General features: G+C 47.3%; 2 protein-coding genes and 1 long non-coding RNA gene across 3 annotated transcripts; 1 reads left to right on the top strand and 2 right to left on the bottom strand.

The window, feature by feature from the left end:
* Positions 1-2,076: 2,076 nt before the first annotated feature.
* On the bottom strand, positions 2,077-74,955 carry LOC147725977 (uncharacterized). Its single transcript, XR_015309405.1, has 2 exons — positions 74,870-74,955; positions 2,077-3,589 (listed from the first exon to the last, which is right to left on the bottom strand). It is a non-coding gene; the product is annotated as an uncharacterized LOC147725977 (long non-coding RNA).
* A 20,369-nt stretch (positions 74,956-95,324) lies between these two features.
* On the bottom strand, positions 95,325-684,124 carry FBXO41 (F-box protein 41). Its single transcript, XM_086960098.1, has 13 exons — positions 683,752-684,124; positions 574,142-575,113; positions 320,284-320,491; positions 281,902-281,981; positions 254,619-254,983; positions 232,185-232,417; positions 230,721-230,836; positions 224,530-224,682; positions 155,787-155,882; positions 154,173-154,291; positions 152,386-152,544; positions 108,439-108,554; positions 95,325-102,400 (listed from the first exon to the last, which is right to left on the bottom strand). Exons 2-13 carry the CDS (start codon positions 574,870-574,872, stop codon positions 102,338-102,340), a joined length of 2,439 nt encoding a protein of 812 aa, XP_086816224.1. The 5' UTR covers positions 574,873-575,113; positions 683,752-684,124; the 3' UTR covers positions 95,325-102,337.
* On the top strand, positions 333,565-334,473 carry LOC147725976 (uncharacterized). Its single transcript, XM_086962716.1, has one exon. The coding sequence runs from the start codon at positions 333,565-333,567 to the stop codon at positions 334,471-334,473; it is 909 nt and encodes a 302-aa protein (XP_086818842.1).
* Positions 684,125-1,026,989: the final 342,865 nt, after the last annotated feature.

The following is a 1,026,989-nucleotide window of genomic DNA, read 5'->3' as shown; positions in this document are numbered from 1 at the left end:
GCAAGGAGAGGGATGGTATTCAGCAGACCGCCAACACAGCTACCTTCCTGGTCGCCAGCAGCACGCTGCTGCGGATTGGATGGAGGAGTTCTGCCATCATGGGACTGTCGCGGAGCGGTTGTGATCAGGCCAGCCGTGCAGAAGGTGCCGGAGGATGCCAACAGGCCACTTGCAGGAAGATGCGGGCTCTTTAGCACAGATGGGCTGTTGAGCCAAGAGGATCTCTGGAGGTCTTGGGAGCTGACTGACTAGGATGCTTTCTTCTTGCAGGGCAGAGTTGTCTGCACATGTGCTGTTCCTCTACCACTGTGGTCGTAGAGTTCTTTTGTGGCAGTTAGTCATGTCAACACAAGTGTTGGTCCTCACTGCTGTGGTTCTTATACTGGCGACTGCCGGAGACTAGAGCCTCTAGTCTGAAGGGAGTTTCTTGGCACTTTGGTGAAGGTTGAAAGGTCCCAGGGATTTCTTGGAGGCCTTGCAGGGTTTCTGGAAGAACAGCGGGCCAATGGTTGAACTGGTTGCAGATGGCGAGGGTGTTGCCAAATTTTGTCTGCAGCGGATCAATTCCTGGTCCTTCAGAGGTCATCTTTTGGTCCGTCAAATCTAGTTTCTTGGTCTGAGGGAGCCTCCTAAAATCAAAATTATGGGGCTGATTTAGGGAAGTAGTAGGTAGGGTCAATGGGCACCTTACCTGAGGTGACTACACCCATTATTTTGCCACTCTCCTGTAGGAGGGGGAATAGGCATAGTCCTAATTGGAGGGGTCCCTTCATCTTCAAGATGGGGGGGGACTGAAAGGTGTGCTTAACATTGCCTCCTCCACCAGAGGGGTGGAGTTGGCAAAAGGGGTGCACACCTTCTAGCCTTTTTAAGTTTTCCTGACCGTTTTCCTACCCAAAGTGGGGGTGTAAACAAGGGGGGGGCTGCCATCTGCTCCTAGCAGCAGAGGCTGGGAGGGTCGCATTACAAAGGCGGCAGGCCTTTTGAAGCTTCCCCTTCCTTCACTTGACAGCAACAGAACCCCATTTTCTCACACTACCCAGTTCAAAAGCTATCTTATCTGGGGTCAACCTTGGATAGCATAAAGGCAGAAGCCTATCTTTCGGAGAAGAGTTGCTGCTATCAGCTCCTCGCCCAACTCCTACCTTCCTTCTGGATCAGTGGTCTCCTGCATAAACATCGATCCCAATACAAGACTGCAAATGAGACCTCTATGATTATATTTAGAGGACCAATTGTCTCAAAGAGAAAACAATTGGGAAGACAAAGCAATCCTGACCGTCTCAGTGAAGCAATCCCTTGCTTGGTAGTGCAAAAAAAGAAAATTTACTAAATTTAAATAACTGCGGTCGCAAATAATATCGAACACTTCCCTGATCAAGTTACGGCGCTCACTTTCAAGGCTTAACAATTCAGGGACCGCAGTTAAGAAAAACCCCACAAAAAACGCATACACTTTTTGGAACTCACCTGTTCATCTAGCTCTCAAAGCCTTTCTTCGGTCCTTAAGTCAGACATCAACCATTCAGATAGACAATACCACCACCATGCATTATATAAATTGTCAAGGAGGCACCAGGTCGAGACCTCTGTCATTGCAAGCACAGTCAATCTGGAATTGTGCTCTACCCAACAATCTGAACCTGTGGGCAATTCCCATTCCATAAAAAATAATCCTATAATAAATTTTTTTTTTTAAAGCACATGGCTGCTCAGTCTCCTGTCACTGAGCAGATTAAATGACCCACAATAACCAAAGATACCTTTGCATGCTGAGAGAAATAGCCACATTTGCAAAATTTGCTTAAAGCAGAGTTCATTGCCTGTAAATGTAATTGAGGGTATTCCAAGTGGTGGCAGTGGGATATGAGCAGGAAGCTCCTCCCCATCTTTTCCTTTTAAATCGAGGCACCACCACTGATCCAGCGCTCCTACTAAAATTCTGCATAAATGATGTCACCATCTACCACCAAACCTACCAATCAATACCAGGCCCATAAAATAACAGAGCAGCTGAATCATGAGGCGAATGAATCTAAAATGTTGTTTGAACTATCTACAATAAACAAGACCAGCTTGCCATTTAATAAGTTTATTCAAACATATTCATGAAAACTTAGGCTTTGGAACTTTATTAAACAAGTATTAGAAAAATGTCATTAAAGAAAAGTTTATTCAGCATTTATAAAGAGAGCTTGATTCAAGAATTATTATTCATTAACAGAAATAAGTGAAAAAGAGCATTTCCAAACCCTAACTAATTCCCTGTCTCTACCCTCATCGCCTGAAAACAGTCTTTTAAAAGTCTCCTTTCCTTACGTGCATTCGTCGTTCAGCAGAACATGACCCTCTGGAATCAAGAAGCGTAGAAAAAGTCTGCTCCTTGAGCAAATTCTTATACCCTAAAACTAAGGCTAAACTAACTATTTTCAAATTCCAACAGCTGAATTCTGGCTCCCCATTGGCTGAACCACCTCATCCCACAGTAAATTGTGACATCTTCCACCTCAGGTCCGGGCTTTTACACAAAGCCATTGTTCATGCACAGAGTCCTGGCAGCACTACCTTAGGCTGTTCCATTTTGTAGCAAAGATGTTAATGAAATGCACAAAAGTACCGCGACTCACATCCTGGCCTTGAGCCTGTCCGTTCTGAGCTTCCCATAGCACAATAGCAAACCTCTTCACTGGGTCGCCTTTGGCAGTTCTTTTCAAAGCTTTCACAATAAAAGTTTATAGGCTTCTCATCTTTTTCAAATTAAGTTTTCTCGTGTGGCTTTACATCAGCAGGCCTCTTTTCAAAAAGCGTCAATTTTCTGCGCCACTTTTGTTTGCTTCACTTTTTCAGAATGCATTATTTTTCTGCAGCCAACTCTATGCTTCTTTTGAAAAACTATTATTTAAACAAACACAAAACCTCAATTAATTAAAGAATTGACATTTGTTCTGTTACCCACCCCCTTTGCTAAATGTTAACCCATTAATTATGTTACCTAGCAAAAGCACATTTAAGCAGCATATATTACCTTTGATATACCAATCCGATCTGGAACTGCATTTGTCACAGAAAAGACAAGACGGAAGCACATTTAAAAGCACATGCTATTATTTTTGACAGCAGCCGTTAGTATATGACAGACAATAGACAATAATTATTGTATTTCTTTTGCATTTTGCACAAATAAGCATAATGTTAGTCCCATGTGTTGATGTTGTACAGTTTATTCTAGGTTGATTTAATAACATGCAGCAAAACATATTAGTTTTATTAAACATTATGGAAGTCTGACTTCACAAGCCTGAACAAAATATTGTTCATTAACCCGCTCCATCACCACATAAATGGCATCAGAGGAATGAAGAGTTCTTGTTGGGTGATAAGGAGGCGGCCTGTTGGTAAGATACACCGGGCCAGACTGGTAGTAGACTCTATGGGCCAGAAGACCTTCAAACTGTATCGTCTCCTTAATCGGTAACCAATGCAGCTCCTCCGGGTGATTATGGATACGACCATCTGGGAACCTTCACTAGAAGCCATGCAGTGGTATTTTGGACCAACTGAAGTTCTTCAGCAGGTAAGCCGTAAGGCCCTAGTAAAGAGAGGCAATGAGAGTATTAAGGACTAGGTTCTGAGGCTCATATGGTAGTAGGTGCAAACATTTCTGTTTTGATTATAAAAGTCCAAAGCATGTGCACACTGTGCCTGTCACAGGGAGTGGGTGGGGTGAGGTATGGGGGAGAGGGGTGGGGAATGGAAACCAGCAAAGTTATCCGATTCCATTCCAAGATTCCGCACTATGGAGGCCGGGACATGACTGGACCAGTATTCACCATCCCTGACAAAGGGAGGGAGCCAAAAAGGAGAATCTCAATTATTACTGAACCACATTCACTGGAAAATAGCCGTCAAACAAATCTAATAGGCGCGTTCCTGCCCAAAGTAAGAAGAACCTGCATATCGTCTGTATAGTACTCCACCAATGTTGCAAGGGGGGTGGTGATAATATTACAAAGTGTAGGGCAAAGGGCAGAGCCGTGCTGTACACTCTATGTCAAAGCTTTGGGATCAGAGGTAAACTGAGCCATCCAGACCGTTTGGATACAGCCAAGCAAAAAGGAACGAAATCAGGCCTGTCTACATCCACCCACTCCAATGCCTTCCAGACCGCACAAGAGCATGGAATGAGACACCGTATCAAAAGCAGCCGATAGATCCAAGAGGATGAATGCAACTTGCTCGCCTGATCTCCCACTAACTTAATTGTATCTGTGACTTCAATAGTGGTGGCTCCTCCACTAACGTGGAGGAGCTTCTCCTCACTGCTTTATGCAGTGTAAAGAAAGGAAAAATAAAATGATAACTTGAGGTTATCATTTAATTTTTTCCTGTAGCTTCGTCTTTGTGGGATGGGGCTGTTCCCAGAGCAGGGGGTGGGGGGGGGGGGGGGGGTGAGTGGTTTGCACACCCTATGTGAGCATAAGTGATTGTCCGGCCCTCTCGGGCTGGCCAAACAGTCATACGCACACAGCATGTTCTTCGTGCAGGCTGCTTTATAGCCTGTGTGTAGAACATGCCCAACCCTCCAACCCCTAGCTGAGCGCTGTGTCACGTTTCTCAGACCAATCACCACACTGCATTGCAGCGTGGTGATTGGCTGTGGGGCGCGTGGGAGCCCTGGTGCTTCCTGTTTCCCCCAAGAAACCAGCAAGAGGACAAAGGAGAGGTGGCGGGAGATACATTTTTGTATTCTTTTACTCGATTTAAACAGTTCCAGACTGAACAGAGCAATTTAATAATGAGTTTAGACTGGGATTTATGGCCGAGACTCATCTGTAGGATGCAAGGTGGGCAAGGGTGATCACGTGAGCTTCATGTACATCCTGCAGGGCCTGTTCAGTCTCATCTAAGGTAAAAGGGTGAATTTCAACATAGAACAGGACATAGTCTTAGGAGGGCCGGTGCTATCAAAAGTGTCATAAGGGGGAGGAGCCAAGATGGCGTTCAGGTCGGACGCGTAGTCCCTCGGCTCCGAGGACCATCACCTCCTTCGTAACTATCCTGCCGGTGATCCTATACCGAGACTGCGCACCGCGGAAGCAGGCGGGCTCCGACGACCTGTGCCGGAATCCTGAGGCTCGCGCTACACCGCAAATGGGAGAACCGTCCGACTGCAGTTTGCGGCCTGTAGCAGCTCCGAGGCCGGGACCTTGAGTGGATGTCGAGACCGGCTGCCAGGCGCACAACATCGGACTTCAGCGATTGCTGTGACCCGGTCGGAACTTTTTGTCGTGAAACGGCTAAGCCTGCACCACTCGCCCCGCTGGACCACAGGTACAGAGATGAGTGTGCCTGTTGATTTGATCGTTTACATCGATCGTCTGTATGACCCCGGACTGTTGGCTGCCCAGTGACTGCTTGTGTACTCCCCCCCCCCGCTAATGGCGGGCGGCTCCCGATCTCCCCGCTCTCTTGCCATCGGATGGGGCGGCATCTCGAAGAGACAACGTTTGTGGTCACATCTCGGCTCTGCCTGCCGTTCCTTGCCACTCAGTGAACTTATGCCCCTTTGTGCTTAGCCTGGCCTGATTCGTAGCGTCTCTACTAAAGACTATGGAGGGCGTATTGGATTGCAGCATTGAGGTGCCTATGATGCAGTGTGATCGCGGAAGTATGGAGCAGCGGGCCTTGCTGGGAAGGGAAAATGGAGGTGTTCAGGGCTATGGTGCATTATTGGCAGCAGTTGTTTCCCTTCACCACGATATGGTGTATTCTACTCGAGCTCTGGCCAGCAAGGTGGACGACATAGTGTGCGCACTGGGATGCTTCAAAATGGCTGACTCTCAGCTTCACAGTGACACTCCTTCCTCCATGTCCGCCGGCTACAAAATGGCTGCCACATGCGATGGAGATGATTTTGATACCCCAAGCCCCGAGATGCCTCACGCTGTAGATGGTGTTTGCCCGGGATGGCGTACAATCAGCGATTCACGACCGCGACAGGAGTGCTCTCCCCATGTCCTGCCCCCCGTTCCCCGGGGTTCGCTCCAGAAAGGGCTGAACACTGAGACTTTCTTCCCTGGCCCGGCTACGCCTTATAACATGGGAACTTTGTGTTTTGAGTCCTTCCTGGGATCACTGGATCTGCTTGTACCTGGAGCAATTCAATGCTTGTACCACACTGGCTCTTTTGATTTACTGTTCACGTTTCCCTGGGTTGCCATGGTTCGCCGTGGTGGAAAAGAGAAAACGGGTCAAGGATGAACGCTTCTTCTCATGGAGGTTTCTTTGTTGCTGACCTGGGCGTGTGGGTGGTGTGCTGCTGCCTTTGATTGCGCGGTGTGCTGATTTTGTGCTTCCAAATTGCTTTGATCATAATGTTTAACATCACCGGACTTTATATCTTGGTGCTATTACCAGACTTACGGGAGGGTGCAGCCGAGGGACGGGTGATGGGCTCCTCCCCACCTTTCTTTATTTAATGGGAGTTATAGATTGGGACCCTTTTCTTACTCTCTATATTTCGGGACCCCTTTTGTGGGGCGACAGGCACACTGCTAGGGGGGGGGGTAGGCTGTAGCCAGCTGCAGGGGTGCATGGTGGGGGGCGGGTGGGGGGGGTTTGTTTATTTCTTTTTGGTTCTATGGGCCTTCTTTTCTTCTTTCTTTTCTGGGTTTAGACGTTTCTCTTATTTGTGGTAAGCAGCGATTCTGGCAATTTATTACATTGTGTATTTGTCTATCCTGATTCTACGAGGCCGGAACTAACTCGTTGTTCTGTGATATCCTGATCCTGTCTATCCTTCAGAGAAAACTTTGAAAATTATACCTCAGTGCCTCTGTAATAGATCCTTTACGCATTCTTGTGGTGAAATGTACTGTATTTGCGAGCCATCGGGCTCCTTGTTGGGATGTATATGTGAATTTCTATCAATAAAGGTCTTCCAAAATTTTTTTTTTTTAAAGTGTCATAAGGGGCAGGGCAGTTAAGAGTTTCAGAAACGCCCTGGATTTTATTCTCAAAAATATCCGATAATTACTTACATAAATTGCGGGAGGCCTCTAACAGCTGGGAGAAGGCAACAGGATGAGAACATTTTTACACTATTTTATGCAGCTCTTTTACATCATACCTGATGGGTTTGATTGGAGAAGGAGGTTTGAGCTTTTAAAGGCACTGTGATAGTCATTCAAAGCCTTTTCTTAGGTCACGCCTAGCATTGCAGTGCATGTGCAGCTTGCTTTGCGAGGCATGCTGTTTTAGGGTATTTTTTAGAAGTGGTGTGGAAGCCCTGCCCATATTTTTCATTGGCTATCGTCATCGTCCATGGTACATGCTGGCTTCCGATTGATAATGAGGCTTCTTAGTCCCTCCTTGTTACCGCCCTGTCTCCTTTTGGGACCATCCATCACGACTGGATTGTTTAGTTATGGCGTTATACTGCCTCCTTCAATTAGTCTGTAAGCACTTTTTTTTTGTCTTCGCGCAATGGGGACAGCTTGCTTAGGTCATGCCTGAGCCAGCGCTGCTCTGTTTAGTGTCCTGTTCTTGCTGCCCTCCTGTTGTCCGTGTCCTTTTGTTCCTGCTGTCCCGCAGCTCGTGGGCCATGGACATGCTTTTGGTGACCGCTGTTCACAGCCCTCTCTGCTCTGCACCATATTGCAGTGCCTCCTTCAGTGCCGCAATGGCAAGCTCCCGGGTCTCCAGGTGCACTCACCTAGCCGCTCCAGTGCACGCCCCACCAGCTCACCTGGCCCTGACGAGGTCGCCATGTCCTGCCCCGGTGGATTTCTGCTCCCTTTCCTGGCCTACTTAGGTATCCCGGCCCCCGCAGCTCACATTCGTGCAGATCTCACAGCGCAGGCGGCTGCATGGCTCTGGAGCGCTTTCCCTGGATGCCTCTGGTGGCTCCGGTGGGAGGGAGGAGAGGCCTCCACCGGACTGGTGTCCTCTTCTTGTGTTTATCCCGAGCGCCACGCTTTGCTTAAGCACGACACCCGCATTTGTAGGTATACCATACTTCAGCGCAAAAGCTCCGTCCTTCGGGTATCATCCCTCCCACCACTTACAACAGGCTGAAGTTAGCTAACGCACACCTCTTCCCGCACTGCCGGATTAAGGAGATAACATACTGGGAAAATTATAAAATAAGTAGCAGGATTGCAAATGGTGACTGCACCAGGAGATTGCTACGCTATAGATGCAAGCTGCTTGCTGATGGAGAGTACTGGTGGTCCCAAGGCACGTGCCTCCAACCTGAGCCAGCACCTCTCCTTTTGTTGTCACCCAGCAAGGGAAATTTCTGTGAGCATCACATTGACGCTGCTGATGCAGGCAAACAAGACATCTCTCCATAGTTACTGCACTCCCGCGTGGACACCGCATACTGCACACTTTGCACACCAGGGAGCATTGCAGATACGCTGCTACTTTTTGGGTTCAACATAGTGTGCAGGCTCTGCAGCTTATGCCACATACTGCACATCAGAGGCAGCACCCCAGGGATGTGTGTAGCATTCAAGGCCTGCGCCCGCACTCTTTGCCAAGTCTTGCTTGGTTCTGTGCAGTGTAGTCATGACAGATGCCTCCTAATTGATATTGGTCTTGTGCCGGCCAAGTGATAGCCAGGTCACGTGCAACACTTTCAGCAATTACTGGCTCTTGTAAAAGAACCCTCTACCTGCAGGTGTTTGCCGACCCGCACCCTTAACGGGAAGAGAGAAATTGCTGGTTGAAGAATTTAAACTTCTCTTGGCTAAAAAGACCAGGTGCATAAAACGGAAGTGCTCAGAAATGTATGTCTGCTTCTATTCCCTCTCTTGTCCAACAAGAGTTAAGAGTTTCCTTACAAAACCTGACCAGAGTAGGCGTTCTAAATGGCTTTTTTGCTGTAGTAAAGTGCATTAATATAACATTCTTCAACGATATTTGCGATGTCGCACTCAAAAGTGCTTTCCAGGACTGTGAATTATTTATTCACTAGCTGCAGCCTGTTGCTTCTCTGAAAGATCCAAACGCCAAGAAGCGTATGGGTAGCTGCATTGATTTGCTTTATTTTAACTACATAGCCGTTTAAATTGTATAGTAATGCAGGAAGGGGGGTTCATGGAGGAACGGTGGGAAAGGAGAGAATGACGGAAAAAGGCCTAAGAAGGAAGGCACAGAAGGGATTGCTTATAGAATAAACACAGCAAACAGCTTTTACAATCAAATATGGCATTGTAAATGACAATTCCTTTTATGTATGTGTTAAGAAAACCTGCAAAGTGACTGTTTACAGGCACCGCCTGCAGGTTCTCAAAACACATGAATAAAAGGCAGTGTCATTTATGTCAGTAGCTCAAACTCTCACAAATGCGAGACCTATTGCATTGCAAATGCTGGTTTCTTTTTATAATGGGCTTTGTCCGAGTGGAGATGCTCCTCTCGCCAGGCTCTTTCTAGTTTCTTCCAATATTTGAGTATAGCCCGGAGTTTGTCATCAAACCAAGGTGCAGAGGAGTCTGCTTGTATGAGAGGCGGATTTCTGAACTTGAATAGGCGCACCGAGTTTTCCGTTTGCAACCGTCAAGAATGAACGGCTTGAGAATCCACCTCAATGTCTCCACTCAGCCTCGGCATAGTTTCATAGAGGATGGACCCTACGTCAGAACTTGACTTTAGACCAATTCATGTAGGGAACGTGCGGAGTAGGCCTCCTGCTGGGCGGGGCAGAGACACAGATGAATGTAAATTCTGATTTTATCAGGAGATACTACCAAGATTCTCAAAAATTTACTCTAGATGACAAAGTACTGTCAATTTCAACCTGCCAGTCTGTCAATGTTGGGGGCAGTCTGAGTTTAAGGGGGTGGGAGCGTACTGCCAACTTACAAAATAACTTCACTGTGTGAGGAGAGGGTGGGGCCTTGGTGGGGCGGGGACTAGTGCTGAGAGGTATCTAAGAAGCACTCTGCCCCTTAACAAGCCCCCCCCCCCAAACAAAGGGTCATTGAGGCTGTTGCCAATGTCCGGGGGTGTTTGAACACCTGTAATTAACATCGGCTACTTACAGCCTCCAAAAATGAGCTGGTAACCACTGTTGACAGTGGTTTTCATCTCGTTTTTCCTGCCGCTGTGATTTCAGCTCCTCACTGGGTGACAGTCTGAAAGGAACCAAAATCGCGTGAAGACAGTGGCACCGTGTGAGTTGGCAGGTGAGTGAGTGGGTCATCCACAAGGGGGTGCACTCTGACTCCCTGCAGGAGGGTGTGAGAGTGGGGAATTTCCCACTGTCTCATCCGTCTTCCTGAGCAGCACCCATGTGGGGTTCACTTAATGCCACTACCTATTTGGTGCACGGCCCATGCACGTACTTATAGCCTGTTAGCCCCAGCATGGGTAATGCAGCACTGGGTTCGGTGCTTAATTTGAGCTGGTAGTTTCCGGAGCTCTGCACTGGCACTTAATTGTCAACACTGGCGCTTGTGACAGTCTGTTACCAAATCTCTATGCCTTACTTATTTATTTATATTTAAACGTATTATGCGCAACAGCTACCCACAGTGGGTACAAACCTCTCAAACAGCACCATGAATCAGCTGAAGCGGCATGAAGATCATTGGAAAAGTATGGTTTTCAATTTTTTCCTAAAGCAGAAAAGGTTAGTTTCTGATTTCAGAGTGATGGGTAGCGCGTTCCAGTATTTGGGGCCTAGATGGGAAAAAGACCGACCCCCCCCCCCCCCCATCCTTACAAGCTTGAATCTTGGGACAACAAAGTCGCAGTTGGCAGAGGATCTTAATGTGCGACTGGGCTTGTAGGGTTGGACCAGACTCTGCAAGTATTTTGGGGCCGAACCCTGCTTGATTTTAAAAAGATAACACTGGGTTTTGAATTTAATACGGCTGGGGATCCTAAGCCAGTATAGATCGTGCAGGGCCTGTGTGCCGATGATCTCCTCGGGATGTTACAGAGAAGTAGGGCCGACGAATTTTGGACAACCTGGAGTTTGTTAATGGTAGCCGTGTCGGCACCGAGATAGAGGACATTTCCATAGTCCAGGCGAGATGTTACTAACGCCTGGACAACGGTTCTCCTGGTGGCATGAGGCAGCATCCATAACATTTTCTGGAGCCATCGCAAGGTGGCAAATCAAATGGCGGCCACCTTTGTGGCCTGCTGTCTCATGGAGAGTTTGTCGTCTATAAGAAATCCGAGGTTGCGAACCACAGAGGTTGGCTGGGGAAGGGGTCCCATGTCACTGGGCCAATGTTGGGGGGCTCCATAGATCTTTATGCTTCCCTAAGATGAGAATCTGTTTTGTCACCGTTTAGTTTGAGGAGATGCCTCTGCATCCACTCGGCTATACGTGACCATCCAGTTTTCAGAATCGATACACTGCTGCGCTCGCTGCTGGAAAGGGAGAAAACAATTTGGGTGTCATCGGCGTATGAAAAAATAGTCAGCCCAGCGTCCTCCGCGATGGTGGCCAGGGGTCTCACATAGATGTTGAACAACAAAGGGCTGAGTATGGACCCCTGCGGAACGCCGTGCGCCTATGAACATGTGGCAGATGTGGCTTTAGTGGAAAAGACTTGGAAAGTGTGCTCACTAAGAAAGGAGGCAATCCAGGCCAGAGCTGGACCGTCCACTCCTAGGGACCGGAGAGAATTCAAAAGGATGGAATGGGACACGGTATCGAACGCCGCGCTCAGATCTAAAAGGATGAGTGCAGATGTTTCCCCGCGGTCGATACCGTGTCGTAGACTCTCCGTCGCCCCGAGTAGAGCGGTCTCTGTGGAGTAATGCGCACGAAAACCAGACTGGGAAGGGTGTAAGAATCCCGAGCTTTCCACAAGATGGTTTAATTGAGTGTTAACATGCCTTTCCAGCACTTTAGAGAGAACGGGCAACAGGGATATAGGTCTGAAATTGGCAAGATTAGACACATCCGCTCCTGCTTTTTTTAGGAGAAGAACAACCATTGCGTGCTTCCAATCCTGGAGTACATTAGACTCTATTAATTATGCATTTAAGAGTCTTGTGAGAACCCGCCGAGGTTCAAGATCCAATAGTTTGAGAATTTTCGCAGGTACAGGGTCACGAGGAGAGCCAGATCTTACACTGCTTTGGCAGGAGAAGAACGAGGTGTCATCGAACAATTACCAGTATGTAACCTTCGCCGTTGGAAGGGGCTGTTCGATCCCTGCAACCTGTCCCGATTGGTGTTCCTTTACAGTCAGGGGAGCGCTCATAGTCGTATATGCGCTCAACCTTGGCAATGAAAAATATCGCAATAGAGTTACACTGGGCTTCCTCCAAAGCTGGAGGTGTCGGGATAGTGTCCGCTCCTGTCAATTTTTTGACAACGGAAAAGAGTACGTGGGCAATTCTGAGCTTGCGTCACTGTACTCGCGGTATAGGCAGCTCTTGCGATTTTACATTGTGAGTGGTATTCTTTTAAAGCCTCTTTGTAGACAGTCTTCCATGAGACCGAATAGGAGTGCCTCCATTTCCTTTCTAAGGCCTTGCATTTGGTTCGTAAGGCCTTCAGGTCAGCAGAAAACCAAGGTGCCGGGAGACGGTGGGACCTAAAATGTTTCGAAGTGGGCGGAAGGAGGGTGGTTACAGCATTAGTAAGCCAGTGGGAGACAGCGGTATTCAATTTCATGACTGAAACCTCATAGCCCTCAGGGCAGGTATTCAAAAGGTGCTGGTTCAACTTAATAATATCAAGTTTACCCCACCGGTATATTGATTCACCCTTATCGCGGCCACTGTTTACCAAGTTTTTAGTGTAGGGTAAAGAGAAGTGGACTGCGAAATGGTCGGACCACTCCAGAGGGCGGGCACTCTGAGAACAATCAAAAGGAAGATTAGAAAGAATGGGGTCCAGTTGATGTCCAGCAGAGTGAGTGGGTCCAGAATTAAGCAGTGAAAGGTTGAGAGCCTCCAGATCAGATAAAAAGCGTTTGCTGGTAGTGCAAAGTTGATCTTCTAGATGCAAATTGAGATCACCAAGAATGGTAAAATTTGGTGCCCTAAGAAGTAGAAGAGCTATGGTCTCAGCGAGTGAAGATATCCAGGTGAGAGCATTGCCAGGAGGGCAATAGAACAAGAGAGGCCCGATAAAGTAAATTGGGGGTTAATTACTAGTTTAAAAAGAGCGGTTTCGCTTCCGGACAGGGGAAGAACTTCAAGCTTACAAATATAAGTAGACTTGAAAATTATGGCAATACCCCCTCCTTTTCCGGAGTCTCTGTCCAATCTCGCCATTACGTAGTTGTTAGGGACAGCAATGGCGATGGCAGGACCACAGCTATTCTGAAGCCAAGTTTCAGTAAGAAACAACACGTCGGGCTGCTCTTCGACAATAAGGTCGTAGATATGATGTTTGTGTTTCAGGAGGGATCTGCAATTAATACTCCAGAACTGGAGTGTAGAGCAGTTGAAATGTGCTTTAATTCTCCTCCGTCTACCACAAGTGCGAACCCGGCGCATAGCCTTACAGTTGGACATTCTGCCAGTACGAAAACTACAGCCGGCGCATTCAAAATTATGAGTCAGGAGGGAGCAGACAGTACAGTTAGTATGTGTAGTAGGGCGTAGGGATTCTAAGACCTCACCAGTGTAAGAGTGGCTACCACAGGAACTAGAAATAGGAGTCATGGTCCCTGGGCTCGTTCTGGCGCAGACGGGCTGAACTCTGGCGTAACTCCGGCGGAAGTTCGGCGATCCCGCTGCGCGTATCCGCTGTGCGTTTGAGTGACCTCCTTTTATAGAGGTCTAGCGTCCTTGTGACGTCTAGACCGTCAAGCAAAGTGGGGCCATCAGGCGTGCTACTCACCCAAGATGGCCGCCGATATTGACTACCAGGAGAAGGGCGCGCAAAATGCGGTGCTCTACAATTATTGTGCAAGTAAGTGGACGTCGATTAAAAGCTGGGGTAAATAACACAATATAAATTAAATAGCAAACAGATTTTTAAAAATGCGATTGCGCGTGAAAACGGCGTTTAAACAGCAATTGTAAGCGCAGCGCGCTCTGAGCGATCTTCTGTGGTGCTAATCAGTTGAGTGGTCAGTTAAGCGGTCAGTTAAGTGGCCTTCTCAAACCAGGTTTAAGATTAACGCAGGGCTTTTAGCATGGGACGCGCCTCTGTGTTCTGATGCATTGCTGGTGTTGCTTCAATCCTATGACCAACTCCAGAAATGTGCTACTTTAGCGACAAAAGATGCTTCAGAATATCTGACACATCCATGAACCCTTGCACCATGGAGCACTGTATGGTAAATACAGCGCACCCATGGCGTTGTTAGGGCATTTATGGCAGCCTCAAGTAAACTGATGTGCAGATGCATCAGTTCTCATAAATATGCCCCTTAGTTTAAATTGTGTGCACACTACTAATTCTTGTTCCTGAGTCTGGAGTGCTCTTTTATGGATGTATTGCTCCAAACTCTTGGTTAGGTACTTAAGGGCGGGCAATTGAAGATTATACCTATCATCTTACAGTGAATTCTGGTCTAAGTGAGTACCTAGCATAGCACGAATTGGGCTTCCAACACAGGATTATACTTCCGAACTTTAATATGAGACTGACCCCCATGTCCCTGGAAGACTCTCTCGCTGCTACTTGGGGCTTTAGATCTGCCTCGCCTGCAGACCCCTGTCCTAGAACATGTTGCCACTTGGGGCACATGCCATCAGTCCCCTAGTCCACAAACTCTTGAATGAGACTTTGACTTAAGTAACTGTGTCGCGGGCCTGGAAGCAAGCCAAAACCCTACCCTTGCTGAAAAAGCCCCAGGCCGTATCAGGAGAGCACTCTAACTACAGACCCATTTCTTTTCTTCCTGCCTTTTCTAAGGTATTAGAGAAACATGTCAATTTACAACTCTTTCATTATCTGGAAAGCAATGGCCTTGTATATTCTAGCCAGTCAGGCTTCCAGACCCGTTTCATCAAGGAGACGGTGCTAGTGGAAGTGGATGATTACATCAGGAGTACATTGGATGCCGGCGGGAAGGCATTGCTTATAATGTTAGATCCATCTGCCGCCTTCGCTACGGTACCCCATGCCAATCTGTCTCCAATCTATTGGAATTGGTGGCACAGCTCTTGGCTGGCTTTCCACATTTCTTGAAGATTGAGGTCATGGGGTCTGGATTCATCATTTCTCGTCTGGGTTGTGTGAACTGCTTGTGGGAGTACCTCAGGTGGTCTCCTCCTTATCTCTCTTGCCGAGCCCCTGGGAGCTAAAATAATCTCTTATGCTGATGACACCCAGCTTTTGTTTTCCTTCAGCAGGATGCAGATTTTCCTGGTGAAAAAATGTAAGCCTGTCTGTCAGCTGTCTTCCAGTGGCTATCCTTTCACCAGCTTAAATTCAATGAAGGGAAAGCGGAGCCTCTGTGTTTTTTTGGAGTAAAGGACCCACAAGCTTGGCAGTTTCTGGCCTGCACACACCCCTCCCCCTGAGCGCCATGTGAAGTCTGTGAAGAATTTAGGCATCAAGTGTGATGATCGTCTTTCTTTTGTACCTCCGGTAAATACTGTAGTAGGGACTTGCTTTGGACTCCTATGCATGCTAAGAAAGTTTTTGCACTTTCAATCTTTCACTGCCAGGAAACCGGTGATACAGGTGCTTATAACTTCAAGGCTGGAATATTGCAATGCCTTGTATCTGGTCTTCTGGATGATCTCATTAAAAACTGCAGGTGATCTAGAATACAGCTGCCCACACTCTCTTATGAGTGCTTTTGAGATCCTCAGTGTCTGCTCAACTGCAGGCTTTGCACTGACTTCCTCTAAGACCCTTGTTCTGGTCCATGGTGCCCTTAACCCGGCTGGCGTCTGTTATTTTAGGGCAAGGATTAGTTTCTATGTTCCTTCCAGATGTCTTTGCTCTGCCAATGCTTTTCTGGGCAAAATTCCTAGATTCTGAAGAGGCTAGATCTGGAGGCAGATCTTTTTCTTTGTAGGGCCATCTGCCTGGAATACACTTTCTCCTGAACTTCGGGCCACTTCAGCTACCGCTGTGTTCAGAAAGAAATTAAAGACATGACTTTTAAACTTGGCTTAAATCTGCTTTTTCCCCGGGGAGCATTTATAGAAGTCCAGATCACCAGGACTCTCTCCGGAGTAACAGTGCGCCTTCCAAATGCCCTTCATGTCCTTTCATATCCTGTATCTTTTTGAAGCTGACCAATGAGTTTTCTGGAAGCACTAGCTGTTGCTGTAATCCATCTACCAGTTCACTAAGGTCTCTCACCAGTTGAGTGCTTTGGTTTCATGGATGCAGTTGATAATTGTTCTACTTTGGATGAGGTGGAATAAAGAGTATATCTGTAGTGCTACTTCCTGCTTCTCCTTTCCAAGCCCTCTTCATCTAAGATAAGCCAGAAATTCCTTTCACATTGTTTTGATATAATCCAATAAAGCGTTTTTAACTCGTAAATTCCATTGTGTTGCCTTCAGATTTCCACCTTTAGTCTTGATTCCATTCAAGCTCGCCTTAGTATTTTGTCACTTTTGCCTAGTGTGTGTCAATCAACGGTGGAGCTGCAATGACCTATCAATACTAAAGAGTATAAATACGGTATCCGCATACGTCAAACGTTGCTGGATGACACCATCCAGGACCCTGACCCTGATTAAAGCAAACATCCAGAGACTGTAAAAGGGACCCTCACTTGTGATATATTAGTGGCATGCTTCATCATTGGGACCCTCTCACCCCAAATGATAACACATCTGTGCGGGTTCAACCTGGGTAGGGAGCTCTTCAATCTGTAAGGATCAAATCTATAAAATTATCTAGGGAATGCCCCAAGTGAATACATTTACATTAGGTTATCCTGATACGATTGAAAAACACGGCAGTGCTGATTGATACCTGGGTGGACACTGGGAGCTGTTCATGGCCCTTGTGGTACTAGTCTGGTCTACATGGTTTGGCCTTAGAAATAGCCTGTATGAGTCCGTAGGCCTTCTTCAGGACTGATGTTATCCCCACACAATAAGATCTAAATCCAGTTGTGATTCACAATTTGTAAACTTATAGAGAAATAATGCATAGACATATGCACACCTACGTATGTTGTTGGTCATCTGTAGAACAGGAAAAAACTTTAATTAGTGTGTTATTTCAAATAATAGTATTGCCAGATAGGTGATGAACTGCACTCCTACACGATTGGCAAAAAGAACATCTCAATTTACGTATCTCTTGTATTCCACAGTGAATATCCCTATTTATATAGACCAATACATACATACATGGAAAAGCTGATATTAGTACCTTCTCAAATGCATGTATTTTTGAATTCTTTATCATACCTTTAATACCTATAAAAAATATGTATCTTAGTTGTTTTCATCCTGCTGTTCTCCAGTTGTAGAAGTCAAAATACTCTTGTGTGTGATATGCAGTTTTCCAGTATTGTGTCTTTTATAGGGAATGATTGCTGCAGGGTCTCTGCTCTGATTGGCTGAAGTTTGGGTGTATTACATCAATCTGAATTGGCTACCAACTGCTATTGTTTTCTCAATGCAGTTTAATGCTAATGCTTTGGCATTGCTTTTATTACTGGGGCTCCCACCATGATGACGGGGAAGATTCAAGCATGTGAATCTATAAAAGATATCAATACTGGAGAGCCACAGTGTACAGGTATCTAACTTATTTTTTTGCGAATAAACAGTATAAAGCTAGGTAAATAGGCTGTGGTCAGCAATTAGGAAAAACAAAACATGCTCCCCAACAACAGGTATGTTTGAAGAAGACAGATCACAACTTGTTGGGACGGATATGTCCCCTACTTGGTTTACAGTCGAGCTCATCTATCCTGAGTGACTGTGTGTATCTGGTATCCAGTTTGCTTAGGTCGAGACTTCTTATATATACTTTAGTATATACTTATATGTGTATGTACTGTGTGGGCTCTGTAGATCACCCCTAGGACTTGTCTACTTCCTCTTATAAACTAGCTTTTCTGTTCCACTGCCTCTATTTAACTGTCTTGATAGAAAACGACCAATAGAGGTCAGTAAAATACCAGAATTGCTTTAGCATTCTCTAGATTCCAGTCCATAGAAATTGTCTGCCACGAGCACCCGTAGACAGTAATATGTTTTTCAAATCTTGTATTTTCAGTGATATGACCACCGGAAACCCTGATTTTATATTCAAAACAGAGCTTTGGACTATACCGTTTCCAACTGATATGCAATATTTCTCTCGATGTGTTCCCATACCTGGTGTGTCACACAGTTTGGTGCTTACTTTCCATCATGTTAAAGAACAGTAGATGCTTCAGCACCCAGGATAATGTACTGCACAGCTAAATACATATAAGGTCCCAAAGGCGAGACCAATTGCATTGCAAATCCTTGTTTATTTTGACCCTAGCCTCACACTCATCCAGTAAGTGTACATTGACCTAGGCCTGTTCCTTGATATGAGTGATGTTTGAGTGGAGGGGTGCACCAAGTGTGCCCTCATTGAACCAAACATGGACTACAGTCTCTGCCATAGTTCTAGCACCCAGAGCTGTGGTGGCACCATGCCATCGTTGTGACCAGCCCGTTTTAGGGCTAACCTTTTGCAAGACACATTGTTAACTTAATGTAGGCTTAGAGCCCAGCTATTACTTACCATGGGTCGACTTTGTCACTCATTTGCTGGTTTCTTATTCGTCCGATTCCATGGGCTTTCTTTCCTCTTCCGGTGTTTGTCCCTCCCCTGAAGCATGCACCTATTCCTGGTCCCACCCGCTGCTCCCTTATCAGGTGCAACTTTCTTTTTTTAGGTAAATACTCTAAAGGGTGCATGTTTTTTCCAGCTGTCTTGCTCATGTACTTTGTGTCTCTTTCTTGCCCATGTTGCTCTATCCCCCGCCCTCCCCCTGTTACCACTCTTGCTTCTTCTCCATCCGCTAACCTTCTGTTGACATTCTTGCTTCCCCAACTCACATGTCTTTGGGCTTCCCCCAACCCTACTCATCCCCCCCTCTATTTTTTTGTGTGCATCCCCATGCCCACCTGCCTTCCCTCTGCTGTTCGTATGCTTTCCCTCCCACTTGCCGTGTTCTGTGAACTTCCCACTCTATCCTTTCTGTTGGCTATGATCCTTCCCGTCTGCCCTCTCTCCGATGGCTGTGTGCTTCCCTGCCTGCCCACCTTGTGTTGTCTTTGTGTTTCTCTATTCCCTGCCTGCCCACCTTGTGTTGTCTGTGTGCTTCCCTGCCTGCCCACCTTGTGTTGTCTGTGTGTTTCTCTATTCCCTGTCTGCCCACCTTGTGTTGTCTGTGTGCTTCCCTGCCTGCCCACCTTGTGTTGTCTGTGTGCTTCCCCAACCCCCTCAGTTCTCCATGTCGTTCCCCATCCCTGTTCGCCCTCTTGTCTGTATGCTTCCGTAACCTTGCCCGCCCTCTCTTGTCTGTGTGCTTAACCATTATTGTCTCGCCTTTACTTCACCGTCCCCACCTGCATGCTCTCCTGCCCTCTCACTTCGTGTTGCCTCAACCACCACCCATGCCCCAGCCCAGCCCATTAAAAAGAAGTGCCTTAGTGCTATATCAAAACAGTGCAGTTTGTGTAATGCTTTGTTTACTAATCCATGTAAGATTGGTAAATAAATAGAAAAAAAATTCTCTTCTGATGTGCTAGGCTCATGCATACGTGTTGGTACATGCTTTTTTTTAACATTATTTTCAGAAATACTACACAGCACACTTTATTTTGAAGCTGTCTTTTGATTTGACTCATTTGCTGAGTGCAGACCCTCCTTTCCAGGTGTTTTTGTAGGTCTCGCGACCTACAATGCGCGCAAGCGCATTGAGGGAACGAGAATTCAAGTGGCCAAAATCCTCTTCAAACCACGAGCTTTCAGCCGCGGTTTTCTTTAAGTTCACGTTAATCACGTGATTAAACATGCACGCGCATCGGCAGCATTTCTCCTGCAGGCTCGCAAAAGGCTCTCCTCCCTCCCCGCATCAATCACCCTCCCACAGGCTTCCCCAGCGCTGCCCGGCCCCCTGCTTCACAGCCAGGCCATCTGTTCCCTGCCAGACCTCTCACACCTCCGTCACAGCATGCCTGTGTACTTCAAAGGCTTATCACTTCACACGGCCGGCCGCAGGCCGTGCAACCAGAGCACTTCAGTTGGTGCGCAGCCCCCCTCCCAGCACTGCCTTGTTACTCTCGGCAGCCGTGAGTCCCTAAACACTTTTTATATTTAATTACCAGCAGCAGCATTTCTCCTGCGCCAGGCCACATCAAAGGCTCTGTGCCACTTTCACCCACACAGCAACACTTACAGACATGTAACGCCACTCACACCCACGCAAGCCCACTATCATCCACGCAACACCACACTCACCCACGCAAAGCCACTCACCCAAGCAACACCACTCACACACGCAACGCAACTCATCCACGCAACGCCACTCATCCACGCAACGCCACTCATCCACGCAACGCCACTCATCCACGCAACGCCACTCATCCACGCAACGCCACTCATCCACGCAACGCCACTCATCCACGCAACACCACTCACCCACGCAACGCCACTCACTCACTCACGCAGTGCCACTCACACCCACGCAGTGCCACTTTCACCCACACAGCACCACTTTCAGACACGCAACGCCACTCACACCCACGCAAGCCCACTGTCACCCACGCAATGCCACACTCACCCAAGCAACGCCACTCACCCATGCCACTCACCCAAGCAACGCCACTCACCCACGCCACTCACCCACGCAACGCCACTCACCCACGCAACGCCACTCACCCACGCAACGCCACTCACCCACACAACGCCACTCACCCACGCAGCGCCACTCACCCACGCAGCGCCACTCACCCACGCAGCGCCACTCACCCACGCAGCGCCACTCACCCACGCAGCGCCACTCACCCACGCAGCGCCACTCACCCACGCAGCGCCACTCACCCACGCAGCGCCACTCACCCACGCCACGCCACTCACCCACGCCACGCCACTCACACACGCCACGCCACTCACACACGCCACGCCACTCACACACGCCACGCCACTCACACACGCCACGCCACTCACACACGCAGCGCCACTCACACATGCCACCCCACTCACACACGCCACCCCACTCACACACGCCACCCCACTCACACACGCAACGCCACTCACACACGCAACGCCACTCACACACGCCACCCCACTCAAACACGCCACCCCACTCACACACGCAACGCCACTCACACACGCCACGCCACTCACACACGCCACGCCACGCCACTCACACACTCCACGCCACTCACACACTCCACGCCACGCCACTCACACACGCCACCCCACTCACACACGCAGCGCCACTCACACACGCAGCGCCACTCACACACGCAGCGCCACTCACACACGCAGCGCCACTCACACACGCAGCGCCACTCACACACGCAGCGCCACTCACACACGCAGCGCCACTCACACACGCAGCGCCACTCACACACGCAGCGCCACTCACACACGCAGCGCCACACACGCAGCGCCACACACGCCACGCCACTCACACACGCCACGCCACGCCACTCACACACGCCACGCCACTCACACACGCCACGCCACTCACACACGCCACGCCACTCACACACGCCACGCCACTCACACACGCCACGCCACTCACACACGCCACGCCACTCACACACGCCACGCCACTCACACACGCCACGCCACGCACACACGCCGCGCCACTCACACACGCAGCGCCACTCACACACGCAGCGCCACTCACACACGCAGCGCCACTCACACACGCAGCGCCACTCACACACGCAGCGCCACTCACACACGCAGCGCCACTCACACACGCAGCGCCACTCACACACGCAGCGCCACTCACACACGCAGCGCCACTCACACACGCAGCGCCACACACGCCACGCCACGCCACGTCACACACGCCACGCCACGCCACTCACGCCACGCCACGCCACGCCACTCACGCCACGCCACGCCACTCACACACGCCACGCCACGCCACTCACACACGCCACGCCACGCCACTCACACACGCCACGCCACTCACACACGCCACGCCACTCACACACGCCACGCCACGCCACTCACACACGCCACGCCACTCACACACGCCACGCCACGCCACTCACACACGCCACGCCACTCACACACGCCACGCCACTCACACACGCCACGCCACTCACACACGCCACGCCACTCACACACGCCACGCCACTCACACACGCCACGCCACTCACACACGCCACGCCACTCACACACGCCACGCCACTCACACACGCCACGCCACTCACACACGCCACGCCACTCACACACGCCACGCCACTCACACACGCCACGCCACTCACACACGCCACGCCACTCACGCAATGCCACTCACACACGCAATGCCACTCACACACGCAACGCCACTCACACACGCAACGCCACTCACACACGCAACGCCACTCACACACGCAACGCCACTCACACACGCAACGCCACTCACACACGCAACGCCACTCACACACGCAACGCCACTCACACACGCAACGCCACTCACACACGCAACGCCACTCACTCATGCAACGCCACTCACTCATGCAACGCCACTCACTCATGCAACGCCACTCACTCATGGCCACTCACACACACGCAGTGCCACCTTTACCCACACTGTGCAGTGCACAATAGGTCTCGCAGTAGGAAAGTTGGAGCTATTGGTTTTGTAAATGACAAAGCCCTTTATGTTTTTAAAATGAAAACAAAAATAAAAGGCATTGTTATTTGCAATTGTAATAGCTCCAACTTTCCTACTGCGAGACCTATTGGCAACGCCAGTGCTTGTCTTGTTTTACCGAGTGCCTCTTCTAGTGAGTGCTGAATTTCTTTTATTTGGGAGTGTAAAGCAAGACATGTTCTCATAACGGCTATCTTTCAAGACCAGAGTTCTAATACAATACAAAGCACAACACTTGAGTGTTAGGCAGCTGACAGACTCTGCCAGCACAGAACAACATGCTGCTGGAGAGGAGAGCTTAAAAACCCTTCACTTTTCTGTGCAGGAGCATGAACATATAAATGGAAATGTTTTTCCAATCTGACTGGGCATTCATGCAGTCTCACCCGTCTGACAATGCTGATGCGCAGGCGCACAGCCTACCATCATAATGTCTAAATTGCTCATTCGAGAACAATGGTGGTAGTCTGTCCTTAATTGTAAAAAATAAGTGCCAGTGGCCTCATCAGGATGCCACTGCAACTTGTACCAGCGCAACCAATGACAGTACCAAAACAACTACTAACCATCACATTCTTACAACAGCGTCACAATTCAGACTTTTCCAGGCACCCAACATCATAAGAATGGCCTGTGCGGGAGGACTTAGTCCTTTGTAATGTATATTGAATTAATAAACAACTGTTGTTGTGCTCATTTCTAAATAAGCAGACAGCGCCACCATGTGGCAGACTGTCATGAGTACCTATGTTGACAGTTACCTGCCGGTGCCGACCACCGGAAAACACTGGCTCAAATTAAGCACTGGTGACGCTCCAGGAATCTTTTTTTTTTTTTTGTGTAACTGCCTGTGTTCCAACCCTTGTGAGGTCTCTGACGAGCAAAAGATAATTACACCAAGTGATACTTGCTTTTAAATAGAAGACAACCTGCTCATCATCACAGTTATATTTCCAATCCTTCAACATTTAAGTATGTTTCTAAATTTATGATTCAGTAAAGTTTTATTTTTTGTGATTGCATTTATTTTTTTATTTTTTTATTTTTTAATTTTTGAAAACCTTTATTGGAACCAGAACACACAGCTATTCAGCCTGACATCCCGGAGGCGAGGCAGCAAGAAGAAAGGAGAGAGTTGGTGTCAAACAATTGAAGCATAATCATCGAAGGTTAATTTTATATGATATAAATACAACAACAAGCGCCCGCGGGCGCGAAGTGGCAGTGTGTGTAATGTGACGCAGGGTGTCAGGGATGGGTAGGGAAGAGGCAGAGAAACACGTATCAAGGATGAATAGCAGAATGGGGAAAAAAAGGAGGGGGAAGGTAGCAGGAGAATATAATACAATAGAGCTCAGTTGGCGTCACAGGTTAGGGAGAAGCATTATCATGTTGACTAATTGGCTCAGGCGGTAAGCACACATCCCCCCTATATTCATTCCATGCTCCCCAAATTTTAGTCCAAGTTCGAGGTCTCCCTCTGGCCACATAGACCGTCTTCTCCCTGAACATGCACCAGTCCATGTTGGCCTTCCACTGTATCAACAGGGGGGCTTCGGCCGCACCCCATCTCTGGGCTATGTCCCTCTTAGCTACCATGTTCCCAAGGGTAACCCACCTAGTCTGTGCAACGTTGTGGTCGGAAGGTTCCCATATGTTCAGGAGGCACCGACGGGCCTCCGCCTGGGCAGCCACGCCAGTCACCTCTTCCATAACGCGGTGTACCCTTCTCCAGTAGGAGGCGATCACCGGGCATTCCCAGAGGATGTGTAGAAAAGTGGCAGGAGCCCCACAGCCCCTGCGACAGAGACCATCAGGCGAGAAACCCATGCGCATCAATCGGGGCCCTGTCATATATACCCGGTGCAGGACCTTAAACTGTACGAGGCGAAGACGGGAAGAAATGGCAACCTCCTTAGGAGAGGAAACCGCGCTCTGCCAATCCTCATCGTCCAATTCAAGGCCATCTGCTACCCACTGGTCTCTCAAACTAAGGAGGAGGTCCGTACGTACATTGATCAGCTTTTTATAGGGGAGTGAAATTGCGCTGTCCGGCATGTGTCCATCTAGGATCCTGTCTTCCAGTGGGGAACTTTCGGGAATGGCGCTGTCCGGCGGAGAGGCCGAAAGCAGCGCATGTCGCAGCTGGGCGTAGCGAAAAAACTCCGTCGCGCCCAGCTGGTATTCAGCTCGTAACTGGGGGAAGGTCTTAATCAAGCCCTTGGAGAGCATATCATCAACCCTGCTGATGCCGATAAGGTCCCACCTATCAAATCCCTTGGTGTGCCATAGTCTACCCAGGATGTCGGAATCAAAGAGGGGAGTGAACTTCGTGAGTCTGCCCTGCCACCCTTGAGCCTTGGTAACCGCTCGCCAGGTGCGGACAGCCGTGCGGGTGGGGCCCGTCAACCGTCGGTCAAAAGACTTCGAGTATAGGGCCCGATAATAATTACCATCTCCCATCAGCCACCTATCCATGGCATATCCGGGGCTCGCCACTGGGCCATAGAAGCCATGGTTTAGGGCAGCTAGCTGCGTGGACCAATAGTAACGGCGCACGTCCGGGAGGGCGATGCCCCCATCATACCAGGGGAGCATGAGTTTGTGAAAGGCAACGCGGGGCGACCCTCCCAGAGGAGGGTACGGAGAAGGCCCTCGAGATCTCGAAAGTAGCGGGCCGGAACAGGGTCTTGGGCGTTTTGGAGTGCGTACAGGAACCTAGGCAGGGCCATCATCTTGAAAAGGGCGGCACGGCCTAGAAGGGAGAGTGGCAGTTTACGCCAGCTGTCCACGTCACGCCGCAACCGCTGAAGAGGAGGAAGCAGGTTGTTGTCGTGCCTCAATTTGGGATTACCAGAGATGTAAACGCCCAGGTATTTGAAACCGCGCGTGGCAATCTGGATACCGCAGCCTCTAGGGAGACGTGGAGTATCTCCCTTGAGGACATATAGGGAGGACTTGGCCCAGTTGATAATCAGGCCAGAGTACCGCCCAAAAAGTCTGATGACGTCACAGGCTACGATGAGGGATCTGCAGGGGGAAGTCAGGTAAAGCAGTATATCGTCGGCATACAGGGAGACCCTGTCTTCAAAGCCAGGGGCCCATGTAATGCCTCGCAAGTCAGGATGCGCACGCAGTAGTGCCGCAAGTGGTTCGAGGGCCAAGGCAAACAAAAGGGGGGACAGGGGGCAGCCCTGTCTGGTACCTCGTCGTAGGGGGAATGGCGCCGAAAGGCGACCGTTAACCGTGACATTGGCCATCGGGTCCGCATACAAGAGCTTCACCCAGCTCACAAAGACAGGCCCAAACCCGAGTTTGGTCAACACTGCCCACAGGTACGGCCATTCGAGCGAGTCGAAGGCCATAGTGGCATCCAGTGACGCCAGAACGGCCGGCTCTTCGAGAGTGTGGGCCCTGGCCATGACACCATGGAGGCGGCGCAAGTTAAGGGCGGTGTTTCGGTGAGGGATGAATCCAGACTGGTCGGGGTGCACGAGGTCGCCGATGACTCCAATCAAGCGATTAGCCAGCAACTTGGCGAGAACCTTGGGTTCCACGTTAAGGAGAGAAATAGGACGGTACGAGCGACAGACGTCCCGTGGCTTACCCTCCTTGTGGATTACCACGATGGTAGCCAGTCGCTGATCCAGGGGGAGAGAGCCTCTCTCAAAGGACTCCAAGAACATTTTACGGAGGTGCGGGGAGACCGCGTCCGAACGGATTTTGTATAGTTCCACCGGTATACCGTTGGGCCCGGAGGCCTTCCCGGTCCGTAGGGAGCGAATCGCGAGGTCAATCTCTTCAGCGGTGATGTCTCTATCCATGTCCTCTCTCTCCTCCTCCTCGGAAAGACTGGGCAGGTCAATATCGGAAAGGAAGGCCGACGAGTCCGCCTCCGAAAAGTCAGAGGCAGACTCATAGACCCCCTGAAAGTAGCCAGCGAATGAGTCAACAATAGCGCTAGGGTCCGTAAGGACCACACCGTCGTCTCCGACGAGCTCGGGCACCATACGGCTGGCCATCTCCCTCCTGTCGAGCCACGCCAACAACTTCCCGGCCTTATCACCCACATCGTAAATACGGCCTCGCTGTTCCTTGGCCAGGATGAGAGCGGCATTAGTGGCCAGGGCGTGGTACTCCGCTTGTTTAAGCGAGAGAGTATGGAGGACAGAGGGGTCCGGCTCGGGTCCTAATTGGGCCTCGAGGCGCAGCACTTCCTGCTCGATAGCCAGCATATCAGAGTCTCTAGTTCGACGGGTCTCCGCGATGAGCGCTTGGGCCTCGCCACGGAGCACCGTCTTAAAGGCTTCCCAGAGCGTAACGGCCGACCTCACCGAGCCCACGTTCTCGGAGAAGTAAAGATCAATGGCTTTGGCCAGGAGGGAACGAGTCCTGAAATCCCGGAAATACCATGGGTTGATCACTGCCGGGCGTTCCGACAGAGTCACCCCAAAATCAAAGGAGACCCACAACGGGGAGTGATCGGAAATGCCCCGCGCCAGAAAGCGGGCTTCGGAAACGGCAAGCGCGTCCGAGGCCAATGTGAGAAGATAGTCGATACGCGAAAGGCTCCCGTGTGCACCCGATAAGAAGGAAAATTGGCGGAGCGTGGGATGCAAGAGTCGCCATCCGTCCACCAGCCCAATAGACTCAAGGAAGGACGGCAGCCACATCTGCGGGCCACGCAGGTCGCGGGGCGGTTGGCGATCAAGCAGACCGGAGCAGACGGAATTAAAGTCACCCCCCACTATCAAACGACCAGCCGGCATAGACAAGATGGCACCACCAAGGTCCTGAAAAGTGCTAGACTGGAGCCCCGGGGGGACATACACAGAAAACAACGTGAGGGAACGCCCTTCCCATCTACCAGCTACAGCGGCGTACCGCCCCCTATCATCAATCAAGGTGGTCTCTATCTCTAGGGGAAGGGACGCGCGCACAAGTATGCCCGCCCCCCCGGGAGCCGGAAGAGAACCCTGAATGTGCCACCATTTTATAACCCTTATGGTTCAGAGCTTTACAAGCGTTACCCACCAAGTGTGTCTCCTGAAGAAGGACAATATCTGGCATATGCTGTTTAATCAGTTGTATCACCACCCCTCTCTTAATTCGATCACCCAACCCGTTAACATTCCAACTGAGAATTCTTAACAGTCTACCCCTCATCCCTCCACTGCCCGCCCCACCCAGAGCCCACAGACACCCGCATCAGAAACAGTTCAGGAGCACCAATGTCCCATTGCCACAACAGAAAAAGAAAAAGAAAAACAACGCAAACCATAAATGTGCCCAACAAACCCCCCACCCTGCACCCCTGCATTAGACTAAAAAGCCCCCCCAACCAGCAGTGTGCCTGTCGCCCCATTAACTACTCTACAATAGACCCAGAGGAGTGAGGAATCCCCGTGAAATCGTCCCGCCACCCACCATGTAAATAAAGGAGAGAATAGTAAGCAACAAAAGCACCAGTCCGGCGGTCATTCGAGGCAGGGGTAGCATCAGCTCCCAGTTCATTCTTGCCGCTCCGCCCGAGGCGCCTCCAACATCATCTTCTTGCTCGTCACGTGCAGGCGAAACAGTGTCCAGCCATTTGCTAACGTTCTCAGGATAGTCAAAAAAGAAGGCACGTCCCTTGTGTTCAACACGGAGCTTCGCAGGGAACTGCATGGAGTACTTGAGACCCATGTCTCTGAGGCGTCTCTTCACCCCCGCGTAGCTCAGCCGCTGACGCTGTACCAGCCTGGTAAAGTCCGGGTAGAAGTGCACCTCCGCATTTTGGGTGATTGCATTTATTAATCAATAATTTATCAAATCATACGTAGAAAAATTAATTTACTGCCTTTTTTCTACCTAGTCTTTGTGTAAAAATATGTGTGGTCATAGAAATGTTTTTCAACTCAGCTGCTACAAGTTCTAGAAATAAATACGCTCCTGAACACATAAATCTTTTCAAAGGGTTGTTTTATATATTCTTAGTGTTAGTAGCCCTTTACGTAAGAACAATGAAGGTATGTTTTAGAACAGTTGTCACACTGTATTAAAACATGCCTTCATTGTTCTTACGTAAATTTGGGAAGAGTCATTGTGGTATAAAGTTTAAGTAACTGATTATATTATCTGTTTCATTAAGTAATCTTGTTGGTCTGAACATGCTACAAATTAGGAACATTCCACATAAGCAAAGGCATTAGGTTTAGCGGCAACTGCACAACCCAGGCTAGTCAAAAATAGTTTTCCAAACTAGTATTGCCCACCTCAAATAGCCAGCTGCCACATGACCACAGATAAATGCAAGAGAACAACAAGCTGATGAGAGGTAACACAAAAGAAGAACAATGGGTTAAGACACAGAAAGAAGAGTTGGTGTGCAGGTGGTGTTGGTTTCCAATGCAAGTCCTTTATTTGAAACAATGCTTTAAATACTTTTGGATACAGCCAACGCGTTTCACCCTTCAAGAGGGCTTCTTCAGGGCAAGGCTATAAAGAATTTTATGCCGATGCCTGCGTAAAGCATCAGAATGGAGCCCCAAAAGGGACCGCTGTGTGGGGGCCTCACCAGTGATGAACGATATCTCCAGAGTTCCCAGGCCTTATGTGAAAGCGGTATGTCTTAAGGCCTCAATGTGTTACCAACTCCCATCGTCTACAGATTCGTAGGTAATTAAACTAACAGAATTGGCGAGTAGGTCATCTAAACAATCCCGTGTACGGTATTCAGTAGGTGACTATGGGAACATGGCTGCATGAAAACTTATAAACTGCAATGTTTTATTTTAAACCAGAAATATCTTTACTATTGGACACCTATCGAAAGTACAACAGAAATAACAATATGGTGGCCTGTTGATTTGGCCTCTTCACCAGTAGAAACATTTATTTGTTATATCAGCTGGATTTTAACTCCAATGTTATGTTTTCGCCCCAGGTCTATTCTTGCAGCAACCTGTACTGTTGTATGATCAAACACATGTTTGACCAAAGAAGTTACTTATGTTTTCCCCTAAAGTTAAAATGAATTGTTCATGTAGCCTGGGGGTCTCAAACTTTTCAAAAGTGAGAGCTACTTTTGATCAAATAAACCCAGGAAAAGCTACTGCCTAGTTATAATATAAAGGTACATGGAGGGCAGGCATCTTAAAGGCTGCCCTTGAACTCCCAGTGCTGTTGCAGGAAGCGCAATTATTAAAGGCATGACACCTGTATCCTGTAGGGTCCCCGAGGAGATGTTCAGTCTTTTGACCTGTGATAGGCGAGTGTCACTGTTTGTCATGAGACAGAGGGATGATTCTGCTGATTATGTGTTAGGGACAAGAAGCACATACATTGTCTCGCTTATTGCACTAAAGTCCATTGGATGCAGTCCAGCGATCTAGATACTGGCCCCACGTTAAAGATTCAAGATTAAGAATAATGTTTTCTTGTTATTTTAATCGTAGAATAATTATTGGCAAGTTCCACCCTTGAAATGTCACTTCTGCAGAACAAAATGCTCTTGCACACACAGGCTAGATGAGAAAGTTATTTTTTAACACATACATTTCTTCCTTAACTATATTCATGAGTACATGTAGACTTCATAGGGCTCCACAAATAAACATATTTCTGCTGTCATGCCCATGTCCATGGGTATATATTTGAGACAAAAATGAAACCCCAATAAATCTCCATAGAGTTTTCTTTAGACGTTAAAGCACTTTTGAGGAAAGGAAGGATAGAAAGAAAAAATGGAGATGAAGAAAGAATAAAGAGAAAAGTGAGAGAGAAACAAATGAGAAGAAAATAAGAACACGAGAAAGGGAAAAGTAAAGGAAGGGAACAAGAAGAGAAGGAACAAAAGTGAGGAAGAAAGGAAGGGGGAGGCAGAACGGAGAGAAAAATGAAAGAGGGAAAGGAGGAGAGCAAGCAAAGGAAAGAAAGCAAAAATGAGAGGAAGAAAAGGCACACAGAAAGGAAGAAAAGAGGGAAAGAAGGAAGTAGAAAATGGAAAGAATAGAGAAAAGAAACAAAGATGAACAAAGAAGAAGGACTGAAGGTGAAAAGAAAAGAGAATAAGGAATGAAAAAGGGAAAGAGAGGGAAAGGAAATGGGAAAAGAAGCAAAGGAATAGGATAGGAAAGGAGGACTGAGGAAGAGGAACAAACTTGATGCATAGATAATGAAAGAGAAAGCGAGAAGGACAAACAAAAGGAAAGACTGAAAGCAGGAGAAAAGGAAAAAGAAAGTGCAACAGAAAGAAAGGAACAAAGGAGGGACACAAAGAAACAGATTGGAAATAGGACATCAAGAAGGAGACAAAGAGACGAGGGACCGCAAGAAAGGAGAGAAAGAAAGAAGAGGCAGCCAGAAGGCGAGAATGATAAAAGGAGAGAAAAAACATTCAAGAAAAAGAAGAGAACAAAATAAGGATGAGAAAGAAAATGAAGAGAAAGAAGGATGAGGAGGAAGAAAGAAAGATGAGGAAGAAGAAAGAAAAAAGGGGAGAGAAAGAGAAAATAGGGATAGAAGGAAGATGAGAGAAAAAGATAAAGAGACAGAAAAAATAAGCGTAGTGCAACTCTCAAAAATGTGTATTTTTGATGTAGTGTAATAGCCGTCCAAATATTTTACACTGAGTTAAATGAAATAAAAATTTATGAAGGCTATATTTTTCAGGATTAAAATTTTCACACCGTGTGTTTCTTTCTGAGGCAGCAGAATTGGTCCCCACATTTGAAGGTCGAAACGCGTTGGCTCTCACCATCAAAGGTTTAGAGCAACCGAGAAAAAACGTTACGCCTGACTATAGGTGTTGTTCGCATGTTATTCCCTGCTATATACAGCAGACTTTTTGTCTAGTTTAAAAAATGCCCAAGTATGTTGTGTGAATGGTACTTATTCTGTAATGTTTTTGCTTCGGTTATTACTAGACAACTTGAAATAAGTCCCTAATGGTTATTTACATTTATCTAATAATAACATACATATAACTGTGTTGTGGATAGTGCATATTTACAGTGGTGTGATTAATGGGGAATAGTTTGTGAGAATGCTAATTGTGCAAGTTTTACTCGCTCATTTCCTTCTCAAATACTGATTAGTCCCAGCAGTGAGGAGGCATTTGGAGGCACAACAAGGAGAAAGGTATTCATTTCTCTTAGTTTTTTTCCTCTTTCTGCAGCACACATCGAACGAGGAAATCACCTATTGTGATTGTTTATCCTCAGGAAGGTGTCCCTTGCTGCACATAAACAATCATTTAAAAAACATTAAGTTTTGCAACTTTTATATGAGCTAATGTTTCGAAGCGCCATGACAGATTGTTTATGTACAGGAAGGGACACCATGGTGCAAGGGTGCCTGTGTCGGCACATGGCAGCTAATTGTGCGCCAGCGCAGGGGAGAGGAAAGGGAATCATCATATTGTTGTTGATATGACACATCCCTGTGCTTTGGAATTAGCGAAGCTCAGCCAAATGACTTACGGCACGGCGCTGCATTATATCTTTGTGAATAAGGCAGTGGATATGTTGGTATGTTTGTGTATATATATATATATATATATATATATGTATAAATAAATATATATAAATATTTATATATATATATCTCCAAATCCTCTCTTACTTTTCTCAAGAAAGTTCCGACACCTTGAGTGGCATTCGATTCTTTTTTGTTTTTTCATTCTTAAAAGTTATGTCACTTGTGTATTAACATTCCTGTGTAAATTGATGCATGTGTGTAGGACCACTCTCCAAGCACATAAGAGAGTGGTACAACATGTGAGAGTCAATAGTAACAAAGACAAAACGTGTTTGTTTGCAAGGCGTTTTCAAGTGGTACAGTAGTAATGACAATACTGCCTTATGTGATTGATTCAGTCCCTAGGAACATCAGGGGATGAGATAGAGAACTGAAGCTGAGAATATTAGAGTCACGTTACATAATTGAACTCAGAGTGGATTAAATATAGTAGGCAACACACACACACCACACCACACCACAACTTTTTGTTTTTAAGAGTAGGAATAGCCTAAAGCCTTTGGAGTGGTTGCCGGATGAAATTATAGACATTCACTTTACACTCTGTAGAATTAAGCTCTGCGAGTAATGAACCACTAACAGTATAAGGTAATAAAGCCAGAGACTTTTCCAATACATATTTCACTAGAATGTAATTTACAAGTGCAAAGTAAGTCGTAGTTTCTGATTTACAGATGGAATTAAGGGCTGTCCATCTATTCACTTCTATATTTGAGAAGAGTGTAGGAAAGGTTGATGCCAGAATGCAATACGGCAGTTTATTTATTTAATTTCGACATCACGTGAACTGGTAAGAATTTTTTGTAGCACCAGTGTCATGGGCGTAATTTTAGCTCATATGGGCTCGTTAATGAGAAAATCAGCATTGTATAACAGATGCTGATTATTTAAAAAACATTTATATTATTTGTCACTAAGAATTTGTGACTAAGCCATTAACAATATATTTATTTTGCATATCAGTGAAGTGAATATTATTGGTGTTGTATGTTTATGTTTATGATTTGTCTGCACGTGAGCACTTTAAATATTGAAAGCAAGATGGCGCTCGTTTGTGCGAACAAGATTGTGGACACAACCAAAATGCATCACGGCAGAAAAAGTAAAACAAGCATTAGAAATGCAATAGGTCTCACGTTTTTTTTGAGTTAGAGCTATTGGCATAGCTCAACAGCTCCCGGACAGCAATTGCCACTGTGCAGGTGCCGAACAGAGCATTGCTCTGTGAATTGGCCTGAAAGCCTAAAACAATGTTGATAGGCTACAAAATAAAAAGGCAGATCAGGATGAACCGCAAACGTATTGGGATGGCCAACGCAAGCAAACAATGAGGGAAATCGCCTGTGCGTGACCCACGCACGCAAAGGAGGGAGAATCAGACCCAATGCACCAATAAAAAAAAAATATTTCAAAATGGCACAACAGCGAACAAATGGCAATTCATAGGCATGCCAAAAGGCGATAGACGAGATAATAACAGGTCTTGCAGACAGCACATGCGTGCTGCCTAGGATCGGCCTAAACAATAGAGTCTAACTCGAATGCACCTTGAGGTGTTGGAACTTTCTTGAGGAAAGTCAGGGAGGATTTAAATATGCAAACAGGAGCAGGCTGACTCTGACCCTGCGGAAACACCCATCTGATCAGGAGATCTGCAGGGGTTCAGTCGCTATCAGAAACAGGGGGTTGTTTGCCGCTGCACCCCCCTTGAGAAACATCTGGACAGTGGAGGTTTGGAGGTCGTCGGGTTGAAGATTCGCCACGTTCTAACGAGCTCCACCATGTCAGAAGCATTTATGTTTCCCGAGAATGGGAGGAGGGGTTTGGGCCATAAAACTACTCTACACAAGTTTTGGAGAGAGACAAAGGCAAGCAAGTCACAGAAAGGACAAAAGTAACAGATTTGAATGTTTGGCATAGTGCTTACGGAGAGGGAGGAAACTATTTTAAGAATATTTGATGATGAAACACCAGCAACCGTGATGCAATGAGAGATGGTGTTATACAAAAGGATGACGTGAAAATGAAGTAAAAAAGGTTAGAGAAACTCTCACGGAGTAAGGTGACAAAATGGTGGGAAAGTAAATCCTTGCAATGCTGTTTGAAAGTGGGAAGAGTGCCAAACGGCACGAGGATTTTGATAGCTCCTAGTTTTGAAAAACGGAACCCTGGGATGCTGAAAGAATGGACTTCAAGTAACAATGAGGCATCTAAACGACTTTTACACATTTTGGTAAGATCTGCAAAAATTGATAGTCAAGCAATTCAAAATGAAATTGAAGAGATTACAGAACATTTGGAAAAAGAAAAAGATCAAGAAGCTATAAAGAAATTTTTTGTTGACGAAAAATTAAGTAAAGAAGAAGTGATTAAGCAAAGAAACGCTAAAAAATTCAGAAATACAAGTTAGAATATGAAAGAGGACAAATCCATACATTTGCAAAACAGTTTGTTGTCCTGAGAAGGCAGAGGTTGACGGATAAAAATAGGCACCAGCAAGAAATACAACAGTTTGGTAAGAGAAACTATTAGAGCTCAGAATTGGACACAGATAGAGAAGAAGAAGCAACTGTCAACACCAAGAGAACAGCTCCAATGGTTGAGGATGGGCTGCATTTTTCAAGTTTAGACAAAAGGCAAAATCTAAGGCTGAAGGCTCAGTCACAGAGAAATATCAAAGAAGAGGGAATAGGAGGAGAAGGAGAAACAGAAAGAAAAAGCCATGTCAGTGGGAAACATAACAAATGGAGAAAGAAGAAATGACAATGAATTCGAAAACGATTGTGAATCTAACATTCATTGAACTACCAGAGGAAGAAGAAGGATCTTATCATTGGGTCTGTCATTTTGTTCCCCGGAACAGTCAAATGAGAATTTACATTTTCATTTTCAATAGAAAATTGAAGCGAGCAAGATATTTTAAGATAAAACAACAAAGAAAGCCAGTTGGTAAAAGCAATGTTGAGGGAGATGAACACCAAAGGAATTTGATAGCAGCTGATATGGAAATAATGAAAGAATCACAAGAGCTGGAAAAGGAGGTTTCGGGAATCACAGATGAAATCAGTGAATCAATTATAAAGGATTTAGGTTTGAATGTGTATGGAGATGCAAACACAAGGAGATGATGGACGGAGCGCTGAAACCTTACAGATCTGGGTTGAATCCATCATCGTTCTTTAGCTCACTTCGCCACCTCAGTTCAGACCCAGATATATACAAATCAGTCTGACCCTGTGCCTCATGGGAACAGTCCAGCCCGAACTGCCTAGCCAGGTCTTCCCTGAACTGGAAACAAGCATTATGGGAGCGGTTTTGGGGTAACACCCCTCATCAGCCAGGCTAGCTTGAATCCAGTGGCAAAGTGAGCAAGGGAGCCATGCCTGGGCATATCCTGCCAACTTAGGGCGAACAAAGCAAACACAAGGAGATGATGGACGAACCTCTGAAACTTTTCAGACACTCACCCTCGGCCACAGATCTGGGTTGAATCCGTCATCATTCTTTAACTCACTTTGCCACCTCAGTTCAGACCCAGCTATATGCAACTCAGTCTTGACTCTGTGCTCCATGGGAACAGTCCAGCCCGAACTGCCAAGCCAGGTATTCCCTGACCCGGAAACAAGCATCCTGGGACCAGTTTCGGGGTAACACCCTTCATCAGCCAGGCTAGCTTAAATCCAGTGGCAAAGTGAGCAAGGGACCCACGTCTGGGCATACCCTGCCAACTTAGGGCGAACAAAGCAAACACAAGGAGATGATGATGGAGCAAGGATTCGCATGTTACGCGACTTGCTTGAATTCAAACCCCTCGCATAACCTTTAACGTAATAACCAACTTGTTTCGTTCAGTAATTTTGCACTTTCACACTACACGCGGGTGTCCCAGAGACGCTTGCCTATGTGTTTATTAATCCTAACTACGCTTGCAACTAAGATGGTCGCTGCTATGCGGGATTCCAGTCTGCGCATGCGTCGGTCATACCCATGTGATGTGATGCACTCGTAGTTCTGGAGGGATTTTTCGCTCATGCGCAGTACTGCTAAAGATGGCCACTTTGTTCTAACACGCTCTCCGCTTGCCACCGCTGCTTTTGCTCAGATGTTTCGTTCTGCTTAACTCCTAATGCTATAGATATTATAAAGTAAGGGGTGTAGTATAGCCAATCATGGTATATAGTGTATTAATTTTTTCCTGTGTTTCTAAATTGAATTCGCTTACTTTTCATGTAACATTCTCCGGGGGCCTGGGAGGAGAGGTGCTACTCCATCTTGGAAGCCCAGGTGTCACCAATCACGTGATGGGGGACATGCGAGTCTTGCAGCAGTGGAACTCAGCCAGCTGGCTGCCGAAGCTGAGATGCTCCTGGGAATCGACCTACGACCCAGCGAGAAGAGCCGAACTGCACCTGAAATTGTTACAATTTTGATATTCTACTGTTTGCGCTATTGTTTCTGTATGCTTATGCCATGGGAACTGGAATGTAAGGGGTGGGTTCAAGAAATTGAATATTAATTGTGGGAACACCAAATTCTAGGTGGTGACAATGACCTAACCACCTCTCTTGACCAATCCGAAGTTGGGGATCCTTTCACTTGCAACATTTGTGGGTGGTCTACTGGCCCGAAAACAGTATAGCTGGCCTAGGTTTAGCTAGAGAAATTGTCCGACTTGTCCGAGTAGCTGACCTGTCACTGACCCTACGAACTCTAGAGGTGATTGATACAGAGAGCTGCGGAGCACTCTGTCCGTAATTTCCACAAACTTAGTCTGGGGTGGAGAAACCTTTGAGTGCTGGCGAAGCACTTTGATGGAGATTCGAGAACCCAATCGGGGTTATTGGCAGATTCCTGGCAGAGAGGGCGTAGCGCAGGCGTTGCATCCGAAGCTGCAGGTGTTGGTCGTACCCTTAGATGAGTCCAGTCCTGATCCATATCCCGGGGTGAACCTGTCCTGACTGTCCAAGAGCTGTACCTACTCGCCTACTGGCATTCCGAGTCCTTGGGGGTCCTTTCCCACTTTTCCTAACTGACCCGTGGCCAGGGTTAGTCCTCATTCTGTCCTAGGTGAATATAAATTATATGTTGGTGTTCGTCCATCTAAACCTTTCTCTCCTATTTTTCCAAATAAAGCAATCTTACCTGTGATTTATCTTTGACTTTTGAACTCTGATGAAAGTATTTTTCCAGTATGTTCCTTATCTTCCTCGTACCCTTACTCATACACTGAACTATTTGCATATTTAGTATATTCCACTGTTACCCTCCCTATAAAAATCGCATTCAGTCTAAAGTATTTGTTTACCAATTATATTCAAATTAGCATTTAGTAGTATGTTCCCTTGTTCTTACCCATCCTTTAGTGACGTATTACGAACCTGTTAGATCTAAGTAGCGTGTTCCCTTTACCTTTCTCCTATATATTTTTCTGAATATTAAATGATCCTCACACTGATTCATAGTTACATTATTTTTCTGATCTTGGTCATAGATGTTTTGATCTGTGTAAATTACATTCTCATGGCATTCAATAACCTTTAATGATTTAGATAAAGCTTTTGAAACTTCCTGTGTTTGTGGTTATTACATGGTATAAACAAAAATGAATATGGTATTGATGTTATCTGCTTGATTCTCAATATTAGCTCCTGGTCCATTGTGATCAGAGGTACCTGTTCTCGAGGATTGGTAAGTCAGATACATGGAAATATATAGAAAGCAAGAACTCCGAATTACTGATAGCGCTGTGAAGGTTACCTGATTTATGAAACTATAGTGATGGGCCCAGTAGCGTATATGTTAGAACTGGCTATTTCTGGTAGGCTAAGGCTGAAGCCAAAGCCAGGCAGAAACCACCATTCTAGTCAGGGCAAGGAAGTCACACGCCAAGATAACCTCTGCTCACCCCCTTGGTAGCTTGGCACAAGCAGTAAGGCTAAACTCGGAGGCAATGTGTAAAGCATTTGCGCCAGCGCACAACAGCAACAACATACTAGGCACACCACAGAAGAGACTCCACACAAGGTTATTATAAAAATAACTTTTGTATTGTAAAAACACATCAGATAAAATCACACATATACATGGTGCCAACTGGCACGGGCAATATTCACAGGGATTATGTACACAAGACAGGGCCACAAGGGCCACTGTCATAGTCAGATATAGCACTTCTAGAATAAGAAATAATAAAACATAAAATGGTAATCACAAAGATAACAACCAGTAACCACTGGTAACAGGAACCAGGACCTTACTAGGACCACCTGTACTAAGAAAGAAGAACCACCTAAGTATCACACAGCATTAGGGGTCTAAGAAAGAATACATTACTCATGATGCAATAAACCTACATTCAGAGGAGTAGAAAAGACAACCACCTAAGTATCACTCAGCATTTAGGGGTCTAGGAAAAGGACACATTACCCATGATGCAATAACCTACATTCAGAGGAGTAAGAATAGAGCACATGATGCAATAAACTACATTCAGGGGTGCAGCGCAAGAAGACACATGATGACTAACCATTCAGAGGTGCAGCGCATGGAAAGGAAGACACATGATGCAGTAACACATTCAGAGGTGTTAAGAATAGGGCACATGATGCAATAAAATACATTCAGGGGTGCAGCGCAAGAAGACACATGATGACTAAACATTCAGAGGTGCAGCGCATGAAAAGAAAGACACATAATGCATCAAACATTCAGAGGTGTCAAGAGTAAAGCAATAGCGCAAAAATCACATGAGGCCTAAGAACCTTCAGAGGTGCAGGAATAACACATGATGCCAAAGATCACATTCAGAGGTGCAATAACCATACCATTGCGCAGACTCCCATAAGCCACCACCTGTGGCAGTCCCTAGGCCAAGGGCCTTGTTGGGGCTCAGACGCCCTGAGTCTCAGTGTCTTAAAGTTCAAAAAGTCTAAACGTGGCAGGTGCCCACTAAGTGCTGGGCACCTGGAGAACAAAAGAACTGAGCCAGGGCCCTCACTGGCCCTTAGGAGCAAACTGCGCCTAGGCTGGAGCCACACAGGCTCTAGAACACATACACTGTGCACGTTGGAGCCACACAGGCTCTGGCCAACACTGGTCAAACGTTGGAGCCACACAGGCTCTTAAAAACACATATGGCCCCTCTGAGCCACACAGGCTCTCTCAAAGCGTTGGGGCGACCCACTGCCAAACGGGGCCGCCCTGACTCTCCATTCACTTCATAGAATGCCCCCAGCGCCTCTCAGGGCACGAAATACAAACACAAATGGGGCGGGGAGCCTCTCCGGGCTCCGTGCACGTTGGGGCGACCCACTGCCAACCGGGGCCGCCCATGAAGCCCTCATGGCTTCCTTCTGGCACTCTCGTTGGGGCGACCCACTGCCAACTGGGGCCGCCCATGAAGCCCTCATGGCTTCCCTCTCTCGAGCGCGAGCTCGCGCTACTGCGGGGGAGGGGCGGACACCGACAACGTGTCCCGGCGCCCCTCCCCTGCTCTGCCCCACTCCAGCCCAGACTCACCGGGGCTCTCGTTGCTGCCGGTCTCTCTCTCTCGCCGGGGAGCCTCGCGGTGGGGGCAGGCACCGACAAATGTGCCTCGCGCCCCCTCCGCTTCCGTCCTCAGGCCGCTCAGACGCTCTCGGCCGCTCCTCTCGCTGCAGGGCTCCCTCCGCTCACGGGAGCCCTGCAGACCAGCCGCCATTACTCGTCCTTCTTCTCTCCCCCGGGCAGCTTCTCTCCTCTCGGGCTGCGGGGGCGGGACTTCCGGCCGGCCGCGCTGGGATTGGCCGGCCGGCCATCCACTTCCGGGTCGCTGCGGGCAGCGCAGCGGCCCTTCTCCTTTAGGCAGGCAGGCGGGGAGGCATTTTAAAATATCGGCAATACCGGCGTGGGCAGCCGAAGTTGGCTAAAAAGTAAGAATAAGCGAGGTGGGCACTCGCCAGGCTGGCAAAGCGCTCCTCAGCGCTAGAATCAAAAATAAAGCGCTCGAAAGCGCTATGGGCAATAAAGCGCTCCCAAAGCGCTAGAACAAAAAGTACAAAGGGTCCTTCCAGAAATGCAGCTCCACCATGCTGCACGAAGGTCCAGAGAGTCCCAGGGGGCAAAGCAAAGTCCCCCCATCAGCCCAGCAAGGCAGAGGGGTCCCCCAGGAGTCCAGGAAAGTCCATCAGGTGCCCAGGGCTGGGCAGAGCCAGGGATTCCCCTGAGCTCAAGCAGCAGCAGCCCCTGGCAGATTCAAGTTGAAAACAAGAACAATTTGGAAGGGGATACAACCCCTTTTTATACAGTGCAAAACCTTTGAAGTCCTTTGAAGCAGGCAGTGTGAGAACCAGCTGGACTGGTTTAGAGGGAAGTCCCCTTCAGTATCAGGGACAGAGGTGTCAGTCGCCCAGCGGGAGGTGGAGCCAGCTTTGTAGTTACACAGGAACAGCCCTTCACTATCAGGTGCCATCTCCTCCCACTTCCCTGGCAGCAGATGCTGCCTTTCATCCATGGGCTGACTTCAGACAACCTCCTGGGCTCTCCAGCCCCTGTCATCCTCAAACCAGACAGTCAATCCACAAGCAGGCCCATGCACTCTGGGCCAGGCTCACCAGCCAATCACACGCTAGCACCAACTTGCACAAATATGCCAACTTCCAAAAGTAGGACTTCTAGACTAGACACAGCCATGTCGCATACATCATTTTGCGGCATTCATTCTCACGAGTTCTCTCATACCAAACTCGCCCCTGCACTCCCCACGCATCAGGAACTACCATGGGCATACATATCCCCCATTCATTCCTATGGGAGGGCAGGTCACTCACTACTCATTCACAGAGAGCTCAAGCACTTTACACTGTACCACAGTGAAAAAGTGCGCAGAGGCCTAAAATCACAAATACCAGGTTCCATAAATAGGCTAGGAAAACGCAAAAAGTCTAGGGGTGAACCTGCCTAATGGGCCGGGTCCAACACAACCCCCTTCCAGCCAAAACGCAGGGTAGACCAATCACACCACTGATGGGCTTCACTGCTTTGGGCGACAAAACCACGGACACGGCCTCGCACTGCAGGGACACCGTCCAGTTTTGCGCCACTCTGAACCTACCTGGTTTCCTCCAAATAATAACTCTCTGACTCAACTAGGGTACCCCACTGGTACACACTAGTCATCCACAGCCAAGACCAGGCCATAGGCCATCCAAATCACAGGTCCTAACTAATCCACAGAGTGGGGGGTAGTAACCCCTGGCACACAATAGCCATGCTCCACTCTCTCTCTCAGTGTAGCTACAACCACCACTGATCCAACAACCTAGGGACCATACCCTCAGGCTGACCAGAGGTCACGGGCAAGAATGCCCCACCCTACCTCTACTTCTGGGTTTCCGCACCCTCACAGAAAAGCACTTCACCAGAACACAATCTTACCAGATCAGGACCTCACTCCATCACTGGTCTACCACCTGGAAACTATTCCACTTCTGAGGTACAAAGCACATAGCACAGTTCCTCTTCAAGCAGGTGGGGGGACACTGCACACAGCAAAGCCCCCTTTCCTCTACCTTAGTGAAAACAACAAACTGCAGGTGAGCCCCAGAACACACAGCAAGGGCAGCCCCCTCAGTCTCTTCAGCTGATCCACTTTGGTAGAGATTCCTCTTGACCTAGAAGTTTCCTAATCTCCCAACCTAAGATCTAAACCCTCAGGTTACACCGGGGTCAGAAGTAAGGACACCGTCCCTCTGCACCCCCTTCCAGTTCCAGTATGTCTCAGGCTAGACAGAGCACACGCCAGCGGCGTATCAGCGACACACTCTCCTCCAGTACTCCTTATCAGGTCAGGCCACACCCTAACCCGGCTTTCCCCCCTCCTCGGGGAACGACCTCCAGAGGCCCCACAAATGGTCAAGCACTCTAGACGGTCAAATGCTCAGCGAGCCAGGACTTCTGCACCCTCCACTTAGGAGCGGTACTGCCCAACACTAGGACCGCCGGAGTTCTGGTTACAGACACTCCCCGTCCTCTAGACACAGGAAGATCCTCCTCAAATGACCTATGTACAGCTTAGACCCCTGACCTGGCGCTCCCTTAAGGAACCCTCCAGGCCCTGAGATAGGGTTTCAGGCCAACGTGGGACACACCGTCCCACACTCACTCCGCCTCCACTGAGACAGGGCGTGAGCCCCTACACCCCTACCATACTACTGGGACCAAGCTGGGTTACACATGAACCTCTTCCCCTTTACAGGATCATCAGATACACAAGCCACTCCTTTTGGAACCACTCCCTAATGCCTCTGCAAGACATCTAGCACACCACCAGACATCCACCTTCCTGTCCAGTGCCTCTGCAGGACCTCCTGCACACCACCAGAGGTACACCTCTCATGCAAGCTCTTTAACAAAAAGAAAATTCACACCAACTCCTCCAGTTCAGCACATCACTCATTCGCACACTCCCCCCCCTCGGACTGGTAAGGCAGTTTCCACCACCCCTGATCACTCAACCTGACCACACGTGACACAGGTACCAAACTCTGGGAGCGGGGAATGGGAATTAACACACTGGACACATTAAAGCTGCCACCACTGGATCCTACCACACTGGGGAATCCAGACACACACACTACACTCGGGGAACAACCACCCTCCTGAGCTAGTCATTTCTCCTCACACTCCCTCTCTTCCATCTACCCACACAGGGACAGGATTTGGGATTGGACACGGGACCCAGCAAGGGATTCCTAATCTATGGGAACCTCGCCCCTCTAATGGCGTCCCGCCCTGTCAATTTCTCTCATCTGCCACTAAACATAAAGTGCAGAAACACATTTGAAAATGACACTCTTGAGGAAAAAAAATCAAAAACAATAATCCCAAACATGTGACTATCTGAAAAAAACAATTGCAGAGTTTTGTAATGTAGCCAGTTGTTGCTATGGCACTGCGCAAACACAAGTCCAAAATCCGCACCGCTGACCAACAATGTTAGAACTGGCTATTTCTGGTAGGCTAAGGCTGAAGCCAAAGCCAGGCAGAAACCACCATTCTAGTCAGGGCAAGGAAGTCACACGCCAAGATAACCTCTGCTCACCCCCTTGGTAGCTTGGCACAAGCAGTAAGGCTAAACTCGGAGGCAATGTGTAAAGCATTTGCGCCAGCGCACAACAGCAACAACATACTAGGCACACCACAGAAGAGACTCCACACAAGGTTATTATAAAAATAACTTTTGTATTGTAAAAACACATCAGATAAAATCACACATATACATGGTGCCAACTGGCACGGGCAATATTCACAGGGATTATGTACACAAGACAGGGCCACAAGGGCCACTGTCATAGTCAGATATAGCACTTCTAGAATAAGAAATAATAAAACATAAAATGGTAATCACAAAGATAACAACCAGTAACCACTGGTAACAGGAACCAGGACCTTACTAGGACCACCTGTACTAAGAAAGAAGAACCACCTAAGTATCACACAGCATTAGGGGTCTAAGAAAGAATACATTACTCATGATGCAATAAACCTACATTCAGAGGAGTAGAAAAGACAACCACCTAAGTATCACTCAGCATTTAGGGGTCTAGGAAAAGGACACATTACCCATGATGCAATAACCTACATTCAGAGGAGTAAGAATAGAGCACATGATGCAATAAACTACATTCAGGGGTGCAGCGCAAGAAGACACATGATGACTAACCATTCAGAGGTGCAGCGCATGGAAAGGAAGACACATGATGCAGTAACACATTCAGAGGTGTTAAGAATAGGGCACATGATGCAATAAAATACATTCAGGGGTGCAGCGCAAGAAGACACATGATGACTAAACATTCAGAGGTGCAGCGCATGAAAAGAAAGACACATAATGCATCAAACATTCAGAGGTGTCAAGAGTAAAGCAATAGCGCAAAAATCACATGAGGCCTAAGAACCTTCAGAGGTGCAGGAATAACACATGATGCCAAAGATCACATTCAGAGGTGCAATAACCATACCATTGCGCAGACTCCCATAAGCCACCACCTGTGGCAGTCCCTAGGCCAAGGGCCTTGTTGGGGCTCAGACGCCCTGAGTATCAGTGTCTTAAAGTTCAAAAAGCCTAAACGTGGCAGGTGCCCACTAAGTGCTGGGCACCTGGAGAACAAAAGAACTGCGCCAGGGCCCTCACTGGCCCTTAGGAGCAAACTGCGCCTAGGCTGGAGCCACACATGCTCTAGAACACATACACTGTGCACGTTGGAGCCACACAGGCTCTGGCCAACACTGGTCAAACGTTGGAGCCACACAGGCTCTTAAAAACACATATGGCCCCTCTGAGCCACACAGGCTCTCTCAAAGCGTTGGGGCGACCCACTGCCAAACGGGGCCGCCCTGACTCTCCATTCACTTCATAGAATGCCCCCAGCGCCTCTCAGGGCACGAAATACAAACACAAATGGGGCGGGGAGCCTCTCCGGGCTCCGTGCACGTTGGGGCGACCCACTGCCAACCGGGGCCGCCCATGAAGCCCTCATGGCTTCCTTCTGGCACTCTCGTTGGGGCGACCCACTGCCAACTGGGGCCGCCCATGAAGCCCTCATGGCTTCCCTCTCTCGAGCGCGAGCTCGCGCTACTGCGGGGGAGGGGCGGACACCGACAACGTGTCCCGGCGCCCCTCCCCTGCTCTGCCCCACTCCAGCCCAGACTCACCGGGGCTCTCGTTGCTGCCGGTCTCTCTCTCTCGCCGGGGAGCCTCGCGGTGGGGGCAGGCACCGACAAATGTGCCTCGCGCCCCCTCCGCTTCCGTCCTCAGGCCGCTCAGACGCTCTCGGCCGCTCCTCTCGCTGCAGGGCTCCCTCCGCTCACGGGAGCCCTGCAGACCAGCCGCCATTACTCGTCCTTCTTCTCTCCCCCGGGCAGCTTCTCTCCTCTCGGGCTGCGGGGGCGGGACTTCCGGCTGGCCGCGCTGGGATTGGCCGGCCGGCCATCCACTTCCGGGTCGCTGCGGGCAGCGCAGCGGCCCTTCTCCTTTAGGCAGGCAGGCGGGGAGGCATTTTAAAATATCGGCAATACCGGCGTGGGCAGCCGAAGTTGGCTAAAAAGTAAGAATAAGCGAGGTGGGCACTCGCCAGGCTGGCAAAGCGCTCCTCAGCGCTAGAATCAAAAATAAAGCGCTCGAAAGCGCTATGGGCAATAAAGCGCTCCCAAAGCGCTAGAACAAAAAGTACAAAGGGTCCTTCCAGAAATGCAGCTCCACCATGCTGCACGAAGGTCCAGAGAGTCCCAGAGGGCAAAGCAAAGTCCCCCCATCAGCCCAGCAAGGCAGAGGGGTCCCCCAGGAGTCCAGGAAAGTCCATCAGGTGCCCAGGGCTGGGCAGAGCCAGGGATTCCCCTGAGCTCAAGCAGCAGCAGCCCCTGGCAGATTCAAGTTGAAAACAAGAACAATTTGGAAGGGGATACAACCCCTTTTTATACAGTGCAAAACCTTTGAAGTCCTTTGAAGCAGGCAGTGTGAGAACCAGCTGGACTGGTTTAGAGGGAAGTCCCCTTCAGTATCAGGGACAGAGGTGTCAGTCGCCCAGCGGGAGGTGGAGCCAGCTTTGTAGTTACACAGGAACAGCCCTTCACTATCAGGTGCCATCTCCTCCCACTTCCCTGGCAGCAGATGCTGCCTTTCATCCATGGGCTGACTTCAGACAACCTCCTGGGCTCTCCAGCCCCTGTCATCCTCAAACCAGACAGTCAATCCACAAGCAGGCCCATGCACTCTGGGCCAGGCTCACCAGCCAATCACACGCTAGCACCAACTTGCACAAATATGCCAACTTCCAAAAGTAGGACTTCTAGACTAGACACAGCCATGTCGCATACATCATTTTGCGGCATTCATTCTCACGAGTTCTCTCATACCAAACTCGCCCCTGCACTCCCCACGCATCAGGAACTACCATGGGCATACATATCCCCCATTCATTCCTATGGGAGGGCAGGTCACTCACCATTCATCCACAGAGAGCTCAAGCACTTTACACTGTACCACAGTGAAAAAGTGCGCAGAGGCCTAAAATCACAAATACCAGGTTCCATAAATAGGCTAGGAAAACGCAAAAAGTCTAGGGGTGAACCTGCCTAATGGGCCGGGTCCAACAGTATATATTTGATAAATAAGGATCGGGTTACCTGCGCGCTCTATCAGTAATTTTCTGGTAGCAGAGGATGGTTAGGACTAGTTGAGACAGGTAGATAGGTAAATTATTGATAAACCGTGAAAATTTAAATGTGCTGCTAAAAATATTTTTCTTTGCAAAATCGATCGATCGAATGTAAAAAAAATTCGCTTTGAAATGTTATGAAATGTTTAAATTGTTTTAATAAAATGCTGCTATATTAAATGTTTATTAACAAATTGTTAGTGACTGTTATATGTTGTCTGGAAATTCCCCGGGGGATAGAATAGCGGGTGGTGAGTAGAATCCACTCCGCAGTGAGGTCACTGGCTGTGAGGAAGATTAGTGCGTGGTTAGGCAGAACTGGAAGCACTAATTAGGGTTTTCTGAATGAACAGTTGAATAAATGGTAGCAACGAGTCCGCTAATGAAACTTTAGTTGTGATATTACCTAGGAAGGGTCACACGAGGAAGGAGTAGTAGGTTCATCGGAGCTTGAGTGATAGCAAAAGAGTACATTGGTGAAACTTTAGACTTAGTATATATCCTGGAAAGAGTGGATGAGTCAAAGAAGTAACAGGTTCTCTAATGCTTGTGTGAAAGGGTAGGCAGAAGGGTCTATCCGTAGTGTATGAAAAGTAGACAGAAGAGGTTTTCTTGCAGTGAAACAAAACTTTCTTCTTTTTAAGACACTCGAGCACAGTGGCGAATGTTATACGTTGTAAACTAAATAGAGCACTTGCACTTTAAGAAAAAATTCAAAGTTTCCGTTACCTTGTGAAGGAGGGAGTCGGTCGCGAAGCTGCGCAGACGTCACTCCGTGCCGCACTGGTATTGGTTGAAACAGCGGGTGGGTAACAAAGCTAGTATTGTAAAGGAGGGGTGAGTGCCGGAGCGTGAGACCGCGTCTCGCGAAAAGGCCGCGCACCCATTGGTCGAAATTATTTGCAATCACAGTGTTGATTGGTTGTTGTAACTGTTAAGAGACGCGCTGGTATTGGAAGAGGATTTGTAAACAAAAGACGTAGTTAATCACAGAACTTCTGGTTACGCAGTCTATGTGGTATCCCGAATTCTTACCTGATCCACAACTTTTAGGTTTTCGTAAAGATCAGATGATAAGAGGCAGACCTTACAATACGTACGGAAACAAGAGGAAGATGTCATTTGCTGACAAAATCAGAAATTATTTAAAAAAAGACAAGCCCATTAGAACTAGAGAAGGTGTAATCATTCCACCACTTAATACTCCCGCATCATTTATGATGTTTGACAAAGTTTATCACACCTGCGTATGGTTGGAAAATTGGGCAAAGTATACCCAAGAAGATGGAATCTTAGCATTTCCAATAGATGGTACTTTTAATAGTAGAATTCTATTTAACTTGAGGACCCGAATGAATGATTTACATCCCAGACCAAGGTTGACGCAATATGAGGCTTTAGAAGAATGGGAGATTGAGGCACTAGAGCGAGACAGACCCAGAATGGATAAGGGAGTGAGTAAATGGTACCCAAAGATGCAGAGAGAGACCAAAGAGAAAAAGATGAAACAGTGGAGACAGAATATGATGGTCGAGGGACTATTTCCAGTATTTGGTGTAGAGGAACCTGTAGGAGGTTAAAGCACAGAGAAAACCCGACACCTAATGACTATGGGTGATTCGGAAGATGAATACTTGGAGGATTTGTTTATGAAAAATCCACCGCCATATGATGAAGAATCCAGGTCTTTGAGCTCGAAGAACCCATTCTTCAGACACCCTAGAAGGAGGAGTGCTACTGAAACAGATACAGCAGGTATAGGCAATAGGCAAACTAGTAGAGACGGATTTTGTAGACCTGACCCTACTGTCCCAAATTATAGACCGTTCTGTGATGAGAGATCAGGGGTGACAGCCCCAACTGCCCCGAGTCTGTATCCTCCTTTAGTTCCACAAGTATTACACATCGCATCAATTGACAGGGCTTTACATGAACGAGAAAAGGAAGCCTTAATCAAACAGCGAAATGAACTCATTCAGACCATAGCTCAGATAAATCCCAGCCCTGAAGCTCTGACAAGTCCAGTAACTAATGGTCCCATTGTTCCTCTTTATGGAGATAGACAGGCTAGTCCAAAACCACCAGTTATTACACCACCTGTAGCCCAGCCCAGAAAGGAGCCTCTCATAGTTGATGATCAGGCAAGCGAATGCGAATCTGTAATCTCCCTAATGGATCTGCCCATAAGGGAGCCGGAAAGCAGTGTACCACGGAAAGGAACCCAGACAAGGGCAAAAGAGGTCCTGATAGAGACAGCTTCAGGTACCCGAGGAGCCACAGTAGTGACTCCGGAAGAATTAGACCGATGGACCCGAGAATTAGAAAAGGAAACTCCTCAGCCAAAACCTTTAGATATTTACAAACTGAGAATAGAGATGGAGGAACTAATAGCCGGAAATGTGGGATTAGACAGATTGAACACTTTTAGTGAGGAGGAGTTACTGTTTATAAGCAAAAGCCTTACCCGAAACATGAGAAACTAATGGACACTGCAGGTAATGTGGGAATAGATGTTAGTAAATCCAAAGTCTTACAAAAACCATACAGAACCGAATTTTCAGATAAGGACCTAGAAAACATGAATGTGTCAGGCAAAAAGGTACAGATAAGAGAATTGTTGAATTTGTTGCAGAAATGGGGAGACTTAGAAAAATGGAAAGCCAGATGGGCAAAGAAAAAGGAAGACAGTAAGGCTAGACCGAAGACTTCTGAATACGTCCTAAAGGAAGTCGATAAGCCAGAAACCTTGTACCCAATGAGAGAAGTGCCAGGTGGGAAATATGTACATGTTCCATGGTCCCGACAGGACATTGTGTCCTTTACCAATGATTTCCCGAAACTACGAGAGAAACCTGTAGAATGGTACAGACAGGTTGAGAGGTTTATAAAAGTGCAAAAATGCCTCCTGAAAGACCTAGATGGGTTCTTTGACATTGTAGTTCCTGTAGACCTATGAACAGATGTAAAATTGCCGTGGATTGGCCAAGTGAAGAGTACCCCCGAGACCCGAGGACAGGAGCCCCCTCCGCAGATGTAATGAGGAAATACGAACAGGTGATACTGCATCTGAAAGGAAAGGTGCCAGCCAAAGAAACTGATTGGACCCGCATAGATAGAACTACCCAAAATCGTGATGAGACTGTGCACTCCTATAATGAGCGAATGTAACAGGTATTCAAAACCTACAGTGGAATCGATAACATTGAAATGAAGGATATGACCCATTTCATTTATCGATTCGTGTTGGGATTGAGACCTGAAATCTCCCAGTGGATTAGAGATAACAAAATCTGTTGGCAGGGAAAACCCATAGATGAGGTCCTGAAGTATGCCAAGTACTGTGAAGACGAGATGGAGAACAAACAAAAGGCCTTAAAGGAAAAGGTTATGTTGGCTCAAGTGAAATTGGCGGAACAACAAGAAAAACAGTTAAGTAAAATGAATAATAATACCCCGAACACAAGCTCTGGGGGAGGAGGGAAACCCCGAGTTAAAATGAGTCGAGAGGAGGCTATGAAGAGGTTTCCCTGCCACGGGTGCGGTCAGATAGGGCACTGGAGAGACGAATGTCCAAATTTACAGGCTGGTAATGTCCCCATTAATGGTTTAAATCCACAGGTGCAGAAAGAGGGGCCACGAAAGACCCAGCAACAGGTAAAGCAGAATCAGTTGCCTCGCGCTCCTAGACCTAACCTATAAGAACCAAGCTCAGCAGAATGAGGGGGTCGAGGTATGGGAAGGAAGAGATGATAGAAATGCAGCAACCTCGCAATTCCTGTTGAATGATACATTTCTCTGTGATGAACCTTACTGACGGGGCCTGAGGGGGGAGGACGAGGAGTGCGTACTTGGCGCCTCCTTGCCGGTAGACCAGACAGGGCCATACATTGAAGGAAAGGTTGAAGGAAATGACGTCACCTTTCTGTTGGACACGGGTGCTACCCGTTCTACTGTGAGAACAGCAGACGTTCCTAACCTACCCCTCTCAGGAGAAGCAATCCAAGTAGTGGGTGTGTCAAACCAGATAATTAGTACCCCAGTAACAGAACCAATGGAGATCTCAATAGGGAATTTTAAAGAAATGCACAGATTCGTTGTCTGTGATTCTAGTCCTGTGAACTTATTGGGACGTGATTTGCTGTGCAAAATGAACTGCACCATCTTTTGCACACCAAAAGGCGTTGAAATTCAGACTCCAGATGAAGATGGAGTGTACAAATTAATGTTGCTAAGGCCTGACTCAGAAATTAAGAAATTAACAATGCAAGATTTACCTGAAGAGCTCCAACAGACAGTGATACTAGAAGTGTGGGATTTCACTGGAAGGGATGTTGGATTAATGGCAAATGTAGACCCGATTCAAATAGCCATAAAACTAAGTGCCATTTACCCAAATACCAAGCAGTATAAAATGAATGCAGAAGGGAAAGCCGGAGTTGCCATCGAAATAAAAAGATTGCTAGAAGCAAACATAATACAGGAAGTAATGAGCAGTCCTTGTAATTCTCCCATAATTGGAATCAAAAAGCCTAGTGGAAAGTACAGGGTAGTGCAGGACCTGCGAAAAGTTAACAAGATTGTTGTTCCTTGTTGTCCCATTGTGCCAAACCCTGCAGTGATTTTGTACCAAATTCCATGGAATGCTGGATGGTTTACTGTCATTGACTTATGTCACGCATTCTTTTCCATCCCATTGCATCCAGACAGCAAATTTATTTTCTCATTTGAATTCGACAGTCATGTCTACGTCTGGAATCGTGTCCCCCAGGGGTACACAGAAAGTCCTTCCATTTTCAACCAGATTTTGAAAAAATGCCTTGAATCATTAGTCCTACCTGGAGAATCAGTTTTGGTTCAGTACATAGACGACCTCCTGGTGGCGTCTAAAAGTCGGAACGACTGTGTTACTGATACCATTGCATTGTTGAATCACCTAGGTAAAGGAGGGCATAAGGTATCGCCAGACAAATTACAGTTCTGTAAAAATTCAGTGAAATATCTGGGGCACCAGATAGAAAAAAGTATCGGAAGGTTACTTCAGAAAGGATTAGGATAATTCGAGACATGGAATTACCCCGTACTCAGAAAGACATCAGAATGTTCCTGGGAGTGGTAGGATACTGTAGACAGTGGATTGTAGGATTTGCAGTCCTAGCTAAACCATTAATAAAAATGACCAAGAAAGGAGCAAAAGATCCGGTCGAGTGGGATGATGAAAGCATGACATTCTGGATAAAATTAAGAAACTGTCTGTGTTCAGCTCCTGCGTTAGGAATGCCTGATTATTCAAAGGACTTTACCTTGTTTTGTGACACGCGAGACAACTGCGCACTTTCAGTCTTGACTCAAATTCATGGTCTAACTAGACGTTCGGTGGCATATTTTTCTGCTACCTTAGATCCAGTGGCTGCTGGATTGCCTGGATGTCTAAAAACAGTAGCTGCAACTTGCATGAGTCTTGAACAGAGTGAATCCATTGTCATGGGACATCCAGTAACTGTGTATGTTCCACATGCAGTAGTAATCCTACTGACCCGGACCAAGACTCAGTACCTTACACCTAGTCGGCTGACTAAGTATGAAAGGATTTTAGTGGGTGCTGCCAATGTAACTATCACTAGATGTAATATCCTGAACCCAGCAACTCTATTACCAAATACACTGGCTGCAGAAGTCAGGGAAGAGGTTGAACATAATTGCATTGATCTTACTGAATATAGCACAAAACCACGTCCCGATATTAAGGAAATTGCTTTGCCCATAGAAGACAGTGAATTGTTTGTGGATGGCTCATGTTTGAGACATGAGGATGGAGGCCTAAGTGCTGCCTATGCTGTGGTCACTCTAAGTAAAACAATAGAAGCATCCTACCTATTTGGAGTAAAATCTACACAAGTAGCTGAATTGATTGCATTGACAAGAGCTTGTAAAAATGGGAAAAATAAAAGAGTAACCATATACACTGACAGTCAATATGGTTACAGGGTTGTGCATGACTTCGGCCAGTTGTGGCTGCAAAGAGAATTCATGACTTCCTCAGGTACCCCTATCAGAAATGGAAAAGTGGTACAGAACCTACTGGAAGCAATCCAGTTACCAAAAGAATTGGCAGTGGTCAAGTGTGCTGCTCACAAATCTGGCAATGACAATGTGACAGCTGGTAACCGATATGCTGACCAAATAGCCCAACATTGTGCCTGTTGGACCTGCGATGGGCAAGCCCAGCACAAAGGGGGTAGCTTGGCTCAAGTGTCAAGGCAAGTGAAGGCTATCGTGTTAAGCCGTCTTTGACCCAATAATATCTCCTTGTACAACCACCAAAAAGAAGGACACCACACCACTGTTGTAGACAAATACGATTCCTTTATATAAAAATTCTCTGTTGTGAATAGGGATCAATTAGGAAAGCACATATACATTTCTTTTGGCCACAATTTGCTGGGTTTCGATTTTGGAATAAATACAATAAATAAGCTCAGGAATACATATCATCAATAAATAGAATAAATATCAGGAATAAATATCATCAATAAATAGAATAAATATCACTTTCTGATTAGCAGAATAAATACTGGTTCATTTAAATAAACAACCACATGTTCATTCTGGTATCGCTGCCACCAATTAAATACTTTAGGAACATTACATTTGCAAATTCGTTTCAGGTTGGAAAGATAACTCTTACAGTTTTTGACGATTTCACCAATAATGTACACATGCTTCTCTGGGCACAAAAGGAGTGTTGGGACTCTTTAAGAATCACACGGGGGTTATGCGCGTGTATCTAAAAGGCAAGGATAGACAGTGAACACTTCATTTACACTCGGCTGCCACCGGGTTGAGATCTCTGTTTGCCGGTGGGGTCTAAGCCCGCCTAGGGGCTTTACCACTGCTAGCACTCAGGCGGCACCAGTTCAAAGTCTTTAGACTGACGAACGGGGCTGCCGAAGAGGTCACGCAATCTTCGCGCTCAGTCAAATAAATGCCGGTTCACAGTTCCTTAATATAACCGCTTCCCACCTGAAGAAACAGGCCCACCTCACATCGGCTGCAATCGAAAAGCGATTCAGTCGGGCTCGGCACTCCTCACGCCAGCGACGGGTTCTCAGGGGCTCCACGGACCTCCCTCCGACTTCCTCATACAGGGATGGTTCCCGCCCACAGCTACAGCCGCCGATTCACTGGGGAGGGGCAGAGACAGTAGTCCCGCCCAACGAAGGCCGGCCGTTCCCCGCCCCGGCGCACCACCTCACCTCAGTCTGTGCAGGAAGCACTCTACGCCGGTGGGGCTCGGAGACGTCCGAGCTCCTCGCTGGAGGCGCCTGTCACAAAGGGGCACAGAAGACGCTCGCGGCGAACTTGCTCTCGCCTCGCGACCCGAGTCTGTCGTGATTCACCACCGGGGGGGGCGGGGAGGCACACAAAAACGGCCACAGTCTCTTGGGGGTAACGAGGCACTCGCTGGGCAGGCGCTGTAGGCGCGAGGTCACCGCACACACAGCTGACTGGAACGCCAGTCAGGATCCACGCCAGTGACCCTTGCTGCTCTACTGCCCGCGCTACCAGCCGCCTCAGGGGTCAACAGGGCAGGTGTCAATCTGGTGTCAAGTCTGGAATCTCCTTCTTCACCTAGATCTGGAACATCATTATCCTATCTAGTCTTCTGGTCATCTAAAATGGCCGCCAGGGACTGGACCTTATATAGCCAGTGCCATGAGGTGCTGGCTCGTGCCAGTAAGCTCTAGAACCTTCTTTGGGCTAGGCCAATGACATGGCACTTCTGAGAGGTATTTGGGACCCTAACAGCCACCATACTGGGGTTCTAGAGCAGCCATTTTGTGTACCTGAGGAAAATAAAGAAATTCCTGTCAGGAATGCGCGCCAAGTAAAAGGCCGCCAAAACCTTGAAAGGTCAAGGTTCATGGAGGCTCCAAGGGGAGTCACTCACATGAGGAAAAAGGATGGCCACCATTTTAAGGCCATTCATACAGGTTGCCAATCCCAGTCTATAATGTCACAGGTTTCGCCAGGTGCCTTGTAAATAGGTGCCAAAAACCTTGTGAACAACTGGGCGTCAAGGAACATCTAGCCCCATGAAACAGCACACAAAAGTCCTGGTAGACAAAGAAAAGCGACAAATTTTGGGAGGTACAGGGGAACAAAAGAAATCATAGTGGTGAGGGGACTCTCAGAAGCAGACGGGTCTAACAGTGCCCGAAACAAAATGCCATTGAACATCAATTTGGGGGGAGTCGGAAACAGCTGCCAACTTATGGTGTTTGAGGATGTATCAACTTGGGAGGAACTGAAAGGATTGCAACAGGCAGCAGAACCAGAAGAAAAGGCAAGATGGGAGAAAGATGATTGTCAACCAAGGGAAAGAGATGGTGTCATTGTTTATAGGGATGGTATGCCTGTGTTACCCGACAGCATGGTTGCTTCTATGGCAAGACTGATACATGGAGACTCACACATAGGGAGAGATGCAATGGTTCGTGTTTTCAGACAAACATGGTACAATTCGAAGTTCAGGAACATTGCAGAGGCACTTTGTCAGAGGTGCTTAACTTGTCAGCAGTTTAATCCTGGAAAGAAAACAGTGGTATTGCCAAGTACAATTGGGAAAGCAGAAGGTCCTTTTATCAGATTACAAGTTGACTTTATACAGTTGCCCCATTGTAAAGGAATGAAGTATGTTCTTGTCATAGTCTGCCTATTTTCAAAATGGGTGGAAGCTTACCCAGCCAAGAAAAATTATGCCATTACTGTAGCCAAGTTGTTACTAAGGGAACTGATACCTAGGTTCGGTTTTCCAGTCACGGTTGAATCAGACAGAGGTGGGCATTTTGCCAATGACGTAATAACTCAGCTCTTCGAGGCATTTAAAATTACCCAAAGATTGCACTGTGCATATCATCCAGAGGCTTCTGGAGTAGTAGAACAGCTGAATGGCACTATAAAATCAAGATTGGCAAAAATGTGTAACTCTACTGGATTGAATTGGATAGACGCTTTGCCCCTTGTCCTGATGGGACTGAGAAGCATTCCAGACCGAAAAACAGGCCTGAGTCCCCATGAGATACTAATGGGAAGAGTGATGCGGCAGGCATGGGTACCAGGACACAAACTGCTAAGTATTTCTGATGATTTGGTACTAGAATACTGCAAGCAGCTGGGTGACCAAGTGCGTTCTATCTTTCACCAGATTGGGGAAGACGCCGTCGCCAGGTCAACAACTCCAGTCCATAATCTGAGCCCAGGAGACTGGGTTGTGCTTAAAAAAGACACCCGAAAGAGTTGCCTAGCACCGAAGTGGGAAAAACCGAGGCAAGTGATTCTTATCACTACAACTGCGGTGAAGTGTGCAGGTGTGCCAAAGTGGATCCATGCAAGTCATACCAAGAGAGTGACTGAAAGGGAAGCGGCTGAAGCTGAAGGTTGTGCAGCTGAAGGGTCTCCAGACGATGGTCCTGAAATAGCTGAGGACGAACAACCGAGCACCAGTCAAGACGAGTGGTACCCCGCAGATGATCTGGCTCTTGACTCAATAAGAACCAGAAGATACAATTACTTAGATAGAGAGTGGGATAGTGAGGACGAGACAGGACTAGGAGGAGAAAATCAGATAATCGAAATCCATGACAGATCTGATGAAGAAGGAGGTCAGATAGGGACAGGGCAGGTCATCGACACACCTCCTACAACCCCGGAAACAGAAAAGGGACAGTTAGAAATTAGGGCAGAAGTTCATGCGGAAGAAGCTCAAGGGTTCGAAGTGCAAGAACAGGATCAGATAGAAATAGACGAACGTGTTCAGGAAACAGAATTCGAAACAAACGAAAGTCAAAATCAGCATACACCTGAACCAGGCCAGTTTAGAAACCAGGCAGAAGAAACTGTAGTAAGACCTGGGATTAGTCAGACAGGAAGAGAAAACAGAAGCGTCGAAATAGCTGTGCCACAACTGAATAAAACAAAAGAGCTTGTGAAGAAATCCAAATTACAGTGTCAGTTAAAAGACTTAAAGGGAAGGAAAGTGAACCGAGATTCATAAAAAGACTGAAACTAAGATTGAAAACTGTAGAGGAAAAATTAAAAGACAGAAGAAAGGCTGCCAGTGAAAAAGAAAGGGCTGGAGCCAAGCCTAAAAGACGAAGTGACAGAATAAAAAGACAAAACAAGAAATATCGGAGTCCTGAGTGGACTTACCTGGTATTAGAGGAATTTGAAGACCTCGAAATAAGTGACAAGAGTGATGAAGAACTGATTACTGATCAGGGTTCCGAAGAAGAAGACCCAACCTGAAAGTTAACCTGCGTAAGCCTCCTGTGTAAAGTTACAAAGAAGGGTTGGAAAACTTCTTTTACGTCAAAATGTCTGATTCAAATGTGAATGGAAGACCTAGACAGAATTGATGTAAACATGCTGCAAAATATGTTTGTGCAGTGTAGCAATAGTACTGATAATATGGATAGGACTAACAATCTTAATACCTTTTATGATAAGGACTCTAACCTGTACCCTACTAAACTAGTGACCAAAGACTCAGATGTTCTGCCGACAGAAGAAACACCACAAAATGTAGAAAGACGTGCGAAAACATCTAGCCTTAGACAGACAAAAACGGACTTAGATGCATCAGATGAGGGAGGACTACATTACCACAGAATCAAAAACAGGACACATTTAAATGTATTCGCAAACCTTTTAGTTCACTATGTAGAAGCTATGGAAATAGAAGACTGTTATGTCTGCATGAAGCTACCCACTTCTGTAGCTGAAGGTGTGACCTTTCACCATTTACCCCTAACCTATGGAATTTCCTGTAGTATTTTAGCAAGCCTCTTCTCTAGAGGAACCTTACAGTATTACTATTCTAACTCTGACGTGATATTTTCTGAACTTCCTATTTGAGGAAATCTGAACATTGTTCACACCAAGAGCGATGTGACTCGTTATATGGGAGAATACTTTCTGACTATAGGTGACATAGATTTAGGTGAAGCACACAGAAATAACTTGACATGAACGAGAGAAAATATATTTTTTTTTGGGAAAACCTTTATTTACGACACAATAGTACACAGCTATTCAGCCATACATCCCGGAGGCTAGGCAGCAAGTCGTTACGTAGCATGAATGGTGCACACAGAATACGGTAAAAAAACATATGAGGTTTATTTTATTTTATGAAGAAAAAAAACTGTGTTTTAACGGAAAAGGCACCTACAAGGTGCAAAAAGGCAAGGCAAGGGAACATGAATGCGGCATCGCCCCACTTCAGGGGAAGGATGGGTCTCTATGCTGAATAGGATACGTGAACAGGTCACATGCATGGACATCGGAAGGGGGGGGAAGGGAATCAGGACATTGTACACCAGTAATTCAGCCGGAGTCAAGGGCCCAAGGGCGCTGTGTCTGGCGGGAGGCAGATATCACCCCTAAACTCATTCCAGGGCCCCCAAATCTTATTTCATTTTTTGGGCCTACCTCTGGCAACATAACATAACATAACATGAGTATTTGTAAAGCGCACGTTCACCACAACGGGCATCTTGGCGCTGAAATAACAGATGTTTGTTGTTTCCCAACTCAATGGTACTCATTTTATCGACCCCAAATGGATGAAAGGCGGAGTGGACCCGCCGGGATTTGAACCTGTGACCATGAGGTTGAACACAGGCCCCTGCAGTAGACGCATTAGTCCACTGAGCCACCAGACCCGGCTACATACACTGTCTTCTCCCGGAACATGCACCAATGTTAGCCTTCCACATCTCTACTGTGGGGGGCAAAGCCGCTCCCCATTTCTGTGCAATGTCCCTTTTCGCCACCATGTTGCCTAGAGTGACCCATTGAGTCTGCGGACTGGTATAATCCGTGGGGCCCCACACATTTAACAGACAGCGCAAGCTTCAGCCAGCAAATCAACTCCAGTCACTTCACCCATCACTACGTGTATACGCCTCCAATATGAGGCCACCGCCCTACATTCCCATTTAATGTGCATGAAGGTCGCTAGGGAACCACACCCTCGTCGACAGAGACCATCCTCCGAGTGGCCCATGTGAATCAGTCGGGGGCCAGTGACATAAACCCTATGTAGGATCTTCAATTGTACTAGCCTCAGTCTGGCCGGAATTGCCACCTCCTTCGGAGACGAGACCGCACACTGCCAATCCTCGTCGTCCAATTCAAGTCCATCACGGGTCCACTGATCTCGCACCCCCAGGAGAAGGTCCGTGCGAACGTTAATCAGTTTCTTGTAGGTCAGTGAGATAGCGCTGTCGGGCATGTAGCCGTCCAGCAACCTGTCCTCCAACGGGGAGGATTCAGGGATCTTGTCACCCTCCGGCATAACTGCCAGAAGGGCGTGTTTTAACTGGGCGTATCTGAAGAACTCCCTTTCCCCCAACTGAAACTCCCTCTGCAGCACCTCGAAGGGTTTGATCCGTCCCTTAGCAATCATGTCTTCCACCCTAGAGATGCCTATCAAGTCCCAGCGGTCAAACACCTTGGTATGCCACAAGTTGCCCAACAGATCGGAGTCATAGAGTGGAGTCACCATCGTGAGTATGCCTTTCCAGCCCTGTGCCTTCGTAACCGCTCTCCAGATGTGGACCGATGTCTTGGTGGGACCTGCCATTCTTCCATCCAGAGACCTCGAGTACAGAGCCCTGTAATATTTCCCATCATCCAGGAGCCACCGGTCCATGGCGAAGCCCGGATTGATGGCTGGGCCATAGAAACCGTGGTTAAGGGCCGCCAGCTGAGACGCCCAATAATACCTACGGATGTCAGGCAGCGCAATCCCTCCGTCATACCACGGGAGGGTCAGTTTGGTAATGGCGATGCGTGGCCTTCCATCCCAGAGCAGGGTCCGCTGTAGGCCCTCAACCTCTCTAAAATATCCAGACGGGACCAGATCCTGGGTGTTCTGTAGCGCGTATAGAAACCGTAGCAGGGACATCATCTTGAACAAGGGCGCCCGTCCAAGCAGGGAAAGCGGCAACTTCCGCCACCCCTCCACATCACGCCGAAGGCGCGCAAGAGGGGGAAGCAAGTTGTTTGCGTAACGTACTTTGGGATCGGCAGAAATGTATATACCCAAATATATAAACCCCTGCCTCGCGACCTGTATGTTACAGTCCCGCGGGAGCCTCACCCCTCAGGACATACAGGTGAGACTTCGACCAATTAATGACGAGGCCTGAATGTCTGCCGAAGGTACGTAGTACGTCACATACAACAATAAGGGACATACACGGCGAGGTGAGATACAGGAGGATGTCATCTGCGTACAGAGACACCCTATCCTCAAAGCCCGGGGACCACTTGATCCCCCTGATGTCCGGATGCCCTCTCAGCCACGCCGCCAGTGGTTCCAGTGCGAGTGCAAACAAAAGGGGCGACAGGGGGCATCCCTGCCTGGTACCCCTGCCAAGGGCAAATGAAGCCAGTGCGCGGCCGTTAACCGCCACGTTGGCAAGCGGGCTGGCGTATAGGAGCTTGACCCATCCTATGAACCCCGGACCAAACCCGAACTTCTCCAGCACCGCCAATAGGTATGGCCACTCAAGGGAGTCAAAGGCCATCGTGGCATCCAAGGACGCCAAGATGGCCGGCTCCTGGAGGGTGCGGACCCTCGCGAGGGCTCCGTGAAGTCTTCTCAAATTGAGGGCGGTGTTACGATGTGGGATGAAGCCAGACTGGTCCGGGTGTACCAAATCGCCAATCGCTCCAACCAGTTGGTTGGCGAGCAATTTAGCCAAGATCTTGGGCTCGGCGTTCAGTAACGAGATCGGACGATACGACCGACACAAATCTCTGGGCTTCCCTTCCTTGTGAATGACCACAATGGTGGCCAGCCTCTGGTCGGGGGGAAGTGTACCCACCTTCCGCGCCTCAAGAAACATAGCCCGCAGTGGCGAAGCAACGAGATCCGGTTTAATCTTGTACAGCTCCACTGGGATACTGTTGGGGCCGGGAGCCTTGCCAGATCGCAGGGAGCGTATCGCCTAAGCGATCTCATCTACCGCGATGTCCCTGTCCATGTCCTCCTTTTCAGTCTCCGACAAACACGGTATCTCTATGTCTCGCAGCAAGACGCCAGAGTCTTCCTCCGAAATCTCGGAGGCCGAGGTGTAAACGGATGCAAAATATTCAGCGAAGGCCAGAGAAATAGCGCTGGGGTCAGTGACAACCGCGCCATCCCCCCCCAGCACCTCCGGGACCACGCGGCTGGCTCTTTCCTTCTTATCTAGCCAGGCGATGAGCTTACCGGCTTTGTCCCCTACCTCATAGATTCGCCCCTGCTGTTCCCTACCCATGGCCTTCGCCGCCTCCGTAACAGTAGCTCGGTACTCCGACTGTTTGAGTGATAGAGCATGTAGGAGGTCCGGCGTCGGACTGACCTCCAACTGAGAGTCTATCTCCGCTATTTCGGACTCAATTGTCATCACGTCCACGTCTCTGCGCCTCCGTACCTCAGCTATTAAGGAGAACGCCTCCCCCCTCAGGACGGTCTTGAAGGCCTCCCACAAGGAGACAGCGGAAGCAACCGAGCCCGTGTTTTCGGAGAAGTAGAGCTCCATGGCTTTGGCCAGGAGTCCACGAGTCTTGGGGTCACGAAAGTACCATGGGTTAATCGGCGCCACCCTCTCAGCTATCCCAACATCAAAATCGAAGGACACCCAGACCGGAGAGTGGTCCGAGATGCCCCTCGCCATCAATCTGGCCTCAGAAATCGCTGATGCGTGGGCCGCCAGTGTCAGGACATAATCAATCCTAGAGAGGCTACCGTGAGCCCCTGAGTGAAACGAGTATTGGCGCTGGGTAGGATGCAGGAGCCTCCAGCAGTCAACAAGTCCCAGGGTGTCCAGAAAGTCGGGAAGCCAGGTCTGCGCACCTCGGAGGTCCCTGGATGGGTATCGATCTAACGTCCCTGAACCTACTGCGTTGAAGTCACCTCCCATAAGAAGCAACCCCTCAGGAAGACCTAAAATGGCGCCCCCAAGGTCCTTGAAGGTGTCCGTTTGTAGCCCAGGGGGGACATAGATCGAAACTAAGGCCAGGGTACGCCCCTCCCACCTCCCCGTGACGGCTATGTAACGTCCTCGCTCATCGACCACTCTTGAGTCAATATCTAAGGGGAGGGTCGAGCGCACCATAATCCCCACCCCCCGGGACCCGGAGGAGAACCCCGAGTGTGCCACCATTTTGGAGCCCTTTCTGTTAAGTGCGTGGCACGTGTTTCCTACCAAGTGTGTTTCCTGCAACAGTATCACATCAGGCACACACCTCTTGAACATTTGTAATACAATACCCCTCTTGATACGGTCCCCCAGCCCATTGACATTCCAGCTTAAAACATTCAATTTCCTACCCCCCATCGTCGAAATCCACCCCCATCCCACCCTCGGCAGACACAGCCGCTACACAATCAGGATCAGCCCACCAATTGCCTTGCCAAAAAGGGAACGAAGAAAAATAGGAATCAACCCAAGAACGAAAACAAAGAACCCATCCACCCCCCACCCTGAGTACAGAATCACCAAACCAGACTGCTGGGGGTAGACCCATTGTCCAAAAAGTCCTGCAGCCGTTCATCACTCCTGCCGGCCGTGGCCGCCTGTAGCTTCCTCCGTCCGCTCCTCGTTGTCTTCGCGCCGCTGGGGTAAGGTGCCAAGCCAGTCTGACAGCACCTCTGGCAAGTCAAAGAACAGAGCCCGGCCGCCATGTTCGATCCTCAGTTTTGCCGGAAACAACATAGCATATTTCATGCCCATGTCCCGCAAACGCTGTTTCACTCCCATGAAACTTTGTCTCTGTCTCTGCACGGACTGAGTGAAGTCCGGAAAGAAGTTAATGGCAGCGTTCTGGGACTTCAGAGGCCCACCGCTCCTTGAGGCCTGTAAAATGGAGTCACGGTCCCTAAAGTTGAACACTCGGGCGATGATGGGACTCGGAGGGGCACCCTCCTTCGGCCGGCCCCCAGGCATCCTGTGCGCCCGTTCCACGGAGAAGAACTTACTAAGTCTCTTAGGGGCTAGATGGTTCTGGACCAGGTCTTCAACGAAAAGGTCCACAGCCGAATCCTCGGCCCCCTCCGACACACCGATAATGCGGACGGTCTGCCGCCTGGCCCGACCCTCATAATCCTCAAGCCTCCTCGCAAAAAGGTCGTTGGCCGACTTCAAGTTCCGGACCTCGGTTTGCAGGTCCGAGACATCCGTGGTGAGGCTCGAGGTCTTGATGTCTAGCGACTTGACTCGCTCATTCGTTTTGCCCAAGTCCGCTCTAATCAGGTTAACTTCAATCGCCAGGGTATCCACCTTGTGCGCCATCACCTCGTGCTGCTGATGCATCTCGGTCTTCATGCCTTCAATGGCGCCCATTATGTCGCGGAGCGTGGGGTCTTGAGCCTCAGGCAACACTTCCCGATGTAGGTCTTTGGGTCTCGCAGAGACACCAGGCGATCCCTTCGGCTGAGCGTATCGCTCCATGTTGTTGGACTGCGAGTACGTAGTCTTTCTGCTGACCCGAGGCTTTGATCTATCGGGGTCTCCTTTGCCAGCCATGGTTAGTCACCGGGCCACCTCGTCTGTCCACACACCGGGCCTCACCGACTCACCAATGTCAGGGATTAGCTGCCCCGCACTCCGTCTGGTACGTGCTCACTCTGCCACTACGCCAGCTCCGCCATGGGCCGGAACAGCCAGTCATGCGTCTCGTCACCGCCGTCTGGCTATGTCGCATCCGCCAGCCACGGCCCGGAACCTGGTCCCACTGCAGTCCGCGAACTTCCACACGGTGCAACTACGCCAGGGAACGTCGGATTTGAGATCGGACAACGGGTCCCTTGTCAGCGTCGGTTCACCTTTAATATTCCACTAGCAGTGATAAGGATATGTGACAGGATTAATGCGGAGGATCGGAGGGTCTTCGGAGCTCCGAGCTCACGCGGCCATCTTGGTTGCCCGCGAAGCTCCTCCCCGAGAAAATGTTTTTAAATATGGCAGAGAAAAGAAGGGAGAGTTTCCAAAGAAAGGCTAATGATAAAAGACAGAAAACTCCTAAATGGGCAGAAAACATGGAAAGCACCTCAAATGGTGAAGAAAATGCTGCACTGTTGCTGGATTTCGAAAGAAAAGGGAAACTTTGTCTTCATAGAGAAAAGACTAGTTATTATAACAATGTATTCATCGGTTCCAGTGAATGCGAACACAATTATAAGGTAATTGGAGGTTGGGGTTTCAAAAATGGGTCAGAACCTGTGTTTCCCGGAATTTATTATATTTGTGGAAACAAGGCTTATTTCAAATTGCCGGATCACTGGTATGGAAGCTGCTATTTTGGCATTGTCTTCCCGAAAATATATCATGTGAATGACGCCGCTGGAAGCAATGAAAATACTAATGGTTTAGTACGAAGTAAAAGAGAAAGTGTAGGAGAAATAATAGGTGATATATTTAGTGCATTGATACCTGAAGTGGGAGTGGTTCTGATTACACACCGAATATGCAAATTGTCTACAGTAGTGGATCGGTTATCTACTGACACTGCTGCTGGTTTCCTACTGGTCAATACTGAAATGGTTGCGATTAGATCAATGGTTTTACAAAATAGACTTGCTCTTGACACCTTATTGGCAAAAGAGGGCGGAGTCTGTAGAATGTTGAAAGCGCAATATTGTTGCACTTACATTCCAGATAAAAGTGTTGAAATTAAGAAATATGTGAGAAACATAACTAATTTGGAAAAAGAACCAAACCACTGGAGGTTGACAGTGCCTGGAAGAGACTAACTGATGGTCTCTCCTCTGTATAAGTTGGTTTTCTAACATAGGTAAAAGTCTCGTGAGTAAAATACTGATGCCAATAGAAGGGATTAGTTTCATTGTGCTAATAATAATATTTTGTTGCAAATGCCAGAAATGCAAAAATAAGTATACTGTGAATAAGAGAGGAGTGAAACGGAATGTTGATGAGCTTGAATTGGAAGAGCTAAATAATCTGATATACAAAAAAATGAAGAATTACCATCCTAATAAGGATGGGGGGAAAAGCTCAATAAAAAGTTCATTGAAATCGAGATGGGTGAAATGTGAAAGTGAAAGTTGGCATCTGGTTCCATTAATAGTGATGATAGTAAATATCATCAAAGAGGGGATTGATGGAGCAAGGATTCGCATGTTACGTGACTTGCTTGAATTCAAATCCCTCGCATAACCTTTAACGTAACAACCAACTTGTTTCGTTCAGTAATTTTGCACTTTCACACTACACGCGGGTGTCCCAGAGACGCTTGCCTATGTGTTTATTAATCCTAACTACGCTTGCAACTAAGATGGTCGCTGCTATGCGGGATTCCAGTCTGAGCATGCGTCGGTCATACCCATGTGATGTGACGCACTCGTAGTTCTGGAGGGATTTTTCGCTCATGCGCAGTACTGCTAAAGATGGCTGCTTTGTTCTAACATGCTCTCCGCTTGCCACCGCTGCTTTTGCTCAAATGTTTAGTTCTGCTTAACTCCTAACGCTATAGATATTATAAAGTAAGGGGTGTAGTATAGCCAATCATGGTATACAGTGTATTCATTTTTTCCTGTGTTTCTAAATTGTTTTCGCTTACTTTTCATGTAACATTCTCTGGGGGCCTGGGAGGAGAGGTGCTACTCCATCTTGGAAGCCCAGGTGTCACCAATCACGTGATGGGGGACATGCGAGTCGTGCAGCAGTGGAACTCAGCCAGCTGGCTGCCGAAGCTGAGATGCTCCTGGGAATCGACCTACGACCCAGCGAGAAGAGCCGAACTGCACCTGAAATTGTTACAATTTTGATATTCTACTGTGTGCGCTATTGTTTCTGTATGCTTATGCCATGGGAACTGGAATGTAAGGGGTGGGTTCAAGAAATTGAATATTAATTGTGGGAACACCAAATTCTAGGTGGTGACGACGACCTAACCATCTCTCTTGACCAATCCGTAGTTGGGGATCCTTTCACTTGCAACATTTGTGGGTGGTCTATTGGCCCGAAAACAGTATAACTGGCCTAGGTTTAGCTAGAGAAATTGTCCGACTTGTCCGAGTAGCTGACCTGCCACTGACCCTACGAACTCTATAGGTGATTGATACAGAGAGCTGCGGAGCACTCTGTCCGTAATTTCCACAAACTTACTCTGGGGTGGAGAAACCTTTGAGTGCTGGCGAAGCACTTTGCTGGAGATTCGAGAAACCAATCGGGGTTATTGGCAGATTCCTGGCAGAGAGAGGGCGTAGCGCAGGCGTTGCATCCGAAGCTGCAGGTGTTGGTCGTACCCTTAGATGAGTCCAGTCCTGATCCATATCCCGGGGTGATCCTGTCCTGACTGTCCAAGAGCTGCACCTACTCGCCTACTGGCATTCCGAGTCCTTGGGGGTCCTTTCCTGCTTTTCCTAACTGACCCGTGGCCAGGGTTAGTCCTCATTCTGTCCTAGGTAAATATTTGCATATCTTTTGTTTTCACCTCTGAGGCGGAAGCCGGAGGTTCTTTGCACGCTCCGGTGCAACTCTCATTGAATGCTGAGTAATTGTCACGTTATTGAGGTAATAATAACGTTTTAAACAAAGTTTGTAAATATTTTAAATAGCTCATTTTTAAATTGCAGTTCCAACCTGGGTGCGAGACTTGCGTCGCCCGAGGTTGCTATTTGTACTTGCCTGGTACAGCGCCGCTGCTATCACTCGCTGATTAGTCCTTTCAGCCACTTCAGTCGCCATATTACTTAGGGGAAGGCTGGCGGTCTAGTTGATCGTCCCTCCCGCCCTCCCAGGTTACTTAAGGGCGTGCCTACAACTGCTACGTGATATTTGCATATCTGTTGTTTTCACCTCTGAGGCGGAAGCCGGAGGTTCTTTGCACGCTCTGGTGCAACTCTCATTGAATGCTGAATAATTGTCACGTTATTGAGGTAATAATAACGTTTTAAACAAAGTTTGTAAATATTTTAAATAGCTCATTTTTAAATTGCAGTTCCAACCTGGGTGCGAGACTTGCGTCGCCCGAGGTTGCTATTTGTACTTGCCTGGTACAGCGCCGCTGCTATCACGCGCTGATTAGTCCTTCCAGCCACTTCAGTCGCCATATTACTTAGGGGAAGGCTGGCGGTCTAGTTGATCGTCCCTCCCGCCCTCCCAGGTTACTTAAGGGCGTGCCTACAACTGCTCCGTGATATTTGCATATCTGTTGTTTTCACCTCTGAGGCGGAAGCCGGAGGTTCTTTGCACGCTCTAGTGCAACTCTCATTGAATGCTGAATAATTGTCACGTTATTGAGGTAATAATAACGTTTTAAACAAAGTTTGTAAATATTTTAAATAGCTCATTTTTAAATTGCAGTTCGAACCTGGGTGCGAGACTTGCGTCGCCTGAGGTTGCTATTTGTACTTGCCTGGTACAGCGCCGCTGCTATCACGCGCTGATTAGTCCTTCCAGCCACTTTAGTCGCCATTTTACTTAGGGGAAGGCTGGCGGTCTAGTTGATCGTCCCTCCTGCCCTCCCAGGTTACTTAAGGGCGTGCCTACAACTGCTCCGTGATATTTGCATATCTGTTGTTTTCACCTCTGAGGCGGAAGCCGGAGGTTCTTTGCACGCTCTGGTGCAACTCTCATTGAATGCTGAATAATTGTCACGTTATTGAGGTAATAATAACGTTTTAAACAAAGTTTGTAAATATTTTAAATAGCTCATTTTTAAATTGCAGTTCCAACCTGGGTGCGAGACTTGCGTCGCCCCAGGTTGCTATTTGTACTTGCCTGGTACAGCGCCGCTGCTATCACGCGCTGATTAGTCCTTCCAGCCACTTCAGTCGCCATATTACTTAGGGGAAGGCTGGCGGTCTAGTTGATCGTCCCTCCCACCCTCCTCCCACTGAGCTAATCATGGATAAAAACAATAGCTCCTCTCGCCCGCGCAGCGGGCGGGCGCAGCGCGCGCCGGCACCGGGCCTAGGGCCACGACCTATGGCCCAAAACATAATACTCGGCATACTGTTTATTCCAGCTCATTTCTGCTGGATCTACGACCACCCATGGCACCCGGCTGTACCCAACACGACCTGACATTAATTCCAAAGGACGCAGTGCTGCATTGCGCACATTGTAATGAAGTAATAACAAAAGACATGGTGAGACAGCAAGCTAAGATACATATTAAAGGTAGAGATATACCCGTAGCTATGGCCCTTATCAATGTTCGCTCCCTCTGCAAACACAGACAGGAAATAGCTGACCTTATAACTGATTATAATCTAGACCTTCTGTTTATAACTGAAACATGGACTGGCAATGCTTCTGAACCGGACTTAGTGGTCGCCTCACCTAACGGTTATAAAATCTACAGACAGGATAGAATTAGAAAAAAAAGGAGGAGGGTTAGCAATCATAGCAAGAGAAAGGTTTGCTATCACAATCTCACATATTCCAGACACATCATGTGAAGCATTACAGTTCAGTGTTAAACTCAGCGCCCTATATAATTTCAAAGGGATACTCCTCTATCGACCACCAGGAGGTAGGGCAGCTTTTCTATCTGGCCTAAGTACTATACTGGAATCGCTGGCCATCGAGGATTCCTTTACGGTCCTAGGTGATCTAAACTTCCATTTGGAAGACAAGAACCAGAGTGACACCCGTGCCTTGCTCTCGGATATGGACATATTGGGGCTTAGACAACTGGTGGCCTCATGTGGCAGGACACACACTAGACGGTATATTCTCCAATGTCAAGGGCCTCCAGATCTCAGATATTTTACCAATGCCATGGACTGATCACTACGCCGTCTTCAGTACCATGACAATCACAGCTCCCGAGTACAAGAAGGTCAATACCCAGGCCCCTATCCCTTTCAAAGTCTGAAAGAATATAGATCAGTCAAAACTGAAAAATCAGTTAGATAGTACGCGACCACTGATCTCATCCGAACCAAACATGGCAACATCACAGTTTTATGACTGGCTTGACCATGCCACTAATCTCCTAGCTCCCACAAAGTCTATATCTAAAAACAGATCTAGGCCAACAGCCCCATGGTATACAGATGAACTGAAAAAGCAAAAACAACACAGTAGGAACTGTGAAAGGCAGTGGAGGAAAACATATGATGCGGTAAGCAGAAAGCGATATGAAGACTCACTCACTGTTTATAAAGGAATGATAGTAACAGCCAAAAAGTCTTTTTATTCTGCCCAAATTGAGCAAGTTCAACACTCTAGTAAAAAACTATATGAAATAACTAAAACATTGTCAGGCAATGTTCCCGACCTCATTCCACCTCCATCTCAAGCAACGTGCGATGAGCTCGCTAGCTTCTTCTTCTCCAAAGTAGATGACATTTATCAAGCTTCGCATCAAATTCCATTACAACTAATCCTACTCTCCTCAATATACATCCCACTAGCTTTAACAGTTTCAATCCTTTAACCAATGACCACGTAAGAACCATTGTCAGCACAATTAAATCAGGATCGGCATTGGATCCCTGCCCTCTCCTGGCGCTTTGTCCAGTGATGGATGCCATAATACCTATCATCACTCATGTCTGTAACTCCATCCTGAGTTCAGGCACATATCCCACTGTTTTAAAAAAGACACTACTGAAACCTCTCTTAAAGAAGCCAGGTCTCGATAAAAGCGAACTAAAAAACTATAGGCCCATAGCCAGTCTCCCGTTTTATAGCAAAAGTGGTTGAGAAGGCTATGAACTTACAACTGTCGGAGCATATCGAGAACCACAGTTTGCTGGATGACACACAATTTGGATTCCGAAAATACCATGGGACCGAAACCGCCTTAATTAAAGCGGCAGACGATGTGCGAGCAATCCGAGACCAGGGTGGGACAGCAGTCTTGGTGTTGCTGGATCTGTCTGCGGCTTTCGACACGGTCGACCATAAGATCTTGGTCGACCGTGTCGGTAAAATGGGTGTTGGACAAACAGCAATAAAACTGTTGGCTTCGTTTCTCAAGGACAGAACCCAGGCTGTCGCCTTGGGGACATACCAATCTGCCCAGTTGTCTCTGCCATGTGGAGTACCTCAAGGCTCATCCCTAAGTCCGAAACTATTTAACATCTATGTGTCGGACCTTGCTAGTGTCATCAAAAGCCACGGGATGAGCCTAACTTCGTATGCAGATGACACGCAATTGGTACTGGCCATTAAAGGCGACGGTCTGAAGGTGGCCCAACGCTTTCAGAAGGGAATGATGGACATAGGAGAGTGGATGGCAATAAACTGCCTAAAACTCAACTCGGAAAAAACCGAGGAGGTCATTTTTGGACCACTTCTACCACCTTGGTCGTTAGTCTGGTGGCCTTCTACATTTGGTGTACCTCCTACACCAGTGGCCAAGGTCAGAAACCTAGGAGTCACCTTTGATGAGGGCCTCACTTTTATGGATCATGCGAATAAAGTGGCATCAACAGCTCACTACAAATTGCGCATGATCAGAAAAATAAGTCCGTTCCTACCAGCAGCTGCCACTAAAACGCTGGTTAGTTCCTTGGTACTCTCGGCACTTGATTACTGTAATGGCTTATTTCTAAACACCCAGGTCAGGGTTCTAAAAAAGTTGCAGTCGATTCAAAATGCGGCAGCACGTCTACTCTCAGGAATTCCAAAATTTGCAGCCATATCTGGAACAATAAAACATAAAACAACTACACTGGTTGACCATCCAGAATAGGATTAAGTTTAAATCGCTATGCATAGTGTACAAATCCTTAAACAACAAAGGCCCCCAATTTCTAAAGGACCAGATGGTGCGATATCTCCCACCTAGACAGCTGCGGTCATCTAACCTTAACCAGCTAGTGATCCCCCGGTCCAAAACCGTATCTTGGGGTGATCGTCGCTTCTTAACCGCAGCACCCAAACTATGGAACACTCTGCTGCAGGACATTAGGCTAAGCCCGTCTCTCCTGCAGTTTCGTAAGAAGCTAAAAACCTGGTTGTTTAACCAATAGTTTCCGTCCTGAATGTTTCTGAACGCTGCAAGCCGCAATGAGCAACACTTATGCAAATATACATTAGCGCCAAGACGCCCGCGGGTATTTGTCGCGCTTTACAAATGGCAATAAATAAATAAATAAATAAATTATATGTTGGTGTTCGTCCATCTAAACCTTTCTCTCCTATTTTTCCAAATAAAGCAATCTTGCCTGTGATTTATCTTTGACCTTTGAACTCTGATGAAAGTATTTTTCCAGTATGTTCCTTATCTTCCTCGTACCCTTACTCATACACTGAACTATTTGCATATTTAGTATATTCCACTGTTACCCTCCCTATAGAAATCGCATTCAGTCTAAAGTATTTGTTTACCAATTCTCTCAGTATATTCAAATTAGCATTTAGTAGTATGTTCCCTTGTTCTTACCCATCCTTTAGTGACGTATTACGAACCTGTTAGATCTAAGTAGCGTGTTCCCTTTACCTTTCTCCTATATATTTTTCTGAATATTAAATGATCCTCACACTGATTCATAGTTACATTATTTTTCTGATCTTGGTCATAGATGTTTTGATCTGTGTAAATTACTTTCTCATGGCATTCAATAACCTTTTATGATTTAGATAAAGCTTTTGAAACTTCCTGTGTTTGTGGTTATTACATGGTATAAACAAAAATGAATATGGTATTGATGTTATCTGCTTGATTCTCAATATTAGAGGTACCTGTTCTCGAGGATTGGTAAGTCAGATACATGGAAATATATAGAAAGCAAGAACCCCGAATTACTGATAGCGCTGTGAAGGTTACCTGATTTATGAAACTATAGTGATGGGCCCAGTAGCGTATATATTTGATAAATAAGGATCGGGTTGCCTGCGCGCTCTATCAATGATGGACAGAGCACTGAACCTTTTCAGACACACACCCCCAGTCACAGATCTGGGTTGAATCCATCATCGTTCTTTAGCTCACTTCGCCACCTCAGTTCAGACCCAGCTATATGCAAATCAGTCTTGACCCTGTGCCACATGGCAACAGTGCAGCCCGAAATGCCAAGCCAGGTCTTACCTTAACCAGAAAAAAACTGTGATAGCGCGCTCCGGAGGGCAAGAGATTTGCAGGTACTCGAATATGAAGGTATGGCTGTCTCCCTCTATCCTGATTTCACACAGAAGGTGCAGGAAGCTTGGCGGCTATTCGCACCAGTTAGAGAAAGCTCCGAGATATGCAATTAGACTTCAACATGATGTATCCTTCCAAGTTGAGAATCCATACCGATGGGAAGATTTATGTGTTCACAGACCCTATGCAAGCACTTCATCTCCTTAAGCGTAGAGGTGTCCCTCAGTCAAAGAAAGGTTCTGCTAGACCTCAGGCAGGTGGCAAGAAAGATACCTCACTAGAAAAAGAATGAAGTCCTATGGACACACCCTCTGGTAGAACCAAGACAAGATTCACTGTGGATGTTAAACAGATCCAACCATTAGTCTGGAGACTCTTGCTCAAAGTTAGGGTTATTAGAACTGGTGACAGTGTGCGACAACAAGCTATATTGCCATAATCAGCATTGCAGTTTGATTAAACTGATGTATGCCATATTACAGAGTACCATACAGCCAATTGAACGCCCCAAGACCGCCATGAACAGCGGACAAATACCAAGCCCGAAGTGGCTCATTGCACTGGCAGGAACTTCATTATTAGATTCTCTTTTTCTTAATCTTAGTTAGAGTGTACTATGCAGGGGGAATAGGAATTACGTTGGCTATGCACAGTTGGGGTTGGCATAGCGTGGGTGGGGTGAGCAGTTTGAGTTGCAAGAAGGGAGCATACATAAGTGGACTTGTAGATTTTGAGGCTGGATTCGACACATTTACTATACACATCATCTCAGATGTAGACCATAAATGACATGGCAGAGTCTGTGTCAGACCAAAGAAGGGACAGGAGGGTGCGATTTATGACATGGAATGTCGGGGGTTAAACGAACACAGAAAGGTATGTAGTTAAGGTGTGTACCTGAAGCGGCATAGTATAGAAGTCCCTCTTCTCCAGAAGATGCACCTGCGCTCAATAGTAGTATGCTTACGCATAAATATTTTCAAGGCAAGATTTGTGCAGCAGGATTCACTTCTCATGCTAGAGGTGTCCTAATAGAAGGGTTAACCCAAAGTCAGGGATTACACTATTTGAAATTGAAGCAGATCTAAATGGGAGATATATTATCGCGAGATGCCAAAAAGATAACCTAGTGCTAAAACTGGTTAATGTGTACTGTCCTAACTACGATGAGCCACAATTGTATCATCTGTTAGGCTCTCGGCTAATGCAAGACGTGAACACGATGCTGGTACTGGGAGGAGAGTCCAGTTGCATCTTAGACCCTGATGGAGGCCGTTCCAAGGGCGCTGGTACTGGGAGGAGAGTCCAGTTGTATCTTAGACCCTGGTGGAGGCCGTTCCAAGGGCGCCATGCGCTGCCGACCAGCAGCAGCTAGCGCCATTATTGAGCTTATGGAAGAATTAGGCCTACTGGAAATATGGAGGCAGCGTTCTCCCCGACGCTGGAGGGTTGCCCCACTATTCTGCGCCTCATGACACTCATACTGGTTGATCTGCAGAAGCTTGCTTCCCAATGTTACTGCTTGCACTCACCTTTCACATACACATTTTCAGATCACTGACCAGTACAACTAGATATAAGGGTACCAACCAGACAAGCTGCGCTATTTCTCTGGAGATTTCCCCCTTACTCACTGATGGATCCAGTGTTCGCTGCAGAAATAGCTTCACAATAGATATATTCTTTAAGCCTGTGTTTACCCCGAGACACAACACCTTACGCCCCTGCGCTTCCTGTGGAGAGTACCCCTGCGGGTCGAGCGACATTTACGTCTACCACACTGCAGCACTAGTACGATGGGGGTGTACAAACGCTGGGGGATCTCTATCTATCACTGGTGTCTGACCAGGGAGTCTCAGCAGGAGAAATTCCTACTTCACCGGTCACTGATAACTACACTTTCAACGAAATGGGGGGATATTGCAGTAGAAGCGCAAACACATCTCACAGTGCAATATTTCCATGCATGGGACGAGGTCGACACCTAGGGCCAGATGTATCAAGCAGTTTTACCCATTCTGTCTCTGTAGAAAAATGTGTTCATACATCTGGCCCCTAATGCGGTGGTTTGCGACTTTATTGCGGCAGCACGCAGCGGCAAATTTAGCCCCACTCCGACACGAATGGGAACATGACTTGGGCCGACAACTCACAGATAAAGACTGGGAGAGAGCGCTGGCTAGCCCGGCACAGATCCCTAGAAACGCTAAGTTTAGACAAATCCAATTCTAGATCATGTAGAGAGTGTACCTCACACCAGCCAACATCAATAGATATTTTCACCGCACCGACTCAGCCTGTCCCAGGTGCGCCACTGTAGATCCTGACCTGGTGCACATGCTTTGGGGCTGCTCCAGACTGACTGTGTACTGGGAGGGAGTGACGAGCATTCTCCGCACCTGCACCGAAAGAGAAATGAATTGCTACACATGTTCCATAGGAGGCGCAACACCAAAGTCACCTCCAGATTCCTGGACCTAGGCATGGTAGCAGCGAAAAGATTAAACACTAAAAAGTGGAACGCACCTGACCCCCCCCCCGCCACAGACATACAGGCCTGGAGGTGTTCCACTCTGGCGTGGGCTAGGGCAGAGGGTATGGCGATCCGGCATTAGAAAATCATGGGCCTCAAGAAAATACCCATATCCACTAATTGGGAGGCAATCCTGGCGTCACTGCAACAAGATGCGAATCTGCCAGACCAGCCCTGCCCCGACTGAGTGACTCCGCCACGCGACACACACCCTCACAGTCACTTACAGGCACTAGAAGCCTTGTCTCCCAGCAGCAAATAGACACTCTGGGGTGACCGTGTTTCGGTCACCAACCACCATGGCAACATATAAGCGCACAATAAACAACATGCACACATGCAGCAACTAACAGCTGTGGGACACTACACCAGCTCTATTCCAAGTTATGTAACCCGTCTCTGTTATGTCCACACGTGCCCCTTCTCTCGCGCGTATTCTCTTTATCACGTGCCTTGTGTTTGCTTTCAAATGTAGTTGTCTTATGCCACGGCACGATCTGCCATCGTGCCGTTCTACATGCATTTACAGTTATGTCAGTTGATGTATGCTGACCGGTGCCACGGGATGTGTTGCTGGTGGTGCTTCCTTATTATGTGAATAAACCCATCTTCTAACCAACTTATGAGTGATCATTGATCCTACAATTTGGCGACGGGGGACGGATTGTCTTCAAGGAAGCATTTACTGGCTTTAAAAAAAAAAACTCGTTCTGTATCGAGCAAGACTTAATTTGATTTACTCAAGATCCACGAAGTTAAGTGGGAATCATTAAGCTTACCGATTATTTTTTCTGATACGTCCTTTCCTGCTTCAAGTCTCTATCCTGTGTAAAGAGCGTGAAACTCATCAGCGTTTCCTTTTCCGCACGTATCTTTCTGTGTTTGCGTGTGAAGAGCTTTGATTGGATCGCTTTGCCCCGCTCTTTGAGACTGAAGAGGTGACTGGATCGTTTTGATTTTGAGACGCTATTCTCCCGCATTTGTTTGTGAAAACAAAGAGGTGACTTCATTGGAGCACGAATAACATTCGTCGGTGAAACCGGTAAAAGTGATTACACTTGTAACACGGACAAGGATTGAGCGTCTGCTATTTTCAACGCTGATTGGCCACATCGTTTGTTTTCAACTACTCCTATTCATCGTCCTTTGACTGGTATTCATCTCTTCATCGACTGAACTTGTTAAGGAGTTCGTAACTGTTTTCACACATCGTATATATTTACTTGAACTTAATTAACAGCATTTATTTATTATTCTGTCATAATTGAGCAGTTACATTTTCTTTATTTTAAAGAACATCATTACAAGGTGTGTATATTTTTTTTTAAGAACATAGGTTGCACATTTCACCATTATGTGTGCACAAGGCTATACTTTTTCTCCACCTCCAAGCTATTGGGCAGCAGGTAGTTCTCCATGCATGCCCTGGATTGAATGGAAAGCTTATTTCTTAAATTATATTGAGACTTTAGATGCAAATGGCAAAAGGAAACCTCCAGAAAAAAAGGTCTTTTTTTACATTGTTTAGGACCGGAGGGTTTAAAAGCTTTTAATCAATTGCCTGTATCACAAGCTATTGGGGATGTGAATGTATTTGAAAAAGCATTATATGATTTTGATAAATATTGTTCTTCTAAAGTGTGCATAGGAATTTCAAGGTATAAGTTTTTTCAAAGGAAGCAATTAAGTGAAGAATCTGTAGACAATTTTGTTTCTTCTCTTAAAACTCTGGCTTTAGACTGTAAATTTGGAAATTTACAAGAAGATTTGATTAGAGATCAGGTGGTTATGCATTTGAGTAATGAAACTATCCAGGAAAGATTGTGGATAAATGGTGATGAGAGTTTAGACTTTGTGATAGCTATTGTAAGAAAAACAGAACTTTCTTGTAGAAGTGCACAAGTCAAGGGTAAAGATGTGTCTGTCAGTAAAGATATTGTATCTAAAATTAATTCAAAATCTGACAATAAGAGTAAGGATTTCTCAAAAAAGAAACAAATGTATAACTCAAAAAGTAATTCTGAAGAGCTTAAAGGTAATTTGAAGTGTTACAGATGCAATAGCAAGTCACATTTAGCCAATAGCAAAAGCTGTCCTGGTTTAAAACAAAGGTGTTCTAATTGCGGCTTAATGGGTCATTTTACCTCTGCATGTAAAAGAGGTAAAACTAACCAAAAAGTGAAATGCATTGAGCAAAGTGATAACAGTGAAGATGACGCTTTCTCTAACGATTCAAATAATTGTTCATTTGTTTTAAATGTCAAATAATCTGTTGTTTTGAATATCAACAACACCGTGATTAAGAAAAAACCATAATGTGATATGGTTATTGGGGGTGTTAAAGTTAACATGTACGCTGATTCTGGTTCACCATATTCTATTATAAGTGAATCTGTATGGAAAAAATTGTTTGTGGATAGATTAGGTAGTTTTTTTAGAAAAGAGTGATATTAGTCCTGAAGGGTACTCAGGAGGAAGAATAGACATCTTAGGATTCAGAACTTTAGTTTTCAGGTTCAAGAATAGAAAATGCATTGCAAAGCTTTATATCTCAAAAAAGGCCCTTCAGTTCTTAGCTGGTTTGATCAGGGAAAACTTGATATCATTTTGAACCCTAATAGTCCTAATCCTGTAATGTTAGTGGATGAACAAAATGGTATTTCTTCTATGATGCTAAACAAGTTCCCGAATGTTTTTCAGAAATACACTGGGAAGTTAACTAGTTTTAAACATGAAATTCGTTTGAAAGAAAATGCGTTCCCTAAAGTACACAAAGCACGTAATATTCCTTTCGCTGTTCGAGAGGAAGTAAAAAGTGAATTGGATGCGTTAGTCAAGGAGGGCATAATAGAAAGAATTGAATCATCAGAATGGGTTTCTCCCATTGTGGTTGCTAGACGGGCTAATGGCATGGTCAGACCTCGCATTGACCTTCGCCATCTTAACAACAATATTGTTGTAGATCAATTTCCCCTTCCCCGTATTTCTGAATTGTTATCGTCTGTGGGTGGGTCAAAATTTTTCTCAACTATAGATTTATCTGCTGCCTACCACCAGATAGAGCTTAATGAAAAAAGCAAAGACCTCACGGCATTTATCACCCCATTTGGGTGTTTCAGATTTAACAGGATGCCTTTTGGTTTGGCGTCAGCAGCTGCCATTTTTCAGAGGGTAATGCAAGATACTTTGAACGATTGCAAAGATGCTGTCTGTTTTCAAGATGACATTTTAGTTTTCAGTGACAACAAAGAGAAACATGTTTCTGCGTTAGAGAGTGTTTTAGGTGCACTTAACCTTCATGGTCTTACCATGAAGCATGAAAAATGTAAGTTTGGTGTTCATTCTGTAAATTATTTAGGACATGAATTATGTGAAGAAGGAATCAAACCTAAATCTGATCTTTTGGAAGCTATTAAGTCTGCTCCACATCCACAGTCTAAAGATGATGTTAGGTAATTTTTAGGATTAGTTGAGTTCTCTGCTAAATATTTACCTAATTTTTCTTGTAGGACATTTAACATCAGACAGCTGATCAAGAATAGAGTTACTTTTGAGTGGTCAGGGGAGTGTGAGAAAGAATTTAGTGATGTGAAGGATGCTATTTGTTCTGCTACTGCACTTTCTTGTTTTGATCCGTCCTTGCAAACTATCATCACTACTGATGCTAGCTCAAAAGGATTCGGTGCCGTTTTCACACAAAGAACCAAAAATGGTAAAGAAGTCATTATTGCACATGCCTCCAGAGCTCTCACCCCTTCTGAAGAGAAGTATTCCACGATAGAGAGGGAAACTTTAGTGTGTGTTTGGAGCACTTCAGGGTGTTTTTTTGGGGTAAGGAGTGCCTATTGAGAAGTGACCACAAACCTTTGGTATGTTTGCTCACTACCGAAGGTATGCTAAGAGCTTCCGCTCGTATAGCACGTATGTCTATGCGGTTACAGGACTTTATTTATGATATACAGTATGTACCGGGGAAAGACAATGTTTCTGCAGATTTTTTGTCTAGGATGCCTTTACCCATTCAGGAGGATCTGTATAATGAGTGGGATGATTTTCAGATTGCCATGGTTCATGATGAAGGTCCTATTTCAATTGATCAAACTCTGTGGCGGAAAAAATTTGAGGAAGATGAGATTTTAAGTAGTGTTGCAAGTTGCATTACTGGTGTTTGGCCTGATAGGAAGCATATCAGCTCAGAGCTTAAGAGTTTCTGGGAAGTTAGATCTGAACTTTCATATGATGATAATATCATCAGAAGAGGTGAACGCATTGTTCCACCTGATGGTGTGAGAAAAACCATAGTTTTACAAGGTCATGAGGGCCATAGCGGTATTGTCAGGACTAAACAGCAGGTTAAGAATTTATTTTGGTGGCCAGGCATGGACTTATTTATTGAACGTTTAGTCAGAAATTGTGTTATTTGTGCAAATTCTGACAAGTCTTTGACTACGCTTAAACCCAATATGGGTGAACATGTTATCCCCGACAATCCATTGGAAACTATTGCTATGGACATTATGGGTCCCATTGGTTGTGATTCAAAGTACATCATTGCGGCGATTGATATTTTTTCGAAATGGCCTACTATCAGGATTGTTGAGAAAATAGATACTGAGTCTGTTTTATGTTTCTTAGATAGAGTTTTCACTGAAGAGGGTTTGCCTGTAAGACTCATAACTGACAATGGGGTTCAGTTCAATTCCAACAAGGCTAAAGATTATTTTGCTAGGCTGGGAATAGTGCATTCCACGACTTCTCTTTATAATCCCAGTGGAAATGGGGTTTTAGAGAGGTTCAATAGAGTTCTAAAAAGTGCAATACAATCAGTTGGTAATGAAGGCAAAAAATGGGAAGTAGAAGTTTTTAAGAAGGTATGGATGTATAGGACCACTGTGAATTCCATGACTGGTTATTCTCCTTTCGAAATCATGAGGGGAAGACTTCCCAGGACTAAAGTGAATCCGTCATGGTTAGTTAAATCAACCTCTTCAAGTGTAGATTTGGGAAAAGTTAAAGAAAATCTTGCTCATACTCACAGTGTTAATAAGAAGTACTTTTATGGGAAGTTTGGTTCTAAAGTTGATCCGAAAGTAGAGGTTGGTATGATGGTTAAAGTTAAAAAAACCTTGGAAGGTCAAAAAGGGAGAAAGTTTGTTTATGGGTCCTTTTGAGGTCATTGAACTTTTGAAGAATTCAGTAAGGTTATCAGATAACAGAGTTTGGAATCTCAGCATGATTGCTGTTCTTAAGGCTGATAAGACAATTTATAACAAGACTTTTACTCTGAACCATTCAGATTATTCTTATTTGGATGATGACTCGTGTGGAAGTGCAATTTGTGATGACAATGGTGCAACACTCAGTTGTTCTAGTGTGGAAGATAACTCTGGTCAAAATGTCAATATTCAACTTGATAATAACAATGATGTAAATATTAAGCCTGTTAATAACAATGATGTTGTTTTGCAGAAAAGAACAACAAGAAAGCCAAAGTGGATGTCCGATTTTATTGTTTTTGTCAAAGGGAAATTTGATACTTAATTTGAGATTGTATTTCAAGTTTTTTTATTTTTTTATTATCATCTGTTTTTTTTCTCTTTTCTCTTTTCTTTTCTTTCTCTGTTTTGCTTTGTAAGGGAGGAAGGTGTGTTATGTCCACACGTGCCCCTTCTCTCGCGCGTCTTCTCTTTATCACGTGCCTTGTGTTTGCTTTCAAATGTAGTTGTCTCATGCCACGGCACGATCTGCCATCGTGCCGTTCTACATGCATTTACAGTTATGTCAGTTGATGTATGCTGACCGGTGCCACGGGATGTGTTGCTGGTGGTGCTTCCTTTTTATGTGAATAAACCCATCTTCTAACCAACTTATGAGTGATCATTGATCCTACAGTCTCCCCATGTATTGTTCTCCCCCCTCCTTTATTGAACGCACAATATGCCAGATGTACCTACCTTGAGCAGGGAATGGGGTAGTTCTTACTGTGTAGCACATATTAATAGCGAATACTGTAATGTGATGTATGCGATGTTGCCAGATAATTGTAGCAGATACAAACCAACGCATTATCCTAGCTTCTGCGTTATCTTTTATTCATGGTGCATCATGTATGTAGGACACGTCGAAAGATGTGATCTGTTGCTACGTGTTGTTGCAGTATGTTTTACTCACTGAAAGCCCATTTGTGTAAAACCTGCAAAATCAATAAAGATATTTTTTTTAAAAACAATAGATGCATTCTTTGAAAAGAATATTAGCTCAGTAGATATTTTGGGAGACTTTTAAAGTCTACATCAGAGGTATAGCATCTCCAAGCACGCGGGGGGGGGGCTCAGGGCCTTGAAGGACAGATTATCGAAACATGAACAATACATTTCGTCCCTAGAACAAACTTTCCAGAAAACTGGGATAAAAACATTCTCAGTGATATAAAGGTAAATCTCGAAGACCTCCAGGATACAGCGGATAGTGAAGTGAAACATCTTGGTAAAGGGTGTAAGGGGAGGGGGAACGTTCCAGCCACATTAGCAGCGCTACTGCATCCCAAGATCGAAGCAGACAAGATAATAGAAATACAAGATGAGGTGGTCCTCCATCTACACAAACACACAGATATTGCAGGAAGGTTCAGCAGATACTATTCTGAACTGTACACATCGCAGGCACCCCCTGATGATGACGCTATTCAAGACTACCTTGAACATATTCAAACGACATGGCTTACTAATGCGCATAGAGAGCACTTTATGGGCCCTCTCACTCCTAGTGAAATCAAAGCAGCACTTAAAACTATGCGGGCTAGTAGTGCCCCGGGGATAGATGGGCTCAAAGTTACCTTTTACAAGACTTTCCAAGACCAACTTGTACCTCACCTGATATCCCTATATGAGGACATGGTTAAATCGGAAACTATGCCCCCTTCCATTCGAGAGGCCTTAATCATTATGCTGTTGAAAATTGGAAAGCCTCCAGTAGCCTGCTCATCATACAGACCCCTTTCACTATTAAATGTTGACACCAAAATATTTGCAAACATTTTGGCCAACCTCTTAGCTCCGTTGATACCTCTAGTAGTCCACCCAGAGCAGGCCGGCTTTGTTCGAGGCCCCAAACTGACTCTTAATCTAAGAACAATTTTTGGTAGCATCCAAAGACTTAACCCGGAAGTTGAAGCGGTGGCAGTATTTTGAGATGCCGAAAAGTTTTTTGACTCTTTTGAATGGGAACTCATGAAGGGGGTACTGAGGCGAATTGGTGTAGGTGAGATTTTTCTAAAATTGTTTACAGCACTGTATACTTTTCCTACTGCCAGGATACGTTTGGACAGAGTTGGACAGAGTTGTCACAGCCCCTATCGCTATCTCTACGGACGCCCGGCAGGGCTGTCCATTGTGCCCCCCTCCTATATGCCCTCGTCGCGGAACCCTTGGCGTGTGTGTTTCGGGAGTACTATAGCCTCAGAGGATTGCAGTTCCCGGGATACCACTAAATTATTTCAATTTATGCCATTGATACTCTACTTTATGTCCGAGAGCCGAATACACATCTCAATCATATGCTTTCGGAAGTGGTACAATTCTGGTAATTGTGTGGCCTCAAAATTAATTGGACAAAATCAGTGATTTTTCCACTGTTTCCTGCTACTACTCCAACAAGACTAGATTATCCTATGCAATGATGTACATATCCTGTACGTTACCTTGGGATACAAATTCACACAGATCCTGATATAGTACTGGCAGAAAATGACGGGACGACATCACCAGATGGATTAGATTACCCCTCTCCCTGATAGGACGCATTTCTATTATGAAAATGGTAGTCCTACCTAGATTCTTGTTTCTATTTTTAAATATCCATATGTTACTACCACCCCACTTATTTGCTACCTTGTGAACACTAATGACAAAATTAGCTCGGGCCGGTAAGCCGCCGAGAGTTAAATGGGAAACACTGACCCTGCCATAATTCGCTGGGACCTTGGAGCACCTGACCTGGAGCTATGGATGCAACTGACCCTGACAGTTTACCACAGACCCTATTCAAGCCCCCACTTAGACGGCACGGCGTGTTAGACTCCATAAACTCCACTGCGCATGCATGGCATAAGTTACTAGAGAACCCAGCAGGCGCCCTCCTGTACTCACAGTTGAGTCCATTAGAATGGTGCTCTTGGTTCCTGATGCGGATGGAAAAGGATGTTCTCTGATCATGAAAAGACTGGGTAGACTCAAGATAGGGGATTTCTTTCATGGCGGTGTCGTACCTAGTTGGGAGGACTTGACAAGAGAGAGGCCGGTGCGTTCATCACTAGACCAATTCCAGTATCTCCGAGCTGGGCACGCGGCGAGGGCTACCAGGAGATGACATGCAGGAGCCTCCGGAAATGCGTACACTTACACATATCATGCACACAGAATCCCCCAGGAAGTTAATAACTGTACTTTATTCTCTCTCAGAGCCAAGAAAACACAACTCCATAAGGCCCGTCAAGACAGGCAGAGAGATTTGGATTTAGCCATTGCTGATAAATGCTGGAAATACTGCTATGAAGTTGCAAAGCATATATCCTTAAACGGTAGACACCGCTCAATACATTTTAAATACATAAATAGAGTTTATTATACCCCTGAGAGACTGTTTGGTTATGGGTTGCGTGAATCTGCTTGTGTGATCGCCGCGTGGAACAGGAAGCAGGGATCTTACATATTACATGGCATTATCCCGATATATTACATTCTGGGATGAGGTCTTCTCTGTCTTGGGTGAGATAACGGGCGTGATCTGGTACCACATCTGCTCCTTGCACTGCTTGGGTATGACAGGGAGATAGACAGAAGCCTCAGGAGGCTGGTGGCGATGGGCCTGCTGCTGGGAAAATGCAGTTGCCATGCGCTGGGCTAAGGGGCCGATACCACTGATAGCTGACTGGAAAGAAGACATGCTTTACTGTAATACCCAATCTGACATATATAATGAGCTGCTACCGCCACAGAACCAAACTCATTAATGACTGAAATGGCGCTTTCATTTACAATACAGACCTATTGGCTCTGTTAAATGCTTATTTATTTTCTTTTTATCCCCCATGGAAATATACAACTTTATGGTATAATTTTGAGTACATCTACCAAGGATAAATCCAGCTAATTTCTGTCTACTTTGTAATTGTGTAAAGGAGAGAAAGCATGCACACGTTTGTGTGTGTGTGTGTGTGTGTGTGTGTGTGCACTGTTGCTCCTGTATTGTGCCTTATTTACCTGAATGCTGTCGTGCCGCTGCCTGTTGCGTGAGACTGCGTGAATGCTTACCCAGGATACATAGATTTTGGGTATTTTAGTTCTTAGGATTCCAATGTAAGAATAGGAACTTGATTTTATAATTTGTTAATAGTGTGAACATGACTGAATTTATCTTCAAAATGAATAAAAGGTGTTGCTTTGTTCCTCTATGGGCTTGTTTTAACTAACCTACAAAGGAAAATCAAACCTAGGACAGAAGGTGCAGCTGAATGCAAACACAACATTATCGCAGAGCCCGAAGAGGTTATGTATAATTGAGATCATCTTAAGGCCACTTTCAATCCCACAACTTGACTTCTTTCCTCAACTCGGGGATTCTTTTCTCAACAACGGGGATAGAGGGAACATTATGCCCCCGCTCATCGCTTTTAACGGCCCAGCTTTCCTTCAGCAGCATTGATTAATGAGCATTAGCAAAGCCAATTTGTTTAGTTTCTTGGACCCATTGGCTTTGCCAATGCTGTTTGTTGATACTGTGCAACATCAGCAAAAACAACTTTTTGTAAATGCTGTGCAGCATTGCCGCATCAGCAAAAAAGAAAAAGAAAAACAAATTTGCGATGTGTCCACTGTTGTGAGTTGTGTTATTTAGTAGAAGCGTGCATGCCTTCCCTCGCATGTGCACACATACAGAATGATGCGGGTGACGTTTTCTTATTTGTATTGATAGATGTAAGATGGCAGATACCACTTAGATTAGTAAAGAAAAAAAAGAGATGTTAAGTTTGCAGAAGTGCTTTTTTTTTGTAATGGAGAGCACAGCAGAAAGTGGCAGTTGCAGACCCCTCCAAACATTTAAAATAATTTCAATGCCTGCGAGGGGTGGCAAAGCAACTGTGTTGGCTGCTACTTAATGATGGTAGGGGGACGGGTCGCCGGGGAGAGGGGGTAGGGAACGAGTACCGTGGTTCGGAGTGGGACAGGGAGGCTGTGCATCTTCTCCACCAGGCTTTACAATACAGCCTGGTAGAGAACATGCAAAGTGTGCATGACTGTTTGCCGGCCCAAGACAGCCGGCCAAACCGTCATGCGTACTTGAGAGAGTGCTCACCACTCCTCCTCATGCTCCTCTGTGACAGCCCAGCCCGTCCCTAATGAGCTGAGCAACAACGGGAAAAAAAATTAAGATAACAACAAATTATTTTTATTGAATTCTTTCGTTTTTTGGGGTCTCGCCTGAGCCAGCGCATGTGTTGCACTGCAAGACAATTAGTTAGGGCTTCTAAAAGTGCTGCCACACAGCCTAGCGCTTGTGTTCATGTGCGCGTGCACCTGCTCAGCCGCCAGCTTTCAGCACCCAGGCCTCTCCTTCTTTCGCGCACACCACTCGCATGTTGTGTTTTTTGCATGTGCGTGCGCACACAAATCCCAGGCTTGTTGCTCGCGCTTTCATGTTACAATCGCCATCGATTTTACTTTTGCTCGCTTTCACTGTTGGCCATAAATTGCCTGGTGTCTGCTTTACAAAGCTCCCCTTGATAAAATTGGGAATTTTTGCATCTTAGATTCGCATCATAGATTTTCACCTAGGATTTGAGCACTTTATATTAATTTTCATGGATTCATAAAACATCCCTTTATTTTACTTGAAATCTGTGCACGTTGCAGAGTCCTACACGTAGTACTGTTCCACTTCTTGTTACAATCGCGATCACTTTCACTTTCGATCGCTTTCACTGTTAGCCATAAAATGCCTGGTGTCTGCTTTACAAAGCTTCCCTTGATAAAATTGTGAATTTTTGCATCATAGATTCTCACCTATGATTTCAGCAATTTATATTAATTTTCATGGATTCATGAAACATCCCTTTATTTTACTTGAAATCTGTGCACGTTGCAGCGTCCCACACGTAGTACTGTTCCTCCATGCGTATTGACGATTGTCCGACACAGTGAATAATAGACATGAATATATATGACCAAAATTTGCTTGTTTGCTATTTCGCCACATTAAACTGCTTTCCCCTGTATAGAATCTACTCCCCCTCCCGCATCCAAAGACGTGTTTTTCATTATCAGATATTTAACTCCCGGGCTTGTTGCTTGCGCTTCTTGTTACAATCGCGATCGCTTTTACTTTCGATCGCTTTCACTGTTGTCCATAAAATGCCTGGTGTCTGCTTTACAAAGCTCCCCTTGATAAAATTGTGAATTTTTGCATCTTAGATTCGCATCATAGATTTTCACCTAGGATTTGAGCAATTTATATTAATTTTCATGGATTCATAAAACATCCCTTTATTTTACTTGAAATCTGTGCACGTTGCAGAGTCCCACACGTAGTTCTGTTCCTCCATGCGTATTGACGATTGTCCGACACAGTAAATAATAGACATCAATGTATATGACCAAAATTTGCTTGTTTGCATTTTTGTTTTACTATTTTGCCACATTAAACTGCTTTCCCCTGTGTAGAATCTACTTCCCCTCCCGCATCCAAAGACATGTTTTTCATTATCGGATATTTAACTCCCGGGCTTGTTGCTCGCACTTCTTGTTACAATCGCAATCACTTTCACTTTCGATCGCTTTCACTGTTAGCCATAAAATGCCTGGTGTCTGCTTTACAAAGCTTCCCTTGATAAAATTGTGACTTTTTGCATCATAGATTCTCACCTATGATTTGAGCAATTTATAATAATTGCTTTCCCCTGTATAGAATCTACTCCCCCTCCCACATCCAAAGACGTGTTTTTCATTATCAGATATTTTTTTAAATTATAATGTGAGCCTTGTGACCTTATAAGTGTTTAGCCATGCAACAGTTAATGTTGTTGCAGTAAGGATATTGTGCTGCATATCTAAATACTTATAAGGTCCCAAAGGCGAGACCTATTGGCTATGTCAATGCTTGTTTACCTTAGCGGAGGAGCTGCCCCGGAAAGCAATGGAGTAACAGGTAGGGGATGCAACAAGGAAGGGGAAAAACATAAAGCCGGGTGAGTGGAGAAGTGGAAAAGTAGCACACAAGGGTGAGAGAAACATGGAGCAGGGTGAGAAGCACACAAGACAAAGAGCAGCACATGAAAGAGAGAAGGAACAATATGGAAAGAGTGGGGGGGTTGCTGTTTGGAAGGAGGGAAGAAGCATAAGGAGAGAGCTGGAAAACACATGCAATCTCATGGCATGCTTAAAGAAAAAGAAAAAAGTAGTTCTCTAAAAGTGAGCAGTGGAAGAGTGCAAGTGTTAGACGTGGCATCCTTGGTGTGGTTTTCCCTGACTTTTTGCCTCTACCTCCTGTGTTTTTGATGCTGTGCTGGATTTTGTTTTTGCGGGCTTAGATGCTTTGGGCACTTTGCCACTGCTGATCAGTGTCAAAGTGCAAGTACTCCCTGTGTACATTGCTATTGTGATTGGTTCTCCCTCGCATATTTGATTTACCAGTATGTCCCTCCTAGAGTGCACTAGGTGTGCCAAAGCTGATAAATCAAATGCTACTAATGGAGCTGCAGCACTAATTGTGCCACCCACATGAGTAGCCCTGAAAAATGTCTTGGGCCTGCCGCCGCTGTGCCTGTGCGCAGTTTGTTAACTGCCATGTCAACTTGGCAAGAGCACCCACTTGCCAGGCGCTAACCTTCCAGTTTCTTACATATAGGACACCCCTATGGAAGGCCCAATGAACCCCCCTGGGCAGGGTGCTGTGTATGTGAAAGGTAGGACATGTGCTGATGTGTGTAACATGTACTGATAGTGAATTACTGCCAATTTCCTTTTCCAGTATTGCAAGGCTACCTGTTTCCATGGGACAGAATGGGGAGTTTGTTTATAACATCTTATAAAAATAAAAATAACTGCCCCTGGGAACAAGGTAGGAAAATAAAGTTAAGTATGCCTGAACTCAGTATGTTAAAATGCATCTTTTAGTGAGGGTGATTTTTACATTCTGTGTTTGAAAATACCACTTTTAGAAAGTAGGTATGTTCTTGTATAGCCATCCAGTGTGCCTCTGCTAGGATGTGGATTGACTGTCTGGGTTTGGAGTGTCAGGGGCTGCGGAGGAGCAGTGGCTCCAGATAGCCTGATAAGCAGGGCTGAGCTGCATAGACCTTGGCTGCATTTAGAGTAGGGGGAGGAGATTTCCTTTCACCTGAATGGTCCTGGTCTGCTTTCCACAATGCTGTCTCCAACTCCTGCCAGGAATCTGCACCAGAGAGGACAGAACTAGTTTTGGTGGGGCACAGGGCTTCTCTGCACAAAGAGAACAAAGACATTTTGGGGTATAAGTATTAGACTGAAAGCCCATGAACTTTAGATAATTCCTGGAATTCAAGAGGACCCTTTGCCAAGGAGAAGAGCTAGAGAGACTGAGGAAAAGTACTGCCCTTGCTATTTGGGGTTGGCCTGCAGTTGCTGTTTCTGCCAAAGAAAGGAGAAGGACTTTGCTGTGTGCTGTGCCCCCTGCTAAAGGGAGATCTCCAAAGGCCTCTGTGTGCTGGCCTCTTGTTCTGAAGTCTCAGGGACAGAAAGACGTCACCCCGCAACTCCCCTAAACTCTGCTGCGGTCAGTTCTGACCTGCCAGGAGGTACCTGTACCAGTTGTGGACCTCTGTAGGTTGTTGCTGCTGTTTGGGAGCTGGAAGAAAGAAGAAACTAAACAAACTTCAGAAATCGACGCATCGCTCTTCTTGTGGCTGCTTTTCCGACGTATCTTAATGGCGCAAGAAGAATTTCCATGCAGTGTGCGACGCTGCAAAAACCGATGCATCGCCTGTCACTGTGGCAAGAATCGACGCATCAAGGGATCGCAGCTGAAGAGGACCAATGCAACGCCGCTCAACGCCGCCGCATCGACTACCCCTGCATCCTGGATTTCCACGCATTGTACTTGTGCGACAAGTTTTCCAGACGCATCACTTACGAACCAGAACCGTCACGAAGAATCGACGCATCACTCCCTGTACAGACTGGATTCGATGCAACTCATCCTCTGCGTGCCGCAGAACTGTTGCATCGCCTCCACAAGGACCCAGGAGTGTCGTATCTCTTTGTTTTCATACTCTGCAGCTGTTTGGCTTTTGGAACTTTGACGCATCTACTGGTACTTTGGTGAAAAGTCATGCATCCATAGTTTTCCATGGTACAAGTTCTTTAAACCCTTTGAAAGTCATATTTTTATCTGTGTATGTTGGATTTTATTCGTTTTGGTCTTGTTTAGTTTAGATAAAGATAGTTTATTTTTCTAAACTGGTGTAGTGTCCTTTTGTGGTGTTTTCACTGTGTTACTGTGAGTGTTGGTACAAATACTTTACACATTGCCTTAGGGATAAGCTTGTCTGCTTGTGTCAAGCTACCAAGGGGGTGAGTAGGGGTATTTAGAGTGTGTATCCCCCTTACCTTGACTAGAAGCAAGGGTCCCTATTTGGACAAAGGTATCTACCTCTGCCAACTAGAGATCCCTATTTCTAACATTGCATGTCAACAAGCAAAAGGATGGTAAAGGTCCGCCTATGCCCCAGGTAAGGGACAAACTCAGAATTGACAAGGCAATAAGAAGCAAGCAAATGAGGGACAAGCCCATTGCACGTTTTGTTAAGCCCACGATAGGTCTTTGGCAACCAGATAGCTTGCACTGCGGGTATCGAGACCAAAAAATAAGGAAGCTTGTGTGGCCAGACCTCTAGTTGGCGGCATGCACCATGTTTTCTTTTGTCATGAATTTCATTTTCTTTTACTACTTCAAACAGGTGCTACTTATGGCACATACGTTTAGGCCCCAGAACTCACGCCAACATCTGCCAGACCTGCTAGAAATTTTATTCGCATTAACCTCATCTTTTCCAACTTGCACTGGAAGCATTGACGAAAGAATACAATTTAAACTGTGTTGTCCAACATACAAGCCCAAGCACCTAAAAGAGGTTACCTCGCTTCGCCAACTTACCCAACATCTCATGCAAACAAAGAGGGAAGAAGGAACGCGTTATTCGGTGAAGAACCTACATCCAGGACAGACCAAGCCCAGACCCCCCTCTTCTGGAGCAGTAATCTCTTGTTGAAATCCAAGACCAAACCTCCCCTTATATTCGGTCAACATCTGTCTTGATTATTATATCTGACAGTCTGTCCCCAGGCACCCTGTTCCTTCCTCGCTCCTGCTTCCACTCTACTGTAAACATCTGTTGTTGCACCACATTAAACATAAATAATAATGAAATGCAAAATATGTCACATGCTTTTGGATTTTAAACAGCTGTTGAGTTTCTGGTTCGGAAAAGGGAGGTCTCTAAAAAGCCATTTTAGGTGTTTAGTAGGAAGACTCTTGAGTGGTCCTCCCCCCCCCAAAAAAAAGACGATGACATGTTTTAACAATCTTTATTCAACATTGAGTCATAAAATATCTCATACACGCTTTTTTGTAATACACTCGGCTTAAGTTCGGAGAAAATTCAAAAGCAACAACATCAAAGTGCATCTACAGTAGATCCAGACCAAAGTGCTAAAATGAAGAGGGGTTCTGGGGCAAACCAGTATGAAGTGCAAGCATTTCAAAATAAAATGAGGCATCTTATTTAAATACTTTTTATTTTCATAGCAGACAAAGCGTGAATGTAGGTCAAGATAGTAAAGAAAGAACAGTTCCACTTCACAGTTTAAAAAAAGGGAAGGCATCTGAAACAAACTCGAGTCTTTCTTCGGTTTCATCTACTTCATGCGGGACATGAGTTTCAAACGGCTGTAAAACAAACCTCTGCTCACCCATGCCTTCCAAAACATATGCTAAAGTGGCACCAGATTCCTAATTATGTTTCTTTTTATTGGCTCATTTGAGTCTTCAGAGGAACATTTTAGTTGTTCAGATATTGCCCAGTTGAGCAGTGAGACAAATGCATTAGTCACAATTTGGAGGCTGTATTGTAATGCATCAGTGATGACAAATGCACAATGTTCACCTGCGTGATGACAAGCAGAGGGCATCAGAAATCACAGGACCAGGCACTATGACGTATATATAATGCCCTCTTCAAAAAACAATAAATGTGTCAGATAGTCATAGGCTGGTGGGCTGTACACAGAGCACTGCACAGACCATGAGACCAAGACACCTTTTTCTATAGTCTTTCATGACATTTATACTGTAAATTATCTCACCACAGCCTGGACTTAAAAATAAACCACACTCACCAGATTCGCAAACAAGACTTTTAACTAGAAAAATGGTCCTTGTGCAAACACGCCACACCTCCTGTCTTCATTTTAAGATGTAGAGGACAGAACAAGCCCCTCTGATGACTTTGTATTACAATCGAGTTAACAGGCTGGACTGGACGCCCCTGTGCAGTTTACAAGTAAGAGTTCAGATTTACTCGGATTTGGAGTCATGTTGCATCACTTTTGTTATTTACAAAGTCATGCAAATGTCGATTTGTAAGAAAAAGCAACGCAAGGCAGGGCACTGGGCTGCCTTGCTTTACTTTGCTTACTCATTCTTGCGTAAAAACTATCCTGGCCATAACGCTGGCACCCTTGCAGTATGGCGCAAGAGTGCCTGCGTTGGCTCCAGACAGCCAGAAGCGCGCCAGCAGTACGCGAGAGCAGAAATGCACCATAGCCTAGTAGATGTAGCGCATTTCTGCTCTCTCGTTTTGACTCCTCGCAGCGACTTCTGTTGCTGCGTTGCACTGCGTTAAAGTTTAGTAAATCTGGGCCCATACATTTAGAAAATACCCTTTCTCAAAACTTTAAGCAAAGGTATTTCATTCAGTCTGTTTTTGCAAAAGATTCTGTGGAGGTGTTGCTTGTTGGCCATCATTTCCCACATAACCATTAAACTTCACAGATGGTGGCATAAACAACAGGTCTGATAACCCAGTTCACCGTATCTCATGAGAGGCTGTGTGAGGCCCCAAAACCATAATATACCTTCGTGTTGTACCCACAAATGATATCCCTTCTAACGAATCTTAGCGTTTTCAGGGCGTGTTTTTTCTGGCTTTCTGGTTAGACCCAACACTGGGAAAACTCTTGTTGCAAGTTCAACTTAAGTTTGCAGGGCATCTTCCTCCTGATTGGCTAATAGATGCCTTTACTTGACAGCCTCACTCAGGAGCATTCGCTAGGTGGACTGTAACAACTCCTTCCTAAGATGGGCCTGTAACAATTTTGAGGCGTCCGCGCCTTCTCCGAAGAAGACCTACATACACTAAGGTCTGAGGAACAGGGTTTTGTGTTGCTATTGAATAAGCTATACTACACTTTAATCATTTCCATCTTTTCCTCCCTCTACTCTCTTCTGTAGTCTTTAAAATATACTCTCTTATATGTCGCACGATTAAAGCTGGTATTACCTTCAGCACACGGAATGTACCAACACGCCATATGTCGGCTTCGCATAGTACGGTATCCCGTGTTTTGGTCGCGCTGTGCAAAGCTCATGGCACCAGAAGTGTTCTGGTCACCCTGTATCACTGGAAATGAGAATAGGTTCATACAGACACTTGCTGTGAGACAATACTCTCTTAAACCTATGGCCTTTTTTGACAACAGTATCAAAGAACTTAATCAGAATTAAGGAGGCTTTGAACCCGAGTCAGCCAATTTTATTGGCCAGTTCAGGTTCTTGGTCCCCTAACTTCAGCCTCAATAGTTTCACTAGGGATGTGATGAGTTTTTGGTTGTCATGGGAACGTTTCACCTTCAAAAGGGCATAAAGAGAATTTTTGAATAAATCTATCTCTCTACATATTTATCTGCACATAAATTTATTCTATATGTATATATCTAACCTATATCTATAATGGCACATATGTTTACAAAAATAATGAAAACATTTGAAATTTCTCTCATGTTTCGAAGCGCGAAAACATATCTAGCACTTTATTGTCTTAAAATAAATCTCATTACCTCCCCTGTTTAACACAACTCCTCACACCTAACAAATCAATTAAATATTCATAAGCAGTGAAGACAGTCAATACTTCATAAGTACATCTATTTCACTGACACCACAGGTGTAATTAGATGGTGAAAGTAATCCGCCTTTGATAGATACTCAAAAGCGACCTTCTCAATAGGATTAAATATAAATAATGCACAATTTCAATGGCTTAATTGCCATTTGCCCAAATGGATCATTCTATCTAATTTGATTGGACGACAGAGATCCAATGAGCAATGTGGATATTCAGAAAGTGAATGGATATGTTCTCAAAACTGTTCCTTCTTCAGAGACTCTCTTAAGGCAACAACCGGGTTCCAGATTGTTTATAAACTTAAATTCCGTTTATGATCAGGCATTTCCAAGGCTATTGCGGGGCGTGGAACAACAAACTGAAGCGGGGCACAAGTCGAATAAGGATGTGTGTAAAAGAAAACGTTCTGCAGAAAAAGAAAAACACAGATCCATCATCTGGCACCATGTGGAGTGTTAGACAGCATAACTGCTTTGTTATTGATAAATAGGAGAGGCTTGCTTTAAAATATCAATTTAAATGTTGCAAAACGAGTGCGGGCCCTGAATGAACAATAGGCTTGGGGATGTATCTTATACCCTCGTCAAAAAAGTTCACCCCTTGTGGCTGTGGTCCACGTCTCCCTGCTATTCCTGCCTGGATACTGATGGGTTGATATAACCAGCGGGCAGCAAGGTCAACCCATCCTGCAATTGTTGTGTTCAGGTGCACTAGGGACATAACCTTCCACTTTGGGTAGTAATTTGAATTACTAGTGCCACTGGTAAATCCACACAGATTCACCTACTTATTCCTGATCTTTCCAGAGTTTTACCCAGAGATTTTGCCTGCTTGGAGAAAGCACAATCACTGGTGAAGCACACCGGATCACTGGTGAAACACACCGGCTCACTGGTGACTCACCGGATCACTGGTGTTCTGATCTCGACGAGGCCATTAAATCTTGTTACCAGCCCCACTAATGCGACAGGGGCACTTGTAATGAGGCACGTGAAGTGCATTTTGAACACATGCTTGGTAATCAGGACACTGAGTGAGCCAAAACATTGATGTTGGACTTAATCTCCTTAGAGACCTATTGCATTAACAAACAAGCATTGGCAAAACCAGTAGGTCTAGCTTGACTAATGCTTTTTGCTGATGCCAGACATGTTTACTCATGCATTGCGACGCCATGACTGCCTCAGTGTGACTGAGTATATACGCTAAAGCATCACTATGTATACACTTGCATGAGCCATGTAGCAGCAGCCACTTTGCTTTTTTAAAATGTACTTTTCCAAGATGGCTGACACCTATCTTGAAGTGGTCAATGAAATGAAAAGTCCTGAAAGCGCATTTTAAAGGAGAAGCCCAGTAACAATCCTTGTTGTGATTCACTGGCCTTCAAACCTCCACCCACCGCTACCTACCATTGATCCAACACCAGTAATCCACTCTTTTTCTAATTATTGGGGTTCTTTCTCGATTTAGGCTTTTATTCAGCAGTGGCAGGCTGCTTCAACAATTTTGCATGTCTGAGATTATGTACTTTCAAAGTTAGAAAACCTCTAGAACATCTGCAGGGCAGTGGTCATAGGCGCCCATCTTGGCTGCTCGGAAGCACTGGGCCAGCCCGTCCAATCAAATTAATTGATGACCGGGAACGGCAGGCGGGGCACTCTGGGACCAGCAAATGACATGTTGATCACAAAGGAGGTCCTCAGAATTGAAAATTGTAAACTCTCGTCCAACACATGCTTCGATCATTGCATGATTGCAAAGGCTCGTCCAACACATGCTTCGATAGTTGCATGATTGCAAAGGCTCGTCCAACACATGTTTCAATCATTGTGTGATTGTAAAAGCTCGTCCTACACATGCTCCAAAAGTTGTATTAATGTAAAGGCTCATCCTCCATTCACTTCTCTTGTTGTATAATACTAGAGCCTCATTTCCACAATCTTCTCCCAATGTCTGATTGTAAAGGTTCATCCTGCACTTGCTTCACTCAACGCGTAAATGTTAGGGCTTGTCCGACACGCGCACCTAACTGTGTGATTGTAAAGAATCATCCTACATTCCCTTCTCTCAATGACTAATTGTAGAGGCTCGTCCTACATGTGCTTCGTTAACTGTATATTTGAGAGACTCAACCTCCATTCACTGTTGTAAGGCACATCCTCGTTCTCCACGCGCTTCTCCCAATGACTGATTGTAAAGGCTCATCCTACATGCGCTTCTCTCAATATCTGATTGTAGGGATTCATCTTACATGAGCTTCGTTCACTGTATGATTGTAGATTGTAGAGGCTTGTCCTACACGTGCTTCGATCGTTGTATGACTCGTAGAGGCTCATCCTATAGACTCTTCTTTAAATGCCCTATACGCTCTTCTCTCAATGGCTTATTGCAAATGCTCATACGACATGCATATGATTGTAGGCTTTGTCCTACATGCACTTCTCTCACAGTTGGATTAGGACGATCGTCCCTCGCTTGCACCTTTTGATGTCTGATTGGAAATGCTCGTCCTACATATACTTCTCTCAGTATTAGACTGCTGTGGAGTTATACTTCTTATGACCTGTTTTACACTTCACCGGAGAGTGCCGCTTTAAGCCTCATATTGTTGGTGGCTTAGCTCTTCGGCATCTTCTTGTCACATTAGAAATGACACCAGATGGGTGTGAATGGAGAGGACATCATTTGCAAAGTCTTGGTCAATGCAGATGACAGACTATTCTTGCTTCCAAAACTGGGTCAGCCTCTACTGAACTATTTTCAATTAGTCCATACAGGCACATGTTTATGGGATCAGTGGCACAGGGGAGCACAGCATGGTACCTTGCGGCGCTGCCCTGTGCCACAGGGAAAGGACAGGATTGCACCAAATGTATCTAATACGGCGCATTCCTGTCCTTTCCCCCAGCGCTGCAGTCGTTTCGACAGCCTAGTGCCAAAGCAGGCACCCTAGCACCATGGGGCAAGGGTGCCTGTGTTGTAGGCAGGATTGTTTTTGTGCAGGAAGGGACATCTTCCTGCACAAAAACAATCCATACAGGTATTTTCCTCTTTCTATGAGTGCTGCAGAATGCAGCACTCATAGAAAGAGGAAAAGAATGAGGAGAAATAAAGATATTTCTCCTTGTTACGTCTCATCTTGGGAGGCAGAAGATTTTGACGCATTCCCACGTTAACAAGTCCTTGTAAATCTGAAAGTGCATTAAAAACCCAAGGAGTTTCGTGGGGACACCCACAGCAACGCCCATGGAATGCTTCCCTTGCACAGAGTACGGCAAAGCAGCGATTTGCTCTACATTGCGTTACTCCAGAATAATGCCATGCAACGTGACTTTGCGTGGCTTCATAAATCTTACTTACAGGATTGTGTCACGCATTTACCCTGTTTGTGGTGAAAACGTGATGCAAGCCTCTCTTAAATATTCCCCACAGTGTGGTGTGTGGCTGCAAGTCTGGGTCTATGCCGCTCTCCAAGTCCTGTCATAGAAGACAGCTAGTGTGGCCAGGTATTAAATGCTCCTCTAAATGTAAATATTTGAAATATCCATCTTACCTGGTTGCAGTATTCTCTACCCTCAGGTTAGTAACATAACTTAAGATGCAAGTGAAAAAGAAGGCAAGGTGCGAAGGGCAGAAACTTTGCACGGGAACGCCGTATTTTAAGCATGCAACTACTCCCGCCAATTGTCAATTTAGGAGCGTTTGAGTGGAGATTGGAGAATGCCATTGGCACTCTTCTGAGGGGCAAGACAAACTTAGCAGTAGGCTCAGCCTTACGGTTAGGGCTGGGGTTTTGCCTCTGAGCCAGCTTTCTAACACATCACTACATGCCCATAGAGGATTTGTCTGTTGTGAACCTGTTGATGGATCTTACCATTTACAGACAACCCGGTTCTCGCAGAGATCGAACCCATTAGGTGGATTTAGCATGGGCAAGCCGGGCTCACGCCCAGGGCGCTACTTCTCAGAGAGGCACATAGAGCTTCCTGCTTACCTTTCATTCACCCTCTCCCTATGACCTGGCTCCATTATTAAGCCCATACAGCAATTAATCATACTGCTTTCTTACAAAGGCTGCAAGCGTCCTTGGTTTCAGGTCCTCTTCCACTCTCAAATCCTTCGCACCTCTGCCCTCGTGACTTTTACCTACAATTTGGCACCTGCATGAATAAGCTGAGACGTGGATGATTCAAATGAGGATGTGGGAGGAGTAGGGAAGTTTGTGCATGAAATGCAGATTTTTTAGACTAAACGCAAAATCTTTGTTACTGCTGCACAATGCATCACATGGTTTTGCACAGGACTCAAAACGAGCTTTATCATCAAATCAATGGTGCGTCGGTTCCAAGCTGGAGTTCCACTTATTTTGTCTCCCGATATATCCCCTGTATCCAGAGATATTGGGACAAGGCACCTCGCCCACTTTTATTTGTGGCATGCTTCATCATTGGTGTCTTATCCCCTCTCAGTAGGTGGATACCTCTCAGATGAACTCAACCATTTGTTGGAAGGTCATTATAAATTCTTCCACAGGATATAAGCAAGGATCCAGATTGTACAAATATCTCCAGGTATACCGAAAGTTATTGCTTTTTTTGTTGGAGTACCATGGACATGGTTATGAACAGAAGCTTGGATGTTTCATAGATCAAAAATTATTTGCATACATGTTTTGGCTCTGACTATTTGCTCAATGGGTCATCACCCTTCCTCAGGGCTCATATGATCCCTTCCTTACCTGTAAAAATTATCATGCAATGCAGTACACGCATAAGGCTGTCATACCTCTTTTTGTAGGAAAAATTGAATACTTCACTTGGGGTTGATCTCACTTTATCGGCTAAGAGAGGGGGTGGCACCTGCCTGCCTGTAGTGACACATTCTTCAAGGGACAAGTGCCTACAGTTACCCACTATTCTTCCTTTCTCCACCGCGGTGGGTGTTTCCCTCGCCCTCTGCCCATGTAGACGACAAAATGATCTGGTCTATGCTACTCTCTTTCATTGTTTTTTTAGAAAAGTCATCTTCTATTTTAATTGCAATTGTTTGCAAGCTTCATGCTTACTTAGACTATCTTCCAGTTATTGTTAATATCTTGAAATTCTACAAACAGGAAGTGATATCAGAGAAAAAAGGAAGCGCAGCCTTAAACTCCATTATTGCTGCAACAGTAACGAGCAGCATTATCATAAACATGAGTTACCGGTGCACATGATTTCCATTTACATTAAACGTATGTAGGCACTGACCTCTCATTAAAAAGTGTCCAGTTTCAATCCACTGAACATCGTAGAGGAATGTGACACACACGCACACCACATACAGAATGTCCAACTGCATTGATAACGAAAAATTAAAATGGTGTATCATTAGCTGTTCATTAAAAAGAATGTATCCTAGGTAATGCACATACTATGATAGTAGGATAGGGTTGCCAGATAAGTCCCTGGCACATTGCACATGCATCCCTCGAGGAAGTAGTAAAAAACATGATGCTGTTGAAACATTTGTGCAGGTGAAAGTAATTTAATCTTGCATCGAACCATGCATTTTACAGGTGCGCTGTTGTCATAAGTGTTACTCACCTTTGTTTTAGGGATGGTGTGGTTTTCTTTCTTAACTCATTTAACGGATGGACATTTGCGATTTAGTACACCTTTGCCTACTGCAGAAATGTGTGCTGCAGATGACACGCCTCTTAGATAAGCCGTTGTCTCTGCAATGCTTTGCACAGAGGTCGTTCTTCTCTGTGGCAGCTCCCCTTGCTCATATATCAGATTAAGGGAGTCTGATCACTTTTTGGGCATTTTGGCACCTATTAATTTGGTTAATCGCATCTGAGCTGGGTGGTTGCAATGTGCTCTGAGCAAAAGTCAATGGTACTGTAGACTGCAAACACAACACTGAACAGTGCACAAGGTACATTTCAAAGGTAGCTCTTAAATATTCTTTTTCTTACTTCCTTGAGGTAGCAAGAAAACCAGCTCAAGGCCAATACACCTTCTTACATAACATGGCAATATCAATTGTATGCTATGCAAACACTGGTATAAGTAAACACAGTAATTTAGAAACACCAAAGTGCTAGTTTCAGGGAGGATTTATGTCTTTCAGTGACTACCAATTTACCTACCCTTCGTCAAACCACAGGAAAATTTGTAAGGTGTATTTCCTATATTTCCCTTTTCATACAGTCCCACCATGGTAGAACCCATGACAGTTCCTAGATGGATTCAACCTGTGGCTACAGGAGCCTTTAACTATATAGCTGAGAATCCCTTAGTTCAGATGTGATTTTACAAGTAAGGCGGATTCAGGGAAAGGGCTCATCATAATTAGGGCAGATAAAAAATGGTACATTCTTTCTGGAGAGCAATATATGCTAGTAAGTAGTTCCACAGTGAAATCCTAATTTGTTTGTTTAAAAAAATGAAACGCTGACTCAAATGCACTCATTATAATGGAAAATAGCAACACTTCACTAGGGCAAGGAAAGACCAAACAGAGAAAACATAAAAAAATACCCTTAGTTCTGAGGTTGCGTTGGTGTGGCCACACTGATCTAGCAAGCCTTTAGTCCTCCCCATCCCAAAATCGAGGCACTATCTTTTGAATCCATCTCAGAACCCATTGCTTTCCCTTTAAACCCTTGACTCACCCTATTTTTACAGGTATTCCCAGGGTTTCCTCTGTGTTTAATATATTGTGCTTTTTTGCTTTACATTTTTTTGAAGAGCACACAACTGTTATCGCTGTGGGATCTTGGTGCTAATCGACACAGACTGATAAGTAAGCGCAAGGGGACTTGGTTGGAGGAAAACATGTAAAAAAAAAGAGTACATTTTCAAAGTTTTTGAATGCTTACTTCCTCCCTATGGCACGTAGAATACTAGTTTTATAAATAGGAAGTGTAGGCGCTTGAAATGTCAGTTTATCAGGCAGATCTTTCCCAGATCTTTGTTAATAGTTGGCATCTCAAATGAGAACACTGATCGTTTAACTTCTGAAACCCTGACCTTTTAGACAACCAAACATCTGGCTGTGCTAACACTGGCAGAGCAGTGACACCTTTCACACTCATACACACACACGCACACACACACACAAAGAATAGCACAGCATAGCACCCTGGGTGCTCATTTAGTCTGACAAATATAGGCAACTCTTGGCAGCTCAGTTGATAGGCTGATAGTCAAGTCTGAACCTGGGAGTGTAGTACTACAACCTCCTTACTTGTCATAGGGAATTCACAAGTCACCTTATAAAGCTCTCATCTTTAAAAGCCAAAAATTAAAGATGTAACATTTAGATTGCAACGACTGCAGAAAACTTCCCTGTGCTGTAGGAAATTACTCCAAAGAGAGCCCCAAAAAACCTGTGCTAGCCATAATCAAAACAGACGTAACCAGTAAACTTCACCAACACATCTAATGGCTCATAGGGTTCACAGCATTTTGAACATGCAATCTATAGAATGTTCCTTTTTGCCCTATATACATATATATGTACATTTATATAAATAAATACTTTGATACTTTAAATAATTTCATCGAAATCGAAAATCGATATCGAACGGTCATCCATTAGCCAATGTGTTCTCTTGATGCTTCTTGTTGCAGGTTCCACCAATAGGGCAGCTCCAGAGTGTCCGCACATTCTCCTTACACTACATAATGGCAAGGCCTACTTCTTGATGGCCTCCCACCCCTCTTCTTCTGGACTTGGAATTGTAATAAAAATGTCCTGTTTCAGGGGTTTTTTATATGCCACCACACGTCATATAACACTGTAGAGTTGCCGGTGAGTCCTTTGGCTTTCCCTTTACTTCAATGATAGTACACTGGAGTGGTGCAACACACTGCAGAAAGGCATTGCAGGATTGTGTGCTGGTAGTTGTCTTTGAGGTATCTACTTAGCCATCATCCAAACCCCACAAAAGAACTAGGCGTGGGATATGATTGTTCCATAGGTTAAGCTAACAATATGCACATTTACAGCCTACTGAGCCACTAAGGATACAACCTCAGAGTCTTAAAGAAACACCTCTGTCCTGATTTTTAGGACTCCATCTCTAAATCTGTAAATTTTCAGTGACATCCATCAGCCCAAATCATTTGTTTCTCAACTTCCACAAAGAAGCTGCTGACACCCTTGTTTCCCAAATACAGTTGCAGTTACAGATTGCACATCTGTGTTCCTTTTACAGGTCTAATTCCATTGACTGGTTGCACTGGATACCCCTAACACAACCAGTGTGCTCGAACTGTGCCAGTCTTTGCACTTCAAAGGCAAAAAGCGGGCACATGTCTTCGAGGGATCAGCCATTTTGAATTGTTCCTCCGGTCTGTTTGTCCATTACCGACTGCAGAGCCTTTGAAAAGGGAACTTTAGAAGGGAAATCCCAATATAATACTGCAAGTGATCCAGGCAGGATAGTGCTAGCTTTGTAGCAGAATTTCGATTTGTTGATGTTGTCCGGCAACAAAACCATCAACCACAGTTCATCTGACGATTTTAACACCACAGATATTTGTGACATTGTGAAAGTTACCAGTGGCTCTACTCTCTTGGAACACCGAGCTTCAAAAAAAAAAAATTAGAAACATGAAAAGGCTGTTGCATTTATGCTAGTATGTCTCAGGAGATAAGACAAGGCTTTTATGTTCGGAAGTGACACGGGGTGCAGACCTACATTATAAAACTTGCGCTATCAACAAAACCGTCTTCGAGCTGTGTAGGTAAAGTAGAGCATTAATATTTTAACATCTGAGAAGAATACATATAGCACCTTATATGATTACAGACTCCTTTGCAGGAGAGTTCTTGGCATCAGCGGGTGCCCATTCGTAAACACCTGGGTGCATCCAAGCATCAGTGCAGGTACATCACTGATGATGATACACCATTGCCTTCTTTCATAACTCATTTCTGCACCCTTTCCCATTAATGTAGTTTCTCCATCCAAGATGCTTAGAGTCCACAACATCACTTGGGTTGAAATGGTTTGTGATTTATTGCATTTGTGGGATTCATTTTGTGACAAGAGAACTTCACGCAGTGAATAAAGGCTGCTGTATCTTCCCTGGAGACAATAGTTGTTGTACCATGTGTTGATCATGGCTCTTGCTCCTTTAATTAGTAAGCAATCAACTTGCAATAATTTACCTCTGGTAATGTTGGTTTCTGGTGGCTCGGTTTCAGCATCATGTTGCGGTCAATCAAAATCACAGTCCCACCCAAAAATAAAGGGGTATATTCCTATCTAATTAGTTGTCACTTTCAAGAAAATCCTATTTTGGTAAAAAGTTGACATATTTTATACTTGTACCCAACCTGGAAAGTACAGGTTAATCTGTGGCTGCTCTGCACCTGAATGTTCCTTTGGTCAGCCTCAGCGTGAGTGTGTGAGAGGCTTAGAGGGATCTGTGAACCAATAACAAAATTCTGTCGTCAGCGTGGAAAATGTCACCTTGTGAACAAAGGGAAGGTCTTTTGAAATCAAATTCAGATCTTTTGGCTATGAATTGTCCGTTTCATCATTGGCATCTATACAGGTGTGGCTCTGGAACCAACTAGCCTGTATCCGAGAAGTAGCTGCAGCAATAAGCCACCATAACTGTAACCAAGCCATAAACCTTACCAGTGACAGGGTATGACTTGAAAAGTGTTGTACAACTATGGCAATGTATCTGAACTTCTGAGGGCTTGACCTTTCTTTCAACCCTATGCCCTATCTAGTCAACAATGGAAAATTGATGGTCTTTTTCCTTGTACTCTCTCAGACATCTGCTTGGAATCTTGTGATTATTTTGGCCTTTCCACATTCACAGATGAGTTGCTAAGAGGACTTGGTGCCTTGTTCATTCAGCATCTATTTTGCACTTGACTCACCAAAGGTCTGTTGCGTTACTGATGAGAGAGCAGGTACCCAGAGTGCTGGCTTCTTGAGTGAACCCCAGAGTATGAAGTGCGAGGACAGTTTGTGGGTCTTTCAGCAGGCCGCAGCGGCATTGGTTTGCTTCCCTGTGGGCTAACAGCCTCCCTCCACCTTAATGTGCAAGATCTTGGAGAAACCTGGTCTTTTTTTCAGGGCCTGCAACAATAAACATTTTGAAAGTCAAGCCACCATAATACACTGTTCATGCATCTACATCCATTCAATGTTTTAGCGGAGGCAGGGCAAGCTGACACATCTGTCTCTAGCACTGTTAAGGCCATTGTTGACTACAACTGGAATGACTTTTGGAAATTATCTTTTGTATTTTTATATTCTTTAAGAAAAACAGTGGTAACTCCTAAATTAAGAGATTTCTCATCAGTCATCTGGAACTGGACTGAATCGTTTTAATGAAGTTGTACCTGATTGGAAGGTGCTAACCTGATTGGGAGGATCTAACCAGATTGGTCGGGTCTACATGGCCAAACTGATGTTCAATCTGCACACAAGCCTGCCATCCATTGGAATAGACTCAACTGCATGGTCAGTTTGAACAGTGTCGGCTCCTCATGCATGGAAGACGCGTAGTTTAGTCTGGTAAATTGTATTAGCATTTGGAGGCCACTAAGTAGCATCAGGCAACATGTACCTTGCATGGGTACTCCACTAGCTTGCATAGGCGCACCTCTAGCTTACATGGGTGCACTGGTAGAATTATTGACTCACCAAGGTGCAAGCCCAGCTTCCAACCTCTACATTGAAATGGCTGATATTTTTTTTAACTCTAGCTTTCAAAAACTATTTATAAACTTATTTTGTTGAATTGTAAGACTGTGTATGACCGTAACTAAAATACCCTTGAATATTTCAATTCCTCAAAAATGTCACCCATTTAAATTGCTCTTATTATTATGCATGCTTACTGACTTCTGCTTTCACTGCCCCCACGGTGTTTAAACAGTAGGTTAATTTTCTTTCACTGAAAACATAATTTTTTCAAAATCTGTTTCCCAATGATTTCCTGCTGTTTCAGGTTATTTCTGAGCTAGAATTAGTGTCATTTCATATTTCTTTGATGGAGGTAAACGTAATCCTGACATCGTGGTATAAAAAATCTTTTGCAAATCCATAGTTAAAGAAAACGACCAATTAATGTCACATCTTAATTATCTCCTCGTCAATGTTACTTTTTAACTCATTAATATAAAGAGCTGTCAAACTAAACAGTCTCATTAACTATCATTACTCATACAATTACACTAAACATAATTGTAATTGTTGTCCATGAGAACAAATGCAAACATCAGACTCACACAAAGACACCAACAACATTGTTTTGTCTTGTCATCAGGCTTATCAGGATGTAACAATATAATTCATGTCAATTTTGTGATGCGTTTGTATGACTACTTATTGTATCACTGTTGCAAGAAAGCCAAGTCTAACCTACATCTTGGCAGTCCGGGATCTACTCTTTTTCATTTCAGTATGTTGTATTGAAAAACAAATTCTCATTTATAATGTGATTATTAAGTAAATTACTTCAACAATGATTATTAATTGCATATTGCACAATCATGCAAGCTTGGTAATTGACAGGTTAGACATTATGTCTCTCTTTGTAATAATTACATGTACGCCTTAAGGTTTCTTACTTTCCTTAAAAACTATTTTTGTTTGTTTTTTAGAAATATTAATTTCAATAAAAATGGTAAAACATTTTTGTCTATTTCTAGCCCTTTGTACTTATCAAAGTATTAAATAATTTGTTAAGTAACGAATTTTGTTTAACACAGACTCTGTATTACATTTGCATACATGAGACAATCACATTACTTTTTGTTCTAAAGAATCTTGTTTAACAAAAATTCTGCATTACATTTGCATACATGAGACAATCACTTATTAATACAAATTGTTCAAGTTGTTCATTGATTTCAATAATTAAATATGAGGTAATTGTGCAAATGTTGTTCATTGATTTCAATCATTAACTATGAGGTAATTGTGCTCATGTTGTTCATTGATTTCAATCAGTAACTATGAGGTAATGGTACTGAAAATGTTTCTTGTTTTCAGCCATTAACCATGAGGTAATTGCACTCAAGGTGTTCATTGATTTCAGTCATTTACTATGAGGTAATGGTGCTAAGGTTTGTCACTGATTTCAATCATTAACTATGAGGTAATGGTGCTAATGTTGTTCATAGATTTCATTCATTAACTATGAGGTAATTGTGCTAATGTTGTTCATTGATTTCAATCATTAACTATGAGGTAATGGTACTCATGATGCTCCTTGTTTTCAGCCATTAACTATGAGGTAATTGCGCTCAAGGTGTTTATTGATTTCAATCATTGACTATGAGGAAATTGTGCTCAAGGAGTTTATTGATTTCAGTCGTTAACTATGAGGTAATTGTGTTCACGTTGTTCATTGATTCATTAATGAACTATGAGATAATTGTGATCAAGTGGTTTATTGTTTTGTTTTCAATAATTAACCATGAAGTAATGATGCTCAAGTTATTCACTGATTTCAATCATTAACTATGAGGTAATTGTGCTAATGTTGTTCATAGATTTCATTCATTAACTATGAGGTAATTGTGCTAATGTTGTTCATTGATTTCAATCGTTTACTATCAGGTAATTATGCTGTTGGTCATTGATTTCAATCATTAACTATGAGGTAATTGTGCTCATGTTGTTCATTGATTTCAATCATTAACTATGAGGTAATGGTACTCAAGATGTTCCTTGTTTTCAGCCATTAACTAGGAGGTAATTGCGCTCAAGGTGTTTATTGATTTCAATAATTGACTATGAGGAAATTATGCTCAAGTTGGTTATTGATTTCAGTCGTTAACTATGAGGTAATTGTGTTCATGTTGTTCATTGATTCAATAATTAGCTATGAGATAATTGTGATCAAATGGTTTATTGTTTTGTTTTCAATCATTGACTATGAAGTAATGGTGGTCAAGTTATTCACTGATTTCAATAATTAACTACGAGGTAAATGTGCTAATGTTGTTCATTGATTTCAATCATTAACTATGAGGTAATGGTACTCAAGATGTTCCTTGTTTTCAGCCATTAACTATGAGGTAATTGTGCTCATGTTGTTCATTGATTTCAATCATTAACTATGAGGTAAGGGTACTCAAGATGTTCCTTGTTTTCAGCCAATAACTATGAGGTAATTGCGCTCAAGGTGTTTATTGATTTCAATCATTGACTATGAGGAAATTGTGCTCAAGTAGGTTATTGATTTCAGTCGTTAACTATGAGGTAATTGTGTTCACGTTGTTCATTGATACATTAATTAACTGTACGATAATTGTGATCAAGTGGTTTATTGTTTTGTTTTCAATAATTAACCATGAAGTAATGGTGCTCAAGTTATTCACTGAATTCAATCATTAACTATGAGGTAATTGTGCTAATGTTGTTCATTGATTTCAATCATTAACTATGAGGTAATTGTGCTCATGTTGTTCATTGATTTCAATCATTAACTATGAAGAAATTATGCTCAAGTTGGTTATTGATTTCAGTCGTTAACTATGAGGTAATTGTGCTCACATTGTTAATTGATTCAATCATTAACTATGAGGTAATTGTGCTGATGTTGTTGATTGATTTTAATCATTAACTATGAGTTAATTGTACTCAAGATGTTCCTTGTTTTCAGCCATTAACTATGAGGTAATTGTGCTCAAGGTGTTTATTGATTTCCGTCGTTAACTATGAAGTAATTGTGTTCACATTGTTCATTGATTCATTAATTAACTATACAATAATTGTGATCAAGTGGTTTACTGTTTTGGTTTCAATAATTAACCATGAAGTAATGGTGCTCAAGTTATTCACTGATTTCAATTATTAATTATGAGGTAATTGTGCTAATGTTGTTCATTGATTTCAATCATTAACTATGAGGTACTTGTGCTCATGTTGCTCATTGATTTCAATCATTAACCATGGGATAATTGTGATCAAGTGGTTTATTGTTTTGTTTTCAATCATTGACTATGAAGTAATGGTGTTCAAGTTATTTACTGTTTTCAATCATTAACTATGAGGTAATTGTGCTCATGGTGTTCATTGATTTCAATAATTAACTATGAAGTAATTATGTTTCAAGTTGTTCATTGATTTCAATCATTAACTATGAGGTAATTATGTTTCAAGTTGTTCATTGATTTCATTAATTAACTATGAGGTAATTGTGATCAAGTTGTTCATTAATTTCAATCCTTAACTATGAGGTAATTGTGATAATGTTGTTCATTGATTTGAATCATTAACTATCAGGTAATTGTGCTCATGTTGTTCATTGATTTCAATCATTAACTATGAGGTAATTGTACTCTAAATGTTCCTTGTTTTCAGCCATTAACTATGAGGTAATTGCGCTCAAGGTGTTTATTGATTTCAATCATTGACTATGAGGAAATTGTGTTCACGTTGATCACAGATAATTGTGATCAAGTGATTTATTGTTTTGTTTTCAATCATTGACTATGAAGTAATTGTGCTCATGTTGTTCATTGATTTCAATCATTAACTATGAGGTGATTGTGCGCTTGTTGTTCATTGATTTCAATCATTAACTATGAGGTAATTGTGATCAAGTTGTTCATTAATTTCAATCCTTAACTATGGGGTAATGATGCTCAAGTTCATAAATGATGTTATTTGATGTTTGAGGGCACATTTGCATTTTGAAGTTTGTTATTGTACCCTGGTTTCCCTCTTTGTATGGTTATGCTAATTAGAGTTACATCAGCTTTCTCTTACAGTATTCATGACGATATATATTGGGGCACATTTGGAGATATTCAGGGCATCTTTGAGATGCATTAGAATAAGTCCTTGTGTTGCCTTTATGCACTCAAAGATCATCAATGTACCCTCTGATTTGCTCCTCTAGACATTCTTCTGAGCTTACTTGTTGGCAAGTACAAGAGCTTATCAAGGTTGCATCCATAAGCCAATGCACTGGTCACCTTGTTGTAAGTTTGGGTAATGCCATTCAATTCTGACCCAGATCAAAGAAGTTTCTCATGCTACTGCCTTGCTAATTTTGTCAAAAGTTATAACTCTCCGCTTCTAAAGGAACTACATTGGCCACTGAGTAATGCCTATAATCAAAATCAGATCTGCTCTTGGAGGGAAGAGGTACACATTGGGGACCACATATTATCTAATTTCTATTCTGTTATGTTTGTAAAACGCAGCATTCACCTTGAGGAGGTATAATTGCTCTGAGAGAAAACAAACACAAAAGTAAAAACGAATACACTACGTCACTGAAACACAGCGTTGAGTTGGGAGAACAACAATGTCTTTGATTATTTCCAAAACTTAGAGAGAACAGACAACTGTCTCGAGTTCAGTAGCAGAGAATTCCACTGTATGGCAGCAGCTACAGAAAAGGCGTTGTCGCCATAACTTTTAAAGTGGACTTCAGAAACAGTCAACAGGAATATTTCATCTAACCTCAAAAAGGTGAGGGATCCTAAACCTGGTAAATCATCTGACCACCCTTGGAAGGCTGAAGGTTCTTAGGACCAAAGACGCTCTCTGGCTGAAAATCCTGCAATGTAAGCCCTCACAGGTAGTGCATGGAGCTCATTCTTGCCCATAATGAGGACATAACCAGACATCGTCTCTTTCACAAAAAGGCAAAACATTCACCTCATTCTGATGTCATCGGAGCTACATTTGACTCTGCGTCTTGTCTACCATCATCTAACCAGCTAGCCTCCAGAACTGTAGCTTCTGTTTCTGTCTGACCCATCAGTACTTTGCATTACTAGTGCGTTTTTATCAGAGGCGGGCTATAGAAATAAATGAAAATAAATATAAAAAAAACTGGGACAGGCAATTCGTGTGCCATTGCACATATAGCTGCAGGAGGCCTATCAGGAGATATTGGTATTTAGGAAAAGGCTTGTATTGAACTCCAAGTCTACTCGGTTGTCTAAGTTCCATTGTCCTAAAGGATTTACCAATACTTTATCCATCAGTCGTGGTCCTCAGCGTATGAGAGGAAGACCTCCTCCTTTCTCACCAAAATATTAAATGGTCTTTGGCAATAGGGAGCACCTGATATGGCAATGATGTGCTACACGAATAGGCGTGTCTTAAGAGTAATAACAGTCCCTAAATATATTTATTGTTACCTGCAGCTTGTTCACCATTTCATCAAATAGTTTCCTGGCTTCTGGGCTGTTCGCGTCTTTAAAGTAATCCCCAATCCCAATCTGGACCACGATGGATTTGATATTACGGCAAACACCTGAAACAAAAGAAAATTCAATATTGTGAGACGGAAGGAGTATTTTCAAAGGAGCGGGACAAGTGTAGAGTGGCTCCATCAAGAGGGAGATTTTTAGTTTGTCTCCAAAACGTTTAACATTTCCTAAGAAGGCAGCTCCAGAATGGATGTTTACAGTAATATCCATCTAGTAAATAAAGGCAGTCTCTAGCCTTACTTCATAATTTAAATACAAACACATTTGCTGCTCTTGTGTGGGGGATCAGATGGTTTCTTGGTGGCATTTAGAAACTGTTCACTATCCAAGTATGAATGACTCACCTGAAGGGCATGTATGGGCCAGGCAGAGAGTTTACAGTTTAATTCTGAGAAAAACTCTGTGACATTTCTTCCAGCCAGCTTGCTGCATCAGCTGGCAATGGGTTGCTAACTCCACCTCATTTAGTTTAATACATATCCGTGCCTTTTTACACAAGTGACCAGGAGCCAACACCTTAATTTACAATCCTATACCAACTATATGTAACTATGTGTGCAGCAATATTTGAGCAAATTTCCCAGAACCAGCCAAATGCTAATTTAATTCCAAATGCATCCCTGACTTCAAGGTTTAATATTTGTTTCTCATTGTTTCATAAACGCCCTTCTTTAATGTAGATACAAGCGTGAAACCTGCAACACCTCTTAAATGACCTTTTTCTGAGATATAAGCTGCACTTGACGAGAAGGATTAGAAAGCTCGGTGTGAATTCAGATGTCGATTTACCAGCTCAAACAAACTGCAACTGTCACACAGCTACCAGCTTGAACTTGCTCAAACCATCCCTTCTGATCTATCACAAGACATGATGACCCAGGCCCTGTCAAGGAAAGATTACTGCACCTCACAGTCTGCACATCTTCTCAAGATAAGCATGAGCCATCTTGATGAGATACAAGGAAAGCTCTTTGCCGGTGGCATGTGTAAGCTATTAATGGAGGCATGCAAGCCGTGTTGGGACAGGGGGCTCTGTGTACATCACAGAAGCAGCTGTGAAGTTAGGATCAGGCTTAGAATGTCTTCACATGCTACAAAAAGGAGGAAGACCATCTGAACTACAGAATTTTTCTCAACAGGACCTAGCACCATTGCAGTGGTAGCATCCCCACAAAGCTATATTGGTAGAGTATATCAGGAACATCCGCCATTTTTCTCCAGGAGCTGCTGCAGATCCAGTAGACACTGCCAGTCGTCTCTTGCACCTGCAATCATAGGACCAGAGCCTGGATACCCTCATGGGTGACAAGTAGCACTTTACAAATCTACTGATTGATTGATTGAATGATAGGAACATGTCTCACCAGCACTTCAAGAGCATCAATGTCTCCCTGAGGTTGGACTAGACACATCTTTTTAAGTCTCTCTGCTCACACACAAGGCTACCCATGATTCACACTAAATTTGGTTAAACATTTCAGCCTGGACAACAAGGTACAGCAAGCTACCATCTCCTCCATTCCAACTAAGAACCTGCAAACACCTGCTATCAACATCAGCCTTTCATCCAAGCCTGGAGGCACTGCACGGATCAGGTTTCATCCTCCCTTGAAGAACAGCTCATTCCAGTTACTGTGTTGTCACCATCAGGCCCTGACAGGCCCATGTGATTCATCTGTACCACTTAGATAAAGATAGTATTATTCTGCAAATAGCTTTATAAACAGTCATACGTCTGAGATCCTGCTCCTGGGTGGAGCTGACTCCTCTCACCTGGCTGGATTCCGATAGTCCACTTCCGGCACCAGTCTCTAAGGTGCATTACCCGGTTCACCTCTCTGACAAGCGCTTACTTCAACATTCTTTTTATGGTATTGGATTGATTATTGTAACAGTCTTTATCCTGGACTCTCCTGGTCCACACTTGGCATGGGTTATAAATTATAACGCTTGATGCATATTTGGACTCTGGCACAATGACCACCTCACACCTGCACTCAAGTGAATTCACTGGAACCTGACCATGCTGAGCTAACAAATCTTCATTCTGTGTATTATCCACATATTTTTCAATACTTAGTGGCTGAGCTACCTTACCCTTGGCTAGTCTTCCTGAAATACTTTCTAGTCGGGCACAACGGATTAGCGTCCCTGTAGACTCTGCCTTCTGCTCCCCCAGCCTCAAAGGTTTTGGGGTAAGTCCCCAACAAACACAGGCTCAGCTCTTTCCCACTTCTTCTGAGACTTAGGGATGACTATCTAAAGCTTTTCAAAAGTCCCAAGATGTGCTTCTTCAATTGTGCGTTGGTTTGGATGCTTCAGTCGTAGGCGTTCACACCTGATCTTTCCCCTCTTTTATGGTCATTCCCATCCATCAGCCAAATGCCCGAGACTGAGCTACACCCTGAGAACAATCTCTAAGTCTTTTCAACTGCCTTCACCAGACAGTTGATTGCAAGTATCCTGAAGACACTTTGTCAATCATCAACTATCACCAGACTCTACCTCAGCTCAGGCTGCACTTTGTTCTTTCCCTTCACTTTTCTCCTTCCCACACAGCCCTTGAAGACAGCAGCCATGTGGATTTTGTGGCATATGTGGAGCTACACAAAACCCCATACACATATTAAATACATAAACACAAAGTGGTGGTGCATCTGAACATTAAAGTACCATCGAATAACCACACAACAACATCTCTGTTCTTCACACCCAAGTGTTGCGAATCAGGAACACTGACCACAACATGATCAGCAGACTCCATCACGCTTCAAGCCTGGTGCGCTCAGTCCTGACAACTGTTTGGATTTCTGTTACCTGTGGGGTCTTCCACACATGAACTTCTTTGAAATGCCCACAATTCAGCTCCAGAATTGGCAAGATGCAGGACACTGTTAGGGGAACACTTAGAACCAGATTGTGTTTAGAAGTTCTTGAATATGTCTCCTCCCATTTAGGTTTTACAGAAAGTCCTAAAAAAAAGCCTTTCTGCGACTCTGTGTTTGCTGCTTGTGCAAAGTTGTATATTGGCGGTACTCTACTCTCCAAACTTGCCCTTCTCTTCCTTTGTTTTTTGTTGGGTGATGCCCTTGGGTTGCATATGCAGAGCCTCAGCCTTGTTTGTGGTGCATCGGCCATCACTCATTTTACCGGTTTGAGGTTTTGGCAGTCCTGGGTATGAAAAATGCACAATGGTCCCCACAACATTCACTGCACGTCAGGCCATTATTTTCTCATCCCAAATCCTTACTTTTGGAGTTTCTGTTCAGAAAACATAAGAACTCTCTTGAGCCGGTGCATCGACGTCAATGTCCACACAGCGAAAGGTCACTTCCTTCAGCCGCTGCTGACCTGGTGGGCCACTGGGCCATCCACCATATTCTAGATGACCTCTCAGTGTCCCAGGTGGTAGAAGAAAACCACGGCAGCATCGGTAGATCACATTTCTTTTTTCTAAAATTTGAGAATTAGGGAGCTGCACCAACTCAGTGGTGCCGCTGATGCCTCATGCAAACATGCAAACCCAGGACAAGAGATGGGATTGTATGTTTTGAGGATTATTCAGTTGAAGGATTTGGGAGTTAGTTACTAAAAAGTAATTCACAATTGATTTTCCACGGAGAAGCCCTTCTTTCCCACAGATCTGCCCCCACACTGTGGAGTGCAGCTTGTGGAGGGGTTTCTATCGTCTAAGGATAGAGGACACAGAAGTTAAGCTTTTGTGAAACATAATTTCTGTACTCACATGCCTGATCATGGATTGTCAGTCAGCCTTTACATTCGGCTTTGCATTTTGTCGCTGTAGCTCTCCTACTTCTCTCCTATTCTTACTTCAGCTCCTCCCACTGTTGAAGCGCCTGGCCTGATGGACCACGGCAGAGCAGTCCAGGGAAGACTGTCTCTAGTTTCCCTGTTACCTGTACAGACAGCCTTTCTTCCTTCCCTCATGTCACAGGGTGGAGTAGCACTTGAAATTTGGAGCCAAGCCCACATTGGTCAAAAGCTGCCAGTATGAGTAGAGCCATCTCCCTGATGTCTCGAGGTGGGATCTATGACAGACAGAATTTCGACCTACACAAATATCGGCGTAATTATATCGATAGCAAAAATATCGACGCCCTATGTACAACATGGTAAGTACCAAAATATCGAAAAATTAATATCGATGTAAAAAATATCGTTGTTAAATATATCGATTTTTTTTAAATTTAAAATAACATAAAAAACTGTAAATAATACATAATAATTACTTAAACATATTTAAATATATGTAATAATTGTTAAAAAAAATAATAATACATATTTAATAAATAATATATAATATATAATTACTTAACAATAATTACTATTCCCACTCCAGTGGGTGCAACAGTAGGGAAAACTGACCCTGAACACTAAAAATACCCCTTTACCCAAAAACCTAAAACTGACCCTGAACCCTAAAAATACCCCTTTACCCATAAACTGAAAACTGACCCTGAACCCTAAAAATACCCCTTTACCAAAGAACTGAAAACTGACCCTGAACCCAAAAAATACCCATTTACCCAAAAACTGAAAACTGACCCTGAACCCTAAAAATACCCCTTTACCCAAAAACTGAAAACTGACCCTGAACCCTAAAAATACCCCTTTACCAAAGAACTGAAAACTGACCCTGAACTCAAAAAATACCCCTTTACCCAAAAACTGAAAACTGACCCTGAACCCTAAAAATACCCCTTTACCCATAAACTGAAAACTGACCCTGAACCCTAAAAATACCCCTTTACCAAAGAACTGAAAACTGACCCTGAACCCTAAAAATACCCCTTTACCCAAAAACTGAAAACTGACCCTGAACCCTAAAAATACCCCTTTACCAAAGAACTGAAAACTGACCCTGAACTCAAAAAATACCCCTTTACCCAAAAACTGAAAACTGACCCTGAACCCTAAAAATACCCCTTTACCCAAAAACTGAAAACTGACCCTGAACCCTAAAAATACCCCTTTACCCATAAACTGAAAACTGACCCTGAACCCTAAAAATACCCCTTTAGCAAAGAACTGAAAACTGACCCTGAACCCTAAAAATACCCCTTTACCAAAGAACTGAAAACTGACCCTGAACCCTAAAAATACCCCTTTACCAAAGAACTGAAAACTGACCCTGAACCCAAAAAATACCCCTTTACCCAAAAACTGAAAACTGACCCTGAACCCTAAAAAAAACCCTTTACCCAAAAACTGAAAACTGACCCTGAACCCTAAAAATACCCCTTTACCCAAAATTAATTAATATTACAAATAAATTACTTCCCACCCTATTCCCCTATAAACCCACAACCCGCTCCAGTAGTAAAACATATAATTTAGTTAAAAATACACATAAATTATCAATTAATTAATCAATTAATCAATTAAAATAAATCATTGCCAATTAATATTTAATTGCAAAATAAATTAATCATTGAAAAATAATTATTTAATTACAAATAAATTACTTCCCACCCTATTCCCCTATAAACCCACAACCCGCTGTGGTAGTAAAACATAATTTAGTTAAAAATATACATAAATTATCAATTAATTAATCAATTAATCAATTAAAATAAATAATTGCCAATTAATATTTAATTGCAAAATAAATTAATCATTGAAAAATAATTATTTAATTACAAATAAATTACTTCCCACCCTATTCCCCTATAAACCCACAACCCGCTGTGGTAGTAAAACATATTATTTACTCTTATATATTTTTAAATTATAAAAACATATTAAACACATATTATAACAATTAATTTAAATACTTAACTTATATTTCTAACACATATTAGTAAATCGAAATTACTTACATCGATATATATGCTATCGATATTAGTAATTTCGATATATATGCTATCGATATTAGTAATTTCGATATTACTTACCTTAGGGTCGATATTCTGGCCATCGATATTCTGGACATCGATATTCTGTCCCATCGATATTAGCAACTCGATATTAGTGTAGGTCGAAATTAAAAACTCGATATTTTGACTGTTTACCCTCGAGGTGAGCTATGAGTTATTTAACAAAAGAAAAATATTTGACATTGTGTATCTTTGGTTGCAAAAAAGTTTGCAAGCCCTGCAAAACATTAACAGCCCACCATTGCAGACATTTGTGCTGGTCCTTTTGGTGATAAGTTACTTCCTTAACTTGTTGGGCATTTGCCAGCTAGGAATGAGGAGTCCACACCAGTCATTTGGTTCCCAGAAGCAGCAACTTTTGGAATTCAATTGCGTCCTTGCAAAAGAGGCAGGTGAGAAGCTGGGCGGCTCCATTGAGGGTGGTGTAGGCGTGGGCGGAAAATCCGTTCCGCTCGCGGATTTTGCGGATTTTCGGGAAATCCGCAATCCGCGAGATTTGCGAATTTCCCGCAAAATCCGCAAATCCGCGAGCAGCGGATTTTGCTCGCACTGCTCGCACTGTTCGCGTGAGTTCGCGCCCCGCGAATAAGTGCAAAATTGCAGAAATACGATCTTGGCAAAACTGAAAGTAACTACTTACCAGGTTCAAAAGTTCAGGCACATCATTAGTAGCCATTTCCTGTAGTGCTTCCTGAGGGGCCCCTCCAGAGTTCAGTTGCCAGTTGAAACTATTATGTGACCCTGCTCTGAACCTCAGAATAGTTACAATATGCCACAAAGGTCCTGAATTACAGCTAAGGGAGACAAGCAGGAGCCAGGCTGGAAGTTAAAATCCATTAATCAGCCCCTAATTCATTATTGTCAGTTGGGGCAGGGCAGGTGTTGTAACTAATTTTGCAACAATGAAAGCACTTAGCAAGTGCAAAAGATCACTAATCAGGGCGCACTAAGGAAGCAGGTGCCAGCTAAAAAAATATTCTGTGACACATTAATCAGCCCCAAATTAATTCAGGTCACTTGAGGCAGGGAAGGTGTGCTTTGCTTTGCCGAAAATAATGTACACTGGACAACCAGAGGGTGTAGTGATGAAACAGAGGGTGGCATGGGTGGGCCAGAGGGTGGCATGAGTAGTCAGAGAGTGGCAGTGGTGACAGAGAGTGGCAGTGATGAAGAAGAGTGTCCCAAACAGGCTGGACACGTAGAAACAACAAGTTCGCAAAACTTGCGACCCGACAGGTAAGTTCGCAAATTGCGAAATTGTAAAAACCCTCGCGAACTGGCAGAAACACGGGCGAACACAAAAAAAAAAAAAATCCGCAAATTCGCGGGAATTCGCGGATTTTGCGGATTGCGAATCCGCAAATCCGCAAAATTCGCGGATTGCCAATCCGCAAAATCCGCTCATGCTTAGGGTGGTGGATGTCCAGCGAGGCGGCATTGGTAGCTGGTAGTCCACTAAGAGCCTGCCGGTGACGATGAAGACGATGATGGTTTGGCTGGGAGTAGACCTTCTGTAGCCTCGAGCTTCAGTGAAAGCTTCAGTGACCTGAAGCAGACAGTCATGGGATGAACATAGGCGAGACTTCTGCAATGTCAGCAGCTTCCTGGGCTTGGGAAAAGGGAAGTCTGCTGACTGACAGCGAAGCCTTATGAAGACTCGTTGTGAGAACTCAACAACATCGAATAGCGGCTCCTGTCTGCCAAATGCAGATTAAGGCATATAGCACTCAGCATTGCCTCATTACGGGATAGCTAGAATCTCTAGCTTGGGCCAGCTTGCGTGGCTCTGTATTGTATTGTATTGTATGTTGGATTTATATAGCGCTTATAACCCAGGGGTCTCTAAGCGCTTGCCTTGGGAACCCGTCCTGGCTTTTCCCTGTGAGATAGCCCCTACAGGGGATCCCCAAGGTGAAAGCCAGGCATCCCGCCGCGGGGGGCCGTTGTGGAGATTAAGCAAGCTTAATGCCCAGAGTTGCAGAGTGTGAACCCATGATTAGGTCAGGCACCGAAGCGAGAATTATCGAGTCCGTGGACACTTGAGCTCAAGACCCTGCCGCGTCGGGAATTGAACCCTGGTCCCGGTCTGACCTCTGCTTCAGGGTCTGCCTGCTCTAACCAGTGAGCCACACTTCTCTCTGTGAGGGTGCAACATCTATATCCCAGCGACTAGACCTGGCAGTATCGGCCAATGTCCCCTTTCTTTTTTGATATATTTTGAGGGCACCTGAAAGCCAGCACCTGGATATCCTCACGGGTGATTAGCCACGCTTTACAAATTCACATAACATAACATAACAAAACAATGGTATACTTTTCGATTGACCTGCAAAGGCACGTGGCACAGAATGCAACAAGACTGCAGAACCAGAAGGACCAGTTCTGCTTATTGAGTAATTAACCACTTATGATCTAGGGAAACATTCTATTATCAGAATCTTTCACCCCAAACTGCGGTGTTTCTCTTACTAACATTTTGAGGTCAGCTTGACAACAAAAAAAGTTTCACAAATGCAGAACCTCGACCACCACCTCAAAGCCTCTTATGTTGTTATGTTAAAAGAATTTGTATAGCGCGCGTACACCAATTGGTTTCATGGTGCTTACAGAGGAAATGAACTACCACTCATGGGATCAATCATTCGTAGGCATGAGAGAACAGCCAGGTTTTCAATTGTCTCCTAAATTACGTGTAACATGGAGACGATCTAATATTGAGAGGGGGTGCGTTACAGAAAGAGGGTGCTAATACCGCAAAGCGGGATCCACTAGTTATTTTCTGCTTAAAAGAGGGGGTGGCTAATAGGGTCAGGTTAGAGGACGAAAGGAATCGGGCAGGAACATACCTCTGGATAAGACTGGAGATAAATTCTGGGCATGTGCCATGGAGTGATTTGAATATCAGGCATCCGACCTTGAATGCGCAGCTTTGGGTTACTGGAAGCCAGTGCAGTTTCCTCATGAGGGGGGTGACATGGTGCCATCTTGGCTGCTGATAGATAAGTCTTGCCGCCCAATTCTGTACTAGTTGCAGTCTTCTCATCTTGTACAGAGGAAGGCCAAAGTAAGTGGAGTTGGCATAATTGAGGTGTGAGATCACCAAGGACAGGATAACTTGGATAACTGCTTCTGTTGTAAGGAATCTACTGATTTTCCCAATTTTGTGACGTTGGAAAAAGCAGGTGGAGACCACTGTTCCGATCTGTGTTTTCATCAAGAGGTCCCTATTGATGGTGACGCCAAGGCTCTTGGCCAAGGGGGAAGAAAGAGTGGGAGCTCCCAACTCTGCAAGCCAGAAAGTCGAAGTCCAAGGTTTTCGAGAGCCGCCGGTCAGGATCAACTCTGTTTTGTCAGGATTGAGTTTTAGGTGGTTGTTATTCATCCAATTGCGGATGTATAACATAGTGGTCTGAACATTCAGAATAGATGTGGGGGTATTGTCAATGGTAAAGATCAGTTGCAGACCATCTGCATAGATGAAGTTGTGCACCTTGCCTTCCCCCAAAGACTGAATAAGGGGAAGGAGATACAAATTAAACATGTGTGGTGACAAGGAGGAGCCTTGCGGGACCCCGCATTTCAGTTTAACTCTTGGGGCCGTGTATTGGGAAAGGCGGACAGACTGTGAGCGATCCTCCAAAAAGGAGATCATCCATTGAAGGGCGGCACCCTGAACACCCGCTCCTTGACACGATCCACCAAAATTCTATGGTTGATCATGTCAAAGGCCGCTGAGAGATCGAGGAGCACTAATGCGTGGGTGGAACCTTTATCAGCCTCCTTCTTTATTTCATCCAGTACACTCAAAATCACTATCTCAGTAGAGCGAATGGGTCGAAAGCCTTCTTGACAGGAATGTAAGAAGTAAGATTGTTCTATGAAGGAGCAAAGGGTGTTGGCCACGTGGGCTTCTAGTACTTTGGCCAGATAAGGAAGTAATGAAATGGGATGTTAATTTGAGGGGACTGAGGGATCTGCCCCAGTTTTCTCAATTAAAGGGACTGTTGTAGCATCCATAAAAAATCTGGGGACCAAGCCCTGGTTAAGTGAACCATTTAGAAGGGATTTATGGCCTGCTCACGGCATATGTGGGGGCCAACTGTGAGCTGGAGAGCCTGATTTCACTTTGGTTAACAGGTCCGAGTAGGATTCCTTGCTAATAGCAGAAAACTGATGTAACAAGTAAGGATTCCTGGGTGTTACGTCCTATTTATCAGAGGATAGGTTATCCGGAATACTAGTTTTGATGGAGATGATATTATCGAGGAAATAGTATTCAGGGAATCACACAGTGTCTGAGTAGGGGCTAGTGATTCTACCAGGGTCTGGTAGCTCATTTACAAACACAAATATATCTTTATATTTATTTCTAGAATTCAGAATCTTATTCGAGAAATAAGTTGCTTTAGTTTGAAGAATAGATTTTTTATATTGTTTAAGTTAAGTTGGAAAAATATCTTTTTTATCAGGACTGTAATTCCATCTCCAAGTGCCTTCTGCCTGGCTTAAAACAAATATTTGAATTTTCAAGTCATCAGAGAACCACCTCTGTGCATCATGACTCCTAGCCATGTTAACTTTCCTCAGGGGGCAAAGGTGTTGCTGGCATCTGCCAGGATCTAATGTTTTCTTCACTTATATTATTAGAGGTCTGATGTATAGGTGAGGTGGATTGCAACGAGTTACAGAAGGCACTGATATTAATATGGTTCCAAGACCGTGTCGTCAGACTTCTTTTAACAGAGGTTTTAGTTCTGATAAAGTTGTTAAGGGAGAAGTTCAAGAAGAAATGATCGGAGCAAGTACAGGGGGATACCGTCAAATTGGACTCTATGAGATTGGTGGTCGAGAATATGACATTTTATATGAGTGGGCATAGTCACATGTTGTGTGAAATTTAGCCCATTAAGTAGGTCGGTCATTTCTGTTTAGTATGGGCCGCCTAATTTGTTATTGGCCCAATAGTTTGAGTTTTTTTTAATTCTTTTTATTAAACAGTAAACATATGCTTCAAATAAAAACAATATGATGTGCATGTTTGGTGGATTGACATGTACAATGTATACAATAAGTTCCACATATTAGATCTCCCAATAGCCTGCCTTTACAACCAATACGATCCAGGGTACAACTAGCTTGTGTAATCTCTCTTGATAACCTTGAGCCACTCCTCATAGCACTGTCCATTAGCTCCTATATTTCGGCCAAGCTCCCCAAATCTTTTCCCATTAGCGTGGGCAGCCCCTGCTCTGATATATTATAAACTCCGCCCGGTGGCACCAGCCCAAATCTTTCTTCCATTGCCCGGGCACTCCATGCCCGGGCAATGTTTCTTTTAGCCACTCCTCCTGCCAAGGCAAGCCAGGTCTTGGCCCATTTCGGCCAGGCAATCTCTCCCGTCACTCCCAGCATCTGTTGAAGCCCTCCAGGTGCTTCACCTCACCCAGATAATCTCCCTCCCACAGTGGGGTCTGCTTCGTGAGTTTAGCCTCCCAGCCGATCAATTTGGTTGCTTTCCACCAAGCCATGACCCCTGTCTGTGTATGATCGGGAGGGACATGTTACCCTTCTTCTTCTTGTAAAGCTCAGCAGGTAACTACCTCTGCCCATTGCTAGATGGTCGACCCGATATGCCGGCTCCTCGAGCGTCGAGAAGACCCGCCCATTGGTATTGATGAGCTGCGAGGCCCAGTAGTATTTCCTGATATCCCGGACAGCCAATACCCCTCCCCCCCATATACCCCTTGGTGTCTGGGACTACCACCCCCCACAACAACGTTTGCTGCTCTTCTCACGTGACTGCCAGAAAGAAAGCTTCCAGAATCTGAAACAGAGTGTTCTGTATTGCGTATAGTAGTCGCGGGAGGGCCATCATTTTGAATAGCACTGCTCTGCCAATAACGCAAACAAGCAGTCGCCACCAGTGGGCCACATTGCCCCTCAACCTCTCCAGCTGTGTGTATATGTTTAACTGCATAAACCCATCCTCTGACTTTGTAATCCTTATGCCCAGATATTTGAACAACTCCTTCTGTACTAGCTCCTTACACGCCAACATCAGGGCCGCAAGCTCACCCACCAGGGAGAACACCAAGGATTTGTCCCAGTTTATCCAGAGTACGTACCAAAATTCTGCAATATATGGATGAGTCTATGTAATGTTTGTCGAGGTTTATGGGCATACAGCAGAATATCGTCCGCATAAAGGGAGATACACTCTTCCCATCCCCCTCCTACGTCGACACCTCTCATCAGTGGGTCCCCCCGTGCCCAGGAGGCCAGAGGCTCAAGCGCCAATCCGAAAAGCATCGTTGAGAGTGGGTAGCCCTGTCGCTTACCCCTGTGTAGTTTGAAAGTTCTGGATATTGCCCCATTAACCCTAACCCTAACCTGCTCCAGCGGGGCAGCATATAAAAGCCCTATCCAAGCCCATAGGTTCAGACCAAATCCCGGCCTGGCCAGGATGGCAAACAGGTACGGCCATTCAATACTGTCGAATGCCATCTGAGCATCAAGTGACAGGAGTGCCGCTGGCTCGTTCACTTGCTTTTGGACCATATGCATTACACCGTAGAGACGTCGGAGATTGAGCCTAGGGCTCCTGTGTGGCATGAAACCGGACTGATCCAGATGTATCAGGGATTGTATCACTGGGTTCAAACGATTTGCTATTACCTTTGCTAACTTGGCCTCGAAATTCAGGAGGGAGATAGGTCTATAGGAACTACAGAGATCACAGGGTTTTCCCTTTTTTGGGATGACCACTATGGTTGCCATCCTCAGATCTTATGGAAGTTGGCCATCTGCCCTCGCCGCTTGAAACATATTGAGCATGTTCGGGGCAAGTTTTCCCGCCACGCACTTATATAACTCAGCGGGAAACCCGTTTGGGCCTGCTGCCTTCCCAGACTGCAGGTCCCTCATGACACCTTCTACTTCTTCTATGGCCAGGTCTGAGTCCAGCGCCTCCCTATCCTCTGCCCCCAGCGTCGGCAACGCCATGTCCTTTAACAATTTGTTGTAGTCCTTTTCTCCCCTTTCCGTCTGTGATTGATAAATGTCCTCATAATACTTAGCAAACATTTTGGCAATATCTGCACTTGTCCCCTCTGCACGCCCTATATGGTCCAGATCTCAGAAGCCCAATCAGGACTCATATCCCTTGCCGTGTTTATATCTAGTACCCTAATTCTATATTCCCGATTTATGCCCTCGTGAGGTTATAATCAATAATATCCTGATAAAGGCATGAGAATCAGATCCATATTCAGTAATAGCCCATGCAATCCAAAGCACAGCACGGCTACTCCCATCGACTCCTAGAAAGCACAACGCGTTCTTTAAACAAACCAAGCCTCCAGCAGCCCGGGAAATCCCCCCTGCTTTTGTTTTGATTTGAACAAGAACTCCTGAAGTCCAGAAACAACTGTTAGGGCCCGATTCACAGCACTAACTTAAGACAAAATCCTAAACTTACTACTTTTGATATTCCCAGAAGTTAGGATTTTGTCTTAAGTTTGTCTTAAGACAGACTTAAGACAGACTTAGGTTAGGATTTTGTCTTAAGTCCGTCTTAAGTCTGTCTTAAGACAAACTTAAGACAAAATCCTAACTTCTGTGAATACCAAAAGTAGTAAGTTTAGGATTTTGTCTTAAGTTAGTTCTGTGAATCGGGCCCTTAGTTCTTAGTGACGTCTTATGTCCAACCTTACGTCAAACCCGGCACCTTCCAGGTATAAAATACCAACAGTTGCCTTAAGCAAACACACGGTGGTTTGGAGCAGAGCGTCCATCTACTTGCCCGAGAGCCCAGCTGATGCGAGAGCCCATGGAAGCCGCCTCTCCTGTTTGACGCACTGAGAGAGACGCTGTCTTTTTCTCCAGCCGTGAAAAACCAGCTCCGGTGTTTCCAGCCTACCCTTGCGGGTTGCTGGAATATCGAGTCCTGAGGAAAGAGATACCAGACCTCCCACATTCTATTACCAAGGTATGGAGCTGACTAAACCCTTAAGAGAATTCTTGATGCAGATTCTTGGCAAAATAATCTTAACCAACTTAACTTAAACTGCTACTTACTCATCCCTTCCCACGTATTAGGCTTAGGTCAGGTACACCGGGGTAGGCTTAGTTAGAAGCACCAGTTGAGTACGTTAGTCAATGTATTTCTGTATGAATATATTTTATCCATTTTAAAGTATCATATGGCTAAGAAACCATATCCATGCCTTTACAGTATTATTTCATAATACTACTATTACTGTACGCACTTTACTTTACTTTAAGTATTGCAATTGTGGCAATTCATTTCTCTTGCATGAGAAAGAAGACTGCTCAATAAATAACACCTTTTTATTGAAAACGCCAGTCTCTCTATTTCTCTGCACTCTGGTGAAACTAAGTATGCACTGCTGACTGAGTGAAATAGCTGCCTATTGTTTTCACACGACTCTAGAGATATACTCTTATTCTGAGGGAGCAAAGTTGTCATGTTTATGATGTTGTCGGAAACTGAATCCCTTCTTATCTGAGCCAGGGGAGCTTGTCCCTCCCTATTCATTCAAGAAAGTTTCCAGTGACCTCTGAGCTAGCTGGCGCAAACCTAAATTAAGTTTAACATAGTCAGTAGAGACCTAGATGACCTCAGTCCTACATCTACACTGCTGTTTATGTTATTCCAATGCGCAGAGCCCATTGGGAAAATAGGAACTACATTGCATGGCGCCCAACGTTTGGTAAGGCGATAATCTAACGCAAGACACTAGAGTAACTCAGTCGTGCTTTTTCACACAGAACCCTTTCCCCGTAAAAACTCAAAAAGACGTCTGGAGTGGGTGAAAGGTAATATCCGCCGGAACTTAGTAGGATGATAATCCTATGTATTAGTTTTTGGTTTGATCAACGTTGAAGGATACAGTGTTCCAAAATATTGTGCACCTAATCTTTGTTTCCTTGAAACTCGATCTGCAACAGAAAACTTTCAGTCAGTTAAATGGCAGAAAGTGACGAAGAGAGGGAGCGAGCAAGAATAGCAGCTCGACTCTTAGAGGAAGACACAAATCTCCAAGAAACTGACCCGGATGCAATAATCATTCCGGTCAATATAAGAACTATAACTCTAAAACTTATAGAAAATGGACTGACAGCATAAGGTGGTACAGTCATATTCGTGATAGAGGCACATGAATATCGGCAGACAGAGGTATTCTATTCATGAATGCATTTTCCAGCAGCACACGCTGTGACAAAAGACTTCCACTATTACAAAATAGAGGAACCTCCGGATGAATACACTCCTTTCGAGGAGGTTGAAATCCCACTAAAATACCAAGAGCACCTGCTCTGGTTTAATGGCGCCCTAAAACATAATAATCACATCACCAGGCTCGGTCCACTAGGTAGACCAGGAGCAACGTGGCCGGTTCTAGCCAGCTGCACACCACATCCAGACATTGATAAAATGTCAGTTCCTGAACTTTTAGCTCAGCTAAAACTCTTAATTAAAATACATAGACAATTAGTCGAATATGTCATGTGGACCTCAAAAGTCCAACCGACAATTAATATTCCACAGCAGACCCCTCACCAGGGGAACATAAACAAAATCACACCACAGAACATACAATCATGTCTTGGTAAAGTACCCATAAAACGGGAACAAATTCCATTCTGGTTAGCACAAAAAATTACTCAAATAGAGGCAGTATTTCCAGATACTACTCCTACTGAGAAACACAGAATTCTGACTATCTACCTCCCGATGGGGATCGCACCACATGTGGAGGACTGTGTCACTTGGGGCACAGTCTTTGCTTCCATCTACACAAAAACACATAGTGTCCCGTCTATGGCGGTAATACCAGATGTACTAAGACAGATTCAAAATGAATACGGTCCAGAACCTGCTTTAACTCTGGGTATGAAATTACTAAAAGACTTCAAGCTGGTCTCGGCTATATTATTAGCCAACATAAAAGGTGAAGCAGCATCTGTGCCGATCCGCCAGAAATTGAAGGAAACAGATATAACAGAACAACCATTTGAACTTGCCAGAATCATAGAAAAATACTATGAAGAGCTAGGAAGAGATAGTTTGGGTGGGAAACCGGTAAAACCCCAACTAACTGAAAATCCTGAAAAAACATTTATTAAAAATAATTTAAAAACTCCAAAAAAGAGTTGGGAAGGTAATAAACAAACCATTCCCAGGGAAAAACGTTTCCAGTCCAGAGGAAGGTCTCCTCAGCGTAGAGAGAGATCTCCAGGCCGAGAAGACAAGTCTCCCCAAAGGGAGCCCTCTGAAAAAAGATATAACCTTAGAGATAGGGATAAAATAAGAAAACCAGACAGATATCAAGATGTTGATACACGTCCCTCTCGATCCTTCTCACTCAATCTTTCTCGATCTTCCTCACAGAAATCGGAAAGAAGAGGACGGTCAGAACACAGAGAAGAGCACGTCAAGTCCAAAGACAAGGAACCTGCTCATCAAAGTAAAAAATTACAATTTCCCAGAAAGAAGGTAGCAAGTATTAAGATTAAACATGCCGAGACACAGCTGAAAAATGGAGAGTGGGCACAGACAATGCTAGACAGCGCAGCAGAAGTGAGCATAGCTCGCAAGATCCTGATGAATCTTCTGGAGACAGTGGACACAAATAAGTACATTCAGGTAGAAACTGCAGACACACGAGTTAGTGTGCCCCATAAACTATATGAAATAACATTACGTATAGAGGGAGATAAAACTAAAAAAATAAAAGGTCTCTTTTGGGAAAAACTCTCAAAAGGCTATGACATTCTGTTAGCTGAGAAAGACTGGCCACCAGAGTTTGTCAGGGAATGCCCTCATGGCGAAGAAATGATTATGCCTGCCTTCTAGAATCACACCCTGATTCATAAAAAATACACATTGGCAAGAAAATGGGCAGTAGCCCAAGCTCCTGCTTTATACAAAAATCATGTAGGATGGGATGAGGACTCACCTCACCACAAGATCCAGTTAAAACATCAGCCCACTGCACAAAGGCAGTATTAAGTTAAGCAAGAAGCTAAAAAACAAGTCAGGGAGATCTTAAATCAACTTGAATACCAAGGGGTGATCGAAACATGCACCTCTCAAATGAACAATCCTTTGTTTCCTGTCTCCAAGCCAGACGATTCATATCGTCTAGTTTTGGACTACAGACACATTAACTCCTGTTGTAAAACATTTGCAGTACAAAACTCACATAGTGCAGCACTAATGAATAACATTGTGCGCAAAAAATATAAAACAACATTAGACATCTCTAATGGATTCTTCTATCAAAACATTGCACCTGAAAGCAGGTATTTGACCGCTTTCTCAATAATGGGATCGCAAAAGCTATTTTGCCGACTCCCACAGGGATTCAAGAATAGCCCAGGATTATTCTCAGCAAGGGCAACAGAGTTACTACAAATATATGATGATGAAGCATTATCATATGTCAACTCATTTATCTCACAGATGATGACCTGGAGACTCACTTAAAAAGGGTGAACACCATGATACTTGGATTCGCTTCAGAGGGTTACAAATTCACATTTAAAAAGTCACGAATTGCCCATCTCACTGTCCTATTTTTAGGATATGAATTATCAAGAGAAGGCAAAAGCCTGGCAGACAATTTCTTAGAGAAATGTGCTGTACTCCAAGCACCAAAAACGCTGAAGAATTTACAATCACTACTAGGTTTCCTGAATTTCGGAAGAACATACATTCTAAATTATGCTGAGAGGGTTAAACCTTTCTATGAATTAATAAAACCAGATTTCAAACAAATCAATTGGACTCAGAAACACACAGAGATTTTGAGATCATTGCAAAAAGACATGTTAGCTAAAACAAAATTACAAACTCGCGTAAATATACGCAATCTTGTAATCCGAGTCATCCCAGGAAGATGCGGATTCACATACCTGACCTCTATCTCACAAATCACATTTGTACACTCAAGCTGAAATGAAATTCAGCTCTACAGAAAAAATTCTGACAGTGCTTAAAACTTTTGTAGCAAAAGAAAGAGCCCTAGCCCAAGGCAGGAGAATATCTGTTTTTTCAGCAGAATCAGCCCTTGAGGCATTAACAAGTCCACGTATACTGATTAAAGTGGCCTTAGATCCAAAATGGATAGAATGGGAAAATTCCTTTGCTACAGAAGACGTGAAATACTATTTTGACCCAAAACTGAAAAAACTAGATGATCTAGTATATGAACGAGAATATCCTCTGCCAGCTGAAATTCTGCCTCTAGAACAATGTACCTGCGTAATCTATATGGACAGATTCGCACAACACTATGATGTAGAAAATAAATCCTATGATGCAGCGTGCGCGATTGTTAAAGGTCGCTGGCGCTCTGGTAAATACAAACCAATGAGTACCAAAACTGAATCACTCAGGAAATGTTCAGCTCAGCGAGCTGAAATAAGAACTTTAAAGATGGCGTTTGAAAATGCAGATCGCGAATTCCCCACACTAATAGTGTGCGATTCGTATTTCTGCGTCAAATCCTACAACAGTGACTTGCAGACATGGATCAAAAACGGTTACAAAGATGACACAGGTGCTACAATAAAGCATAAAAGGCTTTGGGAACAGGTAGTTCTTTTACAGAAAGAACTACGAAGGACTCACGTGATACACGCATTGAGTCATCGACGTGATGGCGTTCACTTAGCCAGGAATTCATTGGCTAACACAGCCACAGCGGAAGCGGTTCAACTGGCTTCCGTAGCCACTGAAAAGCGTTCAGAAAAAAACATAGATTGGGAAACCATGCTGGCGGTAAAAGCCTCATTAAAAGGAGATTATGCAGCATTACCTTTCAACTATCCACTCAGTAATACATACATAATTGATGTAAACTCTGTTCCGTTTGCTCGAATCCCTGGCGTGGGGGATAGGGTAATTCCAAACACGAACCGGAGAATCTTCTTACTACAAGAAGCACATATGGGGTTGGGTCTGAGGCACCAAGAGATCCTGAAATCTCTGATGGAACTACAATTGGAGTACTGGTGGACAGGAATGAGCATAGATATCTACTATTTTGCAAAAAATTGCAAGGACTGCAACAGAGATCGCAGTTGTGAACCGGACCAGCCTGTAGCCCAGATACCACTATTAGATAGCATTAGGCTATCTGTAGCGCAGAAATCGAGTCGGAGAAATGCGTCCCCATAACAATTAAGACTGAATTCACTTAACAATGTAGACCCCAGCACTCGGCTGACGCCAGAACTGTTATAAAAGATTTGCGAGTCTTTATCGGCACATACGCAATTGGCATGCTACATTCTGATCGAGGTCCTGCGTTTAGCTCTCGAGCTTACAAAGAGGCCATGAACAGCATGGGCATCGCATTGTGGTACTCTTCTCCCTTCCATCCTGAGGGAAATGCGGTTGTGGAAAGAAAAAACCGGGACATAAAGCAATCTATAACGGCAAGGGTATTAGGTTCGGGTGATGGGTGGGTCAAACATTTAACAAGTGTTCAACGTAGTCTTAACAATCTGCCAAGAAACTCTCTAAAAGGTCTCACTCCATACGAACTATTGTTTGGAACTAGAAGGCATATTTAGGATCTTGATAGTCACACTTCAGTGGTAGAAGAAAAATCCTTTGATATCAAAGATCGTTTGGCTGTTTTACAGGATTTAAATGAAACAAGAAAAAACCTGAGTAACATAAAGTTGAAACAACAGTCGACAGCCACTGAAGAAAAGCCACCTGTCCCAGCAAGACCTGTCTGGATTCCAAAGATTGGGGATCTGGTCAGAGAAAAGATCGCGGTAAAGAAGGAATTTGGGCCTTCTTACAGAAAAGCAGTGCCTGTCTTAGCTATCAACGGAACAAAATCAGTTGTACTACCGCCACTTGCTGGTAAAAAGGAGAACCGAGTTGTATCCATCGACCTGGTAAAACCACAATAATGTGGCCGATAATAAGTAGTAGACTCAGTGGACTCCCAAGAAATAGCAGAATACCAAAATTTGCAACGATCCAAGAGGTTCAAACTGAGAGACTAATCACATTTGATAAACCTGCAGTGCATAAAAAAGGACTATGCAATAAAGCCATGGAACTTGTGCCTCTTGAAACACAAATATCACCAGTTCATCAAGAAACAACTGTCTACAACGATGTAGCCTCGGACTATGCAAATGAAACAAATAAAAATGCAAAAGCAAATAAAAATCCGGAAGCAATTCCAACAATTGACAGAACTGCATCAGGCTACTTCATCAATTTCGACGATTTCTCTGAAGATCCAAGCGAGCATGAAGAAACGCCTTCAACAAAAACTTTTAAAAACAAAGTAATTGAACTTTTTCACCAACTAAAAGAAACATATCTAATTTCACCATGGATTGAATTTTGGATTGTGTTAGGTGTACTTTTCCTCCTGCTTTGTCTCATCATGGTTCTATGTTTGGGAAAATTCATTGAGGGGAAATATAGTGCAATGGACACAGCAAGTCAGAACATCAACTTGGTCCTAAAGCCTCACACATCCTCTCACATCGAGAAAAGAGAACTGACATCAGTGAACATCACAGCCAATCCAATACCCGGTGGGGTAGCATGGGACAGAACTGATTATGACATTTTTGGCCCGGTCGAGCTCTTGAAATATTCCCACCAGCTCAAGATTTCATTAAGTGACTTTGTGACACCTAGTACCTTCTCTGATGACTGGGACTTTGAAAACATTAATAATATGATGTCAGATTTATAATGTCAGCCAAATTTACAGAACATGATTACTTACAGGGTTCATCCAATTATGAAGAGCTATACTGCTACAACCATTATGGTGATCATTATTTGCATAAAACTGCTCAGCCTAGAAATGTTTTATCTTATAACCAGTGGGAACACTGTCCAACTCCACCAAAAGGCAGTTCGAAAACATTTTTTGAGAAATTCCAATACTTCTCAGGGTTTAATAACAGTGATCCAGGAACGTTTTATTTTAAAATGTTAAATAGAACAGGAATGAAAACAATGTTGACAAATACTAAATTGATTTATTCAGAAAAAATGTATAAAAAAAATGTCTACATTTGGTTTCGAATTTTGGAAAAACACCATTGAAACAAAAACAATCTGGGGTTCCAAAGATTGGCAAGTACAAGGCCTAGAAGCACTATTTAGGGCCTGCATGATCCCAGAACAAATGATATTCTTGAATGACACAATTCAACAAACTACTTGTCTTGGCCTAGCTAAGATAAAAGACTTAAATACACCGTCTATTCTGAAACCCATACCTGATAGTGACAGCACTACTGATGTGGAGATAGACGTATCTCATATTTTACACCAAAACAGAACACATACTGATTGGAAAAAGTGGTTGATCTGGCCAACAGACACGAATAACTGTCAAGATAGATTCCTGAACAAAACACAGGGGTTCAAAATGACCAGACCAGACCCTAGATACTCCCAGAGACAACATCCAGGGATAGTTACAACATACAGTGTAGGGAAACTATGCCTTGAGTGGCTACAGAAATCCACACTGGCTGAAATCAAGCAACACTTGACTTTACTTAAAGACGGTGCTGACTTGCGTGATTTCATAATGGGACCACACAAACAGCGTCAAAACCGTTTCAAAGCGGCCGGTATATACGCTGCGTACAACGAAGCATGGAAAGTAATGCAAATTGAGACAGCAGAAAAAATACGAGAAATTGATCGTATAAATTTGGAAAAATCACTTTCTGTTGTGGACAACGGGTTAACGACTCTGTCTTCCAGAATATATTCACTGGACAGCATTGTATCATCTGCTTTTGATATAATAGAGCAGGACTTACTAATGTTACAACATGGTCAGTCTCAATTACGTTCTATTGTACAGCTTGGCTGGACGTCGCAAAACCTACGTTCAGGCTACGTACCATGGCGTTTAATCAACACAACGTCATTATTTTCTATCTTTAACCTTACTGACAAACAAATCAGTTTGGCACAAAAAGGAGCAGACTATACGATTCTGAGCATTGAAAAACTCGATAGATTACCATTGACAATGTCAGAGAGACCTGTCATTGAATGGATAATACATGGAACGATTACAATTCCAATTACAACTTTCCAGTTTAAATACTGCCAAGAGTATATACCATCAGGCCAGTATGAAAGGTTGGGTAAAGAATACATCAAATCAACCTGGAATTTACCTTATACACACAGATGTTATAGTGAAGGAAACAAGGAGGTATTTTTTAGTGGTAAAAATTGTAAAAAATCACTAAGCGGTACACTTCTGTGTCAAGGAATTAATTTGCATGGAGCCTGCGAAGGGTCTTCAAACAACTTTTCATGTCACCTGCATGGCACGCCTGCAAAACAGATAGAGCCATTTTTTAGACCACTTTCTAACGGTAGTTGCATTTTAATAAGTGACCACAGCTGTTGTGGCATGCTGCTAGGAAAAGCCTATCTGACAACTGTAACTTCCAGGGCCGTTTGCTGTATGCAAGTATTGTATCCACACATCAATCCAGATATGGGGGCTGCGTTATGGCCTCGGTTGAATATCTCTTCTATTCGAATTGATACTTTAAGCAGAATGAAGTCCATTCTTTTAAAACAACTGTGCCTTTAACGTCATCAAAAGAAACATATGATCTGCAAGTTGCAAGGACAGCAGCAGAGATACATACCCTTTTATCAACAAATTGCCCCGTACATTTTGTAGAAGTGTTAAGCCAAATCTTAAACATGTCTGATACCAGTGGCATCGCACATGTATTTAAGACAATTTTTTCCGGACTGTTAGCACCCTTTGAAACAGTTCTGGGCATCTTCCTGAATTTTGTCCATTCTGTCTTCGGCGGGCTACCCTTAATCTTGGGACTCGTGGTAGGAGTTTTATTTTTGCTCCTTCTGCACTGATATGGCAAGCCAATCCACAGACAAGACTCTAGCAACGATGGAAGAAACGATCCTAGCAATACGATACCGAGACTGTATCACTAAGGTCCTCGGATTGGCCCGGCTAAGAGATCGGAGTACAACCTGGTTTCTTTCATTCAGACCAATCTGGCAAGATTGGGTTTTACCTGTGCTTCGATGTCTGCTATGCGGAGAACAATGCGTGTTGGACGTCTGTCTTAAACGCATTCAGCAGTACCAATGGATATCGATACTTGCTAGGTCCTGTAACGACTCATGCATCGTGTTGTCCCCAGCGGCTACGGATTCTGATGACGGCATTCATTGAGACTTCACCACTACGAGTAGGTGACGGTGAGGTACGCGAGGAAAGCAGCACCGAACAGGTACAGCCTTCTGTGAGCATTGCTGTTCCAACCATCGATGATAGTAATCACGCAGAGAACTGCACAGTTGCAGCATTTTCATACTTGGTCGAACTTTCACCTGATGTGGTAGATCAATTTTTTGCGGGTCTATCTGAAATAATGTTCTCTCCAGTCAACGAGAATAACTCTTAAAAAAAAACAATGAACAATTCGGCCTTCAGTTTTTGATAAACAAAGCTACAGAAAATATTTGGAACTATTCTTCCTCTGAAAGCAAAATTATTTTTGCCCATTTTTCAAAATATTAACTTTTTTTGGCACATGGTACTCTGCTTAAAGTAGAACTATTCTTAGAGAGCAGAGCTTCTATTTTAGGATACTAGAGACAATATTTTACCTCAGCCTCTAGCACATATACAGCAATTTGTATAAATATGTGATGAATTGGTCTCGACCTTCTTTTCTGTATTTAGAGCCATTTCATGTGTAATTTTCGCAATTCATTCAGCTGATATATATATGCATTTATCTGAATGATGACCCTGCTTGAAAAGCATACAGTACCAACACTCATTTTTGTGTATTTACCTTATACCATTTCAAATACGAATTATGTATTTTGGGGTGGGTCGGAAAACACACATGCATCGTTGAATGTTTACTATTGGTTAGTTTTTTAGTAATGATGGACATCAATCCGTGGAGTGGGTGTCGTGTTGATATCTAGGACCCTAATTCTATATTCCCGATTTATGCCCTTGTGAGGTTATAATCAATAATATCCTGATAAAGGCATAAGAATCAGATCCATATTCAGTAATAGCTCATGCAATCCAAAGCACAGCACGGCTACTCCCATTGACTCCTAGAAAGCACAACGCGTTCTTTAAACAACCCAAGCCTCCAGCAGCCCGGGAAATCCCCCCTGCTTTTGTTTTGATTTGAACAAGAACTCCTGAAGTCCAGAAAGAACTGTTAGTTCTTAAAGACATCTTATGTCCAACCTTACGTCAAACCCGGCACCTTCCAGGTATAAAATACCAACAGTTTCCTTAAGCAAACACACGGTGGTTTGGAGCAGAGCGGCCATCTACTTGCCCGAGAGCCCAGCTGAAGCGAGAGCCCACGGAAGCCGTCCCTCCTGTTTGACGCACTGAGCGAGACGCTGTCTTTTTCTCCATCCGAGAAAATCCAGCTCCAGTGTTTCCAGCCTACCCTTGCGGGTTGCTGGAATATCGAGTCCTGAGGAAAGAGATACCAGACCTCCCACATTCTATTACCAAGGTACGGAGCTGACTAAACCCTTAAGAGAATTCTTGATGCAGATTCTTGGCAAAATAATCTTAACCAACTTAACTTAAACTGCTACTTACTCATCCCTTCCCACGTATTAGGCTTAGGTCAGGTACACCGGGGTAGGCTTAGTTAGAAGCACCAGTTGTGTACGTTAGTCAATGTATTTATGTATGTATATATTTTATCCATTTTAAAGTATCATATGGCTAAGAAACCATATCCATGCTTTTACAGTATTATTTCATAGTACTACTTTTACGAGCGGCTCGCTTGATCCATGGAACCCCCAGATGGCAGTCTGCCAAGCCTCTGCTCATCAGCCTCCACTGGCTTCCAGTTGACCGAAGGGCCGCCTTCAAGGTGGCATGCCTCACCTTTAAAGCTCTTCACTGCTCTGGCCCCACGTTCCTTAAATCTCTCATTCGCCCTCACTGCCCAACACGCAACCTCCGATCAGCCCACCGTGATTTGCTAGTCACCCCTAAAAGCAAAACTAAGAAATTTGGCGGTCGCCGTTTTTCCAATCTAACTCCTATGCTTTGGAATTTCCTTCCCCTTTCAATCAAATCCTCCCCTTCCCTTCTGAACTTCAGAAAACTGTTAAAAACTCATCTCTTCCCCACTCTCAGTTAGAACCTCCCCACCTGTGCTCCCCCCTCACTTGTTCTGTCTATCAGCGCCAGGAAGCTTCGGTGTCAGTGCGCTTTACAAATTGCACCTAAGATAAGATAAGATAAGACTGTACGCACTTTACTTTACTTTAAGTATTGCAATTGTGGCAATTCATTTCTCTTGCATGAGAAAGAAGACTGCTCAATAAATAACACCTTTTTATTGAAAACGGCCGTCTCTCTATTTCTCTGCACTCTGGTGAAACTAAGTATGCACTGATGACTGAGTGAAATAGCTTTCTATTGTTTTCACACGACTCTAGAGATATACTCTTATTCTGAGGGAGCAAAGTTGTCATGTTTATTCGGTTGTCGGAAACTGAATCCCTTCTTGTCTGAGCCAGGGGAGCTTGTCCCTCCCTATTCATTCAAGAAAGTTTCCAGTGACCTCTGAGCTAGCTGGCGCAAACCTAAATTAAGTTTAACATAGTCAGTAGAGACCTAGATGACCTCAGTCCTACATCTACACTGCTGTTTATGTTATTCCAATGCGCAGAGCCTATTGGGAAAATAGGAACTACACTACACCCTTCTCTCCAGCCATGCCATTAATTTGTTGGCTTTATCGCCCAAGTCATATATCCGCCTTTTCGTAGCTATCGGGAGCATACGGGCGGTGTTCTCTTCCAAATCTCTAAGTTCTTTTTTGCTTGAGCTGAAGTGCGTGTTTACGTCCGGTATCACCCCCAGGATCCGACCCCATTTCCAACTCGAGATTCACTATCTCTAGTTCCAAATTATCACGCTGCCCATGTTTTCCTTTACGCTGAGCCCCGGTTGTCGCCTGTACAAAATCCCTGGCAACCACTTTGTATGCCTTCCAAAGTATACTATTTGACTGCACGAAGCCTGTGTTTTCTGCAAAGTACTGTTCCGTGCATTCCTCTATTGGCGCAATAGTGAAAGTCCCAATTAATAGTATCTTGATGTGATGGATTACCAGGTGGGGCATTTGTTCCGCCAAAGATTGGGGGAAAAGAGGCATATTATTAGGGGGTCTATACAGCAATACACAAATCAAGGGGGTGGAAGAGGAATCAAGTTTGAGGACTAAACAGTCCACCAAGGCAATGTCTATTGCTGTTAGGGCATTGAACTTCAACTCATGGCGAATTATAGCCGCTACTCCCCCCCCATTTTTCCCTAAAGGCCGATTGGCCTAGATAATATAATAGTTGCTGGGAAGAGCAGTGAGGATGTCCGAGATGGACTCCTGGGTGAGTAAACAGAAGTATATCTGGTTTGATGGAGTCTAAAAGGTGAAATATTTTCAATTGGTGTTTCACAATAGGCCCTAAGTTCATGAGTGTATTTCTTCTGTGTGGTGTTACTCATATGGAGAGGTAAGTTAAGTTCCGGCCGATTATTCCTGGGGTTCATAATACCCAGGTCAGTGAGCCTAGCTTGAGTCTCAGGGTTAAGGGACTAATCTTTAGAGTGTTGTTGTTTAAATTGAGAAGCAGAGTAAATTAAGAATTGGGCATAGTGGTTTACCCCTCGCCACGGACAGGCATAAACGGGCGCAGACAGGCTTGCCTTTGGAGCGCCGTCGGTGCGCCCGCTGGGCGCCTGCTGCGCGCCTGCTGCGCTCCCACGCTACAACTGACATTAAATGCCCAGGAACAGCTAGATGGCCCCACCCCCGCCCACCGTGATTGGCTGCCCCTGATAGAGCTTAAAGGAAGAATGCGATCAGCATTAGGGGCCGAGGGAAACAGATAGAATGCGGATATGCGAATCTCAAAAGGGTAAGCAAATCAAATTCAATGCACTTCAATACACTAATGTGCAATATAAAAACAATTTAAAGCATATTTAAAACACAGGCAACAATTAAATGACAATGCTACCATGTCCTGTTTTCTATCACCAGGGGACACAGAGTGATGATCCAAAGGTTTATTCTAGCTTGAACCCCATGCACCCGCAGTGCTAACGTCGACTAGTTGCAATGCCATCTCTCCCCAGCAATGCCTCCCTATATTCTCCCTGTGAGCTCATTGGTTCTGTCACTACATTCCACAAACCCCAGCTGTTGTAATGCATAACATAACACACCCTTGTAAAGCATATAATAATTTATAAAGCATTTCATAACATATCCTCCCCCTAAAATATAAAACACAAAAATATACCATAATCAACCCTCAAAATCTTAAACAATATAACACAGACTGTGTATTAGGGTGTGAAAGAAGGTGGAAGAACACTCTTATGTACTTGAGTAAAAGTTGAAGTGGTAGCTTACTAGTAAACTAAAACTACACTGAGTGTATCTGGAAATTGGTTAAATAACAAAATACATTCTTCAGAGATCCACTAAGACACAGTTTTCACAACGTTCACATAACAACAAAATCATTGAAACGTTTAGGCTTAACACATACCCTTCCTGGCTTGATTGTTTTAAAAACCCCACTTTCAATAGCAGTTTGTTTCCTAATGGCAGTGTGTTCAGCCAGGGTATGTTCAACCGGGGTACCAATCTACTCCCTCTCATTCATCTGACACTGCCACTATCACACCCTCCTGCAGGTAAATTGTCAATCCTATAAAATACTCCTTAATCCTTGGAGCATCTTTCACGTTACCAGAAGCAGGTTCTAAATTCCTCTCTCTAAACAATGCTAACCTTTAAGCATGCCATATCTTTTGATCCCTGAGCAGGGCAGAGTTACACAGAATTGTAGTCACCCTGAAGGGTGCTGAGTAACTGCTCTCACCCTTACACACGTCTCCTTTTCTTGACCCTCACAAGGTCCCCCGCTCTAAGGTTAACTTCTGTCACTCCATGCAAGCAGTCATATCTTTGTTTGTACTTCATTTGACTCAACCCCATATGACCCCCTCACTCTACTTGGGAACCAACTAACCTTCTTAGTGTTCCTCAGCCATCCCATGTTGTCCTTAGGACGTGGAGATCTCCCTGTGATTAATTCGATGGGACTATGCTCAGTTGGGTCACACCGGGTAATCCTGTATATTCCGACAGTTTTCCTTAATTCATTCTCCCAATCCATGCCTTTACTGTTAGATAGTTCAATTATACCCTTCACCACTCTGTTGAAGCACTCCACACTACCATTTGCTTCGGATGACAGAGTGAGGTGATCTTATGGACAATACCAGTTTTTTCCACAAAATGTTGAAAACATCAGATATGAATGCTGTAGGAAGGTGGATATCTGACTATGGCTACCCCCAAACTTTTTGCCTTGTGTTTAGCTGGTTTTTGACATAGTCTGGGATCCTGCTATTCAGGGCCCCAGGCTGATTGCTCTCTCCTTAAAATGGACTCCATGTACCTTAGGTGCATACACAATTGGAACTGGTTCACCTTATATGCCCCTGTACCAGTGTACCATAGGTACCCAGGGCATAGGTGCATCCAAGGCCTACCAGGGGCTGCAGCATGTATTGTGCCACCCCTGGCCTGGCCTCCATATTTTGACACAACTGGCTGATCACTCAGCTGGGGTAAGTTGGTGTAATCACCTCTTACTAAGATATAGTATCCCTATATCTAACCTTAACTGGAGACATATTAACATATAAGCCATTCCTATGGAAGGCCCCTGCAATCCTGGGGGCAGAGTGCGTGGTTTCATGTGAGATGGTGCTCTAGCATGAGCTGAGCCTGTCTGCAGCTGTCGGGAACAACTCCCTTAGCTGTTCTGGGATATTTCCATACCATATACTCTTAAGTGCATTATAATCCTCGCGGTTATATGCTAACTTTGGTTTGGCTTTATCAAAACATGTCGAGTAAGGTGTCATACGTTTTGGAATACTATCCCCTCGACAGTTCTGTCGACGGGGATAGCATTCCACCCTTCTAGAGGGACACAACATGTACCTAACCTGAACCCCGGTTAAAGTTAACCAGAGCCTCAGCATCACAAAATGGATGCTGCCACCACAGACACAAGTCTGACCTCCTGCTGCTGGGAGTCCTTCCAGGGAGGGAGGCTTGGAAAAAGGGTTTCCTGCCTTGGTAGGTGCGAGCACCACCCCAGACAGGATATTGTGTATTGGGTAGGACAGGGCTGAATAGATTGAGACATGCCCAGGGCACACAAGGTGTCCCCGTGCATAAGCCAGTCCAAACCGGTCCTGGGACTTTCCAGACCCAGGCCTGGCGAGGAGCTGGACAAAGGAAAGGGGGTGTTATCGCCCCCCTTCCTGGTCCCACCCAGAGGAGGGACCTAGCAGGTGATCCACCCCTCAGATTGGGAATAAGAGTGGGAGCAGTGCCATAGCACCTCAGATCATCCTGAATCAACTTGAAACTAAGAAGACGACTGTACTTCGACATTCTGCTGCACAGAAGACTGAAGAGCATCTCCCTTGTGGCCTAGGAGTGGCCACCCTGTGAACACAGGCACCATCCAGCAACTCGACGTCTGCTTTGCCGCCGCCTCCCGCCAGAGCCCGAGCCCAGAGCCTGACAAGACCCAGACTCCCAGACTTCTCACAGCCCGATCCACAGTCCCTGCAAAGAAGGGACCCGTGGAGGCACCGAGAGACGTGGGACCGGACCTCTTGAAAGACCCCCAAGAAGCTGACTGCGCAGGATCCGAGGCACCCTCGACGTTGTGCTCTGGGGACTGAGAAGCCCCACCACCGATCAGCCCTTGCACCGAAGATCAGCCCCCAGCATCTCCACGATCTGCGTGGGGCCCTTTTGCATTGTGCCACTCGACACGCCAACCCGGCCACTTGCCACGTGGTCAGCGGCCATCTTGGCGACGAAACCTTCAAACTACACTGCGGGTCTGGTTGCTCCAGACTTGCCCTCGTTCCTGTAAAAGGAAGCACCCGCTCTGACCTTGCTGGTCCAAGTAATAAGCCTTTTTTGATTCCTGCATGGCTTGCATTAGCCAAGGCCTGTTTGCTCCAATCAAGTTGCCGACACCGCCAACAGCGAGAAGCCTGCGTGGGACAGCTCGTGATCGACTCCTGGACATCCTCGACCTCTTCGTGTCCACGTGGCTGCAGAGAGAAGCTACACCTCATCACCTGTTTGCACCCGACATCGCCTGGCTCCAATCTGGTTCCACGGTAGTCACTGGCTAGTGACTTTGAACATTGTCCCCTCTGCTTTCAGGTCTTCACCACTTCAGATCCACCCTTGGATCCACCGGAACTCTTCACATCGAGCCGCCTGCAGCCTCTTCAGCTCCAAGCACCATCGACCAGCGTGACGAAACCCGACACTACTTCGACCCTATGCACCCGCGTCCTGTGGGTGAGGTAACTCAGCAACGCCAGTGTTCCCACACTGGTACACACCTCTAGTGTCTGTGTCTTAAGTTTCACTCCTCTAGGTCACTCGGAAGGTTTCTAACTAACTAACTTTATAACTTTTACGCACCATAGACATTGCATTGGTGAGTGCGTGCACTTTAAACACTGCACCCGAGTCCCGCGGGCCTTTCCCGACTTAGTCACTCCTAGTCCCGATCAGCTCCAGCGATTCCCAAGGCCCTAGGCCTGTTTCCTTTTCGATTGGTATCTCTTATACCACTTTCTTAGTATATGGTTTAGGTGGCCCCTAGGGCTCATCCATATTGTGCAACTTTTGTGTATTTCAACTGTGTTTTGTTTAACGCTTGTGCTTCTGTGCTCATAAAGAGTCCAGGGGATATTTGTAGTTAATAAATATATATATATTTTCAATATATATCTGTGTGGTGTCCTTTCATTTGGTATTCAAGGGCGTTGTATATGGTAAAACAGCTTGCTTCACATGCCTTTCAGAGTTTAGCCTAAGACTGCTTTGTCCACGCTACAACTAGGATAGCTGGTCTATAAGGTTGACTTACAACCAATCATCATAAGGGTTGCTTGGCATGGTACAAGGTGTTCACTAGAACTAGTGAGCATCACATACCAGGCCAACTTCTCACATTGGTGAGCAGCGGGTTGGGATCTGAGCTTGCTGTTTGTTTTACCATTACAATCTTTGAGAGTATAATTTGAAAGATCATACAGGTACCTGCTAGGTACATATAAAACAAGATTAGTATACTTAAGTTCTACTGAACTTAGTTGTTGTAGAGGATAGGGAGTAGCACACCCTGACTACAACTACTAGATAGGTTTAGTAGGTAAACACCAGTGTAGGTAGATTACAACATATCCACCCACACTAGAGTAATGTCTGGAGCAGAGGGTTCCACTGGGAATGTCTCTGTTGAGAGTGACCCTCCAAAGGCACCATCCAAATTTGCTATATTGTCCTTTAAGGAACTAAGGCAGCTTTGTGCCTTAAGAGGTCCGAAGACAGGGCCATCCCTTACTACAGACCACCTTAGAGAGCTCTTAGACCAGTCTGAGACTCTAAAGACCTCTAAAGCAGACCCCACAGGGAATGCTGAGGGAGGCTCTCCCACTGAAGATGACAATACTGATACCCCTGTCCCCATAGTCCAGGTAGATGAGGATGACCAAGTCACTGGAGCTCCTCAGGTAGATGAGGAGGAGGAAGAAGAAGAGGAGACAGACTGGGGGAGCAGTGATTCTGATGATGGCAGAAATAGTCAGGTGCTAGTCAGCAGGCTTAACCAGGCTAACTTAAGTGTATTTGGGACTGAAGCAAGGATGACCTTGCCCAGACACCCAGGTTGACTTAACTAGGAGCGTAGGAGGAGGAGGAATCACTCAGGTGAATCCAATACCTCCCAGGCTTCTAGAGGTTCTCATGGTCACTCCAGAAGGGAGATGACTAGCCCTCAGAGAAGGGAACATGAGGCCAAAATGAGAGAGGCTGAGCTTAGGATCCAGAGACAAGAATTAGAAGTTGCCCTGGCCCAAGAGAAACTTGCTAGAGCAAGACAGCCTAGAGAGCGTGAGGTAATAGAACCCACTGGTGGCAGCATTATCCACAAGGATAAAGACAGGTCTTTTGATAACAGAAACCTGAGTAAGATTGTGCCCCCTACAAAGCTGGGGATGATATCCACAAATGGATGACTGCACTTGAGAGAGCCTGCAAAGTACAGCAGATCCCTCAGGAGCAGTGGGCAGCAATCTTGTGGCTCTCCTTTGAAGGTAGAGGCCGAGACAGACTCCTCACAGTTAGTGATGGGGATTCTAGAAACTACCTGGTCCAGAAGAGTGCTCTGATTGATGGGTTAGGCTTAACCACTGAACAGTACAGGTTAATGTTCAGAGATACCCAGAAGACACAGACTCAGGACTGGTCTGAATTTGTTGAGTGTGCCACTAAGGCTCTGGAGGGATGGTTGCTGGGAAGTAAGGTTACTGACTATACAGGATTGTATAATTTAATTATGAGAGAGCAAATCTTAAGTAATTGTCAAAATCAGCTTCTACATCAGCACCTGATTGACTCTGATCTGACCTCTCCACAAGAATTGGGTAAGAGGGCAGACAAATGGGTCAGAACCAGGATCAGGCCTAAGAACCAGGGTAGTGACCAAAAGAAAGAGACTACCAAGCCTCAAGAGAAAGGTGGGGATAAATCCAAAGAGAAGACTTCCCCAGGGCCCCAAAACTCCAATGGAAAGGGTGGGCCCCCCAACACTTCCTCTACAGAAAAGAAACCTTACTGCCATGCCTGTAAACAGGTTGGGCATTGGAAAACAGACAGCTGGTGTCCCAAGAATGGCAATAAGGAGAATATACCTCCAGGTAAGGCTCCAACACCTCCTGTCACTGTTAGCAGTGGTCCCCCAGGTGGTGGGAGCACCCCCAAGAATTTGGGTGGGTTTACTTTTGGAGAACAGGTGGACTCTGCCCTATCTAGGTCCCCTAACTCAGATACTCCTGTCTATGAGACTGGCATGGGGTTTGCCACTTTCACTGCTTGCCCTAACACTTTGAGCAAGTATAGACAGGAGCCCCTCATCAATGGTTTGAAAGTTGAGGCCTTCAGAGACACAGCGGCTAGCATCACCATGGTGGCTGAATGTCTAGTCCCCTCAAGGCAACTTTTACCTGATGCCACATATCAGGTGACAAACATTGATGGCATAGAAACCAAACATCCTATGGCAGTAGTCAATCTTAGCTGGGGAGGTGTCACTGGCCCAAAGAGAGTGGCAGTGTCAGCAAACTTGCCTGTAGATTGCCTACTTGGTAATGATTTGGAAATCTCAGCCTGGGCTGAGGTTGAACAGCAAACCCATTCTAGAATGGTAAATCTCCATGGAAAGGTTAGTGGGGCTGTGATGGCTACAGCCCCAATCCAAGATGTCCTTCCTGAAAAGGTTGGTAGGGCTGAACAAACCTCAGCCCCATCTTTAGATAACTTCCCTTCTGAAAAGATTAGTAGGGCTGTGATGGTAACAGCCCATACCCAAGCTGAGTCTCCTCCTGAAAAGGTTGGTGGGGCTGTGATTGCCACAGGCCAAACTCAAACTGATACCTGGGTAGTGAAGCCTGAAATTATGGATCACTCCACCCAAACTGAGAGCATTGAGGAGGAAGAGGAATCTCTCTCCCACCAGACTTTAGGAAAGGATCAGCCTCCTCAGGGAACTGATCTTACCCCTGATGAAGGAACTGTCCCAGAGGTTGTGAGGCCTGGCCTGACAGAGCCTCTGATGGCAGTGGACCCTTCTCAGGTGGGACCCAGTCTGGAGCAGGTAACCTGCCCCTCTCTACCTTGCCTTGGTCAGCCCAGGGCTGCAGAGGACAAGAAGGACAGTGAGCCCCAAAGGGCCCTCTGTCAAATAAAGCACCCCCATCAACAGATTAGGGGCACCGAAACTAGTAGCCCTAGTGAGGTGAAAATTTTAAAAACTCCTGAGGGAGCCCCCTTAAAAGTAGTTGGGGACCTCCCACAGATGGATTCTGTTGGGCGCAGCCAAACCTGGGACCCCAAGGGCCCAAACCTGAACTGTCCCTCCAGTAAGCCAACAAGAGGGACCCAGCCTCCAGCTTTAGGTAGCCAGAGGTTGACCCTGAGAGCACAGTGCAACTCAGTCAAAGAAAGAAAGGCACACATGGTGGAGAGTGATTGGAGGAAGCTGAGTCCTACAGAGGAATCTCACTTCAGTACTCCATCCCAACACCAGCCTTTAACTTTGCAAAGACACACCACAGGTAGAGATTCCCTATGGTGGAGACCCTCAGATACCCTTAGGGTGAGGGATTGCTTAGTGGACCATGAGACAAGGGGTTACCAAGCCAGAGCTGGTACTTCCTTATATGTCCACTTAGGCAATATAGGCTTACCTGGTCAAGGATAGCCTTATCTCCTTTCGTTTGGGGGGGGGGGGGGGTTAGGTAGGAAGGTGGATATCTGACTATGGTTATCCCCAAACTTTTTGCCTGGTGTTTAGCTGGTTTTTGACATAGTTGGCCTGGGATCCTGCTATTCAGGGCCCCAGGCTGATTGCTCTCTCCTTAAAATGGACTCCATGTACCTTAGGTGCATACACAATTGGAACTGGTTCACCTTATAGGCCCCTGTACCAGTGTACCATAGGTACCCAGGGCATAGGTACATCCAAGGCCTACCAGGGGCAGCAGCATGTATTGTGCCACCCCTGGCCTGGCCTCCATATTTTGACACAACTGGCTGATCACTCAGCTGGGGTAAGTTGGTATAATCACCTCTTACTAAGATATAGTATCCCTATATCTAACCTTAACTGGACACATGTTAACCTATAAGCCATTCCTATGGAAGGCCCCTGCAATCCTGGGGGCAGAGTGCGTGGTTTCATGTGAGATGGTGCTCTAGCATGAGCTGAGCCTGTCTGCAGCTGTCGGGAACAACTCCCTTAGCTGTTCCGGGATATTGCCATACCATATACTCTTAAGTGCATTATAATCCTCGCAGTTATATGCTAACTTTGGTTTGGCTTTATCAAAACATGTCGAGTAAGGTGTCATACGATTTGGAATACAATCCCCTCGACAGTTCTGTCGACGGGGATAGCATTCCACCCTTCTAGAGGGACACGACATGTACCTAACCTGAACCCCGGTTAAAGTTAACCAGAGCCTCAGCATCACAAAATGGATGCTGCCACCACAGACACAAGTCTGACCTCCTGCTGCTGGGAGTCCTTCCAGCGAGGGAGGCTTGGACAAAGGGTTTCCTGCCTTGGGAGGTGCGAGCACCACCCCAGACAGGTTTTTGTGTATTGGGTAGGACAGGGCTGAATAGATTGAGACATGCCCGGGGCACACAAGGTGTCCCCGTGCATAAGCCAGTCCAAACCGGTCCTGGGACTTTCCAGACCCAGGCCTGGCGAGGAGCTGGACAAAGGATAGGGGGTGTAACCGCCCCCCTTCCTGGTCCCACCCAGAGGAGGGACCTAGCAGGTGATCCACCCCTCAGATTGGGAATAAGAGTGGGAGCAGTGCCATAGCACCTCAGATCATCCTGAATCAACTTGAAACTAAGAAGACGACTGGACTTCGACATTTTGCTGCACAGAAGACTGAAGAGCATCTCCCTTGTGGCCTAGGAGTGGCCACCCTGTGAACACAGGCACCATCCAGCAACTCGACGTCTGCTTTGCCGCCGCCTCCCGCCGGAGCCCGAGCCCAGAGCCTGACAAGACTCAGACTCCCAGACTTCTCACAGCCCGATCCACAGTCCCTGCAAAGAAGGGACTCGTGGAGGCACCGAGAGACATGGGACCGGACCATTTGAAAGACCCCCGAGAAGCTGACTGCGCAGCATCCGAGGCACCCTCGACGTTGTGCTCTGGGGACTGAGAAGCCCCACCACCGAGCAGCCCTTGCACCGAAGATCAGCCCCCAGCATCTCCACGATCTGCGTGGGGTCCTTTTGCATTGTGCCACTCGACGTGCCAACCCGGCCACTTGCCACGTGGTCAGCGGCCATCTTGGCAACGAAACCTTCAAACTACACTGCGGGTCTGGTTGCTCCAGACTTGCCCTCGCTCCTGTAAAAAGGAGCACCCGCTCTGACCTTGCTGGTCCGAGTGATAAGCCTTTTTAGATTCCTGCGTGGCTTGCATTAGCCAAGGCCTGTTTTCTTCAATCAAGTTGCCGACACCGCCAACAGCGAGAAGCCTGCGTGGGACAGCTCGTGATTGACTCCTGGACGTCCTCAACTTCTTCGTGTCCACGTGGCTGCAGAGAGAAGCTACACCTCATCACCTGTTTGCACCCGACATCGCCTGGTTCCAATCTGGTTCCACGGTAGTCACTGGCTAGTGACTTTGAACATTGTCCCCTCTGCTTTCAGGTCTTCACCAATTCAGATCCACCCTTGGATCCACCGGAACTCTTCACATCGAGCCGCCTGCAGCCTCTTCAGCTCCAAGCACCATCGACCAGCGTGACGAAACACGACACTACTTCGACCCTATGCACCCGCGTCCTGTGGGAGAGGTAACTCAGCAACGCTGGTGTTCCCACACTGGTACACACCTCTAGTGTCTGTGTCTTAAGTTTCACTCCTCTAGGTCACTCGGAAGGTTCCTAACTAACTAACTTTATAACTTTTACGCACCATAGACATTGCATTGGTGAGTGCGTGCACTTTAAACACTGCACCAGAGTCCAGCGGGCCTTTCCCGACTTAGTCACTGCTAGTCCCGATCAGCACCAGCGATTCCCAAGGCCCTAGGCCTGTTTCCTTTTCGATTGGTATCTCTTATACCACTTTCTTAGTATATGGTCTAGGTGGCCCCTAGGGCTCATCCATATTGTGCAACTTTTGTGTATTTCAACTGTGTTTTGTTTAACGCTTGTGCTTCTGTGCTCATAAAGAGTCCAGGGGATATTTGTAGTTAATAAATATATATATATTTTCAATTTATATCTGTGTGGTGTCCTTTCATTTGGTATTCAAGGGGGTTGTATATGGTAAAACAGCTTGCTTCACATGCCTTTCAGAGTTTAGCCTAAGACTGCTTTGTCCACGCTACAACTAGGATAGCTGGTCTATAAGATTGACTTACAACCAATCATCATAAGGGTTGCTTGGCATGGTACAAGGTGATCACTAGAACTAGTGAGCATCACATACCAGGCCAACTTCTCACAAATGCCCCCCATTAGCAGGCACCACCATCTTAGGTAGACCTTATTTGCAAACCACCTCTTCCAAGAAATCCACCAACACCCACTTGAACACTGGACATTTTGAAAAAAGGTCCACCAACACCAAAATGAGTTTAGACACACCATTCCCATCTTGCACTGGGCCAAAGACGTCAACCCCTCCTCTATCCCATGACATGTGTGGAACTTCTATGGGGTGTTAATTTGGCTTAAACGTGACCAAGGACTAGTCGGAATTGGTACACTTGACATAATCCCTCACTACCCTTTCAATATTCATATGCACTCCTGGCCACCAGTAAGATTGTTTGACCCTACTTCTAGTCTTCACAATACCCAGGTGCCCCTCATGGCACAAATTGATCACTTTCTAACTGAAAAAGTTGTTAGGAATCAGTCTGCCACCTCTCTGCAAAAACTCTTCCTCCACAGCAAGTCATTCCTTACTGCCAAATGGTATCAGTTCCTTTCCTAACCGGTTCTTCTCTGGCCAACCTTCTTTGATGTGCTCCATGACTGTGGACAAAATGCTATCCTGAGCAAGAGAACTGGACCATTTATCCTATCCTATGCTCTGTGATGCTCTGCGATTCATCAGCAAACACCATAGCCACCAAGCATTCATCCCAATCATTTTTTGTCTCTACCCCAATGGGTAAGGGCATCCTGCTTAAAAAATCTATCCTGTTACATGCACCTGAAACATATTGCACCTCATAAACCAAACCTAACAATGCATTGACAACTTGGTTATCGTAGGAGAAACACTACTCAGCCTTGCGAAGTGAAACCTTGGTAAGAGGTTTGTGATCACTCCTTACTACCACCTTGGTGCCCCATACGAACTGTCTAAAATGCTTTAGCCCCAACACATAACCCAGTGTCTCCCTTTCGATGATGGAGTATATTTCCTCCATTGGGGTCAATGCCCGAGATGCAAAAGCGACAATGCACTCTGTAACATCCTCCTGTAACTGAGAGAAAACTGCCCCAAAACCCTTTCCACTAGCATCAGTGGTGATAAAGTTCTTGCAAACAAGATCGAATCCCTGGAGTGTTGGTGCTGGTAGGGTGTTTAAATATCGATTACAAAAATATAGCTGACAAAAATATAGTTGTATAAATATCGTTTACAAAAATATCGACTCCCTATACCTAAACTGGTAAGTACATAAATATCTACTCAAAAATATCGATGTCATAAATACAGATGTTAAAAATATCGACTTTTTAAATTAATTAAAATTACATTAAATAATTACAAAATATAAGTATTATTAACAAAATACATTACATTACTTTTATATTTTAACTATTTATAACATATTAACTAAATGTTTTCATTATAAACTTAATAAATGTGTACATATACATATATTTAACACATAAAATTATATAACAACAATAATACATACATTTAATAAAAATATAACAAATATTATTAGTTAAAACATTTGATAGCGTAGGGGTAAAAATTACTATTCCCACTCCACTGAGTGCAACAGTAGGGAAAGCGCTGGATAGCATAGGAGTAAAAATTACTATTCCTACTCCAGAGGGTGCAACAGTAGGGAAAGCGTTGGATAGCGTAGGGGTAAAAATTACTATTCCCACTCCAAAGGGTGCAACAGTAGGGAAAGCGCTGGATAGCGTAGGGGTAAAAATTACTATTCCCACTCCAAAGGGTGCAACAGTAGGGAAAGCGCTGGATAGCGTAGGGGTAAAAATTACTATTCCCACTCCAGAGGGTGCAACAGTAGGGAAAGCGTTGGATAGCGTAGGTGTAAAAATTACTATTCCCACTCCAAAGGGTGCAACAGTAGGGAAAGCGTTGGATAGCGTAGGGGTAAAAAATACTATTCCCACTCCAGTGTATACAACAGTAGGGAAAGCGCTGGATAGCGTAGGGGTAAAAATTACTATTCCCACTCCAGAGGGTGCAACAGTAGGGAAAGCGTTGGATAGCGTAGGGGTAAAAATTACTATTCCCACTCCAAAGGGTGCAACAGTAGGGAAAGCGTTGGATAGCGTAGGGGTTAAAATTACTATTCCCACTCCAAAGGGTGCAACAGTGGGGAAAACGTTGGATAGCGTAGGGGTAAAAATTACTATTCTCACTCCAGAGGGTACAACAGTAGGGAAAGCGCTGGATAGCGTAGGGGTAAAAATTTACTATTCCCACTCCAGAGGGTGCAACAGTAGGGAAAGCGTTGGATAGCGTAGGGGTAAAAATTACTATTCCCACTCCAAAGGGTGCAACAGTAGGGAAAGCGCTGGATAGCGTAGGGGTAAAAATTACTATTCCCACTCCAAAGGGTGCAACAGTAGGGAAAGCGCTGGATAGCGTAGGGGTAAAAATTACTATTCCCACTCCAAAGGGTGCAACAGTAGGGAAAGCGTTGGGTAGCGTAGGGGTAAAAATTACTATTCCCACTCCAAAGGGTGCAACAGTAGGGAAAGCGCTGGATAGCTTAGGGGTAAAAATTACTATTCCCACTCCAAAGGGTGCAACAGTAGGGAAAGCGTTGGATAGCGTAGGGGTAAAAATTACTATTCCCACTCCAAAGAGTGCAACAGTAGGGAAAGCGTTGGATAGCGTAGAGGTAAAAATTACTATTCCCACTCCAAAGGGTGCAACAGTGGGGAAAACGTTGGATAGCGTAGTGGTAAAAATTACTATTCCCACTCCAGAGGGTGCAACAGTAGGGAAAGCGCTGGATAGCGTAGGCATTAAAATTACTATTCCCACTCCACAGGGTACAACAGTAGGGAAATCGCAGGAACTGAAAAATAATAATAAACCATCTGTAAAATTTAGTATAAAATTTAATGTAGATTATAAACATATTTAATATATACATTTAAATATATTATTATTAACAAACACCTACACACCTAAAATTAATTACTCAAATTACATTTAATATTAATAATTAAATATTGATTAGCATTGTATTTCCAAAATATTTACATAATTAATTAATTGACAGCTTTCACACCATATACACTTATTAACACCACAACACAAACTAAAATGTATTTACTCGTTTAAAAATTTAAATTATTTAATTATAATTAATTAATCATTAATTAATAATTATTCAATAAAAATGTAATTACTTCACTACATTTTCACTTAAAAATTCCAGTACACACACCTAAAATTAAATAAACAATTAACATAATTAATTAACATAATTAATTATCAATTAACTAATTGAAATTAATTAACTAATAATTATTAAACTATTTATATTAAATTAACACATTAATTAATCAATTATTTTAATATATTTAAATTACTTCTCACCCTATTCCCCTATAAACCCACAACCCGCTACGGAACTATTAACACTAAATTCAACATAAAATACATTATTAACTAATAAAATGCTACAAAACATACTAAATTGACAAACAATACTCATTAAAAACACTAAATTACTTATAATTATTAAAAAATCGATATTTTTGTAAACTATGTTTTTGTAAACGATATTTATTACAACTATATTATTGTTATCGATATTACTTACCTGTCTGTCGATATTCTGGTCAAACTATATTTTTGATATCGATATTTCTTCTTGTCAATATTTCTGCGGCGATATTAATGTAACTCGATATTTTCCCGTCGATTTTCCCGCTCTACACCGTTGGTGCTGAGCAAATGTCCTCCTTAATGTTTTCAAAACTACTCTGGCAATCATCTGTCCAAAAAAATGTACATCCCTTCCTCAGCAGTTGCCTGATATGGAGCATTTTCTCCTGAAAATGTATATACAAATTTGGAGTAGAACTCTGCTAACCCTAAAAATTAGCTTACCTCATCTTTGTTCTAAGGAATGGAGGCCTTTCTTATAGCATCAACCAATTCTGTCTAAGGTCTAATACAGAAAGCACAAATGTCATGCCCTAGATATGTAACTGTGTTTGTTGGAGATCTGCACTTGGTTTCCTCAGCGTTCAACCTGATCTGATCCAATGCTCTAAACACACTTTTTAACTCTAGGTCATGCTATTTTCTTTTTTATCTTTTCCCATTATCAAGATGTCATCGTAAAAAAAATTATGTTCTTTCTGCCCTGAAACAACCTATACATAAGACATTGGAACATGGCGGGAGCTGAGGCCAAACCAATTGGTGCTCTCCAAAATTGGAAACACCTTATGGTGGTTATAAACACAGTAAGGTGTTTACTACTATGGTGTAACGGTAACTGGTGATGCCAAGTCTATGGTGGAAAACCACTTCATCCCCTTAGTTACTAACTCATTGATCCTGGGCAGGGGAAACACATCCATGAAAAGCCCATGCAGAGGCGTATACGACCATTCATCTTTCTTGCCATGACTAAGGGAGCCACCCATTTGGAGGACTCTACCTGCTTAATCACCCTGCTGTCCACCAGCTTATTAAGTTCTTTAACCACCTTATCCTTCACTCTCAACAAAATATTCCTGACTTTATGTATACAACGGCGAGGATTCTTAAGAAACATTTTTGGACAAATCCTTCATTCCCCCCCCCCCCCCTCCCCCCCCCCTTACACCCGTAAATACTTTGGGAAACTTGTTAACCACTTTAATTCCATTCCCTTTATCATTGTCAAAAATCAAAACTGGATCCAGGCTGTTGGGTTCAAGTAAGATGCCCAAATTCCCTTGATCCCATCAACCAAGAACGCACGGACCATAGATGCACAGCACGGATGTATGATGAAACCTCATGGATTCACAGCAATGATGTATGATGAAGCCTCAGGGATGCAAAGGCTGGTTGTATGATGAAAGCTCATGGATGGACAGCATGGATGTATGATGAAACCTCATGGATCACAGCATGGATGTATGATGAAACCTCATGGATCGGAGCAGTGATGTATGTGGAAAACACTCTTCTGTCAAACTAGAACAATAGGCTCTCAAATCTTGTCCTAACTAGTAATGACTGCTTAATAAGCACCAATCTTGGATAAGTGAAACGTTCCTTCAACTAAATGGTAATAAAACTGAGATGCTACTTATGGGGAAAACTGACGGCGATGGTAGACCTCCATGCGGCCACCACTCACCGTACCTACAGTTAAAATACTGTGGTCTGGCTTACGCAACACTGAACAAAGTGTCGCATTTTCTCCCTTCGACCATCCCCTTAAAAGTCATTTTACCCATGTTGATTACTGCAATGGGCTCTATCTGGGTCTTCCTGATTCTGCAACCAATAAACTACAGCAAATTAAAAACTTTGCTTTAAAGTAAGATTATGGCAAGATTAGGTAAGATTAGGAGGTTCAATCGTGTATTTACTGCCAGAAGGAAGCTTCACTGGTTGCTCGTAAAGCAGGGGATTCATTTGAAAAGTCTTTGCCTTAAGCACAGCATCTACTATGGAGTTGAGAAATCCTGGTGCATATTTACTAGAATGGTGGCTCAGAGCAGCGCAGTGCAGCAAGTTACCTGCGTCAAGGGGAAACGGCAGGAATACACCTTCTGTATCCAATGCGGGGCATTCCTGCCCTTTCCTCCTGCTCTGGCACCGCTTCGGCAGCCTAACACGAACGCAGGAACCCTTGCACCATGTTACAAACGTGCCTCCGTTGCATGTAGGATTGTTTTTGTGCAGGAAAAACTGATGTTCCTGTACAAAAACAATCCGAAGAGGCTTTTTCCTCTTTCTATGTGGACTTCAGAATGCAGCACACAATAGAAAATGGAAAAAACGAGGACAAATAAAGATATTTCTCCTTGTTACGCCTCATCTGAGGAGGAGTAAGAGTTTAACACATTCCCAGGTTTACAAGTCCTTGTAAATCTGGGAATACGTCAGATTAAATGGATATTGCGTGGGCACACCCACGGCAATGCCTTTGGAACGCCTCCCTTGTGAGTTTCTTCACTCCAAATTTGTGAAGTCATTCAATGCCACGCTTTGCGTGGCTTCATAAATATGACTGAGAGGTTTGCGTCATGAATATATCGTGTTGCGTGGTACAAGCATGACGCAGAGCCCTCTTAATATGCCCCCGTATCAATTCTCTTTGTGCGCGACCGTTCGACCTTTGCACTCCAGTGCCAGGTTAATACTACAATTTCATTGCCTAGTGAGGTGGGCGCCCTTTGCCCAAAAACATGGAGCAGTCTTCTTTCAACCTTAGCAAACTGTCTAATCTCCGGATGTATGACGTTACAACGCATGCTTTTACCACGCATGCCTTTACAACGCTGTTTTTACAACGCATGCCTTTACAACGCATAGTGCTTTGGGGCGCTGGATAGTGAATAGTTTAATTTACTATTCCAACTCCAGTCCTCGTGGATAGTAGGGAAGGTGTTGGATAGTAAATTAAACCTATTCCCTATCCTAGAGCGCCCCCCAGCGCAATGCGTTGTAATGGTTTGCGTTGTAAAAGTTGCACTGTATGGTAAAAGTTGCGTTGTAAAGGTTGTTTACCCTAATCTCCCACGTTCAGGGAGGCATTTAAAACCTTGTTATTTTGCATTTTGGATGGTGGTCTTGTCATGACTGCATGGTCAGGATCCACTTAGCTTCGTGATGCTTTCAAGGGAACAAGGCCTTACAAATAAATAGAAATATAAAAATAAAACTGCTGAATGTACTCTCCAGCACAGCTACATCAGTCCCTTTTGAACTCCACAAAGAATCTGCAGCCTGAGGTGCCACTTACTGTTGAAATGAAGCAGCGCTTTAGGGGTGACCGGCGTGGAGGTGAGCACCAGCATCTCCAGGCCCTTCAGTCCCTCGCGGCACACCTCGGCCGCCACTTCCTGGTTGATCTCCGTCACGTGATCCAGTTCTAGGACCTGCAGCCGCATGCAGTTGCGCGCTGGAAGAGATGACAACAGTCAGAGTCGTCCTTGAAAAGGCGAAGGGAACACAGGGTGGGTGTACAGTTGCCCTACAATTATATGTACTGCAAGTGCCAAGCAGTCACCTACTGCCAGCAGCGCAGTCACCCGCACTGCACAACTGCTGATGTGGTGTTCTTTAAAGAAATGCGTCCTCGACTCTTTCTAATTTGGAGCAGGGTTGGGGTGACCTGATGGTTACAGGGTGTTGTTTCAGATCCTGGATGCATAGATGGAAAAGGCCTGCTGCCTTGTTGGCCTCTGATAGTGTCCTGGCAGCAGGTGTGCTGAAAGCCAGCTGAGATGGTTAGTTTGTCAGCCAGAAGGCGGGACAGGTCGTGAGGCTGTATCAAAAGAGCACAATCATACAGCTTTGCATCAACACTCTTACAAAAAGCGCAATCATAGTCAGAGAGAGGCATCTCTCATCTGAACACTAGCATTCACTGACTCTGAGAGCTGTGCAGCCAACATCTGATACCAGTGGAACCATAGTGCTGTCCAGCGGTCATCTGATAGCAGTGCATTCATAGTGCTGCGCAGCAGTCATCTGATAGCAGTGCATTCATAGTGCTGCGCAGCTGTCAGCAGATAGCGCTTCAAGCATAATGTGATACCAATGCAACCACAGTGCTGAGCAGCTGTCAGTTGATACCAGTACAATAATCGGGGCATATTTAACATTAAGTTAGGGAGCGCAGCACAGAACAGAGCAGTGCAGTGCTGCAAGCCACCTTACGGTGCCTGCGCTGTGCGACAGGGAAAGGGGAGGAATGCATAGTATTTAACATGGATGTATGACGTTACAACGCATGCTTTTACCACGCATGCTGTTACAACGCAAGTATTACAACGAAAACCTTTACAACGCATTACACTTTGGGGTTCTGGATAGTGAATAGTTTAATTTACTATTCCAACTCCAGTCCCCATGGACACTAGGGAAGGTGTTGGATAGTAAATTAAAACTATTCCTTATCCTAGAGCGCCCCCCGGTGTAATGCGTTATAATGGTTTTCGTTGTAATACGTGCGCTGTAACAGCACTGCGTGGGAAAAGTTGCGTTGTAAATGTTGCATACCATGTAACATAATACGAGGCATTCTTGTCTCTCCTAGCGCTGCTGCTCATTGTGCTGCCTGATTTGTAAGTAGAATACAGCACACTAAAAAGGAAAACATGAGAAGAAATAAAGATATTCTCCTTATTACGCTCCCCCCCTGGGGATGCGTAGCATTTGATCGCCATCCCAGGTCTACCAGTAATGTTAAATCTGGGATAGCGTCAGAATCCATGGGTGTTGCGTGGGAACACCCACACTCCACCATGAAATGCCTCCCTGGGGCAGAGTAGTGCAATGCAGAGATTTGAGCTGTGTCGTGTTACTCTGGATTTATCAAGCCACTGAGGACCACGTAAGGGGGCCTTGCTTGATAAGTCATACTTATGGGTTGTGTTACTTTCGCACCCCATTGCATAGTGCAAAAGTGACGCAACCCTTTGATAAATATGCCCCACAGTTCTGTGCAGGTGCACAGCTTTAGTCAGATGGAAATGCAGTCATGCTCTGAGGGGTACGCAACTGTACAGTTAAAAGATACTTTACCTAGTGACGCCAGTCCCTGTACCCCGCATCCTGCACCCCCGACACCCAGTGCTCGTAGGTGAGGCCAGCACCGTCCAATCATCTGGAGGCAGCGGTTACTGAAACGTGTTGGCTGCTGGCTATAGGGGAGAAGAAAAACAAGAACATATCATGTTAGGCGCAGCCTTTGTTTAGAATACGGGTATACTCTAGTATATGTAGGACAAGTCCCAAGCGGAGCTGTCTCGACAGGTTAGTAAGAGGGAAGCGTGAAGCGGCACCATCAGTGCAAATGATCACAAGTGGGGCAGTGAGCATCCGGGTGGTGAGGTGAGGTGGAGCAGGGCTTGCTAGAAGAGCGGCGTGCGTGGTGCAAATGGGGCGGTGATCGTGATGCGGGAGAGGAAGGCAAGGCCACAGATACAACTGAAGACCAGAGTCAGGGATTTGAAGATGGATCTATATGCTCTGGGTAGAGTATGTCATCCAGTGACTATAGATAAGACGGTTTCGCTTCTGAGCCGCGCATTCCCAGATCTTACTTTGGATGTAAATGTCTATGCGAATCACTTTCCGACTTGGTTTTTGAACACGCTGGACACTGTTTCGTCCTTTAGACAGATCATCCCTTTGAGATCTACCCAGACGGATGCTTGGTCTTCTCCCAATCTGCTGAAGCTCAAATAAAGTTTTCTATAGAGGCTGGGACCTATCCTATGAATCTACTCACAAATGTCTTCAGAAGGATCGCAAAGTGTTTAGAAAAAGCGAATCCATTAAACCAGAGCCGATCCCTTTAAAAATCACCATCTTCAATCCTCACACCTAACGGGAGAGGTTTTCCACAAAGTGGACCCTTTGTCTGATCCACAAGCATGTTGTCTTAATTTGTCTATAAAAATAATATGTTAATCCTTTTATTATGTCACCTGCTCCTATTTCCTCAAAATATGTAGCAGTCTCATCTCCTGCTACCCTCCCCCCTCTAGCCCCATCATTCTCCTGACATCCTTCCCACAAGAATCTTTACATTTCTATGTAGCTATATTTTTCTACACTACCAGAGAATTACTTCAGAGAAAATAGACAGAGCTCTCAGGGTCTCACTGGCCAATTGAGGAACCTGGCACTGCCCGACGGGCTGGTCTGATAGGTCAGTGTGTGGGCCAGATGTTTGGCTGTTTGTGGCTCTGTTTCAAGTCTGCTGGGGCTGTTTTTCTATTGATGACCCTGATAATAAAACAAACAATCCGACAGCAAGCTCAAATCCCTGCAGTCTCCTGTACCTTGCAAAACACCCATACAGCAATCTTGCACCACCAGTGCTCAAACAACAAGGATTACAGCCAGAATACATCTTTGCCAGATGATGTCTGCTGGAGTTTCAGATTCTAGACCCCCCAGTCTTTGGTGAAGCCTGTCTTTATTTTGGATGCAGGAACATCCTTTTGTTTGATGATGCCTGGTTGGGTCTTGAATTCTAGAAGAAGCCTCTGATTAGTCATGTCTGGCTGACTTTTTGGATTCCAGAATGTCCATCTGTTTGATGACGTATGAGTTGGTGTTGAGGGCTATGGTGTCATGCTGGTTGGCCCTTCTAAGTGTCAAGAGAGAAGAAACAATGCAATATCTTACCAAGGATGTAACGGCGCCACCTGGAGGGAAATGATGTCTCTGCACCCAGCTCCCAGGGCCCAGATGACCTCGTGACCTACAGGATCTGTGCAACTTCTGCAGTAAAACAGGAAACCAATATTAAAATACATAATCCTCGGAAAAGTGTAACACATTCTTTAAAAGGCATCAGTTATGGTGGGCAAAATTAAGAGGGGAGAAAGGTAAGGTGTGGTAGGATGAGAAATGGTGCTTGTTACTAAAATATTTAAATAAATATTGGTAAAGTGTAACAGTGGATGAAAAGTCAACGATAGCCATTGCTAATGTAGGTACACCCGTGGTGGTGCTCTTTCGATTGTTTAAAAAAAATACAACAGTTATTAAAAGATGTTTACTGCACATGTATGGGGAAGCATAGGAGGCCATCTTGGAATGATTATAAAACGTGTTATGATAGCCAGAACCTGATATTACAAAGGGGAGTTCTTAAAGTACAAGGGGGCTGATGGGGACAAGGAGAGGCTAGTGGGCCAGCGGGCATGAGAGGAGCGTTTTTAATAAAGAGCGAGGAGTGAGATGGAGGCAGGGGAAACAAATCGAGGAACAGGAAAAAGTCCCAATGCAAAGCCTGATGTCAGCAGTGGAGGGATATGAGTAATCCAAACAAATGCAGTGAAACGGAAATACTCCTGGGCAGGACAAACACAAAACAAGGAAGGAAAGCAATACAAACAGGAGCAGGGGAGTGGAATAGACAAGAAAGCCATCCAATCGCACATAAGGGGCTGAACCGCTACCCACTCCACGCATTGTATTTTCCACAATAGGTTTGTGACAACACACAGCTAAAGCTGTCTGTAGGTGAGACCTACAGAGGTTCGAAAGATAAAAAGGCACATTAGAGATGAGAAAATGGCCACCACAACAATGATGACAACAATCGTAATGCTCGCTAGGGGAACTAAAAGGATTCTCGCAGACTGCATCAGACTGTTCCCTTGAATCAGCCTGCTCTTGCCTCCACTGAGAACAGTCTTTTCCGCATATCCCTTCCTTATGTACATAGAGATAACTCTAATCACTAGTATATGCAGTAGACCTTTGTACTCTACCATTCCTATGTGACTCTTAGAGTATATCCACTCGTATCCCTTCCTTATGTACATAGAGATAACTCTAATCACTAGTATATGCAGTAGACCTTTGTACTCTACCATTCCTATGTGACTCTTAGAGTATATCCACTCGTATCCCTTCCTTATGTATATAGAGATAACTCTAATCACTAGTATATGCAGTAGACCTTTGTACTCTAGCATTCCTATGTGACTCTTAGAGTATATCCATTTGTATCTCTTCCTTGAGTGACTTTACATCTTGTACATTTGCAATTTTTTCTGTTTGTACCTTTTATGTAACGCAGGTAATCCTAAATCCTTATGTTTTGCAACTGGTTCTTATGTAAAGCGCTCTGACACCTTCGGGTAAAGTTCGCGCTATATAAAATCGCATTAAATAAATACAAATAAATAAATAAAGCATTAAACAAATACTGTATATAATACTTTAACTATATCTGTGCACCTCTCTAGTTGTTGTATCGTTATGTATACTTTTGCATTCAGTCCCTCCTTTCGAGAGTGGGGGGGGGGGGGCACCTCTGCACTGTGCTGCAGCAGCAGTAAAAGAGAAAACAGGTAAACTGGGAAGATTGAGGCAAGAGGCAGATCACCCAAAGAAAGAAACAAAGGTTGGAACAAAACACACACAAGTTCAGGTAAGCTCGTTAATTCTGTTTTGCAAGGTACAACAAATTACTACAATTGCGAAGGTAGTTAAAAGTCGTATTTATGGCTAAAACATGCGTAAAAGATACTGGGGCATATTATCAACGCTGTGCAAAAAATATCGCACAGCGTTGATAACGTGGAAAAATCTATCGCCGATTTCACATCGCCTGTTAGCAGCGTATTCTCAACGCTAAAGCCAACAGGCAATGTGAAATCGTCGATAGGTCGCATTAGCGCGTGAAAGCAAGCGCTGTTTTCACACCCTAATGTGTGCCTTGATAATATGGGGGGCGGATTCAGCTTTATGATCCACCCCCTCAAATTAGCAATGCCTAACACGTACTAAAAGCCAGCGTTGGGAGACCTGCGATAGACACGTTTATCGCAGGTCTCCTTCTCCCAAGGCCTGCCTTGTGAATAAGGCAATCCCACCTCCAACCACATTTTACATGTGGTTGAATGTGGGAACGCCCACCCTGCATCTCCTTAGCGTTATTCATCGCCCCCAGCGTGGGGGCGTTGAATAACGCATGAAATGCGTCGCAACCGGAGTTAGCAACGCTTTGATAATAGGGCGATAATTAATTCATGCGTCAGCAACCGGAAAAGGTCGCTAACACATGAATTTGGGCCCTTGATAATATGCCCCACAATTTTCCTTTCAAAACGTCACAAGGTTGCAAGAAATAGCGTGGCAGGTGGACCAATCAATGTTCTGCATCGCATTCCTTCCCCGTCTCTCTCTTTTCTGCTTTGGGAACAGTAAAGAATTTCCCTTCTTTGATTAATCGCCTTTTTGTGCCTTAACCCTTTCGATGCTGATGACGAGCTCAGCTCGTCATCACCCACGGGTGTCGTGTGCTGATGACGAGCTGAGCTCGTCATAACTGCAGCAAAAGAGCAATTTGCAGCACAGGGGAAAAATCCCCGCAGCAGCCATGTGGTTAAACAACTTGGGTTAAATGTATTTTGTTTAGATTGATGGTCAGTGCTGTTGCAACATCTTCATGCTGTACTGCAGTGAATGCTATTTTTATTATCTGTTTGCATAGTTTTTTAATGTTAGAAATGAGCTCTACTTTTCACTCAGGGAGCTCCCAGAACAGCAGTTTGCTCTCAGTTTAGCTTGTTACTGCACCCTTGCTGTCAATCTTTCTCTTGTTGATGGTTTGAGCGCTCTCTATGTGCAGAAATTAGGCAGTGCGGTTGCGTTCTCAGCCCACAGGGGCCCCTTCTTCCTGTCGCCCCGCGTTCTTTTATAGTCATGTAACCGCTTCCAGGTTGCCACCTGCTTAGTAATGGTTTAGTGCTACAGTCACAGGCCCATTGGCTATCTGCCCGATTTCCCTTTTTTATCTCTGTTTTACAAGAGGGCAATTAAACCATTGATGCACTACATTCATTTGTATTTTAACTATCTCCTCTTGAGACTCCAGGGAACGCTTCCCGCGAGGGATCCTGCCAACTGGAACCATATATTTTATGATATTCTTTATTGCCATTCACTTTAGATTTAGTTTAATCCGATTTAGCAATTTGTTATTTAGACACTAGTCTACTCATTTTCAACCCATTTACCTCAAACAATCTTTTATAATATTTCTTCTTTCGGTGGCTATAACGATTTCCCTGGGGATATGGAATAGAGGATCTTTTACGTTCTGGACAAAACCTTTCTATTCACCAATGAAAATGCAGAATAAAATAATGAAATAAATATATAAAAAAGCTGGCACGTGCTTTATGAGCCCAATAACCCCTTTATACACCTCTTGATCACCTGGTTGACTGATTTAGTGCCTTCCACAACTAAACATCTGGGTCATTTCTGGACAAGTTCTTGCTTATGACTTCGATAAGTTCCGCCCTGACTTCGTCAGACACGGTCGCTCCCACGCTCCCTGGCTCCTGGTGGTATCGTTACTCTTACCTCCGACCATCTGTGTGCCTGTAATTCAATTGTGCATCTGCATTAGCGCTTCTGGTTGTGCATTTGTTTTAGCGCTTGTGGTGTATTTTTCAATCTGCTCAGTTTGTGGCACTTTATAACGCTACAGCGTTTCAGGTATTCTGCAGCGCAGCATAGTTTATGCAATTTAATCAGCGCGACGGAAACGGAGCTGTGCTCTACCTGTTAACATTAATCTGCCTGTTTAAAAGCGCTTGTGAACTTTTATCTGTGCCCCAGCCTCACTCGACTTTTCTCTACCTCCATTTTGTTTGTTGTTGTCTCCCTGAGCCCTTCCTCCGCGCACCGCTCCCGCCTCCCTGCTGCCCCTCCCACCCACTGACCCTTACTGTAGACCCCGTAGAAAGCACAGCTGTGACCGCCCTGACTTCGTCAGACACGGTCGCTCCCACGCTCCCTGGCTCCTGGTGGTATCGTTACTCTTACCTCCGACCATTTGTGTGCCTGTAATTCAATTGTGCATCTGCATTAGCGCTTCTGGTTGTGCATTTGTTTTAGCGCTTCTGGTGTATTTTTCAATCTGCTCAGTTTGTGGCACTTTATAACGCTACAGCGTTTCAGGTATTCTGCAGCGCAGCATAGTTTATGCAATTTAATCAGCGCGACGGAAACGGAGCTGTGCTCTACCTGTTAACATTAATCTGCCTGTTTAAAAGCGCTTGTGAACTTTTATCTGTGCCCCAGCCTCACTCGACTTTTCTCTACCTCCATTTTGTTTGTTGTTGTCTCCCTGAGCCCTTCCTCCGCGCACCGCTCCCGCCTCCCTGCTGCCCCTCCCACCCACTGACCCTTACTGTAGACCCCGTAGAAAGCACAGCTGTGACCGCCCTGACTTCGTCAGACACGGTCGCTCCCACGCTCCCTGGCTCCTGGTGGTATCGTTACTCTTACCTCCGACCATCTGTGTGCCTGTAATTCAATTGTGCATCTGCATTAGCGCTTCTGGTTGTGCATTTGTTTTAGCGCTTGTGGTGTATTTTTCAATCTGCTCAGTTTGTGGCACTTTATAACGCTACAGCGTTTCAGGTATTCTGCAGCGCAGCATAGTTTATGCAATTTAATCAGCGCGACGGAAACGGAGCTGCGCTCTACCTGTTAACATTAATCTGCCTGTTTAAAAGCGCTTGTGAACTTTTATCTGTGCCCCAGCCTCACTCGACTTTTCTCTACCTCCATTTTGTTTGTTGCTGTCTCCCTGAGCCCTTCCTCCTCGCACTGCTCCCGCCTCCCTGCTGCCCCTCCTACGCCCCTCCCCCCCTCAAAGTGCTTTAATGACAGATGCGCCCACGCGCAGCGTCCACGCGCTACGGCCTCGCCGAAGGTGCGCCAAAGGTAAGCCCGTCTACGCCTGTCCGCGCCTGGACCGCGCCCAGCGCCAGACCCCCTGGCCCTCGCAATGCCCATCCCCCCCGCATTACTTACGACGCCTCCACCCTCCTAGCCCTTAACCCCGACCGCTCCCCCAACTGCGTCCAAGCCGCTCCTGGACTCACCCATGGACCCTTCTCTTGCAACTCCTGCAAGTTCGACAGCACCAAAACCAGCTCCTCATCCACCAACACCAAACAGAGATCCGACACCAACCACCTAAAATGCATCCTGCTCAACACCCGCTCGGTCCACAGACACGTCATCGACCTCTGGAATCTACTTGACACCATCTCACCGGACGTCGCCTTCCTAACAGAAACATGGATGAATGCCTCTTCAGCCCCAGACATCACCATTGCCATCCCGGAAGGATACAAGATCATCCGTAGGGACCGCATCGAGCAAACAGGAGGAGGCATCGCCATCGTCCATAAGAACTCCATCCGCATCTCAACCAGCTCAGACGTCAACCTTGCAAGCACCAAACACCTCCACACCGACCCCAAGACCACACTCAGAGGTACCCTCCTCTACCGGCCTCCAGGACCCCGCGCACAATTCAATGACGACATCACTGACTTTATCACTCCACACGCCCTCCCCTCCGAGGACTACATTCTATTGGGAGACCTCAACTTTCACCTGGAAAAGAACAATGACAACAGCACCACCACCCTTCTGGACAATCTTGCCAACCTCGGACTCAAACAACTGGTCACTACCCCCACCCACATTGCTGGTCACACACTCGACCCTATCTTCACTTCCAGCAAATATGTCTCCTTCAGTCACACCACAGCTCTTCACTGGACGGACCACAGCTGCGTTCACTTCACATACAATAAGACCACAATCCACAACCATCCTCGACCCACCATGCGAAGAAACTGGAACAAAATCACCATCGACCAGATCTCCTCATCGCTTCTTCAAAACCCTCCTATCCACTCCTCAAACCCCGACCAAGCAGCCATTAACCTCACCCAATGGATATCCAACAGCGCCGACATCCTAGCACCGCTGAAAAAACGTCAAAGCAAACCAGGCAACAAAAACGCCTCCTGGTTCAACGATGATCTTAAGAAATCGAAGAAACACTGTCACTCCCTCGAGAAGGCCTGGAAAAAAGACCCAAACACCAGCACCTGGGACGCCTTCAAAAACGCCACCCGCATACACCACCAACTAATCCGGTCTGCCAAGAAAGCCGCATTCAAAGACCGTCTAGATAACAACGCCCACAACAGCAAGGAATTATTCAACATCGTCAAAGAATTTACCAACCCTTCAGCCAACTCCAACGACATCACTCCCTGTCAAGCCCTCTGCGACTCCCTAGCTTCCTTCTTCCACAACAAAATTGCAGACATCCACAACAGCTTCGACTACCAACCCGGAGCCCAACCCACCCAACCTTCTGCCGCACCCTCACCCCCCTTGAACATCCTCAATGACTGGAACCCCATCTCCACTGAGGACACCATCCGCCTGATGAACTCCATCCACTCAGGATCCCCAACTGACCCATGCCCTCACCACATCTTCAACAAAGCAGACTCCATCATAGCTCCACACCTCCGAGACGTCATCAACTGCTCCCTCTACTCCGCCACCTTCCCGGAAAGCTGGAAACACGCAGAACTCAGCGCCCTTCTGAAAAAACCCACAGCTGACCCCACCGAACTCAAAAACTACCGCCCCATCTCGCTTCTTCCATTCCCGGCCAAAGTCATCAAGAAAGCTGTCAACAACCAACTCGCCTCCTTCCTCGAAACCAACAAATCCCTCGACCCCTCACAGTCCGGCTTCAGAGCCAAGCACAGCACTGAGACCGCACTTATCGCAGCTACAGACGACATTCGAACTCTACTGGACAATGGAGACACAGTCGCCCTCATCCTCCTTGACCTCTCCGCTGCCTTTGACACAGTCTGCCATAGCACCCTCCTACAGCGCCTCAGAAACGTAGGAATCCAAGGAAAAGCACTGGAATGGATCACCTCGTTCCTTACCGGAAGAACCCAGAGAGTCCGCCTCCCACCATTCAAGTCAGAGGCCTCTGAAGTCATCTGTGGCGTGCCACAAGGATTGTCACTCAGCCCCACCCTCTTCAACGTATACATGAGCCCCCTCGCGGCCATCGCTCGCCAACACAATCTCAACATCATCTCCTACGCGTATGACACTCAACTGATCCTATCACTCACCAAAGACCCTAACACCGCCAAAACCAACTTACACGAAGGAATGAAAGAAGTATCCGAGTGGATGAAGCACAGCCGTCTGAAACTGAAATCAGACAAAACAGAAGTCCTCATCCTAGGCACCTCCCCCTCCGCCTGGGATGACTCTTGGTGGCCAGAAGCCCTTGGAAAAGCACCCATCCCGACGGACCACGCACGGAACCTGGGCGTCATCTTGGACTCCTCACTCTCGATGACCAGACAAGTCAACGCCGTTTCATCATCTTGCTTCAACATTCTTCGCATGCTCAAAAAAACATTTCGCTGGATCCCCACCGAAACTAGAAAAACGGTCACCCACGCACTGGTTACGAGCCGACTGAACTACGGAAACACACTATACGCCGGTACCACCGCAAAACTCCAGAAAAAACTCCAACGCATCCAGAACGCTTCAGCCAGGCTCATACTAGACATCCCGCGTAAAGAACACATCTCTGGTCACCTGAAAAACCTCCCCTGGCTCCCCGTAAATAAGAGGATTACCTTCCGCCTCCTAACCCACGCACACAAAGCACTTTACGAACTCGGACCCGAATGCCTCAACACACGACTGTCCTTCTACACCCTCTCCCGTCAGCTACGATCCTCCAACCAAGCCCTTGCCACTGTACCTCGCATCAACAAAACCACCATGGGAGGTAGATCCTTCTCCTACCTGGCAGCTAAAACCTGGAACTCACTTCCCACTCACCTTCGCCTTACTCAGAACCACCTAGCATTCAGAAAACAACTTAAAACTTGGATATTCGACAAGTAATTCCCCACCCTTCCTCTAGCGCCTTGAGACCCTATGGGTATGTAGCGCGCTATATAAATCTCTTGACTTGACTTGACTTGACTTATAAATCTTCAAAATTCTGGAGAGCTCTCGGAATCGTCAGCTTGTGGCAATGCCATAGGACGCAGGTATTCTCCATCTACGCCCATGGGTATAACTGATTGCTCAAAAGGCACATTAATTCTATGTCAAATTCAGGGATTCTCCTGAAAAAGGAAGAGTATGCTCAGCTCTTAAAAAACAGTTCTGGCTTCTAACAGCTCTTGCCGGCTCCCTGAGAAGAAGGAGTGGTATAAAGTTAAACACAGATTTCAAATGGATCAAATGGGTTATTGGATATTCCCTTTCTATGCAGTTCTCCAATCACCCAAGTAGCAAAGTCTATACAATAGCGGATAAAATGTATGCAGACATACTAAGAAAAAAACTTACGCCGAGTGCTCTTGCGTGTAACTCTCCAGAAAGTATTTAAACCTACAGACATCACCCCTCGACAAGCATCGTTCTCAGGCCAGTTGGGAAATAACCTACAGATATCACCCCTCTGCTAGTGTGGTTCTCAGGTCACTTGGGGAATGACCTGCAGAAATCACCCCTCGACTAGCATCATTCTCCAGTTCGCTTGGGGAATGATCTACAGAGATCACTCCTCGACCAGCATCGTTCTCAGGTTCGCTTGGGGAATGACCTACAGAGATCACTCCTCGACTAGCATCGTTCTGAGGTCGCTTGGGGAATGACCTACAGAGATCACCCCTCGACTGGTATCTTTCTCAGGTCGCTTAGGAAAGACCTACAGAGATCACCCCTCGACTAGCATCGTCCTCAGGTCGCTTGGGGAATGACCTACAGAGATCGCCCCTCAACTAGTATCGTTCCCAGGTGGCTTGGGCAATGACCTGCAGAGTTCGCTCCTCGACTAGCATTGTTCTCAGGTTGCTTGGGGAATGACCTACAGAGATCGCCCCACGACTAGCATCATCGTGATATCTGCAGGTCATTCCCCAAGCGACCTGAGAACAATACTAGATCGCCCCTCGACTAGTATCGTTCTCAGGTCTCTTGGGGAATTACCTGCAGATATCACGCCTCCACTAGCATGGTTCTCAGGTTGCTTGGGGAATGACCTACAGAGATCACCCCTCGACTAGCATGGTTCTCAGGTCGCTTGGGAAATGACCTACAGAGATCACCCCTCGACTAGCATAGTTCTCAGGTTGCTTGGGGAATGACCTACAGAGATCACCCCTCGACTAGCATGGTTCTCAGGTCGCTTGGGGAATGACCTACAGAGATCACCCCTCGACTAGCATGGTTCTCAGGTCGCTTGGGGAATTACCAACAGAGATCACCCCTCGACTAGCATGGTTCTCAGGTCGCTTTGGGAATGACCTACAGAGATCACCCCTCGACTAGTATCGTTCTCATGTCGCTTGGGGAATGACCTACAGAGATCGCCTCTCGACTAGTATCGTTCTCAGGTTGCTTGGGCAATGACCTGCAGCATTCGCTCCTCGACTAGCATCGTTCTCAGGTTGCTTGGGGAATCACCTACAGAGATCGCCCCTCGACTAGCATCGTCGTGATATCTGCAGGTCATTCCCCAAGCGACTTGAGAACGATACTAGATTACCCCTTAACTAGTATCGTATCAGGTCGCTTAGGTAATGACCTGCAGAATGATATCACACCTCGACTAGCATGGTTCTCAGGTTGCTTGGGCAATGACCTACAGAGATAACCCCTCGACTAGCATGGTTCTCAGGTCGCTTTGGAAATGACCTATAGAGATTACCCCTCGACTAGCATGGTTCTCAGGTCGCTTGGCGAATGACCTACAGAGATCACCCCTCGACTAGCATGGTTCTCAGGTCGCTTGGCGAATGATCTGCAGAGATCACCCCTCGACTAGCATGGTTCTCAGGTCGCTTTAGAAATGACCTATAGAGATTACCCCTCGACTAGCATGGTTCTCAGGTTGCTTGGGGAATGACCTACAGAGATCACCCCTCGACTAGCATGGTTCTTAGGTCGCTTGGGGAATGACCTACAGAGATCACCCCTCGACTATTATCGTTCTCATGTCGCTGGGGAATGACCTGTAGAGATCACCCCTCGACTAGTATCGTTCTCAGGTCGCTTAGGGAATGACCTACAGACATCACCTGACTATGCACAGTAGACTCAGGAGACAAAGTGCATTAGAGCCTTGACGCCTTTGGGAATTTGTTCGCACTTTATACATTTCCAAATCAATCAATCACCTTCCTATCTCACATAAAAATTATTTCTATTTGGATGAGCGGCTGCCAATGACCCTAAACGGCCAGCAACCTAATTACGAAAACCCTGCACTGATAGAAAAAACACAGGGTGATCCATTTACACAAATTTTAGTGCAAGTGAAAAAGAACATGGTGCAAACTGTCTTTGAACAGCGATAAACATGACACAAGCTGATTTCACACCATTTGCATTGTTTTTATACAAAAAGTGCTCACAATACACTTATTGCACTGTACAGCAGGGGCAGATGGAACCATAGTTGAGACCAAAGGGTTTTCCTATTTTAATTAGAGTACTAGGAATAGAGTGCAACATATATTGTGCTTTTCTTAAAGGCACTTACAAAATGAACGAGGCTTAATTTGATCGAATTTCTATAACTCATATAGGATTATTTATAATCACTGCAGGGTTGCATATGATTTCACAATATGGCCTCACAGTTTGTTACCTCCATGTTTTGCCAGGGTGCAAACATATTTTGTAATAATGCGTCCAGCAGAAACGGTTTGCTCTATTCTGTATTACTCAAGGGTGAAAAATGGTGCAAAAAGATTTACCCCATTTTTTGCATCCGGGCAATATTTCTGTAATATGGCCGGTGGAGCAACTGTCCCATTCCAGCTCTGTTCTTGTGGGCTGCTCTGGAACCCCTCCATGGACAGAAAGTCTTTCCAAAGACATATAAACCTACATGCCTTCACCTGTACACTGCTCCCTGACAGTCCCCACAGAAGGGATGTCTATAACATATGGGGGTAACTAACCCCTTGTAGTCAAAGGCGACCGGTCACACTGTACGTAACATACACCTGTCCAGCTCCTCCCATAAGCAGGAGCATCAGAGGGGCAGTCATGTGATCTGTGTGAGCTACCTCACGTGCTCTCGCCCTTGGTCCGCTTCGCCTACTCTTTCTTTCTACCTCTCATGCTCTCTCTTTCTTCTACCTCTCATGCTCTCTCTTTCTTCTACCTCGCATGCTCTCTCTTTCTTCTACCTCACATGCTCTCTCTTTCTCTACCTCTCATACTCTCTCTTTCTACCTACTACCTCTCATGCTCTCTCTTTCTTCTACCTCTCATGCTCTCTCTTTGTTCTACCTCTCATGTTATCTCTTTTGTCTGCCTCTCCTACTCCGTCTTTCTTCTACCTTGCATGCTGTCTCTTTTTTCTACCTCTCATGCTCTCTCTTTCTTCTACCTCACAGTCTCTCCCTTTCTTCTACCTCTCATGCTCTCTCTTTCTTCTACCTCACATGCTCTCTCTTTCTTCTACCTCTTATGCTGTCTCTTTCTTCTACCTCTCATGCTCTCTCTTTTTTCTACCTCTCATGCTCTCTCTTTCTTCTACCTCTTATGCTCTCTCTTTCTTCTACCTCTCATGCTCTCTCTTTTTTCTACCTCTCATGCTCTCTCTTTCTTCTACCTCACATGCTCTCTCTTTCTTCTACCTCTTATGCTCTCTCTTTCTTCTACCTCTCATGCTCTCTCTTTTTTCTACCTCTCATGCTCTCTCTTTCTTCTACCTCACAGTCTCTCCCTTTCTTCTACCTCTCATGCTCTCTCTTTCTTCTACCTCACATGCTCTCTATTTCTTCTACCTCTTATGCTCTCTCTTTCTTCTACCTCTCATGCTCTCTCTTTCTTCTACCTCTCATGCTCTCTCTTTCATCTGCCTCTCCTACTCTGTCTTTCTTCTACCTCTCATGCTATCTCTTTCTTCTACCTCACAGTCTCTCCCTTTCTTCTACCTCTCATGCTATCTCTGTCGTCTTCCTCTCCTACTCTGTCTTTCTTCTACCTCGCACACTGTTTCTTTCTTCTACCTCTTCATGCTCTCCCTTTCTTCTACCTCCCATGCTCTATCTTTCTTCTACCTCTCATGCTATCTCTTTTGTCTGCCTCTCCTACTTTGTCTTTCTTCTACCTTGCAAGCTGTCTCTTCCTTCTACCTCTCATGCTCTCTCTTTCTTCTACCTCACAGTCTCTCTCTTCTACCTCTCAAGCTCTCTCTTTCTTCTACCTCTCATGCTCTCTTTTTCTTCTACCTCATATGCTCTCTCTTTCTTCTACCTCGAATGCTCTCTTTGTTGTACCTCTCATGCTATCTCTTTCGTCTGCCTCACCTACTCTGTCTTTCTTCTACCTCGCATGCTGTCTCTTTGTTCTACCTCTCATACTATCTCTGTCCTCTGCCTCTCCTACTCTGTCTTTCTTCTACCTCACATGCTGTCTCTTTCTTCTACCTCTCATGCTCTCTTTCTTTTACCTCACTGTCTCTCTCTTTCTTCTACTTCTCATGCCCTCTCTTTCTTCTACATGTCATGCTCTCTTGCTTCTACCCCCCATGCTCTCTTTTTCTTCTACCTCACAGTCTCTCTCTTTCTTTTACCTCTCAGGCTCTCTCTTTCTTCTACCTTTCATGCTCTTTTTCTTCTACCTCGCATGCTCTCTCTTTGTTCTACCTCTCATGCTATCTCTGTCATCTGCCTCTCCTACTCTGTCGTTCTTCTACCTCGCATGCTGTCTTTTTCTTCTACCTCTCATGCTATCTCTTTCGTCTGCCTCTCCTACTCTGTCTTTCTTCTACCTCACATACTGTCTCTCTCTTCTACCTCTAATGCTATCTCTTTCGTCTGCCTTTCCTACTCTGTCTTTCTTCTACCTCGCATGCCGACTTTTTCTTCTACCTCTCATGCTATCTCTTTCCTCTGCCTCTCCTACTCTGTCTTTCTTCTACCTCGCATGCTGTCTCTTTCTTCTACCTCTAATGCTATATCTGTGCAGCTGTTTGTACGTGCGTGTGTGTATGTGCGTGTGAGTATAATGTGTGCATGTGTCTGTGTACTCGTGCATGCCTGTGTGGGGTTGTTTGTGTGATTGTATGAGTGTGACAGTAAATGTGTGTATGTGTGTGTATATGGGTGAACGTGTGAGATTGTGTGTGTATAGTCGCGTGAGTCGTTAATGCCTGGGGCATAAAAGTGCATGCATGGCTGTCTCTGGGGATCGAGGGGCAAGGTAGGAAGCACATCTTTGGGTACAATGCTGGCCATGCCTTTAATAACAGGAGGCCTGGCATTGCTTGTGGGCATTCCTGCCTGGCTGGTGTACTTGAGCATTATGGCGACTCAGTTGGCACATTGGAAGCATCTGACATTTTGTGAGCCTCCATATAAATCCTGCCCGCCTCCTTGTCATTATAGGGTGTTATGGGCATTTCATAGGCATCCTTGGCATATTCCACTGATGGAGCAAGGACTCGTTAAAAAGAGATTTGCTTGAGTGCAATCCTCTCTGGTAACCGCTAACCCCGTATTAAAACTTGTGTTGTGGAAATAACATGCATTTACACAACATTTAAGTATAAGATTGAAGCTTGCCTATGTGTCTTACTAACCAGTAACTCGAGAGTGATGCTAAAATGGCTGCTAACCGGAATTCTTTACTGCATCTACATAGTATGACGTATATCTATGCTTGGAGGGAAACCTTCTGCACTTGCGCATAGGCTAATAAAATGGCCGGTTGAAACTCACATGCTTGCCACCTGCTTGCTGAAAAACGAAACCCAGTTATTAAACTAATGCTAATGCGTTACAATAAGTAAATGGGATTAGAGTAGAGATAGGTGGTATACAGTGAAACCATTTATCTTTGATTTTAACATTTGTCTTTTTGACTCTTTCAATAGTGCGTGTTATGGGCATAGTGTCTTGAACTACAGTCTATTCCCTCTTGTTCTGCCACACATGCGCAGTGTACCCAAGCTGGAAGACGCAATGTCAACTTGCACATCGGCCAAGGCTGCAAGTGAATACCTTATGGGAACCGGAACGACAGTCCACTGAAATGCATGGGAACCTGAATAATATTTTACAATACGTGACAATTGCAATGTGAATACAGGTGGGAATAAAGATTTATGCATGAAAATTAAGGGGTGGGATTTTAAACAAAGAGCTGACAGAAAGTAATGGGAAATAAGCATGGTGTGATGATCAACTCCCCTTGCCTGTCCAATCAGAGTTAGGAGTTTCTTAAATTTGAAACATTAATGAGTGGTACAAGCATACAGAAAGGTATAATTCAGGTAGCTTTAGTTAGTGTGCATTGCTTTGCAGAGCGCTAGAGACCGGAATGCTGTTCGAGAGTACGGAGAAGTCCCAGATGGAGATGCTGAGAAGAATCGAATTGCTGAACCAATTATCTTAAGCAAAGTAATTTAGAAGATCACGCAGAAGAATCTCGAGGAGGAAGAGAGTGTCAGAGAGGGGTGCTGTGCAAGCATCGGTGATAGAGAGGTCGCCTGCCCTGTCCTGATTCCTCTCCTGAAGCCTTTGTTCGCCAGATATTTCTTGGGGGACGCTTACTAATTCCTAGGCCTGGGAGTTGGTTTTCACACCATTCTTGGTAATTATAATATATCTGTGTAAGCGCTTATGTACTATTCTCTCCCTTTCATGCTGTATCATTGCAAAGTATAAATGAATGCATTTTGTTCGATTATTTAAATCTTCCTTCCTGTGAGAAACGGAGTTTGCTCTATACTGTGTAAGTGGTTCACATGAAATTATTCTGAGATAAATTCTAAAAATACATCCCGACTCTGTGATTATTTCTAAATGTGTAAGTATATTGAAATGTTATGTCATTTCACCATCAACTAGTTCAACTAATGGCCCATTGACCAGAGGAAAGAACTCTTTGATCAGTGAATGATTAGTTAGGGACTAGAGATAACTAATCTAGAGAATTGCAAAACACATGACCCCAGCGGTTATTGCCAGAGTGTTGTGAATACATTTATGGGCGCGGGTGAGTATGTGGCGTTAGATTACCTGTTGCTGGTAACCCGCTGGAACACCACCCTCATGGAATTACAGTATTATTCCCTCACGGGTAGGATACTGCCAGTCCTACAGTGCGCTTCAGTGCCGCACATTGGCTACGAAGCGCTATACAAACGCACTGCAATTACAATGGTGGCTTTCCTTAGCATAATGGTAGTCCTGTTGGCTATTCCTGCCATTATGATGGCCTTTGTGGTAGCCACCGCCTAGATAAGGGTAGCCATGGTCCTTATTGGCGTGAAGACTGCACCCCCTTGCAAAATGATCCCCAATCCTGGCACAGTTGAGATCACCACTGCGTATATCACATCTGAGGCATGTCAGTGATTCTCGCCGGTAATAACTCTGCCCGTTCACGTTCTGAGCAATCCTGCCATAAAATTGGGCACCGTAGGCATAATGAGGGGTCTGATTGGGTGGGTTAGGAGACTAATGAGTCAATTGTAGGGGACTGTGTTCGACCTCATGTTCACAGGTTTAAATGCAGATGGGCCCACTCAGCCTTTCATCCTTCTTAAGTCGATAAAATGAGTTCCATGGAGTTGGGCAACAATAAATATATGTTATTCAGCGCCAAGATACCCCTCTGGGTGAACGTGTGCTTTACAAATAGATGTTATGTTATGAAGCCACGCTTGAACAGCAGCGACCATGCCATAACATAGTCAATAGTGTAATCTTGAACACAGACTTTAAACTGAGAAGCAACCACTCTAGCCTTAAGACACAAAACCTGAAACAACTCCTACTCGACTAGCAAATTTGGTTGTATTCTAGAATATTCCACCTACAGCGGAGCCTCTTCCACAAATGTCTCTCCCCTCTGTCCTTTCTTTCCGTAAATTATGTCACATACCCTCTTTAGGTTGAGCCTAGCGCAACGCGCATGCGCTGCTCTAGGAAAACGACCTCTTGAAATCACAGTATTTTTCTATTGGGCTTTGGGTGCATCTTTCTAAAAAGACAGCACGCAATTGGGCAAAAGGCGGGTGCATGTCCCTCCTTTCCCAGGAAATGTATCGCCCACGGCCAACGGCTTGAGGTTCCAAGCATGGGCGCCATCTGTTTGGGGTCTGTCACCATCTGTTTTTAATTAGCGTGTTAACCGCGCTGCCGTGATCACTCTCCCCGCTTCTCTCTCGCGCCATTCTTTTTAACCAACCCTCTCTTCACATGCCACATGCACACGCACAGCCCTGCCAATGCTCTGTTTGCAATGAGAAACTTGTGCATTCGCTGTCAGGCTAGACCCATTGCCTGTTGACTTGTAGAAGGAGGAAGGCAGCAGAATCGTGTCTTGACAGTGGCGGCAGAGGTAGCGAGGCCTCTGCTTACACACACGGCTCCTGATTGTCTCTACGTTGCTCGCTTTCTGATTTGGTACTGGCATTTTAAAATGCAACCTTACCTTTAAGGCAAGCACCCTATTAATCTTATGTTTCACCTCACAACCGCAGGTGCGAACCCCAGTGCGTCTGCTCAGCCTTTCAACCTCCTAGAGGCACACGAACTAATTAACATTTATTTGGTAGGCAATAAACAACTATTACTTGGCACCAAGATGCAGCATATTCTAGCCCCGCCTTCACTTGCACACTGGGATAACTCACTTTCGCATCCTTTCAATTTCACTCCTGATTTTCTATACTGTGCTCGCTTTCTGATTTGGTACTGGCATTATATAATAGGAGCTAGCAGCAGCGGCGCGCAGGCTGCCATCTGTTTTGGGTCAGGTTTCATTTACAGACCATGCCGCTTTAATTAGAAGGCGCGTCCCCTCCACCCGACCTCCACAAGAGTGCGTTTTCATTTTCTCTAAACACAAAGGAACAGAAACAAAATCAATTACGGTGACATCTTACTATTCAGCGGAATTGTCGGCACCGTCTAATGAGGGGGCCTTGGCCAACAAGCCTACTTGGAAGGCAACAAGCAGCTGCTACAGTAGTTAAAGCTCCTTAAAGGCCACTCATGTCTTGGTGAGGATGGGAACGATCCTCGTGGGGTTCCAGTAAATAGCTACGTTGTGATACTTAACCATTTGTTGATCGGATGATCATGCTTCTGGTTAAACAAAACAGAAGGACGTTAGCAATCAGCATTTTACCCTAACTGTTATGGAGAAAAACCAAACATCTACAGCAGGTAGGCACAGCGTAACTCTACAGAGTGCATCTTTTCCCCCACCTCAGAAATCTGCAAGCACGTCTCCTTTCATTCCTTTATATTTTTTGCATTATGTAGCGCAAATGAAGGTATCAAAGCACTTTACATATGTACTTGTTTCATTACAGAAATCAGCCCAATGGTTGATAATGTGCTGCATGGCTAAGCACTTATAAGGTCCCAAAGGCAAGACCTATTGGCTATGCCAGTGCTTGTTTCTTCTTCTCATGATTCACCTCAAATGACCTTCCCAAGGTCGTGCTCATCAGCGTATCCCCACTCGCTGGCTTCCCTTACCTTTTGAACTTACCCCCCCCCCCCACCTCCACCCTACCCCCTTTACTGAATGTTTATGCAAACAACCGTCTGGGCTCGTGTACAGCGTGCTGCGCTTAGAAGTCAGACCGCTGGCACTTGTAGCGTATTATATAGAATAATCCACGAGGATAAGATCGAATCTAAGTAAAATAAAAGTAGCATTCGTGGCCTGAAAATTTTATTTCAAGAAAATGGGCGGCTTTAAGAAAAATATGTATTCCTCTATTTTATATAACAGGAAGTGATAATTTCAGGTTAACAGGAGCGTTGTTGTTGCCCCTAGAAATGCTGCGTAACACGGCCTGCTCTTGAAAGTGGGGGTTCCCGGTGGACCACCAACTGGGACTCCTGGCTACTTACACTCCTTACAGTGTCATCAGACTATGCACCTCTTAATGCTCCACGACTCCTGGAGGGAGACAGCTCACTAGAAGGGCATGCCTCGCACTCACGTCGGCAGGAGGCCCCTGATGGAAGGATGAATGGGGCCGGAGAGGCCAGCACAGATGCCTCCACCCTTTGAGTCACCTTGAGGTGGCCGGGAGCACCAGCAGGCTACTTCACCAGTGTTTCGCATTGGCCTCCTGTGGCTGCTTGTCTTAATGAGTTGATGATGACAAACTAAAAGAACTTTGGAAGATTTCGCGTCTAGGCGCTGTAAAAAGATGTTGAATGGGAGCGGACCGCCTTCCTCAGTGTAAGATCAGCATTCGTGTAAGGAAAACTGACCGGTAGAGGCGATGCGCTGGTGAGAGAGGATGAAGGGGGGGTAGAAAGGGGAGGGGGAAAAGTTTACTGTCCCATCACTCCTGCTTGTCAGGCACAGCAAGGATTTACTTAATCGAATTCGCATTTTCACCACCTTATATATTGAGCGATTTCTCAGTGTTCATTCACAGTAATGAAGCTCAGTGCTTAGACCAGTGGCATAACGAAACTTGAGGGGGCCCCCCTGCAAACTACATGGAGGCCCCATTCTCCGTGCCAGTCTAGAGCTCTCCGGCCAGCGACCCGCCATACTGCAGGGGATGCGGGCGATTGTTACACCACTGTAACTAATCCAGACATTATAAGTAACACTTGATGGTGGTGTTAAAGGTTGGGCTTATCCAAGAACAACAAGAGAGAAAGGGTATGAATATTCACTCTTACACCCCTTATCTTAGTATCATTAATCAACGAAAGAGTGAAAAATAAAGAATAACCTCGAAATAGTGTACGAGGTATAAAGAAGAAAAAAGGAAAAAACACAAAGAGATGGGACAATACAAAGTAATTTTAAGAAATTTTAAAGTAATTTGGGCTTAGTCTGCCAGCAGGCTATCAATGGTGGTGGTCCATTAATTACAGGGTCCCTGCCATCAGTAGGCCGGGGAAGTTTGCATAATTTTAGGTGGGTTTCCTGATGCAGACTCCTGTCATGATATACAACATCTGGATACTCATCGTTCCGTTTTGACAAAAGTGCATCCACTGCTCCTTCCCGTTTCCATTTTAAAACATTAGACAATGCAACAATGAGGTATTTCAAAAGCAGATGTAACTACAAAGAGCAAATTTTGATAATACTTTTTTATTAGTAGACAGTAGCAATCTTAAGAGGCATTGCATAGCTTCATGCACACTTTGACCCCAATTCCATCACAATCTCTCTCTCTCTCAGTCAATCAGTCTCTCTCTTTTAGTCAGCCAGTCTCTCTCTCTCTTTCTGTCACTCAGTTAGTCCATCTCTCTCTGTCATTCAGTCTCTCTCAGTCAGTCAGTCTCTCTCAGTCAGTCAGTCTCTCTCTCTCTCTGTCAGTCTCTCTATCTCTCTCTTTCTGTCAGTCTCTCTCGGCCAGTCTGTCAGTCTCTCTCGGCCAGTCAGTCAGTCTCTCTCGATCAGTCAGTCAGTCTCTCTCTCTCTTTCTGTCAGTCAGTCTCTCAGACAGTCTCTCTCTCTGTCAGTTTCTCTCATTCAGTCAGACTCTCTCTCTCAGTCAGCCAGTCTCTCTCTCTCTCAGTCAGCCAGTCTCTCTCAGTCAGTCTCTCTCTCTCTCTGTCAGTCAGTCAGTCTCTCTCTCTGTTAGTCAGTCTCTCTCTCTCTGTCAGTCAGTCTCTCTCTGTCAGTCTCTCTCTCTCACTCTTATTCTCTCTCTCAGTCAGTCTCTCTCTCTTAGTCAGTCTCTCTGTCAGTCAGTCTCTCTATCAGTCAGAGTCTCAGTCTCTCTCTGTCAGTCTCTCTCTCTCTTAGTCTCTCTCTCTCTCAGTCGGTATCTCTCTCTATCGGACAGTCTCTCTCTCTTTCTGTCAGTGTCTCAGTCTCTCTCTCTCTCAGTCAGTCTCTCTCTCAGTCAGTCTCTCTCAGTCAGTCAGTCTGTCTCAGTAAGTTAGTCTCTCTCAGTCAGTCAGTCTCTCTCTCTCTCAGTCAGTCTCTCTCTTAGTCAGTCATTCTCTCTCTCTGTCAGTCTCTCTCTTAGTCAATCTCTCTCGCTGTCAGTCTCTCTCTCAGTCTCTCTCTCCCTGTCAGTCTCTCTCCCTGTCAGTCCCTCTCTCTGTCAGTCTCTCTGTCAGTCTCTCTCTCACAGTCAGCCAGTCTCTCTCTCTCTCTAAGTCAGTGACTCTCTCTGTCAGTCTCTCTCTCTCTGTCAGTCAGTCTCTCTCTCTGAAAGTCAGTCTCTCTCTGTAAGTCTCTCTCTCTCAGTCAGTCTCTCTCTGTCAATCAGTCTCTCTCTCTGCTAGTCAGTCTCTCTTTCTCTGTCAGTCAGTCAGTCAGTCTCTCTCTCTCTCTGTCAGTCTCTCCCTATCTGTCAGTCAGCCAGTTAATCTCTCAGTCTCTCTCTCTCTTAGTCTCTCGCTCACCCTCTCTCAGTCAGTCAGTCTCTCTCTCTCTCCCAATCAGTCAGTCTCTCTCAGTCAGTCATTCTCTCTCTACCTCAGTCAGTCAGTCTCTCTCAGTCAGTCAGTCTCTCTCTCTCTTCAGTCTCTCAGTCTCTCTCTCAGTCAGTCTCTCTCGCAGTGAATCAGTCTCTCTCTCTCAGTCAGTCAGTCAGTCTCCGCCTCTCTCTCTCAGTCTCTCTCTCTCTCTCAGTCAGTCAGTCTCTCTCTCTCTCTCAGTCAGTCATTCTCTCTCTACCTCAGTCAGTCAGTCTCTCTCTGTCAGTCAGTCAGCCTCTCTCAGTCAGTCAGTCTCTCTCTCTCTGTCAGTCTCTCAGTCTCTCTCTCAGTCAGTCTCTCTCGCAGTCAATCAGTCTCTCTCTCTTAGTCAGTCAGTCAGTCTCCGCCTCTCTCTCTCAGTCTCTCTCTCTCTCTCTCTTTGTCAGCCAGTCTCTCTCTCTCTCAGAGTCAGTCTCTCAGCAAGTCACTCTCTCGGTCAGTCAGTATTCAGTCTCTGAGTCAGTCAGACAGTCTCTACTCTCTCTATACTCTCTCTCTCTCTCCATTCTCTCTCTCAACTCTGTCCTCTCTAGCTCCACTGTCTCACTCTCTCTCCACTCTCTCTCTCTCCACTGTCTCTCTCTCCACTGTCTCTCCACTGTCTCTCTCGCCACTCTCTCTCTCTCTCTCTACTCTCTCTCCAGTCTCTCCACTCTCTCTCCACCCTCTCTCTACTCCCTCTCTCTCTCCACTCTCTCGCCACTCTCTCTCTCCACTCTCTCTCTTCACTGTCTCCCTCCACTCTCTCTCTCTACTCTCTCTCCACTCTTTCTTCACTTTCTCTCCACTATCTCTCTCTCCACTCTCTCTCCACTCGCTCTCTACTCTCTCTCTCCACTCTCTCTCTCCACTCTCTCTCCACTCTCTCTCCACTCTCTCTCTACACTCTCTCTCTACTCTTTCTCGACTCTCTTTCCAATGTCTCTCTCTCCTCTCTCTCTCCACTCTCTCTCTACTCTCTCTCTCTATCCACTTTCTCTCTACTCTCTCTCCACTCTCTCTCCACTGTCTCTGTCCACTCTCTCTCCACTGTCTACCTCCACTAACTCCCTCCACTCTCTCTCTCTTTCTACTCTCTCTCCGCTGTCTCTCTCTCCACTGTCTCTCTCCACTGTCTCTCTCTCCACTGTCTCTCTCCATTCTCTCTCTCTTCACTCTCTCTCTCTCCACTGCCTATCTTCACTCTCTCTCCACTCTCTCTCCACTCCCCCTCTCTCTACTCTCTCTCCACTCTCTCTCTCTCCACTGTCTCTCTCCACTCTCTCTCTCGCCACTCTCTCTCCACTCTCTCTCCACTTTCTCCCTCCACTCTCTCTCTATACTCTCTCTCTACTCTCTCAACTCTACCTCCACTCTCTCCACTCTCTCAACTCTCTCTCTCTCCACTCTCTCTCTCCACTCTCTCTCTCCACTCTCTCTCCACTCTCTCTCCACTCTCTCTCTACTCTGTCTCTCTCTACACTCTCTCCACTCTCTCTCCACTCTTTCTCTCTCCACTCTCTCTCCCCTCTCTCTCTCTCTCTCCACTCTCTCTCTCCACTCTCTCTCCGCTCTCTCTCTCCCTTCCCTCTCTCCTCTCTCTCCACTCTCTCCTCTCTCTCCACTCTCCACTCTCTCTCCACTGTCTCCCTCCACTCTCTCTACTCTCTCTCCACTCTCTCTCTACTCTCACTCCACTCTCTCTCTCTATCCACTCTCTCTGCACTTTCTCTCTCCACTGTCTCCCTTCACTCTCTCTACTCTCTTTCCACTCTCTCTCCAGGCTCTCCACTCTCTCTCTCTCCACTGCCTCCCTCCACCCTCTCTCTCTATTCTCTCTCCACTCTCTCTCCGCTGTCTCTCTCTCCACTCTCACTTTCGCTCTCTCCACTCTCTCTCCAGGCTCTCCACTCTCTCTCTCTCCACTGTCTCCATCCACTCTCTCTCTCTATTCTCTCTCCACTCTCTCTCGGCTGTCTCTCTCCACTCTCTCTCCACTCTCTTTCTCCACTCTCTCTCTTTCTACTCTCTCTCTACTCTCTCTCCACTCTCTCTCTCTCCTCTCTCTCTCTCTCTCTCTCTCTCTCTCTCTCTCCACTGTCTCTCTCCACTCTCTCCTCTCTCTCTCCACTCTCTCCTCTCTCTCTCCACTCTCTCTCTACACTCTCTCTCTCCACTCTCTCTCTCTCCACTGTCTCCCTCCACTCTCTCTCTCTCTCTCTCTATTCTCTCTCCACTCTCTCCCCACTGTCTCTCTCCACTCTCTTTCTCCACTCTCTCTCTTTCCACTCTCTCTCTTTCACTCCACTCTCTCTCTCTCCTCTCTCTCTCTCCACTGTCTCTATCCTCTCTCTCTCCACTCTCTCCTCTCTCTCTCCACTCTCTCTCTACACTCTCTCTCTCCACTCTCGCTCACAAAGAAGTGTGCGTTCTAATAAGAGTGCTTACCTGAGGGCACCATTTTGCTGCCTCCTCCCTTCTCATATGAACATTACTCTGGAGAATGCTGTCTCTGGGGTCCCCACCCCCGTCCTTGTTCTTGCCCCTTCTCAGAGGAGCAGAGCCCTGTGAGGAATGCTCTCTCTGGGGCCCCCACCCCCATCCTTGTCCTCTCCTGTCTCAGAGGCTGTGCCCTGTGGGGAATTCTGTCTCTTGGGCCCCCACCCGGGCCTGGCACACTCTGACTGTAACAAGCTACATTGTTTCTCTTCAGTCCTGGGTCAGCGGGAGGAGCTCTGAGCAGGCTGCAGACAATGCAGCTGCTGCTTCAGAGCCTCTCACAGATCTCGACCTGAGCTGAGGGGGGCCCCTTCATTTACTTAAGACTGAGGGCTGCGGGGGTGTTTGTAACGCCCCTGGCTTAAACCAGGGCTTTAAGTGGGAAGAGAAAACTGCGGAGTCTCTCAAAGGGGCGTGGCCGATGTAATTAAGGGTGTGGCCTAAAACAGTCAAGCTAAAAATCTTTACTTAGAATAGTGTGCCACCCACTGGTATTTTGCTGTTTCTTTCTATTTATCACAACAAGTAACATTACACGTACAACAAGGCCGGACTATTGTCAATGTTTGTAAATTGCATAAGATGAATAAGCAACAGATATTACTTTGTTGTATCTAATATTGAAAATGCTTCCATTCTCTGCGGGCGAGGTTGTGGCTAAGGCTAGAGCTGCCAACTTTCGGGCTGAGAAAGCAGGCTGGAGCCTCACGTCGGCTCAACATCCTGTGATTCAAAACATGAATATGTAACTGGGGCTCATCTTCACCCAAAGTTTGCGCTATATCAAAACTGAAAATGAGTCTCTTTGAAGCTAAATCAGAAGCTGTGACGGATGGTGCTAAAGCATAGTTAAATTGGGATTAGGGTTTTGGGACCACATGTACATAGCGTTTTTCTGGTCTCACATGCGCCAACTCGCACAATCGGCTCATTTGCAAACTCAAAATAGCTTTTTTAAATGTACAAAGCCTACTTGCGATTAACTTATTACTGATTCACAATTTGGGTTTGCGTTTTGATATTAGGAAGGGACATGTTTAGAGAATTCCTTCCTTATACCAAATTGCAGTGGTGTGTATGAATGTTCTGCAGCCGAAATGCAGTCGCAAAGCATTTGCAGTTTACCGCCTACTCCAAGTAGGAAGTGACCCATTCTCTAATGGGAAGAGGACCCCAAGGGACCCTTTGAGAATGGTTGCAAAACTATTTTTCAAGAGCAGGGTGTAGTCCCACAGACCACTGCCTACTCTTAAAAAATGAAAAGAAAACTTTTCATTTTTCTTTTTGAAACACATCCTGTGCTGCATTAAAAAAAATGCTTAATTGAAAAGCAATTACAAACATGGTGGTCAGCTGACCCCAGCAGGCCATCATCCTTGTGATTTTTGAGATTCCCATTGGCTCGCAAACTGAGATCTACTTCATTAATATGCACGAGGTAGGTCTTTTTGGGACCCATTGCGTACTGCAAAATGTGTTAAACTCACATTTGTAAGTGGCTGTTTGTAATCACCAAATAGGGAATCTCAAAAATTAGCTATTTGGTAATCTCGAACAGAATTGTTTATACTTGTGGCCTCTCTCCTTGGCTGGGGGTGACTAAGAGCAGGGAATCTGGAAGAGAGTTTGATCTTGGAAGGAGATGACTTGCGGTGGGGTAGGGCAAGGTTTCGTCTAAGGATGAAGATGTGGCCTCCATTTTGCACAATCGAATCACTCTCGATTCCCCAGATGCTTCTGATAGGGTGGAGATCACCTGTGTTGTATCAGAAAGGAGCTTGAAATGACAGACATGCAGTGTCTATGGCAAGGATTGTCTCACTGAATAGCAACCCCCAGAATATCAAGGGACACGCTAGTGCATATAGGGAAGAATAGATTTATTAATCCTAATTCCACATCTATGTACCTTGAAGATATATGTACCATGTAGATAAATGTATGTGGAGTTAGGTATACAACATTAAGACTTACCTACCTGTCAATATTTATTTTCAATATTTTATCCTCCACATTGTTTCCCACGGGTATTCTAGGGTCGATATCCAGGGTGAACACCTACGGCAAGGTTATTAGAAAGGTTTCAAGCGTGGAGGTTGTCGCCATGCCAGATGCAGCATCAGAAGAGGAATGCTTTGGACAGTTGGTCGGACTGGGAAATCATGACCTGGCCAGTTATTGTGATGACTGTTAAACCCTTAATAAAGAGACACTGAAGTCAGAAGAATGACGAGTGGTCATCGCTGTTCACAGAGATGCTACAGCCGGTGAGCAATGTTAAATGTCGAGGGAGCGCCATGAGGTCTAAGGGATACAGCTCTTAGGCAAAGGCGAATAGGATACCAGAGGTGGGGAGAGGATTTTCAATTACCCTTTAAGTAAGCAGTAGTGGCTGGTGTCAGGGTAAAGCACAAGCGTGGGGGGGGAGGCGGGTGATACGACGACAATTACAACACACAAAAAAAAAAAACCCAGAGAACTTACCTGCTCTTCTGACCCTCTGCAGCACAGGCTGAGGCTCCCAGACTCCACTACGGCCAATCCAGATGTTGCTCTCATGCTGCTGCCAGCATGAGAGAAGCACTGGGATTGGTGTGAGCGGCGGTGTTCTGCGCTCCCAGAGAGACTGCAACCCAGCTACGCAGCTCAGGTTAGAGGCGTCGCAGTGCGCATGTGGGTATGGCCGTCCTAGGAAGGCCTATCAAACCCACATGTGCACCTGCAGCAAGTGCCCACCGCTCCTCCTCCCTGGCTGCCCTCACACGACCCATCACATGACCCCGCCTCCAAGATTCGGTCCCGTGGAGAAAAATAAAATGATAATAAACCTGTTTTCTTATCATTTTATTTTTAGAGCTTTGCAGCATCTGCTGGCAGGGGGGGCAACGCTCCTTTGCCATAACAGAGAAGCCGCTGCTGTCTTTAGGGTGTTTTGATGTGTACGGTTATCATGTAGGTCTAGGGTCAGGAGGCGAGATGGAGCACGTCACAAGGTCTGACCTGTATATTGCAAAAGCAGCCATTTTCCCAACCCTATCTCAACATATGGAATGTGGCGGCCTTGCTCTTGTCAAGGGAAGGGAGGCAGCCTCACAGCTCAACTTCAGAAGCAATCCAATTATCTCAGAATGACATGAAATCAGGCTCAGATTACCGACTGTCATAAATATGCAAATGAAAGCAGCTGGAACATTCATCGCTACGGCTTCTGAAATCAGCCGACCTAATTCTCACTTCAAAGGAACGCGAGAAACGTCCTCGCGACAGCTTGTGCTTTTTGGTCTTTATTGCTGCCGGTACCTCCCAGACCCGCTGAGTGGCGTCTTAATTACAGCGCAGAAGACATTGTAACAAACTGTCAGAGCGGGGGGGTGGGGGAGGAGAGGAGGCAGAGGGGGTGCAGACTTCATGAATTATCCTGAAGAGAATCAAGTCTGTAGTATGCGAAGAAAAGACATAATGCTATGTACATTTATAATGTATATTTTATGTGTGCAGATGTGCAGAGTACAATATATTTATTACCATAGTTGAGTGTGGGAGGGCCATAATTCACAAAAGGCGAAGCTTCCAGTGACTAATATATAGTATTAAACAGCCCGATTCATGAAACAAAATTGGGCTCGCAAAGGGCCAGATTCTGAGAATCTGTCCCTTTGCGAGTGCGATTTTTGCATTTGGGATTCATCATCCCAAATGCAAAAATCGCTATTTGCGAAATCGCATATTTGCGAGGAATTGGATTTAAGGAATCTCTAATAGAGATTCCTTAAATGCAATTCATCAACCAATTTGAAATTGCGAATTCGCAATATTTGGTCGCTCTTTACCACGAAGTCTGACTTCGTGGTAAATTGCGAAAAAATAGAAAAAAGCACTTTAGTGCATTTTTCTCTTTTGCATGTTAAACACACACATGTCCTTTGGACATGTGTGTGCGCAACACCTGTGTAAATTTGCATTTCAGGGGTGCTACAGGGTGTCCTTTGGACACCCCTGGCACCCTTGAAATCGCTATCTTATTTGCAATTAGCTAATTGCTAATCGAATAAATGGGGAGATATTCCTTATTTGCGATTAGCAATTTGCTAATCGCAAATAAGGAATGTGTAGGAATCGCATTTTATTTTGCGATTCCTACATGAATTCCGTTTTGCGAGTCTGTAATAGCGATTCCTTATGAATCGCTATTTTAGTCCCTACTGGTCTCCGTACATGATTTATGTCATGCTGTTGCTTCATGTATAGTAGTTAGTATCGAAGTTCCTTTGCCACTTTAAAATGCAACATGTGTAATATTCTGCTGTAGACACTAATGAAGTATTTTTGTTATGTGTTTTATTCTTGTTGTTAGATGCAGGGAATTAGTATGTTGTGCACTCTGTCACTTTAAACTGTAAAATGTGCAATATTATGTTGTTGTAGTTTATGATGTATGGTGATTTGATTTGTGTTTTTTTGGGGGGATATAATTATTATGATTTTATTGGCACATTTTTAAATAGTATACGTGGTACAGTTTTTGAATATTATGTGATGTGAAGATGCTTTGATTGCAGTAATTCTTATTAATCAAGCAATAAAGATTATGTACATTTTTTTAAAAAGTTTCTCCCATTGACCTGCCAAGTGGTCCGTTCACCTCCTGGGTGGATGGTGGTGCCGGGATGTCGGGGCCTGGCCAGGCCCAGGGTTAGGGTCGATCTGAGGCCACGCGGCCTCATGGTGCAGTGTCCAAGATGGCGGCCAGGCCGGGCGAGGGGGCCGGTAGTGATTCGGCCCCATGATGCAGAGATGTCCGGGGGCAGGAGTCCCGTATGAGACGGGGAGCGGGTGGCTTCTGTGGGTAACACCTGGAGGGCCGGGCTCGGGCCCTGTCATGCGGGGAGGGAGCAAGCCCTTCACGTGGCCTGTCCAACATGCGTCCCCCCCAGCTGAAGGCGGGGAGAGTCACCCATCCTCTTGGGGACTCTCCTTGTCGAGGCGGAAAAAGCGTGACAGGCCATCTGCGTTGGCGTGGTCTTGCCCAGGTCGATGTTCCACAGTGAAGTCCATCCCCTGCAGGGAGATGGACCAACGCAATAGTTTTGGGTTTTCCCCCCGCATCTGCATTAGCCACTGCAGGGGCCGATGATCTGTCTGCACCCGGAAGTGGGTACCGAAGAGATAAGGCCGGAGCTTTTTGAGGGCCCACACCACTGCGAAGGCCTCCCTCTCGATGGTGCTCCAGCGTTGCTCTCGGGCCAGGAGACGTCTGCTGATGAAAGCCACTGGTTGGTCAAGTCCTTCGGGGTTCAACTGGGAAAGGACTGCCCCAATGCCATGGTCGGAGGCATCCGTTTGGACGATGAATTCCCGACTGTAGTCGGGGGCCTGGAGCACAGGGGCGGAGCACATGGCGGCCTTCAGCTTCTCGAAGGCCGCTTGACAGTCTGGGGTCCAGTTGACCTTCTTTTGGTGGTTTTTGGATGTGAGTTCCGTGAGGGGCCCCACAATGCTGCCATAGTCCCTCACGAACCGCCGGTAGTAGCCTGTGAGCCCCAAGAAGGCGCGGACCTCGGTCTGGGTGATGGGGGGCTGCCAAGACTGGATGGCAGCGATCTTGAGTTGAAGAGGGGCCACCAGACCGCTTCCCACCTGGTGTCCGAGATAGGTCACGGACCCCTGGCCAATTTGGCATTTGCTGGCCTTGATCGTGCGGCCGGCTCGTTGGAGGGCCTGCAGGACCTCTCGGAGGTGGTGGAGGTGGTCGGAGCAGTGGCGGCTGTACACAGCGATATCGTCCAGGTAGGCGGCGCTGAATTCCTCGAGTCCCGCCAGGACCTGGTTCACTAGCCGCTGAAAAGTTGCTGGGGCATTCTTCATGCCGAATGGCATGACCTTGAAGTGGTAGTGGCCATCAGGGGTGGAGAAGGCGGATCGTTCTTGGGCCCGGGGTGTGAGACCGATCTGCCAGTAGCCCGCTGTCAGGTCGAAGATGCTGAGGTAGCTGGCAGCTCCCATGCGGTCGATTAGTTCATCCGCTCGGGGGATGGGATGTGCGTCGGTTCTGGTGACAGCGTTCAAGCCCCGGTAGTCGACGCAGAATCGGAGCTCGGGAATGGTGCCGGGGGCGACAGCTTTGGGGACCAGTACCACTGGGCTGGCCCAGGGGCTGTCTGAGGGCTCGATGACCCCGAGCGTGAGCATTTTGGACACCTCCTCTTGGATGCAGGCCCGTACCCGATCTGGTACGCGGTAGGCCCGATGTCGGATAGGGGGACTGTCTCCAGTGTCCACGTCGTGCAAGCACCAGGGGGTGACCCCTGGGGTGAGGGAAAACAGAGTTGCGAACAGCAGTAGGAGGTTTCGGCAGCCTTGGCGCTGTTCCAGGGTGAGGGCCTCTGAGAGTCGGACCCCGTCCACGGAACCATCCTTCTCCCGAGTCCGTAGGAGATCAGGGAGTGGTTCGGAGTCCTCTTCGGCTCCGCTGTCTGTAGCCATCAGGAGGCTGAGCTCCGAACGCACAAAGTGGGGTTTGAGTCTATTGGCGTGGAGGACCCGGAGGGGGTTCCGTGAAGATTCCATATCGATGAGATAGGTGACAGGGCTCTTGCACTCGACCACTTTGGAGGGCCCTGTCCACTTGTCCTGCAAGGCGCATGGTTCAGTGGGGGACATCACCCACACTTGTTGGCCGGGTTCGAATTCGATGGAGGAGGCATTTTGATCGTACCACCTTTTCATGTCTTCCTGACTGGCCTCAAGGTTCGCTTTTGCCATTTCCCTGAATCGCCTGGTCTGATTGCGTAGGGTCAGGAGGTACTTGAAGACATCTGGAGGGTTCTTTAGGGGGGGCATCTCCCAACCTTCTTTGACTAGGCTGAGTGGCCCTCGCACAGGGTGTCCGTATAAGAGTTCGAACGGGCTGAAGCCGAGGGACTTCTGGGGGACTTCTCGATATGCAAAGAGGAGGCACGGCAGTAGCACATCCCACTGGCGACGGAGGGGCTCTTCCAACCCCCCAATCATCCCTTTGAGCGTGCGGTTGAACCGCTCGACTAGTCCGTTTCCTTGAGGGTGATAGGGGGTCGTGAATCGGTAGGTGACCCCGTACTGTTGCCAGAGGGACTTCATGTATTTTGAAATAAAGTTTGTGCCTCGGTCGCTGACGACTTCTCGGGGAAAGCCCACCCGGGAGAAGATCCCCATCAAGGCCCGGCCGACTACCGGGGCTGTCACAGTTCGCAGGGGAACAGCCTCGGGGTAGCGGGTGGCGTGGTCCACCAGTACCAGGATGAACCGATGTCCTTGTGCTGTATGGGGGTCCAGGGGCCCCACAATGTCTATTCCCACCCTCTCGAACGGGGTGGTGACAACTGGGAAAGGTTGCAGAGGTGCTTTAAGTTTGCGGCCGCTCTTCCCGCTGGCCTGGCATGTGGGGCAAGACCGGCAGTGATTGAGTACGTCGTTTCTCATCTTGGGCCAGAAAAAGTGGGTCACCAGGCGACTGTAGGTTTTGTCCTGACCCAGGTGACCAGCCAGGGGGACATCGTGGGCCAGGTTTAGCAAGAAGTCTCTAAAGCGGAGGGGCACCACTAGCACTCGACTGGCCCCTAACTCCGCGATTCTCTGTTCACTGTACAACAGGTCGTTATCCCAATAGATCCAATGGGCCCCGGAGGTATCCCCTGCGCTCTGGGCGAGGGCTTGCTGGCGGAGTCCCTCGAGGGAGGGACAGGTCTTCTGCTCTTGACGGAACTGTTCCTGGGTGGGCCCCCCCTCCTGACGCCACTGAGCCAGGTCGGGAAGGTCCTGGGGCTGAGCGAGCCCTTCGGGGGTTTGCTCTGGAGGGTCGGCACGGTCGGTGTCTTCTACTGGAGCGACCGGGGGAGGAGGTGCCGGCCATTCAGGTTCTTCGGGTCGGGGGATGGTACGGGCAGCCATGGACCGGGTGGTTACGCACGCCCAGTCCGGGAGGCCCAACATCCCCAGGTGCTCTCTTCTCTCTACGGCGGCCCACGGGGAACTCTCAAGGTCATTCCCCAGGAGACAGTCCACGGGGGCATCAACTCGGACCGTTACCTTCAACATGCCGGAGACTCCTCCCCACTCGAAGGGGACGCAGGTCATCCGGCATAGACTCTCCGAATTGTCGGCTGAACGGACAGGGCAGAGAATGTTCGGCAGGATCTGTTCTGGGGTCACCAGGTGACAGCGGACGGCTGTCACACTGGCCCCTGTGTCACGTAGGGCTTCGGCCCTGCGCCCATTAATGTTCACCCACTGACTGTATTTCCTGGTGTTGGCGGGTAGGGGGGCCCGCGGGACCATGTCTCTTCCCCCTAAGCACGCTAGAACCATGGCGGCTGGTTCCCACTCCTGCTGTTCTTGCTCGCACTCTTCTTGTTCTTCGGAGATTTGTTCTTCCCCCAGGGCGGCGGCAGCCATCTGGCGGGGTCTCGGAGTCTGGTTCTGTGGACAATTTGGGTCATTTGCGTAGTGGCCGACTCGCTGGCATCGGTGACACGTGACATTGGCTCTGTACCCCGGGCGCGCCGGGGGGTTGCCCCGGTTGGCCGGGGGTGGTGTGCTGGCAGCGGGAGCGGCCGGGGCGGTGTCTCTTCCTCGTCCCTGGCCTCCTCCTCCTCGGGGACGGTGCTGACCTTGGTTGTTCCGGTTCTGTTCATGCGGCCCATTCCGGCCTACTCGGGTAATCTCCCACCGGTCAGCCTCGGCGGCGAGCTGCCGTGGATCAGTCAATTTACTGTCGAGGAGGTGCTGCCTAAGCTCGACGAAGCAGTTGTTAGAGAGGTGCTCCCACACCATGAGATTAAAGAGTTGTTCGTAGGTCGTTACATTGCTTCCCTTGATCTAACCCTCGAAGGCTCGGCTGAAATAGTTCACATACTCCACCCAAGTTGTACCCGCGATCCGGGTGCAGTCTCGGAACCTCTGGCGGTACATTTCGGGTGTGAGCTCATAGCGGGTGAGGAGGGTAGCCTTCATGTGGTCATAGGAGGTCATCAGGTGGTCTGGGAGCTGTAACAGGGCATCGCGGCCCTCATTGACGAACCTCCCCCATAGACCGGCTCCCCAGTCACTTCGATCGATCCGGTGGGAGGTCATGGCGATCTCATAGGCCTTGAACCACTGTTGTATGCGTCATCTCGGAAATACTCTCGAACGACATCCTTGGGGATGTGTACTTTCTTTTCTGTCGCTCCCAGGGTGCGCGGTTGCTCGGGCACCCCTAATTCTTTGTTCTGCTTACGTAAGTCTATTTCTGCTAGCTTGCGCTCGTGTTCATACGCTAGTCTCTTTTCTTCGAGTTCTCTTTGTCTCTGTTTTTCTTCCCGTTCTTCTCGGAGCCGCAGATGTTCTAGGTTCAGTTTTTGTTCGGCTAATTTGAGTTCACCGTCCATTTTGAGCCGGGCCATTTCTAATTCATGTAGTCTGCTTCTTTCTCGCTCCTGGATCTCTTCCTGCGAGAGACCCTTTCTTCGCTCCTCGGGAGCCGTGGTGTTCCTCTCTGATGCTGCAACATTTTGGTCCGGGGGTCTGACGGCCCCGGTTTCTGCCCATGACTCAATGGCGTGCTTGAAATCGTCTTTAGTACTCAGACCGGTGGTAGCGATACCTAGTTCAATGCAGAATTGTTTCAACTCACGATGGCTGTATTCTTCCAATTTCTCCATCTGGAATTTCTCGGTGGATCCGCTTTCTTTGGTTGTCATTGTGGTTTCGTCGTGGGGTGAGCTACTCTCTGTACGATTACGCGTTGATTCGGATCCCACCGCTGCCACCAATGTTAGACGGACCGGGAGGTTTCGGCCGAGGACAAGGGGAGAGGTCTCCGGGGAGAGCCGTCTCCAGCGATCGTACAGACGAGTAACTTCCCCCCCACAGATGTACACCACACAAAGATAAGGTTTAACGTTCTTTATAAGCAATCTTTAAGTACGGTGGAATGGTACAAGGAGGTCTGGACTCAGGGGTCCCCTCGGTTCTAGTCTCTTGAATGGGAAAAGGGGTAGCGGGACAGTCTTGTTACCAATCTGGTAGATGCGATGATAAGATGGATAGCTCACAATCCTCGAGCTCGGCGTTCTAGATGGTCGGGCCGCGGCGGAGCCAGCAGGTCCCGAGATGATCGATGATAGCGACGGTCCGCGGCGGAGCCAGCAGGTCCCGGTGAAGGTGGTAGTTACAAACGGTCCGCGGCCATGCCAGCAGGTCCCGACGAGGATGAAGGTTTCAGAAGGTTGCGGCAGCGCCAGCAGGCAAGACAATAGTTCGCAAGGCAGGGCTACGGCAGCGCCAGTAGTCCGTCAAGGATGGGTTCTTCACTGCGTCTCTCGACTCCAGGATACAACTGCCTTCCTGCTCTGGAGCTGCCCCAGTTATAGGTCTGGCGCCCTTTGATGTCCGGACCCTCGCACTTGGAGGTCGGGAGGTCCGGGATGAGGGAGTCCAGACACCCAGCAGGGGGGTGGAGCCAGCGCCTGGGGGAGCTGGGGGCGATCGGCACCTGGCGGGGGAGAGCCATCGACACTTCTTTCTCCCATTGACCTGCCAAGTGGTCCGTTCACCTCCTGGGTGGATGGTGGTGCCGGGATGTCGGGGCCTGGCCAGGCCCAGGGTTAGGGTCGATCTGAGGCCACGCGGCCTCGTGGTGCAGTGTCCAAGATGGCGGCCAGGCCGGGCGAGGGGGCCGGTAGTGATTCGGCCCCATGATGCAGAGATGTCCGGGGGCAGGAGTCCCGTATGAGACGGGGAGCGGGTGGCTTCTGTGGGTAACACCTGGAGGGCCGGGCTCGGGCCCTGTCATGCGGGGAGGGAGCAAGCCCTTCACGTGGCCTGTCCAACAGTTACTTTACCAGGACATAAGGGATTAAATCTGTGCATTGAGATTTAAAAAAAAAAACAGCTGTTTGCCTTTGTAAAGGCATTGTATTGCAAAATCTGTGATGCAGTGAGGGGGCTGGGTCACATGAGGTGGGCTGCACTTTGGGAATTACATGGAATGTAATCTCTCGATATGTGTTGGGAGATGTACATTTACTGATACATTTCTCTCAAATATCATGCTTTCTTGGGACACATTTATTTTCACAGACATGTATTAAACATAAATACTAGAGGCCATATTCATAAACTATTCTTGAGCATGCAGGGTGAACACAGGTTTGACTTGGGCCCTCAGGTCTCACTGAAATGAACTGTAGTGGGTACAAACATCAATGTGAGAGCACCAATGCCAGCCAGTCAGTGTTCGCCCCCTTGGGAAGATGATGTATTTCCAGAAAAGTGTGCTTTATTCACCCACTTTCTAAGGTGGCATAAGACATCATGTCCTCACTGGTTGCCCACTTACAACCGCCCTGTCTTATTCTGCATCTAAGCCCTGGATCTAACCAAGCAACCCATCACCTGCCTCCCACCTCCTCTCTCCATAATCACTCACACACTGCCCTCCCATCTGTCCGGCCCTCCACCTATCTCATTTGCTGCCACAGCTGATAGTCACCACTTCCTTCTCAGACAAGATCTGCAGTGATGCAACTTCCCTCCTGTTCCTTCGCGTCTCTTGCACCATCACTGACTGTGGTTCTCCTCTTCTCACTCCTCCTGACCACATCTGCTGAATTCACCCCCTCATCAACTGCTGGTCCATGGTCTATGTACCAGGATACCCACATACCCTCAAGGACCATTCTCACTCACTGGTCATCACCTGCTATCTGTTTCATCGCAGCTTCAAAATATATCTGGTCATCTCATCCCCAGACATCGCTGCTGGTTCCCCTGATATCATAACTCTCCCTTAGGGCCTCTCACATCTATAATCCGGGCACCACTGCCATTCAACCATCACCTATGGGAAACCATTGTCTTCTCTGCTGCTGGTTGACTCCCCTCCATGCTCTGTGACTGAGGACCACCAGCCCATGTTCAGCTCATCCAAGACTGAGGTGATGTACCCTCCTAATCCAAAGCATCACACCTTCTGCTTGATGACAAACTCACACGTGCTGCTCAAGGTTATACCTTCGCTTGTGACCTCTGCACGTTACCACCTCAGTCAACATCTACCGAATCTGCCTCCTCCTCGGCTTCCGTGCTGCTAAAGCGCAAAAGAGACCTGGGGTACTCACAAGCTGGACCACTGCAACAGCCAGCTCTTGGTGGGCCGTGTATTCTTACAAGAGGCCGTGTGCAAACACCTTCAGCATGTGTCCTCATGTAAACCTCTGCCTTGCCGATCCTGCTGTGGGCATCGGGTGGGTAGACTCGCTGCCTGCTTACAGTCCCTTAGGATAGGAATCCGTGCTAGAACCTGCCAGCAACTCCCTCCCTCCCACACCTCTGCTCTTCCTGGCACGTAGACCTCAGTGGCACCATCAGATCAACAAATCTATAGTGCCACGCCTTCCTTTAACCCGCTATGCTAGCTCCTGGCTCCAACCAGTCCCTCCCTGGGCTCATGCCACTGGGGCACCCTGGCATCAGCTCGGGCACCTCTCTCCTGCCTACAACTCAACACTGACAAAAACCGAAGTACTCATCATGGGCCCACACCCCGATGCTTGGAACAACACCTGGTGGCCCCCGCCCTCTGTAGCCCCCCAAGGACCACGCACCACACACACAACCTTGGAATCAACCTAGACTCCAAGCTTAAAATGGACCGCCAGATCAACTCTGTCACATCCTCCTGCTTCCACATCCTCCACCTCCTACATAGGACCTTGTAATGGATCCTCTTTGAGCACAGAAAAACCGTCACCCACACCCTCATCGCCAGCAGACTCGACTACGGCAACAAACTCTACGCTAGAATAAACAAAAACCTCACCCACAAGCTACAAAGCATACAGAACGCCGCCGCAAGACTGGTCCTCAACCTGACAAGACACTGCTATACCTCCCAACACCTGCGCACACTCCACTGGCTCCCAATCGATGCTAAAATCACCTTGAAAGACCCTCACCCACGCACACAAAGCCCTCCACAACTCCGGACCAGCACACCTCAACAGCCAACTCAACTTCTATGCACCCCAAAGAACCCTACGACCAGCCCAGCTCTCCTATGCCGTGGTTCCCCATGCCAAAAAGACCAGATCGGGAGGCCGCTCCTTCTCCTTCCTTGCGGCCAGAGCATGGAACGCCCTACCGCTCCTCCTCACAGACAACATCGCTCCCCATCTTCACGAGAAACCTCAAAACCTGGCTCTTCGACGGACCCCCTCCTTGTGGGCCTGGAACCTACACCCCCTCTCCCCCCCAGCTCCTTGAGACCCTTATGGGTGAGTAGTCGCGCTTAACAAACCCTGATTGATTGTCTCTGAAAGAGGCTGAACTGCATCTCCGACCACAGAGCTGCCTTGCACTACTGCTCCCAGGCACGGCCAGAACCTCATAACCGAAGGTCAAAGGGCAAGGGTCGCTGAACTCTGAGGATGGTGTTTGCTCTTACACGTTTTTATGGAATCGACACCATCTGCAGATGATGTCACTCCAGCTCCCTGCTCAAATCATTAACCCTGGCTTCTTTTTGCCTTCCAGCTCCTCTTTACTCTCAGACCCCACTGGCATCTGAAGCTTATAGAACCGCCTCAAGTCCATCACACTGGTAACAAAAAATAGAGCATACCACAGGTCAGGCCTGGTGGTATGTGAACAAGGAATTCATTATTATTTAAAGGCACCTCTCTAATGTGACTGCTTACATGAGCTGTCTGCCCTTGCAGGAGGGTGCGTTATTTAACAAGCATTTCAAAAGACACATCTGGCCTTCCTGCATTATACAAAATGGACACGAGGTGGCGCCATTATCCAAGGCATTGAAACTGTGAAGGAGAAAGTGAACAACGCCTATACCCTCTTACGTAGGCACAATGTAAACATCTACGACATGCCAGGGCTCGGCTAGCACTGCACTCATTACCTCTACGAGAACAGAGGCAGACTAGCCTGCGGCCAGGTGATAAAATGGACTGGAAAGAACTGTTCCTCTCTCTGCAGCTTCCATGCACTTGGTTCTTGTGAGACAGAGGGGGCAGCAGGACAGAGCAGTGGCGGCTCTAGGCTCATGGCGGCCCTGGGCAGGGAGCGTAGGTAGGGGGCCCAGGAAGAGGGGGTCTGGGCGGGGCAGAGCCCCCCCCCGGAGCTCTGGAAGGTGTTTGGAAGTGGAAAGAGCCGGAGGCCGCCAAATCCCTGCCAGGGGCCGCCACACAAATATGTATCCATCCTCAAAGGATTATTATATTAAGGATATATATTGGTGTGGTGGCCCCTGGGGTTTGGTGGCCCTGTGCAGGTGCACAGCTTGCACATGCCTAAGGCCGCCCCTGGACAGAGTCAATCAATCAGGGGTTTATAAAGCGCGCTACTCACCCGTGAGAGTCTCAAGGCGCTGTGACACATACATCCTGCTAATATTTGAAGTTTTATTTTATAGCTCTCTGGTACAGGTGAGCACAGTGAAAGCAGGGCCACTGCAATTATGCGGCAGGGGGAGGGCAACATTATGCGGCAGGGTTGAGTAATTTATACAGCAAGAAAAGGCAAATTATGCAGGGCAATGCGCCACATTTTGGTATAGTATTAATTCATTTTTTTGTCATTTTTATACTTTTTAACACTGTCTGTCTGAACATTGGTTGCACCTCAGTAGTATCAGTTTAGTACCCAAATAAACCAATAAAGGTGATCAGTCAACCTTCGCCATGGTCCTTCCACTTTGGGGCAACACGTGTCGCTGCGTTTTTAGTAACGTGAACCGTTTGGGCTACAAACAATTTTTGTTTGTTAAAATATGCGGATTAAGCAACACATGGTGGATTGTGTGGCACATGCGGCAAATATATAATTATACATAAAGCGCTGTGGCCTCACAATCGCATAATTCCAGTGGCCCTGAGTAAAAGTAATGTCTAACATTCGTTGAAACTGACACAGTTCATATTTATTTGGCATGAAAACATTTATGCACCTCATGTTATCTAAACGCCAATAGCCAGAGGCTGTGTTTGCTGAATGACATAAGCAGAGATCATTCGCCATGAAACCGGCTTGTGACGTACATTTAATCTCCTTCCTGCTCCACATGCAATTCCTCTGGGAGTAATCCTGTAGCCTACATCATTTCATTAGCCTATATCAGTGGAGCGATCTATGTGTAAATCTCAGGCCTAGCAATTACTTTGAAATTAATCTCATGAGCTTAATCTCGGTGAAATTAATTTTCGGTTCCTATGATTAATTATGTTTTGCATACAGTCAGTAAAATTCAATCATTTTCATTGGATGTTCATTTTCGGTTTACCCTGTAGATGGCAGTGTGGCACCACCTACAATTTTTTTAATATATCCTTTTTGTTGTTTTTACCTTTTTAGGTCTCTGTGATATCCTGTTGTGTTTCAACTGTTCCTATGTACCTGCCTCCTAGCTGCTGAGCCAGTGTGAGTGTTCTGTGTGGAATGTTGGTGTGATTGACATGTGTGGAAGGCTTGGGTGCCTGGTGTGAGTGTTGACATTTCAAGATAGGCTGAGCAGTGGGCAGGCTGCTCCTGCTGGGGCTGATTCACATGAATTTACCAGCTTGTAACCAAGACTTAATAAATCAGCTAAAACTACATCTTGGCTACCAGACCTCATTACCACACACGTTTGGCGACCAGGATGGGATGTTAACGAGTGCCTTTCAGATTCCAGTCAATCAGCCCGTGCGGTCTTGGGGGTCTGTGAAAACATGCGTCCTGAGCAGAAGCTAATTGAACACAAACTGGGGCATGGTGTTCTACAGCAGTCTGTATTGGTAACGCCTCTAGGAGCTCATAGGATCTTCTGGCGGCAGTCTCAGGCACTGGACTATTAAGTATGTTCATCGTGGTTTTATATCGAGTGAGATGTCGCTCACTGGTGCCTTTGAATAGCCGCTCCTAAACTAAGTGTAGCGAACAACGGGGCATATTATCAAGGGGGTTTATCTCTGCTTTTTTGGCTTTAAAAGCCAAGAAAGCGGAGATAAAATTATCTCCCTATTACCTAGCTGTCGCTAACGTCAGTTAGCGACAGCTAGTAGGAGATAGCGACCATATTGGGCCCCACTTTGCATTTCAGTGATATTTATCACTAATGACATGGAAAGTGGGCGTGCCAAGATGCTAGCGACTGAAAACAGTCGCTAACATCGCTATCTCCTATTACCAACTTTTGGAGATATTCTCGCTAAGCGCAAATATCTCCAAAAGCTAACACCTGCCCTGAGCAGTTCTTAGCCATGTTATCCAATGGGAGGTGGATAACATGGCTAAAAGCATTAGCTCGGTAATGCATGAATATCGCTGACTTTTCAGCGATATTCATGCATTGCGGCGATTTTTATCGCATTTGCGATAAACCTTGGTAATACCAAGGTTTATTTGCGGGAAAAATCGCCGCAGCTCAGCGGTAAAATTTTGTCTCTAACCAAGCAATAGCGATAATTATCGCTATTGCTTGGTAATATGCCCCCTTATGTGCAGCACAAGGTGACTTACACTCTGTAAACACGTAGAAATCGGATTAGCACCCACTATGACATCCCTCGTGTAAGGGTTTGTTAGGTGAACCCTGTAAATAGGACTGACACCCACTAAGACAGTGAACAACACATGCAGCACAGGGTGACTAACACGCTGTAAAAACGTAGATTGTAGAAATGGGACCAAAACCCTTTCCTGTCCCTTAAGTAAGGGATAGGCAAACTTCCATTTCACAATGTAGAGAAGATATACGGTAAAATGTCAGCAGAACTCAATAGGGTAAAATGCGAACTAGAATGTTGGCATCCTGTTGCTTCAGGTTACTCCACTCACTCTTTTTATGGGGGATGTTTGTTCGGGTGTCCTACACCCATTTCTTCTATGTTATTACATGTGTATGAGTCGTGCCTATGGCTTGTTCATGTCATGCTGTGTCGTCCCTCCTCTCAAGCCTGTCTGGTGAGTGGGTGTGGTTAGTGGAGTCATTGGTGTGATTGTGTCGTTCAGCTAACATGTTTTTTCTGCCACATTGTATGCTATGTTTTATTACATTTATATAGGGGAGGATGCAAGTTATTTTATCTTGTATATTTATCAACGCATCTTCTTCATTTTTTGTCAAGTTTTTCCTGTATATTTTTCTATGCATCTTCTTCATCTTATCTTGTACTTTTATCTATTGCATCTACTTCATTTTCTCTTGTATATTTTCCTGTGCATCTTCTTTATATCTTTCTTAAATGCTGAATGTGGTTTGTTATTGTATATGTATTTTGGCTCTTTCTGGTTTATGCTTAATTCCTTCTTGCATTGTTATACTTTAGTGTGATTTCTCTTTTTATGATTCTTCTTGTTAATACCGTATTCAGTTTGGCAGTTTCATATTTGTGTTATATAAAGGGGAGGATATGTAGTATCCTATATATGTATTTATCATATTACTTTCTCCCTAGCTTCTCAGCCAGTGTGACTGTGCTGTGTGGAATGTTGGTGTGGTGATGCTGAATGGATTGTTTGGGTGCCTGTGAAGTGAAGTATGACAGTTGTAGTATGGGCTGAGCAGCAGGCAGGCTGCTCCTGTTGAGGCTTCTCTACATGAACTTTATAACCTGTAACTAAGACTAAATAAACGTTCTTAAATTACATCTCGGCTACTGAACTTCATCCTTACAGTCTCGCCTAAAACAGCACGTGCGCTGTCTGTTGCATGATGTTTTGTTACAGTTCACAGAGGTACATTGTTTACCACTGGTAGACCTCATTGGCACTTTTGTTTGCTTACTTTTTTTTCAGGTCGAGCCTAGACAGTGCTTGCGCTGTGAAGTGATCTGTTGTATTGTACTCTGTGGGGTCTGACTCCTCCCACCGCTTTGGATTGGCTTTTGTCTGTGCCATTCAACAATCTTAGCCTGCAAACGGCTAATGGTTGGTGCATGTCCCAAATTTTCACAAGTTAACCCCCATGGAATTTTGCCATGGGAACGAGCAAGGATGCGCACGCTGCTTGTACACTTTTGTTTAATAATTTACATTATGCTTCTCACACTTAATCTCCCTGTGCCGTCTCTCCCTACCCCCTGACCCCTCCCACAACAATACTTGCCCGCCCCATCACCCCTTCTAGATTGCTGCTTTTTTTTTGTTTAATTTAAATTAGTAGAATTGTTTTTGTCTAATTTGAATTAGTGGAATATAGCGTGGGCACGAAGGAGATTAAATGATGTACCAAGATTTATTGGCTGTTGAGCCGATGCCTGAATACGGATCCCCAGCTCCCAAGTCGGCAGCTCTGACCACTGTGTGACATCCCCTCCCTACCCTCTACCCAGTAGCGAAAAAAAGTCTGCCTTCAAGTCAGTACACAAACTTTTAAGATTTGGCCGAAGGAGCCTCTGCTATCAACGCTTCATACTACTCTCGCCCACCATTTAAATTCCAAAGGTGAACGCCGCCGATCCGTTGCAAACTGGTTCTCCTGGGTCATAGTAACGCACCCTTGGACACTGGATTATATATGTTACAAAACCTTTGTTAAAAAATACCAAATAAAAACAATAAACACCAAGAACCAGTTCTTAAGATGCAAATGGAATGTTCTCTGTAGCAGTTATACCATCCCGCCTGCATTTAATGCACATTCTATGATTTATTAATACAATTTAGTATTTTTCACATCAGGTATCGCTGACATTTGATGTCATCCGCCATGCCGCATTAGGAATAAATGTGTAGTTAATGTGGCTGTTTGAAAACAAAAACAGCGCCTGTTTTAAAGTGAAATCACCCTGGTAAAATACTGGGTGGGTTAATGATGCAAAATAAGCGATGAGTGATTATGTGATATAACTACTGCACATTATTAAAAAAAAACATGTAAAGTGTTTTTATGCGGTACGAGCGATTCCGCCTAAAAAGAATAGGAGGCGTGGCTACACTAAGAGCAGCCCCTTGTTCACCCTACTTGTTATAGTTTCCATTACTTTATTTTCTTTGGTTGTTCTTTCATTTCCAAAGCCGATTTTGTAGCAGCGGTGTTTTTCATTTTCCAGCTGGTTCATTCTGCTCCTTCACTTTTTTCCACGGCATCAATCTACGCCTGGTGTCCTTAATATTGCAACCTGTGGTGTTCGCTGGAGGCGGCCGACCCGGGCGGGCTTCGTAAGCGTCCTGCAAGATGGAGGCCACCATGTTCTTTGGTTGCACTTTCATTGCCTTTGTTATGTTATGTTATGTTACTATAGTTTTGTATAGCGCAAATCACCATTGGTCTCTAAGTGCTTTCAAAGAAAAAGGAACACAGCCTTCTCCCTTTTCATGCTGATTGTTGCGAGGGATCCGTTCAGGGTCATTCTTCAGGTGGCAGGGTGAGTGCCGTGGAGGGGAGGCGTGTGTTATTTTTAATGTTGGTCCCTCAGAGAGCGTGGGTTTTGAGGTTGTAGTCTTATGAAGGTGGCGAAGGCATATCAGAGCGTAGATGTACCACTGCAGCTAGTAGCGATTTAGTGTTGCAGATACAAATGATTGTGTTAACAGTATGAGTTATGAGTGTGTTGTGATAATGTGTACGTTATGGTATCGTGTCCTTAGTGTCATAAGGTGGAAAGTGATAACCGAAGGAAAAGGGTGACGTGAACGTTGATTTTAATTGTGTGTCTGGTAATCTGGATCTCGTAATGTGGCTGGTATGTTTCAATTTCTTATGGCTTTGTGAGTTTTTGTAAGGCTTAAGTTATGTTATGTTATGTTATTTAATTATTTATAAAGCGCACAGCTACTCAATAGAGTGTCCCGGCGCTGAACTGAGCGTACCAAAAATGTTTCGAGGTAACTCTTTAGATAGATTAATCAAGAAATAGCCATGTTTTAAGTTGTTTTCTGAAGAGTCCTAAATCATCCAATTGTCTAAGTGTAGTGGGCAGCCTATTCCAGAGACAGGCCGCTGGTACCTGAAAGGAGCGGCCGCCCCTGCGTTATGCTATTCAGTGTGTTGTGATGTGTTGAGGAATTCAGGTAGTGTGTTCTGTTTGTATTGTGGTGTGTTCTGATCTGGTGTACAGTGTGGTATGAGTTGCCGGGGGTGACTTCAGCTCATGGAGAGTGCCAGGGTGTCTGCTTTAAATAAAGGACATGGGTTAAGGCTATTGCATTAATGTGGTCGTTAATTACTGCAGACAAAACCACATTGTGATGCTGTCAGCTTTAAACGAGAGTGAGGGTAGATGAATGTACAGCCCTTTGGGGTAAGTTTGGCAAATGCTGAAACCTTGTTTTATTGCGAGTCATCCCCCATCGGCCATTATTCAGACTCTGTATTGACTGTTACGTAGGGGCATATTATCAAGAAAGGGCCTTACATTATCGCCGCTTTTATCGGCAGGAAACTGCAGATAAAGCGCCGATAATGGGCTTGATAATATGCTCTATGAATTCCAATCGAAGCCCATGTTAGATGTAAAGACATGTAACATGGGCTTCGATTGGAATTCCATAGAGCATATTATCAAACCCATTATCGCCGCTTTATCGGCAGTTTCCTGCTGATAGAAGCTGCGATAATGTAACGCCCTTTCTTGATAATATGCCCCGTAGTTCTTTACACTTCTACCAAAGATCCAAATCAAACAGGTTTTAGGAGAATGGCCCAGCCTTTGTTTACCTTCATGCAACACTTTTTTGGCTATATCTTTGGTTGTTTCCTGATCTGGGAGACCCATGAGGCACACCCTGCAGATGTAACTGGATTTGGTTCACTATAAATGCAAAACATCATTCCCCATTCACTGCAACCCCTGCAATGCGCTGCAAAGCTAGATACTTATAAGGTCCCAAAGGCGAGACCGATTGCATTGCAAATGCTTCTTCATGGCTTGTGTGGGCTTTCCTTCCCCGTCATCAGTTTGTCCCTCTCCTGGAGCATGGACACATTACTGTGTCCTTACACTGCTCGTTTGATTTGGTGCTACTTTTTCTTGTTAATTAAGCACTCCACAAGTGTGTGTGTGTTTTCCAGTTGTTTCCCTTGTGTGTTTCTCTGAGTTGCTCTATCTCGCCCTGTGCTTCTCTGCCCCGCCTCCATGTTGCTCTGTCTCGCTGTGTGCTTCTGTGTTCTCTCATCTCTGTTTTGATGTCCCTCTGTCTCGCTATGTGAATCTCTGCCACTACAGTGTTGCTTCTGTTCCCTATGTTGCTTCCCCCATGCCAGCATACCCTATGGTGCTTCCCTACCTGCCCGAGGCCCCTGTTCTGCCTCAGTGCCCCTGGCCAGTGTTTTTTCTTTTGAGTTACCAATCTAATTTGAATTGGTAACTAAAAATGATTTGAGCAAAAAAACACATGTGTGGTGTGCATATGCTTGCAAAATGATGCGGCTATACGCGTCACACATTTTTTTTCAATTCTTTAATTTCCTAGCCCCGCGGCACAGCATCAGTAAGGCTGTGCACCACTTCTTTAAAATTCTCTGGAAAAGCCAATAAGTCCCAAAGTGAGACCCAAAGGCTTTGTCAGTGCTTGTTTTAAAAGAGGGATTTTCATAAAGGTATCTCCTCTTTTTAGTTTGTCCCTATTTGCCTTAGCCTTGTCCATTTTTAGGTTGCGCCTACAAGCAGCTTTTAGCTGTCTGCTTGCGAAAGGCCTCTTGTGGACCGTATGGAAGGGCTTTTGCCAAGCCCATTGCTTATGATTGGTTGGTTTTCTTGGCACACTCATGTGCTTGCTGGCTTTCCTTCCTCTTCATGTGTTCTTGCCATCCTTTAGAATGTGTGGTTTGTATCCTTCAATTGCTCATTTCAGGTAACAAATTGTTCATGATTGTGCATGTCTTTTCCTGCTCGCTCCCTTGTGTGCCGCGTCTCCACCACAAACACCACCTCTGTTTCGTGTGCTCTGTTTTGTTCCCTCCTCCTCTCACCCGTACCTCATATATTGCTTCCCCCACCCTTTTTTAAAAAAAAATGTTTCCCCTCTTGCCTCAGGCACCTCTGTTGCTTTTTCTCCATCCGCTGCTCCTTTTCACCCCCACTTCTCTTGTCGCGGTCGTCTATATACATAAAAAAGTAAGCAGGGAACCCTGGGGCAGATTTACAATAACTGGCGCATCCCTGCATATCGGCAGGGATGCGGCAGTTATTGTGTGCCATGCCTCCGCCACCATGCGGCGCACCATGGGGCAAAAACGGCACAGATGTGTGACGCATCTATGCCGTAAAGGCGGCGCATTGCTGGAGTTGCGTCGCAAGCGCGACGCAGCTCCAGCAATGCTCTGGGGGTCCCTATTCTTACAATGCTACATCAATCCTTACGCCTGCTTCAAGCAGGCGCAGGGTTTTAAAGCCGCATGGGTCCAAAAGTGACTACGTGAAATCTTGTAGCCGGAACGCCCCCCCCCCCTGTGCAGGATTGCCACCTTCTGGCGCAGGGCTTTACAACGTGACACATCTCCCAGATGCGTCACGTTGTAAATACCCCGCACCATAGAGCATCTTTTATGCCCCCCTCTGCACAGGAACGCCTCATTCTGGCGCAGAGCTTTACAACGTGATGCATCTCCCATATGCGTCACGTTGTAAATACCTCGCACCGAGGGGAGGAGCCAAGATGGCGGTCGGAACGGACGTGTGGGCTCCCGGCTCCGCAACCCGCCTGCTTTTAGACTAAAATCCTGCTGTTTACGCTTGCCTGCACCGTCTTTCTCCGAGGCCACGGACACACTGTGATTACTGGCGTTCTCCTGAGGTCTCTCCCGGCTGGATTTATTGGGAACTCGTGGCGTTTGCCGACCTCCGGCGCAGCCTCTGGGACCTGCCCCGATGTGCGCTGCCGGTCGCCGCTGGACTTGGTCGGTGAGACTGGCTGTGACAGAGCCGATCCCTTTTGGAGTGTATTGACTGCAGTACTGGGCTGAATGATTTTAATTCTTTGATGCGACCCCGATTGACGGCTGAGCGTTTATTTGATGGACTGGAGCTGTGCAGGCGACACTTTCCTTTGTTCAGGTGCGGGCATCCGAGACGGACTCCATCTTTGACCGTCTTTATCGCAGTGAACGCCCGCGCCCACAGCGAGCGCGGAGGCTCTCGCTCCGCTCAGCCCCCAGTCTCTGAGCCGAGCTACCTTGAGTGGCCCTATCTCTATCGCAATTGGCGCTGTGGTCGCTCCCCGTTCCTTACTCCATTGTGGGTGGTCTGGACGGATGGTAATGGCGCCTGCATATCGGAATGGACACATCGTGGCTCCCCTGTTTTCCACTTCTGCCGCCCTGCCTGTCCCCGATTTCGAGGCTGTTCTGAGGGCGCCATTGAGCAGCGCTGCTCGGCCAGTGCTGAGACGGGACCTGACTTATGGCGATATCCTGATGGCCCTCACGGATCTGAGGGCGGCATGGCTAGGGAATGCCCGAGAACTGGAGTGGAAGATCGGTAATGCTATCTCTGGCGTGGAACAACTACGGCTGACTGATCCCCTGCTGCCCCTCACTTCTCCCGGGGTGGATACAGTGTTGCAGCGTGAGGATCCGGAGGGTTGCTCCATCCCTGGCTACAGTGTCGAGTGTTTACTACTTGCCGAAGCTATTGTTACAGAGTCTCCCTCCACACCGACAGCTGAGACTCTGCCTGCACAATTGCGGTCACCGTCCCTTTTACATCATCGGAGTGTAGGCCATCCTGGGTCAAAAGGAGAATCCGTCACTTGGGGCGCTGCACTGGCGGGAGCCCGGGGACACCCCTTTCTTCTTCCCCTGCTTTTCTCATGTCGAGAGCGGCCATCTTGCTCCTTTGTCCGGTCTGCAGTGCGCCTACAGCAGCGGCTGGGCCTGGTGAGATTTCGACGTTCAGGACAGGGCTGATGCCTCTTCCCTCGCTGGTTCAGATTGATTGCCTGGTTGCGACATCGGACTGCCACACTTGTATTGATCATGTACTTTACGCTATTGTCCCCCATTTCCGATTGTGAATTTTGTTCTGCATGTTGGCCTTCTCTCTATTTTTGAGCCGCGATTATTGTGCTTGCTTATTTCTGTTTCTTTTGTATGGGGTGGCTGTTTCTGCGGGCTAGTGGTTCAGGAGCGAATGTTATGATTGTGGGCTATAGACCTTGTACCTGTTTAGTTGAGGGGATCCGGACTGGAACGCTCATTTGATAAGTATAAGATTTCTCCTTGTGCTATCCCTCCTCGTTGGTGACTGCTCGCGGGCGATGTTGCTATTTGTCTTGCCCGTGGTTCACATGTGGGGTGACACTTTCCTTGATTATTTTACCCGAGGTAGGGCGATAAGGGGGGCAGCGCTCTGGATCACTATCGTTACGCTTGACTGGTGGGGTTCATGTTGTGTTCTGGGACCTTCTGTTATTTTCCTGTGATGTGCGGCCATGTTGGTGCTTTGTCCTGGTGGGGGCGGGCCTTCTTCATGTGCTTCTCTTCTGGGTCTGTCTGAGGTCGGGTCGGGGCTAGGTTCTCCTCGGATTGTCGGTTGTGGGGCGGGTGGGACCGGGATTGGAAGTTGTACATTCTTGTTTGAGTCGCACAAGTTATAATGTCTTTCCCTAGCGCCTTTGTATTAATATTTGGTTTTCAATGACTGCAAATTGTATGGGGCCTGGGTTTTTGACTGGGGTACTGGGAATGGCTTGGTTGGCTCCTCCTCCCGCTTCACTCGTGGGGTTTTTTTGAGGGCTGTAGATTAGGATGGCCTTTTCTCACTCTCTATATTTCATGGTAACACCTTATTATTTTTCTTCTTTTTTTCTCTCTTCTTCCTTTGCTTGAACTATATTTCGGGTTCTTTATGGGGCGACAGGCACATTGTCGGGGGGGGTAGGCCGTAGCCTCCGCGTTGGTGCAGGGTGGGGGGGTAGATTTTAATTTTTGTATTTGGTTTCTATGGGCCTTTTCTCTTCTTTTTCTGCGCTTTCTTATACTGTTTTCCTTTCTGGGTCTGTGATGGAGGATGGTTGGGAGTGGGTGGCACTGGGTGCGGCACGAAATTGGCTTCTGCTGTCCGCTTTGTTTTTCCTATTGTCCTGTCGCTTTGACGAAGAGCTCTACGTAATTGATATTTTTTATTGTTGCCTACTCATGTGGACTTAATGTACGGACTCGGATATCCTTTATACCTATCCTTTATTGACTTTATATCATTTAAAACTTTAAAATTTGACCTCACTGATCCTTCTTTCTGGCGGCATGCCCTTTCCAGTGTAACCGTTATTAATAGTTGTTGTACCACTTGATGCCGTCGAAAGGCTGTAATGTTGACACCTGTGCTCATAAGTATTGTGGCCGGCCGGATGGTTGTAGGCCCGTATTTGTTATCCTGCAACATGTGCAATAAAGGTCTTCAAAAATTAAAAAAAAAAAAAAAAAAAATACCTCGCACCATGGCGCATCTTTTACGCAGCCATCCCAAAAGTAACGCAACGGCAGCGTAAAAGAGGCGCCAGGGGCTTGTAAATCTGCCTCCCCGGGTTTAAGATGAGAGCAGCTTCCTTTCTTTTTTCCTTTTGCATAATTTATGCAGCATTCTAAGCCCGATTGCTTTGATGTATAATATATCTATTTTTAAACATTTGTTTGAGAGACCAGGGGCTGCCGTTTGCCTCCAGACAGACAAGCGGTTTCTCACCTGGTTACATTAATTTCTTATTTATGCAGATGCCACCGCCACACTGGGATGCCGTAGTGTCATGACACACATAGGCGCATGCGCACATGCACCCCATTAAGCTTTTTTATTCTTTTTTTAGCCATGCTGTGCAGCATTGGCAAAATCTTAGTTTCAATGTTGTGCAGCATTGGCCAAACAAACATTGGCAATATTAATAGGTCCAAAAGGAGAGACCAACTGGCTTTATCAAAGTTTATTATTTACTGCTTCTCCTATATTTGTTAATTCCTCCTTTTTTGTCCTCCCGAAAGCTTTGCCACTATGATTGAATTACCCTAATTTATTTGTATTTCAAGATAATTAAACCGTTGAACTGGTCACCTCAATAGGACAGTTGGGAGATCTGGACGTTTGCAGCAGCTGTCTCCTTCAAGACTACAGCTATATCCGAGGGACTTCTGAACTGATGCCTCAGGGAGATTGTTGTTTAAGGATTCTTTTAAGAACCAAATAAATAAATAAATAAATAAATACATGGGGGCAGATTTACAAGCCACTTGTGCCGCCATTTCGTCACTTTTTTGGACGCAACGGCGGTGCAAACAATGCGCCCTATTTACAACGTGACTCATCTAGGGAGATGCGTCACGTTGTAAAGCCCTGCGTCTCATTATACCTGCATCAGGTATAATGTATGCAGGGTGGGCGTTCCTATGCAGGAAAGCCTCGTAAAAGTTACGCAGTGAAATCTACAAGATTGCGGACTGTTCCCTTGAGGCACTGGGCAAGACTTATTTGCATATGGCTGAATATACACTGGAATGGAATGGGGAAAAACACAATGGATTTAGGCCCATATCTCTGTACTGGAGTAAATGTTTGACATTGATCAGCATTGTGTCCATCAATTGTTCTTTTTGCATTTGTCACCCCGAGTGGGACGTGGGTCCCGTGCTCTCCATGCCACTGGATTCAAGCTAGCCTAGCTGATGAGGGGTGGTGCCCTGAAACCGGTCCTAGGATGCTTGTTTCTGGTCCAGGGAGGACCTGGCCTGGCAGTTCGGGCTGGACTGTTACCATGGGGAACGGGGCAAGACTGATTTGCATATGACTGGGTTCAAACTGGAATGTCATGGGGAGCAAAAAACAATGGATTTAGGCCCAGATCTCTGTACTGGGGGAATGTATGACATTGGTCTGGATTCTGTCAATCAATTGCTCTTTTTGCATGATTCACATGCTAAGCACCATGAATCACATTTCAAGCACCATGAATCACATTCTAAGCGCCATAAGTCACATTCTAAGCACCATGAATCATATTCTAAGTGCTATGAATGACATTCTAATCACTGGGAATGACATTTTAGGCACCAAGAGCCACATTCTAAGCACAATGAATCACATTCTAAGCACCATGAATCAGATTCTAAGCAGCAAGAATCATTCTCAGCACCATGAATCGCGTTCTAAGCACCAAGAGTGGTTCTAAGCACCATGAATAACATTCTAGGCACTAAAGAGTCATTCTAAGCACCATGAATCACATTCTAGGCACTAAGACTCATTCTAAGCACCATGAGTCACATTCTGAGCACTATGGAACACATTCTAAGCACCAAGAGTGATTTTAAGCACCATGAATCACATTCTAAGCTCCATGAATCACATTCTAAGCACCATGAATCACATTCTAAGCATCAGGAATCACATTCTAAGTACCAAGAGTGATTCTAAGCACAACGAATCACATTCTAAGTGCCATAAATGATGTTCTAAGCACCATGAATGACATTCTAGGCACTAAGAGTCACATTCTAAGCACAATGAATCACACTCTAAGCACCAAGAGTCATTCTAAGCACCATGAATCACACTCTAAGAGCCACAAATCACATTCTAAGCACCATGAATCACATTCTAGGCACCAAGGGTCATTCTAAGTCCGATGAATCACACTCTAAGTGCCACTAATCACATTCTAAGCACCATGAATCACATTCTAAGCACCATGAGTCATTCTAAGCACCATGAGTCACATTCTAAGAGCCATGAATCACATTCTAAGCACCATGACTCACATTCTAAGAGCCGTGAATCACATTCTAAGCACCATGAATCACATTCTAAGCACCAGGAATCACATTCTAAGCACCAAGAGTCATTCTAAGTACGATAAATCACACTCTAAGCTCCACGAATCCCATTCTAAGCACCATGAATCCCATTCTAAGCACCAAGAGTCATTCTAAGCACGATGAATCACACTCTAAGTGCCACGATTCACATCCTAAGCACCATGAATCACATTCTAAGCACCATGAATCACATTCTAAGCACCAAGAGTCATTCTAAGCACGATAAATCACACTCTAAGCTCCACAAATCCCATTCTAAGCACCATGAATCACATTCTAAGCACCATGAGTCATTCTAAGCACCATGAGTCACATTCTAAGAGCCATGAATCACATTCTAAGCACCATGACTCACATTCTAAGAGCCGTGAATCACATTCTAAGCACCATGAATCACATTCTAAGCACCAGGAATCACATTCTAAGCACCAAGAGTCATTCTAAGCACGATAAATCACACTCTAAGCTCCACGAATCCCATTCTAAGCACCATGAATCCCATTCTAAGCACCAAGAGTCATTCTAAGCACGATGAATCACACTCTAAGTGCCACGATTCACATCCTAAGCACCATGAATCACATTCTAAGCACCATGAATCACATTCTAAGCACCAAGAGTCATTCTAAGCACGATAAATCACACTCTAAGCTCCACGAATCCCATTCTAAGCACCATGAATCCCATTCTAAGCACCAAGAGTCATTCTAAGCACGATGAATCACACTCTAAGCTCCACGAATCCCATTCTAAGCACCATGAATCCCATTCTAAGCACCAAGAGTCATTCTAAGCACGATGAATCATACTCTAAGTGCCACAAATCACATCCTAAGCACCATGAATCACATTCTAAGAGCCATGAACCACATTCTATATTTACAACAAGGGGTGGTGAGGGACAGAGTCTCTGAATTAAGCAGAAAGCTCTCACCCAGTCAAGAGATCAGGGCTAGATCCAACACCGTTTTTTAGCTCACTGCACCATCCCAGTTTCAGAACCTGGCTGTATGCAAATTAGTCTGTTCCTGTCCCAGTGCATGATGGGAACAGGGCAAACCTAACTACAAAAGCCAATTCTTACACTGGGAAGGAAACAAGCTCCCGGGGACCGGTTTCTGGCATTACAGCCGTCTTCGGCCCGGTTTGCTTGAATCCTGATGGTGCAATGAGCAAGGGTCTCACATCTGAGAATACCCTTCCACGCTTAGGGTGGACAAAAATATTTACAACAAGGGGTGGTGAGGGACAGAGTCTCTGAATTAAGCAGAAAGCTCTCACCCAGTCAAGAGATCAGGGCTAGATCCAACACCGTTTTTTAGCTCACTGCACCATCCCAGTTTCAGAACCTGGCTGTATGCAAATTAGTCTGTTCCTGTCCCAGTGCATGATGGGAACAGGGCAAACCAAACTACAAAAGCCAATTCTTACACTGGGAAGGAAACAAGCTCCCGGGGACCGGTTTCTGGCATTACAGCCGTATTCGGCCCGGTTTGCTTGAATCCTGATGGGGCAATGAGCAAGGGTCTCACATCTGAGAATACCCTTCCACGCTTAGGGTGGACAAAAATATTTACAACAAGGGGTGGTGAGGGACAGAGTCTCTGAATTAAGCAGAAAGCTCTCACCCAGTCAAGAGATCAAGGCTAGATCCAACACCGTTTTTTAGCTCACTGCACCATCCCAGTTTCAGAACCTGGCTGTATGCAAATTAGTCTGTTCCTGTCCCAGTGCATGATGGGAACAGGGCAAACCAAACTACAAAAGCCAATTCTTACACTGGGAAGGAAACAAGCTCCCGGGGACCCGGTAGCTTGTCTCCTTTCTGGTGAAGAATTGGCTTGGTAGTTTAGTCTGCCCTGTTCCCATGATGCACTGGGCCAGGGACAGACTGATTTGCATATAGCCAGGTTCTGAGCTGGGATGGGGCAGTGAGATAAATAACGGTGATGGATCAAGCCCTGATCTTTGGACTGGGTAAGAGTGGTCTGCTTAATTCAGACACTCTGTTCATCACCACCCCCCTTTTCTGATTCATTTTTGGCCACTATAGGTGTGGCAGGGTATACTCAGACATGTGTCCCTTTCTCACTGCTCCATCAGGATTCAAGCAAGCCGGGCCGAAGACGGCTGAAATGCCAGAAACCGGTCCCCGGTAGCTTGTCTCCTTTCTGGTGAAGAATTGGCTTGGTAGTTTAGTCTGCCCTGTTCCCATGATGCACTGGGCCAGGGACAGACTGATTTGCATATAGCCAGGTTCTGAGCTGGGATGGGGCAGTGAGATAAATAACGGTGATGGATCAAGCCCTGATCTTTGGACTGGGTAAGAGTGGTCTGCTTAATTCAGACACTCTGTTCATCACCACCCCCCTTTTATGAATCATTTTTGGCCACTATGGGTGTGGCAGGGTATACTCAGGCATGAGTCCCTTTCTCACTGCTCCATCAGGATTCAAGCAAGCCGGGCCGAAGACGGCTGAAATGCCAGAAACCGGTCCCCGGTAGCTTGTCTCCTTTCTGGTGAAGAATTGGCTTGGTAGTTTAGTCTGCCCTGTTCCCATGATGCACTGGGCCAGGGACAGACTGATTTGCATATAGCCAGGTTCTGAGCTGGGATGGGGCAGTGAGATAAATAACGGTGATGGATCAAGCCCTGATCTTTGGACTGGGTAAGAGTGGTCTGCTTAATTCAGACACTCTGTTCATCACCACCCCCCTTTTTTGAATCATTTTTGGCCACTATAGGTGTGGCAGGGTATACTCAGACATGAGTCCCTTTCTCACTGCTCCATCAGGATTCAAGCAAGCCGGGCCGAAGACGGCTGAAATGCCAGAAACCGGTCCCCGGTAGCTTGTCTCCTTTCTGGTGAAGAATTGGCTTGGTAGTTTAGTCTGCCCTGTTCCCATGATGCACTGGGCCAGGGACAGACTGATTTGCATATAGCCAGGTTCTGAGCTGGGATGGGGCAGTGAGATAAATAACGGTGATGGATCAAGCCCTGATCTTTGGACTGGGTAAGAGTGGTCTGCTTAATTCAGACACCCTGTTCATCACCACCCCCCTTTTCTGAATCATTTTTGGCCACTATAGGTGTGGCAGGGTATACTCAGACATGAGTCCCTTTCTCACTGCTCCATCAGGATTCAAGCAAGCCGAGCCGAAGACAGCTGAAATGCCAGAAACCGGTCCCCGGTAGCTTGTCTCCTTTCTGGTGAAGAATTGGCTTGGTAGTTTAGTCTGCCCTGTTCCCATGATGCACTGGGCCAGGGACAGACTGATTTGCATATAGCCAGGTTCTGAGCTGGGATGGGGCAGTGAGATAAATAACGGTGATGGATCAAGCCCTGATCTTTGGACTGGGTAAGAGTGGTCTGCTTAATTCAGACACTCTGTTCATCACCACCCCCCCCCTTTTCTGAATCATGAACCACATTCTAAGCACCATGCTCCTTCATTGCATGTACATTTCTCTGGAGCTTTTTGCTTCCCCATGGGAAAAGGAGCACTTAGTCAGACCTCTGAGAACCAATTTGGGTACAGTCGCATACGCCACACTCCGGTGCCTGCAGGGATAACTGCAGCATTGCGGGATGGCCAATGCTGGACTTGTGGGACTACAATGAGACTTGATTTTCCACCCTCACTCATAACTTAGGACCTGACACAGGATCATGTGGTAGGATACAGTTTAAGCTTCTGATTAGCTGACTTATGATTCTGAGGCCAGCACCCAAAATTACAATGGAGGGGGGCGGCCTGGTGTCTAGACCCCCCCACCGCATGAATGAGCATGCTGACGTACTATTTTACATTGGGCCTCCATGCGCCATGCTCCACCCAGATCCAGCCCACTCCATCCACTGGCATGGTGGGGCACCAGATGGGTCCTGGGGTGCACGTTCCCATGGGTCGGGAGCATGCAGAGGACACCTCAACAGCTCTTCAACATATCAAGGTCCTGGCGGTGCTAGGGGTCAAGACAGCAGCTTCTCTAGAGGCTTCCTACTCCCTCAGACATTGCAACTCCAACTGACTAGAACACTCCAGGACAAGCAAACTGCAGACACGCCCATCCATCCAGCTAGCCAATTACACCCACATCCTGCGCGCCCAGTGTGTATGGAAAGCAGTATCTATCCCACCTCTCTAGGCTGTGAGTAGCACTGACTTCAATGAGAGGCCAGGGGAGCATATACAGAAGTCATTCACCGCCTAATTACAGTTGTGCTGGTGAATGATTCAATGAACCCCTTCCCTCAGGTGACCACTCACTCCGCGGTGGGTAATGGTCAAGAAAGTTAAGCCTCTCACGGAGACACCTGGGTGGCAAAATACACCAGACTGATTTTAATGAAAAGAGGCAGCTGATCAGAGACAAACTGCTCATTAGTGAGTGAAATCCCTGATATGGGAATGAGTATTTCTAGCCGCCCTCAGAGAGGCAACAACCTGTCCCTACTTACCACATGACGAGGCCGCTGCACACAATCCACTCAAAACGTCATCAACCGAACACAATAGTCCATGCTGGGCACACGCCTCCTTATTTTCAAACTCTCATCGATCGCTGTGGTGCCCTTGGCATGCACCCCAAAGAGGAGCCAGGGGTGTGTGCCAAGGGAATCTCTGGCAGCTCTTTTTCCTATGTGATAACAACATTACAAAGGGCATGCCTTGCTAATACCCCATTCAGCTAAAGCCCATCTAGGCCCTCTTCAGGTCATTTCCACCACTATCCCTGGATGTTAAAGCCTAGGCGGAGTAGACTCAGCAATATAGCCCCTCTTCTATCAGGTGAGAGGGTGTGATGGAGCAAGGATTCGCACGTAAAGCGACTTGCTCTTAATCAAGAACCTCGCCTAACTTGTAATAATATTAATTCAACCTGTCCGTCATTTATTTAGCATTTTCCCCAACACGCGGGTGTCCCCAGGAGGCTTGCCTGTGTGTCTTTTCATCCTAACCATGCTTGCACTACGGAAATGGCTGCTTCGCAGAAATCCAGTCTGCGCTTGCGTCGGTCATACCCATGTGATGTGATGCACTCGCATTTTGGAGGGATATTGTTGCACATGCGCATTGTTGCAAACATGGCCGCTTGTCTCTAACCATGCTCTCTGCTTGCCACCGCTGCTTCTGCATATCTGTCTTTTTGCACTAAACCCTAATGCTATAGATATTATAAAGTAAGGGGTGCAGTGAAGCCTCTAACGGTGTACAGTGTAATCATTTTTACGTGTGATTCTAATTTGTTCTCGCTTACTTTTCATGTACCGCGTATCTATGGGCCTGGGGACGGGGAGCCGCTCCATATTGAAGCTCTTCTAAACCCTGTCACGTGACCTGGGAGAAACCCCACTGCGCAGAAGCTGAAACAAGCCAGCTGGCTCCTGAAGCACGATGCGCCTGGGAACCCACCTAGAAGATGCTGCAGTCCACCTTGACTATGAAACATTGTTTCTATATACCATGCACTCTCATTGTTTTCTATATTCCTATGCCTGGGAACGTGAACCCAAGGGGCGGGTATGAAAAAATTACATATTCATGATGAGAACACTGAATTATAGGTGGTGACAATGACAAAGTCACCTCTCCTGACCAATCATAATGTGGGAATTTGTCACTTGCAACATTTGTGGGTGGTCTAGGGGTCCCAAAACAGTATAACTAGCTTAGTATAGCTTGGAGAAATTGTCCGACTTGTCCGAGTAGCAGACCTGTCACTGACCCTACGAACTCTATAGGTGATTGATACAGAGCGCTGCGGAGCACTCTGTCCATACTTTCCACAAACTCCAAGGGGTGGAAATAGTCTTAAGTGCTGGCGAAGCACTTTGCTGGGAAATTCGAAAACCCAATCGGGGTTACCTGCGGATTACTTGCAGAGAGGGGGTAACGCAGGCGTTGCATCCGAAGCTGCAGGGGTTGGTCGTACCTTGGTTAGCCCAGTCCTGACCCAAATCCTGAGGGGTATCCTGTCCTGACTGTCCGTGAGCTGTACCTGCTCGCTTTCTGGTATTCCTGAATCCTTGAGGGTCCTGTCCCTGATCTTGTCCCAACTGACCCGTGGCCAGGGTTAGTCTTCATTCTCGTACTAGGTAAATATCCTCTGTGGGTGTCTGTCTGACTATACTCTTATCTTTCCATTTCTTAAATAAAGCACTCTTGCCTGTGATATAGCCTTATCACCCTTTTAAGTGATTCATATGCAATGGTTTATTAGTGATGTTCCACTTCTCTCCCTACCTGTAGGATATTATTAAAACTGTCACATTGTGCTAGTGTGTTCCATTTTCCCCTTCCCTTTAGCATGGTTGCAGTGAACTTAGTAAGAATAGCATAAGGAGCCTAGTTTAAGTGCACATGTTAGGTCCTTCTCATGTCCCTTGCCCTAGTTTAAGCTTGTTTGAATAGCTTGTTCCTCAATGCTCATACCCCGTAGTGTTCCCAATTATTCTAATGGTACTTGCCTTAATCCATAGTTACATTGTGGCATTAATCCTGATAATTGATGTGTTGATTTGTATTTGCCTCATTATCTTGGCATATTCATTCTGAAATTTCTTACATAAACTTAAAAAACCCATCAGGTGTCTGTGGTCATTATACGGTATATAGTGTGGACAAATGTACTAAGTGTATAATAGTTCTACTCCTTTTAGGAATCTTGTTGCCTGTCCACTGCTAGCTCCTGAATCCATCAGGAGTAATGTGCCTGTGGTAAGTCAGGTACATGAATAGTAAGTGGTGTAAGAGTCACCCCCTGAATTACTCATAGTAGCGTGTGAAAAAATCACCCGGTTCACGCAAAACACTGTCATCTGTATGCACGCCAGGGCCCAGTGCGTGGAAATTTGGTAAACTAGTGACCCGGGTGACCTGCGCGCTCTATCAGTAATTTTCTGGTAGCAGTAGTATGGTTAGGACTAGTTAAGATAGGTAGACAAGATAGGAGTAAACAAACCGTGAAAATAAATGTGCTGCTGCTCTATTGATTGCATTGATTCAAATATTGCGCAAATATTTTAAAGGATTGTTTTTTATGTTTATATAAATGAATTTTTTTTTTGCATTGCTGCTATAAGTATTATATGTCATATTAACAAAATTGTTTGTAAGCGTTCAGTGTAGTCCGAATCCCCGGGGAAGTCTATAGCTAACGGTGAGCAGAATCCGGTTAGCTGATGAGGTCACTTGTCGTGAGTCATTAGTGCAGGGTTAGGAATAACCGGAAGCCTTAATTAGGATCTTTTCGCATCTGAATAAATGATAGCTACGAGTCCTTTAATAAAACTTCCATTGTGATATCACCTAGTAAGGGTCACATGCGGAAAGAGTAATAGGGTCTCCGAAGCTTGAATGGTAAGCAAGGTAGTCCGCTGGTGAAAGCCTGACTTAGTATATATCCCGGAAATAAGTGGATAAGTCAGGGGAATATCAGGTTCTATATTGCTAGTGTGGGAGGTTAGACAGAGAAGTCTATCCGGAGTGAATGAAAAGTAGACAGAAGTGGTTTACTTGTAGTGAGAGAAAATTTTTCTTTCTATTTAGAACACTCAGACACAGCGGCGAACGTTGCGTGTTGTTAACTAAAATTTGCACTCGCACTTTAGGAAAAATTAAAAGTTTCCGTTACCTTGTGAAGGAGGGAGTCGGTCGGAAGACTGCTCTTACGTCACTCCGTGCCGCGCTGGTATTGGTCCAGACAGCGGGTGTGTAGTGAAGCTGAAATTGTAAGGGAGGGGTGAGTGCCGGAGCGTGAGACTTCGTCTTACGAAAGGCCGCGCACCCATTGGACAAGAATTTTTGTAGTCACTGCGTTGATTGGTTACTGCGAACTAGAAGTCGCGTTAGCATTGGAAGCACAAAAGTAAACAAAATTAATCAACAGGAGCTTGAAAAGAGTTTGGAAAGGTGTATGTGGTATCCTGAGTTTATACCTAATCCACAGTACTTAGGCTTCTATAAGGAACAGATTTTACGAGGTAGACCAAACAAAATGTACGGAGTTAAGAGGAAGATGTCTCTTGCTGACAAAATTAAGAATTACTTCAAGAAAGATCAGCCCATTAGAACCAGGGAGGGTGTGATCATTCCTCCACCCGATACTCCTGCCTCCTTTATGATGTTTGATAAGGGGTATCATACTTGCGTATGGTTAGAAAATTGGGTAAAATATACTGCAGATGACGGAGTCCTAGCGTTTCCTATTAATGGTTCCTTTAATGGCAGAATCCTGTTCAACTTAAGAAACCGGATGAACGAATTGCATCCCAGACCCAGATTAACACAGTACGAGGCACTAGAAGAATGGGAGATTGAGGCTCTGGAAAGAGACAGACCCAGAATGGATAAGGGCTTGAGTAGGTGGTATCCAAAATTGCAGAAAGAAACCAAAGAGCAGAAAATGAAACAGTGGAGACAGAATATGATGGTTGAGGGATTGTTTCCAATGATGGGGGTACTTGAACAAGGGAAAGGGAAACGTACAGAGAAAACCCATCACTTAATGGCCGTGGGGGACTCTGAAGATGAACACCTAGAGGATTTGTTGATGAAAAACCCCCCTCCCTATGTTGCAGAATCAGAGCCTTTGAGTTCACCAAACCCGTTTTCGAAATATCCTAGATGTCGGAGGGATAGTGAGACAGATGGAACGGGTATGGATAGTAAAACCAGTGAAGGGGATGGGTTTTGCAGACCTAGTTCTACGGTCCCGAATTACCGTCCGTTTGGAGAAGACCCACCTCGGTTGGTTACTCCGACGGCCCCAAGTATTTACCCTCCCTTGGTACCCCAAGTATTGCACGACAATTCCGCAGAAAAGGCTTTGCGTGAGCGAGAGAAGGAAGCTCTAGCTAAACAGCGAGATGATTTGGTTCGGACCATAGCCCAGATACATCCTCATCCAGATTCACTGACTATCCCAGTAACTATCGGGCCAGCTATTCCTCTTTACGGGGACAGACTGGCTAGTCCACGACCTCCTGTTATGATCCCAAATATGCCAACTCCTAGTATTCCACTCCAGAGAAAAGAAATGCTCATAGATGATGATCAAGAAAGCGAATGTGAGTCAGTGGTCTTAATGGATCTGCCCATAAGGGAACCTAGAACAAGTGTGCCAAGGGCAAGAAGTCAGAGTGGGGCAAAAGAGGTAATGATTGAAAGCACCTCTTGGGTCAGGAGAGCCACAGTAGTATCTCCAGAAGAATTGGACAGATGGACCAAAGAGTTAGAAAAAGAGACCACACCCCAACCGAAACCCTTAGAAATCTATAAATTAAGGATAGAAATAGAGGAACTAATGGCTGGAAATGTAGGATTAGACAGGTTAAACTCCTTTAACGAAGAAGAGTTACTGTTCATCAGCAAAAACCTTACCCGGAACGCTAGATTGCTCCATGAGAGATTGATGGACACTGCCGCAGACATGGGAATCGATGTCAGTCGTTCCAAAGTCCTTCAGAAACCCTACAGAGCAGATTTTTCCGACAAAGACTTAGAGAGCTTGAATGTAGTAGGAAAACAGATCCAGATAAAAGAATTACTGAAACTCCTACAGAAATGGGGGGATGTAGGAAAATGGAAAACCCGGTGGGCAAAGAAAAAGGAAGACAGTAGGGCTAAGTCCCAAACTTCAGAATACGTGCTTAAAGAAGTAGGTCCCGCAGAAAAATTGTGTCCCATGAGAGAGGTCCCTGGGGGAAAGTATGTTCATGTCCCTTGGTCCCGACAGGATATTGTGTCATTTACAAATGACTTTCCAAAATTACGGGAGAAACCAGTTGACTGGTACAGACAGGTCGAACGCTTCATAAAGGTTCAGAAGTGCCTTCTGAAAGACCTGGATGGATTTTTCGACATTGTGGTGCCTGTAGATTTATGGACCGAATGCAAAATTGAAATTGATTGGCCTAATGATGAATATGTGAGAGACCCCAAAACCGGAGCTCCCTCACCTGAAGTAATGAGGAAATATGAACAAGTCATACAATACCTAAAGAAAAAGGTGCCCGCAAAAGAAACTGATTGGACCCGGATAGATAGAACTACCCAAGAACGCGATGAAACCGTCCACTCCTTTTACGAAAGGTTACTGCAGGTATTCAAAACTTACAGTGGAATCGATAATGTGGACATGAAGGACATGACCCATTTCAGTTACAGATTCGTGCTAGGATTGAGGCCAGAAATATCCCAATGGATTCAAGATAATAAAATCAGTTGGCAGGGTAAGCCCATAGATGATGTCCTCAAGTACGCCAAGTACTGCGAGGATGAGATAGAAAACAAGAAGAAAGCCCTAAAGGAGAAGGTTAAGTGGGCACAAGTGAAATTGGCTGAACAGCAAGAAAAGCAGTTAAGTAAATTGAATTCTAATAATAATGCCCAGAATCCCAACGCTGGGGGAGAAGGGAAGCCCCGAGTAAAAATGAGTCGGGAGGAGGCTATGAAGAAATTTGTGCACTCTCAGTCCTGACACAGGAGCATGGGCTGGTCAGGCGTCCCGTGGCCTATTTTTCGGCCACCTTAGATCCAGTGGCTGCTGGATTACCCGGATGCCTGAAGGCAGTAGCTGCTACTTGTGTAAGTCTAGAACAGAGTGAGAACATTGTTATGGGACATCCTGTCACTGTATATGTTCCACACTCTGTTGTAATCCTACTGACGAGAACCAAGACCCAGTATCTCACACCTAGTCGGCTGACTAAATATGAGAGAATTTTAATTGGTGCTGAGAATGTAATTATTTCCCGGTGCAATGTCCTGAACCCGGCAACACTGTTACCCGTTCCTCTGGATGTAGAAACAGAGGATGAAATGGAGCATAACTGCATCGATTTAACAGAATTCAGCACTAAGCCACGACCTGACATCAGAGAAATAGCCTTACTTGATGGGGATCTTACAATCTTTGTGGATGGCTCATGTTTGAGACATGAAGATGGAGGTTTAAGTGCTGCCTATGCTGTAGTCACATTGACGACAACTCTGGAAGCATCTTACCTATGCGAAGTAAAATCTGCACAAGTTGCCGAACTAATCGCATTGACAAGAGCTTGTAAAAGGGGTAAAAACAAAAGAGTAACTGTATATACTGACAGCCAGTATTGTTATGGGGTTGTTCATGACTTCGGCCAACTATGGTTACAAAGAGAATTCATGACTTCCTCAGGTACCCCTATCAGAAATGGAAAGGTGGTACAAAACTTACTGGAAGCTATTCAATTGCCCAAAGAATTGGCTGTGGTCAAGTGTGCGGCTCACAGGTCTGGAAATGATGATGTGACAGCCGGAAATCGATACGCTGACCAAATCGCTCAGTTTTGTGCCCGACACAAAATGTCCCTTCAAATTGGATTATGGGGTGGTGGAAACAGCTGCCAACTGATGTTGTTTGAAAGTGTATCCACATGGGAGGAATTGAGAGACTTACAACAGGCAACAGACAGGGAAGAAAAAGGCAGATGGAGGGCGAACGAATGCAGAATAAGGAATGATGGTGTGGTGGTTAACCCAACTGGTGTGCCTGTACTGCCCGACAGCCTGGTAGACCCCATGGTCAGAATGATACATGAACCAACACATATGGGAAGGGATGCAATGTGTCGTGTGTTTGACAAGGTGTTCTATAATTCAAAATTCAGGAACCAAGCGGAAAGGCTTTGCCAGAGGTGCCTAGTGTGCCAGCAATTCAACGCAGGAAAGAGGACGGTAGTAGAACAAAGTACAATTGGAAAGGCAGTAGGTCCCTTTGTCAGGATGCAGGCGGACTTTATCCAGTTGCCCATGTGCAAGGGATACAGATACGTCCTGGTGATAGTTTGCCTATTTTCTAGATGGGCCTACCCAGCAAAGAAAAATGATGCCCTAACTGTAGCCAAACTATTACTCAGGGAATTGATACCTAGATATGGAATTCCAGAGACGATTGAAACAGACCAAGGTGGGCACTTTGCCAACGATGTCCTAAAAGAACTCTGTAGAGCATTTAAAATGGAGCAAAGGCTGCACTGTGCATATCATCCAGAGGCTTCCGGAACAGTTGAACTAATAAATGGCACGATAAAGTCCAGACTGGCGAAAATGTGTGATTCCACCAAAATGAACTGGATAGAAGCTTTGCCCCTTGTGCTGATGAGTTTGAGAAGTATTCCGAACCGAAAAACAGGCCTGAGCCCCCATGAAGTGCTAATGGGGAGAGTGATGCGACAGGCATGGGTACCTGGACACAAACTGCTAAGTATTTCTGATGATTTGATACTAGAATACTGCAAGCAGCTGGGTGACTAAGTGCGTTCTATCTCTCACCAGATTGGAGAGACAGCTGACGACTGGCCCAAGACTCCAGCACATAAACTGAAACCAGGTGATTGGGTGGTGTTAAAAAAACACACCCGGAAGAGTTGCCTTGGACCAAAGTGGGGAAAGCCAAGACAAGTGATCCTTGTCACCACAACTGCTGTAAAGTGTGCTGGTGTACCGAAGTGGATCCATGCCAGCCACACGGAGCGGGTAACCGGAGAAAACGCGACTGAAGCTGAAGGTAGTCCAGCTGAGGAGACTCCTGAAGAGGGTCCGGATCTCGCTGACATTGAACTACCGAGCACAAGTCAAGACGTTGATTGGCTCCCTGCCGACGACCAGGTTCTTGATCCAATACGAACCAGAAAATATTCCTACCTAGATAGTGAGTGGGATAGTGCAGGTGAGACAGAATTAGAGGACGAAGGTCAGGTCATCGAGACTCACATCAAACCTGATCAGGAAATAGGCCAAGTAGGGACAGATCAAGTCGTCGACACTCCTCCTGAAACTCCAGAATCTGGAAAGGGTCAGATAGTGATTAAAGTTGAAATTCATGCGGAAGAAAATCAAGGGACGAAGTGCATGAACAGGAACAGATAGATATAGACGAACGTGTTCAGGAAACAGAATCCAGATCACCTGAAAGTAAAGAACAAGTACAACTCCAACCTGAACAAGGCCAGCTTAGAAACCAGGCAGAAGAAATAGATGAAAGACCTGGAACTAGTCAGTCAGGAAGGGAAATAGACTCTGCCAAAACAACAGTGCCACAACGAAGCGAAATCAAAAGAGTGCACGAGGAAGGCCAAGTTTCCTCGACCACTGAAAGCCACAAAAGCAAGGGTGAACCCCGATACATCAAAAGACTGAGACTCCGAATAAAAACAGTTGAAGAAAAACTAAAAGACCGAAAAAGGGCTGAAAGTGAAAGGAAAGAAGCCCGAGGAAAGTCTCTGAGAAAAAGCGACAGAGTAAAGAAACATAACAGGTTGTATCGGAGCCCTGAATGGACTTACTTGGTGTTGGAAGAAATTGATGAGCCCAACCACAGTGGCAAAAGTGACGAAGAGTCCATTGCTGATCGGAGTTCTGACGAAGACCCTCCTTGAAACGCGCCTAAGTGAGCAACTGGTGTAAAGAAACAAAGAGGGGTCGAAATACCACCTGTAAGCTATAATGTCTGATTCAAGTGTCAATGGAAGATCCAGATTTAGTTGTTGCAAAACCTGCTGTAAAGTATGCTTATGTAGTGTAGCTATGTTGACAGTGATATGGATAGGATTAACAGTCTTTATACCCTTTATGATAAGCAAAGATCCTAACCTGTCCCCTACTGAACCCGAGACGTTAGACACAGAAGTTGTACAGACTGAAGAAACATCACGAAGTTTAGAAAAACGTGACAATACAGTTAGCCTGAGACACACACGACCTAAATTAGAAGCATCAGATGAGGGTGGACTACATTTTCACAAGATGAGAAACAGGACACATTTAAATGTTTTCGCTAACCTCTTAGTGCATTATGTAGAAGCTATGGAAATAGAAGATTGTTATGTCTGCATGAAGCTACCTACGTCTGTAGCTGAAGGTGTGACATATCACCATTTACCCCTAACCTATGGAATTTCCTGTAGTATCCTAGCCAGCTTATTCTATAGAAGCACTTTACAGTACTATTACTCAAACACTGACGTAATCTTTTCAGAACTCCCTGTTCGTGGAAACCTGAACATTGTACATATTAGAAGTGAGGTGACCAGATACATGGGAGAATATTTCCTAACCATAGGTGAAATAGACTTAAATGAAGCAAGACAAGCTAATCTGACCTGTTCCTTGCAAGAGCAGGAAAAGATGTTTATAAAAATGGCAGATAGAAGAAGAGAAAAGTTTCAGAAAAAGGCAAATGACGAAAAGGATAGAGTCCCTAGGTGGGCAGAACATATGGACAACACCTCACAAGGCGAAGCTACTCCTGCTTTGTTGCTGGATTTTGAACGGAAAGGGAAACTTTGTCTCCATAGAGAAAGGACAGAGTATTATAACAATGTATTCATCGGTTCCAGCGAGTGTGAACATAATTACAAGGTAATTGGAGGTTGGGGTTTCAAAAATGGGTCAGAACCTGTGTTTCCCGGAATTTATTATATATGTGGGAACAAGGCTTACTTCAAATTGCCGGATCACTGGTATGGAAGCTGCTACTTTGGCATCGTCTTCCCAAAAATATACCATGTGAATAATGCTGCTGGAAGCGATGAAGAAACTAATAGCTTAGCGCGTAGAAAACGTGAAAGTGTAGGAGAAATTGTAGGTGATATTTTTAGTGCACTGATACCTGGAATGGGGGTAGTTCTAAATACTCACAGAATCTGCAAATTGTCTACAGTAGTAGATCGGTTATCAACTGACACTGCTGCTGGATTCCTGCTGGTCAATACTGAAATGGTTGCGATCAGATCAATGGTTTTACAGAATCGCCTTGCTCTTGACACCTTATTGGCAAAAGAGGGCGGAGTTTGCAGGATGCTGAAGGCGCAACATTGTTGCACCTACATACCTGACAAAAGTATCGAACTTAAGAAATACGTAAGGAACATAACTAATTTGGAAAAAGAACTCAAACCATTGGAGGTTGACAGTGCCTGGACGAGACTAACTGGAGGTCTCTCCTCTATAGGTAGTTGGTTTTCTAACTTAGGTAAAAATCTTCTGTGGAAAATACTGATGCCAATAGCTGGAATAGGTGTGATTGTATTGATCATATTCATATGCTGTAAATGTCAAAAATGCAAAAAGTACACTGTGAATAAGAGAGGAGTGAAGAGAAATATTGATGAGCTAGAATTAGAAGAATTGAGAAACCAGATTTATAAGAAAGCTAAGAATCACCACTCTCATAGAGAAGCCGAAAAAAAACTCAACAATAAGTCTGTTGAAATTGAGATGGATGATATGGAAGAATGAAGTTGGCATCTGTTTCCTTTATAGTGATGATAGTAAATATCATCAAAGAGGGGATTGATGGAGCAAGGATTCGCACGTAAAGCGACTTGCTCTTAATCAAGAACCTCGCCTAACTTGTAATAATATTATTCAACCTGTCCGTCATTTATTTAGCATTTTCCCCAACACGCGGGTGTCCCCAGGAGGCTTGCCTGTGTGTCTTTTCATCCTAACCATGCTTGCACTACGGAAATGGCTGCTTCGCAGAAATCCAGTCTGCGCATGCGTCGGTCATACCCATGTGATGTGACGCACTCGCATTTTGGAGGGATATTGTTGCACATGCGCATTGTTGCAAACATGGCCGCTTGTCTCTAACCATGCTCTCTGCTTGCCACCGCTGCTTCTGCATATCTGTCTTTTTGCACTAAACCCTAATGCTATAGATATTATAAAGTAAGGGGTGCAGTGAAGCCTCTAACGGTGTACAGTGTAATCATTTTTACGTGTGATTCTAATTTGTTCTCGCTTACTTTTCATGTACCGCGTATCTATGGGCCTGGGGACGGGGAGCCGCTCCATATTGAAGCTCTTCTAAACCCTGTCACGTGACATGGGAGACACCCCACTGGGCAGAAGCTGAAACAAGCCAGCTGGCTCCTGAAGCACGATGCGCCTGGGAACCCACCTAGAAGATGCTGCAGTCCACCTTGACTATGAAACATTGTTTCTATATACCATGCACTCTCATTGTTTTCTATATTCCTATGCCTGGGAACGTGAACCCAAGGGGCGGGTATGAAAAAATTACATATTCATGATGAGAACACTGAATTATAGGTGGTGACAATGACAAAGTCACCTCTCCTGACCAATCATAATGTGGGAATTTGTCACTTGCAACATTTGTGGGTGGTCTAGGGGTCCCAAAACAGTATAACTAGCTTAGTATAGCTTGGAGAAATTGTCCGACTTGTCCGAGTAGCAGACCTGTCACTGACCCTACAAACTCTATAGGTGATTGATACAGAGCGCTGCGGAGCACTCTGTCCATACTTTCCACAAACTCCAAGGGGTGGAAATAGTCTTAAGAGCTGGCGAAGCACTTTGCTGGGAAATTCGAAAACCCAATCGGGGTTACTGGCGGATTACTTGCAGAGAGGGGGTAACGCAGGCGTTGCATCCGAAGCTGCAGGGGTTGGTCGTACCTTGGTGAGCCCAGTCCTGACCCAAATCCTGAGGGGTATCCTGTCCTGACTGGTATTCCTGAATCCTTGAGGGTCCTGTCCCTGATCTTGTCCCAACTGACCCGTGGCCAGGGTTAGTCTTCATTCTCGTACTAGGTAAATATCCTCTGTGGGTGTCTGTCTGACTATACTCTTATCTTTCCATTTCTTAAATAAAGCACTCTTGCCTGTGATATAGCCTTATCACCCTTTTAAGTGATTCATATGCAATGGTTTATTAGTGATGTTCCACTTCTCTCCCTACCTGTAGGATATTATTAAAACTGTCACATTGTGCTAGTGTGTTCCATTTTTCCCCTTCCCTTTAGCATGGTTGCAGTGAACTTAGTAAGAATAGCATAAGGAGCCTAGTTTAAGTGCACATGTTAGGTCCTTCTCATGTCCCTTGCCATAGTTTAAGCTTGTTTGAATAGCTTGTTCCTCAATGCTCATACCCCGTAGTGTTCCCAATTATTCTAATGGTACTTGCCTTAATCCATAGTTACATTGTGGCATTAATCCTGATAATTGATGTGTTGATTTGTATTTGCCTCATTATCTTGGCATATTCATTCTGAAATTTCTTACATAAACTTTAAAAACCCATCAGGTGTCTGTGGTCATTATACGGTATATAGTGTGGACAAATGTACTAAGTGTATAATAGTTCTACTCCTTTTAGGAATCTTGTTGCCTGTCCACTGCTAGCTCCTGAATCCATCAGGAGTAATGTGCCTGTGGTAAGTCAGGTACATGAATAGTAAGTGGTGTAAGAGTCACCCCCTGAATTACTCATAGTAGCGTGTGAAAAAATCACCCGGTTCACGCAAAACACTGTCATCTGTATGCACGCCAGGGCCCAGTGCGTGGAAATTTGGTAAACTAGTGACCCGGGTGACCTGCGCGCTCTATCAGGTGCTCCGCTCTCCTGTTCATATCTGCCTGGCCCCTCACACGAGTGCCTGGAATATGTGCATCGTTGAGCTGTGTCAAAACCTTGAGGCTGAATCCTGGCAAGTAGCCTGGAATTGTTGAAGACAATGGTCTACTTATGTAGTTTAGGACTTAGGAAAAGAGTCAACGAGAGGCTGAGTTATGGATCCAAACTGGCAGCAAACATGAGGTTCAAGGCTCTAGACCAACGTCGCCACAAAAAGTAATAGGAGGCATAATGTAACTTTTAACACAAATGACTGTCATTTAAATACAATCTGTGAATAGATGCAGTGTATGCATTTCTATGGGAACATATATCAGGGAAGGTTTTTGCCTTTTGGGGTGATCCTAGTCAACAAATATAGATATCCAGAAAGATCAGAAACAATGTAATTGCTTCATGTACCGGTAGGTGACGGCTTGCAGGGCACGGCAGTAGCAGCTAGCCAACCAGAGGGAGCGGTCTGTCAGAATGTTGGGGCAGTGCGACACGCGGAGGATCAGCAGGTTGCCTCCAGTTGCCTTCAGCAGCGACTCCAGTCCAGCTTCTAGGCAGCCCCTGCAAAAAGATGAAACAAACATCAGTCCATGTGCGGTAATACCTGCTTCCTGATTCAGTGGGACATGCAAGAGGATCAGGACATCACCAGCAGAACTGCCTGAGGCAACAAAGCTGTGATACTGTGATGTCAGTGGTCCCTCATCTATGTCTGTGACCAGTGTCCTTGTGCCTATAGGATGTGACATACTGAGTATTTCATGTTCAGTGTTCCATGTAGTACAGAAGGTGCTGCTTCTTTCTGCCACTCGAGTAATTTTTCTACTCAATCGTTAGCTTTCTCAATGCAAACAATCGTGACCTGCCCCAACTACTGCGTTGAACGCCGGGAGGTGTTCTAGCACCTGAAAATCATGGGGATGCACATTCTCGCTTGCCAAATTAACGTTGGCGAAATGTGCATCAGCAAAAACTCTGCCATGCATAACTTGGTGGAGTTTTGCCAGAACTCCGCGCTCTATGCAGAACAAGGAGTGGGCAAACCTCTGTGAACTCCGCCAGTGCAGCAGAAATGTTTGTACATCCCTACTGTTCACATGTTTGCCACAGCGCCTTTCTTTCAGCAGAACTGGAGGGTTGGGAATGCCCTGAAGGTGTTGAGGACAGCAGGTTGGTGTAGTCAGGGAAAGGGACAAACTGAAAGGCCATTTATGCATTTGTCCACGGTGCCCACCTTCTACCTGGTTGTACTTGCTATGGGAGGTCATCCAAGCGCAGGTAGGCAGGGTCAGCTTTTAGGGACCCCGACTCGCAGGTTTTGTACAGTTTAGCATCAGAAGTGATGGCAGCAGCTTAGGCGCGTCTTCTTAGTGGGGGGGATTATGAAGATGGAACTGGCACTATGGCAAAGGAGGATGTTTGGAAGCAGCTAATCTGCATGTGTGATTGTGTCAGTAATTTCTACTTACTGTGGCAGACGTACCCTCATTAATAGAGGGCAGACTGTAAACGGAGGCCAAATTGTTATAGTGTTGATAGTCTCCTAAGCAGCCCATGATCCTTCGCCTTCTCCAGACACAAAAAGGCGCCATTACTCGTTTATGTTTGTAGTAGGTTATTGCCCTCTATTCTTTATTAATTGTGTTTTATTTGTGTCTCTGCCATCCAAGGAAAGGGGCTGTGTGTTGTCTGTGTTGTGTATGGTATGGTGAGGTGCTGTTTATGTTTGCTGCTGTATAAAGGATGTGTGCAGTAGTTACTGCTAAGTATAATATCTGATACTATGATAAGTGATGTTTGTAATTAGTGATTAGTTGTAATGTTATTTTATGTTAAAATGGTTTCTAAAGCGCACAGCTGCCCCCGGTAGGGGGCTTCCCAGCGCAAGCCACAGGTAAGATGACAGCAGAGGAGGAAGGCAGGCGCGGCTGAGGAGGAGAACAACCAGGTCCTTAGTTGCTCCTGAAAACTGAAGTGGTTTTGAATCTTTCTTAGCGAAGACGGCAAAGAGTTCCCTAGGGTTGGGTTATCATTTTATCTGTTATTCCATTACTACACTCCACCATGTATGTAGCTGAAGCTTATGGAATTATGCAGTAAAATTACATGAAGGGGTGTCAGACGTGTAACACATAGGAGCTGCTCAATTAGATCTGTCACGTAATGAAAATTATCAGCATTATTACTTCTGCGTGGACCGTTATTACAATGTGTTGGAACAAAATCTAAGATGTAGAGAATGTAAACAACTGGCAGATCAGTCATATTGTGGAGCCCAACTATTTGAAGTTGTAACCCTCAGTTTTAACTTTTGAAACATATTCTTGGGTTAGATGTTTCTTGATCTATAAGCCAGTGTTTTTCTCATTTGGCTCGTTGATTACTACTCATTTTGTCTGTCTGTGAAGAGTGGTGATGCATTCCCCCAAAAAACCTTTCACATGTATGTGCACGTACAAAGGTCCAAAGTAGCAGTAAGCAACATAGCTAATGCTTAACTTGAGCCTGTGGTTTCCGGTACTCAGCACCGGCACTGAATTGTCAACACCGGCACTTATGACAGTCTGCCACATAGTGGCGCTGTCTGTCTAATTTAAAGATGACCACAACAACAGCTGTTTAGTAATTCTACATACTTTAAAAATGACTTATGCCTGCCACCCAAGCCATTCTTATAGCTTTGGGGGCCTAGAATAGTCTGATTTGTCACACTTGTAGGAGTGCGAGGGTTAGAAGATGTGTATGTGGATGTGTTGGTTGTGTCATTGGCAGGGCAATAGGTGGTGCAAGCTGCAATGATCTCCTGACAAAGACCCTGGCACAAATTTGTTTTTACAAATTAAGCACTGAGAGCTCTGTGCTAGAGGGCCCCCATCGAGAACACCTATTTGACATTGAAGCGGGCACTCGCTTACAAAAGGCTCCTCTGACGTTATCCCTTCTCTTGTCTTTTAGTCCAAGACTGCCAATGAAACCATTACAGCCCCATTTAGTCAAATATATAAATGTCTGTTACATGATGGCAGAAAGGCCCAGTGTATGGGGGCATCTATTTTGTGTGCCCTGGGGATGCCATCATAATATGGCGCTCTATATTCAGGACTGGCACAGCTGAGAGAGCTCTTATGCCTTTTCCCGGGCTGGAGGACCTTCTGCCATGGTTATCTTTTCCAACTGAAGCCGCTCCCACAATTCATGTAGGTGCCACCACGGGGGAAATTGTATGCCATAAAGATGGACATAATATCACAAGAATTAGACCTGCCGATTCTTACGGAAACGTGGCTTAATGACTCCTCCTCCCCAATACTTGACATTTTAATTCCGCATGGCTATGACACTATCAGATGCAATGGGTCTATTAAATCTAGTGGGGGCATTGCCTGCATCCATCAGTCTAGTCTTGTTTTGAAGCAGACTCATGAGGACCTGATGTCCTCCTGTGAGCTCCTAGTCACTAAAATGTGGAACAATGGCAATATTGTGTGTGTGCTTCACTCGATCCATCATCCCCCTGGGGATAACCTACTTTTCGTAGAACAATTGATGGAGTAAACTCTGCCAGCTCAGCCCTCCACCCTAATCATATTTTCCTCAGTGACTTCAACCTTCACTGGAATGACTCTAATAATCCACTCATTTGCTCTTTCAAGGCTTTCCTCTCCAACCTCAACTATATACAGGCGTGCAATGAACCCACCCACTGCAAGGGCGCTAACCTTGACATCATCATAGCTAGAGATCACATCATCCAACTGGATGACATAGTACCATGTGATTGGTTGGATCATCACCAAATCACCTTTCACATTTAGGAAAAAGTATTGCTTAGATAAGGTCAATGGCTCAAAAGCAAGAAACTGACTCATAATCTGAGAGATATCAACATCTCTAACCTATCCATACTGAGCAAGAATCTTCTGGAACCTCCCACTAACATGAATAATTTGGAAGAGTTGACAGATCATTACTTCAAAGCTATATCAAATGTTCTCAACTCTGCAGCCCCGAAGCAACTCAAAAGGATTCCTTGCAAACAATCCAAACCTTGGTTCCATGGTGCCCTTAACGATGAACGTCGCAAACTGAAGCTCTCTGAGAGACGTTGGAGAAATGCCCCCTCCACCTGCAGTTTCAAACAGTTAAGGAGTATGAGAAGCTCTTATAACAAACACATTCGCATTGCTAAATCAGATCATTTCAGAGATTGTCTTGACAGCGCTAAAAACCGTCCCAAGAAACTGTTTGATATCATCAAACAAAAGGCTAATCCTATTCCAGCAATCAAAACCACTGGACCAAGTGAGGAGGAGTTCTCAGTGCAATTTTCTGAAAAGTCTAGGAGTATTGAGCAGGAGCTGCAACGTGCCGCTGCTAACCTGTTGTCTATGAGCTCCTTGGGTCTGACAGTACCTACGGCAGTGTGTGCTCCGCTTTACCCACGGAGTTCACACCTGAAAACAATGCCTGTTGGAATACCTTCTGGGTACGGGACTTGGAGGAGTTGTCACATTCCTTGGCATCTCTTAAACCATCTAACCGTTTCAGTGATCCACTCCCCACCAAGTTGCTCAAAGACCTCAACGCGGCCATTCTGCCTCTCTGGTCCAGGATCATCCAACAATCTCTCTTACAGGGGAGGATTTCCGACTGCCTTAAAATGGGGCTAGTAACACCCATCCCAAGAAGCCCAACACAGACCTAACAGATCCCAAAAATTGCTGGCCGATCACCAACATCATGTCTTTTAGCGAAATTGCTTGAGAAATGCATTCACACACAGCTCTGCGACCACTTTGAGAAATTTCAGCTCCTAGAACAACATCAGTCAGACTTTCGATCAGGTCATAGTACAGAAACAGCTCTAACTCACATTGTTGATGACGCCTTGAGAGCTCTTGACCAAGATACGTCTTGTCTTCAAATTCTTCTGGACTTGTCCTCTGCTTTTGACACTATCAAACATGATAACTTGATTAACCTTCTTTAATATAGGATGGGGTTATCTGGCCCTGTCCTAAATTGGTTCTCCTCTTTCCTGCATAACCGAACACTAAGAATCAAAGTCAACCAATCTTCGGCTGCCAGCACCACGGTCTCTATTGGAGTGCCTCAAGGATCTGCACAATCGCCTACGCTCTTCAACCTATTCATGGAACCTCTAACTGCCATTCTGAATGATTCAAACATACAGTACCACATGTACGCAGATTACACTCAACTGTATTTGAAGATCTCTTCTCCAGATAACATGGAGCACTTCAAAAAACTCAACAATGGCTAACACATAACCATCTGTTACTTAATTCCCTCAAAATAGTATTTTTCCTGATCACCCCCGCAACCACGAGGCCCGCACGCAAAACTGGATCAAAAAAATCTCCGCACTCAACTGCACCCCGCATAAGGTGGACTCCGCATGTTCTTTATGTGACACCCTGGACAAATTTCTAAACATGCAACGTCACATCAGTGCCACCATTAAGAGTGCCAATCATCAGCCCAACAGTCTTAGGAAAATCAAACCTTTCCTATCTCCCAAGGACATCCAGGCAGCAGTCCAATCCTTAGTTATCTCACAAGTAGAATATGACTTGGTGACCTTATCTGGGCTTCCTAAATCTAGGTTAGCTCCGCTAAGAGCTACTCTGAACGCCCCTGCCAGACTTATCACAGGCGCCAGAAAGCATGATCATATTACACCTGACAATGCAGCTTAACTGGCTTCCCATTGAAGCAAGGATCCTTTTCAATATAGCCTGTCTGACACATAAAGCTATACACTTCAATAGCCCTGTTTACCTAGTAAAATAACTCGAGCTCTCCGGTTCCAGGCGAAATTTAAGAAGCTCCAATACCCTACTACTGAAACCACCGAAATTCAACAATAAAATAACTTACAATCGCACCTTCCCAGGGCTGGCTCCAAGAATTTGGAATGCCCTTCCAACGGAGATCAGAGCTAACCTCTCGACTGCTTCATTAAAAAACAGGTCAAATGGCTCCTGTTGGAAGAACTTCAACAGCAATAGTCTCTATGTCTGCTAGACACTTCCTTCTCGTGCTTGACAACCATTTTTACTTTGTGTATTGAAATGTATGTTTGACAATCATTTTTTACTTGGGGTTTACAATGTATTTTGGCTTTCTTTGGAAGTTGTTCGATGCTAAAATTGCTCGGCCCCATCTAGTTGGGCTTTTACCTGGTTGCTCACTTTCTACCTCTTCTTTACCTAGCACCCACAGTTACTTTTATCTTTCAGGTTCCTTTTATGTTGCTTTATTGTATTGTACTTCTACTGTTTCTTCACATCAACCTTAGTTTTTCTCTTTGTACAGCGCTCTGAGACCCGTCTGGGTCTTGTTCGCACTTTATAAACATTTCAAATACATAAATACATAAATAAATAAACAAATAAATAAAATAATGGACTTTTCTACATTTGGCTGCCCAGCTATCACAGGGATGGTTGAGTAGCAAATTCGCTAGGAGCCCTGTTGTGTCTCAGGGTGTACAGTGGTCTTTAAGTTGTGGGTGAGATGTTCAAGGTGGAGGTGCCTTTTCTACTCCTCCCGCAGGGCTCTCTCGCTCTGCTCACCTTGTGCTCTTCATGTAGTCTTCCTTGCTCTCCTTCTTCCCTCGCTGCCGCGGCTTAAGGTTCTGTAGGGTGAGCGAGTGGGCCTGGGTGCACCACTGGGAGAGCGTCACAAGGAACTAGCAGCAAAGAGAAACGGGTGTCAGACACTGGTGGAGGCAACATGAAGTCTGTGCAGTCAAAAGCAAAGACATGCTGGAGAGAGAATAGCTAACAAGAAGCAGTATAAATCACAGTAAGCATGAGATAGAAACATCTTACTGCATGGAAATCTTCCATAGGCAAAATCTAAGGCTAGCAAGCTGAAAAGTAAAAGGTAGAAATAACATCCTGCACAAAAACAATTTTTATAAGGCATACTTATCTTTGTATGTGTGCTGCGGAATACGGAAATATTGAGGAGAAATAAAGATGTTTCTCCTTGTTATGCCTCTGTCGGGTAGGTGCAACATTTTGGCAAAAACCCAGGTTTAAAAGTCTTAAAAATCTGTGTTTACCTTAAAACACATGGGTGGATGCATGCAAAGCCAATTCTCTGCCCATATAACACCTTCCCGATGCAAAGTAATGCAAGGTAGTGCTGTATGCTGCATTGCATTCATTTGTATTTAGCAAAACAGCTTTGCGTGGCTTAGAAAATGCCAAAAATGATTTTGATTCTGGGCTGTACCCCAAAAGTGATGCAACCCAATGCACAATTATAGTACATCTGGACAGAAATTATGTATTTGAAAATGAGACCCAAGATCCAAGATCCAAAATGGGCACCTACTTCTAAAATTGGAAGCAAGACCACAAGGAAAAAAACTGTATTACAAGCTAGATTAACATCAAGGACAAAAACCCACACCATCCATCAACACCTACACCATAAACATGCGCCTGAATTGGAAATAAGAGCTTGCACCAGTAATAGAAGCTTACACCGTGAAATAAAACTACAATACAGACAAGTTCCAACATTAAAAAAAATCTGAACCTTCTTGCTATACTGGAACCTCAACTATTGACTTAACATTGCATTACAAATCAGACTCAACATAAAAAACATGGGCCTACATCATAAATTGGAACCTACACAGGAAATATGCACTATAGATCTGACATAAAAAACAAGACCCAGTATTGCAAACAAGCACCTCAGCAATAGGAACCTGCACCTAAACATATGGAACAAAAATGTGCACTACCAACAATAAACATCAAGAAGGCAAACCTACAACAGAAACAAGAAACTGCAACAGACACCTACACCAGAAACAACAGTATAAACCATAAACAAGATTCTGGATTGGAACATATTCAAGAACCAGTTTTAGAGGGATGGGTTTACATTTGCAGGGCCTGGCATCTTGTCTTTGACAGACAGTCATTAGCAGAAAGAAGAACCAATGACAGAAAGCAGGGTAGCAGCAACTCATCGCACACATCAGTAGGACTCGATAAACCCTTGCGTCACCTGCTTACCTTGGATGTGACCCGCGCGTTCTCCAGGAGCACCCTCGTCCACACCGCAGGGTGCCGTGCCACAAATTTCCAGTCTTTGCAGACCTCAGCGGCTCTCAGCAGGGTCTTGGTGTCGAGGTAGGTGAAGATGCAGAAGAGGGCCGCCCTCATCTTCAAGATCTCAGGGCTGATCACCTCGTTCGATCGCGATGGGCTGCCTCGCTCCGGTCGCAGCCCCTTCCCTTCTGACCTGGCTGTGGGTAACAGACAGTGCAAGAAGTGGGAGAAAGTTAAGTACAAGGGAACTGTAGGAGAATGGTGCAAGGATTCCCAGCGCTTTAGGCAACAAGGGGATTTGCCTGCTGAGGTGATCCCCATACCCATCAATGTCCTTACTCCTTTCTGTCTGATTGGTTGCTTGATAGTCTTAGATGTGAATTGTATCTGAATGTCCAGTCTATAAAGCATTTTTTGGGAGGAGTTGATTTACTCCAGGCTTACATGAGTTACTTGTGCTTTTCCTGAAGTAAGACATGCCTAGCCAAGGAAATACATGGGACACTAACAAAACCTTTATTTTTGTTTTTTTGTTTCACAATTCTTTAATTTAAAAAGAAGCTGTGTGTAGAGGAAGGAGGGATGGGGAACATAATGTGCCTTTAGTGAAACAGTAATACTATACGAAAAAAGACAGTACGAGGTGAAACCAAGGGCAAAAACCTTTTTTTGTGAGTATAGACACAGTTGAGTCCGGAGTAAGACAGAACCATTCATAGAAATAGTTTTGCGGACTAAGCCCTGCGAGTCAACAGTCATGTTAATGCTTATCTTTATACCTGGATTTATCTCACTTAAAATTGCTAGTGAATAAAACAAGCCAGAGTAACAGTTATAACATGAAAACACAACACAAGAAAAATACCAACCTAATTTTCAAAAATAGAGTGCATTTTAAATGATAAAATGATACCAGAGCAACAAAACTCCAATCCGTAGAACCGGAAGTATGCAATTTCATAGTTTTAGATAAGTATAGCTCTAAAAGCACAAAGCGTCCCTTACGCTCATCTGGTCGTGCTAGCCTGCGGGAGAGTCACAAGTTCAGGGCGGTCGCTATGGAGCGTGGGACGGGTACAGGGGCCAGGCAGTTCCGCTGAAAGAGTTACTTTCTAAAAGTCCAGAGCGAAGAGTTCCGATCGCAGTGGAGGGGTTCGTGAGGAGCAGGGAGTGCATCAAGGATGGCCGCTGCTGTAGCACGACAAGCAGGCATGGCGTTGTGGACGGTTGTCACTGTAATATGGAAATCTGGTCAAGTGTTGCTTGTGGTTGTTTCTGGATCTTCGAGTTGTTGGGGACTGCAGGCTGTTGTTGCTGTAGCTCTAAGTGCAGATCTTGAGTTGCTGTTCAAGACTGGTGATCGCTGTAGCATGAAGAGTCCTGTTCACCCCAGCTTAGCATTGGCATGCATAGTCGTGGGCAGCAGAACCCGTTCTCAGTCACAAAATCCCCAAAACTTCAGGATTTAACCTTTCTTTACAGAAAGAGCTCAGCTGATGCAGCCAAGGGTACAGGACCTGGGGATGAATCTCTTGGGGATCAGGAACTCTCTTCAGCAGAGGCCAGCGGGCCGGCTGTAGGTCCAGACAGGTCCAGTGCAGTAGGCCAGCTAGTCAGTTGCATGGAGACCTCTGGAGCTTGTTGTGTCCCCGTAGTTCATGCAGGAGGTCAGCCAACTGACTCTTGGAGTCATTCAGGGAGCCTGGGATGAAGGGTGCAGGTCCAGCCTTCCATCTCAGAGAGCAGGACAGGCCTCAAGCAGCCCCACAGCCTTCTTAGGCTCAAGGAAGTGCTTAAGCACTATGTCAGTCCTCTGGTAGCATTAAGGCAATTCTATGGGGGACCGGACAGTACTTCTGTAATGTCCACAGGTGCTGGAGTGTACTGAAGAGTGGCCCTAGAGGTCCACTATTTATACCTGGTGCCAGCCTTTGAAGCGGGTGATTCTCTATACTACCCTAAATATGGTTCTGGAACTTCTTCCCTTGCCCAGTCAAGGCTCCTAGAAGTCTGAGGTAACAAAAGACTAGTGTCTCTGTGTGAGCTGGAGGCAAGCCCTTTGAAGTGAAGTGGGGCAGGGGACAGCGCTGCCCCCCGCCATCCTGCCTGAATGGCCCATTCTGCCTACACTCTGCCTCTTTATTTCACTGTGTGGGAGGAATACAGAAACCTCATCAGCAGAGCCATTTACAGTCACGTGACCCAGAAAATTGGCAGAAGGCACATATGGGTAGGACAAGAAGATGCCAACTTTCTAAAAGTGTAATTTTCAGAATTGTAACTTACAGTCTGACCTTATAATGAATGGCGATTTTAAGTTACAATTCATTTGCGTCTATACATCATCTCTCTACTGGCTTCCAATCCAAAGGTAACCTTGTTAGATGTAATAGGGCAACCCAGTGTTAGTCAATGGGAGAGATAGGCTTTGCAACAGTGTAAAAACAACTTTAGGAGTTTTTCTTTGCTAGCACATGTAAAACGTAAACCCTATGTGCCTTTAGGGCCTAACTTAGAAGTGACTTGTATGTAGTAAAAAGGAAGGTTTAGGTGTCAGGTTAAAAGGCAGTTTAAACCTGCACTACAGGCTGCAGTAGCAGACCTTGGACTGCTTTAAAACGGCACAAAGAGTGCTGCAGGGCCTAACATGGCATTTAATCTAGAGGCCCTGTGTACATGCAGAATCATTTAAAAGGAACTTACAAGCAAGTTAAAGGTGCCCATTAGGTGTTTGTCAATTGTACCATGAGAGAGCGCAAACACTTTAGCACTGGTTAGCAGTGGTAAAGTGTGTAGAGGACAAAAGCCAACAAAAACCAGCATGTTGAGTTCTGAAAGTTTTTTTATTAGCTCGTGCTCCCCAATGTCAAGTTGGGCAACACGAGCGAAGAAAATCCATATCCCGGCGAGATGGTTTCCTTGCTTGCGCTCCCCAACGTCAAGTTGGAGAGCGAGAGCAAGAAAAATCCACTTCCCGGCGAGATTTCTCAACGCGGGCAGTCATATTTCTCAATGTGGGTGGTCACGGGTTGTTACGACCGCTCGCGTTGAGAAACCTTATGTTCGCATTGAGAAAGTTGATGCTCGAGTAGAAAATCTACCCGAGCGGCAGAAAAGAAACAGTGAATGGGCTGCAAATGGTGCCATTTGAGTTGATTTTCCAGCATAAGACAAACACATGGCGTTGAAAATTAAAGCGAACAGGCATGACCCAGCGCACTCTCCGCTTGCGGAACTCTGTGTAGCGCCATGAAATGTTTTGGTCACTTATCTCCACGAACTCTGTCCAGGCTCAGTTAAAAATTTGGAGAATACCACGCCAAGGATGGCAGGTCTAGCAATGCTGTACTTTCTCAAATGGAATGTGTAGGAAGGTGGATATCTGACTATGGTTGCCACCAACTTTTTGCCTGGTGTTTTGCTGGTTTTTCGACTTAGTTGACCTGGGGCCCTGCTATTCAGGGCCCCAGCCGACAGCGAGAGCCTGCGTGGGACAGCTCGTGCCTCCATCCTGGTCGTCGAAGACACCACCTGGTCCACGTGGCTGCAGAGACAAGCGTCCACCTTTACCTGATCGCGACAACGACATCTGGTTCCACTCCTGGTTCCACTCCAGTCACTGGCTAGTGATTTTGAACATTGTCCCCTCTGCTTTCAGGTTCTTCTCTTCACTGATCCACCCTGGGATCACACCGGACATCTTCCTCCTGACCGCCTGCAGCATCTTTTCCTCCAGGCTTCATAGACTTCAACGCCGGAACCCGACACGACTTGGCACCTTTGCACCCGCAGCCTGTGGGTGAGGTAACACGAGCATCTCGGTGCTCAAGGGTAGCTTGACTCTCCTAGTGTCCAGTTCCACAGTCGTTTTTGTCCTATCTAGTCAGGGACGTCCGTACTCACCTTTTCTTAAAACTGTACTGTCCATAGACGTTTGTACGCATCTCGCGTGTGAGTTCACACTCTGCACACGCGTTCCGTGGGCCTCCTAGTACTTACCTCAAGTTAGTATAGTGTGGTCCCAGCGATCCTACAGCCTCTGGACAGCTCCATTCCTTTGATTGACTTTTCACATTCCACTTACTTAGTATATGGTTTGTCGTGCCCCTAGGGCACCATTGTAATTCGTGCAACTTAAACGTATTTTTCCTAAGAGTTTGTCATGTAGAGACTGACTGATGGTCTCTCCTCTGTAGGTAGTTGGTTCTCTAACCTAGGGAAAAGTCTTCTATGGAAAATATTGATGCCAATAGTTGGGATGGGTTTGATTGTGTTGATTATTATGATCTGCTGCAAATGCCAGAAATGCAGGAAGAAGTACACCGTCAACAAGAGAGGAATGAAGAGAAATATAGATGAATTAGAATTAGAAGAGCTGAGAAATCAAATTTATAAAAAGGCCAAGAATTCTCATCCCAGTAAGGATGCAGAGAAAAGGCACAATAACAAGTTTGTGGAGATTGAAATGAATGAAATGTAAGAAGTTGGCATCTGTTTCCATTAGTAGTGATGATAGTAAATATCATCAAAGAGGGGATTGATGGAGCAAGGATTCGCACGTAAAGCGACTTGCTTACACTCAAGAACCTCGTATAACCTTTAATAGTATTAATCAATCCTGTTCGTCATTAATATCACACTTTTACGGTACACGCGGGTGTCCCAGAGACGCTTGCCTATGTGTCTATTAATCGTAACAAAGCTTGCACTACTGAATGGCTGCTTTGCAGAAATCCAGTCTGCGCATGCGTCGGTCATACCCACGTGACGTGACGCACTCGCAATTTGGAGGGATGTTTTCGCTCATGCGCATTATTGCTAATATGGCCGCTTTGTCTTTTAACACGCACTCCGCTTGCCAATGCTGCTTATGCACATCTGTCTATTCTGCTTTAACCTCTAATGATATAGATATTATAAAGTAAGGGGTGCAGTGTAGATTATCATGGTGTACAGTGTATTCATTTATTCTTGTGTTTCTAATTTGTTTTTGCTTACTTTTCATGTACCGCGTATCTGGGGGCCTGGGAGTTGGGGAGCTTCTCCATCTTAGAAGTTCATGTGGACCCGATCACGTGATATGAGGACCGGGCCTTGCATCCGTGGAACTCAGCCAGCTGGCTACCGAAGCTGAGACGCTCCTGGGAACCTGCCCCATAACCCAGAGAGGAGAAGCTGAATTTCACCTGAAAATGCAACATTTGTTTCTTTCCACTGTGTATTCCATTGTCCTCTTCTACATGTATGCCTGGGAACAGGAATGTAAGGGGTGGGTACTGTCATTTGAATATTAAATATGGGAACACAGAATTTAGATGGTGACTATGACCTAACCACCTCTCCTGACCAATCGTATGTTAGGACCTTGTCACTTGCAACATTTGTGGGTGGTCTGGGGAGCCAAAAAGGGTATAACTAGCCTAGTTTAGTTAAGAGAAATTGTCCGACTTGTCCGAGTAGCTGACCTGTCACTGACCCTACGAACTCTATAGGTGATTGATACAGAGGGCTGCGGAGCACTCTGTCCGAGATTTTCCACAAACTCCAAGGGGTGGAAATAGTCTTATGTGCTGGCGAAGCACTTTGCTGGGAGGTTCGAAAAACCCAATCGGGGTTATTGGCGGATTCCGTGCAGAGAGGGAGTAACGCAGGCGTTGCATCCGAAGCTGCAGGTGTTGGTCGTGCCCTTTGATGAGCCCAGCCCTGGTCCAAATCCTGAGGGGTATCCTGTCCTGACTGTCTCTGAGCTGTACCTGCTCGCCTACTGGCATTCTGAAATCCTTGAGGGTCCTTGTCCCTGCATTTCCCAAACTGACCCGTGGCCAGGGTTAGTCCTCATTCCGTCCTAGGTAATTATTAATTGTGGGTGTGCGTCTTCTACCACTCTTTTTCTCTTTTCTTTAAATAAAGCACTCTTGCCTGTGATAATTTTCCTTATCACCTCCTGAAAACGATTTTACATGCAATTGTTAATTAGTTATGTTCCACTTTTTCCCTTACCTATAGAATAATAATTGAAACTGACTGCTTATTCAGTGTGTTCCCTTTTTCCTTTCCCTTAGTACTGTTTGCCTTAAGATTAGTAAGAATAACATAAGACTAGGAATTAGCTTAAGAATATTAGAACACATATTAGGTCCTACTCACTTCCCTTGCCTTAGTTTAAACTCAAACCCAATAACATGTTCCCTAGTACTTTTACCCTGTAGTGTTCCCTAGTAATCTATGGTGCTTGCTCTCATCCATAGTTACATTGTGGCTTTGATTTTGATCATTGATGTACTAATCTGTATTTGCCTCATAATCATGGCATATTCATTCTAAACTTCCTTATATAAAACTTTGAAAACCCATCAGGTGTCTGTGGTCATTTTATCCCAATGTAATGTTAGTAAATGTACTAAGTATATTACAGATTTTATCGCCTGTCCACTGATAGCTCCTGATCCATCAGGAAAAACGTGCCTGTGGTAAGTCAGGTACATTAATAGTAGTGGTGAGAAAACCACCTCCCGAATTACTCATAGTAGCGTGTAAACTCACCCGATTCATGCAAACACAGTCATATGTAAGCACGCCAGGGCCCAGTGCGTGGAAATTGGTAAATCCGTGAGTCGGGTGACCTGCGCGCTCTATCACTTTGCCCTCTGATCTCATAAAGAGTTCAGAGGTGTATGTTAGTTAATAAATACTTGTTTATTTTCATAACAACCTGTGTGGTGTCCTTTCACTTGGTATTCAAGGGGTTATATGTGGTAAAACAGCTGGCTTCACATGCCAAAAGAGTTTAGCCTAAAGACTGCTTTGTCCATGCTACCATTAGGATAGCTGGTCTATAAGGTTGACTTTACAACCAATCACCATAAGGGTTGTTTGGACTGATACAAGGTGATCACTAGAACTAGTGAGCATCATATATCAGGCCAACTTCTCGCATTGGTGTGCAGCGGTTGGGATTTGAGCTTGCTGTTGTTTTTACCAAGTATAATCTTGAGATATCATTTATAAGATCACATAAGGTACCATAGGTACATATAACAAGCTTAGACATACTCTGAGTTCTACTGAACCAGCTGTTGTAGTAGAAAGGGAGTAGCACACCCTGACTACAACTCTTAGAAAGGGATCAGTAGGTAAACCCATAGTGTAGGTAGGTGCATCACTTACACCTCACTAGAAAAGCATGTCTACCACAGGAGAGAACACAGTGGCTCCCCTTGTGGTTGTTGACCCTCCACAGGTCACTTCCAGATATGCAGCCCTTAGCTCCCAGGATATGAGACAATTGTGTACCTCCAGGAAACTAAAACAGGGTTCTAACCTTACAATTCCTTTTCTGATAGGTCTCTTAGAGACATTTGGTGCCAGAAGGGCTTGTAATCCAGGCCCATCTGACCCTACAGAGGGGAACATACCCCCACTGGAGGAGGACTCCAATTTCCCTGAAACTGATTAAGTGGAGGGAGATGGAGAGTCATTTGATGGTGAGGTAAACCCTGGTCAGGGAGGAGTCAGCAGACTTACCAGGGCCAACGTAAGCATGCATGAGAATGGAACTGGGGGACCCCCAGGCCCATCCTCAGGCAGGCTTAACCTTGGGAATAGACGAGTTAGGTCTCTCTCCAGAGGCTCTAACAGATCTATTCACACCCATGTCTCCCAGGCATCTTCTCAGAGAGGGATGACATCCCCTCAGAGAAGAGAGCATGAAGCTAAGATGAGGGAAGTCCATCTGAGGATTGAGAAGGAAGAACTTGCCCTTGCCAAGGAAAGACTTGCCTTTGCCAGAGAGCAGAAATTGAGTGGGGCAGACCCCATTGGTGGCAGCATTATCCCTAGAGATAAAGAGAGGAGTTTTGATACTCGTCACATGAGTAAAATAGTGCCCCCCTTTAAGCAAGGGGATGACATCCACAAATGGATGACTGCTCTGGAGAGGGCCTGCACTGTCCAGTGCATCCGCCAGAGTCAGTGGGCAGCTATATTGTGGCTCTCCTTTGAAGGTAAAGGTAGAGATAAGCTCCTTACTACTAGAGCTGAGGATGCTAACAATTACCAAGTCCTGAAGAATACACTGATTGATGGGTTTGGCTTAACAACTGAACAGCACAGGTTGATGTTCAGAGACACCCAGAAAACTCAGTCTCAGGATTGGACTGACTTTGTTGATTGTGCCACTAAGGCTCTAGAAGGCTGGCTACTGGGAAGTAAGGTTACTGATTACACAGGATTGTATAATCTAATTATGAGAGAGCAAGTCTTAAATAATTGTCAGAACCAGTTATTACACCAGCACCTGGTAGACTCTGATCTGACCTCTCCACAAGAATTGGGTAAGAGGGCAGACAAGTGGGTCAGAACCAGGATTAGGCCTAAGAACCAAGGTGGTGACCAAAAGAAGGAATCAACCAAGCCTCAAGAGAAGGATGGTAATAAATCTTCAGATCAAACCACATCAGGGACCCAAAAATCCTCTGAAAAAGGTGGGTCCCGGAATCCTTCCAATACCCAAAAGAAACCGTATTGCCATACCTGCAAACAGGTAGGCCGTTGGAAGACTGACAGCAGTTGCCCAAGGGCCAACAACAATAAGTAGAACATACCCCCAAGTAACACTTCCAAGCCTCCTGTTACTACTAGTAGTAATCCCCCAGGTGGTGGGATTGCCCCCAAGAATTTGGGTGGATTTACTTTGGGAGTTCCTGGGGACTCTGGCCTAACCAGGTCCCCTGACTTAGATACTCTTGTCTGTGAGACTGGCATGGGGTTTGCCAACTTCACTGCTTGTCCCAACACTTTGGACAAGTACAGACAGGAGCCCCTCGTCAATGGTTCAAAAGTTGAGGCCTATAGAGACACAGGGGCTAGCATCACCATGGTGACTGAAAGCCTAGTCCCCTCAAGGCAACTTATACCTGGAGCCACATACCAGGTAACCAACATTGATGGAGTGCAGAGAGATCATCCCATAGCAGTGGTCAATCTCAGCTGGGGACGTGTCACTGGTCCCAAGAGACTGGCAGTGTCATCCAACTTGCCTGTAGATTGCCTACCGGGGAATGATTCAGAGATCTCAGCCTGGGCTGAGGTAGAGCAAGAAATCCATTTGAAAATGGTAAACCTCCATGGTAAGGTTAGTGGGGCAGTGATAGCCACAGCCCCAGTCCAAGATGTCCTCCCTGAACAGGTTAGGAGGGCTGTGCCAGTCTCAGCCCCTTCTCAGACAGATTCCTTCCCTGAAAAGGTTGGCAAGGCTGTGATGGTAACAGCCCATACCCAAACTGAGTCCCTTCCTGAAAAGGTTGGTGGAGTTGTGATGGCCACAGCTCAAACTCAGACAGATAATAGTGTTGTGAAGCCTGAAACTATGGATCAATCCACTCAGACAGAGAGCATTGAGGAGGAAGAGAAATCTCCCTCCCACCAGACTTTAGGAAAGGATCAGCCTCCTCAGGGAACTGATCTGACCCCTTGTGAAGAAACTGCCCCAGAGGTAGTCAGGCCTAGCCTGGCAGAACCCCTGATGTCAGTGGACCCTTCCAAGGTGGGACCCAGTCTGGAGCAGGTAACCTGCCCCTCTCTACCCTGCCTCAGTCAGCTCAGGGCTGTAGAGGTCAGGGAGGCCAGTGGTGGACCCCAAAGGGCCCCCGTCCAAAAGAACTCCCCAATCAGCAGATTAAGGGCACTGAAGCTAGTAGTCCTAGCCAAGTGACAATAAAACAAACTCCTGAGGGATCCCCCTTAAACTTAGTTAGGGACCTCCCACAGATGGACACTGTTGGGCACAGCCAAACCTGGGACCTAAGGGCCCCAAACCTGACCTGTCCCTCCAGTAAGCCAAACAGAGGGACTCAGCCTCCAGCTTTAGGTAGCCAGAGGTTGACCCTGAGAGCTCACAGCAACTCAGTCCTGGAAAGAAAGGCACATATGGTGGATAGTGATTGGAGGAAGTTGAGCCCAACATTAGTGGAGTCTCACTTCAATACTCCATCCCAACACCAGCCTTTTACTTTGCCAAAACACACCACAGGTAGAGATTCCCTATGGTGGAGACCCTCAGGTACCCTTAGGGTGAGGGATTGCTTAGTGGACCATGAGATAGGGGGTAACCATGCCAGCGCATATACCACCTCATATGGCCACTCAGGCAATATAGGCTTACCTGGTCAAGGATAGCCTTATCTCCTTTCGTTTGGGCGGGGGGAGGTGGGGTTATGTAGGAAGGTGGATATCTGACTATGGTTGCCCCCAACTTTTTGCCTGGTGTTTTGCTGGTTTTTCGACTTAGTTGACCTGGGGCCCTGCTATTCAGGACCCCAGGCCCACTACTCTCTCTGTAAAATGGATTCCATGTACTCTAGGTACATATCTAATTGGATACTGAGTCACCTTATCAGACCCTGTACAGTGTACCTTAGGTACCCAGGGCATAGGTGCACCCAGGGCCTACCAGGGGCTGCAGCATGTATTATGCCACCCCTGGCTGGCCATCCAAATCTGACAAAACTGGCTGATCACTCAGCTGGGGCAAGGTGGTGTAATCACCCTTTGCTTTAGATATAGTATCCCTATATCTAAACCTAAAATGGACACATATATTCCTATCAGTCACTCCTATGGAAGGCCTTATCAATCCTGAAGGCAGAGTGCTTGGAATTATGTGAGATGGTGCTCTGGCATGAGCTGAGCCCGTTTGCAGCTTGCGGAACCAAGTCCTAATAGCTGGTCCATGATAACGCTATACCATATACTCTTAAGTGCATTATAATCCTCGCGGTTAAATGATAACTCTGGTATAACATTATCAAAACATGTCGAGTAAGGTGTCATACGAATTGGAATACTACCCCCTCGCCAATTCTGGCGACGGGGGTAGTATTCCACCCTTCTAGAGGGACACAACATGTATGCAACTGTGAACCCCAGTTAAAGTTAACTCGAGCCTCAGCACCACAAAATGGATGCTGCCACCACAGACACAAGTCTGACCTCCTGCTGCTGGGAGTCCCAGACAGGATTTTGTGTATTAGGTAGGACAGAGCTGAAAGGAATGAGACATGCCTGGGGCACACAAGGTGTCCCTGTGTATACACCGGTCTAAACCAGTTCCTGGGGCACTCCAGCCCTAGAGCTGGCGCAAGACCGGACAAAGGAAAGGGGGTGTAACCACCCCCCTTCCTGGTCCCACCCAGAGGAGGGACCTAGTCGTAGTGCAGCCCCCTTTAGCCGAATAAAGGTAGGAGCTGGTCCCATTCCAAACTAGATTATCCTGATCAACTTTACAAGAAGAAACTCTGGACTTCGACGTTCTGCTCCACAGAAGACTGAAGAAATCTCCCTTGTGGGCAAGAAGTGTCCACCCTGCACAAGCAGGCACCATCAGCGTACAGCGGCTTCCCTTTGTCGTCTTCCTGCAAGGATCCAGACTTCAGAGCCCGACGAGACCCGGATTCCCAGACCTCTCCGACCTCTCCCCACATCTGCAGCACAGCTGAGATCTGTGGTTGTGACGAGACACGTGGGACCGGCCATCTTGGAAGGAGCAGCACTTCGCTCCAGCACGACTTCAGAGGCATCCTTGTCCAAGTGCTTTGGAGACTGAGAATCCCCGACCCCGAGCAGCTCCTGCATCGAAGACCAGCCCTCCAGCATCCACGAGATCTGCGTGGGGCCCTTCTGCCTGTTTGCTGCTCGACGCGTTGTCTGGTCACTTGCCGGCTGGCTAGTGGCCTCCTAGACGACGAACTTCGACAACTTCACTGCTGGTCTGGTTGCTCCAGACTGGCACTTTCTCCCTTCCAAAAGAGGAGCACCCCGGACCCTCCTGATCCACTCCAGACGCCGTTTCCACTCACCGTGTGGGTTGCCTTTGCCAAGGCCTGTTGACTCCGAATCTGAAGCCGACACTGCCGACAGCGAGAGCCTGCGCGGGACAGCTCGTGCCTTCATCCTGGTCGTCGAAGACACCACCTGGTCCACGTGGCTGCAGAGACAAGCGTCCACCTTCACCTGATCGCGACGACGACATCTGGTTCCACTCCTGGTTCCACTCCAGTCACTGGCTAGTGACTTTGAACATTGTCCCCTCTGCTTTCAGGTTATTCTCTTCACTGATCCACCCTGGGATCACACCGGACATCTTCCTCCTGACCGCCTGCAGCATCTTTTCCTCCAGGCTTCATAGACTTCAACGCCGGAACCCGACAAGACTTGGCACCTATGCACCCGCAGCCTGTGGGTGAGGTAACACGAGCATCTCGGTGCTCAAGGGTAGCTTGACTCTCCTAGTGTTCAGTTCCACAGTCGTTTTTGTCCTATCTAGTCAGGGACGTCCGTACTCACCTTTTCTTAAAACTGTACTGTCCATAGACGTTTGTACGCATCTCGCGTGTGAGGTCACAGTCTGCACACGCGTTCCGTGGGCCTCCTAGTACTTACCTCAAGTTAGTATAGCGTGGTCCCAGCGATCCTACAGCCTCTGGACAGCTCCATTCCTTTGATTGACTTTCACATTCCACTTACTTAGTATATGGTTTGTCGTGCCCCTAGGGCACCATTGTAATTCGTGCAACTTAAACGTATTTTTCCTAAGAGTTTGTCATGTGCTTAGCCGTCGGACCTCATAAAGAGTTCAGAGGTGTATGTTAGTTAATAAATACTTGTTTATTTTCATAACAACCTGTGTGGTGTCCTTTCACTTGGTATTCAAGGGGTTATATGTAGTAAAACAGCTGGCTTCACATGCCAAAAGAGTTTAGCCTAAACACTGCTTTGTCCATGCTATTATTAGGATAGCTGGTCTATAAGGTTGACTTTACAACCAATCACCATAAGGGTTGTTTGGACTGATACAAGGTGATCACTAGAACTAGTGAGCATCATATATCAGGCCAACTTCTCACATTGGTGTGCAGCGGTTGGGATTTGAGCTTGCTGTTGTTTTTACCAAGTATAATGTTGAGATATCATTTGAAAGATCACATAAGGTACCATAGGTACATATAACAAGCTTAGAAATACTCTGAGTTCTACTGAACCAGCTGTTGTAGTAGAAAGGGAGTAGCACACCCTGACTACAACCAAGCAAGGGATCAGTAGGTAAACCCATAGTGTAGGTAGGTGCATCACTTACACCTCACTAGAAAAGCATGTCTACCACAGGAGAGAACACAGTGGCTCCCCTTGTGTTTGTTGACCCTCCACAGGTCACTTCCAGATATGCAGCCCTTAGCTTCCAGGAGATGAGACAATTGTGTACCTCCAGGAAACTAAAACAGGGTTCTAACCCTACAATTCCTTTTCTGATAGGTCTCTTAGAGACATTTGATGCCAGAATGGCTTCTAATCCAGGCCCATCTGACCCTACAGAGGGGAACATACCCCCACTGGAGGAGGACTCCAATATCCCTGAAACTGATGAAGTGGAGGGAGATGGAGACTCATTTGATGGTGAGGTAAACCCTGGTCAGGGAGGAGTCAGCAGACTTACCAGGGCCAACGTAAGCATGCATGAGAATGGAACTGGGGAACCCCCAGACCCATTCTCAGGCAGGCTTAACCTTGGGAATAGACGAGTTAGGTCTCTCTCCAGAGGCTCTAACAGATCTATTCACACCCATGTCTCACAGGCATCTTCTCAGAGAGGGATAACATCCCCTCAGAGAAGAGAGCATGAAGCTAAGATGAGGGAAGTCCATCTGAGGATTGAGAAGGAAGAACTTGCCCTTGCCAAGGAAAGACTTGCCTTTGCCAGAGAGCAGAAATTGAGTGGGGCAGACCCCACTGGTGGCAGCATTATCCCTAGAGATAAAGAGAGAAGTTTTGATACTCGTCACATGAGTAAAATAGTGCCCCCCTTTAAGCAAGGGGATGACATCCACAAATGGATGACTGCTCTGGAGAGGGCCTGCACTGTCCAGTGCATCCCCAGAGTCAGTGGGCAGCTATATTGTGGCTCTCCTTTGAAGGTAAAGGTAGAGATAAGCTCCTTACTACTAGAGCTGAGGATGCTAACAATTACCAAGTCCTGAAGAATACACTGATTGATGGGTTTGGCTTAACAACTGAACAGCACAGGTTGATGTTCAGAGACACCCAGAAAACTCAGTCACAGGATTGGACTGACTTTGTTGATTGTGCCACTAAGGCTCTAGAAGGCTGGCTACTGGGAAGTAAGGTTACTGATTACACAGGATTGTATAATCTAATTATGAGAGAGCAAGTCTTAAATAATTGTCAGAACCAGTTATTACACCAGCACCTGGTAGACTCTGATCTGACCTCACCACAAGAATTGGGTAAGAGGGCAGACAAGTGGGTCAGAACCAGGATTAGGCCTGAGAACCAAGGTGGTGACCAAAAGAAGGAATCAACCAAGCCTCAAGAGAAGGGTGGGAATAAATCTTCAGATCAAACCACATCAGGGACCCAAAAATCCTCTGAAAAGGGTGGGTCCCAGAATCGTTCCAATACCCAAAAGAAACCGTATTGCCATACCTGCAAACAGGTAGGCCATTGGAAGACTGACAGCAGTTGCCCAAGGGCCAACAACAATAAGTAGAACAGACCCCCAAGAAACACTTCCAAGCCTCCTGTTACTACTAGTAGTAATCCCCCAGGTGGTGGGAGTGCCCCCAAGAATTTGGGTGGATTTACTTTGGGAGTTCCTGGGGACGCTGGCCTAACCAGGTCCCCTGACTTAGATACTCTTGTCTGTGAGACTGGCATGGGGTTTGCCAACTTCACTGCTTGTCCCAACACTTTGGACAAGTACAGACAGGAGCCCCTCGTCAATGGTTCAAAAGTTGAGGCCTATAGAGACACAGGGGCTAGCATCACCATGGTGACTGAAAGCCTAGTCCCCTCAAGGCAACTTATACCTGGAGCCACATACCAGGTAACCAACATTGATGAAGTGCAGAGAGATCATCCCATAGCAGTGGTCAATCTCAGCTGGGGACGTGTCACTGGTCCCAAGAGAGTGGCAGTGTCATCCAACTTGCCTGTAGATTGCCTACTGGGGAATGATTTAGAGATCTCAGCCTGGGCTGAGGTAGAGCAAGAAATCCATTTGAAAATGGTAAACCTCCATGGTAAGGTTAGTGGGGCAGTGATAGCCACAGCCCCAGTCCAAGATGTCCTCCCTGAACAGGTTAGGAGAGCTGTGCCAGTCTCAGCCCCATCTCAGACAGATTCCTTCCCTGAAAAGGTTGGCAAGGCTGTGATGGTAACAGCCCATACCCAAACTGAGTCCCTTCCTGAAAAGGTTGGTGGAGTTGTGATGGCCACAGCTCAAACTCAGACAGATAATAGTGTTGTGAAGCCTGAAACTATGGATCACTCCACTCAGACAGAGAGCATTGAGGAGGAAGAGAAATCTCCCTCCCACCAGACTTTAGGAAAGGATCAGCCTCCTCGGGGAACTGATCTGACCCCTTGTGAAGAAACTGCCCCAGAGGTAGTCAGGCCTAGCCTGGCAGAACCCCTGATGTCAGTGGACCCTTCCAACGTGGGACCCAGTCTGGAGCAGGTAACCTGCCCCTCTCTACCCTGCCTCAGTCAGCCCAGGGCTGTAGAGGTCAGGGAGGCCAGTGGCGGACCCCAAAGGGCCCCCTGTCCAAAAGAACTCCCCAATCAGCAGATTAAGGGCACTGAAGCTAGTAGTCCTAGCCAAGTGACAATAAAACAAACTCCTGAGGGATCCCCCTTAAACTTAGTTAGGGACCTCCCACAGATGGACACTGTTGGGCACAGCCAAACCTGGGACCTAAGGGCCCCAAACCTGACCTGTCCCTCCAGTAAGCCAAACAGAGGGACTCAGCCTCCAGCTTTAGGTAGCCAGAGGTTGACCCTGAGAGCTCACAGCAACTCAGTCCTGGAAAGAAAGGCACATATGGTGGATAGTGATTGGAGGAAGTTGAGCCCAACATTAGTGGAGTCTCACTTCAATACTCCATCCCAACACCAGCCTTTTACTTTGCCAAAACACACCACAGGTAGAGATTCCCTATGGTGGAGACCCTCAGATACCCTTAGGGTGAGGGATTGCTTAGTGGACCATGAGATAGGGGGTAACCATGCCAGTGCATATACCACCTCATATGGCCACTCAGGCAATATAGGCTTACCTGGTCAAGGATAGCCTTATCTCCTTTCGTTGGGGGGGGGGGGGGTTATGTAGGAAGGTGGATATCTGACTATGGTTGCCCCCAACTTTTTGCCTGGTGTTTTGCTGGTTTTTCGACTTAGTTGACCTGGGGCCCTGCTATTCAGGACCCCAGGCCCACTACTCTCTCTGTAAAATGGATTCCATGTACTCTAGGTACATATCTAATTGGATACTGAGTCACCTTATCAGACCCTGTACAGTGTACCTTAGGTACCCAGGGCATAGGTGCACCCAGGGCCTACCAGGGGCTGCAGCATGTATTATGCCACCCCTGGCTGGCCATCCAAATCTGACACAACTGGCTGATCACTCAGCTGGGGCAAGGTGGTGTAATCACCCTTTGCTTTAGATATAGTATCCCTATATCTAAACCTAAAATGGACACATATATTCCTATCAGTCACTCCTATGTAAGGCCTTATCAATCCTGAAGGCAGAGTGCTTGGAATTATGTGAGATAGTGCTCTGGCATGAGCTGAGCCCGTTTGCAGCTTGCGGAACCAAGTCCTAATAGCTGGTCCATGATAACGCTATACCATATACTCTTAAGTGCATTATAATCCTCGCGGTTAAATGCTAACTCTGGTATAACATTATCAAAACATGTCGAGTAAGGTGTCATACGAATTGGAATACTACCCCCTCGCCAATTCTGGCGACGGGGGTAGCATTCCACCCTTCTAGAGGGACACAACATGTATGTAACTGTGAACCCCGGTTAAAGTTAACTCGAGCCTCAGCATCACAAAATGGATGCTGCCACCACAGACACAAGTCTGACCTCCTGCTACTGGGAGTCCCAGACAGGATTTTGTGTATTAGGTAGGACAGGGCTGAAAGGAATGAGACATGCCTGGGCACACAAGGTGTCCCTGTGCATACACCGGTCTAAACCAGTTCCTGGGGCACTTCAGCCCCAGAGCTGGCGCAAGACCGGACAAAGGAAAGGGGGTGTAACCACCCCCCTTCCTGGTCCCACCCAGAGGAGGGACCTAGTCGTAGCGCAGCCCCCTTTAGCCGAATAAAGGTAGGAGCTGGTCCCATTCCAAACTAGATTATCCTGATCAACTTTACAAGAAGAAACTCTGGACTTCGATGTTCTGCTCCACAGAAGACTGAAGAAATCTCCCTTGTGGGCAAGAAGTGTCCACCCTGCACAAGCAGGCACCATCAAGCGTCCAGCAGCTTCCCTTTGTCGTCTTCCTGCAAGGATCCAGACTTCAGAGCCCGACGAGACCCAGATTCCCAGACCTCTCCGACCTCTACCCACATCTGCAGCACAGCTGAGATCTGTGGGTGCGACGAGACACATGGGACCGGCCATCTTGGAAGAAGCAGCACTTCGCTCCAGCACAACTTCAGAGGCATCCTCGTCCGAGTGCTTTGGGGACTGAGAATCCCCGACCCCGAGCAGCTCCTGCATCGAAGACCAGCCCTCCAGCATCCACGAGATCTGAGTGGGGCCCTTCTGCCTGTTTGCTGCTCGACGCGTTGTCTGGTCACTTTCCGGCTGGCTAGTGGCCTCCTAGACGACGAACTTCGACAACTTCACTGCTGGTCTGGTTGCTCCAGACTGGCCCTTCCTCCCTTCCAAAAGAGGAGCACCCCGGACCCTCCTGATCCACTCCAGACGCCGTTTCCACTCACTGGTGGGTTGCCTTTGCCAAGGCCTGTTGACTCCGAATTCGAAGCCGACACCGCCGACAGCGAGAGCCTGCGTGGGACAGCTCGTGCCTCCATCCTGGTCGTCGAAGACACCACCTGGTCCACGTGGCTGCAGAGACAAGCGTCCACCTTCACCTGATCGCGACAACGACATCTGGTTCCACTCCTGGTTCCACTCCAGTCACTGGCTAGTGACTTTGAACATTGTCCCCTCTGCTTTCAGGTTCTTCTCTTCACTGATCCACCCTGGGATCACACCGGACATCTTCCTCCTGACCGCCTGCAGCATCTTTTCCTGCAGGCTTCATAGACTTCAACGCCGGAACCCGACACGACTTGGCACCTATGCACCCGCAGCCTGTGGGTGAGGTAACACGAGCATCTCGATGCTAAGGGTAGCTTGACTCTCCTAGTGTCCAGTTCCACAGTCGTTTTTGTCCTATCTAGTCAGGGACGTCCGTACTCACCTTTTCTTAAAACTGTACTGTCCATAGACGTTTGTACGCATTTCGCGTGTGAGTTCACACTCTGCACACGCGTTCCGTGGGCCTCCTAGTACTTACCTCAAGTTAGTATAGCGTGGTCCCAGCGATCCTACAGCCTCTGGACAGCTCCATTCCTTTGATTGGCTTTCACATTCCACTTACTTAGTATATGGTTTGTCGTGCCCCTAGGGCACCATTGTAATTCGTGCAACTTAAACGTATTTTTCCTAAGAGTTTGTCATGTGCTTAGCCCTCTGACCTCATAAAGAGTTCAGAGGTGTATGTTAGTTAATAAATACTTGTTTATTTTCATAACAACCTGTGTGGTGTCCTTTCACTTGGTATTCAAGGGGTTATATGTGGTAAAACAGCTGGCTTCACATGCTAAAAGAGTTTAGCCTAAAGACTGCTTTGTCCATGCTACCATTAGGATAGCTGGTCTATAAGGTTGACTTTACAACCAATCACCATAAGGGTTGTTTGGACTGATACAAGGTGATCACTAGAACTAGTGAGCATCATATATCAGGCCAACTTCTCAAAGAATGTGGTACTGAAAAAACGGGTGCCTTTGCTTCATGCTCTCTCATTGATTCTGAGAGGAACTATTCCATAATAGAGCATGGGCATTAGCTTCTGTGTATGGATAATACTGTGTGAATGTCTGGGGAGTGACCTTTGTGCTATGTATAGATCACAAACCTCTGGTTTATATTTTGCTACTTAGGGTAGCTGGGAAAGATTCAGCAAGGCTGGCGAGATTGGTTGTGTGGATAATGAAATACAGATATGTACACAAGTTAATTCCTGGTTGGCAAAATTCCCAATCTGATTGGTTTTCTCCCCTTTCAGCAAATTGGGAAGACTTTGATGGTGGTGCCGTGAGAGAGAAAAAGATAGAAGGTGCAGCGGCGAGTTTTTCCGATGTAGTCGAGCGGAAGATCAATTTATAATGAGGGGTGTTATGCAGATGATGTTTTGAAAGAAAATAGGTTATTTACATGAATCAGAATTGAAAAAGGAGAGAACGCTGTGCAATCCACTGTGAAACTATATAGGAACATTTTGGAAGAGTGTCAGTGTGTGTGTTATTTTGTGAGGAGATAGCTTTGTACCTTCTTTTGAGGTGCATAGAAGAATTACTACATTGCCCCACGAGCAACATTTATGTTAGCCTCTGACAATGAAACAAGTGAAAACACATTTCTTGATGCTCAAGTTGTCAGGTGGGATGAGTGCTGTGTGGAATTCAAGGAGGGAGAGAAACATCCTAAGGTATGTGGGAATATCCAAATGGAATACTTGCATGACTCTGGACAGCCATGTACAAGCGTGTGCATGAATTTCACATGACCTCTAACTGTGTTGAAGGCAGAGATGAAGTTTGCCCTGCTAATGACTGATATACTCTGGAGTGGTTAGCACTGAATTGTTTGAGGGAAATTTCTATCAGATCTATACATGGTGTTTTAGATGATGTGTTTAATGATGAAGATTATCCTATCTCTCTCATCATGGCTAATAGTATCCAATTACCTCTCTCAAGATGGAAGACATTTTCGAAAGAGTGCGGCTTCAAACATCGTTGCACCTTTTGTACAATCCCCAATCAAATGGGTTGGTGGAAAGAGCTAACAGACTGATTAAAGGGGTTATCCTGCTAGCTGCATCAGGCAGCAGGGATGTTAAGATGTTATTTTTAGGGTCGGTATGGACATACTGTATCTGGGTAATTAGGAGTATGAACAGGAGCCTTTATGTCATTCTGAGAGGAAGGGAGCAAGGGACAAAATTAGCTCATGCATGGATTAAAGAGGTTATATCCCAGGAAAGTCTTGTCAGTACGTGTTATTGGAAAGGTGAGACATGTCTGAAGATACGATGTGCTAAAGTTTACACTTCTGTTGGGTATTGGGTGAAAGCTAAACCAGGTTAGAGAAGAAGGGTTTAGTCTAAGTTTCAAGGGCTGTTTAAAGTTTAACATGTGCATGGTATTTATGTGGGTTTAATGAACGGTGATAAATCACACAATCGGAGGGCAGCAGTCTATCAACGTGCCAGCTGGTGTAGGGAAGGAGAAGATACTCGTTTTATGTAGATTGATGTTAATGATCTGAGACTTTCTGCAATCATTCGCCCCTTTTTAGATGTAAGAGTTGAAAGAGAATGTGATGATGGGAGTGGTCATTTAGAGAAGATATGTTCTAAGAGCACCAGTGTATTTACAACATTAGGTACACAATTGGATTTTTTAAAATGTATTTTCTTCCCATTTCTTTTAGGTGGGCATATGCCCGTGTTCTCTCTACGGCCTTTTTTACTTCGTATTTCTATTCCAGTCGTGTTTATGGTGTAACATTATTTTATAATGTATTAGTTTAGACCAGGAAGGAGATATGCCTTTAAGTTATACTGGATCCTATATATTGTGACAGAGTTCTGCTGAAGTGTGACCATTCCATGGTTTGTGGGTTGAGAGACAGGCATGTCTCGAGCCTCTAGAGGTACTACATTGTCGAGGGGTTTAATAGTCTGACACCTGAATGGGTCAGAACCCAATGGAGACAAAATGGGAACCATGCAATTCATTATCAGTTTGTGAGTTTTTACCATAATCTAAATTCAGCTCAAGCAGGAAAAACATTTTGCTAGAAATGACTATCGAGAAAGCATCGTCCTCCTTACACTAACAGAAGAGGATGTGCCTCTATCAGATTCCCACAACAGCCTCAGGCATCACTGTTGAGCTCTCAGCTGGTGTCATGTTTCTTGATGAACAGGAGTTTTAGGCAACGCTGGTGACCCAGATGTTCAAAAAGTCCTATGTTGGAGTCACAACAGCCTTATGTTTTCTTGCAATGCAGTGAAGCCTTTAGAAGCTGCCTTTGCATATTAAAAAGGAAGTGACATTTTAACAGAATGCAGAGTACAGTGAAAGAGCCTGCCTATGTACACCGATGGGTTCCATATGCAATAGACATTGAACGATGGATATGTGTGAGCTGGTGTGTAGTTTGGGCTGTGGGCACATCTGGCCTCACTAATGTGATATTACCTGTGAAGCAGGCATTCACGGACATTTGGGACTTCATGTTCGCTTCACCTGGAGCTTTTGGGTGGGAGGTTTCCCAAGGGTTCCCCTACTATATTTGTCATTGTCTCCGTGATGACCTGAGTCCCATTTCATCTCTGCTGCAGCACTAGACTCTTCTGTTCTTTCCTCTTTTCTATATTCTCTGGCTATAGACCCATCTTTCTATAGAGTATGGCAGAGCAAGGACATTGAGGGGTCTGAGTCAGGGACCCTGAATAGACGAGGTTTAGCAATATATATCTAATCCTAGTGGTACGGTTGTCAGATAACAGCAGAGTATCCCATTGTATCAGTGTACCAATATGATTGAAAGCACTATGGAAGTGTTTCAAATTTATCATTTGATTACCGGGAACATACAATGAAACCGCTGGATATCTTGCTGCCAAACTCAGTAGCCACCTCATCTAAACTATTGTTGACCCATTCCTCAAATAAAGGCTGATCTTACGAGAAGGGATATCCTTTCACTGTCTGCATGTGGCATACCGTATGCTAATAAAAGACTGAGGTGTTACAAAGATAGGCTTTGTGACTTTACAGTGATCGGATAGGCCCATTTTTCCTCTATATTCAACTCCCTTTCTGGAAGACTACACAAAGCATCAACTACATACATATCCGCGTGTGGCATTGGGATGTATGACGGTACAACGCGTACCGTTACAACGCGTCCCTTTACGATGCAGTTTTAACAACGCAAGTCGCTACAACAACTTGCGTTGGGGGGGCGCTGATAGTGAATAGTTTAATTTACTATTCCAACACCAGTCCATGTGGATAGTAGGGAAGGTATTGGATAGTAAATTAAACTATCCCCTATCCTAGAGCGCCCTCCAGCGAAAGCTGAGTCGTAACGGTACCTCATTGTACCAGTTACGTTGTAAAGGATGTTTCCCGTGGCATTGTGTGTCCAACCTGAGTGCACCCCCAAAGCTCATGCCGTGGTTGTACATCGTGGTGAGCCTGCACGGATGGACTCTTACCTGCAGCCAGCCGGCACCCCCTGGCTGCCCTACTACAGTTGGACTGCTGGGCCTCCAGTGAGGAGTAGTGGTCCTGCTCCCACACTTCCACCTCCGATTCTGTAGTCCTGGAGCCTACATCTGAGATGTCCCCCTCTTCGCCTTCCGTGCTGTTGCGATATGGTCGCCGGTGCCAGTTCTGGATGGCCTGCCGGCGGAGACCCGAGCTCCGAATGTTACCAGGCCTTTCGCAACTGCTGTCCACGCCCCGGCTTTGGCTTTGATATTGGTGCCCCTCTGAGATTTCATCCGCCATGTTGTGCTCTCCTCCATCGCTGTCATAACACCCAGAACTCTGGGACATGGTTTTCACCCTGCTGGAGGCACTGGATAAAAGGACAAGAAGATATAGAAACAGTGCTGTCAGATTCACTGAATTATTGAGCAACTGAAATGACTTCAGCTCACAGCTAACTTTATTGACAATGCTCATTGATGCCAAAAAACATTGATGGATCTCTAAACGGTCTGGCTGGATGTCATTCATTCATTCATTAATAACTTTATTCGGTTATTAGGCAAAAAACAACCATAAAAGTACAATTAATAAGTCACATTTAAAATATGTAAGAAAACAGTGATAGCACAGTAAAATATACTCATTACATTTCATTAATAAATTGATTTTCGAGATCTAAAAACATTTTTAAAAAACACAGAGACAGATGCAACAGTTAATATGTTATCTAATTTTTGAATAGCTAAAAAGCAGGACGGCACTGATTAACTCCCATGATCTTCAATCTGGGCTGGATGGCAACGAAGACAGTGATTGGCAATACAGACATGTTTCTGCATTTGATGTTCTGGTGGAACAGGTCTGACATAGTGTGTTGTCAAAATTCTCCCAGAAAAGATTTCATGAAGGTAAATTCAGCCTTCCAGCATTCCAAGTGCATGTCAATAGAGCCAAGAAACCTTCTGGGGGGGAGTGCGTGTGCCTGTAACCTTGTATCTTTAGGGTTTAACTGGACACAAATGTTTCTCTGAAATACTTGTGCTTCTGCTTAAACTGTGCTCCTAGCACCGAGAGACCTAGCAATAGTAAAAGAGGCGCTTCACATTACTATACAACTCAACAAGACGTGCACACATGATCTAATGACCAGATGAGATTACTCGATGCAGAGACACTTACAGGTATATTAATGTTACCATTTCCTCACATTTTGTAGAATTGATTTCGAATGCCATCAGCCTCTGCCCTGAGGGTGTAACGGCCACTCACTGCTTCTCCCAGAATTAGGAGATCTTTCAATGTATATATAATATAAACAATATGTACCTAATGGAAGGTACTTATTTAGCACCGCAGCAGCAGCCACCATTTGTGAATCTACACAAGATGAGCGAACGCCACACGCTATTACGCATTTTTCCAGAATGCATAGGTCCCCTTCCATACTCTCTAGTTGTGTAACTTTGCTCCTGCAACTGGCGTATACGATTCGCTATGTCTATATTCACAATCATTAGGGGATCACAACGACACGCACCATTAACATTGATTGGAGATGTGTTTTCAGTAGATATGGTCATTTTAAACTCTGGCGTCAGTCAGTCAGAATAATTTTATTCGGTCCAGTTTGACTATAAAAGTATACACAAAGAATAGGTAGTAGTGTTCCAAAAGGGAAACGTCCGCACAACACTCTCAAAGACAATCTAGTTATATATACAGTTCGTACACATTTGGTAATCTGACTCATGTGAGAAAAAGTTTTAAACAAAAGGGTGCTACAGAGACTCAGGGCACCTACCACCTAAAGGTGCCGTCAGTACACACTAGGTGTGTGTCACATAAATTTCAACAAATTTTGAGAATCTATTTACAGCACTCCTGAGATTTCGTAATTCTATAATCCGGGCAAAAGTTAAAGACCCTCAGTATAACACACTCTACTTGTCATAGAGTATTCCAAAAGAAACAGATAGCAAGGTTAAATTCAACGGGGATTTCCAAAGAAAATTCAAAGTATAGTCCAATTAATTTGTTATCTTCAGTCTTTGTCTTTATTTTCAATTTCATAAAACAGATATTCCCAGCAAAAAAAGGTCACCAACACGTGTTTCGTCCTACACAAGGACTTCTTCAAGGCTGGAAAAATTCAAACAATGTACAATGTAATTACAAGTTTAAAATATATACATTAATGCATTTTTAAAAATTTTAGCATTACCTAGAGCCTATGTGGCATAACACCACACATGATGTTATATTCATATATCGTGTGATAAACTTCTCCACATTGTGGTATATAGTACAATATAAACTATTTACAACATAGAACAAAAATATCCCAGATTCCAAAGGGATATCTTTCTGGTAGGGATAGGTCCCAATAGATATAAAACATTCATTGTGACACACATTGTCCCTATATACAGTTAAAACATATATGTATATACACCCACCATGAACACGGCGGAGTGAAGCATGTATTGGACATCAAGGTGAACAAAATAAACCATGGTTTGGCAATGGAGCAAAATATCTGAGGAGATAGAATATAAAGAATCCAGATTAAGTTTTTAACCACTGATACATGTGTCTAAACTCGCTAGCTGTATTTGACATGTGACCAAAAGGAAAAAATCACATCTCATTTTTACCCTAAAATACTGCATACATCGTGAGTCAATGTTAAGGCTATAGAAAACATCCTCATATAGCAGTGTTATGGTGTCAAGGGAAAAGTAAATAGCGCACATCGATATTTCAATAGTGCCCAGGTACTCAAATATTTTTACAGTACTTATAGGCGATGCTATAGGTGTGTATATCAAAAAACACACATGACTCGAATAACCAAAGTCCCAATGAACTCACCAATAATATTGATGGCAGGGTAGTTACTCAAAGTAGGGAATGAGATGAAAGCCAATCTAGAGGAGGTGACAGAACCAGTGCACTTAGAAAGTGTGAATCTCAATGGTTAATTAAATTAAGGGCGGTAGATAGGGGACTCAACATTGACCGAGAGCTTCATGTCTTTCTAAAAGATTGAATCACTTTACTTTTCTTGAATACTGTTTACCATCTTTGATTATAACATCTATCAATGTTTTATGTTCATGTATGGGTACTTGTGTACAAACATCTTCATTTCTTAATAATGTGTAATCATTTGTACGAATTATGCACTATAATAACTGTAACAGGTTGAGGCACTTCATAATTATATCAAATTTAGTACAGTTATATTTTTAAAATAATATCCTGTCTTTTTTCTCGGTGTAGCAGGGTTTAATTCGAACATACGATGCTCACAATAAGCCTTATCATGTTCTAAGCTCATTCGCAACCCATTCCAATATGTCTGCCATGGGTTTACTATAGTCGGGAAGTTCCTATTGTTTACACTATATGAGACTTTACTCGAATATAACAACACTGATACTCGTGTCTAAGAAAAGACAATACGCGAATTTAACATGCTGACGCCATGAGAGTTCATGTAATCTTATATATACATCTGACGATCGTTATGTGTGCATACATCACGACACTCCAAAATGGATGCTATTCGTAAATAGGAAGCGTGATGATCTACGAGTTAGTCCCTCCTTGACTTCTATGCCTAGTGGCCCATGTGTGTGGCGGCGAGTTTAATCTAGCGGCCAGTGTATATAATGCCGCCCGTCCACACATATGGTTTCTCGTTACGGGGACTGCTTGTGTGAGGAAATGCGATGAGCCTAACTTTAGGTAAGCACCTACTAGCAATTAAGATGTTCGGTACCGGGTTGGTTAATAATGATAGCTCCGTTACTTACTTTACACTTTGGACTTGTGTCGTTTCAGCTTAACAACTTATCATGGTTGCAAGTATACTATTTTGAAAAACACTGTCCTACTATTCAGTGTTCGTCCAGATGAATCCTATACATATAGACGTGTATTCACTTATCGACTAACATATAGCTAGGTGAGTTCGGTTTAATATTATAAGCATTGATGTTTTCACCTATATTTAGGTCGACATGTCCGTGTGATATCTGAGACATTCTAGTCCATTGACTTTATTACCTGTGACCGTACGGAGCAGGTTAGACATGTTGTCACTTTTATATAAAACATAGGATATTATGTGACTCCTGCCGCTCTCTTTGCGTATACTATGTTGGTATCGGATGGCTAACTGCTGTTGTGATGTTTCAGAGAGGGATGTATAAACCTGCCTCTATAATAATTAGTCTCGCTTTACTAAGTATGACTCTTTAACTGACTGGGTCCACTTTACTTACATGGCGCATCATTAAATATGAGTTCTAACTGATTGGGTATTATTTGATATACATTTTTCCTCTCTTCTATTACATGACTCTCAACAGCAGATTGGCTGTGTCGCATTTAACTATCGTGGCTGTTGAACAGACTTGAAGGCATTCCTCATTCCCTACTTTGAGTAACTACCCTGCCATCAATATTATTGGTGAGTTCATTGGGACTTTGGTTATTCGAGTCATGTGTGTTTTTTGATATACACACCTATAGCATCGCCTATAAGTACTGTAAAAATATTTGAGTACATGGGCACTATTGAAATATCGATGTGCGCTATTTACTTTTCCCTTGACACCATAACACTGCTATATGAGGATGTTTTCTATAGCCTTAACATTGACTCACGATGTATGCAGTATCTTAGGGTAAAAATGAGATGTGATTTTTTCCTTTTGGTCACATGTCAAATACAGCTAGCGAGTTTAGACACATGTATCAGTGGTTAAAAACTTAATCTGGATTCTTTATATTCTATCTCCTCAGATATTTTGCTCCATTGCCAAACCATGGTTTATTTTGTTCACATTGATGTCCAATACATGCTTCGCTCCGCCGTGTTCATGGTGGGTGTATATACATATATGTTTTAACTGTATATAGGGACAATGTGTGTCTCAATGAATGTTTTATATCTATTGGGACCTATCCCTACCAGAAAGATATCCCTTTGGAATCTGGGATATTTTTGTTCTATGTTGTAAATAGTTTATATTGTACTATATACCACAATGTGGAGAAGTTTATCACACGATATATGAATATAACATCATGTGTGGTGTTATGCCACATAGGCTCTAGGTAATGCTAAAAAAAATTAAAAATGCATTAATGTATATATTTTAAACTTGTAATTACATTGTACATTGTTTGAATATTTCCAGCCTTGAAGAAGTCCTTGTGTAGGACGAAACACGTGTTGGTGACCTTTTTTTGCTGGGAATATCTGTTTTATGAAATTGAAAATAAAGACAAAGACTGAACATAACAAATTAATTGGACTATACTTTGAATTTTCTTTGGAAATCCCCGTTGAATTTAACCTTGCTATCTGTTTCTTTTGGAATACTCTATGACAAGTAGAGTGTGTTATACTGAGGGTCTTTAACTTTTGCCCGGATTATAGGATTACGAAATCTCAGGAGTGCTGTAAATAGATTCTCAAAATTTGTTGACTATAAAAGTATATAAAACATCAATACATACAACAATCCATCAGTAGCCCTCAGTGGGATGAAAATGTGATTATTAAAATGTCACAGAAAACCAGGAGTCCATTTTCAATCCAAGTAGGCTGATCACGCGCAACGCTTGTGTAGCTAATGTGTCCACCACTTACGGTCCTACTTACGGTTTCACCTTATTTTATCTATTTTCGTGGCCCTGACTCGGATAGCTTTTCATTTCATTGGGTAATTTAACTGGTGACAAACTTACCACTGTGCCGTTGTCTCACGCACTACAACTGGTGCATGGTTAGACTTTAACTGTATTGTTCACCATGCATGGAGCTCACAAGAGGGTACACTCTATTCCCTGGACTTAGTCGTTTTATTTATCTATTTACAGTCTTAATCCATATACTCCACATTTTGTGGCACATTTTCTGTCTCCAACAAATGAACAATAGCAGAGAATCGAATTTCCAACCTTGCGTTTTAGAATATCGACTCCTTTCTTACATTTATTTGATACTAATATTTACTCTCTTCTCTTTAAAATATTGGGTCTCCAAATCTTGTTTGAATTGCATTTTTTTTTCCATTTCATGGGTCTTTTTCATTTATTGGTTGAGCCTCGAAGACCTGTTGTAGTCTCTTCTATGGGCTCTGGCAAAGCTACTGATTGCCATTGGCTGCTATCTGTGGCATTCAGAAGTGCTGGTTTGTTATTGGTGCATTTCTGTTACTGTCCCTCCTTTGTTTGCTTCGCTCTATTTCTGGCGATTTCACTCAGAGAACTTTTTGTTTGGCCATCACACTGTAAAGTGTGTGATGCTCTCTCCTCTCTCTTCACTTTTCGTGTACTGCATTGCATTAAAAAACATGTGGAACTGAAACAACTTCTGTGGGATGCCCAGACCTCTGTTTCATAGATACTTTTATGAAATTCGACACACGTTGTCCTCTCACAATCTATTTTATTTACCCTTCACTTTGCTATCCCACTTTAGTAGCTCACATATGCCATGTTATCGCCCTTGTTCATCAGTTGGCCTTTCCTATAATTGCACATATGCACACTAGACGTCACGTAAGTGAGGCAGGGCGTTAATTAAGCAATAACTGAAATGTTATTTTTAAATGTCACAACATGATTTTTGCACAGTAACAACCGCCCTGACGTGAACTGTGTATCCTTACAGGTGCCACATTGTGCCCTCGCAGAGACTAATTTTGAGACATATTTACTTAACCTTACTACTACCGTGCAAAAAGCATGGGGCCTCATTTATGAGAAATGACGCATCGCTGCGTGAAAGCAGCGATGCGTCACTTCTCAGTGCGCACTCCATGCAACATTCCTGATGCGTCATATTTACAGTATGACGCATCATGTCGTAAGGAGTTACAGGTACGTCAGTGTTTCTGACGTATCTGTTAGCGCAAAAGTGACGCATTGCTGTAGTGTGTCACAGAAATGACGCAACTCCAGCAATGCGTCCTTTCACATGGAGCAAGCCCCATGTGAAAGGGCCTGCGTCAGTCTTACGCCTGCTGTGAGGCAGGCGCAAGATTTTGACGCAACGGCGTCCTAAAAGTGACGCAGTGAAATCTCATAGATTTCACTGGTCACTTCTACGACCCTTCCTTGCGTCAGTACCCCCCACCTTGCATACATTAAAACTGGCGCAGGTATAATATGGCGCAGGGGTTTACAAAGTGGCGCATCTACCTAGATGCGTCACTTTGTAAATATGGCGCAACAAGGCACATTTTTTACGCCACTGGTGCGTCACAAAAAGTGACGCACCGGCGGCGTAAAAGTGACGCACAGCCTCATAAATGAGGCCCATGGTCTGTAATTTAAAGAGCGCTCATACTATTCTGTTGCGCGGCGTTTTACTTAACCAAAAATATTTATGATTTTTCTCGCAGCGCATTCTTTTAACACTCCCACCCCCACCCCGAGCACCGCGATTTAGCGCTGTGCCTCAGTGTTACCATTCGAAGGAATCTTGTTTTTATAAAAAAATGAGTGTTCTTGTTGGACAGTTTTGCACTGCGTTCTTCTTTTTAAAATCCTGTTTGCCTCTTTTAAAGTACTGTAGGTGCTCCAGGCAGTGTTGCAGGTATGTGAATGAATGAGTGAGTTAATCTTATAAAGCGTGCAGTACCCGAGGGTGTCTTAGTGCTAAACGGATCAAAGCCAAGAGGGGAGGGGGCGAGGGGGGCGCATCAGCAAAGGGGGGGGATCTAAAGTGTCGCACAGTGTGCCTCTTCCCAGTGGAAATTGCTCATTCTTTGTCCTCTATACTCCTCTAGTAAAATACAATATTATTTGCAACGCCAATAGCTCTAACTTTAAAAAATACGAGACCTATTGCATTGCAAATAATTGTTTTAAAAGCTACAGACCATTCCTTTGATACACTATTTCCTGGAACCTGTTTGCCTGTACAAAATGTCTTTGTAAAATTCCCTGCACAGTTTAGCATTTTTGCACCGATAAAAGGTACCGAAACTTGTAGTATTTGGATTTTTACCCGCCCTCTGACCCCCACCTACTGACGCAAAAAGCCCTCTCCAGGACTATGACACGGTTTACAGATGCCAAAGGCCTCCACTGATACCCTGGAGAGCCAAGGCCATCAAGGAATGGCCTGTCCGCACTGTAAGGGTCGCAACAAGAGTCCACAGTCCACGGGGTCATGCCCAGCAAAGAAATGGCTTTTCAAAAAATCTCAAAAGACAAACAAATGCATAAAAATACGAGTAAAATACAGGAAAACACACTAGGACGCTCAAGGCGAGATTCAGCAGCAGGAAACTGAGGTAGCATTCTCGGTGCATAAAGGGGGGACTGGTTCACAAAGAGAGCCCCATCATTACTTACCTCAGATTTGTAAAGATATTCAACTGTTAACGCACGATAATCCTGAAAAATAGGACTGGAATTGTGTGAAAATGTTAGATTTCCATGCAGGCCCTGCTTCCCTATGCTTACTGCACAGGGCAGTCTGTAGAAGAAACCTGCACCTGAAGGCAGCTCTTCCTCACTGAAACCAGGGTGCAGGGTGAGTCTCAATGGTCTGTGTAGAGATGGAGTGTGTTAGAAACGGGTAGCGTGGTGCAGAGCGGGCGGGCCAGACTCCGGAGGAAACGTGTAAAGCATCCGTGCAGCACACACAGGCGACACACCAGGCACACTACAAAAAGAGACTCCACACCAGGTTGCATGAAAAATAACTTGTGTATTATGCCAAACACAGTAGGATGCAATCACAGTTGTGAACACGGCGCCAACTGGCACCAGGTAGCAATATACAGGGGATTATTTACAGGGCAGGGCCAATCGGGATGCTGCCAGCATCATCACCAAGTACACAGATGAAATGAAAGTCCATAAGCAGTAAACGTATAACAGCCAGTAGTTACTGGCCAGACCAGGCCCTTAGCAGAAATCCTTGGCATAAACATCAACAACGTGCACCCTAGGAAAAAGCATTAGACGCATCAGCACAAGCATAGGTACCAAACATATGAGCCTGGAGGCATAAACACATTTGCATAAATCACTCTAGGCATATACTAAGTAGGCCTTGGGCATAGAACCTCATGCAGGGCATCAGTAAGCAGGAAAACATTAGCATGGGTGCACTTTACACAAACCCCATTTAGGCCCAGGATCAGCAGCGCCAACCTTTGGCAAAAAGATATTAGGCAGGATCACAGGACCTCCTAGGTCGCGAAAGCACAATGTGCAGACCTTCAGCCTCTTATTGGCATCACCCTCATTGGCAGTGTGCAAATAATGAAAACATCATGGTATGACTGAGAGTGGCACCTTCTGCACACAATCATCCGTGTAAATGCACAGTCTAGATAGCCATAAATCATAATCCGTTCATTAGGCATAAATCATGAGCAGGGGCCTAGAGCAGTTGACCATAGGGTATCCTCCTCTGCCTAGAAGCCTGAGCAGCACATTAGGTATAACATTAGGCATAAGGTACCTTAGCAACAATGCAACCTACTCAACATCAGCAGGGCATCATAATGCATTCTGCAGGATCGTATTCGAATGGGACATAAAACACTTAAAATAATAATCCACAGTTGCAGATTAGCTTCTGGTGCCACCGCACCTGTGGAGCCCCTCTCGGGGACTCCAAGATACAAAAATTACATGGCCCCCAAAGTACCGGCCAGTTGGGGGTCCCCTCCTGGGACCCGAGGCTCAGGGAAAAATGCCTTACGTTGCAGCGACCCGCAACTGCAGCATTGCTGCGTAGACCCTGGGGCACTGTGGTCCTGTCCGTGGTGGAGCCCCACGGGAGCTTCAAAACAATTACGGCCCCAACGTTGGTCTCTCCCACCAACTTGACACACGTTGGAGCTGCCCCCAGCTAAGTGGGGCAGCTGGGGAAGCCCACGCAACAACTCTGATCCTCCTGGAAGGACCAACGGGGGCGGGCACTGATCATGTGCCCTGTTGCCCCCCCCCCCTCAGCCACCGGTTCCCCCAATTCCCCACTCACCGAACTCTGGGCCTGCAGGCATCTCGGCAGCCTCCCAGCAGCAGCTACAACACCCGCGGGGCTCTCCTCTACTCATGAGAGCCCCGCCAACACCAACGCCCCTCCTGTCTTCACCCGGGGCCCCAACCAGGCTTGGGTTTCCGGGTCGCGGCGGTGAGAGTGGCGGTTCCTCTGTGCTGCAACAAGGGGTAGGCTCCCTCCAGCAAAGTACCATGCGGGGTGGGCACCCGCTGTAGTTTAAAAATAGACAGTTCTCACGTGCTGCGGCAGTGATTCCGGGTGCGCTCCCGCTACCATTGGCAATAAACCCACGGGGTGGGGACCTGCAGGGTATCTGATTAGGCTGGCACACGGGGTAGGCACCCGCTGTGAGAGATAAAACATAGATGCGGGGTGGGCACATGCTATGGCTAAATCAGCCAAGAAATGGGGCAAACGCGGGGTGGGCACCCGCGAAGGTGGCAAACGGCAGGGTAGGCTTCCGCTCGCAATTGCAGCACCATCAGGTCCTGGACCACAGCGGCGCGCCAGCACAGCGCTCGCAGAAAGTGGTGAAATTCTGGAAATGTAGCGCTTGGGGGCACAGCGCTTTACCTTGTGGTTCCTCAATAGCAACATCACTCTCAGTGCCACAGCGCGTCGCAGTCCCAGGGATGGGGAGAGATTTCAGGTGTCAGGCACCCAGCACTTCCCAGGTGCTAGGTGCTAGGTCCCACCAAATGATGCTGCTGGTGCCAGTTCCTCACCTGCTGGGCAGTAAGTTAAAGCGCTCTTCTTCTCCAGGTGCTAGCCAGCAGGCAGGGCACAGTTGTAGCGCTCACAAGGCGCTAGATAGGAGAGCATCAGGCACTACTTGGCAAGAACAGCGGTCAGTGGGCACTCATCAGTACAGGGCTGCAGTTCTTACGAACAGTCATCCCCCATAAAGTGGCACTCCTCCTGGGTCAGTGGTCTTCACTCCAGTAAGGGGGCTCTCTCTAGCCCTGTGGACAGAAGAGGGATACAGTTGGGCACAGGGGCCAGCACACAGGCCCATGCAGCGGTACCTCCTGGCAAAGGGTCCCCTCTCATTCAAGTCCACGCTCAGTCTGAGCACATGACATCTCTACTGCTCTACATATACACCCCTCCTCCCACCTACTAGAAAGGGCTGTAAGCTTCCAGAAAGTTCCTGGCAGTTCCAGCCTCAACTGTCACTGTGGGGGGAGTGTAGAGCACCTTGTCACTTCAAACACTAGACCGCCAAGCCACCTCAGGCAGGCGGCACAAGCAGACAGAAATGGCATCCATTTTAAAAGTGACATTTTACAAAGGTGCATTTCTACAATGGTGGAAATGAAGATGTGTACACCATTGCACAACATTTATTATTTTCAGTTCAGACACACCATGTCAGTAAAAAGGCTAGGGGGAAAAGCGAAAGAATTCAGGGAAAAAGGGCCAAGTCCAACAGGGTGTGAAGAGCCATTGGGATGGTTCGAAGCGCTCATCTGCAAATCCTGATTCTGTGCAATAAGATATTGGATGTGAACTGAAAATTAAACTGTTTGAGAATATAAGTAGTACTTCAGTGCACAAAGTACAGGGCTAGGTTAAGTAAAGTTCTCTCACTAGTACTGCGCCCGGGGTGCGGCTCTAGGAGTAACACCTGCAGAAGGCTACCGACAGAAGGTAGAAATGTTGAAACCGACTGCTGAAGGAGTGTTTGATTTAGGAGGACAAAAAAGTATAACATATCTGAAAACACAAAAAGGGAGTGTGGCGCAAAGAATGGTATAAGGTGATAGAGACACTACTCAAGAAGCAGGTTTTTATACCAAGAGGATTCTGTGGCCTCTGTCTCTGTGTCTCCCTATCCCTTTAAGAGGTCCATTGAGACCGCTGCTGGCAACACCGAGTGCACCAGACACCCTGTCCTAATACCATTTGCACTAGACATCAGGGCTCTACTACAGAAGTACACAGCAGCCTCTGCTGCTTTTTGAACCACCCTGTGGCGGCTGCTTCGGATGACATTAGTGGGGCAGGGGGTGGGGCGTAAAAAAAAAAAGAAACATTTACCGGCCGGCCGGACTACTGGCCGGCCGGCCGACACCTCACCTCAGTCCTGTGCATCCTGTCCTCCTTCATTCTGCTTACAAGGGGGCAGGATCATGAAGCACCCACCCCGGCTCCCTTGATCGCAGCGCTGTGATTGGTCTGAGCACCTTGAGTCAATGCTTAGCCAGGGAATGGGAGCCTGGAGCAAGTTCTCCACCCAGGCTGTAATGCATGCACAGAGCCTATGAGTGTTTCACCAGCCCAAGAGGTCCCGCCATACAGTGGGCAAAATACTCCTCCCCGGCCCTGCTGTGGGAGCAGGGCAGCCTGCCCACATCGCTGGCTGAGCACGGAAAAATAAAATGATAATAACATTGCCTTATTATCATTTTCTATTTTTGCAGTGCTGCAGCCAGTGGGACGATGCTCCTACGCCTTAGCGGAGGAGCCGCCACTGGCATCACCTGTGCATTTCCATATTTCCGAAGGGGTTCCAGATGCTTGTGCGGACCTTTTATAATACAACTGGCACGGACACCCATTTCAGACCTGCATGGCTCCTTGGGGGCATTGACTTATTTAACTCCATGCAGATCAGGGAGCACCTTGGCCCTGGCACCCGCCCTTGTTACCGATGTGGGCACAGGGCCAACCAGGCTTTTCTGGTGGTGCTCTAATGATGTGCTACCCAAGAAGAAGGACAGATTATGGGGGAGATTCCAGGGTGCATAGCTGCCAAGTTTCCCAAGTCCATGCGTGATGTGCCACTCCAGTCCAGGCTTTTTCTTTGGATTCTGGGACTTGCACTCCTGTTTTATAGTGGAATAAACAAGACTACAGGTCACAGAATGAAAAGGAAAACCAGGACTGCAGTCACACATGAAACATGTACCTGGGAAACTTGGCAGGGTTGAGGGTGCCAGGCTCAATCATATGCTGCCCTCACTGCATGCTGCCATGCTCTGAAGAGAGGGCTCAATCCACTGGCAGTGAGAGGGTCAGCTTCACAGCAGTGGCGTAGCAAGGGGGTGGGGGGCGGCGGCCTCCCCCTCTTGCCTGCAGCCGTTGCGCCAAGAGCAGGAGTCGCCAGCACCCTCCTGGCTCTCACATACGGACACTGCGGGTTGCACAGAGACTGCCACAGACGGCACAAGCTCTAGGTACCCCACTGGAGAAGAATGCACACATATTTTTGTGACCTGAGAGTCTGGTTCCAGATTGCTTGGCTTTTGAATCAGGTGTGTTTTTGCTACCAGATTAAACATGAGTGGTATAAAATGTCGAGTACAGTGGGCAAATATTTTTTGCGTTTTGTGTATGCTAGTATCCAATTTTTTACGCTTTAGTAAAAGCTGGGGAAGTACCTGGCCAGAAACAGGACCAAGGGAAAGTTACCCTCGGGTGATAAGCGTTAGTGTTCAGCCAATAATACCTGGTTAACATTCTACCTGCACCTCCGAGGGAGACATCTTTTAGACTGCATAACATCTAGTTTAACATTCTACCTGTGCTTCCTGAGGAGCCAGATTTTAGACTGCATAACACCTGGTTTAACATTCTACCTGCGCCTCCCGAGGGACACAGCTTTTAGACTGCATAACATCTAGTTTAACATTCTACCTGCGCCTCCCGAGGGACACAGCTTTTAGACTGCATACCATCTAGTTTAACATTTTACCTGCCCCTCCCGAGGGACACAGCTTTTGGACTGCATAACATCTGGTTCAACATTCTACCGCCACCTCCCGAGGGTCACAGCTTTTAGACTGTATAACACATCTGGTTTAACATACTACCTGCGCCTTGCGAAGGGCACAGCTTTTAGACTGCATAACATCTGGTTTAACATTTCCTTGAGGTACTCCACAGTTGATCTCTGTGGGTTCGGAGAGGAAGGGTGGAAGTCTGATTCTTTGGTTTCTGCCGGTGAGGAAGGAGCAGTACCAGTCGAGGGCGGTTCCCTGTATGCTGGTGTCTTGGAGTCTGGCAGTGAGAGTGTGGTGGGAGATGGTGTCGAAGGCTGCAGAGAGGTCGAGTAGGATCAGGGCAGCGGTGTGGCCTAGGTTGAGGAGAGTGCGGATGTCGTCGAGTAGGGAGGTCTCAGTGCTGTGGTTGCTGCAGAATATGGATTGGGAGGGGTCGAGGATGGAGTTCACTTTGATGAATTTTGTTAGTTGGCCGTTGACGATCTTCTCGGTAACTTTGGCCGCGAAAGGGAGGAGAGAGATGGGTCGGTAGTTCTTGAGGGACGTCGGATCTGCTGAGGGCCTCATGAGGAGGGGCTTGACTTATGCTTGATTCCAGTCATCACTCGCGACCACCTCCCAGCCTTTCACACAAATGAAGAGTTGGCCAGACAGTAGAGAATACAAACCAAGCATATGTTTATTCAGATATACTCAAGCGGAGTACCGCCTGCCCAGTCGCTTAGTGGTGCCGCAGACCGGACTGACTTCAGCAAACATAGAGATACATTATGTACATTTCTGAACCATGGAAGTCCTGCCCATAATAGAATTTTACTAGCGGGTGCAGCTAAAACAAAGAAGTACAGTAGGATGAGTTTCGACTCTGAGGCCAGGCACACATTATCTCTATGCCAAGGTAGTTCTGTTCGTGCCTAGGCCTCTATCTATGGGAAAGGTATGCGTTAATAAGAGTAGTGTATTCATGAGCAGAGCAAGGCCTAACCTTGGAGAAATGGAACTTTCCACAGCCTGCTTCTCGAGGAGGGAATACGCAATTGACGGCATGATTCAAAATGGCGGCTAAACATAAAATGGTGCCGCGAATGCTAACTTAACATAAGAACAATGCATAAACAAAACAGCACAAACATATTCTTTTCATCAGGCATGTGCCGGCTTTGAAGGTGGTGCTGATGGTGCGTCGTAGCTCAGGTGCAACGGTGGCAACGGCTCTGTGGGGGCTCCTGAGTGAATGCCTTTCATGGTCGAAGCGGTGTCTTTGGTGGTGGCCAGGGCCAGGAGGAGATGGTGGGCTGGTTGTCCTTGTTGGGGGGAGGAGTGGAGTGGGTGTCCGGAGTCTGCTTGTTGAAGTTGTCTTAGAGGGATCTAAATTTCAGGTGGTAGAAATCTTTTAGACTTCATAACACCAGTGTTTCACATTTTACCTGCACCTCCCGAGGTAGACAGCTTTTAGACTGCATAACACCCGGTTTAACATTTTACCTGCACCTCCCGAGGTAGACAGCTTTTAGACTGCATAACACCTGGTTTAACATTTTACCTGCACCCCCTGGTGGAGACAGCTTTTAGACTGCATAACACCTGGTTTACTTATATGATGAGAAAACGTTATACAGCATCAACCGTACATTTGGTAAACAGTGACATCACATCAGTCTGAGGAGACACTATGTGGGGTTGGGGGGACATGGGCAAACTTGAGGAGAGCTGAGCTTTGAGCCAAGGAAATAAATGTCATGAAAAAATATGATAAAGGCTTTAAAATGACAAAAACATATTTTTTAATATTTCTCTGTGTCTAAACGAAGTACATACGAAAATATCACTGGCTCGAGTGGCATTTATTGAAAGCAATATTTTTGTAAACATGAAGCATTGAAGAATACCCCATGCCCTGATGCTATTGCCCCGAGTTATCCATGATGTGTTTTCTTGCCAAGTTCTGTGTCGAGCTTTACTCCTTTGGGGTGACGCGGAGAATTCTGCGTTGCACTGGGAAGAAGCCCGAAGAATCCAGAGACGACCTTAGCAGCAGTCTGGGACACCATGCTAACACAATTGAAAGAGCACATGTCCCTCTGCCCCTCCATTGCCCTGCTCCTCCTCGGCTTCAAGACTCAGGACTGGTCAATGCTCCCTAGAGGTGCCCCCTGACCAGTGCATCCTCCTGCCCCTTCATCCCCCTATCCATGCCTCCTAGAGGTGCCCCCTGGCCAGTGCATCCTCCCGCCCCTTCATCCCCCTATCCATGCCCCCTAGAGGTGCCCCCTGACCAGTGCATCCTCCCGCTCCTTCATCCGCCTATCCATGCCCCCTAGAGGTGCTCCCTGACCAGTGCATCGTCCCGCCCCTTCATCTGCCTATCCATGCCCCCTAGAGGTGCCCCCAGACCAGTGCATCCTCCCGCCCCTTCATCTGCCTATCAATGCCCCCTAGAGGTGCCCCCTGACCAGTGCATCCTCCCGCTCCTTCATCCGCCTATCCATGCCCCCTAGAGGTGCCCCCTGACCAGTGCATCCTCCCGCCCCTTCCTCCGCCTATCAATGCCCCCTAGAGGTGCCCCCAGACCAGTGCATCCTCCCGCCCCTTCCTCCGCCTATCAATGCCCCCTAGAGGTGCCCCCAGACCAGTGCATCCTCCCGCCCCTTCCTCTGCCTATCCATGCCCCCTAGAGGTGCCCCCTGACCAGTGCATCTTCCCGCCCCTTCATCGCCTATCCATGGCCCCTAGAGGTACCCCCTGACCAGTGCATCCCTCCTGCCCCTTCATCCCCATTTCAATGCTTCCGCTTGTATATTCCTGTTTCCCCCCTCCAAGTTGGACTTTCCTAACTTTAGATTTTCCTGACTTCATAAAGCTCCTCTTGTTCCATGAAGGAGGACCCGAATATGTGCTCATACCGAACCATAACTGACGTAGACATCTGTTTAAGACCAAAGGCTCTGAGTTAATAGAGGCTTTGAAATGAATTCACGTTGTGTATTATATGTTTTGCATTACCACTCCTAAGAAGGAATCTCTCTTTTTACTATCACTCTAATGAATTCATCTCTCCTCATGTATGTATTGCAAAAAAGCTTGTCAAATTGTATTGAATAATCTAAAAACCTAATAAAAATTATTTGAAACTGAAAGTAATATTTTGTAAACATGAAGCATTGAAGAATACCTCAACCCCTGCGCACTGTTGCTGCTAGTGAATCACACTAGAAATATCATCATTTTAATTTTTCATTTCACTTCTTTCAAACATAAGTTATCACATAACCAAATTCACCATTCTTCTTTGAAAGTATGATATTTAATCATCAGTTCATTTTCAATAAATTCAAACATATATTCAAAAAACAAAACATTTCAGAAATTCACTGTATCAACAGAGTCTTTCTTGACAACGTATAGTTGATGTAGCCCGATGCATTTCGAGTCCTAGTTGGACTCTTCCTCAGGGGCCTGAAAATATGAACATCTCATATCAGCAATTTCATAATATTATCCTTTTTTCATCAGATTCAAGTTACAAAAACCTACGGATGCTCAAAACAACGAACAATCACTTTACATTTCATGTAGAGGGGAAATGACTACATCATGCACTTTTAAACATGGAAACCTCCACCATCTCACCTCAAAAAGTGAATGTGTTAAAAATTTACGTATACTCACAACCGAACCAAGAGGTTGTGATTCCTGTAAACAAAAATTCTGACTGTAAATGCCTGCTGAATTCGTCTACCAACACCCTAAAGCCAAAGAGCCACCTCATGAGGCTTCCTCTTACCTCGAGACAGTGAATTTCTGAAATGTTTTGTTTTTTGAATATATGTTTGAATTTATTGAAAATGAACTGATGATTAAATATCATACTTTCAAAGAAGAATGGTGAATTTGGTTATGTGATAACTTATGTTTGAAAGAAGTGAAATGAAAAATTAAAATGATGATATTTCTAGTGTGATTCACTAGCAGCAACAGTGCGCAGGGGTTGAGAGGTTCATCCACTCAAGTTAGGTTGGTAGTTTAGCAGGCACGGAAGAAGGACAAACGTGCCACCGCTGCAGCACGCATGTGTAAAAAAATAAGAGAATCAAAATTATATTTTTGTTAAAAGAAAGGAGTGCCTTCCTTTTCATTATCGCATTGAAGAATACCCCATGCCCTAGAGGTGCCCCTGATCAGGGCATGGGGAATACCCCATGCCCTGATGCTATTGCCCCGAGTTACTCAAGATATGTCAGTTTGTCAAGTTCTCTGTTTATATAACCTATATTGTTATAGCATATAAGTTCCTAAGGCCCCTTCGTTTTGCAAATTATGCATTTGGGGTCATTGCATTCTTGGGCCTCCCACTAAATCCTTCTGTTTTTTTCATGCCAGGCGAGGCAGCATTAACATTAATATGAAACAGTATCTCCTGTTTCTCTTCCTCCACTGGCTAGCCTGGCTGGCCAAATAGGCGGATTTCAGCTGAGACTCAACACCTCAATGCCCACAATGAAATATTTATCAAAACAAAGAAGTCTTACAGGCCCCATTGAGTTTTCTCCTCAGGTTACAGCCCTTCAAGGAAACAGGAGAGGTGCAGCCTGGCTTCAGAGGGACAGGCTCTCTCTGCATCTGCAAGTTCTTAAGTTGCCTCTTCAAAATGTAGAGACATTGTCAGCTGTATCCCCGACTCCAAAATTAGAGGGTATTTGTTAAGCGCAACTACTCACCTGTGAGGGGAAAAAATCCTCCATGTCCTCTACAGTTCCTCTGCCCATGATTTGCTCAAGGCATCTGATGTGTACTAATAGCAAGAACTTGGGGGCATATTACCAACAAGTAGCGATATTTATCGCTAAATAGGCTTAGCGACGATTTTTTTATCGCTGAGCATCGCCAGAATTTATCGCTGAGATAACGTGCTATTAGCAACGTTTATCTCCAAAGCGATAAATTTTCCGGCGATAGCGGCGAAATGCGTGAATATCGCTGAGAATACAGCAATATTCACGCATTAGTGACGAAATGCTCTTAGCCATGTTATCCACCTCCCACTGGATAACATGGCTAAGAACTGGTCTGGACAGGTGTTAGTATTTGGAGATATTCGCGCTGGGCACAAATATTTCCACCGCTACGCCTGCCTTGCTAATAGGCGATAGCGATGTTATCGACTGCTTTCAATCGCTAACAGGTTGGGTACGCTCACTTTGCATGTCATTAGCGATAAATATCGCTGACATGCAAAGTGGGCCCCAAACCGCTCGCTATCGCCTATAAGCTGTTGCTAACTAATGTTAGCGACAGCTCGCTAATAGAGTGATAGAATTATCGCTGCTTAGCGGCCGAAAACGGCAGCTAAAGCGGCGATAATTGCCTATCGCCACCCTTGGTAATATGCCCCTTGATTTCTACATGAGCCTTGTTGACAGGGCCTTGTGGCTCAGACAACAAAATAACTGGTGTTAATATTACCTAATACAAGTCATATTATCGATCACACGAGGATAAACCGCTAAATTGTTCCTTACAAGGCTTACTTCAAGTACATGAATCCACTGAGATCATTTGTAGACCCGGTCAAGTATGAGCTTTAAACTCGAACTGTTGAATACAAACATGAGGCGTACACACGCGTGCCTCCATACACACATGAGGAATAGACATGCGTGCATCCATACACACATGAGGAATAGACATGCGTGCATCCATACACACATGAGGCATACACATGCGTGCATCCATACACACATGAGGCATACACACACGTGCATCCATACACACATGAGGCATACACATGCGTGCCTCCATACACACATGAGGAATAGACATGCGTGCATCCATACACACATGAGGAATAGACATGCATGCATCCATACACACATGAGGCATACACATGCGTGCATCCATACACACGAGGCATACACACACGTGCATCCATACACACATGAGGCATACACATGCGTGCATCCATACACACATGAGGCTCACACATGCGTGCCTCCATACACACATGAGGCATACACATGCATGCATCCATACACACATGAGGCATACACATGCGTGCATCCATACACACATGAGGCATACACATGCGTGCCTCCATACACACATGAGGAATAGACATGCGTGCATCCATACACACATGAGGCATACACATGCGTGCAACCATACACACATGTGGCATACACATGCGTGCCTCCATACACACATGAGGAAAAGACATGCGTGCATCCATACACACATGAGGCATACACACATGTGCATCCATAGACACATGAGGCATAGACATGCGTGCATCCATACACACATGAGGCATACACATGCGTGCATCCATACACACATGAGGCATAGACATGCGTGCATCCATACACACATGAGGCATAGACATGCGTGCATCCATACACACATGAGGCATAGACATGCGTGCATCCATACACACATGAGGCATACACATGCGTGCATCACTAAGGCAGGGTGATTGCTCACTCCTAACCAGCAAGTCCCAGAATGAAAGTAGTAACAGGATTCACCTGGAAGCACTTGAGATGTCAGCGATGGTATGATTGACAGAGCTTTGAAGTGACTGGTCGCTCAGTAATTGAAGATGCAGGTTGGCAATGTCAGAGGTCACAATCATTAACCACCATTTTATCCAGGTGGATGTCCTCTCTAAGGGGGTGTGAAATTCGTTTAATTATACAACATTTTGCAAAAAAATCCATGAAATTCTGCAAAATGCAAAACAGGGAATTAAAGCCTTATTTTAGCATGAAATCCGTCCTCGAACAGCGGCTATTCACGTCCTGCTCACGGGCATGGTTCCGGCGAGGATTATGCTGGTGAAACACAAATTTAACCAGAGGTTTGCACATGTGGAAGGCCCACAAACAAGATCCTGTACATATTTAGCCATTTTGCAAGTGATGAAAGGGTGAGGACAGAGATAAAGAGGGAAGTGGAGGAATAGAAATTCATGCACTGCTTTATCAGTCAGCCTCTGGCCCCAGCATTAACCAGCGTAAACCAGCTGAAGTGCACAAAATCTGGAGAATTATGTGGATTTCACAGTTGATGTTGTAATCCTCAGAGCAGTAATTCGCAGCTCTGATGATGCATGCAGGAAACCTTGCACGTGCAGCTCGCGCGAGTAGCTCTCCCACAACGATGTTCAACACCACATTGCTCCTCTGCTGCATGCTGAGCAAACAAACGATGGATTTAGGCCCAGATCTCTGTACTGGGGTGAATGTATGACATAGTCCTGCATTCTCTTCATCAATTGTTCTTTTTGCATTTGTCACCCCGAGTGGGACGGGTATGCCCAGACGTGGGACCCGTGCTCTCCATGCCACTGGAGTCAAGCTGGCCTGGCTGATGAGGGCTGAAAGCTCGAAACCGGTTCTAGGATGCTTGTTTCCAGTCCAGGGAGGACCTGGCCTGGCAGTTCGGGCTGGACTGTTCCCATTGGGAGCAGGGTCAAGACTGATTTACATATGGCTGGGTCCAAACTGGAATGGCATTGTGAGCAAGAATTATGATGGATTTAGGCCCAGATCTCCGTACTGGGGTAAATGTATGACATTGTTCTGCATTCTCTCCATCAATTGTTCTTTTTGCATTTGTCACCCCGAGTGAGACCGGTATGCCCAGACGTGGGTCCCGTGCTCTCCATGCCACTGGAGTCAAGCTGGCCTGGCTGATGAGGGCTGAAAGCTCGAAACCGGTTCTAGGATGCCTGTTTCCAGTCCAGGGAGGACCTGGCCTGGCAGTTCGGGCTGGACTGTTCCCATTGGGAGCAGGGTCAAGACTGATTTACATATGGCTGGGTCCAAACTGGAATGGCATTGTGAGCAAGAATTATGATGGATTTAGGCCCAGATCTCCGTACTGGGGTGAATGTATGACATTGTTCTGCATTCTGTCCATCAATTGTCCTTTTTGCGTTTGTCACCCCGAGTGAGACCGGTATGCCCAGACGTGGGTCCCGTGCTCTCCATGCCACTGGAGTCAAGCTGGCCTGGCTGATGAGGGCTGAAAGCTCGAAACCGGTTCTAGGATGCCTGTTTCCAGTCCAGGGAGGACCTGGCCTGGCAGTTCGGGCTGGACTGTTCCCATTGGGAGCAGGGTCAAGACTGATTTACATATGGCTGGGTCCAAACTGGAATGGCATTGTGAGCAAGAATTATGATGGATTTAGGCCTAGATCTCCGTACTGGGGTGAATGTATGACATTGTTCTGCATTCTGTCCATCAATTGTCCTTTTTGCATTTGTCACCCCATCAGATTGCATATCAGTAAATTATTGCTCCAGACAATCAGAAATAAATAGATTTGCCCATTTGTGTACAGCCCAGCCCATCTAAGTAACTGCCATATAATGGCTGCATTATAGACCCAGATGTTGATGTGTGGCCAGGTAGACACAGTTGTTTGTTGCTTCTCCACATATTTTGCAAGACAAAGAAGGGAAACAATGTGTTGCACATAGAGACATCTTTTTCTCTGACCACCACAGATGATTTGTAGAAGATGGATATTTTTCCCCTTTAGAGTCATTCACTAAGAGGATGATTCTCAGAATGTATTTAATTTAAGATCACGTGCAAGCGAGTTTGGCTTGAAAAGCCAATTGGAGTACCACAGATGTACACGTGTGTCTTTTGAATCAAGAATACAATTCTCTGTGATTTGCAGTACAAGTAGAGACCTATCTATTTGTTTTCTACACCTAAAAGAGAGTGAAAAGATACACATTCTTTTGCTTATTGCTAATTCCTAACTAGGTGTGTTGTCTATCACTGGGGATAGGCATAGCGCCTTGTTATACATTACAAAGCTCTTTTAGCCTTAAGCATCTAAAGACGTCTATCACTATTCTTCCTATTAACAGCCTGCAGGTGCAGGATTTGCAGACGCATTACGTCATGCTTGGTTCTCGGTGCAGTTTATCGGTAGTGGAATCCAAACCAATCCCAAACCCAGCACACACCAATTCAATTCCAATTTTATCCCTTGTCATCCCAAACCTATCCCAATCCTATTCCCAATCCCAATTGCAATTGCAATTCCAATCCAATCCAATCCAACCCAACCCAACCCAACAAAACCCAACCCAACCCAATCCAATCCAATCCCTATACTCTCCATTCTCAATTCCATCCTAATACTCTCCTATCCCAAACCAATCCCAATCCCATCCCACAATAATCCCATCCCAATCCCATCCTATCCCAAACGTATCCCAATCCTAATCCTAATCCCAATCCCAAATCCAATCACGATCTCAATTTAATTCCATCCACACCAATACCATCCCATCCAAATACTATCCCATACCATTCCCATCACAACCTATCTCAATCCCAATTGCAATCCCAATCCAATCCAAAATCCAATGTAATCCAATCCAACATCCAGTCTAATCAAACTCCAAATCTAGACCAAGCAAGGATTCAATCCATTATGCAATTCAATTCATAATCCCTTTTCCAATCAATAACAAAATCCATCATACAATCTAATCCAAAATCCAATGTCCAATCCAAAACAATTCAAAATCTAATCCAATCCAAAAATAGAATCACGTTTTCTGTCCAATCCAATCCTAAATAAATGAAAAGAGATGATAAGCCCAATGCATCCAAGAGTTGAACAAGAGCTGAACAAGAGTCCAAATAATTTCAGAAACATGAAAAAAATATAAATTGCAGCTGCAGTCAGTATATGAGTTTCAAGTAAGGTATTAATTTGGGAAGACCTAAAGATATGTAAAGGTACCAGGGGCCAGATGTAAGAAGGCAAATACCGGTCGGTAATGGCCGATTTTGGCAGTTACAACAGTTATTTGAAGATGGAGATGTAGGGGCATGGTAAAATACAGATTCCGTATTTTTACCGATTTGGTCAAATACCGAATCGGTAAAAATACCGAATCTGTATTTTAACATGTAGGTAGCACTGCAATCAGTGCTACAGGGGGTTAAGAATTCATTATTTACCACCAACTAGAAGTTGGTGGTAAAGAATGAAAATCCTTTAAAAGCAATTTTTTTTGCTTTTTAAACAGTGCCATGTTGCAGACATACATGCCCTAAGGGCATGTATGTCTACAACGTGTGCACCCATGCACAATTGAGGGTGCAACAGGGTGTCAAAGTGACACCCTGCCACCCTTCAATGTTTCTCCCAATTACCGAATCGGTATTTACCGATTCGGTAACTGACATTCATTCCTATGGGCCTCAAGGCCCATAGGAATGAATGGCAATTACCGAATCGGTAAATACCGATTCGGTAATTACCGAATCATACCGATTCGGTAATTAAATCGGTAAAAATACCTACATCCCGATTGCCAGTTCTTATCTACCGAATCAGTATGATTCGGTATTTAAGAATCGGTAATCTGGGATCACCTACATCTGGCCCTTGGTTTTTAAGTTTCTCAGTTATGAAAGGGAGAGCCAATGTTTACTTTACTACAAACAAATAAAAACAGGGTCAGAAAGTTTCACAGAGGTGCCACTAATGCCGAATGCTGTGGTTGTGAATACCAAGGCACCACTTGTTGAAGGCTTGAGTCTCACTTTTCTAGATATTGTATCTTGAAACTTTGAGATAGGCCTGAATGTTTGTGTCACCAATATACATTTTGATGCAAGTTCCTTAGTCTCTCATTGACAGATGGAAGGAAGTTAATAAACTGGGCCTCCAACACGCGGAGCCCTATATTGTGTCTGTGTTGACCTACATGAGTGGATATACATTTACAGTAGTACAGCTTTTGTCCAGAGGATAGCCTTGCGGATGAATTACCTTGAGGAGACCGAAACATTGATACCTATAGACTGCTATATTCAAGGAATTTTTTAATGAATTATGGGAGTCTTATATTTATATAAAATGTCCATAGATGATTGCACAGTCTTTTTGAATGTTTGTGTACTTGGCGATATTTGTTTGTAAATGTGCTTTTGTTAGAGATGGCTCCTTTCTCCTTTTGCATTTCTCTAAAGGTTTTAAGGAAAAGCTTTTGCCTTTCATAATTTGTATTTAAGTTAAATAAATTCAATTTATTTGTGATTTATATTCAATTTGATTCCCCTAGCTAGTTTTTCTAATGTTGTAGCATTAGCAATCCAGATAAATTTTACTGTGCATAATTACAATGTTAAAGTATTTATTACTGTGGTAAGTCTACTGTTTTGGCTTGATCCAAGGTAAAATGACTCCCATGAATGTGACTGCTCTTTTGTTCATGTAATACTTCTGGGTGATACTGAGTTGCCATGTTTGCTGCTACAGACTAATGGGGTCATGCTGCCAAAGGGTTCGGATGTTGGTATTCTCAGTAATATAGTAAACAATAGCCCCCGAGATGCGGAGGGGCCCCAAGTTCCCAGGAGGCCCCCTCCAGCACTGTACATAGTCGGGCCTGAGAGCTGGTGACTGGGTTCAGAGCATGGGGATGGGCCCTTCATACACTTTGCAGGGGGGGCCTCTCAAGTTTTGTTAGGCCACTGGTAGTAAAGGATGCTGGGGGACACTGAAGAGTGATCTCGTCCAAATACAGTGGCAGCTGGTAGGGCACAGTGGTGGGGAGGCGGGCTACAAAATAAAAACAAAGCAAACGTACCTGCCAGTCGCGTCCCCAGCTGCTGCCTCTCTACCGCCTCTCCTCCATTGCAGGAAGCACCTGGACTCCCTAAGCCAATCACAACGCTGCGCTGCAGCGTTGTGATTAGTTCTCCAAGCCAATCACAATGCTGCAGTGCAGCGCTGTGATTGGTCTGAACTCTGTGGTCCAGTGCTCAGTCGGGACAGGGACAGGGCCGGACTGGCCATAGCGGGCACGGGGCGTTTCCCTGGTAGGCCACTAGGGTGGGGGCCGTTTTTGTTACCGGGGGTTGGTAATATCGGCCCTTGTAACAAAATCGGCAGAAACCGGCCGTCCCAAACTGCTCCGCTGCACTCCCCCTCACCGCAGGGGGGGGGGCAGCTGAGCAGATTGCCAGGGCCAGTTTCTGTTCCCAGTGCAGCCCTGGACCGGAGCCTGAGCATGTTCCCCATAAGTCTGTGTGATGCAGCCTGGTGGGGAGCATGGAAAGTGCGCATGAATGTTTTGTCGGCTCAAGACGGCAAACCAAACAGTCATGGGCACTTTGAGTGTGGTCAACCACTCCCCCCCTGGACCCTGCTCTGGCCAGCCCCGCCCCTCTCCGCACCTAGGAACGGAAAAAGACGGTGATAATATTATTCGATTATCATCATTTCATTTTTCCGCTGCACTGCTCTTACAGCAGCGGGGCGACCCTCCCCGCCTTAGGGGAGGAGCCTCCGCTGTCCAAGTATGTCACCACAAACACTTTAAAAGGAACAATCAAGCTGGTTCCAAGGGTGTGGGCTTAAAAGAAGTGGAACAATGCCAGAGGCCAAGGAATGACCGATGGAACTTTGGGGATTAAGAATGAGGCCCTGGCTAACGCACAGGGCGGCTCGTTATCTGTGCAGTGCTGCGGCTCTAATTCTGCTTCCGTTTCCGGTGCAGTCTGGTGAAGGGACATTTCTGACACGAGGTAGCACAGAGCCTATCCCTTCAGGCTGGTCTCTGCCCGTGGCAGCTCTGATTTCCCTCCACGCGACCACCCGAATGACCACGAGTGCCAAGAAGGACTGGGACAGAATGAACTATGTTTAGTGCAACAGTAACAGGCAGGAGCATCAGGAAGCAGCAAGGTCCCAGACAACCCAACTCATGGGAAGGTCTTTCTAGTTGGACCTGGGAATGTCCCTATCAGACACTCAGGGGCACGAGAAGGCTCCTAGCTGGGTATGGGATATCCCTTTTCCTGACACTTAGTTAGGGTGCATGAGAGGTACTCGTGGGGGCTTAGGGTATGTGTCTTCCAGTCACTTTGAGTACATGGGTGGTTGTGGCAGGGGGTCCTCCAATCTGTTCCTCAGCTGCTAAGGAAGTGCTTCACTCTACAACCATGGTCTTCAGTATTAAAAGAGTCTAAAGAGAGAGACTTTTGTCTTGAAGATGGGGGTACAATTAGCATAGAGAGAAGAAGTGTTCACTGTTCACTGACCAACCTATCAATATTTCTTGGATCTGGATACAAGTAACTAGGATACAACAAATTCTCTGACACATACGGCTTCATTACTATCGTTGAGTGTGAGATTTGGAAGAATGTGGGGTGGATTAAAGGGGCAGGAGTGAGTGCTCTGAGAATGCCAGCTCCTGTCTCACTCTCCTGAAGCTACATATGGCTGCTGGGAACTCTAATTGTAGACAATATATGTATTTTTTGAATATTAATTGGATTTTATTAATTCTATCTACTGCTGTGGAACTGCTAGCAGTCATTTCCATGCGTCACAACAGGCACTTCACATATTAACGAGGGCGCAAGATGATAGTTGCAAACACCTCCTGATTTTCAGGAACTTTCTTATTACACACGTCACGCTGTTCACGAATGATGACGTAGGATTAACATCCAATAAATGCTTACCCTGTGCTGGAGGAGGATCTCTGATTGGACACTGAATAGGAACCATGCACAGCTGATCCCGGGCTGGAATGTCTGTCCCTCTGTGGAGAGAAACACAAGGTAATCACACCACCGATCAGAAAGACCCCTCCATGAAGTTAACAGCGTTACCATTATAAACATGGAAGCACACTGAGGGCCCGATTCACAGAACTAACTTAAGACAAAGTCCTAAACTTACTACCATTTTGGTATTCACAGAAGGCACTTACTCATTTTGGTATTCACAGAAGGCACTTACTCATTTTGGTATTCACAGGCACAGGTGGAGAAGTGTCACTTGAAAGAGGATCAATGTGTTACACGAGGGACAAGAGAGAAACAAAGAAAGTATGTGGTCCACATAGTATAGTTTTAAAAAGTATAATGTCCTTCCCTGTGATAGGGAGGTAGAGAGAGAAAAAAACTGTGTGTCTGCAGCAAAGCGCTCAAAATCTGTAAGGAAATGTGAAATAAAAAACCACCACTTTTATCCACTTGCATTGCCCAAACTCCTCAAACGACTTACGGAAAGGCCATGCAACCTTTAGGATGTATTTATGGTTGGAGATGCAGAATGGAGAAAATAAGCACATCTGAAGAATTAAAAAAATTGTAATACACTATCTTATTATAACAAAAAAGCAAAAAGTGGCAACAAATTGGACAAATTCAAGTAAAGGTTAGAGTCCTTTACCAAGGGTTAAACTCTTAGGACATATTGGGTCATTTGAAAGCCAAGACTAATTGAAAGACAAGACAATGCAGGATGCAACTCCAGAAAAGAACGAGGGACTATTAAGAACCGGCCAAATCTAGATTCTGGCCAGATCCGGAGAAGACATCATGCTTGGGGACAGGGACTTTTTAAAGCTAGCTTGGACTGCAGCTGTCTCGGAGCTGCTGTGCCTGTCCCTAACAGGAGCAGAAATATTTAGTACATGAGCAAAGACGGCTGCATCAGTACGAAGAAGAGGTTTCCCCTATTGAAATATACCATTTGACAACTATTTGACATCGTCACCCGGCATTTGCCTGAGGATTGCAAGGGATTTCTTGAATAAAATAACTTGTCTACAAATAGTGCTGCATGATCCTCTGCTCCCCAGGGTAAGGCTCCCCATGCTACCAGCATACTTAAGACCAATGCTAGATATTATTCATAGTAAAAAATAATCTTCCCATTGGCTCAGAGACACTTTTAACGGAACAGACATGGGGTTAACTGCGGCCCAAAACATGCAAACTTGTCCCAAAGTTTCATTGTTTTCAATCTTGAGGGAGGGCCTTCTCAGTTGCTGCTATGTCCCTTTGGTGCACATTACCTTTCATCCTGCGAAAGGAAAATCTTTTTTTTTAACATGTGTTTTATATAATCAGCACACTACACAAGGCACAAGAAAAACAGTACAGTTACAGTTTATAGCAAACAAAAGTATCCAGTTTTGAAAAAGAACCAAGGCGGCAAGTTATGTTATGTTATGTTATGTTAAAAATGCTCTTTTATAGTGCACGGCTACTCCGAGGAGTGTCCCTGCGCTTTGGCAAAGAGCCTAAAGGATAGAGAGAAACATAGCACAACAGACATAAAAAGAAAGGAAGCAAAACCATTACTGAGTGAATAGCCAGGTTTTAAGTCCTTTTCTAAAGGAGAGCAAATCATCAGCTTTCCTGAGCAGAACAGGCAGGTCGTTCCAGCCTTGAGGCGCTAGAAATCTAAAGGAGCGTCCTCCGATTCTAGTCAGGCGGATAGGGGGAATCTAGGCTTTGGATAAAGACGCAGATCGTAGCGTCCTGCTAGGCACATAGAAAGCCAAGCGTTTCTGAAGATATTTGGGGCCTATCCGATGAAGGGACTTGAAGGCAAAAATAAGCGCCTTGAAATCGATCCTTTTAGCGACTGGAAGCCAGTGCAATTTCTTTAACAGCTCTGTGGCTCCAGCTCTGCGCTGGAGGCCAAAAATGGCTCTAGCCGCAGAGTTCTGCATAATCTGCAGTCGGGCCAAAAGATATTTCGGCAGGCCAAGATAGAGAACATTCGCGCAATCCAGACGCGAACCTATCAAGGCCTGCACGATAATCTTTCTATGCTTCAGCGAGAGCAGCTGAAGAAATTTCCGCAGCATCTTCAAGAGGCCAAAGCATTTGCCAGTCAGTCCAATGATCTGGGGGCCAAAGGTGAGGCCATCATCTACCACAACGCCTAAGTTTTTGGCTTTAGAAGAGGCAGCATCCGGTGGAAACATGTCTGAAGGCCACCAGGCCTTCCAGCCAGGATCAGGAGGACATAAAAAAAAAAGCAATTCCGATTTATCGGAATTGCATTTTAAGCCGTGGCGCTGGACCCAGGCAAAGACAGCTCCCAAACAGTCTCTAATCCGCGGACCGTCGAAGTCCTTGCCCTTATCAAATGTGAAGAGCAGCTGGGTGTCATCCGCATAGGTTATGATCTGGGCACCAAAAGATTCCGCAACCGCCGCCAAGGGGGCCATGTAGATGTTAAAAAGGGCAGGGCTCAGAATAGAACCCTGCGGCACCCCCACCTCCAGCGGCGGCATTTCAGCGGAAAACGGAGGTGCCCAGACCACTTGCCGGCGGACGGTCAGAAATGACTTAAACCAATTCAACACCGTCCCTCGAAAACCGATCTCCTGGAGTCTTAAGAGGAGACCTTCATGGGGGACGGTGTCGAAAGCCGCCAACAGATCCAGCATAACCAAAATGGCCTTCCCTCCAGTATCCAAAACCTCTCTGATGGCATTGGTGACCTCGAGAAGGGCGGACTCAGTGCTAAGATTCGTGGGAATGCCCGATTGAGAGTCCCTCCCGGAAATATATGATGGCAAAACGAGGGGTCCCTACGCAGAGCCAAAAGCTCAGAAAAAGAATAGGAAAGCATTCCTGTGAGACAGCGCTTACCAAGGAACCTGAGACCGCCCCCGACCGCCACCGAGATGCTGACGAGCGCAGATGGGCAGGACTCTGGCACGACTCAGGCGCAGGGAAGGCGCACCCGTTGCGCGTCACTGCTGCGCGTTGTTAAGAGCGTCTTAAGTAGGCGGCTCCGAATACCCCCAAGTGCTAGACCACTCCAAGATGGCCGCCAAAGTCCCTCCTTACCCAAGGTGGTGTAGGTAGCGCCCAAGCCTCCCCGGGAACCGGACCCGCAAAACAGCGTGTTGGGATAAGTTGGGATAGTATCCGAGCCCAGTGGTGGCCGGCACAGATAAGGGGGGGAGGGGAGGAGGAAGGGCTATGTAAAAAAAGTTTTTAAAAACCCACTTACTTTATCGTTGCGTCCCGTGTCCGTGGTCTGTCGGACTTGGGCCAGGAACAGGAACCAGGAAGCACACCCAGGGTTCCCTGACCAACCACAACGCTGCAATGCAGCATTGTTATTGGTCTGAGCGCCATGGTTCGGCGCTCAGACAGGGATTGGGGGCCTGGGCCATAATGCGGCCTGCCTGGAGAACATGTAAAGTGCGCATGAATGTTTGGCCAGCCCGAGAATGCCGGCCAAACATTCATGCGCACTCGGAGTGGGCCAACCACTCCTCCCCCTGCTCCGCTCTCATTGGAGCAGCTCAGCCCCGCCCGCAAACCTGCAGCAGCAGGAAAACGTAAAATGATAATAAACTCGAGTTATTAACATTTTATGCTTCCTTTCTTTTACTGCTTCAAAGCAGTGGGGCGACACTCCTCCGCCTTATTGGAGGAGCCGTCACTTTGGACCAAGCTCACGAAATTGATGTTGTACATTAATATCATCAAATAACACTAGTACATCAACGAAAAACTGGCAGCAGCAGGGAGCAGATACAGAAACAAGCTTCCTTTGACAGTAACCACCCTCCGACCCCCCACCCCCCATCACATCTCCGGGTAACTGGGGAAATGAGCGATAAAGTGCGGCGGAGGGAGGAGATTAACCCACTCCGGTGGGCGGGGGATTATAGCAGAGTCCACCCACCCCCTCATCAACAACATCCAACCCACAGAGTGTTGGACAGGCCTCGTGAAGGGCCCGCTTCCTCCCCACATGATAGGGTCCGAGCACCGGCTCTCCCGGTGTCACCAGAAGAACCACCCCGGCAACCCACAGAAGCAACCCGCAACCCGTCCCCCACGGGACGCCTGCTCCCGAACACCACAACATCGGCCGGCCCGGGCCACCATCAGCAGCATTGCCCCGGCCCCGCCGCCATCTTGGACCCTGCACCACGAGGCCGCGTGGCCTCAGCTCGACCCCAACCCTGGGCCTGGCCAGGCCCCGACATCGAGGCACCACCAACCACCCAGGAGGTGAACGGACCACTTGGCAGGTCAATGGGAGAGAGGGGTGTCGATGGCTCTCCCCCGCCAGGTGCCGATCGCCCCCAGCCTCCCCGGGCGCTGGCTCCACCCCCCTGCTGGGTGTCTGGACTCCCTCATCCCAGACCTCCCGACCTCCAAGAGCGAGGGTCCGGACATCAAAGGAGGCCAGACCTATAACTGGGGCAGCTCCAGAGCAGGAAGGCAGTTGTATCCTGGAGTCGAGAGACACCTTGAAGAACTCATCCTTGACGGACTGCTGGCGCTGCCGCAGCCCTGCCTTGTGAACCATCGTCCTGCCTGCTGGCGCTGCCGCGGCCTTCTGCAACCTACATCCTCGTCGGGACCTGCTGGCGCTGCCGCGGCCCACCCTTGTGTGAACCATCGCCCATGCCGGCTGGCGCTGCCGCGGCCCTTCTCAAGTGAGACTTATCATCCGAGACTGCTGGCGCTGCCGCGGCCCGACCTTCCAGAATTCCGAGCTCGAGGATTGTGAGCTACGCATCGTACCACCTCAGTACCAGAACCGGTACCAAGACTGTCCCGCTACCCCTTTCCCTTCCAGAGACTAGAATTGAGAGGACCCTCGTGTCCCGATCTCACTGTATCGCTGATACCCTTGCTTCAAGAATCGTATATAAAGAGTGTTGACCTTCTCCTTGTGTGGTGTCCATCTGTGGGGGGGAAGTTACTTGTCTGTACGATCGCTGGAGACGGCCCTCTCCGGAGGCCTCTCCCCTTGTCCTCGGCCGACCCTCCAGGTCTCCGTCTAACATTGGTGGCCAGCGGCGCGATCCGAACCAACGCGTAATCGTACAGAGAGTAACTCACCCCACGACTCAACCACAATGACAACAAAAGAGAGCGGATCCACAGAGAAATTCCAGATGGAGAAACTAGAAGAGTACAACCATCGAGAGCTAAAACAGTTTTGCATAGAACTAGGCATTGCTACCACCGGGCTGAGCACGAAAGAGGACTTCAAACACGCCCTAGAATCTTGGGCAGAAACGGGTACGGCCGTACCCCAAGACCAAAACCGCGAGGCGCCAGAAAACACCACTCCGACGGAAGGAAGGAGAGCGGGTCTCTCCCTGGAGGAGATCCAAGAACGAGAGAAAAGCAGACTCCATGAATTAGAGTTGGCACGGCTCCGGTTGGATGGAGAGCTGAGATTGGCGGAACAAAAGATAACATTAGAACACTTACGGCTCCGAGAGGAGCGGGAAGAGAAACAAAGGCAGAGAGAACTCGAAGAAAAAAAAATGGCATACGAACATGAGCGCAAGCTAGCAGAGATAGAGATGCGGAAACAGAATAAAGATCTCGGGGTGCCCGAGCGCACAAACACCCCGGGCCCTGCAGAACAGAAAGTCCACATCCCCAAGGATGTCGTCAGAGAATATTATCGGAACGACGATATCCAGCAGTGGTTCAAGGCCTACGAGATCGCCATGACCTCCCACCGGATTGATCGTAGTGACTGGGGAGCCGGGCTATGGGGGAGGTTCGTCAATGAAGGGCGCGACGCCCTGCTGCAGCTCCCGGACCATCAGATGACATCCTATGACCACATGAAGGCCGCCCTCCTCACTCGATACGGACTCACGCCCGAGATGTACCGCCAGCGGTTCCGCGACTGCAAGCAGATCCCGGGTACAACTTGGGTGGAGTACGTGAACTATTTCAGCCGAGCCTTCGAAGGGTGGATCAAGGGCAGCCACGTAACCACCTACGAGCAACTCTTTAACCTCATTGTGTGGGAGCACCTCTCCAACAATTGCTTCGTCGAGCTCAGGCAGCACCTCCTCGACAGTAAACTGACTGAACCTCGGCAGCTCGCCGCCGAAGCTGACCGATGGGAAAGCACTCGAGTTGCCCGAAGTGGGCCAAGTGAGCCAAACAGAGCCAATCAAGGTCCCCATCGCCCCCGTGGAGGAGGAGGCCAGGGTCGGGGCAGAGACGCCGTCCGGGTGGCTCCCGCCAGCAACACCCCGCCCCTGGCCGGTAGGGGAAACCCCCCGATGCGTCCAGGGTTCCGAGCCAACGTTACTTGCCACCGGTGCCAGCAGACCGGCCACTATGCCAACGACCCTAACTGCCCGAAGAACCAGAGTCCCATACCCCGCCAGGTCGCTGCCGCCGCCCTGGGAGAGGAGCTCACACCCGAAGATTATGAAGAGTACGACCAAGAGCAGCCCGAGTGGGAACCCGCCGCCATGACCCTGGCTTGCCTAGGGGAAAGAGACATGATCCCGCGGGCTCCCCTACCCGCCAACACGAGAAAATACAGCCAGTGGGTGAACATCAATGGGCGCAAGGCCGAAGCCCTGTGTGACACCGGGGCCAGTGTGACGGCAGTCCGCTGTCATCTGGTAACCCCGGAACAGATCTTGCCAAACGTTCTTTGCCCGTCCGATCAGCTGACAATTCAGAGAGCCTGTGTCGGATGGCCTGCGTCCTCTTCGAATGGGGAGGAGTGTCCGGTATGCTGAAGGTGACTGTCCGCGATGATGCCCCGGTGGACTGCCTCCTGGGAAACAACCTCGAAAGTTCCCCCTGGGCAGCCATTGAGAGAAGAGAGCACCTGGGGATGTGGGGCCTCCCGGACTGGGCCTGCGTAACGACCCGGTCCATGGCCGCCCGCACCATCCCCAGTCCCGAAGAACCTGAATAGCCAGCACCTCCTCCCCCGATCGTCCCGGAGAGAGACGCCCTCAGTACTGATCCCCCAGAGCAAAACCAAGAAGGGCCCGCTCAGCTCCAGGACCTTCCGGAACTGGCCCAATGGCGTCAAGAGGGTGGACCCACCCAGGAACAATTCCGGCAAGAACAGAAGACCTGTCCCTCCCTCGAGGGACTCCGACAGCAAGCCCTCGCCCAGAGCGCAGGAGACACCGCAGGGGCACACTGGATTTATTGGGACAATGACCTACTCTACAGCGAGCAAAGAATTGCTGAGTTGGGAGCCAGCCGGGTGCTGGTGGTGCCCCTCTGCTTCAGAGACTTCCTTTTGAACTTAGCGCACAATGTCCCCCTTGCTGGGCACTTGGGACAAGACAAAACTTACAACCGCCTGGTAACACACTTTTACTGGCCCAAAATGCGAAATGATGTCTCCAACCACTGCCGGGCCTGCCCCACCTGCCAGGCCAGCGGGAAGAGCGGCCGAAAAATCAAAGCACCCTTGCAACCCTTTCCCGTCGTCACCACCCCGTTCGAACGGGTGGGAATAGACATTGTGGGGCCCCTGGACCCCCGAACAGCACAGGGGCACCGGTTCATCCTGGTCCTGGTGGACCACGCCACCCGCTATCCCGAGGCCATTCCTCTTCGGACCGTAACAGCACCAGTGGTAGGCCGAGCCTTAATGGGGATCTTCTCTCTAGTGGGCTTCCCCCGGGAAGTCGTCAGCGACAGGGGCACAAACTTTATCTCCAAATACGTGAAATCTCTCTGGCAGCAGTGCGGGGTTACCTACCGGTTCACGACCCCCTATCACCCGCAAGGAAACAGACTGGTCGAGCGGTTTAACCGCACTCTCAAGGGGATGATCATGGGCCTGGAGGAACCCCTACGTCGCCAATGGGACGTGCTGCTCCCGTGCCTCCTCTTCGCCTACCGAGAGGTCCCCCAGAAATCCCTCGGTTTTAGCCCCTTCGAACTCCTGTACGGACACCCTGTCCGGGGGCCCCTCAGCCTGGTCAAGGAAGAATGGGAGATGACCCCCCAGAAGACCCCTCCGGACGTGTATAAGTACCTCCTGACCCTCCGCAACCAGACCCGGCGATTCAGGGAACTCGCCAAAGCCAATATTGAGGCCAGTCAGGAGGACATGAAGAAATGGTACGATCAACATGCCTCCTCCATTGAGTTTGAGCCCGGTCAGCAAGTATGGGTGATGTCTCCAGTCGAACCTTGTGCCTTGCAGGACAAATGGACGGGGCCCTTCAAAGTGATTGAGCTCAAGGGCCCTGTCACCTACCTAATAGACATGGAGTCCCCCCGGAACCCCCTCTGGGTCCTCCACGCCAACAGACTCAAACCACACTTCGCACGCTCGGAGCTCAGCCTGCTGATGGCAACAGATAGCGGGACGGAAGAAGACTCCGAGCCCCTCCCTGACCTACTGAGGACCCGGGAAAAAGATGGCTCAGTGGAAGGGGTCCGACTCTCCGATGCCTTGACCCCAGAACAACGCCAAGACTGTCGGGCTCTCCTGCTGCAATTTGCGAACCTGTTCTCACTCACCCGGGGGTCAGCCCCTGGTGCCTCCACGACGTGGACACTGGGGATAGTCCCCCTATTCGACACAGGGCGTACCGAGTGCTGGATCGGGTGCGCGCCTGCATCCAGGACGAAGTCTCTAAAATGCTCGCACTCGGAGTGATCGAGCCATCCGATGTCCCTGGGCCAGCCCAGTTGTACTGGTCTCCAAAGCTGTGCCCCGGGCACCACCCCCGAGCTCCGATTCTGTGTAGACTATCGGGGCCTGAACGCTGTCACCCGAACCGACGCTCACCCCATTCCCCGGGCAGATGAACTGGTTGACCGTATGGGGGCTGCCCGCTACCTGAGCATCTTCGATCTGACAGCGGGCTACTGGCAGATCGGCCTCACCCCCAGAGCCCAAGAACGATCCGCCTTCTCTACCCCGGATGGCCACTACCATTTCAAAGTGATGCCATTCGGCATGAAAAACGCTCCAGCTACTTTCCAACGACTCGTGAACCAGGTATTGGCGGGCCTCGAAGAATTCAGTGCTGCTTACCTGGACGATATCGCTGTGTACAGTCGTCACTGGGCCGACCACCTTCACCACCTCCGAGAAGTCCTGCGCGCCCTCCAGCAGGCCGGCCTTACCATCAAGGCCAGCAAATGCCAGATTGGCCAGGGGTCCGTGACCTACCTCGGACACCAAGTGGGGAGCGGTCTGGTGGCCCCCCTCCAGCTCAAGATCGCTGCCATCCAGTCCTGGCAGCCCCCCCCGTCACCTAAACCGAGGTCCAAACCTTCCTGGGGCTAACCGGATACTACCGGCGGTTTGTAAAGGACTATGGCAGCATTGTGGGGCCCCTCACAGAGCTCACCTCCAAGAAAAACCCCAAAACCGTCAACTGGACTCCGGACTGTCAAGCGGCCTTCGAGAAGTTGAAGGCCGCCATGTGCACCGCCCCTGTGCTCCAGGCCCCCGACTACAGCCGGGAATTCCTCGTCCAGACGGACGCCTCAGATCATGGCATTGGGGCAGTACTGTCTCAACTCAACGCCGAGGGAGTCGATCAGCCAGTGGCCTTCATCAGCCGACGCCTACTGGCTCGAGAACAGCGCTGGAGCACCATCGAGCGGGAGGCCTTCGCAGTAGTATGGGCCCTCAAGAAACTCCGGCCCTACCTCTTCGGTACCCATTTCAGGGTACAAACAGATCACAGACCCCTGCAATGGCTGATGCAGATGCGGGGGGAGAACCCAAAACTGTTGCGATGGTCCATCTCCTTGCAGGGGAAGGACTTCACTGTGGAACATCGCCCTGGCCAAGACCACGCCAACGCGGACGGCCTGTCACGCTTTTTCCGCCTCGACGAGGAGAGTACCCAAGAAGATGGGTGACTCTCCCCGCCTTCAGCTGGGGGGGACGCATGTTGGACAGGCCTCGTGAAGGGCCCGCTTCCTCCCCACATGATAGGGTCCGAGCACCGGCTCTCCCGGTGTCACCAGAAGAACCACCCCGGCAACCCACAGAAGCAACCCGCAACCCGTCCCCCACGGGACGCCTGCTCCCGAACACCACAACATCGGCCAGCCCGGGCCACCATCAGCAGCATTGCCCCGGCCCCGCCGCCATCTTGGACCCTGCACCACGAGGCCGCGTGGCCTCAGCTCGACCCCAACCCTGGGCCTGGCCAGGCCCCGACATTGAGGCACCACCAACCACCCAGGAGGTGAACGGACCACTTGGCAGGGCAATGGGAGAGAGGAGTGTCGATGGCTCTCCCCCGCCAGGTGCCGATCGCCCCCAGCCTCCCCGGGCGCTGGCTCCACCCCCCTGCTGGGTGTCTGGACTCCCTCATCCCGGACCTCCCGACCTCCAAGAGCGAGGGTCCGGACATCAAAGGAGGCCAGACCTATAACTGGGTCAGCTCCAGAGCAGGAAGGCAGTTGTATCCTGGAGTCGAGAGACACCTTGAAGAACTCATCCTTGACGGACTGCTGGCACTGCCGCAGCCCTGCCTTGTGAACCATCGTCCTGCCTGCTGGCGCTGCCGTGGCCCTCTGCAACCTACATCCTCGTCGGGACCTGCTGGCGCTGCCGCGGCCCTCTGCAACCTACATCTTCGTTGGGACCTGCTGGCGCTGCCGCGGCCCACCCTTGTGTGAACCATCGCCCTTGCCGGCTGGCGCTGCCGCGGCCCTTCTCAAGTGAGACTTATCATCCGAGCCTGCTGGCGCTGCCGCGGCCTGACCTTCCAGAATTCCGAGCTCGAGGATTGTGAGCTACGCATCGTACCACCTCAGTACCAGAACCGGTACCAAGACTGTCCCGCTACCCCTTTCCCTTCCAGAGACTAGAATTGAGAGGACCCTCGTGTCCCGATCTCACTGTATCGCTGATACCCTTGCTTCAAGAATCGTATATAAAGAGTGTTGACCTTATCCTTGTGTGGTGTCCATCTGTGGGGGGGAAGTTACTTGTCTGTACGATCGCTGGAGACGGCCCTCTCCGGAGGCCTCTCCCCTTGTCCTCGGCCGACCCTCCAGGTCTCCGTCTAACACAGAGCATCAAAAATAACTTATTAAACGTCAGGAAGGCCTGACCAATGGCTTTACCTGTACAACTATCCGCTGCATAGCCCTGTGATGTTTCAACTCAGAAACCCATTCTGGAGCGCCCAGAAGCCTTCGGGTACATGTTAGCACTTGAACCTCCCTCACCCTACAAATATATACATACCTCTATACACAAAGCGCGTCTCTAAAAATAATCTTGATGGATAACACAGGAGGGTGGTTTCAGTTCACAGATTGGGGATTTCTTTGGTTGAGAGGTAAAACCTTTGCTAGGACTGGTTTTTATTGCTAAACAGGTTGCATCCAAGCGAAATATACTTTTTAGTCACGTTCTTGAAAAAACAAAACCCATAATCAAAATCCGACTCCTATAAAACAAACAATCCACATTAAATAATGCATCGATATAAATCACCGCCAGCAGATAAACGGCCTCTTAAAAACAGACACGTTCAGTGCATCTTCAGCAAAACACGTCTAATTTACGGCCCCGGTGCACGCGCGTCGGCGCGTCAGTGGCTGCGCTCTAAAGCCACTTCCGAACCTTACAAGCGCCGAGGGGACGTCAGACGCATAAAATAAATCATTTATATCTGTTGTGGTCACACTGCAAACAGTGCAGAATTTCCAGGCTTCAGCAGAGTATTTTCAGGACAGCCTGGCCTCTCTCTCTTCTGGGCGGCTTGTTCAACACGCTCACAGCAGGTCACTCAGAGCAGAGGGTGGTCCGGCTCGAGCACAACAGTGAGGGTGGGCACCTGATTCTACCACAGGGGAGGAGACCCTCAAAGTGAGCTGACCCCTGACGTGAGCTTAGTGTCAACTTCCCCAGGTAGCGCCCAGGAAGAGTTTCTCCCTGCATGATAGCTTTCTGCAGCAGTGCCTTCTAGGCTAGGCTTGTTCAGCAGTGCCTTCTCTGACAGGCGTGTTCAGCAGTGCCTTCTATGCTAGGCTTGTTCAGCAGTGCCTTCTATGATAGCTTCTGCAGCAGTGCCTTCTATGCTAGGCTTGTTAAGCAGTGCCTTCTCTGACAGGTGTGTTCAGCAGTGCCTTCTGTGCTAGGCTTGTTAAGCAGTGCCTTCTCTGACAGGCTTGTTCAGCAGTGCCTTCTATGATAGCTTCTGCAGCAGTGCCTTCTCTGACAGGCTTGTTCAGCAGTGCCTTCTCTGACAGGCGTGTTCAGCAGTGCCTTCTCTGACAGGCTTGTTCAGCAGTGCCTTCTATGCTAGGCTTGTTCAGCAGTGCCTTCTATGCTAGGCTTGTTCAGCAGTGCCTTCTATGCTAGGCTTGTTCAGCAGTGCCTTCTATGATAGCTTCTGCAGCAGTGCCTTCTCTGACAGGCTTGTTCAGCAGTGCCTTCTCTGACAGGCGTGTTCAGCAGTGCCTTCTCTGACAGGCTTGTTCAGCAGTGCCTTCTATGCTAGGCTTGTTCAGCAGTGCCTTCTATGCTAGGCTTGTTCAGCAGTGCCTTCTCTGACAGGCTTGTTCAGCAGTGCCTTCTATGATAGCTTTCTGCAGCAGTGCCTTCTATGCTAGGCTTGTTCAGCAGTGCCTTCTATGCTAGGCTTGTTCAGCAGTGCCTTCTCTGACAGGCTTGTTCAGCAGTGCCTTCTCTGCCAGGCTTGTTCAGCAGTGCCTTCTCTGACAGGCGTGTTCAGCAGTGCCTTCTCTGACAGGCGTGTTCAGCAGTGCCTTCTCTGACAGGCTTGTTCAGCAGTGCCTTCTATGCTAGGCTTGTTCAGCAGTGCCTTCTATGCTAGGCTTGTTCAGCAGTGCCTTCTCTGACAGGCTTGTTCAGCAGTGCCTTCTATGATAGCTTTCTGCAGCAGTGCCTTCTATGCTAGGCTTGTTCAGCAGTGCCTTCTCTGACAGGCTTGTTCAGCAGTGCCTTCTCTGCCAGGCTTGTTCAGCAGTGCCTTCAATGATAGCTTCTGCAGCAGTGCCTTCTATGATAGCTTCTGCAGCAGTGCCTTCTATGCTAGGCTTGTTCAGCAGTGCCTTCTATGCCATGCTTGTACAGCAGTGCCTTCTCTGACAGGCGTGTTCAGCAGTGCCTTCTATGCTAGGCTTGTTCAGCAGTGCCTTCTCTGACAGCTGACAGGCGTGTTCAGCAGTGCCTTCTATGCTAGGCTTGTTCAGCAGTGCCTTCTATGATAGCTTCTGCAGCAGTGCCTTCTCTGACAGGCTTGTTCAGCAGTGCCTTCTATGCTAGGCTTGTTCAGCAGTGCCTTCTATGCTAGGCTTGTTCAGCAGTGCCTTCTATGCTAGGCTTGTTCAGCAGTGCCTTCTCTGACAGGCTTGTTCAGCAGTGCCTTCTATGCTAGGCTTGTTCAGCAGTGCCTTCTCTGACAGGCGTGTTCAGCAGTGCCTTCTATGGTAGCTTCTGCAGCAGTGCCTTCTATGATAGCTTCTGCAGCAGTGCCTTCTATGCTAGGCTTGTTCAGCAGTGCCTTCTATGCTAGGCTTGTTCAGCAGTGCCTTCTCTGACAGGCGTGTTCAGCAGTGCCTTCTATGATAGCTTCTGCAGCAGTGCCTTCTATGGTAGCTTCTGCAGCAGTGCCTTCTATGATAGCTTCTGCAGCAGTGCCTTCTATGCGAGGCTTGTTCAGCAGTGCCTTCTCTGACAGGCTTGTTCAGCAGTGCCTTCTATGATAGCTTCTGCAGCAGTGCCTTCTATGCTAGGCTTGTTCAGCAGTGCCTTCTGTGATAGCTTCTGCAGCAGTGCCTTCTATGCTAGGCTTGTTCAGCAGTGCCTTCTATGCTAGGCTTGTTCAGCAGTGCCTTCTATGATAGCTTCTGCAGCAGTGCCTTCTATGCTAGGCTTGTTCAGCAGTGCCTTCTCTGATAGCTTCCGCAGCAGTGCCTTCTATGCTAGGCTTGTTCAGCAGTGCCTTCTATGCTAGGCTTGTTCAGCAGTGCCTTCTATGATAGCTTCTGCAGCAGTGCCTTCTATGCTATGCTTGTTCAGCAGTGCCTTCTCTGCCAGGCTTGTTCAGCAGTGCCTTCTATGATTGCTTCTGCAGCAGTGCCTTCTACGCTACGCTTGTTCGGCAGTGCCTTCTATGATAGCTTCTGCCGCAGTGCCTTCTCTGACAGGCGTGTTCAGCAGTGCCTTCTATGATAGCTTCTGCAGCAGTGCCTTCTATGGTAGCTTCTGCAGCAGTGCCTTCTATGATAGCTTCTGCAGCAGTGCCTTCTATGCTAGGCTTGTTCAGCAGTGCCTTCTATGATAGCTTCCGCAGCAGTGCCTTCTATGCTAGGCTTGTTCAGCAGTGCCTTCCATGCTAGGCTTGTTCAGCAGTGCCTTCTATGATAGCTTCTGCAGCAGTGCCTTCTATGCTATGCTTGTTCAGCAGTGCCTTCTCTGCCAGGCTTGTTCAGCAGTGCCTTCTATGATAGCTTCTGCAGCAGTGCCTTCTACGCTACGCTTGTTCAGCAGTGCCTTCTATGATAGCTTCTGCAGCAGTGCCTTTTATGATAGCTTCTGCAGCAGTGCCTTCTATGGTAGCTTCTGCAGCAGTGCCTTCTATGCTAGGCTTGTACAGCAGTGCCTTCAATGATAGCTTCTGCAGCAGTGCCTTCTATGCTAGGCTTGTTCAGCAGTGCCTTCTATGATAGCTTCTGCAGCAGTGCCTTCTATGCAATGCTTGTTCAGCACTGCCTTCTATGCTAGGCTTGTTCAGCAGTGCCTTCTATGATAGCTTCTGCAGCAGTGCCTTCTATGCTAGGCTTGTTCAGCAGTTCCTTGTATGCTAGGCTTGTTCAGCAGTGCCTTCTCTGACAGGCGTGTTCAGCAGTGCCTTCTATGATAGCTTCTGCAGCAGTGCCTTCTATGGTAGCTTCTGCAGCAGTGCCTTCTATGGTAGCTTCTGCAGCAGTGCCTTCTATGATAGCTTCTGCAGCAGTGCCTTCTATGCTAGGCTTGTTCAGCAGTGCCTTCTATGCTAGGCTTGTTCAGCAGTGCCTTCTCTGACAGGCGTGTTCAGCAGTGCCTTCTATGATAGCTTCTGCAGCAGTGCCTTCTATGGTAGCTTCTGCAGCAGTGCCTTCTATGATAGCTTCTGCAGCAGTGCCTTCTATGCTAGGCTTGTTCAGCAGTGCCTTCTATGATAGCTTCCGCAGCAGTGCCTTCTATGCGAGGCTTGTTCAGCAGTGCCTTCTCTGACAGGCTTGTTCAGCAGTGCCTTCTATGATAGCTGCTGCAGCAGTGCCTTCTATGGTAGCTTCTGCAGCAGTGCCTTCTCTGACAGGCATGTTCAGCAGTGCCTTCTATGATAGCTTCTGCAGCAGTGCCTTTTATGCTAGGCTTGTTCAGCAGTGCCTTCTATGATAGCTTCCGCAGCAGTGCCTTCTATGCTAGGCTTGTTCAGCAGTGCCTTCTATGATAGCTTCTGCAGCAGTGCCTTCTATGCTATGCTTGTTCAGCAGTGCCTTCTCTGCCAGGCTTGTTCAGCAGTGCCTTCTATGATAGCTTCTGCAGCAGTGCCTTCTATGCTACGCTTGTTCAGCAGTGCCTTCTATGATAGCTTCTGCAGCAGTGCCTTTTATGATAGCTTCTGCAGCAGTGCCTTCTATGGTAGCTTCAGCAGCAGTGCCTCCTATGATAGCTTCTGCAGCAGTGCCTTCTATGCTAGGCTTGTTCAGCAGTGCCTTCTCTGACAGGCTTGTTCAGCACTGCCTTCTATGCTAGGCTTGTTCAGCAGTGCCTTCTATGATAGCTTCTGCAGCAGTGCCTTCTATGCTAGGCTTGTTCAGCAGTGCCTTCTATGCTAGGCTTGTTCAGCAGTGCCTTCTATGCTAGGCTTGTTCAGCAGTGCCTTTTTTGATAGCTTCTGCAGCAGTGCCATCTATGCTAGGCTTGTTCAGCAGTGCTTTCTCTGACAGGCTTCTTCGGCAGTGCCTTCTATGCTAGGCTTGTTCAGCAGTGCCTTCTCTGACAGGCTTGTTCAGCAGTGCCTTCTATGATAGCTTCTGCAGCAGTACCTTCTATGCTAGGCTTATTCAGCAGTGCCTTCTCTGACAGGCGTGTTCAGCAGTGCCTTCTATGCTAGGCTTGTTCAGCAGTGCCTTCTCTGCCAGGCTTGTTCAGCAGTGCCTTCTATGCTAGGCTTGTTCAGCAGTGCCTTCTATGATAGCTTCTGCAGCAGTGCCTTCTATGCTAGGCTTGTTAAGCAGTGCCTTCTCTGACAGGTGTGTTCAGCAGTGCCTTCTGTGCTAGGCTTGTTAAGCAGTGCCTTCTCTGACAGGCTTGTTCAGCAGTGCCTTCTATGCTAGGCTTGTTCAGCAGTGCCTTCTATGATAGCTTCTGCAGCAGTGCCTTCTATGCTAGGCTTGTTCGGCAGTGCCTTCTCTGACAGGCTTGTTCAGCACTGCCTTCTATGCTAGGCTTGTTCAGCAGTGCCTTCTATGATAGCCTTCTGCAGCAGTGCCTTCTATGCCATGCTTGTTCAGCAGTGCCTTCTATGTTAGGCTTGTTCAGCAGTGCCTTCTATGATAGCTTTTGCAGCAGTGCCTTCTATGCTAGGCTTATTCAGCAGTGCCTTCTCTGACAAGCTTGTTCAGCAGTGCCTTCTATGCTAGGTTTGTTCAGCAGTGCCTTCTCTGCCAGGCTTGTTCAGCAGTGCCTTCTATGCTAGGCTTGTTCAGCAGTGCCTTCTATGATAGCTTTCTGCAGCAGTGCCTTCTATGCCATGCTTGTTCAGCAGTGCCTTCTATGCTAGGCTTGTTCAGCAGTGCCTTCTATGATAGCTTCTGCAGCAGTGCCTTCTATGCGAGGCTTGTTCAGCAGTGCCTTCTATGCTAGGCTTGTTCAGCAGTGCCTTCTATGCTAGGCTTCTTCAGCAGTGCCTTCTATGCTAGGCTTGTTCAGCAGTGCCTTCTATGATAGCTTCTGCCGCAGTGCCTTCTATGCCATGCTTGTTCAGCAGTGCCTTCTATGATAGCTTCTGCAGCAGTGCCTTCTATGCGAGGCTTGTTCAGCAGTGCCTTCTCTGACAGGCTTGTTCAGCAGTGCCTTCTATGCTAGGCTTGTTCAGCAGTGCCTTCTCTGCCAGGCTTGTTCAGCAGTGCCTTCTATGCTAGGTTAGTTCAGCAGTGCCTTCTATGCTAGGCTTGTTCAGCAGTGCCTTCTATGATAGCTTCTGCAGCAGTGCCTTCTATGCTAGGCTTGTTCAGCAGTGCCTTCTGTGATAGCTTCTGCAGCAGTGCCTTCTATGCTAGGCTTGTTCGGCAGTGCCTTCTCTGCCAGGCTTGTTCAGCAGTGCCTTCTCTGCCAGGCTTGTTCAGCAGTGCCTTCTATGATAGCTTCTGCAGCAGTGCCTTCTATGCTAGGCTTGTTCAGCAGTGCCTTCTATGCTAGGCTTGTTCAGCAGTGCCTTCTATGATAGCTTCTGCAGCAGTGCCCTCTATGCTATGCTTGTTCAGCAGTGCCTTCTATGATAGCTTCTGCAGCAGTGCCCTCTATGCTATGCTTGTTCAGCACTGCCTTCTATGCTAGGCTTGTTCAGCAGTGCCTTCTATGCTAGGCTTGTTCAGCAGTGCCTTCTATGCTAGGCTTGTTCAGCAGTGCCTTCTATGATAGCTTCTGCAGCAGTGCCTTCTATGCTAGGCTTGTTCAGCAGTGCCTTCTATGCTAGGCTTGTTCAGCAGTGCCTTCTCTGACAGGCTTGTTCAGCAGTGCCTTCTATGATAGCTTCTGCAGCAGTGCCTTCTATGCTAGGCTTGTTCAGCAGTGCCTTCTATGCTAGGCTTGTTCAGCAGTGCCTTCTCTGACAGGCGTGTTCAGCAGTGCCTTCTATGATAGCTTCTGCAGCAGTGCCTTCTATGCTAGGCTTGTTCAGCAGTGCCTTCTATGCTAGGCTTGTTCAGCAGTGCCTTCTCTGACAGGCGTGTTCAGCAGTGCCTTCTATGATAGCTTCTGCAGCAGTGCCTTCTATGCTAGGCTTGTTCAGCAGTGCCTTCTATGCTAGGCTTGTTCAGCAGTGCCTTCTATGGTAGCTTCTGCAGCAGTGCCTTCTATGATAGCTTCTGCAGCAGTGCCTTCTATGCTATGCTTGTTCAGCAGTGCCTTCTCTGACAGGCGTGTTCAGCAGTGCCTTCTATGATAGCTTCTGCAGCAGTGCCTTCTATGCTATGCTTGTTCAGCAGTGCCTTCTCTGACAGGCGTGTTCAGCAGTGCCTTCTATGATAGCTTCTGCAGCAGTGCCTTCTATGGTAGCTTCTGCAGCAGTGCCTTCTATGATAGCTTCTGCAGCAGTGCCTTCTATGCTAGGCTTGTTCAGCAGTGCCTTCTCTGACAGGCGTGTTCAGCAGTGCCTTCTATGATAGCTTCTGCAGCAGTGCCTTCTATGGTAGCTTCTGCAGCAGTGCCTTCTATGATAGCTTCTGCAGCAATGCCTTCTATGCTATGCTTGTTCAGCAGTGCCTTCTCTGACAGGCGTGTTCAGCAGTGCCTTCTATGATAGCTTCTGCAGCAGTGCCTTCTATGCTATGCTTGTTCAGCAGTGCCTTCTCTGACAGGCGTGTTCAGCAGTGCCTTCTATGATAGCTTCTGCAGCAGTGCCTTCTATGGTAGCTTCTGCAGCAGTGCCTTCTATGATAGCTTCTGCAGCAGTGCCTTCTATGCTAGGCTTGTTCAGCAGTGCCTTCTCTGACAGGCGTGTTCAGCAGTGCCTTCTATGATAGCTTCTGCAGCAGTGCCTTCTATGGTAGCTTCTGCAGCAGTGCCTTCTATGATAGCTTCTGCAGCAATGCCTTCTATGCTATGCTTGTTCAGCAGTGCCTTCTCTGACAGGCGTGTTCAGCAGTGCCTTCTATGATAGCTTCTGCAGCAGTGCCTTCTATGGTAGCTTCTGCAGCAGTGCCTTCTATGATAGCTTCTGCAGCAATGCCTTCTATGCTATGCTTCTTCAGCAGTGCCTTCTATGCTAGGCTTGTTCAGCAGTGCCTTCTATGCTAGGCTTGTTCAGCAGTGCCTTCTATGCTAGGCCTGTTCAGCAGTGCCTTCTATGATAGCTTCTGCAGCAGTGCCTTCTATGCTAGGCTTGTTCAGCAGTGCCTTCTATGCTATGCTTGTTCAGCAGTGCCTTCTATGATAGCTTCTGCAGCAGTGCCTTCTCTGCTAGGCTTGTTCAGCAGTGCCTTCTCTGCTAGGCTTGTTCAGCAGTGCCTTCTATGCTATGCTTGTTCAGCAGTGCCTTCTATGATAGCTTCTGCAGCAGTGCCTTCTATGCTATGCTTGTTCAGCAGTGCCTTCTATGCTAGGCTTGTTCAGCAGTGCCTTCTATGCTAGGCTTGTTCAGCAGTGCCTTCTATGCTAGGCTTGTTCAGCAGTGCCTTCTATGCTAGGCTTGTTCAGCAGTGCCTTCTATGCTAGGCTTGTTCAGCAGTGCCTTCTATGCTATGCTTCTTCAGCAGTGCCTTCTCTGCCAGGCTTGTTCAGCAGTGCCTTCATAGGGAGAGATTTCCAGCAGTGCCTTCAATGTGATAGCAATGCCTTCATAGTGACCTTCTTCCAGCAGTGCCTCCTGTAGCACCTCAAATGAGATTTGCTTTCCGCACAGTCTTTTAACTGATCTTCCTACTGGCTCGCCTGCCGCGTGATCTTCTGCCAGCAGTGCCTGCCATGCGAGCTTCATCTAGCAGGGCCTTCTATGTTAAACCTTGTCGAGCAGAGCAATCTATCGAAACTTATTCTAACCGTTCCATTATGTAAGCATCCTCTAGGATGGACTTTGAGCCTATCTTTTTCCAGAAGCAGCTTCTTTTCTAAATCTGCCATCTATGTAACCTTCCTTTAGGATGGATTTCTAGGTTAGCTGTCTCCAGAAGCATCTTCTATGTAAACCTCATTCAGCAGCAACCTCTGTACAAGCGTATTGTAGCCCTGCCATCTATGTAAACTTCCTCTAGGATGGACTTTGAGCATAGCTTCCCCAAAAACCAGCTTCTATGTAAACCTCATTCAGCAGCGCCTTCTGTACAAGCGTATTCTAGCTCTACCATCTGTGTAAACTTCCTCTAGGATGGACTTTGATCCTAGCTTTCTCCACATGCAACTTCTATGTAAACTACGCACAGAAGCGCCTGCTGTAAAATCCTATTCTAGCCCTGCTATCTATGTAAACTTCCTCTAGGATGGACTTTGAGCATAGCTTCCCCAAAAACCAGCTTCTATGTAAACCTCATTCAGCAGCACCCTCTGTACAAGCGTATTCTAGCTATCCATCTGTGTAAACGTCCTCTAGGATGGAATTTGCACCTAGCTGTCTCCAGAAGCATCTTCTATGTAAACCTCATTCAGCAGCGCCTTCTGTACAAGCGTATTCTAGCTCTTCCATCTGTGTAAACTTCCTCTATGATGGACTTTGAGCCTAGCTTTCTCCACAAGTATCTTCTATGTAAACCTCATTCAGCAGCACCCTCTGTACAAGCGTATTCTAGCTCTTCCATCTGTGTAAACGTCCTCTAGGATGGAATTTGCACCTAGCTGTCTCCAGAAGCATCTTCTATGTAAACCTGATTCAGCAGCGCCTTCTGTACAAGCGTATTCTAGCTCTTCCATCTGTGTAAACTTCCTCTAAGATGGACTTTGAGCCTAGCTGTCTCCAGAAGCATCTTCTATGTACACCTCATTCAGCAGCAACCTCTGTACAAGCGTATTCTAGCTCTGCCATCTGTGTAAACTTCCTCTAGGGTGGACTTTGAGCCTAGCTTTCTCCAGAAGTATCTTCTATGTAAACCTCATTCAGCAGCACCCTCTGTACAAGCGTATTCTAGCTCTTCCATCTGTGTAAACTTCCTATAGGATGGAATTTGCGCCTAGCTGTCTCCAGAAGCATCTTCTATGTAAACCTGATTCAGCAGCGCCTTCTGTACAAGCGTATTCTCCAGAAGCATCTATGTAAACTTCCTCTAGGATGGACTTTGAGCCTAGCTGTCTCCAGAAGCATCTTCTATGTAAATTTCATTCAGCAGCACCCTCTGTAAAAGCGTATTCTAGCTCTGCCATCTGTGTAAACTTCCTCTAGGATGGACTTTGAGCCTAGCTTTCTCCATATGCAACTTCTATGTAAACTTCGCACAGAAGCGCCTTCTGTACAATCCTATTCTAGCCCTGCCATCTATGTAAACTTCCTCTAGGATAGACTTTGAGCCTAGCTTCCCCAAAAACCAGCTTCTATGTAAACCTCATTCAGCAGCACCCTCTGTAAAAGCGTATTCTAGCTCTGCCATCTATGTAAACTTCCTCTAGGATAGACTTTGAGCCTAGCTTCCCCAAAAACCAGCTTCTATGTAAACCTCATTCAGAAGCGCCCTCTGTACAAGCGTATTCTAGCTCTTCCATCTGTGTAAACTTCCTCTAGGATGGAATTTGCGCCTAGCTGTCTCCAGAAGCATCTTCTATGTAAACCTCATTCAGCAGCACCCTCTGTACAAGCGTATTCTAGCTCTTCCATCTGTGTGAACTTCCTCTATGATGGACTTTGAGCCTAGCTTTCTCCAGAAGCATCTTCTATGTAAACCTCATTCAGCAGCGCCTTCTGTACAGTCTTATTCTAGCCCTGCCATCTATGTAAATTTCCTCTAGGAAGGAATTTGCGCCTAGCATTTTTCACATGGATCTTCTATGTAAACGCCGCTCAGAAGCGCCTTCTGTACAATCCTATTCTAGCTCTGCCATCTATGTAAACTTCCTCTAGGATGGAGCGTCTTAATCTCATCACTGGCTCCCCATCCACAAACGCATTCTGTTTAAGGTCCTAATCATTACTTTTAGGGCCTTCCATTCACAGGGCCCGATATACCTTCGCAAAAGCTTTGCACAATATCATCCTTCCCGAAATCTTAGGTCTTCCACAGCCAACCTGCTCATTGTCCCCAAGTTTTGGCTTTCTACTAAGGGAGGTAAATCCCTGGCAGTGATTGGCGCTAGGGCGTGGAACAAACTCCCCCATCATCTGCGTCAGATTTCATCTGAACAAGCTTTCAGGAAATCTCTTAAGACCTGGATATACAGTCTCTCGTACCCAGCTTGCAGAAGTTCATCACCACCATGGACAGAACAGCTGTAGACCATCTTTTAGCTGGTTAGGAGCCAAAGCGCCAAGATGCTCCTTGGAGTGATAGTGCGCTATACAAATGTCACATCACATCACATTTCTGAGCTAGCTTTCTGCAAAAGCGTCTTAATCTCATCCAGCACCACCTTCTGTACTGTATTATTCTAGCTCTTCCATCTGTGTAAACTTCCTCTAGGATGGACTTTGAGCCTAGCTTTCTCCAGAAGCATCTTTTATGTAACCCTTATCCAGCAGCACCTTCTGCACAATCTTATTCTAGCTCTTTCAGCTGAGTAAACCTACTCTAGGATGAACTTTGAGCCTAGCTATCTCCAGAAGCATCATCTGTGTAAACGTCACCCAGAAGCGCCTTCTGTACATTCCTATTCTAGCTCTCCCATCTGTGTAAACTTCCTCTAGGATAGACTTCTAGGCTAGCTTTCTCCAGAAGCATCTTCTATGTAAACTACAACCAGCAGTGACTTCTGTACAAGCTTATTCTAGCTCAGCCATCTGTGTAAACTTCCTCTAGGATTGACTTCCAGGCTAGCTTTTTCCAGAAGCGTCTTAATCTCATCCAGAAGTGCCTTCTGCACACATTTATTCTACCTCTGCCACCTATGTAAACTTCCTCTACAATAAACATCTAGGCTAGCTTTCTCCAGAAGCATTTTCTATGTAAACCAAATCCAGCACCACCTTCTGTACTATCTTATTGTAGCTCTTTCATCTATGCAAACTTCCGCTGGGATGGAATTAAGGCTTGCTTTTTCCAGAAGCATCTGACATGTAAACATCATCCAGAAGTGCCTTCTGCACAAGTTTATTCTAGCTCTGCCATCTATGTAAACTTCCTCTAGTATAAACTTCTGGGCTAGCTTCTCTGGGAGCATCTACTATGAAATCTCATTCAGCAGCACCTTCTCTACAAGCTTATTCTAGCTCAGCCATCTGTGTAAACTTCCTCTAGGATGGACTTTGAGCCTAGTTGTCTCCAGAAGCATCTTCTATGTTAACCTAATCCAGCATCATCTAATTCTAGCTCTTCTATCTACGCAAACTTCCTCTGGGATGACCACATGGTTGCTGCTGCTTCTCCAAATACACAACCAGAACTCCACCCTCCAGAGCCCTGATTCTACCCGATGATGTGAGGACCAAGCTGGCTCTTGTCTCTGGAGTTGGCATGTACGATACCCTTAAGAGTAGACGAGCACCAGGCATGGTAGCCTTGGCTTGCCACCTTTCTCACCTTGTATACTGGGTTGGATCCAGTGCCATCGCCAATAAAGGGGTGTGGAAGGAATGTAAATGGGCTCAGTCCACCATTGTGAGTCTCATTAGGTACAGTAAAGTACACTGTGCCACAGCTGGTGTGTCAAGGGCATTAATGCATGCACAGGTTATTGATAATCCCCGGGTCAGTATCTAAAGACAGTCATAATTTGGATGCAGTTCGCTCCTCAAAGACCTAAAGCACATGATGCCAATACAGCGACTTCACTGATGATGGGTGTGTCCCTGCTTAAAGGTCTGTGAGTTCCTCATTCTGTATGTTTTCTATTTCTCCATGCCTTCGTCCTCTAATTAATAAATCAATTAATCTCCTTCCACTCTTTCCCTCCTCCTTGTCCACTTCCACTCTTCCTCTTCTTCTTCACTCATCTTTATTTCTATCTAACGTTGTTAATTTTTCTTCTCCTCTCCTTGCTGTCCATTGCCCTCTCTTTTTCTTCCCCTTTGATCTCTCCCCCACGTCTCACCAGTCATCTTTTCTGTCGATGTCCTACCCTTCTCACTTTGATCACCCTCTCCTTTCCCCTCTTCCTCCTTTTCGCTTTCACGTCATTTTTTCGCTTCTCTCTCTCTCATCTCCTTCTTTCCTTTTCTCTGTAGTGTCGTGATGGGTCCCCAAGGATCACACGACACCAGTCATTCGTTCAGGTAACCTTTATTATATATTTGCTTCTGGGCACAGCTCGTTCTGCTTCCTGCCTCCTGTCCTCGCTCCCCTGGAATGCCTCCCCTGCCCCCTGACCGGATGTGGTGTCCGGTGTCCTGTCCCCAATGTCACTGACCCCGTGGGTCCTAGTGCCCACCAGTCTGGTCACGACATCTCCCCCTTTGTTACAAACAAAACAGTTTCTGTGATGCGGTCTGCTGTCACTGCTGCTGACTGCTGATCGAGAGAGAGAGAGAGAGAGAGAGAGAGAGAGAGACTCGCAGGTCCTGGTCATATTACATCTCTTCAATCAGTCTCTGCGGTTTCTTGCACGATCTTCTCGGTCTTGTTTCATTTTCGCTCCCTTGTCCATTGTCTTCCTCCTTCACTGCCGTTGTTGTTGTTGTCGGCAGTTCTTCTTCTGTTTTTAGCTCTCTGAAGTGCGAGCTGTTCCTTGTGATGTTGTACCGCCCTGCTGCCGCTGTTTTCATTGGTCCTTTCACTTCCTTTACAATCAGCTGGTCCTTCGAGAATGTGCTGTCTGACTTCCTCTGCTGCCGTTGCCGCACCATCATGGTGTTGCCTTCTTTTATTTTTGTTTTGGAGGCATGCCTCCGTTGATCAGCGTAGGCCTTCATTTTTGCTTTCGCCTCTTCATCTTTGACAGCTATGTCGCTTCGTTCCACACTCATCGTGGCTTCCATCTGCGGCAAACGGGTCCTGCTTGAACGACCCAGAACTAATTCGGCCGGGCATCGGCCTGTGGAGCTGTGAGGGGTGTTCCTGTAGTCCCTCAGTATCTGGCATAGTGCCTGACCTATCGATATTTGTGTCATTTTTGCTCTTTGGACTGCCTTCTTTATGGTCCCCATTAACCGTTCCGCCATTCCATTTGCTTGTGGCCACAGAGGCGTTATCTTCCTGTGTCGAATTCCTAGATATTCCATACATTTTTGGACTTCTTCTCCTGAGAATGGCGGGCCATTGTCAGTTTTTAGTACTTGTGGCAAGCCCCATGTTGTGAATACATCGTCCATGACTGGTAGTAGCGCGTTTGCCGACATTGATGCTACTTGTCTGACTATTGGAAAACGGGAGAACTCGTCTATGATGACCAATAGATAGTTTCCTGTCTCTAGTGGTCCATAGAAATCTGCTGCTAGTTCGGTACATACCGCCTTTGGTAGTTCAGCCATTTGTAACGGCTCCGGCTTGGGTGGTGGCCCGTCACCTGGCAGACGTGGCAACGCATGACAGTCGCTTCAACCATGCTGTCCAGCCCCGGGAACCACACCTTTTCTCTCAGCATTTTCTTAGTTGCAACCGTTCCTCGGTGTGACTCGTGCACCAGTTCTATTGTTTGCTTCCTCAGCATGCGGGGCATCATTATCCTCGTTCCTCTCATCATGATGCCATTTTCAGTCTCTGAGAGCTCTCCGTGAATTTTCTTAAATGCCAGCAGTTCCTCTTTCATTACCCCTTCCTCCAAGATGCTTTTGTTGTTTATGTGTCTCCACCTTTGTTGTCTCATCACTTTCTGGATGGCTTGCATGGTGGGGGTCTCGTTTTGTCTCCTGTTCCAGCTCTGTCATTGTTATTGCGGCCGGAGTGTTGTGTTTCAATATGAAGTTTAAATATTCCTCCGCTATCGTCGTGGCCTCAGTCTTGTGTGGCAAAGGATATTGTGACATGTCGTCAGCTGGATTCTGTTCTTTGCCGGGCTTGTGTATTATTTTGAAATTATAGTCCATTAGCCTTATTCCCCACCTCTCTATTCGGGGTGGTATCTTGGCGTTGGGATTCCCATAGATCGTGATTAGAGCTTGGTGGTCCGTCACTATGGTGAAAGGTTTCCCATAGATGAACATGTGATAATGTTTGCAGGCCCACACAACTGCCAGACTCTCTTTCTCAGGTTGAGAGTATGCTTTCTCAATGTCCGATAGGCTTTTGCTCCCATAAGCCACCACACATCTTGGGGAGTCCTTTCCTGGTCTGTGTTGCGCCAGTATTGCCCCCAACCCTACCGGGTTTGCATCTACTGTCAATTCAGTGCATAGAAGCGGGTCACAGTACGCCAAGTGATCTACTGCAGTCACAGCTTCTCTTATTTCTTCAAAGGCCTTGCTGCATTCTTTTGTCCACGCAAAGCTCTGTCCTTGTCTTGTCAGTTCCCACAATGGTGCACTCACTGTCGCAAAGTCTTTGATGTACCTTGCGCAGTGGCTGGCAAGGCCGAGGAATGACCTGACTTCTGCAACATCACTTGGCTGTCTTGCTTTTTCCAGAGTGTCCACCTTGCTGCGATCTGGCCGCATTTCTTTTTTTTGAAAAAATGTGCCCAAAGAACACAAGTTCATCTCGCCCTAGTTCACACTTGTCTTCATTTAGTGTGAGTCCGGCTTGCTCCAGCTGGGAGCATACTTCTCGCAGCGCCTTGTCGTGCTCCTCATCTGACTTGCCGAACACCAGGATGTCATCGCTATAATTCAAACTAATTTTCACTGGCCTTATCACTTGTCTTATTGTCTCTTGGAATATTTCGGCGGCTGACGATATCCCAAAGATCAGACGCTTATAGCGGAATAGACCTAGGTGCGTAGAGAATGTTGTTATGTATCTTGACTGTGAATCTAGCTCTAACTGATGATATCCCATGCACAGTTCCAGTTTGGAGAATCGTCTCGTTCCTGTTAGGCAGCTGATCATGTCGTCGAGGTAAGGTCCAGGGTGTCTTTCTCTTTCAATTGCTGTGTTTGGTAACTTCATGTCGACACAGATCCTGATCTTTGAAGTGTTTTTCTTTGGTACAGCCACTATTGGTGACACCCAGGGCGTCGGTCCCTTTACCGGCTCTATGACATCCTGTTTCAGCAGTGATTCGATCTCTTCTTCGACTTGTGGTTGCAGGTCTATGGGTACTCGCCGGTAGTGCCGAGCTACCAGCTTTATTATTTCATTGATGTGTAGCTTGATTTGTCGCCCTTTTAGCTTACCCAGTCCATTCAGTAATTTTGGATATTCTTTTAGGATGCCTCCCTTTTCAGACATGTTGTATGTCATCTCGAGCAGGCCCATCACTTGTGCTGTGACTTTGCTCAGCAGGCATGGTGCTGGAATATCCCCTCTCAGCACATGAATCTCTTCTTTAGTCGTTTGGCTTTTGTATGTTACATTTTCTGTGAATTTCCCTAGGTTGGTCACCGGTCTTCTTGAGCCCCATGTGAACACCTCGACTCTTGACGGTTGTAGCGTTGGCTTTCTTTCCATCTTGTCATATTCCGACGCGCACATGATGTTACACGTGGCGCCTCTGTCAAGCACGAACAGTCTTGTTTTCATCTGCAGACATGAGGTAGAGTCGCTCCACCTTTTCTTCTTCTTCCTCGTCTCCTGACTCTATTGATGAGCTTCTGTTTGCTGTTTCAACGTGTCGGATATGCCTGCTTGTCGTCATCCGCTGTCTTCCCGGTCTCCCCCTTTCACTTCTAAATTGCATCCCTTGGCACATACTGGCAAAGTGGTTGCTCCTGTTGCATTTTCTGCAAGTTTGACCAAACGCTAGGCACGCGCCTCTATGTGGAAATTCCAGTCCACACCTGTAGCACAGTTATTCTTGTTGTTTCCTTGTTGTTTGTTCACTTTGTCCCTTCTTCCAGCTGCCGGCGCGGCTGTTTTCTGTTACGCGGTGCACCTGTTCAACTCGTCGTTCTTTTCCTCGCTCCATTTGTTTTGCGTGTGACGTTGCTCTTGCTTCTGCTCTTGCTAGTGCCAGTATGTTCTCTAGGGATGTCGGTTCCTTTAGGATTCTTGTGCGGAACTCTGTGTCGCGACACCCTTCAATGATGCGCAGGCGAATCGCTTGTTCGTTGTCATATTTATCTAACTCGCAATGTGTTACCAGCTTCCTTAATCGCATTGCAAAGTCATCCAACGACTCATCTGTGTGGTGAAATGCTATGGTGAATGTGTATCGCTCGAAATCAATCTTTCTTTGTGGGTCAAATTTGTTTGTCAAACATTTTATGAGGTCCTTATATGTTGATATCTCACTTTCCGGTAAGGTCACTAGTAGATCATCCATGTCATCACCTACTAGGTTGAGGAACAGACCTAGTTGCTTAGCCTCTACTACATCCGTGGCCTCCATGTATCTTTTGAACCTCTTTACCCATCGCTCCCATCTTATCCCCACTTGTGGCTCTGATATGTTGAATGGGAGCGGTCTGCGATATTGTGCGCTCTGCCTTGGTTCTGCGATTTCTCTTTCCTTTGTTCTTTGTTACTTTGTGGTGCTCTTTTTTGGCACTGTTGATTATTTGATGTCCTTTGGTGCTCTTTCTGGCACTTGTCTTCTTTTGCACTCTTTCTGGGCCTTTATCTTTGCTTTTGGCTTCCTTTTTTTGCCTTTTTCACTTTCTTTGAGGCTCTTTTCGGCCTTTTCTTGCTATATTTCGCTTTAGCCTGACTTCAAAATAGCTGCTGCCTATTTCTGCCTTCTCATTGGCTCCTCCGCCTGACTTCAAAATGGCCGCTCAGAGTCTCGCGAGACTTCGGGACCAATCGGACGTTGCCTGACTTCAAAATGGCTGCTCGTATTCCTCGCGTGCTGATTGGTTGTTTTAGTCTGATTTCAAAATGTCCGCCGAGACTCTCGCGCCACTTTTTCACTTTCTCGCGCTCACACACAGCGCTTACCGGACAAAGGCAATCTTGATTTTGCAGCAGTCGGGGTGGGCCCCCGCGTCGTTGCGCTTCCTGAAGCTGTCGAATTTTGTCGAATTCCTTCCTGCACACGACGCGATCCAGGGTGGGCTCCTGGTTTCGATACACGCAGGACTTCGTTGACCTACGTCCCCAGTTGTAGTGTCGTGATGGGTCCCCAAGGATCACACGACACTGGTCATTCGTTCAGGTAACCTTTATTATATATATGCTTCTGGGCACAGCTCGTTCTGCTTCCTGCCTACTGTCCTCGCTCGCCTGGAATGCCTCCCCTGCCCCCTGACCGGATGTGGTGTCCGGTGTCCTGTCCCCAATGTCCCTGACCCCGTGGGTCCTAGTGCCCACCAGTCTGGTCACGACATCATCCTTGTTAGATTTCCTCCGATCCCTCAGTTTTCTTTTCTTTCTCGTCCTCCTTTCTGGTGAGCTCTGTGTATACAGCTTCCCAGTGCTGATTTATTCAGTATCCTGGTGGTTCTGAAGTGAAAAAATTGAAAAATGACCCACATATCTTGGGAGAAAACTCTCAGGTCATTTATTTTTTGTTTTTCAAACTCACACTTTGGGACTTAGTTTTGGGAAAGCGAAAAAGTTTGTTAAGTGGCTCCTGACCCATGGTGACTGTTCACCAAACCTTGTGTGCCTTCAGAAGAGCCGCCATGATAGCAGAGATCTCCTCCGACCCGGTGAAGATCTCTAAATAGGGGGGCAGTATTCCATTCTATTCTATTCTATTCTATTCTATTCTATTCTATTCTATTCTATTCTATTCACCAGTTTTATAATGGCCATGGCTAATTGAAACAGGCTTCCCAGTGCTAGTACCTTCACCGCCCTGACAGACGGTGGGCCATCCGCCATACTTTAATCAGGCCCTACATCAGATTAATGCACATTTATCACAATGGCACCCATGAGATTCCAGTACCCTTCTTTGGGAGGGGCGCATTCAAGCATGCTTCTTGACTTGCTGTGTTGCAGACCCACAATAATATTTGACACTGGTCCTCTTTTTCTTGCCCCTGCACTCCCTTATTGGTGCCCAAGATCTGTGTGTCAGGACCAGGTCGGTTTGGGGCACTCGGTTTTCCAGGCACCGCAGCCTTGTATTTGCCAGTGCTTGTCGCAGCACCTAGTGGTTGACTGCTCCTCCACAAATGCCAGCCTCTTCACTTCCCTGCATGTCCACCATACAGTCATCAAAGACATCAAGCAGAACCGCTTGCCCTCTGCGCACTGTTGCAATTCCCAAAAGTGGAATGAATGAATTATCAAATTCTGTTTAAATAATATACATTTAAATGCAAAAACACTCTACAAGTTATGTGTATTTGATTATAATCTTTACTAGCATGTCTCTTAAATCAACTCATGACATTCTTTTTATAAACGATTTTCATTGGTACAGAAAAACAAAATTATGAATTGCAAACAACTCATTTCCAAATACATCAACAACAGGATACTATTCAAATATTCCCTGCCCAATGCATTTCGGGCCACCCGGCCCTTCGTCAGGGGCAATGCCTGAAAAAACAAAAAAACAAAAAAAAATCGCTTTAATTTAATGCAGAAGGTTCTTTAAATATGCAAAGTACACCGCAAGTCACGCAGTGCGTACATTAAATCTACTCATGTGCTAGTTAATTCATTGTCCTGTGAACCCGTAAACAGTATTTTATGGTCATACTCACATAAAGACAAAGTATTTGAGATGAAGGGAAAACGATCAAATACAGGTAAGAATGTAGAAGATTCTCTCCGTTTCTAAAAAAGTGAAAACGATGTGTCTTTTAGGAACATGTTGCCGCATGAATTACAAAAAAATGACCAGCGACTATGTAAGGAGTTCCTCTTCACTTACTAGTGATCACGCAGATAGTGATACCAACGTAAACTTGACAAAAACGACCACTGTTCCCACACGATTCAGATAGTCTAGCACTGGACCCAAACAGTCACTCCATATAACTGAAAAGAACATGCGGAAACGAGAAGTTAAACTCCGCGGCTCAACCCACAACATGAGCGTGCTACCTAATACAAAGGGTTACAATGTAACCCATAGTATTGACTAAACAATACACACCTCTTTATGCTGCTGTTGCAAACTTTAGCAATGTGCTCGGTCCCTCGCTAGTAACTGCGAACTTGTTCGCCGTCCACTACAAAAAATAGAAAAAGCTGGTTCAGATTCAAGCGTAACGCTAAAAGACACCTTCATGCCTGCCTCGTGGTTGAAAGATAACTACCTGTGTTCTCCTCGGTGATCACTTCTAAATTCTCCCTTCCACGGCTATCCTCTCGTGACGATCCCGGCGCTCGGTCCACAAACAATAACAACCCGCGTCTCTTAAACACCTACCACTATGACGCGGTAATCATGCGCGGAGGTGAAAACTGACAACGGACTGGGTTTACTTAGCGGTACTCGGTGAAAAAACCATGGGCGCGATCTTAGCAAGTGCAATGTGAAGTGAATACGATCACAAAGTGGAAATAATACTGTGTAATATATACATTACAGGTTACATGGAAACAAATAAATGACATTTGACAAACAGCCTCAAGGCGAACTGTTCTGTGCAGTATCACAGAAAACAACTGAAATCAACTCGATCATTAATCCCTTTGGGATCTTGTGTCTGAAGCCTCTTAATCCAGAAAATTTCTCTTTGTAGTAAAGATTTTGTTAAACTTTTCCCGGGTGTGGGGGTCACCATTTCTAGAATCTGGAATTTTAGTTGGGCGATGGTGTGTCTATTTTTGTCCCAATGCACTGCCAGGCTGCTTTTCGCATTCTTGTTGCGAATAGTGCTCTTGTGTTCGGAAATCCTTATTTTTGCTTTTCTCTCTGTTTTCCCTACGTACAAAAGACCGCAGGGACATTTGATGGCATATATTATGTTCATGGAATTACAATCCGCATTTACCCTGAGAGGAATGGTTTCACCCGTGTGAGGGTGTTTGACTGAGTCTGCAACAATCACATTATTGCAATGTATACAGTTCTGGCATTTTCTCATCCCTTTGAAGTTGGTAGGAGTCCTTACAATTTTTGATTTAAGTAATTGTTTGATATTACAAGACCTTTTGTAAGCAAAAATGGGTTTGTGTATGAATAATTCCTTGAAGTCAGTCTCATTGCTCAGTAGGTCCCAATGAGAAATGATACTTTTCTTGATTTCCTGCGAACAAGTTGAATATTTTGACACAAAAACCTGGCGCAGTGGTTGTTCTCTTGATTTTTTGGTTAGTAAAACTTCCCTGGGTAATTTATCAACCTTGTCCTTCGCTATCTGTAAGTACCGCTAAGTAAACCCAGTCCGTTGTCAGTTTTCACCTCCGCGCATGATTACCGCGTCATAGTGGTAGGTGTTTAAGAGACGCGGGTTGTTATTGTTTGTGGACCGAGCGCCGGGATCGTCACGAGAGGATAGCCGTGGAAGGGAGAATTTAGAAGTGATCACCGAGGAGAACACAGGTAGTTATCTTTCAACCACGAGGCAGGCATGAAGGTGTCTTTTAGCGTTACGCTTGAATCTGAACCAGCTTTTTCTATTTTTTGTAGTGGACGGCGAACAAGTTCGCAGTTACTAGCGAGGGACCGAGCACATTGCTAAAGTTTGCAACAGCAGCATAAAGAGGTGTGTATTGTTTAGTCAATACTATGGGTTACATTGTAACCCTTTGTATTAGGTAGCACGCTCATGTTGTGGGTTGAGCCGCGGAGTTTAACTTCTCGTTTCCGCATGTTCTTTTCAGTTATATGGAGTGACTGTTTGGGTCCAGTGCTAGACTATCTGAATCGTGTGGGAACAGTGGTCGTTTTTGTCAAGTTTACGTTGGTATCACTATCTGCGTGATCACTAGTAAGTGAAGAGGAACTCCTTACATAGTCGCTGGTCATTTTTTTGTAATTCATGCGGCAACATGTTCCTAAAAGACACATCGTTTTCACTTTTTTAGAAACGGAGAGAATCTTCTACATTCTTACCTGTATTTGATCGTTTTCCCTTCATCTCAAATACTTTGTCTTTATGTGAGTATGACCATAAAATACTGTTTACGGGTTCACAGGACAATGAATTAACTAGCACATGAGTAGATTTAATGTACGCACTGCGTGACTTGCGGTGTACTTTGCATATTTAAAGAACCTTCTGCATTAAATTAAAGCGATTTTTTTTGTTTTTTTGTTTTTTCAGGCATTGCCCCTGACGAAGGGCCGGGTGGCCCGAAATGCATTGGGCAGGGAATATTTGAATAGTATCCTGTTGTTGATGTATTTGGAAATGAGTTGTTTGCAATTCATAATTTTGTTTTTCTGTACCAATGAAAATCGTTTATAAAAAGAATGTCATGAGTTGATTTAAGAGACATGCTAGTAAAGATTATAATCAAATACACATAACTTGTAGAGTGTTTTTGCATTTAAATGTATATTATTTAAACAGAATTTGATAATTCATTCATTCCACTTTTGGGAATTGCAACAGTGCGCAGAGGGCAAGCGGTTCTGCTTGATGTCTTTGTTCTTTGTAATTTTGATGGAGTTTGGACTTTCCATCTCCTTCTGCTAGCACGCATAGATTACTGTGTTGAACTATATGTTGTGAGTATTGTGAGCAAAGGAGTGCCTCTCCCATTATTAACTTTTGCACCATACAGTCATGCCACAAAATCCTATAGTTTTGTAGGGCCCTAGCTCCTGAGTCATAGACTCACATTCCTAGCCTCAATTGGCCTCGGTTATTTTGTCCTGCCGCACTCCTGTGGGCAACCACTGGCAGCTTTGAAATCTCTCCCTTTCATGGAAGTCACTCCAATCACAAACAAGGAATTTAGCTGAATGAGAGTTGAATCTTTGCAATGACTCCGGATCATACAAAGCACAATTGAGACAGGAGAATTGTAGGATGGAGGAGGTGAGACACAGAACATCTGGAAATCACGTCTCTTTTCCAGCGCTGCACATAGATTTTGGGCGCAATCATATTCCATGTTAGAGTTTACAGACCAGGATGACCACCCTTGCTTAAAGATGATTTGCTTATCAAAATACCAGATCCAAACAGAATAAATAACCAGCGGACACACCGTTGTGCAGGCCTGGCCATGGTTGCTGGTCTAATGCAGGTGTGATGATGCGTACATCAATGTGGAGGAAGCATCTTGTTTGGGACAAGATCATCCGAAAGGACCGCATCAACCAAACAGGAGGAGGCATCGCGATCGTCCACAAGAACACCATCCGCATCACGACCAGCTCCGACGACACCCTCACAGTAGCCGAACACCTTCACTTCCAGATACACACTTAGAGGCACCCTCATCTACAGACCACCAGGACCCTGCACACAATTTTGCGAAGACATCACTGACTTTATCAGCCCACACGCCCTCCCCTCCGAGGACTACATTCTACTAGGGGACCTCAACTTCCACCTGGAAAAGAACAACGACAGCAACAAATCCACCCTTCTGGACAACCTCGCCAATCTCGGACTCAAACAACTGGTAAACACCCCACCCACTACACCGGACACACGCTCGACCCAATCTTCTCCTCCAGCAAGCACGTCTCCTTCTATCACGCCACAGGACTCCACTGGACGGACCACAGCTGCGTACATTTCAACTTCAGAAAGACCACGACTCACCACCACCCACAACAAGTCCCCCGCAGAAACTGGAACAAAATTACCACCGACCAGCTCACCACATCGCCAAACCAAATCCCTCCCACCAAATCATCGGACCCAAATCAAGCAGCAATTAATCTTGCACAATGGATCACCCACAGCGCTAGCACCCTTGAAAAACCCTGACAACAAGCCAAGTTGCAAAAAAGCCTCCTGGTTCAATGACGATCTCAAGAACTCCAAAAAGAGCTGCCGCACCCTCGAGAAAGCCTGGCGAAAAAACCCAACCACAGACAACATGACCGCCCTCAAGGACGCCACCCGCAAACACCACCAGCTGATCCGATCCACCAAGAAATCTGCATTCAAAGATCGACTCAACAACAACGCCCACAACAGCAAGGAACTCTTCAGCATCGTCAAAGAGCTTACCAATCACAACGTCAGCACCAACGACATCACCCCCTCTCAAGTCTTCTGCGACTCTCTAGCCTCGTTCTTTCACAGCAAAATCGCTGACATACATAACAGCTTTGGCGACCAGTCCACCCCCCTTACCACCGAACTGAAGCCCCCCACCACCCTTCGCGCCTGGAACCCGATCAGCACCGAAGACACCATCCGCTTGATGAACTCCATCCACTCCGGGTCACCTACCGACCCATGCCCCCACCATATCTTCAACAAGGCCGACTATATCATTGCACCCCATCTCCGGGATATCATCAACTGCTCCCTCAACACTGCTACTTTCCCGGAAAGCTGGAAACATGCCGAACTCAGTGCCCTCCTGAAGAGACCTACAGCAGACCCCACTGAACTTAAGAACTACCGCCCCATCTGGCTCCTCCCTTTCCCTGCCAAAGTCATAGAGAAGACCGTCAACAGTCAGCTCGCTGCCTTCCTCGAGTCTAACGGACCCCTCGACCCCTCACAATCCGGCTTCCGAGCCAAACACAGCACCGAGACCGCGCTCATCGCAGCCACAGACGACATCCGAACACCACTCGACAACGGGGATACAGCTGCCCTCATCCTCCTGGACCTCTCCGCAGCGTTTGACACGGTATGTCACAGCACCCTTGTACAACGCCTCAGCAACGCGGGGATACAAGGAAAAGCATTGGACTGGATCATCTCGTTCCTCGCCGGAAGAACCCAGAGAGTCCGCCTACCCCCTTTCAGATCAGGGGCCACCGAAGTCATCTGCAGCATACCACAAGGATCTTCGCTCAGCCCCACCCTCTTCAACGTCTACATGGGCCCCCTCGCGTCCATCGCATGCCACCACAACCTCAACATCATCTCCTACGCTGACGACACACAGCTGATCCTCTCCCTCACCAAAGACCTAAACACCGCCAAAACCAACCTACACGAAGGGATGAAAAACGTAGCCGAGTGGATGAAGAACAGCCGCTTAAAACTGAATTCAGACAAAACGGAAGTCCTCATCCTAGGATCATCCCCCTCTGCATGGGACGACTCATGGTGGCCACCGGCCCTGGGCAGCGCACCCAAACCAACGGACCATGCTCGCAACCTGGGATTTATTCTAGACTCCTCCCTCTCGATGACGAGACAAGTTAACGCCATCTCATCATCATGCTTTAACATCTTACGTATGCTCAGAAAGATCTTACGATGGATCCCCACCGAAACAAGAAAGACGGTCACCCAAGCACTGGTCACAAGCTGACTGGACTACGGAAACACCCTCTATGCCGGAACCACAGCCAATTTACAGAAAAAGCTCCAACACATTCAGAACACCTCCGCCCGACTCATCCTACACATACCCCGCCACAATCACATAACCTTCACTGGCTCCCCGTCAACAAGAGAATAACGTTCTGTCTCCTCACCCACGCACACAAAGCTCTACGACCTAGGACCCAAATACCTCAACACGCGCCTGACCTTTTACACCCCCACCCGCCAACTACGATCGTCCAATCAAGCCCTCGCCGCGATTCCACGCATACGAAGAGCCACCATGGGAGGAAGATCTTTCTCCTACTTAGCGGACAAAACCTGGAATTCTCTCCCCACCCACCTCACACAGAACCACCTCTCCTTCAGAAAACAACTCAAAACCTGGCTATTTGATAAGTAGAGAACCCCTCTCCCTCAAGCACCTTGAGACCCTCTGGGTGAGTAGTGCGCTATACAAATTTTGACTTGACTTCTCGCATACATTCTGCTTATGGTTCTCTCTTCATGAAATGACCAGGAAGGGGTGGACAGTGGTGCTTAATGTAAATTGATACTTGTATAGCACACTACTCACCCGCAAGGGTCGCAAGGCGCTTGTACGAATACCGCTGTGGAACCCATCCTGGCTTTCCCTGTGAGGCGTCCACTCCTGGGAACCCCCAAGGTGGAGACCAGGCATCCTTAGCGTTGTGGGGGCCGTTGTGGAGATTAAGCAAGCTATGCCCAGAGTTGCAGAGTGGGACCCATGATTGGAATAGGCACTGAGGCGAGAATTATCAGGTCCATGGAATTTTGAGCCCAAGACCCGCCGAGGCGGGGAATTGAACCCTGGTCCCGGGCTAGACCTCTGTATCAGGGTCTGCCGCTCTAACCATTGAGCCACACTTCTCCGCTTAGTGGAATGAGAAGGAAAGTATTAGAACTGGTAGATGAAGGTCACATGGGGATAAGGGCAATGAAACTGTAGACATGCAAAGATTTTTGTTGACTTGCCACTGCCACAGTAGTAGAGCGCTTTGTGAGAATGTGTTGCATGCATAAGAAGCGACAAGTTGCAATCGATGTTTCGGGTCCAGTTAAGCATGGAGAGGTTCCTCACTGGCCATGGAATACATTGGATCTGGTGGCAGTGCATTATTTTGGGGTTTGTGTTGGTAGTCCCAACTATGCGACCGTCATGGTGGGCCCCATTTGAAGTGCCTGAAGTTAGATTTATGGATAATAGAACATTTTGAAAGATATTTTGTAGAAGGAAAGGATTCTGAAAGAGCTCATGACTGATAATGGTACTCAGTCAGTGTCTGGAGAAATGAAGCAGTTTTTTAGACTGATTGTTGTAAACATTTTAGACATTGTTATGGCATCCCACAAGCAGTGGGATGGTCGACCCTTTAAAGGGTCATTTGAGACCACTGACTTTAGTGAAGGGATTGAATTGGAGGGAAGCTGAAAAAGAGATGTTGTGTACCATGCACACCACACCTCATGTCAGCACAAGTGTGGGGTGTTGTGTATTCTTCGGGAGTAGGGCAGCAGGCACACTGCTGAACAAGCAAAGGATGGGTTGTACACAAATGAAGTGCGATGGAAAGGGGCGAGTGGAGTGATGATAGAGCAGGGAAGGAGTGAGTGAGTGAAAAGGCGAGAGTTGATGGCAAAGAAAGGTTATGTAAGGGTGAAGAAATTGGGGTTGGTCTGAAGAGCAGAGACTAGGTTCTGGGGTCCCAGTAGTGCACCGAAGGTGAAAGATGGTGTGTTAGATGATGCCAGAGGGAGCAAGAGGAAACTCTCTAGGGTGCTGCAGGAAGTGAGTGATCATGTATTTGAAATATTTCGATGTGAAAAAAGTAGCAAGTGAAAACAAAAGAAGGACGAATGTTCCAAACTACTGGACATTAAGGATTATGTCACTAATACAGGGTGCAATGACTTCCAAGTCATTGCACCCTGTATTATGAGATTGTGTGAATTTATTAGTATGTACCTTATGGTTTTATGCAGGTGTCTGTTGGACATTTTGGTTGTAAGGGAAAAAGTTTATGGGGTTGAGGTTGTATCTGGAATCTTGTTGGGATACAGATGTTGAGGGAATATCCTGGATCTGCTGCCTTCTGCTCAGATACATCCAGTTGTTCTTCCATAAGTTGTGTCATGGCTTCATGAGAGATGTACCTACCGATCTGTGGGCGGCCTTGAAGCCGGCGGCGCTGCAGCGTCCCAGGCTCCCATTGGGCGTCGAGCCGCAGCTGCTGATGATCTGAAGCTGCTTCTCTGCGCGGTCAGCTCGGTCCAGTAGCTCCTCGATGAACTGCTGCAGGCGCACTTTGGCGTTGGCCTCGCGGCTCGCCGTCTCCTTCAGGAAGTGGTCTATTTGCACTACCTCCCTGGGGGGGGACCAAAAAGAGGGAGCAGTGAGACCAAGGAAAAGGCACAGGGCACACAGAACCAATGCACACATCAGGTTGCCCAAGAGGGTTCAGTACAGAACATCCTGGCCTAAACATCGCCTGATCAACATATAGTGTATTTTACAAACCTTTCAACGTATTGAATGATATATAAGACAGGATATTTATGTTAAACAATGTTTCTGTTAATTATATTCTGCAATGCAAACTTTGATTTGCTGTTTACTCACCTGTATTTTTTGGGGAGCACTCAGTAATTAAGACAGTGCAAAGGGTCATAATTTGGGTGGATTCCATGCAAGGCGATTTGAGGGTATGGCTGTTGAATAGTGTTATGAGACCAGACATGGCGGTAGCAAACATCTGGCACCAGGAGGAGCTGAGGATTCTGCACACGTCGGTTTCCCACTCACTTTTTCCACTATCTTAATACTTACACCCGCCTCTCATGTGCCTTATTCCCAGTTTTTGACTTTGTAGAAACCATTTAATGTGGCATTCAATAAATATGAAGTCCTGGCCTATGGAACGTGCAGAACAAGTGTAATTAGGTACAAGAACTTAGGTGTGCAAATGTAAATAGCTGTAGGTTTTTTACACCCTTTTTATCTCGAGGTCCCTTCGTCTTTTATCATTGCTATGATGACTATAGACTGAATTAATATCTTAGGCATTTACTACTGCTTTGAAGAATGAGCAATTCCTTCTGTCCTTGCCATGTAATGCCTGGTCTACCATGGTTTGACCAGAATGGACATAGAACATATCATCTGCACTGGAACAACCAAAGGAGAACATTCATTTTTATCCCATTTTCGACTGTTCGTAAATTAGGAATAGAACAAGCACGATTAGCTCCAAACCACATTAGAACATTGGAATGTTGAGCGCTCCACTGAAAACAATGGAGTGCTCCGGGCTTCTAATGGTCGGTGGAGGCCAGGAGCATCAACATTTCAACGTTTTCTTCTCACTGCTGGTGGTATGAACTAAGGCCCCATGGAGCCCAAGGGGATTTCAATCACCTCGGGCTCCGTGAAGCCTTTGGGGCAGATTTACAAGCCCCTTGCACCTCATTTACGCCGCCGCTGCGTCACATTTGTGGCATGGTGAGCAAAAAAAACGATTGATTTAGGCCCAGATCTCTGTACTGGGGTGAATGTATGACATTGTTCCGCATTCTGTCCATCATGAGTTCTTTTTGCATTTGTCACCCCAAGTGGGATGGGTATGCTCAGACGTGAGTCCCATGCTCTACACACCACTGGAGTCAAGCTATCCTGGCTGATGACGGCTGATAGCCAGAAACCGGTCCTAGGATGCTTGATTCCGGTCCAGGAAGGACATGGCTTGGCAGTTCGGGCTGGACTGTTCCCATGAGGCACAGGGTCAAGGCTGATTTGCATAAGGCCATGTCTGAACTGGGGTGGTGTTGATTGCAAAAAAACTACGGATTTAGGCCCAGATCTCTGTACTGGGGTGAATGTATGACATTGCTCTGCATTCTGTCCATCATGAGTTCTTTTTGCATTGTAAATGCGGTGCATCCATGCTGGCGGAGCCATGGCGCATAATAACTGGCGCATCCCTGCTGATATGTAAGGAATGAGCCAGTTATTGTAAATCGGCCCCTTTTTACTAATTAGAACATTGTGCTCTCTAGTGGTGGAATGTTTTAATAGCCTTATTTCCCTCCTTAGTGGGCTATTCTGGCCATTAAAGGCCCGCACCCTTGTTAAAGGCCCTTGAGTTCGGCTCAGGCCTTTAACACTGGAGGAGGCCTTTAATGGCCGCTACAGCCCGCTATGGTGGGTTCTTACGCTATATTACGTACAGTTTTGCACAATGGAATAAATCGGATGATCCAGCTTTTGCTGCACTTTTGATGGTATACTAGTAAGACGCTGAAGAAACAAATTGGTCTGCAAGTTTGAAAAGTGAAAGATAAGACTAAGTTTGAGACAAACCTAATTATATCTATTTCTTAGCTTGCAGCCTTCAAAGATAGTTTAGTGCTAGCTTTGCATTGTCGCAAACCATTACGCAATACGGTGCTATATCCCACTAGCGGTGTTCTGGTCACATGATCGCTTGACAGATTCCTGCGGACTAGTTGTGACATATAGATGTTTTTTTCGAGACTAACCATTCCTAAACTGCATTACAAATGGAACTGTGATGAGGATAGCATGCCCTTTCTTAATTTGTTTACTGCTATGAAAAAAGTTATTTGCCTGTAACAATAGTATTTCAGCTTAATATCTATTGTAATACAAGGGATTCTATCATCCCTGTATAAAAGCTTGTCTCTAAATTCTTTAGAGCACATGGGATTCTGCAATCCCTGTATTGAAAGACTATCTCTGAATCGGCGACTTAGGATGCACCCATTCGCCAGTAATAAAGGAATGACGTCAGACCTCAACGGTAATAACGTATTATAGTTGAGTTCTGACATCACAATGCCAGATCCAGCAGACAAGGGGAAAGGCAGGTCAGGTCATGGAACATTAATGAAGCAGCTGTTTATAAAATGAAAACAAAATGTGGATTTATTTTCTTGCGGTACAACCTGTGACAACCTGAAAGGAGATATTTATGGCAACATGCTTATTTTTGCACTCATTGGGTAATTATAGAATTTTTTTAATCTTTTTACATGTTTCTATGCAATTCAAGCTACTGCACCTTTAATAAAAACCTGATTTGTATTAAACTGATTCTATTATCTTCTCGCAACAAAAATCCCACATTACTATGGGGCATATGTAGGTAGCCGTTTGCGATTCGCAAACACCGAAATTCGATGAATTTCGGCGTTTGCGAATCGCAAACGGCGTTTTGATATGTAGGTGCCACTTAGCAAATTAAGGAATCACAAAAATTGTGATTCCTTATTTTGCTTATAGCATTTAAGGAATCGTAATTTTGCGATTACTTACATGCTATATAGGGGTGCTTTAAAAATTGCGATTTTTGCTTAAGGAATCGCAAAATACCACCTACTTCAAGTAGATGGTATTTTGCGAATTCCTTCAAAAATGCATTTAAAAAAAAAAATTCAAAGTGCCCTTAGGGCATGTCTGTGCGCCACATGTACTTACAGGCACATTCCAGGGGTGCAACAGGTGTCCTTTGGACACCCTGGCATCCTTGGACTTGCGATTCTCAAATTGCGATTTTCTCCTAAAAAATCACAATTTGAGAATGTATCCCCATTCATTCCTATGGGCCTCTTAGCCCATTGGAATGAATTGGACACTCATTCCTTAATTGCGATTCACAATTGCTAATCACAATTAAGGAATGTTAGAGATTCGCAAAAAAATTGCGAATTTTTGCCTACATTCCATTTTGCTATTCTCAAATAGCGATTCCTTAAAAATCGCTATTTGGGAATCGCAAAATGGAAATTACCTACAAAAGCCCCTTTGTGTTTCATTTTGCACTAGAGATTCTATTGTTATACTTTGTTTGCAAGTGTGCTCTCTTTTATATGAAAGAGCTACGTACCAAGTATTTAAGTAGTTTGTGGGAAAGGTGATGATGTGACCGTGTATTATAAGGGATAAACTACCCCTGCAGCACTTGATAAGGATGCTGCAATTCACTTTGGAGTTCCATAACCTTATAAAGGAACTTTCCCTTCAATGTCGTTCCTCTATATGGCCATGGAACTCCTTGGTGACTTGCGAAATAGGTATAATGTATGACAGGGGTACTTTATCCTATATGTACATTCATTTGCGAGCTACTGCATAACATTGAATGGAAAAACATCAAGAACTCACATACCTTTAAAAACTTCCTAAAAGCAATTAAAGGAGAGTAGTTTCCAGGAAGTGTAGGATTTAGCCGAATCCGATTAACTGGGCAGGGATTAGGTTGGTCTTTAGCTTCAGTCAACATTCTAGACCTACCATCAATACCACAGCCTCATGAATGTCAGTTCATCAAAATGCTTGGGGTAGCAAAAGAGACACAGACAGAAATGTGACCCACCCCAAACTTGGGGTTTTAATGGTCTTTCTTTGTTACTTCAACTAGTCATATTACTTGGCAAATGTTCAAAACTACGAGTTCTTGCGCTAACAGGCCCTTCATGCTTGGCTCACTCTCATGCTCAAAAGTCTTTTTTAATCATAATGTGTTTGATATGGAGTTAGTGGTACCAGCTTCGAAGGGGGCATACCTTGTCACTGGCAGATGTAGCTCACACATAGTCCTGCCTCCCTTTGCCTTCCAAGTCAACCTAGCTCCAAACCCAGTAGGAGGGGGCAGTTGCCCTAGAACTGGTGGTTTTCAATGACCACAAAGGAAGGTTTTCTCTGTATCATAGCCACACTTCCTGGTGGGCACAGTGAGCTTTAACCAGGGAAAAAACGTCTGCCATGATGGAATTAGGTAGCGAAGGACACCGTGGGAAAGCTTACAGTAAAATATACAGGAATTGTTGCAAAAGTGGGTAAGGGCACTCCGGGCAACGTTTATGCTATGGTTGGGTAGGGGCCAAAAGTTTTTTCACCCACAACTTGGCACTGGGCATTCCCGGACCTCTCTTAGAAGGCTCCTGAACCTGTGAAGATTCGGAAGAAGGACTGCCCTCCTGTCTGAAACACCCGAAGGAAGACTGGACCTGCTTTTCATGAATCCAGAACCACAGGACTGACTCAAGGGGCCAGCTGTCTGACCTGCATGTGCTACAAGGACACAACAAGCTTTCAGAGACCTTTCATGCAACTGCCCAGATAAGCAGTTCCAACTGGACCTGCCCTGGACTCTGCTGCTGGCCACCGCTGGAGAGCGCCTGGATCCCTACATTTTACCACCAAGGTCCTGGACCCTTGGCTTCTGTCAAAGTGTTATTCGAAAGTTTCCTGAAACCTGGGCCTTACAAACTTTTTGACAATTATTTGCTCTGAGAACTGATGGGGGAGTGGGACCAACATACAAAGCCGATCTGACGAAGGTGCATTAGCGCTGGGCCAAAGATTCGGGTTGATGCTGCTACGTTCTTCTCTGGTGCAGCAACTCCAATCCAGTGGGACTTTGCAGAGAAGGTACCCCGCCTTGTGGAGCCCTCTTTTTCACAAACCTGCAGCGTCGCCCTGATGGATGAATCTGCACTCAAAAAGTGACTAGGACTGAAGGCAGAAATCTTTGCCTGGTGAAACGTATACGGCCGGTAAGGCACCTTCTCTGGGTGCAAAATTACCATTTCTCCTACTCTGAGTTTTCCCACCAATTTCAACAGCTTTACCGAGACATCTTCCAGCAGTTTTTCGATGATGTGGAGCACTTTTCAGCCACAGTCTGCTTCCTTGCCCAGCTGGGGGTTTTGATTTCTGTTCCCAGAGACTAAGTCAGAAGGTTAAACTTTTCACTGGGACGAACCGAGTCCATGTATCTGACCAGAGCTCTGTCGCGGACCACCTTAACTTTTGACTTTGACCCGGTCTAATGCACCCAGATAACTGCTATTTTGAAGCATAGAATTAAAACATTCATAAGTCGGTTCTATTTACTGGATTTTAGTTGTTTTGGTGTAATGTTTTTTTTTTTTAATTTACCCAATTTTTCAAAATTGGTTTGGGATTTTTCTTGTACTGCGTTTTCACTTTATTCCTGCTTGTGTGCTGCTGAAATACTTTACTCATGGCCTCTAACTTCAACCTGACTGCTTTGTGCCAAGTTACTAGAGGGCTCAGAACAGATATATTTAGTGACTTTAGTAGTTCACCCAGACAAGGATACTGATGATGTTTTGAGGGGGAGTCCCACCCCTCAACTAATCCTCCAGTTTCTTAGTGCTGGGCAGTTTCATGGTTGCTGCAAGTTAGGTCTTTCAAGTTCTGCTTGGGGAGTGAGATTACCCCAGCATGCCCGCATCACCCCTTGCAGCATTTTAGCTCCTATGAAGTGTGTTTCAGAGGAGCTATATTTCCAATCCAAGCACCTTCCGTCGACCTTCATTCCCTCATTCTTAGGTGTGGCCTGGAGGTGGATGTTGACGTCTCGAAAGCCTCAAGTAATCTAAGAAATTCATTTTAAAATGAGGGGCTTTGGGTCCTCCCTCTTGATCCACAGGTCTGTTCAGCTGTCACTCACATCATGCTGCCGCCAACCACGGCAGACAGCGGGGGCAATGAGCCAACCCCCCTTCAGCCATTGGCTCTCCCGCACAGTGATGGCTTTTTCCTGATCATATGTGGGCAGCCCCCTAAAGCGAAGTGCCCTTCGTTTTAGGGGACTGGCCCACCATCCCACCAGGCCAGTACTTTACTTAGCCAACTATTCATTCCTCCATTTTTTATTCTTTCATTCTTCATTCTTCATTGTGTGTTTCATCTTTATGTTTAGATTACACTAACTGTAAGGCAGTAATACCTTTTTTTGTGTCAATAAGAAATAATATATTCCAGAGACATGCATTAAAAGTACACCTGAACCATACTGGTGGTAGGAAGCGCATCATGTATGTCCATATAAATTAAATGAACTGTTCATTTTAAAAAATTAATGTTTTATTCCCAGCATATGGCTGCTACGCTCAGAAGGCAGTCTGCTTTTTTTGTGGCACATGCTTTCAGTTAAAAAAATTACCTAGTTTTTAAATGTAATATCTTCCATTATCACATAAATGCACCTATGTAATGTCTTACATGTTTCTCTTTGATCTTTCAAATGTAAATGTTGTGCTTAAACCTTGTGTAGAATGTGGAACACCCATGTTGCCATGGTTAGTGAGGTATGTTACTGTTACATCGCAACTTTTACATCGGAATGCTGTTACAACGCAGCTTTTACAACGCTGGTTCCATTACATCGGATGCCATTACAACGCAGGATATTACATAGCAGATGCTATTACAACGCATACCATTACATCGTAAGTATTGGTAAGTATATAATTTTTTTTAATTTTATTTAATATTATATAATTAATTTAATTATTTTTAATTATAAATAAATATATTTATTTATGTTTTTTAATATTATAAATTGAATATATTAATTTAAGTAATTTTTTAAATAAGTATGAGTATAGGAGTATATGTTTTGGGGTACTGAGGTATATGTTTTGGGGTGTTTGGGTATTTTTAGGTTTTAGGGCAGGGTTTGGGTTTTGGGGTACAGGGGTGTTTTTAGGTTTTAGGGCTGGGTTTGGGTTTTGGGGTACAGGGGTATTTTTAGGTTTTAGGGCTGGGTTTGGGTTTTGGGGTACAGGGGTGTTTTTAGGTTTTCGGGCAGGGTTTGGGTTTTGGGGTACAGGGGTGTTTTTAGGTTTTAGGGCTGGGTTTGGGTTTTGGGGTACAGGGGTGTTTTTAGGTTTTAGGGCAGGGTTTGGGTTTTGGGGTACAGGGGTATTTTAGGGTTCAGGGGTAGGTTTGTGTTTAGGGCTAATTAAACTATATTTACCATTTATAAATTAATTAAAATATATTTATTAAATTAAATTAATTATATTACATTAATTACATTTTTTAATTAAATTAATTACATTAAATACATTATTTTAATTAATTTAATTTAATTACAATTTAAAAAATATTTAAATTAAATTAATTTCATTATATTAATTAAATAAAATTAATTACAATTTTTATTAAAATTAAATTAAATAAATAGATTTTATTTTATTAAATTAAATTAATTACTATTTTAAAATGTATTTTAATTAAATTAATTTAATTAAATTAATTAAATTAACTTAATTACATTTTTTTAAAAAAGGTATACTTACCTATACTTACGATGTAATGCCATGCGTTGTAATAGCATCTGCTATGTAATGCCATGCGTTGTAATGGCATCCGATGTAATGTATCCTGCGTTGTAAAAATTCCGATGTAACGGAATGCGTTGTAAAAAAACGCGTTGTACTGACACCAATCCGGTTAGTGATGCTTGGCCAGTAGACTGCTGCCTGTCCTACCTGTTGGATGGGGTCTCTGTCTCCTTGGACTTAATAAAGCTTGGATCTTCACTTGCTCTGCATCCTTGGATTTTGTATCAAGTTTGATCCCACAACTTACTGTAAAGCATTCTATCCTATGCTTCACCCTTTGACCCTGCCCTGACCCCCAGAAAAGGGAAACCAACTCAAACTTTATGTATTTTGTGCTTTTTTTAAATTAGAAAATGTTGCATTTACAATAAATACGTTTCACTCTTTGCCAGGAGGGGGGATTGCTTGCACTCCAAACAGACTCTTGTTTGAAAGTCTTAACCTCGCACAGCAGCATTCACACCGCGTCACAAGTGACAATATAGTTGAGTGAGCACACCACCTACTATTAACACTATCACTGAAACAACTATGAATGCAGTATTATATATTGGTGTGAGTATGTGTTGTTAATGATGGCTGATGTTACTTATTAGAATGAACATTCCATAGGGTTCATGGCTGTCAAACGGCCTATGGATTGTGGCCAGAAGTAGCCAATTTCAGTGTCTTTTAGGTTTTGGTTTATAACCATACCTACACATTTTGGGCCATATTCACAAGCCCCTATCGCCACCACAACATCACTTTTCAGTGACATTGTGATGGCAATAAGGGCTCCGCCTTATTTACAAGTCAGTGTAAAGACACTTAACGTGGCTTAACGGTGCCTTGTAAATAAGGCACCCTTTCACGCTATACTTAACATGAAAGGGGTGGGCAATGGGTGTTGCGGTGGTTGTTCCACCCCAACACCCATTGATTTTGACACTGACCCATATTTACAAGGGAGGCGTAAATAGGAGGCAGCACTAAATTAAGACCAGGGGAAACATGGTCTTAAATAGGCAAAACGAGGAGAAGTGCTTTATTTCTCCTCATGTTTGCTGTTTCCATGTGTGCTGCCTTGTGCAGCACACATGGAAACAGCTAATTGCCATTGATTGTTTATGTGCAGGAAGGTGTCCCTTCTTGCACAACTAACAATCACAAAAACAGATGACGAGTTGCAACTTCTATGTGTGCTGCTTCAAGCGGCGCACATAGAAGTGTCAAAACGCCATGCGTGATTGTTTATGTGCAGGAAGGGGCACCTTCCTGCACATAAACAATCATTTCCCCAAACACAGACACCCTTGCACTATGGTGCAAGGGTGCCTGTGTTGACACTAGGCAGCTGAACTCAGCGTCAGCGCTAGCGAAAACGTAGGGGTGTGCCGCATTCTTGTGAATACGGCATATCCCAGCGTTTTCAGCATGGCGGAGCGTGGCGTTAGCAATGTTTACTTAACGCCATGCTTCTCAATTCTGTTGTAAATATGCCCCTCAGTCTGTTTTTTCCAAGTGGGTTTCAGAGGTTTTCCCTACGTTAAAGTGTTATTTTCAAGACTAACCATAACTGCCCTTTCTCTGCCTCAGTGAATTACAGGGGTTATTTTGATCATACACCGCATCCAACGTCTTTGATATTTCACAGCTTTTGTCGTGTGCAGCGGGGGTTGGCTGCAGGGCCGGGCCTTTCATAGAAATAATGACTATTTATTATGTGGATTAGTGGGAATTTTTTTAACATTGTTTTTGTCATGTGTTTTTATGTAATTTTATGGCTGTTTTTCACTTGCCAAATAAAGTTTTTCGAACTGAACCTACCATCAGGCGCTACCTTCAGCCTCCTTTCTGAATCATAGGGTTAGTGCGCCATAAAAGAGGCAGGGCAAGGTTTGTGTGTCTGGTAGAAGTGCCTCTCACCCCCCATCCCTGCTGCCCCCCCCAAAGCCCCACCCTATTCACAAAGTCTGGGATTAGGTTATGGAAGTAGTAATTTGTTTTAAGTTGTCTTGGGGCAGATTTACAAGCCCCTTGCAACACTTTCACGCTGCCGTTGCGTCACTTTTGCGAAGCCGCGGCGGCGCAAACAATGCGCCACTATGCGACATATTTACAACATGACGCATCTAGTGAGATGAATCACGTTGTAAAGCCCTGCGTGACATTATACCTGCGTCAGGTTTAAAGTATGCAGTGTGGGCGTTCCGACACAAGGAAGCCCCGTAAAAGTGACGCAGTGAAATCTACAAGATTTCACTTAATCACTTTTACGTCCCGCTGTGTCAAATCCTTATGCCTGCTTAAAGCAGGCATAAGGAGTGACGCAGCATGTTACGTATAGGGCACCCCTGAGCAGTGCTGGAGTTGCATCGCTCTTGCGACATGACTCCAGCAATGCGCCGCCCTTACGCCGACAGATGCATCAACATCTGTCTATCCTTGCGCCACGGTGCGCTGCATTGTAAATGCGGCACATCCATGGTGGCGCAAGGGTTTTTTGAGTCACGCAAAATAACTGCCGCAGCCCTGCTAATATGCAGGGATGCGCCAGTTATTGTAAATCTGCCCCCTAGTGTCGATTTGACTCAGCACTGAGAACTCCTTGCATTTTGTTATATGACTATCAAAAAACAATAAATGTAGGTGCAGTAAAGTTGAATCGTTCGATTTGAGTATTAGTTATTGGATACATTTTAATGTTATTGTATGTATCACGTGTGTGTTTGTTGTACCTCTGCTCTGTTACACGGTGTAAGACCCCTTGAAGTCCCACAGCGGTGCAACCAATGCTCGGATGGCCTTTGCACAGGAATGATTTGTTCCTACAGCCACAGAATATATTATTTAGGACAACATATGTCACAACAAGCGGCTGTCGCTTCATCTCCGGATTTAGCAGAATCATATCTGCTGCCTTGCCCTGAACGAGGCACTTTTCTAGTCTAGGGGGTAATGTAGGGGTTTTAATGATGGAAGCTGGGGGAAAGGAGTAGGTAGGGCTCCAGAGCACAGTCTGGCAAAACTATCAGGGAATACGAATTAGGAGACATTGGGAAACATTGATTTTTACATGAAGTTTACATAAAATTACGAATTTTCACAAAAACTTGTTTGTGATTAAACTGTGCGCTAAAAAAGCCTTTGTTATTGGAAATCTTGAAAACAGAAACCATTCAGAATATGAAAACAAAAAATGGTCAGTTGAAGGAACCCCTTGATTCACAGTGAGCTAAAGTATATCATAACAGCAATAAAACATACATTAAGACCTCAGCTGGCCCTGGCACAGATCACAAACTCTCTGCAGCTGCCCGAGGCCACCCGGTGGCCATCAAGAGGGCGGCACCTTAGTCGCCGGGGGGCTCACCCCCCGCCCCCTTGCAGGCAGGTACTCCCTCCTCCCGCGGGCAGGAGGGGTCCAGCAGGGAACGGGGCGGGCCCAGTGACGTGCTTCGGGGGGCGGCAGGCCGGGCGAGGGGTACTTAAGTCCCCCTCGCCAGATTCAGGCCTCTTTGCCGCCCCTCGCCGCCACGTGCAGAATACCAACCTGGACGCACTTCCCCTCCCTACCTCTTACCGCCCCTCCGATGCCCCGGTGCAACCCCCTCTCACCCCATTACCCTGCATCCAATCCCCCCCTCGGGAGCATCTGATCCAACCTGGCCCATTGCCCGCCATGCAGGTGGGGCAGCTCCAACGCAAGGGCCCCTCTCCAATTGTCATCCCCAACCTGCTAGCGCTTCTGAGATCCTACCCCATTGCTAAGGACAGGGCAACACTAGCCGAAGGTTTTCTCGAAGGTTTTAGGATCCCTTACCTAGGTCCAAGGGTCAGCAGGGAGGAGGACAACTTAAAATCAGCCAGGGACCTCCCCGCGGTGGTAACTGAGAAGATCAGGAAGGAACTGCTCCTGGGGAGGGTGGCGGGCCCGTTCCCGCCCCCCCCCCTCTCCCCGATTTCGTGGTATCTCCTTTGGGGGTTGTCCCGAAGAAAGAGCAAGGGGCGTTCAGGTTGATTCACCACCTGTCCTTCCCGGAAGGGGACTCAGTTAACTCCTGGCTGGCAGAGGAGGCATGCTCCGTCCATTACAGCTCGCTGGACACCGCCATCGACCAGGTCAGGAGATTGGGGAGGGGGGCCTGGTTAGCAAAAGCTGACATTGAGGCGGCATTCAGGCTCCTGCCAGTACACCCGGAGAGCCACCACCTCCTGGGGTTCAAATGGGGAGGTCAGTACTTCTTCGACAAATGCATGCCTATGGGTTGCTCTGTATCGTGCGCTTTCTTCGAGGCTTTCAGCACCTTCCTACAGTGGTCTCTCTCAGTTAAGTATGGGGTCGAGGCGGTGACGCATTACCTCGACGACTTCTTGTTCATTGGGAGGGACGGGACTGGGGAATGCAGCGAAGGGTTGTCGTGTTTCTTGGATCTGGCGGACCACCTAGGGGTGCCTCTGGCGCCGGGCAAGACCGAGGGCCCAGCACAGGTTCTCACCTTCCTGGGCATCGAGCTAGACACGGTCACTGGGGTGTCTAGACTCCCTGCTTGCAAGGTGCAGGAACTGCAACGGGACATTCGGGATTTGCTCGGGAGGAACAAGGCACCGTTGGGGGTCATACAGAGCCTGCTCGGCAAGCTCAACTTCGCAGCCAGGGTCACCCCGGCCGGGCGGGTCTTTGCAAGACGTCTAGCCAGGGCAACGGCGAACATAGTCCAACGCCATCACTTTGTGAAACTTTCAGCAGGAATGAAGCAGGATTTGGAAGTATGGGTGGAGTTCTTGGATAACTTCAATGGCACTGTCATTTGGAGGGCACCCTGGGCGGACAGTCCGGAACTCAGCATGTTCACCGACGCCTCGGGGAGGGACGGCTTTGGAGCTATTCTGGGCGAGCAGTGGTGTGCGCAGAAGTGGCCTAACGCATGGCGCAAGCGAGGCATCACGGCTAACATAACTGTTTTAGAGCTTTTTCCCATCATCGTTGCCCTCCATCTCTGGCCCGGCCCCCTGTCAGATCGGAAGGTCCTTTTCTGGTCGGATAACCTAGCGGTGGTCAGGCGATTAACGGGCAGAAGGCCAGCTGTCCGCTGGTCCTCTGCCTATTGAGAGACCTAGTGAGAAGTAGCCTGCGTTGCAACATGGAATTTAGGGCGCGGCACATCCCTGGGGTCATTAACATTGCAGCGGATGCACTTTCTCGTTTTCAGTGGGAGCGTTTCCGGGCGGCCTGCCCACAGGCGAGAGAGGAGATGACCCCTTTCCCGCCGGAGTTATGGCGTATCTTGGAGTGGAGCAGGAACTGAGAGCCATGGGGGAGAGGGCCCTGGCACCAAGCACCAGGAAACGCTATGGAATTCAACTGGCCGCATTCCACAGGATAGTGGATGAATTGGGCTTGGGGGAGCTCCCCCGGGAGGACAGAGTTAGAGCGTTCATTGTCTGGGCCAGAAAGATGGGAAAGTCCCACTCCTGGGTCTGCGGACATCTGGCGGCCATCGGCCATGACGCTAAATTACGGGGGTTTGCGGATCCCACCCAGGCTTTTGCCATCAGGGCAGCACTGAAGGGCTGGTCTCGGGATGAGCCCAGGGCTCCGGACAACAGAGCGCCCATCGACTTCAGCACCCTGCAGGACATGCTGCGGGTGGTAAATTCAGTAGCTCGCTCGCACTTTGAGGCCACCCTGTTCACGGCAGCGTTCTGCCTCGCCTTTTTCGGGGCCTTCAGGAGCAGCGAGCTGGTGGCACGCTCTAAGACCGATGCTTCCGGCGATGCCCTGTGCCTGGGGGATGTCTCCTTGGACTCGGACATGACGGTCACGCTCAGGAAGTCCAAGACAGACCAAACCGGGAAGGGGGTTCGCATTGTACTGACTCCCATTAAGGAGCAAACTGGGTGTCCCGTGGCGGCAGTCCGAAGCTACCTCGCCCTGCGGCCACCTGGGGCGGGTTACCTACTTGTGCATGAGGACCTTTCACCCCTCACCAGGTACCAGATGGATAGAATAATGCTGGCCTGCCTAGCCCGAGCGGGCCGGACGGGCGAGGGGAAGCGATTCTCCAGCCACTCCTTTCGTATTGGGGCGGCCACCTCTGCTTCTCGGGCAGGTATGCCGCCAGAAGGCATTAGAAGGGTGGGGCGCTGGGAGTCACTTTGTTACAAGCGCTATGTCCGCCCGTAGCACAAGGGCCTTACAGTTATTGGGTCAATAGATATGTTTTGGTGTGTACCTTTCTCGTGCTGTGTAGCACAAAGTCTTTATAGTTATTGGAACAATATGCATGATTTGTTTGTGTATCTTTCTCTTTGCTGTGTTGCACAAGGGCCTTACATTTTATTGGAACAATAAGCATGTTGCTGTGATGTACCGTTTCTTTTGCTGTGTGAAGCATGCAATAAATTATCAAAACTGATTGGTGTCTTTTGTGTTGACAGGTTCGAGAGTTTGGGTTCTGGGCCATTCAACTGTCACCAGGTTAGGTCGTTGGGCTGCCACCAGGAACTGGATGCGGGGTTTCTCCAACACAGAGTGTGTATGGTTAGGATTCCCGGGCATGCGCTGGAGTGGCCTCTTGCCCAGACTCAGACACTCCCTGGCTACAGGGGGCGCTCCGCCGCATCATTTGGTCATTCACCTGGGGGCAACGACATTACCAACATGGGAAGGTCCGCGTTGCTGAGTAAAATGAAGGCGGACCTGGTGGAAATTTGCGGAATGATGGGGAACTGTGAGGTCTGGTGGTCCGAATTGCTCCCACGCAGAGTCTGGCGGGGCGCACGGTCAGGCGAAGCCATAGAAAGGTCTAGGAGGAGGGTAAACCGTGATATGCGCAAGTTCACTTCGCAGAGAGGCATTGGTTTCATCCGCCATGAGATGATTCAGGATAAGATTAGAGGTTACTTTGAATTAGATGGCGTGCATCTCAATCCAGTGGGCTTGGACCTCTTCCTCCTAGATTTGTATGAGGCTTTGCAGGAGAGAGGCTGCAGGTAGGAAGGAGCATAGTGGATGGGGGGCCCGGGCGGCGGCGGTAGCCGCCGGTCGGGCTGTGGCGGAGTTACAGGGTGATCCGGAAGCTGAGAGGTGCAGCGGCGTACCTCAGCAGGCACATAGGGGTGCCAGAGCCTAACACCTGGACTTCATGGGAGGTCCGGGTACACGTGTCGGCACCTCAGTAGTCCTTCGGGCGGTTGTGGGCCTGTACAACCGGGGGTTGCCTAGTTGCGCTCCGCCCCTCGGGGCGGGAGTTTAATTAATTAAAAATATGGGGCAGCACACAGGGGCCACACACTGTGCTGCCCGGCTCATCAGGCGGGCAGGTGGCGAGAATGCGGCCTGCCCTTGGATTACCCATAAGATAACCCATCTATTACATATGTTGTATGTAATAAATCCTGCAGCATTTTCTTTCCAACCAAAACACTGTGTCCTGTGTATTATTTGTGTTTGTAGGTTATCCATGTGTGGGGCGGGGGGTCCGGTTGCCATGAGGGGACTATGGAAGCTTCAATACTAGATGCTGGCGCTACCCCTCCCCCCTCAGCGCCTTGAGACCCTCACGGGTGAGTGCGCGCTTACAAATCCCTGATTGATTGATTGAATGTAGTCACCTCAAAGACCCCAGGGGGCTGATATAAGGGAGAGAAAGAAACTGCGTGGCTTTTTGTTGTTCTTTGAAGCCACCGCTAGACGGCGCTCTAAAGCTACCGACTTCCCTCGGCGGATGGAATCACTGACCTCCCACACTGAATGCTCTACTTCCGGCTGTAGATTATAAGGGTATAAGCAGGGCACGAGTTGGGGGACCACGTGGGTGGACGGCGCCCCCCCACTTATTTTACAGGGAGGACGCCATCCTCTCTGCTCAAAAGCGGGCCCATCTAAAATGGCGTGTTACCTGCCCGCACGGCCACTCCTAACTTTCTAAGATACTTACCCCTCCATCTCCCAACTGCAGGGCTGGCTGTCAATCTTGTGTGGCGCGTGAACGCGCTACCTATCAAGTTCTATTTCCCCTCTGCAGTGTCCATGACTTGGAGGCCGGGACGGAGCGGGGGTAATTTGCTATTAGCAGTCCAGGCGTGCACCTCCCATTGAGCTTAAAAGGCTTCCGCAACACCCCCACCCGCCAGCTGACCTCCTCCCCCCCATTGTGTGTCAGCCCGGGCTGAGAACGCTTCCCGGGCACACACAGACCCGAAATCTTTAGCAGCCCCCTCTCGCCCGAAATTTGGCTCTAGTTGCGCCTCTGTGCAGGCCTACTGGCGATGAGGGCGCATGGACACATGCACGAAGGGCACTGGAATGACAACAGCGAGCTCTCCCTGGGGGCAAATGTTACACCCCTTAGCAAAACACAGTGTAACAAAAGCTAGCATAACACAACACATGGCACAACATGCAAAGCACAGAGAAGCAAACTCAACTCGGGGTGGAGGATGCGAAGGTTGGTGACTGAACGTGGCAAGCCACGTGCGTGTGAACATATCTAAAGGAGTCCCAGGAGTGTTAGTCTGCGAAACAAACATTTCTGAATAAAGCCATTTATGACAGGAAAAGTGAAACTGGAATGTTATTATGGAATTCATTGTGTGCACTCCTGGCGCAATAAATTCGGAGCACAAGCATGCATGAAGGTGAAGTTATGAAAGCGTGGCATGAAGGTGAGTTATGAAAGCGTGGCACACTGAGTGACCGGCAGGGCATTGGAAAAGAGGCCAAGCTCGGTTCATGCATACCAAGTAGTTACCCCTAAACCCCATGAGCCTTCATAGTTCTCGTAAAATTATTAGTGACAATAAAAGTGAGATATGGGGGAAATACAGATGTGTCAGGAAAGAAAACCAAGGAAAAATTCAGCACACATCAGAGGGCACAGAAAAGGAAACTGAATTTTAAGATATGGTCCGCGGTGGTGTCTAGCTGCAGCAGTTCTTGTGCTAGGTCCTCTTTTCCCGCAGATTGTGTGTTCCTCAGTTTTCCCTCACACTGTGATCCCTGTGCCACTCCAGTTGTTGAAAAGCACACTGCACTCTGAGCAGCTGCTTCCAGTGGCGCCAATGTGTGTGTGCAGTAACCCTGGGCCCGATTCACAGAACTAACTTAAGACAAAATCCTAAACTTACTACCATTTTGGTATTCACAGAAGGCACTTACTCATTTTGGTATTCACAGAAGACACTTATTCATTTTGGTATTCACAGAAGGCACCTACTCATTGATGAGTAAGTGCCTTCTGTGAATACCAAAATAAGTAAGGGCCATATGTATCAAGCAAATTCGCATTCGCAAAGGCCGAAATTCGCAATGGTATGTATGAAGAAAAATCTGGTGCAAAACAAGGAATCGCAAAATTTGCGATTCCTTATTTTGCAATTGCATTTAAGGAATCGCAAATTTTGCGATTCCTTAAATGCAATGTATGAAGCAAAAAAAAAATGCAAATTGTCCTTCAGGAATCGCAAATTACCACCAACTTCATGTTGGTGGTAAGTTGCGAATTCCTTGAAAAATGCAAATTTTTGCATTTTTCAAAGTGCCATGTGATGCACATACATGCCCTTAGGGCATGTATGTGCGCCACATGTGCACCCATGCTTATTTCAGGGGTGCAACAGGGTGCCCTTTGGACACCCCTGCACCCTTGAAATTATTCTCAATTTGCGATTCTCAAATTGCGAATCGCAAATTGAGAATAACTTCCCATTCATTCCTATGGGCCTCCTGGCCCACAGAAATGAATGGGAAAGTATTCCTTATTTGCGATTTGCAATTTACTAATCACAATTAAGGAATACTTAGAATTCGCAAAAAAAATGCGAATTTGTACATACCTCCCAATTTGCGATTCTGAAATAGCGATTTTTAAAAAAACGCTTTTACAGAATTGCAAATCAGCTTGATGATACTTATGGCCCCAAGTGCCTTCTGTGGATACCAAAATGGTAGTAAGTTTAGGATTTTGTCTTACCTTAGTTCTGTGAATCGGGCCCCCTGTATTCAGTCCTTGTTTTGGGTACCTTGTGACATGTCTCTATCGTTATAATTTTGTTTACATTTGGGAAGCATCGGGTATACCTCTTTTGGCCAGCATGATCCTCTGTTAATCTTGTCTTAGGGTCCGTTGATTTGCTTTTTTGTGTTATCTCTGTCACTATCCTGAAATCTTCTCATGTGTTTGCCCATGGTGTGTACTTGCTGTACTTTGTATTAATGTTACACACATGCCAAGCTTCTCTAAACTTTCTTGTGTCTTCGTCACGTGTTAGTTCCAGTATTTGTAAGTTGCCCGACGCTTCCTTACGCAAAACTAAGAAACCCCCTACAAGATGGGCTATTGGTTTTGCCAATGCTGTTTTGGGAGTTTAGGTGGTTAGAGGAGGGAGGCACATGAGGGAGAGAACAACACGGAGCAGGGGAGGTGTTTTCCAGGTTTTGGGGGACCACAAAAAGAAGAGAGTGACAAGGAATGCGCAGCAGGGGGTGTTTTCAGGGTAGAGAAGCACACAGAGCGGGGAGAGAGTAACACAAAGCATTGAGGGAGATTGCAAGGGGAAGGACACGAGGAAGGGATCTATGTTGATACAACGCATGTTATTACAACGCATGCTTTTACAACGCATTTTTTACAACGCAAAAACTTTTACAACGCATGTATTTACAACAAATGTTTTTACAACGCAGGTACCTTTACAACGCATACCATTACAACGTAAGTATTGGTAAATATATATTAATTTTATAATCGTAAATTAATTAAAACAAATATAATTTAATATAATTTAATTTAAATTTAATTTTAATTTATTTTTACCCTGTACCCCTGTACCCCCAAAACCCAAAACTGACCCTGAACCCCAAAAATACCCCTTTACCCAAAAACCCAAAACTGACCCTGAACCCCAAAAATACCCCTTTACCCAAAAACTAAAAACTGACCCTGAACCCCAAAAATACCCCTGTACCCAAAAACTAAAAACTGACCCTGAACCCCAAAAATACCCCTTTACCCAAAAACTAAAAACTGACCCTGAACCCCAAAAATACCCCTTTACCCAAAAACTAAAAACTGACCCTGATCCCCAAAAATACCCCTTTACCCAAAAACTAAAAACTGACCCTGATCCCCAAAATACCCCTTTACCCAAAAACTAAAAACTGACCCTGAAATTCAAAAATACCCCTTTACCCAAAAACTAAAAACTGACCCTGAACCCCAAAAATACCCCTTTACCCAAAAACTAAAAACTGACCCTGAACCCCAAAAATACCCCTTTACCCAAAAACTAAAAACTGACCCTGAACCCCAAAAATACCCCTTTACCCAAAAACTAAAAACTGACCCTGAACCCCAAAAATACCCCTTAACCCAAAAACTAAAAACTGACCCTGAACCCCAAAAATACCCCTTTACCCAAAAACTAAAAACTGACCCTGAACCCCAAAAATACCCCTTTACCCAAAAACCCCAAACTGACCCTGAACCCTAAAAATACCCCTTTACCCAAAAACCCAAAACTGACCCTGAACCCTAAAAATACCCCTTTACCCCAAACATATAACATTTAAAATATAATTATATACTTACCAATATTACGTTGTAATGGTATGCGTTGTAAAGGTACCTGCGTTGTAAAAACATTCGTTGTAAATACATGCGTTGTAAAAGTTTTTACGTTGTAAAAGTTGCGTTGTAAAGGTATGTCGTTGTAAAAGTTGCGTTGTAAGTGATGTTTCCCCGAGGAAGAGAGCATCACAGAGCAGACGGAGCATCTTCTTGGGGGAGAAACACAGAACAGATAGGGAGGAACTGAGATTCTGTGGCAAGGGAGGTTTTTTTTTTTTTTTTTTTTTTTGGTGTAAGACATTTATTTGAAACAAATGAGACAGAAGATGCACACTGCGTCGCGCCAACAACCCGGAGGCAGGCCGCAATCAGACATAGCAAGCACAAATAGCAGGAAAGTTAGAATAGGGCCGCCATCTGGCCATCTCCAACATTTCTAGGCATATAGAGAACATAAGAACATTTTAAATGTATGCAGTGCAACTTCAGCAGGTAAACGGTCTTACTTTTCTCACAGTGTGTTTGACATTTAAAGGCATCAGGGAACATTTGAGCCGCCTCTGGGCCAACAGCAGTCAGCGACCAGCTGTAGCGGCTTGTGGAAAGGATGTGTCTAACAGCATCGTTTTTCTCCCAACACGTCCCACCAACAAACAAAAACCAAAAACATCAATCATCGGTGCAAGTACGAGGAAATACAGCCATACAACATCACTACCATCAGCAAGTACTCATGGACCCGCGCCGGGCCGTCCCAAAGGAGGGCGAATCATAGCGAGGTCGGGTGTGTGACGACATCTAATCTGTGTACGGATAGGCTAGAAGGGGGGTGAGGGGGGGGAGGAAGGGTGAGAGGATCAGGAGTGAGACCGCAAGAGAGCCAATGGGGGAGGGGGGCCAGAGACAAGCCTGGGGGCAGTGGGGGCCCGAAGCGCAGAGTGCGTGTCAGTGCAGGACAGGTCCCAGCCAGCGCAGATCCATGGGACAACAACCACCCAGCCACACAGTGCACACAATCAGCCCATATCATCCGAGACACTCACATCAGGCGATGTACCCGGCGTGTCCGAGCTTGCACGTTCTCTAATCCACTGAATAAATGGGTCCCATATATCTGCAGGTCTGGAAGCAGTGGGCATAGTCTCCCAGTAGTACGTCAGTTGGGTATGGCCGTATGTCACATCTCTAATCCAGCCCTCGAAGGATGGAAGAGCCGATCTACCCCAATGTAGTGCGATCTGTCGCTTGGCAAATAAAAGAAGTAATGCATGCAGTTTCCTGTAGCAGGGCTCAGTGTCTTTAACGTACCCTAGCAGACCTAGTAGTGGGGTCGGCGCGTCGTTCCTATGCGTGATTTGATTTATGGCTGTGAAGACCTCCGACCAGTATACATCCAGCTTGGGGCAGCTCCAGGCCACATGAAGAAAGGACGCACCTTCCCCTCCACATTTCCAGCAAGAGGCGTCCGCACGGACTCCCATACGGTGTAGTAGTGTCGGCGTGCGATAATACCGGTGCAGGAATTTGAAGTGGATGAGCCGCAGCCTATAGTTCGGGGACAGCGCCATGAGTTGTTTGCAGCAGTACTCCCACGTTTCGTCCGACAGCTGGTCTTCCAGGTCCTCTGCCCAAGCTTGCCTGGCCGTGGCCACCGTCAGCGGTGCCTGGTCCTGCATGCAATTATACAGTCTAGATACCAGCTTTTTGGGGGAGGGCCGTGAAAGCAAGTTATGGATATCGGATAGCACGCACGGTTCCTCTGGGAATCGTGGACCTAACTTTTTGCAGGACTCCCTAAGGGAGTGATACAGGAACATGTCTGCAAAAGAGTCGGGCTGGTCTCCCCCACCAGCTGCCATCTCGAAGAAAGTGCCGTTAGGGTATAGGTCAGCAAAGGTGAAAAGTCGGCTCCCACGGATAGTGAGGACATCGCCCCTGGCTGTCAAGCAAGGCAGCATCGGGTTACCCCTCAGGGGTATAGCCGGCGCGTAAAGCAGGGAAAGCCCGGCCCTTTTCTGAAGCTCGCGCCATGCCCAGCGGACCATTTCCACCGTGTCTACCTCACGCGATGGGCATGTGACTTTACCGTACAGTGCCACTCGTAGTGGCAAGGGGGCGACCACCGCTAGTTCTACCGCCGCATGCGGTTGGAATGGAGTGGGATAGGCCCAGAAATGAAGGAACTGACCTTGCGCACAGAGGGAGTAGAGCTTCAAGTCGGGAGCACCCAGGCCCCCTTGTCGGAGCGGAAGTGTGAGCAGATCCCAGGAGACCCTGGCTTGTCCGCCGGCCCACACCAATTTCAGCAGCAACGATCGGATGCGAGCGTGGAAGTGAGTTGTCATTGGCAGTGGTATGTTGACGAACAAATACAAAAATTTGGGGAGAACCACCATTTTCGCCAGTGCAATCCTCGCAACCAGCGACAGAGGTAATCTGTTCCAGACCTCGATCTTCCCCTCGAGCCAGTCCACCGCCCTCCCGAAATTTAGTGACCACAGTTCCTGCACATCCCGGCTGATCCAGACCCCCAGATATTTGACCGCTTCCGTCTCCCATCTAAGGGGGTAGTCCGGAGCGGGGCGAACAGTGCTCTCCGTCAGGGGGAAGGCTACCGACTTTGACCAGTTGATGGATACCCCCGCCAGGCCCTCAAACCTCACAAACTCTCGGAGTAGCGGACTCATGTTATCTTTGGGATTTATGACATATAAAGTGACATCATCCGCGTATAGCGAAATTAGCAAGTTCCTAGCGCTAAATCCTATGCCCCTGGCAGTGTGGTGTTGTCTTATGCGAGCCGCAAGTGGCTCCATCGCAATCGCAAAAAGGAGCGGTGATAGAGGACATCCCTGTCTGGTACCTCTTGAGACACCAAATGGCTTGGAAACGAGCCCGTTAACACTCACTCTAGCTCTAGGTTCAGTGTACAGGAGCTTGATCAGGGTCATGAAGTTTTGACAGAAGCCCATCCGCCCCAGGACACTGAAAAGGTAGGGCCATTCCACGAAAGAGTCGAAGGCTTTGGTGGCGTCCAGGAACACCACCGCCGCCTGTACTGAGGGGTGCAAGTAATGAAGGACTGAAAAAATAGTCCTGAGATTGTGTGATGTCGCGCGGCCAGGGATGAACCCAGATTGATCTGGGAGCGCAATCATAGGCAACATTGGTTGTAATCTATCAGCAATGACCTTCGCGTAAATTTTAGCATCCACGTTTACTAGTGAAAGGGGCCTGTAGGAGTCCAATTGTTGTTCATCCTTATCCGGTTTGAGCAGAGTGAAAATTAGGGCCTCACGCATGGAGTCTGGAAGGGAATTTAATTCAAGTGCCTCGACAAACACGGAGTGTAGTCTCGGCGCCAGTTCATCGACATATGTTTTATAGAAGGAGGTAGTCAGACCGTCGGGGCCAGGGGCTTTGTTGGCCGGCATGCTTTTAATCACCTGAGCGATATCTTGTACTGTGACAGTTAGGTCAATGTATTGTCTGTGGTTGTTGTTAAACCAGATGAGGGCAATGGAGTCAAGAAAGTCACGCAGTGATGTCGGTGCCGTGGGTTGTTTTGTGGTGTAAAGGGTGGCGTAGAAATCCGCGAACGCACCTAACACAGCCTCCTGGCCTTTCACTAAATTGCCGGATCTATCATAAATGGTGTGGATATAATTGGATTGTATGCGGGGGGCTATCAGCCTAGCAAGGGTCCTGCTCGGCCTGTCCCCCTCCCCGTATCTGCGCGCCTCAGCCTGTTTCCCCAGGAATCGCACCTCCCGCTCCGCTTCCTCATTGAAGGCTAGAAGCTTAGTTTTCAGAGTACCAGCAAGTTCCAATGACGGGTCAGTGCTAAAGGCGATATCAAGGTCTCTCAGTTCCCCCTCTAGTTTAGCTAACGTGTCCCTGATGGTGCGGAGGACCCCGGCCTTCCGTGCTATACATTGGCCTCTGATCACAGCCTTGAAGGCATCCCATACAATGGCCTCAGAGGAGGCAGAACCAGCATTCACATTGAAGTAATTAATGATGTCTTCCTTAATCTCTTCTACAAACACCGGGTCTGTGAGCGCGTGTGGGGGAAGGCGCCACTGGAACGACTTATTTATAGTGTCTGGGGGGTGCAGCTCCAACATACATGGAGCATGATCCGACAGTGATCTAGCCATGATATCCACATGTGACGCCCATGTCGCAACTTCAGGGGATACCAGCCAGAAGTCTAGTCTGGACCAGGCGGCTTTATGACAAGTGTAACAGGTCCCCATTTTGACCCCTGGATTCCTCGCTCTCCACACATCAGATAGCATACCCTCACTCATGACTTCTAAGATCGCCTGTCGCGCTTTAGCATGCTGCGGCCTGCCCACACCTCTCCGATCCATGTCATCTTTTAGCACAACGTTGAAATCACCCCCTATTATGACCGCCTGGCAGTCCAGCAATGCAATCTTCGCCCAAACACTCCTGAAAAAGTCCGGATCGTCCACATTGGGGCCTTAGATCGCCGCAAGCACAATGGGACGCCCTTGCAGAGAGCCATGTAGCAAGACGTACCTCCCTTCTGCATCTCGCACTTGAGAGTGCTCTCGCCAATCCAACCCTCTGCGAATGAGTATGGCCACACCCCTTGCGTAGTTGGAGTAAATGGAAGAGTATATGTGGGCCCATCGGGAATGTTTCAACCGGGGGGGGACACATGGAGGTGCGTTTCTTGTAAGAAGCAAATATCTACATTGTGCCTAGATAAAATACCATGCATCAAGCGGGCTTTCTTGAGGTCTCCGAGGCCCCTAATGTTCCAAGTCCAGAGCTTAATACCTCCCATTTAGAATGTGTAACAGTGTGCCGACCTCCCCCTATACCCCCAACCCCAGAAGCCAGAATGCCGCCTGGATGTGGTGGCTACAATCACATTTCGCAAACAGATAAGCATGTATAGCAGTACATTGCACCAGTTCAGAACAAAAATTCGCAACTTGCAAAACTTGTAAAACCCCCCCCACACCCCCCCTCCCTCTGCAACCCCCTAATCAGGTCGTGACGTATCCCAGAAGTATGCACGCATGGCGTGAGTAAACCCCAACAGCAACAAGAAAGGGAGGCACCCCATGAGGCGTGGTGTGCCCAGCAAACACCCCCGTACGTACAGGGTGGCTACAGTCAAACTATAAAGTTCCTGGTCACCAACAGTGCCCCCATCCCGAGTCCCCCAGAATCCATAAGTGACCAAAGTCTCAAACAAATCACGGAGGCAGCAGCTACAGGTTTGCGCCCGGGGGCGCCTCAGTGACTTACCCTCAAGGAGGCTGTTCGGAACTTACAGATCTGTGTCCACGGCTGATGCAGGACCCCAACAGCGGGTCAAGGAGGCAAGTGTGCGACCGTACAGGTTGAAAGGCGTAGGACTCTCAGTCATTGTCACTGAGGTGGTCTGAAGTGTCCTCGAGTCGCGGCGAATTCCTCCTGGCTCCAGCATAGATGTGTTTAGCGAACTTGAGCGCAGATTTGGCGTCGGTGAAGAAGTGTGAGGTGTTTTCGTGTTGAACCTTCAATTTCGCCGGATAAAGGAGAGAATAGGGCACGCCAGCTTGCAGCAGGATCCTTTTCGCTGGCAGGAATTCCTTACGGGCTGCTTGCACAAGTGGGGTAAAGTCCGGATAAAAGGAGATGTGGTTGCCTTGGTGTGTGATCTTACCCTTCTCCCTCGCCAAACGCAAGATGATGTCTCTATCTTGGTAGTTGAGCAATTTGGCCAGGATGGGACGCGGAGGGGCGCCCGGCGGAGGTTTCTTCCCAAGCGACCTGTGCGCTCTTTCCACAGTGAAAACCGGGGACAGATCCGGGTCGAACAGTTCATGTAGGAGATCAGACACAAACGATTCCATCTTGCCTATGTTGGTAGTCTCCGGAATGCCCGTAATGCGGACGTTGGATCTCCTAGAGCGTGCTTCCAAATCGTCCGACTTTGCGCGCAGACTGTCGATTTCCCGCTCCAGCGACGTGATATGTTGCTTGGCCTGCTGCTGGAACTCGCGACATTCAGTCTGTCTATTTTCAAGGCAATCTAGTCTTGTTTCGTGGGTGTCCACCTTAGTTTTCACAGACTCGAGTTGCGTGGCCATATTATCAAGCTTAGCGTCAATGCTCTTCAAGCTGGATCTTACCTCCATAATGAGGGCCCCAAAGTCGATGTCCGGAGGTGTATCTTGCGACGGTGATGCGCCATTATCCGACTCCGCCGACTGGCTTTTTGCGGGTCTCCTGTTGTCGAAGCTTAGCTTAGATTGTTTGGCGTCGTTCTTCCCCATCTCTGCAGCCGGGCGGAGTCTGCGGGTTGCGCAAAAGGGCAGTGTCTGTCCAGTGATTTGGTCAAGGAGTTCGCAGCCCACGTGTAACAGACCAAGCGGCGCCGGGCACAGTAGGCGTATCTAGTAGTTTGCGGTGCTCAGGCAGCTTCGTGGAGGGTTGGCGCCGGTGTCCAGTGGCTCCCCAGTGCTGCAGCACCCAGAACGGGCACTAACGGAGACAAAATGGCGGGCACCTGTAGTGCAATGGCGAGGCTCCGCCACCGGCGGGAAAACCACAGTAACAGGGTTCAAGGGGGCCAGAGCCGTAGAGCTCGTAGTGCTATGTGCGGTGAACCGCTCCACCCAGTGAGTGGCAGACTGTGTGTCCAGGCGTGGTGGCGAAGCGTGTGGAGCTTCAAGGCGCCTCCGCCACGCCGCAAATGCACCCTACAGCCACTCCGGCCCCCGCAGCGACGTGGACAATGTTGGCGCTACCGCCCCGGCCGCCACCGGTGCTCCCCTCGATTTAGCGCTAATTGGCTGGACGCCGGATCCCTCCGTGTCGTCTCGGACAATATCGCCAGGCTGCGCCAGTCCGCGCAGCTTCTCACCCGCCTCAGTCCCCCTCGGCGGCAATCAGGGCTCCCCGGTATGATGGACACGGCAGTACCCAGGCAGGCGACGTGTCTCCGCGAAGTCAGCCAAGGAAGCAGAGGCCTCCGCAACCGCGGTCTCCAGTGTCACGCGCCGCCCAGAAGGAGGCACTTCCGGCGAGGGGCAGAGCGGGCTCGCAGGGCGGAGATTGTTCGGGACGTCGCCGCTTCGAAGGGGTGTCACCTCCGCGCCCCAAATTCAGGACGAAGGATCACCAGGGTGTTCTGGATCGAACCCAGGAAGATCGGGGGTCCGCAGGCACCAGGAGAAGGAGAAATGAAGGATTTATTAGTGTAGCCGGCGGAGCTCACTCAGAGAGCGGCCATCTCGCTGCTCGGCTAGCCACGCCCCGTGGCAAGGGAGGTTTGAAGGGGAAATAAGCACACGAGTGGGAGGGAAATGCAGTAAAAGGGCAGGGGGAAAATGTAAATGTAAATGTAAATGTAAAGCTCATTTATACCGCGCTAACAATCGCTCCAAGGAGCATCTCGGCGCCAATGAAGGACAACCAGATGTAAAAGTTGCCTTACTGCTTAGAGAGACCAGGACCGGAGTCACACTAGTGCTCTGGCGGTTGAGTCTGGGAGATTGTAAATCCAGGTTTTCAGTTGCTTACGGAAATCGGCTTCCTTGTCCAGTGCTCTTAATGGAGGGGGTAGCGCATTCCATGCTTTAGAACCCAATACCGCTAGGGATTTACCCCCACGGGTTTTAAGTCTGAACCCTGGAATGGTCAGAAGATTGGCATTTGAGGACCGTAGTGCTCGAGTTGGGCAGTATTTTACAAATTTTTTCCTTAGGTACAGAGGGCCTAAGTTGTGCACAGCACGAAAGGTGATTGTCAGTACTTTGTGCAGGACCCTTTTTGTTATAGGCAGCCAGTGTAGTATATTGAGGGCTTTGGTTGCTGAGGATTTTCTTGGCCATTTCAAAACCAGCCTTGCCGCCGCATGCTGTACCATCTGGAGTTTATAGGTGACCGCCTTATTGGTACCGGCATACAGGCTGTTGCAATAGTCAATGCGAGAAGTAACTAATGCAATCGTGACTGTTTTCCTTGCTTCGAGGGGCAGCAAGTCAAAGAACTTCCTCACCCCAAAGCAAGTGTTGCGTGCTTATCTAGGTTCCTGATCGATACTGTGACCTTATGCCCCTATTCGGCTATAAATCCATTTATTCCCTATATTGGCATAACCGTTCAAGTGCGATTTTCTGTAAAGTCATCTCTGGCCTCACACGAACAGAGCCACATTCCAGCATGACTCTCTGCTACTTCCTTTGCGACCAATTAGTGCAATGACAGAGCAGCAGTCACTATCTGATATTCCTAGATAACACTCCGAGTTCTTCAACAAGATAAAAACTCAGCAAACCTGGAAATCCCCGCTTGCTATGTTTTGATTAGTAATGGAACTCTAATGAGCAACTGATAACTGCCACTTCCTAGTGACATCTTTAATTGACGTCTTATGTCCAGCAAACTTGCGTCAAACCCGGCACCTGTCAGGTATAAATATTACCAACGTGGCCTTAAGCAATGAGCGAACCTGTTGCTGATGCCAGCTGCCTGCATGACCCCGTGTTGGTAAAAACTAGCACTCTGTCGCTGCAGCCTGCTATCCTGTGGTGGTGAAGCTGCTGATTACCATTATCGCCGCTACAGCGCGAACTATGGTACAGTACGCTTGAGGAGCCGTGCAGCCGTCTTCTGCGAAGACATCCAGCCCAGCTGCCCGCGGACGCTGTCACCCCTCCTTCCTCGACGCGCTGAGAGAAGCCGTTGCCTTTCTCGTGCAGAGAAATACAGTCCCGGCGCTTCCAGTTTACCCTCGCAGGTGACTGGGATATCGAGAGAGACCCCTGAAGGAGATACCAATCCTCCATCATTCTATTCAGAGGTATGGTGTTGACTAAACCCTTAGATGAGAATTCTTGAAACAAACCTTGGCAAAACCAACTTAACTTAAGCTACTTACTTACTCCCCTTCTCACGTGTTAGGCTTAGGTCAGGCACACTGGGGTAGGCTTAGTTAGAAGCACCAGTTGAGTATGTTAGCCTAATGTATATATGACTGTATATATGTTTTATTACTTTTAAACCATTGTATGGCTAAGAAACCATATCAATGCTTTTACAGTTCTATTTCGCAATTCTTATCTTACTGTACGTACTTTTTATAATAACAGTTATTGCAATTGTGGCAATTCATTTCTCTTGTACGAGAAGAAAGACTGTTCAATAAATGTTAACCCTTTATTGATACACGCCCGTCTCTCTATTCTCTACATACTGTGAAAGTAAACTGCATCAGACTGACTGAGTGAAATCTATGTCTATTGTTTCACACGACCCTAGAGATCGACTCTTGATCTGAGGAGCAAAGTTGTCATGTTGCACGGTTGTTGGAAAACTGAATCCCTTCTTGTCTGTGCCAGGGAAGCTGATCACTTCCTATGCAGAGAAGAAAGTTTCTAGTGACCTCTGAGCTAGTTGGTAACACAACCCAATTAAGTTTAGCATAGTCAGTGGAGGCCTGGAATATAAGCAGTTCCACGTCGATACTACTGTTTATGTTATTCCAATGCGCAGGGCCTAGTGGGAAACTAGGAACTACACTACATGGCGCCCTAACGTTTGGTAAGGCGATAAACTAACGCAAGACTTGTAGAGTAACTCAGTCGTGCATATTTCACACCCCTTTCTCCCGTAAATACTCCAATAGACGTCTGGAGTGGGAGAAAGGTTAAAATCCGCCCGACCTTAGTAGGAAGAGATTCCTATGTAAAGCTCTGGTTTATTCAACGTTGAAGGATACAGTGTTCCAAAATATTGTGCATCTAATCTTTGTCTCCTTGGAGACCTACTCTGCAAAAACTGCATTTATAGAATGTCAGTACAAAACAACGGCACCGCTGGGGCCGCAGCAGATGCGACTCAGCAAGGTCCCGAATACACAGACCCGGATGCTATTATCATCCCGGTCCAGTTAAGAAGATCTATAACTTTAAAACTTATAGAACACGGACTGACACCTCAGGGTGGTACAGTAATTTTCGTGATAGAGGCTCACGAGTATCGGCAGACAGAGGTATTCTATTCATGGATAAACTTTCCAGCGGTAAACGCTATAACACAAGAGTTTCACTATTACAAAATAGAGGAACCTCCGGGAGAGTACGCTCCTTTCGAGGAGATTGAAATCCCACTTAAATTTCAAGAGCACCTGCTCTGGTTTAATGGCGCCCTAAAACACAATGATCACATAACTAGGCTCGGTCCACTAGGTAGACCAGGAGCCACGTGGCCGGTTCTAGCCAGCTACACACCACATCCTGACATTGTAAGAATGTCTAGAGAAGAGCTGTTAGCACAGCTAAACACATTAATAAAAATACATAGGCAATTAGTCCAATATGTAATACGGACTGCAACAGTCCAGCCAGCTGTTAATACACCACAGCTGACCCCTCATCAGGGGAACACAAATAAAATTACACCACAGAACATAAAGTCATGTCTTGGTAAAACACCCGTAAAACGGGAACAAATTCCTTTCTGGTTAGCCCAGAAAATCACTCAAATAGAGGCAGTATTTCCTGATACTACCCCTATTGAGAAACACAGAATCTTGACCATCTGCCTTCCTATGGGAATCGCACCACACGTGGAGGACTGTGACACTTGGGGTACAGTCTTTGCTTCCATTTACACAAAAACACACGGTGTTCCGTCTATGGCGGTAATACCAGAAGTGCTAAAACAGATTCAAAATGAATTCGGTCCAGAGCCCGCTTTAAATCTAGGTATGAAATTACTGAAAGACTTCAAGCAGGTCACGGCTATATTATTAGCCAACATTAAAGGAGAAGCAGCATCTGTGGCGATTCGCCAGAAGTTGAGGGAAACAGATATAAAAGATCCTGTTGAGCTTGCAAAAATCATAGAAAAGTGCTATGAAGAATTAGGTAGAGACAGCTTGGGTGGAAAACCAGTTAAGCCCCAACTGCTCGAAAATCCTGAAAAATTATTTATTAAAAATAATTTAAACACTCCAAAAAAGAGCTGGGATGGAAATAAACAATCCACTCCCAAGGAAAAAGTTTTCCAGTCCAGAGGAAGGTCTCCTCGACGGAGGGAAAGAACTCCGACTCGAGAACGCCAGTCTCCCCAATGGGAGCCCTCTGAGAAAAGATATAACCTTAGAAATAGGGATAATCTGAAAAAACCTGATAGATATCAAAGTATTGATACGCGTCCCTCTCGATCTCTTCCACAGAATTCGGAAAGAAGAGGACGGTCAGACCCAGGAGAGCACACCAAGTCCAAAAACAAGGAACCTGCTCAAAATAAGAAATCTCAATTTCCTAAAAAGAAGGTAGCCAGTATTAGAGTAATCGAACATGCCGAGAATACTGAGGACACAGTTGAAAAACGGGGAGTGGGCATTGACAATGTTGGACAGTGCAGCAGAAATCAGTATAGCACGCAAGATCTTGATGAGTCATCTGGAGACAGTGGACACGAATGAATACATTCAGGTTGAAACTGCCGACACCAGACTTAGCGAGCCCCATAAAATATACGAAATAACATTGCGTATAGAGGGTGATAAGACTAGGAAAATTAAGGGTCTATTTTGGGATAAGCTCTCAAAAGGCTATGATATTCTGTTAGCTGAAAAAGATTGGCCCCCGGAGTTTGTCAGGGAGTGCCCTCGTGGCGAAGTAGTGATTATGCCTGCCTTCTCGAATCACATTCCGATTCATAAAAAATACACATATGCAAGGAAATGGGCAGTAGCCCAGGCACCTGCATTGTATAAAAATCACGTAGGATGGGATGAGGATTCACCGCCTCACAAAATCCAACTAAAAAGTGAACCAACTGCCCAACGGCAGTATCCCATAAAGCAAGAAGCTAAAAAACAAGTCAGGGAGATCTTAGATCAACATCCAGGTACAACGTTCTGTGAGCATTGCTGGTCCTGCCTTCGATGACAGCAATCATTCTCACACCTGCCAAGTTACAGCGCTATCTAATTTGGTTGAACTATCACCTGATTTTGTAGACCAATTCTTTGCGAGCCTGTCTGATACGATGTTCTCACCCACAGAGAAACAATAACTTTTTGAAAAGCTTTACGACACACAGCGTTCCCATGAACTCTGAATTCGGCCTTCAGTTTTGATCAACAAAAACTGCCAGGAGCTTTGGTACACTGATTTTTCTTTGAATTGGACAATTTTTTTAAAATATTGACCCTCTCTTTTTGGCACGAATAATTCTTTGCTTAACGTAAAAACTATTCTTAGAGAACAGAAGCTTCACACTTCTATTTCTAAACACATCTAGAGACATAACAACATAACACCAGCCTCTAGCACACATGTTATTACAATGCATTATTATGTGATGATTTATCTCGCATTTCTTCTGTCAGAGATACTTCATGTGTAATTCCTTTTGCATAATCGTTCATTGGTTTCATATGCAATAATTTTTTGAATGATTACTATGCTTTAAAAAACGTACAGTACCTAAATTCCATGTATTACAAGTACGCCTATTTCGAATGCATTTATGTATTTTGGGGTGGGCAATGTTACACATGCATCTAATTGCTTAGTTTTAGAAATTTTGATGGACATGAAAACGTGGAGTGGGTGTTGCGTGCTTATCTAGGTTCCTGATCGATACTGTGACCTTATGCCCCTATTCGGCTATAAATCCATTTATTCCCTATATTGGCATAACCGTTCAAGTGCGATTTTCTGTAAAGTCATCTCTGGCCTCACACGAACAGAGCCACATTCCAGCATGACTCTCTGCTACTTCCTTTGCGACCAATTAGTGCAATGACAGAGCAGCAGTCACTATCTGATATTCCTAGATAACACTCCGAGTTCTTCAACAAGATAAAAACTCAGCAAACCTGGAAATCCCCGCTTGCTATGTTTTGATTAGTAATGGAACTCTAATGAGCAACTGATAACTGCCACTTCCTAGTGACATCTTTAATTGACGTCTTATGTCCAGCAAACTTGCGTCAAACCCGGCACCTGTCAGGTATAAATATTACCAACGTTGCCTTAAGCAATGAGCGAACCTGTTGCTGATGCCAGCTGCCTGCATGACCCCGTGTTGGTAAAAACTAGCACTCTGTCGCTGCAGCCTGCTATCCTGTGGTGGTGAAGCTGCTGATTACCATTATCGCCGCTACAGCGCGAACTATGGTACAGTACGCTTGAGGAGCCGTGCAGCCGTCTTCTGCGAAGACATCCAGCCCAGCTGCCCGCGGACGCTGTCACCCCTCCTTCCTCGACGCGCTGAGAGAAGCCGCTGCCTTTCTCGTGCAGAGAAATCCAGTCCCGGCGCTTCCAGTTTACCCTCGCAGGTGACTGGGATATCGAGAGAGACCCCTGAAGGAGATACCAATCCTCCATCATTCTATTCAGAGGTATGGTGTTGACTAAACCCTTAGACGAGAATTCTTGAAACAAAACCTTGGCAAAACCAACTTAACTTAAGCTACTCACTTACTCCCCTTCTCACGTGTTAGGCTTAGGTCAGGCACACTGGGGTAGGCTTAGTTAGAAGCACCAGTTGAGTATGTTAGCCTAATGTATATATGACTGTATATATGTTTTATTAATTTTAAACCATTGTATGGCTAAGAAACAATATCAATGCTTTTACAGTTCTATTTCGCAATTCTTATCTTACTGTACGTACTTTTTATAATAACAGTTATTGCAATTGTGGCAATTCATTTCTCTTGTACGAGAAGAAAGACTGTTCAATAAATGTTAACCCTTTATTGATACACGCCCGTCTCTCTATTCTCTACATACTGTGAAAGTAAACTGCATCAGACTGACTGAGTGAAATCTATGTCTATTGTTTCACACGACCCTAGAGATCGACTCTTGATCTGAGGAGCAAAGTTGTCATGTTGCACGGTTGTTGGAAAACTGAATCCCTTCTTGTCTGTGCCAGGGAAGCTGATCACTTCCTATGCAGAGAAGAAAGTTTCCAGTGACCTCTGAGCTAGTTGGTAACACAACCCAATTAAGTTTAGCATAGTCAGTGGAGGCCTGGAATATAAGCAGTTCCACGTCGATACTACTGTTTATGTTATTCCAATGCGCAGGGCCTAGTGGGAAACTAGGAACTACACTACACAAGTGCCTGCCACTTTTGACGCCTGATGTTTAAAAGATAAATCGGCGTCAAACTGTACCCCAAGGTTACGGGCCGAGGAGGTAGTATGGGGTGGTATCTCTGCCTTCTCGGGCCACCACAGTCTGGGGATAAATTTGTTTTTTGGGCCTATAGGCATGATCTCGGTCTTGCCTGTGTTGCATTTTAGGTGGTTTTTCCGCATCCACTCAAAGGTGGCCGTTAAGCAGCACTTAAGTTTTTCCTCCCAGACCTGGTTATCTTTGTCCATGACCAGGATCAGTTGAGTATCGTCGGCATATGCTATTACATCTATGCCGTAGGACGATATCAGCTGTATCAGGGGTGCGGTATAGACATTGAATAATGTCGGACTCAGGCTGGAGCCTTGAGGTACTCCCGTTGACAGTGACTTCTCACTGGATCAGAATTCCCCCAAGGTCACCACTTGTCGCCTGTCACTAAGAAAGTTTTTTATCCACTCCAAGGCAATGCCTTTAATGCCAGATGTTATTAGCCGGTCAATTAAGATAGCATGTGAGACCGTGTCGAAGGCCGCCGACAGGTCTAATAAAATCAGGACGGCCTTCTTGCCTTGATCTAGAGCTGAGCAGATAGTTTCAGTAGTGAACAGGAGAGCCGATTCGGTGGAGTGTTGAGTCCCGAAGCCAGCTTGGTTGGGGTGCCATGCCTCATTCTCTTCCAAGAAGCGTGTCAGCTGTTTATTTATTGTCGACTCAGTGATTTTACACAGTGCCGGGAGTAATGAAATCGGACGTAGATTTGAGAGTGTGGTGGGGTCGGGAAGTTGTTTTTTTTTGTAGAGGTTTTACAGCTGCCAGTTTCCACTTTGGGGGGGCGTAGGCAGTAGACAGTGAGTTGTTAACGATGGCATTTATGTCTGGGTTAACAATATCAGCAATAAGATGCAGGAGTCCTATAGGACATGGATCAAATGGTGATCCTGACTTGGTTGCCAGAATGGCACGTTTTGTCTCCTCCAGGCTGATTGTACGAAAAGCTGTAAGCTGGGTGGCTTCCTGCCTTGTGTTTTCGTCCTCAAATCTTGGACCGAAAATAGGAGCCTCAAAGTCTTTCGTCAGACCCCTAACCTTTCCTTCAAAAAAGTCTGCGATAGAATCACAAAGCATTTGTGAGGGTGGGATGTCCTGCATTAAACATTTGGGTTTGCTAAAATCCTTCACGATTTTAAAAAAAGGAAAAAGACAGGGATTTGCAAGGGAAAGCACACAGGAGAGAGCGCAGCACAGAGTGAAGGGGTGTTCAGAAGGTGAAGAAAGCACACGAGTGAGAAAGCAAGTCTCGACTTGCCAATCTTGTTCAACCCTCCAATGAAGGACAGCTACTTTACCATCACTTTTAATTGGCTGGCTTTTAGAAGTTACTTTTCGTTGCTTGAAGCATTTGTAGGCTAATCAGTATTTGCTCTCCAATTCCTCACAACTATAGATTGCATTTGAATGTTTGAATGGTATGAAAGGCAACTTTTTATTTCAGGTGTTTTGCAGCAGTTTCAAAATATTGTGGAGCTTCTCATTGCTGAATAGGGTGCAATGACGAAAATCTATTACTTTGCACTTTGTAGCTTGGTTTTCACTGAGAGGAAAGTGTCACTTTAAGTGTCACACATACACACTGAAACCATGGAAATGTCACACATAAGTAGGGCTCCTGGTTTTATGCTATTTATTCTTTTAATATTTCCCATGATATTTATCCATATTTATCTTTTGCCCATTTTGTCTGCATTTATCCATATTTATTTTGTGCTTTACATATAAATGAGGTTTTCAAACTGTACATTTCTATATTTATTTAACTGATAGATGTGCACTCATACTTTGTTGTCTGTCGAATTATTACATAAGAATACATCCACTTTAAATACTATCATTATACCATAAATGTATGTTGACATATGCTATTATTTAAAGAAATATCATCCTGTTTTTTAAATTTCCATGCGGTCCAGCTGCTGGTCTATAATTCATGAATGACAGCACGGAGAGTCACTTAAAAGTAGGTCAATTTTCTGTATTCATCCACTTTTAAAAATAAATGCAGACAAAAACACATTGTTATTGGTCTGTATTTATCTGTAAAAAAAATGTGAAAACGGGGAGCCTTACACATAAGCATCCTGAAAACTTGGCATGCCATGTTTTAGTAGGCCTCACTTACAGCACTTAATCGCTTGACTAATGTAGTTGAACGCCAAACTTCATCTAGATTTGGGCTGTTAATTCCTCCAGACAGGGACCTTAAGTCACAGGCTAAAGTACTGAGCAGCTTCAATTGTTAAATCTTGCAATACGTGCTAGTGATAGATCAGCTGCACATGGGATGTCACTTCCTGTTGTGATGTCACTTCCGGACGTGATGTCACTTCCTCTGACACCACATAACTTGGGGAGTCCCCCCACTTATTTTTGTAGGACTTGTGCCCTGGGTCTAAGTCATGCATCTGATTTAACAAGTCATTCATGATTAGCGCCTTAGTGCCATATGTCCTGGTAAAAACAAACACTGCAGGGTGTAATGCTGGACCTGGTATTGGACTATCTTTACATAAAATGCAAAGAAAGACACACGCTTCTGACGTGGGAAAGGCTACTTGTTAGGAAGGCAGTGATACAAGGGTCAGCGGTCACTCCAAAGTGGTGCACAGACAGTGAAATGTGCAGGCGTCACTGCACACAGACCGGCGGTCATACACAGCCCTGGCCAGAAGGGGTACAGGGTGATATGCATCACTAATGCATAGGGTGACGTGCATTAGGGCACAATGTGCAGGGATACAAGGGGACATGCACCACTGGAGTGTGCGTCACCAACGCACAAGATGACGTGCATCAGGGGCACAAAGTGTTGTGTAGCAGAGGAGTACAAGGGAACATGCACCAGTGGAGTGTGAGTCACTAACGCACAGGATGACGTTCCTTTGGGGCACAATGTGTTGTGTAGCAGAGGAGTACAAGGGAACATGCACCACTGAAGTCTGCGTCACTAACGCACAGGATGACGTTCCTTTGGGGCACAAAGGGTTGTGCAGCAGAGGAGTACAGGGGAACATGCACGAGTGGAGTGTGAGTCACTAACACACAGGATGACGTGCATCAGGGGCACAATGTGTTGTGTAGCAGAGGAGTACAAGGGAACAAGCACCAGTGGAGTGTGCGTCAATAACGCACAGGATGACGTTCCTTTGGGGCACAAAGTGTGGTGTAGTAGAGGAGTACAAGGGAACATGCACCACTGAAGTCTGCGTCACTAACGCACAGGATGACGTTCCTTTGGGGCACAAAGGGTTGTGCAGCAGAGGAGTACAGGGGAACATGCACGAGTGGAGTGTGAGTCACTAACACACAGGATGACGTGCATCAGGGGCACAATGTGTTGTGTAGCAGAGGAGTACAAGGGAACAAGCACCAGTGGAGTGTGCGTCACTAACGCAAGGATGACGTTCCTTTGGGGCACCAAGGGTTGTGCAGCAGGGAGTACAAGGAAATATGCACCAGTGGAGTGTGTATCACTATCGCACAAGATGACGTGCATCAGGGGCACAAAGTGTTGTGCAGTAGAGGAGTACAAGGAAATATGCACTAGTATAGTGAGCATCACTAACGCACAGGAAGAAGTGCATCAGGGCACAATGTGCAGGGGTACAAGAGAACATGCAGATGTGGAGTGTGCATCATTAATGCATAGGATAACGTACATCATGGACACAAGGCGCTGTGTAGAAGGGATTACAAGGGAATAGGCATCGGTGGAGCGTGCATCACTAACATTCACTTTCCTAACCGTGCATACAGTCCAGTCTGTGGTAAACCTGGCTAGGACTGGAGATAGCTGCGGGGCGCACCACAGCACCATATACATGGTAACTACAGTGCAGTGCAACCAGTCCTACAGCCAGGACCAGTCCCATAGCCAGCAGCTGGAGGCCTCGCTTCGCAGCCAGAAAGCCTCCATGAGGCCCTGGCTTAAGAATACAACAACTGTGATTAGACAGTCTAACTCTGATAAAACGTAAGGTTTTTGTTGATGCTTAATTTGTGCCGGTGGTTGCAGGTGGTAAAGTCTACAATGTGTTTCGTTGGGTCTTACAATTTCTCAGTATAAATGACCACCAATCAAGATCAGTAAATGCTTAGTGCAAACATAGTTGGTAAAATTTTTTTAAACATAAATGTCAATCAAAACACACCACAAAAACGACATACTCAATATGTGATACAAATATATTTCAATTAAATATCTCTTACTGTATATGGCTGTTACACTGATAACTCACAAGACAAGCTACCAAAATGTTTTAAAGAGACGAATGTGACATATAGTGCAACAATGTTCTGTACAAATTTACAAACAAACATACAATTGCAATACAGCGTAAATAGTGCAAGTAACTAGAAATCTGTCCTTTTTAAGAGTGTAGAGTTCTGCAATCACCCTTTTTGAACATTTAAAAATGAAGTGACTCAGGGCGTGGATTGATAAAGCGTCAACGTTTCGACCCCAGGTGTGTGTGTTACTGAATGGGTCTCCCTCAGGACAACTCAAACCATGCTTGCTTGGATGAGGTCCACGTATCAGCATGAGTCAGAGCTGGGAGTGTGTCAACATTTCTACCCCACTTTATCCTTAGGCCATAGTGGAAAGAACTGTTTCTATCTTAGGCGTGGCCATTATTCCAATATCTGTCCTTAGAGTGAAAGTCCTTGTCACAGACAACTCTTTTAGGCAACAAGTCTAATATTCAATCTCTGGTAAATCCTCACGACGTGCAGCACTAATACATTAAGCAATGGTCGCATAACATTAAAGATAGATTGCTAAAGTCTTAACCTGTGATCCTTAATCAAAGTATTTAATGAACCTTAATTAACCTAGCCTTTGTTCTGATCTCAAGTGCTATCTTTCCCTTCCTTGTAAGGCCCAGCGCCTCGTTTCTGTCCCCGAGGAACTAGCTCTGACAGGACTGCAGAGACATGCCGGCAGCAGCAGCCAGAGACCAGATGCTGTATGCGCAGCCTGGTGGATCCCGGCGCGCCCTCAAGAGCAGTTTATCCTGCTCGCTTGGTTAAATTGAGGGTTATTACGGCTGAACAGGGGGCGGTCCGCGCCCCGCCTGTAAAGGGCCCCAGCGTCATCGTGCTCAGGAAAGGAACGGGCCCGGTATTGTAATTCGAAGAGTCCCGCAGACAGTAATATAGACAATTATCCCTATGAGACAATTAGCAGACTCTCATTAACGCCTAAAGAGGATAACACAGCGGGTTAACTGCATTCATGCTGCTCCTAAATCACAATCGCGTTTTTATTTTACCGCTGCGCCTAATTTGTAGGTCTGGAAGGTGCTGAGAACATTTTTTTTTTAAATGAAGATATGAAAATTAGCACTTGTACTTAACGCCTTTTGGTGGTGCATCTACCAGTTTACAAAACAGGTTTGAATTGGAAAAGAGACCTTCCCTTGCCGGAGACGTGCCCTTGACTTACTGATGTATTCGAAATTCGCCATTTACATTCTAAATAGGACCGTTGATGTTTAATTTCGTGGGGCCGAAGCACTTGTATTCAATCATGAATAATTAAAACATGCATTGGCAAAGGTTTAACGTGATGACGCATGCGGAGTTAGCACATTACCGGAGAGGGAGCCATCTGGGGCGGCCACAGGGCTGCAGTGGTAAAGTAGTCCCTCGTGCACCTTAATGCAAGCAGTGTGGGCAGAAGGATACACACAAACAGCCAATAGCATTACGTACGAGACAAAAACACAAGCGGGATGATTGATAAACTCTCCAGTCAATGGCTGAAAGGGGAGGGTCAAAGAAAGCCAAAGCTTGAAACTGGCAGACCCAAAATCCAGAAGCAACAGGACTGGTTCACAACAGTGCTTTCAAAACCCAGACCTGAAAATTAACTGAGTCAGTGGGCAGTAAAGTGAGTTGTCTAGAATCACAGTGTTTAGTAAAAAGGAAGCCAGGAGTAGAAATCGGGTCCCCTGTTCCAATATCTGATATTGTTTGCTACAACTAATCTACGCCAGTGGCTGCCTCATCTGTTGAACGCCCGCCTCTGTCTCTGCCATACATGAGTATACTTCACCCGCAGACCGGTGGACAAATACAGGATTTTTAATGAAATTTCAAGAACACAGTGAAAATTGTGTTTTCTGGCATTGCCTCTGTACCACTTGCCTCAGTGTATGAAAGCGTGTGCCACTCTGCCAAGCTGACCACCTCTCACTGGTGTCACAAGCTCAGCTCCTTCTTCACCGTCTCTATATGGAAATGCACAACTTTTTAAAGTAGAACTGGGTTTGGTTTCATGTTTTCTATTCACAACAAACACTGATGCAGCTAGTTGTTTGGTCTTTAATATATTGAGAAGGTGTTTTTATTAGTCTGAATACAAACAGAGCAGGTAAACATGGGCACCAGCAGTGCAAGCTTCCCTCACACAGAACGAAACAGTTAAAAATGGTTGGCAGCAGTGCAAGATTCCCTTATACAGATCAGTAAAACATGGGAGCCAGCAGTGCAAGCTTCCCAAACACAGAATGGGTTAAAATGGTTGGCAGCAGTGCACACTTCTCTCACACAGAACAGCTGAATATGGTTTGTGCAAGCTTCTCTCACACAGAACATGTGAACATAGTGGGAAGCAGTGCACTCTTCCCTCATGGTTGATAGCAGTACAAGCTTGCCTCACACAGAACAGGTAACCATGATTGGCAGTACTGCAAGCTTCTCTCATACAAATCAGTTAAACATGATTGGCAGCAGTGCAAGCTTCCCTCACACAGAACAGGTGAACATGATTGACAGCAGTAAACGCTTCCCTCACAAATCAGTTAAACATGATTGACAGCAGTACAAGCTTCCCTCACACAAATCAGTTAAACATGATTGACAGCAGTACAAGCTTCCCTCACAAATCAGTTGAACATGATTGACAGCAGTACAAGCTTCCCTCACACAAATCAGTTAAACATGATTGGCAGCAGTGCAAGCGTCACTCACACAGAACAGGTTAACATGATTGGCAGCACTGCAAGCTTCCCTCACACAGAACAGGTGAACATGATTGACAGCAGTACAAGCTTCCCTCACACAAATCAGTTAAACATGATTGACAGCAGTACAAGCTTCCCTCACAAATCAGTTAAACATGATTGGCAGCAGTGCAAGCTTCCCTCACACAGAACAGGTGAATGTTTGGCAGCAGTGAAGCTTCCCTCACACAGAACAGGTGAACATGTTTGGCAGCAGTGAAGCTTCCCTCACACAGAACAGGTGAACATGTTTGGCAGCAGTGAAGCTTCCCTCACACAGAACAGGTGAACATGTTTGGCAGCAGTGAAGCTTCCCTCACACAGAACAGGTGAACATGGTTGGCTGCAGTGCAAGCTTCCCTCACACAGAACAGGTGAACATGGTTGGCTGCAGTGCAAGCTTCCCTCACACAGAACAGGTGAATATGATTGGCAGCAGTGAAGCTTCCCTCACACAGAACAGGTGAACATGGTTGGCCGCAGTGAAAGCTTCCCTCACATACTCCAGACGGTAGCAGAGCGACATAATCACTATGAGACCGAAATGGCAGAAAGGTATGGATGACAGGTGATGAGGAGTGGTGCAGTTTGTAGGCACTGTAGGTAACAGGATTTTGTATTACCTCATTTAGTGCCCCATTTAATGTACCCTAATCTCTTAATGCTGTAATACTTAGTGGCATTTCATGCATGGTTAGGATTTGGATAAATGCACAGCGATATGTTAACTTACAAAGTTCAACAGTTAGTCGTTTTTTTGGTGCACCGTAAGGTGGCGTCGAGGGTCCTGCGACGTCAAGATACACAACACAGATGTGGCACTAGAGAATCTCTAGTGTCATCCCTTAACGGGCACACAAGTATTTGTCTTCCCACACAAAGAAGACTTTCAATCCAGTGTTTCAATTGTTCATGAAATTTATTTTTATAGAAGAATTTGTCATCATCATTTCATATTGTTCATTCAATATCATTCTTGTGTTTTTGTAAATCAGACATTGTCATAATAAGGCATCCAATGCATTTCGGGCATTATATAGCATGCCCTTCATCAGGGAAATAGACACTGCAAAACAAGGAATAATAAAATCATATCATCAAAGGTTCTGTGTGAGTCTTCTTAACATCAGTCATAACATAAGCATTGCAGGGTCTGCTAAATATATGCATTTAAATCAGTATGAGCTGTGTGTGAATTCGAGAGTTTAGTGATGTGGTTAGTTTTAGTGGAAAAGCAGAAAAAACAGAAAGACTCTTCTCAAAGAAAAAATGTTCTAACTCACATGGCTGGGTCTCTAACAATACTTGAGTTCTGCAAAACAAAAATAAGGCAATGTTATAAAAACAGCCTCAACTAGTGGGGCAGTTCATAAGGCAAAAAAACCTACTGACAACCAGGCTGGTGGTCTGTAAAGTCCCTACCAACTAACCTTGCTCAAGAATAGGTGCGTGATTGCGTCCTTCTCTCCTCGTACTCCGCGATGGCTCAATGAAAATGCCACTCGCGTTCACCTATTTAACCTGGATCCTGGTCATGTGACAAGTCACATGGCATGGTCATGGAAGAAAGACTCAAAATCGAAGGTAGCAAACCAGAGAGTGATATCTAAGTAATACCTGAGTCACTGAGCATTATCTAAATACTGATGGGTGGCCTGGAGAGCCGGTTGCGAAAAAATGCTAGAAAATGTAAAAAAAGATATATATAAGCACGATTGAAAAAAATGGGTTAAAAAAATTGGGTTTAAAAAAATAAAAAGAAATACTGGGAATCGAACTGGTCACTACTGGGATGGTAGCTAAGCTGTTCTCTGGTTAGTGCTATTATGGAATATGAAGAAATGGAAAAGAATATGAGAAGGTGTAAGTGTCAGATGTGTATATGAACTCACATAGTATACACAAGGAACAGTCAGGGGAGCAATTGATTATAGGTAACATGCAAATTCAATTCTTTCATTTAACCCCAATGGTTTCTGGGAGGATAAATTATGTATCCAATAGTTCTCTCTCTGCAGAAGGTATTTAGAATTGTCTCTGCCTTCTACTTTCTGGACCGTTTCAAGGATGATGTATTTGATCTGGGAGATGTTATGATGTTCTTCAACAAAATGGGAGGATAATGCAGATTTCATATTTTTCAAACGAATGTTGGACTTGTGTTCGGTTAAACGTACTTTGATTCGGCGTTCCGTCTTACCAACATAGATTTTGCCACAAGGACATCTGATTCCGTAGATGACATTACTCGATTCACAAGTGGCATTTACCTTTAGTTTGATCGGGTAACCTTTTGAAGGATGACACAATGTGTTGCCACGGATTATGTTATTGCAACTTCCACAATTAAGGCAAGGTTTCGTACCAGAGAATTTCGTTGCAGGTGTAAAGGTTGTGGTTGTTTTATGTTGAAGGATTTCTCCAAGATTCTTAGATCTAGTGTAAGCAAAGATAGGAGGTTGAATAAACGACTGTTTGAAATCTGGTTCAAGATTCAGGATGGACCAATGTCTTAGAATGGTTTGTTTATATTGCCTGCTAGATGTGGAATATCTGGATACCACCACTGTACGTGTTTGTTCAGATTTAGTTTTGATGGTTAGGAGTTTCTCTCTATCCAGTGTTTCAACCTTTTTCTTTGATTCCTCTAGTAGAGATTCAGGGTAACCTCTATCCAAGAATTTCTTTTTGACTTCTCTTAGTTTGACACCTAATGCATTTTCATCTGAGGTAATTCTCTTTACTCTTGCCATTTGTGAAAACGGCAGGTTGTTAATCAAGTTGGGTTGATGAAAACTCGAGTATATCAACATGTTGTTCCTGTCCGTTGGTTTGGTGTAAACATCTGTTTTAAAGCCTGCTGGAGTTCTAGTGACTTTAACATCCAAGAAATTTACTGAGGTTTCTGATGTGGTCCATGTCAGTTGGATTCGTGCGTCCAGATTGTTGAATTTAGTGAGTTCCGTTATTAGTTTCTCCTCAGTGTTAGACCAAAGAATTAAAAGGTCATCAATGTATCTGATCATTGTTTTGAGATTGCGAGACCATTCTGTGTTCAAAAAGATGTGTTGATTTTCATACCACTGCATGAATATGTTGGCATACGAGGGTGCTGCCGAATTGCCGATAGCCATGCCTATTAATTGTTGGTACCAAGCTTCATTGACCTTGAAATAGCTGTGATATAGAATAAAACACATCAGCTCCATGAGGAAAGTTTGAAATTGTTGATCAAGATCTGTGTTTAAAAGAGCAGACTCTATTGCCTCTAAACCCATGTCATGGGGTATGCTGGTGTATAAACTGCAAACATCTGCAGTGCACATAATTAATTTTTCTGATGGGTCCAGCTTGATTTGTTGAAGTATTTGCAGAAACTGAGATGTATCTCTAACATAAGTTTGCATCGATTGAACTGTCGGCTGTAGATACCTGTCAATGAGTTGGCCTATCGGTTCATGTAAGCTCCCTCTCGTCGATACTATAGGTCGCATCGGGGGGTCATAGGTATTCTTGTGTATTTTTGGTGTCATCCGCAATGTGGGACTCTTGGGATTGAGTGTAACCAAGAAGTTCTTTGTCCGGTCTGAAATGATACCTTGTTTGTGTGCGCCGTCAATGATATTTTTTTAGCACTTTGGAGTACTCCAGTGTAGGGTTGTGATCCAATTTGCAATACGTGTTTGTATCATTGATATGTTCTGTCACTTTGTTGTTATACATATCCATGTTCATTATGACGATCGCACCGCCTTTATCAGCTTTCGTAAACATAATTTTGTTATTAGAAGCCAATTTCTGCAAGGTATCAAGATCCTTTTGTGTGGTGTTCCTGTTTTTGGGTTTATGATGTTTGAGCTTGCGGAGGTCTTGTTTCACCAAGTTTTCAAATAGGTCTAGCGTCTTGTGGCTAGTTGGAGCTTGAAAAGTACTGTGGGGTCTTAGGCCTAACAGTTGGTCTTTCTCGATGCTCGGTCGGTCCGGTATTGTGTTGTCAAAAAAAATGTCTGAGTCTAAGTTTCCGCATCAGTTTAAAAAAACTGACTTCAAGTTCCAGACTATTTGTAGTAGTAGTTGGGACAAATGATGTTCCTTTTTGCAATAGGCTTAACTCATACGGGCTCAAAGTTTGGTCACTGATGTTGATTACTAATTGTTCTGAGGCTGAGTCTTTTTGAGTTTCTTCTCTTTCTCCTTCTCCTTGGCTATGGCTGACGTGCTCCGTGTCGTTGGCGCATCCCTTTCTTTGTCTTTTTCCTGTTCCTTTTCCTGACCCTCTCCTGGGTCTCCTTTTTGGGCTTAGCTACCATCCCAGTAGTGACCAGTTCGATTCCCGGTATTTCTTTTTATTTTTTTAAACCCAATTTTTTTAACCCATTTTTTTCAATCGTGCTTATATATATCTTTTTTTACATTTTCTAGCATTTTTTCGCAACCGGCTCTCCAGGCCACCCATCAGTATTTAGATAATGCTCAGTGACTCAGGTATTACTTAGATATCACTCTCTGGTTTGCTACCTTCGATTTTGAGTCTTTCTTCCATGACCATGCCATGTGACTTGTCACATGACCAGGATCCAGGTTAAATAGGTGAACGCGAGTGGCATTTTCATTGAGCCATCGCGGAGTACGAGGAGAGAAGGACGCAATCACGCACCTATTCTTGAGCAAGGTTAGTTGGTAGGGACTTTACAGACCACCAGCCTGGTTGTCAGTAGGTTTTTTTGCCTTATGAACTGCCCCACTAGTTGAGGCTGTTTTTATAACATTGCCTTATTTTTGTTTTGCAGAACTCAAGTATTGTTAGAGACCCAGCCATGTGAGTTAGAACATTTTTTCTTTGAGAAGAGTCTTTCTGTTTTTTCTGCTTTTCCACTAAAACTAACCACATCACTAAACTCTCGAATTCACACACAGCTCATACTGATTTAAATGCATATATTTAGCAGACCCTGCATTGCTTATGTTATGACTGATGTTAAGAAGACTCACACAGAACCTTTGATGATATGATTTTATTATTCCTTGTTTTGCAGTGTCTATTTCCCTGATGAAGGGCATGCTATATAATGCCCGAAATGCATTGGATGCCTTATTATGACAATGTCTGATTTACAAAAACACAAGAATGATATTGAATGAACAATATGAAATGATGATGACAAATTCTTCTATAAAAATAAATTTCATGAACAATTGAAACACTGGATTGAAAGTCTTCTTTGTGTGGGAAGACAAATACTTGTGTGCCCGTTAAGGGATGACACTAGAGATTCTCTAGTGCCACATCTGTGTTGTGTATCTTGACGTCGCAGGACCCTCAACGCCACCTTACGGTGCACCAAAAAAACGACTAACTGTTGAACTTTGTAAGTTAACATATCGCTGTGCATTTATCCAAATCCTAATTTTGTATTACTTTAGTGTCCCAAGGATTAATAGCACGCACCAAAAATCAGTACAACTTGAAACATGAGTAACTACGAGGACATCTCGAAAACTACTGAGGCCAGAGCCTCCACTTTTGCGTTTGAATCAAAGGATGTTGATCAAATTTACTCCCTAATCAGGGATGAACTCACACAGGAAACCACGAGCCGGTCAAAAGAGCAAAACATAAGACAACTAATCTATCTACTAAAAAGGAAAACTAATCAGCAACTTCACGTTAGTACTCTCATAAAATATCACCGGAATTCACGCATACCCAGGGGGCTAAGAATTGCACTAAAACCATCCCTTTGTAAACACTCCAAAAAATTCCAGGAGCGCTGGTATGAAATATTGAACAAATGCTCTTTAGACTTGATTCTCCTGATCATACAAGAATTGTCCTCCATTCTGGAAGAATTAAGTATGGAAATTGAGGAAACACAGTCTGAATTATCCAAGATGCTGACGGAAGATGAATTAAAAACCACCTTAGAGGATATCAAAAGTCAAATAGATCGACATTCCAAAGAAATTAATGAACGGAAAATCCGGAAATTTAAAAGAGACACACTGGACTACCGCTTAGGAGAAGTATACACTTGGGCGGAGGTTTATGCACAAAAACGCAAAAATCGTCCTTATAATTCAAATACTACGACATCTTCCTCAGATAGTGATACCAGTCAAAGACCACGGAAACCTCAATCGACCCCAGTACCTCAGGAGCAAACAACTACTGACCAACCCACTACCAGCAAAACCACAGACACTAGTCCTTTTTTAGACCAGGGCCAAGCCCAAAAAGGAGACCCAGGAGAGGGTCAGGAAAAGGAACAGGAAAAAGACAAAGAAAGGGATGCGCCAACGACACGGAGCACGTCAGCCATAGCCAAGGAGAAGGAGAAAGAGAAGAAACTCAAAAAGACTCAGCCTCAGAACAATTAGTAATCAACATCAGTGACCAAACTTTGAGCCCGTATGAGTTAAGCCTATTGCAAAAAGGAACATCATTTGTCCCAACTACTACTACAAATAGTCTGGAACTTGAAGTCAGTTTTTTTAAACTGATGCGGAAACTTAGACTCAGACATTTTTTTGACAACACAATACCGGACCGACCGAGCATCGAGAAAGACCAACTGTTAGGCCTAAGACCCCACAGTACTTTTCAAGCTCCAACTAGCCACAAGACGCTAGACCTATTTGAAAACTTGGTGAAACAAGACCTCCGCAAGCTCAAACATCATAAACCCAAAAACAGGAACACCACACAAAAGGATCTTGATACCTTGCAGAAATTGGCTTCTAATAACAAAATTATGTTTACGAAAGCTGATAAAGGCGGTGCGATCGTCATAATGAACATGGATATGTATAACAACAAAGTGACAGAACATATCAATGATACAAACACGTATTGCAAATTGGATCACAACCCTACACTGGAGTACTCCAAAGTGCTAAAAAATATCATTGACGGCGCACACAAACAAGGTATCATTTCAGACCGGACAAAGAACTTCTTGGTTACACTCAATCCCAAGAGTCCCACATTGCGGATGACACCAAAAATACACAAGAATACCTATGACCCCCCGATGCGACCTATAGTATCGACGAGAGGGAGCTTACATGAACCGATAGGCCAACTCATTGACAGGTATCTACAGCCGACAGTTCAATCGATGCAAACTTATGTTAGAGATACATCTCAGTTTCTGCAAATACTTCAACAAATCAAGCTGGACCCATCAGAAAAATTAATTATGTGCACTGCAGATGTTTGCAGTTTATACACCAGCATACCCCATGACATGGGTTTAGAGACAATAGAGTCTGCTCTTTTAAACACAGATCTTGATCAACAATTTCAAACTTTCCTCAATGAGCTGATGTGTTTTATTCTATATCACAGCTATTTCAAGGTCAATGAAGCTTGGTACCAACAATTAACAGGCATGGCTATGGGCAATTCGGCAGCACCCTCGTATGCCAACATATTCATGCAGTGGTATGAAAATCAACACATCTTTTTGAACACAGAATGGTCTCGCAATCTCAAAACAATGATCAGATACATTGATGACCTTTTCATTCTTTGGTCTAACACTGAGGAGAAACTAATAACGGAACTCACTAAATTCAACAATCTGGACGCACGAATCCAACTGACATGGACCACATCAGAAACCTCAGTAAATTTCTTGGATGTTAAAGTCACTAGAACTCCAGCAGGCTTTAAAACAGATGTTTACACCAAACCAACGGACAGGAACAACATGTTGATATACTCGAGTTTTCATCAACCCAACTTGATTAACAACCTGCCGTTTTCACAAATGGCAAGAGTAAAGAGAATTACCTCAGATGAAAATGCATTAGGTGTCAAACTAAGAGAAGTCAAAAAGAAATTCTTGGATAGAGGTTACCCTGAATCTCTACTAGAGGAATCAAAGAAAAAGGTTGAAACACTGGATAGAGAGAAACTCCTAACCATCAAAACTAAATCTGAACAAACACGTACAGTGGTGGTATCCAGATATTCCACATCTAGCAGGCAATATAAACAAACCATTCTAAGACATTGGTCCATCCTGAATCTTGAACCAGATTTCAAACAGTCGTTTATTCAACCTCCTATCTTTGCTTACACTAGATCTAAGAATCTTGGAGAAATCCTTCAACATAAAACAACCACAACCTTTACACCTGCAACGAAATTCTCTGGTACGAAACCTTGCCTTAATTGTGGAAGTTGCAATAACATAATCCGTGGCAACACATTGTGTCATCCTTCAAAAGGTTACCCGATCAAACTAAAGGTAAATGCCACTTGTGAATCGAGTAATGTCATCTACGGAATCAGATGTCCTTGTGGCAAAATCTATGTTGGTAAGACGGAACGCCGAATCAAAGTACGTTTAACCGAACACAAGTCCAACATTCGTTTGAAAAATATGAAATCTGCATTATCCTCCCATTTTGTTGAAGAACATCATAACATCTCCCAGATCAAATACATCATCCTTGAAACGGTCCAGAAAGTAGAAGGCAGAGACAATTCTAAATACCTTCTGCAGAGAGAGAACTATTGGATACATAATTTATCCTCCCAGAAACCATTGGGGTTAAATGAAAGAATTGAATTTGCATGTTACCTATAATCAATTGCTCCCCTGACTGTTCCTTGTGTATACTATGTGAGTTCATATACACATCTGACACTTACACCTTCTCATATTCTTTTCCATTTCTTCATATTCCATAATAGCACTAACCAGAGAACAGCTTAGCTACCATCCCAGTAGTGACCAGTTCGATTCCCGGTATTTCTTTTTATTTTTTTAAACCCAATTTTTTTAACCCATTTTTTTCAATCGTGCTTATATATATCTTTTTTTACATTTTCTAGCATTTTTTCGCAACCGGCTCTCCAGGCCACCCATCAGTATTTAGATAATGCTCAGTGACTCAGGTATTACTTAGATATCACTCTCTGGTTTGCTACCTTCGATTTTGAGTCTTTCTTCCATGACCATGCCATGTGACTTGTCACATGACCAGGATCCAGGTTAAATAGGTGAACGCGAGTGGCATTTTCATTGAGCCATCGCGGAGTACGAGGAGAGAAGGACGCAATCACGCACCTATTCTTGAGCAAGGTTAGTTGGTAGGGACTTTACAGACCACCAGCCTGGTTGTCAGTAGGTTTTTTTGCCTTATGAACTGCCCCACTAGTTGAGGCTGTTTTTATAACATTGCCTTATTTTTGTTTTGCAGAACTCAAGTATTGTTAGAGACCCAGCCATGTGAGTTAGAACATTTTTTCTTTGAGAAGAGTCTTTCTGTTTTTTCTGCTTTTCCACTAAAACTAACCACATCACTAAACTCGCGAATTCACACACAGCTCATACTGATTTAAATGCATATATTTAGCAGACCCTGCATTGCTTATGTTATGACTGATGTTAAGAAGACTCACACAGAACCTTTGATGATATGATTTTATTATTCCTTGTTTTGCAGTGTCTATTTCCCTGATGAAGGGCATGCTATATAATGCCCGAAATGCATTGGATGCCTTATTATGACAATGTCTGATTTACAAAAACACAAGAATGATATTGAATGAACAATATGAAATGATGATGACAAATTCTTCTATAAAAATAAATTTCATGAACAATTGAAACACTGGATTGAAAGTCTTCTTTGTGTGGGAAGACAAATACTTGTGTGCCCGTTAAGGGATGACACTAGAGATTCTCTAGTGCCACATCTGTGTTGTGTATCTTGACGTCGCAGGACCCTCAACGCCACCTTACGGTGCACCAAAAAAACGACTAACTGTTGAACTTTGTAAGTTAACATATCGCTGTGCATTTATCCAAATCCTAATTTTGTATTACTTTAGTGTCCCAAGGATTAATAGCACGCACCAAAAATCAGTACAACTTGAAACATGAGTAACTACGAGGACATCTCGAAAACTACTGAGGCCAGAGCCTCCACTTTTGCGTTTGAATCAAAGGATGTTGATCAAATTTACTCCCTAATCAGGGATGAACTCACACAGGAAACCACGAGCCGGTCAAAAGAGCAAAACATAAGACAACTAATCTATCTACTAAAAAGGAAAACTAATCAGCAACTTCACGCTAGTACTCTCATAAAATATCACCGGAATTCACGCATACCCAGGGGGCTAAGAATTGCACTAAAACCATCCCTTTGTAAACACTCCAAAAAATTCCAGGAGCGCTGGTATGAAATATTGAACAAATGCTCTTTAGACTTGATTCTCCTGATCATACAAGAATTGTCCTCCATTCTGGAAGAATTAAGTATGGAAATTGAGGAAACACAGTCTGAATTATCCAAGATGCTGACGGAAGATGAATTAAAAACCACCTTAGAGGATATCAAAAGTCAAATAGATCGACATTCCAAAGAAATTAATGAACGGAAAATCCGGAAATTTAAAAGAGACACACTGGACTACCGCTTAGGAGAAGTATACACTTGGGTGGAGGTTTATGCACAAAAACGCAAAAATCGTCCTTATAATTCAAATACTACGACATCTTCCTCAGATAGTGATACCAGTCAAAGACCACGGAAACCTCAATCGACCCCAGTACCTCAGGAGCAAACAACTACTGACCAACCCACTACCAGCAAAACCACAGACACTAGTCCTTTTTTAGACCAGGGCCAAGCCCAAAAAGGAGACCCAGGACAGGGTCAGGAAAAGGAACAGGAAAAAGACAAAGAAAGGGATGCGCCAACGACACGGAGCACGTCAGCCATAGCCAAGGAGAAGGAGAAAGAGAAGAAACTCAAAAAGACTCAGCCTCAGAACAATTAGTAATCAACATCAGTGACCAAACTTTGAGCCCGTATGAGTTAAGCCTATTGCAAAAAGGAACATCATTTGTCCCAACTACTACTACAAATAGTCTGGAACTTGAAGTCAGTTTTTTTAAACTGATGCGGAAACTTAGACTCAGACATTTTTTTGACAACACAATACCGGACCGACCGAGCATCGAGAAAGACCAACTGTTAGGCCTAAGACCCCACAGTACTTTTCAAGCTCCAACTAGCCACAAGACGCTAGACCTATTTGAAAACTTGGTGAAACAAGACCTCCGCAAGCTCAAACATCATAAACCCAAAAACAGGAACACCACACAAAAGGATCTTGATACCTTGCAGAAATTGGCTTCTAATAACAAAATTATGTTTACGAAAGCTGATAAAGGCGGTGCGATCGTCATAATGAACATGGATATGTATAACAACAAAGTGACAGAACATATCAATGATACAAACACGTATTGCAAATTGGATCACAACCCTACACTGGAGTACTCCAAAGTGCTAAAAAATATCATTGACGGCGCACACAAACAAGGTATCATTTCAGACCGGACAAAGAACTTCTTGGTTACACTCAATCCCAAGAGTCCCACATTGCGGATGACACCAAAAATACACAAGAATACCTATGACCCCCCGATGCGACCTATAGTATCGACGAGAGGGAGCTTACATGAACCGATAGGCCAACTCATTGACAGGTATCTACAGCCGACAGTTCAATCGATGCAAACTTATGTTAGAGATACATCTCAGTTTCTGCAAATACTTCAACAAATCAAGCTGGACCCATCAGAAAAATTAATTATGTGCACTGCAGATGTTTGCAGTTTATACACCAGCATACCCCATGACATGGGTTTAGAGGCAATAGAGTCTGCTCTTTTAAACACAGATCTTGATCAACAATTTCAAACTTTCCTCATGGAGCTGATGTGTTTTATTCTATATCACAGCTATTTCAAGGTCAATGAAGCTTGGTACCAACAATTAACAGGCATGGCTATGGGCAATTCGGCAGCACCCTCGTATGCCAACATATTCATGCAGTGGTATGAAAATCAACACATCTTTTTGAACACAGAATGGTCTCGCAATCTCAAAACAATGATCAGATACATTGATGACCTTTTCATTCTTTGGTCTAACACTGAGGAGAAACTAATAACGGAACTCACTAAATTCAACAATCTGGACGCACGAATCCAACTGACATGGACCACATCAGAAACCTCAGTAAATTTCTTGGATGTTAAAGTCACTAGAACTCCAGCAGGCTTTAAAACAGATGTTTACACCAAACCAACGGACAGGAACAACATGTTGATATACTCGAGTTTTCATCAACCCAACTTGATTAACAACCTGCCGTTTTCACAAATGGCAAGAGTAAAGAGAATTACCTCAGATGAAAATGCATTAGGTGTCAAACTAAGAGAAGTCAAAAAGAAATTCTTGGATAGAGGTTACCCTGAATCTCTACTAGAGGAATCAAAGAAAAAGGTTGAAACACTGGATAGAGAGAAACTCCTAACCATCAAAACTAAATCTGAACAAACACGTACAGTGGTGGTATCCAGATATTCCACATCTAGCAGGCAATATAAACAAACCATTCTAAGACATTGGTCCATCCTGAATCTTGAACCAGATTTCAAACAGTCGTTTATTCAACCTCCTATCTTTGCTTACACTAGATCTAAGAATCTTGGAGAAATCCTTCAACATAAAACAACCACAACCTTTACACCTGCAACGAAATTCTCTGGTACGAAACCTTGCCTTAATTGTGGAAGTTGCAATAACATAATCCGTGGCAACACATTGTGTCATCCTTCAAAAGGTTACCCGATCAAACTAAAGGTAAATGCCACTTGTGAATCGAGTAATGTCATCTACGGAATCAGATGTCCTTGTGGCAAAATCTATGTTGGTAAGACGGAACGCCGAATCAAAGTACGTTTAACCGAACACAAGTCCAACATTCGTTTGAAAAATATGAAATCTGCATTATCCTCCCATTTTGTTGAAGAACATCATAACATCTCCCAGATCAAATACATCATCCTTGAAACGGTCCAGAAAGTAGAAGGCAGAGACAATTCTAAATACCTTCTGCAGAGAGAGAACTATTGGATACATAATTTATCCTCCCAGAAACCATTGGGGTTAAATGAAAGAATTGAATTTGCATGTTACCTATAATCAATTGCTCCCCTGACTGTTCCTTGTGTATACTATGTGAGTTCATATACACATCTGACACTTACACCTTCTCATATTCTTTTCCATTTCTTCATATTCCATAATAGCACTAACCAGAGAACAGCTTAGCTACCATCCCAGTAGTGACCAGTTCGATTCCCGGTATTTCTTTTTATTTTTTTAAACCCAATTTTTTTAACCCATTTTTTTCAATCGTGCTTTTATATATCTTTTTTTACATTTTCTAGCATTTTTTCGCAACCGGCTCTCCAGGCCACCCATCAGTATTTAGATAATGCTCAGTGACTCAGGTATTACTTAGATATCACTCTCTGGTTTGCTACCTTCGATTTTGAGTCTTTCTTCCATGACCATGCCATGTGACTTGTCACATGACCAGGATCCAGGTTAAATAGGTGAACGCGAGTGGCATTTTCATTGAGCCATCGCGGAGTACGAGGAGAGAAGGACGCAATCACGCACCTATTCTTGAGCAAGGTTAGTTGGTAGGGACTTTACAGACCACCAGCCTGGTTGTCAGTAGGTTTTTTTGCCTTATGAACTGCCCCACTAGTTGAGGCTGTTTTTATAACATTGCCTTATTTTTGTTTTGCAGAACTCAAGTATTGTTAGAGACCCAGCCATGTGAGTTAGAACATTTTTTCTTTGAGAAGAGTCTTTCTGTTTTTTCTGCTTTTCCACTAAAACTAACCACATCACTAAACTCTCGAATTCACACACAGCTCATACTGATTTAAATGCATATATTTAGCAGACCCTGCATTGCTTATGTTATGACTGATGTTAAGAAGACTCACACAGAACCTTTGATGATATGATTTTATTATTCCTTGTTTTGCAGTGTCTATTTCCCTGATGAAGGGCATGCTATATAATGCCCGAAATGCATTGGATGCCTTATTATGACAATGTCTGATTTACAAAAACACAAGAATGATATTGAATGAACAATATGAAATGATGATGACAAATTCTTCTATAAAAATAAATTTCATGAACAATTGAAACACTGGATTGAAAGTCTTCTTTGTGTGGGAAGACAAATACTTGTGTGCCCGTTAAGGGATTTCATGCATGGTGCCATTTACCAACCAAACCAAGGATCTGTAAAGTCACTTTGTAGCACAGCAGTAGCCAATGGCTCGCCTTACAGAGGGTGCTGCAGTTTGATGTTTATGTAATTTATAAACTACATTCAGATTTCTGGGAGCCCACGCGGCCCCCTCCCATAAAATGAGAAATTTAAGAAAAAGAAAAAAGAAAATGGCAACTCGCCGGAGGCCCTGCCCCCTCCCTGCATAGCTCTGAAAACGCGCCCTGGGCGCGTTCTAAGTTGGGGAATTAAGTTCCCTTGAAAACAGAGGGTCCCTGGGGGCCAACGAGCTCACCAGATACCTCCAGTAAGCACCACACAGCTGGAGGTGGTCCAAGGCAAAGGCCCTTTTTACACCACTCTGGAATCGCGCCTCTTGGCGCACTGCTGGTGGGGCGATGAGGTCCTCTTGTGTCCTGAGGACTGAGCATTGAAATCGAGGGAAAGGTTGAACTTCTTTAGCCAAGTGGAAGAATACAGCGATTTACGTGAACACAAAGTGCTCACTAAAGCCTTGTTTACAACTCATAACACGAAAAGCATGGATCGGTCCCATACATGATGGCGAGAGATGCCTATAGGAGCTTTGGAGATGTAGCAAATGGTAGCGCAAACGTGGGAAGCCTTTATCAGCAGGCGTGAACAAAGTAAGCAATATCAGGACACCTTTTGTTTGGCTCTTCATATTTTCTCTGAGGGTGCAAGTGCTATTTATGCCTTGGAAAGGAATTCCGAATCCCAGGTGCATTCCGGAAGAAGGTGAGCTTGATGGTGGAGTACCTTTTGAAAGGAGATGTTTTTAGAAGAATTTTCAATGTATGTCTGAGTGTGCGGTTTGCACCGGGCAGTTCCAATTGTGCCACTGTAGCGGTGGAGGCTTAGGGGGGGAAAGGAATTAAATAGCTTTGATGTGTATGAGGTACAAGCTAATTTACAAGTGGAGCGAGATTCCAGTGTTAACCACTTTTGATAGTTTAGAACATTCTGTTGAATGTGCTCGCTGGCTGCAGGTTGGAGGATGTCTTTGGGGGGTTTTAGGTGGGACTTAGTCCACATTATTAGAGAGCTCTGGAATTGTATGTGAGATATCAGCAGTCCTTGTACACTACCGTGAAGTCATGCTTGGGGAAGAAGGGTCTGAAGTTATGCAGCGGCTTAAGTTGTAATCTTATTTTTATGAAGAGCCTCTGAGGAAATGGGATTTAGAGGCAAACTACGTATCTGCATGGGAGATTTTAATTTAATACAATTACAGACCAATCAATGTTCAGGGTGACATAATAAGTCATTCTGCTAGAGTACTAATACCGTTCCCAGGTCTCTTTCAAGTGAATGGCAGCAGCAATTACATTTTAAAGTTTGGAAGCCCATTCTTCACCTAAGATGCAGAATTTACCTTATTGTAATATGTCCTGAGATGATATACAATGCAGAACAGATGGAAATATTTGCTATAACATTGTCTGCTCACGCCACCCTTTCTCTGCGATAAGCCCAGATGTTGGACAACTGAACGCATTGCCATCTCAGAAATGGCATTAAGTGGTGAAGTTGGTGACCCCATTAAACTATACTCAGAGTCAAATGCTGGCTAGGCCCCAGACCAAGACACACTTTGGGAAGCCTTTAAGAGGAATACAAAAATCACTAAAAACTGAATACTTTAGTTTTAGAAGGGGAGACTGAAAAAATAGAAACTAAACTGAGAAAACTTGAAGCTTTATGTGAAGAGACAGAAGATAATTTGAAGTGAGATTAGCTCTGGGCTGTAAGATTTCAGAGGTAAAGCCACCAGAGAGGTGGTCTTTAAGTATTAGAGGGTTGAGGTTGAACATTTTGATGACCGAGGAGAGACATCTTCCTGCATGCTTGCACGACTCCTAAAGACCAGACACCACGTGAGATATATGCCACGTATAGGAGATATAGTAGAGAACCTTCTTAGGTGAAAGAGAGATACTAACTCTGCTTTTACTGAATATCACAAGAATCTCAACAGCACTGATTCAGGACCTGCTGATGGGAAGATCAGTCAACATGGAAATGGAAGCATTGGGAAGAGGGAGTCTGCCTCAGCAAAACAGAGAACCTCTGATAATTGTATTATTAAAACCAGTCAAATCTCTAAAACTCTACATGTTTAATTTTGATATAAAAGTGTTCCCAAAGCCTTTTTCCAACAGATTATGCTTTTATTAGAGTAAAAACTGAATTAGACCGACTAGTCTGTGTAACTACATTTGGGCCTGACACTAACAAATTGAGACAGGTAGTCCTGAAAAACTGGCACCTATTAGAAAATCTGGATTGCCCTTTTCCGCCTCCGAGGGACACCATAAATGTGGCTCCTGTGCGGCATGTGGGACAACAATGGAAGGGAAGGAATTCCAACATGGAAGTGTGAGGTGGAAACATTTGTGTTTCTCTAATTGCAAGACACGCAATGTCGTGTATGTAATTACTTGCCCATGCTCTAAAATCTATATCGGCAAGACAACACAGCAAGTCAATACGCGCATAACCCAACATAAATCAAGATTGAAAAATAAAGTGTTAACCGCTCCCATGGTTGAACACTTTATTGAAAATAAACACACTGAAAAGGATTTTAAGTGGTCAATTCTGTATGTGTTGCAACAATCTAGACCAATGGACCCTGATAAAATCTTGTTACAAAAAGAGGCGTATTTGATACTGAAATTTAATAGCGCACTCACTGGCCTAAACTCACTATCTGAAGTATCCAGGCTGTAACAACCGGGAATCACTTGTACTCCACATATTGAAAAAATAATGACCATGGGAAACAATTCCACCAGCCAGAAAGCAAGTGGTCGGAATAAGAAGCGTAAGGTGCAATACTGCCAAAGGATTTCCAATGTAATGAATTTAAACTGCAATTCACCTTCTTTGCGCATAAAACACGCATCATGTTCCATTGCCTATGCTTAGAAAATAGATAATAAGAACATATTCTTAAAAACAAACCCCACTAAAAGATGGCCGCCATAGAATACGCGCGTTTCAAAGCTTAAAAACACCATCTAAAGATGGCCGCCGCATCCACAGACTAATGAGCAAGTCACCGGATCGCCGCGAAATGAAGTAAGTTTGAATAGGGAACACTGGAATACCACCCTTGCCCCACATTGAATGTCAAGTTCAAGTTCAAGTTCGAGCATTTATATAGCACGCTACTCACCCAGGGGGTCTCAAGGCGCTTGGGGAAGGGGTTCATTATTTGTCGAATAGCCAGGTTTTGAGTTCTTTTCTGAAGGAGATGTGGTTTTGAGTAAGGCGGAGGTGAGTGGGGAGTGAGTTCCAGGTCTTGGCAGCGAGGAAGGAGAAGGATCTGCCACCCATGGTGGATTTTCGGATGCGCGGGACTGCGGCGAGGGCCTGATTGGATGATCTTAGTTGGCGGGTGGGTTTGTAGAAGGACAGTCGTGTGTTGAGGCATTCGGGTCCTTGATTGTAGAGGGCCTTGTGTGCGTGGGTGAGAAGGCGGAATGTAATTCTTTTGTTGACGGGAAGCCAGTGGAGGTCTTTTAGGTGTCTGGTGATGTGATCTTGGCGAGGGATGTCTAATATGAGTCTCGCTGATGCGTTTTGGATGCGTTGGAGTTTTTTCTGTAATTTTGCTGTGATTCCAGCGTAGAGTGTGTTACCATAATCCAGTCGACTCGTGACCAGTGCGTGGGTGACAGTCTTTCTTGTCTCGAGGGGGATCCAGCGGAAGATCTGTTTGAGAATGCGGAGTACGTTGAAGCAGGAGGATGAGACTGAGTTGACTTGTCTGGTCATCGAGAGAGAGGAGTCTAGGATGAAGCCAAGGTTACGAGCATGGTCTGTGGGTGTGGGTGCTGTGCCCAGAGCGGAAGGCCACCAAGAGTCGTCCCAAGCAGCGGGGGAAGATCCTAGGATGAGCACCTCCGTTTTGTCTGAGTTGAGTTTTAGACGGCTATGTTTCATCCATTCGGCTACTTCTTTCATGCCTTCGTGAAGGTTGGTTTTGGCGGTGTTAGGGTCTTTGGTGAGGGAAAGGATTAACTGGGTGTCGTCGGCGTAAGAGATGATGTTAAGGTTGTGTTGACGCGCGATGGAGGCAAGTGGACTCATGTAGACATTGAAGAGGGTGGAACTGAGTGAAGATCCTTGTGGTACGCCACAGATGACTTCGGTGGCCTCTGAGTTGAATGGGGGAAGTCGGACTCTTTGAGTTCTCCCAGCGAGGAATGAGGTGATCCAGTCCAAGGATTTTCCATGTATGCCGATGTTGCTGAGGCGTTGTATGAGGGTGCTGTGGCAGACTGTGTCGAAAGCGGCGGAGAGGTCAAGTAGAATGAGGGCCACTGTTTCTCAGTTTGTAAAACAACCTTATGTGTTTAGGTAAGCGACTGTTGGCCCAGAAGGATATTAGCAGCCTGACTAAAACGCGTAGAGCGCACGTAGAGCGTCTGCAGCCGAAGCGAAAAGTAGAGCGTCTGCAGCCGAAGCGAAAAGTTAAACCCACCAGGTATGCCGCAAAGAGTAACGAACGCTGTCTCTTTCAAATTATTGCGAAAGAAAACTAAATGAATGTTCTATTGACTGTAGGCTGTGAACAACCAGCAAGAATAAATAACAGGAAATAAAATCAGAAGATCATAAAAAGACTTAAGACTCGACATTTTGAGGTATGTCAAGCGAAAGTATGCCCATCACTGTATTGTCGGGGTAAAATGGAGAATGTCACTATGTCCCTATCTGTCTATAGGTCCAAAGTTAAAGAAACCCAGTCGATAACAAAATAGTACTTGCGGACCGGCGAATGCTGGAAAACAGGTAACATTAGCGACATTATTATTTGATAGAGGGAAGCACATAAAGCACAGACAAAAAGCTAAAAGAATTTTTGTTTTATACACTTTTAGATAAATCTAAAAAGACAGAGCCCTGAGGAGAGCCCGTAAAGTGAACACACCGGGTTCGAAACGTGTCGGCACACAAAGAGAATAGACATTAGTTTCCTAATAGACCACAGAATTATTTTATGGTTTATTTTGTAGAAAGAATTTTTTTGGTTGCATTAATTTGTTGTTTACTTAATCTTTGAGTCCAAAGCGTGACTCTTGTCTTTGTAAGAAAACAAATGCTTGTTTTGTGTATATATCAAAATGAATAATCGTGTACATATAAATGGTGTATCTATGTTGTAGAAATGTTTTGTGTACATATAAATGGTGTATCTATGTTGTAGAAAAGTGTTTTTATGTGTAAATGAAGTAAAACGTCAAGTGTCCTTTTCACATGTGAAATAGTTAAAAAATCGAAAACAATAAAATTAAAAAGGGTAAGAGTGAAATATACCCAATCAACCCAGGAGTTTCACTTGGTTTTTCCTCAAAATAGAGGACCTAAAGAAGTGTGCAGTTGGCAGTTTGTTTTTTCTATAACTGTTTCATAGAACCAGGCAGGGGTGCCACCTATCTCCGCTAATGTTAGCAATAGCGAAGGATCCACTGGCATGCCCGTTAAGGAAAAATAATCTGTAAAAGGGGTTACCTTTTATGGCCTGTCCTCTATGTAAACACGAATGCCCATGACATACTGCTATGTGTCAGAAACCCTATAGTAAATCATTCACAACTCTACAAGTAAGTCTCTTCTGCTACAGACATCTAACGCCTAAAACACCGCTTGGACATCATCCAGACCTGGATGTCCAGCGCCTACCCAAAGGTCAACCCAACCAAGACAGAATTGTTGCCATTTAGCAAGACCAGCTAACAAAGAACAGAACAAACCTGGCTCAATGACACAAACCTTGATGGTTTTGAAACAACTTTCACCAAATGCCAGGTTACTTGGATTCCCCTGGACACCTGCCACACCCTGAATGAAGACATAACCAAAATAAAATAATGGCAGCCTGGTACCAGCTCTCTCTTCTAAAGAAAGTCAAACCATTTATTACAGACCACGACTTCAGAACTGCTGTTCAAGTCCTTGTACTCTTGCACCTGGCCTGTGGTAATGCCCTACGCCATGGCCTTGCAGACTCCATGACGGCCCTCCTTATGTGCATCCTACATGCCACAACATGTCTCATCCAGTGTCTGAAGGAATATGATCAAATCACCCCCATCCGGATGTTACTCCATTGGCTCCCCATGCCAGCCCGCACCATCTTCAAAGTCAGCTGCATCATTTACACAGCTATCCCAACCAGCTGCCCTGCTTATCTTGCAGACAAGCTTACCATCTCTGGTGGATCTCACCGCCAGCGAGGATACATAAATCTGTAGATTAAGTAGTGTAAAAAAGAAGACAGAAGGTCCTTTTCAGTCAATGCTCCCAGGATAATGAACAACACTCCTGTATCCTGGACAACCCCCAACGCTGCTCCAGTTTGGGAAAGAGTCGAAGACTAAGGGCCAGATGTAGGTAAGTTCCATTTACCGATTCTAAAATACCGAATTTTACAGATTCTGCATTTCAGAATCGGTAAGTGGTATGTAGGTAAGTATTCGGTAAAGTTTACTGAATCAGTAATATTCGGTAATTTCCGATTCGGTAAATACCGAATCGGTAATTCCCATTCATTCCTATGGGCCTGGAGGCCCATAGGAATGAATGGGAATTACCGAATCGGTAATGGGGGAACACATTCAAGGGTGACAGGGTGTCACATTGACCCCCTGTTGCACCCCTGAATAGTGCATGGGTGCACATGTGGCACACATACATGCCCCAAGGGCATGTAAGTCTGCCACATGGCACTTTTGAAAAAGCACAAATTTGCTTTTTCAAAGGTTTTCGATATTTACCACCATCTTTTATTTGGTGGTAAATACCGAATCCAATTCCAATTCCAAAAATTCTTTATTTCGGCCACATAGGCCATAAAAGATACAATAAAATACAGTACATATATTACACAGTATTTACATATAAAAAGATCTACTGGGTCTGCATGGGGTAAGGAATACATGGTAGTACCAGTTCAGGGGGACATTTTCTTCCTTATTATCCATGCTGCCATTAGGAATTTTGAAACAGCAAAGACAATATGGCCCAGGGTGTTAGTTTTCATGACCCTGTATGCCTGTAAGTACTCCCTAAAACCCAGGTTTCGACACAGCGGTGCTATCCAACGCTTCCTGGGACTCTGGTAGGCGTGGCAAACAAACATTATGTGTAAATCATCTTCATCCTGAGTTTTGCAACAAGGGCAAAGTTTGTCACCCCCTGTGGACCATTTATGGGTGAATACTTTGGTGGGGAGTGTACCAAACCTCCATTGCAGGAACAGTTTCCTCGCCAAAAGAGGAAAGATAAAATCCATAAAAGGTTCAAAAAGATAAGAATTTTTGGATTCCATAAAACGTCCCGTCAAGGTGCCGCTATTATGAGCATTATCCATGTCAGCCAGATTTTTGTTTTTGTAGAGCTGGGTGAGAGTTTTGCGCGTAATCCTTTGGCAGCCCTGTGCTGGATCATCCCATAGGTCTGGCAAGTTCAAACTGAGCAATTCCTTCTTGATAAAAGCCAGCCAAGGAATTTTGTTGCAACCATTCAGCCTCAATACATGAACTGTTACTGTCTGTCTGTTACTGTCTGTAATGGAACAGTTCCTCGGTAGTCCATATCCGGTGCCAAAACTTCACGGGTTTCGACAGGAGATCTTCAGCAATGGAGTGTAAACCCAAGTCTAGTCTTAGGGGGAGGAGTGGCGTACCTTGCGGGAGAGCAAGTAGGCGTCTCAAAAAACTATTTTCCACCGCTGCCAGTGCCTTCCCTGCTTTGTGACCCCACAACTCGCTGCCATACATGGCTGCTGCCTTCGCTTGGGATCTATATGTTTCCAGGGCCGGGCTTACAGGCTTAAAGGTGGACTTATTTGCCACCTTCAGGAGTGCGCCCGATAGCTGGGATAGTTTCAGCCTTGATCTCGCTATCTGGCAGTCCCAAGCTAGGTTTTCTTGTAGTGTTACCCCCAGATATATAAAGGTCGAGACCCTCTCAAGACTAACTTCCCCCAGTTTTGGATTGGGTCTGGTTTTAGTAGGGGGATTGAAGATCATGAACTTAGTTTTTTCTGTGTTCACCTCCAGCCCATGTTGACGACAGAAGAGGCCAAAACCATTCACAATCCTCTGGATTCCCATGGGGGATTTGGAAAGCAGGAGGGTATCGTCAGCAAACATAATTGCCGGGACCCTCCTGCCTGCCAAAAGCGGGGCGTCATTGTCCTTAACAGTGTCAAGATGTTGAATGACACTGTTAATGAAAAGACAGAACAGGGTCGGCGCCAAGACACAGCCCTGTCTGACTCCTCGACGGACCGGAAATTTGCCCGAGAGCTTGCCATCCCTCCCACACCTCACTTGTGCATAGTTGTTCTCATGCAACCTGATGATAATACTAAGGAGGTGGGGGGGTACTCCTAGCTTCTGCAGAACCTCCCATAGTTTCCCTCTAGGGACTAGGTCAAAGGCTGACCTCAGATCCACGAAGACCATGTACAGTCTTCCTCCCTCTAGTGTTACAGTCTTCCAATATAGAAGGAGAAGGCGGAAGATCTGGTCCATGGTCGACGTGTTCTTTCTGAAGCCAGCCTGAAGGGGGCTCATGATGTCATTGTCCTCCACCCAGTCCAGGAGGTGATTAAGGATAAGGCGTGCAAAAAGCTTTTGGGGTACATCTATTAGGCTAATGGGCCTATAGTTGGCGGGGAGCAGAGTAGATCCCTTCTTGTGGATCGGAACAATCTCTGCCCCCAGCCACGACCCGGGGATTGACATACCTCCTAGAATGGCATTAAAAAGAATGAGAAGGTATGGACCCCAGATGTCCGAGTGATGCCTGAACAGATCCCCAGGTAGCCTATCCAGACCTGGCGCCTTCCCCGATGATAAAGGCTTCAGGGCTGCCTCCACTTCCCCCAGGGATAGTTCCATGTCATGGTCCTGTGCGCCACAGGGCGCTAGCAGGGCTATATCAGGGCAGGAGTTAGTGTCTTGGTAAAGTGCCCCAAAATGGGCCTCCCAAACCTCGGGGGCAATGTTGGGTTCCACTGCTTTTTTAAGTTCCCCTATCCCATTATTAACAAGGGCCCAGAATTTGCGGGAGTCCCTGACTTTTAGGGCATCATGAAGATCTTGCCAGTGATTCCAGTCCCACTCGGTCCTAGCAGTCGCCATCACTGCTTTATAGTGTTTCCTAAGGTCACGTACCTTGGCCTTATTTGACCCCTCTTTTATTGCAGCAATAAGCTCAGACTTTGCTGCCCTACAAGAGGAGGTATACCAGGTGGGAACATGGGTCTTTTTCTTTCGATTTGGCACCACCGGGTGAAATACCTCAGCCACATCCCTCACAAGGTCCTGGTGGATGCCACCCAGTTTCTCATTATATTCTGGGGTTCTTGGTGCATTTAGAAGTGCGTCCACCTCCATAAACCTTGGGAGTGCCAACTCGTATAGCTTACTGATGGCCTCTTCTGAACTCACAAGCTTTCCCCACTTAACCCGGCGCCTGTTAGTTGTAAGGACCAGTTCCCCCGTGTCTCCCCCTGGATTTTCTACCAATATGCCCGCTAAATGCAGGGGCCACTGGATGTTTAAACAAAGGGCATTGTGGTCACTATCTGACCTGTTTATTACCCTAAAGTCGAGGACTTTGGGCCAGAGTGTAATATCTAAGATGATATAATCTAGCCTCGACTCATGGCCCCTCCTATTAAAAGTACACACTGAGGGGGTATCGGAAGGGGTACGACCATTACAAGCCCTCAGTGCGTAGTTCAGGGTAAGGGACATAAGTTGTATTGCAAGGGGGGACCAGGCTTTGGGATGAGGGGAAGACGAGGATGGGACCCCCCAGTAGTCATCCTCGGCCGTGAGGGCACCCTCCAATATGCCCTCGAGAGGTTCAAAGTGGCAGTTGAAGTCTCCTCCAAGCACCACCTTGAAATCTCCCGGGAGTTGCCCCAGGAAGGAGGACAAGTCGTTTAGGGTTGGTGATTCATTTGGCGCGGCAACCGGTCGCGAGTAGACATTCATAATAGCCCATGATGGTTTACCAGGCCATGTGAGCTGAACGCACTGGATGTCCTGCGAGAACGTGTGCACCTGTTCCGCCTGGCACCCAGTGTGACTCGCAATCCAGATTGCCAAGCCACCTGACGGCCTCCCCCTCCCACTCCATTTGGCAGGGATTTCAAATACTTCAAACCCTCTCCTAGTTTGGGTGTCCCTCGCCCATGTTTCCTGAAGAAGGAGGATGTCACTACTACCCACTAAATGGTCCCACTCCGTTGTGCCTTCCTTATTTGCAATGCCTGCCACATTCCATGAGACAATTCTCAAGCCCTGATCTGTTGGTGGAGGGCCTTGACCTACAATAGGAGGTTGCGCAAAGACTGTGGGTGGATGAATTCCTGGCAGAGCAGTAATGCAATCCGCGATGGCGGATGGACCAGCCAACTCCGCCACCCCGGGTTGCAGGATATGGTCAGTCCCGGTGTTGGGTGGAGGCCCCTGTTGACTCAGACTGTCACCCGTGCTAAGTGATCGATCTTTAGCGTTATCCTGCGGGCCATGTTCAATTACAGGGGCTGCACTCACTCCCATCCGACTTTGTACCTCATCTTTAGCATTATCCTGCGGACCATGTTCAGTTACAGGGGCTGTACTCTCTCCCACCCGACTTTGCACCTCATCCGCCATCTTCCCAGGGCTGAAAGAAGTCACCCCGGTTTGTGGTCAGTCGACCTGATCTAGGCAGGAAAATCTATTATGATGTATGAAATTTGCCTGGGCAGGTGGTAAGTAATGCCTTGGTCTGTAATGTGACCCATCTACAGCAAAGCCTACTCTAGTCCACCCCTTCTCCCCCCCTGCCTCTGTATTGCTAACATTTGGGTTGAAGTGTGACAGGGGGACTAATTCAATATTGGACTTGTCAGGCCTTACAAGCCAGTTGCAGATGTAGTTAGCAACGTGGGGGCTTTTAAAACGTATAATATTACAATCCCCTGCCCTATTCTTCGGAGTAAGACCAATCCAAGGGATCCTCCTAACCATCAGGACCTCGCCTTTCAGGTTAGGAGGCAGCGGCCTATTAATACTAAGCCAGCTTATCACCTTATTGCGTAAAGAGTCTTGAGGCTCCCTCATATCACCAGTTAACTCAGGTACTCCCACCATGATTACCGTGCATGGGACTGCTTCTGGGGGCAGGTTAACCACCCTGCACCTATCAAAAGGGGGAGTGGTACCATCAGTAGGACCATTGGTAGAGTTCACTACTCCCCCTGTTTGTGGTGCAGGAAGTTGCTTAGATCTCCTTGGGGCCGGGACAGGGGGCCTAGGTACTGGAGGTGGCAAAGGGTGCGCCTGGGGAACAGGCGCACCGTCCGTACTCAGCAGTACCGTATTGGAGCCCTGGGACGGTGCAGAGGACAGCGGTCTATTCCCCGATGGTACCCGGGGGGCTGGAGGGGCATTTATCGCATTTATGGCTGACCCAGGACTTTTCCTTAAGTGACTGTTTTCCAAGGCCTTCAGTCTAGTCTCTATGGCGTCCAATTTAGCTGAGATGGGGATTAGCAAATTCTTCATGATATCTGTGAGTGAGTTAATTATTGTGTCAGCGCTATTAGAAGTTGCCCCACCAAAAATAAAAGGGCCCGAGTGCAAGGGTAGGGCAGCGGGAGTTGGAGAGCCCATGTGATTCGACCTGGACCCTGACAAATTAAGATCAGGGGAGGCGGAAATGTCTGTACTGTCAACCTGATTTAGCTCTATTGTGTCGACTTTGGCCCTCTTTGCCTTCTTTGCTTTCCTGGACCTTTTCCTTTTTGGGGGCTGTTCCACGCCACTGCCAGCAGGGTCTGGAAGCAGGTCGACCTGGCCTGCATCTTGCAAGTCTATTCCCCTAATTTCCGGAATGGCAGGATGGTCAGAGATCCCAGATAACCGGGAGGAGTTCCTATCCCTCTGCGTCAAGGGAGTTCTTAACTGCTGAAGGACCGACTCAATCGTCTGATCAATACTGTCCATTAATGACATATGGGTGGCATCCAGTGGGATCGGTGTGCTAGCATCTGTAGAAAAAGTATCCCCCTGCTCCAAGAACACACTTTCCGGACCCATCTTGAGGTGCGCCTCTGTGATTGACGAGCATTTGCTAGCTTGATTACTCGCCTTTGGGAAAATTTTTTCCAGAGTACTTAGACCTTGTTGGGCGGACTTACTTCGTGAAGTTCTGGTCGCCATTATGGAGTGTGTAGGGAGGCGCTACGGGGCAGGGAGCGTCAGAGGGGTGACCCGGTCCGGTCTCTGCCGGCCTCTAACGGCCTAGAACGGCCCGCTCTTTGCCCGGTCCTCGCCCCGGGGATCGCCCCGCGCGCGTCCCGCGTGCGCGTGAATGGGCGGGGCTAAATAGGGAGGAAGGGGGGAGGGCGGGAAGAGTCGCAGGTGCGCTGGTGACCTGAGCGCTACTCCTGCTGGGACTCGCAGTCCCGCCCTCGCAGTCCACGGAGCCCCTTTCAGTCCAGGGGGTCCAGAAACGCCACACACCGCTTTCTCCCACCTTCAGGGAAACTCCTCTCAGCACGAAGCAGTCACCAGCTACGAGCGGCACCCGCGGAGCGGGGGCCGCGAGCAGTCTTTAAACAGCAGCAGGAGGAGGGAGGAGGGGGGAGGGCGGGAAGAGTCGCAGGTGCGCTGGTGACCTGAGCGCTACTCCTGCTGGGACTCGCAGTCCCGCCCTCGCAGTCCACGGAGCCCCTTTCAGTCCAGGGGGTCCAGAAACGCCACACACCACTTTCTCCCACCTTCAGGGAAACTCCTCTCAGCACGAAGCAGTCACCAGCTACGAGCGGCACCCCGAATCCTTAACCATGCAATGCACTCATTTGAGTGATCCCTACATTTCAAATTCGGTAATTTACCGATTCTGTATTTTAAGGAATCGGTAATTTACCGATTCCTTAAATTACCGATTCGGTAAATTACCGAATCTGAAATGTAGCCCCCTACATCTCAATAGCCTAATACCGGTCGGTAATGGCTGAAATTCGGTAATTTCGGCCGTAACCGACTGGTAGTGGGCTACCTACATCTGGCCCTAAGTTCTTTAAAGAAGAAGGGGAGAGGTTGTGGCCATACGGCTCGAGCTGTCGACCTTGAAGCGGAGAAAGCAGGTTCGAGTCTCGGCAGAGACGCTTAACATCCTGTGATTCTGGGCAAATCACTTAATCTCCCCACGTCTAACAAAAATTAATGAGTCTGTCTGTAACAAAACTGGTGCTCATGTAAAGCGCTCTGATACCCAATATCTTTAGGTTGAGTTTGTGCTATATCAAACTTTCAATACAAAACAATAAAAAACAAGCATTTGCAATGCAATAGGTCTCGCATTAGGAAAGTTTGAGCTATTGGTATTGTAAATGACACATTTTTTATTTATGTGTTGGTTTTGAAAATAGCAAAATTAATAGCTTTGTCATTTACAATGCCAATAGTTATATCTTTTGCAAATGTGACACCTATAGCATTTGTAATGCAACATGTTTTGTATTTACGTGACTTAGATGTATTGATATTACAAATAACAATGGCTTTTATTTATTTTTTATAATCAATACTTAAATAAAAGTTATTGTAATTTTTAATGGCAATACCTTAAACTTTTGTAAATAACTTTTGTGAAGATTATGTTCAGTGTATGGGTTTGCGGTTGTTGATCTCTGTAGCTGGACTGAGACAGGAACACCCACAAACCCTCTCCTAGTTCTGAATGCATCATTACAGAGAGTCCTCCACACTGGCAGAATGTCCACACGTGCACTTTGAGTGTAAGGATGTCCGTCAAGCCTGATGCAGGTCAGGGTTGGGATTTTCATGCACAAAGTTCTTATTTAGCTGCACCCACACTGTGCTTCTCTGCAGAATCTGCCCCTGACCCTCTACCTTCCCTTCAGGTCCCAATCTGCTCCTGGCTGCCTCACATCCTCCAACACCCCAGAATACAAGCTACGGACCAGTCTCATGTTCTCCAACATGTACCAGCCCTTCTTGCGACCATACACGTGTAATTCAGACATAGATGTGGTCTTGCAAGGACATGGAGTGGTTGGTTGTGGGACCAAAAGACCTGTGAACTCATCTGTGCTTTGATGCTTTGACACTTTGCCATGTGTGTGTTTCCATGCAAACGTGTGTTATCTTTCGTCCGAACTTTCTATATTTACCACAATTTGTAGCGCTTAGAACCAGATTAAATGTGGGGTGTAAATGCTATGTGTGCTGTTATTTTATAATCATTTGTATAGTTAATGGCTGAGGTATGCATGACTTCACTGCAGACGTCCGCACGCGTTTGGGATTTCTTTGCGGCTGGAGTCGTGGGGGGCAGGTGGCATTGTGTCGGGTCAGTGTAAGGAGGGGCCTGGGGCATGTAGTGCTTAGCGTCAATCCCTGTTGCTTCAATGAGACCACCCTGCCCCCCACTGAGGTAGCTCACACTGTGCTCGCGTGTGCAGGTCTTTTTAGTCTGGGTGAGCCAGACGTAAGGCTTAGCAGATGACCGCGTCAGAGAGGGATTGCTTAACTGTGTGCAGGCTCTTTGTGGCTACTTTTCTGCATCAAAAAAAATGTGATGTGTTGTTGATCTTAGGAAATCGTCATCGGTTGGGTGGAGAGCAGAGATCAGTGCAAACATGGTTACTGTACTTTTGAGCTCAGCTGAACTCGCTTGGGAGCACACCTGAGGACTGACGTGGGGGCTAAGCTGAGGACTGACGTGGGGCTGGGCTGGTCCTTACCCTGCAGCGGGGAGGTCAAACACAGGAGCAGGCTCGTCTTTCGATAACTCCGAGCACCTTTGTGGAGCCGGGTTATAAAGTCAGGAGGAGATGAGAGCCAGTGGCAAAATTCGGGTCCCGGCTTCCGAGCTCGACTAAACATTGTGATCCTGCACAGTTCATTTCGGCTCCTTGTGTTGTAAAATCTCGGCTATTGCCAAATGAACAGTGTGCTCCTGGCAACTCTAGAGCAAGTCCCGCGGCGACCCGGAAGCTCTTGGCCGGCCAATCCGGTCGCGGCCGACCGGAAGTCCCGCCTGCCGAGCTGCCGGCGCATGGAGCGCCCTGCCTGTCCGAATCAGCCCGGGTCCCCAGGAGGGGGCCGGGGAGAAGGAGGAGTGTGGCACCTGTTGCGGGGCTCCTCGGACCTGAGGGAGCCCCGATTGTGAAGAGGAGACGAGACGCGCGGTGAGGCAGGCCGGCGCGACAACAGGAAACAGGAAGTAGGAGGGCGGGAGCCTACCCTGCCTCCCACGGAAGAGCCGCGATTGGATTGAGCCGTGTTTGGAGCACCGGAGCAGGCAGGATCCTACCCTGCGCCCCGGTGCCGAAGGAGGGAAGAAGAGTCCTGCTGCCGGGCCCTGCAGCTGAGGAGAGCCGCCGCACGAAGGAAGCCGGTGAGTGGGTTGCTGAGCGGGGGGAAGCATGTGCGCGCGCGAGTGCGGGGGGAAGCATGTGCGCGAGTGCGGGGGGGGGGGGCGGGCTTTGTATGTGTGTGTGCGTGCGTGTGTGTGACTGTGGGGGAGGGGGGGTGTGTGTGTGAGCGAGTGTCTGTGTGCCTGTATGTGTGTGCCTGCGCTCGCCTGTGTGTGCGTGCGTGCATGCAGAGGGGTGGGGGCTGCCTGCCTGCGTCTGTGTGAGAAAGGCTGTGAGTTACTCTGCGCATGCGCGGGTACTCTGCGCATGCGCAGGTCAGACGCGCGCTCCCGCGGTGAAAACTGCGAGGAAAAACGCTCGTAACAGATTGGTGTCCTCATTCCCAATAACGGGCGACAAAAGGTCTGAAGCAGACACTCTCAATGCTCACGCATTGAGAGTAAGGTCTGCTCGACCTAAAAATACAAGCTCAATTCACAACCCAGATGCCTCTATATATATATATATATCTATATATATATATATATATATATATATATATATATATATATATATATATATATATATATATATATATATATATATATATATGCGCTCGCGTGCCAAAACACTACCAAACTCTCGGGGGGGTTATTTCAAACGCCTTTATTCCACAGCATGCTTGAATAGCAAAGAGGCTCAGGAAAAGTCAATCAAAGCCCAGTTCGCCGTTTTGTTCCTGACGCGTTTCGAAGGCTCCCGCCTTCTTCTTCAGAGGAAAGGCGAACACATCACGGTAGTGCAGGTTCCAGCCCTCCATATAGCAATGGCACGCCCCTGAATGGGCAGTCCAAATGTCTCAGTGCCTGTTGGGACTGGAAGTCCTGTGTTTTCAAGGCGCCCCTCCTGTGGTTGACGGCGCTTGAACAGTCTCCCCTCGCCTGCCAGGCGATGTCACGGTGGTGGAGTAGGGGACGGATAAATATCCGTATCACTATCAGGCTGGATGCTTGCCCTTGACGGCTCCTTCCGTGAGGCTGCGTGGCGGTGCTCAGCGTTTAATGCAGGGTTACCGCTACGCTCGATTCCATCAGGACGCTGCTGCACTCTTCTGGCGGGTGTGGTTAGAATGGTGATGGATCCATTCAAGAAATGTGCGCTCGCGTGCCAAAACACTACCAAACTCTCGGGGAGGTTATTTCAAACGCCTTTATTCCACAGCATGCTTGAATAGCAAAGAGGCTCAGGAAAAGTCAATCAAAGCCCAGTTCGCCGTTTTGTTCCTGACGCGTTTCGAAGGCTCCCGCCTTCTTCTTCAGAGGAAAGGCGAACACATCACGGTAGTGCAGGTTCCAGCCCTCCATATAGCAATGGCACGCCCCTGAATGGGCAGTCCAAATGTCTCAGTGCCTGTTGGGACTGGAAGTCCTGTGTTTTCAAGGCGCCCCTCCTGTGGTTGACGGCGCTTGAACAGTCTCCCCTCGCCTGCCAGGCGATGTCACGGTGGTGGAGTAGGGGACGGATAAATATCCGTATCACTAGCAGGCTGGATGCTTGCCCTTGACGGCTCCTTCCGTGAGGCTGCGTGGCGGTGCTCAGCGTTAAATGCAGGGTTACCGCTACGCTCGATTCCATCAGGACGCTGCTGCACTCTTCTGGCAGGTGTGGTTAGAATGGTGATGGATCCATTCAAGAAATGTGCGCTCGCGTGCCAAAACACTACCAAGCATGTGCGCGCGCGAGTGCGGGGGGGGGGGGGGGAAAGCATGTGCGCGAGTGCGGGGGGGGCGGGCTTTGTATGTGTGTGTGCGTGCGTGTGTGTGACTGTGGGGGAGGGGGTGTGTGTGTGTGAGCGAGTGTCTGTGTGCCTGTATGTGTGTGCCTGCGCTCGCCTGTGTGTGCGTGCGTGCATGCAGAGGAGTGGGGGCTGCCTGCCTGCGTCTGTGTGAGCAAGGGCTGTGAGTTACTCTGCGCATGCGCGGGTACTCTGCGCATGCGCAGGTCAGACGCGCGCTCCCGCGGTGAAAACTGCGAGGAAAAACGCTCGTAACAGATTGGTGTCCTCATTCCCAATAACGGGCGACAAAAGGTCTGAAGCAGACACTCTCAATGCTCACGCATTGAGAGTAAGGTCTGCTCGACCTAAAAATACAAGCTCAATTCACAACCCAGATGCCTATATATATATATATATATATATATATATATATATATATATATATATAGCGGCATACTCTGCAGTAATTTAACGATATGCACCTAATTGTTCCGTGTTCTGGTGATTCTGGTGATTCTCTGGCGTATTACCTGGCGTTGAACTGGATATTTGGACTCATGTCAAACACTGCGGTATTATCCAGGCCTCATCTTAGAGCTACAAAGTTATTAAGGCTGCAGGTCTAACATTGCACATGTTGGTTGCTCCGAGTACAGGATTTGATTGGGCTAGAGTTGTGTGCTTCCACTGAAAATAGTGACTTCTTGACATGTGCCAAAGCTTATACTCAATACAGCAGGACTGAGCTGGTTACAAAAATAACCCTGGAGGCCTGATTGGTGTTCTGGGAAAGGTTATGCCAAGTGCCATGGGTTTGGTGTGTTTGTTATGAAACGTTAAGACAAAGGCAGTGGTCCTAGTCTATTTGTTGTGAAAAGTATTTGTTAAAAGCCATATTCCTCTAACAGTGGAATGCTCTAACACCGCGTTAAAGTCTGCAGACAGGTGCAGATATTTGGGATATGTAACGTCACAGATTACCATAGTAGGCAAGGGTGACAAACCCAGGAAGTAGAAGATTTTCACTTTGATGTGTCCAGGTAGGCACAATTACGAGGAGTTTTACATTGTGTTGACAACTGTAATTCCATACAAGTCGGTGATTGTATAAATGTATGCATGATGGTTGCCAGTTCATTCACTCTTCAGTAGCCTCATCGAGCCAAGTATAAAGGCCAGAGGCCTTGTCTGTACACTGGGAAAAGCATTATCAGGTTCATGAGATGTAATCTATTTATAGTGAAATGTTATGACAAAGCAGGTAGATTTGGCATACTTATAATGGAAGCATGTATTAAAGACAATATGCCTTTAAGTGTGGATTGTTATCGCACCGTGCGAAAACCTGAAGGAAGGCATTTTGTTACGCAGAATCTCACTGATTACTGAAGTCTATAGTAGGCAAGGGTTTTTGTGTTGCTGATTCACCATAAGGATAGAAGATTTGCAATATGATAATCTTTATTAGTCTTTGTTAGGAATCTATATTGTTTTGACAACGGTCATTTTGTACATATTTGTCATGTTATTACGTTATACCGAATGGTTGCCTTATGCTCAACACAGTAGGTCGGAGTTGAATTTGGTGACATGCCAATGATTGAGTTTATGGGAATGTTTGTTTATTTTGAAAAGTGATAATAAATGTATTAGGTATGAAATATTGATTGAGTAAAGCATATGTTAAAATCAATAGTCATTTATGGATGAGTTTTCATTACTTTGCATTAAAGCCTGCAGACGGGCAATTTGTACAAGGAATCTCACAGATTGCTATAGTAGGTGAGGGTTTTGAGGTTGGCTTCCCCCTCTGACAAACCATGTGTATAGAACAGAGATGGGGAGGGGGGTCGCATGCGGGCCTCCTGGCCTTTACATGCGGCCTTCTGGGCAACAGCAGCGCTGGGCAGCTTTTTACTGGACAGCACAAATATTCTAAAAAAAATAAAATAAACAGCAAGCATATATTTTGAAGGTTAATTACAGTTAAAGAAAGGAAGTGACTAGGGTGTACTCTCCTCCTTAACTTTAGGAACACCTGCATCTTTAAAGACAGCAAACATGTAAAAATATGATAGACTTCAGAATTCAAAACCTGTATTTCATAAACCTGCAGAACCATTTCACCTTTGTAAATCAGATTCTAGCAGTGCATTCAGAAGTATTTTTTTTAAAGTGATAGTTTTAAAAGATGAAGTTAGACAGTAATGCTCCCCCCACCCATGACAGCAATGAAATTGGTGATTAAATCCAAATACAGGAGAATGTTTTGTACAGCACACGTCCTGAATGTGTGTATTTAGAGGTCCTCTGTTGTGTAATAATGAAGAAAAAGGAAGGAAAACAAAATAAAATAATTGTCCAGGATCACACAATTTGGTCAAGAGAGGAAGCCAGGATTCATCCCAGGTCTTCCGGTTTCACATTGTGAAATTCAGTTCAGAACTGGTTGGGCATACTTCGCTTCCCCTACACCCACTTATGTCCCCACTTGCCCCCATACCATAAGTGCGGCCCTTGGCCATACCAAAGAACAAACTTTTTGGCCCCTGGGAAAATGTTTGCGAGTACCGATGGTATAGAATATTTGAACTGAGAGAATACTTGTTAGTCACCTTTAGCAGAGAGAATATTATTTTCTACCATCTGTAATTTTGCATACTTTTGTAATTCTATGACTGTATGTCTGATGGTTGCTTGGTGGGAGATGCTAAACTCCATCCAGTAGGCTTAAATTGGTTACCATGACAACCCAATGATAACAGCTATAGATCTGATTGGTTTAGTAGGAAAAGGCGTTCCACATGCCTTAGGTTTGATCTGGTTTTTTATGATAATTTACGACAAATTCAGTAAAACGTATGTTAAAGCCAGTAGGACTTTAAGGATGGACTGTTTTTGTACCATGTAAAAGTCTGCAGTCAGGAATTTTGTTTCATGAAATCTTGCAGATTACTTTTGTAGGGAATGATTTTGATGGTGATAACCGCCTTTGAAAAACAATAGTGGTAGAAGATTGACACTATAATTATTCTTGATAGATTTTCTTTGGAAGAACTGACAGGTATAGCTGTCTGACATGATCTTGCAATTGGAAAAAAATGAAATAGTACATTCATCCATATATATAAATATGTATCTATATTGATACATAGAGGCCCTTTTTAAAATTTTCTTAAAATGATGCTACAGCTTCCCCGGCAGTGCTAACCAGACCCTTTTTTTTTATCTGCAGTATACTGCATCGAACATGGCCCCTTCTTGTAAACCAAGCGACCATTATGGAATTATGTTGTCCGGTGTGTATCATTGTTTTGCCATTCAAAGATGGCCAACACATTGGTTCTAAACATGGCGGCCATGCTGGAATGTAAAAACATTGATAGAATATGTTCAATACCACTGCAAGATGGACACCGGGTGCTGCGTTTAGTTTTGTTATTGCAAGCATAGGCCTTTCGTGTTTAACCAGCAGCATGCTTCCTTTTTAGGTCTCACAGAGAGACCTATTGCCGTCAAACCACAAAGCTGAGTTCACGATGCGGATTTGTAGAAGTGCACATGCTCGTGAACGCGCTTCTATCCCCCTGCCTTGCTCTTCAAAGGCTCCCCTTACCATTTGCTTGCTCCTGCCTCCCCGCCCACTGCTTCACACTTCACGGCCACCAGGCCGTGACTCGCATTTCTGCCCAGCAGCTTCAAAGGGATCTGCTTCCCCGCCCACTGCTTCACACTTCACGACCGTGACTCGCATTTCTCCTTCCCCCTCCCCACAGCAATGCCAAGAGCTTGTCCTTTTACCTTGCCTGTCATTTCTTTGTTTGATTTCTTCCCTTCTTGCTTGTTAACGTGTGCAGCTCATTTGGCAGCAAAACTGTATAACAAAGAAAAAAGTCAATAGGTCATAGACCTCATTAGAAAACGGATCTTTGGCCGCAGCTCCTCTCTGCAGCTGGCTTTTTGAGGCGATTTGCATACTGCCGTTTGTAGAAGCAAAATAATTGAGTTGCACTGTTGCTGGCTTCGTGCCACCGCAAATGTAAAAAATGGATTCTGTCTTTAAAGAATATTGATTGCGCTCTCTGAATAATGAGCACCACCAGCATTCCAATTGTTCTGCCATCACCACATGAAATGTGTCCGAAGCCGGCCCCGCATACTCTAAACATTACACAGTTCGTGCCGTTTAGGTCTTTTGTATAGCTAGTCAGACTCGCGTGCGTACAGATAGATGACTAGATTCGCTTTTGGGAAAATAAGTGGAATGCGTTCACTGGGTTTGTACTTTCCTTTACAAGTCGTCTGTGCTGCAGCAGGCTTCTGCATCATGCAAAGGGAAGCAGCGTTTAAAAACTTTGTCAGAATAACACGGCGTCACTCTTAAATCATAATGACGTGTTCTGATCAGTGCTTAATGGAAGCCTGTTATCGACTTGCCAAGGATGAAAGGCTGAGTCAGAGTTTCTAACCAGTTACCTCCACCTCTCCAAGTAGGGGTTTAGTCTGCTGAGCTACCTTAGTTTCTCGCTATTCGCTAAAAAGACAACCGTTGCTAATTGAAATGACTACCGCATTGCTTGGGAGTGTAGCTGTTGGCATTGAATCTGCTTCGGGAAGGGGACTTTATTTGCGGTTAAAAGCTAACAAACCACACACAGAGGCGTCCAACATAGTTGTCCCATTAAATATATATGCAAATATCGGACCCTCATGATTATACATCGCTGAGTAATTGGTGTGTGACCATAATCTCCTACACAGCTGTCGGCGGGGCGGTCACCCAGACAGAATCTGACCTCACTTCTTTATAGAGGGGACAGACCGCACCTCATGCAGTTTCCAGAGTATGCACCGGGTCTCAGTGGTTGGCAGGGGCTCTTCGTTTCAGCTGGCCCAATCCAAGTGCCATGAATTGGCAGATGAGGTGCTTGCTAACAAGTTTAAGCTTGTTCTGTCTGCCTTCTTCCCCCTCCCTCCCGCAGTCTCCTTCGTCCCTGTCTCTCTCGTCCCTCTCTCTTGCACTCTCCCTCTCGTCGGCGCTCTGTGATATTTGTGATATTTGTGGGGGTATTTCTAAAGCGCAGCGTTCGCTCCGGAGGGAGCATCTTGGCGCTGAATTTCCTGGTAGAGGATTGAAGACCAGTCCTGGTAGCAGTATGAGTTTAGATGGCTGCCTTGGTGTAGTCATCCGGAAGGTTAAAAATCCAAGTCTTTAGCAGTTTTCTGAAAGGCTTTTCGTGAGTTTGTTGTCTCAGATTTTTGGGCATGCTGTTCCAGGCTTTAGTGGCCAGGAAGCTTAAGGTTTTTCCACCCTTAGTCTTCAAGTTGTACCTAGCGGGGAGGATGAGGTTGTCCTGGGAAGAACGGAGGGATCGACTCGGGTTGTAGTGGGGGAAGCGTCTGGTGAGGTATTTTGGACCGGATTTGTTAAAAGCCCGAAAGGCAACAATCAATATCTTAAAAAGTATTCTTTTATGGAGAGGGAGCCAATGCAGGGATCTTAGAGCTGCGGAAATAGATGATTTTCTGGGCAGCTTTAGGACCAGTCGGGCAGCCGTGTGGAGAACACTTTGAAGCTTGGTCAGAGTAGTCTTTTTTGCCCCCGCAAGGAGACCGTTACAGTAGTCCAAGCGTGAGATTATAAGGGCCACTGTTACTGTTTTCCTAGCGTCAAGTGGAAGAAAGTCGAAGAACTTTTTTAGCGATTTTATTATTCCGAAGCATCGGCCCGCTACATTCTTGACGTGCTGGTCGAATGATAAGTCTGAGTCGAATAGGACACCAAGATTCCTTGCTGTTGTTACGGTCTGGGGAGGGGCAGCTGAGTCATCCGGCCACCAGAGGGCTGGGCAGAAGGTGGTGTTTTTTCCGATAGGGAGGATCTCCGTTTTGCTAGAGTTACATTTGAGATGGTTAGCATCCATCCATTGGAAGACCGCCGTCAAACAGTTTTTGAGGTTGAGCTCTGCCTTGGTTGAGTTATCCTCTAGGGGTACGATGAGTTGCGTATCATCGGCATACGATGTTATCGGTATGCCGAATGATTCAATCAGGGATAGGAGTGGGATGAGGTAGATATTAAAAAGAAGGGGACTCAAGATGGACCCCTGAGGTACCCCAGAGGAAACCCTCTTCTCTTTGGAGTGGAAAGGGCCAAGAGCGACAGTTTGGAACCTGTCAGTTAGAAATGATTTTATCCAAGATAGGGCATTTTCCGAAATCCCTATGTCCGTCAATCTGCTGATCAGGATGGAGTGGGAAATGGTGTCGAACGCCGCGGTAAGGTCGAGAAGAATGAGAATTGCATTCTTCTTCTGGTCTTGCAGCATCTTTATTGAGTCTGACAGTTCAATCAGAGCTGTTTCGGTCGAGTGTTTGGGACGAAAACCAGATTGTTGCGGATGGAGTATATTATGGGCTTCCAGATATCGTTTGAGTTCTCTGTAAACCATCTGTTCGGTTATTTTTCCCAAAACCGGGAGGAGTGAGATCGGGCGAAGATTGGTCAGGTCAGACGGGGATTTGTTGGGTTTTTCATGAGAGGTTTGACTATACCCTTTTTCCACAGGCGGGGGACAGATCCGGTGCGTAGCGATGAGTTAACTATATCGTTAATGATTGGGTTCACCACGTCGATGAGTTGGTGGAGAATTTTGGGAGGACAGGGGTCAGAAGGAGAACCGGAATTGCACGCCAGGATGACTTCTCTGGTTTGCGCCAAGGTGACAGGAGAGAAGTACTTAAGGCTGCCAGCTGGGGATTCAAGTTGAGAGGGGATGAGAGCACCTTGAGTTGATTGTGAAGGGGGGAAATTTCTTTGAATGGAGGCGATTTTTTCCTCAAAATAGTCTGATATTTTGTTGCAAAAATCTTGGGATGAGGGGATTTCGGGTTGAAGTGCTTTGGGCTGGGTGAACGATTTTACTATTGAGAACAACGTTTTTTGTTTCTGACTAGACTCCTTAATGGCGTTGACATAGAAGATTTTTTTAGCAGATTTAATGTTGGAGAGGTAATTTTTCCTAAGTTGGATGTAAGAGAGACGGTCGTTGATGTCATATGTTCTGCGCCATTTACGCTCTGCTTTTCTACACAGTAGATGAGAAGTAGCTAGATCAGAGGTGAACCAAGGGGCATTGGTTTTGGTATTTTTATGCGTTTTGCAAAGGCGTTTGGTGGGGTTCCGAGTTTTAATTTCTTGTGAAATCCAGTTATGGAAAAGATTTGAATCAAGTTCGACGTTACCAGATAAGGTGGGGGACTGAGATTGGAGGATAGGGTTAAGGGTGAGATTCTCTTGAACCTTTTTCCAGTTGACGGGGTTGTCACGATGAGGGTTAGTTTTACTGGAGGTTAGTGGGCGTACGTATTTGATGTGGAATGGGATCAGGCTATGATCTGTCCATATTTGGGGAACAGGGGGTAGGGTAGTTAGGGGGGGAAAATTGGTGCAGACACCGTCGAGGATATGTCCTAGTGAATGAGTAGGCAATATGACACTTTGCTGAAGGTTAAATATTTCTGGGGTTTGTAGAAAGTTGTTGGTTTGTGGGTCGGATTTGGACTCAAGATGTAGGTTAAAATCCCCGAGAAGGGTGAAATGTGGGTATCTGAGTAAGAAGTGACCCAGAGAGTCGCTCAGCGTGTCTAAGAACTTGGAGGCATTACCGGGTGGACGGTAGATCAGACCACCTGAGAAGGAGAAGGATTCACTGAGTTTAATTGAGAAGCCTAGGCCTTCAGTGTCCTTTAAGGGGTCTAAATTGAACGTGTGACAAGTGAAGGTATTTTTCAGTATAATGGCAACTCCTCCGCCTCTCCCTTTCAGTCTGTCTTGTCTGAAGAAGGAAAAACCCTGGGGGAGGGCTATGGCTATGTCCGGATTGCTGTCTTCCGTTAGCCAGGTTTCTGTTATCAGGAGACAGTCGAGATCAGAGTCAAGGATGAGGTCGCGTATGTCTTGGCTATGCTTGCACATAGAGCGGGCATTAATCAGACCACCTTTAAAGGGCGGCGGGGAATCCTTGGGGAGGGATAGGGGAGTAAATAAATGGGCTGGGTTTTTGATGGAGGACCAGCGACAATGTTTGCAGCTGAACGAGCCGGTGAGGTTTGACATGTCCAGTTTGCAGGAGCAATAGTTAATACCACGTAGTAGGTGAAGGTCGCTAGGAAGGTACCTGATGTGCGAGGTGGTTTGGGCAGAGTTTCCTGCGCCTGTCGCGGTCTTGGCGCGGACGGGCGCAGACGGGCTTGCCTTAGGCGCTCCCGCTGCGCTCGTCCGCTGCGCTTCCTGTGCATGCACATTTTATCGAAGAGGGGAGGGGGCGTGGCCTCGAAGGGGCGTGGCCAGGGTGCACGCCTGCAATGGCGGCAGCTCGGGTTTGTTTGTTTCCTTCAGCTCGCAACAGCGTTCAGATCAGCTGTGCGAGTAAGTGAAGTTCGGGCTTCTGCCCCAAAGTGCTTTCAGTGATGTGCGTTATTTTTTTTAAAAAAATACTGAGAAATCGAGTGACAGTTCAAATTTTAAAAATAGAGCAATACAGCTACGACTCCCGGCTTCCTGCCTCAGGAGTGAGTCTTTTCCAGTTAGGCGTTAGTATTCAGCAGCCTTTTAACTGGGTGGGAGGGGGCGTGGCCTCGAAGGGCCGTGGCAAGGGTGCACGCCTGCAATGGCGGCAGCTCGGGTTTGTTTGTTTCCTTCAGCTCGCAACAGCGTTCAGATCAGCTGTGCGAGTAAGTGAAGTTCGGGCTTCTGCCCCAAAGTGCTTTCAGTGATGTGCGTTATTTTTAAAAAAAAAATACAGAGAAATCGAGTGACAGTTCAAATTTTAAAAATAGAGCAATACAGCTACGACTCCCGGCTTCCTGCCTCAGGAGTGAGTCTGTCTCTATCCTCTCTCTATCTCTCTGTACCTTCTCCCTTTCTCTCCCTCTGTCTCCCCTTGCTTTTCCTCTCCCTTCTCTCTTGCTGCTGAACCACCCCCTCTCCTCGGTCTCTCGGCGATGCTCCGTCTCCCTGCCTCCCTTGCCCCCCTGCCGGTCTCCTCTACAGCCGGCTGTCTTTGGCAGGTTACATGATCCTCCCCCGACAGTATTGTAAGAAAGGCAGCCTCTTGGGTTTCAGCCAATGCAGCTACCCTGCTGGGTAAGCTGCAAAACATCGACAATACATCATATACACTTGGAAGTCAGAAACGCTTTCAGGGGTTTTGCTTAAGTCATAACAGTGTGCTGAATTATTTTTGTAAATGTGTGTTTTGAGAATTTGAGGGGAAGAAGCGTGTTTGCAGTGGCATCGGGCTGGAATAAGAACGCGTTAGCACCCAATCAAATAGGTTATAGTATGTAATGAGAGGCGCTCTCACTAACTCGCAAAGTCGATATCCCACAACTAGCAGAGGTTTCGTGCTGAAGCTGAACCCAGGTTAACTTTGTTTCTTTTACTTGAGCAAACGATATGCTCATCCCACTATAATGTCAACCTTCCTTCCTTCCACGTTTGTCTATATCCCCACGGAATCTGGCAATGATGACTACTTTTATGGCTCTAAATCCCGTCCTTCTTCCATGGTGTTGTTCCTTCTGCCCCCCGCCTCAAATTCTCATCTACGCTTTCTTCATGCTCACCCTGATCTTCCTCCTCTGATCACATGCGCTCTTTTAACCTTTGTTCTTCCTTCCCTCCCCCTCTCAACACGTCTTCCTTCCCTCGTTCGCCTCATCACCCCAACCCTCTGCTTGTCACCCCTTCCAAAATACCACTAGCTGCCCTGACCGGCCAGGCAGGTCTCATTTGCAAAGCTCATTTTCGAGATAAAGTTAGCAATTAATTAGGTTTTCACTTTTGTAAAGTGGTTACCACGCAGGGACCGTGCATATCTATACTACTATTATAAAGAGAGAACAGAAACCTTTTGGCAAGGTAAACTCGGGAACCACAGCGCCAATCCACACACCCAATACATTGTTGGAATCCTCAGGGTGTGTAGATCGACATAGGCGACATAAAATAAAAATAAAACGTAAATTAAAAAATTAAAATTTAAAAACAAAGTTGTCCCCTAAAACTAGCGCCGGCCGCGACGTAGCGCTGACCGCGACCTAGACGTGCGTGATGACGACAGGCGGGGAGGAGCGGTGACGAGCGGCGAGGAGTGGCGGTGAAGTCCGGAGCGGGCGGCTCAGATAAGGCAAAGGCGAGGCGGGAGGCGGAAGGCGGGCGGGAGGCGGTCTGGGCAATGTCGGGGCGGGCGGGGGCGGCGAGGCGGGAGGGAGGCGGTCTGGCCAATGTCGGGACGGGCGGGGGCCCGGGCGGGAGTGCACAGAAGCATAAAATGCTGCCCCCAGCCCCCTTCTGCCCCGGGCAACGCCAGGGCGGGCTGCTAGTTTCAGACATAAAATTCAAATGAATGGGCCGCTCCCAGGTTTTAACTATATTACATGGTTAGTTTTAAAGTTTATTTTACGTCAATAAATATTTTTTCACTGAACTACAAACTACGGGTATTTTGGGCCAATGGATGGAGGGTATTTATTTCTAAGGGGAGACATGGAGCGGATGGGCACCAAGGATGTCGTGTTACAATCCAGTGCATTCTGGGAGTAACAGTGCAAAGGCATTGCGGTTCATATAACTGACCTAAATAACAGGAAAACATGGTCTATAAAAGAACATAGTTGTCAAGTTCTCAGTTTGCTTATGTGACATTTCCCTATTGACAGAGCTTTAAGTGGGATGAAAAAACTGGGGGGCGGGTATCAAAGAGGCGTGTTCGATATAATGCAGGTCATAGATTAGAAACACCTAAGCTAAAAATCTATGCTTAGCATAGTTTACCACTCTACTGGTATTTTGCTGCTCCGTCATTGCATCCAGACATATAATACAGGTATCATTACACCTACAATAAGCCTGGACTAATGGCTTTGTCGATGGGCATGAGTTGCATAAGATAAATAGGCAACACATGTGGCTTCTTTGTATAGAATATTGGAAATGCTTCAATTAATAAAATGATGAGACTGTGAAGGTACTATAACAAGTCTCTTTGTAGTTACATGAAAGGCAGTGGAGGGTGGAACTGCTGCAGAGTTCATTTTTTTTTCACCCTGAGTGTGAGGGCAAAATTGGAAAGCCTATTATAAATAACAATAACAATAATATTTAAGTATTAATTATTATAAAAGCCATTGCTATAGGTGTCACATTTGCGAAAGTTATAACTATAGGCATTGTAAATGACAAAGATATTAATTTCGCTATTTTCAAAACCAACACGTAATAATAAATGTGTCATTTACAATACCATTAGCTCAAACTTTCCTAATGCGAGACCTATTGCATTGCAAATGCTTGTTTCTACTTATATTCTTTTAATTTATCTTGCATATGTTATTGAGTTTGTGTGAGTTTTATTGTGGTTCTGCAGAGGGTGAAAGCAAGAATGAGTCAGTGGATGAATGAATGGATGCATGAGTGCACAGATGAGTGCCAGACTCCATGCATGATGGCTTGAGTGCCTACATCCATCAGGGACAGCAGTCAGTGTCATTCATAAGCCAGCCCTGATGGTATTGGCAACACTTCTTTTAAAGGGATGCAGTGATCTGGAGCTCAGTCAATTGAAAAGGATTAGTTAGAGGGTTAACTCATTGTGGCAAGGAGCAAAGTAGGGAATGAGCAGGGCCGGACTGGCCATAGCGGGCACCCGGCATTTCCCTGGTAGGCCGGAGGGGTGGAGGCTGGTTTTGTCACTGGGGGCTGGTTTTGCAGCAGGGCTGCAATATCGGCCCCCTTTAACAAAAGCGGGAACGGTGCTTCTTGCTATCTCACCGCCACACCCCCCTCCGGGCAGGTTGAGCAGCTATCTGACAGGGCTGGTTGCAGGTCCAAGTCCAGCCTGGGAAAGAGGGAGGGGAGGAGGCAAAGCGGTAGGTGTGTGTAAAAAACACAGAATGGCCGGCAGCCAGTATCCCTCATGACGTGGACATTTATCATTGGGTGAATATTGCATCCTCCCATTTCATGGACACGGTTTGAGCAGTCTGCCATAACCAGGTCGGTTTGAGGTCAGCACCATCAGGAGGTCAGAGTCCAACCCTGACCTGAATGCAGAGACCAGAGGAAGTAACCACTGAAGCCATACTATATCCACACACAAGGTCATGTGTAGCTTTATAACCTTGTTGCTAACTGGAAGTACGACCTGTGGTAGAAGAGGGAAGCTGGCTGCATTTTGCCAGGCAGTCCATATATTTAATAAGAGATGGTTATTGGCATCTGGCTGGCGAGAAGGAGCTCCCGGCACCACTGACTGTAAATGAACAGATATTGGATTTTAACTCATATCTGACTGACTGGGACCCTAATGTTATGAGAAGCCCTTATTAAATCAAAGACAGAGATTCAATACACCTGTTTTTTAGTTTAGCCTGGGGGCTACTGCAGAAATGAGGTTCTTTCCCTGTCATCAAGCTACGCTGCACTCCTGTGGCTTGGGTAGCAAACATGGGAGGGAATTCGTGTGTAGCCTATAGGGGTCTTCCAGTAATTTAGGATTCATAAAAATGTCAGCCATTCTCCTGAAATGTATCTATTTTACAACAAGATACATTTAACTGTTTTAATATAGCCTTATAGCCCGTCATAGCGGGCTATATCGGCTATTAAAGGCCTGCTCCCGCGTTAAAGGCCCAAGCCAAAGGCGAGTGACCTTACCAAGGGACCGGGACTTTAATATCCGAAAGAGCCCTGCTACGAAGGGCTATAAGGCTATTAGAGCATTCTGCCACTAGAGGGCAGAATGTTCTAACAAATAAAAATCCCCTCGAGCTCCGAGAGGCCTTTGTTAAATATTGGAATGTTGCTCTGCGGACCCTTACCCGGCCCGTAGAAGCAGGGAACACTCCATTGTCTACAATTGAGCTCCCAACATTCCAATGTTCTAATATGGGTTTTTAGCATATATATATACACAATATTTGCAAAGGAGCAACTTGGGGCTTATAGAGATAAAGGTATTTGCCCAGAGTCACACAATTTGGTCGACAGGGGACGCTGTGATTATTTGTCATTTTTGGTTCCACTAGGTCACTAGTCCATGCTCCCGCCCGCTTCAGTACTAGAGTCTGTCATATATTGTAATACATCAACAGATACATTTAAAATGAGATGCAAGCGTGATGACAGTCACAAGATACAGCTACAGCAAACCATATTAAAAATCGGCACAAGCAAGCAATGCAGCAAGGAATCACGTCAAACTGTGCCTGGTCACTACAGTGGTGATGGAAATGGGTAAGTGAACCCGGACCACTGGAATAATGTGGCATGGAAGGACCAAATTATGCGGCTGGGTTGGCTAAATTATGCAACAAAAGTCAAATTATGCAGCATAATACAGCACATTATGTGATAGTATGATTTCCTATTTTTGCCATTTTGCAACAGGTTAACATGGTCTGGGTGAAGGTTTCACGTGGTTAGAATCACATTAGCACCCAAATAAAGCAATAAGCAACAGAACGAGGACCAGTCAACCTTTGCCCAGGGCCTCCACGTTTTTAACAACTTCTAATCAGTTTGAGATAGAAGCAAATTTGTTTTTGTGCTAAAATCTGCAGATTACGCAACTGATTATGGGTTTTGTGGCAGATATGCAAAACCATAAAAATGCAGAAAAAGCCAAAGGCTGCAAAATGGCATCATTGCAATGGCCCTGGGCGTTCACGACAAATCTGGACCTTGGAGTGAGACAACCTCATCATCATTGGGGCTATCAGTGACCACCTGCAGGGCCCGCTTTAGAGCTGGTGGCGCCCGTGCAACAATGTCCGTTGGCACCCCCATCCTCGGCGGAGGTGGTGACCACCTCACAGTGGAGTCCCTCACCACCACCTTTTAACAGTGGCCCTCAAATCTCCATAACCACACTCTTTCAGATGCATTTAACTAGTTATATAGCGTCACTCACACCAGTGAAGGGTGTCAGAGCACTTTGCATCACTCACAAATTACACAGAGACAATCAATCATACATGTGTAAATCAGTGTATAGGAAATGTCACATAAGCCAGAGGACTACAAGGTGTAGGAGTGGCAGGTCATCCGTACTGGTAGGTAGGATAGTTTAAGAATGCGTGGTTTAGAGAAGCACAAACTCAGAAGTGAAAATGGAACTCCATAGTTGGGGGTTCCCTTTAATAAAAAGAATTGATTTCTACCCAAATGAACCTTTTTTGCAACATTAATCTATGCTCTAATCTATACTTTACAGTGTGCATGCAGTTCTTTAATGACAGTTAATAATTCACTGTTCAAAATCAGGATTTAATTTATAAACTGCAAATAACAACAGTATGTCTCTTAGAAATGCAGTAACCCACTGACCTAGTTATATTTCATGCACTTTGTGATCTTCTTGGTAAACGTTCTTTGCAGCAGGCATATTAACCCTCTGTGCTAGAAAAAACACCAATCTCTCTCCAGGAAGAATATTACTCACTGAAGTCTACTTGACATTTTTATTGTTGCCTGGAAATTGCTGAAGGCAAGGAACACACTGCATGTGGTTTTAAAACCACAGACAACCGTGCAACACAACGGTGGTTGGGTGAAAATGTAGCAGAGTAAATGGAAATCTAAGAGAATGGGTGAATGGGTGGGTGAAAGTAAAGTAGAGTGAATGGAAAACTCGGGGGATGGATGAGTGGATATGGTTGAAAAGATACAGAGTTAATTGGTATTTGAGAGGATGGATGGATGGCATTTTAAATGGAATTCTAAGAGGATGGATAGATGGATGGATGAATAGATGGCAAAGTAAATGGAAATCTGAGTGGATGGATGGGTAGGTGTAATATTTGTAGAGTGAATGGAAAACTCTGAAGATGGATGATGGATAGATGGATGGCAGAGTAAATGGAAATCTGAGAGGATGAATGGATGGATAAAAGCATGGCAGAGCAAATAGAAAGATGAGACAATGGATGGATGGGTGGGTGAGAGGATAGCAGATTAAATGGAAAATGAGAGAGGATGGCTGGGTAGATTGGAGGGTAAAAGGATGGCAGAGTAAATGGAAATCTCAGAGGGCGGATTGATGGATGGATTGCATAGTTAATGGAATCTGATTGGATGGATAAGTAAATGAAAATTTGAGAGGGTTGATGGATGGTTGGAAAAAAAGGGTCAATTGATGGATAAAAGGCTTTATTGATGGATGGATGACTAAGTCAAACAGTGGATGGATGGGTGAATGGATGTATGGATGGATGCATGCATAGATTATGGATGTCTGAATAGGTGGACAGATTAAATGGCCAATAAATCGATGGAACAGTGAAAGATTGAATGATGAATGGAAGAAATGAATGGATGACAGAATGTAAAGGCGAAATGGTGGATATCAACAGGTAGAAAGATGAATGGAAGAGAAAGGGTTTGTAGACAGTGAGTATTTGCGCTCACTATCTACTACTGTTGAATGATTTTGTGTGTAGATGTGTACGTACGAGGGGCAGGAAGTCCTATAGAGGAAGTTCCAGGGGAGGAAGCCCTAACTCATCTCCTTCTTGAAGCTGAGCAAGTTGGCCAGCACCCTGTGACACAAGACTCAGAGTTTAACAAGCCTCCGCCTTGCCTCCTGAAGGAGTTCCCTCCATGTTTGAGCCGTTTGAGTTCAGACCTGAAGCCTCAGTGGGCGCTGCCGGGTCTGAGTGGGCAGGATGCAATGTGGGGTGAATCCCTTTAACTCACTTACCCCTAATTCTTTGCCTGGAATAAGATTCTCTGCTCCACTGGGAGCCAATAGAATTGTTTCTTAGTAGTGGGCACCTGCCTGAGGTTAAACCACAGTCGGGTGGCCTGACTCTGTATTCTCTATAGTCATCATCACCATCACCATCATCATCATCATCATCATCATCATCATCATCATCATCATCATCACCATCACCATCATCATGTCAGATGTCACATGACCCCACTGCTGATGGTCCACGCCCCTTTGCTACCACTTCCGATTAGATACAAATCCCTGAGCGTTGATGCCTGTGGACCGCTAGCTCCAGGCCTGCCTGGGGGGTCCAGGTGGCAAGATCCCGGTCTCCCCAGGCAGGACATCACTTGGTCCTCATGAAGTCTCTCTCGAGGCTTCCAGCAGCCCAAGCAGAATCTTCATCCCTGACCCCTGACCTGGAAGGAAAAGCAGCTACTGCCAGGAAGTTAAGTGTGCAGAGGGCATTGAGAAATGAAATCGTACAAATAAGCAAGTTTTTTTGTTTGTGTGGTTGTGCGTGTGTCCTATGTGTATGTGCCGGGGATGGGGGTTTCGTAGCACATGCAGGAATACCTGGGCAGATCATTGCGCGGACTGGCATAGGAAGGAACTCTTAGGTACAGACCATACAGTGTACCTGGGGTTCATTGTGGCACTTAGAGGCATTTGATATGTACCTGGGGATCCATTGTGGCTTTGAGTGGCATATGCAGTGGCGGGTCCTCTGATAAGGCGGAGGAGCGTCGCCCCACTGCTGCAAAGCAGTGAGGGAAATAACAAATAGAATGATAATAACTCGAGGTTATTATCATTGTCTTTGTTCCTGCTGCACAGCTTTGCGGGATCGGGCTGCTCTGCTCTCGGAGCAGGGAAGAGTGGTTTGTCTGCTCCAAGATGCACATTAGAAGTCTGCCCGCGATCCCGTTGTACCGCCCGCCATAAGGGCGGGGGTCCCGTGTGTGCCATTAGGATGCACCCGCCACAGTGGCGGGCGCATCCTGCATCCCTAACATTGTGGCGGGCGGTGCACTCAGCACCGCCCACCACAATGCCAGGAAGGCATGTTGTGCACTTCTATGCACAACATGGCAGGCATCGCGCGGTGTACCCCCCACACCTCCCGGAGTCCCTGGGGGCCCGCAACGGGCACCCCAAGCAGACTCCGCATGCCCTTCCGTGGCGGCAATGCCACCACGGAAAGGCATCTGTAAACCCACATACTAATATGGCTGACGGCGTCTTTCAGACACCGCCACATATAGAACCTTTTTCCGCCCGGTCGACAAAAGCGGCAGACGGCCTTACCGTCCGCCGAGGACCATCCAGCCATTATAATATGGCGGGGGGTCATTTCTGCATGGATGGCGGGCGGATCGCCCCCGCCGGGCAGGTGGTGGCTACCGCCGGCCCGATGGGGGCGATCCGCCCGCCATCCTAATGGGGCCCCAAGTGCGCAGTGACTGTTTTGCCAGCCCTATCGGGCTGATCAAACAGTCTTGTGCACTGTGCATGTTCTCCATGCCCAGGCCCCCATTCCATGGTTGAGCGCCGATCCACAGCTCTCAGACCAATCACCATGCTGCATTGCAGCGTTGTGATTGGCTTTGGGGAGGGAGGCTGGATGCTTCCTGTTCTGGCCCCGGAGAGACTAAGACGGGTTAGGAGAGAGCGGGAGAGCGGCGAGGAGGTATGTTTTTTTTCTTGTTTTTTTAACATCCCCTAACCCGCCCGCCCCACCACCCCCGATCCGCGCCGGCCACAACTAAAAACTAATAGTCAACGTGTCAATGATTTTCCCCAGTCCTGATGAATGAGGCAAGATTTTTGAGCGATGGCAACGCACACATTTGTACACTAGCACTCAGAAGTTTCAAATATGGCCATAGGATTATATTTGAAAGAAATATAAACTGGTGTCTAGGCTGAGGTCATGAGAACAAGTGAGATGACCTTCAAATAGTGACAGTAATATGAACACATTTCAGCTAAGAAGCCAGTCTTCGCTTTCCTGCCTTCGAAGCTAAGATTTGGGGACAAGGGGGTGAATTTTAGATGGGGAAATGCTTTCAATACCAGGGAGCTTTCCAACTCGAGTGTCAACTCGTGTTTCACTCTCACGTGTGAGGACAATGGGAACCCCTCGGGTCAGTGGCGGTTCCTCTGTTAAGGCGGAGGAGCGTTGCCCCATTTCTCACAGCAGTGAAAACATGAAAAATAAAATGATATTAACACAGGTTATTATCATTTTATTTTTCCACAGTGAGCTGAGTCCAGGGCAGGGCGGGGCTGGGCTATGCTGACAGACAGCATCTGCAACACAGAGGTGGAGTGGTGGGTAGTTCTGAAATTGCGCATGGTGATTAGGCCGGCCGTCTTAGGACGGCCAAACCATCATGCGCACTTAGAACTCTCCAACCCCAGCTGTGCGGCACAGCCGGGTGGAGAACAAGCAGAGGATCCCATGCTCTAACTGGGCATTAAACCAGCCCACTCAGGTCAATCACTGTGCTGCTGTCAGGCATTACCATTTACCAGCATGAGAGCAGCATTGTGATTGGCATAGGGGACTGTGAGACTTGCATGGGCTGCTGGGAGTCAAGAGGAGAGGTGCAGAAGAGCACGGAGGCAGCGGCCATCAGTAAATGCCTTTTTTCGTATTTATTTTTTATTCCCCCCCACCTGCGCCGCCCCTCGCTTCTCCCTGCGCTGCCCCACCACTTTTATGTCACACCGGCCACCACTGGGCATATGGTGTGTACCTGGGGGTCCATCATGTCTCTGAGTGGCATATGGTGCGTACTTGGGGTCCATTGTGGCTTTGAGTGGCATATGGTGTGTACCCGGGGTCCATTGTGGCTTTGAGTGGCATATGGTGTGTACCTGGGGGCGCATCGTGGCTTTGAGTGGCATATGGTGTGTACCTGGGGGTCAATTGTGGCTTTGAGTGGCATATGGTGTGTACCTGGGTGCCATCGTGGCTTTGAGTGGCATATGGCGTGTACCTGGGGGCCATTGTGGCTTTGAGTGGCATATGGCGTGTACCTGGGGGTCAATTGTGGCTTTGAGTGGCATATGGCGTGTACCTGGGGGCGCATCGTGGCTTTGAGTGGCATATGGCGTGTACCTGGGGGCCATCGTGGCTTTGAGTGGCATATGGCGTGTACCTGGGGGCCATCGTGGCTTTGAGTGGCATATGGCGTGTACCTGGGGGCCATCGTGGCTTTGAGTGGCATATGGCGTGTACCTGGGGGTCCATTGTGGCTTTGAGTGGTATATGGCGTGTACCTGGGGGCCATCGTGACTTTGAGTGGCATATGGTGTGTACCTGGGGTCCATTGTGGCTTTGAGTGGCATATGGCGTGTACCTGGGGGTCAATTGTGGCTTTGAGTGGCATATGGTGTGTACCTGGGGGCGCATCGTGGCTTTGAGTGGCATATGGTGTGTACTTGGGGGCCATCGTGGCTTTGAGTGGCATATGGCGTGTACCTGGGGGCCATCGTGGCTTTGAGTGGCATATGGCGTGTACCTGGGGGTCCATTGTGGCTTTAAGTGGTATATGGCATGTACCTGGGGGTCCATTGTAGCTTTGAGTGGTATATGGCGTGTACCTGGGGGTTCATTGTGGCTTTGAGTGGTATATGGCGTGTACCTGGGGGCCATTGTGGCTTTGAGTGGCATATGGCGTGTACCTGGGGGTTAATTGTGGCTTTGAGTGGCATATGGTGTGTACCTGGGGGCGCATCGTGGCTTTGAGTGGCATATGGTGTGTACCTGGGGGCCATCGTGGCTTTGAGTGGCATATGGTGTGTACCTGGGGGCCATCGTGGCTTTGAGTGGCATATGGCGTGTACCTGGGGGCCATCGTGGCTTTGAGTGGCATATGGCGTGTACCTGGGGGCCATCGTGGCTTTGAGTGGTATATGGCGTGTACCTGGGGGCCATCGTGGCTTTGAGTGGCATATGGCGTGTACCTGGGGGTCAATTGTGGCTTTGAGTGGCATATGGTGTGTACCTGGGGGCGCATCGTGGCTTTGAGTGGCATATGGTGTGTACCTGGGGGCCATCGTGGCTTTGAGTGGCATATGGTGTGTACCTGGGGCCCATCGTGGCTTTGAGTGGCATATGGCGCGTACCTGGGGGCCATCGTGGCTTTGAGTGGCATATGGTGTGTACCTGGGGGCCATCGTAGCTTTGAGTGGCATATGGCGTGTACCTGGGGGCCATCGTGGCTTTGAGTGGCATATGGCGTGTACCTGGGGGCCATCGTGGCTTTGAGTGGTATATGGCGTGTACCTGGGGGCCATCGTGGCTTTGAGTGGCATATGGCGTGTACCTGGGGGTCAATTGTGGCTTTGAGTGGCATATGGTGTGTACCTGGGGGCGCATCGTGGCTTTGAGTGGCATATGGTGTGTACCTGGGGGCCATCGTGGCTTTGAGTGGCATATGGTGTGTACCTGGGGGCCATCGTGGCTTTGAGTGGCATATGGCGCGTACCTGGGGGCCATCATGGCTTTGAGTGGCATATGGTGTGTACCTGGGGGCCATCGTGGCTTTGAGTGGCATATGGCGTGTACCTGGGGGCCATCGTGGCTTTGAGTGGCATATGGCGTGTACCTGGGGGTCCATTGTGGCTTTGAGTGGTATATGGCGTGTACCTGGGGGTCCATTGTGGCTTTGAGTGGCATATGGCGTGTACCTGGGGGTCCATTGTGGCTTTGAGTGGTATATGGCGTGTACCTGGGGGCCATAGTGACTTTGAGTGGCATATGGTGTGTACCTGGGGTCCATTGTGGCTTTGAGTGGCATATGGTGTATACCTGGGGGCGCATCGTGGCTTTGAGTGGCATATGGTGTGTACCTGGGGGCCATCGTGGCTTTGAGTGGCATATGGTGTGTACCTGGGGGCCATCGTGGCTTTGAGTGGCATATGGCGTGTACCTGGGGGCCATCGTGGCTTTGAGTGGCAGATGGTGTGTACCTGGGGTCCATTGTGGCTTTGAGTGGCATATGGCGTGTACCTGGGGGTCAATTGTGGCTTTGAGTGGCATATGGTGTGTACCTGGGGGCGCATCGTGGCTTTGAGTGGCATATGGTGTGTACCTGGGGGCCATCGTGGCTTTGAGTGGCATATGGCGTGTACTTGGGGGCCATCATGGCTTTGAGTGGCATATGGCGTGTACCTGGGGGTCCATTGTGGCTTTGAGTGGTATATGGCGTGTACCTGGGGGTCCATTGTGGCTTTGAGTGGTATATGGCGTGTACCTGGGGGTCCATTGTGGCTTTGAGTGGTATATGGCGTGTACCTGGGGGCCATCGTGGCTTTGAGTGGCATATGGCGTGTACCTGGGGGTCCATTGTGGCTTTGAGTGGTATATGGCGTGTACCTGGGGGTCCATTGTGGCTTTGAGTGGTATATGGCGTGTACCTGGGGGTCCATTGTGGCTTTGAGTGGTATATGGCGTGTACCTGGGGGCCATCGTGGCATTGAGTGGCATATCCTGTGTACCAGGAGGTCCATCATGGCTCTGAGTGGCATTTGGTGTGTACCTGGGGGTCCATCATGGCTTTGAACGGCACATACAATGCACCTCCTTACACTCTAATACACCTAGTGTAAAATACAAAGTATCATTTTTGAAACTATTGACACACCAATACCATTTACTACATACCCACTAACTAATTCCTACGTCTACATGCACATTCATTCATTCACCCATAAGGTCATTCGTACATACTGTCACTCATCATTGCAACACTATCATATGCACTCATACACCTATGCAGACACTCACACACTGCCACTCATCCATGGAGTTACTCACACACCTACTCAGTCCTGTAAAGAATCAATCACACTTTGATTTCTTGATCTATACAGTTAAACACAGAACAGCTTAGATTTTCACAGATATACAAACACATACTTACTCACTTATACAATCAAATCCTTCATCCATACTCTTATACATCCTCTCATTCTTCAATATGTAAAACATATTTAAACTTTACAAAAACACACAGACACTGGATGATGTCATCAGTGATGTCATCAGTGATGTCACTGACCATGTCATGAATGATGTAATATGTGACATCATCAGCATTGGATTGCGGATGCGCGAAATATATAGTTAGTGGACCTAACTATATGTCGAATTTCTTTTTTTTTTTACTGAAATTTATTTTATTGTTGCATCAAAGTATACAGGTACAGTGTAATTGATCTGCTGACGTGGCCTCAACATTCAGCCACGAACAGCCAAGCGTGCAACGTTTTCTAGTATCTATATAACTGGTGCAAACACACATTTTCTCGAACAATCAGTGTAGATCGTACAAACATGTCCGCAGGCCGGGAAACAGTGAATCTATATCGCCGATAGGGCGGTGGATAATAGCAGGTATGTAGGATCCCGCCTTGAAAGCGAAGGATCGAGGTCTGTACTGTCCATGCAGTGGTGGCACCTGAGAACAAGGGGGACAAAAACCGTGGGTGGGAAGCATGTGGGCGCTAGCAGGGTCGAAGCAGGGGGGTACTGGCGATGGGTGTCAGGGGGGGGGCCTCGGGGCTAGGTGGTCTGTGCTCCATGAGAGGGGGGGGGGAGGGGGAAAGAGGGGTGAGCAGGGGGCGAGTACCTCCCGGGGATGCGGGCATCGAGGTGGGTGGCATGGCATACGAGAGTTTGATCAGGACGGAGAGGGTACCGGGAGACGGTCCCGGGATGGTTGATACCATGTAGAGGTTATTGATTCTCTTGGGCGGGGGGGAGGGGTGGAGTAGGCTGGTCTTCTGCATGTGTGGATTGTCGGAAGCTGTGGAGGAGCATGGCCCATTCCATGGACAAGGGAATTTTGCGCGCACCCCTGGCTTCTTCCTCTCTAAGGGCATCCTCTTCCGCCGCCGCCCATTTACCGACTGCGCCCTTCCATGCCGCTACAGAGGGACCCTCTGGGGAACGCCAGCGCATGGCTATACATCTGTTCGCCAACAGGAGTGCTAATGACACGAAGCGTTTGCACACTGGGTCTCCCTTGGGGACATGAAAGATGCCTGGTGCACTGGACTCCCAGGTGGCTAGTGTAGTGAGACCCGTAAGGTCCGCCAGTGTGTCGTGTACCGCCCGCCAAAAGGGGTGAAGGTTGGGGCAACTCCAGAACATGTGCCGAAAATCCGCCGTAGGGGAGCAGCATCTGGGGCAAAGGAATGGTGTGGAGGGATAGAACTTCTGCAGTCGCGCTGGGGTGAGGTATGCCCTGTGTAGGATGTAGTATTGGATGTTTTTGAAGCGGGCGTTCCTAGAGACGCGTTTTGGGGCCTCAAGGGCTTTAATCCATTCAGAATCGTGTAGTGCGCGACCTATGTCCTCCTCCCATGTGGCTCTCAAATTCGTAAGGGGAGCATGTGAGAGTTCCCGGATAGATTTATATAACCAGGTAATTAAGTGGCGTCCCACCCCCATGTGTAGGATTGTGTGTATTACTGGATGCGTGTCTGGCTCGCCAGTGCAGAGATTAAAATGGGGCCGGTATCCATCGAGTAGCTGTCTATATCTGAGGAATTGGCCTGGGGGGAGTCCGTATTCAGCGGTCAGGCGGTCCAGCGATTTCAGCTGGCCTTCCTCGAAGAGCGATTCCAGATCCGCGATGCCACAGAGTGACCACTCGGTGAACAGTGGGGCGGTGAAGTAGGAGTCCTGCCTGGGGCTGCCTATCAGTGGTAGTAGCGGGGGAGTATGGAGGCCTACTGGGGGACAGCCGGTGGATTCGCATCATGCACCGGCGCGCTATTGCCACTTGAAGGGGGTATGTGCGCCGAGGCTTGGTGCCCGGGAGGAGGAGACGGGTGAGTTCTGGGGTTGCGACTCTGCCGGCCGAAGTGACAGTTTCCTGAGGGTAGCGGTCCGCCGTCCAGTAAGACAGCCATTGGAGTTGTGCCGCGAGGAAATACGCCTCAAAGGATGGAGCTCCGAGTCCACCCTGCGCCGTGGGAAGTTGGAGGGTTTTCAGGGCGACCCGGTGTCGGCCCTCGCCCCAGATAAGGGTACCCAGGAGGGAATCGACAGCGCGGAAGAAGGACCTGGGTGGTATAACCGGTAAGTTTGTGAAGTGGTAAAGGAGCCGGGGAAGCATCACCATTTTAGCAAGGGCTATCCGTCCTATCGGGGCTAGGGGGAGTTTATTCCAGAAGGCGACCGTCGGGCGCAGACTAGCAAGCACTGCGCGGTGATTACCTTCAAACATGGCCGCCGGAGAATGGTACAAGCGGACACCGAGATACCGGGGAGCCTCCGCGGACCACGAGAGTTTGTGCGGACCGAGCTCGACCTCCCGGGGGGGTAGGCTCGGGTGTAAGGGGTAAACTGTGGACTTGTCCCAGTTCACCTGTAGGCCCGAGGCGTCTGCAAAGTCCACCAATGTCGCTCCTATGGGGGCCAGGTCCGCTTCGATGTCCCGGACGTATATGAGGAGATCGTCCGCGTACATGGACACGCAATGCATGTCGTCCGCGAGGGGAATGCCCCAATCCACACCCTCCAGGCGCAGCCGAACCGCCAGCGGTTCGACCGCCAAGGCGAATAAGAGCGGCGACAGGGGGCACCCCTGTCTTGTGCCCCGCGAACTCCGAATGCTGGTGATATACGTTTCCCGATCCGAACTCGAGTGGTGAGATCGGTATACAGGAGGCGTGTGTACGCCATGAGCGTCGGACCGATATTAAGGCGCCGCAGGACAGAGAAGAGATAGGGCCATGTGAGGGTGTCGAATGCCTTTTCCAGGTCCATAATGAGACAGGCGGCGCGAGGAAATCGGTCCCGCACCTGATCCTGGACATGGAAGACTCTACGGAGATTCTGGGAGGTGTTTCTTCCCGGCACGAAGCCGCATTGGTCGGGGTGGACCAATGGGCGAATGATCTGCGCATACCGGTCCGCCAGGATTTTCCCCAGGATCTTGCAGTCGGCCGACAGGAGCGTGATGGGGCGGTACGACCCCATATAGAGTGGGTCTCTGTGGGGCTTGGGAAAGGTGACGATCACGGACTCCCGTAGTGACTGGGGCAGCCTGCTGAGATGAAGAGACGCCCCGAACACCCGTGACAGACGAGGGACCACCAGGGGGGAGAATGTCGAGTAGTATTCTAGTGGGAAGCCGTCCAACCCCGGCGCTTTATTACGAGACATGGCTCGTATTGCCTGGGTGATGTCAGACGGGGCAATCTTGGCGTCGAGGGAGCGTTTATCGGCGTCCGATATTGTGGATAGTGTCAGAGGGTCTAGAAAATTGTCCACCGAAGATGGGGAGTACTGGGTTGGGGTCCCGTACACTTGTGTATAATGACGCTGGAACGCCAGGAGAATCTCGGCTTGTGAGCGCACCAGCACATCGTCTGGGTTGATAATGTCCGTGATTGGCTTAATTTCAGTGTCCTGCCTCGCCATCCAAGCCAGCAGCGCCCCCGTTTTGTCCCTATCCTTATGCATCCTAGAGGCGTAAGCCCTAAAATTATACTTCCAGAGATCAGCGCAGGCGGCCTGGTATTCCGTCTTAGCCTCAGCCGTGAGCACAGCGTGCTCCTCCGAGTCGTCAGGTCGTTTAGTGAGTGCGGCCAAAGTCTGCTCCGAGGTCAGGAGTGTCCGCTCCAGGGTGCGGCGAACCCCCACCACCTGTTTGATGCATTCTCCCGTAGCTACCACCTTAAACGCGTCCCACTCCACTAATACCGACGACGCCGTGTTCGCGTTATGTGTGAAGTAGTCCTGTATGCTAGTTTTATGTGCGTCTCTGAATACTGGGTCGGTCAGGCAATCCCGAGGGAGGCGCCAGGTGGGGACCGGTGGGTGGGGTGGGCGCCAGGTGAGACGTATAATGTGAGCGTCGTGATCCGAGAGGATCCGGCCTAGGTAGTCCGTAGACGTGATCTTAGGGAGAATTGGTGCAGAGCAGAGGAAGCGGTCTAGGCGGACCCGGAGGTTGTGTGGGATCGAGTGGAAGGAGTAAATGCGAGCCAGTGGGTGGAGGTGTCGCCATGCGTCAGTGAGCGCCCAGTGTGTGACCCAGGTCCTAAAGAGCTCTGCCTGCCGGGGGGCCGGGGAATGTGCGGGAGGAGGATGTGAGCGGTCCAGGGTGGGGTCCAGTGTGCAGTTAAAGTCGCCTCCCAATACCCATGGGACTGTGGTGAACTGGGCCAAAACGCCCGTGAGGTGATCCCAGAACTTATCTTGGTCTGTGTTAGGGGCGTAAATGCTGCCCAGGAGTATTCCCTGCCCGTCCAGTATTCCCTCCAGAAGCGCATATCTGCCCTCTTTGTCTACCACCCGTCGGTGCACCCGGAAGGGAGTACCCGGTCTGACCCAGATCAATGCGCCGCGTGCAAACGCTGAGTATTGCGTGGCACAGAGGGTCCCACGCCATTTAGATTGCAGGCGAGTGAGTTCGGTAGCGTTTATGTGTGTCTCCTGTAGGAGTGCAATATTGGCTGACATGCGTCTAATGTAGGCGTACACAGAATATCGTTTGCTGGGCGTGTGCAGGCCCCGTACATTCAATGTGAGGACATTAATGTCTGAGTGTGAGACTGCCATTCCTGGGGTGTCTTGGTAGGGATGAGGGCCCCCCTGTAGTACCCGAGGGTCGCCAGCATGTATTTGTCACATGCGTTCCTGCGCGCCAAGCTTCCACAATCGTAGGGGAGGGACTAAGGGGAATAACAACTAGTAAAACCTTGGGTGGGCAACAGTCCCAATACTGGGGATATAGCACCGAAGGTGGCATATCCAAACTAGTATCCCACTAGGGGAGAAATACAACAGTTAACTGCGGGGGTGGCAGCATGTGTCGCTGCTGGGCCTGTGCGCGGGTCGGGCTCTTGCAGGAGAAGAGTCCATCGCTCGGGAGCGCATACAATAATCAGGCAAAGCAGTCTAGGCACCTAGACGTCGCGCAATACAGCGGGCAATCATTAGAAGGATACAGAAATCGACAGTTCACTGTTCATGAGGAAGTGTTAGGTTGGTCGGCCAGGGTAGCGTCCAGTATAGGTGCCGCCATGAGTGGGGAAGAGATCGGGCCAAATCCCGACATCGTTCCATCGCTGTCACGGTCTTTCTCTGGGGTGAACAGGTGTGGGTGACTCTCTAGGTCCGATGCTAGGGGTGACGTGTGAAGTTCGACCACCGCTCGCAGGGCATCTCGTCGCTCTTTCATGATTTGCGTGAGGTCGGGTGACCCTGTGGGGGAGGACGCCTGGCTTTTGGGACGGCCAGACCGGGCCCGGCTCGCACCCCGTCTTCTAGATCGTCTGGAGTCGTTGTTGCGGGGCCTCTGGGGTCCGGGTTTAGGAATCAGTGGGCAGTGTAGTTCAGTCCAATCCTGTGCTTCCGCCGCCGTAGTGAAGAAGAGGGCTTTCCCATTGTGCAGCACTTTAAGGCGGGCTGGGAACAGCAAGGAGTACTGCAGGTCGTTAGCACGAAGGCGCCTCTTGACTTCCAGAAAGGTGGATCGCCGCTGCTGGACCTCCCTGGCGTAGTCCGGGAACACCATAACATGTTGATCCTCCACCTGCAGGGGACCCGCTGTCCGGGCCGCTCGGAGTACCGCGTCCCAGTCTCGGAAATGCAGGAATTTAGTTAGCATGGGCCGTGGAGGGAGGCCGGGTTTGGGTGCCCGGGCCGGGACTCTGTGGGCCCTTTCGATGGAGAAGTACGGCGATCTCTCACTCTCCGGGGTGAACGATCTGGTCCAGGATTCCATATAGGTCAGAGGATCCGAATTTTCAATCCCCTCCGGTAGGCCTAGGACGCGGATGTTACATCTTCTCGAGCGTCCCTCTAAGTCCACCGTGCGTTCCTCTAGGGCCTCCACACGACGTAGGACCTCTCTCATGTCTTCCTCCTGCATCTTCACCACGGGTTGTAACTCGGTCATGGTTCGTTCACCCTCCTTCACTCTGTCCGCCAGCTTACGGTGTTCGTCGCGGATCAAGCTAATGTCCGTCGTCAGGGCGCCCAACCTCTCCTCCATTGACAGGCGAGACATTTCAATCGCCGCTAACACTTGGTCCAATTTCGCCGTCAGTGTAGGGTCCGTTTGCGACGCATTGGCTTGCGTCCACGTCCTGGTGTGTGGCATCTTTTCAATGGCCGTTTCAGGGACAGTCGTCGCCTGCGAGGCCTTTGGTTTCCCCATAGGTGTCGTCGAGTGGGCCACCGGGCCTCCGCGCACTCCGGGGACAGCAGACGTAGCTGGGCTAGAGGTAGTCCAGTGCCAGCCGGTCCCCTCCTGTCCCCTCCGGCCTCAGGGCAGCTCCCCTCCGTCTCAGGGAACCTCCACCAGTTCAGGGCGCCAGATGTGATCCGTGGCTGCCTGGGTCAATAGCCTCGGTGTCAGAGGGTCTTGTGGGCCCCCCCGGTGTGTGGCGCAGCGTCAATACCGGCTGGGAGGGCCAGAGGTCAGGTGATGGGAATCCAAGGGGGTCCGGGGCGGCGGGCAGCCACCGGTGGTGCCTCGAGGTTCACCCCCACTCCTATGGCGAGGCTCGCGCTGTGCTGGAGGTCCGGGCCTCTGTGGGCGCCATCTTAGGGTCAGGCGCTCGGGACCGCCGATCGGTGTAAGGCAGTGGGAGCGCCCTGGGTCCCCAGGCCAGCCGGCGGCGTGTGCTGTGTCTTCATGCGGGGCCCCCGAGGAGGTAGGGGGGCCACCGGGTCCAAGATCCTCTGGGGAGGGGGGGAGAGAGATGGGCACTCACCGCCCTCGTCGATAGGGTGCGAGTCTCCGATCGGGACACCTCCGCGCCGACAGCGCGTCCGCTGGCTCTCCACACTCCGTGGTGGCAGGTCGGAGGGTGATCAGGCTCCCGGTGTGGCATCAGGGTCGGCGCAGCGGAGCCCCGGTGCGGCGGCCGGCATCTTGCGCGCCAAGGCGCCGGAGCGAGAGAGGGCGCCGTCCGGCGCACACCCCCGAGGGCCGGTCCCGCTGTTGCTGCGGGACTCCTCGTGAATGTCTGCTGGGCCCTTCACTTGGGGTCGTTGGTTACTGGGTGGGCTCCCGGCGGCGTATGAGTCAGCCGGACGGAGCCCCGCCCGCCATCTTGTGGTGCGGCGCCCGGCTCTGATTTCGGCGGAGCCTGTCCGTGGCGGTCGTCCGCCACTCTTGGGGTTCTTCTGTCTGGTGCCCCAGTGTGTGGGAGACTCCCTGGTGCGTTTCCGACAAGCTGAGGCTCCCGGCGATCACAGGAATTGGGCAGGATGCCAGCCCGATCGCGGAGCCTCAGCAGGACACAGCCGCCATCGTGGCTTGCTAAGCCACGCCCCTCAACTATATGTCGAATTTCATTGGTTTTATATCAATAAAATGTGCATCTAACTATATAGGAGGAATTTCAATGGTTTTTTATATGTTAATTCCTAACTATATAAGGCCTAAAACCTATGTTTTTTTTAGTGAATTTCATTGGTTTTTTAAAGGCTAATTCCTAACTATATATAGTGTATAACCTTTGGTTTTTTCAGTGAATTTCATTGGTTTTTTAAATGCTAATATATATATATATATAGGAGGAATTTCAATAGTTTTTTTATATGTTAATTCCTAACTATATAAGGCCTAAAACCTATGGTTTTTTTAGTGAATATATATATATATATATATTTCTTTCAAAATGTCCTGGTTTGTTTTCAAGAAATTGATTTTATTCGCAGAATGTCTAATAAGCTAATACCAAAAAAAATAAATTACGTTATGGTTACTTTAATAAAACATACGTTTATCAGACATTATTTTTTTTCTTCATTATTGGTCTTAATTCGCTGCGCTAGTTATTCAAGTTGTACATTATTTAAAAATACCTCTAATAAAATCTTGATAACACAATAAAGGGTAGTGAAAAATACTGTTTACCTTGTAAAAAATGTCCCTCCTGATGCGAGCTGCCCGATCAGAGATGTTGCCAAGTAATGGAAAAGGTGAGAGTACAAAAGACGCCCACTCCTCACACTTTTAGTAACAGAAGGGGTTGACTCTCAGACGGCAGCAAGGCTACGCAGGTCCCTACCACGCCCAGCGTCAGGGAAATGAAAAGGACTTTGATCTGCGATGCTGTCAGGCCGAACGCTGGGACTGACTCCAGGACGCCAGGTGTTTGCGGACTGGCAACAGGTACTTATGAAAGCAACGTCAATCAGGGCCGAAACAGGCCACAGCAGTCAGGCAACTTTGAAGGCTGTCTTTTATGCTGCAGCTAGAAAAGTCTGTTACTCCCGTGAATGCCATGGGCTCCAATGCAAGCCATTGGGCACTGGGCAACAGTGCCTGCAGGAAACCCCCCCACCCCAAACCACCCCCCACTACTGGTTGAGTAGATAAATCCACCAATAATTGCTCTAGTCTTAGTTTCCCAAGCAACTAAGACTATACATGGAAATGCTGTCCCGAGATTAAGTTGCATTATAGAAAAATCAGTGTCAGAAGGTGCAAATTACAACTACGGTTAGGACAGTTATTTTTGAAATCCTATGTCGGCAAATGGTCATAACAAATATCAGATGCGTTCAGTGTGAAAGGTTAGCAATGGGTGAGTGAAAAGGGACCGTAAGTAGTGTTTAGTAGTGTGTGAGTGCATGGTGAAGTAGGTTTGTGGTGCGTGAGTGCAGGGTGAGTGGTGTCTGGTTTGAGGTGAGCGGAGTCTGGGTGCCGTGTGAATGGTGAGTGGGTGATGGGTGAGAGATGGGTGAATGGAGTGTGTGTAGTGTGGAAGATGGCGAAGCACATCCCGCGATGCAGAGGCAATGATGGTCGTCTGTAGAGCACGGTATGTAATGCATGACTAAAGGGTGAGTGAAGAGGGAGTGGTGGGCGTGTCTACTGTGCCCGGTGTAAGAGTGCAGTGTACATGAATTGTGACCACAGGCTAAGACAGGGTGAGTGAGAGGTTTATGGGTGCACGGTAGGCAGTTTGTAAAGTGCAGGGTGATAGACGTGCCTATGTGATTGTAGGATTGAGGTCTCTATAAATGAAGGGTGAGATGCCCCCTTGTGAATACAGAGTGAGTTGCATGCTAAGATGAAAGCAGGGTGGAGCACTTTAAAAAAGGACCCATCGGCATTGCCAATGCTTGTGTATATTTTACGTTAGTGTAAACAAGGCTCCGAAGGGAGGCTGGGGGTCTCACAATTTTTATTTTGGAAGAAGTAGAGGAATTACATTATAGACAGTGTAGGTTGGGCCGTAGCGCACAGGGAACACGTGTTGACGTAAATTGGTTTACATGCCCAAAGACTATAGGTTGCACTAGCACTTCTAATAGACTTCATAAGTGTCTGCATTTCGAAGCCATGAAACGAACAGCCATAAAAGTAACGTTTTATGAGCAGACCGTTGGGCCACTTGGTCGTTTAAAAAAAAAAAACTGATCCAGGTTTTCGGTTGTTGTTAGATGACTGGAGCAGCGTGACTCACGGTTTGCAGCTTGCGGATTGCCGCAGCTCCGTATCTCTGCTCCGCTCTGCTCTTCTGGCGGTAATCAGTAATGGTGCAGGCGGGGGCTCCTCAGCACACGGGAGCCCCGCACAAGTACTGCACCAGCCCGCATCATTAACCGGTCTCCCCCTTGGCACGGGAGACCGGTCCGGACATCAAAGGCTTCCCCCAGGCAGGGGGAAGCGGAAACCACGTCCTCCCGGCCCCGCCTACAACCAGGCGGCGGCGGCGGCCATTTTAAAGCGGCTCGGGCCGCGGCGGTGATCTCGGCAGTAAAACGAGGGGTGAGCACCCTCGAAATTAAAATAAAACACAAGAAAATATAAGGCAGAAGCCCCCCAAGCCCCCCCCCCCCCCAAAAATCCGAAAATTTGCGGGGGTGCGCGCACGCGTGCGCGCTTATAGATATATAACTGATTTCTCTTTGATTTCTCTTCTAATTTTCTCAGGAACCACTGGAGGGATTTACACTATTTTACCAAAAGCGTGATCTGCATACCAGACACTACCATTTTGACAAGTTTGGTGTAATTCCCTTCAGCGGTTCAAGCTGTAGCTGAGTCTAAAGGTCCTATGGAAATTAACATGGGGAAAACACGTTTTGGGACCCCCCTTTTTTCTCAGCCCCCACTTGACGAACCCCCCCCAAATTTTCAGGGAAGGAGCGGAGCGGAGCGAGCCATCTTCTTTGAGAAATTTGCGAAGATTCATCAACCAGGGCCAAAGGTATTCCCAATAGAATGTTGGGGATTTCCTATGGGAAACCGTCCTAACTATATATACCTACTGGCTACCACCAGTAGGTAATATGTATACAGAAATGAAAGAAAGACATTGGTTGGTAAAGTGAGTGTAGACTCTGAAAGTGAGGGGCTGCTGTGTGGGGACAGGCGAGCCTGGAGAGCAATAGAGGGACTTTCCAAAAAACGCATGCAACACCTGCAGTGGAAGTGACTCATGGTGTGACACTAATTAATTAGTGCAGCTGTGTAATCTGCTCTCCTTGGGGCCTATTTACAAGACACAGCCAGATTTAGGGCGCTGCGCCCAGGCCTTCCGCACGGGCGCCAAGCCTGGGTGGCACCATTTGCCAGGCTCTCCAGCTTCCTCTTATATTGTCATTGAGAAGAGCATGAAGACTCGCTGAAATTTGCTGCACAGACAGGAAAATGGCTAATATTGTTACAGTTTGCTTTTTCCTTCATGCTGGAGCAGTTTACTTCCTTCTGAGCAGCAGTCAAACTACATACAATATCATGGGACTGTGGACCCTGAGAAGACTGGGGAGGGGCAGTGAATGTAGGGAGAGGGTCAGACACCTAGCTACAAAGAACAAAATATTCTGGAACTATTTGCTGGTCTTTCAGCAACAGATAACTGTGTATAACTTGTAATGCACACATTTTAAATTTAAATTAAATGAAACTTGAATGAAAGTTAACCTTATCTGTGGGAATTGAAATATTCAGCTAGAAAAGAGCACTTTTTAATATTGGTATGCAGATTTGTAGAGCACATTATCACCCGGCGAGGGTATTCTGATGCTGAGCAGGTGTGATTCTTGGAACATCTAAGGCCTTGTGGAACTATTTGAGAATCTAGGAGGAGGCTCTGACGTGCAGAGACGGGTTATTCCACGCTTTAGGACTGCTATAGGGGAGCCTTGACTGCCAGACCAGGTTTTCTGAATGCATGGGATTTGTACAAGTAGGAGTCTGAACGAGCGTAAATGTCTGGATGCTTTGAGAAAGCAGATGCAATTGTTGAGGTATGCTATGTAGTGCCTTGAAAGCGTGGGTGAGGCGTTTCAATTGCGCTTGCTTCTAAATGGGGAGGCAATGGAGCCTTTTCAGGTGTGGTGTGATGTGATGAAACCACTTTAGCGGCAAACTCACTGATTTGAATCCCGGTTGACACATCAGGGAGTAGTGACAAGTATTTATTGAGTTATGAGGCCAGGCCTGTGATAGAAAGAACTGTGAATATATGTAATTATTTTAAACAATGCATTATGCGCAGGTAAGCTAGGGTGCACAGCGTACAAGAGAGGCTGCCGTGCTGACGCGGCCCGTGGGCTGATAATTTACAACACTCTGAGAGAAGTGCATTGATTTACATATGCATATGGTTCATAGTCTCTGTGTAATATGTGTAAAGTGCTCCCTACACATGTACGAGTAGCGCTATAACAGAAGTTACATAAATGTTAGAGAGGGGCAATGGAGAGATGTCGGCACCTTTGTATGGTGGTAGTGAGGGAAACCGTAAAGAAGGATGTCATAGGGACAAAGATTGTTGTACTGGGTGCTACCAACACTAATGAAGGCCCTCTTTTGGAGTAAGTAAAGCAGTACTTCTGTAGTACTTTTTCATATATCTACAAGCCTCATTGAAGTGGCTTTAATATAAAATGAGAATAAAACTGATATATTCTAGGATTATCAATTTACAATTAGTACAAAAAGAACGGATGGGTGCTCACTTTGATCTCTTACTAGTAGGGTGTTGGACGTGTAGAGGCCAATGTATAAAGGCGTAGCTAAACAAACTTCTCTAGCGGTAAAATAAACACATGAAACCACTGTTTCTACTGCAGACTGTGAACCCCGAATTCTCCCTCTTAGGGTTCTTGCTGGGCAGCTGATGGATCCCATAAAACCCAGCACAAAGGATATCCTGGGCAGCACAGAACGGAGCGGGCATGTTCTGCTTATTGCTAAATGCTGGTGCACTGGCAGCCAAGCCCCTCTGCCAACAACTCTCCCGCCTTACAGTACAGCACTCCATTGCTCTGTAGCTATGTTCGAGCTTCATAAATCCAAACATGTACATATGAAAGGTGATATGTGAAGGGAATCCACCTTTCTGTGTTGTCACCCCTGATTTTTTGCCTTTTACCGGACCTTATATTTCTGCTGTGTTAGAACTCAGTGCACTTTACCCCCAGTTAAACAGCAGCCATGTGCCCGTGCTTACCTTTTAAACATGGGCTCATTGGCTTATTCCTACTTGGTATATTTTATTTAACTGTAACTCCTTACTATTTGGTACAAGGTGTACCCAGGGCATGGACGTTACATGCCACCAGTGCCACCAGCGTCTATTGTGCTATCCACTACATTGGCGGTGCAAACATGGCTTCAGGCCTACCACGGTAGTCTGACTGATGCTGCGTAAAAACTTCAATCCAACTGGTCAAAGGGAACTTTTTGACTAGTCAAAGCCTCACTTATAAAAAGTTTTAAGCCACCCACTCCCATGTAGGCCTTGTAGCCCACATGTCAGGGTGCATGGTATATAAAAGTAGGACACATAGAAATGTAATCTGAATATGTCCTTACACTGACTGCCATCCAATACCTGTCCACTGTAGGAAGGCTGGCTGACCCACAGAGAAACACTGGGAAGCAATATTGAATACTAATACTGTATCTCAGGAATGGGACGAGCTATCAAACTAATTAAACAGCTATTTTCATAGGTATTGAAAATTCAATTCAATGGTAAAGCCAGGTTTTTAATACATGTTAAGAAAAAGTAACTTCTAGAAAGTTACCTTTCTCTGCCTGAAGTTCTTGGAGGCTAATTTGCATTGACTCTCCAGCTTTTCCAACCTGTAAGAAATGGATACTATGAATAGATGTGAAATGCATCCCAGGAGGAAACAATAGGATGACCAGAATGGGTAGAGAGGACTCCTCTGAACTCTACAGAATAAGCAGGGTGAGCATCTTTTTTTACACAACAATGTCAAATCCTGTATGAATGTCAAATCCTGCTTGACAGGTCTGCTAGGTTCACCTATAACACTTAACCCCTTGGCCACGGTGGTAATTCCACCGCGGCGCTGGGGGGCGGGGTGGGTCGTGTGGCGCCACCATGCTCATGACGGAACCACTCCATCACGAGCCACGGGAGCGCTGTGCTTGTGATGGAGTGGTTCCGTCATGGCCCCGCCCGCTCATTAGAACAGCCACGCAGGCGTGGAATTCCTATAGCGTGGGTGGGGCGGCCGCTCCGTCCCCAGCACAGCGCGTCTGAGGCTCGTGACGGTGTGGTTCCGTCACGAGCACGGAAGAGGTTAAGGCACACTTGGAAGAGGACAGAATAGATGCCAAGGCAAATCTTGTGGATCCATTGTCTGGGTGCTGACGTTCTCTGCTTTTGTCCCACCAGAAATCAGTCTCTGGGTTTGTTGTTGGTACAGTGACTACGTCAAAGTGGAGTTTGGTGTTATTTGTGGAAGGGCACTAGGTTTACTATAGTACACTCCCCAAGCACACCCCCATCCTCAGCGCCCAAGTTTTATGTCGCTGAAGACTTTTGCCATCTTTAAAATGCCCCAACTGGGTAGAGTTGTTCCCGGGAACTTTTACCCCATTAATGAGGGCATGCCCAGTCATTTCCTCCCACTAAATAGTGCCAGGCATAAATGTGGCACCTCTATTCAACCACCTCAGAACACTTTCTGGACCTGCAGAGCAGCAGATAAGGACTGGACCAGTTGTCTGTGACTCGAGATGTGCACTGAACTACTGGGCATGCTCCATCTTGCACCCAGGACAAAGACATAGGCTCAAAGGGTCAAATGGCTACAGAGAGACAACAAGCTGCAAGACGCCTTTTCCTGGAAGGTACTAGCTCACAAGTGGTAAATGGGCCTGGACTGTACCCTGCTGTTGGCTAAAGACTATCAAACATGATGTTTTGTTTCTTAATTGCCTTCAAGTTCTATAGTGCATCTGAGTAGGCATTTGACAAGGTTGTCCCTTATACTGCTACCTGGGCAGAGATGTGTTCTAATGGCTAGAGCTACTTTGTAACTGGGGAACCAAGTTGGAATCACGGCTTCTGCCCAAAATCCCATGATCCTGGGCACATGATTTAAACTCCCTTTGCCTATCAAATATGTTATGGAATCTGGTTCTCTTGTGAATGCCTCCGATATCAGCCAAGTGTGATTTATTTACAACTGCAAAAAAATGGATTAAAATGGCCTCATACCTATACATAAAGTGTTGTGCAGACACAACATGCTTTGGGTCTGATTCTCAAAACAAGTTTTAAAGACTGTGGCTAGTACCCTGGCTCACACAACCTTTATTTATGGGAGCCTTCGTCTCTTGCCTAAAGTGTGGAGCGAAACTACAGAGACACACAAGAAGCTGGTTTGAGACTCTGCTTCATTTCCAGACCACCCTCTACAAGTCACTGCTGTTCCTGGGGATAAACTTCACAAAACTGAGTAGATGTGGCATCAACATGAAAATGTACATATACACTTTTGCTTCTGTAATGCGTTATGCTTGTTTTCTATAGGATAACAAATTGTGGCAAAGATGGTTTATGATGATGAGCCAATATTGCAGCATTCAATAAATGTTTTGATTACTATGAAACCCTTATAATAAAATGATTGTTAACATGCGTACGAGCAGGCACCGATTCATTCAAGTGCCTTGAACCTTTTTCTTAGCAAACTGGTTGTTGAGCAGCACTAATCTTAGTACCTCAAGGTGTTTCTTTCGAGTCAGAGCCCAATCCTGCAGCACCGCTAGTCTGCTCTAAAGGTCCCTTACGAGTAAATGTAAATGTAAATTGATACTTGTATAGCGCACTACTCACCCGCAAGGGTCTCAAGGCGCTTTATGAATACCACTGTGGAACCCATCCTGGCTTTCCCTGTGAGGCGTCCACTCCTGGGCACCCCCAAGGTGGAGGCCAGGCATCCTTAGCGTTGTGAGGGCCATTGTGGAGATTAAGCAAGCTATTGCCCAGAGTTGCAGAGTGGGACCCATGATTAGATTAGGCACCCAGGCGAGAATTATCAGGTCCGTGGAATTTTTGAGCCCAAGACCCGCCGAGGCGGGGAATTGAACCCTGGTCCCAGGCTAGACCTCTGCATCAGGGTCTGCCGCTCTAACCATTGAGCCACGCTTCACCACACACGAGTCAGATGCCATACCCTAGACATTATTTAATGAAGCTGCAGTGCCTTAAGCGGTCACTGGGTGTCCCTCTTAAGCTGATGCAAGGGCTTGAAATGACTTTCACAAAGCTGAAGGGGGTGTGGCTTTACTGAAGAAATAGCATCTTACTATACATAGGTACTAGGAGTCACTGGTAAACACATGCACCTTCAAAGGTTTGACCTTTGGGAGACTATTAGGGCACTATATATTTTAGGTGAATATGTATATGTGGGCAGGTGAAATGCGGTTACATAAAGTGAAGGTATACAGCTGTTGAAGGGGGCTGACTAATTGTCTTACTCTCTCTGCTGCAGTGGGAGGCAGCGTAATTTGCGTGTCAAATGAGCAGCTCAATGGGTAAAGATAGATGACAAAATGCCTCTTATATATATTTATTGTGAATTTTATGTAAAACATCAGGCTGAGGACCGAAGATGAGACCATGCCGGTTTTCTGATGACACGTTTCTTCCTGTTGCCAACGTGCAGGCGCCTCGGATGAGCAGAATGGGAAGAGTGCAGTTCCCTACAACTGGGACAGCCTGTAGTTCTACAAATAAGTGGAAAAGTTAATCATGGAGTTTGGTCTGGAGGCCACCGCCCCAGCCATGTGGACTCTGAAGATCGCCCAACGCCAGATATATGAGAGGGACGTCAGCGAACCTTTAGGCGCCCTCCCCTCTGCCACAGCCGACCATGTGTGCGAGAGCATCGCCTCCAAGCAACTGACCAACCAGCACAAAGACATCTCCTGGAAGTCTTTTCAAAGAGGACTGCCAGTGAGAGCCTTCATGCACACAAGAGGACTCAACCGACACATGTCCTGTCCGAGACGGTGCACCGCGGACGAGATCACATACCATCTCCTCTGGGAGTGCAAGTACGCATAGGACCTGCTGAAGGCCCTAGCCACGGAGCTTAGGGCCTGGATACCAACATCATGCATCCCTGCGGCTCAGTGATGGATGGTCTGTTCCCAGGGGCACACGTACTGATGGAGGCTCCTGTGCCTTTTTAAAGATGTTCTTCTGTTTTCCAGAAACCGCCTGACAGTAGGAAAGTAGGATACATCGACTCTGGCGTACCAAAAGATGATCCACAGGTTCTTGAGCGACTACGCTGCACTGGACGGAGCAGATTAACCTCTTTGTCTCTTTAACCCAGGAATCGGATGGCGACAGGGGAGACAAGAATGCGGATAAAGATAGGTGGAGTAAATGTAAAGGTATTTACTGTATGTATTTGACTAATGTAACCTTTTCCTTTTAAAGGTAAAAGTTCAATGGGATAGCTTGTACACTTGTTGTCAAGTTTGTTACTAACGACTTACGAATAATAGGGTGTTGTGGAAGGTGACGATTGACGGATCTGAACCAGAAACGAGGCCCTGACAAAGGAAAAAAATAAAAATAATAATGTGTGCTGTAGTGGGAGGGAGCATCACATTTGAGCAGCAGTATAGAGAAAGAGGGTTGACTAAAATCCCCTTATATTTATTATTAATGAGGCTGCAACACAGCTAAAGACAGCAAAACAGCAAAAGAAGTCTTAGGCCAGACCTAAAGATTGTCATCTTTAAAACTGTTGCTTTTCCGGTGTGCTGTTTCAGAATATTTTGCTTTGACGCCTTTTAAAGCATAGTGACGCACTTCTGTCTGGTAATCAAAATGTAACCAAAAATAAAAATAAATATAATCTATTTCCTCTAAGCTGTTCTGCACCAAGCTGTAACAATGATGGCGCTTGGTGACAGTCGAATTATTAAGTTTGCGTACGACACTGAATGACTATGCCGCATCAGTCGCAGAGCTAGCATACTTATGATTACCATGGAGACAACGCTTTCCAGTGAAGTTTTAACAAGCACTATCAGAGCCTGTGAATTACAGGAAGGGCCTAGAAGATGTTAGTAAGATATTACTGTTTAAAAGCATCTGCGACGGATCACACAAACTGCTTCAGCGCTGAATCATTTTGTGCAGGTGCCGTGCAATTTTGCACTGGCACCGGGTGCTGGACAAATGTGCACGGGTGACGTGCAGTTTTCTGATTTTCAGTAAATTCGCAATCCGCGAGATTTGCGAATTTCCCGCAAAATCGGCGAGCGGAACGGATTGGGTCAAAAGTTCAAGCTAACTTTTGTAACTCTTTTAGAATGGCGCCGGCAAGCTGCCAGCGCCATTCTAAAATAGTTACAAAAGTCAGCTTCAACAGGAAGCTCTAATAGATAAAGTAAAGCAGGTGCTCGAGTTGAAGCTCAAATTCAGTTACACAATCATTAATCACCCCAAACTTGGGGTGATTAATGATTGTGTAACTTAATTTGACCTCCAACTCGAGCACCTGCTTTACATTATCTATTAGAGCTTCCTGTTGAAGCTCTTTGTAGCTATTTTAGAATGGCGCTGGCAGCTTGCCGGCGCCATTCTAAGTGGGGCTGAGGGCAAAAGGGTACAAAAGTGGGACAGAGGGCAGAAGGGGATAAAAAATAAGTGGGTCAGAGGGCAGAAGGGCACAGAAACGAGTGGTACAGAGGGCAGAAGGGCATAAAAAACGAGAGGGTGGCAGTGATTAACCAGGCAAAAAAAAAAACCCCGCGAACACGCAAAGCGCCCCACGAACACGCAAAGTGCCCCGCGAACTCGCATAAATAAAAAAATCCCCAAATTCACACGAATTCGCGAATTTTGGGATTGCAAATTCGCAAATCCGCAAATTCGCGGATCGCGAATTCGCAAAATTTGCCCATGCTTAAATGCCACTCCACTGTTGAACCAATCCATGTACGGCCTTGGCACCTGACTCCAGTTGTGCCCTTTGACCAACATCCAAGGGGATGTGGCTTTCTGACTGAACAGGTTATTCAATTTGAGTCTCGACTGAGTGAGTAAGCCCACCAGCTTTGACCGAGTGAGGAAGCCCACCAGCCTCGACCGAGTGAGTAAGCACACCTCAGTAATGACCTGAGCACACAGCATTGGGCCTAGCTATCTTGCAACTTTAAGTGCTCTGCCGACCTACAGCTTGTAGCGTCCTTCTTAGCCCTGGAGCATGCAAATCAATATGGCACACACGGAGCTCTGGATTGCACGTCTTTATTCCTCAGCATACAATCTCACTCTGCTCTCTGATTATGTCATACCTGTTAATAACCACACCTTAACACCTCTCAACCCGTCACATCCTCTGCTAAGGCCACCCAGAACTGCAAAGGTCCTAGCATGATTAGTCTTACGCATTAAGCATATGTATTTATTTTATGCCCACGTATGATAAAAATAAAGACTTATGCTTAATGCCACTCATAACTCCTTTTGAACTTTTTTGGTGAGGAAAACACTGGGACAGGGCCCTCCCTTACCTCCCTTAACAGAATTCCACTGGGATTAGGGATGCCCTGCAAGTGAGAATTAGAGTGTGACTGATCTATCAAGGGCATTGTTGATATAGAGGCTGTTTGAAGCTACCAGCCCACCTTTCACCAGAGGCAGGAGTATGGCCCCCCATTAGCGAGTATAATGAGTGACTGCATTTGCCTGCAGAGGATACCTCAGGGGGTCCCTAAGATCCCCATGTCTAAGCGCTTAATTTGTAAAAATAAATAAGTGCCAGGGCCTTCGTCAGGAGGCAACTTTAGGTGCTTCCACCACCCGCTGCCCCTGCCAACGCTGTCAATGGCAGTGCGAGCACAACTACTAACCATCACACTCCTACACACGTGACAATTCTGACTACTCAAGCACCCAAAGTTATAAGAATGGCTTTGACGGCAGGTATTAGTCATTTTATGCATATTTAAATAATAATTGTTTTTGTGCTCATACGTTAATTAGACAAACATCGCCACCATGTGGCAGTCTGTCATAAGTGCCGGTGTTGACAATTAACTGCTGGTGCCCAGAACCAGAAACCACTGGCTCAAATTAAGCACTTCAAAGAAAGGATAAACCTTACGAGTGTAAGGTGGAGACCTTGAGCACGCCTGAGTGCGTATGCACTTTTTTCAATAATTTTTATAAAAAATAATTGAGGTAAAGAAACAAAGTTATAATCACTTTGTAATTGGGTACATTTTCAACTGTGGGTTGTAGAATCATATGATGAAAAGAATAAGATCATCCAAAGTGAGTAATTATCAGTTCATAACAATGGCATCCACAACACATCAACTATGGACAATGTCGAAAGTTTTTTAGCATCCGGGATGCTTTTCGAGCCTCACTGGCTCTTCTTCATTTTGAAAAAAGTGCATATGCGTGCTCAAGGTCTCCACCTTACACTCGTAAGGTTTATCCTTTCTTTGAAGTGCCAGCGCCTCGTGGAAACGAGGCGACCACCCTGAGCACCCTCACTTCACTTACTTCTCTTACACTTGGATTACCATCAGTAGAACATTAGACAATAGGAGTGCAGCGGACCTCACTCAATTTCTCAAATTAAGCATTGCCATGCCCCCTCCCCAGAGACCCTCATGGCTAAGTGTCACCTCTATGTGTCACAGTCAGTGCATCTCCTGGCGGCCACTTTGCTTCTGCACCTCATCAAAGGATTGTCTGAACGCAGCCACGCCCCTGGAGATGCCGTTCAGACACAATTAGCCTAGGTAAAATTAATATGAGAGAAAGGGTCAGGCGAGCCTCTGAGGGCCTTTCTAGAATGCCGCGGGGCCCCGGCGCAACAAAAGCGAGTGCCCCAGAGGTGTCTTGTTTACGGTGGCCTCTGCAGTCTTGCTTCTCTAGGGTCTTACTCAACAGTTGTCTCTGTTGCTTTTGTCAGCAGAGCCGAGTTAGTGGTACCAAATGGCGTCCGCCCCGAGGTGCTTGGTTCAACGGAGCGACAGTACCTGCACTTTTAGAAGTTCTTTATGTGAAGCACTGTGTTGTCTTTTCCATCGGGGTGGGGTCTAAGGGTCCTTTTGTGTCTGCGACAACCTACAATCCTCTCAGTAGCTAAAGGACACCTGTGAACACCTACCTGTTCCCTTTCATGCCGTGTCTATTTTTGTAGCCCACCACCTGGAACCACCGCACAAATTAAGCACAGCTTCTTTCCCATTCAGTTTTATTCTCTACCTAACCCTAACATGGGTACCCGCGCCTCCGCCTTGCTTGTTATGCAGCGTTGGTGTTTGTAATGTTGTGTTTAACTGTATTCTATAGAAATTGTCAGGTGCCTATGCATTCTTCTTCTTTCTCGTGTTATACATGTTTTTTTTGTACCTGTATGTATATGCTTCAATAACGTGTAAAAGTCAATACAAAATAAAATGATTCAAAAGAAAGAAGCTTGCAATTGGAAAATAAAAATAAAATAAATAAGTACTCGCTAAGCCCCCTCCTGAATTCCCGTCCATTGACAGCCTCGAAAAAGCTGCTGTTTCAGTTTAATCCCTGAGACGGCTGCTTGTCAATACTCACAGGTGTTCAGAGGAGAGGCCCCTGCCTCGCACCTGCGCGCGCAATGAAGGGAGCCGCATTAATGACCGAAAACACTGGATGTGATGGGTAGTGGCTGCTAATTGCATCAGCTCCAAACAGAATCGGATGAGATTATGTATTATAAACTCCTTTATTTGAGGTAACATTCACGGGTCACCTGCCACAGGTGTCAATAGCTCTCCAATGGCCCCCAAGAGCAGGGGTTATCAATAACTCGAATTTATATTCCAAAGTCATAGTCCAAGCCCTCGGCGTCGAACAAATGTTGGTAAATAAATTTAGGTGAACGTTATTGGCCTGCATCTCGTAATCCACATGTAGGTTTCCTTCTCGAGGTCCGTTTTGTACTGGGACATTTCAGCAGCTGCTCAATTTTCAATTGTTCCGATTTGGTTGATATGGACTTGTTTTTCTTTAGAACCCAGTATCGATCCCACCTTTGCATCTCTTACTCTCTCCCCTGTCATCCGCATTTTCCAAACGACGGAAGGCGCAGAGAGCGACAATCTCCCACAAACACTGGTCTTCGCTTTGGGAGAGGGGTCACCGAGAGCAGACCCAGGACCTCTGGTACCCAATGCACTGGAAACTACCGAATCTGAGATGGCGGGAAGCATCTGTAATGCAGGTTTCCGACAGTGCAAAGGTCATAACAGAGGGGTGTGAAGGGCTAAACTCAGAGCAGATAACAGCAAGGCACACATTTACAATTGACCGACTTGTAATCGGCAACAGGGATACAAGCTCCCACAGGACGAAACCTGGGGGAGCCCTTAGGAAAATGCCAACATTGAAACAAGATCACTAGCCTGTCGTTTCCAAGAAGAAGCTAAATCAGGCACAGCGGGTGGTTCAAAGGGGATGTGACAAAACAAGAAAGAGTCTAGAAACCTTAAGATCTGCAAAAAAAAGACTGTAGGAAGGCCATCTGGGCCAACAGCAAGAAAGAAATGGACACCTTCTTGGCAAAGTAGTGCTACGCAGCAAGGAACCCTGTTCTAGGAGTTTCAGGGCAACTGTGAAGAATCTAAACCTACAAGGGCAGGGCAGGCCCTAAGTAACATCCCCATCAGGGAAGAGAGCTGGGCGGGTTTCCTCCAAAAACACTTTCTGTGCTAAAAGATGCACCAACTATAGCGTTCCAGGGGGCACAGCCTACCCCGCTGCCTCAGTGCGCTCAGCCCTTCTCCGTTGGACGGCCCACGCACCCAGGTCAGGGCACCTTTCCAAGCCACAGGTCCAGCTGAAGAGCGCCCCCGTGTGGTCTTGCAGCTCCAGCATCCTCCTCATACAGTTTTTACTTCAACGTAAACCTGCTTTAGATACAGCCTTCCACCCTGCCCCCAGCCTAGACCTAGTATACCCCCTGAACAAGAAATGACAAGGGTCATTTGAAGAAGGAAGGAGAAATGGACCTCCTGAGCCCAATGGGGTCCCCCAGGCCTAAGGGTTTTTCACGCTAGGAGGGAGGTCTAGAAGGTAGTTATAGTGTTGTTTGTGGGTTTCCTGTATGTTTAGATGTATTACTGATATTGTTTTGAAATAGTTTGCAGGTTTGCATTTTTGTGTACTTTTATGGATGGCAATGTTTTGTTAGATTCAGTTATGTTAGCCTTAGTTTGTTGATCAACTCATATATGTGTGTGGGCGTGTGTGCGTGTGTGGGTGTTTTTAAGACTGAAATGTGTCTTTGCAGGTAAGTTGTTTATTTTACTTTACAGGTGTTTGTCTACGATCATGTGCTATGGCCATTGGGAGTTTTTTTTTAATGGGAAATCATTTCGGTTTATAGTAAACCAATGCTTTTTAATTTGGTTTCCTTTTCTTTTGGTTTTCCTGGAAAGTTTATTTTTTAATACACTTTTTTGGACATTTTTATGGTTCCTACATACTTTGGATTTCTTTGATGGAATTTATTGGATTTGTTTCATTTTTGCATTTTTTAGGGAGGTTTTGGACAATATTTTTCCAATTTTTGGTTGATTGCTATTTTTAGGGCTCGCGCCCTGCGCAGGCGAGAGTCCTTTTGTCCGGGTTTCATAAATGGACCCTGGAATTGTACACGCTCGTGCGTATTTTTTTTGTTTGCTCTTCTCTAATTGGGCTTTCAGTGAGTGTATTTTTTTAACAGAGCACGTAATAGGCCAAAGGCGGGCGCATTGCTCTGCCCATGGCCTATTGGTGTCTGTTACGCGCCCCAAAGCCCATATGTTTTGAATTATCGTGCCCAGACACGGACGCGATAATTAAAAACATATGTCTCGCAGTGGCGCACACGCACCACTCGCTGGCGTGGTTTTTTTTTGGGGGGGTTTGCGTGTATCTAAATTTCACTCGGTCCGTTTGGTTTGGGTGGATAGAACACATCAGCCGTTAAGATCTTGGCAGCCGGGTGAAGGAGAATTAAAGCTGCAGTAGATCGCACCCGGACTCGGGCCACACGCAGTAAGACGTCATAGCTGTAGAAGCAGACGGGCTTATGGCATCCACCCGTAATTAGCCCCTCGGACGAGACACAGCGCCTGGAAGGTGAGCGGCGGTCCGATCAGGCTTGAGCGCGAACCTGCGACACATGTAGGCCAGACAGTAGACTACCCGCCTACAGACGACAGAGAGGACAGCCTTGAAAAACTGAACACCGGAGCACAGGTGACACGCCAGAGCGGACTGTCATCACAAGGTGCACACCTACTCTCCCCCACCTCTTCTCTTCCTCCTCCAACTGAAGGACTTGTGCCATGTGGAACCGGGTGCCAGGACAAGCCTAGACCACGGGGTACAGCGGTAGGGGGGAAGCCACCGTCGCCTCCCTGTAGGTGGAAGGCTCTGGTTAAACTGCCCGTGATCCTTTGAGCGTTGCGCACTGTGACACGGGACCTGTAGAAAACGTACCGGCTAATCTTAAGCACTGCACCACCCCGTCCTGCAAGCAGCACGATACCAGCGGGGCACCTGATGACCTGGTCGGGGCCTGCTCTTTGTTTGCCTTGCTGCCTGTAGTGGGGCATGGACCCACTGTTGCATTAAGTAACAACTGCACTACTGCTACCCTGACAGCCAGTATACCTGGACGGGCAGCCGGGTGCGTGCCCAGGAGTCTGACAGCCAGCTCTGCTGTATGCCAGAGGTCTCAGGGTAAAGCTACGAGCCCAGGTATGACGGCCAGCTGGATCTTCACAGTCTGGTCCTTGCCCAGGAGTCTGAAAGCCAGAAGCTTCGCTGAATGCCCAGGGCCTCACAACCAGGTGCATTCCAGGAGTCTGACATCTAGTTGCGCTGTATGATTGGGGGCCTCGTAGCCGGCTGCATGTGCATAGGAGTCTGACAGCTGTGCTGTATGATTGAGGGGCGGGGGGACTTGTAGCCGGCTGAGTGCAGGAGTGCACCCACCAGCTGTGTTCTACGGCCACGACTGACAAGCAAAACTTCTTAACTGATGTGTGCTCTGATGTCTCACATATGGAAATGCCAAAGGGGTCACACAACCACACAACCACACACACAACCACACACACACATAAACACACACAACCTCACACACACACATAAACACACACAACCACACACACAACCACACCCCCACACACACACACACACAACCACACCCAACCACACCCACAACCACACCAAACACACACACACACAACCACACCCAACCATACCCACACACACAACCACACACAACCACACACAACCACACCCACACACACACAACCACACACGCACAACCACACACACAACCACACCAAACACACACAAACACACACACAACCACACCCAACCACACCCACACACACAACCACACAACCACACACACAACCACAACACACACAACCACAACCACACACACAACCACACACACACACACACAACCACAACCACACACACAACCACACTCACACAACCACACACACACAACCACACACAACCACACACACACACAACCACACACACACAACCACACACACACACAACCACACACACACAACCACAACCACACACACGACCACATACACAATCACAACCACACATACAACCACACATACAACCACACACAACCACACACACACACAACCACACACACAACCACACACACGACCACACACACTTTCACCAGGCAGAGACACCATCAGTCGCCAGTGCATGCTTTCACTGGGCACAAACACCACCATCGTCAGTGCACGCTTTCACCGGGCACAAACACCACTAGCCGTCAGTGCACGCTTCCACCAGGCACACACCACCAGACGTCAGTGCACGCTTTCACCAGGCATGCACACACCACCAGCCATCAGTGCATGCTTTCACCAGGCACACACACACCACCTGCCGTCAGTGCACGCTTTCACCAGGCACACACCACCAGCTGACAGTGCACACTTTCACCAGGCATACACACCACCAGCCGTCAGTGCACGCTTCCACCAGGCACACACACCACCAGCCGGCAGTGCACACTTCCACCAGGCATACACTCCACCAGCCATCAGTGCACAATTTCTACAGGCACACACACCACCAGCCATCAGTGCACACATCAATTGTTAACGCATCCACAATTAACTATTGTAGCAATCGCAGTATGGCGCACTTTACTTTTAAGCATATTCATCTAAAGCGCAGCAAGCCACAATTGCTACAAAAATAAATACACTTTTTTTGGCCTACAATTTATAGACTTTTGTTGCAATTGGTGTTGCAATATTTAGCAATGCCAATAGCTCCAACTTAATTAATGCGAGACCTATTGCATTGCAAATGCTGGTTTAACACTTGGATACAGAAATATCTGCAGCTACAGAACAGAAAGTATTATTTATTGTAATTCATTTTGGGTGCGAAATGCAATTTTAAAATGTTTCTCTTAATATTATGTGATTATTATGCGAAATTGCTTGGTTTATGTGTTGGAATTATTTTATGTGATGGATTGAATTTGTTTTTCAATTTTTAGTTGGTGATTAAAAGGGTTCGAATAGGCCCCCGGGGCCTGCAAGCGCCTGGATACCCAATGTATTCATTTATTTAAGAAGCTTACAGAGCGCGCAGCTACCCCAAAGGGTCTCCCGGCACAATCGGCGGACAGTAGCATGGCATAGCAAGAGGAATATCTAAGAAAGCGGGGTGCTAAAAAGTAACGTTTTTAAGTTTTTACGGAACTGAAGTAGTGAGTTACAGGATCTGAGAGCGAATGGCAAAGAATTCCAGAGTTTAGGGTCCAGCACGGAAAAGGAGCGCCCTATTGGGTGATTAGCCGTGCTTTATAAATCCTGATTGATCGATTGACCCACAGTACTGGGCCAGAAAGCTGGCTGCTCTCTACTCCGATGAAATCCCCACCAGAAGGATACCCGATGTGCGGCGAGGCGCAATCCTCTCTCCAATCTGTAAAGGGGGATATAAGACCCTACCAGAGAATTACCGTCTTATCACCCTATTAGTTAATGAACAAAAAACGTTTGCAACGCTTGTATAACAGGACTTGTCTGCCTGGGCAGAATAAAAGGGGATAATTCCAATAACTCAAACTGGCGCTAGAAGAGGTTCTGGCACGATCACAAAATTTGGCTATGTCAATACTACTCGATCAAATGGAAAAGCAGCATCGTACGGCTTACCTCTGCTTTGTCGACTACAAGTCGACTTTTGGTTGTGGAAACCGAGGTTTGTTTTGGAGGATGCCCAGGGCCGGGAAAATCCCGCCTCATCTGCTTAAAATTATAAGCAGTGGAAAGCTGACTTGCCGTCACTCCTCAGCTGTACTTAGGTGTAGATCAAAGTCGGACATGGCTCTCTTCTGTCTAGAAAGATCTATACTCATCAAGATCTAAAGCAAGGATGTGTACTGGCACCATATCTCTTCAATCTCTTTATGGCCAACCTCTCCCCAGTGCTTGGCGTAACTAACAGAAACGCCCCCTGCCTCGGAACATCTGTATCAAATCATTTACTTTACACAGATGACGCGGTCCTGTGCAGCCAAACTAAAGTAGGGCTGCAAAGGCTGATAAACATCTTGCAACTGCACGCCACACAAAATGGCTGAATCACCCACAGAAACAAAACAAAGGCGGATGAAGGTTAGCAACGCAATCAAGAACAACGCAGCGTGGATTTTATGCATGCATACCTTGGACACAGTAAACAAATACAAGTACTTATGAGTTATGCTGGACGATAGGTAACCTTCAATCAAACGCTGGGGGCAATCTCAAATAAGAGTAGGGCTTTAATTATGGCCTAGGGCAGGGGTCTCCAAACCGGTCCTGGAGGGCCGGATCCATGACATATTTTTTAAATAACTACATGTATCTCAATGGGGATATCCAAAGAATCTGCTATGGATCCGGCCCTCCAGGACCGGTTTGGAGACCCCAGGCCTAGGTTGAAGGGCCCAACACTCAACCCCTTACTGAGGGTAATGGCAGCAGAGGTCCTGCCAACACAAACTTGCGGCAATGAGGCTCTTCGTGGTTGTGAAGCAGCTCTACTGGATAAACTTCAATTAAAGGTGTACCGGCAAGGCTTGAACTCGCCGAGCCAGATACACTTGGAGTTTGGTCTCTTGATGCAGTCAGTTAGTCAGCAGGGCACTACTGTCAAGTGCTGCTTCAAGCTAAAACATTCAGATGCTAACACACTAAATATTATCCTGTGGCCAACTGTCTACAACACAGGAAGTATCAATAGCAGCATATTCAAAGAGTATTGACACCAACCTCTGGCAAATGTATAACTTGCCAATCTACGGGAGCGGCCAGTCACATACGACGCCTTTAAGAAATCAGTCAACACCGCGATGGCCAAGGTCTCCACATCGCAGGATAAAGATGGTCTTGCAAAAAGATCTCACGCCCGGACAGTGATTAACAGCTACTCTCAGTACAAGTGGGCAAATCACCTAGCTTGCACATACCCCCTACATCTAAAACTGAAGCTACTACAGTGGTCCCTGGGCTGCCCTCCTAACCAAGCAGAAAAGCCAGTATAGCAGCATTCTGGTAATAGAAGTTGTAGTCTGTGTGGTTCAAGTACGGTGGATCTTTCCCACCTCCCCCGCCCTCTCTCTCCGTGATCCTGTGGATGACTCCCCTTTCCAGCCCCACATAACCTTATTTGTTTTTCTCCTGCACCCCTGTTGCAAACCCTCACCCTCCACTCTCCCTCATGCTCCAGATAACTTGTATATGTTTTTATATTATGCTATGGCAACGAATGTAACTTTGTGCAACTTGTTCTCATGTACAGCGCTCTGATTCCTCCGGGTCTAGCCAGCGCTATATAAAACTTTTCAAATAAATAAATAAATAAATGATATGTATCTGTCCCGGAGTGGCCACTGACAGGAGTTGTTTTCTTAAAAATTGTAAAAAACAAAGGACTTTACACATTCAGCGAGGCCGCCTTAGCCTGTCTACAAGCTGAAGACCCCATATTGAACTGTTGATGTGCGAAATACTTAAACTGCTTCGAACAAAAAATCAAGTACGCTAGAAAAACTGTGGTGCATGCTCCATTGATAACTAGAGAACAAAAACCCAACTCCTGCTCCTGGGGCAAGGCTGCTGGCCGGGGAGAGGACTTTCATATCACACCCTTGGGCTATCCTGGCTCCATGGGACTTTATAATAGTTTAAATATTATATAAAAAATATGTGTGCTCGCTCCTATGCTGCTATCAATCCTCACTTTATGGCAGTTTTTTTAAGTTATGTGGAGTGCTGCTCTAATTTTTTACCTGTAATGTCTGTACAGTTGCTTGATGTTCCCTCTCTCCTGGTTTGCTTTGGACACTACTACATTTCAACCTGCTTTGCGCAGGGACACTTTGATACCTTTTTACTATTTGTATTGCCGTTTTATAAATTGATTCTTTTAACTTGATTGTTTTGTACATATTTATTGCAAGTATTTTTATTAACTGGAGTACATAAAGTTTACTTACTCAGGGGCATATCATCAAGGGCCTTATTTCCGAAAAGCGGAGATAATGTTTTCGCCCTATCACCAAGAGGGTGCTAACATGCATATTCGCTTGTTAGCACCTTTTTCTTCCTACGCCTCCCTTTGCATCTTTAATGAGATGCGAACTGGGCGTCCCTTCCCAGAATAACTGGAGAAATGTCACTAACCGCCATTTCTACAATTATCAATGGGCACGCTAACAAGCATAGCGATAAGAAAAGTAGCGCTAATCGTGGTTATCGCTACTTTCCTTACGCCTGCTTTTAGTTTGACTTAACCGTGATATCCAATGGACGGTGGATATCATGGTTAAGTCTGCCCTGCCACCAACGTTTCGCCAATCATTGTGCGATTATCGCTGGATTTCCAGCAATAATCGCACAATATGTAGCTATCGCTGATAGTTCTATCGCTTTTGAGATAAGCGTCACTGATAGCGCGCTATCTCAGCGATAGAAACCAGCGATGGCCGGTGATAATTAGCCTAGCGCTAAGTGCGCTTAGCGATAATTATCGCCAGTTCTTGGTGATATGCCCCTGAATACTTAGAGTACTGGGATAAGTAAAGATGACATTATAGGTTGTGGTACTTGTCACCTGTGCAGCCCGACTCTATCATTAGTCGGGACTCATAATACTCTGTCTGCCTGGAGATCAGGCTCACTCGACAAGCACACCATCACAGCCAACAGTGAGTTCCAAAGTGTCCAGTTGGCTTCCCGTTGTGAAGTCAAAAGTTAAGTACACACGTGTGCAAAGAGTCTAATGCCCTGCGGTACCACCGACAAAGGCGGGTGATATTTAACAAAGTATGTATAGCTGTAAAGTATATGTAAGAAATTGAATCATTATTTGCGGTGAGAGAGTTCCCACTTAAAGGAATAATCACATCCCTGCTCAGGAATAAGAGGGTCACCTTCAAACTCCTCACCGCCGCCTACAAATCCCTCAACAATGTCGGACCCAAATACCTCAACGACAGAGTATCCTTCCACGTACCCAAGAGGAACCTCTGCCAAGGCTCCGCCGACTTCGCCCTGGCAGAGGTTCTCCGAATCAGCAGAAACAGAACCGACGGGAGAGCTTTCTCCTACATCGCAGCCAAGACCTGGAACAAGCTACCGGTCAACATCAGACGCTCCCCCACACTGAACACCTTCAGGTGGCACCTCAAGACCTGGGTCTTTGACTGACCCGGATCTGCTCCCCCTCCCCCCCACAGCGCCTTGATACCCTCACAGGTGAGTAGCACGCTCTATAAACCTCTGATTGATTGATTGGGGGTAAGCCCTCAAAGTCAATAAATTAACCTGAAGTCACCTCCTTGGCACACAGCAGACAGGCTTCACTTGTGGGAAACAAGGACTACAAAGGGGTGACTTGTTAAAATGTAGAAGGGAGGTTTTGACCAGTCGGAAGAGTATATTTTGGTAGGTCAAATTGTAGTGTTTAATCTGCTGCAGTCAGGTTACACAGGGAAGCATGAAGACATGTTTTACATTGTCACTAGTAGATGGCATTATGGGTGCTGCAGTCCACTGGTGACATTTAACGTACAGGCCCGGAGTACATTTTGTACCATATACAAGGGACAAATATGTAAGTTAAATATACCAATTAGGAGCATACCAAATTCATCATATTCACATACAGGCATATTACTACAGGGTAGCAGGAGTAATGTATACAGACGTCTAAAGCCAGGAAAAATATAGGGTCCAGCATGAGGTAAACAGATATGGGGGGACTACGCAGAAAAGGCAGATTCTCTACACTTATCATCCCTTGTTGCAGGGACCATGACTGCCCAGGGGCTTTACCCAAAAGAGGCGATATCAGCTGAGTGGAAACAAGAGCTGGATTGTCCGGATCAGGCCTCATGGATGCACCAACCTTGTGAGGGGGATGGTGTTCAAGAGGATGATGATGACGATGGAGGATTCCCGGCACAGAACCGCAAAATTAACACAGCTGCAGAATCTAAGTATAAGAAGCAAAGATGAGCTTCCAAAGTTTTCAGACTATCAGCAGCAGTAGAGATGGTCTAGAAAAGGAAAGACAGCTTGTCCCAGGCCTCCCTGGTGAGTTAGGGGAACATTCTGAGGAATAATGGCAATTAACGACAAACGTTTAGGAGCCAAGTGGAGAAGTACAAGGAAGTGACCATTGTAAGCAGCATTCTTTTTCCATTACATAAGAAAGGTTCAATCGCCCTCCCCAGTCATTATAGACAAATAACGCTGCTTGATTCAATTGGGGAGGTTTTCGCTAAGAACCTTTAGGGTCATCTGCAAGCCGGTGCGGATGTCAAGACCATCATACCCTGGGAGCAGGTGTCAAGACCATCATACGGCGGGAGCAGATGCCAAGACCATCATACCCTGGGAGCAGATGCCAAGAACATCATACCGCAGGAGCAGGTGCCAAGACCATCATACTGCGAGAGAAGATGCCAAGACCATCCTACCCTGGGAGCAGATGCCAAGACCATCATACCCTGCGAGCAGAAGCCAAGACCATCATACCCTGGGAGCAGGTGCCAAGACATCTTACTGCGAGAGAAGATGCCAAGACCCTCATACCCTGGGAGCAGATGCCAAGACCGTCATACCCTGGGAGCAGATGCCAAGACCATCATACCCTGGGAGGAGATGCCAAGACCCACATACCACTGGAGCAGATGCCAAGACCATCTTACAGCGAGAGCAGATGCCAAGACCATTATACCGCGGGAGCAGATGCCAAGACCATCCTACCCTGGGAGCAGATGCCAAGACCATCATAACATGGGAGCAGATGCCAAGACCATCCTACTGTGGGAGCAGATGCCAAGACCATCATAACCTGGGAGCAGATGCCAAGAACATCATACCGTGGGAGCAGATGCCAGGACCATCATACCCTGGGAGCAGATACCAAGAACATCCTACCGTGGGAGCAGATGCCAAGACCATCATACCATGGGAGCAGATGCCAAGAACATCAACTGTGGGAGCCATGAAGATCATTCCGTGGGAGCAGATGCCAGGACCATCATACCGCGGGAGCAGATGCCAAGACCATCATACCCTAGGAGCAGATGGCAAGACCATCATACCCTGGGAGCAGATGCCAAGACCATCATACCCTGGGAGCAGATGCCAAGACCATCATACCCTGGGAGCAGATGCCAAGACCATCATACCGCGGGAGCAGATGCCAAGACCATCCTACCATGGGAGCAGATGCCAAGACCATCATACCCTAGGAGCAGATGCCAAGACCATCATACCATGGGAGCAGATGCCAAGACCATCATACCATTGGAGCTGATGCCAAGACCATCCTACCCTGGGAGCGGATGCCAAGACCATCATACCCTGGGAGCAGATGTCAAGACCATCATACCCTGGGAGCAGATGCAAAGACCATCCTACCCTGGGATCAGATGCCAAGACCATCATACCCTGGGGGAAGATGCCAAGACCGTCATACCCTGGGAGCGGATGCCAAGACCATCATACCCTAGGAGAAGATGCCAAGACCGTCATACCCTGGGAGCGGATGCCAAGACCATCATACCCTGGGAGCAGATGCCAAGACCATCCTACCCTGGGAGCAGATGCCAAGACCATCATAACATGGGAGGAGATACCAAGACCCTCATACTGTGGGAGCAGATGCCAAGACCATCCTATCCTGGGAGGAGGTGCCAAGACCATCATACCGTGGGAGCAGATGCCAAGACCATCATACCATGGGAGCAGATGCCAAGACAATCATACCATTGGAGCTGATGCCAAGACCATCCTACCCTGGGAGCAGATGTCAAGACCATCATACCCTGGGAGCAGATGCAAAGACCATCCTACCCTGGGATCAGATGCCAAGACCATCATACCCTGGGAGAAGATGCCAAGACCGTCATACCATGGGAGCGGATGCCAAGACCATCATACCCTGGGAGAAGATGCCAAGACCGTAATACCCTGGGATTGGATGCCAAGACCATCATACCCTGGGAGCAGATGCCAAGACCATCATAACATGGGAGCAGATGCCAAGACCCTCATACCGTGGGAGCAGATGCCAAGACCATCCTACCCTGGGAGCAGATGCCAAGACCATCATAACATGGGAGGAGATGCCAAGACCCTCATACTGTGGGAGCAGATGCCAAGACCATCCTACCCTGGGAGCGGATGCCAAGACCTTCATACCCTGGGAGGAGGTGCCAAGACCATCATACCGTGGGAGCAGATGCCAAGACCATCATACCATGGGAGCAGATGCCAAGACCATCATACCAAGGGAGCAGATGCCAAGACCATCATACCATGGGAGCAGATGCCAAGACCATCATACCATTGGAGCTGATGCCAAGACCATCCTACCATGGGAGCAGATGCCAAGACCATCATACCTTAGGAGCAGATGCCAAGACCATCATACCATGGGAGCAGATGCCAAGACCATCATAACATGGGAGCAGATGCCAAGACCCTCATACCGTGGGAGCAGATGCCAAGACCATCCTACCCTGGGAGCAGATGCCAAGACCATCATAACATGGGAGGAGATGCCAAGACCCTCATACTGTGGGAGCAGATGCCAAGACCATCCTACCCTGGGAGCGGATGCCAAGACCTTCATACCCTGGGAGGAGGTGCCAAGACCATCATACTGTGGGAGCAGATGCCAAGACCATCATACCATGGGAGCAGATGCCAAGACCATCATACCACGGGAGCAGATGCCAAGACCATCATACCATGGGAGCAGATGCCAAGACCATCATACCATTGGAGCTGATGCCAAGACCATCCTACCATGGTAGCAGATGCCAAGACCATCATACCTTAGGAGCAGATGCCAAGACCATCATACCATGGGAGCAGATGCCAAGACCATCATACCATTGGAGCTGATGCCAAGACCATCCTACCCTGGGAGCGGATGTCAAGACCATCATACCCTGGGAGCAGATGCAAAGACCATCCTACCCTGGGATCAGATGCCAAGACCATCATACCCTGGGAGAAGATGCCAAGACCGTCATACCCTGGGAGCGGATGCCAAGACCATCATACCCTGGGAGAAGATGCCAAGACCGTAATACCCTGGGAGCGGATGCCAAGACCATCATACCCTGGAAGCAGATGCCAAGACCATCATAACATGGGAGCAGATGCCAAGACCCTCATACCTGGGGGCAGATGCCAAGACCATCCTACCCTGGGAGCAGATGCCAAGACCCTCATAACATGGGAGGAGATGCCAAGACCCTCATACTGTGGGAGCAGATGCCAAGACCATCCTACCCTGGGAGCGGATGCCAAGACCTTCATACCCTGGGAGGAGGTGCCAAGACCATCATACCGTGGGAGCAGATGCCAAGACCATCATACCATGGGAGCAGATGCCAAGACCATCATACCACGGGAGCAGATGCTAAGACCATCATACCGCGGGAGCAGATACCAAGACCCTCATACCGTGGGAGCACATGCCAACACCATCAAACCATGGGAGCAGATGCCAAGACCATAATACGGCAGGAGCAGATGCCAAGACCCTCATACCGAGGGAGCAGATGCCAAGACCATCATACCATGGGAGCAGATGCCAAGACCATCATACCGTGGGATCAGATGCCAAAACCTTCATACCCTGGGAGCAGATGACAAGAACATCATACCATGGGAGCAGATGCCAAGACCATCATAACATGGGAGCAGATGCCAAGACCATCCTACTGTGGGAGCAGATGCCAAGACCATCATAACCTGGTAGCAGATGCCAAGAACATCATACCGTGGGAGCAGATGCCAGGACCATCATACCCTGGGAGCAGATACCAAGAACATCCTACCGTGGGAGCAGATGCCAAGACCATCATACCATGGGAGCAGATGCCAAGAACATCAACTGTGGGAGCCATGAAGATCATTCCGTGGGAGCAGATGCCAGGACCATCATACCGCGGGAGCAGATGCCAAGACCATCATACCCTAGGAGCAGATGGCAAGACCATCATACCCTGGGAGCAGATGCCAAGACCATCATACCCTGGGAGCAGATGCCAAGACCATCATACCCTGGGAGCAGATGCCAAGACCATCATACCGCGGGAGCAGATGCCAAGACCATCCTACAATGGGAGCAGATGCCAAGACCATCATACCCTAGGAGCAGATGCCAAGACCATCATACCATGGGAGCAGATGCCAAGACCATCATACCATTGGAGCTGATGCCAAGACCATCCTACCCTGGGAGCGGATGCCAAGACCATCATACCCTGGGAGCAGATGTCAAGACCATCATACCCTGGGAGCAGATGCAAAGACCATCCTACCCTGGGATCAGATGCCAAGACCATCATACCCTGGGGGAAGATGCCAAGACCGTCATACCCTGGGAGCGGATGCCAAGACCATCATACCCTAGGAGAAGATGCCAAGACCGTCATACCCTGGGAGCGGATGCCAAGACCATCATACCCTGGGAGCAGATGCCAAGACCATCCTACCCTGGGAGCAGATGCCAAGACCATCATAACATGGGAGGAGATACCAAGACCCTCATACTGTGGGAGCAGATGCCAAGACCATCCTATCCTGGGAGGAGGTGCCAAGACCATCATACCGTGGGAGCATATGCCAAGACCATCATACCATGGGAGCAGATGCCAAGACAATCATACCATTGGAGCTGATGCCAAGACCATCCTACCCTGGGAGCAGATGTCAAGACCATCATACCCTGGGAGCAGATGCAAAGACCATCCTACCCTGGGATCAGATGCCAAGACCATCATACCCTGGGAGAAGATGCCAAGACCGTCATACCATGGGAGCGGATGCCAAGACCATCATACCCTGGGAGAAGATGCCAAGACCGTAATACCCTGGGATTGGATGCCAAGACCATCATACCCTGGGAGCAGATGCCAAGACCATCATGACATGGGAGCAGATGCCAAGACCCTCATACCGTGGGAGCAGATGCCAAGACCATCCTACCCTGGGAGCAGATGCCAAGACCATCATAACATGGGAGGAGATGCCAAGACCCTCATACTGTGGGAGCAGATGCCAAGACCATCCTACCCTGGGAGCGGATGCCAAGACCTTCATACCCTGGGAGGAGGTGCCAAGACCATCATACCGTGGGAGCAGATGCCAAGACCATCATACCATGGGAGCAGATGCCAAGACCATCATACCACGGGAGCAGATGCCAAGACCATCATACCATGGGAGCAGATGCCAAGACCATCATACCATTGGAGCTGATGCCAAGACCATCCTACCATGGGAGCAGATGCCAAGACCATCATACCTTAGGAGCAGATGCCAAGACCATCATACCATGGGAGCAGATGCCAAGACCATCATAACATGGGAGCAGATGCCAAGACCCTCATACCGTGGGAGCAGATGCCAAGACCATCCTACCCTGGGAGCAGATGCCAAGACCATCATAACATGGGAGGAGATGCCAAGACCCTCATACTGTGGGAGCAGATGCCAAGACCATCCTACCCTGGGAGCGGATGCCAAGACCTTCATACCCTGGGAGGAGGTGCCAAGACCATCATACCGTGGGAGCAGATGCCAAGACCATCATACCATGGGAGCAGATGCCAAGACCATCATACCACGGGAGCAGATGCCAAGACCATCATACCATGGGAGCAGATGCCAAGACCATCATACCATTGGAGCTGATGCCAAGACCATCCTACCATGGTAGCAGATGCCAAGACCATCATACCTTAGGAGCAGATGCCAAGACCATCATACCATGGGAGCAGATGCCAAGACCATCATACCATTGGAGCTGATGCCAAGACCATCCTACCCTGGGAGCGGATGTCAAGACCATCATACCCTGGGAGCAGATGCAAAGACCATCCTACCCTGGGATCAGATGCCAAGACCATCATACCCTGGGAGAAGATGCCAAGACCGTCATACCCTGGGAGCGGATGCCAAGACCATCATACCCTGGGAGAAGATGCCAAGACCGTAATACCCTGGGAGCGGATGCCAAGACCATCATACCCTGGAAGCAGATGCCAAGACCATCATAACATGGGAGCAGATGCCAAGACCCTCATACCGTGGGAGCAGATGCCAAGACCATCCTACCCTGGGAGCAGATGCCAAGACCATCATAACATGGGAGGAGATGCCAAGACCCTCATACTGTGGGAGCAGATGCCAAGACCATCCTACCCTGGGAGCGGATGCCAAGACCTTCATACCCTGGGAGGAGGTGCCAAGACCATCATACCGTGGGAGCAGATGCCAAGACCATCATACCATGGGAGCAGATGCCAAGACCATCATACCACGGGAGCAGATGCTAAGACCATCATACCGCGGGAGCAGATACCAAGACCCTCATACCGTGGGAGCACATGCCAACACCATCAAACCATGGGAGCAGATGCCAAGACCATAATACGGCAGGAGCAGATGCCAAGACCCTCATACCGAGGGAGCAGATGCCAAGACCATCATACCATGGGAGCAGATGCCAAGACCATCATACCGTGGGATCAGATGCCAAAACCTTCATACCCTGGGAGCAGATGACAAGAACATCATACCATGGGAGCAGATGCCAAGACCATCATACCGCGGGAGCAGATGCCAAGACCTTCATACCCTAGGAGCAGGTGCCAAGACCATCCTACCGTGGGAGCAGATGCCAAGACCATCATACCATGGGAGCAGATGCCAAGACCATCATATCGCGGGAGCAGATGCCAAGACCATCATACCATGGGAGCAGATGCCAAGACCATTATATCGCGGGAGCAGATGCTAAGACCCTCATACGGTGGGTGCAGATGTCAAGACCATCATACCCTGGGAGCAGATGCCAAGACCATCATACCGTGGGAGCAGATGCCAAGAACATCATACCGCGGGAGCAGATGCCAAGACCTTCATACCGTGGGAGCAGATCCCAAGACCATCATACCATGGGAGCAGATGCCAAGACCATCATACTGTGGGAGCAGATGCCAAGAACATCATACCGTGGGAGCAGATACCAAGACCATCATACCGTGGGAGCAGATGCCAAGAACATCATACCGCGGGAGCAGATGCCAAGACCATCATACCGTGGGAGTAGATGCCAAGAACATCATACCGCGGGAGCAGATAACAAGACCATCATACCGTGGGAGTAGATGCCAAGACCATCATATCGCGGGAGCAGATACCAAGACACTCATACCGTGGGAGCAGATGCCAACACCATCAAACCATGGGAGCAGATGCTAAGACCATAATACGGCGGGAGCAGATGGCAAGACCCTCATACCGAGGGAGCAGATGCCAAGACCATCATACCATGGGAGCAGATGCCAAGACCATCATACCGTGGGAGCAGATGCCAAAACCTTCATACCCTGGGAGCAGATGACAAGAACATCATACCATGGTAGCAGATGCCAAGACCATCATACCGCGGGAGCAGATGCCAAGACCTTCATACCCTAGGAGCAGGTGCCCAAGACCATCCTACCGTGGGAGCAGATGCCAAGACCATCATACCATGGGAGCAGATGCCAAGACCATCATATCGCGGGAGCAGATGCCTAGACCATCATACCATGGGAGCAGATGCCAAGACCATCATATCGCGGGAGCAGATGCCAAGACCCCCATACCGTGGGTGCAGATGCCAAGACCATCATACCGTGGGAGCAGATACTAAGACCATCATACCATGGGAGCAGATGCCAAGACCATCATACCGTGGGAGGAGATGCCAAGAACATCATACCGCGGGAGCAGATGCCAAGACCTTCATACCGTGGGAGCAGATCCCAAGACCATCATACCATGGGAACAGATGCCAAGACCATCATACCCTGGGAGCAGATGCCAAGAACATCATACCGTGGGAGCAGATACCAAGACCATCATACCGTGGGAGCAGATGCCAAGAACATCATACCGCGGGAGCAGATGCCAAGACCATCATACCGTGGGAGTAGGTGCCAAGAACATCATACCGCGGGAGCAGATGCCAAGACCATCATACCGTGGGAGTAGATGCCAAGAACATCATACCGCGGGAGCAGATAACAAGACCATCATACCGCGGGAGCAGATGCCAAGACCATCATACCGTGGGAGCAGATGCCAAGACCATCATATCGCGGGAGCAGATGCCAAGACCTTCATACCCTGGGTGCAGATGCCAAGACCATCATACCGTGGGAGCAGATGCCAAGACCTTCATACCGTGGGAGCAGATCCCAAGACCATCATGCCATGGGAGCAGATGCCAAGACCATCATACCGTGGGAGCAGATGCCAAGAACATCATACCGTGGGAGCAGATACCAAGACCATCATACCGTGGGAGCAGATGCCAAGAACATCATTCCGCGGGAGCAGATGCCAAGACCATCATACCGTGGGAGTAGATGCCAAGAACATCATACCGCGGGAGCAGATGCCAAGACCATCATACCGTGGGAGTAGATGCCAAGAACATCATACCGCGGGAGCAGATAACAAGACCATCATACCGCGGGAGCAGATGCCAAGACCATCATACCATTGGAGCTGATACCAAGACCATCCTATCCTGGGAGCGGATGCCAAGACCATCATACCCTGGGAGCAGATGTCAAGACCATCATACCCTGGGAGCAGATGCAAAGACTATCCTACCCTCGGATCAGATGCCAAGACCATCATACCCTGGGGGAAGATGCCAAGACCGTCATACCCTGGGAGCGGATGCCAAGACCATCATACCCTGGGAGAAGATGCCAAGACCGTCATACCCTGGGAGCGGATGCCAAGACCATCATACCCTGGGAGCAGATGCCAAGACCATCATAATATGGGAGCAGATGCCAAGACCCTCATACCGTGGGAGCAGATGCCAAGACCATCCTACCCTGGGAGCAGATGCCAAGACCATCATAACATGGGAGGAGATACCAAGACCCTCATACTGTGGGAGCAGATGCCAAGACCATCCTATCCTGGGAGCGGATGCCAAGACCTTCATACCCTGGGAGGAGGTGCCAAGACCATCATACCGTGGGAGCAGATGCCAAGACCATCATACCATGGGAGCAGATGCCAAGACCATCATACCACGGGAGCAGATGCCAAGACCATCATACCATGGGAGCAGATGCCAAGACAATCATACCATTGGAGCTGATGCCAAGACCATCCTACCATGGGAGCAGATGCCAAGACCATCATACCCTAGGAGCAGATGCCAAGACCATCATACCATGGGAGCAGATGCCAAGACCATCATACCATTGGAGCTGATGCCAAGACCATCCTACCCTGGGAGCGGATGCCAAGACCATCATACCCTGGGAGCAGATGTCAAGACCATCATACCCTGGGAGCAGATGCAAAGACCATCCTACCCTGGGATCAGATGCCAAGACCATCATACCCTGGGAGAAGATGCCAAGACCGTCATACCATGGGAGCGGAGGCCAAGACCATCATACCCTGGGAGAAGATGCCAAGACCGTAATACCCTGGGAGCGGATGCCAAGACCATCATACCCTGGGAGCAGATGCCAAGACCATCATAACATGGGAGCAGATGCCAAGACCCTCATACTGTGGGAGCGGATACCAAGACCATCCTACCCTGGGAGCGGATGCCAAGACCTTCATACCTTGGGAGGAGGTGCCAAGACCATCATACCGTGGGAGCAGATGCCAAGACCATCATACCATGGGAGCAGATGCCAAGACCATCATACCACGGGAGCAGATGCCAAGACCATCATACCATGGGAGCAGATGCCAAGACCATCATACCATTGGAGCTGATGCCAAGACCATCCTACCATGGGAGCAGATGCCAAGACCATCATACCTTAGGAGCAGATGCCAAGACCATCATACCATGGGAGCAGATGCCAAGACCATCATACCATTGGAGCTGATGCCAAGACCATCCTACCCTGGGAGCGGATGTCAAGACCATCATACCCTGGGAGCAGATGCAAAGACCATCCTACCCTGGGATCAGATGCCAAGACCATCATACCCTGGGAGAAGATGCCAAGACCGTCATACCCTGGGAGCGGATGCCAAGACCATCATACCCTGGGAGAAGATGCCAAGACCGTAATACCCTGGGAGCGGATGCCAAGACCATCATACCTTGGGAGCAGATGCCAAGACCATCATAACATGGGAGCAGATGCCAAGACCCTCATACCGTGAGAGCAGATGCCAAGACCATCCTACCCTGGGAGCAGATGCCAAGACCATCATAACATGGGAGGAGATGCCAAGACCCTCATACTGTGGGAGCAGATGCCAAGACCATCCTACCCTGGGAGCGGATGCCAAGACCTTCATACCCTGGGAGGAGGTGCCAAGACCATCATACCGTGAGAGCAGATGCCAAGACCATCATACCATGGGAGCAGATGCCAAGACCATCATACCACGGGAGCAGATGCCAAGACCATCATACCGCGGGAGCAGATACGAAGACCCTCATAACGTGGGAGCACATGCCAACACCATCAAACCATGGGAGCAGATGCCAAGACCATAATACGGCAGGAGCAGATGCCAAGACCCTCATACCGAGGGAGCAGATGCCAAGACCATCATACCATGGGAGCAGATGCCAAGACCATCATACCGTGGGAGCAGATGCCAAAACCTTCATACCCTGGGAGCAGATGACAAGAACATCATACCATGGGAGCAGATGCCAAGACCATCATACCGCAGGAGCAGATGCCAAGACCTTCATACCCTAGGAGCAGGTGCCAAGACCATCCTACCGTGGGAGCAGATGCCAAGACCATCATACCATGGGAGCAGATGCCAAGACAATCATATCGCGGGAGCAGATGCCAAGACCATCATACCATGGGAGCAGATGCCAAGATCATCATATCGCGGGAGCAGATGCTAAGACCCTCATACCGTGGGTGCAGATGCCAAGACCATCATACCGTGGGAGCAGATCCCAAGACCATCATACCGCGGGAGCAGATGCCAAGACCATCATACCCTGGGAGAAGATGCCAAGACCATCATACCCTGGGAGAAGATGCCAAGACCGTCATACCCTGGGAGCAGATGCCAAGACCATCATACCGTGGGAGCAGATGCCAAGAACATCATACCGCGGGAGCAGATGCCAAGACCTTCATACCGTGGGAGCAGATCCCAAGACCATCATACCATGGGAGCAGATGCCAAGACCATCATACCGTGGGAGCAGATGCCAAGAACATCATACCGTGGGAGCAGATACCAAGACCATCATACCGTGGGAGCAGATGCCAAGAACATCATACCGCGGGAGCAGATGCCAAGACCATCATACCGTGGGAGTAGATGCCAAGAACATCATATCGTGGGAGCAGATACCAAGACCCTCATACCGTGGGAGCAGATGCCAACACCATCAAACCATGGGAGCAGATGCTAAGACCATAATACGGCGGGAGCAGATGCCAAGAACATCATACCGCGGGAGCAGATGCCAAGACCTTCATACCGTGGGAGCAGATCCCAAGACCATCATACCATGGGAGCAGATGCCAAGACCATCATACCGTGGGAGCAGATGCCAAGAACATCATACCGTGGGAGCAGATACCAAGACCATCATACCGTGGGAGCAGATGCCAAGAACATCATACCGCGGGAGCAGATGCCAAGACCATCATACCGTGGGAGTAGATGCCAAGAACATCATACCGCGGGAGCAGATAACAAGACCATCATACCGTGGGAGTAGATGCCAAGACCATCATATCGCGGGAGCAGATACCAAGACCCTCATACCGTGGGAGCAGATACGAAGACCCTCATAACGTGGGAGCACATGCCAACACCATCAAACCATGGGAGCAGATGCCAAGACCATAATACGGCAGGAGCAGATGCCAAGACCATCATACCATGGGAGCAGATGCCAAGACCATCATACCGTGGGAGCAGATGCCAAAACCTTCATACCCTGGGAGCAGATGACAACAACATCATACCATGGGAGCAGATGCCAAGACCATCAAACCGCGGGAGCAGATGCCAAGACCTTCATACCCTAGGAGCAGGTGCCAAGACCATCCTACCGTGGGAGCAGATGCCAAGACCATCATACCATGGGAGCAGATGCCAAGACCATCATATTGCGGGAGCAGATGCCAAGACCATCATACCATGGGAGCAGATGCCAAGACCATCATATCGCGGGAGCAGATGCCAAGACCCCCATACCGTGGGTGCAGATGCCAAGACCATCATACCGTGGGAGCAGATCCCAAGACCATCATACCGTGGGAGCAGATGCCAAGAACATCATACCGCGGGAGCAGATGCCAAGACCTTCATACCGTGGGAGCAGATCCCAAGACCATCATACCGTGGGAACAGATGCCAAGACCATCATACCCTGGGAGCAGATGCCAAGAACATCATACCCTGGGAGCAGATACCAAGACCATCATACCGTGGGAGCAGATACCAAGACCACCATACCGCGGGAGCAGATGCCAATACCATCATACCGTGGGAGTAGGTGCCAAGAACATCATACCGCGGGAGCAGATGCCAAGACCATCATACCGTGGGAGTAGATGCCAAGAACATCATACCCTGGGAGCAGATGCCAAGAACATCATACCGTGGGAGCAGATACCAAGACCATCATACCGTGGGAGCAGATGCCAAGAACATCATACCGCGGGAGCAGATGCCAAGACCATCATACCGTGGGAGTAGGTGCCAAGAACATCATACCGCGGGAGCAGATGCCAAGACCATCATACCGTGGGAGTAGATGCCAAGAACATCATACCGCGGGAGCAGATAACAAGACCATCATACCGTGGGAGTAGGTGCCAAGAACATCATACCGCGGGAGCAGATGCCAAGACCATCATACCCTGGGAGCAGATGCCAAGAACATCATACCCTGGGAGCAGATGCCAAGAACATCATACCGTGGGAGCAGATACCAAGACCATCATACCGTGGGAGCAGATGCCAAGAACATCATACCGCGGGAGCAGATGCCAAGACCATCATACCGTGGGAGTAGGTGCCAAGAACATCATACCGCGGGAGCAGATGCCAAGACCATCATACCGTGGGAGTAGATGCCAAGAACATCATACCGCGGGAGCAGATAACAAGACCATCATACCGCGGGAGCAGATGCCAAGACCATCATACCGTGGGAGCAGATGCGAAGACCATCATATCGCGGGAGCAGATGCCAAGACCTTCATACCATGGGAGCAGATGCCAAGACCCTCATACCGTGGGTGCAGATGCCAAGACCATCATACCGTGGGAGCAGATGCTAAAACCATCATACCATGGGAGCATATCCCAAGAACATCATACCGCGGGAGCAGATGCCAAGACCTTCATACCGTGTGAGCATATCCCAAGACCATCATGCCATGGGAGCAGATGCCAAGACCATCATACCGTGGGAGCAGATGCCAAGAACATCATACCGTGGCAGCAGATACCAAGACCATCATACCGTGGGAGCAGATGCCAAGAACATCATTCTGCGGGAGCAGATACCAAGACCATCATACCGTGGGAGCAGATGCCAAGAACATCATACCGCGGGAGCAGATGCCAAGACCATCATACCGTGGGAGTAGATGCCAAGAACATCATACCGCGGGAGCAGATGCCAAGACCATCATATCGTGGGAGCAGATGCCAAGAACATCCTACCGTGGGAGCAGATGCCAAGACCATCATACCATGGGAGCAGATGCCAAGAACATCAACTGTGGGAGCCATGAAGATCATTCCGTGGGAGCAGATGCCAGGACCATCATACCGCGGGAGCAGATGCCAAGACCATCATACCGTGGGAGCAGATGCCAAGACCATCATATCGCGGGAGCAGATGCCAAGACCTTCATACCCTGGGAGCGGGCTGGCTTTAAACCAAACATCTCCACCTTGGATCATCTCACAGCCCGGCAGGTCAATCGGGAGAAGTCAATGGTGCAGCGGAGCTGTCCATATCTTATATATTGTTTTCGCCATGACTTTTCAGCACAAAGACAGACCTATCCTGAGGCAAAAGCTCAGGGACTTGACAATTCCAGATCACCAGCTCAATCTGATCAATATTTCACCCTGTGTCGTGTGTTACTTGGGGGCGGTTGGGGGATATCGTCAAAACTTTCAACTAATAATGGTCTTAAACAAGGATGCCTGTTAGCTCCCCTATTATTTTCCCTATATATTTATGACTTACCCGTGGCTTTGGATGAGTTAGGAGGGGATGCCCCCCAATGTAGCCTCACTGCTGTACCAGGATCATACTGAGATTTTGGACTAATCCCTAGCGGTCTGCAGAATGGCTTGGATTGTCTGCGTCGCTTTCTGAAAGCCACTGCTTGAAAAATAATATCAGTAATAGTAAAGTGATGACTTTCAATGCCAAGGGGTGCAGAACACCTAGTAAATATAACTGGCTTTCAGGAAGAGAGGATTGGAAAGTGTTAAAACATACCCTGATTTGGGTAAAATCTTTTCCACCAACCTTTCTGTAATAAAACATGTCTGGCATCTCTCTGGTCAAACGATGAAAGATGAAACGCACTCTCAGCACTTTACAGGCGATAGGTCGAAGGCACTTCTACAGCTTCATTGCTGTGTATAGCGCAAAAGTGCCACAGACTCTACTCTATGCTGTTAAAGTCATTGATATCAAATACGTCTCCAAATGGGTCTTGCAAGTACTTATGTTCGGGGGTTGGTCACTGTCCTCCGAGGGGGTCATGGGCTTTTGCACAGTAAAGAGTCCTCCTGCAGCACCAGGCCAAAGCAGTAGGTTAGCACTTTATAGAAGAATTTTTACCAAGCACTTTTGCACTTTAGATTGAGTAGAGCAGAGTTAATGGCGTTGTCCCGCTTTGCACTCAAAGAATTTTCTGAAACATAGTATTAGGACTATTTCAATAAAACAAGAGATGATGACGTGCACAGAAAAAAAGGAAGATGGAGGTTATAATGTATGCATGTTTTTTGTTTTGTTTTGTTTTTTGTTTGTTTTTTGGGGGGGGTTTTGTTCAGGGGTGCAGCCTCAACCCTACCTAAAGTGTTTCTTTCTTTTTCGTATGAATATCGTCAACCAATAGAAAATGTGAGGGGTCCCTCATAGAGAGGGGACAAGGCACCACCGAACCAGTAGGATAAAGACTCCCGGTGGAACGATTGTGTCACACATCAACAATGGTGCCATCCCTCACAGCACTCGACAAAGTGTTCATGTATGCACTCAATCCTTTTCCCGCAACAAGCACCATCAAGGTTAAATATTACGCACAGCTTTAATCTCATATATGTGCACTTAAGATAGATCATATCAGCATGGAGCATAAGTTGAGTTTGAGTTGAGTTTATTTTATTTATGATCTTGGAACTCCATAGAGATCCACATAAACTGAAAAACCAACAACATATAAGAATTTTTATCCAACATAGTATCTACAATTCTAAGCGAAATCCAACAGTAAAAATCTCCAAATAATTTTATATAATAAAAAATAATTAAAATATCCTTTATGCCCTGAGTGCTATATAACGATAAGCTAAAAAACGGAATTAACAATTGCTCCCTTCATTTAATGAGCCTCAATACAAATTAAAAAAACACTTAAACGATTTAAAAATCCAATGACAGAACATTTCATGGAGCATAACCTAATTTCATATCCTCCTGATACAGTAAAAAATTATAATTATACATTGCATTGAGGTAAAAGGCAATTTACTGCTTATACGCCCCAAAAATACTGTGCAGCATAGGTCCCACAGATATACAAACAATGATTAGCAGATTAAAACACAAATTAATGCATCCAGCAAAACAGTACTCATGTATCTATTATAAATGCTGCTCCATTATATCTAACAAACATGAGCCCCGAAGAACTAGATATTCTTCATTATAGGCCCTTGTTGTGATCTGATTCTGGGCAAGAAATAGGTCAACGCGTTTCGGTGGGTTAGGGCAGAATTCAACCACCTTCTTCAGGGCCATGTACCATGTAATTAGGTATAAGTCTCCCCCATTAGATAGATAATGCATTTAATATCCACTAAAAATATACATATAACATCAAATAAAACACAATAACAGTTCACAGTACAATCAAAACTTCATGTAAACTCATCCTCAGCGGTGCTCAAGCGATAATGCCCCCCTAATTCTCTAAAGATCCCCTCCAAAGTGGGGAACCAGGACTTACAATTAACCAAGTGTGAACCCTGCCCTCTAGGAGTAATGCTAGTTCAATGGTTTTCCGGGACTGGGCCCAAGCCTACCCGGGGTCCACCCAGGGGGAATGAGTTTAGGCACACCCATCCATACATTCCAATCTCTTCTGGGCAAAGGGACTCCTAGCCCCAGCCACTCACTCCACTCTCAGGTACACAAGGTATTCGAACTCAAACTCCTTCACAATTAAGAACTCCCCACTCTGTATGGACCCCCAGAGGTGTAACCTTTGATTGACGCTTGGAGCTTTTCCTGTAGACTAAAGGTATTACATCCATGCGATGTGTAATTAACTGTATCAGGATATGAAATTCGAATATGCTCCATGCTGATATGATGTTTTTGTAAGTGCATATATATGAGATTAAAGCTTTGTGTATCTTTTAAACTTGGTGGTACCTGTTGTTTTGAAAGAATTGAGTGCAGACGGGAATGATTTGGTTGAGTGCTGTGAGTGATGGCAGCATTGTTGGTGTGTGAGGCAGTCTTCCCAGGAGTGTCTTTATCCCACCGGCTCGTATGAATATCTTGCCGTTCAAATCATGAGCTTGGAGGGTTCTGGCTCTGGAGAGCAGAATGTGATCTTTGTCGGGCCTCATTCAACCTTCAGAGCAGGGGGTCTGTGTCTGCCCTTTACTGCATATTAACCGCTGTCTGTTGAAGCCATTCCAACACAAAAGAAGCATTGACATTATTTCTTAACCCAGTGAATGAAATGATGGGTTTTACATTTTTTCCTTTTTAATATGCTTTTTAGATATGTATTGACCAAGACCACACTTTATCCAAGATCACAGATGAATCACCCAACACTGTCACTTGCGCAGATGCAGTCCCCCCCCTCCCAGGTAGCAGTGGCTGCAACAGTGGGGAGCCGTCACATCTTCACACTGTTAATGACCTCCCTTGTTAGGATCAGTGCACTAATGAGCCGAGGAGGGTAACAATTAGCATGAGCAGTTTTAATTGTGTTTGTCTATCTTTGAGGGCACTTGTAGAGTGATCCTTAGTTGCAGCCAATCAGTGCTTCATTTGCTAAAAAGAAGAGCCAGGGGCAGGGAATTTGTCTGGAGTCTACTGTAACTGGCCACACGCCCAGCTCTTGCAACTGAATGCCAGCGCCAGCATGACGTCATCATTCTACCCGTCTCACTCACAGGTGACATTTTGGACAATTCCAGGTCACCTCAAACTGTGAGAACAGCTTTGACGTGCTAGGTTTATCACTTAAACACTCTACGGAGTTGCTCAGTTCAAAAATAGATAGACAGCACCACCTTGTGCTCGACACAAAAAATGCAGGTATTTAGAAATAAGTGCCAGTGCTGAACCCCAGCAAACACCAGCACAAATTAAACACTGCAGGCAATAACTACCCATTCTTATCGCCCGTTAACAGACTATTTTCAGAGATAAAAGATCCTCACTAAACCAGTCGCCTGTCTGCCCTGAGCATTTTACTATGTCTTAGGTAATGAGAAGAATTTCATCCAGTGCTTCTCTATACAAGAGCTAGGTAGCTGCTTCTCTGGAAGTATTACCACTTAGGCACAGTGAAAAAAAATACTCATTATTTTTCAACCAGACCTTACAGATTTGGGGCAATGAGGAACAGGAGTTTCTAGGACTGCTAATTCTTTGAGTAGGCAGTTACTAGGTAATGCACCGTGAGTCACCACATGGCTATCAAAAGTGCAGCACATGCAGTGGCACCAGGGCCCAGAGAATTCAGGAGCAGGCTGCACCCAAATTGGCACTGTATTTTACTATCCAACTGGGGTAGAGGAGGCCATTGTCCTTGCTTGCATTAGGGCACATGTAGCGCTTGCTGCGCCACTGTATATTTGGGTATGTTCAGACCAGCGGGTGGGGACCTTCCTACGCCACAAGTTGGCACAGCCCTTTGACACAGCCCTCATGCTTCACTGGTCACATTTTAGGCATGCCTTGACTTCACATCTGCTGTTGCAACTCAGCTGCCCCACTGCTGTCTGTTGTGTCTACCACCCCAGAAGAGGTATAGGCTACTTCTGGGAGAGACTGGCAGGAAGGCAGAGGCTTCTATTCCCAGTGCCACTGGAATTATGCAGCAGGGGAGGGCCAAATTACGCATCAGGTTGAATAAATTATGCAGAAAGAAAAAGCAAATTGTACGGCATAATGGGCCAACTTTTGTGGCAGTATTGGTTCATTATTCAGTCATTCTCACAAGCTAACTCTGTCTTGGTATAAGTTTCACCTCATTAGTACCAGTTTAACACCTAAATACAGCAATCAACAATTGGAAGGTGATCAGTCAACCTTTACGAAGGGCTTTCCACTGTATGACACATCTATGCCAATATTTTTAGTAAAATCTGGAAATTATGGACTATGTGCATTGTATTGCAAATAAATATTTATTCAGAAAATGCTGCGCCGATGAATCCCATACCTCCAGTGGCCCTGGGCGGCATCCTGCGTCATGGAATGGAATGAGCTGTGAGGTCATGGGGATTCTAGGGAGTCCACTGGAAGCAGGCTGGGGGGGCGGGTGGAGAGATCTGCAACAGCTTCCTCCTAGTGCCCATATAACTACACTTACGCTATCTCTCCTGCAAAGCTTAATTTCCTTCGAGACGTTATACCCTGCCTATACCCATGGTGCAGAAGAGTAGGATTGCTTCCTCTGCAGTGGGAGTCTCTACCTGTAGGTATAGTATCAATCAATCAATCAATCAATCAATCAATCAATCAATCAATCAATCAGGGGTTTGTGAAGCGCACTACTCCCCCGTTAGGGTCTCAAGGTACTGGGGGTGGGGGGAGGGTAACTCCGTTGGGGTCATTCGAAGAATCAGGTCTTGATGTCTTTCCTGAATTGGTGCAGTGTCGGGCTTCGCCGGGAGTGAACCGGGAGATCGTTCCAGGTCTTGGCTGCGAGGTAGGAGAAGGACCTACTACGAGTGCATATGTGTTCTCTGCATGAATGTAATTACAACTGCTTTTTGTGACAACAGTGGTTGTGCACTGCTACAGCTGCCCTGCTGAGGGCGCGCCACAATGTGTAATTAACCACCCAGGAGTATAGCACCCAGCGGCTCAACGAGTGTGACTCATTTTGGTGAAATTTAGAATGCAAGGTTTCCTGGACCTCAACCAAGATGGCGGCTCCATTAAAGTTATTTATGACCTTGCATTATGTCCCTTTAGTATATATCATACAGGCTCTTGTACAGGGCTTGCGATATCTCGCTACTGTGTTTGCAGCACTGAATCAAGATTCCCTGCATCTATCAACAGCAGATGAATCAGAATGCACATCACACAGCCAGCCTCCCCCCACCCCCCATCAGCCTCATGAAAGTAGAACGATTGAACCAGACATCCATCTGTTGCCTTCACAATCTGCCTCTTCTGCACTTACAGCCAGACTCAAATGTGTGTCCTTGAGACTGATTGGGAAGCGCATTCAAATGTGACTCTCAAACCATTTACACAAATAATTACAGAGTTGTCAACACCATACTTGCACAAGAGGTGTTTATAGGCAATTTGCATAAAATTCATTTCATAAGAAATTGCATCAATCCATGTCATGCCGAAAACAGCACCCATCTAAAAATATAATAACCTCCCACACAAAGGCGGACCCACAGGACAGTCCGATGGATAAAAACGATAGAACAGAGAATAATGATGCATCTCTGTCTTGATTTGATGTAGAACTATTGGAGGACCAGCTACAGACAGCAGAAGAGAGGAAGAGGAGATGATTTAGGAATAATGACCATGAGGCGGTGTCTTAGACCCTGATCAGGGGGTGTGTGTTAAGGAAGTAGGTGGGTGACACTCTTTTAAGCAGTCTAGCACAGGTGGGGCACCCCACAGAAGGTAATATATTGTCACCTCTCGTTTCAGAAATCGCATTAAGAGACTCATATAAGGATGTCCAGTTAATGAATTTTAATAATATATACGTTATTAGAACATTGGAATGTTGGGAGCTTCACTGTAGACAATGGAGTGCTCCCTGCTTCTAGGGGCCGGTAAAGGCCCGCAGAGCAACATTCCAAAGTCTTACAAAGGCCTCTCGGAGTTCTAGGGATTTAAATCCCCTCAAGCTTCGAGAAGCCTTTGTTTTTTTTGTTAGAGCATTCTGCCCCTAGTGGCAGAATGTTCTAAAACCTTATAGCCCTTCGTAGCAGGGCTATACCGGCTATTAAAGTCCCATCCCTTGTTAAAGTCCCTCGCCTTCGGAGAGAGCCTTTAATAGCCGGTATAGCCCACTACGGCGGGCTATAGGGCTATAATAATTGACTGTTGACCAATAGGAGCAGAAATAAGTAGGAGGACGCGCTGGCTAAGGAAGCGGCCACTCCAGGACCAGGGTATGCTCAGGCCACAGCAGGGCTCTAAGAAGGGACGGATTGTTTTAAAGAGTTCATGGAAAGCGCCTCGAAACCACCCCTGGGGTGGAGAACACCTAGCCAGTATTTCTTACTAGCAAGCAGGGGTGAGCCCTTCCCATAATGAAAAGTACTTTTGGATGGTCATGAATGGTGAATTTGTTTCTAAGCATAAAGGTTTTCTTGGGCCTCTGACTCCACCTTCATCAGGTGAACTCAGCCATGACCGTAGGCTTGATCCTTGTCATGAGATGTATGTTAGAAAAGTGATAACATAAACATTGCTCCATTGGGTGTAGATTTTCTATTAATAACTCCAATGGAACAATATTTTGATAAACGATATGCAGTCCAGGCCAAGATATTCTGGTACTGCACTGTCTCATCCGTCCATATGTGGAGACATACGCATCGATCACGCCTAGTCCTGCAAAGGATGCCGGTAGTCTGTTGTGGCTACGCCGACACCATCAAATTGGTGTCAAGCAAAGGTCTGTATGGTACTGGAATTGCAACTTTTAAGATGTTGAAGGAAAATTCTTGTCTCTCAGAAGTACAGCAAAGAAAGTAACAAAAAGTGTTGTCTTTATGACCAAGAATTTGAAGTGCCTCGAGCTACTCGCCCAACGCGGCTGTGCCGTGACACAATATCAAGATGAACTACAGAGCAGGGACCTGATTTATAGGGTGACAGATTTTACCACATCTGTCAGGGTGACGGAGGACATTACCTCTACCACTCTGAAGGAATACTGCCCATCAAATCTAGAGAGGACCGCCAGCCCCGTGGCCAACTCTGTACAATGAAAGGAACCGCTGTCACAGCATTAATGGAGTCAATGGGGGCTCGGTCAAAGAAACAATTAACCTCACGCGTGCTCATGACGAGCTCAGCTCGTCATGAGGCACGGTTGTGCTGTGCTGATGATGAGCTGAGCTCGTCAAGACCTCCGTGAAACGCCCATGCGGGGATAATCCCCCTGCTGTGCTGGGCGTTCCATTCAAACGGGCGTGGTCATGACGAGCTCCGCTCGTCACGAGCACCGCCGTGCGCTTCCCCCCGCCCCCCGCATCGCGGGGGAATTAGCGCTGAGGCGAAGGAGTTAAGGCCCGTCTGTCTCTAAATGAGGTGGGCAGACGGAGGGTTTTGTGAGCAGTGTGCCCGCCACTTTTGCGACAGAGTGCCTGTTTGCCAAACTCTAAATCAGACCCCAAATAACAGATTCACTCACGTCTCCCTAAGTCAGGGCTCCTCAGTGAGCCAGGCACACAGCCAGAAAACCAGAAAAAAGGCTACTGAGGGACTCCAAGCATCCCGTTTGAACCCTCCGCAGCCACCTGTACGGTCCGTGATCAACCGGCTCCTTTGTGCAGCTACAGTTGAAAGCTGTCCTTGCACTAAAGATGATACACACATTGACTGCCTCATTAATATGCATAAACTAGGATTAGCATATGCAAATTATTGCGTGCGGACTCTAGAAAAGACACCGGAACCAGCCAGGAACAGCAGACCTCTGGCCTTCCTTTCAGCACTGAGGGCATTGTCTCAGTGACTTTTAAGGATGCACACCGTGAGGTGGGCTTCGAGGGAAGCGTAGAGACTGCGACCTGCTTCAAGAGGCTGATGCTGCGGGGACAGCAGACGTGGTCTGCCAGGGACCCCTTTCCCTTTATAAGTGATTAGAACCTCATCCAGCAGACCTTCATCATACCTGGACCCACTATGCATTCCTAACTGCTTCCGGAAATTGTGCCTGGGAAGACCCCGTAGCCATGGATTGTGAAGGCTTTGCCTGTGTGCAGCTGGTTCAGACATCATTCCCCCTGAGACTTGAATCTCTCTCTGGAGACCTCTTTGGCATGTGTAGAATTTTGTTGAAAAGTGATTGGTGCTAGAGCACAGGGTCAATCTTACCCTTTATCCTGCACTGACTCTTTTCAGTTGCCTGTGAGGTAAAGGGAAGCAAACATCAATCAAACAATACAATTTACAGTGAAGCCTGTAATGATGTATGCTGGTCCCCACACAGTACACTGAGCCTTACTGATGTTGCTTAGTTGTTTATTTAACAAGATATAAAGATAAACTGCCATAGAGCGCCGAGCGTCTAAATGCGACAAGCTCCGGTCACTACTGTCGATAAAACTCTGTTCGCGCCTTCAATCTGTTGCCTCTGCGCATGCGCGCGTCTCACACTCTAGCTACGTGCGTCACGCGTCATCGCGTGGACGGCCGTAGGCTAGAACGCGACACCACATATCTCCCCCTTTTTAATCCATACAATAACAATAGGTAGAGTCTTAATTTAATGTTCACTCATGTCGTAGTCTCTGAATCTGGAAGTGCGCCTTACCAAGTTGTGTTCTTCACTGTTGCCTCCGTCGGGGAGACTCCTGGTGTCCACCTGGTTACCGCTCACTATGACTCCCGTCGGGACTTCGTTGTTTCCTACCTCCGCCGGTGCCTGTGATTCTTCATTCCCTTCTTCTTGCCTTTCCGCAGGCTCTTCCTCCTTGATGCTTTCACCTATTTGTATTTCCTCTTCACCTCCGGAAGGCTGCTCCTCTGCCTTGACCACTGGCCATTTCATGATCCTGTTGACTCTTGCCATGCGGTCTTGGGACCATACCTTACCGTCGCTGAGGAAGGCTGCTCTCCCACGCACTTCTCTAACTTGTAAGGGTTGGCTGTACTTGCTTTCTCCTTTCTTTTGAAGAGTTGGGAGTTTGACCCTGACCCACTCTCCTTTTTCCAGCAACACCTCTGTGGTGTTGTGCCGTCTGTTGTAGTGAGCAGCATACACCCTTTGAGCCTTTTCCAAGTTGTGCTGCCCCACCGCTGGAGACCATTTACTTGTCACAGTTTTCTCTCTCCACACCACATTGTCTCTCGTGAAGGGGAAGCGGCCCCTTAAGATCTGGAAAGGGCTGTACCCTAGTACTGTCGGGGTAATCCTGTATGCCCACAACATGCTCTGGACTTCGGTTTCCCAGTCTTTACCTTGCATTATGGCAGCTTGTATCGACCCCATCAGTACTCGGTTGAACCGCTCCACTTGTCCATTACATGCCGGATGATGGATTGCCGTGTGCTTTGACTTTATTCCGTTTCTTGTCATGTACCTGATCCATTTGTCTGAGACGAATTGTGGTCCATTGTCACTCAGTATTGTCTTTGGTATTCCTTCCCTCAAGAACAGTGTGGTGAGAAATTTTAGTACTGTGTCTGTGTCCATGGATTCCTGCACATCTATCTCTGGCCATTTGGAGTATTTGTCTATGACTACACACAGGTATTTGTTGATGCCTCTGTTGTCAAGCACTGGTCCTAGGATGTCCACTGCAATATCCTCCCACGGGTTCAGGGGACGGTCAAATACTCCCAGCGCAGGTCTCAGTGGTCGGAGTATTTTATCAGCTCCCTGGCATTGGACGCATTCTCTTACTTGCCTTTCTATCTGACTGTCCATGCCTGGCCACCAGTACATCTGCTTCACTCTGATTTTTGTCTTTACGATGCCAAGGTGCCCCTCGTGAAGTTGTTCCAATAGTGTAGGAATTATGGTTTCCGGCGGTATCACTCTGTCTCCTCGGTACAAGAATATGCCTGAATCACTTAACGACAACTCTTCTCGGATCTCATAGTACTTTCTCAGTTCCACTTTTAGGTTCCGCTTGTCAGGCCAACCGGAGGTGAGATATTGCTTGACTTCTACTATCTCGCTGTCATGCATGTACGCCTCGGCCCATTCCTGCCTGCTTATCGTCGTCTCCGTGTCGACCATGTCCGCTACCATCTCGTCCGTGTCCGGTGAGGTCACAGGGGCGTCCTCCATGGCAGAAGCTCTACTTAAATAGTCTGCCACTTTGTTCTGTGTCCCTGGTAGGTACTCCACATCGTATGTGTAGTCCAACAACTTGAGGGTCATCTTGGCAATGCGTGGTGTGGCTGTTTCGTGGTCGGATGACGTCAAGACTTTGACCAATGGCTTGTGGTCGGTTTGTAGTTTGAATCTGGTGCCCCAGATGAATTGCCTAAACTTTCCCATTGCCCAAGTGACTGCCAGCATTTCTTTCTCGATGACGCTATATTTCTGTTCGGTGGGGGACAGGGCGCGAGATGCGAAACTAATGGTTTCCACTGTGCCATCTTCTCTTTCTTGAGCGAGTACTGCCCCCAATCCTTTGTCGCTGGCGTCCGTCGTAAGGATGGTGCTGCCATTGGGGTCATAGCCCTGTAAGGGCACTGCTTCACTGATGTCTCTCTTCAGTCCGTCGAATTCACCTTGTGCTTCCACGTCCCACTCAAACTTTGATTTGTCTCTGATGAGCTGGCGTAGCTTATGCGTCTTGGTGGCAAAGTGTCTTACAAATTTACTGTAGTATTTGGCCATTCCAAGGAACGACCGAACCTTTGTTGATTGGGGCTCTTGCATCATTGATGGCTCTCACATTCTGTCGTTTGGGTGATATGCCTTGACTCCCGATCTCGTGTCCTAGGTATGTGACGGATGACATGCCTATCTTGCATTTGCTCCATTTGCTCCATTCTGCCGTGAGGCCCTTGTCTTGCAGTACCGTGAGTACCCTGGTCAGTTTGCTGTCATGGTCTTCCTGGTTAGTTCCCATTATTAGGATGTCGTCCTGAAAATATTGGACTCCCGGTAGGTCTTTGAACAAATGATGCATAAGTTTCTGGAACACGGCGGCCGCAGAGGCCAGGCCAAAGGGCATGCGGCGAAACTGAATGAGGTGTACTTTCTGCTCATCGGGTGCAGGTCGATTTGATGATACGCCGATGTGAGGCCAATGGTGGAAAACCATGAGACTCCTTTCGTTCTCGCCAACATATCCTCAATCCTTGGTAGAGGAAACTTTTCCACTATCAGGCACTTGTTGAGTTGGCGTAGGTCCACACATAGACGGACATTTCCATTGGGTTTCTTGGCTATGACCAATGGGGCTAACCATTCGGAACTGTCTATCGGCTCGATGATTCCTTGTCGCTCCAATCTCTGGAGTTCCGTTTGTACAGCCTCTTTTATGGAAATGGGAATGTTCCTGACTTTGTGCGAAACCGGGTGGGCACCTTCCTTGAGTAGTATCTTGTGTACAAACTTGTCCAATTTTCCTACTGTGCCTCCAAAGACATTGGGGTAGGCCTGTTTTAGTTCTTCTCGTTGGGGTGACTGGCCTTCTTCCGTCAGCAGGATCTGCTCTTTGCCACCAGGATCTAACTTGATCCCTAAGTCTCCCGCATCTCTCCGACAAAGCACAGAGGGCCCCTTCTCCGCCACATATAACTTGCAGGTGGCTGTTCTACCTCTGAATTCAAACTTCAGGGGGCGGAAGACCACTATGGGGATGGCATTGCTGGTGTACGAGATGGGACGGATGTCCGGTGGGTGTAGCGTCGGTCCTAGCTTGGGCACAAAGTCCTCTTCCCAAACTGATCGCTGTACTATTGTCCACGGGGATCCTGAGTCGATCGCAATGTGTACCTTTACCCCTCCGATGAACATGTCCGTGCGTGGCTTGTCTGAGCGTTTGCCTGTTACGTCCAGCACTTGACCTTCTACACACAGAACCCAGTCTTCATCCTCTAGATCTTCCTCCGTTACCGCTTCTGACTGCGCAGGCTCCATACACTTAACCATGGACTTCTTCCCCTTCTTGCGGCACACCTTCTCAAAATGGCCGACCAGGCCACAGAACGCGCATCTGGCGCGAAACGCTGGGCACCGTTTGTCCTGAGCTGAGTGGGCCGTGCTTCCGCACCTGTAACATGCGAACTTGTTGTCGGTGGATTGTCGTCCTGGTCCTGTTTGCTTCCCTGACCATCTCGATTCTTGCCTCTGTTCTCTTGCGGATCCTTTTGGCTTGTATGCCGCCGCGGCTTCATCGATTTTGTTGACCATCAGCTTATGCGCGCTTTCTCTTTTGGCTGCATCTGCACAGCGCCTGGACAACTCTGCCTTCTTCACCATGGCTATGACATCTTTGAGCGAGGCTTCACTTTGTGCCCAAAGTTTGTCCTGGACAGACTTGGTGGTTGTGTGCATGACAATCTGGTCCTTGATATACTCGTCTTGAAGTTGCCCATAATTGCAAGTGATGGCTAGTCGTCGTAACGCTGCCACATAGTCATCTATCGATTCTCCCGCTTCCTGTTTCCTTTGCTGGAACTTGTACCGGTCAATGGATACACACACTGCCGGACGATAGTGGTTGTCTAGATCTTCCAAAGCATTCTTGAAGACGTCATCTTCTGTTGTAGCCCGTTCTTTAGGCACGATGTTAGCAAACACACGTACTCCCTCTGGGCCCAGGTTGTGCAGTAGCAGCCTCTTTTTCCGAGCACTGGGGTATGGCTCTCTGTTCTCATCCTCCAAGGCTTCTACGTAGTTTCTGAAGTACTCCCTCCAGTCTTCCCACTTCATTTGGGGTTCACCCGGCCTGGGAAGGAAGGGGACGGGAGCCGTCAGAGCAGATGCCTGGTTGGCCATTCTGGGTTCTATCCTGGGTGCCCCTGGCTGGTTTCTTGGGCTGCCTGGCGCACAAAGGGATCCTGACCCTCTTGTGGAATCTCCCGGGCCTCTGGGACTGCCTGGTGTGCTATTCGTAGCACCTTGTGGGAGGTCGAGGGAATGCTCGCCCTCCTCCGTCTTCTGGGTGTCTCCTTTCGCAGCCAGGTTAATGGCTTAAGGACCCTCAGCACTCCGGGACAGCACTGACCTTGCTTCGGTGGTCTGCGACTGGTTCCTCTGCCGAGCTGCTTGAAAGTGGGTGCACACGCCAGCACTCTGTACAGGTTAGATGCTGCTGCCACGCTCTATGGGTCAAAAGAGCACTGCTACACGTGCTGGATCATCATAGGCCTGGATCTGCTGTCTGGAGTTCAGGTCGCCGATCTCCAGTGAGGAAGTGTGGAGACAGTGGGGTGCTCCCAGTCCTCGTCGCCACTGTAATGATGTATGCTGGTCCCCACACAGTACACTGAGCCTTACTGATGTTGCTTAGTTGTTTATTTAACAAGATATAAAGATAAACTGCCATAGAGCGCCGAGCGTCTAAATGCGACAAGCTCCGGTCGCTACTGCCGATAAAACTCTGTTTGCGCCTTCAATCTGTCACCTCTGCGCATGCGCGCGTCTCACGCTCTAGCTACGTGCGGCACGCGTCATCGCGTGGACGGCCGTAGGCTAGAGCGCGACACCACAAAGCCCATTTGGACACACATTGAGGACCAGGAAGCAGTAAGAAAAGTGAAATGAGATTTATTACAAATTTAGGGCCAAACTGATACATATGAATCTCAAAAACACACTCTAAAGATACAGAATCACCAACGGTAAACCTAAACATCAAATTAAATTAAGTCTTAGTAGTATAAGGAATACAAGAAATTCAGCTGCAGCTGGAGAAGTGTGGCTCACTGGTTAGAGCAGGCAGACCCTGAAGCAGAGGTCAGACCCAGGACCAGGGTTCAATTCCCGACCCGACAGGGTCTTGAGCTCAAATGTCCATGGACTCGATAATTCTCGCTTCGGTGCCTGACCTAATCATGGGTTCACACTCTGCAACTCTGGGCATTAAGCTTGCTTAATCTCCACAACGGCCCCCTGCGGCGGGATGCCTGGCTTTCACCTTGGGGATGCCCTGTAGGGGCTATCTCACAGGGAAAAGCCAGGACGGGTTCCCAAGGCAAGCGCGGAGATACCACTTCGGGGGTCGAATCTGGCGCTATATAAGAATATAATAATAATAATATAAAAGATAAGAAGTATCACCTGATGGACAGTGTACAGAGTTTGATCCTTCCTGCGAATACATGCATACATCTAAAGTCGCCTAAACTAGTCTTAAACTAAAGTTGTAAAAATAGGGAAACCTAATTAAATTAAGGAAAGCAGAAAAGTGTCTGCATAACAGAGACTTCAGTAGAAGTTCTCCAAAGCAGGAATTGCACAGCATAAAGCCACACAATGAGAATAAAGCAGAGTGGTCTGTACCCCTCAGAGTCTAAAGAGAATCTGCCTTAAAGACTAAAGTGTGAACACCAATCAAAGCACAGAACCTTTGAGAATTCCACCTCATCGACTCCAGCACTTTTCCACTATCTCACAGTAGAATTTGCAACTTCACTCGATTTTCCCTTCCAATGATTCGAACAGCAGGACGCCCTTGGATGTCTCCCTGCTCCTGGTACCACATGAAACAGGAAGGAGTCTTCTCTTAGTTTGTTAGCATCTCGTCCTTGCCAAAATGTACCCTCCCTGACCTCACTATCTCTGTCACCAATATGCCTTTCACTAGCTACGAGATCCTGTGAACACACCTGCAAAAGAAAGAACATTGCAGCGCAAGCAACACTTTTACATTGAAGGTTAAACTTTAACCCTTTCGCTGCGCCGGCTATTCCGCTGCAGCGCTAACAGGGCGCGGCGGCCGCATGCTGGTGACAGAACCGCTCCGTCACCAGCCGCAGTTGAGCTGTGCTCGTGACGGAGCGGTTCCGTCATGGCCCGCCCCGCTCAATAGAACGCTCCGCGCAGGCGCGAAATCAGCGCCGCGCAGGTGCGGCGGCCGGGCAATACAACGGAACCGCTCCGTCATCAGCACAGCCCAACCGCAGCTGATGACGGAGAGGTTCCGTTATCAGCATCGATCTGGTTAAAGAACAAATGCTGAAGGCCTTTGGCTAAGCTAACTTAGTAGAACGTTTCAGTGTACGCTTCAAATACATGATTATATGTGCACGTAGGGTTACAGGAAACATGCAAAACATTAATAGATGAGTACATGATGTCATGAGAACAGCACTTTAAGTAAATGCATTATAACTCGAAATGCACAAACGTCAAGAACTATCGGCCACATGCATCAAGGTATTTAGGAATCGCAAACGATGCGATTCGATAAAATCGTCTGTTTGCGATTCCTAAATACCTTTTTAGGATGCATCAAGCATTTTTGGAAAAATCGCTATTTTTAGCGAATTCCAAAAATGCGATTGCTCTTAAGGAATCGCAAATTTGCGATTCCTTAAAAGCAATGCATGATTAATTTTAAAAATGCAAATTCGCAATTAGGGGGGGCAAATTACCACGAGGGTGAACCTCGTGGTAATTTGCGAAAAAGGTTTAAAATGCTCAAATTAGCATTTTAAACACTGTCATGTTACAGACACACATGTCCTTAGGTCATGTGTGTGTGAAACATCCATGTAAAAATACATTTCAGGGGTGCAGGGGGGGTCCTTTGGACCCCCCCTGCACCCATGGAATGCATTAACATTTTGCGAATTCCAATTTGCGAATTCGCAATTCCCATTGATTCCTTTGGGCCTTTTGGCCCATAGGAATCAATGGGAATTGCGAATTAGCAATTCAAAAATCGCAATTTTCTTGTGATTTGGTAAAAATTGCGATTTCTACCGACTCGCAAGAAAATTGCGAGAAAATTGATGCATACCATTTTGCGATTCGTAATTTGCGATTCGGTAATTTTCGCAAATTAAGAATCGCAAAAACTAACTTTGATGCATGTGGGCGTTAGATCCTTAATGTTATACTAAAAACGTTAGAGTGCACACTTGTGAATGTCTAATATCTACAGTGAATTCACTTCAGAAATGCGGTCAAGCTCACCACTTCACATTAAGATCACTAGGACACACAGAGTGAATGGTGCTAAGTGCACGTATATATTGCGTAATTGTGCTGTGTAAAGGTGGAGCCAAAATGATGCTGCTCCACTGGCCACTTCGAGCCGTCGATACACAAACTGATAATGGTATATATATACCTGCCATCTCCCCAGGTCCCCAAACATGAGCTGCTGGGGAAGGAGCCTGTGGTATCTCCTGTTTGCCTCTCTGTGGCTAAGTGCTTAGGAAGGTGTCACTGCTATGAGAATATGATGTTGTCATGATTGAGAATGCTATGTCAGGAGCCTGGACCCGGCAGTGGATGCCTGGCAGTGGATGCCTGGCAGTGGATGCCTGGCAGTGGATGTCTGGCAGTGGATGCCTGGCAGTGGATGCCTGTCTGTGGATGTCTGGCAGTAGATGCCTGGCAGTAGATGCCTGGCTGCAGATGCCTGGCAGTGGATGCCTGGCTGTGGATGCCTGGCTGTGGATGCCTGGCAGTGGATGCCTGGCTGTGTACCTGTCTGCACCTTTCATGTGGATGGGATCCTATTTATGGAATAAACATATTTCTTCCAATCCTAGGCTGACCCAGATTGATTACTACAATTTTGGTGAAGAGGGTGAGCTTTTCCAGGGAACTCCAAGTTAGCGGGAGGCCCCAGGGGTGTAACGCCGGCCTCTGCAGCCCCTGCAGCCCCTGTGGTGCAGGGGAACCCCAGCCATACAGGAGTCCCCTACCCTTCAGGAGTCACACACTCGGCCAAGACTCAGGGGCCCCTATTCACATTCTGAATGGGGACCTTTCATTGGGTGTTATCTCACTGAGAGGCCCAGTGAGCGGATGTCCCCATACGTCGGTCGTGGTGGGTGTGGTTGTTGCCACTTAAGAGACAGAAGGCAGGCTCGTGAGTGCCCTGGTTTCCTTGGGGTGGCCTGGAGACTGGTCCTGCGGAGATCAGAGACTTGAAAAGTGCAGTGGCACTCACAGAGGACTTGGAGCATTGTTAGAAGGGAAATCTTAGGGTCGGCCGAGCATGGGGGAGAGGCCTCCAGGCGAGGGCCCTCTCCTAGGATCGTACAGCTGAGCAACCACCCCCCTACAGATGGACGCCACACAAAGATAGGTTCTTAACACTTTTATCCGTTAAGTGCAAACTGCACTCATACCTGTAATGCACATTCCTGACCTAAGCAGAAAACATACCCAGTGTTTACTTTGTGCGATGGTTTCAGGTGATGGGGCTTTTAGACAGAGTATCGGAAACACGAACATTGCGGGACAAAATACTGTGTCAAGAATATCGAGGGCAGAAATATTGTGAAGTCAAGTTTCTATAGGCAAGTAACGTTTTACTATATATATATATATATATATATATATATATATATATATATATATATATATATATATATATATATATATATATATATATATATATCACACCAAAGCAGTGCGACCATCCAGGGCAGCGGCGCAGAGCCAGGAAACAGACTCCGTAGGCAAGGCTTAGTGCTTAGTGATGTTTATTCACAGCATCAGTTGTCCAAATGATGCGTTTCGGCCGCCAGACATGCGGCCTTGATCACATAGCAAAAATATATATATATATTTATGTACCTTGACGATATATACATCGTCAAGGTACATAGATGTGGAGTTAAGAATAGTAAATCTACACCTACCTATTTGCACTTACCTTCTCGCAGGGCTGACTTTAGCTCTGGTAACGCTGGTGCGTCAATGTTTGTTGGTACCCCCCACCTCCACCACGGATGCCATCACCACCACCCCTTAAAAGTGCCCCCAAGTCTCCATAACCACACTCTCCCTTATGCTTTTAATTCGTTTTATAGTGCCACTTGTACCAGAGTAGAGTGTCAGAGCACTTTACATCACACTGAGACATTCAATCATACGTGTGTAAATCAGTGTATAGGAAATGTTGCACAAGACAGAGGATTGCAATACGTGGATGTGACATCTCATCCACACTGGTAGGCAGTATAGTTTGAGCGCTTAGCCAGGAGAAGCACAAACAGAGGGCCCGATTCACAGAACTAACTGAAGACAAAATCCTAAACTTACTACCATTTTGGTATTCACAGAAGGCACTTACTCATCAATGAGTAAGTGCCTTCTGTGAATACCAAAATGAGTAAGTGCCCTCTGTGAATACCAAAATGAGTAAGTGCCCTCTGTGAATAGCAAAATGGTAGTAAATTTAGAATTTTGTCTTAAGTTAGTTCTGTGAATCAGGCACACAGACTTTTAAACGCAACACCATGGTTGGGGGGCTCTCTTTAATAATAATAATTATTTCTAACCAAATGAACCCTTTTTGCAACATTAGGATAATGAAAGACTGGGGATAAATCATAACGCTTTAATCTGTACCTTGCAGTTTGCATGTAGCTCTTAGACAACAGTTAATAGCTCACTGTTCTATGTTAGGTTTTTAACTTATAAACTGCAAGGGACAAAAGGCTCTCACTGATAAAAGCAGTAACTGACTGACCTATTTAGATTATGTGCACTTTGTGATTTACATGGTTACACATTCTTTGCAGCAGGTACATTAACCCTCTACGCTACTTTATGATGAGTCAAAACCTCCATTGGCAAAACTCTCACGCTCTCTCCAAGAAGAACATTTATCATCCGCATTATCTTGACACTTTTATTGTTGCCTGAAAATTTGTGCAGGCAAAGAACGCAGCAGCAGGTGCTTTAAAAACCATAATATACTTGCAAATACGCCCCCCAAGTCAGCACCCGGTGCAGCCGCACCCGCCGCACAGCCTTAGGCCCAGCCCTGACTTCTCGATATTTTGGCCCTAAATATTTTGACACGATATTCTGACCCCACAATATTTGTGTTTCCGATATTGTCAGTGATCTGTGATGGGCACTGGCAGGAATTTTTGTGAAGAGAGGCTTATTTTTCGGCATCAGAATTATGAACGATAGAGTGAGAGAAAGGGAGAAAAAGGAGAAAGAATGAGGAAGAGAAAGATACAGAAACAGTGACAACTAAAGCAGGAATCAGAATGAACCCGAAAGACTAGAATAAAGAGACCGGAAGTGTAGGATGATAAACACAAAGACAGGAATAAAACTGTGCAGTCGTGATATTCGGCAGCGTCGGATATCTAAACTCATCTCTTTCACATCATGAACCCTGGGCATGCGCACTATGATTTCGTGTTGGCACCAATCCAAAGTGGTCAGGGAATACTGTGGGTTGGTTCATATCAGGGGTTAGTTGGTTCCAAATGGAGCGAACAGTACATCCGAGAAATGATAGATATTCCTAAAATTCCAGCTTTTACTTTTAACAGCGAACTCCTCCTTTCAAACATTTAAAAAAAAAGTTTTTTTACAGAGTTTTATATAGCGCAAACTTGACCCGAATTGGGTATCAGAGCGCTTTACATAGCACATTTGCGTTACATGAGGACACATTCATTTTTGTTAGGCACGGGGAGATTAAGAGATTTGCCCAGAATCACAGGATGTTCAGCGTCATTGCCGAGACTCGAACCCAGCTCCCCAGATTCGAGATCGGATGCCCTAGCCGTTAGGCCAACTCCTCTAACCTTATAAAATCTTCCATATAAACATGAAAAATCTGAACGTTACAGTTAGTTTTCTCTTTCACAGTTAGATACTATTAGAGTCCTCATGTAAAATAGTCTATGACACAACTCCATGTGTACTATGAAGCGATTTATGAAGTTTACACATTAATTAATACCGATGTCTCGTCATGTCCATTTAATTCAGAGAGAGCCGACCATCTGAAAACCGGCGGACGGTCTTCCTGTCTGCTGGGGTCCCCCGCTATCTTAATGTGGTGGGGAAAAAGTCATGCGGGCAGTGACTTTTGGCGGGCGGATCGCCACCGCCATGCTGGTGGTGGCGATCCGCCTGTTATACTAATCACCCCTTTAGTATCAGGTGCGTTATACCCTCAATGGTGCCAGATCAATACTACTCAGTGGGGATGCTATAAGTTTCATGTGCAGGTCAAAACTTCTCAATAGGTCTGCCTTATTATTCACTGGACAAAAGCACCACCTTTCAGGAGGTCTGACATACTTTTATTGGACAATTGGTTAAATGGAAAACCTCTCTGGAGGGCTCTTTGTTGGACAAAGTAATGCCTATCTGGAGGGCTGCCATACCTTTATTGAACAAAAGCAACCCCTCTCTGGAGGGCTGCCATGCCTTTATTGAACAAAAGCAACCCATCTCTGGAGGGTTGCCATACCTTTATTGAACAAAAGCAACCCCTCTCTGGAGGGCTGCCATACCTTTATTGAACAAAAGCAACCCATCTCTGGAGGGTTGCCATACCTTTATTGAACAAAAGCAACCCCTCTCTGGAGGGCTGCCATACCTTTATTGAACAAAAGCAACCCATCTCTGGAGGGTTGCCATACCTTTATTGAACAAAAGCAACCCATCTCTGGAGGGTTGCCATACCTTTATTGAACAAAAGCAACCCATCTCTGGAGGGTTGCCATACCTTTATTGAACAAAAGCAACCCCTCTCTGGAGGGCTGCCATACCTTTATTGAACAAAAGCAACCCATCTCTGGAGGGTTGCCATACCTTTATTGAACAAAAGCAACCCATCTCTGGAGGGCTGCCATACCTTTATTGGACAAAAGCAACACCTCTCAGGAGGGCTGCCATACCTTTATTGGACAAAAGCAACCCATCTCTGGAGGGTTGCCATACCTTTATTGAACAAAAGCAACCCATCTCTGGAGGGTTGCCATACCTTTATTGAACAAAAGCAACCCATCTCTGGAGGGTTGCCATACCTTTATTGAACAAAAGCAAACCCATCTCTGGAGGGTTGCCATACCTTTATTGAACAAAAGCAAACCCTCTCTGGAGGGCTGCCATACCTTTATTGGACAAAAGCAACCCATCTCTGGAGGGTTGCCATACCTTTATTGGACAAAAGCAACCCCTCTCTGGAGGGCTGCCATACCTTTATTGAACAAAAGCAACCCATCTCTGGAGGGTTGCCATACCTTTATTGAACAAAAGCAACCCCTCTCTGGAGGGCTGCCATACCTTTATTGAACAAAAGCAACCCCTCTCTGGAGGGTTGCCATACCTTTATTGAACAAAAGCAACCCATCTCTGGAGGGTTGCCATACCTTTATTGAACAAAAGCAACCCATCTCTGGAGGGTTGCCATACCTTTATTGAACAAAAGCAACCCCTCTCTGGAGGGCTGCCATACCTTTATTGAACAAAAGCAACCCATCTCTGGAGGGTTGCCATACCTTTATTGAACAAAAGCAACCCATCTCTGGAGGGCTGCCATACCTTTATTGGACAAAAGCAACACCTCTCAGGAGGGCTGCCATACCTTTATTGGACAAAAGCAACCCATCTCTGGAGGGTTGCCATACCTTTATTGAACAAAAGCAACCCATCTCTGGAGGGTTGCCATACCTTTATTGAACAAAAGCAACCCATCTCTGGAGGGTTGCCATACCTTTATTGAACAAAAGCAAACCCATCTCTGGAGGGTTGCCATACCTTTATTGAACAAAAGCAAACCCTCTCTGGAGGGCTGCCATACCTTTATTGGACAAAAGCAACCCATCTCTGGAGGGTTGCCATACCTTTATTGGACAAAAGCAACCCCTCTCTGGAGGGCTGCCATACCTTTATTGAACAAAAGCAACCCCTCTCTGGAGGGCTGCCATACCTTTATTGAACAAAAGCAACCCATCTCTGGAGGGTTGCCATACCTTTATTGAACAAAAGCAACCCATCTCTGGAGGGCTGCCATACCTTTATTGGACAAAAGCAACACCTCTCAGGAGGGCTGCCATACCTTTATTGGACAATAGCAACCCATCTCTGGAGGGTTGCCATACCTTTATTGAACAAAAGCAACCCATCTCTGGAGGGTTGCCATACCTTTATTGAACAAAAGCAACCCATCTCTGGAGGGTTGCCATACCTTTATTGAACAAAAGCAAACCCATCTCTGGAGGGTTGCCATACCTTTATTGAACAAAAGCAAACCCTCTCTGGAGGGCTGCCATACCTTTATTGGACAAAAGCAACCCATCTCTGGAGGGTTGCCATACCTTTATTGAACAAAAGCAACCCATCTCTGGAGGGCTGCCATACCTTTATTGGACAAAAGCAACACCTCTCAGGAGGGCTGCCATACCTTTATTGGACAAAAGCAACCCATCTCTGGAGGGCTGCCATACCTTTATTGAACAAAAGCAACCCATCTCTGGAGGGTTGCCATACCTTTATTGAACAAAAGCAACCCATCTCTGGAGGGTTGCCATACCTTTATTGAACAAAAGCAACCCCTCTCTGGAGGGCTGCCATACCTTTATTGAACAAAAGCAACCCATCTCTGGAGGGTTGCCATACCTTTATTGAACAAAAGCAACCCATCTCTGGAGGGTTGCCATACCTTTATTGAACAAAAGCAACCCATCTCTGGAGGGTTGCCATACCTTTATTGAACAAAAGCAAACCCATCTCTGGAGGGTTGCCATACCTTTATTGAACAAAAGCAAACCCTCTCTGGAGGGCTGCCATACCTTTATTGGACAAAAGCAACCCATCTCTGGAGGGTTGCCATACCTTTATTGAACAAAAGCAACCCATCTCTGGAGGGCTGCCATACCTTTATTGGACAAAAGCAACACCTCTCAGGAGGGCTGCCATACCTTTATTGGACAAAAGCAACCCATCTCTGGAGGGCTGCCATACCTTTATTGAACAAAAGCAACCCATCTCTGGAGGGTTGCCATACCTTTATTGAACAAAAGCAACCCATCTCTGGAGGGTTGCCATACCTTTATTGAACAAAAGCAACCCCTCTCTGGAGGGCTGCCATACCTTTATTGAACAAAAGCAACCCATCTCTGGAGGGTTGCCATACCTTTATTGAACAAAAGCAACCCATCTCTGGAGGGTTGCCATACCTTTATTGAACAAAAGCAACCCATCTCTGGAGGGTTGCCATACCTTTATTGAACAAAAGCAACCCCTCTCTGGAGGGCTGCCATACCTTTATTGAACAAAAGCAACCCATCTCTGGAGGGTTGCCATACCTTTATTGAACAAAAGCAAACCCATCTCTGGAGGGTTGCCATACCTTTATTGAACAAAAGCAACCCATCTCTGGAGGGTTGCCATACCTTTATTGAACAAAAGCAAACCCATCTCTGGAGGGTTGCCATACCTTTATTGAACAAAAGCAAACCCTCTCTGGAGGGCTGCCATACCTTTATTGGACAAAAGCAACCCATCTCTGGAGGGTTGCCATACCTTTATTGAACAAAAGCAAACCCTCTCTGGAGGGCTGCCATACCTTTATTGGACAAAAGCAACCCATCTCTGGAGGGTTGCCATACCTTTATTGAACAAAAGCAAACCCTCTCTGGAGGGCTGCCATACCTTTATTGGACAAAAGCAACCCATCTCTGGAGGGTTGCCATACCTTTATTGAACAAAAGCAAACCCTCTCTGGAGGGCTGCCATACCTTTATTGGACAAAAGCAACCCATCTCTGGAGGGCTGCCATACCTTTATTGAACAAAAGCAACCCCTCTCTGGAGGGCTGCCATACCTTTATTAGACAAAAGCAACACCTCTCTGGAGGGCTGCCATACCTTTATTAGACAAAAGCAACACCTCTCTGGAGGGCTGCCATACCTTTATTGGACAACAGCAACCCATCTCTGGAGGGCTGCCATACCTTTATTGGACAAAAGCAACCCATCTCTGGAGGGCTGCCATACCTTTATTGAACAAAAGCAACCCATCTCTGGAGGGTTGCCATACCTTTATTGAACAAAAGCAACCCATCTCTGGAGGGTTGCCATACCTTTATTGAACAAAAGCAAACCCATCTCTGGAGGGTTGCCATACCTTTATTGAACAAAAGCAAACCCTCTCTGGAGGGCTGCCATACCTTTATTGGACAAAAGCAACCCATCTCTGGAGGGTTGCCATACCTTTATTGAACAAAAGCAAACCCTCTCAGGAGGGCTGCCATACCTTTATTGGACAAAAGCAACCCATCTCTGGAGGGTTGCCATGCCTTTATTGAACAAAAGCAAACCCTCTCTGGAGGGCTGCCATACCTTTATTGGACAAAAGCAACCCATCTCTGGAGGGTTGCCATACCTTTATTGAACAAAAGCAAACCCTCTCTGGAGGGCTGCCATAACTTTATTGGACAAAAGCAACCCCTCTCTGGACGGCTGCCATACCTTTATTGAACAAAAGCAACACCTCTCAGGAGGGCTGCCATACCTTTATTGGACAAAAGCAACCGCTCTCTGGAGGGTTGCCATACCTTTATTGGACAAAAGCAACCGCTCTCTGGAGGGTTGCCATACCTTTATTGAACAAAAGAAAACCCTCTCTGGAGGGCTGCCATACCTTTATTGGACAAAAGCAAACCCATCTCTGGAGGGTTGCCATACCTTTATTGAACAAAAGCAAACCCTCTCTGGAGGGCTGCCATACCTTTATTGGACAAAAGCAACCCATCTCTGGAGGGTTGCCATACCTTTATTGAACAAAAGCAAACCCTCTCTGGAGGGCTGCCATACCTTTATTGGACAAAAGCAACCCATCTCTGGAGGGTTGCCATACCTTTATTGAACAAAAGCAAACCCTCTCTGGAGGGCTGCCATACCTTTATTGGACAAAAGCAAACCCATCTCTGGAGGGTTGCCATACCTTTATTGAACAAAAGCAAACCCTCTCTGGAGGGCTGCCATACCTTTATTGGACAAAAGCAACCCATCTCTGGAGGGTTGCCATACCTTTATTGAACAAAAGCAAACCCTCTCTGGAGGGCTGCCATAACTTTATTGGACAAAAGCAACCCCTCTCTGGACGGCTGCCATACCTTTATTGAACAAAAGCAAACCCTCTCTGGAGGGCTGCCATACCTTTATTGGACAAAAGCAACCCATCTCTGGAGGGCTGCCATACCTTTATTGGACAAAAGCAACCCATCTCTGGAGGGTTGCCATACCTTTATTGAACAAAAGCAAACCCTCTCTGGAGGGCTGCCATACCTTTATTGGACAAAAGCAACCCATCTCTGGAGGGTTGCCATACCTTTATTGAACAAAAGCAAACCCTCTCTGGAGGGCTGCCATACCTTTATTGGACAAAAGCAACCCATCTCTGGAGGGCTGCCATACCTTTATTGAACAAAAGCAACACCTCTCCGGAGGGCTGCCATACCTTTATTGGACAAAAGCAACCCCTCTCTGGAGGGCTGCCATACCTTTATTAGACAAAAGCAACACCTCTCTGGAGGGCTGCCATACCTTTATTAGACAAAAGCAACACCTCTCTGGAGGGCTGCCATACCTTTATTGGACAACAGCAACCCATCTCTGGAGGGCTGCCATACCTTTATTGGACAAAAGCAACCCATCTCTGGAGGGCTGCCATACCTTTATTGGACAAAAGCAACACCTCTCAGGAGGGCTGCCATACCTTTATTGGACAAAAGCAACCCATCTCTGGAGGGCTGCCATACCTTTATTGAACAAAAGCAACCCCTCTCTGGAGGGCTGCCATACCTTTATTAGACAAAAGCAACACCTCTCTGGAGGGCTGCCATACCTTTATTAGACAAAAGCAACACCTCTCTGGAGGGCTGCCATACCTTTATTGGACAACAGCAACCCATCTCTGGAGGGCTGCCATACCTTTATTGGACAAAAGCAACCCATCTCTGGAGGGCTGCCATACCTTTATTGGACAAAAGCAACCCATCTCTGGAGGGCTGCCATACCTTTATTGAACAAAAGCAACCCCTCTCTGGAGGGCTGCCATACCTTTATAAGAAAAAAAAGCAACACCTCTCTGGAGGGCTGCCATACCTTTATTAGACAAAAGCAACACCTCTCTGGAGGGCTGCCATACCTTTATTGGACAACAGCAACCCATCTCTGGAGGGCTGCCATACCTTTATTGGACAAAAGCAACCCATCTCTGGAGGGCTGCCATACCTTTATTGGACAACAGCAACCCATCTCTGGAGGGCTGCCATACCTTTATTGGACAAAAGCAACCCCTCTCTGGACGGCTGCCATACCTTTATTGGACAACAGCAACCCATCTCTGGAGGGCTGCCATACCTTTATTGAACAAAAGCAACCCCTCTCTGGAGGGCTGCCATACCTTTATTAGACAAAAGCAACACCTCTCTGGAGGGCTGCCATACCTTTATTAGACAAAAGCAACACCTCTCTGGAGGGCTGCCATACCTTTATTGGACAACAGCAACCCATCTCTGGAGGGCTGCCATACCTTTATTGGACAAAAGCAACCCATCTCTGGAGGGCTGCCATACCTTTATTGGACAAAAGCAACCCATCTCTGGAGGGCTGCCATACCTTTATTGAACAAAAGCAACCCCTCTCTGGAGGGCTGCCATACCTTTATTAGACAAAAGCAACACCTCTCTGGAGGGCTGCCATACCTTTATTAGACAAAAGCAACACCTCTCTGGAGGGCTGCCATACCTTTATTGGACAACAACAACCCATCTCTGGAGGGCTGCCATACCTTTATTGGACAAAAGCAACCCATCTCTGGAGGGCTGCCATACCTTTATTGGACAAAAGCAACCCCTCTCAGGAGGGCTGCCATACCTTTATTGGACAAAAGCAACCCCTCTCTGGACGGCTGCCATACCTTTATTGGACAAAAGCAACACCTCTCTGGAGGGCTGCCATACCTTTATTAGACAAAAGCAACACCTCTCTGCAGGGCTGCCATACCTTTATTGGACAACAGCAACCCATCTCTGGAGGGCTGCCATACCTTTATTGGACAAAAGCAACCCATCTCTGGAGGGCTGCCATACCTTTATTGGACAACAGCAACCCATCTCTGGAGGGCTGCCATACCTTTACTGGACAACAGCAACCCATCTCTGGAGGGCTGCCATACCTTTATTGGACAAAAGCAACCCCTCTCTGGACGGCTGCCATACCTTTATTGGACAACAGCAACCCATCTCTGGAGGGCTGCCATACCTTTATTGGACAAAAGCAACCCATCTCTGGAGGGCTACCATACCTTTATTGGACAAAAGCAACCCATCTCTGGAGGGCTGCCATACCTTTATTGGACAACAGCAACCGCTCTCTGGAGGGCTGCCATACCTTTATTGGACAAAAGCAACACCTCTCTGGAGGGCTGCCATACCTTTATTGGACAAAAGCAACCCATCTCTGGAGGGCTACCATACCTTTATTGGACAACAGCAACCGCTCTCTGGAGGGCTGCCATACCTTTATTGGACAAAAGCAACACCTCTCTGGAGGGCTGCCATACCTTTATGGACAAAAGCAACACCTCTATGGAGGGCTGCCATACCTTTATTGGACAAAAGCAACCCCTCTCTGGAGGGCTGCCATACCTTTATTGGACAACAGCAACCGCTCTCTGGAGGGCTGCCATACCTTTAATGGACAACAGCAACCCCTCTATCGAGGGCTGCCATACCTTTATTGGACAAAAGCAACCCCTCTCTGGAGGGCTGCCATACCTTTATTGGACAACAGCAACCCCTCTCTGGACGGCTGCCATACCTTTATTGGACAAAAGCAACCCCTCTCTGGAGGGCTGCCATACCTTTATTAGACAAAAGCAACACCTCTCTGGAGGGCTGCCATACCTTTATTAGACAAAAGCAACACCTCTCTGGAGGGCTGCCATACCTTTATTAGACAAAAGCAACACCTCTCTGGAGGGCTGCCATACCTTTATTGGACAACAGCAACCCATCTCTGGAGGGCTGCCATACCTTTATTGGACAAAAGCAACCCATCTCTGGAGGGCTGCCATACCTTTATTGGACAAAAGCAACCCATCTCTGGAGGGCTGCCATACCTTTATTGGACAACAGCAACCCATCTCTGGAGGGCTGCCATACCTTTATTGGACAAAAGCAACCCCTCTCTGGACGGCTGCCATACCTTTATTGGACAACAGCAACCCATCTCTGGAGGGCTGCCATACCTTTATTGGACAAAAGCAACCCATCTCTGGAGGGCTGCCATACCTTTATTAGACAAAAGCAACACCTCTCTGGAGGGCTGCCATACCTTTATTGGACAAAAGCAACACCTCTCTGGAGGGCTGCCATACCTTTATTAGACAAAAGCAACACCTCTCTGGAGGGCTGCCATACCTTTATTGGACAACAGCAACCCATCTCTGGAGGGCTGCCATACCTTTATTGGACAAAAGCAACCCATCTCTGGAGGGCTGCCATACCTTTATTGGACAAAAGCAACCCATCTCTGGAGGGCTGCCATACCTTTATTGGACAACAGCAACCCATCTCTGGAGGGCTGCCATACCTTTATTGGACAAAAGCAACCCCTCTCTGGACGGCTGCCATACCTTTATTGGACAACAGCAACCCATCTCTGGAGGGCTGCCATACCTTTATTGGACAAAAGCAAACCCTCTCTGGAGGGCTGCCATACCTTTATTGGACAACAGCAATCGCTCTCTGGAGGGCTGCCATACCTTTATTGGACAAAAGCAACACCTCTCTGGAGGGCTGCCATACCTTTATGGACAAAAGCAACACCTCTATGGAGGGCTGCCATACCTTTATTGGACAAAAGCAACACCTCTCTGGAGGGATGCCATACCTTTATTGGACAACAGCAACCCATCTCTGGAGGGCTGCCATACCTTTATTGGACAAAAGCAACACCTCTCTGGAGGGCTGCCATACCTTTATTGGACAACAGCAACCCATCTCTGGAGGGCTGCCATACCTTTATTGGACAACAGCAACCCATCTCTGGAGGGCTGCCATACCTTTATTGGACAACAGCAACCGCTCTCTGGAGGGCTACCATACCTTTATTGGACAACAGCAACCCATCTCTGGAGGGCTGCCATACCTTTATTGGACAAAAGCAACCCCTCTCTGGAGGGCTGCCATACCTTTATTGGACAACAGCAACCGCTCTCTGGAGGGCTGCCATACCTTTATTGGACAACAGCAACCGCTCTCTGGAGGGCTGCCATACCTTTATTAGACAAAAGCAACACCTCTCTGGAGGGCTGCCATACCTTTATTGGACAAAAGCAACACCTCTCTGGAGGGCTGCCATACCTTTATTGGACAAAAGCAACACCTCTCTGGAGGGCTGCCATACCTTTATTGGACAACAGCAACCCATCTCTGGAGGGCTGCCATACCTTTATTGGACAACAGCAACCCATCTCTGGAGGGCTGCCATACCTTTATTGGACAACAGCAACCGCTCTCTGGAGGGCTACCATACCTTTTTTGGACAACAGCAACCCATCTCTGGAGGGCTGCCATACCTTTATTGGACAAAAGCAACCCCTCTCTGGAGGGCTGCCATACCTTTATTGGACAACAGCAACCGCTCTCTGGAGGGCTGCCATACCTTTATTGGACAACAGCAACCGCTCTCTGGAGGGCTGCCATACCTTTATTAGACAAAAGCAACACCTCTCTGGAGGGCTGCCATACCTTTATTGGACAAAAGCAACACCTCTCTGGAGGGCTGCCATACCTTTATTGGACAAAAGCAACACCTCTCTGGAGGGCTGCCATACCTTTATTGGACAACAGCAACCCATCTCTGGAGGGCTGCCATACCTTTATTGGACAACAGCAACCCATCTCTGGAGGGCTGCCATACCTTTATTGGACAACAGCAACCGCTCTCTGGAGGGCTACCATACCTTTATTGGACAACAGCAACCCATCTCTGGAGGGCTGCCATACCTTTATTGGACAAAAGCAACCCCTCTCTGGAGGGCTGCCATACCTTTATTGGACAACAGCAACCGCTCTCTGGAGGGCTGCCATACCTTTATTGGACAACAGCAACCGCTCTCTGGAGGGCTGCCATACCTTTATTAGACAAAAGCAACACCTCTCTGGAGGGCTGCCATACCTTTATTGGACAAAAGCAACACCTCTCTGGAGGGCTGCCATACCTTTATTGGACAAAAGCAACCCATCTCTGGAGGGCTACCATACCTTTATTGGACAAAAGCAACCCATCTCTGGAGGGCTGCCATACCTTTATTGGACAACAGCAACCGCTCTCTGGAGGGCTGCCATACCTTTATTGGACAAAAGCAACACCTCTCTGGAGGGCTGCCATACCTTTATTGGACAAAAGCAACCCATCTCTGGAGGGCTACCATACCTTTATTGGACAACAGCAACCGCTCTCTGGAGGGCTGCCATACCTTTATTGGACAAAAGCAACACCTCTCTGGAGGGCTGCCATACCTTTATGGACAAAAGCAACACCTCTATGGAGGGCTGCCATACCTTTATTGGACAAAAGCAACCCCTCTCTGGAGGGCTGCCATACCTTTATTGGACAACAGCAACCGCTCTCTGGAGGGCTGCCATACCTTTAATGGACAACAGCAACCCCTCTATCGAGGGCTGCCATACCTTTATTGGACAAAAGCAACCCCTCTCTGGAGGGCTGCCATACCTTTATTGGACAACAGCAACCCCTCTCTGGACGGCTGCCATACCTTTATTGGACAAAAGCAACCCCTCTCTGGAGGGCTGCCATACCTTTATTAGACAAAAGCAACACCTCTCTGGAGGGCTGCCATACCTTTATTAGACAAAAGCAACACCTCTCTGGAGGGCTGCCATACCTTTATTAGACAAAAGCAACACCTCTCTGGAGGGCTGCCATACCTTTATTGGACAACAGCAACCCATCTCTGGAGGGCTGCCATACCTTTATTGGACAAAAGCAACCCATCTCTGGAGGGCTGCCATACCTTTATTGGACAAAAGCAACCCATCTCTGGAGGGCTGCCATACCTTTATTGGACAACAGCAACCCATCTCTGGAGGGCTGCCATACCTTTATTGGACAAAAGCAACCCCTCTCTGGACGGCTGCCATACCTTTATTGGACAACAGCAACCCATCTCTGGAGGGCTGCCATACCTTTATTGGACAAAAGCAACCCATCTCTGGAGGGCTGCCATACCTTTATTAGACAAAAGCAACACCTCTCTGGAGGGCTGCCATACCTTTATTGGACAAAAGCAACACCTCTCTGGAGGGCTGCCATACCTTTATTAGACAAAAGCAACACCTCTCTGGAGGGCTGCCATACCTTTATTGGACAACAGCAACCCATCTCTGGAGGGCTGCCATACCTTTATTGGACAAAAGCAACCCATCTCTGGAGGGCTGCCATACCTTTATTGGACAAAAGCAACCCATCTCTGGAGGGCTGCCATACCTTTATTGGACAACAGCAACCCATCTCTGGAGGGCTGCCATACCTTTATTGGACAAAAGCAACCCCTCTCTGGACGGCTGCCATACCTTTATTGGACAACAGCAACCCATCTCTGGAGGGCTGCCATACCTTTATTGGACAAAAGCAAACCCTCTCTGGAGGGCTGCCATACCTTTATTGGACAACAGCAATCGCTCTCTGGAGGGCTGCCATACCTTTATTGGACAAAAGCAACACCTCTCTGGAGGGCTGCCATACCTTTATGGACAAAAGCAACACCTCTATGGAGGGCTGCCATACCTTTATTGGACAAAAGCAACACCTCTCTGGAGGGATGCCATACCTTTATTGGACAACAGCAACCCATCTCTGGAGGGCTGCCATACCTTTATTGGACAAAAGCAACACCTCTCTGGAGGGCTGCCATACCTTTATTGGACAACAGCAACCCATCTCTGGAGGGCTGCCATACCTTTATTGGACAACAGCAACCCATCTCTGGAGGGCTGCCATACCTTTATTGGACAACAGCAACCGCTCTCTGGAGGGCTACCATACCTTTATTGGACAACAGCAACCCATCTCTGGAGGGCTGCCATACCTTTATTGGACAAAAGCAACCCCTCTCTGGAGGGCTGCCATACCTTTATTGGACAACAGCAACCGCTCTCTGGAGGGCTGCCATACCTTTATTGGACAACAGCAACCGCTCTCTGGAGGGCTGCCATACCTTTATTAGACAAAAGCAACACCTCTCTGGAGGGCTGCCATACCTTTATTGGACAAAAGCAACACCTCTCTGGAGGGCTGCCATACCTTTATTGGACAAAAGCAACACCTCTCTGGAGGGCTGCCATACCTTTATTGGACAACAGCAACCCATCTCTGGAGGGCTGCCATACCTTTATTGGACAACAGCAACCCATCTCTGGAGGGCTGCCATACCTTTATTGGACAACAGCAACCGCTCTCTGGAGGGCTACCATACCTTTTTTGGACAACAGCAACCCATCTCTGGAGGGCTGCCATACCTTTATTGGACAAAAGCAACCCCTCTCTGGAGGGCTGCCATACCTTTATTGGACAACAGCAACCGCTCTCTGGAGGGCTGCCATACCTTTATTGGACAACAGCAACCGCTCTCTGGAGGGCTGCCATACCTTTATTAGACAAAAGCAACACCTCTCTGGAGGGCTGCCATACCTTTATTGGACAAAAGCAACACCTCTCTGGAGGGCTGCCATACCTTTATTGGACAAAAGCAACACCTCTCTGGAGGGCTGCCATACCTTTATTGGACAACAGCAACCCATCTCTGGAGGGCTGCCATACCTTTATTGGACAACAGCAACCCATCTCTGGAGGGCTGCCATACCTTTATTGGACAACAGCAACCGCTCTCTGGAGGGCTACCATACCTTTATTGGACAACAGCAACCCATCTCTGGAGGGCTGCCATACCTTTATTGGACAAAAGCAACCCCTCTCTGGAGGGCTGCCATACCTTTATTGGACAACAGCAACCGCTCTCTGGAGGGCTGCCATACCTTTATTGGACAACAGCAACCGCTCTCTGGAGGGCTGCCATACCTTTATTAGACAAAAGCAACACCTCTCTGGAGGGCTGCCATACCTTTATTGGACAAAAGCAACACCTCTCTGGAGGGCTGCCATACCTTTATTGGACAAAAGCAACACCTCTCTGGAGGGCTGCCATACCTTTATTAGACAAAAGCAACCCCTCTCAGGAGGGCTGCCATACCTTTATTGGACAAAAGCAACCCATCTCTGGAGGGCTTCCATACCTTTATTGGACAAAAGCAACCCCTCTCAGGAGGGCTGCCATACCTTTATTGGACAAAAGCAACCCATCTCTGGAGGGCTGCCATACCTTTATTGGACAAAAGCAACCCATCTCTGGAGGGCTGCCATACCTTTATTGGACAAAAGCAACCCCTCTCAGGAGGGCTGCCATACCTTTATTGGACAAAAGCAACACCTCTCTGGAGGGCTGCCATACCTTTATTAGACAAAAGCAACACCTCTCTGGAGGGCTGCCATACCTTTATTGGACAAAAGCAACCCCTCTCAGGAGGGCTGCCATACCTTTATTGGACAAAAGCAACCCATCTCTGGAGGGCTGCCATACCTTTATTGGACAAAAGCAACCCATCTCTGGAGGGCTGCCATACCTTTATTGGACAAAAGCAACCCCTCTCAGGAGGGCTGCCATACCTTTATTGGACAAAAGCAACCCATCTCTGGAGGGCTGCCATACCTTTATTGGACAAAAGCAACCCCTCTCAGGAGGGCTGCCATACCTTTATTGGACAAAAGCAACCCATCTCTGGAGGGCTGCCATACCTTTATTGGACAAAAGCAACCCCTCTCTGGAGGTCTGCCATACCTTTATTGGACAACAGCAACCGCTCTCTGGAGGGCTGCCATACCTTTATTGGACAAAAGCAACACCTCTCTGGAGGGCTGCCATACCTTTATGGACAAAACCAACACCTCTTAGGTGGTCTGCCACACCTTTATTGGACAAAAGCCACACCTCTCAGGAGGGCTGTCACACCTTTATCGGGAAAAATTGACACCTCTCAGGAGGACTGCCATACCTTTATTGGATAAAAGCAACCCCTAATTCATTATTAATTGGAAATGAATGGTTATTAATTGACTAATTTATAATTATATTAATTATAATTAATGTATTATTTTGTATTTATTGTTATTGTTAATTAATTTATAGTTATTTAATTATTAATTGGTAATTAAGTATTAATCGATAAATTGATAATTAAATCAATGGTGTTATGTTTTATGTATAGCTGGTTGTGGGTTTATAGAGGAATAGTGTGGGAAGTAATTTATTATAATGAAGTCCATTTACATTTTTATTATTTGGTATTGACTATTAATTTATTGTTATTTAATTAATAATTAGTAATACATTTTTAATAATTGATAATGTAATTACTTCTGTTATCTGTTTTGTGTAGCGGGTTGTGCATGCATAGGGGAATAGGGTGGGAAGTAATTTAATGTTAGTCAAGTAAATTTTTATTTCATTTTATTGGTATTTATTATTAATATTTTTGTTAATTAATTATTAATATGCTATTTTTCAAAAAATATGTAATTAATAAGTATGCTACTTTAACCCCTATGCTATCCTACATTTTCCACACTTTTATACTCACTGAAGTTGGAATAGTAATTTTAACCCCAACGCTATCCAAGACTTTCCCTATCGGAAAAGAGAACGCCATAAGTGGACTGACTGGGGTTGTAATAGAAGGCTTTTGGCGCTATAAAGGGGAACCTACTCAACGGGGCATTTGGTTAAGGAGAAGTGAACTGTTCTATGAAGAAAGCGGGCTGGGGAGTAGGTGAGACAAGGTTTTCAGGCTGTGGGCTCCCTGGGGCAATTCTTTGACGTTATCGTTAGCGAGAGCGGGACGGAGAAGAGCTGCGGGGAGGAGAGCTGCGGGCAGAGGGAAGGGGGGACACGCACGACAACAAACCGAGACCACAGGACACCCAGATGACAAAAAAAAAAAGACAACAGACACGAAGAACAGTACACAGAGACCACAGGACAAGGATAAGACATACAAAGTAAACAACCAGAAAACAAAGACAAGCCACGGACGTACAAAATGCCGCTTACCTGCTAGCAAATCAAGGAAACTGAAATCGCGCAACCCACCCCTGCAAAACACACGTCCAAAATGGCCAAAACATGCAGAGAAAAAAAAAAATAAAAACATCCGCCCACCGCCGCATGATGTTCTAAAAGGGGTGGAATGAGAAAAATCTACGGAACGCCGACTAATCTGCTCGGAGAATAACGGACAGATCTCTCTTCCAATAGCTAGCCTCCATTTATGGAGCTAGCCAATGGAAGAGACGGCCGGGACAAAGCCCTGTACTGTTAAACAAAAGATTTCGCCTGCGCGACCACTGCTGCGCAGTGGACGCCAGGCAAAACCTATAAAGGGCCCTGTGGGGCAGTTTGGATGCAAAAGCCGGCCATATTTGGTGTTTGAAGGGCCCCTCACACCACCCAGCCCCGGTGGCACTGCACCTGTTGCACAATTGATACGAACGTTCCGGAGCGTGGGTCATCCAGGAAGGTGAGATCATTCACAGACCTGAAAAGGTTGCACATCCGCAGACCTTTGCACAGCCACGTTTTTTTCATTTCTACCCATCCACAGAGGCACGGTTCACTTGTGCACACGTTTCACAAGCATCTGCATGGACAGGCTGAGTCCTTTCAAGCTGCAATGCAAGCGAGCTTAGGTCACCAGTACCCCGTGCAGGCCGATGACGCTTCAGCCCCACCACCTCTCTGGGGACCTGCCCTTGAAGAGCTCCCTGACCGACGTGCACTCAGCCCCCCCGGCCTGTCAAAGGACCTGCCCTTGAAGAACTCCCTGACTGACGTTCTCCCAGCCCCACCTGCCCATCTGAGGACCCTTTTTTGTGGACATGTTCTCTTAGATCCTCCTGAGTTCTTTACACCTGCTCCAGCGTCCTCCTGAAGAGCTGCACCCCAAGAAATGAAAATGAAAAAACATATTTGTAAAACGCTTTAAACCTAAAGGTGTTGGAGCACTGAGCCGAAGAGTGACTGTCTCTGCAGAACCTGTAGACCCAAGGTCAAGAATTATGAAAAAAAGCCTTGTTTTCAGATTTTTCCTAAACAAAGAAAAATAATCTATCTCCACAATGTATTTCACAATTTTGCTGCAGAACCGCCCACTAACTCTGCGACGGCTCGGAATAATCAACTTCCTCCCCGAAGTGGATCTAAAGGATCTGCCATGCTGATACCATTAGAACCGAGAATTAAGATGCATAGATCCTTAGTGATGAAGTGCCTGGAAGTCTGTGCGAAGTGCTTTTACAGGTAATCCGCTTTCTAACTGGAAGCCGCTGAAGATTACGGATACCCTCTTGCACAGAGAGATGAAACGGAATGAGTCGAGCAGCCGCATACTGAACCCTTCAACGTTTGTTGATGTCGGAGATATTGATATTAGGATACAGCGCATTACATAAGCTAAGGTGTAAAGTTATCAAAGCGATGACTAATGAATGGCGCATTTCCACAGGAATGTAAGGAAAGAGCGTCCCGAGGGCCCTGATGATATCCGAGCTGAGCTCGTCATGACCACCGCGGTGCTCCCATGCGGGGATAATTCCCTTGCTGTGCGTTCCATAAAAATGGGCGTGGTCATGACGAGCTCAGCTCATCATGAGCACAGCGCCATTGTGCAGCGTGACGAGCCGAGCTCGTCACAAGCACAGTAGCGCCGCGCTCAGCCCCCCTCTCCCTGCATTGCGGGGGAATTAGCCCCGTAGCGAAGCGATTAAATGGGCCAATACTGTCCGGTACGGAGTACCGGCACTTTTCTATTTCGAGAGGGAGAGTACCAGCACATATCGAGAGAAATGCTATAGTTTTAATTGGAGAGTACTGGCACTTTCCAGAAACAAGCAGGTACTTTGGTGCAGAGTACCTGCACTTCTATTTTTCCATTTCAAGCACCGATGATATAAAAGCATGTAATGGTGGTGCGGTTGACCTGCAAATCAAATATGATGCATGTACTGGTGGTGCGGCTGACCTGAGACTCAAAGAAGATGCATGTTCTGGTGGTGCGGCTGACCTGCGACTCAAAGATGACGTGTGTACTGGTGGTGCGGCTAACCTGCGACTCAAAGATGACGCATGTACTGGTGGTGCAGCTGACCTGAGACTCAAAGATGACGCAAGATGCATGTACTGGTGGTGAGGCTGACCTGCGACTCAAAGATGACGCCTGTACTGGTGGTGCGGCTGACCTGCCACTCAAAGATCACGCATGTTCTGGCAGTGCAGCTGACCTGCCACTCAAACACGACGCATGTTCTGGCGGTGCGGCTAACCTGAGACTCAAAGACGGCGCATATATTGTGAAAGTTGAAGAAATTGATGTACATAGACAGCATTCATTTCCCTTTTTCTCACACTCCTCTCCCTGTGAACACCATGAATGCCATAGACTATTGACCGTATCACTCCGCCAGTGGGAGCCCATACCTATATGCATATGCACAGCCATTCTGGGCACCATGGCCTTTTTACCCATTGGAATCCCCGGCTTCCCTCCTGCGCGTATCTTGCACCCCCTCTCTCATGTATAGACCATGAAACCCTTTCCCTTTGCGCGACCCTGATGTGAAAGGCAACCCTCCTGCTTGACCCAGGCATTCCCCATTTCCCTCTCGAAGAAGCATCCTTCGCCTCAGCTGACATAGCCCCCCAGCTGTATCTGACTGCCCCTGTTCTCCCATGTACAGGTCATAGGATCTCTCTCTCTCTCTCTGTGCGACTCTGACCCTGCGCGCACCCTGACCCCCTCCCTCTCCTCACATGGGCAAGTCATAAACCTTCTTCTTCTGCAAGACCCTGTCCTTGGGAGTCACGGCCGCGCCTGACCAACACCTCCTTCCCTTCCATGAATGCCCCTCTGTTGACAAGCCTTCCTTCAGCGCTCGATTGTCCACGCGGCATGAATACCACTCCTTTTGATGACCCCTTCCCCCGAGCCCGGCTGACCACACAGGTCCGAGGCCATCGCCTAAGCTGGAAGATACCATTTACTGCCCCCTTATTGTATAAGGTCCCTCTCCTTCAAAGGACCCTCTATTGATCCAAGGCCTCCCCACCCCCTGTGATATGATCAGGCGCACACATCCTAAGACTCGGCAGAACACTCAACTGCGTTATGACCCCTCCCCTCTTATCAGCAGGTCAAGGGTCCCTATTGTGAACGCATGTGGGGAAGGATTGACACAAGGATTATAGGGATGTCTTTTCCTTTGCGTCATACTGTCCTGATTGTACTCTCAAGTGTTTTGTAAGATATAAAAGCCAGAGTCTCAGCTCACTTGTTAGAGCACCTCCCGAAAGACACTGTGTTTCGTGTCCGAAATGACTGGCTCTCCTCATGAGAATTAAACTCTGTTCTTGATTCCTGCTTCCAGCGCCCGTCTCTTTATTTGGTAATTATTCAACATGGGAACTAAGAGGCGGTTTGCGCCAGCAGCCTGGGCATCGATAGCAATGCGGGCTCATTTTCCACAATTGGCGTCCCAACGCGGGGTCCATCAGTGACATAGGGTTCGGTAAGAAAGATCCAGACGAAGAAGTGAACGTCTAAAATGATCGGAGTATACCTGCCTTGAGAGGGCCCTAGCCCGGCTGCTGATCAAAAGAACTTCACCAATTCTGAAAGGACCTCTCTTGAGTGACCTATTGTCCTGACTGGAATCCCACAGGAATGCTACATGGAGTAAGAGAACAATCAGGCGCTGGAGGAGGAAGACGAAGAACTGTCCGTATGGTCCGGTCCGGGTAAGATTAAGTAGGGTGTTTTTACGCCTGATTGGTAGGGTGGTTCTATCCACCTGATTGATTGATTGATTGTATTGAAATCGGTATTTGTATACTGATATTGTATTGGTTGGTATTGGTTCATCTAGCTTTGAAGGCTACTTGACATATTGGTTCTCTTCTGGAGAACGAGACATTCTCTGTTTGCAAACAGCAACGAATAGGAACGTCGTCCCTCTTTGCAGATAGAGAAGGGTAGGTAATGCAGACTTTTGTCCCCGTTGTAATCCGTCATGCCTACTTTTCTCCCCACTGATTGTTTTGAAATCGATTAATAATCGATTGTTGCTCTTTGAGATCTTCCCTGTCCACAAACAGAGACGAATAGGAATATTCTGTTCCCTTTATGGATAGCGAAGGGCAGGTAATGCAGACATTTGTCCCCGTTGTAATCCGTCATGCCTGTTTTTCTCCCCATTGATTGGTTGGTTGCCTGGACATTGTTGTCCCAGGAATTGTTTTGTTTGAGGTATTTTCTATTTGCAAACAACGTGAAATAGAAATATTCTGTCTAGTCTTTGCAAGTAGAAAAGGGTAGGTTATGCCCCTTTGTGAATTCGTCAGTCCTACCCACTCCCCACTGGTTGGTTATTGGGGGGTAGCTCGCATGGTCCGCCCAGGAGACTACCCTTATGGAGGACATATGCTCTCCACTCATGGGCCATTTAGTAGAAATAGACCGACTGGTCCGTCCAGGAGGCTACCCTAGTAAGTGGAAGTACATCGCTCGGTCTGTCCAGGATGATACCCTAATGAAGGAATATATGTTCCCCTTTTTGATCGATAATCTCGTTCCACCCCGGACCATTTATTGGAGGGAACTCGTCTGGTCCGTCCAGAAGTACCCCCTAGTGAAAAGGACACATAAAAATATGAAGTGATCACCGTTCCCCACTAACAGAAGACTTTAGCCCGAAACACGCTAAGGAAAAGAAAGAAAATAAAAAGAAATCAGGCTAAGTCAGTAACCCCCTGATGAGCTTTTGACTTCACCAAAAATAAGAAACATTAGAAATAGTTCGTAATAAGAAATGTAAAATGGCGAAAAGGTTTGACAGCAAAAAATAGCCACGAGGTAGCTAGGCTTCACTGCCTGTTCCTGCTCCCAACATGTCTGCCTCATTGCCCGCCACGCCCAAATAACGGTCACACGAAATAGAAACAATTCAATAGGTACCTACCCCCATTCCGGAAGCTCCCGAAGTGCAACAGGTCCGCGGTTACGCCCATCCGGAAGGCGAGGCCTCGAGGCACGAGGGGCTCGCCTGGCCACGGTCGGTAGGAGGTGATGTTGGGCAGGCGGTCCAAAGGATGACAAGGACCTCTCCATCTTTTCTCTTCTGCCGCCCTGCAGGCCGCGGGGAGAGAGGGGGCTGTCTTGCCTCGGCCACCGACCACCCCTCTCTCTCACCCGATCCGGCTTTCGTCGAAGGCCGAAGCCAAGGCGAGGATGACGGCATTTCTTTGTGCTATAATGGCCGCAACTACACCCAACGCCTGATAATTGCAAGTAGTCCCGCCACATGCCATCGCCTGCATAGTGACAAGTAGTCCTGCCACGTGTCCACCCCTGGACAGTTCCAGGTAGTCCCGCCACATGTCAAGAGAAAAGAGGGGGGGGGGCTGTCTTGCCTCAGCCGCCGACCACCCCCCCCCCATCTTCAATGGCTGGCACGGCCAATATCGAAGCGACGGAGCCGAGGAACGGCGCGGGGTCGCTGGAAGGGGGAGGCGGCGCGAACGAGCCTCCCCCACCTCCCTCCAGGTGGAGGCTTCCAGCGACACCCCAATGCTCTTACTTAAAGAGGGTCAACATCAAAAAGCGGTCTTCTGCCCAGGACGGGCACACGCTCCATATCGTCTCTCCTCGACCTTGAAGATTCTATAAGAGCCGGGGGGCCCCCGACCCCCCTGCATGGGTGCCCCCGCCCCTTCACTGGGAACCACGACATCGGTGCAACTCCTGCCGGCGCCAGCCTCGGATTGGAAATGGCTAAAATGCAGCCACGACACAGACTTGTTCAGTTCCGGAGGAACACCAGAATGACCCGGTAGGAAAATTGTTGCCGCCCTCCCCACTCTTTGACTAATGGTCCATATTTGTTAGACTGTTAACCACATAGCACAAAACTTTTTGAACTGCCAACGGAAGGTTCTGGGCCAACCATGCGAGACTAGAGACATTCTGACTGTGCTGGAACTCGCCTGACCCCACCCAAAATGGCGTCGACACAAAATGAGACGTTTTGAATAAACTTTGTTGCACCCTGATTGCGCAAGCTTTTTGCCCCGAGATATATATAACGTTTTGGATAATGAAAGTAGATATGAAGGATATTGAGTATGTGCTTGGACAATGAATTGACTTAGGGTGGGTACTGATTATGAGTTGGAAAATGAATTGGTGTAATTTAGGTAATGAATGAACATTGGATAATGAATTTATGAATTTATTAAAGATGAATTACTGACATGCATCATGTTTGCTCTGTAGGGGAGTTTAATACGATTTTATTGCACTGCCGCACTTTATGCAATGAACTGCCACCAGCTTTGTTCTTCCTATGTACAGTTCCAATCTGCTCCGTGGCCAGTCCACTGGGTTGTAGGCCTGTATTTATACATCAACACTTTTTATTAAAAGTATTTTGAAAACGAAAGCATAGTTGTAGCGGTTGCATTAATGAGTTTTGAATGTATTACTACTGTGAGCAACGAGAAAGTATGATGAAGGTTAAAGGTTAAAAAGGACCCGATATTTAGCAGCCACACTATGTGTCACAGGCAGCCGGAAATGTGCTTTAGAAGCCCTAAAACGACACCACAGAAATGCCACCTGACCGCCACCCTTGTACCCGATCAAAAGGGGTTACGACCAAGTAACTCATGTAGATACGCAGATCGTCAATGATTATCTGTCTGACATTACTGGTCCCTCTGGGCTTAAACGCCGTGATGGTAGAGAAATGCACTACGTGGAGATAGGTCGAGTATGTGGTAGGTAAAAACATTTCCGGATTACTGCATGCTGATGAGGTTTGAATATTGCCCCCCCCACCCCTTCTTTCTCCTCCCTTCTGCAGGTCACGTCGGAACCTTGGCTGATGTATGGAAGGACGATGACCGAACCGCCAATGAGAAGGGGAAGAAGGGAATATGAGCATGGTCCTTATGACAAATAAAAGTTTTTAAAAGACGTAGACTTAAACATGACTGTTCCTCCTTAGAACATAGCAACTGGGAGGATGGACTGACATAGAAACTGGACAGGTACTGAATGACGAAAAATTGACTAGAAACGACGCGTTAAATAATGTAACTGGACGTTTTGACTAGGTAGGGAAAGGACAAAGAAAAATATACGGGTAAGGGTTATCACGGCACCACCCGTCTGGGAAGTTAGAAATGTTGCTGGTGTTCAAAATGCACTGCCCCCCTTTTTCGCACTCTTATAGATGTAGCCAAGCTGTCCGACTGTTCTCCCGATCAATACTTGCCGTTGCCTCAGCCCGGAGAACTTCCCACCAAAGGAAGGAACTGAAAAATGGTTTAAAATCCAACCATGGGTAAATAGCACGACCAGGCTAATTTCTGGCCGACCAACGACTGAGGTGTAAGTATTGGCAATTGGGAACGCTGGCCGACATAACTGGCGAAAAGGAAAGGGAGGGAAGGGTAGAAAGAGCTAAGCACATAGATAAATAAGATAGTAAAGATACGTAGGATATAATATGGATTTTGTTGGCCACCTGTTGTTTCCTGTCCTGTCGTGAATGTCTTATATATGTGTAATGCATGTGCCGTCTTCCCTGTCTGAGTTTGTGTGTGTGTAATGTACGGATTTATGTCTTCCCTCTGTCTGTATTTGCGTGTTACCTGACCTTTGCTGTTCTGTGTTGTAAGCGCACTAAATGACCTATTTTCGTACACGTCTCTCTCTCTCGCCACCCCCTTATCTCTCTCTCTCTCTCTCTCTCTCTCTCTCTACATGTCATACGTGTACCGAATGGCTCGTTTAGATTGCGGACGACTCTCACTCTCTATGAGAGTCTCCCTATTTTCTCTCCCTCTTTTTGGTAAAATTGTGCCCCACCGGCACCAGCCTGATTTGATACTTATTGAACGCGGAGGTGTTCAGCGAAATTGACCAAAATAAAAATGATTGTACCTCGCCATATTACTACCTCTCCTTTCTACAAAAATAAATGAACTTGAATTGGCTGAAAAGGAAAGGACAGGTAAGACGGCTAAGGTCCCCCAAATCTGGCTATTCATAGGGGAACTGTATGTCAATGGCACCTTATGTCTGTTCTTCAGAGACGAACGCCAACGTCTAGATTGACACCCAATGCCCAGATTGCCCCACCCCTTCGCACCCAAGCGCGAGCGCCCGAAGTATACCCTCCCCATTTGATAGACCCCAGCTGCTGTCCCGGGTATAAACATGATGACCATGAGTAGCTGTTGACCCTCGAGAAAACCTTGTTTTGCCCGACTCTCGACGATAGCGCCCCCGCCCTGTGTGAAAAGGTTAGCCAGTCCTGAAGGGAAATGCTCCGCAAATGTTGAATATGATGTAATGCACAGTTGATGTTAATATTATTTTGTCCTCACTTGAATTCTAAATGGGACGATGAATAAACCTGCCATAAACTCAGTAGGAATGCTGACACATGCACTGCTTGGTAATAGACCTCTGACTGTGACCGATGAGCATAAACTCTCAAATGCGTAGAATTGAGGGAGGAATTCATATGCGTAGATGTCTTCTTCTGCCATTTCTCTAAAACGTTGTCTTGTACCTATTCAAAGATTCACGATCACCGAAGGAGATGGGTCAGATGTGACGTACAGCCTGACTGCAGATCTTGGGACACGTATGACATCGACCAGAGGTGGAGCTGCAGAGCAACAAGATACGGGACGAGACCGCAATTTCAACGTGGAAAATGAAAAATGACGGGCCGCCTTGAAGCCCTCCGACTGCTAACCCACGTGTGCCTGGAGTCTCCGTCCGCCTTCTTTGGGCCCGATTGATGGGCCTGCCAGCTTGTTATCCTTTGCTCCCTTGGTCCCTTTTGTGTGTCCCAGGAACTCTGACCCAACTCCGCTCTCTCTCTCTCTCCTATCGACTATTTGAACCACATTCACCCTCTTTCCCACGTGACTTTTTTGCCAAAGGAAAGAACTGCATTCATATGGGAATAGGGTGTTGCCACAGAACTATAGGTGCCGAGCATAAGGCGCCGCCAAACGGATTGTTTAGGGAACAGGACTGTGGTCTAACAGCAGAGGACTGACCGCACCCTGCAACACGTAAGGATAGAACCGAGCTGGACCTATAGCTCCACCGCCGGTGCTCAACAGCGCCAACGAAAGTACCCGGATTAGAGCCTACCAGTGATGGCTCGCTGATAAAAAGACACTGTGACGAAGAAATCTTGTGTATTGAACTGAATTCCGCTCTCAACTACCTGGTCAAAACTGTTCATTGGTCACATTTTTAAGTTAGACAGATTTATGCTATGTAGTGCGTTTAATTGTCAGGAACACAACGAAATGCAATTTCCTATGTGCTGAATTCTGCCCATCACCTCGACTGTCTATGATTGTACGTCAAATGTTAGTATCGACAAAATGCTAATTCATCAGCGATGCCTGTCTATCTGTAAACCCATCGATTGCAAAAATGACTGCTGTTATGTAAAAAGGGGCGACTGTGAAAGTTGAAGAAATTGATGTACATAGACAGCATTCATTTCCCTTTTTCTCTCACTCCTCTCCCTGTGAACACCATGAATGCCATAGACTATTGACCGTATCACTCCGCCAGTGGGAGCCCATACCTATATGCATATGCACAGCCATTCTGGGCACCATGGCCTTTTTACCCATTGGAATCCCCGGCTTCCCTCCTGCGCGTATCTTGCACCCCCTCTCTCATGTATAGACCATGAAACCCTTTCCCTTTGCGCGACCCTGATGTGAAAGGCAACCCTCCTGCTTGACCCAGGCATTCCCCATTTCCCTCTTGAAGAAGCATCCTTCGCCTCAGCTGACATAGCCCCCCAGCTGTATCTGACTGCCCCTGTTCTCCCATGTACAGGTCATAGGATCTCTCTCTCTCTCTCTGTGCGACTCTGACCCTGCGCGCACCCTGACCCCCTCCCTCTCCTCACATGGGCAAGTCATAAACCTTCTTCTTCTGCAAGACCCTGTCCTTGGGAGTCACGGCCGCGCCTGACCAACACCTCCTTCCCTTCCATGAATGCCCCTCTGTTGACAAGCCTTCCTTCAGCGCTCGATTGTCCACGCGGCATGAATACCACTCCTTTTGATGACCCCTTCCCCCGAGCCCGGCTGACCACACAGGTCCGAGGCCATCGCCTAAGCCGGAAGATACCATTTACTGCCCCCTTATTGTATAAGGTCCCTCTCCTTCAAAGGACCCTCTATTGATCCAAGGCCTCCCCACCCCCTGTGATATGATCAGGCGCACACATCCTAAGACTCGGCAGAACACTCAACTGCGTTATGACCCCTCCCCTCTTATCAGCAGGTCAAGGGTCCCTATTGTGAACGCATGTGGGGAAGGATTGACACAAGGATTATAGGGATGTCTTTTCCTTTGCGTCATACTGTCCTGATTGTACTCTCAAGTGTTTTGTAAGATATAAAAGCCAGAGTCTCAGCTCACTTGTTAGAGCACCTCCCGAAAGACACTGTGTTTCGTGTCCGAAATGACTGGCTCTCCTCATGAGAATTAAACTCTGTTCTTGATTCCTGCTTCCAGCGCCCGTCTCTTTATTTGGTAATTATTCAACATGGGAACTAAGAGGCGGTTTGCGCCAGCAGCCTGGGCATCGATAGCAATGCGGGCTCATTTTCCACAATATTGGTGGTGCGGCAGACCTGCAACTCAAAGATGACGCATGTACTGGTGGTGCGGCTGACCTGCGACTCAAAGACAACGCATGTACTGGTGGTGCAGCTGACCTGAGACTCAAAGACGACGCATGTATTGGTGGTGTGGCTGACCTGCGACTCAAAGATGACGCATGTACTGGTGGTGCGGCTGACCTGCTACTCAAAGACGACGCATGTGCTGGTGGTGCGGCTGACTTGCGACTCAAAGACGACGCATGTACTGGTGGTGCGGCTGACCTGCGACTCAAAGATGACACATGTACTGGTGGTGCGGCTGACCTGCGACTCAAAGACGACGCATGTACTGGTGGTGGGGCTGGCTTGCGACTCAAAGATGATGCATGTTCTGGAGGTGCTGCTGACCTGCGACTCAAAGACGAAGCATGTTCTGGTGGTGAGGCTGACCTGCGACTCAACGACGAGGCATGTTCTGGTGGTGCAGCTGACCTGCGACTCAAAGACAAGGCATGTTCTGGTGGTGTGGCTGACCTGCGACTCAAAGACGATGCATGTACTGGTGGTGCGGCTGACCTGCGACTCAAAGATGACGCATGTACTGGTGGTGCAGCTGACCTGTGACCCAAAGACGACGCATGTTCTGGTGGTGTGGCTGACCTGCGACTCAAAGACTACGCATGTTCTGGTGGTGCGGCTGACCTGTAACTCAAAGACAACGCATGTAATGGTGGTGCGGCTGACCTGCGACTCAAAGACGACGCATGTACTGGTGGTGTGGCTGACCTGCGACTCAAAGACGATGCATGTACTGGTGGTGCGGCTGACCTGCGGCTTAAATTGCAGGGCTTTATCTAAGAGGATACCAAGATTTTTGGCAGACGTTATAGGAGTAGGAAGAGGACCGCAGGCCACAGGCCACTGGGCCTCAGTCCAGATAGAATCCTGTGCCCAGAACACCAATACCTCAGTTCAATTAAAAAAAAAAATTTTCATCCAGATGCTGATGTTCAACATGCACTGATGGAACTTGTCAGCTCCCAAAGGCAAATTATCAGAGATGAACATGGTGATTTGAGTTTCTTCCATGTAGGAGAGGATTTGGAAGCCGCAGGCGCGTACCAGCTTCGCAAGAGGATAGTCATACAAATTAAAAACCCTGCGCAAATCCACAGGGGAGAGAAAAAGCCTTGGCTTTGAAACCACCACAACTGACAATATGCACCCTATCTGCAAGGAAGGTGCGAGGGAGAGTAAGAGCCTTGCCACTCACTCCCATCTGCTGGATGTGTTGGACCATGCACACGGGCGAGATGGTATCAAATGCTGCAGACAAGTCGAGTAGCACCAGGATAGCCGCCCCACCCTGCTCTGGTGCCTAACACTATCCACAGAGGCAATTAGTGCCGTCTCCCTGCTATGTCCACATCTAAACCCGTTGTGCGATGGGTCAAGGATATTGTGCGTGTCTATCCATTTCACCAGTTCCTGGTCTAAATAATTCTCTAATATTTTGACAGGTGAGGCCATCCTGGATATAGGACGAGCAATTTTTTTATGTTCCGGACGGCGTTCTGTTTTTTTCTGAAGGGGAATAACTATAACTTCCTTCCCTAGGCTGGGAAAAATCCCAGTTTCCAATATGTGGGTGATATTCAGCAATACAATCAGGGGCCAAATGGAAGATTTTGTATGGAGACCCAGATTTAAATCCTCCAAAAAGTTCGTGGTGATGAGCCAAGATGAGAGGAAAGACTGAAAACAGCGTAAAACAAGCCGACAGAGTAAGCACCTCTGCTTTAGGGTCCCTTGCTCAGGGGTATTCAAATCAAAGTTTATATTGAGAATTTTATCTCTGAAGTAGTTAGCTAGTTTATTACAAAACCGTTGCGACAGGTCCATAAGACTTTGGGTAGGAGGATGGGACAACTCTTTGACCGCTTTTAAGAGTTCCTTAGCCGAGTTCTTTACTAATCACATTTTTTCAGTAAAGAAGGTGGATTTAACTTCACTTATGGCACATTTGTAGTGGAGTATGTAGCTCCTTCTCTATACAGTAATAGTTTCCCTCATCTCCGCTCCTGTCTGTGGCATTGATGTCTAAGATTTTTAAGTTCTTCTGAAAACCAAGGTGCTGATGGCTTACCTTTGGTACAGAGTTCAACTTTCAGCTGTGCCGCAGTATCTAGAGCGGCATCGATTCATTCTTGAAAACCTTCTGCTGAATGGTCAGATGGGCCCACAGAACTGCTTTCAGAACTATTAAGTGCCTGTTTCAGGCCTACTGGTGAAATGTTACCCAGCTTTCTATGGGGTACTGATTTAGGTTTAAAAGAGGCAGGTGCTACACTAACCGCTAACTGCGGAAGATGGACCTGCAAAAATAACCGCTTGATGGTCCGCTCAACTTAGGGGGAGCACTTTTACAATAGATAAGGTATTAGAGTTAGTGAAAATACCATTCAGAGTATGACCCCCTGGGGTTAGTGGGTACTTTGCCCAATTGGGACTATCCAGTATTCATCATAAATTCAGGCAGTGAGTATCTACTAGAGGGATCTTCTAAATGGAAATTAAAATCCCCTAGAATGGTAATGTTTGGGGTGAGCAAGAAACAGTTTGATCGCCTGCTCCCATGCTGGTAAAAAATTGGCGCACGGACCAGGTGGCCGATACACCAATAGTCCAGAGAGAATGATATTAGCCGAGCGTTTGGATCTAAAGATCCCCCTCGCCCGGATCCAGTGAGTGTGGAGCCATCAGTTTGAGGGTGTAACTAAAGGAGTCTATGGATATCATGGCAAGATCCCCCCCCCCGCTCGGCCCAAGGCGATCTAATCGGGAGAGGACATATCCATGTGGGACAGTCGCAGCCGAGCCAGGGCCAGAATCCTCGCAGGCCCATGTTTCGGTGACAAACAGTCAAGATGAAAGGAGAAGACTAGTTCCTGGATTTTGACTTTATGCTTAATCAGAGAGCGGACGTTTATGAGGGCGCAGGAAATCTGATTAAGCTTGTTGAATCTCTTATCTTTCATCCAATAAAGCTATCCAAGGGCCACCCATCACTTCAAGTCGGAAGTTGCAATTAGCACACTGAGTGCACATCCCATTCTCTAAATTAAGCTCTATGCAATCTACCTGCTTACCTGTTTGGTGGAGCTCAAGTAATTGTGCCCGCGGGTAAGGAATAACACTAAGAGCCCTAGGCTCAGGATCCAAACAGGCAGCATCCGTGGCGCCAACCAGGTTCGGTCGGACGAAGATGGACTTCCCTTGGGCGTGCCTGCGGCCTGTCCGCTTTAAAGGCCAGCATTACTGGGGCTGCGGCTTAGGCACTCATACTGCCCAATAGAAGAAGGAGGAATAAATAAAAAACATAACTTGGGACCAGCAACGCCTAACTGCTAGTGAAGGCTACCCTTCTCTGTGGCAATACTGGGAAAGTAAAACAAATTAAACAAATTGTGTGAAACAGAACATATAAAATAAGTAAAACTTTCTAAAAGTATTCGAGCGGTACAACAAGTATGGCGCTGCTAATTGTGACAGGGAACTCCAGAAACTCGGCACATGCACCGTACAAGGAAACATATGCAGGGGCGGATTCTCCATTAGGGCGGAGGAGCATCGCCCCACTGCTTTCTCCCAGTGCAAGAAGCTGAAACATAAAATGGTACTTTATTTTATGTTTCTGCTTCATCCGTATCACGCGCCTGCTGGTACCGGTAGCTACAGTCAAAGTACAGTCAAAATGAAAGGACTGTTGGTGACAGTGCTTGGGGCAGCCATGAGGGGGCCACTAACATCGCTATGCCGTTAGGGGAACGGACAACACTGCAATCACTTGTTTTCACCTGCCGTGAGGGGAACAGCCGCCACAAACTACACCTCCCAGCAACTCCCGCTCTGACGCCTGCCGTGACACCGCGCACCATACCTGAAGGCCCGATAAAATCACTGCCAGCCTCTTGCAGCATGGGAAACTGGTGACAGCGCTTGGGGCAGCCGTGAGGGGGCCGCTAACTTCGCTTTGCCAGCACTTGTTCTTACCTGCCGTGAGGAGAACGGCCATCACAAACTACACCAGTGTGCCAGTGGGTGTGTGGCGGGGCCAAACGGGCGGGGCTTCCATGGGAGTTCACATGCCTCTTGTTTATAAAGGGTCAGAGACCGATCAGAGCAGCAGATGAAAATGAAGCAGCCTCCCGGTCACAGGAAGTACATGGGGATTGCGCTTGAGAAACTCGTGGATGCAAAGACCTCCATCAAGGATTACATCTAATTGTAGGCGGGAGATATGGGGAGAAGGCACACCTGCCTAGTCTTGACCATGCTCACTAGTTGTTTGGGCTGATTATAATACGTTATTGAATTTGAGGTTCAACTCGGGCACAGGAGAACCGTGCCACAATGAGTCCTGCCTGCATATTTATCCACAAAGATGCCACCTTGTTGTGCCATACCTCTACTCAACTGGAGTTTTTCTACTGTCTAATCAGTAAGTGCTACCTCGTTAGGTAAATATATAGTGCTTTTGCTACACTACAGCTGCGCAAAGGGCCAAAAGAGTGGTCTCCAGTGACCACGTGTGTCTGTAATTTTGCCACCGTGCCGAAAGGCGCAGAGGTCCCTCGAGTGAGCGGTCCATCAGGAAAGGGCGCGAAGACGTTGCATACCCTAGTGTGTGTGGGGCCAAACGGGTGGAGCTTCTATGCGAGTTCACATGCCTCTTGTTTAAAGGGTCAGAGACTGATCAGAGCAGCAGATGAGAAGGAAGCAGCCTCCTGGTCACAGGAAGTACATGGGGATTGCGCTTGAGAAACTCGTGGATGCAAAGACCTCCATCAAGTATTACATCTAATTGTAGGCGGTAGATATGGGGAGGAAGCACACCTGCCTAGTCTCGACCATGCTCACTAGTTGTTTGGGCTGATTATAATGCGTGACTGAATTTGAGCTTCAACTCGGGCACCTGCTTTATGTATATCTGTAAGTGCTTCCTGTTGAGGTTTAATTTTTGTGACAGGAGCATTGTGCCAGAATAAGTCCTACCTGCATATTTATCCACGAAGATCCCACCCTCTACTGAATTATTTTTTTTAAAATCCACTCACGGGTGGATTTTTCTGCAATTTCGCTTGATTCGCAGAGTGCGAAATTTGCAGAAAATCCGCAAGCAGAACAGATTTTGCCCCCACCCTTAGTCAACATCTCCTCAGGTGGTAGTGCTAAGATTGTTCCTACAAACAATGATAACTTTCAAGCCCTGATCAACACACGGGGCCCCAATTTGCTTTATTAATTTTTATAATAATGACTTTTTAACCTTACCAAATAAGAATTTTATTAATTTGTTTAATTTTATTGGCAATTTACAAAGCCAAAAGATGTCCCATAGTTTGGTTGGAATTTGCTTAGGCCGTGACTTTAACGCCGAGATTCCTAGGGAAACTGTTCCTTCGGCTTACGAGCACCCATGCAAAAGGGGGACAGAATTGTTAGATCATTTGTCTAATCATAATTTACTAAATGTGATGGAAATTGCGGCTGTATGTCACAATGATAATTGTTTAATACCTACATACAGGGGTCGGGGTTGCGCCTCTACCATTGATTACGTTTTTATATTTGTCACACATGAAGACTTTTTATTAAAGGCAGAGGTCTTATCTACTGTACAGGGCGACCATAACCCGATTTCAACAACAATTAGACTTGCCCTGAGACTAGATTTTGTTAAAGAGCCTTGGGCTAGTACTCTAGTGCTCTCGACTGATAATCTAAGAGTGATTTGGAAAGGCATAGATGAAAACTTGTTTTCCAAAATGATAAAAGCACACCCATCACTCCTTGATATCTGTCAGTCACCTAGCGATCCTAACCCAGAGGCAATTAACGGTTTTAGCCATCTATGTGCTGGCATTAAGCGATTGATTTCTAGGTCTGCATTAGATACTAATCAGAACCCAAGATGGTTTAACGATGCCTGCTCATGAGCAATAGAGAGCTCTGTGTAGCACTCACAGCAATACAGAGGGATGTAACTCTTGTCAAGTCTCTCAGGTCACACTACAAACAGGTGGCCAGGCAAAGCAAAGACGAGATCCTAAAAGAACGCTGGGACAATGTTGCCTGTGCCGCTAGTCTTAACAATGGGTACCGTTTGTGGGCAGCAGTCAAAGATATGAAGTCTGCAGGTCTTACTCTCACCCCCTTAAGCTGTAACATAACCAGTGAAGCCTGGAAAGCCCATTTTTCCAAGATCTACTCAGCCCCATCCCAGAGCAAGGACCCTTTAAACTCCCAGGGTGTGTCGCGGATTTTGATATCCATGTCAGAAGTTGAGGACGCCATTTATCAAAGCCTGGGTAATAAGGCCCCTGGCCCTGATGGGCTTTCTATTGATCTTAAAAATCATAATCCCAAATTCTGGGCATCCCTTGTACTTAATGTTTTTAACAATTTAACTAACACTTTTATCCCGAGCACATAGACTACCAGCATCATTGTTCCGGTTTATACAAAAGGAGACTGATCCAACCCTTGCTGCTACATAGACCGATCTCCCTGATTGACAACACATTGAAGATTCTTGGGAGGATCCTGTTTAACAAAACTAGGTATTGGGCTGAGGGGGATCACATTTTAAATAAGTGCCAGATAGGTTTTAGAAGTAAATTGGGAACCTTGGAACAGTGCCTAAATCTTAATCTGATTGTCGACAAATATACCATAGCCCAGAAATTGCCCATTTACTTGGCTTTTATGGACCTCACCCTAGCTTTTGACTTTGTTAACAGGTCATGCCTGTTGTTGGTTCTTTTAAAATATGGGTTGAATGAGGTTTTAGCATATTTGCACGGGGATTTGAAGTCATGGGTGAGGATTGGTAAGGATGGGGAGGTGTCAACCCGGGTCTGGTGGCTCAGTGGACTAATGCACCAATTGCAGGGGCCTGTGTTCTACCTCATGGTCACAGGTTCAAATCCCAGCGGGTCCACTCAGCCTTTCATCCATCTGAGGTCGATAAAATGAGTACCATTGAGTTGGGTAACAATGAACATCTGTTACTCAGCGCCAAGAGACCTCTGGGTGAACGTACGCTTTACAAATACACATGTTATGTTATGTTCAAGGGACATCAATATTGGTAGAGGTGTCAGGCAGGGGTGCGCACTGGCCCCTCTCCCATTTATTCTATATATTAATGATTTACACAACGTCTTGTGTGAACTTACTAAGGATGTCCCGAGAATCAACGGTACTGCACTCCTCGCCCTATTGTACGCAGATGATGCGGTTCTAATGGGTCACACACTGAATGCACTATGCACTTTAGTCAGGGGTTTTGTAGATTTCAAGGCTGACCTAGACCTTTGCACTAATTTTTAAAAATCGTTCATAATGACCTGTGGCCCTAAACGCACCTTAATAATTCAATTACCTCAGGTCCAGTACGCTCGTTACGCACTTTCCCATATTTGGGGTTAGTATTCTCTGACAAGTGCTCTTGGGCAGCACATGTGGCCCATAGTAGAAGTAAATTTTCAATGGCCACTAATTCAATGTTGAACCTCCCGCAACCCAAAAGAGCTGAGGTAGTGCTATCTATAGCTAAAATCTATAAAACACAGTGCTTCCCACCGCACCATACGGCGCAGAAGTTTGGGGCTTTACAAAATGCAGAGGTATCCAGCGAGAGAAAAATAGATTCTGCTGGAAACTCTTAGGGGCCTCAATTTCCTCCTCATAATTTGTGTGCCATAAGGAATTAAAACTGCATTATATTGAGGATTATATTAGGTCCCGTCCCGCCATATTTTGGTTGAAAGTCTGGCAAAACTCACCAGCTACTCTGACGAGAGACATAATAATAGACAGCCTTAAATGAGATATGGGAGGGAGCATACCCTGGCTTGTCGCTGTCAGAAAAAGCTTGAGCAGCGTGAATTTGGAACACATTTTTCGAAACCCGACTGACCATGAGGGAATAAGTAAAAAGACCCTCCAGGAGGCCTTATACGAAAAATATAGCAACACGCAAGACGCTACAGAGCTCGTGAAATCATCAGTTGTAAGGTACATGTCTTTGGTGGATGCTTATAGCCCCCCATCACATCTGCCATCCAGCTACCTTTTAACCCCTTCGATGCTGATGACGGCTCCCCATGGCACACAGTGCTAGTTGACGGCTCCCAGCCGTCATGACCACGCCCGCGATCGGAATGTGCCGCACAGGAGAGGAATTCCGGCCGCGGGCAAGGGGTTAAAGAACATAGGCCGGTGGGAGAGAAGTTCGCTCTTTCGCCTTAGGGCCGGAACCTTAAAATACTCACTTTGCTTCCCTTTAGGCTTTATTATCAATCTTGAGCAAACGCCCAGCCCCTGTGGCAATCAATCTATGCTACACTGTTTATTTTTCTGCAACTTTTATTAAAATTGCAACAAACAATTTCTAATCCCCTTCTTTAAGGCTGCTGCCATTATTGATTATGGAATAGGCCATTTGGAAATTCTAAAGCTCAATAGAGATGATCTGATTTTCTGTGTAAGTTCTTTCCTGAGAGTGGCAGTTTGTTCTTGTGTTTCAATGAGCACCCCCCAATTCAGCTAATCGTATTCAATCTCATTAAGCTGCTATTTGATTGGAGTTATAAATATTTATGATGGGATGGTGCCCTGTAAGAAACTGCTGTTCTGTACATTAGAATCCTCCTCTTATAGCTTATATTCAAGTGCACTTTGTATTATGCTGCTAAAAACTATTTATATTTGATCACACTTTATTATAATATGCAGTTATTCATTGAACATTTGATTGCACTTTATAATACTATGCGCTCCTTGTAAAGGGCTATATACCCTCCGTGTTCCAATGCTACTCATGACGCTGCTGCTTTCAATATCAAGCCCATTTTTTTAAACATATGTATTTTATTCTTTGATACAAACCACAAGCCCCTACCTGTCTACTATGTTTACACGGTGCTTTGCTTATAATTGTACTTTGCTGGTATTTTAACATGTGCTTTGATGGATATTTATATCCGAATAAAGGTTTATTGATTGATTTGAATTGAAAGGACAGTTGCCTTTTAATTTTGTATAAATACGTCGAATGGCAGCTGGTTATAAGAGCTGGGCAGTTGTCCTAATTATTTTACTATCAAGTTTTGGCTGTGTTTTATGTTTTTTTTATCTCCTATGTATTGGTTTGTGCTCCTAAGGAGACTTGCGCGCCCCAGTATCCAGGGCTGAGTTAAGCGTTAGACTCGGTCCACACCCCAGAGTCATGTCCTTCAAGAAGCCTTTGGCCCACTTTTATTTCAGAACTGCAGAAGTTAGGGTGCTGCTGAAGCCCAGCTAAATCACATCTAGTCCCCCATTATGGGACAAAAGGAGTGCTAGCGTGCGGGAGATACCATCCTGCACATGCCATTTTTCAGTGAGGGTAATAAAACACTAAGTGAAACTAGAAGTACACAGAAATGGGCATAGAAGCGGGAACCGTTTGTGGTATTGGACCTGGTAATTCTGGTTCCAGTATTGTACTCCCCACGCGGTGGCGACTCATGACGACTGGTAACTGGGCGAGCTGGACGACTGGTAACTGGGCGAGCTGCTAACTGTGGCCCTGATAGCTCCTTCAGTCCCCGCCTGTTTATAATGAGGGCACTAATAGTGCCAGTGCTTAATTTGAGCCAGTAGTTTCTGTGTTCGGCACCGGCACTTAATTGTCAACACCGGCAATTAAGATAGTCTGCTGCATGGTGGAGCTGTTTGTCTACTTTGGAGAATAATAATTATAGTTGTGTTAGGGTGCAGGAAATTGGGCACCCGTTCCGAACACATCGCCACTGAGCGACTCACATAGAGGCATATACCACTCACTCCCCACAAGATCCTATGATTGCCGGCTCAAGTGATCGCACTTGTCCATTGCTCACAGATCCACAATTTCGTGGCTCCCGCCCTAGTATTGGCTTTCACGCTCACCAGCCCACTTGGAAACACATTACACCACTGCAGCCCATTCTTCTCTTGCAGTTGGCAATCACTCAAGCATGTAAGCTGATGTCCTGATGATGATCCTCAATTCTACTTATTGATCAAATCATCGTCGACTCCTCGACACCCTAATACAACCATAATTATTCTAAATGTGTAATGGTGTCTTTTCTCATTCGTGCTCTTCGAATCGTTGAAGTTTCAAGCACTAAGTTTTGCCTGAGCCTTTCTCTCTGTATCTTGCTTGATGCAATGCTTCATTCCCACTTCATTGTTTTCCTAATTTTTGTTACATTAACCCGTTTACTGCGGCCTCGATTTTCCCGCAGTGCGGCACTTCCGCAAAATGGGCGGGGCCGCGTCGGCCATTGGCCGACAGCAGCACTGGGGAGGTAGTGCTGCTGTTGGCCAATGGCCAACGGCAGCAAGGAAGGCGTTGAAGAGATTCCTGTCCAGCTGGACAGCATAATATGGATCTAATTGTTTCTATTTGTGTTGTACAACGCAGCACACATAGAAACAGCTAAAATGAGGAGAAATAAAGTATTTCTCCTCGTTTCTACATATTAAGTCCATGTTATTCCTAGTTTTAATTTTGGCGCTGCCTCCTATTTCGCCACCCTTGTAAATAGGGAGCAGAGTTCAAATAAATGGGTGTTGCGGTGGAACACCAACTTTTCCGTTTCCGTCACAAGACGCCGGGATCCATTATCATCGATGCGTTGAAGAAGCCAGAAGATTTACTGCATTCTACCCTTGAAAAAATCATCCTATCATTTCCATATGAAAATCGATCTGGCTTTTCTTCTAGATGTCCATTATTTAAGAGCCATTAACCACAACGCCGAGATATTTGAAGTGTTTTATTACTAGCACCATATCTATTCTCAGAATTAATGAAATACTGTACGTCGCGATCAAAATACATCTAAGGAAATTACACGTGTATAATTCAACTTTGTATCAGCACCTTCCCTACCAGTATGCTAGGTCTACTAGATTGAACGTACAACTAGCTAGTATTCTGGACTAGCTTTCCACTCATCCTAAGCTGTTTTTAGTCAAAGACGGGTCACCTGATGAAGGCTAACGAGTCAAAACGCGCGTAGTGTGTATCTACCGCTTTGCCTACATCATGTTCATTCATCTTCTTATTGTCTTATTTTATGTCCTGTTATATGTATGTTTTTTTGCACCATCAATAACAAACCATTTTTGATTTAGCAATGTATAAAAGGTTTCTTCAAAACTATTTATCAGTCATCCTCTAAAAAACTCAATTTTTAAATTTTTTTTTATAAAAAAGTATATATTCTTTACAAAATCAATCAAATATAATAAATTTTGAATAAAAGTACAACAAAGTGGTTCATGATCATGTATATATAGTGGGTTTTTGATATCACTATTCGTTTATGTGTTAATTGGACTAGTTATAGACCTTTTTCAAATTACACCAACTGCAACACCCCATTACACGCCCCTTTCACACTAAGTATAGCATGCACGGGGGCCTTATTTACAAGGTAGCGTTAAGACACGTTAAGTGGCTTAATCCCAGGCTTGTAAGTAAGGCGAAGCCCATATCGTCACAGCAATATCGTTCAAAGTGACATTCCTGGGTGATAGGGGCTTAAAAATATGCCCCCCAGTCTCTTTACATTTTCCTACCTCTGCTCTACCAGTGACTTCTCCACCAACTGTTTAAAGAATTTCCAATTTGTTCTTATTCCTCGCGCCTCTGCAAGTATTGAATGCAGACCCGGTGTCCTACCACAGTTCCACCTGCACCTCACCTTTGTAGGGTGTACAAGAGATCCGCAGGGCAAAGATGGATGCGTTCCAACAGATAGAAAGTTCATAAACCACTCAGATGGGTAGGAGGGATAAATCAGAGATGAGGATGTAAACCTTGTGCTCTGCAGCTCTTTCTCCAGTGAAGAGTGCGGAGATGGGGAGGAGACAGTCGTGTGCAGCAGAGAACCCCTGCGGGCACAGTAGGGCTGCTTTAAAGTGCAAACACTGGGGAGTATGGGTCAGAGCAGGTCATCAATGAGTGTGATTGACAGGTGCAGCCGCTCTGGCTGCTCCAGCTGTCAGCCAGACAGTAAAGGCCCTCCGAGATGGGGCAAGTGTTCCCGTTACCATGAGAGGTTTGCCTCAAGGAGGGGGTCTTCCTCATCACAGCTCCAGGGCACTGAGGTAGACTCCTCTTCAGGGCCTGACTGGGAACCAAAACCGGCCCTGGCAAAGTGCTCGGCTAACTACCATTGACAAAGCCAATAGTTATGACTTATAGTTATGATGTTACTTGCTGTATCATGTATCTAGATGCAATGACAAACAGCAAAATACAAGTCGGGCGGCACACTATGCTAAGCACAGATTTTTAGCTTAGGTGTTTTTCAGGCCACGCCCTTAATTACATTGGCCACGCCCCTTTGAGAGCCTCCCCAGTTTCCCACTTAAAGCCCTGACCGCATTCCTATATAAATGACAGTCCTGTGCAAGGGGCTCGAGTGACATCACAAACCACGAGGCCAGATAACAAACACTGAGGTTTAACAAAGCATCCGGGGCCTGGGTCGTGTGCCGCAGGAATCCTGCATCACCAGCTGGTTCCGATGGGGGAGGGGCAGGCTAATTCCCTAATGACATTAATAAGCAAGTGGGGTTATAGCGCCTCTGAAGCTGCAGAAAGGTGTCTGTCTCCGGGAGGCCTGGCCCGCGCAGGGAGCTCTGACTCGAGTCCGCGCTCCCGGATCAATGCGCCCACAACATCTGGGGTGATTTGTAGAGATGCGCGGAGCTGATGCAGGCGACGCCCGATGCATAACAAAGAGGCCTGAATCCTGGCCCTCGCTCCCGCCGGGGGTCACCGCCTGGAGCCTGGAGGCGGAGGCATCGATCCCGCCCGAGAGGTAGATGCGCCAGAGGTGGCCGGCAGCGCTTCCATCCACAGCCAGGGGCGGCAAGTGAGCCAGGCCTTCACGGAGCGAAGGGAGACATGTGAGCCAGGCCTTCACGGAGCGAAGGGAGGCACGTGAGCCAGGCCTTCACAGAGCGAAGGGAGGCACGTGAGCCAGGCCTTCACGGAGCAAAGGGAGGCACGTGAGTCCGGCTGTCACGGAGCAAAGTGAGGCACGTGAGCCAGGCCTTCACAGAGCGAAGGGAGGCACGTGAGCCAGGCCTTCACGGAGCAAAGGGAGGCACGTGAGTCCGGCTGTCACGGAGCAAAGTGAGGCACGTGAGCCAGGCCTTCACGGAGCAAAGTGAGGCACGTGAGCCAGGCCTTCACGGAGCGAAGGGAGGCACGTGAGCCAGGCCTTCACGGAGCGAAGGGAGGCACGTGAGCTAGGCCTTCAGGGAACGAAAGGAGGCACGTGAGCCAGGCCTTCACAGAGTGAAGGGAGGCACGTGAGCCAGGCCTTCACGGAGCCATGGGAGGCACGTGAGCCAGGCCTTCACGGAGCCATGGGAGGCACGTGAGCCAGGCCTTCACAGAGTGAAGGGAGGCACGTGAGCCAGGCCTTCACAGAGCGAAGGAAGGCACGTGAGCCAGGCCTTCAGGAGGGAAGGAAGGCACGTGAGCCAGGCCTGCAGGAGCGAAGGGAGGCACGTGAGCCAGGCCTTCACCGAGCACAGGAAAGCACAAGAACCAGGCCTTCACAGAGCGAAGGGAGGCACGTGAGCCAGGCCTTCATCAGCGAAGGGAGGCACGTGAGCCAGGCCTTCACAGAGTAAAGAAAAGCACGTGAGCCAGGCCTTCACAGAGCGAAGGGAGGCACATGAGCCAGGCTTTCAGGACCGAAGGAAAGCACGTGAGCCAGGCCTTCACAGAGCGAAGGAAGACACGTGAGCCAGGCCTTCACCAGCTAAGGGAAGCACGTGAGACAGGCCTTCACAGAGCCATGGGAGGCACGTGAGCCAGGCCTTCAAGGAGCGAAGGGAGGCACGTGAGCTAGGCTTTCACCAGCGAAGGAAAGCACGTGAGCCAGGTCTTCACAGAGCCATGGGAGGCATGTGAGCGAGGCCTTCAAGGAGCGAAGGGAGGCACGTGAGCCAGGCCTTCACCAGCAAAGGAAAGAACGTGAGCCAGGTCTTCACAGAGCCATGGGAGGCACGTGAGCCAGGCCTTCACCAGCAAAGGAAAGAACGTGAGCCAGGTCTTCACAGAGCCATGGGAGGCACGTGAGCCAGGCCTTCACCATCAAAGAAAAGCACATGAGCCAGGCCATCACAGAGCGAAGGGAGGCACGTGAGCCAGGCCTTCACAGAGCGAAGGGAGGCACGTGAGCCAGGCCTTCACAGAGCGAAGGGAGGCACGTGAGCCAGGCTGTCAGGAGCAAAGGAAAGCACGCGAGCCAGGCCTTCACCAGCGAAGGGAGGCACGTGAGACAGGCCTTAAGGGAGTGGAGGGAGGCACGTGAGCTAGGCTTTCCGGAGCGAAGGAAAGCACGTGAGCCAGGCCTTCAAGGAGCGAAGGGAGGCACGTGAGCCAGACTTTCAGGAGCAAAGGAAAGCACATGAGCTAGGTCTTCAGGGAGCAATGGGAGGCATATGAGCAAAGCCTATTCAGAGCGAAGGTAAGCATGTGAGCCAGACCTTCCCCAGTGAAGGGATGCACGTGAGCCATGCCTGTACCAGCGACGGGAGGCCTGTGAGCCATGCTTTCACAGACCAAAGGGAGGCACGTGAGCCAGACCTTCACCAGCGAAGGGAGGCACGTGAGCCAGACCTTCAGAGAGCGAAGGGAAGCACGTGAGTCAGACCTTCAGAGAGCGAAGGGAAGCACGTGAGCCAGGCCTTCAGAGAGCGAAGGGAAGCACGTGAGCCAGACCTTCAGAGAGCGAAGGGAGGCATGTGAGCCAGACCTTCAGAGAGCGAAGGGAAGCACGTGAGCCAGACCTTCAGAGAGCGAAGGGAAGCACGTGAGCCAGGCCTTCACAGAGCAAAAGGAAGCACATGAGCCAGGCCTTCACAGAGTGAAGGGATGCACGTGAGCCAGGCCTTCACATAGCGAAAGGATGCACATGAGCCAGACCTTCACACAGCGAAGGGAAGCACATGAGCCAGGCCTTCACTGATTGAAGGGAAGCACGTGAGCCAGGCCTTCACCAGCAAAGGGAGACACGTGAGCCAGACGTTCACCAGCTAAGGGAGGCACATGAGCCAGACCTTCACCAGCTAAGGGAGGCACGTGAGCCAGACCTTCACCAGCTAAGGGAGGCACGTGAGCCAGACCTTCACCAGCTAAGGGAGGCACGTGAGCCAGGCTTTCACAGAGCCATGGGAGGCACGTGAGCCAGGCCTTCAGGGAACGAAGGGAGGCACGTGAGCCAGGCCTTCACCAGCAAAGAAAAACACATGAGCCAGGCCTTCACAGAGCGAAGGAAGATATGCGAGCCAGGCCTTCATGGAGGGAAGGGGGGCACTTGAGCCAGGCCTTTTCAGGGCGAAGGGAGGCACGTGAGCTTCTCCTTCATGGAGCGAAGGGAGGCACGTGAGTCAGGCCTTCATCAAGCAAAGGGAGGTACGTGAGCCGGGCCTTTACAGAGCGAAGGGAGGCACTTGAGCTAGTCCTTCAGGGAGTGAAGGGGGGCACACGAGCCAGGCCTTCACGGAGGGATGGGAGGCACGTGATTCAGGCCTTCAGGAGTGAAGAGAGACACGTGAGCCAGGCCGCCACGTGCCCTCACAGAAGTGCAAGAGAAGGCGCACTGTGGTGGCGGGGCTTCCAGACAGTCCTGGGGGGAACATCGAAGACCCAGATCGGTTCCCACAGAGTGATAAAGTGAAACGTTCTTCCATTTCATAGCTGACTGCAGGGGTTCATAGCGGCTCGATAGCCGGCCTCTGTGGGGCGTTCCGTTTTACCAGTTTCAGTTCAGGGTCATTGTTGTACCATGGATTTTTTTTTAAAGTAATTTTTATTGCAGGTTTACAGTACATCTGATAGTTCACATTAATCATTGCCTTTTTAATCTTCTTTCGTTCTCCCTGCTATTTTGTTCCGTATACAGCCATTCAGCCCACAACCCGGAGGTCGGGCAGCGTTTTGCAGAAGGATATTCCAAATGTCTAGTATCATAGCAATTACGTTCCTTTCATCAGGAAAGTGTGTACTCCTGCTTTTGTAACTGTTTCCTCCCCCCTCCCCCTTGGCTCCTGCCAGAAGAACTCTAATTCAACATCCCCCCTTCCCTCCCATATCCCTACCCCCTTGATCCCACCATCCACATAGGAATGCTCCTGTTTAACTGCCTTTATGGGTTTTTCCAGGAGTTAATGCTTATTTAGTCGCGTGGTGTACCTGGTGTGCCCCGAGGGCTGTCATTGTTCGTATTCGGGGCCTCTTCATCCTCTTGTAATGTGCTATCTCTCAGTGCCTGCACCATCATTTCCCACGCTACCGCTGTGTCCATTGCTCTTATGTCTGGCTTTCTACGGGCAGCTTGGTATCGGATCGTACTTTCACAGACTGCCCACTTCAGTAACTCGTTCACCCATCTTCTGTGTGTACGACCCACCTTCGCCTTCCATACCCTCGTAATTTCTCTCTTGGCTAGAATTAATCCCATATCTATAAATGTACTAGTGGTTTTATTCTTAGGTGTATGTGGGAACCAGAGTAGTATGCAGGTCGCCATATCAAAGTTCAATGTTCTGTCCGTGACCTCGTTAAGCGTCTCACCAATCGCCTGCCAGTAGTCATGTAGGCATGGGCAGGACCATAACATGTGGTCTAGTTCCGCTCCCTCCAGGGTGCATCGTGGGCACCCCGCCTCGGATACCCCAAAGTATTTCTTCATTTTGCCCGGTGTCATGTAGGCTCTATGTAATATGTAAAAGTGAATCTGTTGGAATCTCGCGTTTCTCGTGCTCTTGCGAGCCCGTCGCACTATTTGGGCCCAGGTGGTTTCCGGGATATCCTTGCCGAGGTCTACTTCCCACTTAGCTTTGAGCGCCGTGAGTGGCGTAGGTTCTCTCGTAGCATCCTGGAGTATAGGCACGTTACTGCCTTATAAGTCCCGGCTGCCATCATTGTATATTGGCAAACCATGGTGGTAGTTGGTTCTATTAAGCCCCCTTCCAATGTGCCTGAATGGCCTTCGTCACTGCTGCATGTAGTAGATAACTTCTTCGCGGAAGGTCATAACGCTCCTGAAAATCCTGATAGGGTATCAGTGCACCTTCCTCGTATAAGTCGCCAATCACTTGTAACCCCGCATCCTCCCCCTGCTGTTACTGTGACCAATCTCCCCCATGTGGGAGCGCTGTCACCATCCCTAATGGGATTTCTGGAGCATACGGGTGTTGCGTGCCCACTCGGCGTTGCGAGCGGTTCCAGCATAGACGGAACGCTGCTCCTCAAGAGTTAGGTCTTTCAGGGCAGAGTTATGTACGCTAGTACATGACGTGGCGTTCCCCTATCCCTTTCTTGTTCCGGGCCACGGTACACTCTCGCCACTTCTTGTGTGAAGAGCTGCAGTTAATTAAATTAATTAATTAATTGTGTGCTTATATAGCGCTGGAATCACTCCCGAAGGGGTACCTCCGCGCTTCGACCGCTGCGAAACCCTTCCTGGCTTCCCTGAGAGATGGTCCCTTAATGGGTATCTCCAGGGTGAGACCAGGCACCCCGGCGGTCTGGTGGGGCCGTTAGTGAAGATGAGGCAAGCTAGTGCCCAGAGTTGCCGAGTGTGATCGCTGATCAGAGTGGGCACCGAGGCGAGAGAATTATCGAGTCCGCTGACCTCGGTCCAGAAACCTGCCGCGTCGGGAATCGAACCCTGGTCCCGGGCCGTTCTCTGCTCTCGGGTCTGCCGCCTCTAACCAGTGAGCCACACTACTTCACAGTTGAGCTGCGAGGTAGTAAAGCTCAAAGTCTGGGACTGCTAATCCACCCTCGTCCTTCGGGCGGGTGAGCGTCGTCAGTGCCACTCTACATCTACCCGAGTTCCATATAAAGGAGGTGAGCTGCGACCGTAATCTACGGAATACAGAGCTGGGCACCCATACGGGCAAGGTCCGAAAGTATTGCTGTACCGTGGATGTACTGGGGGCTAACCATTGGACCCATTCATAATGAAACAGTAGTGCCCACAACTCAGAATGTTAACAGTGGTTAAGGCCCCATGCAGAAGCCCTTAGCTGCTGCAAAGATCAAGGTCATGCATGTCCTCCAGGGGTCACAGCTGCGACCCGGGTCTTTTGCCTTGTAACCCCTGGCATGCCCTCTGCGAACCTCGCTTGTCCCTTGGAATTCCTGGCACTCTCTCTGCCACCCCTGGCCTCACAGGTGGCAGAATCAGTGCCAATAACAGAGGGATGACTGTACATTCCTTGTTTTCAGCCCTGTTTTTAATACTAATAGTGAATAATATAATAATATTCACTATTAGCGTGAAAAATGGAGCACACTTATCTGGAATGGGACCTTTGGTGGCAGTTGTGGTAAAATGTTTGTAAATGTATGTTGTGTCCGTGCTTTCAGATGGGAGTGTGTTTATGTGCGAGTGAGTGTCTGTATGTGTAAGCATGGATCGGTCTGTGGAAGCATGTGGGTATGAGGGAAAGTGAGTGAGAGTCAGTGACAGGGAGTGAGTGAGAGTGTGCGAGATTGAAGAATGCAAGGGAACGCAGCACCAAAGATGCTGCGCTGCCTTGAGCCAATGGGAGAGACAAAAAATGCACCAGATCTCCTAAGATGTGCATTGTTTCTCTCCCTGTGTGTTTGTGCATCCTTGGCAGCCATTTACTTACGCACGCACCCGTGTGCCACAGTGCAAAGGTGTGTGCTTTCTATGAAGCATAGGTGTTGTCCTGGAAGGTGTACCCTCTTGTTGTCTGTGTGTTGTGCAACACATCACACATGCAAAGCTGGAAAAAGAAGAAACGAAAACACTTCTCCTTGTTACGCCTGCCTCACGGAGCCTTGAGGTTTTGGTGCATATTCCTGTCTACCAATGTTGCAGGTAGGCACTTGTATCAAAAGCCCATAGGGGGTGCTCGAGAACGCCCACGCACCACTCATAAACCTCCCAATTGATGCAAAGTAATGCAAAGCAGTGCATAGCGCAATTTTACTTTACGGTGAGATATTATCGAAAGAAAGTCAGGAGTTACGTTGGATAGTAAATCCCACCTTAACACTTTGCACTGGGTCTGCATCACAAAGAGTAGCAAAGCGTTAGTGAACCCGGGCCTGAGTGTATGTAAGTATGAGTGACTAATAGGGAGATTAAGAGTGAATCCAAGTTAGTGAGTGAAAATTAATAAGATTGAGTAAAAAGGAGGTGTAAAAGAGGGTGAGTGTGATGTGAGAGTCATGTGACCTGCCCTTCTGGAAAAAAGTAGTGTCAAGGGTTCAAATGATGTCACTTTTTGTGATGTCATTTGGGTCAAACGGCATGTGATGTTACTTCCGCTACCTCTGGCATTTTGGTGAATCGACGCTGAGGCTCGCGGTGAGGGCATTAACAACTTCTAATGTACAACAGCCTGTGAGCAGTAAAGCTGTAAGCACCTGCCCCCTTATCTCACCCAGCACAGGCAGACCCTTTCTACACTAGGTCCCTGCTTCACACTCACTGGCCTTAGAATCCAGGCAAACTACAGTAGTGAAACCCAGCATTCGAAGCCTTATGATTGGGCGAGACTATGACAACGTCTCATAAATGGTGATTAATGAGGTGTGGGACTTTCAATGCTAGAATTTCACAAAAATAAGAATACATTGTTTGCCGAAACTACCTCACAATATGTATCAGCTTGGGATCAATAGTTTGGCCACAACTTTAGGGCACCGTCGGGTTGTTGTTTGGCCTTAGGGTCTTGTTATTTTGATTCAGTGAGTTGTTTATAATTTGCTGTGATATTGTTTTTTTTAAAGTATTTTCTTATAATTTAAAAATCTTCTTTAATGAATTAGTGTTTTCTATGTGTAAACTGTTCCCGATGTAATATTTTTTAATATTGTATGGCGATAATTGAGTTTTTGTTGCAAGTACCTTCACTTTTTATGCAAAAGAAAAATAAACATATATTAGCACTACTTTTCAGTTTGGATAGAGATTAATGATACAAGGGGTAAGACTCCAGGATTCGAAGGAGGAGTGAGTGTGTGCAGTAGAATCAGTGGCGAGTGAAAATCAGCATTGGCTGGTCATTTACAGAAGTCCAGGGGAACCTTCTTGCTTTCCTCAGATCAGGCTCAGCCCCCTGGGACAGGGTGAGCCACCTCTCTCTCTCTTTACGATAGAATTTCACATAGACAGGGCCACTGGAATTGTGAGGCAGCGAGGAACAAATTATGGGCTAGGATGAACTAAATAATATGGAAAGGAAAGGCAAATTATTTGGCAAAATTCAGCACAACCAATAACAGTATGTTTTCGTTATTTTAACATCTATTAATACCCATTTGGTTAAAGCTACACCTCAGTACCATCTGAATACCACTATCAGCAAGTGAAAGGTAGCATGCTAACCTGTGCAAAGGATCCCCCTTGCCTAGACCGAGGCACTTTTTATTTGGTAACTTTTGGTCCATTTGAGCAGTAGAAAAATGCTTTTGGTGAAAGTTGCAAATTATGAGACAATGCTGGATTTTGGGGCTAACAAAGCGGTACAAAAGGGGGTGGTGATGGATGGAACATCTGAACCAATCAAACACTCACCCCCAGTCAACAGATCTGGGTTTAATCCATCACCGTTCTTTAGCCCACTCTGCCACCCCAGTTCAGACATGGCCATATGCAAATCAGTCTGACCCTGTGTCTCATGGGAACAGTCCAGCCCGAACTGCCAAGCCAAACCGGTCCTAGGATGCTTGATTCCGGACCAGGAAAGACATGGCTTGGCAGTTAGAACTGGACTGTTCCCATGAGGCACAGGGTCAAGGGTGATTTGCATATGGCCATATCTGAACTGGGGTGGTGTGGAGTGCAAAAAACGATGGATTTAGGCCCAGATCTCTGCACTGGGTGAATGTATGACATTGTTCTGCATTCTGTCCATCAATTGTTGTTTTTGGGATTTTTGGGCTAAGCATAAAACGCTGTGGCCAAAAGTCACGTGATCCCAGCAGCCTGAGTGTGATCATGAGCTTGCACAGGCACTGTTGCACCTATACCCAGGGCCACTGGAATTATGCAACAGTAGAGCACCAAATAATGCCGCAGGACTGACTAAATTATGCAGCGAGAAAAGACAAATTATGCGGTATTATGCAACACATTGTTTGATAGTATTACTTCATTATTTTGTTATTTTTACAGATGGAAATTCTGTCATGGCAAAGATGGCACCTTATTAGCACCAGTTTAACAAACAAATACAGAAAGATGACCAATTAACCATTTTGAAGGGCCTTCCACCGCAAGTGAACACGTGGCCACATTTTTAGTAACTTTTTGATCCATCTGATGCAGAAACAATTTTTTGGTTGTTAAAATCTGCAGATTATGCAGCAGCTGATGGATTATGTGGTAAATGCGGCAAATCCAAAAGTATGCGAAAAAGCATTGACCGCAGAACAAAATAATTCCAGTCGCCCTGCCTCCAACTTGCCAAAAGTCTGGAGGCGGAGCTGTTATTCTATTATATTGTGGTGGATGATGTTGGTGGGAGGTGGAGTGTTCGTTTTTTATCCGGCAACTTCTGCACTGAATCAAGGCTGCGACAGAGAACCTCCTTTCCCCAAATCCTTGGAATGCCTGGTCTCCCTCTGTACCCTGTGCCTCTGATGTACATCCTCTCATCTAACCCTCACCACCACCAGTCACTTTGTTTTTTTACATAATTAACACATTTGTATAATTTGCTTTCTTACATTTTGTATAGCTCCTTTTGGAAAGTACATTAAAGGAAAGAAAGTTGATAATAGTTTGTGCCATCAGAAAGGTTGAGGAACACACTTACCACTATTGAATATATGTGTGTGTAATCTGCACAACGTAGACGTGGAATAAATTGAGCAGACAATACAGTAATGTGCGTCAATTAATGCAGTATATATATATATATGACGTTTGGATAGGAATGGCTTGCATTAAGGAAAAAATTGATGGTGAAAAAATATTAAAACAGGTGGATTTTCCAAATCCGAAGCATCTATAATAATCATTGAAAATGGAACCTCTCGCTAACAGGTACACGCGGAATGTATGTGAGCATACCTTAGACAACTCGCAGTGACGTGCTGGTACTTTAGCAAAAAGTCATTAATTGCACATATGGTGTTCCAGACCTTTCTTCAACATTATTTCTAGTGGCAAAAATGCATAATCCCTTGGCCCCTGGCCCTTTAATATTAAAATCCACATCCCGCAATGCGTGATTGTTCAAAATGAAATATAGGGTTGTTTTTCTCCCCCCCAGCACCAGTTCAAGGGATTTAGTAGGAGCCCCTAAAATGTTAAATTATGGGGTTCAAGCGCTCTCTTCTCTCGCAACTAGACATCATATGAGGCCATGTGCCGCATTCTGGGGCCCTCTTGTGGCCATTTGTAGTAGTGCTGTCAGGCAACTGCCTTCAGAGAGATTCATGCAGCAGTGGCCTGTCACCGCAGGTATTTGTAAATGATCGCTCGATATCCCTCTAACGCCAGGTAATACAGGTGAACAAGCCAGGTAACTCCTAGGGAGAGCCGAGCCAGGGGTCTGGCTTGGCTCTCAGAGCTGAGCATCCCAGAACAAGTGAGAAGAATGATCCAAGCATAGCAGTTAATTATACAGAAAAAAGATGGATGGAAGCTTGAATTAACCTCAGCCACTGGTAATCACTCGGGTTGCAGACCATTGTTGGTTTGCACACCCTGCACCTCAGTTTGGACCCAGACACATGAAAATCAGTCTTGACCCAACTCCAGTAGGAACGGTCCAGCCCATACGACCAGGCCTGGTCCTCACAGAACTAGAACAGAAGCAACCCACAATGATGCACTGGAATGCAGCCGAGCCATTGCCAGAGGCTGAGAATACTTCAAGCATTCCATCCGTCACTTTGTTGTTGTTGTTGCAGATGACCCCCTAAGTGCGGCAGGCAGGGGCGCCGTGAACCCCCCGGCTCTAGAAGCTACAGCGGGCGTGGACTTCTTGATCGCCTCTTCTGTCGGCAAATTGACAGTCCAAGGCTCATAATCAGCATGAAAGGGGATGGGCGAGTGAGTGAAAGGATGGATAGATGGATGGATGTGTGAGTGAAAGTATGGATGGGTAAGTAAAAATGTGGATGGATATCTGGATGAATGAGTGAATGTATGGTGTAAGGATAGGTGTGTGAAAGAATGGAGGGTGAGTGAAAGGGAGGGTGAATGGATGAAAAGATCGATGGATGAGTGAAAGGGTGGATGAGTGAAAGGATCGCTAGGTGAGAGTGAAAGGTTGGATAGAGGAATGAAAGGGTAACTTGATGGATGAGTGAATGGGTGAAGGGATGAATACATGGAGGAAAGTGGGATGATGAGTGTATGGATGCATGAGTGAAAATGAGAATGCATTGATGGATGGATGGATAGATGGATGGAGTGAAAGCATTGATGGATAGAGTGTAAGCATGGATGGATGGAGTGAAAGAGTGGATGGATGAGTGAAAGGGTGGATGGATGGATGAGTGATAGGGTGGGTGGATGGATGAGGGAAATGGTAAATGGTGAGTTAAAGAAGTGATGGATTGATGAATGAGTGAAAGGGTTGATGGATAAGTGAAAGGGTGGATTGACGGATGAATACATGGGCAGATGAATGGATAGGATTGGAGATGGATAGGTTTGGATATGGATGGGCAATGGATGGTTGGAATGATGAAAGACTGATGGATTAATGAATGACAGAATGCAAAGGTGAAATGGTGGAAATAAAAGTCGAAGATGGAAGGATAAAAGTATGAATGGATGGATGCAAGAGAAGAGTATTCTGGGAAGGGCCACAATAGCATCCTTTGCTTGCTTGGAGCTGTAAGAGCTTTGGTTCAGAGCAAGGGGTATTTTAATTTTCTACCTTCTCCCTTGGCAACAGGTTTGCCTAGATGTGGGTCACAGGCTCACTGTGCCATAGGTAGAAAGCTAGGCTCTACTGACATGCCCCAAGAGGGTGAGACCAGCAATGGGTTGCTCGTGGTCCCTTCGGGAGGAACCTTGTCTGGCAGTTTGGGACAGACTGTTCCCGCGAGGAGCAGGGTCGGTACTGATTTGCATAATGCAGGCCTTTGTGTAGAGTGTTATGGTGGGTGAATCACAATGGTCTGGAATGAAGCCTGAGTGATTGCCAGTGGCTGAGATTAATTCAAGCCTTCCAGCCAGCACCTGTTTTTTGTTGTAGTTGATGCCCTAAATGCGACGGAGGTGCCCAAACATGGGTGGCATACTCACTGTGCCATAGGAGTAAATCTACACCCTACTGATGAGCTCCAAATAAGGCAAAACTGGTCTTGGGCTGCTTGTGGTGCCTTCTGGAAGAGGTCCAGTCTGGCAGTTTGGGACAGACTGTTCCCATGAGGATCAGGGTTGGTACTAATTTGCATAACATAGGCATTTGTCTGGAATGGCATGGTGAGCAAAAAACAATGGACTAGAATGTGGCCCTAAGCAATTGTCTGTAGTTGAAATTAATTGAATCATTCCATCCATCCATTTGTGGCTGCACAAAGCATTGGACTGCACATACAGGGGTACAATTCTGACTTAATTGTTGTGTTTTGTGTGAAGTAGGGCTCTTTTGAGAGGGAAGACAGACAGGATTGAGTCTAATGAATTGCAGCCAGCATGGACTGGGTAGTCCTTCTTTGACACCAATACCTGCGTGCCTGTCCTTCCTGCACGTGACACTAATATGAGTTGAAAACGATGAGCCAAAGGCTTCCCATGTCTAGCCGCCACCTGCCATTTTACTCATACTCATTCTGTAAGGCGGCCATTTTCCTTCCGGAGCTTCCATTTACGGCTGGCGGGAAACACTCTCTGCTCCTCGTGCTGACAAATACACGAATGGAGCCCTCTGCCAACCCTGAGCATCTGCCAGTTTGCAAATGTGGGTGGGCGACTTGAGGAGGTGTAGATGCAACTGCCAGGTGTTTACCGCCGGTGCCTCGATGCCGCCTGTGACACACAACCAGCGAAAATGAAGGAATTTCCATATAAAGTCCCGTAAGCCTGAGGATGCCGACACGTGTGCACTTAATACACAGGAACGCGTCAGAGCTGGCACCAGTAGGTTGTACTAAGTCAACCGCTCTTCCACAATATCCAGATGGTGCCCTGGCAGAGTAAGCCGTGTCTTATACGGTGATGACTCTGAGTAAGCAACACCCGACTCCAGACTGAATCTCTGTTTTGAAACGAGAGGAAGCAGACGACAGAGTTGGTGGTGTCCTGCACAGCTGATTGCTTCATATGGCCATGAAGACAATACGAAGAACATAGTTGCGATTCACCAAAATGGCGCGGGCAGAAAACTTTGACCTCAGTGACATAACAGGAAGTGATGTCATATATTTGACCATGGTGACATCACAGGAGCGAACATTAGTTATTACCTATATGTAATTATACATATGAAATGATTTTTATATAATATTTCTATAAAAAATAGTCTAGAGTAAGCTTAACATAAACACATCGATAAAATCTCTGAAGGAGATGTCTATTTTAGTTACTACCCACACTTTAATTTGTGTGATAGGAGACCCAAGGGAGAAGCCATCATTGGTGAGACGCTCATTAAATGTCCAATTATATCATCAGATGCCAAGCCATAACCAATGAGTGCCCCAACACAGTACAAATGCCTAGGAATGGAATATTTCCGTACAGTCATCATATGCCCCGGCACAGCCATAGTATGCACAGGTACAACCATCACATTCCCAGGTACAGCCATCATATGCCAGGAACGGCCATCAGATACCCAATACCATAATCCTATGCCTAGGTACAGCCATCATATGCCCCAGCACTAAATAAAATACTCACACAATAGAATCAAGTACATGACCATAACTTCACATACCCAGACCTAACTTCAAATCCCAAGGCACAACATCAAATGTCCAGACACAGCCTTAAATGATCAGATGCAGACTTAAATACCCAGGCACAGCCATGGCACACCCAGATGGAGAATTATACGCCCAGGCACAGCCATCAATGCCAGGCATGGCCATCATACGCCCAGGCACATCCATCACATGCCCAGGTACAGCCATGATATACCCAGGCACAGCCATCACCTGCCCAGGTACAGCCATCATTTACCCAGGCACAGCCATCACATGCCCAGACACAGCCATCATATACCCAGGCATAGCCATCACATGCCCAGGCACAGTCATCACATGCCCAGTTACAGCCATCATATACCCAGGCACAGCCATCACATGCCCAGGCACAGCCATCACATGCCCAGTTACAGCCATCACATGCCCAGGCACAGCCATCACATGCCCAGGCACAGCCATCATATGCCTAGGTACAGCCATCATATGCCCAGGGACAGCCATCACATGCCTAGTTACAGCCATCATGCCCAGGCACAGCCATCATATGCCCAGGTACAGCCATCACATGCCCAGGCACAGCCATCACATGCCCAGTTACAGCCATCACATGCCCAGTTACAGCCATCACATGCCCAGGCACAGCCATCACGTGCCCAGGCACAGCCATCATATGCCCAGGGACAGCCGTCATATGCTCAGGCACAGCCATCACATGCCCAGACACAGCCATCATATACCCAGGCACAGCCATCACATGCCCAGGCACAGCCATCACATGCCCAGTTACAGCCATCACATGCCCAGGCACAGCCATCACATGCCCAGGCACAGCCATCATATGCCCAGGTACAGCCATCATATGCCCAGGTACAGCAATCATATGCCCAGGCACAGCCATCAGTGCCAGGCATGGCAATCATACGCCCAGGCACAGCCATCAAATGCCCAGGTACAGCCATCAGATGCCCAGGTACAGCCATTACATGCCCAGTTACAGCCATCACATGCCCAGGCACAGCCATCACATGCCCAGGCACAGCCATCACATGCCCAGGTACAGCCATCACATGCCCAGGTACAGCCATTACATGCCCAGTTACAGCCATCACATGCCCAGGCACAGCCATCACATGCCCAGGCACAGCCATCACATGCCCAGGTACAGCCATTACATGCCCAGGTACAGCCATCATATGTCCAGGTACAGCCATCCTATACCCAGGCACAGACATCACATGCCGCGGTACACCCATCACATGCCCAGGTACAGCCATCATATGGCCACGGACAGCCAGCGTATGCCCAGGCACAGCCAACACCTGCCCAGGTACAGCCATCATTTACCCAGGCACAGCCATCACATGCCCAGGCACAGCCATCATATACCCAGGCACAGCCATCACATGCCCAGGCACAGCCATCACATGCCTGGGTACAGCCATCATATACCCAGGTACAGCCATGATATTATCAGGCAAAGCCATCACAGGTCCAGGTATAGCCATCATATGCCCAGGTGCTGCCATCATATGCCCAGGTACAGCCATCATATACCCAGGTACAGCCATCATATACCCAGGTACAGCCATGATATACCCAGGTACAGCCATCATATGCCCAGGTACTGCCATCATATGCCTGGGTACAGGCATATGCCCAGGCACAGCCATGATATACCCAGGTACAGTCATGATATACCCAGGTACAGCCGTCATATGCCCAGGCACAGCCATGATATACCCAGGTACAGTCATGATATACCCAGGTACAGCCGTCATATGCCCAGGTACAGCCATGATATACCCAGTCACAGCCGTCATATGCCCAGGTACAGCCATGATATACCCAGGTACAGCCATGATATACCCAGGTACAGCCATGATTTTACCAGGCAAAGCCATCACATGCCTAGGTACAGGCATCATATGCCCAGGTGCTGCCATCATATGCCCAGGTACAGCCATCACATACCCAGGTACAGCCATCATATGCCCAGGTACAGCCATCATATGCCCAGGTACAGCCATGATATACCCAGGCACAGCCATCATATGTCCAGGTACAGCCATGATATACCCATGTACAGCCATGATATACCCAGGTACAGCCATCATATACCCAGGTACAGCCATCACATACCTAGGTACAGCCGTGATATACCCAGGTACAGCCATCACATGCCCAGGGATAGCCATCACATGCCCAGGTACAGCCATCATATACCCAGGCACAGCCATCACATGCCCAGGCCCAGCCGTCGCATACCCAGGCACAGCCATTACATGCCCAGGTACAGCCATGGCATGCCCATGCACAGCCAACATCTGTCCAGTTACAGCCATCACATGCCCAGGCACAGCGATCATATGCCCAGGTACAGCCATCATATGCCCAGGTACAGCCATCATATGCCCAGATACAGCCATCATATGCCCAGCTACAGCCATGATATTACCAGGCAAAGCCATCACATGCCCAGGTATAGCCATCACATGCCAAGGTACAGCCATCATATGCCCAGGTACAGCCATGATATACCCAGGTACAGCCATGATATACCCAGGTACAGCCATGATATTACCAGGCAAAGCCATCACATGCCCAGGTATAGCCATCACATACCTAGGTACAGCCATGATATACCCAGGTACAGCCATGATACACCCAGGTACAGCCATCATATGCCAAGGTACAGCCATGATATCCCCAGGTACAGCCATCACATACCCAGGTACAGCCATCATATACCCAGGCACAGCCATCACATGCCCAGGCACAGCCATCACATGCCCAGGTACAGCCATCATATGCCCAGGTACGGCCATCACATACCCAGGCACAGCCATCACATGCCCAGGTACGGCCATCACATGCCCAGGCACGGCCATCACATGTCCATACACAGCTTTAAATGCACTAAAAATTATATGGCCAGATGCCCAGACACAGTCTTAAATGATCGGACGCAGACTTAAATACCCAGGCACAGCCATGGCACACCCAGATCGAGAATTATACGCCCAGGTACAGCCATCAATGACTGGCATGGCCATCACATGCCCAGGTACAGCCATGATATACCCAGGTACGGCCGTCATATGCCCAGGTACAGCCGTGATATACCCAGGTACAGCCGTCATATGCCCAGGTACAGCCATATTATGCCCAGGTACAGCCATCATATGCCCAGGTACAGCCATCATATGCCCAGGTACAACCATCATATGCCCAGGTACAGCCATCAATGCCAGGCATGGCCATCACATGCCCAGGTACAGCCATGATATACCCAGGAACGGCCGTCATATGCCCAGGTACAGCCGTGATATACCCAGGTACAGCCGTGATATACCCAGGTACAGCCGTCATATGCCCAGGTACAGCCATCATATCCCCAGGCACAGCCATCACATGCCCAGGCACAGCCATCACATGCCCAGGCACACCCATCATATGCCCAGGTACAGCCATCATATGCCCAGTTACAGCCATCATATGCCCAGGTACAACTATCACATGCCCAGGTATGGCCATCACATACCCAGGCACAGCCATCATATGTCCAGGTACAGCCATGATATACCCAGGTACAGCCGTCATATGTCCAGGTACAGCCATGATATACCCAGGTACAGCTATGATATACCCAGGTACAGCCATCATATACCCAGGCACAGCCATCACATGCCCAGGTATGGCCATCACATACCCAGGCACAGCCATCATATGTCCAGGTACAGCCATGATATACCCAGGTACAGCCGTCAAATGTCCAGGTACAGCCATGATATACCCAGGTACAGCCATGATATACCCAGGTACAGCCATCATATAGCCAGGCACAGGCATCATATGCCCAAGTACAGCCATCATATGCCCAGGCACAGCCATGATATACCCAGGTACAGTCATGATATACCCAGGGACAGCCGTCATATGCCCAGGTACAGCCTCATATGCCCAGGTACAGCCATCATATGCCCAGGTACAGCCATCATATGCCCAAGTACAGCCATCATATGTCCAGGTACAGCCATGATATACCCAGGTACAGCCATGATATACCCAGGCACAGCCATCATATGTCCAGGTACAGCCATGATATACCCAGGTATAGCCATGATATACCCAGGTACAGCCATCATATGCCCAGGTACAGCCATCATATACCCAGGTACAGCCATGATATACCCAGGTACAGCCATGATATACCCAGGTACAGCCATGATATACCCAGGCACAGCCATCATATGTCCAGGTACAGCCATGATATACCCAAGTACAGCCATGATATACCCAGGTACAGCCATCATATGCCCAGGTACAGCCATCACATACCCAGGTACAGCCATGATATACCCAGGTACAGCCATCATATGCCCAGGTACAGCCATCACATACCTAGGTACAGCCGTGATATACCCAGGTACAGCCATCACATGCCCAGGGATAGCCATCACATGCCCAGGTACAGCCATCATATACCCAGGCACAGCCATCACATGCCCAGGCATAGCCATCACATGCCCAGGCACAGCCATTACATGCCCAGGTACAGCCATGACATGCCCATGCACAGCCAACATCTGTCCAGGTACATCCATTACATGCCCAGGCACAGCAATCACATGCCCAGTTACAGCCATCACATGTCCAGGCACAGCGATCATATTCCCAGGTACAGCCATCACATGCCTAGGCACAGCGATCATATGCCCAGGTACAGCCATCATATGCCCAGGTACAGCCATGATATTACCAGGTAAAGCCATCACATGCCCAGGTATAGCCATCACATGCCTAGGTACAGCCATCATATGCCCAGGTACAGCCATGATATTACCAGGCAAAGCCATCACATGCCCAGGTATAGCCATCACATGCCTAGGTACAGCCATCATATGCCCAAGTGCTGCCATCATATGCCGAGGTACAGACATCATATACCCAGGTACAGCCATGATATACCCAGGTACAGCCATGATATACCCAGGTACAGCCATCATTTGCCCAGGTACAGCCATGATATACCCAGGTACAGCCATGATATACCCAGGTACAGCCATCATATGCCCAGGTACAGCCATCACATACCCGGTACAGCCATGATATACCCAGGCACAGCCATCACATGCCCAGGTACAGCCATCATATGCCCAGGTACGGCCATCACATACCCAGGCACAGCCATCACATGCCCAGGTAAGGCCATCACATGCCCAGGTATGGCCATCACATGCCCAGGCACGGCCATCACATGCCCATACACAGCTTTAAATGCACTAAAAATTATATGGCCAGATGCCCAGACACAGTCTTAAATGATCAGACGCAGACTTAAATACCCAGGCACAGCCATGGCACACCCAGATGGAGAATTATACGCCCAGGTACAGCCATCAATGCCAGGCATGGCCATCGTACGCCCAGGCACAGCCATCACATGCCCAGGTACAGCCATCAATGCCAGGCATGGCCATCACATGCCCAGGTACAGCCATGATATACCCAGGTACGGCCGTCATATGCCCAGGTACAGCCGTGATATACCCAGGTACAGCCGTCATATGCCCAGGTACAGCCATATTATGCCCAGGTACAGCCATCATATGCCCAGGTACAGCCATCATATGCCCAGGTACAGCCATCATATGCCCAGGTACAACCATAATATGCCCAGGTACAACCATCATATCCCCAGGTACAGCCATCAATGCCAGGCATTGCCATCACATGCCCAGGTACAGCCATGATATACCCAGGAACGGCCGTCATATGCCCAGGTACAGCCGTGATATACCCAGGTACAGCCGTGATATACCCAGGTACAGCCGTCATATGCCCAGGTACAGCCATCATATCCCCAGGCACAGCCATCACATGCCCAGGCACAGCCATCACATGCCCAGGCACAGCCATCATATGCCCAGGTACAGCCGTCATATGCCCAGGTACAGCCATCATATGCCCAAGTACAGCCATGATATACCCAGGTACCGCCATCATATACCCAGGCACAGCCATCACATGCCCAGGTACAGCCATCACATGCCCAGGTACAGCCATCATATGCCCAGGTACAGCCGTCATATGCCCAGGTACAGCCTTCATATGCCCAAGTACAGCCATGATATACCCAGGTACAGCCATGATACACCCAGGTACAGCCATCATATACCCAGGCACAGCCATCATATGTCCAGGTACAGCCATGATATACCCAGGTACAGCCATGATATACCCAGGCACAGCCGTCATATGTCCAGGTACAGCCATGATATACCCAGGTACAGGCATCATATACCCAGGCACAGCCATCATATGCCCAAGTACAGCCATCATATGCCCAGGCACAGCCATGCTATACCCAGGTACAGTCATGATATACCCAGGTACAGCCGTCATATGCCCAGGTACAGCCTCATATGCCTAGGTACCGCCATCATATGCCCAGGTACAGCCATCATATGCCCAAGTACAGCCATCATATGCCCAGGTACAGCCATGATATACCCAGGTACAGCCATGATATACCCAGGTACATCCATCATATGCCGAGGTACAGCCATCACATACCCAGGTACAGCCATGATATACCCAGGTACAGCCATCGTATGCCCAGGTACAGCCATCACATACCTAGGTACAGCCGTGATATACCCAGGTACAGCCATCACATGCCCAGGGATAGCCATCACATGCCCAGGTACAACCATCATATACCCAGGCACAGCCATCACATGCCCAGGCACAGCCATGACATGCCCAGGCACAGCCATTGCATGCCCAGGTACAGCCATGACATGCCCAGGCACAGCCATCATATGTCCAGGTACAGCCATGATATACCCAGGTACAGCCATCATACACCCAGGTACAGCCATCATATACCCAGGTACAGCCATGATGTACCCAGGTACAGCCGTGATATACCCAGGTACAGCCATGATATACCCAGGTACAGCCATGATATACCCAGGCACAGCCATCATATGTCCAAGTACAGCCATGATATACCCAGGCACAGCCATGATATACCCAGGTACATCCATCATATGCCGAGGTACAGCCATCACATACCCAGGTACAGCCATGATATACCCAGGTACAGCCATCGTATGCCCAGGTACAGCCATCACATACCTAGGTACAGCCGTGATATACCCAGGTACAGCCATCACATGCCCAGGGATAGCCATCACATGCCCAGGTACAACCATCATATACCCAGGCACAGCCATCACATGCCCAGGCACAGCCATCACATGCCCAGGCACAGCCATTGCATGCCCAGGTACAGCCATGACATGCCCATGCACAGCCAACATCTGTCCAGGTACATCCATCACATGCCCAGGCACAGCAATCACATGCCCAGTTACAGCCATCACATGCCCAGGCACAGCGATCATATTCCCAGGTACAGCCATCACATACCCAGGTACAGCCGTGATATACCCAGGTACAGCCATCACATGCCCAGGGACAGCCATCACATGCCCAGGTACAGCCATGATATACCCAGGTACGGCCGTCATATGCCCAGGTACAGCCGTGCTATACCCAGGTACAGCCGTCATATGCCCAGGTACAGCCATATTATGCCCAGGTACAGCCATCATATGCCCAGGTACAGCCATCATATGCCCAGGTACAGCCATCATATGCCCAGGTACAACCATAATATGCCCAGGTACAACCATCATATCCCCAGGTACAGCCATCAATGCCAGGCATTGCCATCACATGCCCAGGTACAGCCATGATATACCCAGGAACGGCCGTCATATGCCCAGGTACAGCCGTGATATACCCAGGTACAGCCGTGATATACCCAGGTACAGCCGTCAAATGCCCAGGTACAGCCATCATATCCCCAGGCACAGCCATCACATGCCCAGGCACAGCCATCACATGCCCAGGCACAGCCATCATATGCCCAGGTACAGCCGTCATATGCCCAGGTACAGCCATCATATGCCCAAGTACAGCCATGATATACCCAGGTACCGCCATCATATACCCAGGCACAGCCATCACATGCCCAGGTACAGCCATCACATGCCCAGGTACAGCCATCATATGCCCAGGTACAGCCATCATATCCCCAGGCACAGCCATCACATGCCCAGGCACAGCCATCACATGCCCAGGCACAGCCATCATATGCCCAGGTACAGCCGTCATATGCCCAGGTACAGCCATCATATGCCCAAGTACAGCCATGATATACCCAGGTACCGCCATCATATACCCAGGCACAGCCATCACATGCCCAGGTACAGCCATCATATGCCCAGGTACAGCCGTCATATGCCCAGGTACAGCCATCATATGCCCAAGTACAGCCATGATATACCCAGGTACAGCCATGATACACCCAGGTACAGCCATCATATACCCAGGCACAGCCATCATATGTCCAGGTACAGCCATGATATACCCAGGTACAGCCATGATATACCCAGGCACAGCCGTCATATGTCCAGGTACAGCCATGATATACCCAGGTACAGGCATCATATACCCAGGCACAGCCATCATATGCCCAAGTACAGCCATCATATGCCCAGGCACAGCCATGATATACCCAGGTACAGTCATGATATACCCAGGTACAGCCGTCATATGCCCAGGTACAGCCTCATATGCCCAGGTACCGCCATCATATGCCCAGGTACAGCCATCATATGCCCAAGTACAGCCATCATATGCCCAGGTACAGCCATGATATACCCAGATACAGCCATGATATACCCAGGCACAGCCATCATATGTCCAGGTACAGCCATGATATACCCAGGTACAGCCATCATACACCCAGGTACAGCCATCATATACCCAGGTACAGCCATGATGTACCCAGGTACAGCCGTGATGTACCCAGGTACAGCCGTGATATACCCAGGTACAGCCATGATATACCCAGGTACAGCCATGATATACCCAGGCACAGCCATCATATGTCCAAGTACAGCCATGATATACCCAGGCACAGCCATGATATACCCAGGTACATCCATCATATGCCCAGGTACAGCCATCACATACCCAGGTATAGCCATGATATACCCAGGTACAGCCATCATATACCCAGGTACAGCCATCACATACCTAGGTACAGCCGTGATATACCCAGGTACAGCCATCACATGCCCAGGGATAGCCATCACATGCCCAGGTACAACCATCATATACCCAGGCACAGCCATCACATGCCCAGGCACAGCCATCACATGCCCAGGCACAGCCATTGCATGCCCAGGTACAGCCATGACATGCCCATGCACAGCCAACATCTGTCCAGGTACATCCATCACATGCCCAGGCACAGCAATCACATGGCCAGGTACAGCCATCATATGCCCAGGTACAGCCATCACATACCCAGGCACAGCCATCACATGCCCAGGTACGGCCATCACATGCCCAGGCACGGCCATCACATGCCCATACACAGCTTTAAATGCACTAAAAATTATATGGCCAGATGCCCAGACACAGTCTTAAATGATCAGACGCAGACTTAAATACCCAGGCACAGCCATGGCACACCCAGATCGAGAATTATACGCCCAGGTACAGCCTTCAATGCCAGGCATGGCCATCACATGCCCAGGTACAGCCATGATATACCCAGGTATGGCCGTCATATGCCCAGGTACAGCCGTGATATACCCAGGTACAGCCGTCATATGCCCAGGTACAGCCATATTATGCCCAGGTTACAGCCATCATATGCCCAGGTACAGCCATCATATGCCCAGGTACAACCATCATATGCCCAGGTACAACCATCATATCCCCAGGTACAGCCATCAATGCCAGGCATGGCCATCACATGCCCAGGTACAGCCATGATATACCCAGGAACGGCCGTCATATGCCCGGGTACAGCCGTAATATACCCAGGTACAGCCGTGATATACCCAGGTACAGCCGTCATATGCCCAGGTACAGCCATCATATCTCTAGGCACAGCCATCACATGCCCAGGCACAGCCATCACATGCCCAGGTACAGCCATCATATGCCCAGGTACAGCCGTGATATACCCAGGTACAGCCATGATATACCCAGGTACAACCATCATATCCCCAGGTACAGCCATCAATGCCAGGCATGGCCATCACATGCCCAGGTACAGCCATGATATACCCAGGAACGGCCGTCATATGCCCAGGTACAGCCGTAATATACCCAGGTACAGCCGTGATATACCCAGGTACAGCCGTCATATGCCCAGGTACAGCCATCATATCTTCAGGCACAGCCATCACATGCCCAGGCACAGCCATCACATGCCCAGGCACAGCCATCATATGCCCATGTACAGCCGTCATATGCCCAGGTACAGCCATCATATGCCCAAGTACAGCCATGATATACCCAGGTACCGCCATCATATACCCAGGCACAGCCATCACATGCCCAGGTACAGCCATCACATGCCCAGGTACAGCCATCATATGCCCAGGTACAGCCGTCATATGCCCAGGTACAGCCATCATATCCCCAAGTACAGCCATGATATACCCAGGTACAGCCATGATACACCCAGGTACAGCCATCATATACCCAGGCACAGCCATCATATGTCCAGGTACAGCCATGATATACCCAGGTACAGCCATGATATACCCAGGTACAGCCATCATATGCCCAGGTACAGCCGTCATATGTCCAGGTACAGCCATGATATACCAAGGTACAGCCATCATATACCCAGGCACAGCCATCATATGCCCAAGTACAGCCATCATATGCCCAGGCACAGCCATGATATACCCAGGTACAGTCATGATATACCCAGGTACAGCCGTCATATGCCCAGGTACAGCCTCATATGCCCAGGTACAGCCATCATATGCCCAGGTACAGCCATCATATGCCCAAGTACAGCCATCATATGCCCAGGTACGGCCATGATATACCTAGGTACAGCCATGATATACCCAGGCACAGCCATCATATGTCCAGGTACAGCCATGATATACCCAGGTATAGCCATGATATACCCAGGTAGAGCCATCATACACCCAGGTACAGCCATCATATACCCAGGTACAGCCATCATATACCCAGGTACAGCCATGATATACCCAGGTACAGCCATGATATACCCAGGCACAGCCATCATATGTCCAGGTACAGCCATGATATGCCCAGGTACAGCCATGATATGCCCAGGTACAGCCATGATATACCCAGGTACAGCCATGATATGCCCAGGTACAGCCATGATATACCCAGGTACAGCCAACATATACCCAGGCACAGCCATCACATGCCCAGGTACAGCCATCACATGCCCAGGTACAGCCATCATATGCCCAGGTACAGCAGTCATATGCCCAGGTACAGCCATCATATGCACAAGTACAGCCATGATATATCCAGGTACAGCCATGATACACCCAGGTACAGCCATCATATACCCAGGCACAGCCATCATATGTCCAGGTACAGCCATGATATACCCAGGTACAGCCATGATATACCCAGGTACAGCCATCATATGCCCAGGTACAGCCGTCATATGTCCAGGTACAGCCATGATATACCAAGGTACAGCCATCATATACCCAGGCACAGCCATCATATGCCCAAGTACAGCCATCATATGTCCAGGCCCAGCCATGATATACCCAGGTACAGTCATGATATACCTAGGTACAGCCGTCATATGCCCAGGTACAGCCTCATATGCCCAGGTACAGCCATCATATGCCCAGGTACAGCCATCATATGCCCAAGTACAGCCATCATATGCCCAGGTACAGCCATGATATACCCAGGTACAGCCATGATATACCCAGGCACAGCCATCATATGTCCAGGTACAGCCATGATATACCCAGGTATAGCCATGATATACCCAGGTACAGCCATCATACACCCAGGTACAGCCATCATATGCCCAGGTACAGCCATCATATGCCCAAGTACAGCCATCATATGTCCAGGTACAGCCATGATATACCCAGGTACAGCCATGATATACCCAGGTACAGCCATGATATACCCAGGCACAGCCATCATATGTCCAGGTACAGCCATGATATGCCCAGGTACAGCCATGATATGCCCAGGTACAGCCATGATATACCCAGGTACAGCCATGATATGCCCAGGTACAGCCATGATATACCCAGGTACAGCCATGATATGCCCAGGTACAGCCATGATATACCCAGGTACAGCCATGATATACCCAGCTACAGCGTACAGCCATCATATGCCCAGGTACAGCCTAATATTCCCAGGGACAGCCATCATATGCCCAGGTACAGCCATCATATGCCCAGGGACAGCCATCATATGCCCAGGTACAGCCATGATATACCCAGGTACAGACGTCATATGCCCAGGTACAGCCAACATATGCCCAGGTACAGCCATCTTATGCCCAGGTACAGCCATCACATGCCAAGGCACAGCCATCACATGCCCAGGTACAGCCATCATATACCCAGGCACAGCCATCACTTGCCCAGATACAGCCATCACATGCCTAGGTATGGCCATCACATGCCCAGGCACGGCAATCATAAGGCCAGGTACAGCCATCATATACCCAGACACAGCGATCACATGCCCAGGTACAACCATCATATGCCCAGGTATGGCCATCATATACCCAGGCACAGCCTTCACATGACTAGGTACAGCCATCATATGCCCAGGTACAGCCATTATATAACCAGGCACAACCATCACATTCCCAGGCACAACCATCACATGCCCAGGTACTGCCATCATAATCCCAGGCACAGAAATCACATGTCCAGGTACAGCCATCAAATGCCCAGGTACAGCCAGCATATGCCCAGGTACAGCCATCACATGTCCAGGTACAGCCATCAAATGCCCAGGTACAGCCAGCATATGCCCAGGTACAGCCAGCATATGCCCAGGTACAGCCATCACATGCCCAGGTACAGCCATCACATGCCCAGGTACAGCCATCATATGCCTAGGCACAGCCATCACATGCTCAGGCACGGCCATCATAAGGCCAGGTACAACCATCATATACCCAGACACAGCCATCACATGCCCAGGTACAACCATCATATGCCCAGGCATGGCCATCATATACCCAGGCACAGCCTTCACATGACTAGGTACAGCCATCATATGCCCAGGTACATTATATAACCAGGCACAACCATCACATTCCCAGGCACAACCATCACATGCCCAGGTACGGCCATCATAATCTCAGGCACAGTAATCACATGTCCAGGTACAGCCATCACATGCCCAGGTACAGCCATCATATGCCCAGGTACAGCCATCACATACCCAGGCACAACCATTACATGCCCAGGTACAGCCATGACATGCCCATGCACAGCCAACATCTGTCCAGGTACATCCATCACATACCCAGGCACAGCCATCACATACACAGGCACGGCCATCACTTGCCCAGGTACGGCCATCATATGCCAAGGTACAGCCATCACTTGCCCAGGCGCAGCAATCACATGGTCAGGCATAGTCATCATATGCACAGATACAACCATCATTTGCCCAGGCACGGCCATCACATGACCAGTGATGCTTTGTGCGTGTACTTTCTCAGAGGGAAACGTGCAGTGATGCTTCATGAGCTGTACTTTCTCAGGGAAAAGCTTACAATGATGCTCCTTGTGCTGTACTTTCTTAGGAAGACGCTTGCAGTGATGCCTCATGTGCTATACTTTCTCAGGGAGAAGCTTGCACTGATGCTACCCGTGCTGTACTTTCCCAGGGAGAAGTTTGTGGTGATGCTCCTTGTGCTGTATTTTATCTGGGAGAAGCTTGCACTGCTGCTTCTCTTGCAGTAATTACTCAGGGAGAAGCTTGCAGGGATGCTTTGAGTGCTGTATATTCTCAGAGGGAAGCTTGCAGTGATGCTTCGTGTGCTGAATGTTCTCGGAGGGAAGCTTGCAGTGATGCTTCGTGTGCTGTACTTTCTCAAAGGAAAGCTTGCAGTGATGCTTCGTTTACTGTATGTTCTCGTAGGGAAGCTTGCAGTGATGCTTCATGTTCTGTATGTTCTCATAGGAAAGCTTGCAGTGATGCTTCGTTTACTGTATGTTCTCGTAGGGAAGCTTGCAGTGATGCTTCATGTGCTGTATGTTCTTGGAGGGAAGCTTGCAGTGATGCTTCGTTTACTGTATGTTTTTGGAGGGAAGCTTGCAGTGATGCTTCATGTGCTATATGTTCTCGGAGGGAAGCTTGCAGTGATGCTTCGTGTGCTGTATGTTCTCATAGGGAAGCTTGCAGTGATGCTTCGTGTGCTGTATGTTCTCATAGGGAAGCTTGTAGTGATGCTTCGTGTGCTGTATGTTTTTGGAGGGAAGTTTGCAGTGATGCTTCGTTTACTGTATGTTCTCGTAGGGAAGCTTGCAGTGAAGCTTCATGTGCTGTATGTTTTTGGGGGGAAGCTTGCAGTGATGCTTCGTTTACTGTATGTTCTCCTAGGGTAGCTTACAGTGATGCTTCATGTGCTGTATGTTCTCGTAGGGTAGCTTGCAGTGATGCTTCATGTGCTGTATGTTCTTGGAAGGAAGCTTGCAGTGATGCATCATGTGCTATATGTTCTCGGAGGGAAGCTTGCAGTGATGCTTCGTTTACTGTATGTTCTCGTAGGGAAGCTTGCAGTGATGCTCCGTGTGATGTATGTTCTCATAGGGAAGCTTGCAGTGATGCTTCGTGCGCTGTATGTTCTCATAGGGAAGCTTGTAGTGATGCTTCGTGTGCTGTATGTTTTTGGAGGGAAGCTTGCAGTGAGGCTTCGTTTACTGTATGTTCTCGTAGAGAAGCCTGCAGTGCTGTATGTTCTCAGAGGGAAGCTTGCAGTGATGCTTCATGTGCTGTATGTTCTCATAGGGAAGCTTGCAGTGATGCTTCGTGTGCTGAATGTTCTCGGAGGGAAGCTTGCAGTGATGCTTCGTGTGCTGTACTTTCTCAGAGGAAAGCTTGCAGTGATGCTTCGTTTACTGTATGTTCTCGTAGGGAAGCTTGCAGTGATGCTTCATGTTCTGTATGTTCTCATAGGAAAGCTTGCAGTGATGCTTCGTTTACTGTATGTTCTCGTAGGGAAGCTTGCAGTGATGCTTCATGTGCTGTATGTTCTCGGAGGGAAGCTTGCAGTGATGCTTTGTTTACTGTATGTTCTCGGAGGGAAGCTTGCAGTGATGCTTCATGTGCTATATGTTCTCGGAGGGAAGCTTGCAGTGATGCTTCGTGTGCTGTATGTTCTCATAGGGAAGCTTGCAGTGATGCTTTGTGTGCTGTATGTTCTCATAGGGAAGCTTGTAGTGATGCTTCGTGTGCTGTATGTTTTTGGAGGGAAGTTTGCAGTGATGCTTCGTTTACTGTATGTTCTCGTGGGAAGCTTGCAGTGAAGCTTCATGTGCTGTATGTTTTTGGGGGGAAGCTTGCAGTGATGCTTCGTTTACTGTATGTTCTCGTAGGGTAGCTTGCAGTGATGCTTCATGTGCTGTATGTTCTTGGAAGGAAGCTTGCAGTGATGCATCATGTGCTATATGTTCTCAGAGGTAAGCTTGCAGTGATGCTTCGTTTACTGTATGTTCTCGTAGGGAAGCTTGCAGTGATGCTCCGTGTGATGTATGTTCTCATAGGGAAGCTTGCAGTGATGCTTCATGCGCTGTATGTTCTCATAGGGAAGCTTGTAGTGATGCTTCGTGTGCTGTATGTTTTTGGAGGGAAGCTTGCAGTGATGCTTCGTTTACTGTATGTTCTCGTAGAGAAGCCTGCAGTGATGCTTCATGTGCTGTATGTTCTTGGAGGGAAGCTTGCCGTGATGCTTCGTTTACTGTATGTTCTCGTGGGGAAGTTTGAAGTGATACTTCATGTGCTATATGTTTTTGGAGGGAAGCTTGCAGTGATGCTTCGTGTTCTGTATGTTCTCATAGGGAAGCTTGCAGTGATGTTTTATGTGCTATATGTTCTCAGAGGGAAGCTTGCAGTGATGCTTCATGTGCTGTATGTTCTCGGAGGGAAGCTTGCAGTGATGCTTCTTTTACTGTATGTTCTCGTAGGGAAGTTTGAAGTGATGCTTCATGTGCTATATGTTCTCGGAGGGAAGCTTGCTGTGATGGTTCGTGTGCTGTATGTTCTCATAGGAAAGCTTGCAGTGATGCTTCATGTGCTGTATGTTCTCGGAGGGAAGCTTGCAGTGAAGCTTTGTGTGCTGTATGTTCTCATAGGGAAGCTTGCAGTGATGCTTCATGTGCTGTATGTTCTCGGAGGGAAGCTTGCAGTGATGCTTCGTGTGCTGTATGTTCTCGGAGGGAATGCTTCGTGTGCTGTATGTTCTCGGAGGGAAGCTTGCAGTGATGCCCCTGTTTTTGTCACCTCCAATACTAAAGCGACCTTCGCTTCCGTCACCTCCAGTACTGAGCATCCCCGCTCCTGTCACCTTCAGTGGTTCCATTGCCTGCTCTTAAAAAAATATTTGTATTTATATTCTCAAAGGGGAAGGGACCCCTTTTCTTTTGTGACTGGGTCACCACCTGTTTCAACTGGTGGTAAAGTATTAGTGTTTTGCGACCGTAATAGGGCCGCAAAACAGTAACACAAACCATACAGTTTCAGTTTTCGGAAGGGATGCCCTAAACACGCCCCTTCATAATACTGTGTCGGTATGTATTTGCAATTTCAAACTGCAATTCACGAATTGCAGTTTGGGATTGATACATACCAAAAGGCATTTTTCCAATCACAAACAAATCAGGCTGTTTGTGACCGGAAAAACGCTGGATACATTTAGCCATCGATCTTCTACACAACTCAGACAACGATTAAAATCCTGCTTACACTTGTCAAGTTTAAAAAGAGTTTACAATGCTAGGAAATGTGCAATTGTACAACCCTGAGCCCTAAGGTTTCCCGGCCTATTAGAGCCATGATAATCGAGACCGAGTGTCTGACCGTGGCGGTGCACTCTTTTCGGTGGTTGTGCGGATGCATGGGTGCGTTCACATGAATGAATCGCGAGGACGCAGACAGTGTGAGGGTCCTATGACTGATTCAAGAAGGCATCATCCTACCTCTCTTGACTACATCTTTCTTCTCTAAGATGACAGATAACAAGCTGCCCCCTCTCTTCACCATTTGACAGGGACCTGCTCATTTAAGTTTCTTGCATCCGGTTCCTTTTTGTGCAGAGTACAGTGCAAACACACCTTGTTCATAGGGAAACACAGAAAGGGGAAATGTGCTAATCGAAGGAAGAAAGGCATTCAATGGAGCTCGGACTCCGCTGGAGACCACAGTCTTCTGATCTCCACCTCTCCCAGGTGGCAGCCCCAGCCCATCTGTCACTACAGTCGATCTGTTTGGGGAAGTGACAGGGGTCTGTCACTGACCAAATCGCAGTTCATTTGCCACCACTGTAGATCTTATGCAGTTTCATCCGAGATCTGGACCATGTCCGAAAGATTCCACTTATTCTGCACCCACTGGGCCTTCATGTTCCACTGCGGAACCCGCATATACCAACGGGCATGAGTTACAAGCAGGATGCAGGAGGCCATGAGACCCATCAGCCTCAGGGCCAGTCTCACTAAAATCTAGGACAGAGGTTGAAATATCGGAGTTATAGCCAGAATACCCTAGCCTTGCCACTCAGAGGATAGGCCCAAAACGGCACCCTGTCCAAAACGGTAGTATATGAGAGGGAGTCAGGTGTGACTTCAGCCCACTGATAGTGCACCCAAACAAGTGCAGGAGGTTCGCTGTAGTCTGAAGGTAGGAAACGACTGTCTGGGGAAATCCCACCTTCAGAAAACAATCATGGAGGAGGGAAAGACTGGAACCCCAGCTCCCACAGATGAGCTACAACCACTGTCACACTTTTTGTGAACACCGAGGGGTGCTGGTAAGGCAAAATGGGAGCAAAATGAACCGAAAGTGCTGTTGGGCTTCTGTGAACTACAGGTAATGTCTGTGTGCAGGCAGGATGGGGATGTGGAAATATGCAACCTGCATGCCCAATGCTACCATTCAGTCTCGCAGATCCAGGGCAGAGAGGAATTGGGGGGATATGAGCATTTTGGATTTCTTCTTTTTCAGGAAGGGGTTGAAAAGGCACAGGTCTAGGGTAGGGCAAAGACCTTCATCCTTCTTTGACACCAGAAAGTAGCGGAAATAACCACAGCCTACTTCTGATACAGGCTCCCACTCTATGGCTCACCTAGCCAAGGGAGCCTGAACTTCCTGACAAAGCAAATAGAGTTATTCCTCAGTCAGCCAGTCATTAGTGGGTGGTATGGGTGGTGGGGTAGTCACAAAGGAGAGGGAGTAGCCCCTTTGGATGATCTTTGATGTCACAGACCACCAGTGGGGCAGGTGATGGCATATCTTGCCTCCCATAGGATGTCCATGATGGTCAAAGTGCAAACTAAAGAGACTCGGAACCAGCGGCTGCTGGGGGGATAATGGACTGACCCCACAGCTGGATGCCTGTCCCACGTTGTCTATGGGACCTGCGCCATTGGTAACAAAAAGGCTGGGAAACCTGCTGGCCGTGTTGGCTGGAAGGGAATAGGCGTGGTTGGAGGCCCCTTCTGTGGCCATGAAAGAAGTGGGCATCAGGCTGGGGTTGGACAAGGGCCTTAGGCAAGCCCAAGGACCTGTGTGTGGCTCTGCTGTCCTTAAAGCGCACCAGCGGTGAGTCTGATTTCTCTCTTAAAAGGTGTATTCATAAGGTAAGCCTGATCATCTCCTGAAAAGCCAATCATTCTCAGCCATGCGGGGCACTGCAAGGCCACCAGCGATGAAATGGCTCTGCCCAGTGAGTCGGTCGGGTTGAGCCCACCCTGGATGGTGAATTTATGTGCATCTCCACACATCAGCAATACTCTGGGTGAGTATGGCTAGGGCCTCCTCTGAAACAATAGGCAGCACTTGTGCAACAAGTCACATATAGTGTGGGAGTAACAGCCCTATAAGCATGGGGTGTTCACTGGCCACAGTGTTACACTGGGGTAAGAAAACATTCTCGTAGCAAAGGTATCCAGCCTATTGGATCCCCTATCCAGTAGAGTGGTAGGGAATGTGCTGGGGTTAATTCCAGATGTGGATGCACCAAACTCCCCAATCTCCCCAGGAGGGGTGCTGGGTAAGGAAACTGGATCCCCAGGAGTGGGGCGATGGCAGCTGGCAGTCGTCCTATGCACAGGAAACCAAGTGCAGGGTTTGGACCAGGCCCAGAGTAGGGCGTCTATAGGGGCTTCATTGAAAGGGAGGAGGGGTTTCAGAAGAGGTGACCCTCGGCTTAAGCATCTACGTCAAGAAGTTTGTCTTGATTGCCACTTTTGGCAACTGAAGGTCCAAGATCCCAGCTGCCCTACGCACCTCCAGTGCAAAAGAGGCTATCTCCGCAGTAGCCATTGTAGGAGGAGAGACCAAACCAGTGTATGGTCATGTTTCTAGTCCAATGGCCTTGGCCAGTTCCTCGTACCAACTGTTCTGTTCCTCATCGGGGAACTGGTCTTCATAAGGGTCCATAGACCTCTTTCATTTGTCTTACTCTCCAAGTCTATCAAACAATGAAGGCACTGGCTCCGCTCCAGGAAGCAAGGCCTGGTCAGCACTGGAGTGGACGCCGGATGACATCTATCCGGCTCCATGTCGGCAATAACAATGGGTCTGGCACCGCTTATGAGCGTGGGCAGCACCAGGGGTGTCGGCACTGGAGTGGGCGCTAGCAACGCCACTCTGGATCCAGGATAGGATCCATGGGGCTTGACGGCGGCAAGGGTGAACCCGCTGGCCTGGATCCAGTAGGGGCCCCTCCCAGACCTGTGGGGCCCAAAGGCACACCAGAGGGTCTGGGCCACCCAAATATAAGCTGCATGGCCTCATAGTACTCCTTCAACTGTGGAAGAACGGAGTAGACCCTGCTTTAGGTTCCACAGACTCACATGGTATTTGCCTGTGTCAGACCCCACATGGTTTGAAACCTTATGGCTTTTTGGGTGACATACCTCACACCAGGAAAAATATTCTCAAAAAATTAGACAAAACATTGTAAAAAGGTGGCCAAAAAGTGACTGAGGGTTAGCTCAGATCAGATCAGTGTTATTGGGCACAGATAGGACAGAACTGACGGCAGCGTGTTGGGGTGGCGCCTACATAGGTACTGTGCATGTCACTTCTGGCACGTACAATGCCGTTTATGAGCTGAACAGCGCCAATTACCAGGGTCAGGGGTACTGCCTGAAAATCTTTTGGATGCAGTCTGGCTCCTGGGGAAGATTCTAAGGTAAGGAAACTGCAGCTAGAAGTCTCTATCAGATATGTTATGTCATGCTATGCTATGCTGTGCTATGCTATGTTATGTTGTGCTATGTTATACTATACTATGCTATGTTACGGTATGGAAGCTTTGGGCTTCAATAGGTTGTGTTCAGCAATGTATTGATTCACTAATTTTTCCCCAAATCTGTACAAAAATCTACTTTAAAATGATACCATTTAGACTTCATTTTTAACGTTTATTTTTCACTATAGTTAGACCTGGCATCATATGGTTGTGGTTTCCTCCTAACCTTTTGCCTTCAGACTTCCTATTTTTGCTGACTTTGATTGATCTGGCCTTAGGACTCTGCACACTTTATCAGTGCTAACCAGTGCTAAAGTGCTTGTGCTCTTTCCAAAAATATTATAACATCACTTTGTACCCAATTGGCATATTTAAATTACTTATTAGTCCCCAGTAAAGTGCCACTACATGTGCCAGGGCCTGTATATTAAATGCTACTAGTGGGTCGGCAGCACTGATTGTGCCACCCACTAACATAGCACTTTAAAAATGTTTCAGGCCTGCCATTGCAGAGCATGTATGTGCAATTTAAACTGCCATCTCAACTTGCCAAAATAAACCTTCTACCAGGCCCAAACCTTTTTTTTAATACATATGTCACCCCTACGGTAGGCCCTGGAAAGCTCAGAGGGCAGGGTGCAATGTATTTAAAAAGTAGGTCAAGTACATTTAAGTTTTACATGTCCTGATAGTGAAAAAAAACAAATAGGTTTTTCAGTGCTGCAAGGCCTATCTCGTCCAAATGATAACATTGGAGTTACCTTATTACATTTTAGAAGTGTAATTTCTAAATTGGAAGAGATGACTGGTTCATGTTTGGTGTCTCTGGAATCATAATTTCAAATCTTAACTAATGGTGAAGTTGGATTTTAAACTGCAATACTGAAAATGCCACTTTTAAAAAGTTGTAATTTTCTTGACTTAGCTATTTGGTGCCGGCATCCTGTCTCTTGGTTGCATTACTGGGTCTGGGTGGCAGTTGAGCTTTTTGTATTCCTCCTAGAGAGACACGCACAGTGAGAGCTTATGTGTGACTGGATGGGCCTTATTTATTTATATATCTATGTAGCGCAACTAATACCCGAAGGCGTCTAGGCGCTTGACGGCCCTCTCCAACAGCCATGAGGTAAAAAAGTGCTGAATGAATATAGTGACGGAATTGTACTAATGTTATGTCTTAAAGAGCCAGGGAAATTTTTAAGAAAGAGAGGCAACTGATTCCACAGTCTGGTAGTGATATTAAAAAGCTTTTACCACCCCAGTTAGACAGTCTTGCCTTGGGCACCTCCACCAACATATGTGAAGAGGACCGCAGCCTACTTGTTGGTGTATACCAGCAACATTGATCAATCATATATGCTGGACCCTGATTGTGCAATGCCCTAAAGTCAATGCAGAGTGCCTTAAAGTTGATCCGTTTTCCTATTGGTAGCCAGTGTACGGTATTAAGGGCTGCCTTGGCAGAATAGTATTTTGGCAGTCCAAAAAGCAAATGAGCTGCAGAGTCCTGTATAACCTGCAATTTAACTAGGATGGAAGGGAGGAGGTGGGCACAGCCCCACATACACATGAATAGTCTGTGCCCTGCATCCACACCAAGGGCTGCATGCCCAGCATTGTTAGTCTTGAGCCAGGGCCAGGAAAGCTGTGCATCTGTGCACTTCAAAGGCATGCCCATAGAGACTACCCCCCAATTCAAAGGCACAACTGTGTATAAAGAAGTACCTCAGGCACCAACTCCTCGGTAAACTCATGAACTTGTGCATATTCCGGGACGAAGGACTGCTGTGCTGCTACAAGGACTGCCACTCAGCTAGACTGCTGCAGTAAAGGAACAGGTGCCCTGCTGTGCTGACCTGATGCCTTTTTGCCTGGGGAAGAAGGAATGGAACTGCAACTTCATCATGAACTCATGACCCCAGAATGACTCAAAGGACTAGTCTGCTGGTCTTCTGTTCTGAGCCCCAGGGACATTAATGGCTACCCATCCAGCTCCTGTACCCATCTGCAGCACGATCCTGACCCCTAAGTGGTGACACTCAAGTCCTGGACCCTTTGTGTGGCCACTGCGCACTAGAACCACATCGCTTGAGCTGCCGCCAGCCCGCGGGGTCCGATGTGGCGATCTGACCATACGGACGCCCACACCTAGGACCAGGGACCTAGGATGCCTCATGGGATGGTAAGGGGGGGGGTGGGATGGGGGAATGAGGGAGAAGTGGGGGGGAGTGTAGGACCAAGAAATCTCAAGCACATGAAGGGTAGAAAAGACTTTGGGGCATATTATCAAGAAAGGGCGTTCCATTATCGCCACTTTTATCAGCAGGAAACTGCTGATAAAGCAGCGATAATGGGCTTGATAATATGCTCTATGAATTCCAATCGAAGCCCATGTTAGATGTGAAGACATCTAACATGGGCTTCGATTGGAATTCACAACAACAATTAATACCTGGGGGTCTACACGCAAGTGAGTGAGTCAGACAGATGGGATCACTATACCAAACTATGCAAAATAACACCAGTGAGAGAAAGTTGGTAACTACTGGTCTGGTCAAGGCCCAGGAGTATATGGAGAAAAATAGTTCCCATCAGAAGCCACACTGTACCGCCCTCGTTGTCATCATTTGGGTTCTCCTTACCCAGGAGACAAACCGGCCAGTAAGATGTTACCGTGACCGGAATGTGGTGTGTGGGAAGTACAGGAAAGAATAGATGGCTAATGGAAAAGCAGTGTATAGTGATTAGAGTGAACAAGTGAGGGGTAATAATAAAATTAGGTGAACTGGGTAGAAAAAGAAATTTATTAATATCTCCCAATCCCTAAGATTAAAAGGCAGGTGTGGGTGCAGGTTTTAAATAATAACCGCACTTCAAAGTGGTCAACATGTTTCTGCATTCAAAAGAAAAAAGTTTCTAATGCATTCTTCAGGACCTAGTTGGAAATACACTACTGCTTTGTCAATTATAAATAATGAAAAAATATCACCTGGGGATCCCAGGCGTGCTCAACCATATACCATGTATGTTGGTTGAGAGGCTTCACCCCACCTGGCTGCAGCGCAGGTAAAAGGAGCACCGCTCTTTCCGTCGGTGTCTCCGGGCAGTCCTCAGTACCCCCCAAGCAGTACTGAGGACTCTACCCAGTTCACCTAATTTTATTATTACCCCTCACTTGTTCACTCTAATCACTATACACTGCTTTTCCATTAGCCATCTATTCTTTCCTGTACTTCCCACACACCACATTCCGGTCACGGTAACATCTTACTGGCCGGTTTGTCTCCTGGGTAAGGAGAACCCAAATGATGACAACGAGGGCGGTACAGTGTGGCTTCTGATGGGAACTATTTTTCTCCATATACTCCTGGGCCTTGACCAGACCAGTAGTTACCAACTTTCTCTCACTGGTGTTATTTTGCATAGTTTGGTATAGTGATCCCATCTGTCTGACTCACTCACTTGCGTGTAGACCCCCAGGTATTAATTGTTGTTGTAGATTGTGTTCGGGGCACATATCTGGCCGGTCGGTAAACTTGCCCTTGGACCCTTTTTCAATTGTTTGTTGGATGTGTTCGATTGGAATTCCACAGAGCATATTATCAAGCCCATTATCGCCGCTTTATCGGCAGTTTCCTGCAGATAAAAGCGGCGATAATGGAACGCCCTTTATTTATTATTTATTTGAGTATTTTGTAAAGCGCGCAGCGGCCCCAACGGGGCGTCCCGGCGCTGAGAACTCTGAAAAATAGAGGTCAGGGGTCAGAATTCCACTGTTTAAGAGGAGAATAGATGTGTTTTCAGGGATTTACGGAAGGCTGATTCTGACTGACAAGTGCGTAAGGCTAGTGGGAGCTTGTTCCAGCGCTGAGAGGTACAGACCTCAAAGGTTTTTCCACCTGCCCGAGAGCGTTTAAATCGGGGAGTTTCCAGGAGTGGAGGGTATTGGATCGTAAGGTCCTGGAGTTGGCATAGGGTCGCAGAGTGTTTTTCAGGTGTGCCGATCCACTGCCTTTTGATGCTCGGTAGGCCAATGTCATGGCCTTGAACACACATCTTTTGGCTATGGGCAGCCAATGGAGTTTGCGGAGGTGTGGAGTGATATGGTGTCTAGCAGGAATGCTCTCCACCAGCCGGGCGGCGGCATTTTGGACCGTCTGAAGTTTATGGCAGAGGCCTGCTGTGATACCAAGGTAGAGGGCATTGGCATAATCAAGGTGTGATATGATCAATGCCTGGATCACAGTTTTACGGCAGTCCGCCGGCAAGAAGTTAATGAGGCGTTTTATGGTGCGGATCTTAGCAAAGCAGGAGGATGCAACTGTTTGCACCTGATTGTTAAAGCTAAGTTGATTGTCCCAGCGAACTCCGAGATTTCTCACCGAATCTTTGGGGGTGGGGGCTAGGCTCAGGTCTTCTGGCCACCATATACTGGAGTCCAGAGGGGATGGTGTGTTGAAAAAGAGGATCTCTGTTTTTCCAGCATTGAGTCGGAGGGAATTAGCATCCATCCAGCTCGAAATGTCCCTAAGGCAGGATTTAAGTGGATCAAAAGCTGAGGCGGAGGGGGAGTCAAAGGTGAAAAGAAGCTGGATGTCATCAGCGTAGGAGGTAGATTTAATCCCCGTCTGTGCAATCAGCTTGGCCAGGGGGGTGAAATACACATTAAAAAGGAGCGGGCTTAGGGAAGAACCCTGAGGGACTCCCCATTTGAGTGGTCTGGCAGAAGAGGTGAATGGAGGAGTGAAGACCTGCTGTGTGCGGTCCGAAAGGTAAGATGAGAGCCATTTCAGAACAGCGCCACCCAGCCCAAGGTCCTCCAGTCTTTCCAGCAGGATTTTATGAGAGACGGTGTCGAATGCTGCCGAGAGATCCAGCAGCACCAACACCGCCCTCGATCCTTGGTCAAGCGTCCACCTCACCGAGTCAGCCATTTCAATTAGGGCCGACTCGGTGCTGTGGCCCGACCTGAAACCGTGCTGGGAGTCATGGAGAAGCCCATTGGTTTCAATGTAATTCGACAACTGCGAGTGTACCAGTTTTTCCAGGATCTTGGCTGGAGCAGGCAGGAGAGAAATAGGCCTGTAGTTACTGGGGTTGTCTGGATCCAAGTTGGGTTTTTTAAGGATGGGGACTAAGGAGGCATGTTTCCATTTGGCAGGGAAACAGCCCGTTCTGAGGGAGTTATTCCAGATAGAGTTGAGGTGGGGGTTGAGGAGGGATGCAAGATTTTTATATTGCTTGGCAGGCCAAGGGTCTTTGGGTGAGCCTGATTTGCATTTGATAAGTTCAGCCATGGAATCTGTTTCTGATATGGATGCAAATTCGAGTAGGATAGGCTGCAGAAGCGGGGAAGTCACGAGTTCCTTTTGTCGCCCTTCTGTGTTAGGAATAGGGAAGGAAGAGTAGATGGCTTCGATTTTATCCTCAAAAAATTGTGAAAGTTTGTCGCAAAGCGACAGAGAGGCGGGCTGAGTACGAGTCAGCGCATTGGGGTTAGTAAAGGATCTTACTATATTAAAGATTTCCCTAGCGCCATTGCTGGCAAGTTTGATTCTGGAGGCTAGAAAATCTTGTTTGTGTTTTTCGATCATTCTCCGGTATTCTTTAAGGGCCGATTTATAAATGGTTTTGCTGTCCAAGGAGTAGTTTTGTCTGAGTACCATGGTGCGGAGGGTGCCGCCCTGTAGGTTTTAGTGGGTTTAATGGGAGCCAGGGCGTCTATGGCCTGGCTAATCCATGCGTCCAGATGGTCAATCTGTGAGTCCGGATCGGACGATGGACGGGGTAGAGTGTTTTTTTAAATATCCCAGGAGCGATTCAGGGGTGATACGACTCCAGTTTCTGCCTGATGATTTAGGGGTGATGGCGGGTCTGACATGACAGGGAATGTCGATTTCAAAAGGGATGAGGAAGTGGTCGGACCATATAACCGGGATAGGAGATGTGGCCCGGATAGATGGTAAGTTGGAGCAGATCAGATCGAGCGTGTGACCTGCTTTATGCGTAGGTAGGGTAATTATTTGGACTAAATTACATACTTCTAGCGTTGAAATGAAGTTGCTGCTGTGCAAGCAAGATTCATTATTAACGTGGAGATTGAAGTCTCCTAGTGCAGTAAAGTTAGCGTATCGTGTGCTAAACTGAGTGAGATAGTCCGCCAGAGCGAGTAAGTGAGAGGTATTGGAATGTGGGGGACGGTAAATAAGGATTCCAGAACAGGAGGAGGATGGGGAGATTTGAACACTGAAGGGGAGGCCTTCAATACAGTTGATTGGGTCGTAAGGGGGGAGGGTAACCGTCCATTTGGATTTATGGATTAACGCAACACCACCCCCAGATTTACCATTGGGTCTGTTTGCACAGATGATGTTATAACCTTCCGGCAGTGCGAGGGCGATTGCAGGATTTGTGGTGTCATTCAACCATGTTTCGGTTAAAAATAGTAGGTCCCAGTCGTTGTCCCGTAGAGACTGCCAGATGTCGATAGCATGTTTACTCAAAGATCTGCAGTTGATTAAGGCGGCTAGGAGGGTCAGGGGGGATTGGGTTCCGCGCGAGGAGGCGGAGTTCAGGGCATGGGTCGTCCTGATAGTATGGCCTGGGACGGGCAGGGAGAAGTTGCAGGCAGTGCAAACAAAGGCTTTGCTCTGAGCGTCAGAGGAGGGAGAAGGGCAGGTCGTGCATTGGGGGGTTTTTAGAGCCAACAGCTCATTTCGAGTGTAAGTAGCGGTGGTATGGCTGGTTGGTCGGAGATAGAGGCCGGCCCCGGTCGCGTCCTGATCGCGGACGAGCGCAGACGAGCTTGCCTTAAGCGCGCCTTCGGCGCGCAATCGTCGCGCCCGCTGCGCTCGTCCGCTGCGCTTCCGGTACATGCACATTATTATGAGGATGTGAAGAGGGGGGGCGTGGCCTCGTAGTGGGCGTGGCCCAGTCAGGGCATGGGTAATGGCGGTTTAGTGAGAGATCAGCGATTTTCAGCCTTTCCAGCGCTCGTTTTGCTGGAAGAAGGGGTGTCTGCACACAGCAATCGTGTGACAGGCAGGGAAGTGCAGTTTTAAAAGTAGCTTTCTAATTACAATTTAAAATAAACAATGTGAAATACACGATCTTTCTATCTTCTCCCGGCTGTGCCTCAGGAGATTAGCAAGGTTCTCTGCGCACTAGCGCACTTTCTTGATAATATGCCCCTTTGTTACTGTGAAGTCAGATAAATTTGTAATGACCAGGAGACTAGGAAAAGTATTTGACGCAAGGCAAATGGCAACAATATTTATGACAGACATGATGGCTAAGTTAAAAAATTGCTTCATTAAATATCTGTGGCCTCAATGATATTAAAAAAAGGCAGAAGGTGGCAGCAGGGCTACAATTAATGGAAGCTAATATCGTCTGTATACAAGAGACCCATATTGAAGGGGGTGGCAATTTTAGAAAAAGGTGGGGGGCTCCAATTTGACAGAGTACTTTCTGATAAATTCGGTAGATGGGCAATCACCGAATGCAAATATAATAAGGGGCTGAATAAAATGACAATCTGCACCATTTATGGGAGTGTCTGCGATGAACCAGAGACGCTCACATATATTTATAATGAGCTAACTTATTGGCCCCTACCTCTCATAGTTTGCGGGGATCTTAATTTACATCTCCCTGGGGACTGGACAATGGGGCCGGAATTTAAATATCATGGTAGGAAACCTAGAGTTTTTCGGGCGCTAAAAGATTTGTGTATGGTACATGGCCTAATAGATGGGTGGCAACATAATCATAGTGGAGACCCTGGCTTCACGTTCTATTCATATCCACACACATGCAAGGCTAGATTACATGCTTATGTCAAACTCATTGAAAGCTGCGTGTACGGTAGATAAATTACTGCGTTTATTGTCGGACCATAATCCTTTAATTTTGAATCTATTTTATACTCTGAATAATCGTCCGATTACCGCTTGGACTTTTGAAAGGGCTTTGTTAAAGAATGAAAACTACTGTCAACACATGAGGGGGTGGATCCCGGGTTTTATAGCAGATAACCTTGGAAGTGCACCCCTAGTGATAGTGTGGGATGCTCTTAAAGCGGACATAAGAGGCGAAACACTGCGGTTCTCGCTCAGGTCTAATAAGGAATGGAAATGCCGCCTAGCAGTACTACATCATAACTTGGGTAAAGCAGAGGAGGATCTGATCGCTGCAGCTCAACAGGGCCAGGTGCTGGATAATGCATTGGCTCAGGTAGCCATCGCGAGAAATCTTATCACAGAAATAATAGTGGAAAAAGCCATCATTAAAGAATCAGTAAATAAGGAGAAGTGTATGAGCTGAGCGAACTGGTTGGGCACCAGCTGGCAGTGCGTACTAGAGAAGAGGCATCAGCAAGCACTATTAAAGAAATTCAGGACCCCAATCTAGGCTTAAAATCTGAACCAGCCGAAGTAAGGGCCTTGTTTCAGAGATTCTATCAAGACCTCTATACAGAACCCATAGTGGGGCTGGGGATCCTGATTTATATTTGGATGTAAATCCAGGGCCTAGATTCGAGAAGAAAGATCAGGGAATGCTGGATGAGCTACCTAACTGGGATGAGATCCTGCTCTCTCTAAATGCGCTAAATAGTGGGAAAGCGGCAGAGCTGGACGGGATTCCATCAGAGTTCTATTTGAAATTTGCTGACCAATTAAAAACAATAATGATGGTTTTGTTTCCTCATATATTTCAGGGAGGGACCCCCCAGCTCATGGTCAGAAGCTAAGATTATGGTCTTCTTGAAAATAAATAAAAATCCGCTCGATCTAGGTTCATATCGCCCAATCACTCTGATCAATGGGGACTCAAAACTTCTAGCAGCTAGACTGGCACCAATCTATACTACTATTATAAAGGAAGAACTTTGAGGCTTTGAGGCGGGTAAACTCGGGAACCACAGCGCCAATCCACACACCCGATACATCGTTGGAATCCTCCGGGTGTGCAGATGGACATAGGCTATATAAAGTTAAAAAATAAGTTATATTTAAAAAATCTACATTATAAAAAAAGTAGTCCCCTCGAAGTAGCACCGGCCGCGACCTGCGTGCTGACGTCAGGAACACGGGGAGGAGCGGCGTCCAGGAGCGGCGTACATGGCACGGGGAGGAGCAGTGACGAGCGGCGAGGAGCGGTGGACTGAGGAGCGGCGGCTGAGGTAAGGCAGCGGGGGTCGGGGCAGGCGGGGGGATGGGGTGATGTAAGGCTCCAAACTACCACGATCACGCTCATTAGTTTTACCTCAAACACAGCTCAGGAAGTTGAACTGCAGAGCGCCAGCGTTTCAGCTGTAAGGGTTTAGGTTGACACGCGTGCATTATGTTACTATGCTGGAATCTCGGCACGCCGAGCTCCGTCAAGGGTAAACCCCGCTCAAAGAGACCCCACAGGCGAAAGTGATCCGTCAACCTCGGAGCCGTGTTTAATTGTGCGCTCTTTTCGTGGTACTTTTCTTGTGGATGGGGAAAGCAAACAGCCCGAAGCGCACTGCTGTGACTATCATATGTCGCCTTTTTAAGGCTCCGGGGGACAATGTCGGTGCAGGCGGGGGTCGGGGCAGGCGGGGGACGGGGCGGGCGGGGACAGGGAAAGCAAGCAGCCCGAAGGAAAGCCAGGAAATCTGGTTCGGTTTATCCCCACTCTAAACACATGGAAATGGTAATTTCCAGGAGAAGGCTGAAGTAATAGCTGCAATACAGTGAGATGGTTTTACTTTACAATGCACTGCTGTGACTATCATATGTCGCCTTTTTAAGGCTCTGGGGGACAATGCCGGGGCAGGCAGGGGACGGGGAGGGCGGGGGCCCGAAATGCTGGACAATGTCGGGGCAGGCGGGGGTCGGGGAAGCCTGATTGCTCCCGGACAAGGTCGGGATGGGCTGCTAGTAATAAATAAAGTAGTCTCAAAATATCAACATGGGTTCATACCAGGACGGTCAACAACTGACCATGTTCAACGGGTGATCTCGCTATTCGATTATACGGAGTCAACAGGAGACCATATGGCGCTTATCATCCTTGACGTGGAGAAAGCGTTTGATAGGGTCTCCTGGAGATTTTTATGGGCGGCAATGTCTCATTGTGGAATTAATAACAGATTCATCATGGCTACTCAAGGGCTATATAATAAGCCGATCGCTAGAGTATTAGTTAATGGGCTCCTGTCAGAGAACTTTGCGATCACAAGAGGAACTAGGCAGGGATGCCTTGCTCACCTCTTTTGTTCGCGATATATATCGATACATTTATTCGGTGGTTGGACAAGTGTGTATCTATACCACCGATTCAAATACGTAGCTATAACACCAAAATGTTGGCATACGCCGATGATATTGCCTTTGTCACTAGAGACTCCAATCTAGCCATTCCTGTGATAGAAGAAGAGGCACACCTATTTGGATTAGTGTCTGGTTATAAATTGAATTCCAACAAAACCCAGATTGTGCTTAATAATATTGTGATGGGAGACTCAAGAGTGACAGAGGAGGCCGTATACCTAGGCGTTACAATAAGTGCCAAACTACAAAACATCGTTGATATCAACCTAAACCCATTGATTTCCCGAACTAAGAAGGAGTTGGCCCGACTGGACAATTTACATCTGACTATAGGCGGCCACAGTAATCTTTTTATTTATTTAATTATTTATTATTTGGGGGGGGGGTGCGGGCGGTTTAGCACTTTGCCAGGGCCGGTAGTGGTTCCCAGTCCGGCCCTGCAAACTACACGCTCCTGCACCTGTCCTGTTACAATTTGCCGCCCCACAACGGTGAACAAGGTGAGCCTGAAATCGCTACAATACCATGCATTGGTAACATCTGGTGTTTCCATTGTTACAATGCTGCACACCTGCGACAGACCGAAAGCACTATGCAACAATATGATTGATTTTCACAGACTGAATCTCTTGATTCTTGTAAATAGCGTAAGACACATTGGGTGCTCATTATTGCATTTTAGATTCGCTCCCAAGGTACTCGATATATCATATATAATATTGTTTAATTTTTAAATGGCATCTGTAAAAACGTGTTATGGTATGCGCCTTATTGAGCTGAGTAATGAGCGTCATTTCAATGTTGAAATCCAATTATTATACAAATAGTTCGTTTTGCTGTGTCTGACTACTTTTTATTTTAGGAAATGTCTAGGAAATGTTGAAAACACACACGTTTTGACTGTGCACAGATGTTCATGCATACACGAGTACGATAAATATTTCTTTGCCAGTATTCTATTTCCCTAAGTTCTTTTATAACAGTCAATGCAATAGGTCTCCCATTTGCAAAATGTTAAGCTATTGGCATTGTGAATGACAATGCTGTTTATTTATCTGTTTTCAAAACCAATCCATAGATAAAAGGTTTGTCATTTAAAATGCCAGAAGCTCAAAGTCTCGCAAATGCGAGACCTATTGCATTGCAAATGCTTGTTTGAAAGATGCCGTTGATTATGTTCCATGCTTGTGAATGTAGACTGTCTTCCCAGGGCCTTTGCTGACAAATTTGCTTTAGTGGCTCCAGAGGAAGCACTGAGACAACATCTGCCGGCGCTGGAGTTATGGTTTTGATTCATGGGCTATGACAGGCGCTTCTCTGGATGTCAAAGTCTTTCATTGTCTGGAGATGCTAGATGATGCCTCAGTGTCCCTCGGGGGGCGTTCACTTCCAGGTTTTTACAGATGAATCACGGCCATTCTTCTAGACTTCGGTCAGTGATGTTCTTCTGTCTCTTGTGTTAAGTGTATGAAGTGCCTACAGGATGTCAGGGACGCCGCTGTTGTGAATGGCGATGAAAGAGCATTTTGCATCCCAGTCGCCTCTTACCACAAGCTGTCCAGGGTTCAGCATTGAGTTCAGTGCACTGAGGCGGATTCCAAGCGCACCACACAGGGAACCGGACCCACTGACAGACAGTAGCCGACAGCCATTGACACTAGTCTTGTGCACCACCTCCTTGTCATAATGTAACTACTCAGTTATAACCATACAAAACCAATGCACGCGATATTGCCAGCAAGCCCCTCGTTACCATCCAACTCGCATGTCACATTCCAGGACCTTGCCCACACACGCGGCTCCACTCTGTGTCACACGATCAGGCAGGGGTGTAGTTTGCTAAGTTTTGCTATGCAAAGTTACAAAAAAACTCTGCGAAGTTCCGCAAGGGGCGGAGTGCAGTGCAAACTGCAGTTTGTGCTGGTATTCCTGTCGTTTGGGTAGAAATTGTACCTGAGCGACAGCTTGCTCTCGCGAACTTACCGCTCGCTATCGCGAACTAAACGTTCGCGATCGTGAGCAGGGAAAAAACTCTCCTGCACATTGGAATCGGAGAACGGAGTGAAGTTCGATGCCCAGGCCTACACACGATATCAACTCTGCTCACATGGACTCCTGGTGAGGAGCCGATTGCATGTTGTGGTAGACAAACCCCCTGTGCAGCTTTTGGAGGCTGGCCACTGCTGATGTCCAAAGCGGGGGTATGCAGACTTCCAAGGAAATTAGCACACACCAGTTTATCATTGCACCCTCACACATTTGTCAGTTGTTTTTCACTCACTCCTTCTTGCAGCAAAAGGGATAGCATCCATTATTGTTATAGTCTTATCACTGGGATCATATGGCTTCAGCTCTACAGAATCTACATGTCCCCCCTCATTTGACAACACAAAATATGCACCCAGTTCATCAGTTCCCTCATTTGTTGAGTTCTTTCAGAAATATGATGCACAAATTTAGCGTTATACTGTTCTAGGATCTGTTTTTGTTTTTGTAAAATCATTTTTATTAGCATTTCATTGCATAATATAGCCTTATAGCCCACCGTAGAGGACTATACCGGCTATTAAAGGCCCTCTTCAAGCAAGGGCGTTTAACAAGGGAGAGGGTCTTTAATAGCCTGTATAGCCCAGCTACAAAGGACTATAAGCTATTAGAACATTCTGCCACTATAGGACAGAACGTTCCAACAAAAAAAAACAAAGCCTTATGGGGGCGTGAGGGGATTGGAAACCCCTCAGGCTCCTTGAAGCCTTTGTTCACAGCCAGAGCTGAGAACAAAGAAACATTGGAATGTTGGAGCTCCAGGCTTCTACCAGCCATTATAAGCCCGGAGCACTCCATTGTTTTCAATGGACCTCCCAACATTCCAATGTTCTAATACAGTACACATTTATCAGATATATCAGAAACAGACACTTTCCAAGTTCCCATTCCATTTATAGCCCAGTACGATTCCCTTCGAAAAGAAACACAACCTAGATTAGAATATTGGAATGTTGAGGGCTCATTTAAAGTCAATGGAGAAGCTCCGGGCTTCTAATAGATAGTAGAAACAGGCTTTAAGTGGGATAAAAAAACTGGGGGGTCTCTCAAAGGGACGTGGCCAATGTAATTAAGGGCGTGGCTTAAACACACGCAAGCTAAAAACTCTGTGCTTAGCACAGTGTGCCGCCCGACTTGTATTTTGCAGTTTCTGTCATTGCATCCAGATATATGACACAACAATTAACATCATACCTACAACAATAAAGGGCTATTGTCTTTGTCAATGGTTGTAAGTTGCATAAGATAATTAAGCAGCAACTATGGCTTGTATATAATATTGAAAACACTTCCACTTAACCCCTGGTGACACCACGACAATGTTGCTGCTCCTGAGATTCAAAAAGAGAAGGGAAACCAGGGAAAAAATGTCTCTCTTTAAAGGATTTCCCTTCCCCTACAACGCACACCTGGCATGACGTCAGCCGTAACTTCTCCACTAGTGAGAAGAGCAGTGTGAGCGCACGCAAATCGATGGGCCTATTTTCACTGCAGTCCAGAAAAAAACGGACCACCTGTGCCAGGGAACAAAACAGAGCTCGTTAGAGACCTGTTTCTTGCCCCCTTAAAAAAACGACTCCGCACCGGTGAGACCAGGCCCACTTAAAGCCCTGTGTAGAAGCCTTCTTCTCCAACGTTCAAATGTTTGTCTTCATGTTTCCCTCTTTAATTTTGAACATTCTACCCTCAGTGGTTGGAATGTACTAATAGCCTTATAGCCCCTTTGCCTCAGGCTATAACAGTTGTTATAGGCCCTCTCCCTCATTATAGGCCCGATCGGCAACTCAAATTCAGAGTCATTAACAACCGGTATGGCCCTCGGCAGCGGGCTATAAGGCTATAATGTAACATTTTCTAGATAGCAAGTGCAGGTTTAGTGTGTGATACACAGGATGACCAGAGATGGTCTTAACACGAATTGCCCTCACACCTACTCAAGCGACCCTTGACCCTTCCAGGTAGGTCACTCCCCCTCTGCACAGCACTGCCTGTGCCCGTTCTCTCCCTCGCTGCCCCCGTGTCTCTCTGCCCAGTTTCCCTTCTGCTCCCCTCGCTGCCCCGTGTCTCTTTGCCCTGTTTTGCCTTCTGTTGCCTAGCTGCCCCTGAATTTCTGTGACCTTTCTGCCCTTTCTTGGGACCTTTCTGCCTCTCTGCCACTCGTTTCCCCCTGTTTTATGTGACCTTTTCTGCCCTTTCTTGGGACCTTTCAGCCTCTGTGGCACTCGTTTCCCCCTCAATTGTTGTGCCCCTTTGCCTTCTGTTTTCTTCGTCGCCCCTCGTAGCTGCGTCCCCGCCCCCCTGACTGCCCATTCGCTGCCCCCACCTCCCGCCTCCCAGCTGCTCCTCCCTCCCACCTCCCCATATAGGCCGGCCGCGGTGAGGAGAGCGACCCTTGACCCTTCCAGGTAAGTCGCTCCCCCTCTGTACAGCACCGACTGTGCCCGTTCTTTCCCTCACTGCCTCTGTGTCTCTCTGCCCGGTTTCCCTTCTGCTCCCCTCGCTGCCCCGTGTCTCTCTGCCCGGTTTTTCCTTCTGCTCCCCTCACGGCCCGTGTCTCTCTGCCTGTTTTGCCTTCTGTTGCTTAGCTGCCCCTGCATTTGTGACCTTTCTGCCTTCTGTGCCACTCGTTTCCCCCATTTTCTGTGACCTTTTTGCCCTTCCTGTGACCTTGTTGCCGTCGTGCTACTCGTTTCACCCTGTATTCTTGTGACCTTTTGCCCTTTTTGTGACCTTTCTGCCCTCTGTGCCACTCGTTTTCCCCTCAATTGTTGTGCCCTTTTGCCTTCTGTTTCCTTCGTCGCCCCTCACTGACCCCTGACTGCGTCCCCTGCGGCTCCGCCCCCTGACTGCCATTCGCTGCCCCCGCCTCCCGCCTCCCAGCTGCTCCTCACTCCCACCTCCCCACACATGCCGGCCACTGCGCGGTCGCGCCGCTGGCGTTCGGCAAGCCTGTCTGCTCCCACACGCTCCAGGACTGCACCCAGTGCCAGAACCCCTGGTCCCTGCACTCGCCACCACTACGACGCCAGCACTTTGCACGCTCTCAACCCCAGACGAACCCACAACTGCTTCAAGGCCACCTCAAAACGCACACACGGTCCCTTTACCTGCCGGAACAGCAGCTACACCACCCACAGAGCCGACTAACCATCCGCCAAGAAAGACCTTAACCACCTCCGATGCATACTACTGAACACCCGCTCCGCACGCAAACACGTCGTCGAGCTCTGGGACCTGCTCAAAACAACCTCCCCAGACGTCGCCTTCCTGACAGAGACCTGGTTGAACAACTCCTCCACACCCGACATTGCCATAGCCATCCCAGACGGCTACAAGATCACCCGCAGAGACCGCACCAACGGAGTCGGAGGAGGAATTCCCATCGTCCACAAGAACAGCATCAGGGTCACGACTAGCACTGACGACGCGCTCAGCACTGCCGAACACATGCATTTCCAGATCCACACAGACCCCCAACTCCACCCTCATAGGCACCCTCTTCTACCGACCCCCGGACCCCGCCCCCAGTTCAGCGACTCTATCGCCGACTTCATCAGCACGCACGCCCTGACCTCCACCGACTACACCCTCCTCGGAGACCTGAACTTTTGCCTTGAGAACAACAATGACAACAACGCCACAACCCAGATCAATAACCTCGCCAACCTTGGACTGAGACAATTCGTCACAATGCCCACCCACGCTGCCGGCCACACGCTCGACCCCATCTTCTCCTCAAGCCGCACTTCTCCGTCAGACACACCACCAAACTCCTCTGGACCGACCACCGCTGCATCCACTTCACCTTCCAGAAACCCACCACACACCACCATAACCAACAGATCCCCCGCCGCTGCTGGAGCAAAATCACCGAAGACCAACTACATGCAAACCTTGCTCTCAGCCCACCCACCGAACCCTCCATCACCGACGTCGCTGCCCACAACCTCAGACGCTGGATCAAGGACTGCACCAACACCCTCGCCCCTCTGAAGAAACCCCCCTACAGAGACACCAGCAAGAGGGCCAGCTGGTTCACCCCAGACTTCCTAGATTCCAAGCAAGCCTGCCGGAAACTAGAGAAGAAATGGCAACGTGAACAAACTCGGGACAGCCACGCAGCATACAAGGACGCCGTCTACAACCATCACCACCTCATCAGGGTTGCCAAGAAGACCTCCTTCAAAGACCGCCTCGACAACAACGCACACGACAGCAAGGAGCTCTTCAACATCATGAAGGAACTCTCCAACCCCAGCTCCAACACCAACGTCATCCCGCAGTCGCAAGCCCTGTGCGACTCCCTCACCACCTTCTTCCACCGCAAGATAGCAGACATCCACGACAGCTTCAATACCCAGACAGCCCCAACAGACAGCAACACAACAGACCCTCCACACACCATCGACCACATCCCCTTGCTAGCCTGGACCAGCGTGAGCGTCAATGACACCATCAAGACCATGAGCACAATCCACTCCGGCTCACCGTCAGACCTTTTCCAGCACCACGTCTTCACCAAAGCAAGCAGCTCCATCGCACCCCACCTACACAAAGTCATCAATCTCTCCCTTGAAACCGCGACCTTCCCAGAGAGCTGGAAACACGCCCAGATCAACGCCCTACTCCAAAAACCCAAGGCAGACCCAAGAGACCTCAAGAGCTTCGATCCATCTCTCTACTCCCCTTCCCGGCAAAGGCCATCGAGAAAATAACAGCTAACCCGATACCTCGAAGAGAACAGAATCCTGGACCCTTCCCAGTCAGGGTTCCGCAGTAACCACAGCACCGAGACCGCTCTCATGGCTGCCACTGACGACATCAGGACCCTGCTAGACAAATGGGGAGACAGCAGCACTCATCCTACTAGACCTTTCCGCCGCCTTCGACACCGTCTGCCACCGCACACTACACGCAACCCTCCACGCCACAGGGATCTGAGACAAGGCTCTGGAATTGACCACCTCCTTCCTCTCCGACAGAACCCAGAGCGTCCGCCTCCCCCCGTTCCATTCCGAAGCCTCCGAGATCATCTGCGGCGTACCTCGAGGATCCTCCCTCAGCCCAATACTGTTCAACATTTACATGGCCCCGCTGGCACACGTCGCCCGACAGCACGACCTCAACATATTCTCCTACCCCGACGACACTCAACTGATCCTCTCCCTCACCAAGGACCCTATCACCGCCATAGCCAACCTCCATGAAGGAATGAAGGCCGCTGCTGACTGGTGGAAGGTCAGCCGTCTAAAGCTGAACTTGGACAAGACGGAGGTCCTCATCCTCGGCTCCAACCCGTCAGCCTGGGATGACTCCTGGTGGCCAACAGCACTGGGGCAGCCCCAACCCCCACTGACCACGCACGCAACCTGGGAATCATCCTCGACTCAACGCTCTCAATGACCAAGCCAGTCAACGCCGTCTCCTCCTCCTGCTTCAACACCCTCCGCATGCTCCGCAAGATCTACAGATGGATCCCGACAGATACAAGAAAGTCAGTCACCTAGGCCCTCGTCAGCAGCAGACTTGACTACGGAAACGCCCACTGCGCGGGAGCCCCGACCAAGCTCATCAATCGCTTACAACGCATCCAAAACGCCTCAGCACGACTATCCTCGATGTACCACGACACGGCCACATCACCCCTCACCTGAGAAACCTACACTGGCTCCCCTTCAACAAGAGGATATCCTTCAAGCTCCTCATCCACGCACACAAGGCACTCCACAAGACCGGCCGAGCCTACCTCAACAGACGGCTCTCCTTCTACACCCCCAACAGCCAGCTACGCTCCGCCGACCTCTCACTCGCCACCGTCCCGCACATCCGAAGAACAACCACCGGTGGGAGATCCTTCTCCCACCTCGCCGCCAAGACATGGAACACCCTCCCACTGAGCCTACAACAGACCCAAGACCTGCTGACCTTCAGGAGGATACTAAAGACCTGGCTGTTTGATCAGTAGCGGCCCCCACCTCCTCCCCGGCCCCCACCTCCTCCCCTCCCCCAGCACCTTGAGACCCTCGCGGGTATGTAGTGCGCTTAGCAAATGACTGATTGATTGATTGATTGATTGATTGATTGATTGACCAACTCGACAGAAGCAGCTGCTTTATCACCAGCATAGGTGCAAGACACTTACAGTGTGTTCCACTAGGGAAGGAAGAGGTGTCCTTATCTGTGATGGAAGCAAAGAAGGATTGTAATCTTATACATGTGTGGGTGCGAGCAGCAAGGTTCGTAGCAAGTGACCCATTTTACTAGGGTTTGGCGAGCTCTGGAGAGCTGTGGTTGTTGATGGTGATATTTACCCTGCTGCTACAAAGGCTTCTACGTCAATGTCCCAAGAGCACAGCCCCACTTTAGCATTATTAGCGGGTTTCTTCGTTCATGAAGGGGTGCCTACATCTAATGACGAGTATGAAGGACTTGGGATTGTTTGGTGAGTCTGTCTGTATCCCTTCCTTACATGTTACATGCAAGAGTGAAGGACGTGAGCCCGCTCCTGTGGAGGGTGGCGCCAACCAGGCCCACGCGAGTAAGAGTGCCCTCCTTGGTGGGTGAGTACCACCGTACCTTTTGGGGGTACCAGAGCTACACTTGAAAAGATACGGCTTGGTACTGGACAGCAAGAGTGGTATAGGCGTACCTTGATTGGTCGTGTAAGAGAAGCAGCAGAAGAAGCCTACAAGGATTCCCTCATTTCTTATACAAAAAGATAAGCCAGACACTTCCAATGGTGAGAAGTTAAAGTCCAATTCTATTAGGTGAAGTCCAAACTACAGTGGATCGGTGTGGAAATCGAAAATAATTTCCATTAGCATAGGCTGAAGCCATCTTGTTTGTGGCATCCATTTTGTTAGCTCTGTAATTCTTCTGTCTTCACTGTTGCTTGCCTTTCTATTCTGCTTGTGTCATCAACTTTAGTTAACTCCTTCTGTACTGAGCCAAAGCAATGTATGTGCTGAGAAAAGGCCTGTAGCTGCTGAAATGCACCTGGTCAAAGATGTACCTGTCAGATATTTTGTGCTGCTGTGAACAGTTCTGTTCCCCCTCCCGCTTTGCTGACTAAGTGATTACTCATCTGCCCATGTCTGGCTGTAACTATTTCTGTGTAGGCCTGTACCTTCTATTTGTATCTACATGCTTACTCTGCAACAAAGTCTGTATATAAGCACCATGGTCTGTGTATTCAATGTACTACCTCCTGGAACACGTGAGGGTGTTGTATGGACGCAGTCTCACTCATGAGTGATTAATACACTTGTTGTTTGAATTCCAGCTTCAGTGCCAATCTCTATTTTGTTGGTTTATGGACCTGTGGACAAGATAAGAGTGAACCCTGCACGGGTGTGCTCTTTAAAAGGCATATTTCCACATTGGGACACGATGGTTGTTTGTTATAAGGAAACAAATGAGGGGGCATTTATAAAGTGATTACCTGCACCTCATCAAAAAAGAAATTAACAATGCAACTTGAATATAAATGGAATTTCAGTACAGTATGAGATCTTCTATAAAAAAGGATTTTTTGTTGATTTTTTATCAAGAATTTGTTTAATATTTTCAGTATTCTTTTGAAACATGGCAAGTATCCCTATGTTTGCTCTAATAGCTATATAGATATAATTTAGACAGATTTAATATACGTTTTAAGTTCTCTATGTGTTTGTTTTAGGCTTATATTTCAAAGGGGAAAAATACAGATTTCACTCATTTCCCATTTCCTTTCAGTGCCATGGAAATCAAAATACAGACTACACGGGTAAAATAGGGTTCATTTATCCACCCTTGTTCCAGCTATGACCACTGGCCACCCTGGGGCTTCAGGTACTCGACCATGTACTCAGATAAGTTGTCTGCCAATCAACAGCCATCTAATGACAGACCCGTCCAGCCGCGGCCTTCCAAGCCACCCAGAAACAGTACAGGAGGAGGGTGGATGCTGTACCATGGACAAGGGCCCATCTTTTAGAGTTTAAAGTCCCTTCTTAAGAACCTGCTCCTTGGAAACACCTGCATCTGACAGTCGAATCTCTCAGCTCCCGTGCACCCCCTCAGCGCCGCCTTCCCTTCTTGGATTTCTAAGCACGTGGTAAGCTCAGCTTCCTCGTCTCTCACACCCTTTGTCTGCTCCTACCCCTGTACCTATTACCTGATCCCCGCATAATTGTCTGCATTAAAAGTAGGAACCTTTCATCTATTTACTGAATTATGAAGCACTTTGTTTCTTTATCTGAATGTGCGTTCTGTTGTTGCTGCAATGAAATGCCCCGCTGTGCTTATGTTGACTTTACATTAGCAGTTGCCTAATGTCTGTGATTGATGACTCTGTCACGTGCCTGTCTCTCTTCCATCATTCTCGGTCGGTTTACTTTGCACCCTCCTCCTCTGCAGAATGTGTGAGTTGTTGAACCCCGGACACCCCTGGCCTTCTCTCACCCTCAAGGATTGTGTTGCCTTTGACTCTAGGAATCTGATTTTTACTGTTCTTTTGCCAGACCAATACATATGTTTATGCACAACTTTTGTTTTATGCACACCCCATGCACCGCTGACCTGCTTATGCACCCGTCCCTTGTGCTGCAGTCGTTCTACTTCCAGACACATTGTCACTGATGTTGTGTGTATACTACACTCGGCCTGTTGTGCTACCGCAGGCAATGCATAGTCCATCTCTGTTCCGATGCACACCTGCGCTGCATAGCGCTTTGAAGCCCGGCTGGGAGGAGCCACACTGCACAAGACAATAAATAAGACAAGCCACATAGCTCAGTCCAATGTACAACTCTGGATCCCTTGGTGCTGTACACACCGCACGCACAGCCATATTAGAGCTCTTAAGGAGGCAGTGGAAGGCGCTTTAAGTCTGGCTTCCCAGCTCAGCTGTCAGCAGGACCTATTGTTACCAGTTCTTTAAAATGCACGTAGCGTGGGCTTTGGCTCCTCCCAGGGACATATTTCTCTCTTTCGTATCAAGCTATTGGCTGCTTGCTTGGTTCCTCCAGTCCTCGTGCTGTGCTTCCATTGGAGGGTACAGGGTACTGTTTTACATCTGAAAAGTAAACTCAAGCATCGCACTGTTTGCCTCCTTCATTTCCTAATCTCCTACATGCATTGTAAACAGAAAGCAGTCCTGTTTTGCTACCTTTTAGTCCAAGCATTGGCAAAGCCCATACGTCTTTCTTTAATGTTGTAAACAGCATTTATGAAAATTATGTTTACATGTGTACGCACAAAGCCAGACCTATTGGCTTTGCCAATGCTCATTAATTTTAATTTAAGATATCTCCCCACAGACAAAATCTTCAGTTTCTTGTCAAGATGAACACTGGGTTTTAAGGCACGGAACCTTTAATAACCAGTTACTTCACACACCTCTCTTATTGCAGTCTGTGCTCATCAGGGTTCGTCGCCATCAATGTATGATTTGGCTTGCAGTTTGCCAGAAAAATGTATGTCAGTCCCTCAACTACTTTTATGATTCTTTGCAAGTTGGCACCATCAGTATTTTAGTGCCCATTGCATTGGTACATAAACCTCAATGTGCAGACCACCTCAAAAAACCTGCAAGCTGGCCACAGGTACATGCTAGTGTGAGGTTTATACTGAGCTGTGCCGCCACATCACAAATGTAGGTTGTACATTTTTTTATCTAAATGTCCATTCAGAGGGGAATTCTCGAACATGCTCTTAAAATGTACTCCCAGCAGGCAGGAGTAAAGATAACACAATAACCTTGGAGTGATCTTAACTGCAGTTTGTAGGAGCATCTATGCAGCGGTGTCTCAGCTCACTGATCGGTCTTACCTACTGCAGCAGTTTCTATTTGTGTTGGAGACGCCCAGTTATGGTAATAGACTCCGGTAATTTGAATGCACCATTATTTTTCTTATACCACCACACAGGATAACAATGAAAATATCAAAACAATGGCCTTCTAGTACTAGTTACTGAAACAACAAGAGTAGCTCTTTTCTTTAAGGACATTAAATGTATGTTGACAGTTTACATCTGTATTTGCCAGAGATGTTTAGTGCTGATGTTTCTATACAAGAGATCAATAAAACATTCATCAACTACGTTTTAAAAAATAAGTACTTAATAAATTATCTTTACTGACAACACGAGAGGAGAAACAATAAAAAGAACCTAAATGATTCCTGAAGAAGAGCCACTAAAATTTCGCATATGGCCGAAACATGTTGAGTAGCTATGTTTAGTTGACATTTACTTCCACTGCATCTAAACTGCTATTAGAGTGACCTTTGGGCAGTGTGGTCTGGACAATCCAGACAGCCACTTTAGGTACCTTTATTTCTAATTTAAATGATATACTTCATAAATCGCTCCTTAGTGCATACATTTTGCCATAAAGTGCAATACTTACTGTTGCTTCTTGGTGAGCTCCTGCTCTTTTTGTATCAGGTCCTGCTTCAGGGATGCCAGCATCTCCACGCTCACATCCACCTGACGCGTGAGCTCTGAAGCCCTGTCTTCAAGCTCCTGCTTCTCCTGGCTTAGCTTGACACTCTCTTGCTTGGCCCGCTCCAGCTCTGTGCTTTTTTTGTCCAGCTCCACCTGGAGACGGCCAACTTGGGTGGCGATTTTCTGCTCCACCTCCTCAGTCAGCTTCTCCAGCCTCTTGTCTACTTCCAGCTTCTCAAAAGCCCTCACCTTCAGTCTGGCCAAGCCTTCCTCGTAGGCCGCGTCTACAGCAGCCGACGCTGCGGCCGCGGCTGCCACTGCGTTGGGTGGAGTGGTAGACATCATGCTCTTTTTGGTAAATATTTCACTCAGTGGAATGTCTATGTCGTTCAAGAACCTAGCAGACGTGGGGTCCGCGTCATCTGCCGGGATCAAGTCACATGTGAACCGATGTTCTTTCCCCTGGAAGGAGGTGCTCTCAAAGGTGTCCCGGCGGGTGGTAGGGGTCAGGACCGCCGTATCTCCAGCCAGAGGGAAGACGGTTGCATCGCAGATGCTGTTGGTCTTGGAGAGGACATAGAGCGTCTCATAGGTATGGTTGTACTCCAGGTGTGCCCGCAAGGACGACAAGCTCCGGAAGCGCTTGTGTTCCCCACAACGCGGACATCGATAGGGCAAGTCCAGGGATGCCATTCCTCAGCTGGCACTGCAAGGCCTTCTGGGCAGCCCTCCAGGAACCAGTGGCAAATAGTCAGTCATTGTGCAATGGCAGGAAAGGCCCAGCAGAGGGAGCAGAGGGGGTTGAAGGGTGAGACCAAGGGGCAGATTGCTGGCTCCTCTGAGGCATGTCCGGCCTGGGTCAGAATACTTGATAGTGGGATTTTCAGACCTCACCTTTTGTAGCATCACACGTGTAGATCTGTTATGATATACCCTATAACAGAAAGGAGACTCTGGTCAGCACAGCACAGCACAAGGACATAATTTTCACAAGGGATTCATAAACTAGTTGTGATACAGCTGCCTAGTTAAGATAAGTTGGACCACACTGGATTATACAAAACTCACATACACATGCATACACCACTGTACAATTGATGCAGTCTGTGACCAGTTTTTTCTAAAGAAGTTTTAGTAAGGAGGTCAAAATAAACAGTGGAAACCTTATTTCTGCTAAGGGAGTTTACTTCATGGTTTATGAGAATATGTTTCACACAGCAGATACAAGGCAGGCACAATAGCAACTAGGCGTGAGAGAGAGGAGCAAAGGGGTCCAAGTTGGTGGCCCTCAAATAGCACCAATACAAACAGTCAGTATCAGGGCCACTGGAATTGTGCAGCAGGGGAGACCAAATTATGCAACAAGACAAGGCAAGTTATAGGGTGCAAGGTGGCACACTGTATGGCAGTGTTACTTCATTATTTTCTCACGATAACGCTTTCCGGACAAAGTTTCACCTCATCAGTAATCAGCAACTCAATGGGGATAACCTTCTTTGCGAGGGCCTGCCACTGTGCAGCGATATATATGGCTGCGTACTTAGTAGCTTTTGATCCGTTTGAGCTAGTAACACATGTTTTTAAATTAAAATCTGCAAATGACACAAGTGATTGATTAGCCACAGAATCGCATAAAGGCATAGAATGCCTGGATATCTGTTACTATCTGATTCTAATTGGATGAGCACAGTGCACACAAGCGCGTGTAGCTCAGCCCCAATGAATGCTAGAGGCTCACAGGACAGTCCATCTGAAAGCCAAGTGCCTGAGGTGCACAGTTCTTATAGACAGGGCCGGACTGGCCGTAGCGGGCAACGGGTATTTCCCCGGTGGGCCGCTAGGGTGGGGGCCGGTTTTGGGCCCCTGAGGGGTTGTTTTTGTTACCAGGGGTTGGCAATATTAGCCCCCTGTAACAAAATCAGCCGAAACTGGACATCGCAAACTGCTCGGCTGCACCCCTCCTCACCCCAGGGAGGACCGGCGAGCAGGTTGCCAGAGCCGGTTTCGGTTCCCTATTTGGCCCTGGTTGTAAACATAACTAAAGAGCAGGAACACTCATTCAGGGAGAGGTGTTGCGCCGCGGCCAGGGCGACTGACGCTGGAATCTGGGGATCACGGCGCCGGTGGCAGATTAGCCCAGCACAATGTGACTCTGGGCAATAGCTTGCTTAATCTCCCCGACGGCCCCCAGCGCCTGGAGACCCTTACGGGTGATTGTTCACACTTTACAAATGTGGATTATTATTATTAGAAAAACAGAAAGGAGTTGCCTGGTCCACAAAACTGTTTGTGTGTTGCGTCATTATTCATGGTGTGACCCACCTGACCATCAGATGTTGTCCCCTGGGGACAAGCGGCACTGGGATGCGGTTTACTTGAACGAGCACTAACATTCAGAAAGATGATAAACAAACAGGCAATCAATCTTTTATTTGAAATAAAACTTGCAATGAGGGAAAAGATGAAGGGAAGGTGTCACACTCCACTTATCTTTAGGAGCGCCTTCAAGTTAAATGGCTTTGTGCAACAAATATGTGAAAATATGATAAAGTCTCTTCAAAATTAAAAAAAAGTGTGCTTGTCTACCATGTGGAAGTGTTTCACTTTGGTACACCGGGTTATGTCACTGCATTGAGTGAAATTCCTTAAAGGGATAGTTTTCAAACATGAACTTCGAAACATTCATGCGCTCGCGCATGTCTGACGATGATTTTGGAACAAACAGGCCTGTCAGTTGTCATGGGCACCCTATATGTGTCCAAGGTCGTTATTACAAATGGAACAATGGTATAGTCTTATAAATCGAACAAAAGAGGGGGGTTTGCACACGCACATCCCGAACTCACGTCTTTCAAGGCGCTCTCATTTCCGATAATGAATAAAAAGGAGGCAAGGTCAAATAAAACAACTGCCTAAGATAAAAAAAAATGGTCAAGAGGGGAAGCCAGGATTCAGCCACGTTTCCTGGTTTCGCATTGTGAAATTCAGCCACAACATGGGGATCTCTTTCGCCATCTGGTTTTACCTAAAAGGTTGTTGCTTTCTCTTTCATTTTTGGCTCATTAGACTAGAGTGTGGGGGGCAGACATAAGGCGGATGAACTCTCAGCTCGTTTTGGGCTCGCGAATCCCAGAGACCCTCGAGCCGAGCTCAGGCCTTCCGAGACTCACGCGCCTTTGTCTCAGCATCAGAATTAAGGGGACAAAGGCTTAGGAAGGACATGATTTCACGAGGATCAAACACTTTGGTGAAGCAGGACTACGAAACACCGGGGTGCTGGAATCCTTGTTTCAGCCGGGTCGGCCTTAGGCATGTGCAAGCTGTGCACCTGCACAGGGCCACCAAACCCCGCGGCCACCAAGGCAAAATATATCCTTAATATAATAATCCTCTGAGGATGGATACATATTTGCGTGGTGGCCCCTGGCAGGGATTTGGCGGCTCTGTTCCACTTCCAAACACCCTGGACCCCCCCTCTTTACTGGCCTCGGCGCTCCGGCCCGCTCAGACCCCCTCCCCTTACCTACGCTCCCTGCCCAGGGCCACCATGAGCCTAGAGCCGCCCCGGTTTCGGGGTCCATAACTTTCTCCCAACACCACATTTTAGTGAGTGATCTATCAGGCTTGGCTTTCTCTTTCCCCTTGGATATAATCAGTCAGTTGTTGGATTACAGTCTTATTTTCATATCACATACTTACTACCAGTGTTTAGTAGAAGTTCTTCTTATCTTGATTAACAACAAGGAGCAGCAACGTATGTTCAGAAAGGGTTGCCCAGGAGCACACAATTACTGGCAAAAAACATTTGATCTGGTTCAGTAATGTATATCTTGCTCATTACACAACCACTGATGAGCGAGTGGTTCTGATGGGGAGATCCAGGAATACTGCCACCAAAGAAATGCCACAGTATTGTGGGACCTGCTCAGATGTTTGACACAGGGGGCACAACCAGAATATTTTTGCAAAGTGGTAAAGTCAAGATTAAACAAGAACTCTCATAGTGCCATAGCTAAAACTTTCCCACTGTACCATGTCAGCGGTGGAGGTTGAGTGTTAGCACCCACCCAACTCTGTGAATTGCGAACCTTTTTAAAGCATTTGGTTCTGTTTCTAAGCACTGTTAGGGGCATATTTACAACTAAATGTCGGAGTTTGTAGCTGTGCCGAATTTGGCAGCGCCGTGCCCCGACATTTCAAAATGCAGGGATTCACCGTAATTACAACAATACGGTGCACCCCTGTGTTTTCCCTAGTGCTGATGCTAAAATTAGCTGCCTAGTGCCAACGCAGGAACCAGGGTGCCTGCACTGCAGGGATTTATTCTTTACGTGCAGGAAGGTGTCCTTTCCTGCACATAAACAATCATTCATGGCTCTTTGTCTCTTCGATGTGTGCTGCAGAACACAGCACGCATAGAGGTAGCAAATCGCCATTATTTCATCTTTGCTTATGTTTAGAAAGGAACACGTTACTGAACATAAACAATTATTATTGACGTTTTGTCCTTTTTATGTGTACTGCAGAATGCAGCACACATAGAAAAAGAAAAAACGAGGAGAAATAAAAGTATTTCTCCTTGTTTCGCCATTCTAACGCGTCGTTCGTTTTTGGCACTGCTTCAGATGAACACAGCCCTGTAAATCTGGGTCAGCGTCAAAAGCGATGGGTGTTGTAGTGGAACGCTCACAGCAACCCCCATTTGACGCCCCTTTCACGCATGAGATGCATAGAAAGGGGCCGTATTTACAAAGCGGCGTTAAGCCACAAAAAATGGTCTAAAGCTGCTTTGTAAATATGGAGAAGGGCATAGCATCACCAGAATGTCGCTAAAAGCTACGTTTTGTTGGCGCTATCCCTTGTAAATATACCCCCTAAAGTTTACTGATAGGAGGACAGCATGGAATGCATCCCTCAAAATAACTCTACGTCTCACAGTCCACACCATGCACATTCTAAGCCCCACTACCCCCAGCTTACACCCTGCCCTGCTCCCCAACCCTTCTGGCATCTGTGGCCCTGGGTCACTCACACAACCAAACTTTTGAGCACCTGTGAAAATGTCTGCGACTCGAGTTCCCACGCTACAGAGGAAGGAGTGAGAGACCTTTGATTGACAGCCACCAACCCTCCCAACCATCTGCTGGACCTTCACCCCCCCGAACACCCTTAATGACTGGAACCCTATCTCCACTGAGGACACCATCCGCCTGATGAACTCCATCCACTCAGGATCCCCCACAGACCCTTGCCCTCACCACATCTTCAACAAAGCAGACTCCATCATAGCACCGCACCTCCGAGACGTCATCAACTGCTCCCTCAACTCCGCCACCTTCCCAGAAAGCTGGAAACACGCTGAACTCAGCGCCCTTCTGAAAAAACCCACAGCGGACCCCACCGAACTCAAAAATTACCGCCCCATCTCGCTCCTCCCATTCCCGGCCAAAGTCATCGAGAAAGCAGTCAACAACCAGCTCGCCGCCTTCCTCGAAGCCAACAAATCCCTCGACTCCTCACAGTCCGGCTTCCGAGCAAAACACAGCACTGAGACCGCCCTCATCGCAGCAACAGACGACATTCGAACTCTACTGGACAATGGAGACACAGTCGCCCTCATCCTCCTCGACCTCTCCGCAGCCTTCGACACAGTCTGCCATAGCACCCTTCTACAGCGCCTCAGAAACATCAGAATCCAAGGAAAAGCACTGGAATGGATCACCTCGTTCCTCACCGGAAGAACCCAGAGAGTCCGCCTTCCACCATTCAAGTCAGAGGCCACTGAAGTCATCTGCGGCGTACCACAAGGATCTTCACTCAGCCCCACCCTTTTCAACGTTTACATGAGCCCCCTCGCGGCCATCGCCCGCCAACACAACCTCAACATCATCTCCTACGCGGATGACACTCAACTGATCCTATCACTCACCAATGACCCTAGCACCGCCAAAACGAACCTACACGAAGGAATGAAAGAAGTAGCCGAATGGATGAAACACAGCCGTCTGAAACTGAACTCAGACAAAACAGAAGTCCTCATCTTAGGTACCTCCCCCTCCGCATGGGACGACTCTTGGTGGCCAGAAGCCCTTGGAAAAGCACCCATCCCGACAGACCACGCACGGAACCTGGGCGTCATCCTGGATTCCTCACTTTCAATGAACAGACAAGTCAACGCCGTCTCTTCATCCTGCTTCAACATTCTCCGCATGCTCAAAAAAACATTTCGTTGGATCCCCACCGAAACTAGGAAAACGGTCACCCACGCTCTGGTCACGAGCCGACTGGACTACGGAAACACCCTCTACGCCGGGACTACCGTTAAAATCCAGAAAAAACTCCAACAAATCCAAAACGCCTCAGCCAGGCTCATATTAGACATCCCGCGTAAAGAACATATCTCTGGTCACCTGAAAAACCTCCACTGGCTTCCCGTCAATAAGAGGATCACTTTCCGGCTCCTAACCCACGCACACAAAGCACTCTACGAAATCGGACCAGAATGCCTCAACACACGAATGTCCTTCTACACCCCCTCCCGCCAGCTTCGATCCTCCCACCAAGCCCTTGCCACTGTACCTCGCATCAACAAGACCACCATGGGAGGCAGATCCTTCTCCTACCTGGCAGCTAAAACCTGGAACTCACTTCCCACTTACCTTCGCCTTACCCAGAACCACCTAACATTCAGAAAGCAACTTAAAACGTGGATATTTGACAAGTAATTCCCCACCCCTCCTTAAGCGCCTTGAAACTCTCTGGGTATGTAGTGCGCTATATAAATTCTCTGACTTGACTTGACTTGACTGCTGCCAGGTTTCATTCATGACTCTGAAGCAGGGGGGAGCTCTGTGGCTGCCAGGAAGTAGTCCCCAGTGGTGGCGGAGGGGTTGCCGAGGGGCAGCGGAGGTGCACCTCTTCACACGGCGCGTCTGCAGTGACGAACTCCCAGTCTATTTCCGCCCCGCCTCGATAACGAGCTGCCATGTTTCACACCGAGCCTGCTCCCGGCTCAGTGCGAGGGACGGGTATTTGCGTCGAGTGTGAAGTCTCAGTCAGTGGGGCCTGAGGCAGGTGGAAGGATTCCTCTCCTCGGCAACCAGAGTAAAATAAGCCCTCTCCTGGCAGGGGGTGGGGTGAGGGAGCCTTGTGAAGACACAGGGGCGGCAGCACCATGGCCCTGACAACAGCACAGCGGCTTCTAACATCTTTGCTAGGCAGATGTGCTGACTTTGAATGGCAGAAGGGGAGGTCACCGGAAATGGAATTATTTATGCACTACTATGAGGGGTCCTTGCGTCCTCACCTGCTGCATCTATGAACAGCTTCCCTCCTCAAGGACAGCGCTGTCATCCGTTTTCTTCATATTTTACGTACATTTGCATTCCTGATGTCCGATCCTGAAGCAGCACACTTTCAAGTCCCATAAATAACTATAGACCCGATTCAGGCCTCAATAGAAGTCAATGGGGGAAGTATGTTCTCTCGATTATTGTTTTTAAATCTCCCACTTTTCTCTTAGAACATGGGGTCATGTACGGGTCTGTATCCACTCACAGCAGTATCCACCCAGTCCCCATCCACAGACCAGTTGACACCCACCTGCTGTGCACCTCCTAAAGGCAGTCTTCAGAGAGTAGACAGGTGTCCCGTCGATCCCTCCAGACATCCCCCTGCAGGTGGGTGCAGTCACTCACTCTACCAGCTGCAAAGGGTTCTCTCTCCCCTCTACAAATTGCAGGCGGCATGCTGCCTGCTCTCTGCACTGTGAAACACGGAGGGGCTTTGAAGCAGCCGCTCCATATTTCACTTAAATGCACTGCCCGAGAGCAGCGCGAGTTCGCCGCTGAACTGTGGGGATCACATTCTTTGCAATACGTGCACTGACGCTGATTGCACCACAGTGCACCTTTTGAAAGGTGGGCTCTGGCACAACCTGGGAAAGTGGCCCCAGATGTTCCCACGTTATGTCTTACAATGAGTTCTATGAATGGACTTTTCGATCAATGAGGTCAAGCTATAGGTCCACTTCAGGCTGCACTGGAGATGTACATCAGGCCTAGCATAAATATTCAAACCAGCTTCTCCCTGCAGGAGACTGTGGCTAGAATAGTGTCATCGTGCATGGTTTGGTCACGGCAGTCCATTCTACGCTGAAAGCAGCCCCTAATCTGATGGGAAATTGCTATAGGGGCAGAATTGCCAGTCTGGCCTTTTACTTGTATTTGCCGCACAACGGTGCAGCCAGTTTCACATGCAGTGCTTCATTTGAGCCAATGGTTGCTTGTGGACGCACTCACACTAATTTTTGGGGGCTGACACTTTTTGTCAACAGATTTTGATCCAGATGAAAAAAGAGAAAAACACAAAAGCTGGAAGAAGTAGGAAGAGAAAGACGGAAAAAGAGTGACAAGGGGGAAAGCAGGGATGAAAATGAACCTGAAAGAGTGAGACAAAAATGCTGGGAGTGTCTGGTGGTGGTGGTGTGAGGACGAATCAAGGCTACACAACACTGGTATTCGGCACCCCGACCTTCGATAGCACCAGCCCGGGCTTCTAAGCAAAACTTTGGGCCCCAGAACATATTGATTTGCAAATTAACCACTAACCACATGACATCACTCTACAAATTTACTATTGTGCTGCTTATCCTCTATCACAAGTCTCTATTCCAAGCTTAAGCGTCTCTTCTAAAACAGCGAAAAGTGGATATCTCTATTGCCTCTGAAAATACATCAACATTTGTCGCAACCACATAGACACACCATTGTATCCATCACAAATGTACTCCTGTCCCTCCATGTTCTCCTTGAGCCTCTTTGCCACCCTTAAACTGAAGGTTCTTTTAGTTTCCACTCCTATCTCCATCACACTTTTCCTACATAAACTTGGCCCGTGCCACTGACTGGCATTCAGAGGCTGTTGGACTTTGGCCTTTTTGCAGGGTCATCCCTGAACTTTTTGCCTTCCTCCTCTATTTTTTCTGACCTGTTGTTGGCTGCTTTATGACTGTGGGCACTTTACCACTGCTGATCAGTGCTAAAGTGCATATGCTCTCCCTATGGTAAATTGATGTATGGATTAGTGATTCCATGATTGACTGATTTGGTTTACTGGTCAGACCCTAGTACAGTGCACTAAGTGTGCCAAGGGTTTGTAAACCAAATGCTGCTGGTGGGCTTGCAGCACTGGTTGTGCCACCCACAGAAACAGCCTGTAAAAGTATGTCTCATGACTGCCATTGCAGAGCCTGTGTGCAGTCTAGTACTGCCATGCTGACTGGGCAAGTGCACCCACTTGCCAGTCCCTAAACCTTCCCTTTTCTTCATATCAGTCACCCCTATGGTAGGCCCAAGGACAGGGTGCATTGTAAGTATAAGGTAGGACAAGCCCTGATGTGTGTGGCATGTCTTAATAGTGAATTACAGCCATTTTTGTTTTTCACTATTGCAAGGCTACCTGTACTCCATAGGCCAGAATGGGCTGTTAGGTTATTACATTCTTATAATCCTAACAGACTCAGAGAACATGGTAGAAATTCGAGTTTAGTATGCCTGGACTCAGAATAATAAAATACATCTTTTAGTGAAGTTTATTTTAATATTCTGTGTTTGCAAATACCACTTTTAGAAAGTAGGTATTTTCTTGTCTAATTATCCAAGGCTTCCTCTGCTAGGTTGTGTAGTCCTTGTCTGGTGTTTTTGAGTGACCGGGCTGGGGGATTCCAAGAGACAGAATGAGCCAGCCCAGTGGTGAATAGAGAGATCCGAATCTAGATGGGTGGGAGGAGTAGCACCTGGGACCTGAATAGGGCTGTGCCTGCCTTCCACAATGCTGGCTCCACCTCCTGTGGTGCGGCTGATGTCTCTGCCCTGCACTGTGAAAGAAAAGAAGTAATCTTTTCAACAAAGTGCTCCAGGGATGTGCTTTCCCCCCCCACAATGCTGGCTCATCCTCCTGTGAGGAGTCTGATGTTTCTGCCCTGCACTGTGAAAGGAAAGAAGGAGTCATGTAAACAGAGTGCTCCAGAACTGGTTTGGACTGGGCAAAGGCCCCTCTGTCCTAGGAGGACAAATTATTTTGGGATATAAATAATGGGACCCTGATCCCAAGAAATTAGATCACTTTTGGACAAACAAGAAGACATCCTTGGCTGAGGAGAGGAACCTGAAGAAACTGAGGAGAGACTATCCCTAAGCTGAAGTGCTGCTTGGGGGATTGGGCTGCAGTGGTTGCCTGACTGCCAAAGAAAGGAGAAAGAACTTTGTGTGCTTTATTTTTAACTTGTGAATGATCTCCAAGGGCTTGGAACAGAGCTTGCCTCCTGCTGAAGTCTCAGGGAAAACAGGCTTCAAGCCCCTGCTCCCCAGAGTTCTTTGGAAGTGCCTGATGCTGTTTTGGGCCTTCTGAGGGTCTGCGTATCGCAAGGAGCTGGAAGCGGGGCTCAAGAGGAAGAAGCGTGTCGCCATCACTGCTGCTGCCGTCGCATTGTGAACGTCGGCGCTGTAGCTGTCATATTGCACAGCATCGAGAGAAGCGTCTCGCAACGAAGAGGAAGTGTGTTGCCGTTGCTGCTGCTGCCGTTACATCATGAATGTTGGCGCTGTAGCTGAAGTATTGCACCGCATCGAGAGAAGTGTCTTGCAACGAGGAAGAAGCGTGTCGTCAGAGCTGCTGCTGCCGTTGCATCGTGAATGTCGGCGCTGTAGCTGTTGTATTGCACTGCATCAAGAAAAGCGCCTTGCATCCCCCAGAGAAGCGCACCGCTGTAGTTGTCGCATTGTGCGGAAGCCTCTCACAACGCCGGAGAAGAGTGCTGCAGCCGAGGCTGTTGCCGTCGCATCGCTGAACAAGGGTGTTGCTGCTGCAGCTAACGCATCGAACCGAGACTTCTGGCATCATCGGAGAAGCGTGCCGCATCTGTAAGATCTTCACATCTTTTTTTTGTCTTTGCACCAGAACTTTGCCGCATTTCCATCGCTGCAACATTGCTTGTTGTGGAAGCGCAACGCATCGCAAGATATATTGACTTAAAGTGTTGCATCTTAAGAACTGAACAGAACTATAAAACTACCATCTTAAGTACAGTATTGTGGGTTTTTGTCGTTTATGGTCTTGTGTTAAATCTATATAAAGAATACTTATTTTAAATATACAACTGTGTGGTGTCCATCTGTAGTGTTGTCACTGGGTTACTTTATGTGGTCACAAATGCTTTACTCACTGCCTCTGAGATAAGCCTGTCTGCTCATGCCAAGCTACCAAGGGCGTGAGCAGGGGTTATTTTAGAAGTGTACACCCTTACCCTGACTAGAGGCAAGGGTCCCTATTTGTCACAAGTACCTACCTGTGCCAACTAGAGACCCCCAAATCTAAAAGTGGCCCATTAGCTGGTGGTCTTTCCTAAGTTCACAGCGGTAACTGCTCATCATTTCATGCACCGGCAAAATGCTTGGAAGCCTTGATTCCCTGGGTATCAGATCAATTTGGACCCCCAATGATGCCTGTGTTGCTGGAGGCTCTACCACATTGTCTTGTGTTTGCAGCTTCTCAATTTTCTACAAATTTCACGACTTGAATGATCCCTCCCATACCTCTGGTCCTCCTGCTCAGCAGGGTTCCGCTGGGCATGTCCTGGCAACGGCATCAGCTTTGCAGCTTTGGAGTCCGCTCCAAAAATGTGAGACATGTTTCAAATATCGAACCGGCCAGGGCTTAATTTGAACTGGTGGTTTCCGGTGCTCAGCACCGGCACTTAATTGTGAACACCAGTACTTATGGCAGCTGCCACATGGTGGCGCTGTTTGTGAACTTTGGAGGTAAGCATGAAAAACAACTGAAACCTACCTCCCAAGCCATTGTTATAGATTTGGGGGCCCTCAAACAGTCTGAATTGTCACACTTGTAGGAGTGTGACTGTTAGTAGTTGTGTTGGTGCACAGCACGAGCAGTGGCAATGGGCAGTGCAAGCTACGGTGGCCTCCTGACGAGGGCCCTGGCACTTATTTTTTTACAAATTAAGCACTTCAAACTCCAACTGACATTACCTTGGTAACGAACACTGGCTCCTGACATTGAATGCCCACAGATAAAAGCCACCAGGGTGTACCAGTAATAGCCTGAAGGTCCTGACTTATTGGCACATTTTAGCCCCATTTCTGCATCGACTGACCAGTTATCTGGCCGTGTCTGCGTCTGAGTGCAGCACCAAGGAATCAGGTCCTCTGGTCACAACAGGTGATGGAAAAGTGTGGATTCTCTTTTTGCTTCTTTGGGATTAAACTGAGCTGCATATTTCATCCTGCCTGGTATGTGGATGTGTGGAGAAGGCTGGCCAACCTCTGCTCTCCACCTCTTACTTCAGCTTCTATGTTTTCATGCAAGTGCTTTCTGGACTTACATCTCTGCACACATACCCTCTTTAGATACAGAGTCCAGAAGCATCCACAGAAGCCTTCTCTGGTCAACCCCACCCCTTCCTGGCTCTGTTAGTGCTCCAGTCACTTACTCAAGGGGTGCGCTTTATAAAGGGGTGTGTGCCTTTTCCCACAGCCCCTTCCCCCTCCCCCTGCCCCCTCTTGATGCACTGTAACTCTGCAGGAGAGGCTGACATCCCCCGCATGCAAGGCAGCCATGCTTCACCTTGAGGGCACCTTCCTTCGTTGTATGTCTAGAGTGACCATGCACTGGGGCCAGCTTCTCTGCGGAGTAAAGGTACCCACTTGTCGGAGATGCATGGCGTGACTGTGTGGAGGGGACAGTGAAGCGTTATCCACTACTCTTACTGGTCCGTGGGTGGCATCCCAGTAGCCACAGGTACAAGTCCAGACTCTGCACTCCATAAACATGTCCCACTCAATAGACAAGTCCTCACCCATTCTTGAGTGGGCCTCCTCATTGCACCATAGCCATGCTAGTCCCTCCCACGACTCTCTGCCATAGGCTGTCAGACCTTTACCAAGCTTGGTTGAGGATGCTCTGGGCTCCCAGGCGCAAGTAAGTGGTAAGTGTAAATTCAGGGTTTAGGAGTGGGTAGTGATAAAAAAAGGTAAGGTTTAAATTAAAAAAAATATGTATATTAAATATATTTATGTATACATATATATGTGTATATACATTAATGCAGATATTGATGAGGATAAACTATTTGTTGTGTTATTGATATTTCATATTGATTTTGAATCGTTTTGAAAGTTGAGACTTGTTCATTTCAGCGAAAACCATTCTAAATGGGTATTGTTTTCAATTTGTGTTCTATTGCTTCGACTCACTTAGGCCATATTTGTAAGAATTTTTGTTAATGCGTAGGAGTGAAATATTTATATATTTTTCTTTGCTGAAATTTTAACTATATTTGAAATAGTTGCATCATTTGTGAAACACGACAGATATGCTTAAAAGTACTGACATGTTCATGACATCAGGTGATTTATAATTCGGACAAAATATATCACATAATTTGTTGAGACAATGGTTACTTTACATGATGAATTGTTGAAGATTGCACTATTGTCATAGTATCAAATTGTTCATTATAAAACGGCTGCTCTTTTCGATAGAGAATTATTGTATTAGCTCCTTTGGTCCTTTGTTTATGTTTGCACTCTTTTACAATATATGGGTGATATTTTGTAACTGACGATTTGACCCATGAGCAGTCTTCTGAAGGGTTTCCACGCCGGCCGAGCCTACCTCCTGTTTGCTGAGGCTCCGCTGAGGCCTGCTGCTTGTGAGTTGTGGCTGTGGGACGGCCGGGTTTTGCTCCGCCGCAGCGTATCCCTCTGCACTTCCGGCTGGACGGGCTTGGCTCCGCCGGTCGGGAGACAGCAAACTACAGCCCCCAGCAGCCCTGTGGCCAGGACGCCTCCCCCATCATCACCGCGCAGCGCCAGGAGGCGCATAAAGTTACACCCACTGCTGAGGACCGGGTGGCAGTCTTCTGAAGGGTTTCCACGCCGGCCGAGCCTACCTCCTGTTTGCTGAGGCTCCGCTGAGGTGTGCTGCTTGCGAGTTGTGGCTGTGGGACGGCCGGGCTTTGCTCCGCCGCAGCGTATCCCTCTGCACTTCCGGCTGGACGGGCTTGGCTCCGCCGGTCGGGAGACAGCAAACTACAGCCCCCAGCAGCCCTGTGGCCAGGACGCCTCCCCCATCATCACCGCGCAGCGCCAGGAGGCGCATAAAGTTACACCCACTCCCTCGTCCCGCGAGGACGTGCGCGGGACGCGCCGGGCTAAGCCCGGGCAAAGGGCGGGCCCTCTGAGGTCCCCAGAGACCACAGGGGACTGGGCTGGGCCACCCCTCTTGACTTTGTCCTCTTGGTCACTAAGGTAATTCTCTCCTGCGTTTGACAGTAAAGAGTAGCAGCTTGTAATAGCCCTGATGGAGGGTAAAAGTAAAAGTAGAGCGGTGGTAAAAAAAACCCCAATGCATACACGTTCTGCCACAAGAAAACAAACATTAGTGCCACCTCCTTTACCTACCTTAACCGCTATCGATAGAATGCTGCAGCAAACAATTGGGGTTGGGGTTAACGCCATTGAAAACACGGATAGAAGACTCTCATTGCCAGCTAGTATGTGTTTAATAACCCAATCTCCAAAAGTGGTTAGTACACTAGTTAACATCACAAATGAAACATCGCTATCACATGATTCTCTTTTGTTACAATCTTTTGTAGGCTTGTCTAGGAATGACCAAAATCAATCTGTTGTATCACAACACTTAGAACCTTCTGTGACCTGTGTCAGGGAAAGCAGACTGTCATTAACGCCTGACCTGACAACAAGTGTCATACCGCAGCCCACAATTCATAATGACGTGTCGAATGACATGGGGGATTTAGATGGTTGTGACATCAATGGCATTATCCCCATTGTAGAAACTAGTGACATCAGTTTGGTAAGCAGTGAAAGTGATTGCGGGTCTGCCCGGCCTAAAAGGAAATCTACTTATAGTAGTAAAAGGCTGATAATCAGTAAGCAGGGTAAGACATATAGACGCAAAAAAAAGAGAGTTGTACAAATTCCTGTAGACCATGAGAGGGAGGGTGAGATACACCAACATAGTGGACATACACACCCAAAGGAAACACTAATTCCAACTAGTGTCGAGGGACTGGTGCATTATTTGGAGAAAACGATAAAAGCCCACATTGCACCAATGACAGAAATCCTAGAAACCCTTATTAAAAAAGTAGAGAATCTAGAAAAATTGGGTATAGCTAACTTGGACATCCTAGAACACTTGGGCACGCAAGTCAGGTCTCCTACAACTAATGCACTATCTGGGAGACTGAACAAAAATACACCAAGTATAGTAACTAGAATTCCTAGTGTGCCTGCCACGGTGGTGAATTCTGTAGCAACCACAAGTGGCACGAATAGGTCAGCGACCATTTCCCCAAATATAACAAATGGGCATAAAGCCGCTGGGGGTCAGAGGAATACAGGTGATCACGTCTATAACAACAAGAATCGGCCAGTACCCAGGCGCCACAATAATAATATCATCCCGGCCACAATTTATTTACCACTGGAATGTAGACCATACGTAGCAATACTTGCCAATGTACCCAAATTACAGCCTACCCAATTTAAAAACCAGGAAACCTTAAAAAATAAAACCCTGCACTGGTTGGTGAAAAACTGTGGCTTCCCAATACGTGGGGCCAGTGGGATTATCTCTACACAAAAGGTTGGATGGGTGGGACCAAATAAAAAGGAGATAAATGGGGATTGCATAGTTATAAATTACAGGACTTTTGAATGGGCGAGAGATTCGATTCTACATGCACCAATGCCATCCAATCATGAATATAACACCACGTTGTTCCCACTTGATTATTTTTATAGGAATCAGTCAGGAAGACAAATTACTACTCACCCCTTCCAGCATCCAAGAGCTGCCCATATTAACCATCTAAATGTTCCCCCCACTCCGTCCCCACTGTTCAATATATATGACAACTTTGCAGTCCCAATTTACAACAGATTCCAGGTGTTCAACTCATTAGAGGAGAATGATTGACTGAATGTATCATCTATGGTCGCACAACCTGAGATCATTGTATCTGGTAATACAGTAACTTTGGAAAAAGAGTTGGGGGGTCAAAGTTGTGTAAGAGTTGAAATGGAGCAAAATTTAAACTTGTCCAATAACGAATTATGCAAAGATAATGATGTAATTATGACAAATGTAAATGCATCACAAGACATTAATATGATACCGAGTCTAGAAACATCATCATTGACTAACCACTCTGAGGCCACAAGAGCCAATCATGCCGATTCCCTTGTAATTACCACCTGGAACATAGCGGGAATTGCCGCTAAACTAAGTACCCCGTTCTGGGACAACTTTATTATACATGGTTGTGATATAATATGTCTACAAGAGACGTGGCACAGAGACCAAATACAAGTTGATGGTTACACCTCTTACAGTGTGACAGCAGTAGCCTCAAAGGTTGGTAGAGCAAAGGGTGGCCTACTGACCCTGGTCGCTACAAAACTAACGGAATTTAATAAAGGGGGATATGTGGTGGTGGGTGAGCACGCTTCAGTTTTGCGCCTAATACACAGTAAAGGCAGGGACTTAATTATCGTGAATTTTTATAACAATATTGTGGGACCCAATCGGGATAAGATCGTTCCTGATGTTGAGTATGCAATAGAAGAAGCAATCGCACGTTCAAATAACAGCACTGTAATACTCTGGGCAGGAGATTTTAATATCAAAGCATGTAGTCAAGCCCGAAAGGGGATTTGTGGACATCGAGAAGAGTACCCGGTGGTGACAATATCTTTTTTAATCATTTCCCACACAGTAATTATGGTAGTGCACTGAACAATCTGGTAGCTAAATTAAATCTGGAGCTACTAGAATGTACAAAGAATAAAAACAACGAAAAGTGCCCCATGTTTAGAGGGAGGGACGCCCACTCTAATATTGACCATATTTTGGTGACTAATGGCTCTGCTTACTCCAACGTCTGGGTAATAGAGCAGCCCGTGAGTGACCATAATAGTATCTCAGTGGAATTAATGGGCTGGGGCCCAAAAACAACAGTATATGGTAGGCCTGTCCAAGGGATCACTGCCGAGAGACCGAACGGCATGAGGATCAAATGGACCAAGATAGACCCCAATAAATTGACGAAGGAAATCATTTGTAAATGTAACAGAGAGGTCGAATATTGCCAGGCACCAAATGTGACCGCGCCCGCCTTACTCTCTAACTTTCTAAAAATAACGAGTACTGTTGAGAACTCTTTGGCCGTAAGAAACAGAAAGCCCAAAAGAAATAAAACTGTGTGGTTTGATAAACAGTGTGCCCAAACTCTGAAAAAGCTAAAAATAGCGCTTGATGATAAACCAAGAGACAAAGAAAGAGTCAGAGAAGGACGAACTAATTATAAATCTGCTTTGGTATCTAGGAAAAAAGAGTTGCAAAACGATGCTTAGTACAAATTAGATATGGCTGCTGAAACTAAAGATCACAAACTATTCTGGGAAATTATTAATGGTCCCTTCTTAAAGAATGATAATATTACCGAAGTCAGTTCTCATGTCAGCTGCCACGCTTGGATTGTTCATTTTTCAGAGATTTTTAACTCTAATCTTAATTTAGATGGGTTTGTTTCTAATGCAGATACATTACTATGCCTTAAATGGCAGAAAATGCAGTTATTTTTAACTTTGGATGAAGTTACAGAGGCAATTAAAAATAGTAAAGGGGGTAAAGCACCTGGGCCTGATGGGGTACCCATGGATTTTTATAAACATGAAATGACTCTATGGGTTCCAATTTTAATATGTTATTTTAATGCTGCAGTGGAAGATACTTTACCACTGACATGGGGTCAGTCAATTATTGTACCCCTTCACAAAAAAGGATCACGGGCCGAGGCCCGAAACTATCGACCCACCTCACTCTTGGATTCAACAGTTAAAATCCTTAGTCGAGTCCTACTAGTGAGATTGGAAGCCTGGGCTGAGGAAAAAAACATCCTATCCCCAGTCCAGTATGGGTTTCGTAGGGGAATGGGTACAATGGAGCAGTGCGTGAACCTGGAACTCATAGTCGGCAAGTACACCAAAGCTAAAGCTGGTAATCTTTACCTGTGCTTTGCCGACTTGAGTTCAGCATTCGATCTGGTGGAACACGCACTGCTCTGGCCTACTTTACTGGAGATGGGCGCCCCTATTGAAATTATCCACCTGCTTGCCCGACTGTATAATAATTTGTCCAGTAAAGTTAGATTTGGAAGAGATGGAGAATGCACCCCGTTTTTTAAAATCAGGAGAGGTATCCGACAAGGATGTGTACTTGCCCCTCTACTGTTCTCTCTCTTTATTAATCAGGTCGATCAAATTTTAAGACAGGCTAATGCAGATGCACCTATCATTAATGGTAACCCGATTCCAATCCTTTTATATGAGGATGGCGCGGTCCTCCTTTCTAGGACTCATAATCGACTGCAACATCTAATTAATCAATTCCAGGGAAGACGGTTACAATGGTATGTGGTAAGAAACTGAGAAAATGTAAGCCTTTCTTTTTAGAAGGGGAGAGACTAGAATCTGTCAGTAGTTTTTGTTATTTGGGTATTACTTTTGCAGGAGACGGGAGATGGGTTAATGAACAAAAAAGTGTCCTTTTTAAAATGGTTAGGAATACAAGTTGTATTTTTAGATTCGCAGCAAAGTTAGGGGGTCGTAGAATTTATGAAATGTTATCTATATTTAATGTAAGATGTGTATCTTCAGCCATATATGGAGCCGGGGTTTGGGGACATGATGTCCAGAGTGCCAAACTGATTCAGCGCGAGGAAAATTTGTTTTTAAAACGACTAATCAGTGCCCCGGCCACGACTTCAACTGAGATAATACACAGGGAACTTGATATGAATCATGTTAATGATTTAATTGTTTTACGTCCTTTGTCCCTATGGCGCTCAATTTGGGCAAAGGAGGAGACAAAGTTTACCCAGGATGTAATTACTGATTGTATTAAACTTGACCGTCGATCAAACATCCCCTGGCTGAGCCACATACAACATTGGTATAAGACACTCTATGGCCTAAACATTTTTGAAGGTTTTACACCATCGAAGCAGGAGCTTAAAATTTCACTCTTTAAATATACAGCTGGGATTAGAACGGAAAAATATGTAAAACAAAGTACGTTCAATCTCTACCTGGAATATAATATTAATGAAGGCTTCCAAACTTATCTTACTGTTGTTAGTATCAATTCCCACCGTTTTGTATTGACCCGTCTCCGCTTGGGAATTGTGCATCACCTAGTGGCCTTTCCCGTGGTTAAGAAACCCGCCACCTGTTTGTGTCCCTGTGACGGTAAATCCAAACAGAACATCTGTAATTTTATGCTATCCTGTATTTTTTATACCTCTTTTAGAACATTTTATTTGAAACCCATCTTTTTAAAATATAACACGCGTGGTATACAAACAGCGACCCCAGATGTATTTTTTCACGTGGCCACTTATATTTTAAAATGTAAGAAAGTCAATTATTATATGAATTTATTCAATGATGCTTTATCTTTTCAAGTATTCGAAATTTGTGCTGCTAAATGTATTGTGTACTTTTGGTAGGATCACACTGACACCTTGCACGTTATCACGCTAATTTGCACACATATGAATGTTGTATAATTGCTGCTATTGTACTTTGTGCACTGAAAGAATGCCATAGCGCTTGCACTTTACTTTGACGCAGCGTAGACCTTTTAAGTATTCGGCTCTGTGCTGCTAAATGCATATTGCACTTTAGGAAGGATGGAATTGATACTTTGCACTTTATTAGGCTAATTTGCACATATATTAATATTGGATGAACGCCGCTATATTACAGTTTACACAGAAATAATTTTATAATACTCCGTGCTTTACTCTGATAAATTTTGTACATATTTTAGCGGAAACATGCTCCTAAAACCTGATATATATGTATGTTGTTTTGTTTACTATGTTTGTTGCTATATAGTTGTATTTTTACATACCGAATAAAGCATCTTTTGACTTGACTTGACTTGACCCATGAGCAAGAGTATTGCTGAAATGCGCTGGGTGGTTTTGCAATTACTTAAATATATTTAAAACTTTTGCACAGCACCACACTGTGAGTATGTGTCGTTCATGCAAGAAAACGCGGGAAAGGGAGGATTTTGGGATGGTAGGCAGAAGGCCCTAGTTTTTGGGCAGGTGGTAGGGCCTGAGGGCGAGGAGACCAATGATTGGCCGTACGGGCGTGGGGGCAGGGTATCCTAGGTTTTGTGGACTGGTTTTCCGTTACTGGGTGCCATTTTAGTTGGGTACAACCAGTTGGCATAGTGAAAGTGACAGCGGGTTGCATTTGCAGAGTTGGAGCCATCAGCGGGGGAGATGGGCAGGCGCGTCTCGGAGGGTGGTCCAGGGAGAGGGGTACCGGGGAAAGGTTGCAGAGTCCCATCACTCTTGGGATTCTGAGACAGGTGGTTGCCGCGCTTTCGGGGGTATGTTGGGATGAATGGGAGATGCTCAATTTTTCGGTTATTATGGTGTGGCTATTTTTTGGGGCATTCCAGGGCACAGAGGTTGCGGGGTCTTCGACACGAGAGGGCATTCGCTGTTGTGATGTCAGGTTGCTTGACGGGGCAGTTCTAGTCTGTATCCCAAAGTCTAAGACAGACCACTCAGGGAGGGGAGCGTGTGTCATTACGGGTGTACCCGGGTGCGTCAGTTTGCCCCTGTGCTTGGTGGGTGTCTTAGAGCCAGCATTGGGAGTGTCCCATAAGGGCCTGCCTGGGTATTCCGGATTATAAAGTTATGGAAGGTTAAATCATAAATGCCCCCTGCAACCTCAAGCAAAGGGTTTGTCAGGCCCTCTCTTATGTTCTAGCTTGAGTGCCACAGGACCAAAAAGAGCAGAGTGGTCACAACCTTTTGGCACTATGGCCTACTATATCACAAAAAACATACCAAACTCCACAGCACTATACCATAATTAGCGCCACTGAATTTCAGCAATTCTGCAGCCTGGCATCTTTCGCATATTTGTGAATTAGCCACGTTTGCCGCAACACTAAATCCATGATATTCTGCACAGTTTGTAGATTCTAACGGATAAAAAGTTACTAAAAACACTGCCACGCGTGTCACATCACGGTGGCAGGCCAGCTGCACACAATGGAAGGCCCGTTTCCAGTTGCTGATTGCTGTATTTATGTGCTACAATGATGTTAATAAGATATAACTTTTACCCGTACACTCCTAACAAGTGTAAACAGGACTAATTAGTAAAACAATACATCGACAGAAAGTGCCTCTCTACAAAGTATAATTTGCTTTTTTATTGCCGCATAATGGAGTCACCCCGCCATATAATTGGGGTTTCCCCTACTGAATAATTCCAGTGGCCCTGTCCATAAGATATCAAACTATACATATAACATAAAAAAGAAACCAAAGGTTACAGCAATATAAAATACTATGCAAAGTCACGAAACAATATACCTACCTAGAGAGTAGCATACCACACCATATACTACCACATCTGCCCTATACGCATAAGATCGTTCGGCTCCCACACATTTAAGAGGCTTAACCAAAAAAACACTTCACCAAACCACAAGACATCTGCATCTGTCCCCAAGCCAGGTCCAAACACGAGCTGGAAAGAGGCACAAACGCAGCTCTCTGTAATTTCACTCCTGAAGACAGAAACTTAAAAAAATTGCACTCAATTATCAGGAAAGCATACTTGTCTGTGGCCCATTAGCTCAGTGTTCGGAGCATCAGTTAGGCCTAAGCAGAGTGTACGTGGCAGGCTCCCACTTGAAGCTAACAAGCACTGGGCACTGGAGCAGTTCATCCTCGAGAAACACCGAGGAGCCGCATTTCACAGGAGACAGGGGCCCTCCACCGACACTCGCCTCTGCCCACCCCTGACGCACAGAGGCAAGAGGGTCTCTAACTCTGCCCTGGGGCTGCCACTGCTGTGTGTGCCCACGGCTTCCTACGCTTATAAAGTTGGCCCTGCTGTTTGGGTAGTTTTTGCAGCTCCTATGTCCTCCATGTATAAAAATGATTAATCTATAACTATTTTATACCACTACAAATATCAAAACACCGGGATTAAAATTCAGTATTGTTTAATGGCCGAAGCCTCACTTTTAATCCGCTCTTTTCTTAATTGGAGTCTGAAAATAAGTCAGGAACACAGGATTCTTTGATTATGTTGAATTAAATGCTGTCAGTTGTGGTCTTAAAAAGTCCACCTGCCTTCACAAAGACACCCCGCAGAGGGCAGGAGGCCGGGGACACGAGGATGCAGGGGGGGCAGGGTAGGAAAGGGCATGTCCTGCCTGTCACCGATGCCAATGCCCACGGTGGGGTCATGCCAGTCAGGGCACAGAGTGGCAAACATGGCCACCAGGGGGCAGGGTCTGCCCACAAAGCATATGGGTAGACTTTTTTTTTTCTCCAAGGGATGTTAAAGGGCTGTTTATTCGAGGTTTTGGAAAAGGATGAGAGGGTTTCTTACTTCGAGGGCCAACTCCAGTTTTAATCTCTTTAAATGAGCGAGCCAAGCAAAGGGGGCCACATGTCGGGCTTTGGCTCCTCTCTTGTCCAGTGGGGCCCAGAGCGAGCCGAGCCACGCATCCCAGGCACTCCCCCCCCCCCCTTGCTCCCTTATTCATTGATTATATTAAACGGTGGCTGCATCGCATTTGGTGATGCAGTGCACTCAAGGAAATTCGTTTTATTTATTTAAATGTTCACTTACCTGTTAAAGTCCGTAATCCATACATTACAACCCCCCACCCTGCCCCTCCCCCTCCCCACGTCACCGCCCTGCAGTTACACCTACTGCCGGCCGTGGCTGCCCTTCGGCAATACAGACAGCTCTGGCTCACGCGAGGCGCCACTGCGGTCTCAAGAGAGCGTTCCCTCATTTGCATCGGGGCTTGGCCCCATGCAAACGAAGCAATCTGTTTACCTCTGCCTCCGCGCCATATAGATGCAGGTGCAAAGGAAAAGAAGCTGTCAGCAGGCACACTGGGTGGTAACCTCTCAGTGCGCCTCTGATGGCAGCCCTCCGGAGGGGGCCAATGGGGTTTCATTGCAAGCGGGGGCTGCCTGCAGAGTGAAACACGGAGCTGCTTCTTCAAAGTCGCTCTGTATTTACTTCAATGCCTTTCCCTCAGGGCACTTTCCATATTTGTACACAGCGCACCTGTTTGAAGGTGTGCTAGATAGATAGATAGATAGATAGATAGATAGATAGATAGATAGATAGATAGATGGATGGATGGATGGATGGATGGATGGATGGATGGATGGATGGATGGATGGATGGATGGATGGATGGATGGATGGATGGATGGATGGATGGATGGATGGATGGATGGATGGATGGATGGATGGATGGATGGATGGATAGATAGATAGATAGAGCGAGGGTGATGGATAGATAGATAGATAGATAGAGCGAGGGTGATGGATAGATAGATAGATAGATAGATAGATAGATAGATAGATAGATAGATAGATAGATAGATAGATAGATAGATAGATAGATAGATAGATAGTTACATAGATGCAAAATAAAGCTGTTTGGATGGCACTGTGCAAATCATATGCTTAAAGACTTTTCTGTTGAAATGGCAAAGACTTTGTCCCTTTCTAGCGTTGTGTGGATGGCACTGTGCTCATCCTAAGCTTAAAAACTTCAAGGTGCCTGCCACCGGGTGCAGGGATCAACAGGATGGCACCTTTGGGGCCCCCTAGGCCTTCATTCGGTGGCCTTGCACCCATGGGGGCCCTGCTGGGGACCCCCAAAGCTGTTTCCCAATGTCTTGTTGTGCCAGAAAGGCCGGCACTAAAAGGCAGTGGGACTCCCTCGGCCAGAAAGAGGGGCATTACTGCAGGGTTTATGGATGGCAGACGGGCTCTATGAGCCTGTCGGAAGCCATTCAGAAATCCGAGCTGGATTCCCTTCCGACCAAGCCCATCGAAATGGCTCGGTCAGAAGAGAATCCAAACAGCAGATTACGATGCGGGCAGGAGGGCTCCGCCTGACGGTCGGAGTCCTTCCTTCCCGCATCGTAATTGGGCCCTAAGTCTGAAAGGACATTGTGTGTGTGTTTATCATAAGTCATTTTATTTAGTATATCATGTGTTCAAAGTTCCTTTCAAGTGAGGCATTCTGCATGAAAATATAAAGTTAAACGTGTGAGAAGGCAGGGGATGGGTGATGATATTTTTATGTCAATGTTACAGTTGATTCGTCTGACTAGATGAACTGTATGGAACAGTATGGTCTAAAGCGAGGCTTAGCACCTCAATGACAGCAATGAAATAGCCCCCAGAGAGTTTACTCCTCGGATTATAGCTCTGCGGAGTGCACATGGCTTCACACATACATGTTCCCTCCCTGTGTTTGATCTTCGTTTGCTGTGAAAACATTCCTAACAGGGAAGCACACTTTTCAATCATACCTACTCTCAGGACTGTCCCTGGTGTGTGTTTTGTCCTTTCATGGTCACGTCAGTCAATAGTTCTACACTATGTCTTGGCGGCCATGTTTATGACGTCACTCACACTCTCATGTAGTGTGAATGATGTCATAAACGTTAGTAGTCATGTTTTTTAACAGCAGAAGAAATTCAGTTCAAGGGCTTTCTGTTAATGGGGCTACTGCTCTGCTAAATGTTTTGTGACTGTGTACATTTCTGGGCCCTCTGACATTGTTTAAATGTACAAAAACTCTGAGTGAAACTTTCTGCCCTTCCTCATACTTCTGACATGAAAAAAGTCACGTAGATCTTTGAAACTAATAAACATCAATCCCCTACTGACATGAATGGGCATTCCCTTAATATAAAATACATGTAATAAAAGACTTTCTCTTTTTTCCTTCCAACATTTTTATAAATATAATGATAAAAGGACTAATGCTTCCTACTCATTTCTTTCATTTTCATACCAATTCTATATTGTCCTACAGAGTGTCTCATTATATTGGGGGTGTGTGTGTGTCAATATGAATTCCTGAAATTAATAAGTATATTTTATGAAAACCATAGGAAGAGAGAAGGATATAACCCCACAGTGTGTCAATTACAAATGCATAACCAGGAAAATGGGCTCAAATTCCCGCTTCCCCATCTGACGCAATTGTGGGATCCAAGGTTAATTGCTTTAATTCAGGATCATTTGTTTCCCCTGACCAACCATTTATAAGACACATTTAAGAAATTCACTTTAGGATCTGGTCCATACAAAAACCTCACTGGCACATGGTTAGTATAAACAATCTTGCCCCATATGTATTTACGCTATAGCAGGGCTTGGAAAACCATCAAAAGTTTACTAGGCCTGCAGGTCTAGAAACTTTAATAATCTACTCGACCTAACTATAATGTACTTGACCCGTGAACTGGTCTCAAATTGTGTGATCCAAGGCAAATATTTTGTCTTATGGAGCCGCCTTTTTCTTTATTGTCACCTAAGAGAGCACCTTAAAATATGCAAGTTCACTATTTCTGCTGTACAAAAAAAAACATTTTATTAATAGACTAAATGTTTGCTCCATGTATAACAAGAATCGAGTCCATATATAGGTTACACCTGATCCCTGGCTTGCCTCTTAGTTCACTAATAGCATTGTCATCGGGGCAGGAGCAGTAATAATTCCCAGTTCATGTTTAAAAACTCACTTTTTTATAAATATATTATCAAGGCATGATGTGGTAGTGCACAGCCATTTACAGAGCATATTTTCAAGTAAAAATGGCCCTAAACCGTTCCCACTAACATGTCGTTTTACTGATAATAGTACATAAACAATGTTTGGAATTTGGGTTTCAGCAAAAATATTTAAAATTCGCACATCGCCAAGTGAAGTGTTTTAATTTGCTTTGATCCTATAAAAATATCATTTTCACCACAGAATTACAGATATGGGTCTTCATAACTAGTTCAGTATATTTGAAAGGTTCACTTAGGTATTTCAGTGTTGTGTTAGAAAAAAGCCTGACATCTTACAGCCTTTCATTTCACATGCTTTGCAGAGTTCACTTGTCACACAGTTCATTTGACAAAATCCTCTAACTTCAGTCACAGAAAGAGAAATGGATGTAGAAAGACAAACTGACCTCTGACCTCTGTCTCTGAAAGCCAGCAAATGTGACAAGACAACAAGATTTAAAGGCATTTTTACTGCTCTTTCACTTTGTGAGCAATACTAATGCCATTAAATCTTGTTATCTTGTCACATTTGCTCTGCTTTCAGATGATGAAGTCAAAAGTCAGTTTATCTTCCGTTTACTTTTTGTTCAGTGACTGAAGGTAGAGGAGTTTCAGATGGCCAGAAAGGGCAAGTAGTCCCTAAAAATAGCTCGCCCTGAACTTGACAATGTGAATGGGTGAGTGGATTTTTCAAGCCCTGTGTTATACGCCATTTATGCAGAGAACGAGACAGTTGACAGGTTTTGGGTAATGGGTAAAGCCTCTAGGCATGGGATAATATTTTCATTCAGTGTGACTCAATGCAGTGATGTTCTTCATCTCGCGGCCTGCCCCCGTTTTAAACTCAGCAGGATGGGTGGCCGCTCCTACCGAGTGCTTGCCGCTGGTTTGTGGAACTCACTCCCGGTGCACATTCGAGCTCTGGATAATCTGACCGCTTTTAGGCGTGCTATCAAAACCTTCCTGTTCTCTGTACCTGGTTAGCCGTCTTTTTCCTCTTCCTGCGTGTTATGTTTTAGTACCTGTTCAAGCGCCAGGACGCCCCTTTGCTGGGGCAGCTGTGCGCTGTATAAATATTATTAACATAACATAACATAACATGTAATTGTACTTGATTAAGACACTTGAAAATATTGATGCCCTAATTTAAAAGAGTCTTTAACACAGGGGCATGGTTTCTATTGGTGCAGGAGGTGCAGTGTCACCGGCACACTGATCCCTGATCATTGCTGTATTTCACAGTTCAACGAACGGCGGCCAAGGGACCCATTTCCTTTTCGGCACTAGGGCCCATGATACACTGGCTACTCACTGTTATATCGTAGCTTGCCATTTCCCAGCTTCATTTCAGTGAAATATTATGTTTTCCTGACTATATTTAATCTGCCCTGATAGTGAAAATTTGCTGGTCAAAAGCTGCAAATGATTGACAGTTTTATGGATGTCATGCCTTCAATTGAGTTAACTGGAGAATAGTGTCTCAATGATACTAGGTCACATGATGACCTGCTTTGGATATGTAGGGGCATATTTACAATAAACAAATGTAATACATCACTGCAAGCCAGCTTGCTGCGATATGCCCAAAAGAAAAGTGCTGGGTGCATAGTGATTATGGCAATACAACGCTTCCATTTCTGTTACTTTGAACTGTCGCACAATTGCCTACCTAGCGTCAACGCAGGCACCCTTACACCATGGAGCAAGGGTTTCTCCCGTGCATGCAGGATTATGTTTGTGCAGGAAGTGGCACCTTGCCGCACAAAAACAGTCAATTGAGTTGTTTTCCTCCTTCTATGTGTGCGCCAGATGCAGAACACATTTAAAGAGGAAAAAGAAGGAGAATTAAAGATATTTCTCCTCGTTACGCCGCACCTGGGAGACGTAGGCTTTTAACGCATTACCAAGTTTACAGTCCTTGTAAATCTTGGAATGCATCAAAATCGAGGGGTGTTACATGGGAACACCCACAGCAACGCCCATCGAGCGCCTCTTTGACCAAGAGTAAGGCAACGCAGCGGCTTGCGCGGTTTGGTCTTACTCCATATCTAGGAGGCCATAAAAAGCCACGTAAATTGGCGTTGATGGTCTCGTTGATATGGACTGCTCTCCGAGCTGGCTCTGTGTCAAAAAAGGTGACGCAGCGGCGTCGCAGCCTCCTTGTAAATATACCCCATATTCACTAATATAAGATCAATGCTGGGAGGTGGGCGGGGCAGAGATAGCAAGGGCGTGGCTAGACTATTGGATACATTCATGACCTTCCCTTATGACTGTCACCTAAGTTCATAATATTTCTAATCAGCGTAGAGAGGGAACTCTACTCTAAAGGAAGCTGTTTGGATTCACACTTGTCAGTCGTGAATCTTCAGCGGGACGGCTTCATTTTAGTGAACCAGGACCTGGTGCCAATGGAGTGAGTGTCCGGGTGTAAGGTTCCTGCACTGCTCTTAGACACATGGGGCCTGCTTCACCATAGCAGCGCGGAAAAAGGGACGAGTCAGCCTTTTTGTATCAGTGTCAAGAAGCATCACTAGCTCCTGATCCTGTTACACAGGGTGTCCAGTTGACCAGTTACAAGTGGTTTCCATAGGATCCACCTGCAGCAGGTGGGTTTCTAGACATCAGACAATGGAAATTCTACTGATGAAATTAAAATACAACTGAAACCAACAGATACTACTTGGCACTAATAAACATTTCAAAGAGTCAACAGTAATCGAGTGGATTTTTCTCTATAGTTGTCCCACCACACACCCTAAAACCTATCTGTTGGCAATTAGATATAATAGGAACCATTTGTAACTGGTCAGTGGTGGGAAATGACTTTTCTTTAGAGAGGCAATGCCGAAATTGTACATCGCTGAACCGCCCTGGATTAGGACGTCCACTGGGCATTTAGAAACTTCAAGAAGAGCAGTTTGCTTATTGCATTCTAGGGACTTCCTAGAGAATTTTTGTGGGTGCACATTTATTTGCTCGTGGGTGGCAGAGGTCGAGTACTCTGCTCTGGATTTGGTGCGCTACTCCACAACCACGCCACTTAGGGCCACCACACTCACGGCCTGATTTAGATCCTGGTGGACGGGTTACTCCGTCACAGCAGTGACATAAATCGTATCCACTCACATTATATCCTATGGAATTTACATTTCGGTGGATGGATATCCGTCACCGTTCACCAAGATCTAAAACAGGCCCTTACTCTGTGTCTGAGGTGAAATTTCAATGAGAACTTTATTGCCGGTGGGGACAGCAGCACCGGAAAGAAACGCTGCCTTCACTCCCTGTAAGGGTCAGGCTGACCACGAACATCCCCCGGGCCCTTCCAACAATTCTATGATGTGTTCGTACCACGGGCTTTTTGGTCCAGATTAAAGGGCAATTACATCAGCTGCCACTTCTGTCTTGGGAAGAAGCTCCTTAAAGAGCCCAAGTCTGTGATACAAAAAGCTGCTGGACTGAGACGCAACGTCAAGGTGTGTAGTGTGCGCGCAGTGTCTGGGTTGGGTAAACCACATGGGTGTGCTGCATCCAGCGGGGCAATGTTAAGGTGTGTAACGTTCATGTGCAGTGTCTGACGAACTGTACTCTCACTGGGCGTGCTGTATCGGGAAGAGCAATGCTGGGTGGCGGGGGCAATACTGGGTGATAGTGGGTAATGATGGGTGACGCGGGCAATGATGGCTGACAAGGGGCAATGCCGGTTGACAGCATGCAATGATGGGTGCCAGCAGGTAATGCTGGGTGACAGTGGGCAATGCTGGGTGGTAGCGGGCAATGCTAGGTGGCAGTGGGCAATGCTGGCTGGCAGCGCAATGCTGGGTGACAGCGGGCAATGCTGGGTGACAGCAGGCAATGCTGGATAACAGAGTGCAATGCTGGGTGACAGCGGGCAATGCTGGGTGACAACAGGCAATGCTGGGTGACAGTTTCATAGAAGGCAATGTTGCAGGCAACATTGGGATATTTAGTATGCGCAATGTCTGGTGAAACGTAGCCCCCAACGGATGTGGTGTGTCAGCGTAGGCAATGTTTGTTAAGGCAGTGTCATGCAGGACAATGTGAAAGGCAATCTAAAGGTGTGCATCATTCGTTTACAACGTCAGGGTATGAAGCAACATGTAGGGAAGAAAATCATTTGGGGCACAGGTTTTCCTCACATGGCACATATGCAGTGCTTAATGTGAGCCAGTGGTTTCCAGTACTGAGCACCAGCACTTAACTGTCAACACAGGCGCTTGTGACAGTCTGCCACATGGGGGCGTTGTCTGTTTAATTTAGAGATGAGCACAAAAACAGTTCTTTATTAATTCAATAAAGATTGAAAATGACTATTACCTGTCATTCTTATAGCTTTGGGGCCTGGAATAGTCTGAATTGTCACACTTGTAGGACTCTGATGGTTATTGTTGTGTTGGTACTCTTATTGGCAGTGCTGGCAAGGGCAATGTGAGGTGCAAGCTGCAGCAGTCTCCTTACGAGGGCCCTGGCCCTTATTTTGATTTTAGAAATTAAGCGTTCCACATGACTGTAAAGCCAATAATCACTTGAGCATTTTTTCAGGTTTCCAGTAACCATATGTGAATTCCAGAGTTTTTACCCCATGCACCATAAAATAAAGACATCTTATCCACTTTTCTGTACTCTGTTATTGATGCAGTATTAGCTGCAGGGTCAGACCGGCTCTTAGGGGAATCCGACAGTGTCCGAAGGGCTGGTCGGACATGTCAGTGTAAGGGTCGATTTTTAAAAATAACTTATGGACCTGTTTTATGGTCTGGTGGGCCGAATTGTTCTCTGATATTACCACAAATCTGTTTGCAACAAACACAAATGCATGCAGTCCCTACATCTTGCAAAATACATATACGATTGTTTTTACATATTCAAAATACCCTGCTTCGTAAATGTGGCCAACTTGTTTAACTATGTGATTTCCTAATGGAGGCCACTTTTATTTTGGTGCCTGGGCCTATTTTCTGTACCAGTCTGACCCTGATTAGCTGCTGATTAACAGAAGACAGACGCCCGCCTTTCCCATTAATCTCTTGTGTGTGGGCAGCACCGTCTCACCACCCATGGAATAGACCCTGCTTGTGTGTATTGTTCTGCTTACACTGTTTCTATTCCACGACATCTTCATATTCAAGCAATGTTGACACATTTCAGTTTATAATCATTAATTGAAGTCTTCCTCAGCACAACAGTTGATTCTGTTTATAGATGTCAACATTGCCTATGAGTGTTTTGGGGTGACCCAAGTACATCCAGGGGCCTCAAGTGTTTCAACTAAGGTTGTTTACCACTGGTGTCCCTGTGCTAGTGTTAGCCCAAACTAGAACCCACGCCCACCCCTTCAGCACTGGATGCTCCAAGTAGCGACAGCAGAGCAGTCATGGCTCTCCCAGGAAGGTGACGATGTGGGTTGGAAACTCAGACCTCAGTCATGCACATGATACATTCAACAAATCATTGCTTAGTGAGGCCTCTATTTTTGCCAAGGAAAAGAAATATGTATAAACTATATATAGGGTTGGGAGCTGCCCACCGTGGGCGTGGCCATGCCCCCACCCAAACAACAAGACAGACAGTCTTTCTGCCGGCCTGGGGGCAGATAGGAAGTTTTTTTCTAATTCGGGAGATTGCCCCATATGTGCCTCTTGGGGGGGGGGTGGAGGAGTGTGTGGGGAGTTGAAAGCCTACAGACCTCAGCCATTTTGTATTTGTGGCAAAAAATAAGGGCCCCAAAAGGGACAAACCAGTTTCCCTAGCCGCCCCTCCCCAGGGGCAGACAGGGGCAAGCCCACTACACACTAGGGAATTCCAAATGGCACCAAAACAAACAAAAGGAGGTGGCGGCCTACCCTGGCATGGAGCCATACCCTGCCCCAGAAGGGACAATAGGATCATTCTGCCCCCCCCCTCCCGGGGCAGATAAGAAGTTTGTCCCAGTTGGGGAGGTTGTCCCAAATCTGCCCTGTGGCGTAGAAAGCCCACTAGACACCAGGCATTTTACATCTGTGGGTGCAGGCGCTGCACTCTGGCATTGCCCACACCGCTATCCCAAAAGGGACAATCCGGTCTTCCTGGTCCCCACCCACCAGAGGCAAACATGGGGACTGGCACGAAATTGCCTCTGTGGAGGGCAGTCAGCCCAATACATGCCAGGGAATGCAAAATAGAGGGAAAACAAACAAAAGGAGGTGGCGAGCCATACTTCCACCCCAGAAGGGGCAATAGTGTATTTCTGCTGCCCCGGGGGGCAGATAGGAAATTTGTTCAAATTGGGGAGGTTGCCCTAAATCTGCCCCCCGGGGGTAGAAAGGTCACTCAACACCAAGCATCGCACCCCTTTTTCCTCCCTTACCCACCCGCTATGCTGTGGTGTCCCCCAGGGTTCAGCCTTGAGCCCTACTTTATTTATTGTCTACTTCAGACCACTGGCTTTGATGGCTAAAGCCTGGGACATCTCTCTGGTGTCACACACGGATGACACTCAACTGGTGCTTACCTTCTCTAACAACCCCACCAGGACTCAGGGAAATTTCAGGAGGATTAACGGCTATCTCTGATTGGATGGCTAACAACTGCCTGCAATTGAACTCCACCAAATCTGAAATCCTTTTGGTGGGCAGAGACTCCCATCTCTGGGGCAGCCAGTGGTGCCCCCCTGCACTTGGTGCACCCCTCCTGCCTAAATCTGTGGTCAAGAATCTGGGAGTCTGGGTGGGTAGCGCCCTCTCCTTTGAGGCACACACTAAATCAGTGGCAGGCACCTGTTTTGGATTGCTACGTGGCCTAAAGCCTATTCTAGGACTCTTCAATTCTTACACCCGGCAGTTGATTGTCAAATCCACCATCATTGCTAGATTGGACTTCTGCAACGCTTTACTCTTAGGATCCAACAAATCGGTGATCAAAAGGCTCCAACGTGCCCAGAACGCTGCAGCCCGGACTCTGGCCACACTCCCTAAACATTGTAACGTATCCGACCTCCTCCGTCGGCTACACGGCTGCCTATGTAACAGAGAATTCACTTCAAGGTTCTCTGCATCATCCATAAGATCTTTTTGGGCCTTTGCCCTGGGATTTTGAGTGCTATGTTCTCCCCTTATGTACCCACCAGCGCCTTGCACTCAGTGGGTCTGCATCTGGCCCAAGAGCGTCGGGTACGTAGGGCCAGAGCGGGTGGTCGGTCGTTCAAGGCATTGGCACCTGCCCTTTGGAACTCCCTGACTCCTTCAATCCATAGCAGCCCTGATCGCTGGATTTTTAGAAGGACTGTGAAGACTTGGCTTTTCTCCAACCGCTTGTTGGATCCCAACCAGCCCGAGCACTGCAGGAACGTAGCAAACACCAATCCCCTTTCCCTGACCACTGACCACTCACAGGATGACCACTATGAGTAAGGCAATGACCCAGAAAAGAGGGTGGTTTAATGAGACACCAAGTCTACCACCCTTGTGAGTCACTAGGACACTGCTCCCTTCTTCCTTCACGCTTCTGCACCTGTAAGAAAGACAACCTTTCATGTAAACATTGTCCACAGGGCAGGTCCCTGTTCCTTTAGACCATGCCCCTGTATACACATAAACAAACCCTCTTACCGGTTATATGCGCAGGCTTTGCTTCGTGAAGACACTCTTGAACACTTAATGCATGAGCGCTAGGACGCTAAGAATCGGCAGTGTTCATAAATAGAACGGGAGAACTTTAGCTGTGTCCTTCGTGAATAGGGGAAAAAAGGATTTAACTAGTTCCATAAAAAAAACCCTTCGTAATTATCAGGAGCAAAAGGGAACCGGGACGTTTCCTATCCAGGAGCGGAGTCCCAAAACAATCCCAGCATCGGTAGAATAGTCTTCGCGGAGTGACCCAAAACGTCACTTCCGCGACTAACGACGTGAACAGGCGTCTAACAAAGCGCGCTGTTCACAACTTCGTTAATAACAAACGGTGGTAAAAGCCTTCACACACCGCGTAACCCGTAAACAAGGAAAGGGGACGGGAACCTCCACAACCGCTGGGAAAGTAAACAAAGGGAATTTGGGGGAACCACCAACCCGGGACCTACGCTAAAGTGCACAACAAGGGGGCCAGAGGACGGGAGAAGGAAACAGACAAAAAGGGGCCAGGCAACAGGGTTTCTTCTCACGAGCCCGTGAGAAGACCAGACAAAAGGGTATCGATCAGCAGTTCAGCGTTCTCGACAGCAGCCAGCAACCGGAATCCAAAATAGGCGATTTCAAGCAACGAGTAAAAGGTAGGACTACCCTTATATCCTACAGGTCATTGATCATGTGATACCGGGGCATGGTCACTAACAAAGGACTAGCTGCTCTAAACCCTAACAGTACCCCCCCCCCCCAATGATCCTCCCAACCGGGCGGGGTTTTGATGGGTGATGTCTATGAAACAACCGCACCAAACGTGGTGCGTGCACTCCCCCAGCTGGTTCCCATGTCCTGTCCTCCTGTGTATAACCTTTCCAATCCACCAAGTAAAAGAGGCGACCCCTAATCCGCTTAGAATCCATGATAGCCTGAACCTCGAATTCTTCCTGGCCATCCACCTCAACAGGAGGAGGGGGTGGCAAGACCTGAGCCGAGGGTATATAGGGCTTCAGTAGTGACGTATGGAATACAGGATGGACTCCATACTAAGGAGGAAATTCAAGCTTCATCGCCGCGGGGTTGATGACCGGAACGATAGGGAATGGACCCACAAACCGGGGTTGCAACTTGCGTGACCCTCCCAATCTCAGGTTGCGAGATGCTAAGCACACTAATTCCCCAACCTTGTAGGCGGGAGCAGGGACACGATGCTTATCTGCCTGTGCCTTCATTGTCACCTTAGCCTCCCTCAACCTGTCCCTTGCCATTCCCCAAATCTCATTCAGTCGCTCACACACAACATCAATAGCTGGCATGCGGCCCGTGGGTTGAATAGCGACTGCTCTGGGATGATATCCTAGGGAACAAAAGAAGGGAGTCATACCCAATGCGGAGTGCAGACTGTTATTATACGCAAATTCCGCAATGGGTAGTGCCGTCACCCAGTCACAAGAAAGAGAAGTAACCAGACATCTCAAGTATTGTTCCATCGTCTGGTTCGTCCGTTCCGTCTGGCCGTCCGACTGGGGATGGTAAGCCGAGGACAAACGGATCTCAGTCTTGAGCACTGAACATAATTCCGTCCAGAAATGGGAGACGAACTGTGCTCCCCTGTCAGAAATGATAACCTCGGGTAACCCATGCAACCGTACCACCGAAGACATAAAAACCACTGCCATCTCTTTGGCTGTAGGGAGTTTGGACAGGGGAATAAAATGTGCCATTTTTGTGAACAGGTCCACTACCACCAAAATGGTGGTAAAACCAGAAACAGAGGGTAGCTCCGTCACAAAATCCATGCTTAGGGTATGCCAGGGGGAGGGAGGAACTTCCAAGGGTTGCAAGAGGCCAGAGGGCATATTGTGTGATGGTTTACTGGTGGCACAAACAGGACAAGCACTCACATAGTCCCGCACGTCACCCATCATGGCCTCCCACCAAAACCACCTCTTGCACAGATCAGTGGTCTTTCTCATACCTGGATGTGCCACCAAGGCAGAGGAATGACACCATTCCAGTACCTCGTTCCTCAAACTGGGGGGTATAAACAACCTATCCTCGCAATACAAAAACCCATCCTTCTCTTGAACCATAGGTCTAGACAACCAAGGGGCCAGGTCTATATGCCTCATATGTTCCGTGACTATCGATGCGAAATCCTCCGCACACAGAGCCCCTATGACCCTTTCCTCAGCAATCATAGCTCTACCGGAACCCAACGAACCCTCCTCCTTGGGATCCACATGGATCCGAGAAAGCGCATCGGATTTAACCTGTTGGGCCGCAGGTCTATATGTTATCACGAAATCGTATTCATTAAAGAATAGAACCCACCTCATCTGGCGAGGAGTCAACGCCCTGGCTGAACGGAAGAACTCCAGATTTTTGTGGTCGGTGTAAATGGTGATTACATGCCTAGCGCCCCATAAATAATGGCGCCACTCCTCAAAGGCCAGTTTCACAGCAAGCAATTCACGCTCCGCCACAGTGTAATTGCGTTCCGCTGGCAACAGTGTCTTGGAAAAGAACGCTATAGGGTGCAGATGGCCAGAGGCTTCATCACGTTGAGACAGCACCCCACCGACGGCACACAGAGAAGCATTGGTCTCTACAAAGAACGGCAGGGCAGGATCAGGGTGCACCAATACAGGCGCAGAAGTAAAACATGTCAACAGTGTTTGAAAGGCATTCTGAGTCACACTGGTCCACTCAAAAGGGACTCCCTTCCTTAACAGACGGGTCATGGGTGCCACTATGTCCGAGAAATGCGTAATAAAATGCCGATAAAAGTTAGCGAACCCCAGCAACACCTGTATCTGCTTTGTCGTAGTCGGAACCGGCCAGGTAGCAATGGCCTGGATCTTCTTTGGGTCCATCCGAATACCTCTAGCCGAGATAACGAACCCCAAAAATTCAACCTCAGGGGTACTAAATTGGCACTTCTCCAGCTTAGCATATAGATGATGCTCCTGCAATGTTTGAAGCACCTGTTTTACATGCTCAACATGCTCGGCCCCTTTCTCTGAATAGACAAGTATATCATCCAGATACACAATGACCGTTTGGTCCAAATATCTACTGAGGACCTCATTGATAAAAAACTGGAACGCTGCCGGCGCATTGCACAGTCCAAACGGCATCACCATATATTCGAAGAGGCCGTACTTTGTTCTAAAGGCCGTCTTCCACTCATCTCCGGGTCTGACCCTAATAAGATGGTATACGCCCCGCAAGTCCAATTTGGTGAACACCGTCGCCTTGCGGAGCTGGTCCAACAACACGGAGATGAGCGGAAGAGGATACCTGTTCTTTACAGTGGCGGTATTTAACACTCTATAGTCAACACAGGCCCTCAAGGTCCCTTCTTTCTTAGGTATGAAAAATATAGCCGATGACACCGGAGAGGAAGAGGGACGGATGAAGCCAAGCTGTAACATCTCATCTATATACTCTTTCAGATGTTTCTCTTCGGGTTCTGAAAGAGCGTATACCCGACTGCAGGGCAGTGGAACTCCAGGCACCAGATCTATTTTGCAATCGTATGTACGATGTGGGGGAAGCGCTTGAGCACAGCCTTTGTCAAAGACATCCTGAAATGCTGCATACTGGGGCGGGACAGTGCTCACCTCCGCTACCGCACAAGTTACGGGATTAACCTGCTCCCCTGCCATCGCATAACAATTTCCCAGACAATGCACGGAGTCCAGAGTCACCAGCCTCTGCACCCAATCGATCCGAGGGTTGTGCTTCTGTAGCCACGGAACCCCCAACACCAACCCAAAGGAAGGTGCATCGATCAAATCGAAAACCACCGTTTCCGAATGCCCGTTCTCACACAACAAGCGTAAGGGTATGGTCTGTTGAGTAATGTTTCCAGAAGACAATTCTGACCCATCAATTGCCCTCACTGGCTCAGGTTGTTCTTTCAGATGACAAGGAACCATCAATTTCTCGGCCATTGAAATGTCCATGAAATTCCCGGTAGCACCGGAGTCCAGCAATATCGACACCGGAACATGGTTCTGTGCTGTAAGCAGCAATTGGGCATTGACTACAAAGTGTCTGGGTACTAGATCCAGGGCCCCCACTACCTCATACTGTTCCTGCCGTTCTTCACCCGTACCCCGATCCACCATTATACAGGCTACTTTTTTCCCAAACCCTGTCCCTGACGGCTTCACTGGGCAGTCTTTTGCAAAATGACCCCCTTGTCCACAATACAAGCACAGATTCTTTTCTCTCCTTCTCTTCTTTTCCTCAGGAGTCAGAGGTCCCCGGACCCCTCCTATTTCCATAGGTTCGGGTGCTGTCTTGTTCTCCCCCACTGTCTTTACTTCAGCCCTCACATAAGTTCCCCGAGATGACTGAAACCGGTTCCTCTCTCCCCGTCTTTCCGTTACTCTATGGTTCAGCTTAACCACTAGGTCAATGAACGCAGCACAATCCTCCGGCGGATCCACTACCTGTGACACTATGTCCTTTAGTTCCTCACAAAGGCCTTGATAGAAAAGCGACGTCCGTTTCTCAATGGGCCAGTGAGTCTCAGATATCAGCCGATTAAAGGTAGCTATGTACACCAATAGATCCTGTTTGCCCTGCCGCAGTTTCAGGAGCTCTGCATCGCTTGCCTGCATAAATGCGTGTTTCGCGAACAGACCCCGCATCAATTCCTTAAACGCGGTGTAATTATATAACACACGGTCATCGCTTTCAACCAAGGGTATAGCCCATTGGGCCGCATTGCCAGCCAGATATGAGAGTGCGAATGCGACCTTGGCAGAGTCATCGGGAAACGCACTCGGTCTACACATAAAGTGTAGTTGGCACTGATTTACAAACATCCCGAATGTATCGCTATCCCCATTAAACCTTTCCGGGGGAGCCAAAGGCACTGCCACAGGAGTTGTCACAGTAACAGCTATAGGACTACTCCCACCCGCCGTACTTTGTCCTGCTCCGCCCCCATACTGGAAGGTAGCAGGTTGAATAACAGGACCTGTCACTCTGGGGGGGAGTGTCTGTTCTCTAGCCCTCACCGCTACTAACTCTTGTTTCAACCCTACATTTTCCTGTTGTAACTCCTGGACTTGTGCCTGCAGTGTGTGAACTGCCCCCATAATATCCTGCAACGTGAGGGCCCCTGTACCCCCAGTCTCATCCATACTAGTCCGGGCAGTGCTGTTTATCGTGGGCTTGAAATTCTGTTGGATCCCAACCAGCCCGAGCACTGCAGGAACGTAGCAAACACCAATCCCCTTTCCCTGACCACTGACCACTCACAGGATGACCACTATGAGTAAGGCAATGACCCAGAAAAGAGGGTGGTTTAATGAGACACCAAGTCTGCCACCCTTGTGAGTCACTAGGACACTGCTCCCTTCTTCCTTCACGCTTCTGCACCTGTAAGAAAGACAACCTTTCATGTAAACATTGTCCACAGGGCAGGTCCCTGTCCCTTTAGACCATGCCCCTGTATACACATAAACAAACCCTCTTACCGGTTATATGCGCAGGCTTTGCTTCGTGAAGACACTCTTGAACACTTAATGCATGAGCGCTAGGACGCTAAGAATCGGCAGTGTTCATAAATAGAACGGGAGAACTTTAGCTGTGTCCTTCGTGAATAGGGGAAAAAAGGATTTAACTAGTTCCATAAAAAAAAACCTTCGTAATTATCAGGAGCAAAAGGGAACCGGGACGTTTCCTATCCAGGAGCGGAGTCCCAAAACAATCCCAGCGTCGGTAGAATAGTCTTCGCGGAGTGACCCAAAACGTCACTTCCGCGACTAACGACGTGAACAGGCGTCTAACTAAGCGCGCTGTTCACAACTCCGTTAATAACAAACGGTGGTAAAAGCCTTCACACACCGTGTAACCCGTAAACAAGGAAAGGGGACGGGAACCTCCACAACCGCTGGGAAAGTAAACAAAGGGAATTTGGGGGAAACACCAACCCGGGACCTACGCTAAAGTGTACAACAAGGGGGCCAGAGGACGGGAGAAGGAAACAGACAAAAAGGGGCCAGGCAACAGGGTTTCTTCTCACGAGCCCGTGAGAAGACCAGACAAAAGGGTATCGATCAGCAGTTCAGCGTTCTCGACAGCAGCCAGCAACCGGAATCCAAAATAGGCGATTTCAAGCAACGAGTAAAAGGTAGGACTACCCTTATATCCTACAGGTCATTGATCATGTGATACCGGGGCATGGTCACTAACAAAGGACTAGCTGCTCTAAACCCTAACACCGCTAAACTACCTTTGCTTCCCACTATACTAGACAGTCAGTGCTGGGACGCCCCGTTGCTGGGGCAGCCATGCGCTTTATAAAAATGTTAACATAACATAACATTTTGCATTTGGGGCTGAAGAAATGGGTGTAGCTGACGTACTCTGACATTCGGCCATACTCCCTTTTTGAAGTGGACAAACCAGCATTTTGCCCTTTCCGAAGTTTGCCCCCAATTTACCCCTGTGGGCAGAACATCCACTGGATGGCAGGAAAATTGATTTGGTATAGTAATGGAGTTGGTCTGGCCCACCCTGATGTCAGACCTCACCCTCACCCCTAAAACCTCAACAGTTTTTCTTCTCTCCTGAGGACTATAACATCCTATCCCACAGGCAAGCAAGAAGACATTTGATTCTTTTGGAAGCTGTTTTTATATATAGACAAGGAGACGGAGACTAAATCCCAATATCGTCCCACTTGCCACGGTAAATGATTGCACTTTTTGGGCTTGGGTAAGCCACTCCCTGGAGAAAACTACCAGACCCAGACATTTTGGGAAACTAGACGTCGCGGGGAGTCCATAGGGATCCTTCTTCAGAGTGCTATACAGGAAGGTCTTGACATTTTGCTTATTAGCCCCAGAACAGTCAGGCTCTACTCACTCAAACTTGGCAGGAAGAGAAAGCGGAACTGGGTGTAAGCTGGCACACCCTTTCGGGAAAAATATATAGAGAGAGAAGCCTTCCACCCAATCAATCAATCAATCAATCAATCAGTCGATTTCAAGAGTGCCGCTTGTCACCCGTGAGGGTATCCAGGCACTGCATACCCACAGAACTACTTGCAGTAACACCTTTGGAGAGGAATGAAGCAGCAAGGGAGCTGGAAATATCCCTGCATTTCAAAAGGGAATCTGTTCCCCTCCTTCCTTTCATCAGATCCTGGAACACTTCAAAGGAACTCAGGGGGTTCTCACAGTTTACATCCCTATCTAACAGGTTTTCTCCATCCTCCATCTTGTGCACCATCTACACACAGGAGATTCAAAACTGATGCTCGCCATGAAATAGCACAGCCCCAGAGGCACACTGCATGCTCATCAAGAAACAGCACAGCCCCAGTGGCACGCTCCATGCTAGCCATGAAACAGCACAGCCCCAGAGGAACACTCCATGCTCGCCATTAAACAGCACTGCCCCAGAGGCACGCTCCATGCTCGCCATGAGACAGCACAGCCCCAGAGGAACACTCCATGCTCGCCATTAAACAGCACTGCCCCAGAGGCATGCTCCATGCTCGCCATGAAACAGCACAGCCCCAGAGGAACACTCCATGCTCATCACAAAACAGCACAGCCCCAGAGGCACACTCCATGCTCGCCATGAAACAGCACGGCCCCATAGGCACGCTCTGTGCTTGCCACGAAACAGCACAGTCCCAGAGGCACACTCCGTGCACGCCATGAAACAGCACAGCCCCAGAGGAACACTCCATGCTCGCCATTAAACAGCACTGCCCCAGAGGCACGCTCCATGCTCGCCATGAGACAGCACAGCCCCAGAGGAACACTCCATGCTCGCCATTAAACAGCACTGCCCCAGAGGCATGCTCCATGCTCGCCATGAAACAGCACAGCCCCAGAGGAACACTCCATGCTCATCACAAAACAGCACAGCCCCAGAGGCACACTCCATGCTCGCCATGAAACAGCACGGCCCCATAGGCACGCTCTGTGCTTGCCACGAAACAGCACAGTCCCAGAGGCACACTCCGTGCACGCCATGAAACAGCACAGCCCCAGAGGCACACTCCATGCTCGCCAGGACACAGCACGGCCCTATAGGCACGCTCTGTGCTTGCCACGAAACAGCACAGTCCCAGAGGCACACTCCGTGCACGCCATGAAACAGCACAGCCCCAGAGGCACACTCCGTGCACGCCATGAAACAGCACAGCCCCAGAGGCACACTCCATGCTCATCACGAAACAGCACAGCCCCAGAGGCACACTCTGTGCTCGCCACGAAACAGCACAGTCTGAGAGTCACACTCCATGCTCATTACGACACAGCACAGCCCCAGGTGCACGCTCCATGCTCGCCACGAAACAGCACGGCCCCAGAGGCACACTCAATGCTCATCATGAAACAGCACAGCTCCAAGGGTACGCTTCATGCTTGCCACGAAACAGCACAGCCCCAGAGGCACTCTTCATGCTCATCACAAAACAGCACAGCACCAGTGGCACGCTCCATGCTTGCCACGAAACAGCACAGCCCCAGAGGCACGCTCCATGCTCGCCATGAAACAGCACAGCCCCAGAGGCACGCTCCATGCTCGCCATGAAACAGCACAGCCCCAGAGGAAACACTCCATGCTCGCCACGAAACAGTAGAGCACCAAAGGCAGGCTCCATGCTCGCCATGAAACAGCACAGCCCCAGAGGAACACTCCATGCTCGCCACGAAACAGTAGAGCACCAAAGGCACGCTCCATGCTCATCACGAAGCAGCACAGCCCCAGAGGCACACTCCATGCTCATCAAGAAACAGCACAATCCCAGAGGCACGGTCCATGCTCGCCACGAGACAGCACAGACCCAGAGGCACACTCTGTGCTCTCCACAAAACAGCACAGTCTGAGAGTCACACTCCATGCTCATTACGACACAGCACAGCCCCAGGTGCACGCTCCATGCTCGCCACGAAACAGCACAGCCCCAGAGGCACACTCCATGCTCATCAAGAAACAGCACAGCCCCAGAGGCACACTCCGTGCTCACCATGAAACAGCACAGCCCCAGAGGAACACTCCATGCTCGCCACGAAACAGCACAGTCCCAGAGGCACACTCCATGCTCGCCATGAAACAGCACATCCCCAGAGGCATACTCCATGCTCGCCATGAACCAGCAAAGCCCCAGAGGCATGCTCCATGCCCGCCACGGAACAGCACAGCCCCAGCGGCATGCTCCGTGCTCCCCCTAGTCTATACATGAACGGTGCACACACATTCTCTGCACACTGTTTTTTATCATTACTGTAACACTGATTTTCAATATTTCCCACCAATTGTCATATAAGTGCAATGCCTGATAATATGTCGGCAAAACATTTTTTTCCTACGTTCGGCCCTCGGAAGGATGGAAGACTGAGTGGGTGTTGTCAGGCTTCAAACTAGTGACCTGCAGACTGCAACAGATGCCAGCAGTGAGCGTTAAGTCACTGAGACATTCAGAACAGTTTTTAGGAATCGAACAGTAAATGTAATTGAATCTGGGTAAATCCCAGAGGCTTGGAGAGGTGGGGCCAGTCCCACCTGAATAAAGCCAACAGATCTGGCTTTCCTATGCTTGAATAGACCAAGATCACTCCAGCCAGGTGCTCTCCTTAAACAATGCAACACTTCAAGAGGAGAATGTCACCAACAATAGGAGAGTGACAGTGAAGCAGCTACAATTTGTGTACAGGAGAATCACTGCGCCCTTTAAACCTCACCGAGAAAGAGGCACGATGCACCCTCTTAAGGTACGTGGGGAGTGTGAAGCCTACAGTAGCCAAAGTCTGCTGATCCAAAACCAATCGATCAATCAGTCAATTTGTAAAGTGCTACTTGTCACCCATGAGGGTATTCAGGCGCTGGAGGGGACCCATTGTTCAGCGTCTTGCGGAATCAACACTGGACCAAGATGTCCGGGGGGGGGGGGGGGGGGGGGGGGGAGGGGCAGACAGAGGTAGGGGAGAGCTGGGCCTGGGCCCCTGCCCCAAAATCTCAATGAAACTAGAAAGGAGCAATGAATGAATTGGGCTGACAGCAAGCAACAAATGTTCGAAGGGGACTGACTAGTGCTTAATTTGAGCCAGTGGTTGCAGGAGGGGTTCACAGCACTCATGTTTGAGGACCTGCACTTATTTTTCCTCATAGAAATCTGACTAGCAGCAGCTCCTGCATTACAGCGGAGATGCGTCGGCCCACTGCTTAGAGCCAGCAAATTCAAGCATGAAAAATAAAATGATATTAAAACAATTGGGATATTTTATTTTTCATCCACCGAAGTCGACTGAGCGTCTGAGCCAGTCTTAGGACAGGGCGAGGCCATCCTGATGGACAGCAGCTGCAGCGGGAAGGAGGAGTGCTTGGAACTACAAGTGCGCATGCTAGTTTGGATGGGCAAACGGAAATGCGCACTTAGATTTCTCCAACCTGAGCTCTGTTGCACAGCCGGGTGGAGAGCAGTAGGCTTCTAGTTCCTGTGTGAGGGCAAAACCAGCCCACTCAGACCAATCAAGCTGCTTCTCTCATACATGACCAGCATGAGAGCAGCGTCTGGATTGGTGTAGGGAAGTCTGGGAGCCTGTGCACCCCCATGGACTGCGAGACAGGAGGAGAAGGGCACCGAGGCAGCGGCTGGCAGCAGGTAAGTAATCTTTACTTTTTATCCTCCCCCGCGCTGCCCTACCATTTTTTATTTGCCAGCAGCTGCCACTGAAACTTACCCAAAGCAAAAGATAGAAAATACAACCAGGGGAAAGAAGGAGGAAGAGAAAGACAGAAAAACAGTGACAAAGAAAGGAACTAGGGAAGGTAAACGGGCAGGGAGTGTCTGGTGGCGGGTGAAAGGGCACTGAGGTGGAATCAAAACTATGCTGCCTCGGTATTTGGCAACCCGACCTTAGATAGCGCAGGCAGAGGGCTTCAGGGCAAACCTTTGGTCCCGGCACATTTTCTTTTACAAACTGGGCACTAGGACTGACCCAACATCCCACCCCCTCTGTTCGTTGTTCATGACATAAGACCAGTGCAAAAAGAACAATTGATGGACAGAATGCAGAACCATGTCATACATTCACCCCGGTACAGAGAGAAGGCCTTAATCCATCGTTTTTTTGCTGACTGACTGACAGTATTTGTAAAGCGCACTACTGCCGAGGCGTCTTTGCGCTGGGGTAAAATAGACTGAGACATAACCACTAACGTATTAACGTTGGGTAAAGAGCCATGTCTTGATTTCTTTCCTGAAAGCCAATCTGTTAGGTAATCTTCTCAAATGTACTGGTAGTGTGTTCCAGAGTTTGAATGATAGAAAGGAAAACCGTTTTCCCCTTTTTATCTTAGGAAGTTGTACAAGGCCAAGGGTGGGTGACCTTAAAGGCCGCGGATTTCAGGTATTCGTCCCTCTTCAGCCAGGATAGCTTGACTCCAGTGGCGTGGTGAGCCTGGGACTCACGTCTGAGCATACCCAGCCCACTCGGGGTGACAAATGCAAAAACAACAGTTGATGGACAGAATGCAAATCAATGTCATACATTCACCACAGTACAGAGATCGGGCCTAAATCCATCGTTTCCTTTTGCTCACCATGACATTCCAGTTTGGACCCAGCCATATGCAAATCAGTCTTGGCACTGTGCATCTTTTTGCCTAAGACCAGTGGCGGCACCAGAATCTGGACTATACATCACATAGGGCAGAAACACATTACCGAAAGGAACAGAAAAGGCAGTGGCTAGAAGGCTGTGTGTGAATTTAAGTGAAGGAGATGCTTCAACTGGCTGACAGCTCTCACCGTTTAAGCGACAGGGAAAGGGGATTTGAGGAAAATGTCTGGGAATAATTCAGCATTTGTTTGAGAATACTGGGGCAACTGTAATATGAGGATGGGGAGTTACAGAAGAGCTACGTAATAAGAGAGTAGTGATGCCTACGAGCCTCCCATCTGTTTACCATATATAATACATATGGAAAACATGATTTGGGTGAAATTCTAGTATCATATCACACCGAAGATGCATTCTGGGATCCGACTGAAACAGGGTTGTAGGTGAGAATTGAAGAAACTTGTGGGTGACGTCTGGGAATACAATGTGCAGTAATTAATCATGAAATGTGGATGGGCAAAGCAGGAGATCTGGTGTTTTATGCACGTGGAGGATGTTGCAAGGTGGGGTGAAGAACGCTATGTGGGGTAACATCGTATGTCGATGGGGGGGGGGAGGGTGGGGGTGAAGAAATGGATAATTATAAAGCAAGACAGAATCTTCATAACCGAACTTTGGACCCAATTCACAGAACTAACTTAAGACAAAATCCTAAACTTACTACTTTTGGCATTCACAGAAGTTAGGATTTTGTCTTAAGTTTGTTTTAAGACAAAATCCTAACTTCTGTGAATACCAAAAGTATTAAATTTCGGATTTTGTCTTAAGTTAGTTCTGTGAATCGGGCCCCCTGGCACTGAAGTACAAACTCTAGTCCCAGATGTCCAGTCTTTGGGTCAAAGGTCATAAAATAGATAAGCGAAGGACCCACGTCCCTACCCTGTCAGTTTCAGAAGCTGGATAGTGGATAAATGACTCTGGCAGTTCAGTGCTCGCTGCTGACATCTGCGGGGTCTGCACCTCATGAGTTCAATTCCGGATGAGACAAACCCAGACTTTCATCCTATTGAGGTGGATAAACTGAGTGACAAAGGAGTGTGTGATACTAACACCTGCTGCTGACAGCGCTTAGAGACGGAAAGCTTTTACACGAAACAAGTTATTATTGTGATACAGAATATAATTAAAGTTGTGAGGTATACTCCACATTTGGGGCAGAAAGATACGAATAAAGAATGAAAGTGTTAATGTTGTGTTGTGTGCACAGGGTCTAGGAGGGAGCCGATCTACTGCCAGCTCACAAAACACACATACGAGTGGGTGAGAGGGCACATGTCATTGGTTAGCCCCGCCCTAGACGGCGAGCAATGGCTGCACCATCAGAGGGCAGTGCCAGGGCTGGGCCAGCAGTGACAGGGAGGACCTTACTTGGGTGGGCAGTTTTAGGACGAAAAGTCACCCTGGGTAGAAAGAGGCTGGGTGCTGTTAGAGTGGGCTGTGCAGGAGCATCAGTGCAAGGATGGGCAGTGCCATGGTGAGTGATGGTGGCAGGGTGGGCAGTGCCATGGTGAGTGAAGGTGGCAGGGTGGGCAGTGCCATTGTGAGTGATGGTGGCAGGGTGGGCAACTCCATGGTGAGTGATGGTGGCAGGGTGGGCAGTGCCATTGTGAGTGATGGTGGCAGGGTGGGCAGTGCCATGGTGAGTGATGGTGGCAGGGTGGGCAGTGCCATGGTGAGTGAAGGTGGCAGGGTGGGCAGTGTCATGGTGAGTGAAGGTGGCAGGGTGGGCAGTGTCATGGTGAGTGAAGGTGGCAGGGTGTGCAGTGTCATGGTTGCCAGCTTCAGAAAGAACAGTGTCAGGGTTGGAAGGAACAAGATGGGCAGATGATAAAGTGAGTAGTGTCAGACAGGGCTCTTCCAGGGAGAGCAGTGCCAGGCTATGTGTTGTGATGATGAACAGTGTTTGCATCAACAGCGCCAGGGTGGGCGGTATCAGAAGTATGAGATGGGTCAGGTTAGTCTGGGTAGTGTCAGGGTGAGAAGTATGAGATGGGTCAGGTTAGTCTGGGTAGTGTCAGGGTGAGAAGTATGAGATGGGTCAGGTTAGTCTGGGTAGTTACAGTGAAAAGTATGAGATGGGTCAGGTTAGCGTGGGTAGTTTCAGTGAGAAGTATGAAATGGGTCAGGTTATTCTGGGTAGTGTCAGGGTGAGAAGCATGAGGATGGGTCAGGTTAGCGTGGGTAGTGTCAGGGTGAGATGCGTGAGATGGGTCAGGTTAGCGTGGGTAGTGTCAGGGTGAGATGCGTGAGATGGGTCAGGTTAGTGTGGGTGGTGTCAGGGTGAGAAGTATGAGATGGGTTAGGTTAGCGTGGGTAGTGTCAGGGTAAGAAGCATGAGATGGGTCAGGTTAGCGTGGGTCATTCCAGGGTGAGAAGTATGAGATGGGTCAGGTTAGCGTGGGTAGCGTCACGGTAAGAAGTATGAGATGGGTCAGGTTAGAGTGGGTAGTGTCACGGTAAGAAGCATGAGATGGGTCAGGTTAGCGTGGGTCATTCCAGGGTGAGAAGTATGAGATGGGTCAGGTTAGCGTGGGTAGCGTCACGGTAAGAAGTATGAGATGGGTCAGGTTAGAGTGGGTAGTGTCACGGTAAGAAGTATGAGATGGGTCAGGTTAGCGTGGGTAGTGTCTGGTAAGAAGTATGAGATGGGTCAGGTTAGCGTGGGTAGCGTCACGGTAAGAAGCATGAGATGGGTCAGGTTAGCGTGGGTAGTGGCAGGGTGAGAAGTATGAGGTGAGTCAGGTTAGCGTGGGTAGCGTCACGGTAAGAAGTATGAGATGGGTCAGGTTAGCGTGGGTAGTGGCAGGGTGAGAAGTATGAGGTGAGTCAGGTTAGCGTGGGTAGCGTCACGGTAAGAAGCATGAGATGGGTCAGGTTAGCGTGGGTAGTGGCAGGGTGAGAAGTATGAGGTGAGTCAGGTTAGCGTGGGTAGCGTCATGGTAAGAAGTATGAGATGGGTCAGGTTAGCGTGGGTAGCGTCATGGTAAGAAGCATGAGATTGGTCAGGTTAGCATGGGTAGTGTCAGGGTGGGAAGTATGAGATGGGTCAGGTTAGCGTGGGTAGTGTCAGGGTGAGAAGTATGAGGTGAGTCAGGTTAGCGTGGGTAGTGTCAGGGTGAGAAGTATGAGGTGAGTCAGGTTAGCGTGGGTAGTGTCAGGGTGAGAAGTATGAGGTGAGTCAGGTTAGCGTGGGTAGTGTCAGGGTGAGAAGTATTAGGTGAGTCAGGTTAGCGTGGGTAGTGTCAGGGTGGGAAGTATGAGATGGGTCAGGTTAGTCTGGGTAGTGTCAGGGTGAGAAGTATGAGGTGAGTCAGGTTAGTCTGGGTAGTGTCAGGGTGGGAAGTATGAGATGGGTCAGGTTAGTCTGGGTAGTGTCAGGGTGAGAAGTATGAGATGGGTCAGGTTAGTCTGGGTAGTGTCAGGGTGAGAAGTATGAGGTGAGTCAGGTTAGTCTGGGTAGTGTCAGGGTGGGAAGTATGAGATGGGTCAGGTTAGTCTGGGTAGTGTCAGGGTGAGAAGTATGAGATGGGTCAGGTTAGCGAGGGTAGTGTCAGGGTGAGAAGTATGAGGTGAGTCAGGTTAGAGTGGGTAGTGGCAGGGTGGGAGAGAGGTATGGGATAGGTCAGGTTAGCGTGGGTAGTGTCACGGTAAGAAGCATGAAGTTGGGTCAGGTTAATCTGGGAAGTGTTAGGGTGGGAGTTGCCAGGGTCGGTAGGGCCAGGGTGTGTATTTTCAAGGTTGGCAGTCTACAGCAGACAGTGTCAGAGTGATAAGGGCGGTGAGAGAGTCTGTGACATCAGGGTCAGGCTGCACGGCCATTACTGTACCACAACCCACACCAACATGTAGCCCTGAAGTGTTGGGGGCAGATCTAAGGAACTATTCTCAAAAAGTGAGTCAGGTGCTGGCATGAAATGTTTCTGTATACTGAGAGGGCGGAGAATTGCTATTCTCTGATATGCGACAGACTCTGTCCCAGCTCCACAGTCCCTTCGAAGACAAGAGGCGTTTGAGAACATCTGTTGATTTGCTAGCAGAAGGGATAGCTCAGTGAGCTGAATATTCAGCGAAGGAACAAATCAGTGACTGACAGGTCACGAGGTCCAATCCCAAGCCAGTCAGACCTGTCTTCCTCCCTAAAATGAGTACCAGGGCTGCCTTTAGGGTGGTGCGACCGGTGCAGCCGCACCAGAGTCTGAGCTCAGGGGGTCCTTATTTAGAAATAACTTTTGGGTTTACAAACACCTGCTGCAGAGTTCCTTGTGTCCCCAGCAGTTTTCACACAACAATATGTCAAGATAACTCTGGTTAATAATGTTCCTAATGGAGAGGGATTGGAGTTTTGTCTAGTTGCAGTTTTGACTCATCATACAATAGTGCAGAGGGTCAGTGAAGCAAGTACCTGGAGATCACAGAACCGTATTTGATGTGGCTAGCTCAGTGGGTTAGTGCTTTGTCACAGAGATCATTTTGGTACTTGCAGTTTATGAACAGCACAGTGACCTATGGACGGTCATCAAAGAGCTGCGTGCAAACTGCATGGTGTTGCTTTAGAACGCCATGTTTTTATACCCAGTTGTTGATTATATTAACCGTCCTAAAAAAGGTTTGTTGGGGTAGAACTACATGCTTGTTAGTAAAGGCGACCCCAACCACTGTGGTACGTTTTAAATCACGAGTTTGCTCTTCTCTAGAACCAGCACTCTTAAAATATATAGCTTCAGGGCACGACATGCACCAGTAGATGACATGGGATTCTTACACCTTGTAACCCTCATTGGCTGAGGTAACATTTCCTACAGGTTTACTTACAGAGAATGATTCATTGTTTCTGTGTAATGTGTGTCATGTAAAGTGCTCTGACACCCTACACTGGTATGAGTAGCGCTATAAAACCAATGGAATGCATTTGAGGGAGGGGCTATGGAGACATAGGGGGCACTGTTGGTTGGTGGTACTGAAAGGGATCCGAGAAGAAGGAGGTCATGGGAGGAGGGGCGGGTGGCACCAAAAAAGATCGAAGTCCCGGGCCCCACCGGCTCTAAGACGGCTCTGACACTGATCGCCATTTCCGGGTAAAAGTTACATTTGTTGTTGAAAGTGCGTAGCAAAAGCAGAGGTGCGGTATAAAGCTATATAAAAATAAGTTATTATAGTCGACAAGTAAAGCTCCCAGAATGACCAGTATTTAAAGCTGTCTCAGGGGCGGCTCTAGGCTCATGGTGGCCCTGGGCAGGGAGCGTAGGTAGGGGCCCCCTGAAGAGGGGGTCCGGGCGGGGCGGAGCACGGAGGCCAGTAAATAGGGGGGGGTCTGTATGTTTGGAAGTGGAACAGAGCCAGAGGCCGCCAAATCCCTGCCAGGGGCCGCCACACAAATATGTATCCATCCTCAGAGGATTATTATATTAAGGATATATATTGGCGTGGTGGCCCCTGGGGTTTGGTGGCCCTGTGCAGGTGCACAGCTTGCACATGCCTAAGGCCACCCCTGGCTGTCTGTACTGAAAGCATCAGACAAGCCCCGGCTCTCTTCACTCGGCATCTCTCAGCCCCACGCCTCCCCCTCACCAGCAGCCTTCTCCCTGCTGGCCCGGCTGCCCCGTCACCGCTGCTGATGAGAACTGAAGGCCCAGGCCCGCCACGAAGCAGGCTGCGGCTCCTCGCAGCGCTCGCCCGCAGCTCTGAGAGTAACGATAAGCGCTCCTGACTGGTGCTGAGCGCGCAGCGCTGACAGGGCCCTGGGGCCCCAGGAGGGCAAGATCCGTCCTGACAAGGGAACGGAGCGGCCAAGCGCACGGGCTGGGCGCTTCAAGATGGCCACCCATGGAGGGGGTTAGGGAGCGCCCTGGGAGTCCAAGAGAAACCGGAGTCGGGGGCGACCCCACAGGGCCGGACCGGCTACCGGGCTTTCCTTAATAAACAATGCAAAACAATTGTTTAAAAAAGTATGCTTTAAAGCTATTTGTTGTTCATTTCGAAGCGCGGCCAGCTCCCCAGCAACAAAATCGGCCCCTCAGCAGTGAACATGGGCCCCAGCCTGCCACCCCATCAAAAAACGCCTGCTAGCCAGTCCATCCCTGCCCACACCATGTGCACGACCCCTGCACCTCCACATAAGTATCACAGGCACACAGCACACCGACTATTCGCATCACAGTAAGCGCTATATAAATACAATTACAATACAATCTATCGACCCGCTTCTAGGCGAGGAGTGAGTCACCAGCCTTTTAATCTTTCTTCAGAGATGAGCTTGGAAATAAATGTGTTTTTTCTCCCGGGACCCTGTGGGCTGGTATTAAGTGCATTAAGTATCACTTAGGCGCCCGGCTCTCTGTGGTGAAGTGGTACGGGACGCTTCAGCACTGTTGGCAACCCCTAACCCAAACATCAAATAAGGATCTTTTTTTCCTTTGTTGTAGTCATCTTTGCACAGCTATCTACCTGCTTCTCTTTCCATATAATCATATTTTTAATAGGCCTGTACGCAGGGCCACTGGAATTGTGTGGTTACGAATAACTATGGATTTGTTGCATTTGCCACATAATCCATTATCTGCTGCATAATTTGAAGATTTTAACAACAACAAAATGTTTTGTTTTTAGCTCAACCGGTTCAAAAGTTACTAAAAACGCAGCAACATGTGGTGCAGCGGAACTCCCTTTACAAAAGTTGACTGCTAACTTTTCTCTTCCTAATTAGTATATTTTTGTTAAAACCAGTACTAATGAGGTGCAATCTAAGCCCAGGCAGTTTTAACAAGTGTAAAAATCAGAAAAAAATGAAGTAATACCTTTACAAAATATGCCGCATTATGATGCATAACATTAGGATGGACAAAGCATCAGACCCTGATCTGGTCATAGCCGTACCAAAAGGGTTCAAAGCCTATAGGCTGGATAGAATAGGCAAAAGAGGAGGTGGGATCGCCGTTATTGCCCGAGATACTTTTAACACTCGCATTAAGGCAATACCTTCTACTGCATGCTAAGCGCTCCAATTTGACATCTATCTGTCTCCTTCGTATAATTTCAAAGGCATACTATTGTATAGACGGCCTGAAAGTCGGTCGGGATTTCTTTTAGAAATCGCCACCATCTTAGAAGATTTTGCTACAGAGAAAGCCATGACAATGTTAGGAGACTTCAATTTCCATTTAGACTGCACCCAAGATAAAGATACCTTGTCCTTACAATCAGAAATGGAAGTCTTCGGCTTATCACAGCTAGTGACGGGTCCCACTCACAATGGAGGACACACATTAGATGGAATATTTTCTAACCTAAATAATCTGCTAGTCACGGAGGTCTTGCCAATGACTTGGACGGATCATTATCTGGTACTAGGTACGATAGAAATCAATAAGACCCACACTGATAAAACTCCTACCACTAAACAGGAATCATTTAAGGTGTGGAAAGACATCAATATTCCTAATCTCAAGGCTGTATTAGACGCTTCCAAGCCTACCTTGTCCAACGATCCAGAAATAGCCGCAGAACAATATCAAACTTGGCTGGAACAAGCCACTAATGAACTGGTACCTGTCAAAAGAATGTCTAGGAATAGAAGCTCTCCATCAGCACCCTGGTACACAGAACAACTTAGGAAACATAAGCAGATATGTCGGAACAAAGAAAGACAATGGAGGAAAAATTACGATGATGAAAGTAAAAATAAATACAAGGAGCTCCAGATCCAATATAAACTCATGATTATGGAGGCAAAGAAAAAATATTATTGCGAACAAATTGAAAGTGCAAAAAACTCTAAAAAACTTTTTGATATAACTAGACAGCTTGCAGGAGACGTTCCCGACTTGAACCCTCCATGTTCGCAAAGTTTCTGTGATGCACTAGCATCCTTTTTCTTCACTAAAGTGAACGATATTTTTTCTGCATTTACCGCTGCAGATAATCTAGACACTGAGGACACGATAATGCCACTTGCTGATAATATTTTTCCCCAGTTTATAGAAATCACAGATATTCAAACCCACGACATTCTTAAAGCCATTAAATCCGGTTCAGCACTGGATCCGTGTCCCTTGCAAACTCTCCGTCCACTAATGGACACTGTGATTCCTGTTATAACACAAATTTGTAACTCAATGTTCCGCACAGGAATTTTCCCCAGCCTTTTTAAAAAAACCCTATTAAAGCCTCTTTTGAAAAAATCTGGATTAAATAAAACGGAGTTGAAAAACTACAGACCTATAGCCAATCTTCCACTCCTGGCCAAAATAGCTGAAAAGGCCATGAACAATCAACTTGCGGAATTCATCGAGCAACACCATCTGCTCGATGAAACCCAGTTTGGATTCCGCAAGTTTCATGGAACAGAGACGGCGCTCATCAAAGCGGCAGATGACATCCGACTAATCCGGGATCAAGGAGGTGCAGCACTGTTGGTGCTACTGGATCTGTCGGCTGCCTTCGACACGGTTGACCATAAGATCTTGGTCAACCGTGTCGAGCAGATGGGTGTGCAAGGTTTGGCTAAAAAACTACTGGCATCCTTTCTGGCGGACAGATCCCAGGCGGTCATCTTAGGACAATTCGAATCAGCTGAGTTGTCCTTGCCATGTGGGGTACCTCAAGGTTCATCCCTGAGTCCGACACTATTTAATATCTACGTGTCGGACCTTGCTAAGACCATCAAAGCACATGGGATGAACCTTACCTCATATGCGGATGACACTCAGTTGGTCCTGGCCGTCAGAGACGATGGGGATAGAGTAGCGGAGAATTTTAAGGCAGGTATGTTGGCTATCGGACAATGGATGTCGGCAAACTGCTTAAAATTGAACTCCGATAAAACCGAGGTGGTAACTTTCTGCCACCTCAGCCCCACCTGGTCCCAGGCATGGTGGCCGTCATCTTTTGGAACTTTGCCGAAACCCTCTACGAAGGTGAGAAACTTGGGCGTCATGTTTGATGATAACTTGAACTTCATGGCACATGCCAACCAAATAGCTGCAACAGCATTTTATAAATTACGCTTGGTAAAGAAGGTTCTGCCTTTCCTTCCTAAAAATGTAGGCAAGACATTAGTCAGCGCTCTTGTCCTGTCAGCATTGGATTATTGCAATGGCCTGTTCGCCAATACTCACATTAGAGTCATCAAGAAAATGCAGACAGTTCAGAACGCAGCAGCAAGACTTCTTGCTAACATTCCCAAATTTCAACCAATAACTGAAGTCCTGAGATGCTATCATTGGCTACCCATCAGAAATCGAATTAAATTCAAAACCTTGTGTATTGTCTACAAATCATTACATCACCAAGCTCCTCAATTCCTGAGAAATCATCTGGTTCCATACATTCCTTCTCGCTCACTCCGTTCAGCTAAACAGAATGATCTGATTGTTCCACGGACCAAGTTAGTCAACTGGGGAGACAGACGTTTCCTGGTTGCGGCGCCAAAACTATGGAACACACTCCCTCAATCCATCAGATCCAGCCCAAACCTTCTTGTTTTCAGAAAGAAATTGAAAACATGGCTGTTTAACCTTTAGTACCCATTACTAATCTCAGGAGAGTTGTTGACATTACAGCGCCGAGACGCCTGCGGGCAATTGTTCGCGCTTAAGAAATGTTAAAAATAAATAAATAAATAAATAAATAGGAGTTAGAATTGAAAATCTTTCAGCTGTGAAAATATGAACCTATGAATTCAACAAGAATAGGATGTGTGGCAGGGGCAGCTTCAGAGTGAATCACCTACTCTAGTTCTTCCTTCTGTTTCATTTTCCCACATCTTCCTTACATCACCTCACCTTCATCATGCCCTCGCACACACGTATACACACACACGCACACACGTATACACACACACACACACGCACAATCTCCTCACCCTATTATAGACAGAATTTGTTTCCTTTCACACCGTCCATATTTCGCCAACTCTGTACCTCCTTGACACTTTCACGTAAAGTCTTACAGGCACATGCATTAACATTTTTTGCGAGCGCAAACAGGGTGATTCACAAAAATCGGCCGTTTTCGCTTGCACAAAGGCTTTTTGCGATGCATCAAAGTGTCGGCCCATAGGAATGAAAGGGAAGCCATTACTTAGTTGTGACTCGCACTTTGCGAGTCGCAAATAAGGAATGTTTAGACATCTCTATTTTAATAGTCCCCTATTTCGATTCCTTAATAATCGCAATTAAGGACTCGCAAAAGCCTACTTTGATGCATGTGTCCCTTAGTTACTATTGATACACAAGTGAACATTATGCTGCAGAGACGCCAATGATTGCATGAGCATGCATTCAGCATGCCCTTATGACCCATTGGCAGGCATTGTGAGAAGCATCGATTCCAGAGCTCTCAATCGGGGCCTATCAGGAACGCCCATCATAACCTGAAATCACCCAAACACCGAGAAGTTTCTGGCTAGTATTACAATAAGGGTTATAACTGTACTGATGCTTGAGGGGGTTTTGGAGTGTAAAATGAATGACAAGAACATAGAGCCCGGTCCTGACCCGTTTCAAGGTTCATTTTTAGGTCGAAGCCTACCAGACAGCGCAGCTCTTGGTTTGCAAATGAAATCTTAGGGACATTCTGAAAGCTTCCCAGAGAATGCATTCCGCCCATTGTTTACCATAGGCTTTGAGGTGTGTAGCTCACATTTGCTTGCTTTCTACTTCCTGGCTTCATTTGGCTTAGGCTGTCTAGCTGGAATTCGTCCCTTCCCTTGCCCAAACCCTGTTTATTGTATTCTTGCACCAGTGCTGGATTTCTGTAAACAGGCCTTTAAATCATGTTCTTATTTTGTCTCATTTGCTGTGCACTTAGAGTCAGAGGCCAAATGCCAGACCCTCTCTCCCAGGGAGCTCGGTGTTCACTCTTCCTTCTCTGACTTGAAAGTGACAGGATTTATATGACAATCATGCTAGCTCGGGGGTGGGGGGGAGAGGTGGGATGGATGGATTGCTTGAGGAAGGCTAAACAATGTTATTTTTCCGCAACTCTGCACTCTACGACACTCTAGTCTGCAATACTGCGCTCTCTGCCACTGAACTCTCTGCCTCTCTACTCTGCACTACTACACTCTGCAGCACTCCACTCTACACCAATCCACTCTATGTCACTATAATCTACTCTGCACCACTCTATACCACTCTACTTTGCACCATTCTATGCCACTGCACTTTCTGCCACTCTACTCCAAGCCACTCTACTCTACACGCCTGGATTCTACACCACTGTATTCTATACCACTGCAATCTATGCCACTATACTCTATTCTGCACCACTCTACGCCACTCTACCTTGTACCACACTACACCACTGCACTCTTTGCCACTGTACTCTACTCTGCACCACTGCATTCTATTCCACTGCACTCTACTATGCACCCTCTAATTTACGACATTCTATGCCACCGTCCGTGCACTCTACACCAGTCCACTCTACTCTGCGCCACTCCACTCCACTGTTACCCAGTATACCATTGCAACCTACTCTACACCACTCTACTCTATCCCGATCTACTCTACGCCACTGCACTCTACTCTATGCCACTCTACTCAACACCACTGCACTCTACACAATGCACTCTTCACCAATGCACTCTATTCCACTTAACACAACTGCACTCTGCAACACTCTATTCTGCAATACTGCACTCTATGACACTGAACTCTATGCCACTCTACTATGCACTACTGCATTCTTTGCCACTGCACTGTACGTCACTTTACTATGCATCACTCAACTCTATGCCATTGCAATGTATGTCACTGCACTCTAGGGCACTAAACTCTGCAACACTGCACTCTATGCCACTCCTCTCTGCACTACTATGCCACTCTACTTTACTCCACTCTACTCTGCACCACTCTACTCTGCACCACTCTACTCTGTACCACTCTACACCACTGCACTCTATGCCACTCTACTCTGCACCACTGCATTCTACTATGCAACACTCTAATCCACGCCGCTGAATTTTATGATACTGCACTGTACATTGCTGAATTCTATGCCACTGCACTCTACTCCCCTTGACTCTGCAACACTGCACTCTACACCAGCCCACTCTACTCTACTCCACTTTACACCACACCAAGCGACTGAACTCTCTGCCACTCCAACACACGACACTCTATGTCACTCCACTCTACGACACTCTACACCACTCTCCTCTATGTCACTAACTTTTATCCATGCTGAAAGGCGAAGCCAATAGCTCTTGCGCGCGCAAATCTTATCGGCTTTGCCACTGCTTGTTAACTATTGTTGTGGCAGGGATCCACTAGGGAGCAATAGCAGCAGAACCTCTCTCTTGGATTGGTGCTTGGCGGCTGAGATATGACCCCAAGTAGTGCCTAATTTGAGACATTGGTTCCCGGTGCTCAGCACCAGCACTTAATTCTTAACACGGGCAGTTACGACAGCCTCCACATGGTGGCGCTGGTTGTCCAATAAAGAGATTAGCACATAGCAGTTGTTAATTAATTCAACATGCATTAAAAATTACTAATACCGGGGCCCAAGTCAATCTTGTAGCTTCTGTGGCCTGGAATATTCTGAATTGTCACACTTACAGGAGTGTGGTGGTTTGTAGTTGTGTTGATACTGAAATTGACTGTGCTAGCAGGTGCAATGGCTGGGGCATGCTACAGTGGCCTCTTGACGAGGGCCCTGGAACTTATTTTTTTTACAAATTAAGCACTGACCCTGAGAACCAATCAATATGAAGCTAGTAATGACTCTGACCCACTTTCAACCAGTGTGACACCAGCAGAGTGCACAACAAAATGCTTGTGTCTGACATTCTTTAAAAAGATAGTCCTTCTGCTGCTTCTAACCCTCCAGGTGCTGTCATTGCCCTTTTTGGGCAACATCAGGGAAATATGCAAATTTTAATGCAAGTCGCAAGGGTTGATGGGGCAATATTTGGTAGTTTCATGGGGCTTATGGGGCGATCCTCTGCCCCGAGGCAATGTTTTTCATTTGTTCCCACCCACAGTGAGTTCTTTGGGGGCGCTGACTTGGCTTTTTGTTTTTCTTTTTTTATTAATCAGGTGCCAGGCTCCAAGCCGGGACCCAAAGCCTTCGTGAGTGGGGATTGCGGGGGAGCCCCACACCCCTGCGGACCCTCCCTGCTCCGGACACTCTCTCTATGTCCACACTGACCTGGCAGGCGCTCTCCTCCCACCAATGGATGTGGGCGGAGACTTTCCCTGCTCTTCAAATGCAGGCACTGGTAGCGGGAGGCAGCACCATGGGGCACCTGGGACTCTAGCCCGTGCCCCTAGCCCTCCCTGGTATTGATTCACAGTGAGAATACAAAAGAGACACAATTGATGGACGGAAGGAAGAACAAATCAAAACATTCACCCCCAGTCAAGATATATGGGTTAAATCCATCATTCTTTTGTGCACCATGCCGCCCCAGTTTATACCTGGCCATATGCAAATCAGTCTTGACCCTGTGCCTCATGGGAACAGCCCAGCCCGAACTGCCAAGCCAGGTCCTCCCTGGACCAGAAACAAGCATCCTAGGACCGGTTTCGGGGTTTCACCACTCATCAGCCAGGATAGCTTGAATCCAGTGGCATATTGAGCCCGGGACCCACTTCTGGGCATACCCGGCACACTTAGGTCGAGAAAGGAAAAGACACACAGGTGATGGACGAATGTAGAACAAATCAAAACATTCACCCTCAGTCAAGAGATCTGGGTTAAATCCATCATTCTTTTGCTCACCATGGCACCTCAGTTTAGACCTAGCCATATGCAAATCAGTCTTTACCCTGTGCCTCATGGGAACAGTCCAGCCTGAACTGCCAAGCCAGGTCCTCCAGCACCGGCCCGAAACCGGTCCCAGGAGGCTTGTTTCCGGTTCAGAGAAGACATGGCTTGGCTGTTTGGGCTGGACTGTTCCCATGAGGCATAGTGTCAAGACTGATTTACATATAGCTGTGCCTGAACTGGGGTAGCGAAATGAGCTAAAGAACGATGATGGATCCAACCCAGATTTGTGACTGGGGGTGAATGTCTGAAAAGTTTCAGTGCTCCGTCCACCTTGGGGTTAAAGGAGTTTCTTCCGTTGGTCACCGGGGAACTGGGGTTCAGGCAAGACTGACCCTAGATCGTATTGTCCGGGACAGCGCCCTGAGTAGAAAGAAAACGTGGTGTTTGTTGTGGGAGCAGGGTTCGTTGATTGGTGACGGCAGGAGGTGTGAAGAAGATCGGTGGAAGGCAGGGGGTTGATGAGGTGCTAACAATTACACTGAGGGACATTAAGAGCTGATTACAAAGTCTTTAACGGGACCCGATTGAGACCAAGTGGGATGGACGAGCTGCTGCTCCTCATTGCGCCCCTCGGAATATTGGTGCCAAGGTCCTTGGACCAGCTCGCCCACGCCCAAGGTCGGTCCTGCGTTGAGAGGGGACATGAAAAATTTGGGAAAATGGCAGTGTTCATTTTCCCTCTTTGCCTTCAGTATTGGTCTGCGGGGTACGACAGGCTACTGGAGACAACTTTTTCAATGGGAGGGGAGGGAATGTTACTTGTACCCCAGGCAAGCTTATCTCTGCGGTGTTGGCCCTCCTCCAGGGCGTTTGGAAATTCTGAAGAAGGGGACACCACGTGCCTGAGCCGGTCGATCCACCTGGGGTCAATGCTTCTCACAGCTCTCAGGGGCATCGAGAGGGAAATACTTCTGGCCTTGTGGCACTTTAAGCTTGCAAGGCAGCCTGCACTTGAACAGGCAGGACTGTAGCCCAGCACTTTTGCCTCCACTTCAAGGCTGGTCAGGCCCTCAAGCTCTTCTTCTCTAAGGTGGGAGCTATGGTTGATACATACAAAGCCATTAAGCATTTCTTAACGAATCGCTATTTTGGGCATAATCGCAGTCACAAAATGCCCCGTAGAAATCGCATTTTGCGATTACCAAAGTAGGAGATCGCAAGTAGGAATTTCCTCTTTAGTTTTGCTAAGCACATGTACAAAGCATTTCCTAAATGTGAAATAGGCATTTAGGAAATGCGAATACCATCGGATCCAATTAAAAAAAGCAAATTTGAAAAAAAAGCACCTCAAAATGATTTTTTTAACGTGTCAGAGTGTACACTTGCCCCCGAAGGCATTGCAGAGCTTTACACGAGCGCCAAGTACTTTTACATGTTATTTAAGTGGGAGGGGGGAGGGCTAAGGGCCATAGGTACGAATGATTTTGCATTCTCTAAACTGCAATTTCCTAATAGCGATTGTGATTGCATAGGAATCGCTATTAGGAAATCGCAATATTTGTACATTCCGATTTGCATTTTTTTAAATAGCGGTTTCATAGGATTCGCTATTTAGGAAATGCAAATTGGAAGTTTCGTACATATGGATCAACGTCTCTCCTTGACCACCAACCTGCTTCAATAAATGCCAGGACACAGCCGGCGGGGCCGGATCAGAGAGATTCTTAGTCCCAGCATCTGAGATGGCAGTGGGCGCTGTGTGCAATGCACTCTGGCAGGTGTGTTTATTCACCCCTGCTTGGGTTTTGCACACCACACAACACCACCAAGGAAGGTTTAGTAGCATTTATGCTGATGGCTTGGACTGGGCTCCAACCATGGGTGTTGTACTAGACAGCCGGTTTACCAATGGCCCTAGTGTGTTATACCACAATACCCGAATAAGCCACGACTTCCAGGTCATTGCCCACAAACCCGCACAAGTGTCACACAAATGGCCTAAGGGCCAGAGTTGCCAACTTTGGAGCTGGGGATCCAGGTTCGAGTCTCAGCTTTGGCTAATTATCCTGTGATTCTGGGTAAACCACGTAGTCTCCCCGTGTCTACCAAAAAATGAATGCGTCCTTGTGTAACGTAACTGGTGCTCATGTAAATCTACCTTCGGCTCGAGTTCGCGCTACATAAAACTGCAAAAGAAAATGGCTGCCAAATCAGGTTGTCCTCAAGAGGAAGACTCTTTCCAAGGCGTTCTGTTCTTCCTGCTCTTCAAAGTAAATGTATCAGCAGAAAATGAAGCGGTCACTGCTGTCTGGATGCTCAGGGCCTACAGAACTGAAATGGACAACCTCCGGATACAGTAGGACCTTTAAACCGCGCCATCTGTGAGCTGGGTCGCAATCTGCTCTGCCTTATCAGTAGATCGCCAGGAAATGGCGGTAGCCATGTTCTAGGCTTAAGCTTCCAGAGGTGTGTTTTGTGCAGTAGGCCGATGCACGCAGCGAATTAGGGTAGGAGAAAGCACTTTGCAAGCTGCACTGGCTTCCCATGCGCAGCCGGGCTAAGTTTAAGGACCTCTGCCTGGACCACAAAGGACTGCATAGCTCAGCCCTGGTTTCCTCAGGTCGGCTTTCAAGAGATATAACCCTAACAGAGAACTCAGGTCGGCCAAGGCCAACCTTCTAGCGGTTCCGAAAGATGCATCAAACTCTGGAACAGCCTCCCACCCACCTCAGAGCTATCCTTTCATTGACATCTTTCAGGAAGACGATAAAAACCGGACTATTTAACCTCTAAGTCTCCACTGTGCGACCTCTTCTGATAGCGCCAAGACACCTCTGGTAATCGCGCGCTTTAAAAATGTCCTAACATAACATAACACATGACCCATTAAAGTTACCGCTCGTGTATTGTGCATCACGTATATTTATGCGAACTGTGTGTTTGGACATACATAACATAACACATATATTTGTAAAGTGTACGTTCACTCAAACTGTATTTTTGCGCTGAATAACAGATAATTTACGGTTAACAAGCTCGCAGATTCTCATCTGATCAACCACCGAAAGGTGAAAGGCTGAGTGGTCAAACACGGATTCCTAAACCGGGCATTGAAACGCCTTTTACGAATATGGCTTCTTCCTCCCCAGTGACGTGTGCATGAACACAGCGGGGTTTCAGTTTACACTGGAAGGTGGTTACACGGGTCGATGGTGTGACCTAGAGGTTGGTGAGCCACAGAAAGCTCGAGCCTGGCTCTGGCTCAGCTCGTGGTCCCGTTGGAACCTCGAGCCCCTTTCGAGCCGAGCTTTCATGTGCTCCCCTCCCTCCCTGTGCCTTACGGCCAGAGCTCTGGACTTCGGAACTGGGGACCCAAGTTGGAGTCTCCACGTCGGCTCAACATCCTGTCATTTGGGGAAATCACTTACCATCCCGGTCCTTTTAAACAATGAATGGTGGCCTTGCGTGACGTAAGTGGCGCTGATGGGAAACGCGCCAATACCTGGTGTCGAGTTCTCGCTAAATAGAAACTGCATAAAAATGGACAGAGGTAAAAACAAAGCCTTAACACAAGGGAAGACATATAGATACCGGTTACTGGCTTTTTGGTACAAAGTGAAACCAGAAAACTTGGATAAATCGCGGCTTCTCTCTCCTCTTAAATTGTGTGATCATAGGCAAATATTTTATTTCTCAAAAACACTTTTTGTCATCATTATCGCGTATGAAAACACTTTCAAATATATGCGTTCAGAATTGCATTTGGTCAAAAACCTACTGCATTTGATTTAATATGCCATAATGTTGCTCCATAATAATCGGGGTCACTTTCAGGGTTTATAGGACAACAGTCTTGCCTCCTAGTTCACTAATGGTTCATGTTTAAAAACTATCACAGAGCTTCTACATATTAAAGAAATAGGCTTTTTTGAATTTTGAAGAGACTTTTAGCATTTTTTACATGATGTTTGTTGTGTGATTTACATCACAAACATTTTCAGGGCTCGGCTCCTGCCTGGGCTCGGAGAACCGAGCCAAACACTTGGCTCGGCTCTGGCTCGGCTCTCCCTGTTAATTTGTTGGGCCGCCCACCTAGAGTGTGTGTGACCTTCACTTTTGTGAAATGTTTGCCTATATGCACTGCGATGTAAGTAAGATGACATGGGATTTTAGTTGGTGTCATACTTCACAACCTTTGGAAAGACTGCAGGGCAAGGCCGTAGCTACTGTTAGTGCAGCGGGTGCAGTGGCACCGACGACGAGAGCCCTGAGGTGCCCACTGAACCCTGACTATTTCTGTAGTTTCACTTTCAAATAGCAGCCAAAGAGGAACCTCTTTACTTCCTTGCACTAGGGCCAGCGACACCCCGCTGTGCAATGGGGGTGGTCAGGTTTAAGGACATCATTTCTACTCCACCGATTACCAACAACAATCTGTACAAACTGCTCATAACTCAGGCCTTCAGCCAAGCCAGTCACTTAAACTCGCATCACTTGGCATGCTGTCACTTCTCCGTCCAAGCCGGTCACTGGACGGGAAACAACAATTACAACGCACTACGTTTACAACGCAGTCATTACAACGCAGCTCCCTTTACATCGCATGCCATTACAACGCAGCCATTACAACACATGTCACTACAACGCATGCCATTACAATGCATTTATTTATTTATTTATTTATATTCTTATATAGCGCAAGACTCGACCCCCTTAGGGGTATCTCCGCGCTTGGTTCACCATAAGTGTCTAGAACAGAGCTTTAAGAGGTGTGAGAAAGGTTTATGCTGTCAGAAACAGATGTGTTTTTAGTGTCTTCCTGAAGATTGAATGATTCGGGTTTTATCTCAAATTGAGGGGAAGTTTGTTCCATAGGGTGGGGCCTATGTACGAAATTGCTCGGCCACCTTGCCTTGCTCTTTTGATAGATGGAATTTTTAACAAAGATTGGTTGCTAGAGCGCAGAGAGCGCGCAGGTTTGTAAAACTTAAGTTTTTCAGTCAGATATTGTGGCCCTGAGCCATAAAGGCATTTGTGTATAGTACAACAAATCTTGAACCTCGTCCGCTGACGGATAGGCAGCCAGTGTAGTTTTTCCAGGAGCGGACGGGAGGGGGTTCTAGGCAGGACATTTAGGACCAGTCTTGCTGCGGTATTCTGAGCCACTTGTAATCTGCTAAGCACGTCTTCATTAGCAGATATCAGAAGGCCGTTACAATAATCCAACCTACTGACTACAAGGGCCTGGACAAGGGTTTTTCTATGGACGTCTGGCAGGAATGGAAACACACGCTTCAGAAGTCCGATTGTCCGAAAGCAAGAGCCAGTCACCTGGTTCGCATGCTCCTTCAGTAGCAGTCCCTTGTCCATTTATACGCAAGTTATTTACTGTCTGTTTGGGGATGAGAACGGGTCCCAAATCCAAAGGCCACCAGTCTGGTGACCACAGGAGGGGGGCCTCCCCAAAGAGCCTGACCTCGGTCTTGCCCACATTGCATCGTAGGCAGTTGGAGGCCATCCAGCTGGATACCGCTCTCATACCCTCAGCAAAGGAGTGTTTAATTGCTGGGGTGAGGGTGTGGAATGGAAACAAGAGCTGAGTGTCGTCAGCGTACGACACTGGCGTAAATCCATATGCTCTCACAATGTCGGCAAGGGGGCCGCATACACATTAAATAATGTTGGGCTTAGACATGAGCCCTGTGGAACCATCTTGGTGAGCTCCCTCGATGTCGAGCGATAGGAGCCTAAACTGATGGTTTGTGAGCGGCCGGAGAGAAAGCTCTCAAGCCAGTACAGCGCCAAACCTCCTATCCCCACCTTCTGCAGACGATCCCGTAGAATATCATGTGACACCGTATTGAAGGCTGCGGACAGGTCCAACAGCACCAGAATCATATAGTTCCCTCTGTCCTGTGCCATCCTGATGTTATCTGACACAGAGAGGAGCGCTGATTCGGTGCTGTAGTTGGGTCTAAACCCAGATTGGGTGTGGTCAAGACCTCCCGATGCCTCGATGAATTTAGACAAGTGGGTGTCACATGTTTCTCGGTCAGTTTACTCAAATACGGCAGAAGAGAGATGGGGCGGAGGTTGTCCATGGCATGGCCGAGTTTTTACGAATTGGATTTACTATTGCTCTTTTCCATTCTTGGGGTACCTGGCCCTCCTTAAGGGAGAGGTTCACGATTGTGTGCACCATAGGGCAAAGTAGGCTGCTTAGAGAGGCAGCCATTTTGGCCGGAAGAAAGTCCAGAGGGGACCCTGTTTTGATGTGGTTCATTAGGGAGTTTGTGTCTCCCTGGGTAGCCTCTGGAAAGGCAGTTAATGTACCATTATTGCCGGTAGAAGGGCTTGGGCGAGGGTTAGCAGTGTTACCCTTTAAATTAGTGGCTTTGGTAATTTTATCGTGATAGCCTCTATTTTATTTTCGGAAAATAGGGAGATGTCATTACAAAGAAACTGGGAAAAGTCATCCGGGCTTTCGCACACAGTGGTTTTCACAAAGGTCTGTAGGATCTTATATAATTCCTTAGAAGAATTGCCTGCTTCAGTCAGCTGTGAAGCGAGGCAGTTTTTCCTGGCCAGCCTGATGTTTTTATGATAAGAGGACAAGGCTTTAAGAGGACAAGGCATTATAAGGTAAGTAATGGGGAATAGTAATTTTTATCCCTACACTATCCAACACTTACCCTACTGTTGCACTCACTGGAGTGGGAATAGTAAATTATACCCCTACACTATCCAACACTTACCCTACTGTTGCACGCACTGGAATGGGAATAATAAATTTTACCCCTACACTATCCAACATTTACCCTACTGTTGCACTCGCTGGAGTGGGAATAGTAATTTTTACACCTACACTATCCAACACTTAACCTACTGTTGCCCTAAAAGTATTATGCCTTGTAATGATATGGGTTGTAATGGTATGCGCTGTAATGGAATGCGTTGTAAATGTAGTTTCTAAAAATGCGTTGTGATGGCATGTGTTGTAAAATCATGAGTTGTAATGGATGTGGTGATGTAAAAACTGCATTGTAAAGGCATGCGTTGTAAATTTTTGTGTTGTAATGTGTCCTATTCCACTGGACACCTGGTAAAACCGGCGCCAAGAAGGAACAACGCTTCTGCATGAAGGTGTCACTTATGACCTGGGTCACCCAGACCCCGAGCTGCACAGTGGAAACGTAAATGAGATACGAAGAAGTCCCCCTGTTTACAGAATATAGGGCTGCATGATGTCAGACAGATGTGTCCATCAGACACGGATCTGTCCTTCTAACAACTGAGAGCTACCACTCTCTCTATAACTAGCGAGGCGGCCTCCACTCTCTCGCCCTTTAACTAGTGAGGCGGCCTCCACCCGCCCTTAAACTAGCAAGGCTGCTCAACTCTCTCTGTCCCTTTAGCAACCGAGAGCTGCGCCTCTCTTTCTCTCTCTCTTTTTCTTTTTCTCTCTCTCTCTTCCTCTCTCTCTCTCGCTCTCCCTCTCGCTTCTCTGTCTCTTTGTCTCTCTCCCTCTCTCTTTCTCTCTCTCTGTCTCTCTTTCTCGTTCTCTCTCTCTCCCTCTCGCTCTCTCTCTCTGTCTCTCTCACTCTCCCTCGCTCTTTCTCTCTCTCTTCCTCTCTGTCGCTCTCTCTCTGTCTCTCTCTCTTTACCTAGCAGGGGCTCATGCTCTCTTCCAATAATTATCAGGGGCTCACGCTCTTTCTCTCTCTCTCTCCCTCTCCTCTCTGTCTCTCTCGTCGTCATTCTCTCTCTTTACCTAGAAGGGTCTCTCTCTCTCTCTCTCTCTCTCACTCTCTCTGTCTCTCTCTCTCTCTTCCAATAATTACCAGGGGCTCCCACTCTGTTATACCCTACTTCAATGTATAACATGTACTCTAGCCCTCCTGCCTCTCGCTGCTCAGCCAGAGTGTGTCTTGGTCTTAGAATGTTATTGTGCCTGTGATGCGTGGAGTGCCTGGGTGTCTGAGTGGGATGAACGTGGCAGTTAGAGATGGGCTGAGCAGCAGGGAGGCTGCTCCTGGTGGGGCTGGTACCACACTAGGCTGGCTGGAGTACAGAGAGATGTAACCTGAAGTGGAAGATTTAATAAAGAAGACCTAAATATACATCCCGGCTCCTGGTGTCTTTCTACATAGGACACAACACTCTCTCTCTCCCTTTTTCTCCCAGGGCGGCCCCTCTCTTGAGATTCTTTGAATGCCAGCTGTCCTCCTCATTCTCCTCGCTGGCACTCTGACACTCTCTCGGGTTCTCTCACTGTAAGCCCTCTCTTCACTCCCACGGCTCCTGCCAGGGTCTCCCGGTCCAGGCAGAGACTGCAGCATCAAGAATGCCACTGAACTCCACGTGCACAGGAGACACGTGTTTCTTGTAAAGCCCAGGCCATCCTAACGTGCCTTCCTGCCTTTTTGATTCCATCCCAGATGCCTGGTTCATGTTTCCTGGTTCACATCCCTCCAGGTGCCATGATGCCGCTCGGACACCACAATGTGCCCTGGCGAGAATGGTCCCCGGCAGGTACCCGCGACCAGGGTGGGCCACGGTTGGTCCATGGAAGGCATTCCCGCCGCCCACGGGGGGTGGGGGGGGGGAATATGCGAGAGTGGAATATTGAGTCCGGCCCTGGGTGGCAACTCGAGTCTTAGTTCGGATCTCAGTGCCAGCTCTTTCCCACAACACTCCCAGACCACAACACGCCGACTAGGGCTCACTCAAGACGTCACAACCACCTGGTTGGACTAAAACAGTCTGGGCTTTGTATCACTCCACTCACCCATCCCCTCAGCCAGACACACCTGACATCCCCAGGGACAGCGTCAGGAGCTGGTCTGCAAACCAGACAACGCCAGGTCCATTGCATGCACCGGTGCCGAGAGGCGCCAGGGTACGCAGTCTGGCACCACAGGCCCACAGGGCAAGTAACCCATGTCCTTTGTAACATCACTCCCCCTCACCATAACTTACCGCATCCAGGGTACACAGCCTAGAACTACAGGTCCAGAGGTTTAGTAACCCATGTACTGGGACTGGTACCACAACTCCTCCGTGCCATAACTTACCACATTCAGGTATAGTTGGTAACCGCACTGTGTTAGCCACCTTCGTTTGTTTTCTCTCACCCCCCTGCACTGTTTACCTATTTTTCATGTTGTATTTTGTATCTCTGTTTTGCTTCCTTACCTCCTTCCTACTGTGTAATGCAATTTTCTTCTGTCTTTACTGTGTGTATGTAAAGTGCTCTGATACCCATGGGTCAAGCTTGCGCTATATAAAACTTTTTAAATAAATATATAAATAAATAAACTACAGGTCAAGTAACCCATGTTCTGGGACAGGTAGCACCTTTCCTCCTCCCCCTCGCCATAACTTACCACATCCTCAACTTCTTATCAGGATAGATTAATTTCATAGGAAAAGAGAATGATTCACATCCATATATATTTTCCGCATACCATGTCACGTGCACGGTTATTATGTGCAATTAGGGCTCAATGATTTTTTTCAAATTATGAAGTTCACAACACTTTTATATGCTTATAAATGGCGCCAGTGATACAAGGTCACTGAAAGTATTTTTAAATTCATACATACAATGGGATGTTTACTGACATCTCCACTCCCTTTTCAGCATTTCTTTCTCTTTCCTAAACCACTGACGTCTTATCTCTCTTTCTCTCCCCCACCTGGCCCCCTCTCTCTCTCCCCTCTGCAGTTTGCTCTCTATATATCTCCTGCCTCCCACGCCTGCCACTCTCTCTCTCCTGTTTCCTCTCTCTGTTTTCCACTCCTTGCTCCCCAGTTGCTTTGACTCTGAATAATGTGTCAACTCAACAGACAGCTGCTTCGAGGCGCTGCACTCACCGTGTTACTATTACGTAAAAGTTATTATTGCTGGTGTGGGTTAGTAAACGGGGGGAGGGGAAGGAGGGGCAGGGGGTGAACAAGGCAAACAAACAGGACTCCTTTTCCTACCACGAACATGCAGATTACGTTCAGACATGTTTTTGCCGCAGAATACCACTGCACAGCAAACTACACAGAAGCCCTGTGGTGATGTTTGTGAATTCGGAGGCGCTGCTTAGAGTGTCGGTATTCTTACTATATAATAAAAAGCATTGATAATGCATTGGTTTCTCCTATGTATTTTTATTTTATTTATTTTATTTATGCGTTTTCATATAGCGCGGCCTTTACCCGAAGGCGTCAGAGCGCTTCACACTAGGAACAGAAAATTACAAGTAAACAAATTACAAAAGCAGACGGTAAGTTACAGGAGGTAAAAGTGACAATTGTGAGCAAACAAAATACATGAGGAGCAAACAGTGCATTACAGGAGGAAAGAGTGAGAAGTGTGCAGGTTCCAGGAGAAAAGAAAGTACAATTAGAGGTAATATACTGCAATATATGCTAGACACAGAGGCACAAGAACAAACGTTACGTAGGCAATGGTGGCACTTGTGCAAGTATCAAAAGCAAACAAAATGTGAAAGGTAGCAAACAGTGTGTTACAAGAGAAAAGTGGCGTGTGCATGTTACAAAAGAGTACCAAACACAGGTTGAAGGATAATACAGCAATAAATGGCAAACACTCCAGCCACAAGAACACACTGAGAAGGCACTTCCATAGTCCTGGAGAATAGAGATTTCAGTGATGGGAGGTCTTCCTTCAGATAATAGAGAGGGCGTGAATCATCGTCCGGGAGAACGAAAGAGCTCCCTAACAGATAACACAGGAGTGGAGAGGATGTGGCGCAGTGGCCAAAGCTGCTGACTCGTGAGCTGGGAACCCAGTTCGAGTCTCGGCAGTGGCGCACAACACCCTGTGCAAATCATTTAATCTCTCCGGGTGATAAATCATTATATAACTATGCTGCAATAGTAAAAGTCCAAACTTTATGAAAATATAGTTCCACCAAAGCGGATGTTAACGGTATTTTGGCAGTGAGAAACTGATAAGAAAAGCAGATTTGGAACAAGCATTCGTAAATCCAGGAAAAAATGCCACAGCCAATAGAAATGGAAGTAAAGTAAGTGGCATGCACAGGAACCAATGAGAAGCCAGGAAAGAGAGGAGGCGGGATGTATGTCCCTTTTAAGTTTATATTAAAAACAATAGATTTCTTAGGCAAAACCTAAAATTGATATAAGCGGAATTAAAGAGTGAGCCCAGTTCTCAAAGCTACTAAAGATGTCATTTCCATGTAACATTTATGTAGCAACAGCTAATAACCGCAGACAAATATATTCACATTTAAAGCGCCAATGCCCTTCCGCAATACAGCCGGTTCTTAACAAAAGACTTCTTGGAGGTCTTAATCTCTTTAGCATTTGATGCGTTTCTAGTGCTGTATAGAGTAAAATGGCGGTGGGCGGTAACCTGCTGAGGGGTGCTACTGACCGCCCTTCTCATAGCAGAGCTTTGGTCTGTTATTATCCAGTCAGAGGGTGAAGTTTAGCGTGGGGGTGGCGCTTGCAGAATGATAATTAGCTGCTGGTCTTCTCTGCTACATCCTTACAGAGTCCCTCAAGCTGTCTGGGACACTCATAAGGAGCTCAAGAATTAACAAGCATTGACAAAAGCCAGCAGGTCTGAGTCAGGCCACCTGCTTTTTTGGCTTTGCAAATACCTGGTTTACTTTGTCATGGTTTTTCCAAAACTTTATTGTTGAGGAAGCTACCGGGCCCTCATCATTCTAATTAAAAAAACACATGGTCTAAAAGAAAAGCATTTTAGGCTGGCTGAAAGACATGGGTATAAATTACATCTCATTTAAGTAAAATCAACAAGCTTTGGCTCATGCCAGACATAAAGAGCAAAAACGGGTTATGCTGGAGGAAGAGGTTTTAGTGACGAAGATACAGTTATTAGGTGATAATATCTTTGTTTCCTCACGCTAACAGATGGTAAAAATACACAATCTAAAATATATTGATAGGGCCAAGCTCCGAGTAGAAATAGAGCAAGAGGAGAAAAGTGGGAAGATGCTGGCAAGGAACTTAAAGGAAAATCAAATGGGAATTATTTAGATAAAATCCACTAAGCAAAAATATATGTTTAGGTTCCAGAAATGTTTTATATTGATAGTATGTACTGATAGAACCCCTCTCTGAAATAGATACATGATTAAAGAGGTTACATTAAATAAACTTACACCGGAGGTGGTTGAATCTGGAAATAGAGGCAAGAAACAAACACTAGTAAAACCAATGGGTCTGGCTTTAAAGTACCAACAAATGTAAACAAAGGCGTTCACAAATGTAGTTTGCATGTATTGTATGCACAAATGGAGTATATCACATTAAAACCTCCTCTGTTGGCTAGGCCGGGGCTGGAGAAAGTAGCAAAAAATATTTCTTTCTGTGTAGAATGAATATAGGAGAAACCTGAATGTGACAAACAGCATAGTTGAGTGTTTTTTCAGATTTTGATATAGCCCCTTGTGCGTTCTAATGGAAGCACTTCCTGGAAGGAGGAGTGATACATCACAAGCTAATACCATGAAGTGAGAGAGCTACACTACTCTGGGCGGAGTCAAGCCAAAGTCCGCTCTATGCATACTCAAAGAAGTGCTACAACCCATGCATTTTGTCATTCAGGAGCATAGTTCTTTGAGTCATTGAAAGTATGTGGTTAAGATCTGGTAAAATGTGTGGAATGTGGTTGTCAGTGCATTTACCGCTGTTTATTAACCCCTTCCGTGCTCATGACGAGCTCAGCTCGCCATGAAGCACGGTGCTCGGGTGCATGAGCCGCACAACGCTCAAACGTGGGGCTAATTCCCCCGCTGTGCTGAGTGTTCTAAGAAACTACGTGGTCATGGCGAGCTGAGCTCGTCATGAACACAGCGCCACTGCGCTGCATGACGAGCTCAGCTCATCACGAGCACCGGGGCTCTGTGCGTGCCCCCCCACACACCCCAGCACAGCCGGGGAATTAACCCAGCTGCAAAGGGGTTAACTTTTATAAAAGTGGTTTAAATGGAGTTACCACTTCTGACAACTGAGTAGAAGCTTCAAAAACATTAATACTAAAACTTGGTAAGAGATCTCTATGAAGCAAAAACTAAAAAACAATTTCTGTTTTATAATATCAATGGTAAGCTTACCAACTAACTGTAATACTTACTTCTTTTTACAATCCTTGATTAATGAAAATCAAAAAGGTTTTATCCCAAGGAGACTTTGTTTGACTTCACACGTGACCTTATTGGCGCAATTGACGTTTACAGTATTAACCGCTGCTAGTTGATCACAGTGGTGGTTAAAGGTATTGACCCTCCTAAGGGCTTTGACAATCAACTGCAGGTATTTTAGGCAGATTCCACAGAATTCTGGACTGGGATATAAGTTTATAGCAATTCAAAAACTGTATTTAACCCAGCTGCTAGGTGTTTTGTAAGTGGCAGTATTACCAATACATTTGGAATATCAGGGAGTATTCGGCACGGTTGGTTGGGATACAAGGAAAAGCACTGGAATGGATCATCTCATTCCTCGCCGGAAGAACCCAGAGAGTCTGCCTCCCCCCTTTCAGATCAGAGGCCACCGAAGTCATCTGCGGCGTACCACAAGGATCATCGCTCAGCCTCACCCTCTTCAACGTCTAAATGAGCCCCCTCGCATCCATCGCACGCCAGCACAACCTCAACATCATCTCCTACGCTGACGACACACAGCTGATACTCTCCCTCACCAAAGACCCCAAAAAAACGCCAAAACCAACCTACACGAAGGGATGAAAGACGTACCCGAGTGGATGAAGAACAGCCGCTTAACACTGAATTCAGACAAGACGGAAGTCCTCATCCTAGGATCATCCCCCTCTGCATGGGACGACTCATGGTGGTCACCGGCCCTGGGCAGCCCAAACCAACGGACCATGCCCACAACCTGGGAGTCATTCTAGATTCCTCCCTCTCGATGACCAGACAAGTCAACGCCATCTCATCATCATGCTTCAACATCTTACGTATGCTCAGAAAGATCTTCCGATGGATCCCCACCGAAACAAGAAAGACGGTCACCCAAGCACTTGTAACAAGCCGACTAGACTACAGAAACACCCTCTACGCCGGAACCACAGCTAAATTACAGAAAAAACTCCAACACATTCAGAACGCCTCCGCACGACTCATCCTAGACATACCCCGCCACAATCACATATCCGGTCACCTGAGAGACCTTCACTGGCTCCCCGTCAACAGGAGAATAACGTTCCGTCTCCTCACCCACGCACACAAAGCCCTCTACAACCTAGGACCCAAATACCTCAACACGCGCATTACCTTTTACACCCCCACCCGCCAACTACGATCGTCCAATCAAGCCCTTGTCACAATTCCATGCATCCGAAGAGCCACCATGGGAGGAAGATCATTCTCCTACTTAGCGGCCAAAACCTGGAATTCTCTCCCCACCCACATCCGCCTCACACAAAACCACCTCTCCTTCAGAAAACAACTCAAAACCTGGCTATTTGATAAGTAGGAACCTGCACCCCATGTTAATGAGGATTAAAAATGGACTGGAAGGAAGAAAGTCTTGAAGGGAGGATGAACCTGTCTAGATTGACAGCTTTCCGGTTGTGCGATATATCTCAGCTATGTTACCTCTAGTCTGGGATATTTTGCCACTCTTGGAATCTATGACCGTCATGAAGTGATGGTCTGTCCGAAGGAGAAATTAGGTTTATTCTATAAATACGTCTTATTCAAACATTTCAGAAAAGTGGAATTTTCCACTCTTCCTTCAGAGTTGCAAAACTGCTATTGGGTCACTAAGAAATATCTCTTGCGAAGAGGTGCTGGTCATCTTAACCACAATGAATTGTTAGATAATCCGGATTGCTTACTTTCAGGGCGGATCAATTTAAGATACATTAAGAGGGGTGTGCGCAATCATTCATATTTCTCTTATGCATTTTCACGGAATTCCAAGAAAAATTTGCTAAACTACACTTTCAAAGGGAAAGATTGTTTGAAAGTATATTATACATCTAATTTAAGTAAAATCAAAAGGTCCTAGCTAAGACCTAAAAAACATGTTCGTACATCAGAGGTACAACACTCCTGAGGCGGAAGCCGGGAGCACGCTCGATTTTAAAAATTGAAATTGTCACAAAATACTTTGTTTTTACTTGCACTGCACTTACCTAGTGCATTCTCTCACCCTAATCTCTCGCAGAAATCGCCGCACAGCCGATATTAATGCTGCCACGGCACAGTGATCTTCGCCGCCATTTCTCCTCCTCATCCCTCAGGCAACGCCCACGGCCATGAGGCCACGCCCCCCTCATACCAGCTACTTAAAGCGCACTGACGCAAAAGCTCCCATTCAGAGGCACAACACTCCTGAGGCGGAAGCCGGGAGCACGCTCGATTTTAAAAATTGAAATGGTCACAAAATACTTTGTTTTTACTTGAACTGCACTTACCTAGTGCATTCTCTCACCCTAATCTCTCGCAGAAATCGCCGTGCAGCCGATATTAACGCTGCCACGGCACAGTGATCTTCGCCGCCATTTCTCCTCCTCAGCCCACAGGCCACGCCCATGGCCCTGAGGCCACGCCCCCCTCTCATTTATAAATGTGCCTTCCTCGGACACGCAGCGGACGTGCGCAGCGGGTGCGCCGCCTGCGCAGAAGGCCGCGGCCGACCGGGGCAAGGGGCCACCCCCTGCCCAGTCGCCCTACCAGGCCAGAACCCATAGTCCCCACTCCCTCCTCCAACTAAAGCAGGAAGCTGCCCCACCCTGCCTAAACGCATGGGATCCATCCATACAACATCCCGCCTGCAACCAGTGCGGTTTTCATTTCTCACCCCACCCAAAAATGGAACCCACACAATACTCCATGCTCCTGCTCAACTGCAGATCCCTCCCCAAGCACACTACAGAAATTTCTCTACTGATAGAGGATGCAAACCCGGACATCCTCTTTATCACAGAGACGTGGTTGCAGGAACACTCGGAACCTAATTTGGCACAAACTCTTCCACACGGATACCAAATATTCCGCCTTGACCGCAAAACAGGAATCGGTGGAGGGCTAGCAGTGAACCACAAGATAGGATACGAAGTCACTAGCACTCCCGTCCGTGTTCCAGATAGTGAATGCCTCCCCTTCACTATAAAATTCAGACCCACCAATACGTTCTCAGGTATGCTCATATACCGCCCACCCGGGACGCAAGGACAATTTATTTCTAACCTTGCCCCAACAGCTGCAAACCTCGCACTCAGCTCCACTAACTTAACACTCCTGGGTGACCTCAACACTCACCTTGACGACCCTAACGACTCAAACGCCAGAGAACTATCCTCCAGCCTAGGTGCTCTCGAACTACAGCAACTAGTCCTCGGGCCCACTCACCAGAAGGGCAATCTTCTGGACCCCATATTCAGCACCTGCTCGAACCTACACGTTGGAAACCCTTCCCCCCTTCCCTGTACTGATCACTTCCTTATCCCTTTCACATGGACCCTCCCCAACCACCCCCTACCCAAACCCTCGACTGTTCAACAGTCACGCAACTGGTCCAAAATCCCCCAGCCGGAATGGCGGGACAACCTTGATCTAACCATACCCACCAAAACTTCCAATCCTATTGAGGGCAACAAGAACTACAACAGATGGATCACCAGCTCTTTAGATCTGGTACTTTCACTTAAACGTACCCACCCTAAGCGGGGAAACCCGACCGCCCCATGGTACACTACTGATCTCCGAGAGGCCAAACGCACCTGCAAAAGAATCGAGAGAAAATGGCGTCTCGATTACCTACCAGCGGACAAAACAGCCTACAAAGCAGCTATCAAAAGCTACAAATCTAGCATCAAACTAGCGCAGGCAAAATATTTCGAAGAAAAGATTGACAAGGCAGCATCTAAGCCCAAGGAGATCTATCGGATAGCAAAATCCCTATTGCAACTACCCGAGGCTCCAAAGAAGCACAGCAACACCCAGGTCCACGGTGATGAGCTAGCGGACTTCTTTTACCGCAAAATAGAAGTCATTAATTCCTCCTTTTCTCAAAACACTCCTTCGCCCAGCGGCATTGCAGATCCAGGCTCTGCGGCAGCACTGCCAGTCTCCCTCACATGTATCCCGCCCCTAGATCTCACCAATCTAGAAAGCATCATGCGACAGGTCAAATCAGGATCACCTACTGATCCGGCCCCTCCGCGGGTTCCCACCCCGATCACCAGTCAGATCTCACCCACCATTCGGGACCTGCTTAACTCCTCTCTCCATGCCGGCATCGTCCCGCCTCTATGGAAGAGAGCAATGGTCAAGGCTTTATTAAAGAAACCTAGCCTCGATCAAAACAATCCCTCCAACTACAGACCTATCTCCCTACTACCCTGGCTCAGTAAACTACTTTAGAAGTATGTCAACTCTGTCCTGACACACTTCTTGGAATCAAACAACATACTTGATTCCACATAGACGGGTTTTCGGCCCCTTCACGGAACTGAAACAGCCTTGGTCGCAGTGAAGGAGGAAGCAAGAAGGATACTAGACAGCGGTGGGTCAGCGGCCATCGTCCTACTCGACCTTAGTGCCGCCTTCGACACTGTAAACCACAATATTCTTCTCCACCGCCTCAGTAGGATAGGAATCTCAGGAACGGCACTCACCTGGCTGAGATCCTTTCTTACAGATAGATCTTTTCAGGTATTTGAGAAAGACTTCACCTCCTCCAGCAAACCCCTGAACTCTGGAGTGCCCCAGGGCTCCTCCCTGAGCCCCACCCTTTTTAATGTTTACCTCAGCCCTCTGGCTGATGTCGTCCGCCCCTTTGGAGTGAAAATCATCACCTATGCGGACGACACACAGCTGGTGGTGGCGTTAGACCCCCCTCTCAATTCCCACCACAGCTTATACAAATGTTTGTAAAGAAAAAAGAAGAAAAAACAAATCCAAATATTCGCTTTTCAAGTTCTTTAACAGTCTTTTTATTTTTTTTATTTTTTCTCTTTTTCTTCAAGTAATTAGAAGTTCATCATTCCATATTTCATAAGTACTGTAATGTACAACGAGCATAGCCAGAAACAAAGCCAACACGTGTTTCGTCACGGGAACAGTCTCCCAATGACTTCTTCAGGGCAATAGAAACGATTCTGTCACAAATATCTCAATAGCATTCCAGTATATTGTCAATCTTCATAGGATATTAAGAATACTCAAGAAAGGCTCCATAAATCAAGGGGTTCACAGAAGGAATAAAATATTATTGTATCGGGAGAGTACTCCCATCTTCTTCACTTTGAATTCGCCCGGTGTTCGAACGTATATATATTGGAATGCTATTGAGATATTTGTGACAGAATCGTTTCTATTGCCCTGAAGAAGTCATTGGGAGACTGTTCCCGTGACGAAACACGTGTTGGCTTTGTTTTTGGCTACGCCCGTTGTACATTACAGTACTTATGAAATATGGAATGATGAACTTCTAATTACTTGAAGAAACAGAGAAAAGAGAAAAAGAAAATAAAAAAGACTGTTAAAGAACTTGAAAAGCGAATATTTGGATTTGGTTTTTCTTCTTTTTTCTTTACAATATACTGTTACCTGTGGAATTGTGCTCGGGGACAATATCTATTTTCATGTATTCTCTGTTTACAGAGAAACCGTGGGGACGTTAGTGGCCGTTTTTCCCCTGTTCCCTAGAGCCACTGATTTGAGGCAAGATAAAAGTAAGTGGTGTTGCGCAGTATCAACCCAGCCACCAATCTATAACTGTTCTCTTATACAAATGTTTGGAAGCAGTCTCCGCCTGGATGTCGGGCTCCTGCTTAAAACTAAACAGGGATAAAACAGAGATTATGCTCTTGGGAAACAACATCACCAAATCCATCGACTCCATCTGGCCCCTTTGCCTAGGCAGTCCCCCAGAACCCAAAGAACAAATCAAACGTCTCGGCATCTGGCTGGACAGAATACTCACTTTTAACTACCAAGCAACCAAGCTTGCTGCCACATGCTTTGGGCTCCTGAGGCTACTTCGCAAAATCCTCCCTCTTCTCCCGTTCCACTCAAGACGGATCATGGTCCAAGGGCTGATTCTATCTCGCCTTGACTGCGGAAACGCCCTATACCTTGGGGCCCCACAGTCCACGCTCAATAGACTTCAAATCGTCCAAAACTTGGCTTTTTAATAAATCATCCTTTTAATAAATCTTCTGGAAAAATCCGCTGAAGTCTAGCGTACTCCGCTTAGCCCAACCTCTGCAGCGCTGGGACGCCCCTGGGTAGCCATCGCACTCTATAAATTTTCTTTTCACTTCATTCATTCATTCATTTCAGGTAAACACATCCCTAAATACACTATAACAGCTAGCAGCAATTGTCAGGCGAACCCAGCAAAGAGGATACATACTGAATGTGCACAGTCAACACTTCAGCTAAGCTCTTACTGGACATTTTTAAATCCAGAAAAAAAGTTGTAAGAAAAAATCAGGAATATGTGCCAGAAGAAATGGATCCTGTAGAATTATGGTTTAAAGATTTGGAGCAGCAGACATATTTGTGAGCTGTCTGACATCCAATGTTTTGTCTTCCATGTATCCCAGAGCCTCCGGCCACTCCCTGGCCACAGACTGTGGTTTACAAACCCTCTTGGCTGCTCCACCTATTGATAGTCAGAAATGAAAACCATAAATGCACCTCTGCTTGCTGGACTCCCAGTTTTTGTTGAGAAGTTATTCCTTAACCCCTTGCATGCATCGGACCGCCCCCGGCCGTCCGACGTCACAGTGGGCGTGTGCGGACCGGGGCTGTCCGAACCCCACCCACTCATTATTTCGCCAGCACCGTGGCGGAATTTGCGCTGCGGTCATGGGGTTAAATGGTGGGCAGGAGCGGATTTATACTCTCAAAACTGGGGAATTACCTTTTTAGGCATAAAATGTGATCACTTAATCTCTGAAAACGTTACTTGATCTCCAAGATACGTTGGGGCCAGTTCACAAAAGCATTTATGACTGTGGGAAGTAGTGCTAGACGAATGCTCCTTTACGTACTCTTACACGCCTTTGCGAATCGGCCTGAAACTAGAGCTAGACGAGTTCTCTTTTACGTACTCTTACATGCCTTTGTGATGCGCCCGAAACTAGAGCTAGACGAGTTCTCCTTTACGTACTCTTACATGCCTTTGTGGTGCGCCCCGAAACTAGAGCTAGACGAGTTCTCCTTTACGTACTCTTACACGCCTTTGTGATGCGCCCCAAAACTAGAGCTAGACGAGTTCTCTGTTACGTATTCTTACACGCCTTTGTGATGAGCTCCGAAACTAGGGCTAGACGAGTTCTCCTTTACGTACTCTTACACGCCTTTGCGTATTGGCCCAAAACATTCAACTCTCTATTAATAAAAGAACAATGAGTCCATGGTCCTTGCTATTTCTTCTAAACATATATGAATTTTCACTGAATATGCCCATTTTATTTCCAATCTAGGGGTTATGGGGCCAATTCACAAAGGCATGTAAGAGTATGTAACAGAGTACAACAGCAGTACTCTTTAAATACTCCGAAATGTATCTGAGAGTAGGTCACAGGACTTTAAAAATCCAAGCTGTTACTCTGGGTGGAACAGAGGCAGTGAGGTCTTGTGGGGTGATGAGAGAGTATGAGCAGAGGCAGGCCACGCCCTCATCGGTCCGCATAAACATGGAGATGTCCACCGCCAAATACCCCTCACCTGACCTGGACCACATGGGCACGCAGCTGAGCAACAATGGCGAAACCAAGGCTCTACATGTCCCAGGCTGCTCCAGGGATGTCGGCGTGGACTCCCAAAAGCATTTATGATTATGGGAGCTTGTACTACAGGAGTATTTTGAGTATTGCAGGATTTGTTTGAATCAGCCACGAAACATCCAACTTTTTATTACTAAAACTGGGATCACTCACATATCGAAACCAACAATATCGTGTAAGAAAATTTTTTGTGGCAAAAGTATTATTTCCTTATCCTTATAATGGGAAATATAAAAATATTGAGAAAAATCACATTGTTTTACAGTAATATTGGTACAAAACATTCAAAATAGTGTTTCTGAATATATATATATAGTTTAAAGTAGTACATCTTAAATATTTTAATTCATACCATTAATATAATGCTAATTTAATAAATCTCACTTATATGTAATACTATATATCAATAAATACTTATATAAACACACATTCATATATGTGTGTTGTGTTTATATTCATATATCTGCCATATAAGGAATGACATACTTTTCTTAGCACAATACACGGGTTCTATTGCTTTAAGTAAGATGGGAGTATGGTGTTCTGGGTCCAATATCATCTACAATGTACGAATACAACCCCAGTACAATTGTCACAATCTGTATATGAGGGTGAACTTTATCAAAAAACTGTTTACGTTTTGTTTTGACAATCTGATGAAGATTTTCGAACATCTTGATTTTTAAACTACAGATAATAGTAGTAATTGGGGGCCTTATGTGAATGTATATATTTTCTCCATTCCATGATTTGCTTTTGTTTTAATTATTTTTTACACTATATAGTCTACCTTTCATTGCTGTACTTTTCACGTTGCGTCGTGTCTGACACTTGCACTATCTGTATTTCCGGAACTCTGTGTATTGTCATGTGACCATGACTTCGCAGAGGTCAAAACGCATGTTTTGTGCCATTAAGGGGCTGATTCCGATCTGGGTCGGAAAGCTCTCCGACCGAGCCAGATCCGTATTGTTTTCCGACCGAGTACTGCAGTCCGACCGAGTGAGTACGATGCAGCCGTATGCAGCCGTATGCTGCCGGACTCAGTTTGGTCGGACTCCCATAGAAGTCCATGGGAGCCGGTCGTACGACATGTACATGGGCTCCCATTGACTGAATGGGTACGGCTCGCACAAAGGTGCCCCCTACAGTGGGTATGCATTAGTGCCATCCGCACCGTACACGTCTGTGTTGCAGAGACCCTTGGGTCTCCCCCTGTGTCCGAGTCGTAAGGCTGCGGGTGACAGGGTGTCCGCGCAGACCCCCAAAGGCAACATCCTGGACGTTTCGCGAGCCGGAAACTTCGGCTCGAACTGGCTGTCCGACACGTGCATCGTACTGGCTCAGTAGCAAATCGCATCCATTGCACAGCACGGTTAGCTTACAGCCAAGATGCACAGATCGGTCGGACCCGGAAACGACTCGGTCGGTGAATTTCATGTAGCTCGCATTGTATTTGCTAGCTCGTACAGCTGTACGAGTCGGGCCAAAAACACTTTTGAGCTACTGTTACATAGTTAGGACTCCACAGTCCTAGCTATGTAATAGTAGCTCATTATCAGGATGTTTTCGGAGCCACGTGCCCTTTAATTTAATTGAGTACACGCCTCGTTTTTGTACAACATAACTTTATTGTACGCCCTCGCATACTCACGCTCAATGCGTAGACACCAGGAGAGATGTGGTGATTGGACCGCCGGTTACCATGTGGCATAAATGGGAGGGACATCGTAAGCTGCTGATGCGAGTAGATGTAAATAGATGTTTATTTATCATCAAATTGAACTACTATGCATGCAATGTATCATGTTGGCCGAGTGTTTGCATGATTCAACATTTATTGTAAATGGTTGGTTATTTTGACATTTGCAAAAACATTCGTTCCGATCCTTTTGAATTACACAGTTCTATGTTTGTGTTTTTCCTGTGATCACACATATAATGGTGATTGGTTGTTAGTAAGTTCATGTGATCAAGGCAGCTTGACTGGCGAAACACGTTGTGGATTAAAGAACACTGCTATCACTCGGAGTGCTGATTTCTGTACTTTCCTGAGAGCGCACTGACTTTGGAACTTTGTTGTGGGATATATATATATATATTTATATATATATTAAACGTTTTTTTAAACATTTAACCAATTTTCAAATTTAATAAACAATGTAATAATTAATTTTCAGTTTAAAAATAATGGTCATTTAATTATTACTTAATTAACTTGCCACTCTATACCCCTACAAGTCTAGCAACCCACAATTAAAATATAACTAAAATAAATAAGTATAACACAATTTACATAATTGCTAATCAATTAAATAACCAATTAACAATTACTTAATTCATTTCTCACTCAACAACCCTACAAATCAAGTAATCCACACCAAACATATAACTAAAATATACATATGTATTACATAGTTTACATAATTATTAATCAATTACATATGTAATTATTCATTACATCAATAATTATTATTTTTAAAATATTACTTAATTAACATCCCACCCTGTACCCCAACAAACCCATAACTAAAATAATCAACTACTACATAATGCACATCATTAATAATCACTCCAATTACTCATAATAAATTACCAATTCATGATTAATTATTACTTAATTAACTTCTCACTCTATACCCCTACAGACACCGCAGCGCACACCTAACATTTCACTAAAATGCATAATACATAATTAATAATCAATTACATAATTAATAATATTGAATTGTTAATTCATTATTAACTCATTAACTTTCCAAACTATACCCCTCCACACATACCAACCCACAAAATATAAAATATAAATAATTAAATGAGTATTACTTTGTATACATAATTATTATCAATCACATACTTACTTATGTATGTATTATTACCTAATTAACTTCTCACTCTATCCCCCTAAAATCCAACAACCTACTATGATACTATAAATTACTATTAACAATTACTTAATTAACTTCCCACCCTATACCCTAACAAAATCCAACAACCCACTATGATACCATAAATTACTTTTAACAATTACATAAAAAATTCTAAATTACTTAAAATTACAAACTATATTTTTAAAAATTAATAACAATTATACAAACAATAACATATACAATTTATATATGAACTGAGCACAATAAAATAATTTAAAAAAGATATTCTTTACAACTATATTATTGAAAACTTTGTTACCAACAACAATATTCTTAGTAACGATATTACTTACCTGAAAACACATTCACCCTCACTAAGACGACAGTCGATCGGATCGCCGACTGCCACTGTAGTAGGCAGGAGACTGACTGACAATCAGTCTGCGGTCCGTCTAATTAGGATGAGACCGCCGTCGAGGAGGTTGGAAAAGTGCTTTTTCCTCTGCAGTCCAGGAAAAGGGCTGTGGAAATTATCAATATTAATGTACATAAGCGGCGTTCATTTGCCTTCTCCCATCCCCCTCCCTGTAGGCACCATGAATACCGTGAAACGTTGACCGCACCATCCCACTAGTATAAGCCCGTGCCCATATATACATGACAGCCATTTTAGGCACCATGGCCTTTTTGCCCGCTCAGTGGAATCCCCGGCTTCCCTCCTGCGCGTATTTGAACACCCCCCCGCTCCCACATGCACAGACCATAAAACCCTCTCCCTCTGCGCGACCCTGCTCTGAAAAATAACCCTCCTGCTTGACCCACGCACCCCCCCGATTTCCTCTTGAAGAAGCATCCTTCGCCTCAGCTGACATAACCCCCCCAGCTGTACCTGACTGCCCCCGCTCTCTCATATACGGGTCATAAGACCTCTCTCTCTCTCTGTGCGACTCTGTCCCTGGGAATCACACCCCGTGCCTGACCATCACCTCCCTTCTTCCTATGAATACCCCTCCCTTGATGACCCCTCCACTGAGCCCGATTGTCCGCACGGACCACTGGTCATCCCCTTCGCCTGAGGATACAGTTCATTGCCCACCACTGTATGCACTCGTCCCTCTTCAAAAGAGCTACTATTAATGACCTCCCCACCCCTCTGAGAATCGATCAGGCGCACACATTCCAAAGAAATCAGCGGAACACTCAGCTGAGCAATAGCCCCCTCCATTGTATGGTGTGAGGACCTGTACTGTAGCCACGTGTTGGATTGCGCTAGAGCGGGGAGGGGTGTCTTTTCCTTGCTTCACAGTGTTATTATTGTAATAAGGAATGTTTGTGATGTATAAAAGGCGATGTCTCAGAGAACTTGTTAGAGCACCTCCCGAAAGACACTGTGTTTCGTGTCCGAAATGACAGGCTCTCCTCATGAGTAATAAAACTCTGTTCTTATGATCCTGTTTCCAGCGCCCGTCTCTTTATTTTGGTAACTATTCAGAATGGGAACTAAGAGGCGTCTTGCGCCAGCAGCCTGGGCATCAGTTGTAAATTGGGCTGACTTTCCACAATTGGCGCCCAATGTGGGGCCCATCAGCGACATAAGGTCCGGTAGGAGAGGTCCAGACGATGGGGTGAACATCTAAATGATTGGAGTATACCTGCCTTGAGAGGGCCCTCGTCCGGCTGCCGATTGAATGAACTTCACCGATTCCGAACGGACCTCTCTCAAGTGACCTATTGTCCTGACTGGAATCCCACAGGAATGCTGCGGTAAAAACTTGGAGAAAGAGACCGAGTGGGCGCTGGAAAAAGGAAGGCGAAGAACTGTCCACATGGTCCGGTCCGGGTAAGGTCGTTACACACGACAAGTTGCGAAAATTGATTGATTGATTGATTGTTTGAAAATACTAGTATTACTTATTGATTGCTTCTGAGAGATTCTCTATTTGCAAACAAGCACAGAATCGCCATACTCTGTTTAGTCTTTGCAGATAGTGAAGGATAGGTAATGCAGACTTTTGTCCCCATTGTAATCCGTCATACCTATTTTTCTCCCCATTGATTGATTGATTGAATCGAGCATTGAATTGTTCGAAGTTGGTTCTCTTAGGGATCTTCTCTGCCTGCAAACGGGGAAGAATAGGAATATTCTCTCTCCCTTTGCAGAGAGTGAAGGGTAGGTAACGCAAACCTTTAACACGTCGTACCTATTTCGTTCCTCATTGATTGATTGTTTGCCCGAACATTGACTGTTCGGGAATTGGTTCTTTATGGAGGTATTCCCTGTTTGCAAATAAACGTAGGAAAAACTTTGCAAGTAGTGAAAGGGTAGGTAATGCGGACCTTTGTCCCCCGTTGTAATCTGCCATGCCTGTCTACTCCCCACTGATTGATGCACCAGTCTCACCCGGACCATTCACGAGAGGTAGGTCATCTGGCCCAACCAGTGAAAAGGACATATACAATAATAACGAAGTGATCACTGTTATGTTATGTTATGTTAGAACTGTATTTCTTGAGCGCACGGCAACCCAGAGTGGGTGTCCCGGCGCTTTGACAGAGAGTCCTGAACACAACCAAGAAAAAACCCCAGCGGCAGAAACACTATAGGCCCACTGGTTAGGTGGAGAATAGGAGCGTCTTGAGCTCCTTTCTAAAGGCCAGAAGATTATTAGCCTTGCGGAGTGATAGAGGGAGCTCATTCCACAGCCTAGCCGCCATAAACTGGAAAGACCGGCCTCCCATCCGCACGCGTTTGATCACTGGTATCTCCACTTTGGCCAGATCGGCAGATCTCAAACTCCTCCGGGGAACGTAGCGAACCATCCGCTTCCTGAGGTAAGCTGGGCCAATGCAGTGGAGGGCTTTAAACGCCAACGTTAGGACCTTAAAACTTATTCTGCTGGGGATAGGCAGCCAATGCAGCCTGCCGCGCAGTAGAGAGGCACTGGCTCTCCGTGGGAGGCCAAAGATGGCTCTGGCCGCCGAGTTTTGGACAACTTGCAATCTGGATACCAGATATTTAGGCAGACCAGCGAAAAGTGCGTTAGCGTAATCTAAACGCGAACCCACGAGTGCTTGCACGATGTTCTTACGATATTCAAGGGAAAGCAGTGGGAGAAATTTCCTCACCATCTTCAATATACCAAAACATTTCCCCGCCAGGCCCGTGATGTGGGGACGAAAAGAAAGACTGTCGTCGAATACCACACCCAGATTTTTTACTTGGGCGGATGGTTTCTCAGGGGGGAACATGTCGGAAGGCCACCATGATTTCCAGCCAGGGTCCTCAGCGCAACCAAAAAAGAGCAACTCGGACTTATCCGAGTTACATTTCAGGTTCTGGTGCTGAAACCATGCAAAAACAGCACTCAGGCAGTCTCTGATTCTGTCGCCATTAAAAACCTCTCCCTTCCTGCAGGTGAACAGGAGCTGGGTGTCGTCAGCGTATGAAATGACCCGGGCTCCAAATGCCTCCGCGACCTTCGCCAAAGGGGCCACATAAATGTTAAAAATGGTGGGGCTCAGGATAGATCCCTGAGGCACCCCCACCTCTAGCGAAGGCATTTCCGCGGAGAACGGAGGAGCCCAGATCACCTGCCGACGGTCGGTTAAGAAGGATTGAAACCAGTTCAACACCGTCCCCCGCAGACCTACCTCCCGGAGTCTCCGGAGGAGGCCGGCGTGAGGGACGGTGTCGAATGCCGCCGACAGGTCCAGCAAGACCAACATGGCCTTTCCCCCAAGATCAAGCGTCTCCCTGATGGCGTCGGTCACCTCCACAAGAGCTGTCTCCGTACTGTAGTTAGCACGGAAACCAGATTGGGAGTCATGCAGCAGATTGTTATTCTCTATAAAGGTGGTAAGAGTATGCTGAACATGTTTCTCCGCCACCTTCGCCAGAGCAGGGAGGAGGGAGATTGGTCTATAGTTGGCCCACTGTAAAGGGTCAAGCAGAGGTTTCTTAATGAGCGGGAGAATGAGAGCATGCTTCCATTCTTTGGGGACCACTCCAGAACTCAGAGACATGTTGAGCAAGGGGTTCAGCAAGTTGTTAATAGCTGGTGCCACCGAGCTCAGGCATTTGGCCGAACAAGCATCCAAGGGAGATCCAGATTTCAACCGGGAAAGCAGCTCCAGAGAGGACTCACAGGATAGCGGGGGGAACGTCGAAAGAGTGGGCACCTGCTCGGCTGCAGCGGATGGAAGGACCTTCAGATCACTTTCCACAACTGCCTCCACTTCCAGGGACTCCACCCGATCGAAAGAGGCCTGAATCCTACGGATCTTGTCCACAAAGAAGTCAGCAAGCTGCTTGATCCACTCCTCAGTGTGGGAGTGAGCCCTAGCGGCCGCCACCGGTTCTGTGAATTCCTTCACAATTCGAAATAGTTCCCGGCTCGTGTTATCAGCCTGGTCTATTCTATGCTCGAAGTAGATCTTTTTAGCTTCGGCAATCTGTCTGTGGTAACTGTGGTCTGACTGTATCCTGTTAACAGAAACTTTAGCATGAAACAAACTGGAAAGGAAGGAAAAACAAACTAAAAAGAGAAAAAGAGGAATGACATAGGAAAACGAAATCAGTAGGCCACTGATGAACTTTTATTTAAATAACGAACAAAGAAACGATAACAATACGTAATGATAAAACCTATTATTGTCCTAGAAACAAGAAACGTTAGAAATAGGCCCATAATAAGAATCCAGAGAACAGTAAGAGAAACCAAGCGTGATATTGCAACGGCCACGAGGCAACGAGGCTTCATCGCCCCTCACTGCCCCAAACGTGCCTGTCCCACCGCCTGCCACGCCCAAATAACGGCAAAATGGGAAAGATACAAGTCACCAGACATCCGCCCCTTTTTCTGGAAACTTCCAAAATGCAACAGGCTTACGGCTACGCCCAGCAGGAAACAGCATATATAGGGCGGGTCCTGCTGCCAACCGTCGGCCAGGAGATCATCACGTAGGGTGTAGCCGGAGGAGAGGCCGAGGCCAGCGGAACCCGGCCAGGGGGATTGCTACGACAACACAGGAGAGTTGCAGGGGGGGGAATGTCTGTGTCCTCGACCCTCCTCTCTCTCTCTCTCTCCCAGTCCGGCCAGGGGCCGAGGCCAACGGGGTACGGCCGCGGTAACACTGGAGAGTTGCAGGTTTCCCCCCCCCCTCTCTCTCCCAGTCTGGACCAGCGTCCATGGGAGGCCTGGGGTGGAGAGGCCACTCCGCTAGCAGCCCGAAGGAGGCGCCGCGCGCCAAGGTCTGTCCCAAGGATGGACTAAGGGACCCGTTCCTGGAGCCGTGACAAAGAGCGTCCGGCCACCCTCAACCAGAGGCCCGGCCCAGAGACGGACGGGACGTTTCTTCTTTCTTCTATAATTCCTGCAACAACCCTGAGGGGGGGATGTCTTGCACATGCCTCCGACCCCCCCCCCTCGTCCTCATCGCCTGGTCCGGCCATAACAAATGTCAAACGAGACGCCGTGGGGTGCGCTGGAAGGGAGAGACGGCGCGAACGAGTCTCTCCCACCTCCCCAGGTGGAGGCTCCCCAGCTGCACCCTCAGCGCTCCAGGCACCCGGAAAAGGGTTCTTCCACGGTGGCGATGCTGCAACACCTCGCCCGGCAGGTTGGAGCCCGTCCGCTCATTTGACCCCGCGATTGCCGATGGCTGCCGAGCTCTCGAGATGGCGGTCGACCCGGCAAGAGTGGGCCAAGCATGCAGGTATGGCCTGGTCACTTGTTGACTCCACCATCATAGTTCTCCACAACCTTGAAGATTCTAGAGGAGCCGCGGGAGTCCCCGACTCCCGCAAATACCCCCGATGGGGAATGACTGCCATGATTGCCCACGGAACAATGGAAATGTAGCCGCAGGACGTCGGCGCTCCCAAGCTGGCGCCAGCCTCAGTTTGAATGACTAGAATTCTGCAGACTACAGTTCGGATCAGTTCCGGTGGAAACACAGTATGACCCGGTAGGAAAATTGTTGCACCCCTCCCCTTTTTGACTGATGGTTCACATTGCCAGTCTCTTCTGTTGCCCTTTCGAAAACAAACTCTTGAACTGCCGAAAGAGGTTCTGGTCCAACCACGAGATGGAGGAAACATTTTTTACTATACTTGGGCCTGCCTGACCTCGCCCAAAATGGCGCCGATACAAATGAAACTTTCAGCTCTTTTGTTGTACCCTGATTGCTCAAGCTTTGATGTTCTGAGATATGTATGTAGTTTTTGGACAATGGAAGTAGATAAGATGGATATCGATAATATGTTCAGAAAAGGATTTGATATAAGATAGATATTGATTATGTGTTGGGACAATGAACCGGTATAGGGTGGGTACCAATTATGTGTCAAAACAGTGAATTGATATGAAATAGGTACTGATAGAGCATTCGGACAATGAATTGATATTAAGTTTTAACGCACTATGGTTATTTGAAAGTTTGACTTTTCGACATTTATGATGCTTACTCCCAATGAATTTCGATACGATGTTATTGCACTTGCCGCACTTTATATTATGAAATGAATGGCTACCGACTTCGTTCCCCTCACGCCCGGCTCCAGTCTACTCTATGGCCGGCCCACTGGGTTGTAGGCTCGTGTTTGTGCGCCAACATTTTTATTAAAGGTTTTTGAAAAAGCAAGTACAACTGTAGCGATTGCATTAATGAGTCTCGAATGTGTTACTACTGTCTCCGATATAAGCGAAAGATAAGCAACTTTATTAAGGTTGAAGGTTAAAAAGCCTGATACTTAAGCCATTACATTACATGCCACAGGCAACAGGAAAAACGTTTTAGGTGCCCTTAAACAATACTGAAGAAAAACGCCACCTGACCACCACCCTTGCGCATGATCTAAAAGACCACGCTCGAGTGATCCATGCGGATACGCAGAACACCAATGATTATGTTTCTAACACTACTGGTCCCTCGGGGCTTAAACGCCGAGATGGTAGAGAATGCACCGTGTGGAGGTAGATCGAGTATGTGGTAAGTAAAAACATTTTCGGATTTATGCGTGCTGACGTGTTTTGAATGTTGCCCCCACCCCCCTTCTCTCTCCTCCCATCTGCAGGTCACGTCGGAACGTCGGCTGAAGTTTGGAGGAGTGATGACCGAACGACCGACGGAAGGGGAAGTAGGGAATTTGAGCATAGTGCTTATACATGATGAGCTTTGTAAGATGTAGCACCCCCCCCCCCTTTTTACTTAGACATGACTGTTCCTCCCTTAGAACCTAGTGATTGGGAGGATGGACTGACGTAGATACTCGACGGGTTAGTACGATATGACAGACTATGAGTCGAACCAGCACGCCAGATAATGCAACTATGACGTTTTAACTAGATAGGGAAAGGACAAGGAAAGTTCCGGGGTAAGGTTTGCCTAAGCACCGCCCGTCTGGAAGATTAGGAATGTTGTTAATGTTTAAAGACCGTGTACCACCTCCTTCTCGCACCCGTATAGATATAGCTAAGCTGTCCGACTGTTCTCCCGATTAACGCCCTCCGTCGCCTCAGCCTGGAGAACCTTTTCGCCAAAAGGGAGAAAAGGAAAAATGATTCAAAGATCCCACCGTGAGTAGTAACCCGACCAGGTTAATTCCCGACCAACTGACCGAGGTGTGTAAGTATTAGCAATCGAGAACGCTCGCAAAAGATAGCAAACAAGAGGAAAAGGAGGAAAAGGTAAAAAGAGCTCAGCACGTAGATAAATAGGATACTAAAGATGCGCAGCATGCAGAAAGAGATCTTTTTGGCCAATAACTGTTCTATGTTTTGTCGTAAATTTTTGTATGTAACACACGTACTGTCTTCCCTTGTCTGAGTTTGTGTGTATGTAATGTATGGGTTTATGTCTTCCCTCTGTTTGCGTTTCCGTGTTACCGGACCCCTGCCGTTCTGTGTTGTGAGCGCACTAAATGACCTATTACCGTACACGTCTCTCTCTTTCTCTCTCCCTCTCTATCTCTCTCCCTCTCTCTCTCTCTCTCTCTCTCTACCTTTCTACATGTCATACGTGTACCGAACGGCTCGTTTAGAATACGGACGACTCTCACTCTCTATAAGAATCCCCCCCCTATTGCCTCTTCCTTTTCGTGGTAAAATTGTGCCCCGTCGGCACCAGTCTAATTGGGTCCTTTTTTTGAACGCAAAAGTGTTCAGCAAAATTGACAGAAACTAAAACGATTGTGACTTGCCATATTACTACCTCTCCTTTTCTGCAAAAAAAAAAAAAAAAAAATGAAAGAACTTGCATTGGCTAAGAAGGAAGGGACAGGTAAGACGGCTGATGTCCCCTAATCTGGCCCTTTTATAGGGGGACTATATGTCAATGGCATCCTATTTTTTTCAGTTCGTTAGAGATACAAGCCCCAATGTCCAGATTGATCCCCAATGCCCAGATTGCCCCACCCCTCTGCACTCAAGCGCGAATGTCCAAAGCGTCCCCGCCTCTCCCTGACCCCTGCTCCATATCAGCTGTCCTCGAAGAATAACCGATGACCTTGATTAACTGTTGCTCCTCGATGAAAGCCTGTTTTTCCCTCCCCCTCTCTCGATGATAGCACCCCTGCCCTGTTTTTGAAAGGGTTAGCCGGAATGAACGATAAATAGACTTGGCACAAACTCAGTAGGAATGCCGACATGTATACTTCGTGGTGGTAGGGTTCTGACTGTGACCGATGAACGTAACCCCCAAATGCGTAGGATTGAGGGCGGAATTCAAAAGTTTCAGTTTAAATTTCAAAGCTTTTATTCGATTTGTAAACAAATCATACAAGCAAAACATGAGATCAATTCATTGCATTAAAAAAATTGTTATAAAATACAAAATTTATACAGGGAAATCCATGATATTTCATAAGAGAATAGGACACATACTGACATGCGTTTAAACATTGGATCACAATTAAAACATAAAGGTGACCAAAAGGTACAAAAGTTAAAATCGTACAGACAGGAATAAATATATTTGTCGCAAAATGCTTATCCTGGCAGCTGTACGTTGAATAACAAGCCCCTGCCTAGGACATGTGTTATATAGGTTTTTAGTTTAAGATGTAAGTACAGACAGGAAAGTATAGGGATATAACAACACTAAACATTTCCTGGCAGCTGTACCATATAAATATAAAGAATCAAAAGAAAGAAACATGTACAGACAGGATTGAGAATAAGTTATCACTGCTAAAAGATGCTCGCCCTGGCAGCTGTACATTTTATGAGGGTACAGACAGGAATATAGAATCATAGCAATACAATACTTTTCCTGGCAGCTGTACATTTCAGAATGAAAGTAGCAACAAAAAAACAAATGTCCGCATTTTCTAAAGCAGATAGTAACACAAGGGCATTCTTAAAAGACCGTATGTTATATTTAATGAATATAGGCTTTAAATACCTTCATCTTAAAAAGTGATAAAATTTGCAAAAAAGTAAGAAATGGCAGCAACTCTGGCGTGAAACGTTGTCACAAGGGCAGGGGGTTTCAGATTTCTGTTTCTGTACTGGGAACGCAACTAGGTGGTGTACAATACCCAACCTGACGCGGGTTAAAACATATTGATGAGATGGGCGGCAGACATATAGGAGATAGGCTTGGAACCCCGATGGTAAGTTAAGTTCTCTATAGAACTTCACAGTAGCTAGCTTACCATATGCCTCATCACGCCCTTTCTTTTTATACAATAGAAAAGTTTGTTTGATCTCTTTTTTGGGTATTTCTACCGCAAGTTCGGGGTCGAGAAGAACATCAATATCAAACAAAGTTTTAAACCAAAAACGGATGTATTTCAGCCAAAGAATACGTGAGGAAAAGTCCAGGCCTATACAATCAAGAATAATTTCTTGAGTGAATCGAGTTTCTGGCTTAGCCCAAATAGAACGCCACAATAAGAGTGGACGAACGGCTGCTAAGTCCGAGATAAACTCGACCCCAACCTCGTCGTGAATTAGTTGAATGGAAGCGGAGTGGGGGACACATAGCACTCTTCTTAGGAACTTGTTCTCCTCTTTTTGGAGAGAGGTGCCGTCTATGTGGCCCCATACCCCTGCCCCATACAATGCCGAGGGAACACAGCGAATATTGTAGATATTAATCATGTCTCGAATGCTTCTTGAACCAAGCTTGGAAGCAAATCGAAAAACGCTGCTGGTGGAGCGGGTCATTTTCAACCTGGCATTGTCAAGCTCTGGTTTCCAAGACCCATCATTAGCATAGGTGATTCCTAGGTAGCAAAATGTTTTAACTTGTAACATTTTGTCGCTGTCTAGATAAAAATTGGACTTTAGTTTATTGGCTGACTCACCGCACAACATAACGTAGGTCTTAGATTTGTTTACACAGAGTCTCCTATTTTGTATAAACAACATAAAACCATCAATAAGACGCTGTAAGCCCATTTGAGTGCGGGATAAAAGTACCGCGTCATCCGCATAAAGTAAGATTGAGACAGGATTGCCTCCAATCTGCGGAGCGTTGGCCGATATAGTAGCCAGGGTGCGATCAACACAGTTGATAAAAAGAGAAAATAAAAGAGGAGCTAGTACGCATCCTTGGCGGATGCCCCTAGATACCTTAAAGAATGGTGTACATTCGCCTAGGGTGCCATATCGGACTTTACAGGAAAGTTTCTGGTAAAGCCTAGCCAGAAAATGTACTATTTCTTTCGGTGCTCCTAACTCCAATAATACCTGCCAAAGAATACCGTGGTCAACTAAATCAAAAGCGCTGCTCAGATCAGCAAAACATAAAAATAAGTTGCCCTTTTTGGCCACTGTATATTTATTAATTAAAAGATCCAAATTCACGCATTGCTCCAAGGTACCCATCCCCTTCCTGAAGCCGTATTGCACTTTAGTTAAAATGTTCATATCTTCTGCCCAAGTTTCTAGTCTTTTGAGCAGAATTCTACTCATAACCTTTACTGAGGCATCCAGTAAGGAAATTGGCCGATAATTGGAGGCCTCAGATTTGCTGCCTTTTTTAAATAAGGGGACAATAACCGATTGACCCCAAGAGGGAGGAAAGTTACCTTCCGCTGCGCAGTTGAAGGTCCTAACCAAAATGGGGGCCCATAGGTTAGGTTCTGATTTTAATAGGTCTATGGGCACCCCGTCAGGTCCCGGGGCCTTCCCCCCTTGCTATTGGCAAGGCCTTCTAGTCCCTCTTGCAGCGTAATCTCTAAAGGTATAGGTGTCCATATTGGCAAAACAGCATGGGGTAGGGATAGTGATACCCTTTCTGGGTTAGAAATATTAGTAAATTGAGAGACCCAGTCCTCGCAGGCAACATAGGAAGTAATTTCTGGGGCACCTTCTGTATTTAGAAATGGGCTGTTGACTATTTCCCAGTAGAGTTTACTATTTTTTGCCTCAACTGCTTCATTCAATTTGTCCCAGGCTTCTCTCTGTAAAACCTTTTTCCTGTTAGAGATAGCCAGTTTGTAGTTGACCCTTGCTACTTTGATGCTGTTGCCATCTCGGGGTTTAAGCCCTAAAACACGTTTCAATTCCCGTAAGGCTACAGTGCAGGGCTTATCGAACCATCCCAGTTTTACCGTATTATTAACTGATGGTTTCTTGGTGAAAATACCCTCGATGATGGTGTTGATATTAATGAATTGTGATATCAGAAGATCGTGGTTAAAAACATCTTTAAGGCAGTAACTAATCTCGGTTTTACAACTGACTATCACCTCCCTTTGTTTGGCCGCAGAATTAACCCCCGTCCATTTGATCCTCGGGCCATTGGGTCGGCAGGACACTATATCGGTGGTACAGGTTTCCCCAGTTATTTGTGTAACGCCCCTTAAAGGAAGGGTGACACAGATACTGTTATGATCGCTAAGACTTTCCTCCCTCACATACAAGCCTAAATAGTCCCCGTTACTTGAAAACAGGATGTGATCGATGAAAGTCCCAGCTTCCCTCCCTGTAAAGGTTGGGCAAATGGCATTCTGCTTATTTTTGTTACAATTTAACAATGATAAATCTAATTTAAGTAGCAGTTTGTTTAAAGTGGAGCCATAATGGCAATGTGGGAAATGAGGAGAATCCTCACTCCTTCCCACACTCCCAGTGGAATTATCCGGCTCCACCCCAAAGCCATAGGGGTTGCCTTTGGATAGCTGACATGGCTGAAGGTTAAAATCCCCAGCCCATAGGATGTCAGACTGCTTGTTTGAAATGCCCATGACATTAGCAATTTCTTTTTCCAGGGGGTACAGAATATTCCCTCTGGTGGCATCAAAAATGTTATTATAAAAATTAACGAGGACCAGATCCTTTCCCTTAGCACATGCAATCCTTAATACCTGGCTGTGAGCTCCCACATTTGAGCTACTTCTAACTTTGTATGTTTCCAGTCTATTGGAGAGGAGAATCAGGAGACCCCCCTTTGCCCTGCCTGAATTAGATTTGGTGGCATTTAGGCAATAAGAAGAATAACCTTCTACATTGATGTCCTCCTGGCTCCAGGTCTCCTGGAGGAGGACTATATCGAACCCTTCTCCTATGAGTCTAGACCAGAAAGGGGTATTTAATTTCCCTGCGATACCAGCGATATTCCAAGATATCAAATTAAGGTCAGCGGGCTTAGTTGCCTGAACTGGTATCTTTGAGGGTCCGGTTACTGACCTACAGGTGGGGGATTGGATGTTATGAGGGTGGTGACAAAAAGGAGGGGAATGGGTCAAAGAACTATCGGGTACTAGGGCGGAATTCAAATGCATAAATGTCTTCTCCTGCTAGTTCTCTAAAACTTGTTTTGTACCCATTCAAAGATATACGATCATCGGAGGAGAAGGGTCGGACGTGACGTACAGCCTGGCTGCGGATCCTGAGACACATGTGACCTCGACCAAAGGTGGAGCTGCAGAGCAACAAGATACTGGACGAGACACCAATCTCAAACGTGGAAAATGAAAAGTTGAAGGGCTGCCCTGAAGCCCTCAGTCTGCTAACCCACGTGTGCCTGAAGTCTTCGCCCCCTTTTGGGTCCGATTGATGGGCCTGCCTGCTCGTTCTCCTTTGCTCCCTTGGTCCCTTGATGTGTCCAAGAAAAGACCTGACCCCACTCCGCCCTCTCTTCCCTCAACTATCCAACACCCCCTCTTTTCCACATGACTTTTTGACTCGGATAAGAAGAACAGCATTCAGATGGAAATGGGGTTCGCCACAGAAGGAAAAAGGAAATACAGGTGCCGAGCATAAGGCACCCTTAAAGAATTGGTTAGGGAACAGGACTGTGGTCTAAACAGCAGAGGACTGACCGCACCCTGCAACGTGTAAGGATAGATCCGAGCTGGACCTATAGCTCCACCGCCGGTGCTCAACAGCGTCAACGAAAGAAAACGGACTAGAGCCTACCAGTGATGGCTCACTGCTAAAAAGACACTGTCTCGAAGACACCCATCAATTTGACTAAATTACTTGTGTCGAACTGAATTCCGCCCTCAACCACTTTGTATTACTTTCAAAATGTTTTTCTTTTTCGGTCACTTTTAAAAGCTGTACATTGATGACTATGTAGTATGCTGAACTCTAGGCTTGTATAAGTAACCCAGCAACTGTGAATTCATATGTGCTGCATTCCACCAACCGCATCGATTGTGCCATGGTTATATGCAATTCACTGGTATATGACAAACGCTATCTCATCGTCCACACATGTATTATATGTACGCCCATTAGCTAGGAAATGAACTTACTTATGTTAAAAGCGGCGACTGTGGAAATTAGCAATATTAATGTACATAAGGGGCGTTCATTTGCCTTCTCCCATCCCCCTCCCTGTAGGCACCATGAATACCGTGAAACGTTGACCGCACCCTCCCACTAGTATAAGCCCGTGCCCATATATACATGACAGCCATTTTAGGCACCATGGCCTTTTTGCCCGCTCATTGGAATCCCCGGCTTCCCTCCTGCGCGTATTTGAACATGATACTATAAATTACTATTAACAATTACTTAATTAACTTCCCACCCTATACCCTAACAAAATCCAACAACCCACTATGATACCATAAATTACTTTTAACAATTACATAAAAAATTCTAAATTACTTAAAATTACAAACTATATTTTTAAAAATTAATAACAATTATACAAACAATAACATATACAATTTATATATGAACTGAGCACAATAAAATAATTTAAAAAAGATATTCTTTACAACTATATTATTGAAAACTTTGTTACCGACAACAATATTCTTAGTAACGATATTACTTACCTGAAAACACATTCACCCTCACTAAGAAGACAGTCGATCGGATCGCCGACTGCCACTGTAGTAGGCAGGAGACTGACTGACAATCAGTCTGCGGTCCGTCTAATTAGGATGAGACCACCGTCGAGGAGGTTGGAAAAGTGCTTTTTCCTCTGCAGCCCAGGAAAAGGGCTGTGGAAATTAGCAATATTAATGTACATAAGCGGCGTTCATTTGCCTTCTCCCATCCCCCTCCCTGTAGGCACCATGAATACCGTGAAACGTTGACCGCACCCTCCCACTAGTATAAGCCCGTGCCCATATATACATGACAGCCATTTTAGGCACCATGGCCTTTTTGCCCGCTCATTGGAATCCCCGGCTTCCCTCCTGCGCGTATTTGAACACCCCCCCACTCCCACATGCACAGACCATAAAACCCTCTCCCTCTGCGCGACCCTGCTCTGAAAAATAACCCTCCTGCTTGACCCACCCCCCCCCCCATTTCCTCTTGAAGAAGCATCCTTCGCCTCAGCTGACATAAACCCCCCAGCTGTACCTGACTGCCCCCGCTCTCTCATATACGGGTCATAAGACCTCTCTCTCTCTGTGCGACTCTGTCCCTGGGAATCACACCCCGTGCCTGACCATCACCTCCCTTCTTCCTATGAATACCCCTCCCTTGATGACCCCTCCACTGAGCCCGATTGTCCACACGGACCACTGGTCATCCCCTTCGCCTGAGGATACAGTTCATTGCCCACCACTGTATGCACTCGTCCCTCTTCAAAAGAGCTACTATTAATGACCTCCCCACCCCTCCGAGAATCGATCAGGCGCACACATTCCAAAGAAATCAGCGGAACACTCAGCTGAGCAATAGCCCCCTCCCATTGTATGGTGTGAGGACCTGTACTGTAGCCACGTGTTGGATTGCGCCAGAGCGGGGAGGGGTCGGGATGTCTTTTCCTTGCTTCACAGTGTTATTATTGTAATAAGGAATGTTTGTGATGTATAAAAGGCGATGTCTCAGAGAACTTGTTAGAGCACCTCCCGAAAGACACTGTGTTTCGTGTCCGAAATGACAGGCTCTCCTCATGAGTAATAAAACTCTGTTCTTATGATCCTGTTTCCAGCGCCCGTCTCTTTATTTTGGTAACTATTCAGAATGGGAACTAAGAGGCGTCTTGCGCCAGCAGCCTGGGCATCGGTTGTAAATTGGGCTGACTTTCCACAGGGCCTTAGCACAAGCCACAGTGGGAAAAAGCACTTTGTATACATCCATGCACCATTTTTCAGGCATCATGAATGTGTGTGGGCGGCCCTACATGGGCCTCCAGGGCCACTTTGTAGCGACCGTGGGGGACGGGGCCCTGCTTGGAGCCATCAAAGTCACTTTTCGGCTGCCTTTTCATGGCGGTCGGACCGTTATGAAAAGGCAGCCAGAAAGGACATTGTAATCCCCATGGCAGTGCCTATGCAAGCACAACCCCAATGGTAGGGATACGATTCCGCCCTCTGCTCTGATAGGATCTTGGCTCCTGTCGGAGGCGGCGGTCTTTCCCCCGACATCTGTGGTCGGATCACCTGCATGATAATGTGGCGGTTGGACTGATAGTCTGGATGTCGGGTGGGCCGCCGGCAATGGCCTGTCAGTGGGACGCCGACCGACATCCTAATCAGGCCCTGTATTCTTTACAATGATATTTCTGCATCACGATATTTTGATATCATGATATTTTTTCCGATATTTTGGTATCCTGTTACTAAAAACTCTACATTTTGTCCAAACACCCTAAAGAAGCAACGACGGTCCAGCCTTCCTTATTTGTACTAATTGTATCTGAATAGTCTCTCTAACTTCCTATTGTATCCCCATTTTAATTGCTTTGAGGTCGGCTGCATAAATACATGTAAGAGTATCTAAAGGACTACACCAGGAGTACTACTTTATGCACTCAAACATACTTACGTGACTTGTTTCCTACTTTGGGAATAACAGTTGTGCCACCTTTTTTGTGACCTATGTTACAGGTCTGAATTCCAACCAGGCAGACAGAAACAGGTCATTTATGCATGAAGACTGGGGGTAAAGTAATGTGCGACTGGTTTCGTACAAGCATCGACTAGGAAAGGAGCACTAATTTCACTCACTTGTGGGTTTATGTGGACACTTCTACCAGGTTATGTGTGGTGGTACTTTCCAACCCCAACCAGTGTACAGCCAATAATTGTGTGCAAAACAGAGCAATTACTACCTGCACATGGTATTCCCCATTCATTTATACCTGGGTATAACTTAGGTAGCGATGCCACCTGCAAGGAGCCACAATGCCTCAGGGCTTGTAACTAGCACCCACCTGTAAAACAGCCAGTCCACAGGTGGAGTAAGGCCCACTAATAACTTCAGTCAAAATAACTTTTGTGCCAGGTGTTGGTGATGTTAGTGTCTTTTTAGAGTGGAGCGCATAATAACGGGGAATAAAGTGCAAATGGTAAAGGAGAACCTTTTGTTCATAATAATATTTATGCATTAGAGAGTGCTGGCGACCACCACCAAGCAACATCTGGTGGACAGCGTCTGAGCTGTCAAAAGAGGTGGGCAATTTACACTTATGTGTGACATCCTTATTACTAACTCACGAGATTAAAAAAATAAGGTCTTAACACTTTGGCCGTCATTACGATGTTGGGCGGACTTGAGTCTGCCTGACACCATCGCTGAATCAGGACCAACCGACCTCCGTTCGGCGGCGGCGGCGGCCATGGTGCGGTCACACTCTCCCATTTCCCTATGGAAGCTGGTGCTGCGGCCGTTGACCGGCTATAGCACAAGCTGCCATATGGGAATGGCAGTGTTTGTTATACCTGCACTACGCGGCAGGCAGCTAGCAGTGCCTGCCACTCGGTGCAGGGATTAACAGGGGGGGCACCATGGATGACCCCCAGGCCTTCAACTGGAGGCCGCTGAGGCAATGGGCCCTGCTAGAGGCTCCCAACGTCAGTTTCTAACAGGTTTTCATGTCAGACAGCCCTACATCGTAATCCCAACAGCGAAAACAGGTCTTGAGGTGTTACATGTCAAATCCAACTGGCTGGTGGGTTTCCTTGAGCCTGTCGGAATCCAGCCAGAATGACCGGTCAGTGTGAATTCCGACCGCAGTACTCATAATACGGTGGTCGAAATTCCAGCGGCGGATGTCGTTCAGAAGGCTTTCCGACTGACATCCAAATCAGCCCCTTTATATTGAGGAAAAAGAAAATAAGAAGTGCACTGTGGAGGTTAGTGTGCAAAACTGTTCTTAATACAATCAATAACTCCCCCAAACTGCTCCACGGTGGCAGGATATCTCACTTATTCTCAAGAGATAGATCAAAATCTGACTTGGGGGATATAGAGACGTATTACGATAGACGGTGGTTGGACCTCCGCCCGCTATCACGTCGGCCAGTAAACCGACCAACAAGCAGGCGGCAGTCCAACTGGCCAATTATCAAGCGACCGCCCAGCTGGTGGTCGGAAAAGTGCTCTTTAACACAGCAACTTGTGCTGTCGCCCCGAAAAGGGCTGCAGCACAAGCTGCAGTGTAAAAGGGCACTTTTTGTACATCCCTGCACTGTGTGCTATGGACTGTGTGGTGCATGGCACGCGGTGCAAGGATGTGCATGGGGACACTACATGTGCTCCCTGTGCCACTTGCCAGTGGCCCACGAGGGACGGGGGCCTGCTTGGGGCCCCCAAAGTGGTGGGACAGCCATGAAAAGGCTGTTGGAAAGGGACATCATAATCCGGATGGCGGTGCCTGCCTCGGCAAGTCAAGTCAAGTCAAGTCAGAAAATTTATATAGCGCGCTACATACCCAGAGGGTCTCAAGGCGCTTGAAGAGGGGTGGGAAATTACTGGTCAAATATGCACGTTTTAAGTTCCTTTCTGAATGCTAGGTGGTTCTGAGTAAGGCGAAGGTGAGTGGGAAGTGAGTTCCAGGTTTTAGCTGCCAGGTAGGAAAAGGATCTACCTCCCATGGTGGTTTTGTTGATGCGAGGTACAGTGGCCAGGGCTTGGTTGAATGATCGTAGTTGGCGTGAGGGGGTGTAGAAGGACAGTCGTGTGTTGAGGCATTCTGGTCCGATTTCGTAGAGTGCTTTGTGTGCGTGGGTTAGGAGCCGGAAAGTGATCCTCTTATTGACGGGGAGCCAGTGGAGGTTTTTCAGGTGACCAGAGATGTGTTCATTGCGCGGGATGTCTAATATGAGCCTGGCTGAAGCGTTCTGGATTCGTTGGAGTTTTTTCTGGAGTTTAGCGGTAGTACCGGCGTAGAGGGTGTTTCCGTAGTCCAGTCGGCTCGTGACCAGAGCGTGGGTGACCGTTTTCCTAGTTTCGGTGGGGATCCAACGGAAAGTTTTTTTGAGCATGCGAAGAATGTTGAAGCAGGATGAAGAGACGGCGTTGACTTGTCTATTCATTGAAAGTGAGGAATCCAGGATGACGCCCAGGTTCCGTGCGTGGTCCGTCAGGATGGGTGCTTTTCCAAGGGCTTCTGGCCACCAAGAGTCGTCCCAGGCAGAGGGGGAGGTGCCTAAGATAAGGACTTCTGTTTTATCTGAGTTCAGTTTCAGACGGCTGTGTTTCATCCATTCGGCTACTTCTTTCATTCCTTCGTGTAGGTTAGTTTTGGCGGTTCTAGGGTCATTGGTGAGTGAAAGGATCAGTTGAGTGTCATCCGCGTAGGAGATGATGTTGAGGTTGTGTTGGCGAGCGATGGCCGCGAGGGGGCTCATGTATACGTTGAAGAGGGTGGGACTGAGTGAGGATCCTTGGGGTACGCCACAGATGACTTCAGTGGCCTCTGAGATGAATGGTGGGAGGCGGACTCTCTGGGTTCTTCCGGTGAGGAATGAGGTGATCCAATCCAATGCTTTTCCTTGTATTCCGATGTTTTTGAGGCGCTGTAGAAGGGTGCTATGGCAGACTGTGTCGAAGGCTGCGGAGAGGTCAAGGAGGATGAGGGCGACTGTGTCTCCATTGTCCAGGAGAGTACGGATGTCATCTGTTGCTGCGATGAGGGCGGTTTCAGTGCTGTGTTTGGCTCGGAAGCCGGATTGTGAGGAGTCGAGGGATTTGTTAGTTTCAAGGAAGGTGGCGAGCTGGTTGTTGACCGCTTTCTCGATGACTTTGGCCGGGAATGGAAGGAGCGAGATGGGGCGGTAGTTTTTGAGTTTGGTGGGGTCAGCTGTGGGTTTCTTCAGGAGGGCGCTGAGTTCGGCATGTTTCCAGCTTTCCGGGAAGGTGGCGGAGTTGAAGGAGCAGTTGATGACATCTCGGAGGTGTGGTGCTATGATGGAGTCAGCTTTGTTGAAGATGTGGTGAGGGTATGGGTCAGTTGGGGATCCTAAGTGGATGGAGTTCATCAGGCGGATGGTGTCCTCAGTGGAGATAGGGTTCCAGTCGTTGAGGGTGTTCAAGGGAGGTGGGGGTCCTGCTAGGGGTTGGGTGGGTTGGTCTTCGGGTTGGTTGTCGAAGCTGTTGTGGATGTCTGCGATTTTGTTGTGGAAGAATGAGGCTAGGGAGTCGCAGAGGGCTTGGGAGGGGGTGATGTCGTTGGAGTTGGCCGTGGGATTGGTGAATTCCTTGACGATGTTGAATAGTTCTTTGCTGTTATGGGCGTTGTTATCTAGTCGGTCCTTGAAAGCGGCTTTCTTGGCTTTTCGGATCAATTGGTGGTGTAAGCGGGTGGCGTTCTTGAAGGCTTCCTTGGTGCTGGTGGTTGGATCTTTTTTCCAGGCCTTCTCAAGGGAGCGGCAGAGTTTCTTGGATTTCTTAAGATCATCGTTGAACCAGGAGGCCTTCTTGCTGCCGAGTTAGTTTTGTTGTTTTTTCAGTGGTGCTAGGATGTTGGCGCTGTTGGATAGCCATAGGGTGAGGTTGGTGGCGGCTTGGTCGGGATTTGAGGAGTGGGCTGGGGGGTTTAGAAGGAGCGATGATGAGATTTGGTCGATGGTGATTTTGTTCCAGTTTCTTTGCATAGTTGATTGGGGGTGGTTGTTGGCTTTGGGCTTGTTGTAGGTGAAGTGAACGCAGCTGTGGTCAGTCCAAAGGAGAGCCGTGGTGTGGCTGAAGGAGACATGACTGCTGGAGGTGAAGATAGGGTCGAGTGTGTGACCTGCGATGTGGGTGGGGGAAGTGACCAGTTGTTTAAGTCCGAGGTTGGCGAGGTTGTCCAAAAGGGTGGTGGAGTTGCGGTCGTTGTTCTTTTCAAGGTGAAAGTTGAGGTCTCCCAGAAGGATGTAATCTTTGGAGGGAAGCGCGTGTGGAGTGATGAAGTCCGTGATGTCCTCACTAAATTGTGCGCGGGGTCCTGGAGGTCTGTAAAGGAGGGTGCCTCTGAGTGTGGTCTTGGGGTCGATGTGGATCTGGAAGTGAAGGTGTTCTGAGTTGGCGAGATTGACGTCTGAGCTGGTTGAGATGCGGATGGAATTCTTATGGACGATAGCGATACCTCCTCCTGTGTGGCCGGTACGGTCCTTGCGTATGATCTTGTAGTCTTCTGGGATGGCAATGGTGATGTCTGGGGCGGAAGAGGCGTTCATCCATGTTTCTGTTAGGAAGGCGACGTCCGGGGAGATGGTGTCTAGTAGATTCCAGAGGTCAATGGCGTGCCTGTGGACCGATCGGGTGTTGAGCAGGATGCATTGTAGGTGGTTGGTGTCAGATATCTGGTTGGTGTTAGTGGATGAGGAGGTGTTCCTGGTGCCGTCGAACTTGCAGGAGTTGCAGGAAAAGGGTCCATGGGTGTGTCCAGGGGCGGCTTGGACGCAGTTGGGGGAACGGCCGGGGTTAAGGGCTAGGAGGGTGGAGGCATCGTAGGTAATGCGGGAGGGGTGGACAAAGCGAGTACCAGGGGCTCTGGCGCTGGGCGCGGTCCAGGCGCGGACGGGCGTAGACAGGCTTACCTTTGGCGCACCTTCGGCGAGGACGTAGCGCGTGGACGCTGCGCGTGGGACCATCTGGCTTAAATGGATGGTGGAGGGGGCGGAGCGTGGGAGGGTCATAAGGGATTGCGGTTCCGACCTTCTGCCACATCGGGCGCATTAGATCCTGTCTGAGGCGGCAGTCTGTCCCCCGTCCAACAGAGAACACACAACCAACAACAAGAACTAATCACCAATAACCACTGATTTAACCTCTAACCATGGGTTCAGGAGTAGCATGCTACCAGCCGTAAAGCGCTCCAGCACCGCTTTAGGGGTAGTAAATGCTATATAAATGCATCTATAATACAGTTGTTCTAATCATCCCGCCAACTATTTGCATGAACTCGCACTAACGATCACGCAGCTACTATTACTTTACTCTACCACATAGACGCTTGAGTCAAGGCAGGAACAGACCCTTGACGTCACGAGGACCTTACTCCGTCCATACTGCACGCGATGTGAGAATAGAATAATGTCCCAGACCCCGGCGCAGTGCCAATGTCACTGCGGAAAGATGTCTCTCAATTTTATTTGAGGAAACGTTATCATTTTAATTACATTTAATTACCGCCTACTACCCCACGCGCCCCGTTGCAGTGCTTTGTGGCAGGTAGCGATACTCTGCAACGCAAGGTTAAAGTATAATCCAGTGATTATTGGTTATTAATGGTTGCTGTAATGGATAAATATGTCATAAATAAGTCTCAGGTTGTGTATGCAGTCTGCGGCAACTTTACGACTGTATTTGACAGGGTAGACAGAGCTATGCTCTGGAAAAAACTCCAAAGAATGGGAATTCCGGATAACCTCCTTCACTTAATAATATCATTATACTCAGCGACATGGTTTCAAGTTCAAATGGGGAGGGCGAAGGGTCTCACCAGGCCAATACCTGCACCTAATGACCTGAGGCAAGGGTGCCTCCTAGCTCCCAAACTGTTCTCCTTGTATCTTAGTGATTTGCCGGAAAGACTCAATCAGGTTAATCATTTTCCCCCTAAAATCGCTTCTTATAAAATCCACACTATGATGTGCGCAGACGATGTAGCCATCTTAGATCTGACTCCATTTGGTCTGCAAAGGAATCTGCAGCCACTCACTAAATATACAGAAGAAAAGGATTTAATACCGAATGTCACTAAAACAAAAGTCTTTTTTACAACAACAGTGGTCCCATGCTCTTTACTATACAATTGATAAGTCACATAAAATACCTTCAACAATTCTTTAGAGTAGGGCACAAGCCTGTACCCTTACGCTTACAAATTGGCAAGGTGAAGAGGTAGTGAAGGGATAGAAAAGAATATTTAGGCAGAAGTACGCGATTTCTGTAAATAAAGCAGTAACAGAAATTCAGTTCACACCATTACAAGCATATCACATTCGGTATACATTTCATAGTATATAGTGTTTCAACAGGTCGACGGCGTTTCGATCCCATTTACAAAATCAAAGGGATCATCATCAGGACAAAGAGTATGCCAAAATAATACAAGCCACAATAGCCTAAGGGGAAAAAGGGGAGATAGAAAAATATTTTTAGAAACATCGTAGAGTTGTGTTTAACACCATGCGCGCTAGCGGAATTCCGCTCGCACGCTGGGTTTTGCGGAAACGCACTTTACATGACGAGCTGGGCTCGTCATCAGCGTGCGAGGAGGCTACGCCATGACGAGCCCAGCTCGTCATCAGCGTCGAAGGGGTTAAAACCAGTAAGAGTGATATCGAGTAATAGTGAAATTAAAATGCACGAATCGTGAAGTGCTGATTTCTCATCAGTTCAATATGGGCAAGATCACGAGAGCAACCATCATCATCTTAACGTTCCGTTAGCTCAATTATACAGGACCGTCATGTCCCATGCATAACGTGGTGAAGAATAGCAAAGACTAGAAATACGGTGTGTCTCATCAGGAACCGATGGTGTGGAACAAGGGTGAGTTCCGACATGTCACATGCATAACGTGGTGAAGACTAGCAGTGACTAAAAATGCGGCGTGTCTCAACAGAGACCGATTGTGTAGAACAAGAGTGAATTAAATGAGGTTTTTAAAAAAAAAAAAAAAGAGTGAACACGATCGTACCATGGCTACCTGGTTGGCCCGAGTGAATCGGTCAGGCAGAATGTAGGGAGAAGGCGGGACATCATGGCATCTAGGGTGAAAGATTCCGTGATTTACCAACACGGAATCGGGCAACACATGCTACCCGTGTAGGAGATGGAATTACTTCTTACCAGTAACTAAATATATGATGTCATACACCGGCCAGGGCTCGGTTGTAAATGAGTTGTTGCGCGGGTTGGGCGAACAATCAGGTCATCATCCTAGAATAAAATTGGGCAAGTGAGACCGTGGTATGGCTTTCAGGGAGAAAACTAAATAGGAGCAGCGGTGAGGCTTACCCGTAATAGGGTGATGGTGAAGGGCGCACAACCATATAGTTTCCACTGTGTCTATATTTATTGTTTCCTCTCATCTTTGCTGCATGGGACAACTGTTGTTGTAAAAATATGTTCCCCGAGGGGGAAAACCGCTGGAAGTTGTAAAGGAATATACATACCTAGGGAGAATTTTTTCACAATCTTTGCAAAACCAGCCCCACTTGCAAAACCTGTGCCGTAAAGTCGATGTCCAGCTAGGGGCTCTCCGACGATTATACTCCTCCACTGGTCAAAGGGACTTCTCTTCTCTTCTACAAGTATATAGCACTTAGATCCCATTAGTACTGTCATATGCAATAGAATATATTCCAATAAATTAATGGAAACAACTTGACCTGAAAGAAGGGAAAGTCATCCGGAAACTGACTGCGATGTCACAAGCTGTGCCGGTGCAAGCTCTTCGTCTCGTACTCTCATTAGTCAGTTCTTATGCGAGAGGGATCACTAACATAATAGGATGGGCATATAACCTTGTTCACGCAGATCAAGGAACCCTACGATTCTTCCTAAATATTGAGATATTCAAGCATCTATCGCTTTTAAACTCGCAAATGTTACTCTTGACTTGTTGAAGTCATGGACTCCGGCACATTTGAAACTTTTCTTAAAACTTCTTTAACACCAAGGTGAAGCATGGATCTTGATATCCAACATTCCTCCAAACTACCATTGTACAAACAATATGCGGAAACTATTGTATATTTAAAAAAAGGCAACGGTATATCTTTTTTAACTTAAGTCAAGTCAGTCAAGTCAAGTCATGGATATTTATATGGCGCACAAATCACTTCCAGGAAGTCTCATGGCGCCTAAACCATGGAGTCAGGCGAAGCATTACATTACTCCGTCTTGGGATACTGCCTTTAAAATCATTCACCTTTAGGTGGTATCCAGAGGAAACATCCACTAGTCTCTGTGATCTATGTAAAGGCGGGGTGCAAGACTTAGAACAGGTGTGTTATTTGTTTGCTCAAACTGGAATGTTGTCAAAGCTAGAAAGAGATTTTTAAAACCCGTTCCATGCTCTGTCGGCCAACAGCCGACGGGAGCACTCCATGCCTGGTGCTGCGAACGGCCAACAGCCGTCGCAGCCCCGCCCACCTTTTAGAACGCCCGCAGTGGAATTGCCGGCGCGGTTAAGGCGTTAAATCCAATTAGAACAAAATTTAAAATTAACTCTGTTCAGAACCTGATTTCTCTCTGTAAGGCAGCGCCTAATGAATTTGTGTGTATTAATATGTTTACATTTTTTTAAATCATTCTTAACTTTGTATTAGAATTACAATTTTACTATCCAAATGTAATTTTAATCCTTAAATATTTGTTGTTTCCAGTCGAGAACTAAATCAAATAAACTTAAACTTGAAGCTAGTTGCTGTTTCTAATTGGTTAACGATATCGAGGTTTGCTCCATATTTCTCTAAAGGCATCCAGACAGCGCAGAAGATAGCTCAGAAGGTTGGTGACATGTGGCGGAGCATCTATGTGCCTGACCTGGAGGTCGGGGTCCAGGGCCGTGGACACGTCATGTCGTCCCCGAGACATCGAGTAACAACATGGACACCACAGTGTGTCTATAATTAGCGCCTAGAAAATATGGCGCTTGAGCAGGTGGTTCTTTGGTGTTATTATCACGCACAAAGCGTGAGGACGGCGGCCCACATGTTGCATCAAAGTGAACAAATGAAATGACCCCCTCCCGAAATGTCTCTTAATACAGTCTCGTCTGTGAGCGGTGCCAGGCGCCTCTCACACCCCCTCCATCCTGCCCCCCTCTCTGCCGTGGCATGGCACCGTCTCCCATGGCAACGGAGAGAAACCTGCCCACGTCCACACACTCTTGACAGGAGCTTTTCCGGAAAAGCGCGCACCAGCCCCTTTTTGGCAGAACCCTTCCTTGGAGAGGAAGTGAGCCTTCGGGCTCCTCCGTCGTGACTCCTGTCGCGACATGTGCTCATGTCGGGGTATCCCAGGCTGTCTCGGTCTCCCCTCCCCACAGGCTGCGGCGCACCATTTATGTGCATTAGTTGAGGCATAATCCAATTCAGTTTAACGACGTGTCAATCATTAAAAACATGTCAGGGGGAGCGGAAAATATGATGTTTATTTATCCGGACAGTTACCGAGGCTGCGGGCGCGCAGCAGCCCTGCTGCGCCGAGGCCGGAACCAGCCATCTTCTTCCATGTTGAGGTTTCTGAGCATCGGCAGAGAGGGTGAAGGATTGACGAAAAAAAACAAACCACAGAGCGATCAAAGCATCCATGCCCCCCCCCCCCCCCCCCCCTGTGTCTTACAGCACAGGCAAGGCACGTATGTGCAGGCACACCGCAGCGTGTGCGGCAGTGCAGTCTGCAGCACAGGTTACATGCATGAACCTAGATACATGCGGGGACACACAGATGAATCCGGGGCTGGGTTTAATGTCGGTTGCATACAGTGTGCACTTGTAGGAATGTGTGTCCTCGGATATACGGGTATGCATGCTGCATGAATGTAATATTTATACAAAATATATGCTTATACATGCCTGCACACATACAAACGTATATGAATGCGACAGATTCGACGTGTATACATATGTATGAATATAGACACACACACATATATGTGTGTGTGCATATACTCTATGCACATCGACTATACAATATATATATGTGTGTGTGTGTGTGTGTGTATATATATATATATAGATATACATATATACACACACACATGTATCGTGTACCATAGGTATATAAATGTTACATAGTCGCTGCTATTTGTAAGTATATATTTGCGCGCGCAAACACACAGCGTTTCCCCTAGACACACATGTAGGCTGAGGTTAGTAATTCAGCAGCGGTGCTGTGACAGAGCAGACAGTGTTACAGCCATGTCACACGTCGACATCACAACACTCACACGTCGCTGCACAACCGCCAGTGAACCTTCCCTGGCACCATCCTGGCTGACATCACCGGCCGGGCCTAGTCCCCCCCTCACTCCCTTCCGGGCTGTGCCTTCACCGTGGGTAAACGTGGACTGACATGTCTCATGGTGAAGATAGAGACAGCTTACAAGGGGGGGGGGGGGCGGGGGTGGTCACCCCATGGGTGCAGGGGGCATAAAAAATAAACACCTCTTTTTAGGGGCCTGCTGCCGCCATTTCCGTGACATTTATTCATATGAATACATGCCAACCTATGCAAAGGCGAAAATAAGGAGATTTAAAAATAATAAGGGGGTGGGGGGCGGACTATATTTTATGTAACTGCAGTGGGGGACATTTTTCCATATTGGTTTGTATTGAAATCGGGACATTTTCAGGCGGGAGAAAGGTAAATGCAAGCCATTTATTCCTTTAAAAATCTGGAGTCTTCCGCCCGGGTCGGGGAGGGTGGCGCGTGTTGGCACATGATTCTTGGACCATTGCAGGCGGTGACTCGGGCCCCTACCCCTGCCCTGATAGCTGCCCAGCAGGGGGCTCCTCCTGCCCGTGGGTGCCATGCCACTGCCCCTGGTACCATGCCACCCCCGCATACGCCCCCTCCATCCTTACCTTCAGCAGGGCTGCACCCTCCCCGGGGATGCCCGTGCCCAGGGTAAGCCGTGGCGCTGGCGGAGGCTGCGGGCTGGTAGACGCCTCCCCACGAGTCCGCTGCAGCAGCCGGGTGCAGGGCTGAGAGGGGAGGCAAGGTGGGCCCCCATCCCTGCCTCACTACTGCCGGCCCTGCATCTCTGCTCATCCCCGGCTCCTGGGCAGGCGGCGGGCTGTCCGCAGCATCCCTCCTGAGCCGGGCACCTGCAGCGGGGGGCGTGGCGGGGGGGCTCAGTCCCCGGTGCTGACAGGCAGCTCGGTCACAGCAGCCGGACCCAGGAGTGAGGTGCAGAAACGAGGGATGCCTGCGCGTGCCTCTCTGGCGCCTGCATCTTTAAGGGGAGGGGGGCGGGGCTGCCTGCTCGCTTCCTTGCAACCTCCTGCCTGCTGCACTGGGCAGCCCTGGGCACAGATGGGTGGGCATGGGCACGCGGCTGCTCACAGGAGGGCAGCATGTACTCGGAAGCGGGCCTCTACAGCCCTGCTCAGCGAGGGGCTGGCTAGCACCTGGGGAAGTGTCTAGGCGCTAGCATGCAGTGCTGACGTGCACTGCCTCTAAGTTGCCCGCAGCACTGCCCTGGGAGCGAGGCGGGGTGTGGGTGTTGTAATCTAGGGGTGGTATGTATGCACTAACATGAAGCTTTGGTGGGTGGTAGCGAGGGCGCCAGAAGGGGCCGGGAAAAGGAGACATACATTCATTCATAAACAGTGCCGAGTTTCACTCCTTCCCTGACCCCGACAGATCCCATAAGACCTTCACCGTCGTCCCTTCGCAGCGCTCAGCCGCCCCTGGGTACAAGTAAAGCGCTTAGAGGGAGCTGTCCTGTGCCAGGGCCCCGAGCCCAGGACATCCCGCGGCCTAGCTACTCTGTATATAACTGGAATGCTTCTAATGCCCCCCTCCCCTCCTTCTTCCCGCCTTGCAGAAGGGAGTGCAGCGGCAGCCGAACAGATGTGCAAGTCATTCAAGGGATCGTCTACAAAGCCTCTAGCATTCTTGTGAAGTTACCTCTGCTGCTGGGGTCTCAGCGGCAGTGTGCAGTGCTTGCCTTGGTATGTGATGGCAGTGGCATCCTAGAGTGAATGTTGGTGCCCAGCAGGGGTCCTGAGTCCGGACAGGAATGGGGAACGCAGTCTGCACGTTTCTGGCGCCTGCTGTCACACTCACGACGCCCCCTAAGCCCACCACATCACTTTCCTGCCAATTCACAGCAGCAACAGTTTTTTCATAATATATTGTGTCTTTGTTTTTCCCATCTTTGGTTATTAAAGGTGATGAAAGCCCTCGCGTTCAATCGTTGTGCTAATATAATGCAAGCAGGCCCTACGGTGCAAGTACAGCCACTCCTGAACAATATTTCCAATGTGAGAATACAGTCCCACATATGCAAACACATTCCACATCTGTAGGGTCATGTGCAAACCCACCACATGTGGAAGCATAACTCCAATGTGAAAATACAGACCCACATATGCGAACACATTCCACATCTGCAGAGTAATCTGCAACCACAGGCCATGTGTAAACATAACTCCCCTGTGTAAATACAGTCCCGCATATGCAAACACCTTCCACATCTGCAGGGTCATGTGCAAGCACACCCGGTGTGTAAACATAACTCCCCTCTGAGAATACCTCCCTACAAGCACAAACACGTTCCACGTATGTACGGTCATGTGCAAACACACCACATGTGTAACTATAACTCCCCTGTTTAAATACAGTCCCAATCATGGAAACACCTTCCACATCAGCAGGGTCATGTGCAAGCACATTCAGTGTGTAAACATAACTCTTCTATGTAAATACAGTCCCGCATATGCAAACACCTTCCACATCAGCAGGGTCATATGCAAGCAAATTCAGTGTGTAAACATAACTCTTCTATGTAAATACAGTCCCACATATGCGAACACCTTCCACATCTGCTGGGTCATCTGCAAGCACAGGCCACGTGTAAACATAATTCCCCTTTGAGAATACCTCCCTACAAGCGCAAACACGTTCCACATCTGTAGGGTCATGTGCAAACACACCACATGTGTAAACATAACTCCCCTGTGAGAATACCTCTCTACAAGCACAAACATGTTCCACATCTGTAGGGTCATGTGCAAACACACCACATGTGTAAATATAACTCCCTTATGGGAAATCACACTCCTGCCTGCAAGGTCATGGGCAGGCGCATTCCCTGTGTAAACATAACTCCCCTGTGAGAATACAGTCCCACATACGCAAACATCTCCCACATCAGCAGGGTCATGTGCAAGCACACCCAGTGCGTAAACATAATTCCCCTGTGAGAGTACAGTCCAGAATGCAAACACATTCCACATCAGCAGGGTCATGTGCAAGCACACCCCCATTGTAAACATAACTCTCCTGTGAGAATACAGTCCCATATGCAAACACCTTCCACATCAGCAGGCTCATGTGCAAGCACAACCAGTGTGTAAACATAACTCTCCTGTGAGAATACATTCCCCTATGCAAACACCCTCCACATCAGAAGGGTCATGTGAAAACACACCCAATGTGTAAACATAACTCCCCTGTGAGAATACCTTCCTTAATGTGAAAACATGTTCCACGTCTGTAGGGTCATGTGCAAACACACCACATATCCAAGCATAACTCCCCTGTGTAAATACAGTCCCACATATGCATACACCTTCCACATCTGCAGGGTCATCTGCATGAACAGGCCATGTGTAAACATAACTCCCCTCTAAAAATACCTCCCTACAAGCGCAAACACCTTCCACGTATGTAGGGTCATGTGCAGAACACCCCATGTGTAACCATAACTCCGATGTGTAAATACAGTCCCACATATGCAAACACCTTCCACATCTGCAGGGTCATCTGCAAGCACACCCAGTATGTAAACATAACTCCCCAGCGTAAATACAGGCCCACACACGCAAACACCTTCCACATCAGCAGGGTCATGTGCAAGCACACCCAGTGTGTAAACATAACTCTCCTGTGAGAATACAGTCCCACATATGCGAACACCTTCCACATCAGCAGGGTCATGTGCAAGCACATTCAGTGTGTAAACATAGCTCTTCTATGTAAATACAGTCCCACATATGCGAACACCTTCCACATCTGCTGGGTCATCTGCAAGCACAGGCCACGTGTAAACATAATTCCCCTTTGATAATACCTCCCTACAAGCGCAAACACGTTCCACATCTGTAGGGTCATGTGCAAACACACCACATGTGTAAACATAACTCCCTTATGGGAAATCACACTCCTGCCTGCAAGGTCATGGGCAAGCGCATTCCCTGTGTAAACATAACTCCCCTGTGAGAATACAGTCCCACATACGCAAACATCTCCCACATCAGCAGGGTCATGTGCAAGCACACCCAGTGCGTAAACATAATTCCCCTGTGAGAGTACAGTCCGGAATGCAAACACATTCCACATCAGCAGGGTCATGTGCAAGCACACCCCCATTGTAAACATAACTCTCCTGTGAGAATACATTCCCCTATGCAAACACCTTCCACATCAGAAGGGTCATGTGCAAACACACCCAATGTGTAAATATAACTCCCCTGTGATAATACCTTCCTTAATGTGAAAACATGTTCCACGTCTGTAGGGTCATGTGCAAACACACCACATATCCAAGCATAACTCCCCTGTGTAAATACAGTCCCACATATGCATACATCTTCCACATCTGCAGGGTCATCTGCATGCACAGGCCATGTGTAAACATAACTCCCCTCTAAAAATACCTCCCTACAAGCGCAAACACCTTCCACGTATGTAGGGTCATGTGCAGAACACCACATGGGTAACCATAACTCTGATGTGTAAATACAGTCCCACATATGCAAACACCTTCCACATCTGCAGGGTCATCTGCAAGCACACCCAGTATGTAAACATAACTCCCCTGCGTAAATACAGGCCCACACACGCAAACACCTTCCACATCAGCAGGGTCATGTGCAAGCACACCCAGTGTGTAAACATAACTCTCCTGTGAGAATACAGTCCCACATATGCGAACACCTTCCACATCAACAGGGTCATGTGCAAGCACATTCAGTGTGTAACCATAACTCTCCTATGTAAATACAGTCCCACATATGCAAACACCTTCCACATCTGCAGGGTCATCTGCAAGCACAGGCCACGTGCAAACAAAATTCCCCTCTGAGAATACCTCCCTACAAGCACAAACACGTTCCACGTCTGTAGGGTCATGTGCAGACACACCACATGTGTAAACATAACTTCCTTATGAGAAATCACACTCCTGCCTGCAAGGTCATGGGCAAGCACACTCCCTGTGTACACATAACTCCCCTGTGAGAATACAGTCCCACATATGCAAACATCTTCCACATCAGCAGGGTCATGTGCAAGCACAACCAATACGTAAACATAACTCTGCTGTGAGAATATAATCAGGTATGCAAACACATTCCACATCAGCAGGATCATGTGCAAGCACACTCCCTGTGTAAACACAACTCACCTGTGAGAATACAGTCCGGTATGCAAACACCTTCCACATCAGCAGCGTCATGTGCAAGCACACCCAGTGTGCAAACATAACTCTACTGTGAGAATGCAGCCCCATATGCAAACACCTTCCACACCAGCAGGCTCATTGGCAAGCACAACCAGTTTGTAAACACAAATCTCCTGTGAGAATACAGTCCCCTATGCAAACACCTTCCACATCAGCAGGGTCATGTGCAAGCGCAACCAGTGTGTAAACATACCTCTCCTGTGACAATACAGTCCAGTATGCAAACACATTCCACATCAGCCGGGCATGTGCAAGCACACTCCCTGTGTAAACATAACTCCCCTGTGAGAATACAGTCCGGTATGCAAACACATTCCACATCAGCAGGGTCATGTGCAAGCACACCCAGTGTGTAAGCATAACTCCCCTGTGAGAATACAGTCCTGTATGCTAACACCTTCCGCATCAGCAGGGTCATGTGCAAGCACACCCAGTGGGTAAATCTAACTCTCCTGTGAGAATACAGTCTTCCAAATCAGCAGGGTCATGTGCAAGCACACCCAGTGTGTAAGCATAACTCCCGTGTGAGAATACAGTCCTGTATGCTAACACCTTCCGCATCAGCAGGGTTTTGTGCAAGCACACCCAGTGTGTAAATCTAACTCTCCTGTGAGAATACAGTCTTCCACATCAGCAGGGTCATGTGCAAGCAAACCTAGTGGGTAAATATAATTCTCCTGTGAGAATGCAGTCTTCCAAATCAGCAGGGTCATGTGCAAGCACACCCAGTGTGTAAGCATAACTCCCCTGTTAGAATACAGTCCTGTATGCTAACACCTTCCGCATCAGCAGGGTCATGTGCAAGCAAACCTAGTGTGTAAACATAATTCTCCTGTGAGAATACAGTCTTCCAAATCAGCAGGGTCATGTGCAAGCACACCCAGTGTGTAAGCATAACTCCCCTGTGAGAATACAGTCCTGTATGCTAACACCTTCCGCATCAGCAGGGTTATGTGCAAGCACACCCAGTGTGTAAATCTAACTCTCCTGTGAGAATACAGTCTTCCACATCAGCAGGGTCATGTGCAAGCACACCCAGTGTGTAAACATAACTCCCCTTTGAGAATACAGTCCCGTATGCAAACACGTTCCACATCAGCAGGGTCATGTGCAGGTACAACAAGCGTGTAAACAAAACTCTCCGGTGACAATACAGTCCCGTATGCAAACACCTTCCACACCAGCAGGGTCATGTGCAAGCACACCCAGTGTGTAAACATAACTCCCCTGTGAGAAAACAGTCCGGTATGCAAACACATTCCACATCAGCAGGGTAATGTGCAAGCACACTCCATGTGTAAACACAACTCCCCTGTGAGAATACAGTCTCATATTCAAGCACCTTCCACATCAGCAGGGTCATGTGCAAGCACACCCAGTGTGTGAACATAACTCCCCTGTGAGAATACAGTCCAGTATGTAAACACATTCCACATCAGCAGGGTCATGTGCAAGCACACTCCCTGTGTAAACATAACTCTCCTGTGAGAATACAGTCCCGTATGCAAACACCTTCCACATCAGCAGGGTCATGGGAAAGCACACCCAGTGTGTAAACATTACTCTCCTGTGAGAATACAGTCAGGTATGCAAACACCTTCCAAATCAGCAAGGTCATGTGCAAGCACACACTGGGTCCGATTCACAGAACTACCTTAAGACAAAATCCTAAACTTACTACTTTTGGTATTCACAGAAGTTAGGATTTTGTCTTAAGCTTGTCTTAAGTTTGTCTTAAGACAGACTTAAGACAGACTTAAGACAACATCCTAACTTCTGTGAATACCAAAAGTAGTAAGTTCAGGATTTTGTCTTACGTGAGTTCTGTGAATCGGGCCCCCAGTGTGTAAACATAACTCTTCTGTGAGAATACAGTCCCATATGCAAACACCTTTCACATCAGCAGGCTCATGTGCAAGCACAACCAGTGTGTAAACATAACTCTCCTGTGAGAAAACAGTCCCCTGTGCAAACACATTCCACATCAGCAAGGTCATGTGCAAGCACACACTGGGTCCGATTCACAGAACTACCTTAAGACAAAATCCTAAACTTACTACTTTTGGTATTCACAGAAGTTAGGATTTTGTCTTAAGCTTGTCTTAAGTTTGTCTTAAGACAGACTTAAGACAGACTTAAGACAACATCCTAACTTCTGTGAATACCAAAAGTAGTAAGTTCAGGATTTTGTCTTACGTGAGTTCTGTGAATCGGGCCCCCAGTGTGTAAACATAACTCTTCTGTGAGAATACAGTCCCATATGCAAACACCTTTCACATCAGCAGGCTCATGTGCAAGCACAACCAGTGTGTAAACATAACTCTCCTGTGAGAAAACAGTCCCCTGTGCAAACACATTCCACATCAGCAGGGTCATGTGCAAGTACACTCGCTGTGTAAACATAACTCCCCTGTGAGAATACAGTCTGGTATGCAAACACATTCCACATCAGCAGGGTCATGTGCAAACATAACTCCCCTGTGAGAATACAGTCTCGTATGCTAACACCTTCCGCATCAGCAGGGTTATGTGCAAGCACACCCAGTGTGTAAATCTAACTCTCCTGTGAGAATACAGTCTTCCACATCAGCAGGGTCATGTGCAAGCACACCCAGTGTGTAAACATAACTCCCCTTTGAGAATACAGTCCCGTATGCAAACACGTTCCACATCAGCAGGGTCATGTGCAGGTACAACAAGCGTGTAAACAAAACTCTCCGGTGACAATACAGTCCCGTATGCAAACACCTTCCACACCAGCAGGGTCATGTGCAAGCACACCCAGTGTGTAAACATAACTCCCCTGTGAGAAAACAGTCCGGTATGCAAACACATTCCACATCAGCAGGGTAATGTGCAAGCACACTCCATGTGTAAACACAACTCCCCTGTGAGAATACAGTCTCATATTCAAGCACCTTCCACATCAGCAGGGTCATGTGCAAGCACACCCAGTGTGTGAACATAACTCCCCTGTGAGAATACAGTCCAGTATGTAAACACATTCCACATCAGCAGGGTCATGTGCAAGCACACTCCCTGTGTAAACATAACTCTCCTGTGAGAATACAGTCCCGTATGCAAACACCTTCCACATCAGCAGGGTCATGGGAAAGCACACCCAGTGTGTAAACATTACTCTCCTGTGAGAATACAGTCAGGTATGCAAACACCTTCCAAATCAGCAAGGTCATGTGCAAGCACACACTGGGTCCGATTCACAGAACTTTCTTAAGACAAAATCCTAAACTTACTACTTTTGGTATTCACAGAAGTTAGGATTTTGTCTTAAGCTTGTCTTAAGTTTGTCTTAAGACAGACTTAAGACAGACTTAAGACAACATCCTAACTTCTGTGAATACCAAAAGTAGTAAGTTCAGGATTTTGTCTTACGTGAGTTCTGTGAATCGGGCCCCCAGTGTGTAAACATAACTCTCCTGTGAGAAAACAGTCCCCTGTGCAAACACATTCCACATCAGCAGGGTCATGTGCAAGTACACTCGCTGTGTAAACATAACTCCCCTGTGAGAATACAGTCTGGTATGCAAACACATTCCACATCAGCAGGGTCATGTGCAAACATAACTCCCCTGTGAGAATACAGTCCCGTATGCAAACACCTTCCACATCAGAAGGGTCACGTGCAGGCACAACAAGTGTGTAAACATAACTCTCCTGTGACAATACAGTCCGGTATGAATACACCTTCCACACCAACAGGGTCATGTGCAAGCAAACTCAGTGTGTAAACATAACTCCCCTGTGAGAATACAGTCCAGTATGTAAGCACATTCCACATCAGCAGGGTCATGTGCAAGCACACTCCCTGTGTAAACATAACTCTCCTGTGAGAATACAGTCCCATATGCAAACACCTTCCACATCAGAAGGCTCATGTGCAAGCACAACCAGTGTTTAAACATAACTCTCTTGTGAGAATACATTCCCCTATGCAAACACCTTCCACATCAGAAGGGTCATGTGAAAACACACCCAATGTGTAAACATAACTCCCCTGTGAGAATACCTTCCTTAATGTGAAAACATGTTCCACGTCTGTAGGGTCATGTGCAAACACACCACATATCCAAGCATAACTCCCCTGTGTAAATACAGTCCCACATATGCATACATCTTCCACATCTGCAGGGACATCTGCATGCACAGGCCATGTGTAAACATAACTCCCCTCTAAAAATACCTCCCTACAAGCGCAAACACCTTCCACGTATGTAGGGTCATGTGCAGAACACCACATGTGTAACCATAACTCCGATGTGTAAATACAGTCCCACATATGCAAACACCTTCCACATCTGCAGGGTCATCTGCAAGCACACCCAGTATGTAAACATAACTCCCCTGCGTAAATACAGGCCCACACACGCAAACACCTTCCACATCAGCAGGGACATGTGCAAGCACACCCAGTGTGTAAACATAACTCTCCTGTGAGAATACAGTCCCACATATGCGAACACCTTCCACATCAACAGGGTCATGTCCAAGCACATTCAATGTGTAACCATAACTCTCCTATGTAAATACAGTCCCACATATGCAAACACCTTCCACATCTGCAGGGTCATCTGCAAGCACAGGCCACGTGCAAACAAAATTCCCCTCTGAGAATACCTCCCTACAAGCACAAACACGTTCCACGTCTGTAGGGTCATGTGCAGACACACCACATGTGTAAACATAACTCCCTTATGAGAAATCACACTCCTGCCTGCAAGGTCATGGGCAAGCACACTCCCTGTGTACACATAACTCCCCTGTGAGAATACAGTCCCACATATGCAAACATCTTCCACATCAGCAGGGTCATGTGCAAGCACAACCAATGCGTAAACATAACTCTGCTGTGAGAATATAATCAGGTATGCAAACACATTCCACATCAGCAGGATCATGTGCAAGCACACTTCCTGTGTAAACACAACTCACCTGTGAGAATACAGTCCGGTATGCAAACACCTTCCACATCAGCAGAGTCATGTGCAAGCACACCCAGTGTGTAAACATAACTCTACTGTGAGAATGCAGCCCCATATGCAAACACCTTCCACACCAGCAGGCTTATTGGCAAGCACAACCAGTATGTAAACACAAATCTTCTGTGAGAATACAGTCCCCTATGCAAACACCTTCCACATCAGCAGGGTCATGTGCAAGCGCAACCAGTGTGTAAACATACCTCTCCTGTGACAATACAGTCCAGTATGCAAACACATTCCACATCAGCCGGGCATGTGCAAGCACACTCCCTGTGTAAACATAACTCCCCTGTGAGAATACAGTCCGGTATGCAAACACATTCCACATCAGCAGGGTCATGTGCAAGCAAACTCCATGTGTAAACACAACTCCCCTGTGAGAATACAGTCCCGTATGCAAACACCTTCCACATCAGCAGGGTCATGTGCAAGCACACCTGGGGCCCGATGTAGGTAAACGCGATTTTCCGATTTCAAAATACCGAGGCGGGCCGAATCAGTATTCTGAAATCGGAAAACGAGATGTAGGAAAAAAATCCCGAATGAATACCGAATCGGCCGGCATCGGTAATGAGATTCGGTACGTTCCGATTCTGCTCGGGCCGAATCGGAAATTACCGAATCGGCCAACAACGATTCGGAAAACACCGAATCGGCTACCACCGAATCGGATATTCCCGATTCGGCGAATACCGATTCGGCAAAAGCCGAATCGGTAAAATCCGATTCGGCAATCATATACCCATGGCGAAAAAGCCCATAGGAATGCATTGAATGAACCGAATCGGCTTTTACCGAATCGGATAATACCGAATCGGATTTTACCGATTCGGATATTACCGATTCGGTAAAAGCCGAATCGGCAATAGGCGATTCAGCCAATGAGGTGGCTCCCCCTCCCCCACCCAAACAGGGAGTGGCAACCCTGGCAGGTGCAGCTAATTAAGAAGTTTCTAGAAGTTTCTGGAAAGCCTGCCTGAGCCCAACACACACAGTTAGCAGCAGTGGGAGAAGGAGGTTGCAGACTGAACAGCAGAAAATGGCAGATCAGGCAGGAAGCCAGAAGTCCTCCCAAAAGAGGAAGCCCAAGTTCACCACCACCGAACTTCAGGTGCTGGTTGAGGAGGTGGTGAGGGTGCACCGCCAGCTGTTTGGCAAGCTGTCCCTCAACGTGCCAGACAGCACCAAGAGGAGAATGTGGGCCGACATCGCCCAGAAGGTCAATGCTGCTGGTGTCACCCCCAGGTCCATTGAGGAACTGAAGAAAAGGTTCTACGACCTCCGCAGCCTCACGAAGAGGAAGCTGACTGACATCCAAAGGCAGGCTGGACACACCGGAGGAGGCCAGAACCCGGCGCCACCCCTCACCGAGCTGGAGGAAATTGTCTCCAGCACCATCGAGAGGGAGAGCATTGTAGGAATCGGGACCCTGGACAGCTCTGTGAGAGCCACAGCTACAGGTAAGAAGCATGCGCATCATGACACACCCTACCAGACACCTCCCCATTAGACACAATGCATAGGCAAACACCAGCACTGTACTGTCACCAACATACAAGAGACAAGCATCATGGTACATGTAGTCAGCAGAAGTTATCCAAATATGTCAGTGCAGAATCACAAGACAGGAAACAGTGTGACACGGTGTAAGGAGATGCAAGGACATGTGGAATGCCATAATTGTACTGAATGTAATACATCGGCACTCAGTTTACAAATGCTTCTTTGTACCTAGGGGCACCATCAGGCGGCACCACTGTGACAGCTGAGGGAGCAGCAACGTACAACACTGCAGTCGCAGGGCCGAGCACCTGCCCGGCTGGCCAGGAGGAGGAGGATGAGGAAGGAGACACCCCAGGGCTAGGAATGGAGGGAGACCTGGTGATTGATTTCCAAGCAGTGCACTCCCCAGTACTGTCCAGCACACCCCCCTTGCTATTCTCACCAGAAAACTCCCCTACAAGGCAGACCATTCCGCCTACAGCAGCTCCTGCCACAATCGTGGCCTTGCCACCTGTCCAACCAGTCCTGGGAGCAGGGGCTCAGGGACCGGCCAGCACCACACCCCCACCAGTGGCACCCCAGCCCACTCAGCAGGCCGGAAGCAGCAGTGCCCGACGCCGTGCCACCACCACCACCACTGCTGCACCAGCACGGGAGGGCAGTGTGTTCCTGGGCCTGGAGGGACAGATGGTCAAAATCCAGCGCCAACAGGCCAGATCCACCATGGCCTGCCAACGCCAGCTCCTGCAGCACAACATGCAGATGGGGGAGTTGGTGAAGGGTTTCCAGGCTGTTGTGGACAGCAACAAGGAGGTGGCAGCAGGGTTAGGCAGGCTGACCACTGCCATCACCCACTCATCTGCCCGACAGGAGGAGCATGAGGTTGCGCGCAGGAGGGATGCCCGGGTGCTCAACCGGGCCATGGCCCGCCTTGCAGCGGCGACCGCACAACTGTGCCATCGGAGCTCCAATCAGGAGTCTGTGCTCAGTCAGCATACGGCTGAGCTGACTAGGGGGATGGCCAGGATCACCACGGCCATGGAGGCCATGTTAATATCAAACGCCGCCTCCAATCCTGCCCTGGACCTGGGTGATGCTGGAGACAGCAGCAGCCGCAGCAGCCCAGCCAGCGCTGCATCAGAGCCACGGAGGAGCACCAGGCGATCCGCTGATGCTGCTGGCCATTCGGAGGGGGCCGAGGGACACCCCAGTGGGTCTGGAAAGCGGGCCAAAAAATAGCCTGGCAAGGGGGGATGAGCAAACCAGAACACTGGACTTTATTTGAGTTTACAATCTCCATTTTTTGATGCACATCAGTGCTGTAACTGTGGTGCATCACTATTAAAATTTATTTTTTGCAAGCAACATTTAGCTGTCTTTGCATCTGTACTCAGTCAGAAATAGTTCTCAGTGATCTCCTCACGTCTGTATCTGCCATCACTTGGCGTACACACCCCAGCTGGCTGTGTCAGTGGCACAGCTTCGTCGTCGTCATAGTCCTCGTAGTCAGACAACTCCACCTCAGTGCCCTTCTTGACCGCAAGGTTGTGTAACATTGCACATACAGCTATGATCTTGCAGCAGGTGATGGGGGTATACTGCCTTGCACCTCCACTCTTGTGCAGGCATCTGAATCTACTTTTCCAGATGCCAAAGGTCCGTTCAACAACATTCCTGGTGCGTATGTGGGCCCGGTTATACCTCCTTTGGCTGGGTGTGGAGGGGTTGAGGTAGGGGGTGAGTATGAATGAGCGGAGGGCATATGCACTGTCGCCTGGAAGAGAAAGGGGTCACATTAGACACATGCATACATGTATTACACCTACCTACTATGTGTTATGGGGGTCTGATGATGTGTCTCACCTAGGAGGTATCCTTCTCCAAATTCGCCAGCCATCAGCCGTGCATATATGCCGCTCTGTTGGAATATATAGGAGTCATGGGTACTTCCTGGGAATTTTGCTACCAGGTCTGTGATGGTGCACTTGGCATTGCAGATCACCTGCACGTTGATGGTGTGTGTAGATTTCCGATTGCGGTATATGTATTCGGTGTCCGCTGGTGGGCAAATCGGAATATGCGTGCCATCTATGCAACCGATGATTTGGGGAAATTGCGCCATCTGGTAGAAGTCAGCTTTAGTTTGTAGCAGTTCTGCGTGGGTTGCAGGGAATGAGATGTATTGGTCCATCCTGTCTATCATGGCGTCAAGGAATATGTGGAAGAACCTTGACAGGCTGCTCTGGCTCACCCCTCCTGCTGCTGCTACTCCACTTTGATAGCTGCCAGACGCTACCAGGTGTAGGCTGCATAGCACCTGGACTTGCGCAGGGATGGCGTGTGCCCTTGGGGTGTGGTGGTCCAAGTATGGCTTAAGGTCCCTGATGAGCTCAAGTATGGTGTCAGAGTCCAGCCTGTATCTCTGTAGGATCTCAGCCTCAGTGAGCATGAACAGGGTTATCCTCTGTCTGTAGACCTGTTCATTTCTTAGCCATTCCCTCTGTCCTTCCTGCTGTAGCCGTAGCCGCCTCGCAATGACATAGAAAGCTGCCATCCTGCAAGTTGCAATGCATTTTGGGACTGTTTATATGGGTTGGAGTTGGTTACCACCTGATTGCAATCCATGGTAAATACCGAGTGAATTCTACCGATTTTGAGCCGATTTCGGTGTTTCGGTGCCTCCCTACATCTCCCCAACTGTCGGAATCGGGGAATTTCCCGATCGGAGAATCATACGAATCGGCATGTTTTCCGATTCGGCTCATGTCCGATTCGGTATTTTTTCCGATTCGGTACATGGACCGAATCGGTGATTTTCCGATTCGGTGTCACTAACGAATCGGTAGTAGGACCGAATCGGTGATTTTCCGATTCGGTGTCACTAACGAATCGGTAGTAGGACCGAATCGGTGATTTTCCGATTCGGTGTCACTAACGAATCGGTAGTAGGACCGAATCGGTGATTTTCCGATTCGGTGTCACTAACGAATCGGTACATGGACCGATTCGGTCTTTGTAACCGATTCGGTGTTTTTCCGATTCGTTACATATCCGATTTTCGGTATGTACGTATCGGATTCTTTCCCATTCGGTACTCATTCCGAATCGGTTTTCTATCCGATTCGTTCTGTTTTTGGTTCCCTACATCTCGATGGCTGTTTACCGATCGGTATGGGCCAAAAATCGGTATTTTCGGCCGATACCGATCGGTAAAGCCCTACCTACATCGGGCCCCTAGTGTGTAAACATAATTCTCCTGTGAGAATGCAGTATTCCAAATCAGCAGGGTCATGTGCAAGCACACCCAGTGTGTAAGCATAACTCCCCTGTGAGAATACAGTCCTGTATGCTAACACCTTCCGCATCAGCAGGGTTATGTGCAAGCACACCCAGTGTGTAAATCTAACTCTCCTCTGAGAATACAGTCTTCCACATCAGCAGGGTCATGTGCAAGCAAACCTAGTGGGTAAATTTAATTCTCCTGTGAGAATGCAGTCTTCCAAATCAGCAGGGTCATGTGCAAGCACACCCAGTGTGTAAGCATAACTCCCCTGTGAGAATACAGTCCTGTATGCTAACACCTTCCGCATCAGCAGGGTCATGTGCAAGCAAACCTAGTGTGTAAACATAATTCTCCTGTGAGAATACAGTCTTTCAAATCAGCAGGGTCATGTGCAAGCACATCCAGTGTGTAAGCATAACTCCCCTGTGAGAATACAGTCCTGTATGCTAACACCTTCCGCATCAGCAGGGTTATGTGCAAGCACACCCAGTGTGTAAATCTAACTCTCCTGTGAGAATACAGTCTTCCACATCAGCAGGGCCATGTGCAAGCACACCCAGTGTGTAAACATAACTCCCCTTTGAGAATACAGTCCCGTATGCAAACACGTTCCACATCAGCAGGGTCATGTGCAGGTACAACAAGCGTGTAAACAAAACTCTCCGGTGACAATACAGTCCCGTATGCAAACACCTTCCACACCAGCAGGGTCATGTGCAAGCACACCCAGTGTGTAAACATAACTCCCCTGTGAGAAAACAGTCCGGTATGCAAACACATTCCACATCAGCAGGGTAATGTGCAAGCACACTCCATGTGTAAACACAACTCCCCTGTGAGAATACAGTCTCATATTCAAGCACCTTCCACATCAGCAGGGTCATGTGCAAGCACACCCAGTGTGTGAACATAACTCCCCTGTGAGAATACAGTCCAGTATGTAAACACATTCCACATCAGCAGGGTCATGTGCAAGCACACTCCCTGTGTAAACATAACTCTCCTGTGAGAATACAGTCCCGTATGCAAACACCTTCCACATCAGCAGGGTCATGGGAAAGCACACCCAGTGTGTAAACATTACTCTCCTGTAAGAATACAGTCAGGTATGCAAACACCTTCCAAATCAGCAAGGTCATGTGCAAGCACACACTGGGTCCGATTCACAGAACTACCTTAAGACAAAATCCTAAACTTACTACTTTTGGTATTCACAGAAGTTAGGATTTTGTCTTAAGCTTGTCTTAAGTTTGTCTTAAGACAGACTTAAGACAGACTTAAGACAACATCCTAACTTCTGTGAATACCAAAAGTAGTAAGTTCAGGATTTTGTCTTACGTGAGTTCTGTGAATCGGGCCCCCAGTGTGTAAACATAACTCTTCTGTGAGAATACAGTCCCATATGCAAACACCTTTCACATCAGCAGGCTCATGTGCAAGCACAACCAGTGTGTAAACATAACTCTCCTGTGAGAAAACAGTCCCCTGTGCAAACACATTCCACATCAGCAGGGTCATGTGCAAGCACACTCCCTGTGTAAACATAACTCCCCTGTGAGAATACAGTCTGGTATGCAAACACATTCCACATCAGCAGGGTCATGTGCAAACATAACTCCCCTGTGAGAATACAGTCCCGTATGCAAACACCTTCCACATCAGAAGGGTCATGTGCAGGCACAACAAGTGTGTAAACATAACTCTCCTGTGACAATACAGTCCGGTATGAATACACCTTCCACACCAACAGGGTCATGTGCAAGCAAACCCAGTGTGTAAACATAACTCCCCTGTGAGAATACAGTCCAGTATGTAAGCACATTCCACATCAGCAGGCTCATGTGAAAGCACACCCAGTGTGTAAACATAACTCTCCTTTGAGAATACAGTCAGGTATGCAAACACCTTCCAAATCAGCAGGGTCATGTGCAAGCACACACTGGGCCCGATTCACAGAACTAACTTAAGACAACATCCTAAACTTACTACTTTTGGTATTCACAGAAGTTAGGATTTTGTCTCAAATTTGTCTTAAGTTTGTCTTAAGACAGACTTAAGACAGAATCCTAACTTAAGTCTGTCTTAAGTCTGTCTTAAGACAGAATCCTAACTTCTGTGAATACCAAAAGTAGTAAGTTTAGGATTTTGTGAGTTCTGTGAATCGGGACCCCCAGTATGTAAACATAACTCTTCTGTGAGAATACAGTCCAATATGCAACCACCTTCCACATCAGCAGGCTCATGTGCAAGCACAACCAGTGTGTAAACATAATTCTCCTGTGAGAATACAGTCCCCTATGCAAACACCTTTCACATCAGGGTCATGTGCAAGCACACCCAGTGTTTAAACATAACTCCCCTGTGAGGATACCTTCCTTAATGCGAAAACACATTCCACGTCTGTAGGGTCATGTGCAAACACACCACCCGTGTAACCATAACTCCCCTGTGTTAATTCAGTCCCACACATACAAACACCTTCCACATCAGCAGGGTCATGTGCAAGCACACCCAGTGTGTAAACATAACACTCCTTTGAGAATACAGTCTCACATATGCAAACACCTTCCACATCAGCAGGGTCATATGCAAGCAAATCCAGTGTGTAAACATAACTCTCCTATGTAAATACAGTCCCATATATGCAAACACCTTCCACATCTGCAGGGTCTTCTGCAAGCACAGGCCATGTGTAAACATAATTCCCCTCTGAGAATACCTCCCTACAAGCGCAAGCACGTTCCACATCTGTAGGGTTATGTGCAAACACACCACATGTGTAAACATAACTCCCTTATGAGAAATCACACTCCTGCCTGCAAGGTCATGGGCAAGCGCACTCCCTGTGTAAACATAACTTCAAGCGCACTCCCTGTGTAAACCTAACTTCCCTGTGAGAATACAGTCCCACATATACAAACACATTCCACATCTGTAGGGTCATGTGCAAACCCACCACACATGCAAGCATAACTACAATGTGAAAATACACTCCCACATATGCAAACACATTCCACATCTGCAGAGTAATCTGCAACCACAGGCCATGTGTAAACATAATTCCCCTAAGTAAATACAGTCCCGCATATGCAAACACCTTCCACATCTGCAGAGTAATCTGCAACCACAGGCCATGTGTAAACATAACTCCCCTGTGTAAATACAGTCCCGCATATGCAAACACCTTCCACATCTGCAGGGTCATGTGCAAGCACACCCGGTGTGTAAACATAACTCCCCTCTGAGAATACCTCCCTACAAGCACAAACACGTTCCACGTATGTACGGTCATGTGCAAACACACCACATGTGTAACTATAACTCCCCTGTTTAAATACAGTCCCAATCATGGAAACACCTTCCACATCAGCAGGGTCATGTGCAAGCACATTCAGTGTGTAAACATAACTCTTCTATGTAAATACAGTCCCACATATGCGAACACCTTCCACATCAGCAGGGTCATATGCAAGCAAATTCAGTGTGTAAACATAACTCTTCTATGTAAATACAGTCCCACATATGCGAACACCTTCCACATCTGCTGGGTCATCTGCAAGCACAGGCCACGTGTAAACATAATTCCCCTTTGAGAATACCTCCCTACAAGCGCAAACACGTTCCACATCTGTAGGGTCATGTGCAAACACACCACATGTGTAAACATAACTCCCCTGTGAGAATACCTCTCTACAAGCACAAACATGTTCCACATCTGTAGGGTCATGTGCAAACACACCACATGTGTAAATATAACTCCCTTATGGGAAATCACACTCCTGCCTGCAAGGTCATGGGCAGGCGCATTCCCTGTGTAAACATAACTTCAAGCGCACTCCCTGTGTAAACCTAACTTCCCTGTGAGAATACAGTCCCACATATACAAACACATTCCACATCTGTAGGGTCATGTGCAAACCCACCACACATGCAAGCATAACTACAATGTGAAAATACACTCCCACATATGCAAACACATTCCACATCTGCAGAGTAATCTGCAACCACAGGCCATGTGTAAACATAATTCCCCTAAGTAAATACAGTCCCGCATATGCAAACACCTTCCACATCTGCAGAGTAATCTGCAACCACAGGCCATGTGTAAACATAACTCCCCTGTGTAAATACAGTCCCGCATATGCAAACACCTTCCACATCTGCAGGGTCATGTGCAAGCACACCCGGTGTGTAAACATAACTCCCCTCTGAGAATACCTCCCTACAAGCACAAACACGTTCCACGTATGTACGGTCATGTGCAAACACACCACATGTGTAACTATAACTCCCCTGTTTAAATACAGTCCCAATCATGGAAACACCTTCCACATCAGCAGGGTCATGTGCAAGCACATTCAGTGTGTAAACATAACTCTTCTATGTAAATACAGTCCCACATATGCGAACACCTTCCACATCAGCAGGGTCATATGCAAGCAAATTCAGTGTGTAAACATAACTCTTCTATGTAAATACAGTCCCACATATGCGAACACCTTCCACATCTGCTGGGTCATCTGCAAGCACAGGCCACGTGTAAACATAATTCCCCTTTGAGAATACCTCCCTACAAGCGCAAACACGTTCCACATCTGTAGGGTCATGTGCAAACACACCACATGTGTAAACATAACTCCCCTGTGAGAATACCTCTCTACAAGCACAAACATGTTCCACATCTGTAGGGTCATGTGCAAACACACCACATGTGTAAATATAACTCCCTTATGGGAAATCACACTCCTGCCTGCAAGGTCATGGGCAGGCGCATTCCCTGTGTAAACATAATTCCCCTGTGAGAGTACAGTCCAGAATGCAAACACATTCCACATCAGCAGGGTCATGTGCAAGCACACCCCCATTGTAAACATAACTCTCCTGTGAGAATACAGTCCCATATGCAAACACCTTCCACATCAGCAGGCTCATGTGCAAGCACAACCAGTGTGTAAACATAACTCTCCTGTGAGAATACATTCCCCTATGCAAACACCCTCCACATCAGAAGGGTCATGTGAAAACACACCCAATGTGTAAACATAACTCCCCTGTGAGAATACCTTCCTTAATGTGAAAACATGTTCCACGTCTGTAGGGTCATGTGCAAACACACCACATATCCAAGCATAACTCCCCTGTGTAAATACAGTCCCACATATGCATACACCTTCCACATCTGCAGGGTCATCTGCATGAACAGGCCATGTGTAAACATAACTCCCCTCTAAAAATACCTCCCTACAAGCGCAAACACCTTCCACGTATGTAGGGTCATGTGCAGAACACCACATGTGTAACCATAACTCCGATGTGTAAATACAGTCCCACATATGCAAACACCTTCCACATCTGCAGGGTCATCTGCAAGCACACCCAGTATGTAAACATAACTCCCCAGCGTAAATACAGGCCCACACACGCAAACACCTTCCACATCAGCAGGGTCATGTGCAAGCACACCCAGTGTGTAAACATAACTCTCCTGTGAGAATACAGTCCCACATATGCGAACACCTTCCACATCAGCAGGGTCATGTGCAAGCACATTCAGTGTGTAAACATAGCTCTTCTATGTAAATACAGTCCAACATATGCGAACACCTTCCACATCTGCTGGGTCATCTGCAAGCACAGGCCACGTGTAAACATAATTCCCCTTTGATAATACCTCCCTACAAGACCAAACACGTTCCACATCTGTAGGGTCATGTGCAAACACACCACATGTGTAAACATAACTCCCTTATGGGAAATCACACTCCTGCCTGCAAGGTCATGGGCAAGTGCATTCCCTGTGTAAACATAACTCCCCTGTGAGAATACAGTCCCACATACGCAAACATCTCCCACATCAGCAGGGTCATGTGCAAGCACACCCAGTGCGTAAACATAATTCCCCTGTGAGAGTACAGTCCGGAATGCAAACACATTCCACATCAGCAGGGTCATGTGCAAGCACACCCCCATTGTAAACATAACTCTCCTGTGAGAATACATTCCCCTATGCAAACACCTTCCACATCAGAAGGGTCATGTGCAACACACCCAATGTGTAAACATAACTCCCCTGTGATAATACCTTCCTTAATGTGAAAACATGTTCCACGTCTGTAGGGTCATGTGCAAACACACCACATATCCAAGCATAACTCCCCTGTGTAAATACAGTCCCACATATGCATACATCTTCCACATCTGCAGGGTCATCTGCATGCACAGGCCATGTGTAAACATAACTCCCCTCTAAAAATACCTCCCTACAAGCGCAAACACCTTCCACGTATGTAGGGTCATGTGCAGAACACCACATGTGTAACCATAACTCCGATGTGTAAATACAGTCCCACATATGCAAACACCTTCCACATCTGCAGGGTCATCTGCAAGCACACCCAGTATGTAAACATAACTCCCCTGCGTAAATACAGGCCCACACACGCAAACACCTTCCACATCAGCAGGGTCATGTGCAAGCACACCCAGTGTGTAAACATAACTCTCCTGTGAGAATACAGTCCCACATATGCGAACACCTTCCACATCAACAGGGTCATGTGCAAGCACATTCAGTGTGTAACCATAACTCTCCTATGTAAATACAGTCCCACATATGCAAACACCTTCCACATCTGCAGGGTCATCTGCAAGCACAGGCCACGTGCAAACAAAATTCCCCTCTGAGAATACCTCCCTACAAGCACAAACACGTTCCACGTCTGTAGGGTCATGTGCAGACACACCACATGTGTAAACATAACTTCCTTATGAGAAATCACACTCCTGCCTGCAAGGTCATGGGCAAGCACACTCCCTGTGTACACATAACTCCCCTGTGAGAATACAGTCCCACATATGCAAACATCTTCCACATCAGCAGGGTCATGTGCAAGCACAACCAATACGTAAACATAACTCTGCTGTGAGAATATAATCAGGTATGCAAACACATTCCACATCAGCAGGATCATGTGCAAGCACACTCCCTGTGTAAACACAACTCACCTGTGAGAATACAGTCCGGTATGCAAACACCTTCCACATCAGCAGCGTCATGTGCAAGCACACCCAGTGTGTAAACATAACTCTACTGTGAGAATGCAGCCCCATATGCAAACACCTTCCACACCAGCAGGCTCATTGGCAAGCACAACCAGTTTGTAAACACAAATCTCCTGTGAGAATACAGTCCCCTATGCAAACACCTTCCACATCAGCAGTGTCATGTGCAAGCGCAACCAGTGTGTAAACATACCTCTCCTGTGACAATACAGTCCAGTATGCAAACACATTCCACATCAGCCGGGCATGTGCAAGCACACTCCCTGTGTAAACATAACTCCCCTGTGAGAATACAGTCCGGTATGCAAACACATTCCACATCAGCAGGGTCATGTGCAAGCAAACTCCATGTGTAAACACAACTCCCCTGTGAGAATACAGTCCCGTATGCAAACACCTTCCACATCAGCAGGGTCATGTGCAAGCACACCTAGTGTGTAAACATAATTCTCCTGTGAGAATGCAGTATTCCAAATCAGCAGGGTCATGTGCAAGCACACCCAGTGTGTAAGCATAACTCCCCTGTGAGAATACAGTCCTGTATGCTAACACCTTCCGCATCAGCAGGGTCATGTGCAAGCACACCCAGTGTGTAAATCTAACTCTCCTGTGAGAATACAGTCTTCCAAATCAGCAGGGTCATGTGCAAGCACACCCAGTGTGTAAGCATAACTCCCCTGTGAGAATACAGTCCTGTATGCTAACACCTTCCGCATCAGCAGGGTTATGTGCAAGCACACCCAGTGTGTAAATCTAACTCTCCTGTGAGAATACAGTCTTCCACATCAGCAGGGTCATGTGCAAGCACACCCAGTGTGTAAACATAACTCCCCTTTGAGAATACAGTCCCGTATGCAAACACGTTCCACATCAGCAGGGTCATGTGCAGGTACAACAAGCGTGTAAACAAAACTCTCCGGTGACAATACAGTCCCGTATGCAAACACCTTCCACACCAGCAGGGTCATGTGCAAGCACACCCAGTGTGTAAACATAACTCTCCTGTGACAATACAGTCCGGTATGAATACACCTTCCACACCAACAGGGTCATGTGCAAGCAAACCCAGGGTGTAAACATACCTCCCCTGTGAGAATACAGTCCAGTATGTAAGCACATTCCACATCAGCAGGGTCATGTGCAAGCACACTCCCTGTGTAAACATAACTCTCCTGTGAGAATACAGTCTTGTATGCTAACACCTTCCACATCAGCAGGCCCGTGTGAAAGCACACCCAGTGTGTAAACATAACTCTCCTTTGAGAATACAGTCAGGTATGCAAACACCTTCCAAATCAGCAGGGTCATGTGCAAGCACACACTGGGCCCGATTCACAGAACTAACTTAAGACAACATCCTAAACTTACTACTTTTGGTATTCACAGAAGTTAGGATTTTGTCTCAAATTTGTCTTAAGTTTGTCTTAAGACAGACTTAAGACAGAATCCTAACTTAAGTCTGTCTTAAGTCTGTCTTAAGACAGAATCCTAACTTCTGTGAATACCAAAAGTAGTAAGTTTAGGATTTTGTGAGTTCTGTGAATCGGGACCCCCAGTATGTAAACATAACTCTTCTGTGAGAATACAGTCCAATATGCAACCACCTTCCACATCAGCAGGCTCATGTGCAAGCACAACCAGTGTGTAAACATAATTCTCCTGTGAGAATACAGTCCCCTATGCAAACACCTTTCACATCAGGGTCATGTGCAAGCACACCCAGTGTGTAAACATAACTCCCCTGTGAGGATACCTTCCTTAATGCGAAAACACATTCCACGTCTGTAGGGTCATGTGCAAACACACCACCCGTGTAACCATAACTCCCCTGTGTTAATTCAGTCCCACACATACAAACACCTTCCACATCAGCAGGGTCATGTGCAAGCACACCCAGTGTGTAAACATAACACTCCTTTGAGAATACAGTCTCACATATGCAAACACCTTCCACATCAGCAGGGTCATATGCAAGCAAATCCAGTGTGTAAACATAACTCTCCTATGTAAATACAGTCCCATATATGCAAACACCTTCCACATCTGCAGGGTCTTCTGCAAGCACAGGCCATGTGTAAACATAATTCCCCTCTGAGAATACCTCCCTACAAGCGCAAACACGTTCCACATCTGTAGGGTTATGTGCAAACACACCACATGTGTAAACATAACTCCCTTATGAGAAATCACACTCCTGCCTGCAAGGTCATGGGCAAGCGCACTCCCTGTGTAAACATAACTTCAAGCGCACTCCCTGTGTAAACCTAACTTCCCTGTGAGAATACAGTCCCACATATGCCAACATCTTCCACATCAGCGGGGTTATGGGCAAGCACAGTAAACAACACATTTTTAGAAAAGGGCTCAAGGGGAATAGAGATTACTGACCCCTAAGTGTCCTATCCCCCAAATTACATATACTAGAACAACAAATGGGACACTATGGGTCAAGCTATGTGTGGCTAGAAAGCAAACAAACAATAGCATGAACTGCGTCACATATATGTGTCATCTCACAAATCTAAAAAACCCATCAGCCCACCCAATCGCGGAGCATCATCATCTGGGATTTTTTGAGAAAGAAAAACTGGTATCTCATCCAAGAGTCCCACTAGTTGTTATCGTGGGACATACAAGGAGGGATCCGCCAGTGATGTACCATTGCCAGGATGGAAAATGGTGGTGCTGAGGGAAGCAAAAAGGTAAATTGCAGTGTAAAAATGAAGAAGTGCAAGTTACAATTAACTATTATAAATCTAAAGAACAGTTTATTAGGCGGTCATTATAATGTCAATGTTGGACAGGCCACGTGAAGGGCCGCTCTCCCCCGGCTCAACCAGGCCCGAGCCCGGTCACGCAAGTACCACACACCACCATTGCATGTCCTCCATCCCCTCAGGGACCCCTGCCTCGAGCACATTAACCTCGTGGGTCCGATCCACTGCCGGCCCACGCGCCCAGCCTGGGTCGCCATCTTGGACACTTCATCATGAGGCCGCCTGGCCCCCGATCGACCCCAACCCTGGGCCCAGCCCGGCCTCAGACATTCCAGCACCACCCTCCACCCAGGAGGTGAGCGGGCTACTTGGCAAGTCAATGGGAGAAAGAGGTGCCGATGGCTCTCCCCCGCCAAGTGCCGCTCGCCCATCGCCTCCCCGGGCGCTGGCTCCACCCCCCTGCTGGGTGTCTGGACTCCCTCATCCCGGACCTCCCAACCTCCAAGTGCGAGGGTCCGGACATCAAAGCACGCCAGCCCTATAACTGGGGCAGCTCCAGAGCAGGAAGGCAGTTGTATCTTGGAGTCGAGAGACGTAAAGAGGAACTCATCCTGGACGGACTACTGGCGCTGCCGTAGCTCTGTCCTGTGCACCATCATCCTGCCTGTTGGCGCTGCCACAGCCGTCGTAACCTACAGTCTTCATCGTCGTCGGGACCTGCTGGCGTGGCCGCGGACCGTTGTAACCGTCATCTTTCACCGGGACCTGCAGGCTCCGCCGCGGACCGTCATCTTTCCTTCACCATCTCGGGACCTGCTTGGCTCCGCCACGGCCCGATCATCTCGAACACCGAGCTCGAGGATTGAGAGCTATTTTGTACTCATTGGTAACTAAGACTGTCCCGCTACCCCTTTCCTCAGCCAAAGACTTGAATCGAGGGGACCCCTGAGTCCAGACCTCCTTGTATCATACCATCGTAACCTAAGAATTGCATATAAAGTCTCGTTAACCTTCAGTCTTGTGTGGTGTCCGTCTGTGGGGGGGAAGTTACTTTTCTGTACAGTCGTTGGAGACGGCTCTCCCCGGAGACCTCTCCCCGTAATCTCGGCCGACCCTCCCGGTCCGTCTAACATTGGTGGCCAGCGGCGCGATCCGAATCACCGCATAACGTACAGAGAGTAGCTCACCCCACAACGAACCACAATGACAACTAAAGAAAGCGGATCAACTGAGAAGTTCCAAATGGAAAAACTAGAGGAGTACAGTCATCGTGAACTAAAGCAGTTCTGCATCGAACTAGGTATCGCTACCACCGGACTAAGCACCAAGGACGATTTTAAGCATGCCCTAGAATCGTGGGCAGAGACCGGGGATGCCGAAGCCCCTGAGCAAAGCACCGCGAAAAAAACCAACACGGCCCCTGAAGGGCAAAGAACCGGTCTCTCGCAAGACGAGATCCAAGAAAGAGAAAAAACGCGACTACACGAGCTAGAAATGGCCCGACTCAAGATGGACGTAGAACTCAAGTTGGCCGAACAAAAAATCAACTTAGAGCACCTCCGTCTCCGAGAAGAAAGAGAGGAGAAACAGAGACAAAGGGAGCTCGAGGAAAAGAAACTGGCGTACGAGCACGAACGGAACCTAGCCGAGATCAACCTGCGCAAGCAGAATAAAGAGTTAGGGGTGCCCGAGAGACCACACACCCCAGGGACCACGGAGAAAAAGGTACACATCCCCAAGGATGTGGTCCGAGAATATTTCCGAGAGGACGACATCCAGCAATGGTTTAAGGCCTATGAAATCGCTATGACTGCGCACCGGATCGATAGAAACGATTGGGGAGCCGGCCTATGGGGCAGATTCCTCAATGAGGGCCGCGATACCCTGTTACAGCTCCCAGACCACCAGATGACCTCCTACGACCATATGAAAGCGGCCCTCCTCACCCGCTATGGCCTCACGCCCGAGATGTACCGTCAGAGGTTCCGAGACTGCACACGCATCCCGGGTACAACTTGGGTGGACTATGTAACGTACTTTAGCCGAGCTTTCGAAGGCTGGATCAAAGGAAACAACGTCACGACCTACGAGCAGCTGTTCAATCTGATGGTATGGGAGCATCTGTCCAACAATTGCTTCATTGAACTACGCCAACACCTCCTCGACAGCAAGTTAACCGATCCCCGGCAGCTCGCAGCCGAAGCTGACCGGTGGGAGATCACCAGAGTGGGCCGGAATGGGTCCTACGAGCAGAGCAGGAACAACAATGGTCACCACCGACCCAGAGGAGGAGGAGGGGGCCAAGGACGAGGAAGAGACAACACTCCGGCCGCCCCCGCTACCAGCACCACCCCCCCGGCCAACCGGGGCAGCACCCCGGCGCGACCAGGGTACAGAGCCAATGTCACGTGCCACCGATGCCAACGAGTCGGCCACTATGCAAACGACCCAAGCTGCCCGCAGTATCAGAGTCCAAGACCCCGCCAAGTGGCCGCCGCGGCACTAGGGGAAGAACAGATCTCCGAGGAACCAGAAACAGGCGAGCAAGAGTATCAGGAGTGGGAGCCAGCCGCCATGACTCTCGCGTGCTTAGGGGAAGAGACATGGTCCCGCGGGTCCCCCTACCCGCTAACACCCAGAAGTACAGCCAATGGGTGAGCATCAATGGACGACGGGCCGAAGCCCTTCGGGACACCGGGGCCAGTGTGACAGCCGTCCGCTGTCACCTGGTGACCCCAGAACAATATCTACCGAACATTCTCTGCCCTGTGCGATCAGCCGACAACTCGGAAAGTCTGTGTCGGATGGCCTGCGTCCCCTTTGAGTGGGGAGGGGTCTCCGGCATGTTGAAGGTGACGGTCCGAGACGACGCCCCCGTGGACTGCCTCCTCGGAAATGACCTGGAGAGCTCCCCGTGGGCAGCCGTGGAGCGAAAAGAACACTTAGGGATGTTAGGCGTCCCGGACTGGGCGTGCGTCACCACCCGGTCCATGGCCGCCCATGCCAACCATCACCCGGAAGAACCAGAATGGCCGGCGCCACCGCCTCCGGTCGCCCCAGCCGAGACCACCGACCATGACACCCCCCTCGAACCTGCTCAACCTTCCGACCTCGCTAACCTTGACCAGTGGGCCCAAGAGGGGGGGCCCACACAAGAACAATTTCGCCAGGAACAGAAGACCTGTCCCTCCCTAGAGGGACTTCGCCAACAAGCGCTCGCCCAAAGCGCAGGGGATACCTCCGGAACTCATTGGGTCTACTGGGACAGTGATCTGTTGTACAGCGAGCAAAGAGTCGCCGAGCTGGGGGCCAACAGAGTACTAGTAGTGCCCCTCCGCTTTAGAGACTTTCTGCTAAACCTGGCCCACGATGTCCCCCTGGCAGGGCACCTGGGACAAGATAAGACCTACAGTCGCCTAGTGACCCACTTCTTCTGGCCCAAAATGAGAAACGATGTGCACCAGCATTGCCGATCTTGCCCCACGTGCCAAGCCAGTGGGAAGAGCGGCCGCAAACTAAAAGCCCCCTTGCAACCTTTTCCAGTAGTCACGACCCCATTTGAGAGGGTCGGAATAGACATTGTGGGACCCCTGGACCCGCGTACAAAACAAGGCCATCGCTTCATTCTGGTGTTAGTGGACCACGCCACCCGCTACCCTGAGGCTGTTCCTCTCCGGACCGTGACAGCCCCAGTGGTCGGCCGGGCCCTGATGGGGATCTTCTCCCGTGTAGGGTTCCCTCGAGAAGTCGTCAGCGACAGAGGCACGAACTTTATCTCTAAATACATGAAATCCCTCTGGCAACAGTGTGGGGTCACCTACCGATTCACGACCCCCTATCACCCCCAAGGGAACGGACTTGTTGAGCGGTTCAACCGCACGCTAAAAGGGATGATCGGGGGATTGGAAGAGCCCCTCCGTCGCCAGTGGGATGTGCTGCTGCCGTGCCTCCTCTTCGCCTACCGAGAGGTCCCACAGAAATCCCTAGGCTTCAGCCCATTTGAACTGCTATACGGGCACCCAGTGCGGGGGCCGCTCAGCCTGATCAAGGAAGGCTGGGAGATGCCTCCGGCCAAGAACCCTCCAGATGTCTTCCGGTACCTCCTCACCCTCCGCAACCAGTCCCGGCGGTTCAGAGACCTAGCAAAAGCCAACCTAGAGGCCAGCCAAGAGGACATGAAAAAATGGTATGACCAGAACGCCTCATCCATTGAATTCGAACCGGGACAACAGGTATGGGTAATGTCCCCCACGGAGCCATGCGCTCTCCAAGACAAATGGACGGGGCCCTTCAAGGTAATCGAGCGCAAGGGTCCTGCCACCTATCTGATCGATATGGAGTCCTCCCGGAACCCACTCCGAGTCCTCCACACCAACAGACTGAAACCCCACTTTGCACGAACAGAACTCAGCCTACTGATGGCCACAGACAATGGGGTTGAAGACGACTCCGAGCCTCTCCCTGACCTCCTGCGGACCCAGGAGCAGGACGGCTCCGTGGATGGGGTCTGACTCTCGGAGACCCTCACCAGAGAACAACGCCAAGAGTGCCAAGCCCTCCTGTCACAGTTCGCCAGTCTGTTCTCCCTCACCCCAGGTGTCACTTCCTGGTGTGTGCACGATGTGGACACCGGAGACAGCCCTCCTATCCGCCACCGGGCCTACCGCGTACCTGATCGGGTACGGGCCTGCATCCAGGCGGAAGTGGCCAAGATGCTCACGCTCGGGGTCATCGAGCCCTCAGACAGTCCATGGGCCAGCCCGGTCGTACTGGTCCCCAAAGCAGCCGCCCCCGGAGCCACACCAGAACTCCGGTTCTGCGTCGACTACCGGGGCCTGAATGAAGTCACCAAAACAGACGCACATCCCATCCCCCGGGCAGATGAACTGGTCGACCGAATGGGAGCTGCCCGCTACTTCAGCATCTTCGACCTGACAGCAGGTTATTGGCAGATCGGCCTCACACCCCGAGCACAAGAACGTTCTGCCTTCTCCACCCCCGATGGCCACTACCATTTTACGGTCATGCCCTTCGGCATGAAGAATGCCCCAGCGACTTTCCAACGGCTCGTCAATCAGGTCCTGGCGGGGCTCGAAGGGTTCAGCGCCGCCTACCTCGACGACATCGCTGTGTACAGCCACCATTGGACCGAGCACCTCCACCACCTCCGAGCAGTGCTGCAAGCCCTTCAGCGAGCTGGCCTCACGATCAAGGCCAGCAAGTGTCAAATTGGACAAGGGTCTGTGACCTACCTCGGACACCAGGTGGGAAACGGCCTAGTGGCCCCTCTACAGCTGAAGATTGCCGCCATCCAGAACTGGCAGCCCCCTATCACCCAAACCGAGGTACGAGCCTTCCTGGGCCTCACGGGCTATTACCGAAGGTTCGTGAAAGACTATGGTACCATAGTGGGGCCGCTCACAGAACTCACGTCAAAGAATCAGCCCAAGAAAGTGAACTGGACCCCAGAGTGTCAAACGGCCTTCGAACAGTTGAAGGCCGCCATGTGTTCCGCCCCTGTGCTCCAGGCCCCAGACTACAGCCGGGAGTTTGTCGTCCAGACGGACGCCTCCGACCAGGGCATTGGGGCGGTCCTGTCTCAAGTGAACACCGAAGGCCTTGATCAACCGGTGGCCTTCATCAGCCGGAGACTCCTACCACGGGAGCAACGCTGGAGCACCATAGAGAGGGAAGCCTTCGCGGTGGTATGGGCCCTCAAGAAGCTCCGGCCCTACCTTTTTGGCACCCACTTTCGGGTGCAGACCGACCACCGACCCCTGCAGTGGCTGATGCATATGCGGGGGGAAAACCCAAAGTTGCTACGCTGGTCCATCTCCTTGCAAGGTATGGACTTCACAGTCGAACACCGGCCCGGGCCAGATCACGCCAACGCGGATGGCCTGTCCCGGTTTTTCCGCCTCGACGAGGAGAGTCCCCAAGAGGATGGGTAACTCTCCCCGCCTTCAGCTGGGGGGGACGCATGTTGGACAGGCCACGTGAAGGGCCGCTCTCCCCCGGCTCAACCAGGCCCGAGCCCGGTCACGCAAGTACCACACACCACCATTGCACGTCCTCCATCCCCTCAGGGACCCCTGCCTCGAGCACATTAACCTCGTGGGTCCGATCCACTGCCGGCCCACGCGCCCAGCCTGGGTCGCCATCTTGGACACTTCATCATGAGGCCGCCTGGCCCCCGATCGACCCCAACCCTGGGCCCAGCCCGGCCTCAGACATTCCGGCACCACCCTCCACCCAGGAGGTGAGCGGGCTACTTGGCAAGTCAATGGGAGAAAGAGGTGCCGATGGCTCTCCCCCGCCAAGTGCCGCTCGCCCATCGCCTCCCCGGGCGCTGGCTCCACCCCCCTGCTGGGTGTCTGGACTCCCTCATCCCGGACCTCCCAACCTCCAAGTGCGAGGGTCCGGACATCAAAGCACGCCAGCCCTATAACTGGGGCAGCTCCAGAGCAGGAAGGCAGTTGTATCTTGGAGTCGAGAGACGTAAAGAGGAACTCATCCTGGACGGACTACTGGCGCTGCCGTAGCTCTGTCCTGTGCACCATCATCCTGCCTGTTGGCGCTGCCACAGCCGTCGTAACCTACAGTCTTCATCGTCGTCGGGACCTGCTGGCGTGGCCGCGGACCGTTGTAACCGTCATCTTTCACCGGGACCTGCAGGCTCCGCCGCGGACCGTCATCTTTCCTTCACCATCTCGGGACCTGCTTGGCTCCGCCACGGCCCGATCATCTCGAACACCGAGCTCGAGGATTGAGAGCTATTTTGTACTCATTGGTAACTAAGACTGTCCCGCTACCCCTTTCCTCAGCCAAAGACTTGAATCGAGGGGACCCCTGAGTCCAGACCTCCTTGTATCATACCATCGTAACCTAAGAATTGCATATAAAGTCTCGTTAACCTTCAGTCTTGTGTGGTGTCCGTCTGTGGGGGGGAAGTTACTTTTCTGTACAGTCGTTGGAGACGGCTCTCCCCGGAGACCTCTCCCCGTAATCTCGGCCGACCCTCCCGGTCCGTCTAACAGTCAAGATTAAAATAGTGTGTGGGTAGTCAAAATAGATGGTGACTATCCACTGATGTTTCAGGAGGTCGACATGTTTCAGCCAGATGGACGGAAAGTAGTCCAGTGGCTTTCTTCAGGACCAGAAAATATATATAACACTACTGCAATTAAGTGAAAAAAGATCAATAAACACAGAGACCCTACCGTGTGACCGTGTTCCAGACCTGGAAAGGGTGTCTCTGGAGAGTAGTTCGTATCCTGAAAAGTAAAACGAACACACATATACAAAATGACACATACAAAATGGACACAGACATGGAGACCATAGAATGTTGAAACCAAAAGCCACATAGATCAGTGCTGTTGTCAGTGCATTATATCAGCAAACTGATATTGGTATCCATAATTTATGCCAATTATGAACTCACCCAGACCAATCTTGGGATCGGACCTCCCCTCTCCTGGCACTCGCTCAGGCAATGAGGCCCGCTCTGATAATATATAAAAGAAAAAAAGGAAAAAATATAGCAAGAAAAACATATTATCCTGCCATTAGATTATATTTTATATACAATCATGAACCATGGTATTTAGTTGAGATCTAGAAGGATAGTTTCAAAAGAGACCTGTCAATGTTATGATGGTATTAAACTGTGGTTCTGAGAATTCTGGGCCCTGCTATAATGTGGTACCAAAGCCCAACACTCGTGTCACAAAATATCATCCAATCATGACGAATTTGGTATCGGCAGACAGGTAATGACTTGGACATTATACCTGTGCATTTGCGTCATGATCGAGCAATGCAATCACCTTAAAACAGTAGTTTCTGTCTTGCACCCTTGAGGTTCCAGCTTGTGAGTGGCATCCATCTTGTGGTTGCCCTTACATAGTCAATTGACCAAGGCCGAATTCGAGCTGAAAGGACACGTCCACCTTTGCTGACTCCTCTCTGACCTGGGCGAGCTGCCTCCACTGCCTCCAGCCAAACCTGTTCGGGCAGTCCCACAACCCACTGGCCGAGCGAGATTAACATCAATGCACAACATGTCATAAACCATTCACTGCATACAAACCACGCTTATCATACACACACCTGTCCCTGTTTCTTCTTCATGGCTAGTTTTACAAGGAGGAGGTGCCCGATTTTATTGGGGTTTCATCGATATCTGATGGTAGTACTGGGCCTGGCCGGGTAATCCATCACGAACTGGACATACGAAAATGTAGGCTGGCCATCATGACTTTGCTTTTTGTTTGTTGTAAAAATATGTATATGGTTGCATCGTAAAACAAAGAATTCTTGCCTGAAGTGTAATATTATGTATAAAAAGAGAAGGCTGGCTCTGTAAAAACGAACAGTCTCCTGAGAATATACAAACCGTGCTGTTCTACTTCTAGGACGCTTGTTACTTGGTTGCAGCCAATAAAACTCGATCTCTGACATCACCTAGAAGACTCTGTGTTTCTGTGGTCCAGAACAGGAAGAACTCAAGAGGTCTCTGGGTGTTTTCCCCTGGCACCACCGGGTTCCTAAAAACCCGGTACCTCAGTTTGGCGCCCAACTCGGGGCGGTATCAAGCGGTGTCGGTCCAAGCCAGATGCTCGTGAGGAGCTTCGTGTGAAAATTCCAGAGGACGGCCAGCCACTTCAGCGACCCCTGTATGTCGACGTGGTTCCGAAGGTCTTTGCTGCGAGGTTCCCCGCGTCCTGACGGCTACGAAGGACTGCTGCCCTGACTGTCGCCCTGTTTTGGACCCATCGATACTTGGTAGAGCGAAACGATAGACGAGTCTTCTGGTGACGTCATCGATCATCGATACTTCAGTTAAGTATAAGTGGAGCGTCTCCCAGTACTTAGTTTTGTTCTTAGTTTTGGTATCCTCGAGATACACTTTGTTTGGAACTTGCAAGCGCCAAAACCAAGGGATTCGTGTATTCACGAGAATATCGTATTCGATAATCCTTTGAAGTTTGAAGCTAGACTAGTGAGCGAAGATGCCTGGTTTTAGCAGACTTGGAAACTTGTTTTGTCTTGGTTGTAGTAGGGACTCCCAATTAGAGGATTTGTGTCCGGTTCCTCCGATTGGAACTCCAACATATGAGCTCTATATAAAGTACGGAGTAGGCCCCATCACATACAATGACGTGTGGATAAAATACACCAGAAAAGATGGTGTTTTAAAATGGCCCCAATATGGTAGCTTTGATTCAGAAATCTTAGATAATCTAGAGGTGAAACTGTTCAAGAAGAAAGCCCGGCCGGCGATGTTTGACTCCTTTCGCCTATGGCGTAAGGAAGCCAAACAGAAAGAAATGAAATTAGCAAAGAAGAATAAAAGAGGTATGTCAATGGTACAAGCTGCCGTTGCATACAGGGATAATGAGGAAGAGCAAGAGAGTGAACAAATGCTTAGAAGTAAGAAGCTAGCAGTAGTTAATGCAATCCAGTGTTGCCACGTAGAGGACAAGGATCAACGGAGAAAATTGATAGCGATCCACTAATGTCCCACTTGCTGAGTTCACCACCCCCCTATGCACAAGATGCTACTGCACCCCTGCAACGCTTTGTTATACCGCGCCCCGGCGCACGAACACCAGTTCTTACTCAAGCACCAGCTCCTCTTCAGCTGGTTTCTACTCCTCCGGCGCAGCCCTCTCAAGGGCCGCCGCCTTCGCTACATACTCCATTTACTTTTTCTGTGACTTCGCCTACTGCTCCAATTGCTTATCCTGATCCTCTTTCTGCTACTGCCTAGACTTCTACTTTACATCAGCCTGTCTTTTCTGGCACATCTGCCGTTCCGCAAGCTTCTCCTTCTGTTCGACAGAGAGTGGCAAGTACTGTCACTGGTCTTTTCTCACCTTTCTTTGGGTCGCCTAAGACGACCCCTAATACAGAACGCAGACAGTTGCGGAGTCAACTGCCTGACTATCAAGAGAGAGAAGTACTGAATGAGTTAGCACGTAATTGGGTTACCAATACTGCAAAGTATGACACTCAGTCCGTTATGGAAGTCTTCAGTCAGTGGGAAGCATCTACACAGAGATATGTATTTGAACAGATGTGTGTATATCTCTGTGAAGATTTGAAGGGAAATGATCCAGAGTACAACATGAATAAATTATTCCGTATGCGATTCAAGTTTGGGGAAGGCATGATTGTGGGTGCCGATGTCGACCCAGCAATCGACATGCTATTATCATATAGGAGTAAGGGAAGCAATTCCCGATTGCTGTCTGAGTATGACATGCCAGGAAGGAAGAAAGCGCGACAGTACCCCATGAGGGAAGTTCCTCCAGTTTGGAGGGAAGGTGATGCGAATGCGAATCCAGCAATTCCGCCGCATTTCCAGCGTGTATGGGTACATGTCCCTTGGAAAAGATCTGAAGTTTTAGCCCTAAAGCAGACATTGCCTGATCCTCGCAAGAATCCTGCAGGGTATTATAAGGAGTTATCACAGACTGCCAGTTCATGTATCATGAATCTAGCAGATATAGACATGTTGTTTGGAAATGTTGTTCCACAGCCTTTATGGGGAAAGATTCGTCATGCAGACCATGACCAGGAATTAGGTGATACTTGGGCTAATATTGCTACTGCTGATGCCAGACAAGTTGGAGCCTTTAGTTGCAGAACTTCCTGGTAGAATTATCACGTATATGAAGACTTTAATGCCTGAATTGCGTGTGAATTGGGACAAGTTATCTGCGTGCAAGCAGAAGAAAGATGAGAATGTGTCTGACGTTTTCACAAGGTTTGAAGAGACTTTCGTCGATCATAGTGGTCAGGATGTGGGTACCGAGGGTGGCCAAATATTGTTTGTTGACAAATTTGTACATAATCTACTTCCTGAATTATGTAATAAATTGAAAGATTCAGAGAGCGCTTGGGCTGTTTCTACGTCAGCGCAGATTCTAGCCACAGCCCAGTACTATGAAAATAGGCGCAAAGACGAGCTAGAGAAGGCAGACAAAAAGACTAAAGATTTGAAAACTAAAGTCCTTCTCCAGCAAGCCTATCCGCCTCGTACTGCTAATCAGCACGATTATCAGCAACCTCAACAGTATTCGAGAAACTCGCAAAGAAATGAGTCTTCTCAGCAGCGTTTACCCTATGGTCCGAATCAGTGTGCGTATTGCAAAGAAGAGGGTCATTTCAAGAATAGTTGTCCGGCTCTGTTACGACGCATGAATGGTGTTTCTGGTGCATGAGGTAGAGGTGTTCAACAGGCTCCCAGAGGTGGGGGTCGTGGAAATGTCCCCCAGAACGCTCGTTCTTTTCCGCCTCAGAGTTCCATGAACAGCTTTGATCAGCAGAATAATGCGTCTTCTAGGACAGCTCAGTACTATGCTGATGACTACTATGCAGAGAACGAGAATGAGGGTAATGATTGCTAGGACAGTCATGGACAAAGAGAGGGAGTTGTTTCAGTTCCAGTAGATCAGAATGGACCCTATGTTGAGGTGATTACATCAGGTGTGTCAGAGCCTTTTCTGCTGGATACTGGCGCTACCAAGAGTTCTATTATGCACTCAAAACTTCCTGGCGCACCTTTGTCTGGCGAAATGAATGTTTCAGTAGGTTTTTCTGGCGCCCCGGTTAGGAACCCGATCTCTAGTCCTATGCCCCTTTCTGTTGGCCATGTGAATTGGAAGCACCCCTCATTCTTACAACAGGTTGTGGTGAAAACTTGTTAGGATTGGATCTGTTAAAGAGATTATATGCGACTTTGTACTGTTCTCCTTCGGGAGTACAACTTATGCTAGGTAAGAAAGTGGTTTCACCAATGTATTTGTCAAGGGAAAATATTCCAACAGAATTGTCTTGTCTTCCGGATGTACTTTGGGCTACTGGTTCTAATGATGTGGGTCTTTTGGAAATAGCGCCATATGTCATAACATTGAAAGCCAATGTTAGGTTGCCACGTATTCCCCAATACAAGATCTCTAGCGAAGGTGAAAAGGCGTTGTTAGCGATCATTTATGATCTGATTGAGAAAGATGTCATTGAAGAGACAACGGGTAACGTTTGTAACAGTCCTGTTCTGCCGGTTTTAAAGCGTACTGATCCGTCTCAGCCACCGGTGTACAGATTTGTGATCGATCTTAGAGAAGTGAACAAGATTGTTGTGCCACAGTTTCCAGTTGTTCCTGATATGACTGCCTTATTGACTATGGTTCCAGCTTCAGCCACTTGGTTCTCGTGATTGACTTGAAGAATGCTTTCTTCAGCATCCCGATTGCCAAGGAGAGCAGAGACATTTTTGGCTTCAATTTAGGAGGTCGAAGCTTCCGCTTCAAACGCGCTCCTCAGGGCTACTGTGAAAGTCAATCTATATTCAGTCAAGCTCTGAAATCACAACTTGACACGATTGTTCTACCTGATGGTGCGACGCTTATTCAGTACGTAGACGATTTGCTACTCGCTGCAGATACTGAGGAGATTTGCAAACAAGCCACTTTGTCATTGTTGCGTCATTTATGTGGCATGAAGCACAAAGTCTCTCTTTCGAAATTGCAATTTTGTCGACAAGAAGTGACCTACTTAGGTCACATCTTATCGAAGGAGGGAAGGAAGCTGACCTCAGAGAGAATACAGGCAATTGCAAATTTGGGTGTCCCAAGGACACAGAGAGAAGTGCGTGCTTTCTTGGGCATTACATCATATTGCAGACAATGGATACCAAATTTCTCATTATTGGCCAAACCTTTGGTGGCATTAACTTGCAAGGATACACCGAAATCCATTCCATGGTCTGAAGATTGTCAGAAAAGCTTTCACGAATTGCGTGATGCATTGTGTTCGGCTCCTGTGTTGGGTAACCCCGACTACAGTAAGCCTTTTACATTATATGTGCATGAGAAGGAAGGTTGAGCATTATCAGTCCTGACACAATGTTTTGGGGACAAACAGCGTCAATGCGCCTACTTTTCAGCAACTCTAGATCCCGTAGCTAAGGCATTGCCAAGTTGCTTGAGGGCCACTGCTGCAGCAGCTGTCTGTATTCGACAGTCTGCTGGGTTAGTAATGAATAATACACTGATAGTTATGGTCCCACATGCTGTAGACATTTTGCTAAACAGAACAAGCACACAGCACTTAACTAGTGCTCGACTGTCAAGTTATGATCTGACACTGTTAGTGAGTCACATACACATAAAGAGGTGTGATACACTCAACCCAGCCACGTTATTGCCCGTTCCAGCAGAGACAGATGAGGTTGAACGACATGACTGCTGTTTTAGGACAGAAGAAGAGACAAAAGGTAGAGTAGACTTACAGGACACTCCTCTTCCTAAATGTAATGATGCTTTATGGGTTGATGGTTCATGTTTCAAATTGCCGAATGGTGATACGACTGCAGCATATTCTGTGACGACTTTGCACACGATTGTAGAAACTGCACGTATCCCACACAATTCTGCGCAAGCAGCAGAGTTAATTGCACTTACAAGAGCATGTGTGTTGGCAAAAGGAAAACGAGTGAATGTGTACACAGACAGCCAGTACGCCTTTGGCGTGGCTCATAGTTTTGGACGATTGTGGCGTGAACGTGGGTTCCTGACATCGCATTGCACAAAAATCCAACATGGTCAGCTAGTAAATGAGCTTCTCGAGTCACTGACCTTGCCACTACAAGTTGCGATTGTGAAATGCAGTGCACACAAAATGATTCAAGATGATGTTGGTCGTGGGAACGCATTTGCAGATGAAGTTGCAAAAGAGACTGCAAGGAATGTGATGAGTCGAATGTATGTTGCAGGTCCCGCGAGATGGATTGGTGATGTTGGCATGTGTGAGGACACAATTGAGAGTGTGAAGTCTATACAATCCGAGGCCACTGAGAAAGAGGTGAATGAATGGAGAGAAAGCAAGGGTAGATTGGATGCGAATGGTTGTTGGTCGAATTATCAGAGCATCAGAGATGGCTTTTACCCGACGCGTATGTGCTTGCAGTGGTGACAATGGCTCATGGAATGGCTCACATCAGCGTGAAAGGGATCTGTAAGTTGTTGGCCCCAGTATGGCAGAATAGTGGCATCCCTAAATGTGCAGAGAATGTGGTCAAGAACTGTATGGTGTGTCTGAAGTACAATCCTGGTAGGGGAACCCCAACTCCAGCTGTTCATTTTGCGCCTCCAACGTATCCGTTCGAGGTTTTGCAGCTAGATTTCATCCACATGGAGAGGTGCAACAACCTGAAATACGTACTCGTTGTTGTCTGTGCCTTTTCCAGGTGGGTGGAAGCGTATCCCCTTAAGGACAATACTGCCTTGTCCACAGCTAAAGCCCTTGTCAAGGAATTCTTCCCTAGGTTCGGAATGCCTCGAATGGTCTGGAGTGATAATGGGAGTGAATTAGTGGGACGAGTGATGAAGAGAGTGTGTGAGTGTCTAGGCATACACCAGAAGATTCACGCTGCAAATCACCCCCAATCAGCTGGATTAGTAGAGTGCTATAACGGCACTCTCAAGTTGAAATTAGCCAAGATCCAAGCAAGCACAGGCCTTAAATGGCCTGACGCCCTGCCTTTGGCACTCCTATCTACCAGAATGACTGTTCATTCTAGAATGGGACTTAGTCCCCACGAAATCGTGTTCGGCCGCCCGGCCAACATATGGGGAGTGCCAAGGCCCAAAAAGTTCAGTGAGATAGAGCATCCTGTACTGCTTGACTATTTGCACGAATTGACAACTAAATTGCGTGTTTTACACCAACAGGTCCACAGTTCCTCTCCGCCAGCGTCTGATGATCCAGGCCACACAATTGAACCTGGCACCTGGGTCCTGGTGAGAAACTTTCAGCGAACAAAGAACGAACAGCCCAGGTGGACCGGCCCACACCTCGTCCTTCTTTCCACAAGATCAGCCGTTCGGATGGAAGGAAAAAAGAACTGGATCCACGGGATCCATTGCAAACGGATCCCTCTACCTCTGCCCTATGACCGGTGGGTCCAGGAGGGTGTCGCTGACTCAGAGACTGAATCCGCGCCTCGTTTCTTACCCTTCAGTGATGCACGTTTGAAAGGAACTGCTACAGAAAAGGAGAGTGATAATATTCTGCAAGGATTTGTGCCACCGTCAATGCAGTTGGACACTACAGAACCTGAAATCTTGTTTGAAGACCACACCGTGCCAGGAAAACAACGGTATAATCTGAGGCCAAGAAAAACGAACTAATAAAAATAAACTAATAAAGTTTTCTTTCCCCCAAGAACTATTTTTGATTGTGCAGCTCTCATCCAGAAAAATTGCTCATTTTTTGATTTTCGAACCGCCATCCGGTTCTGCTGCTAGGGTCGCGGTTGCCACAGTCTTTGGAGTACAGCTGGAGACGGTTAGGTCGACAGTTCTGGTTGGCCGAAGGGAATTACCCTGGACTGAACAGAAGCACTCCTTAGCAGAATCAATCTCCCACCGCGGGCAGCAACTTAGAGGATGGAGTTTCCAAAGATGGAGAGACCTGCCACATCTACGAATTTTGAAAAGACAATATGCACTGTGATGACAAGAAAACAATTTTTAGTAATATGCATTTTTATGTTTTGCAGCATAATGATGTTTTTGGCGGGCTATGCTCTGTTCACCTTTCGAGTTACATTTGTACACAACACTCAGCCCACACCTCCTCCTACTGTTTCCCCGCACTCCTTTCACCCTCTACCTGAACACGAGTCTGCCAGAAGATTAAAATTTGCAAATAACTCATTCGTCCAGCTCTTACACCAGCACCAGTCTGTAATGAACACCACGAATTGCTGGGTATGTGGCCTCATGCCACACACGACAGACAAGGGTATACCGTATTTTGTCCTGCCATTTGGCTACCGTGGTTCTCTGTGGGCATTTCGAGCAATGTTCCTGTTTGCCCTCGAACCATATGTCCCAGGGAAAAACTCAAGCAACAAGGCACTAGTGGCGGGAATTAGAAATATGAGTAGGGATGTCGACACGTATAAAACGATTCCCAGAGATGAATTGACACCTTACAGCAGATGGAATATAACCCAATATTGAATCTCCTTGACTGAGAGTCAGAAATCAAAGAAATCCTCCCCAATCTGGATAGTAGCCCACCAAGGTCACCTATGTCTGCAGGGAAATGGCAAAAACACTAGAGCTCAGTTAGGGAAGAGTGTCTGTACTGAGACTTACGTTTTCTCGTCTCAGACCTCTCCTTCATTTCTAGCAGCTAAGGGTACCTACTTCGTCTGCCATGACAGGGCATATACATGGTTGCCCCCTGACTTCTCGGGCACATGTTTTGTCTCATTCCTGCTGCCACCCACCTACACGGCCGAGGCAGACTACCATCGGACAAGGACAGTTAGAGGTGTTGTGAGTAAAGACGACACTGCGGAACAGGAGTTTGGAGATTTCGCAAAAGGTTTTCTGCCGTTTTGGGGGCCTATGGTGAACAGCAGGAACATTCGCCAATTGACGAGAGTAGTTGAATCCGCCGTGATTGAAACGGCTGGTGCCCTTGGTAACTTGACTGCGGAGCTCCTGTCGGACCGCCTTATGACTCTTCAGAACAGGGTTGCCCTAGATGTCATACTTGCAGACCGTGGTGGGGTATGTAAAGTGATCCAATCCAGTTGCTGCATTTTTATCCCTGATAATGCTCCAACAGTATACAAGGCCATCTCCAAACTGCACAAGATCTCTGAGTCCATTCATGTGGACAAAGGAGACTGGTCCTTGCTGGGGTGGTTCTGGGAACTGATATCTGCTTGGGGATGGAAAATTCTGATATTCATTGGAATGATCTTAGCCATTCTGTTTATGTTCTGCCTGTGTGTGCAGTGCACTCCTGCAATATGTGGCCTCTGTGCTACGTCATGTGTAAGGAAGCCTGTGTCCAGGGACGAACTGAGCAACAGGATGATGCTACAGCAGCATCTCCATGACTTCATGAATACAGATTTGGACTCAGATTAGCATGAGTTATTGCCTATATAAGGGCAAAAGGAGAGTCTGTGGTTCTGAGAATTCTGGGCCCTGCTATAATGTGGTACCGAAGCCCAACACTCGTGTCACAAAATATCATCCAATCATGACGAATTTGGTATCGGCAGACCGATAATGACTTGGACATTATACCTGTGCATTTGCGTCATGATCGAGCAATGCAATCACCTTAAAACAGTAGTTTCTGTCTTGCACCCTCGAGGTTCCAGCTTGTGAGCGGCATCCATCTTGTGGTTGCCCTTACATAGTCAATTGACCAAGGCCGAATTCGAGCTGAAAGGACACGTCCACCTTTGCTGACTCCTCTCTGACCTGGGCGAGCTGCCTCCACTGCCTCCAGCCAAACCTGTTCGGGCAGTCCCCAACCCACTGGCCGAGCGAGATTAACATCAAGGCACAACATGTCATAAACCATTCACTGCATACAAACCACGCTTATCATACACACACCTGTCCCTGTTTCTTCTTCATGGCTAGTTTTACAAGGAGGAGGTGCCCGATTTTATTGGGGTTTCATCGATATCTGATGGTAGTTCTGGGCCTGGCCGGGTAATCCATCACGAACTGGACATACGAAAATGTAGGCTGGCCATCATGACTTTGCTTTTTGTTTGTTGTAAAAATATGTATATGGTTGCATCGTAAAACAAAGAATTCTTGCCTGAAGTGTAATATTGAGTATAAAAAGAGAAGGCTGGCTCTGTAAAAACGAACAGTCTCCTGAGAATATACAAACCGTGCTGTTGTACTTCTAGGACGCTTGTTACTTGGTTGCATCACCTAGAAGACTCTGTGTTTCTGTGGTCCAGAACAGGAAGAACTCAAGAGTTCTCTGGGTGTTTTCCCCTGGCACCACCGGGTTCCTAAAAACCCGGTACCTCAAAACTGAGCCATCTGATTAGGTAACTTGGTATGTATTGTTTTTAAATAACATACTGAGTATCGCATCTTGGCTTGATTAAGTGTCTGCCCGCTGGGCTAAGCATTTTGTGCGGTCAAAATAGCCCAGAAATAGATGGCGGCTACAACGTTGGGCCGAAAGAGTGCAGAAGTTCAGGAGGCAGGGAAAGCGTGCCACAAAAACGGGTAACGTTCTTGTGCGGGCTAAAGCAGGTAGCATCTCCACAAACCCCGCCTTCGCCGAAATATCTCGAGCCGTACCTGTCCATCGGTACCTCAGGCTTCGTCCTAAGCCGAGAGGGAGGTACCAACTGGGGCAGTTCAGGTAGTATTTATAGTCCTTCCGCGTAGTTTCTGATTCATTTTCCCGCCTTGGTGGATGCGGACCAGCGAGGAGACTATTACTGTGTTGGTACTCATTAATCGCGGTCTCCAGGCAAAATGATATCTAAGTAGCGGGCCACTAAGGAGTTTGTCTTTTGTTAAGCTAGTTAGAATTATATCCGGTGAAACCGGAAATACTTCAGCTACCAATGACAGAGCAGGTTGTCATTGGTCAAGAATACGCACATGTATCAAGTATCTAGTGCGCACCCAAAGTGAGGCTTACAATAAACTGCTAAAGACTAGTACATTCTAAGAACGTTGTTTGCGAAATAGTAGTGGTAAGCACTCAGTTAGACGCATGCTGTCTAGCGGACCACGCAGGGGCATACCTATCGTTGAGCTAGATAGAGCAAAATAGACTTGTATCTGGTGGAAAACAGAAATACTTTCACTCCCAATGGCAGCGCGAGTAGTTCTCTATCATTCGCTGTCATTGGTCGAAGATAAGCACACCCGCAAGGCATCTGTTGCGTCCCTAGGGTGGGGCTTGCGATTACACGCTAAACGCTTGCATATTATCAACACCGTTGTCTGAGAAACAAAAAGATTCTCTTGGTAAGCTCTCTGTTAAGTGCATACAATCAGGGCGAACGACCAAAGGGCCCATAGAGTGTCTTTAAACTGAAAATGCGTCCACTTTACTCAAAATGGACTGTGCTCCTGTTGGTACCCACGCCAGAAAGCCTTAGGGTCATATATCTGTTAGATAGACAATTTACAGGCTTGTAGTCACCCGATCAAAATCTGTGTGTTGTGGCCAGAGTTTTTTTCAAAGGACAGCATTAAATAAGATATCGTGTCACCATGTTGATAGACACTTGAATCAAGACACACTGTCTAGCGGACCACAGAGGGGCCCATGTAGTGTATAAAAATTGCAGCATACATCCGGTGTGATCAGATTATATTGCACTCCTGTTGGTTACCTTGGCAAAATATCAAAGTGCTATCGCTCATTAATATAAGCAACAGTGGAAATGTTATTATGTGCAATAATTTGTAAATACACAGTCAACAGTACATGTATATGACCCGAAATGTTGGAAGAAACCACCCGGTGTTAAACTACGGTAGTAGGCTCTAGCAAAGCTTGTGTGGTTTGTTTTCACACGTCTCTAAAATCAGGCCATTAGAACCAGGAAATTAGTGTTTTATATAGAGAAGAGTCAGGGCTATACAGTAAATAATTGCCAAACAAGTAGTCTGTATCGTCATGATGTTTAAACCGTTTTGACATATACAGGAGGCCACTGTCCCCTATCACTACTTGATATTGGCCCCTGTGTACGGACTGCTGTGTAGAGAGGCATAAAGGCTGTAGGTCTATATTAGATTGAGACCCAAGGGATGTTATCATTCAGGCATTCTGTGTCACTTTTCAGCTTGAAAATCCATTGTCGTTCCCTGATAAAGAGGAAACGTGCAGGGTCACTGACATGATGTGGAATAAACGGTTGTTCTAATACAACCCATTGCATTTCTTCAGCTTTATGTTTTTTTGTCAGGCAGTGATTGGTAAGACGCGTTGCTTGTTTATTGCATCTTATTGTGCTTTTATATTCATTTATACGAACGTTCACTTTCCTGGTAGTGATCCCTATATATCTGAGGGAAAAAGGACAGGTCACCATATATATCACTTTCTCAATGTCACAATTCGTGTTTTTTTTTCATGGCCCATGGTCTATTGGTGCCAATGTCGACTGTGAGTGTTTTTTGCATTTGTGGGCAAGCTGTGCAGGAGCCACAGGGATAGTGACCCTGAACGGCCGGAAGGCCCCATAATGTGGTACTCGTTTCTTGATTGAAGATTTTCGGTCGAGTATGTAACAGCCCATCTCTTAGGCTCTGTCCTCTTTTGAAAGAAAAGAGTGGGAGAGACAAGGAACTTCAGGCTGTATTCAAAATGCGCCAGTTTTTTCTGACCGATTTTTGTACTAGAGTAGACAAAGTACTGAAAGTGGTCACAAAGGTTAGTTTGTCAAGAGGAGGTTTTGTGACCTGTAAGTCCAGGAGAGCCTCTCGGTGGTTATTAAAAGCTCTTTTTCGAGCTTTCCGCACCAACTGATTTGGATAACCTCGTTGTTTAAATTTGTTGGTCTGGTCTTTAGATTGAATTTAAAAATCGGTCTTGTCTGAGCAATTGCGTCGCACCCGCAGAAATTGGCCAAAGGGCAAATTTTCCCGTAGGAATCTGGGGTGGTGACTATTGAAAGAAAGCAAGGAGTTTCTCGCCATAGGTTTTCTATATAGCTTACTTTCTACTCTGCCTTCTCTCGGGAAGATCAATAGATCCAAAAAAGCCAGCTCAGATTTGCTGTACTCTACGGTAAATTTCAAAAACTGGTTTTGGGTATTCAACCAGGCTTTAAACTCCATGATGGAGTTGGAGTCTCCACCCCAGATGACTAAAATGTCATCGATGTATCTCTTCCACAGCACCACCTGATGGAAAAATGGGTTGCTGTGGTCAAGAACATATCTGGTTTCAAAGAGATGGACATATAGATTTGCCAAACTCGGGGCACAAACACTGCCCATTGACGTCCCCGAGATCTGGAGATAGAGTTACTCTTTGTACTGGAAACCAGACTTTCCAATGGTGGCTTGACTTTCTTTTGCATTAGATCTTCTCTAGGCATAAACCAGGTTCCTTTTATAGCGTGCTTCAACAATTTCTTTGGATAACCGCGAAGGATCATTTGTGATTGAAAAATGGCTGCATGCTGTTCATAATCAGATTTTCGAGTACAATTTTGCTGTATTCGCAGTAATTGACCATATGGTAGATTTACTACGAATACGGAAAAATTGTTCTAGAAAATCTAAAAAGAGCCTGGTTTACGCCTAGGGAAGATCTATTGCAAAAGAAAGTCAAGCCGCCATTGGAAAGACTGGTTTGTGTTACAACGTTTGGGCCAGACACCAATAAGTTTAGGCAAATTGTGTTAAAAAATTGGCACTTGCTTGAAAACTTAGACTGTCCATTCCCAAAGCCTCTTTTTGCAATGAAAAAGAATCGAAGCATTGGTCAGCAAATTGTTAGAGCTGACATTTTCCCATCACAATCTAAGAGTAACTTGAGGTCCCAGTGGCAACTTAAACCAGTGATAGTGTTGGACCTGGGCCTCTTGGCAGGGTCATCCCTAAACTTTTTGCCTTCCCCCAATACTCTCTCTGACCTATTTTGTTTGGTTTAATGACTCTGGGCACTTTACCACTGCTGACCAGTGCTAAAGTGCATATGCTCTCCCTACTGAAAAGTGTACATGTGATTGATGTCCATGATTGGTTCATTGGATTTACTGTTAGTCCCTAGTAAAGTGCACCAGGAGTGCCAGGGCTTGTAAATGCCAATACTACTAGTGGGCCTGCAGCGCTGGTTGCGCCACCCACAGAAGCAGCCTTAAAATGTGTCTAGGGTCTGCCATTGCAGAACCTGCGTGCAGTCTGGTACTGTCATGCCGGCTGGGCAAGTGCACCCACTTGCCAGCCCCTAAACCTTCCCTTAACTTCATATTAGTCACCCCTATGGTAGGCCTGAGGGCAGGGCGCATTGTAAGTGTAAGGTAGGACAAGCCCTGATGTGTGTGGCATGTCCTAGTAGTGAATTACAACCAAATTCGTTTTTCACTATTGTAAGGCTACCTGCTTCCTTTAGGCCAGAATGGGCTGCTGGAATTATTACACTCTATAATCCCAGCAGGCTCAGGGAGCATGGTAGAGAGTCATGTTTAGTATGCCTGAACTCATAATAATAAAATATTTCTTTTAGTAAAGTTTATTTTAATATCCTGGGTTTGCAAATGCTACTTTTAGAAAGTTAGCATTTGCTTGTCTAACCATTTCAGCCCGCCTCTGCTCTTGTGTGTATCTGACTGTCTGAGTGTGTGAGTGACAGGGCTGGGAGTTGACAGGTTGTGAATAGCAGGATGACACCTTAGTGGGTGGTGGGAGTTTCCCCTGAATGATGCATCAGGCTGTGCTCTGCCTCCACAATGCTGGCTCCGCCCCCCTGGGGAGCGACTGATGACTCAGCCTGCACCTGGCCCAGGAAGGACCGAAGCTTGTCAACAAAGTGCTCAAGCTGCCCCTGTCTTCACAATGCCGGCTCCGCCCCCCTGGGGAGCGGCTGATGTGCCTGCCCTCACACTGAATGCAGAAGCAGAAGTACCCACCACAAGTGCTCAGGGACTGAGAACAGTTATGCAAAGGCCCCCCTGGCCTGTAAGAACAAAAGAAACTGGGTATAAAAGTAGGAGCCCTGCTCCTTGTAAATTAGATCCTGTTTGTGCTACAGAAGAAACTCTGCCCGAAGAGAAGGACCTGGAAGGACAAGGAGGAGTGCTGTCTCTGGCCTGTGTCTGGTGCCTTGCTGCAGAAGGAGAGGAAAAGAAGAGACTACAAGAGACTTTTGCTTTTTGAACTTTGTGCCAAACTCTGCTGAAAGATCTCCAAGGGCTTGCCTGTGAACTTGCCCCCTGACCAGCGCCCCAGGAACAGTGGGCGCTACCCCCTGACAGAGGAACCACTGCGAGACGCTGTCTCCCCTCTGCACGCCTCCCCAGGAAAAGCGGAGCACGCTGTGACCATCGCGCTCTTCAGCAACGCTCTGGGAGCTGCCCTCCCTCTGAACAAAGTGACTGCCGCCTGCCTGGCCCAGAAGCATCGTAAAGATCAGCCCAGCTGATCCGAGCACCGTGACTGACCCCGAGCTGCAGCTCGCACCGTGAAGAGAGGTGGCGCCCAGTGCCTGCTTGCCCCCTTCGTGTCGTGTGCCCCTGAACGCGCCGCCTCTGTCCGAGAAACAGCTGTTGCGTGGGGTGCCTGAACGTCGCCTGGATCAATAGAGGCCTGCGCCGAGGAGCGCTGTCCCCTAAGTGTGCCCTCCTGATCAGGAAACCCCGAGGCGCTGGCCCCGTGCAACCCGGCCCGCACAGCAACGTCGACCCACGAGCCAGAGCCGAGCCGCCGCTCGCTCCAAGCATCGGACGGAAGACAACGCGACGCGGACTGCCGCACTGACCTGCACCTCACCAAGTCTCCCACAAGGTACTGTTTCTTTCCCGCTGCCTCGCCCAGCCCTCGGAGCTGCGTACGGAGCTCTCCCAGGGCCCCCGCTCTCTCCCCCCGTCAGCCGCGCACAGCCGCGCAGCCCGCCCGGAGAGGTCGACGTTGACTCCCCGGCCGCCGCTCCCGCCAGAAGCGTGAGAGTGGGCAGACCGGGCCCGTTTTGTTATCACGGAGTAACCAAGGGGCGCAGAGAGGCCCGCGGATCGCTGGGGGAATCCTGGTTGTTCATCAGGACAGAGAAAAGTACAGTGAGAAGCCTGAGATCCCCGTTCTTGGGGGAAATAAGCTGAATAAGAACTGTTTTGACACGCTAACACAGAAGATCGCGTATTGCTAAAGAAAGAACTGTGGCAACCTAATTGAAAGTACACTGGAACCGTTTTGCATTGAACCAAGACTGTATTTACAAGCCTGCTTGAAATTTATATAAAGAATATATATTTTTACAAATACAGTTTGGTGTCATTGTGTGGTGGGTTGGTTGTGGGGGTGTAATATTGCAAATGTTTAACCCTATGTGCCCCAGAGATTAGCCTAAGACTGCTTAAGCCACACTACCTAGAGGGTAAGCAGAGGTTGTCTTGAAGGTAACCCTCAGCCCTGACGAGGAAGAGAGAGTCCCTGCTTGTCGCCAGTGCTGCACTGCGCCAACTAGAGACTCCCCCTTCCTACAGATAGGCCATCATAAATGCAGCAATTGTGTTGCATGTCATGTGACTCAACAATAGAAGGGTCCGAATTCTTACACAAAGAGATCAAATGGCCCCATTCTGAGTTTACTAATTGTAAATCAAAAATGTTGTTTAAGCAGTTCTTTTTTCTTGCCCAAAGTTGTATATAAGCAAGACAAACCAACAGAATAATCAGCGCATCACGCAACATTGTCTAGAATTTTAAAAAAGGTGATTACAGCCCCAATTGTTCAAAACCTTATTGAAAAATCCCACAGCGAAAGGGATTTCAAGTGGACGTTGCTAGCGGTCCTGGACACATCTAAACGTTTACTTGACATTGACACTACCTTGTTGCAGAAAGAGGCTCACCTCATTTTAAGATGCAATAGCGCAGTCACTGGGCTGAATGGGATGACAGAGCTGTCTAAAACTTAGTCATGTGTGGTGAAACACTACAGGTCCCACAATGCACCAATGTGGGCTTGTCAAGAGTTTAGCCCAAAACTTCCTTTGATTGGGGCATATGGAGGAACTACAATTCCCATGACCATTTGTTTCATATACACCATTGAAAGTGCTCTTGGAAGAAATGCCCGTCATTTGCAGTTACTGGCGTATCGACATTGGTTTAGAGAATAATTGATGTGGCGAAATTAACACAAAGTAAGTGAGCCCCATTTACCGCTTTTAGCCTGTTTTAATTATGCAGTTTGGAATTGTTTTCAAACATAGTGTATTCATTTTTTTAAATCTAACACCAGACCACATCCCGGCAAGATTTCTCAACGTGTGTGGTCATGGCAGGTCAATACCACTTGTTTTTGAGAAACCTGCCACTTGCGTTGAGGAAGCTGTTGCTTGAATAGAACATCTACTCGAGCGGCAGAATGGATCTGCCCCCTCTTGTGGTGCACGAGGTGCCATTAGTGGTGATTTTACAGCACACGACTTGTTCCCTGTGCAACAAATCAGCATGAGCAGTGTAACGTACCTCACTCAACAGCTTGCGGAGCTCTGCAGAGCGCCACTGAGTTGGTTTGTCCCTACACGGATCCCAGCGAACTCGGACCAGGCCTAATCCAAGGTACTGTCAGCAGGTCTGCGTGACTCATGTATCCGGCTGTGCTCCATTGCTGTCAGACTGAACTTTTGGATTTGCCTCCGTCAAGCCCAACCAGATAGCACCAGATGGAGTTATTGACTTCTAAGCACTGCATTTTAATTTAATCTTGCAAAATTCATTTCTTGACTTGTGTATGTTGGATATTTTGTCATTTTGGTCTTGTTTTACTCAGATAAATATTTACCTGGTGTGGAGTATTTTTGTGGTGTTTTCACTGTGTTACTGTGTGTGTGTGTGTGTGCACACATTCTTTACACATTGCCACTTAAGTTTAGCCTAACTGCTCTGTGTTAAGCTACCAGAGGGTGAGCACAGGTAAACTTTTAGTGTGTACTACAAGTACCCTGACTAGGATTGTGGTTCCTGCTTGGACAGGATGCATACCCCTGCCAACCAGAAATCCAATTTCTAACATTGGGGATCAATGGTGAGGATAGGACTTGTATTTGTGCACTGTATACAGTGATTGGTGTGCACTACTTCAATATCTCAGACCATTACGTACCAATATACTTTTTTTGTTTTTGTTCTCTTTGACAACTTGTTTAGGTTTTGCAACAATCATGCCTCAATCTGGAGAGCCAACAGCTGTACCTGCAGTATTGGAGTTATAGCAGGAGAAGTTGGAAACCTACACAGTGACCCAGCTGAAAGGATCCTGCAGGGATTTCATGTGTTCTTTTAAAGGCCTCACTAAGAAGAAGAAGCTGCATAAGGGCCTGGTTAGCTGCCAGGTATCCAGCTGTGCACCCAGAGGAGGGGGATGATGTTGTGGAGAATGAGGAGCAAAGTCTGCCTCTGTAGTGGCTGAAGGATCCATGATCCAGTACCACCTGTGAGGTTGGGGCCCAGCCTGAATGGAAAGAAAGCCCCATCCAGAGCAGGGAGGAGTGTTTCCTCTAAAGACCTGTCCCGAGCGGAGTTGGAGAACAGGCAAAAAGACTGAAAGCTCAAGTTGGAACTTAAAAAATTCAAATTAGATATGGAGAAAAAGAAATTGGCCATGGAGGAGAATAAACTTATTTTAGCTCAGGAGCTGAGCTTGAGAGAGCTAGATTTGAAAGCCAAAAGAGATGAATTTATTTATTTGATTTGATTTCTTTTAGGAGTTTTATATAGCGTTTACACGACCCGAGGGTTATCAGGGAGCTTTACAACAGCATGCATGTATAGAAGCATAAACAGTAAAGTACAATGGCACGTCGAGATACTGGAGGTTACCCAGCTCACGTGGTGGAAGCATATGTTCAGTGTCCTCTGAGAAGAGAGTACACATACACAAGGGTCTGGTGCCTGATTATGGAGAGGGAGATAACATGGATCGGTGGTTTGAGGCCTAAGAGATAGCTTTACAAATGAACAAGATCCCTGGGGAATAGGGGGACACATTTGTAAAAGCATATCCCAACTGAAGGGAAAGACACCTTACTGGCCCTACAGGGAAGTGACAGGATGTGGTATCCCGCCATGAAGAAGGCCCTTACCAGGAAATATGGTTTGACCCCAGAGAAGTACAGACAGCAGTTTAGGAACAGTGTGGAACTTTCCCCACAGACCTGAGTGGATTGTGTTGATTCTTTCTGCAAGGCCCTGGATTGTTGGGTGAAGGGAAGTGATGTGACAGATTATCAGGGGCTGTACAATTTGATTGCACAAGAGCTCAAGTTTAGTCTTTGTTTTACAGAGCGGCACCAGCACCTGTTTGATAATAAGCTCACTGACCTCAGAGAGTTTGGTAGGGAGGCAGACTGCTGGGTCAGCACCACAGTGCACAAGTAAAGGGCTCCAAACTAGTTCTCAGGGTCAACTGTTCACTACAGGTAAGCCTCAGGGAAGGGACCCATGAAATGTTTTGGATGTAATCAGGAAAGGCATTTCAATGGGATCCCAAGCGCCAGAGAGGATACAGCCCCCCACCCGTGGGCAGTCACTGGGGATGGTTAGTGTTGCTCTTGGGGAGGAGTTGGTTCCCGGCTAGTGGTGGGGATACAGGTGTGGTTACCCTTGTGTCCAAAGGTGGCAGTGAAATGGTACAGAGAACCCTCAAGGCTGGCAATACTAGGAAGTACAGGCAGTGCTTACAAGTAATGGGCAGAGGGTGGACGACCTGAGAGAGACAAGAGCCAGCATGACAACCAGCGGGTGTCGTCTGGTGTCTTCAGAGCAGGTAGACCCTAATGTGGTCCACCAAGTTGTTACTGAAGACAACTGTGAGAGTCAATGTTTAGTGGCTCAGGTGAACTGGACAGAGCTGTGCCAGACTGCTTTTGACATCCTGAATTAGGCCAAGCGCACCACACCCGTGCTGAAGGCTCCTGACTTCTCCCAAAAATTGTGGTACAGACTGTTGCCTCAAAGCATGGCATGGGGGTCATGCTTTCATAGCTAATTTAAGAGGGCATAGATCAACCCATAGCCTTCATTAGTAGGAGGTTACTTCCCAGGGAACAGAGGTGGATCACAATGGAAAGGGAAGCTTTTGCTGTGGTCTGGGCGCTGAAGAAGGTAAGACCCTATTTGTTTGGGATTCACTTCGGATTCAGACAGACCACAGGTTCCTCAGATGGTTAGTGCAGATGAGGGGTGAGAATCCTAAACTGTTGAGGTGGTCCATCTCCCTACAGGGAATGGACTTTATGGTGGAACACCGTCCTGGAACAGAACAGGTTATTCTGCCCTATAGAAGAGAACTTCCAAGTGGTTGGGTAGTTCTCCGCCCTTTCCACTGACTTTTCGCCTCTGATCCCCTGTTTTTGACTGTGTGCTGAACTTTGCTTTTGCTGGCTTTAGGACTCCTTGCACTTTATCACTGCTGACCAGTGCTAAAGTTCATGTGCTCTGTTTCTAAACTGTAAAGGCATTTGGTTACTCCCTTAGTGCCGTATTTGATTTACTGGAAGTCTACTATGTGTGCTTAGGGCCTGTAAATCAAATACTACTAGTGGGCCTGCAGCACTACTTGTGCCACCCACAGAAGTAACTTTTCAAACCTTTCTCAGGCCTGCCCTTGCAGTGCCTGGGTGTGCAGTTTACTGCCACTTTGACTTGGTATTTTAAAGTACTCTCCAAGCCTTAAGTAAAAGGTAGGACATGTGCCTTTATGTTTTGCATGTCCTGGTAGTGGTAAACATCCTATTTCGTTTTCACTGCTGTGTGGCCTACTCCTCTCATAGGCTAGCATTGGGAATTTCCTTATCTACTTTAAAGAGGTATTAACTAATCACAAAGGAGTGGTTTTGCCATGTTTGGAATGTTTAGACTGGTTTTGTTTAGAATAGTAGTGATAAATCCTACTACTAGTGTAGTTGGATTTTACATTACTATTTTAGAAATGCCACTTTAAGGAAGTGGCATTTTTCTGTGCTTATGACTCGTTGGTCTTTGCAGCCTGACTCCAATACATGGCTGGGCTGGATGACAGCCACCACACAGGAAGGACTGGGTGCAACAGAGGATACACCTGCATTCATCTGCATACTGATAGTCTTTCTGGGCTGAGAGAGGGACGGGCGGTTCACACTTTACATTTGTATAGGTTTTATCTTGCTCTCACAAAAAGGGCTGATTAACCCCCTACAGAACGTCTGGAGCCAGGGCAGGGCTGAAAGGGATTGTTTTGCACTTCTAATGGTTCCTTTGAAGTCACCCCTTCATCAAAGAAATCTTTTGAGGATAAGTAATGGGGCTCTGACCTGATGTTTTTAGACACTGCGTGGGACTTGTAACCAGACGCTGCTTGCTCTATTTGTGCACATTGCCAGAGGACTGCTTTGCTGCCAGGAGGGAGTGCCATTTTGTTGACTGCATTGCTGTGTTAGCCTGATGCCTGTAGAATGCTAGGCTGTTGCAGGAGGGACTTTCACTTTGAAACCATCTATGATGTGCTGACCTGCTGCCTGCTATCTGCCTGTGCCCCAAGTGTTCTCCAAGGGATTGTTGACTTGCCCCCTGTTCCTTTAGAGTGTCAGAGCAATCAAGGACTATACAATCTCGTTACTACTGTGGGACTTTGAGTCTGACAGTAAAGACTTCAAATACACCAGTGCTCCTTGCTCCACAAAGCAAGCGCTCAACTCCCTCCCTTTTGTCAGTGCTCTGGTCGAGAGCTTTTTTCAGGAGTGGCTCTGCCTTTCTTGACGATGCATTGCCAGAGAGACAAGCACATCTTTGGAGCCGGCGTGTTCGTTAATCAAGTGCTGATGGGCTGTCTGAACCCCGAGCAGAAGGATTGGCAGCGGGGCGAGAGTGGCCGCATAGTGTTCTAGAGAGCAGCTGGAGTGAGAAGTTCTCATCGCAAGAGAGCCTGGAGGCCTCTCATATTAACGTTATGCCGTGTTCAACACACCATGTGCAAAAAGGGAGATTGGGTGCCTGCTTGCCATTCTCAGTCCAGGCCGACTCCACCTGAGAGATGCCGCTTTCTGGGTGGGCAAATTGGCGAGCAAAGTTGGGCCCCGTCTACACCTCAGAGGGGGAGGCCACCAAAGCAACGCTCGTTTACTGACATCGGTCTCCGGAAACCAGGTACTGTGCCTTTGGGCAGAGTAGTACCCTTGCGGCTGAGTCTGGCCAGATCCTTCAGTCCTGAGGGACCTGTGGGGCACTTTGGTTGAGGAGTGTCTGCACCTGATGATTGTTTGCCCCCCTCTTACTAGGTAGACTTGGAGGGCAACAACAACACCGAGATTCCCTCCAAGGAGGGAGCGCATTCTGCCTCTCACCCTACACCTGTAAAGGAGCCTGAGAAAAGCGAATGCCCCTTTTTAGATCACAATGTTTCCTTCCTGCAAAGGGCACGCCTTATGTGCTTTCTATCATTGGGGTTTCACCAAAGTTACTATAAAGAATCTAGTAAAAGTGCAGGTGCCCTTGTGCCTTATGTCTTCCTGATGTAACCATTGCGGTATTACTGGTATTTGTGTGATTTTCTCTAACAACCTACATTAATTGCAAAGTATTTGTTATGTTATGTTATGTTATCCGCACTTTTATAGCGCACAGCTGCCCCAGCAAAGGGGCGTACCGGCGCTTTGGACAGGCCAAACCATAACACAAAAAACATCAGGGAATCAGATAGCAGGGGAGCAGAATGCTAAAGTACAGAAGGGAACAGATGGGTTTGGATAGCCCTCCTGAAGTCAAGCAACTCATCCAATGCACAAATTTGGGATGGAAGTGAGTTCCATAACTTAGCAGCTAAAACACGAAAGGATCGTCCTCCGGCTCGGTAAAGCTTAAACCGCGGGACCACAGCCAGGTTTTGACCATAAGACCTCAGGGAGCGAGAAGGAACATAAGGAATGAGGAAGTTCTCAAGAATCTGGGGGGAGGACAATTTAAGGATCTTAAAAGACAGACATAAGGTCTTAAAATCAATCCATTGCGCCATGGGCAGCCAGTGTAGCGTCCGGATGGTTTCTTTCACGGAGCAGAACCTCGGTAGACCCACCAGGGCTCTAGCAGCAGCATTTTGAATGTGCTGCATCCGAGCGACTTCCGCCTGATTAGCCCATAACAGGAGTGAGCTGGCGTAGTCAAGCCGTGATAAAATAGTAGCCTGCATAATCAACTGCCAGGTAGGGGCCTCGAAAAATTTCAGGATGGGCCTAAGCCCTCGCAAAATCCTGAAACAGGTAGCTGCCACTTTTTTGTGTGGCTGCAAAAACTGAGAGCAGAGTCTTGCCAGACACCCAGATGTTTAACCTCCGAGACCGGAGTTGGGGTGACACCTAGCTCTGGAGGCCACCATTCTTCACCCCAAAGGTTACTCTGTTTGCCCACGATCAGGACCTCCGTCTTCTTAGCATTGAGCTGAAGACAGTTAGCTGTCAACCAGCCCGCTACTGCTAAGAGACCGTCCCGGAACCTGGGGGCATTAAGGTCGGACCTCCCACTCAGTGTCACCGCCAGCTACGTATCGTCAGCATAGGAGACCAAAGTCATGCCCCAATGCTTGGCGACCGCAGCCAGCGGCTGCGCATAAAGGTTGAACAGTGTGGGCTCAATGCCGATCCCTGAGGCACTCCGAGTTTGAGCAAATAGGATTTTGATTCAAATGGTGGGGTTGCAACCCTGACAGAGCGATCGGCCAAAAAAGACCGAAACCAGTCCAATGCTATGCCAGAGACACCAGCCTCTTCCAGACGTTGCAGCAGAATTGAGTGTGAAACCGTATCGTATTCGATACATGCTGTTGTGTTTTGGTCTTCTTGTTGAATGCCCAATATAGAAAACTATTTTTATTTAACCCTGTGTGGAGTCTCATTTGCAGTATATTCATTGTGCTGCTGTGTGAGTGTGTTGCACAAATGCTTTACACATTGACTCCTTAGAAAAGCCTGCCTGCTCTGCGCCAAGCTACCAGAGGGTGAGCATAGGTTATCTTGGTGTGTATCTGACTTACCCTAACTCGATTGGTGGGTCCTGCCTGGCTGAGGTGCATACTTTTCCCAACCAGAAACCCCATTTCTAACACTTTCAGATTTGTATTTCACTACAGCAAGGAATATCTATCCCATAGATTAGCATTGCAGCTGCCTTGTAACACTTTACAAGTGCAACTTCCACTTGGGAAAAGATTGGAAGAGAAATGTTGGTGTTTTTTGAACTCACAGTTCAAAAACACATATTTTAGTGAATAGGTTTTTAAATATCAGGGCTGACAATTGCACTTTTAAAAAGTTAGCATTGTCTTACTTAAACCATTCTGTGCCTCTGCCTGTCTCTGGAATACACATCTGAGTTGGTTGACAGCTGGGCTTCGTGCATTCCCTCTAGACAGTCACAGAAAAAGGGAGCTGAGGTGTGACCTGCATTTCCTAATGCCCCTTCACCAGGCTGATGGGTCTTCCTGAACTAGAGTGAGAGCGGGGAGCTGACACTTGCATCTGAATAGGGCTATGCCTGTCACCACACAAAGAGTTGCATACCCACCTTTAGTGTTTCTGGAGCCAGGGTAGGAAAGAGCAGGGTCTTGTGCAATACAAAGGCCTTTCTTTGACGTCTCCCTACTTCAAAGTCTAAAATGGGCAAAAGTACTGGACCTCTGACACTATATACTCAGAACACTTCTGTAACTGAGGAAATTCAACAATGATAAGAACTTTTGTGCTGCCAGAAGAGACTAACACTGCCCTGCTTGCTTTGGTGTGTGGGCCTGCTGCCTGTTGCTTCTTGTCTGGGAGTGAGAGGACTGGACTCGACTCTCTACATCCTGCATCTCTAAAGGTTCTCCAAAGGCTTGTTGGGCTTGCCTCCTGTTTGTGAAGTCTCAGGGATATAAAAGATTTCACCTGCATCTTGATACCAGCATCTGGGCTCCTCTGCTGTGAGTCCTACACTGCCTAGTGGGGCCAAATCCAGTCCTGGGCCCTTGAAAGTGAGCATTTTGTGCTGCAATCCAAGAAAGCAAAGCATCGATACCAAAGCGTTGTTTGGAACTGGCGCATTTTCTCTGCGATATCGATGCATTGCCACTGCCTGTACCACATCTGTGGAACCCGCTTGGCAAATGCGTGATGCACCGAACTCAACTTACAATGCAGCCTGCTGCTGCGTGAGCCTCGGACACCGCATCGCCGACGTCTGCGACGCACTGTCCCCAACTATGATGCATTCCCAGCCCTGCCCGGCTTTCTGCCAAAGCATCACCTACAGCCGAGCGGTTCAACATCGATGCCTCGGCTCAACGTCTAGCGCTCTTGACATCAACTTTGGAAACTATGCATTGTCTTCGACAGCGACGCATCCCTTCCTTTGTTCAATGCATCGTCCCCAAGCTTCGACACATACAAGGTATTGTCAGTGGGTCTGCCTGACCCCTGTACCCGGCCTGCGCTTCATCGTGGTCAGACTGTACTTTTGGCCCAGTCAAGCGCAACTGACGTATCTGTAACTCCTTGCAACATGATGCGTCATACATTAAATATGGCGCATCAGGAATGTTGCAAGGAGTGCGCACTGAGAAGTGACGCATTGCTGCTTTTACGCAGCGATGCGTCAGTTCTCATAAATGAGGCCCGCGGCATCCTTCGGGCGTGAGGTAGTGCTGGGGACGGAGAGAGGGCTCGGGTCCAATTTCAAGCCCTATCCTAGAGTGATTGGGTAGCAGTTTTTTCAGGCGGGGGTCGGTTTAAAAAAGAATGTGTACGGTTTCATGAAGAGAAGCAGGTATTACGGTGGAGGTTAAATGAAATCTTGGGGAAGTGTTACCGCTGTGGAAGTCCTTCCATTATAGGAAATTCTAATTTCCATGGCTATGGAAGTGCCTTCCCAGTGTGTTCTTGTGGTTTGAGTGTCTGCCATTTATTGCAGTATTATACTTCTACTTGTCTTTTGTACTCTTTTGTAACATGCACACGTCACTTTTCCTCTTGTAACGTGTCGTTTGCTACCTCTTGTATTTTGTTTGCTTTTGATAACTGCACAACTGCCACCATTGCCTCATTTAATGTAACGTTTGCTCTTGTGTTTTCACTGTCTGCCATTTATTGCAGTATTATACCTCTACTTGTACTTTGTACGCTTTTGTAACATTCACACGTCACTTTTTCCTCTTGTAACGTACCGTTTGCTACCTCTTGTATTTTGTTTGCTCTTGATACATGCACAATTGTCACTATTGCCTCATGTAACGTTACATTTGCTCTTGTAACATGCTCACTTGTAATTTTCTCCTCCTGTATCATTACTGTTCCTATTGTGAAGCGCTCTGACACCTTCAGTTAAAGTGCGCGCTATATAAAAACGCATAAAATAAATAAATAAAGGTATTGCTCTGCAAAAGGCAATGAGGAGCGGGTGCAGCCGCCTCTGCTGAAGTTCCCTTCAGTCAGCAGGTCTGCAGTACCGCTAGCCAGCGTTAGATGGCGCGCTCTGCCCTTGAACTGGAGCTTGTCTGCAAGGAAAGACTCAGGACAAGGGATGGAGCGACCTGCATTGAACATGTTCGGAATGAACCCGTTGACTGGACGGGGGCTCCTGCCCTGGTATCGCGAGACATGCTCTCTTCGGAGCACGGAGGCCAGAGAGTGCCCTACTAGTAATGCTCTGGGGTTACTTAGCAGCACAGTACAGACCCATCACTTGCAAGCTGACAATCCTGGGGTTTCACCGCATGTCCTGAGAGAGCATGCCTGGCCTACCAATGGCCCCAGTTCTTGCGGGAGACTCCCGATTTTTCCGTGTTCTAGAATGTTGACATGTATGATGGAGGGAGGCACGTTTGCCTGTATGCTAGGTTACCAAATGAAGCTGTGAGTGAATGCTTTGATGAGCAGGGCTGATGTGGAGACGTAAATAAAGAAGAACACGGAATCAAACTGTACCCAGTGTCGCAGTCTATGACGCAGCAGGTGCTTTTTTGCCCTTGTCAAAGCCTCAAGGTGCTGTATAAAATACGACGGGGGCTGTTCTCTTGACTCCCATCAGCACCAGTGAGAAGGGGCCCAGAGATAACTTGCATGACCAAACCACCTTCCAACTGCGCCTTCTTTGGGGAATCCGCCGCTTCTTCGCGGAGCGGGACCTTATAACCCTGGTGCAAGCACTGGTCCTCTCCAGACTCGACTACTGCAATTCTCTTCTTACTGGCCTCCCCAAATCCCACGTGTCCCCACTTAAGTCTGTTTTCCACTCAGCAACTCGTTTCATTTATGGGGCCAAAAGAAGCGAACACATCACACCGATGTTATCTACCCTCCGCTGGCTTCCCTTTGAGGCTAGAGCTATCTACAAGACCGCTTGTATCACCCACAAAGCCCTGCACTCCTCTTCTCCTCGCTACCTGGCGAATAAACTGAAACTCTCTGGAGGCTCTAGACCTTCACGCAATGCGGAGAATCTACTGCTTGAACCTCCCACTTTCAAGAAGGAAAGAACGATGGCCCAATCCTTTTCAGGCAACGCAGTGAGAATCTGGAACTCATTCCCGCCTCAGCTCCGGACCACCGCCTCCTCCCAGGCCTTTAAAAGGGACCTCAAAGCTCTCCTCCTCCAGAGACACCTCCAAAAGTAACTCTCTTTTATCTGAAGGAAGATCTCCCACTACTGATAATTTCTACTTCTCATGTCCATGGAAGTGCCTTCCCAGTGTGTTCTTGCGGTTAGAGTGTTTGCCTTTTATTGCAGTATTATCCATGTTCTTGTGTTTGGTACCCTCTTGCAACTTGCACTCACCACTTTGCCCCTGTAACACACTGTTTGCTTCCTCTCACATGTTTTTTACCTTTGATACTTGCACAAGTGCCACTTTTGCCTACGTAATCGTTTGTTCTTGTGCCCGAGTGTCTAGCATATATTGCAGTATTATACCGCAAATTATACTCTATTTTCTCTTGTAGCCTACACACTTGTCACGTTTTCCTCCTGTGCACTTTTTACTACCTCATGTATTTTTGGTAGCCCACATTTTTACTACCTCATGTATTTTGTTTGCTCACAAGTGTCACAATTACCTTGTCTACCTCATGTATTTTTGGTTTCTCACAATTTTTACTACCTCATGTATTCTTGTTTGCTCACAATTATCACTTTACCGTATGTAACGTAACGTATGCCTCTGCAATCTGTTGCTCGTGTAATGTTCTCAGTTTGTATCTTTTCTGTTCCTATTATGAAGCGCTCTGACACCTTCGGGTAAAGTCCGCGCTATATAAAATTGCATAAATAAATAAAAATAAATAAATAAATAAAAGCTCAGGGTGAAGTCCGGAACTGCGCCTCAGAGGGGAAGCAGGGTTGAATTGGGATTGAAAATCGGCCTGGGCAAGCAAAAAAAAAAATCGGCCCACATTTGCATAATCACTCCTCAAATCACTGCTTTGGCGTAATCTTATTTAAAAAAATTTAGGGGGGGGGGGTAAAAAATATACACGCGTCAGTTTACACTGGAAACAAGTGAGGCCACTTCTTCTCAGGCCCCCTGTCCCCGCTCAGTATGTGCACATATTAATGGGCCGGCCAGCGAGAGAAAGGGAGTGACACCTCCACCTGTTGCTAAACGGAGGTAATGATGCCCATCTGCCTCCAGAAAGGCCACTCGGACACCCACTGGGCCGCTGGCTGTATTTTAACAATAGAGACACTGCCCAAATGGCCCCCCAGACTGCTCAAAAAAGCAGCTCACAGCAGATCTCGGACACCGGCCCCTCGGGCATTGCCCGAATGCCCGCGTTACCAATCCGACGCTGGCAGGAAGTGCGGTGAGAACAGTGGCTGAGGGACCCACTTGCACAGAAGGACACGGCAGTGTTCCTGCAAAAACAGAGCCTCACATTAGAAGCTGCTGGAAGTAGCTTTACGTAAGAAACACAAGAGTAGAAACCAGGGCTCGAGTCGGGGTACCACCCGGGTGGACAGTGTCCCCCCACTTATTTTACTCATTTTACCAGGAGCTCGATAACTGGAGCAAATGGAGCCACACATTCACTCTTTGGCCTCTCTGGGGCGAGATCGGAGCTCATTCAGAATGCTGCTCACGCGCTGCTTCTCTGATGCAATTGCACCTAAGGGGTGAGCGAGGGGAGGCAATGAGTCAGATGGTGCAAGCCACCTTTCGTGACGTCACTTCCTGTCGTGACGTCAGCGTCCCCCCACTTCTTTTTTAGGGCTTCTGCCCTGGTAGAAACCATGGACGAGCGTCGCCCCACTGCTTGCAGAGCAGAAAAAAATGTAAAACAAAATGATAATAACCTTGTTATTATCATGTAATTTTTCTTTGCTACGGGGCTAGGTTGGGGCAGGGCGGGGCTTGGCTGGGGTCACAGGTGGAGGAGGGGTTTGCACACTCCAAGTGGGCATGGCTGCTGGCCGGCTGTCATGGGCACTTTGCATCTTCACCACGGGGCTGTAATGCACAGTCTGGTGAGGAACATGGACAGGCTGCAAGTCCCCCAGTCTGAGCACTGAACCCCGGCTCTCAGACAATCACAATGCTGCATTGCAGCTTTGTGATTGGCTATGGGAGCCTGCGTGCTTCCTGGTTCGGACCTCGCCAGGAAGAGGCAACGGCCGTTTAAAAGGTGTGGCTTTTTTCTTTTCTTTTTTTCAAATCCCCCCGCCCATCACCCCCGTTTCCTGCCGGCCACCACTGGGTCTAGATTTACCAAAATGACAGGGGTTGTGGGCAAGATATCACATAGCCTTTGACCTCAATGGCATCACAGGAAGTGATATCATATGGCCCTTGAACCTGATTTTTTCCATGAAGGCACGTCACAGGATCTTAATATCACAGCATTCGTATTGCTGAAATTTCATAATAATTGCATAAGTAGTATAGCATTATAAGTCAGACAAATGTCTATTTTTGATACCGCCTCTGTCATGGTGCTGACGTGCTCTTTGAAAGTTCTAGGCAGGCGCGGTGCGTCCATTGGGGCATGGGGGCATAGTCCCCCCTCCCGCCCGCAGCCGCCCCCAGCTCCCTCGGCGTTAAGTAAACTGAATCAGTTCAGTTTACTTAAGTTCAAAGTAAAGACGCCAAGGCGAGAGAACTGACATTCCAATCATGTCAGTCAGCATGACACCACATCGCCCACCCCCTTAAGAGGCTGAAGGGGGTGGGCGGGGTAGCGTCATGTTGACTGACATGATGATGTCACCAGGGTAAGCAACACAAGTGCGCATGAGTGGGGACGGAGGGTGAATTTTTTACCCGTGCCCACTCATGCGCACTTGAGTTTGCACTTTTTTGCGCATGCCCATTAGGAGCGCTTTGGGCTCCTAATGGGCGTGCTCCAGGCGAAGACAAACCTGTGCCCCAAGCCAATTCTGGCGCTGCAGCAGGGCTGCCAGTCCCCATTCATGATGTGACGCGCCAAGGGGTCGGGGAGCAAGTTCAAGTTCAAGTTTGGCATTTATATAGCGCACTACTCACCCATAGGGTCTCAAGGCGCTTGGAAAGGTGGGAAATTACTTATCAAAAATCCAGGTTTTGAGTTGTTTCCTGAAAGAGAGGTGGTTTTGAGTAAGGCTGAGGTGGGTGGGGAGGGAGTTCCAGGTTTTGGCCGCTAGGTAAGAGAAGGATCTTCCCCCCATGGTGGACCTGAGGATGCGTGGTATTGCGGCGAGGGCTTGATTGGATGATCGAAGTTTGCGGGTCGGGGTGTAAAACGAAAGACGCGTGTTGAGGCATTCGGGTCCTAGATTGTATAGGGCTTTGTGTACGTGGGTGATGAGAAGGTACTTTATTCTCTTGTTGACGGGAAGCCAGTGGAGGTCTTTCAGGTGATTAGAGATGTGAGCTATGCGGGGGACATCTAGAATGAGTCTGGCTGAGGCGTTTTGGATACGTTGGAGTTTTTTCTGTAGTTTGGCTGTGGTTCCGGCATACAGGGTGTTTCCGTAATCTAGTCGGCTTGTGACCAGTGCATGGGTAACCGTCTTTCTAGTTTCGGTGGGGATCCAACGGAAGACTTTTTTGAGCATACGTAGGATGTTGAAGCATGAGGAAGAGACGGCGTTGACTTGTTTGGTCATTGATAGGGAGGAGTCTAGGATGAAGCCCAGATTACGTGCATGGTGTGGGGGCACTTCCTAGGGCCGGAGGCCACCATGAGTTATCCCAGGCTGAGGGGGATGATCCTAATATGAGGACTTCTGTTTTATCCGAGTTGAGTTTTAGGCGGCTGTTCCTCATCCATTCGGCCACTTCTTTCAGCCCTTCGTGTAGATTGGTTTTGGCTGTGTTTGGGTCTTTGGTGAGGGAGAGGATCAGCTGGGTGTCGTCTGCGTAGGAGATGATGTTGAGGTTGTGTTGTCGAGCGATGGATGCGAGGGGACTCATGTAGACGTTGAAGAGTGTGGGACTAAGTGAAGAACCTTGTGGTACGCCGCAGATGACTTCGGTGGCCTCTGATCTGAAAGGGGGGAGGCGGACTCTTTGCGTTCTTCCGGCGAGGAACGAGATGATCCAGTCCAGTGCATTTCCTTGTATTCCAATGTTGCTGAGACAATGTATAAGGATGTTATGACAGACTGTGTCGAAAGCCGCGGAGAGGTCAAGAAGGATGAGGGCAACTGTTTCTCCATTGTCCAGTAGTTTTCGAATGTCATCTGTAGCTGCGATGAGGGCGGTCTCGGTGCTGTGTTTGGCTCGGAATCCGGATTGAGATGGGTCGAGTGATTTGTTGGATTCGAGGAAGGCGGCTAGTTGACTGTTGACAGCTTTCTCAATGACTTTGGCAGGGAAAGGGAGGAGGGAGATAGGGCGGTAGTTTTTAAGTTCGGTGGGGTCTGCTGTGGGTTTCTTCAAGAGGGCGCTGAGTTCGGCGTGTTTCCAGCTTTCCGGGAAGTTTGCGGAGTTGAAGGAGCAGTTGATGACGTCTCGAAGGTGGGGAGCGATGATGGAGTCTGCTTTGTTGAAAATGTGGTGGGGACAAGGGTCGGTTGGCGATCCTGAGTGGATGGAGTTCATCAGGCAGGTGGTGTCCTCCGTGGTGACCTGGTTCCAGTTGCAGAGGATGTTAGGAGGGGTATTTAGTTCAGAGGTGAGTGGGGTGGGCTGGTCACCGGATTGGTTTACGAAGCTGTTGTGTATGTCGGCGATTTTGTTGTGGAAGAAAGAGGCTAGGGAGTCGCAGAGGTCTTGGGAAGGGGTGATATCGTTGGTGCCGGCTGAACGGTTGGTGAATTCTTTAACGATGTTGAACAGTTCCTTGCTGCTGTGGGCGTTGTTGTCAAGTCGGTCCTTGAATGCTGATTATTTTGTGGAACGGATTAGTTGATGGTGTTTGCGGGTGGCGTTGTTGAACGAGGCTAGGTTTTCGGTTGTTGGGTTTCTTTTCCAGGTTTTCTCGAGGGATCGGCATGTCTTCTTGGATTTCTTAAGTTCATCATTGAACCAGGGGGCTTTTTTGTGATTTTGTTTGGTCGGGTTGTTTTTCAGGGGTGCCAATTCATCAGCACTGTGGGTGATCCATTGTGCGAGATTGGTGGCTGCTTGGTTTGGGTCTGATGAATGGGCAGGGGGTGTTGGTGGAGCGATGTGAAGAGTTGGTCGGTGGTGATTTTGTTCCAGTTTCTGCGGGGAATTGGTTGTGGGTGGTTGTGGTTCGTAGTCTTTTTGTAGTTGAAGTGAACGCAGCAGTGGTCCGTCCAATGGAGAATATTGGTGTTATTGAAGGAGATGTATTTGCTGGATGTGAAGATTGGGTCGAGTGTGTGTCTGGCCCAGTGTGTGGGGGTGTCCACAAGTTGTTTGAGTCCGAGATTGGCGAGGTTGTCCAGAAGGGTGGTAGTGTTGTTGTCAATGTTCTTTTCCAGGTGGAAGTTGAGGTCGCCTAGTAGAATGCAGTCCTCAGAGGGGAGGGCGTGTGGGCTGATGAAGTCAGTGATGTCTTCGCTAAATTGTGTGCGGGGTCCTGGTGGTCTGTAGATGAGGGTGCCTCTGAGTGTGGTCTTGGGGTCGATGTGAATCTGGAATTGGAGGTGTTCGGCGGTTGCGAGGTTGTCGTCTGAGCTAGTAGTGATGCGGATGGTGTTCTTATGGACGATGGCGATGCCTCCTCCTATTTGGTTGGTGCGGTCCTTACGGATAATCGTGTAGCCGTCAGGGATGGCTATGGCGATGTCAGGCGTGGATGAGGCATTCATCCATGTTTCCGTAAGAAAGGCGACGTCTGGTGATGTGGTGTCGAGTAGATTCCAAAGTTGAATGGCGTGACTGTGAACTGAGCGGGTGTTCAGAAGGATGCATTTCAGGTGGTTGTTGTCGGGATTCTGTTTGGTGTTTGTGGGTTTGGTGAGGGTCCTGATGCAGTCAAACTTGCAGGAATTACAGGTGAATGGCCCATGGGTGTGTCCAGGGGCGGCTTGGAAGCAGGTAAGGGGCTGTCTGGGGTTAAGTGCAGAGAGGGTAGCGACGTCGTATGTAATGCGGGAGGGGTGTGTTTTGCGGGGGACAGGGGGTCTGGCGCTGGGCGCGGGCCAGGCGTGGACAGGCGTAGACGGGCTTACCTTTGGCGCACCTTCTGCGCGACCTCTGCGCGTGGACGCTGCACGTTGGTTCATCTGTCTTTAATGGATAGTGGAGGGGGCGGAGCGTGGGAGGGGCAGCTGGGAGGCGGGAGCGAGGTGGAGGGACGGTCAAGAGGGCACAACAAACAAAATGGCAGCAACAATAATAAACGCTGCAGGGTACACAAAGCGTTTAGCAGTGGTGTAGCGCTTAGAATACACCAGCAGTCGGGCAATGTCAAAATATGAAATACGATACCACAATGCGAGCAATCACAATATTTTAAAATAACCAAACCAGAATGTAAATAATTCCACCGTAGTCGAGCGTGTGATCAGCAGTGGAGCGCAACACAAACACAGCAATTTTGGTGCAAAGCGTAGAGGCAGCTGAGGCACAAGCGCTACGATACCAGGGGGGAGAGGAGGTGAAGGAGAGCTACCGCTTCTGAACAGGTCAGGACGGTCACAGCTCTCCACGAGGTGGCGCGGACCCGGACCGGCGGTGACTTAGGTAAGTTTAAAAAAAAATTAATATTTAATTCCCCCCGCGCCACATCACCCTCCCTCCCCCCCAGCCGCGACTGCCGCCCAGTCATGACCGTAAGTGGCTCCTTTATTTTGCTACTCTGTTCTCGTGCTTTGCGTGCATTTGTATAGCGCTGAGTCAGGCGCGGTTCGTCCATTGGGGTGTGGGGGCGTAGCCCCCCCTGCCTGACGCCGCCCGCAGCTCCCTCATGACAATCATGTCAATGAATCAACATGACGTCAGACCGCCGGGCGGGCGTCATGTTGATTCATTGACATGATTGTACAGACGGCAACACAAGTACGCATGCGTGGGGACGGAGGGTGAATTTTTACCCATGCCCACGCATGCGCACTTGTGTTTTGGCGGCGTTGCGCATGCCCATCAGGAGCCCTAATGGGCGTGCTGCGGGCGAGAGGGTACCTGTGGCCCTGGCGCCAGGATTGGCCAGGGGTGCTGTGAGCCTGTGACGTGTGCGGGACCGGCAGCAAGGTAAGAGTGTGTGTTTTTCGGTGTTCCAGTAAACTAGCTTGCACAAATGACTTGAGATAGTTCAGTGTGTTAAAGCATCTGCTGCAGAAATGTGTGCGTCTATTCCAGGTCACCCGTTTATTTCACGGCATGCGGTTTTGGAAATGTAAAAATTCTCAGAATTTCTTTTTCGATAGTTGCAACAACAGCCTTCAACAGATTTCATTTTATAAACATTTTCCAGAAAATGAGTTAACAACTGTCACCACAAATATAATGTACTCTTTGAACTAAGGTTATTAAATTTCAAAATGTTAACAAACGGTAGAGGCGGAATAGCATGATATATGCATTTATTATTGCATGCATGTTGGTGTATGTTTGTATGTGAATTTGTATAGTACATACCTAGGGCTTACAGGATGGCAAATACATGGGCGGTAGAAGGTTTCCAGCATAAAAAGTAGGGGTGATGTAATATGTAAACTGGCACATCCTTCAACACCGATCCTAAAGGCTTGTTAGAGTCCATAATTTATTTTTATATGGTCATAAAAATACATGAATGATGGATGGATGCAGGGTGGGTGCATTCATTATTGTTCGGTGGATGGGTGGGTGGATGGGTGCATGGATGGATGCATGCATGATGGGTGGATGGATGCATAAATGATGGATGCAGGATGGGTGGGTGGATGGGTGGATGCATGAATGAATGATGTATGGATGCAGGATGGGTGGATGGATGGGTGGATGCATGCATGATGGGTGGATGCATAATGGATGGATGGGTGGATGAATGGATGGATGCATGAATGATGTATGGATGGATGCATGGATGCATGCATGATGGGTGGATGCATGATGGATGGATGGATGGATGGGTGGATGGATGGGTGGGTGCATGAATGAATGATGTATGGATGCAGGATGGGTGGGTGGATGGATGGGTGGATGCATGAATGATGTATTGATGGATGCATGCATGATGGGTGGATGCATGATGGGTGGATGGATGGATGGGTGGGTGCATGAATGAATGATGTATGGATGCAGGATGGTTGGGTGGATGGATGGGTGGATGCATGAATGATGTATGGATGCATGCATGCATGATGGGCGGATGGATGGATGCATGAATGAATGATGTATGCAGGGTGGGTGGGTGGATGGATGAGTGGATGCATGGATGCATTCATGATGGGTGGATGCATGATGGATGGATGGGTGGATGGGTGGGTGCATGAATGAATGATGTATGGATGCAGGATGGGTGGGTGGATGTATGGGTGGATGTATGAATGATGTATGGATGCATGCATGCATGATGGGTGGATGCATGATGGATGGATGGGTGGATGCATGAATGAATGATGTATGGATGCAGGGTGGGTGGGTGGATAGATGGGTGGATGCATTAATGATGTATGGATGGATGAAAGGTGGTTCGGGCTCGCTCGCTGCGCTCGATCGCTGCAGTGCAATATGCAAATTAGTTTACGCCTCACCACTTTCAAATGTCACCAGCCGCCCCTGCGCTGAGTGTGCCATCTACGGTCCTATTGGCGCAGATAAAAAAAATATTTGTGTCATGAAAAACATCCGAGGATTTTTACGATGGTTTGCCCTAAATAGGTACTCTGGCTGCGATTATGAGGGTTCTTAACTTTCTCTTGCCATTCTATTATGTGTATCAAAAACAACAATGGGAACTTGATTTTCTATAACCCTCCCTGCCACAGTCCTGTGTCTGGCAGCGCAGTAAATTGTTACACATTTAATATGCACACATAATTTACTATGCGCACATATTTAGATGAAAAAGCATAATACGAAGTTTTAAATGTACTTTTCAGCTGAAACGTTTGCTGTCTACAGTGGCAATCGCTGCTGTGTAACTATATTTTTCGAGAGGGGCAATAGCTAACAGGTAACCTGCTGGTGAGATCATAGACGTTGGAGTTGAAATTGTAGAATTCATGTATTCATTTGGTCATGTATAGCGTTGTATGCCACGTGAGTGGTATCGACGTGCTGTACTGGTACCTGTGAGGCAAAAGCTTTGGGTTTTGAGGCAGTCCGGCAAACGTCGTGTTAGGGGACGGTGGGGGCAATGCAGCCTGTGGAAGTTGATCATTTTAAAACACGTGCAGGCAGGGGTTTATTCTGTTTACTGGTCACATGCCACGAGGGTCACTTTTAGCCACTTCTTGTGGTATGAGAATTATACTTAGTTATAAAGGAAAAAGTGAAAACTAAGCGTTCGTGCTGTTGTCGCAGAGGGACTGTCATGGCGCGCGGCCAGTTGACAGCTCTGCACGTGCCTTGCGAATACCTCACAAACTCTAAAAGGGGCTCAGATAGTGAGGCACATACTCGCTCGGGTGTTGATTATTAGAATTATTGTTTTGATGCACACAAGTAAATTTTCATTATTTTGAGTTGCACTCAATCTTGTATCACACTTTTTGTTTTGTTATTTTCCTGTATCTAGTCACATTGGCGTTGAACAATGCATCATTTTGAATGATGGCCTTTTTTCGCTTCAGTGAGGTAGTTGTTGATCTTTTAATCTGAATTAAGATGTGCAGTGTACCTACGCTTCCTTGTTCCTCTCATATCAGCACGGGTACAAACGGGACAGACTAGTGGCCAATGAAAGTGATGTAGTGAAGTGTAAAATAAAGGTACAAGTTAAGGCATCGCGCACGTCTCAACATGTAAGGCTGCACTGTTAGGACCATGTTATGTCCCTTAGTTAGACCTTGCAAAAGCCCCTTGTAGGTTGTTTGAGCTCGCTTGCTCGCCGTACTGCAGTACGACAATTTTACGCCTCACCACTTTTAAAAGTCACCAGCCACCACTGGTTCTAGGGCATAATAATTGCCCTAAATTATAGCAAGACAGGAAACCAAACCTCCTTTAGGGGGTTTTGCCCTCTGAAAAGAATGGGGTTAAATTGTTAGCTCAAATGTCACGGGCACTGACAGGGTACTCATGAAATGCTCAAATCCTTCCATGGTTTGCCAAGCCAATGAAACCTGACGTTCCCCAGTAGTTTACACCATTTTTTCAAAATGTACCATGGGTGCCCCCTATTGTCAAAAATAATCTCCATTGTGTCTGATTCAGCATTTGTCATGGGACCACCAATATTCCATGGGTGCCCCCTTAAATACAAAATGACGTAAAATGTACCAGTTTCAGAATTTTCGAATTTATACAATCCATATACTATAGGGGACCCTTATGTCAAAAATAACCTCAGTATGCCAGGGTCAGCAATTTTTCATGGCCGTCACCCTCCCATGTGCCAGGTTGTCCACATTTATGCCAAGAATTATCGTGAATGTGCTAGTGCCAGCATTCTGCCACTGGTGTCTTTGCGCCAAGAATTTCCTCAGGTACGTCTGTATTTTTCCACGGGTGCCCTACATGCCACAAATGCCCTATAGTTTGTCAGTACCATTATGTCAACATTAATGTCCTTCATGCTAAGAATTACCCCAGTGTGCCAGTGTTTAGTCACTGGTGTCTGCCATGCCCAGAACTGCTGCAAGTGTGCCAGCCTCAGTATTTTGCCTTAAGTATCTCTGTGAGACAATTACCCTCAGTATGCCAGGGCAACGACAAACTAGTAAGCATCACATCAGACTCACACCCATTTAATCACTCACTCTCACTCATTCATTCTCACTCACACTCTCTTGCACCATCCTTACACATCATGCTTTTTTATTCGTACCCACTCTTTTGCATTCCTTCTCAATCTCACTCATTCTCACTCACTCATACTTACTGCCACTCAAGTCCAGTTTGCTAACACTTTGCACCAATTTTGTGACGGAAATCTGGCTTAAAGTGTTAGGGTGAGATTTACTATTCAACACAAGTCACGATTTGCGCTAGATACTATCCAAAAGTGTGCCAAGTTGTCCAATGCTTTGTGTAGGAAGTTAATTATATCAAACAAAAAGGCTCAGGGAAAAAGAAAAATTATTATTAAACCATTGGAAAAGTATCCAATATGATAGTCAGAGAGGCCCAATAGTATCAAAATTTGTACATTTATTTCTTTTATAATTTGAAATTTTTTAGTTTTTTGACATATAAATAATCTCATGCAAGAAAGACGCTGGTATACAAAAAAGCAATACATATAAACCAGACAGGTGGCAACAACAATACATATCACAAAACAAAATAAGGAACACCATAAACATAAATACTGTGTCCTTGTAATAACTTAAGCGACAGAAAAGCGTCGACGGCGTTTCGACCGATACGTTATTTGGCGGTCATCTTCAGGACTCAAAAAGGTATTCTTGAACAAGAGATCTTCTGTCTAAAAATGTGTAAGGCATAGACCGATAGACATTCAGGTCCTCCAGCATCAATATTCAATATCGTACTGCAATTAAATCACTGCACGGTGAGGCCTTGCTACTTAATGGTGTAGTGAAGAAATCATCAAAAGATCTTTGAAAAGGCCACCTAATGACCACAGTGGTGATATACGGATATAGTCACCAACACATCGTTTTTGGGCGCATATTGTTTCAGAGACGCCAACTCGTATCCACGTGCATGTGTAGGAAGTTGGCTCTGTATATACTATACCAAAATAAGGTATAGTGTGCACAGAGTCCAGGGAGTCCCCAGAGGTATAGCAGAGAATAAATTAGGTAATCACTAACAGCTCTCTTTGTGGTAGTGGGGGCGAGCAGTTAGGCTTATCCAGAGGGTTTGTTAACCCTTTCGATGCTGATGACGAGCTCAGCTCGTCATCACCCACGGGTGGCGTGTGCTGATGATGAGCTGAGCTCGTCATGTAACGCGGCTTTTAAAAAAAAGCCGCACAGCGCAAAAATCGCCGCAGCAGCGATGCGGTTAAGCATTTATTGTATTCACTCAAGACTGATGGCACACACTCAGAGACTGAATCCTGACCAATTAGGTAGGTATAAAAAGGTACACTTATGTTTTATTTTTCGAATCAAGCAGGACTTGGCACTGGTGAGTGAAATATACTCTCTAATGCAAGACTTTACAAAGGAAATGCAGTTGTGATTGAATTTAAAGACGTTACAGGTTTGTATTGGTTCAAAAAGTAGCTACAATTACACAGTAATATCTTTTTGGAATACTTTTAGATTACATCGACTATTTGGGGTGGTATGCCGAGATACCACGCTGGGTATCTCACAATACAAGGTAAGTAAGATTTTTTAAGATTTGCAGTGTCGTTAATTTTTCCCAATACAAAAAATCAGTTCAAGCTTCCCCAATGTATCGGTTGGCACTCAAGTTGCACCACCAGCGGCACTGAGGCAACCGGGAGCAGAGTGCAGCGGCCCAATGCTAGCCAGTGGGGCTAAGGGAGCCTTTAGTCGGTGACTGCCCACGAGCAGGCAGCTTGACTGTGGGAGAAAAGCTCCTGGGGATAAAATCAGCACTGCAGGGTCCAACAATCAGCACAAGAGCTGCACCGCCATCAGCACAGGAGCGGCCGGGTGCAGTGTGGCAAGGTGACTTCGGTGGACCTGTGGATTTCCTTGGAAATCCCAGGTTCAGTAAAGATGCTGCAGGCCTAGACAAGGAGGCTTCCTGGAAGTGACCACCAGCTGGAGCATAAGTGAGGATCTTGAGGGGGTGCTTCGACACCATCTGTTGGGCCACCGAAGGCTGTGGGGCATCGGGTGCAGGAGTGTCTTTTGGCGTCAGGTTCTTACCAGCTCCGGTCGCTGTCGAGGGGACCCTTCAGGTTGAGGCAGCTGGAATCATCTTGAAGCTTGAGGGAGGAGGCTCTGGGGGGTGCTGGCTACTGGACTCGCCGGGGTTCTCGCTGTAGGCAGGTTGAAGTCTGAAGAGGCCGGTAGGGCTGGGGCCTAAGCAGTAGGTGTCCTTTTCTTCCTGGATCAGCACGGCTCTTTGGCCCTTCTTCTTTCTTACTCGAATTTAAGAAGGCAAGGTTTAGGGTCACCCCTAAATACAGAATTTAGGGGCATTAAAAGGGGTGTGCAGGTCGGGACCAATGGATTCCTTCCTTGGGGGGTACACCCTCTAGTATGCCACCCTTCAGTCGGAGGTGGACATGAGCCTCTTCCTGATGGGTTGGGTCTCTTCATTTCCAAGATAGAGGGGACTGAGGTGTGTGTGCATTACCTCACCTCCCCCAACTGAGGGGTGGGGCTGACAAAGACGGGGACACCTCCCCTCCTAGTTTGGTTTTCACGCCGATTCTCCCACCCAAAGTGTGGGTCAGAACCATTGGGAGCCAGTTGTTTGGGTCAGCAAAAGGCAGCAACAGCTTACAAAGGCAGTAGGCCTTTCAAGATTCCCCTTTCCTGGACCCAGCCCATACTGGGGGAGGAGGCATGACACGTCTGCATGGGATGGGATTTGTTTCTGGACCCAGAGAGTGACCAGAGATCCAGAAACCTGTCTGGTGGTGGCACATGGTGGGCAGCCATTCAGGAACCACACCAGGGATGGTCGTTTTTCAGGGGGCATCTCTGAGATGCCCTCTGTGTGCAGTTTGCATTAAATCCCACACTGGCATCAGTGTTAGTTTAATGTGCTGAGAAGTTTGCTACCAAACTTCCCAGGTTCTAGTAAAGCCATTGTGGAGTGCGTAATGACCAGCTCCCAAACCACATACTCTCTATGGCTTTACTACACTCACAACCTCTAAGAATTGACTTAGACACAGTAGGGGTACAGGGCTCATGCCACTGTACCCACACCTGGGGGCTACTGGACCCTGCTAGAGGGGGGACTGCCTAGGCCCCAGCCAGTGGGTTGCAGGCATGGCTCACAGGGATGTGTACCATGTCGACTCTTTACTTTTCTTTGCACCAAAACATGCAGCCTGCAATGGCAGTGTGTGGATTTTAAAGTACAGGACCTTTAAGAGTGGCACAATTGGAGCTGCCGTCCTTAGAGGTCTTACCTGGTCAGAGTGCCCTTGGTACCTGTGGTACCTTTTACAAGGGGCTTTCCTGTGGCCAGAGATGTGCCAATTGTGGGTCACCATATCAAAGTGCATCACGTGTCAGGCAAAAAGTGTAGGGGGGAGGAGTAACCATGCAAAAAGGGGCACTTTCCTACACAACCCCTCCCCACCAAACGAAAGAGGAAAAGACTAACCTTTCCCAGGAGAGGCTTTATTGTCTACCTGGAAAAATCTGAAAAGGCCATCTGCACTGGCATGGGCAGTCCATTCACTGAATTGGATTGGATTGGATGTGCATTTGTAAAGCGCGAATTGCTGCCCGGAGGCATCCAAGCGCTAGGAATACCATGGACCTGAAGGGAGAAGGACCACCTCAAAAGTTTTGAATTTTCCCCTTTCATCTGCATTAGCCATCTGAGAGGTCTGTGGTCAGTTTGAACTAGGAAGTGAGTACAAAACAGACACGGTCTCAGCTTCTTCCAACAATGATCCCTAGCGAGTAGCCTTCTGCTCATGAAAGCAACAGGTTGGTCTTGTCCATCATCATTGGTCTGGGATAGGACCGCTCCTATCCCTAGCTCATAGGCACCAGCCTACAGAATGAACTGCCTGGAATAATCTGGGGCCTTGAGAATAGATGCTGAGCACATTGCCTCTTTTAGGGTGTCAACAGCCTCTTGGCAGCCAACTGTACAGTTCATTTTTGGGGGGTATTTTGTTGGGGGTGAGAACTGTGAGGGGTGTCACAACAGAACCATACCCTTTTACAAACCTCCTATAATACCCAATGAAGCGAAGGAATGACCTGACCTAGATCTGGGTGGTTGGAGCTTCCCCATCCAGAATTGTCTGGATTTTGGGCTCTAGTGGTTGGATACGGTCTCCACCCACAAGGTGGCCCAGTTACACAATGGTTTTCTGCCCTATCTGGCACTTTGATGCCTTGATAGTCAGGCCTGCAGCTTGCCGGGCCTGTAAAACCTTCCCCAGGTGGAACAAGGGATCCTGCCGGGAAGAGCTAAAAAAACAATATCATCAAAATAAGGTACACTGAAGCCTTCCGACCCAGCAAGGACTGGCTTCATTAACCTCTGGAAGGTGGCATGGGCATTCTTTAGACCAAGGGCATCACAGTGAACTGGAAGTGCCCATCAGGTGTGGAGAATGCTGTCTTTTCTTTTGCTCCAGGTGCAATGCCAATCTGCCAGTACCCTGCAGTTAAGTCAGAGGTACTCAAGTGTTGGGCTGCCCATAACGTATCTATTAGTTCATTAGCTCTGGGGATGGTATGAGCATCTGTCTTGGTGACAGCATTGAGGTCTCTATAGTCCACACAAAGCCTAATTTCGCTCTTTCTACCCTGTGGATGAGGTTTGGGGACTAAGACCACTGGGCTTGGCCAGGGACTCTGAGAATGCTCAATGACCCCCAAATCCAGCATCTTCCTGACCTAAGCCTTGATGCTTTCTTTGACTTGGTCAGACTGACAATAGGTTTTGGTTTTAACAGGCAAGCTGTCTCCAGTGTCCACATCATTGGTACACCAGGGGGGTCTGACCTAGGGTCAAGTAAAAGAGCTGTGCATACTGTTGCAGAACCTGTCTGCAATCAGTCTGATGTTGCGCAGAGAGGGTGTCTGAATAGACAATTCCATCTACTGACCCATCTTGGGGGCTGTAAAGAGGAGGTCAGGGATAGGTTCACACCCTGTCTCCTGATCCTCATCCGTCACCATCAGCATGGTCACATCAGCCTTGTCACAATAGAGTTTTAGGCGGTTCACATGTATCACCCTTTTGGGGGACCTGCTAGTGCCCAGGTCTACCAAGTAGGTGACCTCACTCTTCTTTTCTAGGATTGGATAAGGGCCACTCCGTTTATCCTGGAGAGCCCTTGGTGCCACAGGCTCCAAAACCCACACCTGTTGCCCTTTCTGGAATTCTACCAATGCAACCTTCTGGTCATACCAGAGCTTCTGGAGCACCTGGCTGGCTTCAAGAAACTTGGATGCTTTCTGCATGTACTCTTCCATCCATAGTCCATCACATGTTGCTTTTGTACATGATAGGGTTTCGCTCATCCTTCCCTCACAAGAGAGAATGGTCCCCTTACTGGTCGGCCAAACAGAAGTTCAAAAGGAGAAAACCCTACTCCCTTCTCAGGCACCTCGCTGTAGGCAAAAAGCATGCAGGGTAACAGAACATCCCAAGTTTGATTGAACCTTTCAGAGAGTCCCATTATCATGCCTTTCAATGTCTTGTTGAATCTCTCAACAAGGCTGATGGTTTGTGCTGGTAAGGTGTTGTGAACTTATATATCAATCCACACTCATCCCACATGTGTTTTAAGTACGTAGACATGAAGTTGGAAACTCTGTCTGATACTACCTCCTTAGGAAACCCTACCCTTGTGAAGACACCATTGAGGGCCTTACCTACCACAGGGGCTGTGGTAGTCCTAATGGGAAGTGCTTTAGGATACCTGGTGGTACAAAAAGAGGTGGTGATGGACGGAGCATCCGAATCAATCAAACACTCACACCCAGTCAAAAGATCTGAGTTTAATCCATCACCGTTCTTTAGCCCACTCTGCCACCCCAGTTCAGACATGGCTATATGCAAATCAGTCTGACCCTGTGCCTCATGGGAACAGTCCAGCCCGAACTGCCAAGACATGTCTTCCCTGGACCGGAAACAAGCTTCCGAGGACCGGTTTCTGGCATTCCAGCCGTCTTCAGCCCGGCTTGCTTGAATCCAGTGGCAAAGTGAGCAAGGGACTCACGTCTGAGCATACCCTGCCACACTTATGGCGGCCAAAAGCGGTACAAAAGGGGGTGGTGATGGACAGAGCATCCGAATCAATCAAACACTCACACCCAGTCAAAAGATCTGGGTATAATCCATCACCGTTCTTTAGCCCACTCTGCCACCCCAGTTCAGACATGGCTATATGCAAATCAGTCTGACCCTGTGCCTCATGGGAACAGTCCAGCCCGAACTGCCAAGCCATGTCTTCCCTGGACCGGAAACAAGCTTCCGAGGACCGGTTTCTGGCATTCCAGCCGTCTTCAGCCTGGCTTGCTTGATACAGTGGTGTGGAGAGCATGGGACTCACATCTGAGCATACCCATCCCACTCGGGGTGACAAATGCAAAAACCACAGTTGAAGGACAGAATGCAGAGCAATGTCATACATTCACCCCAGTACAGAGATCCGGGCCTAAATCCATAGTTTTTTTGCACTCCACACCACCCCAGTTCAGACATGGCCATATGCAAATCAGTCTGACCCTGTGCCTCATGGGAACATTCCAGCCCGAACTGCCAAGCCTTGCCTTCCCTGGACCGGAAACAAGCTTCAGAGGACCGGTTCCTGGCATTCCAGCCGTCTTCAGCCCAGCTTGCTTGAATCCAGTGGTGTGGAGAGCATGGGACTCACGTCTGAGCATACCCATCCCACTCGGGGTGACAAATGCAAAAACCACAGTTGATGGACAGAATGCAGAACAATGTCATACATTCACCCCAGTACAGAGATCTGGGCCTACATCCATCGTTTTTTTGCACTCCACACCACCCCAGATCAGATATGGCCATATGCAAATCAGTCTGACCCTGTGCCTCATGGGAACAGTCCAGCCTGAACTGCCAAGCCATGCCTTCCCTGGACCGGAAACAAGCTTCCGAGGACCGGTTTCTGGCATTCCAGCCGTCTTCAGCCCGGCTTGCTTGAATCCAGTGGCAAAGTGAGCAAGGGACTCACGTCTGAGCATACCCTGCCACACTTATGGCGGCCAAAAGCGGTACAAAAGGGGGTGGTGATGGAGGGAGCATCCGAATCAATCAAACACTCACACCCAGTCAACAGATCTGGGTTTAATCCATCACCGTTCTTTAGCCCACTCTGCCACCCCAGTTGCAGAGTGTGTAGGAGAGTAGGGTCTGCAATCCTATGATCACCCAGATTTTTTGCTTTTGTTTCACTGGTTTACGACTTTCTCTGGCTGTGGGCCTGCTAATCAGACCCACAGCCTAGCTGTTCTCTCACTAAATTACAACGTGTACCTTAGGTGCATTTACCAATTGGTACTGGGCCACCTTATCAGACCCTGTAACTCAGGGCATGGGTGTACCCAGGGCCTACCAGGGGCTGAAGCATGTATTATGCCACCCCTGGATGGCCATCTAAATCTGACACAACTGGCTGCACGACAGCTGGGGCAGGGTGGTGTAATCACCCTTTGCTTTAGATATAGTATACCTATATCTAACCCTAAAATGGACACACAGATTCCTATCAGTCACTCCTATGGCAGGCCTTGACAATCCTGAAGGCAGAGTGCTTGGAATCGTGTGAGATGGTGCTCTGGCATGAGCTGAGCCCGTTTGCAGCTTGCGGAACCAAGTCCTAATAGCTGTTCCATGATAACGCGTATAATCCTCGCGGTTAAATGCTATCTTTGGTATCGCTTTATCAAAACATGTCGAGTAAGGTGTCATACGAATTGGAATACTAACCCCTCGCCAATTCTGGCGACGGGGTTAGCATTCCACCCTTCTAGAGGGACACGACATGTATGTAACTGTGAACCCCGGTTAAAGTTAACTCAAGCCTCAGTATCACAAAATGGATGCTGCCACCACAGACACAAGTCTGACCCCCTGCAGCTGGGAGTCCTTCCAGTGAGGGGAGCTTGGACAAAGGGTTTCCTGTCAGGGGCGGTGCTAGCACCATCCCAGACAGGGTTTTGTGTATCTTGGGTAGGCAGGGCTTTACAGGAAGGTGACTGCAAGTGGCACCCCAGTGCTCACTACGCATCTGCCGGCTAGAACCAGTTCCAGGGGCACACCAGCCCCTGAGCTGGGGAAAGTCCGGCATGGGAGAGGGGTGTAACCACCCCCCTTCCTGGTCCCACCCCTAGGGCAGGACCTAGTCGCGTACCCACCCCTTTCTTTAGGATAAAGGCAGGAGCGGGGACCCTTCCAAATTAGATCATCTTTGAATCAAGAAACTACTTTCTACGAAAGGAACTCTCGACTTCTTCTCAAGATTTCTCCCTTGTGGCTAAGGAGTAGTCACCCTGCACCCGCAGGCACCATCAAGAACACTGCGGTTTGCTGCACGTCCTTCCTCCGGAATCCGACTGACCAGCTCAACGAGACCTGGCTTCCCTGGCACCTCTGACCTCTACCTACCTCTACAGCTAAGCTGAGAACCGTAGGTGCGACGAGACCTCGAGGGACCGGCCATCATCAGAACTGCACAACTTCTATCCAGCACGACCGCCGAGGGATCCTCTGGTGAGTGCTTTGGGGTCCGAGAAGCCCCGACCCTGAGCAGCTCCAGCACCGAAGACCAGCCCCCCAGCATCCACGAGATCTGCGTGGGGCCCTTCTGCTTTTTGGCTGCTCACCGCGTTGTCTGGCTACTAGCCCGCTGGCTTGTGGCCTTCCCGACGACGACCGACGACATCACCACTGCTAGTCTGGTTGCTCCAGACTGGCCCTTGCTCCCTTCCAAAAGAGGAGCACCCTGGACCCTCCTGGTCCACTCCAGATGCCATTTTAGGTCCACCGCGTGGGCTTGAATTTGCCAAGACTTGTTGCCCCAATCCTGGGTCCAGCGACGTCGACAGCATCAACCATCGTGGGACAGCTCGCACCTCCATCCTGGTCGCCGACAACGCCTCCTGGTCCGTGAGACTGCAGAGCCCAGCGTCGCCCACTCACCTGGTCGAGGTGACTCCATCCGGTGCCATCCTGGTGCCCATCTGATCACTGGCTAGTGATTCAGGACTTGGTCCCCTCTGCTTACAGGTGTCTTCCATCTTCGATCCAGGCTTGGATCCATCAAACAATCTTCACTGGTCGCCTGCCAGCAACTCCTTCTTTCAGGCTCCTGCTTCGTCAACGAAGGTTTCCGACGTCTCTTCAGACCTATGCAGCCGCAGCCCCTGGGCTAGGTAACTTCGGCATTTCGGTGCCCCAGCATAGCCTCACTATCCAAGGGTCCAGAACCACTTTCGTTTTCAGCCTACCTTATCGGGTTCGCCCGAGAACACTAACTTTGTTTTTACTAGCCTCCATAGACTTTGTCCCGCATCCCGCATGAGAGTGCACACTCTGCACCCGAGTCCCCTAGGCCTCCTACTAGTAATCTGAAGGTTCAGTAACGTAGTCCTAGCGATTCCAAAGCCTATTAGTCCAGTACTTACCTGCTAGTAATTTCGCATTCCACTTCCATAGTATATGGTTTTTCGTGCCCCTCGGGCATTTGTGTAAATTGTGCAACTTAAAGTATTTTCGTAAGAGTTTTGTTGTGTGCTAAGTACCCTGACCTCATAAAGAGTACAGGGCTGTTGTGATCTAAATAAATACACTGTTTATTTTCATAACACTTGTGTGGTGTCCTTTCACTTGGTGTTCAAGGGGTATATGTGATGGTATAACAGCTGGCTTAACACTCCCTCTAGAGTTTAGCCCGAAGACTGCTCTTGTCCATGCTACTAGGATAGCTGGTCTATCGGTTGACTTACAACCAATCACCATAAGTCTTAGAGACTTATGATGCTAGGAGGGCTGCTAACACAGATCCTTCTCATCCAGATGGGAACATGCCTCCCCTAGAGGGAACCCATGGTGACCCTGACCGCCACCTCCAGGCAGCAGATGATGCTGAGGAGGAGCAGGAAGATGAGTTATCAGGGGATGAGGCAGAAACAGGTCAGGTAGAAGTCAGTAGACTCACTAGGACCAACTTAAGTAGGCATGAGAATGGATTTGGGGGACCCCCAGGGCCTCTCTCAGGCAGACTTAACATTGGGAATGGACGAGTTAGGTCTCTATCCAGAGGCTCTAACAGATCCATTCGAACCAATGGCTCTCAGACCTCTTCTCATAGAGGGATGTCATCCCCTAAGAGAAGGGAGCATGAAGCTAAGATGAGGGAAGCCAATCTGAGGATTGAAAGGGAAGAACTTGCCCTGGCCAAAGAGAGGCTTGCCTTTGATAGAGAGCAAAAGTTAAGTAAGTTAGATCTCACTGGTGGCAGCATTCTCCCAAGAGAAAAAGACAGGAGGTTAGACACTAGACACCTGAGTAAGATAGTGCCCCCCTTTAAACAAGGGGATGATATCCACAAATGAATAACTGCTTTGGAGAGGGCCTGCACTGTCCAGTGCGTCCCCCAGAGTCAGTGGGCAGCTGTCTTGTGGCTCTCCTTTGAAGGTAAAGGTAGAGATAAGCTCCTCACTACTAGAGCTGAGGATGCTAACAATTACCAAGTCCTGAAAAGTACACTGATAGATGGGTTTGGCATAACCACTGAGCAGTACAGGTTGCTGTTCAGGGATACCCAGAAAACTCAGTCTCAGGATTGGTCTGACTTTGTAGATTGTGCCACTAAGGCTTTGGAGGGCTGGTTGCTGGGCAGTAAGGTTACTGATTATACAGGATTGTACAATCTGATCATGAGGGAACAGATTTTAAACAATTGTCAGAACCAGTTGTTGCATCAGCACCTTGTTGACTCAGATCTGACCTCTCCCCAAGAATTGGGAAAGAAGGCAGACAGATGGGTCAGAACAAGGGTTAAGCAGAACCAGGGCCAGAACCAGGGTGGTCAGAAGAAAGCAGACCAGAAGGGTAAAGATACAAAAGGTGAACAAAATGACCAGAAGTCTTCGACAGGTCCCCAACAATCCAAAGAGGGTGGGGGTCAGGCTTCCCAGAAGAAGAAGAATCAAGAAGGCCAGTCTAAAAGGTGGTGCCAATACTGTAAAAGTAAAACTCACTGGTTTAGTGAGTGCACCAAGAAAGGAGGGCAAACTCCTGCCACTGCAGCCCCTAAGGCAACTGCACCCCCTAGTACAGTCAGCAGTGGTAGTGCACCTCCCAAGGGATTAGTTGGGTTAACCTTGGGTTCTGAGGGGTATGACAACTTAGTTGGCACACTCACTCAGGCTGTCCTTGTCTGTACAGGGGATGTGGATATATCCCCTGATGTCAGTCCCAATACTTTGGGCAAATACAGGCAGACACCTTTGATAAATGGCAAAATTGGCTCAGGCCTATAGGGACACTTGTGCCAGTGTCACCATGGTGACACCTAACTTTGTGGACCCTGGACAGATCATGCCGGGTACAGATTTCCTGGTGACCAATGCCAGCAACGTCACTACCAGTCATAGTATGGCGATTGTTGCTTTCTCCTGGGGAGTGGTAAATGGCCAAAAGAAGGTTGTAGTTAGTTCAGACCTCCCAGTGGATTGTTTGTTGGGCAATGATTTGGAGTCATCACAATGGTCAGAAGTGGAGCAGAGGACTCACATGGAGATGTTAGGCTTGCCAGCACATGTGCTTGCTGTGACTAGGTCACAGGCCAGAAGATGCCCCACTGAACAGGTGCTGGATCCTGGAACAATGGACCAGACACCTTCCAAGAAGAAGAGCAGGAGGGTTAAGGCATTGCCTTCCCCCTTGGACCCAGGTTGAGGATCAAGTCTCAGAGGAGGCCGACCTCAAAGAGCTGAGGGAAACTGAGCCTAAAGAGCTTGAACCTGATCAGGTTGAGTTTCTGGGTTCAGGGGGACCCTCCAGAGAAGACCTGGGGAAGGAACAGTTAGCCTGCCCTTCTCTTGAACCCCTCAGACAGCAAGCTGCTGCTGAGGCTGCAGGGGACGCCACAGGTGCCCACAAGGTATACTGGGAAGATGGACTCCTATACTCTGAGTCAAGAGACCCCAAGCCTGGTACAACCAGGAGGCTGGTCATCCCCTTGTCTCTGAGAGGTTTCCTTCTCACCTTGGCCCATGAGATCCCTCTTGCAGGTCACTTAGGTCAGAACAAGACTTGGGACAGAATTGTCCACACTTTCACTGGCCTCACATGAATGAGGATAATAAGGAGTTTTGTCGCTCCTGTGTCACTTGCCAAGCCAGTGGTAAGTCAGGTGGCACAACAAAGGCCCCCCTTATACCAATGCCTGTGGTGGGGGTACCCTTTGAAAGAGTGGGGATTGACGTTGATGGACCAATGGAACCCCAGACAGCATCAGGGCACAAGTTTATACTGGTGGTGGTAGACCATGCCACCAGGTATCCTGAAGCTATTCCCCTTAGGACCACTACAGCACCTGTTGTGGCAAGAGCCCTAGTTGGAGTGTTCTCCAGAGTGGGCTTCCCTAAGGAGGTTGTCTCTGACAGAGGTGCAAACTTCATGTCAAGCTACTTAACTGCTATGTGGAAGGAATGTGGTGTCAACTACAAGTTCACTACACCCTATCATCCACAATGCAATGGGCTTGTTGAAAGGTTCAACAGGACCCTAAAAGGGATGATTCATGGACTACCTGAAAAGCTCAGGCGTAGATGGGATGTCCTGATACCCTGCCTTTTATTTGCTTATAGAGAAGTCCCACAGAAGGGGGTTGGATACAGCCCTTTTGAACTTTTGTATGGACATCCTGTAAGAGGACCTCTGTGTTTGGTGAAGGAAGGATGGGAGAGACCTTTCAGAAAGCCTGCAACCAACATAGTGGACTATGTACTTGGTCTCCGCTCCAGGATGGCTGAGTACATGGAAAAGGCTTCCAAAAACCTTGAGGCTAGCCAAGAACTCCAAAAAGCTTGGCATGACCAAAAGGCTGTCCTGACTGTGTACAAGCCTGGACAGAAGGTGTTGGTGTTGGAGCCAGTGGCCCCAGCAGCACTCAAAGACAAATGGTCTGGGCCCCACATAATCCTTGAGCAAAAGGGAGAGGTCACCTACCTGGTAGACCTTGGAACTCCCAGAAGCCCCCTGTTAGACGGGGACCTGGAGGGTCGGCCGAGGACAAGAGGAGAGGCCTCCGGTGAGGGCCGTCTCCAGCGATCGTACAGACAAGTAACTTCCCCCCCACAGATGGACACCACACAAGGATAAGGTCAACACTCTTTATATACGGTTCTTGCAGCAAGGATATCAACGATACAGTGAGATCGGGACACGAGGGTCCTCTCAATTCTAGACTCTGGATGGGAAAGGGGGTAGCGGGACAGTCTTGGTACCGGTCTGGTATTGAGGTGGTACGATGAATAGCTCACAATCCTCGAGCTCGGAGTTCTGGAAGGTCGGGCCGCGGCAGCGCCAGCAGGCTCGGATGATAAGTCTCACTTGAGAAGGGCCGCGGCAGCGCCAGCCGGCAAAGGCGATGGTTCACACAAGGATGGGCCGCGGCAGTGCCAGCAGGTCCCGACGAGGATGTAGGTTGCAGAGGGCCGCGGCAGTGCCAGCAGGTCCCGACGAGGATGTAGGTTGCAGAGGGCCGCGGCAGCGCCAGCAGGTCCCGACGAGGATGTAGGTTGCAGAGGGCCGCGGCAGCGCCAGCAGGTCCCGACGAGGATGTAGGTTGCAGAGGGCCGCGGCAGCGCCAGCAGGTCCCGACGAGGATGTAGGTTGCAGAGGGCCGCGGCAGCGCCAGCAGGTCCCAACGGAGATGTAGGTTGCAGAGGGCCGCGGCAGCGCCAGCAGGTCCCAACGGAGATGTAGGTTGCAGAAAGCCGCGGCAGCGCCAGCAGGCAGGACGATGATTCACAAGGCAGGGCTGCGGCAGCGCCAGCAGTCCGTCAAGGATGAGTTCTAGGTGTCTCTCGACTCCAGGATACAACTGCCTTCCTGCTCTGGAGCTGCCCCAGTTATAGGTCTGGCCTCCTTTGATGTCCGGACCCTCGCTCCTGGAGGTAGGGAGGTCCGGGATGAGGGAGTCCAGACACCCAGCAGGGGGGTGGAGCCAGCGCCCGGGGAGGCTGGGGGCGATCGGCACCTGGCGGGGGAGAGCCATCGACACTCCTTTCTCCCATTGACCTGCCAAGTGGTCCGCTCACCTCCTGGGTGGATGGTGGTGCCTCGATTTCGGGGCCTGGCCAGGCCCAGGGTTGGGGTCGAGCTGAGGCCACGCGGCCTCGTGGTGCAGTGTCCAAGATGGCGGCTGGGCCGGGGCAAGGCTGCCGGTGGTGGCCCGGGCCGGCCGATGTCGGGGTGTTCGGGAGCAGGCGTCCCGTTGGGGACGGGTTGCGGGTTGCTTCTGTGGGTTGCCGGGGTGGTTCTTCTGGTGACACCGGGAGAGCCGGCGTCCGAGTCTCGTGATGCGGGGAGGAAGCGGCCCCTTCACGAGGCCTGTCCAACATGCGTCCCCCCCAGCTGAAGGCAGGGAGAGTCAGCCATCTTCTTGGGTACTCTCCTCGCCGAGGCGGAAAAAGCGTGACAGGCCGTCTGCGTTGGCGTGGTCTTGGCCAGGGCGATGTTCCACAGTGAAGTCCATCCCCTGCAGGGAGATGGACCAACGCAACAGTTTTGGATTCTCCCCCCGCATCTGCATCAGCCATTGCAGGGGTCGATGATCTGTTTGTACCCTGAAAGGGGTACCGAAGAGGTAGGGCCGGAGTTTCTTGAGGGCCCATACTACTGCGAAGGCCTCCCTCTCGATGGTGCTCCAGCGCTGCTCTCGGGCTAGCAGGCGTCGGCTGATGAAGGCCACTGGTTGATCGACTCCCTCTGGGTTGAGTTGAGAGAGTACTGCCCCAATGCCATGATCTGAGGCGTCCGTCTGGACGATGAATTCCCGGCTGTAGTCGGGGGCCTGGAGCACGGGGGCGGTGCACATGGCGGCCTTCAACCTCTCGAAGGCCGCTTGACAGTCCGGAGTCCAGTTGACGGTTTTGGGGTTTTTCTTGGAGGTGAGTTCCGTGAGGGGCCCCACAATGCTGCCATAGTCCTTCACAAACCGTCGGTAGTATCCGGTGAGCCCCAGGAAGGCTCGGACCTCGGTTTGGGTGACCGGTGGTTGCCAGGACTGGATGGCAGCGATCTTGAGCTGAAGGGGGGCCACCAGACCGCTCCCCACTTGGTGTCCGAGGTAGGTCACGGACCCCTGGCCAATCTGGCATTTGCTGGCCTTGATGGTGAGGCCGGCCTGTTGGAGGGCGTGCAGGTCCTCTCGGAGGTGGTGAAGGTGGTCGGCCCAGTGATGACTGTACACAGCGATATCGTCCAGGTACGCAGCACTGAATTCTTCAAGGCCCGCCAATACCTGGTTCACAAGTCGTTGGAAAGTAGCTGGAGCGTTTTTCATGCCGAATGGCATCACTTTGAAATGGTAGTGGCCATCCGGGGTGGAGAAGGCGGATCGTTATTGGGCTCTGGGGGTGAGGCCGATCTGCCAGTAGCCTGCTGTCAGATCGAAGATGCTCAGGTAGAGGGCAGCCCCCATACGGTCAACCAGTTCATCTGCCCGGGGGATGGGGTGAGCGTCGGTTCGGGTGACAGCGTTCAGGCCCCGATAGTCTACACAGAATCGGAGCTCGGGGTGGCGCCCGGGGCGGCAGCTTTGGGGACCAGAACGACTGGGCTGGCCCAGGGGCTGTCGGATGGCTCGATCACTCCTAGGGCGAGCATTTTAGAGACTTCTTCCTGGATGCAGGTGCGCACCCGATCCGGTACTCGGTAGGCCCTGTGTCGAATAGGTGGACTATCCCCAGTGTCCACGTCGTGAAGGCACCAGGGGGTGACCCCTGGGGTGAGGGAGAATAGGTTCGCAAATTGCAGCAGGAGAGCCCGACAGTCGTGGCGTTGTTCTGGGGACAAGGCACCGGAGAGTCGGACCCCGTCCACTGAGACATCTTTTTCACGGGTCCTCAGTAGGTCAGGGAGGGGCGCGGAGTCTTCTTCCGTCCCACTATCCGTCGCCATCAGTAGGCTGAGCTCTGAGCGTACGAAGTGGGGTTTGAGTCTGTTGGCGTGGAGGACCCGGAGGGGGTTCCGGGGGGACTCCATGTCTATTAGGTAGGTGACAGGGCCCTTGCGCTCAATCACCTTGAAGGGTCCTGTCCATTTGTCCTGCAAGGCACAAGGTTCGACTGGAGACATTACCCATACTTGCTGACCGGGCTCGAACTCAATGGAGGAGGCATGTTGATCGTACCATTTCTTCATGTCCTCCTGACTGGCCTCAAGGTTGGCTTTGGCGAGTTCCCTGAATCGCCGAGTCTGGTTGCGGAGGGTCAGGAGGTACTTATACACGTCTGGAGGGGTCTTCTGGGGGGCCATCTCCCATTCTTCCTTGACCAGGCTGAGGGGCCCCCGGACAGGGTGTCCGTACAGGAGTTCAAAGGGGCTAAAACCGAGGGACTTCTGGGGGACCTCTCGGTAGGCGAAGAGGAGACACGGGAGCAGCACGTCCCATTGGCGACGTAGGGGCTCCTCCAGGCCCATGATCATCCCCTTGAGAGTGCGGTTAAACCGCTCGACCAGTCCGTTTCCTTGCGGGTGATATGGGGTCGTGAACCGGTAGGTAACCCCGCACTGCTGCCAGAGAGATTTCATATACTTGGAGATAAAGTTCGTGCCCCTGTCGCTGACGACTTCCCGGGGGAAGCCCACTCGAGAGAAGATCCCCATTAAGGCTCGGCCTACCACGGGTGCTGTTACAGTTCGAAGAGGGATGGCCTCGGGATAGCGGGTGGCGTGGTCCACCAGGACCAGGATGAACCGGTGCCCCTGTGCTGTTCGGGGGTCTAGGGGCCCCACAATGTCTATTCCCACCCGTTCGAACGGGGTGGTGACGACGGGGAATGGTTGCAAGGGTGCTTTGATTTTTCGGCCGCTCTTCCCGCTGGCCTGGCAGGTGGGGCAGGCCCGGCAGTGGTTGGAGACATCATTTCGCATTTTGGGCCAGTAAAAGTGTGTTACCAGGCGGTTGTAAGTTTTGTCTTGTCCCAAGTGCCCAGCAAGGGGGACATCGTGCGCTAAGTTCAAAAGGTAGTCTCTGAAGCAGAGGGGCACCACCAGCACCCGGCTGGCCCCCAACTCAGCAATTCTTTGCTCGCTGTACAGTAGGTCATTGTCCCAATAGATCCAGTGTGCCCCTGCGGTGTCTCCTGCGCTCTGGGCGAGTGCTTGCTGTCGGAGTCCCTCGAGGGAGGGACAGGTCTTCTGTTCTTGCCGGAATTGTTCCTGGGTGGGTCCACCCTCTTGACGCCACTGGGCCAGTTCTGGAAGATCCTGGAGCTGAGCGGGCCCCTCTTGGTTTTGCTCTGGGGGGTCAGTACTGAGGGCGTCTCCCTCTGGGACGATCGGGGGAGGAGGTGATGGCCATTCGGGTTCTTCGGGGCTGGGGATGGTGCGGGCGGCCATGGACCGGGTCGTTACGCAGGCCCAGTCCGGGAGGCCCAACATCCCCAGGTGCTCTCTTCTCTCAACGGCTGCCCAGGGGGAACTTTCGAGGTCGTTTCCCAGGAAGCAGTCCACCGGGGCATCATCGCGGACAGCCACCTTCAGCATACCGGACACTCCTCCCCATTCGAAGGGGACGCGGGCCATCCGACACAAGCTCTCTGAATTGTCAGCTGATCGGACGGGGCGAAGAACGTTTGGCAAGATTTGTTCCGGGGTCACCAGATGACAGCGGACTGCCGTCACACTGGCCCCGGTGTCACGCAGGGCTTCGGCCTTGCGCCCATTGATGTTCACCCACTGGCTGTATTTTCTCGTGTTGGCGGGTAGGGGAGCCCGCGGAATCATGTCTCTTTCTCCTAGGCACGCCAGGATCATGGCGGCGGGCTCCCATTCGGGCTGTTCTTGTTCGTACTCTTCATAATCTTCGGGAGCTTGCTCCTCTCCCAGGGCGGCGGCAGCGACCTGGCGGGGGATGGGACTCTGGTTCTTCGGGCAGTTAGGGTCGTTGGCATAGTGGCCGGTCCGCTGGCACCGGTGGCAAGTAACGTTGGCTCGGAACCCCGGACGCTTCGGGGGGTTTCCCCTACCGGCCGGGGGCGGGGTGTTGCTGGCGGGAGCTGCCGGGACGGCGTCTCTGCCCCGGCCCTGGCCTCCTCCTCCTCGAGGGCGATGGGGACCTTGGTTGGTTCTGTTTGGTTCACTTGGCCCACTTCGGGCAACTCGAGTGCTCTCCCATCGGTCAGCTTCGGCGGCGAGCTGCCGAGGTTCAGTCAGTTTACTGTCGAGGAGGTGCTGCCTGAGCTCGACGAAGCAATTGTTGGAGAGGTGCTCCCACACAATGAGGTTAAAAAGTTGCTCGTAGGTGGTTACGTGGCTGCCCTTGATCCACCCCTCGAAGGCTCGACTGAAATAGTTCACATACTCCACCCAAGTTGTACCCGGGATCCGCTTGCAGTCGCGGAACCTCTGGCGGTACATCTCGGGCGTGAGTCCATATCGAGTGAGGAGGGCGGCTTTCATGTGGTCATAGGATGTCATCTGATGGTCCGGGAGCTGCAGCAGGGCGTCGCGCCCTTCATTGACGAACCTCCCCCATAGTCCGGCTCCCCAGTCACTTCGATCAATCCGGTGGGAGGTCATGGCTATCTCGTAGGCCTTGAACCACTGCTGGATATCGTCGTTCCGATAATATTCTCTGACGACATCCTTGGGGATGTGGACTTTCGGTTCGGCAGTGCCCGGGTTGTGCGGGCGCTAGGGCACCCGAGGTCTTTATTCTGTTTCCGCATCTCTATCTCTGCTAGCTTGCGCTCATGTTCGTATGCCAGTTTTTTCTCTTCGAGTTCTATCTGCCTTTGTTTCTCTTCCCGCTCTTCTCGGAGCCGCAAGTGTTCTAATGTTATCTTTTGTTCCGCCAATTTCAGCTCTCCGTCCAACCGGAGCCGCGCCAACTCTAATTCATGGAGTCTGCTTTTTTCTCGTTCTTGGATCTCTTCCAGGGAGAGACCCGTTCTCCTTCCTTCCGTCGGAGTGGTGTTTGTTTCTGGTGCCTCGAGGTTTTGGTTCTGGGGTACGGCCGTACCCGTTTCTGCCCAAGATTCTAGGGCGTGTTTGAAGTCGTCTTTCGTGCTCAGCCCGGTGGTAGCAATGCCTAGTTCCATGCAAAATTGCTTTAGCTCTCGATGGTTGTACTCTTCTAGTTTATCCATCTGGAATTTCTCTGTGGATCCGCTCTCTTTTGTTGTCATTGTGGTTGAGTCGTGGGGTGAGTTACTCTCTGTACGATTACGCGTTGGTTCGGATCGCGCCGCTGGCCACCAATGTTAGACGGGGACCTGGAGGGTCGGCCGAGGACAAGAGGAGAGGCCTCCGGTGAGGGCCGTCTCCAGGGATCGTACAGACAAGTAACTTCCCCCCCACAGATGGACACCACACAAGGATAAGGTCAACACTCTTTATATACGGTTCTTGCAGCAAGGATATCAACGATACAGTGAGATCGGGACACAAGGGTCCTCTTAATTCTAGTCTCTGGAAGGGAAAGGGGGTAGCGGGACAGTCTTGGTACCGGTCTGGTATTGAGGTGGTACGATTAATAGCTCACAATCCTCGAGCTCGGAGTTCAGGAAGGTCGGGCCAGCAGGCTCGGATGATAAGTCTCACTTGAGAAGGGCCGCGGCAGCGCCAGCCGGCAAAGGCGATGGTTCACACAAGGATGGGCCGCGGCAGCGCCAGCAGGTCCTGACGAGGATGTAGGTTGCAGAGGGCCGCGGCAGCGCCAGCAGGTCCCGACGAGGATGTAGGTTGCAGAGGGCCGTGGCAGCGCCAGCAGGTCCCGACGAGGATGTAGGTTGCAGAGGGCCGCGGCAGCGCCAGTAGGTCCCGACGAGGATGTAGGTTGCAGAGGGCCGCGGCAGCGCCAGCAGGTCCCGACGAGGATGTAGGTTGCAGAGGGCCGCGGCAGCGCCAGCAGGTCCCAACGGAGATGTAGGTTGCAGAGGGCCGCGGCAGCGCCAGCAGGTCCCAACGGAGATGTAGGTTGCAGAAAGCCGCGGCAACGCCAGCAGGCAGGACGATGATTCACAAGGCAGGGCTGCGGCAGTGCCAGCAGTCCGTCAAGGATGAGTTCTTCTAGGTGTCTCTCGACTCCAGGATACAACTGCCTTCCTGCTCTGGAGCTGCCCCAGTTATAGGTCTGGCCTCCTTTGATGTCCGGACCCTCGCTCCTGGAGGTCGGGAGGTCCGGGATGAGGGAGTCCAGACACCCAGCAGGGGGGTGGAGCCAGCGCCCGGGGAGGCTGGGGGCGATCGGCACCTGGCGGGGGAGAGCCATCGACACTCCTTTCTCCCATTGACCTGCCAAGTGGTCCGCTCACCTCCTGGGTGGATGGTGGTGCCTCGATTTCGGGGCCTGGCCAGGCCCAGGGTTGGGGTCGAGCTGAGGCCACGCGGCCTCGTGGTGCAGTGTCCAAGATGGCGGCTGGGCCGGGGCAAGGCTGCCGGTGGTGGCCCGGGCCGGCCGATGTCGGGGTGTTCGGGAGCAGGCGTCCCGTTGGGGACGGGTTGCGGGTTGCTTCTGTGGGTTGCCGGGGTGGTTCTTCTGGTGACACCGGGAGAGCCGGCGTCCGAGTCTCGTGATGCGGGGAGGAAGCGGCCCCTTCACGAGGCCTGTCCAACACCCCCACAGGGTGCTTCATGTGAACAGGCTCAAAGCATATGTTGACAGGAAGGACATGAGTTTGCTCATGGCCACAGATGTTGGGACAGGAGGAAGAGAGTGACCCTCTCCCAGACCTGCTCATTCAGAATCCTGATGATGGGTCAGTAGATGGTGTTGTCTTTTGTGGCAGCCTCTCTGAACATCAACAGAAGGATTGTAAACAGGTTCTTCAATCCTTCAGACATATGTTCTCTCTGACACCCAGTCAGACCAATTGGTGTACCCATGAGGTTGACACTGGTGACAGCCTGCCAGTCAAGAGTAAAATCTACAGGCAGCCTGATCATGTTAGAGACTGCATCAAAAGAGAGGTGCAGAAAATGTTGGAGCTGGGAGTCATTGAACCCTCAGATAGCCCTTGGGCTAGTCCAGTAGTTCTAGTGCCAAAGCCTCACACCCAGGGTGGTAAGAAAGAGATGAGGCTTTGCGTAGACTACAGAGGTCTCAATGCAGTCACTAAGACTGATGCCCACCCAATACCAAGGGTAGATGAGCTTATAGATAGATTGGCTTCTGCCAACTACTTAAGTACATTTGACCTGACAGCTGGGTATTGGCAAATCAAGTTAGCTGAGGATGCCAAGCCCAAGACAGCATTTTCAACCCCTGGTGGGCATTATCAGTTTGTGGTAATGCCCTTTGGTCTGAAAAATGCACCTGCCACCTTCCAAAGGCTGGTGAATCAAGTTCTCACTGGGCTGGATGACTTCTGTGCAGCATATCTTGATGATATAGCTGTCTTTAGTTCCACCTGGGAGGATCACCTGGTCCACCTGAGGAAAGTGTTAGAGGCACTGCAAGCAGCAGGTCTCACTATCAAGGCCACAAAGTGCCAGATAGGGCAGACACAGGTTGTATACTTGGGCCACCTTGTAGGTGGAGGCCAAGTTCAGCCACTGGAGAGCAAGATACAATCCATCAGGGATTGGACTCCTCCAACCACCCAGACTCAGGTTCGAGCTTTCTTGGGCCTGACTGGTTACTACAGAAAGTTTGTCAGAAATGATGGATCAATTGTGACTCCACTTAATGAACTGACAAGTAAAAAGATGCCAAAGAAAGTTCAGTGGACAGCAAGCACCGCCCCTGACAGAAAACCCTTTGTCCAAGCTCCCCTCGCTGGAAGGACTCTCAGCTGCAGGGAGGGTGTTCTAGCTACTTGGGCTGTCTAGCCTGCTAATCAGACCCACAGCCTAGCTGTTCTCTCACTAAATTACAACGTGTACCTTAGGTGCATTTACCAATTGGTACTGGGCCACCTTATCAGACCCTGTAACTCAGGGCATAGGTGTACCCAGGGCCTACCAGGGGCTGAAGCATGTATTATGCCACCCCTGGATGGCCATCTAAATCTGACACAACTGGCTGCACGACAGCTGGGGCAAGGTGGTGTAATCACCCTTTGCTTTAGATATAGTATACCCATATCTAACCCTAAAATGGACACACAGATTCCTATCAGTCACTCCTATGGCAGGCCTTGACAATCCTGAAGGCAGAGTGCTTGGAATCGTGTGAGATGGTGCTCTGGCATGAGCTGAGCCCGTTTGCAGCTTGCGGAACCAAGTACTAATAGCTGTTCCATGATAACGCGTACCATATACTCTTAAGTGCATTATAATCCTCGCGGTTAAATGCTATCTTTGGTATCGCTTTATCAAAACATGTCGAGTAAGGTGTCATACGAATTGGAATACTAACCCCTCGCCAATTCTGGTGACGGGGTTAGCATTCCACCCTTCTAGAGGGACACGACATGTATGTAACTGTGAACCCCGGTTAAAGTTAACTCAAGCCTCAGTATCACAAAATGGATGCTGCCACCACAGACACAAGTCTGCCCCCTGCAGCTGAGAGTCCTTCCAGCGAGGGGAGCTTGGACAAAGGGTTTTCTGTCAGGGGCGGTGCTAGCACCATCCCAGACAGGGTTTTGTGTATCCTGGGTAGGCAGGGCTTTACAGGAAGGTGACTGCAAGTGGCACCCCGGTGCTCACTACGCATCTGCCGGCTAGAACCAGTTCCAGGGGCACACCAGCCCCTGAGCTGGGGAAAGTCCGGAATGGGAGAGGGGTGTAACAACCCCCCTTCCTGGTCCCACCCCTAGGGCAGGACCTAGTCACGTACCCACCCATTTCTTTAGGATAAAGGCAGGAGCGGGGACCCTTCCAAATTAGATCATCTTTGAATCAAGAAACTACTTTCTACGAAAGGAACTCTCGACTTCTTCTCAAGATTTCTCCCTTGTGGCTAAGGAGTAGTCACCCTGCACCCGCAGGCACCATCAAGAACACTGCGGTTTGCTGCACGTCCTTCCTCCAGAAACCGACTGACCAGCTCGACGAGACCCGGCTTCCCTGGCACCTCTGACCTCTACCTACCTCTACAGCTAAGCTAAGAACCGTAGGTGCGACGAGACCTCGAGGGACCGGCCATCATCAGAACTGCACGACTTCTATCCAGCACGACCGCCGAGGGATCCTCTGGTGAGTGCTTTGGGGTCCGAGAAGCCCCGACCCTGAGCAGCTCCAGCACCGAAGACCAGCCCCCCAGCATCCACGAGATCTGCGTGGGGCCCTTCTGCTTTTTGGCTGCTCACCGCGTTGTCTGGCTACTAGCCCGCTGGCTTGTGGCCTTCCCGACGACGACCGACGACATCACCAGTGCTAGTCTGGTTGCTCCAGACTGGCCCTTGCTCCCTTCCAAAAGAGGAGCACCCCGAACCCTCCTGGTCCACTCCAGACGCCATTTTAGGTCCACCGCGTGGGCTTGAATTTGCCAAGACTTGTTGCCCCAATCCTGGGTCCAGCGACGTGACAGCATCAACCATCGTGGGACAGCTCGCACCTCCATCCTGGTCGCCGACAACGCCTCCTGGTCCGTGAGACTGCAGAGCCCAGCGTCGTCCACTCACCTGGTCGAGGTGACTCCATCCGGTGCCATCCTGGTGCCCATCTGATCACTGGCTAGTGATTCAGGACTTGGTCCCCTCTGCTTACAGGTGTCTTCCATCTTCGATCCAGGCTTGGATCCATCGAACAATCTTCACTGGTCGCCTGCCAGCAACTCCTTCTTTCAGGCTCCTGGTTCGTCAACGAAGGTTTCCGACGTCTCTTCAGACCTATGCAGCCGCAGCCCCTGGGCTAGGTAACTTCGGCATTTCGGTGCCTCAGTATAGCCTCACTATCCAAGGGTCCAGAACCACTTTCGTTTTCAGCCTACCTTATCGGGTTCGCCCGAGAACACTAACTTTGTTTTTACTTGCCTCCATAGACTTTGTCCCGCATCCCGCGTGAGAGTGCACACTCTGCACCCGAGTCCCCTAGCCCTCCTACTAGTAATCTGAAGGTTCAGTAACGTAGTCCGAGCAATTCCAAAGCCTATTAGTCCAGTACTTACCTGCTAGTAATTTCGCATTCCACTTCCATAGTATATGGTTTTTCGTGCCCCTCGGGCATTTGTGTAAATTGTGCAACTTAAAGTATTTTCGTAAGAGTTTTGTTGTGTGCTAAGTACCCTGTCCTCATAAAGAGTACAGGGCTGTTGTGATCTAAATAAATACACTGTTTATTTTCATAACACTTGTGTGGTGTCCTTTCACTTGGTGTTCAAGGGGTATATGTGATGGTATAACAGCTGGCTTAACACGCCCTCTAGAGTTTAGCCCGAAGACTGCTCTTGTCCATGCTACTAGGATAGCTGGTCTATCGGTTGACTTACAACCAATCACCATAAGGGTTGTTTGGACTGATACATAGTGATCACTAGAATAGTGAACACTGAATATCAGGCCAACTTCTCACAGAGTGCACTCCATACCACTGGATTCAAGCAAGCCGGAAACCAGTGTGCCTCTCATCATGGTGACACTGGCACATGTAGCCCTCAGGGCTTCTATCTTAGCCCCATTCAATAAGGAGAGAAGTGTGGCTCACTGGTTAGAGCAGGCAGACCCTGAAGCAGAGGTCAGACCCGGGACCAGGGTTCAATTCCCGACGCGGCAGGGTCTTGAGCTCAAATGTCCATGGACTCGATAATTCTCGCTTCGGTGCCTGACCTAATCATGGGTTCACACTCTGCAACTCTGGGCATTAAGCTTGCTTAATCTCCACAACGGCCCCCCCCCCGCGGCGGGATGCCTGGCTTTCACCTTGGGGATGCCCTGTAGGGGCTATCTCACAGGGAAAAGCCAGGACGGGTTCCCAAGGCAAGCGCGGAGATACCCCTTCGGGGGTTGATTCTGGCGCTATATAAGAAACATAATAATAATAATAATAATAAGGGGTACTGCAGGTAGTTTTTTAAATAAGGAGGCTAGACAGCCCAAGTAGCTAGAACACCCTCCCCTTCAGAGACCTAAACGGCCTCCGTGTAAACCCTAATTTTCTCTGGGCTCACTATCGATCCCATCCATAGATTTGCCACACCAGTAGAAACTGGAGTAGGAATACAGGCATTCTTGCTGGGACTGTGGAATTTTAGTTTACGAGCTGAACATCATCTGCGCCAGCTTGTCACCCATGTACAATGTGCACGACAACCATTTTAGGTATCATGGTCTCCCTGTCCACGATCGATCGCCAGTGCGCTCCTCTGACCCTGCAAGCATCCTCCGCGCACCCTGGCTCCCCCCTCCCTCCCTCACATGAGCATAACCCTTCTCCTCCTGCATGACCCTGTCCTTGGAAAGTCACGCCCGCGCCTGACCAACACCTCCTCTCCTTCCATGAATACCCCTCTGTTGATGAGCCATCCCTCCGATGTTCAATTGTCCACGCGGCATGAATACCACTCCTTTGATGACCCCTTCCCCCGAGTCCGACTGTCCACACAGATCCGAGGCCTTCGCCTAAGCCGGGAGATACCATTTACTGCCCCTTATTGTATGAAGTCACTCCTCTTCAAAGGACCCACTATTGACCATGGCCTCCCCACCCCAGGGGATATGATCAGGCGCACACATCCTAAGAATTGGCAGAACACTCAGCTGCGTGATGACCCCCTCCTCTTATCAGCAGGTTGAGGACCTCTATTGTGGAGGCATGTGGGGTGGGATTGGCACGAGGATTACGGGGATGTTTTTTCCTTACTTCACAATATCTTGATTGTAATAAAGAAAGGTCACATGCCATAAACCAGTGTATAAGAGGCCAGGCCTCAGAGAGGCTGTTAGAGCACCTCGAGACGATACCTTGTTGTCTGATCTGATGTGTTCTGCTCCGTCGGAATAAAACTTCTGTTTCCTGCCTTCTGGTCTCCGGCGCCTGCCTCATTGCTTGGTAATTTGAATGGTACAAAGGCGGTTAGCGCCGGGCAAATCTTGAAAAAGGTCTTAGCCCTACCCTTATTCAACAATTGGCGTCCCAAAGCGTGGGGCCCATCAGCGACTCGTGGATCCAGTGGGAGAGGTCCCGACGACAGAGTGAACGACTGCAACGATCGGGAGAGCTCGTGTCCGATAGACCCTCGTCTGACAGCCGATCATCCGACCTTCACTAGATCCGAACAGACCTCTCTCGAGTGATCTACGGTCCTGACTGGGAACCATCAGGAGTGCCACGAACATCGCGAAGAAGAGAGGACGATCGGGCGCTGGATTCGGAAGACAGGAAACCGTCCATGCGGTCCGGGTAAGGTCGTGTAAACACGACAAACTGAGAAATGATTGTTTGTTTTGGATAATACTAGTATTACGCTTTGTTGATCCCTCTGGAGATTCACCGTCTGCAAACGGAGAAACAACAGGCTCTCTCTTTGCAGACAGTGAAGGATAGGTAACGCAGACTTTTGTCCCCATTGTAATCCGTCGTGCCTATCTTCGTCCCCCACTGTTTTCCCGAACTGTCGTTCGTGGATTGTTGTCTGGAGATTCTCTGTCTGCAAACAGGGAAGAACAAGGTCTCTCTTTGCAGGTAGAGAAAGAGTGGGTAACGCAAAACTTTAACACGTCGTACCCACTTATTCTCCCCACTGATTGTTTGATTGACCGAACATTGACTGTTCGGTATTGGTTCTTTTGAGGTATTCACGGCCTACAAACAACGTAGAATAGAAATATTCTGTCTAGTCTTTGTCCGCCGTGATAAGATAGGTAGTGCAGACCTTTGTCCCCGTTGTAACCCGTCATGCCTATCTTCTCCCCACTGATTGGTAGCCTGTACAGCCCGGACCGCTTATTAGAGATGAACCATCCAGCTCCACTGGAGGGCACCCCTAATAAGGACATGTTCACTAAGCATGGACTAGTCGCTATAGCTTATACTAAGCTATGGCATAAATATACAAAGAAGAACCCCGAAAGTCAGTGGCCACTGATAGGTTCCTTTGATGAAAATAAAATAAAAACATTAGAAATAGCGCTCCAGAAAAATAAGACCACGCCCACTATGCTCGATAGTATTGGCATGTGGCGCAAAGAAACGGAACAACGACAGAAAAGAGAAGAAGCAAAAATAGGGAAAGAATTACGAAAGGCAGCCCACCTAGCCGCCAAGCAACTAGAAGAAGAAATAAAAGAAAGAAAAGAATCTGCACAAAACCAAGAATCAGGGTCGACAGGTCAATGTCCTGTTAGGACCCCCTCTGCGCTCTACCCTGAATTGCCCTCCAAACAGCGGGCGAACGATGAGTTACTGCTAGGTCCCCCAATCATCTACATGCCCCCTCCATATGCTCCCTGCCAACAACGCCTGCAGGCCCTGAGTACGAGCGAGAACGGCCTTAGCGCTAGTGCACCAGCCCTCACGGCCTCCGCACCAGCCACATTAGCAGCACCAACAGATGCCCCCGAGGCTAGCGAGCACCCACCAGCCAGATCAAACAGATTGAGCAAAGATGAACGGGATGGGATTGACAAAATAGCAAAGACACTAGTGGAACGAAGGGAGAGCGAAGAGTACACTATGAGTATGTATAACTCGCATGCCGATAGCCACAGACGGCACTTCATTTTGCGATTCAGCTACCACACCCTGAACGCATATGAAGATAGGTATCAGAGTAAGGGCCCCGCTAAACTGACCACACTGTATAGGAAGATTGATGTCGGAGATGGGACTGAATGTGAGGCGACGGATCTCTTCATGCAGACGCTTGAGGTCTTCCGCCACCTCACGGAACAAAAACCAGAAACCAAGGTTACAGTCCCTGAAACGACCTCAGTAGAAGTAGCCAACACTATGATGCCCATCAGAGAAGCGGCTCCATATTGGATTCCGCCACGTGGTCTGGGGACACACGATGATATTAATCACGCAGATGCAAGAGGGAGGGTTGTGTACAATTGGGTTTACCAACCATGGGACCGACAAGATATCCTAACCTTTAGACAAACTCTGCCCGATTTAAGAAAGAACCCGACAGCGTTCTATACCGAGATGAACACAGCTCTGGGTTCAACGATAATGACTTTAGCGGACATTGACTTGTTTTTCGGGTTATGCCTGCCTGCTGACGTGTGGAAGCAAATCCGGAAGGCTGACCACACAGATCTGTTCGGGCACACCTGGGAACAACTCGGTGAACTAGATAGACAGCGAGAGCCTGGAAGGAAACCAGTAAAAGACATATTAGAACTCCCAGACAAATTAGTTCAGAAGTTAAAGACACTGATCCCAGAGAAAAAGGTAGATCGGTCGATAGTCACGGCCTGTCGTCAGAAACCCCAGGAAGATGTCTCAGAGTACTTCTCCCGATTCGAGACAGTGTTCTCCGACTACAGTGGCCAAGACATGACCACCGCAACCGGACAACACCTGTTTGTACAAAACTATGTGAAGGGTCTGTCACAGGAGGTCTCCCAAAAACTGCAGACGAGCGAGAGTAGTTGGGGGGCCTCCAAACCCGCAGCAATACTACAGATGGCTCAGTATTACGAGCACCAGAAGAATGAGAATGATAGGGCGTCCGAGAAAAAGAAGAAAGATTTGAAAGAAAGGGTGATGATAGCCCAGATACAAGGTATAGCGATAGGACGGGAACCCCAAAGGGGGAACTACCAATCGACCGCCCCCAGAAATCCACCTCCTAAAGATAACACCCCAACACCCCACACTGGACGTAGAGACATTGACAATGACCAATGCGCCTTCTGCAAAGGATTCGGCCATTGGAAATCCCAGTGTCCGGTTCTGCTAGAGATGAACAGAAATAGGGACCCCAGGGATGTGGCGGGTGGTCCGAGAAATAGAGGACAAGGGCAAAGGCACACAAACGACACCAACAATGACAGATCAGGGAGATCGAACACATTTGACCGCCCCCGACAGAACCAGTATCAACTATCCGACGGTGAGAATGCCCCCGATTTTGCATAGGACTGCCAGGGGCAAGGGAGGGATCCAGTCGAGCTCTGTGTTGACCAGCAAGGTCCTTATGTCACTGCTAAGGTCCTGGGTACAGAGTCTCCATTTTTGGTAGACACTGGGGCGACACGTAGTGTGTTATCGAAACGACTGATTCCAAGGGCACCCTTGTCTGGCTCACACATTACATCGATAGGTTTCGATGGGACGCCCTCCACTAACCCCCTGTCCGTACCTATCACCTTTGACCTAGAAAGCAACACCACTGACACAACATTTCTGCTCTCCTCCAACTCCCCCGACGCTATTATGGGCATTGACTTACTGAAACATTTTCGAGCTACCATTAGGTGCTCCCCAGATGGAATCCGAGTCATCGTGTACGACAACCCAGACATACCCAAATCCTGCCCCTCACGACACATGTGCTCCATAACTGATGCTGACCTGTCCTTGCTTGATACCCTGCCTCCGTACCTATGGGCCAAAAATGACTCCGATGTGGGACGAATGATGATTGACCCTATTCATATAACCGTAAGACAGGACGCTATGCTCCCGAAACTCCCACAATATCGGATATCGCCCGAGGGCGAGAAGGCACTGGTAGCGATCATTCAGTCTCTGGTGGATGCAGGAGTGGTCGAAGAAGTAGTTAGCAATGTCTGCAACAGCCCAATCCTACCCATTGTTAAGAAGCAAGGCGAAGGAGATGAGAAAGCGTACCGCTTCATCATCGACCTGCGAGAGATTAACAAAGTGGTTGTACCCCAATACTCCGTAGTCTCAGATATCACCACCATCCTGACCCTCATCCCGTCCACTGCCACCACCTTCACTGTTATCGACCTCAAGAATGCGTTTTTCTCTATCCCCATCCATCCGGACAGCCGTTATCTCTTCGGCTTCACCCTGAAATCCCGCTCGTACCGATTTTGTAGAGCTCCCCAGGGGTACACTGAAAGTCCCAGTATTTACAGCCAGGCCCTCAAAAGACAGCTGGACGCCGTCCAGCTACCGGATGGAGTGGTGTTGATCCAATATGTCGATGATATCCTTTTGGCAGCCGACACCACCCCACTTGCAATCACAGCCACTGTTCAACTCCTACACTTTCTTGCGGAAAATGGCCATAAAGTTTCCAAAAAGAAATTGCAGTTCTGCCAGCCACAAGTGACATACCTAGGCCATCTCCTGTCCAAAGAAGGGAGGAAACTCACACCCGACCGAATCCAAACCATCCTAGACACCCCCATCCCAAAGACACAAAAACAAGTCCGCTCCCTGGTTGGCCTAACCTCTTTCTGCAGACAATGGTTACCCAATTTCAGCCTCATTGTAAAACCCCTACTTGCCCTGTTGGCCAAAGATGCCCCCTTCCCGCTCCCTTGGACCCCTGAGTGTCAAGCATCCTTTAAGGAATTACGAGACGCCCTCTGTTCAGCACCCGTCCTGGGAACCCCGGATTACTCCAAACCCTTCTCCCTCTTCACCCACGAAAGGGAGGGGTGTGCATTGTCTGTCCTGACTCAGTCTATAGGTCCAAAGCAGCGCCCTTGTGCCTACTTCTCCGCCACTCTTGATCCTGTAGCCAGAGCTTTGCCCGCCTGCCTTCGAGCAGTAGCTGCCGCTGCTGCCTCTATCCGTCAGAGCGAGGGAATCGTACTTTCCAACTCCCTCACTGTGTTAGTACCCCATGCAGTCGACACCCTTCTGAACCAAACCAAGACTCAACATCTGACTAGCGCACGACTGACAGGGTACGAATTGACGCTACTTGCACCCCACATCACACTAAAGAGATGCACGACTTTGAATCCTGCCACATTGTTGCCCCTACCTGAAAATGACCCCGACGCTCCTCCCATACACAACTGTGTGACCCTCACGGACGAACAAACTAGGAGTAGAGTTGACCTCCGAGATACTGCTTTCACTGACCCCGATGGAGAGCTATGGGTAGACGGCTCATGCATCAAACTCCCAGATGGCACCACTTCAGCTGCCTATGCAGTCACGACAGCCCGAACATTAGTTGAGACAGCCTGCATCACACAACGATCTGCCCAGGCAGCAGAGCTGATAGCCCTCACACGAGCATGCATCATAGCCACGGGGACCACCGCGAACGTATATACAGACAGCCAGTATGCCTTCGGGGTGGTTCACCATTTTGGGCTCCTGTGGAGGGAGAGGGGATTCCTGACGTCCCACGGCACCCCTATCCTTCACGGAGATCTGGTTTCTGCCCTGATTGAAGCGGTTCTCCTCCCCAAACGACTAGCAGTGATCAAATGCCAGGCACACAAGAAGGTGACAGACTTAGTCGGACAAGGGAATGCACTGGCCGACATTACTGCACGAACCACAGCTGAGAATAGGGCGATGACACGCATGTATGTGACCAGGTCACAAGCAGAGAAATGGACCGACGCAAGGGAAATGATCAGAGACATCCAGTCGGCCAGCACCCCTCACGAACTGACTAAGTGGGCAGGGGTGGGTTTGAAGGACGATGAGGGCTGCTGGCGAACAAAAGATGCAAACAAATGGTTGCTGCCTGACTCATACCTGATCCCCATACTGACAATGGCTCATTCCCCCGCACACATAGGATCTGCACCCATGATCGAACTCATTTCCAAAGTCTGGCACAACGACAAAATCCCCGACTCAGCCAGACGCCTAGTCCAGCAGTGCCTTATCTGTCTACAGCACAACCCCGGGAAAGGAACTGTGGTACCCCGGGGAGGGTTTGGGACCCCCAATCACCCCTTTGAGGTCCTTCAAATGGACTACATCCAGCTAGAGAGATGCCAAGGCTTGAAGTATGTACTAGTCATCGTATGTGCCTTCAGCAAATGGGTAGAGGCCTATCCCACCCGTGACAACACTGCCATGACTACTGCCAAAGTACTACTGAAAGAATTCTTTCCTCGCTATGGCCTTTGTCGAATTTTATGGAGCGACAATGGCCCCCACTTCATAGCCGAGGTTATCCAACTGATCCTAAAGGGATTGGTGGTGAAACAGAGATTTCACGCAGTCTTCCACCCCCAATCCGCCGGCCTGGTGGAATGCCATAATGCCACACTGAAGTTGAAATTGTCGAAAATAGTGGCCACCACTGGACTTAAATGGCCAGATGCCCTCCCACTGGCATTGTTATCGATGCGCTCCACTCCCACCAAACACCATTTGACCCCCTACGAGGTTGTATTCGGGCGACCGATGAACCTCTGGACTGCTCCCAAACCAACCTCCATTCATGACGTCCCGGACGTCCTACTATCTGATTACCTGTGCAAGTTAACTAAAACATTGTCTGTCATTCATCAACAGGTGCAGCAGGCCATCCCAGATGCTTCCAGGGGCCCCGGCCACGACATCCAACCGGGAGATTTCGTTCTAATACGAAACTTCCAGCGGACCAAGAGTCTGGAACCCCGGTGGACGGGCCCCTGGCAAGTGCTTATCACCACCCGGACAGCACTTCGAGTGGAGGGGAAGCGGCACTGGCTGCACGCACACCACTGCAGGAAGATCTCCTCGACCCTGGCCACGACAGACAACGTCAACACCCAAGAAGAGCTCCTGAACAAAGATCGACCAACCTTGAACTGTTATCCCGATACTGAGGCACTTGAACTTGCAAAATTCTCTGACCCCACTGTGCCAACCAGAGAAGGGTATTTCCTGCGTCGAAAGGAGGGAGCTTCGGCTAAGTAGGCCACGGACTAAGTGGAATCTCAGAACGGTGACCTAAACGCAACCAAGGGTTACCGGGAGAGAAGCTAAACGAAGTCTGTGGTTCTGCCCGCTACCGAGCCCCTTGAAGATGATGGAAGCGCCAGATAAGAAGATGATGGAAGCGCCAGATAAGAAGATGATGGAAGCAACAGGAAATACCCACTATAGAAATCCAAAGACAGACAATTTGCACAAATCAAAGACAATCACCATCTTTATTGTCTTCCTCTTCTGCCTCCTCCTCATGACCTCCTTCTGGCTTCTGGAGGAAAGCACACCGGCTCATGAGGCATTGCTGCCCACTGCACGACCGACCCCTATGAAAGAGCATCACCTAATCTCCCTGTCGCCTCAGCTCCGAGAAAGGCGCTGGGAATTTTGGAACAATTCCTTCGTGCAACTGTTGCACCAACACAACCTTGCTGCAAATGCTACGAACTGCTGGATCTGTGGGTTGCTCCCGCATGCCACTGGACACTCCATCCCCTTCATCCCTTCTCCTTTCTCAGTTCACGGCTCCTGCCTCGCCTGGTTGATCCTCATGCAAGAGAGCCACAAGGACAACGCCACTTCCAGCCAGACAGTGTCGCACTTCTACTCTGGGTTCTGGCTGAACAAAACTGGAAAGACCCCTGCTCCTCTGTGTCCTGCGCTCACAGGCGCCACCTTCCTTAAAGACATTCCAGCCAAAGAGCGTGTCGAAGTACAGGTGCTCCACAATCCAGCTAGATCCACCTTCTCTCATCTGCAAAAACAAACTACTGCCACTCTGACTGTGGCTCTGTCTGTTATCAATGTCACAGGTCTTGTGTGTCTCGAAGGCCAGGGAACACAGCTGGTGGGTCGCAGTTCCTGCCGGGTCATCAGAACATTGGACTCAGTCGACCCCCCTTCCTTTGTTGCTTCCCCAAACATGTACTTTGTGTGTGGCACCAAAGCTTACACCTGGCTCCCGAAAGGTTGGAAGGGTATCTGCTACATTGCCTTCGTTCTTCCCCCAACGTATGTAGCCCCTGCTACCCATCACCGGCAGAGGCGTGCAAATGACATTGAACAAGCCGACTCCACTGGAGCACAGTTCCTGGATGCCGCAAAGGGACTTGTTCCTCTGTGGGGCCCAATGGCAAACAGCCGCGCTATCCGACACCTGACCCAGGCAGTAGAAACAACGATCAACATCACGGCTGGCATCCTCGCTAACAACACGGCTGAGCTTCAGGCGGTCCGCCTTGTGGCCCTTCAAAACCGCCTTGTTCTAGATGTTGTTCTAGCCGATCGAGGAGGAGCATGCCGCATCATCGGATCTAGCTGCTGCACCTACGTGCCAGACAACTCGCCTTCAGTCTACAAAGTCAAGTCAAGTCAAGTCAGAGAATTTATATAGCGCACTACATACCCAGAGGGTCCCAAGGCGCTTAGAGAGGGGAGGGAGATTACTTGTCAAATATCCACGTTTTAAGCTGCTTTCTGAATGCTAGGTGGTTTTGGGTAAGGCGAAGGTAAGCGGGGAGTGAGTTCCATGTTTTAGCAGCCAGGTATGAGAAGGATCTGCCGCCCATGGTGGTCTTGTTGATGCGAGGTACAGTGGCGAGGGCTTGGCTGGAAGAGCGTAGTTGGCGGGAGGGGGTGTAGAAGGACAGTCGTGAGTTGAGGCATTCTGGTCCGATGTCGTAGAGTGATTTGTGTGCGTGGGTTAGCAGTCGGAAAGTGATCCTCTTATTGACGGGTAGCCAGTGGAGGTCTTTAAGGTGACCGGAGATGTGTTCGTTGCGTGGGATGTCTAATATGATCCTGGCTGAGGCGTTTTGGATTCGTTGGAGTTTCTTCTGGAGTTTGGTGGTAATGCCTGCGTAGAGGGTGTTTCCGTAGTCTAGTCGGCTCGTGACCAGAGCATGGGTGACTGTTTTCCTTGTTTCGGTGGGGATCCAGCGAAATGTTTTTCTCAGCATGCGAAGAATGTTGAAGCAGGAAGAGGATACGGCGCTGACTTGTCTATTCATTGAGAGTGAAGAGTCCAGTATGATGCCTAAGTTCCGTGCGTGGTCTGTCGGGATGGGTGCCTTTCCGAGTGCTTCCGGCCACCAGGAGTCGTCCCATGCAGAGGGGGATGTACCTAAGATGAGGACTTCTGTTTTGTCTGAGTTCAGTTTCAGACGGCTTTGTTTCATCCATTCGGCAACTTCTTTCATTCCTTCGTGTAGGTTAGTTTTGGCGGTGCTGGGGTCATTGGTGAGAGAAAGGATTAGTTGAGTGTCATCCGCGTAGGAGATGATGTTGAGGTTGTGTTGGCGGGCGATGGTCGCGAGGGGGCTCATGTATACGTTGAAGAGGGTGGGGCTGAGTGAGGATCCTTGTGGTACGCCACAGATGACTTCAGTGGCCTCGGACTTGAATGGTGGGAGGCGGACTTTCTGAGTTCTTCCGGTGAGGAACGAGGTGATCCATTCAAGTGCTTTTCCTTGGATTCCGATGTTATTGAGGCGTTGTAAAAGGGTGCTGTGGCAGACTGTGTCAAATGCTGCAGAGAGGTCGAGGAGGATGAGGGCGACTGTGTCTCCATTGTCCAGTAGAGTTCGAATGTCGTCTGTTGCTGCGATGAGGGCGGTCTCAGTGCTGTGTTTTGCTCGGAAGCCAGATTGTGAGGAGTCGAGGGATTTGTTGGCTTCGAGGAAGGCGGCGAGTTGGTTGTTGACAGCTTTCTCGATGACTTTGGCCGGGAATGGAAGGAGCGAGATGGGGCGGTAATTTTTGAGTTCGGTGGGGTCCGCTGTGGGTTTCTTCAGAAGGGCGGTGAGTTCAGCGTGTTTCCAGTCTTCCGGGAAGGTGGCGGAGTTGAGGGAGCTGTTGATGACGTCTCGGAGGTGTGGTGCTATGACGGAGTCTGCTTTGTTGAAGATGTGGTGAGGACATGGGTCTGTGGGGGATCCTGAGTGGATGGAATTCATCAGGCGGATTGTGTCCTCAGTGGAGATTGGGTTCCAGTCGTTAAGGGTGTTCACGGGGGGAGAATGTTCAGCACAAGGTAGGGTGGGTTGGTTTCCGGGTTGGTTGTCGAAGCTGTTGTGGATGTCTGCAATCTTGTTGTGGAAGAATGAGGCTAGGGAGTCGCAGAGGGCTTGAGAGGGGGTGATGTCGTTGGAGTTGGCCGAGGAATTGGAAAATTCCTTGACGATGTTGAAAAGTTCCTTGCTGTTGTGGGCGTTGTTGTCTAGTCGATCCTTGAATGCTGTTTTCTTGGCCTTTCGGATTAGTTGGTGGTGAGTGCGGGTGGCGTTTTTGAAGGCGTCCTTGGTGCTAGTAGTTGGGTCTTTTTTCCAGGCCTTTTCGAGGGAGCGGCAGAGTTTCTTGGACTTCTTAAGATCATCGTTAAACCATGAGGCCTTTTTGCTGGCAGGTTTGTTTTGACGTTTCTTCAGTGGTGCTAAGGTGTCGGCGGTGTTGGATAACCATAGGGTGAGGTTGGCGGCGGCTTCGTTTGCGTTAGAAGAGTGGGCTGGGGTGTTTAGAAGGAGCGATGCGGAGATCTGGTCTGTGGTGATTTTGTTCCAGTTTCTTTGCAGAGTTGGTTGGAGGTTGTTGGTGGGTTTTGGTTTGTTGTAGGTGAAGTGAACGCAGCTGTGGTCAGTCCAGAGGAGCTCCGTAGTGTGGCTGAAGGAGACATGATTGCTGGAGGTGAAGATGGGGTCGAGTGTGTGACCTGCGATGTGGGTGGGCGATGTTACCAGTTGTTTAAGTCCGAGGTTGGTTAGATTGTCCAAGAGGGTGGTGGTGTTGCGGTCGTTGATCTTTTCAAGGTGGAAGTTGAGGTCTCCCAGAAGGATGTAGTCTTTGGAGGGGAGCGCGTGAGGAGTGATGAAGTCCGTGATGTCTTCACTGAATTTTGCGCGGGGTCCTGGTGGTCTGTAGAGGAGGGTGCCTCTAAGTGTGGTCTTGGGGTCGATGAGGATCTGGAAGTGAAGGTGTTCAGAGTTGGCGAGGTTAGCGTCAGAGCTGGTTGAGATGCGGATTGATTTCTTATGGACGATGGCGATTCCTCCTCCTGTGTGGCCGGTACGGTCCTTGCGTGTGATCTTATAATCTTCTGGGATGGCAATGGTGATGTCTGGGGCGGAGGAGGCGTTCATCCATGTTTCTGTAAGGAAGGCGACGTCCGGAGAGATGGTGTCTAGTAGATTCCATAGGTCAATGGCGTGTCTGTGGACCGATCGGGTGTTGAGAAGGATGCACTGTAGGTGGTTGGGGTCGGGATTCTGTGGAGTGGTCGTAGTGGAGTAAATGTCGGAGCCGCTGAATTTGCAGGAGTAGCATGAGAAAGGTCCATGGGTGTGTCCAGGAACTGCTTGGACGCAGTTGGGGGCGCGACCGGGGTTAAAGGCTAGGAGGGTGGCGGCATTGTAGGTAACGCGGGGGGGCTGGGCAGCACGATGGGCAGGGGGTCTGGCGCTGGGCGCGGTCCAGGCGCGGACGGGCGTAGACGGGCTTACCTTTGGCGCACCTTCGGCGTGTCCGTAGCGCGTGGACGCTGCGCGTGGGGGCATCAGGCATTAATGGGCAGTGGAGGGGGCGGAGCGTGGGAGGGTCAGCTGGGAGGCGGGATCAGAGAGGCGGGTCAGGGGAGAGAGAACAACACAAGATGGAGGGCGAAAGTGAAACTACAAGCAGCAGCGAGGGCACAACACAATGCTCGTAAACAGGCAGCCAAAGGCTCTAAATTCCAGCACAATACCTCTGCTAAAGCGTAACTCTAGGACTCTCAACCTTGGAGCACAACACAGCTAAGAAGTGCACGTTATGAGCACAGAGCGCCAAACACAATTGAAGTACCAGGATTCTAAAGCGCCAGGCGGTAATCAGCTTCGAAGCGCTAATGCTGACTTTTAAATAAACGCGGTAAGCTTTACAGGCAATGAGGCACAGAGCGAGATGTAGAAAATTAAACTACAGCAAGCACAATTCAATTTTGATAAATGGAGTACTGAGAGCGCAGCGCGACTAATTGCTTCAGAACGCGATGATTTAATCAATAACGATACCAGGCGCCGTCAGGAATACTCGGCTGCGAAGGGCTTCAGCTGCGATGCAGGTGATGTTAATCAAAATAATCTGGCAGGAGAGCGTGAGGGAGCAACCGTTCAGGAAGGAATCCCGGCAATTGAGCACCTCCACAGACTTTCCTCGGAGGTTCACCAAGAACAAGAAGGATGGTCGCTTGGGAGCTGGTTTTGGGACACTTTGAAGGACTGGGGTTGGAAGTTGTTTTCCTTCGTACTGATACCTGTTGTAATATTATGTGGGTGTTGTTTAGGTATTTAATGTCTGCCATCTTTGTGCAGCTTCGTTTCTAACTGTATGTGCCCAAAGACTTTGGACCACCGAAATGAGCACATGAGCCCCCTCTATGAAGTAGAAATACGTGGCCTTATGGGGATAAATCCGAACTGACAAGTTGGCGAGACATGTTAAAAGGGAGGACTGTGGAATTTTATTTTACGAGCTGAACATCATCTGCGCCAGCTTGTCACCCATGTACAACGTGCACAACAACCATTTTAGGTATCATGGTCTCCCTGTCCACGATCGATCGCCAGTGCGCTCCTCTGACCCTGCAAGCATCCTCCGCGCACCCTGGCTCCCCCCTCCCTCCCTCACATGAGCATAACCCTTCTCCTCCTGCATGACCCTGTCATTGGAAAGTCACGCCCGCGCCTGACCAACACCTCCTCTCCTTCCATGAATACCCCTCTGTTGATGAGCCATCCCTCCGATGTTCAATTGTCCACGCGGCATGAATACCACTCCTTTGATGACCCCTTCCCCCGAGTCCGACTGTCCACACAGATCCGAGGCCATCGCCTAAGCCGGGAGATACCATTTACTGCCCCTTATTGTATGAAGTCACTCCTCTTCAAAGGACCCACTATTGACCATGGCCTCCCCACCCCAGGGGATATGATCAGGCGCACACATCCTAAGAATCGGCAGAACACTCAGCTGCGTGATGACCCCCTCCTCTTATCAGCAGGTTGAGGACCTCTATTGTGGAGGCATGTGGGGTGGGATTGGCACGAGGATTACGGGGATGTTTTTTCCTTACTTCACAATATCTTGATTGTAATAAAGAAAGGTCACATGCCATAAACCAGTGTATAAGAGGCCAGGCCTCAGAGAGGCTGTTAGAGCACCTCGAGACGATACCTTGTTGTCTGATCTGATGTGTTCTGCTCCGTCGGAATAAAACTTCTGTTTCCTGCCTTCTGGTCTCCGGCGCCTGCCTCATTGCTTGGTAATTTGAATGGTACAAAGGCGGTTAGCGCCGGGCAAATCTTGAAAAAGGTCTTAGCCCTACCCTTATTCAACAGGACAGACAGGATCTCCAGTTCAGTGTCCCCTCTTGTTACAGTGGAAACACAAGGCCTTTGCAGGATCACATTTCCCCCCCTTGTACCCACTAATGGACTGAGAAAAATTCTTTGGTCCATCCCCCTGGACAGGATTATGGGGGCTTTTGAAGACTTTTGTTTTTGGGTTTCTCATCCTCTTTCTTCTGGGGAGGCTTTGTAACCCCTTTCTTTTAGTCACCCCCAGTGGTTGTCTTGGTCACCCTTGTCTTGACCCAGTGGTTCGCCTTCTTTCTCATTTCTTGGGGAGAAATTGGACATAGGTCTACCAGATACTGATGTAACTTTTCATTGATGCAGTTACTTAAAATGTGTTCCTTCATGAACAAATTATTAAGTCCCTCATAATTCTGCACTTTACTTCCTGTCAACCAACCACCTAGTGTTTTTTAAGCGTAATCTATAGATTCCACCCAGGACTGACTATGGCATTTTTTAGCTCCCCTAAATTTAATGATATACTCCTCAGTAGTGAGTCCAAATCCCTCAATCAGGGTACCCTTCTTGAATTCACCGGACTCTGCTTCCACCCCAGTAAGGGTCAGAAGTCTATATCTACACTTACCAGAGAACAGCTCCCAAACGAGTGCCCCTCAGTGAGACTTCCTTACTTTTCTAGCTTCACAAGCCCCCTAAAAGTCTTTGAAACCCTTGGTGATATCATCACCATCCTCAAAATTAGGGACAATCCCTTTATGAGATTTTGGGATCATAGGATCCTTCTCTTTGTTGATTTTTAGTATTGCTGCCGACATTGATGTGTCCTGGACACATATCTGCTCCGTTTTTTTCTAGTGCTAGGAACCTAGTCATTGGTCAATCTTGCCAAAAGGTTGTGCTTTTCAGTGAAGTTGTTTAGCCAACCTCTGTAGTTTTTAGACCCTCTACTGCCTGGCTTAGAGGTGGCAAACTCAAAATTCCCTTCCTCCCTAAGTAGTTGAGGTGGAGGGCTAAAGACCTCAGCCCCCTAACTACCTTCCCCATCATGAGTCCTCCTCATCAGGAGAGGGGAGGTCCTTTTTATACTCTGCCAGAAACTCCGGGACCTCTATTCTGGTAGTTTTGGACCTGTTCTTATTTTTATAGCTTTACAGAGAAGGAAGCCTTAGCTCCCTAACGGTTAGTTTTGAGTAAGGGGTGAGGTTGAGCTCCTCAGCCATATCCCCTGTGCTGCTCATTATTCTTCTAAAGTGGGGTTCTTTTGAGAAAACCTACCCAACAAGCTCTAAGGGCCATATGTATCAAGCCAAATTGACTTCGCAAACGCCGAAATTCGCAGAATTTCAGCGTTTGCGAATGCAATTTGGCCTAATGGTATGTATCAAGGAAATCTACTTGCAAAATAAGGAATCGCAAAATTTGTGATTCCTTATTTTGCAATTGCATTTAAGGAATCGCAAATTTTGCGATTCCTTAAATGCAATGTAGAAGCCCAAAAAATCGCTAATTGGCCTTAAGGAATCGCAAATTACCACCAACTTCTAGTTGGTGGTAAGTTGCGAATTCCTTGAAAAAGGCATATTTTTTCATTTTTCAAAGTGCCATGTGACGCACATACATGCCCTTAGGCATGTATGTGCGCCACATGTGCACCCATGCATATTTCAGGGGTGCAACAGGCTGTCCTTTGGACACCCCTGCACCCTTGAAAATATTCTCAATTTGCTATTAGCAAATTGCGAATCGCAAATTTCCCATTCATTCCTGTGGGCCACCTGGCCCATTGAAATGAATGGGAAAGTATTCCTTAATTGCGAATTCGCAATTTGCGAATTCGCAATGAAGGAATAGCAAGAAATTGCTATAAAATTACGATTTTCTTGATACATAGCAATTAGCGATTCTGAAATAGCGATTTCTTGAAAATCGCTATTACAGAATCGCTAATTGCTACCTTCATACGTATGGCCCTTAGTGCTTCCCCCTAACTTCAGTGACTTTTACTTTTTTTAAAAAAATGTTACAGGCACTTAATTCAAGGCCATATCAAGACTTTTATTACTTATGAAAAATAGTCTTTTCAAAAAAGGAGTTGAAAAAGTAAATTTTTGGATTCTTGTCTTGTGATCAGAAGTTATAGTCCAATAAATGTAAGCCTTTACATCCCTCTGCTGATCAATCAAGGTAGGAAGCTGGCTCTGTGTATATACTATACCAAAGTAAGGTATAGTGTGCACAGATTCCAGGGAGTCCCGAAAGGTATGGCATAGCAAAGACTAAATTAGGTAAGTTCTAACAGCTCACTTTGTGGTAGTGTGGGTGAGCAGTTAGGCTTATCCAGAGGGTTTGTTAAGCATTTATTGTATTCACTCAATCAAGACTGATGGCACACACTCAGAGACTGAATCCAGACCAATTAGGGAGGTATTTAAAAAGTATACTTATGGTTTATTTTTAGAACCAAACATGACTTGTCACAATTAAGTGAAATATTACTCTCAAATGCAAGACTTTGCAAGGAAATGCAGTTGTGGTTGACTTTGCAATTGTTACAGGATTGTATTGGTTCAAAAAGTAGTTAGAATTACACACTAATTACTTTTGGTATATTTTGGACTACGTTTAGATTACATTGACTATTCAGGTGGAAGGCCTAGATACCACACTGGGTATCTCACAATACAATTGAATTGAATTGATACTTGTATAGCGCACTACTCACCTGCAAGCGTCTCAAGGCGCTTGTACGAATACCGCTGTGGAACCCATCCTGGCTTACCCTGTGAGGCGTCCACTCCTGGGCACCCCCAAGGTGGAAGCCAGGCATCCTTAGCGTTGTGGGGCCGTGCTGGAGATTAAGCAAGCTATTGCCCAGAGTTGCAGAGTGGGACTCCATGATTGGAATAGGCACTGAGGCGAGAATTATCAGGTCCGTCGAATTTTGAGCCCAAGACCCGCCGAGGCGGGGAATTGAACCCTGGTTGGTCCCAGGCTAGACCTCTGCATCAGGGTCTGCCGCTCTAATCGTTGAGCCACACTTATCCACAAGGTAAGTAAGCTTGTTTAAGGTTTGCAGAGTAGTTACTTTTTCTCAATACAAAACATCAGTTCAACAGAGGACATTTTAGGAACAAACATGCATAACATTGGTTCCTATGGGAGAAAAATGGGTATAGGTTTCACAGGTAAGTATTCAACTCATGAGTTGGAGTTTTAGGGGTTAGGAACAAGGTTCCCCATGGTCTAGGATGGCACTGAAGGTGCACTACCAGCGTGCTGGGGCATCCGGGTGCAGAGTGCAGGGGCCCAATGTTAGACAATGGGGCTAAGGGGCCTTTGGTCGGTGACTGCTCACAAGCAGGCCACTTGTCTATGGAAGCAAAGCTCCTGGGGTTAAGATCAGCACTGCAGAGGCAAACAATCAGCATAGGAGCTGCACCACCAGTGGCACAGGGTTGGCCGATTGCAGTGTGCCAAGGCGACGCCGAGGCCCTGTGGATTTCAATGGAGATCTCCGGTGTGGTAAAGATGCTGTAGGAGGCTTCGTGAAGGTGACCACCAGATGGAGAGGTAAGTTGGGATCTTGGGGGATGCCTGGAGATCATTGGTTGATCCACCCAAGGCTGTGAGGCATGGGATGCAGGGGTGTCTTTCGGCGTCAGGTTTCTCTTACCAGCTCCAGTCACGGTCGGGAGGACACCTCAGGTTGAGGCTGCAGGCGTTGTCTTGAAAATGAGGGTGGTTGGGGATCACCAAATCCCAGGTCAGGACCAATGGGGAGACGTCCTTGTGGTTGGAAAGGCGGGAAATTCAATCTAGAATTCGAACATCAACTCTAGTATCCCGTCACAGGTCGATTAGACCTTTGTACCTGTCATAGAGTGTAGAAGGCAATCTTTTTCGACAAATCAATTCGGATCACTTCCATTTCTTTCCCCAAAGAACCACTGACAAAAGGTCAAGTTTGAAGATTTATTATAAAGCCAAAAGCAGTTGTGTATACAAACACCTCAGTAAAAGGTTCAGCAGATACACAGGAACTAATACAACCATAATCCTACGGAAAAGTCTCAAACGACTGAGAAACAGCACTAATATGATTTCCAGGACCACTAAGCTTGCAATAATTGCTATGATTTGGGTCCTGGTAGGCATAGAGGAAAAGAAGAAATACATCAGGATAAGTCTGTCCCTACACTATACTAAGTGTCATCCCTACAACTGGATCTTCCCTAACAAAAAGGTGTCAGCCGTGGTGACTTCCAAAGAAGTTCACTCACTCAGTTCGGACTTAGCCTCTTAAGTTCATCTCGCAAATATCTCTCTGCCTACCCAGCATCTTTCTTCGCCCTTGTGCGCTTCTACTCTGCTCTCCTCCCGGGAAGCTGTCCCTAATACGAAACCCACAGTTCGGTTGACACGCCCCAAGGGACGCCCCCCTCCGAGTGTTAGTTTTCAAAGGGTCTTCTCCTTGATGTCTTCATCCTTGTTCGTTGATAAACGGCCTTGGGTCCCACAGTCGTCTCCGCTTGAAGTTGCTTCCCTAAAATTCCACAACCACTCCTCTGGGTCTGTAACTATCATTCTAACTCTCATATACAATGGGCCCTTCTTTACTATCTTTGGCTAACCTTGCACCTGCAAAGGAACGCACATAAATTGGTTCACGACAACATGCTACTTGCAATTAATTCTTTGAGGCAACATTCTAGGAAAAAGGCAGTTCCATGATTTAGAGTTAGCTGGCACATTCCTAACTCGGCCTACACAAACTGTTATCCCCACCAGGGCCTCTGCACGTTTCCAGATGTCACCCTCTAACTTTGGCAAACAGTTTTACTCATTAGGCCTGCATCCTTATAGAAAAAGAAAAGAATACATTTCCCAACTAAACACTTCTATGTCATTTACAATGAATAAAATAATGAATTACTAAACACACATTGGAATACATGGGGTTTTCTTTAAACACACCCTAACTGGACTAGCATTAATTTCACAAATACATTTCTAGATTACATGACATTAATACTTCAAGAAACACGTTATATTGCAGCTAAGAGAAATTCTGATACATGCGTTCATAGCTTTGTGTCACACTTAAACATGATTATAAGCCTCTATATATGCGGGTGAGGATTACTTGTGAATATGATGCACCCCTACAATTTCTAACACAGTTTTGCGCTCTCTCAGTCCCCCCTTTGAAGACCTTTAGAGGTCATCACCATCACAACACCATCCCTGAGGGTATGAATTGAATCAAACAGAACTCGTTGCAGTGCTCCCTCGCTTCATCATCTCTAGAGCCCTCAGACTCCTGTACTGGTTATCCTGCATCACAGCTAACCTCTGCTCCTGCTCTCTCATGGATCTTTGCAACCTATTTGATCTATACAATTGATACAGCCGCACCAACCCCCACAATGTGGTTACACAAATCACTATTATGATGATAGGTTTCAGTATGTACCAAATGAAACTCTTCCCTAGGTTGGCAAAATAAACCTCCAACTTTACCCATTCCATGACCCACTTTTTCCCACACATTCACCTGTGTCAGATCCTCAATCTCATGATGAATTTCAGTGATGTTCTGTATATATTTTTCCAGAGGTTTTGAATTGTCTGGAATGTAAGTACAACATTCCTGGAACCTTCAAAAGTTTACAGACTCCGCCCTCTTTTGCTAATAGGACGTCTAAGGCAAGGCGGTTCTGGAGAACCATTGCCCTTATCGATTGCATCTCTCCCTCCACCAGCATTAGTGATCTAGCAGTACTGGCAGACAACCTATCTACAACTGTTGCCAATCTCCTAATCTTTACATCATTCAGTATTATCCCTAAAAGAGGGAACATAGCACCAAATACGTCTCCAATTACCTCATCATTGCTTACATCCCTTCTCCCTCTGGCTTGAGTTCCTCCCTCTATGATTTCTAGATCCTTAGTATGGTATATTTTGGGGAAGACAATTGCTAAATAACATGATCCGTACCAATTATCCGGTAGTTTCACGTATGCATTTCTTCCACAGACAAAATATACATTCGGGATCACCTGCTTTCCCTTCAAGAAATCCTTTGTATAGTATTCTATTTGGAAAGCATGTTCACAACTTACTTCTCCCACAAACACATTCTCATAGTAGGTTTTACCCCTGTATATACATAGTTTCCCTCTTTGCACTCGATCTAAAGCTATTGGACCATTACTACCCTTCCTTTTGTGTGACTTTTCCTCCTCGGTCCAATCTGTTTTCCATTGGCCCGAAGCCTTTAGGATCATCTGCCTCCTATATCGATCATCCACCTGCCCTATAAACTTTTTCTCAATTTCTGACATTTTAAAAGTCAAATTATTTCTTCGGGCATATGAAGTATCCAGCGTTCTCCAAGGAATGAAAAATTTCCTTAATCGATCTTCACTCTTATAATAATCGCACTTGTTCATGTGCCTGTAGACCGGGACCTCTGGTAAAACAGCGTCAAAGTTTGAAAAATAATACTCAAAGCTATTGCGTCCATAAAATATACTAAGCAACAAACTACATGTGATTCCATAAGTCAATGGAAGATGATGGTACCTAATACCCTCATCTACTAAAGCAGGCAGTTGCATACACACGTAACAATCTTTCGCATCTATTGCATCAATATATTCATACAACAATTTTGCGTAAGCATTCTTCCCAAAGTTTCCTTTGGACAAATCAGCATGTAATCTACGACTTTCTTCAGCTAGCAAAGCTTTCTCGGCTCCTATGTCTACCTCTTTATGGCTAGGAGTGGTAGGTTTATGAGTTCCCTTGACCTCCACTTCCTGCTCCTGTGGTGCTAAATAAGAAACTAAAACTACAACAAATATAAAGAAAATTACTAACCCTAATAGTGTACCTATAATACATTTTGCCCTACGAGTCGGGTTCCCAGCCTCCATGATCTCGGACAGTGTGATTCGAATTTAGCAGCAACACAAAGTCTTGGCAATGTACAGTCTCTTGCTTGGCTTTATGAATTTTCTCGAACCACCTAAAAGCAGAGGTCCCCTTTCAAATTTTCATTGTCCATTTTGTGTTCAGGTGACCCTACCCTTCTCCGTCCTCTAAGGGATGTCCCTGAATTTCTTCTTCTTCCACTCGGCTCTAAGTATCTTCTATAGCTTATTTACAAAGTCTTTACTGCGCATCAATGATCAGGTTCTCTCCGAGTGCACAGAGTACGTAGTCTAAAAGTTCCATATGAAGTATTATTGAATCACAGGCAGGGATTTCAGGGCCAAATGTAGGAAATGTCAATTTGTTTAGAATCAAATCACTTATCTTGCTTAGGAAAGGGGGATTAGGAACGGTGATTGTCAGTAGGCCTTCTATTTCCAGTCCAGGCACCAACAGTATCACTTCCAATTTATAGTTCGGGGCCGTATCGGTCACCAGCACTGACCTCACCCTCCCGGTAGGTCCACTCCGGAGTGGCGTATCTTCTGCAAGGTACTCTTACCCTCCTTGATCTCCTTGGACCCTTCTCCTCTGACTCTTGGTCTCCTGGTTCCGGGTCTGATTCTTCGGATACAGGCGCAAGACCTTTTTCGGAGGTCAATTTCACGTTCAACCTTTTCCGCCTTTCAGGCCAACTTGCCTCGGTGCCCTTTACTCCTCTGTTCCTTACCGGCACAACTTGCTCATCCCGGTCTTCAGCTTCTCCAGAGTTGGGATAACCCTCACAGCAGCTTTCCCATTCAGTGGCAGTTTCCGTATCACTGTTGCTGTGATTTCCCTCAGCTCGGTCGGAAGAGTTACCAGCGTCTTCAGACACCCCCACAGCTTGACTCGTCCCCTCTTGTGGATCTTCCTCCACAGCTGGATTTTCTCCTACGAGAGGAGCTGTTTCTTCCAGGGGTGCTGGGACTCTTCGGGTGTGGGAAGCGTGTATCCAGTTTTGCAGTCCACCACACTTCACTGCCGTGTTCGTCACCAGGATGACTTGGAACGGCCCTCGCCAGCGGACGTCCAAACAGCTCTTCCACACGTGCTTCCGTACTAGCACCCAGTCTCCGGGGCACAAGCCGTGGCAGAGGTCTCTAGAAGTCGGGATTTCTGCCGTCTGCACCTGAAGGGACACAGAATGGATGACGTCAGATAATCCTTTGCAGTAATCAAGAATCAGATCATCTGTGATATTCAGCAAGGCCGCTGAGGGGACGGACGGTAGTCTCATAGCTCTTCCCATCAGCACCTCATGGGGTGAAAGTCCTGTTCTCCTGTCTGGTGTGCTACGCATGCTCATTAACACCAACGGCAGGGCATCTGGCCATTTCAGGGACGTAGATGAACACACTTTTGGCATTCGTGCTTTTAGAGTTCCATTTATTTGCTCCACTATGCCAGAAGCCTCTGGCCGATAGCTACAATGCAGTCTTTGATCAATGTTTAGTGCAGAACAAAGCATCTTCACAACTTCACTGTTGAAATGTGTTCCTCTGTCTGATTCCAAAGAGGTCGGGACCCCGAATCTAGGTACTAACTCCCTCAACAACAACTTAGCTACTGTGAGTGTATCGCACCTACGAGTGGGATATGCCTCGACCCACCTGGAGAACACACATACAATCACCAAGACATATCTGAGGCTGTTACACTTTGGCATCTCAATGAAATCCAATTGCATTCTGTTGAAAGGCCCTCCAGACCTCCCCACATGACTTAATATAACTGGTGTCCTCTTTCCAACATTCTTCTGCTGACATGTAACACACCTCTGACACACCGCTTCCGCAGCCGTTCGGAACTTAGGGTTGTTCCAAGTCTGCCTGAACACTCGTATCATAGCATCTCTTCCCAAGTGTACAGAACATGTATCTGGCGAGCCATCGGGCTCACCAGTTCATTCGGCAACACTGCTCTCCCATCTGCCGAAATCCACAAATCCAGATCCCCTTTGGTACATCCAGAAGTCACCCACACTCTTTTCTCAAAATCTGACGCTTGTTCCTGCATCTTTCTCAATTCGTCCCAAGTGTCTGCCACTTCAAGTACCATGTTTAGCTCAGTCCCTCTGTGTATTCCCTCAACAACCTGGTCTGTGAAAGAGTAAGCTTGCTCGGCACAGTAACGTGCTACCTCATCCACATACCTGTTACCCAGGGACACAAAATCAGCACCTTTACTATGTGCTGTGCATTTTACCACTGCAATTTCTGCGGGTCCCTGCAGAGCTTCCAGCAGTAACCGGACAAATTCTCCATTCCTGATAGGGGAACCTGATGATGTCATATAACCCCTTTGAGACCATAACTGTCCGAAGTCATGAACCACGCCAAACCCATATCTGCTGTCGGTGTATATGGTGACTCGAATCCTGTTGGCTGCCAGACAGGCACGCGTCAACGCAACTATTTCAGCTACCTGAGCGGAGTGTACTCCTTCCAGGCAGGCAGCTTCGACTATTCCATGAATTGTGCAAACGGCAAAAGCCGCTCTCAACTGTCCAGCATTGTCCCTTATACATGAACCATCTACAAAGAGAATTTCATCTGGGTCTTCTAAAGGCTCATCAACAATGTTTGGTCTTGGCTTGGTGCATAGTTCAGTCACTTCAAGGCAGTCATGGTCTTCACAATCATCATCGAAAACATTTAGCAATGGCATCAATGTAGCAGGGTTCAAAACTGAACATCTTTTTAGGGTTACATTTCTGCAGCGAGTATAACCTGCTCGTAACGTGTGAGCCTGTTGTTGGTCAGGTGCTGCGTTTTGGTCCGTGTCATTAACAATTCTACTGAATGCGGAACGTATACCACCAATGGATGCCCCATCACAATACTCTCACACCTCTCAATGCTGACACCTGTTGCAGCAACGGATTTGAGACATCCGGGCAATGCTGCGGCTACTGGATCTAAAGTAGCCGAGAAGTATGCAACTGGCCCACGGGCACCTCCGTGATCTTGGGTCAAAACTGCCAAAGCACAGCCCTATCGCTCGCAGCAAAACAGAGAAAACAATTTAGTGTAATCAGGCATTCCCAGGGCCGGAGCCTGACATAAGTCTTCTCTCAACGTTAGGAAAGCCATCATACAGTCTGTGTCCCATGGTACCGGATCACTCACGTCCTTGAGCGTCAGTTTCTGTAAAGGCTTCGCTTTCAGTGAGAAGTTGGCAATCCACTGGCGACAGTAGCCAACCATCCCCAGGAACATCCTAACTTCTCTTTGGGTGGTAGGCACCATCATTTTCATTATTGCCTCTATCCTGTCTGGGGACACTTTTCTTATTCCCTTCTCTATCCTGTGTCCCAAATACTGTACTTCAGAAAGACAGTATTGTAGCTTGCTAGGAGATACCTTGTGACCGTTCTCTGCCAGATGGTTCAACAACGCAATGGTGTCTATTCTACAGGCATCTTCTGTCTCTGACGCAACAAGGAGGTCGTCTATGTACTGTACAAGAACCGAGTTCTGGGGCAGTACTAGACTTTCAAGATTCTTCTTCAATAATTGATTAAAGATCGATGGACTTTCTGTATACCCCTGTGGGATACGACACCATGTTAATACACGGTTTTCCAGCTTAAAAGCGAAAAGAAATTGGCTCTCCTCATGTAACGGTATAGACAGGCTATCTGGTTTTAGGTTTAAACCTATAATAACTGATAAAACCCCACTGAAAGGAAAATAGCCATCACTGGTGTAAACATATAAACACTGAAAAAACACCTTTGTAACTACAAACTAACTGCCATTCAAAGAAACGAAAAGATGAGTGAAAGAAACATGTGTATTTCTTTCTGAAGAGACCAATAAAATGTTACTTTGTTATACAAGGTAGCATCAAGAAAGACTGGTCTACCATTATTCTGCTTGAGTTTTGCTGTTTAGGGATGTCAGTAAAACATTGTCCCTTCTTCCTTCTGCTTTTTTCAGTTTTGTGGTCTTTGAGCTAAAGATGCAGTGTTGAGAACTATGTTTTAGGTCTTACTTGCAGCTACATATGTGAAAAAGTTGTATGATGGTCTGTCAAAATGGATACCTGAGCTGAAGTGCCTCCCTGTTAAGAGATCCTTGTCACTTGCTAGATGGTATGCTGAAAGCATCTTTACAATCTTCAGAGTTAATGAAGAATGCTATTGACTTTGTAGTCTATTCTGGTGCAGTAACAATTTATTTGGACCTCATATACTCTGTGCACACACTATCTATACACATGCACCATCAGTGCAGAAAGCAAGCAATAATTAAAATTCCATAAACACAGGAAAAACACTGTTTCTGTTGTTTTTAATGGCGAAAAAATGTTTAACCACTGTTAATCACTATTTTTTAAGTTATTGAAAAAACAGGAAAAAACCAACCAGAATTTACCAAAAATAGAAACTGAAAACAGGAAAGCCTAGGTATAGAGAAAAAGGCCTGACACAAATCAATCACGGTGAACCACTCAGCCTGCGCTGGAATCTGAAACAGAATTACTGATGGATTCGGTACCACTGGACAGCATGGAACAACAATGTCGTTTATTTTTCGTAAATCCTGCACAATCCTGAACTTCCAGCTAGGCTTTTGCAAGCCCATAATCAGAGAGTTACACGGACTGCCCATTATTTCTTTCAGGATTCCTTGTTTAATCATTGACTCAATCACAGGTTTAATTCCCGCAATTGTTTCTGGGGTCAGCTTGTACTGGGGTGTTCTTGGAAATTCTGCATCTCGTCTTACTTGTATTTTGACTGGTTCTACGCCCTTTATTAGTCCTATCTCTTCTCCTGTGAAATCCCAAACCTCTTGTCTGACTGTCTCTCTTAAGTCCCAGGGGAGTTCTTCCACTGTTAGTGCAGGATACAATTCTATGCACAGACGTGTGTTTGTAACCTTAAAGGCGCCATCATCGTCATTTGTCTCCAACTCTACTCCCTTTGGTGTACAATAGATGGTGCAGTTGAGTTTGCACAACAGGTCCCTTCCTAGCAAACACACAGGACTAGAGTCACATACCACAAATTGATGGTTGTCCTTGAAGTTTCCTATTTTCACTGGAACTGGTTCGGTCAGTGGATTCGTCATTTTCCTATTCGCTACACCCACCACTTGAATGGTCTGTCCCGACAAAGGCAGGTTAGGGACCACTGCGGACCGTATAGTAGAACGAGTTGCTCCCGTATCCACCAGAAAGGTAGTGGGGTGTCCAGCTACCTCCGCATCTACAAAGGGTCCTCTCTCTTCTATCTCTAATGCGCCTCCTAAGGTGCATTCTTCCTCCCCGTCCAGACACCTTCCCCTTACTGGGTTGAAAGCATAGTATTCATCTCCATCTATCAGGAGGGGCATCTGCTGGTATATCCTATTTCCTGCTCCGATCTTCGGTGGCTGGGGAACGGGGGCTCTAGGAGCGGAAGTCTCCCCTTTTGCCACTTTGAGCTTGACTACTGTGGACCTCGGAGTTTGGGGAGTCTGGCTCTCTTCTTCCTCCTCCTGCACTTGATTCTCTGGGTTATGGGGACACTCACGCCTCCAGTGCCCGATCTCGTGACACTGATGGCACCTTGTTGTTTTTTTCAATGTCGCCAGATCCACCCTTGGCCTTGAGCCATCTTCACTGTCCCTTTTCTGGCTGTTCGATCTTCTCATACTGTAACAACAAGAGAGGAAGGGCTTGAGACAACACTCCTATGCCCCTGGTCAAATCTGTAACAACACCGAAGGAGTGCAAACCACAGTGTTCCAAATCAAATAATAAACTACAAAACACCATATGTCTAGAAAAGTATGAATAAGTTTCTCACAGGAGTGGCACCCACCTCACCAGTCAGGTTGTGACTACAACTGGATGACTGTATCCCACTTTGTGAAACAGGACAGGGATCTCCCTGTTGTAGAAGGACCCTCACTCACCACTAGCTGGTGACATGCTTCATCACGGGGTCCCCGCTGGGGCGATCTAGTACCACCCCAGCGTGCTACAATGCCTGTATTGCAGCGGAGCTGGATGTGGTGGATGCAAAAGGTGCCCAAATCGAAGTGTGGTGATAATAGGTGCAATTTTTAAAAAAAAAATACTAGGTTGTAGTCTTTATACCTGTTTTAATAATGACCAACCTGTATTTGTTAAAAACAAGTGAGCGGACGATTAGGTTCTGTGTTACGAAACCAAATGTCCTTGGTAATTAAACAAAAATATTGGTCAACATGTTTCTGCTGTTATACTGCCATTCGCTCAGCATTCGTCAGGACCTAAAATTAGACCCCCAGTGGTATGCGCGCGCTAAGGCGCACCCTACTGTGAGGTTCAAAGTGTGAAAAATATATATAATATACAATTATCACGGGCAGTCTCCATGATAAAGGTCAGGGCAAAAAATGTGCAACCTGGCCAAAAAACGCCATTGGGGCCGTGTTAAATCCCCCTTAGATGAGAACAGCGCGGGTACTCTTCACGCGGTAAAAGTTGCTTTACTCGCGACTCCCCGCCTCAAACCTACATTCAGGGCTGCCGTCTCACCCGATTTTCTCCCCAGCATTTCACTTCCTGACTGACCCTGTCCTCCCGATTGCATTTGGACTAGCATCAGTTTATCTTTAAGCTTCTTGGTCTTAGAGTCTATCTCATCACTGCAGTATCTCGCGTATCTCAGGATCTCGTCTAGAGGCTTGTTTTGCCAACAAATCAAATGTTGCTGTATCATTAGACAGATCTCAGGTCTCAAGCCCAAAACAAACTTGGACACAAACTGTCCCATATCCTTTGGATCCATCACATCCAGACCACTGCACTGTTTGAATATCTGTAACAGTCTCTCATAATACTCATGAACTGTCTCCTTAGGTTCTTGTCTAGTTCGATCTATTTTCACCCAATCTATGTCTTGTGCTGGCACCTTGGTTTTTAACCACGTAATTGCTTGCTCATATTTTACCATCACTCTTGGTGAAGGTCCATTCGTGTGTGTATCCCGTTCTGGTTCCTCTGTGGGCCACTCAACACTGACCTTGCACGCTACCCACAGATCTCCCGGAACCACAATGTCAAACAGTGTGTTCAGATCAACCCACAGCACCTTTGAAATTTTGACGAACCTCTCTACCTGCTTGTACCATTCCACTGGGTTTTCTCTCAATTTTGGAAATGTGTTCATAAAGGCAGCCAAATCTCCCCTGCTCCAGGGTACGTACACATATCCTCCATGGGCTACCTCTCTCAAGGGGTCTGCCTCTGCATGCAGTAGCCCCGTTCCTGTGGGAGTCTCTATGGTGCTCCGTCTAACACTTTTCTTTCTTGACCACTTTTCCTCCCATTTGTCCAATTGAACCCAAATTCGAATTCCCACTACTAGTTCTCTGATGTGGGTTTTTAATCCGATTACTCTTTTCTCGTCAAGATCTTGGTCTGTATACTGCAACCTATGGCCGCCTTGGAACGCCTTTGTTCTGGTCAAGTCCACTGAATATTTGTTCGCTAATTCTGTCAGTTTCTCGTGAGCTGCCCTAGCTCGACGAGTAACATCCTTCGCGACAAACAACAGTTCATCTGGATAGTAAAGTTCTATTCTTTCTAGAGGGATGGTACCTTCCACTATCTCATCTACTTCCGACTTCAGTCTTAGTACATCTATTCTCCTGGTCTTTATCACTGCTCTCAATGTGCCTTGGCTAGAAGTTTCGTTTGGGTCTTTCCCTTTACATACCTGACTCACTCTTCTGTCTTCCTCAGGGGTGTTATGGGGAACACTCCCTCTCTCCCATCTTCCGCAGTCCCATTCTTGTCACCTTTCTGTAGTTCCAGGGGTAAACGTACCTCTATTTTCCTCACTCCCACGGTCCCCCTCCTGTCTACTTCCATTATACCTGCAATGGGATATTTCCCTGTTCTCCGAACCCCACTGTCTGCAATCGTCTCTTGACCTGTCACTCTGGTTTTCCGTAACTGTCTCCCAAGTTCTCAAATCTGGTCTCAATTCTCTAATAGGCCGGGGCCGTGGTCCTCTCAGATCCATCGGTCCTCTCAAGCCTCCCTGTTCTCTTGAGGAATCTGCCGATGCTGCCAAAGGGGTGCTCCTTTCTATCGGTCTGGACCATTGATTCCACTCATTCACCACGTTATCCCTGATTTCACTGGCGTTTCTTTCCCTGTCCATTTGTGGTAGACTCACACTTTGGGTCTATTCTGGGTTGTACACTGACACTATAGGACCTATGGTAACAGGTACCGTAAGGGCATCTGGTAACCTCTGAGCATTGACCCCCTCTTCGCAGTGTACCTTCTGTACAGTGAATCTTCCCACTACTCTTGCTTCCGGGGCTAGTTGAGGTACCTCACTCTCCACTGTGACAGCCCTATTCCCGACCGGACCTAAATCACTCTCTCTCAGAATCCCACCCTCCACTGCCGAAGTTCCCGTTTCTGTTGGTGGTGGTGAGGTCCCTTCTACTTCTGGATTATATGGAGGTGGTCTGTCCGACAACAGCCTTTCTATCAGACTATCTTCCGTTTCACTGTCATCGTCTTCTGTATTCCTTTTCTGTGCTTCCTTCTCACTAACCAACAATGGGTACAACCTATCCCCTTCTATGGTTTGTACTCTCCATCTCTTGGCTAGTGCGTCCCACCTCGCGTCCTCCACCGCCCTAACTGATCTGTTTTTTTCGTGGGCTTCCCTGATCCATGCATTTAATGCTTCGAACTGTGTTGGCCTAGGCAAAGGTCGCAAGGAAGACATAATCGCTTTGAGCTGATACAACACATCTAATCTGAACGTCCCGTATCTAGGAAAGGTCAGTTCCTCATTCCCATCTGTCATCTTGCACCAATTCTCAAGCCACAATATAGTATGCAACCCAACGTTCGTAGCCATGTAATGAGCTGGCGTATCCTCGGGTGGAGCCTCTTCCCCACCCCGAGGTTTTAAACTCTTCTCTCCAGAAAAACAACTTCGCAATCCTTTTAAACATTTCATGATGAAATCCACAACAGTTCCTTGTTTACTATGCTCGTTTACTTTACAATGACAATCCACCAATCCCAGCGCGGCTTCACTTTGGCTGTCCTATCCCAGCGTGGCTCTTCGCTGATGTCACTTACTTCCCGCTTACCGCCCTATCTCAGCGCGGCTTCACACTAACCGTCCTATCCCAGCGCGGCGCTTCCTGACGTCACTCTCCTCCATTTTGCAGCAGTTCCCCTCCTTTCTCCGCTGGTCTCTCGGTCATGCATGCGTCCCAATCATACACTTTGAAATGATCACTTCCGACCAAGCAATCACTTCTCTGACTGTACGTCCACAGTCTGACTGTAATTGTCACCGACTGGCAAATGTCTGTCCGATAAAAGAGCAAACAATCGCCTCTCTGATAGGTTTCATACACACGGTAACTTCCGACCAGCGTTCGTTACCCACGCATTCACACATTCATTCCCCCTATCTCGGTCCTGCGGGCAATCAATGGTACCTCATGATCCCCTCTCAATGGTCGACAATTACTGTGAGTGTTCGATACACCCGAACCACTTAAACTCTCCTTGAGCTTAAGATTTTCACCGGTTGCGCGCGCTTACAACCTGATCTCCTTTCACACTACAGGCATTCAATCTCCGCTAGACAATACAATACAACAACACAATACACACCGCAATCTAACACGCATGACCCTTTTTATACTCACACTCTTACGACCTGCTGCTTACTGCCTCACCGTCACTCTTTGTCATCTTCCGTGGATCACCATCCCCCGTCCGCTGCTCTATGGACGCACATCTTCGGATGTCTATGGGCCTTGGGGAAATCTTAACCTATATGGATTACCTTCACTCCAGAAGATAAACCATCCTACTCTGCTACCAACTGGAAAGGCGGGAAATTCAATCTAGAATTTGGACATCAACTCTAGTATCCCGTCACAGGTCGATTAGACCTTTGTACCTGTCATAGAGTGTAGAAGGCAATCTTTTTCGACAAATCAATTCGGATCACTTCCATTTCTTTCCCCAAAGAACCACTGACAAAAGGTCAAGTTTGAAGATTTATTATAAAGCCAGAAGCAGTTGTGTATACAAACACCTCACTAAAAGGTTCAGCAGATACACAGGAACTAATACAACCATAATCCTACGGAAAAGTCTCAAACGACTGAGAAACAGCACTAATATGATTTCCAGGACCACTAAGCTTGCAATAATTGCTATGATTTGGGTCCTGGTAGGCATAGAGGAAAAGAAGAAATACATCAGGATAAGTCTGTCCCTACACTATACTAAGTGTCATCCCTACAACTGGATCTTCCCTAACAAAAAGGTGTCAGCCGTGGTGACTTCCAAAGAAGTTCACTCACTCAGTTCGGACTTAGCCTCTTAAGTTCATCTCGCAAGTATCTCTCTGCCTACCCAGCATCTTTCTTCGCCCTTGTGCGCTTCTACTCTGCTCTCCTCCCGGGAAGCTGTCCCTAATACGAAACCCACAGTTCGGTTGACACGCCCCAAGGGACGCCCCCCTCCGAGTGTTAGTTTTCAAAGGGTCTTCTCCTTGATGTCTTCATCCTTGTTCGTTGATAAACGGCCTTGGGTCCCAGAGTCGTCTCCGCTTGAAGTTGCTTCCCTAAAATTCCACAACCACTCCTCCGGGTCTGTAACTATCATTCTAACTCTCATATACAATGGGCCCTTCTTTACTATCTTTGGCTAACCTTGCACCTACAAAGGAACGCACATAAATTGGTTCACGACAACATGCTACTTGCAATTAATTCTTTGAGGCAACATTCTAGGAAAAAGGCAGTTCCATGATTTAGAGTTAGCTGGCACATTCCTAACTCGGCCTACACAAACTGTTATCCCCACCAGGGCCTCTGCACGTTTCCAGATGTCACCCTCTAACTTTGGCAAACAGTTTTACTCATTAGGCCTGCATCCTTATAGAAAAAGAAAAGAATACATTTCCCAACTAAACACTTCTATGTCATTTACAATGAATAAAATAATGAATTACTAAACACACATTGGAATACATGGGGTTTTCTTTAAACACACCCTAACTGGACTAGCATTAATTTCACAAATACATTTCTAGATTACATGAGATTAATACTTCAAGAAACACGTTATATTGCAGCTAAGAGAAATTCTGATACATGCGTTCATAGCTTTGTGTCACACTTAAACATGATTATAAGCCTCTATATATGCGGGTGCGGATTACTTGTGAATATGATGCACCCCTACAATTTCTAACACAGTTTTGCGCTCTCTCAGTCCCCCCTTTGAAGACCTTTAGAGGTCATCACCATCACAACACCATCCCTGAGGGTATGAATTGAATCAAACAGAACTTGTTGCAGTGCTCCCTCGCTTCATCATCTCTAGAGCCCTCAGACTCCTGTACTGGTTATCCTGCATCACAGCTAACCTCTGCTCCTGCTCTCTCGTGGATCTTTGCAACCTATTTGATCTATACCATTGATACAGCCGCACCAACCCCCACAATGTGGTTACACAAATCACTATTATGATGATAGGTTTCAGTATGTACCAAATGAAACTCTTCCCTAGGTTGGCAAAATAAACCTCCAACTTTACCCATTCCATGACCCACTTTTTCCCACACATTCACCCTTGTCAGATCCTCAATCTCATGATGAATTTCAGTGATGTTCTGTATATATTTTTCCAGAGGTTTTGAATTGTCTGGAATGTAAGTGCAACATTCCTGGACCTTCAAAAGTTTACAGACTCCGCCCTCTTTTGCTAATAGGACGTCTAAGGCAAGGCGGTTCTGGAGAACCATTGCCCTTATCGATTGCATCTCTCCTTCCACCAGCATTAGTGATCTAGCAGTACTGGCAGACAACCTATCTACAACTGTTGCCAATCTCCTAATCTTTACATCATTCAGTATTATCCCTAGAAGAGGGAACATAGCACCAAATACGTCTCCAATTACCTCATCATTGCTTACATCCCTTCTCTCTCTGGCTTGAGTTCCTCCCTCTATGATTTCTAGATCCTTAGTATGGTATATTTTGGGGAAGACAATTGCTAAATAACATGATCCGTACCAATTATCCGGTAGTTTCACGTATGCATTTCTTCCACAGACAAAATATACATTCGGGATCACCTGCTTTCCCTTCAAGAAATCCTTTGTATAGTATTCTATTTGGAAAGCATGTTCACAACTTACTTCTCCCACAAACACATTCTCATAGTAGGTTTTACCCCTGTATATACATAGTTTCCCTCTTTGCACTCGATCTAAAGCTATTGGACCATTACTACCCTTCCTTTTGTGTGACTTTTCCTCCTCGGTCCAATCTGCTTTCCATTGGCCCGAAGCCTTTAGGATCTTCTGCCTCCTATATCGATCATCCACCTGCCCTATAAACTTTTTCTCAATTTCTGACATTTTACAAGTCAAATTATTTCTTCGGGCATATGAAGTATCCAGCGTTCTCCAAGAAATGAAAAATTTCCTTAATCGATCTTCAATCTTATAATAATCCCACTTGTTCATGTGCCTGTAGGCCGGGACCTCTGGTAAAACAGCGTCAAAGTTTGAAAAATAATACTCAAAGCTATCGCGTCCATAAAATATACTAAGCAACAAACTACATGTGATTCCATAAGTCAATGGAAGATGATGGTACCTAATACCCTCATCTACTGAAGCAGGCAGTTGCATACACACATAACAATCTTTCGCATCTATCGCATCAATATATTCATACAACAATTTTGCGTAAGCATTCTTCCCAAAGTTTCCTTTGGACAAATCAGCATGTAATCTACGACTTTCTTCAGCTAGCAAAGCTTTCTCGGCTCCTATGTCTACCTCTTTATGGCTAGGAGTGGTAGGTTTAGGAGTTCCCTTGACCTCCACTTCCTGCTCCTGTGGTGCTAAATAAGAAACTAAAACTACAACAAATATAAAGAAAATTACTAACCCTAATAGTGTACCTATAATACATTTTGCCCTATGAGTCGGGTTCCCAGCCTCCATGATCTCGGACAGTGTGATTCGAATTTAGCAGCAACACAAAGTCTTGGCAATGTACAGTCTCTTGCTTGGCTTTATGAATTTTCTCGAACCACCTAAAAGCAGAGGTCCCCTTTCAAATTTTCATTGTCCATTTTGTGTTCAGGTGACCCTACCCTTCTCCGTCCTCTAAGGGATGTCCCTGAATTTCTTCTTCTTCCACTCGGCTCTAAGTATCTTCTATAGCTTATTTACAAAGTCTTTACTGCGCATCAATGATCAGGTTCTCTTCGAGTGCACAGAGTACGTAGTCTAAAAGTTCCATATGAAGTATTATTGAATCACAGGCAGGGATTTCAGGGCCAAATGTAGGAAATGTCAATCTGTTTAGAATCAAATCACTTATCTTGCTTAGGAAAGGGGGATTAGGAACGGTGATTGTCAGTAGGCCTTCTATTTCCAGTCCAGGCACCAACAGTATCACTTCCAATTTATAGTTCGGGGCCGTATCGGTCACCAGCACTGACCTCACCCTCCCGGATCTCAGTACCCCTGGCATTTGTCAAAGGGTAGGTCCACTCCGGAGTGGCGTATCTTCTGCAAGGTACTCTTACCCTCCTTATTCTCCTTGGACCCTTCTCCTCTGACTCTTGGTCTCCTGGTTCCGGGTCTGATTCTTTGGATACAGGCGCAAGACCTTTTTCGGAGGTCAATCTCACGTTCAACCTTTTCCGCCTTTCAGGCCAACTTGCCTCGGTGCCCTTTAATCCTCTGTTCCTTACCGGCACAACTTGCTCATCCCGGTCTTCAGCTTCTCCAGAGTTGGGATCACCCTCACAGCAGCTTTCCCATTCAGTGGCAGTTTCAGTATCACTGTCGCTGTGATTTCCCTCAGCTCGGTCGGAAGAGTTACCAGCGTCTTCAGACACCCCCACAGCTTGACTCGTCCCCTCTTGTGGATCTTCCTCCACAGCTGGATTTTCTCCTACGAGAGGAGCTGTTTCTTCCAGGGGTGCTGGGACTCTTCGGGTGTGGGAAGCGTGTATTCAGTTTGGCAGTCCACCACACTTCACTGCCGTGTTCGTCACCAGGATGACTTGGAACGGCCCTCGCCAGCGGACGTCCAAACAGCACTTCCTCACGTGCTTCCGTACTAGCACCCAGTCTCCGGGGCACAAGTCGTGGCAGAGGTCTCTAGAAGTCTGGATTTCTGCCGTCTGCACCTGAAGGGACACAGAATGGATGACGTCAGATAATCCTTTGCAGTAATCAAGAATCAGATCATCTGTGATATTCAGCAAGGCCGCTGAGGGGACGGACGGTAGTCTCATAGCTCTTCCCATCAGCACCTCATGGGGTGAAAGTCCTGTTCTCCTGTCTGGTGTGCTACGCATGCTCATTAACACCAACGGCAGGGCATCTGGCCATTTCAGGGACGTAGATGAACACACTTTTGGCATTCGTGCTTTTAGAGTTCCATTTATTTGCTCCACTATGCCAGAAGCCTCTGGCCGATAGCTACAATGCAGTCTTTGATCAATGTTCAGTGCAGAACAAAGCATCTTCACAACTTCACTGTTGAAATGTGTTCCTCTGTCTGATTCCAAAGGGGTCGGGACCCCGAATCTAGGTACTAACTCCCTCAACAACAACTTAGCTACTGTGAGTGTATCGCACCTACGAGTGGGATATGCCTCGACCCACCTGGAGAACACACATACAATCACCAAGACATATCTGAGGCTGTTACACTTTGGCATCTCAATGAAATCCAATTGCATTCTGTTGAAAGGCCCTCCAGACCTCCCCACATGACTTAATATAACTGGTGTCCTCTTTCCAACATTCTTCTGCTGACATGTAACACACCTCTGACACACCGCTTCCGCAGCCGTTCGGAACTTAGGGTTGTACCAAGTCTGCCTGAACACTCGTATCATAGCATCTCTTCCCAAGTGTACAGAACATGTATCTGGCGAGCCATCGGGCTCACCAGTTCATTCGGCAACACCGCTCTCCCATCTGCCGAAATCCACAAATCCAGATCCCCTTTGGTACATCCAGAAGTCACCCACACTCTTTTCTCAAAATCTGACGCTTGTTCCTGCATCTTTCTCAATTCGTCCCAAGTGTCTGCCACTTCAAGTACCATGTTTAGCTCAGTCCCTCTGTGTATTCCCTCAACAACCTGGTCTGTGAAAGAGTAAGCTTGCTCGGCACAGTAACGTGCTACCTCATCCACATACCTGTTACCCAGGGACACAAAATCAGCACCTTTACTATGTGCTGTGCATTTTACCACTGCAATTTCTGCGGGTCCCTGCAGAGCTTCCAGCAGTAACCGGACAAATTCTCCATTCCTGATAGGGGAACCTGATGATGTCATATAACCCCTTTGAGACCATAACTGTCCGAAGTCATGAACCACGCCAAACCCATATCTGCTGTCGGTGTATATGGTGACTCGAATCCTGTTGGCTGCCAGACAGGCACGCGTCAACGCAACTATTTCAGCTACCTGAGCGGAGTGTACTCCTTCCAGACAGGCAGCTTCGACTATTCCATGAATTGTGCAAACGGCAAAAGCCGCTCTCAACTGTCCAGCATTGTCCCTTATACATGAGCCATCTACAAAGAGAATTTCATCTGGGTCTTCTAAAGGCTCATCAACAATGTCTGGTCTTGGCTTGGTGCATAGTTCAGTCACTTCAAGGCAGTCATGGTCTTCACAATCATCATCGAAAACATTTGGCAATGGCATCAATGTAGCAGGGTTCAAAACTGAACATCTTTTTAGGGTTACATTTCTGCAGCGAGTATAACCTGCTCGTAACGTGTTAGCCTGTTGTTGGTCAGGTGCTGCGTTTTGGTCCGTGTCATTAACAATTCTACTGAATGCGGAACGTATACCACCAATGGATGCCCCATCACAATACTCTCACACCTCTCAGTGCTGACACCTGTTGTAGCAACGGATTTGAGACATCCGGGCAATGCTGCGGCTACTGGATCTAAAGTAGCCGAGAAGTATGCAACTGGCCTACGGGTACCTCCGTGATCTTGGGTCAAAACTGCTAACGCGCAGCCCTCTCGCTCGCAGCAAAACAGAGAAAACAATTTAGTGTAATCAGGCATTCCCAGGGCCGGAGCCTGAGATAAGTCTTCTATCAACGTTAGGAAAGCCATCATACAGTCTGTGTCCCATGGTACCGGATCACTCACGTCCTTGAGCGTCAGTTTCTGTAAAGGCTTCGCTTTCAGTGAGAAGTTGGCAATCCACTGGCGACAGTAGCCAACCATCCCCAGGAACATCCTAACTTCTCTTTGTGTGGTAGGCACCATCATTTTAATTATTGCCTCTATCCTGTCTGGGGACACTTTTCTTATTCCCTTCTCTATCCTGTGTCCCACATACTGTACTTCAGAAAGACAGTATTGTAGCTTGCTAGGAGATACCTTGTGACCGTTCTCTGCCAGATGGTTCAACAACGCAATGGTGTCTATTCTACAGGCATCTTCTGTCTCTGACGCAACAAGGAGGTCGTCTATGTACTGTACAAGAACCGAGTTCTGGGGCAGTACTAGACTTTCAAGATTCTTCTTCAATAATTGATTAAAGATCGATGGACTTTCTGTATACCCCTGTGGGATACGACACCATGTTAATACACGGTTTTCCAGCTTAAAAGCGAAAAGAAATTGGCTCTCCTCATGTAACGGTATAGATAGGCTATCTGGTTTTAGGTTTAAACCTATAATAACTGATAAAACCCCACTGAAAGGAAAATAGCCATCACTGGTGTAAAGATATAAACACTGAAAAAACACCTTTGTAACTACAAACTAACTGCCATTCAAAGAAACGAAAAGATGAGTGAAAGAAACATGTGTATTTCTTTCTGAAGAGACCAATAAAATGTTACTTTGTTATAAAAGGTAGCATCAAGAAAGACTGGTCTACCATTATTCTGCTTGAGTTTTGCTGTTTAGGGATGTCAGTAAAACATTGTCCCTTCTTCCTTCTGCTTTTTTCAGTTTTGTGGTCTTTGAGCTAAAGCTGCAGTGTTGAGAACTATGTTTTAGGTCTTACTTGCAGCTACATATGTGAAAAAGTTGTATGATGGTCTGTCAAAATGGATACCTGAGCTGAAGTGCCTCCCTGTTAAGAGATCCTTGTCACTTGCTAGATGGTATGCTGAAAGCATCTTTACAATCTTCAGAGTTAATGAAGAATGCTATTGACTTTGTAGTCTATTCTGGTGCAGTAACAATTTATTTGGACCTCATATACTCTGTGCACACACTATCTATACACATGCACCATCAGTGCAGAAAGCAAGCAATAATTAAAATTCCATAAACACAGGAAAAACACTGTTTCTGTTGTTTTTAATGGCGAAAAAATGTTTAACCACTGTTAATCACTATTTTTTAAGGTATTGAAAAAACAGGAAAAAACCCACCAGAATTTACCAAAAATAGAAACTGAAAACAGGAAAGCCTAGGTATAGAGAAAAAGGCCTGACACAAATCAATCACGGTGAACCACTCAGCCTGCGCTGGAATCTGAAACAGAATTACTGATGGATTCGGTACCACTGGACAGCATGGAACAACAATGTCGTTTATTTTTCGTAAATCCTGCACAATCCTGAACTTCCCGCTAGGCTTTTGCAAGCCCATAATCGGAGAGTTACACGGACTGCCCATTATTTCTTTCAGGATTCCTTGTTTAATCATTGACTCAATCACAGGTTTAATTCCCGCAATTGTTTCTGGGGTCAGCTTGTACTGGGGTGTTCTTGGAAATTCTGCATCTCGTCTTACTTGTATTTTGACTGGTTCTACGCCCTTTATTAGTCCTATCTCTTCTCATGTGAAATCCCAAACCTCTTGTCTGACTGTCTCTCTTAATTCCCAGGGGAGTTCTTCCACTGTTAGTGCAGGATACAATTCTATGCACAGACGTGTGTTTGTAACCTTAAAGGCGCCATCATCGTCATTTGTCTCCAACTCTACTCCCTTTGGTGTACAATAGATGGTGCAGTTGAGTTTGCACAACAGGTCCCTTCCTAGCAAACACACAGGACTAGAGTCGCATACCACAAATTGATGGTTGTCCTTGAAGTTTCCTATTTTCACTGGAACTGGTTCGGTCAGTGGATTCGTCATTTTCCTATTCGCTACACCCACCACTTGAATGGTCTGTCCCGACAAAGGCAGGTTAGGGACCACTGCGGACCGTACAGTAGAACGAGTTGCTCCCGTATCCACCAGAAAGGTAGTGGGGTATGCAGCTACCTCCGCATCTACAAAGGGTCCTCTCTGGTCTATCTCTAATGCGGCTCCTAAGGTGCATTCTTCCTCCCCGTCCAGACACCTTCCCCTTACTGGGTTGAAAGCATAGTATTCATCTCCATCTATCAGGAGGGGCATCTGCTGGTATATCCTATTTCCTGCTCTGATCTTCGGTGGCTGGGGAACGGGGGCTCTAGGAGCGGAAGTCCCCCCTTTTGCCACTTTGAGCTTGACTACTGTGGACCTCGGAGTTTGGGGAGTCTGGCTCTCTTCTTCCTCCTCCTGCACTTGATTCTCTGAGTTATGGGGACACTCACGCCTCCAGTGCCCGATCTCGTGACACTGATGGCACCTTGTTGTCTTTTTCAATGTCGCCAGATCCACCCTTGGCCTTGAGCCATCTTCACTGTCCCTTTTCTGGCTGTTCGATCTTCTCATACTGTAACAACAAGAGAGGAAGGGCTTGAGACAACACTCCTATGCCCCTGGTCAAATCTGTAACAACAACGAAGGAGTGCAAACCACAGTGTTCCAAATCAAATAATAAACTACAAAACACCATATGTCTAGAAAAGTGTGAATAAGTGTCTCACAGGAGTGGCACCCACCTCACCAGTCAGGTTGTGACTACAACTGGATGACTGTATCCCACTTTGTGAAACAGGACAGGGATCTCCCTGTTGTAGAAGGACCCTCACTCACCACTAGCTGGTGACATGCTTCATCACGGGGTCCCCGCTGGGGCGATCTAGTACCACCCCAGCGTGCTACAATGCCTGTATTGCAGCGGAGCAGGATGTGGTGGATGCAAAAGGTGCCCAAATCAAAGTGTGGTGATAATAGGTGCAATTTTTTTTTAAAAATACTAGGTTGTAGTCTTTATACCTGTTTTAATAATGACCAACCTGTATTTGTTAAAAACAAGTGAGCGGACGATTAGGTTCTGTGTTACGAAACCAAATGTCCTTGGTAATTAAACAAAAATATTGGTCAACATGTTTCTGCTGTTATACTGCCATTCGCTCAGCATTCGTCAGGACCTAAAATTAGACCCCCAGTGGTATGCGCGCGCTAAGGCGCACCCTACTGTGAGGTTCAAAGTGTGAAAAATATATATAATATACAATTATCACGGGCAGTCTCCATGATAAAGGTCAAGGCAAAAAATGTGCAACCTGGCCAAAAAACGCCATTGGGGCCGTGTTAAATCCCCCTTAGATGAGAACAGCGCGGGTACTCTTCACGCGGTAAAAGTTGCTTTACTCGCGACTCCCCGCCTCAAACCTACATTCAGGGCTGCCGTCTCACCCGATCTTCTCCCCAGCATTTCACTTCCTGACTGACCCTGTCCTCCCGATTGCATTTGGACTAGCATCAGTTTATCTTTAAGCTTCTTGGTCTTAGAGTCTATCTCATCACTGCAGTATCTCGCGTATCTCAGGATCTCGTCTAGAGGCTTGTTTTGCCAACAAATCAAATGTTGCTGTATCATTAGACAGATCTCAGGTCTCAAGCCCAAAACAAACTTGGACACAAACTGTCCCATATCCTTTGGATCCATCACATCCGGACCACTGCACTGTTTGAATATCTGTAACAGTCTCTCATAATACTCATGAACTGTCTCCTTAGGTTCTTGTCTAGTTCGATCTATTTTCACCCAATCTATGTCTTGTGCTGGCACCTTGGTTTTTAACCACGTAATTACTTGCTCATATTTTACCATCACTCTTGGTGAAGGTCCATTCGTGTGTGTATCCCGTTCTGGTTCCTCTGTGGGCCACTCGACACTGACCTTGCACGCTACCCACAGATCTCCCGGAACCACAATGTCAAACAGTGTGTTCAGATCAACCCACAGCACCTTTGAAATTTTGACGAACCTCTCTACCTGCTTGTACCATTCCACTGGGTTTTCTCTCAATTTTGGAAATGTGTTCATAAAGGCAGCCAAATCTCCCCTGCTCCAGGGTACGTACACATATCCTCCATGGGCTACCTCTCTCAAGGGGTCTGCCTCTGCATGCAGTAGCCCTGTTCCTGTGGGAGTCTCTATGGTGCTCCGTCTAACACTTTTCTTTCTTTGACCACTTTTCCTCCCATTTGTCCAATTGAACCCAAATTCGAATTCCCACTACTAGTTCTCTGATGTGGGTTTTTAATCCGATTACTCTTTTCTCGTCAAGATCTTGGTCTGTATACTGCAACCTATGGCCGCCTTGGAACGCCTTTGTTCTGGTCAAGTCCACTGAATATTTGTTCGCTAATTCTGTCAGTTTCTCGTGAGCTGCCCTAGCTCGACGAGTAACATCCTTCGCGACAAACAACAGTTCATCTGGATAGTAAAGTTCTATTCTTTCTAGAGGGATGGTACCTTCCACTATCTCATCTACTTCCGACTTCAGTCTTAGTACATCTATTCTCCTGGCCTTTATCACTGCTCTCAATGTGCCTTGGCTAGAAGTTTCGCTTGGGTCTTTCCCTTTACATTCCTGACTCACTCTTCTGTCTTCCTCAGGGGTGTTTAGGCGGAACACTCCCTCTCTCCCATCTTTCGCAGTCCCATTCTTGTCGCCTTTCTGTAGTTCCAGGGGTAAACGTACCTCTATTTTCCTCACTCCCACGGTCCCCCTCCTGTCTACTTCCATTAGACCTGCAATGGGATATTTCCCTGTTCTCCGAACCCCCCTGTCTGCAATCGTCTCTTGACCTGTCACTCTGGTTTTCCGTAACTGTCTCCCAAGTTCTCAAATCTGGTCTCAATTCTCTAATAGGCCGGGGCCGTGGTCCTCTCAGATCCATCGGTCCTCTCAAGCCTCCCTGTTCTCTTGAGGAATCTGCCGATGCTGCCAAAGGGGTGCTCCTTTCTATCGGTCTGGACCATTGATTCCACTCATTCACCACGTTATCCCTGATTTCACTGGCGTTTCTTTCCCTGTCCATTTGTGGTAGACTCACACTTTGGGTCTGTTCTGGGTTGTACACTGACACTATAGGACCTATGGTAACAGGTACCGTAAGGGCATCTGGTAACCTCTGAGCATTGACCCCCTCTTCGCAGTGTACCTTCTGTACAGTGAATCTTCCCACTACTCTTGCTTCCGGGGCTAGTTGAGGTACCTCACTCTCCACTGTGACAGCCCTATTCCCGACCGGACCTAAATCACTCTCTCTCAGAATCCCACCGTCCACTGCCGAAGTTCCCCTTTCTGTTGGTGGTGGTGAGGTCCCTTCTACTTCTGGATTATATGGAGGTGGTCTGTCCGACAACAGCCTTTCTATCAGACTATCTTCCGTTTCACTGTCATCGTCTTCTGTATTCCTTTTCTGTGCTTCCTTCTCACTAACCAACAATGGGTACAACCTATCCCCTTCTATGGTTTGTACTCTCCATCTCTTGGCTAGTGCGTCCCACCTCGCGTCCTGCACCGCCCTAACTGATGTTTTTTTCGTGGGCTTCCCTGATCCATGCATTTAATGCTTCGAACTGTGTTGGCCTAGGCAAAGGTCGCAAGGAAGACATAATCGCTTTGAGCTGATACAACACATCTAATCTGAACGTCCCGTATCTAGGAAAGGTCAGTTCCTCATTCCCATCTGTCATCTTGCACCAATTCTCAAGCCACAATATAGTATGCAACCCAACGTTCGTAGCCATGTAATGAGCTGGCGTATCCTCGGGTGGAGCCTCTTCCCCACCCCGAGGTTCTAAACTCTTCTCTCCAGAAAAACAACTTCGCAATCCTTTTAAACATTTCATGATGAAATCCACAACAGTTCCTTGTTTACTATGCTCGTTTACTTTACAATGACAATCCACCAATCCCAGCGCGGCTCCACTTTGGCTGTCCTATCCCAGCGCGGCTCTTCGCTGATGTCACTTACTTCCCGCTTACCGCCCTATCTCAGCGCGGCTTCACACTAACCGTCCTATCCCAGCGCGGCGCTTCCTGACGTCACTCTCCTCCATTTTGCAGCAGTTCCCCTCCTTTCTCCGCTGGTCTCTCGGTCATGCATGCGTCCCAATCATACACTTTGAAATGATCACTTCCGACCAAGCAATCACTTCTCTGACTGTACGTCCACAGTCTGACTGTAATTGTCACCGACTGGCAAATGTCTGTCCGATAAAAGAGCAAACAATCGCCTCTCTGATAGGTTTCATACACACGGTAACTTCCGACCAGCGTCCGTTACCCACGCATTCACACATTCATTCCCCCTATCTCGGTCCTGCGGGCAATCAATGGTACCTCATGATCCCCTCTCAATGGTCGACAATTACTGTGAGTGTTCGATACACCCGAACCACTTAAACTCTCCTTGAGCTTAAGATTTTCACCGGTTGCGCGCGCTTACAACCTGATCTCCTTTCACACTACAGGCATTCAATCTCCGCTAGACAATACAATACAACAACACAATACACACCGCAATCTAACACGCATGACCCTTTTTATACTCACACTCTTACGACCTGCTGCTTTCTGCCTCACCGTCACTCTTTGTCATCTTCCGTGGATCGCCATCCCCCGTCCGCTGCTCTATGGACGCACATCTTCGGATGTCTATGGGCCTTGGGGAAATCTTAACCTATATGGATTACCTTCACTCCAGAAGATAAACCATCCTACTCTGCTACCAACTGGAAAGGCGGGAAATTCAATCTAGAATTTGGACATCAACTCTAGTATCCCGTCACAGGTCGATTAGACCTTTGTACCTGTCATAGAGTGTAGAAGGCAATCTTTTTCGACAAATCAATTCGGATCACTTCCATTTCTTTCCCCAAAGAACCACTGACAAAAGGTCAAGTTTGAAGATTTATTATAAAGCCAAAAGCAGTTGTGTATACAAACACCTCAGTAAAAGGTTCAGCAGATACACAGGAACTAATACAACCATAATCCTACGGAAAAGTCTCAAACGACTGAGAAACAGCACTAATATGATTTCCAGGACCACTAAGCTTGCAATAATTGCTATGATTTGGGTCCTGGTAGGCATAGAGGAAAAGAAGAAATACATCAGGATAAGTCTGTCCCTACACTATACTAAGTGTCATCCCTACAACTGGATCTTCCCTAACAAAAAGGTGTCAGCCGTGGTGACTTCCAAAGAAGTTCACTCACTCAGTTCGGACTTAGCCTCTTAAGTTCATCTCGCAAATATCTCTCTGCCTACCCAGCATCTTTCTTCGCCCTTGTGCGCTTCTACTCTGCTCTCCTCCCGGGAAGCTGTCCCTAATACGAAACCCACAGTTCGGTTGACACGCCCCAAGGGACGCCCCCCTCCGAGTGTTAGTTTTCAAAGGGTCTTCTCCTTGATGTCTTCATCCTTGTTCGTTGATAAACGGCCTTGGGTCCCACAGTCGTCTCCGCTTGAAGTTGCTTCCCTAAAATTCCACAACCACTCCTCCGGGTCTGTAACTATCATTCTAACTCTCATATACAATGGGCCCTTCTTTACTATCTTTGGCTAACCTTGCACCTGCAAAGGAACGCACATAAATTGGTTCACGACAACATGCTACTTGCAATTAATTCTTTGAGGCAACATTCTAGGAAAAAGGCAGTTCCATGATTTAGAGTTAGCTGGCACATTCCTAACTCGGCCTACACAAACTGTTATCCCCACCAGGGCCTCTGCACGTTTCCAGATGTCACCCTCTAACTTTGGCAAACAGTTTTACTCATTAGGCCTGCATCCTTATAGAAAAAGAAAAGAATACATTTCCCAACTAAACACTTCTATGTCATTTACAATGAATAAAATAATGAATTACTAAACACACATTGGAATACATGGGGTTTTCTTTAAACACACCATAACTGGACTAGCATTAATTTCACAAATACATTTCTAGATTACATGACATTAATACTTCAAGAAACACGTTATATTGCAGCTAAGAGAAATTCTGATACATGCGTTCATAGCTTTGTGTCAGACTTAAACATGATTATAAGCCTCTATATATACGGGTGCGGATTACTTGTGAATATGATGCACCCCTACAATTTCTAACACAGTTTTGCGCTCTCTCATGGTGTTGGGATAATCAAACACAGACCATGCCGGCAGTGCCGAAGGAACCTGCCACCTATGCATTAGGATCTAGCATTACGTTCATATTCCCTTGATGAAACCAGCTAAATATACAATCGCCCCTCATCACAATGTAGTCTTTCAATGTGATACATCTTTCCTTATATTGAACACACTTAGTAAAGTATCCCAGCAGTTTTATTGTCTAATCCCCCTTAGCCTGTAAGTGTAATGTTAGGTTTAAATATTTTTATTTTCCCTTCAAAACATGTGATATGGCTTCTCAGAGATCAATGTGATTTTTGCCCTTGAATCACAAAGCATTTTCACTTCAAGGTCATTGTAAGAGGCTTGCTTAGTATGTGGTGCACACTTAAATGAAGGATGCACCTTGCACTAATCCAGGCACCCTCATGGTGATTTTAGTGGTCTTTTATAACTTTAAAAGCTCTCAAAGTTGTAGCTGTGGAGAGTACCCTTCAGGCTTATCTTGAACGAGTATAAAGCAGCTTGTTTTACCACATTTAATCAATAGTGTAGATTAGATAAGAAAGAACCATACAGTGTTTTTTATAAAAATAAGGTTATTTGTTACACAACACAATCACTATCACTTGGTATGTCTCCTAGCCGCAGATATCAGTACTACACATAAGAATACTTCAAAGAAATCAGTAAGTAGCACAAATATACGCTGCTCTCCAGGGGAAGACCAAACCATGTACTAAAGAAGTTGAAAGCAAACTGCAAAGGAGAATGTAACTTGGACCAAAGGACATTTAGGAGCGCAGGTAACCAGAAACCACTCAGGGTAAGTACCCAGGAACCCCAAGGAGGCTGTGTGCACAGTGGAAACACAGTCGCTTTCCCATTAGAAGTCAATGGAGAAGTCGCCGCTCCAGTTTTAAAGAAAAAGGACCCTTCCCAGAGGACTCCGAAGAAACCCTTTGGAGGACTGAAGGTTGGAGAGACACCCCACCCGTGGATACCTCAGGAGCAAGGTTATCTGCACCAGGGAAGATGGGTGCATAGGGCTGAAGTTACGTTGGAACCTCCGGTAAATGACAACGGGAGACCTGGGAAGAAATGCCTCTGGAGAAGTCTGTGAAGATGTACAGTGAAATCCAAGGGTGGATTCTTGAAGAGGAGAACCTAGAAGCAAAGGGGCCAGAGTCTATGCCATTCGGAGGTGACCAAGAGGCACGGATGCACAGTGCCCACCCTTTTTGAGTAGTTTAGAAGCATTCCAGGGACCTTGTGCTGCAGCTTGGGGAACCAGGCGACGCGTGGAAGACCAGGAGCTGTACACGAGCTGACCCACATCAGATATTAGTGTCTAGGTGGTTGGTGTGTAGCAGGAGCACTACAACCTTGGTAGCCGCAACAGGTGTGGAAGACGAATGGTAGGATAAGCAATGTCCAAGGGATTTACCCCAAGCAGGAGAGTCAGAGCAGGCCCCAAGCAATCAGAGGAACCCACCAAAGCAGAAGACCCCAAACAGAACCCACAGGCCAAAGGCACAGGAGTCCCAAGATTACCTCAGGCAGCTCACCAAAAATGAAGGCCCACGATGCAGGAGATCCAGGGAGAAAGCTGATCTTCAAGGGGTAAAGTGCTGGAGGCTGGAGTTTCTTTAACCCAAATATCTCCGGAGTTCAGAGCTAACAGGCCTTGTCAACGGTAAGTCAATGCAGTGCACAGGAGTTTGGGCCCAGCTGCTCCGACGAGGGATACTGTCCTCCAAATTGCAGAGAAGACAGGTCAGGCCTCGGGAGAACCAAATATCCACTACCTGTGTTGCTGAGCCTCAGGAAGTCCATAAGACGACAGGAGACGTAGACCGGTCAGCTTTGATGTGGTGCCTGCAGATGAGGGGAGTAACTTCTTCACTCCAAGGCAGATTACTTCAGATGTTCTTGATGCCCACAGGTCTCTGGAGAAACTGAGTGAAGCATAGACACAGATGAGGCAGAATGCTTGCAGAACAGCAATACCAGGAGCAGCAGGAGTCTTCCTTGATGCAGTCTTGGTTCCAGGCGAAGTCCAACGAAGTCCAAGTGTCCAGACGGTTGAAGAGTGTCTTGATTTCAGAGGTTCCACAATGAATCTGAGGTCCCACCCATGGGGGAGCACTTAAATACCCAAGTAAAGGGTTGGAGCAACTCTGGCATCCCTTCCAGAGGAGGGGTTGGACACAGGGGAGGATACTCCCCTGTCCTTTGTCCAGTTTCGCACAAGAGTGAGAACCAAGGGTTCCTGAACTGGCTCAAACCAGTGTATGTCAGGAGGGGACCAAATGTGGACTTCAATGCAGTCTGGTGGTGCTGGAACGCACCCCCACCCCCAGCCCCATACACTAAGTCATGTCTTGGAGGTGGTCACACCTTCCTGAGGCATGAAACCGATTGTTCTACTTCCCTTGATTGAGCTAAGCTCAGTAGCAGGAGGGCAGAACATTGTCTTGCTGGCAGACCCTGAAAGGCTGTTACCCAGAAAATAGGGGGCTCCTCTAAACAGCTCCCCAGTACATGGGATTATACCACCAACACCGGAATCAGTATTGGGGTTTGATTCCAACATGTTTGATACCAAACATGACCATGTTCAGCTCAGCCATTATATAGTTAGACATCTCGTAATGACTGATGTACACTATCAGATAGATTCATGAAGCCAAATTGCGATAGCAATAGCTGCGATTTAGCAATTTCGATCGCAATTTGAATAAAAGGAATTCATGATAGTGAAAATACCAAAAATGCGAAATCGCTAAAAATAATTGCGAGTCCGCACATAAAATCGCAGAATCCTGGAACAAGCCAATTATCGAATCTGAAATTGCGAGAAACCATGGATTCTGCAAAATTATTTGCGAACTCGCTAAATAATCGCAATCGCCATTCATGAAAAATCGCTGATTGCGAAAAACCCGAAAATCGCTATTTGCGACGCGCATTTTAAGGAGAACCCAAACCAGGTGGTAACCAGTAAGGGAAAAAAAAAAAACTTTAGCAAACTACCAACAGGTGCAGGCCTGACCAAACACACTTAAGGACATGCAGCTGGAGCCTGAGGACTCTTACAATGCCAGGACTCTACATGGTTGTCAGGCGGCGAAGGCTACAGCGAGCAGCCCAGAACAGACGTTGGATCCAGGAGCGGATATTCCGTCAGCGGGTCACCCTTCTGGGCCAAACCAGGGAGCAATTCTATGCTAAGTACTGCCTAAATGGGGCAATGATCATCAAGCTGATCCAGGACCTAGACCCACTGATGCAGCACCCAACAAGGAGGACCAATGCCGTTCCCACCCATGTGCAGGTATTTTGCAGCCTGCACCTACTGGCCTCCGGAAGCTTCCAGAGGATAGTCGCTGTTGCAGGGGGGATATCCCAGCCCACCATGTCCCGCTGCCTAAGGAGTTTCCTGGATGCAATGCTGACCCGGCTACACCACTACATCTCATTCCCCACCACCCAACAGGACTTGAATGACACCAAGCTGAAATTCTACAACATTGCACAATTCCCTCATGTAATTGGATGCATTGACTGTACCCACATCCACATCTGCCCACCAGCACAAACGGAATACATGTACCGCAACCGCAAGTCCTACCACTCCCTCAATATCCAGATGGTGTGCAACACCAAGAATATCATCACGGACATAGTGGCACAATATCCGGGCAGCACACATGACTCCTTCATCTTCCGGCACAGCAGCATTCACACACGATTGGCCAGGGGAAACTTTGGCGAAGGACACCTACTAGGTAAGTACACATGCCCCCAAATAGTACACTGTGATCATGTATTTGCGTAGAACAGGCACTCACCCTGTGCTTCTTACCTTCAGGTGACAGCGCCTACGGTCTACGTGAGTACCTCCTCACCCCATACCTCAAGCCTGCCACACCACAGCAACGGCGTTACAATGCTGCACACATACGCACCAGAAATTGCATTGAGAGGACATTTGGCCTATTGGAGAGCCGTTTCCGCATACTTCACAAGACTGGTGGGGCCATCAAATAGACACCCGAGGTCTGCTGCCGCATCGTGGCCGTGTGTGCAATACTCCACAACATTGCTACCAAGCGCAGGATACCAGTGGAGATATCTGGCAGTGAGTCGGAAGGGGACAACTGCCCGCCTCCACATGTGCGTCATGCACGCAGAGAAAATCCTGCTGAAGGACACAGGTGCCACAACCACTTCACTATTAACTGTTTCGAGTGCACCTGCACCCATTCCCCTCACAAAACACTGCACTCATGCATGACAAATGTAATAATGACATGAGTGTGATTCAGCTCAGACCATAAATCTTTATTGTTAATGCACAATAAATTGGCCTTTAGTAATTTTGGTGTTACATGAAGAGAGTATTACTTCATACCTCCCCATGCTGGGGAAGTGGGCTTGCAGGGGTGTACTGCATGGCCTCCCTGAGAGTGTCTGAGTTCTCACTGTCGGTTGCGAAGAGACGCACCAAGTCGTCTATCTGTGTCCTGAGGGACAGTGTTGGCCCGAGTCGATGATTTTGACCTGCTGCTGCGGCGACGTACAGGCACAGGCGGCAAGGATGCGCTGCTGTTTGTTGACGCTACCTCGCTCACGTCGTCAGGCCCCCCTGGTTCTCCTTGGGCAGTGGACTGGCTGCCGAGCACTGCTTCTGTTAGCAGATCTAGTGACCTGGCCACATCCTGGCAACACTTTATCATCTGGCCCTGCATGGCAAGTGACCTGCGTGCCAGCTGTGATGTTGCATTACCAACAATGTGGTTCGACCTGGTGTAGGCCGACAGGCGGGCCAGTAGTTGGCGGTGGCGGCGGCGGGTCATGTCCTGCTGGGCTACCAGCAGCTGGCTGTTCTCTCTGACAGCAGCGGTCATCTGGGCGATATTTTGGCAATTCGCCTGCAGCTGTGTGTGAATTGCTGCCAGGTGACGCGCCTGGGTACGGTGCACCGCCAGCATGCAGCGTTCAATGGCCAGGTCAGGATCAGGAAGTAGGAGTGCCCTGCCCGTGCCTGCTGAGGCATGACGCTGCTGGCACCTCAGTGCGCTGGTGTGTGATCTGGCTCCAGCTGTGCGCCTCATCTGCCTCCTAGGCGCTGGTGGTGGGGCCTGTACCACTGCTGTGGGTGTTTGTTGGGGTGTTGGCTGCACACCTCTGGCTGCAGGGGTGGCCCTGTCCGCACGGGGTGTTGGTGGTAGCACTGCAGGTGGCTGTGATGGACCGGGTCGTTGGTTGGACTGGCCCTCACCCTCAGTGTCCTCCTGGGTGTCGGCGATGTGCAGGGCCTCGCTATCTGTGCTGGGTTGCTCAACAGCACCTGTAATGTAAAAGGGTGCATGATTAATGTTATGTATCTTGCACAAGCAATGTTGATACATGCATGCAGGCTTGCTTTCCCTGACTGTTTTTTGGATTTACTTTGATTTAACAGGTCTGGCTGTGCTCAGCTAACTGGGGGTATATGATTTCACTACAACTACCACAATGCAATGGGGCATTTCAGGTGTGCATGGGCTGCATTGTTGGGGATGTCATATTGCTAGCTCAGGAGTCATGGGCATTGATGGTATCGTAATTTGACGATGGCCGAGTTAGCGCTTAGCTGTAGCTACACGTTTTCTGTTAAAGTTGGCCATACTCGGAAAACGCCATTTTTGTGTGTTACGGCGGCCATCTTAGATCATGAGCGGCCTCGTGGCCAGCATGGCCTTTAGTCCGTTGTCCATACCACTGACCACTTGAGTTTGCCCAGCAACAGGCTATTTTTAGTAATGGTCAAGCCTGTACATGCGCAGACCCCATTGACCAGTCACCCCTTAGGAATGTGCCGCAAACTGACCAGTGGGTTTGAAACCCTCCAATGAGCTGGCAGTGTTCCAAAACATGACCATATATGTACATAATGTTCTGTAACTTTGTGCTGCCTGTCCTTTTTATTACCTGTAAAACGTATAAAAGAGGGGGTCACACCGATGTTCGGTGTGATACTTCTTGCATTACCGAAGGGTGCTGTAGGAATGTACCACCACTCCATGGGGTTTAATAAACTTGTTCCTTGCATTTTTCAGTTTCCGTGCCAACAGTTCTTTCGGTGTAAGTGGGTTATCTTCGGAGCATGTAGGCCTTGGGAACCCAATACCACAAATTGGCGACTCTGGTGGGACTCATCGGCGACTCGGATGCCCGAAGGAGAGGTCATGACGAAGGTCTGGATACTCGCCATGGACGCGCGCTGCCACTGAGTGACCCGAGTCTTGGCACCCACGGTGTTTTTTCCTTTCCTTCCGATCTGACCTTCCAGGTGGCGCCGGTCTCCGACTGAGTCCTCAATTGTCCGTGTTGCTGGATAAAGCGCCGTTTGGCTGATTCGATTACAAGACCTTGGCAGTTGGAAACTGGACCTTTGAGGCTTTGGGTAAGATTTGTGATCGGTAAGGTAGTCTGCGGACGCTTGCTGAAGTTCTATGAGTTGTGATCGGTAAGGTAGTCCTCGGACGCTTGCCGAAGTCCTATGATCTATGATTTTGATTTGAGTTAGCTAACATTTATGAATTTGTGAATTTGTGATCTTTGAAAAAGTATATGTGTAGTGCACTTCACATAGGCAGGCATGTAGAGATGTTTCTCTAATTTTGTTTTTTTTTCCCTTTGAGCGGCACATTTGTGTGAAGTACTGTAAGTGCCATTTTATGTGGTATCGTGCTTTCGTGATACTTTTTGAACATGCCTGTTTTAAGCACACTCCGAGGAATGTGCTGTTTTGGAAATGGTACCACAATTAGGTTAGCGGAATCACAGCCGGCTCCCCCAGAAGGAACACCGAATCGAGAAATGTACATTAAATTTGGCCTTCCCCCTATAATGTACAGTAAATTATGGAATAAGTATACAAAATCAGATCCTGAATTGCAATGGCCACTACATGGGTCGTTCGATTTGCGTAAAGTACAGTTTGTGGAGCAATGTTTGTTTCAGCGAAGGTCTAGACAGAACATGTTTGATTGTGTGCGAATGTGGGAGAAAGCGGTGCGTGAGCGAATGAAGCGTGAAGTTGCCTTGGCGGACAAAGAGCAGCGCAAGGCTGCTCGGGATAAGGCTTTACAGCTTGAGGAAAAAGAGGAGCAGGAAAAGAAAGAAAGGGAGGAACGGGAACGTAAATTGCAAACGACGGGTCAATTCCCTATTCGTCGACCGCTTTATCCTGTCCTTAATAATGAAATTGATGATTTTTCTTTACTAGATCGATCACCGCCTCCGTACGTTTCGCCTATGGCTCCACTTGCAGAATCGGATGATGAAGGACAGGATAAGTCGGGAAAGAAAGGGGTATCTGGTCTCAGGTTTTCAGCGGAGAGATCCGCGCATTTACGTAGTTGGGCTCGTAGAGTGAATACGAAGTTTGCTTCTCAGTCTGAAATTATTTCTGAAAGGAGTACCTGGACAGACCAAGAGTTATTGTATTTTATGTCCACTTTGGCAGATGAAGTTGTTGCCTCATTTCGTAAAATTTCAGATACGTTAGAACCTAAGGATGTGTCAGTTCATCGTGAGAATCTAGAAACAGGTGTATTTGTTCTTGCAGATGTCGATGCCTTTTACAAGCAACTGATCAAGCTGCGAGATGAGACTATCAGATTGCGGGACGAGCGGAAAAAGATTAAGGAGTCCGGGCTGGAATCCGACGGGCAGTCTAAGGAGTGTTCTCTCCGGGGTTCAGATAAGAGTTCTGCAATGCATGTTATGCCTATGCGTGAAGCTGCACCTTTGTATGTTCCACCAAAGGGGGAAGGTACAGATGATGATAGAAGGTCAAAGGATGCGAAGGGGTATTTTGTATATAATTGGGTGTATACGCCTTGGAATAGAGCGGATGTTATGGCGTTGAAAAATTCTCTACCTGATCTTCGTAAAAATCCGGCAGCATTCTATGAAGGGGTGGAAGGGGCTATTTCATCTTGTGTGATGACTCTGGTTGATATAGATTTGTTTTTTGGGTTAATACTTCCGCCTGACATGTGGAGACAAATTCGTAAAAACAATGATGAGACAATACTAGGGGGTACATGGAAAGAGATTAATCAAGCTGACTTAGAGTGGAAACCAGCATGCAAGCCGTGCCAGCTGATTTTAGACCTTCCAACGGCCATTTTGGTTAAATTAAAAACGCTTGTACCTTCTAAAAAAATAGATTGGACCATGTTAGCTTCATGTAAACAAAAGCCAGATGAAACGGTTTCAGACTTTTTTACACGCTTTGAAGAGGCGTTTCATGATTACAGTGGTCAATCTTTAACAGATGATACAGGTCGGCATTTGTTTGTAGATAAGTACGTGGCTAATCTCCTGCCGGAGATTGCCAAACGATTGAAGTCGAGTGAGAGTTCCTGGGCCACGGCGACCCCTGCGTCTTTGTTAACTATGGCTCAGTATTATGAGCGGCAGGAGTTGGAGGCTAAAGAAAGTGTTGATAAGAAAGTGAAAGAATTGAAAACGAAGGTGATGTTGGCGCAGGTTCGTGGAACACAGGGTAGAGGGAACGACAGGGGTAGACGAGGTGGAGGAAATACGTCGTATGGTCTTACGGATATTGCGGAGGATCAATGTGCTTATTGTAAGGAGTTTGGTCATTGGGCTGAGGATTGTCCGGTACTACGGGAACAACGTAGCCAGCGTGGCCGAGGAGGTGGTAGGTCGCGAGGCGGTTATACGGGTTCGAGAGGAGGAGGAGGTGATCGTGGAAGGGCTGAGCAAGGGGGCCGTGGCCAGGATGAACGAAATACTTTTGATAGACGGAACCAATATCAGATTTCAGAGGGTGAGAATGTGGAGTACCAGGATTATGTGCATGCATAGGACTGCATAGGATGGGGTGCGGAGCCAATTGAAGTGCTGGTAGATCAGGAAGGTCCATATGTAACGGCGGGCATTTTGGGTTCTACTGATCAATTCTTAGTCGACACCGGAGCTACTCGTAGCGCCTTGTCAAAGAAATTGGTTCCGAGGGCTCCCCTGTCTGGCGAAATGATAACATGTGTAGGGTTCGATGGCACACCCTCCCCTAGCCCTTTGTCTAAACCCCTTGCACTCTGTCTTGATAAATTTTTTAGTTTTGGCCAATTTTTGTTATCTCCCTATACCCCAGATAATATTTTGGGCCTTGATTTGCTTAAATATTTTCGAGCGACGATACGGTGCGCTCCTGAAGGAGTGCGGGTTATCCTGAATGACAATTACCCTGATCCGAATAGGTTCTATACCATATCGGATATTCCTGCTTTGGCCTCTCTCCCGCACACGTTATGGGCGACCTCAGACACGGATGTGGGGGAGATGCGTATTCCACCTATTCATATTACTGTTAAGGAGGGGGCCTCTTTGCCACGGGTGCCACAGTATAAGATTTCGAAAGAAGGTGAAATTGCCCTGACTCACATTGTCCAAGACCTGATTGCTGCTGGGGTGGTGGAAGAGGTTTCTTATAATGTTTGTAACAGCCCTATTCTCCCAATTCTTAAAAGAGACACTGATGACAAAGTCTATCGCTTTATTATTGACTTGAGAGAGATCAACAAAATTGTCGTTCCCCAATACCTGGTGGTGTCCGACATTACGACCTTGCTCACACTGGTACCACCAACGGCAACGACCTTTAGTGTAATTGATTTGAAAAACGCTTTCTTTTCCATCCCTGTCCATCCCGATAGCAGATATCTGTTTGGCTTTACGTTAAATAATAAATCGTATAGATTTTGTCGTGTTCCTCAAGGATACACTGAGAGCCCGAGTATCTATAGCCAGGCTTTGAAAAGACAGCTTGATTCCTTTGAGTTACAATCAGGGGTTGTCCTTATCCAATATGTGGATGACCTTCTGCTTGCTGCAGATTCTTACGCGCAATGTGAGGAGAGTACGATTGCGCTGCTTTCCTTTTTGGCACAGAATAATCATAAGGTTTCTAAGAAAAAGTTACAATACTGTAGACCCAAGGTGACCTACCTCGGTCATCTTTTGTCTAAGGAGGGGCGTGCATTAACATCAGATCGAATTCAGGCGATTTTAGATACACCAGTCCCCCGCACACAGAGAGATGTACGCGCCTTCATAGGGTTGACGTCCTTTTGTAGGCAGTGGATTATGGGGTTTTCGCACATCATCAAGCCTTTGTTAGCATTACTGTCCAAAACTACACCAATGCCCCTTGAATGGACAGATGAATGTCAAAATGCTTTTGATCAATTGAGACAAGCCCTTTGCTCTGCACCCGTATTAGGTACACCAGATTATACGAAGATTTTTACATTGTACGTGCATGAGAAAGATGGGTGTGCGCTATCAGTGTTAGTGCAGGCACACGGGGACAAGCAGAGGCCATGTGCATACTTCTCTGCCATTCTTGATCCTGTAGCGCGAGGGTTACCTGGGTGTTTCCGAGCAGTCGCAGCAACAGCAGTAGCGATACGGCAGAGTGAGGGAATAGTGTTATCGCACAAATTATTGGTGCTAGTTCCCCACGCAGTAGATGCCCTGCTAAATCAAACAAAGACCCAATATCTTCACGAGTGCACGGTTAACAGGATACGAGCTTACCCTGCTGGCGCCACATATCACACTAAAAAGATGTGCTACTCTGAACCCTGCCACTTTATTGCCCTATCCGGTCGAGGAGGGTCAGGAAGAAAAACACCATGACTGTGTTTTCCTGACCGAGGAACAGACAAAGGGTCGTGTTGACCTACAGGATATGCCACTTCCAGATGTGGATGGGGAACTGTGGGTTGATGGATCATGTCTGAGGCTGCCAGATGGCACAACTTCCGCAGCCTATGCAATAACGACACTTAAGACAGTGGTGGAAACAGCTAGAATACCACAGAAATCGGCTCAAGCAGCGGAGCTGATAGCCCTGACAAGAGCCTGCGAATTGAGTGCTGGCTTATGTGTGAACATATACACAGACAGCCGGTACGCCTTCGGAGTAGCACATGACTTCGGTCTACTCTGGAGAGAGCGTGGGTTTTTAACTTCTCATGGAGTACATATTATGCACGGAGAGTTGGTGCGTGATCTCCTCAACGCGTTGCTTTGTCCAAAGAAAGTAGCGATAATTAAATGTAGCGCCCATAAAAAGATTACTGATGAAGTAGGTCAGGGAAATGCCTTTGCGGATAGTATAGCGAGACAAACGGCTATGTCCCGAGCTGACTCCCCCATGTACGTGACCAAATCCCAAGCAGAGCGATGGAATGATGCTAGAGCAGAAATATTGGACATTCAGAAATCAGCTACCGAATCAGAACTCGCGGCATGGGCAACTGATGGGGTACTAGATGATGAAGGGTGTTGGAGAAGCAAGGACATGGAGAAATGGAAATTGCCTGCAGCTTACTTGCAAGCGATGGTCCAAATGACACATGGGTTAGCGCACGTGGGGGCTCTTGCAATTACTCGATTATTAACACGAGTTTGGGAGCATCCCGAGATAGCTAATACAGCCAAGAGAGTAGTGCAGACCTGTCTGATATGTTTGCAGCACAATCCTGCTAAGGGGACCCATACTCCGAAAGGAGGGTTCGTTCCACCTTCTGCACCATTCGAGGTACTCCAAATGGATTATATCCAGCTTGAGCGCTGCAATAACCTGAAGTATGTCTTAGTGGTGGTATGTGCTTTTAGCAAATGGGTTGAGGCCTTCCCCACGAAGATAATACAGCACTGACAACAGCTAAGGTGTTGCTCAAGGAGTACTTCCCTCGATTCGGAATTTGCAAATTTTTGTGGAGCGACAATGGGCCTCATTTTGTCGGGAAAATTGTGGAATACGTGCTGAAGGGGTTAGGGATCCAGCAGAAGTTTCATGCTGTGTTCCACCCTCAGTTGGCAGGTCTTGTAGAGCGGTATAATGCTACGTTGAAACTAAAATTGGCTAAGATCGTGGGGTCCACGTCATTGAAATGGCCGGATGCTTTACCGCTGGCATTACTCTCTCTGAGATCAGTGCCCCACTCTCGAACAGGCCTCACACCATATGAAGTGGTGTTTGGAAGGCCTATGAATATCTGGGGGTGCCCAAACCGCGATTGATACATGATGTGCCTTGTATAATGATGAACGATTATTTGGCACGATTAACAAATGATTTGCTTTCTATTCATCAACAGGTTCGAGAAGCGCTCCCTGACAACTCTACTGGAGAGGGCCATGATCTTCGCCCTGGTGATCATGTAATGATCAGGTCGTTTGAGAGGACGAATGGTTTGGAACCGAGGTGGCGTGGCCCCGAGCAGGTCCTCCTGGCTACTCGAACGGCTGTACGAGTGACCAACAGGAAGCGGTGGATACACTCAACCCACTGCCGTCGTGTCTCTCCTGACCTGGTGAATCCTGCTGTGTTGACCGACTACAAAGAGATTCTGGATAAAGAAAAGAGCCCAGCGGTGACATCGGTTGAAGCTGAGGGAGCCTTCCCGGACCACACTGTTTCTGGACGAGAGCACTACAATCTGCGGCCGCGATAAGAAGATTTTTGGGTTGTTTTTGAAACTGGTTGGTTACCGCTCCAGGTTTGTGAAACGGAAACCGGGAATTCCAAGGGGGGGGATCAGTTCTGTCAAGTGTAGCGACACCCGTCTTGGCCCGGAGAAGAAAACAACGGCTACCTTGGAGCTCAGCACCGTTTTTTTTCTTTTTTAGGTATAATACATACATATCTACATTTGAGAACTTGTGAAGTTTCTGAACTTTTTGAACATTTAAGACTTTTGAACTACAATTGAACTATGGCGTCGTCTGCATCACGGGATAAACGAATACTTGGTGCCATCCTTTTTGTCCTAACGATTGTGGTAATAGCAGTAATAGCCTGGGTGGTTGAACTTGTGGTACCCGCACGTGAACATTTGCTGCCGACTACCCCGGCTCCATCTGAACATTTTCACTTCACCTTGCCCTACCATGAAGAACGGCACCGACAAACTTATCTGAACAATAGCTTCATTTAGATCTTGCATCATACGCATAATATGACAAATACTTCAAATTGTTGGGTGTGTGGGATGCTACCTGGGCACCAGAAGAAAGGGGGCACTCCACTCATTCCACTCCCGTTTTCACATAATGGATCCTGCAATGCCTGGTACACTCTGCTCTTCACTTTGAGATGGCCAACAAAAGGGGGGGTGCTTTTCCGTTTAAATAAAGTGTGTTACCATGACCGAGATGGGTATCCGTGAGCTGGGGGTACTCGATTTGAATGGGAAGAATACCGGCCCGACAATATCTCTGCCCCACGTGTTTACAGCAATCAACGTAACATAAATGTCTCCAGCTCACATGTTATAAATGTCATTGCTACGAAAGCTGATTTGTGTATACGTAATAAAGGCACGATTTCGGTTGGGAAAAGCGAATGTAATACCTCAATAACGTTTGACAGCCCGAATGGTATATCGTTTGTAGCATCACGAAATACGTATTTTATTTGTGGAACGAAAGGGTATCATCAACTCCCTTTGGGATGGTTAGGTACTTGTTATGTATCTTTTGTACTGCCTCCTGTATTCATTGCCCCACCAATGTACCATAATGATTATATTTTGTACCATGATTTTATACTGAACCGTGTTAAACGTGCCGTCGTGTTAGATGACATCGATCAGACAGACACTGCTTTCCAACAGTATGTGGATTTTAATTTCGGACTGTTTTCCTTTGTTGGGGCTGCTCTGAATAGTCGGAAGATACGAACATTGACTCGGGTAGTTGAGGCTGTAGCGAATGACACTGCTATCGCACTGGGGAACATTACTGAGGAACTTCGGATTTCTAGAATTGTTACGTTACAGAACAGGATGGTTTTAGACGTAGTTCTAGCCGATCGTGGGGGGGCATGTAGAATTATCGGAAGTAGCTGCTGTGTTTACGTACCTGACAACTCACCAACCGTTTATGATGCAATATCGAAACTGCATAAGATAGCTGCGGAAATACATCCGGATAATGGAACTTGGACTCTTTCAGGGTGGTTCTGGTCAATGCTTACCACTTGGGGTTGGAAACTGCTAACGATTCTATGTATTCTTGTGGGGATACTGTTTTCCATATGTCTATGTATTCAATGTGGTCCAGCTTTGTGTTCTATGTGCCTATCGGCTTGTATACCATCAAGACGAGCTCTTGCTCATGACAAAATGATGCTTCATAAAGAAGTAGCCCAGATAATGTTGATCGATATCGAAGATGAACACCCAGATTATGTTCACTATGAGGTAGCTTCAGCTGAACGCTAAAAGGGTCGTCTGTCGTAATTTGACGATGGCCGAGTTAGCGCTTAGCTGTAGCTACACGTTTTCTGTTAAAGTTGGCCATACTCGGAAAACGCCATTTTTGTGTGTTAAGGCGGCCATCTTAGATCATGAGCGGCCTCATGGCCAGCATGGCCTTTAGTCCGTTGTCCGTACCACTGACCACTTGAGTTTGCCCAGCAACAGGCTATTTTTAGTAATGGTCAAGCCTGTACATGCGCAGACCCCATTGACCAGTCACCCCTTAGGAATGTGCCGCAAACTGACCAGTGGGTTTGAAACCCTCCAATGAGCTGGCAGTGTTCCAAAACATGACCATATATGTACATAATGTTCTGTAACTTTGTGCTGCCTGTCCTTTTTATTACCTGTAAAACGTATAAAAGAGGGGGTCACACCGATGTTCGGTGTGATACTTCTTGCATTACCGAAGGGTGCTGTAGGAATGTACCACCACCCCATGGGGTTTAATAAACTTGTTCCTTGCATTTTTCAGTTTCCGTGCCAACAGTTCTTTCGGTGTAAGTGGGTTATCTTCGGAGCATGTAGGCCTTGGGAACCCAATACCACAATGGGGGACAGGGTCGCAGTCGCATGGCACTTACCTTCTGATTGTTGGCTGGGTCGGGACGAGTCCAGCTGGATGACCCCCACGCAGGCTTCTGGTGTAATGGTGTCCTCTATCAGGTCCTCCAATGCAGTGTTTGGTGTGGCTACAGGTTCCCCTCCACCGGTGGCCAGTCGCTCCACAAGCCACTCAGCAATACGCTCCTTTGAACGACCTCTCAGGTCTTACCAGCGCTTTTTGAGGTCATCAATTGACCGCTGGGTCACCCCAACCGAATTTACTTTAGCGCGGATGTGCTGCCAGATCCTGCGCTTGTCTGCCTCTGGCACCCTCCGGGAGTCTTTGCCGAAGAGGCGTGCATGGTCCTTGGTGACCCCCTCAATCAAATGCGCGAGTTCAAGTTCTGAAAACTTGAGTTTTCGCTTCCTCTCCTGCCCACTGCTCCCTGCTGCATCCTGGGACATGTTTGTGATTTGTGTCCTGCTGGGGTGCTGCACAGTCAAAGGTTTGGAAGTCTTCAGAATCCTGCTTCCACTCTCTGGCTCTGTGTTCTGTTTGTGGGTGGGGAAAGCCTACTTCCTGGTTGTGATGTCATCAGTAGGCTCAAAATGCGACTTCCCATTTTTGCGATCTCGCAGTTAGCGAGATCGCAAATTGCCATTTCGCTAATTGCGAGGTCGCAAGTTCTACATGGATAAATTCCGATTCTGCAAATATTAAGCGATTGTGGCAAGATTGCAATCGGCAATTACGATCAATTGCGATTCGCTTTTTTACATCGAATTTCTACATGAATGCCATTTTGCGATTTTCAAATTGCGATTCGCTATTTCTCGCAATTTGCTAATCGCAGAATGGCACCTTCATGAATCTGGCTGTTAATGTCTTAAAATGACTGACCGCCCTTACAAAGCCTGTAGAATTGATGCCGGGGTTTGTAGGGGTGTCCTCCTCCTACAGGGTCACCCTCACACTTATAACCAAGCATCCTGCCCTCAGGACTGAAAACCATAGGGGTGAAGTATAGGTTTTAAGTGTAATGACCTCATATGTAATACAAGTTTATATCTGCCATGAGAGGTGCAAGCACCAACTCACATAGAATGCAATGACAGACCTGTAGTCAGAGTTTAAGTGGACTCCTATGGGTGGAACAATACATTATGCAGCCCATGGGAGGCCCTGTTGTATCTATGGCCTGGGTACCTCATTATCATATACTAGGGACTTATAAGTATACACCAGTAACCCATTGTGGAGGTACCAAAGTACTTGCCAAAGCCATTTTAAGAGAGAGAGCACAGATGCTGGGGTACTGGTTAGAAGGATCTCAGCAAGCTACCAGTGAAAAAATACTGATGCCAGGCAAAAAGTGGGGGTAGCCATAAAAGAAAGAACCTACTTTCCTACAGTCATCTATTTTCACTTTGTCTACTGAACAATTTTTGCTCTCCCAACAATTTATTCAACTTGTTGATGCACTTGACTCACAGCTTTTGTAGTTCTCACTGACTTGCATACCTTCATAAAATACTCGACAGCAACTTTGAGCAGTTCTCCTGTGTGCAGCCCAATCTACTAAATTAGATTTTTTTGCTTGGTTGAATTAATATATTTATACCAACACTGAAAAGTGTGTATTCAAGATGAAACTGAGTGTATGTCTGACCTCTGAAGATGATGTTTTGAGAAAAATGGGGGAATTTCCAAAATAATTTTTTTAAGGTGATATTTCTGCGATAAATCATTTGGTACTGGAGAGACTTATTACCACTATTATTACCTTTGTGCCATGTGTGTTGCAGCTATGGCTGTTATATATTAGCTTTGTAAAAGCACTCCAAATTGACAAATCTTTTTTTGCATTGCTGCTGGCAACCCTGCATGATTCACTGAGGTAATCACTGCCGGTGTACGGTAATCTTATCTGATGTGGTCACTCTACTGTAACAACACTAAAACATTATTAGCTTGGTATCATTTTCATTAAACATAATTGACTCTTGTTACACAACAGGTTATGGACCCATGCTCTAAATTATATCCAAACGTACAGACTGTAGCTAGTTTCCTCAATACCATATTGTACTTTTCAATAGACTCCCCTTCCCTCCTTGTTCTTCTCCTGAAATGAAATTTTTCTAGGACTGTGTGCGCTTTGAGAAGAAAATGTAAGTCAATTTTCTTGAAGCTAACTTCAAACTCCTTGGGTTTTTCTGACTCCTCCTCAGTTAGTTCTTGGAGATGTTCATAAATATCTTGTTCTTCTTGACCCAAGCAATGCATGATTAGACACAAGTTTTTTTCTGCACTAAGGTTAAGTTAAAAAGAGAGGCGGTCACTAATATTTAGAATTCTGAAATTGACTTCTATAAATGGTTCCAGACTAGATAATTGAGTTTTAGCTCCCTGCACACAATGTACCCACACAACACACAGGCTCCACACATCTTTAGTATCTCTATTGTAGGGGCGGCCAGCACGGCTAGCGGTTGAGAGGGTGGGGGTGTGGTGAGAGCGGGCTCCTTTAAAAAACAAAAAAACTTACCTTGTGCCGCCACCGCCGGGTCCCGCGTCTTCTCTCCTGCTTGCTTGTGTCTGACTCCAAGTCGGACCAGGAAGCAGGCAGCCAGGCTCCTACCCATAAGCCAATCATAACGCCACCGTGCTGTGATTGGCCTGAGCCCCATTAAACAGCGCTCAGCCTGGGCTGGAGGGGTGGTATAACATACTATTATTATCATTTATTTTTGTCCATCTTTGCTGCTGCCGGCAGCCTTAGTGAAGGAGCCGCCACTGCTCAAATGATGCAAATAGTTTCAGTACACCTTATTGTATAATCAGCTGTCACTAGTGGAATAATCCACACATTTTGTAACTTTAGCACACACAACTTTTCTTCTACTCCTGTATGTGACTGGATGCACAAAGTATAGTGTAATGATTATTGATTATTTGTGGTACTGATTTTCTTACCTTTGGTTACAAGTAAAGATGTTTAGAACAACTTTCTAGTTTGAACTTGCCAGGGAGAGGGTAAAAACCAACAATTTTCTTCTACTTTAGCATCCGACTTGATACCTAAAGACTTTTTTGTTGGTTTGTTGTTTTCTTATTGCTATGTTATGTTAAATGTTTTGGTAAAGCGCAACAATTACCCTGAGGCATCTAGGCGCTGCAATGATACTGAGAAAAAACTAGCCCCTCAAATTGTTGAAAAGTCAGGTTTTAAGAGCCTTTCTAAAACACAACAGATCCTGCAATGTCTTGATATACAGAGGAAGAGAGTTCCAGAGTGTCAAGGCCCCTACCACAAAGCTTCTTCCACCCCATGAAGAAAGTTTAAATTTAGGGACAACAATGTGCCTGTCAGTGCTAGAGTGGAGTGGCCTCTCTGGCTGGTACCATCTGAGCCTGTCTTTGAGGGATTTCGGGCCCAAATCATGTGAGGACCCATTTGGTGATTCAGAGGGCTTTGAAACTCACACTTTGTTTAACTGGGAGCCAATGAAACTTCTATAATGTGAGTTTAGCTGGTTCAAATGTATGCTGGTGCATTTTGAAGAGCCTGGAGCTTATTAGCAAACTGCAAACACATATTCAAATATAAGCCATTGCAGTAATACAGTTTTGCTAAGATTAGAGCTATTACCAATGTTGTTTGAAGAGTTGGGGGAATGTAAGGCAGAATCTTCTTGACTATCTTAAGTGTATAGAAAGACGTACATCTAGTTGCTGGTAGAAGCCGGAGGTCCAGCATGCACCGTTGTTGTCAAGTGCGCGACCCGGCCCCCGCTCCCACGTTAGACCTGCTCACCCCCTTAATAGCTTGACACGAGCAGCCAGGCTTATCTTCAAGGCAAGAGTGTTCAGTATGTGCAACCACACCCATAGCAATCCCAATGATGTCACCACAATTGGACTCTACACAAGTTTGTATAAAATCAGTATACTTTATATAAAAAGAGATACAAAATGACAACACGATACAACTCCCACATATATACACTAGGTAACATTGTTTCCGGTGGGTTGGACAGTCCTAATCCCCAACCACCGCTTCTAACCAACGGGTATGCTGACTTTTAACCATTATCAACAGGTTAGGTACGTCGTATCACTAGATTCACACACGTTGCAAAATACAAGGAATACTGCACTACTTAACGATGGGTTCCTGTACAGTAGCACAGTGAATCAATGCAATGCGTAGCATCAAGATCATGTACTAAGTCAACACAAGATAATGCAACTCAGTTCTCTACCAGCATGCCCAGTTCAAGGAAGGAATACAGCAATGCGTCACGCTGCAATTATGTACAGTGTGATAGGAAAACAATGCAATGTGTATCACCATAAGCATGCCCTGTGCACGGAAGGACTAAGGTAATGCGTCACAGTGCAATTCAGTACAGTGCAGTAAACAATCAATGCAGTGCGCTATGCTATGATCCTGTATCTTGCAAGAGAAACATAACGTAGTGCGTAGCGCACTAACCCCTGAGTTCGTTAAGCACTTCTAGTATTAGACGTTGTTCAATAGTTCGTTAGCAGCAAATATACAACTGTTTTTAGAAGTGTGCGACCGGTTGCCCCCAACACGGATCAACAATGACACCCAAGTACCACTACGGGCCCTGGCCCTTGTACTGCCCAGTCTGGGAACAGCACGGACCGAGATCTGGGCCAAAACAATGGGCGCACACAGCTGCTAGCAGCGAGAGGCCGACAGAGTGTCCCTTCGGGCCCGCACCCCGCCCCAGGAGATGATCCACTTTACCTGGTGGGGGTGTGATCCCACTCTCCTCTCCTGCCGCAGTGGTTTGACCTTACTCCAGAACCTTGTCACAAGTGGCAAGGCACGCTCAGGCCGGTAGTTCAGCTCCTGCAGGGCTGCCGGTCCGGGCCACCAACGTTTAGCGCAAACTCCTTCCAAGAAGCTTTCCATACAACGCTGGTGGTACCTCACGTTGCCTTCGAGGCCCGATCACTTGGCCCTCCTCTCCAGCCCTGTTAGGACTTCTTTGTTCTCTGGTGCTCACCGCTCCCCGGTACTCCTCATCAGCACCTTCGGTGGCACCTTCGACACACACCCCCGGCACGTCCAAGACTCACTCCGTCTCCTGATGCACACAGTCTTCTGGAGCTCTCCACTAACGCCTGGGTTGCACCACGACATGCACACTGTGCATCTGAGTCTCAGCTCTCCACCACGCACCGATCCGTGTGTTGGAGACTCATTCCTCCTTAGTGCCCACAATGTGCTGGCACTCTCTATCAGTGCCTGGACTGCACTCCTACATGCACCCTATGCGCGTTGCGAATCTCGGCTTTCTTCCACGATGCCCACACTCCACATGCGCTCCAACACTGTAGCCACACCAAGACTTGCACCCTGCGCGTCAGAGTCTTGATTCGCTCCGGGTGCCCATGATCATCTTAGGCACCCCTTCGGAGGTCTCAGGCAGCCGTGACAAGGTCCCACCACCACGCCACTTGAGACTTCCTGGAAACTTTTATGTTCCTGTGTATCCAAACAGGGAGCCAGCTCACCTCGGGCACTTGGGGTACAGGACGCAGCACACAGCAAAGTCCTGCTTTGGAAGAAGGTGGGGACTTGACCCACTGCAGCGCCCCTTCAGTCTCTTTGGTCAAGAGCTACAAACTGCCCACAAGCCTCACATCACGAAGCAAGGGTCAAGTGTCTCCCACAGCCTATTCAGCAACTTCCTGAGGCAAAGGTTTTCTTCCCAATCGCGGACAGGTTAAAGCTGCCAGAGGCTTGACCAGTCCACTGCGTCTTCAAAGCGCTCCCAGCACTTCTCTGAGCGATACTGAGACTGTTCTCGATGATATCATCTACATGACCAAAACCAAAGTCTTGGGGCTAAAGTTCTTCCAGTTATACCCCTCATTGTCTTTGAAGTTTCCTCGTGCTCAGGGGTCCCCGACCCCCTCCCTAAAGCAGTCTTGCGTATCTCCCCCCAAGTCACTCAGAGGGAGCTGGGTCTATTGTTTTATGGCTCTGAACCAGGCCTCTTCACCTCGCAAAGCCTCTCCTTCTCCACGCTCCAGGTGCAGGACAGCCTAGTGCCGTCTCCACCCCTCCCCTGGGGCACGACCTCCCTCAGCCTTTCTCACCTCTCCCAGATCCAGGCAGGCAATTCACATTCTGCTGAGACATGCAAAAAGGTCTAAAGCACAAACTCAGTGTAGCATTCAATAAAATGGTAAATCCAATAATTTGAAGTAAAAGATTTATTTCAGGAATAATAAAGGAGCACATCTGGAGAAGTAAGCTGGATGATCAGCTGCATTCGAGATCAGGTACAAAATACAAGGAAGAGAATTTGGAACATATATAACATTCTAATAAACTACATTCTATTAAAGGCAAAGATACAGCTTACTATAACACCATATATACTACACATCCTCCCCTTTATGAAAAGAAAGAAAAAAAATAAAAATACAAATTAATAACAAATTAATTCATTATATCTGGCAGGTTTTCTAAAACTTCTTCCCAAAGAAGATTTCACACAGGAACAAGGCCTATAAGTGTTTAACAAATCTTCTAAAACTTCACTATCATTGTTAACATTAGCACTATTAGAATTAGAAGGAACAGCATCTGAAGATGAAGAAAGACAATCTTCTTTTGCATCCTCATAACACCAGAAATAATTATGAGAATATGGTTTTGAAGTAGGACACACATTGTGAGTAGAAAGTGGTATGTCATTAGAACGAGCTAAAGCTAAACGACTCATGTGCCATTTTTCACCATTGTCTAAAGTCACTGAATTATGATGGATTTTTGCAATCTTTTTTGATAGACTAAATTTGATATGTCCTTTAGGTACTTTCTTAACACTTTTAATACAAACCCATTGATCAACACGCAAATTAACAAGTTTAGATCCATGTTTAGTATCATAATAAACTTTGTTCTTGATTTGTGATTTAGCTAAATTAGTTCTAACATCATTTAGATCACAAAAAGACATCTCATTGCGTTTTATCCAACCTGGATTTGTTTTGGAAAAAGGTATTCTACATCTCATGAGAGAAAAGGGACTTTTACCTATAGAAGAATTGGGTTTATTTCTCTATAAGCCCACAGCATTTTTTATTCACTTTCCCAAAAAAGTTTTGATTTACTACACAATTGTAAAGTACTTTTGATAACTCTGTTAAGTCTCTCAACAGTCCCATTGCTGGAGGGATGATAACATGGAGTACATTTTTGCCTAATTCCATTAGATGTAAGAAAATTCAACATTTCTTTAGATTTTAACTGTACCCCATTATCAGTCAGAATTGAAGCAGGAAAACCTTCTTGGAGAAAAATGGAATATAAAAAATGTATTACATTTCTGGCGTCCACTTTATCAACAACTTTTAGTTCAAATCACCTAGAAAATAAATCAACTACAACATTAATATACTTAAATGTACCATCGGCCCAATTAATCGGGTCCATAATGTCTAAAGCGAATTCTTCCCAAGGTAAATTAGGAGAACACACAACACCTAAAGGTGGATTAAAAATTTTCTTGGATTTATCAGCAATTTCACAATTTATGCAAGACCTTACAACCTTCTCAATATTATTGTCAATACCGGGCCACCAATAATGGTCTCTTACCCTGGATTTGGTACGAGAAATACCAGGATGACCTTCATGAGATAAATGTATAATTTGTTCTCTCAAAGAAGCAGGGGGAATAGCTATGTCACCTCTAAAAAGTAAATGATCAGAAATGGAAAGTTCATCTCTGTCTTCCCAAAAACCTCTTAAGTCATCATGAAGATTTTTTTTTACTAGAAATGTTCCAACCATTAATAGCTTTTGACTTGACATCAGTTAAAGTATTATCATCAGAATCAGCTTTTAACCATTGCTCTTGAGAAATGCTATTCATCAAACCCTTGGTGGAAAGAACAGTGGCGACAGAGAAAACATTCCATGAGTCACAATCTGTTTCTACAAGTGGTAATGAAAGTCTGCTACGACAATCTGCAATGACATTTTTAGCCCCAAGAACATAATGAATTTCAAATGGAAAATCCTACAAATGCATGGAAAGTCTTGCAATAATGGCAGTAGCTCTGTTGAGACCCTCCGTAGTAAGTGAATTTGTAAGAGGTTGGTGATTACTTCTGACACAAAATCTTTTACCCCATAAGAATTTTCTAAAATGCTCTAAACTCCAAACTACCGCTAAAGTCTCTCTTTCTGTTAAAGAATACTTCTCCTCTGTAGGAGTAAGAGATCTGGATGCAAAAGCAATGATATCTTCTTGATTACTATCAAAAATTTGAGTCAAAACTGCACCAAGACCTTTAGAGCTTACATCAGTAGTAACAAACGTTTGAGCACAGGGATTAAAACCTTGAAGATTACGTGCATTACAAATAGCTGTTTTTATAAAAAGAATAGCTTGTTGACATTCTACAGATCATGAAAAAATGACTTTGTTTTTTAATAAGTTTCTCATGGGATAGGTTTTTTCAGAAAAATTACTAACAAATTTAGAATAAAATTCGGCCAAACTCAAAAATGATCTTAAGTCATCCTTGGATTTTGGTGCAGGAGCATCAATGATGGCTCTTATCAACTTTGTCTCGGGTCTAATACCTTGTTCACTGATCGCATGCCCTAAATAAACCACATTATTTTCAGAAAATGTACATTTGGAAAGCTCATCACTGAGTCCTTTGCTGTCAAGAACACTCACAACTTTTCTCAACCTGGAATCATTTTGATGAGAGTTGCAGCCCATAATGAGAATATCATCTTGGAAAAAGGTAATCCCCGGCATATCATCAAATAGTTGACATTAATCGCTGAAAAACAGTAGCTACAGAAGCTAACCCGAATGGCATGCAGCAAAAACGAAAACAACCAAAGGGTGTACAAACGCTGTTAAATCACGGCTAGAATGGTGCAGAGAGACCTGGTGATAAGCCGAGGATAAATCTATTGTAGAGAAGTATTTGGCACCACGGGTAAGTGATAGCATTTCATCAATCCTAGGTAAAGGATATTGATCAACAATAATATTATCATTGAGACTTCTTAAATCAACACATAAACGGGTTCAATAATGCCAAATTCTTGTAATTTGAGTTATTTTTTTTTACTTCATCCTTTACAGTAATGAGAACAGTCCGTACTTTATGTATCTAGGAATAGCATTACTTTTGACTCTAATGCGATGGGAAAAACCCTTCAATTTCCCAATTTTTCCTGGGAAAACATAAGGAAATTCTTTAAGGACCCTGTTCTTGGTGCTTTCCCCATCACAAGTAACAAGCACTTGATACAAAATACAAGGAAGAGAATTTGGAACATATATATAACATGCTAATAAACTACATTCAGTTAAGGCAAAGTAACAACTTACCATAACACCATATATACTTCACTCTGCTATTTTCTCAAACAGCCGTTTCTGGACACACAGCGACAAAACCATCTACCCAAAAAGATGCCTTATGACGCTGTGAGTTCAGACATACCAAACTTCACTGTTCCATTTCCAATTCTTGGGACTCTAGGCTAACAATACTACACCCAGCCGCCCCCATTCTGTTCTATGGGCCGGATGGCCTTTCACCAGGGAAAATGAAATGGAGCATTTTCCACTGTCAGGGCCTAGCACCCACACTGGCACAGGTCCTGCCTTTTACCTACACTGCACCCTGCCTAGGGGTTACCTAGGCAGGGTGCAGTGGGTGCCCCAAGTGGTAGCACTTGTCAGGATAACATGCTAATTTAGCTTAAGGCGCACAGGCCCTACACTGAAGACCTGTGGTCCCTCTCTGCACATTTATTTTAGCACTAGCCCTGGTGCACACAGTGCACATAACTTAGGGATCTTGCTAGTAAGGCAAACATTCCAATCAGAGACAACCAAACATCACTACAATTTATACAGGGAACATCTGTACTTGCACACTGATTAGCAGTGGCACGTACCTTCAGCATCTAACTTCAGAGCTCTCTGTCAGGAAAACGGTCTAGAAGGAAAAGCAACGTTTAAGTGAACTTTAGCCAAGTCCAACAGTTGCGTTAACTTGGTCTTTGAAAGCAAGCTTATTATCCATTAAGATGCCTACATTCTTTACCTTGCTAGCTGATGATGGTAGGAACCTAGCTCCAGAGGCCAACAGGATGGTGTCCGGAAGTAAGTATACTTCCCAAAGAAGACCTCTGTTGTCCTGGAATTTAATATTAGACAGTTACTGTCCATCCAGTCCCTAACAGCTAGCATACAGTTGTGGAAGTTCTGACAGGTGTTAAGTGAGTCGGCGAAGGGCACAACGACTTGAGTTTCATCGGCATAGGGTGTTAAAGCAAAGCCGAATGACTGAATCAGAATTGCAAGGGGTGTGAAATAAATGTTGATTACTGTTGTGCTTAATGAGGACCCCTAGGGTACTCCAAAAGGTAGGAAAAATGATTCTGGCTCAAATTCCTTCAAGGATACCGCCTGTTTCCTTCCGCTTCCACTTAGGAAGGAGCCCAGGAGGGGCAGGGCGAAGACCCTTAACCCCAATGCTACTGACACGGTCAACCAACAGATGGTGGCTGACAGTATTGAATGCCGCTGATAAATCTAAAGGAATTACAGCGGCACGCCCACGGTTGTCTAGAATATGCCTGATTTCCTCAGCGCAGTTTCTGTGCTGTGACAGCTCCTGAAACCGAACTGTGTATGGTCCAGGAACTTCTGCGTCTATATGAACGTAGTTGTAAACTAGAGAGGTGGCCCTTCACACCAAGGAAACAGGGCACTATTAGACTGTAGTTAAAATATACTTCCCTTGGGATAAAAACAGAAAAGTGTCACAAAATTCAAATCACCTTACACTCGTCCTCATTCCTTCATGCCTCCAGAAAAACATATTAATTTGCCACCAAGATAGAAATATAACAACTCCGAGCAATTCTTGAAAATTCCTAAATTTTATAATTATGATTGAATCATAAACTATCCAGAAAAAGAAGGAATGTATATTTTCTAAAATCACTAATCCTAACATTGAGAACCCTTATACACCGTGTCTAAAGTGCTGTAACATATGGTCAAATAATCAACATCAAGTTCATGGCCTGGTGAATTTTAAAAATCAGTTCATCACAGTGATTCCTCGTGATTGGATCCAGTTCAAACCTAGCGTCAACGTGTTTCGGTGGATGCTACTACATAAGGACCACCTTCTTCAAGGCAATAGCATTTGGGTGTTTGTCTCCCATAACCAGATAAACAATTTTGTAGAAAATCTAAAAAAGCATATCGAAATATGTATATACACTAAATTGTTCCCAGTGAGAACATTTCTACTTTACAAAAATCATATCAATGCATTCAATAAAACATTTCTTAATTAAACACTATGGGGCAGATTTACAAGCCCCTTGTGCCTCTTTTGCGCCGCCGTTGCGTCACTTTTGTGACGCAGCGGCGGCGCAAAAGATGCGCCATGGTGCGAGCTATTTACAACATGACGCACTTTTAGGCCAATGCTACGTCAAAGCCCTGCGCCTGCTTGAAGCAGGCATAAGGCTTGATGCAGCATTAGTAAAATGAGCCCCCCAGAGCATTGCTGGAGCTGCGTCACACATGCGACGCAACTCCAGCAATGCGATACCTTTACGGCACAGATGCGTGACGCATCTGTGCCGTTTTTGCCCCATGGTGCGCTGCATTGTAAATGCAGCGCATCATGGGTGGGAGGCATGGCGCACAATTACTGGCTCATCCCTGCTAATTTGCAGGGATGCGCCAGTAATTGTAAATATGCCCCTATATTAAAATCCACAATTCCAATTTTTACAGTCCATAACATCCAAAGCAGGCGCAGAGCAGGGGCGAGCCCCGCTCTCTCACATGCAGGTTAGCCAAAACAGAAGGAGTACTTATTAACATAGATAGCTTTTATGGCACATACAGGTAAATAGATGAAAGAGGTCTAAAACACGCGGGGCTAGATGTAGGTAAATAGGTTTTACCGATTCTAAAATACCGAATTTTACCGATTCGGTATTTTAGAATCGGTAAATCCTTTGTAGGTAATTAATCGATAAAAAATACCGAATCGTTAAGATTCGGTATTTACCGAATTGGTAATCACCGATTCGGTATTTGCCATTGATTCCTTTGTGCCTGGAGGCCCATAGGAGTGAATGTCAATTACCGAATCGGTAAATACCGATTCGTTATTTACTGAATCGGTAAAATAGCCTTCTACAAAGGAAAAGGTTTTTACCGGTCGGTAACAGCCGATATCGGCCGTTACCGACCGGTAAAAGCCTACCTACATCTGGCCCGTTATTCCTTCCAGATGAACCCGGCCAATTTAGAGGTTTTAGATGGCCATGGGAATATCTTTTGTAGTTTTATGAGTGTGAGATTGAAACATGTAGGGTTTGCTCTGGAGTGCTCTGGCACCTTGAATTAAATGGACAGAAACTATGTAATAGAGCCAAGGACACTAAAAAGCACCACACAGGACACAACCTCCAATTGACCATCCTTCTGAAAATAACTCCTTGAATAAGACTCTGGAATAAGGCTTAATCGAGCCCATCTTCGTGAAATCACCTTTGTTATATTTTCATTTCCATATTGATTTTTGACCTGTATTTATGAATGTTTTAATTTTATAATTTTCTTCATGGAAGCAAATGATTTGGCCTGTATACTCCTAATTAAATGGTTCAGGGGAAAGAAATGAATAGTGTTGTGATGACTGAAGTCCGCATGTTACCTAAGCACATGAATTATGTGGTAATCAGTGGTGATTGAAGGTATCTCTCGTCAGCATATAGTAAAAATCCTTGCATAGGGTTTAATCCTGTATTTCTAGCATTAGTCCAGGTTAGCACGCGCACTGGCCAGGTGACATAGCCAACACTTAATAAATAATGCAAATGAGAATTTTTACAGTCCCAGTGGGAGACCTTCGTTGATAAATGCACAGGTGATTTTACCACAGCCCACACTTGAGAAAAAATAAGGTCTCAGCAACTTTAAGGTGAATTGGAAGAATCTCTCTCAGTGTTATTTTTATAGTTTTCTCCAGACACCTACACCTGAAGTTCTGCTGATGGATGAATCCTTGGCCAACCATTTTACTCAAAGACTTCCAACGATCCCAGAGTTGAAATGTGGCCATCAAAACAAGCATTGAAGCACCAAAATCAGATCTGGTGAAGAAAGATAGGTTTATTCCACGTGTGCCTCAGCCACTGGGCAGGCGTCGCCTCCAGTGCATCTCAAAAGATGCCGCCCCACATCTTCTCATGGCATCCTACATCCCACATTCTATCAACATGCACATTCACTTATATAACCACCATTACTTGAGCCGATATGTTGAGCCTCCCGTATTTCTTGACACCTTTTGGGTGCCTGCGTTTCTCGCACAGCTGGCTGCAGGCGGCGTCCAACTCAGTAACTTGCCGCGGCACTCTCTTTACTGCCTGAGGACGCTTTATACATGCAGCGCAATTTCCTTCATTGCACTTGGTGCACCTTTTGAAAGCTGTGCCCGGCGCAAACAAGAAAAATGTGCTGTATTCCTAGGCGGCCCTGGGGGCAGTGCATTCATGTGAATACCGGAGCAGCTGCTTTGGAACAGTTCCGTGTGTCACAGTGCAGGCGGCACCGCCTGCACTTTCAAGGGGGATTAGAGATCCTCTTGCAGGTGAGTGCAGTGAGTGACAGTACTCGCCTTCAAGGGGATGTATGGGGTGTCCATGGTACCACCTTTCCTTCCGCCAGAGGGCTGCAATCAGGGGCAATCTTAGACTGTTGAAGGATTTACATCTGCTGATCTAACTGATAAACACTCAGTGGCGGTTTTTGCATGGGGGCGTTTGAGCGCCGCCCCTCCTGCTTTCTCGCCGTGCGAGAAGGCAGAACAATGGTAGTTATCATATTATATAACTACCATTGTTTCTGCCTTCTCGCATGGCGAGAAAGCAGAACTTCCTGGTTAGAGTTACTCGAGGGCAGGGGGGAGTGGCTTGGGGGAGTGGCTTGCCCATTGTTGTTAATACTGACTGTATGGGCAGCCCGAGGCCGCCCAAACAGACAGTATTACCAACAGTGGGAAAGCCACTCCCCCAAGCCACTCCCCCAAGCCACTCCCCCCCTGCCCTCGAGTAACTCTCCCTGTTCTCTCTGTATGCTGCAGCAGCAGCATACAGAGAGAAAATGACGTACCTGGGGCAGCCGGCTGCACCAATGAAAAACGCGGCAGTGGAGAGGGAGGCTGCCTGCTGCGCCGCCTTCCTGATGACGTGCTGGTGCTGCCTGCAGAACTTGAAAGCGAGGTCGGCGGGAATCGGGGCGGACGAAGTCTCTGGAGTCTGTCTGCTGGACGGTAAGTTAAGTTTATTTAACTTGTTATTTATATTTGTATTAATGTATTTATTTGTGTATTGTGTTAATGACATGTGTTTCCAAAGTCCAAACCCCTCCCGCCTCCCCGCTCATCCCCTCAGGTCGTCGCGACCAAAGCTGGTGCCGCCATTGGTGGGAAATTTGCACCCAGGGCCCCCGTAGGTGTGCTTGATTGATAGATGCTGCCCCTGCCTGCTGTTTTTCTCTGTGGTGTCATAGACCGACCCTCTCTAATAGACAATTTGTCTATTGCCGATTCCTCTCTTCAAGTTCCAGTTGGCGCTTTGTGTGATCTTCAGCAAGTGACAGTCTTTCCATAAGTATACTAATGATGCATGGGAACAGGTCAGTTTTTCAAGGATCCTATAGAGGCAGGCATATTGTGTTGCCCACCGGCTGCTAATTGCACACAAAGGCGGCGCAGACCCGGTTAGTAGTTGTTTACTTTGTTTAATTTTAGTCTTCCCTGCGTGCCCCCACCCCCCTACCCGCGAGTATTGGGAGCAGGATCCGTGACTGCATTATAATTTATGATGGTCGACTTCACACTTGTAGGCCCAGCGGAGGCGGCAGAAGTGACCCTCTTGTAGGTGCTCAGGGTAACACCAGCTTATCTCTCGAACGCCACAGCAGAGGGTGGTCTAGCACGAGTGTGGTTCCCATCACTGGCTGAAGAGACAGAATCACACTCACGCTCCAGTCCCCTGCCTGGATAGGTGCCAGGCCCAGGCTAATAACATAAATGAAATATGATGAAATGAAAGTAATGTTGATCGAATCCGCGCTTTTTATTGCATCCTGAGTGAGTGACCTTGGTCTTATATTTTTTTGCTGCGCGTTTGCCTTTGACTTAGTGGCGTCTTTTCAAGAATGCAGGAGGATTCGTAAAGATTATGGTATTATTCAATTAAGAACAGCTTTGCCCGGGGGCACCTTTAATAGTAAAACGCTATCACCGGCTGTATATTTTTGTTTTGTCGAATGAAACAGCCCTGAGATACCAAGATGTATCAAATAATTAAAGTATTTGATCGTTCGTTCCGACATCGGTTATTTAGGTGGCTGTGTTTGCCTGCACATTAATGTTGTTTTCCAATTATTTCAATTCACTTTCGAGATAGATAGTGAGATCCTGAGACGAATGCCAGACTCAGGCTTTTCTGCTCGCCGCAGTTGCACATTTGTATTGCTTTTCCTGGGGGAAAAATGGAGTTTTATTTTGTGTGTTTTGTTTTTGGTTTATTTTGAATTTTTCAAAAGGAATTAAATCTTACACTTGTTTCGTCCTCTAACTCCGTAGATCCGTATGAAGGTCTGGAATTAGAGAGAGTGTGAGAAAGACATTGGGAGAGAAAATAAGACAGAAGGACACAGCCAGAATGACAGAGAAAAATCGAGGCAGGCAGAAACAGTGTGAGAGAGTGTTGGGGAGAAATGTAAAAGTGAGTGTGGCCGGAGAGGCCCCGGCCATTAGGGGAATGCTAGGCAGAGGGAAGTGAAAATGCATCAAACTTTAAATGGATGCACTTGATCTGATATTTCTTCTCGCACCAGCGAGAAAGCAAAGTAAAAAAATGGCTTTCTGTGCTCAAATGCAGTGTCACAAGGTAAGCAAGTGCAGTCGGTGATGCCAATTTTACGCCCTGCCACTTTCAAATGTCACCAGCCGCCACTGTGAACACTGCATGGATTCAGTTAACTTCCTTGCCAATTTAATAAACTGTGTCATGCTGAGATTATAGCCAAGGCAGCTGCCTGGGCATGAAAATTGACAAAGCACCCCTCAAAACTGCTGCAGATACCTTCATGCTCCTGAGGCCTATGGAGCCCGAATCTTTAGACGAAGTTTTGAATATCTCCCTAGCCAGCGCTGACGAAATCAAAATGTTACTGTAGATAGAAAAGCAGATAACATCTGCCAATTCTTTAATTTCAACTCTCAGCAGCGAGAATGCCTTAAATTTCCCTTGATCTAATTGAAATAAAAGACCCACTTCAAATAGATGGTAGGAGGGAACAGAGAAGCCAACTGTTAGACCTGTCTGGCTTTTTGCGTAGTCCCTCCAATTTATTATTTATTTTGTCCCCTTTTTGCCCCTCATACCCTTAATAATTTTTGTCCACTAACTTTTTCTAGGTGTTGGTCAAGGGGATAGGTGTTCTTTTCCCCCTCATAATTTTTCACCTCAGGCCTAGAGGCCTGTTCTGACAGGGGAAATAGTTGGAGCCACAAAATTGTGGCTACCAACTGCCCTAACTGCCAAACCCAGAACCAGCCCCATAGAGTAGTATAGGGCGTTCCAGAACCTTCTGGACCCTTCTGGATTCCAGAGGGTCAGCCTATAAAAGGCGGAATGCTGGACAGCCATTTTGTCTGTCAGTGAGGAGCAGCTAGAGTGAAGGCTGAGGTCTGGTAGGGGTAGGATCCTGAAGGGTGGATTGCTCTACAAGGGTAGCCCTCTGTCAAGGCTTTCCCACCTCCCATCTCCTGTTGTCCTAGCCAAGTTAGTTCATCCTGCTGACCCTGGACAGTTAGATGAAGGGGTTAATTCCAGTAGTCTTTGGAGCTGAGAAGGACCCTGCCCTGGGAGCTGAACTAAGAGTTCCCCTGTGCCCTTAAGTCTGTCCAGTAAGGAGGGATAGGGGATTAGTGCTGAAGAAGAGCTCTGTGGCTCTATTCTGAAGGAGCCCCCCTTTTACCCCCCCTCTCCTCGCTATAGTGTGGAAAGGAAGCACTTCCTCTGAACAATTTCAAGAATTCCTTACCACTGACTGGTCCTGTGGTGTGTGGCAAGCCTCTTAGCCTGTTAGGTGGAAAGCGAGGGGCTAGGAACTCGTTCTCTTCAGTAAAATGGGAGCGGGACCCCTGGGGCACCGATCGCGCTCTGTGGCAGCGCTTTCCCCGAGGTGAGACGAGTTAGTATGTTGACTGACTTTTGAGCGCTACCGCGCATGATCCCAGCTGAGCCGGGTGGCTGGCACAGGAGGGGCCTAGGGTCGAGCAGGCCTGGGAGAGAAGTGTCCTTCCTGGGAGCAAGCGCAGTGGGAGGCGGCCCCAACGCGAGCGCTTCCGCGCATGACCGCTAGTGTAGTGTACCCGCCGATCGACGCTGAGGAGGAGCGCCGGGTGCCACCGCAGCCAGAGAAGGTGTCCCGCCTTTTCCTTCTTCTCGTGCGCCACACGGAGGAACTGGCCCGAGCAAGGAGGGATAGTTGAGGGGCCCGGTAGCGGTGGGGGAATTCCGCTTAATCTGTGCTTCTCCGCTCGTGTGCCTCAGAGAGCAGTTAGCTCGAGGAGGGCGGAGGGGCCTGAGGAGCTGAAGAGTCTTGCCAGCGCTGGGCTCCCTGGAACTGCCGAGTGAACTTCCCCATCGTCTGGCGCTGCTGAGCTTCACCTGACAAATCGTCCATAAGTAAGGAGATAATCTGAAGGGGGAAGGTGGCGCTAGAGCCTGCAAGGTGTTGATTTAAACTTTGGTTGTTCTTCCTCAACTGTGATTAATGAGGTGGGGAGTAGACTGAGAAATCGACCTGCCAAGAGTGTGCTGGAAGTACTAAAGATTTGAGGAAAGATATAAGTTCCTCTTAAAGCTTACTGGTGTCAACATAGAACTTGGGCATTTTCTACGCTTTTCACTGTGTATGCCCTCACTTTGTGGAAGAGGTACAGATAAGGGAGGTAAAGGTTTAGGCACTAAAGTAAAGACAACGCCAGGGAAGTTGGAGACTTATGTAATGAAAAATACTATTGATGTTGATTATTAATGCCAGTTAAAACTGCTAAAAAGATTTCTATTAATTTCATGACATCTACATCTGCATGTACTGAGTTGTAGTTTTTCCCAAGACTTAAGCGTATTGTTATTTCACCTGACTGAATGCAAAGTACTGAACTGTGAATTCTAAATATAAGAGAACAGAGTATATTTTTATAAAGCAGCTCTTATTTTTCCATATTTTGGTGTAGTGTTGTTTTTGTGTGTTATTGCGTGGATTTACTGCTGGGTGGTTTGCAACCTTCACACTTGAGCCTCTAGTATTGTGTCTTACCCTAGGCCAGGCTACCCTAGGTGACCTGTCATCCCAGGTTCCAACAGATTGTTGTCTAGCGGTGGGATCCTGACTTGGTTGCAGCTACTCAGTAGTAATCCAACGCAATACACTGGCCTACACCAGGAGTTTTCTCCTTGGGGCCTTCCTAATTTGAATTTTGTTTTTTCCAAATTTGTTTCCGGTAGCGGTGGGTGGAGGTTGTCCTCAGGTCACGCTTCTTGGTTCTCTCCTGAGTGCTTATTTTATTCCATAGTGAAAGATGGAATTACATTTTGAAGAGCTAGAATCCTACACTGTGACCCAACTCAAAGAATGGTGTCAGCAACAGGGGGTATTCTTTAAAAAAGGTGCCAGGAAAGGTGAGTTGCTGACAAGCATAAGGGCATGGGTGGAGGCTCATTCCGGGGAGGAACCGGAGCCAGAAGGGAGTGACAGGGACACTGTCCTTGAGACTGCAATGTTGTACCAAGCTGGAGGGGGGAATCTGCTGACAGGTCCCAGGACACCTTCGAGGGTGGGCAGCAGCGTCTCGGAGAGAGGTTTAACTGACGCCGAGCTAGAAGATAGGAGGGAGGAGAGGAGAATGAAGTTGGAATTAGCTAGAATGGAAATGGAGAGGGAGGACAGGAGGTTAGCCCATGAGCGAACCATAAAGGAGCTGGACCTACAAGCCATAACACTAACGTCTCCCAATCCAGATAATGGTGGCAGCGAAAATAAAGTGAATACCAGGGAACCCAGACCCTATCTACCCAAGGATGTCATTGCCAGTTACACCACAGGCGATGACATTGCCAAATGGTTAGCCGCATATGAAGTTTCTTTAAGGGCTCACGAGATCTTAGAAACTCACTGGGGCGGTGGGCTGTATAAATACATGCCACCTGCTGGCAGGGACACCTTGTTGGCTCTGGAGTAGGATGAGCAAACCCACTACCCTACAATGAAGGTGGCACTGGTGAAAAAGTTTGGACTTACCCCTGAAAGATACAGACAGAAATTCAGGGGAAGTCACAAACTGAGTACCCAGAATTGGGTAGATTTCTTGGATTACGCCAAGAAAGCCTTGGAGGGTTGGGTCAAGGGCAGCGAGGTGAAGGATTATGAGGGGCTGTACGATATATTTTTGAAAGAACACCTCCTCGAGAAATGTTTTCTCGAGCTGCGCCAACACCTGGTGGACAGCAAGCTGACCAATCCCGGAAGCTTGCAGAGGAGGCGGATACCTGGGCAAGTACCCGGGTGTCCTCAAAGGGGACTGGAGGGGATTCTCAAAAAGCCGGACAGGGCGCCCCCCAGAAGAAGGAGGGGGGAGATAAAAAGGAGTTCTCCAAAGGTCCCCAAAATAATTTCCCAAGGAAAGGGAGCAGGTTTCACCCCTAAGGCAAACCCGCCCAGAAACCCTAATCCTGGCCAAAGCCAGCAGCCAAGGGTTCTCCACTGTTTTGAGTGTGGTGGTGTTGGACATTATAAGGGAGATGTCAGATGCCCAAAGAGACCACCCCCTCCCACCGGAGGAAAACCACCGGGAGTAGCTAGTGTAGCGCTCGGGGAGGAGTTGCCCTTAGATAAGGGGGGTGAGTGGGCGGGTGTCACCTTAGTGTCCCTGGGAGAGCGGGAGATGGTTCCAAAGATCCAGGTGCCCCCAAATACTACAAAGTATGGGCAGTGGGTCACCATCAATGGCCAGAGAGGGGAGGCTCTGAGAGATACAGGAGCCAGTATGACTATGGTGAGAAGTCAACTGGTGTCTCCAGAGCAGGTGGTTCCCAATGTACTCCACCCCGCCGAGATGGCTGACGGCAGAATGGGCCACTATCCAGTGGCTGAGGTTCCCTTTGAGTGGGAGGGGGTTGCAGGTTCACTTCGAGTTGCCGTAAGCCCTGCCGTGCCAGTCGATTGTCTGTTGGGGAATGACCTGGAGCACAACACTTGGAGAGAGGTGGAATACCGGACGCATTCTGCGATGCTGGGTACACCTGACTGGGCCAGTGCAAGCACACGGTCTGCGACTGCCCGGAGAGGGAGTTCGCCTGGGTTGGAGCCTGGAACAATGGCCCAACCCGCTGCTAAAAAGGGACAGACCCGGAGACAGGAAGAGCCTGCTCCGGCTTCCACACCCCATGTGACAGATCGGCCACCTGCGGTGGTGGACCAGGAGTCCGTGGAGGGGGAAGTAGACTCTCTGGAGGATTTACCCATCCCTGCTGAGTGGCATGTGGAGGGAGGTCCTATCAGAGAGGAATTCTATAAGGGGCAGAGGGAGTGCCCCACCCTTGAGGGACTGAGGCGACAGGCTGAAGCCCAAGCAGCAGGTGATGTTACGGGACACTACCATATTTACTGGGAGGATGGACTCCTCTACAGTGAACCCAAGGTACCCTTACCTGGTTCGTCAAGGGCCTTGGTAGTCCCGCAACAATACCGAGCCTTTCTGCTAGAATTGGCTCATGCTATACCCCTGGCAGGACACTTAGGCCAGGAAAAGACCTTTGCTCGGCTTGTCCTCCACTTTTACTGGCCTCAGATGAAAGTGGCGTTTACTGTCGGACATGTGTATCCTACCAGGCCAGTGCGAAAACAGGGGTGAAGCTGTAGGCTCCCCTGGAACCACTTCCAGTCGTTAGCACACCCTTTGAGAGGGTGGGCATCGACATTGTAGGGCCTTTAGATCCACCAACAACAGCTGGTCACAGGTTTATCCTGGTTCTGGTGGATCATGCCACACGGTACCCAGAGGCAATTTCTCTGAGGACAATCACTGCACCTGTAGTGGCTAGAGCCCTAATGGGGATCTTTACCCGAGTGGGATTCCCCAAGGAAGTTGTGTCCGACAGGGGAACCAACTTCATGTCAGCTTATATGCGGGCAATGTGGAAGGAGTGTGGAGTGACCTATCGGTTCACCACTCCTTATCACCCCCAGTCAAATGGACTGGTTGAGAGGTTTAATAAGACCTTGAAGGGCATGATCAGAAGTCTGCCCGAAAGCCTGCGGAGGAAATGGGACGTCCTCCTACCCTGTTTGCTCTTTTCTTACAGGGAAGTGCCCCAGAAGGGAGTGGGCTTCAGCCCCTTTGAGCTTCTGTATGGGCACCCTGTACGCGGTCCTCTCAGCCTGGTGAAGGATGGTTGGGAGAAGTCTCCCAGGAAACCCCCCCAGGATGTGGTGAGCTATATGCTGGCCTTCAGGAGCCAAATGGCGAAGTTGTGGAAGCAGGCTTCTGACAACTTGGAGGCCAGCCAGGCAGTTATGAAAGAGTGGTATGACCACAATGCTCACCAGGTGGAATTGGAGCCTGGCCAGAAAGAGTGGGTGATGGAGTCTGGAGAGCTTAGTGCCCTTCAGGATCGCTGGACAGGCCCATTTGAAGTGTTGGAGAAGAAGGGTAAGGCCACATACCTGGTGGACCTTAAGACCCCTCAACAGCCCCTACGGGTGCTGCATGCCAACCGTCTCAAACCCCACCATGAGAGGCCCGAGGTCATGTTGATGATGATGACTGACGGGGAAGAGGAAGCGGAAAGCGAACCTCTCCCAGATCTATTCTCGTCTCAAGAGAAGGATAGGTCAGTGGAGGGAGTGATTCTCTCTCCCACTCTAACTCCTGAGCAACGGGAGGACTGCCACCAGATACTGGAGCAGTACTCTACGTTGTTCTCCCTTGTCCCGGGAAGGACTCACCTGTGTACCCATGATGTGGACACAGGGGACAGCCCACCAGTGAAGTCAAAGACCTACCGGCTGTCCGACAAGGTGAAGGCTAGCATCCATGGAGAGGTTGCCAAGATGCTAGAGCTTGGAGTTATTGAACCTTCTAACAGCCCTTGGTCCAGTCCGGTGGTGCTCGTGCCAAAAGCCGCGCCACCAGGCACCACACCTGAACTGAGGTTCTGCGTGGATTACCGAGGACTGAACTCAGTGACAAAGACTGATGCTCATCCGATCCCTAGGGCGGATGAAGTAATTGACCGGCTAGGAGCTGCCCGATATCTGAGTACCTTTGACCTCACTTCGGGGTACTGGCAGATCTCCTTGACAGATGGAGCAAAGGAAAGGTCAGCCTTCTCCACGCCTGAGGGACACTTCCAGTTTTGCGTGATGCCCTTTGGGCTCAAAAATGCCCCTGCCACATTTCAGCGGCTGGTGAACCAGGTCCTGTCTGGAATGGAGAGTTTCTCTGCTGCTTACCTGGATGACATTGCTGTCTTCAGTAGCAGTTGGGAGGACCATTTGCAGCATTTGCAAGCAGTTCTCCAGGCCCTGAAACAAGCTGGATTGACAATCAAGGCCAGCAAATGCCAGATTGGGCAGGGGTCGGTTGTGTAACTTGGACGCTTGGTGGGTAGGGGGACTGTGCAGCCCCTGCAGGCGAAGATTGAGGCAATCATGGCCTGGGAACCCCCCAAGACACAGACTGAGGTCCGAGCTTTCCTGGGCCTCACAGGTTACTACTGTCGCTTTGTGAAGGGGTATGGCACTATTGTAGCGCCTCTCACAGAGCTCACCTCAAAGAAACAACCTCGACGGGTAGTTTGGACGGGAGCTTGTCAGCAAGCTTTTGAGAAACTAAAGCAGGCGATGTGTGCGGCACCGGTCCTGAAGGCCCCAGACTTCTCCAAGGAGTTCATTGTCCAGACAGATGCATCAGAACATGGCATTGGGGCAGTGTTATCGCAACTAAATGAAGAGGGCCTGGATCAGAATGTAGTCTTCTTATCCAGGAAACTGCTTCCCCGGGAACAGAAGTGGAGTGCAATTGAGAGGGAAGCTTTTGCGGTGGTGTGGGCTCTGAAGAAGCTGCGGCCATACCTCTTTGGCTCGCACTTCCTGGTTCAGACTGACCACCGACCCCTTCGTTGGCTGATGCAAATGAAGGGGGAAAATCCCAAGCTGTTGAGGTGGTCCATCTCCCTACAGGGAATGGACTTCCGGGTGGAACATCGGCCTGGAGTGGACCACGCCAAAGCAGACGGTCTCTCCAGGTATTTCTGCCTTAGTGATGAGGACTCCCAAGGGGTTGGGTAGTTCTCCCCACTTTCAGCTGGGGGGGACGCGTGTTAGACCTGTCTGGCTTTTTGCGTAGTCCCTCCAATTTATTATTTATTTTGTCCCCTTTTTGCCCCTCATACCCTTAATAATTTTTGTCCACTAACTTTTTCTAGGTGTTGGTCAAGGGGATAGGTGTTCTTTTCCCCCTCATAATTTTTCACCTCAGGCCTAGAGGCCTGTTCTGATAGGAGAAATAGTTGGAGTCACAAAATGGTGGCTACCAACTGCCCTAACTGCCAGACCCAGAACCAGCCCCATAGAGTAGTATAGGGCGTTCCAGAACCTTCTGGACCCTTCTGGACTCCAGAGGGTCAGCCTATAAAAGGCGGAATGCTGGACAGCCATTTTGTCTGTCAGTGAGGAGCAGCTAGAGTGAAGGCTGAGGTCTGGTAGGGGTAGGATCCTGAAGGGTGGATTGCTCTACAAGGGTAGCCCTCTGTCAAGGCTTTCCCACCTCCCATCTCCTGTTGTCCTAGCCAAGTTAGTTCATCCTGCTGACCCTGGACAGTTAGGTGAAGGGGTTAATTCCAGTAGTCTTTGGAGCAGAGAAGGACCCTGCCCTGGGAGCTGAACTGAGAGTTCCCCTGTGCCCCTAAGTCTGTCCAGTAAGGAGGGATAGGGGATTAGTGCTGAAGAAGAGCTCTGTGGCTCTATTCTGAAGGAGCCCCCCTTTTACCCCTCCTCTCCTCGCTATAGTGTGGAAAGGAAGCACTTCCTCTGAACAATTTCAAGAATTCCTTACCACTGACTGGTCCTGTGGTGTGTGGCAAGCCTCTTAGCCTGTTAGGTGGAAAGCGAGGGGCTAGGAACTCGTTCTCTTCAGTAAAACGGGAGCGGGACCCCTGGGGCACCGATCGCGCTCTGTGGCAGCGCTTTCCCCGAGGTGAGACGAGTTAGTATGTTGACTGACTTTTGAGCGCTACCGCGCATGATCCCAGCTGAGCCGGGTGGCTGGCACAGGAGGGGCCTAGGGTCGAGCAGGCCTGGGAGAGAAGCGTCCTTCCTGGGAGCAAGCGCAGTGGGGGGCGGCCCCAACGCGAGCGCTTCCGCGCATGACCGCGAGTGTAGTGTACCCGCCGATCGACGCTGAGGAGGAGCGCCGGGTGCCACCGCAGCCAGAGAAGGTGTCTCGCCATTTCCTTCTTCTCGCGCGCCACACGGAGGAGCTGGCCCGAGCAAGGAGGGATAGTTGAGGGGCCCGGTAGCGGTGGGGGAATTCCGCTTAATCTGTGCTTCTCCGCTCGTGTGCCTCAGAGAGCAGTTAGCTCGAGGAGGGCGGAGGGGCCTGAGGAGCTGAAGAGTCTTGCCAGCGCTGGGCTCCCTGGAACTGCCGAGTGAACTTCCCCATTGTCTGGTGCTGCTGAGCTTCACCGGACAAATCGTCCATAAGTAAGGAGATAATCTGAAGGGGGAAGGTGGCGCTAAAGCCTGCAAGGTGTTGATTTAAACTTTGGTTGTTCTTCCTCAACTTTGATTAATGAGGTGGGGAGTAGACTGAGAAATCGACCTGCCAAGAGTGTGCTGGAAGTACTAAAGATTTGAGGAAAGATATAAGTTCCTCTTAAAGCTTACTGGTGTCAACATAGAACTTGGGCATTTTCTACGCTTTTCACTGTGTATGCCCTCACTTTGTGGAAGAGGTACAGATAAGGGAGGTAAAGGTTTAGGCACTAAAGTAAAGACAACGCCAGTGAAGTTGGAGACTTATGTAATGAAAAATACTATTGATGTTGATTATTAATGCCAGTTAAAACTGCTAAAAAGATTTCTATTAATTTCATGACATCTGCATCTGCATGTACTGAGTTGTAGTTTTTCCCAAGACTTAAGCGTATTGTTATTTCACCTGACTGAATGCAAAGTACTGAACTGTGAATTCTAAATATAAGAGAACAGAGTATATTTTTATAAAGCAGCTCTTATTTTTCCATATTTTGGTGTAGTGTTGTTTTTGTGTGTTATTGCCTGGATTTACTGCTGGGTGGTTTGCAACCTTCACACTTGAGCCTCTAGTATTATGGCTTTACACTAGGCCAGGCTACCCTAGGTGACCTGTCATCCCAGGTTCCAACACCAACAAATATAGCATGAGTGAGCGTGAAAAGAAACAACAAATTGAGGTCAGATTAAATCTAATGCAGTCCACCCCGGATGACGCGGAAGAGCACAACAGAGCTCAGCAGCCTCCAGGAGCTTCCACAACAGGAAGACACTGTAGACGTCACCGGAAGGAGCAACAAGGACGAGGGAGCCACGTGGAACAAGTGAAGAACATGATTCACAACAGATAGTTATCAAGATAAAAGGAAGTGGGATTCCAGAAAACTAAGATCTCCAAGGAACAGGAAGATAAAGTCTAGATCAAGAAGAGAAGATGGAAGTAGAGACTCTTGCCAACTGAATTCTAAGAAGCTAGAGCAAGAAAACTACAAGAAAGGCACAAGAAAGGCCCACTAAGGACAATATCACGAAAACAACTGCACAGAGAACTAATACCACCCGACAACCAGAGCCACAGAGTCCTGCTCAAGAAAGGACCAGTCAGGTGAGGGCAAGTCCATCATTACTAATGGCTTGGCTAATATGCCACCCCAAGGTATCGCCTGCCTACATATCAGGATATCCAGAACTAAATATAGGTCAACGCTTTATCGTAGGAACCTGGGAAATCAATATTCTAAAGTAACATTAGTTCCCTCTGGAGAAACCCCAAGTCTAAACTCCCTTGGCATCAACAATCAACATTCAACAGATGTACAAATCCAATAGAGTTTGTAGCACATAGTGAAAATGCGACAAATCAAACTTTAAATCTCAATGTTTATACAATAGGTGCACCGAAGAATGAGTGTACAGCGCAATGAGCGTGAGATATGTGAATGACAGTGCGCTAAGTGTAGCTACAAAATCAGTAAATATGAACCACTGTAGATGTATTTGCAATTCAATTTAAAATCTTGACTCATATATAGAGTACAATTTGAGTGAATAATGATAAATGTCAGACTACATGTCATAGTGTTGACGTTTTGACCCATATAGACTATTTCAAAGGATTCTTCATCAGGACTAGATGGTAGCACCATGAAATAAAATATACCAATTATGTGGTTGTAATGGTGTCAGGATCCTCTAATCACAGCAATGTATCCTCGTGTAAGGATTGGTGTTCGAACCTCTCAGAGTAATCAATGAGTCCCAAGGGAATCTCCTACAAACAACCGGTATTGAATTCCTACTTTTAGTAGTCAGTATTAGGAATGCTTGTTCAAATCAATGCTGATTGTTGATGCCAAGGGAGCTCAGGCCTACAGCTTCCTCCGAGGGAACTATTGTTACTTTAGAATATGCACGTCCGAATAAGCCAGTTGTGCACCTGTCCTACTGTTGGGACTCCCAAAGTCATTGAGGGCCTGATTTTGAGTCTGTACAAAAGGGGGTGGTGATTTACGGAGCATCTGAACCAATCAAACACTCACACCCAGTCAAAAGATCTGGGTTTGATCCATCACCGTTCTTTAGCCCACTCTGCCACCCCAGTTCAGACATGGCTATATGCAAATCAGTCTGACCCTGTGCCTCATGGGAACAGTCCAGCCCGAACTTCCAAGCCATGCCTTTCCTGGACCAGAAACAAGCTTCCGAGGACCGGTTTCTGGCATTCCAGCCGTCTTCGGCCCGGCTTGCTTGAATCCAGTGGCAAAGTGAGCAAGGGACTCACGTCTGAGCATACCCTGCCACACTTATGGCGGCTAAAAGCGGTACAAAAGGTGGTGGTGATGGGCGGAGCATCTGAATCAATCAAACACTCACACCCAGTTAAAAGATCTGGGTTTGATCCATCACCGTTCTTTAGCCCACTCTGCCACCCCAGTTCAGACATGGCTATATGCAAATCAGTCTGACCCTGTGCCTCATGGGAACAGTCCAGCCCAAACTGCCAAGCCATGTCTTCCCTGGACCGGAAACAAGCTTCCGAGGACCGGTTTCTGGCATTCCAGCCGTCTTCAGCCCGGCTTGCTTGAATCCAGTGGCAAAGTGAGCAAGGGACTCACGTCTGAGCATACCCTGCCACACTTATGGCGGCCAAAAGCGGTACAAAAGGGGGTGGTGATGGTCGGAGCATCTGAACCAATCAAACACTCACACCCAGTCAAAAGATCTGGACTGTTCCCATGAGGCACAGGGTCAGACTGATTTGCATATTGCCATGTCTGAACTGGGTGGCATGGTGGGCTAAAGAACGGTGATGGATCAAATCCAGATCTTTTGACTGGGTGTGAGTGTTTGATTGATTCAGATGCTTCGTCCATCACCACCCCCTTTTGTACTGATTTTGAGTCTGGCAGACAGGTTTACTCTGTCACAAACGTGATGAATATCCCGTCCACCGTATTACTAGTCCATTATATCCTATGGAACTTGTAATACGGGCATAAGTAGAAAAAAGAAGACGTTGTTACAACTATTCTGTTATTTGCATTCACATTACCACATAGGATTCTGTGAAGTGATAATTTTGAATAAATGTTTTTACATTGACTTGGATGGATTTCCTGGTGTCACTTAGTGATTTTGAGCCCTGTCTTGGACTAGGTATGTTCAGTTCAGACTGACGATGAACCTAGTATGCTGTATTGTATGTCGCAATTGTATAGAGCTTTCTATCTCTATGTGAGCAAATTGGGGTTAAGTGGGGTAAAGTACCTCTCCACACGGGCATCACAGTACACCATCAGAGTGTCATTGGATGTTTGTTGTCTTTGCTTTGAGCCAATGTGGAAAGTGTTTCTACGTCATGCGTGCTGACCACTGAGAAGCAGTTTTGAATTTGCCTTTATATAGCGCTTACTACCCCAGGCGAGGTGTTGTTATGGTGTAATGGGGGCAGAGGATATCAAACCTTTACTTTTAAACTTGCATCTTCTTTTTTAGCAATTCTTGGCTGTACATAATTTCTCTTCAGAGGTTATTGATTTAAAGCCTTTATACTGTACTCGCAGTGGCGGTCTGACCACCACCATCTATCCACCATATTACGAGTGTGGCAGTTGGACCGCCACAAGACCACCGGCTCTGCAGCGATCAAAGATCCCGCTTCGGCCTGCAAAAGGCCCGGATATACTGGCGGTGCTGAAGCCGGCACCGCCGAGCATATTACGACCTGCATATCTACCATCCTTTTCATGGCGTGGAACCCATCATGAAAAGGGTCACGGACATGCAGCCGGCCAAATCTGAGCCTGGGGGTGAGTGCGTGGGAGCACATGTTGTGCCCCGCTAGAATTGCACCCTCGTTCCTGCACGGGGTGTCGTACACTACATGGTGCATGCCAAACAGCGCAGGAACATGCTGCACGTATTCTCATAGTGGCGGCTTGCTGCTTAGGCTCTCCTATGGTACAGCAAAAAGGGGGGTCCCAGAACAGTGTGAGTTTTGGTCACAAGGAAAAATTATATATACATATGAACATAGATTGCTTGAAGCAAGATAGAAGGGAGAACACTGTTATTTATTCACTATGTTCTTAAAAATTCTTTTTCAAATTACATTCAAAAGCATTTGTGCCCCGGAGAAGGCGTGAGGGAAAAACAAAACAAAAGAGTGCAGAAATTATGTGCAAGAAGTCAAAGGAGGATTGAGGGATAAGTGTGTGCATCAATCATATATTACACATTAGTATCGACATAATCCACTGGCTCTCTTTCAGCCAAAGAGAACAATACATGCTCTATAAGCTTCACAATAATTCACAAAACCATGCTTCCAGCGCCTAAGTGGTTATTCATACAAATCTGCGCATGCTGGTGTGAGGGGGTAATAAGTGTCGACGTTTCGACCCCTTGGGTGTACTAGGTATCCGTAAACCTTAGAATGGGGTCTTCATCAGGACTGGGGAGGTGTGGTGGGGCAGGGTTACCTGATTAGAATAATACGGACATAGTAATTATGGGGGCAAAAAATGTCCGTTAAAAACGTAGAAGGAACTGAAATATAGAAGAAGGGTCTATGAAAAAAAGGGGGGGTTTATGAACTTGTCATTAATTAAACCGAAATACCGTCTAGAATGACAGGATACCGTTATCACTCACTTGGGATAATTCAAAGTCAACCCTGTATCTTGGTGGTTAGTCAGTCGTCGTGTATACTCAGGATGCCGCCAAAGTGGTCAGCGTAGGAGCTGCCATGAAAGTCAGCCAGTTATCTAGAAGACATACAAATGGAGGGCATATCGCAAGACCAGTAAGGGTACAGAACAACAACAACAATTTGGGGGTCGGGGAAGTCAGAACGTACCTTCTGCTTGATCTGAAAAGGCCAACGACGTGGCCAGACAGCCTAAGCGACTGCCCATCCCCAGTAGACAAAGTTAGAAACCTAGGAGTGATACTGGATAACAAACTATTCTTCAATGCCCAGCCAAGCAAATTGTCATCCACGATATGGTATATTGTCAAAATGATAAAAAATCGACTGCCATTTGTTCCTCAACATACTGGTAAAACGTTGGTAACAGCACTAGCCTTCTCTAGGCTAGATTACGGGAATACCTTTTATGCGGGGATACAAATCCAATATCTAGCAAAACTGCAGCGCCTACAAAACGCTACAGCCAGGATGGTGTTGGATATTCCCAGATTTGAGCCAGTTGCACACAGAATAGGAGCCCTTCACTGGCTACCTATTGAAAAAAGGATAACGTTCAAGTCGGTATGTCTGGCCTACAAAGCCCTTCAGGGGGTGGGATCCCATTTTTTAAAAACACATTTGAAACAGTATGAGCCGTCCAGAAGCCTGAGATCAAGCCAAGCACAGTTGATCCAAGTTCCAAAATTCAAGCAAGTCCGTGGGGGGGTGAAGCTTCTTGCTACAGGCAGCCAAGACCTGGCACCTTCCCCCTATATAAATCAAAAACAGCCCTTCTCTGTTCTCTTTCAGAAAGGAGGTAAAAACCTGTCTGTTAACCTCCTGTTAGAACATGATTTCTCTGTAGAATCCTGCTTTTTACATCCTTCCCCGGAAGTATCCCGCTTGTTACATCGACTCAGCCCCAAGATGCCCATGGGCATTTGTGCTCTTTAAAAATTCATAAATTAAATCAAATCAATCAAATCACCCAACTCAATGGTACTCATTTTATTGACCTCAGAAGGATGAAAGGCTGAGCAGACCCACCAGGATTTGAATCTGTGAACATGAGATCGAACACAGGCCCCTACAGTGGACGCATTAGGCCACTAAGACACCAGACCCAGCTATGCTTAGCATAGGTTCCAACAAATGACATTAGCTTGCGATGCTCCCAATTTCCTGCAACTGAAGCGGGGGACGCAGACTGATACAGCAGCTCCTCTGGCACAGGTCATTGGATGGTTCCAAAGCTGGTGATGCAGTTAATTCCCCACTGTGTCGTGAAAACAGCTGGCAACAGGAGTCAGTGGCGGTCGCCAGTAGGTAGTTATAGTTAGGACCTAGTTTCCATAGGAAATCCACAACATTCTATTTGGAATAACTTTGGCGCCGGTGGACGAATCTTTGCGAATTTCTCCAAGGACATGGCCTGCTTAGTTCCGCTCCTTCCCTGAAAGTTTGGGTGTGATTAGTCAAGTGGGGGCCGAGAAAAAAGGGGGGTCCCAAAACATGTTTACCCTAGGCAATTTTCCAAAGGGACCTTTAGCCGGTGCTACAGCCCGAACGGCTGAACGGAATTACACTAAATTTGGCAGAGAGGTAGAGTTCTGTTCGCAGATTGGGCTTTTTGTTAAATGGTGTAAATCCGTTCGGTAGTTTCTGAGAAAATTGCAAGTAAAATCATAGCGATATCTGGAGACGGAGTTCAGCAGGCATACTGAAATCTGTTCAATTACGAGCGCGAGCTGCATGCTGATTGGATGTGAACTGTCTGTCAACACTCGAAACCAGGAAGTGTTGGCGGCCATCTTGTGCCCCGCTAGAACAGAGTCACAAGAAAACAGTAAAATGAAGTTGAGGAATAAGGGAATGGGGTAGGCTAGAGACATTCTGACCCTCTAAGCTTGCTCAGGGGGTCGTACATGGATGTTTAGGCTCTATTTTTTAATTTTATTTTATAAAGAAAAATCGCGGCGTACGTTTATGGAAATACCTACAATTACGAGCAGGAGCTGCATGCTGATTGGCTGTCAATACTCCAAACCAGGAAGTGTTGTCCGCCATGTTGTTTGTCGAGAGAGGAGAGTCACAAGAAAACAGTAAAACAAAGTTGAGAAATAAGGAAACAGGGCAGGGTGGAAAGATTCTGAGGCTATAGTCTTGGTCAGGGGGTGGTACATGGATCTTTATGCTCAATTTTTATTTTTTTAAAAATAAAAAATGCTGGGGTACTCGTGCTTTACTTGTACGCAGTGCAAAAGGTGAAAAAAAAGTAGAAGTCCTTTTTATTCATTAGGTCCCGGGGGGCAAATTACGGGGGCAATTTTTCTGAATAATTGGGGCATGTAAGGTGCCCCAAGCACTGGGGAACGGCATTCCTCTGGTTTTATTTTGAAGTATGCGGGGGGTTGCGGTCCTACTCCCCGCAGTCTCGGTGAGCAGCAACCTTCGGGTCTTTTAAAAAAATATATATGTTTTGAGCTCTCTCTCTCTCTCTCTCCCCGTACATGTCGCGGGGAACGCCACATTTCTGGGGCAGTGATATGTAAAATGACCTTCCAGCTCCGGGTACCTGCATTTTCTGGAGCTTTTTATTAATGTTGGGAGGGTGGGCTTGATAATACGTCCTTGTAAATTCCCATAGAAGCCTATGTTCTGGTGTTAACATGGGCTTCTATGGGAAATAACAAGGCTGTATTATCATGGTCGTCATTGCAGTTTTATCGGCAGTTTCTTGCCAATAAAACAGCGATAATTGTAACACTGGTCTTTTTGAGCTCTCTCTCTCTCTCTCTCTCCCCGTAAACGTCGAGGGGAACATCACATTTCTGGGGCAGTGATATGTAAAATGACCTTACAGCTCCAGGTACCTGCATTGTCTGGAGTTTTTTTATTAATGTTGGGAGGGTGGGCTTGACAATACGTCCTTGTAAATTCCCATAGAAGCCTATGTTCCGGTGTTAACATGGGCTTCTATGGGAAATAACAAGGCTGTATTATGAAGCTCATTATCGCCGTTTTATCGGCAGTTTCCTGCCAATAAAACAGCGATAATTTTAACACCATTCCTTGATAATATGCACCTAAGTTTACTCGTAAAAAAAAAGAGCAATGGGCCATATTATGAACAAAAGGCGATACATTATCGTTGTTTTTATCGGCAGGAAACTGCCGATAAAGCGGAGATAATGGGCTTGATAATATGGCCTTGTGAATAACCATAGGAGCCCAGGTTAATACCAGAACCTGGGCTGCTATAGGAAGTTACAAGGGCCTATTATCAAGCCTATTATCAACGCTTTATCGGCAGTTTCCTGTCGATAAAAGCGGCGATAATGTATCGCCTTTTGTGGATAATATGACTCATTGCTCTTTTTTTGACCAGTAAACTTAGGTGCATATTATCAAAGACCGGTGTTACAATTTTCAGTTCTATGATAGTATGTAAAGCTTTCCTTTTTTTTTTGGTGTAGCAGGTATACTCTCTTCGCATGCTCAGTGTCGTTTCAAAGCCCACGTTTTCTTTTTCTTCAAGTTCAACAAGCAAACCTTTCTTTGTATCAGTTAGTAAATCTGTTGCTTTCTTTTCCCGGTTCGTGTGTGTCATTCGCTGCTGTACTTTTGGACAGTATTAATAGTCATATTTTTTATATATTTATTTGAAAGGTAGTGCCGAGGCGCCAAACGTTGATTACGTACTCCGTCCATCGCCATTTTCGTAGTTTCTCACCATTGTTTTTATTATATCTGTTAGTTAGAACTCAGTAGTTTTCAATCCTAGTCTTGAATATCTTACTATAGTATTTCAACATTAGTTTTATTGTGGGCCGTCATACCCCTCCACCACAAAAATAAAAAAAGAAGTATGTCGTTTTTTTAATTAACTTTTATTAAACAATAAATATAAACGAAACTCAATTATAACTATATTAGAACTGGAAAAATAACTTAAACAATGTTATCAACAAATTGTGAAATGAATTCCAAAAGGTGTCCGATTGGTAATCTGCAAAAGAAAAAAGAAAATTAGAGTTTAGAATTATTTAGATGTGAGTAAATGAGCTGAAGCATTACGGGGCATATTATTAAGAACAGAGATAAAATTATGACCGTTTCAGCCGCAGGAAACTGCAACTAAAGCAGCGATAATGGGCTTGATAATATGCTGTTGTGAATTCCCATAGCAGTGTAGGTTCTGGTGTTAACCTGGGCTACTATGGGAATTTCCAAGGGCATATTATCAAGCCCATTATCGCCGCTTTAGCTGCAGTTTCTTGTCGCTGAAACGGCGATAATTTTATCGCCGTTCTTGATACTATGCCCCTACAAGTTTTGGTAACTCTACGGTTTTACGTGTGCAGTGTGACTCGTACATTCCAGTTCTGTTATAGTGCTGCGTTCAAGTGGTGTCTAAATAGAAGTGCCTAGTGCGTTACTGAAGCCCGTTATGGCGACATATTTCTAATGCATTCCTGTACAGGCTTTGTAGATCTAGGCCTCTGTGCTTACCGTTGTTAAACCTTGCGGGTAAACATTTCAGGCAGTTGGTGTCACAACTTATTCTGAACAATTCTTCTGCACGTCTACACGTCGAAGACAGCAGTGTCTACGTTTAAGTAGAGAAAGAGAAATGATGTCACAGAGAGTGAGAGAGAGAAAGAGAGAGAAAACAAGATTAAAACTGTGTCGCTGAGTCTGGAGTTCTGATTTTTTCCTTGCGTCACTTTACTCATGTTAAAAGTGACTCAAAAGTCGCGTAATAAGGTTGTGGATCTGTTTGTCAGTCTGTTGTAACCTATCTGTTGTCATTGCTCTGAGGTAATTATAGATCAAACACATTATAGCCACTTTAGCGGTAGTTTGCTGCCGATAAAGTGGCGATAATTTTGTCGCCAAGGCTTGATAATATGGCCCTCTCTTGTTTCACAAATAAAGCTAACACTACAGTTTTACGAGTGCAGTGTACTTGGTACATTTTACTTGTTATAGTGCCGCGTTCAAGTGGTGTCTATATGGAAGTGACTACTACGTTACGAACGCCCGTTATGTCGAATTATTTCTAATGCATTCCTATAAAGGATTTGTAGATCTAGGCCTCTGTGCTTACCATTGTGTAAACCTTGCGGCCAAACACATACGGAAGTAGACTTCACAACTTCACTTCAACAATTCTTCTACACGTCCAAGCAGACAGCAGTGTCTACGTTTAAGAGAGAAAGAGAAATGTCACAGAGAGTGAGAGAGAGAGAAAACATTAAAACTATGGGCCATAATATCAAGCCTGTGAGGTTTTGTAATTCTCGAGTCTGACTCCATTTTGTTCTGAGCCACTATTTTGTGTTGCCCTCACGTAGGCCTGTGAAAGTAGCCTGGCGAACAAAGTGGCCTGGCCTTCTTAGTTCATGTATACATTAACTAGTTTCTTTTTAACTATGAAATGAACTGTAAGAAACTGACCTCTTCACCTGAAACTGACCTCGCAAAGCCAGTTTACCTGATCGATCTTTGTCTGAGATTGCCAATCAATGTTCAGGACATCGTTAACTTTTAGTTTCCTTGTACATGCCTTATCTTGTTCAGCATCTGTTACTGTTTCTTTTTTATGTTTCTTCATTACATGGGTTATGCTTTCAATTACAGGTTTGTCCGGCTTGTGGAGATTGAATTTGGGACATTCCTAATAATTAACTTTTGGGTTGGGATACTGTAAATTGAGTTTTTGTTATGTGATACTTTGTTTGAAAATGTGCCTTATTGGCTAGAATTTTGTGCAGTGGGTGTACATTTATAATGTGAATATTGGGTATAAAAGGAGACATCTCACCTTAGTAAAAAGAGCAGTCTCCTGAGAATTTACACCGTGATGTATTTCTAGGATCACTGTTACTAGCTGCAGCTAATAAACTTGGTCTCTGATGCCATCCAGAAGTATTCCGTGTCTCTGTATACCAAGACAGGTGAACTCGAAGATCTTAGGCGTGCCCCTGACGCCGCTGGGTTAAACCCCGGTTCTTCAACTGGCGCCCCACGTGGGGCGACTTCAGCGGTACTGGTCCAAGCCCGAAGATTGTGAGGAGCCCCATGAGGAAATTCTGGAGGACGGCCGCCACTTCATCGACCCCTGCATGTCGACGTGGACCGAAGGTTTTTTCTGCAATGCTTCCCCTTTCCGACGGCTGCAAAGGACTGTTGCCCTGACTGTCGCCCTGTCTTGGACCCTCTTGTGATGATTTGTAAAGCGAGACGTTAGACGGTCTTCTTGTGGCGTGACAGACATTTTGGTTAAGTACAAGTGGGTCGCTCCCACGACTTTGTTTTGTTTCTTGGTTTTGATTCGGCCATCGCAATAGTTGAAGCCGAGGGGTTCGTATATTTGCGAGTGTATCATTTTTGATAACTCCTTGAAGTTTGAAGCAAGACTAGTGAGCTAAAAGATGCCTGGCTTTAGCAAATTTAGGAAATGGTTTTGTTGTAATTGTAATAGAGATTCCCGATACCTCCGGTTGGAACTCCAACTTATGAGCTCTATTCAGTGCATGGTGTAGGTCCCATTACCTTTAATGAAGTATGGGTCCGTTATACAAGGAAAGATGGTATTTTACGATGGCCACAACATGGTAGTTTTGAATCAGATGTTTTAGATAACCTAGAAGTTGCGCTATTTAAGAAGAAAGCCCGGCCGGCAATGTTTGACTCTTTCTGCCTTTGGAGTAAGGAAGCCAAACAGCGAGAAATTAAGCAAGCTAAGAGAGATAGGAAAGAAAGGAATATATCGGTAATGCAAGCTGCTAGGCAGTTTAAGGAAGATGAAGAAGATCGTGCGATTGAAGTGTCAGATAGACAACATTACATGGCCATTGACAAATGTTACCCGGCTTTGCCACCCCCCCTTTCAAATTTAACTGAAGACCCTGAAAATGATCCTTTGATGTCACATTTACTGAGATTACCACCTTCTTATGTGCAGGATGTTACTGCACCTCTGTTACTTCCAGTTGTTGCACCCCTTGTTGTTGTTCAACCCCCTGTTGTTGTTCAGCCATCCGTTGCTTCACAGGTGGTTCTTCCTCCCCCGGCACAGCCCCCTCCAGGGCCGCAAGCCTTGTCACCAGCCTCGCCTCAAACTCCTTTGCCTTACATTCCTTTATCTTCGACTTCTCTTATTTCTGTCCCTACGTCTCAGTCACCTCAAAACACTTTGTCTCCTGTCCTCATGTCAACTTCTTCTCCTTCTGCTCGGCAACGAATGACTGAGACTGTCACTAGCCTTTTGTCTCCTTTCTTTGGGTCACTGAATATGACCCCTGTTTCTGAACGTAAGCAGAGACTTAGTCAGCTCCCTGGTCCCAAAGAGTGGGCAGTGTTAGATCTCCTTGCTCGTAGATTGGTTTCGAATACCTACAAGTACAGTCCACAAGTAGTTATGGATATCTTCCTACAGGGGGAGGCACCAAAATAAAGGTATGTTTTTGAGGTCATGTGTACCTTCCTTCGCCAGGAGTGGGAAGATAATGAGTTGGGTTCAATTCCACTGGAATTGCTTAATGTTCAGTCTGAATTTGCTAAAGGGACGATAGTGGGTTCCGATGTTGAAGAAGAGGTAGAGACACTACTCACTTTTAGGTCTAGACTTCCACCTCAGTCATTGTTCGAACCTGACCCTTCTGTTAGGAGAAAAGTGAAGCAGTATCCTATGAGAGAGGTTCCCCCTGTATGGAGAGAGGCAGCTGTGGCTGATGCCGCTCATGGTATTGTGGCTGCACCGGCTCATTTTCAGCGAGTGTGGGTGCATGACCCTTGGAAGAGAGCTGAGGTCCTGGCTCTTAAGCAGACCTTGCCTGACCCCCGTAAAAATTCTGCTGGTTATTACAAGGAGTTGTCTCAGACAGTTGATGCATGTGTTATGAATTTAGCTGACATAGATATGTTGATGGGTAATGTAGTTCCTCAACCCTTGTGGGCGAAGATCCGTCATGAGGATCACGCGCCAGAGTTAGGAGATACGTGGGTTAATACTACTGCTGCAGATGGTCGGCAGGTAGGAGGTGCCAAACCTGAACCCTTAGTTGCAGAACTATCTGGTAGGATTATTAATTTAATGAAAACTATAATGCCTCCTCTGCGGGTGAATTGGGACAAGTTAGCAGCATGCAAACAAAAGAAAGACGAGAGTGTGTCTGATTTCTTCACTAGGTTTGAGGAAACATTCATTGATCATAGTGGTCAGGACAGTAGTACTGAAGGTGGTCAGAGGTTGTTTATAGATAAGTTTGTTTTTAATGTACTTCCTGTACTTTCTAATAAGTTAAAGGACTCTGAGAGTTCATGGGCTGTTTCTTCTTCGGCCCAGATATTGGCTACTGCACAATACCATGAGAATAGAGATAAAGATGAGAAGGATAAAGTAGAGAAGAAGACTAGGGAATTAAAAACGAAAGTTCTTCTGCAGCAGGCTTATCCGCCTCGCCCTAATCAGCGTCAGTTTCAGCAACCTTCCCAGTTTCAGCAACCCCCACAGTTTCAGAAACTGTTGCAGAAGCCTGAGTCTTTTGCTTCGCGACTCCCGCTAGGCCCTAATCAGTGTGCTTATTGTAAAGAAGAAGGTCACTTCAAGAATAATTGCCTGATCTTGCTACAGCGTGCGAATGGTATGTCTGGTCTGAGAGGTCGTGGTGGTTTCCAACAAGTACCTAGGAGTAGAGGATGTGGTACGTTTCCCCAGAATAAATGTTCCTTTTCCCCTCAGAATTCTATGAATTATTTTGACCAACAGAATGTTCCGACCGTCCAGTCCGCTCAGTACTACACTGATAATTATTATGTTGGAAGTGAGAGTGCTGGTTTTAATGATAGTTAGGACAGCCTTGGACAAAGGGAGGGAGTAGTGTCAGTTCCAGTAGACCAGAGTGGACCTTATGTTGAAGTGATTACATCAGGTTGGCAGAACCTTTTCTTGTGAATACTGGGGCAGCAAAGAGTTCAATCATGCACTCTAAACTCCCTGGCGCACCTTTGTCTTGCTTGACCAATGTTTCAGTAGGATTTTCTGGCGCCCCAGTTCATAACCCAGCGTTACCTTGGGCCTACTGTAGTTCCGTGAGTTTTTGGGTCTGGTTCGGTGGTTCCGAACCCGTCCAAATAAGGTCGTCGGAAATAGACAATTTTGGTGTCAGCAGACCGCAAATGACGAGTGTAGCGTGTCTGAGCGTTTTCGCATGAATCGATCTAAGAGAACACTCTGTATTCAAGGATTTAGTTTGAACCCTCGGGTTCCATTTTGTGTACGGCAGCCATTTTGTATGGTTGTCCTCACATAGGCCCTGACTGCGGCCGAACGAGTCCTTGAGACACGTATGCCTGACTTTTGAATGACCTGGCCGAACTGACTCGCTGAGCCAGTTCCTTGTTAAGCAGCTGGCCAGATAAAGATCAAAGAGTAGGACAACATAATCATTGATTTGGGTTGAGGGTTTATGATGGGTTTGTTCGGCCTGATCCGACAAGTACTCTGGAATGTGCTTGGTCATTTTTGGTGGGCTGGACAACTTAGAATGGGATTGTTGTCATTTGCTACTTTCAAATTGTCACACTGGCATTGGTCGATTTGTATGAACCCAATGCTAATACTGAATGTTGCCTGAGGCTTGATTTTTGGCATAAAAGACCATGCTCCGCTCATTGAATTTGTGCAGTCTCTAGAGAACCACCCATGTGTGCTTCGTAGATCTCTGTTCCTGGTTGCAGCCAATAAACTTTGGTCTTTGACGTCATCAAGAAGTGTCCCGTGTCCCTGTTTGCCAAGACAGGGGAACTCGAAGGCATCGGGCGTTCTCCCTGACGCCGCTGGGTTCTAAAAACCCGGTCCTTCACTACCTTGGGGGTGACTAACATGTAAGAAAAGGGAAGGTTAGGGCCTGGGTGCACTTCCCAAGTCGACATGGCAGCTCTAGACTGCCCACAGGCTCTGCAATGGCAGGCCTGAGTTACAGTTATTTAGGAAAAAAGGGACCCCTATAAATAGACTAGCTATAACATAGGGAATGAAACTAGTGAAAGGAAGTCATAGCTAGCGAGGATATTAAACTATTGTTGACTGAAAGAATACCTTTCTATGTCTCAATTGTCTACAATTGAGACATAGAAGGGTATTCTTTCAGTCAACAATAGTTTAATATCCCCGCTAGCTATGACTTCCTTTCACTAGGCCCGAGTTACAGTTACCGGCTGCTCGTGTGGGTGGCACAATCAGTGCTGCAAGCCCACTAGCAGCGTTTGATTTACAGGCCCTGGGCACACACAGTGCACTGAACTGTGCCTCTGACCCTGCTTGCAGGCAGGTCGCTCCACCATCCATCACATGGCCACCAGCTGCCTCAGGCCTGCTCCCTGCCGCCCGCCTGTTTTGCTGCTGTTTTCCCGCTCCGTCCCTGCGGCCCCGCCCCCCTGCTCAGCATTGGTCACCCCGCTCCTGCCTCCCAGCTTCTCCTCCCTACCTCTTCCCCTCTTAAGGAGGCCGTGCAGTGGCGTAGGAGCGACCTCTGACCCTGCTTGCAGGCAGGTTGCTCACCCTGCCACCACACTGCTGACCGCTGCCTCAGGCCTGCTCCCTGCCGCCTGCCTGTTTTGCCCCCGTTTTCCCTCTCCTTCCCCGCCGCTGCGTCCCTGTGGCCCTGCACCTCTGCTCTCCATTGGTCACCACGTTCCCGCCTCCCAGCTGCTCCTCCCTCCCTCTTCCCCTCTTATAGAGGCCGCGCAGCAGATGCGCAGCGGACGTGCTCAGCGGGCACGCCACTCGCGCGCCGATGGCGTGCCAAAGGCAAGCCTGTCTGCGCCCGTCCACGCCTGGACCGCGCCCAGTGCCAGAGCCCCTGGACCCCGCGACAGCCACAAGACCAGACTCCACTACGACGCCAGCACCCTCGATGTTCTCAACGCCGGCCGTAAGTACACCTGCTTCTAAGCTGCCCCGAAAAGGACTCACGGACCTTTCTCCTGCCACACCTGCAGCTTCACCTGCGACAGAACCATCAAACCTCCTAGGACTGGACCCAACAACCTCCACTGCATACTCCTCAACACCCGCTCGCACGCAAACATGCCGTCGAGCTCTGGGATCTGCTCGACACCTCCGCCCCAGACGTGGCCTTCCTGACCGAGACCTGGTGGAACGACTCCTCGGCGCCCAACATCGCCATAGCCATCCCGGACGCCTACAAGATCACCCGCAGGGATCGCGCCAACGGAACCGGAGGAGGAATAGCCATCATCCACAAGTTCACCCTCAAGGTCGCCACCCACACAGACGACACCTTCAACGCCGCCGAACACCTGCACTTCCGGATCCACACCGACCTCAACACCACCCTCAGAGGAACACTCATCTACAGACCCTCCGGTCCCCGAGCTCAATTCAGCGACTCCATCGCCGACCTCGCCAGCACCCACGCACTCGCCTCCACGGACTACATCCTCCTAGGGGACTTTAACTTCCACCTCGAGAACAACAAATACGCCAACTCCGCCACCCTGATCGACAACCTCGCCAACCTCGGCCTCAGACAACTCGTCACCGCACCCACCCATGCCGCTGGCCACACGCTGGACCGCGTCTTCTCCACAGGCACCCACGTCACCTTCGACCACACCACGAACTCCACTGGACCAACCACCGCTGCATCCATTTCACTTTCAATAAACAACCAACGCACCACGGCACCCAACAGCTACCTCGCCGCTGCTGGAGCAAAGTCACCGAAGACCAGCTGATCACCACGCCCAAAACCCACCCACCGACTCCACCAACCCAGACACCTCAGCCCGCAACCTCAGACAGTGGATCTACGACTGCGCTAACACCCTTGCCCGCTCAAGAAACCCTCCAACAACCACGCCAGCAAGAGAGCCATCTGGTTCACCAACGAGCTCCAGATCTTCAAACGCACATGCCGGAAACTGGAGAAGATATGGCTCCACGAACGCACTCCGGACAACCACGCAGCCCACAAGGACGCCACCCACAGACATCACCACCTCATCACCACCTCATCAGATTAGCCAAGAGATCCTCCTTCAAAGACCGCCTGGATAACAACGCACACGACAGCAAAGAGCTCTTCAGCATCGTAAAGGAACTCTCCAACCTCAGCGCCAACACCAACGACATACCTCCCTCACAAGAACTGTGCAACTCACTAGCTATCTTCTTCCACCGCAAGATCGCTGATATCCATGACAGCTTCAACACGACGACCGTCCCGACTACACCAGACTCCACCTCCCCTGTGAACACCACCAGCGCCAACCACCTGACCTCCTGGTCCAACGTCAGCGACGACGAGACACGCAAGGTCATGAACTCCATCCACTCAGGCTCTCCCTCAAACCTGTGCCCACACCACGTATTCAACAAAGCAGACGCTGCCTTTGCACCCCAACTACGGAAGGTCATCAACATTTCCTTTGAAACAGCGAGATTCCTGGAAAGCTGGAAACACGCCAAAATCAATCGCCCTCCTCAAGAAGCCCAAGGCGGACCCCAAGGACCTCAAGAACTTCTGGCCCATCTCCCTGCTCCAGTTCCGGGTGAAGGTCATCGAGAAAATCGTCAACATGCAACTGGCCCGCAACCTGAAATACAACAACATCCTGGACCTGTCCCAGTCCGGGTTCAGACGAAACCACAGTACCGAGACAGCCCTCATCGCCGCCACAGACGACATCAGGCGCCAACTGGACAACGGTGAAACATCAGCCCTCATCCTCCTGGACCTGTCAGCCGCCTTCGACACGGTCTGCCATCGCACTCTAAAGACATGCCTCCTAGAAGCCGGAATCCAAGAAAAAAGGCCCTTGACTGGACCACGTCCTTCCTCTCCATCAGAACCCAGAGCGTCTGCCTCCCGCCCTTCCGATCCGAGGCCACCGACATCATCTGTGGTGTCCCCCAGGGCTCATCCCTCAGTCCGACGCTGTTCGTCTACATGGCTCCCCTCGCACAAGTGGCCCACCAACACGACCTCAACATCATCTCCTACGCCGACGACACCCAGCTCATCCTCTCCCTCGCAAAGGAACCGCACACCGCCAAAACCAACCTCCACGAGGGAATGAAGGCAGTCGCCGACTGGATGAGGAACAGCCGTCTGAAGCTGAACTCGGACAAGACAGAGGTACTCGTCCTCGGACCCGCCCCCTCAGCCTGGTACGACTCCTGGTAGCCGACCACACTGGGAACAGCGCCGACACCCACCGACCATGCACGCAACCTGGGATTCATCCTCGACTGCTCCCTCTCCATGTCTAACCAGGAACTCCGCAGGATCTACAAGTGGATCCCGACCAAAACAAGAAGAACAGTGACACAGGCCCTCGTCAGCAGCAGACTGGACTACGGCAACGCACTCTATGCAGGAATCCCAGCCAAACACCTACGACGTCTACAACGCATTCAAAACGCCTCCGCCCGACTGATCGTCAACGTCCCCCGTCGCAGCCACATCACCCCCTATCTGAGAGACCCACACTGGCTCCCCGTCGACAAGAGGATCTCCTCACCCACACACACAAAGCACTCCACAACGCCAGACCAGTCTACCTGAACAGCAGACTCAGCTTCTACACCCCCACCCGCCAGCTCCTCTCCGCCAGCCTCGCCCTCGCCGCTGCCCCCGCATCCAACGAACAACCTCCGGCGGCAGATCCTTCTCCTACCTCGCCGCCAAGACCTGGAACACCCTCCCTACCCACCTACGGCAGACCCAAGACCTACTCACCTTCAGAAAACTCCTCAAGACCTGGCTCTTCAAGCAGTAGCGGCACCCCCTCCCCTCATCGCCTTGAGACCCTCACAGGTAAGTAGCGCGCTTTACAAGTACATTGATTGATTGATTGATTGATTGACTAGGGACTGGCTAGTAAATCAAATATGCCAATCATGGAATCACCAATCCATAAACACAATTATTAGGGAGAGCATATGCACTTTAACACTGATCAGCAGTGGTCAAGTGCCCAGAGTCATAAAACCACCAACAACAGGTCAGTAAAAATATAGGAGTAAGGCAAAAAGTTCTGGGATGATCCTTTAAAAAGGGCCAAGTCCAACAAGTGCTTATTATTTTACAAATTAGGCTGTGAAATTAACCCCACACAACCTTAGTGTAAGCGGACTTATGTCCCTCTTTCGGACATGGAGCAGTGGTGTGGCCAGTGCGTCATGGGCCCTAGTGCAAGGAAAGAAAGGAGGACTGGGTGCTGTTTAATTTGTAAAATGCAGCAGTAATTAGGGTTCATTGGATCCCTCGGGCCTCTGTGCCCAGGTGCCACTGCACCTACTGCATCAATGAAAGTTAAGCCCCTGCCATGGAGGAGTAAGGCTGAATCCTTCCTCTGCTGAGATCTCACTTTCCACTTCCTACAAGGCAAGGACAGAGCTGAGATTTCGTTAATTAGATTACGGACCTTAAAGTCTATTTAATTCTTAGACATAGTGATCGAAATCTCTGTGCCAGGCAGTGGTGGTCTCTGCTACTCTTCCACACCCAGGGGCGTGGCTAACAGTGGTGCAGCAGGTGCAGTGGCACCCAGGTCCAGAGGCCCGATGGGGCTATTAACCCCAGGTTAATGTTGGGTTTTACTACGTAACCAACAGTCAGAGGTCCATTTCCAAGACTTGCACTGGGGCCCTTGAAGCCCCACTATGCACATAACTCTCTTCAGTAAATGAAGGGGGCCCGGCCCCCTCAGCTCTTCTGAGAGCTGGGAGAGAGGCTTCTTCTCTCCCTCCAAAGCAGGTGCAGGCTGCAGCCTCCTCTGAGCCCCTCCCGCTGACTGAAGAGAAACAATGTACAAGCTCAGGACCCTGACAAGGGTGGGAGTGGGGGCCCCCAGAGAGAGAATTCTCCAGGGCAAATCTCATATATAAGAAGGGATGAGGCAGGAAAATGGTGTCGTCAGGTAAGTGCTCTTGTTAGAACGCACCATGGGCGTCCGCAGGGGGAGGGGTAAGGGGACCGAGAAGGGTGCAAAGCAGAGGGGAGAAGGGTGCAAGGTAGAGAGGAGAATGGTGCAAGGTAGAGAGGAGAAGGATGCAAGGCAGAGGGGAGAAGGGTGCAAGGCGGAGGGGAGAATGGTGCAAGGAGGAGGGGAGAAGGGTGCAAGGCAGAGGGGAGAGGGTGGAAGGCAGAGGGGAGAATGGTGAAAGGGGGAGGGGAGAAGGGTGCAAGGTAGAGAGGAGAAGGGTGCAAGGCGGAGGGGAGAAGGGTGCAAGGCGGAGGGGAGAAGGGTGCACGGCGGAGGGGAGAAGGGTGCAAGGCGGAGGGGAGAAGGGTGCAAAGTGGAGGAGAGAAGGGTGCAAGGGGGAGGGGAGATGGGTGCACGGCAGAGGGGAGAAGGGTGCAAGGCGGAGAGGAGAAGGGTGCAAGGCGGAGGGGAGAAGGGTGCAAGGCGGAGAGGAGAAGGGTGCAAGGTGGAAAGGAGAAGGGTGCAAGGCGGAGGGGAGAAGGGTGCAAGGCGGAAAGGAGAAGAGTTCAAGGCGGAGGGGAGAAGGGTGCAAGGCGGAGGAGAGAAGGGTGCCAGGGGGAGGGGAGATGGGTGCAAAGCGGAGGAGAGAAGGGTACAAGGGGGAGGGGAGATGGGTGCAAGGCAGAGGGGAGAAGGGTGCAAGCCGGAGAGGAGAAGGGTGCAAGGCAGAGGGGAGAAGGGTGCAAGGCGGAGAGGAGAAGGGTGCAAGGTGGGGAGGAGAAGGGTGCAAGGCGGAGGGGAGAAGGGTGCAAGGCGGAGGGGAGACGGGTGTAAGGTAGAGGGGAGAAGGGTGCAAGGTAGAGAAGAGATGGGTGCAAGGCAGAGAGGAGATGGGTACAAGGCAGAGAGGAGAAGGGTGCAAGGCAGAGAGGAGATGGGTGCAAGGCAGAGCGGAGAAGGGTGCAAGGTAGAGAGGAGATGGGTGCAAGGGGGAAGGAGATGGTTGCAAGGTAGAGAGGAGAAGGGTGCAAGGCAGAGGGGAGAGGGTGGAAGGCAGAGGGGAGAATCGTGAAAGGGGAGGGGAGAAGGGTGCAAAGTAGAGAGAAAGAGGGTGCAAGGAGGAGGGGATAAGGGTGCAAGGCAGAGATGAGAGGGTGCAAGGCAGAGGGGAGAATGGTGCAAGGAGGAGGGGAGAAGGGTGCAAGGCAGAGGGGAGTAGGTGCAAGGCAGAGGGGAGAATGGTGTAAGGGGAGGGGAGAAGGGTGCAAGGTAGAGAGGAGAAGGGTGCAAGGCGGATGGGAGAAGGGTGCAAGGCAGAGGCGAGAAGGGTGCAAGGCGGAGGGGAGAAGGGTGCAAGGCGGAGGGGAGAAGGGTGCAAAGTGGAGGAGAGATGGGTGCAAGGGGGAGGGGAGATGGGTGCACAGCAGAGGGGAGAAGGGTGCAAGGCGGAGAGGAGAAGGGTGCAAGGCGGAGGGGAGAAGGGTGCAAGGCGGAGAGGAGAAGGGTACAAGGTGGAAAGGAGAAGGGTGCAAGGCGGAGGGGAGAAGGGTGCAAGGCGGAAAGGAGAAGAGTTCAAGGCGGAGGGGAGAAGGGTGCAAGGCGGAGGAGAGAAGGGTGCCAGGGGGAGGGGAGATGGGTGCAAAGCGGAGGAGAGAAGGGTACAAGGGGGAGGGGAGATGGGTGCAAGGCAGAGGGGAGAAGGGTGCAAGCCGGAGAGGAGAAGGGTGCAAGGCAGAGGGGAGAAGGGTGCAAGGCGGAGAGGAGAAGGGTGCAAGGTGGAGAGGAGAAGGGTGCAAGGCGGAGGGGAGACGGGTGTAAGGTAGAGGGGAGAAGGGTGCAAGGTAGAGAAGAGATGGGTGCAAGGCAGAGAGGAGATGGGTACAAGGCAGAGAGGAGAAGGGTGCAAGGCAGAGAGGAGATGGGTGCAAGGCAGAGCGGAGAAGGGTGCAAGGTAGAGAGGAGATGGGTGCAAGGGGGAAGGAGATGGTTGCAAGGTAGAGAGGAGAAGGGTGCAAGGCAGAGGGGAGAAGGGTGCAAGGCAGAGGGGAGAAGGGCGCAAGGCAGAGGGGAGAAGGGTGCAAGGTAGAGAAGAGATGGGTGCAAGGCAGAGAGGAGATGGGTACAAGGCAGAGAGGAGAAGGGTGCAAGGCAGAGAGAAGATGGGTGCAAGGCAGAGAGGAGATGGGTGAAAGGCGGAGGGGAGAAGGGTGCAAGGCGGAGGGGAGAAGTGTACAAGGCGGAGAGGTAAAGGGTGCAAGGCTGAGAGGAGATGGGTGCAAGACAGAGAGGAGTTGGGTGCAAGGCAGAGAGGAGAAGGGTGCAAGGCGGAGGGAGAAGGGTGCAAGGAAGAGAGGAGAAGGGTGCAAGGCAGAGGGGAGAAGGGCACAAGGCAGAGGGGAGAAGGGCACAAGCGGAAGGGGAGAAGGGTGGAAGGCAGAGGGGAGAAGGGTGCAAGGCAGAGGGGAGAAGGGTGCAAGGCAGAAGGGAGAAGGGTGCAAGGCTGAGGGGAGAAGGGTGCAAGGTAGAGAGGAGAAGGGTGCAAGGCAGAGAGGAGAAGGGTGCAAGGCAGAGAGGAGAAGGGTGCAAGGCAAAGGGAAGAAGGGTGCAAGGCAGAGAGGAGAAGGCTGCAAGGCAGAGGGGAGAAGGGTGCAAATCAGATGGGAGAAGGGTGCAAGGCAGAGGGGAGTAGGGTGCAAGACAGAGGGGAGAAGGGTGCAAATCAGATGGGAGAAGGGTGCAAAGCAGAGGGGAGAATGCTGCAAGGCAGAAGGGAGAATGGTGCGAGGCAGAGGGGAGAAGGGTGCAAGGCAGAGGGGAGACGGGTGCAAGGCAGAGAGGAGAAGGGTGCAAGGCAGAGGGAAGAAGGCTCCAAGGTTGAGAGGAGAAGGGTGCAAGGCAGAGGGGAGAAGGGTGCAAATCAGATGGGAGAAGGGTGCAAGGCAGAGGGGAGTAGGGTGCAAGACAGAGGGGAGAAGGGTGCAAATCAGATGGGAGAAGGGTGCAAAGCAGAGGGGAGAATGGTGCAAGGCAGAAGGGAGAATGGTGCGAGACAGAGGGGAGAAGGGTGCAAGGCAGAGGGGAGTAGGGTGCAAGGCAGAGGGGAGAAGGGTACAAGGCAGAGGGGAGAAGGGTGCAAGGTAGAGAGGAGAAGGGTGCAAGGTAGAGAGGAGAAGGGTGCAAAGCAGAGAGGAGAAGGGTGCAAGGCAGAGGGGAGAAGGGTGCAAGGTAGAGGAGGGTGCAAGGCAGAGGGGGGGAAGGGTGCAAGACGTAGGAGAGAAAGGTGCGATACAGAGAGGAGAAGGGTGCAAGACAGAGGGGAGAAGGGTGCAAGGCAGAGTAGAAGGGTGCAAGGTAGAAAAGGGTGCAAGGTAGAGAGGAGAAGGGTGCAAGGCAGAGAGGAGAAGGGTGCAAGGTAGAGGAGGGTGCAAGGCAGAGGGGGAGAAGGGTGCAAGGCAGAGGAGAGAAAGGTGCGATACAGAGAGGAGAAGGGTGCAAGGCAGGGGGAGAATGGTGCAAGGCAGTGGGGAGAATGGTGCAAGGTAGAAAAGGGTGCAGGCGGAGGTGGAGTAGGGTGCAAGGCGGAGGGGAGAAGTGTGCAAGGTAAAGAGTAGAAGGGTGCAAGGCAGAGAGGAGAAGGGCACAAGGCAGAGGGGAGAAGGGTGCAAGGTAGAGGAGGGTGCAAGGCAGAGGGGGAGAAGGGTACAAGGGAGAGGGGAGAAGGGTGCAAGGCAGAGAGGAAAAGGGTGCAAAGCAGAGGGGAGAAGGGTGCAAGGCAGAGGGGAGAATGGGGCAAGGTAGAGAGAAGAAGGGTGCAAGGCAGAGAGGAGAAGGGTGCAAGGCAGAGGGGAGAAGGGTGCAAGGCAGAGGGGAGAAGGGTGCAAGGTAGAGGAGGGTGCAAGGCAGAGGGGGGGAAGGGTGCAAGACAGAGGAGAGAAAGTTGCGATACAGAGAGGAGAAGGGTGCAAGGCAAAGGGGAAAAGAGTGCAAGGTAGAAAAGGGTGCAAGGCAGAGGTGGAGCAGGGTGCAAGGCGGAGGGGAGAAGGGTGCAAGGCTGAGGGGAGAAGGGTGCAAGGTAGAGGAGGATGCAAGGCAGAGGGGGAGAAGGGTGCAAGCCAGAGGAGAGAAAGGTGCGATACAGAGAGGAGAAGGGTGCAAGGCAGGGGGGAGAATGGTGCAAGGCAGTGGGGAGAATGGTGCAAAGTAGAAAAGGGTGCAAGGCGGAGGTGGAATAGGGTGCAAGGCAGAGGGGAGAAGGGTGCAAGACTGAGGGGAGAAGGGTGCAAGGTAGAGAGGAGAAGGGTGCAAAGCAGAGAGGAGAAGGGTGCAAGGCAGAGGGGAGAAGGGTGCAAGGCAGGGAGGAGAAGGGTGCAAGGCAGGGAGGAGAAGGGTGCAAGGCAAAGGGAAGAAGGGTGAAAGGCAGAGAGGAGAAGGCTGCAAGGCAGAGGGGAGAATGGTGCAAGGCAGAGGGGAGAATGGTGCAAGGTAGAAAAGGGTGCAAGGCGGAGGTGGAGTAGGGTGCAAGGCGGAGGGTAGAAAGGTGCAAGGCTGAGGGGAGAAGGGTGCAAGTAGAGAGGAGAAGGGTGCAAGCAGAGAGGAGAAGGGTGCAAGGCAGAGAGGAGAAGGGTGCAAGGCAGAGGGTAGAAGGGTGCAAATCAGATGGGAGAAGGGTGCAAGGCAGAGGAGAGAAGGGTGCAAGGGTGAGAGGAAAAGGGTGCAAGGCAGAGAGGAGAAGGGTGCAAGACAGAGGGGAGAAGGGTGCAAAGCAGAGGGGAGATTGGTGCAAGGCAGAAGGGATAATGGTGCAAGGCAAAGGGGAGAAGGGTGCAAGTCAGAGGGGAGAAGGGTGCAAGGTAGAGGGGAGAAGGGTGAAAGGCAGAGGGGAGAAGGGTACAAGGGGGAGGGGAGAAGGGTGAAAGGCAGAGAGGGAAAGGGTGCAAGGGGGAGGGGGGACGGGTGCAGGGCAGAGAGGAAAAGGATGCAAGGCAGAGGGGAGAAGTGTGCAAGCCAGAGGGGAGAAGTGTGCAAGGTAGATAGGAGAAGGGTGCAAGGCAGAGAGGAGAAGGGTGCAAGGCACAGGGGAGAAGGGTGCAAGGTAGAGGAGGGTGCAAGGCAAGGGGGAGAAGGGTGCAAGGCAGAGGAGAGAAAGGTGCGATACAGAGAGGAGAAGGGTGCAATGCAGAGGGGAGAAGGGTGCAAGGCAGAGGGGAGAAGGGTGCAAAGCAGAGGGGAGAAGGGTGCAATGCAGAGGGGAGCAGGGTGCAAGGCAGAGGGGAGAAGGGTGCAAGGCAGAGGGGAGAAGGGTACAAGGCAGAGGGGAGAAGGGTGCAAGGCAGAGGGGAGAAGGGTGCAAGGCAGAGGGGAGAAGGGTGCAAGGCAGAGGAGAGAATGGTGCAAGGCAGAGGGGAGAATGGTGCAAGGCAGAGGGGAGAATGGTGCAAGGTAGAAAAGGGTTCAAGGCGGAGTTGGAGTAGTGTGCAAAGCGGAGGGGAGAAGGGTGCAAGGCTGAGGGGAGAAGGGTGCAAGGCAGAGAGGAGAAGGGTGCAAGGCAGAGAGGAGAAGGGTGCAAGGCAGAGGGGAGAAGGGTGCAAGGCAGAGAGAAGAAGGGTGCAAGGCAAATGGAAGAAGGGTGCAAGGCAGAGAGGAGAAGGCTGCAAGGCAGAGGGGAGAATGGTGCAAGGCAGAGGGGAGAATGGTGCAAGGTAGAAAAGGGTGCAAGGCGGAGGTGGAGTAGGGTGCAAGGCAGAGGGGAGAAAGCTGAAAGGCTGAGGGGAGAAGGGTGCAAGTAGAGAGGAGAAGGGTGCAAGGCAGAGAGGAGAAGGGTGCAAGGGTGAGAGGAAAAGGGTGCAAGGCAGAGAGGAGAAGGGTGCAAGGCAGAGGGGAGAAGGGTGCAAAGCAGAGGGGAGAAGGGTGCAAGGTAGAGGGGAGAAGGGTGCAAGGCAAAGGGGAGAAGGGTGCAAGTCAGAGGGGAGAAGGGTGCAAGGTAGAGGGGAGAAGGGTGCAAGGCAGAGGGGAGAAGAGTACAAGGGGGAGGGGAGAAGGGTGAAAGGCAGAGAGGAAAAGGGTGCAAGGGGGAGGGGGGACGGGTGCAGGGCAGAGAGGAAAAGGGTGCAAGGCAGAGGGGAGAAGTGTGCAAGCCAGAAGGGAGAAGTGTGCAAGGTAGATAGGAGAAGGGTGCAAGGCAGAGAGGAGAAGGGTGCAAGGCAGAGGGGAGAAGGGTGCAAGGTAGAGGAGGGTGCAAGGCAAGGGGGAGAAGGGTGCAAGGCAGAGGAGAGAAAGGTGCGATACAGAGAGGAGAAGGGTGCAATGCAGAGGGGAGAAGGGTGCAAGGCAGAGGGGAGAAGGGTGCAAAGCAGAGGGGAGAAGGGTGCAATGCAGAGGGGAGCAGGGTGCAAGGCAGAGGGGAGAAGGGTGCAAGGCAGAGGGGAGAAGGGTGCAAGGCAGAGGGGAGAAGGGTGCAAGGCAGAGGGGAGAAGGGTGCAAGGCAGAGGGGAGAAGGGTGCAGAGCAGAGGGGAGAAGGGTGCAAAGCAGAGGGGAGAAGGGTGCAAGGCAGAGGGGAGAAGGGTGCAAGGCAGAGGGGAGAAGGGTACAAGGCAGAGGGGAGAAGGGTGCAAGGCAGAGGGGAGAAGGGTGCAAGGCAGAGGGGAGAAGGGTGCAAGGCAGAGGGGAGAATGGTGCAAGGCAGAGGGGAGAATGGTGCAAGGTAGAAAAGGGTTCAAGGCGGAGTTGGAGTAGTGTGCAAGGCGGAGGGGAGAAGGGTGCAAGGCTGAGGGGAGAAGGGTGCAAGGCAGAGAGGAGAAGGGTGCAAGGCAGAGAGGAGAAGGGTGCAAGGCAGAGGGGAGAAGGGTGCAAGGCAGAGAGAAGAAGGGTGCAAGGCAAAGGGAAGAAGGGTGCAAGGCAGAGAGGAGAAGGCTGCAAGGCAGAGGGGAGAATGGTGCAAGGCAGAGGGGAGAATGGTGCAAGGTAGAAAAGGGTGCAAGGCGGAGGTGGAGTAGGGTGCAAGGCAGAGGGGAGAAAGCTGAAAGGCTGAGGGGAGAAGGGTGCAAGTAGAGAGGAGAAGGGTGCAAGGCAGAGAGGAGAAGGGTGCAAGGCAGAGGGGAGAAGGGTGCAAGGCAGCGGGGAGAATGGTGCAAGGTAGAAAAGGGTGCAAGGTGGAGGTGGAGTAGGGTGCAAGGCGGAGGGGAGAAGGGTGCAAGGCTGAGGGAAGAAGGGTGCAAGGCAGAGGGGAGAAGGGTGCAAAGCAGAGGGGAGAAGGGTGCAATGCAGAGGGGAGCAGGGTGCAAGGCAGAGGGGAGAAGGGTGCAAGGCAGAGGGGAGAAGGGTACAAGGCAGAGGGGAGAAGGGTGCAAGGCAGAGGGGAGAAGGGTGCAAGGCAGAGGGGAGAAGGGTGCAGAGCAGAGGGGAGAAGGGTGCAAAGCAGAGGGGAGAAGGGTGCAAGACAGAGGGGAGAAGGGTGCAAGGCAGAGGGGAGAAGGGTACAAGGCAGAGGGGAGAAGGGTGCAAGGCAGAGGGGAGAAGGGTGCAAGGCAGAGGGGAGAAGGGTGCAAGGCAGAGGAGAGAATGGTGCAAGGCAGAGGGGAGAATGGTGCAAGGTAGAAAAGGGTGCAAGGCGGAGGGGAGAAGGGTGCAAGGCTGAGGGGAGAAGGGTGCAAGGCAGAGAGGAGAAGGGTGCAAGGCAGAGAGGAGAAGGGTGCAAGGCAGAGGGGAGAAGGGTGCAAGGCAGAGAGAAGAAGGGTGCAAGGCAAAGGGAAGAAGGGTGCAAGGCAAAGGGAAGAAGGGTGCAAGGCAGAGAGGAGAAGGCTGCAAGGCAGAGGGGAGAATGGTGCAAGGCAGAGGGGAGAATGGTGCAAGGTAGAAAAGGGTGCAAGGCGGAGGTGGAGTAGGGTGCAAGGCAGAGGGGAGAAAGCTGAAAGGCTGAGGGGAGAAGGGTGCAAGTAGAGAGGAGAAGGGTGCAAGGCAGAGAGGAGAAGGGTGCAAGGCAGAGGGGAGAAGGGTGCAAGGCAGCGGGGAGAATGGTGCAAGGTAGAAAAGGGTGCAAGGTGGAGGTGGAGTAGGGTGCAAGGCGGAGGGGAGAAGGGTGCAAGGCTGAGGGAAGAAGGGTGCAAGGTAGAGAGGAGAAGGGTGCAAGGCAGAGAGGAGAAGGGTGCAAGGCAGAGGGGAGAAGGGTGCAAGGCAGAGAGGAGAAGGGTGCAAGGCAGAGAAGAGAAGGCTGCAAGGCAAAGGGATGAAGGGTGCAAGGCAGAGAGGAGAAGGCTGCAAGGCAGAGGGGAGAATGGTGCAAGGCAGAGGGGAGAATGGTGCAAGGTAGAAAAGGATGCAAGGCGGAGGTGGAGTAGGGTGCAAGGCAGAGGGGAGAAAGGTGCAAGGCTGAGAGGAGAAGGGTGCAAGTAGAGAGGATAAGGGTGCAAGTAGAGAGGAGAAGGGTGCAAGGCAGAGAGGAGAAGGGTGCAAGGCAGAGGGGAGAAGGGTGCAAGGCAGAGAGGAGAAGGGTGCAAGGCAGAGGGAAGTAGGGTGCAAGGCAGAGAGGAGAAGGGTGCAAGGCAGAGGGTAGAAGGGTGCAAATCAGATGGGAGAAGGGTGCAAGGCAGAGGAGAGAAGGGTGCAAGGCAGAGGAGAGAAGGGTGCAAGGGTGAGAGGAAAAGGGTGCAAGACAGAGGGGAGAATGGTGCAAGGCAGAGGGGAGAATGTTGCAAGGTAGAAAAGGGTGCAAGACGGAGGTGGAGTAGGGTGCAAGGCAGAGGGGAGAAAGCTGAAAGGCTGAGGGGAGAAGGGTGCAAGTAGAGAGGAGAAGAGTGCAAGGCAGAGAGGAGAAGGGTGCAAGGCAGAGGGGAGAAGGGTGCAAAGCAGAGGGGAGAAGGGTACAAGGCAGAGGGGAGAAGGGTGCATGGCAGAGGGGAGAAGGGTGCATGGCAGAGGGGAGAAGGGTGCAAGGCAGAGGAGAGAAGGGTGCAAGGCAGAGGGGAGAATGGTGCAAGGCAGAGGGGAGAATGGTGCAAGGTAGAAAAGGGTGCAAGGCGGAGTTGGAGTAGTGTGCAAGGCGGAGGGGAGAAGGGTGCAAGGCTGAGGGGAGAAGGGTGCAAGGCTGAGGGGAGAAGGGTGCAAGGTAGAGAGGATAAGGGTGCAAGGCAGAGAGGAGAAGGGTGCAAGGCAGAGGGGAGAAGGGTGCAAGGCAGAGGGGAGAAGGGTGCAAGGCAGAGAGGAAAAGGGTGCAAGGCAAAGGGAAGAAGGGTGCAAACCAGATGGGAGAAGGGTGCAAGGCAGAGAGGAAAAGGGTGCAAGGCAGAGAGGAGTAGGGTGCAAGACGGAGGTGGAGTAGGGTGCAAGGCAGAGGGGAGAAAGCTGAAAGGCTGAGGGGAGAAGGGTGCAAGTAGAGAGGAGAAGAGTGCAAGGCAGAGAGGAGAAGGGTGCAAGGCAGAGGGAAGACGGGTGCAAGGCAGAGAGGAGAAGGGTGCAAGGCAGAGAGGAGAAGGGTGCAAGGCAGAGGGGAGAAGGGTGCAAACCAGATGGGAGAAGGGTGCAAGGCAGAGAGGAAAAGGGTGCAAGGCAGAGAGGAGTAGGGTGCAAGACAGAGGGGAGAAGGGTGCAAGACAGAGGGGAGAAGGGTGCAAAGCAGAGGGGAGAATGGTGCAAGGCAGAGGGGAGAATGGTGCAAGGCAGAGGGGAGAATGGTGCAAGGCAGAGGGGAGAATGGTGCAAGACAGAGGGGAGAAGGGTGCAAGTCAGAGGGGAGAAGGGTGCAAGTCAGAGGGGAGAAGGGTGCAAGGTAGAGGGGAGAAGGGTGCAAGGCAGAGGGGAGAAGGGTGCAAGGCAGAGGGGCGAAGGGTGCAAGGTAGAGAGGAGTAGTGTGCAAGGCAGAGGGGAGAAGGGTGCAAGGCTGAGGTGAGAAGGGTGCAAGGTAGAGAGGATAAGGGTGCAAGGCAGAGAGGAGAAGGGTGCAAGGCAGAGGGGAGAAGGGTGCAAGGCAGAGGGGAGAAGGGTGCAAGGCAGAGAGGAGAAGGGTGCAAGGCAAAGGGAAGAAGGGTGCAAGGCAGAGAGGAGAAGGCTGCAAGGCAGAGGGGAGAATGGTGCAAGGCAGAGGGGAGAATGTTGCAAGGTAGAAAAGGGTGCAAGACGGAGGTGGAGTAGGGTGCAAGGCAGAGGGGAGAAAGCTGAAAGGCTGAGGGGAGAAGGGTGCAAGTAGAGAGGAGAAGAGTGCAAGGCAGAGAGGAGAAGGGTGCAAGGCAGAGGGAAGAAGGGTGCAAGGCAGAGAGGAGAAGGGTGCAAGGCAGAGAGGAGAAGGGTGCAAGGCAGAGGGGAGAAGGGTGCAAACCAGATGGGAGAAGGGTGCAAGGCAGAGAGGAAAAGGGTGCAAGGCAGAGAGGAGTAGGGTGCAAGACAGAGGGGAGAAGGGTGCAAGACAGAGGGGAGAAGGGTGCAAAGCAGAGGGGAGAATGGTGCAAGGCAGAGGGGAGAATGGTGCAAGGCAGAGGGGAGAATGGTGCAAGGCAGAGGGGAGAAGGGTGCAAGTCAGAGGGGAGAAGGGTGCAAGTCAGAGGGGAGAAGGGTGCAAGATAGAGGGGAGAAGGGTGCAAGGCAGAGGGGAGAAGTGTACAGGGGGGAGGGGAGAAGGGTGCGAGGCAGAGAGGAAAAGGGTGCAAGGTAGAGGGGAGAAGGGTGCAAGGCAGAGGGGAGAAGGGTGCAAGGCAGAGGGGCGAAGGGTGCAAGGTATAGAGGAGAAGGGTGCAAGGCAGAGAGGAGAAGGGTGCAAGGCAGAGAGGAGAAGGGTGCAAGGCAGAGGGGAGAAGGGTGCAAGGTAGAGGAGGGTGCAAGGCAAAGGGGGAGAAGGGTGCAAGGCAGAGGAGAGAAAGGTGAGATACAGAGAGGAGAAGGGTGCAAGGCAGAGGGGAGAAGGGTGCAAGGCAGAGAGGAGAAGGGTGCAAGGCAGAGGGGAGAAGGGTGCAAGGTAGAGGAGGGTGCAAGGCAAATGGGGAGAAGGATGCAAGGCAGAGGAGAGAAAGGTGCGATACAGAGAGGAGAAGGGTGCAAGGCAGAGGGGAGAAGGGTGCAAGGCAGAGAGTAGAAGGGTGCAAGGCAGAGGGGAGAAGGGTGCAAGGCTGAAAGGTGAAGGGTGCAAGGCAGAGGGGAGAAGGGTGCAAGGCAAAGGGGAGAAGGGTGCAAGGCAAAGGGGAGAATGGTGCAAGGCAGAGGGGAGAATGGTGCAAGGTAGAAAAGGATGCAAGGCGGAGGGGGAGAAGGGTGCAAGGGGGAGGGGAAGAAGGGTGCAAGGGTGTTAGACGGACCGGGAGGGTCGGCCGAGTATAAGGGGAGAGGTCTCCAGGGAGAGCCGTCTCCAGCGATCGTACAGACAAGTAACTTCCCCCCCACAGACGGACACCACACAAGGATAAGGTTAAACGATACTTTATCAGCAATTCTTTGAGTACGGCAAAATGATACAAGGAGGTCTGGACTCAGGGGTCCCCTCGGTTCTAGTCTCTGGTTTGGGGAAGGGGTAGCGGGACAGTCTTGTTACCAAATGGGTGGATGGATAGCTCTCAATCCTCGAGCTCGGCGTTCTAGATGATCGGGCCGCGGCGGAGCCAGCAGGTCCCGAGATGGTTGAAGGTAGCGACGGTCTGCGGCGGAGCCAGCAGGTCCCGATGAAGATGGAGGTACAAACGGTCCGCGGCCACGCCAGCAGGTCCCGACGACGATGAAGGTTTACGAAGGTTGCGGCAGCGCCAGCAGGCAGGACGATAGTTCACAAAGTAGGGCTACGGCAGCGCCAGTAGTCCGTCAAGGATGAGTTCTTCTCTGCGTCTCTCGACTCCAGGATACAACTGCCTTCCTGCTCTGGAGCTGCCTCAGTTATAGGGCCGTTGCCCTTTGATGTCCGGACCCTCGCACTTGGAGGTCGGGGGGTCCAGGATGAGGGAGTTCAGACACCCAGCAGGGGGGTGGAGCCGGCGCCCGGGGAGGCTGGGGGCGAGCGGTTCCTGGCGGGGGAGAGCCATCGACACCTCTTTCTCCCATTGACCTGCCAAGTAGTCCGCTCACCTCCTGGGTGGATGGTGGTGCCGGGATGTCTGAGGCCTGGCCAGGCCCAGGGTTAGGGTCGATCGGAGGCCACGCGGCCTCGTGGTGCATTGTCCAAGATGGCGCCCAGGTCGGCCGCGCGGGCCAGTAGTGGATCGGGCCCAAGAGGTCGAGATGTTCAGAGGCAGGGGTCCCGGAGGGGACGGAAAACGTGAAGTGGTGGTGTGTAACACTTGAGGGACCGGGCTCGGGCCTGGTCGGGCAGAGGGGGAGCGGGCCCTTCATGTGGCCTGTCCAACATGCGTCCCCCCCAGCTGAAGGCGGGGAGAGTCACCCATCCTCTTGGGGACTCTCCTCGTCGAGGCGGAAAAAGCGTGACAGGCCATCCGCGTTGGCGTGGTCTTGTCCAGGTCGATGTTCCACAGTGAAGTCCATCCCCTGTAGGGAGATGGACCAACGTAGTAGTTTTGGGTTCTCCCCCCGCATCTGCATCAGCCACTGCAGGGGTCGATGGTCGGTCTGTACCCGAAAGTGTGTGCCAAAAAGATAGGGCCGGAGCTTTTTGAGGGCCCATACCACGGCGAAGGCCTCCCTCTCGATGGTGCTCCAGCGTTGTTCTCGAGGCAGGAGTCGCCGGCTGATGAAGGCCACTGGCTGATCAAGGCCTTCGGGGTTCAATTGAGACAGGACCGCCCCAATGCCGTGGTCGGAGGCATCCGTCTGGACGACGAATTCCCGGCTGTAGTCGGGGGCCTGGAGCACAGGGGCGGAGCACATGGCGGCCTTCAGTTGTTCGAAGGCTGTTTGACAATCTGGGGTCCAGTTGACCTTCTGTGGTTGATTTTTGGACGTGAGTTCTGTGAGGGGCCCCACTATGCTACCATAGTCCTTCACGAACCGTCGGTAATAGCCCGTGAGTCCCAGAAAGGCGCGTACCTCGGTCTGGGTGATGGGGGGCTGCCAGGACTGGATGGCGGCGATCTTGAGCTGTAGATGGGCCACCAGGCCGCTTCCCACCTGGTGTCCGAGGTAGGTCACGGACCCCTGACCAATCTGGCATTTGCTGGCCTTGATCGTGAGGCCAGCTCGCTGAAGGGCCTGTAGCACCTCTCGGAGGTGGTGGAGGTGGTCGGACCAGTGGTGGCTGTATACAGCGATGTCATCTAGGTAGGCGGCACTGAATCCTTCGAGTCCGGCCAAGACCTGATTAACGAGTCGCTGAAACGTTGCTGGGGCATTCTTCATGCCGAAGGGCATGACTTTGAAATGATAATGGCCGTCAGGAGTGGAAAACGCAGATCGTTCTTGGGCCCGGGGTGTGAGGCCGATCTGCCAGTAGCCCGCCGTCAGGTCGAAAATGCTGAGGTAGCGGGCAGCTCCCATTCGGTCGATTAGCTCATCTGCCCGGGGGATGGGATGTGCGTCTGTTCTGGTGACCGCATTCAAGCCCCGGTAGTCGACGCAGAACCGGAGTTCCGGTGTGGTGCCGGGGGTGGCTGCTTTGGGGACCAGTACTACTGGGCTGGCCCAGGGGCTGTCTGAGGGCTCAATGACCCCGAGCGTGAGCATCTTGGTTACTTCTTCTTGAATGCAGGCCCGTACCCGATCTGGTACGCGGTAGGCCCGGTGGCGGATAGGGGGGCTGTCCCCCGTGTCCACGTCGTGCACACACCAGGAGGTGACACCTGGGGTGAGGGAGAACAGGCTGGCGAACTGCAGCAGGAGGTCTCGACATTCTTGGCGTTGTTCCAGGGTGAGGGCCTCCGAGAGTCGGACCCCGTCCACGGAGCCGTCTTTCTCCCGAGTCCGTAGGAGGTCAGGGAGGGGTTCGGAGTCTTCTTCGGCTCCATTGTCTGTGGCCATCAGGAGGCTGAGTTCTGAACGCACGAAATGGGGTTTCAGTCTATTAGCGTGGAGGACCCGGAGGGGGTTCCGTGAAGATTCCATGTCGATGAGATAGGTGACAGGGCCCTTGCGCTCAACTACTTTGAAGGGCCCCGTCCACTTGTCTTGCAGGGCGCATGGTTCGGTGGGGGACATCACCCATACTTGTTGGCCGGGTTCAAATTCGATGGAGGAGGCATTTTGGTCATACCACTTTTTCATGTCCTCTTGACTGGCCTCCAAGTTTGCTTTTGCCAGCTCTCTGAACCGTCGGGTCTGGTTGCGGAGGGTTAGGAGGTATTTGAAGACATCTGGAGGGTTCTTTAGAGGGGGCATTTCCCAGCCTTCCTTGACTAGGCTGAGCGGCCCCCGTACGGGGTGTCCATACAACAGTTCAAACGGGCTGAAGCCGAGGGACTTCTGGGGGACTTCTCGATATGCGAAGAGGAGGCACGGCAGTAGCACATCCCACTGGCGACGGAGGGGCTCTTCCAACCCCCCAATCATCCCTTTGAGCGTGCGGTTGAACCGCTCAACGAGTCCGTTTCCTTGAGGGTGATAGGGGGTCGTGAATCGGTAGGTGACTCCACACTGTTGCCAGAGGGACTTCATATATTTTGAAATAAAGTTCGTGCCTCTGTCGCTGACGACTTCTCGGGGGAAGCCCACACGGGAGAAGATCCCCATCAGGGCCCGGCCGACTACCGGGGCTGTCACAGTTCGCAGGGGAACAGCCTCGGGGTAGCGGGTGGCGTGGTCCACCAGTACCAGGATGAACCGATGTCCTTGTGCTGTGCGGGGGTCCAGGGGCCCCACAATGTCTATCCCGACCCTCTCGAACGGGGTGGTGACCACTGGAAATGGTTGCAGGGGGGCTTTTAGTTTGCGGCCGCTCTTCCCACCGGCTTGGCACGTGGGGCAAGATCGGCAATGCTGGAGTACATCATTCCTCATTTTAGGCCAGAAGAAGTGGGTCACTAGGCGGCTGTAAGTTTTATCCTGACCCAGGTGTCCAGCCAGGGGGACATCGTGGGCCAGATTTAGCAAGAAGTCTCTAAAACGGAGGGGCACTACTAGCACTCGACTGGCCCCCAACTCCGCGATCCTTTGTTCACTGTATAGCAGATCATTGTCCCAATAGACCCAGTGTGTTCCGGAGGTATCCCCTGCGTTCTGGGCGAGGGCTTGTTGGCGGAGTCCCTCGAGGGAGGGACAGGTCTTCTGCTCTTGGCGAAACTGCTCCTGTGTGGGCCCCCCCTCTTGATGCCACTGGTCGAGGCCCGAGAGGCCCGGAGGTTGAGCTGGTTCTGGGGGGACGGCACGGTCGGCGTCTTCGACTGGAGCGACCGGGGGAGGAGGCGCCGGCCATTCAGGTTCCTCGGGTCGGAGATTGGCACGGGCGGCCATGGACCGGGTGGTGACGCACGCCCAGTCCGGGATGCCTAACATCCCCAGGTGTTCCCTTCGTTCTACGGCTGCCCACGGAGAGCTTTCAAGGTCATTCCCCAGGAGGCAGTCTACGGGGGCATCATCTCGGACCGTCACCTTCAACATGCCGGAGACCCCTCCCCATTCGAAAGGGACGCAGGCCATCCGACACAGACTCTCCGAGTTATCGGCTGAACGGACAGGGCAGAGAATATTTGGTAGGAACTGTTCTGGGGTCACCAGGTGACAGCGGACGGCTGTCACACTGGCCCCGGTGTCACGGAGGGCTTCGGCCCGGCGTCCATTGATGCTCACCCATTGGCTGTACTTCCGGGTGTTAGCGGGTAGGGGGACCCGCGGGACCATGTCTTTCCCCCCTAAGCAAGCTAGAGCCATGGCGGCTGGCTCCCATTCTTGATGTTCTTGCTCATATTCTTCTTGTTCCTCGGAGATCTGTTCTTCCCCCAGGGCAGCGGCAGCCACCTGGCGGGGTCTCGGGCTCTGGTTCTGTGGGCTATTTGGGTCGTTTGCGTAGTGGCCGACTCGCTGGCATCGGTGACACGTGACATTGGCCCTATATCCTGGTCGTGCCGGGGTGCTGCCCCGGTTGGCCGGGGGAGGGGTGCTGGCAGCGGGGGCGGCCGGAGTGCTGTCTTTTCCTCTTCCTTGGCCCCCCCCTCCTCCTCCTCGGGGACGGTGCTGACCGTGGTGGTTTCGGTTCTGTTCATAGGACCCATTTCGGCCCACTCTGGTGATTTCCCACCGGTCAGCTTCGGCTGCGAGCTGCCGTGGATCAGACAATTTGCTGTCGAGGAGGTGCTGCCGGAGTTCGATGAAGCAATTGTTTGACAGATGCTCCCACACCATGAGATTGAAGAGCTGTTCGTAAGTTGTGACATTGCTTCCTTTGATCCAACCCTCGAAGGCTCTGCTGAAATAGTTAACGTACTCCACCCAAGTTGTACCCGGGATGCGGGTGCAGTCTCTGAACCTCTGGCGGTACATCTCGGGTGTGAGCCCATAGCGGGTGAGGAGGGCCGCTTTCATATGGTCATAGGAGGTCATCAGATGGTCCGGGAGCTGTAGCAGGGCATCGCGGCCCTCATTGAGGAATCTCCCCCATAGACCGGCTCCCCAGTCGCTTCGATCGATCCGGTGGGAGGTCACAGCTATTTCGTAGGCCTTGAACCATTGTTGGATGTCGTCCTCTCGGAAGTATTCTCGAACGACATCCTTGGGGATGTGTACCTTCTTATCTGTTGCTCCTGGGGTGCGGGGTTGCTCGGTCACCCCGGATTCCTTGTTCTGCTTGCGTAAGTCTATCTCAGCTAATTTGCGCTCATGTTCATATGCCAGTCTTTTTTCCTCGAGCTCTCTTTGTCTCTGTTTTTCCTCTCTTTCTTCTCGGAGCCTCAGATGTTCTAAGTTCAGTTTCTGTTCGGCCAACTTGAGTTCCCCATCCATTTTGAGCCGGGTCATTTCTAGTTCATGTAGTCTTGTTTTTTCTCGTTCCTGGATCTCGTCTTGCGAGAGACCCGTTCTTCGCTCCTCGGGAGCCGCGGTGTCTACTGCTGCGATATTTTGGTCCGGGGGTCTGACGGCCCCGGTTTCTGCCCAGGACTCCAGGGCCTGTTTGAAATCATCTTTGGTACTTAGACCGGTGGTAGCGATACCTAGTTCGATGCAGAATTGTTTTAATTCACGATGGCTGTATTCTTCCAATTTCTCCATCTGAAATTTCTCGGTGGATCCGCTTTCTTTGGTTGTCATCGTGATTTCGTCGTGGGGTGAGCTACTCTCTGTACGATTATGCGGTGATTCGGATCGCGCCGCTGGCCACCAATGTTAGACGGACCGGGAGGGTCGGCCGAGTATAAGGGGAGAGGTCTCCAGGGAGAGCCGTCTCCAGCGATCGTACAGACAAGTAACTTCCCCCCCACAGACGGACACCACACAAGGATAAGGTTAAACGATACTTTATCAGCAATTCTTTGAGTACGGCAAAATGATACAAGGAGGTCTGGACTCAGGGGTCCCCTCGGTTCTAGTCTCTGGTTTGGGGAAGGGGTAGCGGGACAGTCTTGTTACCAAATGGGTGGATGGATAGCTCTCAATCCTCGAGCTCGGCGTTCTAGATGATCGGGCCGCGGCGGAGCCAGCAGGTCCCGAGATGGTTGAAGGTAGCGACGGTCCGCGGCGGAGCCAGCAGGTCCCGATGAAGATGGAGGTACAAACGGTCCGCGGCCATGCCAGCAGGTCCCGACGACGATGAAGGTTTACGAAGGTTGCGGCAGCGCCAGCAGGCAGGACGATAGTTCACAAAGTAGGGCTACGGCAGCGCCAGTAGTCCGTCAAGGATGAGTTCTTCTCTGCGTCTCTCGACTCCAGGATACAACTGCCTTCCTGCTCTGGAGCTGCCTCAGTTATAGGGCCGTTGCCCTTTGATGTCCGGACCCTCGCACTTGGAGGTCGAGGGGTCCAGGATGAGGGAGTTCAGACACCCAGCAGGGGGGTGGAGCCGGCGCCCGGGGAGGCTGGGGGCGAGCGGTACCTGGCGGGGGAGAGCCATCGACACCTCTTTCTCCCATTGACCTGCCAAGTAGTCCGCTCACCTCCTGGGTGGATGGTGGTGCCGGGATGTCTGAGGCCTGGCCAGGCCCAGGGTTAGGGTCGATCGGAGGCCACGCGGCCTCGTGGTGCATTGTCCAAGATGGCGCCCAGGTCGGCCGCGCGGGCCAGTAGTGGATCGGGCCCAAGAGGTCGAGATGTTCAGAGGCAGGGGTCCCGGAGGGGACGGAAAACGTGAAGTGATGGTGTGTAACACTTGAGGGACCGGGCTCGGGCCTGGTCGGGCAGAGGGGGAGCGGGCCCTTCATGTGGCCTGTCCAACAAAGGGGAAGGACGAGAAGGGTGTAAGGCAGAGGGGAGAAGGGTACAAGGGGGATGGTGATGAAGTTAAAAATGTGCCCCCCCTGGAAACAGTTCTGCGGACGCCCATGACAACGCACACTACTTTGTGAGAGAGAGTGGAGTGAGAGAGAGAGTGGAGTGAGAGAGAGAGTGGAGGGAGAGAGTGGAGAGAGAGTGTGGAGAGAGAGTGTGGAGAGAGACAGTGGAAAGAGAGAGAGTAATGAGAGCGAGAGAGAGGGTGGAGAGAGAGAGTGGGGAGAGAGACAGTGGAGAGAGAGTGGAGAGACAGAGTGGAGGGAGACAGTGGAGAGAGAGTGGAGAGAGAGAGTGGAGAGAGAGAGTAGAGAGAGAGTGGAGAGAGAGAGAGAGTGGAGATATAGTGGAGAGAGAGTAGAGAGAGACAGTCGAGAGAGAGTGGAGTGACACTGGAGAGAGTGGAGAGACAGTGGAGAGAGACAGTGGCGAGAGAGAGAGTGGAGATAGACAGTGGAGAGTGGATAGAGCGTGGAGAAACAGTGGAGAGAGTGAGCAAGAAAGAGTGCGGAGAGAGAGAGTGGAGAGAGGGAGAGTGGAGAGAGACAGTGGAGAGAGAGTGGAGAAAGAGTGGAGAGAGAGAGTGGCGAGAGTGGAGAGAGAGAGTCGAGAGATTGGAGAGAGAGTGAGAGTGGAGAGAGAGTGAGAGTGGAGAGAGAGTAGAGGGAGAGAGGAGAGTAGGAAGAGAGAGAGAGAGAGAGAAGACAGAGAGAGTTGAGAGAGAGAGAGTGGAGAGAGATTGGAGAGAGAGAGAGAGTGGAGAGAGAGAGAGAGAGGTTGGAGAGAGAGAGCGGAGAAAGTGGAGAGAGAGTGGAGAAAGAGTGGAGCGAGAGAGAGGTGAGAGTGAAGGGAGAGAGGAGAGAGAGTGGAGAGAGTGAAGAGAGAGTGAAGAGAGAGTGGAGAGAGAGTGGAGAGAGAGTGGAGCGAGAGAGGGGAGAGAGTGGAGGGAGAGAGGAGAGAGAGTGGAGAGAGAGTGGAGAGAGTGGAGAGAGAGAGTGAAGAGTGAGTGGAGAGAGAGTGGAGAGAGAGTGGAGAGAGAGTGGAGAGAGAGTGGAGAGAGAGTGGGGAGAGAGTGGAGAGAGAGAGTAGAGAGGAGAGAGTGAGAGAGTGGAGAGAGAGAGAGAGACAGTGGAGGGAGAGAGGAGAGAGTGGAGCGAGAGAGGGGAGAGATTGGAGGGAGAGTGGAGGGAGAGAGGAGAGAGAGAGTGGAGGGAGAGAGGAGAGAGAGAGTGGAGAGAGAGTGGAGAGAGAGTGGAGAGAGAGTGGAGAGAGAGTGGAGAGAGAGTGGAGAGAGAGTGGAGAGAGAGTAGAGAGAGAGAAGGGAGAGAGAGAGTGGAGAGAGAGTAGAGGGAGACAGTGGAGGGAGACAGTGGAGACAGAGTGGAGAGAGAGTAGAGAGAGAGAAAGTAGAGTGAGAGACAGTGGAGAGAGAGACAGTGAAGATAGAGTGGACGGAGTTTAGAGAGAGAATGGAAAGATTGATGGGAGAGATAGTAGAGACTGACTGACTCAGAGACTGAATACTGACTGACCGAGAGACTGACTGGCTGAGAAACTGACAGAAAGAGAGAGAGACTGACTGACGGAGAGAGAGAGACTGACAGACTGACAGAGAGAGATAGAGAGACTGACAGAGAGAGAGAGAGACCGATCGACCGACTGACTGACTGACAGACTGACAGAGAGAGAGAGAGACTGACTACTGACTAAGAGAAACTGACTGACAGACTGACAGAAAGAGAGAGATAGAGAGACTGACAAAGAGAGAGAGAGACCGACCGACCGACTGACTGACAGACTGACAGAGAGAGAGAGAGACTGACAGACTGACTGACTGACTGACTGACTGACTGAGAGAAACTGACTGACTGAGAGAGAGAGAGAGAGAGACTGTGATGGAATTGGGGTCACAGTATGTATGAAGCTATGCAATGCTTCTTAAGGTTGCTATTGTCTACTGATAAAAATGAATTATCAAAATGTGCTCTTTGTAGATACATCTGCTTTTGAAATACTGCATTGTAGCATTGTTTTAAAACGGAAACGAGAAAGAGCAGTGGATTCACTTTTGTCAAAACTGAACGATGAGGGGGCCCGATGTTGTATATCATGACAGGAGTCTGCATCAGGAAACCCACCTAAACTTGGGCAAACTTCCCCGGCCTACTGATGGCAGGGACCCTGTAATGAATGGACCACCACCTATGATAGCCTGCTGGCAGAGTAAGCCCAACCTTTAACTCCACCATCCAGTGTTACTTATAACGGCTGGATTGGTGACAGTGGCGTAACAATAGCCCCCCATCACCTGCAGTATGGCGGGTCGCTGGCCTGAGAGCTCTAGACTGGCACGGAGGATGGGAGGGGGCCCCCCTCCATGTAGTTTGCAGGGGGGCCCCCTAAAGTTTCGTTCCACCACTGGAAATGCCACGGTCCACACCCGAACATGTTTGACTAATCATCACTCATAAGAAATGGATTGCATGTGTGATTCAACTGGAGTCTTAAAATACGCATTTATTTTGGCTCCGCGCGTGTCACGTGCGCTCTTTATGACATATGAAACATTTCTCCTGAACTATTCATGCAATGAAGAAAAAAACAGCGGCATTTGATGTTTTTCCCTCGCGGAGGGCTTATTAATTGAGACACTGTTAAGTATTCAATAATTAACAATGATGGGATTCTGAAATCCTGCCGCTCTTGGCAGCGCATCCGCTTCATTAATGACTTCAGATCCTGAGTCATTCCATTAGAGACTCAATGAGAGTCTGAGGCGCTCAGTGCGGAGCTGGCGCGGCAGGCCCTGCTGCTGGGTCCTGGCAGCAAAGTAGTGCTGGAATGGGTCAAGACTGAAGCTAATCACCCAAGGAGGGGCACTACATGTGCACCACCCCAGTGTAACAAAATCTTAACCCTGCAAATAACCGCTCAGAGCGTAGCGTGGCATGTACACCACCCTGGAGAAGTGTGGCTCAATGGTTAGAGCAGGCAGACCTCGATGCAGAGCTCAGGCCAGGGACCAGGGTTCGATTCCTGCCCCGGCGGGTCTCGGGCTCGTAAATTCCCCTGACCGGATATTCTCGCCTCAGTGCCTATTCTGATCATGGGTCCCACGCTGCAACTCTGGGCAATAGCTTGCTTAGTCTCCACAATGGTCCCCACAACGCGAGAGATGCCTGGTCTGCACCATGGGGGTGCCCAGGACTGGACACTTCACAGGGAAAGCCAGGAAGGGTTCCCTTGCGGTATTCGTACAAGCGCCGGGAAACCCACTGCGGGTAGCTGTGCGCTATACAAGTACAAAAACATTTACATTTACAACATTTACCCTAGTGTCACAAAACCTTAATCCTTCAACTAACTGCTCAGAGCGTAGCGTGGAACATATTCCACCCCAGTATCACAAAACCATAATCGTGCAACTAGCCGCTCAAAGTGTAGTGTGGCACTTGCACCATCCCTGTGTCACAAAACCTTAATTGTGCAACTAGCCGCTCTTAGTGTAGCGTGGCACATGCACCACCCACAGTGACACAAAACTATAATCCTGCAACTAACCGCTCAGAGTGTAGTGTGGGAGGTGCACCACCCACAGTGGCATGTACACCACCCCCAGTACCACAAAACCTTGATCCTGCAAATAACCACTCAGTGTAGCGTGGCATGTGCACCACACCAGTGTCACAAAACCTTAATCGTCCAACTAGCCACCCAGAGTGTAGTGTGGCACATGCATCACCCCAGTATCACAAAACATTTATTCTGCTACTAGCCGCGCAAAGTGTAGTGTAGCACGTGCTCCACCCAAAGTGGCATTCACACCATCCCCAGTGCTACAAAACCATAATTCTGCAACTAACTGCTCAGAGTGTAGTTTGGTATGTGCACCACCCATGGTGTCATGTACACCGTCCCCAGTGCCACAAAACCTTGATCCTGCAAATAACCACTCAGAGTGTAGCGAGGCACGTACACGACCCTATGTGCCTCAAAACCTTAATCCTGCAACTAACCAATCAGAGTGTAGTGTGGAACATACACTACCCCAGTGTCACAAAACCTTAATCGTGCAACTAGCCGTTTAGAGAGTAGTGTGTCACATGCACCACCCCAGTGCCACAAAACCTTAATCGTGCAACTAGCCACTCAAAGTTTAGCGTGGCCCGTGCACCACCCACAGTAACACAAAACCTCAATCCCGCAACTAACCGCTCAGAGTGTAGCATGGAACATTTTACACCCTAGTATCACAAAACCATAATCGTGCAACTAGCCGCTAAACATAGTGCACCACCCCAGTGTCAGAAAACCTTTTTCGTGCAACTGGCCGCTCAGAGTGTAGCATCATACATGAACCACCCCAGTATCACAAAACCTTAATTGTGCAACTGGCCGCTCAGAGTGTAGTGTGGCACGCACACCACCCAACACTAACCGCTCAGAATGTAGTGTGGCATGTACACCACCTCCAGGGCCACAAAACCGTGATCCTACAACTAACTGCTCAGAGTATAGGGTGGCATGCACACCACTCCCAGTGCGACAAAACCTTAAGCCAGCACCTAACCACTCAGAGTGTGTAGTGGTACATGCATGACCCTCGGTGCCACACAATTTTAATCCTACAACTAACCACTCACAGTGTAGTGTGGCACGGTCACCACCTCCAGTGACACAAAACCTGAAGCAGGTACACCAGCCACGGTGGCAGAGGACCTCAATCCAGCAACATTGCTTTAAGTGTAGCATGACTTCCACACCAACCACAGTGGCAAAATACCTGAATCCTACAACAGCAAACACACTGACCACTCAGAGTGTGACATTACATGCACACCACCCACAGCGGCATCAGACCTGAATCAGGCAACACTAACTGCTTAAAGTGAAGCATGACATCCACAGCGGCACAGCCTGAATCCTGCAACAGTAAACACACTGACCACTCAGAGTGTAGCATTACAAACACACCACCCGCAGTGGCAACAGACCTGAATCCTGCAAAATCAAACTAACTGCTTAAAGTGTAGCTTGACATCCAAATCAACCACATTGGCAAAAGACCTGAATCCAACAACAGTATACACACTGACCACTCAGAGTGTAGCATTACATGCATACCACCCACAGTGGCATCAGACAATAATTGGGTAACTCTAACTGCTTAAAGTGAAGCATGACATCCACAGCAACCACAGTGGCACAGCTTGAATCCTGCAACAGTAAACACACTGACCACTCAGAGTGTAGCATTACATGCATACCACCCACAGTGGCATCAGACATTAATTGGGTAACTCTAACTGCTTAAAGTGAAGCATGACATCCACAGCAACCACAGTGGCACAGCCTGAATCCTGCAACAGTAAACACACTGACCACTCAGAGTGTAGCATTACAAACACACCACCCACAGTGGTATCAGACCTGAATCCTGCAAAATCAAACTAACTGCTTAAAGTGTAGCTTGACATCCACATCAACCACAGTGGCAAAAGACCTGAATCCTACAACAGTATACACACTCACCACTCAGAGTGTAGCATTACATGCACACCACCCACAGTGGCATCAGACATGAATCCCGCAACAGTAAACACACTAACCATCAATGTGTAGCATTACATGCACACTACCGAGAGCAACTATATACTGCGGCCCAGGAACACAAACACCGGGGGTGGGAGCACAGGATGAAGGTGCAGGAGTCTAAATGGATTAACATTTTTGAGATGTTTGATTAAAAGAAACATCAGCAATTTTGGCAGTACATAGCACCATATGCCACGGGGACAAAAGCAGGGGGGACTCCGTGCAAGCAAGGAAATGGATTACCCTCATTAAAGCACTTTTCTGCTACCCCCTTGGCAAACACTGTCAACAAAAAAGAAGCAGACGCAGGAGACACATAGAGGAAAGAATTATCTCCTATAAGGCAACCTGCAACCCGTAAACTCCTAAAACAGATTGGAAAGGATGGCGCCCCTGTGCCTAACGGGCTGCCAGGCTCTTTTTTCGGTTTCGCCTACGCAGCGCGCATGCGCTGCATAGGAAAGAGACCTCTTGAGATCGCTTTAGCTTTCCAGGCAAAAACGTGCACACGTTGCATTGCTTTCAATGCATCGCGTGCACGTTTTGGCGATTTCCTTGTGGGAGCGTGCGGCGCCATATGGTTGCAAGCTCCCGCTCATTCAGATGCTGCTGGAAGACACTCTAGGTATTATCTGTGTTGGTGTGGTGGAGACCCGATCCTCTAGTCTCTTTCGCAGCTGCATCAGTTCAGCTGCTCTTAACAGAGAGCCACCTGGCCTGTAACTGCGTCACAAGCACTTCACCACCTACAGCCCCTCTGCCCCACCCTCTCGAGCACCCTGGCTCTACTCCAGGGCTTAGGCCCAGTACTGAGTTGGTGTTGTTGAAGGGGACTTGAGCGTGCTGGACTCTGGACGCCAGGTCCTCTCCAGCTGTTACAACCAGCCTCTGGTGCTTTTTGCTGCCTGGAGCCTATGAGAGTATGACCTGGGCTCTCCTCCGCTCACATCGCTTTAGGATACTCAGTTTGCATTTAGATTCTGCACCCATTACAACACAATAATGCTTTATTGGCATTGTTACACTTTCAAGTGTTTTTAAAGTTTACTTGTTTACAGTGATTATAGTTTTTGGATGCTTAGTGTGAACATTATATAGTGAAAGGAAAGGCACATATTATATGTGTATCCTACAAGCCCGATGAAGGTTTTCACATCTGGCAATGTTGATCTTCTATGTTCCTATCCCTTTTTGGGTGCCTAAGGTTGTCATTGGTTGCTAGCTAGCCAGCCTTAACGGTTTTACATAGGAAGATGTTGATTTGTTCAGCTCTTAGTTTGCATTTCAATGTCTTTGAATTAGTACATCTTCAGGGTTTGATGTAGTCATTTATAATGTTGATGATCCCTTGTCTGTCTATACCTGCTTATTTACTCTACGCAACTGCAGTCCACACAGCTTCACTCAACTCTGCACCACTCCCCTCTGTGCCACTCCCCTCTGCGCCACTCCCCTCTACACCACTCCCCTCTGCACCACTCCACTATGCGCAACTCCAGTCTGCGCCACTCCACTCTGCGCCACTCCTCTCTGCGCCACTCCTCTCTGCGCCACTCCACTCTGCGCCACTCCACTCTGCGCCACTCTACTCTGCGCCTCTCCACTCTGCGGCTCTCCACTCTGTGCCAAGCCACTCTGCGCAACTCTGTGCCACGCCACCCTGTGCCTTGCCACACCATAACACTAAACTCAACTTTAGAACACTTCACTTTGCGCTCCTTTACACCAATAACTTTTAGCCATACTAAATAGCAGTCACACTAGAATATAACATGGCTAAAACATAATGGCAAAACATCGGCGAGACCTATTGGCTATGCCAATGCTTGTTACAGCAGGACAGGTAGTTTTGGGCCTTGGCATTGGTGCCAATGTATGCTGAATGCTGGCTCCAAGATCATGTCCCAGAGTCTGGAGGGGGATCGATCCTCCAAACCATCTTCAAGCACGACATCAATACTGATCCAAGAAACTATCACGTAGTTGCACTACTGGACATCGAGGGCAAAGCATACGCCTGCATAAAACTTCAGGAATTAGCAAAATGGGCTTGCGAGGTAGATCACCTACCCTTTTATCAAACAGGGTTCCGTGCAGGAGTGTCGTTAGTGGACAAGACTGTCGTCCTTTCATATCTATTCCAGCAAGCAACAATTCATATCTCACTCTCCCTGTTCGCATGTTTCATCGATTATTCAGCTGCCTTTGCCGGAGTTGTCCGGAACATCTTATGGCAAAAGCTAGAGAGGTGAAATATCTGTCCTCAACTGCTACGAGCAGTCATGTCCCTTTATAGCAAGACCTGGTCACCTGTAAAAGTCACAGAGGAGATAGCGACTGCTAAGATTAACATGGACCGGGGCCTGAAACAGGGCTGCATGCTGGCCCCAATGTTATTCAATCCTTACACGGCGAACCTAGGTTTGGCTAGCTAGAGCCACCCTAGTCACCCCAAGAATTGGCAACAAGAGGATCCCACTTATGCAGCATACGGACGATCTAGTGCTGCTTGAACACACAAAAAAACTGTCTAAAAATCCCACCGCCCTAAATAGGTACAATCCTAGGAATAAGCTTATGGTCAACGGCAATATCACAAAAGTAGTGCTGTTTGGGAGATACCCCAAAAAAAGATTAATGAGATGGGGACTGGGATCTCAGAAGCTAGACTGTGTTCAACATTACAACTACCTGCATATGCAAATCTGGCAGACCAACCCTGCATATACAAAAGCAAAGCAAAAGTGGTCACATACGCCTTGTGCCAGTTAAACACCACGCTTGACAGTCCAACGACCATTGCCATTCGCAGGGTAGCTCGTGCACAGTTACTCCCTGCTCTCAATTATTCCCAGCAGGCATATCAGGACAGACTAGAATGTGGGCTGGTACAGGAAAACTTTGGAAACTTGGCGTCACTTGCAAAATTCTATTGTGCATTGGCTGCTCCTTCTAACACCATGAAGGCCATAATAAAAATAATTTTGACAAGCCCTAACAACCGCTCGTCCACAAACCTTGCAGTGGCCAAAGAACGTCTGCATCTTGAAATAGAGAACTGGGATACAAACAAGCAATTACACCAGCATCAAATCTGCAATAAGAAAACAGGTGAAAACGTAAGTTTAACCGAAACAAAATCCTAACTTTACTACTCCTAAATCCTCTTTGTGAATAACGAAAGTTGTATAGTTAGGATTTTGTCTCAGATTACTTTTGTGAATCGGGCCCTCTGTTTGGGTGGTAAAACACTGCGCAAACCCCTCCAGCGCTCGAGATATAAATCCAACAGTATCAACTGCTCTTTCAAGGTAAAACGAATGCAATCAGACACAACATAGACTTTCCCGTCCCCCCAGCACCCGCAAACACATACAAACGATTAAAACACCCAACTGTATCTCCGATAACTCATTACCAATAGACACTCTGGGCAATTCTTAATTTACTGGAAGCCACCATGCACAAGAACAGCTTCAGACTGTCTACCTACGTGAGTGCCCTTACTACGTAAACTGTCACAAACACTGGTGTAACGAAAGTTGAGGGGCCCCCCTTCAAGATACATGAAGGGGCCCCCACTCTGTATTCAGTATGTAGCTCTCAGGCCTAAGTACTGTGCTGAGGGGACCCCTGCAGCTCAGGGGGTGGCTGTAGGGCCTGTGTTATGCCACAATTATGGGTATTGTCAACACCTTTCTCCCGAAAACACATCTTCCTCTCTTCAATAAAAAGTGTTCACCCTCAGAGAGTCCAAGAAGGACTCCCCATCACCCACCTCCAATCCGGAGTCTGGCGGGTGAGAGGACTATTCCATCCACGCCAGGGATCTTAATTTGACCTCAGGGTCCACTCAGCCACTCATCCTTCAGAGTATTATTGAGTTGGGTACCAATAATCTGTAATTTTAGTGCCAAAATATCCTTCAGGGTGAATGTATGTTTTACAAATACATGTTATGTTTACGATATGTAAAATTCTAGTAAGAGTAACTGCAAATCAATCGCAAGACAACAGAGGCCACCACTACTCCAAGGAAACCTGAGTCCCCAAATGCAAGGTACAGTAAAAGAGCTGCCATTCCCTGCCCATTCCACCAACTCTCTTGTTTACAGGGCGGGCTTTAGCCCTGGTGACGCCCAGTGCAATAAGGTTTTTTTACCCCCGCCCCTCCCCCCATGACCTCCACCTCAGATTCCTTCACTACTACATGGCAAAAGTGCCCGTTATCTCTCCCTAGCCGCTCTCTCTCATAAATTTCATTTATTTTAAAGCACTGGTAAAGGCTGGTTTTAATAATCCAGGCAGATAGCCACACAAAAATTCATCTCTGTTCTTTGCTGCAGGCACATTAACCCTCTGTGCTACTTTATGGTGAGACAAACTGCCACCAGACAAACTTACCTCCCTCTCTCGAGCAGGAACATAAATCACAAGAGTTAGCATGACCTTTGTATAGCTGCCTGAAAGCTGGAAGCACAAGAAAATCTCTGCAGCAGGTGCTTTTCAATTGTAAAAAATTGCTCACCACTGCCCGCCCAACCCGTCATTGCCACCCTCGGCCGCATCAGTCGACCCTGCCCTAAAGGAAGCCCTGTTTGCGTACCCCCTCAAGAAACGTGCCCCCATCACATCCCCTACATGATACTTAGGGTCAGGCCCGACTCTAGCGGGTGGGCCGGGTAGACCTGGCCCACCCAAACATGAGCCTGGCCCACATAAACATGAGCCTGGCCCACCCAAACATGAGCCTGGCCCACCCAAACATGAGCTTTGGCCCACCCAAACATGAGCCTGGCCCACCCAAACATGAGCCTGGCCCACCCAAACATGAGCCTGGCCCACCCAAACATGAGCCTGGCCCACCCAAACATGAGCCTTGCCCACCCAAACATGAGCCTGGCCCACCCAAACGTGAGCCTGGCCCACCCAAACGTGAGCCTGGCCCACCCAAACATGAGCCTGGCCCACCCAAACATGAGCCTGGCCCACCCAAACGTGAGCCTGGCCCACCCAAACATGAGCTTTGGCCCTTGCAGTGAGGGCATGAAGGACAATAGAAAAGGCACTATTATTCAAAACGTTCTTCCGAACGTTGTTTTTGTTCCTGTTCTGGGAGTTACATGATTGGGGATGGATGTGAGAAAAAGCCCAGATCCAATCACGTAACTCCTTTTAGAAAGGTGGGCTATGTCCTGCAGGGACAATAGGGGCATAGCAAGGGGACACATTCTTTATGGCACCGACCTGCTGCGTGGAGATTTCATTTTCTATTTCAGCACTGGAGAAAAGAAGTTTGTTTATTCTGATTCACCTTTCCTAACCCCTGCAGCTGCTTATCAGATCAGGCTGTGACACAAAGTTTGACTATCCAAGTAGGTAAGAGAATGTGTAACTATTTGATCTTATTTTTAAAATCTGCACAGGCCCAGCACGGCAAATACTTTGGTATGCTTCATTTAAATCATTTTTATCAGCAATGCAAGACAACAATAAAAATGTCCAGATGACTGGTGATTAATGATCCTGCTGGATAGCAATCCTTTGTTGGTAGTTTTGAAATACAGATAAACTGTATTTTATGTGCATAGCTCAGTGGGTCACTGCCTTTGTCACAGAGATTATTGTGTTACTTGCAGTTCAGAAGTTATACTTCTAGCATAGGACAGTGACCTATGAACTGTCATCTAAGAGCTTCAAACAAACATGAATGGTATAGTTAGAACTTCACTTTGTTTTGTGTTGCTATATAGTTAGAACATCCCCAATCTTTCATTATTTTAATTTTGCTAAAAAGAGTTTGGGCAGATATACATTTTTATTAGTAAAGCCAACCCCCATCCACTGGGGTATGCTTTAAACCCTGAGTTTGTGCTCGCCCGGCCTAAACCCTCTTAGAACATACTGCCCACCAATATGGATGACGTGATTCCTACACCTTGTAATCCTCATTGGCTTATGTGACACTCCCCGTAGACTGATTTACATACTTGTATGAGTCATTGTCTCTGAATAATGTGTGCGTGGTGTAAAGTACTGTGACAAAACTACACTGGTATGAGTAGCGCAATAAACAAATAAAAATGCTTATGAGAGAGTGGCTACGGAGAGATGAAGTATTTGCAAAAACAACAGGTGATGGACCGAATGTGGATCAATGTCACACATTCAACCCAGTCAAAAGATCTGGGTCATACGGAGAGATGAAGGGCACTGTTGGAGGGTGGTAGTAATGGTATATGCAGAGAAAGAAGTCATTGGTGGGGCCCAAAAAAGCCTTTCGCACTAGCACCGGCCCTGTCATGGCCTTTCTGTTTTTATTTAATTAGCAGTCAGGTAATAAGGGTTACTGTAGAACATATTTAAAGCGCATGCTAATTATATTTACTGCTATATTCAATGTTTTAAGTCTGAAGGTGATATTACTAATGCTTTTTACGGGAATAATGAACGTGGTGCTGGATGGTGGCTGATATGGGGCTGGGACTCAAGGTTAGCTGTGAGATAAGGTGCACAGGAGAGGGATGGTAGAAAAGTGGATATTACTTGGGAGTACTTGCTTTGAAGCGTGGCCTGCTGGAATTTGAGAGTTTGCACTTAGGTCTAGACATTGCTGTTGCTTTCAAATAACTCTCCACATGCTCTGTATACACACAGAATCGATCCGTTGGGTCACGGTGACTGTTTGCAAGTAGATATGATGTAATGTAGGGCTTGTAGGCTACCACAAGAAGCGACAAATTGGGCCCGCAGTGGCCCACCCCAATGCACCCTTGGCTCAAACTTCTTGGAGCTGGGCCTGTTTAGGGCATTGGCTTTAAGAGTGTATTGATGGCAGTACAGATTATTTCCACACTACACAGCTCTTTTACTAACGCGGGTTCTACTTCCTCCGTCTGTTAATCAGACCTCAAGAAAATACTACGTTTCTCAGATCTTCCTCTTGAGAGATGGCAAATCATGAAAACATTTACCACTCATTCATTTCATAAGGCTTTATTCGGAGCAAAAGACAAGTCCATAAAAGCACAGCATAAAAAGACAACAGTATAAAACAACAGTCAAAAGCAGGAGGTACAGCAGTTTAAAAAGGTTAATTTTTACCACTCTACTAACTGCTGGAACTCCGCGCTGCTTCCCTGAGAATACAAAACCGAGCACTGACGCAGGAGGCGCAGAAAAAGAAGGCTGAACATATAGTCTGAACGTATTTCTGCATGCATCAGAACACTACATTGTCTTTTCTGATGCCAGTTTTCGATGCTTATGGCTCCCATAGCAACATTTGTGCATTAAAAGCTGGGTGCTGAATAGGAACATTTTGGATACATTGGGGTTTTTTGTATGAAGTAAACAAAAGACCTATGAGTTTTACATTTCAGGCAGTTGCGAGTCGCATCTGAACAAGATAATCATAATCCTATTGAACATAAATGAGAAATAAACAACTGAAAATAAAAGGTATTTCCCTCCCATAAAAGACCGTGAGGTAATCGTGATGGCTGTGGGGCATATGATATTGAGGTAAACATTGCAGTATCTGGGCATTTAATCAATAAGCCCTCGGTTTGGGGTCTAACTGTCCCACACTCCTCCATACTTGTGGGGGCACCACTTAGCTTCCTAGATCGGTGCTCACGACCCCTCCATACTTGCCGGGTCACTCCCTAGCTTCCTAGATCGGTGCTCACAGCCCCTCCATACTTGCAGGGGCACCCTAGCTTCCTAGATCAGTGCTCATGACCTATCCATACTTGTGGGAGCACCTCTAGCTTCATAGATCGGTGTTTCACGACCCATCCATACTTGTGGGGCCACCCCACCCTTCATAGATCAGCGTTTCACGGCTCATCCATACTTGCGGGGGCACCCCCTAGCTTTCTAGATGCTCATGACCCCTCCATACTTGTGGGATCACCCCTGTTTCATAGATCAGTGTTTCACGACCCCTCCATGCTTGTGAGACCCCCCTCCAAGCTTCATAGATCGGTGTTTCACAACCCATCTATACTTGCGGGGCACCTCCTAGCTTCCTAGATTGGTGTTTCATGACCCCTTCATACTTGTGCCCACCCTCCAGCTTCATAGATCGGTGTTTCACGCAGCCTACAGTGGTCGAGACCCCGTTTCCAGTTCTCTATGTTTGCTGCATGTGGGGAGCCTCCATTCTGTGCTATGTCGCATTTGGCTGTAATTAGGGCTCTACCCAAAAAAACATAAATACAAACAAACAGTGAAACCAGACTAGTCAAAGTTGAGCCCAACAGTGGAGAGTTCGTCCTTAGGGGGCGGTAACACAATCTGTATGTTCTTTGTGTTAGTCAATAGTGAACATTAAAAAAATGTTAGGGAAGACCTCACACACCTACCAATGTGTCATACTTCCTCCTTGGGCTACCTCGCTCACCCTAAATATACCTCGTGGAGGTAGCTCCAACTATTCCTAGGACACGCTGCGCTATATAGATATCGTAGAGACCACCCATGGAAGACATTTTGTGTGACTACACGGTTGCCTCCCAGCACTACCTCCATTGGGTACTACTGTCGCTAAGTTTGGGTCCCCCATTCAAGTGAAAGCATGACCAGTGATCATCAGCAAGTGTTTATAAAGTTGTGACTACATGATGTATCAGTGGTTGTATTGAGAGCGCTCATAATAAGTAAGAATTTCTGATGAATGGCCTGTTAGAGGACCACTTGGCTGAAACATGTTGACCACTGTGGTGCAAGTGTACTTATTTTCCTTTGGAACCATTCACTTTCTTTTAACTATCCCTGGTACTTGAGAAATATATCAGTTTTAGGGGTATCAGGGAGATTTTTAATCACACCTTGTAAGATTCCTCAGTCACCATCTGCACATAGGGGCCACAACAATACTTGGACACAGCATGGTCGTTGAAAAGCAAACAGCTTTTCATCAAAGCACGATTTGGAACATGGCCGGGTGAAGCCCACGCACCACCATGGAAAAAACTCGATAATAACAAACTGTGCAGGTTGTGCAAATCTGGTGGGGAAAATATAATACATTTTTATGTCTCTGTCCTGAACTGAGAAATGAAAGACTATCAATACTAAAAAGGTTATTTAACGAGAGAGGGATAAGGACATGTAGACAAGCTTTGATTCGATGCCTTTGCTCAGACGATCTATCCATTAACTCTGCCTTGACAACATTTTTAACAATAGTATGGAAAAAATTGGAATAATATGCTATTTTGAATCTACAATGATTATATATTTTCCCTAGTTCTGAACATATGAATTGCTTTTTAAGTAGTTTTTAAAGAATGTCCACAACTTTAAGATTTACTGTTACTCAAAAATGTAATTTTAATGATTTATTATTATTTTAACGGAGTAATTGTCTTTTGTAAAGATTTTAATTAATCAATCAATAAACTTACTACTACCATCTACACATAGAAGGTTCTGAAAGTGCCATTCTTCTTTAAGGAGCCCGCTCACTATTAGAACCATTTTTGGTGAGGGAGGTAGCCCAAGGATGAAGCATGGCACCACGGTAAGTGTGTGAGGGATTATCTAACATTTTTTAAATGCTCACCATGGACTAACAGACAGGACATACAGGTATTGATTCCTGCAACTTCACAGAACACAGAGACGCGTTTTGGCTGATCAACAGCCTTTGTCAATCTAAAAAGTGCCATTTTGTTACTTAATTTATACTGACGAATAGACATCAACAAAATATTACGTGCTTTCTCTTTACAGCTGTTGCTCATTTAAACACATTAAATATTATTAGTCAGTACGGGAGCATGATGAAATTCACAAATATATATTATATATATATGCACATATATATATTTTTTTTCATATATATATATATATATATATATATATATATATCATGTGATCAAGGCCTTGTGTGGCCGAAATGCGAAATGGTGGTGTGGTGGAGAGCAAAATAAAATAATCAGCACCAGTACCTGGGTTGGTGTCATCTATCCAAACCTGCGTGACTGCTGGAGACGTCTTTTTGCCAAAAAAAAAATATATATATATATATATATATATTTTTTTTTTAACAATGGTTGAAGTAACGTTATAGTTTGGTGAAATGTTCAGTAGTAATGGAATGTTTTTTAAACTCTAAAAAGTATCGAAATTCAGCAGTAATAGTTACCTCAAGTATCTATAACTCACGCCCTAAGGTAACTGTAACTCGCACCCTAAGGTAACAATAACTCGAACCCTCACCATGCACAGTTTTCTCACTCCTTTGACTTCCTTGTTGCACCGTCACTCCTTTAACTTCCTTGTTGCACCCTCACTCCTTTGCACTTCCTTGTTGCACCTTCAATCCTTGCACTTCCTTGTTGCTCCTTCACTCCTTTAACTTCCTTGTTGCACCTTCACTCCTTTGCACTTCCTTGTTGCACCTTCAATCCTTTGCACTTCATTGTTGCACCTTCACTCCTTGGCACTTCCTTGCTGCACATTAATTCCTTTGACTTCCTTGTTGCACCTTCCCTCCTTTGCACTTCCTTATTGCATCTTCACTCCTTTGCACAACATGGTTTGCTTAAGGTTTTCCAGTCTGTAGGAGCTTCCAGCCTGGATCCACACCGTGTTGCAGTTATTTCAGTTCATGGAAAAGTATCTGAATTTCATAGGTTGGGGACATTCACCCACATGGGGTTGGGAAACTGTGGGTGCAGATTTCCTAACTGTTTCTCACTCAGTCACATGGAGGTTACAGTTAGGCCCTTTCAAGGAGCTGGATATACAACAGGGGAAGTTATTCTAAGACAAGTGTAGTCACCGGGGACAGATTTATCAAGGTTTTACGTCGTCCTTGAGCCATGCAAAGGGGCTCAAGGATGACACAAAACTGAGATTTATCAAGAAAGACAACCCAACTTGATTGTAACGCAATCCAGTACAAATCATTGCTTTATGTCACTCCGCCCCAGGGATGCGTTCCATGGGTGTTCCTATGCATTCAGCCATGGATTTTGGTGCATTCCCATGTTTACCACTATGGTAGACCTGGGACACCACACCAATTTTAGAAAAATAGCCAATATTTATCTGTTTAAAACAAGACCAGAACGATAAGACTCCAACATACAATTACTAAAAATACTCATAAAGCAAAAATAGACTTTAGAAACAGTTCCTTGAAGTCAATAGCTCTGTCTGGGGATATCACAGTGTCGTGAACACACAAATCCAACAGTTTTGGCTGACCGCGGCATCACAGCCAGCTATAGTGTCGGAAAGTGCCACAAAACAGTATCTTTAGAAATGCAGGGTGTCGGGGACCTTGTGATGAGCTCTGAAGAGCCGTCATAGGAAGGCGTTGGTTACGAAGGTCGGTGCAGGAGTCATTGAGCCTTTGATGCCACATGTGTTGCAGGACAGTGCTGCGTGCGGTGCCCTCAGGTTGCGGTGCAGGTAGCGGCTCGGTGACAGTTGTCCAGTGGCGTTGGTGGGCCAGGGCTGCGGTGCGTAGTGGGGTGGTGCTCATTGCATGGCTGACAGGTCACGGTGCAGGCAGCAGCATCATCGCCGTTGAAGCGCTGCTGTCGGTTGACGATCTGGAATCGATGGCGCTGGCGTTGGAGGGCCGAGGCTGCGGTGTGGGACAGTGCATCGTGTAACTTATGAACGGTGCCCCCAAACCATGGTGCAGGGGTTGGCATCAAGGTTAGCTTGTGGCATCGGTGAGACCAGTGCTGTGGTGTGAAGCTGGACAGTGGTCCGTGTTCTCTATGAGCAGCGTCCACATGTCACGGTACAGGCAGTGATGTTGGTGACAGCATCAAGGTGTTGTCGGAGAAACCAGGGCAGCAGTGTGAAGTGGGGCAGTGCAGAGTGAGGTGCCCACAGGTCATGGTGAAAGCAGCGGCTCGGTGGCAGGGTTGCAGTGGGAAGTGTGGCGGTGATCTCCGCACTCAGAAAGAAGTTGCAGAAAGTTCAGTTCAGTCCTTTCTCTGCCCAAGGCAGAAGCAGCCACTGCAGACTAACACAGCAAAGCACACAGCAAAGTGGTAGTCTCTCCTCACAGCTTCTCCAGCTCTTCGTCTTAGCAGGTTTTTTGATCCAAAAGAGTTCTAAAGTTCTGGGGTTAGGGCCCCAATATTTTTACTACAATTTCCGTTGAAGCTGGTGCAAGATTCCTCTGGCACACATAAACCAGTTCATCCTGGCTCACCAGAGGAGCTGGAGAGGCAGCCACAGTCCATTAAGGTGCCAGCAAAAACTCCTCTCTCTACTCTAAATGCAGCCAGGTCTATACAGCATGGCTATGAATCCCCCAGGAAAGGCAGGACACACCTCAACCCCCCTTATAATATAATCCACATTTGTAAAGCGCACAATCACCCGTAAGGGTCTCTAGGCGCTGGGGCCATTGGGAAGATTAAGCAAGCTATTGCCCAGAGTCACATGGTGCTGGGCTAATCTGCCACCGGTGCCGGGGATTGAACCGTGATCCCCAGATTCCGGAGTCAGTCGCCCTAGCCGCGGCGCCACACCTCTTCCTTGTATCTGTCTAGTGGAAATGCACATCCCCTGTTCATATTACTCTAAACCCAGACAGGGAATACACAAAAGGAAGAGGCACACATGATGGTTACGCAAGAAAATTACCACTTTCTAAAAGTTTCAAAAAGGGGGGTCACGTCCATTTCGGCGGCCTGGTAGGACGTAATAAAGTTTACAAAGAAATGGTACCTGGCCACCAACTTCCAATACTGCTATTTACTTCAGCAAGCTAAGGTGCAACGCATCTAGTCACTGTACCTTACTTCATGACTTGGAATTATTTTCAAAATTTTGTAGAACCATTTTACTTTTCAAGAGAGCATTCAAAAGATACATTCTTCATCTTAGAGGCAAAAAATAATTTGGGTGAACATGTAAACAATATTGTACAGAATACAAGAATTCACTCTGAAATTTGTGTACATAACATTACAAATCATGTGCATTACATATTACTGACAATTACACCAGTAAATATTAGTGAAACACAAGCTGCCTCTAACTAAGGTCCTTTTACTTAGCTTCTGATTGGAGGCAAGCTAACTATGGGGAAAAGAAATTTAAAGGTCTCTCCATGGCTGTATTTCTTCCTGGCAACCCTCTCGAGAGTCCAAATGTGTCAGGTTCCCTCATAGGTAAAAAATGGAAAATGCAGAGGCGTTTACAATCCCCTTAAGAATTTGGGGATTATCGTCAGGGCTGAACCACGGTGTAATCTGGAAATTGAATAAAAAGGGGAAGGGAATTGTTTTAGAACCTTTGTAAATAAGGGCATTAGGAATAAAAATCTGGGTGCCCTTAGAGCGATGGATGGAGGGGGAATTGGGGTAGTGATTCTTGTGCTAATAATTATAATTTTGCTTGGGGCTGTTTTCCCTCCTCTTTGTATAATCTTGACTGGAAATGTTGTTTTCTTCTTTTATGTACTGTTTACACAAGAAAATCTCTCTGCTGTTGTATTGCTGTTTTTTGCTTTAAATTTGTTTGTAACCTGACCTACTTGCAATAAAAAAACAAAATTAAATAAAAATATAAATATAAAAAAATAGGGAAAAGAAATGTAAAGGTCATTTTCATATTGTTTTCATGTTCACCCCCAAAAAAATTCTCTGTAAGATGAAGAATTTATCTTTTGAATGCTCTATTGAAAAGTAAAATGGTTATACAAAATTTTATAAATACCTCCAAGTGAAGAAGTAAGGTACAGTGAATAAATGCATTGCACCTTAGCCTGCTGAAATAAATAGCAGTATTGGAAGTTGGTGGCTAGGTACCATTTTTTTGTAAATGTTATTATTAGGCCTCCGAAATGGACATTACCCCCCTTGTTTTAAACTAATAGAGCGGGTGATTCCACGTGGGTAAAAGCAACAAGTAAGATCAGACTTAGAAAAGATTCAGTCATATAGGCAGACCCACTGTCAGGCCTATTAAATAACATGGCAGAGAAAGATACGCTCTCATTTTCAGAATCACATATTCAAAATTTACTTTCCAACTCTTCCCCCTTCTCTTCTATAACTTTGAGCATAACAGCTAAACAGCAGAATGAGTCTGATAAACTAATCTGTTTAAATAAAAAACATATTAGGACGGAAGACCATGGTAATTTTCTTCTTGAACATTTGAAAGCGGGTACAATCCCCTGGGGTCTTCAGGTTAAAAATGTGCCTGTAATCTTTACAGAGGACTCCGAATACAAGAAAGGATTCAGCTTTATAAGCACCAAGTGCGGCTGTGACCTCATGGTCCACACTATAGAAACTGCTGCACGAATCTGTCAAAAGGAACTTGAAGAACTTGATAATCTAACACAAACGATTAAAAATAATCATACTAATTCAGAAGCAAAGGCGTTACTGGAGAAAATTGACAAGGAAATACAAACGTTCAAGGACAATACAATCATTTTCAAAACCAGCAAGTTTGAAAAAGACACTAAAGCTTTTAACATTGAAACGGTGTACCCCTACGTAAAAGGGGACTACTATACACAGGTGGAGGCACGCAAAGCTCTCCCACGTACCAAGGGAGATCGAAGAATCGATTCACAACATTCTCAGAATCTTCTTCCTCAGATTCATCTGGAGACGCCAACCCTAGAGAAGGACTATCTAAAAAACAGAGTACTTTTTTAGAGCAAGGCGACTCGGTTGAGTGTGGTTCAAGCCACAGCAACCACAATGGGAAATGAGAACCCTCAAGAACTTTTACAAGACTTGAGCACAACAACAATAGTAAACCTATCATCAAAAGTGTTGACAGAAGTTGAAGAGTCTGTCTTAGAACTAGGAGTCAAAGTTGTCACTTCCACAACTACAGACTATGCCAACTTAAAAATAGAGGCCTTGGAATTCTTTCGAAAAATTCTCATTGAAAGCTTACCTCTTCAGAAATGAAAATCCGGGAAATACTGAACAAATCGAGATTAGTCAAAAAATCCAATTTTATTCCACCAACTCACATGATGCCAAAACAAATTGTAGCCTTTGAAGAGGCAGTCCTCTCCTCAATTTCCCAATTGGAAAAGCAAAAACCGTTCACAAAAATAATATCACTAAACAACAACATGAAGCCATTAGAAATCTTCAAAAAGAAGATTCAATATCATAAAGCCTGCGGCTAAGGGTGGCGCCCTAGTCGTTTGGTCCAAAGACCTGTATGTGACAGAAGCCAAGAATCTAATACTCATCACAGAATGATATTGTCAACTAAGTGAAGACCCTACACATCAAATTGAAGGAAAAATCAATAACGAACTCAAATGGGGACTTGAATCCTTGGATCTAAGGAATATGAGTTTTTAAACAAATCACACCACAGGATCCCTGTGATTTATTTTCTCCCTAAAATACATAAAAAATTGACATAGCTCCCCCAGGAGAACCATTGCTTCGGGGTGTGAATCAGTGTTGGAGCCAATAGCAAAATACGTGGATGTTTTTCTCAAGCCATTTCTGGATCAAGTGCCATCCTATATCAGAGACCGGAAACAGCCTAAATAACAAAGTCTTAACAACGACTGAACTGAACAACGAATCCAAAACAACGACCTGTATAGGAACCACGACATCATCAACCACGACTTACACAAACAACGAAACACTAAACAACAAATAAAATGAACAACGGCCTCCCTTATGGCCAATAGGTGGCACTAATGTTTATGCGCAGTTCATGAGGAAGGGGCGTTGGCCCTGAAACGCGTCGAACTTGGCTATTTTAATTACGAAGGCTGGCAATGTGTGCTGCAGGGCAGTAAGGCTGGAAGGCAGACATCGTGTGAGTAGCCCTCTTCAAAGCTCAAAGGCTTTTGCTCAAACATACATATATATATATATATATATATATATATATATATATATATATATATATATATATATATATATATATATATTGAAGGTGAAGAATTATAAACTAAATGGTTTGAGAGTGTTTATACGTCTTTTCAAGTCTGGGTCCTGCTCCTGGCAGATAACCATGAATCAATAATGTAATTATATACAGAACGTGCATTAAACCGACCATCAAACAGCGTGAGGGTGGGGTCTAGTCACTTTATAGCACGTTTCCAATATCACGATTTACCACACAGATATGGTATTCATGTTATACACCTAGTAAGGGTGAAAACCCCTCGGCACTTTGTATTGATTAGAAACGCGAAGCCCATGGGGTATACATATTCCACTAACTGTGTTAAAGATCCACCCAGCCTATGTCCAGGAGAAAGAGTTGTACAGTGCGCTTTCTATGCACAGCGTCAAACATGTATCAGATAGTAGAAACCCGGACCACCTTACAAAAATAAATCAGGCATCAGGATTCAGGATTCAGAACTAATCAGGCAAACCACCAACATTTCACTACTTCACCTGGAGCTGCCCCAGGCAGGGCTCACAGATCGTACACCAAGCCTAGACTACAAATTCCACGCACCAGGCATGTAGAATGTCACCTCCACAGCTGCACATTATGTGTGGAGGAAGCATGCCGTGCAGCTGCTCACGCTACATGTTAGAAAACTTTCACTGATGATGTAGAGGGCCATCTACTCACAGTAACACGCCGGTAATGTTTGGAAAAATAATATTGTGCGCAGCTGAGGAGTTTGTGGGAGAGTTTTATTAATGTTGAGTTCTGCCCGGTACTTATTAAAATCAGCAGTGAGTGCATTTTTATCAAAGCACAAACATGCATTCAAACTTATCTCGAGTATTAGGAGCCGTATAGGAGGCTGGATTCTTCTCTTTTGTTCTGTGTGATGTTCCATGGAGCTGCACGCCGGCTCAGTTGTTGATGTTGTGACATTTCCCCATGTTTTCATCTGAAATGTGCAGAAAGCAAGTTGCTCATGGTATGTTCTGTTTTGCACATAGTGGGAGATTCTGGATATATTTATATTCAATATTTTTTGTGGTTCAGGAAGTGGCGGTTCAATACATTAGTGGTTTTGCTTTGATCGTTGTTTAGCCTTCGTGGTTTAGGCATTCGTGATTTATGAGGTAGTTGTTTGATCATACAACCATCAGAGACACCACAGACTTCATTAATAAGATTGAAGGACATACATTTGATCCCCTGAACCAGTGGCTATTCTCTTTCGATGTAACATCATTATATACTCAAATACAACAAGAGGAAGCATTGGAAACTATGGAATATTATCTAGAGACACGTACCAAATTCATTCAGTACCCACTGATTTTATATTTGATTTGGCCCGCATCGCTCTCAAATTCTTTTTTTTCAAATTTGATAAAACATTCTACATGCAGGTCAAAGGTAACGCGATGGGGTGTCCTTTTGCTCCGGAGATGGCCATATTGTTTACTGCACTATTTGAGAAAAGGTTTATTACCAACAACATTCCATTTAGCTAATCCATTTCACAATGGTACAGATTTATAGATGTCTGGGGTTTGGGGAATGGCACAGAAAAACTTCTTGAACAATTCCATGAATGGTTGAATACAAGGCATCGTGACATTAAGTTCACAATCACCAGAAGTAAGTCCATACTCACGTTTCTTGATGTAGAAGAATTTGCATCAAAAACTGACAACAACCTTACACCGCAAACCTACAGACAGGAACACCATAGTGCACTACCGGAGTTTTCACCCTAGGAGTTTAAAAGACAACTACTGAGAATCCAGCGCAATTTTTCACATGAAGAGGACTTCATGATAAATGCTGGAACTTTCTGCAACCAAATAAAAGAAAGAGGGTATCCTTGAAAATTGCTCAAACATGCTGTCAAGCGGGTGTGGTATATGCCTCGTGAAGTACTGCTGATTATGAAGGAAAAGACACAGTTGAATAAATTGGTGTGTGTGTCCACAATTGGCCCACACACCAATACATTTCTAAATATAATCTTGATAAATTGGCATCTTCTAACAGAATTGGAATGCCCGATGGAAAGACCGTTTTTCGCAATGAGAAAAAACAAAAGTATCGGTCAAAGAAATATTCGAGCTGACATAGCTCCAACCATTAAGAAGACTCACCTATGAGCTCAATGGAGCATGCAGCCCATTGAAGGGCACCATAAATGCGGCAATTGCTCAGCATGCAGTACAACCATTGAAAGGCACGAGTTCATACGCAACTCGATCAAATGGATCCACAAAGAATTTACCAACTGCAAAACCAAAAACATTGTTTATGTCATTAAGTGCCCACGTTCAAAAATATACATTGGGAAGACCAATCAACAAATAAATCAAAGAAAAGTACAACACCGGTAGTGCATAAAAAAACAAGTCTTAACAGCACCTATGGTATCACATTGAGTGGACAGTACTATCTGGATTAAAACAGCCACGCGGTGGCAACCTTGAAAATGCACTATTAAAAAGGGAGACCTATTTAATTTTTAAATGTAATTGCATCACAAAAGGCCTTAACGAAATGTCTGAGCTTAATCAAGCAATGAACTAACAAAAACAAAGATTGACCACAACTCTCACAATACCATTGACTTCCTGTTCTTGAGACTTTTCAAAAAACAGTAGAGACAGCCAAGCACTTTCCATCGACCGCATGAATTCCTGATTGAGCCAGTGTTCGAAGACGACATGAGACATATGAGCAGTGAGTGAAAGCATATCCTGTTTTTCAATCTATTGTTTGCTACCGGTGGGATTAATCGTAGCTCAGCGCGCATGCATTTGATTTCTAAAAGGAGTCGCAACGTTGCAATGTCACCGTGAATGACGAACGATACTTGAAACAGGAACATGCGTACATTTATCCAGCGTGAGCCTTATTTGAAATTTAATCATTACACCATGCCACCTCTCCAAAAACATCATTGCACCAAGATAATCATGATTTAATCTAATGGTGCAGATAAAAAAAATTTTTAAACGGGTGCAGGTCGCTGAGAATCGCAGATAGGTGAGATTTATTTTGAAAGGACAACAAGAAGCCTTTCAAAGTAAGCATACAACACGGTTGTAGTCTAAAAAGCATGCAGACGATTTTTCTCCAAAACAAGCAAATTTTGCAAATGTATTTTACAGGCTAAAAGTGCTGGAGGCCAGACACGCGCACAAGAGTCACAACGCTTTAATTTGAGACCGCTGTATTCTGTCTGAACATACGTTTTGCCAACAGCCAACGGTCCAAGTAAGCCACCAAATATATTTGCCCCAATATTTTAGGGGCTGTAAAACATGATAACTCATACCAACAATCCTAATTCTATAGGTTCCTGAATATCCACGACAAAAAGGACAGTTTGAAGTGATGGAAACCACTTCAAAAATTCAGGAACATCATTTCTCATGCACAAAAGAAAACACACGTTGAAGAGAAGTCGAGCAAAAGGTTCTAAAACAATTCCCTTCCCCTTTTTATTCAATTTTCAGATTACACTGTGGTTCAACCCTGACGATAATCCCCAAATTCTTAAGGGGATTAGAAACGCCTCTGCATTTTCCATTTTTTACCTATGAGGGAATATAACACATTCGGACTCTCAAGAGGGTTGCCAGGAAGAAATACACCCATGGAGAGACCTTTCAATTTCTTTTCCCCATAGTTAGCTTGACTCCAATCGGAAGCTAAGTAAAAGGACCTTAGTTAGAGGCAACTTGTGTTTCACTAATATTGACTGGTGTAATTGTCAGTAATGTATAATGCACATGATTTGTAATGTTATGTACACAAATTTCAGAGTGAATTTTTGTATTCTGCACAATATTGTTTACATGTTCACCCCAAAAATAAATTTCTGTAACATGAAGAATGCTCTATTGAAAAGTAAAATAGTTATACAAAATTTTGAAAATAGTTCCAAGTGATGAAGTAAGGTACAGTGACTAAATGCGTTGCAACTTAGCCTGCCTAAATAAATAGCAGTATTGGAAGTTGGTGGCCAGGTACCATTTTTTGTACACTTTCTAAAAGTGGCATTTTCAAACACAGAACATAAAGCTCATCTTCACTAAAAAAAATTATTTTTGAATTCTGAGTACAGGCATACTAAACTCCATTTCTCCATATTATTCCAAAGGAGATGCTTGTAAAATGTCACAAGGCAACTCACATGTTAAGCCTATCAGGTGCTGTCCCACACACCAGTACATGTCCTACCTTTCACATATACTGCACTCTGTGCAGGGGGGTACCTTGGGGCTATATTAGGGATGCCTTACATGCAAGAAAAGGGAAGGTTTGGGCCTGGCAAGTAGGTGCACTTGCCAGGTAAAGAACTGTGAGCAGACACTGCAGTGGCAGGTTTGAGAAACCTTTGAAAAGCTACTTCTGTGGGAGGCACAATCAGTGCTGCAGGCCCACTAGTAGCATTTGATTTACAGGCCCGGGGCATACCTGTGCACATTACTTGGGACTTACTAGTAAATCAAATATGCCAATCGTGGACATACCAATCAGTAACACAATTTACCTGGAGCACTTGAACTTTAGTACTGATCAGCAGCATTAAAGCGCGCAGAAACACTAAACCAGCAAAAGCAATATCCAGAGTACCACAAAAACCAGGAGCTCAGAAGCAAAACACCAGGTGAAACACACCAAAAGATGCCAGGTCTAACAAAGGACATCCACCGAATGTGGTTGATGACCCGTCCACCATATTTAGAGCATCATTGACATCAATGTACTCTTAATATGCCCCGCATTACATCCACCATTTCTTGGTGGCTGCACCGCATCTTCCCAACTCAAACTAAAGCTCTTAATGAGTGCCAAAAAATATATCTGTATTATTTTGAAATTACATTACAACATAAGAATCTCCTTAGGAAACAATTCTTCTAAGAAATTAATTAAAATTTATAATCAACTGGAACTATTGAATAATGCTTGAATAATGCATTAACTTTAAGGTTCACACTTTGCGGAAGCTATCTGTGATTCCCCAGTCACCTATTTCCCCAAGCAAATGTAAAACACTCAGGAAAATACTTTGATCTGCCTACACAATGAGGTCATTAGACTTGTGTAAAAATATATTTTGCTATGCTATATTATATTCTGTATATGGGTGAAGAGAAATTATTAAAAACAGGGTATTAATAAAAGAAGGATGTGAAAAAATATTTCACTACTATGTGTGAACAACCTGTATCCAGCTGGAAAGCAATAATTTCATTCTGATTTAAATCGTTATACTTCATTAGGTTCACTGGAAACTATGGTAGGCCCAGGAGCCATTATGTCTTGTGAAGTACATTGCACATTGTAGCAAGCATAAGCTCGTTTTGAAACCTGGCAAGGGAAGTGGGGGGTTATGAGAAGAATAGAGCCAGTACTTGTGGATATGAATGTTATATTCCTTCCAAGGCCTTTCAAGGGCTTCCTCAGATGGAAAATTGCAGACACCTGCAAGTTAGATACATTTCTGCTGAAACGAATTAACTGTTGTCACATGAGCTTCTCACATTGACTAGTATTAGGTGAAAATCTCTATTTATTAAGACCAAAATGTCCATGTTTTAGCGCTTTTTTCTAACTGACCATTTTTCTAGCAGTGAGACCCAGTGAATTGAAATGACAATTGCCCTTGATATTTTTGCTTTGCTGCAGACTATTGTGTGTTAAATGCTGTTAGGACTTGGGCTTCCCAACGTGTTTGGTTTAGTATTTAACAGTTACCAATGTGGAACTAACCGAGCTGCAGTAAGAAAGGGGAAGACAGGAGTGAGAGCAGAGAATCATCAATGATTCCCTGCAGATAACTCAATGTCTAATAGACTTTAAACAGATGTAATATTTCCAGTATTGAAAGAAACAAAGCTAACTCCCCTGAACCCTGTCACCACACAAGCTATATCCCACCTGCCATGTCTAGATTGTGGAATCAGTAGAGGAGCAACTCCAGGGTTACAGAACAGTAACTTCCTTTCAGATGCCCCGAAACAGCAATGATGGACTCCATGGAAAAAACTCAGGGATTAAGGATGTCAGCGAGCACCAGTTCTTCGGAACCTCTCGTCACTCTTCAACACTGTGGATTATATCATGAACTCAGGGATTAAGGATGTCAGCGAGCACCAGTTCTTCTGAACTGCTCATCATTCTTCAGCACCGTGGATCATATCAGGGACAAGGGTGCAGGCGAGCACCAGTTCTTCTGTACCTCTCATCATTCTTCAGCACCGTAGATTATATCATGAACTCAGGGACCAAAGATATCAACGGGCACCAGTTCTTCTGAACTGCTCGTCATTCTTCAGCATCACCGTAGATCATATCATGAACACAGGGACCAAAGGCATCAGCGGGTACCAGTTCTTCTGAACTGCTTGTCACTCTTCAGCACCGTGGATCATATCAGGGACAAGGGTGCCGGTGAGCACCACTTCTTCTGAACCTCTCGTCATTCTTCAGCACCGTGGATCATATCAGGGACCAATGGTGCAGGGGAGCACCAGTATTTCTGAACCTCTTGTCATTCTTCAGCAGAGTTGATTACATTATGAATTAAGGGACCAAGGATGCCAGCGAGCAACAGTTCTTCTGAACCTCTTGCCATTCGTCAGCACTGTAGATCATGTCATGAACTCCGGGATTAAGGGTGTCAACGAGCACCAGTTCTTCTGAACCTCTCGTCACTCTTCAGCCCCGTGATTCATATCAAGAACTCAGGGATTGAGGGTGTTAGCGAGCACCAGTTCTTCTGAACCCCTCATCATTCTTCAGCACAGTGGATCACATCAGGGACAAAGGGTGCCGGCGAGCACTGGTTCTTTGAACCTCTCGTCATTCGTTCACACCGTGGATCATATCAGGAACTCAGGGATTAAGGGTGTCAGCGAGCACCAGTTCTTCTGAACCTCTTGTCATTCTTCAGCACTATGGATCATATCATGAACTCAGGGATTAAGGGTGACGGCGAGCACCAGTTCTTCAGAACCTCTCGTCACTCTTCAGCACTGTGGATCATATCATAAACTCAGGGATTAAGGGTGTCAACGAGCGCCAGTTCTTCTGAACCTCTTGTCACTCTTCAGCACCGTGGATCATATCATGAACTCAGGGACCCAGGGTGTAGGCGAGCACCAGTACTTCTGAACCTCTTGTCATTCTTCAGCAGAGAGGAAAACATCATGAATTCAGGGACCAAGGGTGCCGGTTAGAACTAGTTCTTTTGAACCTCTCGTCATTCTTCAGCACCGTGGATCATATCATGAACTCAGGGATTAAAGGTGACAGCGAGCACCAGTTCTTTGGAACCTCTCGTCACTCTTCAGCACTGTGGATCATTTCATGAACTCAGGGATTAAGGGTGACAGTGAGCACCAGTTCTTCGGAACCTCTCGGCACTCTTCAGCAACGTGGATCATATCATGAACGCAGGGATTATGGGTGTCAGGGAGCACCAGTTCTTCGGAACCTCTTATCAGTCTTCAGCATTGTGGATCATATCTCATAGACAGCAGAGGTTTGGCTCTGATCCTTCCTCGGAGATTGATGGTAACTGGTTAATTTAAGGCAGTATGCCGACAACTCGACCACACTGTTTACTTCTTCTGTGCAGTCCCAGGTGGGCTGTGCCTTGGTGTCGCTTCTATGGGGGAAGCAATGTCTTCTTTTTGACTGACCTATGCTACCTCCAGAGCAGTTGAAGAAAGAGGCCTTTGTTGTCAAATGTACACTGAAGATACCCGGTTGCTAACTGCTAAAAGTAGAAATTGCAATGAAACATGCATAATGTATGCCTATCCTTTGGCATTAAAAAACTTAATGCGGCTAAATGGCTTGTACATATGTGTGCATGTAGGTAAGTCTGTATGTAGGTTGTATCTGTATAACCCAAACCTACTGAACGAAAGCAGCGTAGAGCATTGTACAGTCATTGAGTGATTGGATGGGCAGCTGATGTCTGATGATGGAAGTGGACCATTACCTTGTTGAGGTGCAGTGTTCTTTAAAACATGTACTTCCAGCTCTTTCCCTTACTGGATCAGAGTTGAGGTGGTCCTGATGTAAACAGAAATGTTTTTTTAGATCCTGTGTGCATATATGGAGAAAGCCTGTTGCCATTTGGCTTTTAGACCCTCATGCGGAGAAGTGTGGCTCAATGGTTAGAGCAGCAGACCCTGATGCAGAGGTCTGGCCCGGGATCAGGGTTCAATTCCCGCCACAGCGAGTCTTGGGCTCAATTTCCTCGGACCTGATAATTCTCGCCTCGGTGCCTATTCTAATCACGGGTCCCACTCTGCAACTCTGGGCAATAGCTTGCTTAATCTCCACAACGGCCCCAACAGCGCTGGAATGCCTGGCTTCATCTTGGGGGTGCCCAGGAGTGGGCATTTCACAGGAAAAAGCCAGGAAGGGTTCCACAGCGGTATGCGTACAGCGCCAAGACACCTCAGGGTATAAGTGCGCTATACAAGTACAAATTCACTTAATTTCATTTCATTTCAGGGTGATGGTGCTCCTGCTGCTGATGAACAATGAGCCACTGGATGTGGTGGGTTTGTCAACCAAATAAATATGGGAGCTGCACATTAGGGATTTGTCGATGACTTTACAGAATTTGAAGATGCCGCTGGCCAGCAAGGGAAGGTAGTGTGCGCCATTACGGGTTAGGTGATGTAGACATATTTCATTAGGCTCATGATGTGGGGTGTTGCAGCATGAATATTGTCCTTGAGGGAGTCAGTGTGGAGTCTGGAAGGCAGTGGAGCAGGGCTTGTTCCTGAACAACAACAAACGTGAGATTCTGATGCTACACAATTATTCCTATACAGCAATGCCTAGGTGCTGTCATTGTAAACCAGGTCGATCATCTAGGGGTCAGGGCCAGCTCCTCCGCTTTGGGTTGGGAGCACCACTTCCCCCGACAGCCTCAAAACGTGAAAAATAAAACAGGTTTAATAATGTTTTCTTTTTCAAGTTCTAGTCTTGGGGGCAGAGGCATCGCAGTGGCAGTCACTAGACGAAGTGTTGGGCACTGCTATCAGTTCTCATGTCGGTTTGCCTGCATGCGCAGTGAGCGGTCTCTAACCCAGCTGCGTTACTGGGTTGGAGACAGCAAAGCACAAGCTCCCAGTCTCTCTGGGAGCGCAGATTCACAGCACTGAGGCCAATCCTGACACTGCTTTCAAACATTGAAGAAGTATCTGGATTGGGTGCAGGGGAGCATGAGAGCCTGTACTCCAACGAGGACCGGAGAAGAAGAGCGGAGAGCCTGCGGTAGGTAAGTTTTATGAATGTATATTTTTGTTTCTGGCAGTCGCGCGTCTCCACCACTGCCCCGCCATTCTTACCGCTGGTCAGCCAGCACAGCCACCGCTACTGCTAAGTGGATAAGGGGACCGGCCTCTGAAATTAAGCTAGGCCCCTGTATGAGCACCTGGATCTGCGCACTTTGGTGATCCAAGTAATTTGCTGTGACAAGCAAAGGTTCATAAGGCATTTTAGAGATATTTGCCAATCACTTTTTGGCCTTTTCTTTTTTATTGTAGTTAATATATACTAAAGGCCTCACAGGGAGGGACGGGGGCTTCATAGGTCCAGCATTAAGGCCCCTAGGTAACTGATAAAGAGAAAGATATGCTGTTTCTAGGGGTGACGAGGAGGGGGGCGGGTCACATCAGTGATGGCTGGTTTCCGTCAGGTGCCAGGCTGAGCAGGGATAAGGTTACTTGTCCAGGGATAGCTCCTATAAGGAGCACGGGCCCTCACACACCCCGAGGGGTGTCATGCTTCATCATAATGCAGCTCATCGCTGCAATGCCCAGCGGGCCCCGCAGGGGGGCTCTTTGTCGGAGGTCTTCTCGGTTTGCAGTCATGAAGCTAGATGGTGAATATGAAGCTAGATGAAGCTAGATGGTATCTGTGTGAGGGTACCTTTGTGTAGTGAGTAGATGTGGGATTGTGAGTGTGCAGTAAAAATGGCTCCTGGATTCTCCAAACCTTTTATTGGAGGAGTACCTGGGCCATGGCTAAAACAGACTAAAGGGTCACGGGCTGGGAAGGGAAGTTAAAACTATGTCAGTCCTAGTGAGTTTTGCAGGGGGTCAACATGTTTCTTGCCTCAAAATGTCCAAAGGGATCTAGGCAATTTTTCAGGACCTTTAAAATCATCATCATCTACTCTAAGGGGGCAGCGAGTGGTGTTCTTCCAGTAGAAACTATATGTTACGTCCCTTTAAGTATGGATTCGGTAGTAATCCTGGAAGTGGAAAAAGGTGAAAAAAAGTGTTACCGGAGGTATAAGTACACCTTCTGGAAAGCAATGCACCTAGAGGAAAAAGAGGAAAAGAAGAAGAGATGTTAATGCAGGGTAGGAAATGGCTGTGCTCACACTGGAGAATGAGGCCATCAGAACAACAGGAAAGGAGAGAATAGGTACATCAGCACCTTGAGAAGAGATAGGAGACAATTATGGTCATGGTATACAGCAAGTAAGTTTACAATGAGATTCATAAATAGGATGATACACAACAAGTCATAGTGGAATCATCCACTCATGTTCCCCAGTGGACAAGGTGGTATAGTTATGAGGCAAAAATGGTTCAGTGTCACCTTGTGATGTTACTTGGCAGTGTACGCATAGTCCAGTGAGAAAGACAAGTCTCATTAACGTTTAAGTTCTAGCCAGTTTACACAAAGTCAAGAGAGTACAATCAAATACATGCATCATCAATGCGCGGTGGTGGCCAATAACATGGAGATGCTGTGGTGAACATGAGTCATGCGGAGGCTATTCATCAACTGCGGTAGTATGTCGTAGCATGTGTCACGAGCAGCCCCCCTCATATTGCCCATCAATACTCACCTAAGTGAGGGGATAGTGATGCTTCAGCAGGAACGGTACGGGGATGCTCGCTAGAAGTTGCGAGACGGACCCACCTGGAAGAGTGCGGGCACCATGAGTCACAATACTATTGTTGTGGGGGACGGATAGGGCCGATTGAGCTCTGTATCTAACGAGGATATTGATTGGAGGGAAAAGTAAGAGGGCGCTGCTTACAGAAAGGAGCCACCGGTGGCCTGGGAGTGCTAGTAGGTGGCGTATATCAGGGGAAGCTGCTGGGGTCCCTCTGATTGGATAGGATAATTTCGCGCCAAGAGATCTGACCCTAGACTATCCGGGGACCCAGGAATGTAACTGGGGTCCATAGCAAATAGGTGGCCAAGGAGGTGGCGTGGAAGTCCCGTAGTGGTGCTGCTAAAGGCCTGTGGGGCCTGCTATGCCAGGGACACATGATGCAGGTGGGGAGAGGTGTAGGTCCCAACTGGGGGTTCTGTCGGCGGCATAGTGCAGGGGGAGGTTGCTGGGGTCCCCCTATGTGGGTAAGTGATGCCACGTTAAGTAAAACGCCCCAAGACAATAAGGGGACCCAGGAGTATAACAGGTCGTATTAGGGCAAAGAAGGTGGTCTGGAGGTAATAGCTGCAGTGGGGCACGAAGAGGGTTGTGGCCCGCCAGTGTGACTAAAGCCCCACAAGGGAACAGGCTGCTATGGGAATCAGGCGGATGGGTGCTGCGAGCGGCCACGGGCCGGATTTCAAAAATGTTGCTGTCGCCTCGTCAATGGTATACAAATGGTCTAGGCAGGTGCAATCTGCAGTGCGGGTGAAGGGCCTCAGAGGAGCCGGGGTCCAGTGCTAGGGCTCGATCAAGGGGTGAGAGCCGCGGAGCTAGCAGGGAGCGTGACATCCCAGGGTGCAACCCGCAGTGCGGATGAAGGGCAGCAGAGGAGCTGGGGTCAAGCGCAAGGGCTCAAGAAAGGAGTACGAGTCAAAGAGCTAGCATGGAGCGCGGCATGCGGTCAGGGTGCCGCAGTGTTGGAAGAAGCTGCTGGGGGTACACTTACTAGAGTCCTGGCGATGCCGGAGTGCAGACCTTCCCGTGGCCATCTGTTCCTGGGTGTGGGAAGTGGGAATGATGGGGGGCTTCAGTAAGGAAGCTGGAATTGGCTGCCATATTATTCTCCTGGGCAAAGGTGACGGCCATCTTGGAGTGGCGTGGAAGGCAAGGGCCGTCCCTGGTTGGACCGGGAGGAGGAGGCTACCAGTACCCGTGGTGCAGGGAGATAAGAAAAAGTATTACCTGTCACCAGTAGGAATACACTGCCAAGTAGGGGATGCTACGCAGGCAGTAGAGGGGATAGTTGTATGCCTGTCATCTGGATACCTATGGAGTAAAACCAGTGGCCCATGTTGGAGCGGCCCAGGATCGAGCTGAACCCTCTAGTCTCAGGATACTACCCATGCAGGATATGTAGTGCGTGTGCCTTAACACATCACACCAAACAGGTAGACATAGGGACCACTAACGCATGGGTACAAAAAAACCACACTAATTTTAACACCCGCAATTGCGTATACATGATTACATCGGGATGACCACACTGGCTATCAGATGGAGGATCACCGAGCACCGTAGCAATATAAGGTGTAAGAAAAGTATGACCAAGATGTTGACTCATTACATCGATTCCAATCGCACACCAGATGACATTGAGTGGACTATCCTAGAAGCCGGCGCTACACTCACAGTGCAGGCAACTCCTGGTCAGGGAACAGAGGTGGGTCTTTCGACTCAAGACACACCAGACAGGCCTCAACAACAACGACATCACGTGGGGTGAGGTCACATGCTGAGACAGCTATGGAGGTCCATGCACAAAATCGAGTAGGTGGCAAACTCACTACACCTATGGTGGTGTGATGAGTCACAATGAAGACAAGGCTAAGTGCCTTACTGACCCAGCCTGGTCCATCTATGGATCACCGTAGAGGCGCACATACATACCACCACTAGTGGGTTCCTGGACTTTAAACATGTTCATAACCCCGTTATGTGCAGGGCCACCCTACATCTAGGCCCCCTACCTTGTTTTAGGAAAAAAGACCCAACCACCAGCACCAAGGACGCCTTCTAAAACGCCACCCGCACACACCACCAACTGATCCGGAATGCCAAGAAAGCCGCTTTCAAGGACCGACTAGATAACAACGCCCACAACAGCAAGGAATTATTCAACATCGTCAAGGAATTTACCAACCCCTCGGCCAACTCCAACGACATCACCCCCTCTCAAGCCCTCTGCGACTCCCTAGCCTCATTCTTCCACAACAAAATTGCAGACATCCACAACAGCTTCGACAACCGACCCGAAGACCAACCCACCCAACCCCCTGCAGGACCCCCACCCCCCTGAACATCCTCAATGACTGGAAGCACCATCCGTCTGATGAACTCTATCCACTCAGGATCCCCCACAGACCCAGGCCCTCACCACATCTTTAACAAAGCAGACTCCATTATAGCACCGCACCTCCGAGACGTCATCAACTGCTCCCTCAACTCCGCAACCTTCCCGGAAAGCTGGAAACATGCCGAACTCAGCGCCCTCCTGAAGAAACCCACAGCTGACCCCACCGAACTCAAAAACTACCGCCCTATCTCACTTCTTCCATTCCCGGCCAAAGTCATCGAGAAAGCGGTCAACAACCAGCTCGCCGCATTCCTCGAAACCAACAAATCCCTCGACTCCTCACAATCCGGCTTCCGAGCCAAGCACAGCACTGAAACCGCCCTCATCGCAGCAACAGACGACATTCGAACTCTACTGGACAATGGAGACACAGTCGCCCTCATCCTCTTAGACCGTGTCGAAGGCTGCGGAGAGGTCGGTCATAGCACCCTTTTACAACGCCTCAGAAACGTCGGAATCCATGGAAAAGCACTGGAATGGATCACCTCGTTCTTCACCGGAAGAACCCAGAGAGTCCGCCTCCCACCATTCAAGTCATAGGCCACTGAAGTCATCTGCGGCGTACCCCAAGGGTCCTCACTCAGCCCCACCCTCTTCAACGTATACATGAGCCCCCTCGCGGCCATCGCACGCCAACACAACCTTAACATCATCTCCTACGCCGACGACACTCAACTGATCCTATCACTCACCAAAGACCCGAACACGGCCAAAACCAACCTGCATGAAGGAATGAAAGAAGTAGCCGAATGGATGAAGCACAGCCGTCTGAAACTGAACTCAGACAAAACAGAAGTCCTCATCCTAGGCACCTCCCCCTCCGCCTGGGATGACTCTTGGTGGCCAGAGGCCCTTGGAAAAGCACCTATCCCGACGGACCACGCACGCAACCTGGGCGTCATCCTGGATTCCTCACTCTTGATGAACAGACAAGTCAACGCCGTTTCTTCATCTTGCTTCAACATTCTTCGCATGCTCAAAAAAACTTTTCGCTGGATCCCCACCGAAACTAGAAAAACAATCACTCACGCTCTGGTCACGAGCCGACTGGACTACGGAAACACCCTCTACGCCGGTACCACCGCAAAAATCCAGAAAAAACTCCAACGCATCCAGGACGCTTCAGCCAGGCTCATATTAGACATACCGCGTAAAGAACACATCTCTGGCCACCTGAAAAACCTCCACTGGCTCCCCGTCAATAAGAGGATTACTTTCCGGCTCCTAACCCACGCACACAAAGCACTCTACGAAATCGGACCCGAATGCCTCAACACACGACTGTCCTTCTACACCCCCTCCCGCCAGCTACGATCCTCCAACCAAGCCCTTGCCACTGTACCTCGCATCAACAAAACCACCATGGGAGGTAGATCCTTCTCCTACCTGGCAGCTAAAACCTGGAACTCACTTCCCACTCATCTTCGCCTTACTCAGAACCACCTAGCATTCAGAAAGCAACTTAAAACGTGGATATTTGACAAGTAATTCCCCACCCTTCCTCAAGCGCCTTGAGACCCTCTGGGTATGTAGCGCGCTATACAAATTTATTGACTTGACTTGACTTGGTCCACATGATCCTACATACAGTCCACCACCTAGAGCATGCAAATACCACCACACTGCATGCTGCCCACCTCAAACCTACTCTTGGGTGCATCGCATGCAGCAACACCAGGTACACCCTAGACCAGCTCACAATGTTTCTGCAGGTGTCAATGCAAACTCTGTGCCTCAGTCTCCCTACTACTAACCCTCCTGCAACATCAGCACCCCTGACGGATTCCTCTTCATTACCCCTACACTTTCATGAGGACCACTGTCTTGTGAGGCCGCCACACTAACTTCCTGTATACCATGACCATAATTGTCTCATATCTCTTCTAAGGTTGCGACTTGCTCACTGTAACAACTGCTTGTCCATAGGTTATAATGTACCTATTCTCTCCTTTCCCGTTGTTCTGATGGCCTCATTCTCCAGTGTGAGCACGGCCATGTCCTACCCTGCAATATATAGAGAGATAGAGTGACGGCGATAGATAGATAGATAAGAGTGAGGGCGATAGATAGATAAGAGTGAGGGCGATAGACAGATAGATAGAGTGAGGGCGATAGATAGATAGATGGATAGATAGACAGATAGATAGATAGACCGATAGATAGAATGAGGGCGATAGATAGACAGATAGATAAAATGAGGGCGGTAGATACAGTGAGGGCGATAGATAGATAGAGTAAGGGCGATAGATAGAGTGAGGGAGATAGATAGATAGATAGAGTGAGGGTGATAGATAGATAGAGTTATATAGATAGATAGAGTGAGGGAGATAGATAGATAGATAAGAGTGAGGGCGATAGACAGATAGATAAGAGTGAGGGCGATAGACAGATAGATAAGAGTGAGGGCGATAGACAGATAGATAGAGTGAGGGCGATAGACAGATAGATAGAGTGAGGGCGATAGACAGATAGATAGAGTGAGGGCGATAGACAGATAGATAGAGTGAGGGAGATAGACAGATAGATAGAGTGAGGGAGATAGATAGATAGATAAGAGTGAGGGCGATAGACAGATAGATAGAGTGAGGGCGATAGACAGATAGATAGAGTGAGGGCGATAGACAGATAGATAGAGTGAGGGCGATAGACAGATAGATAGAGTGAGGGCGATAGACAGATAGATAGAGTGAGGGCGATAGACAGATAGATAGAGTGAGGGAGATAGATAGATAGATAGATAGATAGATAGATAGATAGATAGATAGATAGATAGATAGATAGATAGATAGATAGATAGATAGATAGATAGATAGATAGATAGATAGATAGATAGAGGGCGATACATAGATAGAGTGAGGGCGATAGATAGAGTGAGAGCGATAGATAGATAGTGAGGGCGATAGATTGAGGGCAATAGATAGATAGATAGATAAGAGTGAGGGCGATGGATAGACAGATAGCTAGAGTAAGGGAGATAGATAGAGTGGTGGCGATAGATAGAAAGAGTGATGGCGATAGAGTGAGGGCGATAGATAGATAGAGTGAGGGCGATACATAGACAGAGTGAGGGCGATAGATAGAGGGCGATGGATAGAGTGAGGGCGATGGATAGATAGAGGACGATGGATAGAGGGAGGCCGATAGATAGAGAGAGAGGGCGATAGATAGAGAGATAGAGTGAGGGCGATAGATAGAGTGAGGGCGATAGATAGAGTGAGGCCGATAGATAGATAGAAAAATACACGCTGAAACTAAACAGACATTTTTGTAGATATGGGTCCTTTCAAGGCTCTATCATCTCGCCCATGCTTTTCAACATCTCCATTAAGTCATTACTAGTACTGATCAATAAATTTCACCTCACGTGCTATAACTATGCAGATGAAACGCAACTACTCCTTCAACTGGAATGCCCCAAAGACATTGGAAAATCACCAATTTTCAGCTGTCTCAGAGCCGTGGATCAGTGGATGACTTAGAGCCATTTCAAATTGAATGCTTCAAAAACTGAAATACTCACGTACAACCCACTTGCCGCATGGCCTGATGAACTGGGATCACTGCCTAAAGTATCGAAGGAAGTAAGAAACCTCGGAATGACCATGGACTCTAAGCTGTTGATGAATGCCCAAGTGAATAAACTAGCAAGATCAAGCTTTGCTACTATAAAAACACTGCAACAAATGTTCCCTCATTTGGGATTTCCACACAAGGTCCAAGCTACCATCTCCCTTATTCTGTCCAAACTGAATTATGCCAATAGCCTCTACCACGGATCACCTTTAGCGACCATGAAAAGACTACAACGGATTCAGAACTCGGCTGCCAGACTACTCTTGCATATCAAACTGCAAGACCACATCTCCCTTGCCTTGAAAGCCCTGCATTGGTTACCGGTTGCCAGAAGATCCACGTTCAAGCTGCTTTGTATCACCCACAAAGCAATGCATGGAATAGGACCACTCTTCATCAAAAATAAAATCACCAAACACATTCAACAAAGGAACCTCCGCTCTAAAGGAGCATCTCACCTCAAAATCCCACCATACAAGAAAAAAACCACGGGTGGCACATCCTTCTCTGTTCAAGCAGCCAAACTATGGAACTCTTTACCCCCCAACATAAGGTCCACCGACAACCACCTTATCTTCAGAAAACTACTCAAGATTTGGCTCTTCCCCAAATAAGCACCATACGCAAACAGAAATTTACAGCATACCCTCTGTATATAAGCATTTGTTTTCACTATAGATATGTACCTTTCTTTGTGTATTACTTTGTATAAACATGTAAAATAATTTTATGTTGTAAAGACAAAAAATAATAATAATAAATAAATAAAAATCATCTTTGGTCTACATGTACATACTTCCATTGTGCATCTATGTACCTTTCATGTACTTGGATCTGTGTGTCTGTTACTTTTTTTACCTGAAAAATGCATATCCAATGCACCACCCTATTTCTCATCCTGTGCCTCTATCAATATCTCTAATCTACATATACTTACCTCCTTTATGTATCTATATACTTTCAATGTATTTATGGATCTATATATTTATCACTTTCTTCTAATTTAGCATTTCCAATGGACTACCCTATTTCTCAGCCTATACTTCGCTCAATATATTTTCTTGCCCAACCTTCTAACTCATCTCACACTTCTTTCTACTACTCCTTCCAATGCACTACACTATCTCTCATCCTATACAACTATCAATACATCCTCTACATCCACTCTCTAATGTATCCCAAACCCCATACCACTACTATGATCGCCAAAAAAATCCTTTCTAAACTCTCTCCTACTCTACCCCTCCATGCATCATCTGACACCTCTTTTTACTATACCGATCACCTAAAACAAACCTTTCTAAACTCTTCCCTCAGGCTCCTCCCCTCCAAAACTCATTTTTACTCATCCAAAAGACTCCTCCTACTGCTAAGACCTGAAAATAAAAAATAACAAAAAAAATCCTTCACTCTTTTATCCCTTCACTATCCTTTTCAATCAAAATTAACAGACTAACATGTTCACTTCTCAAATTCCATATTCAACTATACTAATATACTACCCAAATAACTGAATACATATCCACTACTCAAATTACTTCATATTTACACTATACTCATTTTCAACACTAATCCTTCATGGGTTCCGGAGTGGCGTGCTACTCGCAAGAAAAGCGCTTCAACACCCATCAGGGGTAACAAGTGCTATATGAATGCAAATCTTTCTTCCCCTTTTATCCCTCTGCTATCCTTCTCACTCCAAGTAACTGACTAATATCCACCACTGAAATTACTTCATATTTCACCATATTAATTCTATGGCAGGACCGGAGGCTCAGATTATGTTTTTCTTTCTTCGCATTTATTATAAATTGAAAACACAGCAGCCTTAGAAAAGCTCATAATGCAGAAAAATGCTTAAATAACCACAATAAAGCATTTTAGTCGCATAACTCGAGAAAAACAATGTCTCTGGGACTACAACTCCCATCATGACAACATAACAGACTGAACGGAGTCCTTCCTCTATGTCCACAGTCCATAGATAGGCAGTCCCTTCTCCATGTTCCTCCTCTTTCTTCGCTGCTTCCGCAGCCAGTGAAGTGTGTTTTTCTCCTCTCTCAGTTTAATGCTGTTACGGGATTTTTTCTGACGTATTTATGTTGTAATGTGTGTATTTCTTGGGGCTATGGGTCTCTGACGTGTTTTCTTTGCAGAGTCCCATTCAGGTCGCGGAAGCGCCGTCTCGCTTCCTTCGCGACTGTTCCCGGTATTTGTTTGCCGTGCGCAGTCATCCGCTAGAGGGCGCGGCCGCGTCTTGTTGGTCTCCGGCGCGCGTTTCTCCTCCCAGAGGAGCCGCGCTGAGGAGACCAACCACCGCGGAGCCGAGCCCTCAAGTCTGCCTCATCGAACGCCCGTTTCTCGGGTCTGTACACTTTGGCCCCATATCTGAACGCCCCGGTGGGGGTCTGTATTGCGGTGTCCTACCGCGCTAACGCCGTTTTGGCTAGTCTGCATTCGTGTAGGAAATTGGTGTGGCAGCGCGCTGTGAGGCAGCTGACCTGGTCCCCCTGGGGTGGGTCTGCGTGCTGAGGGAGTGAGTGCACCCAGAATTTTGCCAGTCCCTGGCAACCAAAACTGTTGCAGTCCTCTGGTCTGCCCTAATTTCTGTGACACCCAAACTGTGGGTAGTGTGTGAACCCCTTTGCGCTAGCTTTGGGCGAAATGGAGGACGAGTATTATGGTGATTCTCAATCCTATCTGCAGGATGAGGAGTTCTACCACGCTGTAGACAGCTCCATCTACCGCTGCGTGCAAGAGGGGGTAACCCCTATGGAAGAGCGCCTCTCTGCGCGCATAGTGGAGGAATACGCCAAGCTAGCTCAGGCGCAGTCAGGGAACCCTTATGCCCTCCCAGGCCCATCAGGTGAGGGCCCCCCTGCTTCTAAGAAACCCTGCAAAGGGGGGTTGTCGGAGGGTGCTCAGGGGGTGGACAAGGGTGCCTTCGAGCGTCTACGTGACGCATTTTTGGCTAAGGCGACTGAGTCCCCACCTGACCAGCCTGCGGCCCCCGCCTCGGTGGTGGCTACTGGAACTGCCCCTTCATCTCCAGAGGATTCCCCGGATTCGGATGGGGACGAGGAATCGGTGCGTTCCTGGCGACCTTCGAGCTCGGCCACTGAGTTACAGCGGGACAGCTCAGGTATGCTGGACCCGGATGAGATCATGCATCCGCGGTCCGCAGCCTGGGCCCCGGGTGACAAAGTGGCAAAGTTTGTGGCTAGTCGGCTGCGTAAGCCTCTGGAGCAGGAGGCCAGGGGATGCCTCCGTGGAGAATGCCCTAGACCCACCTTGGAGGGGAAAGTTGCCATGACACCAGATTTAGATGCCAAGATGGCGACATTTCTAGCAAAGTTCATGAAGGACCCGCGTAAGGGCATTGACCGATCCTGGCGGTCGTGTCAAGACAAGATGCTCGACGCAGTGGGGCCCATTACTAAGACCAAACCAAGAAGGAGAAGCGTAGAGGTACTGATAGAATCACCCTCCAAAGTAAGACTTTTTAACCACAGAGATTCTATCAAAAAAGTGAAGAAAGTGATGATTTTTTAATTTTTACCGTTTCTAAAAGGGTGCTAGGCTCTCTCTTATACATGGAAAGATGGGAGCACAATGTGCTTGTTAAAATACCCCTCACACACTAAAAAACCGTTAGTGTCATGCTTCATCATAGGGGTCTTCACGCCCCTATAACGGGACGGGGCGTGCTACGACCAGACGAAATACGCGGGAGCACTAAGATGTGACAGAGGCTATGTGTAGGTGCATGGGTATCAGTGAAAGTGTAGGGACCTAACACTAGTGAGTGTGCAAAAAGTGAAAAAAATGGAAAAAAGTTAAAAATTCCCTGGCTCAGTAGAAAAAAACAATTTTATTAGCTTCTCTAGCTGGGAACATTAAGAAGGGGTTGTGTGGTAGAGCATTAGCTACTACCTGTCGACATGTTTCGTAAGCAGTCCCCTACTGCTTACTCATCAGGACCATATAGCGATCCCTACTGTTACTGCTCAGTTCTAACAAATAGTGCCTACTGTCCTACAGACAACCAACAAAAATAAGTTGGCCGTTTGGGCTTCAGGGCATGAGCTGGCCCAGGTGAAGCAGAAAAAATTGACCTGATGTGGTCTCTGAAAAAGAAAGGGAAGAGAAAAACCAACATAAATGCATAAATAAGCATTCTTATCTGAGTGGTAAATACAAACAGACAATGTTTCCCTATTTTTGGGAGCAAACCGCATTGTAAATTATTAAAAGCGGTTCGATTTTTACATGTAAATTGACATGTAGTTGTCATATGTCTCTCGATATCCACTTCCTATCGGTAGAAACAATAGTGGTTTCATATTGTAAGGTCCACTATTATCACATCACACACACACAACACTTATGACTCAATGCACGTACAACAGACTAACAAATGAGAGGGGAGGGGGACCTCCTTTGTAACATTTAGAGTAGTGGTCAGGGTATCAATGACATACTTATCTCAACAAATTTCAGCACCCCATGAGTTTGCAGGCGAGGGGTATTCTGCGCAGTTTACTGCAAAGGACAAAATCTCGTGTTAGAAGGTTTTGGAATCACCGAGAATTTTGTCGATACATTTCACCCCACATTTCACCCTGCGTGGTTTACTGCAAAGGACAAAATCTCGTGTTAGATGGTTTCGGAATCACCGAGAATTTTGTCGATACATTTCGCCCCAGCGACCCGTTTTTAGAGACTCGGCGTCAAAGTCATGTACTCACATTTCTGCCAGCAACGGAAATCATTATTCCTACCCCCGTGCTCCTCCGAGGATAACCGGACTCGTGCCTCCGTTTGTTTTTTAAAGAGCTTTTCACTTCCGCGTTTGCTCCAGGCGCTGGTGCCGCCTCCCTCGGAACGCTAGAGCGTTGACAATGGAAAATGGCCGCCTGTTCGTGGCGCGGCGAGTGGGTAAATGCGGAAGTCTTTCCGCAGTCTCTATTTTGCTAATGCATTTCGAAGGTTTTCAATGGGAAATATTTTAAGAAAAGGTTTAAACTTTTTTTTTAAAAAGCATTCATTCGAACAATTCCACAATTGAAATAATGTAATTTGGGAGTAAGTCTCTTGATTCTGAGAGCTATTGTGGTGGCAAATAGGAGTATATAGGGGGCGGTGGGAAGAAAAGGTGGGCACAATACCTTACAATTAGATAAATTCTTAAAGGCCATTTTTGGTTACTTCCCGATTTTAGACATATTTTTGGGGGTGAGTTTCTCAGTATAGAGAACCCTCGTGGTGGCAAATAGGAGTATAGGGGGACGGTGGGAAGAAAAGATGGGCACAATACCTTACAAATGCATCAATTCTTAAAGGACATCTTTGGTTACTTCCCTATTCAGACATATTTTTTGGGGGTGAGTTTCTCAGTATAGAGAAACCTCGTGGTGGCAGTAGAAGTACATAGGGGTGGAAAGGTGGAAAGCGATGTAGGGCTCGGTACCTTACAGTTGGCTCCAGGGTATATTATCATTTAGCCCGTGTTTGTGTGATTGAACACGGAACACCCATCTCTGTTCCTTTTCCAACAGAAATCTTTCGTTGCTCACCAGTTCTATTACTGTCCATGTAATATCCTCTGGTTTATGGTTCATTTCCAAGAAATGGTTGGTCAACTTAGTACTGGATTTCCTGCATTTGATCGTGCTCTTGTGTTCACCTATCCTGACCTTGACCGCTCTGCTTGTCATGCCCACATATTCCAGTTGACAAGGGCAGGTGACCAAATATACAACATTCACACTGTTGCAATTGCTAAAAGCTCTCTGTTCCCAGACAGTGCCATTGTTGAAGGTTATTTTTTTACTTTTTTTGGTAAGACCACAGACCCTGCATCCTCCACAGGGATAGTGACCCTGAACAAAGTTGGGGTCTCTTTGTGTGTTGTTATTGGGTTTTGGTCTTGTATGGACCTAAACATCCCTCAAACTCTTTGCTCTTTTGTGCGCAAACATTGGCTTTGGTATTTGTAACCCACCACTGTTCAAAATTTTCCAATTTTTGTTGATGATTTTGGTCACTAAGTTAGAGCTGGTGTTATATGTTGTCACACAAATCGGTCGTTTCTCTTCCTCTTTGGCTGTTTTTTCTTCCAACAGGCTTTCACGGCAGTTATTTCTTGCTCGTGTGTAGGCCTGGTTGATAACACGGTCAGGGTACCTTCGTGCTTTCAATTTCTTTTTGAGATCATTTGATTGGATTCTGAAATTCTCAATCTCTGTGCAATTCCTGCGTAGGCGCAGGAACTGGCCATATGGAAGGTTGTCTCGCAAATGTTTGGGGTGAAAACTGTTATACATGAGGAGGCAGTTCTTGGATGTACTCTTGAAATGGGTCGTGGTCATTAATCTACCATCTTTTTTGATAGAATCTCTGTGGTTAAAAAGCCCATTACTAAGATCCTGGACATGGCGGAGGAGGCTAAGGTTACTGGATCAGCCATTGACCCCGATGTCTTGTCAAATTGGGCGCAGAGGGTGATTGTTTTCTTAGGCAATGCCAATTGCGCCCTTTCCACCGAACGGCGGAGGTCTTTCCTAATTAAGCTAGACCCTAAGTTGGGAGACTTAGCCTCTTCGGAGGCAGGAGTAGTTGCCCAGGGCGGTCTCTTCGTAGAACCGTTCATTAAAGAGCTAGGGAAGTTCGTGTCTACTTTCACATCCCTTGATAGAGCTCAGACCAGTATCAAACGCGTATTCCAACAGCGTTTCTCCCAAGGGGCCGGCCGTGGCGGGCAGAATGCCGGTAACAGAGGGCAAGGCTCCGGGCGAGGGCAGTACAACACCTCGGCCAACTTCAACTCCTTCTACCCTACAAGAGGGCAACGTTTCGGAGGTCGGGGCTTCAGGAAGAACTCCAACGCTTCCAGCACACACGGTGAGTGTTATCCCCGCAGAACAGGTTCAGATTGGCGGCCGACTAGCGGCTTTTCAGAGGGCGTGGGTAGATCTTACAGCGGATGCTTGGGTGCTGCAAACTATCCGCGGTTTTCATATCGAATTCTACGATCAGCCTGTCCAGGTGTGTGCCCCGCGCCCTATAACCTTTTCGGTGTCCGATGCCCAGTTGATAGACGAAGAGGTCGCGGAACTTCTCCGCAAAAGGGCCGTTCGCCAATCAACTCGGCATCCGTCGGGCTTCATCAGCAATCTTTTCTTAGTGGACAAACCCGGCGGAGGCCGTCGTCCGGTGATCAACCTCAAAGAATTCAATGGGTGGTTGGTCTATCATCACTTCAAAATGGAAGGAATTCATCTCCTTCGAGATATCCTCCTTCCACGGGACTGGTTGGCACGGTTGGATCTCAAGGATGCTTATCTTGTGGTTCCAATCTATCCTCCTCACCGTCGCTTCCTCCAGTTTCTCTGGCGGGAACAGGTGTTCGAATTCACGGCCCTTCCGTTCGGTCTATCCTCGGCTCCGTGGTGTTTCACCAAAGTGTTACATCCCGTGGTGGAATTCTTGCGAGCGCAGGGGATTCGCCTGATCGTCTATCTGGACGACATTTTGCTGATGGCGCAATGCCCACACAGCTTGCTTTCTCACCTGGGCCGGACTGTCGACCTCCTTCAGGAGCTCGGTTTTGTCATCAATGGAGACAAGTCGGTTCTTGTACCCTCTCAGAAAGTGGAATTTTTGGGGTTTGTCATAGACTCCGTCGACGCCTCCGAGTCTTCCGTCCCGGAAGTTGTCCAAGATCAAACATGTCTTGCGACAGACAATTTCAAAGTCTCACACGTCGTTACGTCAAGTTGCCAGAGTGGTGGGCCTGCTATCGTCCTCGATTCAGGCCATCTTTCCGGGCCCTCTGCACTAGAGGGCTCTCCAGCGCCTCAAAGCTTATCATCTACGCAGAGGCGTGTCCTACGACCAAATGGTTCCCCTATCGGAAGAGGTCAAGGAAGAGATGTTGTGGTGGCTTACCCACATGGAGGCCTGGAATGGTCGGGCAATTTTCGGATCTTCCCCGGACCTCGTCATCGAATCCGATGCCAGCAGAGTCGGTTGGGGAGCGCGCTGTGGAGATTTTTCAACAGGCGGCACTTGGTCCTTGGAAGAACAGAAGTTGCATATCAACTGTCTAGAGCTTCTGGCGGGTTCCTTTGCAGTACGCTGCTGGACCAGGGACTCAGTGAAGTCGTGTGTCCTATTGAAAATGGACAACGTATCGGCAGTGCGGTATGTGAACCACCTAGGGGGCGCGAGGTCCCGTGCACTGGCGAATTTGGCAAAACAGTTCTGGGATTACTGTCTAGAACATCATGTATCGGTGACGGCGGAGTACCTGCCGGGTCAAGCCAACCAGGTTGCAGATTGGCACTCCAGGTACCTCCGGGATTCCAGTCTGTGGAAGTTGAATGTCCAGGTCTTTCACTGGCTCAACGGGTTGTGGGGTCCTTTCTCACTGGACCTGTTTGCGTCCCGCTTGGATCATCAACTTCCGAGGTTCTTCAGTTGGAGACCGGATCCGCTGGCAGAGGCCACGGACGCGTTTCTCCAGGACTGGAGCAAGGAGAAGCCCTTTGCGTTTCCACCTTTTTCGATGGTGATGCGAACGGCGGCGCAGGTTCGCCGGCAGGAAATGGAGCTGGTGTTGGTGACGCCGCTCTGGAGGTACCAAGTCTGGTTTCCAGTTCTTCTGGAACTTTCCTGGGATTCTCCAATCCTACTCCCCCGGTTTCCTCACCTGCTCCTCAACCCGGATCGGGATCCGCATCCTCTCATCGTTCAGGGCTCTCTCCCCCTCATGGCATGGAGGCTTTCAGGAGACGTTGGTCGCTCCCGGGCCTTTCGAGATCAGATGAAGGTCTGTTATCCAAGGCCTGGGCTGTCAGTACGTCGAAGCGCTACAAATCCGCTTGGTCTAAGTGGGTGCGTTGGTGTCTTCGACGGAGTTTGGATCCCATGGTCGCGGGACTCGTACCCGTGTTGAATTATTTGGCGGAATTGGCCGTGGGTGGCTTTGCCTATCGCACAATTAATGCTGTGCGGTCGGCTATTTCTGCGGCACACCACCCAGTTGACGGTGCTCCGATCGGAGTACATCCTTTTGTATGCCGACTTTTGCGGGGCGTCCGGTTGGCGTTACCACCAGAGCCCCGGTATTCAGTCCTTTGGGACGTCAATTTGGTTTTGAACCTTTTTCTGTCCTGGCAACCTAACAGGTACCTTTCGGTCAAGGAACTCTCGGCGAAACTGGCTATGCTTCTATGCTTGGTGTCCTGCCGGAGGGTGTCGGATGTGCGTGCTCTGGATGTCTCGGCACGCGTGTTTTCACCAGACGGTGTCACCTTCACGATTGGTCGCCGCACAAAGTCGGCTTCTAGAACAATTTCGTATCCGGCTTTCGTGGATGTCCCAAAGCTATGTGTTGTTCAGTGTCTGAAAGCTTATGAAGATATGACTTGGGACATTCGCCCTCCGGGCGAGAGACAATTGTTGATTGCCTTGCGAAAACCACCCCATGCGGTCTCTTCCCCCACCATAGCCAGGTGGGTGCGTTGGGTCATGCAAGAGGCAGGTATTGATACCAAACGTTTCGGAGCTCACTCTGCCAGAGGGGCCATGGCCTCTAAGGCTTTCTCTGCGGGAGCTCGTTTAGAGGATTTGATGCGGGCCGCGGACTGGTCCTCCGATTCCACCTTTAAGAGGTTTTACTTTAAGCCGGTGGTGGATATTGCAAGTTTGGTGGTAAGTAAGCTTTGAACTAGCATAATCTGAGCCTCCGGTCCTGCCATAGAATCGAAATTTGCCTAGCATTTGTAACGGTAAGTTTCAATTCTATTAAGGACACGGAGGCGAGGATTATCCCACCCAGTATATCGTCCATCGACACCCCCCGTATGGCAGTAAGTAACCAGGTTTTTAAAGTTTTCCTCATGGTTGAATATGAGCCTTGAATAGTTACTTGATTGTAAAATCCTGAATTTTCCGTTACGACGCTGACGCAGTTCTATTTCTTCTGTTAGGAAATGATGGTTCCAAGCCAGACCAATGAACTGATGGCGTAATTTGCGCGAAGAAAGAGGAGGAACATGGAGAAGGGACTGCCTATCTATGGACTGTGGACATAGAGGAAGGACTCCGTTCAGTCTGTTATGTTGTCATGATGGGAGTTGTAGTCCCAGAGACATTGTTTTTCTCGAGTTATGCGACTAAAATGCTTTATTGTGGTTATTTAAGCATTTTTCTGCATTATGAGCTTTTCTAAGGCTGCTGTGTTTTCAATTTATAATAAATGCGAAGAAAGAAAAGCATAATCTGAGCCTCCGTGTCCTTAATAGAATTGAAACTTACCGTTACAAATGCTAGGCAAATTTCGATTCACCACTAATCCTTTGTAGGCTTCCTGAATAGCGTGTGTCAACAAGCACTCTATAAATACAAACCTTTGTCCTCCTCTATCCTTCTGCTATCATTCCAAATCCAAATAACTGACTAACCTATCCACCACTTGAAATGTACTTGCATGTTTCACTATATTAATTCAACACTAATCCTCTATGGGTCCTGGAGTAGCGTGCTACTCACTGAAAAAGCGCTTCGACGCCTCGTCAGGGGTAGTAAGCGCTATATAAATGCAATTACAATTCAATACAATACAATACAATAGTTCGTACTGGCGGAACACCACTAGCCGCCCTATTAGAGTAGATGATGATTTTAAAGGTCCTGAAGAATTGCCTAGATCCCTTTGGACATTTTGAGGGAAGAAACATGTTGACCCCCTGCACAACTCACTAGGACTGACACAGGTTTAATCTTCCCTTCCCGGTCCGTGACTCTTTAGTCTGATTTTAGCCATGGGCCAGGTACTCCTCGAATAAAAGGTTTGGAGAATCCAGGAGCCATTTTTACTGCACACTCACTATCCCACATCTATTCACTACACAACAATACCCTCACACAGATACCATCTAGCTTCATATTCACCATCTAGCTTCACAACGGCAAACCGAGAAGAACTCCGGCAAAGAGCCCCCCTGCGGGGCCCGCTGGGCATTTCAGCCCCAGCCCAACGAGGATCTGCTGTATGATTAAGCATGACACCCCTCGGGTGTGTGAGGGCCCTTTCTCCTTTTAGAAGCTATCCCTGGACGAGTAACCTTATCCTCACTCGGCCTAGCACCTGACGGAAACCAGCCATCACTGACGTGGCCTGCCCCCTTTTCACTCCCTTCTCTTCGTCACCCCAAGGATAAGCATATCTTTCTCTTTATCAGGTAATATTTACTATTCATTGCATTTATTTTATCATATATGGGAATTTCTATTGTATTTAGGTGAGTCCCTGTGTGCTTTTGCCGTGCCATGGGCTTTCTGAGCCCCCTTTCGGCCTTAGTTTTGATTCTTGCTATAGTGTTACTATTGACATATAAATGTTTTTCTGTCCTTTTCCCCCACAACAGTATTACCGTTTGCTGTCTCACATATTATGGCCTGACACACCAGAGCTTTTACACAATCAGGTACAAACCAAGTACACAAAAATCATCATTAATGGGGGCAAAATACAATTTATGACTCACTGAAGCAGGAATGGGGTGGTTTGGCTGCCACAAATAGAATATACTCACAAGGAAACAGGAGAGTACAGTAGGATTTCTGATTTTGAAATTGCACTACCAATAAGTTTCACGGGCGCTGGTGGGTTCCGCAGCAAACACTTGTGAAAATCAACAAAGTCACAAGTTTCTAGATAATCAACAATATTAACATGGAATTTCTCTTTCTGAAAACACTCTAAAATGCACTTCTGTGCTTTAAGGTGGAAATGGGATTACCCCCAAGGGTTGAGAAGGAGGTTTCTACTACATGGTGAAAAGTAAGTTCTTAGCAGGGCCACCAAAAAGACATTTACTCGTGGGGTTTAGTCATCTTTCACGGCAGAAAGGAACGCCTGATACTCTGCTGTCAGGCGGGCAACTGGAGCCAAATTTCGAGGGGAGGAGGGGCTGAACAAGATTTAGTGGGGGCTAATTCTTCCAGCCATAGGCAGAGTAGCTCTGAGAACGGGTGAAAACACAACAAAAGCCTCATTAACAAGTAAATGGTCTTTTAACCCCTTCGATGCTGATGACGGCCCCCAGCCGTCATGCACTACGGTGGGCGTGTGCTGATGACGGCTGGGGCCGTCATAAACCCGCCCACTTCAAAAAACGCCGCACAAGCTCAGAATCGCGGCCGCGCCCAAGGGGTTAAAGACCTGTGAAGTACTCAATTAGACGGGACGCCAGCCCCCGAAGCTGTCTCCGCCCGGGCTGACACACGATGGGGGGGCTGAAGCCTGGTGAGCCCAATGGGTGTTGCGTGCCTGACTGTCGTGTGCAGGTCACTTAATATAATCTTCATTACTCAGAGTCGTAGTCTTCCTTCCATTAGCCCCATGTCTCTTCCGCCTCTTACTCCTATAGCGCCGCCCATCCACCCATAGCTCCTATTGCGCCGCTCATAACAGAACCATTTCCTACCCATGAAACCCTACAAGTGGGGAGAGGGTGTGGCCCAATGGCCACAGCTGCCGGCTTTCCAGCTGAAGTAACAGGCTTGAGTCCCGGCGTAGGCGCAACATCCTGTGGTTCTGGACAAATCTCTTTATCTCCCCTTCCCTAACAAAAATGAATGTGTCATGAAGAGCACTTTGCGTCGAGTAGGCGCTACAGGCGCCGATGTTAACAATTAATTGCTCGTGTGGAGCACCGGAAACCGCCGGCTCAAATTAAGCACTGCACCCGGTGACACCAGAACGAACCCTAAGGCCGCTGGAGTCGAGACCTCGTGGCACCTGTTCTCACGCGCCTCCTCCCGGTGCGTCTCTCCTCGCTCCTTCGGTTCAGCGGGTTCAGGCGCCGGCCGCTCCCGCGTATTAGCAAATCAATGTGTGCGCGGCGAGGCCTGAAGTGACTAATGAATGGCCCTTCCCGCCGCTGCGCCTCGCGGCCGCCCTCGTGGCGCTTTGCCCACAGCGTGCATCGGATTTGAGAGCTATTTTGAACAGCTTTGTTCCACGCAGCGGTGCGTTCTGTCCCCTGCGCCAGGCATCTGTGCCTCGCGCTCCTGCCTATGGCCTGCAATGACTACTTCCGGCACTTAGGGGCGGGACTGGGGATTGACATTCACGCGCCCCTATGCTGCAGCTTTGTAGCCCTGTTTCAATGCATTAGTGGATTAATATGTTTAAATACAGGGAACACGTTCAACCAAACCTGACTTGCTGACATCATCATTATAGTACGTGTGTTATTTAATTTTATGTTTTGTGTGATGCTGTGCTGTTATGTTATATGATGTTCTGATGTGTTATGCTACACTTGTTGTTTTGTGATGTTTGCTGTCTGGTTTGTTATGTTATATGCTGTTTTGTTACATTTTGTTGTGTTGTGATAAATGTGTTTTTATAGCACTTACTCGGCAGGGTTTGGGCCGGTGGGAACACTGCCGCTGCGCTTTTGTTACAAAGGGCCGATTTCGCAGCACTGCTGCAAAACCAGCCCCCAGTAACAACAAGCATTTGCAATGCATTAGGTCTCGCAATTGCGAGATTTTGTGCTATTGGCATTGTAAATGACATGCCTTTTATTATCACATGTTTTTTAAACATAAACATAAAATGTATTGTCATTTGCAATGCAAATAGCACAAAATCTCGCAAATACGAGACCTAATGCATTGCAAATGCTTGTTCTGCTAATAGTTTTGACATCATTTGATGAATCAGCACACAACTTTCCCCAAAGAAATTGAACTCCTTTGCTTTGGCCACTTAATGGAAAATGTGTGATGGAGGCACCAAGGAAACGGATGCGGGGTCGTGGGGGCTGCGAGATTTCCCATGTTAATTCCCATAGGAAACTTTGTTCTACAATACAAAAAAGTCTAAACAGATTAACACCAAATCTGGCAAAAAAAAATCAGAACTTGGTTATAAATCAATTCAGCAGCTGTTTTCAAGAAATTAGCATTCACAGAGGGGATCGGGTTGGGCAGGAAGGAGCTAACACTTATAAAATGTTAGGTTTATCAGGCCAGTTGGTACCATGGGAGCCTTGAGGGGCTCACACTGTACCAAAAATAAGCCATTCTGGTTGGCTGAGGGAGCTTTTTTTGTGTATAGGCTTAGAAACTGAAAGAGCAGTAGTGATATATCAACTTCTTCCAACAAAATGGATGCCTAACGGAGTCTAATTTTGCAATAATCCGCCTTATTTGATTTACGAAAAAGGCCTGAATGGTACGTTACAACTTGCAAGTTAGCATCCCAAAAGCATTGCTTAAAATGAATCCCTTGTGCTGAACAGGTATTCTTTGGAGGTATGCACACACAAAAAGTAGTTTAAACATAACTCCTGTAGAAAACACGGGTCACAGAATTAAACACGTCAGTACGCCGTTTACTAAAGTTCAGACACTGAAACCGAAGAGGACGCTATATAGTGTGGCACCACCCGTTACTTTTATATAAGCACTAACAAAAGTCAATATAATAGACCCCGCTGCCAAGAGTAGTTCTGAAAGCAGTTTCACTATTTACAGTAAGTGACTTCCTCATAAAACAGGGCCATATGAGTCATCTTCTGTCTCTCCAAATTCACGTGTGCTCAGTACACATCTGGCCTAACCCGAGCCTTAAGAACACAGAAACCAGTGCCAGCTGGTGATGTGCCCACTTACACTTGAAAATTTGCTTTCCACAAAGAACAAATGCAAAGATGACAACTGGGCAGACTAAAGTGAGTACCGGGGGGTTGTAAATTGTTCTTTTCTTCCTTGGCAAAGTAAAAAAAAAGCGTGCTTTTATGAATTGCTGCGCTGTGCGCTTCTCAAAATGCACGCACCTTACAAACAGGAGTGCAGCACTTCGCTCAGTCACACATGGCAACATTTTGCAATTTGCAATGGAACAGGGTGGGGTTCAGTCACTCCTCTCCTTATACACCAATATTTTGATTTGCTCGCTGTGGGAGAATTTACATTGCTACTCCCACAAAACTTAACTTTTGCTAAGTAGAAAAGGTATATTTAACAATCAATCAATACCAATGAGAAATATGGACTCATTTAAACAGGACTAATTGAAAAGGGTAGGTGCGCTTGGAGAAGATCACGTTAGTAGTACGTAATACAGTTAAACATGTAATATTCATAAAAAAAAAATTAAAAAAAATTGGCAAGTGAGCCCTCCAAAACAGAATTTTTACCAACATTTATCAAAGAAATATGGTTCAATGTACACTGGATTTCACAGTAAATGTCACCACCTTAGGGGGCGTTGGAATGGGCAGTGCGGTGGCAACATGTTAAAGTGGGCTGCATCGCCGCAAGAGACCGGCTGTAGGATGGTGATGAGACACTATGGCGACAAGGCGATGGGCCAAGTGGCGGTGTTCTACCCCTTAAGTATGTATGCTGATGATCAGGGTGGGTTGTGTGGTGATCTTTACCTCATTTGGATATGGTGCATGCCTGTAGCTAGTTTAGGTAAGGCGTGTGCCGTGGGCTGATCATGAAATAAGCATATTCGAGACCAGACTCTGAATCTAACAAAAGGGGGGGTGGGCTGGGGGTCTAGCCATGGAGTGGACAGGGACCTGGCTCTGAGGCAGGATGAAGGCAGGTTTGTGCTTGGTGTAGAGGAGTCCTGCCTGAGCACAGCACTGGCCTGGCATTGTGATCAACAGTTTGCCGGGATGACATGGCGTGGTCACAGCAAGCGGCGAGCAGAGCTGTCGTACCCTGGGAAAAACATGGTCATAGCAACACCTTGGCTATATATGGTATAAAGTATATATAGACAGTGGGCATGCTGAGGGTACTCACACTGAAGCCCCGCGGGCTCTGCTCCACTACTCTCACCGGAAGCCACCGCCTCCTCTCTTGCGTGCGCCTAACTTTGCTCTGGGAGCTAGCGGACAGCCACCTCTCGGGCAGCAGTGCCACCTGGTCAACTGTCTGAGCCCTAAACCTGTCTTCTGAATGTGCAGCCTGAACGCAGAAGTGCAGGAGCAGCATCACCAGACTGACGGCATACCCGCCCAATAAAAGTTAGCGAAGCTCTAGCTTCCTGTCCAATCGTGACGGTCCCAGGGTCGGGGCTAAAGCAGACTTAACTGGGAGCTCGTGGGTGCTGTTAAACGGATACTTCAGCCTTCAGCTTGCTACGGACGCGGCCTGCGGCATTTTGAACATTGGCAATACCTCGGCTAGGATTGTACAGAGCCTTGTTGGCGTATATTTAATTTCTAAGAGGGTAACACGAGCGTGCATGTCTAGTGCTTAGTTATTTAGGCTACGGCAACTAGGATGCCCCAAAAAACAAGGAGGGTCCATCCTCTAACTCCTAAAGGGAATAATATGTATATACAACCACTGCAATGCCTCCATTCAGCAAGGAGAACGAGGTAACAATGACAGAAAACCGCACAAAAAAAAAGGGGCGGAAACAGCTACTGAATCCTTCCCCTCCAGGACTCCATGACCGGCCTCGTGGTTGCCATAGCAATGTTTCAGGAAATCGGCTTGCGACACCAGAAATCAGGTCACGGAGTCCTAAAAAGGAGGGAGTATAGCGGACAAATCATCCAAACAGGGGGATTGTCCAATGGCAGGCCTCCATTTCGCAGGGCCGGCCAATGGCAGCAGGGGCGTGGTTTAATGCCCCTTCTTGCTTACAAGAACTCTCGCCTGCAACAGCACATGCGCTGCAACGCAGGCTTTGACCTAAAAATGGCCCCCACCGGTCCAAAACAGGCTCCCACCCTTCCGGTCCAAGAGGGAAATGCCCGGTGCCCGCTACGGCCAGTCCGGCCCTGACTGCTTCTTGAGTAGGCTTGCCGCTGCTCGAGTATATTTAGTATTCGAGCGGCAGCAAAATCAACTCGAATGATTGCGCGCTCCTATGCACCGCATGATGCTTTTCAAGCAGATTTTTCAGCGCTGCTTGCACTGCTGGCACTAAACTGTAGTGCGAGTGTAAGTTTCGACCGCGAACATCGTGCCACCACCGCCCCTGCCGCAATCTTAGGTCCAGCAACCAGCTATTACTCCAGGTTCCTAGACATTACAAGACCAGACAGGGAGGTCGTGCCCTTTCCATTATGGGCCCGCGCCTATGGAACAATCTCCCCCTTTCCCTTAGAGAGTGCCCGAGCCATCTAGCTTTTAGGAAACGCCTAAAGACAACTCTATTCTAGTTGGAGCGCTGCCCGTCCTGTTCTTCACAGCACCGCGCGGAGATACACCTTCGGGTGTGATGCCGGCGCGCTACAAGCCCATAAATAAATAAATAAATAAATAAATCGTAATCGGGCGTTCGGAATGTTAACAGACCTAATCAGACGAAGGGCTCTGACACGGTTGAGGAGATTCTGATTGTTGGGAGGAGGCTTTCTGCCCGGCATCGTAATCGGCCCCTTAGTTGTAAAGGCATGTGTGGTAAAGGCATATGCGTTTTAAAGGTACGTTTTTAAAAGGTAAATATTAAGTGTTTTTTTAATATATATGCCACAAAAGATTCCTTGTTGAAAAGAACTGGAGGGACACAGCGGGGATTGCCGGAAGGAATTTTATTGCACAGGAGCAATGGCATGATGCGTTTCGGTCTGTGCCTTCATCAGATGCCTACTCCAACACAATATTTCCAGCCAAACCACCCGCAAAAGTAGTTCCAATCATTCCTCCATTGGTGGATGTTCAGGTAGGTGGAGTAAGAGTCACAAACAGCACTGCAGCCGCGTGGGCGGACTGCAAGTACCAGCATGCACCTCTCACGACTTGCAGGTAAGTCACTCCCCTCCAGTCTCTGTGTCCTTGAACGGGCCCTGAACAGAATGCGAACGTAGATTGCGATCCTTGGCAGGCTTGTGCTGGTGAAATAAATAACCCTCCTGGGTCCCCAACGCTTCAACCGCATTAGTCCATAGTCAGTATTAGCCTGGAAAAGTGGATTCAGTAATCACAATTCCTACGTGAAGTCACAAACTGCCTTTTGCACAGCGGCGCCTTGCTGAAATTGGATGCGGTGGGTTAGAGCCTGTCCAATACCTTGGAGTGTCATAAAAGAAGTTGCCAAAACTGTCCTTGTGGCTCTTACCCTGAGTGAAGCGGGTCACCTCCAACGCGCCCAGGACTAGCGCGTACAATATGCCACAAAAGATTCCTTGTTGATAGATATATTCCAAAGCGAAAGGAAGTGTAATACTGCACTTCACAAGCCCACTGTTCTGGTATATGAAGTTGTTTATTTTGGCATGACAAATGACGCGTTTGGTCTTATAAATATATTTTAGGGAAACATTTTTATCATCCAGAACATATTCATCGTATTCCAAATGTTGTTTTCAGTCCCTTTTGCCTCTTCCTCTTCAAATTATGCACTCACTACTGTATGAACGGGCACGAGTGGTCAGGCGAGGATCATGTGTTCTCCATGAGTGGATGGGCTGTGGTGGCAAAGTGAAAACCATGTCTTCTTCCTGTTGATTATTGAAGACCATCTCAAACATGTGAGGCATTTGAGGACGCCATGCGCTCCCCTATCTCCTGCCCCTTGATCCAGTGATGCCTTTCCTCCTCACCTTCAAGTCCTTAAAAACATGTAACTTCAACAATTCAATTTTACCTATGCTTAGCATTAACAAATGGCTTATCTTTGGGTCTTGTTATTCAGAACCCCGCCCCCAGATGTTGTTTATTTCTGCACCCTGTTTTACATCACTTTGTGCTGATCTAAAAACTTTTCCCACCTCCATCAATTAAAGCCACTAAATCCCTTATCCTAAAAACAGCTGATAAGTTGACTTCCCAAAATAAATCAGCCTTTCAGAACACCATATCATCGATGACCAAAAACACTTACTACCCCTTTTGTTGGACAGAAACCTTTATTCCTTCCTTACCCCTTTTCTTTTCCTTACCTATTGCCTTTGGCGTCTTGGCAACCCACAAAACACGGGTGTTCATCTAATTTGCACATCTGTCCACACCTAAGCATCTCATTTGGGACCACTCAAATATTCAACACAAATATTCAGTGTAGGAGAGTAGGGTCTGCAATCCTATGATCACCCAGATTTTTTGCTTTTGTTTCACTGGTTTACGACTTTCTCTGGCTGTGGGCCTGCCAATCAGACCCACAGCCTGGCTGTTCTCTTTCTAAATTACAACATGTACCCTAGGTGCATCTACCAATTGGTACTGGGCCACCTTATCAGACCCTGTAACTCAGGGCATAGGTGTACCCAGGGCTGCCAGGGGCTGCAGCATGTATTATGCCACCCCTGGCTGGCCTCCTAAATTTGACACAACTGGCTGCATGACAGCTGGGGCAAAGTCGTGTAATCACCCTTTGCTGTAGGTGTAGTATACCTATACCTAACCCTAAAATGGACACACAGATTCCTATCAGTCACTCCTATGGCAGGCCTTGACAATCCTGAAGGCAGAGTGCTTGGAATCGTGTGAGATGGTGCTCTGGCATGAGCTGAGCCTGTCTGCAGCTTGCGGAATCAAGTCCTAATAGCTGTTCCATGATATCGCATACCATATACTCTTAAGTGCATTATAATCCTCGCGGTTAAATGCTATCTTTGGTATTGCTTTATCAAAACATGTCAAGTAAGGTGTCATACGAATTGGAATACTAACCCCTCGCCAATTCTGGCGACGGGGTTAGCATTCCACCCTTCTAGAGGGACACGACATGTATGTAACTGTGAACCCCGGTTAAAGTTAACTGAAGCCTCAGCTCCACAAAATGGATGCTGCCACCACAGACACGAGTCTGACCTCCTGCTGCTGGGAGTCCTTCCAGCGAGGGAGGCCTGGACAAAGGGTTTCCTGTCCGGGGCGGTGCTAGCACCGTCCCAGACATGGTTTTGTGTATCCTGGGTAGGCAGGGCTTTTCAGGAAGGTGACTGCTGAGTGGCACCCCGGTGCTCACTACGCATAGGCCAGTCAGAACCAGTTCCAGGGGCACACCAGCCCCTGGCCTGGGGAAGTCCGGCAGGGGAGAGGGGTGTAACCACCCCCCTCCTGGTCCCACCCATAGGCAGGACCTAGTCACCGGGTCAGCCCCCTTTTTTAGTATAAAGATAGGAGCGGGCCCCCTGTTCAAATTAGATCATCTTTGGAATCAAGATACGACTTTCTTCGAAAGGACTTCACGATTTCTTCATCAAGATTCTCCCTTGTGGCTAAGGAGTAGTCACCCTGCATCAAGCGGGCACCATCCTAAGAAACACTGCGGTTTGCTGCAAGTCCTTCTTCACGAATCCGACGACCCAGCTCGACGAGACCCGGCTTCCCTGGCACCTCTGACCTCTACTCACCTCTACAGCAAAGCTGAGAACCGTGAGTGCGACGAGACCTCGAGGGACCGACGATCGCCAAGACTGCACGACATCTTTACAACAAGCCCACCGTGTCCTCCACTGGTGAGTGCTTTGGGGTCCGAGAAGCCCCGACCCTGCGCAGCTCCAGCACCCAAGGTCAGCCTCCCTGCATCTCCACGATCTGCGTGGGGCCCTTCTGCTGTTTGGCTACTAGCCGGCTGGCTTGTGGCCTTCTGAACGACGCCCGACGACATCACTGCTGCTGGTCTGGTTGCTCCAGACTGGCCCTTGCTTCCTTCTTCAAGAGAGGCACCCCGGACCCTCCTGGTCCACTCCAGACGCCATTTTAGGTCCACCGCGTGGGCTTGAATTTGCCAAGGCTTTGTTGCCCAATCCTGGGTCCAGCGACGCCGACAGCTTCTATCTTCGTGGGACAGCTCGATCCTCCATCCTGGTCGCCGACAACGCCTCCTGGTCCGTGAGATCTCCGAGCACAGCGTCACCCACTCACCTAGTCGAGGTGGCTACCATCCGGTGCCCTCCTGGTGCCCACTGATTACTGGCTAGTAGTCTCGAACTTGGTCCCCTCTGCTTTCAGGTGTCATCTTCCATCGATCCAGGCTTGTATCCACCGAACTTTCTTCACTGGTCGCCTGCCAGCAATTTCTTTCTTCCAGGCTCCTGGTCCGTCAACGAGGATTCCCGACGTCTTTTGAGTCCTATGCAGCTGCAGCCCCTGGGCTAGGTAACTTCGGCATTTCGGTGCCCCAGCATAGCCTCACTATCCAAGGGTCAGAATCTACTTTCGTTTTCCTCCTACCAGGTCGGGTTCGCCAGAGAACACTAACTTTGCAATTTCTAGCTACCATAGACTTTGTCCCGCATCTCGCGTGAGAGTGCACACACTGCACCCGAGTCCCCTGGGTCTCCTAGAAGTAATCTAACGATTCTATAGTCAAGTCCTAGCGATTCCAAAGGCTATTAGTACTGTACTTACCTGCTAGTAATTTCGCATTCCACTTTTCAAGTATATGGTTTTCCGTGCCCCTCGGGCATTTGTATATACTGTGATAACTTAAGTATTTTTGTAAGAGTTTTGGTTTGTGCTTAGTACCCTGTCCTCATAAAGAGTACAGGGCTGTTGTGATTCTTAATAAATAACTGTTTATTTTCATAACACTTGTGTGGTGTCCTTTCACTTGGTGTTCAAGGGGTATATGTGTGGTAAACAGCTGGCTTAACACGCCCTCTCGAGTCTTTAGCCTTAGACTGCTCGTATCCACGCTACTAGGATACCTGGTCTATAAGGTTGACTTACAACCAATCATCAATAAGGGTTGCTGGACTGATACATAGTGTTCACTAGAATAGTGAGCACTGCATATCAGGCCACCTTCTCACATTCAGTATTATTGACAAGTAAATCCTGTGTTCAGAATGATAATGTGTGGTTTTGAATTTTACAACCCTGGATACTTTTGAAGGAGATTTAGTTATTAGTTTCCCTTCAATATCTAAAATTTCTCTGTCATCACATTTAAACATTTCTATGAGTGTTTAGTATAATAAAGTTATCAATCTTTTTCCATGTCCGATCATAGGTGTTTGCAGTGGCGGCTGGTGACATTTTAATATGGTAGGGTAATAACCGACAGGTATTGCAGGTGATGCCACCCCTCCTAGAGGGAGTTGGTAAGACTGCCAAGCAGCACTTTTAGAAAGCAATGGGGCACATTTAACTACATATTTCCCAAATAAACTAAATGAAAAGCTATTGGTCTAAAAGGCAATTTAGAAGATACTTCTGATTTTGCCGCTGAAGCATGGTGTATTTGCCATAGTAAATACTATACCCCGATGCAAAACATTATGACACAAAATGGAACGCAGTAGCAGTGGTAGTGGAGAATGGACTTTGTTTAATAAAGGCCACAGGCACTCATTTATCAAGACAATCTTTTTCCACCTCGCCAATTGGTGTATGATGCACATTTCTTGTGTAGAGCGTAAATGAGTCAACATTGGCTTGACTGTAAGGTGTATTGGCTTGAATGTAAGGTGGATGCTTTAGTGACCAGCTTCCTTAATTGTTTTCAATTAAATGAATATCCACACTTTGCCTCTTCCCGCGAAAGGGATATGATCTTGAAGGCAATGTTGTTGCAACTTCCTCAAGTTCAGAGTGTGAAGTTTTAAGAACAAGACAGGCTGAACCGAGGAAGAAGACAGCATATTGCGGCAACACATAATCGCGGATTCCTAATGAGTGAAGGGACCGTTTATGTCGATACCTCCTAATGTGACCTAAGACAGACTGAGGGAGCATTATTACTATAATTAAGCGGTCATTCTACTATGCCTCGCGTTCCCTATTAAAGGCAAAACTATAGGGAAGATTCATGTACAAGATTTAACCAGTCTCGACATAGAAGTATACTGTGCATACTGCGACTCCCGCCATATTTAGCCGAAAGCTCCTTTTTGGGGGCCAACGCCACATTTGGATCTCTATAACGACTTCCAATGTAAAGATTACGAAATAGTACAACTAAGGGAGTCTCCCCTTTTTTACAAGCAGGTGTCTGCATGAAATGTTTTGCAAGATACAGAGTGTTTATACCAGAGTCTTAAAAAGATGGATCTATAAGGTTTTCTCCATCGAAACGCGTCCACTCTAGATCTTTATATACAATCTGTCCATGGGGCAGTAGTGCAAAAAAGCTAATTACAGATTGCTTAACTCCATGCCCTCAATATGATATTATAACGGATGTGTAAACTGTTAAGACTGAGTTGTTTTGTCTAGCTCCTGTTTTTTAACTCTTTTTATATTTTCATGCATACTATGATTAATACTTTAATTGTTTTTTGCTTTTATGAATTTCTGTGACATCAAATGTATTGATTGATTGGCTATTCCCATGTGTTTTATTGATAAATCTTGTATTGTGATTAATAAATATATGTCATATTTTTTATTTACATTTAGTGTTATAGTGATTTCCCAATTATATGTGGCCTAATCCTAAAATGTGTGGATAGTGATGAATGACAATAAGAGTGCATCAGGGTAAATGTTCCTTGAAGCTAGGCTCTACTCTGTTAAGAAATTTACCCAAGGGGAACCTTCTTTACTCTTTAATTAAGAACAATGGGCCATATGTATGAACACATCTTCCCATAGACAGAATGGGTAAGTCCCTTTGATAAATCTGGCCCAATGACTATTCTTCAGCACTAAACCAGTTTCCCATCCGCATGCTCGATTCTAGAGGAGGTAGGAACGGTGTAAATATTAAAGCAAGCTAATGCTTAACATATCTTGTGAATTTTTGCAGTTGCCTAACAGCCAGATCTATGGCTTAAAATGCATCTTTAAAATCATTCAAGAGATGAATTAAGGAGAAATCTGTTAAACCTGAGCAGTTTTTATTTTTATTGTACTGGCAACTCATGGATTGAACTAAGTAATAGTTCCTGATGCTTTTATGATTTCAAGGCTTTGCCGGAACTCAGAAATGTGTACCTGGAATAGCACTGTTGTGTGCTTTTAGCCAATCAATAAGGCCTTGTAGCAGTTGGAAAAATAACTAAGAAACACGCATCCAAAAAGAGGATGCCACTGATTTTGATGAAAAGAACTCCTAATTGCCGCTTGACTGAAAGATAGTTTAATGTGGTAGTTATCAGGAAGTCTGCATTGTAATAAACATTGAAAACAGACTGAGGCAATCTGTTGAATGTGGGGTGGAGCGATTGTGAACGTATGATGCAGAGCCGCAGCAAGCAGCACCCGGTCAAGCCTTATTACATTGGAGCCATGCTTTACAACCGCACCCCCTCTCTTCTAGAGGAATAAAGGACAGCTACATGGTAAGCCCTGCGTAATGTCTTGTTACTCACTGGTAATCTTCATTACCCCAATTTGGGTCCTCCTCGTCCCAGGACTACCATATGGCGGGTTTAGGGTCTTTCTAACCAGTCTCGAGGTGTTGGGACGGTTCCTGGCTTCTGTTCTTGTAATCCTGGTTTGGCCGAGATAGGGACGACCCCTTCTGGTAGCCATGGTGCTGCCGACAATGCAAGGCTAAGCAGCCAGTGCCCTCCAGAAGGGGTCCCGAGAGGAAAAACCCCGGAGGGAAAAAACCTCTGATGTTGATGATGAGACTGCAGGAATGAAGGAGAAGATAAGGAGCCAGAAAACACTGGAAAACCAGGAGCCCAAACAAGAACCAGGAGAAGACTGGAAGACAAGCTGAAACAGAAGGCGCAAGAGGAGTAAAGCGCCAACAAAAGGAAGGAATCACCAAAAGAGAAGCCACAGGACCAACAGGAGCGAGGACACACCAGCAGGAACCAATAGGAGCATGGACACACCAGCAGGAACAAGGAGGGTTGCAACGCCAGAAAGATAATGTTCTGATCCCTAATGTACCGAAAAAACAGGAAGTGACATACAGGAACAGGAAGTAACATACAGGAACAGGAAGAAGAGGTGTAGCCATCTTGGATAGGTAAAGGAGTGAAGAGCAATAATATGGCCCCCATGGAAGGGGGATCACCAGACGCCCACACCAGGTGAGTGTAATTTCCCAAGGTGCCTCTGGAAGCAGATGGGACGCTGTGCAAATATGTGGCATTCCTGAAAACCAACAGGCATCGCAGGTGCTTTATGCGATGCCATTGAAATGGCCACAGTGGGCCACGATGCTGTACCGCAGTGCCCCCGAAGAGGAGGGAGGGGCGCCATGGGCCGCACCATGGCCGGCGAAGAGGAATTGGTTGGTGCCGTGGATCGCGAGTCAGCCCGCGACGAAACAACATAGTGAGGCAATCCTGCCTACCGCCAGCCAATCAGAACACTTATAATATTTTCAAAGGATGTATAAGCCCCTCACACCCACCGCCATGCCTGTTATCAACAAGTCCAGGACACAAACACAGCGGCAGGGAGGGAGGGAACAGGACTGGGATGAAGAGGACCCTAATTGGGGTAATGAAGATTACCAGTAAGTAACAAGACATTACCCCCTCATGGGTCCTCCTCGTCCCAGTCCTAACATAGTGAGGAACTCACAAGCAGAGACCCAAGAAGAAAAAACGCAGGACACCAGGGATCTTTTCAAAAGTACAAAACGTAATCAAGCAAAGGATTAAAGAACAACAGCGTGCAAAATGCCAGCAGCAAAACGGACCACAGAGGCAAGGAAAACAGCAAAACGATAATCCCGAACAAGTGTGTGAAGGGACAGCCAAGTGGCCATTCCACAAAACTCCTGGACAGAGACCGCAGCCTCCTCAGCCCAGGAAGTGGACACAGAATGTGTCCAAAGACCCAACACCAGAGATGGAGGAGGCAAACCCACCGGATAGGCAGACATAGCGAGTGAAGGTGGAAGGAGAAACCAACCATCCCCACAGGAGAAAAAACAGGGCAGGTTAAAGACGAAACCTCAAGGTACGGAGGTAGAAAAAAAAACAGAGGGTGCGAACAACCAAGGACGAAGGAACAAAGGAATCCCCATCCTCAGGCAAATCAGGAAGGAAACACCTCCAGCAGCAAATGGAACCCGGAGAAAGCTCATGGAAAAAAAACCAGGCCCAGCCACAAAATAACCCCATCCAGCAGAAACTGCAAATAAGGGAAGGAGAGAAGCAAAGCACCCAACTCACCCAACCACCTCATGGAGGCCTCCAATAAAGGCACAAAAGGGTGCAACTGCAGACCCCGCAAATCAGAAGGCAAACCCAAGCAGGCACAATCAAAGGAGGGATCGGATGTGGAAGCCGAAACAACACAGAATCCGATTCACCCAAAAAGCAACAACCCCTAAAGAGGTCAGAGACCCCGACAAGCCTGAACCACAGCCCAACGAGCGGATAAGGTGGAAGGGGAAAGGTCCATCAAAACCCCATCTCGGAGAAAGACAAGAATAGAAGCCGGAAAACCAACCATGCAACCAGATCAAGAGAAGAGCATGAAGAGACAAAAAAGCCTCAATGTGCACCACAGTCCATAAGTGTGGAAGGCTGTGACAACAGAATGCCACAGGTCACCACAGAAGAACTGCCCAAAGATGTCAAAGACAGCCGCTCAAGAGCCAGGCCGACAGATGCAGGTGACAAAATTAGGGCAAAGACAGGTGCAGACACAGAGCGGAGCTGGAGTCAAGGGAAGCCGGCAAAACCCGCCCCCCCTCCAGCAGAAGCAGGAGCGGAAACCAAAGGCAGAAAGGCCAAAAAGGAGCAACCAACAGCACAGACTCCTTCACCCCTGAATCCTCTGCAGCATCCTCTGGAAGAGGGAAATAGGAGGGAATGCCTACAGAAAGCCCTAAGGCCAAGGAAATGAGAGAGCAACCCCCAAGTCTGAGGACAGACCACCTTGGAACAAAACCAGGGTAGAAGAGCGTTGTGAGGGGAAGCAAAAAGACCGATCTAGAGAGTCCCAATCCAAAGACAAAAGTCCCGAACAAAGAAACAGACAGACGGCACAAAACAGAGGATAAAAGGAAGCGGCCCAAGCTGACCTCATGAAAAGCAGATGCAGCTGAACGTAAATAACTCTCAATGCCAACAGATGAGACATCACCCAGACACAAATCACGGAAGGCAGAAGGTACAGAGACATGCACTAGGACCCCCCAAGAAGGTCCAAGTAACAACAAGCCACCTGAATGTCGGGACGAACCAACAGACATGTCGGCCACCAATGACCTCAAAGCAACCCCCAACCCCAAGGACAGGCACCCAAGGCCAACAAAAGGAGAGGGAGCAGAAAACACACCCCCACACCAGGGTGGGAGAGCAAAGCCACCATACCAAATTAGGAACCAGAACAGGGGAGAGAATCAGAGCCACATAATCTGTATGGGAAGGATCCCAACAAGCCAACAAAAAAACACCAAGGACCAGAGGTGCAGGCGAGCCCAAGGAACCGCAGCAGTGGAGGCAGCCAGCAACCCCCGGACCTGCGACCTACCCAGAGCCGGGGAAGAAGGGCGACCCAGCAGGACCTGCAGAAGAGTTGAAAGGGCAGAAAACCAAGCCAGAGGTAGAAAATAGCCTCCTGCAGAGCGACGAACAGGCCTCTGAGAAATCGAAGTCCCAGAACAGGAACCAGATGAGAAAAGGCCAGATCCAACATAAACCCCAGATCCTGGAACAAGGCCATCAATGCCACCAACGCCAGAAGAGCCACAAGGAGGGTGGAAGCAAAATGTTGACAAAAGCAATATAGGGAGACACCGCAAAACCCCCACAGCAGGATCCAACACAGTGGAAAAACCCGGAGAGCAGTAGAGAGCCCGAAAGGCAATACCTGAAACTGGTAATGGAACCCATCCACCGCAAACTTCAGAAACCACTGACCTGTCGGACAGACGGGAATGTGAAAACAGCCAACTTACAAACCCGGGGAAGCCAAAAAATCGCCCACCAGGAAGAGGGGACCGACAGACAGGAAGGGGATCATCCAAAAATTACCCAACCGCACCAAATGTACAAAGCCCGGGGAATCAGAAACCGAGCGAAGTAACCATCGGGCACCGGGACCAGGAACAGAGAAAAACAGAACCCCAGGCTCCACTCTTTCACCAGAACCAGTACATCAGTGCCCCAGGACAAAAACAGGCCGATGCCAGGTAGATGGCAGAGTGCATTTGAAGGGCCAATGGACAACGGGGTAACCCTGCAAAACAAGCCAAAAGTGGGACAGCCACGGAACGGAATCCGGTAACCAAAACCGATGACCGACAAGACCCATCAAGCGGAAATCAGACCGGACTAACGATCCAGGAACAACCAGGTTGATTCCCCAAAATTGCAACATCGCCAACAATGCAGACAGGGAACCCACAACCAGTGAATCATCAGGAGTTGAATGCAGAACCTTTTGAGGAAGAGATGGCAACCAGAAACCCCAGGCCACGGCGACTCCTTCTGGACATAACAATATCGGACCAACACCCAGGGGCAGCAGCAGGTGCTGCAGATGCTGGGAACCAAATGGAACACAGCCCCCTGTTCACAGGCCCGACCACGAAAGGGCTGAGAAGAAGACAGAGAATCCGGAAACTCCAGAAGAAGGAAAAAAGACATGCCCCCCGCACAGACTGCCTTCGGAGCAAGCCAAAAAGCCTGAGAACCACAAAGGGCAGGTAACGGACCAAGGTGTCTGCTCAGTGTCAAGGCACCAAAGTGGGGTCCAGAAAGACCTCCTACCAGCTACCGCTGCCCCAGCAGCCGAGGAGAGGGCCCTCAGGGCAACAAAATACAGCAGACTCAAACGGAGCAAAGACCTCCATCTGCGCCAAGATAGGAGTGAGATTCCCCCCGATGTGGAAGACAGCCCTAGAATGGACCTGCAAAGCAGAGGCTGCGGAAGTGCAAGCACAAACCCCAAAACGAGAAGCATCAGAAGAACACATGAGAGCAGACTCCTCTGAAGACAAAGATGAGATAAAAGACATGGAGGCCAAAATAGATAGACCCCAGGAACCAGAGGAAAATGAGTATCAAACACCGTCAGGTAATACAGCTACCCCAGAAAACAAAGAATCCCCTACATGTCGACCACAAGCCATGCAACAGCCAGAACCTCCTTGACGACATGAAGGAAAGGCAGGTCATGCACACCAAGGAACAATACAGGGAGTCACCCCTCCGCAGACAATGAAGCAGGCGTAAAGCCGAGAACCTCACGAAACAGACCAACATGACCGGAAAAAAAACCCTTTCACTGGACATACCCCCTGCCGGGGAAAATGACCACGTACTCCTACCCTCCGGAGAGGAGGAAGCAGAAGGCTCAAGCAGCACCGCCCGTATGGGAAGGCATCACAGCAGAATGAACCAAATCCCGGAGGCTAGACCCGGAAATCTGCAACAGGTCAACCACCTGCACCTCCCGAAACTTAATGATGCATAAACAAAGATCATACAGGCACTGAAGCTGAAACCTCAACACCCCTGGCCACATGCAGCAGTATCAGGAAGCCACAGCACACACCAGGAAGTGCCCAGCAACTCCCCATGAAAACTGTCCCCAAGCAACCAAGTCATAGCAACACTAGACCAGGGAAAGAAAGGCCTGCAGTCTCCCCCACAGCCACAGAACAACCCTTATGGCTGCGGGAGCCGGATGCCGCTAGAAGACCCCAGCACCAGAACGACCCGAGGCCACAACACAAGAGAAAGCTTCCCGCCCAGCCCAGCACATGCACGGGAAGCATGTTTTGGCCAAGGAGCAGGAAAGCGACTGACCGGAACACCAGTGCGACCGTGCGCAACAAAAGAAGTAAAACAAACACTGCAACAGCAAAGAAAAGAAAAAAACCTCACAGCACTGCAAATCCAGCCCTTTAAACATCGGAACCGGCAAGCAGGAAACACGGAGCACACCAGCGTTCCAACAGACGTCGAACAGCAAAAAAACAACAGGCATGGTGGTGGGTGGGAGGGGCTTATATATCCTTTGAAAATATTATAAGCGTTCTGATTGGCTGTTGGGAGGCAGGATTGCTTCACTATGTTAGGACTGGGACGAGGAGGACCCATGAGGGGGTAATTGTGTCTAGATTCTGTGCATGCGCACTGGCCTGCCAGGGCCTGACTGCATGACCCACATTCGAACCTCCAACCAGGCAGTCCGGCCCAAGTATATTGAACTTTACAAAGAGAAAAAAAGTATAAATAGAGCTAATCTATTAGTAGGGCATAGCCCTCAGAGTTCTAATGCACCTGCCGCCCCTGAGTATTGGCGCATAACTTCGTAAGTCGGCAGTCCCACATCAGGTGTTGCACTCAACAACCAGCCATCAGAAATTGTCATGTTTTTTAAAATTATTTGCATATAAGTCCTTAAGTTAAGTTTACGGGTGCGTGAAAATTTGCATAATTATATGAAATGCCACAAACATGTGGAATTCTGTGAAATGCAAAACCAGCATTTATTATTATTATTATGGAATTTTATAAAGCGCATGGTTACGCGCCCCGGCGTGTCCCCGCGCTGAGAACGATGTATGAAGTAAGCAGATCAAAAGGTTACAGAAGTGCTAAGCGGAAGAGGTAGGTTTTTAGGGCTCTGCGGAACTTGGCCTCAGAAGGTTCGAGGCGAAGCTCCATCGGACGCAAGTTCCAGTTCTTGGCTGCAAGGAGCCTAAAAGATCTACCCCCATGCGAGCTTTACGGATTTTGGGGATGACTGCCAGACCGGTGCCATAGGATCTAAGCATTCGCTCTGGTCTGTAGGGGGTGATGAGGCTATGTAGGGGGGCGGGCGGCCTGCCTCCGATGATGCGATGTGACATGCATAGTGCTTTGAAGGTAATCCTTTCTCTGATCGGAAGCCAGTGAAGGGACTTCAAAGCAGCTTTAGAGGGCGTTCTCCTAGGAAGCCTTAGCACCAGCCGGGCTGTGGCATTTTGAAGTACCTGGAGACGATTAAGGCTTCTAGCTGTTATACCCAGATATAGAAGGTTAGCGTAATCGAGTCTAGATGTGACCAAGGCATGCACAAGAGTCTGCCTGGCACCAACAGGAAGTAGGTCCAGGACCTTACGTAAGCTCTTGAGTATACCCAAGCCCATTCCGACAACCCAATTAACCTGGGGAGCAAATGACAGGTCGGAGTCAAATAATACCCCGAGATTTTTGGCCTGTTGACAAGGCACTGGAGTAGAGCCCAGGCAATCTGGCCACCATGCCGAGGACCACACAGTCGGACCACCTCCCACCACGAGCACTTCAGTTTTGGACCCATTCAGCTTCAGGCAGTTGTTAGACATCCAGGAAGCAAGCTCCTGCATGCAAGCACTGAAGCTGGATGCTGCAACTTCAGGTGCCCGTGACAGTGAGATGACCAGCTGTGTGTCATCGGCATATGACACAAGTTGGATGCCATGACTTTCCACAATGGTGGCTACAGGGGAAGCGTATAGGTTAAACAGGGTAGGGCTCAGGGCAGAGCCCTGAGGAACCCCTTGATCGAGATTGAACACACGAGAGTAGTGTTCTCCCTGTCTGACCTGAAAGCCCCTATCAGTCAGGAAAGATTGGATCCATCTCAGCGCTGTCCCATTTACTCCGCCTTTATTAAGACACTGTAGCAAGGTGAAGTGTGCTACAGTGTCAAAGGCAGCACTTAGGTCAAGTAAAATGAGGGCCATAGTATGCCCCTCATCTACCCCTTGCCTGATGGTCTCAGTGGCCATGAGCAGCGCAGACTCTGTGGAGTGGCGTGAACGAAAGCCAAACTGAGTAGGATGGAGAAGGTTGGCTTTCTCCACAAATGCCATAAGTTGAAGATTTGCCACCTTATCTGCCACTTTGGCCAGGTAGGGGAGGAGGGAGATGGGACGGAGATTGTCCAGCCTGTCCCAACTAAGATTCGTTTTTTTTTAAGCGGGAGTACTATCGCTTGCTTCAACCTTTTGGGTACGGTGCTGGACCTAAAGGAAAGATCCAGAACATCCCTAATATAGGGTTCAAGGATTTCAATACTCTCTCCAAGAAGTTTCGGTGATGCCGGATCACGGGGGGGGGTCCTGACTTAATGGAGCGGAATATCTTCTGAAGCTCGTTAGGGGATGGGGTGAGAAAGTTGTCCAGCCTATTAACACCTACATCCACCAATATACTCTCACTGAACGCTGTTCCCTTTATCTTTCCCCCTGAAAAAGCGGAATAGATAGGGGCCACTTTATCAGAAGAGAAAGCGGCAATGCGGTTACAGGATTTCTCTGAGACCGAGAATGGGTCAACAGATGAGCCGCAGAGAGAGATTTCCTTATAAATTTTAAATAGCTCCTTGGTAGAATTTTGAGCTTCTCCTATCCTACCTGAAAAATAATTTGTTTTGGCACGCCTGATCAAGTTATGATATTCTCTGCGTTTGCCTATATATCTCAGTCTTGCTTGATCGAGGTAGGCCACCCTTCACTGTCTTTCTAGTTGTTTACATTCTGTTTTAGCTAGGCGAAGTTCCTCGCTAAACCAGGGGGTGGATTTATGGGGTCTACTACAGGGCTTTTTGTGACAGAGAGGGGCTGTGTCATCTAAAGCATTAGTAATACGACCTTCTAATCTATCTGATGCAGTAACAGCATCCTCACTTCCTGGTCTGCCGCCTTTGGTCAGAGCAGTATCGAACTTGGCTTTGGAAAACGCAGTCCATTTACGACTAATGTATTTAGTATTGGAACGCTTTTGGGTATTGCTAGCAGGGATAGTTATTATAAAAGGTACTAAGAAGTGGTCTGACCAGGGGACAGGGACAGGGGACTTAACTTCTATATCTTCCCAGTTGGCAAAAATGGGATCCAACAAGTGGCATTTTTGGTGGGTTGGGCCTTAGATCTAATGTGTAGTTGGAGGGACTGTAGTTGCTGATAAAAGTCAATGGCTCCTTTGTCTGATAGATCATCCAGATGGATGTTAAGGTCACCTAAGAGCATAAACTTGTCCCTACGCAGAGCGGCTTCCGTTATGCCTTCGGTAAGGCTGGTGGTGAAGTGGGTAGAAGGACCTGGAGCGCGATAAACCAAGAAGCCCTTCAGCGTGTTCCCAGCGTTAACCTTAATGGAAAAGGCTCCTGTCTCACTATCAGCGATAGCGAGAGGTTCAAGTTGACAACACAGTGGCTGCTTAGATATTATAGCTATCCCCCCACCTCTGCCTTCAGATCTATCCAGGCATACCAAGGTGTAGCCAGCAGGGAGAGAAGCAACTATATCCGGCTCTGAGTTGGAATCAAGCCAAGTCTCAGTAAGAAACAGGAGATCAAGTTTAATATCTATGAGCAAATCGAATATATCAAGACTATGTTTCCACATGGATCTGGTATTAAGTAGACCACATGTAAGCCTAATGTTCTCAGCCCTAATCGTAGATCTGTTGTGCCAGTTATACTGACACTCTTTACAGTTATTGATGTCTTCGGCATTAAGACTATGGAGGCAGGCTTTAGCAAAAACAGGACAAAGGGCGCAGAGTTGTTGTGCGCCCCAGCATATTACCGACCCATTTTGGCCAGGGGTCGTGGCCCCTGTCCCCGGCCGGCCGCGGACGGGTGCAGATGGGTTCGCCTTTGGCGAGGTTCGGCAAGCTGTTGGCGCATCCGCTGCGCTCGTCCGCTGCGCTTCCTAGGTGGGGGTGCCATTTTATGTCAGAAGGGGTGGGAGGAGCGGAGCACTAGTCTGCTCGGCCGCCTCCCCACCCAAGATGGCGGGACCCACGGGGGGAGAAGTCTCCAATGAATAGGTGAGACTATGTGCAAAAGAGCAAGTAAAATTCAGCACTATATTTTAGAGGTTTAGCATGAAGTGTCCATGAAGAATCATTTTGCCCAAAAAATAGCACAATATAACACAACTACTGTGAACAACAGCCTCTTTTGTTCTAGTAGTTTGAGCTGTTCCCGTGCTCCAGGCTAACATTTTGCCATGAACATAGCTAATTACCCCACATTGCATAATTGTGTAGTTTCAGGTAATTTGCTTAGGAGGCAAAATGTGAAATTTACCAAATTCTTTGAGTTTAAGCCAGTGTAACATATATTTCGTCTTGGCCTACTTTCAATTTTCTTTGGGCTAACTAGTCAGTTAAAGCTCCATATTGGTAATTCAAGTGCATTAGCTAATATAGCCAATGTCTTTTTCAGTGCTTTTCCCCCAAAATATTGCATTATAGGTATTAACCTAATAAGTTCCAAATTGGTTTTCCTATTACCCAAATCAAATTAGGTATGGCCCTGTTTCAGCTTAAGCATTTCAACCTCAACTATGCTCTTGTCCGAAATCAATCAAGATTTCCACTGAAGCTGGGTGGCTACGAAATGCAATTCAAAGTCGAGTGCACCAAGACCTCCATCTGCCATTTGTAGTCGCAGTTTATGCTGTGCTATTCTACATCTTCCAGCGTTCCAGCCTGTTAGACTTGGGCCTTTTTGGCAGGTTCACCCTGGCATGGTGGTAGTGATTTTAGGCCTCTGCGTACTTTTAGCACTGTGGTCCAGTATAAAGTGCGGGCGCACTCTGAGTGCATGTGGTGAGATGGCCTGCCCTCTCATAGGAATGCATGGGGAATATGTGTGTCCATGGTAGTTCCTGATATGTGGGGAGTGCAGGGTCAAGTGTGGTATGTGCGAACTCATGAGGATAAATGCTGCGTGATGGTGTGCACAGATTTATTGTGTATAGTGGAGAAGTGCCACTTTTAGAAGTTGGCATTTCTGTGTGCTGTGAGATGTGAATTGCCTGTCTGGCTTATGAGCGACAGGGGCTGGCTGGTGTGGCTGGTTCCATGAGCCAGGATGAGTCTGCCCGGTGGTGAATAGGGAGATGGGAGGGAGGAGTTGCACCTGGGACCTGAATAGGGCTGGGCCTTCCCTCCACAATGCTGGCTCCACCCCCTGTGGTGTGTCAGATGTCCCTGGCCTGTCTTGTGAATAGAGAGAGAAGCTGAGCAAAACAAAGTGCTCCAGAGCCAGTTGTATCTGTTTCTCAGCCCATATCACTTATCAAGGATCCTAGCAGCATATGCACGAACACATTTTCCCATAGACACATAATGGGTAAAACCCTATGATACATCTGACCCCCAAGTATTCGAATAGTGCATGTTGTATGATCCCTTGTGATTTCACAATGTGGTAAAAAAACATAGGAAGAACTGCTGTCTGCAGCCCCTACTACCCTTTCCATAACTAAGCGTGGCTGTTTTTGCCAACATGAAATTGTACTACTAAGGGGAGAGATGGAAACCCGTGAGGTACCAGCTATAATCTCAGGCTCATGATGTATCTGCACTCTGGGTCAGGGGTGGCTCCTCCTCTAAGGCAGAGAAGCATCGCCCCACTGCTCTCAGAACAGAAATAATAATAAAAACCTCATTATTATCATTTTTCTTTTCTTTGCTATGGGGCTGGGTTAGGGCAGGTCGGTCTGGAGGCACAGGGGCGGAGTGGTGTGCAAACACTAAGTGGGCATGACTGCTTGGACAGTCGTCTTGGGAGGCCAAAAAGGCATGCACACTTTGCATGTTCAACACCAGACTGCATTACACAGCCTGGTCAGGAACATGCCCAAGCTCCCGTTCCCTGTCTGAGCGCCGAACCATGGCACTCAGACCAATCACAACGGTGCATTGCAGCGTTGTGATTGGCTCAGGGGAACCTTGGTGCTTCCTGGTTCTGGGACTGTCAAGAAGAGAAGCAATGATGGTGAGACTGCGATGGGGAAAAGGTAAGTGTTTATTTTCTTCTTTATTGTTCAGCCCCATACCCCATTCCTTCCAGACACCACTGCCCCCTTGCATCCACATTAGATGTTGTTTTGATATCTGCTGCTTGTGTCATTCAGATGCCGCTATTATTGCACTCAAAATTTGTGGAGCAATTACAGGCAGGCATGCATATTTGCTTGCAAGAGTGTGTAGCTTTACTAAGACCCATGTCGAATGTGTAGGGTGAAGGGCACGAGATCCCGCAGGGATACAGCATAATTAAAGACACATTTCCTGTGCGCTATGTTTAAAATGCAAATTAATTTTTGTGAAAAAGAGTTTAGGGCACTTTCAATAGGGAAGTGGTTTCTAAAGAAAGGAGGGTCCGATTCACAGAACTAACTTAAGAAGAAATCCTAAACGTAGTCCTAACTTTACTACTCCTAAACTGAGAAAAATCCTAACTTTAGGACTTTTGATATTCATAGAAGGCATTTAGGAGTCCTAAAGATAGGAGTCCTAACTTTACTACTCCTAAACCGAGAAAAATCCTTACTTTAAGGCTTTCGATATTCACAGAAGGCATTTAGGAGTCCTAAAGTTAGGACTCCTAACATCTGTGAATACCGAAATGAGTAAGTGTCTTCTGTGAATACCAAAATGGTAGTAAGTTTAGGATTTTGTCTTAAGTTATTTCTGTGAATCGGGCCCGGAGAGTCGCCATCTCTGAAATATCAGTGGGAGTGGGTTGGGTTGGGGAGAGTGAGCAGGTGCGAGAGTGTTTCATGAAGTCCAGCTCGGAGTATTCCGCACATGTATGAGTAGCTAGCGTGCAACCAGAGCGAATGATGGTCTAGCCATCTGATCTGCCCCGTGCAAACTTTCCAAATTCCACGGGGCGTTGATGCAGTCATGGCCTCTGGCTTGTGCAAGGCTACTATCTGACAACACAACTATTTATTCCATCAACTAGGCCCTGTTGGCCTATCTGACCACAAACTGCCCTGTTTCAGAGCCATTGTCAAGCTGGTAACATTCGCAGCACTAGTGGATGATGGAGTGGTGTGGCTCACTGGTTAGAGGCGGCAGACCCGGAAGCAGAGAACGGCCCGGGACCAGGGTTCAATTCCCGACGCGGCAGGGTCGTGGACCAGGGTCAGTGGACTCGATAATTCTCGCCTCGTTGCCTACTCTAACTAGGGATCACACTCGGCAACTCTGGGCATTAGCTTGCCTCATCTCTACAACGGCTCCCCACATTCGCTGGGGATGCCTGGTTTCACCTTGGAGATACCCAGTAGGGACCATCTCGCAGGGATAGCCAGGACGGGTTCCCCAGCTGTCTACAGCGCCACGACGCCTCAGGGCAGCAGTGCGCTTTACAAGACACATACATTACATGGAGGAGAGGCGGCAGCTGTCCATTACAGGTAAGTCCTTTTTTAGGTCGAGCCTCAATCAACCTGTTGCATCCTCTTCTACAGGCTCTGGCAAACCTACGAATTGCCATTGGCTGTTATCTGTATCATTTAGAAATGATGGCTTGTTATTGGTGCGTTTGTTTAAATGTCCCTCCGTTGTTGGCTTAGCTCCCTCACTGGCGATTTCACGCAATTTGTTTGGCCATTACACTTCAAAGCCTGTGATGGCCCCGCCTCCCTCCTCCTGTATGGGCATTGCGGCCTAACACCGCTTGTCTACTTTTACGTTCCATTGGTGCTGACGTACAGTTGAAGGCATACCCCCTCGTCCTTCTTCTGTGTTTAGCTTCTGTTTCCCTCTGTCAATACCAACATCATAGTTGTGGAACTTCTCAGAAGTAGTGGGCTGGGCCATGGATGGCTCAGATGCGTGATTCGAACAACGCAAGTAGCAACGTTGTTATGCAGGGGAAGAAGAAGAGCAAGGTATGGGTGCCCCCCTGAAGCCTGGGGTCCGGCTATGGCAGCCAAAAAAAGAGTGTGAGTTGCGATGGCGAAAAGCCTTGAAGTGGGGGCCCCTTAACTGAGAGATGTTTTGTTTTGTTCTGCCTGGACTTTGCCTTTTTTAAATTTATTTTTTAATTTATTTGAGTTTTATATAGTGCTGGCTAGACCCAGAGGTATCAGAGTGCTTTACATGAGGGCAGTTACATCCGTTACAAGTTACACATTGTTACAAAAGATACATAAGCTACAAGTTACATCTGTTGGTTAGGGCATGTGAAAGGGTAAAGGAGGTAATGTAAAAGGGTAACGAGGAGGCAAATACGGTGGAGAGACGAAGGAAAAGTCTGCCCAATATCCGGCTGGGTAGGTGTAGCACGGCCACAGGCAGGTATCTAGCGTTATGGGATGGCTATCTTTTTCCTGGTTGCTGTGCATACTCATGCTGTATTTCAAAAGATGGTGCATGCACACGTCTTTCTCAATAGCAGTGCTAAGGCATGGTTGCACACCATAGTTGCTGTATGGAGAAAAGCATTAAGCAGTGACAGTCTGAGCTGCAGCGCTTTAACTGGGACAGTCTCCCTTTTTTTTAGAACTAAAGCGCATGTCGTGTGATGCTCCAGTGCACTAAGGCCAGTTATGCTTCGAGATGGATAGTACCACCCTTTTTCTGTGTCACAGCATTTTGCAATGAGGGAATAATTGTACCGTGGGGAGCCAATGTACCTTTTGAACTGCATAGTGCACAAGGGGGACATTCGGACTCCGCAGGTCCTCAGTGTAATGCAAGACACAGCACGCTTTTGCACTTCCAAAGCTTTGGGTTGGATGGTACCTAGCTCTTAAATGTGGTATTCATATTGTGATTGAAATACTGTGCATGAGGGGAGCCTGCACTGCTTCTTTTTAGTTCGAGCCTGGGCGGTGCATTCTCTGCTCTGTGAGGCATGCTCTATTCACGTTTTGACTTGAAGCCCAGCCCACTCTCCAACCATATTTTTCATTGGCTTGTGTCATTGTCCATTGTATACTCTGGCTTTCCATTGGTCAATTGGCTTAGTAGTCACTCCTTAATACCCCCTTTGTCTCATTTTCTAACTTCCCATGAGGACATTCCGTGTTACATGTGTTGTTGCATGGTAGGCTTTAATTACAGCCTCCGAGCACTTTTTTGTGAAATAGCAATGTCCTATCCGCTCTTGTAGGCAGGACACACTCTCTCTTATTGCATAAAACAAGTATTTGCAATGCAATAGGTCTTGCCAAGCTACTGGCATTGTGAATTACAATGCTTTTTATCTGTTTTTAAAATAACTCCTAAATAAAAAGCATTGCTATTTACAATGCCAATAGCTCAAATTCTCTTAAATACAAGACCTATTGCATTGCAGATGCTTGTTATCTTATTTTTTCATTCTCTTTCTCCCTGCCCCAACTCCCCCGTCCGATAGCAGCTGCTACATCAGCAGAACGTCACTGGTTCCCATATCAATGAAGTCTCTATCAGGGGTCTGCAATGTGAAATGCCTTCTGGTCATAACGAAAAGATGCAGTATTTATCCTAGTTTACCTGTATAATCCAGATCCAATCAGAGTCCTGCAGGGATTGGTTAAGATCTCTAGTTATTTTTTTATTTTTTTTATTTCTGGTATTTATAGAGCGCAACACTCATCCCATGGGATATCACGGCGCTATAAGAAAAAGGAGACTACTGGGACTGTGCAAGGGAGTTAGTTTTTGGGAAAGAGGTGGGTTTTTAATTTTTGGCGGAATTGAAGGTAGTTTGTGGTGTGTCTGAGGTCCATAGGTAACTCGTTCCATCTTTTAGCTGCCAGGTATGAGAATGCGCGTCCGCCTGTCCTTGCCTTGTAGATACGTTTGGATTTCGCCAGGGCTGAATTGTTAGATCTTAGATTCCTGTTGGGGATATAGAATTCGATTTTTCCTTGCAAGATGGTAGGGCCTGTTTTGTGAAGGGCTTTGTGCGCGTGACAGAGTAGTTTGAAGGTGGCCCTCTGACGCATTGGTAGCCAGTGAAGTTTTTTAAGCAATGCGGATGCCGAATCTCGTTTGCCTTTGTTGCGGACCAGTTTGGCCGCCTGGTTTTGTAGGACCTGTAGGCGGGAGAACAGTTGCTCGTTCATCCCTTCGAACAAGGCATTGCCGTAATCCAGGCAACTAACCAGGAGGGCCTGGGTGATTGTTACATCTATTACCTCTAGAAGCACATCATCTGCATACCGTCAGATAGCATGGATATCTCTGACCTTGCTTATTACTCTGGCATTGCAAGCTTCACTGCTTCTGCTGTCTAGTGGCTCTGTGGCTAAAGTGAATAGGCGAGGCAGCAGAAGGCAACCCAATCTTAGTGTCTGTGTTCACTCGCTCGGACTCTGGTATAACATGCACAATACAAATTCAAGCAGTTCAATGCAGCAATTTGACCCATTTAATACATTCATTCCCATTAATTTCCAGTCAAGCATATATAAAACACCTTCTCCTTGTCTACAGAGACAACCCCTGGAATTCATATCAGCTACTTATAAGGCCCTAGCAAAGTGATACAACATTTGCCCAGGGCCTCTAAGTTAAATTCTACTAGTTGTGCTAATGACTTGAGTAGACTTTTAAACATGTCCCAGGCATGTAATAGGATCCTGTGTTTACAGTTTAAACTACCATTTTGACTTGGCAAAATAAACCTTCTTTTTTAATACATATACATACTATACAGCCCATAGAGCAGGATCTATTGTATTTAAAAGGTAGGACATGTCCTTATAAGTTTTACATATTCTGGTAGTGAAAAACTCCTAAATTCGTTTCTCATTACTGCAAGGCCTGCCTCTGTTATAGGATAACTTTGGGCTACCTTATCACATAATAAGTGCAAACTTTCAAATGGGATCAGGTAGAAATGTCAAGTTTGAAGATAAAGTCGGATTTTAAGTCACAATTCTTATAATGCATCTTTTAGAAAGTTGGCATTTTCTTGTCCTAACCATTTGGTACCTGTATCCTGAGTCACATGTCTAGGTGCAGCTGGCGGTTGGTCTTTGTGTATTGCTCCCAGACAACTAATCCCTGACTTGAAAGGGGGGAGGAGCTGTCACCCACTACACTTGCGTTTTGCAAAGCCTCTGCCTGAGCGCGCTCACTTGATTCGGACAATAGTCTTTGTGTCCCCAGACAAGCTGGGGCCAGAGTATGGAGGTAGGAAATTTGAAGCACCTCCGGAGATGGAGACCTTCAGAACCTTCTCCTACTACAAAGCAGGCACCTGATATAAATATTGGACCATCAGACCCAACTCTTCAGTACACCTCTGAACCTGTGGAGGACTTAGAAGGGCTTATGTGCTACTCTGCAGCCCTGTTTCCTTAGTGAGAAGGACTGGGCCTGCATCTTGAGCCCAGGACCACCAGAGTGCCTCCAGGGGCTAGTTGGCTGCCCTCCTGAACAGAGCCTCAGGGACTGAAAAGGCTCCAACCATCTTGAACCTAGCACCTGTACTCTGTCTGCTGTGAGTCTTGCCCCTCAATTGTTGCCATCCCAGTCCTGGAACCTTGAAATTGGGCCTGATGGAGCTCTGCCAGTCCAGCTGTGGTCCCTTAGGCAGAACTGATGCAGCGCAACACATCTCCTCACAGCTCTGCATAGCAACCACAGGTGTGCAACGCATCCTCGTTGAAGGACTTTGTATTGAAACCTTAAAAAACTGAGGGTTCCAGTCCGGACCTTTAATTGGAACAGTGGCTAAGCATAGATGTGGAGCCAAAATGTCTCAATACATTTTTTTAGTGAGCTAACAGAGTCCTGGCTCCTCCCTTGGCTCACACACAGTGGAGTAGTAAAGTTTCCCTTTTACCAGACAGTACAATAGCAGTACAAAATCAAAGAAACTCCTTCCTGGTGGTGAAATGGAAATTCTGATACTTGGGATTAAGGTACGTGCTATTATTCCTAGCTTTTGGTGGTGGTCATTTCAACGGTGCCAAGTTCAGTCAAAGAAACCAGAGGAAAGTGCATACATCGGAGTAGGGCATCCGATTAATATAAATACCTATCAAAAAAATATTTATGACACTTAAACCAAAATTTTAAACATAGATTTTTAGTGAATATCTTGAAATGTAAATGTGAATGATTCAGAATTTTATTTACAAATATATCACAATTTTGAAGTGCTTCCAAATATTACAATAAATGTTTTTAACGTACACTGTTTCCCTTACACCGCTCATAAGCCACAAACCTAAAAGAAAAACAATAATATTTGTTTTGATAATGAAAACATTTCAAAAATAATTTTTTATAATCAAATCCCCCAGTAATTGGTTTAAAAAAATATATATACTTTACTATGCTATTTTTGAAAAGTAATTAAAAATGCATTTAACTAAAAATAAATAAAAAGATAAAACAATGCAGAAAAATATTTTAAACACACATCATAGTTAACAATATTTTAAAATGTGATATTATTAGAAGAAAATATATATATACTTACCTATAACACACATATCCATGACAGTTTGGTATTCACACAATTTTGTCTGCGATGATATGCTCCGATGCTATTTTAGATTTGGTATCTCGTGGAATATCCACCTTTTTCTGAACCTTGTTCGAAAGTAGTGCCTAGCATTATACGGTACCCCGGTGGCTGTACCGTCCTTAAAAGCAGTGCTTTGTATCTTACATCACATTGATGATTGTACTGTGTTCAAAAACAGTACTTGGTATGATTCAGTACACTGATCGCTGTACCTTGTTAAAAAAGAAAAGTATCCAGGATTTCACAATATTCTAATAGCTATACCGTATTAAAAAGAAGTACCTGGTATTTACTATTACACTGGTGACTGTGCTTTTCTTTCGAAGTGTTAGACTTGGCATCCTTGGCGTGGTTTTCCCTGTCTTTTTGCCACTGACTTCTGTATTTTTTACTGTGTGCTGGACTTCGTTTTTGCTGGTTTATGTACTCTGGGCACTTTACCACTGCTAATCAGTGCTAAAGTGCAAATGCTTCCTATGTAAATTGTGATTCTCATTGGTTATCCATGAATGGCAAACTTGATTTTCTGATAAGTCCCTAGTAAAGTGTGTTGCGTGTGCCCAGGGACTGTAAATCAAATATTACTAGTGGACCTGCAGCACTGGTTGTGCCCCCCACATTAGTAGCCCTGTACACCCGTCTCAAGCCAGCCAATGCAGTGTCTGTGAATGCAATTTTAAACTGTTATGTAAACCTGGCAAGTGCACCCTCTTACCAGGCACTTACCTTCCCCTTCTCTACATGTATAAGGCACCTCTAAGGTAGGCCCCTGGGCATGGTGCAGTGTATGTGAATGATAGGACATGTGCTGATGTGTTTTACATTTCATGATAGTGAAATACTGCCAATTTCTATGTTCACTATTGAAAGGTTATCTCTCCTATATGTTATCATTGGAGCTGCTTTGTAACATCTTAGAAGTGTAACTTTCAATTGGGAAGATATAGAGATTTGGAGTTTGGGCTCCCTGAGCTCAGAATTTAAGAACACATCTTTTAGTGAAGTTGTTTTTAAAATTGTGTGTTTGAAAATGCCACTTTTAGAAAGGGAACATTTTCTTGCTTACCCATCCGGTGCCCCTCTGCCTGCCTGTGGAATCAATGTCTGGTTTAGACTGACAGAGACCTGTTTGTGCATTCACCCTAGACAGTCGCACAGATGGAGCTGAGGTGTGCCCTGCATTTCCTGCTGGCCCATCACCAGGCTGACGGGTCTTCCTGAGCTAGAGTGGTGGGAGATGTTACTGACACTTGAATAGGGCTGTGTCTGTCCTCTCACAATGATGTCTCCCCCTCCAGTAGTGTGTCTGGAGCCAAGGCATGGACTTGTAAACAACAAAGACTTCTCTTTGAAGTATGCCTACTTCAAAGGCCTAAAGGAGTATAAGAATTAGGCCTAAAACTCCGGACTTTTAGAACACTCTGGACTGAAGACCCTACCAAAATGAAGGACAGAAGAGCTCTCAGGAGTAGTACCGCCCCTTTGCTGTGAGGTGCTTTGCTGGGTTGGCCTGCAGTTGCTGCTCTGAGGGCAGTAAAAAAACTGGAGGTTGCTTTCTGGGATCCTGCTTTCCAAGTTCTCCAAGGGCTTGTGTGTGCTTGCCTCCTGTTGGAAATCTCAGGGACAACAAAGGCTTAATCTCACAGCACCTGAACTCCGCTGATGGTAGTTCTGACCTGCCAAGTGTTGTCAACTTCAGTTCTGAGCCCTTGGAGATGTTTGTTGGGCTTCAATCTGCAAGAAAAGCATCTCCGATGCTGTTACTGATGCCGTTGTCTGCACCGACGCCGCGGTCCCCGCTCTCTGGAGAGCGCAAAACTGACCTCGACAACACCGCAGCCCTGGTCTCATTGATGCATCTCGCTAAACTCGGCACCACTGCTTGCACCCTGGACGTGGGCATTGCCTCATCACACTGACTTCTACAGCACAGCAACGTTGGCCTCACCAAGGAAGCTGCCAAGCACCGCCACCGGCGCCCTTGTCTGCACTGGAGCCATGGGCACCGCCCTTAACGACACTGCAGCCTCGGGCTGCCGACGACAGCGTCATCAACTCCGATGCCAGCGTTTCACACCAATGTCACGCCGATGCCTGCACCGAAGCCACGGACACTGCATCGTGAGGTGCACGAAGCACTGCCAGCGATGACACTCCAACGCCAGCAATGCTGATGTCAGAGCTCCTGACTTCAATCTCTCTGAGTTTGATCTGCTCTGCAAGTGACTTCAAGGACTCACCGACTTCTGCACCACCCTGCGGCACCAGCGCCCACGATGCCAGTGACGGAGTGACGCCTCACCGCCGCACTTCCCCACAAGGTCCCTGAGGCCTCTACAATTATCAAGGTACTGTTTGCAGGTCTCTACTAACGCCATAACCAGCCCCCAACTTCATCGGGTCAGACTGAATGGTTGGATTTGTTTGTCACGATGCTGCAATAGCCCGAGTTGGAGCTATTGTCTTCCAGGAATTATATTTTTACAGAAACCTTTTTTAAGTAAATCTTGATTTATGTATGGTAGATTTTTATCATTTTGGTCTTGTTTTCACTAGGTAAATATTGGCCATTTTTCTAAACTGGTTTGTTGTCCTTTTATGGTGTTTTCACTGTGTTACTGTATATTTGCACAAATGCTTTACACATTGCCTCTGTAGTTAAGCCTGACTGCTCTGTGCCAAGCTACCAGAGGGTGAGCACAGACAAACTTAGGTGTGTACTTTACTCATCCTGACTAGAGTGAGTGTTCCTTCTTGTACAGGGTGCAAACCGACTGACAGCCACAAACCCCATTTCTAACACCAAGGCAGTAGCCGGAATCCCACAAGTGCACCAATAAGTTGTTTGAAGGTAGTGTCTTGTATTATGTAGTACGCTGAAAACTATATCTGGTTTAAAAGAGTACCTGGTATTATACAGCACACCTTGCAAGCATACTTTGTTTGAAAAGCAGAACCTGGTATCATACAGTACAAAGGGATTGGCACCTTAGTTTTAAGCAATAGTTGGTATTGTACAGTATACAGGTGACTGCACCTTATTTCAAACTGATTTCATACAGTACCATGGTGAATGCATCTTACCTAGAAGCAGTACCTGGTATCATACAGCAGACTGGCAATGGAGCCTGGCTTGAAATAAGTAACCGGTTCTATGCTGTACACCGGTGATAACGCCTTTGGTTAAAATCCGTAGCTAGTATTATGCCATACACCGGTGATTTGCACCTTGTTTGAAAGTACGTAGGTGCCTGTGCCTTATTTGAAATAGTTTCAAATATACAATAAATTAGTTTATTGGCTTTTAGACAAAAACATACATGGTCGCAGATCTTGATTTAAAGCGACATATTCAACTGCCGAAAGAATATGCAATTCACTTAAAAACAATAACATAACAGTCAGAGGTCATAGTCACAGTCTCAGTACATGGTAATGACACTTAGGCAGTATTCTAGTCTATGTTAGGCCAAGAGTATGTTAGTGTGTTCGGGGAAAGCCTTTGGGTGCATCCTACAACGTATATGGCCCACCACGAGTTTATCCCGAGATGGACCGGGGGGGTATTGAGAAGCTGTCAGTGGCCTCCAGACCTGTGTATGTGATATGCCCTCATCTACTAAGTTCAAGAGGCTAGCGGCATTCGATTGAAGTGGCCGTGTGATGAGCCTTATTATGTGTTCAAGGGCATGCAATCTTGGTGGGGAGCTGGAAAAGGTGCTGTGCAGATGATGACATGTCGCGCGGATTCTGTGATACAAAAACACAAAGCCGTCTCCTCCCTGGACCGAAAGCAAGCATCCTGGGACCATTTTCGGGCTACCAGCCAGGCTAGCTTGAATCTAGTGGCAAAGTGAGCAAGGGACCCACGTCTGGGCATATCTGTCCTAAGAATGATGATGGATTCAACCCAGATCTGTGACTGGGGGTGAGTGTCTGAATAGTGTCAGTGCTCCGTCCATCATCTCCTTGTGTTTGCTTTGTTCGACCTAAGTTGGCAGGGTATGCCCAGACATGGGTCCCTTGCGCACTTTGTCACTGGATTCAAGCTTGCCTGGCTTATGAAGGGTGTTACCCAGACACCGGTCCCAGGATGCTTGTTTCCGGTTCAGGGAAGACCTCACTTGTAGGTCGAACTGGACTGTTCCCATGAGGCACAGGGTAAAGAATGTTTTGCATATAGCTGGGTCTGAACTGAGGTGGTGAAGTGAGCTAAAGGATGATGATGGATTCAACCCAGATCTGTGACTGGGGGTGAGTGTCTGAAAAGTTTCAGGGCTCCATCCATCATCTTCTTGTGTTTGTTTTGCTCGCCATAAGTTGGCCGGGTATGCGCAGACATAGGTCCCTTGCTCACTTTGTCACTGGATTCAAGCTTGCCTGGCTGATGAAGGGTGTTACCCAGAAACCGGTCCCAAGGATGCTTGTTTCTGGTTCAGGGAAGACCTGGCAGAGCAGTTTGGGCTGGACAGTTCTCATGCGGCACAGGGTCAGAATGATTTGCATGTAGCTGGGTCTGAACTGGGGTGGCGAAGTGAGCTAAAGAATGATGATGGATTCAACCCAGATCTGTGACGGGGGGTGAGTGTCTGAAAACGTTTCAGCGCTCCATCCATCATCTCCTTGTGTTTGCTTGGTTCTGTACAGCACTTGGTGTCTGTACCTTGTTAGAAAGCAGCACCTGGCACTGCACAGCACACAGTGACTTTGCCTTGCTGCTGAGGCTGTATGGCTCAAGCTCTCTTTTGAGCTTCTGTATAGTAGAGTCCTTTCTGGCTGGGCGTGGAATGTTCTCGGCCCAGGGTTCCAGTCACAGAGAGGCGCAGACCAGGGCCTTGTGGTATTAGCACAAAGAGGTATAATTTTCTCTCATAACACGGCGCGTTCATCACTTGGGCTCAGAACAGTCACAAAGAAGCAGTTTTTATTCCTGGAAACATGAAAATGCCGAGGTCTCCGAGGGAACAGGGCTTTTATTTGATCCTGCTGGCATGAATAAAGTCTGCCTCGTTTGTTGCTGCCTTTTCACGAATGCAGAAAGAATCATTCTGTTTACAGAGACGCATTCCGCTCCAATCATTTACTTGTAGTTCTGAGAAAAACGTTCCAGTGAGCTGCAGTGATGCATCACTTTCGAAACACCTGGCCCGGCCCTCTCTGGGATGGAAGGCTGGAGGCCAATGTTAGCAAGTGCACTACAGGCGCAAACTTTGGGCTAGTGTGAAATAGGCGTGCACATCCGATTTGCACCATTATTCGGAGTTTTGCTATTTGTAAATGAAGAAAACGGAATTTGCTTCAATCCATGGTACCGAAAGATTTCTGGACTGAAACAAGAAGGGAGGAAATGAACTTATACTTTGCAAATCACTCTACTGGTGTGATAAATAAATCACTTTACTGGTTCGATAAAGTCCTGGGATATGTACAACTGTTTCAGTGGTTGCAAATGGGAAATCGGGCATTTGCGACTGCCAAAATCGGTTGTAGCATGTACAAACCCTATTTTGCGAGTCGGTAATAGGAATGGGAATGCCAATTGCATCCCTTCCTAACAGCTAGTCGCAAGGGGATGTATGCTTGTCCGATTTGAAATTGGTGGGAAGCCAGTTGCAGTCATCAAGGAGTCCCCAGGGCACCCCTTTTCCTTTGTGTTTGACAGCAAAAATATTTTTTACGAGCCGACAGTGGTCCCACAGACCACTGCCTGCCCTTACGAAATTAAAAGACAACTTTTCATTTTTTTCTTTTAAACGCATCCCATTTTCCCTTAAAGAAAATGGGGATGCTTTTGAAAAAAGAAATGTTGCTTTATTTAAAAAGCAAACACAGACGTGGAGGTCTGCTGTCCCCAGCAGGCCACCATCCTTGTGATTGCAGCCATTCCTCTAGGGTTGCAAATTGTGACGTGTCTCATGAATTTTGCTGAGGCGGGTCATTTGCCTCCCACTTAAGAATTGCTAAATGTGTCACGGACACATTAGTACATTCTGTTTTGTGAATCGCAGTTTGCGACCAGCAAAACGGAGTGGTCATACATCTGGCCCAAAATGCTAATCAAAGAAGCCCTCGTACTGTTTACTTACTACAACATGCAATTCACAAACTTACGAGTGGAGATTTCCACCTCTGCCTTGCCTATCTTTTCTGTACAGAGATCACCAAGGTGGTGCAGATCTCAGCTCATGTAGGTAAACATTTTTGTAGTAAATGTCGGTGGGACTGGTCTAGTTGTGGGAAAAGAGGGATTAATTGCTACAAAATTGGCAGAGTTAAGGGAAAATTAAGAAAGGGTTTAGGGTTGGAGTTGTTAATGCAAACATTCACAAAAGAGTATGACCCGTCCACTGAAAAACACTTCTAAATGTACTTCAGTCCTAATTGAGTTAACACAGATTTAATTGTACTCTGGCCTAGCATTGAAGTACGACAAGTACCACACATTGCCAACCACTGGTACTGCAATACACTCCCATAGAAAACAACGTATGCATACCGGTCAATAAAGAACACAGACATTTTTCCCTGGAGCGTGGGGTGGGAGTAAACAGACAAGTCAGATGGTTTAAGGGGGAGTGTTTAGGTATTTATTGAAGAGAAGTTTCAGATTCTTCTTGAAGTGAGGGAATTATTTGGCTGGTATGAAGAACGTTATGTGTGTTCAACACAGTACCTCTTAAACGTAAATGAGAATCTATTGTTGAACTAACATTAGATAGATCAAAGAGTAGCTTTGGAGGAAGAGTTCGTAGCAGTGGAACGTAACACTTTCAGTGAGATGCCACGCACCATGCCTTACAAGGGACTTGACTTTCATAATCAGCATCTCACTTGCCACCTCCATGAGCTATGTGGGCATCCCGTAATATGCCCAAGCAGGATTCAGTCACAAAATGCGTGCCCCTAACTTGGGGAACGTCCCCTGGTCACTGCTATGTCCCCAGCCGGGGTTATAAACTTTCTAAATAATGTGAAATCACAAAGCTCTTCTGAAATGTTATTCAATAGTTTTTTATTTCATTTCTTATTTTCGAGTTGTAATTCACTCTTACATCCAATTTTTCAATTCCCAAACACATGTAATTCATTCATCCAATGCATCTCGGCTACAAAGTAGCCTTTGTCAGGGAACATGTTTCTGCAAACAAACGTATGCATTTAATACACGAGGTAATAAAAGGTATGTGTAATACAAAACTGAACCAAGTGCCGAGGTGACTTCTTGGCAATGTGAAATAACGTCTCATGTATGCGATAGTGCTCTGTACTGCGTCCCAGGTGGCTCAAAGGTGAATACACTGGACCTGTCCAGTCTCAAGGAACTGGTAATTAATCATGGGAAGTGAATAAAGTGTGACCCGATCCCAGAAACATAACATCTTAAAGAAAGTAGAACAAGTATCAAAGCTAGCGTTATTCAGTATGAGTGATATGACGCTGCGAGGTAAATCATTGTAGTGTAACCCGATTGTTGAAACATGCCTTCTTAGTGAAAGCGAAACAAGTTTAAGACATGACTTCTGGCTGAAAGTGGAGCGCATTAACAAGTAAGCGTTCGGTGCGTGACCCGATTGTTACAACATGCCATCTTAGTGAAAACGGGGCAGATTTAAACCTAACGTTTTGACAAACACACGTACATCAATGTGAGTGATGTGACACGAAAGCTATACTGTAACGGGTGCCTCGATTTGGCTCCCTGTAACTATTGAATCAGTACGCGTAACGTCTAAGCGCTACATATCAACGCCTATTCCTGTGGTGAGCCATTTACGATGGACGGTGTCTCTTGCTGAAATTCCTGAGCGCCGCTACTTACCTGGGGAATATCATCATATGTGCACAATGATATTAATATTGCAAGGGAGATATCTCAGGGGTTAAGTCAGGGCACAAGTCCTAAAAAAAGAAGTGGGGGGACTCTCCAAGGCAGGCGTGGTCACAGGAAGTGACATCACGACAGGAAGTGACATCACGACAGGAAGTGACATCACAACAGGAAGTGACATCACAACAGGAAGTGACATCACATGTAAGGCAGATCTATCATTTGCATATAATGCAAGATTTAACAATTGAAGCTGCTTGGTACTTAAGCCTGTGACTTAAGGTCCCTGTATGGAGGAATTAGCAGCCCAAATGTGGATGAAGTTTGGCGAAGGTGACATCAACACATTTTCAAAACACTACAGGATAGTTTGACTGCAAGATTTTGTACACATTACAGGTTCCCAGAGAGGCTGCTTCCCACACTCGACAATGACTATTACACACACTAGGGCTCCATATTCACGTTATTCTATCGATGAGTGTTATATGTTATCTCCCCACCTATTGTAAACTAGCGACTCTGTATTACATAGTTTTGTCCCAGCTGCCTCTCTCTAGCTGTGGCTAGATTTATTTATTTTATTTATAAAGTTTTATATAGCGCGAACTTGATCCTGAAGGATATCAGAACGCTTTACAATTTGCAGCAAAGGTAACAAATCAGAACATTAGTCTAACATTGGGAATCTTGGTTGAAGACAATGGAGCTGCCGGGGCATTTACTTGGGTCAATGCCTAAATTTTAGATATATTAACTGGCCATTGTATTTATTTTAGCAGATTTATTTATTTCTATTTATTTTAGGAAATGTATTTAGTTTTGGTATATTTTAGTTTGACTCATTTGCCTTCATTTACTTCAGTGCAACAAAATATAAACATTGCTTTACTTTGTATTAATACTGTTTATTTTTGTGATAGTTCCTAAAAAAAGGGCCGATTATGACTCATGCATTGTAATGGTTGTTTCCCCCTTTACAGAGACTACTTACTATAAAATTGGGGTGGGCCTAGCTCATGATGTCATTTTGTGGGGACCCCTTGAAGAAAGCGGGCAGAACCTTTGCAAAACTTTGTGCCCCCCTATCCAGTAGTGCAATTATCCAAACACTGACAGGATTGAGCCTAAATTAAAAATATACTGACATACGTAATGCCAAGTCAGACGTCATCATGGAGTCATGTTTAAATGAACAATCCAGCGCCATCCTACTCCTCCCCATTCCACAAAATTATACAATTCAGACCGACAACACAAACTAGAAGGGGGCGTTGCTGTCATCATTAAACATTCCATGTGGAAACAGCGACACACGGAAGAACACACAAGGGTACACCATCATACTACTTACATTTTGTAGCCTGGTGTCAATTGTTCAATGCAGGGCTTAATTTGTGCCAGTGCTTAGCGCCGGCACTTAATTGGCAGGGCCGGGTCTAGTGGTACTCTGATTCTACACGCACGAGGCGCACAGTGCATGTAAAATGTTTTAATTTAACTTACAGCACACTTGCTAGTACTAATACTTAATTAACTCCTCAAGTCTCGTGCAGCCGCATCGCATTGTGTTTAGTTTTTCACATCTCAGTTTACCCTTAATTGTTCACGATCACTTGAATAATGAAATATTCTGAGTGGGAGAGCTCTTTGGCAGCACTCTGCCAGGTTTCTCTCTCGTCACTCTCATGCTGCTGTGTTAAAGAGCCTCGGTTCTACCACACAAAGAATTAGGGTGACCAACTGGCATTGGTGCAAATTCAGGACGGTGAGTGTAAAAATTCAGGACAAAGGGTCAAAATTCAGGACACAAATTCAGGACAGGAGGTCAAAATTTAGGACAAAACTTCAGGACAATAGGTACGTTTTACAGACACATCAGAGGTCGCGCAATAGTATATAAGTAAGCCCAGCCATTTCCAAAAGTATTCAACCATTTGCAAACCTATCCATCATGTATCCTTCAATGTATCATTTCACTCATCCTTCCCTTCATCCATCCCCTCATCCATCCTTTCACTCATCTCCATTATCCATCCATCTATCCACCCTTTCACCCTATCCATCTGTACACTTATCCATCCACTCTTCATCCCATCCATCCATTCACTCATCCATTCAGCCATTTACCCTTTCACCAATCCAGCCATCCTTTCACTTACTAATCCTTCCACCCATCCACTCTTTTAGTCATCCATCCATCCTCCCTTTCTCTCTCCATCGACCCTTTCACTTAGCCTTCCTTCCATCCATCCATCCACCCACCCATCCATCTACTCATCCACTCATGAATCCATCCATTGCCCCTATCACTCATCCATCTATCATTTCACTCCTTCACACATCTATTCATCCTTTTGTCCATCTACCCTCCCTTTCACTCACTCATCCATCCTTACACCCACCCTTTCACTCATATGTCCATTCATTCACCCTTGCACTTATCAATCCATCAATCCATCCATCATTTCACTCATCCACCTACCCCCCATCATCCACCCACCATCCACGCACCCACTCATCCATCCTTTCACCCACCCACCATCCAATCCACTGATCCATCCTTTCACCCATCCACCATCCACCCACCCACTCATCCATCCATCCTTTCACCCACCCACTCATCATCCATCCATCCATCCTTTCACCCACCCACTCATCATCCATCCATCCATCCATCCTTTCATCCACTTATCCATCCATCCATCCCTTCACCCACTCTCCATCCATCCATCCTTTCACCCACCCATCCATCCCTTCACCCACTCTCCATCCATCCATCCTTTCACCCACCCATCATCCATCCATCCTTCCCCTCATCATCCGTCCATCCTTTTCCCTCATCATCCATCCATCTTTTTCCCTCATCATCCACCCATCCTTCCCCTCATCATCCGTCCATCCTTTTCCCTCATCATCCATCCATCCTTTTCCCTCATCATCCACCCATCCTTCCCCTCATCATCCATCCATCCTTTTCCCTCATCATCTATCCATCCATCCATCTGTCCTTCCCCTCATCATCCATCCATCCTTCCCCTCATCATCCATCCATCCTTTTCCCTCATCACCCATCCATCCTTTCCCCTCATCATCCATCCATCCATCCTTCCCCTCATCATCCATCCATCCTTTCCCTCATCATCCATCCATCCTTCCCCTCATCATCCATCCATCCATCCTTTCACCCACCCCCTCATCATCCATCCATTCCCTCATCATCCATCCATTCATCCCCTCATCATCCATCCATCAACCCTTCCCCTCATCATCCATCCTTTCACCCACCCCCTCATCATCCATCCATCCATCCATCCCCTCATCATCCATCCATCCATCCTTCCCCTCATCATCCATCCTTTCCCGTCATCCATCCTTCCTTTCATCCATCCTTCCCCTCACCCATCCATCCATCCCATCCATTTATCCTGCCCTTCATCCATCCATCCTTCCCCTCCATCCATCCATCCATCCTTCTCCTCATCCATCATCCTTCCCCTCACCCATCCATCCATCCTGCCCCTCATCCATCCATCCTTCATCCTTCCCCTCATCCATCCTTCCTTTCATCCATCCTTCCCCTCACCCATCCATCCATCCCATCCATTTATCCTGCCCTTCATCCATCCATCCTTCCCCTCCATCCATCCATCCATCCTTCTCCTCATCCATCATCCTTCCCCTCACCCATCCATTTATCCTGCCCCTCATCCATCCATCCTTCATCCTTCCCCTCACCCATCCTTCCTTTCATCCATCCTTCCCCTCACCCATCCATCCATCCCATCCATTTATCCTGCCCTTCATCCATCCATCCTTCCCCTCCACCCATCCATCCTTCCCCTCATCCATTTATCCTTCCCCTCATCCATCCATCCTTTCCCTCCGTCCCTCATCCTTCCCCTCATCCATCTTTCCCCTCATCAATCATCCAGCTACCCTTCCACCCATACATCCAGCTATTTACATTTTCTCTCCATCCTTCCCCTCACTCATCAATCCATCTATCCTCTCTCATTATCCATTTATTCAATCTTTCATTCATCCATTCACCCTTTCACTAATTCATCCAGCCATTCACACATCCCTTCACTTACTTACACGCCCACCTTTCCATATTAATTTTGAGCTGAGCCCTTTTGAGAAGAGGCCCATCAAGAACTTCACCCTCGCTGCAGGGGCCGTTCCAGGACTGGGATAGAAGCCACCCAGGGCGGAGACAGGATCCACCACGGGGGGACAGGAGCCATCACAGGTGGGGGTGGACTGGAGCCACAACATGGGGGGACAGGTGCCATCACTGAGGGGAGGGCAGGAGCCATCACAGGAGAGGGAACACAGGGGTGGGCATGCAGTATTCTAGTATCATCTTGGGCTCCTCTCCTGCACAAGACAACGAGAAGACAGGCTCTCTGTTCAAAATGCCATCCCCCACTGTGATGTACAGTACTTACAGGAGATACTCTAAGAGAACTGATTGAACTGATTGTCCTCCATACTTTGTTATTCAGTGTGGGTGCGATTGTGCCATTTCTTTATTTTCTTACATTATAGCCTGCATGTTTGAAGAACCGAGGTTTGCTTACAATTTAGTGACAGTAATTAAGCTATGTGAAGAGAACCACGTGGTGCCTGGGTGTAATCCGGGGTGTAATCTGGCCGAGTCTCGGATGTTTGGGGCCCTGGGTAGAAATGGAATGTGTGAGCCCCCCTCTAAATAGCAGATACAAGACGCATTCAGGGCTGTTTGCATGTGAATAGATGTCGCAGCTCCGAAGCTGCCGCCCCTCCCTCTCAGTCACCTTCGAGCACCTTTTAACAGCTCATCAAGGGCTGGAGGTGTGAGGGTAGCCATCCCGCTGTGCCTCTACAGTGCTGCTGGGGGTCTGAGCTTTCATACAGCATCGGAGTCAAGAAGGGAGGTGGGGGCAAGCTGTGCCCGTTTAAAATTACGGACAAATGCGGAAATGCTTTATTTACTTTGTGCGCGCCGCGCTCCCGTTTTTTAATGGTGGATGCGGTTTTGATTTAGCAGGGTGGACGGCGTCCACCCTGAAAAACCCTCGGAAATAAGTGGGGGGATGCCGTCCACCCGCGTGGTACCCCGACTCGTGCCCTGGGTTAAGTAGAAGCATAGTATGCCTTATTCAATGTTTATAGCAAACAACTTTGTTCCACTCTGTCATTCATCCCCGATGGTTTTAAGATTTCCAATCTGTATATCCAATAATTTTCTTGCTGCAAAGAGAAAATTATTGGATATACAGATCGGAACCCTTAAAACCGCTCGGAATGAATGACAGAGTGGAACACAGTTGATATCTATAAACATTGAAAAAAGCATACTATGCTTCTACTTAACACCTGAGATATCTCCCTTTCGATATTAATATTATCAGAATTCTTTTGTTAGTCTTATTATGAACTGTTGAAATCTTTTTTCATTAGGTCTAGTATGAATTGATGAATCCATATCAATTTTGCCCATGTATTTAACCTGTACTATTTTATGATTTATGTTTTTGTACACCATGAATAATGCTCATGTTTTGCACCATTATTACTGTTATTAGTTCAGATTTCTGAACTGTTTACACTTCTCTGACGTTTACATCAATTTGAGTGAGTAGGATGTATCACAAGTTTTCTAGAATTCTAAGATGGTACTCACTATAACAGTTTTTGTAGTCCCTTTTCTTCATTTACTATTCAGCCCATTGAGTCCTTCTATCATTTTCACTAGCTTTACAAGATGGCTTCTTCTGTTTTTGCCCTTTACTGAACTTAGTTCACCTATTGTTCATGACCATGGAGATAACCGTGGACGATCATTGTGCACATATGATTATATTACTCAAGTAAGTAGCGGCACTCAGGAATTTCAGCACGAGACACCATCCGTTGTGCAAGGCTCACCACAGGAATAGGCATTGATATGTAGTGCTTAGACGTTAAGCGTACTGATTCAATAGTTACAGGGAGGGACTCGAGGCACCCGTTACAGTATAGCTTTCGTGTCACATCACTCACATTGATGTACGCTTGTTTGTCAAGACGTTAGGTTTAAATTTGCCCCATTTTTACTAAGATGGCATGTTGTAACAATCGGGTCTTCCAATGATGTTGGAAGACAATCCTCAAAGGGCCTGAATCAAACTGGACCCAAGCAAGGCCTTCCCCCGCCTAGAAGAAAGACAGTGCCAAAGACAACATGAAGCGCAAGCAGAGCAGTGAGGTAAGAGGTCAAGTACTCAGTGTAAAACTAAGTGTAAAATGTGATGTACACAAACACCACTGCAGGGCACACATAAAAAACAAGCATTTGCAATGCAATAGGCGTCACATTTGCAAGAGTTAGAGCTATTGGCATTGTAAATGACAATGTCTTTTACCTATCTGTTTTGGTTAGGAGTATAATGGATGTATGTGGTGTTGAGAGTAATTATGTGGGTTTTATTGGAATTCTTAGTTGTGGTATGATGTGTAAATCTGTGGTGTGTATTGAAGGTATGTGGTGTGTTGTGGAATTGTTTGAGATACGTGGTTTGGTGTGGAATTATGTGATGTGTTTTGGAAATGTGTGATGTTGAATTGTGTGTTGTGGAACTGTTTGGAGTTGAGCGAAATTATGCTGTTTGGAATTATGTGTTATGGTGTGGAGTGCATTTATGTGGATTGCTGGTATGTGGCATAAAGTGCATTTATGGGGGGTGCATTTGTGCTGTATTGTGTAGAGTGTAATTATGTGTAGTGTAATTATGTGGTGCTGAGTAGTATTATGTGGAGTGTAATTATGGTGTGTGATGCAGAATTGTGTGGCATTGAATTGTGTGGTGTTGTGTGGAATAATATGGCATGGTTGTTAGTGGTAATGATGGAGCAAGGAATCACAAGTAACTCGACCTGCTTGTACTCAGTCCTCTCGACATAAAGTTAATATACTAATAAACATGTTTGTTTTATTAATATCGCATTACACAACACAAATGGTTGTCTGAGTGAAGCTTGCTTATGTGTTTTACTAATGTTAATCCGCTTGCAAATAAAATGGCGAAGCTTGCATTGCTGCTTTTGCTAAGCTGTTCGTTCTGCTTAACCTTAATGCAATAGTTAAATATAAAGTAATGGGAATAGAGTAGAGATTAGTGGTATACAGTGCATTCATTTATTCTGTGTTCTCAAACTGTTTTTTTTTCTACTTCTTACATATAACCCATTAGGGCCTGACGAGATCCCATTGCATCCATTTTGAACATGCGCAAAAGAAATCAAGGGACGCTTCAGAAATGGCATTGAATGGCTGCCAGGAATAGTCTCATCCAAGATGCGCCTGGGAAGCTGACCCTTTACCTCTGTTAGAGGAAGCTCTAATATACAATGTTAATACAATGTATTTACTAATAGAACATTCATTGTTGGGTGGAATAAAGTTGTCATGAGAAAAATAAAATGATGGCGGGAACGTTAATTTAAATAGGATATGCAGAAAGTTTCATTTTGGTATGGTGTGATGACATCTCATTCCTTGCCCAATCAAAATTGGGGATTCATTATACTTGTAACATTGGGGGGTGGTACACTGACCTGGAAACTAGTATAACTAGGGTAGGCTTAGTTAATTTGTCCGACTTGTCCGAATAGCTGACCTGTCACTGACCCAACGCACTCAAGAGCAGAGGGCTGCGGTGCACTCCGTCGGAAGATTCGATAACCCAATCGGGGTTCTTGCTGTTAGCTGCAGAGAGGGAGTAGCGCAGGCGTTGCAACTAAACTACGAGTGCCGGTCTTAACCTTTGGTGGTCCTGTCCTGATCCATTTTGGCTTTACCTGTCCTGATTCTGATCTGCACCTGCTAGCCTACTGGCAACTGCAACTTTCGGGGTTCAGTCCTTAAACTGGCCTGTGACCAGGGTTGGTAAATATTCATTTGTGTGTTTTCGTCATTGTTTTGTTCACTTTCTCTTTACCCTTCCTACTGTTAAAGTTTCGATTGCTTATTATGTTCCCTTTTCTTACCCTCCCTTTGATAACATTTTGATTGCTTATTATATTCCATTTCTAACCCTCCTTTTGATGAACGCTCAAAATCATTTTTTTTGATTGCATATTATGTTCCTTTTCTTACCCTCCCTATTGCTAAATGGTTGAAATCTGTTTAATACATCTTTTGCGTAGTTATATTCTGGCATTAGTTTTCATTATTGAGAGTCTTTTGGTATTTAATCTTTGGATCATTTAAGAAACTTAGATAAAGATGTTAAAACTTCCTGAGTCTGTGATTATTACATGAGTGCAAACGCTATTTTTTCTCTATCTATCTTCAATCTAACACCCTGAACCAATAGGTTTACAGGTACCAGCAACAAGTATTGGTAAGTCAATGGTATAGAACCTAGAAAGTGAAATAACTGGTAGTAGAGCGAAGGTTACCTGATTAAATTATGTGCTATTGATTATGGGCCCAGATGAGAATGGTAAATTCATAGATGGGTGACCTGCACGCTCTATCAGTATATTCTTTTGGTAGCAGCAGTAAGGTTAGAGTTTAGTTATGATAGGTAGTAATAGTATGTATTGATTATTGATTATTGATCGATCAAATCTGATTTTACATTGATTATATTGATGCTGTATTGAATTTATGTATTAACCAAAATTGTTGGTACCTGTTATATGTTTTGTCTGGAATCCCCGGGGGCAGAATAGCGGGTGGTAAATAGAAGCCACACTGCAGTGAGGTCACTTACCTAGAGGAAATAAGTGCATGGTTAGGTAAAACTAGAAGCACTATTTAGGGATTTTTCTGTATGAATGTGTGAATAAATGATATCAAAGAGTTCGCTAGCAAAACTTTTTGTGTGATATCACATAGAAAGGGTCACACGGAAGGAGTAGCCGGTTCGTCTGAGCTTGATTGAGAGCAAAGCAGTTCGCTGGTGAAACTTTGGCCTTAGTATATTCCGGAGTGGATAAGTCTGAAGAAGTAGCAGGTTCTCTAATGCTTGCGTGAAGAGTAGACAGAAGGGAGCTACTCGTAGTATATGAAGAGTAAGCAGAAGGTATTTACTCGTAGTGAATGAAATGTAACTTTCCTTTGAATTAGTCACTCAGGTACAGTGGCGAATGTTTTTACGTTGTTAAATAATAAAATCTGCATTAGAAGTAAAAGAAATTAAGTTTTTGTATTACTTTGCAAAGGAGGGAGTCAGTCGCGAAGCAGCGCTGATGTTACTCGGAGCCGCGCTGGTATTGGTTGAGACAGCGGGTGTGTAGGTGAGGCCATAATTGTAAAGGAGGGGTGAGTACAGGAGCGTGAGAACTAGTCTCACAAGAGAAGCCGCACAACTATTGGTCAGAATTATTTGAAATCAAAATTTTGATTGGCCGTTGAAAAATAAAAGACACGCTGGTATTGGAGTATTTTTTGCAAACAAATTGAGAGTTATCCTAAAAATTTGCGTTTAAATTATATGTGGCATATAGGTCCGATTGTAGGAGGTAGACCCAATAGGAAATATCAAGAGTTTGCGCAAGAACAGTTTATAAGAGGAAGACCTTATAACATGTACGGTGAGAAAAGAAAAATGTCAATTATTAAAAGAATTAAGAATTATTTCAAAAAAGATGAAGCAATTAAAACAAGAGAAGAGATTATTATTCGACAACCAAATACGCCGCATCATACATGATGCTCGAAAGGGGCTATAACACTTGTGTGTGGATAGAAAATTGGATGGAGTATACAAAAGATTATTGGGTTTTAGCATTTCCGAAAAATGTTACGTTTAATGGCAGAGTTTTGTACAATTTGTGAACTCGCATGAATGAATTAGATCCCAGACCTAGATTAACGCAGTATGAGGCATTAGAGGAATGGGAAACTGAGGCTTTTGAGTGAGATAGACTCAGAAGTAACAGGAATTGGAGTACGTTTTATCCCAGATTTCCAAAAGAGACAAGAGACAAACAAATGAAGCAATGGAGACAATCTATGTTAGTGGAAGGGTTAAATCCTGTATTAACTTTAGAAGAGCCTACTGGAAGGAAAACAAATGAGAAAACAAAACATGTAATGACTAGTGCTGAGTCAGATGATGATTATTTGGAGGATTTGTTATTGAAAAATCCACCACCTTATAATGAAGAACTAAGCACAGTTAATCCAAATGCTCAGTTTCTGAAACCACCTCTGATTCCGCAAGTGGTACATGAGACTTTGTTAGAAAAAGTACTGCAAGACAGGGAAAGAGAAGCATTAAATAAACAAAGAAGTGAATTGATTCAGAAAATTTCCCAGTTAAATACAAGTCCTGAAGCCCTGACAATTCCGGTAACTATTGGCCCAGTTGTTCCTTTGTACGGAGACAAGCAAGCTAGTCCAAAAACTCCCATTCTGACTACACCTGTAGTTCAGCCAAGAAAATAACCCTTAATAGTTGATGATCAGGCAAGTGAATGTGAGTCAGTGACTTCCCTGATGGATTTGCCCATAAGACAACCAGTGGGTGACTCGGTCAGAATAACCACTACTATGAATTCTAGAGAAGTACAGAGGGAGACATCTTCAGGTACAAGAAGTGCCACAGTAGTAACCCCAGAAGAAATAGAGAGATGGAAACGAGAAATAGAGAAACCAAAGTCACAGCCAAAAGTATTGGATATATTTAAATTAAGAGTCGAATTAGAGGAAATGATGGCTGGAAATGTGTCATTGGACAGATTAAATACATTCAGTGAAGATGAATTACTGTTTATATGTAAAAGCATTACTAGAAATACAAAGGTGTTTCATGAAAAAATTAATGGATACAGCAGCTAATATGGGAATTGACATTGGCCAATCAAAAGTGTTACAAAAACCATATTGAGTTGAATTTTCTGACAAAGATTTGGAAAACATGAATGCATCAGGAAAAAAAGTCCAAATCAGGGAGTTGATGTCATTATTGCAGAAAAGGGGTGACATAACATAACATAACATAACTTAGAAAAATGGAAAACTAGATGGGCAAAGAAAAAGGAAGAGGCTCGATCAAGATAAACTGTTTCTGAATATGTATTAATAGAGACAGAAAAAGTAGAAAAATTATGCCCCATGAGAGAGGTACCAGGTGGAGGTTATGTACATGTCCCATGGTGTCAACAGGATATTTTGTCATTTACAAATGATTTCCCAAAACTTCGAGAAAAACCTTTAGAATGGTACAGACAGGTCGAGAGATTTGTGAAGGTTTCAAAATGTCTTTTGAAAGATTTAGATGGATTGTTTGACATTGTTGTTCCTGTGGATTTGTGGACAGGGTGAAAAATTGCTATTGATTGGCCTAGTGATGAATACCCTAGAGACCCAAAGACAGGGGCGCCTTCTGATGCAAAAGAGACAGATTGGACTAGAATAGATAGAACGACCCAGAATAAAGATGAGCCTGTGCATGCATATTATGAACGCCTGTTACAGATGTTCAAACACAATAGTGGTCTGGATAACATTGATATGAAGGACATGACGCACTTTATCTATAGGTTTGGTTCAGGATTAAGGCCAGAAATTTCGCAATGATTAAGGACCATTAACATTTTCAGGCAAGCCAAGCTGATTGATGAAATCCTTAAATATGCAAAATACTGTGAATATGAGCTCGACAATAAACGAAAAGAATTAAAGGAGAAAGAAATGTGGGCACAAGTGAAATTAGCAGAGCAACAAGAGCTCCAATTGAGTCAAATAAACAATAATCAGAATCAAGGTGATGGTAATGGGGTTAAGCCAAGGGGAAAGTTAAATAGAGAGAAGGCGAAAAAGAAGTTTCCTTGTCACGGGTGTGGCAAGTTGGGGCACTGGAAGAACAAGTGTAAGGCTGTGCAAAATAACACTGTCCAAACTAATGATTTGAATCCACAGACGCAGAATGAGGTGCTACAGAAGCCATAGCAGCAGGTAATACAAAACCAGTTACCCCTTGCACCTATGCCAAATTTTAGGAGCAAAGTACACCAGAGTGTGGATACCACAAATTGGGAGGGAAGTGAAAGGAGAGACGCAGCGACATCATAATATCTTTTGAGTGATACGTTTTTCAGTGAAGACACCTACTGACGGTGCCCGAGAGGGGAGCACAAGGAGTGCGTACTTAGCGCCTCCTTGCCGGTAGATCAGTCAGGTCCATATATTGAAGGAAAGGTTGAAGGGAATAATGTCACCTTGCTATTGGACGCTGGTGCTACCCGTTCTACTGTAAGAACAGCAGACGTTCCAAACCTACCCCTCTTGGGAGAAGCGATCCTATTAGTGGGCGTTTCTAATAAACAAATTAGTACCCGAGTTACAGAACCAATGGAAGTTAGAATAGGCAATTTTAAAGAAATGCATAGATTTGTTGTGTGTGATTCAAGTCCAGTGAATCTGTTAGGTAGAGACTTATTGTGCAAAATGAATTGCACAATCTTTTGCACCCCAAGTGGTGTTGAGATACAAACCCCAGATGAAGACGGAGTTTATAAATTAATGTTAGCAAAACAGGAAACTGAAAATAAAAAGTTAACTATAGAAGACTTACCAGAAGAATTACGACAGACTGTAAGTCCTAATGTATGGGATTTTACCGGAAAAGATGTAGGATTGATGGCAAATGTCGATCCAATAAAATTGACAGTGAAGGAAGATGCAGTTTACCCAAATACTCGACAGTACAAAATGAGCCCAGAAATATAAGCAGGTGTTGCAGTAGAAATAAAGCGATTGGTTGAAGCAGGTATTTTACAAGAAATAATGAGCAGTCCATGTAATTCACCCATAATTGGAATAAAGAGTCGTACAAGACCTTCACAAAATTAATAAGATTGTTGTCCCATGCTGTCCAGTTGTGCCAAATCCTGCAGTAATTCTGTATCAGATACTGTAGGAGGCTGGATGGTTTACCATAATAGACTTGTGTCACGCATTTTTCTCAATTCCATTGCACCCAGATAGCAAATTTCTTTTCTCTTTTGAATTTGACAGTCGTGTGTATGTCTGGAACCGCGTTCCACAGGGGTATACAGAGAGTCCATACATTTTTTATCAGATTCTGAAAAAATGCCTTGAGTCTTTGGTACTGCCTGGACAGTCAGTACTGGTTCAATATATAGACGATCTATTGGTGGCATCTAAAACTCGAAATGGCTGTGTTGTAGATACCATTGCTTTGTTGAATCATTTGGGTGAAGGAGGGCATAAAGTGTCCCCTGAGAAATTGCAGTTTTGCACCACATCAGTGAAATATCTGGGGCACCAGATAGAAATTGGTGTCAGAAGGGTTACTACAGAAAGAATCAGAATAATTAAAAACATGAATTTAACTCAAACTCAGAAAGAGATTAGAATGTTTCTTGGAGTTGTAGGTTAATGCAGGCAATGGATTGTGGGATTTGCTGTCCTAGCAAAACCGTCAATACAGATGACAAAGAAAAGAGCAAAAGACCCAGTAGAATGGGATGACGACAGCATGACTGCTTTCTTAAAACTACGAGGATTTCTGTGTACAGCTCCAGTATTAGGAATGCCTGACTATTCAAAAGATTTTGCACTATTCTGTAACACACGAGATAATTGTGCACTTTCAGTTTTGACTCACACTCATGGTCTGATGGGACGTCCTGTGGCATATTTTTCTTCCACATTAGATCCAGTGGCATCTGCATTGCCTGGATGTCTGAAAGCAGTAGCTGCAACCTGCATGAGCCTTGAGCAAAGTGAGTCCATTATTATGGGACAGCCTGTGACAGTGTATGTTCCACATGTAGTTGTGATTTTGTTAACAAGGACCAAAACCCAGTATCTCACTCCTAGTCGGCTGACTAAGTATGAGCAGATTCTTGTAGGTGCAGGGAATGTAACCATTGCAAGGTGTAATATTTTGAACCCAGCAACACTGCTACCTAATTCACACTTTGCAGAAGTGAAGGGAGAAGTCGAACATGATTCTATCGACTTGACTAAATACAGTACAAAACCACGTCCTGACATAAGAGAAGAGCCATTAATTGAATCTGAATATGAGCTATTTGTAGATGGTTCATGTATGAGACATGAGGAAGGAGGGTTGAGTGCTGCCTACGCGGTGTGTACATTGGGGGGTCCAATTGAAGCATCCTATTTACCTGGAGTAAAGTCTGCACAAGTAGCTGAATTGGTTGCACTAACAAAAGCCTGCAAATTAGGGAAAAATTGGAAAGTAACCATGTACACTGATTGCCAGTATGGTTACGGGGTTGTGCATTACTATTGCTAATTATGGATGCAAAGGGAGTTTCTGACTTCTTCAGGTACTCCAATCAAAAATGGTCATTATGTAAAGGATTTACTAGAAGCAATTCAATTACCAAAAGAAGTGGCTGTGGTCAAGTGTGCTGCCCACAAACCTGGAAATGACAGTGACAGCTGGTAACGGATATGCTGACCAGTTAGCCCAACATTGTGCCAAATTCAGAATGGCTGTAAACAAGAAAGTTGAAGTAGGTGAAAACAGCTGCCAACTTATGTTGCTTGAAGGTGTAAGAACGTGGGAAGAAGTGAGAGATTTACAAAATGAAGCAGAACCAAAAGAAAAGGAAGAATGGAGAAAGATAGGTTGTCAGATAAGGGTTGAAGTGGTGTCATTGGCTACCTTGAAGGTAGGCCGTTGTTACCAGACTGTTTGTTTGCTCCTATGGCTAGGATGTTCCACGGAGATACCCACTTGGGAAGAGATGCCATGATTAGGTTTTTCAGATAGAGTTGGTTCAATGCGAGATTCAGGAACATAGCAGAAGCACTTTGCCAAAGATGTTTAATTTGTCAACAGATCAATCAATCAATCAATCAGTTAATTTGTAAAGCGCGCTACTCACCCGTTAGGGTCTCAAGGCGCTGGGGGGGGGGAGGAGGGGGGGCGCTGCAGCTAGTTGTCAAAGAGCCAGGTCTTGAGTAGTCTCCTGAAGGCCGGGAGGTCTCTGGTCTGTCGTAGGTGTAGGGGGAGAGCGTTCCAGGTGACAGCGGCACGGTGGGAGAAGGATCTGCCCCCGGAGGTGGCTCTGTGGATGCGCGGGACGGCGGCCAGGGATAGGTCAGCGGAGCGGAGCCTCCTGTTGGGTACGTATAGGGAGAGTCTGCTGTTGAGGTAGGCTGGGCCGGTCTTGTGGAGTGCTTTGTGTGCGTGGATCATGCGTTTGAAAGTGATTCTTTTGTCGACGGGGAGCCAGTGCAGGTCTCTCAGGTGTTGTGGTCTCTGCGTGGGACGTCTAGGACCAGGCGTGCGGAGGCGTTCTAGATTCTTTGGAGTCTGCTGATGAGTTTGGACGGGGCTCCGGCGCAGAGGGCGTTTCCGTAGTTGAGTCGGCTGCTGATGAGGGCGTGGGTGACTGTTTTCCGCGTGTTAGTTGGGATCCATCTGTTGTTCTTGCGGAGCATACGGAGGGTGTGGAAGCATGACGAGGAGACAGCGTTGACTTTGTTGGTCATGCTGAGCTTGGAGTCGAGGATGACCCCCAAGTTGCGTGCGTGGTTGGTTGGTGCCGGGGGCGTTCCCAGGGATTGAGGCCACCAGGAGTCGTCCAACGCCGAGGGGTTGGGCCTGAGGATAAGGATCTCCGTATTATCCGGGTTCAGCTTGAGCCGGCTTGCCTCCATCCAGTCGGCGACGGTTTCATACCCAGGTGCAGGTTGGATTTGGCGGTGAGGGGGTCCTTGGTGAGGGAGAGGATCAGCTGGGTGTCGTCGGTGTAGGAGATTATGTTGAGGTCGTGTAGTCTGGCGATGCGCGCGAGGGGAGCCATTTAGACGTTGAACAGCGTCGGGCTGAGGGAGGATCCCTGCAGGACGCCGCAGATGGTTTTGGTGGTTCCGGATTGGAACGGGGGGAGGTGGACTCTCTGGGTTCTGTCGGTGAGGAAGGAGTTGGTCCAGTCCAGGGCCTTTTTTCGGATACCTGCGTCATAGAGGCGTGTGCGAAGTGTGTGGTGGCAGACAGTGTCGAAGGCGGCAGTGAGGTCCAAGAGGATGAGGGCTGCTGTCTCGCCGTTGTCGAGTAGGATTCTGATGTCGTCTGTGGCGGCTATGAGGGCGGTCTCGGTGCTGTGGTTGCTGCGGAAGCCAGACTGGGAGGGGTCCAGGATGCCGTTGTCTTCTAGGTAGCGGGTGAGCTGGGTGTTGATGGTCTTTTTGATGACTTGTGCTTGGAACCGAAGCAGGGAGATGGGCCGGAAGTTCTCGAGGTCGCTCGGGTCCGCCTTAAGCTTTTTTAGTAGGGCATTGATATCGGCGTGCTTCCAGCTCTCAGGAAAGGTGGCGATTTCGAAGGAGAGGTTGATGATGTTGCGCAGGTGGGGTGCGATGAGGCTGTTAGCTTTGTTGGGGATGTGGTGGGGGAGAGGGTCCGATGGGGAGCCTGAGTGGATGGTGCTCATGGTCTTGAATATGTCTTCGGTGCTCACGTTGGTCCATGTGGTCAGAAGGTCATGGTTGGTGGGGTTGGGTGAGTTCATCATAGTGGGGTCCGTTGGGTTCATCCGGGAGTTGAAGCTGTTGTGGATGTTGGTGATTTTGTGGTGGAAGAAGGAGGCGAGGGCGTCGCACAGGCCTTGCGACGGTGGGATGTCGTTGGTGCAGGAGCTGGGACCGGAGAGTTCCTATATGATGTTGAAGAGCTCTTTGCTGTTGTGTGCTTTGTTGTCGAAGCGGTCTGTGAACGAGGCTCTTTTGGTGGTCCTGATGAGGTGGTGGTGTATGCGGATGGCATCTTTGTGGGCTGCGCGGTTGGCGGGCGTTCTATCGCTAAGCCAGATGTTTTCGAGTTTCCGGAAGGTGCGTTTGGAGGCTAGGAGCTTCGTGGTGAACCAGCTGGCTCTCTGAATGGTGTCTCTGTCAGCGGGTTGTTGCATCGGTGCTATGGTGTTGGCACAGTTTTCCATCCAGAGTCTGAGGGAGCAGGCCCCTTCCTCTGGGTCGGTGGGGCTGGTCGGTGGGTCGAGTGCGAGGTGTGCTTCCAGTAGTTCTTTGGTGATTTTGACCCAGCGTCGGCGGGGGAACTGTGGGGTGCAGTGGTGGATGACGGGTTTCTGGAAGGTGAAGTGGAAGCAGTGGTGGTCGGTCCAGGTGAGCTCGGAGGTGTGGCTGTAGGTGACGTGTGGGCTGGAGGAGAAGAGGGCATTGAGCGTGTGGCCGGGTGATGTGGGTCGGGGTTGTGACGATCTGTTTCAGTCCGAGGGTGGCGAGGTTGTCGATCAGGGTGGAGGAGTTGCTGTTGTTGTTGTTTTCCAGATGGAAGTTCAGGTCGCCGAGCAGGATGTAGTTGATGGAGGTCAGTGCGTGCGTGCTGATGAAGTCGGCGATGGAGTTGCAGAATTGGGGGATTGGGCCGGGTGGTCTGTAGAAGAGGGTGCCTTTGAGGGTGGTTTTGGGATCAGTGTGGATCTTGAAGTGCAGTGGTGAGGGTGTCGGATGTTCGTGGAGACCCTGATGGTGTTCTTGTGGACGATGGCGATCTTTCCTCTGACTCTGTTGGCGCGGTCTCTGCGGGTGATCTTGTAGCCGTCGGGGATGGTCATTGCAATCTTTGGGGCGGAGGTTTCGTTCAGCCAGGTCTCGGTCAGGAAGGCGATGTCTGGGTAAGCGGTGGGGAGATGGTCCCAGAGCTCGACGGCGTGCTTGCGTTCGGAGCGGGTGTTGAGCAGGATGCATCGTAGTCGGCCGTATCCATTTGCTGCCGGTGTTTTGGCGTCGCTGGTGCAGGTGAAGGTGCAGTTTCGGCAGGTGAAGGGGCTGTGGGTGCGCTTGGGGGTGGCTTTGCAGCAGTTGGGGGTCTGTCTGCGCTTGAGAGCGATGAGGGTGTTGGCGTTGTAGTGGATTCTTGCTCTGTCGATGGCGTGTGGGCCAGGGGTCCTGGCGATGGGCGCGGTCCAGTTGCGGATGGGTGCAGACGGGCTAGCCTTAGGCGCGCCTTCAGCGCACCTGCTGCCCGTGTCCGCTGCGCGGCCGAGCAGCAGCTGCCATTTAAGCAGAGGTGGGGAGGGAGGATCAGCTGGGAGGCGGGAAGCGGGTGGGCAGAGCTGCAAATGGGCACTGGGGGCGGGCCGCAGGGGGGGGCAGCTGCGGGAAACTTGGCCAGGGCAGACCCTAAGGGGAAAAAAGAGAATGGAGTAGGCACCGGGAACAGGAGGGAAAACAGGCGAGGGGCAACAGGCTGACAGGGAACAGAGAGAAGAACGCGGGCAGGGCACAGGCACACAGGGAACAGAGAGAAGAAGGTGGGCAGGGCACAGGTAAACAGCAGCAGAAGAAAATCAGCCACGGCGGCGCCGGTATGCAGTCAGGTGCTAGGGCACCGGGGCCCGAACAGCAGGCACGAGATGGTAGGACGAAGGCACAGCAGTGGTGGTGCTACAGCGAAGGGGGAGCGACCTACCTGGAGGGTCAAGGGTCGCTGGAAAGAAAACTGTAGTGTTACCAAGAAGGATTGGGAAGGCATACGATTACAGATTACAGATTACGATAATCATACGATTACAAATTGATTTCATTCAGTTACCCCCTTGTCGAGGACTAAAATACATTCTTGTCATTGTCTGCCTATTTTCGAAATGGGTGGAAGCTTACCCCACACGTAGGAATGATAGCATCACTGTAGGTAAACTCCTACTCAGAGAACTCATCCCGAGGTTCGGTTTTCCAGTAACAATTGAATCAGACCGAGGAAAATACTTTAATAGTGAAATATTTAGTCTAATCTGTGAAGCATTCAATGTTAAACAAAAGCTGCACTATGCATACCGCCCAGAGGCTTCTGGAGTGGTAGAACAGCTGAATGGCACAATCAAGTCAAGATTGGGAAAGATGTATGAGTCTACCCGACTTGAGTGGCCAGATGCTTTACCTCTTGTTCTGATGGGACTCAGAAGTATTTCAGACCGGAACACAGGCTTAAGTCTTCATGAGATACTGATGGGGAGAGCAATGAGGCAAGCTTGGGTGCCAGGACACAAATTAATAAATATATCTGATGATTTAGTACTGGAGTACTGCAAAGAACTGGCTGACCAAGTGTGTTCTATCTCTCACCAGGTTGGGGAAGACACTGTCGCCGGACAAGCAACACCAGCACATGATTTGAACCCAGGTGATTGGGTAGTGCTAAAGAAACATACTCAAAAAACTTGCCTTGCACGGAGGTGGGGAAAACCACGTCAAGGGATTTTGGTTACCACCATAGCTGTAAAGTGCGAAGGAGTTACACACTGGATTCATGCCAGTCATACAAAAAGAGTGACTAAGCCTGAAGTAACTGAAGCTGAAGGTTGTGCAGCTGAGGGGTCTCAAGATATCGATCCTGAAGAAGCTGAAGAGGAACAACCAAGCACCAGTCAAGATGATTGGATTCCAGTAGTTGCGATACCTGCAGAATATGTAAGATCCAGAAGTCAAACCTATCTAGATAGTCAGAGTGATAGTGAGGATGAGATAGGTCTAGAAGAACGGACTCAGATTACAGAAATTCAAGTCAATGGTAATCTTGAGGAGGATCAGATAAGGGAAAATCGAAATACTCAGACATTCCAAATACCTGTCACAGCTCCAGAGTCTGAGGAGGGACAGATAGGAAAAAGGGCGGAAGCTCGAGCAAAAGAAAATCAAGGGTTCGAAGAGCTTGAGCAGGACCAGATAGGAGTAGAAAAATGTGTTCAGGAAGAAGAAGGTGAACCAAATCAAAGTCAAATTCAGCAAATACCTGAACAAAGCCAGATTAGTAACCAGGCAGAAAAAACGGAAATAAGACCTGGACCTAGTCAGATAGAGAGAGACACAGAAGACAGCATTGAAATAGATGTGCCACAACTGAATGAAAATAAAAGAGCTTGGGAAGAAGGCCAGAGCTTTCAGAAAAGGAGACAAGTGGCCTAGGTTTGTTAAAAGATTGAGACTTCGTCTGAAGACAATAAATGAGGAACCAGAACAGGTAATGAAATAACTAGTCAAGCTGAACAGTCTGTAATATAACCAAGAAGGAGAAGTCCACGACTGAAGAGGCTGAATAATAAATTCAGAGGCCCTGAATAAACTTACATCGTTCTTGAAGATTTCAAAAACCTAGAAATAAGTGACGAAAGTGATGAAAAATTGATTACTGATCAGACTGACGGAGAAGTGAGACCCACTTGAAATTTTCACAGGTAAAAGACTGTGTAAAAGCTGCAAAGAGGGGTTAAGTCACCTCGGTCAGAAATGGCTGATCGTACTGTTAATGGAAGACCGAAAACAAATTGTTTAAAAACATGCTGTAGGATATGCACATGTAGTATAGCAATAGTACTCATAGTATGGTTAGGACTGACAATAGCTATTCCTTACATAATGAGTAGAGACATGAAGCATGATACTAATTAGCTACAAACGACAGATAAACCTAGAAGAATAGATATACAAGAAAAGATACTCAGTATTAAACAACAGAAGGTAGAGTTAGAAGCATCAGATGAGGAAGGACTACATTATATTAGAATTAAAAATAGAACTCACTTAAATGTATTTGCAAATCTATTAGTACACTATGTAGAAGCAATGATAATAGATGATTGCTATGTTTATATGAAGTTACCTACTTCAGTAGCTGAAGGTGTGACTTACCACCATTTACCACTAACATATGGTATTTCATGTAGTGTTTTAGTCAGCTTATTCTATAAGAAAGGACCTTTGCAATATTACTATTCTAATTCAAATGTGATATTTTCTGAACTCCCTATACCTAGTAACCTGAATCCTGTACATACTAAAAGTGATGTAACACGTTACATGGTTGAATATTTTCTAACAATAGGTACAATAGATATAGCTGAAGCACACAAGAATAATCTAACATGTTTATTACAAGAAAAAGAGCAAATATTTTTGAATATGGTTGAGAAAAGGAGAGAGAATTTCCAAAGAAAGGCAAATGATACGAATCATAAAATTCCTAAATGGGCCGAAAATATAGGGTTCACCCCAAATGGCAAAACTCATGCTGCTATGTTGCTGGATTTCGAAAACAAATGGAAACTCTGTCTCCATAGAGAGATAACAAGTTATTATAACAATATATTCATTGGTTCCAGTGAATGTGAACACATCTATAAAGTAAATTGGGGGTTGGGGATTCAAAGATGGAACTGAACCCGTGTTTCCTGGAATCTATTTTATATGCGGAAACAAAGCTTATTACAAATTGGCAGATCACTGGTTTGGGAGCTGGTATTTTGGAATAGTTTTCCCAAAGATATATCATGTAAGTAAAATCACTGGAAACAATGAAGAGACTAATGGATTAATACGTAATAAAAGAGCTCGTTTTGGTGAAATAGTAGGTGATATATTTAGTGCATTGATACCTACAATGAGAGTGGCTCTGAATACACACAGAATTTGTAAATTGTCAATAGTAGTGGATCGGTTATCAACTGACACTGCTGGAGGATTCTTGATGGTCTATACCGAATTGGTTGTGATCATGTCAATGGTTTTACAAAATCGACTTGCTCTTGATACATTATTAGCAAAAGAGGGCGGAGTCTGTAGAATGTTGAAAGCGCAATATTGTTGCACTTACATACCTGACAAAAGTGTTCTAATTAAGGGGTATGTGAGAAATATTACACATTTGGAAAAAGAGCTTAAACCACTGGAGGTTGATAGTGCATGGAAGAGACTTACTGATGGTCTCTCCTCAATAGGTAGTTGGCTTTCTAATGTAGGAAAAAGTTTTGTAGGTAGAATACTGATGCCAATGGCGGGAATAGGTGTACTGATTTTAGGGATATTAATCTGTTGCAAATGTCAAAAGCACAAAAAGGCATATACAGTAAATAAGAGAGGGAAAAAGAGAAATATTGATGAACTAGAATTAGAAGATTTTAATGGATATATATATAAGAAAACCAAAAATGTCCACATAAACAATTAAAAGAAACAAAATAGAAAGTTTGAAGAGATTGAGTTGGGTGAATTGTGAAAAGTTGGCATCTGTTTCATTAATTTGTGATGATATAAAATATTATTAAAGAGGGGATTGATGGAGCAAAGAATCGCACGTAACGCGACTTGCTTGTACTCAGTCCTCTCGACATAAAGTTAATATACTAATCAACATGTTTGTTTTATTAATATCGCATTACACAACACAAATGGGTGTCTGAGTGAAGCTTGCTTATGTGTTTTACTAATGTTAATCCGCATGCAAATAAAATGGCTGCTGCTACGTGGGATTTCTTACTGCGCATGCGGAAGTCACACTCACGTGACATGACGTATCTTTCGCTTGGAGGGAAACTTTCGCTATTGCGCACTAGAATTAAAATGGCTACTCTGTGTAACCGCATGCATGAAGCTTGCATTGCTGCTTTTGCTAAGCTGTTCGTTCTGCTTAACCTTAATGCAATAGTTAAATATGAAGTACTGGGAATAGAGTAGAGATAAGTGGTATACAGTGCATTAATTTATTCTGTGTTCTCAAACTGTTTCTTTTCTATTTCTTACATATAACCCATTTGGGCCTGACGAGATCCCACTGCATCCATTTTGAACATGCGCAAAAGAAATCAAGGGACGCTTCAGAAATGGCATTGAATGTTTGCCAGGAACAGTCTCATCCAAGATGCGCCTGCGAAGCTGACCCTTTACCTCTGTTAGAGGAAGCTCTAATATACAATGTTAATCCAATGTATTTACTAATAGAACATTCATTGTTGGGTGGAATAAAGATGTCATGAGAAAAATAAAATGATGGGCGGGAACGTTAATTTAAATATGATATGCAGAAAGTTTCACTTTGGTATGGTGTGATGACCTCTCCTGTAGTTCCGTAGATTGAGGGTCTGTGGTTCTGAGTTCCGAACCCGTTCAATAAAGGTCGTCGGAAATAGACGATTTTGGTGTCAGCGGACCGCAAATCACGAATGCGGTATGTACGAGTGTTTTCGTATTAATCGATCAATGAGAACACTATGTATTTAGGGATTTCGTTTGAACCTTTGGGTTCCATTTTGTGTGTGGCAGCCATTTTGTGTGGTTGCCCTCACATAGGCCGATGACTACGGCCGAGCGAGTCCTTGGGACACGTACACCTTAGCTGACTTCTGAATGACCTGGCCGAACTAACTCCCTTGCCCGAGGCTGACCTCGCTGAGCTAGTTCCTTGTTAGCAGCTGGTCAGATAAAGTTGAAAGAGCAGGACGTGCCGAAGTTTACGGTACACTGCATCCACCTTTCTATCTTGCTTCCAATCTGTTTCTGCTCCTTCCTTTACGACATAATCACTGATTTGGGTTGAGGTTTTATGATGGGTTTGTCCAGCCTGATTGAACAAGAAATTGGAATGTGCTTGGTCATTTCTGGTGGGCTGGACAACGGAAAGTGGGATTGTCCTTATGCGAGATGTTTGAAAATGTCACCATGTGATTGGCTAGTTTGTATGTAATCGATGCCACCTTTGGAATGTGATTTTTGGCATAAAAGACCATGCTCCGCTCATTGAGTTTGTGCAGTCTCTAGCGAACCACACGTGTGTGGTTCGTAGACCTCTGTTCCCGGTTGCAGCCAATAAACTTTGGTCTTTGATGTCATCAAGAAGTGTCCTGTGTCTCTGTACTCTAAGACAGGTGAATCCGAAGACATCGGGCGTTTCCCCTGGCGCCGCTGGGTTCTAAAACCCGGTTCTTCAACTGGCGCCCAACGTGGGGCGACTTCAGCGGTACCAGTCCAAGCCCGAAGATCGGGGAGAGCTTCGTGTGGGAATTCTGAAGGAAGGCCTGCCACTTCATCGACCCCTGTATGTTGTCGTGGTCCGAAAGTCTTTGCTTCGAGGGTCCCCGCTTTCCGACGGCTACGAAGGACTGCTACCCTGACTGTCGCCCTGTCTTGGAGCCTAGACGATTTGTAGAGCGAGACGATTGACGGGTCTTCTGGTGACGCCATCGACATTTCAGTTAAGTATGAATGGAGCGTCTCCTAGTCCTTAGTTTGTTTTGGTATCCTTTAGTGGATCGCTTTGATTTGGTACCTGCAGGCCCCAAAGCCAAGGGATTCATGTATTCACGAGACTATCGTTTTCAGATTTTCCCTTGTAGTTTGAAGCTAGACTAGTGAGCGAAGATGCCTGGTCTTAGCAGACTTGGAAAGATATTTGGTTGTGGTTGTTCTAAGGATTCCCGGTTAGAGAATTCGTGTCCGGTTCCTCCGATTGGGACTCCGACCTATGAACTTTATATTAAACATGGAGTAGGTCCTATTGGTTATAATGACATTTGGGTAAAATATACGAAGAAAGGCGGTGTCCTACCGTGGCCCCGTTATGGTGGCTTTGAAACAGAGATTTTAGATAATCTCGAAGTTAAACTGTTCAAGAAGAAAGCCCGTCCGGCAATGTTTGACTGTTTCCGCATATGGCGCAAAGAAGCCCAACAGAAAGAAATTAAATTGGCGAAGAAAAACAAGAGAGAACGAGGTTTGTCAATGGTGCAAGCTGCTATAGCGTATAGGGATAATGAGGAAGAGCAAGAGAGCGAACAGATGCTCAGGGTTAGGAAGTTAGCGGTAGATAAATGCTATCCAGTTTTGCCACTTAAAGAGCAGGAAGAAATGAAAGATCTTGCGAAAGATCCGTTAATGTCGCATCTATTGAGTTCGCCACCCCCTTATGCACAAGATGTTACGGCACCACCACTACCAGTTGTAGTTCCACAACCTCCGATTGTAGTGCCACCTGCAATTCCTCCACAGCCAGCTTCTCTTCCGTTGGCTACTGTTCCTTTGGCGCAGCCTCCTCAGGGGCCGCCAACTTTGCTTCCTTCTTCGTCTGCTACTTCTACGCCTACCTATAATACTCCTTCTGTTACGACTTTGGATTCTTCTACTATTGTTCCGTCTTCTCTTATTCTTTCACCTTCTCCTTCTGCTAGACAGAGAATGACTGCTGCTTTTTCTGGTTTTCTTTCTCCTTTGTTGGGACAATTGGGTATGTCTCCTGTTAGCGAGCGTAGACAATCACGTAGTCAGTTGCCTGATACAGATGAACGTACAGTTTTGGATCATTTGGCACGTAAATGGATTATGTACGCTTCTCAGTATGATCTTGAGGGTGTTATGGATGTCTTCCTTCAATGGGAAGCACCAAAGCAACGGTACGTTTTCAAAATGATGTGTGGGTTCCTCCATAAACAATGGGTTGAAGAAGTAGGTAAAGCTCCTGATGAGTTGTACCGAATACGTTCTGAGTTTGCGAAAGGGACCGTTGTGGGTCCTCGTGACGTTGGGAGAGCAGTTGTGACTATTTTGTCGTTTCGTAGTGACACTCCTTCTGAACGATTGTTTGAGTCTGATTCATCAGTTAGGAGAGCAGCGCGTCAATATCCGATGCGTGAGGTTCCTCCAGTTTGGAGACCTGCTGATGCAACTGCTCAACCACCTGTTGTTGCACACTTTCAACGAGTATGGGTGCATGTTCCTTGGAAGCGTGTTGAAGTTTTGGCAATTAAGCAGTCTTTGCCTGATCCACGCAAAAATCCGGCGGGATATTATAAAGAGCTCACTCAGACTGTGGGTTTGTGTATCATGAATTTAGCAGATATAGATATGTTGTTTGGAAATGTTGTCCCACAGCCTATTTGGAGTAAGATTCGACATACGGATCATGACCAAGAATTGGGTGATACATGGGTTAATCTTCGTGCTGCGAATGATAGACAAGTAGGAGGTGCTAAGCCTGAAGATATCATTACTCAACTCCCTGGTAGGATAATTAATTATATGAAGACTTTGATGCCTGAAGTGCGTGTTAATTGGGACAAGTTGTCTGCGTGTAAGCAGAAGAAAGATGAGACTGTGTCTGACTTTTTCACACGGTTTGAAGAGACCTTTGTAGATCATAGTGGTCAGGATATGGCTACTGAAGGTGGTTAGAGATTGTTCGTCGACAAATTTGTACATAATCTGCTTCCCGAATTATGTAATAAGTTGAAAGACTCAGAGAGTGCTTGGGCTGTTTCCACGTCAGCGCAGATTTTAGCTACGGCCTAGTACTATGAAAATAGGCACAAAGATGAGTTAGAGAAAGCGGATAAGAAGACTAAAGAATTGAAGACCAAAGTTCTTCTACTACAAGCTTATCCACCCCGTACTAATAATCAACGCGATTATCAGCAGAATCAGCAATATTCGAGAAACTCGCAAAGAAACGAGTCTTCTCAACAGAGTTTTCCGTATGGGCCTAATCAGTGTGCATATTGTAAAGAAGAGGGCCATTTCAAGAATAGTTGTCCGGTTTTGTTACAACGCACGAATGGTGCTTCTGGTATAAGAGGTCGAGGTGCTCAACAAGCGCCTAGAGGTAGAGGTCAAGGACAAAATGGACGTTCTTTGCCTCTACAGAACTCAATGAATAGTTTTGATCAACAGCAAGGTTCGTCTGGTAGGACAGCTCAGTACTATACGGATGATTACTACGTCGAAGGTGAGGAAGTGGATGGTAATGATTGTTAGGACAGCCATGGACGAAGGGAGGGAGTTGTTTCAGTTCCAGTAAATCTGAGTGGACCCTATATTGAAGTGCTTGCATCAGGTGTGTCAGAGCCTTTTCTGTTAGACACTGTGCTACGAAGAGTTCTATAATACACTCTAAACTCCATGGTGCACCTTTGTCTGGCTTTGAGAACGTTTCTGTAGGTTTTTCTGGCGCCCCGGTTACAAATCCGATTTCTGCTCCGTTGTGTCTTTCTGTTGGACCTCGTAAATTTGAAGTACCCCTCATTTTGACTACAGGTTGTGGTGAGAACTTGTTGGGATTGGATTAATTGAAGAGATTGTATGCAACATTGTCCGTCAGGAGTACATCTTACGTTGGGTGAGAGAGTGATCTCTCCGATGTACATATCAAAGGACAGACTTCCACCTGAATTATCTTCTTTACCAGATTCGTTGTGGGCTGTTGGTCCGAATGATGTAGGTCTTTTAGAGATTCCTCCATATGTTGTGACACTGAAGGCGAATGCTAAGCTACCGAGCATTCCACAATATCGTATCTCAAGCGATGGTGAACGTGCACTTTTGGCGATTATTTATGATTTAGTCGAAAAGGATGTGATTGAGGAAACAAGAGGTAATGTGTGCAATAGTCCTGTTCTGCCTGTTCTGAAGAGAATTGATTCTTCACAGCCTCCTGTATATAGGTTTGTGATCGATCTTTGCGAAGTGAACAAAATTGTTGTTCCACAGTTTCCTGTTGTACCTGATATTACCGCTTTGTTGACTCTGATTCCGGCTACAGCCACATGGTTTTCGGTGATTGACTTGAAGAATGCTTTCTTCAGCATCCCGATTGCCGTGGAAAGTAGAGATATCTTTGAATTCTCTGTAGGAGGACGAAGTTTCCGCTTTAAGCGCGCTCCTCAAGGCTATTGCGAGAGTCCATCGATCTATAGCCAAGCTTTGAAGACACAACTTGATCTGTTGGCTTTACCTGATGGTGCTGCCCTTATTCAATATGTGGACGACTTGTTGGCCGCTGCTGACAATGAAGAGATTTGTAGAGAAGCCACTTTGTCGTTGTTACGCCACTTGTCTGATTTTCATCATAAAGTTTCTCTCTCCAAGTTGCAATATTGTCGACAAGAAGTAACCTACTTAGGTCACCTCTTATCGAAGGAGGGAAGGAAACTGACCCCAGAAAGAATTCAAGCTATTGCGAAAATGAGTGTTCCTACAACACAGAGAGAAGTACGTGCGTTTTTGGGTATTACGTCGTACTGTAGACAGTGGATCCCTAATTTTTCTTTGCTAGCGAAGCCTTTGATAGCTCTTACTGTTAAGGATACTTCAAATCCTATTCCTTGGACTGACGAATGTCAGAAGAGCTTTTCAGAATTATGCAATGCGTTGTGTTCGGCTCCTGTGTTGGGTACTCCCGACTACAGTAAGCCTTTCACATTGTATGTCCACGAGAGAGAGGGATGTGCATTGTCAGTGTTGACTCAACAGTTTGGCGATAAGCAACGTCCATGTGCTTACTTTTCGTCGACTTTAGATCCGGTAGGTAGAGCGTTGCCGAGTTGCTTGAGAGCTACGGCGGCAGCGGCTGTTTCAATTCGACAGTCTGCTGGTTTGGTTATGGACAACATGTTAGTCGTAATGGTTCCACATGCAGTGGATACCTTGTTGAACCATACCAAGACACAGCACTTAACTAGTGCTCGGTTGTCGGGTTACGAGTTGACCTTGTTAGCGAGTCATGTGGACATTAAACGATGCAACACATTGGATCCAGCCACGTTGTTGCCAATTTCAGTTGAGACAGATAATGATATTGAAGAACAACATGATTGTTTTCTGAGAACTGAGGAAGAAACGAAAGGGAGAATAGACCTTAGGGATACTCCTCTTCCAGAGTGTGTTGGTACTTTGTGGGTTGATGGTTCGTGCTTTAAGTTGCCGAATGGTGATACGACTGCGGCATATGCTGTTACGACTTTGCATACGATTGTTGAAGCTGCACGTATTCCACATAACTCAGCGCAAGCAGCAGAGTTGATTGCATTAACAAGAGCATGTGTGTTGGCGAAAGGAAAACGAGTGAATGTGTATACTGACAGCCAGTATGCGTTCGGTGTGGCTCATAGTTTTGGACGTTTGTGGCGTGAACGTGGGTTTTTGACTTCACATGGAACGAAGATTCAGCATGGGCAGTTGGTAAATGATCTCCTTGAATCACTTACTTTGCCATTACAAGTAGCGATTGTGAAATGCAGTGCCCATAAGAAAGTTACAGATGATGTTGGTCGCGGAAATGCCTTTGCGGATGAAGTTGCGAAAGAAACTGCGAGAAATGTGATGAGCCGAATGTATGTTGCAGGTCCGGCGAGATGGGTTCCAGAGAAAAGTATGTGTGAAGATACGATTGAGAGTGTGAAATCCATCCAAGCTGAAGCTACAGAGAAAGAGTTGAATGAATGGAGAGAAAGTAAGGGTAGATTGGACTCGAATGGTTGATGGACTGATTTGTCCGAGCATCAAAGATGGCTGTTGCCTGACGTGTATGTGCTTCCAGTTGTTACAATAGCTCATGGGATGGCACATATCAGCGTGAAGGGGATTTGTAAGTTGTTGGCTCCGGTTTGGCAAAATGTGGGAATTCCCAAATGTGCAGAGAATTTGGTTAAGAACTGTATGGTGTGTTTGATGTACAATCCTGGTAAGGGAACTCCAACACCAGCTGGTCATTTTGCTCCTCCTACGTATCCGTTCGAGGCTTTGCAGCTAGATTTCATCCACATGGAGAGGTGCAACAACAACCTGAAATATGTTTTGGTGGTTGTTTGCTCCTTTTCTAGATGGGTGGAAGCTTACCCTTTGAAGGACAAGACTGCCTTGTCCACAGCTAAAGCCCTTATAAAAGAGTTTTTCCCTAGGTTTGGATTGCCGAGAATTATCTGGAGTGACAATGGGAGTGAATTTGTGGGTCAAGTAATGAAGAGAGTATGCGAGGGATTAGGAATCCGGCAGAAGTTCCACGCTGCAAATCACCCCCAATCAGCTGGTTTAGTCGAGTGCTATAACGGCACTTTGAAGTTAAAGTTGGCCAAAATCCAAGCGAGTTCTGGTTTACAATGGCCAGATGCTTTGCCTTTAGTGCTCTTGTCCACAAGAATGACTGTGCATTCGCGAATGGGTTTGAGTCCGTATGAGGTTGTGTTTGGTCGCCCGGCGAATATTTGGGGCGTACCAAGACCAACAAAGTTTAGTGATCTCGAATACCCTGTGTTGCTTGATTACTTGCACGAACTGACGGCTAAACTGCGTGTTTTACATCAACAGGTGCATGATAGTCTGCCACAGGCTTCTGAAGATCCAGGCCACGCCATTCAACCCGGTAATTGGATCTTCACAAAAAACTTCCAGCGGAGCAAGAACGAGCAGCCCTGTTGGACAGGACCCTATTTAGTCCTCCTGTCTACACGTTCTGCAGTTTGAGTGCAAGGCAAGAAACACTGGATCCACGGCGTACATTGCAAGTGGAATTTAACAGGAGGGGGGAGAGAGAGAGTCAGTGGATTCAGTCTCCCTAGTTATATGAGTAAACAAAGTGGAATCCACTCAAAGTGATAGTGATCCCTAGAGTGATGGGGAACACACAGTGTTGTTTAAATGCCCCTCACACACCAACAGGCCCCTTGGTGTCATGCTTCATCATCGGGGCCTTCGCACCCCTCTACGGGATGTGGCGTGCTGCGACTCGCGGATACGCAGGAGCACTTAGAGGTGAACTATGTGTGGGGGTGTGTGTTTTTTACCAAAGTGTGAGTGAGGTGAGGTGAAAAAAAGTGAATGGTTAAAAAATACCTGGCACGTGGGAGGAAATTTTTTTTTAATTTAATCCCCGGCTGGTATTATTAAAAGAAGTGCAGGGCGTGGTTAGATAGATACGTATTAGGGTATCAAAACCACTGTTAGAGTGTCGTCAACATGTTTCGGAGGTCAAAGCCCCCTTCTTCAGGACAAGGGTTATGCACTTACCCTCCCCTTACTCACATGTAGAATGTAAAAGTGTATTTAAAAATAATTATCACAATGTGTAATATTCCTAACTATGTTTTTATGTTAGTGAATGCCGTTGCGCCCAATTGGCGATAGAACCTGTGGAGAGAAATTCACAGATAAACACATAGATCTATAATGCACAGGCCAGTGGAGAAGAAAAAAGCTTCTCTGAATACATCAAGGTTAAACCAAAAATAATGGGACCCTGTGGAAAAAATAAAAACACAAATGGACATAACGCAGTACTTACAGACATATATACAAAACACAAAATTACTCTCTGCTCAGGTAGAAAGAGAGCAAATAATAGGAAAGGTAGGTCTTACTTAAAGTTCTCAACTATAAGACCTCATGAGCCTATGCGTATATTGGGGGATCCTTCCTTTCTGCTCAGAAATGACCTATAAAACATTAATATATGGGGTTCAGTTGGAAACATAGTACTGAATGCTCCAAAGCGATGAAACAGTTGCTCCACTCTATGACCAAAACTCACGGTTACTGCAATGGCTAATCGCCTGCCTTCCCTCAACGCGGCTCCGATGAAGTGAGCATGATCCGCGTCTAAGCCCTTAAATATACTCTCCCTGGAGGTAATTAGTGGTAGTAGATTGATTAACGAGGTCCGGGGGATGCCCAAATACGGAGATTGTAATCTCTGTGGGTCCGGTGCTGCGCTCTGGGCTCACACTACCTAACGCGCATGCGCATGATAGCTAGTTCAATGCGCATGCGCGGCGTCTGGAGCGACCGTGCATGCGTTGACCGGGGAGCGCTGTACTATGTTCAATGCGCATGCGCGGCACCCGGAGTGACCGCGCATGTGTTAACAGGGGAGCGCTGTATTGTTTACCAGGAATGGAAAAACGGGGGAATACATCCCCGGGTATAGAGCTATAAGAATGAGAAGAATTGCGCATTTAGTGATTAATGAGAAGAATTGCGCATTTAGTGATTATTAAAGAATCTATCGCATGTGAAAGCAATTACATGGAAGGGCTCATCCAATGTGATATAATATAATAATACATTTGACAGCTGATGTACATTTGGGGCCACATTTGAAACTATGATATTGGGGTTTAATTGGGTCATATTGCTACCATGAAGTCATGCTCACCAGCTCTCTATGTAAACAGATAAGATTTATTACCTATCAGTAGGGACCATGTCTCCTGGGGTCCCCCATGAGTAATATATTCTCTGGCTCCCCTTATTATATTATATCACATTGGATGAGCCCTTCCATGTAATTGCTTTCACATGCGATAGATTCTTTAATAATCACTAAATGCGCAATTCTTCTCATTCTTATAGCTCTATACCCGGGGATGTATTCCCCCGTTTTTCCATTCCTGGTAAACAATACAGCGCTCCCCTGTTAACACATGCGCGGTCACTCCGGGTGCCGCGCATGCGCATTGAACATAGTACAGCGCTCCCCGGTCAACGCATGCGCGGTCGCTCCAGACGCCGCGCATGCGCATTGAACTAGCTACCATGCGCATGCGCGTTAGGTAGTGTGAGCCCAGAGCGCAGCACCGGACCCACAGAGATTACAATCTCCGTATTTGGGCATCCCCGGGACCTCGTTAATCAATCTACTACCACTAATTACCTCCAGGGAGAGTATATTTAAGGGCTTAGACGTGTATCATGCTCACTTCATCGGAGCCGCGTTGAGGGAAGGCAGGCGATTAGCCATTGCAGTAACCGTGAGTTTTGGTCATAGAGTGGAGCAACTGTTTCATCGCTTTGGTGCATTCAGTACTATGTTTCCAACTGAACCCCATATATTAATGTTTTATAGGTCATTTCTGAGCAGAAAGGAAGGATCCCCCAATATACGCATAGGCTCATGAGGTCTTATAGTTGAGAACTTTAAGTAAGACCTACCTTTCCTATTATTTGCTCTCTTTCCACCTGAGCAGAGAGTAATTTTGTGTTTTGTATATATGTCTGTAAGTACTGTGTTATGTCCATTTGTGTTTTTATTTTTTCCACAGGGTCCCATTATTTTTGGTTTAACCTTGATGTATTCAGAGAAGCTTTTTTCTTCTCCACTGGTCTGTGCATTATAGATCTATGTGTTTATCTGTGAATTTCTCTCCACAGGTTCTATCGCCAATTGGGCGCAACGGCATTCACTAACATAAAAACATAGTTAGGAATATTACACATTGTGGTAATTATTTTTAAATACACTTTTACATTCTACATGTGAGTAAGGGGAGGGTAAGTGCATAACCCTTGTCCTGAAGAAGGGGGCTTTGACCTCCGAAACATGTTGATGACACTCTAACAGTGGTTTTGATACCCTAATACGTATCTATCTAACCATGCCCTGCACTTCTTTTAATAATACCAGCCGGGGATTAAATTAAAAACATTTTTCCTCCCACGTGCCAGGTATTTTTTAACCATTCACTTTTTTTCACCTCACCTCACTCACACTTTGGTAAAAAACACACACCCCCACACATAGTTCACCTCTAAGTGCTCCTGCGTATCCGCGAGTCGCAGCACGCCGCATCCCGTAGAGGGGTGCGAAGGCCCAGATGATGAAGCATGACACCAAGGGGCCTGTTGGTGTGTGAGGGGCATTTAAACAACACTGTGTGTTCCCCATCACTCTAGGGATCACTATCACTTTGAGTGGATTCCACTTTGTTTACTCGTACATTGCAAGTGGGCACCATTGCCCTTACCGTACGACCGGTGGGTCCAGGAAGGACTCCCAGACTCTGAAACAGAAACTGTGCCACGATTTTTGCCATTCAGCGATGCCCGTCTGATTGGAACAAACTCTGAGAAAGAAAGTGACGATCTTTAGCAACAAGCTGTGCCTCCTTTGAATCGATTGAACACTACTGAGCCTGAACTACTGTTTCAAGACCAAACATTGCCTGGAAAAGATCGTTATAATTTGCGACCAAGAGTCGTGGGACAAATAAAAAAATTAAGTTTTTTTGATTTTTCTGTTTGCAGGTTAACTCTCCACCGAAGATCTACTCATTTTTGTTTTTCGAACCGCCATCCGGGTTCAGCTGTAGGGTCGCGGTTGCTGAAGTCTTTGGAGTGCAAGCCTGAGACACTAGGTCGAAGGTTCTGGTTGGCCTAAGGGAGTTGCCCTGGGTTGACAGAGGCATTCCTTAGCATAGAACACCCTACCATCGCGAGCAGCATATTTAGTTAGGATGGATTTCTTCGAGTTGGAGAGACCTGTAAGGACAATGAGTTTCAAAAATAAGATACAAAAGCTAATCACACAGAAAAGATTTTTAATATTGTGCTTGTTTTTGCTATTGAGTTTAATGATATTTATAATTGGTTATGTGACATTCTCTTTTAAAGTGACGTTTATTCCCACTGTTCAACCTACACCTCCATCTACTATTTCTTCTCATTCTTTTCTCCCTTTGCCTGAACACGAGGTAGTTAGACGACTGGAATTTGCCAATAATTCCTTTATTCAACTTTTGCACCAACACCAGTTAGTGATGAACACAACAAATTGTTGGATTTGTGGTCTAATGCCCCATACGACCGATAAAGGTATTCGGTACTTGGTTTTGCCTTTTAGTTTAAATGTTTCTATTTGGGCTTACAGAATGATATTTATCTACGCCCATAGCGTCTATCCCCTACGTTCACCGAAAGACAATCCAAAGAATAGTGCTTTAGCTAGAGGCATAGTCGACATGTTTAAAGGGACTAATGCAATTGAGACTATTCCGAAGGATGAGAGACAACCATATAGAGGTTGGGATGTTACTGGATATGGAGTTAATCTGAGTGTTAACCAGCAAGCGAAAAGTTCTCCACCGATTTGGATAGTGCCCCATCAGGGTCGCTATTGTCTGCAGGGTAATGGCAAGAATCTGAGAGCTCAGCTAGGGAAGAGCGTTTGTAATGACACCTATGTATTTATGTCTCAGTCTTCCCCAGCCTTTCTAGCCGCTAAGGGTACTTATTTTGTCTGTTACGATAAAGCGTATACATGGTTGCCCCCTGACTTTTCGGGCACATGTTTTGTTTCCTTCCTGTTGCCTCCCACTTTTACAGCTGCGGCAGATTACCGTAAGACGAGAGTTGCTAGAGGGTTCTTCAGTCGGGAAGATACCGCAGGGCAAGAGTTGGAAGATTTCTTTAAGGGTTTTCTGCCGTTCTAGGGACCGATGGCAAACAGCAGGAACATTCGCCAGTTGACGAGAGTGGTTGAGTCCACCATAGTTAAAACTGCCGGTGCCCTTAGTAACTTGACTGCTGAGCTCCAGTCGGACAGACTTATGACACTTCAGAATAGAGTTGCTCTTGATGTCATACTAGCAGACAGAGGTGGAGTATGTAAACCGATTCAATCGAGCTGCTGCGTTTTCATTCCAGACAACGCTCCGTCAGTCTTCCAGGCCATTTCCAAGTTACATAAGATCCCCGATTCTGTCCATATAGACAAAGGAGATTGGTCGTTGATGGGATGGTTATGGGTATTGATATCCACATGGGGAGGGAAGATTCTGATGGTCATTGGGATGGTGTTAGCTATTCTTTTCCTGTGCTGTGTCTGTGTACAGTCTGCTCCTGCTATTTGTGGCCTCTGTGCTACTTCGTGTGCAAGGAGACCTGTCCAGAGAGAGGTACAAAGTACTAGGATGATGCTACAGCAACATATCGATGATCTGATGATGATAGACCTAGATTCAGATTAACATGGGTTTGGGTCTGTTGCCTATTTAAGGGCAAAAGGAGGGGCTGTAGTTCCGTAGATTGAAGGTCTGTGGTTCGGTGTTCCGAACCCGTTCAATAAAGGTCGTCGGAAATAGACGATTTTGGTGTCAGCGGACCGCAAATCACGAATGCGGTATGTACGAGTGTTTTCGTATTAATCGATCAATGAGACCACTATGTATTTAGGGATTTCGTTTGAACCTTCGGGTTCCATTTTGTGTGTGGCAGCCATTTTGTGTGGTTGCCCTCACATAGGCCGATGACTACGGCCGAGCGAGTCCTTGGGACACGTACACCTTAGCTGACTTCTGAATGACCTGGCCGAACTGACTCCCTTGCCCGAGGCTGACCTCGCTGAGCTAGTACCTTGTTAGCAGCTGGTCAGATAAAGATCAAAGAGCAGGACGTGCCGAAGTTTAGGGTACACTGCATCCACCTTTCTATCTTGCTTCCAATCTGTTTCTGCTCCTTCCTTTACGACATAATCACTGATTTGGGTTGAGGTTTTATGATGGGTTTGTCCGGCCTGATTGAACAAGAAATTGGAATGTGCTTGGTCATTTCTGGTGGGCTGGACAACGGAAAGTGGGATTGTCGTTATGCGAGATGTTTGAAAATTTCGCCACGTGATTGGCTAGTTTGTATGTAATCGATGCCACCTTTGGAATGTGATTCTTGGCATAAGAGACCATACTCCGCTCATTTAATTTGTGCAGTCTTTAGCGAACCACCCGTGTGTGCTTCGTAGACCTCTGTTCCTGGTTGCAGCCAATAAACTTTGGTCTTTGACGTCATCAAGAAGTGTCCCGTGTCTCTGTACTCTAAGACAGGTGAATCCGAAGACATCGGGCGTTTTTCCCTGGCGCCGCTGGGTTCTAAAACCCGGTTCTTCACTCCTCATTCCTTGCCCAATCAAAATTGGGGATTCATTACACTTGCAACATTGGGGGGTGGTACACGGACCTGGAAAATAGTATAACTAGGGTAGGCTTAGTTAGTTAATTTGTCCGACTTGTCCGAATATATGACCTGTCACTGACCCAAAGCACTCAATAGGTGACCAAGAGCAGAGGGCTGCGGAGCACTCTGTCGGAAGATTCGATAACCCCAATCGGGGTTCCGGGAAGCTGAAGTGCTGGCGAAGCACTTTGACGGTGAAATCGATAACCCAATCATGGTTCTGGCTGTTAGCTGCAGAGAGGGAGTAGTGCAGGTGTTGCAACTAAACTGCGGGTGCGAGTCTTAACCTTTGGTTGTCCTGTCCTGATCCCCGTGGTTCCCAAACTGTGCGCCCCGGCACCCCGGTGCGCCGTTATGAGTAGCCAGGGGCGCCGCGGCATGATGTGGGAAATTGCAGCCGCAGCACAGCATATGGGGAAGAAATGCCACCTGCATAATCAGGCAACATGTTTTGGCCCAAGCACTGCCGCCTTACGTGCGTGCGTATGTATGCGCTTTCACAGGCGTAGTCTGCATTATGCATACGCAGCAAGCACCTGGCGCAGTCC

Source organism: Lissotriton vulgaris, chromosome 3_1 (assembly GCF_964263255.1).
Source record: "Lissotriton vulgaris chromosome 3_1, aLisVul1.2, whole genome shotgun sequence".
Lineage (NCBI taxonomy): Eukaryota > Metazoa > Chordata > Amphibia > Caudata > Salamandridae > Lissotriton > Lissotriton vulgaris.
This window is presented reverse-complemented; position numbering and strand designations above follow the sequence as displayed.

Bases quoted from the DNA above. Each gene is read 5' to 3' on its own strand.
- FBXO41 (XM_086960098.1), bottom strand. From the start codon at position 574,872: ATGGCATCCCTGGACTTGCCCTATCGATGTCCGCGTTGTGGGGAACAC. The intron at 224,683-230,720 runs GTGAGCAGAGCG...ATCTTTTTGCAG, and splicing joins GACTACATGAAGAGCACAAG to GGGCTGCCTAGAAGCTGGAC. The intron at 155,883-224,529 runs GTACATGAAGCA...GTTTTACTGCAG, and splicing joins CTGCAAGCCGTCACCTACCG to AAGTTGCACAGATCCTGTAG.
- LOC147725976 (XM_086962716.1), top strand. From the start codon at position 333,565: ATGGCGTATCTTGGAGTGGAGCAGGAACTGAGAGCCATGGGGGAGAGG.